At 34.8% G+C, this 1,131,898-nt stretch overlaps 42 protein-coding genes, 4 long non-coding RNA genes and 2 other non-coding genes across 86 annotated transcripts; 29 read left to right on the top strand and 19 right to left on the bottom strand.

Annotated features, from left to right (window-relative positions):
* Nucleotides 1-12,369: 12,369 nt before the first annotated feature.
* LOC123307100 lies at nucleotides 12,370-15,767 on the top strand. Its single transcript, XM_044889314.1, has 5 exons — nucleotides 12,370-12,374; nucleotides 14,378-14,477; nucleotides 14,892-14,981; nucleotides 15,235-15,387; nucleotides 15,680-15,767. Exons 1-5 carry the CDS (start codon nucleotides 12,370-12,372, stop codon nucleotides 15,728-15,730), a joined length of 399 nt encoding a protein of 132 aa, XP_044745249.1. The 3' UTR covers nucleotides 15,731-15,767.
* Nucleotides 15,768-19,075: 3,308 nt separating this feature from the next.
* On the top strand, nucleotides 19,076-52,563 carry LOC123315804 (sphingomyelin phosphodiesterase). 7 transcript variants are annotated; one of them, XM_044901671.1, is made up of 16 exons: nucleotides 19,076-19,357; nucleotides 19,412-19,531; nucleotides 35,237-35,297; nucleotides 36,319-36,461; nucleotides 37,434-37,584; nucleotides 37,997-38,167; nucleotides 38,874-39,001; nucleotides 40,995-41,143; nucleotides 43,510-43,588; nucleotides 44,539-44,711; nucleotides 45,314-45,508; nucleotides 47,459-47,712; nucleotides 48,586-48,695; nucleotides 48,779-48,963; nucleotides 49,891-50,076; nucleotides 52,117-52,563. In XM_044901671.1, the coding sequence occupies exons 3-16, from the start codon at nucleotides 35,243-35,245 to the stop codon at nucleotides 52,184-52,186; spliced, it is 2,049 nt and encodes a 682-aa protein (XP_044757606.1). In that variant the 5' UTR covers nucleotides 19,076-19,357; nucleotides 19,412-19,531; nucleotides 35,237-35,242; the 3' UTR covers nucleotides 52,187-52,563. The 7 variants fall into 7 exon arrangements, with proteins under 7 accessions (XP_044757606.1, XP_044757601.1, XP_044757614.1 ...); XM_044901696.1 differs by adding an exon at nucleotides 50,756-50,800 and having other exon boundaries at nucleotides 19,077-19,531; XM_044901687.1 differs by lacking the exon at nucleotides 52,117-52,563 and adding exons at nucleotides 50,756-50,800; nucleotides 51,613-51,869 and having other exon boundaries at nucleotides 19,077-19,531.
* On the top strand, nucleotides 27,278-28,629 carry LOC123315840. The gene has a single exon (XM_044901722.1). It carries the CDS (start codon nucleotides 27,320-27,322, stop codon nucleotides 28,514-28,516), a length of 1,197 nt encoding a protein of 398 aa, XP_044757657.1. The 5' UTR covers nucleotides 27,278-27,319; the 3' UTR covers nucleotides 28,517-28,629.
* A 5,373-nt stretch (nucleotides 52,564-57,936) lies between the features above and the next one.
* LOC123312356 (enoyl-CoA delta isomerase 1, mitochondrial-like) lies at nucleotides 57,937-62,258 on the top strand. Its single transcript, XM_044896744.1, has 4 exons — nucleotides 57,937-58,222; nucleotides 60,961-61,107; nucleotides 61,234-61,581; nucleotides 62,014-62,258. Exons 1-4 carry the CDS (start codon nucleotides 57,998-58,000, stop codon nucleotides 62,122-62,124), a joined length of 831 nt encoding a protein of 276 aa, XP_044752679.1. The 5' UTR covers nucleotides 57,937-57,997; the 3' UTR covers nucleotides 62,125-62,258.
* Nucleotides 62,259-63,352: 1,094 nt separating this feature from the next.
* Nucleotides 63,353-70,455, top strand: LOC123315951 (ATP-dependent 6-phosphofructokinase). 5 transcript variants are annotated; one of them, XM_044901866.1, is made up of 16 exons: nucleotides 63,353-63,598; nucleotides 63,678-63,762; nucleotides 64,178-64,286; nucleotides 65,156-65,304; nucleotides 65,367-65,490; nucleotides 65,554-65,640; nucleotides 66,129-66,237; nucleotides 67,146-67,334; nucleotides 67,391-67,534; nucleotides 67,590-67,706; nucleotides 67,791-67,950; nucleotides 68,036-68,181; nucleotides 68,308-68,560; nucleotides 68,617-68,841; nucleotides 68,927-69,149; nucleotides 69,708-69,939. In XM_044901866.1, exons 1-16 carry the CDS (start codon nucleotides 63,518-63,520, stop codon nucleotides 69,847-69,849), a joined length of 2,343 nt encoding a protein of 780 aa, XP_044757801.1. In that variant the 5' UTR covers nucleotides 63,353-63,517; the 3' UTR covers nucleotides 69,850-69,939. The 5 variants fall into 5 exon arrangements, with proteins under 5 accessions (XP_044757801.1, XP_044757811.1, XP_044757816.1 ...); XM_044901876.1 differs by lacking the exon at nucleotides 69,708-69,939 and adding an exon at nucleotides 70,097-70,455 and having other exon boundaries at nucleotides 63,354-63,598; XM_044901881.1 differs by lacking the exon at nucleotides 66,129-66,237 and adding an exon at nucleotides 66,373-66,481 and having other exon boundaries at nucleotides 63,354-63,598; nucleotides 69,759-69,939.
* Nucleotides 70,456-70,696: 241 nt separating this feature from the next.
* LOC123320467 (glycerol kinase-like) lies at nucleotides 70,697-73,589 on the top strand. Its single transcript, XM_044907801.1, has 6 exons — nucleotides 70,697-70,852; nucleotides 71,120-71,643; nucleotides 71,728-72,038; nucleotides 72,097-72,413; nucleotides 72,467-72,602; nucleotides 73,210-73,589. The coding sequence occupies exons 2-6, from the start codon at nucleotides 71,124-71,126 to the stop codon at nucleotides 73,477-73,479; spliced, it is 1,554 nt and encodes a 517-aa protein (XP_044763736.1). The 5' UTR covers nucleotides 70,697-70,852; nucleotides 71,120-71,123; the 3' UTR covers nucleotides 73,480-73,589.
* Nucleotides 73,590-76,524: 2,935 nt separating this feature from the next.
* LOC123314502 (UDP-glucosyltransferase 2-like) lies at nucleotides 76,525-89,927 on the bottom strand. 2 transcript variants are annotated; one of them, XM_044899834.1, is made up of 4 exons: nucleotides 89,073-89,927; nucleotides 80,162-80,384; nucleotides 77,378-77,597; nucleotides 76,525-76,848 (listed from the first exon to the last, which is right to left on the bottom strand). In XM_044899834.1, exons 1-4 carry the CDS (start codon nucleotides 89,910-89,912, stop codon nucleotides 76,560-76,562), a joined length of 1,572 nt encoding a protein of 523 aa, XP_044755769.1. In that variant the 5' UTR covers nucleotides 89,913-89,927; the 3' UTR covers nucleotides 76,525-76,559. The 2 variants fall into 2 exon arrangements, with proteins under 2 accessions (XP_044755769.1, XP_044755760.1); XM_044899825.1 differs by lacking the exon at nucleotides 89,073-89,927 and adding an exon at nucleotides 82,844-83,814.
* A 3,462-nt stretch (nucleotides 89,928-93,389) lies between these two features.
* On the bottom strand, nucleotides 93,390-94,660 carry LOC123307091 (UDP-glucosyltransferase 2-like). Its single transcript, XM_044889302.1, has one exon. The coding sequence runs from the start codon at nucleotides 94,257-94,259 to the stop codon at nucleotides 93,390-93,392; it is 870 nt and encodes a 289-aa protein (XP_044745237.1). The 5' UTR covers nucleotides 94,260-94,660.
* A 4,216-nt stretch (nucleotides 94,661-98,876) lies between these two features.
* On the bottom strand, nucleotides 98,877-104,283 carry LOC123310397 (UDP-glycosyltransferase UGT5-like). The gene is made up of 4 exons (XM_044893868.1): nucleotides 103,394-104,283; nucleotides 100,283-100,505; nucleotides 99,990-100,209; nucleotides 98,877-99,175 (listed from the first exon to the last, which is right to left on the bottom strand). Exons 1-4 carry the CDS (start codon nucleotides 104,237-104,239, stop codon nucleotides 98,890-98,892), a joined length of 1,575 nt encoding a protein of 524 aa, XP_044749803.1. The 5' UTR covers nucleotides 104,240-104,283; the 3' UTR covers nucleotides 98,877-98,889.
* A 2,904-nt stretch (nucleotides 104,284-107,187) lies between these two features.
* Nucleotides 107,188-117,027, bottom strand: LOC123312437 (protein yellow-like). The gene is made up of 3 exons (XM_044896868.1): nucleotides 116,516-117,027; nucleotides 110,312-110,606; nucleotides 107,188-107,651 (listed from the first exon to the last, which is right to left on the bottom strand). The coding sequence occupies exons 1-3, from the start codon at nucleotides 116,976-116,978 to the stop codon at nucleotides 107,276-107,278; spliced, it is 1,134 nt and encodes a 377-aa protein (XP_044752803.1). The 5' UTR covers nucleotides 116,979-117,027; the 3' UTR covers nucleotides 107,188-107,275.
* LOC123312443 lies at nucleotides 113,168-114,162 on the top strand. Its single transcript, XR_006537629.1, has 3 exons — nucleotides 113,168-113,307; nucleotides 113,492-113,625; nucleotides 113,954-114,162. It is a non-coding gene; the product is annotated as an uncharacterized LOC123312443 (long non-coding RNA).
* Nucleotides 117,028-127,301: 10,274 nt separating the features above from the next.
* On the bottom strand, nucleotides 127,302-128,531 carry LOC123307084 (protein yellow-like). Its single transcript, XM_044889291.1, has one exon. The coding sequence runs from the start codon at nucleotides 128,529-128,531 to the stop codon at nucleotides 127,302-127,304; it is 1,230 nt and encodes a 409-aa protein (XP_044745226.1).
* A 139,083-nt stretch (nucleotides 128,532-267,614) lies between these two features.
* On the top strand, nucleotides 267,615-293,871 carry LOC123316525 (LIM homeobox transcription factor 1-beta-like). Its single transcript, XM_044902643.1, has 5 exons — nucleotides 267,615-268,007; nucleotides 275,386-275,584; nucleotides 286,033-286,241; nucleotides 288,645-288,983; nucleotides 292,781-293,871. The coding sequence occupies exons 1-5, from the start codon at nucleotides 267,668-267,670 to the stop codon at nucleotides 293,011-293,013; spliced, it is 1,320 nt and encodes a 439-aa protein (XP_044758578.1). The 5' UTR covers nucleotides 267,615-267,667; the 3' UTR covers nucleotides 293,014-293,871.
* Nucleotides 293,872-294,544: 673 nt separating this feature from the next.
* On the top strand, nucleotides 294,545-295,182 carry LOC123316531 (protein LLP homolog). Its single transcript, XM_044902657.1, has 2 exons — nucleotides 294,545-294,685; nucleotides 294,749-295,182. The coding sequence occupies exon 2, from the start codon at nucleotides 294,749-294,751 to the stop codon at nucleotides 295,112-295,114; it is 366 nt and encodes a 121-aa protein (XP_044758592.1). The 5' UTR covers nucleotides 294,545-294,685; the 3' UTR covers nucleotides 295,115-295,182.
* Nucleotides 295,183-295,782: 600 nt separating this feature from the next.
* On the top strand, nucleotides 295,783-302,382 carry LOC123316510 (anaphase-promoting complex subunit 5). 2 transcript variants are annotated; one of them, XM_044902623.1, is made up of 10 exons: nucleotides 295,786-296,019; nucleotides 296,074-296,367; nucleotides 296,437-296,581; nucleotides 296,669-296,828; nucleotides 297,436-297,614; nucleotides 297,680-297,923; nucleotides 299,532-299,812; nucleotides 299,907-300,235; nucleotides 301,628-301,986; nucleotides 302,225-302,382. In XM_044902623.1, exons 1-10 carry the CDS (start codon nucleotides 295,902-295,904, stop codon nucleotides 302,342-302,344), a joined length of 2,229 nt encoding a protein of 742 aa, XP_044758558.1. In that variant the 5' UTR covers nucleotides 295,786-295,901; the 3' UTR covers nucleotides 302,345-302,382. The 2 variants fall into 2 exon arrangements, with proteins under 2 accessions (XP_044758566.1, XP_044758558.1); XM_044902631.1 differs by lacking the exons at nucleotides 301,628-301,986; nucleotides 302,225-302,382 and adding an exon at nucleotides 300,302-300,621 and having other exon boundaries at nucleotides 295,783-296,019.
* Nucleotides 302,383-303,356: 974 nt separating this feature from the next.
* Nucleotides 303,357-304,177, top strand: LOC123313416 (protein TSSC4). The gene has a single exon (XM_044898293.1). The coding sequence runs from the start codon at nucleotides 303,524-303,526 to the stop codon at nucleotides 304,151-304,153; it is 630 nt and encodes a 209-aa protein (XP_044754228.1). The 5' UTR covers nucleotides 303,357-303,523; the 3' UTR covers nucleotides 304,154-304,177.
* A 9,076-nt stretch (nucleotides 304,178-313,253) lies between these two features.
* On the top strand, nucleotides 313,254-332,858 carry LOC123316091 (myophilin). The gene is made up of 4 exons (XM_044902069.1): nucleotides 313,254-313,448; nucleotides 330,016-330,152; nucleotides 332,137-332,341; nucleotides 332,401-332,858. Exons 1-4 carry the CDS (start codon nucleotides 313,395-313,397, stop codon nucleotides 332,569-332,571), a joined length of 567 nt encoding a protein of 188 aa, XP_044758004.1. The 5' UTR covers nucleotides 313,254-313,394; the 3' UTR covers nucleotides 332,572-332,858.
* LOC123316083 (snurportin-1) lies at nucleotides 332,846-335,254 on the bottom strand. Of its 2 annotated transcripts, XM_044902049.1 has the most exons (6): nucleotides 335,157-335,253; nucleotides 334,922-335,104; nucleotides 334,621-334,870; nucleotides 333,677-333,868; nucleotides 333,083-333,460; nucleotides 332,846-332,998 (listed from the first exon to the last, which is right to left on the bottom strand). In XM_044902049.1, the coding sequence occupies exons 2-6, from the start codon at nucleotides 335,071-335,073 to the stop codon at nucleotides 332,963-332,965; spliced, it is 1,008 nt and encodes a 335-aa protein (XP_044757984.1). In that variant the 5' UTR covers nucleotides 335,074-335,104; nucleotides 335,157-335,253; the 3' UTR covers nucleotides 332,846-332,962. The 2 variants fall into 2 exon arrangements, with proteins under 2 accessions (XP_044757984.1, XP_044757992.1); XM_044902057.1 differs by lacking the exon at nucleotides 332,846-332,998 and having other exon boundaries at nucleotides 333,090-333,201; nucleotides 333,299-333,460; nucleotides 334,922-335,254.
* A 4,377-nt stretch (nucleotides 335,255-339,631) lies between these two features.
* LOC123307077 (fas-binding factor 1) lies at nucleotides 339,632-358,842 on the top strand. The gene is made up of 7 exons (XM_044889281.1): nucleotides 339,632-340,445; nucleotides 345,473-346,127; nucleotides 348,315-348,769; nucleotides 352,032-352,264; nucleotides 354,867-355,124; nucleotides 356,537-356,890; nucleotides 358,792-358,842. The coding sequence occupies exons 1-7, from the start codon at nucleotides 339,680-339,682 to the stop codon at nucleotides 358,840-358,842; spliced, it is 2,772 nt and encodes a 923-aa protein (XP_044745216.1). The 5' UTR covers nucleotides 339,632-339,679.
* A 5,819-nt stretch (nucleotides 358,843-364,661) lies between these two features.
* LOC123307073 (dynein regulatory complex protein 11) lies at nucleotides 364,662-381,935 on the top strand. The gene is made up of 8 exons (XM_044889276.1): nucleotides 364,662-365,169; nucleotides 366,836-367,033; nucleotides 367,777-368,055; nucleotides 370,869-371,197; nucleotides 373,231-373,394; nucleotides 377,122-377,591; nucleotides 381,057-381,275; nucleotides 381,614-381,935. The coding sequence occupies exons 1-8, from the start codon at nucleotides 364,662-364,664 to the stop codon at nucleotides 381,886-381,888; spliced, it is 2,442 nt and encodes an 813-aa protein (XP_044745211.1). The 3' UTR covers nucleotides 381,889-381,935.
* Nucleotides 381,936-385,161: 3,226 nt separating this feature from the next.
* On the bottom strand, nucleotides 385,162-386,858 carry LOC123322641. Its single transcript, XM_044910600.1, has one exon. It carries the CDS (start codon nucleotides 386,833-386,835, stop codon nucleotides 385,168-385,170), a length of 1,668 nt encoding a protein of 555 aa, XP_044766535.1. The 5' UTR covers nucleotides 386,836-386,858; the 3' UTR covers nucleotides 385,162-385,167.
* A 6,352-nt stretch (nucleotides 386,859-393,210) lies between these two features.
* On the bottom strand, nucleotides 393,211-393,921 carry LOC123307064 (ribonuclease H1-like). Its single transcript, XM_044889270.1, has one exon. It carries the CDS (start codon nucleotides 393,919-393,921, stop codon nucleotides 393,211-393,213), a length of 711 nt encoding a protein of 236 aa, XP_044745205.1.
* A 6,460-nt stretch (nucleotides 393,922-400,381) lies between these two features.
* Nucleotides 400,382-402,626, bottom strand: LOC123322645 (adenosine 3'-phospho 5'-phosphosulfate transporter 2). The gene is made up of 5 exons (XM_044910609.1): nucleotides 402,206-402,626; nucleotides 401,919-402,145; nucleotides 401,260-401,486; nucleotides 400,805-400,986; nucleotides 400,382-400,719 (listed from the first exon to the last, which is right to left on the bottom strand). The coding sequence occupies exons 1-5, from the start codon at nucleotides 402,481-402,483 to the stop codon at nucleotides 400,548-400,550; spliced, it is 1,086 nt and encodes a 361-aa protein (XP_044766544.1). The 5' UTR covers nucleotides 402,484-402,626; the 3' UTR covers nucleotides 400,382-400,547.
* Nucleotides 402,627-403,372: 746 nt separating this feature from the next.
* Nucleotides 403,373-607,644, top strand: LOC123322642 (cyclin-dependent kinase 14). Of its 3 annotated transcripts, none has more exons than XM_044910601.1 (9): nucleotides 403,373-403,619; nucleotides 485,698-485,802; nucleotides 582,941-583,069; nucleotides 596,175-596,371; nucleotides 596,993-597,084; nucleotides 597,661-597,835; nucleotides 601,519-601,920; nucleotides 604,556-604,808; nucleotides 605,830-607,644. In XM_044910601.1, the coding sequence occupies exons 1-9, from the start codon at nucleotides 403,556-403,558 to the stop codon at nucleotides 605,892-605,894; spliced, it is 1,482 nt and encodes a 493-aa protein (XP_044766536.1). In that variant the 5' UTR covers nucleotides 403,373-403,555; the 3' UTR covers nucleotides 605,895-607,644. The 3 variants fall into 3 exon arrangements, with proteins under 3 accessions (XP_044766536.1, XP_044766538.1, XP_044766537.1); XM_044910603.1 differs by lacking the exon at nucleotides 403,373-403,619 and adding an exon at nucleotides 436,983-437,581; XM_044910602.1 differs by lacking the exon at nucleotides 403,373-403,619 and adding an exon at nucleotides 468,442-468,635.
* LOC123322646 lies at nucleotides 416,935-421,962 on the top strand. Its single transcript, XM_044910611.1, has 2 exons — nucleotides 416,935-417,636; nucleotides 420,501-421,962. The coding sequence occupies exons 1-2, from the start codon at nucleotides 417,211-417,213 to the stop codon at nucleotides 421,023-421,025; spliced, it is 951 nt and encodes a 316-aa protein (XP_044766546.1). The 5' UTR covers nucleotides 416,935-417,210; the 3' UTR covers nucleotides 421,026-421,962.
* On the bottom strand, nucleotides 422,098-424,320 carry LOC123322652. Its single transcript, XR_006539194.1, has 3 exons — nucleotides 423,488-424,320; nucleotides 423,303-423,418; nucleotides 422,098-422,274 (listed from the first exon to the last, which is right to left on the bottom strand). It is a non-coding gene; the product is annotated as an uncharacterized LOC123322652 (long non-coding RNA).
* LOC123322653 lies at nucleotides 585,478-585,942 on the bottom strand. Its single transcript, XR_006539195.1, has 2 exons — nucleotides 585,883-585,942; nucleotides 585,478-585,565 (listed from the first exon to the last, which is right to left on the bottom strand). It is a non-coding gene; the product is annotated as an uncharacterized LOC123322653 (long non-coding RNA).
* Nucleotides 607,645-612,376: 4,732 nt separating the features above from the next.
* LOC123322640 (puromycin-sensitive aminopeptidase-like) lies at nucleotides 612,377-625,092 on the top strand. The gene is made up of 7 exons (XM_044910599.1): nucleotides 612,377-612,585; nucleotides 613,106-613,827; nucleotides 615,700-616,219; nucleotides 618,633-618,893; nucleotides 621,636-621,926; nucleotides 623,848-624,201; nucleotides 624,549-625,092. The coding sequence occupies exons 1-7, from the start codon at nucleotides 612,451-612,453 to the stop codon at nucleotides 624,882-624,884; spliced, it is 2,619 nt and encodes an 872-aa protein (XP_044766534.1). The 5' UTR covers nucleotides 612,377-612,450; the 3' UTR covers nucleotides 624,885-625,092.
* A 3,798-nt stretch (nucleotides 625,093-628,890) lies between these two features.
* Nucleotides 628,891-649,995, top strand: LOC123322639 (puromycin-sensitive aminopeptidase). The gene is made up of 8 exons (XM_044910597.1): nucleotides 628,891-629,389; nucleotides 636,468-637,180; nucleotides 647,107-647,463; nucleotides 647,646-647,917; nucleotides 648,013-648,253; nucleotides 648,310-648,496; nucleotides 649,049-649,420; nucleotides 649,482-649,995. The coding sequence occupies exons 1-8, from the start codon at nucleotides 628,946-628,948 to the stop codon at nucleotides 649,809-649,811; spliced, it is 2,916 nt and encodes a 971-aa protein (XP_044766532.1). The 5' UTR covers nucleotides 628,891-628,945; the 3' UTR covers nucleotides 649,812-649,995.
* Nucleotides 649,996-649,999: 4 nt separating this feature from the next.
* Nucleotides 650,000-651,933, bottom strand: LOC123322649 (UPF0488 protein CG14286). Its single transcript, XM_044910616.1, has 4 exons — nucleotides 651,904-651,933; nucleotides 651,672-651,841; nucleotides 651,484-651,615; nucleotides 650,000-650,397 (listed from the first exon to the last, which is right to left on the bottom strand). The coding sequence occupies exons 2-4, from the start codon at nucleotides 651,796-651,798 to the stop codon at nucleotides 650,189-650,191; spliced, it is 468 nt and encodes a 155-aa protein (XP_044766551.1). The 5' UTR covers nucleotides 651,799-651,841; nucleotides 651,904-651,933; the 3' UTR covers nucleotides 650,000-650,188.
* A 361-nt stretch (nucleotides 651,934-652,294) lies between these two features.
* Nucleotides 652,295-653,523, top strand: LOC123322647. Its single transcript, XM_044910612.1, has 2 exons — nucleotides 652,295-652,598; nucleotides 653,218-653,523. The coding sequence occupies exons 1-2, from the start codon at nucleotides 652,331-652,333 to the stop codon at nucleotides 653,499-653,501; spliced, it is 552 nt and encodes a 183-aa protein (XP_044766547.1). The 5' UTR covers nucleotides 652,295-652,330; the 3' UTR covers nucleotides 653,502-653,523.
* A 1,205-nt stretch (nucleotides 653,524-654,728) lies between these two features.
* On the bottom strand, nucleotides 654,729-731,667 carry LOC123322636 (pleckstrin homology-like domain family B member 1). 2 transcript variants are annotated; one of them, XM_044910592.1, is made up of 14 exons: nucleotides 731,436-731,667; nucleotides 709,853-709,998; nucleotides 687,216-687,389; nucleotides 674,825-675,356; nucleotides 670,561-670,867; nucleotides 669,838-669,971; nucleotides 669,273-669,617; nucleotides 668,798-669,164; nucleotides 667,887-668,670; nucleotides 666,616-666,762; nucleotides 666,230-666,371; nucleotides 664,644-664,719; nucleotides 655,689-656,063; nucleotides 654,729-655,359 (listed from the first exon to the last, which is right to left on the bottom strand). In XM_044910592.1, the coding sequence occupies exons 2-14, from the start codon at nucleotides 709,995-709,997 to the stop codon at nucleotides 655,171-655,173; spliced, it is 3,717 nt and encodes a 1,238-aa protein (XP_044766527.1). In that variant the 5' UTR covers nucleotide 709,998; nucleotides 731,436-731,667; the 3' UTR covers nucleotides 654,729-655,170. The 2 variants fall into 2 exon arrangements, with proteins under 2 accessions (XP_044766527.1, XP_044766528.1); XM_044910593.1 differs by lacking the exons at nucleotides 709,853-709,998; nucleotides 731,436-731,667 and adding an exon at nucleotides 689,744-690,054.
* Nucleotides 731,668-732,066: 399 nt separating this feature from the next.
* LOC123322648 lies at nucleotides 732,067-734,394 on the top strand. Of its 7 annotated transcripts, none has more exons than XM_044910615.1 (4): nucleotides 732,067-732,372; nucleotides 732,433-732,798; nucleotides 732,854-732,955; nucleotides 733,006-734,394. In XM_044910615.1, the coding sequence occupies exons 2-4, from the start codon at nucleotides 732,573-732,575 to the stop codon at nucleotides 733,128-733,130; spliced, it is 453 nt and encodes a 150-aa protein (XP_044766550.1). In that variant the 5' UTR covers nucleotides 732,067-732,372; nucleotides 732,433-732,572; the 3' UTR covers nucleotides 733,131-734,394. The 7 variants fall into 7 exon arrangements, 3 of the variants coding, with proteins under 3 accessions (XP_044766550.1, XP_044766548.1, XP_044766549.1); XR_006539193.1 differs by having other exon boundaries at nucleotides 732,854-733,321; nucleotides 733,497-734,391; XR_006539192.1 differs by having other exon boundaries at nucleotides 732,854-733,321; nucleotides 733,386-734,391.
* A 1,750-nt stretch (nucleotides 734,395-736,144) lies between these two features.
* LOC123322651 lies at nucleotides 736,145-736,805 on the top strand. The gene is made up of 2 exons (XM_044910617.1): nucleotides 736,145-736,344; nucleotides 736,397-736,805. The coding sequence occupies exons 1-2, from the start codon at nucleotides 736,268-736,270 to the stop codon at nucleotides 736,749-736,751; spliced, it is 432 nt and encodes a 143-aa protein (XP_044766552.1). The 5' UTR covers nucleotides 736,145-736,267; the 3' UTR covers nucleotides 736,752-736,805.
* A 22,133-nt stretch (nucleotides 736,806-758,938) lies between these two features.
* LOC123322643 (60S ribosomal protein L3-like) lies at nucleotides 758,939-773,419 on the top strand. Of its 7 annotated transcripts, none has more exons than XM_044910604.1 (8): nucleotides 758,939-759,009; nucleotides 759,300-759,492; nucleotides 759,675-759,843; nucleotides 770,322-770,457; nucleotides 770,557-770,743; nucleotides 770,829-771,031; nucleotides 771,218-771,373; nucleotides 773,117-773,419. In XM_044910604.1, the coding sequence occupies exons 1-8, from the start codon at nucleotides 759,007-759,009 to the stop codon at nucleotides 773,303-773,305; spliced, it is 1,236 nt and encodes a 411-aa protein (XP_044766539.1). In that variant the 5' UTR covers nucleotides 758,939-759,006; the 3' UTR covers nucleotides 773,306-773,419. The 7 variants fall into 7 exon arrangements, 5 of the variants coding, with proteins under 5 accessions (XP_044766539.1, XP_044766541.1, XP_044766542.1 ...); XM_044910606.1 differs by lacking the exons at nucleotides 770,322-770,457; nucleotides 770,557-770,743; nucleotides 770,829-771,031; nucleotides 771,218-771,373; nucleotides 773,117-773,419 and adding exons at nucleotides 760,210-760,345; nucleotides 760,464-760,650; nucleotides 760,736-760,938; nucleotides 761,127-761,282; nucleotides 761,622-762,037; XM_044910605.1 differs by lacking the exons at nucleotides 758,939-759,009; nucleotides 759,300-759,492; nucleotides 759,675-759,843 and adding exons at nucleotides 769,022-769,134; nucleotides 769,411-769,603; nucleotides 769,789-769,957.
* On the top strand, nucleotides 759,157-759,234 carry LOC123323067. Its single transcript, XR_006539255.1, has one exon. It is a non-coding gene; the product is annotated as a small nucleolar RNA U43 (small nucleolar RNA).
* LOC123323066 lies at nucleotides 769,268-769,345 on the top strand. The gene has a single exon (XR_006539254.1). It is a non-coding gene; the product is annotated as a small nucleolar RNA U43 (small nucleolar RNA).
* Nucleotides 773,420-775,881: 2,462 nt separating the features above from the next.
* On the top strand, nucleotides 775,882-787,918 carry LOC123322638 (heterogeneous nuclear ribonucleoprotein U-like protein 2). 3 transcript variants are annotated; one of them, XM_044910594.1, is made up of 14 exons: nucleotides 775,882-776,156; nucleotides 776,288-776,454; nucleotides 776,529-776,597; nucleotides 776,649-776,898; nucleotides 776,952-777,076; nucleotides 777,154-777,864; nucleotides 780,759-781,031; nucleotides 781,423-781,545; nucleotides 781,643-781,771; nucleotides 785,109-785,277; nucleotides 786,281-786,445; nucleotides 786,635-786,805; nucleotides 786,918-787,249; nucleotides 787,429-787,918. In XM_044910594.1, the coding sequence occupies exons 1-14, from the start codon at nucleotides 776,015-776,017 to the stop codon at nucleotides 787,537-787,539; spliced, it is 2,937 nt and encodes a 978-aa protein (XP_044766529.1). In that variant the 5' UTR covers nucleotides 775,882-776,014; the 3' UTR covers nucleotides 787,540-787,918. The 3 variants fall into 3 exon arrangements, with proteins under 3 accessions (XP_044766529.1, XP_044766530.1, XP_044766531.1); XM_044910595.1 differs by having other exon boundaries at nucleotides 787,417-787,918; XM_044910596.1 differs by having other exon boundaries at nucleotides 787,315-787,918.
* Nucleotides 787,919-804,018: 16,100 nt separating this feature from the next.
* LOC123319414 lies at nucleotides 804,019-831,946 on the top strand. Of its 2 annotated transcripts, none has more exons than XM_044906376.1 (3): nucleotides 804,019-804,140; nucleotides 827,339-827,548; nucleotides 831,729-831,946. In XM_044906376.1, the coding sequence occupies exons 2-3, from the start codon at nucleotides 827,340-827,342 to the stop codon at nucleotides 831,817-831,819; spliced, it is 300 nt and encodes a 99-aa protein (XP_044762311.1). In that variant the 5' UTR covers nucleotides 804,019-804,140; nucleotide 827,339; the 3' UTR covers nucleotides 831,820-831,946. The 2 variants fall into 2 exon arrangements, with proteins under 2 accessions (XP_044762311.1, XP_044762303.1); XM_044906368.1 differs by lacking the exon at nucleotides 804,019-804,140 and adding an exon at nucleotides 818,582-818,732.
* Nucleotides 831,947-834,848: 2,902 nt separating this feature from the next.
* On the bottom strand, nucleotides 834,849-835,553 carry LOC123315422 (lysozyme C-1-like). The gene is made up of 2 exons (XM_044901114.1): nucleotides 835,403-835,553; nucleotides 834,849-835,289 (listed from the first exon to the last, which is right to left on the bottom strand). Exons 1-2 carry the CDS (start codon nucleotides 835,527-835,529, stop codon nucleotides 834,985-834,987), a joined length of 432 nt encoding a protein of 143 aa, XP_044757049.1. The 5' UTR covers nucleotides 835,530-835,553; the 3' UTR covers nucleotides 834,849-834,984.
* Nucleotides 835,554-838,403: 2,850 nt separating this feature from the next.
* LOC123310040 (vacuolar fusion protein CCZ1 homolog) lies at nucleotides 838,404-842,331 on the top strand. The gene is made up of 8 exons (XM_044893401.1): nucleotides 838,404-838,592; nucleotides 838,648-838,745; nucleotides 839,321-839,414; nucleotides 839,592-839,798; nucleotides 839,891-840,066; nucleotides 840,118-840,404; nucleotides 841,412-841,813; nucleotides 842,205-842,331. Exons 1-8 carry the CDS (start codon nucleotides 838,518-838,520, stop codon nucleotides 842,261-842,263), a joined length of 1,398 nt encoding a protein of 465 aa, XP_044749336.1. The 5' UTR covers nucleotides 838,404-838,517; the 3' UTR covers nucleotides 842,264-842,331.
* LOC123310012 lies at nucleotides 842,321-852,347 on the bottom strand. 4 transcript variants are annotated; one of them, XM_044893385.1, is made up of 7 exons: nucleotides 852,198-852,347; nucleotides 850,563-850,708; nucleotides 847,010-847,090; nucleotides 845,170-845,628; nucleotides 843,796-844,126; nucleotides 842,825-843,147; nucleotides 842,321-842,723 (listed from the first exon to the last, which is right to left on the bottom strand). In XM_044893385.1, the coding sequence occupies exons 2-7, from the start codon at nucleotides 850,701-850,703 to the stop codon at nucleotides 842,466-842,468; spliced, it is 1,593 nt and encodes a 530-aa protein (XP_044749320.1). In that variant the 5' UTR covers nucleotides 850,704-850,708; nucleotides 852,198-852,347; the 3' UTR covers nucleotides 842,321-842,465. The 4 variants fall into 4 exon arrangements, with proteins under 4 accessions (XP_044749320.1, XP_044749316.1, XP_044749309.1 ...); XM_044893381.1 differs by having other exon boundaries at nucleotides 850,563-850,704; nucleotides 852,104-852,303; XM_044893374.1 differs by having other exon boundaries at nucleotides 852,104-852,301.
* A 7,505-nt stretch (nucleotides 852,348-859,852) lies between these two features.
* LOC123322626 lies at nucleotides 859,853-862,058 on the bottom strand. Its single transcript, XR_006539185.1, has 2 exons — nucleotides 861,847-862,058; nucleotides 859,853-860,015 (listed from the first exon to the last, which is right to left on the bottom strand). It is a non-coding gene; the product is annotated as an uncharacterized LOC123322626 (long non-coding RNA).
* A 3,071-nt stretch (nucleotides 862,059-865,129) lies between these two features.
* Nucleotides 865,130-869,050, bottom strand: LOC123316662 (chymotrypsin inhibitor). Of its 2 annotated transcripts, none has more exons than XM_044902862.1 (3): nucleotides 868,829-869,050; nucleotides 868,538-868,737; nucleotides 865,130-865,421 (listed from the first exon to the last, which is right to left on the bottom strand). In XM_044902862.1, exons 2-3 carry the CDS (start codon nucleotides 868,593-868,595, stop codon nucleotides 865,231-865,233), a joined length of 249 nt encoding a protein of 82 aa, XP_044758797.1. In that variant the 5' UTR covers nucleotides 868,596-868,737; nucleotides 868,829-869,050; the 3' UTR covers nucleotides 865,130-865,230. The 2 variants fall into 2 exon arrangements, with proteins under 2 accessions (XP_044758797.1, XP_044758790.1); XM_044902855.1 differs by having other exon boundaries at nucleotides 868,833-869,050.
* Nucleotides 869,051-872,110: 3,060 nt separating this feature from the next.
* On the bottom strand, nucleotides 872,111-892,365 carry LOC123321693 (putative leucine-rich repeat-containing protein DDB_G0290503). Of its 3 annotated transcripts, none has more exons than XM_044909421.1 (6): nucleotides 892,238-892,365; nucleotides 881,758-881,905; nucleotides 876,047-877,487; nucleotides 873,130-873,646; nucleotides 872,619-872,828; nucleotides 872,111-872,335 (listed from the first exon to the last, which is right to left on the bottom strand). In XM_044909421.1, exons 2-6 carry the CDS (start codon nucleotides 881,867-881,869, stop codon nucleotides 872,111-872,113), a joined length of 2,505 nt encoding a protein of 834 aa, XP_044765356.1. In that variant the 5' UTR covers nucleotides 881,870-881,905; nucleotides 892,238-892,365. The 3 variants fall into 3 exon arrangements, with proteins under 3 accessions (XP_044765356.1, XP_044765371.1, XP_044765365.1); XM_044909436.1 differs by lacking the exon at nucleotides 892,238-892,365 and adding an exon at nucleotides 891,702-891,750; XM_044909430.1 differs by lacking the exon at nucleotides 892,238-892,365 and adding an exon at nucleotides 885,027-885,397.
* Nucleotides 892,366-907,789: 15,424 nt separating this feature from the next.
* On the top strand, nucleotides 907,790-932,193 carry LOC123315846. The gene is made up of 3 exons (XM_044901734.1): nucleotides 907,790-907,948; nucleotides 921,542-921,721; nucleotides 931,813-932,193. Exons 1-3 carry the CDS (start codon nucleotides 907,880-907,882, stop codon nucleotides 931,960-931,962), a joined length of 399 nt encoding a protein of 132 aa, XP_044757669.1. The 5' UTR covers nucleotides 907,790-907,879; the 3' UTR covers nucleotides 931,963-932,193.
* A 26,999-nt stretch (nucleotides 932,194-959,192) lies between these two features.
* On the top strand, nucleotides 959,193-1,131,165 carry LOC123313572 (ras-related protein Rap-1). 2 transcript variants are annotated; one of them, XM_044898524.1, is made up of 4 exons: nucleotides 959,193-959,314; nucleotides 1,096,313-1,096,442; nucleotides 1,114,775-1,115,216; nucleotides 1,127,741-1,131,165. In XM_044898524.1, the coding sequence occupies exons 2-4, from the start codon at nucleotides 1,096,348-1,096,350 to the stop codon at nucleotides 1,128,041-1,128,043; spliced, it is 840 nt and encodes a 279-aa protein (XP_044754459.1). In that variant the 5' UTR covers nucleotides 959,193-959,314; nucleotides 1,096,313-1,096,347; the 3' UTR covers nucleotides 1,128,044-1,131,165. The 2 variants fall into 2 exon arrangements, with proteins under 2 accessions (XP_044754459.1, XP_044754453.1); XM_044898518.1 differs by lacking the exon at nucleotides 959,193-959,314 and adding an exon at nucleotides 1,060,199-1,060,299.
* Nucleotides 1,010,060-1,010,569, bottom strand: LOC123307027. Its single transcript, XM_044889231.1, has one exon. The coding sequence runs from the start codon at nucleotides 1,010,567-1,010,569 to the stop codon at nucleotides 1,010,060-1,010,062; it is 510 nt and encodes a 169-aa protein (XP_044745166.1).
* Nucleotides 1,131,166-1,131,898: the final 733 nt, after the last annotated feature.

Here is a 1,131,898-nt window from a genome sequence, read left to right as displayed (position 1 = left end):
GTATTTAAAATAGACAAACTTATTAATACCTACTCATCATTTGTTTTTAAGTACAAGTACACTACCTAAAAACCTTAGGTAGTGTACTTTTACTAAAAACAAATGATGAGTATACAGGGTGAATCTTTGACTCGTACAAATATTTTAACAGTAAGTTTTTAAGATAAAAAGAAACACAATTTTTTCCGAATCGGCTCGATTTAAAAGATACATGTATCTTATGAACGCAGTTCCATACAAACGCTCCAACTCAAGCCATTGAACTCAATAATCTTTATTGAGTTCAATGACTCAAGCCGATTTTCTGTCTGCGACAGACTTTACACAAGGCAATTGATTGGGATTGCGTAATAGAACTATAAAGATATAAAAGATATAGAATTATGTGAATTGCGTAAACATCGCTTCTGCGTTCACACGTTCAATTCGGCTTGCACAATTTACCAGTTTGCGCAAATGGCTTTATCGTGTAAAACGGACACTATAATAGTTTTATTGGAAAACTCTTCGAGGATTCTTATAAAAGCAGTGAAGTTGAAAAAAAAAATATTTCAAAGATTTGAATGATTTCTAGGTGGTTTTCAAAAACTGAAAACGAAATGCTCACCGCATGCCGAGATAAAGGTCCGTTTATACGGTCAAGCCATTTGCGCAATCTGTGTGTTAATGCAGAAGCAGCGAAGTTTATTGCGCAACCCGAATGAATTGGCTTGTATAAAGTCTGTCCGGACAGAAAATCCGGCTTGAAGGCTTGGTGCGTTCAAATGAACGTCTGAATATAAAGGTACATGCAGATACAGATATCTGAATATATAGCATATGCTATATAGCATATAACCAGCAGCAGAAATAAACTGTCTCTGGCAGCAGAAACCATTATCATTTATATTTATCAATATATTGATATATGAGGTCCTTTTCGTCTCTTTCTCAGTGTGGTGTAATCTACACTGCACTTTAAATCAGTTGATTTTCGGTGTAATTGCGCAAACGCAATTACGCATAGACTAATAATTCGAATTCGAAATATGGTTACATTCATTCATTCATTCTTGTTAATCACATCACCCCAGCTAGTAGCCCCTCTAAACCAGAGTGACGGTAATCTGGGCTCAGTACAATGAGGTACATAGGTACCCAATCTCAGTACAATATTGGTCGTTGTATTCTTGGGGTCCCGAGGAACTGCAGGAGTCTTCGTAGAACCGATCGTAACGAATACTAAAATCGAGTGTAAATTACAACGAGTGTAGAAAAGTACTACACTTTCTATGCAAAAGAAAAGACCTAATCTAGCACTTCACGAAAGTATAATATCATGAAATTACTCTTCTGAAGTAAAATAAATAGGTAATTTTAGGTACCTATATGATTATACGCGAGGGCACAAAAAATTAGGGTTGTATAGTTGAAAAACGACTTGTCATATTTCATACGTTTGCTCTTTATTAAAACTGTTGGCCTACCGAGTCTACTAATCTAAAGAGGCCTTTACAAAACTTCATAATATTATCTGAGGAAGCCATGTGTATACTAATTACAGTTTGTTGTCTGAAAACTTTCAATTTCAAGCTCGTATATTTATTGCAACTTTTAATAAATGGTGAATTTTCTTTTAAATTATTTATCGAATTGAATTGAAAATGAATTTCAATCTACAAAAACTATAACAACCGAAGATTTGAAAACTTTCACCTAATATGAAATCTACAGGGTGTTTCATGAGTCGTTGGCCATAGCTCAATGGTGAATGCAGGTCATCCAGGCCTTTCAGAAAACTTGCTTGTTTTGTATAAGGCTATTAGTTTCGGAGATACGGGGTGATTCATGAACATTGGCCTAAATTTGCGATAGCTATAACTCTGGAATGCAAGGTCCAATTTCGATCAAATTTTATGGGTTTGTTCACTTCAGAAAGCTCTTACAAACGGTTTATGGAATATTAATATTTTCAGGTCAGTACTCAGGATATCCTATGATTTTTCATTCAAGCTCCAAAATCTATATTTTTCACATCCCTTACAGAAATTTAGTTATTACCATGAAAAACCATTCTAAGGAATTCAGTTCTCACTTTGCATGGCACACTTGTCACAAGGGAATAGGAACCGGACGAATTCATATTTTATATCATTTTTTCGAAATGCGGTCCTGTTTTTATTCCTTCGGTGATAATTTTTATTGTCCTTTGCCGAGATTCTGAATTATTTTAAATTCTGTTCAATTCTTCTTCAGTTCAAACCCTCTGCACATACTGAGTGTTCGTAAAAAAGTGTTTAAAAGTATGCCAAGTCGAGCTGTGAATTCTTCTGAAATGTCATATTGAATTTAGATACAAATGATGTAAACCCTCTTCAAAAATGTAATCCGAAAGTGTACTTCGTAACACACATAACTATTAAAATTTATTCTTCCGAAAAACCTTTTTATTTCCTTTCATAAAACAACAATGAAGGAACCGAACGAATTAATGTTTTATGTCATTTATTCGAAATGCGGTCCTGTTGTTATTCCTTTGGTGATATTATTCATTGTCTTCGGTCAAGAATTAAAAATTTTTAAAATTCTGTTCAATTCTTTTTCATTTTAAACCCTCAGTTCCTACTGACTGTGCGTGAAAAAGTGACAGACACTTCTAACTTCACGGGAGCATTTGCGACAGAGGATAGAAGAAGCCTGTATAGAAGTTAAACAAAATCCCGATATGATAAGAAGAGCAATAAATAATCTGATTTCAAGAGCTAAGAGATGTGTCGAGATAGAAGAACTCCATTTTGTACATCTCTTATGACAGTACATTTTCATTATTGAAGACTAAATTTTATGTGTTTTATGACGCAAATATAATTACGGATTATATTTTCCAAGATGGTTTACATCATTTGTATGTAAATTCAATATGTAATTTCAAAAAAATTCACAGCTCGACCTTGCATACTTTTAAACACTTTTTTATGATAACTCACTATGTGCTGGGGGTTTAAAATGAAGAAGAATTGAACAGAATTTCAAATAATTCAGAATCACGGCAAAGGACAATAAATACTATTACCGAAGCAGTAAAAACAGGACCGCATTTCGAAAAAATGACATAAAATATGAATTCGTCCGGCTCCTATTCCCTTGTGACAAGTGTGCCATGCAAAGTGAAAATTGGGTTTCTTAGAATAAATTATGTAGTTTTTCAGGGCAATAACGAAATTTCTGCAAGGTATGTAAAAAATATAGATTTTGGGGCTTGAATAAAAAATCAGGATATTCTGAGTACTGCCCTGAAAATATTGATATTTCATGCGCCGTTTGAAAGAGCATTCTGAAGTGAACAAACCCATTAAATTTGATCAAAATCGGACCTCGCATTCCAGAGTTATGGCTATCGCAAATTTGGGTCAATATTCATGAATCACCCCGTATCTCCGAAACTAATAGCCTTAGGATACAAAAAAAGCAAGTTTTCTGAAAGGCCTTGATGACCTGCGTTCACCATTGGGCTATGGCCAACGACTCATGAAACACCCTGTAGAAATAGAGACTAACTCTGAATAAGCGATATTTCAGTTAGTGTGATATCGCAATGCAAGTCTGATACACGAGGAAGATAATATAGAAATTGAGAAAAATCTGTAAGCATAGCATTGAACGTTTTTTATTTTCCACGATCATTAGTTTCAACCAGGATGTTATACGTTCGGTTGGTAAGGTGGGTACATAGTTTATGTTGCTGACACGTAAGAAAAACTTATTCTCATCCGGGAGTAGAAAGTTTTGAGTACCTCACAAATTATTAACAATAACTTTTTAAATGAACCGAAGAAAAGAGCGTGAATAGTAGTTTCAGTTGTCAGTTCGTTGTCCTAAAATATGACCTCTTCAGACTCTTCATTTCATTGGCGTCCACACTGTGTAGAAAGTGAGTGTAGATCCTTGGAAATAATTAGATTTGGAGCAATGGGAAAAATAATAACCATTGCTCCCTCCTGATATTTTTCTGGTCGGATAAAAATTTAAGTGGTGTCCGACGAATAGGCAGAGCCTAAAAGTTGACGATGAAATAGCAAAAACGTAATTGGGATAATTTATACATTTAGTTCTAGGTGTGACGCCTGCTTCGCTGGAAGAATTTTTTACTATATTCAGTTTTCCCAAGATAGTGGCGGAATGGTAAATGGTGGGATGTTGAAAAATTAAATATAGTCCAAAGTCTTCAAGCCTTTGTTGGAGAGATCTTCTTTGCAACAGTCGAAGTCCCAGTTGGGGTAATCTGGAGATTACCCTGGACAAACAGACAGACAGACAGACAGAAAGACAAAAGATTTAAAAAGAGTTGATTAGGTTCGTAACCTAAATGTACAAAAGTAACCTAAAAAAGTCAGATATTCTACAATCCGATTTTGTTCACTATTAGCATAGATTTAAATGTATTCATGACATATCTTATGCCCTGGCCATTCATGTATACAATGTTAATTAGTGTTGGAATTGAAAAAAAAATCCTTATGAGGTTTACGATGTCCTATAATAAGATATGTTGTATTTATATTCCAGATACAAACAAAAGTTTGTTTTGAACGGACATTCAACTATAGGTACATCTTTTAAAATAATGTTCAGAGCGATCTCAATATTAACTATTTTCTGATGTTTATGTCAATAACTTATATTTATAATGGTCTTTTTTTGAGTTGCCCTTTTTTCTCTCCAAGGTGTATACTGCTGTATACTATGCCATTGAGTTTCAGTTAATAAACTAATAATAATACTCAATGATACTACTGATATTCTGATGTGATGATTCCGTTATGACTGAAATGTAATGCAGGTATAAGGAATAAATATGTATCTATTTTCATTTTGTTTATCAGTTTGTCTGAAAATACGCGCAGCTTCAAAGTAGTTTATGTGAAAAACCTTGAAATACGTCCGCACATGCCTTGAGGTGATTATTTAAAAAAAGTGGATCTAGGCTCTATCTCCACCTCATCAGAAAAATGTAAGTATATATGATAAAATTCTTGACACGGAAAAGATATCTAAGAAATATTTGACCGTTCGAATAATGGAATCATCGATTTAAATTATCTCTCCTAATGAATATTTTACGACGGTTTTTTGTTTTTATTTATCGGCCTACAAATTATGTAGGTAGGTACCTTATGTAACAATCAACCAACGATGTGTAACACACGTGTATGCCGATTAAATTAACAAAACTTTTCCGTTTTCAATTAATCATTCCATGCATATCTCGGGAAATATCCGTTAGAAATCTATGCTTTAAAGAGCATTTTTCATCAGAAATAAATCCAGCAGATACGGGTCTCATTCATTCTTATATTAATTCATTCTATCTCAGCCGAAAGCCCTCTTCAAATGGAACATTATTTTGGATTGAATAAAAAATGTTAAAATTGGTTATCGTGGGTTATCTTCGAAAGTAGTTTGGTAGAGTACGCACCAACGCGAACTTTTTTATAGGGCTTTACGAGCTTTACAAAATTGTACTTGATCATTTTTCTCTATCTCACCCAGCGTTGGCCATAAAAGCCCGAAAACAACGGCTTCATTCACGACTTGTTCATTAAAAATCACTATTTTTCGTTATATCTTCATTATACAGGGTGAGTCGTACAAATATTTCAACAGTAGATTCTTGAGGTCAAAAGAAACACTTTTTCCTTCAGCATTTTTCCGAATCGACTCGGTTTGAAAAATACAGGCTGTTGAAAAACCATAAAAAATATTTTTTTTAAGTTCTATCTCAGTTTTATCGAATTAAATGAATTTCGGAAAAAGTTTTTCATTAATTTGATTGACACAAGATTTCACCCACGTCTTCAGTTTTCTCAGTATGACCTGTGTATGACCATTACGTACCACAAAAATACCAAATAACCCAACTCCTAAAAACTAAGTTTGACTCTATCTAACGAATATTTAAATCTTTTCTATAATAAAAGTATTCTTCATATTTTTTCGTATAATATGCCTTTTCCGAGTAATTTGATGTTCAAAAATTAAAAAGTATCAGTGAAATTTAAAAAATTGGGTAGTTTGCCTGAATACATCTCTGTTTAAAAGATCCACAGATGTGTAGTGTCACAGATTTGGCTAGAGTTATTCTGAAGGTAATTTTGTTTTTCCAGGAGTGGCACAGCTCATCATGAAAACTTAAAATGGATATATCTTTTTATCAGGCACAAATCGAAAAAAATGGTATAGGAAGAAAGTGTTTGTTTTGACCTCAGTAAGCTACCATTAAAAGATTTGTACGAGTCGAAGACTCGCTTTTTGTATAGGAATTAATTTCACACGAAAATCTACTTTGGTGAATTCTCTACAATCAAGTGCATTTCTCATGAAAATCTGATGTCTGGTTTCGGAGTTATTCAAAGACAAACATATAAACGAACGAACTAACAAAAACGCACATGGACTTTCATATTAATTTATATTAGTATATAGTAAGAGACTAAGAAATTTTCATCCGAAAAGTTAAATTTGGAATATTTATTAATATAATTTCATTTTTATGGACGATAATGCCAGACCCCATCGTGCGCGCATCGTTCAGGAGTGCCTTGAAGAGGTTGAAGTCTCTCGAATGGAATGGCCAGCAAAAAGTCCAGATCTCAATCCGATTGAGCAGGTTTGGGACAACCTCAATAGAAGGCTGAGAAGTTCAGAAAATCATCCAGCTACTCTTAATGACTTAGGAATCCAACTCGGAGAAATCTGGGAAGGATTAGATCAGAACATTTTAAGATCACTCATTTTGAGTATGAACCGTCGTTGCCGAGCTGTAATTAACGCAAGAGGTGGAAATACCAAGTACTAAATCACTTATCAGCATTTCAGTATTTTGCAAATTGTTCATTTCTCTTCTTTCACATAAGATTCGGTGAAATCCTGAATTTTTCTTTCATTTAATGTGTCTTGTTTCGTTCAAAACCTTTCCGAGAGAACATAAAAAATAAGTTATAAAGTCAATGTAGAGTTAACTTTCATTAAAATTGAGATTTTCAGAATGTGCGTTAATTTTTTTGCGCAGTGTATTTCAAAACAATTTTTTTTTCTTTGGATCGTCAATAATCAGCTAGGGTGAGTTCAGTAATTATATAAATGGATGACCGCTCTGGTTTGCTTTCCAATTGTTCTTATTCGTACTGATATCCATAGATTTGCAAAATCCTCACGATATGAAAGTAAAATTAATTAAAAATTTATAGGCATTTTCGCTGGTACTTCGAGAAAGGTTCTTCTGTAGAATCAATTCGAGTGGTTTAATTGTTTTATTTTGTTTCAATAGGATAATCTTGTCGAATGATGTGGGAAAAATTTCAAGTATGTCCCAAATTAATCCGGAGAAGCAGAGCCAATTAATAATTCAGCACAATTAATTTCCTTGTTTCGAAGTGAACCAAGTGTGTAATCACGCCAGATGTTCATTGAATAATCCTTTGTTTTATTTCTAAACGGAATAAAATGTTTAATTCATAGGACTCGTAATATGATGCGGAAAACTATTGTTCAGTTGAGTTTCCGTTGAAGCTTTATTTTCAAGCTAGTCACCTTTGAATGGGATTTTTTTCCTCCTTCCTATGCAAATACATATATATATATATATATATATATATTTAGATATCATCTTTAACAGCTTTGATTCGATATGTGAGTGAAAGAAAGAAAATTACTGTTACAGGCAATTGAATCTTTGGTTTATTTCAAGCGATCGTGTATAAAAAAAAATTTTTTCGTCCAAATTTCAACAGGTTCTAAGTATAAAACTAGAACAGTAGTTCTGAAGATTAGTTTCAAAGGAATACACAAACGTTTCCTACATTTTCGGAAAGTAAACCGCTCAAGTGAAGATAGAATAGAAAAGAAATTATTGCGATATACCAAGGTACTACAATAAAAATGAAAAAATCAACACAAAAAATCACAACCAAAAATCATTAGAAATTGCTATGTGTGATAAATCTTTACAGAAAATTCCAAATTCATGTAGACTGTATGGTTCACATTTTAGTAGGAGATCAAATATTGTTTTCTTGAAAAGCCTATAGTCCATGATCTTCTGGATCACCTTTGGCAGTTTATTATAACTTTATACCTACATTATGCGTGTTCTTATCACGCAATTTAGAGCAATGAAGTAGATATAATAATATATGAGGATTCATTTGTCTGCTATTATTTCGGTTTTTGCACTCCTCAAAATAATGGTTTTGTTTTTGGAAAAAGAGGAGATACCTGTATATGTAAAGGCCATATATAGTTAAGATGTTACTCTTGAAAAGGCCACTACATGACTCTCTACAACCCATTCCCAAAATTGTGCGTGAGGCCCATTTTTGTATAACAAAAATCTTCTCGCAGAAGAAGTACCTGCATCAAAAAATGATGCAGTACGATGCTAAAGATTGAAAACTACCATAATAAATAATATTTACTATATCTAAGTCGACCTGCTTTTTCAATACATTCAGTGTATATTTTATGGAGCAAAATTTACTCCTCAGTTGTGCAATTTGGGGAAACCATTTCAAAGCCTTGTCCATTTGAACACCAAGAATCTTTTCTTGTTTGCTAACTTTAATTATTTGGTTATCAGGTGCAATCCAGTGCGTTTTTCGGGAGTGAAAAATTTACACTCCTCTTTTTGCATATTCATTACAAGCTTATTATCAATGCACCACTCCTCCATTCTAGCCATAACAGACTCCAAAATAGAAGTTGAGGAAAGTATGTTTATGGCTCGGACTAGGATGTTTGTATCATCAGCATATATTACGGGTTGACAGTTTTCCTTGGTAGGTATTTCGTTATATGGACGTTGCAGGTTCTCTGTAATGAATTTATCCAATTAAAAGGAGAATATGTTGAGTAATAAAATATTTTGACATTGAAATTTTGATTGGTTCTATAGTAGGCAAACAATTTTTCAATATATTCTCGTATAAGTTCCTTTCAATAAGCTGAAGTAAAAGCATTCACTAAGTACTTCTTAATGTATATAACCCAATAAATCGAATTGAAAAAACTATTTGTGAATGTGAAGATCAAGTTTGAAGAACAGAACATTCGTTTGTTGAAACTCCGAGTCACAAAAGTTTTCCTTCTGGAATCAACATTTTTTAATATTGATACAACAAAAGCAGCGATGCAAATCGCTTAAAATATCATCTACGAATACCGAACGCACTAATTGATCCAGTCACAACTAAGCATTATACTATAAGGAAAGTTATATTGATCAATCTCGTTTCCGAGGAGATCCTCTGATAGAGAATTATGCTAAAAATACCGAAATTCGTCGAAAATTTTCTGCTAAGAGGTGAGTTTCACAGAGTAACTGATTCTCATTTACGATACCTACGTTTAGAAAACTCGCTAAATGACTTCATGACAGGAAAGTTCGTTGAATAATATATTACTATTATTTCTACTGGTTTGGATTTCATATTTTTTCTTAATATGGTGTTTCAATCTGTTTGTAAAAAGCCTGAGCTGATATTTTTCATCACTTACATTTATTCATGTTGGTGATTCTCTCACGAATGTACAGGGTGAATGAATGATACCGAAGGAAAAGAAATATGTATTGTCGAATAAGACAGGTGAACTCTTTATTACAGTACTGTTATTACATAACAGAGAATTCAACGATCATAAAATTAATCGACAGCTTTCATCTGCCTGTTATAGTAACAGTACTGATAACGAATTCCCAAAGTATATAGAATAAAATATAAAACGAAAAATATGAAATTTTCATCGAAGGATGAATGTAACTGAAAGTAATAATAACTTATAGAAACGATTCGAACATTTCACAGATTATGCAGAATTCCAAGAAAGTCTGGAAGATGTCTCCCCCCAGGAGGAGCTGATAATACTGGCTAGATTGGTACTAGCACAGCAAATCGATTTTTTTTCACTCACCGAGTATATGGATTTTCGACACTTCGAGAAAATCAAGCAGAAATTGATTCACGGTTTCAAGAGAATGTTCATCTTCCTTTTGATAGTTTCGGTTATTATTGTGTATGGACTCGTTCAATTTATATATAGGGCTTCTGGTGGTACGTAGGAATTATTTTCAATTGCTCTAATTTAGAACAGGCTACACTTTCAAACAAATTTGGGGGATTAACAGTAAAAACTGAAATGTTTTTGATGAAGTTTGACTATATTTCTCAAAGCGACCCACCGGTTTCGCTTAAAACCCCATCCTCCGGTTGAGGTATCTAACACTGCACTGTACTGATGAGGGACAGTGATCCCGAGACCGGTCTACAGTTGTGTTTAGATGTTTTCAACTTCTCTGGGGTTTCCTTTTTTGTAAAAACTCTGAATATTTCATGATCTATGTGCAATTTTTTTCTCGAGCCTCATTTTCAGATGATAATTTGAAGTCGTATGTGATAGTGGCTCTGTTCAGCCTGATAGAATTTTACGACCCTCCAGCACAGGTAGTGATGTACTATTGGCAAACCGAAAATATGGTAAAATTTATAAGCCAACTTATGGACGCATGTAGAGGAATATCAGGGCATTCGAGGAAATTTTATAGGGTCCTAACAACCCGGAGAATTCTTTTCAAAAGCGCCGTACGCTTCATCGGGATAACAAGCATGACTGCTCACATTATAAAGGGTAGTTCTTGTTCCGATAAAGATCTAAGATTTGTTTGTGGACTTTACGTACCTATGTGGTTTCCCTTCGACACAAACTACTTTCCAGGTGAGTTAAAAATACATTCGAATGTTTGTAACAAGCCAAGTTCCAAAACGGCACACGGCACATAGTCACCGACGAATAGTTCCTGCAACGGCAATAAAAATTCTATGAAATTTTATGTAACTCTTCGTTGGTTTGTCAATTTGGATGAGCTGCAAATTGTCCACCTGCAAGTGATCCCACAGCTGCTATACTCAACAACGGATCAAAGGAAATGACTCCCGTTTTTCGCAATGAAGAACGAAACACAGACGCACAGCTGCAATACTCAACATTTTTATTGAAGTTGGAGGTTGGGTTCTCCCGTCTTAAACTGTTGCTGAAACCCTCTTATTTTATTTTTTCCGCATATAAAACTGCACCTTGGCAACATCTCGCCAAGTGACTTGTAGTTTGTAGGTGTCACTTTATCTTTTGTGGCAAATATGTGGTTTTTCTCTGCATTGGAATTGATCTCTCTTCCTTGACATTAATAATAAAATGGGTCGAATTGAAATGCTTTTTTTCCAGTGAGAGAAATCGTTCAAATCCTCGAAATATTGTTTACGTATCGCATGTTAATGATAACATTGCACCAATCAATAGATTCATATATTCTGGCTGAACTTTTTGAATATAAATGTCAACCTCTGATCAAACTCATGCAGAAAACTTCCTTGAGTCGAGTGCAGAATGTGAAAATTGTAAAACAGAAGTTTCAGTATATTGTGGACAATCATCAAAAAATTTATCAGTAAGTATTCTAATAAATTTAAAATTGTCTTCAATGCATTAAGATTTTCTTCACTATGTTGGTCAGTTCACCAACAACTGACTATCCACAGTATCCACCTTCATGGGTTCTAGTAAATTGAGCCCATCCATTACAAGGGAGCATTTTTGCTCCATAATACACTGCCCAAAAAAATTAACGCACACTCTGAAAATCTCAATTTTAATGAAAGTTAACTCTACATTGACTTTATAACTTATTTTTTATGTTCTCTCGGGAAGGTTTTGAACGAAACAAGACACATTAAATGGAAGAAAAATTCAGGTTTTCACCGAATCTTATGTGAAAGAAGAGAAATGAACAATTTTCAAAATACTGAAATGCTGATAAGTGATTTAATACTTGGTATTTCCACCATTTGCTTTAATTACAGCTCGGCAACGACGGTTCATGCTCAAAATGAGTGATCTTAAAATGTTCTGATCTAATCCTTCCCAGATTTCTCCGAGTTGGATTCCTAAGTCATTAAGAGTACCGTAAAACGGGGTTACTTTGAACCACGTGGCTACTTTGAACAAAAAATAAATTTCGTTATATTGACTCATATTGAAATAATCATTAGGTTTAGCGACATCTAGTTTTCACCACTCAATTCGTCATACATTTAAGAATGGTATAGCAACACTGGTATGAAACTTATTTCTATGAAGGACGCAATCTCGGCATTTCATTTCTAATCTAAAAGAGTAACGTTCGAAAAGGTGTGCAAACTTCTGTTGCTGCAGCCGTAAGTATTTACACTAAATGTTCACAAAATATATTTGCTACAACAATACATTTTCATAGCAGAGCTATATTGAAACAATTTGAAATATTTCATCTTACTTTTTTTGTATGAATTTTTTATTATAACAATGAGGTTAGACTTCGTTTTCGGGGTTACTTTGAACCGTGTTCAATGAAGCCCTAGCACGTGATCAATGAAGCCCCAGTTACGAATTAGCTCTATTATTATCTTGCAGAAAATGGTCCGCTCTTATAAAAGAAAAACTCGAGCAAGAAAATATGCCAACTTTACACCAGAAGCCTTAGAGAAAGCTCTAAGTGAAATAAAATCAAAAAAGAAGTCTTTGCGTAAATTTGAAAGAAACTATTCAGGGCGTTGAGCGAAAGAACATATTCAATTACGATGAGACAAACCTGTCGGACAATCCAGGAGTAAAAAAATCATCTTCGCTCTTACCTGAAAACTTTGAAATAGATAGCTTTCAAACAGTGCAACAGTGCCAAATATTAGTTTAGTTCCTTTCATTTTTTATTATGTTAGAATTCTGTTTTTGATAATAAAATACCTCGTTTTATGTAAATTGTGTATTTCTGTTGAATAAATTTTTTTTTTTCCGAAAACAAGAAGTTTCTAGTTTTGAAGTGTTCAAAGAAACCTTATCTGTGGAGTTACATTGAAATTGCATGGTTTCATTATATGCTTTCAAAGTAACCCCGACTGCGGGGTTACTTTGAACAGCCACAAATTAATTAAAAAAAAAATGTTATTGATCGTTTTGAGATCTCATTTTTTTGTCATTAGAAAGGTCGAACTGACGCCCGTAACATATATTTTTTTGGAATTTTTCATTCACTGCCTTACTGGAGATATATAGATTCAAAACAAAAAACCGTTCAAAGTAACCCCATTTTACGGTAGCTGGATGATTTTCTGAACTTCTCAGCCTTCTATTGAGGTTGTCCCAAACCTGCTCAATCGGATTGAGATCTGGACTTCTTGCTGGCCATTCCATTCGAGAGACTTCAACCTCTTCAAGGTACTCCTGAACGATGCGCGCACGATGGGGTCTGGCATTATCGTCCATAAAAATGAAATTTTCACCAATGTATGGGGGAAATGGCCCTACATGCTCTTCAAGAATGTTCCTTATATACTTATCAGCATTCATAGCTCCATTATCAACGACCACTAGGTCTGTGCGAGCAGTCAAAGATATTCCACCCCATACCATAATCGATCCTCCCCCGAAACCAGTAGTATTCAGGAAATTGCACTAGGCATATCTTTCATGTGGACGTCTGTATACAAGGGAACGTCGATCACAATGGTAGAGGCAGAATCTAGACTCATCTGTGAAGAGAACTCTTTCCCAATCGGCCTCTTCCCAATAGATATGCTCTCTCGCAAAATCCAAACGCGCCCTTCGATAGGCTGGGTTAAGAGCTGGGCCTCTTGCCGCGACACGAGGCCTTAAATCATATTCTCTGAAGCGATTTCTTATTGTCTGAGTGCCAATTTGCACCTCATGAGTTTGCTCAAGCTGAATTTGAAGGAGGTAAGCGGTTGCAAACCGTTGTCTCAACGAAGAAACTCTAAAGTTACGTTCTTGAATGGCAGTTGTTACCCGTGGTCTACCCTGTCCTGATCTTCGGACATTCATACCTGTCTCCCTGAATCGCTGCAACATTCTGGACACACTTGTATGGGAAACTCCAAACCTTTCTGCAATTCTTGTATATGTCCACCCTTCTTCTCGCAAAACTACCGCTTGGGCACATTCCTCTTGGGTCAAATTGCGTGTTTCGCGTTGCATAGCGATCGAGTGTAGAAAATCAAACGAAAGAAAAACTATTGATCACTAGAATTGATCGAGAACAACTGATTTTAGAATGGAGCCAATACATTCAAAATCTGATAATATCATCTTTTTTTATTCCTGCTGGGAAAAAACATCTGTATTGAAGAAAACCGTTGAAAGTGGATAACATATGCATGCATAATTCTGATAAAAATAATTATCATTGAGAACACCTTCAGTTGTAGAATAAATTTGAGATTTCCATAATGTGCGTTAATTTTTTTGCGCAGTGTATTTACAAAACTTGATGAAGATCTCCGAAAAATTTTATTCACAGGTGTTTCGATTTGATCAGAGACATATTAGGTGGGATAACAGCTCCAGGTGTCACAGTCTTCATTCCAGTGACAGCAAATATATCAGTTGCTTTCATGAGGGTATGTGAAGAACCATCCATTTTTAAACCGTTTTTTGTGAAGTTTGGATTATTTAAAAAAAAATAAATCGGGTAGATGCGGTACCAAAAAAATTGAAACTAAAGACGAATCAATCGGCAACGACTCCTTTGAAAATTTATATTTCAGTACAAAAAATCTAATACTTATGAATTTTATCGCTCTTCTGGTAGGACGATTTTGTTGGTCGCGTTTTCAACATAACCTTCAATTTAATCCGACATTTTCATCCATTATCCTTACAAAATTTGCTTTAATTTCAACAGAAAAGGAAATCGAAATATGTTTTTTATACCCAATTCGAACAATAATTACTTCAATGTCTTATTTTGCTTCTCACTTAATTAAATTGGCTCCCTAACTAATCTCTATATTAATATTTTTTCAACTTTTCAGGATTTCAATATTGGCCATTTACAGGAGTTTTTAGTAACTATTGCTATATGCTATTTTTGCATTGATTCCAGTCAGAGGATTAAGGATTTGGTGAGTACGAACGGAAATTGTTTATTTGGTTTGAAGAGAAGAGCTACAGCTTCAAGATTGGTGATAAGGAATGTAGATCGAGCGATACTTCTTTTCAAATATCTTCCAAATCTGAATACGGTTGTTTTTTCCAACATTTTATTTGAGAGTAACCAAATTATACAGAAACAATGGAACAAACTTTGTACTCTGATCTGAGCATTCACTGTTGTACCATTCTACCTAGGTTTTTTTCATTTCTTGTTTTTTCTAGGGGGAAATCATTCAAGGGACAGCTTATGATATGGATTGGTATGAAATGGATAAAGAAATTACTAAAGAATTCATTATATTTCTTATGAAGCTCCGTAGGCCTCTCGAGATAAAGACAATATTGTTCGTCTTAGAGAAGCCATTCTTTCTTTCGGTAAATTTATATTCGCTGTCGATTTCAAGACAATTTTTCAAATATTGAAGCATTTAAAGGTCACTTCTTCATATTTCAATCGATCGCTATTAAATGTTAATGCATGTTTTTTGAGAAGCTTTGTTCTATATATGAAGAGATTTGAAATAAGAATTTGCAATGTGTTTATTTTTGACTTGCGTTTGGATTTAAAGACGTAGGTATATATAGTTTTGAGCCATATCGTTATTTTTTTTTCCTCGGTATTTTAGGTGATTGCGTTTTTCAACATTTGTTTTTTCTTCATTTTCAGATGTTGCGTAGCATGTACTCTTTCTTCACGTTGATGCTGAAGATGAATTGATCCCTTATCTCTATGAAACTATGATCTGATAGTATGCAAGTTTTTGGAATTAGGTATAGGAATCCAATCAAGTTTTGTTCATTCTAATTTCAATATAGAATGTTCAAATAGAGTATTTTTCTTTCATTTTATCTGCTTCGAATATGTCTGTAACCGTTAGTACCATCAGGGAGTTCTTTCAACTGAGTTTTTAAACACTTCTCTCCTCTTCATTTTCAGTTGTTATTATAATAGTATTTTTGAATTATTTATATTAATGATTTTATTATTGAATTGAATCATCACTTCACTAAGTAAATCTTGTTGAATACTATTGAGCATTAATCCAAGTATTTTTTCAATAATGAACTTTGATACTCAATTGAGTTCATCCTCGGTGGAAATGAAGTAGTCAAGTTGCTACATCGAAGGTTGAAATAATAGTTCGTTTTTTCAGAACTGATGTTGAATTCTTAAACAGTTTCTGTCCTGAATCAATCCCCTTATAACTTTATCGAGGAAAAAGGAGCAAATCGTCTTGAAAAAGAATATTACTAGCTGAGCGCTCACTCATTAAGGTTGAACAAAATGTCATCGTTCGTTTCTTAGGAGAAAATGTTAGTAAAAAGAGGGAATTGCATCGAAAAACTACGATTAACAATTCAATTCCGTAAAATTATCCAATATCGACATACCCTCAAATACATATTTGATACTAATTTTTTCCTGCCTTCAACTAATCGATTGTCGAATAATTGAATTATTGATATTTTCTGATGCAACATATGCAGCATTCCGTAAACGATAAACCCTTCCTATTCTTGCTCTCTCGAATTTGATTATCATCGTTATCATGTGACTTCAGTGGAGCATCGATTACAATAAAATTTAATTATACACTGCCCGAAAAAATTGCACATTCTGAAAATCTCAATTTTAATGAAAGTTAACTGTACATTGACTTTATAACATATTTTTTATGTTCTCTCGGGAAGGTTTTGAACGAAACAAGACACATTAAATGGAAGAAAATTCAGGATTTCACCGAATCTTATGTGAAAGAAGAGAAATGAACAATTTTCAAAATACTGAAATGCTGATAAGTGATTTAATACTTGGTATTTCCACCCCTTGCGTTAATTACAGCTCGGCAACGACGGTTCAAAATGAGTGATCTTAAAATGTTCTGATCTAATCCTTCCCAGATTTCTCCGAGTTGTATTCCTAAGTCATTAAGAGTAGCTGGATGATATTCTGATTTTCTCAGCCTTCTATTGAGGTTGTCCCAAACCTGCCCAATCGGATTGAGATCTGGACTTCTTGCTGGCCATTCCATTCGAGAGACTTCAACCTCTTCAAGGTACTCCTGAACGATGCGCGCACGATGGGGTCTGGCATTATCGTCCATGAAAATGAAATTTTCACCAATGTATGGGGCAAATGGCACTACATGCTCTTCAAAAATGTTCCTTATATTTATCAGCATTCATAGCTCCATTATCAACGACCACTAGGTCTGTGCGAACAGTCAAAGATATTCCACCCCATACCATAATCGATCCTCCCCCGAAACCAGTAGTATTCAGGAAATTGCACTGAGCATATCTTTCATGTGGACGTCTGTACACAAGGGAACGTCGATCACAATGGTAGAGGCAGAATCTAGACTCATCTGTGAAGAGAACTCTTTCCCAATCGGCCTCTTCCCAATGGATATGCTCTCTCGCAAAATCCAAACGCGGCCTTCGATGGGCTGGGGTAAGAGCTGGGCCTCTTGCCGCGACACGAGGCCTTAAATCATATTCTCTGAGGCGATTTCTTATTGTCTGAGTGCTAATTTGCACCTCATGAGTTTGCTCAGGCTGAATTTGAAGGAGGCGAGCGGTTGCAAACCGTTGTCTCAACGAAGAAACTCTCAAGTAACGTTCTTGAATGGCAGTTGTTACCCGAGGTCTACCCTGTCCTGGTCTTCGGACATTCATACCTGTCTCCCCGAATCGCTGCAACATTCTGGACACACTGGAAACTCCAAACCTTTCTGCAATTCTTGTGTATGTCCACCCTTCTTCTCGCAAAACTACCGCTTGGGCACATTCCTCTTGGGTCAAATTGCTTGTTTCGCGTTGCATAGCGATCGAGTGTAGAAAATCAAACGAAAGAAAAACTATTGATCACTAGAATTGATCGAGAACAACTGATTTTAGAATGGAGCCAATACATTCAAAATCTGATAATATCATCTTTTTTTATTCCTGCTGGGAAAAAACATCTTTATTGAAGAAAACCGTTGAGTGGATAACATATGCATGCATAATTCTGATAAAAATAATTATCATTGAGAACACCTTCAGTTGTGGAATAAATTTGAGAGTTCCATAATGTGCGTTAATTTTTTTGCGCAGTGTATAATCATAATATCTATAATCTTTGCGCAGAAAGCTGTGAGGGAATTTTGGTGTTGGTGGGGACCTGGTACTAAGGTACCTTCTATCAGCATATTTCTTCACCTTTCTGTCATGAAATAGTGGTAATTTTTAATTTGTATATGTTAATTTTCCGATGGTGATTCTATATACTCTATCTCTGCAAAAATTTCTCCCCTTATAATATTCTGCTCATTTGAAATTGGAATAAAAATCAACCTCATCCAAAGCAGCGTCGATATTCAGGGTTTTCCTAAATTGGAGGTACGAGTACAAGTACAAACAAAAAAAAGTTGATTTCTGGACCGCAAATAACGATTCGTTTCCGTGTTAGAATTTTTTTCAAGTTTTTCTCTTATAGTATCTACACTCCACAAGATATTCAACCGAAATTTGGCATAAATATTAGGATTGATAGTTCACACCATGTGACATGCCAATTTCGATAGTAAATCTACAGGGAACACTGCCCCCTGTTTTCCTCAAGAATTTTTTTTTTTTGGTGAGCCACTGTTAATTTCAAAAATAGAAAAGAAGCTTTGTTGTTATACTAAACTTTATAGTCTCTTGTAGTTTTGCCGTAACTGCCACCAAAAAGAAAGAAAAAAAATTTAAACGATTCTCCCGAAATCCTCATGGTCATAAAAATTCAGTTAGTAAGCTGTGGTGGATAAATTCATTGTTAGTTTTGACACATCAAATTACACTCGGTATTTCTAATAGTAAATGTTTTCACAACTTCTTTTGATACCAATCCAAAAATTCAAACTCAACACCCTCTGTATATCGAAAACGAAATATTTGCGATCCTGTGTTTATGGGATTTGTTTCTTTAAATTACTCTCCTCTTTTCGTTTGTACCTCCAATTTAGGAACACCCTGTATACGGTGGAAGAAGAGCATGTCAATAATTTGCGAGTTAGTTGATTCCCGAGCTTGGGTAGGTGTGAAAGGTAAAGTAATGCCTTTCGTTACAAACGTAACGCACTTTACAATTAGCTGTTCTTCGACTCCATCCAGGGTCATCCGGAACTGATATACCGGTTGTATCATCTTCACCGACATATCTGAGTGCGCGACCCATCATGACCTAATTTAAATATGTCTTGACGAGAGTACTGAGTGAAATGGAAGTGAACCGACACCATACAACAGCCGTATTTGTAGAATTGTTGTTAATCAAGTCCAGTCAGTCGTCAACTACGGACGAGACAGGTCCACGAAGGTGACCATCTCAACCAACCCGTGTTTTAAGTATTCACGTTTTTTTTTCAGACAGTTTCTCTTCCTACCGCAGGAAAATTCGCGAGTGACGCGTCTCAAATGTTCCACCTACGGTTCGCTCTTTGAAATTGGATCGGATATAACCATCACACACCGCCTGTTTCGAATATCTGAGGTGAGTGTCACTTGATATTCTGCTAAAGTGGTGCGAGTAACTGTTTTATTTCGACAATGAAGTGAAATCAGCGTGCTGATTTCGTGCGTTGCAGCCTTTATTGGCCAATTCGAAGATTCTCTTCCCTAAATACGTAATCTTGAAATATTCATCGCACGAAGTAGTGATATTTCCTCACTGAAAAATCGAAAATAGTCGCAAACCAAGATCGAATACAAAGAACCCACAATTCCACCACAATCAATTTATTCTTGTCACAATTTATAACTGTAAATTTAATCTAACGAATTTCACAACCCAAATAAAAATCACTTTCGGAAAAGCATAAAATATGTCACTCTTTCTTTTCCGTTGTTCCCTTAGGTTCACTTTATTATTCTGCGAATTTTAATCAGGTCTTGCTTTTGAAGACATCGTATCACTCATGTAGGAATGTTACTTTCACCAAATGCGTACTTAATATAATGAATATTTAACTCAATTATTTACATATCTGCATTTTATAGGGAATGAAATATCCGAGGAAATATCTTTCCTTTTATCAAAACATTTTCAGTCGATTCTCTTCCTGTAATTCGATCATTGATCGTGTGAGAAGGAGAAGCAAACGAATAGTTGAACAGCGGATTTCTTCAAATTATTGCAATTCAACGAAATGATATTCCGATATCCGTTATCTTCAATTGGGACAATATAGACATGAAGGTTGAGGTCATAATATATTATTAAATTCGGCGTCTAGATTTGAGGATTTATAAGCATTTCTGGTAATTTCACGAAATTACCATAATTCACGTTTTGTGGCATTTGTTTCCGGAAATCAAACTAAAAATTCTGAGGGTTTGAGGAGAATCAAGTTACAAAATTAAGCATCCAGCTTAAAGAAATGAGTATAAACTTATTCCAGTGGATGACTTTAACTACGGGGTGGAAATTGACAGATTAATATTTTTGAAATTGTTCGAAACATATTTCCCAAACTGAGAATATGTGTTGACTTCATCGATGTTCCTCATCTCTTCTAACTTTCTTCGGAATAGGTACCTACTCGAGGGTTTTAGTGAATAGGAAGAGAACTTTCCTAAAAACGATGAAAGTGAAAATTATGTAACTCAATATGTGCATTTTTTTCGTCACCTCTAAACAAAATTCGGATTGAATAATTTCAAAATATATTTTAGTTTCACTGCCAATCCAATCTGTTTCTTGCAAAGATATTACACACCTATCGTTGGTTGAATATCGATCGGTTGCATCAAAATGCTCTAAAGTCAAAAGAGGTGCTGGAAAATTATTTTAGAAGATTTAATTATTTAACGCAATTACAGTGTTGAATTATAAATGGCAATCTAACATAAAAACGGTAAAATTAAATATTCATCTATTATTTAGTTGGTGGGATGATTGAATAGGTAGTAAATTATATGAATAATGTTCAGAGACGGATTTAGAAATTTAGGTAACTATCCTAAATTTTCAACAAAATGAATGAATAACAGAATTTGGAAAACTTCTTTTTTGCTACGATAAGAAAAAGAAAGGATTGTAAAACACAAAGTTCTTCCAATTTTACGAGAAGAAAATTAAAAACGAGAGAGCCCCGAACTTGCAAACTATAATAAGCCTCTTTGTCTTAAAAAAAGATTATTTAGGTCATTATGTACAGGGTGGGCAAAATTGGTGATACTCAGGTATCACAAGTATTACAACTTTTTCAACCCAACGAGATAGAGGAAAATTCATGGCACATTACGGTCGTCTTTTTTCGAGAAACTAATAATGCCATCAACTGCATTCCTCTATCTTCTTTTGTTTTCGAGTTATAGGCCAAAATTAAAATTTCAGCTTTAGTCATTATCTCCGTTTCTGTTTGTCCTAGGTTGTTGAAATGAAAACATTAAACAGACACTTTTTTGATAGCAATCCAGTGGCGTACTATGATTTTTTCCAACAGGTATATTTGCTGAGCTATAACATAAAGATGTATTTTTTCTTATGAAAACAGTAGTTTGAAATGACTTAGAAAGACTGAGGGCGATGTATGATATATTTCTGAAACGGTAAAAAAATGGCTATTCTTTCTAAGTCATTTTAAACTACTGTTTTCATAAGAAAAAACACAACTTTATGTTATAGCTCAGCAAATAAACCTGTAGGAAAAAATCATAGTACGCCACTGGATTGCTATCAAAAAAGTGTCTGTATAATGTCTTCATTTCAACATCCTAGCAAAAACAGAAGCGGAGATAATGACCAAAGTTGAAATCGCCCAAATTTAAATTTTGGCCTATAACTCGAAAACAAAAGAAGATTGAGGAATGCAGTTGATGGCATTATCAGTTTCTCGAAAAAAGACGACATGAATGGTACATTCATTTTCCTCTATCTCGTCGGGTTAAAAAGTTGTAGTTCAGTTATCACCAATTTTGCCCACCCTGTACATAAAACATTTTCATTAGCAAGATTACCTTTATACAAATTATAGCAGCAATCCTGATAATCTCTTAGACAAAAAATATGGACACCTTTAGACTACGAAAATTGGAGGTCAAATACAGAAATAAATACCTACAGACGTTTTCACAAAAATTTTTTTCATTATTCATTCGTCACTTCTTCATTCCCAGGGAACTGTGTATGACAAATAATCTCGCAAATAATGATCGTTTTGGCAACAAAGGTTGATGTTAGTCGCTTATCACAAGGATAATATGGCAGAATATTTTTTTGGTCATTTAATTTTCGATTTTTGGTTGAATCTGGTTCGCAATGATAAAGTAGGTAATAAAATAGATACGAGAAGGTGATATCTGCTCTAGTGACGTCTGGTTAGGAATTGGGTCAATTAATTAATGAAACGAGTCGATGTGCGTTCCGTAAGACCGTTATTATTGAACCAAAACATCAGAAGGTCGCTTCCGATCGAAAAAATGTAAGCGTACCTATCTTTTGATTCTTCGGTAGTCGGTAATGTGTACTTATATGTCATATATATATACAGGGTGATTTTTTTAAGTGTTTCATTAGAAGTTTTCGAGGAAGGAATTGTAATACAGATTCAAGATTTTGGTTTTTTGTTTTAGAGAACATGAACTTTAATTGCAAAATATTTTCAAGCGGAATCTACTTCCGGTTTCACCGGAAACTAATGTAACTTCGTTATTTCAAATGCAACACCCTGTATATTTTTACATATTCGAATTCTTCGTTTAATTTTACACTGATTTGATGTATGATATGTGCAACCACTCAAGCGGTTTTTGAATTATAACCTGATTATCAAATTTTTTGAAAAAAAGGTTGTCACAGATTAGTGTCCATATATTCAAAATCCCTCAATATAAGAATTTCTTTTTGCGAAAGTAGAACCAAAGAAAGTACGCTGATACTGTTTCTTGTATAACTTATGAGGAAATATTATACAGGGTGTCTGAAAAAGGGCCCCAAACTGAGCCTCGATAAAACCATGAAATCTCACTTTTTTCAAATGGCAACCCTATAATTTTGTAATTCCAATCGATTGCCCGTCAAAAACTACTTAGAGTGTCCCCAACATTCCATGCCTCTAAAATCAGTAATTTCGCCGTAATTGAATAAAATTCGAATTTCGGGAATAAATCAAGGTTTCTTAGTCTAACCATAGATTTATTAGGATAGAAATTTTCAAGAAGGCTATGTCTGTTCATTTATAATGCATTTTTGAGAACTGTCATTTATACTTGTTTGATTAATCGGGCACTATGCAAAATCAGAATTACAGTAACAGTGATGTATTAAATATGTTCTTCATTTACGGTGAATGTAACAAAATATTAGAAAGGGCAGTCAGAACTTTCAACGAAAGAAACCCACATTTACCACCTTTAACAAAATCAAAGTTCAGGGGGTATCAAAACAATTTTCTCCGTAGTGGAAGCATTAACCCAAAACGGAATCGTGTGAAAAATGCTTCCACTACGGAGAAAATTGTTTTGATACCTCCTGAACTTTGATTTTGTTAAAGGTGGTAAATGTGGGTTTCTTTCGTAGAAAGAAAAATATTTTGTTACATTCACCGTAAATGAAGAACATATTTTAATACATCACTGTTACTGTAATTCTGATTTTGCATAGTGCCCGATTAATCAAACAAGTATAAATGACAGTTCTCAAAAATGCATTATAAATGAACAGACATAGCCTTCTTGAAAATTTCTATCCTAATAAATCTATGGTTAGACTAAGAAACCTTGATTTATTCCCGAAATTCGAATTTTATTCAATTACGGCGAAATTACTGATTTTAGAGGCATGGAATGTTGGGGACACTCTAAGTAGTTTTTGACGGGCAATCGATTGGAATTATAAAATTATAGGGTTGCCATTTGAAAAAAGTGAGATTTCATAGTTTTATCGAGGCTCAGTTTGGGGCCCTTTTTCAGACACCCTGTATAATATTTCCTCATAAGTTATACAAGAAACAGTATCAGCGTACTTTCTTTTGTTCTACTTTCGCAAAAAGAAATTCTTATATTGAGGGATTTTGAAGATATGGACACTAATCTGTGACAACCTTTTTTTCAAAAAATTTGATAATCAGGTTATAATTCAAAAACCGCTTGAGTGGTTGCACATATCATACATCAAATCAGTGTAAAATTAAACGAAGAATTCGAATATGTAAAAATATACAGGGTGTTGCATTTGAAATAACGAAGTTACATTCGTTTCCGGTGAAACCGGAAGTAGATTCCGCTTGAAAATATTTTGCAATTAAAGTTCATGTTCTCTAAAACGAAAATCCAAAATCTTGAATCTGTATTACAATTCCTTCCTCGAAAACTTCTAATGAAACACTTAAAAAAATCACCCTGTATACAGGGTGGTCCAGATCGTAACCAAAAAATTTTAACCACTTATTCCACATCAAAAATAAGCCCTAGTTTGTCATATAAACATATGTCGAGAAATGTTTCCTCTTCGAGATACGGGGTGTTAAAATTATAGAAAAAAAATGTTTTTTATTAAACACTGCTTGAAATATTTTTATGAAATTTGAGACAAAGGTTTCGAGCGTCAAGGAGCACTTTTTGCATAATATCATTTCTTTTCTTTTCTACCAGTGGCGTCCGTACTGCAGCGAGACTGAATATTTTCAGATAAAAAAATTGATACGCCACTGGTTTTTCCGACAATAAAAATCTGGCGATTTCTTCATGCATGAAAATGTGATTTATTTTTTTAACCGGAAACGGTGCCTCGTACGGCAAAAAGTCAAGAGACCGAATTTGCTCCAAATTAAATAAGGATTAAAATAGTATATACCCTGTATATATATATATGTATATATATATAGAATGGTAACTCCCAGAATTTTATATGGAAAAGTTTAAATAAAGAAGAGTGATCTAATACATACTAATCAATCCCCATACCCCTTAAACTTTTCCATATATATATATATAGGATATACCTATATGTAAAATAATACTATGTCTTCAATTCCTCCATCAGACGACTTTTGGTTCACCATACGAGGATATATTGAACAATTCTTAGCCTACTATAGAACCAAACAAAATTTTATTGTCAAAATATTTTATTAATCAACATATTCTCCTCTTAATTGGATAAATTCATTACAGCGAACCTGCAACGTCTCTAGACCTTACAAAAAAATGTTTCTTCTTGCTCTGCAAACCAGATCTCCACAGCTTTCATTACCTTCTTGTTGGAAGAAAATTTACTACCTTTTAAACTTTTTTTCAGTTGAGGAAAGAGATGATAGTCGGATGGAGCCAAATCTGGTGAATAAGGTTCTAGTAATTCAAACCCTAAATCACGAATTTTTCGCATGGCAACATGAGATTTGTGTGCAGGGGCGTTGTACTGCAAAAACAGAACACCTTTGGATAGCTTTCCGCGTCTTTTCTCTTTAATTTTTTCCGTAGAGTGGTCAGTAATATCGTTTAGTAATTTTCGGTTATTGTTCACCCTTAATAAATCATGATTACTCCATGGCAATTCCAAAAAACTGAAGCAAGAACTTTTCCGGCAGATTTGTGGATACAAAAACTCTCAGGTCTTGGAGAACCATCAGAGTGTCGCCATTCTATCGATTGTTGCTTTGTTTCTGTATCGTAGAAATGTACCCAAGTCTCATCCATAGTAACAATTCAGTTTAAGAAGTCTACATCGTTTTCAAATCGAGCACAGATCGAACGCGATGCTTCTACCCTTGCACGCTTTTGGTCAACATTCAAACATTTGGGGATCCATTTTGCAGCAATTTTTTTCATTTTCAAATTGACGTGAACTATATGATGAACGTATGAAATATTCAGTGCTTTAGATATTCGTTTTAGCCTAATTTGACGGTTTGATAAAATCATGTCATGAACTGCATCGATATTTTCGGGGACTGACACAGAAACTGACCTTCCCGATCGGTCATCACCTCATCAAATTTTTCACGCTGGCATACGAAGGACATTGATCACCAAGGGTATTAAGCATATCTTCGTAAATCTGCTTACCTCTTAACCCTTTCAAATACAGGTACTTGATGATGGCTCGATACTCCAATTTTTCGATTTTCACAATTTCGGGGGACATCTTCTTTCTTTTAATTTATTGCGAAGCTCTGGTTCACTTTTTTGACCTCAAACTTCACACTGACACTTCTAATGAGTTAATGTTGGTATGTTAAAGCAATATTTTTTTATGCATGAAATGGTCTAGGCTAACTAGATATCAATACATACAGCAAAGAATGAAATAGGTAATTCTCTAATATAATATTTTTGGCTGGTTGAAATTTCTTCAATTCCTTGATTTTTCTTATATCGATTTTTATCAGATTCTGATGAATTTATATAGAAATTATTTTTAACTTTCCATAAAATATGGATAGAGCATGAAAACGATAATTCAACTGAGTCAGGTTTATCAAATACGTTTTCCTGAATGTAAAAAATTGCCATTTTTTTTTCGTGCAATTTTCCTGTTATCAGGTTATTACGGAAAACTTTCGAATATTCAATTTACTTGAGTGGTGCTTCGTCAATCATCATTTTTTCGTTTATCCTGTTTGTTGTGTAATTATAGTTATATTTTATGCTTTGTCTTAAACGTGATATATAGAACAGGAATTCCTCTTCAACTCCATATGCGTTCCAGAAAACAAAACTTGAATTTAAGATAGTCATAAACGGGTTCATAAAGTCATAAATATGAAAAAAAATTAGTCATAAACACTGAAATGAAAAAATAATAATTTTTATTGAAGAATTAGGGTTTGGTTACTAGTTTTAAATGTCAAAAATTTTCTGAAAGAATTTCAATAACATGTACCTATATACATAGTTATATCAGAAGCAGAAATGAGTTTAGCACGATTAGTAATGGAATTTGGAATCTCGTATTTCTTATAAAAGTTGTCGATATCAGTTATTCTTCAAATTACTCAGGAATTCACACTGGATTTTGAAGATTGGAGGTGGTAATCAAAATCATATGGAAAAGAAAGCGATAGAAAAAAGCTGAAATTTTTCACTCGTTATTTTTCCATCTACCCATTCGGACCAAATGTTGAAAATGGAGAGTAATTTGCGTGGGCCATTAAAATCGCATTGGTATCAACCAGTTTTGGAACCACAACCAGCATAGTAACCTCAATCCGCGATTCAAAACATCCTTAAAGAAACGTTAACTTGGCAACTCGTAAACAAAATGATCAATATTCGAAATCTGCGGAAGACTGCAAAGTGCCAGATCACCGCATCGAATAATAATCAGAAACTCCGCTAAATGGACAGTGAAGGTGACGAAATACCAGAAACTAGTGAACTATTCGACCAAGATCAAGATGAGTCCGAAGATTATTCAACATTCTTCCTTCAACCAGCTTCATGTCCTTACAACATCGCTCAAAGGGTCGAGGAAGCCAATGCAGCCCTTTACGATTCATCCCTGAGATCGGAGAAACCGGCTAAAGTTCGCTTCAAAGAAGATTTGGTGAGTTTCGATGCCCAGTTGACTGATGATGATGTGGTCAGCATTGAGAGCGATCATGCTGATCTACCCTTCATGGAACAACAGAAACAGCAGATCATTTTCGAGTACAAAACGAACAATTCAATGTTTAGCATCGATGAAGACGGCGAGGATGAAATCATCGAAGATATTGAGTGCGAACTGGAAGGTGTCGGAAAAAATGAAGATATTGAAGGACAGGAAGCATCAACAATAAAACCCCGTGAAGAAGAACGAAATAATCATGATGATGAAACGACTGAATCAACGAATTCTGAGGATTTAAAACCCAAAGGTAAAGCTAGAAAGAAATCACCTAAATTCATCAACTGCAAGTATCATTGTATAGAACGAATAGAAACTGAGCTGACGGACGCTATCAGAAAACTGACAATGAACGAAAAACCCCCGGTATGTCCCCCCCTCAAACTTATAGACCGTAAATGTTGCACTAAGAATCACAAGCGGAATCCCATAATTTTGCCAAAATACGAAGGATTACGTTCGGAATACGGGCTCAGCAATGAACAGATTATCCGACGACAGAAAATCAAAGAAATGATTCGTTCTAGAGAAGAAAAACGTCAAGAACTTCTCAGAGAATATAAAAAGAAGAGGGAAGAAGTCAACGAACAAGTGTTTTGCAATTGGTTGAAGAAAATTTCAGAGAGAAAACAACGTATAGGTTTCAAGGAGTACAGGGTGAGTTTGAACAAGTCACAAGTGAGGCCTATATCTTCTTCAACCTCTAAAACTTCGAGTAGACCCGTTGGGAGTTCTAAAACAACGTCAGAGTCAGGGTATTCTTCGAAAACTTCTAGTGAGAAGAGTTCTAGGTCAAGAAGTGGCGGAAGTGGTAGAAGTGTGTACATTGAAGTGCCCAGGAATGTTTTACAACGGGGCATAACAGTAGAGAATCTGCTGAATAGTTTTGGACATTCGAAAAAACTTTATATTACTACAGTTTCCTGATATTGTCGAATTCTTCTTGGCTCCTCATATTGATTTTCAGGAAAAGTTCAGCATATTTCTATCCTATTTTTTCGTAATCCTCTATATTTCCATGTGAATTAAACATTTTCTACCAATATGATACCTAATACTTAGGGTGAATGATATCAATTTCCGTTAAGTATGTGTGAACTTTACATTTTCCAGCTTTATTTGTCTAGCAAAACAGTTGGTATTGGACAAAATGTTTGCATGAAGGAATTCAACATTTTAAATTATAACTTTTCCCTTTTCATAATAAAGGTTTTTGAGAAACAGTCCAAGATTTGGAGGTTCAGAAAAATGATTAGGAATATTGACGTTTTTGATTATTTTTTGACGAAAAATTCATAATTTTCTTACACCACTCCGTTGCTAGGTTACCGAAAACAGGTTGCAAGCGTTAAACCCTTTTCCTACACGCATTTCAAGTAGCAAAGAGGCACTTTCCCGCACCCAAATGCTAAAGAGTAAATTAAATTCTGTCATATTTCTATGCACCGAACGCCAAAGATGAGATAGATACCATGTAAGATGTCTAAAACTCTGGTGTATTCACTGATTCGATATTGTTTTTAATTTCGTGGGGATATCGGACCAGTTTCGTTTTTCCCACTGTAGGTAGCGCTGTTTAGAATTTGACAGAGCATTGTCAATTGATATTTGAAAATAATTTGAATACTTTCCTACGACTAACGAATATGTTGTATTTATAAGCGATTATTGGTGTGTGAAAATGTATTAATTTCGGGAAAGGGGTGTAGAACATTCATTTATTCAACATGTCGTTCAGTAAGTTTAGGTTTCTGTATGGACAATCAAGAACTTCAGCTAATAATTCGGTGTTGTTGGAATTTGAGGCAGAAAAAATCAGATGAACGAACATTCGGGAAGGATATAGCTAAGTTTTATGGCAACTTCAGCAATATTTCAAAGAAACTGTATTGGAAATACGTAATGTGTGGATTGTGGACATGTATTGAGAATCAGAAATTGATAAATCTATTCGAGTTTGTTCTTCAAATATTCTTCCTGAATAGATATAGTGAAAATTACCTTTCCATCAACTGAATATATTGGATATTTGACCACTCAATTGTGTTTTATTAAAATCATATTGAATTACCCCCCTCACGAATTCAAGTTGTCAAACGGAAATTATCTTGAAGAAGAACAGTAAATACTCCTTTGAACCCTTATTCGGTAGTGTTGAAATGTTGACAAATTTGTTTTTACAACGAAAATTGAACTGTAAATCACAAATATTCCTTAACAGCTGTCAAAATGGGCCAGTTCATATTTTGCACTCGTTGATCGATATTCGATATCAACGCAAAACAAAATAAAACGAGAGAGTATCTTGGACTTCCTTTGATAGAACAAGGATAAAACGAAGCAAATGACATGGTGGCGCCGCCACGAAACGGATCCCATATCCCCGATTTTCTGAAATGTTGATGCTTGCAAAAAGTGACAAGTGTACACACCAGTGTTTTAGACATCTTAATACCAAAGAGTATCAATTACTCTTTGTTAAAACCATGTTAACGACATGCAGAATTATGTCTATCATTACCATTGAACTCTTTTAGTGTTCATATCAAAGAGGTTAGGTTAACCTAACTCTATAACTCAAAGAGTGAGTATCAACTCTTTGCTATAACCTTTAATCATATGCTGCCTTACACAGTGAACTCTTAGAACTTTAGAGAAGAACTTTTAGAGTTCACTGGCCTTGCCTCGTTCGGGCAATGGCAGTTTCGTGCTGAAAAGAGCCACTTTCCGCACTTATGGAGACAATAACTATTTATAACTAGCGCTTCGAAAGTATTACTTTCCACACGCATTTACGTTTAGAAAGTCCAAAATCGTGCGGAAAAAAGCCCTGCTATAGCAGGGGGTTTTCCGCACGCAAATATTAAAAAGTCGCATCAGTCATAAAATTTTGGCATGTCTCTATGCTCCAATCATAAAATTCAAAAGTTTCTCTATGCGGCTGAATCCACAAAAATATAATTTCTTATAACTTCAGTTTCAAGACGTTGTTGTTCCTAACTCATGTGGAAAGTGTCTTTTCCGCACTCGACATATTGACCAACTGCAGTCTCTTGCGGAAAAGTATCGCTTTCCACATTTATTAGGAAAATAACTATTTTACAGTTGGGTTCAAAAAAGTTTTTCAAAAATTATTTAATTCTTGAATATCAACACTACCTGAAAGAATTGATAGTGATTCTTAGTATCCTAGTCTCAAAGTTGCATTATCGCAGTAAACTTTAAGTTCATTTCATTTTCTCATTCAATGGCCTGAAAACCTCTGATTTAACACTAAAAGTACCTACTATCCTTGTGAGGACATTGGAAAAGTATACTTCAAAAAACAGAATCTACCTATTGCTAAGGTCTTTGTCAATATGTGATGAAATTACACTAATTTTTCAAGCACTGTAACTCTTGGATATTTTAATTTTTACGAGTAAGTACTTACAGCTCCAATGATTTGATTGATATGATTTGTCAATGGTGTTTTCCACGATTTATATCCCAAATGGGCAACTCGACTTTTGTGAGAGAATTTCAATATTAATCTTCGTTCAGTGGCGGATCCAGGGGGTAAATGATGAATATAAAATTTCCCACATAAGAAGAGTTGAATACTAAGATATTTCCAAGGGCCTTTTTAAAAAAATATCCCAAAACAGGTACATTTTAGTAAAGACAAAACTAATAAATCTACGTTTCTGTAATAAGTATATACCTGATCAAATCAGAAAAAAAAATTGTTAACGAAAAGGGTCACTTCATCAAAATATTTGAAAATCCTACAGCTCGCAATCAGAACTTAGTTATCAATAAACAATCATTCATTTTGTATTTGTCGAAATCACTGTGTCTTGTACAGGTATAGTTTTCTATACCTACAGGGTCATAATTTTCTTAACCTCTTCAAAAGTTATACAAAGATAATTTCATGAAATTTATTTTCAGTGTGTTATGATGCCGTGAAAATATAAAATGTTTTCATTTGTTACTTACGGTTATACCGTAGCTATCAACTTCGTTTTCTCAAATGTCATGCCCAATAAATTATTACATTTTTGGATTCCCCATCCAATATTAATGTGACTTTGATCGTATAACTTCCCTGATATTCCGAAGTTATTTGAGCTCATATTTCATTATCTATTCCGGATTATCACAAATATGGTATAAGTAAATATGCCCTTTAACGTAAGATGAAATTTCACAGAAACTGAACAATTGAAGTCATATTGTAATGTATGTCTTTACTTTGATTTTGACGAAAAAAGGAATCGGAAACCATCGAGCACATTTTGTCCATTAAAGAACATTATCTCCAACTAATCTGCAGAATTAATTTAGGGCATGAATTCATGGACGCAATGTGTTTCACGTAGGCGGGACAATGGATTTTGTGACTTATTCGTTGAGTAAAATCTTTGAATATTCAAATTAATACTCAAGGGTAAAATTGAAAATTGAACCATCAGTTTGATAGTATTTTTCAAGGGCTATCCAAATGTGCTATCAAAAAAACGGTCGGATGTAGGTATGAAAAGTTATAACGGAAAAACCGTCATTCAAGAATACAAAAATATTTCAGATTTCACTGGTTTTGAAGGTTAAATGGTATAGAGACTATTTTTTTCCATTTCAACTTCCGTTTTTCACGTAAACGGTAAAATTTTTCTTGCACAAAATACTTGATTAATTGTACTTTTTTATATTATTTATTCGAATCAATTTTATTCAAAATTACCATGAGAAAATAAAATCAAACATTTGGAAAAATATCCATGTTGTCTATGGTTCAATAATGGATGCGAATCTTACGTCGAACTTGCTTGAAATGAATACTTATATAACAGCACTTATACTATATTCGAATTGTGAATTAATTCAGCATCAAGAGAATATGAAGAAAAGTATATCGTGTAGAAAAATTTGGCCATTAACGGGAAAACCGTAAGTTGAAGTGAAAAAAAAATATCAGAAATTGTCTCTATACCATGTTCCAGTGTTATCTGCAATTGTTTATATTTTTGGAAAAAGGATTTTCCATAAGAACTTTCCAGTCCTATGTTTGATAGTTTTTATGATAAAACTTTCAGATAGGCGCCCTTGAAAAATATCATAATGATGGTTCAATTTGTCATTTCGCTCAATGGATTATTCACAAAAATTCCAGTGACCCGCTTACCTGAAACACACTCTGTACTTCTGTCTTCTCTATCGATCTGGCAGTTATGTGGCTGCTAAATTTACCTTTTCAACTCTTGCGCTGTTATTGAATCATCTTTTTTTAGAATATTCTAATCAATATACTGATTTACTGTTTTTTACGGAATATATAACTTTCTTAACAGGTCTGAGTATGACAGGATAGACCTACAGTAGAAGGCGAATTGTTTTTGAAATGAAACATAGTAGCTGCTCAAAATACTATATAATTTTGCATACATGAATTTTTGAAACATATCTATGTACTATGTACTTAAACTTCTCTACATTTTTTTGTATGAATTCGATAGGTTTGATAGGAACTTAAGTCAAAATTAAGATTTTTTCTATTATTTCAGGAAACTGTTTTTGAATTATAGATGGCGGGTTGCGTAAAATTTGAATAACGGATTTTTTATCCAATTCTGATAATTTTTTGATAAGTTGCTGATATCGTTTTCACATGATTAATGTGAAGGTTGCAGTTTTACAGGAAATAATGAATCTTTCAATTCAACTAATAAATTACTAAGATAACTAATTACTTAGTTACTAAGATAACTAATTAGTTAAAAAAATTAAAAAAAAAAAAAACATGTGCCTCTGCGGTTTTATGATATGTTTAAATCAAGTATTTTCTCTAGGGTATCTGATGACTCTCATTCGTCAGTGCCTGTGTTAATGCAACCAAAGTTTGAAATTCTACTTTGTTCTACCAACTCTCTTTCATGTAGCCAAACATGATAGTAATAATAAGAATCTTTATTTCAAAGTAAGTTGTTACAATTATTTGTGACAATGACAATGGCACAACATAGAGTGAAATAGTGTCAGAATGGAATCCATATATGCTTTAACGCTTGAGGCACGAAAATACATCCATAGGGTTCAAGATCTATGAGGAGCTTTTTAATTTTCTGTTTGAATATGCTTATTTTCGCAATTGATTTTATTTCAAGTGGAAGATTGTTGAAAAACTCAATTGCTGAATAGTGGGCACTTTTCTCTGTGATTGTTAGACGATGGTTGTGGTATACATATGAATTACTTCTTGTAGGGTATCCATGTGAAGGTCTATTTTTTTTTTTTTGGAAAAAAACTGGATTTTTGAAAATGATCATCAGGCATTCGTAGATAGTCTAGAGGGCGTAAATTGTCATAATCTCTGAAGCCCTGAACACAGTTCTGCAGGATTGCATTATGTTTCATTTTGTTCATCACTCTGACAGTTCTCTTTTTGTATGATGAAAATTTTATTTATGTTGCTATTGCTTCCCCAAAAAATAATTCCATAGGTACCTAGCCACCGATGCAAAGGTTGTATTGGGGTCTGTTCTGAAAAGGATCGTGCTTGTTTTTGATTCATTTAAGACTAGTCCATTTTTAGAAAACCAATTTTTGGTGTTGTCAAATAAATTTCTACTTTTTGCCATCATTTCAGGGAAAGTTTCACAACTAGCTAGGAGAGTAGTGTCATCTACTAAGATGGTTCTATGTTAATGAACGCCTGCTGGAGAGTTGTCTAAGTCGTTCAGATATATAATGAAAAATAACGTTCCAGGGATGCTGCCTTGCGGTATGCCGACGTTTGTGTTGAGTGTCTTTGATCTGTAGAGCTGACCATTCTGTTATATCTCAGCTGTCTGCGGTCGGTCTGATAAGTAGGATTCAATCCAGCTAAGGGCTGGCCCCCTTATGCCATATTTTTTGGCTTTCACTAAAAATAATTTGTGATCATAAGCTTTGGATAGATAAATGTTCGAATATCTTCTGCTATGTGCTATGAACGGTCAAGCATTATAGTGCATAAGCAGAAAATTTTCTCTTTTAAAGGGAATTTAAGCTACCACATGTCCTTTTATGTATGTATATAAATACATATGCACAGGATTATGCATCTATCAGCGTTTATAACTTTCTGAAGAGTAACAAGGTCTGTTGGGGCTTTCAAAAAAATGCTAGGCTCGGATTGTTGCTTTATTCCCTTCAAACCTGTGTTTTTTCTTCAATAATGGACATATCGTCATGAACAAAAGAAAAAATTGATCAGAATAAATAAGGCTTGCAAATGTTCTACAAAGAAATATCATTTAGTTGTTGAATTTTTCTACAGGATGTTCAGAAGTTAATCGTTAAATGCAACTTTTTGCTATGCTCTTATCAAATCATCCTTTTTGTAACAACAGTCTCAGGTCATGATGAAGATGAAAGCATCAGGAACCTGTCGAAAAGCAGTGTATATGGACTAGTATGAGTAGTATGTATAGTGTGATGTTTGATGTTTATCTCTCCCTATTTCAAATAATAATATGCTTTGGAAAACAAAATATAGACGCAGATGCCTTGTGACATAGACAAGATATTTTTGTTGGTTTTCAATACGAACCGACAATTCCCAATAATCTCTGCATGATATTGAAATTAGCACAGTTGACTTTATTATTGTTTCCTTATTTCTAGGTTACCATGATGACGACCTATCCTGTATTATTTATATCATGCCTTGCATTATTTGTACATGGTAAGTCCGCATTTATTATTTTTGTCTTTTAAATGTCACCATGCGGTTAAACCTGGAATAATAGATATTTCCTATCAGACATACTTGATGGTAATTAGAATCTTTGGATTTTAATCCTGCTTTCGACTCTCTAGTATGTTTTTACATTTGGACAAAGTTCTATATACATTCAGTCTTATAAATTGAAACATTGACGGAATATTATCAATTTTGAAAGTAATTAATACCTTATTTCAATTCTTCGAGCAACATTCTGCATTTTCTCTGCGTCTTGCTTATATGCAAATTAAAACGATTTAGTCCGAGGTTTCTCTGTTTATTCAGATATTTTCTCTATTTATATATATTATATTTCTGTAAATATTGGGAATTCAATTTTTTTTTTGGCTATAAGTAGCGATAGGTTGAGTCCTGTTCATATATACGATATCCGACGACACAATGATCCAAAAATGCACCTATTGGTCGAATCCGGTTGATTATTTTGAAATAACAAATAATTCGAACTATCAGGAACTATCAGGCCTTTTCGGTTCATCGAATCTTTGGATATCGTTTCTGTATGAACAGAAGGCTTCAGCATGAATGGGAGACAGTTAACCTATTTTTTTTTTTCATAAAGATTTGAAAATGTTTGAAATACATACGAAACGTCTGCATTAACATGAACTTAGTTGTCTTTACTTCTAGCTGTTTATATATTTCACAAATTGAAAATGGTACTTTTTACCACATAAGTTTGGATTAATTATTTAGTAATGGAAATTTGAATCTCAAATAACGGTATTCACGTGAAACTCTTCCGTCCAATTTTTTATATTCACCATAGTGAAAAAAAAAGGTAGAAGTTTCCGAAATATTATATCGATTGTGAAAAATTTCAAACGTTTTTCGGAAGCCATTCATACATAGGTATTTTTTCGCAAAGTTCATTATGTTCTATTCTTCTATTTCGCATGATTAATTTATCATTGGAAAAATTTTGCAAAACTTGTTGTTTCGATCTGAAATCTCTACGCAGGTGGACCACTTATAATGAACATGGACGACCCTGTAAAGGACAAATATACGGACAATTGGGATTATAGAGTGAAGCAGAACAATGTGCCTGTGTTGAATAATACAGGAAAAATCCACCAAATGCCCCCTAAAGACTACGATACTGTAAGTAGAAGTTTACATTGCAGCCGTCCAATTAGGTTAAATTGTTTTTATGAGATTAGTTGCAATTCCACTTGGACAAAAGAACTAGCCACTGAAATTACTGAGGCTGTCAGAGACCTGCAGGAGTAATAAATACATATATTTGGTTCCAGAAGAAAAAAAAATCTTTTATTGTTTACGATAATAATATTTACACTGGACAAGTTGAATAAGTACATACAAACGCTGTTTTCACATTTCCTCCAATAAATTGATGTGATAAGAATATCCTACAATGCATTCCCTCTGAATTTTGTCGAAAAATTCGGGATTTATTAATTCATATTTTTAGAAAGTTGAGGCATATTTCGGGATTTCTTAAAAAATGACAATTATGACAATAAATTTATATATCGGTTACACCCACGTTGAGGCATAGGGAATGTTATACCTCATTCTCTAACTCTAAAAGAGTTCTTTTAGAGTTCACTGTACCTACCTAACTTTTAGATGGACCATCGATAAGCCTGATTACCACAAATTTTCAATCTATCCGCAGAGGGATATAAGATGCAAACATATAAACGTACTATGCCATGTATCTTTTGAACCGAGCCGATTCGGAAAAATTGGTTAAGGAAAAAAGTGTTTCTTTTGACCTCAGCAATCTACTGCTGAAATATTTGTACGAGTCAAAGACTCACCCTGTATAAGTAATATCTTTGAGTATTCAATTCAATTCATAAGTAGAGTTAGCAGTGAGATAGGAAGTTGAAAATATGGAAAATATACGAAAGTTTCTTACATGATTGGTTTGAGAATCTGTCTATTCTCAACTGAATAGGATTCTTTGAGGAGGCGTAAATTAATAATGCGTATCTTCTTGTTTTCAGAATTTTTTTTTTTCGATTGCACAGACACGTATTTTGATGACAGTCAAAATTCTCAGAATGATACGTTGCCGTATTTGATATTAATGCATTATTATTTTAGAGCAGGCTCCTATGGGAACTCGAAAATGACCAAAAAACAAATCTGCCAATGTTTGTGGACAAAGCCTTGAAATTACTGAATTTGAAACAGGTGGCTTTCGAAATAGAAAACTCAGTATTATCCAAAGTATCCTGTTCTGCATGTAAAGCAGGTAAGTCTGAACTAACTGCACAATGCGAACGAATTCATTGTATATGTTTTGTATCGCCAATATTCGAAAATTTCTTGCTGCTGAATCTCGATGGCTATTAGCTATCAAATAATGTAAAATGGCCGGATTTGTTTGGTGTCTCGGCTAGCTGCGTTTCTGAAGATGATGTCCTTTGCTTCTGGAATATTTAATAAGGATATCCAAATTAGGATATCCTTAAATTAGGATATCCTATAGGATATAAAAAAAGATTAACATACCATGAGATAAAAATCGTTCTTTTTCAAATAAGCATGGTTTCGTTTTTTGATTTCGATACATATACATATTTAGAGTCTCGTTTTCAAAATAGATAAGTAATATCTTATCGAGAAGTGTTATTTTCTTTAAAATAATTTTTTTCTTTCATCAGGAGCAGGACTGCTGCAACATTACACAAGAACTGGAAAATCGGAAAAAGAGATTAAGAAGACGATCTACCAGTTTTGCGTGAATCTCAAGATTCAAACACCAAGAGTTTGCGAAGGTATTACGGAACTCTTTGCAGGAGAAGTGCTCTATGTACTCGGAAGAGTTAACATTGGTAAGAAAATCCTGAAGATATTTGAATGAAATCTAATTTTATATATCGAATACCTAAATAAGATACTTGATAAAAACTCCTTTGAATGGTTTTAAAGTATCTTCCTAACGACTCATAAGAAATTCGACAGCCCAGTGGTAGTTACCCCTCAATTTTTATTTACAAATGGCATCCCCTGTATATTGTCATTGGAAACTGCTTGTCATTCTATAAAGATAGCACATAATTCGTATATTTTTTATTGATAACAACAAAACATCAATATTTCCTGAAGTATGAAATTCAACGAAAATATATACCTACCTATGATGCAATTCAAAAAATTAAATTGACAGTTATTGCCATATCTCATGAAAATATCCAAAAAGGTGTGTTCAATAACACTCGTTAACTCAGAAGTTGAAAGATTTGAAATATATAGTTTTATTCGACCGTTTCTTTTTAACCCCCCCCCCCAGAATCTTTTTTGAAACACCCGGTATATATCATAAGCTTCTGACTTCACCTATGCCTCAATAAGAGCAGATCGGCACTTTTGTTTCATAGAGTCCGTTTGGATTGAATTATTGGCGGTCGTGAAACAGAAAAAGCCAGTCTTTTCAAACTCCAACCCAATTTGTAATGAGTGAAGCATTTGATTACATTTTGATATTTCAATTTGAAATTCAATTTTTTTCAACCTTTCGGACCTAATGTTTATTTCCAGGTCCTGATGAAATCTGCAGTTTCGTCATTGGTGATGCTTGTGGTGATGTTTATAATCCTGTTCACGAGTGGAATGTGATGTTCCCTCCGGTACCAAAGCCAGAAGTTGTCGAACCTAAAATACCAGAGGTAATATATAAGCATTTTCTTATGGCCTATGGTAAGGTCGAAATTTTAAGTTTGGGTTTCCGTGCATTATTATAAATGATAAAAATAACACTGGATAATAAATCACCTGAAAATTGAGTTTTCTGATTTGAAGTAAAAACGAACATCAAAATGAATATCGTTTTGTCCAGGCTCATGATCTAAAATTCGGTAAAAAAAAGCCACAAACTTCGATATTTCCATCTCGTGTCCCCAAGCTACAGATTTTCAGTTTTGAAATTTAGATTAGGATTAAAGCTCAGAAAATCATATTTCGGAAATCAATTGTAGGTACTGAAATCGCTAAACAGGGTATAGGTATCGCCTATTTCGAGTCTTTCGATCAAGAGGTCTTTGGGTAGTATACGTTGGAATCTATTTATGATTTTTATATAGTTTATTTGCTCGTTTAAATGGCGAATTTGAGTCTGCATTTTGAGTTGAAAACCTGAGAAGCAAGCCCAAATTTTGAAGAGACTGACAATGAAGAATCTGTTTGTAAAATTCGCAGCTTTTTTTTTTTAAATGAAACCTATACCAAATATTCCAAATTGAATAAATTACACCACACAAATTGTAACCGAATGAAGACAAAAACTGAGTGACTGACTGGTTTGTTGAATAAGATGGAAAAAAGGCATTCACGGAATGAAAATATGGCCATCGTTTTAAAAGAAGACAGGTTTTTTGTCGTTTTGGCGATCTACTGTTTCGACTGGTTTTAATTATTGTAACAATGGAGGTAATGAATTTTGACATGGCTGCGGTCGGCAATTTTTTCCGAGAGACTTGTCCCTTTTTTGGAATGCTGATTGGAAGAGAAGAATTTCGGACAATTTTAATTGCTTCTTGATTCGGAACGGTATTCTCTACTTCTTTTTCAAACTTAACCACAATTTGTAATTATAACTGGTTGGTGTTAAATTCAATCACATTTGATGACCGATGAACATTTACTTATTATAAGTGTACCTACCTATAACTTTTGTCAGAATTCAGGTGTAATTGAGGAGTTTTTCATGCACCCTTTCTACTAGGACAGGACAGGAGGGTAGTTGGGTTTTTCAAATAACAAATCTTACTTGTTATGTCAGGAACTCTTTTTTTCTTAAAGTTGTTTTTTATTTTTCTCTTCTTATAATTGAAACACAAGAAAACATTGTCAGTAAGAAATGCAGAGACAGATTTTTGGAGCCCTGTTGCTCACAAATAATATTGAAATTACCTGAATGAATGTGACATTTCTTGGGAAATTAAAAAACAGATAATTTTTCGCAATATTTATTGTTAAAAATGTCCACAAAGCTGTTTTTCTGAGGGCGAAAGTAGGGTTTTCACCTATGAACTTTCTCTTCAAGTTATTTTCTTCCCTATTTGAAAATAGCAACCTTTTTTTCTTTATTGGTCATGATAGTAGATGAATATTTTCGAATGTGGGTTTTCATATAAATGAACAACCGCCATTCATGAGTGCAAATGGTATTCTGAATTCCATCCTATTTACAATATCAAACGTTCACGTTTAGGTTCAGGAGATCATTTCCGTCATAGTCATTGTGTACCTACTTTTTTTTTTTCAATCGTGCCCTTGTATAAGTTGTTAGGTAATACTCAAGAGCAGTACAGATTGTTTTTCGGAAACGGAATTAAACAAAAAGAAATTGGAAACTACATATTACTTTGCTGACTTATTAAAAGAGGGTAGTGTAAAGGGTGACTAAGTGTAGGTGAACTCACAACAGTCTTCACACAAAACGGAGGACATTTGGAAAATGTTTTTGATCGAATGCATTATCTCTTGCTGTTCTTCATGCTACCATAAGAAAATAGTGCCAGATCAACTAGACACTTCTATAATATAATAAAATGGTCATTCAATTTTCAGATAACCTTTTAGATTTCCTAACAAACAGTTCAAATCCTCATCCCTTGATGGAATTTCAAGCCTTAATGTAACCTTCATTTTTTATTCTAGTCGAATGCTCCTTCCTTCAAGGTTCTACACTTATCGGATACCCACTTCGATCCATATTATATGGAAGGTAGTAATGCCAATTGTGCGGAACCTCTATGCTGCAGGTTAACCAATGGGTTAGCTTCTTCCAAAGAAGAAGCAGCTGGAAAGTGAGTACCACTAAAATCGTTGAATGTAAAGGATTTCGGCAGAAATGTGTCATGGAAAAACTATTTGGAAATTAAATGTTAAAGATTGCACAGCATATGTTCGTGCAAGAGATTTTTTCAGGCAACTTTCATAACCAGTAAGCCAATCGTTATGTTAATTGATTATGATTCGATAGATTTTGTGGTGTTTTTTCAGGAGCTCTTATTATAATATCTAATTAAGTTGCAAAATTGAGTCCTTTGAATAAAACAAGTTTTCTTTATCGCTCAAATTTCTGTGAGATAAATACGAAAGGTTTCTATTATTGATGTGCTTGTTGGATTGCGCTTCTCCCTTTTTCTTCGAAGAGTGCATTGAATTGGCCTAGACCAGGCATGGGCAAACTTTTTGAGGGGAGGGCCAGATAAAATGAAAAATTACCTAGGCGGGCCAAAAAAAATACACATTTTTACAAGTGATTAACTTTTTCTCGATTTTTACATCAAACATGACTAACATCCTAGAAAAGTAAAAAAAAAATGACAAAAATTAATTATTGTTCTGTAGGATACGAAAGAGTATGTGAAAAATGAAACTGTGATTGAGCTTCTAAGAATTGTCCACACTCTGGTAGAAATTGGCAGCGATGATGCTAAAAGCTGGTCACTAAAGGTGCCAAAAGATTTCTCTGACGTGACATGGGCCCAAGTCATAATGCGCATTATTCGAAAATCTAATATAGGATTTTTTGCGGAAGCGTTAAATTAGTCAGACGTGACGTTGACACGTGTATTCCCACGTTCCCACATTGAACGCTTCCGCGCAAAATCCGATTTTAGATTTTTGAATCATGCGCATTATGACATGGGCCCACGTCACGTTAGAGTAATCTGTAGGCACATTTATAGTCGGTTGCTTACGCTGCTATTCATAGTTTCATAGTGGAAAACACCTGTTCACATAACAATATGCAGTTGTTTCCGAGATATTATGATTATTCATTAAAAATGCACACGATACCAGATTCCGCCCGTCATATTTGGTGCTCCTCCCTCCAGTAGTAATGTTGTAAATATTAGCCAAAGGTACTTTGAAGGACGTGATTGTTTGTTTCTTGAAATTTTTGAAAAATATGTGATATTTTTGTTGCTCTCATCAATGAAAATCAAAAGGTCAAAAATACTTCGAATACAGACGTTGACAACGAACCAAACGAAAATTTTAATGCTTGATTCATTACAAAACCACCACGAGCATAATATCATCATCTCAGTAACCGTGCTGTTAACTACTATAACTCGAGGTCCCAAGACCCCCAAGCAAATCCAGAATAATTTAGTTCAGAATTGAGAGAACTAGAGCACTACACCTATGCTAAGTTGCGCGCAAACTTTGCTAAACTAAAATTAATGTTAGATCCAATAATCAATACCGTTCTTAGAGCTCAAAAATTTTCATTTAGAAGGAAACCGTTACTTAATCGATTCAAACTACGCAGAATCGAATAATTGAATGAATTTTCATGTATTAATCACACTTGAATACTGCCTTCATGTGAAGCTCAGCAACAAGCCGTTCGTTGCAAGTTTTGGATTCCATGCATCACTATTTGTGTTCTGTGATGCAGTCGTTGGAACATCGAAGGAGATTTGGCGACTTTTGCTTTTTCTGGGGATTACAAAAAATAATGCCAGCCGCTGCCAGATGCACACGCAGTACTAAGGCTGAGCCTCGAGCACAACTCGAGCAATTTGAATAACAAATTGGTGGACTTTTATTTGAGGGATTCAGGGCTGAAGTGAACCAAGTCCATGCAGCCTAGTTTTGAGATACATGACATAGAAGTTGTTTATCACCAATTAATTCAAAAGTGACTCCTTTAGATTTGTGTAAAGTGAATGTAAGCATATGCTTGTATTCTAACCTAAGTCATCTATCCCAAAACTAGGCTGCATGGACTTGGTTCACTTCAGCAGGTATGAAGCCCCCATTTATCAGTCCTTCTTCCACCTTATACGTTTCCAGCTAATTTGTCGTCTTCGATGTATAATCTTCAACATTTTAAGATGATAATAAACAGTACGCAACTAACGCGGTATTAGGTGACATTGCTTTTCCTTATCAGGCGGTCAAACTTAGAAAACAAAAATACTGGTGATTGTTTCAAAATCTTGACGCGGGCCGGATTAGACTTTCACGTGGGCCGGACCTGGCCCGCGGGCCGTAGTTTGCCCATGCTTAGCCTAGACTCTCTACATTTTCACATCTGTTACTATATGAAATATAAAGACATTGGAAAACATGAGTCATTTCTGGTGAAATAATGGAAAATTTCTTGTAAGATGACCAAATGTACTAATTAACATATATTAATTTGTTCAAATAGGTGGGGAGATTACAGAAAATGTGATACACCTAAAATAACAGTAGACAACATGTTACAACACATCCAAGAAACCCATCCAGTAAGTGAAAATAGCATATTTTTTATCCTAATCTTGATCTTTTGTATCCATGTCGATTGATTTGGATTTAGTGTGGATTCATCCCCTGTTCAAATATTTCATCAGACGTGTGAGATTATTACATATTTCACTCCTCATTCAAATATTTATTCGATATTTGGAACATGACCAACGGGTGTAATTGTGTAAATGATTTCTGATACTGGAGTTTATTCATCGAAGTGAATCATAGGATTTGTAAACATTAAAAAGGAGGCTATCTTTGGGAATTCATATGACTATGTCTTCATTCAGCGAAATAAAAGGGGATAAACGCAATAAATGAAAGTTAACAAAAATTCCTCTGTTAACCAATTATTGATTCAAATTCTTACGCCCTTGAGGGTAGAATATAATTGAAGATTAGGTATTAAGGACGATTATATTCTTATTGTTGTAATTTAGGCTGAGGAATTAATTGAAACAATAAATGAATAAATTTTTTCCTATTGATTCGATGTTACGATATTCCCTCATGTGAGATTCATAAAAAAGTAATTCTCTAACGAATTGAATAAAAGTTGAAAAAATTCAACTTACAAGGAAATCCTACATATGATGTTTCGTGTCCTATATATGCAGTGTTTTTCAAACAGTGGGTCCCCCCCTTGGGGGTCACTGCAAAATTCCTGATCTTTTCCTCAAAGAAAAAAAAAATCCACAAATTCTTCTCCAAGTTACCAGAAAATTTTATCTGTTATTTTTGATATAACTTTTTTTAATTTGAATGAACACTGTATATTTTCGTATTTTAAAAGATCTTGTTATTATTCCGAATTCGTATACATACTAAGTTCAGTGGAAATAATTCGAGAAAACGAGGAACAAATCACTTTATTCGAAATTGAGCAAATTTGAACAGAAAGTAGGATATATGGAAGGTGTTTTGGACTTTTGTTTTTCAATCGTAGGATATCGATTATATATTATGGACTGGTGATTTACCACCTCACGATATATGGAACCAAACGAAAGATGAAAATCTGAAGATAATCAAGGAAACAGTCAAGCAGATGTATGCAACCTTTCCTAATATTCCAATTTTTCCTGCCCTTGGAAATCATGAATCTGCCCCAGTTAACAGGTGAATATGTTACACAATATGTTCTTCTCTAATAACAAATATTAAAAAATGTTAACTTAATTACGGGCGATGATTAATTGAATCCTAATGATCATTGGAAACAAATGTTGCTCTTCTCCACCTTCTGACTTTTCTCTCGCTTCGAACGCCACCGTTCGGAAGAAATGATTCTTAATACTAATGGTGAGTTTAGGCGGAGTTACTAAGAACTAATACCTAAGAAAGGGACCAATCTCATGGGCAAATGGCAAACACGTGCATGCCATCTGTCAATTATAATGGTCCCTATCTTAGGTGTTACTTCTTATATAGTAACTCTGCATACTCACCATAACATCTTAATTCTGGAGGGAGCAGGCACTTGCAAAAGACTTTGCAAGGTCTCCTCGGTAGCTCAATGGCAGAGCGCCTCATAGGCAATCAGGGTTCGTAGGTTCGAGTCCTGCTCGATGGGGTACTTTTTCCAGAATTCAATAATTGTCTGCATGCCGTTAAAAGTATTAATTAACATTCATGGCAAAGAATGAGCTTTGATTAAATTATGTCGCCCTTCAATTATTTTCATTTCTTGGATAAGGAATATTAAATTAAATATCTTCCAGTTTTCCACCTCCATTCATAGATGCACCGAATATTTCCATAGCTTGGCTATACGATGAATTAGATGTCCAGTGGCGTAAATGGTTGCCTAGCTCAGTCAGTAACACTGTCAGAAGGGGTGCTTTTTATTCAGTATTAGTGAGACCTGGATTCAGACTTATTTCATTGAATATGAACTACTGTAACAATAAAGATTGGTGAGTGAATCAAATGATATTTTCATACTAAGTCGGAAAGTAGATAATCATCGAAATGATTCAGATGCATAAACATCCATTGATATAATGAACAAATTTATCGATCAAATCGAACTAGACAACACATTATTCGGGATACCAACAGAAATTCAATTCCATCGAGAAAGAGTAGTAGATGATGTCGACCATGTTTTCGGTCTTATTTGACCTCATCAGTTCTCATGGCGCAGATTAACGGACCCAAATTTAATACCAGTAGATATTAGGGAGCATAAGCATTAGTACATGCTGATGGAAATTGTATTGCTCCTGATGACGTCAAATAAGACCGAAATAATGGTCAGCATGCATTCTTCCTCTTCTTTTTAGTGCGTTGGCTAGTTGAACTTGGATCGTAACATTTGTTGATATTAAGATCAATGTCACGCATCTGAATTAATTTCTATTATTGATAATAAGTGAAACTTCTTCTTCTTCTTCTTTATGTGAATCTACTCATTGAAATTGAACATTTTCTTTTAAGGTGAATAATTAGTGAAGAAATTTTGTCAGGAATAGTTTCGTCAACTTGTTTTTCGGTAATATCGATCAAAACAGTAAAAGGTATCTCTATCTCTAACTACTACTTTTAAATTGTTCACATAACTCAAATGTACCTACAATTTGCAGTTGCTACAATTTTGATGACAAGTTTCTGTACTCACTATGAAATATGCCTACCTCTTGTTACGAATGAATTCCTGTTAAACTATTCAGTACCTAATCAGTTTTCAATTATATTTAAACGCTAATATAAGAAATGTACAGGGTGGGCATAATTGGTGATACCTGAACTACAAAATTCTTTAACCCAACGAGATAGAGAAAATGAATGGCACATTACGCTCGTCTTTTTTCGAGAAACTCATAATGCCATCAACTGCATTCCACTATCTTTTTTTGTTTTCGAGTTATAGGCCAAAATTGAAATTTTGGCGATTTCAACTTTGCTCATTATCTCCGTTTCTGTTTATGCTAAGATGTTGAAATAAAAACATTATGTAGATACTTTTTTGATGGCAATCCAGTGGCGCACAATGATTTTTTCCAACAGGTTTATTTGATGAGCTATAACATAAAGTTGTGTTTTTTTGTATGAAAACAGTAGTTTAAAATAACTTATAAAAAATCGCAATTTTTTCCCGTTTCAGAAATGTATCATATATTGCCCTCAGCCTCTTTAAGTCATTTTAAACTACTGTTTTCATTAGAAAAAATACATCTTTATGTTATAGCTCTGCAATAATACCTATTGGAAAAAATCATAGTACGCCAATGGATTGCTATCAAAAAAGTGTCTCTATAATGTTTTCATTTCAACATCCTAGCACAAAGAGAAACGGAGATACGTAATAACCAAATTTGAAATTTGAATTTTGGCCTATAACTCGAAAACAAAAGAAGATAGAGTAATGCAGTTGATGGCATCATTAGTTTATCAAAAAAAGACGATCGTAATATGCCATGCATTTTCCTTTTTCTCGTTGGGTTGAAAAAGTTGTAGTTCAGGTCTCACCAATTTTGCCCACCCTGTACTCACAAATTATGAATAAACTGTAGTATTGAATTGATGTGGCCCATACCTACTTGATGAAAATCCATAATTATACCCACTAAAAACTGACATACATGAATGATTTTCACTACCATGAGAATAACTCATGTTAGTAAAATCGTGAAATTCAGTTTTCAGTTTAAACTGTAGAGTAGGCAAACTAGTTGTCTCAAAGAGGAATACATCCATTTTTTTTTTAATTAAAGGAAAACTAAATGAATATGAATAATAAACACAATCTTTATTTCCAAATACTTTGACAATATCTGATATTTGGTATATCCGACATACACATATATAGTCAAAGTAACCTGTTTTTGCCATTATTACGTAAAAAACTCATTTATTTTCTTCAGGTGGCTCTTGCTGAATAGTACCGACCCAGCAACTGAACTGCAGTGGTTCATTTATGAACTTCAATCTGCAGAATTCAACGGTGAAAAAGTTCACGTGATAGGTCACATTCCCCCAGGGCATTCTGACTGTCTGAAGGTGTGGTCCAGAAATTATTATTCCATAATCAGCAGATATGAATCGACCATCACTGCTCAGTTCTTCGGCCATACGCATTATGACGAATTCGAAGTATTTTATGATCATAAGGATTTGAGTGAGTATCCAAACTTAAAACTGGTAACAAAAAAACTTTGAATATTTTTTCACCCGGTTCTAATAAAATATAACACCTAGTGTAATAAATTCAAATCAATTCATTGGATAGCTCAATATACAGGGTGTTTCCAAATTAGACGTGCGAACCTTGGAGGACATGTTAGTATGACTCATTTGCTGTCGTTTGAGCCATATTTATTGATATTTATTGATAACGGAAAACCAAAAGTTTAAGAGTTATTCGAGTGCGTGTGATTTTTGAAAGATTTCTCACCTTGGTACTTCATTTTTCGCCAATTTTTTCTACGTTGACCAAATATGATTATATTATAATTTTAGATTATTTTCATCAGAAAAGGATATAATATGTATGAAAAAATGAAAAAAGCAAAAGTATGTTGTAATAGATGTTGAAAGAGAATTAGTATAATTTGAAAAGCATAGTCAATTAATAAAATCAATTTGCCTGCCACTTTCGAATTCCACAATTCATGATCGGGGAATCAACGCTTGATTGACGAATATAGTAAATTTATTTTCCTACTGGCGTTTCGAAAGTATTACTTTCCACAAGCATGGACGGAAAAGTAGTACTTTTCCAAAATCGTGCGGAATCAAAATTAAAAACTACCTTGCTTATTCAATTCAAAACGTCCAAAATTGTTAATATAAAAATTATGATTATTTCAGAAATAATCATGGTCAAATTTAGTATTCTCGTATATTATGGCTACCCAGATTATTTAGTAAACTCGACTTCGTCTCATTCGATAAACATATCATAGTCAACATAATAACTTTAAATAATGTACTATGATCACATTGATGATTACCGTCTTTATTCGTCTATAAACCATTATTTCAATTTCAGGTAGAGCATCTAGTATTGCTTATGTTGGTCCTTCGGTATCTCCATATTATGATTTGAATCCAGGATACAGAATATATTACGTTGATGGAGATCACGATCATACTACCAGGGTGAATACTTCAAATCAAAAAGAAAATTAATGAAAAAATATGGTTTTTCGATATCTCACTGAAATTTTTATTTTTTATTGAAGGGTGTCATTGATCATGAAACGTGGACGATGAATCTGAGGGAAGCTAATTTGTACGGTTATCCTATATGGTTCAAATTATACAGTGCTAGGCAGGCCTTTGGAATGGACAGTTTAAGGCCTCAAGACTGGGACGATTTGGTAGTAAAAATGAGTAACGATCCCAAACTTTTTGAACTATTTTACAAGTGAGTATACTCAATTATCTGTATGAATATTCACGTGAATGTTCAGAAAAGTTTCCGTTGAAAAGAAGATCAATATACGCTTTTCAGTATTACCTATACCTACCTAGTTATTATACAGGGTCTTTCCAAATTAGACGTGAACTTTGCAGGAGGTGTTAGTTTCACTCATTTGCTGTCGTTTGAGCCAAATTTATTTTTAACCAAAAATCAACAGTTTCCGAGATATTTGAGATCTTGTGTTTTTCAAAAAATTTCTCACCTTACTTCATTTTTCGTCAATTTTTTCTACGTTGATCAAGTTTGATTATAATTTTGGATTATTTTCATTAGAAAAAGATATGATACGTATGAAAAAAGCGAAACTATTCTGTATTAGATTTTGAAAAAGAATTAGTATGATTTGAAATTTGGTATATGAAGAATAGAAAAATCAATTTCTAATATCAATTTGCCTGCAACTTTCGAATTCCATAATTGAAAAACATGAATAAATTATTTTAAAAACTTCCTTCGATCTTCATTCGCTAAAAAAGTTTTCGTTAGAATGCACTCACTATAGTTTTCGTTTTAGCAGATTTTTTTATAAATAACCCTTTTAATGTCCAATATGAAATATTGAATGAGTAATCAAAAGGGATCAAGATCGAACTTTTGGTCAACGTAGCAAAAATTGACGAATAATGAAGTAAAGGTGAGAAATGTTTTGAAAAACACAAGAACTCAAATATCTCGGAAACTGTTGATTTTTGGTTATCAACAAATATGGCTCAAACGACAGCAAATGAGTGATAATAACACCTCCTCAAAGGTTCACGTCTAATTTGGAAACACCCTATATATGCATCGTCAGATATGAAAATAAATTATTCGTCGACAACGTGTGTGGTATGTTTTCTTGGTTTTATTTGAAATATAATGTTCTCGTAGATACTATTACAAAGCCAGTCCTGTGAGACCCAGCTGTGACACCTCGTGCAAAAAGAAAATTTTATGCGATTTGAAATCTGGAAGATCGCATGATAAAAAAAATTTATGCGAAGGCATAGAATCAAGGATAGATGCGACATCGAACGTTAGCTGGAAAGAATGGATTTATAACACAATATCTGTTTCGTAAGTTTAATTTTGCTCTTTGTTCTTGCTTATTCGGTTGAGGTTTCACATAATCATCTTGGTATATGTTATCCATTATACCATTATAATTAATGATGTTTATGGTCGATTCTAAATGTTCATAGTCACAGTAAACTTTTTTACCTTTCTATTCCCCTGCATTCGGACTATATATTCGGAATATATTTTTCTTTATCTCTTCACTCTCTATCCTTGATATCCCAAAAACAATTCTTCGAAAAATGATTCTAGAAATGTTAGGGTCTCTTGGGAAAAAGTAGGAAAAACGAAAACACGTCTTGATAAATTCTCATTAGTACTTCGTTTCTTCGAAGAATTGTCGATCAGTCGTAATCTACCATTTCTCTGTATTGATATCTCTACAAAGTATAGAAAATATTCTAACTTCGTCAAATTTTATGCAGGTAATTCTATTTATTTCAGAATTTTCTTTTGAAATTGAAAAAGTTATATACCTAATAATTATTAATTATAGGTACTTGGGAATCGCAAAATTTACTTTGTTGTTTGTCTGGTCAACTAGAATTAAGACATTGATATTCTAGTTACGTTGAAGCTGGTTTTACGAAATTCAACTTTTGACCATAAACATCTGATCTATTGAATTCGCCGATACTACATCAAACTTATTATTATTAATTACTTAATTCTTCTCCAGCGTGGTGTGAGGACTTATATGTACAGCAAATCTTCAGAATGTTAGGTAAGGTGTATGGAACTAACTCTTTTTATGTGCTCTTTTTCATTGGTCGCACGCTTTTTGGGATTTGTGCAAAATTAAATTTTAATAAGTATCAGGAAAAACTTCTGGAGTGATTTTCCTTCTCATAACTGCTAATAGAGGTTATCCGATCCGATATTGGATGTATTATTAATTTTACATCAAACCTTGGTGATGGTGAATAAAGAATCATTTATTTTAATGCAAAGAAATCATTTTAAATTCTTACAAAATCATTCCATTTGTATACATTTTCGCCTTTCGGATTATCATGGAATTGTTCAATAGGTAGATCTTCTTCATTTCGAATCACAACTCGTCAACCTGATTAAATACTTTTAACAGGCCTAGCATGAAAAACATTAATTTGCTATTGACAAAAATACATTCGGCTATGCAGCTTTATATACATCTGTCTTGAGTTTACAACCAGAATGGTTGAGGATTCTAATATAATTTTGCCGTCCTAAAAACAGATGCCGTATCTACAAAAATTTTATTTTTGACATTTTTGTCCTATTGGATTCCTGGCAGGGTACCTAATTAATCTCTTTACCAATTTCGTAAAATTCTTCCTTATATCCAAAGCATAACACATTTTTTAGCTATGGCTAAAGAAGGCTATGGAAAAGCTTCGACCTAAATTTTCTTGTTTTACCGACAACTGTAGATACGGCATTTAATTTTAGGAATGCAGTATGTTGTACTGGTTGTAGATTCAGGCATTCTTTACAATGTTGTGCATTTCACCGCAGACTTAACTGGTAGCTTTATTAAGTTATAGATTTTTTCAGCCGTTTCTTACCTAATTCTGTCAAGAGAGTGTTATTGGGAAAATGATACCTAGGGATAGTTTACGAAGAAAATTATACTCACTAGACCTAATTTTTATGCTTTGATATTGCCTCAATACCTCACAAACTTATGTCTTCATAGATAAATACCTAAATATCTTATATATAATAGAAATTTAATTTAAGGATATGTAATATAATGTAAATATTTTTATGAGAATGTTGTAAATATTTATGCTTATCTACAGCTTTTAAAAGTGTGCTTTTTTTACCATATCCGCCCTGATTCTTATTCACTCACAATAATCGATATCTGTTTTCATAACCATATTAAATTGTCTTCTACTGAAAAAACTTTAAATTTAGTTCCAATGATTCAATTACGACGTTATATATATATGGTTTCGAATTTAATGAAAAAGGTTGTCTGTCTGCTTTCAAGTATGGGAAGGAAATGATCAATCTACATTACAAAACGTTATTGAATTATTAACAATATTTTAGGATGTCTGTGCTATGGTCTATCCCACGATATACGATACAACTGCCAAAATACGTTCTAGGTTTGGGATAGAAGGAAGAAGCGAAAATTTGAAATAATGTGCTTCTGCTACTCTCAACACGTTTTGTGATCATATTTTTATTGAAGAAATTTGTTTGTGATAACGAAATGATTTTAATAATATTTTTTGTTAAGATACTAGGTACTCAATAAATATGTATTGAGTGGCAATGAGGAAAAAATATGTGATGTGTGTAAAAATACCTCAAAACTTCATATCTAAAAATTAAAATAATTTTTCCAATATTCATCGCAAGTGTGAAACAAAAAAACAAAAAATTCGTGTGAATAAATCAGTATTAAACAAAAATGATAAGCTCAAAATGAATCAATTCAATCTATTTATGTATTATTTAATAATTATTTGGATTTTGGACAATTAGACATGAAGAAATACTGAAGATTGACAGTGTAATTATTGCATTTGGAGAATTTCGATTTAATGTAATTTTCATCTCCTTCACGTTTAACTTGAATCAGAGTTTCATCACTTCTGAAATCCTTTAAATTGTTTACCTATTGTATTCAATCAATTCTTCGTTTGTACCAGAAGGCATTCATTCACAATTTTATAAATGATATTTTACTGTGGGATCCTCATATTCAACTTGATATTATACCTACTATATTATTTTTTATGTATATTTCAAAAAATTTCTCATAACTTACTTTGTTTCCATAAGAGTTCATTAAAATTTATTATTGTGTGATCCTAATGTTCGACTTGATATATATATATATATATATATATATATATCTAATTCTACAATATATTATTATTTTTATATTTGGAAAACATTTTTTTAGAAGAATTTTAATTTAAATGTATGTACTTAAATTGATTTAAAAAAAACTCCCTTTGGAAAAGTTTATTTTTGACAGGGAATAAGTGCTATAAAGCAATTTTTCTAATTTTGACATATAAAGTGACACTTTTTGAAACTTTAACCAGTTACGAAAAGTAAAATATTGATAGTGGTGATGAAAAGATACTTTGCTTCCATAGTAAATGAGTGAAAAATAAAATATTTTCTTCACTAGACGATTTAAAAGGAATCTGCGATGGACGCTTGTATAGACGGTTCTGGTACTTTACTTAATTTAAATTCATATAGCCACATCCTATTCAAAATTGGAAAAAATATTATTTGAGACACGTTGACGGGAGACACTATTTTTCGTATTTCGCTTTATTTTGTGCAACTTACTTTGCTCGTTGCTCGGAAATACGCTCATAACGAAATATAATGCTTTTCCCAACTGGTTGCACAAATAACTGTTTCTTCGAATATTTGGGGTGGGTTAATCACGAAACCTGTTTTTCCTACTAATCAACGTAAATGAGATAAAAGTTCAATTTTATGGAATGGATGAAAATTAAAATCCTACCTACTTTTCTAAAAAATGTTATTCATATGTTGAAATAATGATATATTGAAGTCGCTTCCTTAAACATTGTATTTACTATAACTATGTATTAATTTACTGTTACCCTACTCTAATCGTTCAGGAAAAATAGAAAATAAAAACTACAGCTGGTGTGACGTAGCCCCTTGAAATGAAATCGTTTAATGTTATTATACTCATTTAGCTATTTCAATGAAATTTTTTCCTTGGCCAATCCCTTGATGTACATACCGAATTTAGTGTTATTTTGTATTACCATAAAAATAATTTTCTATATTATTGTGTATTTTTTTACTTAAATGATATTTATTCGTAATAAGCAAAATTTTCGAAATATGTCTGGACTGCCTACTCGACAGGTAATTGAAATTTTAATTTAGTTATTGTTTCAAATTAGATACTAAATATGATTTTCACGAGGTGGAGAATTCAGTTTCTTTTTGATTTATATATATATTTTCAACAAACATCAGCCACATCAATTCAATATGTTATTGTTTTGATTTATATACTTACAAATTGAGAATCAGGTCCCGTGTAGTGAACGCATCAAAGATATAAGATATAAAAGTGAAGCAGGTAGGTAACTATCGTATCCCCCGAAACAGAATCAATATCTGTTTGAAAGAAGTTTGAAATGAATATTTTTCAATGTTCTATCAACGGTCGGTCAATCAATATCAGGGGACAATTTCGGACCAAATCTAAATTATTAGGATAATAGGTCTGTGACATTAACTTACAATCAGAATGAGCAGACTACACCGTAGATTCGGGTGACTTGGGACGATTGTTGAATTCAACTTGTCATATTTTTAAAACGGTGATCTATTTTTATCTGAAAAAGAAGTTCTAATATGCTGAATGACTCACGTCCAGTTGCAGGAAAGTCCATTAAGATTTGATGTCTCATCAAATTTTAAAACTGTCATTTTTGAAGGGGAAAATGGAGGATTAAGATTTTAATGAAGTATTAAATTTTAATGGACTTTCCTGCAACTGGACGTCAGACTATTAATTAGGATATACAGGGTGTCCCAAAACTAGTGAATCAAACGTCACACCACGATAGAGTAGATCAAATACTATCGAATGACACCAACATTAGTTGAGCGAAAACACAGCCGTCTTTAACACGGCGTCTCTATAGACGGCTGTGGCGAAAATGTACCGTTTCTGAAAAAACTTAACCTAAAGTTGCCGATTTTCGAACTATTTTTTCAATTACAAGGCCAATTTGTGATTAAGGATAGCGTTTTTCTCCCATATTATCACCCCTATAGAGGGGGTTTATTCTGAGAAATAAAAATCATGCAGAAAAAACAATTGTTTTAATTTACATTTTCTTAGGTTATCGATTAACTACTTAAAATAATTTCAATTAGAGGGGAGATAAAACAATAATCTTAGTTCAATATAATTTAAAATCGATATCCTTTTTCACAAACTGGCCCTGTGATTGAGAAAAATAGTTCGAAAATCGGCAACTTTAGGTGTTTTAAAAAAATTCTGATTATTTCGGAAACGGTACATTTTCGTTGAACTAATGTTGGTGTCATTCAATAATATTTGGTCTTCTCTATCGTGGTGTGACGTTCGATTCACTAGTTTTGGGACACCCTGTGTACCATAAATAAATAAAATATACTTGTCCCAAGTCACCCACCGATTTGGGAGGCTTGGAACACAAGTTAAAATCTATTGATTTCTCAACTCTCAAATGGAATAGGTGACTTGGGACGGTGTATAGTTTCGAAAAATTAGAATTTGTGATCATATAGTTGAAATTCGGTAAGGATATTAAATGATAAACCCCTATTACAGCGAAAGTAAAAATATTCCAACTCAAATGTAAAAAAACTAAACAAAACAAGGGAACTTTGATTTCTTTCATTCTTTAGCGATTTCTTTGTGGAAATAACGTGAATAATAATATTCTGCTAAAAATCGACATATTTCCTGCTGCCAATGCGCCGCTTGTATATTTCGGCATCGTCCCAAGACACCCTATGAAACAACAAAATAAATGAATGAGATCCGTGTTGACATTTGATTTGTAAACAACCTTGTTTCATGACATATATAATATCCCCAGAAAAAAAATTACACATGCACAAAGTGAAACACATATATAGGACACTAGAAAGTATAAGGGCCATAAAAACGTGCTTTTACTTTCCTGAATTCGTTAATTTTTCCCGTCAATTCAAACGCTCTGGTCACGGCAAACTCAACAGGAGTTGAGACGCTACACAATCTTATAAGTTTATCCCTTTTACTCATAAATGGTAAGAAACAAAGAAATTTGCAAGGGGGGTAATTGTCCTAAGTTACAGGACTGTCCCAAGTCACCCGAATCTACCGGTAATTAATTGATCAGTCGAGAGATATGGTAATATATGTGTTTGAACACAACATTCCACAGTTTATATGATGGTTTAGGAAGTCTTATACGCTCTTTACTTACCTGTGAGCTTTACATGATGCCGTTACACGCAAATTAGATGATTAAAGTCTTTCTAAAAAAAATTTTGACTCCCACAAAGTTCAGGCGAACGGCATTTGCCACATATTCTTCTGCTTTCGAATCACATTTAACCCAACCAAAAGATAGATAACTCTGATAACCCCCGCTTACTCGATCTTGTCAGAATTGATACTCACACACATAGGTTTTGACCCTAATGTCATCCATCATAGGCTACGCAGAAATAAATTTAAGAGGGAAAACATTAATTTGTCCTCTTCAAGAATCTGTCTTGAATTTTGCATTGCGAAAGGAATCGTTTGGTGAAGCACTGAAAATGTTACATAAGGCTTACGAAGAATCGACTTTATCAAAAACAGGTGAGTATGAGTATGGTACAGTGCATTCAAGTCATCAAATGTCCTGGAATGTTAACCTCGCTCTGAGGGTCTCAGAGGGATAATACCTGAAAGTTATCCTTATCTTATAAATCAATTTGTACCAATTTCAACAGGCATGAAACTCGTAGCAACTAGTGGCGAAAGACCTGAATTTCCTGAAAAACTCAATCGAAATTAGGCCTCTCTGTAGACATGCTAGATCGAGTCAGTTCTTATCACACCAAATTCATGAAACTCGTTGTAACTGGTCTATCAAGAGTGAGAGTGATGTGGAGAGTTTTTCAGATTATCGCGTTGTTGTGCAATACTTACCAAATGATGAGCAGTAAATTAAAATATCATCTGAGAGTTGTGCTGCGCTGAGGAAGAAAGTTAATCGAACTGAACAGGACAGATTTGTGGAAAAAGGCTCATGGCTGGAACTCGAGAAACCTTATCGAAGAGCCCCGCATTCCTATATATAGGTAATTTGATTTTTGGAAACAGAAAAAAATCAGCCAAATATATTTGGCTGAGGTTATGTATGTAATAGTCGCGTACTCTTTCTCTAGGCAAAGCCTGCATAGGGTTTCATTGACGATACTTATTTTGTTTAGGCACTCCTATTTTAAGTCTACAGTGGTGCAGTGTCCCATAAAGGAAAAATAATGCAAGAGAACTTCTAACCATAATTTGGTACGAATCCCGGATAAGTCCCACCTCCTATCTTGTCAATTTTTCAGATATTCCTAGAGGGAAAGTAGTTCTGCACTCAAGCACTTGCACTCAGTGATCTGATAGCAGCTTGACTGTCCATAAGATTTTAAATGACCATCATTTAGGTTGATAAAACAGGGTGTCGCAGGATTAATGGGAAATAAATTTAAATATAGATTCAGAACCTCAAAATAAGACGAAAAGTTCCTATGGAGTCAGGCGCGGAAATGCCCCGTTGAAGAGTTACTTTGCTTCTCAGTAAGAGACCGTCCTTCGACTCTGAGGTCTTCAGAGGAAACCAGTCTGGTGACTGGTGCAATGACTGGCCACCTGCTCAATAAACATTTAAAGAAAATGGGACTTATGGGTGCATAAAACTGTCGAACATTTTCTGTAAAACGTAGTAACCTTGCAGAATTAAGGATAACACACCTAGACAACACAAAATAGGTATCCACTATTCTTATTGTGAGAAGGACTCCTCTCTGCAAGTCTACTTGCGGCATTTTTGTCCGCGTGTCTCAGGGTGTAGGTCTCTTCAACTGCATGCAGATGAACAATGGGCCACAGCCCACAAGGCCTCAGTTCAGACAGGTATTAGAGGCACCGCACACACGTAGAATGAGAAGGTAGAGGAACTACATATATCTGCCTCCGTGAAACTGTTTGCTGGACCTCGTTTCTCTTGCTCAAATGAACTAACAAAACTCATGATGGGACGCCAATGTATAGATTTATCATCTAAATCCGGATGAAAGGTTTTTGATTATGTATATTCGTGAAACACTCATAGATTAAAATGTAATCTGGTTTGGGTTTCGACCGGATTCGGTAGTAAAGTACGCGAGGAAAATGTTCAATTCGATCACGAGGGGTAACCTGAGGACTATATGGAGGAAATTCTCAACTGAAAGTAAAAAACTTGTTGATGTCGTTGTTGATAGCCAGACCGGTATAGCTTCGGTTATACTGCAAAGGCCGCCAGTTAACAGTTTGAATTTGGAAATCATGACTGAATTGTCAGGTGCTCTTGGAGATCTAGAGAAGAATGAATGTAAAGGCGTGATCCTAAGATCGGTACGTATAGTGTTTAAGAGGTAAAAAAGACGAATGGAAATAATCCTTATTATGAGAAAAGTTGATTCAATGGTTATATTTATTATTCTGCATGATCATTCTTATCAAATTCGTCGAAGGTACCTACGTATCGTGAGCAGTGGCGGATTTGCCTTAAAGCCAATTAGGCGCAGGCTTAGGGCGGCCAGATATTAGGGACAGCCTATCGTGACAAACAAAAGAGTGAGTGCAAATTATTGGACCAAATGCAACATTCTAAATGACCAAGGCCCTAGGCGCTTAGGACGGCCAAGGCTGCAGATCCTCCACTGATCTTGAGTCGTATCCTTGAGTATTAACCTTGAGTAAGGGGTTGAATACTCAAAGGTCGTATAGTATAGTATAGTATAGTATAGGCTGGAATTATCTTCGACCTTCTTTACCTCTAGTACAGGCGGATATCATGCTCATAGATTTACGGCCGTTTTCAATAATCCTATCTATCCATTGTTTCAGTTACTAAAGATAGAAAATGCATGCATGTGATTTCGTTTCTATGATGTATCTGTAGATATATTTTAGAATGGTTACTAATCGTCAGTAAGTGAAACGATGGATAGATAGGTTTATTGAAAACGCCCGTAAATGAACAGAGGATAGATAGCCCACTCGAAAAACAAGCTTTAGCGGCATGTGTTTTTACGGTACAGGTATTAATTTGAAAAAAAAAATAAATGGGAAAGAATTCTGTAGTGCACATTTCAAATTTTCTCCTAGTAATCATAACAAACATCTGAAAAATTTCCAAAGGAAATCAGAGAATGATTCACATTAGCTGTAAATTGCGAAATTATATTCAATGAAAAATGAGAGCTACTACGAATGTCCTCGTATTTTCTAGTATTTTCAAAGTCACTGCAATTTCTTGTAGTATAGTAGCATATGGAAGATATCTCTGAGCACTTCTCTGTCTCTTCACTCGATTGTATTAAATCGAATCCTTTTTGTTGCCACTATTTCACATAAGACTCGAAATATCCTTAGGGGGTTGTATATAAGCAGAGACTGCTCAAAACGAAACAAAAATGATCAGAAAGACCTACACTATTTTTGACAAGGAATCACCCCTAAGAATTTTACCATTCATTTACACTCGGTCTGTATTACAAGCTTGGAGCACGAAAATTTACGAAAAGATCTTAAGTCTTAAGTAAAGACTGAGGACTGTTATTCTGGATGGTCGGGCGCATTATTGTCTGTTTTTTTTTAATAGGGGATGATAATCTACTAATTACTACAGATTTCCCCCATGTATTGGTTACATTTTTCCATGTTGGTTTCGATAAGCATATATCTCATTTCTTTTTTCGTCTAATATAAACTTATTCTGTGTTTCTGGTTCCAGTGGTTCCGTTTTCGTAATTTCATTAACTGTTTTTCTTATTCTACTTGTAAATGATGCATCTTTATAGTTCAATATGTATATTTTAATGGAAATTAGAGATTCTGAAATCATGTTCGCAATATAAAAGGCTTCTTTTAGAGGGTGAGTCATGATTTTTTGGGACAACTTCTTTCGTTGTATTCGTTTTGGTGAAAAAAGCATTCGATAGAGCGAAGAAAATTACATGAAAAAGGTATTCTTACCCAAATTCAAAAAATTTTATATATTTGAGTTTTTGATTTAAATTAAGGGTGTTTCGACTATTTTTCAGGGCAAAATTCCAATGAGAGTCAAATTGTATTAAAGCTCTATATATTTCGTCAACTATCGTTGACTTCTTCAGGAGCAACTGGAAAAATAGTCGAAACACCCTTAATTTAAATCAATAATTTTCCAAACGACTAGTATCCTATAACTTCAATTTGAGTTTTTGTATACAAAAACTCAAATATCTCTAAAACGGTAAAAAAATTTTAATTTGGTTAAGAGTACCTTTTTCATGTAATTTTCTTTGCTCTATCGAATACTTTTTTCACCAAAACGAATACAACGAAAGAAGTTGTCCCAAAAAATCATGACTCACCCTCTAAAAGAAGCCTTATATTGCGAACATGATTTCAGAATCTCTAATTTCCATTAAAATATAGATATTGAACTATAAATTTTCATAGTTATCTATGTGATGTCTGCAGATTCATTCATCAGGTTATTGTTATGTGTCCAAAAAATCATGACTCAGCTTCTTGAAACACCCTTTATAACAATATCAGAAATGTAGAAGTGTAATAAAAAAATGTATTTCAACAACATACATTTATACACGAACTTTCAATCTGGTGGCATTCACCATTTAGAAGTTATGCCGAAAATGTTTTTTTTTTGTTTATCAACTTTGGAAGGATATATCTCCCTCAATATGCATTTTTGGCCATGAGTTTATATATAAAACTATGCTTATTTTTCAATTCACTATCACCCCCAGAAAGCTCGGTACACATTTTTGACTCACTCTGTACCTATATGTATATAGATCTGTGTTATGAGCAGAAAATGATAACATACATACACACGAAAATCTATATCATGATTAAAAATTCAGATAAATATAGGTTCCTACCCAGCATCGAGAAGTTCATACAATTGCATCATGTGGTTTGTGGCCGCCGCAGTACCCCTTCTTCGATTTTATTTTAATCATTAAGTATACTGAAACTATGACTCTACCCATATTCGTAAATATTAATTATTTTCCTATGAAATTAATGGTTCGCCATTGAGTATTAAACCATGAAGTGATTTGATACCTAATTTTCAGTCCCTAGAGAAACTCTTCTCAGCAGGTTTTGATTACAAAGAAATGCATAAGCCGACATTAGAGAGAGCCAAGAAATTCTGGACTTCCGTACAGGATGTGTGGATAAAGCTATATGGCCACAGCGCTCCAACAGTAGCTTGTATGCACGTAAGTGAAAACAAATGAAAAATGATAGATAAACCATATTTCATAACACCAACAAGTGTAACATTTAATACTTAATAACACCGAAGAGAGTGTTATCTGCTTTTTGCCTCAATGGAGTTTTTTTAGGGTGCTACTCCTGCCGGAGCCTGCATTTTAACATTAGGCTGTGAGTACAGGGTAATGGTAAAGGGTGGAAGCATAGGTCTCAACGAAACTCACATGGGATTTAGTCCACCAATGTGGTTCATAGAGACTATGGAAGATATAATAGGTCGTAGACAAAGTGAATTAGCTTTAACGTCAGGAAGAATGTTTTCAGCTGAGGAAGCACTCAGCTATGGACTGATTGATGAAATAGCTGAAAACAAAGAAGAAGCTTTTTCTAAAAGTATAGCATTCTGCAATCTCTTCAAGAATATTCCACCTAAAGCGAGAGCGACTACGAAAAAACTGATCAGAAATAGGAGACTACAAGTGAGTATATTTTTCAACTCGTTACCTCTATAGGTATAACTTATTATATTTATGATGACTGAGATAAATCTGTAAAGAATAATGAAAGTTTTCACGTTAAGTTTTTATGGGGGATAGCTTCAAAGAAGGAATTTGACGTTTCACAGTAAACCTTATTTTTCTCCCCGCATGTGAAGGCCATAAAAAGGGAAGGAGCTTTCAGCTTAGTCACCCTCGCAAAGCTAGGATGATATTCACAGAGTCTCTGATATTCACAGAGTCTCTGATATTCAATTCAAGATTCGCTTTACTGAATTTTCTAAGTTTTCGAATACCGAGTATTAATAGGTACTCATCAGGGGAGGTCTGAAGAGGGGTGATGGTGATGATATTTGGGAAACGGTATCCGAAATGATCGAAATGATTAACTGTGCATCGAAATTTTCATTTCAGGCATTCATCGAAAACAGGGAACAAGATTTCAAGGAGTGTTATGAAGATGCTATCTCAGATGTTGCAGAGGAAAGTTTTGACTCCTTCATGAAATCCATGAAGAAAAAATAAATTCCCAGAATTGATTATTTTATATCATTGCGTACCTAATCATAATTACAAAATATAAAATTGTACAGATATGAATGGCATATAAAACTTCAATACAGAATTGAAAAATTTTTAAAATATATTTTTAATAGGTACACCTATATTTGAATTTTATACGCACAAATAAGAGCTAGTTTTCTAGCGAAAACCGAAAAGGAAAATCCATCCATCATGCATGCGAATAGTCGATCATTAGTAGAAGTCAGTCTTTGTCAAAAAGTAAATTAATGCGCCGTAAAACGAATAGAAAGATCAAAACAGTCAAAAAACAGCAAATGAAACATTTAATAATAATAATAATAATAACTGTTCTTTAATGTCCATCGACCGAAACATTTACTGTTTTATTTTTTTAATTTCTCATCGAAATGAATTTCGATTTTCAATTATTTTGTAAATTCACTTTAAGGATTATAACATCCGACTAGAGAAAAGCTATAAATTGAATGATATTTTTAAAAATAGGTAGGGTCTGGTAGTGTATTTATAAAATAAAAAAAATTAACATATTCCATATGACTTTTAATTGATATGTTTATAAGAGATATGATGATAATTATAATGAATATGATATGAGATATGATAATTATGATGAAATTATTAAATTATTGGGTCTTTGCATATAGAATTTCTTAAAGTCCTTGAGTACTTTGATTGAGTACAAACATATTTTTTGGCGAAATTGTAAATTATATTGATAGGATGTTTTGGAAGAAGCATGCATGAATTTTTCTTAGAAGTTCTTATAGGTTTTCTTCCAACATCTATAATATAAAGGAGTAAAAATAAAAAATTATTATTTGTGAAAATTAATATTCTTCTACTGCAGAAGTGTTTACAGAATTAATTCCTTGAAACAACGTTGCTTAACGAATGATATGTATCTAAATTCTAAATGAATGATAAAAATGTTAATTAACATATATAATTCGTTTCAACTTTTCAGAAAATAATTGTGAGAATACTTATTCAAAATTTTTTTTTAATTCTCATGCCGTTTCTTTCAGACGTTAAGATAGATAGGTAGATACTCTATACCATGAATAATGGAATTAAGACCGGATATTAACATTTCCTTTTGTTTTATACTCAAATATACCACCTATTTGTAACGTGAGATTTGTCACGCACTGTGTACACTCCCTACTATAGAAAAAGAACTCCACAGAGGCATATATCTCGTTATCGAATTCAGTGTGTAGCTTGAAAGTCACCTTGACTTGTTATGATTCAATATCAACCCTGAAACTTATGTAAACTGATGAATTTGTTTATGTTGAACGAAATTCGAATTCATGTGACAAATTAAAGTTTCATCTAATATTTTACACCAATTCTCAAAAATCATACAAACATGACAGGACATAAATTCATTCAGAGAGGAGCCTATAAGGGAAAAGGCATAGCTGTCTTTACCAGCGGGGGTGATTCTCAGGTGAGAAATTTTTTTTACGCAATTTCTGCATGTTCAGTAATAATTATAATGTTTTCATAACTCAGAATATCGATTTCAGGGCATGAATGCAGCTGTTCGGGCAGTTGTTCGAACAGGAATTTACTTAGGGTGCAAAGTGTATTTCATCAGGGAAGGATATCAAGGTTTGTATAATGTTATTTGATGAATACTCCGCTTCATTTAATATGTCAAATTCTTATCTAAAAGTTTATCTACACCCTTATCCCATTGAAATCTTTCGATGTATTTTTGAAGTAACTCTGAACCAGCTCATTTTGGCATATGACCAATTTGAAATAGTATTGTTTCTAGAAAGTCGTTTTTATTTTTTATGTCCATCATTTAAACATTTATTTTATGGTTTTCTATTTTTTTCAGGAGAACTTTCCTGCTTGATAATGTTCCTAATTTTATTATAAAGTATTGCACAATATGAAATTGATCTTAATAATAATTCACCCTGTCTCCAAAAATATTCTACATATAATATTTTCTATTATGAGACATTCTTATCAGCAACTCTGAAAACAAATTTCAAGTTGATATTGTTATTTTTAGGGATGGTTGATGGAGGCGACAACATTATTGAAGCTGATTGGTCCTCTGTTAGTAGCATCATACATATGGGAGGTACTGTTATTGGATCTGCAAGATGTATGGACTTCAAGTAAGTTATTTTATTGATTATGCCTAAAAGCAATATGTAAATAATATACATATTATTCTATATTATCAAGTGACAAGAATTATCATTCTTTTGTTTCTCTCAGAACTGTTTTCAACTCTACAGTGAGTATTTCATTTCAGGTATATTATGATCAGATTTGAAGTTGCTTCTTTTTCATTTGTTTGCATATTCAAGCAAACCTTTTCCATATATTCACAAGTAATTTACAAAACAACCAATGAGGTTGTTCTAAAACTGATTAGTCATTATCTATCAATTGATGATCTCTAAAAGTCAACAAATATTTTATCCTTGAAAGAATGACAAAAAATGTACTTGCATAGAAAAATGCATTTAATGTTCACTTAAGATGAGTTTTTTACCACCATAGTGTTTTGCTCTTGGGTGGGGTTTCATGTAGTGGTAAAAAATTCATTGTTGGTAGATTTAGTTCTTAAATAATCAACGATTTCACTCATAGACATATTAATATGTAATAATGATACATATTAATATGTAATAAGTCTATGATTTCACCAAGTCTTGGCCACATCAATTCAATGCTCCTATAGACTATGATTACAGACAATGCCATAACTGCATTAATTGAAGGAGAGTAACTAAAAAGTTAAACCCTTTGAGAAACTAATGCTGACTTCAATCCATTTAATGAAATCCTGTCTCTATCTTTTAGCATATATACATAATATGATATGCCTGTGTTCCTGTGTGTAATGATTATGACCTGAGTCTTTAGTTCAGACTGTATCAGGCTTTAAGTCAATATCTAATAATCAAGGGACATTAATTACCTCAATATGTATATGCAAGGCAACTTTATCATAACTTGGCATTCATTTACTCTTTAGGGAGCGTTGGGGTCGACTGAAAGCTGCGGAAAACTTGGTGAAAAGAGGTATAACCAATATTGTTGCTATTGGTGGAGATGGTACATTGACTGGTGCGGATACATTTAGGTCTGAATATACTGATCTCTTGAATGAGCTTGAATCAACTGGTGAGTGTATTGCGAATTCTTAATTATTTTCTATAATCTATTGATTCAATAATTTCATTCAGGACGAATTACCAAAGAAGAAAAGGAAAAATATAAATTTCTCAATGTATGCGGTTTAGTTGGGTCGATAGATAATGATTTTTGTGGCACAGACATGACAATAGGCACCGCCAGTGCACTTCGTAGGCAAGTTCTATTATTAATAGTTCACTATTGGGGCTTTTAGTCTATTGTGTGTCAATGTTGCAGAATAATTGAAGCTCTAGATGCTATATCAAGTACTGCCTACTCTCACCAAAGGACCTTCATTATGGAAGTTATGGGTCGACACTGCGGGTAAGAATATTACTTTTTTGTGCTGTTCTACAAAAAATTTAACGATTTTTACACTCTCATTTTTAAATGCTCCCTTCTTCCTAAATGAGATTAGTCTTACTTCCCTTCACACTCAGTTCAGGTGAACCTGAAAGTTCTATGCATTTTCTTCGATAATTCATTACAGCGTTTGGGCAACAAAGAGAGAATAAATTACTCTAGGAATGCCCAAACGAAAATTCATTGGCGTGGACAGGTAGGGGTCAGGGTAGGCACTCCCTGTCTCCCAGAATTGTCTGTGCCCTTCCACGCCAGGTACTGAAATTGACATAATTTTCAAGCTAAAAACTACACAGACCTTCCCAGACCCCTCCCATTTTCGAAAAATAATCCGGACTACGCCAGTGAGTAAAATAAAACGTTTTTCTGTACTTTTCTAAAAAAGTTTTTCATTGGGACCAATCATGAAGTACATATAGAGAAATTATGTGTTTCTTATAATATTCCAGGTATTTAGCCATTGTTTCTGGTTTGTCCTCTGAGGCAGACTTCATATTTATACCTGAACATCCCCCTCCCCTACATTGGCCTGAAATACTTTGTGATAAACTTATTGAGGTATATGTTCGACCTTTTAATCTATATAAGTAACTTAGTAATTTTTGCGTTCTTGATAAAAGTTGAAAATGTAAAAATACATCATCTTGTGATGGTTTGTTTGATTTGAAATCTAGAGTTATCCTGCTTTTGCAGCTATTTAGCCTTATTATCTGCTATGGCATCTGAAGCAGATTATGTGTTTATACCTGAAGATCCACCAAACCAAAATTGGCCAGAAAAAATGTGTAAGAAATTGAAGCAGGTATTTTATGATTTTGTGAAAGGACTGCTTTGAAATAACATTAGAGTAGTTATTGGCTGTTAAAACGACTAAGTGCTTATGATTTTTACTAATTGTCAGTGTTATTGTAATGTCGGTTGTTTGTTCACCCTGCATTCATTTTGATGTTTTTTTGATATTTTTATTTATAGAATTTGATATCCCGTAAGTTCTATTGAAGAAACATGCTTCTTTCACAACCTCAGGGTGGTTCACACCCACGTGTTGCAGAGCTGCAGAACTACTAATTTTTTTTAACAAAATAATATCTTTTTCGTGAAATCTTCTGTGTGTGGAAAACTATGCGTGTAATCATAACGTATATTGTGGCGTAGTTGGCCACGGTACATAATTAGCGTCATCTTATTTGAGTAACATTGGGTTCTGCACTGACTACGAAACCCGCTCTATAATCATTGCTTCACCTCTTCGCCTATTTAGCATGATTAGTGATTAGAGAGAAATGCTGATTAAGCTTATAATAAATATTTCTTTGCTAGCATTTTGAAAGGCTTCAAGCATAACCTGATGTTGAATTTAAGTTAACAAAATCCAATCTTGTTAAGTTTGCTAATCCTTTTATTTGTCTGGCAGTGGTTCCTTTTAATATTATAACTGTCCAAAATTGTATTCATCTGATTTTTAGGAAAGAGAAATGGGTAAACGTTTGAATATCATCATTTTGGCAGAAGGTGCTGTTGATGTAGAAGGAAAACCCATTACAGCTGAACAAATCAAAAAGGTTGTAGTCGACAACTTACATCAGGATACCAGGATAACCATTTTAGGTCATGTCCAAAGAGGTGGAAACTCAGTGGCTTTCGATAGAGTTTTAGTAAGTGTTGAAAACTGAATGATTTTGTTCAACAGTTTATTTTTTTTTGACTAAAGGGTTCTCGGATGGGCGCCGAAGCTGTGATGGCTCTCATGGAAGCTGAAGAAGGTTCCACCCCTTGTCTAATATCATTAGAAGGTAATCAAGCCATCAGGTTACCGCTCATGGAGTGTGTCAAACAAACAAAAGCAGTTGCAGAGGTAAATATTGGCGAAAATTCGAATCTCCTTTACCGTAACATATTGTGTTTAATAGGCAATGAAGCAAAAAGACTGGACTAAAGCCATAGAGTTGAGAGGTAGATCATTTTCCAGGAATTTGGAGACTTATAAGTTGTTGACAAGATTGAAACCAACATTGGATGAGAATGTGGTATGTCGAATGATAGTGATAAATCAACATTTTCCTATGAATAACTAGAAAAAATGAAAAAATTGATTCTACATTTTTCCACAGAAACCAGTGACTGTTGCTGTTATGCATGTTGGAGCACCAGCATGTGGTATGAATGCTGCAGTGAGATCTTTTGTTCGGAACATTGCTTGGCATGCTGGTACAGTATTAGGTATCCAAAATGGAATCGAGGGTCTCATTGAGGGAAACTACAAGAAACTTTGTAAGTTGTACTTGAATATTATTGTTCACGAATATTATGCTGTTTGATTTTGTAACTATTTTTTGTTCATTCAATTTCCTTTCAGCCTGGAGAGATGTCACTGGGTGGGTATCTGTTGGAGGTTGTTTTCTAGGAACAAAAAGGACATTACCAGAAAATCGTTTGCCAGAAATAGCTGCCAAAATAAAGGAATTAAACATTCAGGGAATTCTAATTATAGGAGGTTTTGAGGTGGGCAGAATTCATTGATATCATTTTTTTTAATATATTTATTTTATCAGATATTATGTATTTGCAACATAAAGCACAGTTTTCATCTCTCATCAAGGAGAAGATCTTGATATCATTTTGTTGCAGGCTTTTCACACATGTCTGCAATTTTTTGAAGGAAGGCCGCAGCACCCCGAACTAATGATACCAATAGTTGTGATCCCAAGTACAATAAGTAACAATGTACCTGGAACAGAACTGTCAATTGGTTGTGATACTGCCCTAAATGAAATCACCGAAATTTGTGATAGAATAAGATTGTCAGCTCAAGGAACAAAACGAAGAGTTTTCATTGTAGAAGTGATGGGTGGACACTGTGGATATCTCGCTACCCTGGCAGGTGAGAAATATTTTACCACTAGAGCGTTCTTCATCTTTATTATTTATTTGTCCTAGGGCTTGCCGGAGGTGCTGACGCCACCTATATTCACGAAGAATCATTTAATGTTCACGATTTGCAGCAGGACTGCTATCAGTTAGCCGTCAAAATGGCTGAGGGTGTTCAGAGGGGTTTAGTTCTGCGCAATGAAAAAGCATCAGCAAACTATTCGACTGATTTTATTCATCGTCTGTATTCAGAGGAAGGCAAAGGAATTTTCAGTACAAGAATGAATGTATTGGGTAGGATTTTGTATATATACTGATCAATCTAAATGTTCTTTCCATTTTGTTTTATATAAAATCGAGTCTTCCATCATTGTTTCAGGTCATATGCAACAAGGCAGTACTCCAACACCTTTTGATAGGACTTTTGCAACAAAAATGGCTGCCAAAGCATCTGATTTCCTTCTGAAACATATTAAAACACCTAGTACATGTGCTAGTAATAAGGCTAATTTCGAGCCTCAAACTGCATGTCTCTTGGGAATGTTGAAGCGACAGTACAAATTCACGCCAATCATTGAACTAAAGACGCAAGCCAACTTTGAGTGAGTAGTTGATTTTCTGTAGTTCTCAATGATTCTTTCCTGTTACTTCAAGTCTTTTCTGCACAAACTCTTGAAGATATTGCTATCTCCTAAGAAATATAAACGTCGATGAGTGAATGGATTGATATCCTTGCTTTGGGGTTAAGTTACATCTCGCTAATGTAACCATTCAGTAAATCTCAATGATTCTTAGTAAAGACAGTTTAGAGAGGCTGGTTCTGGTGGCTCATTCATCAATATGATAACCACATTCCAGGAGATATCCTAAAATGTGCATCTTCAATAAACTAGAGAAAATGATGTACCTATGTGTCCAGTGTTTGAGTGAATAACATCAATAATATTCTAGTTTTTGGAAGTTATGAATTATCTTCGATTTCTGGCTGTGACTAATTCTGCCAAGAAGTGATGAACACTTCATCATTGGTTTCCTTCGATCTTTTTCTCCTGTTCATTAATTCAAAAAAGTCTCAATTTTCATTTTCCTTTTGCCTGCATAGAATTCGTGGGGATCTCCTAACTTAAATTCCACATTTGAACATTTGAATATTTTTATAGAAAAAGACTTCCGAATGAAAATTGGTGGTTGAGACTGAGACCTCTTTTAAGGATTTTGAGCAAACATAACAGTGTACCTGGAGATGAAGCAATTGAATTGACTATTGAAGATAGAGAAACAGATTGGGGCCACCATGATTAAAGGGAAATCATAAATTTATATGAGTATATTGCTGTAATTTGTCTCGAAATATACTTCAAGGGAAAAGTAATACATTCTTATTTACATATATTTTGTCATATTAATCAAGATTGAGTTAATTTCATTATGCAAGGTCTGAAAGGTAACACTCAATTAATTCAATATCTTGTTAAAAGTGTGCAGTGTTTCAATTTTTTAGTTTGTTTTGGCTTTTCCTTCCGACTTACATTTCATGTATATTTTATAGGTTGAGAATACCAAAGGAGCAATGGTGGTTGAGTTTGAGACCTTTACTTCGCATATTAGCCAAGCATGAGAGTGCCTATGAAGAAGAAGGCATATATATGACCGTAGAAGATCGTAAACTATGATCATTTCGTGTAATATTATGGTATTAGTAATTTTATTAGAGAATTGTGATTTCAATTTCAGATAATATGTATTTACTTCGAATTCATTTCTGCACATTATTATTTATTCACTATGCTATTGGTAATTGAATTTTTTTCAATTATTGTGAATTAATCTTTATGTACTTTTTCGATTTACAATAATGATGTTCAAAGCTTATTTATTTATTTTGAATAAAAATTTTTTTGTGAAAAATGGTGTCTTTATACTCTCCATAGTGTATCCTGTATTGGATTATCGAATTTAGGAGCAGAGAAATAGAAAAAAGTGTTTTTATCTCTCAAAGGGCTTGTGGATAATTCCTCCTATTTCCTATGGTTGATAAACTAATCCCTGTTCCAAGATGAAAATTGAATATTTCTCTTTGGGATTTCACCGGAAATATTGATAATTGTTGTGTGTTGAGAAGAAAACAGAAATTACCAAACTAAACTATTTTAGACATCTTTTATCTATTTTAAACACATTGTCATTAGCATAAAATTATGTAATTTGTTATTTTCTGTCAAGTCATTTGAGGAACTTTATTTCAAAGTTGATAATATAAAATATCAATTGAAGATAACACTACAACGAGAGGATCATTTGAGAGGTTTGGTAGCTTTTTTGAATCTTGTGATTCCCCCAAATTTTGACATTTGGAGTCATTAACCTAACCTAACCGTAAATATATCGTTTTCAAATATTAATTAGAAACAGATAGGTATTTCCTTCTTAGACTTTGATCTTTCTATTTGAGATAGGCTTATCAGAATATTACTCACTTAACATGCTAGCGTAATTCTTGAAGACTTCAAGGATTGTTTAAGTTGAGTGGAGCTTTAAGAATTTAGTGTACGTGTACTCCGTTTGGTTGCAGTATTATGTCGGCAAAAAGCTTTTCCGAATTCGGACCACTCGTTGGAGCTATAGATGAAGGTACTTCAAGTGCAAGATTCATCCTTTTCAAAGCCGGGACTGTTGAGGAGGTGGCCTCATATCAGGAAGAATTATCATCCATATATCCTCAAGAAGGATGGGTGGAACAAGATCCAATGATAATTTTAGATGTAGTTAGAAAATGTATTACTAAAACAGTTGATCTGCTTATTGCAAAAGGAGGAGAGGTAACAGATATTGTGGCTATTGGTATTACAAATCAAAGAGAATCTACGGTAATGTGGGATCGAATAACTGGAAAACCCCTGCATAACTCGATAGTTTGGTTGGATGTGAGGACTTCTTCCACAATTGAACACCTTTTAGACCAAGTGCCAAACAATTCCAGAAATAAAAACTATTTGAAAGTACTCTGTGGATTGCCTTTGAATCCATATTTTAGTGGTGTGAAAGCTAGGTGGTTGAAGGACAATGTTCCTGCTATAAAAAAAGCCTTGCAGTCTGGTAAAAGAATCATAGTTTTTTTCGATGTTGTACTATTAGATTAAAATACTTCTTTCTGTATTATTCACTCAAAATTGTTTGTAGGTAATTGTATGTTTGGAACAATTGATACCTGGCTCATATGGAATTTAACAGGAGGAATAAATGGTGGTAAACATATTACAGACTGCACAAATGCTTCCAGAACTATGCTAATGAATATAGATACCTTGAAATGGGATCCTGTTCTACTGAACTTTTTTGACCTTCCTGAAACAATGTTACCAACTATAAAGTCCAGTTCTGAAGTTTATGGAACAATTTCTGATGGACCCTTAGCTGGTATTCCTATTTCTGGATGCTTAGGTGATCAACAAGCAGCTTTAGTAGGTCAGATGTGTCTAGGAAGGGGTGAAGTAAGCAACTTGAATATTCTTATAATTTATTTAGTACTATTTAAATATCTTCATTTAGGCAAAGGCTACCTATGGAACAGGCTGTTTTCTTCTATATAATACAGGACCTACAAAAGTAGAGAGCTCACATGGACTGTTGACTACTGTAGGTTATAAATTAGGACCCAACAAACCTACAGTTTACGCATTAGAAGGTTCTGTTGCTATAGCTGGAGCCGCTTTGAATTGGCTTAGAGATAATTTGAACATTCTTGAGAATTTCAAGGATGCTGAAAGAAATGGTAGAGAAGCGGAGTCTGTTCAGTCAGGAGAAGTTTATTTTGTACCTGCATTTAGTGGGTTGTATGCCCCTTATTGGCAAGCAGATGCAAGAGGGTATGATTTAACTCATCATTTGTCAATATCCCAAAAAATCACATAAATTTCAGAATTATATGTGGTATTACTGAAGATACCACATCCAATCATATTATTAGAGCAACACTAGAAGCTGTTTGCTTTCAAGTTAGGGATATTCTGGATGCAATGTGTAAGGATTGCAAGACACCATTGAAGAGATTGAAGGTATGTGAAATTCAGAATTGACACTTTATTTCATACTTCCTATTACCTTTTGAATTCTGAGAGTTTATGTTTTATAGGATATTGTGCTTGAATATTGAATTCAGAAAAGGTCCAAAAATATTTCATTCCTTATCTTTTATTTTCTGAAAATAATAATCTACTGAAAAAAAAAAGCCTGTTTATAACACCTGAAAATTCTCTGGAGAGTTCTTTATAGAATTTGGGCAAGAAAACGGCAGGAATTATTTTGTATGCAACTGAACAGTGAACTCTACCGAAAGTACATATGTAACTGCAAAGAATTCACGAGTAAATTCTCTCGAGAATTTTCGGCTGTTGCTTTGAACATAGCACAGACTTTCTTGTTTTTTGAACTCTACGACTCAAAATATACCATAACAATTGCCACAAATGATAATGGTAGTCATTTGGGTAGTCAAGAATAATGTAGAACAGGGATATATTCAGAAAATGATTCTGATTATGACGTACATAGTCCAAAAACTTTAGAACCTCTTATTTAGCCTCCTTTTCCATATCTACTTACTTTTTGTTGAAATTTCTTCAGTCAGTTCTGTAAATAACTCTAATAATATTTTCAACAAAGGTAGATGGAGGTATGACCGCGAATTCCTTGCTCATGCAACTTCAGGCAGACTTGGCTGGAATAACGGTGGTAAAATCAGCCGTACTTCAGAGCACAGCCCTTGGAGCCGCTATGGCTGCTGGTTCTGCAGTAGGATATTGGAATGTGCAAGCTGGTACTATTAATGTACCTTCTAAAACTTGGTATCCTATATTCACAGATGATGAACGAGACGTTAAATACAGTAGGTGGAAAATGGCCATTGAAAGATCATTGGGTTGGGACATTTGAACAAATATCTGGTTATTATTAGTCTTATTTATTATGTGATTGGAATATATGGTATTGTTGAATTATTTTAATTGTTATATGTTCTATATATTTATTGTTTTATTCTGAAATGCGAGGTTTATTTTCAATTCCCAATTCCTAGTTCATTATTTTCAAAAGTAAAAGTTCAAATATACTTAAGTGAATTTATAGCAATAATATGACGCAGTTGTTTTTCGACACTAAATATTGCTTATTAGGCGCGTTCGGTGAATACATATAGATACATCATTTCTTGCGACGTGGTCTAATTCAAGAATAGTGCATCAATCGATTTCAACCTTTAGCGATAAAGCACCATTCAAGACTGGTACCCTGAATTCAAACGTGACCGTAGCTCGCTCAATGAGAATCGTCTAAAACGACCGTGAGCCAAAAAAAAACACCGATTCTGCGCGAAGAAGATCGTCATATGAAATCTCTAAAGAGTCTCTAAAGACTTTTAGAGTTCAATGGCGACGAACGAGGAAGGTCGTAAAATTTTATGGGATTTTTATGTCCGGAGAAAAACACCGATTCTGTGCGAAGAAGATCGTCATATGAAATCTCTAAAGAGTCTCTAAAGAGTCTCTAAAGACTTTTAGAGTTCAATGGCGACGAACGAGGAAGGTCGTAAAATTTTATGGGATTTTTATGTCCGGTGGCTGTTGATACGCGCCTTATGATAGCTGCAAATCAACAGGTGTTATTTTATAAACAAGCCATTGTTCTTTTTATTTTCTAGTAGGCGCTGTTGCCAAATCGTAAACTAGAAACGAAACGATTTAAATTTTAAAACCTCATAATCGATTTTAAGCGAATAATCGGTAATTACCGCGGTTATTGCTGGTTTTGCCCTTGGTTATGCCCCTTCAGAACTTCTAACCTCACTTCAATAACCAGAAGTTTAACCCAGCTCTCGAGTATGGTTATCTCCGGTTATCTCCGGTCCAAATGATGACGTTGAAGGGCTAGTTCATGTCGTCACGATATTATAACCAACAATGACCAAAAGCGCTTGAATGCAGTTGATTATTGAAGAATGATTTTGAATAGTTTCCGCCATGCATTTGAAAAATTCATGAATGAAACTCATAATTATTCAGTTTGAACTTGCATATGCTGTGATGACCCAAATCGAGGAGAATTCCCCATTGAGAGAAAACAATCGCAAGCGACGAATCATTTTGAATCATGATAATTGCTCACACATACCATAGTTGGGGTGCCGACGATGCTAAATCGGGATTTACTCGAGCGTCGTGGAGACCTAGTGCATTTTGAAGATTAGATGGTCTGCAGGTTTTCAAAGATGTAAAAAAAAATCTTCAGGTGTGTGTCGAGCGTGTCAGATTAAGATACTGTGTATGCCCTACGTGTCTCTGATAATTAAATTCATGTTGATGTGACAGTTTGCGTGGTGGGGCCGTACGGAAGAGTTGAAAATGGTAAAAAAAGTTTTCGAGTCTATCAGATTTTTAGAGGATGTGTTGATTGACCCAAAAGAAGCTACTTTTCAAGAGACTGACAATTCGGACGTGACGCAAGGACACATCGGTCCTTTGAAAATGCAAACCAAAAAAATCTTTACTTTTACATACTCGAGCGTGTCAGATTCTCATGCAGATGGTTAATCTCGGTGTTGCAGACGTGTTGGTACAATCTGACACTAATCAGGGGGTTTTTGTCTTAATCTGACAGTTTGAAGATGATAACAAGACATTTTTTGTATTCATTATGAAAATTGTAGATAATAATATTCTATAGAACTACTTTTGTCTGAACCAATTTTACATACTTTTAACCGTTTTCGAGTTAGAGGTCGATAATGGCGAGGAGCTAAGCCATACATTCGAAAGGCCAAGGTCAATGTATAGAAACCCAGTCTAATGTACATTCATCGCCATATATATCTCAAGAAGGTTCAAAGACAAAAAAAATGGGGGCTACCGTTTTTTTGCTCACCAGTTGGCGCCTTTGTAGAGTGAGGTCCTGAAAATAGACAAACTAATGCAAGATTTGTTTATCTACGATGACGGGGACTTGTCATTTCACAGATCATAATATTGGAGAAATTGAATATATAAATATTTGATCACTAATCAATATCTTGTTCGTCATGTGTGTAAGTTCCTTTCTGACAATGATTTGGCTTCACTTCTTTTATAGCATTAAACACAAAATATCAATAAAAGTATTATAGATATATGGATACCATAAACTTAATATTAATCATATAGTTGAGTCTATGATTTGGACCTCACGCTACACTAGCACATCTAGCGGCGAATTCACACGCGGTAGCCCTCATTGCTTCGGACAAAATTTCTAGAAAATGTTATGCTCTACAACTTTTATAATGAAAGCGAAAACAATTTGAAGCCCAGGAGAGGAGATAATTCAAATTCAAAAAAACTGATTTTTGTGACCTTTAAAGGTCAGATTTAGATATATGTGGTTAATTACACATGTTGAAAAGTATATGTTCTCTTAATCTGACAATTTAAGCGTTATGAAAATGTGTGGGAGGGCGCCACACAAAATAAAACGTCACGTGTACATTCTCGGTACTCCTTAAGGACTACTCCTAGACGGTCCTTCAAATACACAATATCCAATATCTTTGGTAAACAAACTATACAGAACGAAAGCACACCTACACAAACTTGGTATCGCCATCGTCGACCAATAAATGCAGAGTTTGCTTGGGAGAAGACAAGCTGAGCATATTCTTTGTGACTCAGCCATATTTGAAACCCTCTTTGCGCTCAAGGTGACTCTAGAGGAGCCCTCAAATTACTCACTATCTTTTACAATCTCATTCCTAAGAAGATATTACTGAAAGGTGATGTACCTATAGCTCCTGCTTGAGCTTATTTGTGGGCCATAATAGACACACGGGTCGACTTGGCAGGTCTAAATGCCCAAAGAATGCATAAGAGTTGGAGCAATACCCATGACTTGTGACTTGTAAATAGTATGTAATGTAAATGTATAGTATGTTTTGGTTCGAAATAAACATCAGTCTAAAATAAGTATGGCAACTAGGTCAAGTACCACATTTATTCCTTTTTCGTTTTGGATTTTTTACAGAATAACATTCTATATAAATGAACACTGAGTTTAGCTAGTTTATAAATAATAAATATTAATAAGGCGAGCACTGAAAATATCACAGCCATGACGTCAAGAAGTAAATACTGGTACCATGGAATGTCCATTGATGGACTTCGTAGGTGCTTTGCACCTTTATGCCTTATCACGTATTCTATCCACCAAATGGCTTTATCTATTCCCTTTACTGGAGAATCATTCATAAGTTTTTCTATATGCATCACATTTTCTTTGTAACTGAAATGAAAAAAAAATCCGATAAGTTTTTTTAAATACATTTCTCAGTATCAATGCGGCTTTTTGTGACAAAATAATCTTACAGGTAGGTATCCAATGGACATTTTTCATAACCAGCGACAATATGAATAATAAACTGATTTAATTCAGATGCATACCACCCGCTGATATAAATATCATCAAGAGTGTTACGATCTGAATTGAACTAGCCAATTCGCCATCTTCAGGGCCCTAAATGGTGTACGCTCCACCGAAGAAAAGCAGATGCTGATCATAGTTTCGGCCTCATTTGACCTCATCAGAGCAACATAGCTTTTTCTCCGATGGAAAAACGTTTGGAATTGATGGAATGACTCTTATTCAATACTAATAGCACGCGCTACAAAGTACTATCCAGTAAAATAGAGCGACACCCAGTATGAAACGATATACGATTCAGTGGTCCGTGGTATGCATCTGAATTAAGTCAGTTTATTATATTTATATTGCCTTAAGGCATGATTATTTCGATTAATATAAATAATATTACCTCTTGTTTGTCATTATTTCCATAATGGCAGCCTTCAAATTTTCTACTGTTATATCATCAAAGTCAATACCTATACCAAAACCATATTTGACAGCAGTATCAACATTCATGGTTTGATCTGAATGCGATGGCATTCCAATAACAGGGACGTGGTAATTGATGGTTTCTTCCATTGACTGGAGCCCTCCTTGCATCATGAACAACTTCACGTTTGGATGAGCTGTACAAAAATAGGCGATATTATTCAGTAAATTTTAGTAATTTCGTTAAATTATAAAATTATTTGAGTTGTTGGTTTTCTTCACGAAACTAATTAACTAATTATGATGGCAAACCCCAAAATGTCTGAAACAATTGAAATCTGTGGTAAAATAAAAATCTATTTATGAAATAGGAAATAACAATCAGGATCTTAAACTTCTTAAGCTTAAGCATCAGAAATTGTTTCAGGGTGACAATTTTAAATTTTTAAGTGATAATTACAATATTTATATAGTGATGATAACTATAGTCTATCCAAATCCGAGAGGCCAGCGTAAACAAACTGACGAACGCGTGATCGTATTTGATGTACTCCTCTTATTGGTCAAAGCTTTAGGAACGCCATGTGTGCAGGCGAAAGTAAGAACCACTCTCCGCAGAACCGCATTACGTTTGATTCATTTTGTATGCGAATTGTTGTGCAGAACTGCAGAGGTCATTCATTGTTTTGTCTTTCGTAAATTGGTTTACAGTTGTAGCAAGTTATTCAAGTTACAAGCATTTAAGATAATGTCAAGTACTGATACTGCTGAGGAATCGCGTGTTGACTTAAGTCCTCCAAAAAAGAGACGTCTGAAACGACACTTCAGTGCCGAGATAAAAGAAATTATTTTGAATACTTATAAAATTGAGATGATTCAAAATGCAGGAATGTGTTTAAAGGACGTAGAACTCCGAGTTGCTGAGAGACTTGGCATTGGAGCTCGAAGTGTAAGGAGAATTATTTCTGAATACATAAATTCCGGTGTTCTATCACAGCCGGCAACAAATCAAAATCGGACCACCAAATGGGAGTCCTTATCAGATTTCGATAAAAATGTAATACGGCGAAAAGTTCACGAGTTTTTCTTCAGAAATGAACACCCGACTATAGAGAAAGTATTAAAAATAGTTAATGAAGACTCGAATTTGCCAAATTTTAAGAAGAGTACCTTCTCTATTATATTGAAAAAACTTAATTTCAAATATGGACGTCGCCAACGCAACAGTTTTTTAATGGATCGTGACGACATTAAATGTTGGAGAAGAAAGTATCTCACGAAAATTAGGGCCTTCCGTGATGAAAACAGGAAGATTTACTACTTGGATGAAACTTGGGTAAATGCCGGTCATACTAAATCCAAAGTGTGGACCGATGAAACGGTTACATCTTCTCGGCAAGCGTTACTTGCTGGACTATCTACTGGATTGAAAAATCCGTCTGGTAAGGTCTTGAATTTTGAGTTTAACCCTCGTTTGAACCTCGGTTTCATAAAGCTTGATCAGAGAATCAACGATGGATTGACGGATGAACGTCAATTAGTTTTCAGTCGATAAGTTGGTCATAAGCATTCGGAATATCATTCTTGCACCAAATAATTATCTATTCACGCCCATTTAATGATTCTCAACTGCTACTCCTCCAATATATTCGGAAATATGAAAGTTTCAATGATTTCCTTCGGGAAATCGAATGCCAAATTGTTGATCGAGCAATCAAAGTTTTGTGAAACTTGATGTAAGTACCTTTTTGGTGAAGAACAATTTCAACATTCTTTTTCAAATGTAGTGAATATATTTTTCCAGGCAAAGGGCAGAGAATTATAGTATGTCATATTGGCAGTGACACTGGTTTTTTAACTGGAGGACTCTGGACTTTCCAATCCAAAAAAACTGGTGACTACCATGAAGAAATGGATGGTCAGTCCTTCGAAAAGTGGTTTGAGGGTATACTTCCTAAATTGGAGGAAAATTCTGTAGTAGTTTTAGATAATGCTCCTTACCATTCAAGGAAAATGGAAAAAATTCCTAACTCACTATTCAGAAAGAGTGATATCCAACAATGGTTGAGGGAAAAAAATATTGATTTCACCCCTGACCTCATAAAAGCGCAATTGTTGAAGATAGTCAGGCAGAACAAAGAAAAGTTTGAAAAATACATCGTGGATGAAACTGCAAAGGCCCAAAATATTACCGTTCTTAGATTACCGCCCTACCACTGCGAACTGAACCCTATTGAATTGATTTGGGCCGATGTCAAGAATTTTGTGGCAGATAAAAACACCACATTTAAAATGACTGACGTCCAAAATCTTTTTCAAGAGGCTCTCTCACGGGTTACTTCCGAAAGATGGAGAAAGTGTGTGGAACATGTCAAACAAAAAGTTGAGGTGAACATGTGGAAATTGGATAATATTATGGATGATATAACACCAGTCATCGTCAACTTAGAAGAAAGTTCTGCATCTTCTGACGACACTACGGACTAGTCACTTTTACAAAAAATATTGTAACACATTTATATACATAGTATGTATTAAAGTGGGAACTTTAGATTAATTGTTCATTACTGAGACTCGTAGATAAGCATAGGTACATATTTTTCACCGGAACTGGAACACATAAAAAGTTTTAAAATATAACGCTCTCGGAATAAAATTTATTAGTACACCTCTGCGTTATCACATTCTTGACGCGTGATCATTGCATGGTGCAATGTTTACCGCTGGCCTCTTGGATTTGGATATACTATAGTCAACTCACCTAGTACTGATGTCTGTGGTAACCATTTGTGTATGAAAACATTCTTTGGTTGTCTGGGAAGCTTGTCTGTTTCCCATTTCCACAAAACGTTGTATGGTATTTGTTCAAAAACTTTAATGTATTTTTCTATCAAATCCTCTGGAAGATTTGAACTGAGGACATTAGACCCTAAACTGAAGTACACCACTCCATTTTTCGAATTGTCTAAGAATTTTTTGAGTTCCTGAAATTACATTTATTTTGAATTGAATATACCTACATGCCAGCCAAATATTTCACTATGTGTAGGTTAAAAATACGGTTAGAACATATTTTGTTTTTTTTTGTCACAAATCATTTTACCCGATAAGAAAGATCTCAAGAAAGTGAGAAAAATAATCAACAATCTCTTCTGTCATGTAATAATCCCAACATTACTTGAATCATTCCTAATAGTCGAAGCTGATAGAAGTTAATAAAAAAGACGTAGTTGCATATTTTCGCCGTCAAAACTTTCCAATGAATATGATTCAATAAACGAATTCTATTGGACAACGGTACTCCTATAGTTTCATCTAAATATTCTACTGGCTTTACACAGGATATTTTCAAAGGTGAGGTTTCTTTCGAAATAAGGTAGTCATCAACATAAGCAATTTCACCAAAAATTATCCATATAAAATATTCAAGATGGCTGAGCTACAACCCCTAGAATTCAGAAATTTCAAGAACGGGACTGTGACTCCGGCATCGGATAAACGAAACAGAACATAAACATATATATAGCTGAACAATGGTTCAGTACATCCTAGTCTATACGATTAGTTGCATCAGGTCACTTGACAATTTGTCGTATCGTGTGATTTAGGGTGAAAAAAGTGTAGAATATTGAGACAGTTTATTGAAAGTGCTCATGTTGATGAAGTGCTCTTATTTACCCTATTTCACTCCATTTTTAAGACGATTGTTGGAGGATTGAACAAGAAGAAGATTGTTATGACCATTGTGAAAAAAATTGCGAATAATTATTTTTTTACACTTGTGTCCTAAGTCTTTTTCTGTCAGTTGGTATCGACAGGCCCGGATCTACGATTTTTTCTGACCGGGGCAAAAATTCATGATGGCGCCCCCCCCCCCCCCCTCTAAGGTTCTTAGGGAACATATAATTGCATACTCGTCATCGCGATTTCAACCCGAGATATTTTTTTCACTAATTCGAGGTCGTTGATTACGAATATGCAATTAAATTTTTTCAAAACTTTAGGAAAAAAATAACTCTTATTTTTTTCCCATTGTTCCATTAAAAGTTATTTTTTCCCCCAAAGTACTCATCTTAGGAAAAATCTAATTGCTTATTCGTAATCTTCGACCACCAATTAGTAGAAAAAATGACTCGGGTTGAAATCGTTCGAAAAATAAAAAAGTTTGTTTTTACAAGAATGTCGTTTGCAACTCTCGCTCACCTATCGTTTTTATCCGCGCTTTACGAACGAAATTATTCCGAACGAAAATTAATTTTTTCAGCGACATTTATCGACCCGGGTCATTTTACTTATTAATTCGAGGTCGTAGATTACGAATATGCAATTTGATTTTTTTGTAGGATCAGTATTTTGTGAAATAAATCACTATAAGTGCAAAATTTCGAAGAAATTGGTCAACTTTGAAGAGGTGTAGCAGCCAGAAAAGAAGCACTAGTCATATGCTGATTTTTTTTTGTGGTAGATTGGTTCTTTGCGAATAGAAAAAACCACACATCATTCATCTGCCGCTAACAGTTTAGATTTTATAATTTTTTCCGCGAAGGTCCAAAATTTTCGATTTTCCATCGACCATAACTTGAAAACTTAATTTTTAAAAAATATCTGTTTGCATATTCGTGTTCTACTCCCTCGTATTAGTGTACAGTATGAATTTAGTTTTGATCGGAGACCAAAAATATTTTTCAAAAAATCCATAGGTACAGTATGGAAAATTTGAAAAATTTTCGATCTCTACGATTTCCACCAATATTGTTGTATTTACTAAATCGAGAGCATGGATTATGAATATGCGAACAGAATTTTGCTGAAAGGATTAGTTTTTAAGTTATGGTCCTTAAAAATCGGAAATTTTGGCCCTTAGTTCCAGATGAAATGGGGATGAGTCGGTAATTTCCTAGGCAAAGAAATTACTGGCTCTATGCTTGCGACACATTGTAGACTTATCCCATCTTTTGACCTATTTCACCCAAGTGTGGCGGTCATTCCTAGATGACCGAATAATACATATACAGTTAATTAATCCATCCCTCATTGATTTTGAAGATTTTTGGCATAGTGATGGTTTATCATGTTTCCATTCTACAGTTTCGATTTTAGCTCTAGGAAATTAATTTTTTCCGAGAAAGTAAAAAAAAATTTCAACCCATAGTTGATTTTGGCGCCCCCTTAAGCTGACGCCCGGGGCAAGCGCCCCGCTTGCCCCCCCCCTAGATCCGGGCCTGGTATCGAAATGAGCTGGTATCGAAAAATAGTAAATACTGCAGAATTGTTTTATTATTTTTGCTACTCCAAAATAGCTCTTGTGAAGCTCGATCGTAAAACTTTTTATTCAAGAGCTCTAAGAAGATGCTCTCGAAATTGAAATCGTTTTCACGGTTAGACGTTAGAGTGCTCCAATTAAAAAATATTTTTCTCTTATATATTTTTTTTCTCTACTTACAGGTTCGAGTGGTTTTTGAACCTTAACATTCCTCACACCTCCGAGCTCGATAACATTGGGAAGAACCGGCATTATCTTGTGGAAAACTGTGTTTCTGTTCAATAATATCAAACTGACAGTGCGTTCAATATCGCCTATGTAGGGCATGTGTTCTCCAAAGATTTTTTTTATTGTTCTATCTTCCCTGGGAAGAACCACCCAGTGGTAATAGACCCTTACATAGACAGAATATAAAGTGGATAATATCCTATCTCTGAATGACAGATCTCTTCCAATAGGAAGATTGTGATCAGGCGATAATATCGGATGAGAGGGGTTTCCAACAGTATCCAGAGCAACAATAGGCGCACCCAAAGAAGTCATACCAATCAAGGGACAGTTGAACCTGACTGAAAAAGCAGATACGGTCGGAAATAGCCACTCAGCAATCACCAGGTCGAACTTCTGATTTCCTTTTATGACCTTCTGGACTTCTTCATGTTCCAAGATACGTTTATTCATCTCCGAGAATAAACTGGTGGCAATCATATCCTTGGTGAATGTCATGAGAAAAGTTGGCTTCTGTGTCATATATTTCATTAGATCTTTCGGCATTTTATTCATGGCTTGTTTACGCATTCCGCCCAGATCTATCTCAGTCAGATTTGTCAACGATTTATCCTTGAGAGGATGGGAACATATGACTGTCACTTTATGCCCTCGCAGAGAAAGTTCCCTCCAGATTGGCTGAAAAGCCGATTGGTGACTAACTGATGGAAACGTTGTCACGAAGAGGATGTTTGCATTTTCCACTGGTTTCATTATTAAAAAAATCAATAACACAAAAGGTAACATTTTTAACCACATTTTTCGAACAAATACACTAGAATGCTAACCACAAACTCTATGGTGAATGAAATAATTTGTATGAAGCATACGTGAAACTTAACTATTTTTGCTATCTGGATTCAATTGATAAGATTACACTGGTTGTAAGTTGAGTGGAGCTTGAATATCTAGTGATCTAAAGTCTCTTTATCAATGACTTAATTTTTACAAATCACTGTACACAATGGGAAATATTTAAAATCTATATTTTCAAATTAAGTAAGTAGCGAAATATTCACATTTTGATATGAGGCGGATAAATGCAAGGTAATGATACTTGGAATCTACTACGGGTTATGCTCAACTGATCCCTTCTTCTGTTGGCGTTGACTAGCATAACAAGTCGATTATTTCGGCCAATGACCTCGGTTGGTGCTTCATAGAAAATTATAACTGTAATTATATTTTCTTATGACACAAATATCGCCACTCAAGTGTATTCGAAACCTATACATAATGAACATTATCGTTGAGGAGCAACTTTTTAGTTGTGTAAAAGAAAATAATATTTTTTGATTCCTAGTTGGCATATGACTTACTTGTTGAGATAGAAGGGAAGAAAAATGCGAATGGAAAAAATCCAGTAACTACCCGAAAACGGTCAAAACGGACTACCCAGCTTTGCGCTCTTATCTACTCTTTTGTTTTAGAGTTAGAAAATTTGGACCTCAAACACAAAATAAAGAAGAAAAACCATCCCATCGAAGAAGAAAAAAGAAGACCATATTTTCGGTCTCATTTATTGACCTCATCAGTGCAGCAACACAATTTCCTCTACGACGAAAAATTGTTCGGAACTGGCGGGCCTTAATTAAATGTGAGAATGGCCTTTCAGGTATTTATTTAATCAATTCGTTTATTAATAAAAGGGAGACATACAGAGGTCTAAGCCCAGCAAATAAGTGCTCATAAACGTAAGGGTCAATTTCACGAAACGGTGATCAACTCAGCTTGATTTAAACTCAGATTTAAATTAAAACAAACTCTTTCTCACATTGACATCTCCGAAAGCCGAAATATAAATACTTCAAACCTTCAGAGCTACCTCATCATCGTTTCTTTACTTTTCACTTTGTCTTGCGTAAAGTTGAACAGTTGAGGAGTTCAGAAATATGTCCTTGAATAAATAATGTTATTATTGAAAAATTAAAGGAAATGAATCGAAAGGTTGTATGTATGTATGTAGGTACATGAAATATTCAATTGTGAAGTAAGTTTCATTAATTCAATTTATGGAATAGTGCTTGGAACTTTTTCCCTTTCAATTTTCAACATTATCTTGTTGAAAATTTTTTCCATGAAAATATCCAAATCATCGGCTGATATTTTTCTTTTTTCTTGATGACTTTAGTCAAATCTACCCTTAATAGAGTTTTATTTTCTATTAATATTAGCTCTGCCCATAGTACCTATCTGTATTTCTACTTGAATAATTTTTTATCATTTTTAACTTGCAGATAATCTTCCAGCTTCTGCAGAGTTTACAGGAATTTTATGGAACAGTAATATTGCTTATATTGCTATTGAATACTTCTTTAGATCGAATTCCGTATTTCCTCATAATTTTTTTTACAAAATTCGTGAACTTATTCATTTCAGGTAGAAGTAGGCGGAAAAAAATTTAAAAATTGCAGGGAAAAGATGGGGCCTATCATATCATATTTAGTATTATATTATTTCACCGAGACCAGTTCGCACCAAACGCACTTAGTGTTAAGTGTCCCTTAAAATGAACCTTTAACTTAAATTACGTTGCACCAACTGTAAAGTGACATTTAAATGGCCAAAGCTAGCCTTAAATTTAAGCGCTTCTGTAATGACCACTTAGGTATTTAAGGGCGGGATTCTAACCTAAAATAATTTGTTGAACTCATAAAGTGGCTGCAGAACTGCTGTGGTTTTTCTAATAACGTCAAGTACCTTTTATTTGACAATCCATTTCATTATCAATAATAATGCTAATTCGGCAACAAAAAGTTGTCTCTCTTTGATAATATATAATAGTTTACTTGACACTGACTGACAGGACAATAAAGTTAGGTTAATGAAATGACAACGATCATCGGCAACCGGCCAACCAATGAAAAGGCTTTATTAGACTAGAATGAAGTTGCACCAAAACTGAAATAACACTAGATATGAAAAATTAAGGGCCCCTTACTTAAGATTCTGTTAAGCCGCAGTCGTGCAACTGACAATAAAATTAAGCGTACATTAACTTTAAACTACGCTTAGTTAAGAACTCATTTTAAGGGGGATTGGTGCAAACGGGCCTGAATGGATAAACGCCCACTTACCCTTATTGCTTAAGGGTTGAATAATGTCGTCTTTAAACGTCAAAATGGAATAATAGTTATTCATAAAACAAGTGTGTTAAATGAATGTTTATTCAAGGGAAGGAAGTTTAACCCACGAGCCCTGAGGGCGGATGAAGTTAATAGGGTTATTGGTATGATCAAGGGGGGACGTAATCAGAGAAAATTTGCGAATTTCTTTCAAGTTATCGTAAGCGTAGTTCACCCTGCCCGTCCATAGATATCGAAAAACTAGAAACGCGACCAAAAAAAGTGAACGCCAAAGATTTACCACTCCGACAACGAAACTTATAGCGCACCCCTTTTGGAATCAAAACTCGAATCAATGAAAACAGCAATCAACAAGAATGGCGATGTTGCAGCCAAAAACAGTCTTATAAACAAAAATATCGCGAGGTCCGTCAAGAAATAAGAAAAATCAAGGATAGCTGGTAGAGAGAAAAAGCTAGGGAAATACAAGCTTACGCCGATAACCATGACGTTTTTTTGAAGCTATTAAAACAGTTTATGGCCCAAGCAGAAAAGCTCACTTTCCTATGAGAGATGCTCATGTAGCTATTCTAACTGATGATAGAAAAATTCTCGAAAGATGGAAGGAGCATTACTCGCAGGTGTTGAATCAAAATAACGACTCGGATTTATCCATTTTAAACCTGCTCCCCGCGTAGAGTCCGATGACATCGCTTGATGACGAAATCTCAATGTCGGAAATAATAAGTGCGATAAAAGATATGAAAAACAGCAAGTCACCTGGTATAGACATCCTTTCAGCGGAGATATTCAAGGCCCTGGATGAAGATATAGTTAGTAGTCTCCTAACACTATTCCGAAAGATCTGGGAACAAGGGGAACTGCCACAAGACTTCAGAGACGCTTTAGTTATCAACCTCTATAAAAACAAAGGCGATACGTCCAATTGCAACAATTGCAGAGGCATATCGTTGCTTAGTGTGGCCGGTAAAATGTAAAATTCTCTCGAAGATTATGGCTAATCGTCTGATTCCACTCTTAGAAAAGCTATTACCTGAATAACATTACGGCTTTCGACCCAATTGAGGTACAGTGGACATAATTTTCACACTGCGACAGCGGCAAGAGAAGGCCCGTGAACAACAATCAAGGATCTATACAGCCTATATGGATTTAAGTAAGGCCTTCGACTCGGTGAATCGGAGAGCGCTATGGAAAATCATGGGACCATTTCTTAACCAACTCTGGAATATAACAAGGCTGCGTGTTAGCGCCATTACTGTTCAATATTTTAGCCATAGCTGTCTCGATAATTGCTGACATGAGTATACCTGTAAGAGGTGTTGGAATAAGATTCAGATTTGACGGAGGCCTATTTAACCTGAAGCGCCTCAGAGCAAAAACCCGTTCAAAGATTATCACGGAACTTCAATATGCAGATGACTGCGCACTTATCGCTAGCAGCCCAGAAAATCTACAGATAATGTTGGACACCTATAAACCTATATACGAAGCTTTATACTCAATATTGACAATACCAAAATCCTGGTAAGTCCGCCAGAAAACCTTCAAACAGATATCAGCCTGGAGGATGAAACTTTAGAACAGGTCGAGGAGTTCAAATACTTGGGAAGCTTCATAAATACAAGGGCTAACCTGGAAACGGAAATACACAACCGTATCAATTCAGCATCACGGACATTCTGGAAGCTGAAGGACAGAGTGTTTCAAAATCACGACCTCAATCTGAAGACCAAGACAGCTGTTTACAAAGCAGTGGTCCTCCCAACGCTTCTTTACGGAAGCTGGACTCCCTACAGGCGACAAATTAAACAGCTTGAACAAACGCAACAACGTCATCTAAGACAAACAATGCACAACAGATGGTTCCACAATGTTTCAAATGCAGAAGTCTTACAGCGCGCGAGTTGTATAACAATGGGGTATTTTTCTAAATTTCAAAATATATGTTATTAAAATCTTTATACCTCAAATATATCGAAATATATTTTTTTCGAATTTTAACATATTGCATTTTGTCTGTATTAATGTAATTAATAATGGTCATGAAAGTTTTCTGATCAACATAGACGTAATAAATATCAAGTTTTGTGATCACATTTGACAAAACAAACAAACAATGACAGAAAATGTCATCGGTTTTAAGAAGGTATAGACACGGATTACAGAAACAATTTGCCCATTGAGACTCATGTAACAAAGGCCCGACTCAGATGGAGCGGCCACATTCTGAGGATGCAAGACACAAGACTCCCCAAAATAACTCTGTACGGCGAATACACAAAGCAAGTTCGGAAAGCAGGAGGCCAGTATAAGAGGTTCAAGGATATACTGCCAATCATAACTGGGAACAACTAGCGTTAGACATGTCACAGTAGAGGTCTATGGTGCACAGTTATAATGGAGACTCGAGAAGAATACAGCGGCGGCCAGATCTGGTTGGTGACTATCCATGTCCAGAGTGTGAAAGGATTTGTAGGTCACGGTTGGGTCTCTTCAGACACAGGAGGTCACACAGCCGCAAGTAGCCCTAAGAAATTATAAATTCGATCGCACCGATAGTCCGGGTTTTTAGTCTTTTAGTAGACTTATTCTCTGTAACGAGATTCAGCAATGAATGGATGAATGAATGAATGACCACTCTTACACAAGATCGGTTTTGACTGTACCTACACTCGTAGAGAGCAGAGATTATAGACTATAGAGTTAGGTTAGGTTAGGAGAATAGACTTATTCCACCAATTTATTGAAAGCTGCAAAACGCAAGATTCACTAATGGTGGTTGAATCGTATTATTTGTTTAGGCCACAGCAGCTTCTTTTTACGATCTATTAAGTTTTCAGAGTGAAAGTACAAATGAATGTAATATTTATGAAATTCAAGACCACCGTCTCGTGTTCCACATAAACATACCCTGAGAGTAGAACTAGACGAGACTCTCGTGGGCTTTACTACATTGAATAGAGTACAACACTAAATTTCATTCATCATTAAAATACGAGAAAAACGGGTTGGCTCTTTTTTATTGGGTCCACCCTCTACAGTTTCATACTTACGACACTCAACGGTTGCAGTGTCTTCAAGGTTCTGACACCCCCAAGCTCTATCACTGCTGGTACAACAGGCATAACCTTATGAAAAACAGGATTTCTATTTAATAGCAACAGACTAACATTCCTTTCGATTTCTCCGATGTAAGGCATGTCATTTCCGAAATACTTTTTCACAGTTTTATCTTCTCTAGGTAGGACAATCCAGTGGTAAAAAAACCTTACATATACCGAAAATAATGTCGATAATAGTCTGTCCCTGAATGACAGTTCTCTTCTTAAAGGAAGGTTGTGGTCTGGTGTATAAACTGGATGGGATGGATTCCCCACAGCGTCCAGAGCGGGTATAGGTACACCAAGCGATGAAATACCAATCAGGGGACAATTGAATTTCGTTGCAAAAGCACCAAGCGTTGGAAACAACCACTCCGCGATAACAACGTCGAATTGTTCATGTCCGATTATTAAATTCTGTATTTCTGGATTTTGCAACAAATCTTCATGCAACTTTGAAAACATATCATTAATCACAATGTCTTTGATGAACACGTTGAAAAAATTAGGTTTGTGGAGCATGAAATTCCAAGAATCTTTGGGAACTTTTCTAATGATTTCGTATAAATATCCAAGGTCTATTTCTGTGAGGTTGGTCAATGTTTCATCTTTCAGAGGGTTTGGTGTCACTGCGGTTACTTTATGACCTCTTAGAGACAGCTCTTTCCACACTGGCTGGAAAATCACCTGGTGGCTGAACGATGGAATAGTTGACAAAAAGAGTACATTTGCATTTTGAACTGGTGGAACGCAAACATAAAGAAATAACACCCACAACATCATTGAACACATTTATTATGGAAATTGCTAAACTGCACTGAAACAATTGTACACCATGAAACTAATTGGTCGCCAAACAAACACTTAAATCGATCGAGATAAGATAAAAAATCTTCTTTCGCAACATTATTTGTGCTTCGTCTGGTTGATGAACCAAAAGTGAATGTCTGGTCTATTATATGCTTGAAGGTTGTCACACATAAACAAATGCATCCGAATCATAAACATGTAACTCCGCCCGAACTTATTTTTCTCTGGAATCTGTCGACTGCAGATGAAGGACTGTAGAATTCAATAGTGGAGGATGTAATATGCTCTATCAGGGTCATCTAAAAATACGCATCAATAATATTTACTGTTGTACTGTTTTGCACGCGTAAAAGATTTGATGTAAGCATCGAAGGTTTGAGTTTTCTGCAGTCGGATGCTAAAAAATAGACTTCTGAAACCTTTCGAAGCTTTTAAAATTTACGTTTTGAGGCAGTTAGCTTCCTAAAAACGATTGAACAATGTTGTAGATTTTGCAAGGATCGTCATTGTTCCAAAAATGTTAGACTCTAAAATCAGCCAATTATGATAAACTTTCAACCAAAGAATTTATTGCTGAAATGGCTTCAGATATATCCCTATATAAATATCCAAGGTTTTCCCCCTCGGCGGAGTTTCGCATAAGTAGGGGGGTGGGGCTAAAATGTGCCCCCTAAAGGGATGTCGATCATATCTCCTGTAGGAATGAAAATTTCGAAAAGAAGTTCGATATGAATATTGTAGAGCATTCAATTTTGCGTCAAATGAGACCAGATACTTACCGTTACGTTAAATCTCAAATTTGACAAATTTTTCAGAATACTGACAAATATTCGTTTGAACGCAATTTCTGTGAAAATATCTTCTATAATAACCTATTAATAATAAGAGTATATAATCTCTACTAAGGTGAGCATCGATTTTGATCATTTTGTTGTCTATTTCACCTGGTTTAGCCTCTTAGGTACCGAAATACGACGAAAAGTGTGTCCAACAGAGACGGAAGATGTAAAGCAACCCATCTCTTTCTAATGATTCGGCAACCAATCGAATAACTGCATCAGACGTCGGACGCAGCAGTCGTTTCATTTCAACGCCCCGGGTTGTTTTTGTTTACATCGTTATAAACCAATTGACAGAGCGCAGAGAGAGATAGATTGCTCTACATCTTCCCTTTCACTCTTTCTCAGTTTGATGTATCGAGATACCGTTCCAGTTCTTTCAGAGTTCAATGCCATGAGATGAACATCCATCGATTAGACTGGCCTACGAGTAGTCCCGATCTAAACCCAATTGAGCATGTGTGGGAGGCTTAATCGCAACCGTCAACCGGAATCTATTCCAGCTTTCAGAACAGTTCTTCCTGAAGAATGGGAAAACGTTCCACGTGGAGGCAATACTCAATATGTACCTATTAGAATATAAGAATGTGTTTATTTTTCATAATTTTATTTGTATATTCTTGATAAATTGCATAGTTTCGTTTGAAAAATCGTATTTTCCTTCAGGAGAGAGCTATTGACGTAAATTGAACAAGAAAATGCTAAGAGAAGATCATCTTCAAAAACTCATTTAAAGGCCCATCACTGCGTCACTAATTAATTCAGAAATTTAGAAGAAATTGCAACTATCAGTTCTACCATCAAATTCAATTGAAATTCCTGCAGACTCAACATCAGATGATAAAGTAGATAAACTACAAATAGACAACAAAATGATCAAAATCGATGTACGCCTTGAAAAGTTATTTCAAAATGAATTTGGTGAACATTTCGCTTGTCCGGTTTTTTTTGTGTATTCCTCTATTCATTTCAATTCGTGTAAGAAACCGGATGGTCTCGGACTTTGTGCATTTCAAGTCTTGAAATTTTCCTTGGTTTAAAATCATTTGCGACTATAATATTGTGATTGAAAATGACGGACAAGTGTTTTGTGTGTGAGTATATAATAAAGGAAGACGATGAGTTCTATGTGACTGTTAAATCTAGAAGTTTCTCAACATTGCTTGAGTGCAGTAAAAAGAGGAGTGATGGGAAACATGATTTTTTAAGGGCTGTAAAACTTCATATTTCTTGTTGCAAATCTTATACGAGGAAGAAAAATGTGGATGCAGCACAGAGAGCAGTCGCTAGTGATGGTGGATTTTCCATGCATCTTCCAAAGTGACACAACTTCGAAATGTAATTGTTTTGAAATGGGTGGTAACAAATAGATCTTAATGCTATCCGACGCAGAATTTAATGCTCAAACACTTTAACAGGTACAACTTTTGAAGATTAGATGGTAGAAACAAAAAAGGTTGATGTATGCATTTTCAGATGTGGTGAAAGCGTCTGCAGGGTGCCAAAGATGTAAAAAAAATCGTCAAGTGTACATACTCTAGCTAGTGTGTCAGATTGAAATACTGAATAATCCCTACGTGTCTCTGATAATAAATTCAAGCTTATCTGACAGTTTTCGTGCTCGAAATTTTTTTTTCCAGCGTGTCATATTTTTAGAGGATATGCTAATTGGACCCAAAGGAGCTACTTTCCGAGAGACTGACAATTCGGACGTGACGCAAGGTCATAGCGGTCCTTTGAAAATGCAAAAAAATCGTTACTTGAACATACTCTAGCGTGTCAGATTTTCATACAGATGGTTAATCTCATTGTTGCAGACGTGTTGACCCATTGATCTGATACTAAACAAGGGGGGTTTTCTTAATCTGACACTTTGAAGAAGATAAAAATGCATTTTTTTAGAATATCTTCCCTTCCTATACCTCTAATTGTTTAAGTATTCATTATGAAAGTTATAGATAATAAAATTCTATACATCTTTTGTCTGAAGCAATTTAAGATACTCTTAGCCGTTTTCGAGCTAGAGGATGATGAGGGCGGAGAGCTCAGCCACACCTGCGAAAGGCCAAGGTCAACGTAGAAACCCAGTCTAATGAACATTCATCGCCATATATTTCAAAAACGTTCAGACGTAGAAAAAATTGCTTCGGACAAAATTTGTATAAAATGTTATGCCCTACAACTTTAATAATGGATGCAAAAATCAATTTGAAGCCCAGGAGAGGAGAAAATTCAAAAAAACTGATTTTTGTGACCTTTATGGCCAATTTTTATTGTTTCGGCTTGCTGAAACTGTCATATTATATTATTTCCGTTATTCATGAATCATTAGCTACAAAATAAGAATAACACCTCTTTAGGGGGCACGTTTTAACCCCCTTTACTTATGCACAACTTCGCCGAGAGGGAAAATCTAGGATCTTTGGTCGAAATTTTTTCATAATTGAATATGTATTATTCTACTGGTCCATCAGATATTAGCAAAACAATGAATGGTTACAACAAACGAAAGTTAACGAACACTTTATAGAGAGGATCAATACCTACCTATACCGGCCCTTAGAGTGCAATATATTTGAGAACAGATCATACGCTTTCGGATAAAATTAAACCTTACATACTATATCTCTATAATACATTTACAGTTTATACTCACCATATTCATCTTCATTTCGTTTCTTCTATCTATCAAACCTCCGAATTCTTGCACGTTCGGTAGAATAGGCATGATCTTATGAAATATGGGATTTCTGTTCAGCAACAACAAACTCACATTCCGTTCTATCTTTCCTAGGTAGGGCATATCCGGACCGAATACATTCTTGACTGTTTGATCTTCCCTAGGAAGTATAACCAAATTGTAGTATATCCTCGCATATGCAGAGAACATGGTAGAGAGCAATCTCTCTCTGAGAGACATTTCCCTCACGATGGGAAGCGTATGGTCAGGTGCAAGTATTGGATGAGCTGGATTTCCGATTGCATCAAGAGCAGGAATTGGCACACCAAAGGACGATATTCCTATGAGTGGACATTTAAATTTTGCTGCGAAGGCTGCCCCTGTTGGAAATAACCACTCTACAATCACAGCATCAAATTTGACATCACTTTTTATCAGCTTTTGCACTTCAGGCATTTCGAGTGCGATTTTATGAACTCCCGATAGAACTTCGTTTAAATACATATCCTTTAGGAACACCCCTAGAAAATTCGGTTTGTGAAACATGAATCGGATGAATTCCTTCGGTATATCCTTCTTGTACTTGTACATGATGCCCAAATCTATTTCTGTCAAATTGGTCAGCGTTTTGTCGTTTAGCACATTCACTGCGACTGCCGTGACTTTGTGTCCTCTCAAAGATAGTTCCTTCCAAATGGGTTGAAAAATCACCTGATGACTGAATGAAGGAATAGGTGCGAAAAACAGGATGTTCGCATTCTCTACGGGACGCAGTGAGTTCAGCACTAAGAAAAATGCAATAAAGTTCATGGCAGCCTTAGGTTTCAACACTTGATTTCACGAATTCACTCAATTCGGCGATGTAAGTGTGGTAATCAGAACCGTTGACTGTATTTAATTATCAATTAGTCCAATTGAAAACGAGAAAGTGTTAAAAAAGAGCTTCACTCAAATGATGGAACAGGATCAAAGTCACGGTAAATACTCCGGCAGATTTATAGCTAAATGATGTATTGTTTATGTGATTGTTTCAAAAGTAGATATTAAAAGATTAAAGGGTGAATAACATTTAATTTTTGAACGTATCTCGAAAGATTTGAATTTTTACGATCTATATTTTGCTTTTATTATTCAGGAATATTTTTGAGCGTCAAGAAGTGTGCGAACGCAAATAATGCCTATCCTGGATGGACTTTATACAGGGTATCCCCAAAAAAAGTATCCATTAGTGGTAAACGTTTCAACCATATTCAACTTTTTTTTATGTCTTGTACAAAGGGTGAAAAAAATTACTTCTTTATTTTGAATACGGATGTTATCTTTTTTTGATCTCATGTTATACATATAATAGATTTTCTAAAATATACAGGGTGAGTCTTTGACTCGTATAAATATTTTAACAGTAGATTCTTGAGGTCAAAAATAAAATTATACAATTTTTTCCGATTCGGCTCTGATAAAAAGATATAGTCATATTACTTTTTCATAATGAGCTGTGCCACCCCTAGAAAAACGAAATTACCTTCAAAATAAGTAGCTAAATCTGTGACACTACACATCTGGGGTCTTTTAAACAGAATCAGAAAAAGTACCCAATTTTTCGAATTTCACAGATATTCTTAATTTTTGAACATCAAATTATGAAGAATACTTTTATTTTACAAAACGTTCAAATATTCATTAGACAGCGTTCAACTTAGTTCCAAGAGTTTGGTTCTTTGAATTTTTGGTATTTTGATGGTATGTGATGGTCATAATGACAAAACTGGAAGACTTGGGTGATATCTTGTGTTCGAAAAAGATTCATAAAAATATGTAAATGAAAAATTACATTCCAATATTCATTTCTTTCGATAAAACCGTTTGTGATATAGAACTGAAAATAACATTTTTTATGGTTTTTCAACATCCTGTATCTTTTAAACCGAGGCGATTCGGAAAAAAATGGTAAAAGTGTTTCTTTTAACCTCAAGAATCTACTGTTGAAATATTTGTACTAGTTAAAGACTCATCCTGAATATGTGCCGATATTTCAATTTTTGATAGAATTCTTTGAAATCATCGACCACAAAATTGTCCACTCTTAATAAACCTCCATCACTATGATACGAATTACTTTCCGTTCATAGAATTTCAATTATTAGCTGAAACATCTATAATAAAATCATGTAGGTAATTCATGTTACACTCAATTTGAATAAATATCGAGAAGAATTTCTATAATCAAATATAATATAACTCATAAAAAGTTCTTAAATTGAGTACCATTATTCTGTAAACAACTTCGACATCTTTTTCACAGAATTCAATGTATTCAACAGCATAACGCGGGAAATGTCTCTGATGGCGTTCCTGATTCTTCGCAATCTTTGCTCTGAATCTGAATATTTATGACTGGATTCTTGAGAATTATATTTTTAACAAATTCCCATACGTAAAAATCCAAAGAATTAAGGTCTGGTGATCTTGCTGGTCAGGCAATAGAACCATGCGTTTCCATCCACTGATTCCCGAATAAACTATGCAATTTTTGTGATTCCATATCGTTCTGATATGAAAGTTGACTATATATATCTCTGGCAATGCTTCTTTTTGGAAATAATCTATTTTGAGTGCCAGTCAATCAATAAGAAAGTTACCTGAAAAATGTATCGAAGGAGGTAGCCATGTTAGCAATATTTATATTTGAATATTTTCACTTTATTCAATTCCTTATTTTTGAATTTCTAATCCAGACATTTTTCGAATGGAGACATTTAATTTAGAATTTTCGGTTTATGTGACTTATGTAACAATAAGTGGAAGTATTCCCAGAAATAAAATTCATTCAACCCAAAAATTGTTGAATACAGGTGTGTGCTTTCCCATTTAACTTTTTTTCAAATTCTTGTTAATGAAAAAATATGGATCACGTATGCGTGCGACTGAATAATAGTAAGGACAATGGTATTTTCAATTCTTGGTATTATACAGGGTGAGTCTCTGACCTGTAAAATATTTTAACAGTAGATTCTTGAGGTCAAAAGAAATACTTTTTTCCTTTACCATTTTTTCCGATTCGGCCATGATAAAAAGATACAGCCATTTTGAGTTTTCATAATGGGCTTCAGAATACTGGCCCGGATCTACAATTTTTTCTGACCGGGGCAAAAATTCATGATGGCGCCCCCCCCCCTTCTAAGGTTCGTAGGAAGAATCTAATTGCATATTCGTCATCGCTTTCAACCCGAGTAATTTTTTTCACTAATTTGGGGTCGTATAGATTATGAATATGCAATTAGATTTTGGGAAAAAATCACTTTTTTTCCCATTGTTTCATCAAAATTTATTTTTTCCCATTGTTCTTCAAGGCCCGGTACTTTTACGTGCGAATAACTAAATTTATTCGATAGATAAGTCTTATTCTTAGGATTAGTAAAAATGCAGTCTTTTCACTTTCAGATAGTGTTACTCATAGAATAAATCTGTCATTTAAACTTAATAAGGGTTTATTTGTCATATATCGAATGTCCGTACGTCATTATTGGTTGAATTCTTAGATTCTTGATGTGTGGCTATTCTTTGTGGGATTTTCACGAAATATTTGCTTTCTAGATGGAATTATGACAATTTCTACAATGCGGCGTCTTATTTTACATTAATCAGTGAAAAGTAGTATACCGTGTTTTCATAGAATTGTTATTCGTCAAATAAAATCATCTGAAAGCACCGAAATAAGATATCCTTCAGATAGGAAATCATTTGACAGGTACTCATTCACATTGAATAGAATTTATTCGAAGGTGAAAGTACCGTGCCTAAAAGTTATTCTTTTCCCAAAATACTCATCTTAGGAAAATTGCATATTTACTCGGGTTGCAATCGCTCTAAAAATAAAAAAGTTTGTATTTACAAGAATGTCGTTTGCAACTCGCCCTCGTCTATCGTTTTTACCCGCGCTTCATGAACGAAATTATTCCGAACAAAAATTTAGTTTTTGAGCTACATATATCGACCCGGGTCATTTTACGTATTAATTCAAGGTCGTAGATCACGAATATGCAATGAGATTTTTTGTAGGATCAGTATTTTGAGGAATAAATCACTTTCAGTGCAAAATTTCGAAAATATTGGTCAACTTTGAGGAGCTTTAGCAGCTAAAAAAAAGGGACTAGTCATATGCTGATTTTTTTGTTGATGAATTGGTTCTTTGCCAATATAAAAACTATCTCGAACAGCTCAGATTTTATGAATTTTTCCGCGAAGGTCCAAAATTTCCGATTTTCCATCGACCATAACTTGAAAAATAAATTTTTTAAAAATATCTGTTTGCCTATTCGTGTTCAACGCCCTCGAATTAGTGTACAGAATGAATTTGGTTCTGATCGGAGACCAAAAATATTCTTCAAAAAATCGCAATTTGTTATGTTATGGTTTTTCACCAGAATTTGACCCCCCCCTTTAACTTTGTTACTAAAAGAGGTCCAAAAAAATGTTTTATACAAAAGTTTCACGAAATTGACTGATGTTTTTCAGAATGTTTCCACAAAATGAAATATACGCAGAGAATTTTCGATCTTACCGATTTCCACCAAAATTGGTGTTTTTACTAAATCGAGGGCATAGAATACGAATATGCAAAGAGAATTATGCTGAGTGGATTAGTTTTTGTTATGGTCTATAGAAAATCGGAAATTTTGGCCCTTAGTTCCAGATGAGATGGGAATGAGTCGGAATTCCCCAGGCAAAGTAATTCTTGCTTGCGACTCAGTGTAGACATATCAGATCTTTCAACCTATTTTACCCAAGTGTGGCGGTCATTCGTAGATGACTGAATAATATGCAGTTAATTTATCCCTCATTGATTTTGAAGAATTTAGGCATAGTGATGGTTTATCATGTTTCCATTCTACAGTTTCCATTTCAGCACTAGGAAATTATTTTTTTCCGAGAAAATAAAAAATAAGGAAATTTCAACCTCTGGTTGATTTTGGCGCCCCCTCAAGCTGGCGCCCGGGGCAAGCGCCCCGCTTGCCCCCCCCCTAGATCCGGGCCTGTCAGAATAACAAGCTGAATCTATGACACCACACATCTGTGGATCTTCAAAACATAGTTTCATTCAGCCCAATACCTACCCAATTTTCTGAATATCACAGATATTTTTTTATTTCTGAGCATCAAATTATTCGGAAATGGCACATTATACGAGAAAAGATGAAGAATACTTTCATTTTACATAACGAACATACATTCATTAGATAGCGTCCAACTTATTTTCAAGAGTTGGGTCATTTGAATTTTTGTTATTTTTATGGTACGTATTAGTCATAATGAGAACACTGAAAGACGTTGGTGATATCTTGTGTCCGAAAAAGATTTATCAAATAAATGAAAACCTGCCATTTTCTTGTTTACAGATAGCTTAAAACTGAATACACTTCATTTTTAGCTTTTTCGAAGTTTATTGTTTCTTCTGTTTCTCATTAGTTAACAATTTTTTCGCAGACCTTATTGTTAGTTTTATGACTTTTATCAAAATATACATAGAAATACTCAACACAAGTGCAATGAAAGCAATCACATCGAGAAGGAAATACTGATACCACGGTATATCTAAGGAAGGACTTCGTAGATGCCTTGCACCTTTATGCCTGATCACATACTCTATCCACCAAATCGCTTTATCCAGTCCTTCCATCGGTATATCATTCATTAGCTTCTCAATTTTGGCAGTATTTTCCTTGTAACTGAAAAAAATTTGAATGAAATTTTTGAATATCCACAAGAAATTATATATCTGAAAAATATTGAATATGAAGCCTCAATCAAACTTTGGATGAGGATTGAAATGAAAATTCAAGGGGCCATAGGGGCCTCCCTTCCCCCCTCCTTTGAAAAATATTTTTTCGGATATCGGAAAATGATTTTCTTTCATTCTTCAAATATGAATGAGTTTCAAACATTGAACTCAATAAAATATATAGATAAACCAATTTATTTTATATCAACAAACACCTTACAGAATTTCGAACATAAAATTATGCCCCCACCCCTGCATCATTCCTCTAACCGCCACTGCAACGAGTTCGATGAAATTTCGAGATTTATTACTATACTCCATTCACATTTATTTTAGATGTCGGTTGGCCATGAAATAATTTTCTCAAGTTTTTGTAACTAGAACGCAGTAAGGTTGGCTTTCATGAAATGTCGTTAATGTCATAACGCCGTTGCCACAACTAATATCAATTTTTATTACGAAAATGCAGTGATTGAAAAAAGAGATAAGGTTTCAGGAAGTGCTGAATTCAGATCCGCTCATGATCAGATTTCTTTATATCTTCGAACCAAATAAATATTTTCTCACATAAAAAACAAAATTATTTAAAATACTGAGAGACCCAACCTGTCTGGGTATATAAAAAAAAATATTTGATATTCTGAATTTATTCTAAGTTAGATACTTGCACGTTGCGGTGACGTAAAAACTGAACGAAAGGAAGCAGGCCTTCAGCCGAAATCTTTTTTTGAAAACATAAAAAAGCTAAAATACAGACTTACCTCTGATTAGTCATAATCTCATGAATAGCCGATTTCAATCCTTCAATGCTCAAATCTTCTAATTCGATCCTGAGTCCAAAACCGTATTTCACTGCCGTATCCACATTCATTGTTTGATCAGAGTGGAATGGTATGCCAATCACTGGAACGTGATGGTTGATCGTTTCCTCCATAGATTGTAGACCTCCCTGTGTGATGAAAAGTTTGACGTTTGGATGGGCTGCAAAAAATCGCAATGATAATTCTCTGTTATGTAAAGGAAATCGAAAAAATTTCAGGATGCAGCAACTCGCCTAGTAATGCTGCCTGAGATATCCAGTTCTGAGCGAAAACGTTGTTCGGTTTTCCTGGAAGAACCTCTGTTTCCCATTTCCATACCACATTATAAGGTAACTGTTCGAAGACCTTCACTAAGATTTCTCTTACATTGTCTGGTAGGTCACAACTGAAGGTGTTCGATCCCAAACTAAAGTAAACAACGCCATTTTTGCTATTGTCCAAAAATTCCTTCAATTCCTGAAAGAATAATTTAGCCATTGTATCATTTATTCAAAACTACAAACTTTACACAAAAGTTTATTTTCTGCGGAGTATATATGTAGGATATTTCTCCCTCTTTTCGACCTATCTTAACTTAAAGGGTGAGTCTTTCATTCGTACAAATATTGTGACAGTAGAATCTTGAGGTCAAAAGAAATACTTTTTTCCTTCACCATTTTTTCCGATACGGCCCTGATAAAAAGATATTGCCATTTTAAGTTTTCATATTGAGCCGTGCTACCCCTGGAAAAAACATTACCTTCAGGATAACTAGCTAAATCTGTGACACTACAAATATGTGGATCTCAAACAGAGTTGTATTCAGCTAAAGTACCCAATTTTTCAAATTTGACAGATACTTTTAATTTTTTGAACATCATATTACCCGAAAACAGCGCATTATACGAGAAAATATGAAGAATACTTTTATTTTACGAAACGTTCAAATGTTCATTATATAGCACTGAAATTAGTTTCAAGAGTTGTGTTCTTCGAATTTTTGGTATTTTTTATGGGTCGTAAAGGAAAAAATTATTTCTTTCGACCTCAAGAATCTACTGTTAAAATATTTGTACGAGTTAAAGACCCTGTATAGGCTTTTTCCTTAAGCTCTGTACCATACGCCGAATTATACGGTACCTTTGAGTACTCAACTCAATACTCAATGATGGTTCCCCATAACCCTAACGTTGGCATCTCATACTCGAACTATATTGTTTGATTTCGAAAAATATATTGCTTGTATTTGAAAGCTCAGTATTCCTGGTGAACAGCCCTTGAAAACTGAAGTGAGCAAGCAATCGGTTAATTTTCTTTGACCAATATACCAGAATCATTTGTTAAGAAAATATCAGTCATCAAGTTTGGGATAATGTTTTTTTCGAAACTATGTAATAGGTAATCTGAATTTTTCGAGCCTATACTTGAAGAAGCATTTTCTAGACAATAACAATACCAAATCAACCAATAGTGAATAGAAAATATGAGATTTTGCTCAAATGACTTCTTTGCAAAAGTATCTGGCCCTAATTTTCCCATCATCACTAATGATGATAAACGATAAACTGGACAATTATATTGCAGTCTACCAGAAATCCCTTCTTTACACAAAAAATTACTCTTTGTTCCGAAAGACTTTTGGCTGTTTTCCTGCAGCAGCTTTCTAAATTTTCGAATACATTTGGCTACATTCATGCATTTTTACTGATTGTCTCAACTTGGCTTAACCAGTGGTAGATGATAACCTATGATTTTTATACTGAAAGCCTCAGAGCCCCAAGGATCAAGGATTAAAATAAAAGATATACATTGGAGAGCATGTTCCTCATTTTTTTCCATAGTTTATAATGTATCAGATGTACTCAGATAAGGTGGCAAGACTGCAAATGAAGGAATTTTTGCAACCTGTTTTTTCATAATATTCCTGGATAGATGCGGTCCCGAATGTAGTTCATGATTTTTGTGGCGCATGCTTAGTATTTTTTCAAACAAGGATCTAATTAAAACATTCTGTTTTGCTAATTTTTTTCTCTAAGTTTAAGCAAGCGTGGTGTGAAAAATGATATGGTTACCTGAGTGCCAAAGGAAAAGCAAGGCAAAACATGCCTGTTTCACTGAGATTTTAACATGGTATGAATCACTGTATTTCCAGCATTAAATACAACATATATAAATTTCTAGTTAAATGTGAAGCCTTTGTTAATTTTCATCTTCTGAAATGAGACATGTAATTACAGTAAAGCTGTAAAGCAATCATTCATTAGAAGTTTAAGAGTATCTAGTAGAGCTCGTGATGTCCACTTTAAACACCTTTTGTGAAACTCAATTCAATGAAACGATATTTTAAAATTATTTTGTCTCGCTTTCTTTCATATTTGAACCACACAGTTGTGAAATCAATATTTTTAAGTTAATTCCGAAGAATGAAGTAAATTTCAGCACTTTTGTAATGAAGAAAAAAAACTAAAAATAAATTCCTATCACATTGAGTCAAGACTTTTTTATCTCAGTTACAAAAATGCTGAAATTAACTTCATTATTCGAAATCAACTTGAAAACATTGATTCCACAACTGTGGGGTTTGATAATGAAAGAAAACGAGACAAAAAAAGTATTTTGAAATATCGTTTTATTAAATTAAGTTTTGCAAAAGATGTTTAAAGTGGCCCCCATGAGCTATAGGACATGTTCTTTATCTTCTGGTGAATGTTTGTTTTATTCTGCTTGCATATCAACAATTTTAGAATGAGTATCGTTTTATTGAACTGAATTTCACCAAAGGTGCTCTACACCTTCTGATTGCATTTCTCATTTGATTTGCTAAAAATTTTAAAAACAAGGTTTACATCAAACTAAGCCTCAATTAATTGTAAAAAGAATTTATTTTGTATTGAATGCTGGAAATACAGAGAGTTATACCATTTCGGATGGCATGTTTTTTCATGCTTTGGCTCTCAGATAACCATATTATTTTTTACACCACGCTATTTTAAACTCAAGAAGAAATTAAGCATAACAGATAATTTGTGTAAGATTTTTCTCTTTGTTTGAAATAAAAACTGTGAATGCGCCCCAAAAATCATAAATTACATTCGATAGCTCATATATGCAGGAATACTGTCCGAAAAACATTTATTTATTTGGAATCTTGCCTCCAAAATGAGTGGCAAAGGTTGTAATTTCGAAAATCTCCAATATCTCGAAAACTAAACATAAAACATTATACCACATTATATAATCATTACGCCACATCCTGTATATAAAAACAAAGATTGTGTTAGGATATTTTATTCATCCCTCTATTTACTCTCTCCGTCAATTTCACCAACAAAAATTGTAGAGTGTATCTAACGAATACTACTTACTGGATTCAGTGGTTTAACTTTACCGAAAGATCTCACTCTTCCAAGTTCAATTGCAGCCGGCACAACAGGCATAATTTTATGGAAAACAGGGTTTCTATTCAGAAGCAGGACACTAATATTCCTGGCTATATCTTCAATATATGGCATGTCCTCTCCGAAAAATTTCCTCATGCTGGCATCGATCTTTGGAGCCCCAACCCAGTGATACAAAGTTCTTGCGAATACCGAATAGAGAGTCGAAAGAATTCGGTCATAAAGGGACAATTCCCGTCCAATAGGCAGATTATGGTCAGGAGCGTAAATCGGATGAGATGGATTTCCCACGGTATCTAATAGAGTTAGTGGGGCTCCAAGTGAGGTGATACCGACCAAGGGGCAGTTGAACCTCGTTGCAAAAGCTCCAGCGAGAGGGTAAATCCACTCTGCAACAACGACATCGAACTTGTAATCTTCGTTGATGAGCTTCATCACAGAGTGTTGGCTTAAGATGTTCTCGTGCAATTTTATAACGAAATCGACTCCTAATATCTCCCTAATGAACACCATGAGGAAGGTTGGTTTTTGGAATACGTATTTGATGTATTCCTTAGGAACCCTCTTCCTCAGCTTGAAGATATAGCTCAGATCTATCTCGGTGAGATTGGTTAGTGATTTGTCGTTCAGAGGACTCAAAGCTAATGCAGTTACATTGTGACCTCTCAAGGAAAGTTCTTTCCATACTGGTTGGAAGACTACCTGATGGCTGTGGGAAGGAATTGTGGTGACAAACAATATATTAGCGCTCTCGGCCGTGTACGAAATGGTTGAAAACAATAGTAAGACACACCAAAACATTTTTATGAACATAACATACACAGTAGCTTGATACGTAACTGAGCGTATATGGAATTATCCGATTGGAATAGTATAAGAAGAAATGATAAGATTGAGATAAGTTATCGAGTACAATTGTTTGAACTTCCAGGTGTACTCCAGTAAATCTAAATTTTTTAGATTTTTCAGATAGATAGATTCGTGTCGCTTATAGGTAAGAGAAATAAAATGCGGTCATAATAACATAAGTATTGAGGTTTTTCAAAATTGACGCCTTGTAGGGCTGAGTTCCACAGTGTTTCAGGTGCCGTGTTTGAAGTTGGATATTCTACGAAAAAATTTTAATCCATCAATCGGTTTTAGTGGTGCAACAGCTACGAATGTGTTAATGTTGGTGGAAATTTTCCTCTAAACTGCTTTTGGTGTGTTTCATATATTTTCTGTCGATTTTATTCGAAGGAATGTGACGAAATCTTCCCACAAAGACGTTGTGAAACAATAAGGCATAATATAGCGAACAGTGGCGAATTGGCACTTTTTAACGACTAACATTAACCATAAATTTCGAAGAAACCAAAGCTAAGCTAAAGATGCTGCGAGGTCCATTCAAAAAGTAGAGACGCCAAGTTACCCAAATATTATGTAATGGTTAAAAAAATTACGAAAAATGGAATGTCAAGCTCAAATGATGATGAGTTTCTTCAGATCACTCTATACCTTAGAAGCACCCTTCACGAGATAATGGCGAAAAATTGAAAATATGGAGTTTTTTAAATAGCAATTAATTCTTCGAAGTTATTCTCTCCCAAGATTATAGAGTAGAAAGATAGGAAACGCCTTCATATCGCTAGTACTAAAAACCGACTACATTTTGGTCAGTGAAAACACATTTGACAATGAGATGGCGCTGAAAACGTATTATCAATACAGAAAAACTGTTTAATAACAGTTTTCTGTTTTATAATTGAGGGGCGCGAAATTCGAATTCTATTCCTTGTATTGAATTTCAATATTGACCTTGTTGAGATCAGAAAACAAACATCCTGAGCGAAAAAACAAAAGGATGGTTTTGTTTTGTGACCAGAATGTTAGTTTTCATCTGAACATTGTTTGGAATCGATTGGTATCAATGAAATACGCTGTTGGATGTGATAAATTTTTATTGGCCATCTATAAAAAATTTACAAAAATTTGAAATTATGGACAATGAATAGAGCTTTGACTAGGATACAAGAGTACATGATTATCTGCAATAGGTACGTCAAAAGTGTTTTTTCTGTGAAAACGTGTTGAATTAATAAACTGAGTTGAATTTGTACAATTTATATCAGAAATTGATATGAACCAATATTCAATTTACCGTCATAGGATACACATTTCCGTTACTTACATATTATTCACAAAATCTTCAGAACCACAATTGAAAAAACCTTACAGAGGTATACAAGACCTGTATTCAAGCCCGTCAGTATAATTTCTTCATGCTTTCTTATGATTTCTTCATGGTATGGTCTCTTTATGGTACAAATTGATTGACGAATGAACAAAACATTCACAGAAGGTTTCATAAAACTTTGACTTTCCAAACAACAATTTGACAGTCACCCTATTCCCAAATCGAAATCCATAAAACTTTTGCATTTCCGAATATATTGAAGTCAATTGAGAATCTTTGAATGGGCGTATAAAAGTCATAATTTCCCCTAAATGAGCCCTTCATGTAAGGGATGCTTCCTGCATACAACAATTCACGTGGATGAACAGTTCTCAATCGACTTGCAGTAAAATGTTCATTGCACATGGTGTAGTCAGTAGTGTTTGCAGGCCTTTACGCCCTGAAAATTTTATCCACTTCGTAGCACTGAAAATAAAAATCAATGAATGACCGAGTCACATGTTACCAGTTTCAATACTTACATTCTCATTTTCCTTAGTAAAATTCGTATTATTTGATCCACAGTTCTTCACCATACAATAATTTTCGAACGATATTCTGAGGTTTTCGCCAAGAAATTAGAAAAAAATTTCAATAATCAGAACGGGCTTGAAAAACAAAAGGCGATACGAGGTTGTCTATGGATGCGAGAATCAAAACATTCAAAACCTATTTGATCAAAATGGCCATATGACTCTTGACATCTCGCAAAATTTCATATGTCTTTCGAATTAAAATTTTAACCAGTCTTACGTCCAGTTTCATAATCGAATTTAACGTCACTTTAAGCTTAAAGCTTCCTTTACTGTCATTTTTACGGCCGGTTTCATAATCAAAACTAATGTCCCTTTAATTCTAAAGCTTCCTTTAGCCCTACTAAAAATGACAGTAAAGGAAGCTTTAAGCTTAAAGTGACGTTTAATTTGATTATGAAACCGGCCGTTAGTAGGGTTAAAGGAAGCTTCAAAATTAAAGGGACTTTAGGTTTGATTATGAAACCGGCCGTTAAGGCCTTAAAAACACATTTGAAATACAGATGGCGCTCACATCACTTTAGTCGCTCACATCACTTTAGCTTCGTTTCCTATCTTTCTACTCTATAATCTTTGATTCTCTCCACTGATAAACTCAAATTTCACCCCAAGTTTTGACAGGTTCAGACGAAATGAAATTTTTTGGACTGAGTCGATTTTGAAAATTTTATGTATTTATATGATTTTTAATAATTAAACCATGAAAGAGCTTATTTGTCTTTGCTTTGAACGTCTCGTTGAGGCTGGAACAAGGGGGTGATTATTCTGAAATTTTGGAAAATGAATTGATATGAAGATATTAAAAATTTCATTATATATTTTTCTTGAAGTTCGGAACACATTGACCCTTTTATAATAATATCTCTTATCAGTCCCGTGTAGGAAATCTTTTAACTACACTCGAAGATATCTGACAACAAGAAATAAGAGTTTTTCCTCAGCATCCAACATCAAGATACGTAAATATAAGCTCTGACAAACATAACTGAGACAAAAAAGAGACACAAGCGTTATTACTTCACACTATTTATTGCATTGAATGAACATAATACGATTAATAATAATTAGAAAATCAAGTGATAATGATCGAGATCGAAGATGTCACTTCAAATAACTTTCGAAAGTTGTGTTTAAAGTAGAAATAACTTTATTACCCAGTAAATACAACTGAGTTCCGTCGAAAGCGAAGCCATTCGGTTCGAATATCGACGTTTTGTTCCTCTCCAGGATTCTCGAGGAGGTGATGGGTTCCCTGAAATTCCAGATGCCGACAGCATTCAGGGGAACAAGGGAGTAATAAAGATCGCCATTTTTATTGAAAATCATTCCATCACTCTGCGATTGTCTCCGTCCAATTAGGGTCACATTCTTTCGCCACTGGTCACTTTTGCATAGTTCCTCATTCTTAAGAACATTCGTACTGATTCCGTAAAGATTGAAAGATACCACTGCTGAGTAGAATACCATTTTTTCCTGACTGAAAATAAAGAAATTGAAGTCATTACCGAAACTGAAAATTGATGTAGGCAATAAGAAAAGAAAGGATCTCCAATATGGAGAAAAACGATTAATGAAATTTTCAAAGCTTTTGTTTTGAAACCGAAAATTACTTCAATCTGCTGGCCTAGCTACCGATGATGAATTGATAAGATTGGGCACAAAAAAACGGTTTGCTGAAGAAACTTTATTGGCTACTAATGATTTGCTACTGGTTCACAAATTCGGTGCTGCCGTTTCAGATGGAAAGCGACAACATACTAAAAAAATTAACAGAATAAACAGGGCCCGGGGTTAGGTTAGGGGTGAAACAGTGAAGCGAACGTTTCAGGCGCCACTGTCTGAGGGGCGGCATATAGGCTCAGTTTACCATCCGCCTTTCGGAATTTCATCTTCAATTTCAATTATCCTCATTCACTAGAAATTAATTTTTTTTACGAACTTATTCAAAATTATTCATGGGAAGAAAAAATTTGTGTATTATCATCGGAGCGGATTTTTTGTTGTGGGGTGGGCGTTGTTAGTAATGAAGTACAGGGTGGGCAAAATTCGTTGTCTACTGAGAGGATCTCGAGAACTATATCAGCTAGAAGAAAACCGATGACTCATTTCCGAGCTCTTTTTCGGAGAAACTAAGAGTGGTGAAAACCGCAGCCTGCTACGATACTTCGCTTTTGAGTTTTACAATTTCGTAAAGTTCTCATAACTTTTTTGTCTTTGAAGTTGTCATTTCGAATCATTAGGTGAACTTTAATTTTTTTAGATGAAAACTTTTATTGAATTTGTTATTTTTCAATTGGAAAAAAATCTTTTGTCAGTAAATTCTACGTATGAAAGTGCCTAAGAAGGTTCAAGTTTCAGATCTGTAACTTCAAAGACAAAAAAGCTGAGAAGTGAGAACTTTTCGGAATCGTCAAAATCTCAATTTTTGTTTATAACACGAAATCTAAAAATGATAGGCCGATTCTGTTTTCAGATTAGGATTAGTCATGAAAGAGCTCGAGAATTTGCCATCTGTTTTCTTCTAGCTGCTATATATAGTTCTCGAGATCCCCTCAGCAGATAACGAATTTTGCCCACCCTGTACAGGGTGGGCAAATTTCGATGTTTTAGCACTACAGCATTTAAACCAGAGGAGATAGACAAAATCTGATTTCCCATTCCTGTTCTCTTTTCATGAGAAACTAACAAGAGTAGTAGCATTATCCAATCAATGGTAGTAGCATTGAGTATTAAATCCATCCATCCATAAATGGATTTAATACTCAATGGTAGTAGTCATTTCTGGCCACTTTCTTTTTTTTTCGAGTTATAAGCGAAAATTGGAAAAATGGCGATATCGAAATAAATTTATATCTCCGTTAATACTGATGATAGAGCTCTGAAATTAAAACATTGTGCAAGGAATTTTTTACGTAGAATCCAGTGGCGTGCTCGCCTTTTGAGCAGGATATTTGATTACGAAGCTATGACCCAAAGTCTTTTTGAATGAGAACACTAGATTTTTGTGCAATTTTTTGATAGCTTAATTTTAACTGATTTCAAAAATATTTAAAATCATATGGTTTGTATCAATATGGATAATAAAATATAAATATGGTCAAAAACTTTTTTTCTCAATATTTCTATGGTTTCAAATTTGGACGAGCACAGAAAAATACAGCTTCTTATACCAAGAATAGCCTCCTTCTGGCAATGTCATTCTTTCTATGAAAATGTGATGTTATATATTTTTGAAATCAGTAAAAATTGAGCTTTCGAAAAATTGCATAGAAATCTAGTGTTCCCGTTTAAAAAAACATAACTTAGGGTCATAGCTTCGTAATTAAAATGACTGTTAGAAAGGCGAGCACGCCACTGGATTCTACGTAAAAAAGGGCCTGTATAATGTTTTAATTTCAGAGCTCTATCATCAGTATCAGCCGAGATATAAATTCATTTCGATATCGCTATTTATAAAATTTTCCCTTATAACTCTAAAACAAAAGAAGTGGCTGAAAATGACTACTACTCTTGTTAGTTTCTCTATCTCCTGTGGTTTAAAAACTGTAGTGAGAAATTTGTCCACCCTGTACATGTTATTATTGATATATTGATACTTTTTGGCATGGGCGTCGAAAATTTTTTTGCTTCAGGCGCCGAAATTACTCGCGCCGGCCCTGAAAATAAAGATTCTACGTGGTGCAAGCTTCAAAAAGGTTCCTTCTGTTACAACTCTGTACGAGCTGCTGTTAATGTCTGCGGTGGGACAGGTAAGCGGAGTAATTGCTCTGTGACATGACAGACCAGACATGTCCAATACAGTTTTGGTTTGGGAAGGTAGCGCATCGATCCATGCTGCTCTATGCGGTTGTTGACAATTCTGGACCGGTTTGGGCACGCATTATCGTCAATTGACATAAAATTTTCGTCTATGACTGTCGCAAAAAAAACAATCGAATCGCGATACCTTACCGTTGACTCCGTTCTCGCCACGCCAACGAATTGATATTATTTGATATTAGAACTTATTCATCCCACTGATTTCTATTGCAGTAATCATTGAAATCACGGAAATGAGTATATTTTAACGCTATACGGGCTTAATGAAAACTGGAAAACATCACATTGATAATTAAATACTGATACTTGAGCACTTACTCTCCTTCAGATATTTTTGGCGATAGAGATATTCCATCTATAGGTTCCAGTTTACTCATCACAACTCCGTTCAGCAACCAATCAGACGCTTCAATGTCAGGGTACATACTTTTATCTCTTATTTTCCAAGCTTTATTTGCTTTTCTTGAGAAAACTATCAGACCAGGATCTATGACACTGGAATCTGATATGTATGCATACGTTCCGTCAGTTTCATCTATGACGATATCGTTCAAGAAGGCTCCTTTCGAAAGACAAATTTCATCGGGAAATATGTGGGTGAGCACTCTCCTTCCTTAAAAAAAGAATTCATCTACTTTAACATTCAACAAATTATGATAATACTTAATTACTAAAAAAATAAACTGGACTGGCAGAAATCTACACCTTCAGTAAACCCTGAAGAACGTCCATGCTGACATCGAAGGTGAGTAGCGGTAGACTGGTTTCGCTCTTGTTTGAGCTCGTCAGTATCGCAAAACTCAAAAAAACGATGCCGACTGAATGCAGCAGAGGACCTTTTGTTGAAAGCCAGTGGCGGCACCGAAGTGTTTATAAATCGATGCGACGTCTGGCGTTCAACGACCTAAGCTTTCTCCTACAAGGCTACTCAAAGGTAGATATCTGCGTACATTTCTTCTCTTCCATCGCAGTGCTCTGCAACTACTCCAGTCTGGAGTCTGATGCTGACTGGGGAAGGTCTTCCAAATTGGTTGATAATGAATATCATATTGAAAATCAGTTACCAGGCCATATCCTAGGGTTGGCAGGGTATTTAGGGTGGAAGGATCTTAGGAGTGGCAAAATATCGGCGAATTACGTAACAAAAATATTTTATAAATAAAAAAAATTGTATGCACATATCATAAAATCATAAAAAAAATTCTGTATGAATCTTAGACATGTTTAATACCAAAAGAGGTATATATAAATGTAGTTTTCTTATTCTACTACTCAGTTGAAAAATAAGTACTTCGAGGCTAGAAGACGGGAGTTATATTCATTCTCACTTGAATTCCTCTGATAGTTGGGGAGCCCATGATGTTAAATCGGGATTTACTCGAGCGTCGTGGAGACCTTGTGGATTTCGAAGATTAGAAGGTAGAAAGAAAAAAAGGTTTTATGATGTATGCACTTTCAGCGGTGGGGAACGCGTCTGCAGGTTTTCAAAGATGTAAAAAAATCGTCAGGTGTACATACTCGAGCGAGTCAGATTAAGATACTCTGATAATAAATGGCTCTACAACCAACCATTTCTTAACCAACTCTGGTATAAAACAAAGCTGCGTGTTAGCGCCTTTACTGTTCAATATTTTCGCAATAGCTGTCTCGATAATTGCTGAGTATGCCTGCAAGAGGTGTTGGAATAAGATTCAGATTTGATGGGGCATGTTTAACCTGAAGCGCACTTATTGCTAGTAGCTCAGAGGATTCACAGATAATGTTGGACACCTATAAACATATATACGAAGCTTTAGGCCTTAGACTCAATATCGACAAAACCCTCGACAAAACCAAAATCCAAAGTCCGTCAGAAAGCCTTCAAACAGATATCAGCGGAAATACGCAACCGTATCAATTTACATCACGGGCATTCTGGAAGCTAAAGTACAGAGTGTTCAAAAATCACGAGCTCAATCTGAAGACCAAGACAGCTGTTTACAAAGCAGTGGTCCTCCAAACGCTTCTTTACGGAAACGGAAGCTTGACGCCCTACAGACGACATATTAAACAGCTTGAACAAACGCAGCAACGTCATCTAAGACAAATAATGCACATCAAATGGTTCCACAAAGTTTCAAATGCAGAAGTCTTGCAACGCGCGAGTTATACAACAATTGAGACTCAAGTAAAGAGGGCCCGACTCAGATGGAGCGGCCACATTCTGAGGATGCAAGATAAAATGCTCCCCAAAATAGCGAATTCACAGAGGGACCTCGGAAACCAGGTGGCTAGTATAAGCGGTTTAAGGATATACTGCATCAATCCCAATCTCTTAAATCAGTTAACGCCAATCTTAACTGGGAAAAACTAGCGTTATACAGATCACAGTGGAGGTCTTCGGTCCACAGTTATAATAGAGACTCCATAAGAATACAGTGGCGGCCAGATCTGGTTGGTGACTATCCATGTTTTTGAGTATTTTGTAGATTTATTCTCGGTAACGGGATACAGCAATGAATAAATGAATCAATAAATTCATGTTAATCTGACAAAATTAAAAATTTTTTCGAGCGTGTCATCTTCCTGTACCTCTAATCATTTTTGTATTCATTACGAAAGTTGTAGATAATAAAATTCTATACAACTTTTGTCTGAAGCAATTACATACTCTCAACCGTTCTCGAGTTAGAGGGTGTTAAGCTCAGCCACACATGCGGAAGGCCAAGGTCAATGTAGAAACCATAGATTAAATAGATGGAACATAAGCTATTTTCCAGACTGTTCATTTTTCCAATAATTCCCACTTCATGCAACCACCAATGAAATGAATTTTCGCTTGTATTCCCCTCCTGATCGTTTCAAAATTTCTAAGACGGCGTGTGTATTTGTAATTGTCAAAATATTATTTCAATCATTCACGTCGTAATATTTTGGAAAATATGCAACGATGTGCCGTAAAAAAGTGTGTTTGTAATAAAAGTGCATTTATACATGGACGAGGAAAGCGATTCACTTATTACGGTAAGTTTTGGATATTTTATTCTTGTTTGAGTACACGACTTTATGAAATCAGGGGAGGGAGATAGGGGACGCCAGGGTCGAATTCTGTTTGAATACGATCTAATGATTTGTGCTTACATTGAAATGTTGAGTTTGTATATTAAAATAATTGATTTAAATTTTAGTATTCCAAGAAATAAAACCAGACGACCAGACCAGACTGGGTCTTGAAAACAATTTACACTTCTCTTGTAATTTACACTCCAGACTTCAGTATAATGAGATAAATCGACTTTTACTGTTAATTTGAAAAAGATGCCATCCCGAGTGAGGTAAGATAGGTACATTACCACTTTTTTTGATTTCTGACAACTTCTAGTTTTGTGGTGAACTTGAAATTTGGTAGATTCTCTTTCTCCTATAATAAATCATGCTTTTTTATATAAACATCCTTCCTATTTTCAAGATGAACAGTAGAACGAGATTTTAATTGCTTTAACAATGCTTTAATTATAGCCAATACTGTGCCTGTCATCAGTACTGGAGTTTTTGAAGAAAATGGAAGGAAAATGGGATCAAAATCATCAATCATGAATGCCAGTTCAGGATTTGCAGAAATGAAAGTTTCTTGTAGTTCAAGAATAAAACAAGTTAGATACATACCCACCCAGGGTGGTACAAAAAATTCTCTAAACTACTATGGTTAATAGAACTCGTCTTAGGAATGAAAATCCATAAAAATGAGTAAAGGTCATGTTTTGAAGCACACGGCGTTGAACCTTTTTTGATAATCAAAAAATTTTTCTTCATTTGTAAAATGTATTTCAATGGCAATGTAAAAATTATGCTACTACTGTAATTATGAACACAATATTATGACCATTCAAATGGAGCTCGGATATTCCCATTATTTTTATGAGTTATTGAATGAAAATCAGGATATTTCGAAGTGAAATTTCAGTTGAAAAATTTTTGCAGGAATAAACACGCGGAGAACAGAAATTGAAGAACAGCTAATTGAAGTCGAAACCGATTTAAGACGATGAGTGTGTCGTCAGTACTTCAAGAAATAATTTGCTACCCTACAAGCCGTTGTCTAGTCATTGGGAGGAAAAATTGAAGATGAAAGCTTGAAAAGCCGAGGCAAATACCTTATGAAACATTTCTTTGAAAACAGCTGCATGCATGAAAAACATAAATATGCCAATGACCTCAAACAATTTACTTTAAAGTAACATTATTATTCAGTTAAAGCTTACAGTTTCGTTGAAATTGCTCTTAATTATGATGCACTTCAACACCCAGAAGCACTTTTGAGGTGGTATGAAAATTTGAAGGGGGAAGCAGGTTGTTGAAGTATTTGAGTTGCCGAAAATGAAAGTTTAAAACACTGCTTATTAGTTGATATGCAATATAACTTAATTGAATTTATAACTGCCCATAAAAGAAAAAAAATGATGCTTTATCACGAATTTAGGGATTCTTTCATGGCTAACTCTATGCAATAAGAAATCATTTCTTTTTGATTGCACAATCATTGGTAGATGTTTATAGTATAACATTACTTTTTCATTCCGCCTAATCTGTTCAAAAGACTTGAGAATTTCTTCAATGAACAAACTCTTTCAGATTCTCATTATACAAATTCCATAAAATTCAGCTGCTTCCACTTCTATTGATCTGAGAATTAACCATTTTGAAGGAAATTAATTTGATGAAAGTAATTTTTAGTTTTTAGTATATACTTAGTGAATACAATTTCAAATAATCTGTATGTAGGTTAAGGTCATATTGACCATTAGTGTATGGTAACATTGTATTCAAAATAAATTCTTTTTTTTACACAAGGTGTTTTGGTATTACTAGTTCTATATCCCTTTGAATAGTTGTCATAAAAAAAATACTCGAAATCTTTGCATTAAAACATTACTTATTTTCCATTCGATATAAAATTATTGCCGACTATCTGAAATATTCAGTGCAAGTAGTTCTGAATCAGCCCCTGTCCAGTTCCCCCACCCAAAGAATCCAAATTCATATTTATGGCAGTATTTTGGGAATGCGTTTTTGTCGAAATGCTCTATCTCCTGTTTTGTTAATCTATGGTAGAAACCCAGTCTAATGTACATTCATCACCATATATAATCTCCAAACGTTGCTTGGGATAAAATTTGTAGAAAATTAAGATGATAGTTTAATACCTGAAAATTTTCAAATCAATGGAAAATTAAGGGTATACAGACAAGAATTGAATTCTGGAAAAAGTACCTCCCAGAGCAGGACTCGAACCTAAGATTCCCCGATTGCCAGTCACGTGCTCTTCCAACTGAGGTACCTAGGAAGTCCTGCTCATGGATATACTTTTTTCAGAATTCAATTCTTGTTCGTAGAAAATGTTATGCTCTACAACTTTTATAATGAATGCGATAAAAATTTGAAGCCCAAGAGAGAAGGTAATTAACAAAAAAAGATTTTTGTGACTTTTATGGCCAATTTTTATTGTTGCGGCTCGCTGAAACTGTCACATTATAGGTTCTTTCGTTTGCATAAAAAGTGTAGCACTTTTCTACTGTATATCTTAATCTGACACGCTCGAGTATGTACAATACTCGTTTTTTCTTTACTAGTCCGACAGGCTGTCCTAGACCCTCTATATACAGGTCTAATTTTTGGTAGAGCTACAGGGTCCAAGGTAGGTTTATACATAATCGAGTGTTGTGCGTATGTGCACAAGAACAAGAATAAATTAGCCACTGATGGGTATTACATATCATAATTTTGATACAAGATCCCGAAACGACCTTAGAATACCTACATATCGACTCTCGAAAACCCACAATTCTTTCCTCATAATTACAATAAAAATTTATAATCAGATACCAGCCGATATACGGAATATCTCTGATTTAGTTCATTTCAGGAGAAAGCTCAGTCGACATATTATTGGCCAATCTTTTCATAGCTTGGAAGAATTTTTTACAACAAGGTTTAGATTTGAAAGACTATAGGTATACGTTATTTTCAATCATCTCTCTTTGACTTTTTCTATACCTAAATTTTGGTCGATGAAAATAAATCTCCCCTTATGTACTGAATTCGCAATTTGCTTCTCTGTAACTTGGAAGTGAATTGACCAAACAAAAAACAGCAAGAGAGTAGTTCAAGTTCAAAATATCATGTTTTCTACGAGCAAATATTTGAAATTGTTCGATAAAAACTTTACAAGATATCCATCATTAAGCCATCTACCTAATGGATTTCTTGTTACCCAACCTAATGTATAAAAAAAATATTATTCAATAAACAACTCCAAAAATTTCCGTTTACCAAAATCCAGCTTCATTCCTTTTATCGAATCATGAATTAGACTACTCCATTTTTCTACAGATATGGCAGAATTGTGATCTGCTTCTGCCTGCTCCAGGTGACGGTTTGATATTCAAACTTGATTCTAGTTCGTTTTCCAAAGGTGGTCCAAAATGATGGAACTTGACCAAGAACAATCAAAACTAAAAAATTTGTAAGGAGCCAGTCACTAACCTGCTCTGTTCAAATCAAACAACACCAGTTTACACGGACAATCTGTGAAATTTCTTTGTCTCTCTCCGTCAATAACCCAAAGTATACCCTTATTGTCAATTTCAACTCCTTGCACACTTTGAAGCGTAGAACAATTTTTGGGGTCTACATTTTCATCCCAATTGGGAAACGGCCGAACTGTAGCATTTTTCCAATCGTCCTTCTTTGCGGTCGCCAGCGTGACTGGAATTCCCGGTTTGTATAAAGGTATAGCGAAATACATGTCTTCTTTATATATTTTCAGGCCCTTAATTTCTCCGTTTTCCGGAATATATTTTCTAGTTTTCAGGGCGTTCTGGTAAGCTTCCCTACATGGCCAGGTGAAATTTAGGATTCTCCATTTATATTTCAAGACGAAACTCTGATTCTTCTCACAATGAATATATACAAATGAAAAAATTATCAAGAAAATTAACGGCGTCATGACAAAATGAAATAAACACCGATATGCCTCGAAAGGGCAGAAGTAAATTCACTCAGGCATTCCAGTTATTCGGAGATTCACGTAGTATTTTGTATAGTTAGTAGCAAATATTTGAAACCTTTCCTTATCTTGAACCTTGCGTCACCATCACGGACATGGTCGAACATTGTTGATTTTTCTTCGAACAAATAGCAAATGTTTGAAGGTTCATAAATTCCATAAATATTTTCCATTTTAACTAGGCTACTACTTCTTTCAGCGGAGTTATTAAAAATCTACATAAATACTCTGTAGGAAATAAGTACCGTCAAACTGGGTGAAGTGGATATAGCGGGGTGAAGTGGATGAACCGTGTTTTTCCGCATATTTTATAGCGTAACTCATAGACAAGACCCTAAATTACCGCGAAAAAAACTCTGCGTCTACTGTTACCACCTAAGATTGCTAACTCGTTCCTTGGATACAATTCTGTATGGTTAGTTTCCTCACAAAAAAAAGTTCGTACTCTCTCGAATAAACAGTTTTTCAATTGTTCAACTTTATATATTTGGCAATAACTACGATAGTTATTCTCATCTTAACTTTTACAAGTTACGTATAATTTAGTTGGAATGATATTCCCCATTTTGAAATCAAATGTACCACAACAGTTCTTTAGGAAAATATTTGTTACATCACTCAAAAGTGAGGGGTGAAGTCGATCACCAATGATTTAGTCATGTTTGACCATGTTGCGTAAAAATACCCTTTTAGTATATCCGCATGCAGAGGATATAGCTCTTGTGAAAAGGCACCAAATAATTCGCAAAATCCACCTGAAGCAAGTTACACGTGGCCGGCACGACACATCTTTACTCTGGAAGCCAAAGAAGTTTTTTTTTGGTGTAGCAGGGGGAAAATCTGCAAATCAGACGAACCACCCTCTCCTGAGAGGGAACAAGTGTGGGGTTTCTCACTCTCTTGAGCTCGAGACTCACTAAAAACCCTTAACTGCTTCTTCATAGGTTCCGGGCATTTTGCCTATTAACCCGTTGACTCTTACGGTTTCTGGACTCTCACACGATCATAGTCGTGTTGATAGTTGTGTGCTGCCTATAGCTTTTATAGGTTAAGCTCTTCTTTGGTTACATTTAAATACTTAACTGATCTGTCGGTCTTCGGTGGTAGGTTCTTGACCTTCTAGCTTCTTCCGTTGGATCGTAGTCGACTAATCTTCGTAGTTCCTCATTTGGATGTTGTTTGGCTTTGTCGAATATCCTTTCCGCCTTTCTCTTCATAAATTCTGTAACTGGTTCCCATTCCAAGTCCTTGTAGATTTGTTTGTTCCTAACAAACCAGGGTACATCCATCGCCATTCTAAGGAGTTTATTCTCAGTGGCCTGTATTCTCTTGATGTGGGTCTTGGTTGCGAAGCCCCATGCCGCCGATCCATAAGTGAGTTGTGGTCGCGCGATAGTTTTAATCATCGTCAACTTGATGTTCTTATTCATATGACTTCTTCTGCCTATGAGTGGATAAAGTTTACTCATTGCGGCTTTTGTTTTATCAACAGCACATTTGATGTGGTTTTTCCATGTAAGTCCTATGTCAAGCTTCACTCCTAGGTATGTTGCTTCATTTTTCCATTCAACCTCTTCTCCATCAACTTCAAGGTTTTCTTCCATCCTCAATCTTCTCTTTTGCAGTAATATTGCTTAAGTCTTTCTTCCATTGATTTGGATTTTCCATTTGATGCACCATTTGAGTAATTCATCTATGGCTTCCTGCAGTCTCTGGTGTATGATCTCTGGGCGTCGATGTCTGAACGCTATTCCCGTGTCATCTGCGTACAAGGTGAGCATATTTCTAGCATTCTTCTGGATATCATAAACGCATATTACGTAAAGCAGAGGTCCAAGTACCGATCCTTGAGGCACTCCCGCTTCCAATTGTCTGGTTTGAGAGGTTGCTCCATCTATCTTCACATAAAAGTTTCTATTCCTCAGATAGTTCCTTATAATCTTGCATAGCTTGGTCGAATATCCTGCTTTTTTCATCTTGTTGATTAGGCCTTCGTGCCATACACTATCAAAAGCTCTCTTGATATCCATCAGAACTAATCCTGTGGCCTGTTTGGTCTGCATTCCTTCGGTGACGTATTCTATGAGCCGTAGCAATTGGAGTTCAGTCGAATGTTCTCGTCGAAATCCAAATTGTTCGGGTGGAATTATCTTCAACATTTCTGTTTCCTCATTCAGCCTTTTAGCGATAACCCTCTCGACGATTTTTCCTAGTGCTGATAGTAGGCTGATCGGTCTATAATTTTGAGGAAATTTCCGTTCCTTTCCAGGCTTGTTGAAAACTATCATTTGTGCAGTTTTCCATCTCTTTGGGTAGTATGGGGTCCTCATCACTCCGTTTGTAATATTCGTCAAGGCTGCTATTCCTTTTCTAGGCAATTTCTTCAACATATAATTCGTTATCCTATCTTCTCCCGGCGCTTTCCTATTTTTCAATTTCATTATGATCTCTTTGATTTCTGTTGGTGAAGCCGGTTTTGGAATGATTTCGGTTTCCGGTGGTTCCTTCATCAGTTCTTCGTTTGCCTCCACTCCTTCTTCTAGATCTTCATTGTCATCATCATTTCTGTAGTTTATTCTGGCTTTTCTCTCAATTGAGTCGGCAAGTGCTTCGGCTTTTTCAACTCTCTTTTCAAGCCAAAGAAGAGAGAATTGAATCTCTACCTATATGAAGACTGACTAGAGTATAGAGTACATTCATATACCTTCATTCAGGGGCGCAGCCAATATTTTGTTTGGGGGGGGGGCTTCACACCGAACGATCGTGCAATGTTTGTACTAAAAAAAAATTTGAATTGTTGGTATCTTTGAGGGGGGGAGTTGACCACTCCTCTAGCTGCGCCAGTGCCTTCATTCAAAAGACTGTTTTAATGTTCGTTAGAAATTCAGTTCACCTCGAGACGTTGTAGCAGGTAGATGTGTTGAATGATACCAGTGCGATACGTCATCTCTCGTGTTGTAAAAGAGAAAGTCGAAGTGAAAGTGTACACTAGCGATGCAGTGCGATACGTCATCTCTCGTGTTGTAAAAGAGAAAGTCGAAGTGAAAGTTGACACTAGCGAAGCTACGGAATTTTTGATTCCGTCTACGAAACTTCCGAAGTTTTTTGTAAGTTCTATAAGTGTATGCGTTATAGAGCGGAAATTCGTTCAAATTCAGTGTGTTCAGTGTAGAGTCCAGATCACCTCCAAGATCGCTGGTTCCACGGATATCACTGGTGAGTCGATTTATTTTTCTCATAGTATAGAAAATATATAACTTAGCCATTTTTCTTTTGTCTTGAAAAATTTTATTTCCAATTTCTTTGAGTAGCAAAGTAATTATTAATTAGATTCTAAAATGTCTGACCATTCGGACTGCGATTCCGTAATGGAAGAAGACGCGCCAGAAATCGCTAATGTCGTGTCCGAACACGATATTTTGAGAGAGGAGAACGCAAGTTTGAAAGCGAGGGTGAATGAGTTAGATAGATGCGTATCTAGCTTAGTTGCTGAGATTAAAAATCTCAGGGAGAGGCTCGAGTTGCAGGAGGGAAATAAGGAAAGTTACTCCAAAGCACTCAAGAAGAACATTATTTTGAAAAATGTCCAAGAAGTGAACTTACCGGTTCAAAAACAGAAGATGGAGGTGGTCAAAACCCCTCAAACCAAAATTTCCCCACCCGCCAAAAGAGTGAGAAAGGATAGCTCCTCGTCAAATGAAGATACAAACAAGAAAAGAGTCTTGGAAACCCCAGACCAAGAGAAAACCACTCCAGTGGAGAGAAAAGAAAAAATCCCCCCTGTGACCCTGAGAGGTACGTCCGAATGGACTTCAATTTCGAACGCGTTAATGCGAAACGGTATTAAATACCAAAGAGCGACGACAGTAAAGGACGGTATAAGAATCGTCCCACAAAGCGCCGATGATCATAGAAGGATGACGGACTTCCTTCATAAAATAAATAGGGAGTTTTACACTCTTCAACGGGAGGAAGAAAAGAAAATATACGCGGTAGTGAGATACCTACCGCTGGATGCAGATATCCCGACGATCCTTGACGACCTCAAGGATCAAGGGATCGTCGATGCTGAGGTCATAAGGATGACCTCAAATAAAACAAAACAGCCGATGCCCTTATTGCTGGTTAAAACCCAGAATAAGGATATCTTCGAGGTGAAAAGGCTCTACAACATGAACTGTGTTGTTGAACCTAAGAGAAGGACGATTGGGCCGGGACAATGTTACCGCTGTCAGCGATATGGACATGCCCAAAGTAAGTGCACTTTTCCATGGAGGTGCGTGAAATGCTCCGGTAATCACAGCTCCAAGGAGTGTACGCTTACCAGGGAGAACGAGGAGCGAAATGCCTCTTGTGTTCTCTGCGGAGAGCAAGGACATCCAGCCAGCTACAAGGGATGTAGCGAATGGAAATTGGTCACTAAAAAGACCAAGAGATCGCCAAGATCGAACCAGACCAGCTCGAGGCCAACACAAAATACACCGAGGCCATCCCAAAACTCTTCGGAAGTGAAGAAACCCCAGGAAACTGCAACCAAAGCAGTCAAAGAGACGAAGAAACCAGAGAAAAAGACGGAAAAGGCAAAAACCGTCAAAAAAGCCGAAACCAGAAAAGGAATTTCTGGAATCACTGAGGAACTGGATAAGTTCACGAAAAACCTCCTCAGCACGATGATGCAGAATCTGGAGAAAGAGATTGAAAAGAAGATGCAGCAAATTATTAAGAATATTTAATGGCTGATACGACGATAAAGAACAATCTCATAATCGTCTCTTGGAACGTCGAAGGATTGAGAGCCCGCAGACCAGAATTCGAAGAATTGATTGAAGAGAAGAAACCGGATGTCATAGCTCTCCAAGAAACAAGACTTAACCCCAACGTTCGGATAGCATTTCCCAATTACGATATCTACAGAAATGATAGACCTAACAGCACAGGTGGCGTTGCTATACTGGCTAGAAGGAATATGGATCACCATTTCGACCAAATATTCAATGGTCAAGAAGTAGAAGCAATATCGATTATTGTGAATACCAATCGAGGACAAGTGAAGATTATTTCGACTTATAAATCACCGGATAAGGACATGCTGGAAGAGGATCTAAAAATGCTACTAGTAGGAAGACACCCGAAAATCATAATTGGTGATCTTAACTGCAAATCGCAGGAATGGAACAGTAGGGTGGAAAATACCAATGGGAGAAGACTGAAGATTTATGCTGAAAAACTTAATGCAGTTGTGATAGGACCTGATATACCGACCTACATACCAAGAGTAAATGGACTACCCGATGTACTGGACATTGTCGTAATGAAAGACATCACTGAAGAAATCAGCATTGATACAATAGAAGACGGAACTTCAGACCACAATCCCATAGAATTCATAGTGGGACATGGCCCAAGAAACGAAGAAGAGACACAAACCAAGGATCGCACAGACTGGGAGAAATATAAGAATTTACTTCAGGAGAAAATCACGGAAATTCCCCAAATAAACACCCGGGATGAATTAGATGAAGCAGTTGAAAAATTGGAAAATCAAATAAAAGAAGCCTATGAAGAAAGCACCAAGAGAATAAGGAAACCAATTCCGAAACATTCACATGGAGATACGCCAAGGGATATAAAGGAACTTATAAAAAAGAACAGAAGACTCAGGAAAATCTACAGAACAACAAAAAGAGAAGAAGACAAGAAGAAACTGAATAAGCATAGTCAGATATTGAAAAATGCTTTAACAGAACTGCGTAATAACAGATGGCACCAGAGATTAAGGGAACTGAATACAATAGATCACTCGGCTTGGAAAATGCAAAAACGCTTACGACGAGAACGGACAGTTATACCTCCACTGCATGGAGCAAACGGAATGGTATATACGAGACTTGAAAAAGCCGAAGCACTTGCCGACTCAATTGAGAGAGAAGCCAGAATAAATTACAGAAATGATGATGACAATGAAGATCTAGAAGAAGAAGTGGAGGCAAACGAAGAACTGATGATGGAACCACCGGAAACCGAAATCATTCCAAAACCGGCTTCACCAACAGAAATCAAAGAGATAATAATGAAACTGAAAAACCGGAAAGCACCAGGAGAAGATAGGATAACGAATTATATGCTGAAGAAGTTGCCTAGAAAAGGAATAGCAGCCTTGACGAATATAACAAACGGAGTGATGAGGACCGAATACTACCCAAAGAGATGGAAAACTGCAGAAATGATAGTTTTCAACAAGCCTGGAAAGGAACGGAAATTTCCTCAAAATTATAGACCAATCAGCCTATTATCAGCACTAGGAAAAGTCGTCGAGAGGGTTATCGCCAAAAGGCTGAATGAGGAAACAGAAATGTTGAAGATAATTCCACCCGAACAATTTGGATTTCGACGAGAACACTCGACTGAACTCCAATTACTACGGCTCATAGAATACGTCACCGAAGGAATGCAGACCAAACAGGCCACAGGATTAGTTCTGATGGATATCGAGAGAGCTTTTGATAGAGTATGGCACGAAGGCCTAATCTACAAGATGAAAAAAGCAGGATATTCGACCAAGCTATGCAAGATTATAAGGAACTATCTGAGGAATAGAAACTTTTATGTGAAAATAGATGGAGCAACCTCTCAAATCAGACAATTAGAAGCGGGAGTGCCTCAAGGATCGGTACTTGGACCTCTGCTTTATGTAATATACGTCTATGATATCCCGAAGAATGCTAGAAATATGCTCACATTGTACGCAGATGACACAGGAATAGCGTTCAGACATCGACGCCCAGAGATCATACACCGGAGACTGCAGGAAGCCATAGATGAATTACTCAAATGGTGCATCAAATGGAAAATCCAAATCAATGGAAGAAAGACTCAAGCAATATTACTGCAAAAGAGAAGATTGAGGATGGAAGAAAACCTTGAAGTTGATGGAGAAGAGGTTGAATGGAAAAATGAAGCAACATACCTAGGAGTGACGCTTGACAGAGGACTTACATGGAAAAACCACATCAAATGTGCAGTTGATAAAACAAAAGCCGCAATGAGTAAACTTTATCCACTCATAGGCAGAAGAAGTCATATGAATAAGAACATCAAGTTGACGATGATTAAAACAATTGCGCGACCACAACTCACATATGGATCGGCGGCATGGGGCTTCGCAGCCAAGACCCACATCAAGAAAATACAGGCCACTGAGAATAAACTCCTTAGAATGGCGATGGACGTACCCTGGTTTGTTAGGAACAAACAAATCTACAAGGACTTGGAATGGGAACCAGTTACAGAATTTATGAAGAGAAAGGCGGAAAGGATATTCGACAAAGCCAAACAACATCCAAATGAGGAACTACGAAGATTAGTCGACTACGATCCAACGGAAGAAGCTAGAAGGTCAAGAACCTACTACCGAAGACCCAAAGATCAGGTAAGGATTTAAATGTAACCAAAGAAGAGCTTAACCTATAAAAGCTATAGGCAGCATACAAATATCAACACGACTATGATCGTGTGAGAGTCCAGAAACCATAAGAGTCAACTGGTTAATAGGCAAAATGCCCGGAACCTATGAAGAAGCAGTTAAGGGTTTTTAGTGGGTCTCGAGCTCGGAGAGTGAGAATCCCCACACTGTTCCCCCTCAGGAGAGGGTGTGTTCGTCTGTTTGCAGATTTTCCCCCTGCTACACCAAAAAAAAAAAAAAAAAAAAAAAAAAAAAGTTAGAAATTTATTTTCGTTGTTAATTGTATTTTGTATCGAAACAAAACATGTTTTGTTTTACACACAAGGAATAAAGATTTTTCTATTTTTTCAAGGCTTCTTGTTCTGATTTCACAGCACATGTTCCTGTTGGTCTTCGGACTCAAAATAGATTTTTTTTTCATTTCATCTGATTCACTTCCACCCTCGTATAGTTAAAGTGAATATCCATTGATTTTTAAAATGTGATCCACTTCACCCCAAAGTACGGGGTGAAGTGGATCGCACTTCAACCAAAAAAATTTCAAAAACTGTGTAGCCAAGAATTTTGGTGAATAGGCCAATCGATAGCAAAAAGATCATAGAATCTATATTATGAACGCCAGACCGTTCACACTGATATTTTGAATCTTATTCCTAAAAAAAACCTCGATTTTTGATCCACTTCACCCCGTTTGACGGTACATTGTTATAAAAATTCCCTGGCTTCTTGCCCACATTTAAGCATGCTTTCAGATATTCATCAGAAAAAGAAGGCAGACGATCTGAATAATTATTACCTATCATAGCTATTGATTAGATAATAAATTATTCAATTTATGAGAAGTAGAAAGTGCAATAAAATCTGTTGAGGAAAGTGAGAGTGAACAAGATATATTATATTTAATTTCCACTGAATAATTAAGTGTGATTGCGAAATAGATCGATATTAACGAAAATTAACTTCTTCTCTGATTTTCCAGTCTGTAGAATCCTAATAACCAATTTCATTTCGATTAGGGTAATTAGAAATAAGACAAAAACAAAGGTTATTTCATCTATTGGAAGAAATCAAAAAAGGGATGTGGTTTTTTTTATGCAAGAAAGTTTGTATTGATGAAAGTCAATGGCGAGATGTCCTAGCGACTATACAGGGTGAGTCTTTGACTCGTACAAATATTTTAATAGTAGATACAGGTTGTTGAAAAGCCATAAAAATAGTTATTTTTTTTCTCACAAAAGGTTTTATAGAATGAAATGAATTGCGGAATAAAGTTTTTCGATCGATGAATCCTTTTTGAACACAATATATCACCCACGTCTTCCAGTTTTCTCATTATGACCATTACGTACCATGAAAATACCGAAAATTCAAAGAATCCAACCCTTGAAACTAAGTTGGGCGCTATCTGCTGAATAGTTGAATGTTTTGTAAAATAAAAGTATTCCTCATATTTTCTCGTTTAATGCGCAGTTTTCGAGTAATTTGACGTTCAAAAAGTATCTGTGAAATTTGAAAAATTGGGTACTTTGGCTGAATACAACTCTGTTCAAAAGATCCGCAGATGTGCGGTGTCACAGATTAAGGTAGTTATTCTGAAGGTAATTCTGTTTTTCCAGGGGTGGCACAGCTCATTATGAAAACTTAAAATGGCTCTATATTTTTATCAGGCTGAATCGGAAAAAATGGTATAGGAAAAAAGTGTTTCTTTTGGCCTCAAGAATATTAAAATATTCGTACAAGTCAAAGACTCACCCTGTATAGTATTCTCAATTCGCACTCCAAACATTATTTCTATAATTCTTAAATATTCTAATATTAATGTTTGAAATTTCGAAATGGATTTTTATTCATTTCTCATAAGTACCTACATTAGTTATTATTTTATTGATATAAAGAGTATGAAGCTTTCGATTATCTTTACATTAGTATTGGGGGTTTATATGAGCTATAAAACATATTGATCTTACATTATCACTAATTTATTCGTGAAGTGGAAGAATGATCACAATCAGTTTTTCTGGATTATAAATTTTCCCTCATTCTGTCATTAAAAACGAAGAATATCGTCTTCATTCCTATGAAATCTATGAAATTATATGAAAAGGATTTCAGGAAAATTTCATCATTTAATGATAAAACTAAAGCAAAAATATGATAAAGTATAAAGGTTGAGTATGAAGAGAAGTAGGTTGTTTTCGTTTTTTACGATCAAATTTCCGGATAGAAAAATAGCAACACATTAAAACTGAAAACATTTTGAACTAAAAAAGTGTCTTTTTCATCTGTATTCGGTTATACCAAATTTCATTGTTCAATATTGATTAAGGAAAGGAAAAACTCATTCTCCAAACTTTAAAGGATTGCAAGTAGGAGGAAAAAGACAAAGACAAAAACTTTTATCAAAGAAACTGTTTCAGTTTTGGTGAAAACTCCCGTAGTCTAAACATTCCAAAAACACCCTATTTATTATGTTAACATATTTTACCCTCATTCAGGAGTAATATATCAATAATATAATATTCAGAAACGAATGATTCCCATTCAGAAATTTTGAATTCAAATTATTATTTTTTTTTAAGTTTGAGTTATTTTTCATTCAATTGAACAGTATTATTCATATGAATTTTTATATGTATTATTGGATTATAGTTATCTTCCAATGTTAATTGAGACTGGCCTCTTTTTGATGGCTTCTACAGTTAATACTGTATTTATCTATATCTATTTTATGAATATTCTTATAATTATCCACAGTTCACAGTCTTTATATTCAGTTTGCCATGATTATCTATCTATTCTATTCAATACATATAGCTCTTGGTACCAGTAAAATACCGAAAAATCCTGAACTTCACTTCACCAGTAATAACCACTTCCGTTTTCGGATCGATAAACTGATTTATATTGTTCGATATCACGTACAAATATCCTTCTTCATCCATTGCGAAGGTGTCTGGCCAAATCATGGTCCTCTTATTCTTATAAATTATCTCCGACGTGGCTATGGGTGTGTTAATATTCCACCTTCCGATACCATTCAAGGGTAGAAGGGTGTAGTATAGATTTCCTTTGGTATCTATCATCAAACCGTCGCTCTGGGCCTCCTTTTTCCCAATTAAAACAACGCTTCTGCGCCACTGGTCCGTCTTTGATAACGACTCATTTTTCAAAATGCTTGTGTCGATCGCATAGAGGTTATATCCAGTTAAGGCAGAGAAGAAGAGTCTTTTATTTTTATTGGAGTGAGCAGGGGATAAAGCAATGCCATCTATCGGAGCTAAAGCTTTGGTAACAATTCCGTTAACCACGAAGTCCGCTGCTTGGAGTTCGGCAAACATTCTTGGATCCCTAAGTTTCCAAGATCTGTCTTTCTTCAGCGAGTATACTATCAAACCAGGATCAACCGGACTATTATCAGTAATGTAAGCAAAACCACCTCCAACATCGTCAATAACTAAATCATTCAAGAACCCACCTCTGGATAAGGCTATTTCGTCCGGAAACACATAGCTGTGTACCCTTCTGCCACGATCCTTAAGGTCAAGGATGAGGAGTTTAGCTGGGCAGTCAGTTTCTTCGTTCATTCTTACACCGTCGATCACCCACATGTAACCCTGCCGGTCGATCTCCATGCTTTGGACGCTTTGCAAGGCTTCGCAGTCTTTGTTGATGTTTAGCTCCCAGTTCGGAAAGGGCCTCAATCTCTCGTTGCTCCTTGTACCCTCATCGATCATGGAGACGTAGGCCAAGGTCACAGGAATCCCTGGGCGGAACCTAGGCACTGACAGGAAGATTTTGCCTCCGTAGATCTTGATGCCGGTAGGCGCGTTATTCTCTGGGATGTACTGGAAGTTGCTGAGTGCGTAATTGTAAGTCCAGAAAGTCGGCCAGGTGTAATTCAGGTACTGCCACTCGTGTATCACTTCGAAGTCTCGTTTTACCGGCGTTTTGGCAACTAGAACCTGGTCGCCGTCTGGGAACGCGCAATAATTCAGTAATAGGAAACTGAAATAGTTGCAAACTTTTCTCATCGTCACTTCTTCAACTGAACACTCGATACTGGTACCTAATACGCCCTACTAGATCGTAATACATACGAGAGAAAGTTGCATTAAGATATCTCTTAGCAATTACGGTAACTGAATGATTGCCGGTTAGGGAGATATCGGACAAAAATGAAAAACGGTCAGTTAGAAACTGAGAGTTTTATACAGGTTTAGTCTTAGACTTGTACAGGTTGTACCACATTCTTTGGGAGAATCTTGGAAAATTGCAATGAACGATTTGAAAAAATATTTTTACCTCTTTAAGTCTCCTATGTTATATTATTAACGAAACTTAAAAGTATAATGTAGAGGGAGACACAAAAAAAGTTGACTAAATATAAATATTCACCCAATTTCAAGCCTAAGGTGCATACTTAATCACTTTTTCAGGCACACTCACTGGGAAATAAGGGTTTAAAATGAAAAAGATTTGAACAGATTTCAAAATAATTCAAAATCTTGGCAAAAGACAATAAATATTACCACCAAAGGAATAAAAACAGGACCGCATTTCAAAAAAATACATAAAATATATGAATTCGTCCGATTCCTATTCTCTTGTGACAAGTGTGCCATGCAGAGTAAAAATTAAATTCCTTACAAGCAATTATATACATTACAATGTTTATATACATTATAAACAATAACGAAATTTCTGTAAGAGATGTATTCCAGAGTTATGGCTATTGCAAATTTAGGCCAAATTTTCTTAAAGGCATTGATGACTTGCATTCAGCATTAGGCTATGGCCAACGACTCATGAAACACCCTGTATCTCACAAACGATTTTATCGAATGCAATGATTTTCGAAATATAAATACAGGAAAAAAAAATCAGTTCTTGGTGACTTTGACGCCGACATGTGATATTATTTGGCGAATAGGATAAGTAGGTTCATCCTATACAGTTTATGCAGATATCGAAAAAATCATGAAATTCACATTACCTACAGGGTCAAACTATCCGAATTTCTGGAATACGGTCCTGCAAATCCAATGACATTTTTTGATAGCAGAATTTTTGAAACTTCGGAGATCTGTTTTGATTCCAAATACCAGATAAATCGGTGATTTGGTTAAGGAGATATAGCGGTTTTAGTTTCCATTCAAATTTGAAAAACCCTGTTCACTATTGTGATGGTAAACATCGATGTTTCACAACTGAAAACGTGTCTGTCATATCGATGTACAATTATTTAAATCCCTTTCTGACAGCACTTATATTTTTGTTTCAACTTGCATGTGAATAAAAACTTGCATAATTAATTATTCTGTATGCTATACATATATGTATAAATATTGAAATTTGCCATGAATTAAAAATGAAAGGCATGTTCACCTAATACATCAAGGTGCTTTATTTTTTGCCTAACTTCATATACATTTATGTAATTTTTAGAGAATAACCAGATATGGTTAACATTCGGTAAGCTTTAATATTGACAGAGGTGGCCGAACAAAATATACAGGGTTTCCCAGGGTGGGACTGGGATGTTTACGGAGAACGGATCATTTTTGTGGAAAACCATCAATATCTCCGAAAGTATCAGGAATAGGGATAGGGAAGTACGAGACAAAAATACTCAGGTGGGCATAGAGAAGCGAAGAGAGTTTTAATAAATTGGGTGCCCCATTTGAAATAACGAAGTTTGTAGTATTTTTTCGTATAAGCGGCAACGTCGCAACATTGAAGATATTTTAGTCAGATTGATCAGTCATCTACCATGGGAAACCACGTATATAGATCTTCAATGCAAATTACAATTAACTGTAACTGTGTTCGTCTTTAGAATCCTTATGATCTCAAAGCCATTACAGTTTAAAAAGGAAATTTTTCTCCAGTATGAGTGTAAAAATGTCTGCCTTGGATTGTTTGTTCCTATATACAGGGTGTTTCTGAATTGATGCGAAAGATTTCAATGGGTGATTCTTAAGCAAAAATTGAGGGGGGTCTTTCATATATCTTTTTTTTCAACACCTTTTTCCCTCCAAGTTACAGCCCTTTAAAATTAGTTGAAAAAAATTGTTTTTATTCAATATATTCACTTTGGAAAAATTTAGGAGAATGAAATTTGGCAGATAACTGATGCTAATAAAATGGCAGTTTTTGAGTGTTTTTGTTACCCTAAAATGTATAATCACAAGGGGCTGAAAAAACAACCCCTATATTATTTTGCATCAGAACTATTTAATGTGCCTATATTTTCCTATTTAAAATGTTGATTTAAAAAGACAGTCTCAATCTGTAACTTTTTTATGTCTTGACTTTACATCATAAAGTTGTTAATATGATCACAAAAAATAAAATACTGCTCAGACTTTTTTCCCATAAATTCAGAGGTTATCATTTATTAAAAAAAAATCAAGTAAACTGCTGTCAAATGGAGTCATATGATAATTAGTTTCATTGTCCTGATTTTCTTTAATTTTCAAAGTGGATATATTAAATTGAAACAATTTTTTAAGTAATTTTAAAGTGCTGTAACTTGGAGGGAAAAGGGTATTGAACATTGAATTTTTCAATATTTAACGAAATACCGACCTAACTGTATTTGAACTCACAAAGAAATATCTTTTTAGTGTGGGGAAAAATGATTTTTCTCACCTGTATGGTATAAAGATATTATTCGCGATAGGAGAGTAATGAGAGTATGTTTGAGAAATAAGTATTACCATAGTTCTGTTATAGTATCTACCTGTTACCTTCATTGTTTTGGCCTTGAAAAACAAGTAGTAGGTACCTAACTTGGCGTTTTTTAGGACATCAATTTCCACATACTTATGGGTATTCTAATTAGCATGATATCCCACCAAATTTATTCATCATTAAAATGAATCTTATTTTCATCAATGTATAAATCATGGAAATTTAGCCTCATATCTATTTTAATCCGCTTTGAGGAAATGTTCTTCCCAGTATCTCCTCTTGCGCCATATTCCATAGAATTTGCACTAGACTTAAATAAACACAAAGAGACAGTTCAAGTCAATTCGTACTTCTTCCAAAGTTCAACATTGACGAATCCGAACATTCATCTGTAACAGGTCTGCAGAGGTGGATCTCAGTCCGTCTCAAATCGGTCTTCGCCCTCCAAGCAATCTTTATCCCCCCTTTCTTTCCCTTCATCGTCTCCAAATTAGTTTCATGGGGATGACCTACCCTTGTGGAACCTTCAAGATACAGATCTTTGATTATCCTTGGGCGGAGTCTGTTTTAGGCCACTCCCCTGACTTGGCGTAGGATTACTTCCTGCATAGTTAGTGCACCCTCCGCTAGAGGTCTTCCTAAAACGGCATGCTTCTATTGCTTCACCACTCGTGTTTAGGTCGATATTTATATTTTTATATGTTGGAACATGCAAACTACAATAACTACGATATCTAATTTGATACCGGAGCAATTTTTTCACAGCCGACTAACAGGGTGAGTCAGAATAAAGGCTAATATACTCCGTATCTTGTATCAGCTTCATGTTGAGGACCTTGAAGTAAAAACTGAAGAGTCCCTATCAACAATATCGACGTCCTTATATCTCGACGTTTGTTTTTCTTTAGTTTTTCATAGATATCTCAGAAATCTTCAAAATCCAATTTTTCTTGAAACTTTTTACGGTCTTAGTCTCCCATCAGTATCTGATGCATACCATATGATTCAGCGTTGGAAGTTATTGTATTGTTTCATTATTTTTTTCAAGGCAAGACTGTTTCAAAATACCTAGTAGGAGATATAGTAGTTACTCATAACTACCATATCACTCAGATGAAGCATTTACCACAAACGATTTTTTTTCATTCCTCATTTTCAGATGTTGGGAGAGAAAACCCATGATAATTTTCAAGAAAAATCCAAATACCTCCCAAAATAATCGACCATAACAATTAGAGGGAGCATCCACGGGTTTGGCAGTGGTACTGGATGAAGTTTATAACTTATTATAACTTTTAAGCTTAGTATCGATGATCCCAAATCAGACATATACCTATACTTCATTCACTTTTATTTTAGCAGTCGGTTGGCCATGGAAATTTGACACATTTCAATCTGTATAGTACGAAAATGTGGGGTTATGACGCTTGTCAAAACATTTTTGGGTTTTAAATCAACGCTTTGATGCCCGTTCTACGTGAAAGTTTCTGTTATTACGTATTTTATCACAATGTCAAATCTCTTCAGAAAATATGTGACGAACATAATTGAAGTTTATACAAACTGATTGAAGGCATACCAAATCTAGTTATTTGCACGGAAAATACAAGAGATCAGTATAATATCATAATATGCACTAGGTCGAGGAGAGTTAATGTTCGTTATCTTCTGTTAAAATACGTTACATCAGTTGTAGATTTCAAAAATATTAACCCGAAGATAAAATGCATATGATGCAGTGGTTGGGAATGGGTATCTCCCGAAGGAATTAACAGATAATTACAAGAATGTTAAATTCTTCAACAAAAATCATCTTACAGCAATATAAGTACATGGAATTGAAGGAAGTTTCAAGTCAAGATGAACTTTAAAAAGAAATTTCACATGAATAAACAATTGACAGGACAACTGGCGCGTATTTGTGGCTGTTCATCTTAATACATTGATGTAATAATAATAATTAGGTATTTATTGGTACCTTAAGACATTTACAATAAATAGGACAAGTCAAATGAAAAATAGAAAAATCAATTTTCGGCAACTTATTCTACGATGAGATTCATCGAAAATCCTGTAGTAAACTTTTCGCATTAATTCACTCAAACATAAAATTCTCAAATGCCATCACTTTTTTGGGTCTCCCAATAGGGGGAAATTCTTTGTCATCCTCTTCATTCACAATATTTGTGATTATGGAAATATTCAGCTGAAATATAAGTGGTTTAGATTCAGATGAAACATTATATAAATTCTCTTACATTGAATATGTTCGCTACCGTCTGACGTATTGTGGATTTTAGAATACCAGTGTATAACTATTTGAATGAGCGGACCTGAATTCTAAATAGCACTTTCTGAAACCCTGTCTCTTTTTTCAATCACTTTCCGCAATTTCGTAAGAAAAATTGATATTAGTTGTGGCAACGGCATTATGACATCAACGACATTTCATGAGTGCCAACCTTACTCCGTTCTAGTTACAAAAACTTGAGAAAATTATTTCATGGCCAACCGACTGCTAAAATAAATATGAATGGAGTATAGTACATACGAATCATAATGTGGACAAAATGTTACATACCACTGTTACACTGTGTTAACGAAATAGAAAAATTCTAATCCCAAATATACCTAATTACCATGGTTGAATAAATACATACACCTTTAATCTATGTGAATATTTTTTGACAGGTATTTTGAAAGAAACGCTTCTAAAGGGGGTATATTTTTATGAATATACCTACGTTGAGCAACTTTTTAACCCGAAATCAACAAACAAAAATCTACCTAATTATTTTGACCCATCCTGTATAAGGATTTAAAACAGTCTTCATGAAGAAGGCGATCATGCAGAGGAAATATACCCCAACAAATGTGAAAGATTTTAAAAATAAATCAATAATATCCAATAAATTGATAAAGTTTTGCAGGGTAGTTTTTGATCCTCACTAATTTACAAATTCAGATTTGTGAATCTTTTCAAAGCTATTTCTGCTGAATAGTTATAAAAAAAGGAATTCTCCTTCAAATTTTCAGTTATTGAAAATACACATGGAAAAATCGTCAAGAAAAAATAATTAATGAGAATTAATGTTCAAACGATAGCTAATTTTTAAAAGGCTCTATTACAAATTAGAAAGTTATCATAAATATATCACATTGTTTGAAAAAATTTATACATATTTATTTTAGTAGTTTAGCTGTAGGTATATTATACAGTCAAAGACTCACCCTGATTATAGTTTTTCATTTATTTTATGAATCTTTTTCGTACACGAGATATACCTCCGTCTTCCAGTTTTCTCATTATGACCATTACGTACCATAAAAATACCAAAAATTCAAAGATCCCAACTCTTGAGAGTAAGAATTGAAGAACATGTTTCACAGGATGGTTTGAGCTGATGCAAAAATAAATTATCTTCATAAGAAGGAGCATATTTTCAAAGATTTTAAATAATTATCTTTTCAAACTGTGTTGTGTTTTGTTTTACCATATGTTCAGCGAAATCAGTCAAGTCCTTATATTTCAATGTTTTGCAATTATTCAGTTTGGGAATCATCAATAATTTTTTAGTTATTTTTAAAAAATTGATCTTTATTGATGCATGTCAAAAAATGAATTGTTTGGATATTTGTTAATCTCAATTTTGTCGGATGAATTTTTCTGGTATGCAGTTGAAACAAGAAGGTTGAGTTAAATCTACACTGGTTTTTCAACAGATTATGCAATTTTCACAAAAATGTGTTGAAGGTAAAATAGTGAAGGTTTCCCTTCACCCACCTGAAGATGCTATTGTGATAGCGAAACACGGTTTGTGAAAATCGTATAATGTGTTTTAAGTTCAATTATGTATTTTCATCAAGTATCGACCACATAAATCCAATAATTTTTCATTTTCGTCTTAGTATATAATATATTATATTCTTTTTAGTAATTTGGCAAAAGGAAATCATCTGGGGAAAAGTCCCATTTTCTATTTGATCAGCTTCAAAATGCTGTAGATCGGAAGAGATATTACACTAAATTACGGAGACTGTGACGACACATCATTTCGAAGTGAATAAATATTTATTCTGTCTGGAAAACAAATGAGAGGAAAGCTAGGGGCAAAATTCATTTCTTTCAACTCCCTTGGGTGTTTTTATTTTGTTTACGAGAACACCCATTACCGGTTTGAAGGTCGGAGGTGAAATTGCGCTCTGTTGAATTCTCTCTGTTGACTACGTCTACGTTGAACTATAAGAAGTGTTTTGTGTTTTGTTTCCTTTCTTCAAGTATTCATAAAAAAGCGTATTCTTTTATTATTTAGCTCAGTGTGTTCACTATAATCACCATATCACTATTATACAGGGTATCTCGGCACTACGTGACTCTTTCTCAGGTGTATAATACTTATAATGAAACATTTAGAGTCAAAATACCAATCGCTATCTACAAAAATAAGAATATACTATAGGAATTTACTCATTCGATTCATAATCTACAAGAGCACACAAAAAATCCTATTGATGATCATAATTTTATAAAATTTGAGCACTTAAATACTGGAAATTTCATTATCGTTAGAATTGATTCTTTGCAAACAAGACACAAATTGTACACAAATTACCTCTTTAAACCAATCATATAGCACTCCACTCTTGCCCTAAGATAATTCTGCACAGCGCAAATCATTACTAATCAAGATCGAGAACATATTTTTCCAAACCTCTCATAGTTGGTACCCATATTTGATTCGCCCTAGGATAATAAAGTTTGAAATACTCTGATTACTTCACTTATTTGGTTGCGTTAGCCATATAGACCGATTTTACATCGACTGGAACTCAAAATAGAAAGAAATGCTGAGTAGCATTTGCTTTCGAACGAAATATCATTTACTGCTTAGCTATTGGAATATTGATCGAATCAGTGGTTATCTGTAGAAATACTTGAGCAGCATTCTTGGAAAAATCACATTCGGTTTGAATTTATTTATGCACGCACTTCGACGCATTTTCCAGAGTTTTTCCTTATAGGCAGAATATCTTGATAGCATTAAAAATAATTCATTTCAATAATGAAAGGATATTCCAATTCAAAATAAGGAAAAGAACAACTTTTATCTTGATAGCATTAAAAATAATTCATTTCAATAATGAAAGGATACTCCAATTCAAAATAAGGAAAAGAACAACTTTTTTTATCAAGAAATACCTGATACAAGATATTCGAAAATAGTGTTCTTGAACGAAGTAACTATGATAAAGGTGGAGGTTGGATTCATTCTTCGTATTTAAACAGTCGTAAATGAGTCAGTCAACATGGACAGAAATATATCGACACATATCCTAGGCGACATTCAAAAGAACAAATGGTACAAGAATGAAATGCTGACAGAAATATGTTAGGAGGAAACTCTCGTTCCCCTGATCTAATATTAGGTAATGTAAAGGGACCTATGGAAGAAATTTATGTTGACCTCTGTTGTTGCGAAAGGCGTTTAATAGTCCAGTAAACAGAGCTCTGAAATCACTTTTCTCGGAATAAGCTGCATTTTTGATATAATGATTGTAACGGTGGAATACATGGTCAAAAATGCAGGTGTCAGAATCATTATATCAAAAATGCAGCTTATTCCGAGAAAAGTGATTTCAGAGCTGTGTTTACTGGACTATAAACTGCGTTCTGCTAAGAGAAACTTTGTCGGAATTGTTACACTTATGAATGTATTCGGAAACAATTGTATTGATGGGTTCGAGGGATTTGGCACTAATGTTTACAATATAAACTGAACAAACTTCACATTTTACCACCACATGTCTACGATAGTATCTGCTTCAAGGGGTTGTAGATAAAAAAATGGAGGAAAAAAATAAGTATTAGAAGGAATAATTTCTCAAATAATTTTTTGTAAATGTAGTACTCTTACTATTATAAGGTGGGATAAATTATAAAAAAATGATATATTCAGTAAAGAGTGACTTTTATTGATGTTTAGGGGTGGAAGTTGAAATATTCGTCGATTTTCATTTTTTTCTAAATGCTCCAAAACTATGGGGTGTAGGGCAAGTAGTGTTATACATTAAAAAATCTTCTGAAACTCTATAGGGTTTTCACTCCAGTCTCTGAAACAAAATCATTTAAAAAATTGAAATAATTAAATTCTTGCACTAATTTGTCAGGAGCAAATCAGATAGAAATTGTTGCCTGACAATGAACGAAAAATGGAACTTTAAAATGATAACTTCGTAATAGTTGGGGAGGCGACGATGCTATATTGGGATTTACTCGAGCGTTGTGGAGACCTAGTGGATTTTGAAGATTAGATGGTAGAATGAAAAAAAGGTTCTATATGTATGCACTTTCAGCGATGTATGCAGGGGCTCAAAGATGTAAAAAAAATCGTCAGGTGTACATACTCGAGCGTGTCAGATTAAGATACTGTATACGCTCTACGTGTCTCTGATAATGAATTCATGCTTATCTGACAGTTTGCGCGGTGGGACTGGCCGTACGGAAGAGTTGAAAATGGTAAAAAGATTTTTGGAGGATATGTTAATTGGACCCAAAGGAAGCTACTTTTCAAGGGACTGACAATTTGGACGTGATGCAAGGTCAAAGCGGTGCTTTGAAAATGTAAAAAAAATCGTTACTTGTACATACTCTAGCGTGTCAGATTTTCATACAGATGGTCAATCTGGGTGTTGTAGACGTGTTGACCCATTAATCTGACACTAATCAGGGGGGGTTTTCTTAATCTGACACTTTGAAGATGATAAAAATCCCTTTTTTTCTTTTTCTTTCGCGATTTGGGGGTGCTGCTCAGAAAATGAACCGAACAAATTTTTTTTCCGATATCTGTAAAACGGCGCCTGGACAAATGAAAAAAAAGAGTGGACAAACATGGATCTACGATGGACAAACGACCCTGAAATTTTTGTTTCAAAATTCGCATTTGGGGGTGCCAGCTCCACATAGCTGACATAGCATATGTTGATGTTTCTCACACAAATTTTTTGATTCCATAACTTTTTTATTAGGGGTTGAAGATAAAAAAAATTTTAAAATCTTTCCCACGAAAATAATTATTGGAGGAAGATCATGAGGTATTGCTATTTTCAACCCCTGATAATAAAGTTATGAGATGGAAAAAAATTGTGTGATCAATAGAGTCATTCGGGGTAACTGTGCGCAGAGGGTAAGTGTGCGCAGTGCGTATATCTCGATTATGCAATGTATGAAAGAGGGGTTCATTTGGGTGAAGCAAGGGCGCAGAATCGCCAAGTTGGTTTTTTATAGGAGTGCACCGTGCGACGTTTCGTTAACTTTTTATTTGCAATCAATCAAATTCACTATAGTATATCCAAATCCAAGAGGCCACCGGTAAACATTGCAGCATGCAATGATCACGCGTCAAGAACGTGATAACGCAGAGGTGTAGTAATAGATTGAATTCCGAGAGCGTTATATTTTAAAACTTTTTGAGTGTTCCAGTTCCGGTGAAAAATATGTATGCTTGACTACGAGTCTCAGTAATGAACAATTAATCTAAAGTTCCCACTTTAATAAATACTATGTATATAAATGTGTAACAATATTTTTTTTGTAAAAATGACTACCCCGTAGTGTCGTCAGAAGATGCAGAACTTTCCTCTAAGTTGACGATGACTGGTGTTATATCATCCATAATATTATCCAGTTTCCACATGTCTACCTCTACTTTTTGTTTGACATGTTTCACGCACTTTCTCCATCTTTCGGAAGTAACCCGTGAGAGAGCCTCTTGAAAAAGATTTTGTACGTCAGCCATTTTAAATGTGGTGTTTTTATCTGCCACAAAATTCTTGACATCGGCCCAAATCAATTCAATAGGGTTCAGTTCGAAGTGGTAGGGAGGTAATCTAAGTACAGTAATATTTTGGGCCTTTGCGGTTTCATCCACGATGTATTTTTCAAAGTTTTCTTTGTTCTGCCTGACTATCTGCAACTATTGCGCTTTTATGAGGTCAGGGGTGAAATCAATATTTTTCTCCCTCAACCATTGTTGGATATCACTCTTTCTGAATTGTGAATTAAGAATTTTTTCCATTTTCCTTGAATGGTAAGGAGCATTATCTAAAACTACTATAGAATTTTCCTCCAATTTAGGAAGTATACCCTCGACCACTTTTCGAAGGACTGACCATCCATTTCTTCATGGTAGTCACCAGTTTTTTGGATTGGAAAGTCCAGAGTCCTCCAGTTAAAAAACCAGTGTCACTGCCAATATGACACACTATAATTCTTTGCCCTTTGCCTGGAAAAATATATTCGCTTCATTTGAAAAAGAATGTTGAAATTGTTTTCCACCAAAAAGGTACTTACATCAAGTTTCACAAAACTTTGATTGCTCGATCAACGATTTGGCATTCGATTTCACGAAGGAAATCATTGAAACTTTCATATTTCCGAATATATTGGAGGAGTAGCAGTTGAGAATCATCAAATGGGCGTGTATAGATAATTATTTGGTGCAAGAATGATATTCAGAATGCTTATGACCAACTTATCGACTGAAATCTAATTGACGTTCATCCGTCAATCGATCGTTGATTCTCTGATCAAGCTTTATGAAACCGGGGGTTAAACTCAAAATTCAAGACCTTCCCAGACGGATTTTTAATCCAGTAGATAATCCAGCAAGTAACGCTTGCCGAGAAGATGTAACTGTTTCATCGGTCCACACTTTGGATTTAGTATGACCGGCATTTACCCAAGTTTCATCCAAGCAGTAAATCTTCCTGTTTTCATCACGGAAGGTCCTAATTTTCGTGAGATAGTTTCTTCTCCAACATTTAATGTCGTCACGGTTCATAACAAAACTGTTGCGTTGGCGACGTCCATATTTGAAATTAAGTTTTTTCAATATTATAGAGAAGGTACTCTTCTTAAAATTTGGCAAGTAGAGAGTCTTCATTAACTATTTTTAATACTTTCTCTATAGTCAGGTGTTCATTTCTGAAGAAAAACTCGTGAACTTTTCGCCGTATTACATTTTTATCGAAATCTGATAAGGACTCCCATTTGGTGGTCCGATTTTGATTTGTTGCCGGCTGTGATAGAACACCGGAATTTATGTATTCGGAAATAATTCTCCTAACACTTCGAGCTCCAATGCCGAGTGTCTCAGCAACTCGGAGTTCTACGTCCTTTAAACACATTCCTGCATTTTGAATAATCTCAATTTTATAAGTATTCAAAATCATATCTTTTATCTCGGCACTGAAGTGTCGTTTCAGACGTCTCTTTTTTGGAGGACTTAAGTCAACACGCGACTCCTCAGCAGTATCAGTACTTGACATTATCTTAAATGCTTGTAACTTGAATAACTTGCTACAACTATAAACCAATTTACGAAAGAAAAAGCAATGAATGATCTCTGCAGTTCTGCACAACAATTCGCATACAATCAATGAATCAAACGTAATGCGGTTCTGCATTACTCCCACCTGCAAACATGGCGTTCCTGAAGCTTTGACCAATAAGAGGAGTACCTTAAATACGATCACGCGTTAGTCAGTTTGTTTACGCTGGCCTCTCGGATTTGGATAGACTATAGTTTTCTTATTAATGTTTAGTATCTCTGCAAATTCTGCCAGGTCCAAGTTCCGAGTCCGACAGTGCTAAACAATATTTTATTCGATCATGCGCATGTTAATCTAAATATATAATGAAAAATTTTAGGTTCTCTTAGCTGTTCAACTCTATAAGAACGTCAATTCAAATTTTGGCTTACTGCGGAAAGTGTGCGCGGGTAAGTGTGCGCATAGATTCATTATATGGGCATTAGTTCAGTGAGGAATAAATTATGATATTGTTGATTTTCTTGGTTAAGACTAGATCAATATTGTCCTATTTGTTCAGAAAAATATGAAGAGCCACCAACAGGGGAATGTATCAAGTGTTGTGTTCACCAGGAATGGTGGCACGAACAGTAATGCAGTGCTTGTAAAGGGCGCTTCTGTATTGAGAATAAACAGCATTTCTCTAATATTGTAACATTTTGATGAAATTATTTTGTAATTTGTCTTGATTGTGTGGTTCACTGAGCACTGCGTTCTCTTACCCCGTGAGGGTGCGCACACTTACCCGCAATACGGGGCATGTGAACGCACTCCGACTTTCACTATTAATTTTTTTTTGCGGAGAAAAAACGTTTTTGTTTGTTTGCTTTTTGATGTTTTTTTATAGATTAGAAAATTCTCTATCTTATGAATATGTTTTAATTTTCCTACCTTCAACATTTGAAACAGGGTATGGCTTGAAAGGCAAAAGTGCGCACAGTTGCCCCGAATGACTCTATCTACTTAGGGCTTTATATTACATGAGAATCATGTCGTGAAGTCCTTCGCATTTATTTACGGACATAATATTATTTGCGCTAAATAGCATACTTTTCGGAATATTAAAAAAAAAATGAAAAAACTACTCACTTTTGAACTCCCCTACACTACCAAATTCGACGCTCAATATGGTGGGATTTTTTGCCCAATAACATATTGAGAGTCTAGAACAATTTGGGGTTGGAGGGAAAGATCCACTTTGGATGGGGGTTAGGATATTTTTTGGAGTTTGGACTTATTGCACCGTACTAAGGGTCGTTTAAAATATTTCTTCCATTAATTTTTTTTCATGCATTTTCATGATGGCCATCGCATTCCATCCATCCAAACTGCAGCAACGAAACTCATAATGAGATTTCGTAGTACTCTTTCGCCTCCACTCATATTTCGGTATAAGGAATGCCGACTGAAGTATCACATAAACATATTTGGAATACTTCTGTATCCCCAACCCCGGTTCGACGAGCTGGGGGAGTCAATCCTAATAGGCAAAGAGCCGTATAATCGGATCCTAGGGGGCTTATTGGGATTACGCGATGCGTGATTAATTGATTCATATAACAGTAGGCCGTGTTATCATGGACCGTAATTTTGAGGTGAAAAATGTGCAGATATATCTACAACTCGCCTTTGTGTGAGGTTCCACCTGCGTGAATCAAAATTTGGCGAGTGTATAGTTCGGGTGCATTTTGTTGGCCAGAGAAGAGGAATATTCAATGGAATAATTGTTGACAGAATTCGTTCAAGTATGGGCGGAACTTGTCCTATGATAACTGAAGGTAACTCAGGGAAATTTATTCAGTAAGAATTATAGAAGTAAACAACAGAGTTTAGCCATTAATTCTTAGTTAGAGTCCCAAAATGCTGCCCTCTTGAGATATTAAAATAATTGAACGACTGCTCTAATAATGAGCTTCATAAGATTGAAGTTTTCTTGTGGTCTGAATGTGATTGTCTCTCTGAGCGAGAGCGATCTTCGACCTTTCAAAAATTATTGTGAAAAACTTGTGCTCCATATACAATAAGGAAGATATCCCAAGCTCAGTACTAAATATGATGGCATAACGTTAGCTATGTAAAGCTGGCACCCCCAAATGCGAATTTTGAAACAAAAATTTCAGGTTCGCTTGTCCATCGTAAGTCCTTGTTTGTCCAGGTACCGTTCTAGAGATATCGGAAAAGAACTTTTTTCGGTTCATTTTCTGAGCAGCACCCCCAAATTGCAAAAACTTATTTTTGATGGTACAGATCGTTTGTCCAACGTAAGTCCACTTTTGTCGACCAAATTTTTTTATTTGTCCACCCACAGAACCATAGAAATCAATCTATAAAAATTTTGGAAAGGGTGAAGTTGGCACCCCCAAATGAAAATTTGAATGAAGATAATATTTTTTGCATTCGTTCGTAACTATTTGTAACACAAAAATTTTCGTTTGTAACCTTACCTATGATGGGAAAATGACACCCCCAAAATGCGAAGTTAGCACCCACATTTTCGAAAAAGAAGATAATATTTTTTGCATTCGTTAGTAACTGTTTGTAACACAAAAATTTTCGTTTGTACCTCAAAGAAAGTGCTAGAAAAACACCTCATTCCGCTGGGTGCTAACTTCACGGGCACCTACTGTTCGATTTTTCGCGAAAAAAGAGTACAGTCCAAGGTTAGTTACTATTTGTAACACAAAATTTTTTCCTTGTAACCTAATCTCTAATGGGAAAATGACACCCTCAAAATGCGAAGTAAGCAATCACATTTTTGGAAAATCTTCATTTATTTTTTGCTTCCAATAGCACTTCGTTAGTAACTATTTGTTAGCAGTTAGCATTTCGCTGGGTGCTAGCTCAAAATCAAAGATCAATCGAATATAAAATAAAATTCATCGCGGAAATACTGGATTTCCCATATTAAACGAAGTACTTTAGTCAATATAAATTGGATGTGGAATATGTATCGATACAAATACGAAGATACTCCGAGAACAAACATCGGGTCCCAGATGAAAATTTCCATGAAAAAAAACTTGAAACGAAACAGAAATTCGTGTCACAAATATGTAGTTACAGATGGAGTTATTTTACGGAAGCAATAAACTGATTCAGAATTTTCCAAAATGTTTATACATATATGCTAATTTTGCACTTTCTGTGGTGCTATTTGATCAATTGCAGAATAGGTTACTGACGAAAAATTTTGTGTCGAACATTAAGTAACAGGGTACTATCAAAAGCGAAAGCGAAATCTAGAATGTTCCAACATATTGGTTCTTACTCACACTCTTCACTATTTCAGGGTACAATTTTTCCATTAGTGATTGGGTAGAATAGTTCAGAAAATAGTTACTAACGAAGTTCTATTGGGAACAAAAAAGAAATATGGAATTTTTAAAAAAAAGTGTGTTATCTCCGCATTTTCGGGATGGCATTATCACATTATATGTTAGGCTATGAGCAACAATTTTTGTGGTTCAAACAGTTACCAACGATGGACTCTACAACTGAATTTTATTTAGTTTTGGGTGCCTGGTGAGTTAGAACCCAGCGTAATACTCTAATTTTCTTTCATTACTTTTGGAATACAAACGAAAATTTTAGTTTTACAAAAAGTTACTAACGAGTAACTAACGGAAGGAAAGAAAATTATCTTCATTTTCGAAAAAGTCTGTGCTCACTTCGCATAGCAAAAAAATGTAGAATTAGAAAAATAAATATAGAAAAACAATTTAAAAACACTTCAAGAATTCAAAACAAATGAGTCTGACTTGATCTATCACAACTTATAACGAAACCATAAAAATTTTGATTTTTGTGACTTTGTTTCATTTATCTTTTCCGAACACTGTAGCAAATGCGAAAAAATTATAAGAGATCAAGAAGTTTTTAAATTAAACAGAAATTCCTCTTTATTACATTTGAATCACCAGTGGAGCACAATAAAAAAAAATGGATTTTCACGGGTAATTGACATGCTAAAGTATAATATATTTGTCATTTACCAAATTACCACAAATACTCTTGAAATGAAGATGGTATGAGGAAAAAGCTAACAGATACAGGCTGTTGAAAAACCATAAAATATGTTATTCTTAGTCCTATCTCACGAACGGTTCTATCGAACGAAGTGAATTTCGGAATATAGTTTTTCATTTATTTGATGAATCTTTTTCGAACGCAAGATATCACACACGTCTTCCAGTTAACTCATTATGACCATTACGGACCATAAAAATACCGAAAATTCAGAGAATCTAACTCTTGAAACTAAGTTGGACGCTATCTAATGAGTATTCCATCGTTTTGTAGAATAAAAGTATTCTTCATATTTTCTCGTATAAAGCACCGTTTTCGAGTAATTGGATGTTCAAAAATAAAAAAAATTTGTGATATTTGGAAAATTGGGTAATTTGGCTGAATACAACTCTGTTTAGAAGATCCACGGATGTGTAGTGTCACAGATTTAGCTAGTTATACTGAATGTAATTTTGTTTTTCATAGGCTGGCACAGCTCATTATGAAAAGTATAAACGACTATATCTTATGATCACCCTGTAGAATTTTATATTTTTGATATCATATCAGGTAGGGTTTTAAACATTCCAGCTATAGAGTGTGTTACAGAGTAATTGTTTCAAGAAGGGATTTGAAAGAAAATATCCTTCTAGGTAAACTTTGCAGCGTTTCATTGAAAAAAAATTAACCAAAATCTTCATCTGACTGGCGGACTGCACCTGTCAAATCTATTCGAGATTAATGCGTTCCAGTGAATTTAAATCGCGCAAATATTAATAGGGGAGCACTGACTCCGACGCGTAGAAGGTCGAACACTTGTTCATCTTGGCATTGTTAGCGCTCCAAACTGGGGTCCAGCAATGGCTGGCTGAACGTTAATAAGTATGACATAGCATGAAATTGTGATTAAAGAGTTAAAATGGGTAACAAAGGAATTACGTGCTGGATTAACACCCCCAAAACTCCTAAATGTATTCCAACAGCCTTGTCGCTCGGTCTATCTGCTTAGTACAGCCGCAGTAGAAGATTGATGAACATGTCCCGCAGGTGGTGTGGACTGCAAACAAGAAAATTAGTCTAAAAGATTTCAATCATCAATTATTGTTGGGCTTGAGTTAGAGTGTATGACCTACGCAATGAGGGGAGTCGGTTTTGTCATATTTGTGTCGATTTGAAGAAAATTTATTTAATGCGTGGTTCTGGCTGTTGCACCAAGAACAATCGTTTAAATAGACTGAATTGATTTTTGAAAAAAAATTTTCAGCAATAGTAGGGGGCGATGGGGTTATACTTCATTTCCCTTCAGCGTCCGCAATTACCCCATCGTCCCCAATATTTCATTATCAGTTCTCGTGCAAGGATAGAAAAAGCCTTTCTGTATATTTTTCATTATACCATTCTGACACACGAAAACAAAAACACGAAAAAATATAAGTAGGTATTCACTAAAAACCTTTATTCCCCAATATAGACACTGACATCATGACATCAATTGTCATGATGCAAATTGGACCGAGGAACTCTAATATAATGCCCCTTGATAATTGGTAGGTTCTTTGTTTCATGAGTATACAATTTTTTAAATGGCTGCTGTCCAGTGGTAAACAGAATAACATAGTATAATTTTCTTTGGCTATTTCTAGTAGATGTAGTGCAGTAGTACGAGAATGTATTGATATCTAGTTAGCCTAGACCAGTTCCATGCATAAAAAAAATATTGCGTTACCATAGCAACGAACAATAGCCCATTAGAAGGGCCAGTGTGAAGTTTGAGGTCAAAAAAGTAAATCAGAGTTACGCAATAAATTGAAAGAAAGAAGATGACCACCGAAATTGTGAAAATAGAAAAATTGGAGTATCGAGCCATCATCAAGTAGGTACCTGTATTTAAAAGGGTTAAGAGGTAAGCAGATTTACGAAGATATGCTTAATACCCACCCTTCGTATGCAACCGTGAACTGCAAGCTTCAAAAGAGGTATATTTTCCATTGAATATGATGACCGATCGGGAAGGCCAGTTTCTGTGTCAATCCCCGAAAATATCGATGCAGTTCATGACATGATTTTATCAGACCGTCGAATTGGGCTAAAACGGAAATCTGAAGCACTGAATATTTCATACGAATGCGTTCATCATATAGTTCAAGTCAATTTGAACATGAGAAAAATTGCTGCAAAATGGATGTTTGAATGTTGACCAAAAGCGTGCAAACGTAGAAGCATCGCGTTCGATCTGTGCTCGATTTGGAAACGATGTGTATTCTCAAACCGAATTGTTAGTATGGATGAATCTTGGGTACATTTCTACGATCCAGAAACAAAGCGACTATCGATGGAATGGCGACACTCTGGTTCTCCAAGACCTAAGAAATTTCGTGTCCAAAAATCTGCTGGAAAAGTTCTTGCTTCGGTTTTTTGGGATTGCCATGGAGTAATCATTATTGATTTTTTTGATAAGGGTAGAACGTTGTCCAAAAACTTTCGTAATTTTTCATCGATATCGATTGTTTCTGCGCCAAATTGTAAATAAATTCTTTGGTATTGAAACGAATCCCTGAAAAGTTCTCTGAAAATATTGATAGCTTATTTATAAGGGTAAAAAAAACATGTATTTATAGTCCAATATCTTAACACCCTGTAAAACATTTCGGGAAATTTGTAGAATTTATGCTCAGTTAATTACAAAGACCATCCATTTCGCCATCTTCCAGTTTTCCAAATAAAAGCCTGGAATTTTTTTTGGAAAAAAATTTAATTTGTAATGTTTTAATATTCAATAGTAGTTTGTAGTTTTTTTGTCGGTGAGTGTACATTGAATGAGATTCAAATATCACACCAATTCTTCAAGATTATAATATGATTCAGAGATTTGAAGTGCAAAAGATTTCTTAAGTATTTGTTGAAATTGTGCGCCAATTACCGGTCTTCAAGAAATCTATACAAAATGGATAGATAGTTATGTGGATGAGTACCATTTTGTGCTCTGAAAATTGTATATGCATCATAAAAAACACACCATTCGAGTGTCTTATTTTACCAGTTCAATAACTGGTAAAACATTAATATGTTCCACAAAAAAAAATCCAAGACTGCTGAAAGTTCTATAATGTCTGAATTGGTGATTGTTTTCCTTGTTCCATTATTGACTGTTATGCCTATTCAATGTAAATTCTTGGTGAATTATGATTAATCAGTCAATTGAGACCCAATTCAAAAGGGTTTCATCTTTTTAGAATTGTTTCACAACACTGTTTTCTTTAAATGGTCCCCTGAACTAAACATGTGAATATTCATCTTATATTTTTTCAAAATTTTTCTAGACTCTAGAACCACATTAGTCTAGATCTCTTTATATGTATCACCTTTGATTATTCAGGGGGGCTTTGAGTATGCAACTCAATACTCAATACTGAATACTCAAGGATATCACTCAGGAAATTTTGATCTTAACTTGTGAAATCAGGCATGTTGTCGGAGACTTAGTGAAAAGTTAATACGATTGAATCTGATTATAAGATAAACATTTAATGAATTAGTAGAACTTCTTGCTCTTTTTATAAGGTACCTCAGAAACGTGTTATTACATGAATATCGCGAAAATTTTTAATTTTACGGATGTCATCATTCGTTTGTTTTCAGCTTTAGAATAATAATTCGATAGAAAATATATAGTAAGTTCTTGATGAAAACTCTAATCGAAATCAAATGTTTTTGTGAATATCCTGTACAATTTTATCGTCCAAATTAGGCTTATAAACATACAACAGCATCCTTCTAACGTCCAGTAGTTTTTCGATGTTTCTCATCATACCGAATAGAGGAAAACCTCAAAAACCAAAGGAACAAAAACATAAAAATATTTCAGATTTATCGTTATCCCGGATAAAACAGTGAAAATAAAGTCAATGGGATTATCTTGAGTAGTTCTCCAAATAATTTTAATAAGGTAGAATGATCCTATAAATCCAGGAAACATTCCAATGATTTACCTCAACAGATAAGGATTTTTGAGCCGTACTAGCATAAGGTTTGTATCGAAAACAAATTTTTGAATGAATCACACGAAATAAATACACGTCGAGTTTTACTTCTACAAATATTTTAACATTAGATATTGGGGTAAAAACACTTGTTTCCAAACCATTTTTTCCGATTCGGACCTGATAAAAAGGTATAGCCATTTTGAGTTTTCATAATGAGCTGTGCCACCTTTGAAGAAACAAAATTCTCTTCAGAATAACAAGCTAAATCTATGACACTACACTACATATCTGTGGATCTCTTAAACAGAGTTGCATTCAGCCAATTTAACCAATTTTCCGAATATCACAGATATTTTTTATTCTTGAACATCAAATTACTCGAAAACGCAGCAATTTACGAGAAAATATGAAGAATACTTTCATTTTGCAAAACATTCAAAAAATCATTAGTTTCCAGAGTTGGGCTCTTTGAATTTTTCGAATATTTATGGTACCTACGTATTGATCATAATAAAAAAACTGGAAGATGTGGGTGATATCTGGTGTTCAAAAAAGATTAATCAAATAAATGAAAAACCGTTTGTGAGAACTAAAAATAACATTTTTTATGGTTTTTCAACAGCCTGTTGTTTAAGCCGAATCGGAAAGATTGGTACAGAAAAAAAGTGTTTCTTTTGACCTCAAGAATCTACTGTTAAACTATGTGTAGGAGTCGAAGACTCACCCTGTATAATGTAAGAACTCTATGGGTTTTGTTTGGATCTCATTCTTTTTCATATCTTTGCTTTTATTTGTATAAGAGGTTTGACATGAGATTTTTCATATTTTTATTTGTGATAATTACATACTTGGCCATTTTTTAGAATTCATGTTAAGATGAGCGAAGTGTTCATCCCAAAGAATTGATAAAAGTTTCGGTTTTATTTTGTCTATTCTCTTAAAAATTTCAATAATTATTATTGCTTTAATTATTGTTGAAATACTTTCTTCGCTTTCTTATTGTTGGTATTTCTATCTACTAAATCTGCTTCTTTGTTTCTCACAATATCTTGGTCCACTTTTTCAGGACGAAATTTCAATTTGGTGAATTTCGGGGAAAAGTGGGTTGATTTTCCGAATATTTCACTTGGCTTTCCAGTATTTTTCAATCAAGACGTGATGAAATGAATCCAAATATTTTCTCAGCTAGGCAAACTCGACAGAACATCATCCTCGTTTTATCAGGAATAACATGGACTTTTCCACGCTCAGAGCAAGATGTCACGTGTATATCTAGAGGCAACTGGGATATTGCACGGGGGTCAGCGGAGCGAACCGCCGCGACGACGTCGTGACGCTCTTGAATAAATATTGGTCTTGACTTGGACTGGCGGACTGAATGATGAGGGAGTGTATCTATGCGATTCTATTGAATGTAGGTCCCGGATCCTGAGGGTAAAGGAGATTCGGGGAATTTGAATAACTGCAGCAAGTTTTACTAAAGATTTATTAATAAAGAAATTTATGGGGGTGATTTTTGGGCCCATTTTAAGAAGAAAACTTTATATGAACATATGTCCTAAACGTGTCTTACGTTTTGAGATACAGGATGGTATTATTTAGACAGTCAGTGGCAGTATTCAACTATAAGCAAATTTGATCTCTTCAATTTTTTTAGTCCGACTCACGGGTTACATCTAAAAAAATTAAATCTACGTATGTCTCTTCATGGTGATATTGTCATATGTATGTATTAAAGATATTGTTATGATCATACAGAGAAACGGTTTTTATTTTTTTAAGCGGAAACCGTGAATCGGATTGAAAAAAGTCAAGTGATCAACTTTGGTAAGAAATCATTGGGAATTTCAAAAATAATTTTTATTTCAGGAAAAATCTGTGGCGTACCATCAATGTCTGCCAAAATAGGTAGGTCAAATTACGTACGAACGCCACTGGTGGAAATTAAGAAAAAACTGATACATTAAAAAATGCCTCTTGATTCATAGTATACATGTATGACAAATTTCATTGAAATATTTGAAGTGATATTGTAGATATTGATAATAAATGATTTATTTTTGAAAATTTTACCATCCTGTATCTCAAAAAGTAAGACATTTAGGACATACGTTCATATGAAGTTTTTTTCTTAAAATGGGCCCAAAAATCACCCCCATAAATATTGACATTCAATTAGGAAACACCCTGTATAGTATTTAATAACATGAGAGAATGCTAACTGTTTGGCTGTTATACGAATATTTACATCAAACAACATAAAAAGAATCCTCACATACAAAGTATCTCTTGATGTCCTTGATTATACAACTGAACAAATCAATATTGGATCCATTTGAAACTATCATTGCATTGTCATAACATATAATTAATCGGAAAATCACCCTGTATGAAGGACAGTTGAAAAACTGATATGCTACTTCAAATAACACTATACAATATAATCTCATAAAATTTCATGGCACACCCACAAATTCTGAGAAAAAAAATTGTGAATACAGGCACTCGGCGAGTGAATTTTTTTAACGGCTTTATTTCAAAGGAAAACCTGTATATACAGAAGAATGTAGAGTATTATAACTGTGGGATAAAATCAATAGAGTTTGATTGCATCTTGATGAATTATCCCAGAACGAAAAAAAATGTTCGAAATGTCCTCCCTCCATCTCAATACATTTTTGTGCTCTGACAGAAAGATGATTTATTGATTTTCTTTTCATTTCCGGTTCATTCCTTAGTTCATTCCATGCTATTCTGATTTTTTTTTGAGGATGATCCCTGGAATCGATCTCCACTTTATATACCAAATCGCCAACGTAGCTCCATGAGAAAAAGTCCAACGGCATTAATCTGGAGATCTTGCAGGCCAAGAAATGATACCTCCTCGACCTATAACACGGTCTTTATAACGATCGAATTCTCGGACCTGCAACTGTAACGTCGTGTTGAAAATAAAGTCCGCCTTGATTGATATCACTCGCAGTAATTGAGGTACCTAAACGATTAGTCAAGAAGTATAAATACATTGGCGTATTCAACGGTCAACAGAAAAAAAATGAGGTCCAATCAATTGGTCATCAACAAATCAACAACACCACACCACATATCAATAAAGAATCTATTCTGCGAATGTCTTTGAGTTTTTGCATGTGGATTTTCTCGCCCAAATTTCTCATATATCTACCGTCTCTGGTGAATTGAGTCTCGTCAGTAAAAATTATTCTGGAAATTGCTCTCCTTCTCCCAACCAGCCAATTTGTAAAATGGAGTGTTGATCTAAAATCAGCAGGTTAACATAGTGCTTTTTGCGAAACACCTGTTCTTTGTTCCACCTTGATTTTTGTCATGATTTCTGATATTTCTGTTAATTTAAATTTTCGTATATTTATACGGAAATTCAAATCCTACCGTGGAAATTGGAAACCCCTCACCTCATCTATTTAGAGATTCATGTGGTACTCCTGTATACCAAATTTCATGAATTTGTCATGATTCACTTGTCGAATGGAGCATTTTTAAAATATGACCAAAAACTGAAAATAGCCATGTATCATTCAAACTATACTAACTGTGTAAAACCCATGATGTGGGGTATTTTTGGAATCGCCTGAGTTGCACCTTTCACTGTATGAAGTATGTACAGTTTACCAGGATTCACCCTCTATAAAAATTACGCATAGCATATATCTGCTGCAAAGACTGCAGGCTGAATTCCTTTAGCAAGTTCTTTGTAGGTGTAAGGAAAGGATATGAGTACATTATATTTTTTGAAAAAAAAAATTCTGAGGAATTTTTCAGCTTCAGGAGCCCATAATATTGATGCGCATTCAAAGTTTGATAGTCATAAAGAATTATACAATTCAATAGTGCTGGAATTTCTAATCACAAATCCCAGGATTTGGTGAGCTTTATTTACAACATTAATGTAATGGTCATTGAATTTCATGAAAACCTTTAGATGCAAACCAAGATCTTTACATTTGGTCTTTCTGACCAATATTTGATTGTCAGTCTAAAGTTTAATCTTCGTGTAAACTGAATAACACCACATTTTTTTTCATTCAAAATCATATGGTGATCTCGAAACCACTTCACAACTAAGTCAAGGTACTTCTGCAATCGTTCACAGTCAATAAGAGAGCGAATAATCTTGAAGAGCTTTAAGTCATCAGCAAAAATCAGGTAGGAGGAGAATCTTGGGCATTCAGGTAAGGAATTAATAAATATTAAAAAGAGTAAGGGCCCAAAGTTACTACCTTGTGGATCCCCCGCCAAGGCCGAAACAACTGTGAAATCTTGCTTCAAAATACGATTTCATAAAGGTATACAAGCATCATCCGAAAAGCCAAAATCCCTCAGCACATTCATACAGATACCGTGGTCAACTATATCCAAAGCTTATGCAGAGTCAGTTATTGTTAAATCTAATTTTACTTTTTTTTAATTTTAACCACAGTGTGCTCGAATTCGGGAGATGAGTAAATCAACCATTACGAGAGTCAAAACTTATGGAGTTATAGGGACTGCGAATATAATTGAATCTGTCAGTTGAAGAACAGTACGAGTCCAAAATTGCTATTGAAAGATAAACACAGAAAACATTGTAGTTTCTCAGACGTTGATTATTCATCGTTTAAATTAAAGCAATGGAAATTGTGGGGTCGTACAGCTGTAGTGTTTGTCTTAATGGTAGTATTGATAGTGATGATAGTAATGATAGTGGTTTCTCGCTGAATCGATAGAGGTATAAAATATGAGCATTTTGGCCACCTCAGATGACAATGGCAATTTTTGGACTTGTACTGTTCTTCAGCTGACCGATTCAATTGCAATTGCAATTTTCATACTAAAATGCGCTTAGATAAAAAACCCTTTCTCCCCGTAAATGTGGTGAGAAATGAAACTGTTACGAAATAAGCTGAAATATTTGATATTGAAGGGAATCTTGAACTGCAAAAATTGATCCTTTCCTCGAACAAAAAATCCAGTCTTCTCCAAGTTACCAAAATTTTTATCTGAAATAGAAACAAAACGAAAACAGAAAAATGTAAAATAATAAAATTAAATTCAATATACTTATCAGATTGACCAAAAATTCACAACCCAATTCAGAAAAGTTTCGAAAACTGCACGTATAGCTCTAGAACCATCCTGAAATTAACTGCTACTGCAGTCTTGGAATCGTATTTTCTGGAACATAGGACAGATTGGCAATGAGTCGGAAAGGAAGTGATATGAATTTCAAGAATTCATAACTGCAGTCTGTCTACGAATATGGGGCGGTACAATGTTTTAAAGAACTGGTAACCATTGAATAGGTGAAGATCTAATATTTCCGGTTATAATTCTTTTTTTTAGCTTTAGCTGTGCATCAATTTCATGGGCAAGAGCACTATTAATCCCAACGGGGCAACAATACCTATTCAGCAGCCGAAAAAACCAAAGCTAGGGCTGCCCTTCGAAGAGTTGTTGCATCAGCAAGCTTCCCAGGAAGTACCAGCTAGTTTATGCAGGGTATTATTCCTTCAGACGCAACTTCTCCAAATGGGCTTTCAAATTCAGCGAGGAATCCAGCCTAACTCCTAAATATTTATAGGATTGAAGTTATGTTCCGAAAAAGAATTACCGAAAACTACATTCAATTTTCTATATATGTATTTTTGATGATTATTCAAATGGAAACACGAAACCTCGATTTTATTTGGGTAAGAACACAAACGACACTCTAAAATCATATTCGAAAAAATCAGAATGACGGAATCCGAGGGCAATATCATCAGCGTATATGAATTTCTTATAGAAGAAGTACACTGAGAAAAATGATATAGTTTACATTTAATAAATATTTATTTGATCCGAATTTATTTACTATAAATTTAATAGGCCAATAATAAATAAACGTGATTTCCCTCAAAGAAATTTCAGTTATTTATAGTTAATGAGAAATTTATTAAAGCCTAATTTATTTGGTCCAAATATCGTTTATTTGATAGAAATGAATATAGTTTTGTTATCTTAGTCTAAACCTTCATTTCCCAGAAATATATAGTTTATAAATAATCAATTTATTTTTGTTAACATCAAAAAAAATTTATTTGCCAGCTATGAAATCATTCTCGACTTGTCGAATCTTGTCGACCAATAGATGGCAAGCGTCCCTATTGGTCAAGCAAAGCGTCAGTTCTAGTATTCAGTCTACTATTGAAATTTGATGCAATACAGGGAGATTTCCAGATTATTCTGAATTTTATAGATCGCTGATTTTTTTTTCTTGTGGCTTGAGAGTTTGAACAAGCTTATTAGAGCGGTTTATACAAATAATTTCTTGTCTATGGTGTTAAAAAGAGTGAGTGGAGTGAAGTGAAGTGAAAAGGGTTCAGTGAGTGTTTTTAATTATGTGTAGAACATTCTAGAGGAGGAAGGATTTCCTCATTCGAAAAAGGTTAATTTTTTGAGGATTCACTCAGACACAGGAGAAGGTTGGTTATTTTTTATGGTGCTGATGATATGTCTATGACTTATTTTGTTTTTTTTTTTGTTATTTTTTTTTCAAATTGAGTGATAATGATAATGATACATATCAAGCTTTTTCGAATTTGTCATCTGAATAATAAATAATAAATTAAAAATAAATGTATTTTCATTGGAGAGTTTTGATTAACCTTTTATTAATGAACTGAATTCAATAGGTTCATCTCTCAACAAACCTGATAATAACTATTAAGAAAGTTCATTATTACTAGCAGTGTGTAAAAGCCTTCATACCAACAACACCGCTAGAATACAGCATAATGGCTCTACAACCGACCATTTCTCAACCAACTCTGGAATAAAACAAGGCTGCGTATTAGCGCCTTTACTGTTCAATATTTTCGCCATAGCTGTATCGATAATTGCTGACATGAGCATGCCCGTAAGAGGTGTTGGGATAAGATTCAGATTTGATGGAGGCCTGTTTAACCTGAAGCGCCTCAGAGCAAAAACCCGTACCAAGTTTATCACGGAACTTCAATATGCAGACGACTGTTCACTCATCGCTAGCAGCTCAGAGGATCTACAGATAATGATGGACACCTATAAACATATATACGAAGCTTTAGGCCTTAGACTCAATATTGACAAGACCAAAATCCTGGTAAGTCCGCCAGAAAGCCTTCAAACAGATATCAGCCTGGACAATGAAACTCTAGAACAGGTCGAGCAGTTCAAATACTTGGGAACCTTCATAAATACTAGGGCTAACCTTGACGCGGAAATACACAACCGTATCAATTTGGCATCACGGGCATTCTGGAAGCTGAAGGACAGAGTGTTCCAAAATCACGACCTCAATCTGAAGACCAAGACAGCTGTTTACAGAGCAGTGGTCCTCCCAACGCTTCTTTACGGAAGCGAAAGCTGGACTCCCTACAGGCGACATATTAAACAGCTTGAACAGACGCAGCAACGTCATCTAAGACAGATAATGCACATCAGATGGTTCCACAAAGTTTCGAATGCAGAAGTCTTGCAGCGCGCGAGTTGTACAACAATTGAGACTCAAGTAACGAGGGCCCGACTCAGATGGAGCGGCCACATTCTGAGGATGCAAGACACAAGACTCCCCAAAATAGCTCTATACGGCGAACTCACTGAGGGAGCCCGAAAACCAGGAGGCCAGTATAAGCGGTTTAAGGATACACTACATCAATCCCTAAAATCAGTTAATGCTAATCATAACTGGGAACAACTAGCGTTAGACAGGTCACAATGGAGGTCTTTGGTCCACAGTTATAATGGAGAATCGAGAAGGATACAGCGGCGGCCAGATCTGGTTGGAGACTATCCATGCCCTGAGTGTGGAAGGATCTGCAGGTCACGGTTGGGTCTCTTTAGTCACAGGAGGGCACACAGTCGCAACTAGCACTAAGAAGTTACAAGTCTGTTCGAATTTTTTTTTTTTTTTTTTTCTTCTTCTTTTTGTAGATTTATTCCCGGTAACGGGATACAGCAATGAATTAATGAATGAATTACTAATAACGAAGCTTATTATATATAAACGAAAAAATCAATTTATTATTAATAAATATATTAATTATTAAGAAATATTTATTTAAGGATGTCCAATAAAGCATTTATCTCTGAGAAATAAAGATTTATTACGCCATATTCGAATAAAGCCCATATTATGTATTAATAAATATGCATTATAGTTAATAAATTGTTTTCTCAGTGTAGTTGTAGTAGAGATATCACACAGATATAAATTGAAAAGAAGAGGTGCTAAAACAGATCCGTGTGGAAGACCATTATTCGAAGTTTTGAAATTACTATACTATTATCATAAATTAAAAGACGAAACCTTCTATATAATATGTCAGTATGTTTTATAATAAGCGAACCATCCTTCACACTTAGTATGTGTATATAAGATGTCTGAAACTCTGGTGTATTCACTGATTCGATTTTGTTTTTAATTTCGTGGGGATATGGGATCAGTTTCGTTTTTCCCACTATAGGTAGCGCTGTTTAGAATTTGACAGAGCATTGTCAATTGATATTTGAAAATTATTTGAATACTTTCCTCTGACTTACGAATATGTTGTATTTATAAGCGATTATTGGCGTGTGAAAATGTATTAGTTTCGAGAAAGGGGTGCAGAACATTCATTTATTCAACATGTCGTTCAGTAAGTTCAGTTTTCTGTATGGACAATCAAGAACTACAGCTAAGAATTCGGTGTTGTTGGAATTTGAGGCAGAACCAAATCAGATGAACGAACATTCGGGACGGATATAGCTGAGTTTTATGGCAACTTCAGCAATATTTCAAAGGAACTGTATTGGAAATACCTGATGTGATGTGAGCATGTATTATGAAACTGAAATATATCAATCCAATCGACTCTTTCAATATTCTTCACGAGTAGATATAGTGAAAATTTCCTTTCCGTCAACTGAATATATTGGATATTTGACCAATCAACTGTGTTTTATTCAAATCATATTGAATTACCCTCCTCACGAATTCAATTTGTCAAACGGAAATTATCTTGAATAAGATTAGTAAATACTCCTTCGAACCCTTATTCGATAGTGTTGAAATATTGACAGATTTGTTTTTACAACAGAAATTCAACTGTAAATCACCAATTTTCCTTAACAGCTGACAAAATGGGCCAGTTCATGTTTTTCACTCGTTGATCGATATTCGATATCAACGCAAAACAAAATAAAACGAAAGAGTATCATTGGACTTCCTTTAGGCAAATGACATGGTGGCACCGCCACGAAACTGATCCCATATCCCCGATTTGCTGAAATGTTGATGCTTGCAAAAAGTGACAAGTGCACAGACCAGTGTTTTAGACATCTTAGTATGAAGTTTGATATACATATGCTGCAGATACATCCAGAAATGTTGTTCCTGTTCATTGAAATCTGCTTATGAGAGTGTTGCACCGGTAGGTACTCATATTTTTTTTGCAGAATTAATGATGAAATACATCAATGGAGGAATTTCTTTGATATCTTCAATCGAAAACTAGTTTCTGACCATTAAGTGGTAGGGTTAGACTTATAAGGAAGGTGTTAGAGAAAAATCAACACCTATACACCATTCACATTTATTTTAGCAGTCGGTTGGCCATAAAATAATTTTCTCAAGTTTTTGTAACTAGAGCGGAGTAAGGTTGGCACTCATGAAATGTCGTTCATGTCATAACGCCGTTGCCACAACTAATATCAATTTTTATTACGAAAATGCCGAAAGTGATTGAAAAAAGAGACAGTGTTTCAGGAAGTGCTATTTAGAATTCAGGTCCACTCATTCAAATAGTATATTCAATGTAAGAGAATTTATATATTGTTTCATCTGAATCTAAACGACTTATATTTCAGCTGAATATTTCGACAATCAGAATGATTGTGAATGAAGAGGACGACAAAGAATTTCCTTCTATTGGGTGACCCGAAAAAGTGGTGGCATTTGAGAATTTTATGTTTGAGTGAATTAATGCGAAAAGTTTACTGCAGGATTTTCGATGAATGTCATCGTAGAATAAGTTCCCGAAAATTGATTTTTCTATTTTTCATTTGACTTTCATTTAACATTCTTGTAATTATCTGTTAATTCTTTCGGGAGATACCCATTCCCAACCACTGCATCATATGCATTTTATCTTCGGGCTAATATTTTTGAAATCTACAATCTACAACTGATATAACGTATTCAAACTTTAGCCAAAGAAGATAACGAACATTAAGGCTCCTCAAGCTAGTGTATATTATGATATTTCACTGATCTCTTGTATTTTCCATGCAAATAACTGGATTTGGTATGCCTTCAATCAGTTTGTATAAACTTCAATTATGTTCGTCACATATTTTCCGAAGAGATTCGACATTGTGATAAAATACGTAATAACAGAAACTTTTACATAGAACGGGCAACATAGCGTTGATTTAAAACCCACAAATGTTTTGACAATCTTCATAACCCCACATTTTCGTACTATACAGAGTGAAATGTGTCAAACTTCCATGGCCAACCGAGTGCTAAAATAAAAGTGAATGGAGTATACCTACTGATATTTTCATTGACTCAAATTCAAACAGTCGTAGAAGAAACAATTAAAAGCATTCCTGACTCGTCTTCATATACTTTATTTACACCTGAGAATGAGTCACGTAGTGCCGTGACACCCTGTATGGTCATGGTCAAGAAATCAAACCCCAGATCACAATCTGATCAGCATTCAACCTAGCCATTATTAATTCCATCTGATAAATCAGGAGGAACAAGTGCGATATCTAATTTGATTTCTATATATCTCAATAAAATGTCAGGTCTATTGTTTGCCGCCCCTAAAGAAAGCCATCCCCGACGTGTGTTAGGGGATTAGGGGGTCGCATATCGGGGCCACAGTTTCAGACGTGCAGCATATTGTTGATCTCCCTAAGGGAGGGCAATATGTTACCCTGATATTGCGAGTCGTGGCTTAGGCGCGACGTGGGAGGTGTGTATGTGCACTGCGACTGGATCCGATGGAAAATATCATTAGGGAGGAAACACTTGTGGATGAAAATTTACGAAAAACCATAACTTTCGGTTCTGTACGTGATATAATAGTAGTGAGCATTGCATTCGTAACGTAGAATGAGTAAAAAAACGAAAAATGACTTGTACGCAGAAGCACTCGTCATTTGAAAGTTGCTTTTCTCCACTTATCTTGCAAATTCAAAATAAACTTTTTGTAGGATAGTGGGGTAAAACTTAACTGGTGGATCGAAGCGACCACTTAGGCATCATCATGCGCTTTGCGAAAAAAGCATCAGTTTATGAGTCATTTGTCCTAACCATTAGTAAGAATCAAAATTTGTTCGAACCGGCTAAAATTGCCTTTAGAAGACTCAAAAGAATTATACCACGTGACTTTTCAGATGAGGTTGAAGGGAACTTAGGTTTTTTTTCCCTTTCCCTTCACACAATACAGGGAAGGAAAATAATGTAACTAGTTTTTGTATGTTCAAGAAGGTAGGTACAGGGTGGCCCGTTTGAAAATCCCCATCCCCTTATCTGAAAAATTGTGATAGCTACAAAAAAAAGTTTCACATAAAAGTTGTTCATGCTCTTTTGAACTTTACTTTTTTGATTTAAAAAATTTGAAAAAAGCAATTACAGACAGTGTGATAACAAAAAGTTACCTTTTGTTAAATGAAACACCCTGTATATTCTATGGAACCTAGAAAGTCCTACGTAAAGTCAAAAAAATTGTAATTTAGCCTTATTAATTCTTTTAAAGTTTTAAATTTACCAACAAGTAATCAGTGTTGCCAACATTTCAAAATTGTAGTTTCTCTCAATTTTTTTAAATGGAACACCCTATATATTATTACATTTTCGCGTAAAGCGTTACAAGAGCTATTCGATGATAAAGCATATCATGGGTCTGTTGGTCATAGCTTAAGAGGTTCAAGTACTTTACTTTGGTAAATCTAGAATATTGGCATAATTCAGTAATGAATGAGCAAAATTGTATCCATAGCAACATCAAAAATAAAATATGTGTCAAAGCTAGAAATGCCAGATCTAGATTACGGAGATAATTTTTTTTCCTATAGCAACGCTTTCTATATATAAAAATCCACTAATAAGAATCAAATTATATTTATTTCAACATAAATTGATTAGTAGCTCTTGAACTAATACTAGGAGGCCTATGATATGATACATTATCGAAATTCTGTATTTGAAAATGTATCAATATATAGGGTGTTCCATTTAAAAAAAATTGAGAAAACTACAATTTTCAAATGTTTCAAATCAACACTGATTAATTATTCGTAGTATTCAAAATTTGAAAGCATTGGTAGGTGAAGACTAAATTACTAATTTTTTGACACCACGCAGGACTTTCTATACGTTCAATAAAATACATTTTACAGGCTTTTGAATATGGATACTTTTTGGCAGATAAATGCTCATAAGTCAAAAACAAAAAATCGCAGACCCATTTTGACCCATATTTTTGTGAATGTCTTTTCAAGCTCTATTCGAATGTATAGGGTGTTCCATTTAACAAAACAATTTTTTGCTATTATATATAATTGATTTTCTTTCCAAAATTTATCAAAAAAACAAAGTTTGAACAACTTTCATCTGAAATTTTTTCTTGTAGCTATTATACTTTCCCAGATAAGGGGATAGGGAATTTTAAATGGGCCACCTTGTAAAAAATTTCACAAAAATCGTCAAGAGGTATACTACACATAATACACAAAAAGAGAATGGAGAATTTCAATTTCTAATATTCGTTCTGCAGGTTTTCATGGTTCATTTTAATTTGATTATTTTTAGTGGATATTATTACCATTGAGTATTAAACCTGAATGATATTATTGAAATGGATGAGGTATCAGTAAAAATCCTAATTTCTTTTTTTTTTCAGAAAAATTTAGAAAATAACATTCTCTTTCTTTTCTGAATGTAATATGGTTTTGGCCCCTTGAAATCCACATATCAATAGGATGTAGTGGGAGAAAAATATTATTTATTTTGAATGGGGTGTAATTACCTCTCAATGATTTTTATGTTTGTGGTAAATCTTCCTGAGATTTTCACCTGAGAACACCTTTGGCACTTTTTATTTTTTTAATCAGATGTATATGTACAGGGTGGGCAAATGATGGGATTGAATGGTAAAGTAGCTCTGTAACCGTAAGAGCTAGCAGAAAATGGATAGCTTCCATCCTCGATTTTCAAAAGATTGATAATGGCCAAAATCGCATCCCTCTATCTTCTTTTGTTTTCAAGTTATAAGTGAAAACTCATTTTTCAGCTCTTCGTACTGGTGCCTTTATTTCGTAAAGTATCGGTGATATCGAAAAACAAATATAACATTTTACAGACACTTTTTCATGTAGGATGCAGTGGCGTAGATTTTTTTAAAGTCCGCCACTTCAGTGATATTATAGTGATATCTTTAATTGTTTTAAATATAAACCCTGTGTTATTTTCACATACTACAGTCCCATATTATTTTTTATTCAGAATATATAGCATATACGTCGTATATCAGATTGTTCGTCCCAATAAAAAAACTCAAAAACTTGTTGGCAGGTCATTTCATTGATATTGTGATAATGAACTTTATGCTCCCAAATTATGTCAGGATATTAAATGAAACAGGCTTTGCCTTTAGTGGATTTCCTCAGGTTTATTATTCAGATATTAAAACTGTAACAACCTTCTAAATTTCAAAGAATAAACATCGTTATTATTACTAATATGAGAGACTTTGAAGATCACTTTCATTCCAGATATTTGAAAGGATGAAAAATTTTCCAATGTGGAATGAATCACTTTCAGGAAATTTTATAAACCTGGATTCAACTGAATATGTTCCGAAACTTTTTCAACTAGTAGATAATCTAAATTTCTAAATACCAGTACCACAGCCTTTTCAAACAACTTCACAAATAAGGCTGTGCCACTATTAGTAGAGGTTAATTGGTAAATATGAAGTAGTTATGGAAATTCTCATAACTTCCTCATTTCCCGAGCATCTTCTCGAATATCCGGAATGAAAGTGATCTCCAAAATCTCTTATAACCTGACACAACATGAGAGCATAAAGTTCATTATCATATTATCAATGAAAATGACCTGCCAACTTGACCGAACTAGTGGGTTTTTTTATTGAAAGAACAATTAGAGATACGACTTATATTATATATTTTGAATCAGAAAAATATGTGTGACTGTAAAATGTAAAAATAACATAGAGTTTATATTAAAAAAAATGAAAGTTACCACCATATCAATGGAGTGGCGGCCTAAAAAAAATCTTTGACTACGCCACTGCATTCTACATGAAAAAGTGTCTGTACATTTGTTTTTCGATATCACTGATACTTTACGAAATAAAGGCACCAGTATGAAGAGCCGAAAAATGAGTTTTCACTTATAACTTGAAAACGAAAGAAGATAGAGGGATGCGGTTTTGGCCATTAACAATCTTTTGAAAATCGAGGTCGGAAACGTGCCATTACAGAGCTGTCATTCAATCCCATCGAATTTTGCCCACCTTTTCACACTTAAGAGTAGGAGTATGTAGCTACTTACATTTAGACATTGAATGTTGATTTGTTAGACTGTGTGCCACATTAATTTTGTGAGGCAAAACCGTTTCTTGTAGTTAATTATTGTTTATTTTTATTTTTCTAGATTCCAGAAGATTAGAATGAATACCTAAGTAAATGTCGACTCAGCAATGATGGGTGCCATTTCTAACACTATAAGTAATATTTTATGTAATATTCCATCAACTTTTATTTTATACAATTTTCATGAAAATACTGTACCCAATATATACCGTTTTGCCCTAAACGTACAAATTCTTTAAAGGTGGCCCCTTTTGTTTAAATACAAAATGAAGAACTGGTCAAAATAAACTGTTTCACCAAATTTTACCTTTTCAAAACATTTAAAGCTTTTATGATGTAACCCATGAAACGTAAATTATGTTTCAAATTTGATCCATTAAACCAGGAACAACACCGTAGAAAAATTTTAAAATAATAAAAATAATAATGCTTTTCGCATCTTCAAGGAAGCCTTATTTTGACCTGAAAAATAGGTCTCAAAAATATTCTTTTAAGAAAATAGAGACTTTCGAAACTGTCTGTATATCCTAACATCTTTGTCGTTCGTTTTGCTTCTTATCTGGAGTCGAGCACTATAATCTCACACTGGCGAATAGCGTTCGATTGAATATTGAAATTTTATTCCTCCGAGTTATATATTCAATTCCCTTTGACACAAAACGCCAAAAGAACTTTTCATCCGAAAATAATTAAATTTGTTCCTGCAGATTCGGTTTCAAAACAGGCGCGACGAAATGAAGAATATGCTAAAGAAAGCTCAATGAGACTATAAAGCTAGAGCGAAGGACCTGGAAAATGAGGGGAGAAAGAGCCGCTCTGGAGAAAAAGAACAATGAGCGATCCCTGTCCTTGTTGAATCTGCAATTATTTTCTGATTAACTTCTTTAGAATTGGTTCTGTAGCTTCGATAAACGGGATTTTCCAACTGAAGTAGTTCATCCTTTATAACAAGTCACACATTCTTTCAAAAATCCTTCGAACAATTCAATGTTAAATGAAAGGTTGTATTCTGATGGGAATTTCCATTTCCAACTTCCCGAAATGTTTATAATACAAAAAAATTCTTAGCCTACTAAAGAACCGAACAAAATTTCAATACCAAAATATTTTATTACCTGCTCAACATATTCTCCACTTACATAATTGGATACTTTTATTACAGCGAACCTGCAACTTCTCTAGACCTTTAAAAAAAAATGTTCTTCTTGCTCTGCAAACCAGACCTCCACAGCTTTTATTACCTCCTCGTTGGAAGAAAATTTACGACCTTTTAAACTTTTTTTCAGTTGAAGAAAAAGATGATAGTCGGATGGAGCCAAATCTGGTGAATAAGGGGGGTGTTCTAGTAATTCAAACCCTCAATCACGATTTTTTTGCATGGCAACATGAGATTTGTGTGCAGGGGCGTTATCCTGCAGAAACAAAACTGCGGATAGCTTTCCGCGTCTTTTCTCTTTAATTTTTTTCCGTAGAGTGTTCAGTAATGTCGATTAGTAATCTCCGGTTATTGTTCTACCCTTATCCAAAAAATCAATCATGATTACTCCATGGCAATCCCAAAAATTTGAAGCAAGAACTTTCCAGCAGATTTTTGGACACGAAACTTCTTAGGTCTTGGAGAACCAGAGTGTCGCCATTCCGTCGATTGTTGCTTTGTTTCTGGATCGTAGAAATGTATCCAAGTCTCATCCATAGTAACAATTCGGTTTAAGAAGTCTACATCGTTTTCAAATCAAGCACAGATCGAACAATCAAACATTTGGGGATCCATTTTGCAGCAATTTTTCTCATGTCCAAATTGACGTGAACTATATGATGAATGCGTTCGTATGAAACATTCAGTGATTCAGATATTCGTTTTAGCCGGTCTGATAAAATCATGTCATGAACTGCATCGATATTTTCGGACACAGAAACTGGCCTTCCCGATCGGTCATCATCTTCAATGGAAAATTTACCCCTTTGAAGCTTGCAGTCCAATTTTTCACGGTCGCATACGAAGGACATTGATCACCAAGGGTATTAAGCATATCTTCGTAAATCTGCTGACCTCTTAACCCTTTTAAATACAGGTACTTGATGATGGCTCGACACTCCAATTTTTCGATTTTCACAATTTCGGTGGACATCTTCTTTCTTTCAATTTATTGCCTAACTTTGGTTTACTCTTTTGACCTCAAACTTCGCACTGACACTTCCAATGAGATATTGTTCGTTGCTATGGTAACGCAATATTTTTCTTATGCATGGAACTGGTCTAGGCTAACTAGATATCAATGTATCCTCGTACATCTCAAGTTTTCAAATGGAGAATGAGGGTAGCTGACATAATTTCATAGTTATTTATAAGACAAGTGAGTTAAATGAATGTTTATTCATGGGAAGAAAAATTAACCCACAAGCCCGAAGGGCGACAAATTCTTTCCATATTTTTTTCTCGATTATTCATTAAATAGCTGGTCCTTGGGTCAACAAGAAATCTCCTAGTTACTCGGTGATATTTCACCCTTATATTCATATAAGAAATTTTAAAAAAAATCGTCTGCAATTACTTTCTGTTCTATTTCTCTTCGCGAAATTGAAAATGTATGGTTCGTTGATCAAACGAGGGCTGACTTCGAGATACTTTTTCCACTGGAACGTCTTTGACGAAAACTAATTCCTCGGAGTTGAATCGAAACTTTTCCGAGCAAAGTCGCCAAATATTTGTAGAGAAACGACGACACTTGAATGAAAAGTTTATTCCGAACGGAAATTTAACAGAAATGGTGAAATCGTCCACGTTAGTATTATGAATGTCGACCTGGGATCTTTCAACCTGTGTTTCATGAATAACAGAAATGTTTCTACCATTATTATTGCTTTAATTGTAATGTTGCTAATTAACTGACAAAAAATTTAATTCATTTCTGGGCGAAGACATATATGGCTCGTGAGCAGAATTTATGGTACTGAAAAACTCAACAATATACTAGAGACAGCTTATACAGGATGTTCCTAAATTCATGCGACAAAATTCAGGAGGTGATTGCTCGTATGAAATTAAGATGGGTTTTTTCCATAACAAAATTTCCTCAGTCCAACCCTTTCCATAATATCATTCCTAAAAGGTGATGACTTAAATTCAGTTTTGATATGAAATAAAATAGAGTTGCTAACTTCACCCCCGTTTAATGTAACAGGAAAATTGAAAAAATACCCGTGGTTAATTCTTTGCACGAAAATTACAGAATTTCAAGTTTCTAGCACTACTGGAATTTTAGAAAAAAAATTAAAACTGAACTTTAGTCACCACCTTTTAAGGGAGATATCTCGGATGAGGTCGGCTGAGACAATTTTGTTATTAGAAACACCCATCTTAATTTCATACGAGCATTCATCTCCTAAATTTTGTGGCATGACACCCTGTATCTTCTAGTTCATATTATTCCAATCACTTAACCTCTGAAATTTATTCTCAAAATACATATGTTTGAATGGCGTGTGGCACGTCATAGTATACCAATAGATATAGTTTATCTGTGTCCAACGGACTATTCCATCTATTCATTTATTATAGTTTTTTTATTTTTTTATACCATCTATCTATACAATGATTCAATATCATTTCCATTTCATCTATTTTCACACATTCATTTGTTGGTATAGTTTATTATTCATATTCAATTGTTGTTATTTCTTTAATTGACGCACCTATAGTTCAGCCGACCTAATAAAAATGGCTCTGTTTACCGTACACCAAAGCACCCATTAATCTCACCGTTTAATGGTATGATTTCTTATTAATGCACAATTGTCATGCGCAACCGAACATAGAAGTATTCAGCAGCCATCCAAATACACTGCGCACATTATGGAAATCTCAAATTTATTCTACAAGGTGTTCTCAATGATAATTATTTTTATCAGAATTATATATATGTTATATATGTTATCCACTTTCAACGGTTTTCTTCAATACAGATGTTAGTTCCCAGCAGGAATAAAAAAAGATGATATTATCAGATTTTGAATGTATTGGCTCCATTCTAAAATCAGTTGTTCTCGATCAATTCTAGTGATCAATAATTTTTCTTTCGTTTGATTTTCTACACTCGATCGCTATGCAACGCGAAACACGCAATTTGACCCAAGAGGAATGTGCCCAAGCGGTAGTTTTGCGAGAAGAAGGGTGGACATACACAAGAATTGCAAAAAGGTTTGGAGTTTCCCATACAAGTGTGTCCAGAATGTTGCAGCGATTCAGGGAGACAGGTATGAATGTCCGAAGACCAGGACAGGGTAGACCACGGGTAACAACTGCCATTCAAGAACGTTACTTGAGAGTTTCTTCGTTGAGACAACGGTTTGCAACCGCTCGCCTCCTTCAAATTCAGCTTGAGCATACTCATAAGGTGCAAATTAGCACTCAGACAATAATAAATCGCCTCAGAGAATATGATTTAAGGCCTCGTGTCGCGGCAAGAGGCCCAGCTCTTACCCCAGCCCATCGAAGGGCGCGTTTGGATTTTGCGAGAGAGCATATCCATTGGGAAGAGTCCGATTGGGAAAGAGTTCTCTTCACAGATGAGTCTAGATTCTGCCTCTACCATTGTGATCGACGTTCCCTTGTATACAGACTTCCACATGAAAGATATGCTCAGTGCAATTTCCTGAATACTACTGGTTTCGGGGAAGGATCGATTATGGTATGGGGTGGAATATCTTTGACTGCTCGCACAGACCTAGTGGTCGTTGATAATAAAGCTATGAATGCTGATAAGTATATAAGGAACATTCTTGAAGAGCATGTAGTGCCATTTGCCCCATACATTGGTGAAAATTTCATTTTTATGGACGATAATGCCAGACCCCATCGTGCGCGCATCGTTCAGGAGTACCTTGAAGAGGTTGAAGTCTCTCGAATGGAATGGCCAGCAAGAAGTCCAGATCTTAATCTGATTGAGCAGGTTTGGGACAACCTCAATAGAAGGCTGAGAAGTTCAGAAAATCATCCAGCTACTCTTAATGACTTAGGAATCCAACTCGGAGAAATCTGGGAAGGATTAGATCAGAACATTTTAAGATCACTCATTTTGAGTATGAACCGTCGTTGCCGAGCTGTAATTAACGCAAGGGGTGGAAATACCAAGTATTAAATCACTTATCAGCATTTCAGTGTTTTGAAAATTGTTCATTTCTTTTCTTTCATATAAGATTCGGTGAAATCCTGAATTTTTCTCCCATTTAATGTGTCTTGTTTCGTTCAAAACCTTCCCGAGAGAATATAAAAAATAAGTTATAAAGTCAATGTACAGTTAACTTTCATTAAAATTGAGATTTTCAGAATGTGCGTTAATTTTTTTGCGCAGTGTAGTTCTCGAGATCCCCTCAGTAGACAACAAATTTTGCCCAACCTGTACATTGCCGAAGTAGCACCGACAACTTTATTAATTTAGAAAATTCAAGGTATCTTTATATAGGGAAGTGAAAATTCCCGGAAAACAGCTAGGAACCTTCGCCGTTCGACAACAACGCGCGCCTAGATGTTCTGAGTTTCCCCCGCATTCTCATTTTTTCCTCGCAGTTCCCCCGTGGAACGGAACATCAGCGATTCCGATAGCTTTCCCGGAAATTTATATGAATGTCCTTTTATGCGCCCCGCTGCGTTTCCTCCCCTCGCAAATATGTGGCTCAATTTTTTCCGCCGCTACCTCATCGAGTACACGTGTTGGATAAGAAATGTTTGAATTTTGGCTGGATCGGCAATTTTTTATCGTTCGTATGAGGTTTCTCTGGCTTCAGTAAGAGCTACGAGGGATTTTTTATGTGGTGATAAACCAATGCCGATAAATCCAAGGAAATTGGATGCGGATTTTTATGTGAAACAACTTAGATGATACTTAAATTGCTACTGAATAATAAAAAATTTCGAAAGAGTAGTTATTTAATGATGGAGAATTCCTATAGAGTTTCCGAAACGTTATATTTTGTTATTTGATTTAATCGATATTGTTTCCGTATTATTTCTTAGGGAAAATCTTTGGAAATTTTTTTTTTCATTATAATTTTATGATAATATACTGACATAATAATAATAATAATAATAATAATAATAACACCAACCCCTCTGATGAAATTCACATGCCTGGGCAACAACAGGCAGAAGAAACTGATACTGAAAGTCCATCTTGCAACGCAAGTGAGCCTGAACACCAGGACGATAGGGAAGAGCTCCACCGACAAGTTGACTTGAGGAGATACTTTGCCGAACTGGAAGGAACAGATCCTCTTCATCGAGTAGCACCCCCACGGCTCAATACATCCAAGAAACTGTCACTTATAATCGACATCTTGAATAAGGACGTTTTACCTGAATACCCACAGAACGGAAGTTCATTGGAATATCTGCATCTAGTTTTTCACTGTGCAGCGCTAACGACAGCGAAAACCATAGGGGCGAAAATTCGCCGAACGAACAATGATGGTCCAAAATTACACAAATTACACGCGCCAGCATGGCAGAAACGTCTTCAACACAAAACAGAAAGGCTAAGAAGAGACATTGGACGACTGACGGAGTACTTAGACGGGAATCGGGGAAGAAAGGTTGTGAAAGCTGCCAAAGAGATCATGGATAGAAACAGGACACACACAGAACGAGAGACGGAGAATGCTACAGCTCACCATTGCCTCGACACTCTGAAGCAAAAATTAAGTCTGTATGCAGAACGCCTGAGGAGATATAAAAGCAATTATAGCCGGAAAAGAGACAATAATTCATTCGATAAGTCGGAAGAATCTTTCTACCGGTCACTCACATCGTCGGATGGAGAGAATGGAAAGTTACCACCAAAGGAAGCCATTGAACAATTCTGGACCGAACAATTATCAACGAAACCTCACTTCAATGGAGATACCGGATGGATTGAAGATGAAAAATCTGAAACTATAAAATATGAGCCGATGCAGCATGACATGATCACAATTGAAGAAGTAAAATCAGCTATCAGAGGAATGCACAACTGGAAAGCACCTGGGCCTGATGGATTACAGAACTTCTGGATTAAGAAACTTTGGATCATGCATGACAAATTGACCTCCGCAATAAATGATGTCATTGAAAATCCTGAAAGAATGCCAGTATTCCTTACACATGGCACAACATACTTGTTACCTAAAGACCAAAGGAATACAGAAGACCCATCCAAGTACCGACCAATCACATGTCTTCAAACGATGTACAAATTGATCACATCGTGCATTTCAAACCGAATTCACAACCATTGCGAAAGGAATAACATCATCGCCATGCAACAGAAAGGATGCACCAAAGACAGCCGAGGGTGCAAAGAACAACTAATAATAGATTCAGTTATCTGCAATCAAGCGTTCTCCAAGCGAAGGAATCTTTACGCTGCGTACATAGACTAAAAAAAGCATTCGATTCTATACTTCACGAATGGCTCTTGACGATCTTGAAGATTTACAAGGTGGATCCCAATATTGTTAAGTTTCTGAAAAACGCCATGTCACCCTGGCGTACTAGTCTTCAAATGAAAGCAGCAGATTGCTCCATTACAACTGAACCTATTCCAATAAGACGCGGAATTTTCCAAGGAGACTCGCTGAGCCCTCTGTGGTTCTGCATGGCCCTGAATCCCTTGTCTCATAGATTGAATTATACGGACTACGGATTTTCCATCAAGAGCGGCAGTAGAACTATGATGAAACTGAATCATCTCCTTTACATGGACGACTTGAAACTCTTCGCATCTACCAAAAAACAAACGCAACTGATGCTGAAAATGGTGGAAGGATTCTCGGAAGACATCAAAATGAAGTTTGGACTTGAAAAATGTCGACTGCTTAACATAACGAGAGGGAAAATAGAAGATGGTACGTTCAAACTCAAGGAAGGTGCAGAAATTGAAGCATTAAAGGAAGGAGGAGAGGATAATTATATGCCTTATTTTTGGTGAGAACTTAATTTATTTAATCAGACTGCAAAAACACGTCTGCTCGACTAGTTTCGGTGAGTTAACACATCACCATCTTCGGGAGCCAAGTAACAAGACGACTGCAACGAAAGGAAGAGAAAAATTCGTGGAAAAATATCGGAAATATATGAGTTCAACTTACGATGCAGCAGTCCTGTCATAGCTTTTCAAGTGGGCAGAAAAATCGACCGTCATACATATTTGTCAACATATAAAAAATATAACAGATACAAAACTAAAATTCAAGTCAAAAACTTTGAAAATTTAAAAAGGATTTTCAAGTGAAGTGAATACACAAACAAAACAAAACAATAAAGCTACGGCACGCAGGTACACCGCCGTCAAGACAGCTGACAGATTGACAGAAGGGATCGACTCGCAGTCAGCACAGAGGCGGCGCCGCAGAAGGATGAAAGGGTAACTCCTTCAGTCTTCCGATGTCACGATCCTCTCTACATTTGGCTCCCTCTTAAGAACATCAAAGAGGCGGGGGAAAACGTGTGTGGACAATGAATTGAGAGTGACCATAGACACATCGTCGATGTGGCAGAAAATCTCTATCTCCTCCAACACGGACTGTCTCAAACCGAAGCCAGACGGGTGGATGATTCTGGCGTCCTTTTCCGGATCGAAGGGATGGTTGTTCAATCTCAAATGCCTGCCAAAAATAGACTTGTCGCAGTTGTCCCTTCTCTGACTTCGAAGATGTTCGCTTATTCGTTGTTGTAGAGTTCTGCCCGTTCTGCCGATGTAAACCACGTTACAATTAGGGTCTCCGCAGGTCAATTTATAAACGCCGCTCCGTTGCAACAGTGGTACACTATCCTTGTTGTGCACCAGAAGATTGTACAGGGTGTTGGGGGACTTATAGGCCACTCTGATGTCGTGGTTGTGGAAAACATTTCCCAATCGAGTAGACAACGGCCCGATGTAAGAAAGCATCGACCCATATGGGTCGATGCTTTGGTAAGAAAAGAAGACATTAAACTCCTGAACAACGAGGCTTCGATCCTCCAACAGCATACGCCCAATACTAAATACATGAGGCTTTCTTACATCGGGCCGTTGTCTACTCGATTGGGAAATGTTTTCCACAACCACGACATCAGAGTGGCCTATAAGTCCCCCAACACCCTGTACAATCTTCTGGTGCACAACAAGGATAGTGTACCACTGTTGCAACGGAGCGGCGTTTATAAATTGACCTGCGGAGACCCTAATTGTAACGTGGTTTACATCGGCAGAACGGGCAGAACTCTACAACAACGAATAAGCGAACATCTTCGAAGTCAGAGAAGGGACAACTGCGACAAGTCTATTTTTGGCAGGCATTTGAGATTGAACAACCATCCCTTCGATCCGGAAAAGGACGCCAGAATCATCCACCCGTCTGGCTTCGGTTTGAGACAGTCCGTGTTGGAGGAGATAGAGATTTTCTGCCACATCGACGATGTGTCTATGGTCACTCTCAATTCATTGTCCACACACGTTTTCCCCCGCCTCTTTGATGTTCTTAAGAGGGAGCCAAATGTAGAGAGGATCGTGACATCGGAAGACTGAAGGAGTTACCCTTTCATCCTTCTGCGGCGCCGCCTCTGTGCTGACTGCGAGTCGATCCCTTCTGTCAATCTGTCAGCTGTCTTGACGGCGGTGTACCTGCGTGCCGTAGCTTTATTGTTTTGTTTTGTTTGTGTATTCACTTCACTTGAAAATCCTTTTTAAATTTTCAAAGTTTTTGACTTGAATTTTAGTTTTGTATCTGTTATATTTTTTATATGTTGACAAATATGTATGACGGTCGATTTTTCTGCCCACTTGGAAAGCTATGACACGACTGCTGCATCGTAAGTTGAACTCATATATTTCCGATATTTTTCCACGAATTTTTCTCTTCCTTTCGTTGCAGTCGTCTTGTTACTTGGCTCCCGAAGATGGTGATGTGTTAACTCACCGAAACTAGTCGAGCAGACGTGTTTTTGCAGTCTGATTAAATAAATTAAGTTCTCACCAAAAATAAGGCATATAATTATCCTCTCCTCATTAAGATGGTGAACGCCAAAGGGTTTAAAGAAGTTATGATTAAAGGAAGGAGACACATACAAGTATCTAGGCATAAAACAGGCAAGAAAAATCAATCAGACCCAGATGAAGAAAGAATTGACGGAGGAGTTCACCCGAAGATTGAGGAGGATAATGAGAACTGGTCTTAACAGCAAGAATCTGATAAAAGCGATTAACACCTACGCTTGCTCGGCGCTGAGCTATTCATTTGGTATTATCTCTTGGACGACCACCGATTTAGCAGCTTTACAGAGAAAAATAAGGACGATGCTGACTAAACACAATAAACATCACCCCAAAAGCTCAATAGAACGGACAGAGCTGCCACGACATCTTGGGGGTAGAGGAATTGTTGATTTGTCCAACCGTATGTCCCAGGAAATTGAAGGACTTCGAAAATATTTCTTGAGCAAGGCAGCTTCGTCAGAACTCCATCGAGTAGTTTGTGTTGCTGATAGTTCTACACCATTAAAGCTACAACAGGATCACTTGGAAACCGTCGAACACTCTGCAGAAAGTAAAATGCAGAAACTGATTGGCAAACCTTTGCATGGGAGGCACCAGAACGAGGTCAACCATGATTACGTCGACATATCTGCGTCGAACTACTGGTTGACTTCCGGAAGGTTGTTTCCTGAGACAGAGGGCTTCATGCTCGCCATCCAGGATCAGGTGATTCCAACAAGAAATTACATGAAGTACATCGCCAAGGATGCCTCAGTGGCGGACGATAGCTGTCGTTATGGCTGTGCAACACATGAAACTATCCAGCACATCACCGGGGGATGTCAGAAGTTCGCGGGCACGGAGTACAAAAATAGACATGATGCTGTTGCCAAGATTCTTCACCAAGAATTGGCACTAAAACACCAACTTCTAACTTCGAAAAAGGTTCCTTATTACAATTACCATCCGGATGCTGTGTTGGAAAACGAACATCACAAGCTCTACTGGGATCGCACGGTTCTCACAGACCGAAAAATAACCCACAATAGACCAGACCTCATATTGCTCAATAAGGATGAGGACAGAGCACTATTCATCGACGTGGCAATTCCAAATAATAACAATCTTCTAGATAGGCACACTGAAAAAATTTCAAAATACAGAGATCTCGAGGAACAGACCAGAAGACAGTGGAAGCTGAAAGATATCAAGACCATCCCTATTGTCATTTCATCTACAGGCCTGATACCGAAGAAACTACTAGAGAACTTGAGGAAACTTCAGTTGGACGAAAATATCTATAGAGTCATGCAGAAGGCGGTACTGCTCGGAATGGCGAGAACTGTACGCAAGTACATGGGGAATGCAGAGGAACACCGTCTGCTCCGACAGGAAGTGCGGGTGGAGCAGGAATCCAACCAACAGCAGGGAGGCGAGGAGCGACCCGGACCCGACCACCACCACGAGCCCGACAACCTGGAAAGGGCTCCAACAGAGCTTAATCCTTTTGATATCTGAGTTATCTGGGATAAGTGAATTTTCCTCTGGAGAGGAGTGTGAAAGCCGCAAGGCTAAAGTCATAATAAACAAAATTTTATTTCAAGGAACATCACACAATACATACATATATGAGCGACATTAACTGAAACAATAGTCAAGACAGGAAACATAAGAACCCTACACCAGGAACTCATCACATGAGTAAGGTTCGATTTTCAAGAGAAGATCATGTATTTGATTTTCAAACGAATGTAGAGAATTGAGTATTTTGATAGGTTGTGGTAATCTGTTGAAGAATTTTATGCAGTTGTAATAGGCACTCTTTTCTGTGGATGACAGTCTATGTTGTGGAAAGTTATAGCAAAGACAGACATAGATAAACGGAACACCCAATAATAATGAATTTATTAAAGAGAATGTCTAATATGTTTGTTTGAGTCAAGATAATAAACGATCAGTTTTTCAACCATACCTAGGTACATATTATGTAGTGTTTTTATACTCCAGAAGCGAATTAAAAGAAATAAACTTCTAGCTACCACAATTACAATACAAGAAATACCAATACTTTACTCATATCGAACCATAGAACAGCAAAATATCACACATCTGCTAAATATGAAAGTGTTATTTTATTCAATCGTCCACCTGATTCAATACTCTAAAGTTATACAAATTTCGAATAAGAATGAGAAGTATAACAGAATATTATTATGTATAGTCCATTCAAGAATGATTGACATCTCGGGTGACTATGAAAAATTGAATTTAAGTTGTTAATATTCCATTAGTTGAGATTTGGTGTTGCGGAATTTAGGTTGGTAATTTGAATAAACAGTGATCTATATGTGAATCTATGCACCGACCGACGATAATTTGAATTTTGTACTGCTTTTAATGTTCTTAATTTAATCGTACAAGTTGAAAAAATGATTGTATCAATTTTGAATACTTATTAATATGCTCTGAATTTCAATATATCTTCTTTTCAAATACTATTCTAGATTATATTTATATATTCTAGTTCTGTGATTGAAACTATAGAAATTATTGAATATCTTTTATGACCAGATTTAAGCTGCGTCTGAAATTTCAAAGCCTACTACGATGTCAATCATTCTTGAATGGACTATATAAAGATGATAATTAATTATCTATAGTCCATTCAAGAATGACTGACATCCCTTTAGGCCAGTCCTAAGTCCAGACGCAAAAGATCTGTGAATGTAGTTTCATTCACAGAACTGAAATACCTATATAAATATAACCTAGAAAAGTATTTGGAAAGAAGAAATATTCGAATTAAGAGCATATTTATCAGCATTCAAAATTGATATATTTCCAATTTCTTCCATTAAATTAAGGACATAAACAGCAGTAAAAATTCAGTCAGTGCATAGATCCTTTATAATAGATCAAAGTTAATTCTCAATACCAACCTGAATTCCGCAACACAAAATCTCAACTTATGGTCTACTGCCAACAAATTCGATTCTCCATAGCCATCCGAGATGTCAATCATTCTTGAATGGATTATAGATAATAAGATTTAAGTTAATTTTTTATTTCTCCTCTTGCCTGTTCATTTGTTGAATTGACTTGTCCAATAAACTGTATTATGTGTCTTAATGGTTCAATAAATATCATTTCATCATCATTCATTTTTTTCTAAGAATTTTACAATACGAATCTTCAATAATTTCTCTAAGATTTAGGCTAGATTATACATACAGGGTGTTGTCAAAGGTGAGGCTGGACAATGAATGATTCAGTACCAAGTTCATCGGATTAGATGCATCAGGTCACTTTTGAGAGAATCATAATTGTTGTATCCTGAAATTTAGGCTGAAAAAAAAATGTAAAAAATCGAGACAGTTTCTTGAAAGTGCTATGTTAGTTATGTTGAGAAAGTGCTCTGATGTTTCCCCATTTCATCCCATTTTTATGACGATTGTTAGAATGTGCGATCAAGAAAATTGTAATGCCGATTGTGAAAAAATTCGTCAATAATTTGGACAAATTTTATTGGTAAGATTTTGAAGTATTATTTTAATTTTTACTCTTCTGTCAGTTGGTATCGAAATGAGCCATTTCATAAAATCGTGTAAGTTACTAAAAAATAATGATAACAATTCGGCAATCCTAAGTTTCCATTTTCAGGAGATAAGTTTTTTCCCTCTGCTTTGCGATTATTCAGCTAACAAACGGTCTAGGGTTGTATTAGGATCTATTTCAGTAATAATTTTCAATTTTTTTTCAACTTTGCCATTTTGAAAGTTTTATATAAGTGATTCATTATGACCAGTTCTACCTTCTGTTGAAAAAAAAGCCTCACCTTCAAATACACCCTGCTTAAGACATGTTAGTCTACAATTTGGCATCCTGTCCTTAGAGTCCTTTTCTCCTGTTTTGTAAATTGTTTTAATGACCCACTTTGAAAATTCTGGGAAACTTATCTGACTCGGAACACATATTCGTCAGTAACATAAGGGGTTCGGCTATTTCTTCTTGTATATTATTTAGCACTTCAGGTCTAATTACATCAGCACCAGGAGATCCACCGTTCTTTATTTTTTGGATCATCTCTTTCACTTCACCTGTACATATTCGGAATAGAGAAAATGTTTCATTGAAGAAGCATTCATCGCCCTTTTCCTCTAGAAAATGTCACACATTATCTGCTGGCTTTTTACATATTTCTTTGTAATTTTTTCTATACAATTTGTTCCTTGTTTGTTATTTCCTGTCCTTCATAGTCAATAATCAAGTTTATCTCTGTTGCAGATCTGGATCTACCACAGAGGTTTTCCATGTAAGACCAAAGTGATTTTGTTGCTCAATATATTTCGAGACAAAGGTATTCATTTAATCCCTTTTAGCATTCCTGATTAACTTCTGTAGACTATTCCTGTACCTTGTATATTGTTGTTTAACTCCATATTGAACGGATAATTTCATCATTTCCTTGTATAAGTAGTTTTTTTGGTTGGCTTTAAGTATTCCTTGTGTGATCCATTCACTTTTCCCAAATTTCCTATGGCTCAACTTAATTTTTGTTTCCTTTTAAGTCCGTTTGTAACAGCCGACAATTCTCTGGAGAATTCTCTACAGCATTCTGGCAAGAAATATTTTGTATGCAACTGAACAATAAATTGTGCTGAAAGTATGTATACTTCATTCAAATTTATTTTAGCAGTCGTTTGGCCATGAAATAATTTTCTCAAGTTTTTGTAACTGGAACGGAGTTAGGTTGGCACTCATGAAATGTAGTTAATGTCATAACACCGTTGCCACAACTAATATCAAAAATGATAATAATACAAAAATGCCTAAAGTGATTGAAAAATAGAGAGAAGACAGGGTTTCAGGAAGTGCTATTTAGAATTCAGGTCCGCTCAATCAAATAGTTATACCCTGAAATTCTAAAATCCACAATACGTCAGACGGTAGCGAACATATTCAATGTAAGAGAATTTATATAATTTTTCATCTGAATATAAAAGACTTATATTTCAGCTGAATATTTCCACAATCAGAAAGATTGTGAATGAAGAGGATGACAAAGAATTTCCTTCTATTGGGAGACCCAAAAAAGTGGTGGCATTTGAGAATTTTATGTTTGAGTGAATTAATGCGAAAAGTTTACTACAGGATTTTCGATAAATGTCATCGGAGAATAAGTTCCCTAAAATGGATTTTTCTATTTTTCATTTGACTTATCCTACACAATGTAAATGTCTTAAGGTACTAATAAATACCTAATTATTATTATTACATCAATGTATTAAGATGAATAGCCACAAATACGCGCAAGTTGCTCTGTTACTTGTTTATTCATGTGAAATTTTTGTTCGCCGGTGAAGATGCATCTCAACTTGAAACTTCCTTCAATTCCTTTTACTTATATTGATGCAAGATGATTTTTGTTGAAGAATTTAACATTCTTGTAATTATCTGTTAATTCCTTCGGGAGATACCCATTCCCAACCACTGCATCATATGCATTTCATCTTCGGGTTAATATTTTTGAAATCTACAAATAATGTAAGCCAAAGAAGATAACGAACATTAACTATCCTCAAGCTAGTGCATATTATGATATTATACTGATCTCTTGTATTTTACATGCAAATAACTGGATTTGGTATACCTTGAAATATTTTGTATAAACTTCAATTATGTTCGTCACATATTTTCCGAAGAGATTCGACATTGTGATAGAATACGTAATAACAGAAACTTTTACGTAGAACGGGCAACATAGCGTTGATTTAAAACCCAAAAATGTTTTGACAAGCTTCATAAACCCACATTTTCGTACTATACAGAGTGAAATGTGTCAAATTTCCATGGCCAACCGACTGCTAAAATAATATTGAATGAAGTATACATATGTAACTGCAGAGAATTCACGGTGCATGAATTCAAGTGTAAATTCTACCTAAAATCATCATGAAAATCCAGCTAAATTTTTTTCAACCTGCCCAGCCTACCTCCAGGGTCAATTTGAAAGAATAATGAAAAAATCGATAGGATAATGTGTAGCTTAGTCTTTGGCTCATTTTATCTCTGCCCTCTTTCTTTACACACCGTACCAGTTTAATATCTAACTGGGGTGCAGTCATCTATCAGATCCAAACAGACAAGAGTTTTATTAAAAGTTAGAGAGAGCAGCACGTCAATGGGATGTTGAAATATACGTGGGGAACTGGGAGAAAAGAGCGATGGGGGAGCAGGTCGGGGGTGAAGAAGCGAGAATGCCTGCTTAGACATACGAGACGCGTCAATCTGATCCAAGGCTGGATGCTGGATTGGCTCTTTTGTTGCTGGAGTGATCCGATGTTATGAAGTTTTGCCTTTCATTTCATTGGGGATTTTCGAATCGTCTCATTGATAACAGGTCGGTAGAAAGAACTCCAATAAATTCGTTTCGCTTCGAATGAACAAGTGCAGCTATGAAAGGGACAAATCTTCGAATATTTCGATAGAAATTCATTTTGAAATTATACCCGTCCCAGAATGAACGAAAATTCTGACTACTTCATAGAAGAACGATTGGGATCTCTGAACAGATACGAAAAAATCTAACCCCTTTGGAAATGTTGTTTCTTTCAAAATAATGATTTCTACTGCACCACGTTGCGTTTCTGTGTAGCTGATACGAATAAATCAAATCAATAAGCTTTTCGCGGTGGAATATTCTTTATGGAATATATGAAAAATACAGAATACACTATGAATAGTTGTGGTCTTTTATTGGGAAAAATACAACCTTCGAATTTAGCTAACATGAGGGTGAATTGTACCATTTTGAAATCAATATAAAAGGGGAATATTCTTCAAGTTTTGGCCTCTCAGGCTGTCATACATTCCACCACGAAACCCCAAAACTATGAAAAAATAAAATATTTATCATATTATGATGAAATTCAAAGTTTTTTCTTCTGAAAACAACATAGTGGATTTCGAAGATTAGATGATAGAAAAAAAAGGTTCTTTGATGTATGTACTTTCAGTGGTGGGGAAAGCGTCTGCAGGTTTTCAAAGATGTAAAAAAAAAATGATCAGGTGTACACACTCGAGCTTGTCAGATTAAGATACTGTATATGCCCTACGTGTTCCTGATAATAAATGCATGTTGGTGTTAATCTGACAGTTTGCGTGGTGGGGTTGACCGTACGGAAGAGTTGAAAATGGTAAAAAAAATTTAGGAGCGTGTCAGATTTTAAGAGAATATATTTGAACCCAAAGGAAGTTACTTTTCAAGAGACTGATAATTTGTACGTGACGCACGGTCACAGCGTTCTTTTGCAAATGCAAAATGCAAAAATCGTTACTTGTACATGCTCGAGCGTGTCAGACTTTCATACAGGTGGTTGATCTCTGTGTTGCAGACGTGTTGACCCATTAATCTGACATTAATAAGAGGAGGTTCTCTTAAGCTGACAGTTAGCATAGCATTTTTTTTAATATCTCCCTTCCTGTACCTCTAATCGTTTCTGTATCCATTATGAAAGTTGTAGATAATAAAATTGTTAACTACTTTTGTCTGAAGCAATTTCTCATCCTCTTAACTGTTTTCGAGTTAGAGGGCGATAAAGGCGAGGAGCTTACCAACACATGCAAAAGGCCAAGGTCAATGTAGAAATCCAGTCTATAATGTACATTCATCGCCATATATCTCAAAAACGTTCAAACGTAGAAAAACTTGCTTCGGACAAAATTTGTACCTATAAAATGTCCTGCTCTACAACTTTTATAATGAATGCGAAAACAATTTGGAGCCAAGAAGAGGAGATAATTGAAAAAAAAACTGATTTTTGTGACCTTTATGGCCAATTTTTATTGTTTCGGCTTGCTCTAACTGCCAGATTATATTTTTTCCGTTATTCTTGAATCATTAGCTTCCAAATAAGAAAAGAAACGAATGTATACGTGACGTTTTTTCTTGGAAAGTTTGGCGACCTCCCACACATTTTCGTCAAGCTTAAATAGTCAGATTAAGGTAATATATACTTCTCAACATGTAATTAACCACTTATGTATATCTTGATCTGACACGCTCGAGTTAATCCGGAATTTACCTCTTGGGTTCCCCAACTACAATACAAAATATGTTGTCAGAATTTGCATGTGCTAGGAAATTATTTATTTCCTCAACAATGATGAAAAAAAATTTTTTTTCATTTTTCAAGGGAATTATTGAATTCTAGTCTTGATGTTTGCTGAGGCCGTTCTGTTAGATCTCATATCCATGGATCATACATCATATATGTTAATAATTAAATCCCGACTTGAAAATTGGTATCGTGAGATACCCACTTATATCTCGAGATGTACCTAAGCCGGGTTTCAAAATAATTCCAAGGCCCTCTGTAGACATTCGTCCACATACACTGCGCAAAAAACTTAACGCACATTCTGAAAATCTCAATTTTAATGAAAGTTAACTCTACATTGACTTTATAACTTATTTTTTTGTTCTCTCGGGAAGGTTTTGAACGAAACAAGACACATTAAATGGAAGAAAAATTCAGGATTTCACCGAATCTTATGTGAAAGAAGATAAATCAACAATTTTCAAAATACTGAAATGCTGATAAGTGATTTAATACTTGGTATTTCCACCCCTTGCGTTAATTACAGCTCGGCAACGACGGTTCATACTCAAAATGAGTGATCTTAAAATGTTGTGATCTAATCCTTCCCAGATTTCTCCGAGTTGGATTCCGAAATCATTAAGAGTAGCTGGATGATTTTCTGAACTTCTCAGCCTTCTATTGAGGTTGTCCCAAACCTGCTCAATCGGATTGAGATCTGGACTTCTTGCTGGCCATTCTATTCGAGAGACTTCAACCTCTTCAAGGTACTCCTGAACGATGCGCGCACGATGGGGTCTGGCATTATCGTCCATAAAAATTGAATTTTCACCAATGTATGGGACAAATGGCACTACATGCTCTTCAAGAATGTTCCTTATATACTTATCAGCATTCATAGCTCCATTATCAACGACCACTAGGTCTGTGCGAGCAGTCAAAGATATTCCACCCCATACCATAATCGATCCTCCCCCGAAACCAGTAATATTCAGGAAATTGCACTGAGTATATCTTTCATGTGGACGTCTGTATACAAGGGAACGTCGATCACAATGGTAGAGGCAGAATCTAGACTCATCTGTGAAGAGAACTCTTTCCCAATCGGCCTCTTCCCAATGTATATGCTCTCTCGCAAAATCCAAACGCGCTTCGATGGGCTGGGGTAAGAGCTGGTCCTCTTGCCGCGACACGAGGCCTTAAATCATATTCTCTGAGGCGATTTCTTATTGTCTGAGTGCTAATTTGCACCTCATGAGTTTGCTCAAGCTGAATTTGAAGGAGGCGAGCGGTTGCAAACCGTTGTCTCAACGAAGAAACTCTCAAGTAACGTTCTTGAATGGCAGTTGTTACCCGTGGTCTACCCTGTCCTGGTCTTCGGACATTCATACCTGTCTCCTTGAATCGCTGCAACATTCTGGACACACTTGTATGGGAAACTCCAAACCTTTCTGCAATTCTTGTGTATGTCCACCCTTCTTCTCGCAAAACAATTATTATTATATTATTCCTGCTGGGAAAAAACATCTGTATTGAAGAAAACCGTTGAAAGTGGATAACATATGCATGCATAATTCTGATAATAATAATTATCAATGAGAACACCTTCAGTTGTAGAATAAATTTGAGATTTCCATAATGTGCGTTGATTTTTTTGCGCAGTGTACATATAGGAGGATATTTTTCTATGCATAAAAAAATATTCTCGTTCATGCAAGCCTCAAAAAGTGATTGATAAATAGCGCATTATGTTCAAACGGCAGCACCCTCCACATTTTAGTTTCCAACTCATTTCATCTGATTAATATCATGCAGTTCAGTGAGTGTGATGAATCCGACCACGGCTACCAACAATGCAACGGTGATATTTTTATTGAGACATGACGATGATGGTTCGGCTACCATTCGAATAATGGATCGTTCTGATGCGCTCGGCTGTGCCAAATTTGCGTTTTGGCCCTGTGTTTTATTGGCTGTCGTCGCCCGCATTTTTGACCACATGACAGATATTTACAAATAAAATATTGTTCGAAAATATGATTTGTATTTCTGCGATGTCGATTGTGTGCGATTATTTTTCACGACACTGGAATCCTACTTATAATCTATTTATCCAGAAATATCTCTGTTTGATAAAGAAGACCATCTCCTCGTAATAAAAGGAACTTGAATAAGAAGATGAGCGACTAACAAAAAATTCATAATTCTCCTTATCAATCAAAGTTAAATAAATGTAAATTCATGTCAGCATTTATTCGTTTCGTTCTCCTTATCATTCTATCCAAATATCTGTGAGATTAATCGAGAAATGAGCATTGAAAAGAAGATTTCATTTGGAAACTCAGATGCTATGGAGGATGAGTGAGAAAATTAGTATTAGGTGAATCCCTAATTGAAAAATACCTCTCAAAAACTTCAGTTCTTTATCGCTGATCCACTCGAATCAATCCATAATCAAGTAGTCATCTTTGAAGCAACGTAACTCTTTAACGAAGCCTTTCCAGATATGCCTCCATAGGAACTTCTCGTCTTATTTTGAGATTATGAAACTATATCCAAATGTATTCCCATCAATCCTGGGAAACCCTGAATAATAGGGTTCTAACAATAAAAAAAAAACAGACAGAGAATGCTATTTGGTCAAACAATTGGTCTACAAGACGACCTTGGAGTTATATACAGGGTGAGAAGAAGGATTTTGTTGTATGATAAATGGCTAAATACTATCCTGTAATAAATATTGATCAACGATGATATGTAAAGCAAGTGTCTCACCATACCTATACCATAAAATGAGCTCCTCAGCTTACTACAGACCAAAGCAATGTGATTGAACTATCTCAAATTTTTATCCAGAGATATTCCAACCAATTTTACACAATCTTTAGATTTGTTAACAGTATCTCTATATCGAAGAACAAGTTTTCTAACACATTTACCCACTGAAAAATTAATGCATTCAGTCTCACAAGATTATTTGTATGACACTATTCACAAAACAGCGAAACTCGCACAATATTCGGAGTTTGGAGCTCTTGGAAAGTTTGTAAACAAAATCTGAACAACTCATATCTCAGAATTTTTGTACATTCAATCCATACGTTCTCGAAATATTCAAATTTAAATGGATTTTTGGTCAGATTTTTACCCAGTTATTCTGTGGTTTATTTGTCATACACTGGACATCAATATATTGTTTGTTTTTTTCATCAACTAACTGATTTTATAAAAGTAATTGCCCATACACGGTGAGTCTTTGACTCGTACAAATATTTTAACAGTCGATTCTTGAAGAAACAGTTAATTCTTGTGTTCAAAAGAAATACCTTTTTCTGATTCGACCCTGATAAAAAGATGAAGCCATTTTTTAAGTTTTCATAATGAGCTGTGCTATCCCTGGAAAAACAAAATTATCTTCAGAATAAGTAGCTTAATCTGTGACACTACACATCTGTGGATCTGCTACTCTTTAGAAATTCTAAAAAAATATCTATACTCCATTCGCTTTTATTTTAGCAGTCGGTTGGCCATGGAAATTTGACACATTTCACTCTGTATAGTACGAAAATGTGGGGTTATGACGCTCGTCAAAACATTTTTGGGTTTTAAATCAACGCACTATGCCCGTTCTAAGTAAAAGTTTCTGTTATTACGTATTTTATCACAATGTCGAATCTCTTCGGAAAATATGTGACGAACATAATTGAAGTTTATACAAACTGATTGAAGGCATACCAAATCCAGTTATTTGCATGGAAAATACAAGAGATCAGTACAATATCATAATATGCACTAGCTTGAGGAGAGTTAATGTTCGTTATCTTCTTTGGCTAAAGGTTGAATATGTTACATCAGTTGTAGATTTCAAAAATATTAACCCGAAGATAAAATGCATATGTAGCAGTGGTTGGGAATGGGTATCTCCCGAAGGAATTAACAGATAATTACAGCAATATAAGTACATGAAATTGAAGGAAGTTTCAAGTCAAGATGAACTTTGAAAAGAAATTTCACATGGATAAACAATTGACAGGACAACTGGCGCGTATTTGTGGCTGTTCATCTTAATGCATTGAGATAATAATAATTAGGTATTTATTGGTACCTTAAGACATTTACAATGTATAGGACAAGTCAAATGAAAAATAGAAAAATCAATTTTCGAGAACTTATTCTGCGATGACATTCATCGAAAATCCTGTATTAACTTTTCGCAAATTTACTCAAACATAAAGTTCTCAAATGCCACCACTTTTTTGGGTCTCCCAATAGAAGGAAATTCTTTGTCATCCTCTTCATTCACAAACTTTCTGATTGTGGAAATATTCAGCTGAAATATAAGTCATTTAGTTTCAGATGAAACATTATATAAATTCTCTTACATTGAAAATGTTCGCTTCCGTCTGACGTATTGTGGATTTTAGAATATCGGGGTACAACTATTTGAATGAGCGGACCTCAATTCTAAAGAGCACTTCCTGAAAGCCTGTCTCTTTTTTCAATCACTTTCGGCCTTTTAGTAACAAAAATTGATATTAGTTGTGGCAACGGCGTTATGACATTAACGACATTTCATTAGTGCCAACCTCAGTTCGTTATATTTACAAAATCTTGAAAAAATTCTTTCATGGCCAACCGACTGCTAAAATAAATGTGAATGCAGTATAGATCACTAATCGATGAAAGTTGTATACCAGGCAGTATTTGAGTCAAAGCTGAGATACGGAATCATGTTTTATGGTACCGCTTCTGACATCCAAAAGGTAGCTGTGCTGCAGAAAAGAGCGATACGCATAATCTGCGGAATGAGAGCAAAGGATTCATGTAGGGGAAGGTTTCGTGAGCAGGGACTACTTACTGTAGCTGCTGTACATATCCAAGTATGCCTCATCTTCGTCTCCAAAAACAAACACCTTTTCGAAGAAAAATCAAATAGTGGCCATCACACCAGAACAACACACCTAAAATTTCCTGCTCATAGGCTTGCTCTAATTGAACGAGGACCTGAATTCGCTTGTGTGAAATACCATAACAAGATTCCCCCACATTTCCGAACAGAGGGGGACTTCACAACTTTTTAAAAATTAATCCACAAACTACTGCTCAAGATAGAGCCATATATTATAATATAAGAGAATTCATGGAATAAAGCATGATAGACTGCTAGATTTATTGTTGTGTTACTATTTTATTTCGAATATTATATTATCTTTGGAATATTATTATTATCTTAAAATAAAGATTGTTATTATTATTATTATTAAATATGAGGAATACTTTTATTTTACCAAACGTTAAAATATTCATTATATATGTTCTTTGAATTTTTGGTATTTTTATGGTACGTAATGGCCTTAATGAGAAAACTGAAAGGCGTGGGTGATATCTTGTACGTATTCGAAAAAGATTAATCGAATAAAGGAAAAACTATATTCCGAAACTCATATTTCATTTGATAAAACCGTTTGTGAGATAGAACTAAAATAAAATTTTTTTATGGATTTTTAACATCTTTCAAACCGAGCTGATTTGAAAAAACTGATGAAGGAAAAAAGTGTTTCTTTTGAGCTCAAGAATCTGTTAATACTGTTAAAATATTTGTACAAGTCAAAGTCTCACCCTGCATATATTAAACATTTTAGAGCTTGTAGCTATGTTGCTTTTTCACTATCGTACTATCCACTGATCCAATCTCTCGTAATTCTCCTGCAAACCCTAGAATAATTTTCTGTCGACGTTCTCTGGATGCAATTCATTATATTTATATAGCTTCCTTTGAAATATACAGAGATCATTTTAATAATTCGACCAAATTAATGTACCTACATACACTGTTCAATTGAGAATATCAAACTGCCATCGGATCAATGTAACGAATTCTTTGATCCTCTAGTCATTGAGTGGTGTAACTGAATTTGGGAATAATTTTCTAAATCAGTCTTTAATTACGCAACTGGCAATTCAGTTTTGTGAACGGCAATATGATATCAACATCATTTATTGGTAGTAGATGAAAATGATTATTCGTTATATCTCATTATGTCAAATGCTCATATTTTGATAATTAATTCAGGGGACTTCGAAACTAGGGTAGGTAATTTTTCCGTTATGAGAACCGCTTCTAAGGAAGGGGTTAACTTTATCCACCAGAAGTTAGCGGAATTAAAGGGCATTCCAGTTGGGTAGCCTCTGAGGAAAATATGGCGCCTTGTCAGGACCCGCAATAAAGGTTTATTATCCTTTATAAACAGGTGAAATCTCCGGAGCACAGACGTTACGGTCCCTCTACCACTGCTTTATGATTGTCGTTGAGAAATTCGAATGGTTCAAGTGAGCGAAATTGCAATATTAAGGAGTACATTTCTAGGAAGCTCGGAGCTATTCTCGAGATCAAACAAGACAACGCATGGAAAAAATACCTCAGATGAAAATTCTGTACCAGGGTGAAAAATCACAACATGTTGGAGACGTCGCGCAAAGTCACACAATTGGAATTCCACAGATTATGAAGGAAGTTTATCATCTAGGAGATATTAAAGGACAGGATCTTTCGCACAAAAGAACCATTTCTCCGTGATCCATCGTTATATTTCTGCTAATCGCAATATCTCGCTAATTAGCAGAAAGAAACATCGAGATCATATTTTTGCGGGTCAAGGCACATATCGGTATTGCTCCCCAACGAAACGGTAGATCCAGTTGCTAAGGCGACTACTTTGAAGCCATTGAATGTCCTGAGATGCATCTGTCGTAGTCTTATTGTAAAATCAGTCATATTATAATACGCCTAGGCTTTTTCAATACGACTAGGCATATTGCAATATCACAGCAATAATCTAGGATCTCACAGTTTGACTGACAATTTGAGGCGTATTATAATACGCCTGCTGCTCATTAGGCTTATTATTGTCAAAATTCAAAAACGCGCGAATACTTTGGATTCTGATTGATTATGCTCGTCGTATGGTAAATAGACTGACGGCTTGTCAAGCTAATTGTGCAATTTATGCAAAAATGAAGAAATAGTGATAATGACCAAAAAAAGAGTAGTAATAGTGTAATGTAATGGGCCAAAAAAGACAGCAGAAAAAATGCTGAACATGAGTTATAAGAAATTGAAACTTCTTGAGAAAGGTCAAACCGTAGCAATCGAAGTTCCTAGATAGAGGATCTCTGGATTCCAAAAATATCTTAGGAACCATAGTAAAAATCTCCAAAGATGTTCACCAAATTGGTACCATCCATGGACTGTTAAACCGATGGTTTCGAGGGATGAAATTGCCACAGTATTGAAGTGATTAATATTCCAGAGAATAGGGTAACTTCCTCAAGAGAAGCTTTAGGACTATTTCCAAAATTCAAAAGGGTGGACCATGTTGTAATAAATAATCAAAACCTATAATTATTTATTTTTTTGTCCTATCAAGGAATTTCTATGATTTGTCTGGTACACTACCAGTCGTATTATAATACAACGTATTTTATGCAGTCAAATTCTAAAAACAACACGTACAATAACAATAACACTAAGAAGCGTCAGGCGTATTATAACACGTCTTAAAAAATCAGTCATATTGTCCGATTTTCATTTACTTTGTTAGTTTTACAATTCGCCTAATCATATTGAAAAAGCCTAGGCGTATTATAAAAAGTCTGATATTATGATAAGCCTGCGACACATCCATTCCGATCTTTATCAATATTTTAACATGAGCGCAAGAAAAAATGGGAAATCGACTTTCAAGCAAGTTCAACAGGTCTGTTTTACAAAAGTGTTCAACTATATATTCCTAAATCTACTTGTTTTTCCGTAGCTAAAAGCAGTCGCCAATTCATCAGAACAATATCTCGCCTCAGAAGTGGTCACTCAATTTGTATGCAATACCTGCATAAAATTTGATTGAAAGATAACGATTTATGTGATTGTGGTGTAGTTGGTAGCCCCAATCATTTACTCTTTTTTTGCTGTAATCATAGATTTAAAATCACATACTTTGCTCAAGATATTTCTCGAAAAGTTAATTATTTCCAACCCTTTAATCTGGCATTTGTGTTATCTCTATATGATTTAAATGTGGACGAAATAATATTTAACCATGCCAGACCACGCGCGCTAGATTTTTAGCAGCGTTGTTGGTTTTGTTTGTTAACCCTGTATTTTATTCCTATCTTTCCGTGGCTCTGATGAGCCCCTTAGCGCTATGTGTCCCTGTGTTTTTCTTTTGGGCTAATTTTGTTGTAACACAGCGTTGATTCATAGTTCCTTTTTCTTTGACAACTGTTGTTATACTTATTGGGTAATGCACATGCTTATGGAACTTGAGGAAAAAAGACCATTTCTCCCTGAATTATCCAATGTTATTTTGAGATTGTTTGGAATATTCCAAGTTTCATTGTTTTTAATCAAAACTCAAAGAAAAAATTTACAACGCTATATGAATCGTCCAACACGTGGTCCAATAAGCGTCATTACGAAATAGTTCTTTCGATCGGTTATTTCATTCCAATTCGATTATTCAACCTATGGAAATAAAAATAAAATAAATTATTTCACATGAATAAATTTTTTTTTTATTTCTTTCCACAATTCCAACCTTTGAAATCAGTCGATTGAAATCACGATTCAGAAGGATCTTTGTCTGGCATTATCCGATTTCTCAGTGGAAATCTATCAATTAATCTACAGTAATAAAAAAAAGTATGGACAGGGAGTGAAATGATCTCGGAAAGGTCTTTCAATTTGTTTGGTAATGAAACGCATATTTTACATCCATTTCGATAACAAATAATTCGAATATGACATCAAACATGAATCAAAATAAATTTCCATTGACTATTTTCTGAAAAAATCCAATTTTTTCCCATTTTCAATGACATGCTCTGGTATAACTTACATAATTGTGGTTTTGCTTCCTCAAAGGACATTGTCGACTTACGAAGCATGATGAGAAAGAGCTTATCAGAAACTGACGAGTGAGAAAGTGGAGAACACTTATGTTCACCTGGTTACAAAATGGCGAGACATTGCGCAAGGAATGTCTTGGAGGAGAAAATTATAGGAGGAATGAGGACTCAGCCTCCTTGAAACTCTAAAATATACTAGCAGAGATTCTCTGGAACTAGTGTTCATTGGCAGCTCTGGAGCTGAAAGGCGAGCTGTAGATGGTGCAGTTGTGAGAACAGCTCTGATGGGGGCCACAATAGACATACATGTCGCAGTAGAATGTATTCCCCTCCCTCAGTAAACTAAAAACAGATTATATGAAATCTGAATATTTTGCGGACAATAACATTTTTCATTAATTTCAAAGATTTTTCCCCATATCAAATGAAGGTATCTCTCAATTTCTGTAAAAATATATCAAGCAAATGAATCAATTCATTTACATACACTTTGGTAATATATTTAGAAAAATTTAAACTTTTTCTAAAAGTAAGGTGGTTGCGCCTAAAAAGGGCCGGTTCCAAATAAGGTCCATCTTTTCAAACTTTCCGCACTTATTAAGTACTTAAAATGAAACTGATGCTGCCTGGACCCTCCCCAGTTACCAATCACAAAAGTGCATCGACATTCATTGCTTTCGCGCTGGTCATTTTTTGAGTGGCTGTGTATGTTGCCTCAGGGTCACTCGACGTAACCCAATTTATTAAATATCTTCATTTTGTTTTGTGTGGTTTTAGTACTAAAACCTAGTTATTATGCAGTTATTCTGCAGTAACAGTGTTAAAACACTGTTGAAGCGTGGATTGACAGATTAAGTCACCAAAATTATTGATTCTTTATTTTGATTTTTTTTGATTTGCCCAGGACATACCTAAGTACCAAACAAAGTCCACTTTGTCGTCTCCAAATAAGGGCCAGACCTTATTAAGAGTTCGAAGTTTTGAACAGAACAATTTGAATACTTCTGAACAAAATTATCATGCATTAATATAATTTATTATTTTTATGTTGATTACTGTATTGAACAGAAAATATATCTTTACTAGCTGACCCGGCAAACGTTGTTTTGCCATATAAATAATTTCCATGTTGTATCATAAAAAAATAGAAATTAAAAATTTTGTCTACAAAATAAAAAAAAAATTTAGGGGTGGACTACCCCTAACATTTAGGGGGATGAAAAATAGATGTTGGCCGATTCTCATAGATAGCTGACCCGGCAAACGTTGTTTTGATGGCAAAACAACGTTTGCCGGGTATTTATATTATTTATATGGATAAATAATTTCCTAATGATTAAATTACTAAAATGGCTATTAAAAAATAAGGGTTGATCGTAGAAGGGTGAAAATTGAGGATTGTATGTATTTTTGTATGTTGTATCATAAAAAAATAGAAATTAAAAATTTTGTCTAAAAAATACAAAAAAAAAATTTAGGGGTGGACTACCCCTAACATTTAGGGGGATGAAAAATAGATGTTGGCCGATTCTCATAGATAGCTGACCCGGCAAACGTTGTTTTGCCATATAAATAATTTCCTAATGATTAAATTACTAAAATGGCTATTAAAAAATAAGGGTTGATCGTAGAAGGGTGAAAATTGAGGATTGTATGTATTTTTGTATGTTGTATCATAAAAAAATAGAAATTAAAAATTTTGTCTAAAAAATACAAAAAAAAATTTAGGGGTGGACTACCCCTAACATTTAGGGGATTAAAAATAGATGTTGGCCGATTCTCATAGATACCGGATAAGCACAAAAAATTTCATCAAAATCGGTCAAGCCGTTTCGGAGGAGTATGGTAACGAAAACTATGACACGAGAATTTTATATATTAGATAAACTTATAGCTTTCAGTCTAAATCTGCAGTGGTTGCTATGTTTGTTATTTTCAAACACTTAATAAGGTCCAGACTATGATTCGAAAAGTGTTATACCTAATAAGGTCCAAGGACCAAGACTGAAAAAATGACTAATTTGAAACATTTGCGATTTGTCTTTATTTAAGTTGATGAATATCATCATAAAACTACAATTCGTTTCATTTATATCTAGATAATAGATAAGTTATAACCTATATACATTTCCTAAGACTTTATAAGGGCCAAGATACTAATTTATATGAATTTCCGTTTCATTATTCGAAAGCCACGAACTTAAAAGTAGTTTAAAGTCATTGCTTCCTAAGGTTACGATTTTTCTAGTATAAAACGTCTTAAATCTCGCAGTCCAACTATGGACCTTATTCAGTTTCAGTGCCTTAGTTCCCAATAGGTACCAAAGACGGAATTTTAAAAAACTTTTTTATAAGTAACTGGCCATCGGTGCTTTGTTTTTGTATACTATTTTCTATTTAAATATAAACAGTTCATTTGATCATAATGTCTCACAAGTTGACACTTGTCCCAAAATTGATTTATAAGGATTTCCATGAACCCGGCCCTTATTAGATGCAATTACCTTAGTATCAATACTTTTCTTTCACCTGGAATTAACCCTCAATTTATCACCAATCTCTAATAGCAGAAGGATTATTATAGCTATTATCTATAAGTCATAAGTTCATTTTAAATGCAGAAAATGTGCAGATGTGGACTCTGAAAAATATCACGTCGTTTCTCTCGAAATTGCCATTTATATTCTGAATGTAAAGACGCTATATCCCTCATGGGCTCAGGATATTGAAACAATAGAGGGTTTAAACGTGACATTGTAAATTGAAAATGTCTCGTAAATCGATTAGCGAACTCTCTTTATTCGTTTTTATCGTTTTTACGACTGACATGACGATCCAATGTGAATTATTCGATTTTTATAGCCTTGAATCCGAACCCAAGAGAAAGCGATGAACTGGCTTGTATATATATTCAGAATATAATTATGAAAAATTTTGATTCCACTAAATATCCTATATAGCGAGAAAAATCTTGTGAAAATATCGTAGGTACATAATGGTCGATGTTTCCGAGTATAAGAATAAAAATATTGAGCGAAAAAAAACACCCCAATATTCATTATATTCATAAAAGAGACAGATTTTCGTAACATTTTCAAAAACCCAATAGGAAAGTGTGCCTCGACTGTATTTTCTCTCATATCCGAATTCAAAATGAAATTGCAATTATATCCAGTTTTGTCAGCAATGATCAACGAGCCGTGGCCGATTTCACACAACGCAGACCCCTTTGATGAATTTCATAAGGGATCACTTCCTGCTAGCATATAGCTAAAACAGAGAGCACCGCTTGGACCCCTTATAATTTCATATTGGTGGGGTGTGGGGGCCTCTGATGCAATATACATTATTTGCCCTTGGTAAACACACTTGTGTAGTGGTCCGTAATCTATTTGAATATTTCCGATAGCCTAATCTTTGGTTGTAGTAGAGTCTAATGAAGAAGATAAAAGTTTCGTTTTTTGCCTTAAATAAAATTACGTTTTTCTGCAGCCGTCCCGAAAATGAAATTTTCGATGTGATTTATTGAATCGAAGTAACACTTCGCAAAAACAATACCAAAATAGGTAGCCATTTTCTGGATGCTTTTTCCTTTATTCCACTTTAGGGACGATTTTGCATACCTATGAATGAGAACGGATTTGACAAGGCAATGAAAACTTTGCAGTTAATTAAGACTGCGCTCAGCGCTTATTCTGTGAAATTTATGTGTATTTCTTCTCTGCTCACATCCAAAAATGGAAACGAAGCGAAAGTAAGTAAAGTCCATTCAAGAATGATTGACATCACGGGTGGCTATGGAAAATCGAATTTAAGTTGGTAATAGCCCATAAGTTGAGATTTTGTGTTGCGGAATTCACGTTGGTATTGTGAATAAACGTCGATCCACAGACCAATTATTGTGAATCTATGCTCTGACTGAAGGTAATTTGAGTTTTGTAGAGCTGTTAACATTCTTAATTTAATCCAACAAATTGGAAAGATAATTGTATCAATTTTGATTGCTGATTAATATACTCTGAATTTGAATATTTCTTCTTTTCAAAAACTTTTCTAGGTTATATTTAAATATTCCACTTCTGTGATTGAAACTTCCTGAATGGACTATATCTATAGTCCATTCAAGAATGATTGACATCCCAGTATGACTTGAAAGTCCAGACGCAGCCACAGAACAGACCCCTTGACTTACTTTATGGACGCAGCTTAAATCTGGTCATAAAAGATCTTCAATAACTTCTGTAGTTTCAATCACAGAAGTGGAATATTTAAACATAACCTAGAAGAGTATTTGAAAAGAAGAAATATTCAAATTCAGAGCATATTAATCAGCAATCAAAATTGATATAATTATGTTTCTAATTTGTTGGATTAAATTAAGAATGTAAACAGCTCTACAAAATTCAAATTGAAATTACCTTCCGTCAGAGCATAGATTCACAATAATTGGTCTGTGGATCGCCGTTTATTCACAATACCAACCTGAATTCCGCAACACAAAATCTGAACTTATGGGCTATTACCAACTTAAATTCGATTTTCCATAGCCACCCAAGATGTCAATCATTCTTGAATGAACTATATATATACATATAGTATATATGTAACACGTTCCAAAAGTACTCACGTTATACTTTTACATACTCGTTCGTGTCAGATTTTCATACAGATGTTTGCAGACGTGTTCACCTATTAATTTGACACAAATTTTTTTTTATTAATTCATTTACGGATAATTTGCATTCTTAAATATAACTACAGATAGATCATAGAAACGAAATCAGATGGTTTTTCTATCTTCAGTAACTGAAACAATGGATAGATAGGTTTATTGAAAACGACCGTAAACCTTTTTCGAGTTAGAGGTCAATAAGGGCGAGGAGCTTAGCCCCACATGCGAAAGGCCAAGGTCACTGTAGAAACCCAGTCTAATGTACATTCATCGCTACATATCTCAAAAACGTTTGAACGTAGAAAAAATTACTTCGGACAAAATTTGTATAAAATGTAATTCTCTACAACTTTTATGATGAATGCGAAAACAATTTGAAGCCCAGGAGAGGTGGTAATCCAAAAAAACTGATTTTTGTGAGCTTTATGGCCAATTTTTATTGTTTCGGCTTGCTGAAACTGTCAGTTTATATTTTTTCCGTTATTTTTGAATCATTAGCTTCAAAATAAATGTAAATGTGCAGGTGACAATTCCCCCTATTCAAAGTACTAATTTTTGGTGGACGTACTCTAGAGGGTCCAAGTTATTTCCCCTTATATTAATCTGACACGATCGAGTAAATCCCGAATTTCCCTTCTGGGCTCCCCAACTACAAATTAAACCGAGGTTTGGTGTTTCCATTTAAGTAATCATCAAAACTATAGAAAACTTAGCGTAATTATCGGTAATTCTCTTTTGGAACATAACTTCAATCCTACATATCTAGGAGTCAAACTGGATTCGTCACTGAATTTCAAAGCGTATTTGGAAAATTTGCGTCTGAAGTTGAAGACTATTAGGTAGGTATAATATCCTGCATACACTATAAACTGTTCATGGGGTGCTGATTACTCTTCAATTACTCTTCGAACGGCAGCCCTCTAGCTTTGGTTTCATCGGCTGCTGAATATTGTTGCCCTGTTTGGGTTAATAGCTCTCATGTGCAAAAGATTGATGCACAGCTAAAGTGGAACAATTCGATCTTCACCTATTCATAGATAGACAGAGTGCAGTTATAAATTCTTGGAATAAATTCCACCCCTTTCCCGACACATTTTGTATTCTGCCCTAGATTCCACAAGATTCTCAGACTTAAGTCTCGTAAGCCCTTATCAAAGAGTTACTCTTTGCCCTTATGGTCCAACTCTTTCCTTACCGGTAGATTCGGGTGATTTGGGACAGTCCTGTAACTTGAGACAATTTCCCCCTTCAGATTTCTTCATTTCTTACCGTTTATGAGTGAAGGGACAAACTTATAAGATTGTGTAGCGTCTTTTCGGTTAGTTTAATAATTAATTCCTGTTTAGTTTGCCGTGACCAGAGCTTTTGAATTGACAGGAAAAATTAACGAATTCAGGAGAGTTAAAGCATGTTTTTTTATGGCCCTTATACTTTCTTGTGTCCTTTACATGTGTTTCACTTTGTGCATGTGTATTTTTTTTCTGAATACGTGGGATATTGGGATATTAGATATGTCATGAAACAAGGTTGTTTACAAATCAAACGGCAACACAGATCTCATTAATTTATTTTGTTGTTTCATAGGGTGACTTGGGACAATGCTGAATAGATACAAGCGGGCGCATTGGCAGCACGATTTTTCGCAAGATATTATTATTTACGTTATTTCCACAAAGAAATCACCAAATAATGAAAGAAAACAAAGTTCTTTTGTTTTGTTCAGTTTTTTTTTTCATTTGAGACATTTGAGTTGCAATATACATATTTACTTTCGCTGTAGTAGGGGTTTATCATTTAATTTCCTTACCGAATTTCAGCTATATATTCACAAATTCTAATTTTTCGAAACTATACACCGTCCCAATTCACCTATTTCATTTGGGAGTTTAGAAATCAATAGATTTTAACTTGTGTCCCAAGCCTCCCAAATCGGTGGGGACAAGTATATTTTATTTTTTTCAAAATTTATATCCGAATTCTGGAGCATGGTATATATCCTAATCGATAGACTGAGTCTTAAGCATATTTTCAGATGAAGATAGGTCACCATTTTGAAAATATGATAAGTTGAATTCAACAATCGTCCCAAGTCACCCGAATCTACAGTAATTCAAATGTAATAAGGGACAAGAACATTTGGCAGTCTGAATGGAATACGTGCAGACGTGCATCATTGTCAACCAAGAATTATTATAGTTAGTGATCCCTCGAATAGAGTTCCTGATTTTGATCTTCCCAAGAAAATATGGTCTATTCTGAATCCTAAAATAACAGGTCGAGGACGATACAATAGCCGTATTCGGGTTCGAATTTCGGACTGTCCAAGAATTGTTCTAGAACTGCGCAGAACTTTGCGTCCTAGTTTCGAATACAAGAACTGTTCGAGGATGGTTCTCATTTCATGAAAACGCGAACGAGCAACAAACGTCATATATGGCGCATAAAATATGAAAAAGATTTAAATCTCTATATGTGGTTATTTTGAAAATCCTTAAGGGTCTTTTGCCATCCATTGTTCGAAATCTTTTGTGAAAACCCTCCATAGTAAAAATTCTTTTGTCCAAATTATCTTGTTGAAATTCTTTTGTTAAAACTGATGATTTTCTGTTTGGTTCCACTGCGCATTATTCTTCATTGGACTGTTTTAGTCACCGGGTTCCAAGAGACTATAGAGAGTATTTATAGTTATTCACCACCATTCATCAGCAGAAACATCTCCGAACTTGAAAATGTGCGTCTAACAAAAAATACCTCGAAGTTTCGCCAGGCTTGTCGCCATTTCGTAAGATTCCTTTGTCTCGCACCGAGTGACCTGAGGGGGCGTAAGTTCCACCCCCATCCGCCGTCCCCAAGACTTGGGGACGGCATCTCGCCCTTCTGTCCATTAAAATTCTCGGGGCGAGCGAGTCGCACCGTAACAGCGGCGCAACTGGCGACATTATTCACATGTAAATGGCGACACGCGTTGCTGCGATCGTAAAGGAGGTTGATGAGAAACGATGGGACGGGGGATTAATTTTTGAGATGAAATTTCTGCCGTCCGACAGGAGAGAAGATGCAGTTCGTGGGTGGTTAGGAATTGGTTACAATGTACGTGTAAAGTATCTACTTTCGTTTACTGAGGAATTTGTTTAACCATTGGTGATATTTTATTGAAAAAGTGATACCAACAGGTAGTTTTCACACCCAAAACAATATTCATACCAACAAAATACAACAGAAAAGTGTCATAGCAAATTATTAGTACAAGAGGGTTCACCACGATAAGACGTTTATGGAAAGTTAATCACAACATGGTGTGCAACAATTTGCATATTGGGGTTTTCGACTATGGTTTCATCACAGAACACATTAGTAGTTGAGGCGTTCTTTGATGAAACCATAGTCTAAAAATTAATGAATTATCAGTCTATGGATGAAACAATAAATAACGTGCGTCAAGTAGGCTATGAAATTTTGAAGGCTGATGTTCGGTGGCTGAACGTATGTCTTTCCTTGAATTACTTCATATTCCCAAAATGTAAACAATGATAACATTAACCTATATATCGTAATTTTGTACGGAAAGGCACTTTTTAGAAAAAGTTACCTGTAAATTTCACCCAACGTTCGAAAAGCATTTCTTTCATTGAGAATCCAAACAATCGGAGGCGGTTAGAAAAATTCTTCGTAAAAATTTTAACCGTCCACTATTTTCATACGTAAGAGACATGAATCTTGAATTGATCGTGGTATTATGTTTTTTTTGTAAGAAGGTTCTAGCTACTTCAGTCATATGAATAAATCACAGTAAGAATCTCAATAATATGTTTATTAATTCTCTATAAATATTGAATTGATTCAGTCATTACTGAAAATCCATGACTAGACTAAAAAAACTGAATTACATAAAAATAGCTATTGGACAATTTATTAAAATTCAATGCAGATATAAAAAGGCATGATCTCCTTCATAACGTTCTGCTATTAAAGTTCCATAAAAGAAAGTAGGTCCACATTTTGCCTTTGACTGATGCATACTGAACTCCAATTTTTCTTGGATAGGTAATCACAACCTTTCCAGTTTTCTGATAACATGTCAATCTTTATGGAAACAAATGGATATTTTTTTTCAAAATCGGGTGGCATATGCCAACGGATACTCCAGCCACTTGAGATAAAACCTAAACAGAGGTTTGTCAAGCTTCTGTCATGATGTTTTCATTATTGCTGAACTCTGGAGTTTTTTTCTTTGGCCGACCACTTCCTTTTTTGTTTGAACATACCTGTTTCGTCAACACATCGCAAAACAGTACAATGGAAAAATTCATACTTAATAATATACAGCAACATAGGCTTCTATGAAGTCGCCGGAACAGAATATTTCCATTCTCCTTCAATTTTCTTTCCAATTTTGAAGTAGGATTCAATAGTAAAAGCCTTTCACACGTCCGTAAAAACCATCTTTATAATTTGCTGATAATTTTAATTCAACAACAATCCAAAATGCTAAAATGACAGTTCACCTGGAAAATAGTGTAGCGCGAGCTAAGAATTACGTTTAGGCACGAAATATCGACGTTCAAAATTCCATAGCCTACTTGACGACGAATTTTTTTGAACGCACGTTATAATGCACGAAACACGAAAAAAACGCCTGAATAATGTCAAAACTCACCTTGAAAATTCAATATAAATTTTTTTTTATATCACTTGGATTTGAGAGTCGGGGACATTCCAAGGATTGTAAAATGATGAAAGCAATCGAAAGGCACAAATATAATTAAAAAAAATACGTTTCCATTGAAAGAGTTTTTTTTTATTATTTACAAGGTTGGCAAACGTTCCTGAACTCGTCCATTGCTGTTAAGAGTTGAAGTTTTTCCTGGATAATTTCGGAAGTTTTATTTCAGGTACCTACATGTAAGGTTTATTTAGGTACCTACCAGTTCTTCTTTTATAGAAAATATAGGTTGTGATTCGAAAATCTTGATTTTGATGAATTCGATTTGTCAAACGTAATAATACCACATAATAATGGCAAAAAAATTCGAAAAAACATTGAAACGATATGAATGAATCTAACTTTCGGAGCATATTAGGCTGCCTGATTAATAAAAACCTTCAAAAATATGGTGAAATATTTCTGAATAATATTTGAATTTATTTTCTCATGCAGGTGTGTGAAAGAGGCTTTGAAACTATACATTAATTCCCGTTGCTTAATTTTATTTGTTATATTGTTTCAAAAAATTGCTTCTGCCAACGCAGGGGCAGTTTCTAAAAGTAACTGTTTTGTTTTTCTTACGTCTGTTTCAGATGTGGGGAGAAAAACCCATAAGAAGTTTCACAAAAAATAATATAATAAATGTTACGTTCCATTGGAACGTAACTATTAAATATACATATATCTATTCTTTTGAATGTAAGCAATACATTTTTGGTTTTCAAACCATATAGCATATATATATGAGGTTTAGCAAAGGTTAGTGTAACGGGGTACCATACAATTTGGAGTATGATACAAGAGCTTAGGGAAAAACCTCAGTAAAAAACCCTGTCTCCCCTTGAGTAGTGTATTGATGACAAATTTTTTTTACAGAATAAGCTTTTAATACTGAAGGGCTTCTTTCCATTGATATAAAAATTTCTTTATCCTCTTTCCATTTCGAAATAATATCTGAAACAAAGAAACAGAGCACAAAACGAGGAAAAAAGTGAATAATAAAGCTTTCATCAAAACTTATTCGAAGACTTGATGATGAATGGAGAAAAAAATAAGTAATTATAGATTATAGGTACATAACTTGTCCTTCAATTGCCCTGGGAGGAATATCATTTCCGCGTCAAAAATCTTCTGCTGATCTTGGTGAAGGATCATACCTTCGTCGTTAGAAATGTCTTCAGTACTCAAATTAATAAAAGCCAAATCTTGCTTTTGACTGGGAGGGTCTTTCGACCAGGTCCAGTCCAAAGTGATGATTCTTTTGTTCTTCAATTGTTCGAGAAACGCTACAGGACCCTTATGTTGGGGAATCACTTCCCATAGATATACCAGTGGTTATTCAGTTTACGGATTCTGAACAAGGTTCTCGATGATAAGTTTTCTATAAATAAAAGAATAGTTCGGAAATGGACTGATGTTTTTCTCAAAATACCATATACCTACCACCTTTCCAAAATACTGAAATTTTCCAACCCTTATCGCTATTGGAATGATATTTCCAATTTCGTAAAACAATTACCAACTATTTCTGATAAAGGTTCCATTCGCTAATCAATAAATTGTCTCGCACATAAAACCGACCTAATGGCAACGCAACCAAGACTTACGACCCTTATAAACAGTTGCGTACAATTTTATGTGTTGCCAATTTAGTACGTACGGCATTTCAAATATTTGTTATGGTCTTCAATATATTTTATTTAACGACTCTTGGTAATGGGTGTTATGGGTCTCTGAAGGGAAACGACTCCTTTCGAAAGCGAGAAGGACTTCCACGCTGCCTTTTAATTTGTTCTTTGATAAGTGATGTGTCGAGAAGCTGAATCAGCACAAGTGAAAAACTTCTTCGAAGAATTTTCTTTGCATTACTCCAATTTTTGTAAACAGTTTTATCATCCAATTAGTTTAGAATATATGGTCAGAAGACGCATTCACGATTCACAGGCTGTAGGCTGTAGTTACACTAGTTGGCAGACTCAAATAAATTCGTATAACCTGAACCAAACCAACATATTGTACATGAAAACCACGACGCAGCAAAATCGGTTTGAGGGGTGTTTTGAAAAAACGATATTCTCAAAAATGAAAAATGATACCCTTTTGGAATTTTAAAAATTATTGAAATAATCTTTTCAAACTCAATAAAACTTTTGTGGATAATCGAAGAACCTATAATATGTTTTTCGTGAAATCGGTTCAGTAGTATTTCCACCACGAAAATCTTAGAAGGGGCTCAGGGGTGGTCCAACAAAAATGTATACGAAAAACCCACACTATTTTTTGACAAGCACTCACGCCTTATATTTTATATTTTCGCAACTATTCATTTACTCCCTGTATATTTCAAAACCTTTTATTAGTAGGAAGTAGCCAACAGTGATGTTAAAATCATTCATAAAAAAGTTTTATAAGTATTTATCTTTTTTTTTTAGAAATGTCAATTTTCAGAAAATTTTCCCAGTGAGAATGCATAAAAATTCTTTTATGACGCAAGTTTCATTGACTGTGAAAAATTTTAAATAAACCATTTTATTTAAGCTCTTTCAGCTCTAATAGAAAACAGATTGTGGCTTTTAATTATCCCTCGTATAGGGAATATCTGTCATTATTTGCCCAAACACTCGAATCGAGATCAGTTACTTGTTGCGACTTCGATAAACAATTGATAAGATAAACTAGAAAATATTGTATTATTTACTTGCACAGGTGGATTTTCCTATAGGTGAAACGCACCTGAGTATGATTATGGAAAATGTTTTTATTAATTCTTTTGATACAATACTTAATATACTTACCCATTCGAACAAATAATCTTTCCAGGTGTTTTATTGTCAATCGTATACTTAGTGTCCCAACTAAAAAACGCCTCACTATTCTCACGCCACACAAATCACAATTGATTTTTTCGAAACCTTTCAAACCTATTGATTTTTGATACGGATACCAACTTATTTTCCTTATTCTCAAAAGTTGCCCCTAATCAAATTATCTGTAGCAAAAATTGCCAAACTTTGAATATCAGAATCCTCAATCATAACGAGAAGATTTGTAATGATATGATGTATGATGTATGTCTGTATGTATAACTAATCCATGGATTAATAATGAATGATTCTATCACTTGAACTTTATAGTAGACTTTGAAATTGTTACTGGACTGCCATTATCAATATGTATACTCCATTCATTTTTATTTTAGCCATGAAATAATTTTCTCGAGATTTTGTCACTAGAATGGAGTGAGGTTGGCACTCATGAAATGTCGTTAATGTCATAACACCGTTGCCACAACTAATATCAATTAATATTACAAAAATGCCGAAAGTGATTGAAAAAGAGAGAAGACAGAGTTTCAGGAAGTGCTAGTCAGAATTCAGGTCCGCTCATTCAAATAGTAGGTAACCCTGATATTCTGATATCTATACAATTAGACGGTAGCGGACATATCAATGTAAGTGAATTTATATAATGTTTCATCTGAATCCAAACGACTTATAATATTTTAGCTGAATGTTTCCACAATCAGAAAGACTGAATGAAGAGGATGAATTTCCTTCTATTGGGAGACCCAAAAAAGTGGTGGCTTTTGAGAATTTTATTTTAGGGTGAACGAATGCGAAAAGTTACTACAGAACTTTCGATGAATGTCATCGTAGAATAAGTTCAAGAAAATTAATATTTCTATTTTTCATTTCCCTTGTCCTAAACATTCTAAATGTCTTGAGAGATCAATAAATATATTATTATTATTATTATATCACAGTATTAAGAATAAACAGCCATAAATATGAGCCAGTTGTCCTGTTAATTGTTCATTCATGTGAAATTTTTGTTTAAAGGTGAAGTTTCTTTAGCCTTGAAACTTCCTTCAATTATTTTGGCTTCCATTGATGCAACATGATTTTTTGTTGAAGAATTTAACATTCTTGTAATCATCCGTTAATTCCTCCGAGAGATACCCATTCTCTACCACTGCATCAGATGTATTTCATCTTCGGGTTAATTTTTTTTAAATCTGCAACTGATGTAACGTCTTCAACCTTTAGCCAAAGAAGGTAAGCAACATTAACTTTCCTCAAGCAATGGCATATTAGGTGTCAATAATTCAATTTTCTATCATAGCAAAAATAAGTACATACCTATATTTAAAAATTGATCTCTTGTATTTTCCATGCAAATAACTAGATTTGGTATCCCTTCAATCAGTTTGTATAAACGTCAATTATGTTCATCGCATTCGACATTGTCAAAAAATACGTAATTACTGAGACTTTTACGTAAAACGGACAACATAGCGCGGATTTAAAAACAAAAAATGTTTTGACAAGCGTCATAACCCCACATTTTCGTACCTACTATACAGAGTGGAATGTGTCAAAATTGCCATGGCCAAACGAGTGCTAGAATAAAAGTGAATGGAGTATAGGTTCAAACGCTAGGCGTATGAAGTTTCCTGCATGGCAAAGTGAAAACAAAATATTTTTCCCCTTCATTGAAAATCGTTAGGATCTATTTTATATTTTTATGACTAGCTATAAAGTTGGCATATTTTAGTTGGGACATTCTGTATTCTGTATTCCGCCGCGTATAAGCTATAGTTACGAAAATTTCTCATGTCTGAGGTTTTTTTTCATAGTGATGTGCTCAATTTTACAAGAACTTTCATATCCAGATCGAAGGAACGCAGTTAGAATTATTTTCATGTTTCTAATATTCACCTCTATGGCCTCAGTCAAAATGACAACTCACAAGTCAGGGCCTATTTCATATATATTACCATAACCTTCAAAACTCTACCATTCGACCATAACTCTCAAAAATCCATGTATGGCGGCTGAACCGAATTCAAAATATAATGTACAAATGTTGTGTATGGTCGAACAACAGATTCTTCCCCCTGAAACTCTGCCACTGCAACGATAACCAGAAAAAGAAGAAAAATTCACCGGAACTCGTCTGGGCACAATGGATTGATGAAACTTTCCAACCGGCGTCTATCGTTGGTAAATCCAAATTTCGAATCAACTACGTCCAAGTCTTTTTCTATCATAACGGGAGGCATAAGGAAATCCCCCAAATTCGCATCATCTATGATCATGGAAACCTTCTAGACGCATCGGTAACTGTAAAGTATAATGGAAATTGTCATGTCGCCAAAGTATATGGAAACAATTCGCCAAAATTCAAAGGATTTCCCACGTTGTTCTATGTCCGTCTCGAGAGATCCAGAACATTCGTCCACGTACCATTGAGAAGAGTATTTCTGTCGAAAGAACAAGCTAGAATTTTGTTAGCGGAAAGAAGAAAAGAATTGTGTTGAACTTTTCTGTGAATTAAAAGCAAAGCCAAGTACATCCCAAGATTTTCATTAAGATTAGAATACAATCTGCATTATGCGGTAGAATAAGCTGCAAATTCTATAATTGTTTTTCAAATTTCTTCTTCGAGCAATAACGTCAATATCTCCTCTTTTTTACCTATATTTTTATTTATTTCGTATCTATACTATACAAAAATTTTGGAGTCGTCATAAATGATATGAAACAAACACCAATCGAATCAAAAGCAAATCTGATAGAAGGATGATTGTTGGCACTCAATAATTGTGTGAAATTAAATTATTTCACCAATTGAACTTCTGAGAGAAAACGTGTAAGGAAGGCGGAAAAATGATTTCTTTATGCTTTTTCTGAGAATTTCCCAGAACTTCTACTGTGAATTTCTGGAAACCAGGAAAGTGATAATTTTCTTCACGTGCACAATTTCTGATATGTATAAGAGAGTACAGGGTACAGACCACAACCTTATGATGTTTACAATTACGATACACATTTTTTCTCTTCGAACCAAAACCAAGATTTTCGGTACCACAAGCGCGCTCGTGCGCTTGTGTCAACCAGAAGGTGAGTAAAGATAAAGTATATACACGGAGTCTGTAAACAAATGCAAAGGACTTAGGAAGATGATTCCTCGATGAAAATAAGCAGGGGTAGTTCCTATAAATTTTTTTCGAAATCGAACTCCCTTCCAAGATACAGCCTTTGGAAGGCGATGACGAGTTGACAGTTTTCAATTTTTTTACGGGTTCTGAAAAACATTGAGTCATAAAACTATAAATAATATGAAGCACTAAGTAGATGTTACTCACGCAATTTTTTTAGATTTCATAACTTTATTATTAGCGGTTGAAAATAACAACCTCTTCTGATTTCCCTTCAAAAATTGTTTTAGTGGTATAGATTTTCGGAACATGAAATTCTCTTATGGTTTTCCATCCAATTCTGGAGAAAAAAAGGCTGTTGCAAAATTTCGATACAGTCGATACTTTTCTCGGAATAAATAACGTGCGTTCAAAAAAATTCGTCGTCACGTACGCTATGGAATTTTGTAGGTTGATTTTCTGTGACTGAACGTAATTTTTGCTTACATGACACTCATGGCAGCTAAATGTGAACATTGATGACATTAACCTATATATCGTAATTTTGTATGAAAAGGCAATTTCTCAGAAAAAATTACTTGCACATTCAATAATGATTTATTAGCATTTTTTCATTGAATTAGATTACAAGAATCCAAATAATCTGAGGCGATTGGAAAAATTTTAAACTAAGTTCATAAGTCAAAGACATGAATTTGAACGAATCGAGTATTATGTTTTTTGTACTTTCAATTATGTGAAAAGGTTGTACCGAATTTCACTAGGTAATAGAAATAAATCACACTAAGAACCTCAATATATGTTTCATTTGTTTCTCATTTGTAAACGTCAGTTCCCAAAAACACAATATTAATCAAGAAAGTTTATTTTATCAAGTCACTAACTTATAAAACTGACAGTTAACTTGCAAACTTTTTACAAGTTAGTAGTATTATTTAATTAGAAAATTTTGTTTTATCGTCATATATGTTGGAAATCATGGTAAAATTGTTATTTCCAGTAACACAGATTTTTGATGATGACAGAATTGATACTGATGATGATGAACCATCTGTTGACTCAGAAACTGCTGAACTCGAGGACTGCAGAACATTTGTACTCTCTTTACTACCAAATAATTTGCTAGACATTTCGATTTTTTTGTTGACCGCATCATCGACATAACTCATCGCAATTTCGGTGCTCTTTCACCCTCCTGCACGCTTTAGTGCTAAAATATCTCTACCCGAATCCGCAACCATAGTGGCTCCAGTTCTGCGAAAAGAGTGGCCGGTGTATAACTCTGGGTCTTTTAAACCTAAATATTTCGCTATTTGCTTTGGGACACCACCAATAGTGTGCTGGCCAGCATTAAGGGAAATGCACTTTTCATGTCGGTATGTCAAAAAAAATCTTAGGCTTTCTGTTCCAAGAGGCCGAAGATTTACATATTTTCTGTATAACATGCAGGGCTTGAAGCTGCAGCCATCATCCGTTATGGTGAATCTTCTTGTTGTTAAATTTTTTGTTTGCCGAAATGTCACAATAACGTATTTTCCCATATCTTCTACATCATTCATGTTTAAGGAGAGAATTTCGTCACATCGACAACATCCAAAAATCCCAAATATTGTTACAATTTTCGCCAGCAACCACTGGTCATCAGGAGCATGTTAAAGAAATTGTTCAGCCTCTTCTTTACTTAATACCTTGGCCTTTTTTGGCGTATAACGCTCATTTTTTCGTTTCAGAAACGCTATTACCTTTTGAAATCTGCAAATGACAACTAAACGTCATAACATATTTTTCAATAAATTTTTTAAGGAAAACAAACCTGCGAACAGGGGCATTTTCTTTCATTTCCAAGCAGCTTTTCAGCATAGACCATTTTGCCCATAAAGTATTAGGGCTGAATCTAGCTGATAGTTGATTCAAGTAGACCAACGAAACATCTTCAGTCACCCCAATCACACTATTCTTGTTTTGCCACTTTTTGAAGTCGTCGTATTCTCGCTCGTACCTTGAAGCTGATTTTGCAGGTAATAAACTTGAAGCTACACTGCTGGCTGCCTCAATAATTTCTTTTGGTACATTCATTTTCGCTTTCGCCAAAACAAATGTAAAGAAAAATAAACAGACATGTTCATGGCAACGCTTCCATAGCTTACGACATTTGCGACAAATTATTGAGATTTTTTTGGAATTTATCTAACCTTTTTACAAATGAGAAACAAATAAAATATAAAACAATACAAGCAAGGTAACGGGTTTTACTGGCTCAAGGAGGTAACTGACTCGCCTGCGATTCGCCAGTAAAAACCCTCTTACCTCGCTAGTAATGTTATATACTATTATTTCTCAATAAATAAAATATTGAATTGACGCTGACAGTGAAAATCCATAATCAGAGGCAGAGGCAGTCTCTGAACTGAAGAAACTGAATTATCTATAGGATTTTCATTACAATGAGTTTCAGGTTTAAGAGGTCTATATAATTAAAGTAGCTGTTGGAAATGTCCCCCTCTTTGCTCCAAACACTTCTCACATCTTCTTTTGAGAGATTCAGAGACATTATTCAAAATAAAAGGATCATCGTTAATTTGATGAATTTTTTCAATGATCCTAGTCTTGAGTTCGTCCAGATTAGAAATAGGTAACTGGAAGATAGAATTCTTCAAATGAGGCCATAAGAAGAAATCACATGGTGTAAGATCACACGATCTTGGAGGAAATTCATTTTCAGTATTGAGGCTAATGAGTCGATCCTGAAAAATATTCCTTAGTGTAGCCAATGTTTCTACAGCTGTGTGTGCTCTGGCTCCATCTTGTTGAAAATAACTATATGACCATTCTTCGAAATTTAATTCAGCTATAAAAGGCATGATAATATCCTCTTTATAGCGTTCCGCTGTTAAAGTACCGTAAAAAAAAATAGGTCCAACAATTCTTCTCTGACTGATAGCACACCAAACTCCAATTTTTTGAGAATGAAGTGGTGTCTCAATGTAAAAATTTTCCGGTTTTTGACTGCTCCACATTCTCATATTTTGGGAGTTGACATATCCAGAAAGATGAAACCAGGCTTCATCGGAGAAGAAAACGTTATTCAGGCTATCGATGAATTCGTTGAGAAACCACTGACAGAAGGCCATTCTACGAGGGTAATCAACATATTCAATCTTCTGATAGCATGTCAATCTATGATGATACAAATTGATGTCTTCTTTCGAAATTGTGTGACATGTACCAACAGAGACTCCAGCTAGTTGAGATAAAACCCGAATAGAGGTTCGTGGAGCTTCTGTCATCACATTCTCAACATTGTCGATGAACTCGGGTGTTCTCTTCTTTGGTCGACCACTTCCTTTTTTTCTTTAAACGCTACCTGTTTCACGAAAAACGCTCACACATCGCGAAACAGTACTCTGGAAAGATTGGTAATCTACAGCAACGTTCGGATACTCGATCCTAAAGTCGCTGAGACATTTCTCAACAGAATATTTTCACTCGCCTTCTATTTTCTCCCCATTTCTGAAGTAGGATTCAATAATGAATGCTTTTTGTACGTCGGTAAAAACCATCTTTATTATTTGCTGATAATTTTAATTTAACAACAATCCAAAACGCTAACTTGACAGCCTACCTGTAAAAATAATACAGCACAAGCTAAGAACTACGTTTAGATACGCAATATCGACGTTTAAAATTCCATAGCCTACTTGACGACGAATTTTTTTGAACGCACGTTATAAACTTGCAAGCAGTATACGAAGGTCTATGGGGCAGAGAGTTGATGCATGTATTATAGCGGGAGGTAGTCATTTATACGATGAAATGGAATGAACAGTGATCAGAATTTCTTGTAAGTTTTTACTTATTCCGAGAAAAGTATCGACTGCATCGAAATTTTGCAAGAAACTTTTTTTCTCAAGAATTGAATGGAAAACCATAAGAGAATTTTATGTTTCGAAAATCTATACCACAAAAACAATTTTTGAAGGGAAATCATAATGGGTTATTATTTTCCACCCCTCATAATAAAGTTGTGAAATATAAAAAAATTGTGTGAGTAACATCTACTCAGTGCTTCATATTATGTATAGTTTCATGACTCAGTGTTTTTCAGAACCCGTAAAAAATTCATTTACAGACATCCAGTATCAGGCCCGGATCTACGATTTTTCTGACCGGGGCAAATATTCATGATGGCGCCCCCCCCCCCTTCTAAGGTTCGTAGGAAAAATCTAATTGCATATTCGTCATCACTTTCAACCCGAGTTATTTTTTTCACTAGTTCGAGGTCGTATAGATTACGAATATGCAATTAGATTTTTCCTAAGATGAGTACTTTGGGAAAAAAATCACTCATATTTTTTTCCCATTGTTCCATCAAAAGATATTTTTTCTCATTGTTCCATTAAAAGTTATTCTTTTCCCAAAATACTCCCAAAAATTGCATAAATAAAAAAAAATTAAAAAGTTTGTATTTACAAGAATGTCGTTTGCAACCCGCGCTTCATGAACGAAATTATTCCGAACAAAAATTAATTTTTTTAACTACATATATCGACCCGGATCATTTTACATATTAATTCAAGGTAGATCACGAATATGCAATTAGATTTTTGGAGGATCAGTATTTTGAGGAATAAATCACTCTTAGTGCAAAATTTCGGAAATATTGGTCAACTTTGAGGGGCTGTAGCAGCTAGAAAAAAGGCACTAGACATATGCTGTTTTTTTTGGTGATGAATTGGTTCTTTGCAAATATAAAAATCCACATTTCATTCATCTATCTCGAACGGTTCAGATTTTATGAATTTTTCCGCGAAGGTCCAAAATTTCCGCTTTTCCATCGACCATAACTTGAAAAGTATTTTTTTTTTTGAATATCTGTTTGCATATTGGTGTTCTACGCCCTCGAATTAGTGTACAGAATGAATTCGGTTTTGATCGGAGACCAAAAATATTCTTCAGAAAACCGCCCACTTTGTATATATTTCATTTTGTGAAAACATTTAAAAAAAAACCCAATTTCGTGAAACTTTTGTATAAAACATTTTTTTGTACCTCTCTTAGTAACAAAGTTAAAGGGGGGCTCAAATTATGGTGAAAAACTCGGTACATCTATAGAAAATTTGAAAAAATTTCGATCTTACCGATTTCCACCAAAATTGGTGTTTCACTAAGGCATAGATTACTAATATGCAAACAGAATTATGCTGAAAGGATTAGTTTTTATGTTATGGTCTATAGAAAATCGGAAATTTTGGCCCTTAGTTCCAGATGAGAAGGCGATGAGTCGGCAATTCCCCAGGCAAAGAAATTACTGCTTGCGACGCAGTGTAAACATATCAGATCTTTCAATCTATTTCACCCAAGTGTGGCGGTCATTCGTAGATGACTGAATAATATGCAGTTAATTTATCCCTCATTGATTTTAAAGATTTTAGGCATAGTGATGGTTTATCATGTTTCCATTCTACAGTTTCCATTTTAGCACTAGGAAATTAATTTTTCCGAGATAATCAAAAGTAAAAAAATTTTAACCCCTGGTTGATTTTGGCGCCCCCTTAGGCTGGCGCCCGGGGCAAGCGCCCCGCTTGCCCCCCCCTAGATCCGGGCCTGTCCAGTATGGTATAGAAGATACCAGTAAAGATTTTTCCATCACTTGATCTAATGGACCTTCGACTTTGCTCTACTCTGCTAAACTCCCAAGCTTTTCATTATACATGATGTATGTGAAAATTACAGCCACCGTCCTTACCACGGTGGCCAACCGCATGCCTAAATAATCGGTCGAGATTCAAAACTATTAGGAGTAAGCCAATGCCTCAGGTCCCTTCTGAATTATTATCCACTAATGGCCAGCGCACGCGGCGTTTATTAATGGCGATTTACTTTCACAATCACTATGAATAAAGTACATACATTATAAAATGTATGAATGAATGCCTCATATGTGAATAAAGTCAACCCTAGCCGTCTCTGCCTCTGCCAAAAAGGCGGTACCGCACACCAGATACGAAATGGATTTATATCCTCCATATGTAGATAACAGTAGGTATACCTACGAATATAACCGTTACTTAAGGGGATGTAATACCTCAAGAATCTCCATTCAAAAACGACATTCACTTGTTCCTAATTTACGCTTTCAATTTCTTACGTGCAGCCTTAATTTTTTTTTTTTTAATTGAAGTTAAAGGACGTCTTAATGTCACCCCGTCTCTTTTTTTCCAAATTAGTTGTCTTTTTATGAGAAAAAAAACTTGAACTTTATTGTCAACAAAACTTGTTTTCACAATCATTTTTCGACGGATTTTCGACATATTTCGATAAAAAATAACGACGGGGTGACATCGGCGGTTTAATTCTTTATATATTGCAAAGATTTTCATAGCGATATATGCCAAAATTACGCTGAAATTCAGGAATAACTGAAAATTATTCAATGTTCCTAATATTACCTCTCACGTGGTAATTTCTACATCCAAACTGACTCAGTACGTAATTCAGGCTATTGCTCAAAGATTTTCGTTTTTGGGGTGGCATCCGTAAAGCAACCAATGTCGCTCGTCTTGATCTCGAATCGTATGTACTTATTACTGAAAATTTGTAATGATTCCGATAGAAATATAAAACTAGCCCCGGATGACAGCGACAGTAGGGAAAAATATTTATTGTTTCTGTTAATGTCAATTTTTTCTCTCTCAAAAGTTAATTATTTATTCTGACGACCAGAGGACCTCATTTTTATTCCTTTGACCGGTTCTGATGAAGAACAGTACTAGTTCCCCTTAAGGGGAAGAATCGCCGATGTCACCCCTCCGTTATTTTTATCGAAATATGTTGAAAAACCGTCGAAAAATTATTGTGAAGACAATTTTTATAGTCACTAAAGTTTAACATTTTTTCTCATAAAAAAAACAACTGAATTGAAAAAATAGACAAGGGGTGACATCAAAACGTCCTTTAACTTCAATTTTAAAAATAATCAATGCTTTACGTACAATATTGAAAGCGTAAATTTAAAAGTAGTGAATGCCGTTTTTGAATGGAGATACTTGAGGTATTACTTCCCCTTAAACATTGACAGTTTTCTGCAATATTATGTATTGGATAAAAATACATATATTGAACAACTTTGAGCATCGAAAATGCTAGTTTAAAATGCTTTTTTAGTTGCACAAAATAATTTTCAATTCGGCGATTTTTTTGCCGTTGACAGTGAATGGGGTAAAACGTTGGGAGCTTGGGAGATCGCACGAAGTGCTTTCGCGATTCGCGATCCATGACCGGCTATGATTTATCACGAAGGACTGAATTAACTGCAGTTGAAACTTTATCACATTTAAACGACTCCAAATAACCGAAAAATGTCTAAGAAAAAGGCGAAATCTTTCACATTTCTCAATTTCATTTTTCCATTTGCCGTCGAAGGAAAACCATCGAACATTAGTTGAATCACAACAGGGGCGAATCCACGGAGGGGGTAAGGTAGTAATAATAAATGTTCTTTATTTCAAATGAATCTCCTACAGAAAGTCAAGTGAAATGGTGTCAAACATATACAAGGTGGTCCAGATCGTAACCAAGAAATTTTAAGCACGTATTCTACATCAAAAATAAGCCCTAGTTTGTCATATAAACATATGCCGAGAAATGTTTCCTCCCCGAGATACGGGGTGTTAAAATTATAGAAAAAAAAATGTTTTTCATTGATAACTTTCACACTGCTTGAAATATTTTTATGAAATTTGAGACATAGGTTTTGAGCGTCAAGGAGCACTTTTTGCATAATATCATTCCTTTTCTATTCTACCAGTGGCCTCCGTACTGCAGCGAGACTGAATATTTTCAGGTAAAAAAATGATACACCTCTGGTTTTTCCGACAATAAAAATTATTGTTTAAATCCTTATTTAATTTGGAGCAAATTCGGTCTCTTGACTTTTTGCTGTACGAGGCACCGTTTCCGGTTAAAAAAATAAAACACATTCTCAAGCATGAAGAAATCGCCAAAATTTGATATGGTAGGTGCATAATAATAATAAGACTATCGGCCGGTTTCATAATCAAACCTAAAGTCGCTTTAATTTTAAAGCTTCCTTTAACCCTACTAAAAATGACACTAAAGGAAGCTTTAAGCTTAAAGTGACGTTTAATTCGATTATGAAACTGGATGTATTTTTGCTAAATCAAATTTTGGCGATTTCTTCATGCATGAGAATGTGTTTAATTTTTTTAACCGGAAACTGTGCCTCGTACAGCAAAAAGTCAGGAGACCGAATTTGCTCCTAATTAAATAAGGATTTGAATAGTAATTTCATTGTCAGAAAAACCAGAGGCGTATCATTTTTTTATCCGAAAATATTCAGTCTCGCTGCAGTACGGACGCCACTGGTAGAATGGAAAAGAAATGATATTATGCAAAAAGTGCTCCTTGATGCTCAAAACCTATGTCTCAAATTTCATAGAAATATTTCAAGCAGTGTGAAAGTTATTAATAAAAAACATTTTTTTTTCTATAATTTTAACACCCCGTATCTCGGGGAGGAAACATTTCTCGGCATATGTTTATATGACAAACTAGGGCTTATTTTTGATGTAGAATACGTGCTTAAAATTTCTTGGTTACGATCTGGACCACCCTGTATAAGCATATCATCAACATTTCATTCATATGGGAAGCCAAGAAAATCCTCAATATTGTATGGTTCAATTTGAATCAGATATTTATTATATCAATTTTTTGAATTTCTTCAGATCCTGTTCTTTCTGCATAGCCTCTGGCAAAGCATAGAAAAATTTAATACTCCTATAAGTCCTATACTCCACTTGGTTTTGAGTGCTAGTTAAACGGCACTTGGGATATTTATAATTTAGGTTTCTTATGCTGTACTTCGACTTGTTTTCATTCATATGTTGTCTGAAATGTTCTTTGTTCTTATGTATGAATATGAGGCATTCCTGAATATATATTGCATATACAGGGTCTTTCACGAGGAACCTCACCCATATTTATACGGGAAACTACTGAACGTATTTTCATGAAATTCAGCACTTATAAGTATTTCACGATGCTGATGAAATCTAAAATATTTTTAAGGCATGAGCACCTCCGGTTTTTCCGGAAATGACGTCAACTTCCGTTTTTCAAATTAGAACACCATTTTTTTATTGCAGAAATAGATTCCTTAGAAAGTTTCAAGATATTTTGATGTAACATTTTTCAGTTTTGGTTGGAAAATTCTCTCTGCGCGGGAAAATTCGAAAAAAAAATCGAAAATAGAGCTCCGCTGAAACAAGAATAACTTCGAGGTTTTTGGATGGAAAATTTTCATTTTTGGGATTTTTCAAGATGTAAGATTGATGTATCCACTTTAAAAATCGAAATCGCGATTCATGATACAGGGGGTGAAAAAATCGCTTTCAAAGTTAGGGATGACAAAATCGTGAAAAATCAATTTTTTCAAATTAGAACCCCATTTTTTTATGGCAGATATTGAATCTACGTTGAAAAATAATGTGAGTGTATGCATCACACCCTTGCCCTAAAGTGGATATTTTCTGAGTTATTCACAAAAAACTGTTTTTCGTCTTGAATTTTCAGCTATTTCTTTTCCCTTCACGCCAAAAAGATAAAATTTTCAGGAACTGTTACTTAAACCATGTTTTAGATTTTACTACCCTAATATGCAAGAGAAAAAAGTTACACGTTGTTCCTAAATAGATGGCGAATTTTGATTCGAATTTGTATCGGAAACCTCTTTATTTCAACTAATCGGCCATCGGTTTTCTCTCCAGTGATAAATAAATAATTCCTTATGAACCATATGCAAAAACTTACCTTTGAAAGCGATTTTTTCACCCCCTGTATCATGAATCGCGATTTCGATTTTCAAAGTGGATACATCAATCTTACATCTTGAAAAATCCCAAAAATGAAAATTTTCCATCCAAAAACCTCGAAGTTATTCTTGTTTCAGCGGAGCTCTATTTTCGATTTTTTTCTCGAATTTTCCCGACCAGAGAGAATTTTCCAACCAAAACTGAAAAATGTTACATCAAAATAACTTGAAATTTTCTAAGGAATCTATTTTTGCAATAAAAAAATGGTGTTCTAATTTGAAAAACGGAAGTTGACGTCATTTCCGGAAAAACCGGAGGTGCTCATGCCTTGAAAATATTTTAGATTTCATCAGCATCGTGAAATACTTATAAGTGCTGAATTTCATGAAAATACGTTCAGTAGTTTCCCGTAAAAATATGGGTGAGGTTCCTCGTGAAAGACCTTGTATACTACCAAGTTGGCAAAAGCCTTCTCAGGTAATTTCACAAATTTCTTGCTCTTATCAAAGGAATACAACGCCTAAGAAAAAATCTACCTACAGAACAAAGGACCAAACTTTATTCGAATGAGTCGGAGGGATTTTTCAAACCAACGAACACGGCGAAAAATTGATAAGCTTCAAACGTTCGGGACGTGAGAATCGGGACCTAGCCAGCGCAGTCTGGATCTCAATATTCCATATATTCATGGAGATGAATCCCGGGCGGCGGCAGCAACAATGGGCCGCGCGGTGGGTGGCGGCAGCATTAAACGACGAACGTCGCTGTGCCACGCTTCGCCACCGACTTAATCCGTCCGTCAACAGAAGGAAGAACTAAGCCCACTGGGATTAGCCCCGTGAAATATGTGTTTATATCGAACGGTGCACCGAGCCACGAATGGGGTCATAAAAACATGAAGTTTATTAGCTTCTTCCCATTTATTAACTTATTATTCATGTGCGAAGGACCTGCGGAGTTACCCTTGGTTCTTCCTCTCTAATTTAGCTTTCTGATGCTGGCGCAGAACACATTTCCCTGCAAACAAGACTTTCCAAGCGAGTCAAAAAAGCTAACAGAAACACAGTTTTCGATGAATAATTTCATTCCAGCCAAAGATTATAGAGTAGAATGATAGGAAACGCCCTCATATCGCTACATTTTGGCCAGTGAAAACACGCGTGACAATGAGATGGCGCTAAAAACACACTGTCAATACAGGAAAACTTTTTGATAACAGTTTTCTGTTTTTTAATTGAGTGGCGCGAAATTCTAATTCTATTCCTCGTATTGAATTCCAATATCGACTTTGTTTCTATCAGAAAACAAACATCCTGAGCGACAAAACAAAAGTATGGTTTTGCTTTGTGATCAGGATGTTAGTTTTCATCTAAACATTGTTTGGAATCAATTGATATCAACGAAAAACGCTGTTGCTATATGTTTATTTGCAATTCGTAAAAAATTTACAAAAATTGAAATTGTGGGCATTAAATGAAGCCTTAACTAGGACACTTAAGTATATGGTGATCTGCTATACGTCGAAGGTGTTGTTTCTGTACAATAGGTTGTTCTGAATTAATGAACTTAGTTGAATTTGTAAAATATACATATATCAGAAATTAATATGAACCAATATTCAATATACCATCATAGCATACATATTCCAGTTACTTACATATGTAGGTATTATTTAAAGAATTTTCAGAACCACACTCAAAAAAAAACCTTACAGACATATGCAAGACCTGTAGGTCAGTATAGTTTCTTGGTGCTTTTTTTTATGATTTCCTTATGATATGGTCTCTTCATGACACAATATACAAATTGATTAATGAATGAACAAAACACTCACAGTCACTCGGTTCCCAAATGGAAATCAATAAAACCTCTGCATTTCTGAATATATTGAAAGAATAGCAATTGTGAATTATTGTATGGACCTATAAAGATAATAATTTCCTCTTAATAGGCCGTTCATGCATGGGATGCTTTCTGCATACAACAATTTACGTCGATGAACAGTTCTCAATTGACCTGCAGTAAAATGTTCATTGCACATGGTGTAGTTAGTAGTGTTTGCTGAAGTAATTGTCTTCAAGCCCTGAGAATTTTATCCACTTCGGAGCACTGAAAATTAGAATCAATGAATGACCGATTCACATGTTACGACGTTTAATACTTACGCTTCCATTTTCCTTAGTTGAGTGAAGAACTTAAGCACGTAAAATGCATTTTATTATTTGATCCACCGTTCTTCACCATTCAATACTTTTCGAACAAAATTTTGATGTTTTCACCAAAAAATAAGACAAAAAAATTCAAAAATCAGCAACTAGAACGAGCCAGATAAACAAAAAGCGGAATGAGAATCAAAACATTCAAAACCTCTTTGATCAAAATACACGTCTGAAATCTTAAAAAATTTCATGTGTTTCTGCGAATGGCACTCAAATTAATATTTTAACCAGTCCTAGCGTCTTAAAAACACGCGTGACACACAGATGGCTCTCAAATCGCTTTAGTCGCTTCGTTTCCCATCTTTCTACTCTATAATCTTTGATTCCAGCATCATTCGATATTCAAATTCAGTGTCTGTTTCAAAAATTTCAAAAATCCCCACACGAATTCTCAAGGTGTTAAATCACAGCTTCACATTTCTGTAGATCACACTCAACAAACTTTTCTATCAATTAATACATCGTGGCATTCGAGAATTGTAGAAAAAACAATGCAGTTCTTTTTTCACCGAATTTCGCCAATAAAAAATCTGTTAACATTGATCGACAACTTTCAAAGTTCACCATTCACTATACCTTCATTTCCATTTGACTTTAAAAACAAACGCATGCTATGGTAAACCACACCAAACAGTAACTTTTCTGGGTGCAAAGATCTCTCATGACTCTTTTGAGTCTTGAGGATTATTTTCACACCAAAAGTTAATGCAGAAATGAGCTTCATGCTCATGCAAACAAACGACACATTTGATAGTCAAAGCGCTTTAGTTTGTCAACTGGAAACACTGCTCAAAAATTGGATATTTGAGATAAAACTTACTCTTTGCACTTGAATCGAATTGCTGTACATACCATGTGCAGAGGCGTATGTTTGCGTATTACAACACACCATACACAAAATATGGTCCTAATGACACATATGGACATATGGCATAATTAAAAAAACTAGAAGTCACAAGTCTCTCTTTTTTGTAGGTCTATGATATTTTTTGTGATTCGTATGTGAGATAATGAGCTATTGCAACTAATCAAGAGTTGTGTGTTATATAAATTGGAAGATTGATAAATGTGAGTGGTTCATCATGAACGAGGAGAAAAAGTCTTTTTGTCCCACAATCCCATGAAAGGTCTTTTTCTCCTCGTTCATCGCGTAGCATATATTCTGGATTAATTGTCACTACAATTGTGGCCGTTCACAATAGGTTGCATAGCTTCAATTTTAGGGTAAAAAGATTCGCCAGGCATCCACAATGGACTAATAATTTATTTATTATTAGACTATGGTTTCATCAAAGAACATATTAGTAGTTGAGGTGTTCTGTTATTTGTCTACAGAAATAGAGAATACTTCGAAGGGAAAACCAGTACTTAATATAACACAAGAACAACTGAATCGAAACATTCAAAACATTAATTTTAACTGAGTGCAATGCTGGAGTACTGCTGTTCAAAGTTTTTCAATAAACTGCCACCTCACATAAGAGCATCAGATAAGACACTTGGACAGTTTCAAGAAGCAGATTTTTCTCCTGTTGCTGAAAATGAAACCATATTCACACAAGAGTTTTTCGAATATTGAATGAATTTCAAATCTCTCACTATTCAAAGACCATTTCTATTCTATTCTATATAATGACAAACGAAAACATTGTTTGTCAGTTAGTGCCAGAGGCATACCAGTTTCAACTAAAGAATACCTATTCAGCCGTTTTCATGTTACTACAAATATTGCAGAATTTTCACATACAGAGTGTCCCAACGAAAATTTGACTCCCCAGAACTCCGAAACGAAGAATTACCGAAGATTTGGAATAGACTTCTGTTTTGAGGGGGGCGAATTTCCATCATGAGTGTTGGTTAGTTTGAAAGTTATTTATGTTCTGTACACAACAAAATATTCAAAATCCGTTCATTATTCACAAAATAATTTAATAATCGAACTTATCATTGTATGGGGGTTGTAGGTGGTCATTTTTACAATGCATACGTTAGTTCTTTGAATAGGTTAAATTTTTCCCCTGACTACTTACAGATCTGGTGTATTCGAATGTATTAAGTTTCTATTTGAGTTACCCTTCTGATATGTTCAATATCAAATAGGTTGAAAATTAAAAAAAAATCACCTAATGTGATGTGTAAAATTTTAACTATACTCCATTCAAATTTATTTTAGCAGTCGGTTGGCCATGAAATAATGTTCTCAAGTTTTTGTAACTAGAACGGAGTAAGGTTGGCACTCATGAAATGTCGTCAATGTCATAACGCCGTTGCCACAACTAATATCAATCAATTTTTATTACGAAAATGCCGAAAGTGATTGAAAAAGAGAGAAGACAGGGTTTCGGAAGTGCTATTTAGAATTCAGGTCCGCTCATTCATATATATATAACCCATAGTTACCCTGATATTCTGAAATCCACAATACGTCATACGGTAACGAGCATATTCAATGTAAGTGAATTTATATAATGTTTCATCTGAATCTAAACGACTTATATTCCCACAATCAAAAAGATTGTGAATAAAAAGGATGACAAAGAATTTCCTTCTATTGGCGGACCCAAAAAGTGGTGACATTTGAGAATTTTATGTTTGGTTGAATTGATGCGAAACGTTACTACAGGATTTTCGATGAATGTCATCGTAGAATAAGTTCCCGAAAATTGATTTTTCTATTTTTCATTTGACTTGTCCTATACATTGTTAATACCTTAAGGTACCAATAAATACCTAATTATTATCATTATATCAATGTATTAAGATGAACAGCCCCAAATACGAGCCAGTTGTCCTGTTAATTGTTCATTGATGTGAAATTTTTGTTCGAAGGTGAAGTTCAGCTTGACTTGAAACTTCCATTGATGCGAGATGATTTTTTGTTGAAGAATTCAACATTCTTGTAATTATCTGTTAATTCCTTCGAGAGATACCCATTTCTAACCACTGCATCATATGCATTTCATGTTCGGGTTAATACTTTTGAAATCTACAACTGATGTAACGTATTCAAACTTTAGCCAAAGAAGATAACGAACATTACCTCTCCTCAAGCTAGTGCATATTATGATATTATACTGATCTCTTGTATTTTCCATGCAAATAACTGGATTTGGTATGCCTTCAATCAGTTTGTATAAATTTCAATTATGCTCGTCACATATTTTCCAAAGAGATTCGACATTGTGATAAAATACGTAATAACTTTCACGTAGAAAGGGCAACATAGCGTTGATTTAAAACCCAAAAATGTTTTGACAAGCGTCATAACCCCATATTTTCGTACTATACAGAGTGAAATGTGTCAAATTTCCATGGCCAACCGAGTGCTAAAAAAAAGGAATGGAGTATAGGATGTTTAGAGAACAGAAAACAAATCAGATATCTCCTATTCGAAAAAAATGAGAGAGGTTGCCACCCTCAGGTGGTTTCTTCGGAACAATGTCGTCAAAGGAATTCTTTCTCCCTAATACAGAACTTGAAAATTATTTTTGGATTCTTTGAAACTCTTAGGTTCTTGAATTGGCTGTTCAGCTGTCTATTCAACATCACCTTTTGAGGGTAAGTTACTACATTATTTCGTGAATAATGAACCGATTTTGAAAATTTTGTTGTGTACAGAACATGAATAACCTTCAAAGTTCAAACTTACCAACAATCTATGTATATCTATTCCCCATTCAAAAAAATGTTGGGGTTGATTTTTTTGGAGCAAACTCATGATGAAAATTCTTCCCCCGCAAAACAGCAGTTGACCTGTTTTTTTGAGAAGTTCGAAAATTCTTCGTTTCTTTCGTTCTGGTGGGTGCCAATAAATATCCGTTGGGACGTGCCTTGTAAACAGAACTATTTTGGTTATATCTGATTTCGAAATGTATTGGTTTTCGGTTGTCTCTTTTCATCTTCATTCTAGGGTTCCACAGTGGAAAAAGATAAATCGAGATGAATCACTGAAATCATAACAATCAACTTGATGCTTCGTGCTTCTCAATAAATATACCATATCCAGAAAACATCAAACCCTACCGTGAGAATCACTGTTTACCTGTCAGCTCATACACATCTAGGTGCAGGCTTGCACACGTGTTCATCTTCATGTCCATTGTTATCACCGACAAACAATTAGAATAATCCCAAACTACCCTAATTCAAGTGAAGGGTAGATATAGTAGATGAATGGTTTTATCGAAAATAAATAATCGAGATCGACACACTGTAAATTAGTTACTTTTCCATCGGGAGTTGCTGGTAGGCGTACTGCCTACTGTTCTCAATTGAATAACTGAAACACTATAAAAATTCAGGGTACTTTTATTTCTCCATAATTACTGAAAACATGATCTCATGATCAACCGTCAGATACATGCTACTGCTAAAATGCTTATTTCTGGGATATACCTAATGTGAAATCTCATGGTGTGGTTCTCGAAATTACTGAAGTTTGATCCATTCTTCAGAAGTGATGATGAAGAAGGATTTAATAATAATCAATATTATGGTTTTAATCTTATGTTTCATCAGGCTCATTATTATATGTACGATGAAAACATCGATAGTGTAGATTTTTTGAGGAACTTAAGTATTGGAAAAATTTTCTGGATGGTTTGCCAATCCATTGTATTAACAATCTTTGGCTTCCAATAGATGCAGCACCAGCTCATTCCAGTATAGAAGGAGATGCCAAGACGGATTTATTCGAAGATCGTCGGTGGGGAAATAGGGGTCCTTTTCTCTGGCCTGCTCGATCACCGGATCTCAGTCCTCTAGATTTTTATTTATAGGGTCAGATCAAGGAATTAGTTCAGAATGATCATATTATGAATTACCAGGATCTGAAAATTAAAATTAATTTGGCTCTCGATAGTTTGGTCCTTGCAGAAATTCGTTAAGCAAATTAATCCGTTAAAAAACGTTTTTTTGAAATGCCTCGATGAAAACGGTGAGCACATCGAACTATTGTAATTAAAGACTCATCATTATACAATTGTTTTTTTTTTCACCCTTACTCTTTGGGGAAAGAAAACAGAGAATTCTTGAAAAAAAATTTTACTCTACTGAATATCTCGGGAAATAAGCATTTTAGAGCAATACTATGTATTACACATTACACTTTATTTTGACGTAGATTCCAGCTGAGCATAAAAAAAATGAGTACTTCTTTGACAAAAAAATGAGTTTCGAGGTTTTTGTCGTGACTGAATTTGACATTGAAATAGAAACACCCTGTATGTTCAATGGAATTTTTAATTGATGAAAGAGAAGCCTTGGTGTGTTCTCTCACAGAAGCTAGAAAATTAGGAATTTGCATGGAAAAATCTATGAGTTATTAACATTGTAATGAAGCCCTCCATGAGAAAATTTTGAGAGTTTCTTCAGATTTCAGATGAATTTTCTGTGAATAATATGCAAGTGATACATTAAAATAATGTATAATTCAGTGGGTAATCTGATCATCGATGAAAAAGCTGGGTATTACATTTAAAAAACGAAAGTTGGTATCGTTTCCGGTGAAACGAGAGGTCGAACGAATCTGAAATTTTTTTTCAAGAATTCATCTCTCCTAACAAGGCTTCAATATAAAATTTCAAGTGTTTTTCTTGAGTTTTTCTTCGAAATATTCTAACGAACGGTCTTCGTGAATAACCCTGTATAGAACATGTAAATTGTGTGCCGACTGTAGGTACATACATACTCATTTTTTGGAGATGAAATTGCCACAAGCCATAACCATATTAAAACTTTTTTTTTCAAATAGGTGTTTTTAATGATGAATAAGCATGTACCTACCTATCATGTGGGTGCTCGTTGGAAAGCTCACATAACATAGAATCTCTCCATAATCTTCGTATTTCTTCTAGTTTAGTTGTGATTGGAAGGAAAAAATGCCTTCCAGAAAAATTAGATTTATACTTATTCAATCAAACACTTATCGATATTACGATAGTATCTTATAATATACTATTGTTGCCCACCAATCTCAAATTATTTACTAATTGGGTTAAGAAGTTGGTTATGTTTTTTTGTTTAGTTTTCCTCTTTATGGATATGTCCTAGCTTAGGACAGATATCTCAATCTTCTTTAGGGAAATTCTTCTATTTCAGATCTTGTATATTCAATTTTCCACCAATTCTCATTAATAGATACTGTGTTCTGTTTGGTTAGGTTAGGTTATGTTTGGTTATGTTTTTTGTTTAGTTTTCCTCTTTATGGATATGTCCTAGCTTAGGACTGATATCTCAATCTTCTTTAAAGAAATTCTTCTATTTCAGATCTTGTATATTCAATTTTCCACCAATTCTCATTAATAGATACTGTGTTCTGTTATTATGAAGAGACAAGGAGACAAACTGACCTGCAATTATGATTATAAATTGTATTAGAAAAGACGTTATAATGTTCTCTTATCGAGTATAATATAAGTTTCTATGCCCTTTCGAATAAAGAACCTACATACATCATTATTGAATTCATTCGATTGTAGCATCACCGTGTGAATATAACAATCCAGATAACGGATAGGTCCTGGGCATCCTTTGACTCTTTTTATCGTGAAACATCAGAGGGTGACGATAAAATTATTCCCACACAGCGTGTTACTTGAAGTCAGTTGAAGTTTGATCAGATACGGAAAACTCTACAAAGTTCGCTCGTGTAGGGGACCATGTAGATTTTATTGACTACCTAGGGAGAACGCGTGCCGACACAAGTGTTTTATCAAGATAAACGAGCCAAATAAAGTCACCAAAGCTGAAAACGATTACTTCAGAAGATGCTGCAGTAGGTGAATGGATGGAAAAATTATTTTGCGATTTATTGACGTTTATCTTATGGGAATGATCGAATATCTCTCGCGAGGCGGAAGGCAAAGTGAAGGGGACTCTTTTTTGTAACATAATTATTATGTTCTAAAGATGAGGCCTTACCTAGTAGTACATACCTAATTATAATGAAATGTATCGATTGATTTTGTATAGCAACGTGAATTTCTAATTTTTATTGAGTAGCTGCAAATAACTTTAGGGTCCCTTTTATATGAAAACTAATTTTAGTTCTACTGAAAAGAGAACCTAATGAAAACTTTGAAATTATAAAAACTTCGATTTAAAGTCTCTATATTTGGAACGAACCCTTCGATAATTTCAAATGATAACATGCATTTTTCATAATATCGAAACATAAAAGTCTATGTATCAGTATCTGGGATCTTTCAGAATAGGTGAAGGAAATAAGGCTTTAATTTCATTTCTATCACACTATCCTGATTCAGTTCTAGAACTATTAACAGTTGAAACATTAAGAAAATGCTCTTACGATATATGGAGCGTTCAAAAAAAATCGTCGTCAAGTCGTCAAGTAGGCTGTGGAATTTTGAACGTCGATCTCCCAAAGATTATAGAGTAGAAAGATGGGAAACGAGGCGACTAAAGCGCCATCTGTGTGTCAAGCGTGTTTTTAAGATGCTAGGACAGGTTAAAATATTAATTTGAGTGCCATTTGCAGAAACGTATGAAATTTTGCAAGATTTCAGACGTCCATTTGGATCAAAGAGGTTTTGAAAGTTTTGATTCTCGTACCGCTTTTTGTTTATCTAGCTCTATCTAGTTGCTGATTATTGAATTTTTTTACCTTATTTCTTGGTGAAAACACCAAAATATTGTTTGAAAATTATTGAATGGTGAAGAACTGTAGATCGAATAATAAAATGGATTTTCCGAAATTAACACTCAACTAAGGAAAATTTAAGCGTATTAAAACTCGTAACAGGTGAATCGGTCAGTCATTGATTCTAATTTTCAGTGCCCCGAAGTGGATAAAATTCTCAGGGCGTGAAGACAATGACTTCAGCAAACACTAATGACTACACCATGTGCAGTGAACATTTTATTGCGGGTCAATTATTGAGAACTGTTCATCCACGTGAATTGTTGTATGCAGAAAGCATCCCTTTCATGAATGGCCTATTAAGGGGAAATTATATTCTTTATAGGTCCATTCAATGATTCTCTATTACTACTCTTTCAATATATTCGGAAATGCAGAGGTTTTATTGATATCATAGAAATACCATTTGGGAACCGAGTGACTGTCAAACTGTTGTTTGGAAAGTCAAAGTTTTATGAAACCTGCTGTGAGTGTTTTGTTCATTCATTAATCAATTTGTATATTGTATCATAAAGAGACCATATCATAAGGAAATCATAAAACAAGCAGCAAGAAACTATACTGACATACAGGTCTTGTATATCTCTGTAAGGTTTTTTTTAAGTGTGCTTCTGAATATTCTCTAAATAATACCTTCATATGTAAGTAACTGGAATGTGTATGCTATGATGGTAAATTGAATATTGATTCATATCAATTTCTGATATATGTATATTTTACAATTTTTTTTTATTAATTCAAAACAACCTATTAGGTACACAGGAATAACACCTTCGACGGATAGCAGATCACCATATACTTTAGTCCTAGTCAAAGCTTCATGTATTGCCCATAATTTCAATTTTTGTAAATTTTTATAAATTGCAAATAAAAATATATAGCACATCCAACAGCGTTTTTCATTGATATCAATTGATTCCAAACAAAGTTTAGATGAAAACTAACATCTGGTACACAAAATAAAGCTCTACTTTTGTTTTGTCGCTCAGATGACAAATTCTACTTCAAAATTGGAGAAAATTGAAGGAAAGAGGAAATATTCTATTCATGAATGTTTCAGCGACTTCATATCGCTGGGATACTTCGTATCCCAATGCTGTTGCAGAGTATTGTCAATGTTTCTGAAATATACTGCTTCGAGATGTTGTGAAATTTTCCGTGAAACAAGCATGTTCAATAAAAAAAGGTACCTATACCTAGTGATCAACCAAGGAAGCAACCCCAGAGTTATTCATCAATGTTGAAAATATGATAACAAAAGATCCACGCACTTCTGTTCGGGTTTTATCTCAACTGGGTGCCACACAATTAAAAAAAAAAGACATTAATTTGTTTCAATAAAGATTGACATGTTATCATAAAATTGAAAAGGTTGATTACGTACCCATGTAGCATCCAAACAAATTAGAGTCTGGTATGCATCAGTCAAAGGTGAATCGTGGGACCTATTTTCTTTGGTGGAACTTCAACAGCAGAATATTATGAAAGGGAAATTGTCATGCCTTTTTATAACTAAATTGAACTTTGATGAATTTTCTAATAGTTTTTTTAACAGTTGTATAAATCTTAGCTTCTTCAAGGAAAGTTTTTCAGAATTGACTCATTAGCTCTGATACCGAACATGAATTTCCTTCATGATCGTGTCATCTCACATTGTGTGATTTTTTTCCTAAGGCCTCATTTGAAGGATTCTATTCTTCAAATATCTAGACCAAAATCATGGATAATAAATTCATCTAATTAACAATGATTCTTTCATCTGTAACAATTCGAATATGCCAGAAGATGTAAGAAGTGTTAGGAGCAAAGAATAGGACATTTCTAGCAACTACATTTTGTGGAGACTGAAACCGGAAACTCATGCTAATGAAAATTATTTAATTCAGTTTATATTCAGTTAAGTTTTGGACTTTCATTAACTGAAATACGTAGAACTTTTACATAATTATGAGCACAATTTTTACCCAGCTTGTTTGAATTCTTATGATCTGACTCAATGAAAGAAATCTAGTGACTTTTCCTAAAAAGTGCTTTCCTATTTTTTCAAACAAAATTATGATATTAAGGTTAATATCATCGTTTTTTTACATTTTGGGTATGAAGGGTACCCTCTATAGCTTTGGGAAGATGAAGTAATTCAAGGAAAGACATACGTGCAGTCACAGAACATGAACCTTCAAAATTTCATAGTCCACCACACGAGGAATTTTTTTGGACTCAAGTTAGTTCTACAATTCTATAGAAATAGGTTAGGATTTGGGGTGAGGCTGGTGAGGGAAACAAAAATAAAAAGAATCAGAAGAGTAAATCATAAATTTAAAAAATTTCTATATTCAAGCCAATTTTCTCAAAAATATCTACTGTTGTCTTCATCAGATGATGGAAATTCTGTTATTTGTGCGTTTTTCGTGATAATTTAGGAGCAAACATGAAAATATTGGGCGCATGCATTGCCTAAATGATTATTTGTTTTTATAGCTAGCTCCAAAAATTCATGAATGAAAGCGCATTAAATTTTCATATGAAAATTCAAGGAACTTCGCGGGAAGAAAAATATAAATCCTATTGCGAGAGCAGTAATGGTTTATTTAATGAATTTGAATGAATACAAAGTGTAACAAAATTCAATACAATAAGTTTAGGGTTTTATTCCTTTGGGAATTTTTAGGCAAAAAAATATATGGGTTTGTAAACAAACTCGAGCTGCGCGGTTTTAAAAGTTTTCTTTTGGGTTTTACCAGGGAAGTCAAATAATGACTGCACTGAATATTTATTGCCATGAACAATAATAAAATAGTCCTCCTCAACAAAAGGCTTGCTGCGTAAAAAGAGATTTCCCTGGGAATAAAATGTTTTCTTCTTACCTCCCGCAACAACCTTTTTCTCAGGACTTAGTCCTTTGGAAATCTATAATATGAAGGAATCCTCATCTTTTATACAGAATTCAGGAAATTATAAAAAAAGCCCGTTTGCAACAGCCGAGAATTCTCTAGAGAATTTACTCGAAAATTCATGCGTCGTGAATTATTTACCGTTGCATACGCACTTTCGGTAGAATTCTCAGAGAATTTTCGGCTGTTGCAAACGGGCTTACAACTTAATCGCACAAAAAGCACAACAACAGCAAACTAAACACTCGTAAACAACGCTTTCTATGGAGTGAAGGAAAAATTGGAATTGTTTTAATGTTTTTTAATATCATATTTATGTATCATTTTCTTTCACAAGTGATTATGATTGACTCATTTGAACTGACAGATCATATATGATGAATTTTTTTGAAGAGGTGTTAAAGTCGCAGTCTTGCATCTATAAATATTGAGAAAAATCAAAATAAGATTGTCTTCAAAAATTTGTTCAATATCAGCCTACTTGATTTTTTCGTGAACTATACAACGGTTCGGTGAAAGGCTTTATTATTTTTTTTTTTTGTTAGACTGAACGTTTCATGAGAAAATGTAAGGAAAGATACAGAGAGCAAAATATTATAGGGATTGGTTTTCTCACCCCTATGACAATAATTCATCAAAAACTACTATTTTATTGTCCTCAGTTATCTGCGAAATCCCATTAGTTTAAATTTTTTGACAGTGGGAAAAAACTCATTATTTGGAGGGAAAAACTTATATGAAAAATACACTCTATTCCTGTGATTTATTTATCAATTTCCATCATTGGAGAAACTAATCCAGTATGAAGAAAATAGTAGTAACTTATTTTAAATTATTTGGCATTGGGGTCACAGAATAATTTTTTTTCAATTTTGAAATCCTATTATTTAAAGGGAAAAAGTTCTGAACAGAAAATTATATGGAAAATCCCCTTTATTGCGGAAAAATAGTGGTTTATTTGACAATTTCCATCATTGGAGAAATTAATCCATTATGAAGGAAATAGCCCAATAAATATTACAATAAATTAATCAATCACGAATCAATTATGTATAGATGAAAGGGATTTCTAGAGACTCTATCACTTCAGGAGAGATTAATTCAAAAAAAGGAAATAGTACGATAAATCTTCATTTAATCCTTATATAAGTATTTGATGGGAATGAATGGATTGAAAAGATTTAATTACGAGGTTTTGTGATTAAATTCGATTTCCACAGAATTTCATCGATTGACAAATCGATGAACTAACACTAACACTAATTGAGACATCAATTTCGGAATATTCATCCCAAAGGTGAATATTTTGATTTATTTTTCCATATACGTTTTCTAATTGAAGATAATACATGCACTTATATTAGGTATACCATTTTTCATCTTGAAATTTCTTCACTCCCCATCGTCAGTCTTCCCATTTGTCCTTCGAAAACAACTTTTTGTACCTATAGATATACCCCCATATCAAATTCCAATTAAATTTTCATCGTTGAACCGTCCTCCAACTCGAGTGGGGCAATGAATGTTCTTTACGGGGGGTGTCAGATGTTCCTCGCAAATATCCGAATAAATTCCAGACAGTCTTTCCGGATTCAGCAGGGCATCCCTCCAAATATCAATATTGAGATTTCGAGTGGCTATTCGGGGCCCTCTGCGAAACAATGCGTTATTCGATGCAAGAGAGGTTTGTGTGCTTCTCCACAAGTGTTGTCTGTTTACTTTTACAATCGGGAATATTACATTTCGGTGATGATTACGGATCGCATCTTCTAGTATTACGACCATTCGGAAAAAATCGACATCAGAGGAGGTTTTCTCTTTTTCGTATTATTTGTATGTGCCGATTGAAACTCGTCAACAATTAAATTTCGAATATCTGTTAATTTAGAGGTAACTAACATTCTGTAAAGATCAAATTTATGATATCTCCGAGGATATTTTTGAAAAGGACGTTCATAACGATCACATCATCAAATAATAGTTATTCATTATTGCTAGGTTTAGTTTATGCAAGCTTCCTTCGAACTAAGAACAAGAAGAACAACCAATCATGGCTCTTAGTTAATAGGAACCCACCAATAAATCAGTGTTATTCACAGTATTTAGTTCAAAATCAATATAATTTTTAAAACTAAAAAACCACTGCATGATAGAAAGGAAAGAAATATTGATCATGCCATAATCTGAATCCATTCTGCAGCCTTTTTTTCTTATGGCAGCCATATTGAATTTTCCCATTGAAATTAATAATAATATTTGAATCCAACATTCGAATCGAAAAGGGAAATTTTGACGATATTTTCGAAATTATCTGCTTCTGCACTCAAACTAAGAAAGACATTAATTTAAATTGTGATATTTTCACTTCGTAATTATGAATAAACGGAAAAATGCTAGAGAAAAAAAGTGTTTTTTTTTTCATAATATTTATTTTTGAGCTTATCATATACAGGGTGTGGAATAATGAATGGATAATATGGGGCCTGCGAGTAGAGGACTCTATGGCGGTTCAGAAAAATATATTTTACGTTTAGTAAAAGTGCCTTGGTTTTCGAGATATTGGAGATTTCGAAAATTCAAGCGAATTACACCTTTCGCCACTCGTTTTGCAGGCAAGATTCCAAATGAAGAAATTTTTTCAAACTGTTTTTTGGATAGTATTCCTGGCTAGATGATCTATCGAATGCAATTCATTATTTTTGAGGCGCATGAATAGTTCTTCATGAAGAAAGATCTAACTCAACTTTTCCGTTTTGCTTATTTTTTTTTTCATAAGTTCAACCTAGCGCGGTGTAAAAAATAATATGGTTACCTGAAAGCCAATGCAAGAAAAAACATGCCCGTTTCATTGAGATTCCGAAATGGTATAACTCTCTGTATTTTCAGCATTTGATACAAAATAAATTCCTATTGCAATCAGTTGGGGCCTAGTTTAATGTAAACACTGTTTCTGAAATTTTTAGCACCTAAAATGAGAAATGCAAGCACAATAAAGCAATCATCTATAAGACGGTATAAAGCATATACTGAAGCTCATGGTGGCCTCTTAGAGCATCTTTTGTGAAATTTAATTCATTGAAACGATACTCATTTTAAAATTGTTGATATGCAATAAAGCTATGATTCATTAGAAAGTGTAGACTATAGAGCATCTATCAGAACTCATGGTGGCCAATTTTAACATCATTTGTGAAACTTTATTCAATGAAACGATATTTTAAAATTGTTATTTTTTCTCGTTTTTTTTTATTATTGAACCCCTACGTTGTGAAATCAATATTTTCAAGTTAATTTCAAGTTATGAATTGAATTTCAGCATTTTCGTAACAAAGGTCTTGACTCAATGTAATAGAAATTAATTTTTAGCTTTTTTTCTTAATTAAAAAAGTGCTAAAATTCACTTCGTTACTTGAAATTCGCTTGAAAACTATTAATTTTATAACTATAGGGCTTAATAATGAAAGAATACGAGGGAAAAAAACCAATTTTAAAATATCGTTTAATTGAATCGAGTTTCACAAAAAGTGTTCAAAGTGGGCATCAGGAGCTGTACTAGATGCTTTACAACTTCTTATGAATAATCGCTTTATTGTGCTTGCAAGTCGCATTTCAGTTGCTAAAAATTAAAGAAAAAGTCTTACATCAAACTCTGCCTTGAGTCATTGTACTAGAAATTTATTTTGTATTCAATGCTGGAAATAGAGTGAGTTATACTATTTCAGAATCTCAGTGAAACAGGCATGTTTTCTCTTGCTTTGGCACTTAGGTAACCATATTATTTTTTACACCACGCTGGGTTGAACTTAGAAAGCAAAACGGAAAATTTAAGTTAGATCTTTGTTTTATGAAAAACTATTCATGTTCCACAAAAATTATAATTTACATTCGATAGCGCATCTATCCAGGAATACAATCCAAAAAACAGTTTGAAAAAATTCCATCATTTGGAGTCTTGCCTGCAAAACGAGTGGCGAAGGGTGTGATTTTCTTGAATTTTCGAAAATCTCGAATATCTCGAAAACCAAGGGACTTTTACTAAACATAAAATATATTTTTTGAACCGCCATAAGGTCCTCTACCCGCAGGCACCATATTATCCATTCATTACGCCACACCCTGTATTTTGCTCCTATAGCCTATGTTGAATAAAAAACAAACCTCTTTGAATAATTTAGAGATATTGTGTTTTCGATAGATATACTCCATTCACTTTTATTTTAGCACTCGGCCATGGAATTTTGACACATTCCACTCTGTATGGTAGGAAAGTGTGGGGTTATGACGCTCGTCAAAATATTTTTTGGTTTTAAATCAGCGCTATGTTGTCCGTTCTACGTAAAAGCCTCAGTAATTACATATTTTATCACAATGTCGAATCACTTTGGAAAATATGAAGTCGAAAATATGTAACGAACATAATTGTCCTTTATATAAACTGATTGAAGGCATACCAAATCTAGTTATTTGCATGGTAAATACAAGAGATCAGTTTTTAAATATAGGTACTTATTTTTGCTATGGAAGAAAATTGGATTATTGACACATAATATGCAATTGCTTGAGTTGGGTTAATGTTGGTTATCTTCTTTGGCTAAAGGTTGAATACGTTACATCAGTTGTAGATTTCAAAAAAACCAACCCGAAGATGAAATGCATATGATGCAGTGGTATCTCTCGAAGGAATTAACGGATAAATAAAAGAATGTTAAATTCTTCAACAAAAATCTTCTTGCATCAATGGAAGTCAAAAGAATTAAAGGAACTCAAGGCAAGAGGAACTTCACAATTTAAACAAACATTTCACATGAATTAATAATGACCAACTGGCTCGTATTTATTTTGAATATTTTGATAAAACAATAATAATTATATATTTATTGATCCCTTAAGACATTCACAATGTATAGGACAGGTGAAATGAAAAATAAAAAATTAATTTTCTGGATGACATCAATCGAAAATCCTGTAGTAACTTTTCGCATTCGTTCGCCCTAAAATAAAATTCTCAAATGCCACCAGTTTTTTGTGTCTCCAATAGAAGAAAATTCTTTGTCATCCTCTTCTTTATTCACAACCTTTCTGATTGTGGAAACATTCAGCTAAAATATAAGTCGTTTAGATTCAGATGAAACATTAGATATACGAATTCACTTACCTACATTGAATATGTTCGCGACCGTCAGATATATTGTAGATATTAGAATATCAGGGTTACATACTATATGAATTACAGCCGTTTTCAATAAACCTATCTATCCATCGTTTCACTTACCGACGCGACGGTTGGAAACCATTCTAAAATATATCTACAGATAGATCATAGAAACGAAATCAGGTTTTTCTATCTTCAGTAACTGAAACAATGGATAGATAGGTTTATTGAAAACGGCCGTAAAAGGACCTGAATTCTAAATATAGTACTTCCTGAAACGGCGTCATGATATTAACGACATTTCATGAGTACAGATATTTTCAAAAATATCTTCAAAACACCCCTTCTCGATTCGAATTCAAACTAACCAAGTCTTATGTAGAGTAACATGTTATTATTCAATTTTCAATGGAAAAATTCAATATGGCTGCCATAATAAAAAAAAATTGAAAGTCGTATCTTGAAATCTACGAGGCCGATTTCGATAAAAATGGTATAATATCATTAAATGACGATAACATTGAAAGATTTTAAAATTTCATGGAAATCGGATGTAAAATAAAGAATTTTAGAATATCATATTCACGATTTTTCATTAGGTATAACTCTAGAAAAAATAAGATATTCAGATTTGGGGCACCACATGTTGGAGGTCATATACAGACAGAACTTTTCTCTACATAAGCTGAATTTATATCTGTTATAGTTGAAAGATTTTAGTGGTGAGCATCGAATTTGTCACCATCCTGTATTTGCGAAAAAAGGAATCCAACCACCCCTATCTCGAAAAACTCGAAGTAACTCCCATTCATTAATCGTACAAATTGAGACTGAATTTCTACATGACTAAGTGGGGGAAATGGTTGGGGCAGTATTAAAATTAACTTTTCAAGTTGAAAAATCAGGCAATTATACGATTAACAGTCGGCCTAACATTTTTCATGGCACATTCGGTGCATGCATCGTCCTTGCTGCTCTGACGCACCCCAACGAGGAAGAATGATCCCCATGTTTTCCGTCTTCGTCCTCCTTGATTAATGGCGAAACTTAATTGAAAGCGAGATCAGAGTTTCTTCGAGGCAGGTTTTACAACCATAGATCCGATATTCTACCCCACAGTCTTGATACTTATTCGGTAATAAAAATGCGTGAATTTTGCTCCAACCAACCAGCGAAAATCAACACATGTCTGCCAAGCTCTGATATACGAGTACACAGTGAATTAAAGCTAACGCACAAAATTCTTAACGCAGGAAAATCCGATTGACAGACAATTATGTTGTTTTCACTTTCCAATCTTTTAAAATCACATTTTCTAAATATAATCTATTACGAAATTTGGGGTATTTTCCTAAATTTCAAAATATATGTCATTGAAATCCTTATAACTCAAATATATCGAAATATATTTTTTTCGAATTTTAACATATTGCATTTTGTCTGTATTCACTTACGAAAATTCTGATTTCAGAAGTGCTCTCTTATGAACATTCTACGTCATTTTCACAATCCGGCAACGCCCATCGAGTCAATAATGGTCATGAAAGTTTTCTGATCAACATAGACGTAATAAATATCAAGTTTTGTGATCACATTTGACAAGAAAAGCAAACAATGCATAGACATTGAGACATAGACTGGGCAATGTCAGCATGAAAATGTCTTTTTTATAGAAAGAGAGAAATGATCGTCGGGCATTTACCTGTCTTTTTTTTTGTTCACATAGAGGTGAGTGTGGACCAATCAAAATTCTAGAAAAAGACAACTGCATGCCCGCCGTGCGTTTCTCTCTGTTACTTTTTTGACCGTATTTCATGCATAGATATAAAGGGAAGGCACAGTCCATGTCTATATGTCTATGAAACAATGACACAAAATGTCATCGGTTTTGAAGGTATAGACACACATTACAGAAACAATTTTATGTAATCTGTGGATATCTTCTTGATCGGTTCCGCTGTTGTCGAATTAACAAAAATTACTAGACTTTAGTAAAGGCATTCTACGTCACAAGCTTTCACATATTCGATGTTAACTATGTTTCGAAGGGTGTATTTCTGAAATTTCTGAATTTTGAAGCGAATGTTTCATATTTTGGATAACCAATGGAAAACGGTTTCCATAAATAATCTTAAATTCGATTTTGGCGTTTTAGGAAACTTGCCCATTTAGAAGTTATGAGTATTTATATTAACACTAGAAGAAATGGAAATTATAACAAGTAATATTGTAAAAAAACTAGAATGAATCAAATTTCAAATGAAACCCAACCTTGGATCGATTAAAATAAACTGAAAATTCTTACCTAAAAAATGGGTTTCATTTATACTTCAGATACATCTGCTTGATAACCTGAAAATAATTAGCATCGGATACTGAGGTTGCCAATAAACTTTATAAGATGAAAACCGAAAACAAATTGAAATTCGAAAGTTGAACTTAAAAAATATAGAAAATTTATAACAATTATTGAAAATATGAAAATATGAAATTACTAGTCAATCCGGCTCGAAGGACCAAAATGTTAGCGCTTGAAAGAACAATGGACTGTGTTGAAATTGGAAGAAAAATAATGCTAACACTAGAACCCTTCCCTTTAATCTACCCGGCTTGAGGAGGATCATATACAGAATGTTTCATGAGTCGGTGGCCATAGCCCAATGGTGAATGCAGGTCATCCAGGCCTTTCAGAAAACTTGTTTTGTATCCTAAGGCTTTTAATTTCGGAGATACGGGGTGGTTCATGAATATTGACCTAAATTTGCGATAGCCATAACTCTGGAATGCGAAGTCCGATTTCGATCAAATTTTGTGGGTTTGTTCACTTCAGAAAACTCTTCCAAACTGTTCATGAAATATCAATATTTTCAAGGCAGTACTCAGAATATCATGATTTTTCATTCAAGCTCCAAAATCTTAGATTTTTCACATCTCTTACAGAAATTTCGTTATTGCAATGAAAAACTACATAACCCATTCTAAAGAATTCAGTTTTCACTTTGCATGGCACACTTGTCACAAAGAAATAGGAACCGAATTTAAATTTTATGTCATTTTTTCGAAATACGGTCCTGTTTTTATTTCTTCGGTGATAATATTTATTGTCCTTTACCGAGATTCTGAACTATTTTGAATTCTGTTCAATTCTTCTTCATTTTAAACCCTCAGCACATACTGAGTGTTCGTAAAAAAGTGTTTAAAAGTGTGGAAAGTGGACCTGTGAATTCTTCTGAAATTACATATTGAATTTATTCACAAATGATCTAAACCCTCTTGGAAAATGTGATCCATAAGTGTATTTAGTTACTTCATAACACACATAACTATTAAAATTTATTCTTCCGAAAAACCTTAAGCTTTTTATTTCCTTTCATAAAACAACAATGAAGGAACCGAACGAATTCATGTTTTATGTCATTTATTCGAAATGCGGTCCTGTTTATATTCCTTTGGTGATATTATTCAATGTGTCTGGTCAAGAATTTAATTTTTTTTAAATTCTGTTCAACTCTTTTTCATTTTAAACTCTCAGTTCCCACTGAGTGTGCGTGAAAAAGTGACAGACACTTCTGACTTCACGGGAAAATATATATACTTTTCAACATGTGATGAACCACATTGATACGCTCGAGTATGTACAATGATCGTTTTTTTACTATTCTGACAGGCAGTCCTAGACTATATACACCTATATACACGTCTAATTCTTGGTAGAGATACTCTACAGGGTCCAAGGTATCTCCCCTTATATTAATCCGACACGCTCGAATAAATACCGAATTTCCCTCTTGGGCTCCTCAACTACTGCGTTCATCCCCAGCAGGTTTTTCGGAGTGAAAATTCAGATCCGGGGCTTCAGCCAATAACAGCGGAAACGTTGAGTGAACCTCCCCAGTTTGAGGGGGTCAAAGCAGGTTTCCCATATTCATGAATCGGTCGATTCACGCCTAAGTAAATATCATACCCGGTGGGATATCCATCGTCGAACCTCAGACACTATTTCCCGATGATTTACCGTTTCCATTCGTCCGAATGGGCCCGCAAAGGCAATCAACAGGACCGGTCACGTGGCGTTGGCGAGAAAACATTCAATACGGGGTCGCCGGTATTTGGGGCACGTGCGGGGGCTATTTACAAATTGCCGGCGGTGTGATGCAGATTGAAATAGAGGACCCCCGGGCTGGAACGGTGGGCAGGGGCCGTGTAGCAAGCTACTGACGTGCGTTACCCTGTTTGTGAATAAAACGTTGCACGAGTCGATAATGCTTCTTTGAAACAATTACCCCGATTATTCGCTCCATTGGATTTCATTTGATAGAGACCGTGATTGATACGTTTGTGTGACTGGGGGACGTAACGGAGTCGAGTTAGCAGACATTGAAATTAATTTGACTTATCATTTTCAGATTTTCAATACTTACCAAATAGTTGGGGAGCCGACGATGCTATATCGGGATTTACTCGAGCGTCGTGGAGACCTTGTGGATTTTGAAGATTAGATGGTATAAAGAAAAAAAGGTTCTATAATGTATATACTTTCAGAGGTGGGAAAAGCGTCTGCAGGGTCTCAAAGATGTAAAAAAAAAATCATCAGGTGTACATAGTCGAGCGTGTCAGTTTAAGATATTGTATATGCCCTACGTATTTCTGATAATGAATTCATGCTTATCTGACAGTTTACGCGGTGGGAGTTGAAAATGGTAAAAAAAAAATTTGATCCAGCGTGTCAGATTTTTGGAGGATATGTTAATTGGACCCAAAGGAAGCTACTTTTCAAGGGACTGACAATTTGGACGTGCAGACGCAAGGTCACAGCGGTCCTTTGAAAATGTAAAAAAAATCGTTACTTGTACATACTCGAGCGTGTCAGATTTTCATACAGATGGTTAATCTCGGTGTTGTAGACGTGTTGACCCATTAATCTAACACTTATCAGGGGGGTTTTCCTAATCTGACACTTTGAAGATGATAAAAATCCCTTTTTTTCGAATATTTCCCTCCCTGTACCTCTAATGGTTTTTGTATTCATCAAAGAAGTTGTAGATTATAAAATTCTACACAACCTTTGTCCGCAGCATGAGTAAGAGTAAGAGGGCAATAAGGGCGAGAAGCTTAGCCACACATGCGAAAGGGCAAGGTCAATGTAGAATCCCAGTCTAATCTACATTCATCCAATTGTCAAAATGACAAGGTATTTCTATGATGACAATTTCGTAATGTACTATTTTCCAACGAGTAAATTTTCGCTTCAGCATGTATCGCTAAACACCTCGCATTAATCGCCATATATCTCAAAAACGTTTGAACGTAGAAAAAATTGCTTGGGACAAAATTTGTAGAGAATGTTATGCTTTACAACTTTCATAATGAATACGAAAGTCGGAATTTAATAAATTCCGACTTCAAACTCGGAATTTTATTCAGTTCCGAACTTCTACAGGGTGTTCTACGACGACCTCGACGACGACGTAGATTTGTTCCTGAATTACAGTTTGCTTTTCTACAAATATTCAAATTCATATAATTACAAGGTGTTCCCACATTTATGATGAATGAATAATTATGTACACAGGGTGAACATTATTATTTGAGTTTTCTTCTATTAGAGGTCATTACCTTAGAACATAGATACATGGAATGGCCATTCAGTGCTACGAATGAATTGTTTGTAGTCCACACATTCGATGTTTCTCTGTCTAGAGCGACACTAAGAGAGTGGCATTTTATTGAAAAACTCACATGTGTCCTGTCTATTCGTATTGAAAATTGATGCGCCAATGATGTCCGAATCAACTGTCTCAATTGTGATTGGCGACACTAAGCAACTATCTCACTCCAGTCTTTGGAATGTTTATTTTCCATTCCATGTATCTATGTTCTAAGGTCATAACAATGATATGACAACCTTTTACAGACATGACATGACATGAATATTTTTTTAGACATAACTGTTTTTTACGTATATTCCGTATATTTTATGAAAAAATTTCCTTCTCTTATGTACTCGTGAGGCTCAATGGACAAGAAATCAGTACTCCCCGAGGTACACCCGGTGTGCTTTGATGTTTTTTACATGAAGAGGTCATTACAACGGTGAGAAAACCTCATATAGGCTGCTCTATGACGAATTGGTTCATTTCCAAATATGCTGAGCTATTCATGAGAGGATTCAGATTGCACAAAATAAACACGTTGTTCTTTAATAAATATTGAACTTGATGTATTTTATTGGAGTCATTAGGTCCATGTTTTTGAATAATTATGAAATTATGGTCGTAGACAGGTAAGGTTGGGTACAACCTCCCCCCACCCCAGTACTGAAATAGTAACCATAAAATAACATTGAGCTCCCAGGCCCCCCTCTGTATATATGGAGAAATAATCTTTGTCGTCGTAGAACAACACCCTGTACATCTAGCCTGTATCGGTTTCGAAGTAAATAAAATTCCGACTTCAAAGTCGGAATTTTACTAAATTCCGACTTTGAACTCGGAATTTAGTTAAATTCCGACTTTGATCTCGGAATTTAGTTAAATTCCGACTTTGAACTCGGAATTTTGTTAAATTCCGACTTTGAACTCGGAATTTTGTTAAATTCCGACTTCAAAGTCGGAATTTAAGGAAAAATATTTTTAAAATATTATGTGGCCCTTCTACGCCTTCGTAGATATTTCAAAAAAAATTATTTTTGTGACCTTTATGGCCAATTTTTATTGTTTCGACTTGCTAAAACTGTCAGATTATATTTTTTCCGTTATTCTTGAATCTTTAGCTTCAAAATAAGAAAAAACGCCACCACGTTCGAGAATGTACACGTGATTTTTTTTTTTGCAACTTTGGCGCCCTCCCACACATTTTCGACACGCTTAAATTGTCAGATTAAGAGAATATACACTTTTCAACCTATAATTAACCACATATATCTTAATCTGACACGCTCGAGTATGTACGATGATCGTTTTTTTTTTACTATTCTGACAGGCTGTCCTAGACTATTCCCCCTATATACAGGTCTAATTTTTGGTAGAGGTAATCTACAGGGTCCAAGGTATGTACCCTTAATCTGACACGCTCGAGTAAACCCCGAATTTCCCTCTTCGGCTCCCCAACTATAGGGGGTCTAACCCCTTGCTCATTTTTGATCCACAAATTATGTATTTTCGAATTCGAGTCTTTGATCTGCTATTGGAGCCCGACTAGTGCTGATTACGAAACCAGAAATCTCAATTGGATCCTTGTCTAAGATTGGATCGGACAAGTAAAATGGGAGATATCGCAGATTGAAATTTGCAATTTTTGAAAACTGCCATTTTGAAGATGAAAATCTAAACAAAGGAAGGCTCACGATTTCATAATCATTCCATTGTTCGGAAACCTGAAGAAGATTTCTTTTTAGTAATAAATCTGAGAACTACAGCGACCTCGAAGCAATCGTTCGGTCTTGACGAATTTTCAAATGACCTCATCTTTTTGGGAATTTTTCGAAGGTCACCTTTCGAGTCGATTATCTTCCTGAAAATCTATCACAGATCGGAAAGTGATACACATTCCGACGAAGCAACTCTTTCAGTAATAAATCTGAGAACTACGGCGATCTTGAAGCAACCGTTCGATCTAGAGGAGCTTTCAACTGAAATTTGCAATTTTTGAAAAATGCCATTTCGGAGATGACAATTTAAGCGAAGAGGGATAGGCTTACGATTTTATTTTCAATCGATTTTTCGTGTTCGAGAGCCTATATTTCCATAGCTAACTTTTGGATCTCCTACATATATTTCGAAAAAACCGAATTTTTTCTTTTTTCATTTTTCATTTTCGAGTTCACTTTGAAAGCCTCTCCACGGCGCAATTTTCCATTGGCTCATCAACTCATTGGTTTTTTAGAATCTTCGAAACGACTTGTATGAATTTCTTTCTCTGGAGAAATGATTAAACACCTTACTTCGCAGAAAGAGGACCAAATATGTGATTTTAGGGGGGTCTAACCCAAAAATTCGTGATTTTCGAATTCGAATTTTCAATCTAGCATTGAAGCCTGTTTGGTGCTGATTACGAAACTCAAACTCTCAATTGGGTCGAACAAATATAACAGGAGATATCGCAGATTGAAATTTGAAATTTTTGAAAAATTTTGAGGATGAAAATTTGAACAAAGAGAAATAGGCTTACGATTTTATTTTCAATCGATTCTGCGTGTTCGAAAACCTATATTTCCAAACCGGATTTATTGATCTTCGACGATGATTTCGAGAAAAATGAATTTTTATTTTTCCATCTTCCACTATCAAGTTCACTTTAAGAGGCTGTCTACTGTAAGATTAAGATCAGTTTTTTTGAATTATTTCCTCTCATGGGCTCTAAATTGTTTTCGCATTCCCTATAAAAGTTGTATAGCACAACATTTTCTACAAGTTTTGTCCGAAGTAATTTTTTCTACGTTCGAACGTTTTTGAGATATACGGCGATGAATGTAAATTAGACTGGGTTTCTACATTGACCTTGGCCTTTCGCATGTGTGGCTAAGTTTCTCGCCCTTATCGCCCGCTAACTCGAAAACGGTTAAGAGTATGTAAAATTGCTTCAGACAGAAGAATGCATCAGACATAGAATTTAATTATCTACAACTTTCAGACTGAATTCAAAAACGATTAGAGGCACAGGAAGGGAGATATTTTAAAAAAATGCCTTTTTATCATCTTCAAACTGTCAGATTAAAAAAAACTCTGATTAGTGTAAGATTAATTGGTCGACTCGTCTGCAACACCGAGATTAACCATCTGTATGAATATCAGGCACACTCGAGTATGTATAAGTAACGACTTTTTCTTGCATTTTCAAAAAACCGTTATGACTTTGTGTCACATCCGAATTGTCAGTCTCTTGAAAAGTTGCTTCCTTTGGGGCCAACTAGCAAATCCCCTAAAAATCTGACACGCTCGAAAACTTTTATTTTCATCATTTTAAACTCTTTAGTACGGCCAGCCCCACCACGCAAACTGTCAGATTAACATGAATTTATTACCAGAGACACCTAGGGCATATACAGTATTTGAATCGAGTTGTATTATATAGGGCAATGGATTTTTGATGGTTGATAATAATCGGTACTAGAAAGTATATAGTGCTTAGCTTCTACTATCGCATTTTGTGGATATCAATTTTTAAACGTAGGTATCATCTGAAAAAACTGGTAACAAGAAAATAGATCCCGAAAAGTGACGCTTAGTGAATCCTAAGAATAAAAGAAGAATAAGGGTTCTTAGCGTCCTCAAATAATACCCCAACATTTAAATATATCATTGTACCTATATATTGTTTTACATGTATCTTTAATATTTAATTAATCGATAATAATTTATAGCATTCCTGTTGGGATGGCGATAATTTATTGCTAAAAATGAGACAAAATAGAAATTATTCTCAAAAGGACTCATTTTCATTTCATTTTTATTGATATAAAAGTAGTCTTTTAGAAAATGCTTCTCATTACATTCTTCTGCTTTTTCTCTTATTTTGTCTCAATTTTCATTTAACAGTGTCCAATACAAATTTATAGTTGAAACGCTTTTGAAGGCAAAACATTTTTTGAAACCTCTTCTTATTTTTTTTTCTAGTATGACAACAATATTCGAATCCGAATGTTCATCCCTAAAAGCAACACTCGTAAACAAACACAGCAAGATTTCGATTATATCAGCAGGTGTCGCATGCAGTAGCACGTGTCATAGACAAAAGGATCATCTCCGACCAAATACGGTGGGAGAGGCTTCAACTCCCATCGGATTAAAATGATACTCGTGATGTCCTTTTGATATGGAAGCTACCTGCTGTGTGCCGACGCGTGTCCAAGTTTAGTGCGATCTTCCATTTCTGAAATTCAATGAGAAGGTCCCTGATCAAAGTAGAATTGACAATAAATAAAACAAGGGATTAAAAAGACCCCAATGGATCACTCACAGTGGGCACTCGACTGAGCTAGAGCTCAATTTTTTTCAAATTATTCTTTGTACATTTTTTCATTCTGTACAATTTTTCATCTTTCCATGATTAAAACAACGATAAATTTGCTGTTTATAAGTAGGTAAGATATAAGAATTTTTCTCCTGATAATCGAAAAATTGTACCTTTCCAAAGAGTAAGATATTGTTTCATCTTAATACTTAATGATAGAACTTTCAAGGTTCCTGCTGGCTGTACACGGATTTTAAATGTTTCTGGTCCTTCCAGCAGGATTTTTTTGGCTACGAGCAGAACACTTGACTTTTCCATGTGCAGAAAATCTTTATCTATCTATTATTATAACCGGCCTAGTGTCTACTGAGTTATACCTTCTGAACAAAAGTATGCTTGATGTTTCCTGTATTCGTTTTCCTAAATTTTCCGAATTTTTCTTGGGAACGACCTACATTTTTTAATGTCTAAAATGTTGAGTTTTCGAAGTTGCTCAATGTATTTGCTATTTTCAATATAGACACTCATTCCCAAAAAAAATCAGGCCCGAAAAGAAAAAATACTAGGAACTTATAATTACTTACAACCCATAGTGAAATTTATCTTGTAACACACTAAAATATAAAAAAGAGAATCAGCACTCGAATTATTTACAGTGGCATTTCTTCAGTAATCCCAAATTTATAGGCATTATTCCTTTATCAATGTCCTAAAGAACAATACATGTGTTGCCAACCAGTGGCGGCTGGAGCATATTTATCGTGGGTCGGCAGATATATATATATATATATATATTTTTTAAAATATTTTCTATACCTATGTATTATGCAGATTTCTACATCACCATGGGGTACTGCACTCGGTGCGTTAGTTTTTCATAGTGGAGTTTCGCCAAAATTTTTGTTTCTGTTTCAATAATCTCTGAAGATTATCCGGAAAATAAAAAATGATTGAGAAATAACTATTTTAGCCCTGCATACTACTTGAAAAATAAACATATTTTCGAAACAAATATGAAAATAAGAACCGAAAATATATATAACAAATAAAAATACTCTAAAAATGCTTATCCATAAAATAAAATTGGAAAAACAAACAAAAGTGCATTCTAACGAAATTGAGAATTGCGAGAAATTAACTCACCTCGAGCGCAAACGATAGAATCGAGATATCCCGAACGATCATTCTTCGAGTTACCGAAGAGAGGCGTTCTAGGGTCGGCAGGGTCGCTGCCTGCCGGACCTATATGTCCTACACCGTGCGAAGTATTGAGCCAACAATATCAACTTTCATCATAGTTTTGGTCTTTATTCTTTGAAAAGTTCTTAAAAAATTGACGGAATTTCATTAGTATTATATATTCAGCACTCACGTTTATAAAAATTAACAAATACGATAAAAATTCGTTTTAAATAACAGCGATCTCTTGTAATTTGTTATGTGAAACTGAAACTATCGAATATTGGCGGAAAAAACATTGAATAAGAGGCTTATCTAATTTTAATTGTTATCCGAATGAAATTCCAACAAAAACTAATCAAGTTTGAAGCAATTTGACTCATTGATATTAGCGCTCCTTCGATATGTTTACCATTCAGGTTCGGCATGCTGTAGTCTGCCGTACCTGAATGAACAGAACGAACGGTCGGTCACTCGGTCGCTAGAAAAGGCATCTGCGGCGCTGTCTTCATAGCTCGATTGGAGATGAGCGTATTTTGTCTACGGACCGAGTAGATGTGGGATTTAAATGAAACAGCGTATTTCAAAGAAGTTCCATATTCCATTGATATCAGATATCATATACCTAATATTTTTATAAAATTTATTGAGAGCTATGTAATGTTTGGAGAATTTCTAATACATTATTATTTTACACAAGTGAGAATTCACATTTTTGCTGCTCGCGAAATTTTGGGTCGGCACTGCCGACCCTGCCGTCCCTGACGGGCCGCCACTGTTGCCAACTATACCACCAATCCGTAGCAAACAATTAGACTTGTACATTCCTCGTCAAACACGAAAAAACTCCATTAATTTATTCCGAGTTCATCGAAATTAGTATATTTGGGAAAACTGTTATTAATTTTCAGTATTCCCCACTGAACGACTGAATATAAACCAAACAAGTCTTTTGTTGTCATAATTTGGTATGTTATCGAGTCATTTATCATTTATTAGGCAACATTTTACTTTTTTTCGAATGGTGGTGATTTAGTCCTCGTGGCAGGCCTAAATTGCTTCCTATGTGAAATCAAACATTTTTTAGAAAGGATGTAAAAATTCAGTGAAGGCTCTAAAAATGAAACAACCTATTTTAACTTCACTAAGGATACTCTTATTATTAGGAGAATATATTATACCAGGACTGCTCAACTGAATGTTACTCATTGTGGTTCTTAATGCAAATTTCTTCCACAACAAATACGAACTATCTCGCAAAGAACGGAATAGAATGCCTATTTTTGTCTACCTGCTGAAATTCTATATTCAATGAACTACTTTTCTTTAAATTCTGAATTCCGTTTCAAACGTAATAAATTTTTATTCGTGCGAAGTGAATTTAGATATACCTATATACATATATTAAATTCCGACTTTAAGGTCAGAATTTTATTTACTTCGGAACCGATACATGCTAGATGCACAGAGTTCTACGACGAGATAGAATATTTCTCCATATTGTACAGGGTGGACCAAAAGTCCGTTTACTCTTTAAACAATGATAAAAACAAAACTAGATAAATGCTGCAAAATCTGTTTATTTATTATTAAAAAAGACAAGTAGGGATTTTATTTTTTGAATATTACATCATCCATATGTGACCCTTGTCCCTCACGACACTGTTGCAACCTGGAGCGAAAATTTTCTCAGACGAAGCACACTTCCACTTAAATGGACACGTGAACTGGCAAAATTGCAGGTACTGGAGTGACACTAATCCTTAATTGAAGCATCAAAATCCCCTGCATTCGCCCAAAGTTACTGTATGGGCAGCTCTGTCAGCAAGAGGGATTATTGGTCCATATTTTTACGAAGATCAAAAAGAACATGCTGTTACAGTGAACACAGAGCGGTATATAGCCATGCTACGGAACTTTTTTACTCCAACGCTACAGAATTTTAATGGTTTTAATCAACGCTCATGGTTTCAACAAGATGCGGCCACATGATGACTCATTGATTGCAGTTCGTGAAATTTTTGGTCAAAAAGTGATATCAAAAAGAGGTGACGTTAACTGGCCACCTCGTAGTCCAGATTTATCCCCAATGAATTTTTTTCTTTGGGGATACCTTAAAAATAAAGTTTTTGACACCAACCCAGCGTCTCTTGAAGAATTAAAGGAACGCATCAGCGAAGAAATCCAAAACATTTCAGAAAACACCTGCAAGGCCGTGATAGAAAATTTTCGCTCCAGGTTGCAACAGTGTCGTGAAGGACAAGGGTCACATATGGATGATGTAATATTCAAAAAATAAAATCCCTACTTGTCTTTTTTAATAATAAATAAACAGATTTTGCAGCATTTATCTAGTTTTGTTTTTATCATTGTTTAAAAAGTAAACGGACTTTTGGTCCACCCTGTATATACAGAGGGAATGATGAGAGGTTTTGATTTCGTAATAAAATGTGTTTCTGTTTTAATGAATCGTACCTACATTTATGATGGATGTGATTGTTATTTGTACAGGATGTTCTTTGATGTTATTCAATTCTCCTTGCATGATGAAATCATGTAATGTAATAACGTTATGAAAATCTTATACAGGCTGTTCCATGACGGCTTCGGTCATTTCTCTATATACGGAATGTTCTCTATATACAGAATGTTTAATAAAAGGTTCTTAGATGATCTTCTGTTTTCGTCAATGAAGAGGTAATTTTAAACAAGCTTTATATGGTTCTCACTCTGTATTTTCGACTTCCTTATGAGAAAAACGCAGAAAATATATACTTCCTGTATACATAAAATCCTTACATTGGCGTAGCCGTTTTCTTTTTGGAGCCTGGAAGCATAATTATTCAAAAACATGTACCTAATGACAGTTTTTTTCAATAAAATACAATAACTGAGTTCAATATTTATTGAACAACAACGTGTTTATTTTGTGAATTCTGAATCCTCTCATGAATATCTCAGTATATTTGGAAATGAACCAATTCGTCATAGTGGTTTTCTTATCTCTTCGTGTACGAAATCTAAAGACACAAAAAAAAACACCGGGTTTACATATTATTCCTTGTCCATTGAGATAGCCTCACGAGTATCTCATTGTACAGGATGGGCAAAATTTGTTATCTACTGAGAAGATCTCGAAAACTATAAGAGCTAGAAGAAAACGGATGACACATATGAGAAAAAAGTTTTTTCATACAACATCCGGAATATACCCAAAAAAAGATCTATATGTCGTTATGGAACACCCAGAAAAATGTTGGTTATATCATTGTTTCTCATAGAGAAAACTCAAATGATAATTTACACTCTGTGTACCTACATAATCATCCATTCATCATAAATGTTGGAACACGTAGTATTATATGAATAAGAATATTTAGCAGACTGTATTTCAGGAACTGATCTTCGTCGTCGTAGAAATTCGGAACTAAATGAAATTCCGAGTTTGAAGTCGAAATTTAGTTAAATTTGAACTCGGAATCAAAAAAAAAATATTTTTAAAATATTATGTGGCCCTTCTACGCTTTCGTAAAAAAAAGAGTTGTTTTGGGCTCGATATAAATGGATATTGATTTGTTTGGAGTTGTACAAAAATGTTTTTCAACGCAGACAAACAAAAGACTGGAACTTTGATCCGCATTCCAGCGAAGGCAGATAAATAATCGAATGATTTGTCATCGAGGGGATGGAACTGCTAATCCATCATACGCCCCCCCATAATGAATGGCATATTTTTGGGGTTCGATTCCGCAATATTTCAGAAAATCATACCGTGAAACCAGGCGTGAAATAGGAATTAGCACTGCGTTGTATGGAGGCATTGACGGCAAAGCACGTGCATGATTTCATAAATGGCGATGTGGTTAAAACTTGCGTTCAAAAAATTCGTCTTCTAGTAGGGTATGGAATTTTGAAGGTTAATATTCTATCTTAGATTGTAATGCATAGCATATAGGTTGTCTATGATGCATAGCGTTTTGTATCAGTGCTCAACATATTGTGGTTATCTTTCGAATTCGACAAAACTAACATATGCTGTCGCTTCAAATTTTGCGAGAATCTAGGAATTTCTCTTGAAAAATTAATATCGAACACTACGCTGAAGATTAATAATGTCATTAAATTATTTACATATTTTTGTTCTCTCATGTGGTGGTACCACCACTACCAGCTAATCGCCATGTTTAGGGATAAAACCTTAGATTAATAAAACAATAATGATAATCTATGTATAAAACATCAACTTTCAAAATTCCACAGCTTACTTGATGACAAAGATTTTTCAATGCACTACTAAAACTGAATTTTAGTCACCACCTTTTAGGGGTGATATCTCGGAAAGGGGTCTGCTGAGGAAATTTTGTTATAGGAAACATACAACCCAATTACATACGAGCTCCTGAATTTTGTCGCATGAATTTAGGAACACCCTGTATATTCAATTACACGTTTTAGTTTGCTAAAACCGAAAAATTTGAACAAGATGGTTCTTAAAGGAATATCTAGAAAATTCCTTTTAACAATTTTCCCTCTTCTTTCTGTTTTGATTTTTAGTTCTTCGCCCAATTTCAATGGATCCAACATTTCATATAGGTATAGTTGTGTACGAGTATGAGACTTTTAGCTTTAGAAATAAAAAACTGACACGACGATGAAAATGTGCTACACTTAAGGGGAATCAAGAATCAGAGGATTCCCACCCATACCATTCTTTCTAATCGAAGAACTGAAAATTATATAAAATCTAATAACATAATCTTCATTATGCAGAGAACGGTTCATTGTGAAAACTTAGTACATCAACGAAATTTTAGGTTATCAGTGGAAATGCAGAATTTTTTCAAAGGTGATACCCTTCATCAAGAATCATTCATCATCTGACCAGAAATCGCCCATATAAAACATTCCAGATGGCGGGGCTATCATCCCCCAAAGTTGAATGTGATTTCATGAAATTTCGAGTACAGTATATTTGGCTGTACCACGAGGTAGAACATGGAAGTTTTCGTGTAAAACAAATCTGTGTTTCTGTGATGTTATAAAGTCATCAATTATAATGAAAAATTTCCCGAAAACTAGCCTGCAGTTTTTTTATCAGTGAGTACAGTATTCAGAGAAGAATAAGCAGACTCATTCTGATATTTGAAAATGCCCCTAGTAGCCAGTAGCCGTGAACATTTAAAAGAAAAAGAAGCCTGCCTGAAAATCAAAATTCAAGTTTATTCTCTGAAGAGTTTTTTATTGTCTAAGGAAGAATGAAGGTACATTAAAACATTACATTTTATCATAAAGAGGATAATAGCTTCATATATTGAGGGCGGATGGATTATAACCTAAATTAGGTAATTCATACATAACATTGAATCATGATTTGAAAGTTCTTGACCAAAAATTAATAAAGTAAAATCCATCGGACGTTGATGCTTGAAAGGTGATAAAATTTGGTACAAAAATCTGGATAGCTATCCACCGTCGGATGGTACTCGGCTCCTATCGATGCATTTCGAGAGATAAAATTGAGGAACTGAAAAATCATATTTCTGGAAAAGTTGAATGAAGCCTATATTGCCTTGGTAATATTTTTCACAGCATGGATTTCGCCAAATCATGACAGAACCTGGGTAGTCCATATATAATTATACTGAAAAAAAGTTATAAAGACGCCCTCGATGCTCATTCTAGTTGAATTAAAACGGGCAATTCTCCGTGCCATTTGGTAATTAAATATGTCCCCATTGCTAATCTCCATGAAAATCACCGCATCGCATCGATATCATTTCTTATGAACACCCCTTGTGCAACCCTAAGTGCACACAGCTGCACCTTGTTAGACACAGTGTCGCATGCTATAGAGTTGCGTATAATTTTTACGTCCTGACGCAAAATCGCATTACAAATTTGTCATAGCAGAGGATGATTCCATCTATGGATCACCTGTTTTTTAATTCGGCGTGAAGGAAAAAATCCCCACGTGTTTATTCCTGAAATTCTAGTACCAATTACGAAAGGGAAAAGAAACGAAATGGGATTCTGAGTAGGTAGATTGATAACATTTGATGTTCTTTTAGGGGTAGATAATATAGGAATAATATAGCGATAGAGCACGAGCTTATGTAGCTCGAGTTCATTTTTTCATATTTGGTGAATTACCTTAAAATTTTGGAAGATGAACTTGAAAACTTCCTCTCAGTTCAGAGCCTAATTTTGCCTTCCCATATTTAATCATTTAATGATTTTTGGCTTAAACTGCAGCAAATGAAGCTGTCGTCCTTCATTCCTTCATTTCATAATGGCAATATTTCACTAGCAACACAATATACAGGAATAACGGAAAAAACTACTTTGAAAAAAACAGCAAGGCTGTCTACTATTTCCAAATTTTTCGCATAAAAATGCTGCCTTACATTAACATCCTCTAAATGTTCATGCTCTTTAAAAATTATTGTAACTTAGCAGTTAGCTCTTAATGACTTTGCACAGCTTCTTTCAGAATTTCAGAATGGTCCACTCAATACAGGTCAATAGAATACGGTTTACCACGATAAAACGTATTATAAATAACATTAAAATACCCAAATTTTTATTTACTTCTGCTGCATGCATTCGTTGCTTTCTTAGTGAATCATGACATGTTCGAGTCTCTAAATTTTCAATATTCTTTATTTCCCTTCAACTTCGTTCAAAGTAGTAGTTTGTTTACCAATCTCCACTTTTTTAAATTTCAACTTCATAGTGCGAGAGCACTGAAATTGTTTTTCAAAATCCTGCTCTTAAAATGTGATGAAGCTATAATAATATCCACTGTAAGTAGTACTCATAAAATATCTGGTTTAGGGGGTATGAAAACACTTGCACCCGTAGAAATAGAACAATTAGGAAAAAACACTTTTGTTACAATGACTGATATTACATGGGTTATTAGTTCAGAAGGTTAATGCCTACATAGCAATGATATATTTTTACTTAAGTTGAATTCAAAAATTACTCATATAATTTCTACTAACGATGAATTTTTTACCACTACATGTTTTTTGCCATCACAATAGATTCTGCAGGCTGCAGCTAATACAAGAATATCTACTAGACCCTTTTGTGACGTCATGTAATTTAACCCTTTAGTTTAATTATGGATTTTTTCAATAGAGGACATATCCATTCAATATAAGATTACTTTTTGGCTCTATTATTATCATCCATAATGACAAGCTTTTCGAATTCAAAAGTTAAACTTCTCCCTAGGAGTTGAACAAAAATCATGAAAATATTCTCGGGATGAGAATAATTTTAATTAGGTATATCGCAGGCAGTGAAGAATTGTTAAACAGTTAGAAAGTCTTACAAGGATAATCTGCCACTAGTAGAACAAGAATGCCCAGTTACCTAATATTAGGTTTAATTATAAAATTCAAATAAATGACGAGAGTATCGAATAGAAGTTATAAAGTCATTCGGGGCAATTGTGCGCACTTTTGCCTTTCAAACCATACCCTGTTTCATAAATGTTGAAGCTAGTAAAATTAAAACATATTCATAAGATAGAGCATTTTCTAATCTATAAAAATGCATCAAAAAGCAAACAAACAAAAACATTTTTTTTCCGCAAAAAAAGTCGGAGTGCGTTCACATGCCCCGTATTGCGGGTAAGTGTGCGCACCCTCACGGGGTAAGTGAACGCAGTGCTTAGTGAACCACGCAATCAAAACAAATTACAAAATAATGTCATCAAAATGTTACAATATTAGAGAAATGCTGTTTATTGACAATACAGAAGCGCCTTTTTACAAGCACTGCATTATTGTTCGTGCCACCATTCCTGGTAAACAACACTTGATACATTCCCCTGTTGGTGGCTCTTCATATTTTTCTGAACAAATGCCCATATAATGAATCTATGCGCACACTTACCCGCGCACACTTTCCCCAGTAAGCCAAAATGTGAATCGACGTTCTTATAGAATTGAGCAGCTAACAGAACCTAAAAATTTTTATTATATATTTAGACTAATATGCGCATAATCGAATGAAATATTGTTTAACACTATCGAACTCGGAACTTGGACCTGATAGAATTTGCAGAGATGCTAAAAATTAACAAGAAAACTAGTAAATTTGATTGATTGCAAATAAAAATTAACGAAACATCGCACGGCGATGTTTCCCTCTTTCATACGTTTCATAGTCGAAATATACCCACTGCGCTCACTTACCCCGAATGACTCTACCTATACTTCATTCACTTTTATTTTAGCAGTCGGTTGGCCATGGAAATTTGACACATTCCACTCTGTATAGTACGAAAATGTGGGATTATGAAGCTTGTCAAAACATTTTTGGGTTTTAAATCAACGCTATGTTGCCCGTTCTACGTAAAAGTTTCTGTTATTACGTATTTTATCACAATGTCGAATTTGTCGAATCTCTTCGGAAAATATGTGACGAACATAATTGAAGTTTATACAAACTGCATCTTGCATCAATATAAGTAAAAGGAATTGAAGGAAGTTTCAAGTTGAGATGAACTTCACCTTTGAACAAAAATTTCACATGAATAAACAAGTAACAGGGCAACTCGCGCGTATTTGTGGCTATTCATCTTAATACAATAATTATAGGTATTTATTAGTACCTTGTGATATTTACATTGTATAGGACAAGTCAAATGAAAAATAGAAAAATCCATTTCAGGGAACTTATTCTCCGATGACATTTATCGAAAATCCTGTAGTAAATTTTTCGCATTAATTCACTCAAACATAAAATTCTCAAATGCCACCACTTTTTTGGGTCTCCCAATAGAAGGAAATTCTTTGTCATCCTCTTCATTCACAATCTTTCTGATTGTGGAAATATCCAGCTAAAATATATGTCGTTTAGATCCAGATGAAACATTATATAAATTCTCTTACATTGAATATGTTCGCTACCGTCTGACGTATTGTGGATTTTAGAATATCAGGGTATAACTATTTGAATGAGCGGACCTGAATTCTAAATAGCACTTCCTGAAACCCTGTCTCTTTTTTCAATCACTTTCGGCATTTTCGAATTTTCGTAATAAAAATTGATATTAGTTGTGGCAACGGCGTTATGAGATTAACGACATTTCATAAGTGCCAACCTAACTTCGTTCTAGTTACAAAAACTTGAGAAAATTATTTCATGGCCAACCGACTGCTTAAATAAATTTGAATGAAGTAGGGTACCTTTATTGAGTAATTTGATTTTAGCGTAAAGAGTCTCTTTTTGAGCCTTTCCTCAATATACTATTCAGGCTGAATTCGAACACATTGATTGAAACCTGTTGTTGTTACTCTTTGCATATACTCTGTGGGCAAGTTCTGCAAAGAATCATTATCCATTACTTCTTCTTCCTCTTGAATGTTATCTAAAATTGAATGTAATTCACCTAGGAAGACTTTCACCCCTCTGAAAATTCACCCTGTATGGGCACATACTCGTCCATCCGGATGTTCACCGAACTAAAATCGAGTATTTCAATAGAACCGCCTATGTGGTCCTTTAAAAGGTGAATTTACAATTGAACCCCACGGTTAACTAGCTCACTCAGGGCTCCATATCCTTGTTATCTCCATTATGGTGAACACACTGTGCGTTAAGCGTTGATTTTCATGGAATTGATGAGTGTTTTCGATGGCGATGTCCCTGATGCTTTTTCATACACAATACGCATTAGGTTTGCATGAGAAGACGATAAGGACGATGGGTTGAGCTGATTCAAGTTTTTTTTTGGTTGTATAAACACATCCGAATTTTTTGGTAGAGTGAATTCTGGAGAAATGTGGGTTCCGCATTGTGACTTTCAACCGAACGTGGTTATTTTACTTAAGATTTCTAACGATCTTTCAAGTGCTCTTGGAAATATTCCCTGCTGTTTATACGATCTGTTTTTATTTGGCTGTATCAACAAATAATATCGTCAACATATTATTTTCTTCCTAGATCTACTAAAATTATGTCAGAAAAGTACCGAAAATAAAAGAAGAAGAAACTAGAAAATTATAGTAAGTAGGTACTCATAAATAGGCTCATGATGGCAACCTTACAAAATGTGATTTATCTACCAACATGATTCGCCAAATAAGAAGCCATTAAGCTTGGTCATACTCAAATTCTTGATTGAATCTTGATCTATATTGAACAATTCTCAACCTATAATTTGGTTTCGATAATTCAATAGAGCATAATTATAATGAATTATGATTATTATTATTAATTAGAACAGTGATTTCGGGAATTTGGGCAGATTTCTTCCTTTCAAATATTTATTTTAAAACTCGCCGACGTTTCGGAGACAAATTTCTCCTTTTCCAAGGCTGTGGGGACAAAAAGTAGAAATTAATGTTATTGGGAGTTTCATGGATGCAAATACTAACATTATTATTATTATTCGTAAGAAATTATATGACCGACGACAATTCATTTAATTAACAATTCATTTCCGATCATTTTGGCAGAGGAAAAGTTTTCGAAGAATTCCATCATTTTCAAAACTACAAGGATATTCAATTAATTTGTTGATTAAATTTTATTTTTAATTTTTATTTAATTAATAGGTACTTATAGTTTATTCCTGGATAAACATATTGGTATATAAATGAGATTCTTGATAAAAAACTAAAATCTATTTAACAGACTGTGCTGAAAGAATTGGTGACTGAATAAACCGAAATAAGAGAAGAACTAATGTTAGCAGAGTGATTTGAAAGTAATTCACGAAATTAATCTATGTTTATCTTAGTTATTTGCAACTACTCGAAGGGGTCAATCTAATATATAAAATTCTCGTGTCACAGTTTTCGTTGCCATACTCCTCCGAAACGGCTTGACCGATTTTGATGAAATTTTTTGTGCTTATCCGGTATCTATGAGAATCGGCCAACATCTATTTTTCATCCCCCTAAATGTTAGGGGTAGTCCACCCCTAAATTTTTTTAGGAAATTATTTATATGGCAAAACAACGTTTGCCGAGTCAGCTAGTTTTTATTTAAAATTCCGTTACTTTTCTTATATGCTTAATTCAGAAGTTTTTTGGGCAACCCCTTCGAGAAGTGGAGCGTAGGTACTTAGTTTATTTTTTTAAGGCTGTTTTTAATAAACCTATCTATCCATCGTTTCACTTACTGACGATTAGTAACCATGGGTAACCATTCTAAAATATATCTACAGACAGATCATAGAAACGAAATCACATGCATTTTCTATCTTCAGTAACTGAAACAATGGATAGATAGGATTATTGAAAACGGCCGTAAAATGGCAACCCTAACGTTTTATGTCGAAAATGGATAAACCTTTTATTGCTGTAGCTGATTTCATCATTGATGGTTTTTGTCATGAGCCTTCTTTGATTATAGGAATGAAAGGGTTAAATTTATTGAATTCGATTTTTTAGATTTTTTTATATATTTTGAGGTCAATGACATATACTTTAGGAGTCACTGATGTTTTTAAAGGGTTACCGAAACCTGCCTTTGTCCTTTTTCATGGAATAGTACCTATATTAACTGATGAAAGTTGAAAAATATATGAGCCACATCAGTTATTTTTGTAATTATGATTATTACTTTAGACAGTTAACCAATAATCGTATTTGTTACAAAAACTTACAGTAACATCAACTTCTAGACATTCTAGTCGTTGGCCTCGAAATACATAAAAGACTAAAAATTCTAATTGAATAAATTTATCCATTTCGTCCAAACTGTTAGACATAGTAGGTGAAATGACATAATATATGATTCTATGTTTCGAATTGGCGCGATTTCTTGGCTAGACGCGAAAAAATAGTTAGGTTATGGCACAAATTATTCGAGAAGTCAGTCACAACATAAGCTGATAAGGGAAGATTGTGAATAAAGTGGTGAAACATTAAGTTTGACGCTCTCAACCCGAACAACTCTAATAATATAATAAAAAATGGATCGATAAAAACCTCCATCAATGACCAAATCATCTTCACAAACAAAAGGTCTAGCCGTTTCGGGCAAAAAGTAAGGGTTGCCATTAAAAAACCAACTCCACCCCTCGTAGAGGATGCATGGCAAACTCCTGAATTATAAATGAAGAGCTGCATAATTTAAAAAAAATAAATTAAATAGAAATTAGAGGAAGAAAGAGTAGAATGAAATCGCATGCATATCCAAGGTCTAAATTTTCCTCGAAATTTTCTATTGCACATGAATTGTCATGAACAGTATGACCTCAAAATTGTATTGTTTTTCGAATTGTGACCCATATCCAGAGTGTTCCATCTCAGACGAACTACCTCGTATATTTCTTATCCCATTTACAATATTTTAAACAAATCAGCGAACTAGTAACTCAAAAGATTGATTTATAATAAACCAAATGATCGAAGAAACGTATTAAAATCAGATAAGCAATTAAATTTTATTAAGGTTGTAAATAAGACTTAATAAAAATGGGCTTGTATATTGTAGAAATAACCAAAATATTCAATTGAGCACAAAGATTGTTTTTTGGGGAAAACGGTTCATCAAAATGACATTCTTGTAAACAGGCTTCCAAAACCTTTTAAATGAAGTACCACTCAACCCCTCTCCTCATTCAATTTTCAGGGGTCGAAGCGCCCCCTCTTAGGGGGTTGTTCGTTCAAGCCTCAAATATACGTCAAAAGATTTCCCCCAAACAAAATCATTCGAGGTGTTTAGGGAAATTTTTCCGATCACTATGGGATTAGAAATATATGGAGAGGCTCGTCTGAGATGGAACATGCTGTATATTAATAGTTCATATAATCACGGTACCCACAACAACGCACTGGTTAGAGGTGGACAAAATGGTAGTTTCCACTACTGTGATTATTCGAAAAAAAAAAGGTTCAAGAAGAAGATATAGAAAAAAAAACGAACTGATATTGTACAAAAACTTCATGGGACATGTTGCTCGAAAATGATTTAAACATTCCAAATAATACTAACTCATAATTATTTGTTTATTTATTTCTTGCCAATATTATTTATATATTATTATCATTTTGATGTTAATTCAATATACAGTGTGTATTTGAAGGTGAGGCTTTTTTTTCAACAGAAGGTAGAACTGGTCTAAATGAAGCGTTTCACCAAAAATCACCTATACAAAACATTCAAAATGATAAAGTTAAAAAAAAAATTGAAAATGATTACTGAAATATAGATCTTAATACGACCCTAGGCCGTTTGTTAGCTGAATTATCGCAAAACAGTGGGAAAAAACTCATCTCCTGATTCGACCATGTGGTTTCGTTTGATATTTTCGTGGTAATGAAAATGGAAACTTAGGATTGACGAGTTTTTCTTATTATTTTTCAGTAACTTACACGATTTTATGATATGGATCATTTCGATACCAACTGACAGAAGAGACTTAGGACACAACTGTAAAAAAATGAATAATAATTCAAAATCTCACCACTAAAATTCGTCTAAATTATTCACAAATTTTTTCACAATGGACATCACAATCTACCTGTTCGAATACTCCAACAATCGTCGTAAAAATGGGATGCAATAGGGAAACATCACAACACTTTTTCAACATAACTAACATAAGCACTTTCAAGAAACTGCCTCGATTGTCTACTTTTTTTATCATCCTAAATTGCACGATGCAACAATTTTGATCCTCTCAAAAGTGACCTGATGCATCTAATCCGATGAACTTGGTACTGAACCATTCATTATCCAGCCATATGTTTATGTTTTGTTTCGTTTTTGCAATGCCGGAGTCAACTTCTACAGTCCCGTACTTGAAATTCAATGAAATTTTGTCGAACTTCTAGGGGTTGTATCTCAGCTATCTTGGATATTTTATATAGATAATTTTTGGTTAAACGACTTATTTTGATGAGTTCTATCTTCTGTCAAAAAAAAAGCCTCACCTTTGAAATCACCCTGTATTCAAACCATCCAACACAGATCAATTCAATATGAAAGAGTGGATTACGTCCAAAATTCACATAAACGTGTTGAGTTCTTGTGTAAGCTCATGGAAAGGAATAATTTCTCAAGTCGCCCTATCCTCCCCTATTTCCACAGATATTTATGTCCACTCTTCATCGAGTTAGGTACTTGTTTGTAATCCTGAACAACGCCGAATTCGAACGTCCTGTACAAATTCTCCGGTCATTTTCACAGTCTGCGGCTTGTGGAGCGCTGAACACTCCATTACTCCAACCGTGCCCTATTCTAATCGACCAAAACATCTCGCCGAGGTACAAGTGTTTGCGGGTCATCTCCGTCGGTCGCATTTTAACACCTGCCGCACTTTGCCGGATTCCTCCGGAGATTCCGGCAGTGATGCTCGAGGTTCTTGACGCCGTCGATTATCGAACCGGATCCTGGATTGTTCGGCATCTGACTGGCTGGAATACATAATTTTGAGTGTTTTCGGTTGGCCCTAGACGATATCCTTCGAATTTTCAATTTGGAATTCGCTTTTATTCGCGGGTTAGGCGAGAATTCTGAGAAGTCTGCGGGATTAATTGATGGGGTATTTTGAAAACCATCCAGAAGTCTCTGAAATTCAGTATCAGTTAAAATTTTCCACCTTTCAAGAAGAAAATGAGTCTATCTTAAAAAATAAATCGGATGAGGATGAGCTGAATTTTATTTACCTGACAAAAAAGGATGAAACTTGGTACATAGATATAGTTTACAGGCTAAGAATATGACTAAATAAACGTATTAGTTGGAGAGCCCAAGATGCTAAACCAGGATTTACTCGAGCATCCTGGAGACCTTGTGAATTATAATTTCATCAAGTTTAGAGTGCCAAAGATTAATCTGAGGATGTTATCTTGTGACCTGTTTTTGTTGACAGAAGGAGTCCATCACCTATCACTCACCTGCTGGGCGTTTGCAATGCGGTGTTGTCAGAGGGTATAATTCGCGATTTTTTTAACACTAGCAGGAAAGAAATTAAGCTCAATTTGTTGCTGCATCAGAAGGAAAGCCCAATTTAATGTGATGTTGTCTTTCATTTGTTCAAATGTTTGTTGTTGTTAAATCTTATATTTCTAGATTGTGAATTCAGCGAAATGTTGAAAACCTTTGCATGTAATTACCTTTGGTGTATGTAAAGTGATGAATAAATAAATAAATAAATAAATAAAGATTAGATAGTAGAAGGAAAAAAAGGTTCTATGATGTATGCACTTTTAGCGGTGAGGAAAGCGTCTACAGGTTTTCGAAGGAAGATGTAAGAAAAAATCATCAGGTTATACACCTGATGATTTTTTCTCAGCAGTCGGTTGGCCATGAAATAATTTTTTCAAGTTTTTGTAACTAGAACGGAGTAAGGTTGGCACTCATGAGATGTCGTTAATGTCATAACGCCGTTGCCACAACTAATATCAATTTTTATTACGAAAATGCCGAAAGTTATTGAAAGAAGAGACAGGGTTTCAGGAAGTGCTATTCAGAATTCAGGTCCGCTCATTCAAATAGTTATACCCTGATATTCTAAAATCCACAATACGTTTGTCGGTAGCGAACATATTCAGTGTAAGAGAATTTGTATAATGTTTCATCTGAATCTAAACGACTTATATTTCAGCTGAATATTTCCACAATCAGAAGAATTGTGAATAAAGAGGATAACAAAGAATTTCTTTCTATTGGGAGACCCAAAAAAGTGGTGGCATTTGAGAATTTTATGTTTGAGTGAATTATTGCGAAAAGTTTACTAGAGGATTTTCGATGAATGTCATCGTAGAATAACTTCCCGAAAATTGATTTTTCTATTTATAATTTGACTTGTCCTATACATTGTAAATGCCTTAAGGACCAATAAATACCTAATTATTATTATTATATCAATGATGAACAGCCACAAATACGCGCCAGTTGTCCTGTTGATTGTTTATTCATGTGAAATATTTGTTCAAAGGTGAAGTTCATCTTGATTTGAAACTTCCTTTAATTCCTTTTACTTATATTGAAGCAAGATGATTTTTGTTGAAGAATTTAACATTCTTGTAATTATCTGTTAATTCCTTCGGAAAACTGCATCATATGCATTTCATCTTCGTGTTAATATTTTTGGAATCTACAACTTCTGTAACGTATTCAAACTTCAGCCAAAAAAATAACGCATATTAACTCTCCTCAAACTAGTGCATATTATGATATTATACTGATCTCTTGTATTTTCCATGCAAATAACTGGATTTGGTATTGGTATGTCTTCAATAAGTTTGTAAAAACTTCAATTATGTTCGTCACATATTTTCCGAAGAGATTCGACATTGTGATAAAATACGTAATAACAGAAACTTTTACGTGGAACGGGCAACATAGCGTTAATTTAAAACCAAAAAATGTTTTGACAAGCGTCATAACCCCACATTTTCGTACTATACAGAGTAAAATGTGTCAAATTTCCATGGCCAACCGACTGCTAAAATAAAAGTGAATGGAGTATAGATATAGGTTACAGGCTAAGAATAATACTATAATAAACTCATTAGTTGAGGTGCCCAAGATGCTAAATCGGGATTTACCGAGTGGATTATGAAGATTAGATAGTAGAAAGAATAAAAGGTTTTATGATGTATGCATTTCCAGCAGTGGAGAAAGCGTCTGCAGGTTTTCGAAGATGTAAGAAAAAATCATCAGGGGTACATACTCAATAGCGTCAGTTTAAGATACTGTATATGCCCTACGTGTCTCTGATAATAAATTCATGTTAATCTGACAGTTTGCGTGGTGAGACTGGGCGTCAGAAGAGTTGAAATTGGTAAAAAAAAATTTTTTCGGACGTGTCAGATTTTTAGAGGATATTTGGATAATTGGTCCCAACTGAAGCTACTTTTCTAAATCTGACAATGATAACAATGCATTTTTTTTTCAAATACCTCCCTTCCTCTACCTCTAATTGTTTCTGTATTCATTATGAAAATTGTAGATAATAAAATTTTATACAACTTTTGTCTGTAGCAATTTAACATACTCTTAACCGTTTTCGAGATAGAAAGTGATGAACTCGATGAGCTAAGCCATACATGCGAAATGGCAGGGTCAATGTAGAATCCCAGTCTAATGAACTTTCATCGCTATACATATATCTCGAAAACGATTCAACGTAAAAAAATTGCTTCGGACAAAATTTGTAGAAAATGACAACAATATGAAGCCCAAGAGAGGAGTTAATTCCAAAAAATTGATTTTTGTAACCTTAATGGCCAATTTTTATTGCTTCGGCTTGCTGAAACTGTCGGATTATATTTTTTACTTCTTTGAAACGGCATAAATCATTATGTGGTCGAAACAGAACAAAATATCTAAAAAACAAATGGACTAGTGAAACTAATTAAAATTGTATTGACATTTGTAGATTACATGACATTTGGAAATTGGATAAACAGATTTTTGAGATGATATTTGTTTTTCTCTTATTATCTTAGTGTCCAGAACACTGAGCTGATGAAATTAAGACTTATTCAGACTAGGATAGGCAGGATAGTTTAGGCCCGGTACTTTCACTTGCGAATAACTAAATTTATTCGATAGATGAGTCTTATTCTTAGGCCCGGTACTTTCACCTTCGAATAAATTTTATTCACCGTCAATAAGTATCTGTCAAATAATTTCTTATCTGAAGGATACCTTATTTCGGTGCTTTCAGATAAAATTATTCCCGTATTAAACTGGAATTTTTAATGTAGTTTTACTAAATTTTTTCTTTCTGATTCTGAATTTTTCTTGAGTCAGAAAATTTAGTGAAACTACATAATCATACCTACATAAATTACAGAAGAAGAAACTTCTGATATTCATTCTAATTTCAATATGTAAATAAACTTGTTTTTAATTTTTAATGTCGCATTGATTGACTTCACTCCTTATGCAAATAAACCCGTTGATGGTTTATTCCATACTCCGTTACCAAAATATAGAAAAGAAAGGATGTTTGGTGTTTTGAACAAAAGCAATCAAACCGACAACCGCATTCGCAGCATTCGTAAATACTTCTTGAAGGAGTAGAGAATATCTAAAACTAGAAAACAAAAGAGAGTGAAGATCTCGTTTCAGTTCCTTCGAACTCAACAGTTTGTAGGAAAGAGTAATCGACGCAGCCTCAGCGCAGGTCCAACGGGAAATAGACTACGTGTATAGCAACCGCCCCACCCAGTATTGAGGAAGGCAGTTTTCCATGCCACGTTGTCGTTTCGTACCAAAGCGGAAAATTATCCGGAAAATCGATTCGATTCTTCTCGATTACCGAGCTTTCACTTGTAACTTGAAAACTAGTTTCAACTTTTCATTGATTATTCCTACCAACATACCCGTACCCGGGAATCGGGTATGAAAAATTTATAAACCACCATTAGATTTCCACAGACATGGAAATTTCAAGAAACGATTGAAAAATCCAACCGTCACGGTACACAGATGAAAGTTTCAATTCTTCAGTTTCAATGGTTGAAAAATCGTATTTTGTATAATCTTAACTTTATGATTATTTTATGATCATTTTATAGAATGAGTAACACTAAATTCTGTAGGTTAAAAAAGAAATTGAAAAAAACATGAAATTCAAACTGAAAGCTTTATCCCATCATATGATGAATCTCAGCGATAAAAAAGTAACGGCAAGAAAACTTTTTTTCAATCTCGAATAATCTGTTGGCAAAAAACCTGTATTGTAAAGACAGGTTCATTAAAAGAAGAATCTCAAGTAATAAAGTCAAACTTAAATTTACAGGAGAACAATGAAAACTTATCAATTTCTAGTGCGATGATTTTTTTTTCATAGAGAACAAACAGAAAGATGAATTTCCACTTAGACACTGGACCAACGACTCAAAATAAATTCCTATTTTATACTTTGATATCGGAATTTAGTTAAATTTCGAAATTCACAGAGTGTTCTACGGCGACATATATTATTTCTCCATATATTGTATATTGCTTTCGTAATAGGTACAATGTGTTTCTGTTTCAATGAATATTGAAATTCATTCATATTTTGTGTTCCATGTTCGTACATTTATGATGAATGTGATTGTAATTTAGAGGATGTTTTTTGATATTATTCAACTCTCCTTGCATGACTAACTTCATGAACATCTTATATAGCCTGTTGCATGACGGCTTCGATCATTTCTCGATATATACAGAATGTTTTATAAAAACGAGTTTTCCATATGTAGGTACATAGGTACATAATGATAATCGATAAGTAATATTATGTATATACACATGGTTCTTGGATAATCTTCTCGTTTCTTCAATGAAGAGGTAATTTCAATGGAGCTTTATATATGTAGTTCTCACTCTGAAGTTTTCACTTCCTCATGAGAAAATCGCAGAAAATATATCCAAGAATATATGCATAAAATCCTTACATTGACGTAGCCGTTTTTTTTTGGGGTCCTGGGAGCTCAATGTTATTTTATGGTTACTTGCACGAAAATTTAGTCGATTTCAGTACTCGGGGGGAGGTTGTGCCCAACCTGGGCCCTACCTGTCTACGAACATTAATTCACAATTATTCGAAAACATGTACCCAATGACAACTTTCTTCAATAAAATACATTAAGTTCAATATTTATTAAAGTACAACGTGTTCATTTTGTGAAATCTGAATCCGCTCATGAATATCTCAGTATAATTGGAAATGAACCAATTCGTCATAGAGCAGACTATTATGAGGTTCTCTTACCGTTCCAATGACTATTGTAAGAAATCTAAAGAATCATCAAAACACACCGGGTGTACATAATATTTCTTGACCATTGAAATTGCATCACGAGTATATATGAGAAAGAACATAAAACATCCGGAATATACCTAAAAAAAGATCCATGTCGTTATGCAGAACACCCTGTAAAAGGTGTCATATCATTGTTATGACCTCTCATAGAGGAAAACTCAAATAATATAATGTACACCTTGTGTACATAATCATCCATTTATCATAAATGTGGGACCACCTAGTATTATATGAATATGAATAATGGGGTATTTTCCTAAATTTCAAAATATATGTCATTAAATTCTTTATAACTCAAATATATCCAAATATATTTTTTTCGAATTTTAACATATTGCATTTTGTCTGTATTCACTTTCGAAAATTCTGATTTCAGAAGTGCTCTCTTATGAACATTCTACGTCATTTTCACAATCCGGCAACACCCATCGAGTCAATAATGGTCATGAAAGTTTTCTGAACAACATAGACGTAATAAATATCAAGTTTTGTGATCACATTTGACAAGAAAAACAAACAATGACATAAAACGTCCATAGACCTATAAAACACATGGACGCGCCCTTTCAGTGAGTTTCAATAGCCACGAGTGCGGCCAACATGAGATGGAGCTAGTATGGGCAAGATGGTATTCATTTCCGAGCTATATTTGTATATTGGCGCCCGTTAGAGATAAAAACAAGTACCTATAATCGAATATAAAAAATTGAACGAATATTAGTATCATTTAGATTGCGTTTAATGATCCAATTAGAACTAAAGAGCAAAATTTTTGCTTTCGGCAACTATTCCTTGGAAAATACAACAGATAAGTTCATGAAAAGTTTATAAATAAATTGATTTGAATAAAAACAATCGAGCACATTTTTAGCCAACACAATATTCTGATTTCTTGTTCAATATCTGAAAAAATATTTCATTGATCAATATTGATCAAAAGGTTGAAAAATAGACATTACAATCAGCATACTAATTTTCTCTTCTAATCTCAAGTGCTTCTTGAGTATTATTTTAGCTAGATGAGAAAAGAATTGACATACATTTATTGATTTGAAATGAATAATTCAACTATGATATAATAAATCGATTAATACATTCGAAGTTACTATACCTGTGAAATTTCACTTTATCTGTCTTTTCAACTCATTTCGTACTATTAATTGCACTCTACGAGGACACCATTATTACTTTCATAATAGAAAAAGGATACGACATTCAAAGTTGATCTAAAATTGATGAGAAAATTCTGAAAATTTCGATAAATACAAAGTTCAAACGAATGTTTTGCCCATACTAGCTCTATCTTATTTCGGCCGCACCCCCTCTCTCTCTACGCCGTGTCCATGTGTTTAATATGTCTATGAAAACGTCATGACACGGATTGCAGAAACAATTTTATGCAATCTGTGGATATCTTCTTGATCGGTTCCACTGTTGTCGAATTAACAAAAATTACTAGACTTTAGTAAAGGCATTCTACGTCACAAGCTTTCACACATTCGAATGTTTACTAAGTTTCGAAGGGTGTATTTCTGAAATTTCTGAATTTTGAAGCGAACCTTTCAGGTGTTGGATAACTAATGAAAAAGGCTTTCCATAAATAATCTTAAATTCGATTTTAGAGTTTTAGGAAACTTGCCCATTGTAGAAAAGCAAACTCTATTTCAGGAACTGATCTACGTCGTCGTATAGAACATCCTGTAGAACTAAAATTTAGTTAAATTCCGACTTTGAACGCAGAATGTAACTAAATTCCGGAAAATATTTTTAAAATATTATATGGCCTTTATGTGCCTCCGTACTTTTGCTTTACAAAAATATCTTGAATTCTCGAACTAGCTCCCCAAAATATTACTCTGAAACTCCGCACAATATCCTACTCGATGACTCATTCAGGTAGCTCGACACAAATTTAACACAGTAGCAGACACCATTTAACTTCTTATTCAAATCCTCTATGGGACCAATCCAGAAACTCATCTATATAAACACCCATAGGAACTTTGTGGTATCAAATAGTTCGGACTGATTGTCATTAAAGGAGCAGTATATCAGGTTTCTTCGTTTTATTTTGTTTTCCTCTGAAGAGAATCAGATTAGTTTTATTTTCATTAACTATCGATTTTTTGTTTTTGAAAAAAAAAGTTTGTGCATTGAATATGTTGTTTGCATTGAGTATTTAATACTTAATACAAGGTGTTGTAACCCTTGATAATAGTAGCTTTTGGAATACACGTCCTCAGAATATTTGTTATCGAGGATAGGACGTCCTTAGAAACATCAAAATTTTTATTTGAATTATGAGTCAGTTGTAATAAATTAGTGACAAATTTTAGACGAAATCTCATGGCGGTATCATTACTTTTAAAAGTCACTGGTAGCTGGTGTATAGCTTTAAATTCAGTACCTACATCTTCATGTAACAAAATTATTTTTCATCAATTTATCATTATTCTATTTGACCTTTTGATTACGTTTTCTTTATCTATTATATTGTTCATATAGCATGTATGACATAATCTTAGATGTACCCGGTACTAGTCGTATTTTATGGAAAAAACATGTTATAACATCATTTAACTGAATGTAGATTCTATATTAAATTTATCTGATTTAATCCTTGCAGATATCAACTAGCTGAAAATTTGATTTGAAAAGAGCCGGAACTTATATTTTACTGTAAAGAACTGTGAATTAAAAGCTGTTCAAATGTTATTGATGAAAGCATGTTCATTGACCTTATTGAAATAGCTACGGGGTCTTTAGCAATTGTTGTTACATAATCGCAGGGAGCGTTATTTAATTATTACTTACTGATCCTCAATAAAAATTCTTGAAGAAACAACATTCTCATTATTTAATTCTTCCATGAAAGTGTTCTCATTCAAATCGAGAATATGAGAATATTTCGATGCCCTCTGTGATGTTGAAGTCATTTATAAAGACCCTGTACATAGTATCATCCTTTTTTGTCTGAAAATCTAAAAAAAACATATATTTTCAATTCTCATAGAAAGCAATCTACTGCAGAATGTATGGACAATCTCACATATCTACCTTTTTTCTTTTTTGATCTAAAGTCAAGTTATGAGTACCTACAAAGCTTATATTACATTTACATATTATCTATAATATTTTTGTGAAATAGAGTTAATTAACTGCTAAAATATCATCACCTACTGGGTAGCCCCCGAGTGGAGCCCTTATATCAAATAACTATCTGTTTCGGATAATATTTGTTTTTATATATCCAGTCTACCTATAGATACTCATCACCAATGGCAATGGAACCGGTGAATCGGTCCCTTGCAGTTTCCTAGGGTTCAAGTTTCATATTTATTAAAAGAAAAACTTCGAAATGACTCATAGGGACATTCCTTGAATTGAACAGATCAAAAATACCTTAACCTCTTGACAACAACTACATCTTCCCAACCCACGAACCGGCAACCTCGGAACTCAATAAATATATTTGTTTCAGCTCCACCTACAACCCCCAACCGTGAAAGGGGCGGAGCCAAAGGATCTACTTTTCGCTATGCACCCCTGGCGATCTTCCCTTTCGACTTCGACCCCTATGGGAGGACCTTTCAACCCCTGTGATGTGTGCTGTCACCGCCAATCTATAGTGAAGGGACTTAGGGACAGTTGTAAAGTTGCTGCGTTGTGGGTAGTACATATAAACATAATTCGATCGTGGAAGGACTATTTTTGTGTTTATATCGATTGTGTCGGTTCAGTGTATCGAGAGTGCTGTGGGTTTGAGTGGTCGAAACTGAATTTTAATTCGATGATGTTGGAGTTTTATCCGAATTTAAACTTGAATGGGACAGTCTTACCAGATCATGGGATATCAGTGCAAGATTGTAGTAGAGCTGGTAAATGACCTTTGACATTTTTTTCAGTGACAGCTGTCATGGATAGTTGTTATAATTGGGGGCATTTATCATGCTGTTTGAGAGTGGAGTGAACTAACAGGGCAAAATGAATCATATTCTTGAGAAAAAATGGAAGAGTAATTATTTTCAATTCATAATTCTCTTCGTTCCTTAATGATACCAAACAAAATCTTCTCCCTTCAATGAATTGCTCCCGAACATCAAAGTCCAATGCAGTATGAGGTATCATGCACCTAATATTATCATCTTAATTCTCCTCTAGATACCAAGGTGGTAACTACCTCACAGAAGGTCCAGTGTCTATCAGAGCTACAAAGTTGCTTGTTATTTGCTCAGCCAAAAGTTGTTGCGCAAGCAAATAAGCGAAACCACCACCAACATAAATGTATCTTAATTAGAACCTTTAATAGAATTTCCAAATCTGTCAAAATAATGTTCTGTGCCTCTATGCAATATCTTGTATAGGTATAGTCACTATAGAGTGAGCGAAAGCCAGAGCTTTCGCTCACAAATTCAAGATCAATACTTAATAGCAATAGCAATACTTAAAAGTTCATTCGACTTAAATGAGCTAATCCAATCATAGCCATCGAATAGTAATACTTAACTTCGGCTAAGATATATACTTAATATCATATAATATATTAATATATAATATGAATGTAGCTATAACAAAGGGCAAAAAATATACAGAGTGGTCCATTTGAAATAACAAAGTTCATCAGACAACTGTGTACCTAAATACCACCATGATATCGGCTTTATCACAAAATCTATAAAAATCGTGCGATCCGTTTCCAAGATAGGTAATGGAGGCGTTCCATACTCACTCACTCACCTAGATATCGAAAATTTTGTTATAAAAACATCTTTATCATCATGAATGAATACTTGCGAAAAAATTTAAGGGTGATTCTTATCAGAAAATATTTCCTGAACAACTGAAAATCAATTTTTATTTTTTTTCTTAGTACCTACCGTAGATTCGGGTGACTTGGGACGATTGTTGAATTCAACTTGTCATATTTTGAAAACGGTGACCTATTTTTATCTGAAAAAGAGGTTGGAATATGCTAAATGACTCAGACTATTGATTAGGATATATACCATGCTTTAGAATTCGGATATAAATTTTGGAAAAAATAAAATATATACTTGTCCCAAGTCACCCACCGATTTGGGAGGCTTAGGACACAAGTTGAAATCTATTGATTTCTCAACTCTAAAATGAAATAGGTGACTTTGGACGGTGTATAGTTTTAAAAAGTTAGAATTTGTGATTTAGTTGAAATTCGGTAAGGAAATAAACCCCAATTACAGCGAAAGTAAAAATATTCCAACTCAAATGTAAAAAAACTAAACAAAACAAAGGAACTTTGATTTCTTTCATTCTTTGGTGATTTCTTTGTGGAAATAACGTGAATAATAATATCCTACGAAAAATCGGCATATTTCCTGCTGCCAATGCGCCGCTTGTATCTATTCGGCATTGTGGCAAGTCAGCAAGTCACCCTATGAAACAACAAAATAAATGAATGAGATCCATGTTGCCGTTTGATTTGTAAACAACCTTGCTTCATGACATATCTAATATCACAATATTCCACGTATCCAGAAGAAAAAATTACACATGCACAAAGTAAAACACATGTACAGGACACTAAAAAGTATAAGGGCCATAAAAAACGCGCTTTAACTCTCCTGATTTCGTTAATTTTTCCTGTCAATCCACACGCTCTGGTCACGGCAAACTCAACAGGAATCAATTGTTAAACTAACAGAAAAGACGCTACACAATCTTATAAGTTTGTGCCTTCAATCATAAATGGAAAGAAACAAAGAAATCTGCAAGGGGGGTAATTGTCCCAAGTAACAGGACTGTCCCAAGTCATCCGAATCTACTGGTACTAGACAACTCACAGAAATGAAATTGAGCGGACATTCAATAAAAAAAAGTTTTGGTGGTGCAACCTATAATGTCCGAATGATATCTGCCCACTAGGAAAATTTAAGCTCGAACATATTCCATCCTATACGACTCACGCTAAGTACCTGTTGATGATGTTTTTTGCCCAAAAACCGTTTCTTTTAGCAAGAAATTGCAAGAGACATTATTTGCTCTAAATTAATCAAGCTATCGAATATTTCAATTCAATTTTTCAATGATACCTATAGGGAGAAGGTTTTTTGCGAAACTAATTTTAGTGCTGGCTTCTGCTACCCCTTGAAATTATAGGGGAACACCGAACACCACCGAATATTTTTGGTTTTAGTGTCGGAAAGTGAATCTTTAAAACTGCCAATAGCAAATATCCAAATTGAAGGTCTCAGTAGGTATAGCAATAGGTAATTCAAAAAGGATATTAAATCAAGCTATAGGCACCACATTGCCCAAGTAAACAATCCATGCAGTAAATACTTTCCGTTTAATTAAAGATATGAATTGCGGTATCGAAATCCAGCAGATAACGAGTCGAAGCTTATTAAAAGTGCCTGCTGCGTGGTTCAGTAATATGCAGAATTCTGGAGGCGGCAGTCTAGTCTATGTAAACCATGTAAATCCCCCTGTATTTGCTGGGGTATTAACGTTTATGTCTAGTAGTATTAATTATTAATACTAGCGGATTTGGGACAGACTTAATTAAAATGTTTCACAATAATAGAAGATTTCGACGACAAAAGGGTATGAATTATTTTATTCCTTTCTGACAATGTGCGACTACGCGACAGAAGATGAATGGGACAATTTTTTTTTTCATAGAGAAGATGATTTTTCATATTCATCTCGATCACGAACATATTGAAGCTAAGAGAATTTATTAGTGAATTTGTGTGACGCATAATTCGGAAACCAAAAAACAAATACATATATCAATTTCTGATTTTCATATTTTATTATACAGTACAGGGTAATTCATTGGGAAATGCACATATACAGTAGGACACCAAGGTGCCTCTAAATAAACTATATTTTATGGGTCTATCTTTCTTTATTACTAGGACACAGGGTGAATTAGTGATTTTTTCAATTGATCTTATGTTATGAACCACCCCACATATATTTTTATAAGATTTGACTTATACATTCTTCGTTCTCAGTTGAGTCGATAAAAATGATAAATGAAGTTTTTTCAGGTCTGACCTCAAAAAAATTTATCAGGTTTTTCATTTTTTCTTGAGTTAAATCTAGATGTTTCGTTGATGTGGTGACGAATAATTGAAAAAAAAAATAAATTGCCTTCCCTAAATAGTACTTTTCCAGATTCGTTCCATCAAATCATCAATCCTTATTATTTTCTCAAATACTAGAACCCAATTTCATTGAAATACGAGGGCACATACATGTCCATTATTGGGGAAAATGATTATCAACAATAAATGAGTCCCAAACACCCCGTATACGTAAGATAATTATGCAGCATGTGTTCATCGCACAGCATTGAAAAAAAAATGGAAAATGATAATCATGTTCATTCCGAAGAAATCATAACTTTATTTTATAGAAAAATAACGTTGGAACAAATTTGAAAAAAAAAAGTTGAACAAAACAGAAAATCAAAAAACTATAATTTTCTTTATCCGCTTCTAATTTTTTCAGCTAGAGTATGATGATTTCCTCACTCTTCTGATGTACTCATTCTCGGTAAGAATAATATTATGTACTTACAACTAAGCAGTTTGTACGTATTGATTAGTTTAGTAACTAATAATACACTTTAGGTTTATGTATACATAATTGAAAACATTTTGGGATGTTGAATCTAAAGTGTTTTATCTTATACATTTAACAATACGTATACACTGCTTTATTGTACTATTATCATCAAGAATACATCAGAATAGTTAAGAAATGATCACACTCTTGAACACTTGTTGTAGCTAAAAATATGTTAAGATGTTCAACCTTTAAAATTCGAAATGTAGATTTGTTGCAACATTGTTTTTGTTTAAAATAAAGCAGTTTCCTCCAAAATGAAGAACTTTCCTCTTTTTTCATTTTTTAGGGAGCATACAAGGTGTTTGGAAGTTAATTATTCATTATAAAATTTGTCTTGTTTTTCCATAAGGTTGGGATCCAGAAATTAGGAAAATGATTAGTTCGAAAAAGTACCATTTGGGGAAAACAATTTATGTTTTCAAATTTAGTGCACCTAATTTTCGAAACATCTATATTTGACTCAAGCTATATAACAGATAACAAGTGGAAAAGTTGTTGCGGAAACACCAAACAAGTTATAATTGATTGGGTAAATGAAGAAAATTAAAAAATCGGTCTGTATCTTTGTTACAAAGAATGGTAGACCCATAAGATGTAGGTTATTCAGAAGCTTTCAAAAACTATTCATTTTGGCGAAGATTGAACTAGTGGCGTAACACAGAATATATTTCGAAATTATTTTTGAACACAGTTCAACGCCAACATGGAGCTCGAACTAATTTCTATGATTTTCAAATGATCATAGGAAGTGGAATATACTATATTTGTATCTGGATATTCGGCAGAAACTCTTCAATTTCGAAAAATTATATATTCAAGGATCTGATATGAACAGGCGATAATTCAAATTTATTTTTGTTTGTTGGTCTCAAATCTTCGAAGTAAAAACAAAGTTCATAGTCGATATGAATCTGTATCTCCTGCAGCACCGTTAATAAAAGATTATACAGATTCGGCAGATTTAAATTTTTCATTGTGAGACCTGGTTCATGATGAACTGTAACTTATGCCTTTATCGCTTAGATGGTTTCTGGCAAGTCGAAAAACATGAAAATTTCAGATTTTTTTTAAGCCTAGTTGATGCTGGCCTGTAAACTTAATCTTCTACACGCGGGCGTATTTTTATACTTTTACCTTCAAAAACATGAAAATTTCAAGTTTACTGCAAAAGATAGAGATAAGGGAATAGGCTATCATCTAAGCCATAAGGGCATAAGTTGAAGTTACATATAATAATTTTTTATAATGATGTTCATTTACACAGTCCCATCAATTAATACTTGTACGGGCATCAAATTGGCGAATACGCCGGTGTACATTTTCGTCAATTATACCTATTAGCGTCATTTTCCATTTGAATTTTCATGATTTATACAATTTTAGATCTACAAGTGGATATGGTACAAATAAAATTATTCCACGTTTGTTCACTGAATGGATTATCTACAGTATTAATTGAAACTATTTTGCATATTTGTAGTTTGACCCCATTATTATTACCTTCACTATTGAATATGTCATCGAATGAAGTCCATGATCATACAGTATGAGTCTTTGACATCCTTATATTTGAACAGAAGATTCCTGAGGTCAAAAGAAATACATTTTCCCTAACCGTCCTATAGGGTTGAAAAAATACAATCTGTTAAAAATCCATCAAAAATATAATTTTGAAATGTATCTCACTAAGGATTTTATCGAATGGCATGGTTTCGGAATATACATAGTTTTTCATTGATGTGATTAATGGAACACAAAGTTCCACACATATCTTCCAATTTCTTCATACCAATATCAGAAATTCAAATATCCCAACTATTGTAAGTAAGTTTAACGGTGACTTATGGATATTCGACTGATTCAGAAAATGAAAGTATTTTTCTTATTTTATCGTATCAAAATAAAAAATATGTCAAATTCGAAAATTTTTGGCTGAATCCAACTCATTTTAAAAGATCCACAGATGTGTAGTGTCATAGCTTATTATTCTGAAGGGAATCTTGTTTTTCCAGGAAGGGCAAGCTCATTATGAAAAGTATGTGAATGGCTTTATCTTTTTATCAGCGCCGAATCGGACAAAAATGTAAAGAAAAATGTTTAATAAAATATGAGCCAAAACTTTTTTGTTTTTCTCGCGTTTCAGGGATTGTTCTTATTTGCATTACACGTAATGATGTCGAAAATAATTTGAGCGCTATTAAAACGTCGTGAAAATATCGGTCGAATTTAATGTCAACCGACGAAATCAACAAATATGGAAGTTGAGAATAGATCTTTAAAAATTGTTTTCTTTCTGAACGTTAATGACTTTTGCAGTGAGAGCGCATTCATACGAGTACCATTTCATATATACTTCATTTTTCCTGGTATCTATGACTCTGCAAAATATACTTCTTTGTTTTATTTGAAAACTTAATGAATCATCGACTCACAAGAGTTGATTTTATGAGTTATTATGAATCAAACCTCACAATACAAATAACCACGCCTTGCTTCTGCTTCTATCAGAAGAATATCCGAGAAAAATGCAAAATGTAATCGCATACCGGTAGATTCGGTTGACTTGGGACAGTCCTGTAACTTGGGACAATTACCCTCTTGCAGATTTCTTTGTTTCTTACCATTTATGAGGGAAGGGACAAACTTAAAAAATTGTGCAGCGTCTTTTCGGTTAGTTTAATAATTAATTCCTGTTGAGTTTGCCGTGACCAGAGTTTTTGAATTGACAGGAAAAATTAACGAATTCAGGAGAGTGAAAAGCGCGTTTTTTTTATGGCCCTTATACTTTCTAGTGTCCTGCACATGTGTTCCACTTTGTGCATGTGTAATTTTTTTTTTTTTTGGATATGTGAGATATTAGATATATCATGATTGTTCAAAAATCAAACGGCAAAACGGATCTCATTCATTTATTTTGTTGTTTCATAGGGTGACTTGGGACAATGCCGAATAGATACAAGCGGCGCATTGGCAGCAGGAAATATGCCGATTTTTCGTAGGATATTATTATTTACGTTATTTCCACAAAGAAATCACCAAAGAATAAAATAAATCAAATTTCCCTTATTTTGTTTAGTTTTTTTACATTTGAGTTGCAATATATTTACTTTCGCTGTATTAGGGGTTTATAATAATTTAATTTCCTTACCGAATTTCAACTATATAATCAAAAATTATATCTTTTTAAAACTAATACACCGTCCCAAGACAACTATTTGATTTGAGAGTTGAGAAATAAATAGATTTTAACTTGTGTCCGAAGGCCTCCCAAATCGGTGGTTGACTTGGGACAAGTATATTTTATTTTTTCAAAATTTATATCCGAATTCTGAAGCATGGTAAAGGTACATCCTAATCAATAGTCATTAAGCATACTCGAACCTCATTTTCAGATGAAAATAGGTCACCGTTTTGAAAATATGACAAGTTGAATTCAACAATCGTCCCAAGTCACCCGAATCTACGGCACTACAACAAATTTCTCCCTTTCGTGAAGCTAAGACGCGACGAGTACTTGTGGATGAAATTTTTATAATAATAATAACTACTAACACTAATTACGAAAAAATAAATTGAAACTTATACCGTACAGACAGTTGAGACGTTTCACTCTCCTAACCAACATTTTCTTCGTTTCAGATCCAACTCTCATCAAATGTGAAAAAACGTACGAAATGTGCGAAGGCTGTGGTAGAAAAATTCACGACAGATATCTTATGCGCGTAGGCGATGCCAGTTGGCACGAGCACTGTTTGGCTTGCTGCGTGTGTGGCGTTCTTTTAAATCATTCCTGTTACACAAGAAACACTAAATTATATTGCAAGGCTGACTATGATAGGTAAGTTTTCGTTTTTTCTCTCTTGGAGCTGGGGCTTATGTTTAGGATATTTTATTCATTCCTCTATTTACTCTATCCATCAATTTATCTATAATCCTTGGTGAGAAGTCACTCCATCCCTGCTTGCATATAGCTTATTATTCGCTTCGGCATTCTATTCTGGATAAGGGAAAAAATTGACAGACAGCAGCAATGATATCATTTGGTATTGACCGTAGTGAACTGCCGCGGGAGTAAACGTCATTACGGTGTATGAATCGGGTTCATTTAATTGATTGATTTTTTTTCGTTTATGATTTTTTTTAATTGATTTGGTAGTAAAAGATGGATCCACTGAAAGGTAAGATCGTTGGGCTTACTATTAAAGCATGCTATAACAAGTCAATACATTTTCCCCAAATGGCCAAAGTGAATTTTTATCACTTTTATTGAAATTTTCGAAGAATATATATGCTTAATTAAACTAGAACAAAAATGCAATGCAGATAACGTGAAAACCATGAAATAAGCACAGTCAGATGATTAATCTATTTTTTTTCGGGAGCCTCTTAGTATGGCTTGATGTAGACGTACGAAGTTAAATTAACCTTTGACTATATACAGGATGGTGCAACGAAAACTTAACACCTCAATTTTCTCTCTTTAAAATGAAAATGTGGAAAATCACTCGGACCCGACAATTTCCGATTCAAGGGGGAACAACTTTTCCGAATTTTTCATCCCCGTAACTTCAACCCCATAACGGGAGTAAGCCTGATCCCTTAAGTTTGAAAATGGTATAGAGTGCCATCTGACCCTAAAATTTTGCTTAAAAATATCCATAGATAATGAAATAACAACCAAAATAGTGAAAGGGGCAATGTAGAATTTATTCAGAGAATATTATTATTATTATTCGTATCCGACACATTTCAAAGGTATTTAAGTTAGTTATGTTGTTAATTTTTTATCCAAAAAAGTGGACGGACCAATTTTTCTTGAAAATTTCTGCAAGCCTGTAAAGAAGATACATCAAATCTTCAATTTTTTCCATAAAGTGGTCAGTTATGTCGAATAGTGACCTCCGGTTATTGTTCTACCCTTATCCAAAAAATCATGATTACTCCATGGCAATATCAAAAAACTGAAGCAAGAACTTTCCCAGAAGATTTTTGGACACGAAACTTCTTAGGTCTTGGAGAACCAGAGTGTCGCCAGTCCGATTGTTGCTTTGTTTCTGGATCGTAAAAATGTACCCAAGTCTCATCCATAGTAACAATTCGTTTTTAGAAGTCTACTACATCGTTTACAAATCGAGCACAGATCGAACGCGATGCTTCTACCCTTGCAGGCTTTAGGTCAACATTCAAACATTTGAGGATCCATTTTGCAGAAATTTTTCTCATGTCCAAATTGACGTGAACTCTATGATGAACGCGTTCGTATGAAATATTCAGTGCTTCAGATACCCGTTTTAGCCCAATTCGACGGTCTGATAAAATCATGTCATGGACTGCATCGATATTTTCGGGGACTGACACAGAAACTGGCCTTCCCGATCGGTCATCATCTTCAATGGAAAATTTACCTCTTTTGAAACTTGCAGTCCAATTTTTCACGGTCGCATACGAAGGACATTGATCACCAAGGGTATTGAGCATATCTTCGTAAATCAGCTTACCTCTTATTCCTTTTAAATGCAGTTACTTGATGATGGCTCGATACTCCAATTTTTCGATTTTCACAATTTCGGTGGACATATTCTATCTTTTAGTTCATTACGTAACTCTCAAACTTCACAATGACACTTCTAATGAGATATTGTTGGTTGCTATGGTAACGCAATATTTTTTTATGCATGGAACTGGTCTAGGCTAACTAGATATCAATCAATATACTGCATTCACATTCCTTTTAGCAGTCGGTTGGCCATGAAATAATTTTCTCAAGTTTTTGTAATTAGAACGGAGTAAGGTTGGCACTCATGAAATGTCGTTAATGTCATAACGCAGTTGCCACAACTAATATCAATTTTCATTACGAAAATGCCGAAAGTGATTAAAAAAAGAGACAGGATTTCAGGAAGTGCTATTTAGAATTCAGGTCCGCTCATTCAAATAGTTATACCCTGATATTCTGAAATCCACAATACGTCAGACGATAGCGAACATATTCAATGTAAAGAGAATATATATGAAGTTTCATCTGAATCCAAACGACTTATATTTCAACTGAATATTTCCACAATCAGAAAGATTGTGAATGAAGAGGATGCCAAAGAATTTCCTTCTATTGGGAGACCCAAAAAAGTGGTGGCATTTGAGAATTTTATGTTTGAGTAAATTAATGCGAAAAGTTTACTATAGGATTTTCGATGAATGTCATCGTAGAATAAGTTCCCGAAAATTGATTTTTCATTTGACTTGTCCCATACATTGTAAATGTCTTAAGGTACCAATAAATACCTAATTATTATTATTATATCAATGCATTAAAATGAACATCCACAAATACGCGCCAGTTGTCCTGCTAATTGTTTATTCATGTGAAATTTTTGTTCAAAGGTGAAGTTCATCTTGATTGAAACTTCCTTTGATTCCTTTTACTCATATTGATGCAAGATGATTTTTGTTGAAGAATTTAACATTCTTGTAATTATCTGTTAATTCCTTCGGGAGATACCGATTCCCAACCACTGCAACATATTCATTTCATCTACAAGTTAATATTTTTGAAATCTACAACTGATGTATTATATTCAAACTTTAACCAAAGAAGATAACGAACATTAACTCTCCGGAAGCTAGTGCATATTATGATATTATACTGATCTCTTGTATATTCCATGCAAATAACTAGATGTGGTATGCCTTCAATCAGTTTGTATAAACTTCAATTATGTTCGTCAGATATTTTCCGAAGAGATTCGACATTGTGATAAAATACGTAATATCAGAAACTTTTACGTAGAACGGGCAACATAGCGTTGATTTAAAACCCAAAAATGTTTTGACAAGCTTCATAACCCCACATTTTCGTACTATACAGAGTGAAATGTGTCAAATTTCCATGGCCAACCGACTGCTAAAATAAAAGTGAATGGAGTATACATCCTCGTATTAGCTTAGATGTCAACATCTCGAGATGTAAGTCGGGCTCCGAAATAAAATAATTCGGTGGCTGTTCTAGGTCTTCGTAGGGACCTGAATGTACTACCGAACATTTCTATATCTTCCACCCTTTCATATCCCAATCCTGCTAGATGCCAGTCGGTCTCCTCCACTCGCATTTTCTAGATTGTGTTAAGACTATAATTTCGCACCGACAAAATGAATGCCTTCTCTCATTCCGTCTAATCCTCGGGTACAGTCGAGATGGCAACATCAAAGGGAGAAATAGGGAATCCAGCATGGATTCCCATCGTTTGGATGGAGGCAGACTTTTATTGGATCCGCTTCGCCGCCCCCGAATGCCGTATCGGCGGCGTATGAAAGCGTGGAATATTTAAGAGGCCCTTTCAGGCAGCCTCTATTCTCTCCCTTGTGTAATAAAGAAGCGCTGCTGGCTTTGGTTTGGAGGAATTCAAAGGTGTGCCTTATTTTTTGATATATACATATGAATTCTTTTATGCGCGGCGTGCCGCTCGATCCGTGCGTTATTAACTATGGAAAGGGAATTTCAATCTCGAACGCTGAAGTATAAGTGAAGAAGAAGGGTGGTTGGAGGAAAAAATTATAAAGGGATATCTTGGAAGGTGAAAAACGAGAGATTTCTCCACAATTATTTTGTAGAATATCTCATTTTTCATCAAGCAACTTCTCATAAAGACCCTCGATTTGAAATTAATATAGCAATATTCAAGTTTTCATGAATAACAAGGTCCGTAAGAGAACAAAGCGTTATCTAAGTTGACGTAAGGGGAGGTTTTTCTTAATATGACAATTTGTAGATGATAAAAAGGCATTCTTTAGATTATCTCCCTTCCTGTAGCTCTAATAGTTTTTGTATTCATTATGAGAGTTGTATATAATAAAATTCTACACAACTTTTGTCTGAAGCAATAAGCAATTTTACATACTCTTAACCGTTTTCGAGTTAGAGGGCGATAAGGGCGAGGAGCTTAGCCACACATGCGAAAGGCCAACGTCACTATAGAAACCCAGTCTAATGTACATTCATCGCCACATATCTCAAAAACGTTTGAACGTAGAAAAAATTACTTCGGACAAAATTTGTATAAAATATTATGCTCTACAACTTTTTTAATGATTTCGAAATCAATTTAAAGCCCAGATGGAGATAATTCAAAAACACTGATTAAGTGAAGAAGAAGGGTGGTTGGAGAAAAAAATTATAAGAGGATATCTTGGAAGGTGAAAAACGAGAGATTTCTCCACAATTATTAGGTCTATGTCTCCAGCCCCCCCAAATTTGAGTTTTTAAATTTTTTTGACACTAAAGTTTTGTACTAGTTTTGTACCGAAATGTACCGTTGAAAAAAAGTTTTGTACCCCTAATTAAAATGATGAAAATACGGTTTTAACAAATCTGAAGTAGTGATCCAAAAATTTTCATTCAAAATAGGTTTGGTGGTGTAAGGATCAGAAGTAAGCAGGAGAATGATACTCTGTCAGTTCGCCGACGTTTCGGAAATGTATTTTTCCATCTTCAGGGCTCTACAAAAGTTATGAGAAGACAATTTTGAACACCAAATAAATAAAAAATTTAAATAAAGGAGCAAACACGAGCTACATTATAAGTTGTTGACTAGAAAAATATCACAAGAAAAGATGGTGTGGTTAATATATCTATACAGTAACTTGAAAATATAAGGAACGTGTACACAGCCTGAAAAAGTTCTTTCTCTTTCTCTTCTATAAAATTACATAGTAAAAACAAAATATATGTTATACATAAACGTACATAGTACTTACAAACTAGACAAATGTATCCTCCCAAAATCACTCCAAGAAATCTCAAATCCATTCTCCAATATTTAATGTTAAAATCATGTATAATTGATTGAAAAGCGGGGACGACAACAGTGCGACCGATAAAACGATATGCCGACAGACGGAGGTGAAATTAAAGAAACAGCTGATCGGGAAATGAAACAAGGTAAAAAAGGTAAAAAGACATAGGCGTACCCACGCGTGTGATGTGCTGAGAAATCAAGAGTGAAATTGAGAGGGGCTTAGAAAATAAAAGTTGATCTCATTTCATCTTCCACCTCTTGTTAGTTGGTTCTTTTTAATTTTCAATAGGGAGTAATAAAATCTGCTGAGTTGTTGAATATCAGATCTAGAGTTCACTGAGTCATGGACACTTATCTGCAGCATCTCATAAATCAATCGATTACTCAGGTATGACTCCCTATTTAGTATGTGGACGTCTTCAAAATTAAAGATATGTCCCGCGTTCACACAATGTTCGGCTAAAGCTGTTTTGGGGTTGGAAATCGGCAAACGAACAGATCTAATATGTTCTTGGATTCTGGACTTCAGATATCGGCCCGTCTGCCCTATATAAACTTGAGAACAGTTCAAACAGTCGATCTTGTAAACCACGTTGGAGTTCAGAAAGGTTGGTGTCGGGTTTTTGATGATACTGAAAAAGTCTCTACCTAAGGTGTTCGAACTCTTGAAGGACAACCTAACGTCCTCCTTTTTAATAATTTTTGAAAGTCTTTCTGAAAGGCCTTTGATGTAAATGAGTCTGTGGTAACTCGAAACTGCATTCGGAGGTTCCTTAGACGTAATGTCCTGGGGTGGGGGGAGTTTGGGGGGTTCCCTTAAAATTTTGTCAATGAGAGACGCCGGATAGCTATTGCCCAGTAAGATAGACCTGATTTTTTTAAGGTTTTTTTCGTGAAATCTGCAATCAGACAGGTTTAAGGCTCTGAACTTCAGATTTCGTATGATGTTTACTTTATGTATCATGGCATGATGGGAGTGAAAACCTATATATCTACCAGAGAAAGTAGGTTTCTGGTACCAATCGACATATAAAACATTTTCGTCCACACGCTCAACTCTCATGTCAAGAAAATTCAGAGCGTTATTTGATTCCAATTCTAAAGTGAATTGTAATTTAGGGTGGAAAGAGTTGAATGTGTCCAAAACGAGTTGTTCAGTGTTAACGGGTATAGCAATGAAAATATCGTCAACGTAGCGTTTAAAAATGGGCACCCAGAAAGGCAATCGGGAAAGACAAGAATTCTGAAGTTTCACCATTACAATGTCACAGCAAATCTGTGAAACACAATTTCCCATTCCGAAACCAAAAATCTGATGATAAAATTGTCCGCTGAAACAGAAATAGCTGCTGGCCATCAAAAAGTTGTAAACCAACTTGAAAGTGTTGAAATCAAAATCGGGTGAGGGGTCGGAAACTACATTCCAACTTTCTTCAATGATCTGCAATGCTAAATCTGTAGGTGTGTTGGTATGTAGAGCCCTGAAGATGGAAAAATACATTTCCGAAACGTCGGCGAACTGACAGAGTATCATTCTCCTGCTTACTTCTGATCCTTACACCACCAAACCTATTTTGAATACGGTTTTAAGTTTGGGGGGGTCGTAGACATGCTCACCCCCCACTTCCGAAATTGCAAATTTTTTTTATCTCAAAGTTTTGTACTAGTTTTGTACCGAAATGTACCGTCAAGAAAAAGTTTTGTAGTTTAAGGGGTCTTAGGAGGGTTTCAAATTGGGGGGGCTGGAGACATGTTTTCGAAATAATGAGATTTCGGTTTCTGAAATAAGCTAAAACATGTGTACTAGTTTTGTACCGAAATGTACCGTCACAAAAACGGCACAATTCTCTACCCCGGGGGTGTACCTGTGCTCCATATAAAGTACTGAGGCTTCAGGGGTGTTTTTTTTTACACCAAGGAATATGGGATATTGGTTTTGTACTTTTTCGATACTGAAATGTGCCTTCGATAAAAAAATTTGTAGCCCCAAATAGAATGAGTGAATTATAATTTTCAACAAGGGGCTATAGGCAAGTACACCCACCTTTGAAAAAGCAAATTTTCTCTATGTAAAAATTTCGTACTGGTTTTGTATCGTCAATAAAAGTTTTGTACTCTCGGATTTGGGGGTCTTAGGAGAATTCCAGGGAAGGAGACATCTTTTCGAAGTAATAAGATTTTGGTTTTCGAAACAAACTGAAACATGTGTACTAGATTGGTACCGATATGTACCGTTCTAAAAACGAAATTAATTGTGAGACTAATTCAATTTTTTCTCAACATCCTCCGCCCTTGATTTATCTTCCTTCTGCACACATCATATTATAATTTTCTTCTTGATAAAGTCAAATTTGATTAACCTAATATCAGAAAGAAATACATGGTGACGCGACGTTGAAAAAAGTCATCAATTTTGCACTTGTTTAACGCTAAAGTTCTGTACCGAAATGTACCATTGAAAAAAGTAATTGAAATGACGCAAATACGTATTTCAGTTCGGAGGGGATGTTCACATACTCACCCCCCACTATTGAAAATTAAAATTTTTTCTCTTTCGAAGTTTTGTACCGAAATGTACAAAAGCAAAAAGCTTTTATAATTGAATCCTACTCCATAGAAATGGTCAAATGACAGAAGGGAAATCTGAAACATTCTGTTGATAAATTGAGTACCCCAATATTGCTGAAGATTATCAATCTTTCGAAAGAACCTATTTACTCTTTCGCCATGTGTTAGCGTTTTCTGTGAATCAGAAAGTCTTGAGAGACAAAGAGGTTGTGAGTTTACCAAAGAAGAGCATACCATAGTATCAACAATGTTGATAGTATGTTGATTGTTCCTGTTTTATCTCTAGTGGTTGGAGTCTGTGTAAGAATATGCTACACAATTTTGAAAAAAAAAGACGTCAATGTGTTTCCATATTATTAGTATAGATTCAACTGTTATAAGAAAATTGAAGATTTTCAATTTTCCCGTAGAATGGCCTATGACCTCTCAATCTTAGATTAAAAAACTTTTTCTTGACGGTACATTTCGGTACAAAACTAGTACACATGTTTCAGCTTGTTTCGGGAACCGAAACTTCATTATTTCAAAAACATATCTCCAGCTCCCCCAATTTGAAACCCTCCTAAGACCTCTTAATCTTAGGGTACAAAACTTTTTCTCCACGGTACATTTCGGTACAAAACTAGTACAAAACTTTGAGATATAAAAAATTTGCAATTTCAAAAGTGGGGGGTGAGCATGTCTACGACCCCCCAAACTAAAAACCGTATTTTCATCATTTTAATTAGGGGTACAAAACTTTTTTCCAACGGTACATTTCGGTACAAAACTAGTACAAAACTTTAGCATCAAAAAAAGGTGAAAATTCAAATTTGGGGGGGCTGGAGACATGGACCTACAATTATTTTGTAGAATATCTCATTTTTCATCAAGCTTAACTTCTCATAAAGACCCTCGATTTGAAATTAATGTAGGAATATTGAAGTTTTCAGGAATAACTAGGTCTGTAAAAAAACAAAGGGTTATCTATCAGATTAACCTTCTTGGACTCTTGGCAGATCGATAAAGCCGGCTACTAATAAGGTCCATATCTCCAGCCTCCCAACTTTGAATTTTTCACTTGTTTCAACGCTAAAGTTTTGTACTAGTTTTGTACCGAAACGTACCGTTGAAAAAAGTTTTGTACCTCAAATTAGAATGACGAAAATACGGATTTCATTTTACAGGGGCTGTAGACATGCTCGCTTCCCAATTTTGAATTCGCAAATTTTTTCTATTTCAAAGTTTTGTACTGGTTTTTCACCGAGAAAAAGTTTTGTATCCTGAGATTAAGTGGCCTTAGGAAAGGATGTAACGTGCGTTCAAAAAAATTCGTCGTCAAGTAGGCTATGGAATTTTAAACGTTGACATTCGGTGTCTGAACGTAGGTCTTTTCTTGAATTACTTCATCTTCCCAAAATGTAAGCAATGATTACATTAACCTATATACATCGTAATTTTGTATGGAAAGTGGAAAGGCACTTTTAAGGAAAATGTAATTTCGCCCAAAGTGCGAAAAGCATTTCTTCCATTGAGTCAGATCACAAGAATCCAAACAATCTGAGGCGGTTAGAAAAATTCTTGGTAAAAATTGTAACCGAGGTCTGTGTAATGTGTCGCCACTACTTTTGTAAACAGCTGTCTTGGTCTTCAGATTAAGGTCGTGATTTTGAAACACTCTGACCTTTAGCTTCCAGAATGCTCGTGATGCCGAATTGATACGGTTGTGTATTTCCGTGTCCAGGTTAGCCCTAGTATTTATGAAGCTTCCCGAGTATTTGAACTGCTCGACCTGTTCTAGAGTTTCATTCTACAGGCTGATATGTGTTTGAAGGCTTTCTGGCGGACTTACCAGGATTTTGGTTTTGTCAATATTGAGTATATGGCCTAAAGCTTCGTATATATGTTTACAGGTGTCCAACTCTATCTTTAGATCCTCTGAGCTGCTAGCGATTAGTGCGCAGTCGTCTGCATATTGAAGTTCCGTGATAAACTTTGTACGGGTTTTTGCCCTGAGGCGCTTCAGATTAAATAGGCCTCCATCAAATCTGAATCTTATTCCAACACCTTTTACAGGCATACTCATGTCAGCAATTATCGAGACAGCTATGGCGAAAATATTGAACAGTAAAGGCGCTAACACGCAGCCTTGTTTTATTCCAGAGTTGGTTAAGAAATGGTCGGTTGTAGAGCCATTATGCTGTGTTCTAGCGGTGTTGTTGGTATGGAGGCTTTTACGCACTGCTAAGAAATTTTCGGGTATCCCAAGGCCTTACTTAAATCGATATATGTAGGCTGTAGGGGCTTAATATTCAATGGTACTACTCATTTTATCCCTACTTCCTAAAGATCGACGCGCAAACAATTATTTTTTGTGTTGTTAGCAGAACTCATCAATGTATCAATCTCCTTAGCGAACGTCGTTTAAACGACATTTCCACTACATAGAAAACAATATTTGTGGAAATATTCAAAAACAATTTATTTTGGGAAATCTCCTTTCCCTTTTTCAACCATATTTCAAGGATTGCTGAGTTTTGTTTCCCTGTTTTTCTGATAAAATGTTATCATTATAATTTTCATTGTTTGTCATATGTCGTCATTGTCATTGAAGCTTGTGGTGAAACGTCCTCTTGAACTAATATTAATGACCCAAATCATATTTTCCGCATAAATCTACCTTGCCTAGAAACCTTTTTTCTCCTTTTTAGAGGAAAGCAGCTTTAGTGAAAGAATATAGGCTCTATAAATGAACCTTGAAGAAAATGTTGTGATTGAAAATCGATTGGATTTCGAAACTCTAAAATAACGTGCTCTTGTGTCAAATTTGCATCGTTTCCAGTTTGAGTATAGCTTTTTAGTCTACTAGATTAACTTCTTTTTTTTTAACGAAAACCTGCTGATGTCTTCGGCTTGGTAATAATTCTTTCTATGTATTTCGTTTCAGGATATTCGGAGTCAAATGTTCAAGATGCGGAGACCGTCTGCTGCCACACGAAATGGTGATGCGAGCACAGCAACACGTATTTCATCTACCCTGCTTCGCTTGCGTCATCTGCTGCCAGCCGCTGCAGAAGGGCGAGCAATTTGTTATCAGGGCCGGACAGCTGTTCTGTCGGCAGGACTTCGAGAAGGAAATTTATCTTATGCAAGCAGGTTGGTATCTGAACTAAAACTACTATACCCGAAAACATGAGCGCACGTAAATAGGGGAGGTTTTTGGCATTTTCCATTTGGAAATTTCATTGCCTACCATGAAAAAAGTGCAAATTATGAAAAATATAAAACTTTGAGAGTTAACTTCACATTGTTACGGCTGCTCCCTTATAGATATGCCCTCTGCTCAAAACAACACCAGTTTACTGAAGATGTTGCATAAAAATGTTCGAAATTTTCAAAAATCCAAAAATCTTGAAAATCAATACAGATTCCCCCATTTCCCAGACACTCTTTTGATACTTCTTTATGTATTCTGCCCAAATTTGAGTATTTCTTCCCAATGTAGACGGGTGACCATACTGAATTCTCCATCATAAACGATCTCTCTAATATCGAGTCGAGAATTTTGAGATTCGTTAGTTAGGAAGTTAGGAAAATATTTTGACCTCTAGAATCACCCCCTAAAAAATGTACGTTAAATCTGGACAACATGTAGTAGGTATATGGTCATTTAATAGTATCATGTTACTTGCCCACTTTAGTCCAAAATTCTCCTCTCACATACGAGGATGTATTGATATCTAGTTAGCCTAGACCAGTTCCATGCATAAAAAAAATATTGCGTTACCATACCAAAGAACAATAACTCATTAGAAGTGTCAGTGTGAAGTTTGATGTCAAAAAAGTAAACCAGAGTTACGCAATAAATTAAAAGAAAGAAGATCTCCACCGAAATTGTGAAAATCGATAAACTGGATTATCGAGCCATCATCAAGTACCTGTATTTAAAAGGGTTAAGAGGTAAGCAGATCTACGAAGATATGCTTAATACCCTTGGTGATCAATGTCCTTCGTATGCGACCGTGAAAAATTGGACTGCAAGCTTCAAAAGGGGTAAATTTTCCATTGAAGAAGATGACCGATCGGGAAGACCAGTTTCTGTGTCAGTCCCCAAAAATATCGATGCAGTTCATGTCATGATTTTATCAGACCGTCGAATTGGGCTAAAACGGATATCTGAAAGACTGAATATTTCATAGGAACGCGTTCATCATATAGTTCACGTCAATTTGGACATGAGAAAAATTGCTGCAAAATGGATCCTCAAATGTTTGAATGTTGACCTAAAGCGTGCAAGGGTAGAAGCATCGCGTTCGATCTATGCTCGGTTTGAAAACGATGTAGACTTCTTAAACCGAATTGTTACTATGGATGGCTACATTTCTACGATCCAGAAACAAAGCAACAATCGATGGAATAGCGACACTCTGGTTCTCCAAGACCTAAGAAGTTTCGTCCAAAAATCTGCTGAAAAAGTTCTTGCTTCAGTTTTTTGGGATTGCCATGGAGTAATCATGATTGATTTTTTGGATAAGGGTAGAACAATAACCGGAGATTACTATTCGACATTACCGAGCACTCTACGGGAAAAAATTAAAGGGAAAAGACACGGAAAGCTATCCAAATGTGTTTTGTTTTTGCAGGACAACGCCCCTGCATACAAATCTCATGTTGCCATGCAAAAAATTCGTGATTTAGTGTTTGAAATACTAGAACACCCTTCCTTATTCACCAGATTTGGCACCATCCGACTATCATCTCTTTCCTCAACTGAAAAAAAGTTTAAAAGGTCGTGAATTTTCTTCCAACGAGGTGGTAATAAAAGCTGTGGTGGTCTGGTTTGCAGAGCAAGAAGAAACATTTTTTTTTAAAGGTGTAGAGACATTGCAGGTTCGCTGTAATAAATGTATCCAATTAAGAGGAGAATATGTTGAGTAATAAAATCTTTTGACATTGAAATTTTGTTTGGTTCTATAGTAGGCTAAGAATTTTTCAATATATCCTCGTATTAGAACAGGAAGATTGTGACTAACGAAAAATTGGGCATAGTCCTACCATGTATCTACAAAAATTCCAAACACGAAATATTCGGCTTAACACAAGTTATATTTCCCTATTGATCGAAAGCATTTTACCGTTTTACCTCTCCCTGTGAACTGGTCAGCCACCTATTGAAAATCTTCGCGAATAGCACGTACAGTCATTTGATGGTTGAAACATGTAAGGTCTTGAGCTATTTTGGCCAGTCTTTTTTCAAGTAATTTTTCCTCGATTCGTCCACAGTGAAAATGAGAAATTTTTTTTCTAACGAACCACCAGTACTCTATATTATAAAATAAATTTTGCTGGATTCCTAGATACAGCTTTGTCTTTCACGGGTTTCACTGCAATTTGCGACACCGTGTTCATTTAATTATTACATTATCCCAATTTTTCATGCGCCCAAACCAGCCCAGGAAATTTCCTTCAAACTGTGAGGTAGATACATCCAAAACGTGGTTTTTAAACGCTACAAGGAGCGTCACCGAATTTCTTATAAAAATCGCCGCTTATTTTCAGGTTCAGGGGATGATGACCTCCTGGATGAAAACAGTAGACCTAGGGACGGAAGGAGAGGCCCTAAAAGACCTCGTACTATATTGACTTCCGCCCAAAGGCGTCAATTTAAAGCGTCATTCGAAGTGAGTCCGAAGCCTTGTAGAAAAGTGAGAGAAGCATTAGCCAAAGAAACGGGCTTATCTGTTCGAGTCGTTCAAGTCTGGTTTCAAAACCAAAGGGCGAAAATGAAGAAGATCCAAAGAAAGGCGAAAGCTGACGATGGTAAAGGGGACAAAGACAAGGGAGATAAAGAAGACAAAGTAATTAAGGAGGAATCGCCATCGAACGAGCACTACTTGGGTGAGTTAAATTTATATTCCTTATGCAATTTTATTGTTACCATACTTCATACTTTTAAAGTATCATACCTTTAAAATTAAAACTATTAACAGCATATTAGTAGAAAAAATTATCATTTGAATAAAGATGGTGTACGAATTCGTGACTATGGTCTGATTCGATTCGTAATTAGTATACAAGGTGTCCCAGGATTAATGGAAATAAATTTGGATATATGTTCAGAACGTCAAAATAAGACGAAAAGTTCCTATCGGGTCATGCCCGGAAACGCCCAGTTGAAAAGTTACGTTGCTTCAAAGGCGACGATGACGACTTAATAATGTCATTTTTTTTGTGGTGCAGAGATGAACTAATGAAATTTTGCAGTGGTATTTTTCAAATACAGATGAACGTAGAATTTTTTCTCATCCCTCATAGCTACCAAGATGTGAAATCGACAACTATATTTTATTCCACACCATGAATTTTCATTCAGGCTTTGAATATTGTCATTGGAAAATGTGCATTTAAAATAATTTTTTAATTTGGAAACTTGGATGCTATAAAGTTTAAGGTGCCTATTCGAAAAATACCTGAAAATTTTCATGTCTTTATCTCTGTCCCACTTTCAAAAAATCGAATAAATCTATAAACAAGCAGTCACCTTTGAAGCAACGTAACTCTTCAACGAAGCGTTTCCAGACATGCCTCCACTCCCAGCTCTAGGAATGTGAGGCTCCCCATATTATCATTAGGTATGGGGGCGCCACAGTCGAAAACATGCCTTTTTTCAGTAATAGTTGGGGAGCCCAAGAGGGAAATTCGGGATTTATTCGAGCGTGTCAGATTAATATGAGGGGGGGATACCTTGGACGCTGTAGAGAACCTCTACCAAAAATTAGACCTGTATATATAGGGAGAATTGTCTAGGACAGCCTGTCAGAATAGTAGAAAAACGATTGTACATAAGTACTCGAGCGTGTCAGATTAAGATATATGTTGTTAATTACATGTTGATGAGTATATATATGTATTCTCTCAATCTGACAATTTAAGCGTGTCGAAAATGTGTGGGAGGGCGCCAAATTTGCAAAAAAAAAACGTCACGTGTGCATTCTCGTGCGCGGTGGCGTTTTTTCTTATTTTGAAGCTGATGATTCAAGAATAACGGGAAAAAATATAATCTGACAGTTTTAGCAAGCCGAAACAATAAAAATTCGCCATAAATTTCACAAAAATCAGTTTTTTGAATTATCTCCTCCCCGGGGCTTCAAATCTTTTTCGCATTCATTATAAAAGTTGTAGAGCATAACATTTTCTACAAATTTTGTCCCAAGCAATTTTCTCTACGTTCAAACGTTTTTGAGATATATGGCGATTAATGCGAGGTGTTTAGCAATAAATACTGAAGCGAAAATTAACTCGTTGGAAAATAGCACATTCTAAGGTTCAGTCAGAGACAACACTAAAATTTTCGTAACTAATTTCGAAATTGTCATCATAGAATTACCTTGTCATTTTGACAATTGGATGAATGTAGATTAGACTAGGTTTCTATAGTGACCTTGCCCTTTCGCATGTGTGGCTAAGCTCCTCGCCCTTATCGCCCTCTAACTCGAGAACGGTTAAGAGTATGTAAAATTGCTTCAGACAAAAGTTGTGTAGAATTTTATTATCTACAACTTTCATAATGAATACGAAAACGATTAGAAGTACAAGCAGGGGCATATTCGAAAAAAAAGAAGCATTTTTATCATCTTTAAAGTGTCAGATTAAGAAAACCGCCTGATTAGTGTCAGATTAATATCAACACGTCTACAACACCGAGATTAACCATCTGTATGAAAATCTGATACGCTCGAGTATGTACAAGTCTTGTTTATAGGGGTTATATAAACAAGGGTACAAAAGTAACGATTTTTTTTACATCTTCAAAGGACCGCTGTGACCTTGCATCACGTCCAAATTGTCAGTCCCTTGAAAAGTAGCTTCCTTTGGGTCCAATTAACATATCCTCCAAAAATCTGACACGCTTTTTTTACCCTTTTCAACTCTTCCGTACGGCCAGTCCCACCGCGCAAACTGTCAGATAACCATGAATTCATTATCAGAGACACGTAGAGCATATACAGTATCTTAATCTGACACGCCCGAGTATGTACACCTGACGATTTTTTTACATCTTTGAAACCCTGCAGAGGCTTTCCCCACCGCTGAAAGTGCATAAATCATAGAAACTTTTTTTTTCTACCATCTAATCTTCAAAATCCACTAGGTCTCCACGACATGAAATTTATACGTTCATTCATATTTTATCAATTACTACCCTACGAAAAAGGGTATGTTTTCGACAACACTTCAAGAAATATCAATCACTCCTATAATGTATGACATTGGCCTTTAAATGCCTACTATGAATGTCAAAATTCCAGTTCGATCAATTTAACCATTTCAACCCTATGAATGAATTAATCATCCTCAGGAACAAAAGGTCTATACACATTTCTGATTTCTGGCATGAGAAGTTAGTGTTACCCATAGACCTAATAAAACAATATTATTGGATATATGGAGTTGCCATACAAAACTCAACTACCCTCGTGTCGTAGACGGTGCATGACAAACTCCTCAATTAATTACACATGAAAAGTTGTGTAATATTCACATAAAAGATGGCCTGTTCGAGCATTTTTCTACAAAATAGTAAACACCGATGATATTTATTTTGCGCATTGCTATTTACCCACTGCGTATTATACTGCTATATGATTAACTGTACCTACACAGAATCGACAGAATGCAGGGTAGTACCATTCAGTATTAAACTGGATTAATACTCAATAATCGAAATTAATTCAGATATCTAAATTACTTCCATTGATATGAAAATCAACAAATGTTACGATCTAAATCGAAGTAGCTAACCACCTTTACTCGGCGCATCAACGAAAAGCCCATTTGATCGAGGAAAAGTAGATGCTGACAATGATTAAGCTTCTATTTAAACTCTACAGAGCAACATAACTCAATATTCTCAATGAAAATGGAAAAAATTTATGTCATCAGATGCTATGATGTTTTAATGAACCCTTGCGCCACCTGACAGGTAACATGATCCAACTCAATTCTCCTTCTCAACCTCCAGAACGAAGATGGCAGAATTCAATCATATGCTCTAGCTCTCATTTTGCAGAAAGCGCTTTGCGCTGTCATCCTGCTCTTGTGAGGGAGCTGTGGAATCGTTCGAATTCACGCAGTAATCGCTGTGCAGAAGATATAATATTTGAATAATCGGCATTTATTCGGATACATAACATCCGGTTATATAAAAATCAACAAATGTTACGATCGAAATCGAACTAACTTATTACCATCACTCCGGAGCATCACATATTTATAATTTAACTCAATGTTAGTACCAAAGATATTACACATGTGTGTAATATCTTTGGTTAGTACCAAGTACTGATATTGGCCAAGCCATCTATTTCAATCTGGACGCTATTAGCTGATGATCAAAACTTATCACACACAATATAATATACAAGTGATTCTAAGTAGGAAAATAATTAGTATGTTTGATTCACTTTAAATTTTCTTTTCGAAGCATATGTGAGCTTGTTGGTACAAATATTTGTTCACTATTTATTCATTTCAATGCCAAGGCAATATGTTTCTTGAGAAGGCTTTCTCAATTCTGGAATCTAGATAAACCCTCAAGTCAAGTAAATAAAAATAAATATTTGTTTCAGATACTTATCCAACACAATAAAGATAAACCTTCGAGTCAAGTAAATAAAAATAAATATTTGTTACAGATACTTATCCAACACATTCCGGAGATAGCTTCTGTAGTTCTGACATATCTCTTGATGGAAGCACCAATTTCGATCAACTAGACGAAGCTACATCCGACACCCTATCACTACAAAACTTAGAACTGCAACCTAGTCATCACCAGCACGATTCTTTACCTTCGTCTGGATCGATAGCCAATCCTATAGATAAGCTCTACCTCATGCAAAATTCTTATTTCAGCACGGAACCATAAGACATTACAAGGTTTTAATTTTGTTTTATATCAGATGTTTATTATATCAATGTTTTATTGTTTCCATTTATAGTTTTTATTTTTTATTTTATTTATACATTATTTTTATTTACCATTCTAGTATTCCTTATCACTGGAATTGAAACGCATAATGAATAGGACCGTCTTTCACACCTTTTGGATATTATTCATTTATTCATAATAATTTTACTTTCACTTAATATTTCAGGGACATTCGATATTTCCCTTTTTTCCACTCAATAAAATTATACAGCCCAAATATCTGTTTCCTACTATTAGTATTCAATTTCAGTGAAAAATAGTAAATGAATTCAATACAAATAAGGCCAATATTATCGTTTCACATTAAACCGCTTGTTCCTTATATTTCAAAACCTGATTGCAATGTAAAATACCGCACTTACTACACCTTCTAGTCATTTGCAGATTTTGAGAAATATTATGTGAATAGATTATAATAATTTATTCATTGATGTAGTTGTTGAAAAAAAACTTAATTTGAAGAAACTGGAGACGGAAATATCATTGATTTTTCGGTTATTCAATTGCATTGAGCATTGTTTCCTGCCGCTCTCAACGTGCTAGATGATTCAGAAAAACAGGCATTACGAAATCATTGGTATTGCCCATGAATAATTATTTATACTTCAAATTTCAAACTGTTTTTTTGTATCTTTTGATAATTAACTGAGAAGTATTGATATTTCTGTAGTACAGAAAAAGATGTAAAAAGTATTCTGAGTCGAATTATTGATTGTGATGAATTATATATAATATACCAAATATTATAGTATTGAATATTATCTAGATTTTATTATGTATATTTTAAATAAACTATTAACAAAAAATCTTTGTTCGAAAACTCCTAGAAGTAACTCATTATTACTGCAATGAAATTGATTTCAATCTATATCCTACCATCCAGTTTTTTCCTCATGTTGTGAATTGAAATTTTGAAGGGCAATTCGAATTGGAGGGATGGTGAAAGTTCCCATTAAGTCCTGTTGGCCTCCTCCATACACAAATCTGAGATATTACTTCATCGATATTTTTTTTAGTACTCTAATTCTAGTACTCTAATTTCCTTGTCGTTACAAAGATATTCTGATCGTAATAAAGGAAAGGTATTGATGTAAGTGATGTGACAGATTGAAAAGATGCTATTCTGGAACGAACCAAGTTCTCAGCAAACTGGAGTGACTCTTTGGATCTCAGCATTAAACTCTATGTGCACCATACCACTAACCATAGACATATAGACATGGACTGTGCCTTCCCTTTATATCTATGCATGAAATACGGTCAAAAAAAGTGACAGAGAGAAACGCACGTCGGGAATGCAGTTGTCTTTTTCTAGAATTTTGATTGGTCCACACTCACCTCTATGTGAACAAAAAAGAGACAGGTAAATTCCCGACGATCATTTCTCTCTTTCTATAAAAAAGACATTTTCATGCTGACATTGCTCAGTCCATGTCTCTATGTCTATGCCACTAACTAACAATTCAATGGTTCTCAGTAGTCTTTGATCATATTCTATGAGTTAACCTTCAAAACTAATGTTTTGAGTTGTCAATGTGGTGTAGGGAAGAGTTGAATTCATCACCAAGATTTCGTATTTTTGAGGTAAAGGCGGTGTATTGTTTTCAAGGTAAGACTTGTCTATAATATTATTCTTCATTAGAAATACTTCAGCTATTATAATTGTTTCCAGATGGCCAAGAGTTTACGCAGTAAATGGAAGAGGAAATGTCGAGCAGTAAAACGTGTGAGGTATGGACAAAAAGAATTGGAAAGGCTGAAAAGTATTTTAGGCGTAGACAAAACGCAGGTGAAAACTGAAGATCTTGATATATCAGATATAGCAGAAGTCAAAACAGTTGAAGATATCAAGAAACCATCTGAAACGAGTGCCGTTGAGGAAGTTATGGATGTTGACGATTCTTCATCCAAAGTAAATTTAAAGAAATTACGAAACAAAAATGGTTCGTATCCTGTCTGGTTACATCCCAGGAAAATTCCCAAAAAGTCCAAAAAGCAGAAGAGGAAAATTCAGAAAAGAAAGGGTTGTAAATCATGATTGTATTTCCAATGTTGAATTTGCTAAAATATGTAAATAGAAATAAATCCATACCTAATACTTTCATAGAATTGGCTTTTATTCATTTCACATTTGACCGGAATACTGTAACATGAAAGTATTTTTTTATGTAGGTCTAAGATAAACAAAATCTGTATATAACCCTTGAATTGAGTGAAACTGAAGATTAGGTATTGTCATTTTTATAAGATAGTTATGATATTGTAAAATGCATCAGGGAGAAATTTCGTTATCTTTACTAAATTTTGAATTACACTATGGGGATATTTAAGATATTTTATGAAAACTAATACAACTAGAATATTTTATCTTTGATTGAACTTATTATGTGACTCTAAACCCTTCACCTGCCTGAAGATGCTAAAATAATAAAAAAAGAAACATGGGCTGGAAGTTCGTTGTTATTGAAAATCATGTAAGTTGTGGGTTGTGGGATAATTCTTATTGAATATATATATAAAATAAAAAGTAGAAGCAACAATACACTTAGGGCCAGTTAATAAAATAATGTTTTTTCAAAAGACAGATACTGTACCTGTAAAGATTTGTTCGGTCGATTACTCTGTAGTCTGTAATAACAAAGAGGTAATAATCTGTGGATCAACGGTTCGGTGCTTCCTCTTTCTATATCTCTGTCTCTTTCTGATACAACATAACCTAAAAAATTTATCAACAATAATAATAACATGAAATCAAAGATAAATCTCTGCTTTTGAGAATTATTCGTAATCAACACAGAATCAAAGATCTATAATCTTTGCACAGAATGTCTTCAACTAAAGAGGATGGTGCTAACAGTAAAATTAACCAATTAGACAAATTAACCCCATATCGAATATGTATATCTGCCCTTATCAAAACGTTTCATGGCAAAAGGCTTTATGGTATGAAATACACCTTATCATTTATTAATTGCATTTCATTATGTTGAATTTCAGATGCTATGAATTCTACTGTTAATACATCAAGATGTACAAGAGACTTTTGTTTCATGTTAATTAATCTCCTTCAAAAGCCTGATATAGAATTATCAGAACTCTGGGGTCACATCCATTTAACGACTGACCAAATACCTTCAGATTTACTAGAAACTTTCAAAGATGAGCTGTTATTCATATATCGAAATGGAATTGAAGCTTTGGTGGAGTATATAGATAATTTGAATAGATTAATGGAGTATGATAATAGTTTAACATTCGACTATTTTTTTATTAGCAAAACAAGTGTGATAGGTGAATGATTTTCCAGTTCCATGCTTAGCTTGAGACTAAATGTTTTGATGAATTATAACTCGTTTTCAGGTGTTTACTTGAGACGCTTGATAGTTAATTTCAATAGACTAACTTTCTTTGAGGTAACAGAGGTCTACTCAGAATTCGAGAAATATTGCAAGGATTTGGTAGAAAGGATTTATCTTCCTAAAACCATATTGAAACCCGAAGAATGGTTAGTGATAGTTATCATTTAATTTATTCATAACATAAGCAAATATTCTTTTACTATTCTTGTGTCACTGATTTCACTCTTATTCAGGACTATTGAGAAAGATTTATGGACCAGAAGGCAAGCTGAACTCTTTATTGCAACACAAGCTGCTTTAGTAGAAAGCAATGAAGGGAGGGCTATGAATCCTGGAGAACTTCAGAAAGTTATAGGCAATATATTGAAGACAAATCCAGATTTAGCTGAAGCTGTGAGTGAAATTTTTTTTCACAAGATTATAAGCGATTTTGATCATGTTACTAGTTACTATTGAATATATTCTAGATATAATGAATAATAGGTTTAATGAAAATTTATTCTCATTAAGGATGGGAGAAAAATATTTCAGAGCATTTGCCTGAATTTTTACTATTCAAAATATTTGCTGAAAAAACTTTGAAGATCAAATAAATAAAAAAAAAGTGATATTATTTTCTCAAATGTGAAATGGTAGATGATAATACATATGTTCGATAATATAATCGAATGTATTCTAGATATAATGAATAATATATAGAATGAAAATTTTATCTCAACAAGAATGGGATGAAAATAATTCAGTCCATTTCCTTGACTTCCTTAATATTCAAAATTTTATAGAATTTCTCCTTGGAGATCATTTTTCATTCTTTGTTATTGTCTTTTATTAATACTTTATTCACAAAAAAATACTTGTGGATCAATTCCCACATCCATGATTCCATATATGTACTGAGGATGGATTATCATTGTCATCCAAATACCTTAGAATTTTTGTATACAAAGAATAATTAATTAACATAAGTAAATTTAACAATATGGTTTCATTTTTATCACAGCATTTTCTTGCATATTTAAATTATCTCAGAGTGAAGGAATATTGTGGCGCAATACAAAGTCTTTATGGCTGCTTTGATTTTAATCATATAGAGGATAATAAAAACAATGATGAGAAGCCTAAACTCTGTCGGTATGCTGCATTAAATCTAGCCGTTCTTCACTATCACTTTAATCATCAGTAAGTAGGAGAAATTTTTCACCAACTCTTGTTTGTTTTATAATGAATTTCTATTTATTTTTTAGTCATGAAACCCTAGCTTCTCTGAAAGAAGCAATAAAATTAGCTCAAGATGCAAATGATAATTTGTGCCTTCAGCATGCCATGGCATGGCTTCATAGATTAGTAATTTCACACAATGATAAAATTACTGAACATTCTCTTCTGAGCAGCTTCAGTTTGAGTATGTCTTATAGACCTAGCACCACCATTCAGACTTGCTTAAAGATTTCTTCTTTATGTACATCCCAGCCATCAGAAATCTTAGATGTAAGTAATTTTTCATTTCTTAGACACTGAATAATTTTCAGATTTTATACTTTAATTTATTTGTTTATGAAAAAAACTTACTTTCAAATTAAATCATTCAATGGAAATGGGGCTCAGTTTCAAATTTATTTGGAAAATTAAATTGTTGTGATGCGTGGAAGATCACCACTGTGATACCAATTGAAATATGTCCAATGTTAGATACTGCGAAGGATTCAGAGGGATTCATACAATGTCAATATATGAAATTTTTGAACTAGTACTTAAAGATCAATTAATGAAATATTTGAGTGAAAATAATGTTCTTGTTGATAATCAAACAGGTTTCAGGCATAATCATTCTTGTGAAAGTACAGTTGTTCATATTTGTGATGAACGAGAATGAGAAATAGCCAGAAATAATGTTGTTCTGGCAGTGTTCATTGATTTTCAAAGAACATTTGAGATAATTTTGATTTTTGATAAGAACTTCCTGATGAAGAAGTTTAAAAGGTTAAGAATCAGGGGTGTTGTATTTGCTTGGTTCACATCATATCTAAATAACAGGTCAAAGAAAGTTAAATTTAAACAAAAAACATCCTCGGGAATAAAAATTTTACCTACATGGCGTGCCGCAGGGAACAACTCTGGGACCGCTATTGTTTTTAATTTATGAAAGATATTATAAGAAATATTAAAAATTGCAAATTGGGGCTGTTCGCCGATTATACAATGTTTTGTATAATAGGAGACGATATATGGTTTTGTTGTTGATGGAGGATTTTGAAGTGATTGGTTGAACGATTATCAGATGAGAATTTACATCGGTTAATCAAGTTATATATTATTCAGGAAGGAACATAAACTGGAATCTATAGACAAAAAGAGAATAAAAATTGGGATAAATAATTATATTTGCAAAAAGTAGACTCAATTAAGTATTTAGGAATTATCCTTGATAGAATTCTGATCTTTAAACTTCATACCGATTATCTCACAAAAAAAAATTGGTCAGGAAATCCGGTACATAATGTAGGATAATAGTAAAATAGACAATCTTGAATTCATATGAATTCATTGATTGATTATTGTACAGGGTGGGCAAAATTTGTTGTCTACTGAGGGGATCTCCAGAATTATAAGAGCTAGAAGAAAACGGATGACACATGTCCGGGCTCTTTTTCAGAAAAACAAAGAATGGTGAAAACCGTAGCCTCCCACAATTCTTCGTTTTTGAGTTATTGGAAAAAATGAAATTTTGACGATTTGAAAAGTTCTCACAATTTTTTTGTCCGTTTTCTTCTAGCTCTTATAGTTCTCTAGATTCTGTCAGTAGACAACGAATGTTGCTCACAATGGTCAGAGGTTTGGCATTCTACAATGAATTAGCTAATGTGATAAAAAACTGTGACATAAAAATTTTAGAAAACTCTTGGTATCATAGTTGAGCACTATTCTTGAATGATTTTTGTTCAATTTTTTTTTCTGGTTGTGACTATATAACTCGCAAGATTGATGAAGCAACCTAAGGTTCCACTAAATTAATCAAAAACAGATTTTTTTCTCTAGAGGAATTATAACTTAAATTCAATTCATTTTTTTCACATCATTTATATGAAAGTATTTCAGGCCCTAGATAAAGCTGACATCACTTATTACCAAAATAATGATAAGGAGTTGATCTCGAACAGTTATGTCATAAAATCTAGTCTATGGCAATTCTATGGAAAACCCGAAATGTCTTCCTTATGGAGTCACCTCACTTTATACCTCAATATAGGTAATATGAAACCTACTAAGTCTCACTATGGAGAACCATTCTGTTTATCTATTTGTAATGTTGCCATGCATCTACTTGGAGAGGGAAAATATAATTTGGCATATTGTGCCCTGAATTTTGTTAAACGAAGGTAATAAATAAACTTCATTACATTAAAAACTAGTTGGTTTTTCATTGAAAATCATTATAAGATATCAAGGATGAGTTGATTTGTAACTTTACAGATTTCCAGATGAACCTAACTGCCAAATATGGATGCTGTGTGAAAATTTGTTTTATTTCCTTAGAGCTTTATATCATGAGCAGTGGGTAGAAGCTGAAGCGGCAGCAAGGAGGATGATGATAGTAGACAAATGGGAATCATACCTTCGCCTTGCAGAATTGTACCTTTTCAAAGAGGATCACAAGGAAGCAAGGAGAGTCATAAATTTGATATTCGATAGATACAAAGACAATGATAAACACGAATTCAAAGGTTATCAATATGTTAGGGCCAAGCTTCTGTTTGCACAAATAGAATTTGCTAGTAATTTAGATGACTCATTACCTCCAGGTAAGAATAGTCTTTTTTTTGGACTTTATTACTTTCTATTCAGGTTTCATCTTTTTCTTATTTTAGATTTCGTACATGTTTTATCATTCTCTCTCACAGCTGTGCTGAACTTTTTTGTTTGGACTATTATAGACTTAATAATAACGAAAGCAATAACTGGCATAAATTCACATTCAAAGTAAATCATAGACTACGTGCCGCGACGTGACAACAGCGAAGGAGAGAGCGATAGACCGGTTTCGCTCTTATTTGAGCTCGTCAGTATCGCATAACTCAACCAACTATACCCATTGAACCCTTCTTTATTCAAAGACTATACAGACCAAATGAAGTAAAACAGACATTAATGTTGAAAGTCGGTAGCCACATCGAAGTATTAAATAAATCTGCCACCCAACGTCCTAAACTCTCTGTGTACAGGGTGGGCAAAATTGGTGATACCTGAACTACAACTTTTTCAACTCAACGAGATAAAGGAAAAGTATGGTACATTACGGTCGTCTTTTTCCAAGAAACTAACAATGCCATCAACTGCATTCCTCTATCTTCTTTTGTTTTCGAGTTATAGGCCAAAATTGAAATCTGGGCGATTTCAACTTTGGTCATTACCTCCGTTTCTGTTTGTGCTAGGATGTTGAAATAAAAACATTATCGATACACTCTTTTATAGCAATCTAGTGGGGTACTATGATTTTTTCCCACAGGTTTATTTGCTGAGCTATAACATAAGGATGTGTTTTTCTTATGAAAATAGTAGTTTAAAATGACTTGGAAAGACTAAGAGCGATGTATGATATATTTCTGAAACGGAAAAAAAATGGCGATTCTTTCTAAGTCATTTTAAACTACAGTTTTCTTACGAAAAAACACAACTTTATGTTATAGCTCAGCAAATAAACGTGTTGGATAAATCATAGTACGCCAATGGATTGCTATCAAAAGAGTGTTTCTCGAAAAAAGACGACTTTAAAAAGACATTCATTTTCCTCTATCTCGTTGGGTTAAAAAGTTGTAGTTCAGGTATCACCAATTTTGCCCACCCTGTACATTTCTTTTGTCCCCTCACAGTGTTTGGCAATTTTCATTTGGCCGATATGTTGGTCAGATTATACGAACCTGGTAAACTCAAATGAGAGGGAAACTAGTTTAACACTCCAGTACTCGCGCGGGGTACTACAATACCCCAGGCTCCACGTATTGCTTATGTATCTATCGGACGCGCGAGTACTGGAGTGTTAATGTTAGTTCCCTTCGATGCCGGCAGGTTTTCTATGTTATAATTATATCGATCTATATACTCATAGATGTTTGCCAGTTCAATACATTTCATGATCTTCCATAGCCATATCAGTGTTTTAAATCCAATTTGGTTAATTATAATAAATGTTTCAGGAATAATAAATGTTCTGAATGATATCCTAGATGAAACAAAAAAGTACAAACTTGATTATTATACTTCTTTGGTTTATCTCGTCATGGCCAACATGCAACTTAATTTGGGAATGGCGAAGCAAGCGCTTGTGAATTTAGATAAATGCATGACTCAGATATTGGCACACGGTGGCTGCTATGATAGAGCAAAATGTTGGCTTTTTTACATAAAAGCCTTAACTGCTGAATCTGAGAGACTTGAAAATAAGCAAGAAAGAGCTGAAGTTATTATGGAGAGGATTCATATTCTTGATGAAGCAAAGGATCTTTTCAAAAGGGTTGAAGCCTTTTCTCGAATGAAGGATGTTGTTTATTTGCAGGTAAATCTATTCACCTTGGCTAATTATGATCATTCTCTGTTCAAAAGTAGACAGAACTAGCTAAGGAACATTCTTTCAGCTTTATATCATGATGATAATCATGGCAATCAATTTATTAGGAGTATAGGAAACAAATATTGCATATGTAGTTTTTTTGTTCAATATACTCAGGTTCAAACATTATTTCATTTTCCCTTACACTTAATGTATAAAATTTAAAATAAATATTTCTTTCAAGGCCAAATTGTATGATCAACTTGGAATGAAGCAGGAAAGGAATAAGCATGCGTTGGAATTCAGGACATTAGATCAAGAGCACATTTCCAAGAATATGGAAACATTAATAAGGTATATTTAAATGAATCGATAAGTCTGAATAAACATAAGAATTGTTAATAAGATTATTATTTATCTACCAAAAATTCTTCTTGTACCTAATCTCAACACAGTTGTGAACCACTCTACTAACATGAATAATATAGAAATGAAATTAGGTCCATTATCAACTTTTGGTTAATTTGATAATCTTACATTGAGAATGAAAATGAGATGGTGGTAACAATTCAGGTGCATTAACTAATGAAAAAGAGTATGTCAACTGAGACTCTTTGATTGCTTCTTACTCGGAGAGTAGAGTATGACAATGCTCGGAGAGCATACTCCGAGGTAGAGGTAGAAAAAAAGTTTATGAACGCTTTGAGTAATCAGACCACACTCAGAGCTAGGAACCGTGCCCATTGAATAAAGAAATCTTTATTCAAAGACTGTGCCAGAGTGTGTAACCCAGAGACAAGATGGTGAAACCAGTGTAACACAGAACACAAATAAGTGTGTAGAATGGTTCAGACATAGACATAGAGACATGGACTGAGCAATGTCAGCATGAAATTGGCTTTTTTTATAGAAAGAGAGAAATGATCGTCGGGAATTTACCTTCTCTTTTTTGTTCACATAGAGGTGAGTGTGGACCAATCAATATTCTAGAAAGAGACAACTGCATTCCCGACGTGCGTTTCTCTCTGTCACTTTTTTTGACCGTATTTCATGCATAGATAGAAGGGGAAGGCACAGTCCATGTCTATATGTCTATGGGTTCAGAGCAGAGTCAAAGCTTGTCTCTAGTTCAGAATGGACAATCCTCCCCCCACCACCGAATCAGACACATGGGATTAAAATCCGGTCAACAGGATGGCCACGGCAGAACATTCAGTTATTTGCCAATATTTCCAAGAATACAAATCCGAACGAAGCGGTGTGCTTCCCAACTAATCACTTAAGTTTCGAATCGGTTTTTTCAAATATTTGAAAGAAATTTTTGATTTCGAAACCACCGACTTTTTTTTCTTTGACCTTAACCTATATCTGTCATAATTTCAAAATTTGACATTTTATATTCGTACATTTCATGTTTATAAACATCATAATTAAACCAGTAATTTGTATATGACAAAAATACAGTAGAAGCTATAATACAACTATAAAGTTGATACAAATACGAATAATCAATATAACGCGCAGGTAAAAGAACTGCTGCATAATGTCTCAGGATGAATTTACTCTCATAGGCTCAGATGCAAATTTTATAGCAAGGCAAAGGAATACCTTTCTTGCATTATCTGAACTCGAAAAGAAAGCGAATAGGCAAGATCAAGATCCTATGGAAGTAGATGATCAGCTCGAAGGGAGAAGGCCAAAAATTCCAAAATCGCAAACCAAGGTTTTTAGAGGTAAAGAAAGTATTTTCAAAACTCCTCAAGATCCAGTGCCTAGAAATTTTTTGAAGAAGTTGCCTGATTTCAAGAAAAATCCTCACAAATGGACGAAATATTCACTGGAAGATGTGAAAGATGAGGATATATCTGACAAAGCAAACACAAAAGCTGCATTATCATTTCTGAAAGACTTGGAAACAAGAAATAAGGCAGTCGAAAAAGACTCTGATGAAGCTAAAGATCAAAAAATTATATTTCGTAGGCCAACTAGTACTTCTGTTTCAAAACAGGAAACAGAAGATAAGCCTTCCTTTAAGAGCTCTAAGATAATAATGCCTGAGTATGTTGTTGGACAGAAAATTAAAAAAGATAGAAAAACTAAAAGCATGAAATCAAATAAGGCTGACAAAAATCTGAAACTAGATCATCTTTACCAAGAAGATCAGGATGAATAGTGCAGTGTACATAATATATAAGTTTAAAATCTATAAACATTTGATGAATATATATAAAAATAATAGGACCAAGAATTTTTAATTCATCACAATTTGTAAACATAGCTACATCTACAGCTATAAGTAACCTGAATATGATCTTATCTAAATTTGAAGAAAGTTCATCAGTGTTTTGAAGCTGTAATAATTTGAATGCAAGATCCTTCTCTGACATCCTTTAGCTAACAAATTCCTTTGATTTATGATATTTATTATTAACGCTACTGAAGCCAACCTTGTATGGCTTCCATAATGAAGGAAAAGCAGGTCTAAACTTGAATGTATGATTCATTTATACTGATTTGTTGTGCATAGCTAAAAAATCAGAGGGGGTGTAGACTCATTTGAAGATGCATAGCATAGATCGTTTACCTGATTTATTATGTATGACTCGATTGTTTTTCTAAGAAAAAGAAGTGGCATAGCAAGTTTATGATTATGAAAACTTTTTATTTTTTTTTTCGTTTAAAAAAATATAAGAATGATTGTAGTAGTAAAACTGTAAATTTCATGAGGAGTATTGGATCAAGTATATAGATCGTTACTTTTATTCTATATTCACTAAAATATATATATGGTGTACTTTTCATAATTAAAATGTAGATTTTTGACAGTTTACTATAGAGAAACCATGAAAACATTCATAACAAAAAATTCAAGGCAATAATAAGATGATATAAAACACATATGGCATCAATGTTCATCTTAAGGGGGACAGAAAATCTAGAACGCCCCTGGTCTCTGGATACTAGATTTCAAAAATAAGAGGTCCTCTCGCTGTATGGCGGCTCCGTAGGGCGAGAACAACGATTATAATCTAATAATCGTTGGTACGCCAGAGATCATTTACGAAAGAATCCTAAAAAAGGCCAAAAAAGAAATAAAAACCAAAATTAAGCATTCTTGTTATCCATGAATTCATTGTTACAAAAATTGAAAACAAAAATTTAACCAATAATCAACTCTGCATGTAGGCCTCTTTAACTCGAAATTTCAACGTAAAAGTTTCTTTGTTATACATTTGTTTTCATGGTACCCATATTGCGATGATTAATAGAAAGTAACCAAAGATTGCTCTTAAACGAAACACTCATTTACGGGAGAGTCCAACAATTTTTTTGTCATAACGGTAATGAATTCGCATTCCAAAACATTTTTGGTGGTGAAAATCAAATCTGCATAGTACCATATATCCTCCAATATACTCAATAATAGTAACAACAAAATTGTTGGTCTTTGATAGTGGTACCTCTGATGACGAAACGTGAGACCTGCTGGTGTTTTCATTCCGTATTTGTTGATCATTCGCAATGTCCTGCAAACATTTGTGTCAGGGTAGCCATCTAAATCTTCCATAAACATACGGGAGTGAAAGTTGACAACTTGTTAAACAAGTATCTTGGCTTTTCCATTCTCAGTAACGTTCCAAACGAAATTCAAGGTATTTTTGGCCGATGCGCTTTTGCACTTGAATGTCGACAGTTTTTATTTGAATCATCCAATATTTTATAAACAGAAAGTAAATAAAGTGAAGTATTCGCTTTCGAACTTTTCGAAGAGACAAGCGATATCGTCTTGATAAAAATTCCCGTTTTCCCATAAACTGCTTGAATCAGCATGTAAAAAGGGCTTTTCAACAAGAACTTTGTATTTCACTATGGTCCCACCGAAATTACATGAAAGTTTTAACATTTCGGTTTTTCACATATCTATAGTAGAAGCTTGGGCAATTGTTACAATGAATTCCATTTCACTCGAAAATCGTTTCAAAATAATAAAAATTCACTATGAAAATGGTGGATCTGTTAAAGTTTTACACATCTGTCAACATAATCGAGAGATGTTAACAACTAAATTTTGGCCTATTGTTGAAGAATATGGATATCACGCATATGTGGTTTCAACAAGACGGTGCCACAAGTCACACATCTACCGAAACAATGGATTTATTGCAAACCAAATTTCCCGATAGCATAATTTCACGAAATTCAACCGTTAAATGGCCAACTCGATCATGCGATTTAACAATGCTGGATTATTTTTTATGGGGTTATGTTGAAGACATAATATATATCTATACGGAGCCAATCGAATCGATTGCAGCCTTAAAACTCGAAATGCGTGAAGTGGAAAGGATTAACGAAATAGACCTACCATTTTGATGAAAAGTGAATAAAAACTTTGATGAAAGAATCGTAGTGGTAGACATTTATAAGATATCATTTTCCCTTCATAATTGCCAAACCTTTCTTTTCTGAATACAATAAAAATTTGAATCATTGTCATCTGAATTTATTGTTTTATTTCGATTTACAAAACAAAGATCTTGTTGAAAAACCCTTTATTTTAACAAGCTCAAACTTATCTTTTCATCATATCCCATAATTGTTCAATGGGATGAAAATTGAGAAAACAGGCAGGCTATGCAAGCAGGTCCGTGTCTAATGCCACATCCAGATGTAGGTACCACTAAAGATTAAGTTCCTCTTTGGTACCACCATTTACCCCTTTGTAAACATCATTGCTACCGCCATAAAAAAAACAAACACACAGATTTACATGGTTGCGGTGTCTACAATAGTCTTCGGCGTAACGCATTGAACTCAATATAACAATAAAGAATATTTATTGAGTTCAAAACTTCAAAATGGTGTAACGTCGCGTCGACTACTCATCTCTTTTGCCTTCTGCTGGATTGGCATGTGCCAATCTAGTGAATAATACCTTTGTTCATGGGGTTATGTAAACAAGGATACATAACATAGGTGCCTAGATTTGCAGCTAACCAGCGCCCAGCATGTGTGTCGTGTGTGGGGCTTCAGGAAAAATAATAAAATATCTCTTGCCCTTTTTGCCCTTGCCATGTCACATCTAGGGAGGAATACCCCTTCCTAGCTCATGCACTAAATTCGAACTACCTTATATCGCTCTGCACAAAATAGCCGGATCCCAATATAAACACCTTATACAAATTTTACACATATTTGACATTGGTGTACCTATTAATTTAATTAATGATACGAATGGAAGATTCGTACCAAGAGAAGAATCTTTGGTATTATATCCATTTATACAAGGTGACCTATTTGAAAAGTTCCACTGAAATAACTTCCTGTCCTTGAAGAGCCTGGATCAAAATATGTTTGAAATTGAAAAGCTTCAGGGGGACATCAAATGCAGATGTTTTTCCTGACCTTGGAGTTTGATTTCTAGGTCAAGTATATTTTTTGAAAAGGGAATATATACATTTTCCTTTGCAGAATATGAATCTTCCTGAACATAATAATAAGTTTCTGCATAGAGAAATGTATATTTCCTATTGAAAAAATGTACTTGACCAAAAAGAAGATTAAACTAGTTTGAAATCCTGCTCCATTTTTAGTCAATGATTGTACAGGGTGAGTATTGGACTCGTACAAATATTTTAACAGCAGATTCTTGAGGTCAAAATAAACACTTATTTCCTATACCATTTTTTCCGATTCGGCCCTGATAAAAAGATATAGCCATTTTAAGTTTTCATAATGAGATATGTGCGCCACAACTGGAAAACCAAAATTACCTTCAGTCAGAATAACTAGCTAAATCTGTGACAACTGTGGATCTTTTAAAAAGCACTTGCATTCGGTCAAAGTACCCAATTTTTCGAATTTCACCGATATTTTTCATTTTTGAACATAAAATTACTCGAAAACGACTCATTATACGAGAAAATAATAATATGCATGATAATATGAAAAATACCTACTTTTATTTTACAAAACGTTCTGATATTCATTAGATATAGCGTCCAACTTAGTTTCAAGAGTTGGGTTTTTTGAATTTTTTTATTTTTTATGGTACGTATTCGTATTGGTCATAATGAGAAAACTGGAAGACGTGTGTGATGAAAAACTATATTCCGAAATTCATTTCATTCGATGAAACCGTTTGTAACATAGAACTAAAAATAACATTTTTTTTTTGGTTTTTCCAACATCCTGAGGTTTAAAAGATTAAACCGAGCCGATTCGGAAAAAAAAACGGAAAAAGGGAAAAAGTGTTTCTTTTGACCTCAAGAATCTACCGTTAAAATATTTGTACGAGTCAAAGACTTACCCTGAAGGTAGGTATATAATAAGTTGATTTCTTTTTGTCTCTTCATGAGATGTTTTAACTTTTTTTTTCCCTACTCATCGCGCGAGTATTTAGTTATTCACTAGTATTAATGTTGTCAAGATTATGGTTCTATATATACCTAGTGAATAATAAATTATTATTTTTATTAATTGACCAAATGATGATTTTTTTTCTTGACAGTGACAATAATTTTTTCTCTCCTGTCGATATTTATCATACTATTTATCTCATAACAAAGTGAATTGTAAATCTTAACGAATGTCATCAATGAAATAATTACAAATCTATTTCAGAGATATAATTTTATTTGAAATAATTGTTAGACTTGAAACAGATTATAGGATTTACACAAAATGAGTTTTTAAACCCCCATTATGGGATTTTTGGATTTTCATCAAGCATCGGCCAAAACAATTCAATAATTGATAAAGACCCATCCTTGAGTTATGCTTACACTGTGAAAATGTTTGTAGTCGCGGCGTTTTTGTTAAAAATTTTCAGAGAGTCGATCACGCAGATTCTTCAAAATATAGGTAACGAACAATATTTGCTCAAATTCATATTTCCAGATAATATGGGTGACAAATATTTGATGAAAATAGGTACCTGCTATATGCCTCAAATTTCGAAGACTGTCGTTGATTTCGAAAAAAAGGCAAATATAAAATATCATGTTAAAACGCAATAATTCATAAAAAATAAAGATTGTCATAATAAAGATTGTCATAATAAAGAACAAACTTGAAGGCCGCCAAGGCAAAACTAAACACCCCGTGTGATCTGGATTTTTTTTACTTTGTAGGGCTCGTACCGCTTGATATTAAGAAAAAAAATGAAATTTTTATCTCTCTCCTGACGCGCACTTGTGTAGGACCCTGTTTATACATATTCATGATGATATAGACACCCTCGATTCTTGTCGGACAATGATTTTTTCGTATGTTTCTTAAATTTTCATAAAAATATGCATAAATATTAAAAAAAAATTGCGCAACCCGACTTTCTGAGAATTTTCAGGAAAAACGTCACGAAAACGAAAATTTTCACAAAGGTAAACGGTAGTAGACTGCTTCTAATTAAACCAAACAAGAATTTAGGAAACGTTGATTATGTATTAATCACAGTTTTTCCGACATGCACCCAGACTAAATAGTAAAATGCCAGAAATTTCGCCTACGTCAGGCATTATGCACTTTCATACATAGTTTATCTAAATGAGTTGAATTTATCACTGATAAATAGTGAAGATTGTAAAGTACCTATGAGTAATAGGAAATGAAGTGTGTTTTTCCAATTTCCTAATCCCATAATCTGATCGGGAAATGCAAGTTCAATTCCCAAATTGTGGATTTAAACTAAAGCGAGTAGTAGGTCTTTTTGTACGAGTAGGCACAGAAAAATGAAAATTTGTACTTGTTTAATAATAATTATGATTATTTACAGGATGACATTCACAAGCAATTATAAATTATTCTATAAACTTTGATATTTTACATAAAACAGTTGTGTATAAATGCTCAGGAATTTCTTGACATGATAGCATTGATAAGGAAAAGTCTAGATGTGGAAACGACCAAATGAAATTAGATAAGAAGTCCATGAGTCAATAATATAATCGATGATCTTATTATTCTGATGAGTAAATGATAAAATGAAATTGTTCTAGTTTCAGATGAACTTTAGTTAGAGGAAAATGATACACTGAACATACACTACACTGATATTGATGACTTGTAAATGATTAAGCTGATTTAAACTTCGTTTCTCATCCGCTAGAAGAAAACATCTCGAATTTTTATTGGTTCTCTATACGAAAAGTGACAATAAGTCTTTAATATTAATTACTGTTTGAAATTATCTTGTCCTTAAAAGATCCAAACAGTCAAAACAACTCGAACAAAGTTTTGATTTATTGTTTCTGAAATTTCTGAATGTTATATTATGTATACATTGTGTCCGTAAAGTATTGAACAAAGTCGTTTAGCTGCACAGACCGTCTCAAGAAACAATCCTTATTTTATTTTAATTCACCGTATTTTAAAATAATAGTCTAATATACAGGGTGAATTACTTTCGAGTAATGACGTCACCGTCATTTTTTTTAATGGAACACCCCCATTTTGTGTCAATTTTCAGATCACTCTAGCTGAGCTGATTCCAAAAATGTATCACATGTTGATTCCAATTGGTACAGGCTGGACAAAAATACAATAGTTTTGTGTGTGCTCATAAGTAACGCGTAACTTTCTTTATTAGTCAAATTAACAAAATTATCAAAAATACTCATTGTCTAGCGGCAATTGGTTTAAATGTCACACCCTGTAGTTTGTTTCAGGACCATTTCTTAAAACGGTCTGTTCAGCTAAAAATGACTTTGTTCCATACTTTACGGACACAGTGTACCTATACTTAGATACAACACATTTTTCCTAATTTCCTATACATACTACCTATTCTTCCTTACAACTGCTAGGTCAATATAAATGGAGGATTTTTTGTTAGAATTCCTCTATTTCATGATATTTTATTTTTCAAAAAAAACTTTAAGAATCGAACAAGAAAATAGTTAAAGCTATCTTTGAAATATTCACCAATTCGCTTTTTTGAGATATGTGTGGTGGAAAATTGAGTATACCACGATAAGATTCATTCAGTATTTTCTCTCCTCTTCTAATGTTGAGTGTAAAAAAAGAAAATAAAAAAATATATTTCCATATTTCCAAATGCTGATGCCGAACTCTTAAAATTCGAAGTACCTATTCATTAACATAATGATAGGTACTTTATACAAAACTCTAATACACTCAACCCCCGATGAAAATAATTTTCCAAACTTAGTGTCCATTTTCTTACTTCTTATGGATTATCTTGACATCAAATTGCTTAAATTCAAAGATATCTTCGGCTACATCCATCAGTGAAATTATTCCTTCAATGCACTGATGTACATTACAATAACAATATAAATAAACAGGTATGAAGGTATGAAGTATTTTAATTTCATTAGAATCTCTGAATGAATCATAACTAATGTTCCAGTATACGATCAAACTTGCAAAAATTTCGAAAATTCGTCAGTACTCAAAGCTTGGATTGTTTTGATAATCTGGCAACATTTCTTTTCTTCTGACTGCTGATGTCATATCGTATTCATAACGAATGCACCATAGTCAAAGATATACCATAGTAATGACGCATTGAATATGAAATACTCAAAGTAATGACGTGATACCTAAACACAAACACCCAATTTGAACCAATAGCTATCAAGGTAAGCATAATGAAACACTTGGTAATAAAAATTTCTGGACAAGGAGAATAAAAATTCGTGTCAATAGAAAAACCTGACCAAGAGCGGATTTCCACAAAAAAAATAGGGAAAGCACTTACGAGATTCGGAGTTTTTGTGCGCTAGTTCAAATTCATAACCAGAGCGGCCACCCATCCATATATTCAGGCAGCTGCTTGGCTGCCTGAAGAAAAATATATTTTCCAATAGTTCCATAGTTATAGATCTAATCTTAGAACATAGATACATGGAATGGAAAATAAACATTCCAAAGGCTGGAGTGAGATAGTTGCTTAGTGTCGCCAATCACAATTGAGACAGTTGACTCAGACATCATTGTCACATCCATTTTTCAGTAGGAATAGATGGGAAGTGTAAAGTAAAGTGTAAGTATGTAAATTTTTCAATATAACGCCACTGCCTTAGTGTCGCGCTGGACAGAGAGAAACATCGAATGTGTGTACTACAAAACATTCATTTGTAGCACTGAATGACCATTCTATGTATCTATGTTCTAAGGATTTAAATGAGTTGTGGCTCAAATGGCATTATGAAAACTTATTATGCACATTGAAGGTGTATTATGCATATATGCAGAAACCTCCAGATGACACTAAAACTATAGTTTGAGTGTCATCTGGAGGTTTCTGAGATGTGATTTTTCTTTTTTTCAGAATTCCTTTTATTTTCTGACAACGTCACGATATTTTGTATACCACTCCTCATATTGGTGATTTTCAACTATTTACTGAGTTTGAATTGGATCCTTTTTTTATATTGGGACAAAAAATAGAAGATATTTATGCCTATAACTCCGAAATTACCGGTCGGATTCTCCCCATTAACTAACTTCATTGGGAACCTAAACCTATCCTGGAAAGTTAAAAATCCTAGCCGACTAGATGCAGGAGGACATAGTAAATTGAATTTGACCATGAATTCTTCACCACTTCAACCTAATCGATGAGACCATTTTCGGCTCAGATTTCGAAAATTGCAGACATTTGGGCTAAATGATAACACACTTGTTACTATGATTGAGTGCACAAATAACGTTTTTGTCAAATATGTACATATGTATATAGGACGCAGAACAAGGGCGGATTTAGGGGGGGGGCACGTGCCCCGTGCCCCCGACAGATCTTTCTATACATACTTGAACTCTTAAAAATAAAAGTGAAGTTCATTTCTCACAGTTACTGCTGATTTTTTTGCTCGTCTGCCCGTTGTGCCCCCCCCAGAAAAAAATCCTGGATCCGCCCTTGACGCAGAACATATCATTCATTAGATGAAAAAGAAAATGAATGAGTGATGTAGATATGCAAACAAATTTTTTATTCATTTTTGTTACAACGCTCGAAATATTCACATAATTATATCATCATATTTCGCTGGCCTAATTTCGAATGAATATTTTGAAAATTATTGAATAAAATTGATTGGTTTCCTGCAAATTTTTCATGATAATTTTTGTGGGAAAAATTCAGCGACAAAAGGACAAGTGAAATATTATCAAGCGAGTGTGTAAAAACGAAGCTATCTACAGATATCAGGGGCTAAGTCCCAATCAATTTGTCGACCAGTTTATACACCTGATATCATCGGCGCATTCTCAGAGCCAACGCAGGTTCTCCCTATTATTCAAGAAGGAAATCAAGACACAATTCACCGTGAGTCGTTGCTGGTATAACTGGTACTTACGCTGTCAGAACAAACGGGTGCACCAAGTTTACGATAGTTTTTCAACAGCCGGTCTTGAAATATTGTTGTGTTTTCGGTTAAAATTGTTCAATAATGGCCAACAACAGAGCAACCAAAAGCGGATTTGCAGCAGAAGCTCAAAGAAAGGTGAGTACCGTACCCTTTTCCTCCTCTGTAGCAACAGATGAGTGTCCAGGTGTACTGTGAGACGAGGGACCTTGTGGGAAGCAATAAAATTGAATTTCATAATATTACAAAGTTCATTGGTGATTTCGCCGTTCGAGAAAATGATAAAATCGAAAATGATCGTAAATAAATTTTTATATTCGTGTATTATAATGCAGCATTAGACCATATAGTCAATTCGGTTGGTAACCGGTAACAACTTGGAAGCTGACACATAGCGAGTTAAGCATTCCAAGAAGAGCTTCAGGAAAGTGAGAATGCAGGGCGTTGAGAGAACTCGAACCTTCAGTTCTTGATTGAATATTTTCTGGGTCGAAAATGTTTCGTTCCATAAAGGCGTTAAATTTCCTCCCAGTTACTTACAGGTTTACATGGCATCGATAAAATCTATTTGTTTCTAATTTATTTATTTCATATAAATGAGAACAAAAAATAATTCTATAAATGTTCTTATGTGGAAAAGTTTCAATAGAAAATAGGGAGACCTGAATATAAGTTGGTGTTTATTTCTATAATGACGCAAAATGCAGTTTATTCAATGTGGCTGAGGTTTACTTTGGGGATTTACAGAAAATTCAGCTCTATTTCCATACTATTTGACGTATTCGAAAATGAAAAAAGGAATTTAAAAAAGTAGACGATTATAGAAATAGATACGTTTACTTGAGTTTGTTTCTCTTTGCAATTCTCAAAATAGTTTTGGAAGGAAAAAATTGTCACAATTTATAAAATAATCTGAATAATACCATAATTACCATAGTTTTACCACCTTCCTTCAGTTTTTTTTTATCAGCAATGAAGATTTTCGAGACTGGATATGACTCATTGTCATTAGCTGTGCCAAATATCGAGACGAGCCTTAGTGACTATGACCTTGAAGTGCAGACAAGCACACCGTCTTCAAGTTTGGAGTTCCTTCTCCACCTTGTCCGTCTACATGATATTCGCTAATTAATAGGGGTTCAAAGACGTATCAAATGATCGAAAAAGGCGCTTCTGTTTTCTCATTAATTAGCAATATGGCTTCGTGAAGAAATAATCATTAAAACTTTTTCAGAACCGATATACAAAATTGAGAATGAATAGGAAATAAGCCCTGGAACTTTTAACTTTTTTTTGTCAAAAGTGAAACAATAAGAAATGATGATTTGATGATCAGCATGCAAAATACTAAATCTATGTGTTACTACCATATAGACTTTGTAGTTTCATTGATTAATGACTATAGTCGAGCTTAATCCATGCTGAAAATATTGAGTGAGTAGGTAATATTGTAACAATACCTACATATTGTTTCATGGATATTTTACTAACAAGCAACAGGGTCTTTTAGAAATATTTGCTATATGATTATTCAACAAAACGTGTATATGTGGGAAGTTAATATAATCTTTTTTAATAGATTTGACAGAACACAATTACTATCTCCATCGTATGATAAAACAATTTTTTGCAGCCTCTATTTTATCTTATATCTTTTTGCACCAATTATATTAAGAGAAATTAAATATTCTAGTTGAATTTGTTGAATATTTCGAATAGGTATATCTTTTTGAGTCCTCTTAAGTGGGTTTTGCAACCCACTTTCTTGTCGATTTTGGGTCAACTCTCAAAATAACCGAGAGCCACCCCCAATGTAGTACAAAATTTCCTCGAGGTATCCATTGTATAGGGTATTGAAAGGCAGCTCTTTAACCCTGAGAGCTAACGAAAAATAGATGGCACGTTTTCGACTGATTTTCAAAAGATGCATGATGGCCAAAACCGCATACCTCTATCTTCTTTTGTTTTCAAGTAAAGTAAAATCTCATTTTTCGGCTTTGAATTGGTGCCTTTATTTCGTTTCGGTGATATCGAACGAAAAACAAATGTTACATTTTAAAGACACTATTTATGTAGAATGAAGTGGCGTAGTAAATTTTTTTCTGTCCGCCACTTCAGTGATGTAATGGTAACTTTTATTTTTTTCAAGCATAAACCCTATGTTATTTTTACATGTTCCAGTCCCATATATTTTTCTGATTCAAAATATATAATATTCGTCTTGTCCCTAATTTTTCTTAAAATGAAAAAATTTCAAAAATTAGTTCGGTCTAGTTGGCAGGTCATTTTCATTGAAAATATGATAATGAACTTTTAGCTTCTATGTTGTGTCAGGTTATGAGAGACTTTGAAGATCACTTTCATTCGGGATATTCGAAAAATTGCTCGGAAAATTAGGAAATTACGAGAATTTCTATGACTATACTTCATATTTACCTATACTAGTACCTATACTAGCACTATCACCGAAGTGATATAATAATTCCAGAGTAGCCATTCAATCCCGTCCAATTTTGCCTACCCTGTACCCAGTATGCAGAAGACATTTTTTGTGCCTGGTCATCAAAATAAATAATGAACCAATATAGGATAATATACCAGCTACGATACTAATCAAGATAACGAGTCAAAGGAAATCTTCTTTCTTTCTCCCTGATTAAGTTAATTAGGTTCTATTTCTACTTATTTAATTATGAGATTCTCCAGCGATTCCTAATATAGAAATGATTCATTCCATCATAAGTTATGCCAAATATGAAAACTGGTCGAAGTGGTTGTAACCTTGACTTCAGACATACAGCGAAATTTCCTATTTTTGGAATCTTGTCCTTCTTGTGTGATAAATCGGAAAACTATCTATAATACTGTATGCAACACTGTTAACTCGGAAACATGGATGGAGAAAAGCGGAGTACCAGAGTTCTTTCTAAGTACTCTGGGCCCAATATACTAAGCCAGAAGCCCAGAAAAATAGTATATCTAGTGATCAACGTTTTTTGTAGATGTAAGCTGCTCAACATAATCCTTATTCCAAAATTTTCTTTACCTAAGGACCTTTGTTTCCTTTTCAATGTGATTCTCTGTAGCTGCTTTGTGATGATAATTTATTTCATCCATGTATACAGGGTGTCTGTAAACAAATGCGAAGTACTTAGGGGGATGATACCTAGATGAAAATAAGCTGGGGTATTTCCTATAAATTTTTTTCGAAATCGACCTCCCTTCCAAGATACAGGCTTTGGAAGGCGATGACGAGATGAGAGTTTTTAATTTTTTTCACGGGTTCTGAAAAACAGTGAATCATGAAACTACACATAAAATGAAACACTAAGTAGATGTTACTCACACAATTTTTTAGATCTCACAACTTTATTATTAAGGGTTGAAAATAACAACATGTATTTTAGCGTGAGGTGATCAGAACTGCTGTAAGTTTTTATTTATTCCGAGAAAAGTATCGACTGAGTCGAAATTTTGCAAGAGACTTTTTTTCTTCAGAAATTAATAGGAAACCATATGCGAATTTTATTTTTCCAAAAACCTATTCCACGAAAATAATTTTTAAAGGAAAATCATAAGGTGTTATTATTTCCAATATAATATTAATAATAATAAAGTTATGAGATCTAAAAAAATTGTGTGAGTATCATCTACCTACTTAGTGCTTCATATTAAGTATAATTTTATGACTCAGTGCTTTTTAGAACCCGTAAAAAAAATTAAAAACTGTCAGCTCACCATCGCCTTCCAAAGGCTGTATCTTGGAAGGGAGGTCGATTTCGAAAAAAATTTATAGGAACTACCCCTGCTTATTTTCATCTAGTTATCATTTCCCTAAGTCCTTCGCATTTATTTACAGAGACACCCTATATATGGGAAAATTTTAACATTAGTGAAAACTGCCTCCTGCCTCCAAAATCCGAGCCACAATCTCACATAGGTGAATCATATCGATATTTGGGGGGTTTTTACTGCCTAGTTTCAAAAATTAATCTTCAGTGAAGGTTAACTTTTATATTTCATGATACTGTCAATACGTTTGTTGTATAACACAGCAATCGATATAATTTTTTTTTCGAATTGTAAACACAATGTTTAACTTGACCGAGCACTCGACTCGTACATGGTTCATTAAACTGAAAATTAGCACGTTCTGTGCCAATACCTAACCTCATTTCTTAGGTACAATTTTCAAATACATATTTATATTTCACGTTTCGTACAAATATTCTCGACCATACGTGACTGTTATGACGGAGATGTATTTAATTTTCCACTCGCATTCGGTTGAAGGCCATGTCCAAATCGATAAAACACAGGAACATAGGCATTCCTATAATTCGAGACAGTAGGCCAAAAGCAGGCAATTGTGCCTATTTAAAAGAGGAGGAATGATTCCATTAATATTAATTCGAGAAACTCATTCGTTTGTCTAACAGCATCTGAGGAGATGCAGATCAATTTCAGGTTTTGTTGAATTGAGAAAAATTGAAATAGGAAATATAAAATATACCCATACAAAAAAGTGTATACTGAGCATACAATTGAAGTAAATAAATAGACAAAAATTATTAATTTCATACGCATTCAATCGTCCCTTTTTCGATATTAATCATTCTTATTTGTATTTCTGGAAGGAATGGAATTTCAAATAAAAAAATTAATTTCGCTATTATCACCTACGCCTCAATCTTTCTTCGTTCTGAAGATGCTTGCCACAGAAAAATGGTCACGGTTTGTTTGGAATTTATACCTGATCTAGCAGATCTAATCATTCTTGAATTGAATGTATTGGTTGATTGACATCATGACATCCATGACAACATAAAATAAAAGTGATTTACTTTCAACCATCATGCAATTTTCAGACCTATTGAATTGAATAATCCTAAAGAAGTACAACTATTCTGGTTTTAACAACTGAATTTTTGAATTTCTTAAAACTTTTTAGGGTTTTCACTCCCAATCTCTGGAACAAAATCAATTAAAAAATTAAAATAAGCGATTTGCTCCTGCGTAAATTCTTGCACTAATTTGTCACGAGCAAATCAACTAGAAAAAAATGTTGCCTGACAATGAACTGAAAATAAAGAATTTTGAAATCATAATTTTATATTGTAACGTTTCGTTTTTTTTTTCAGACGAAAATCAATTTTCGAAAATCTTCTGAATTGTATCTTTTATTTGACATTAGTGCAAGAATTTACGCAGGAGCAAATCGTTTATTTCAATTTTTTAATTGATTTTGTTCCAGAGATTGGGAGTGAAAACCCTAAAATTTTCAGGAAATGCAGAATCCTCCCAGAATGAATTTTAATCGATATCTGAATTTTTGAAACATTAAGTGGTAATTTAGAAAATTCAGAACTTCCATGAAAAAACAAAAAAAACAAGGAAAAAGCTCGTTTCAGTTTATTATCATTAATATTTTCTACTATTAAATCAATCACAAAAATAATATACTACCTTGAAAAATTCGTTGTCGCGTTTTGTCATATGTATTGTGAACAAAACTAATAAAATTCTTCCGAACTTTTTCTCTAATTGTTTGAGAATTTGGCATAAAATAGCATATTTTGGATTTTTGTGAAGAATGTTGTCAAAACCATGAGAGCCTCATTTAGAAGACTGTCTTCTACATTCAACTCAATTTCAACAAGGTATCGATTCATCGGTAAGAGTAACAATTTGTCATACTTTCTCTGATGCCTCCAATGAAAAATTTGCGTCAGCATTAATTACAATCAACAGTTGTTACGCAATGAATTCAGTTAATTTTCCTCAAATGACTCATATTTATATCAAGCCTGTGAGAATATTGGTTAAATTAAGTTGGGGTTATATTTCATCTACATAACACAATTTTTTTACTGGAAATCCTATACCTATTACGTTTTTCAATTAATATTACTATCAAATGAATAGTTATTGACGATGAGTTAGAGTAGATGGATAAGATAATCTGACATCGTCTCTTCAGTTTACTTTTTGCAAGTAAATGTCGAAGAAGGAATGAAAAAAATCGTTCATTATAAGGGTTTTTTCCCGGAAACTTCGTGTACCAATATCAATATCCAATACTAGTCTTGGGATAAGTCATACCATGTGTGGGCTCGTTGGAAAGCTCATGGAAAATGGAATCCTATCTTTGTTTTTTTTAAATTAATTATAAATTTTTTCAAGAGACTTTCGTGTTTCTTCTGGTAACCACAAAATTGAAAAAACAACAAAGATTATAGTGGGTTTCCATTTTTCGTGAGTTTTACAACGAGCCCTCACATAGTGGGTACATGTTTCCATTTGAAAGACGGAAGTATATGGGGTTGCGGCATTTTCATTTTGAGTTTTTGTTGATGAAATATCAATTTTATTCCGGAGTTATCCAATGCTTTATACAGGGTCTTTATTCAAATGATTGTAACATCGTAGTGGACGTTAATTTTGAAAGCCTTCGATATACAGGGTGAGTCCTTGACTCGTACAAATATTTTAATAGTAGATTCTTGAGGTCAAAAGAAACACTTTCTGTGTCAACCCAGGAAAAACAAAATTACCTTCAGATAACTGGCTAAATCTGTGACACAACACACAACTCATCTGTGGATCTTTTAAACAGAGTTGTATTCAGCCAAAGTAGGTACCCAATTTTTTCAATTTTTCACAGACTACTAAAGAATACTTTTATTTTACAAAACGTTCACATATTCATAAGATAGCGTCCAACTTAGTTTCAGGACTTGGGTTTTTTGAATTTTTGGTATTTTTATGGTACGTAATGGTCATAATGAGAAGACGTGGGTGAATATCTTGTGTTCGAAGAACATAAACAAAAAACTATATTTCGAAATTGATTTCATTCGATAAAACCGTTTTTGAGGTAGAACTAGAAATAACATTTTTTTAAGGTTTTTCAACAGCTTGTATCTTTTAAACCGATCCGATTCGGCAAAATGCTACAGGATAAAAGTGTTTCCTTTGACCACAAGAATCTAGTGTTTAAATATTTGTACGAGTCAAAAGCTCATCCTGTATAGTTCAAAACCCTTTAGTAAGAAACAGCACAGAATAATTCAAAGACCGTGTACATAGAATTTGATGCAAAAATCGTGTTATATCTGATAATTCTTAACTCAAAGGTTAAATCGACTGAATCAAAAAGTTGAAAATTAAGGGAAGTATACATAGTGAATGACATGAATTATTAAAATTCATGCATATACAAGTGGGTATATACAAAACAACATTAATTTCCAGGCATGCAACAGTCTAGATCTCATCTATTTTATAGTCAAGGGAATCATCTATTATTAATCCATCAATTCTGAGCAAATCCATTCAATCCAACAAAAAAAAATATGTATAAATACAAATCATCATTTTCAGAATGAAAGTAAGATAGTCTCAATGAAATCTATAGTCTTATTGGAATCTAAGTTAATAATGGGGTAGTAAAAGAATAAGATGATCTTTGGAGATCAAAAAAGTATAAATCATTCATTTTATTATTCTTCTATGTTTTAGTCCGATAATATCCAGAATTTTTTTTATCGGTTTCCGAAAAACGCATTCCTAAATGTAACACTACAAGGGAACTATTCAGGAATATTTCAGATTGGAGTACAGGAAATAAAATATTTCGTCATCTTTTCCCAAGATAAAAACGCAAGGTTAGCGTGGTTTTCGGATCATTCGCTATCTCTCAAACTCCATTGATTCTCGTTGTAATGACATCATACATCAAAATAAAATTCGAATGGAAACAGAATATTCTATTATCCATTGAGTCATTCGATTTCACAAGTGATTGATGACACTATGCATGCAAAATTGGTGCGAGTGTAATAGAAATTACCCGGACATTCCATTTCATTTGGGATATGAAGTAGAATTTGGGGAATTGGACACAGTATTCTTCAGCTGGATCATTTTCGTTTAAAAAGTCTGTTACAACTTTTGAAGTCAGCTTCTATTTCATTCACTTATAAGTTAGACCTATTTAGTAAAAAAAAATTTTTTTTTTCTTAATTAAAATTCATTCTCGAGATCGAATTGACCAAAAAATTATAATCGCATTTATTTTTAATTCAGGGCGGATCTGTCGTCTTATTATTAGCGCATGAACTGCGACACGCAGCATTCCAAAAGGCTCTAGAATACAGAAGGAGGAAGCTTTAAAATTAAAGGGACTCTAGGTTTGTTTATGAAACTGACCGTTAACCATTCGGGTCCCTTAACCTACCATTTTTTTCGGTAGAGAACAAATTTGACCACGGATTCTCCAATAGTCGAACTCATTAATGGAGAGAGATCATTCTCAAAATCAAAAACTACAGACTATTAGGCTAAACGATAACGCAGTCCTTTTTAGAAACAAAAGCATTTCCTTCTAAAAGTTTCTCGCCGAAAATTCCCATATTGAGGTTTCTGAGTCCGCGATTTACTCCTATCAGAAAAAATAAGGCTATGCGGATAATCTCTCAGAGCTTTTGCATAGCTTTTCGCTATCACCATAGCTCCTTCAAGTGTATGAAAGGTGTTTTTGAGTGATACGGCTACTTCTTCGTTCTACGTGCAGTGCCTCACCGAACTGATCTAAGGCCTTGTGGCCCATTGGTGTGTCATCCATAACTCTTCAAGGTTGCAGATGAACTTAATATGTTCAACAGTTTCATCAAAGATCCTCTTTGGTTTCATCGGTGTTCCTGAACGAGCGGCACAGGGAGCAACCAGTAAGTCTAAGGTCACAGCATTCCTTTGAAAATGTAAAAAAAATCGTTACTTGTACATACTCGAGCGCGTCAGATTTTCATACAGTTGAATAATCTCGGTGTTGTAGACGTGTTGAGCCATTATCTGACAATCTGACACTAAAGAAAATGAGGAAAATATTGTTCGGTTGTCCAGTTTTCATAACTATGGTACCAGAAGTGAAAGAACTCTATTTGTCCCTAAGCATAAAACAACTAAGTTTGAGAAGTCTCCTTCCTATCAATGTATTAGACTTTATAATCATTTGCCTCATAGTGTTCGATCTCTCGATTCAAGAAATTTTAGAAAAACTGTTAAGAACTTAATGCTGAACAAATGTTATTATACAGTAAATGAATACCTTAATGATGTTATATTGCTTAGCTAATGTAATTTCTATTTTCCACCTTATGACTTGTCCTATACATTGTCCTATACATTATAAATGTCTCAAAGGATCAATAAACGTTATTATTATTATTATTATTTATTATTATTATTTTTTTTTTCCTTCGTGTGAGGGGAAAACCCTTTATGGGCGCCCAGAGGGTCCGCACTCTAGGTAGTGTGAGACTCCGAGATCTTGTTTGACTACTCACTAAAAACCCCTCACACTTTCGACGGAGAAGTTCTTCGTCCGGCCCTTGCAGCGTCCCTTAACAAAAGAGATGAGCTGTAAGTGGCATCTAGAGTTCATGGGATCTGATGATATGCAGTGACCCAAGCAACACCGCCTTCTGCATTCTGTGCGCTAGTATCTCGGCCCAAGATCTGCAGGCCGGAATAATCTTCAATTCTTCCACGTAGTTGGCTCTCATTCCTCCGAGACATCCTATGATCAGTACAACCATCCTGACTTTATGACCCGGGTACATAGTTCCAAGCTCGAAAACAAGATCTTTGTATTTTTGCCTTTTTTGCTCTTCCTTCATCACCATGTTGTTTTCTGCAGGGGATGAGAATTCCACGACGAACAATTCCTTCAGCTCTTTGTCCAAAAGAAGTATGTCTGGCTTTATTGCATTGATCTGCCGTGTTGTTGAGACAGGATGGTTCCAGTATATTCGTGCTTTCTCGTTCTGGACCACCGCTTCAATCTCCAGAGGCACATATGGTAGCACCGGTTCTTTGTCTATCTCATATGCTGCCCTCAGATGGAAGTAGAGAACTCGGAGTGCCGCGTTGTGTCTCTCTATATACCCCGATGGAGCATGGACTCTGCAGGCGGAAAGAATGTGCATAATCGTTTCTTGTTGACTATGGCACGCTCTGCACGTTGTTGGGGTGTCCATTTTCATGATGTTCTTTTTATACCATCTGGTATTTATTACTCCATCCTGACACGCCATCACAAATCCGTCCGTCTCTGACTTAAGGCTAGCCGACTTTAGAAAGGCGAAAGACAATTCTTCCGACAGATCTTGGTCTTTTAAACTCCTGAAAAATATGGAGTGCAGGCTCTTACTCATATGATGTTCGAGTAATGTATTCGACTGAGACTTCCGGATCAGTCTTGCTAGCCTTCTTTGGTCCGCTTGAGTGATCGGTGCTCCAGCACGCTCAGGATCGATCGACACGCCGGTTATACCGAGCTTCTCCAAGGCTCTCTGTGCAGCTCGGAATAGGAAGGCTCCGTGGTTCGCGAGTTCATGCTGAGCTACAAACTTCAGAAGCGGATCTTCACTTCTTAGGACCCTTACTGCTGTTTCCAATGTTTGTTGATGGTGTTGATATTCCAAACATTGCAATCCTCTACCCCCCTGGCTTCGGGGAAGGTATATCCTCTGAATCGAGCTATTTGGGTGAAGGCTACGATTCATGTTCATCGTTTTTCTTGTTGACCTATCAAGATCGAGGAGTTCGTTCACCGTCCAGTTTACCACCCCGAAAGAGTAGGTAAGTGTCGGGATGGCTAGCATATTTGTAGCTGATACTTTGTTCTTCCCTGACAGCTGTGATTTCCAGATGTCTCTCAGCTTCTTCTTGTAGCTGGCTGATAAGGCGTCCTTTATCTGGGTTGTCTCCAGTACTCCCCTCTGTTTCATCCCGAGAAACTTATAAGTTTCTCCGTCTTCCAGACGTCGAAAAGTCATTCCATCTTCCAGTTGGATATCTTCTCCTGGATCTTCAACCCTTCCCCTGCGGAGATGAAAAACAGCACACTTGTCCAAACCAAATGACATTCCCATTGCAGAGGTGTACTCGGAAACGATATTCAATAGTTGCTGTAGTGCGGTCCTGGAGGGAGCGTAGAGTTTCAAGTCGTCCACGTACATAAGATGGGAGATCAGGTGGTTCCTTCTGCCTGGTGTACCGGCCTTGTATCCTATTTTGCTTGCCCTCAGCTCAATTGATAGTGGCATGAGTGTTATGCAGAATAATAACGGGCTTAGCGAATCTCCCTGGAACACTCCTCTTCTGTACCTCACCCATCCCGTATAAACGGTTCGTCCCTCTGCTCGGATGGCAAACTTCGTTTTCCACAACGCAATGATGCTTTCTATCGCATGGATGATGTTAGGGTGGACTTTCAGCATTTTTAATAGCCGTATGATCAGGTCGTACGGCGAGGTGTCAAATGCTTTCGCGTAGTCTAACCATGATGTATGTAGGTCGCGCTTGTAATGTCTGGCGTCTAGGCATACGCTCTTGTCGATCAGCAAGTTGTCCTTGCATCCTTGCACTCCTTTCTTTGCTCCCCTCTGTTCGTAGATACTGTCCCACACTGGTCCAATAACCCTCAGAATTCGATCTTGAATAACACTTGTGAGTATCTTGTACAGTGTATTGAGGCAAGTGATTGGGCGATAGTTCTTGGGTTGCCCCAAGTCCCCTGATTTTGGTATCAGCACTGTCCTACCCTCCACCAACCATGAAGGAATGGGCTCACGGCGAATCAGTTCTGAATACCGTCTGGTCCGGGTGCTGTGAAATCATTCTTGTTCTTAAGGGCTTGTCTAATATCTTCGGCTGATATTTCAGAAAGTTCGTCGTTCTGCTGTAGGGTTTGATCACACATCTGCTGGAATCTGGGAAGTGCTGGAGTATCCCTGGTTTTTGCTGGTTGTTCGTACAGGCTTTTCCAAAACTCTTCGACGTCCTGAGGTGATGGTGGGTTTTGCACCTCTTGCTGTTGAGGTTGAAATAATTTCGATGGTTCTGCGGTGAAGGTGTTGTTATCTTCGATCCATCTTTTTCTCCTTATCAATTTCTTTCGTGCTGCTGCAAGTGATCTTATTTTATCTACAGCTTTCTGCTTCAGTAGATGGACTGTGGGCAAGTTAACGGTACCATGTATAGCACGAAGCTCCTCAATCATCTCCCTCATTCTCTTGCTCGGTTTAGTTTTTCCTTTCATAACATCTATGACACATTGGTACCAAGATGCCTGCTGCCTCATTGATTTTATTTTGATGTCAAGTCGATTTAGCCTTTTCCTATGCTTATTATTATTATTATTCGCAGCTGTACTTTTTGGTGGACATAGTAGATAAGCGGCTGCTCTCACTGCAGCCTCCACCTCTTCCAGAGAACAGGTCTCGTTAAGATTTAACGAGATATTTATTATTATTATTATTATTATTAATCAGGGGGGGTTTTCTTAATCTGACACTTAGAAGATGATAAAAATGCTTTTTTTTGATATTCATCTGCCTGTAACTCTAATCGTTTTTGTATTCATTAAGAAAGTTGTAGATAATAAATTTCTACACAACTTTTGTCTGAAACAATTTTACATACTTTTTACAGGTCAATATAGAATCCCAGTCTAATCTACATTCATCCAATTGTCAAAATGACAATGTATTTCTATGATGACAATTTCGAAATTAGTCACGAAAATTTTAGTGTTTTCTCTGACTGAACCTTAGAATGTACTATTTTCCAACGAATGAATTTTCGCTTCAGCATGTATCGCTAAACACCTCGCATAAATCGCCATATATCTCAAAAACATTTGAACGTAGAGAAAATTGCTTAGGACAAAATTTGTAGAAAATGTTATGCTCTACAACTTTAATAATGAATGCGAAAAACATTTGAAGCCCAGGGGTGGAAATAATTTAAAAAAACTGATTTTTGTGACCTTTATGGCCAATTTTTATTGTTTCGGCTCGCTAAAACTGTCAGATTATATTTTTTCCGTTATTCTTGAATCATTAGCTTCAAAATAAGAAAAAACGCCACCGCGCTCGAGAATGTACACATTTTCGACACGCTTAAATTGTCAGATTAAGAGAATATATACTTTTCAACATGAAATTAACCACATATATCTTAATCTGACACGCTCGAGTATGTACAATGATAGGGGTGATAGCCGCTTCACCTAGTGTTGAGGAGATTTCGGCTCACAATTTTGCTCAAAATATGTCCCCCTCCCTTTAAAAATTGACCTGTTCCGGCTTTTTCTTCGTAAACATCCTTGTCGAGACATAATTGGCCTGGCAAGTTTTTAAATTGTCGCCTCCTGTAACTATGTACTTCAAGGAATATAGCCAGAATATCCTCTCTATTGTCCGACACGTGGATGCAAACGGAACAAAAAGGGAATGAAGACCAGACCACAGATAACAGGGAATGCTACAGTCAGTCTTTAATCGATAAATGAAAGGTGTGTTTTGAACAAAATGATGTACATGCAATGGAATGAGTCAAACGGATGGGCAGGTGTTACGTTGAAAGGCCGTGAAAATGCTTGTCGTTTACAGTGTAAATATGTAGAAGTAGACGGCTTACTAAGCGCCCCACTCGCTAACCGAGGGAAAGAGCAAGAAGGAATATGGAATGTCGAACATGACCTACTTCTTAAGGAATGTTCAATTCAAGAAGATGGGACGAATATGATGAACATCAACGAATGTATCCGTTTGTATCCTTGCGCATTCCCATCTCATTAATTTGATACGATTACTCCCCGGGCTTTACAAACCATGACCTACTTTTTGAGGGCTGGGTCAACCAGCATCCCTTAACGTCTGGAGGGGACGTATTCTGATGAGGTTTTTATTTGCTTGCCCTGATTTTCACAGCTTTATATTCTAAAGCTCCTCGGTTTTTCAGTAATTCATTACGTCGTGTGTAAAAAGTGATTTCAATCGGAGTTTGGTCGAGCATGTTTTTGCATATTTAGTGGAAGCCATTAAACTACTGAAGGAAATTACTAACCGTTCAACATCCATAAAACCTCACGATACTGTTCGAGAATAAGAGATCTCTGAAAACAGGAAGAAACTGGTTTATACTAAAAAATTCAAAACCCTGCATCATTTTTGAAAATCCACACAAGTTCTTCCCTGGAAATGTTGAAGAATATTTCCTCCAAAATAAAATAGATAATAATAATTGGCAGGCTTTCTATAAAGAAAAACAATGGAAATTAATAAAAAACAATTTTCTACCTTTTGCCGCAGTTTTATTTCATTTTCCTTTAATGTACGGGTAGATTCGAGTGACCTTTGCATATTTCTTTGTTTCTTACCATTTATGAGTGAAGGGAAAAACTTATAAGACTGTGTAGCGTCTTTTCAGTTAGTTTAACAATTAATTCCTGTTGAGTTTGCCGTGACCAGAGCGTTTTAATTGACAGGAAAAATTAACGAATTCGGGAGAGTAAAAGCGCGTTTTTTATGACCCTTATACTTTCCAGTGTCCTGTACATGGGTTTCACTTTGTGCATGTGTAATTTTTTTTCTGGATACGTTGGATATTGGGATATTGTGTCATGAAACAAGGTTGTTCACAAATCAAACGACAACATGCACGGATCTCATTCATTTATTTTGTTGTTTCATAGGGTGACTTGGGACAATGCCGAATAGATACAAGCGACGCATTGGCAGCAGGAAATATGCCGATTTTCCGCAGGATATTACGTTATTTCAACAAATAAATCACCAAAGAATGAAAGAAATCAAAGTTCCCTTGTTTTGTTTAGTTTTATTACATTTTTTGAGTTGCAATATATTTACTTTCGGTGTAATAGGGGCTTATCATTTAATTTCCTTACCGAATTTCAACTATGTATATAATCACAAATTCTAATTTTTCAAAACTATACACCGACCCAAGTCACCCATTTCATTTGAGAGTTGAGAAATCAATGGATTTTAACTTGTGTCCCAAGTCTCCCAAATCGGTGGGTGACTTGGGACAAGTATATTTCATTTTTTTTTAAATTGAAATCTGAATTCTGAAGCATGGTATATATCCTAATCAATAGTCTGAATCATTAAGCATATTTGAACCTCTTTCTTACAAAAAAATAGGTCACCGTTTTTGAAATATAACAAGTTGAATTTCAAAATCGTCCCAAGTCACCCGAATCTACGGTAGCTTCAGTTCTAAGTTCCTTATTTGTCAATATAAGAACCGGCGAAGAATAGAACTACAATCTTCTCAAGGACATTCTTCCTAGAACCTGTTCTGTTCATCATCAATTTCCCATTAGGCACAGACATCCATATCTCCTATACGGAGTAGGTACTTCTTAAATTTCCTTATCGCACTCTTAAGATATGGTGGCTTATTTTTCGATCGAGTACTGGCATATGGTCAGCGGCAAAAACCAAACATTTTGCCATGAATGTAATCAGCATGAGTCACAACTATGACATAATCGCTTGCGAAAATTCAGCCCAAGACAAACTCATCGAAGAACCGGTTGTATCGAATAAGGTTATCGTTAAGTTTTTAATGGTTGGCCATAAATGGAGTCAATCTTACGTCTTCGATCTCGTTTATTAATTCCTTCATCGTTACTCACATTTCTTACAGGCTTGTTTCAGAATACTCATTGTTGTTCTAAGCGTATTTGTTTTGTTCTTATTGTCCGAAGTAGGTATTCAATTGTTCGATCTTAAACCGGAAAAGAATGGAATGACCACTCGTACGAGTAGTAGGTATGCGTAAAATCATTCGACTTCGAGAGTAACTGTGCTACTTCATCAGTAATCCGGATTGAAAACTAATTATTCTTCTCAAATTTCCTACTTTTACTGTTAAAATTAATTTGCAAATTGTCCTCAATACGGGAAATTCGTTGGCTGCTAATACCCCCTTAATGAATAAATGTGTATGGTATTATGGGCATTAATATTTAGGCGAATGGGCAATGAAAGAAGTGCAGGCTTGCTCAACGTATTTGAATATGTACATCTACCCAGAGCTCAAATATTAGATTAGAGTATCTGTCGAATTAGAGATGTGCGAATATCTCACTATGTAAATTCAAGATTATTGCAAGGGTTCTGCAAATGGGCACGTCATCTACAAATGAATGCGGGCGGATGCGCCGGCCATGAACTTTAGAATCGCTACAGTTGGAATAACTTTGAACATTGCATAAAGAGAAATCTCCATACCATGTCGATGCCGTTAGAATGATACGCCTTCACCGGCATACTGCTTTAATTTCTTGCCCTAAGCAAAGTGGAAGTCATTTTGTTCATTTTCATATTATTCTATACCTACAATCTTACAATCTGCCTTCGTTCATCCCTTCATACTAATTCTGTCCTTTCGAGATACATCGAAAATGTATGGGCTATTGTCTATTAGATCGGAATTAATTAAAAAAATGTTGGCCTAGGTGTCCAGACCTTTAATAAGTACTTCTATGTGCTTTACGTTACGTGAAATAAAATGTAATTTTATTTTTATTCCAAATTCCAAGCGTCTTTTACTGGAGTTGTCTCCATTTTCCATTATACATATAATATACTCTTGCATGGTTACCTACTCAGCTAAAATGCATTTCAATGGGAAATGATCTTTCAACTGAAAAATCACTTCTACTGAGTAGATAATGAAATGGACTTCTTACAAAAGTATCACGAAATATTAAACATTTGTCGAGTATTTAGACAATAAAACGGTATACTTCAGTATAATGGTATAGTAGGCCTGCCACAATCACGTTTGGAAGGATCAGAAAATTATTCATTTTTTTTTATAGGTTAACGCTAAATACAGCGAAGAATTGGCACATGAAAGTTTAGAATGGATTGCAGTGATCACGGAAAATCCTATCAACACTGCTGGCGACATGGACAACTTTTATGAAGTACTCAAGGATGGACAAGTGCTCTGCAAGTGAGTAATTGATTTAACTAACAGTTTTAATGGTCTACTATCTAACGATCTTATGGAACCGTCGACAAGCAACCGTTTACCCACATACATATGTATTCAACTTCCGCAGGAATTTCTCGATAGTTCACTTTTTCTTCATTATGGGACATTATTCTAACTAAATCTTACTCGTTTTACATAACATATATGTGCTCATCCAACTCATTTTCAAACAAATATTTTTGAAAATATTTCCCTCTCGAAAACTCTCTCTGATAAAAATCATCATTCGTTTCTATTTATAAAAATGTGAAATAGGTTGATTTATGTTTTTGATGAATCGTATTTCGTCATTTTCTAAACTGAGGATTTCTCAAACGAATAACCAGATTGCTTTTTCCAATGTTTTATGCTATTTAGCATACACACACAGCAACACAAATTTGTGTAGAACATTAAATTGGAATTTTCATGCTTAAAAAATTGAAACTAGGACTAAAAATACGAGTGCTCCGAATATGTAGTAGTAGTAACAGCATGAGTAAACCCAACATCTGGAAAAATTCTCACCTTTTCAAATACATACATAACACTCACTCTGTCTGACAGGATTAATCATAAGTTGAAACCAAAAATGGAAAAGTTAACGCTCTGCTGGTAATTTTATTCAAAGCAATAGAAGAGAGTGTACCTTCTCTTTACACTAAGAGTTGCTATCATAATAACCTTCCAATCTGTCTACACGAAAGATGTATTGCGCGATTGACTTTCTAGTTACCTTTTTCGTATAAAATTGCAGTGATGTTATGTCAGAGCCTATCGTTAAATTGAGGATTATTGATGTATATCCTAGGGAAAATCATGTATAGCGGCCCATGATCAATAGCTTCTTCAAGCATATTTTACAAAACAGGCTTGTCTGAGAGCTATATAGTGTTTCCACTTTTGTAAAATCGATTTAGACAATTCATTTTGCAGGGTGTTCCATGATTAAAGGGAAAAACGAAAATTCTGAATAGGGAGGATATCCAGCTCAATTCAAAAATCCCTATTTGGTTATTTTAGGTAGCTCGCTTATTCCGATGTAATAGAGGAGTATTTTCTGAAATTTTCGTTTTATTTTAACTTCTTATGCAATTATCATTCATCCATTCAACGGAACATTTGTCTTTAAGTTTATGCTGTTCACCTCAATGCAACAAAAAAAAAGAAAGTCAAAAATATCAGGACCGGACTGAATGAGGCCTTATTTGAATCAATCTCATTTTCTACTTTTTTAATTATTATTGGTTCTTGGTTCGCATTCAATTCTCATTCTCAGTTGAATCGATGAAAAGTTTCAGAAGTTATATAGTAGAACAAATATTTGAGAAAATTCAGAAAACACTCTGCATACCTGAGGCGGTCGGGCAACAAATACCTTAATGGGGTTTGTTTTTTCATTCCAAATGAAATTTTCATGTACTAATAAATCTGAAAGTAACCCTGATCGCGCTTTATTTAAATTTAACGTAACTATATTATATTCTGTTTTCCATGCTGAAATTAATATGCAACAAATAAAACACCCTATATCGAGACATCACACGATGAACCAAAAATTTTTGAAAACATGTATGAAAAAAATTTAAGTAATCAATTGAAGATGATTTCAGTTTTTTAAATCTTCTACAAAAAATCGTTAGATTCATAAATGGAGTTTATAACACCTTGCTTGTATTAAAATACAAATATAGGGCTCACCAGTCGATCTTGGAATCTGCGGAAACGTAAGGCATTGTTTTCGCTTGAGCGGATAGGTGGCGCTAGTGGGGAAAATGCTCCTGAAGTCTCAAACCGTTTCAAACAAATCTATTCTCAAGTGGGAGAATTCAAAATGTAATAATCCCAAAATCGTTTTGAAATAATACTCTTGATTTTAATTATTCTGATGTTACCTAATCTTCTGCTTGATAATTCACAATTTTGAATCGCTGGTTGTATAACTAATATTTTTTCACTTCAGCCTTATAAACTGTATCAAACCTGGCATGATCAAGAGGATAAATACAAGTGCTATGGCCTTCAAATGTATGGAGAACATAAATGCATTTTTGGATGCGGCAAGAGAATTAGGAGTACCTGCACAGGAAACATTCCAAACAGTCGACCTGTGGGAGAGACAAAATCTCAATTCAGTTGTCATATGTTTGCAGTCCTTGGGAAGAAAAGTAGGTTCACTCAATTTATTCTGAGGTTTTCAAAGTTCTCATTATAAAACTTTTTATAGGCTGGAAACTATGGTAAACCTAGCATTGGACCAAAAGAAGCAGAAAAACAGGAAAGGCAGTGGTCAGAAGAGAAACTCAAAGCAGGTCAAACAATTATTGGCCTACAAATGGGAAGCAACAAAGGTGCCAACCAATCTGGAATCAATTTTGGAAACACCAGACATATGTGAATTTATTAGCATTCCAGTTTATGCAGTAGGGATCTATGAAGAATTTTGTGGATTTTCTTCTTTAAATTATTACATTTCCAAATTCTTCCAGGAGGCGCTATTGACTTAGGATGTAGGAATTACATTTCATTCCATGGTTAAATTTAAGAGACAAACTTTTGAAGATTAGAAGGAAGTTATTTTTGTAATGTTATGATTCGTGATGAAAATGAAGAATATATTTTTTAAATTTATGATAGTAGGGAAACTTTTCCTTGATATATAAATATATAACTTGTTCTCTCATGCTTTATTTTTTCATTTCTCAAAAATACTATGTACATAATTCAATAATAAAAACAATTATAACAACATAATACCTACAAATAAAACTACCATAAATGGTATTCATCTAATTATTCTCCATAGGGATTTCCTCAGTGTCCATCTGAAAAAAATTCAATAACCAATTTTATGAATTGCGAATTAAATTCAACACTACATTTAACAATTTTCAATTTTTTTTTCTCACCTTTTTCAATTGCCTTCTCTTACGTCTTTCAGATGCATAAATTATATATGATTCCAAATTCACATAACCTGGTGGCTTTCTCCTCTCATATTCTTGTGGAACTTCAATGTTCAGCCTTTCTGGTAACATAAAAGGCTTTAACCAAGTAACTAAAGGGGTTTCACCTGATATATAAGGAGCTTCTCTATGATAAAAAATTAATCCATCACAATTCACCTCATTTTGAGAATTGTATTGCCAAATCTCCGATCTTATTGTTTCTATATCAGCTGGATGATCAAATAAAACATTGAATTGATATGTGTCTTTCCCATAGGCACTAAACATTTCAGGAGTTTCTTCATATCGTGATCTAATCCAACACAGCCTGAGTTCAGCCTATAAGAATAGAATTACAAATTTAAGGAAAAAACTGAATGACACCAATATTAGAAGTGAGAAGTTATCATTGAAAATAAAATAAAACGGTATAGAAAAATTAAAGGTGTATAATATAGCTACCCTAAGATAGAATTCAAATATGAAAAGAACTTGTGAAGCTTGGATATAGATGGAATAGGTACATGCAGTATTTAATATTCCTTATAGACTTACCTCACATTCTAGAAACGAAACAGAGTTCCAAACAAGCATATCCAAGATGAAAAAAGTTTTTGTGTTTTCATTCAAAATACAATCTAACACCGTTAAACCCTCTTTTTGTGTTTTTCTTGTACTACCTCCAGGTAAGCTTGATGCAAATTTAAATAATCTGTGACCAAATTTATTGAAGCATTTTGTTTTACCCTGAAAAATTTATAGTCAATCAATAAAATAATTTTATTGATGTGCTTAACATTTTATTGAAATTAGGCTTTTAAATGTTTTTTCTCAATTTCATTCATTATCGTGCATTTATTCTCAATTTCTGTTGACCAGGGGCATGAATTCATAATGTTCATACAGTGTTCTGATAAACTAGCTCAATAAACATAATATGAGCCATAGGTGGTTAGATAATACATACATATCATATAATCATTTCTCAAAAATGAAATAAATGAAAACCCCCATTATCTATGGGGGCATTGTGAAAAACTCAAATTTCACCTATGTGAATAGTTGAACTCATGTTTTGATGAATTTTCTATGAAATCGCACCATCAAGAAACCACTTCATTAATGGGCAAATATCAATGTCAGTTTGATTGAGTAATACCTGTTTACTCTAACTTATTTAAGGCAGAATTGATGAAGAGCCATCCCCATTTCAGTGAATGCTATGGTATAAAAATCACAAGAATAAGTAAGCCTTAACGTTAAGCCTGCCTTAAATAAGTCGGTGCAAACTGCCTTGAGTTCTCTCTTTCTGAATCAATTATGATTCAGAAAGAGAGAAAACTTAAACCTAAGATTTCTTAAAATTGCCCTAAGCTTAGAGACCATATGTACTTCAATTCTTTGGAATCAGAACCAGCTATGTATGTAAAAATTTCACATGGAAATTAGAAATAATCCAAAGGGCAGAGAATGGAGCATTAAAAAATAAAATAAATTACCTTGTGTGATATAACAAGACGTCTCTTCCCCAGTGGACATAGTTTAAACAACCAATTATCTGATAAATCTTCTGGAATTTGTGTGAACCACTCCGACATTGTCATTCGGAATTTGATCTTTTTACGTGGTCGAGCTACGTCCACTTCCATTGCTTCCACATCACACATATCACTTTCATCAGTCTGACAGTCATATTCTTCAAAGAGCTCTGACAAATCTCTTCGTTCGTCAAAAACTAAGGAATGTTTCCTGAAATAATGAATGAATAATACTGGCCAAATTCAGCTTTCAATAACTTACTCTTTGTGTTCATTCAGAAACGTTTCTCTTCTTTGCTGTAAAGTGAGATCCATGGTCTTGTAATTGTTCTTGTAACATTGTGAGTAATTAGACTTCTGCGAATCGCAATCTGTTTTTGTTTCAGAGGGTTCAGGTACTTCAGATGAATCCATGGCAGAAGTGTAGTAGATTTCAAGAGTTATATGTAAAGTCCAATTTTTCTAACTAGTTAACACACAAAAACGGGGTTTACCGACTTATCTCCTCTGTAGACACGCTTGTTGTTTAACTCTGTAATGTGTAATAACTGTGCTTGTTGTATTTGTTGTGAATTTAGTTTTTATTTATTTATTTTGAATAGTACGTCATAGAAAAAAAATCTATTTTCGAGGTTATGCCGGACAACATAGAGTGACAAGATGATTTTTCTGGTCTTCTTGAAATTTCCACTAGAATTTACTTTCATTGCTTTTGCATGCTTTTGAAATTAATATAATTATTACTATACACTTCAGATCAATAAAAACAATTGATCTCAATAATACATATCTCCACTTCATTAATTTCAATCATTTTCAGAACAAAATTCTTTTGCATAGGGGGAAAAGCCTAGTACCAAAATTCCTCTTTGCCCTCTTCAACGGCAGCCCTTGTTTTTTCGGGTTTTTGGGAATAAATTTATTATTTATTCCTTATAAGTTGCCAATAAGAAGGAACCTCTTATGACGAATATCCATATTTGAATAACTGTATTTCTGATGAAAAATAAATTATTGATATTATATTTCTACAAATAAGAATTATTCTAATTTCTTCGAACAATAATATTGTTTGACATTATATTATATTATAATGTCAGTTTAATTTTTTATTTAAGCTTTATTCAATCATATAATACCTATATTCGTGGTGCTTAGAAATTTTGTTGTCCTAGAGACCGAAACAATACAAACAAAAATTTTCATCTAGATGCATTAACAATTCGTAGGAGTTATTATTAAGAGTTCTCTGTGAGTTTGGAATTTTCAAATTTGTTTCAATATTCAATTAAGCGCAGTGGTGAGTTTTTAAAACATTCACACACACACTACAGTACATATACAAATGATCCGTTCTAAGTTCTAAGGCCAATAATCTTTTAAAGTCCATGCACCAAAGATTATATAGGAGTTAGGTCTATATTCTTTGAGTGTCCACTTTTTCCCGTGTTCATATAATAACGTCATTGTGAAAATGTGAAGAGAAAGCAGTTAAAAGTTACAGTTACTGTGGGTTACATTTACCTAGGCGTCCAAGTCCCTTGTTAATAAAAATTTTTTGATTCATGCAGTTGCCTGCTTAGAGTGATCATCCAATAGCAGACTTTCCTGCAAACGACTTAATATTAATTGATAAAGAATAATTTCCAGTAATTCATTTTGAATAGATATACTCAAATATATAATTGAATTATCATACTTACATGCGTAAGGATTAGATTAGAGTTAGAGGCGCTGAATTTCATAAATCTACCGAGTGCTCATTATCTCATCTGAGATCTGATTACATACCTATGCATGTCCATTTATTTTGTTTGCAAAGGAATCTTTCATCCAAAACTTATTAGTTGATTAGGCCATTTATAATATACAAGATGTCCCAGAACTCAACGTCAACGGGGTGACAGGATTGATTGTAACCATCATAAGAAAAATCAGAAAAAAAATCTATCCCATGCAGTTTGAAAATTATGGGCATTTAAAAAAACCTAAAAATTTGGTCGAAGTGTAACCATTTTTCGGTTATTGTAGTTAATTTTTATTAATTTTGTTCATTTAAGCTTTGGAACCGTAACCCTAAATAACATTTCTAAAATCACAGTCAAAAATAACAACAAAATTGCCCCAAGTTTCTCAGAATTAATACTATTTGTTAAACTATGAATTTAAAATTTTCAAAATTTGTCGACTTTGATAGGCCCTCCTTTAAAAAAAATGTACTAGAGTGCCTTGGCAAATGCCATTAAAAGTTGGCGCATTTAATCAGAATTGTAAAATGGTACAATACTTGTTAGTTTCATACTAAAAAAAAGAAGACAAAAATAAAAACCTCAAGTAACCCGATTTTTGCTAATCCATTCTACTGAGTCAAAATGTTTTTTATTCGCACAAGTTCTTGGTAGGGTCTTAATTTTACGGCAAAATGATGAGAGCTGACGACTGAGGGGATCTCGAGAACTAGGTATAAGAGCTAGAAGAAAATGGATGATACATTTCCTAGCTTTTTTTCAGAGAAACAAAGAATGGTGGAAATTAGCAAAAAATGAGATTTTGAGAATTTCGAAAAATTCTTTGATTTTTTGTCTTTGAACTTACAGATCTGAAACTTGAAACTTCTTAGGTATTTCTATACGTAGAACCTACTGACAAAAATATTTTTCCAATTCATAAATAACAAATTCAATAAAAGTTTGCATTTAAAAAAACGAAAGCACGCCTAAATGATTCGAGATGAAAAAATATTTTGAGTCCGTCTTTTGATTCTACTTGAAAAAGTGATTCAAGCTTCAGATCTGTAGCTTCAAAGACAAAAAAGTTATGAGAACTTTTGGAAATCGTCAAAATCTCATTCTTTGCTAATAACTCAAAAACGAAGAATCGTAGATAGCTACGGTTTTCACCATTCTTTGTTTCTCTGAAAAAGAGCTCGGTTCTGGAGATCCCCTCAGTAGACAACGAATTTTCCCCACCTTGTACTATTCATTTATTACGTTTTGTAATATGTAATGGGAAATTCTCCTCCATTTGGGTTATCACAGCATATGCAAGTTTGAACTGAGCTTCATTCATGAATTCTTCGAATGCACCGCCGAAACTATTCAAAATCATTCATCAAATATGAGGTTTCAAAATTTAAATCGCTTCGTTTCTAGTTTACGATTTGGCAACAGCGGTACTAGAAAATAAAAAGAACAATGAAACAATTGTTTATAAAATAACAGCTGTTGATTTACAACTATCATAAGGCGCGTACTCACTGGCGAGCCTCAACAGCAACCGGCCATAAAAATCCCATAAAATTTTACGACCTTCCTCATTCGTCGCAGACTTCATAGATAGCCATCTTTGCCTATCTCATCAAGAAAGTGTATTTGTTGTCCTTTATTATCAACGCATATTTCAGTCGATGTTGCCAACTTGTGCAAAATAAAAGAAACGCTTTAAATTTTAAATATCCATTTTTATTTTTCATTTTTAAGTAGTTAAAATAATTTTTTTTGGATATTTCATGAAAAATACATCATTCTCGTCAGAAGGAGTATTCCCTATTGATATTATTTCAAGATTGAAACATTTTTTCCATTCATTTCATTTTTTTCATTTCCTCTTTTGATAGAGGTTTGAAGAGATAGAGAGATATCGGAAAAGCCATTCTGAACAAAAATTATAACGAACGAATGCGCTCCTTAAATCTTCAACATCTTCCCTCATCAATAAGATCTGACCTCAACACATTGCCTGCTAGGCGTTAGGTATTCTATAGAAGACCTAGGCATTCTATACAATGCCTAGATATTGCAGGTAACATATACATATAGCTATCGTTTGGATGTTATTGAAAATGTAAAAAATCAAAAATGGACGTTGACTATTTCATTCCTTAGCAATTGAATTGAATTATTTTACCAAGGACGAAAAACTGTCTATTAACGTCGAGCCTGCAAATTGATAGCCGAGGCGCAGCCGAGTCTAGCAAGCAGGCGAGACTTATGCTCCAGTGCTAAGCGAACTGGAGCTTCACGCCCTCGCTATCACGAGCAGTGTTACTCAATCCGTATCACTATCGCTAGGCATTCTTGATTATAATGAACATTAATATTCGAACCACGGAACCACGTTCTTGACTCACTCGTAAAATTTAGCAGATTTCTTGAAGAATCAAATTGACAATAGCAAGTAACAGTTATTGTCACTTTTTATCAAATCCTGGCTCTCGAAACTGATTAATCGCCTCTGTCGTATTTGTTTCTATGAGACAAGACGAGCGGACGAAAAGTGTTTACGGACGAATAGTATATAAAATGCGGCGAAAAATACTTGTCGACGAAAAAATCATTTTTGGGTCTGAATTGAAAGATTTTAGGTTTTCAAATGATGGATAATTCAATATGCATCTGATGTCCAACGAGGTTTTTCGAATATACAGAGTGGGCCATTGAAAACGAAAGAGCGGCTCTGTAGGTTGGCAGAACCGAATTATATAAAAATGCGTATATACAACATGTCAATTTTTGATTCCAAGGGGAATACTTCTAAGATAAATTTTAAACCGTTACTATCTCTTCAATCCTAAAGGTGCCTATAGATTACTCTGACGTGACCTGGGACCGCGTCATAATGCGCATGATTCAAAAATCTAACATACGATTTTGCGCGGGAGCGTTCAGATTGCTCTGACTTTTCAATATTTCGCCCCGTTTCGAGGAATAAGCCCACTTCACTCTAAATGCCTTACCCATTATGTTTTCTACAAGCATGGACATTACTGTGACCTAAAAATCTTGATGTAAAGAATTAGATTGAACTTGAACATTTTGCGAATTCTATTGTGGAACGATATTTAATATTTAAGATATCGCTCATCACATTTACGTGTATGTACCTGATATTTCAGATCCAGGCTAAGCACATATCGTGAAAAAAGCTAGATTCTGCTAGATCCAAGAGCACTTGATTAGCTACAGTATAGAGGAGAGTTATGTTCAAATAAATATATATCGAATAAATTTTCGACTTCACCATGGACTTTGGAGATAACGACTTACTGGGAGACATCTTATCCGATGATAGCAACGATAGTTTTTTCGATGAACCAAAACCTACAACCAAAACTTCGGCTACTAACAGACCGAGACAAACCGAATCGAAAAAAGAATCCAACAAAGATGATTTGCCTGGACTCGAAACCTCTACAAAGAGCAACGTGACAGATTCCAAAGCAAAAATCGACTGGCTGGGTCTGGATAAGAAGGATTCCCTCGAAACAGACAAAAAAGACCCCTTTCCAAGAACAAGGAAAACTACAAAAAAGATAAGTTTTGAAGATGACGATATTTTGGGTACGTTGGGGTTTGGCGATAAGTCGGAAAAACCAAAAAGAGGAGAGAGTCCATTGACTCTAGAACCGAAAGATAAGAAAACCGACATGCTCGAGAGCATTCTGAAGAGTAACAGTAAAGAAAAACCATTCGAAAATGCGCCAAAAATTGGTTCTGTAACAGCCAAAAGTACCAGTGAAGGTACTTTTGCCAATAACCAAGAACTACCATCAGGGTTTCCAAGGGAAGGGAGGCGAAAACGAGTCACTTCAGGATTGGTGGATCCTTTAGGCTTATTTTCAGATCAAACAAATGATGATATTTTTAGGCAGACGGACGCTCTTGATGGCAAACAAACGAGAGCTCGTTCGTTTTCTTCTGGTGATATGAAAGATGTTGATGGATTGTCGTCCACGAAAAGTCAAGTTGGAGACACTAGAAGTGTCCCGAATCTGCTGGAAGCACAAGGTGAGCGAGCATACTCAGCAGCGTCAAGAACAAGTAAAGCAACCGAGACGATTGCAAATCACCAATGGTTATGGGGTATAAAATGTAGAAGATACAGGCTGTTGCATTTGTTTGTCCATATTTCTGAAACCATCTCGTATATTTTATTCATCCAGCAGAAATGTTTGCTGAGATTTACCTACACATCCCAGTCTTATTATAAGATGCTACCAAAATAATTGTGATCCTCAGTTTTATTTCACTACATTTCACCTTGAATCTACTCACAACTGAACCTTCTAAAACAAGCTAACTTGTTATGAATTTCGATATTATATATTTTATATAGTGTTTCATATTTTATGAGTTTTCGCCTTATGAAATCTTACATAGCAATGCCTGCATTCCAGGTTTCTTTCTATTCCAGTCGATGGGTATGTGCAGGTGAAATATTCTCATCAAAAATGAATCAAATGTATCGGAAGGATCCAAACTTATGACCTAAGAAAAATTTTAATCAACCGAATAAAACTGCCTATATCTTCTACCAAATAGTTGGGGAGCCGAAGAGGGAAATTCGGGATTTACTCGGGCTTGTCAGATTAATATAAGGGGACATAACTTGGACCCTGTAGAGTACCTCTACCAAAAATTAGACCTGTATATAAGGGAAATTGTCTAGGACAGCCTGTCAGAATAGTAAAAAAAAAAACGATCATTGTACATACTCGAGCGTGTCAGATTAAGATATATGTGGTTAAATACATGTTGAAAAGTATATATTCTCTTAATCTGACAATTTGAGCGTGACACAAATGTGTGGGAGGGCGCCAAACTTGCAACAAAAACGTCACGTGCACATTCTCGATCGCGATTGCTTTTTGTCTTATTTTGAAGCTAATGATTCGAGAATAGCGAAAAAATATATGTAATCTTACAGTTTCATCGAGCCGAAACAATAAAAATTGGCCATAAGGTCATAAGGTCACAAAAATCAGTTTTTTTGAATTATCTCCTTCCTAGGGCTTCAAATCATTTTCGCATTCATTATAAAAGTTGTAGAGCATAACATGTTCTACAAATTTTGTCTCAAGCAATTTTTTCTACGTTCAAACGTTTTTGAGATATATGGCGATTAATGCGAGGTGTTTAGCGATACATGCTGAAGCGAAAATTCAGTCGTTGGAAAATAGTATTATACATTCTAAGGTTCACTCACAGACAACACTAAAATTTTCGTGACTAATTTCGAAATTGTCATCATAGAAATACCTTGTCATTTTGACAATTGTAGATTAGACTGGGATTCTACATTGACCTTGCCCTTTCGCATGTGTGGCTAAGCTTCTCACCCTTATCGCCCTCTAATTCGAGAACGGTTAAGAGTATGTAAAATTGCTTCAGACAAGAGTTGTGTAGAATTTTATTATCTGCAACTTTCACACTGAATACAAAAACGATTAGAGGTACTGGGAGGGAAATATTAGAAAAATAGGGATTTTTATCATTTTCAAAGTGTCAGATTAAGAAAACCCCCCCTGATTAGTGTCAGATTAATGGGTCAACACGTCTACAACACTCAGATTAACCATCTGTATGAAAATCTGACAGGCTCGAGTATGTACAAGTAACGATTTTTTTTACATTTTCAAAGGACCGCTGTGACCTTGCGTCTCGTCCAAATTGTCAGTCCCTTGACAAGTAGCTTTCTTTGGGTACAATTAACATATCCTCCAAAAATCTGACACTCTTCTTCTTCTTCTTCTACGTGCGGTTCCCCACCGGGCTGAACTGAGGCCTCGTGACGCATTGTTCGTCCGCTTGTAGTTGGAGAGACTTACACTCTGTGACATGCTGACAAAAATGCCACAAGTCGACAGAGAGGTGTCCCTCTCACCATAGGAGCTGTGGGTGTTCTGTTTCCTAGATGTGTCATCCTTAAGTCCTCAAGGTTGATACAGAAGAACAAAATGTGTTCAACCGTTTCCTCCGTGCTCCTGCACCAGCGGCACAGGGAACGGCTAGTCAGTCCCATTCTATTTAAGTGTTTGTTAAACAAATGGCCAGTCATTGCTCCAGTCACTAGACTCAGTTGTTTCCTCTCAAGAGCTAAGAGTTTTTTGACCTCAGGCACAGAGGATGGTCTCTCAATGAGAAGCCTCGACTGTCTGAGACCTCTTCCTATGCTCCATCCAGAGGAAAATTTCCTGTCCAGCCAACTATTAAAGAAGTTCTTGACAGATGTACGACAGATAGGCAGCGCCGGTCCTGGACCTACAAAAGCTGAGCGGGCTCCCTGCTTTGCAAGTTTGTCTGCCTTCTCGTTCCCCGGAAGTCCTGCGTGAGCCGGGCACCAGATAACTTTCACAATGTTATCAGAACCTAGCCCCCGCAGAGCCTCTCTGCATTCCTTTACTAGGTGTGAGTTAACCCTTTCCTCAGAAAGGGATTTCAGGGTTCCCTGACTGTCACAACAAATATAGATGTGTTTTCCGGAGTACCCTCTGCGGATATTCTCCAGTGTGCAGGCTAGAACAGCATACAGTTCCGCTTGCACTATGGAACAGTCCTTCCCTAGGGGGATGGATAGATTGAAACGAGGTCCCACAATTCCCACCAAAGGTCTCTGTCAGGGACAATTACCCTGTAGGGTTCGGCAAAATAGAAGCTGGTGCCCGCGCGGTCCCCTCTATGGAGAAGGGATGCGTTGGCATCCCTCACCATCTTGAGAGCCCTCGCATGCCCCCTGAATAGTCCTCTATCGCGCCATTGTCCCTGTTCCCAAACTCTAAGAGCTGTCTTCATAGCCACCTGTGTAACTGCAAGGTCCAAAGGTGGTAGTTCCAGCAGACACTCCATAGCTGCCGTAGGGGTGGATCTCAGAGCGCCTGTGATGGCTAGACATGCGTTCCTCTGACATCTAGTCATAATGGTGCGGCTGGAATTCTTCCCCATGGAAGTCCACCACACCAGTGATGCGTAGGTAAGGATAGGCCTCACCACTACAGTATACAGCCAGTGTATAATGTGTGGTTTGAAGCCCCATCCTTTTCCAAGCACTCTCCGAGTAGACCAAAAAATTACATTAGCCTTGCTCGATTGAGTCTCAATGTGTTTGTTCCACAATAACTTGTGGTCCAGTGTCACACCGAGATATCGAACTTGCTCGGATAGGGTGAGCCCAATCCCAAACAAGCTAGGAAGCTTGATGTTGTGGGGCACCCTCCTCCTAGTAAAAAGAACCATCTCTGTTTTACCAGGGTTGACCGAGAGTTCGTTCTCTAAGCACCATCGTTCAATCATACGCAGGGCATTCTGCATCAGATCGAAGATGACACTGATTACCTTACCTCTGATCAGTAGGACAAGGTCATCCGCATAGGCCACAACAACGAGCCCAGCCCTTGTCAGCTCGACTAGGAGCCCATTCAGGACAAGATTCCACAGTAGAGGTGATAAAACACCTCCCTGTGGACATCCCCTTCCCGGTGAGCCCCAGATTGTCGAGCCGCCTAGCCGAGCAGTTATGCTGCGATCCTTCAGCAGAGACCTCGCCCAACGACAAAGGGTCGGTTCCACGCCATGTTTGGACAACGCAGCTTGCATCGCGCCAAACGCAGTGTTGTTGAATGCACCCTCTATATCCAGGAATATAGCCAGTGTCCATTCTTTGTGATGTAGTCCGTCCTCAATGCAGTTGACCACCGAGTGAAGAGCAGAATCTACTGATTTGCCTATTTGGTAAGCATGCTGGCGCACCATCCCTGATATATCTTTCTACCAGTCTCTCCAACGTCTTGGTTAGAAACGAGGAAAGGCTTATTGGACGAAAGTCGTTCGCTCGAGCGAAAATCTGACACGCTGAAAATTTTTTTTTTACCATTTTCAACTCTTCCGTACGGCCAGTCCCACCGCGCAAACTGTCAGATAAGCATGAATTCATTATCAGAGACACGTAGGGCATATACAGAATCTTAATCTGACACGCTCGAGAATGTACAGGCTGGGCAAAATTGGTGATACTTGAACGTCTGAACTACAACTTTTTAACCCAACAATATAGAGAAAAATGAATGTACCATTCATGTCCTCTTTTTTCGAGAAACTGCATTCCTCTACCTTCTTTTGTTTTTGAGTTACAAGCCAAAATTTAAATTTGGGCGATTTCAACTTTGGTCATTATCTCCGTTTCTGTTTGTGCTGGGATTTTGGAATCAAAGCATTATACAGACACTTTTTTGATAGCAATCCAGTGGCGTACTATGATTTTTCCTACAGGTTTATTTGCTGAGCTATAACATAAAGTTGTGTTTTTTCTTATGAAAACAGTAGTTTAAAATGACTTAGAAAGAATCGCCATTTTTTTACTGTTTCAGAAATATATTATACATCACCCTCAATCTTTCTAAGTCATTTTATACTACTGTTTTCATAACAAAAAATACATCTTTATGTTATAGCTCAGCAAATGTACCTGTTGGAAAAATCATAGTACGGCACTGGATTACTATCAAAAAAGTGTCTGTATAATGTTTTCATTTCAATATCCTAGCTTAAACAGAAACGGAGATAATGACCAAAATTGAAATTTTAATTTCGACCTATAACTCGAAAACAAAAAAAGATAGAGTAATGCAGTTGATGACATGATTAGTTTCTCGAAAAAAGACTACCGTAATGTGCCATGTATTTTCCTCTATCTCGTTGGGTTGAAAAAGTTATAATTCAGGTATCACCATTTTTGCCCACCCTGTACACCTGACAATTTTTTTTCACATGTTTGAGACCCTGCAGACGCTTTCCCCACCGCTGAAAGTGCATACATCATAGAACCTTTTTTTCTTTCCACCATCTAATCTTCAAAATCCACGAGGTATCCTCGACTGTCGAGTAAATCTCGATATAGCATCCGTCGGCTCCCCAACTAAAAGGCATTGTAACCCTATAACCAAAGGTGATTTCCGTCTGGGTCTCCTCACTCGCAGTTGAGCTACGTATGTAAATCTAAGTTAGTAAAATCCTGTTTTGAATAATAATAATTCTCCAAGGAACACCTGACTGGCTGGGGCTCGCCCCCAAACCGAAAACATCAGAAAGTGACTGGCCAGCATCCTCCTACACCAAATCGAAGTCAGAAATAACGCTGAGCGATAAGACCGATTCTGCAGGCAACCTTGCTAAGACCACGGAAAAAAACCAAGTCAACTCCGAATCGGACAGAACCAACTTCGAGACTTCGGGCTTTCAAACTCCCATGTCCAATGCCCTACTGATGCACGAGAAGCTTGCCAAGTCTCAGGTCGAGTACCAGAGTGCTGCGGTATCTTTGCAACAGCAGGAATCCCAAATACTGATCGCTCTACAGATGAAAAAATACGAAGATAGTCTGATGGAGATACAGCGGCAGCAGCAGGAAATCATAATGAAACAGGATCAGCAGTTTAGCGCTCTGCTGGAGCGACAATTCGCCAAACAGCATGCAATGGAGAACAGCTTGAAACTGCAGCAAGAAAGGATAAATAACCATATTCAGCTATTACTCACTCAACCAAGGGTGGATAATCCTATTTTGCATCTAAAAGAAGAGACAGAGAAAACAAGGGAAATCGCAGAAGATGAGTATTTGAAAGCTAACGAGAATCTTATCAATAATCTGAAGCAGAGACATCATGAGGAATTATTCATTTTGGAAGAATCTTACAAGTGAGTTGATTGTCTTCCGATATACACTGCGCAAAAAAATTTACGCACATTTTGAAAATCTTAATTTTAATGAAAGTTAACTCTACATTGACTTTATAACTTATTTTTTATGCTCTCTCGGGAAGGTTTTGAATGAAACAAGACAAATTAAATGGAAGAAAATTCAGGATTTCACCGAATCTTATGTGAAAGAAGAGAAATGAACAATTTTCAAAATACCGAAATTCTGATAAGTGATTTAATACTTGGTATTTCCACCCCTTGCGTTAATTACAGCTCGGCAACGACGGTTCATACTCAAAATGAGTAATCTTAAAATGTTCTGATCTAATCCTTCCCAGATTTCTCCGAGTTGGATTCCTAAGTCATTAAGAGTAGCTGGACGATTTTCTGAACTTCTCAGCCTTTTCTATTGAGGTTGTCCCAAACCTGCTCAATCGGATTGAGATCTGGACTTCTTGCTGGCCATTTCATTCGAGAGACTTCAACCTCTTCAAGGTACTCCTGAACGATGCGCGAACGATGGGGTCTGGCATTATCGTCCATAAAAATGAAATTTTCACCAATGTATGGGGCAAATGGCACTACATGCTCTTCAAGAATGTTCCTTATATACTTATCAGCATTCATAGCTCCATTATCAACGACCACTAGGTCTGTGCGAGCAGTCAAAGATATTCCACCCCATACCATAATCGATCCTCCCCCGAAACCAGTAGTATTCAGGAAATTGCACTGAGCATATCTTTCATGTGGATGTCTGTATACAAGGGAACGTCGATCACAATGGTAGAGGCAGAATCTAGACTCATCTGTGAAGAGAATTCTTTCCCAATCGGCCTCTTCCCAATGGATATGTTCTCTCGCAAAATCCAAACGCGCCCTTCGATGGGCTGGGGTAAGAGCTGGGCCTCTTGCCGCGACACGAGGCCTTAAATCATATTCTCTGAGGCGATTTCTTATTGTCTGAGTGCTAATTTGCACCTCATGAATTTGCTCAAGCTGAATTTGAAGGAGGCGAGCGGTTGCAAACCGTTGTCTCAACGAAGAAACTTTCAAGTAACGTTCTTAAATGGCAGTTGTTACCCGTGGTCTACCCTGTCCTGGTCTTCGGACATTCATACCTGTCTCCCTGAATCGCTGCAACATTCTGGACACACTTGTATGGGAAACTCCAAACCTTTCTGCAATTCTTGTGTATATCCACCCTTCTTCTCGCAAAACTACCGCTTGGGCACATTCCTCTTGGGTCAAATTGCGTGTTTCGCGTTGCATAGCGATCGAGTGTAGAAAATCAAACGAAAGAAAAACTATTGATCACTAGAATTGATCGAGAACAACTGATTTTAGAATGGAGCCAATACATTCAAAATCTGATAACATCATCTTTTTTTTATTCCTGCTGGGAAAAAACATCTGTATTGAAGAAAACCGTTGAAAGTGGATAACATATGCATGCATAATTCTGATAAAAATAATTTTCATTGAGAACACCTTCAGTTGTAGAATATATTTGAGATTTCCATAATGTGCGTTAATTTTTTTGCGCAGTGTATGTTCCTTACAGAATGGATGTAAGTACATCTTTGGCAACTTTCGAATAAGAAATCATTATAATGTTGTTCGAAGTTTTTGAACTTAAAGTTAAAATAGAGCCTAGAGAAGCCCAGTTAATTAGAATGTATCTCAAGGTTGAATAAACTATACTTGGAAGATACAGATTTAAAAGATTTTTTAATGACTCAACATGTTTCGAGGCAATGTTGATCAATTAAAAATCATCTAAGTCTGTATCTGGTATAATTTACTCAACCTTGAGATGGTTTGTCCAGATTAGCCCAAAATTAGAATTCAAAACAGATTATACGATTTTCACAAAATGAGTTTTTAAACCACGACACGTGTTTCGCTATTACAATATAGCATATTCAGGTGGGTGAACGTAAACTAGTAAAAGTGTCGTGGTTCAAAAAATCATTTTGGCAAAATCGTATAATCTGTTTTAAGTTAAATTATTGGCTCAGCTAACCCCTGGCCCTGAAAGGTTAAGTAATTTATGCCTAAATCTATGCATTATAGTGAAAGAAATTCCCAAGGGAACTCAGATGTACTTAAAACTCCGTTGCCTCAATCAGATTTACCATGTTTTATCCAGGTCCGTAAGATTATTTCCACTTCTGCTTCCAGGAAACAAATATCAGTTTTGGAGGATTCATCCCAACAAGTGGAATCCAGATTGAAAGCAGAACTGGAAACAGTTCTCTCTCAAAATGAGTCGACTATAAATTCCCTCAAAGAAAACCACGAGAAGGAAATACAGGCGATACGAAAGAAGCTCGAAGAGGCGGAAAAGCAACATGTTGAGGAATTGAAACTTGTCAGGGATAATCATCTACGTGTGATAGATGAAATGAAATACGAGCATAACCTTCTGCTTGAGAACTTGAAGGAGTCCAGGAGACAGGAGTCGGCCATCACCAAGGAATCTGGTGACTACGGGAAGATGTTGGACGCTAACATCCAGTTGTTACACAACAATAGTCAAATATTGCAAAGTGTGAGTGGAAAAGTCGAGACGCAATACAGCGTCGTTTATAGTACCAGAGAAGAGACGCTCAAAACCAAGGAAAAGGAGATTGAGAGTAAGTTGAAATATAGTCTGTGAGGCATATGATATCGGCGGCATTTTTGGTCAATGCAAAACGTTTTATATAAAGTCATGAAGTTTGATGCTATGTGGAAAATGTGGCATTTTATATCAATCCGCATCTGACCAATCAATACGTCAGTCTTGACTATGATGTGTTTCCTCCATAGCCTGGAAAAAATCAAATCACTGAAAGCTGATGAATATCTATCGGTATCAGCATAGAGATACTAAACGAGTGCAAATCATATCAACTATCTAATTCAGAAAATTGCAATATACTGTAAGTCATTTGAATACGAAGGCACTCTTGCATCAGCAGCTATGAATCAGCAAAAACTCTGGCCATCAATGGTGAAAACAAAGCAAAAGTTACTGAACAGATTACATATATGATTTTCACAAAAATGACACGTGTTTCGCTATCAGAATAGCATCTTCAGGTGGGTGAAGGTAAACACGTCGCGTCGTGTCGTGGTTTCGTTTAAAAACTCATTTTTGTTAATGAACGCGTTCTCGGTATTGTTACCCATTGATGTACCTATGGTCTGTAAATAATAATGAATCGAAATTTACTTACTCTTTATTTTCAATTATTCTGGTGAAAAACACTCTCGACAGCCATTTTCTTCACACATAAGAAGTTACAAGTCTGTTCGAATTTTTTTTTTTTTTCTTCTTCTTTTTGTAGATTTATTCCCGGTAACGGGATACAGCAATGAATGAATGACACTGGATAATAGACATATCGGTAGATTCGGGTGACTTGGGACAGTCCTGTAACTTAGGACCCCCCTTGCAGATTTCTTTGTTTCTTACCATTTATGAGTGAAGGGACAAACTTATAAGATTGTGTAGCGTCATTTTGGCTAGTTTAACAATTAATTCCTGTTGAGTTTGCCGTGACCAGAGCGTTTGAATTGACAGGAAAAATTAACGAATTCAGGAGAGTAAAAGCGCGTTTTTTTATAGCCCTACTTTCTAGTGTCCTGTACATGTGTTTCACTTTGTGCATGTGTAATTTTTTTTTCTGGATACGTGGGATCAAGGAGATATAGGATATATCCTATATCCTTGATATAGGGATCCTTGCGTGGGATATTGGAATATTAGATATGATATGTCATGAAACAAGGTTATTTACAAATCAAACGGCAACACGGATCTCATTCATTCATTTTGTTGTTTCATAGGGTGACTTGGGACAATGCCGAATAGATACAAGCGGCGCATTGGCGGCAGGAAATATGCCGATTTTCCGCAGGATATCATTATTTGCGTTATTTTTACAAAGAAATCATCAAAGAATGAAAAAAATCACCAAAGAATGAAAGAAATCAAATCTTCCTTGTTTTGCTTAGTTTCTTACATTTGAGTTGCAATATATGTATTTACTTTCGCTGTAATGGGGGTTTATCATTTAATTTCCTTACCAAATTTCAACTACTTATATAATCACAAATTCAAATTTTTCAAAACTATACATCGTCCCACGTCACCTATTTCAATTGAGAGTTGTGAAATAAATAGATTTTAACTTGTGTCCCTCAAATCTTGGGACAAGTATTTTATATTTTTCAAAATTTATATCCTAATCAATAGTCTGAGTCATTAAGCATATTCCAACTTCTTTTTCAGATAAAAATAGGTTACTGTTTTGAAAATATGACAAGTTGAATTCAACAATCGTCCCAAGTCACCCGAATTTACGGTAATATATTGGCATCCTCAAGAAACATAATTTTTTCAGACAGTCAAAACTGCATTCACATGGTCGGACATATTTTGTCCCGATTTTTTAATTTTTTTTTCATTTCATTCTTAAATAATGCATATGATTTTCTTGACATAAGATGGAATTCTCCTCTGAATTTATTCAATTTGATGGACATTTTTGTTGTTCGTTTCAGGTGATTGCGACTTAGGACGCGTTGCCGAAACGATTTTTTTACCTATTTCTTCAAATGATCAGTATTACGTTTCATTTGTGCGGAATAATTTATTAGGTACAGGGTGGGCTAATTTCGATGTTTTAGCACTACAGCTTTTAAACCAGAGGAGATAGACAAAATCTGATACCCCATTCCCGTTCTCTTTTTCTGAGAAACTAACAATAGTAGTAGTCATTTTTGGCCACTTTCTTTTGTTTTCGAGTTATAAGCAAAAATTGGAAAAATGGCGATATCAAAATAAATTTATATCTCCGCTAATACTGATGATAGAGCTCTGAAATTGAAACATTATACAGGCACTTTTTTACGTAGAATCCAGTGGCGTGCTCGCCTTTTTAGCAGGATTTTTAATTACGAAGCTATTACCCAAAGTTATGGGAACACTAGTTTTCTGTGCAATTTTTTGAAAGCTTAATTTTTTCTGATTTTAAAAATATATAACATCATATGGTTTGTATCAATATAAATAGAAAATGGTCAAAAACCTTTTTTCTCAACATTTCTTTGGTTTCAACTTTTGACGAGCACAGAAAAATAGAGTTTCCTATAACAAAAGCAGTGTCCTTCAGGCAATGTCACTCTTTCTATGCTTTTTTCCAATTTTCACAAAATTTGAATCAAGATATATTTAATAAATTTTCATAATAATGAAAAGACTTATAGAAGGAAACAGTGGTAATCATACGATGCTATATGTTTCTGTGCTCGTCAAAAGTTGAAACCATAGAAATATTGAGAAAAAAGGTTTTTGACCATTTTCTATCATTTATATTGAGACAAACCATATGATGTTATATATTTTTGAAATCAGAAAAAATTAAGCTTTCAAAAATTGCACAGAAAACTAGTGTTCCCATTTAAAAAAACATAACTTTGGGTAATAGCTTCGTAATTGAATCCCTGCTAAAAAGGCGAGCACGCCACTGGATTCTACGTAAAAAAGTGCCTGTATAATGTTTCAATTTCAGAGCTCTATCATCAGTATCAGCGGAGATATAAATTTATTTCGATATCGCCATTTTTCCAATTTTTGCTTATAACTCGAAAACAAAAGAAAGTGGCCAAAAATGACTACTACAATTGTTAGTTTCTCAGAAAAAGAGAACGAGAATGGGGTATCAGATTTTGTCTATCTCCTCTGGTTTAAAAACTGTAGTGCTAAAACATCGAAATTTGCCCACCCTGTACAACTGAAACGAACACAGTTGAGTATTTACAAGTGATAATTTATTTCAAAAAATCCAAGTTTGGAATAAATAAATAAATAAAAAAAAAAGTTGTTCCTCCAATTCCTCAATATTTCAGTGATGAGAAACACCTTAGAAAAGTGCAGGGAATCTGCAGAAATGGAGAGGACTCACCTTTTAGGCTTAGTTGGGAGCCTAGAAACGAAAATTGCTGAATTGAATCAGTCAACCAGGGAGGAGCGGTGGGCCATGCAACAGGCTGTGTCAACTTTGGCAGCCCGTTCCGCCGCTTTCGACAGGGAAACGGAGTTCTCTAGAGCTTCCATAGAAAGAGAAAGAGAGCAACTGAAGGTAATTGAATAATTATTACATTAGCTACTTAGCTCATAATAATGTGTAATATATGTGTTTGGTAGGTTTCAAAAGAGAAAGAATTAATAGTTTTGTTTTGTGTGAACGAATAATTTCAATAATTATCCTATCGAAGAAAAAATACTAAAATCGATTTCGCAATTCGCCAAGAACTCTATTGACAATTCCACGGACCACGACGTTTATGAAACTGTCATCTCCTGCATACTTATAAGCGGCAGAATATGGTGCAGTCTTTATACAATGATACCACCATATGATTACTGCTAGAGTACCCCCAAGATCCTCTGACCTAAATCCAATCGAACACAGCCGGAGCTGTTTCAACAGCTCCGAGATCTTTTGCTGCAACTTTGGCAACTTTCTGCAACCCTGAACCGAGACTCTGAGGTAGTGGCGTAACATAGATACATTTATACAGGGTTAGTCTTTGTCTCCTACAAATATTTTAACAGTCGATTCTTGATGTCAAGAGACTCAATTGAATTTCATAGATATTTTTTATTTTTTAATATTCAAAATTACCAAAAATTCAAAGAACCCACCTCTTGAAACTAACTTGGACGCTATATCTAATGAATATTCGAATAAAAGTATTCCTCATAGTTTCTCGTATAATGCGCCGTTGATTTTATTAGATATAGCGTCCAAGTTAGTTTCAAGACTTGGGTTCTTTGAATTTTTGGTATTTTTACGATACCTAATGGTCATAATGAGAAAACTGGAAGACGTGGGTGCATGATATCTTGTTATCGAAAAAGATTCATCAAATAAATGGAAAAACGAAATTCCCAAATTCATTTCCTTCGATAAAACCGTTTGTGAGAAATAAAAATAACATTTTTTTATGGTTTTCCAACATCCTGTATATTTTGAACCGAGCCGAGTCGAAAAAAATGGTTAAGGAAAAAAGTATTTCTTTTGACCTCAAGAATCAACTGTTGAAATATTTGTACGAGTTAAAGACTCACCCTGTATACAGGGTGTTCCTTAAAGACTATAATATTTATGTGAGGTGATTCTTTGAATAATTTCAGTAGACACTCAACATTTCCACTCCACATCAGATTTTTGAGATTCTGAAGTAAAACGATTTTTTTTCTAAGCGAAACCATGCGTCGCGCGTCGGTCGGTCTGAAAGTATTTTTATTTCAAGAGAAAGTAGCGGTGTAGTATTTATTCTCCAAAAATATTCAATTCAAAGCTTGTACGGTCGCCACTGAGAGAGGAAATGAAAATTTTTGTACAGAGTGTCCAAAATTCGATATCCAGTGAGGGGAACTCGGAAACAAGAATAGCTAGAGCACAACCGATGACATACTTCCGAGCTCTTTTTTGGAGAATCAAAGAATAGTGAAAAACCTTAGCCTCCTATGATCTTTCGTCTTTGAGTTATCGACAAAAAATGAGACTTTGACTATTTCGAAAAGTTCTCATAACTATTTGTCTTCGAAGTTAGGTACAGATCCGAAACATTCTACATGCACTTTTTCACGTAGAATCCACCGACAAGCTCTAAAACATGTACCAAATTTTGTAAAGATATAATATACAATATTATATCAATTTATAATCAAAAAAACTGTTTTTTTTTCAAAATGTTATCACTCTGTATTTCAAAAATTAAGACTTTTAGGACATATTGCGAACGCAAGATTAGAATAATAAATAATCTTCACTCGCTTAAGGAAGAACAGTGAGCTAGCTACCTTGTCACTGGTTACGCAAGATTGCGGAGTCTAGAAATGTAACTTGGTAGAGATCGTATTGCAAGGGAGAATAATGAAAGACTGGTTAATTTAACTATATACTATATTCACAGTCAAACAAACCATTGAGCGATTATTTACAGCATTATTTGAGCAAAAACAGTGTTTATAGAAACTGGGTTGTTTTACGTTCATTATGCACGAAGGAAATTTTTTCTTAAAATCAGTCAAAGAATCACCCCCTAAATATAAGCATGTCTTCCAGAAACAACCTGTATACTTCCTGCCTTTTCTCAATTAAAGTGATTTCCGAGTCAACTATTTCAATTTATTGTGATTGCTAGTGTTAGCAACTCACACCAATCCGCAATCTTCGGCCAACAACAAATTTGTATTTTCCATTCCTTGTATTTATGTTCCATGGAGGATAATCACCGATTGATTGATTATCTGTGATAACTTCCTCATGTGAAAGCAACTGAAGCCAAAGTTTAGGTTGTTAAACCACGTTTTAAAAAAAAACCGTGAGGGGTTAAATGATTACAATTGATGAAGAAATGTTGGGAAGTATGCTGTATCTTGATGAACTTTACCGAACGTTTGCAGGATGCTCTTTCTTGGATATTTCTTTCATAATTTACTAGAACACGCGTCTTTATTGAACTCGGTTAATCACCCCAAGTGAAACGTTGTGAGAGGAGGGAGAAAGAAGTCCAGCATTGGTGAAAAGTAATTAGTGTCTCCATGAAATTGCATTGTATAATTACAATATCACAATAATATTTGGAAACTTCAGCGTATACCTAAGATACCTATTCTTTATTGAGAATCTATTCGAGATCTTTCTCGAATTGGCGTTGTGCATGTTTCAGGCATTGAAGGAATCACTTCTAGCGGAACAGGAGAAAATGATGCTTCAATTAACCGAAGAAAAGCTGACGATGTCAGCAGAAAAAGCACGTATGGAAACCTCCAGTAAATTGAACGTTCAATTTGACACACAAAAGGCGAAAGCTGAACTTGAGGCGGCCATCCAGGTGGCCAAAGAAGCAGCTGAAATGACCGATCGAGAGAGGGAGATGCTGCAGAGGCGAATATTAGAAGTGGAATCTTTGAAACGCGTCCTTAAGGTCAGTTATCTTTCATTCAAGATTTGCAGGCCCGGATCTACGATTTTTTCTGACCGGGGCAAAAATTCATGATGGCGCCCCCCTAAGGTTCTTAGGAAACATATAATTGCATATTCGTCATCGCGATTTCAACCCGAGATGTTTTTTCCACTAATTCGAGGTCGATGATTACGAATATGCAATTAGATTTTTCCTAAAATGAGTACTTTAGGAAAAAATAACTCTTATTTTTTCCCATTGTTCCATTAAAAGTTATTTTTATCCCAAAGTACTCATCTTAGGAGAAATCTAATTGCTTATTCGTAATCTTCGACTACGAATTAGTAGAAAAAATTACTCGGGTTGAAATCGTTCGAAAAATAAAAAAGTTTGTTTTTACAAGAATGTCGTTTGCAACCCTCGCTCACCTATCGTTTTTACCCGCGCTTTACGAACGAAATTATTCCGAATGAAAATTAATTTTTTCAGCGACATATATCGACCCGGGTCATTTTACTTATTAATTCGAGGTCGTAGATCACGAATATGTAATTTGATTTTTTGTAGGATCGGTATTTTGAGAAATAAATCACTTTAAGTGCAAAATTTCGAAGAAATTGGTCAACTTTGGTCTTTGAGGAGGTGTAGCAGCCAGAAAAAACGCACTAGTCATATGCTGATTTTTTTGTGATAGATTGGTAGAAAAAACCACACTTCATTCATCTACCGCTAACAGTTTAGATTTTATAATTTTTTCCGCGAAGGTCCAAAATTTCCCATTTTCCATCGACAATAACTTGAAAACTTAATTTTTAAAAAAAATCTGTTTGCATATTCGTGTTCTACGCCCTCGTATTAGTGTACAGTACGTATTTGGTTTTGATCGGAGACCAAAAATATTTTTCAAAAAATCCATACAGAGTATGGAAAATTTTTGCTGAGAACTTTATTTATTTAATCAGACTGATTAAATAAATAAAGATGAAGAAAAGTTAACACCAAAAATAAGGCATACAAAATATCCTCTCCTCAAAGAAATTACGGGCTCTATGCTTGCGACACATTGTAGACATATCCCATCTTTTAACCTATTTCACCCAAGTATGACTGAATAATACATATACAGTTAATTGATCCATCCCTCAGTGATTTTGAAGATTTTTGGCATAGTGATGGTTTATCATGTTTCCATTCTACAGTTGCTATTTTAGCTCTAGGAAATTAAGAGAAACTAAAAAAAAATTTCAACCTCTGGTTGTTTTTGGCGCCCCCTTAAGCTGACGCCCGGGGCAAGCGCCCCGCTTGCCCCCCCCTAGATCCGGGCCTGAAGATTTGTGAATCGATTGGGATATTCGTCTAGAGTTCAGAAAATAATTCTTGCCGGGTTTTTTGTTGAATACACATTCCAATAATGTTGACTCTGATTTTAACAGGACAAAGAACGAAAGTTGACTTCCAAAGAAGACGAACTCTCCGAAATGTTAGAATTGTCAGAACGTAAATACCAGGAAGGAGAAAGAGCACTTAGGGATGCAAAAATGACCGAAGCCAAGTGCAACGAAAAAATGAGGCTCCTCCAATCTCAACTACTCCAGCTTTCCGCTAGGGAGAAGAAAATAAGCGAAGAACAAATAGCGTTGTCGAAGGAACGTTTGGCGTTGAACACGCAGTTAAGACAGAAGCAAAACTGCAGGTTATGCTCAGCAGAAGGTTTGAAGAACGAGCGGTCAGATGAATGGACCAATGAATTCAGTAATGCGAATATCAACATTGCACCACGTTATGACGTATGTAGATAATAATGTTTGATAAAAAGTTGGTGGAAAGTTATATTGAAAAATTGATCACCACATTTTCATTTAATTTTTAATGGGTAGTTCCTGAACTTTTTTTCATTGTTCTAAAACTGTCAAATATTTCTCTTCGATAATGATGAAATTATGAAAGCAATCACTTTTCCGCTCGCAACTTCCGTTGATTGAAGTAGGCGAAGCGTGTGCGCTCAACCCTTTTCCCGCGCGCATTTCAAGTGGCAAAGAGTCACTTTGCCGAACGGTGCGGCAAAAACACCTGATGTTTCTTTACCTCAACTGCTTGCCCGAACGATGCAAAGCAGTTTCTCGAGGGAAAGTATCACTTTCCGCATTTGTTAGGAAAACTATTTTTGCACTTCTTCTTCAGTGTAAATTCCTCACTAGAGCGGGAAAAATCATTTTCCACCAATAGCCGGGGAGTAAATCACTTCCCGTACTAGTGCAACTACAATGAGTGGAAAAGTAAAGATTACTCTTCCAACCAATTGTTGGTCGGACCCACCAAACCTGCCACCGCGACCAAAGCGGTCTATTGTGGCACACAAACAAGCTCAGAGGGCTAAACTTCCCCCTCCAGCCCCATCTCACTCAGGAAGGTGATGAAGTTAAACGGGGAGTGATTCTTGAGTTCCTCTAGATTCAGCTTGAAAGAGTCAAAGACTCCAAGTCTGACCCTGTCCGCCGGGATGTCACAGAGGATGTGCTCAATAGTTTCGTTCTCGTCTAGGCAGAGCCTGCAGAGTGATGCATTGACGATACTGAGTTTGTGTAAGTGTGGTCTGAGATTGCAATGCCCCGTGAAAACCGCAATTATAGATCTCAGATTGGTTCTAAAAAATCCTAGCCATTTATTGGTATAAAGACTGGGGAGCACTTAGATGGCCCTGTGCGAGTGACGCAGTCCAGAACTGTTGCGCCAATATTCCAAGACCATCTGCCTTATCTAGCTATTGTTTCGTTCCCTGATTAAGGAATTAGAAATTCCTATAGCTGAGGTTGCACCTGCCCTGGCAAGAGCATCCTATAACTCGTTGTCTCTGAAGCCTGAGTTTCCAAATACCCAAATAAGTTGCAGTCCAATTAGGAGATCTCCAAATTGAGAAGTCACAACAGACTGCAGGTTATATAGATCTGCATTCGAGTACCTGTGCAGAATTGCATTTGTCCTACACCTGCCCAGACTGACACCAAAGAGTATGTAGAGTTGATACTCTTTGCTAAAACTGAGCTTGGTCAGAGGTCTATGGCTGTAGACTCCGACTCCAGAGCCCTGTTTTGTTCTGGAGCCATCAGTAAACCAAGAAGGTCCTTATAAATAGAGTTCCTTATTGAAACAGTGGGAATGTGTCTCACACTCACATTACATTATTTATGTAACTGTTGTCGAAAAATGACTTCTCGAGTTTCCAAAGCTTCATAATCATACAAACAAGAAAAGCCGTCAGGGCAAACTGGAAAACTTTCTTAGTAATTGGGATGTATATTATTCATGATAATAATTTTTATTAACCTGATGTAGTTGATATTAATACTTAATAACTGTAATGAGTTATTAAGTATGATTACTGGTAATAAAAGCTTAATCAAATCATGAAAATATTAAATTGCTCTTTCTCTTTCTTATTGAAAATAACATCCGACCAAAGAAAATTTCAAGTGCTTCGTAAAATCAACATCATTATAGTTTTGACAAGCTCCAAACTCAGTTTTCAGGATGTGATTATGATGGTTTTTCATGTATAACTTCAGTTTCAATAAAGAGACAACGTAGAGTTGAGCTAGACCAAATAAAATTTGAGAGGGGAGGAATGAAGAAATTTTTTGTTAATTATCGCACTGTTCGACATACCGAAATGCTAAAGTTTTTGTTACAGGTTACCGAAGCGGAAATATTCAGGCTACAGTTCGAAGATAAGGAAGAGTAGCCGAGAATTACTAGCAAATATGTATAAGATCCAAAACAATCATTGACCTACACTAGAGAGAAAAAAATATTTCAAAACAAACTTCCGGATTAATTAACTCATGGATTAATCTAGTGCCAAATATTTTTATTGCATATATCACATTTCTTGAGTGAAGAGCGAATGAGACTGAAATAAAAGATTCTGCAAAACGATGTTAAAAAACAATTGCTTTCATTTAAATAAACCTTTCTCACAAAAAATGCTTTTCTTATTACTTATATCTTTACACCTACTCATGACTAATGCTAATATAAGATGTATCTACATGTACTAGGGGTACCAAATTTTATGTCCAGTGAGGGAATCTCGGAAACTAGAATAGCTAGAGCAAAACCGATGACACATTTCCTAGCTGTTTTTCAGAGAAACAAAGAATGGTGACAACCGTAGCTTCCTACGGTCCTTCGTTTTTGAGTTTTTAGCAAAAATTGAGATTTTGAAGATTTCAAAAAGTTCTCATAACTTTTTTGTTATCTGAAACTCGAACCTTCTTAGGATCTTTTATACGTAGAATCTACTGACTGTGGACGCTTTAAGTTTCAGATCTGTAACTTCAAAGACAAAAAAGTTATGAGAACTTTTCGAAATCGCCAGAATCTCATTTTTTGCTAATAACTCAAAGAAAAAGAATTCTTTGACTACTGAGGGGATCTCGAGAACTAATAGTCCAAGATCCCAGAGTGACCAGACATAAATTATTTTCACACAGATGAAACTTTAGGATCTCAGTAGATTCTCATGTGCTTTGAATACCTGCGAACTTGTGGAGCTTGCCTAGTGACACCTGGGCAGATACCAGGTGGCAAAGGTGACTAAAAATAAGTGTTACTTAACTTATTTTCACATTGCTGATTTTTATATATGTTTTAAAGAATATCATTCTGAAGTTATATTATAAGTGCCAAACACTTCCCATGGGCCAAAACTCTTGCCAGACGCTTTGAAGATGCACAAAAAATAAATGAACTTTACTTATTTTCACATGGCTGATTTTTATACATGTTTTAAATAATATTATTCTGAAGTTATATTATGAGTGCCAGACACATTCCATGGGCTAAAAATCTTGCCAGACGCTTTGAAGATGCACGAAAAATAAATGAAATTAACTTATTTTCACATGTCTGATATTAAAAAAAATGCCATTGAAGTATAGATGAATCCCTCCACTCCTTCCACTTCAACTGCTGAGCTTTTCCTTTTGAAACAATCTTCAAGAAGCTGACACTAAAATTGTTTTTCTTATTTGTAATATATAGACATCTTGTAACAAAATATTTTGTTACAAGATGTTCTGATACCGATATTGCGATAATTATGTTAGGACATATGCATAATTTGAAAAATGATGATTGAAATGTAGGTATGTATGTACGCAGGCACCGGGAATAATCTAAGATATATAAATTCAACAAAGCTTTACGAGTACTTGGGTCCATCTTTGTGTAGAAGTTTGCCAGGATTCCATGCATTCACTGGATGCGACTTTAATCCCGCATTTTTTAAAAAAGGTAAACAAAGACCATTTAATATATTGATGAAAAAATATGAGTATCAGCAAGCTTTTATGCAGTTTGGAGATCCAGAGTTGTTTACCAATAGGATAATAAAAATAGATATTTTCAACAATATACAAAAATTAATCTGCGACATTTAGTGTTCCTGGTATACTTGATGTTAATGCTGCCCGGCTCCAGTAATTTTTAAAAAATTACAACGAATCTGAGATTAAAGTTCATTTATTTTTTGTGCATCTTCAAAGCGTCTGGCAAGACTTTTGGTCCATGGGAAGTGTCTGGCACTTATAATATAGCTTCAGAATAATATTCTTTAAAACATATATAAAAATCAGCCATGTGAAAATAAGTTAAGTAACACTCATTTTTTGTTACCTTTGCTACCTGGTATCTGCTCAGGTGTCACTAGGTAAGCTCCACAAGTTTGCAGGTATTCAAAGCACATGAGAATCTACTGAGATCCTAGAGTTTCATCTGTGTGAAAATAAGTTATGTCTGGTCGCTCTGGGATCTTACTCTATAAGTATAAGAGCTAGAAGAAAACGGATGACACATTTCCGAGCTTTTTTTCAGAGAAACTTATGCTAATAACTCAAAAACGAAGAATCGTAGAGAGCTACGGTTTTCACCATTCTTTGTTTTTCTGAAAACCCGCTCGGAAAGTGTCATCGGTTTTGCTCTAGCTATTCTTGTTTCCGAGATCCCCCTCACTGGACATCGAATTTGGGACATCCTGTACAAGGAGTGAGTAATGAAATTATTCGATAAACAAAAAGCACCGACCTAGACTGAATACCTTTTTTTGAGCGTACCATAACAACGACTGACAGGATTATCGAGAAGTTGTACTTCCCCTCCGCTAGAGAGAAACGTGTTGCTATGTCAGTCATGAATTACTTTTCCTCCGCCGCGCCGACATTATATATAATATTTTATTAAAACTGAAAATTGTTGTTTGTCCAATTTTATGATCATAGTTTTCCGAAGATCAATGCTTGAAAATAATAGAACAAAATTTTCTAGTATTTGCATAAACCGAATCCTTCACCATTTAGCAACCATACAGTTTACATATTTTGGTGTCGTAAATCCGATGGATAAAGGAAAAATAGACTTGGAATTGGAAAAAAAATTCGTCGATATGTCTCAAGGCTTTCAAATTTCTTCCCAGAAACCATAAATTATAAGTTATTTATAATACATTATTCATAATAGAAATTGGACCAGCAATGATCTAAACTTAAACTCAAAGTTAACCAAAGAGAGCGTGCCTTCATCGGAGGAAAGCAGCGATAGAGAGTTTCCGTTCTTATTAGAGTTCATCAGAGCAGCATAACTCAACCAACGATGACGACCAATAAAGCAGAGGCCAATCGCAGTACTAAACAAATCGATGTGACACCTGATATCCGTCCACCTAAGCCATTGAACTCTATGGGAACTGGAATGGCTTCGTAGGTAGCAAAATTCGACGAAAAATGTGACCGAGAGAGAGGGAAGATGTAGAGCAACCTTTCTCTCTCTAGCGTGTTTTTGTTTACACTATTATAACCTAAATTTAAATGTCATTTTCGTAGATAAATTTTAAATTATATTGTTTAATGTCTTTTTGTCAGTATTTTAGTGAAAATCGTGGTGAAAAATTGTTTAGAAGCCATATACTTCCGATTTACATTCCTAAGAAACTCGAAAAATGTCTATATATCAAGTCAAGTTAGCTGTTGAACAGAATTTCTTGTGCTTTTTCAAAGCTTGAATATAGTTTTTTGGTGAGTGTTTTTCAAGTCTATGTGTTACCCAGAGTGACAAAAGTGGTTTTTGCAGTAACAAAATTGAATAAGAAGAATTTGATAACAACAATGGTCCAGTATTGTGTTGGAAACGGATGCCATAATGCAGGGGACATAAATATAATATAATATAATATTTTTTTCTGAGAAGTGTTGGTATCACATAAACCAATCCATCCTGATTAGTTTTACGGAACTGAGAATCCACAAAAGGAGAGAAGCAGTAAATAATTAGGAATTATGCCTCATGTTTTTCATTGTTTTAGGTTCCCTCTCCGAAAACCTTTTACTTTACAACTTTGGACCGAAGCTACAGGAAGGAAAAATTGTTATCCATAGAAATACGTTTGCAGATAAAAATGCAGTCAAAGGTAGGAAGGTCTAAGGTAGGCTAATTCCCTCTCATTTCAGCATATCAATTATAAAAATAGAATTATGAATGTCAGATTAGCTACTCAAACAATGAGTAATGGGGTAGTGGATGCTATTGAATTTCTTGATAAAAAATGTAAGAACTTACAATTCAAAGATAATGCCGCTACCGTTGAATTCATTAGAGAAATTGATAGTGTTTGACATTCTTAATTCAGGAAATCCGTTCTAGAGAGGGTTTAAAGCTCCAATTAGATCTTCTTCCCTGAGGTACGTTGAGGAAATTTTCAGTGAAACTATAGAATATTTAGAATCATTGGAAATTGATGATACCAACATTTTTCTTTACTGTCGAAAGACATTCGCTTTAGGATTTATTTTGACCATGAAAAGTGCACTAGGGCTAGCCAGGGAATAATTGTTAAGCAAATGTAACATTTTTGTCCCAATTATGTAAGATAAAAATATTTCAGCAATTTTGTTCTTTACTTTTTGATATGGTTCCTTTTATATATTGAACTATTTGGATTATTTAAAATCTCTCGCACTGACACCAGAGAAGACTCTGTCTCTGCTCCAGAGACAGACAGACACTGCTTTTCATATGATTCCAAAGCTTTATCTGAGGCTTTTCAGATCATTTCCTATATTCTTGCCTCACGATTATAATTAATATTTATATTCAAATTACTCTAAAGCTTAAATTTTATTAATTCATCAAGGCTGCAAGGGTGATTATTAAAAATTTCGTTCTCGAAATTCAGGAAATTATGATCAACATCATAAATCACTAAAAAAAGTGCATATTCGTGAAAATTTTTAGAAAGTTCGATTAGAATGACAAACCAATGATTAATTATTTTTAGAACGAACCGACTCGTTGAAAGATTTGAACAATTTCGGAAATAGAGAAAGAAGTGAATTTTTCCAATCAGTATCAAACCTTCAAATATTTTCAGTTCATTATTTCATTCCCGCACATGGAAATGTTTACGTTGCTAATAGCAACGGCGTGCGAGAGAGAAAGGTTGCTCTACATCTTCCCTTTCACTCTTCCTCATTTTGCCTGTATCGCGATGCCATTCCAGTTCCCATAGAGTTCAATGACCTAAGCTTTCTCCCCATGGGCACTCAAGTGAGTAGTTGCGAAACACTGCGAAGGGACAATGGAATGTACGCAGGGATCTAATTTTTGAGTGACCATAGGGAGAAAGCTTGGGTGGTTGGATGCCAGGTGTCGCATCGATTTGTTTAGTACAATTTAAATGCCCTCAGCTCTTTTGGTCGTCAATCGTCATCGTTGGTCAAGTTATACGGTACTGATGAGCTCTACTAGGAGAGAAACCACCCTATAGTTTACTTTGAGTTTATATCGTTGCTATTCAAATTCCTATCGTATCATTGATCGTAGTCATGTCGATGTTATCTTCCTTACCGTATTATTCGCTAGCACCTATGCAAACTTTTAGAATACATAATATGATAAGTTGAATTCAGAAAATTGAAGCCAAAATGTGAAAAATTGTTTAATTTAAATAAAAAAAAATTTTATTTCATGAAGAATCTTAGGCAGTACTCGATTTATGTACAAAATTTCATCTTCAATAGTTTTCAAAAACCTTTCTTTTTCAACAGGCAGCTTTTGTGAATAACAAACCAACAAACAAAAAACCACTATACTTATTTCTTTTTGTATCTCAAAATAATGATAAATCTCCCTATTTCCCTATCATAGATGAGTGGATAATGATATAAACAAATTTTTCATTCCAATAAAAATTTTAAGAGCGTAAACTTTATGGGATGAGGAAACGGACAATTAAAAAATACAATATTTATGATGACCAACGTTTTGCTAATTTATTTCTGCATTTATAACCCTGTTGATGTAAAACTTATTTAGCGAAACGTGGGCAATTTAATTTTAATTTAATTTAATATTTCGGCTTTATGAAATTAGAATGACGCGTTACAAAACCTGAAATTTATCGATCAAGTTATGGTTCCTACAGTTACCGTAACTAAGAAATATTTAATGTATGGAGCCACACTCCCATTCTAAATTTCCCCATAAGCAACTTAGTCATTCGAAACGAAAATGTCTGACCAATATTATGAAGAAAATTGGACATCTACACAATTACTTCTGGAATCAAATATACAGATCGAACCTACCCAAGTCGACAGAAGAGAAGAACGTTCCCTCCTAGCTACTTTGTACTTGAAATACATCTTGATAGCAAACAGAATGATGGAAATTATCGATCAGATAGTTCAAGTTCAAAGAAGAAAATTGATGAAAAAGCTTCTGGAGGCCATCCTTGGCAGAATACTCGAGTTGAAATATGACCTAGTGGAAGCCGATTTGAACGAATGGACCCACTGTGGCGATATTATAGAATCTTTGGGATTGAACCCAATCGAGTGCGAATTGAATATTCCCGCTTTTTTCAGGGATGAAAACGAGGATTTTGTACGAAAGCAGAAGTTGCTGACAACTTGCGAGGTTAACTCAGGTTTATTCGGTAAAATTGAAGAAAAGAAGGCACCGATGAGTGAAGAACAAGCCATTCTTTCCATTCAAACACATGAACGTGCAAGACAAGGTTAGTGTCATTTCCTGCTAATATTTATTTGGGAGACGCAATCACTGCACATACAGCATAAAAAGCATTTATTCCAAAATTCTTTTTTATATAATGTATGTATTCCCTTTTCCTATTCTTCCATTGAAAAATGTGTTTTCTAGCTACCCTTGGCTTTATGCTAAAAAGGCTCATCAAACAACTAATAAAACTAATATTTTAAAATTGGTCATGGGAAGTCAAGAATAAATTAATTAACAGTCCGACGTGTGATATTGTATATAAGGTGGGCAAAATTCGTTGTCTACTGAGGGGATCTCGAGAACTATAGCAGCTAGAAGAAAACGGACGACACATTCTCGAGCTCTTTTTTCTTGACTAATACAAAACTGAAAACAGATCCAGCCTAACGTTCATAGATTTTGAGATATGAACGAAAATTGAGAAATTGTCATTTTCAATGAAAATGAATAACTCGCTTATTTGAACTAGTATTCGAAATCCGTTGTTATATTCTACAGGCACTTTTTTATGAGAAATTCTAATATGATATTATCAAATTTTTTGATACAGCCATTTTCGAGATACGACAAGGATTTTTGATTTTTCAAATGTAAACTATAGTTGAAAGTTCTTTCATCTTGCTGCAATTTTTTTTGCTGATTTCAAAAATGTATCATATGTCGCAATTCACATGAATATAACATAAGAAAATAAATTTAATACTTTTTCCTACTTTTCGATTCTCTGTTGAATTATAAGTATGCTGGCTTACCATAGCAACCGTTGAATATGCATTATAATGCTCAGGCTCACAAAATATATTTTCAGAACCTGAGCCTCTATGATTGGAATCACGGATTGCTCAATAAATATTTCGATGATTAATCGTTTGTTCTTGCGATGTTTGGCATGCTTATTGCTTATCTTACGATGGTTCACAATTCGAATACTACCGTTGACAGACGTACCTAGTTTTCATCATCTTAATTTTTTAAAAATTATAGATTATTTATATTACTGACTCTTTAAGTTTCTTTCATAAATAAAAAAACGATAATTGAATAAACTTTATTCTTCAATAATCAGACGAAAGTCTTTTACTCTCTTTTCAAAAGATATCAATCTCGATATCGATATATAAAAGAAATAATAATTATTCGACAGTCGCTGATTCCTATCACAGAAGGTTGAGTCCACATAGGATTATTATATGTGGAGTTCACAAACCATTTTCAACGGTCGCTATGGTTACGCCAGCCTACTAAAAATTCAACAGTGAATCGAAAAGGAGAAAAAAGTATTGAATTTTTTTTCTTATGTTATATTCATCTGAATAGCGACATATGATACATTTTTGAAAACAGCAAAAAAATTGCAGCAGAATGAAAGAACTTTCAACTACAGTTTACATATGAAAAAACAGAAATCCCGTATAATATATTATTTAGGCAATATACTACGCAGCATGGTTGGCTGAAATAACCACTGAGCATTTATGAAAAAATTCATGAATTTGTGGTTAGCTCAGCTGACCACTGGTACTGAAAGGGTCAAACGCAATTCAATGCCTGCTCTGGATTTCATGTCCTTTTCCTTGATCTAGACCCTACTTTGCTCAGAATCAACAAATTTGTCATCTTAAAATGGAATACAACGAACAAAAGAAAGCCTATGATATTTACAGGAAAGTTGAGGGCGCAGTATATGAAACAGATGAAACAAATGAAGGAAAATTTGAAACAACCGATATATTCCCAATCCGACTCGACAGATGCTGTTTCATCTCGACTACTCGCGGCTATAAGAATTCAAAGACATTGGAGAGGATTCATCGCTAGAAGGGCAATGCGCAAAAGTAAAATTCAGGAGATGATGATTTTAGGTAAGTAGAGTACTTAGGATTGATGTGGCCGATACTTGATGAAAATCCATAATTGAACTTAAAACAGTACATATTTGAAATCATTTTTTGAAAATCGTATAATACGTTTTAACTTCAAGAAGAATATTATTTCTTACATGAATTGTAAAAAGGTGTTAAGGAAAAAATCACTTTTATTCAGCGAAAACAGAAATTATAATCAATACTGGTGAGTATGAATGAGTCTGACAAGTGACAAGTCACAATAATTATAGTAAATAATACATAATACATTACAATTGGAAGAGAAAATAATACCTTTTATCTGAAAGTGAAAGTTCTGAGGTGGTAGAGATAAGTTGGATTGTATAATAAGCAGTGGTATCAGAAACTTTACCTTGATGGTTTGTCTCCTAGTGTTCTATAGGCCCTTCCTTGACTCCCTCATAGAGGCCATAGAGCACTGTTTCATTATTTGTGCACAGCAATTGCACTAATTACAGTGAAATACAACCTTGAAAGTAAGAGTTTTGATTGTAGCCGAATTTTTGCTAGGACATGTATACTATTTTTGTGAAATTATCAACAAAGGTGTTGCGCATGTGTATGTCTTGAAGAAACTACATAGTTAGAGCAGTAACTTCAACCTTCGAAAAACACAACTAGGATATTACAGATCTTGTGTTATTGAAACAAATTTTATACAGCAATCGTCTACTATTTCAATACAAATGGATTCCATCTTGATTTTCAATTATTGCCAGGTATGATCCCTAGTATAAGATACACAGAAGAAGAAATGGAAGAAGATATAGCTAACAAAAAAAGAAGGCGAGAATTGCGTAAACAGTTCCAAGACGACTACAACAAAACTTTATCGAACATTCGAAACAAGTTAGAGAAGGAACAGAAAGCACTAATACTTGAACAACTGAGTGATCAAGTGAGGGGTTGGATACAAGAATACAACCAGCATACTGGACGAATACCTGAAATAACTGGTTCTGAAAGATCTACATCCAGGTTACAATTGAGCCGTCAAGGTAAGACCAACAGGATTGGTGTTGAAAAGTTTATATATTATACAGGGTGAGTCTTTGATTCGTACAAATATTTCAACAGTAGATTTTTGAGGTCAAAAGAAACACTTTTTCCCTTACCATTTTTTCCGAAGTGGCTCGGTTTAAAAGATATAGGCTGTTGAAAAAACATAAAAAAATGAGTACTTTGGCTGAAAACGACTCGCTTTGAAAGATTCACAAATGAGTAGTGTCACAGATTCAGCTAGTTATTCTGAAGGTAATTTTGCTGAATCGAAAAAATGGTCAAGGAAAAAAGTGTTTCTTTTGACCTCAAGAATCTACTGTTGAAATATTTGTACGAGTAAAAGACTGACACTGTCTATGTATGGCATCTACATATACAGTGTTTCACGAGTAATTGAACAAAAAATATAATAGGGGCATTGAGCTAAGTTAAAAAACACCTCATGCATTCACAGGTGTGCCTTAGGTACGTTTCCGATATACAGGGGGTTTTCTCAAATTCCTCGAATTTTCGTTTCGTTATAACACCTGATATTTTCGAAGGATTCGACTGAAAACTCATGTTGAAGTTGTTAGTTTCAACGAAATAGAACACCCTTTGGAACGGGTGTTTTTCCAACACAATCTATCTATCTATCTTTGAGGAACAATCAAAAATTTTTGTGTTGCAGATAGTTACTAACGAATGCAAAAAAATTATCTTCATTATCGAAAAGCTGGATGCTAACTTTTCATTTTGTGGGTGCCATTATCCCATTACGAGGTTATATTGAAAAATTCGTTGCCTACTATAGAACCAAACAGAATTTTAATGTCAAAATATTTTATTACTCAACATATTCTCCTCTTAATTGGATACATTTATTACAGCGAACTTCTTGCCCTGCAAATCAGACCTCAACAGCTTTTATTACCTCCTCGTTGGAAGAAAATTTACGACCTTTTAAACTTTTTTCAGTTGAGGAAAGAGATTATAGTTAGATGGAGCCAAATCTGGTGAATAAGGGGGGTGTTCTAGTAATTCAAACCCTAAATCACGAATTTTTTGCATGGCTACATGAGATTTGTGTGCAAGAACGTTGTCCTGCAAAAACAAAACACCTTTGGATAGCTTTCCGCGTCTTTTCTCTTTACTTTTTTCCCGTAGAGTGGTCAGTAATGTCGAATAGTAATCTCCAGTTATTGTTCTACCCTTATCCAAAAAAATTATCATGATTACTCCATAGCAATCCCAAAAAACTGAAGCAAGAACTTTTCCAGCAGATTTTTAGACACGAAACTTCTTAGGTCTTGGTGAACAAGAGTGTCTCCATTTAATCGATTGTTGCTTTGTTTCTGGATCGTAGTAATTTACCCGAGTTACATCCATAGTAACAATTCGGTTTGAGAAGTCTACATCGTCTTCAAATCGAGCACAGATCGAACGCGATGCTTCTACCCTTGCACGCTTTTGGTCAACATTCAAACATTTAGGGATCCATTTTGCAGCAATTTTTCTCATGTCCAAATTGACGTGAACTATATGATGAACGCGTTCCTATGAAATATTCAGTGCTTCAGATACCCGTATTAGCCCAATTATTCGACGGTCTGATAAAATCATGTCACGAACTGCATCGATATTTTTGGGGACTGACACAGAAACTGGCCTTCCCGATCGGTCATCATCTTCAATAGAAAATTTACCTCTTTTGAAGCTTGCAGTCCCATTTTTCACGGTCGCATACGAAGGACATTGATCACCAAGGGCATAAGAATATCTTCGTAAATCTGATTACCTCTGAACCCTTTTAAATACCGGTACTTTATGTTGGCCCGATACTCCAATTCTTTGATTTTCACGATTTCAGTGGACATCTACTTTCTTTCAATTTATTGCGTACCTCTGGTTTACTTTTTTGACCTCAAACTTCACACTGACACTTCTAATGAGTTATTGTTCGTTGCTATTGTAACGCAATATTTTTTTTTATGCATGGAACTGGTCTAGGCTTACTAGATTTCAATACATCCTCGTGTCTTAGAACATAGATACATGGAATGGAAAATAAACATTCCAAAGACTGGAGTGAGATAGTTGCTTAGTGTCGCCAATCACAATTGAGACAGTTGATTCGGACATCATTGGCGCTACAATTTTCAATACGAATAGACAGGACGCATGTGAATTTTTCAATAAAACGCCATCGAATGTGTGCACTACAAACAATTCATTCGTAGCACTGAATGGCCATTCCATGTATCTATGTTCTAAGCCTCGTATAAGGTTTCAAACGAAAATTTTGGCGTTAAAAATAGTTACTAACGAAGTGCTATTGAAAGCAAAAAAAAATGGAGGAATGTTGAAAATGTGGGTGCTAATTTGGCATTTTGAGGGAGTATTTTTCCCATTATAGGTTAGATCACAAACAAACATCTTTGTGTTATAAAAAGTTACTAACGATGGACTTTTCAACTGTACCTACTTTATTTTTCCCGAAAATGGGGTGCCCATGAAGTTAGTACTTCACTACCCCTATCTTTGAGGTACAAACAAAAAAATTTTGGTGTTACATATCGTTAGTAACAAATTACTAACGAATGCAAAAAAATTTCTTCATTTTCGAAAAAGTTGGTGCTAATTTCACGGACACAACCATATGGGGTGTTCTTGAATCCAGCTGAACGCCCTCTATTCACGGTTTCCATTTGTATTTTTAGTCCTGAAATACCCAGTGCCAGTATTGAGCCAGATAAATTTCCAGTATTTGAATGAATAACAAACAACAAAGCTTACGCACACAGCCCCCAGCAAGCCAAAATTTTTTCAGGTACAGATAGCGAAATCAGCAAATCCAGCCAGCAAACCTCGGGAGACTCGAAATCTAAAAGGGAGGGAAGTGGCAAATCGAAATCAACCCCAAAAGAACCGGAAGAGACGAACCTCATTCAGTCGAAAATGCTCACATCGATATTCCTTCCGGAACTCAATGCTCGCAGGGAAGAATACAAGGATATATGGAAAGATATGGAGGATACCCCTGACTTTCATCGACGTTTCAACGAAAACTTGATTGTCCAAGACGAAGTGTCCAATTTGGAAAATAAACTGAGGAAAGTTGTTGATGAAATTATGAAGTCGGAATTGCAACTTCTGCAGGTACACCAATTTTTTTGAGGATTATGCAAGGGAGGTAATACACTGCGCAAAAACATTAACGCACAGTATGGAAATCTCAAATTTATTCTACAACTGAAGGTGTTCTCAATAATAATTATTTTTATCAGAATTATGCATGCATATGTTATCCACTTTCAACGGTTTTCTCCAATACAGATGTTTTTTTCCAGCAGGAATACAAAAAGATGATATTATCAGATTTTGATTGTATTGGCTCCATTCTAAAATCAGTTGTTCTCGATCCATTCTAGTGATCAATAGTTTTTCTTTCGTTTGATTTTCTACACTCGATCACTATGCAACGCGAAACACGCAATTTGACCCAAGAGGAATGTGCCTAAGTGGTAGTTTTGCGAGAAGAAGGGTGGACATACACAAGAATTGCAGAAAGGTTTGGAGTTTCCCATACAAGTGAGTCCAGAATGTTGCAGCGATTCAGGAAGATAGGTATGAATGTCCGAAGACCAGGACAGGGTAGACCACGGGTAAGAACTGCCATTCAAGAACGTTACTTGAGAGTTTCTTCGTTGAGACAACGGTTTGCAACCGCTCGCCTCCTTCAAATTCAGCTTGAGCAAACTCATGAGGTGCAAATTAGCACTCAGACAATTAGAAATCGCCTCAGAGAATATGATTTAAGGCCTCGTGTCGCGGCAAGAGGCCCAGCTGTTACCCCAGCCCATCGAAGGGCGCGTTTGGATTTTGCGAGAGAGCATATACATTGGGAAGAGGCCGATTGGGAAAGAGTTCTCTTCACAGATGAGTCTAGATTCTGTCTCTACCATTGTGATCGACGTTCCCTTGTATACAGACGTCCACATGAAAGATATGCTCAGTGCAATTTCCTGAATACTACTGGTTTCGGGGGAGGATCGATTATGGTATGGGGTGGAATATCTTTGACTGCTCGCACAGACCTAGTGGTCGTTGATAATGGAGCTATGAATGCTGATAAGTATATAAGGAACATTCTTGAAGAGCATGTAGTGCAATTTGCCCCATACATTGGTGAAAATTTCATTTTTATGGACGATAATGCCAGACCCCATCATGCGCGCATCGTTCAGGAGTACCTTGAAGAGGTTGATGTCTCTCGAATGGAATGGCCAGCAAGAAGTCCAAATCTCAATCCGATTGGGCAGGTTTGGGACAACCTCAATAGAAGGCTGAGAAGTTCAGAAAATCATCCAGCTACTCTTAATGACTTAGGAATCCAACTCGGAGAAATCTGGGAAGGATTAGATCAGAACATTTTAAGATCACTCATTTTGAGTATGAACCGTCGTTGCCGAGCTGTAATTAACGCAAGGGGTGGAAATATCAAGTATTAAATCACTTATCAGCATTTCAGTATTTTGAAAATTGTTCATTTCCCATCTTTCACATAAGATTCGGTGAAATCCTGAATTTTTCTTCCATTTAATGTGTCTTGTTCCTGTTAAACCTTCCCGAGAGTACATAAAAAATAAGTTATAAAGTCAATGTAGAGTTAACTTTCATTAAAATTGAGATTTCCAGAATATGCGTTAATTTTTTTCCGCAGTGTATTTCGATAAAAAAGATGCAAAGTGCAAATTGCATCAATTTGAGTGCATGTGACTTCATACAGCGAATAAAATAAAATAAGAATTAAAAGAGAACAAAATGAAAAAATCTTATTGGCAGAGCTCAAAAGGGAAACTCATTTTGTTTCATTTTATTTCATTTGCTGTATGAATTCACCTTACAAAGAGGAACAATACATTGTGAACGAAACGAATCTTCACATACTAAATAAGACCCTTCCATCGCCAGAAAACATATCAGTTTATATACCCTCAATGCAATCCCTCAGTGCAATAAAAAAGAATTATACATCATCGAACTTAAAACAGAATAAACGATTTTCTTAAAATGAGTTTTTCAAACACAACACGTGTTTTGCTAACACAATAGCATCTTCAGGTGGGTGAAAGTGAACTTAGTATCGGCCCCATCAATCAAATATTATACATAATGAATTTTCGCTTTAGGACGCTTTGGATAGAGATAAAGGATTCAAAATGAAGAAGCGCGCTAGTAAAAAAGTTAAGAGGAGCGGTAAGAAAAGTAAAAGGAAGAAAGAGAAAGATTTAACACCTGACCGTACTGAACAATCCTTATTCGAAGAACTGGTAGCGAATGGAATAATAAAAAGGTATGTGCAAATAGTAGAGAAGATATTAACTATCTATCTGGAATAATTAATTAATCACATTTGTGAACTAGTTCCTAAACAGTACCTATTTGAACAGATGGTCAGATTTGATAATATACAGGATGTTTTTGAAGGCAAGTTTTCTCAACAGAAGGTAGAACTGGTCTTAATGAAGCGTTGCATCAAAACCCGCTTCAGTATACAAAATTATTAGTAAAATAGATCCTAAGCATTACTGCGTTTTTTCCGATTCGATGAAGTGAACTCAATGAACTCATGATTTATCAGTTGATCTCAATTATCATATGTACGGCGTTTTTGACAGACATCTTTTATCTATCCCGTAGCCAAAAATTTACGATTTGTTTTTAGCGGTATACAGAGGATTATAATCCTCTATAATCCACTACCTATAGGTAAACCTGTGGCAAAAATTCAAGCGGTTATTCCTTGGACTATTTTAAGGATATTTCATCCTTTGATTATTTTTGAAGAAGCGTTTTGTTGCGCTGTTTTACTAAAAATTACATGTAACATTCCTTAAGCTACAACAATTGTTGAAAATGGCTTCCTCCAGCTCGGATGCAACCATCCAGTCTTCTCATAGACTGGCTCTTTCTGAAACACAAGGGTCGTTTCTTATTAATTTACACGCACCATAAATATCCGATATCTTAAATCGTCCACATCTTCCACGGGCCTAGTATAAACTAATGACTTTATATGGCCCCATAGGAAATAATCCAGGGGGTTTGAGTCCGGGATTCGAGCAGGCCATACGTGAGGTCCACCTCACTCTCGAGCAACTACATCAAAATGAGCTGGTGCACCATCATGCATAAACCACATTGCCTGTCTTGTAGCCAATGCTACAACCTCCAGAAACCGAGGTAGCGTTTGTTCCAAAAAGTTTAAGTTACGGTATACTTCGCCAGTAAGTCTTCCTTCTTTTTCGTCGTACATCTTCGCAACAAAGCGCTTTTCAAAAAAATTCAAAGGATGAATTGTTCTTAATATAGTCCAAAGAATAACCTCTTGGATTTTTGCCGCATGTTTACCTAACACCCTGTATAATAGCATTGCATCTTGAATGTGTTATATGGACGATTTCAAACAAAACCATTAATATCCACCATTAAAACAGCGTAACTTGATCAAAATTTTAGGATATTGTAAGGATATTTAGAATATTTTGTGAGGTAAGTTGGAAACCATATAAAGAAAAATTGTTTTGGGTATTTTGTTGTGGCGTTCTAGCGAAGCAAGACAGGATATTCTGAATTTGTATATGTTACCGCTAGTGTGAACATAAACTTGAGATTAGCCGGCTAAACTTAGGTTAAGCTTCGATGATACGCTAATGTCAATTAATGTAGAAGCTAATTGAAAAAGAAGGAAAAGCATCAGCAAGGTTTTGGGGTTACCAAATTTTCGGCAATCGAAAAAAAACTATAATTCTAATATTATTCTATGAATTTTACATAGTTTCAATAGCAGAAAAGCATTCTGTTGAGCAGTTGAGAATAGAGAATATAAGAAATTAAACTTTTGTGTTTAGGTACTGTTTTTCAACGCATTCTTATTATCGAATCCAAAAATCTAAACGCCTGCGATGATAAAACTTGGGAGAAATATACCGTTTCGAGTGTGATAAGAGAATTGAATGATCAAAAGCAGAGTGACAAGACAGATTCCGCGAATAGTCTTCTTTGAAAATAACAAAATCTGAATTCCGAAGAAATATAAGTAGCAGTCAGCAGCCTTGTTTGCTATCCGGACTATTTGACTCATAAACTTTACGATGGTTGCACTTGAATCCTTCGTACAGGGCAGAGACAGGCTGGTACAGGGTATTTCGGAAACCGTATGATTTGGGAAAAAATTCTTCAAAGTCAGCTTGAAAGAGAATTTTAACTGGTTTCAGGTTCATAATTTTTCTTTTGATGTCTCAATTTATCACTTTTACAAAATTTTTTTAAAAAATATACCCGTATTAAGATTGGAAAAAAAATACAACATTAGAAATTATCGTTACTATTTCGTAGAAAACTTTTCCATAAAGCGAATTATTGAGTGGTTGGTAAAATTTACTTTTGTTTATAGATAAAAAAATTGTATCTAACTTCTGTATATATATTCTGTATAAATGAGAAACTAAGGCTCATTTTGAACTGCATTAAACTAAGAATTTCCTCAACACATGAAAATAACACATATATCCGGTTTCACAAAGCTTGATCAGGAAATCAACGCTTGATGAACTTTCAGAATATCATTCTCTCATCAAATGTAGATCCACATAAGACCATTCAATGATTCTCAATTGGTACTTCTTCAACATATTCAGAAAGGTTTTAGTAACATCGTTTTGGAATTCGAGTAACTGTCAAAGCGTTGATCGGGCAATCAAAGTTTTGTGATACCCGCTGTAAATCTTGGAACTGAAAACTAATGGCCATTATGTAACCTTACTCTCCTAATTATGCAAAATAGTATTCAATGCTATTTTTCATGCCTTCCGACCATTCACGAGATGCCCACATTAGCCGGCTAAAGAAAAAATTCCATGGCGCAAATGAATTTTTGATCGAACTTTAGCGGGTCCTCGAATATAAACCTAAGTTTAGCCGGCTTGCCGGCTAATCTTAAGTTTATGCTTACACCTCACACCTATCTTTAGCCGTAACAGATATAACAATACACTAGTATAACTGGAGTGTTCTGTTTAGCCTCCCTATGCAATTTTAGCCTCCTGAACAGTTTCCTGATCATAATAGGGAATACTCCTTCTGACAAAAATTATGTATTTTTTATGAAATATCTTTGAAACGTCACATTTTGAAATAACCATTTCAACCGTTTCCCAAAAAAAATTATTTTAAGTACTTAAAAATGAAAAATAAAAATGGGTATTTAAAATTTAAAGCGTTTCGTTTCTATTGCACAAGTTGGCAACACCGACTGAAATATGCGTTGACAATAAAGGACAACAAATGCACTATCTTTATGAGATAGATAAAGATGGCTGTCTATGAAGTCTGCGACGAACGAGGAAGGTCGTAAAATTTTATGGGATTTTTATGGCCGGTTACAGTTGAAGCTCGCCAGTAAGTACGCGCCTGTAGATCAACAGCTGATATTTTATAAACAAGCTGATCAGACATTGTTCTTTTCATTGTCTTTTATGCGCTGTTGCCAAATCGTGAACTCCGCACAAAGCGATTTAAATTTTAAAATTAACATTGTTTCGTTTTAAAAACTTCATCTAGACATTCAAAAGTATTCGCACTACAAGATACTCCATTTTTCTTACATAATTTAATAAATAATTGTAATGAAAATGACGACACCCATCTTGTCAGAAGTATTTGATAACTGAAATACAGCAATAATAAAAATTAAGGGAGAAAAAAAGATGTCCTACGTCCTAGGCCCAGGTGGTTCAATTTCCTATCGAGTTTTAGTGTCCCAATCCCAAAAACCTATTTTTCTATTGTTGAACTTGCAGAATCACAAAAATATTCGATGGGCATAAAACAGGCAGATAGGGTTGCCATGACATTATATTAATATTATCTAGTCCAAAACTTACAAATATGACGACTGGTGTTTTTGAGAAGAATTGTGAAGAGAAAAATTGTAGATATTAGAAAATGACAATTGTCCTTCCACTCCCACGTCCTCAACCTTCTCCAACTGAAGAAGAATAATCGAAAATTATTTCCAGTTATCCAGAAATATATATGAGAGATTTCCACGGAGAAAGATCTTGCAATGCACCAGTGCCTTTCACCAGTCCCAAAGAACCATCCAATTCATTGGGAGACATCCGCCAACTTCTTAAAGAATTCTGCATCGTTCCTTCTCTAACCCAACAGTTACACCAGACCTCGCCCCATGTGAAATCTGTCCTGTTGGTTGGTCCAAAAGGAAGTGGAAAAAATATGTTGATAAATTCGATATGCACAGAAATCGGTGCGACTCTTTTCGACATTTCACCTCCGAACATCGTTGGGAAGTACCCCGGCAAATCTGGTCTCATAATGTTGGTACACTTGATTTTGAAGGTAGCCAGGCTATTTCAACCCTCCGTCATTTATATGAATGATGCGGAAAAGCCTTTCATAAAGAGGATTCCTCGAACTGACAAGACGGACCCTAAGCGTCTGAAGAAGGATCTACCTAAAATTGTTAAATGTAAGTGTAGAAGAAAATTTAGCGTATATTTTGAACATTTCAATTGAAGGTAAGGGGTGTTTCAATAATGAAAACGCTGCCAAGTGCTCGCAAAGGTCGTTCTTCCTTATTCCATAGTGTTCGAAATACTTCAACTTTCACTATTCCAATTCGAAATTGAAATGTATCATTGGCCATCAGTGAACTCTTTTAGAGCTCACTGTTGGCCATTGAGCTAGACTCTAGACCTAGAGTAAGCCTCGAATTCACTACGTACTCTTCATGACAGATTGTACGCATAGCGCCAGTTTGTATCTAAGGCATAATAATTGATTTTGACAGGTAGGTATAATTGGTCGCATCTTTTCATGAATTCAATTGATACGAATATTCAATGTTTGAAAAACGCCATATTAAGCATATTTCCTGCGATATACAGGGTGTCCCAAAACTAGTTAATCAAACGTCACACCACGATAGAGTTTATCAAATACTATCGAATGACACCAACATTAGTTGAGCGAAAATAGTTGCCGATTTTCGGACTATTCTTTCAATCACAAGGCCAATTTGTGATTAAGGATAGCGTTTTTCTCCGAAATTATCACCCCTATAGGGAGGGTTTATTCGGAGTAATAAAAATCATGTAGAAAAAACAATTGTTTTAATTTACATTTACTCAGGTTATCGATTAACTAGTTCGAAAATCGGCAACTTCAGGTATTTTAATAAAATTCTGATTATTTTGGAAACGGTACATTTTCGTTGAATGTTGGTGTCATTCGATAATATTTGGTCTACTCTATCGTGGTGTGACGTTTGATTCACTAGTTTTGGGACACCCTGTATAAGTAAAAATTTTTTGAGTTTCAAAGCTAATTCACTCACGTATTACATTTTCCAAGAGAGTTTACATCATTTGCATCTAAATTCAATATGTAATTTCAATAGAATTCACAGCTCGATTTTGCATACTTCTAGTCACTCAGTCTGTGCTGAGGGTTTCAATGAAAAAGAGTTGAATAGAATAAATTATGTAGTTTTTCATGGCAATAACAACGAAATTTCTAAGGGATGTAAAAAATATAGATTTTGGGACTTGAAAAAAAATCATGATATACTGAGTACTGCCCTGAAAATATTGATATTTGATGAGCCGTCTGAAAGACCTTTTAAAAGTGAACAAACCCATAAATTTGATCGAAATCGGACCTTGAATTCCAGAGTTATAGTTATCGCGAATTTAGGCCAATGTTCTTGAATCACCCCGTATCGGCGTATCTCCGAAACTAATAGCCTTAGGATACAAAACAAGCAATTTTTCTGAAAGGCCTGGATGACCTGCATTCACCATTAGGCTATGGCCAACGACTCATGAAACATCCTGAATACAGGGCGAGTCTTTGACTCGTACAGATATTTTAACAGTAGATTCTTGAGGTCAAAAGAAACATTTTTTTCCTATACCATTTTTTCCGATTCGGCCCTGATAAAAAGATAGAACTATCTTAAGTTTTCATAATAAGCTGTGCCATCTCTGGAAAAACAAAATTTCCTTCAGAATAGCTAGCTTATTCTGTGACACTACCCATCTGTAGATCTTTTAAACAGAGTTGTATTCAGCCAAAGTACCCAATTTTTCAAATTTCACACATATAATTTTTAATTCTCGAAAACGGCGCATTTTACAAGAAAATATGAGAAATACTTTTATATAAAATGCAAAATACACCCCTCTCGTTTTTTTCTCTCTTTTTTGTTTTCAGATTATTTTTCGTCAACCATCATAGTAAAAAGAATGGGAGGAAGTTTTTGGATTTTGGCATATGAAGAAGATGTCCTTCAATTTCAATTATTTTCAGCTTATTCTTTACACATATACATCATCATTACACTTATACGGGCAAACAGAGAGTTTTTTCTGAGGTTTTTATCTCTGTTTTTTTCATGTATCATACGAAGATATGTATGGTACCCCGTTGACATTTTTCCTCTGCTTACACTGAGATCTGGAACGTGGGACAGGTTTTTAGGATCTGTCTCTTGTTCCATTTCTTTACACCCGCTTCATTGTTATTTTCAGATTGTAAAAGTTTGTAACACTCTTTTTCAAAAGAATATATATATATATATATATATATATTTTATAAGACGATCAAATCTTCATAAGATAACGTCCAACTTAGTTTCAAGAGTTGGGTTCTTTAAATGTTTGGTATTTTTATGGTAAGTAATGGTCATAATGGGAAAGCTAGAAGACGGGGGTGATATTTTGTGTTCGAAAAAGATTAATCAAATAAATGAAAAACTCTATTCTAAAATTCATTCCATTCGAAAAAACCCTTCTCGAGATAGAACCAAAAACAACATTTTTTTATTGATTTTCAACAGTCTGTATCTTTTAAACCGAGCCGATTCGAAAAAAATGGTACGAGAAGAAAGTGTTTCTTCTGGCCTCAAGAATCTAAAATATTAGTACGAGTCAAAGACTCACCCTGTATATACAGGATGTTTTACGAGTGGTTGGCCATAGGCTAGTGTAGCCAATTTCATGCTGGCATTGCTCAGTCGATGTCTCTATGTCTATGGTCTTATGTTATAATTCTAAAAAAAAAAATAAGGTCATCTCTGCCTAATTTTTGCTTTAGTAGTATTTTTAGAGGTTACCATCCCCTGAAACTACCCTAACCCAGTAGGTGCAAATTTGCAGCTAAAAACCCCAACCTCTGAAACGGTCTGAGATAATAGAAAGTACTCAAGAGGAGTTTATACCACGGGACATTCTGACCATCCGTATAAGGCTTAAAGGGGAAAGTTTGTCTATGGGAAAGACTACCAGAATGTGGGGTGTTGCCAGAACACTTGAAACTTGAACGATAAGTAGAAGTTACGAATAATACAATAGTTTCCACTTTTGTCCAAAAGATAGCAACACTTACAAACGTCTTCTTTCAATTTCAGCAGAATACGAATTGTAGCCAATGACGAGACTTTTCGAGCAACTTTTTCATGTCGAAATTCATATAAGAGATAATTTCACCTCGGAAAGTTAATAATATAAATGAATATTTGTTCTTCAATGAAAAATTTATTTTATTTTTTCTTCCGTTTGACGAATATAAAGATTTCATACTTTCCGAGATGACGAACTGATTAAATCGAATTTAAATGAAATCCCCATATAAATTAGTGGTTTCTGACGTAAGATATTCATTCCCTATTTCTGAACTGACCATTAAAACGGTGTAGACCCCTCTTAAACTGACGCTGTTTTTAATGTTTTGGTAGTCGTGTGCTTTATACATTTATTCCGGTTACATTTGACATTTTTTTGATTGAATATTTATCGGACGGCATCATTTACCACGATGTTATCTTTTACCAATTATTTACACTTTATACCCCAGAAGCGTTGCATTTTGAATCACCTCTTGCGTTTTGACACTCTTCTTTTCTTATACATTATTGTTGAGTATAACGTTCCAGATTTGGCACCCGAAGATAGAATTTTACTGGTAGGTGTTTCTAGATCACCTTGGGAATGCGATCAAAGACTACTACAAAGTGTTTATCAGAAGTTTATAATAATCCCACGACTAGATTACTGTTCCAGATATGCAATATGGTCCACCATACTCAAGACATATCCACTTGTTGGTTTCGACATAAGTCTTGTAACTAGGATATCTGACGGTTACACGGCAGGTAACCAAATATAGAAATGAATACATTTTTAGTAAAAAAGACCAGAATTCTTTCCATGTCGACGCTTGAATAATAAATATTTTATTGTAAAATATTCATCCTGCACATTGCACAATATCATATAGCAATGTTCATTTTTAATTTTTCCCACATTATTTCGTTCGAATATTATTTGTTCTTTCTAAATGAGATATTTCTTTTTGTAAAATGTACCAATATCAGACCTAAATTGGGAAAAAAACAATGAATTCAAAAATAATATTTCACTTAATGATTGAAAGGAAAGGAAATTGCTATAAAAAAATGATGCAAAATCTTAAATTACTTCAACTCCGCAGGAGCTATCATATCGACAATAAATGAGGTGCTGACTGTTAAACGAACACTTCAACTTTTGGTCCATCCTCTACATCCCATGGAATTGATAAGTGTATTGTGCACAAAGAATCCAGTATATAAGGAAGAAGAAGAGATGATAGCAACATGGCTCCTGAAGACTCCAATGAGCAAAAGACGCACAAAAGTGATAGATTTCCTGAAGCAGGAAACTCAAGAAATGCAAGCTAAAAAGACTGGTTCTAAGAAGAAATCTTCTGGGAAAAAGTCGAAGTGAATAAGCTTCAAGCTAACAGTAAATGTGAAAAGTTTTTTCAAGTTTAATTTACCTTAAGGTGTATTGGATAAGATTTCCAATTTTCTGTTATGGATTTAACAATCTTTGCTGAATCATTTCAGATCAAAATAAAATGAGAAGAAGAAAAAGTTGTTTTTTATGAGAATTATATGTAAATTTTACGGCACTCTTAATTATTTTTTGATATATGGTATAGTATGACTACGTTCGGCCAGTAAACACCGGTACAGAGCGAGTAGAACTAGAGTTTTATCACAGATCAGCTAGGGCTAATGGAGCCTGTACAAATTGGCAATTTTTGAATGAACGAATGACAAATGTCAATCACAAAAATCATGGGAAAAATTTGAATTTGAATGCAATTTGTTCGAAAATGTATATGAATAGATAATTCTTAGTGTGGATTAAACGGAAATTCTACAGTTTTATGAATAGTTTGTTTATAAGTTGTTTTTTATGGTTTGTCTCGTTTCATAACCCTGCTTCTACACAAACTCCTTTCGCGCCCCACCTTGGGAGCTGGGGCTCATAGAGTTGATTCCGAAAACTCTACTCCGTCTAGAACGAACGACAACTATTGACACTTTTTGTTCTGAAACTGCGTGCCCGAACGACTCGGAACAAAAAGTGCTGATAGAGTCTACTGGCCGAACGCACCTTATATAATATACAGTATACTCCTTTTAAACAAGAAAAAAATTACAATAATCAATCTGACATATTGTGCTAGCTAGAGAAATTATACAGGATGTGAGTTTTTGAACGTATACTAAAGTATGGGGATGTAGAAATGGTCAACATTTTGCACGAACGATCTAAATGTTATAATTTAGCGCAGCTCTGATTTTACTTTTTGACATGAATTTTAACACTGACACTTTTGATAAGTCACTGCTCATTGCTACGGTATGGCAGTATTATCCATTGAACGATATAACTATTATTAGATAAGTGCTAACATTATATCAATATACTTTTACGTCTTTTACTGGTTTCTTTTCTGGAGTTCTATACCTATTTAACAAGCTCTTATATTTTTTCAATCATTCTGGCCTACTGCGTGTTAAACTGTTTCAACATATTCTTCAAACGATCTTTGTCGACAATGTTTCGAAAAAACAAAAGTGAGGAGATATTATAATTTTTTCCCAAGAATATGTTTAGAGATAAGTATTATAAACAAACAAGAAATGTATGAGAATCTTTCCTCAAATAAAAAAAAACAATTGAGGCCTTCACAATAGTGTCAACCGAAAATTAATTGTAGAGAGTGAAACATGTGGGACAAATATAAAAAAATGTTTTGTTATGAATAGTTCTCGAAAAAAAGCTTGGTTAAAATTTTTTGAAAGTAACAGTTTAATAGATAAAATATTTAATACATTGATGAATTTAAGAGATAAATGCAAAAGAATCCAATCATTGAATATGATTTCGATTGAGTGCTATATGAAACTAGTAGTTGGGGAGCCCAAGAGGGAAATTCGGCATTTACTCGAGCGTGTCAGACTAATATAACGGGAGATACCTTGGACCCTGTAGAGTAACTGTACCAAAAATTAGACCTGCATATAGGGGGAATTTTCTAGGACAGGTTGTCAAAATAGTAGAAAAAAACGATCATTATACATACTGGAGCGTGTCAGATTAAGATATATGTGGTTAATTACATGTGGAAAAGTATACATGCATTCTCTTAATCTGACCATTTAAGCGTGACGAAAATGTGTGAGAGGGTGCCAAACTTGCACTGCACGAAGTTGGCTTTTTTTTTAATTTGAAGCTAATGATTCAAGAATAATGGAAAAAATATAATCTGACAGTTTCAGCAAGCTCAAACAATATTGTTATCTATTTCCAGAGATACAAGAATCAAAATAATACAAGAAGAATGAATGAGTACTTTTTCCCATCTCATAAATTAACCATTACAGAACATAGCACGCTTTACACCTGCATCACATTGTATAACTTTGTACCAAGAAGCATCAAGGGAATAACCGAATTTGAATTATTTCGTAAGAGAATTTATAAATTAATTGTTGAACTCGAACCGTACTCAATTTTAGAGTTTAAAGACCCCTGTCAGAGAACACATTAGAACAACTTCTGTACATGAATATCTAGACCTGTTTTCATTTTGTTATCATGTAATTGATAATAATTCTGAAAATAAATATCTTTGTTTGTTTGTCAATAAAAATTGGCCATAAATGTCACAAAAATCAGTTTTTTCGAATTATCTCCTCTTCTGGGCTTCAAATTGCTTTCGCATTCATTATAAATTATAAGAGTTGTAGAGCATAACATTTTCTACAAATTTTGTTCGAAGCAATTTTTTCTACGTTTGAAGCTTTCTAAGATATATGGCGATAAATGTACCTTAGACGTTAGAGTTTCTACATTGACCTTATTGGCCTTTCGCATGTGTGGCTAAGCTCCTAGCCCTCTAGATCAAAGACGGTTAAGGATATGAAAAATTGCTTCAGACAAAAGTTGTGAAGAATTTTTTTATCTACAACTTTCATAATGAATACAGAAACGATCAGAGGTACATGAAGGGAAATATCTTCAAAAAATGCTTTGTTATCTTCTTCAAACTGTCAGATTAAGAAAACCCCCCCTGATTATTGTCAGATTAATGGGTCAACACGTCTGCAACACCGAGATTAACCATCTGTAGGAAAATCTGACACGTACAAGTAACAATTTTTCTTTGCATTTTCAAAGGATCGCTGTGACCTTGCGTCACGTCCGAATTATCAGACACTTGAAAAGTAGCTTCTTTTGGAACCAATTAACATATCCTCTAAAAATCTGGCACGCTCGAAAAAAATTTTTTTTTTAGCATTTTTGACTCTTCCGAACACCCAGCCCCAATGCACAAACTGTCAGATTAACATGAATTCATTATCAGAGACACGTATTGCATATACAGTATCTTAATCTGACACGCTCGAGTATGTACACCTGACGATTTTTTTTTACTACTTTGAGAACTTGCAGACGCTTTCCCCACCTCTGAAAGTGCATAAATCATTTTTTCTTTCTACCATATAATCTTCAAAATCAAAATCAAAATTAGGTCTCCACAACGCTCGAGTAAATCCCGATTTAGCATCGTCAGGTCCCCAACTAAAGGTAAGGAGTATTAATGCAACTAAAGCATCGACCTTCATTTATTCGTACGTTCATCTAACATTATACAATGTGAGTCAATATGCATTTGAGTATGATTTCACAGGACGATACAAAAGTTCAAGTAAAAACTAACTTTGAACCAATAGCTTCGGTCCTCTTTTTAACATATTTCCACTTGATTTCAACAATTAAGAACATTATTCCAACAATCATTCCAACAGCCCAAATCAAAATGGGAACCTGAACATGACTTATTGTCAGTCTACGCGTCTCTGGGAGATTGTCTTGTTTGTAAACCTCGTCCGAATATTTTGCGAGTATTTTATCCATGATACCAAATTGCATCAGATAAAGAACATATTGGTTCACGGAGGGGAACAGAGGATGTCCAGGAAAAAAAGCGGCAACCCAGAACAAATCCGCCACTGGATCTTCGAGCCTCTTCAGCAACGGCCTTCCCTTCTGATCTAAATATCGTTTGGTCCAATAGGTCATCTTGATTTTTGGTCTCAGCACAGCCAGATTTCTGTCGTATGCTGCCTGATCTGAGCAGTTTGCCTGCATATTGCACGACTGATAGTGGGTCGCTAGATAGGATGTCAAGCGTTTATTTTCATGGAAAAGCCTTCTATGCCAGTTCAAGAACCCAATCGTCATACCATGATCCATAATATCCTCCAAGGAATTCAAATCATCCTCGAAACGAATGGTAGTGAGAAAGTAGAAAAATCTACTCTTGTATATCATATTCATCATGAGAGTTCCAAATATGAGTACCACGATCAAGGTTAATTCTGACAAATACTTGGTACGAAAACTCACGGCTTGCTCCAAGAAAAGCCTGTAGAAGATGCAGAATTTATGTAGAAGGAATTTGGGACGCCATTTTCCACGCAAGAAGAGATCGTTTATATATAAAGATACGATAGCTAATGCTGAAGAAATCGTCCACCACAACCAAACAAATTTATTGAGGACGCCAATAAGAAATTTCCACTTTGACAGTACCTGGGCACTAGGCACATACCACATGAGGTCATCGTATATGTAGGGCATGGTAGATTCGAAATATAAAGTAGGAGAACTAACCCCGATTATGAAGTCACAGTAATCTTCCCTCAGAATCTTCATTATCAATCGCCTTTTCCCAAATTCAGGAATATTCACTTTAGTGAAATTTGCTTTCATTCCTAGTCTCTCCAAAATTAAAACTTGCGTATCCAGCTCTATTCCAGTTTCATCTCCAACACCCATACAATATGGTGGAGCGAACGAATGCATGATGTTCAAAGTCGTGTTGGTCCATTTCTTCGGTATCTTGTTGGGAAATAGTTGAACAAATGGTTGACTCTCCGTTCGATTGCAATGACCAATAACTTCCAGGCTAGTATCGAACTGTTGAAACATACGTTTTCTATATGGAAAATAACTCAGGATATCTCCAGATGAGGTGTTCAAGAATATCATATTCAAAATTTCGAAGCGCCTTAGAGAAAGCAGCGTCTCTAACTTCAAATCATCGCAAAAAAATATGAAATGGGAGGCTGAGCTGAAGAAAGGCTGTGAACTGATCGTTTCCGTGAAACTTTTGAAATACACCGCCTTACAATCGATGAGGTAGAAGTCGAATTTTCTCTGAAAAAGGTTAGTAGTTGATATCGGCTTCTTATAGTTGAGCCTGAGGATAGGAACGTCAAAGTTCAAATCACTGTTCACAAGGACTAAGTAACTGTCGTTGCTTATATAATTTTGCTGAATCAAATTGAAGCAATGCAATAAATGCATGGTGTTTTCCAATAACGGAAGTACGGGTTTCATGTTCAAAACTTGGGAAGGACTGTGTATGAAATATGTGAATATAAATGAATAAATGATAATATTTACAATTTTTTGTTAATGATTGATAAATAAGGATGAGTTTCGTTGGTGCTCGCTTTTCGTGGTTGCTATTGAGTGTAGTTATGCACAGTTTGATAGAAGTTCTTAGGACCGGTTTCACAATTAAAGGAGAGCGAATAAAACGATACACCAACATATGGATGAGGTCATCAATTCACTTTATATCTCATTCAAACCTTACATACAGGATGAATCAACAAAAATTTTACACGCCAATTACTTTTTTTTAGTACTAATTTTCTATACACCACAGGCGTGCGACAGTTTTGTGGTTGTTGTGATTGGAGAAGATTAACCTACGTTAATGCCACTTTGACCACCAAAAATGTCACAAGCACTTTCAATACCGTGACCCAGTTCTTCTACGCTGTTTACCTACATCTTTCGATAGGTAAAGTTTTTCAAATGAGTCAAAATATATTATTCAGATGAACACAATTGAAATTACATATTATTATCAAATTACATTCAGAGCCAAGAGCCATGTACTTGAATTCTATATTCTTCAATCTTGCATCTTTAATAATGGTTGCAAATAAATTATTTTTGCCATTATTTTTCATACCTTACTGAATCTCTTTCCCACTATTCCAGCTACAGATCTTCATATTTCTTCAATTTCGGTCATTTGAGATTGCTACAGGTATCTTCAACAAATTCACGAAAATCAAAAATAAGCACAAACTTTAGGAAGTCAAATGTAGGTACTATTATTCAATTCGGTGAGCCCAGAGGGAAATTCGGGATTTCGAGCATGTCAGAGTAATATAAAGGGAGATACCTTGGACCCTGGAGAGTACCTCTACCAAAAAGTAGATCCGTCTATAGGGGGAAAGTCTAGGACAGCCTGTCAGAATAGTAAAAAAAAAAGATCATTGTACATACTCGAGCGTGCCAGATTAAGATATATGTGGTTAATTACATATTGAAAAGTATATATTCTCTCAATCTGACAATTTAAGCGTGAGAAAAATGTGTGGGAGAGCGCCAAACTTGCAAAAAAAAGTCACGTGTACATTCTCGAGCGCGGTGGCTTTTTTCTCATATTGAAGCTAATGATTCAAGAATATCGGAAAAAATATAATCTGAAAGTTTCAGCGAGCCGAAACAATAAAAATTGGCAATAAAGGTCACGGAACTCAGTTTTGTTGAATTATATCCTTTCCTGGGCTTCAAATTGTATTCACATTCATTAAAGAAGTTGTAGAGCATAATATTATCTACAAATCTTGGCCGAAGCATTTTTTTCTTCGTAAGAATGTTTTTGAGATATTTGGCGATGAATGTACATTAGACTTGGTTTCTACATTGACCTTGGCCTTTCGCATGTGTGACTAAGGTCCTCACCCTTATCGCCCTCTAACTAGAAAACGGTTGAGAGTATGCAAAATTGCTTCAGACAAAAGTTGTATGGAATTTCATTATCTGAAACTTTCATAATGAATACAGAAACGACTAGAGGTACAGGAAAGGATATATTTAAAAAAAATCCTTGTTATCATCTTCAAACTGTCAGATTAAATAAAAAACCCTGATTAATGTCAGATTAATGAGTCAACACGTCGCAACACCTAGATTAACCCTCTGTATAAAAATCTGACACGCTTCAGTATGTACAAGTAACGATTTTTTTTTGCATTTTCACAGGTCCGCCCTACATACACACACCCTACATACCTATACAAGGTGCTTACGTTTTGAAACTGTTTGATAAATACGACGCTTTACTCACTAGTTCAGTAAGACGTCTTTGGTTTCACATTCATAAGCTTGCAGTTTATGTAATTGAATGTTCCTTGTATATGTATTCTCTTTCTGTTCGTTCGATCATAAACGAACTCAGTTTATAAACGTGATATATTTCAAATTTTGGCATGTTACATTTAGAATGCACGCAAACGCAATAATCATCGCTCATTCCTATAGTTCTAGTGGCCATGAAATATATATAAATAACGGCCTAATGGATTTTGTTTTTGTGAGTAAAATAAATTGTAGTGAAGGAACGGAAGACATGCACGGATAAAAAATGATTTTTCTGATAATGAGTCGATGAGCACAATGAAAAATTAATTATTTTCTTCGAATGATTTTCATTGTAAATGAAGGTCCATCAAAATGCAGAATTGATGGATGAGAATTAATCGAAATGAATGACAAAGCAACTTTAGAAGTGTCGGAAATGTCATATAATGGTATGGACAATATTAGGTACAATGACAGTGTCAAAATAATCTGAATGGGCTGTGGTTATTTATCGCACAATATACCAGGGGTTTTTTCCCAGTCAACCAGTTTCAGTCACAGGGAAGTTGTTGGGAATTACCACTGTGGAAATGCGACTTCACAATGTTGATTTAAAAAAAGGCCACCAGTACTTACTGGAGAGTGCTTAATGTCCGCAACATCGCATATCGCGGGTAATTACCCAGTACATCACATAGTAGGTGTAAAAAAAGCACCCTAGACAGCAACTTTGCGACTTCTCATTTTGGAGGTTTTTGGAACGATTATTTTGACAGAATAAACTACCAAAGTGTATCCTCTATTGAAGTTATATTCATGTTCAATTTGATAATTACCATCGTGGCAATCAATTTGCACTCTATATTCGAGGCGTTCCGAGGAAAAGTGACCCATGCTACAATTTTTCTGAAATTGAATTAATAGTAAGAACTGCCTGAAAATGAATCAAAATTTTATATACTCGTAAACTCAATTTCAGAAAAAATGTAGCTTGGGCCTCTTCAGCTCTGAACGCCTCATTTGTACCCTGTGTTTACTCCTTACTCTTACCTACATATATTTCGTATTCTGCTCTCATCCTCAAAAGGGAAATTGAACAACTATATGAATTACTGATATCTTTTTATTCAAGATTGATATGTTTCATACAAATCCAAATATATAAAATAAAGAACATATATCTTGTTATAAACCTTCATTCCACTTCAGGAACGGCATGGTCCAGCTGAAGAAAAAAAAATCAGAGCTGTATTGATAGTAATAAATTGAGTGTCATGAAAAATCTAACAACAGTAGAAGGTGATTTTTTCCAGCACAGTATCTAAAATAATACTTTGAAGTTCTCTCGATGATTCAAATCAATTCCAAGTTTGATTTTGAAGGTTGTGAATGTTACTTATGACTTAATTATCACCTAAATTCATATGAGGTATGTTGAAAGTTGAACGTTACAACGGTGCAAAAATGGGGAGGATAAGAGGGCCAAGAAGTGATCATGATAGTCATTATTTCAATAGGTTATATAACTACTCACCTTTTACTGCACGTTAATTAATCAATCAACGTCTAGTAACACTTAACTAAAACGAAATTTAATAATAGAACAGCTCGGTTAAAAAAATTATTCTAAAAATTCATTCATAAAGATTTTGTTTGTTCATTCTCTTAACACAACGCAGTCACAGAACGAAACACGTCACACCACGTTTTGCATAGCGGGATTTAGGTTATGAGTTAACCTCGAGACCACGTGCTGATAAATAGAACATTTCAGACAGTTACTGAAAGTTTTTCTTAGAGAAGTCGCTGGGTAGAGTTCATCGAAATTTATTCACAACACATCATTTCATGTTCTAAAAATATCACAGATTCAATATTTCAAAAATATCAACAGAGAGAAGTCGCATAATAGTAGCTATGTTCACTTCATCGGAACATCTCGATATGATGTTACATGCAACCACTAGGGGTCTAAAGTAGAGGAATTCGCAAACTTAACAATATGCGGATGTTAATGTCTACAATGTGAAATCTTAAGTACATCCATGAAACTTCTCAAAGAAGCGCTTCAATGCGATATTTTTGGGTACTCCCTGCGACTTACTGTTACATTTCTGGTTGACTGGGTTTTCGAAATCGGCTTCATACCACAGATAACAAAGGCTACTATGATTATAGTTTATTCATACTGAATGGTCCATAATATCATATGATTTTATGAAATAATATCTCACTCAACGTTTATATTATAATAGTACGAGAAGAGAAATATTAGAATTCTCACTATTCGAATCAAAACTGAATGAATAATAGTAAGTAGTGAGATGAGACCAAGCAATTGGGCTTATTCAAGATTCTCCGCAAAGTGAATTCAATTGAACTCTGCTAAATTCCGAAAAAACACAGATGTTTGATTTTGGGAGTCATGAGGGCTTCAACTTAATAGTTTATCCTATGGATTGTCAAGGGTGAGAAAAATATCGATATATATTGTATCGATATTTTTCAACAGTATCGATATATATCGAGAAAAAAATATCGATATTTCGATATATCGGTAGTTTCACCAAATGTGAGTTTTATCGAAGTATTCTGAATGAACTGTATGAAAAACGTACGTGGTTGTACAACCACATGCAATTCAACTACATTCAACTAACTACCAACTTGTAATTGACTAAAATCGAAATCGCTGATTTCACTGTAATCCCGAGTAAGCAGAAAGCATGAAAAGGTCCAATTTTAGATCGTGCATGGGTACACACTCATATTTTTTCGTTTAGAACGAATGTGACAATTGTGATCAAGCTAAAAAATGATCTAAGCAGAGACTTAAATTGACCACATTGATCTATAGATTCATAGTGAAACTCAATTACACAACTCGCCGCCATTATACACACAATACACATCAGATCAACGTCCTTCACACAAAAATATCGAATTTGATACTCCTAAAAGATATCGATAGTCGATAGTATCGGAATTTAAAATATCGACGGTATTTATCGATAATTTTCTGAAAAAATATCGATATTTCGATATATCGATATTTTTCGCCCATCCCTAGTTTATCCAGCCTCTAGCAGCCAGCTAGGCTAGAGGCTTCACAGTTTTTAATGCACAAAATGAGTCGTTACAAGTCAAGGACTCAGGAACAAAAAGTACGAGAAATTTAGTTTTTTTTCGTTTTTTCAAATCTACAGAATGTTCACTAACGAAGATTGAAAATATATTCTGTTGAAATTTCCGAAATGTAATGGTTGTCTCTCATTAATTTTTTGTTTAGGATAATAACAGGCTGTTTAACATTTGACCCCATGTTTCTTCGCGAAATATTTATGTTTTCGAAGGAGGTTGTCGAGCCATTATGCTGTATTCTAGCTGTGTTGTTGGTATGGAGGCTTTTACACACGGCTAAGAATCTTTCGGGTACTCCAGGTCGTCCCATGATTTTCCACAGCGCTTTCCGATTCACCGAGTCGAAGACCTTACTTAAATCGACATAGGCTGTATAGATCCTTGATTGCTGTTCACGGGACTTCTCCTGCAGCTGTCGCAGTGTAAAAATTAGGTCCACCGTATCTCGATTGGTTCGAAAGCCGCACTGAGATTCAGGTAACAGCTTTTCTAAGAGTGGAATCAGACGATTAGCCATAATCTTCGAGAGAATTTTACCGGCCACACTAAGCAACGATATGCCCCTGTAATTGTTGCAATTGGACGTATCGCCTTTGTTCTTATAGAGGTTGATAACTAAAGCGTCTCTGAAGTCTTGTGGCACTTCCCCCTGTTCCCAGATCTTACGGAATAGTGTTAGGAGACTATTGACTATATCTTCATCCAAGTACTACCAATGATGAAGTCATTAGATAAAAATCAAAGTAATCGCACAAAAGCTGTAGTTATTTTAAATTATTCACAGTCATAGGTACAGACTTTACTCTTCTTCTTTGTTTCCCAAGCTGTCACGTTGGGAAACCTTGGGCTCGTCCATTGGACATGCACCCAGTATCATATGTCAAAACGTTCGGTCTCGGGTTCGGTGTTTACCATAGACTTATAAATAACATATTATATTATAAGTCTATGGTGTTTACACAGGAATAGGTTGACATCACTGACATAGGAAAACAACAACTTGTTATTGACAAACAAACATGATATGTTATTAGGTCTTTTAACAGGAGTCAAATTAAAATTACAGCTTAATGTTTGAGGCCCTGAGGAACTCAGATATGAGCTTTGCTACATCAGGAGAGGAGCTGAAAATGACCTCATTCAGATTAATTGGGCGTTGAAAGGCGAATGATTCTAATCTTGTATAAAATAGTGAGCAATTTTCCTGATTTAATGAACACTCGAAAAATATGTGTCTTATATCACCGCGATCGCCACAATGGCATTTTTCCTCATCTTTGATTTTTATTTTGTATAGGTGTTGGGGTGATAGCACATGTCCAGATCTCAATCTAATCATTGTTGTTAATGTTTTTCTTGAAATATCTGTTCCTATTAATTTGTTTCCCGTAATGTTATCCTTAACTCCCACCATATTGACGTATAGGTTTTTCCTTTACTTTTGCCCATTTCCTTCCATTCTGTATGCCATTCCTTCTTGACTTCTTGTCTAATCATGTTGTAAACATCCTGGTAGCTACCCTCGTAATTCGTTACATCTTTTTCTCTCCCTCTGTTAGCCAGCCTATCTGCCTCCTCGTTCCCAGCTATGCCAGAATGGCTGGGGATCCACACATATTTAACATTAATTCCCATCTCCTCTGCTCTTATTAGCAGTGCTTTAACCCTAATTTCTATAGCATGTATGTCAGTTTTTATTTTCCAGTTCTTAAGTTTCATGATTGCGCTTCGTGAATCCGTGAAAATGATGATATTTGTTCTAGGGTTGTTCTTTAGGGACCACTCTAAGGCATATCCAATTGCGAACATTTCTGCTGTGTATATAGCCCAATGATCTGGTAATCTGAGAGATGCCGATATATTTTCAGAGTATATTCCAGCTCCAACGGTCCGAGGATTGTCCTGTTTTGATGCATCGGTATAAATAGCCTGATATGGGGATTTAATATGCCTCTCGCAAAAGGATTGGAACTTCAAAGGTGCGTCGATGCTATTTTTTTCTATTGGAGCTACCACTATATCATGGTCCCTGATGTGCATATCAATATTCAGGTTGTAGAATGGAAGTTTTTGTGATCTCTCCATGAGTTTAATTCTGGGCTTTACTCTTTCATACGCTTCTACAAAGGGTGGTTTTCTATTATTGTTCCAAAAACCTTTGAAAAGTGTTAGTTCTTCAATGTTTTGCAGTATTGGATCATTTCTGCATCTCATTCTTTTTAGTATATATTTTGACGATAGTAATATTCTTCTTTTTTCTAGTTTCATTTCTCCACTTTCTGAAAGGATAATGTTTATTGGCGTGTAGATCGCATGAGTCCCAAGCTTATTCTTAGTGCATGATATTGTACCCTGTCTAACTTCCTCAGAGAGGTCACAGAGCAGGTTCCATACAATAGAGCCTCAAAATCCAAGTGTGGTCGGATCAGCGATTTATATATCCCCAACAGTACTCCAGGTTGGGCACCCCACCAGGTTCCACATAGTGTTCTCAGTATGTTACAGTTCTTCATTGCTTTACCGCAGACCTCATCTATTTGTTTTGTCCAATTGAGTTTTTGATCTAATGTTACTCCTAGATATTTTATCTCTTGTTTCCAGGGGATTTCTGTTTCTTCGATGGAGAACTTTGGTATTTGCTCAGGTATGGGTCTACGTGCAAATAACATTGCAGCACATTTTTCTGCACACATTTTGAGGTTTCTCTTTCCCAGCCATTCTCCTAGATTTTTTAAGGTTTTATCTAGATTTTCCCATATCTCTCCTATGTCCCATCCTGTACATTCTAAAAACAGATCATCAGCGTACTGACAAATCTTAACATTTCCCGCTGCGCACACCCCAACTTTCAAGAGATATACATTAAATAATGTAGGGCTAAGTAATGATCCCTGTATTAATCCTTCATGCGCTATCCAGGGTCCCTTTATGCTGTCTGCATCTTTATCATGAAAATATAATTCCCGATAATTCATTAAAGCTATAATCAGATTTGCGATGTCTACTGGTATGCCGATATCATATAAATCATCCTTAAGAATATGTAGGTTTACATTATCATAAGCTGCTTTTATATCCAGAAAAATAATGATAGTGAATTTTCTCCGTATAAAGGATTCATAGATGCTGGAGCATGCCACCAAGAGATTGTCGTAAATAGATTTTCCTCGTCTAAAACCGAAACTGTAGGGATTATTTTTTTCTATATTTTCCTCTGTTATTTTTTCTATCCTGTGTTTTACTATTGACTCCAATATTTTCACTGAGCAGGGTGCCAACGAGATGGGTCGTTGTCTACATTGTTGACGTCTTTACCTGGTTTGCCGAAAGGGAGTATTAAAAATTTCATTGAGGTATTTATAGTTTGTGGATTTACAAGTAACTTGTTGAATATTTCCGCTAATTTTTCCCAGGCCATTATAGGTAGATTTCTGTACATTGGATATGTCAGCGAATTCATTCCAGGAGCAGAGTCTTTTTCCGGTATATGTTTACGAATTTCCAATGGGGTGATCATAGGGGAAAGGTTGTTCTCTAGGTTAAAAGATATCAGGGGTGATTTATTTTCTGTTAGTTTGATCATTAATTTTTCCACGGTTTCAACCTCGGGTTGGTTAGTGCAGGTATGTCCATCTTTACTACCTTTGAATTTTTTTATGGTATTCCATGCTTTCTTGCTATTGTTGAAATTTATACTCTCGGTAAATTTTCTGAAACTATTCCTTTTTTCGGTCTTGATCATACGTTTGGTTCTGGCTTTCAATTCCTTTACTCTGATATAATTTTCCAAATTGGGTTCTCTTATATATTCCGCAAAGGCATCTTTTCGCTGGAGTATTGCCTTCGTCAGTTCATCAGTCCACCATATCGCAATCTTATGGTTATTGGTTTTTCTATCCATTTTGATGGGGATGCTTCTTTCCGCACATATCTTAACCATATCATCGAATTCACTTAAGTTGTTTATTTCATTCTCACTCATGAAATTGTTAATATTCGTTTGGAATTTAGGCCAATCAGCTTTGGAAGTTTTAAATTTTCTTGTAGAATAAAATTTTGTCGTTTTTATGTTTGGTTCTTCTGAAAAATGTATGTGAATTGGGAAGTGGTCGCTTTGTCCTGTATCATGATTTACCATCCACGAAAACTTGTTGGCGAGATTAGTCGGTACAATAGTCAGGTCTGGTGCACTTTTCTTTTCATTTGGTTTCGTCAGTCTTGTCGCAGATCCATCCATCATTTAGTATAATTATATCCCGATCTTCAGTTAGCTCTTGAATAATCCTACCATTGGGGTTTATGGATTCAGACCCCCACATGAAGTTTTGCGCATTTAGGTCTCCCATGATCACAAAAGGACCTGGGCTTGAATCTATTATTTTAATCAATATTTTCTTGTCTAATTTGGTATCTGGTGGGTTATATATGTTAATAAACCAGACCTTGTTTACTTCTACTATCTGAAATTGGAATTTTTTTGGCATATTTTGGATATTTATGTTTATAATTTTGAACTTTATATTTTCCTTGATTAAGAGGGCTATTCCTCCCCAACGGTCATATCTGTCATTTCTGATAATTTTATAATTTTTTATTTTAATTATTTTATCTTTATCAAGAAGGGTTTCAGTCAAGGCTATCATATCCGGCATAGACATTGTCAGCTTGCCCATAAGTTCGTTATAATTAGCTATTATTGATCTTATATTCCATTGTATAATAAACATATTGAATATATTTGAGACTAGTTAGGTAAACAAAATGAAAAGGGGGTTTACATATACACATATATTTGTCGGTGGGCAGGATATACTGAAGGGTTAATATTCTCCAATTTCATCCATAGATGTATTAGTCCGGGAGGTGGCGTCACTTTTGAATTAGTGATCGATCTTCACACGAATTTTTTAGGATGAGTAGTTCTCCACTTGTACATATGAGGTCCGCGCGTCAGTCAGTCCAATAGCGGTGGGCGTGGGCGTGGGAGGCGGTGAAACTCGCCGGAAAAATCTCAAAAAAAAGTGATTGATCTCCACGTGAAACTTTGTAATAATGTAAATTATTCATGATTATGAGTGAAAATGGGCGTCAGTCACTTTCCCGATGGTGGAAACATCGTCAGTCAGGCGGTTGAAATGGTCGGAAAAATCTGAAAATTGACAAGTGACCGATCTTCACTTGAAATTTTGAAAAATGATTATTTTAATCAAATTGAACGTAAAAATGGACGTCAGTCACGTTTATAGTGGTGGATTCTGCGTCAGTCAGGCTTCCGAAGCTTCCTTTGGCGCGCTGCACCTTATGCAGTTCGACTGACGCATATTCCACCGGCATCGTGCCGGCTGACGATTATTTATCGAGTGTACATGGCTATTACTTGTTTATACAGGGTGTTTCATCATATAAATAAATAAATAAACTTTATTGATCCTTTTGGACACGAACGAAGGTTTTCCGCCATTTTGATTTTTTTTTCGGAGTTCTTTTTCTTTTCTCAATTGAGCACTCAAAAATACTCCTATTTGACCAGAAACCTTCACTTTGAGGTTTATACATAACTGAGCACACTTAATAGAATATTGCTCAAAAACGACGTTGAACACCTTATTTCTCGCTTATGCGTCGAAAACGGGGTATATGTCATAAGGCAAAAGTGATTTTCCCGGTGTCATTTACCCACTATATATGTTTGTCCAGTTTATGATGAACCACCCTGTATGAACAAGTAATTGTTATGTACACTCGATAAATAATGGTCAGCCAGCACGATGCCGGTGGAATATGCGTCAGTCGAACTGCATAAGGTGCAGCGCGCCAAAGGAAGCTTCCTTGACTTCGGAAGCCTGACTGACGCAGAATCCACCACTATAAACGTGACTGACGTCCATTTTTACGTTCAATTTGATTAAAATAATCATTTTTCAAAATTTCAAGTGAAGATCGGTCACTTGCCAATTTTCAGATTTTTCCGACCACTTCAACCGCCTGACTGACGATCTTTCCACCATCGGGAAAGCGACTGACGCCCATTTTCACTCATAATCATGAATAATTTACATTATTACAAAGTTTCACGTGCAGATCAATCACTTTTTTTTGAGATTTTTCCGGCGAGTTTCACCGCCTCCAACGCCCACGCCCACCACGGTCGCGCTGACTGACTTTCGATTTCGAGTACAGTAATAGTGCAACTCTCTAATTAATCATATTTGAGTTGTAGATAAATCACTGATGAAAAAGTGACGCCACCTCCCGGACTATATCATCTATTTCTATTTTATTCTCTGGAGGTTTATGTATTTGTACATCGTGAATAATTATTTTTCTCTCATTATTTATAATATTCTCTTCGAAATTTGAATAGTTCGACTGAGTTTCTATTTCATTTGTTGGATTAATATCATCTAAGTTTATAGATATATCCATTTCTGAGTTTTGGGTATTATAAATTTTTTCTCTATTATTCATGTTGTAATTTGGTTCATATTCGATCAGGCATTTTTTAATTTCATCTCTGTCATATGCTGGTTTTTGAGGAGCTATTCTTTTCCTAGGAGAAAAGGTGGTAATTCTGTGGGGTTTATTTGTTTTATTATCTGAATGTTTTTTTGATGCTTTTGTTTTGTCCGCATATGATATTCTGTTAACTGTTACCGGGAGTGTTTTGATGTTATTTTCCTCCTCGTATTTCGGAAGACTCGGAAATGCACTCGTACCTATATTGAAATTTTTTCGTTTTCGAAGCATGAGGTTCGCTTCATAAAAGGTATATTTATATACTGCCATAGCTTCTTTAATCAATTTTTGATGTTCGTATTCAGGGCAGGTTCTTTCCATCGCCGTATGCCCTTCTCCACAAAATATACATTTTGTTTCATTAGAGCAGTTTACATATTCATGATCCTCACCACAATTTCTGCATCTCCTACTACTTTTACATAAATGTGCCGTATGTCCGAAACGTAGGCAATTAAAGCATTGTATAACAGCATAGACGTATTGCGAGACTTCTAAAAAATTATGGTAGGTATAATGTTATATAGTTAGGTAATGTAGTACTTCTAAACGTAATTACGCAGGATTTAGTCTTTTTGTATTGTACTTCGCCATCGATTATAACTCTTTTCTTTAGTCTTCGAACATTAATTATTTCGTAATCGGATTTTCCAAAATCTATAATTTCTTGTTCATCTATATCTACATCTATTCCCGAAATGATACCTCTGACTGTTAAATATACTGCAGGGATGTATACATTATAAGCTGGAAAAGTATTATTTGATACAAACTTGTTTGCGTCTTCGGCCGTGGAAAACTCTATTCCTATTCTATTTCTACCTTTTTTGGATATTTTATTTATTCTTAATTCAAAGTTGTTATTTTCGAAAAAAATTTTTCCTATAGTCAATGGGTTTAGATTTCCCACGTTACCAATCTTACTTTCTACAAAAACAACATATGGTCCCTTATCATTAACTCCGTATTTGAATATGTGTTTATTTTCGTTCGCATCTTTTTTCGATGTTAAAGATTGTGATAATATGTCGACTTGAGTATTCAACTCGCTGTCTTCATTCAAAATTGCCTGTTTTTTCAGTTCATCTAATTCATTTTTAAGTATTATTAAATCTGCGAAAGAAAACTGCTCACTATTTTCCTGTATATTCTCCAATGTTTTTATCGATTTCGGAGTAATTGCCGTTTTTATCCGGGGATAAATCCCCGGACTATTATTTGCCATTTTTATCCCTTTCTACTGATGTTTTTTCCTTTTTTCATCAACTCTCAAAAAGAAGTGTACTTCACGTACAGTTTTAAATAGGTATATAAGAAAGAAAAAAATATACGAGAAAAACCCCAAAAACAAATGAAAAATAACTTAAAAGTATCCCAATGAAACCTTAAATCAAAAAGTAACAATCCGACTCCTGTTTTTCAATTATCTCACCACCTTGCAATAGGGGAAATAACACGCCACCAGGAAGAATCGAAATTGGTTAGGTCCGCACCGATCCGCTCTTCGCACCGAACTCTTTTTTTTCCACAGACTTTACTCATTGTCTGTGCTACGCCACTGCTAACGAAGAGTTCTGTCAGTGAGATTGACCATACTGTTATATCATTGATTGAAGTATAATATTTAAAGTTTTTTCCACTTTTTTTCTCTGCTTACTTGTGTGCACACAATTCTTTTGCAAACTGTACTGCCCACGTACACGTTTTGAACTTTTGTGGGAAACTAAATGTTTATTTTATACTAATTGTTTACTGTAGTAATTTTTTCTTTTGGGAATGAAAATAAACATTGATTGATTGATTTAAAGACAGATAAGACGGGAGGTTTATAGGGGGGGCCCGGGCCCCTTGGCTTCATCCATAGCCACCATTCTGGAAATAATTCTATACTGTCTGTAATTTTGTTTGAATTCATTCCAATAACATGTACCTATTAATTCTTGATCAAAGAAATAATCTTATCTTGACTTGATTTTTTGATCCCATGGAAAATATCGAATTTTGTACTCCAGAATAAATAATACAAGTATAAAAGTGTAAAGTGACTTTTATTTTTCCAATCAAATTAAAACGAATGGCTATTAAATGGTATATACATGAAAATAAATTCCTATATACAATCTATTGAATAAAATGAATTCGTAAGTAAATTTAATCACATTCAAAATTGTTTCTTCCAAGGAATTCCTCCATGTTCATATGTTCGACATATAATGATTATGGTATTTTCTTGAAGAAAACCTGAGTTTCACATACCTGAACAGATGTTCTACTTTCATTTCCAAATCAGTAAAACTTATTGGATTTTTCTTGGCATATAAATTTATATAAATTCCTAGAACAACTATTAGCCCCGACCATACATACCTAAAAAATTTCATGATTTCAATAAAACTATAAAGAACAGAAAACCACAGATAAAACTTATCTGTAATATTTCAGGACTACTCACTGCAAAGTGAAGGGCTTTGAGAAGAACACAAATGAGATCACTATTGTTAGTGCTTTTCGGAATGTTGTTACAGTTACTGCAGTGAATGCACCAGATATAGTGATTAATGTAAGCACAATTTGAATTCCCAAATATCCAGTCAAAGAAAAAATAAATGCATACCCATAGCATTTTTCAGGATCCTGTAAAATTCATATGTAAAATGTTTATTTAATTGAACCAGAACCAAACAATGAATGAAGTAGATTAAGCTCAGATGCTCAGATCCGGAGAAATCAGCTAGTTTCTACATCGATGGTAGATACAAGGCTTGTACTTGCAGACTCTTAAGCTACAAATGATTATTAGGTACTATGAATGATGATGTTAATTTATATTTAAGAACCCGATATGATTATGATAATTATTAGGAATATGAAATGAATAAATATATTTTCCTCCCATATTATTTTTACCTTAGAAAAGAATTTAAATCCTTGAAGTAAATCACCTGTGATTAGCATTATTATGAATAAATAAACAAATCCAATGGCATAAGAGTACAAGACCACTTCAGCATTATGAGCACCATAGGTTTTGATAGATTTTTCTTGTACATTTCCTATTACTGCATCACACAATAATGCCATAGAGATCATAATGATTCCAGTTGTATTGAAATTAGGTTGTACTTGTGAATCAGCTGAAAAATCATTTTTATATAACACATAGTAGATTTATATTGTTGCAAATTTCTAGAGTACTCATCTATCCTGATCGTGAAGGATTAATATCCTTCACAATGTCAATTTCTTGCCTTTAAAATGGAAGTGAAACTTCGTTGAGGATGTCAATAGGTTTGTTCGTAGAGTGGTTCACAACAATTGTGAACTGCACAGAGCAAGCGCAATTCCATTTTGGGGTAGCAAAATTCCATTTTCGCTTGATCTGTACAGTTCACAACCGTTGTGAACCACTCTACGAACAAGCCTAATATATAAAATTAAAAAGTGAATTCACAAGCCTAATTTTTGCAATTGAAGAAAATGTTGAAGAAATAATTTTTGACCCATAAACAATATAATTTCTTCAACATCCCATATATGAATTAGAAAATTCGTACATCCCCACTCACCTAAAGTAAATAATGTTAATCCTACACATAAAAAAACTGCAGCAGTAAAATCAAGAGGTCCATATTTTTTTCCTTGAATTAAAATACTTCCTGCCATAACAGGTATTAGCTTACAACATTTAAATATAACTTGAGTGGGATAATTTAGATATCCCAATGAAGAATTTGAAAATCCCATGGTGCCAAGAGTTAGTAGTGCCAACAAGAAATATGACTTCATAGGAATTCTGAAAGTTAAGAATTCTTTATGAATTCCTCAAGACGTTATGATCATAATGATTTAATACCTTCTAGATGTTAGTTTCTGAATTTTCGTTTCAGTGTAACCAAAAATAGTATAGAACCCAAATTGTACCAGTGTCAAAAACCAACCATAGGGCTGGAACCCCTGAATCGTGAATATTAGTTCTTGCATATAGCCATAAAGTAAGAAAAATAAAAAAACCGCAATACTACACGAAATGAATTGTGTTGTTTTTGAATAGTTGCTGATATCCAGACATAATATTTTTGATTTAGGTTGCTCTGGGGCTGGATTTAGTGGTAAATTATTCTTCATTGACATAGTAATTGAAAAGTGTGATATTATTATATCTACTTTTGTATTTCTGATGCAGAAATATCACTCAATTCATTCATGAAAACATGATAAATATGTTCTGAATACATTGCAAAATTTGAAATTTTCACCGAGAACTTGACAACTCAACTACGTTCATAGAAATATATTGAATGGTGGATGTTTTTCTTACATACATTCAGTTGAAAGAAAACCTCTAGGAATTCAGATCTAGACTTGAGCCATGGCAAGACTGTTGGTTTTATATTAAAAAAATGTAATAATGGGAATAAAATCATTTCTCACTTTTGATTGAAATTACTTTTCAAGAGAAATATTATTTCCCCCTCTCTGTAGTCCCTGTAGAGCTGTAGAATATGTGGCGTCACCTATTGAGTATCGGCGAAGATTTCACGCTAAAAAAATCATTCTCTGGTATAAATAAAAATAATAGAATTAATAGATGACTTTTTGGTTCAAGTGAATGTGATGTCCCAATTGCAAAACAAAATCTACTGACAAATAAACAATCAGCCTAAAAGGTGCAAATGGTTTGGTTCTTAGTCTAAGGTTTGGTTGCTTTTTCAATTGGAAAAAGTATTTAACTGATCTAAAAATTCTCATCTGAAGAGATAATAGGTACATACAAGAAATGAAAGTGTGCGAATTCAAACCCCAACCAATATCTACCTAGTTGGTGATTCGGGTTTTGAATTGTAGAATACCGAATACCTATTAATTTATTCTGGATTTTGAGGAATAGTTTTTATTGTTCACTTTTCAATAATGAAGAGGTTTTTTATTCGATGAATAGGAATCACAATTTTTCAATTTTCATTCATAGTAGTTGAAAGTTAGAATTCGCAACAGAGATATAGAATATATCTGATTCGCAATGAAGAGTTCAACGCCATCTGCGTAGGAAAATGTAAACAAAAATAGTAATGGCCGCTACGCGAAGGCAGTGCTGTTCGTGTCTCCGATAAAATTGAACATTAGCCGAAATTAACGTACGTTTAATTATGATAATTTTAATTCGGTGAGTGTGACCAACTTCCTAGTGATAAAGTGTGTTATTATGTATTGTACTGTTGACAAAAGCAATGGTAGTGGCTCCTCTACCACACAGGGTATGAAAGATGGTGAGTTATAATAAGTATTTATTTTTAAAATGTTAACGATGTTGTTATGTTAATAGGGGTTTATGTATACATTTAATGGTTCAATCATAGTCTGACGTTTCAAGATTCAGTGGTGTTAAAATGTTTTGTCAACATATAACTGAATGCCGAACACTAAATGACATCAAATATTTATATAAACATTTGCAAAATATAAATTCAAACTAGTTGTATGCAGTGATATTTCAGATAGCACCTAATTGCTTATTAAAGTTTCAAGTTTGTCTTTCTTCAAAATGTCTAGAATTGATAATTATTCACTTATTTCAACTGTTTATTTAGATAGGTCTTTGGGTCATTGTCGAATTGTGACTGGGGAAAAAGGCAGGGCTGGATTTGTTCCTGTAGTAAAGATTCAGATGTCAGGTCACCTTATTTAGGTTAAGTTGGTGCAGAGCCTTAGACTTTGTCTAAGTGCAGAGCATTGGAACTCCTGAGATTTTCATTTTTCTCTCTGTTAAATGAGAATTGCCTCTGTTTAAATTGAACACCTTTCTTTTATAAGTGTTGGATTTCAATAAAAAATTCTCATTATTATTAACTTTTGTTTTACTAATAGGTAAGTATTACTTACTTATTTACATCTTGCTAAATAGTGAATTTTGAGATTGAAAAACTAATTGAGAAGCATAATGAAAGAAAAAATTATTGCCTAAACTGTTATTTATAGCCATTTAAAAATTCATTCCTTAAAAATCCTTCTCTTCAGTTCTCGCTTCAGTTAGGTTCTCGGGTAGGTTTTTTAAACTACAGTTTGGAATTTTCTCGGGAATTTTCGTCATGATTCTGTAATCTGCTAATTCTTCGCTTCTAACATACTATACCAATACCAATTTCTGAAAACCTTAGTTAAGGTGGTGTAGGTTTACAGCACGTGAAATGTAAGTAGTTTTGAATAAAATAGCAACAATTGAAGTAAAATAAAAATTATTATTTTCGAATTGTTCTTACTGATGCTTAAAATGAAAATACCTTCAACCTGGAGTTTTTGCTCAACCGGTTGAAAAATTTGTAATATCAGTTTTAGTTTAGTCCTCGATTTAGTCATAATGATAAATTTTAATTTCAGTTTCAGATTTTGTGATTTGCTCCAGGATTTGCCCCTTAACTCTTTCAGTGAGCTCAGGTTATATTTTTTGATGGAACAAATTGTGAGTAACTACGTATTGGCACTTATACACAATTGAAAATTGCTACGAGATGCTTTTGACCCAATATTATTTTGAACAGGGTCACAACCGTTTTTATTGTAATTTAGTTTTACAGCTAGAGTACCTCTCGCAACTCGACGAACAACTCGAGTTGTTCGTTGTGTAGGTACTTTTTTATTTATGATTGGATTAGTATTAAATTCTTTGAGATTAGCGTATTGAATGAATAAAATTAATAGGATAATAATAAATCTTTTTTTGTAATAGGGATAACTCGGATATCTTCATCCTTCATCGTTTTATTTGCAAAGACTCACAATTTAGTCCCGACAGGATAGGATTTTTATTCAACAAAACCTTTCAAATTGTGTTATAAACTTGTCAGCAGATCTTATCGGCAGTTTTGAGTTGTTTGCTACGAATCGAGAGTTTGCTAGGTGATGCAACCGAGGGGGTAACCAATCTGAAAAATTTACATTGATTTCGGAAATCAAGATGATTTCGACGATGATTTCGGGATTTCGGATTATGTTAGCATTTGACTGCAATTATCACAAGACCGAGCACAAGACTCAAATGTCAATTACAACTTTTTACAGATTTGCATAATGCCGTTTTTGAAATTCAGTTCGATCACTTTTAGCTAATGAATCTCGCAATGAATATTTTCATTTCTTCTGTTCGTTATGCATATTCTATCATTTTAATTCATGTTATTTTTTGTGGATTTTGGCACTGAAAGAATTGTTAGTCAATGTGAATACAAGGTTATAAGTATTTATATTAGGCAGGTGAATTGTGAAATTATATGATTTCTTGTCTTGAACTGAGTCTGTTGGTAAAACTTAATAAAAAATCAATTACCATATTGATAATAAATTATTCAAACTCCTTCAACAAAGAAATAAAGTTGAAATCGAACGTAATGATCTATCAGAGTCAATAACAGGCATTTTGTGTATTTGCTATATAAATTGAATAAAATTCGTAAAGTGACATGAATATAGAATATCATTTCTGGGGGAAGGATAGGAAAATAAAAAATTAAAAAATTATGATAGTAAATGGTTGAAAATGAATAAAAAGTTTACATTGAAGTGAGGAGCCTGCCCCCTGTCTATTTTAGGAGCATTTTCTTCACTTGGTACTTGATGTACATCTCGGTCGAGATCTCGGTGTACATACACCAAGTTTTCAAATTCGTCCTATTATTTCCTGGATATCATGGTTCCTGCAAAAAACTTCATATTATGTCAAGGTTGATAGGATTCATAAGAATGTTTCCACCTCGGTTTTCACATATGTATTTTATTTTCTCTTACTTATTTATCATCCGGAAGTAATAATATTTAATCTGGATACGTAACATACATGGTGATTTTTCTAGAAATTCCGTAAAGTTGCCGTAAAATTAAGAACCTACGAAAAACTTGTGCGAATAAAAAACATTTTGACTGAGTAGAATGGGTTAGCAAAAATCGGGTTACTTGAGGTTTTTATTTTTTTCTTCTTTTTTTTTAGTATAAAACTAACAAGTATTGTACCATTTAACAATCCTGATTAAATGCGCCAACTTTTAATGGCATTTGCCAAGGCAATCTAGTACATTTTTTTTTAAAGGAGGGCCTATCAAAGTCGACAAATTTTGAAAATTTTAAATTCATAGTTTAACAAATAGTATTATTTCTGAGAAACTTGGGGCAATTGTGTCATTATTCCTGACTGTGATTCTAGAAATGTTATTCAGGGTTACGGTTCCAAAGCTCAAATGAACAAAAATAATAAAAATTAACCACAATAACCGAAAAATAGTTACACTTCGACCAAACTTTTAGGTTTTTTTTTAATGCACATAATTTCCAAACTACATGGGATAGATTTTTTTCTGATTTTTCTTATGACGTTTACAATCAATCCTGTCACCCCGTTTCGGCTTGACGTTGAGTTCTGGGACACCCTGTATAGTTGTCAACTAAAATGCTCGTCTGTTGGCCGCTTAACGCTCTGCTGGATATTTGAACCAATTTGTCTCAAAATTTCGTACATTTTCTGTATGCCACGAAGAGTAGAATTTGTTTTTACGAAACTCTTTATCCATCCATTCTTTTCTGAAAAAAGAAAATAAGAATATCAACTAAACAGACTCTGGTATCTGATCAAATATGTTGAAGCTAATATTCTTGAATAAATCGATGTTAGGTCTCTGATCTCTATCAATTGTTGAACAGTGTATTTGATATATGAAGGTGTATATCTGTCCTAGTACAGGGTGGGCTTTTCAAAACGAAAAAGACGAAACAACCACCTTAATTGTTGAGGAAAGTAATTACCAATAATAATTATTTCGTTGTCTAATGTTGACAATTAACGGTTACCATCGTAACCACAGAATGAATTAGTCAAATAATTGATGATTTCACATAGCATGGTTAGCGGAATGACTGGGTACAGTACGAAATTCAAAATTGAATATCTCGAAAACGAATGCATTAAATGAAAAAAAAATTAATATGCTGAATTCAGGATAAAAAGGCATTTCAAATGAGGTATCACTCACCCTATCTTTCCTATTCAAAATTTAGGGGTTGGAGCGATATAGTTGTGAATTTGACCTTAAAAGTCGTCCCCCTCGAAACAAAAATCGTCGTGTCCGAGCATTTTTTCGAAATAAATTTATTCCGCTCGTTATCTCGTCTGTTTCGTTTTAAAAAGCCCAGCCTGTATATATCTATGTCTCCATTTTTCCCACACGGTGTCTAACGATATGTAATCTGCAGAAACGCTCTCTCTTGTTCGTACCCTTCCACCTCTAGTCGGAGCATGCAAATTACCCCATGTTCAGCGCTGGAAATCGAGTCGGTGAAATCTGTTAAAACTTTGATCCTCTGAAAATAAAAATTGCAAATCTCCCCTTTTCAACATAATCTTCGGAAAGCGAAAGCTCCGACGTGTCCTCGAGAGGTTACAACCATCTCTCTTGATTGAAAAGTACCCTGAAGGTTCGTGGGGGCTGCAAATGGTGGAGCGCCAGAGCCCTTCTGTTAACTGCCGAAGGGTAGTTCGGTAGAGGAACATTATTCATTAACCCTGCGCTGTCTAGTGCTGAAATAGGGTTGGATTTGGTGTATCAAAGTGGTAAATGAATTCAAATGGACCGTTTCGTGTTTCAATCACGAGGCATCATCGGAGTAGGTTAAGATTATTTCGTATGACTCCATCAGTTTTGCAGATAGCGAAATCTTTTTTACTAATTTCTTAATTGGTAAAAAATTGACGATTATTTGTATTTGATGTTTGAGAATTAATTATGAGCAGTCTGTATATTCCAGTGTTTGAATTTTTTTTATGTGTAGGACTAGCCAACTTGTCAACTCGAAAAAATACTGTCTGTATCGCTGGCGTTTCTTCCGATGTTTCTTCATTAATTGCTACATACACTGCGCAAAAAAATTAACGCACATTATGGAAATCTGAAATGTATTCTACAACTGAAGGTGTTCTCAATGATAATTATTTTTGTCAGAATTATGCATGCATATGTTATCCACTTTCAACGGTTTTCTTCAATACAGATGTTTTTTCCCAGCAGGAATAAAAAAAGATGATATTATCAGATTTTGAATGTATTGGCTCCATTCTAAAATCGTTCTCGATCAATTCTAGTGATCAATTGTTTTTCTTTCGTTTGATTTTCTACACTCGATCGCTATGCAACGCGAAACACGCAATTTGACCCAAGAGGAATGTGCCCAAGCGGTAGTTTTGCGAGAAGAAGGGTGGACATACACAAGAATTGCAGAAAGGTTTTGAGTTTCCCATACAAGTGTGTCCAGAATGTTTGAGCGATTCAGGGAGACAGGTATGAATGTCCGAAGAGCAGGACAGGGTAGACCACGGGTAACAACTGCCATTCAAGAACGTTACTTGAGAGTTTCTTCGTTGAGACAACGGTTTGCAACCGCTCGCCTCCTTCAAATTCAGCTTGAGCAAACTCATGAGGTGCAAATTAGCACTCAGACAATAAGAAATTGCCTCAGAGAATAGGATTTAACCCTCTAATGCCCAAGTTTTTTTTCCTTTTTTAAAATTATTTCCGTATATTTTCAAATTAGCTTATGTATAATCTACATCTTTTTTTCGCAAATAGTTAACTGATTTACATTAACACCTGTACTCACAAAATGAACCTATACTGAAGGCGGACATGGGCAGAATAATTTTTTATCCACTTATATGCAACCAGTCTCAAGGCGGACTTGGGTATTAGAGGGTTTTAAGGCCTCGTGTCGCGGCAAGAAGCCCAGCTCTTACCCCAGCCCATCGAAGGGCGCGTTTGGATTTTGCGAGAGAGCATATCCATTGGGAAGAGGCCGATTGGGAAAGAGTTCTCTTCACAGATGAGTCTAGATTACTCTAGATTCTGTCTGTACCATTGTGATCGACGTTCCCTTGTTTACAGACGTCCACATGAAAGATATGCTCAGTGCAATTTCCTGAATACTACTGGTTTCGGGGAAGGATCGATTATGGTATGGGGTGGAATATCTTTGACTGCTCGCACAGACCTAGTGGTCGTTGATAATGGAGCTATGAATGCTGATAAATATGTATATAAGGAACATTCTTGAAGAGCATGTAGTGCCATTTGCCCCATACATTGGTGAAAATTTCATTTTTATGGACGATAATGCCAGACCCCATCGTGCGCGCATCGTTCAGGAGTACCTTGAAGAGGTTGAAGTCTCTCGAATGGAATGGCCAGCAAGAAGTCCAGATCTCAATCCGATTGAGCAGGTTTGGGACAACCTCAATAGAAGGCTGAGAAATTCAGAAAATTATCCAGCTACTCTTAATGACTTAAGAATCCAACTCGGAGAAATCTGGGAAGGATTAGATCAGAACATTTTAAGATCACTCATTTTGAGTATGAACCGTCGTTGCCGATCTGTAATTAACGCAAGAGGTGGAAATACCAAGTATTAAATCATTTATCAGCATTTCAGTATTTTGAAAATTGTTAATTTCTCTTCTTTCACATAAGATTCGGTGAAATCCTGAATTTTTCTTCCATTGAATGTGTCTTGTTTCGTTCGAAACCTTCCCCAGAGAACATAAAAAATATGTTATAAATTCAATGTAGAGTTAACTTTCATTAAAATTAAGATATTCAGAATTTGCGTTAATATTTTTGCGCAGTGTATTTGAAAAAACTCCATATTTTCAATTTTTCGCCATTATATCGTAAAGGGTGCTTCTAAGGTACGAAGTGATCTGAAGAAACCCATCATAATCTGAGATTGCCATTCATTTTTTGAGGTCAAATACAGGGTGTTACATTCAAAAAAGTGTAATTTGGGTCTATATCTTTGTTTTCGAACACGAAATTGTTCTTGGTTTTTGTGAGTACTCATACTTTATAATTATTCACAGAGGTTCGATTCTGTTGGATTGGTATTTTTGAATATTGAACATTGAATATTGAAGTTACTTGCCCGTAGTTCCGAAACCAACGAAGAGATTTTATACATACACAAAAATTGCTAAAACCTGGGCTCGATTAAATAGGCATAGAAAAGACATTTTCAATTTTAGGAAAATGGAATTTTGAAAATTGGTGTTTCGTGTGGAAAAAACTTGGTTTGTGATATACAGAGTGTTCCAAAATATTATTCTTGTCACTCGATACAAAAACGGCAAAAAGTTAATTCTTCAAGTGGAATATTCTACTCTTTATCTGATATTTTCAGAGATAATCACAATACGCATCTAATGATGTAATATATTCCTATACGAAAACCACATGGTTTCGGAAATAAAGTAAAATTTCTAGGGAAGTGGGGGCTTTCAGAATGCGTTGCTAATTTTATCTAACAAACACAATTCCTTGTATGAATGAGACAAATACCTTCAGTCGAGTTTTCGATGATTTTAAAATCTCACGAAATCAACGTGGCAGTAATTCTTCGGTAGCAAACAAAGTCGTATGTTGAAAACTCTCACTTTCATAGAAATTTGACTTGTATTTCCAAAATAATTTTCGAATAGAAACATGATACATCGTTAGATGCATACTTTGATTTTTTATGGAGTATTGATCAGGCGTCTTGAGCATTCAAGTTCATCTCTATCGAATTCTTTGTGTTATCCAGATGACGCTGTTTTCACAGCTGAGACTTTTAATGGCTAGTAACAGCTGCCGTAGAGAGTGATTTTGTTGTTGAGTATGTCTATTATTTATTCAAATAATGACTCTTTGGCATATTGACATATTACTTGAAGAGTTTCGCTGACAACTTTATCATTATACATACTTCTTCTAAAATCTCATTCTTACTAGTTTTGATGAAAATTCTCGTCAATGTGGATCGATATTGTGATCGTCATTTTCTCTGTAAAAATTTTATCTTGTCTTGTTTTCGTTTTTACATTTTTTCGTTGTCCTCTGTTATAATTGAATAAAAACATTTCAAGTAAAATGTGTAATTTAATCCCAAAAATTTTTTGCATCAAAAATTCACTACGCAATTTTCTATGTCTGGAAATTTTTTCTTAAAATTGTTGATGCAGATATAATGAATATCTCCCATATGGAGATGGTATACTCCATTCACTTTCATAAAAGCAGTCTTCTGGCCATGGGATTTCACACATTTTTCATCGTACGAAAATGTGAGGTTATGACGCCCTCCAAAACATTTTTGGTTTTGAATAAACGCTATGTTGTCCGTTCTATGTAAAAAACTCAGTAATTACGGATTTTATCGCAAGGCTAATTTACTTCGGAAAATCTGACTTTGAAAAAAATGTGATGAACATGATTAACGTTTATAAAGGGTGTTTTCAAAGGTGAGGCTTTTTTTCGACAGACGGTAGAACTCGTCAAAATAAGTCGTTTAATCAAAAATTGTCCCTATAAAATATCCAAGATGGCTGAGATACAACCCCTAGAAGACAAAATTTCATTGAATTTTAAGTTCGGGACGGTGGAAGGTGACTCAGTCATCGCAAAAACGAAACAAAAGATAAACTATGGCTGGACCATGAATGGTTCAGTACCAAGTTCATCGGATTAGATGCATCAGTTCACTTTTGAGAGAATTATAATTGTTGTATCGTGCAATTTGGGGTAAAAAAAAATATGGAAAATCGAGACAGTTTCTTGAAAGTTCTTATGTTAGCTATGTTGAAAAAGTGCTATGATGTTTCCCCATTTCATTGCATTTTTACGACGATTGTTAGAATGTTCGAACAAGAAGATTGTGATGCCCATTGTGAAAAAATTCGTGAAGAATTTGGACGAATTTTATTGTTATCCTATTTTTTACACTTGTGTCCTAAGTATCTTCTGTCAGTTGGTATTGAAATGAGCCATCTCATAAAATCGTGCGAGTTACTAAAAAATAATGAGAACAATTCGGCAATCCTAAGTTTCCATTTTTATTACCACGAAAATATCGAAAGAAAAAAATATCCTAAACGAAACCACATGGTCGAATCAGGAGATGAGTTTTTTCTCACTGCTTTGCGATAATTCAGCTAACAAACGGTCTAGGGTAGTATTAGGATATATTTCAGTAATCAATTACAATTTTTTTTTTCAACTTTGTCATTTTCAAAGTTTTGTATAGGTGGTTTTTAGTGAAATGCTTCATTTTAACCAGTTCTACCTTCTGTTGAACAAAAAATCCTCACCTACAAATAACTGATTGAAGGGTTACCTCATCTAATTATTTGAATGGAATGTTTAAGAGATCAGTGTTAAAGTATATTGATTTCTGCTATGAAAGAATATATCAAAATATTGACACATAATATGCAGATGCTTGAGAAGAGTTAATGTTGGTTATCCTCTTTGACTAATAAACTGCTCCACAAGAGTTAGGGATATCGTATTCAATCGTTTTTAAAAGTATGTAATCTTCGAGAAAATCGCTGTAAAATCATTTAAAACTCAATAACAACTTGAATCGATCCAATAAAAATCAGTATGAGACATTTCGTCAATCTGGTCGCCTTTTTTTCTGAAGTTTGGTTTTTTGCATATATGCTTCATGAATGTTCTTATTTTGAAATTAAGTCAGTTTATCAACGACTTCGATTTGAAACGAGATTTCTGAAAATGCCAAGACGTAATTTAATAAACGCTGAGGCTAATAGGGCTATCGGAATGCTACAGGGTGGCCTAACTCAGGTTGTTGTAGCGGAAAGGCTCCAAGTCAGCCAAAGTGTGATATCTCGACTTTGGAATAGGTTTAGGGAGACAGGTTCCGTGTTGGAAAGACCAAGGCTTGGTGGACGACGAAAAACAACACCTGCTCAGGATCGTTTCATCACCGTTTCGGCGAGAAGAAACCCTACATCTACGTGAAGAATGCTACGGAATACTCTTCAAAATGCAGATGGGGTCCAAGTTTCCATCGAAACCATCAGATGACGTTTGAGAGAGGTGAATCTAGGTTCTAGACGTCCTTAAGAGGAGTTCCATTAACACGTGACCATAAGCATCAAAGACTGGAATGGGCAAGGCAACATATCAATTGGAACGATCAATGGCGTAGTGTACTATGAATCCAGATATGGACGATTTTCAGATTCTCGAAGAATAAGGGTATGGATAATCCCACGCATACCCCGTAATCGTCGCTATGTCCAAGAAGTCCATCCATTCCGAGGGGGTAGTGTTATGATATGGGCCGGGATATGTTTCATTGGGCGCACAGATCTACACATTTGTTCTGGGAATATGACCGCCTTACACTATAGGAAGCATGTCATTGACAATATTGTACCAAATTTTCACGCTGCTGTTGGTGAAACTTTTCAATTTCTAGACGATAACACTAGACCGCACCGTGCAGCCATAGTTGAGAATGCGCGCGAGGAGCTTGGTATTCCACATTTACCAATACCTCCGCACTCACCAGATTTGAATTGCATAGAACATGCATGGGATATGCTCCAAAGAAGATTAGATAATCATCAACCTACCCCATAATTCTGAAATGATCTGAGAGAGCTTCTGCCCCGTTTATGGAACCAAATTCCTCAAGAAATGTTCAACAACCTCGTGTGTATAGTATGCAAAGAAGATGTCAAGCTGTTGTTGATGCCCGTGGAGCCATAAATTGTATTGATAGTCTTAAAATGCTTGAATTCTCTGGGAATAAAATTTCGTCAGTTTACTCGATTTTTCTTAACCACCTTGCTGCAGACCTACAGGCTAAAATTAATTTGCAACTTGAAATCATATTAATATGAATTTTCATCACAAAAATCTTATTTTAACTCTAGGTCCTTTCGTTTGCATAAAAAGTGTAGCACTTTTCTACACTCGATTCGATTCACACCAGTGCAGTGTAGAGGAAGTGTATATTCAATCAGCAAACGAAAGGACCTTATATTTTTTTGCATTTCAAGTCAATATCCCTAACTCATGTGGAGCAGTTTAGTTAAAGGCGCTACATCTAATCATTTATATTGTAAAAATTCTCCCAAGAAAGGATTTCTGTCTGCAATGATATGCTTTCGTTCACTCCCTGCGTACGTTTTTTGAATGCATTTCTTTTTAATGACTTTATTTCATCTTCCTCTGGATACTCTGCATATCAAACACTGTGAAATAAACTTGATTTATTCTGGAAACGGCGGATGGTAGGTGGGTATATTGACTTCGGTTTCCCAGCGAAGAACTCCATTTCCTTTCTAGCGAATAATTCGAATTCCAATTTTTCCGAAAGTCGTCGAATTCTTCGTCTACTCCACTTCAATAAGGTAGAATGAACTCGTGAAGGTTTTTATCATCTCTCCAACGTATTCTTCTCCTTACGCGGACATCGCTCCAAGCTACATTCAGGAAATATTTTTCAACTTCAATATCGGCAATATACTTGAAAAAGTGTTTACTCCCAGAGGAAAGGCGACCGCGGCGGTTCCAGAGATGAATATATGAGAATGAATGGCACGGGTAGGTCGAAGCGGATTCCTTGGATATATTTCCATTTTTTTTTTCGAGAAAAGTCGAATTGAAGAATGAATCGATTTCTCCCTATTTGAATCAAGAATATGTAGAAGGAGAGGCGCAATTCAGAAATTCATCGGAAAGGTGATGACGTAGGTGGAGGCTGATGTCAAGCTGAATTGACAGAACTGGTATCGTTAGCAGTGGCGAACATAGACAATGATTAAAGTTAGAAATACCTTCAACTTTTGTACGAAAACGTTGTTTCTCTGATGGATAAGTCGAGATTCCGAGATGCCCAAGTACGGCAAATGACATTCTGCCGACCCTGTGTATTAAACCGACACTTATATACAGGGTGATTCACCGCGCTGACCTATTAGAGGTTCATAGAGAACTAATCATAATTATGTGCAGCAAATTTTTATGTCGGGGTTATCGACAATGAACTTTCTCCCTGAAATATGTAACTTCGGCTATACCTGAAACAACCTACTATTTTCTCATCAAATGGTACATCCAGTATATCTTCGCATCATAAGGTAGCTTATTTGATGGCAATTTCAACAGTATACTTTACCTAGGTAAAAATACAATGAGTTATGATTTATTGGGAGCTCACACTTTTTCGAATATTTCTTCTGTAGAGGTTTTTTCGGGAAAAATCTTCACCATTTTCAATTTATTTTCTATGTAGTATATAACACTTTTTGCTGTTTGGACCTGAAATGCACAGGGTTTTTACGAGAAAATCCTTGAATTATAACCTATATTTATTATTTTTCCAGTCGATTCTACGTAAAAAGGAAGGGGGCTAAAGAAACCCTATATAAAAATAAAAACTTCGAGAGTCATTAAAGAAAAACTTGAAAGAAGGAAAAAGAGCCATTTCGAACTGCTTGATTATTCTGCGATTTCCGGAAACCATAGAAAAAAACTTACTTTCTATGTTCCGATACATAATTTTGACATTTCATGAATTGTTGATGAATTCTCCATTAGACAAAAAAACAATTTTTAGATACAATTCCTGGAACGTCGAAATTATTCATCGGAAAAATTTTAGTTTATTTCTGTGATTTCCGGAAGTCACAGAATAATTAGGCAGTTCGAAATGGCTCTTTTTCCCTGTATAGAGTTAGTATAGAGTTCTTTGTTAACTTGGAAAGTTTCCATTTTAGATATGAAATTAGGTATCGCCTAGTCTTTTCCTACCTAAAATAGCCTAAAACAATAAAAAATAAAGCTTGTACATAATTTGAAAATCTTCAGTTTTGATGTCCAACTTGATGATCTTCTTATAAACACCCTGTACAGGGTGGGCAAAATTGGTGATACCTGAACTAGAACTCTTTCAACCCAACGAGATGGAGGAAAATGCATGGCATATTACGGTCGTCTTTTTTCGAAAATTTTATAATGCCATCAACTGCATTCCACTATCTTCTTTTGTTTTTGAGTTATAGGCCAAAATTAAAATTTCAACTTTGGTCATTATCTCCGTTTCTGTTTAAGTTAGGATGTTGAAACATAAAAACATTTTTGATACTTTTTTGATAGCAATCCAGTAGCGTAGTATGATTGTTTCCAACAGGTATATTTGCTGAGCTATAACATAAAGATTTGTATTTTCTTATGAAAATAGTAGTTTTAAATGACTTAGAACTACTGATGGCGATTTTTTCTTAGTCATTTTAAAATATTGTTTTCATAAGAAAATACACTACTTTATGTTATAGCTCATCAAATAAACCTGTAGGAAAAAATCCGAGAAAAAATCATAGTACGCCACTGGATTGTTATCAAAAAAGTGTCTGTATAATGTTTTCACTTCAACATCCAAGAACAAACAGAAACGCATATAATGACCACAGTTGAAATCGACCTAATTTTGGTCTATAACTCAAAAACAAAAGAAGATAGGGGAATGGAGTTCATGGCATTATTAGTTTCTCGAAAAAAGAAGGCATGAATGGCACATTCATTTTCCTCTATCTCGTTGAGTTAAAAAGTTGTAGTTCAGGTATCACCAATTTTGCAACCCCTGTACATTTTTGGTCTAAACAGCGAACGGTGTTATAGACATGATTGAAAAATTTTAAATGAAAAAATTTTTTTTTTTTTAAACTCTCTTTTGAGATTGTTATCGAAGTAGCCATATGAGTAGTTGTGAATTCGAGCGCTCCATGTTATTTCGTGAATTAACGACGGAATATATCTTAAATATCAGTGGAAACTGTAAGAGAGGAAATCCAAGTGGAGAATTGAAATATTGACTGAGTGATTCTCAAAGAAATTCCATTATTTTTGCGTCAATTCACGGTTATTTGGGTGGAATTTATCATTCATCCTGAGATATCCCGCTTATCACACAACATCTTGTGGGTATCACAAGCAAGAAGTATAAAGCGTAACATACACGTCAAGATATCGAAAAGGAAGGATGGCAGTAAATGATGAACTGGGGAGATTTTTAAAAACTGAATTTGCCAGACAAACTAACACAATCAAAGAGGAACTTGAAAAGTTAAGAGAAGAGATAAAGCAGGTGGGGGTTGACACGGATGAAAGATTGAAAAACTGTGAAGTGAGACTCTCCAGAGTAGAAAGAGAAATATTGGAGATAAAGAGGAGGTCGTTGAGGAATAATATTATAATCTCTGGTTTGGAAGCTAATTGTTCTAGTTTAGTAAATTACGTTATCTCCAAACTGAATGCCCTTTTAAGCATCAATCTGCTAGAAACAGAAGTGAATAATATATACAGATTGGGAAAAACTAAACCAGTCATAAAAATCGAATTTGTATCTTTTCTGGCCAAGTCTAAAGTTATAGAGAACCGACATAAATTGAAGGGATCCCGTGTCTACATAACCGGTGTGAACCTAGCAGACCGTTTCCAGCAGACCGTTCGACGGAAACACCCGAACGCGGTGACCAGTGGCGTACAGCCAAAATTTTATAACACGGAAACTATTCGCCGAAGCATAACCATATTTGGAATGTAGGATCTTTATATCGATGTGATTACCCACAAAAAAAATCGGCGACTCGCATAGGGATCCAGGGGGTGATTCGTCATCCCCCAAATTTCAAAATTTTATAACACGGAAACTATTCTCCGGAGCATAACCATATTTGGAATGTAGGATCTCTATATCGATGTGATTAACCACAAAAAAAATCAGCGACTCGCATAGGGATCCAGGGGGTGTTTCGTCATCCCCTAAATTTCAAAATTTTATAACACGGAAACTATTCGCCGGAGCATAACTATATTTGAAATGTAGGATCTCTATATCGATGTGATTAACCACAAAAAAAATCAGCGACTCGCATAGGGATCCAGGGGGTGTTTCGTCATCCCCTAAATTTCAAAATTTTATAACACGGAAACTATTCGCCGGAGCATAACCATATTGGGAATGTAGGATCTCTATATCGATGTGATTAACCACAAAAAAAATCAGCGATTCGCATAGGGATCCAGGGGGTGATTCGTCATCCCCTAAATTTCAAAATTTTATAACACGGAAACTATTCGCCGGAGCATAACCATATTTGGAATGTAGGATCTCTATATCGATGTGATTACCCACGAAAAAAATCAGCGAATCGCATAGGGATCCAGGGGGTGATTCGTAATCCCGTATATTTCGAAATTCGATAAGACGGAAACTATTCGCCGGAGCATAACCATATTTGGTATGTAGGATCGTTATATCGATGTGATCAATCACACAAGCGATATAAAGATCCGAAATTCCAAATATGGTTATGCTCCGGCGAATAGTTTCCGTGTTATCGAATTTCGAAATATACGGGATTACGAATCACCCCCTGGATCCCTATGCGATTCGCTGATTTTTTTCGTGGGTAATCACATCGATATAGAGATCCTACATTCCAAATATGGTTATGCTCCGGCGAATAGTTTCCGTGTTATAAAATTTTGAAATTTAGGGGATGACGAATCACCCCCTGGATCCCTATGCGAGTCGCTGATTTTTTTCGTGGGTAATCACATCGATATAGAGATCCTACATTCCAAATATGGTTATGCTCCGGCGAATAGTTTCCGTGTTATAAAATTTTGAAATTTAGGGGATGACGAATCACCCCCTGGATCCCTATGCGATTCACTGATTTTTTTCGTGGGTAATCACATCGATATAGAGATCCTACATTCCAAATATGGTTATGCTCCGGCGAATATAGTTTCCGTGTTATAAAATTTTGAAATTTAGGGGATGACGAATCACCCCCTGGATCCCTATGCGATTCGCTGATTTTTTTCGTGGGTAATCACATCGATATAGAGATCCTACATTCCAAATATGGTTATGCTCCGGCGAATAGTTTCCGTGTTATCGAATTTCGAAATATAAGGGATGACGAATCACCCCCTGGATCCCTATGCGATTCGCTGATTTTTTTCGTGGGTAATCACATCGATATAGAGATCCTACATTCCAAATATGGTTATGCTCCGGCGAATAGTTTCCGTGTTAAAAAATTTTGAAGATTAGGGGATGACGAAACACCCCCTGGATCCCTATGCGAGTCGCTGATTTTTTTTGTGGTTAATCACATCGATATAGAGATCCTACATTCCAAATATGGTTATGCTCCGGCGAATAGTTTCCGTGTTATAAAATTTTGAAATTTAGGGGATGACGAAACACCCCCTGGATCCCTATGCGAGTCGCTGATTTTTTTTGTGGTTAATCACATCGATATAGAGATCCTACATTTCAAATATAGTTATGCTCCGGCGAATAGTTTCCGTGTTATAAAATTTTAAAATTTAGGGGATGACGAAACACCCCCTGGATCCCTATGCGAGTCGCTGATTTTTTTTGTGGTTAATCACATCGATATAGAGATCCTACATTCCAAATATGGTTATGCTCCGGCGAATAGTTTCCGTTTTATAAAATTTTGAAATTTAGGGGATGACTAATCACCCCCTGGATCCCTATGCGAGTCGCTGATTTTTTTCGTGGGTAATCACATCGATATAAAGATCCTACATTCCAAATATGGTTATGCTCCGGCGAATAGTTTCCGTGTTAAAAAATTTTGAAATTTAGGGGATGACGAATCACCCCCTGGATCCCTATGCGAGTCGCCGATTTTTTTTGTGGGTAATCACATTGATATAGAGATCCTACATTTCAAATATAGTCGTGCTCCGGCGAATAGTTTCCGTGTTATAAAATTTTGAAATTTAGGGGATGACGAAACAGCCCCTGGATCCCTATGCGAGTCGCTGATTTTTTTTGTGGTTAATCACATCGATATAGAGATCCTACATTTCAAATATAGTTATGCTCCGGCGAATAGTTTCCGTGTTATAAAATTTTGAAATTTAGGGGATGACGAAACACCCCCTGGATCCCTATGCGAGTCGCTGATTTTTTTTGTGGTTAATCACATCGATATAGAGATCCTACATTCCAAATATGGTTATGCTCTGGCGAATTGTTTCCGTGTTATAAAATTTTGAAATTTAGGGGATGACGAATCACCCCCTGGATGCCTATGCGAGTCGCCGATTTTTTTTGTGGGTAATCACATCGATATAAAGATCCTACATTCCAAATATGGTTATGCTCCGGCGAATAGTTTCCGTGTTATAAAATTTTGGCTGTACGCCACTGGTCACCGCGTTCGGGTGTTTCCGTCGAACGGTCTGCTGGAAACGGTCTGCTAGGTTCACACCGGTGTCTACATAAACGAAGACCTTTGTGAAGAGGATCGTAACGATCTCAAAATACTGCGCCAACAAATGAACGTGGCAAGAGCGAACGGTCAAAGGGCATACATTTGGCGGAGGTTCCTGATTGTGGATGGCGAGAAATTTTCTGTGGAGCAACTGAAGGATCAAACTGAATTGGGACTACAGGCTCATCTTGGGGAAGGTCCATCAAACATACCAACCGATTTAGTAAGCAGCGCACCTAATAGCCCGGCCCCCATAACCCGTTTTACACAGATGTTAACTGAACACGAACACTTGACATTGGAAGAGGGCTCAAAGATTAGCAAGGAGATTTCAACGATCAACCAGGTGCTGGAAAGAACCAAGGACTGGGAAATAAAGAGCAGAACGAGATCACAGTCTTCGGGGAGTGGTAGTGCCAAGAAAGAACAAAAACTGGTAACAGCAGAAACAAAGCAGTCTTCGGGGAGTGGTAGTGCCAAGAAAGAGCAAAAAACTAGTAACAGCGGAAGAAAAGGAAAGAAGGGAGGCTAGAAAACCGAGGTAAACTCCATTTGTTTCATCGATTTTAGGTTTAATTGTATATAATGGATCAATTCTTGAGGGATTTTGAAGGGGAAACATATAAGGCAGAATATATAGATTATGTTGGGGACCTAGAGGCTTATAACATGGAATCAAAGTTCAAAATCATTCACAATAATATAAGAAGTATCGACAAGAATTTTGACGAGTTCAAACTAGTGTTGAGAACATATGCAGATGAATTTCATGTAATTGTTTTAACAGAAACTTTCATGGTAGGAAACGTGGATCTTTATAAAATCGAAGGATACACATGTATGTACAGTTATGGAGCTTTTAACAAAAATGATGGGGTTGTGGTGTATGTCCGGAACGATTTGATGTTCAACGGAAATGTAATAAGTATTGGAGAAATTAAAGCGGTGGAATTAGACCTTATATTTGAAAATAAAAAAACTTAAAATAACAGGAATCTATCGTTCACCAAAAGGATGTCCAAAAAAGTTCAATAGAGATTTGGCGGACTATATTGAAACAACAGGTAATAAGAGTATGTGGGATTATCATTTAGTTGTAGGAGATATTAACATTGATCTTTTAACGAACAATGAAATAGTTGATGAATACATGAATGTTTTTAGTTTTTTTGGATACAAATCATATATAAATGATATAACTAGGCCTTCTAGTGGTAGTTGCCTAGACCATATATTTCTGGGATGTCGACAATCTGTTGTAGACCAGAGTAGATCGTTCATTATTCGTACGGGAATCACTGATCACTATACAATTAGTTTATGCCTCAACCTGAAAGAAAAAACTCCCGAAAGAGCCATTGGATACAAAACTTATATTAATTATCAGCAATTAAGAAATGATTTAAAGGGAATTGATTGGCACGTTTTGATGAAGAATAAAGATGTAGACTCATTCGCAGAATTGTTTATTGATCTTATAAGGCATTACACACAGAAACATACAACAAAAATTAGGCTGAGCCATAGGAAATCTGGGAAAAGCGACTGGATCACTCAAGGATTACTTAAAGCCATAAACAGGAAAAACAATTTATACAAGGAAATGGTGAAACATAATTTTAATATCGAGTTGAAACAACAATATACAAGATACAGAAATATCTTACACAAGTTGATCAGGAACGCTAAAAGAGATTACATGAACACCTTTGTCGCGAAATACACTTCAACAACAAAATCCCTTTGGTCTTACGTGGATAACCTCTGCGGCAGATCCAAACCTGAAACAGAAATAAAATCTATTATTAATGATGAAGGACAGGAAGTCACAAACACGGAACAAATTGTAGAGGAGTTCGGCAAATATTACAACGAAGTAGGTAAAAAGCTAGCAGATAAGATACCATATACTCCAGAGAAGAAAGAGTGTGAAATTTTTTGTAATGAAACATTTTTTCTATTCCCGACAACTCCAAAGGAAGTGAAAGAGGTGATAGAATCACTAAAAAACGGAGGATCTCCCGGAGTTGATGGAATTAGACCAGAACTTCTGAAAAACATCCAAGAAGAAATAGTAGAACCCCTTGTGTTAATGACGAATATGTGTTTTGAAACAGCTAAGTTTCCCAGAATTTTCAAAGTGGGGGTCATCAAACCAATTTTCAAATCAGGAGAAAAGGACAAGATGACAAATTATAGACCGATATGCCTTATATCGAATGTAGCTAAAATTCTAGAGAAATTATTGAAGGTGAGAATTGTCAAGTTCCTAGAAAAAAATGAGGTTCTCTCTGAACACCAGTACGGATTCAGAGAAGGTAAATCAACCGAGGATGCAATTAGGAGAATGATGGGAAAGATTTATGGTTGGTTAGATAGTGGGAAAACAGGTCTGTGTGTCTTTGTAGACCTTGAAAAGGCCTTCGACACTGTTTCACACAAAAACTTTTAGATAAACTCTACCGAAATGGCTTTCGGGGTAAATCATATGAATTATTGAAAAACTATTTAACTGATAGGGTCCAATTTGTAAAAATAAACGATTCTTCTAGTAAGCTGAGAAATATCGAATGTGGAGTACCCCAGGGAACAGTGTTGGGACCAATCTTGTTCTTGGTTTATATGAATGGTTTATTACTAATGGAGAAGAAAGGCGAGGTCATTAGTTTTGCGGATGACACTGCCATATTGTACGAGGGAAATTCATGGCAAGAATTAAAATCCGAGACTGAAAAAGACCTTTCCAAAATAAAACAATGGTTTGAGATGAATAAATTAACAATGAACGTAAAAAAAACAAAGTACTTACCATTTACTTCCTATGAGTCAGGTCTCCCGAACTTGGGTCCTCTGAAAGTCAACGACTTCACAGCAATACCCGAAACTGACTCCATCAAGTATCTCGGCATTACAATCGATAGACACCTGAAATGGAACATACATATAGACAATTTGGTGAGAAAACTCAGACACCTTCTATCAAACTTTAGATACCTTAAAAAGTATCTGGACATCGAAAAGCTTATGCTGATATATAATGCTCTATGCCAATCGCTAATAAAGTATGGAATTATTGCCTGGGGCGGAGCATACGAATGCCACATGAAAAGAGTAGAAGTGATCCAGAAATGGTTGCTCCGTGTAATCCATGGAAAGCCCCATTTGTTTCCATCGGACGAATTATACGCCTTATCACGGGCAATGAATCCTCACCAGTTGTTTGTATCCCAGATATTAACGGCCATCTGTTCTGGGAAAGTTCACCTCACTTTAAGACAAACCGAATGTAGGTATGAAACTAGGGGTAAGATAATCCACGTGATTCCTAGAGCTGAAAAGCGAATTGGACAAAGATGCTTCACATACCTAGCTCCACGCATATATTGCATGATCCCGAAGAACCTGAAAGACATAAGACCAATTAAGAAACAAATAAATATGATGAAAGGATGGATTTCTGAAAAAGGAAGAAAATATTTCAGATCGATGATTAATTTATAATAATAAATCAACCCTCATACTCAGGAATTCCTGCCTACCTCGGATTGGACTCTGGTTGATGCGTTGGTAATACTGTACTACACTTCAACAAAACATGGGTACAACACCACACAGTTGTTACTGAATTATCGACACTTCATTTTTGATATAGTTCGTTGATTTCTTCGTTGGTTCGTTTTTGATTCGGAATAAGATTTCATTTTAAATGTGGCTACTGTAATAATGTTTATATGTTAAGTAATTGTATATCGCGTACAGGCTTCAGCCTCTGCGATTCATGTTTATGTCACAATAAACTATTCTATCTATCTATCTATCTATCTATCTATCTATCTCTTACAGAAATATTCCAGAAAGTGTCGCCCACGGCTTTCACAACTTTTTTCATACAAATCTCAATAACTCATTAAACGTTGAGTTTTTTCCCAAGGTCTGGTATGTATACTGTTGTGATTACCATGAAATCAGCTATTTTACGATGCGAAGAAATACTGGGTGTGCCCTTTCAAATAAGAAAGTTGTAGGTTGTTTCCGATGCAACCGGAAGTTGTAGGGGTCTGAAAATATTTTAGGGACAAATGCAGTTATGAACACTGTTCCTCACTTCATCCACACACTGTATTTCCTTCCACATGAACCCTAATGAAATTCAGGAGTTCTCGGTTGAAACATAATTTATTTACAAAGGAGATGTTACATATTGGACCTGAATTCAGGGATAATGTCTGTGAAGAGAAGACCTTGAATATATCCGAACATAATTTTTGGTGGAATTCGAAAAGCAGTAAGTAGGTGTGATTTACTAAAATCACTTCAAGATTCGTATTGCTCGCCTTACGGTGTAAGGTGTAACTCTCAGATGAAGTGATTTCTGCCATTCGAAACCCTAAAATATCTTCGTTCACCCTATTAACGAGCTCATGCATCGTAACTCGTGCTGAATGCTATTAGGGAGACAAAGAAAACCACTCGTCAGATTTTACGGTTATATCTCCCGCGAAAATTGGTCAGATTCATACCGAAATTATATGGCGCCACGTCTGCACAATTCGTTTACCATTTCTTTGTAATATCCGTTCATTTTTTGCGTCCGTTTTGTAGGTACCGTCAACATTCCATTGTCCTGCTACTTGCAAACGGTTCCTTTTTTTACCCTCTTTCATCGCAGATGAGAGAAATGATGCGAAAGTCCCTATCCCGTTTATTTCGAACCCCCGCCCGCAAAAAACCTGGAATATAATGGGGAAATGAAAAATTATTATTCACACCGTCAACCGTACAAGAGGGGTCCTTAAACGCGTCTTCTAGTAGGTTGTCAAGGATGATTATCCCATGAAAACGTTCCACTTATATCACGTGTTTAGCCAGCAATCAGGATTGAACGATCTCATCTTCGGCTGGATGGCTTCCACAGGGTGGGCCTTGTTAACGTGCGCCAGCTCCCGGTTGAGCTTTTAGGCGCTTTCTTTGCGTTCTCCGAATGCATTCTGGTTTAACAGTACTCAAAAGGTTTTTTTAATTGATTCAGACTTCCGACTCTTCAATAACTCATTTCGAAACCGGTTTCGAACAATACGTGATTAATTTTTCTCATTACATCCTTTTTCGTACGCTTGTTCATATTCATTTAATGAATGAATGGATGAAAATATTTTCCCGAAAACCTCCATTAAGCTAGCAGAACTATAATACTTTCGAATTTTTTTTTGCGGCCATAATTTTAGGCTAATTTTTACCCAAATTAAAACTTTTTTGCTCCCCAATTTTTGGAGAAATTGGGGGTTCTGCTAGCTTAACGTTAAACTAGCAGAACCCAGAAGCTAATAAAACATTTAACAGAAATCTGACAATGTCATAATTTCTGACTCATTTTAGGCTTTCATTTGAACCTACTTCGGATTTCCCTGAATGAGTATTTAAAAAAAAGGTTCTGCTATCTTGACTGTAAACTAGCAGAACCCAGAAGCCAATAGAACATTTAGCAGAAATCTGACAATATCATAATTTTAGGCTCTCATTTGAACCTACTTCGGATTTCCCTGAATGAGTATTTAAAAACAAAGGTTCTGCTAGCTTGACTGTAAATTAGCAGAAACCAGAAGCCAATAGAACATTTAGCAGAAATCTGACAATATAATAATTTTAGGCTCTCATTTGAACCTACTTCGGATTTCCCTGAATGAGTATTGAAAAAAAAAGGTTCTGCTAGCTTGATTGTAAACGAGCAGAACCCAGAAGCCAATAGAACATTTAGCAGAAATCTGACAATATCATAATTTTAGGCTCTCATTTGAACCTACTTCGGATTTCCCTGAATGAGTATTTAAAAAAAAGGTTCTACTAGCTTGACTGTAAACTAGCAGAACCTAGAAGCAAATAGAACATTTAGCAGAAATCTGACAATATCATAATTTTAGGCTCTCATTTGAACCTACTTTGGATTTCCCTGAATGAGTATGGAAAAAAAAGGTTTTGCTAGCTTGACTGTAAACTAGCAGAACCCAGAAGCCAATAGAACATTCAGCAGAAATCTGACTATATAATAATTTTAGGCTCTCATTTGAACCTACTGCGGATTTCCCTGAATTAGTATATAAAAAAAAAGTTATGCTTGCTTGACGGTAAAGCTAGCAGAACCTTTTTTGTTTAAAAAAAACTCATTCAGGTAAATCCGCAGTAGGTTCAAATGAAAGCCTAAAATGAGTCTGAAATTATGATATTGTCAGATTTCTGCTAAATGTTATATTAGCTTCTGGGTTCTGCTAGCTTAACGTTAAGCCGGTTAAGCTAGCAGAACCTCCAATTCCTCTTAAAATTGGGGAGCAAAAAATTTTAATTGGGTTAAAAAATTAGCCTAAAATTATGGCCACAAAAAAATCCAAAATTCGAAAGCGGTTCTGATAGCTTAATGGGGGTTTCCCAAAATACAGATCCTATGAACTATCAGCTCAAAATCTTTCCTTGTTTTTATACGATTCATTTCTCAATTTTGAGTGGTTTTTTCCGTAGTACCTATACATTTCAAACACAAGCGAAGATAATTCCTGTCCGAATACAAGGATAAAATGTGATTTGTAACCCTGAATTCTTACCGCTGTTTACTGTCCGGAAGGTACAGCAAACACAAGCTGTACTTCAGTTGAGGTTATCGAGAATGATGAATGGTTGTTTTATCCCACGTCTAGACCAATTCATCTTAGGCTTGTCAGATTGATTCCAAAATCGATCGTGGAAAAAGTATCAGAATTATATATTTCCTTTTCCATAATGATTTCATTAGATTTTAAGATAAGCAAGAAATACAGGACGTTCTCGAATTTAAGATCAAAACTAGCACCATAAGAGAATTTTATTTTTCGAAAATCTATCCAACGAAAACAATTTTTGAAGTAAAATCATAAGGGGTTGTTATTTTCATAATAATAATAAAGTTATGAGATCTGAAAAAATTATGTGAGCAACATCTACTTAGTGCTTCATATTATGTTTAGTTTTATGACTCAGTGTTTTTTATAACCTGTAAAAAAAAATTAAAACTGTCAACTCGTCATCACCTTCCAAAGGCTGTATCTTGAAAGGGAGGTACATTTCGAAAAAAATTATGGGAACTACCCCTGCTTATTTTCATCGAGGAATCATCTACCTACGTCCTTCGCATTTGTTTACAGACACCCTGTATATTTCCAGTATTCACTATTTTGTAGAAAATTGCTCAATCAGCTCAATGCTCATTTTATTCGCGATTGAGGATTTTGTCATGCACTCTTTACGAGGAGTAAAAGGTGGTTGAGTCTGTTTAAAATATGTTACTAATAATTCACTTCAGCTCAACTAGAAGAGGTTGGGTTCTGCTTAGTGGATACTGCTATCACCAGGTCCTCTGAAAATCACTTTTCTATATCTATATAGATTGTATTCTTCACTTGGACTAAGAGTAAGGTGCATTTATCTAACGCGATATGTAGCAAGTATTGTTTGTGTTTGAAAAAGATTCGAAGAATCGAATGGAGCAATCTCTTCCACTCGAGGTATCGTTCAAGAAGTAGGAGTGTTCTGTTTCAAAACGGAAACAGCTGCGAGGTCGGTACGAAATTCACATTTTGCTTAGGTGTCAACTATCGAATGTGGGCGGGTTCCGTTGAATGCAAAAGGTGTTCTTGGGATTCGTGAATTGACCTTTCAAAACCCCTTCGCTGTCAGGTAAGAGAAAAGTTCCATTTGTGGACTTCCAGCCTATAGTCCAGTAAACAGAGCTCTGAAATCACTTTTCTCGGAATAAGCTGCATTTTTGATATAATGATTGTAACGGTGAAAGAAATACATGGTCAAAAATGCAGGTGTCAGAATTATCAGGAACATTGAAAAATTCGTGCAAATGTTAGAAAAATCACGTTTTTCTCGAAATTTTCGACAATGAGGAGGTTTATCGAAAAAAGTTTCGAACAAAAGTTGTAGAGCGGAAAATTCTAATAAGACTCAAGTCGTTTTTCAACCTCAAAGTGATCATCCCTACTGATTAGCAACGTATATCTGTATTTTTAATTTCGCCCTCGGCTACATGACAAGAAGATACCAGAAAGTGTAGTTTGGGGCGCAGCTTATTTGGCCAGGGTTGTACTCTTGTTCCGATATACGCTCTAAACGCTCGAATTTCTGGCTTGGACGGCAGCTTAGACGGGGAAACCAGATGTTCATGATTTGACTGAATTTAAATGAATAGACTTCGTATATCGACTGTGACTAGCGCTATACTCCCGAACAACGCGATTGTGAGTAGCATCGAAACGTGTCAAATTGATAAAATAAAATTTTGAGAAAATTAGGCATTATATTTTGTTCATCTCTATGGTGAATAAAAACTTGGGGAATGGGGAATATTATATCTCTATGCAAAAAATTTCAGTAGTGTGAGGGATATAATCGAAAGCGAATATCTCCAAAAAAGGGTATATCAAATTTTGGTAGAATATATTATTTGCCCCCACAACAGGCATAATTTATTTTTCATTTCAAAACACGTAAGAAAAATAATTGTTTTATCGTACAGGGAATTCGAAATCGCTTGATTTTGGCTGTTTATGGTTCTTCTAAACTAGATGATTTCCAAAATATCTTCAAACGATGAAAACTTTCCATAGGCACTTTTTCACTGGGAATACAATACTATATTCAATTTTTTTATCTCCTGTATTAAGGGTGGAAAAACAACAGCTTAGTTACAAATACGTGCTTCTTGTGATCGCATATCGATATGTCGATATCTTCAAGGCAAAATCAGCATAAAAGTAAAATAATCACCACTGATCTCTGAGTCTCACATACATCATTCTATGAATAAAGTGGACATAGAATTAGAATACTTCAATACATTGTAATTGTAAGGTCATACAATACGGTGAATTTTCATAAATTTTCTGCCCTAGATTATTTCCAAAAAGAAGCATTTCCATAGATATAGGCAACCGAGAGAGCAAGATCACCAATCGTTTCATTTTTTAATGGGGATGTATTAAAACAGAATTTCAAGACTTCAGTTATAAATAGGGCTGATTAAGAGCAAAGTCAGAAACGCCATCAGAGACGTTTCTGCGTTATGCTGTTGAATTCTGCTAGAAAGAGATTTAGAATTTGTTAGCAGAATGATGGTACCTACTCAATTTGAGAACTTTTTATGAGTTATATTAATATAAACATTGATTATAGAAATTCTGCTTGATATGTATTCAAATTGAGTGTAACATGAATCACATGATTTTATTTAATTTATAGATGTTCCAGCTAACAAATGAAATTCTAGTTTTAATTCGTCTTATAGAGATGGAAATTTATTGTGAGTGGAAATTTTTGTGTTCAATGGTTTCATAGAATTCTGTCGAAAATGGGAATTTCCCTGAAATGGTGATTTTGCTTTGAGTATAGAAGTAAAATATGGACATATACAGGCTGTACCAAATTCGAAGGCCTATTAGACGTTTCTGGAGAACTGAAGCTATTTGAAATCTGAAAATTTGGATTATGATATTGTTCGACATAATCTACTGACCTTAAATATTCTTGAAGCCCAAGCACTTTCAGTTATACAGGGAATGGAAATAAATTTTTCCAAAATTTCTTTTTCTCTATTTTTCTTTTCTGATATGATACAGTATTCAATTTTGTTTATATTTCTGTTCAAATCGTTGCATTCGTCCAAATTGTTTTCATAATATTGAGAAAAAAATGAAACATTCCACAGAGTAGTGTTCCAAATGCTGTGTCAAAAATGGGAATCAAGATTTGCCCATAACTTTCGTTTTTCAAATTAGAACCCTAATTTTTTATGATTGCGTAGGATTCTTCGAAGAAAAATAATGACTAATGTGTTCTAATATGTGAATGCTCTAAAAATGAATAAATCCTGAGTTATATGGGATTTTCTGAATTTATGTCGTACGAAGAGCGTAAAATTAATAAAATCTGTGTCATATCAATAATACATGGTCATAGAAAATCCAGTTCTCCAGAAACGTCTAACATAGTCCCTCGAACTTGGTACACCCTGGATATTTTCGAAAAGCTATTTATTTTTTGCATAACCTCAAATCAAAAAAAGATACCTTCCGTATTCAAAATAAAGAAGTTTTTTTCAGCCTTAGTAGAAGAGATAACAAAAAATCGAATATGGATCTGTATTCCCAGTGAAAAAGTGTCTGTAGAAAGTTTTGATCCTTTTAAGATATTTTCAACAATAAAGAAGCTATGACACATTTTTTTAATCGACAAAATATCAAAATTTGGTTATATCTCCAAGACAAAGGAAGATATTGTAAAAAGGTTTTCACTAATGGACTTTTAACAAATATGCAACACTGCAACAGGCTCAATTATTTTATTTTTTTGAGATTGCTACAATATAGCACCAATCCTTTCGATACTAGCATCTGTTTGAAAAATTACGGGGGAGTTTGGAGCAAAAATTGCCAAAATAGGAGAACTAGACAAATATTTCTTTCATTTCATTGAACGATTTTTCGCAGGCATCCGTCCACTTGAAATCTAACTTTTTTTTCAGTAAATTATGAAATGGTTCTAGAATTCTACACTGATTGGAAATATATTTATGATGAAAATATATTTTTCCAAGAAATTGCCCGATATTCTTTGTTTTTGGAATGAATGAATTTCATGGCTTTCACGTTATCATAAATCGGACGAATGGTATTATTTTCTATGATATGTCCCAGGTATTTTACTGAATTTTGAGTAAAAGCTTTTTTATACATATCTTTTACTCTGATAGGAATCGACGAGAAAGCCGAATTGATATCTAGCGCTGAAAACTACTTAACAATCTCTAGTTTTTTTATCATTTCACCAATTAACAGAAAAGGTTGAGATTCCGAAACAACAATTTTGTTAAAATATAGAAAATCTATGCATAAACGTGATCTTCTGTTATCTTCTTCAATAAATTCATTAAAATTCATAAACTTCATATTGTGGATCTAGTATATTTCATTTTTTAATTAATTTCTTCCTTTCTCTGCAGAAGTTTTAGGTTTTCATCTGGAGTTAAACAAAATTTTTCAATACAATCGAGACTTATCAACAAGTCATATTCAAAATACTTTTGTTTATAACAATTACTTCAATGAAATCCTCAATATTAATGGTCTTCCATTTTCAATCTTACAATACCATCTGTTTTATCAATATCTACCACAGGTTGTTCTGAACGTGCTCCTTTATTCTATCAATTCTTTGCCCATTTTTTTCGAAATCTTATAATTTATCGTTGCAATATCAGCTTCAGTATCATATATACCTTCAATCTTTTCCTAGTTATTTACCAACACGTCCAGTCGAATCAGTGGTATCTCATATCATTCCTAGTTTTTTTAATTCGATAATTCATCATTACGGTTTTCACGAGGTTCAGCTTTATTAACTGCATTTGTTTTCTCTTTATTCCAACAAACGTCCTGTCTATGAAATCTGTTCGGTGAACCCAATTTGTCACAGATCTGACTAGCTTTTTTTTCATATTCACGTTTTGACTCTTTCTTCATCCCTACTGTCTTATGGAATTTTGCGTTCTCATCTTTAACTGATAACGTGTTTTTGAAAGGCAATGCAGCATTTCATTATTCAATTTATTCTGAATGAAAATTGGTAGACCAATAACGATTAGATCAATTAAAATATTTTCAGGCATGTGATAGTCACTAACTTTATTTTTCAATTGCGTATTCCGCAAAATTTCAATTTTTTTCTTTCTTATCTTAAAAACGAAGCGTCTTCAGGTATTCAAGTTCATTAAAAAAAAATTATTTATTCTTATGCGACATACGACTACTTTCAATAAACCTTTTGTGCCACCCGGTATGATGGAAACGTCGACTTAATACCAAATTCATAGCGAATAATTTTATAGCAAAAGCTGTTATTTCATGTTCCGAAAATACGAGCGAAAATATTTTAAGAATTATAAAGCACTCTCCAGACGAAATAACTTGAAGCCAACCCTGTATTCCAGGCAGATGTTCGCTCGACAAACTACTCGTTTCTGGGTTGTCGTCGTGCGGGAAATTCAAAATGCGATTGCCTCGCTCAAATACAGATATACGTTGCTAATCAGTCGGTATGAACACTTTGAGTATGGGAAAAAACTTGATTCTCACTAGAATTTTCCGCTCTACAACTTCTGTTCGAAACTTTTTTTGATAAACCTCCTCATTTTCGAAAATTTCGAGAAAAACGTGATTTTTCTAACATTTGCACGAATTTTTCAATGTTCCTGATAATTCTGACACCTGCATTTTCGACCATATATTTCTTTCACCGTTACAATCATTATATCAAAAATGCAGCTTATTCCGAGAAAAGTGATTTCAGAGCTGTGTTTACTGGACTACTAGACAAAAATGAATGTAGATGACAGTTATCGGAATCGGCTGTTTGCAAATGAAAATCAGTCCAATCGATGCATTGATATTGATAATCATGATGAATAATTTCAACCGCATCGCATTGATTATGCTTATTAATTCGAAATTTATTCATATCTGGATATCTATTATTGATGTTGGTAATGACGTTAACGAAGTTGCGGAAACTGAGGTTGGTGAATGGGAAATTACTCCCATCTCTCCATACCATTCATTTATTCAAATTGTGACAGAGCCATGCTTGTACGCGGTGGGCAAAATTGGTGATACCTGAACTACGCAACTTTTTAACCCAACGAGATAGAGGAAAATGAATGGCACATTAGGGTCGTTTTTTTTTTTCGAGAATTTTATAATGCCATCAACTGCTTTCCACTATCTTCTTTTGTTTTCGAGGTATAGGCCAAAATTGAAATTTGGGCGATTTCAACTTTGGTCATTATCTCCGTTTCTGTTTGTGCTAGGATGTTGAAATGAAAACATTATGGAGACATTTTTTTGATAGCAATCCAGTGGCGTTCTATGATTTTGTCAAACAGGTTTATTTTCTGAGCTATAACATAAAGTTGTGTTTTTTCGTATGAAAACAGCAGTTTAAAATGACTTAGAAAGAATCGCCATTTTTTCCCGTTTCAGAGATATATCATTCATCGCCCTCACTCATGTTAAACTACTGTTTTCATAATAAATAACACATCTTTATGTTATAGCCTAGCATAGAAACGGAGATAATGACCAAAGTTGAAATTTTTATTTTGGCCTATAACTCGAAACCAAAGAAGATAGAGGAATGCAGTTGATGGCATTATTAGTTTCTTGAAAAAAGACGACCGTAATGTGCCTTACGTTTTCCTCTATCTCGTTGAAAAAGTTGTAGTTCAGGTATCACAAATTTTGCCCATCCTGTACATTGTACAGGGTGGGCAAAATTCGATGGGATTTAATGGCAGCTCTGTCACCGTAAGAGCTAGGAAAAAATGGATGGCACATTTTCGACCTCGATTTCCAAAAATGGATAAGGGCCAAAACCGTATCCCCCTATCTTCTTTTGTTTTCAAGTTATAAGTGAAAATCCATTTTGTTGATCTTTGAATTGGTGTGTATTTCGTAAAGTTTCAGTGCTATCGAAAAAACAAATTGTACATTCTACAGACAGTTTTTTTTTTGTAGAAAGCAGAGGCGCAGTCAAAGATTTTTTCAGTCTGCCACTTCAGTGATTAATAGTAGCTTTCATTTCTTCAAATATAAACCCATGTTTTTTTACACATTCCAGTCCTTTAGTATTATCTGATTCAGAATGTATAATATACGTCGTGTCTCTTTTCGTTCATCCAATAAAAAAAAAACTCACAAACTAGTTCGTTGAAGTCATTTTCATTGATAATATAATAATGCGTATAGAGCTTTATGCTTGGACCCGGTAGAGTACCTCTACCAAACATTAGACCTGTACCTATATAGGGGGAATTGTCTAGGACAGCCTGTCAGAATAGTAAAAAATGATCATTGTACATTCTCCAGCGTGACAGATTAAGATATATGTGGTTAATTACATGTTGAAAAATATATACTCTCTTAATCTGACAATTTAAGCGCGAAGAAAATGTGTGGGAGGGCGCCAAACTAACTTGCAAAAAAAACGTCACGTGTACATTTTCGAACGCGATGGCTTTTTTTCTTATTTTGAAGATAGTGATTTAAGAATAACGGAAAAAATATAATCTGACAGTTTCAGCAAGCCGAAACCATAAAAAGTGGCCATAAAAGTCACAAAAATCAGTTTTTTAAAATAATATCCTCTTCTGAGCATCAAATTGTTTTCGTATAGCATAACTTTTTCTACAAATTTTGTGCGAACCAATTTTTTCTACGTTTGAAAGTTTTTGAGATGTATGGCTATTAATGTACATTAGACTGGGTTTCATTGACCTTGGCCTTTCGCATGTGTGGCTAAGCTCCTTGCCCTCATCGCCTTCTAGCTCGAACGGTTAAGAGTATGTAAAATTGCTTCAGACAAGAGTATAAAATTTTATCAACTGCAACTTTCCTAATGAATAGAGAAACGATTAGAAGTACATGAAAGGAGATATTTAAAGAAAATGCTTTGTTATCATTTTCAAACTGTCAGATTAAGAAAACCCCCCTGATTAGGGTCCGATTAATGGGTCAACACAACACCGAGATTAACCATCTGTATGAAAATCTGACACGCTCGAGTGCAAGTATGTACGATTTTTTTTTGCATTTTCAAAGGATAGCTGTGACCTTGCGTCACATCTGAATTGTCAGTCTTTTCAAAAGTAGCTTCCTTTGAAGCAGACGCTTTCCCCACCGCTGAAAGTGCATACCCACATCATAGAACCTTTTTTCTTTCTACCATCTAATCTTCAAAATCCACTAGGTCTCCACGACGCTCGAGTAAATCCCGATTCAGCATCGTCGGCTCCCCAACTATAGTGCATATATTGAAAAGTTGAGATTGCAAAATGTTTGACACTGAAATATGCAAATAATATAATAGCAAAATTTCAGCCTTACTGAAAAGATTTCTTGACACATTTGCAATCAACTTCAAAAACTTCGAGAACGTCAGATTAAGAGAGTATATACTTCATCAAGTATTTCGATCATCTTGATCATCATGTATCTAAATCTGACACGCTCGAGTATGTACAATGATTGTTTTTCTTTTACTATTCTGACACGCTGTTCTAGACAATTTCCCCTATATACAGGTATAATTTTTGATAGAGGTACTCTACAGGGTCCCCTTATATTAATCTGACATGCTCGAGTAAATTCCGAATTTCCCTCTTGGGCTCCCCAACTACACCGGCCGATTGGGAAAGAGTTCTCTTCACAGATGAGTCTAGATTCTGCCTCTACCATTGTGATCGACTTTGCTTTGTATACAAACGTCCACATGAAAGATATGCTCAGTGCAATTTCCTGAATACTACTGGTTTCGGGGGAGGATCGATTATGGTTTGGGGTGGAATATCTTTGACTGCTCGCACAGACCTAGTGGTCGTTGATAATGGAGCTATGAATGCTGATGAGTATATAAGGAACATTCTTGAAGTGCATGTAGTGCCATTTGCCCCATACATTGGTGAAAATTTCATTTTTATGGACGAAAATGCCAGACCCCATCGTGCGCGCATCGTTCAGGAGTACCTTGAAAAGGTTGAAGTCTCTCGAATGAAATGGCCAGCAAGAAGTCCAGATCTCAATCCGATTGAGCAGGTTTGGGACAACCTCAATAGAAGGCTGAGAAGTTCAGAAAATCATCCAGCTACTTTTAATGACATAGGAATCCAACTCGGAGAAATCTGGGAAGGATTAGATCAGAACATTTTAAGATCACCCATTTTGAGTATGAACCGTCGTTGCCGAGCTGTAATTAACGCAAGGGGTGGAAATACCAAGTATTAAATCACTTATCAGCATTTCAGTATTTTGAAAATTGTTCATTTCTCTTCTTCCACATAAGATTCGGTGAAATCATGAATTTTTCTTCCATTTAATGTGTCTTGTTTCGTTCAAAACCTTCCCGAGAGAACATAAAAAATAAGTTATAAAGTCAATGTAGAGTTAACTTTCATTAAAATTGAGATTTTCAGAATGTGCGTTAATTTTTTTGCGCAGTGTATATGTAGGTACTTCAGCAGGTGCTGCTCGATTTGAAGGACTGATCTATTCAATCGATGATCATCTTGAAACTTGATTTGATGTGATTTCGAGTGAAACGGTGAAAACACCGTGTATTCATCCTATTTCATGATTTATTCCGGTCGGAAATTGAAAAAATTACGATTCTTGCGAGGCGCACTTTAAAACGGACCATTCTTAATTCGAACAGCGTGATGAGTAAATGTTGCGGAATATTTTTTAATCGAAACGAGAATCCCATTTCGGAACAGCACCATGCGCACCGAATCTTCCTGTTCATCCAGCAACGTGCTTCCACTGCTCTACCTCTTCCAGATTCCAGAGACGCTACACGCGGCATTCTCACCATACCGGTAGCCCGAGCAAGTTCTGCAAGTTCTCCGACAATCGCGTCGTCAACTGCAACTCGCCACAAAACATTGTGGGCGCTTACGCCGATCCGCGGGACCCTATTCCGATAGTGGAATTCAACCAACAACGCCGGTAGTCATTCATGTGATTCATTATTCAGTTTGGAGCACGGCGTCGACGAAGTCACTTGCGTTTTAGCGCACGTACGTACCTACTGCATGCTACCTGAACGGTGTTGTTGGATCGAGAGGAATCACCGTTGAAAGTGGGACGATTTTCGCGTTCTACTATTCAGTTTCCACTCGCAATAGTCGTTTTCCAGCTCCGATAAATCCGCGAACGTTTTGCGCGTCCAGTTTGAACGTTTTCGTGGTTGTGTTTGCATCGAAGTATTCCGTATATTGCAGAACTGTGTGTCGGCCGATTGGTATTTTCTTGAAGGTCGTTCCCCGTTCGATAACGGCGATTAATGATAATAATAATAAATCGCTGAATGGCTAATTTTCGGCTACTTCCTGTGGATCTTGTGAAACGTGTGGTTTGAGCACATCTGTCTGGAGCTTGGTTGCGATTTGAATTGGATTCGGGCCTGCTTGTTATATTCTCTCTTCTGTTGGGATCGAATTCAGTATACTTCGTAAGTAGTGCATATCTGGGTTTACGAGGGTTGTATTCGTATTACGAGCAGCGATAAAACTGGTGATTAGTTTTCGCCCACTTGTAATCAGTGGAAAATTTTCCATCAGTTTTCGCCCATTTATTCATGGAGCGAATAATCATTTGTATGTTTCATTCGCTGCAGAGAGCTTTCTGTGAATTTAGTAAATCGGCCATGTCGTAGTCTTATTGCAAAATCAGTCATATTATAATACGCCTAGGCTTTTTCAATACGACTAGGCTAATTGCAATATCACAGCAATAATCCAGGATCTCACAGTTTGACTGACAATTTGAGTCGTATTATAATACGCCTGCTGCTCATTAGGCTTATTATTGTCAAAATTCAAAAACGCGCGAATACTTCGGATTCTGATTGATTATACTCGTCGTATGGTAAAAGGACTGACGGCTTGTCATGATAATTGTGCAATTTATGCAAAAATGAAGAAATAGTGATAATTACCAAAAAAACAGTAGTAGTAGTGTAATGTAATGGGCCAAAAAAGACTGCAGAAAAAATGGTGAACGTGAGTAATAAACCCCCATTGAGCTAGCAGAACCACTTTCGAATTTTTGATTTTTTTTTGCGGCCATAATTTTAGGCTAATTTATTACCCCAATTAAAAATTTTTTGCTCCCCAATTTTTGGAGAAAATATTTAGCAGAAATCTGACAATACCATAATTTTAGGCTTATTTTAGGCTCTCATTTGAACCTACTGCGGATTTCCCTAGAATGTTTTTTTTTAAAAACATTCTAGGGCTTGGTTTTGTCAGATTTCTGCTAAATGTTTTATTAGCTGCAGATTCTACATGAACAATCGATTATCGGTTTTGTCCGGATAGCGACAGGTCGGGTAGACGGAACTCCCAATTTCTCCAATAATTGGAGAGCAAAAAAATTCGCACTAGGGTAATAAATTAGCCTAAAATTAGCCTGAAAGGATGGTGTGATCAGATTCTGGATAAATATTGTATTAGCGGTTTGGTTCTGCTAGCTTGACGGTAAAGCCAGATTTCTGCTAAATGTTTTATTAGCTTCTGGGTTCTGCTAGCTTAACGTTAAGCTAGCAGAACATTCAATTTCTCCAAAAATTGGGGAGCAAAAAATTTTTAATTGGGGTAATAAATTAGCCGCAAAAAAATCAAAAATTCGAAAGTGGTTCTGTTAGCTTAATGGGGGTGAGTAATAAGAAATTGAAACTTCTTGAGATAGGTCAAACCGTAGCAATCGAAGTTTCTAGATAGAGGACCTCTGGATTCCAAAAATATCTTAGGAACCATAGTATAAATCTCCAATGATGTTCACCAAATTGTTACCATCCATGGACTGTTAAACCGATGGTTTCGAGGGATGAGATTGCCACAGATTACTGTGACAATCTTCATTAGAAGTGATTAATATTCCAGAGAATAGGGTAATAGGGAAGCTTTAAGATTATTTCCAAAATTCGAAGGACAGGGATTGAAAGAGGAACCAAATCAAATCCCTTATGAAATATACGAGCAAATGTGATTAAGGTGGACCATGTTGTAATAAATAATCAAAATCTATAATTATTTATTTTTTTGTCCTATTAGGGATTTCTATGATTTGCTTGGTACACTTCCAGTCTTATTATAATACGACGTATTTTATGCAGTCAAATTCTAAAAACATCACGTACAATAACAATAAGACTAAGAAGCGTCAGGCGTATTATAACACGTCTTAAAAAATCAGTCACATTGTCCGATTTTCATTTACATTGTTAGTTTTACAATTCGCCTAGTCATATTGAAAAAGCCTAGGCGTATTATAATAAGACTGATATTATGATAAGCCTGCGACATACACATTTTGATATACGGGTGGACCGCATAAAACAGTTTACTGGGATATTTCTGAGTTTCTAATGGGAAATGCCGAAAGAAATAAATTTTTATTTAGAGGGACAGATATCCATTGATGGCAAATTCGTAGGTGTACAGGGTATACCAAATTGCTTGATTCTGGCTGTTTCTGGTACTTTGAAAGGACATTTGTCTTGAAAATTGAAATTGGAAAAATTTTGATATTTTGTCGATTTCGAAAATGTGCCATAACTTCATTATTTTCGAACATATATAAGAATGATAAAAAATTTCTACAGACACTTTTTCACGAGGAATAAGTACGATACTCTATTCAATTTTTTTTAAGTCGAGGGGGTAGCAACCCTATCAAGAATAATTTTAAATGGCAATGGGTGCCGAGTGGTATTTGTATCATTCGAAGATTTTGCAATTCTTTTTATGAATAAGCCAAAAAGTTTCTATCTGGGCGTTTTCCGGAAAAATTCATATCCACTTACGGAAACAACACAAAATTAATATCTTGGGTATTTACAATTTTACAGAAAAATGGTCTAACAGTTCAAATTTTATTTTGAATTCTGCAACTGCTCTTTATAATTGAAGAGTTTCTACTCACCCTTATCGAGATGTGGAGTGATTCTAACTCTAAACTTTTGCGCCAAATGTTGATCGACATTTTGTTGCTGAAGACAATTTGGTTATTCATGTTTTTTTTCAACCCTTTTTCATTATACGAATGAAATGATGAACTTGTTTAATTCGAATTTTGGCTTTTTTATGTATTTCGAGGCGAAAGCCATACAGATTAGGATTAATTGATGTTTTTGAAGTGTTATCGAAAACATCACCCATTTCGTAGTAATTCTAAGATGTATGTCATTGACCTCAAATTACATAAAACATGAATTGAATAATTTTAACCACGGCTAATGACCTGAGTAGTCGATACCGCACCTTACATCAAAGAAGATGTTTAACCATTCCATCCCTATAATGAAAAAGCTCGTAAAAAAGGATTGATAAAATAACAATTACCATGTATGGACACAAAGTAAGAATGCCTCAAAAAACTAACCTGACAAGACAAATTCCTCAATTCAAAAGTTGCATAATCTATACTATATATAGTATATAATTTACTATATAATAAATAAAATTGGAATATCTCAGCAAGATTCGAATACCTCCCTTTTTGAGTTTTTTTTTGGGTTATTTGCACTTTATCTCAATTTAATCAACCCTTATCAAATTTTTTGTCTGTCTGATTGTCTGGTGTAATCTACGGATTGGACCAACCGATTTGCTCACGGGATACTGATATTGAAAAGAGTACCAAGGAAGGCTCTAGGCTACTTTTCAACGCCATGCGAAGTGGGGGGGCAAAGTTATCGTCTTTATTTTTTTATCAATAAAAATGGACCCGGCTGAACCGATTTTTCTTAAACCTTCCTTATACTTTGTAGAAGGTTTTAAAGGAAAAAAATTCGAAAAAGTTGCCTGGGAACTGGGAAAAACAAGAAAACTGAACGAAGATTAAAATTTCAGCGCAAGTGTATGTTGGGTAGTCTACCCTAGACGGAAAAGTGATTGACATGTACCTACTGGCAGTTAACAGTTGATGAATGACCTTAATGAACAATACAATCTCAATATTGCTTTAGCGTTCTCAAAGCTCAGCATTTTGGTTATTAATTAATTGATTATTGTGAGTCTTAGTGATCAGTATATAAGTGTAAGTATGTACTATAACTTCTCACTTTTCATATTATTCTAACTTTTTTTTTATTTCAAAATATCCCTTCACTATGACAGGACAACGTCTGCCGGGTAAGCTAGTTTTTCGCATAAAAATTGACATGTTGCATTTTTCCACAAAATAGTGAATATGTATCTGTGAATTATGCCCGTTACGTTTTACTCACTCTGTATGTATTCGAATAAAATTTTCACTTTTTTCCGTTCGGATTTCGTTTTCATCCATTGTGTTTTCTCATTTTCAGTGAAATAATATGCTCAATAATAAACACCGGACAATTTGATTACTTCAGTATACTGAAGTAATAATCAGAATCTGAATTGGATGTTACCGAAATACTTGGAACGGAGTAATCAGATTCAAATACAATGAAAATATCTGTTATTATTTTATGAATAGAATTGCTTGGCCATTCTTCTTCCAACTAAGGAAATGCTTATTTTTGTTATGTAACTCATTATTCAAATTGAGTCATGTATGAAGTGTTGAATCATAAGATATAAAAATTCCTGGCGACTGAATCAACGTTTGAACAACCATTTAGGAAATGCCACAGGTGAAGCTAACGACAATATAAAAAATAAGTGTGAGCAAGAATTGTGAGGTAGTATTTACAGCCCATTTCGTACCTTTTCAACCACTGAACAAAAGATACATTGATTGGAAACTTATTGTGAATTCATGAAATTTGTTGGAATAATCGAGTGCAATTCAACAACGATTCTACAGCTTGATAAGCTAATTAGGTAAAGGTTAGAATTAGACGAAAATGCAAGACTTTTCCAATAATTATTGAAAAGAAAAACTGAATTTCTCATACGGTTTATGAAGTAGGTATTAAACAACGTAAATTACTGAATATTTCTCCAGCGATACTTCCTTCTTATGGAATTAAGTTGAGAGCACAATAAAAACAGAAAAAATGATTGTTCGTCAACAAAACAAATGTCTTAATATTTCGAATGCTTCGAATGATCAAGCTGTCTTAGTCCAATGACGCAAATTTAATGATGACGCGCTTATGAACATTACTATACTCGTGTGAAGAATAATAATATTCTTCACATTGTCTAAAGTTTAATTGACAGACACATGTGGCATCCTTTTGTGTGCTTCTAAACATTCTTTTCTGATATTTTCCAAAGAGAGCAGCGATATGCCATTTATGTTTCCTGTGGACCGCATTCAACTTCAAAAAACTCCAGTGTGTATGTTCATTCTAGTTACAGTTGGTATTGCAATAGCAAATTAAACCATTATGGTATTATAGAATCATTAGAAAGCTATCGCAGTAACTCTTTTAGCGATTAATGTTCCTTTCGTCCTTGCTGACCTATTGAAATCGGAGAAATTCGTGAAAACAATAATGGAATTTATGGGATATTGATTGGCTCCTATTTGAATACAGACTAGAATCTCGATTCTCTCTCAAAATGTTTGTTATTACGGAATTTAGTTCTTAACACGGTTCTAGGATTTTGATAAGTATTTAATTGCCAATTTAAAATTTATATTTCAGTTTCTGGATTCATTATTTTCGAATGGAATCTTAAATTTTATGTTTCAGTTTGTTTCTTGTGTGCTCATGTTTTACTCGTATCTTATCTACCATATGTGGTTATTTTACCCTGATGGAAATTTTAAATATATTTTTTTTAGAAATCACTGAATAATGTCGATGACAACACTTCTCATTTGGGAAAGTAAACCTATTTTGAGCTAGACTTAAGAATTTGTGCATCTCCTGATAACCCAGATTATTTTATTAATTATTGCACATCTCATTTTGCGTATCTGCTGATACCGAGGCAGATACTATCTGTTATTGTTTGGAGTGCGATGAATGACTTTCAAAAATTGTATAATCTAGATTCGAATTACGATTTGAATGCAAAGTTTATGAGCTCCGGGGTAAACATCTTGTCATTAATGTTGGGATTTGACGCCCAGAATGTTGTTTGATGAATTTTTTGCAGACTCTTGCCCTACAGCCTTAAGGAACTGAATAATGTTTTTTGCATTAACGACTTTTATTCATTTTGTTTCGTAGTTTTCATGAAAAAATCAAAACGAGCATTAAAATTTCTGCCAGTTTTCTTTTCTAGATATACAGTCCCTGGCCATATTATTAGACGCATTGATTCGATGCAAAATCTCAATATTGAATTATCAAATTGAATGTATATGTTACATATACTTCATCTGTAAATGGTTTTCACATATAATATATCATATTCAATAAAAAATATTGATTTATTGATGATTAAACATGAAATTCTAATATTTTGCTGAGCCACCCTGTGTAGCTATGAGAGCTTCATACTATCAATGCAGAGTTGTTCGGTTTGCTGCATTCGAAGATAATGATTTCATATGTGGATTATCGAAATAACGTCCGAACCTGCAGAATGCAAGACGTCCACTGGAAGACATAGTACTGATTCATACTTAAGTACTAATACTACAACATCAAAAATAAATGAACATCTGACGAGATTCAATAAGATGTTATTAAATAAAACGAAGGAATTGTCCAAATCACGCAATTACAAGTTCACCTGGGTTAGAGATGGTATTATTTATGCTAGAAAAGAGGATAAATCCAAGGTTATAAAAATTCTGACTGAAAGTGACTTGGACAAGATGATTTAGTTCAGTTTGGTAATTTTCGGTTATTGCGCTCAATCGTGACGGGTATTTCTATTCTGTACCAAAATGTGCGCGGTTTGAAATCCAAACTAGCCAATATTTACAAAAATTCCCTTAACTGTGATTATGATGTTATTTGTCTAACTGAAACGTGGCTCAACGGTGCGATAGCTGATAGTGAAGTTTTTTGCGATGCCTTTGAGGTATTTCGTCGCGATCGTGATGAGAGTAGCTCGACCAAGCGTGACGGAGGAGGAGTTTTGATCGCGGTTAATAAACATTTGTGTGCCATTCCGAGGTCCGAATGGATATCTGATGCTGAGGATCTATGGCTTACTGTGACAAGCAACTCATCCAGGTTCCATCTATGCTGTGCGTATCTCCCACCAGGTGACTTTTTGAGCTTACAAAATTTCTGTTCTAAATTGGAGGACATAATCAATGACCATCCAAATGATTCATTTGTAATTTGTGGTGATTTCAATCTGCCTTCTATTGAATGGCAATATGATAATGTGAATAGTATTGTATCCCTCTTAATTTTACCGATGTTCATACAAATCATTTCGTAGATACTATGTCATATTGTGGCCTCTCACAGTTCAATCACTATCAAAATTGTTCTCATAATACATTAGATTTAGTTCTGAACAATGATTTTTCTGTTAGAGGATTGAAAATTTCTAAGGAACCTTTGGTGAATGAGGACAAGTTTCATAATACTTTAGAATTTGATTATGTTGGGCGGAAAGTGTTCAGTTTCCAAAAGGAAAGGCTAGCTAAGAAAAAATTTAATTATTCGAAAGCCGACTACGAGCTTATTTCCAACAAATTGGATGAGGTTGAGTGGGACGAGAGGTTTGGGGGTCTGAATACTGAGCAATGTGTTGATGTATTTTATAGAAAGGTTTTTGAATTGATCGAGATGTATGTACCTAAATCATCCTTTAACTCATCGAATTCACCTAGTTGGCTGAGTTACTCAACTTTTAAAGTAATAAAAGAGAAAAGGAGGATTCATAGAAAGTGGAAACGATTCAAAAACATCCTAGACTACCAAGAGTTCAAAGTATTGAGGAGTCGTTCAAAATTTCTAATTGAATCTGACTACAAAAAATATTTGGACTCTGTTGAGTCTTCGATAGGTTCCAATCCGAAACTGTTGTGGCAGTTTGCCAAAAATAAAAAAGGGGCTAAAGTTTCCATCACGGCAATAAAAGAAAATAAAACGAACAGGGTCATTACAGATCATCAGGACATTGCAGAGGAGTTTTCTGACCACTTCGCTTCTGTCTTCAATCCGTCGAGTCTGATCAATCCTTCGTGCTTTGTTCACGAATACCAGTACGTTGAATCATTTTCTATACCGCCTCAAATCATTCTGAAGAAAATAAAAGATCTGCCAAATAAACCTCCTGGGCCAGATAATTTGCCCACATGTTTGCTCAAGAATTGCGCCTCTTCTTTTGTTACTCCTCTTCACAAGTTGTTCAACAAATCTTTAAGGGAAGGTTGCTTTCCCACAATCTGGAAGACTGCCTTAATTGTGCCAATTCATAAATCTGGAAATAAACAACTTTTGGAGAACTATAGGCCTATATCAAAATTGTGCATCATCGCTAAAATTTTTGAGTCAATCATATATGACTTTTTATATAGTGAGGTTAAGAACATCATCAACGTTGAGCAGCATGGTTTTATGAGGGGTAGGTCTGTCGAAACCAACTTGTTTTTGTATACTAATTTTCTTCTCGAGCAGATAAACGCAGGTCTTCAGGTAGATACGGTCTATGCTGATTTCAGCAAGGCCTTTGACAAAATCGATCACACCATTTTAATTCGGAGGCTTGATGAGGTCGGCGTACACGGTACTTTGCTGAGGTGGATTACTTCCTATATCAATGATAGACGCCAATCAGTTGTTATTGGTGATTATTGCTCTTCCTATAAAAATCTCACTTCTGGTGTACCACAGGGGTCTCATTTGGGACCCCTTCTCTTCAATATATACGTCAACAATATTGTAGACTGCTTCAGATTCACAAAGTTTCTGATGTACGCTGATGATCTGAAAATTTTCTGTGCCATTTCTAGCTTATCAGATTCTGTCAAGCTTCAAGAGGACTTGGATAGACTCTTCAAATATTGCCAAGAACACTCGCTCTTTCTCAACTTCAGTAAGTGTCGTTATATAACATTTTCTCGCAATAAAAACATTATTAAGACCCAATATAAAATAAACAATAATGCCTTGAGTGCAGTCTCTGTAATTAAGGATTTGGGTATATTCTATGATTCCAAACTCATTTTTGATCATCATATTAATTATGTATCCAAAAAGGCTCATAGAATGCTAGGTTTTATAATCAGAATATGTAAAAATTTTCATCAATGTAACTCTATAAGAGCTCTCTATGTAGCATATGTGCAAAGTGTCTTAACATTTGGTTCGGTCATCTGGAACCCATATTATAATATTTACATAAATAGGTTAGAAAATGTTCAAAATAAATTAATTAGGCACATAAATAAAAAATTTCATCATAATACTGTAAACAACAGGGGACAAATCATGAAGAAATTGAAATTGTTGAACCTTGCTGATCAGCGAATGATGAGGGATGTAAAGTTTGTTTACAAGATCATAAAAAATATTTCAGACTGTTGTGAACTTGTCAGTGTGATCTCCTTTAATGTGCCATCTTATAACACACGGAATAAGTTTGTATTTCATATACCCCAAAGTTTCACCAATTATCACCTGAATTCACCTTTGGTTAGATGCCTCAGGTCATATAACTCGTTGTCGGCCCTTGCATCTGTGGATGCTTTTTCACTATCACCAGAGAGTTTTTCGACTGGATTGAAACGATTTTTTATTAATCATAGTTAGGCTATGTAATGATGACTGTTTTTTTTTGTTTGTGCATCCATTTATATTGTAGAAAAATTTTTATGTTTAATTTTCTCTTTTGCATCGTAATAACCTAAACTGTAATTATTAGTGAGTGCATATAATTGGGTTCGTCCTGTTTTGTACTCCTTTGAATAAATAAATAAATAAAAATAAATAAATAAATAAATAAATAAAATGCCAAATAGAACAATTTAATGAGAGTCGTAGATGAAACTAACATTCTGTGGAAATGAAATTCAAATATTCTGCTTTTTCCTCGAGCAATACCAGTAAATATAAAAAAAATCCTCAGTTCGTCTAATAAACTGGCCAGGGACTGTAGGTACAGGGTGTCCGAGTTAAAGTGTCTCTACACCTTATTGTGGAAACTAAATGAGCTAGGAGAAAAAGTTGAATTCAAAACTTGTCTGTAATCGATTGAACCTCTATTTTTTATAACCCACCTTAATACAGGGTGCTCCGTTTTTTCCCTGTTGGTATCAACTTTCTTATTTTGAATGTAACACCCTGTATATTATTGAACTTTTTAATTCCTTGTCAAATTTTAAGACAACTCTGGTATGACAATCATGGTCCTATATAGCACCGATTCGACTTTTTCCTAAAATTTTGGCAGCTGTAGGTGCTCACTAAAATAGCTGATACTAGTTATCTAATGAATGTATCAACACCAAATTTTTTCATTTTCATCTCAATTTTTAGCAATCTGGTATACAGGGTCTTCAAAAATTAAAGTTAAAAATTCAAATAGAAAAGTCGAATATCTCATGCCAATGTTACCGTAAAGTTTGACAAGGAATTCAAAAATACAATAATATACAGGGTGTTCCATTTAAAATAAGAAAGTTGATACTAACAGAGAAAAAACGGAGCACACTCTATTGGTGGGTTATAAAAAATAAAAGTTCAATCGATTGCAGACAAGTTGTGTATTTAACTTTTTCTTCTAGCTCCTTCAGTTTCCACAATAAGGTAAAGGGACACTTTAACTCGGACACCCTGTACAAGCCTTGTCAAATGGTCATCAGAAAAATTAAAAAAAATTATAGACATTCGAAAATCGAGAAAATCTGCACCCTAGATGGCCTTTTAACTCCTGTAGCTACAAGTCTTCACGTTTCCAAATGTTTTTTCCGAGGTTTTTTCGTTATATATACCTGAATAATGTATAGGTATTGTGGCCTAAAATTCAAAGCTAGCTGCTCCAGTTTGGAAGAAAATGTCAGTTTTTGCCCAAACAAATATATATTTCAGAATACTTCGCCCAGCTTTCTAATTGTACTGAAAAAAACAGTTGTATGCGAGTTTGGCAAGCAAATTTAAAAGTTGGCATATTCAATAAGGATTCCAAAAGGTAATTTCCAGATTATTTATTGAATGGTAGACAATTCTCAAAACAATTTTTTTCTGCAAGAACAAATTTTTCATAATGATATATAAATTCTAGTTCAACCGAGGCTTTCTTTAAGTCTGTCAAACCTCACTATCCTCGTGAGTGTAGTGGATTGCAAGAGATGAAATTGTTCACGAAATAAGCTAAAATATTCATATTGAAGGACTGCAAAAATTTCTTCGACAAAAAGGAAAAACCAGTAAGTCTTCTCCAAGATACCAGAAACTTTTATCTGAAATAGAGAGAAAACAAAAGCAGAAAAAGATAAAATAATAAAATTAGATTCAATATGTCAGATTGACCTAAAATTGACAACCCAATTCAAAAAGGAACCGGAAACTGCATGTATAGCCCTAAAACCATCCTGAAATTTATAAATCGAACGATGATTAACCTGATGATTCATGCTTTCTTCTGGTTCCCCGCATTCAAAGCTAGGGCTTTCAACTGAATTCCACCTAATAAGCATACTATACCAACGTCCGTCACTTCTTCCTGTACGATTCAGAATACACCATATTTTTCTGGGAAGATCAAAACCAGGAACTCTATTCGAAGGATCAGTAACTAATTCTTTGTTGAAAATAGTGCACGTATTCCATTCAGACTGCCAAAGGTCCTTGTCCCTTATATTCGAATTGAGAAAAGAGTTGGACCATAAAGGTTTACCCAACTTCAGTCTTGGAATCGTATTTTCTGGAATGTAGGACTTGATTGGCAGATATTGATTCGGTTGTTAAAAAAAGGAGACGTCCTCAGAGTTTTAAAATATGTACCTTTTTTTAGTGAATAATTGCAAATGTCTCACGAAACCATTTTAGGGAGGCTGAAATTTTGCTAGTATATTATTTGCATATTCGAGTGTCGAACATGAATTTTGCAATCTTTAATTCGGTTGCTAAAAGCATGCAGACTCCTTCAAATTTTCGAATATGTACTACGTTGTTGGTCAAGGCACCTGCGAAGTCAATGATCGCAAAAGGGTAAAAAAACCGTTTTGGGTTGGCTGAATTTTAATAATATATTATTCATATGTATGAGAGAAAAACACGAATTTGCTGGATTTCAATTATGTTGTTATTTAATAGTCAGGTGAGTTCAATGATCTAGAATACCCGCTATTGGAAAGAAACATTTGCAATGTGAATGATATCAAAAGAATCAATAATGCATTCCTTAATTGAAAGTAAGATTGGTATTGGACAAAAAAATCAATTAAAATTTTTTTGAATAAAAAGCAGTGAATAAGTTTTGATTTGGTATCAAAATGAAAACTGAATTAAATATGTACATATGTTCACTTCATTATTGTCTCACAAAAAATGGTTGTTTTTTCGACGTTTTGCTCTCGTACTAGCATTACGTAAATTTCCATCACATCACATACTAGATAGGGCCATCCTGCTCATTAACGAATTCCATTTCCAGTAATTGGGTTTATCATTTCGGCTAAAAGCAATTCCTCACTTGTGAATCACAATGCTCTCTGCTGCCCCATCGAAAACGTGACAATCCATATCCACCGAACCTCGAGCTGGACAAATTTATTTCTAGCCGAATGACGAATTTCATAACGAGTTTGTCTGGTAGAATAGAAGTTCGTTAACCTCCTCGCTTCCTACGGGAATGAATTATTTACTAATCAAGGGTTACTGTTTTTGAGGTTCGATTGTATGGAAATACATATGTACATCGATGGATGTAATGAAGGATATACGTTTCTGATCAACGGGTGTAGCCGAAATATTTCAATATGAAGATTTCAGCATCCCATTTTGATGAGGTTCAACAAAAATATACCGGTTGGCACAAGTCTGGAATGAAAATAATATTTCTTCAATTCAAACTGCTGAAACTCGTCAATTGGTTTTTTTACCCTCATTTTCTATCAATAAAATTGTGTGTTTTTCTTCAACAGCTTCGCCGCACCCGTCCAACTTCCGTTTTTCAAATGGAAACATATACCATGTACGCATTAGAATTAGAAAGCTCACGGAAAGTGGAATTCCTCCATAATCTTTGTTTTTAGTTTCATTTTCAGATTTGTTTTCGTAATTTCATGTTGAAATACAAATTTCTGGCGAAAATTTGACGTTCAAACAACGCAGAATTTTATGAGGAACTAAATTTTCATAATTAAGCAAAGAGCCGCCAATTTGAAAAACGAAGGTTAACGACACTTCCACGAATTTCAAAAAATTTACAAGAATATTTACAGGAATATTCTGTAAAAACACAGGCTGACTCTAAATAACCTATACTTCATTCACTTTTATTTTAGCAGTCGGTTGGCCATGGAAATTTGACACATTTCACTCTGTATAGTACGAAAATGTGGGGTTATGAAGCTTGTCAAAACATTTTTGGATTTTAAATCAACGCTATGTTGCCCGTTCTACGTAAAATTTTCTGTTATTACGTATTTTATCACAATGTCGAATCTCTTCGGAAAATATGTGACGAACATAATTGAAGTTTATACAAACTGATTGAAGGCATACCAAATCCAGTTATTTGCATGGAAAATAAAAGAGATCAGTATAATATCAGAATATGCACTAGCTTGAGGAGAGTTAATGTTCGTTATCTTCTTTGGCTTACATCATTTGTAGATTTCAAAAATATTAACCCGAAGATGAAATGCATATGATGCAGTGGTTGGGAATGGGTATCTCCCGAAGGAATTAACAGATAATTGCAAGAATGTTAAATTCTTCAATAAAAATCATCTTGCATCAATATAAGTAAAAGGAATTGAAGGAAGTTTCAAGTTAAGATGAACTTCACCTTTGAACAAAAATTTCACATGAATAAACAAGTAACAGGGCACATTCCGCGTATTTGTGGCTATTCATCTTAATACATTGATGTAATAATAATAATTAGGTATTTATTAGTACCTTAACACATTTACATTGTATAGGACAAGTCAAATGAAAAATAGAAAAATCCATTTTAGGGAACTTATTCTCCGATGACATTTATCGAAAATCCTGTAGTAAACTTTTCGCATTAATTCACTCAAACATAAAATTCTCAAATGCCACCACTTTTTTGGGTCTCCCAATAGAAGGAAATTCTTTGTCATCCTCTTCATTCACAAACTTTCTGATTGTGGAAATATCCAGCTGAAATATAAGTCGTTTAGATTCAGATGAAACATTATATAAATTCTCTTACATTGAATATGTTCGCTACCGTCTGACGTATTGTGGATTTTAGAATATCAGGGTATAACTATGTATTTGAATGAGCGGACCTGAATTCCAAATAGCACTTCCTGAAACCCTGTCTCTTTTTTCAATCACTTTCGGCATTTTCGTAATAAAAATTGATATTAGTTGTGGCAACGACGTTATGACATTAACGACATTTCATGAGTGCCAACCTAACTTCGTTCTAGTTACAAAAACTTGAGAAAATTATTTCATGGCCAACCGACTGCTAAAATAAATTTGAATGAAGTATATATTTATGGTTCTACCATTCTTTGTAACCAAATTCACAAATTTTTTCCATTTTTTGAATTCAATATTAGTTCTGAATCACCCTATACATTCTTGTGATTTTTGTTTCGTATGTTCTTCGTCAGGGGTGCTATCGATTAACTTGTTGAAAAATTCTCATTCCAGGTTCAATGAGATGGTTTCGAGTCGCAACAACACCCTGTATATCAATATTTTGAAATTTCATTCACAAATTCTAGTCTTTTGATTTTCTGTTATGTTCAACCTTTGTAATATAGATTTGTACCAACGTTATTTTTGTATCAAATAAAGTTATTATGGTTTCTTCGGAATGAACATGATTATCATTTTCCATTCTTTTTTCAATGTTGTGCGTTAAACACATGTTATGATAATTTTCTTACGCATACGGGGTGTTCGAGAGTCAGTTATTGTAAATAATAATTTGTCCCAATAACCGGCATGGCCTTTCGTATTTCAATAAAATGGGGATCCACTATTTAAGAAGCTTAATAATTTCATGGAATTAATCTGGAAAAGTGCCATTTTGGAAAGGCTATTCATTTGTTTTTCATTTTTCTACCACCCTATGAACGAAACATCTAAATTTGACTAAAGTTAAAAATTTAAAAACCAGAATAATACAGTTTTACTCATTTTTTTCCAATTTTTCTGAATTTGTAAACAAAATTTCAAAATATTGACATGCAGGGAGTTGTTTCGACTCAAGACCTACTGATTAATTTTTTTAGGCAAGACTTGAAAAAAGCCTGTTTTTATTTTTTATCGACTCAACCGAGGACGAAGAATCTATAAAGGTAAATGTGTATTATGAAATGTGTAGGGTCTTACGATTAATAAAAAAAATGTGAGAAATCATTTAATCACCCTGTATTCTAGTATTAAAGGAAGATATACCCATAAAATATTGGTTATTTAGAGGCACCTTGGTGTCATTTATCTACCCTTACTGTATGCGCATTTCCCAATGAATCACCCTGTATAGAAGGAAAAGATGGACGGTGTAAATTCATACCTATGTTCAAAGAGGTTTCCAGTTAAAGTAATTTTGAACCCCGATTTTTGAGTGAAAATAATGTTTAAGAAGAGTTTATACCACGGGACTTTTATCGCCATCCGTATAAGGCGTAAAGGGGGGAAAGACTACCAGAATGTGGGGTGTTGCCAGAACACTTGAGCGATAAGTAGAAGTTACGAATATTAAAATAGTTTCCACTTTCGTCGAAAACATGGCAGCACTTAACACACGTCTTTTTTCAATTTCACCAGGATACGAATTGTAGCCAAAGGCGAGACTTTTCGAAAAATTTTTTCATGTGGAAATTCATAGAAGAGATAATTTCACCTCGGAAAGTCAATGACATGGATGAATTTTAGTTCTTCAATGAAAACAATTTTTTTTTCCTTTTGACGAATAAAAATTTTTTTGACTTTCCGAGATGACGAACTGATTGAATTGAATTATAATGAAAACCCCATATAAATGAGTGGTTTCTGATGTAAGATATTCATTATTTTCTCTTTTTGAATTGACCACTAAAACGGTGTAGACCCCTCTCAAATAGGGTAATCAATCAACATGAAAAGGTCCTGAAATTATAGTTTGAGTGGATTTCACCTTAGGTGTTGTTTTACAGTTCTGCTAGCTAGACAATCTTAAAATCATTGTTTGGCAAAAAATATATGAGTAGAAATGGCACTGGATTAAGAATTATTGTGTTATTATACAGGGTGACTCATTTTAAGAGATATATGAGATAACTCCTTGGGAAGACCTTGAATCGAAAAATATTTCAAATTTAACTTTCCTAGTCTTCAGGTGGACATCGAATGCCGACATTTTATCTGACCTTGGGTCATTTCAAGATCGAGTGAATTTTTTTATTAGTGAATATTCATTTTTCTTTGCAGAATATAAATCTTGGTGAGAAACTGAAAAGATTTTGTCTCTTTTTCCATGAAATGAATTGCTCTGAAGATACGAAGTCTTTCCTGCTTAACAAATGATAATTTATTTCAAATTTATTTCTAATAGAACCATTCGTTTTTGTAATGAGCATATTCAGAATGTAAAACAATTTTTTTTCAACCGCAGACATGAGTTTACACCGCGATGATAACATCTGACCGCAAGCCGAATTTTGAAATTGTGACCACTGCAAACAAATGCATTGGTACATAATACTGGATTTTAGATTGTTTATTTGCAGAACGAAGTAGAAGAATTTATATTCCTATTTTCCTATTAAAAAAAACTACTAAAAAAATCTTATTGCAAGACTAAATGTCTGCATTCGGTCTCATCATGAAGACTAAGAAAATTTAATTTGTGAAATTTTTTGATCCAGGCTCTTCCCAAGGAGTTATTTCAGCGGATCTTTTAGAATCGGTCACCCTGTATTTTTGATGAACATTCGATTTGCTGAATGCAGAATGCTCGATTTTTTCCAATATTTTTTCACTAGCTAGGTAAAGAATTAAAGCCAGAAAAAAATTCTAAATTCCTAAATGTTTCTGCTAGCTTTACAGGTATGCTATAATCATCCTTTAGGAGCAGTTGACGCTAACGCTCATCTGCTTGTGTTTCACTATAACAAAAACACAAAACGGTTAAACCAGGCACGCCGAACAATTGCTTCATAGCATTTGACTGCTAAGAGCAAATCGTTCTAGCAGTCACAACTGCAAATATTTGTTTACGTCTGGAAACCTCTTTATTTTCAACATGCTATTAATTCACGGGAAAAGACCATTTATCACATAAATTAGTACCCGACATACATAAGTCACACCTTGTTTATTCTACATCCAATTTACATGATGGGTTCATTATTTCCTGGATGAATTCGTATGAGTCATCCGTAATGAACCGAGGACGAACCAGCCTTTTGCCATTCTGAAATTGGACAATTCAGTTATGCATGAAACTCATTCCGATCCACGAATGACCTAATTCATTCATGGTATTGGGTTTATTTCTGTACGACCCTGAAACGTGGAATGCCTAGTTTGTAACAACAAACAATTATATTCATCGAATTTGTTTTCGCTATGCTTGATAAGAGCTCCTGTGGAAATTCCATTCAATACGTTTGATTTTTTATTTATTTTTTTGTTTGTTTTTATTTGGGGTATGAAATTCATACATTTGAAATTTATCTTCTCAGTTCGAAACACTCCAGTTAAGCTAGCAGAACCATTATTATTAATAATCGGCTCATTTCAATGATTATTGGGACCATGATTATTAAGCAAGGTGCTAAGAATACTTTCAAATATTAATTGATAATTTCAAACAAAGAATTTGTATGTGAATTGAATTTCTAACAAACAAAAAAAAAAGATAATTACTACTAATGAAATTTCATAGAAGCTGCTAGAGATGGCCTCCCCGCAGATATGCATTTTCCAACTATTTTTCTATTTCGAGTTAAAACTGATTTGAGGGTTATTCCGTATATCAGAGCATCCACCATCAATTCTCTGAATTTGTTGATCTCTGTTATTGATATATTCCTGATATTTTAAACTTTTTAAATGACCATTGGGTTAAGATCAGGAGATCGTGCTGGCCATGTTTTAAGGACGAGCAAATTACATCGACTGATAAAGGGGGAGGTGCACGCACCACCTTGTTCAATGTTCATTATTAATCTCTGGTGTACTGCTTCCATTGAACATGAGACAGTTTTTAATATTATTGTAATCAGTGGATTATTTCGAGACTTTTACGGATTATTTTGTTTCTTAACTAAAAATCGGGTTATTTTCTCTTCCAGAAGGCTCTGTATCGCTTTATACAGGGTGTATTTAAAGGTGAGGCTTTTTTTTTCAAGGTAGAACTGGTCAAAATGAAGCGTTTTAACAAAAATCACCTATACAAAACTTTCAAAGTGACAAAATTGAAAAAAAAAAATTGAAAATGATTACTGAAATAGATCCTAATACGACCCTAGACCGTTTGTTAGCTGAATTATCGTAAAGTAGTGGGAAAAAACTTATCTCCTGATTCAACCATGTGGTTCTAACAAAAATCACCTATACAAAACTTTCAAAGTGACAAAATTGAAAAAAAAAAATTGAAAATGATTACTGAAATAGATCCTAATACGACCCTAGACCGTTTGTTAGCTGAATTATCGTAAAGTAGTGGGAAAAACTTATCTCCTGATTCAACCATGTGGTTTTAACAAAAATCACCTATACAAAACTTTCAAAGTGACAAAATTGAAAAAAAAAATTGAAAATGATTACTGAAATAGATCCTAATACGACCCTAGACCGTTTGTTAGCTGAATTATCGTAAAGTAGTGGGAAAAAACTTATCTCCTGATTCAACCATGTGGTTTTAACAAAAATCACCTATACAAAACTTTCAAAGTGACAAAATTGAAAAAAAAAATTGAAAATGATTACTGAAATAGATCCTAATATGACCCTAGACCGTTTGTTAGCTGAATTATCGTAAAGAAGTGGGAAAAAACTTATCTCCTGATTCAACCATGTGGTTTTAACAAAAATCACCTATACATAACTTTCAAAGTGACAAAATTGAAAAAAAAAATTGAAAATGATTACTGAAATAGATCCTAATACGACCCTTTGTTAGCTGAATTATCGTAAAGTAGTGAGAAAAAACTTATCTCCTGATTCAACCATGTGGTTTCGTTTAGGATATTGGTACGTTCGATATTTACTTGGTAATGAAAATGGAAACTCAGGATTGCCGAATTGTTGTCATTATTTTTTAGTAACTTACACGATTTTATGAAATGGCTCATATCGATACCAACTGACAGAAGAGACTTAGGACACGAGAGTAAAAAATAGAACAGGTAATACTTCAAAATCTCACCAATAAAATTCGTCTAAATTATTCACGAATTTTTTCACAATGGCCTCACAATCTTCTTGTTCGAACATTCCAACAATCGTCCTAAAAATAGGATGCAATGGGGAAACATCATGGCCCTTTTCAACATAATTAACATAAGCACTTTCAAAAAACTGCCTCGATTTTCTAAATTTTTTTTTCACCCTGAATTGCACGATAAAACAATTATGATTCTCTCAAAAGTGACCTGATGCATCAAATCCGATGAACTTGGTACTGAACCATTCATTGTCCAGCCATATGTTTATGTTTTGTTTCGTTTTTGCGATGCCGGAGTCACCTTCCACAGTCCCGTACGCGACATTCAATGAAATTTTGTCGAACTTCTAGGGGTTGTATCTCAGCCATCTTGGATATTTTATATAGAAATTTTTTGGTTAAACGACTTATTTGATGAGTTCTACCGAGAGTTCTACCTTGTGTCGAAGAAAAGCCTCACCTTTGAAAATACCCTGTATGCATGCGTAGATGAACTGCACTGACGACAAATGTGTTCGAAATGGAACACAGTCCCGAACACGTTACTGCAAGAAAAAAAAAATCACTAAATTGCAACTTCAGTTTCTACTGGTGATTCTCTAACTACCATTTTGTTGCCAAGTTTAGCGTACAAATCAGCATATGAATAGCTTTTCCACAGATGGCACGTGTATTGTAATTACTCATCGATGTTCCTACAAAATGAAATAAGCGTCGCATTTTCTTCGTATCAATAATCAACATCGTAAAACTTATTGCTGGAGGTACAATCATAATTATAAGCGTTATATTAACCGTATGTGTCAACATTTTATGTCCTATAACCCCATTGTTACTATGGTTATCCGACATTTTTTATAGCACAAATAGCGGAATAATTTACTACTTAAACAAGGTGTTAGCTAGCATTAGAGCCATTAATGGGATGTAGCTGAAATTAAGTTGAATAGAAAAAAATGTTGACAGGGTTTTGCTCCCAATAAAGCGTGTAGGTATTCCAATATTTCCTTCGTTAATTATTTTACAATACGTACGTTTTTCTGATTTGTAACGGTGAAATAGTGTTTGAGGTTACCCTGCTTGATCTATATAAAACATAATGGAATCACGAAGTTATTCACACAAGTAGTGGATCATTAGAATGTGATTTTTTATTATGGAAATGGGTTGTCTTTAGTCCGTGGAAAATATTCAATTCAGATATATTACATTTTGCAGTTTTGATTTTCATCGATATCTATTGAGATACAGAAATTTATTGGAAAACATTTTTGTGCTATTGTCAAATGTGCAGAAGGTGAGAAAACTCCTGCAGAAGAGAGTATAAAATGAATTATGTATAATCAAAAAAATGTTCGAAGGAAGTTTACATGAAAAAAATTATTATTTTTTTGTTCAGAGTAAAACATACTAACAGGTGAAATCCCAATTACATCTTTATACAATATTGCGTCAGAAATTGATCTATTTTTGGTCTTAAAATATATTTTGAGACTATATGAAAACTCTTGCCAATTGTTTCTTATTCGTTTTTTTGTTTTCCTTTTTTTCAACTGTATTCAAATATTTTATAAAGTCTTGGTATTATCATAATATTGTGAATCATGGAAAATTGGCTGTGATGTTTGTAATAAAAAATAAATATTATTATTAGGTATGTATATACAAAAACAAAGCGTTCGTTGATCTTAAAACCCAAATGCCATCTATAAGGAAAAAATGAAAAAAATATTGAGACATCATGAAAACTGGTCAGTAAAATTGATAGCGTTAAAATCTGCCTCCATAAAATAAGGAATTGAAAAAATAATGGGAACCGAACTGGAATCGATTCCTGCAAATGATTCATTTAAAAAATAACGATACAATAAATTTGGACGAAGAATTTATTTTTTGTTTTCCTGTTCCATTGAGCGATTCTCTGAAATTTTCACAGTTCTCACGATTCTGATACTTTCAGTCGTCTCATTTTCTTAATTAAACCAGTCAATTATCTTGAAAATGAAAGCTGGTAGATACAACGTAATATCAACTATTTTTCGTCATTCTCACAGAAAGTTGCGATGAATATTTCGTCAATGATTTTATTGTTCAGTTCAATTACTCGCAATTATCTTAATCGTCCCATAATTCTGAGGACATCTGTGTTTAAATACTGATTCACATGCTTGGGATGTTAGTGAATTAACTCATTCTTTTCAATTCAAATGGTGAGTCAGTTGTGATTAATCCCGACGGATGATTTTTCATTCGGTTCATTATTATCTACCAGGAGACAGAGATAGAAATTTACTCGTTTTCAAAGCAGGCGCTTTCCGTTATCAATCGTCCGTCCGACAAAGAGGGTATTTGAAACGTTCTGCTGAATAATGCATTCATTCACCATGTTACTGTTGAACAAATTCACATCATGTGTGTAAGGGGGCTGCAAACTAGACGAAAACATGATTTGAAACAATGATACAAGTAAATTTGTTCCATTATCTAATAAAACTGATCCAGTTAAACCAAAAATCAGTAAGTAGGTAGTAGTAAAGAACCGATATAAAGATTCGAGTATACTTCGTGAATACTGGTCTAGAAAATGAAAAAACATTTTAGGTATATTGAAAATTATTTTTCAGATAACACTCAAATTTGAAACGAAACTTTTAAGAGCTTATTTTGGAGCAAAGTCAAGTCTCCCAACTTGATAGAAACTGTATTTTCGCAAATACATATTAGGACTAGCATTTTCTTCTCACGGTAGTCAAGCGACGTTGCTTGAGTTGTAGTACTTGGATGGATGACCGCTCTGGTTATGAATTATAACAAAAGACCAAGAGCTCTTGACTCAACAACGTGCTTGTAGCTCCTTTTTCATTTTTAATTCTGTTTTATAAGATTTAAATTTGAAATATACGAAGTCAGTAAAAGATAACTCACAAAATTCATATCTTCGATATTTACAATTTTGTAGAATAATGCTCGAACAGGTCAAATTTTGAAGTTGAACAGGCTACATTCAATTGTACGTGTGAAGGCATGGGTTTTCGAGATTAATGCTGAAACACTCATCAGCAAAAGAATTTTATTCAACGAAAATGTAATTTAAAACAATAGGGAATACTCCTTCTGACGAAAATGATGTATTTTTTATGAAATATCTTCGAAACGTCACATTTTGAAATAACCGTTTCAACCGTTTCCAAAAAAAAATTATTTTAGGTACTTAAAAATGGAAAATAAAAATGGGTATTTGAAATTTAAAGCGTTTCGTGTCAATTGCACAAGTTGGCAACATCGACTGAAATATGCATTGATAATAAAGGGCAACAAATACACTATCTTGATGAGATAGACAAAGATGGCTGTCTATATGACGTCTGGGACGAACGAGGAAGGTCCTGAAATTTTATGGGATTTTTATGGCCGGTTGCTGTTGAGGCTCGCCAGTGAAAACGCGCCTTATGATGGCTGTGAATCAACAGCTGTTATTTTATAAACAAGCCATTGTTCTTTTCCTCTTCTAGTAGGCGCTGTTGCCAAATCTTAAACTAGAAACGAAGCGATTTAAATTTTAAAACCTCATATTTGAAGAATGATTTTGAAAAGTTTCCGCGGTGCATTTGAAAAATTCATGAATGAAACTCATAATTTTTCAGTTTAAACTTGCTTATGCTGTGATAACCCCTATTGTACGTGTAAAGGCATGGATTTTCGAGATTAATGCTGAAACACTGATGAGCAATCTATTTATTTTCATTGCGAATGCAAGTCGCACTGAAAATTGCAGAAATTTTTTTTAACGTTAATGTAATTTACAAAAATTGTACCGTCTAACCGAAATTCAAAGTGAATAGAAGAACGCAAAGCACAATCGCGTTCTATAAATATAATACTTGAAATTAATATCTGATCTCTAATCACAAAGACTCACAATAATCAACTCACAGATAACCAAAGTGTCCATCACTTGTCCCTGGAGGGTAGACTACCCAACATACAATTGGGCGCGAAATTCAAATTTCGTTTAGGTTTCTTGGTTTTCCCAGTTTCCCAGGTCACTTTTACGATTTTTTCTTCTGTTGAAACCTTCTTCACTGTATATGGAAGGTTTCAAAGAAAATTTTATAAAATCGGATCAGCCGTTTTACGCCAAGCCATGACACTACAAAACAGAGCTTCATTTTTAAACATGATAATAAAAAAGATTACAATTCAGTGATTGATATTTTTTTCATCAATTTTTTTATTACAGGGATGGAATGGGTGAATTAATTGATGTTTACCTCGATCGAGCATAAAACTGCATTGTTTTGGTTCGAATGAATATCGCGACTGTTTCAAATATCGTTTTAATGAAGTTGGGAGAAGTGAATATGTAGGTACATCAATGCCTTGAGGATGAAAATATAAATTTTCCGAAACGTCGGCAAAGATGGAAGTTTAATTCCCTTAATTTTGACCTTTTCACCGCCAATTCCTATATCTATTATTGATGGAAGGTCACCAGTTTGCAGATTCAGTCATTGAATTCGTATTTCGAGGTCAATGACATACACATTAGAAAAGATTGATGATTTTGGATTGTCACTGAAATTCCAGTTTTCCTCAACACATCAAGAACATCAATCACTACTAAATCTTCACAAAAAGTTGCCGAATTTAAAGTGAAAATTGACCTGCTAAAAGAGAGTTGATTTTATTTACTCAATCTGAGTTTTTTGAGGTGACAAAATTTAATTGTTCATTATCCGATATTTTGGTATAAAGTAAAATTGAATGTTAAGCTATCGCGTGTGGCTATATAATTGTTACATTTTCAGATTATTAGTTGTTAGTTTAGTTATAAATTCTTCCATAGTATGTTTTAAGTTTGAAGTAGTAGTAATGGAACTATTAACTATACATTCCGAGTCAACACCACGGAAACTAATAAATAAAATATTACAACTTTGATTAAACTTTACGAACCAGAATAATAAGGCGAAATATGTAATATGTAAATGAAGTGCATTTTCATCCCTTTTTGACTTCTATATTATGACAGTAAGCTGCATAGTCTTACCCTCAACCTAAAATAATTCAATTCTTGAGAAGAATTTGATAACATGGGGAAATATTATCGTTGAAAGCGTGTACTTTCAGCTGGCCTGATAATGGAATAATAATGATCCGAAATCGATTGCCTAAGAATAAAAAATAATAGCTAATAGTGTGTTTCCTTTCGATTACTACTACTTTATTGGTCGTTTTTCTGAAATCCATAAGTTTTCATCCACCAGGATGAATATATTTACCGAAATACACTGCGCAAAAAAATTAACGCACATTATGGAAATCTCAAATTTATTCTACAACTGAAGGTGTTCTCAATGATAATTATTTTTATCAGAATTATGCATGCATATGTTATCCACTTTCAACGGTTTTCTTCAATACAGATGTTTTTTCCCAGCAGGAATAAAAAAAGATGATATTATCAGATTTTGAATGTATTGGCTCCATTCTAAAATCGTTCTCGATCAATTCTAGTGATCAATTGTTTTTCTTTCGTTTGATATTCTACACTCGATCGCTATGCAACGCGAAACAAGCAATGTGACCCAAGAGGTATGTGCCCAAGCGGTAGTTTTGCGAGAAGAAGGGTGGACATACACAAGAATTGCAGAAAGGTTTGGAGTTTCCCATAAAAGTGTGTCCAGAATGTTGCAGCGATTCAGGGAGACAGGTATGAATGTCCGAAGACCAGGACAGGGTAGACCACGGGTAACAACTGCCATTCAAGAACGTCACTTGAGAGTTTCTTCGTTGAGACAACGGTTTGCAACCGCTCGCCTCCTTCAAATTCAGCTTGAGCAAACTCATGAGGTGCAAATTAGCACTCAGACAATAAGAAATCGCCTCAGAGAATATGATTCAAGGCCTCGTGTCGCGGCAAGAGGCCCAGCTCTTACCCCAGCCCATCAAAGGGCGCGTTTGGATTTTGCGAGAGAGCATATCCATTGGGAAGAGGCCGATTGGGAAAGAGTTCTCTTCACAGATGAGTCTAGATTCTGCCTCTACCATTGTGATCGACGTTTCCATGTATACAGACGTCCACATGAAAGATATGCTCAGTGCAATTTCCTGAATACTACTGGTTTCGGGGGAGGATCGATTATGGTATGGGGTGGAATATCTTTGACTGCTCGCACAGACCTAGTGGTCGTTGATAATGGAGCTATGAATGCTGATAAGTATATAAGGAACATTCTTGAAGAGCATGTAGTGCCATTTGCCCCATACATTGGTGAAAGTTTCATTTTTATGGCAATAATGCCAGACCCCATCGTGTGCGCTTCGTTCAGGAGTACCTTGAAGAGGTTGAAGTCTCTCAAATGGAATGGCCAGCAAGAAGTCCAGATCTCAATCTGATTGAGCAGGTTTGGGACAACCTCAATAGAAGGCTGAGAAGTTCAGAAAATCGTCCAGCTACTCTTAATGACTTAATGAGGAATCCAACTCGGAGAAATCTGGGAAGGATTAGATCAGAACATTTTGAGATCACTCATTTTGAGTATGAACCGTCGTTGCCGAGCTGTAATTAACGCAAGGGGTGGAAATACCAAGTATTAAATCACTTATCAGCATTTCAGTATTTTGAAAATTGTTCATTTCTCTTCTTTCACATAAGATTCGGTGAAATCCTGAATTTTTCTTCCTTTTAATGTGTCTTGTTTCGTTCAAAACCTTCCCGAGAGAACATAAAAAATAAGTTATAAAGTCAATGTAGAGTTAACTTTCATTAAAATTGAGATTTTCAGAATGTGCGTTGATTTTTTTGCGCAGTGTAGATGAGGACAAATTTTTTATAAATTTCATTTTTTCCCAGAAACCCTCATCGTTTTTAGCGAAATTGAGTCTGATGATCATAAAACCTCGAACGAAAGTGTGGAGCGCTCCTTATGACTTTTAATTTTTAGTCTTTCCTCGAATCTTTCACGAAGCAATTCAGTCGTACATTCGTCAACTTGAAAATTGAACGGGCGTAATGAAGTGGCTCGGCTAACGAGCTCGCTGAAAAACATTTTCACTTGAAATATCTGTCTCCGAGAAATCCGAAGCGCTTCCTCGTCTTCTGCGAGAGTGGCGGACTGCGTTGTCTGTCTAAAAATACCTGGAATCGTGACGAACGCACGCCAAACAAGATTGTAGAAACTTACTTCTCTGCTCTACGTGTGCCATTCAACCGGAAAATGTAATTTCCACGTCGTGACTTGACGGATCGAAACTACAATTTCCGTACATATAATCCGGACACGGCTTATGCACATTCAGAGACGCGTATACATGTATGTTTCCGGGAATGAAATGAAGCGTCTTCGGCGGAAGGGCTGGAAATGTTCTGATTGGATTCATAACGATGCGATGTTCCAGAATGTTTGGCTTCGGAATTATTGTTTACAAAACTCGGTGTTGACTGATTATTAGTATAGGTAATGAATTTTGGGATTGACGAACTAAATAGTTATTTATGTACCAAGGACGAAAAACTTTCTATCACAGTCGAGCCTGCAAATTGATACCCGGAGCGCAGCCGAGGATAGCAAGCAGGTGAGACAATATGAATATACACAGTTTTTTGCCGAGGTGCATATTACATTTTTTCGTCGAACTCACATACCTTTATGAAACTAAGAAACTTCTTAGGGTAACGGGTAACTACCCGTTTTATATCCTCATTTAGATGTCCATAATAGGGAATACTCCTTCTGACGAAAATGATGTATATTTTATGAAATATCTTTGAAACGTCACATTTTGAAATAACCATTTAAACCGTTTCCCAAAAAAATATTATTTTAAGCACTTAAAAATGAAAAATGAAAATGGGTATTTAAAGTTTAAAGCGTTTTGTGAGAATTGCACAAGCTGGCAACATCGACTGAAATATGCCTTGATAATAAAGGACAACAAAAGCATTATCTTGATGAGATGAGTAGATGCTGACCATGGTTTCAGTCTTATTTGACCTCGTCAGAGCAACAAAACTCACTCGTCAATCCGGCAATTCATAGCATTTCGTAGACGAATGAGTTTTGTTGCTCTGACGAGGTCAAATAAGACCGAAACCATGGTCAGAATCTACTCTTTGTCGACGAAATGAAATTTCTGGTAATACTTCGAGCGATGGTAGTTTGTTAGTTCGATTTAGATCGTAACATTCGTTGATTTCACTATCTGCGGATGTTATGCATCTGAATTAATTTGATTATTGTCTTGTATGCGCTGTTGCCAAATCGTAAACTCCGCACAAAGCGATTTAAATTGTAAAACCCCATATTTTAGGGATGATTTTGAATAGTTCCGCGGTGGATTTGAAAAAATCATGAATAACTCATAATTATTCAGTTTAAACTTGCATATGCAGTGATAACCCAAATTGAGGAGAATTCACCATTGCCAATTCCCTGAGCTCTATTGAAGTGTTACTGATATCCATATCGCTATCACTATTCTTAATTAAACTGAACACTAACATTCAGACCACGTACCTAATTCACTGGTGAAATCTAGCCGATTTCGTGAAGAATTAATTTGACAACATCAAATGACAGTTGTCACAGGCAATTATGTTCTGTGTTCATAAAATTGAAAGAAGATAGATACATGGAATGGACATTCAGTGCTACAAATGAATGTTTCGTAGTACACACATTCGATGTTTCTCTGTTTAGCGCTACATTAAGGCAGTGGCGTTAGTTATATTGAAAAATTTATACCTATACTTCCTGAAAATTGATGTGACACTGATCTCCCAAACAAATGTCTCAATTGTGATTGGCGACACTAAGCAACTATCTCACTCCAGTCTTTGGAATGTTTATTTTCCATTCCATTTATCTATGTTCGAAGATTCAATCAACCCGCGATCTAATATATTGCTTAGTGATGAAGATGCGGACGAAAAGTTCAACAGTACGAAAAGTACTGCCTTCAAAAATAGTCGACTTTTCGTCCGGAAATCTGTACGTAAAATGTCATTTTACAGCATGTCTACGAAACTATTCTAAAAACTGATTTTTTTCGAAACTCTCCGAATCCGAAATTTTGAGAAAATTATGGTCTACAACTTTTATGATGAATGCGAAAACGGTTTGGAGCCCAGGAGAGGAGATAATTAAGAAAAAACTGTGACCTTTATGGCCAATTCTTATTGTTTCTGCTTGCTGAATATGTCAGATTATATTTTTTCCGTTATTCTTGAATAATTTGCTACAAAATAGGAAAAACAGCCACCGCGCTCGAGAATGTGAACGTTATGTTATGTTTTTTTGCAAGTTCAGCTCCCTCTCACACATTTTCGTCCCGCTTAAATTGTCAGATTGAGAAAATGTCAACTTCTCTTTTTCAACATGTAATTAACAACATAGGTACAACGTTGCCAACAAAAACTTAAGACCTCGATTATCCGGCTTCAAAATGGAAATATGGAAAATCGCTCGATCCCGTCAATTTCTGATTCAAAGGGGAACAACTTTTCCGCTCTTTGCATCCCCGTAACTACAACCCCCTAACGAGGGTAAGCACAACCCCTTGATTTTGAATGGAGTTGAGTGGTGTTGCGATACCTCATGTTGAAGGTCTAAATTCGAATTACACCTATAGTGTTGAAAAAGAACCTTTTTGTTTAAAATATTCAAAGAAAAACTACAATTTCGAGTTATTTTGGAACATTATACTCACAGAACTTTTGAGCAGTTAATCTATGATTATACCCACAGAACTTTTGAGCTGTTAATTTATGATTATAGGATTATATGAATTGGTTGGCCTTTGGAAAAACTTATTCATTTTTTTCCTCCTCTACTCCATATTCTGAGTATTGTGGGGATCTGATTTCTGTATAATGCATTCTATTCTCTAAGTATCGTATGTTGAACAAAAGTTTAATATTCCTTATGGAATTTCATTCATCAGGTATACAATTAAGCGGTGTCCCGCAATGTTTATTTCAATTTGCGGTTTTGAATATACATAAATATAAATGATGTCATTTATGCGGAATCATTCATTCCATAATTGCGTTATCTCATCGAAATTCTGAAAATCAATGAATTGTTCGTTGGAAACGTAGGTATTTCGTATTTCAATCTAACGAACAAGTTGATTCTAACATTGAGAGAATCAATATTATCATGACATACACTTTAGGAACCATAGATGTCTAATATCTGAAATAATAACCATAAAGTAAAAAAGTTAATCAACATATAATGATCCGCTTTTTCAACTTTCATCAATTACATGTTTTGGATAACACTTCAAAAATATCAGCTTAATATCTGGTCACAATAATTTCCCTAGTTGCAATCACAAAACTGGAATATGTGAATATAACCTAGAAAAGTATCTGAAAAGAAGAAATATTCAAATTCGAAGCATATTAATCAGTATTCAAAATTGATACAATAGGGAATACTCCTTCTGACGAAAATGATGTATTTTTCATGAAATATCCTTGAAACGTCACATTTTGAAATAACCATTTCAAGCGTTTCCCAAAAAAATATTTTAAGTACTTGAAAATGAAAAATTAAAATGGGTATTTAAAATTTAAAGCGTTTCATTTCAATTGCACGAGTTGGCAACATCGACTGAAATATGCCTTGATAATAAAGGACAACAAATACATTATCTTGATGAGATAGACAAAGATGGCTGTCTATGAAGTCAGCGACGAACGAGGAAGGTCGTAAAATTTTATGGGATTTTTATGGCCGGTTGCAGTTGAAGATCGCCAGTAAGTACGCGCCTGTAAATCAACAGCTGATAGTTTATAAACAATTTTTCATTGTCTAGTAGGCGCTGTTGCCAAATCGTAAACTCGAAACCAAGCTATTTAAATTTTAAAACCCCATATTTGAAGAATGATTTTGAATAGTTTCCGCGGTGCATTTAAAAAAAATCATGAATGAAACTCATAATCATTCAGTTTAAACTTGCATATGCAGTGATGACCCAAATTGAGGAGAATTCCCCATTGCATTTCCAATTTGTACGATTGAATTAAGAACATAAACAGCAATACAAAACTCAACTGACTCTTCGGTCAGTGCATAGATTCACCTATGATAGGTCTATAGATGAGTGTTTATTCACAATACCAATCTGAATTCCTCAACAAAAAATCTTAACTTATGGGCTACTACTAAATTAAATTTGATTTTCCATAGCCACCCGAGATGCCAATATCATTCCTGAATGGAATATGTAATACCCCCAGAGCTGAAATTTTACCTGCCTAAATTTAATCTCGAGTGGTATTCGACATAACTTTTTCACGAGAAAAGTACACTTGTGGCACAAAAAGTTAGGGTTTCCATTCAAGAAACTCAACTATTTTCCACCCCACTAAAAATCGATGATATTCTATAAAATTGTGAATACGGCAGATATTATTTTATGCGTAACTTTTCACTTACTCTGTATCTGATATCCTGTATCCAATACTTTTATAATGGTGTCATCGATGTTTTTTGATATTCCTAGGATGATGATGTTTATTTTGTGCTGTGTTTGGGTGTAGTAGAACCTCATCTTTATAGTACAGAATAGAAAAAATACAACCTAATAGGTACATCATAGCAGTTGTAACAGCATAAATGATTCATTGCGAAAATAAAACTGGTGTATGTATTCCCAGGAAACCTCGCTGATCACTGAACCAACCCATTACTCATCCAGGTTCGTGAGACAGCTCATTTGTCCTCACCGTGAAGTTTGTCTTTATCTGAAAACTGGAGACTGATCACATTATCATCATAATATTATCTATTCGAAAGCTGTAATATTGAATGTTATCGAACGATGACACTTATTCCTACCAGAGTTCCACACCACAGCGCAAACATCACAAAATTCCGATCCAGTAATGAACTAATGTATCGGGTGCATTGTTGGTTGTTGTTGTGTGACCTCGCAAGAAGTTATATTTGGTACATTATTGTTCAACTCAGTCATGGTTCTCTCTTTATGAGCGAGATCTCGTTAATCATTTTAGTTTCAGTGATTCGACCACGGGATATAAAGTGCTGATATTGTGCTATTTTAGTTTCACTTCCTCGATGAATCTGTGGCGAAGATTTTCCAGATGTGAGTACCGAAGTTACTCGAATTGAATTCGTGACCGGTTAATTCGATTCGATGAAAAGAAATTTTGACGACACCCACATGTAATGGGTACTATTATAGCAGGTGTTGTGAGTGGGACATGCTGTACAGGGTATCCCAAATTGCTTGATATAGGCTGTTTCTGGTACTTCTAAGTTAGGTAAAAACGTTTTAATGAGTCCTGAGCTCGATTTTCGTGAAATGTTCATTAGTGTAAACCGCTTCACGATATCTTCGTTTGTCTTGAAGATATAACCATATTTTGATATCTTGTCGATTTAGAAAATGTGCTACAACTTTTTATTTTCGCAAAAATCTAAAAACGATAAAAACTTTCTACAGGCACTTTATCACTGAGAATACGACACTATATTCAACTTTTTTTATGTCTTGTACTAACGGTGGAAAATAATAACTATTACGGATAGTGAATTTTTTTGATCTCAAATGATACAAAAAAATGGCTTTTCGAAAATATACATATAAATGTCGATATATTACTTCCTTACTCAAGGCAGAATCCTGATTTAATAAAAAAAATTAAATTTTTATTGAATTCTATGCAACCATTGACCACAAAATTGTTCACTCTCAATAAATCTCCAGCTCTATGATTCGAATTGAAGCTCTCCTTTAATAGAATTTCATCTGTTTGCTGAAACATCTTATTACTTCAATAAAATGATTCAACATATCCTCATACGAAAAAATCCAAAGGATTGAGATCTGTTATTCTTCCCGGCCAGGCAATGGGACCATGCACTGGGACCATCCACTGATTCCCGAATAAAATATTCAATTTGAAAAGTGATGTATTTTTGTGATTCCATATCGTTCTGATATAAAAGTTGTCTATATCTCTGGCAATGCTTCCTTTTGGAAATAATCTAAAGTAAAAAATTCCCCTTTACTATTATAATGTATTGAAGTATTCTATGCCCACTTCATTCATAGAATGAGAGACTCGACAGTTTGTGATTATTTCACTTTTATGGTGATTTTGCTTCGAAGATGTAAGTTATATATCGACATGTATATATTTTTGAAAAGCTAATTTTTTTATGATATCAGACCAAAAAAGAATGCAGTCGTATCTAAAATAAGTTGTTTTTTCTACCCTCAGTTACAAGAGATTCATATAGTGTAGTATTCCCAGTGAAAAAGCGCCTGTAGGAAGTTTTAATCGTATTTTTTCGAAAATAAAGAAGGACCGAATCGGAAAAAATGGTATAGGAAAAAAGTATTTTTTTACCTCAAGAATCTACTGTTAAAATATTTGTACGAGTCAAAAATTCACCCTGTATATTTTTGAAAAGCTATTATATGTAAATATGAGATCAAAAATTCAAAATAAAGAAGTTATTTTTTTTCCACTCTCTGTACAAGACAAAAAAAGTTGGATACCTATAGTTGAAACGGTTTACACTAATGGAATTTTCACGAAAATCGATCCCAGGACTCCTTTCAAGGTTTTTCTCTATGTAGTCTAGAAGTACCTACCAGAAACAGCCAAAATCAAGCAATAAGGGATACCCTATACAGTGGTGTCCTAGCTCACCCTCATTGTTCAACTATCACGAAGCATAGGGAGAAATAAAAACTTCTTTCATTCATAATATCTATATTCATCAATTGATAAATATATTCACCAGGAAAAACCAATGTGAAGAAAGACAAATTTGTACTTTGATTGAATCTATCCTATCCTTCTAGCGATTTAACATTATTTATAGAACTATTAACTCGGAAATAACAGGAACGACCAATTTTTCTCGTAAATTGCCATATTCGAACTTTTTAACACTACTTTTCCTTGCACTAATTGGTTCAGTTATCGAAAAACTGATGGAATATTGTTTGATGTCATGAAAAGATTTCTGTAATTTGCTATAGTGTTATGCCAATGGATTTTTTTTTGTCAATTTTGTCATGATTGATTCAGTGTGAATATGAGAATAACTAATACTCAAAAAAAAGGAAAAATATATTTGTTCTTCTATTTCTGCGTCAGTTAATAGCAAAATAAGATTCATATTGATTGAAACTTTCGTATTGTTAGAGAGTAGAAAGGTTTAGAGATTGCTAATCAAATCGTGCTGAACTTCACTGTTTACTATCTTACATTATATACCGAAATAATCAATAACAAGGCAAAAAGCCATTATACAAAACTGTGGGGAATCAATCATCGGTTAGTTTCAAATGCAGATGACTTCAATTCAGCTATCAATGAATAAAGAAGCTAAGCTACTAAGTCCAAGTATTCAATTATTTTTATGATCTATAGAAGGAAAACGATGTAAGTGAAATGCCAAGTACCTTTTTTATTCATACAACAAATGTTTCTGCAGAGTGTAGCTGTCGTCATATCTCATAAGAATTTCAAATATCTACCATCTGTTTTTCGAATTTGTTATTTCCGTAGATAAAAAGCTATGGTTATTTTCATATTTTCGCTGAATGAATCATGACAAATTCGACTCAAATCCATTGCCATGATAGTATGCCAGACTACAGAAATCTTTTGATGACATCCAACAATATTTTGTGTGCAGTACCACCTGTATTTGGGGTGGGGGTAAGGAAGAGTCGAGCCCCTGTGCAAAAATTATAGAGTAGAAAGATAGGAAACGCCCTCATATCTCTAGTAATATTGAAGGAGTAGCAATTGAGAATCTTTGAATGGACGTAAGTCATAATTTCCCCCTAAATAGGCCCTTCATTCAAGGGATGCTTCCTCTGCATAAAACAATTTACATGGATGAACAGTTCTCAATTGACTTGCAGTAAAATGTTCACTGTACATGGTATAGTCACTAGTATTTGCAGGCCTTTATGCCCTGAAAATTTTATCCACTCCGTAGCACTGAAAATAAAAATCAATGAATGACCGAGTCACATGTTACCAGTTTTAATATTTACATTCCCATTTTTCTTTTTATTCGATACACACTTCTTCACCCTACAATAATTTTCGAATGATATTTTGAGGTTTTCACCAAGAAATTATACAAAAATTTCAATAATCAGCAACTAGAACGAGCTTGATAAACAAAAGGCGGTACGAGAATCAAAACATTCAAAACCTCTTTGATCAAAATGGCCATCTGAAATCTGGCAAAATTTCATATGTTTCTGAAAATGTCCCTCGAATAAATATTTTAACCAGTCTTAGGTCCTTAAAAACACTTTTGAAACACAGATGGCGCTCACATCACTTTAGTCGCTTCGTTTCCTATCTTTCTACTCTATAATCTTTGCCCCTGTGCAATATAATCTGTGGGTTGGTGCAAAAATAGGGTTTTCTGAGCGTAGTGTAGACTGATGCACCACCTATCGTCTTTCGGAAAGTTGAGACCGCCCGTGCAGAATCCACAATATGTTTATTGGATTTTTGCGTTCAAAAACTTTACCTTCACTCACCTGAATACGCTATTATGATAGTGAAACACTAGTCGTGGTTTAAGAACTCATGTTAGTGAAAATCATATGATTCTGTTTTTAGTTCAATCATGGATTTTCATCCAGTATCATCGGCCACATCAATTCAATGCTTTACTCGATGCTTATTGCTTCCGCAGTATTCGGATTCCATTTTCAGTGGACCAACAATTATCCGAAGTTATAAAATGAGCTCTTTCTCACCCTTGAAATAACCTGAATTACCTTGAGGCCACCAGAATTAATATACCATTTGGCGAGCGCACAGAAGGAGTTCCACTCTCGAACATGCCGTAGCCGGTATGTTCATCGCACCTACAACATTATTATTAGAAATATTAAACCGTATGTAACAGCTGGCTCATTTATTTCATGCAAACCGATAGTCCGCAGATTTCTCGCGGTGAATGGGAAACGTAGGTAGTCCGCTATTTTTTCAATTGAATTGCTCTGTGTTTATGTAATGTTCATGCACCTGCTCGGGAATAGGAGAAACCATTCGAAGCAACGTTATGAATCATTGGCGTTGTGCAGAGGTTCAGCAAACCCACATATCCCTTTCAGTCTTTGTGAAAAAGTCCATTATATCGTTCATGTGGGGCAGGATATGAGCGGAACGGATTTCACCCTTTTGGATGTGGGGGATCGTCTGAACGGAATGAAAAGAACAGCAGTTGTTGTTGAATAATCGTGAAAAAAGTCGACGTCAAAGGTTCTTGTTAGGAGAGTTCAGAATGTATAAAATCTTACTATGCTTTTAGAGATGAATAAAATGGAAATAGAAATGACGTGATTAAGGAAGGGATGGAAACATCGTAAAATCAAACATCTTTTATACATTGATACATACATTGATGAATAAATCAGATGTTTCGAAATGCATACTTTCTTCAATCCGCCACGCTTTCTTTGTTGGGTTATTGACTGTCTGAATTTTTGTTATCTGCCAAATGCTTAAGGTAGGTACCTTTTTCCAATATTGAAAAGTTTTTTTTTGACTAATCGAAAGAATCGGATTTATTTATATCTTTATCTTTTGTTAATCTACACTGCGCAAAAAAATTAACGCACATTATGGAAATCTCAAATTCATTCTACAACTGAAGGTGTTCTCAATGATAATTATTTTTATCAGAATTATGCATGCATATGTTATCCACTTTCAACGGTTTTCTTCAATACAGATGTTTCTTCAATACAGCAGGAATAAAAAAAGATGATATTATCAGATTTTGAATGTATTGGCTCCATTCTAAAATCAGTTGTTCTCGATCAATTCTAGTGATCAATAGTTTTTCTTTCGTTTGATTTTCTACACTCGATCGCTATGCAATGCGAAACACGCAATTTGACCCAAGAGGAATGTGCCCAAGCGGTAGTTTTGCGAGAAGAAGGGTGGACATACACAAGATTTGCAGAAAGGTTTGGAGTTTCCCATACAAGTGTGTCCAGAATGTTGCAGCGATTCAGGGAGACAGGTATGAATGTCCGAAGAGCAGGACAGGGTAGACCACGGGTAACAACTGCCATTCAAGAACGTTACTTGAGAGTTTCTTCGTTGAGACAACGGTTTGCAACCGCTCGCCTACTTCAAATTCAGCTTGAGCAAACTCATGAGGTGCAAATTAGCTCTCAGACAATAAGAAATTGCCTCAGAGAATATGATTTAAGGCCTCGTGTCGCGGCAAGAGGTCCAGCTCTTACCCCAGCCCATCGAAGGGCGCGTTTGGATTTTGCGAGAGAGCATATCCATTGGGAAGAAGCCGATTGGGAAAGAGTTCTCTTCACAGGTGAGTCTAGATTCTGCCTCTACCATTGTGATCGACGTTCCCTTGTATACACATGAAAGATATGCTCAGTGCAATTTCCAGAATACTACAGGTTTCGGGGTAGGATCGATTATGGTATGGGGTGGAATATCTTTGACTGCTCGCACAGACCTAGTGGTCGTTGATAATGGAGCTATGGAATGCTGATAAGTATACAAGGAACATTCTTTAAGAGCATGTAGTGCCATTTGCCCCATACATTGGTGAAAATTTCATTTTTATGGACGATAATGCCAGACCCCATCGTGCGCGCATCGTTCAGAAGTACCTTGAAGAGGTTGAAGTCTCTCGAATGGAATGGCCAGCAAGAAGTCCAGATCTCAATCCGATTGAGCAGGTTTGGGACAACCTCAATAGAAGGCTGAGAAGTTCAGAAAATCATCCAGCTGCTCTTAATGACTTAGGAATCCAACTCGGAGAAATCTAGGAAGGATTAGATCAGAATATTTTGAGATCACTTATTTTAAGTACGAACCGTCGTCGTTGCCGAGCTGTAATTAACGCAAGGGGTGGAAATACCAAGTATTGAATCACTTATCAGCATTTCAGTTTTTTGAAAATTGTTAATTTCTCTTCTTTCACATAAGATTCGGTGAAATCCTGAATTTTTCTTCCATTTAATGTGTCTTGTTTCGTTCAAAACCTTCCCGAGAGAACATAAAAAATAAGTTATAAAGTCAATGTAGAGTTAACTTTCATTAAAATTGAAATTTTCAGAATGTGCGTTAATTTTTTTGCGCAGTGTGTTTATCAATGCAGTTGTGCTTATCATGATCTAGTTGAAATCGAATTTTTTCAAAACACCTGGTCAATTCAGATTTTCACTAGCTCACTCACTAGGAGTTAAACCTTTCTTTTTTTATTGGTAAACAACGATGTGTCGCTTGCATTCCTAGAGTCCAGATTACGGGAAAGTGAAAATTAACATAGTTGCCACTTAAAATCAGGAAGTAATAATAATAATGTATTATTACTACTACTAAGTGCGCCCTTGTTCTATTTTTAAGCTGTGCGAACCTGAATGACGATCAGACAGAGTGGCAGCATTGATTGAAAGACGATCGATACAGAGGCGCGTATTTCATATCGCAAACTGTAAATTAATCATTTCAGTTTGTAACTTAATTATTGCTGTGTAATATTGTTGTTATAGTGTTTAGTAAATTAGTTTGTAGTAAATTGAAGAATTCAATTAAACAAAAACGTTGGATTATGTTGAACATAATATGGTTTTCAATATTTATGTTTGAGGTTGTCCTGCTATAGTGAGGGAAATGTAGTAATTGGAAGTGAAATTAGAGTGAAAAGTGAAAAAATAATTTCAAAATATTTGTCATTAAAATACTTATAACTCAAATATATCGAAATATATTTTTTCGAATTTTAACATATTGCGTTTTGTCTGTATTCACGTACGAAAATTCTGATTTCAGAAGTGCTCTCTTATGAACATTCTAAGTCATTTTCACAATTCGGCAACGCACATCGAACCAATAATGGTCATGAAAGTTTTCTGATCATCAAAGACTTAATAAATATCAAGTTTGGTGTTCACATTTTACAAGGAAAACGAACAATGCATTGGATTATCAAACAATGACACAAAATGTCATCGGTTTTGAGAAGGTATTGACATAGATTACGGAAACAATTTTTCGTAAACTGTGGATACAGAATTCTATATCTTTAGTATCAGTACCACTGTTGTCGAATTAACAAAAATTACTAGACTTTACTAAAGGCATTCTACGTCACAAGCTTTCATATTTTCGAATATTTACTAAGTTTCGAATTTTTTTTTGTTTTCGAAATTTGAGAACATTTAAGTCCATTGGTCAAACTGTCAACAAATGTCAATCCTCGTGTTAATCACTTGTCAGTGGAGTCCAGACTACCCAAAATACACTGAATTTCGTTTAGTTTACCTGATTTCCATCCTTTTCAGGAAACTTTTTCGAATTTTTCTTCCGTTTAAACCTTCTACAAAGTATGAGGAAGGTTCCAAAGAAAAAATGAATAAAATCGGTGCAGTCGTTTTTATGTGATGCGATGACAACGCGAAGCAGAGCTGGATTTTATTCATAAGGCGTTTCAAATGTTGATAAACTTTTTGTTTGATACTTTTGAGAATACTAGACAGAAATAATAAACTTTCTGTGTAGTATTCACAGCGTTTTTTCCACTTTGAATCGCAAAAAGTACGAGACCAGTTCTATGCATAAAAAAAATATTGCGTTACCATAGCAACGAACAATAACTCATTAGAAGTGTCAGTGCGAAGTTTGAGGTCAAAAAAATAAACCAGAGTTACGCAATGAATTAAAAGATAGAATATGTCCATCGAAATTGTGAAAATCGAAAAATTGGGAGTGTCCAGCCATCATCAAGTAGGTACCTGTATTCAAAAGGGTTAAGAGGTAAGCAGATTTACAAAGATATGCTTAATACCCTTGATGATCAATGTTCTTCCTATGCGACCGTGAAAAATTGGACTGCAAGCTTCAAAAGAGGTAAATTTTCCATTGAAGATAATGACCGATCGGGAAGGCCAGTTTCTGTGTCAGTCTCCGAAAATATCGATGCAGTTCATGACATGATTTTATCAGACCGTCGAACTGGGCTAAAACGGATATCTGAAGCACTGAATATTTCATACGAACGCGTTCATCATATAGATCACGTCAATTTGGACATGAGAAAAATTGCTGCAAAATGGATCCCCAAATGTTTGAATGCCGACCAAAAGCGTGCAAGGGTAGAAGCATCGCGTTCGATCTGATGTGCTCGATATGAAAACGATGTAGGCTTCTTGAACCGAATTGTTACTATAGATGAGACTTGGGTACATTTCTACGATCCAGAAACAGTAACAATCGATGGAATGGCGACACTCTGGTTCTCCAATACCTAAGAAGTTTCGTGTCTAAAAATCTGCTGGAAAAGTTTTTGCATCAGTTTTTTGGAATTGCCATGGAGTAATCATGATCGATTTTTTGGATAAGGGTAGAACAGGTAGAATAGGAGATTACTATTCGACATTACTGACCACTCTAAGGGAAAAAATCAAAGAGAAAAGACGCGGAAAGCTGTCCAAAGCTGTTTTGTTTTTGCAGGACAACACAAATCTCAAATGTTGCTATGCAAAAAATTCGTGATTAGGGTTTGAATTACTAGAACACCCCCCTTATTCACCAGATTTGGCTCCATCCGACTATCATCTCTTTCCTCAACTGAAAAAAAGTTTAAACGGTCGTAAATTTTCTTCCAACGAGGAGGTAATAAAAGCTGTGGAGGTCTGGTTTGCAGAGCAAGACGGAACATTTTTTTTGAAAGGTCTAGAGTCGTTGCACGTTAGCTGTAATAAATGTATCCAATTAAGAGGAGAATATGTTGAGTAATAAAATATTTTGACATTGAAATTTTGTTTGGTTCTATAGTAGGCTAAGAATTTTTCAATATATCCTCGTACAAATCATTCGAGTCAAACAGAGTCATGAAAAAAGGCTCGAAAAAAGGTTGAATTTACAAGCTTTGGAAATACTTCGATCTATAACAGTCGCGCTTTAACTGTGTCTAAATTTAAAACTCCTGAATATTTAATGAGAAAATTATTCGATGAACTCGAGTGGACGCGTTTTGGAAGCTCTCGTCGTATTTCAATAAAAGAGTGCTCGACATCCTGCGGTATCAGAGAAAGAGAATACCCGAAATCAATGCCTCTCAGGGTCGTTTCCACATGGAGAACTGTACATTATTCAAATTCGTCACATCCACGGAAATCACACTGCGGTGTTTAATGGCGTAGATGACTGTGCGACAGGATTGAAGGCCTCACGTAAACGACGAGAAGGAAGAACATCCGCATCCGTTTCGAACCCCAAATAGACGGAACCGATAGTTGTCTGGATATGCCTGAGAATTAAACCGAATGGGCCTCATCATCGACGTACGTAATGTTGGCGAATGGAGCGAGAAATTTGGCAATAAGGGAGAACGATAGTGATGGTTTCCTGGTTGGTTAAATCTTCTGAATTATGGGAAATCATTGGGATGTTATAGTTATTGAGTTAACTCGGAGGATGAAAATTATTAACTCAAATGAAATAATCTGAAAATAATGGAGGAGTTAATTAAATTTTGGAATTGATGACACTGCAATCCTTGAAAATCGAACCAGGTCGACTAAATTGATGTTATATTATCAAAGTAAAATTGCTTGAAATTAAAATCGAAATTCGAATTACCTATTATACGAGAGTCGTTCGATAAGTCCTAAAAAAGAAATAATAAAACAAATGTTTTGACAATTATTTCTCAACATAATCTCCTTCTTGCTCTATGCTCTTCTCTAAGTGTTTCCCCAATTCTTTCAAGCCTTCTGAAAAGTAAGATTTCTTGCTTCAATCGACAATAAAAATGAAACATATGATGGATATGAACGAAACTTGGACAGATCTTTATTAAGTAATTATGCTTGCTTAAAAAGCATTTCCAATATTGCAAGCGCCACCTATTAGATTTTCTAAGGACTTATCGAACGATCCTCGTATCTTTTCAAAGAACTGAACTGTGGTAGATTCGTTTGTAGTCAATAAATTCTAATTTGAAACTCTTTGTTATTTGCAGAAACCGTATCACTCATATTTCCATCTATATTATAGTTAATTCATAATTCGCTCGAGTAATAAACTGTTTGTATGAATTGGGTATATCTAAGGAAAATATTCGAATACATCAATGTGTGAAAGGAACAGAACCTTTTAAAAATTCAGTATATGGAGTATCCCAAATTGCTTGATTTTTGCTGCTTCTGGTACCAGACTAGATAGGTGAAAACCGTTTCACGATATCTTTATTTGTCTTTTGGAATATAACAAAATTTTTATATTTTGTCGATTTCGAAAATGTGCCAACTTCTATATGTTCGATAATATCTGAAAATGAGGACTTTTTCACTAGGAATACTTTTTTACCTCCTGTACTTAGGTTGGAAAAAAAAACTTCTTTATTTTAAATCAGTGTGGTTACTTTTACTCTTATAATGTATTGAAGTATTCAATGATAATATACATACAGGGTGGTTAATAACTATTGATAGAACCAAATGTGCCTATTGGCAGTGTCCCAATTGCCATGGCTATTGGTACTACTGGTACTGGTACTACTGGTACTTCTAGACTAAAAACGTTGAATGGAGTCCTGGGCTCGATTTTCGTGAAAAGTCCATTAGTGGAAACCGTTTCAAGATACTTCATTTGTCTTGAAGACAACCAAATTTTGATATTTTGTCGATTTCGAGAATGTAAAAATTATTTTCGAAAATATCTGAAAATGATAAAAACTTTTAACAGGCACTTTTCCACTGGGGATACGACATTATCTCCTAGTTACAGGAAAGTCCCTCAAATTGTAATACTCCATTGAAATTTTAATCCTTCATTATTCTCTTCAAAAATGACGGTTTTAAATTTTTATGGTGCATTAAATCTCAATGAACATTCCCGCAACTGGGCCTATATTCATTTTTTTTAAAATCTTTTGTACTAAGGGTAGAAAGAAACAACTTGCATTTTTTTTTATCTCATATAAAAAATTACCTTTTCGAAAATATATATATTTCGATACGTTACTTACATCAGGCAAAATCAGAATGAAATAATATAACTGTTGAGTCTCACATACACTATTCTATGAATGAATGGATTACTTGAAGTAATCTATTCATTTTTGTTTTCCTCAATGAAGGAGTAAAACTATATTAGTAGTTCAATGCTTTTCCTCCACATTTTGAGCTGGAGGCCTGTTTAACCTGAAGCGCCTCAGAGCAAAAACCCGTACAAAGTTTATCACGGAACTTCAATATGCAGACGACTGCGCAACTATCGCTAACAGCTCAGAGGATCTACAGATAATGTTGGACACCTATAAACATATATACGGAGCTTTAGGCCTTAGACTAAATATTGACAAAACCAAAATCCTGGTAAGTCCGCCAGAAAGCCTTCAAAGAGATATTAGTCTAGAGGATGAAACTCTAGAACAGGTCGAGCAGTTCAAATACTTGGTAAGTTTCATAAACACTAAGGCTAACCTGGACACGGAAATACACAACCGTATCTGTTCAGCATCACGGGCATTCTGGAAGCTAAAGAACAGAGTGTTTCAAAATCACAAGCTCAATCTGAAGACCAATACGGCTGTTTACAAAGCAGTGGTCCTCCCAACGCTTCTTTAAGGAAGCGAAAGCTGGACGCCATACAGGCGACATATTAGGCAGCTTGAAAAAACGCAACAACGTCATCTAAGACAAAAAATGCACATCAGATGGTTTCACAAGTTCTTAAATGCAGAAGTCTTGCAGCGCGCGAGTTGTACAACAATTGAGACTTCGCTTTCTGCGTGACTCTATAGATATTGTCGTCCAACTGAAGATTCCTCAAGTTCTCCGGTTGTTTCTTCTGAGGCCTGTAGATGAAATGACAATAGGGATGGTCTTGATATCATTCAGCTTCCACTGTCTCCTGGTTTGTTCCTCTAGATCTCCGTATTTTGAAATTTTTTCGGTGTGCCTATCTAGAAGATTGTTATTATTTGGAACCGCCACGTCGATGAATAGTGCTGTGTCCTCATCCTTATTGAGTAATATGAGATCTGGTCAATTGTGACTTATTTTCCGGTCTGTGAGAACCGTGCGAACCCAGTAGAGCTTGTGATGTTCATTTTCCAATACAGCATCCGGATGGTAATTGTAATAAGGAACCTTTTTCGAACTTAAAAGTTGGTGTTTTAATGCCAATTCTTGGTGAAGAATCTTGGTTACAGCATCATGTCCATTTTTGTACTCCGTGCCCGCGAACTTCTGATATCCCCCGGTGATGTGCTGGATAGTTCAATGTGTCGCACAGCCATAACGACAGCTATCGTCCTTCACTGAGGTATCCTTGGCGATATATTTCATGTAGTTCCTCGTTGGAATCACCTGATCCTGGTCTCGGGAAACAACCTTCCGGATGTCGAAGTAATCATGATTGGCCTCGTTCTGGTGCCTTCCATGCAAAGGTTTGCCAATCAGTTTCTACATTCTGCTTTCTGCAGATTGTTCGACAGTTTCCAAGTGGTCCTGTTGTAGCTTCAGCGGAGTAGAACTATCAGCAATACAAACTAATCGATGGAGTTCTGACGAAGCAGCCTTGATCAGGAAATATTTTTTTCGAAGTTCTTCAATTTCCTGGGACATGCGGTTGGATAAGTCAAGAATTCCTCTAACCCCGAGGTGTCGTGGCAGCTCTGTCCGTTCTATTGAGCTTTTGGGGTGATGTTTATTATGTTTTGTCAATATCTTCCTTATATTTCTCTGTAGGGCTGCTAAATCCGTGGTGGTCCAAGAGATGATACCGAATGAGTAGCTCAGCGCCGAGCAAGCGTAGGTATTAATCGCTTTTATCAAATTCTTGCTGTTAAGACCAGTTTTCATTATCCTTCTCAATCTTCGGGTGAACTCCTCCGTTAATTCTTTCTTCATCTGGCTCTGACTGATTTTTTTGCCTGTTTGATGCCTAGATACTTGTATGTGTGTCCCTTCTTCAATGCTTCAATTTCTGCACCTTCCTTGAGTGTGAATGTGCCATCTTCTATTTTCCCTCTTGTTATGTTCAGGAGTCGACATTTCTCGAGTCCAAACTTCATTTTGATGTCTTCCGAGAATCCTTCAACCATTTTCAGCATCTGTTGCATTTGTTTTTTGTTAGATGCGAAGAGTTTCAAATCGTCCATGTAAAAGAGATGATTCAGTTTCATCATAATTCTACTGCCGCTCTTGATGGCAAATCGTTAGTCCGTAGAATTCAATCTATGAGACAAGGGATTCAGGGCCATACAGAACCACAGAGGGCTCATCGAATCTCCTTGGAAAATTCCGCGTTTTATTGGAATAGGTCCTGTTGTAATGGAGCCATCTGCCCTTTTCAGGTTGACATGGCGTTTTTCAGGAACTTAACAGTTTTGGGATCCACCTTGTAAATGTTCAAGATAGTCAAGAGCCATTCGTGAGGTATGGAATCGAATGCTTTCTTGTAGTCTATGTACGCAGCGTAAAGATTCCTTCGCTTGGAGAAAGCTTGATTGCAGATAACTGAATCAATTATTAGCTGTTCTTTGCACCCTCGGCTCTCTTTGGTGCATCCTTTCTGTTGCATGGCGATGATGTTATTCCTTTCGCAATGGTTGTGAATTCGATTTGAAATGCACGATGTGATTAATTTGTACATCGTTGGAAAACATGAGATTGGTCGGTACTTGGATGGGTCTTCTGTATTCCTTTGGTCTTTAGGTAACAGGTATTTTGTGCCATGTGTAAGGAAAACTGGCATTCTTTCATGATTTTCAATGACATCATTTATTGCGGAGGTCAATTTGTCATGCATGATCCAAAGTTTCTTGATCCAGAAGTTCTGTAATCCATCAGGCCCAGGTGCTCTCCAGTTGTGTAGTCCTCTGATAGCTGATTTTACTTCTACAATTGTGATCATGTCATGCTGCATCGGCTTATATTTTATAGCTTCAGATTTTTCATCTTCAATCCATCCATCTCCATTGAACTGAGGTTTCGTTGATAATTGTTCAGTCCAGAATTGTTCAATGGCTTCCTTTGGTGGTAACTTTCCATTTTCTCCATCAGGCGATGTGAGTGACCGGTAGAAAGTTTCTTCCGACTTTTCGAATGAATTATTGTCTCTTTTCCGGCTATAATTGATTTTACATCTCCTCAGGCGTTCTGCATACAGACTTAATTTTTGCTTTAGAGTGTCGAGGCAATGGTGAGCTGTAGCATTCTCCGTCTCTCGTTCTGTGTGTGTCCTGTTTCTATCCATGATCTCTTTGGCAGCTTTTACAACCTTTCTTCCTCGATTCCCGTTCAAGTACTCCGTCAGTCGTCCAATGTCTCTTCTTAGCCTTTCTGTTTTTTGTTGAAGACGTTTCTGCCATGCTGGCGCGTGTAATTTGTGTAATTTTGGACCATCGTTGTTCGTTCGGCGAATTTTTGCCCCTATGGTTTTCGCTGTTGTTAGCGCTGCACAATAAAAAACTAGATGCAGATACTCCAATGAACTTCCATTCTGTAGGTACTCATTATTATTATCATTATCATTAAAAACTATCCATTTTTATCAATGGTATAGTTTTGGTTGGCATCTGCCAAAAAATGCCTGTTGTTCATGTGAAAGCTGTAAAAATAGCGGCATATTCAAAATATGATCCCCATGATGTGCTTTCCTAACAGTACTTCGCCCATAAACATGAGAGACATGGACTGCACTTTCCCTGTCGCAGAAATTGGTCGAAATAGTAAAGAACACACAAAGAATTTCGTGCATACTTTTGGTTCCAACTTCTTGAAAATTGAGCATAACACGATTGTTGTGCATTACTCGCGCCATTATTTGATTTCGCTTTAGCTGCCTCTTGAAGACACCATAACATGGTATATTCCTCTATAAAAGCATGGATAATCTTCCACCCTGCTTCAGTTCAACTATCCCTTCAATCGATAGCTCGAAGCAGCAGTTCTCGAATCGCAAACTCCTAACAAACTGAATGATCAGTTTTCACCATATTAATCCAAGGATACGCCAACCAGACTGTCTCTTTTGGTTGTTCAATCGCCGTGAAATGAACACGAATCTGCCGAATCGAAACGGGGCGCAACTTAAACACGCGACGTACTGAAAGTTTGCCGAGTTCGGGTCGCATTTCCCAAAGGAATAGGATGCCCCAGCCAATTCGATACTAATGCGGTGGGATTTCTTTATATTCCGAAAATAATAAGCGACGCGACCGATGTGACATAACACGAGATACGACCGAACTTTCGGGGATTTTGTGTGATTATTCTGGAGGACAGTTCGGCTCACTTATATTTGTGTAGATACTTGGCAGCGTGAAATCGTGAAATGCCGAAAGGTTTTCAAAGTTTCTGAAAAAATTATATAAATCAATGTACTGGGTGTCCGCCAGGACAATATACAAGAAAATAAGTACACTTTTATTTTACAAAACGTTCAAATATTCATTAGATAGTGTTCAACTTAGTTTCAATTGTTGGGTTCTTTGAATTTTTGGTATTTTCATTGTACGTAATCGTTATAGTGGGAAAACTGGAAGACGTGGGTGATATCTCATCGATATCGAAAAAGATCCATCAAATAAATGAAAAACTAATAAAATTATATCCCGAAATTAATTTCATTCGATAAAACCGTTTGTGAGATAAAACTAAAAATCACATTTTTAATGGTTTTTCAGCAGCCTCTATCTTTTGAACCGAGCCAATTCGGAAAAAATTGTAAAGGTAAAAAGTGTTTGTTTTGACCTCAAGAATCTACTGTTAGAATATTTTGTAAGTGTCAAAGACTCGCAATGTATATCATCACAGGTTGTTCGTTTGATAGTTTTTATAAAAAGTGTAATACATGAATTTTGTTTTCGGAGTTTTTTTGTTTCCTAACAATAATTGTTTAGAAGAACGAATAGGAATAAGTATTTTGGAAACGTACATTTAAAAAAAAAATTATCGATCTTACTCTGAGAGAATATGGAAGAGCTTCAGGAAAGAAATAAGTTTCAAATTTCAATTTTGTCACCAAACATTATTTTTATGGATATTTTGAGGAACAGCTGATATATTTATGTGAGGGACCTCAAAAAATATGGTACACCCAACTTCTGCACATGACTTGAAACAAAATGTTTATAAATGAACAAACTTAACAATGCTTTTGTAAGTACAATTGCACATTTTAAATGTAAGTTTACGACATTGTTATACAGTGGAACTTCCCTAACTCGAATCTCCAAGGGCCAGTACTTTGACTTTTTGTTTCTGTAGGAAATTCGACTTGTGGAATTCTTCGAGATAGGGAAGTTCGAGTTAGGGGAGTTCCACTGTAGTTATTCAACCTTTATTCGGCTTCAAAAAAAAGACAATATTGCCAGACGCTTTAAAAACAATCTAGCTTTATGTGTGTGATGATATATGGGTTGGATTCGTCATTTAAAGAGTTTTATAATGATGCAATTTTATATGGGATGTCCCATTCGAAGCAAAAGGGAAATAATGAATTTCAAAATATGGCAACACTGCTTTTTAACTCTTAGAAATGATCTGTTTATAAAAAGGACTCACAAGTTGAATATTCCTCAAATTTTTTGGTAAAAACTGCAATCCGATGGCTAGGAAGGTTACCTACTTTATATTTCGAATATAAGACCATTTTTGCTGAAAATCATCAATAAATCTGAAACGGGCAATCTGAGGCCAATAAAATTGTATATACTTGATTTCTTCTTTTTGGGACCTTTGCAAATGTAGAATGAAATATAGGATGTTCCATTTGAAAAAAGGCAACTTTGTATTGCCACTCTTTATACAAATGAATAAGTCATATTGTATTATTGAAAACCGATTCTTCCAGAACAACTTTTGGTTGACAATTTTCTTGCTAGCTCCTATAGTTTCGTATATAAGTTATAGTATCCGAGGTAGGGTCTTCTACTGTACCTTTACTTTCAATAATGTACGGCATTCCTGAGAGATGAATCCTTAGAAAAAACATTAGATTCAGTCTTTCTTCCATAATTCTCATATAATGAAATGATGCATTGCATAAAGCAATTCAGCTCGCAATTCAGGCTGTTAACAAATTATGGCGACGTCAAATGAAAACTTTTTAAGACCGTTGTCCAAGTCAAGTAGGTAACTTTTTTTTTATTTACAGGCGTGGGACTACCTACAGGTGTTACAATGCGGGAGAAAAAAAGTGGTGCTTTATCACGGATGCAGAAACTTAAGAAGAGGTTATCACATTCCTTCGGCAGATTATGTAAGTATTTTTATATAGGTACATATATAGTTAATGGTGAGTTTATGCAGAGTTACTAGGAACTGATAGGGACCAATCTTTTGGCAGATGGCAAACGCGCCATCTGCCAATTAGATTGGCCCCTTTTTTAGGTATCAGTTACTCTGCATAAACACACCGTAAGTATAAAAAGTTTTTTAAAATCTTTTCTCTCATATTTCTGGCGTCTGTATTCTAGTTATTTTCTCAGGAAGAGATAGATTTTATTTTATTCGTATCACTTATACCATATTTATCATTATTTCTAATCAGACTGTATAAACTCTCACATCTATTGTCTACATTCACGAAATTTAAATTGAATTAATGATAAGAAGAGAAAAAGTCGTCTATTCGATTTTCATGGTCTGTGCAATTTAAATTTTCGTTCACTGGAAATGTACATTCCTCATTAGAATTTAACCAAACTTTCGCGGTTGATGTTCATTGTTTATTCGGGTTCAATTTGCATATGAAATTTTTCGTTCTGAAAGTCTGCCTCATCCCCGCAAAACAGATAAACAAATAAGCGAATTCGAATTTGTTTCGTTGTTTCATTTGCCTCATAACAATTCTATTACATTAGGGACGTAACATATAACATATTTGAATATTATTTCAGAATAATGAAAGGAAAAAGGGGAATTTCATTTTGCTTGAAGCTTGATAAACACTGAATTCATACAGAGTAGTTTTTATCCTAAATGGAAGTTGAAAAGGCGGACACACGTGCGAAAGGCCAAGGTCAATGTAGAAACTCAGTCTAATGTACAGGGTGTCCCTATACCTTATTGTGGTAATGGGGAATACTCCTCAATTTGGGTTATCACTGCATACGCAAGTTTAAACTGAATAATTATGAGTTATTCATGATTTTTTCAAATTCACCGCGGAAACTATTCAAAATCATCCTTCAAATATGGGGTTTCAAACTTTAAATCGCTTTGTGCAGAGTTTACGATTTGGCAACAGCGCATACAAGACAATGAAAAGAACAATGTCCGATCAGCTTGTTTATAAAATTACAGCTGTTGATCTACAGGCGCATATTTACTGGCGAGCTTCAACTGCAACCGGCCATGAAAATCCTATAAAATTTTACGACCATCCTCGTTCGTCGCAGACTTCATAGACAGCCATCTTTGTCTATCTCATCAAGATAATGCATTTGTTGTCCTTTATTATCAAGGCATATTTCAGTCGATGTTGCCAACTTGTGCAATTCTCACAAAACGCTTTAAACTTTAAATACCCATTTTTATGTTTCATTTTTAAGTGCTTAAAATAATTTTTTTTGGGAAACGGTTGAAATGGTTATTTCAAAATGTGACGTTTCGAAGATTTTTCATAAAAAATCATTTTCGTCAGAAGGAGTATTCCCAATCAAAGGAGTTCGAAGAAAAAGTTAAATACAAAACTTGTCTGTAATCGTGCTCCGTTTTTTCCCTGTTGGTATAAACTTTCTTATTTTAAATGGAACACCCCTTATACTATTGTAGTTTTGAATTCCTTGTCAAAACTTGAGGTAACTTAAAATGGTCCTATATAGCACCGATTCTGAGATATTCGACTTATTCCTAAAATTTTGACAGCTGTAGGTGCTCACTAAAATAGCTGATACTAGTTTTCTAATGAATGTATCAAAACCAAATTTTGTCCAGCTCTTGTCAACTTATTGGATCATAAGTTACATCTGTATTTTTAGCAATCTGATATACAGGGTCTTCAAAAATTAAAGTTAAAAATTCAAATAGAAGTTCAATCAAAACTTAATTTTTTCAGATGGCAACGTATCTTTTTTCTTGTTCATCATGTAAAGCCGGTTAAAATGAGCAAAAAATGTATTTAAACTTTTTCTGTAAAGTGAATAGTTTCAGGAATATGGACGAAAAAGTGTATTTTCCCGTAGGAACCAACGATAATTATTGGCTTTGATTTTTTTGACGAATTTAATTAACTAGATTGACCAATGAAAGACAAAAAGATTTCTTTTACTCATAATTAGTACTCGCTTCCAATAAAATTAAATTATTTAAATTTCAAAGGGAGACTCAACTAATAGATACATTTTTCTCAAAATAATCAAGTAGTTGTGTGGCAACACGAAAGAAAACTCAAAAATACACAATTAGATAAGTGCTAGTTTCCAAAGTTACCATATTCTCTCAGCTTAATTAATTACTTATCGTTGGTTCTTACGGAAAAATGCACTTTTTCGTTCATGTTTCTGAAACTATTCACTTTACAGAAAAAGTTTGAATATATTTTTTGATCATTTTATCTGCTCTACATGATTAACACGAAATAAATAGGTTGACATTTGAATAAATTAAGTTTTGATTGAACTTCTATTTGAATTTGTAACTTTACCTATTTGTGAGTTTTTCCATAATAGCGTATATTATTAAAAATATTGCCACCAAGAACGTAACAATAGGTAAGAGAGGAAATTTGATGTTTTTATTTTGATATTATTTAATTAAGAGGGGAAATATACGAATTGATACACATGTAGAACAGCTTGTAAGGACAGCATTTATCAAGAACATTTTGTTCGCAAATACATAATATTATAAAACCGAGTTTTCTACATATACCTTCACATAATTCTCACAAACTTCATCATAATGGTGTTTCAATCAGGGGTACAGCGTTTTACCAATTGAATGTCTCCGTCCAATAATTGGAAGAATGCCTTCAACAAAAACGAAAGTTATAAAATAAGTTACCACTGAAGGTCTATTATTTGCTCCGATGAAATAACGCTCGTTTCATCACTAAATTATCCAGTAATTTCCACACAAATATATCTATCATTACACTTGGCATTTGTTCCGGGATTCCAGTGAGTAAAATGATTACAACACAATCGAATACTTATGTCAGACGTTTATATGTTTATTGAGCTACACTCAATTAATTTTTGTTACAACAATATATGAACTGCTCGTGTAAACTCAAGGATAGGAATTAATATATCACAGAAAGGATGTATTCTCAAAATACAATATTTGGAAAAGTTTTAAATTTTACGAAAAACCGAAATTCTTGAAGTTCATATTTCTATTTACACTCAATATATAGTATGAACTCCTGCCAAATTTGTTGCCATAATTGTGGCAAAGGATCTCAGAGCTGTTGAAGCATTTTTGGCTATGGTCTGTGGGCACCAAAGTTATTGAAGGTGATGCTAGATGTAGAATAATACATCCCAATTTCCTCCAGCCTGGTGAGATCTATGTGGCAGTGCATTATCATCCAGAAAATAGAAATTTTCGCAGAGATCAACAAATGATATTTTGTAACGGCATTATTCAAATACAGATCCACCTAGAACACAATCTTTTACTTATCCACGATAGCTACAGAGGGATGAAGTTACAAACCTTTTTTTATTCTCCACCATAACTTTTATTCAGGCCTTGAATATCAGTGGGAAAATGAGTTTAAGGTGAATCTTTATTCGAATAATATACAGGGTGGTCCAGATCGTAACCAAGAAATTTTAACCACGTATTCTACATCAAAAATGAGCCCTAGTTTGTCATATAAACATATGTCGAGAAATGTTTCCTCTCCGAGATACGAGGTGTTAAGATTATAGAAAAAATTTTTTTTATTAATAACTTTCACACTGCTTGAAAGATTTTTATGAAATTTGAGAAATAGGTTTTTAGCGTCAAGGAACACTTTTTGTATAATATCATTTTCTTTTTATTCTTCCAGTGGCGTCCGTACTGCAGCGAGACTGAATATTTTCAGATAAAAAAATAAATGATACGCCACTGGTTTTTCCGACAATAAAAATCACTATTTGAATCCTTATTCGATTTGGAGCAAATTCGGTCCCCTGACTTTTTGCTGTACGAGGCACCGTTTCCGGTTAAAAAAATAAAACACATTCTCATGCATGAAGAAATCGCCAAAATTTGATATGGTAGGTACATAATAATAATAAGAAGACTATTTTTGCTATAACAAATTTTGGCGATTTCTTCATGCATGAGAATGTGTTTTATTTTTTTAACCGGAAACGGTGCCTCGTACAGCAAAAAGTCAAGAAATCGAATTTGCTCCAAATTAAATAAGGATTCAAATAGTAATTTTAATTGTCGGAAAAACCAGTGGCGCATCATTTTTTTATCTGAAAATATCCAGTCTCGCTGCAGTACGGACGCCACTGGTAGAATAAAAAAGAAATGATATTATGCAAGAAGTGCTCCTTGACGCTCAAAACCTATGTCTCAAATTTCATAAAAATATTTCAAGCAGTGTGAAAGTAATTGATGAAAAACATTTTTTTTTTCTATAATTTTAACACCCCGTATCTCGGAGAGGAAACAATTCTCGACATATGTTTAAATGACAAACTAGGGCTTATTTTTGATGTAGAATACGTGGTTAAAATTTCTTGGTCACGATCTGGACCACCCTGTATATATTATATTATTTCGCTGTATATGTCCCACATAAAATTGAATAGATCCATAATCAAAGAGGTCATCTTTGAAGCAACGTTACTCTTCAACGAAGCGTTTCCGGACATGCCTACCTAGTCCCTGGAAACTTTTCATCTCATTTTGATGTTCCGAAAATATTTACAAATTTATTCTCATTAATCCTGGGATACCTTGTTTATGTCATTACCCATTATTAGTTTTATTAGAAATGTAGGATAGGCGGCCTCTGATTCTAGAATGTCTAGATGTTAGATCGACTTCATAGGGACGTTTTCTGACTCGCAACTTTGTTATTTGACACGAAATGAAGAACAGTGAATAGCCAACCTTCGTGTGACATTCTTAGCGTTTTTCCTTCAATCGAATTCAATCAACGCAGGACTTAATCCTTCGTGAAAATGTGAATTACTTTCCTGGAATAATACGATCCGGATCAAGTTCTGTTATGAGTGAGTGACACTTACTTCCATACCCACCAAGGTCGATCATACCACATTCAATCAATTAAAGAGGTTCCGATACACAAGCAGCGGTCGCAACCGGTTCATTTTCCGCATACTGACATCGCGCATCGTCCGTGATCTTTGTCAACCAGTTTCGATGCAAAAGCCAGGCAGTGGAATCACGAAATAGACCCAGCAGCACGGTGAAAAGCCTTTGAATTGAAATGACTACGACTGTCGATTGTCGACTACAAGGAGAAATGAAGAAAGGAACAAATCTCGTATTTTTGTAGGGGGGGAAGGTTAACAGAAGTAGAGTCTGCCCGATATTCGATATGAGTATGGTGAAAGAATCTCGGAAAACAGAGGAGATAAAGAAAAGCCGATACAAGTTTTGGTTTATTTTCTGGCAACGAAGAATAATAAAAATCACGATTTTTCAGGATTTTCTTGTGTCGCAGGGGGAATTTACGAGGGCATTGCTCTTTCTGTTGGACTTATCTAGTAGGCGATGATAATTTTCCATTATTTCTGACATCTTGTTGTTAAAGAATCTACGTCAGTTTGAGAATACTGACAGATGACAAAAGTGAAGTTAGCACTCATCGATAGCGAAGAGTACTGTTTTTGGCCTCGGTATTTATGAAATTCATTTAATTATGGGGTTTTTCAAGGCAAATCGGCCTGTAGTGGTAATCACTAGTTCCTTTCTACTAGCATAACCTTATACCACAACATATTTTGTAATTTGTATTTTGAACGAAAATAGTTAAAATCTCGGTTAAAATACTATACAGGGTGAGTATTTTGAGATCAAAAGAAACACTTTTGTCCTATACTATTTTTTCCTAGTCGGCCCTGATAAAAAGATATAGAGTCATTCGGGGTAACTGAGCGCAGTGGGTAAGCGTGCGCAGTGCGTATATCTCGACTATGCAATTCATGATGGAGGGGTTAATTTGGGTGAAGCAAGGGCGCAGAATCGCCAAATTAGTTTTTCATAGGAGTGCGCCGTGCGGCGTTTCGTTAACTTTTTATTTGCAATCACTCAAATTCACTAGTTTTCTTGTTAATTTTTAGCATCTCTGCAAATTCTGCCAGGTCCAAGTTCCGAGTCCGACAGTGTTATGTTTAACACTGCGCATAAATATATAATAAAAAATTTTAGGTTCTCTTAGCTGCTCAATTCAAATTTTGGCTTACTGGGGAAAGTGCGCGGGTTAGTGTGCGCATAGATTCATTATATGGGCATTTGTTCAGTGAGGAATAAATTATGACATTGTTGATTTTCTTGGTTAAGACTAGATCAATATTGTCCTATTTGTTCAGAAAAATATGAAGAGCCACCAACAGGGGAATGTATCAAGTGTTGTGTTCACCAGGAATGGTGAACACGAACAATAATGCAGTGCTCGTAAAAAGGCGCTTCTGTATTGACAATAAACAGCATTTCTCTAATATATTGTAACATTTTGATGATATTATTTTGTAATTTGTTTTGAATGTGTGGTTCACTAAGGACTGCGTTCACTTACCCCGTGAGGGTGCGCACACTTACCCGCAATACGGGGCATGTGAACGCATCTAATTTTTTTTTGTGGAAAAAAAAACGTTTTTGATATTTTTATGTTACGTAGTGGTCATAATGAGAAAACTGAAAGACGTGGGTGATATCTTGTAGTCGAAAAAGATTCAGTAATAAATTAAAAACTATATTCCGAAATTCATTTTTTACTGATAAACCGTAAGAAAGAACTAAAATTAAAATTAAAGCAAATAAAAGCGAGATAGGTACTAATTTGCATTTTAATTGAAGCGAAGTATGTATTTAGCTTAGCTCAGTTCCAAATGTTATTTTTTTTTCTATAAAGCTATGCTTCAATGACAGTCAGCATGGTTGACTTTCCTTAAATGACAATTTTCCAACTCCTGAGCAGAGGGAGACAGAAAAAAAAACATTGATTTCATTCGGAATATGATTGAAGAGGATCGGACATAATTGTCAGAAATATTCAAGAAACTTGAGAGATTGACGTGGAAGCAGTTGTTACTATTGTACCCAAACATTAGTGTAAGTAAGTGGTGTGTAGGCCTTGTTCCTGGTGGATTCCCCACCACTGGATTTTAGGTTAAAAAGACAATGATGAGTGATGTGATCTGAAAATTCGAGAAATGTTTTCAAGAATGGTCTCGGTCGATGCAAATATGCTGAAAAAATGTTTGTGAGTTGAGTGGAGTGTCCATAACTTGTTTGTGATTAATATTTCCAATAATGAACCCTAGGCATCTGGCCCATCTAGGCTTTTTTCGCTAGTGGAGGTAATTCAGTGAAACCTTTTCGTTCTTTCGATGGAAGAATGCAATTCTAAAAAAGTTTCCACACATATTAGTCAAAATTTCTTTCCTTTGTCTGATCGAAATGTTGCCTTGAATATGCGAGTCATAAACAGAGAAAAGGCAATTCGAGCAACTCTCTAATCGCACATAAATCAAATTATATGAAATGTGGATTCGGTATTGGTTAATTAATTCTGTTCCATGAATTCAGCATTTATGCATCTTTTGAATGCAAAATGTGCGGGAACCATTAAATGCTCCGTTCAACTGTGAATTAGAAAACCAGATTTTTCCAGCACAGAATTAATCACTTGGAAAGATAACCGAGCGTTATTTCTGGAATCTATCGATTATTCACTTAAGCACTTTCGACCCATTCCTTGTACTGAATTTATTTATCACACTTTGGAAGTGGATGTTTCTTATACAGTGTGATCCAACGAAAACTTAACACCTGGATTTTCCGGCTCCCAATCTTGCTTTCTTATTTGAACTACTTGCACCTACAATTAAACTTCTACTCGCACAGAGAATTGAACCCACAGCGCACAGCGATTGAACTTTTACTCGTGCTTCTATTTGTCAGTATCGATACTCGCTGTGTTGCTATTACTTTTACTTGCAACTTTTACCATTTATCGAATTTATACGGAGTTTAACGGTAAACAAAGCCAGGATAATTGAAACGACAATGAAATTGCCATTCTGAAATCAGTTTATTAAGAAATACATTTGTTGCTTTCGAAACGGCCAGTTCAAGATGCCACCAATCGGAAAACCCCAGGTACCTATCATCTCTCGATAGTTTCAGGCAGACGCATTGACAGAGATATTTTCCTGAAATCCAAACCTGACTGAAGATCGTACTGGTGGATAGACAGTCGCAAAAAATTCCCATTTCTAGTTTCGCACATCTGAGCCGTCATGTTCACACTTGAGAGGTGTTGCAATCAATTCCTGAAGTGTTGGGGGAGCTGAAGAGTGCATCAACAAATTCAGTTCATCTCCTAGCCGTTTTCGAGATGACACGTGATACAAAGGGAAAGTCATTGTTATAGACTCCGCGACAAAGGAGTTATGCACTCCGGATAACCACTGAACGGCCCTAATGTGAAAGATGTGTCTACCTTGAAGGCCCTTATATTTATCACTGCAAATTGAAAGTGCGATAGAAGGCTTTTACACGGTCGCTTTTCCTGATGTTCGCGCCATGAAGATTGATGACTGGCGACAGGGGGACGGGCCTGTTTCGTTTTATGGATAAAGCCCTCGTCACTTAAATATAATGTCTTTCGCGTGCGTCGACCGATTGGATTCGGAGTAAAAACTTCTCTGTCTTTCAAGAGTCAGAAGGTTTAAAACGGATTTTCTGATGATTTTTAGGTTGGCCAAATGAGGATAACATGTCAAGGGGTCGAACGCAATTCTATAAATCAACAACAGGAGTACTTTTCAATAGGGAATACTCCTTCCGACGAAAATTTTTTTATTGATATTTTTTATGAAATATCTTTGAAACGTCACATTTTGAAATAACTATTTCAACCGTTTCCCAAAAAAAATTATTTTAAGCACTTGAAAATGAAAAATAAAAATGGGTATTTAAAATTTGAAGCGTTTCATGTGGATTCCACAAGTTGGCAACATCGACTGAAATATGCCTTGATAATAAAAGACAACAAAAACACTATCTTGATATAATAGACAAAGATGGCTCTCTATGAAGTCTGCGACGAACGAGGAAGATCGTAAAATTTTATGGGATTTTTATGGCCGGTTGCAGTTGAGGCTCGCCAGTAAGTAGGCGCCTGTAAATCAACAGTTGTTATTTTATTCTCAAGTAGGCGCTGTTGCCAAATCGTAAACTTGAAACTAAGCGATTTAAATTTTAAAACCCCATATTTGAAGAATGATTTTGAATATTTGCCGCGGAGCATTTGAAAAAATCATGAATGAAACTCATAATTATTCAGTTTGAACTTGCATATGCAGAGATAACCCAAATTGAGGAGAATTCCCCATTCCTGATAGATTGTAGGTCTCGTTGTGAATGATTACCGCTACCACCATTTGGTCAAGCCCTTTTCGCTGATCCAATCAGTAAAATTGGAGCCTCGTACAGAGAATGGAAATATAACATTAGAGATTTCATTTTGAATAGCCCGCCATTTTGAGATCCTTCATATTTAGACCTGTCATGTCGATCCGAACGCCTACTAGATGAGATAAGACGGAAATTCTTCTCGGTTATAATATTTCCATCTTCAACATTCGAGCGTTTAAAATGAGTCGCCAGAAATATCCAATGTACACGAGGAGAAAGCACACAAACTGGACGATCGACCAACAACTCAATTGTTTTAGAATAGCATCATAGTCGTCAATAGTAAAGCCTCGAGTAAAACGTTTACGCTGCTGCAATCTACAGAGTGCACATCGCAGTTTGTGCTTGGTTTCAAGGTGGTGTTGTCCAAGGATATAGTTGGGGAGTTCTGGTTGCTTTTATGGTGAAAGTATAAATTTCGATTTTGTTTGGTTTTATTCTCCACTTTTTCAACCATACAACCAACCTGTTCTTCAATTGTTCCAATCTGTTTATTGCATATTGTATACTTTTACCATGAGCGATCAGTGTTGTGTCGTCTGCAAAACTGTAAAATATAACTCATTTTGTTTATAAGATCTTGTGGTAAGATGTCCGAGCAATACAGGTTGTACAGATATGATGATAGAGGGGAGCCTTGAGGTAGTCCTTGTCTAGGGGTGAATTTGTTAGAAAGTGGGTTCCTGACTCGAATTGTCCTGTCTGTAAGAAATGCACTGATTAACCTTCAGGGATAAATAGGACAGCCTAGACTATGCAGTTTGTAAATCAGTCCAGCGTGCCAGACACTGTCAAATGCTTTTTGAATGTCCATAAATATTGCTGCAGTATAATTTTCCTCTTTTTTTTACATTGTACATTCTGGGTGACTATGATCAGTGGGTGGATAGTCGATGTTTCTGTTTGAAACCAAATTGGAATTTGGGAATTTTGTGGCTTAGTATTTTCATCATCCTGGATTTGATTATTTTCTCAAGGTTCTTTCCAATTACTGATGGTGGTAAGGTAATTGGTCCATAATTTTCAAGCTTCCTGGTATCGGCTCTTGATTTAGGAATTGTGATTAATAGACCTCTCTTCCAAATTTTATGGAAACTTCTGAAACTTTTTCAAAGAATTGAAATTACATATTTATACAGGGTGTCTGTAAACAAATGCGAAGATAGATGATTACTCGATGAAAATAAGCAAGGGTGGCCCTATAAATTTTTTTGCGAAATCGACCTCCCTTCCAAGATACAGCCTTTGGAAGGCGATGACGGGTTGATAGTTTTTAATTATTTTACGAGTCCTAAAAAACACAGCCATAAAACTATATACAGGGTGTTCCTAAATTGAACGTACAAACGAAAAGGGGAGATTCCTTAAGTGAGTTTAAGAAAAAAAGTCCCATAAACATGGGGTCGCAAACGTTTCGTTTTCGAGATACAGAGTGTTGAAGTTTGAATTTTTTTCAAGTTTTTTTCTTATAGTATCTACACTTCACAAGATATTCAACTGAAATTTGGCATAGATATTACATTTTAGAGTTCTCACCACGTGACATGGCAATTCCGATAGAAGATCTACAGGGTGATATTTTTTCTGGAACACTGCCAGCTGTTCTTCTGCAGAACTTTTTTTTGGTGAGCAACTGTTAATTTGAAAAAATGTAAAAAGAAGCTTTGTTCTTATACTAAACTTTTCGGTCTCTTGTAGTTTTGTCGTATCTACCAACGATTTCGAGAAAAAAAATTTTGAACGATTCTCTCGAAATATCACCCTGTAGATCTTCTATCGAAATTGCCATGTCACGTGGTGAGAACTCTAAAATGTAATATCTATGCCAAATCTTGTGAAGTGTAGATACTATGAGAAAAAAACTTGAAAAAAATTCAAACTTCAACACTCTGTATCTCGAAAACGAAACGTTTGTGACCCCATGTTTATGGGACTTTTTTTTCTTAAACTCACTTAAGGAATCTCCCCTTTTCGTTTGTACGTTCAATTTAGGAACACCCTGTATATAATCTGAAGCACTAAGTAAATATTACTCACACAATTTCTTTAGATTTCTTTATTAATTTTATTATTAGGGGTTGAAAATAACAACCCCTTATGATTTTCCCTCAAAAATATTTTCGTGGGATAGATTTTCGAAAAATAGAATTCTCTTATGGTTTCCCATTCAATTCTGGAAGAAAAAAGGTTTGGAAAATTTCGATACAGTCGATGCTTTTCTCGGAATAAATAAAAACTTACAAGCAGTATACGAATGTCTATGAGGCAGAGTTGATGCATGTATTTTAGCGGGAGATAGTCATTCTATGGAACATAGAACTGCTTGTAAGCTTTTATTTATTCCGAGAAAAGTATCGACTGTATTGAAATTTTGCAAGCGACTTTTTTTTCTCCAGAATTGAATGGGAAACCATAAGAGAATTTTATTTTTCGAAAATCTATACCACGAAAACAATTTTGGAAGGAAAATCATAAGGGGTTGTTATTTTCAACCCCTTATTATTATAAAATTAAAAAAAAAATGTGTGAGTAACATCTACTTAGTGCTTCATATTATGTATAGTTTTATGACTCAGTGTTTTTTAGAACTCGTAAAAAAATTAAAAACTGTCGACTCGTCTTCGCCTTCCAAAGGCTTTATCTTGAAAGGGAGGTCGAATTCGAAAAAAATTTATAGGAACTACCCCTACCTAATTCAATCGAGAAATCATTTCCGTAAGTCCTTCGCATTTGTTTACAGACACCCTGTATAGGTACTTGAATTTTACCTACGAGTATCCTCGCAATGATCTCTGTTCCAAAAACATTTTCACGGCATAATAAAGCTTTGTAATTTTTATTCTTACAAATATCATTCAATATTAGAAACCAATATTTCTTGTGTACTAACAACTCAATTTCCTCGTTCAAAATAATTTTTTTCGTTGAAATTTTGTTTCAACGTTTTTTATTCTTCCTCTGTATGTTCTATTCGTTGAACAATTCTATCGCCCCTGATAGAGTGGACGCTGCAACATTGCATTGTGAATTCAGTGGATTTGGAAGCTGTATCAATTCAGCAATAGCAGATTTTCCAACGGCCTCGATAAGCTAATCGCGCGTGGTGTTCCAACGTAATCTCGAATCGAAACAATGGCTTTTCAAATATTATTCGCCTTTCCCATTAGTGCACGGGTTTTACGATAGCGGCTATAAAGCGTTTTATCGTGGCCATGTCGCAGGTTTGGCACGCTACCGAAATCAATTTGGAAATGAACGAGAAGATTAATCTATTAGCGGAATGACCATCATATTCTGCTGCGGTTTTCACCGTGAAGATCCGCAGAAATCCACTTTTTCAATTTAACGCACGGATTAGACGTGGGCGCTTTATTGGATATAATATTGAGGTGAATCAAAGCGGATAATTCTCCGACAGTTATTGAGAAAGTCGAAGTAATTGTTGCACTCGGGTAGGTCGAATTAGTTGCCAAAAAAAGTAACAAATTGTTTTCTTCATGCGAAAAGAAGCTAGATACGAGATCTCTGCTGACATGGGTGCCAATTCGTCCCCAGATGGATGATGACTACTTATAGATATATGTATATAATAAAATTATACAGGAAGAGTCTTTGACTCTTACAAATATTTTAACCGTAGATTCTTGAGGTCAATAGAAACACTTTTTCCCATACCATTTTTTCCCATTCAGCCCTAATAAAAACATATAGCCATTTTAATTTTTCATAATGAGCTGTGCCACCCCTCGAAAAACAAAATTACCTTCAGAATAACTAGCCAAATCTGTGACACTACACATCTGCGGAACAGCCAAAGTACCCAATTTTTCAAATTTCACAGAAATTTTAAATTTTTGAATTCAAATTACTCGAATATTACGTATTTTACGATAAAATATGAGGAATGCTTTTATTCTACAAAATGTTTGAATATTCATTAGGTAGCGTCCAACTCAGTTTCAAGACTTGGGTTCTTTGAATTTTTGGTATTTTTATGGTACGTAATGGTTATAACTCGGGTTATAATGAGAAAACTGGAAGACGCGATTCATATTTTGTATTCGAAAAAGATCGTCAAATAAATGAAGAACTGTTTTCCGCAATTTATTTCATTCCAAACAACCGTTTGTGAGATAGGACTAAGAACTAAGAGAATTTTCTTACGGCTTTTCAACAGCCTGTTTCTTTCAAACCGAGCCGATTCGGAAAAATTGGTAAAAGAAAAAAGTGTTACTTTTGACCTCAAGAATCTACTGTTAAAATACGCTGCGCAAAAAAATTAACGCACATTATGGAAATCTCAAATTTATTTTACAAATGAAGGTGTTCTCAATGATAATTATTTTTATCAGAATAATGCATGCATATGTTATCCACTTTCAACGGTTTTTTTCAATACAGATGTTTTTTTCCTAGCAGGAATAAAAAAAGATGATATTATCAGATTTTGAATGTATTGGCTCCATTCTAAAATCAGTTGTTCTCGATCAATTCTGGTGATCAATAGTTTTTCATTCGTTTGATTTTCTACACTCGATCGCTATGCAACGCGAAACACGCAATTTGACCCAAGAAGAATGTGCCCAAGCGGTAGTTTTGCGAGAAGAAGGGTAGACATACACAAGAATTGTAGAAAGGTTTGGAGTTTCCCATACAAGTGTGTCCAGAATGTTGCAGCGATTCAGGGAGACAGGTATGAATGTCCGAAGACCAAGACAGGGTAGACCACGGGTAACAACTGCCATTCAAGAACGTTACTTGAGAGTTTCTTCGTTGAGACAACGGTTTGCAACCGCTCGCTTCCTTCAAATTCAGCTTGAGCAAACTCATGAGGTGCAAATTAGCACTCAGACAATAAGAAATCGCCTCAGAGAATATGATTTAAGGCATCGTGTCGCGGCAAGAGGTCCAGCTCTTACCCCAGCCCATCGAAAGGCGCGTTTGGATTTTGCGAGAGAGCATATCCATTGGGAAGAGGCCGAGGAAGAGGCCGATTGGGAAAGAGTTCTCTTCACAGATGAGTCTAGATTCTGCCTCTACCATGGTGATCGACGTTCCCTTGTATACAGACGTCCACATGAAAGATATGCTCAGTGCAATTTCCTGAATACTACTGGTTTCGGGGGAGGATCGATATGGTATGGGGTGGAATATCTTTGACTGCTCGCACAGACCTAGTGGTCGTTGATAATGAAGCTATGAATGCTGATAAGTATATAAGGAACATATTTGAAGAGCATGTAGTGCCATTTGCCCCATACATGGATGAAAATTTCATTTTTATGGACGATAATGCCAGACCCCATCGTGCGCGCATCGTTCAGGAGTACCTTGAAGAGGTTGAAGTCTCTCGAATGGAATAGCCAGCAAGAAGTCCAGATCTCAATCCGATTGAGCAGGTTTGGGACAACCTCAATAGAAGGCTGAGAAGTTCAGAATATCATCCATCTACTCTTAATGACTTAGGAATCCAACTCGGAGAAATCTGGGAAGGATTAGATCAGAACATTTTAAGATCACTCATTTTGAGTATGAACCGTCGTTGCCGAGCTGTAATTAACGCAAGGGGTGGAAATACCAAGTACCTATTAAATCACTTATCAGCATTTCAGTATTTTGAAAATTGTTCATTTCTCTTCTTTCACATAAGATTCGGTGAAATCTTGAATTTTTCTTCCATTGTCTCGTGTCTTGTTTCGTTCAAAACCTTCCCGAGAGAACATAAAAAATAAGTTATAAAGACAATGTAGAGTTAACTTTCATTAAAATTGAGATTTTACGAATGTGCGCTAATTTTTTTGCGCAGTGCATTTCATCCAGCCTGAGCTGGTAATTGTTCAACACAAAATACTTTGGCTATTACAGGAAAAGTTGTACCTAAAATTTCTGATTGCGCGTATTTCCATATGGTGCCGATGCACGCTGACGCAGATTCTATCATCATTGGATCGTGCAATTCCCCCCTCCTAACATGAACTTACACAACAGCCGAAATTCAAAGAGGGGAATATAATTTCTTGTCTAAAATTGCAATTTTGCAATCTTTCTCCTAATCAGCGCCACCTTTTTGCTGAGGGTCATCCTACCTCACTATTTTTTTCATGTCTCCCAATTGGTTGCTAATGGATATCGTACACGAAAACGCTTCTGTGTTATTTGTGAATTAGTTCAATAATTATTCCTTTATGATTCCGATCAGGAGATGGATGATCTTAACCTCGAATATTTCACGGTTCAGAGGCATATATAAATCCATTACCCAATGTATAAAGTTGCTTAAACGAATTTATCGTGATACCTACATCGGCTGTCGGAGAGGTACATGGTACTTCCATTAAAATATTACTGTAAAATGACGTTATCTTAATTGAAATTGGCAGGCTTTGATATCTTACGAGCTTTTTTACCTTCGGTGCTCTGGAATCAACGCCTACTTCTTAAATTTTTCAATACAGAGAAGAATTCTTGTAATTGGTAGTTCAAATGTTGGTCGATCAACATCTTAATGAATATTAATCATAAGTGAAGTTTAACTTCTTTCATTTCACATAGAAACGTGATCCAAATCACTCATTTTGGAGTTTTATCGATTAACAACGAAAAGGAAAAGCTCTGTATCAACTCCAAATACTTTAATGTAATGATGGCATCATGTTTCGTCCTCTCCAGGCCCTAAAATAAAGAAAAAGGCAAACTTTCACAAAATAACAAAATGACAAACAACAAATACAGTTGCGATAAAAGGAGCTTGAAATATTTCGAATAAATATTGACATATAAAATATATTAGAACAAATTAATAACAATTTCAACTACTAAAAAGAACTGTGTAATAGTTACGAGAATAGTTATTTAATCAACTAGGTTATTAATGACAGCGATTAATGATTGAGATATTTTAACGGAACCTTAAGATAAAATGAAATCAAAAACAAAAAGGGGAGCATCCATCTATATCGGAACATGAAAAACAGGAAAAGGCAACAATAAACGAGACGAAACGAATCAGTGAATCACACGAAAACAAACAGATTTAGTCACCTCGGAAAAACAGGACTGTAATGAAGGAGATGTGGTCTTACAAATAGATCGAGAAAATATTGTTGTCATTCCACACATTCTCATAAAAGTTTTTTGTTGTAGGTACTACCGAAATGCAAAACCAAACAAAAAACAAGTCGAAATTTATGTCGTTCCCTAAAACAATGAAAATCCAATGTCTATATCGTCACAAGGGACCAAAGAAAACAACATATCATTCTTTCAGCGACGTTTCGGAAAATGTATTTCCTTCTTCAGGCGCATCAGAGTAATATTGACTATGGGGATGAAATATACATAGTCCGAGAGCTGGCAGCAAAAACAACTACCTCATAAGTTACCAAAGATTTGGTTTGGTACTTTGATTCAACTTTATAATATAAACTTGAAACCGTCCGTCTGCCGTGCGTGAGTGGTCGCCTTATTGGATAAAAAAAATTGAAAAGATGAGAAAAAATCGATTAGAACCTCCTCATCAGTTACCACTGTAATTTTTGTGTCAAATTTTCAATTAATATATCACTAATCGAAATTCAGAAAGAAAACATTGGCACACGGTCGCATGCTCAAGACAGACGGCCTAAAAGTATAACTACCTGAGGTACGTAGTACAAGTAGATTCGCAAAATTTGTCGCGGTTTTGAACCAATTGTGATTTTTCCTGATGTGAATATTGTCTTTTGAAATAAGAGCTTACATGTATTTTAAAAAGCGCCATCAACTTCTTCACAAGGGTCATCAATTTCGATTGCCAGATCATTCATCATTGTAAGTTATGAGGACGAATAAAACATCTTACGGCATACGGTCGCATCCTAAGAAAAGATGGCAATTTAAAATTGATTTTATTTTGTGGATATTGTTTAGAAAAACAGGAGCAAAATACAACAAAAGATAAAACACACAATTGAAAATTCAAAAAAGTGTTAAATTGAAAATGCTAACTCGATGAGTCGATTATTTAATGGCCTTATCTCCATCACTGCTTGCAGTGCTTGCACCGTGAAATACTTCATCTTCATCTAAGAGGGATGTTTTCAAAGTTCTGAGAATTGTGCTGTAATTAAATATGCAGAACTTGTAGCCAATTTTAGTGGTACTAGACAAGTTTTAACATGTTTATGCAATTATCAAGTGCAATATTATTCAGTTGTATTATGATGATTTCTTTGGTTGTGAAGGATCGATTGAAACAAGTACACTCTTTGCTTCTTAGCTCACGTTTCGCTTTTATGTAAAAGCATATTCAGGGCTTCAGCACTTTTAAATAAAAGCAAAATGTCAGCTCAGAAGCGAAGAGTGTTCTTGTTTCAATCGATCCTTCACACCCAGAGAAATCATCACAATACAACTGAATAATATTGCACTAATCACAATAGATATTTATTATGATTATTCAATATATTTTAATTATTCAGTTGTTTAACTAATAGGGGCGCGTTTTCATCACTGTTTTTGTAATCATGAAAGTGGCAGCAAAATCTCAAAGACAGATTTTATTTTTGTGAAAAGTAGATGTGGAAACATAAGAAACCATACAGCATCTGCAAGGAGTATTTGGTGAGTCTGCAGAATCGTAAAGTACTGTTTATCGGTGACTACTCAGAGGGAAATATATTTAAATTAGGCTGAGATTGTTTTGGCATTTTGGTTCAGTGATACATTGACTGGAGGTTTGTAGCTTATATTATTTCAACTCCTGACTTTGATATACTTTTGTAATCTCTTGACTTTTGATATTTTTAATAAGTTGTGATGTTTTGTGGATTTTAATGCGTTGTAACTGAGAAGTACATTTGTTATGAAGGAACAGATTTACCGACTCACTAACATAAGAAAGATGAGATAAACTAATAATTTGATACAATAACCAAACTTTTTGATCGAACTTCGAAAAAAAGATTCATTACCAAGAGAAATATTATAACGAGCTGAGTGTCAGTTGTGTTCTTCTGGATGTATGATTTATGAATTCGTATCATTGCAGCCTTGAGAAAGTACAAATAGTGTCCGAAACGTTGGCCAAGTTATAAATGATTCAGGTAACATCACTATATACAGTTTTTTAATCAGTCCAAATTCCCGTTATCATTTATTCAATATTGTATATGGATAAGATCACTCATCAGGTTGAGAGGAATATATTCAGTTAAAAATAAAAATTATATCTTCTGAGATTTTTTAGTGTTTTCACTCTCAGTCTCTGAAACAAAATCGATTAAAAAATTATAATAGTCGATTTGCTCCTGCAAAGAGTTTCAGAAGATGGAGAGAGTCCTCCCAGATTGACATTCAATCGTATGCAAAATAAGATTATGTTGAAAATTCACACTGTGATATTGACAAGAATTAACAAAATTATAAAAATTACAGCTAAATTTCAGAACTTTGGCAACATTCCTCGTATGCCTGGAGTTTGGTCTTCACATATTTCTTGAAGTGCAGAAGGGGTTTGTGGTTCAATAAACCATTTCAGTTTTTATCTTCCCTCAACTAGAAGCCAGACTTGTTTTTCAATATCAAAAAATTCGAATAGGCTTCTGTGGCGTAATTCCAGATGCCGCAAATTTGATTCGCACTTTTTTTTCATTTATAAGCACCTTTTAACATGGTGACATCAAGCTCCCATAATTTTTTTTTTCTTTTTTTTATGAATTACATGCCTGAGACACAGAACTACCATAGTTTCTTTTCAAGGAACAAATCCAGCCCTACTTTATTTATCAGCATAGCCATACATGCAGCATACAAATTCTTAAATGCCTTGAATTTGCTCTTTTAATGTTTCTTGAGAATGTCAAGAAGACGCAGAAATTTTGGCAATATTGGGATCTTTTTCAATAATACTAAAATGCTTATATAATTGTGTGCATCAGTAAATGATGCTGTATAATCACCGCCTATTAAAGCATGACAGGCAGATAAAGCTTCAGAAAGAAAAAAATTGTGATAGATGCTTAATGCCACCTCGTAAAAAAAATTAGAAATGAAATGGAAAGGGTTAATCAAGTTTGCGCCATCTGGAATTACGTCTGAAAAGTGCATCCGCTTTTTTTTTATTCTGGAAAACATGCCTGGCTTCTAGTTGATGGAAGATACAAACTGAAATGCGTTATTGGACCACGAACAGAGCCCTTCTACAATTCAAGAAATATGTGAAAACCAACTCCAGACATAGAAGAAGATAAGTATTCCACAGTGCGAGGAGTGATGAAGATTAATCGATGAATTAATAATTAACGTACTGAGTTAGAATTTAAATTTTAATACTTCTTATTAGATAACAATTATTTATTCATTTTTCTTTGTTAGCTATTCAGATTTTCAATGTGTGTTATCTTTGCAATTTTTTGTTGTATTTTGGCTCCTGTTTTTCTAAACAATATACACAAAATGAGATTAATTTTAAATTGCTCATTTTTTACATGAAATTTCTGCTTGACGACCTTAATGTATCCGTTGTTGTTGCGAATAATTACACAAGGCCTTTAACATATTCATAGAATTGAAGCCATCTGTTCGTAGGATGCGACCGTATGCCGATTTTTCTATTCGGCCTCATAACTTTCAATGATGAAAATGATCTGGCAATCGACATTGATATCCCTTGTGAAGAAGTTGATGACGCTTTTTAAAATACATGTAAGCTCTTATTTCAAAAGACAATATTCACATCAGGAAAAATCACAATTGGTTCAAAACCGCGACAAATTTTGCGAATCTACGTGAACTACGTACCTCAGGTAGTTATACTTTTAGGCCGTCTGTCTTGAGAATGCGACCGTCTGCCAATGTTTTCTTTCTGAATTTCGATTAGTGATATATTAATTGAAAATTTGACACAAAAATTACAGTGGTAACTGATGAGGAGGTTCTAATCGATTTTTTCTCATCTTTTCAATTTTTTTTATCCAATAAGGCGACCACTCACGCACGGCAGACGGACGGTTTCAAGTTCACATTATAAAGTTGAATCAAAGTACCAAACCAAATCTTTGGTAACTTATGAGGTAGTTGTTTTTGCTGCCAGCTCTCGGACTAACATTAATTATATGAAAAATAGGGCTCAGCACAACTGAAAAATTACATAGGAGTATGAACAGACACATTCGAAAATCAGGACAACATTGGTTGACATAAATAAATGTTATTTTCTTTGGTTCCTTGTGCCGATATAGACATTGGATTGCAAACAAAAAACTGGGAGTTTTGCGGTCAATATTAATTTTGAAGGGCACATTTGTTAGGGAGGTGTTTAAATTGAAAATGGAACTATTTTACAAGTATTTCACTTGTTCCTACTCAAAATTCGTATTGATTATTATCGGAGGCAATATTCAATATTTGAGGTATAAGAAAAACTTTTTTATCGAGCAACAAATAACTCGACACATCATGATACGAAGGATATGATAAGTGCATATTACCCCTTTCCCTATTTCAGCTGTTATTTCGATAACAATGCACGTCTAGGTACACAAAGTATCTGGATAGAGAAATAATTTTAGTAATTTCTCAACCGTAGCTACAACAATATTGTTGAGGACACACCTATTTTTGCATATTACGGAAGAGCTTTCGATTTCTAACCGCTTTTCACATCGTTTTATTCAAAAGCATTGCTTTATGTTGAAAAATTACTTCATAAACATAGACGCAGTATAATATAAGAGTTCGTTTATGCTGGCCTCTAATTTATTCCCACGAAAACGTAGATCCATTATCTAAACAGAAATTCATCAAAATCTTCATTTTCTGGAATGGCAACCCATTTTTCTTTCTGTTCATTATTTAATCTTTTTTCGTTCGCCTTTAGTTGTTTCAAATAATGAACAGAAGAAAAATATGGGTTGCCATTTAAAAAAATGAAGTTTTCGAATGGCAACCCATTTTTTTTTCTGTTCATTATTTAAACATTTTCTGTTCGCTTTTAGTTGTTTTAAATAATGAACAGAAAAAAATATGGGTTGCTATTCAAAAGAATGAAGATTTTGATGAATTTCTGTTTTGATAATGGATCTACGTTTTCGTGGATCCTGTATATAATATGGTCATTCACGAAGAAAATTTTTAGTGTTTTGGAGTAGACTTAGTCCAAATTTGAATCAATTACATAGAATAGAGACGGAGCTATAGTCCTTTATGTAAGTACCTCAAACTGTCAAAATATTAATAAAAAGTCAAATTTCTCAAAAACCGTTGAGAATTCAGACATAGTTGTGTTTTCAAACTTATATTCAAATTTAACAAGGAATTCAAAAATGTAAAAATATATAGGTTGTTTCATTTGAAATAACGAAGTTCATAGCTGTGCAGAAGAAACAAAACACTTTGTATAGTTCTGATAATTTTAGGAGATGCTCTACTTAAAAAGAGGAAAGTTTTATTCGAAACTCTTTTTTGTAAAGTTAATAAAATTAGAGTAATCGACCGCTGCTCCATGGCTGTATAACCATAATCATGTACCTTTATAGACAATATTTTTTGCCCAGTATAATGCTTTGAATTATATTTGTACAATGCACAAAACTATTCGTCTATTCCGCACTATTCGATTATCCTGTAGGCTCTGAGAAGACGGGTTGAAAATTGACCCTTCCAAGTCCTGCAAATATAAAAAAGCTCTCGAAATATTGTTTAATGGTGCCTCATAAATATGTAAACTGAATTTCAAAGCCTTTATTGATTTTTACACCTATTTTCGATTATATTTCGAATATCGATTTTACGGATGGAACTCAAACTTCAACATTCTACGAATAAAAAATAGTATTTATTAACTTCTAATGAATAAACACTCCGAGTTTGAAAGAATTAATTCATTTACCAGAACTAATATTGATTTCAATATGCACAGTCCACGAAAAAAAAAGTACCCGACGCCACTGGCTACTAGAAAGTGGCTGCTTACTTCACACCGGTCCGACGCCAACCGTTACAACCAATACGACCTGAAAAATACGTCCTCTATCAAATCAGTAGGGAATACCCCTTCTGACGAAAATGATGAATTTTTTATGAAATATCTTTGAAACGTCACATTTTGAAATAACCGTTTTCCAAAAAAAAATTATTTTAAGCACTTAAAAATGAAAAATAAAAATGGGTATTTAAAATTTAAAGCGTTTCATGTGCACAAATTGGCAACATCGACTGAAATATGCCTTGATAATAAAGGACAACAAATACAGTATCTTGATGAGATAGACAAAGATGGCTGTCTATGAAGTTTGCGACGAACGAGGAAAGTCGTAAAATTTTGGGATTTTTATGGCCGGTTGCAGTTGAAGCTCGCCAGTAAGTAGGCGCCTGTAGATCAACAGCTGTTATTTTATAAACAAACTGATCGGACATTGTTCTTTTCATTGTATGCGCTGTTGCCAAATCGTAAACTCCGCACAAAGCGATTTAAATTTTAAAACCCCATATTTGAAGGATGATTTTGAATAGTTTCCGCGGTGAATTTGAAAAAATCATGAATGAAACTCATAATTATTCAGTTTAAACTTGCATATGCAGTGATAAACCAAATTGAGGAGAATTCCCCATTGTGACTTGATGACGTTTACTGATAGTTATTGCCTATACGGAGCGTCTTCGTCGACCAAAGTGGATTTCCCTTGCCCCCAAATAACCCGCGTATCAATTCCGTAACCCACCCTTTTATTTCCCCAATTGCTGCAGTATCCAGTGTTATCTACTTACAACCCCGCGCGTCGAAAAAAAGCGATTTCGGGATTACGTTTTATCGGGGGACCGTAAGTAGAAGGCGGGGGGGCGTGGCTTGATTATTCAATCTGTCTTCCGGCCCCCAGGCAATCGTCCGTGACAGATTAATAATTAACAATTAATCCGAGGGCTCCGGTTGTTGGAGAAAAATCCAGCTGAGCAAACGAACGTTTTAACGGCGCCTAATTCCGCACCTCGTTTCCACCTCGCCGCTTGGAGGGTATGCTAGATGGTTACAGTGCCGGCGAATACTTCCTTGCTAACAAGAAGAGTCCTATCTGCAAAATGTGATGAATATGATATTATAATATGATCAAAAATTTCCAATTTATTAACGTCCTACTAAGTGTTAGGTAGTGATAACGGGACTGAGGACCAAGTAAAAGGCAAAATCAAAAATTCGCCAACGTTTCGTCTGTATTTTCAGAATTTTTCTAGGCTCATTCTAGAATCGTTTAAAGTTAAAAATTACTATAAATTCACAGTACATATTCCGGAGATGAAATCTTCACAACAAACGTCAATTTTAAGACAAATGAAACAATGAAAACAATGATAAAACACCACCACAGATAACAATGAATAAATAACACATTTGGTTTACCGCGTTCAACTATACTTCATTCACTTTTATTTTAGCAGTCGGTTGGCCATGGAAATTTGATACATTTCACTCTGTATAGTATGAAAATGTGAGGTTATGAAGCTTGTCGATACATTTTTGGGTTTTAAATCAACGCTATGTTGCCCGTTCTACGTAAAAGTTTCTGTTATTACGTATTTTATCACAATGTAGAATCTCTTCGGAAAATATGTGACAAACATAATTGAAGTTTATACAAACCGATTGAAAGCATAACAAATCCAGTTATTTGCATGGAAAATACAAGAGATCAGTATAATATCATAATATGCACTAGCTTGAAGAGAGTTAATGTTCGTTATCTTCTTTGGCTTACATCATTTGTAGATTTCAAAAATATTAACCCGAAGATGAAATGCATATGATGCAGTGGTTGGGAATGGGTATCTCCCGAAGGAATTAACAGATAATTACAAGAATGTTAAATTCTTCAACAAAAATCATCTTGCATCAATATAAGTAAAAGGAATTGAAAGAAGTTTCAAGTTAAGATGAACTTCACCTTTGAACAAAAATTTCAGATGAATAAACAAGTAACAGGGCAACTTGCGCGTATTTGTGGCTATTATTCATCTTAATACATTGATGTAATAATAATAATTAGGTATTTATTAGTACCTTAAGGCATTTACATTGTATAGGACAAGTCAAATGAAAAATAGAAAAATCCATTTTAGGGAACTTATTCTCCGATGACATTTATCGAAAATCCTGTAGTAAACTTTTCGCATTAATTCACTCAAACATAAAATTCTCAAATGCCACCACTTTTTTGGGTCTCCCAATAGAAGGAAATTCTTAATCATCCTCTTCATTCACAATCTTTCTGATTGTGGAAATATCCAGCTGAAATATAAGTCGTTTAGATTCAGATGAAACATTATATACATTTTCTTACATTGAATATGTTCGCTACCGTCTGACGTATTGTGGATTTTAGAATATCAGGGTATATAACTATTTGAATGAGCGTACCTGAATTCTAAATAGCACTTCCTGAAACCCTGTCTCTTTTTTCAATCACTTTCGGCATTTTCGTAATATATATATTTTCGTTAAAATAAAACATGAAGAGTTGGTTAAAATACTATTGTGTTATACAATGAAAATAAACAAAAGCCAGTTTTTCTCGAAACCTAAGTTTTGCCGATAGGACCTTTCATCGGACCTTTCATGTTAGGACGGCAGAATAGGAATCAAGAGTGTGAAAAATTTAACATGAATCTTGTTCCAAAATTTGAAATGGTGATCACCGCACAGAACAAAAAACAAGTTCTGCGCCTTCAATAAATCCATTAGCATTATCAGTATGAAGAACGAATTACCTGTGACAATAAGAATTAACTTCAATCATATCATGAATAATTGATAACCTCCAGTATTTCACGAATACACCAGAATCTCCCACATGAAATTCGTTGCAATCACAAGACAAATACATTGAGTATACGAGGATGTATTGATATCTAGTCAGCCTATTCAGCATAAAAAAATATTGCGTTACCATAGCAACGAACAATAACTCATTAGAAGTGTCAGTCTGAAGTTTGAGGTCAAAAAAGTAAAGCAGAATCACGCAATAAATTAAAAGAAAGAAGATGTCCACCGAAATTGTGAAAATCGAAAAATTGGAGTATCGAGCTATCATCAAGTACCTGTATTTAAAAGGATTAAGAGGTAAGCAGATTTACGAAGATATGCTTCATACCCTTGGTGATCAATGTCCTTCGTATGCGACCGTGAAAAATTGGACTGCAAGCTTCAAAAGAGGTAAATTTTCCATTGAAGATGATGACCGATCGGGAAGGCCAGTTTCTGTGTCAGTCCCCGAAAATATCGATTCAGTTCATGACATCATTTTATCAGACCTTTATCAGACCGTCGAATTGGGCTGAAACGGATATCTGAAGCACTGAATATTTCATACGAACGCGTTCATTATATAGTTCACGTCAATTTGGACATGAGAAAAATTGCTGCAAAATGGATACCCAAATATTTGAATGTTGACCAAAAGCGTGCAAGGGTATAAGCATCGGGTTCGATCTGTGCTCGATTTGAAATCGATGTAGACTTCTTAAACGGAATTGTTGCTATGGATGAGACTTGGGTACATTTCTACGATTCAGAAACAAAGCAACAATCGATGGAATGGCGACACACTGTTTCTCCAAGACCTAAGAAGTTTCGTGTCCAAAAATCTGCTGGAAAAGTTCTTGCTTCAGTTTTTTTGGGATTGCCATGGAGTAATAATGATTGATTTTATGAATAAGGGTAGAACAATAACCGGAGATCACTATTCGACATTACTGACCACGGGAGTGGTAAAAAGGAAAACTACCCACTAGTGACTAGAGTATCCAAAAGACAAAAAAGTTCAGGGTATGCCATTTGAAAGAACGGACTACATTATTTTGTTGTTTTTCTTTTCTCTTTCGGGCCACCTGCATATTGATCCGAAAAATAGAAGAAAACTAGAAATTTCTTTAGTAATTAAAAAAAAATCATATATTCATTTCGAACAAAAAAGTAAGCCTACGTCAAAATAAGAGAAATAAATCATAAATACCCTTTAATTGCTCGCAAAGGATTTGATAAATGATGAATGATGCGATAATTCCGGCGATATATTAGAGGATTGCTTTGAGTTTTAGAGAAAACTTCTGGCTCCTCCGACGATGATATTATTCTTGGCGTGATTGACAGACGAAGAGATCTTTTTCCCGCCTGCAAGGTGCCGCTAGCGACTGGGACAAAAAACGCCTGAAAAACCCTAGTCAGGCAATCCTAACATTCACCATCGGATACCCTTCTGAAACAATGAACCGATAATTACTAATATTACGTAAAATGATTTTTAAATCGCCTTCTTTAATCAACCTCAAAATGTCCCAATAGTTATGAACCACCCTGTTTAAATCGAATTTCAAAACTCAATTTCTCACAACTCGACAGAAATGCCAATTCACACCTGATATCATAATTCGAAACTAGCCCTTGCTTTATGTGTATGTTGGAACGAATTTCCTCATGGGATGCAATGAATAATGTCATTAAGTATCGGAGTAGGAACTTTATATTGACAGAACAAATTAGCGTCTTAGTTCCCGCAAATAACCGTCACCTAGAGAGTTCTTTCTTTTATCAGCTCCTATTAGGATTCGGAAACCCTTCGCCAATTTTGTAGAAAGATGGTACTGGCACTTTAAGCCATTATTCAAGATGTTGTTTCAAGAAGGTAATCTTCGTCAAACAAGGCGAGTGACTCTTTGATCTGACAGGGCGGAATGGAATATCAGGATTGGGTACTTGAAAGATCGTTTTCATGGTTGTTTTTCATTTTTCCTTTGACGAGTCTTGTTGAGTTAGCTGGAAAATAAGATTTTAATTCTTCTATCGATTCTTTCAACTCTATTGACATCGAACGAAAAATGCAATCGGGGTCAGTCTGTTGTAGGTAATTATTTCTTTCAACGTGTGAAAAGTATTTCTTTCATATTGCGTTTGATTACAAAGATCCGAAATGTCTGTGGCGATTGAAATAATTGTTAGTGCAATTTTTTACCAAAGTGCATAATTTTTATACTTCAAAGACAGGAATCTCGAAATGAATCGAGGTTTTATGTTATTTTGTACTTTCAGTTATGAAAGAAGGTTGTACTCATTTCTATAGTATGAATAAATCACAGTTAGATTCTCAATATTTGTAATTCTCTATAAATATTAAATTGATGTACCATGAATGAACTAAAGAAACTGAATTACATGATTTTCATTGGAATGCGTTGTAGGTTTCAGAACTCTCTATAAATAAAGTAGTGGCTGAAAATTCTTCTATCTTTGCTCCAAACACTCCTCACATTCAAAAACGTAATCTAAAATGAAAGGATCAATAAATTTCGTGAATTTTTCGAAGCTTATAATCTTCAGTTGTACAAATCAGAAATAGTTGGGGAGCCGAAGGGGGAATTTCGGGATTTACTCGAGCGTGTCAGATTAATATAAGGGGACATACCTTGGGCACTGTAGAGTACCTCTACCAAAAATTAGTATATATTCTCTTAATCTGACAATTTAAGCGTGTCAAAAATGTGTGGGAAGACGCCAAAGTTGCAAAAAAAAACGTAACATGTACATTCTCAAGCGCGGTGGCGTTTTTTTTTATTTTGAAGCTAATGATTCAAGAATAACGGAAAAAATATAATCTGACAGTTTTAGCAAGCCGAAACAATAAAAATTGGCCATAAAGGTCACAAAAATCAGTTTTTTTTAATTATCTCCTTCCCTGGGCTCCAAATCTCTTTCGCATTTATTATAAAAGTTGTAGAGCATAACATTTTGTACAAATTTTGTCCCAAGCAATTTTTTCTACGTTCAAACGTTTTTGAGATATAATAATATGGCGATTAATGCGATACATGCTGAAGCGAAAATTCACTCGTTGTAAAATAGTACATTCTAAGGTTCAGTCCCAGACAAAACTAAAATATTCGTGACTAATTTCGAAATTGTCATCATAGAAATACCTTGTCATTTTGACAATTGTAGATTAGACTGGGATTCTACATTGACCTTGCCCATTCGCATGTGTGGTAAGCTTCTCGCCCTCTAACTCGAGAACGGTTGAGAGTATGTAAAATTGGTTTAGACAAAAGTTGTGTAGAATTTTATTATCTACAACTTTCATAATGAATACAAAAACGATTAGAGGTACAGGGAGGGAAATATTCGAAAACAAGGGATTTTTATCATCTTCAAAGTGTCAGATTAAGAAAACCCCCCTGATTAGTGTCAGATTAATGGGTCAACACGTCTACAACACCCAGATTAACCATCTGTATGAAAATCTGACACGCTCGAGTATGTACAAGTAACGATTTTTTTTTACATTTTCAAAAGACCGCTGTGACCTTGCGTCACGTCCAAATTGTCAGTCCCTTGAAAAGTAGCTTCCTTTGGGTCCCATTAACATATCCTCCAAAAATCTGACACGCTGGAAATTTTTTTTTACCATTTTCAACCGTACGGTCAGTCCCACCGCGCAAACTGTCAGATAAGCATGAATTCATTATCAGAGACACGTAGAGCATATACAGTATCTTATCTGACACGCTCGAGTATGTACACCTGACGAATTTTTTTTACATCTTTGAGATCCTGCAGACGCTTTCCCCTCCGCTGAAAGTGCATACATCTTAGAACCTTTTTTTCTTTCTACCATCTAATCTTCAAAATCCACTAGGTCTCCACGACGCTCGAGTAACTCCGATATAGCATCGTCGGCTCCCCAACTAAAATGGGTGTATCTGAAAATATAATTCTTCATATAGGAAAAAATTACATGGTAAAAATCATCAACATCTGCAATTTTCTTATGACACTTCGATCACCGAAACAGGTTGATGTCTTCTTTCAAAATCGTATGCTGAAATGGGGTAAATGGAACATTAAATTATCCTATTCCCTAAGATAACGAATATGAAACATGAAACTCGAAAAGTATTCTGCCATAATAATACTTTTTACCGTCAATTTCATGGTACCCTTAAAAGTTTCTTACTATTACTTCAACATCAAAGGGAAATAAATTCAATAATGATATGATATATGAAAACTTTTCATGAAAATTTCGTAGACTTCTTGACGAAAAGCTTTCTGATCGCAAATCATTTATTTATTGGTGGAAATTCAAATTTTGTATTACGGCATCATATTATACATTTGCGCGCTATAATTATCGAATGAAAAATATAAGAGCATCTATCTGTCTAATGGATATTCATTATTTCTCTTTCATTTCGATTTGGAAGGAAGGATAGAATATATCGAAAACTCTTTCATGTGGGATTTGCTGCATATTCCCTTATTTCGATATCTATCAGAATCAGAGTGATCATTATTCTCTTCGTGAAGAGGTAGTGAGAGCAAAAACAAAAAAATAATAACTGGTGTATGAAATTTTTACAGCGTTTCCTATTCGCGGTATATTGATGAATCAGTAATATTTAGATTTTCTTTCTTTTCATTTCACGGATCAATAGATTCATGTTTGATGCCTTCACTCCGACAAGACTGGGGGCTATTGGATAAGCGGGTTGATAACATCGAGGGGGTGGTTAATATGCTAGCATATGAAAGCTGTCGCTCACTTAATGACGTGACGCGTAGCACCCACGTTTCAAATTGATTTTTCCTCTATCGAAGAGAAGCCTGAAGCTACCGAGACGTTGAAGATAAGGGAACTTTTGCGATACTGTTAGCATTGGTGATGTCTATTGAGTTAGGGCGATAACTTATCGAACGGCGGGGCTTGAAATATGGTTGCTATACTTTTTCATTTGCGATAATGTTCTGATATTAGGATAGGAGAAATTTCGTTGGATATTTTCTCTTGTCGTTTTAACAGTGGAAGTATTAATTATCCGTTTTCGATTATTTCAAGTGGAATCTTTAACTAAAAATTGTTTGCGTAAAAAAACTTTTTTGTGACTACTATACAGTGCGCGTCAAAATTATGGAACCTATTCATTTTCTCAGAAGAAAAATATTTGGCAACAAAATCCTGAAACAGATCAATTTTTTTATTTCACTTTTACCAAATTTTTATGCATTTTTGAAGGATTTTTGTTGCACCCTGTGTCATCCCCATCAACCCTCTAAATTTTTTGAATAGGGAAAGTGGGTCATGTGATACTTTTTTGGCAAGGTCTTTGTATCTTCTTTACAGGCGTGTAGAAATTTTCAAGAAAAATTTTTGTTTTGTAAAATTAGTTAGTTCAAAGAGGTTTTCAGTATGTGCACTTTGCCATGGCTCATTTACTTTGAGACGATGGTACCTGATGAAATTTGTCACCGAATGAAAGTCGACCATTACAGTTTTGTTCATGCTCAACTTTCAACCCCTACGAACCCTTTAATGGAGAAAAAAAAATGGATTGACATTGGAAATTTATTTTGGCATTGAAGTACTACCCGGAAAATAATTGTGCATTACAAAAAGTTTCAACTTCAGCAGAAACGTACTAATAACATACCTACTTAAGATCATAAATGAAGCGCAGTGTTTCACGTGAGGGGGTTGAAAGTTGTGCATGAACAAAACTGCAATGGTCGACTTTCATTCGGTGACAAATTTCATCAGGTACCATCATCTCAAAGTTAATGAGCTATGACAAAGTGCACATACTGAAAACCTCTTTGAACTAATTTTTTTCTTCCAAATTTCTGCACGCATGTGAAGAAGATACAAAGACATTGGCACTAAAGTACCACATGACCCACTTTCCCTATGCAAAAAATTTTGAGGGTTGATGGGGATGGCACAGGGTGCAACAAAAATCCTTCAAAAATGCATAAAAATTTGGTAAAATTGAAACAAAAACTGACCTGTTTCAGGGTTTTGTTGCCAAATATTTTTCTTCGGAGGAAATAAATTTGTTCCATAATTTTGACGCACACTGTATACACTGTATCTAAAGAATAATTCGTTAGTGCAACAAAAATCCTTCAAAAATGCATAAAAATTTGGTAAAATTGAAACAAAAACTGACCTGTTTCAGGGTTTTGTTGCCAAATATTTTTCTTCGGAGGAAATAAATTTGTTCCATAATTTTGACGCACACTGTATACACTGTATCTAAAGAATAATTCGTTAGTGGACTACAGCATGCGAAAGTTCCAAACTATCCACTGTTACTATCCTTTCTCATTTTTTTTTATTTCCTCATTTTTAATTAACGGTGTAAGAAAATTACTGATGCATTTTTTCTTAGGACGTCGTTTCGTATCTATTTTTTCTTCAATCAAATGAATCATTGACTGAAGTGAATGCTTATCTATTAAGCTACTTGTTATATAATTTTTTGTACTGGGTATTCTATTTTATTTTATTTGTGTATGTCACATCTTCATGCGCAGTTGCGATCTCAACACTTGTAGTGTTAAGAGGAGTTTATACCACGGGACTTTCTCTCCATCCGTATAAGGCGTAAAGGGGGAAAGACTACCAGAATGTGGGATGTTTACAGAACACTTGAACGATAAGTAGAAGTTACGAATATTATATTAGTTTCCACTTTCGTCGAAAAGATGGCAGCTCTTAACGAACGTCTTTTTTCAATTCCACCAGGATACGAATAGGGAATACTCCTGACGAAAATGATGTATTTTTTATGAAATATCTTTGAAACGTCACATTTCGAAATAACCATTTCAATCGTTTCCCAAAAAAAATTATTTTAAGCACTTAAGAATGAAAAATAAAAATGGGTATTTAAAGTTTGAAGCGTTTTGTGAGAATTGCACAAGCTGGCAACATCGACTGAAATATGCTTTGATATTAAAGGACAACAAATGCATTATCTTGATGAGATAGACAAAAATGGCTGTCTATGATGTCTGCGACGAACGAGGAAGGTCGTAAAATTTTATGGGATTTTTATGGCCGGTTGCAGTTGAGGCTCACCAGTAAGTACGCGCCTGTAGATCAACAGCTGTTATTTTATAAACAACCTGATCGAACATTGTTCTTTTCATTGTCTTGTAGACGCTGTTGCCAAATCGTAAACTCCGCACAAAGCGATTTAAATTTTAAAACCCCATATTTGAAGGATGATTTTGAATAGTTTCCGCGGTGAATTTGAAAAAATCATGAATGAAACTCATAATTATACAGTTCATACAAATTGAGGAGAATTCCCCATTGTAGCCAATGGGGAGAATTTTCGAGAATTTTTTTCAGGTGGAAATTCATAGAAAAATATTTATATTTTTTTTTTCGTTTGACGCATAAAAAATTTCTGATTTTCCGAGGTGACGAACTGATTGCATTGAATTATAATGATAACCCTATATAAGTTAGTGGTTTCTGACGTAAGGTAATCATTTTCTCTTTTTGAACTGACCACTAAAACGGTGTAGACCCCTATTAAATACGATGTCATAAATTTCGGAATTTTCCTGCAAGAATTATTGAGTACCAAAGGAATATCAAATTGAAAAGTGAAACATACAAAAGGTCATGAATATGATGGTTTGTTGCAGAAAACCGCCGAATAGAATTGTAACAAGCTAAGAGTGAAATATTCTATGTATTTCGTATGTGCATACATACATACAGAAGTACACGGATAAGTTGTCTTATGAATATCAAATAAATTCGATATCCTTCGAACTGATTTCCTAGAACTATTCGATTGCTATTCCGAGACTTGTCTGATCTTCCTCCTAGAAATAAAAAAAACCTGAATAATGCTCTCATCGTTATTTCTTTGTGTATACTTATTTCATATTTCCTTTTCACTCCATGGTTATTTATATGCTAAATATTTCCATGCATATACCACATTGCAGCCCCACGCTTTGTACCATTTTATCGCACAAGATGAACGAGGGTAATCTCCCCGCTTTCTGGGGAAATTTTCGAATATAAATACGAGATTAAAACAGTGTGATGAATTACATGCAAGGATCCCATTTCCGCAAATTTATTGTGAAATATGTAAAGAATTTACTTCCAATAATGTCTTTTCATATAAGGTTACGATATACGGATGGGGATATTGAGGATAAAAAAGTGCATTTTATCTATAATAAGTTTTGATTAATTTATTTTAATAATCCTTACGAGATCCATTTATCGGACGAAAAAATTTCAAGAGAATTCCTTCATTATTTCATATTTTTCTGAAATCTCAGTTTAACTGCAGTCACTGCATTTTATATGTAGGTACATACAGTGTGTCAATTTAAAAAGGTACCTCCTTTAATATCTGTGCCCCTGTGAAAAATTAGAATAAATGCGAAGAAAAGTAAACTTCAATTAATGGAAACATCTTACACGGTTGGTTCCAATCAATTTGTATCAACCCTGTGAGCGTGATGACAGCAACCCCTAAGATCTTATGCGGAAATGGGGGTTGAGTGACACCTTATTTAAAGGCAATTCGATTGCCTTTTCAACGCTAAACATAATTGACTTTTTTGTTAGTACTACTCTAAAAAAGGGTAGAATAGTAACGATAACAAGATTTGCAATGAAAAATAGAAATTACGAAAAATTTTCACTATAAAAAATTTCCACAATTTTGTCCATTATTTTTTGGCCTTTACGTTTTGGAAAACCTTCAAATAGAATTTCTCGGCATGCTGTGCGTATTCTTACCTACAATTGTTTTAAATCTCGTTAATGTATTTTATGCACAATCGACTTTGAATATCCCCAGGGGGAAAAAATTGAAGGTGTCAAGTCTGGGAAGCCTGGTGACTCAATCGGCCCTCTTCTAACAAATCATTTCTCTTGGGAATGATCTGCGAGCGATTGCCGTATTAAATTCAGAATCATATTTTCATCCTCATCAAGTTTATCCACTAAACTTAATGTTATTTAGCAGATTTGAATATTATCAGTTAGAGGTCCTTCAATGGATATACAACTCCTTACTGGTAGTATTTACTTGAATCTGTTCGAAGAAATAAACTGCTCTACATGAGTTAGGGATATTGACTTAAATTGCAAAAAAATATTGTTAAAATATGATTTTTGTGATGAAAATTCATATTAATATGATTTCAAGTTGCAAATTAATTTAAGCCTGTAGGTCTGTAGCGTATAGAGGATGGTTAAGAAAAATCGAGTAAAATAACGAAATTTTATTCCCAGAGAATTCAAGCATTTTAAGACTATCAATACAATGTATGGCCTCCACGGGCATCAATAACATCTTGACATCTTCTTTGCATACTACACACGAGTTTGTTGAACATTTCTTGAGGAATTTGGTTCCATAAATGGGGCAGAAGCTCTCTCAGATCATTTAAGGATTCTGGGGTAGGTTGATGATTATTTAATCTTCTTTGGAGCATATCCCATGCATGTTCTATGCAATTCAAATCTGGTGAGTGCGGAGGTATTGGTAAATGTGGAATACCAAGCTCCTCGCGCGCATTCTCAACTATGGCTGCACGGCTGCGGTCTAGCGTTATCGTCTAGAAATTGAAAAGTTTCACCAATAGCAGCGTGAAAATTTGGCACAACATTATCAATGACATGCTCCCTATAGTGTAAGGCGGTCATATTCCCAGGACAAATGTGTAGATCTGTGCGCCCGTTGAAACATATCCAGGCCCATACCATAACACTACCCCCTCGGAATGGATGGACTTCTTGGACATAGCGACGATTACGGGGTATGCGTGGGATTGTCTATACCCTTATTCTTCGAGAATCTGAAAATCGTCCATATCTGGATTTATCAGTGAAAAAGACACTAGGCCATTGTTCGTTCCAATTGATATGTTGCCTTGCCCATTCCAGTCTTTGACGCTTATGGTCCCGAGGAACTCCTCTTAATGGACGTCTAGAACCTAGATTCACCTCTCTCAAACGTCGTCTGATGATTTCGATGGAAACTTGGACCCCATCTGCATTTCGAAGAGTATTCCGTAGCATTCTACACGTAGATGTAGGGTTTCTTCTCGCCGAAACGGCGATGAAACGATCCTGAACATGTGTTGTTTTTCGTCGCCCACCAAGCCTTGGTCTTTCCAATACGAAACCTGTCTCCCTGAACCTATTCCAAAGTCGAGATATCACACTTTGGCTGACTTGGAGCCTTTCCGCTACAACAACCTGAGTTAGGCCACCCTGTAGCATTCCGATAGCCCTATTAGCGTCAGCGTTTGTTAATTTACGTCTTGGCATTTTCAGAAAACTCGCTTCAAATCGAAGCTGTTGATAAACTGACTTCATTTCAAAATAAGAACATTCATGAAGCAAATGCAAAGAACCAAACTTCAGAAAAAAGGCGACCAGATTGACGAAATGTCTCATACTGACTTTGATTTTGAGTTTTAAATGATTTTACAGCGATTTTCTCGAAGATTACATACTTTTAAATACGATTGAATACGATATCCGTAACTCTTGTGGAGCGGTTTAATAGATCAGGTATTAACAGCAAATTAAGAGAATCAACTTAATGATGATGACAATATTCTTTTGAAAGAATTCGAATTTCGAATACAAGATATCACCCACGTTTTCCATTTTTCTCATTATGACAATTACGTACCATAAAAATAACAAAAATTCAAAAAATCCAACTCTTGAAACTTAACTGGACGCTATCTTCTAAATTTTTAAACGTTTTTTAAAATAAAATTTGTCTTCATATTTCCTCGTATATTTTCGAGTAATTTGATGTTCGAAAATCAAAAAGTATCTGTGAAATTTGAAAAATTGGTTCTGGCTGAATACAACTCTGTTTAAAAGATCCACTGATGTGTAGTGTCACAGATTAAGCTAGTTTTTCTGAATGTAATTGTGTTTTTCCAGGGGAGGCATAGCTCATTATGAAAACTTAAAATGGCTTTATCTTTTTATCAGGATCGTATCGGAAAAAATGGTATAGGAAAAAAGTGTTTCTTATGACTTGTGAATTTTATATCTCACGTGTTTCGACTTGAAATATCAATGGCAGTCCTAGTGCCAGTAATAGTGGTAACAATGTAAAATACCTTACGAGGTTTCCTAGCAGTTGGTGATTCCATAAACTGGGTAGGAAGGATTTAAGGTTGATCCACTTTTCCTCAAAAAAATATGCAAAGCTGTGTTATGTACCGAAAAAACTCCCTGAGAGAATCAGCTGATTTACCGCCCAAGGTAATACTAAAGGACAGGTAAATAAGCTGCAATCCGAGGCTATTCTCTCCAAACAACTAATTACGAGGAAGCCCCCGGTAGCGTCAAAACTTTCATTCAATTAGGGAGCCCTAGGGAAAGGACTGTGGCGCCCGCGAAAAGCCACCCCGACTTTCGTCAGGACCGTTGTTAATGTTTCAATGAATATTCAGAAATGGAATGAAAATGAATTGCGCGCACTTGATGGAATTTCCCGGGGGGCGAAAAAATTGTTAAATGCGAACGGACAGGAAAAACTGAGGGTGGCATACTATGAATTTATTGCTCTCTTATTTTCGCCATACTGCAAGAGTCGGCTTGGACGTTTGGGGAAAGCTAGGAGTTAGCAATTTTCGGGACTATCTCTATAATAAGGCCGAGGTACAAAATACATTAAACATATTTTTTATTATACCTGCATCATAATAATTGTTCTACGAAATAAAGAATCTGGAAAATTTGGAGATCAGAATCAACTTCCGTTTATTCAGTGTGTCCAAAAACTAGTGAATCAAACATCACAGTACTATCGAGTAGACCAAATCCTATCGAATGACACCAACATTAGTTCATCGAAAATGTACCGTTTCCAAAATACCTAATTAGAATTTTATGAAAATACCTAAAATTGCCGATTTTCGAACTATTTTTTTCAATCACAGGTCCAATTTGCGATTAAGGTTAGCCTTTTTCGCCCATATTAGGTAATCCTAGATTATTGTATTATCATCACTAATTGAAATTATTCTAAGTAATCAATCAAAAACCTCAGTAAATGTAAATTAAAGCAATTTTTCCTACATCATTTTCATTACTCAAAATAAAAAAAACATTTTCATTGTTTTTTTAAACTGGAGGGTGTTTATTCTAAGTAATAAAAATTAAGCAAAAAATTGTTTTTATTTACATCCACTGAAGTTTTCGATTAACTATTTAGGATAATTTTAATTAGAGGTGATAGATAATACAATAATCTAGGATTAATCACAAACTGGCTTTGTGATTCAAAAAATTTTTCGAAAATCGGTAATTCTAATATTTTTGGAATCGGTACATTTTCGCTGAACTAATATTGGTGTCATTCGATAGTATTTGGTCTACTCTATCGTAGAGTGACGTTTGATTTACTTGTTTTGGGACACCCTGTATGTCAAATTACACCAAAACTAGAAAACGACAGCTCGAGCAACATACTGTACTGATTTTATGTGAATGTTGAATGTGCAGGTTTTTTCGACTTGGATTTTGAGACTCATTCAATGGGAAAAATTGTGAAGTGAACCATTAATGTATTTTTGAGGGGGTTATGCAGATACACTACTATTATATCAGAAAAACTAGAACATGAAAGGTTATGGCGAAAAACTTCCAGGTTTCCAGAAAAGGGCCTTATTTTTATTGCACAATACATATGTATAATAAAAAAAATTTTTTTCATATTTTCTGAATTCGAATATATAAATATAATTGTGAATTCTTTCATTCCAAGCAATTTTATTCAAAATTAGCCTGAAGCTTGCCCTGAAGATATTGGAAATCGAAATTTGGAAAATACACTACTTTACAAAAGTTATATATTTAAGAAACCGATCTTGTGCACGGGTGGTTGATCTTGGGTGCCAACTTTTCGGTGTTTCGGTCACGTTTCCAGTATCTCGTTATCGATAGACGAGCCTGGATACTACGTTATACTAAGAAATTCCCAACATCTCTCTGATTTTCTGGGGTAATTTTGTATGAAATTCCGGAAATTAATGAACTACCTTTAAGCGGGCTGCGGACTACGAGCGATAATATAATATATATTATAGCTCTATCATGAGATATAATATCATATTATATTAAGCGTGCAGCAGATTAGGATATAAAAATTTTATATTCAGTACTATTTCAGTAGGCATAGGCGTGAAACTGAGTTGCAATTTCGCGGCGCGGGGGTTTAGACGTAAGGTGGGAGGTGGGATATATTCTGAAATATCGCTCGAAAAGCATATCTCTGCAGATACTTAATATATCGCCCGGATATAGATATATATTATAGCATTAATGCGCGGTGTTACATGTTATTTCTTTTGAAGCGATTTTTATGTAATATGTGAGATATAATATATATTATATTATCGCTCGTAGTCCGCAGCCCGCTTTATATTCATACATTCTCATTGAGGAGTAATCGAGCATTCAGAAAATATGCGAAAAGTTTTTTAACCCTTTCAGTGCACCTCAGTAAAAAAAGTTATTTCCCTATTCATACAAAGCCAGTTTCTGTGAAACCTGGAAACCTCTATTCAATAGGTTTTCCGATAGTATATTTGGATAGCCCGTGAAAAATACTATTATATAGGGTGAATCTTTGACTCGTACAAATATTTTAACAGTAGATTCTTGACGTCAAAAGAAACACTTTTTCTTATACCATTTTTTCCGATTTGGCCCTGATAAAAAGATATAGCCATTTTAAGTTTTCATAATGAGGTGTTCCAGCCCTGGAAAATCAAAATCACTAAATAAAGAAATTAACGGCATGCAGACAATTATTGAATTCAAACAAAGTTGTATTCAGTACCCAATTTTTCAAATTTCACAGATAGTTTTTAATTTTTGAACATCAAATTACTCGAAAACGACGCATAATACGGTAAAATATGAAAAATAGGTACTTTTATTTTACAAAACGTTCATAGCGTCCGAATTAGTTTCAAGAGTTCGATTCTTTGATTTTTTGGTAATGGTATGGTTTTTCAACAGCCTCCATCTTTTAAACCGAGCCGATTCTGAAAAAATGGCAAAGGAAAAAAGTGTTTCTTTTGACCTTAAGAATCTACCGTTAAAATATTTGTACGAGTCAAAGACTCGCCCTGTATATTGCAACATTATTCGAATGGGATGGTACTTTTGTAGGTATCTCTCCACTTAATGACTGGTGGTTGATGTTGGCTAAGCGGTGTTTAGTTGGGATTACGTAAAGTAGCTTTGAACTTTCTCGAAAAACTCACATCAACTAAAAATCTCGTCAAGACCGACAGTTGCAGCAAAAAATCGTAGGTATGTCAATTTCCGTGTTAGTTATCTTCGTGCAAATTTTCAACATCCTGTATGTTTTATACCAAACATATTCCGAAAAAACGGTAAAGAAAAAAAGTGTTTCTTTTGAACCCAAGAATCTACTGTTAAAATATTTGTACGAGTCAAAGACTCATCCTGTATATGAATTTTGTTCGAAGAATAAGTCAAAAAATCCAGTGAATCGCTTACGTGAAACACACCATACAATTCTGTTTGTTTGATAGTTGTGTATACAGTACTTGCATCGAGCCTTTCATTATTGAAATCTGCACTTTCACTAGTGATGATCTCGTTTATTGACAATAACGCTGCATTCGGAAGATTGACAGTGAGATGAAATTTCTATTTTGTTCACCATAGACTCCTCAATATAACCAGAACCATATTGTGGTAGTAAGTTAAACCTATTCTACTTTTTATTCTCAGTATCACTAGCAGTTTTGAATAGATGCACCTAACACCTAAGTGATCTGAAAATAATTAGGTCCTTTCGTTTGCATAAAAAGTGTAGCAATTTACTACACTCGATTTTAGTATTCGTTTGCTGATTGAATTTACACCAGTGTAGAGGAGGTGTTTATCTACATCTCCTTTTGACTATGTGTAGATAAACTACGTAAACAGATTTACGAAGATGTGCTTACCTAATACCCTTGGTGGTCAATGTTCTTCGTATGCGACCGTGAAAAATTGGACTGCAAGCTTCAAAAGAGGTAAATTTTCCATTGAAGATGATGACCGATAGGGAAGGCCAGTTTCTGTGTGAGTCTCCGAAAATATCGATGCAGTTCATGACATGATCTTATCAGACCGTCGAATTAGGCTAAAACTGAAGCACTGAATATTTCATACGAATGCGTTCATCATATGTTTGAATGTTGACCAAAAGCGTACAAGGGTAAAAGAATCGCGTTCGATCTGTGCTCGATTTGAAAACGATGTAGATTTCTTGAACCGAATTGTTATTATTGATGAGATTTGGGTACATTTCTACGATCTAGAAACACAGCAAACATCGATGGAATGGCGACACTCTGGTTCCCCAAGACCTAAGAAGTTTCGTGTCAAAAAATCTGCTGGAAAAGTTGCTTCTGCTTGCTTCAGTTCTTTGGGATTGCCATGGAGTAATCATGATTGATTTTTTGGATAAGGGTAGAACAATAACCGGAGATTACTAATTCGACATTACTGACCACTCTACGGGAAAAAATTAAAGAGAAAGCTATCCAAAGATGTTTTGTTTTAGCAGGACAACAAAATTTTTTTTGAAAGGTGTAGAGACGTTGCAGGTTCGCTGTAATAAATGTATCCAATTAAGAGGAGACTATGTTGAGTAATAAAATAATTTGACATTGAAATTAATTTTGTTTGGTTCTAGAGAAGGCTAAAAATTTTTCAATATATCCTCGTATAACTATTTGGAAATTGTATTCTACCAGGAACAGAAATTGTATTATGTTTTCCAATAGCACAATTTTAATCAATCAAACGAAAGATTCATTAGTCATTGAAACGATCTAACTGATCGTGTCATTAATCTCCACGCCTGGTATATGAGATTTTGCGGTTGGAAGCGTCGAAATCTGATCGATTTATATGACATGCACGGCTAGAAACCGAACGACAGCAATAATTGTCACTATACATCCTGTGATGTGTAATTAATCTACACAGGTATGTGAAGTTCGACTGAAATGATGCGACCTCATTATCATGCGTTGGAAGTGGTTTGTGTGTTACAGCACTTTCGATGCGAGATTGAATATTTTTGCTGTTTCAGTCCCTTCAGATAGGTAGTTTACAAGGTTGGAGTTTGACGATTAACCGGATGTGAGCAGGAGTTGTTTGTCCATGTTTACAGGAGACCTGTTAAATAGGGAATACTCCTTCTGACGAAAATGATGTATTTTTTATGAAATATCTTTGAAACGTCGTTTTTGAAATAACCATTTCCGAAAAAAAATTGTTTTAAGCACTTAAAAATGAAAAATAAAACTGGGTATTTAAAGTTTAAGGCGTTTTGTGAGAATTGCACAAGCTGGCAACATCGACTGAAATATGCCTTGATAATAAAGGACAACAAATGCATTATACTGATGAGATATACAAAAATGGCTGTCTATGAAGTCTGCGACGAACGAGGAAGGTCGTAAAATTTTATGGGATTTTTATGGCCGGTTGCAGTTGAAGCTCGCCAGTAAGTATGCGCCTGTAGATCAACAGCTGTTATTTTATAAACAAGCTGATCGGACATTGCTCTTTTCATTGTCTTGTATGCGTTGTTGCCAAATCGTAAAATCCGCACAAAGCGATTTAAATTTTAAAACCCCATATTTGAAGGATTATTTTGAAAAGTTTCCGCGGTGAATTTGAAAAAATCATGAATGAAACTCATAATTATTCAGTTTAAACCTGCATATGCAGTGATAACCCAAATTGAGGAGAATTCCCCATTCGGTAGTCCATACTATACCTAGGTAAAAGTGAATACCGTAGATTCGGGTGACTTGGGACGATTATTGATTATTATGATACTTGTCATATTTTCAAAACGGTGACCTATTTTTATCTGAAAAAGAGGTTCGAATATGCTTAATGGATCAGACTAATGATTAGGATATATACCATGCTTCGGAATTCGGTTATAAATTTTGAAAAAAATAAAATATACTTGTCCCAAGTCCCGCACCGATTTGTGAGGCTTGGGACACAAGTTAAAATCTATTGATTTCTCAACTCGGTAAGGAAATTAAATGATAATCCCCTATTACAGCGAAAATAAATATATTGCAACTCAAATGTAAAAAAAACTGAACAAAACAAGGAAACTTTGATTTCTTTCATTCTTTGGTGATTTCTTTGTGGAACTAACGTAAATAATAATATTCAGCATATTTCCTGCTGCCAATGCGCCGCTTGTATCTATTGGGCATTGTCCCAAGTCACCCTATGAAACAACAAAATAAATTAATGAGATCCGTGTTGCCGTTTGATTTGTAAACAACCTTGTTTCAAGAAGATATAGGCACAGATTACAGAAACAATTTTCTTTAATAGAATTCTATCTCTTCTCGATCAGTTCCACTGTTGACGAATTAACAAAAATTACTAGACTCTAGTGAAGGCATTCTAGGTACCTACGTCCCAAAATTTTACGTATTCGAAAATTCACCGAGTTTTGGACGGTCTATTTCCTTTTCTAACTGAATTTTGAGTCGAATCTTTTACTTGTTGTTTAACTAATCGGAAATGGTTTCCATAAATAATTTCAAAATTTTGGAGTTTCAGGAAAATTGCCAATTGTCTTACAAGTGAAGCACAATAAATCAAACCTTACCTTTGATTTCAAACTGCAATTTCCCAAGTTACTCGAATCAAATCCTAGGATTTCGGATTAATTTTTCCTTAAATTCAATATCCTATCATAATAGTATGCGTTAGCATCTCGAATTCTGCATTCAATTATTAAACCGAGATTAGTATTCCATATGAACCTAACTAAGCACGACGCTCAAGGGATGAAACGAAGATCATCAAAAGCACATATCCAATAATTAATTGGTACTTAGTTATTATAATTATTCCCTGATCCCATTACGGCGGCGGTTTCGGTCTCCTAGACATCAGGATTCTATTCCAGACATCTTTCATGTAGCTTTCAGTTATCAGCCTACCATACACGAAAACTCTTCCATACGAGAGGAAACAGAAAATTGAAAGCGTTGACTGTCGCTGACTACCTTTATATCTTGAGTCAACACAGACATTTTGCTAATTTTTGAAGAAACTATGTTTTCCTTGATAGCTTGTAAATACACAGACATTTGAGCGCTTTCTCGCCTATGCGCTAAATATTTTGAAATTGTAAGAGTGTTCGTGTATGGCAGACTATTGTTGGATTTTCCTGTGTACCCAACAAATGCAGTTGATGCGTTTGTTTACATTCACTCGGTGGGGTTGGCTTGAATCCAAATAACTTTTGCTGTTGTAGGTATAGCATGGAGTTCATACATAATATGTATGTATTTAGCCAAGAATGTACCTAATTGAATTCCGACTTGCTGGAAACGTGAAATTTTTCAAACTTATGGTGACATGGTCAAATCGGCGAGGCGCAGTATGTAACCCCATTGTTCACACTTGAGGTTACTTATTCTTTTTGCACAGTACTTGCAGGTTCTATTATTGTTATTTGTATACTAGCCAATAACCATAACATGATCGATTTTAAGTATTCGATTTTAAAGGCGTAAAAGCCTCCAGAGGAGGAGGTTTTAGTTTTCCACTTCAATAGCTCTATTTTTGCAAATATTAAAATCGAATTCGAAATGAATCATGGTAAAACTACTCATAAATATAGGTACCTACCTTAGAACATAGATACATGACATGGAAAATAAACATTCCAAAGACTGGAGTGAGATAGTTGCTTAGTGTCGCCAATCACAATTGAGACAGTTGATTCGGACATCATTGGCGGATCAGTTCAGTACGAATAGACGGGATGCATGTGAATTTTTCAATAAAACTCCACTGCCTTAGTGTCGCGCTAGACAGAGAAACATCGAATGTGTGGACTACAAACAATTCATTCGTAACACTGAATGCCCATTCCGTGTATCCATGTTCTAAGGTACCTACAAATAATGAGTTTGCAAATACTAAACTGAATTTTGTGGCTTCTGACAATTTTTTTAGCGGCTTTACTATTGTCCCTGAACAACTAGCCTAAATAGGGTGATTTAATACAGCAAATATACTCCATTCACTTTTATTTTAGCCTTCGGTTGGCCATGGGAATTTGACACATTTCACTCTGTATAGTACGAAAATGTGGGGTTATGATGCTTGTCAAAACATTTTTTGGTTTTAAATCAACGCTATGTTGACGCCGTTCTACGTAAAAGTTTCTGTTATTTATAACGTATTTTATCACAATGTCGAATCTCTTCGGAAAATGTGACGAACATAATTGAAGTTTATACAAACTGATTCAAGGCATACCAAATCCAGTTATTTGCTTGGAAAATACAAGAGATCAGTATGATATCATAATATGCACTAGCTTGAGGAGAGTTAATGTTCGTTATCTTCTTTGGCTAAAGTTTGAATACGTTACTTCAGTTGTAGATTTCAAAAATATTAACCCGAAGATGAAATGCATATGATGCAGTAGTTGGGAATGGGTATCTCCCGAAGGAATTAACAGATAATTACAAGAATGTTAAATTCTTCAACAAAAATCATCTTGCATCAATATAAGTAAAAGGAATTAAAGGAAGTTTCAAGTCAAGATGAACTTCACCTTAGAACAAAAATTTGTATGAATAAACAATTAACAGGACAACTGGCGCGTATTTGTGGCTGTTCATCTTAATGCATTGATATAATAATAATAATTAGGTATTTATTGGTACCTTAAGACATTTACAATGTATAGGACAAGTCAAATGAAAAATAGAAAAATCAATTTTCGGGAACTTATTCTACGATGACATTCTTCGAAAATCCTGTAGTAAACTTTTCGCATTAATTCACTCAAACATAAAATTCTCAAATGCCACCACTTTTTTGTGCCAATAGAAGGAAATTCTTTGTTATTCACAATCTTTCTGATTGTGGAAGTGGAAATATTCAGCTGAAATATAAGTCGTTTAGATTCAGCTGAAACATTATATAAATTCTCTTACATTGAATATGTTCGCTACCGTCTGACGTATTGTGGATTTTAAAATATCAGGGTATAACTATTTGAATGAGCAGACCTGAATTCTAAATAGCACTTCCTGAAAGCCTGTTCTTTTTTTGCAATCACTTTCGGCATTTTTGTAATAAAAATTGATATTAGTTGTGGCAACGGCGTTATGACATTAACGACATCTCATGAGTGCCAACCTTACTCCGTTCTAGTTACAAAAATTCGAGAAAATTATTTCATGGCCAACCGACTGCTAAAATAAATGTGAATGGAGTATAGAAATACCTACTACACGTGATTATATTATAACTAAGCAACACTTGCCTCACACAAATGTTTCAAGTTGCTAGTTCACACGAGACACGGTGTCTGGAAGTAAAGATTTTAAGCACTTGAAAATGAAAAATAAAAATGGGTATTTAAAGTTTAAAGCGTTTTGTGAGAATTGCACAAGCTGGCAACATCGACTGAAATATGCCTCGATAATAAAGGACAACAAATGCATTATCCTGATGAGATAGACAAAGATGGCTGTCTATGAAGTCTGCGACGATCGAGGAAGGTCGTAAAATTTTATGGGATTTTTATGGCCGGTTGCAGTTGAAACTCGCCAGTACATACGCGCCTGTAGATCAACAGCTGTTATTTTATAAACAAGCTGATCGGACATTGTTCTTTTCATTGTCTTGTATGCGCTGTCGACAAATCGTAAACTCGGCACCTTTGTGCGGAGTTGGGTTTTTAAAATTTAAATCGCTTCCGATTTAAATTTTAAAAACCCATATTTGAAGGATGATTTTGAATAGTTTCCGCGGTGAATTTCAAAAAATCATGAATGAAACTCATAATTATTCAGTTTAAACTTGCATATGCAGTGATAAACCAAATTGAGGAGAATTCCCCATTGTTTGGGTTTCTCACACCCTGTATTTCGTTAACTACCAATATTCATATAACGCGTGTTTAGCTTAATTGTCATATAATTAGTTGCAATATCTTCAGTTTCTGAATTGTATTTCAGTTTGGAAGCAATGACAACATGGATATATTGTTGATTCTATTTTCTCAGATTAATCGAACTTCCACTCATTCATTCTGCAATTTCGATTCGTTTTTTTTTTATCGACTGTGTAACCCCTCCCCGTTACAAGTTCTCTTGTAACCGTATACATAATTATCTTCGGGGAATCCGACAAAAGTTTAAGGATACGCGATACGTTGTTACCATAGGGTTACATGTTACATAAATTAGCACAGTGTTAACTGATGCGCTTCGCCCATCTAAAGTTCACTATGCTACTTAATTAGGCGTAGTGTTGAATGAAAGCTGTTTGATCTTCATTCTAGTAAAGTAGGAGCTAACATTGCACACCCGTTAAATAATAATATGTCGCATCGAGCTCGATGTACGTATATGTAATGCACTGGTTGTCATCTTGCCAAAACGTGTTGTTTGAGCTGTTACTGCATTCTTATTTTCTTGTTTCTGATGAAAACAGATATGTTCTATTATTAGGTTGAACGGGAGTATTTCCGACTCAATTCCACTGGACTGTGCACGTTTCTGCCGTATCCGGACTATTATGAAATATGATCTTTGTCTATATGTAGAATGCACAAGGTGGAATGTACGCGGAAGAAGTAGGAAATGTAGGAATGCCTCTGTGACCCTCTTAAGCGTTCACTCGCTGGCTGATCTGCCTTTTGGTGGGGTGATGGATTGTTCTTTGAAGCGGATGGATTATTATTGATTGTGTATGTTGATTTTTGCGCATTTGTTCCTGGGAACTGCAACAACTATTGTTATTTCGTCCAAATGCGATTTTTTTAACAAGCTCAAAATGGCTTCAACATTGGGCCGAACTCTTTGATGAGAAATTCGTGTACGAAATCAATCCCTCCCTGTACGAACTGCCAGAGTGACTCCGATCGTCTGTAAGACTCTGAAGGAAAAGAATTGAAATTTACATCGTTGGTTGTCTAAATGCTCCCATTGAGTTCGTCTTTAGATAACTTCGGAGTTACAGGCGTCAAAAAAATACCAATGTAATAGAGAATTCTCCTCAATTGGGTTATCACTGCATATGCAAGTTTAAACTGAATAATTATTTCATTCATGATTTTTTCGAATTCACCGCGGAAACTATTAAAAATCATCCTTCAAATATGGGGTTGTAAACTTTAAATCGCTTTGTGCGGAGTTTACGATTTGGCAACAGCGCATACAAGACAATGAAAAGAACAATGTCCGATCAGCTTGTTCATAAAAAAGCAGCTGTTGATCTACACGCGCGTACTTAACTACTTACTGGCGAGCTTCAACTGCAACCGGCCATAAAAATCCCATAAAATTTTACGACCTTCCTCGTTCGTCGCAGACTTCATAGACAGCCATCTTTGTCTATCTCATCAAGATAATGCATTTGTTGTCCTTTATTATCTAGGCATATTTCAGTCGATGTTGCCAGCTTGTGCAATTCTCATGAAACGCTTTAAACTTTGAATACCCATTTTTATTTTTCATTTTTAAGTGCTTAATTTTTTTGGGAAACGGTTGAAATGGTTATTTCAAAATGTGATGTTTCAAAGATATGTCATAAAAAATACATCATTTGCGTCAGAAGGAGTATTCCCTATTGAACTGAAGGTGGATAACTAATTGTAGAGTACCGATACGAACTCTTGTGCCAAATTCCATAGCGATCCAATCAGTAGAAAATGAAGAAATTAAAAAAAAAATTATCTCAAAAACTTTTCTGTATACGAATATTTCAAACAGTTATAATTTTTACGTTACTTGGGATCTGAATTTTTGGAAATACAATGAGGAAAATATTCTGGGGGCAAATAAGCCTCTAAACAGATTCAAGAACTGGATGACCATTTTTATCGAAATAATATAATTTTATCCTTCATAAATCAGGAACAGTATAACTTTCTGTTCCTCGAAGAATTGTTAGAATCGATTCAGTAATTCCAAAATTAGTTTTCTGCATCTAAAAAACTCAACCCGTATAATATTTATTTAGAATTTAGAATGTTTAATTGTATAAATATACATAAATGTATAATATTTATTTAGAATTTAGAATGTTTGTAACCCTTATAAAGGTAGCTCATGTACAGGGTGGGCAAAATTGGTGATACCTGAACTACAACTTTTTAACCCAACGAGATAGAGAAAAATGAATGTACCATTCATGTCGTCTTTTTTCGAAAAACTAATAATGCCATCAACTGCATTCCTCTATCTTCTTTTGTTTTTGAGTTATAGGCCAAAATTGAAATTTGGGCGATTTCAACTTTGGTAAATATGTATCTCGGTTTCTGTTTGTGCTAGGATGTTGAAATGAAGACATTATACAGACACTTTTTTGATAGCAATCCAGTGGCGTACTATGATTTTCTCCTACAGGTTTATTTGCTGAGCTATAACATAAAGTTGTGTTTTTCCTTATGAAAACAGTAGTTTAAAATGACTTAGAAAGAATCGCCATTTTTTTACCATTTCAGAAATATATTATACATCAACCTCAGTCTTTCTAAGTCATTTTAAACTAATGTTTTCATGAGAAAAAAGTACATCTTTATGTTATAGCTCAGCAAATATACTTTTTGGAAAAAAACATAGTACGCCACTGGATTGCTATCAAAAAAGTGTCTATAAAGTTTTCATTTCAACATCCTAGCTCAAACAGAAACGGAGATAAGGACCAAAGTTGAAATTTCAATTTTGACCTATAACTCGAAAACAAAAGAAGATAGAGTAATGCAGTTGATGGCATTATTAAATTCTCGAAAAAGGACGACAGTAATGTGCCCTGCATTTTCCTCTATCTCGTTGGGTTGAAAAAGTTGTAGTTCAGGTATCACCAATTTTGCCCACCCTGTACGTTCATTATATAGTAAAAAAAACTTGAAATAGTGGGTAACCTACTTGTTCATCTATACCATCAAAGCAGATCATTTTTCGACTCAATTTTTTTTATGGATAAGAATTACTTATTTTAGTTTTCCAGTATCTGAATATAATAAACCTCCAGTTGAATCTTTTCGACAAAAAAGTTATTGGGTCTAACGTACAGATAATCAGCCAACATACATTGGAAATGTAATTTTTCAACAGTATTATTTTTAGACTAACCTTCAATTTAAGAAAAATAGTAACCCTGCCATATAGATAAGATGTATTTAATATATCAATAACAGGTCATCGCGAGGGTCATTGTTATTTCAATTGTCATTTTTTAGAAAATTATTGAGGGTTATAGAAAGATGTCATGCTCAAACAACAAAATCAATCTTTTACATAAGCACCTCTGGAAACCACTGGTTACTTGTTATGAACTAAGGTCATTCACCTTTCCCTTTTTGATTCGTAAAAAGGAGGACGATCCTCGTGATGATCTGAATTTATAACAATTCATCAGTGCTCAACTGCGGAAGTGATGCAGAATGCTCATATTCTCCTCTTCATGAGAGAAAATAAAGAGATAACTTAACCGGAATGGAACCTCAAATTATTATCCAAGGAGATGTGCGCAGAGGTGTTTTTTGGAATGTTGAGTACCTTCTAGTCAGCTAGTCTAACGGTGAAGCCTTCAGAACTTGTGATTAAAAAAAAAACGTATCTAAGGAAGGTCAGCAGTAGGTCCAAGCAAGAGCGAGAAAGTGGCCAGAAAAAAAAAACAAAATTGCAAGGCGGCTTTGGTAGCTTTACGTGGGTTAATTAACACTAATATGTTCACTGTTCAAGGAACCAGTGGAAGTTGGGTAGCCGACGATACTAAATCGGGATTTACTCGAGCGTCGTGGAGACCTAGTGGATTTTGAAGATCAGATGGTAGAAAGAAGAAAAGGTTTTATGATGTATGCACTCTCAGCGGTGGGGAAAGCTTGTGCGGGTTTTCAAAGATGTAAAAAAATCATCAGGTGTACATACTCGAGCGTGTCAGATTTAGATTCTGTATATGCCCTTCGTGTCTCTGATAATGAATTCATGTTAATCTGACAGTTTGCGTGGTGGGGCCGGCCGTACGGAGGAGTTGAAAATGGTAAAAAAAAATTCGAGCGTTTCAGATTTTTAGAGGATATGTTAACTGGACCCAAAGGAAGCTACTTTTCAAGAGACTGACAATTCGGACGTGACGCAAGGTCACAGCGGTCCTTTGAAAACGCAAAAAGAAAAATCGTTACTTGTACATACTCGAGCGTGTCAGATTTTCATACGGATGGTTAATCTCGGTGTTGTAGACGTGTTGACCCATTAATCTGACACTAATCAGGGGGGGATTTTCTTTTAATCTGACAGTTTGAAAATGATAACAAGGCATTTTTTTTAAATAGCTCCCTTCCTGTACCTCTAATCGTTTCTGCATTCATTATGAAAGTTGTAGATAATGAAATTCTGTACAAATTTTGTCTGAAGCAATTTTGCATACTCCCAACCGTCTTCGAGATAGAGTGATAAGGGAGAGGAGCTTAGCCACACATGCGAAAGGCCAAGGTCAATGTAGAAACTCAGTCTGATGTACATTCATCGCCATATATCTCCAAAACGTTCGAACGTAGAAAAAATTGCTTCGGCCAAAATTTGTAGAAAATGTTATGCTCTACATCTTTTATAATGAATTCGAAAACAATTCGAAGCCCAGGAGAGGAGATAATTAAAAAAAAACTGATTTTTGTGACCTTTATGGCCAATTTTTATTGTTTCGGCTTTCTGACACTGTCAGATTATTTTCCGTTATTCTTGAATCATTAGCTTCAAATTAAGAAAAAGAGCCACCGCGCTCGAGATTTTACACGTGACGTTTTTTTTGCAAGTTTTGGCGCCCTCCCACACATTATCGTCACGCTTAAATTGTCAAATTAAGAGAATATATACTTTTCAACATGTAATTAACCATATGTATCTTAATCTGACACGCTCGAGTGTGTACAATGATCGGTTTTTTTACTATTCTGACAGGCTGTCCTAGACAATTCCTCCTATACAGGTGTCCCAGAACTCAACGTCAAGCCGAAACGGGGTGACGGTGTAACCATCAGAAAAAAATCTATCCCATGCAGTTTGAAAATTATGGGCATTTGAAAAAAAACTAAAAATTTGGTCGAAGTGTAACCATTTTTCGGTTATTGTGGTTAATTTTTATTATTTTTGTTCATTTAAGCTTTGGAACCGTAACCTTAAATAACATTTCTAGAATCACAGTCACAAATAATGACACAATTGCCCCAAGCTTCTCAGAATTAATACTATTTGTTGAACTATGAATTTAAAATTTTCAAAATTTGTCGACATTGATAGGCCTTCCTTTAAAAAAAATGTACTAGAGTGCCTTGGCAAATGCCATTAAAAGTTTGCGCATTTAATCAGGATTGTAAAATGGTACAATACTTGTTAGTTTCATACTAAAAAAAAGTAGAAAAAAATAAAAACCTCAAGTAACCCGATTTTTGCTAACCCATTCTACTCAGTCAAAATGTTTTTTATTCGCACAAGTTCTTGGTAGGTTCTTAATTTTACGGCAAAATGATGAGAGAGATGGATAGTGGACATGTTTGCCATGAGCGAGCGAGACTGATAGTGACGCCACTTTTACCAAAGTCCACAAACGTAAGTAAAATTAATAAAATAAAAAAAATCTTGACCTAGTTTAGTTTAGGTTTACTGGAATAAAAGTCAGATAGGGAAATACATAACATTTTTTATTACAACAAATGTTCGAATTGTTTACCATGAGCCTCAATACACGCCCTACATCTTCTTAAAAAAGATCTACTTATTAGCTGGGCATATCCGTCACTGTCTGTCTCGCTCGCTCTTAGCAAACATGTCCACTATCCATCTCTCTCATCATTTTGCCGGGGTTAGCAAAAATCGGGTTACTTGAGGTTTTTATTTTTTTCTTCTTTTTTTTAGTATGAAACTAACAAGTATTGTACCTACCATTTTGCAATCCTGATGAAATGCGCCAACTTTTAATGGCATTTGCCAAGGCACTCTAGTACATAGGAGGGCCTATCAAAGTCGACAAATTTTGAAAAATTTTAAATTCATAGTGTAAAAATAGTATTAATTCTGAGAAACTTGGGGCAATTGTGTCATTATTTTTGACTGTGATTCTAGAAATGTTATTTAGGGTTACGGATCCAAAGCTTAAATCAACAAAAATAATAAAAATTAACCACAATATCCGAAAAATGGTTACACTTCGACCAAATTTTCAGTTTTTTTTTAAATGCCCATAATTTTCAAACTGCATGGGATAGATTTTTTTTCTGATTTTTCTTATGATGGTTACAATCAATCCTGTCACCCCGTTTCGGCTTGACGTTGAGTTCTGGGACATCCTGTATACAGATCTAATTCTTAGTAGAGGTACAGGCATACAGGGTCCAAAGTATCTCCCCTTTTATTAATCTGACACAATTTGCCTCTTGGGCTCCCCAACTGCATCAATTACACCGTTAAAATTCAAATCGAAGCACAAACTAACGGAACTCTTGTTTATATTCAGTCGAGACGTTTTCAAATAGAGAGATACGACAATTATTTACCGCGGAAGTGATTTCGCAATTGCTTTCTTCACTGCGTTTCCGCGTCTTCAAATATAGGATCGCTATTAACTACAAGCGCTGCACAATGACAGTCAATTTTAATTTGTCTTCTCCGAGAGGGTACTCTATTCACGTCGGGGGTGCTGCGGGGGAAGTTGGCGAGTTCAGATCTGAATTAATTTCAGGATTGCTCTGTTCTCAACTCACGGCTATGTGACAGATTATGATGGCACGGCTAAACATCAGCATAGTAATTTTGTTCCGCGTTGTTTTGGAGCTCGGGCGGATTTATTCGGTTAACTGAAGGATTTACTGGTTGCTCGAGCTGGAAACTCATGAAATATGAAAATGAAGTCGAATAGGTTAAATTAATTGTGGCGGAGATGACAGCAAAAAAGAGCACTAAGACTGAGGCGAAATCAGGCCATTGTCCCAATTTCAGGTCAACCATTTAGGTACTGAATTCTACGGCTCATATTGATCACATACTATACTCCATTCATTTTTATTTTAGCACTCGGTTGGTGGCCATGGAAATTTGACACATTTCACTCTGTATAGTACGAAAATGTGGGGTTATGAAGCTTGTCAAAACATTTCTGGGTTTCAAATCAACGCTATGTTGCCCGTTCTACGTAAAAGTTTCTGCTATTACGTATTTTATCACAATGTCGAATCTCTTCGGAAAATATGTGACGAACATAATAATTGAAGTTTATACAAACTAATTGAAGGCATACCAAATCCAGTTATTTGGATGGAAAATACAAGAGATCAGTATAATATCATAATATGCACTAGCTTGAGAAGAGTTAATGTTCGTTATCTTCTTTGGCTAAAGTTTGAATACGTTACATCAGTTGTAGAATTCAAAAATATTAACCCGAAGATTAAATGCATATGATGCAGTGGTTGGGAATGGGTATCTCCCGAAGGAATTAACAGATAATCACAAGAAAGTTAAATTCTTCAACAAAAATCATCTTGCATCCATATAAGTAAAAGGAATTAAAGGAAGTTTCAAGTCAAGATGAACTTCACCTTTGAACAAAAATTTCACATGAATAAACAATTAACAGGACAACTGCCGCGTATTTGTGGCTATACATTGATATAATAATAAGAATTAGGTTTTTATTGGTACCTTAAGACATTTACAATGTACAGGACAAATCAAATGAAATAAAGAAGAATCCATGTTTCGAGAACTTATTCTACGATAACATTCATCGAAAATCCTGTAGTAAACTTTTCGCATTAATTCACTCAAACATAAAATTCTCAAATGCCACCACTTTTTTGGGTCTCTCAATAGATGGAAATTCTTCGTCATCCTCTTCATTCACAATCTTTCTGATTGTGATTTCAGCTGAAATATAAGTCGTTTAGATTCAGATGAAACATTATATACATTAATAAGGATAAATTCAGATGCATACCACCCGGCGATATGAATATCAACAAGTGTTACGATCTGAATTGAACTAGCCAATTTGCCATCGTCAAGGCCCCAAAAGGAGTACGCTCCATCGAAGAAAAGCAGATGCTGACCATCGTTTCGGTCTCATTTGACCTCATCAGAGCAACACAGCATTTTTCTACGATGGAGAACGTTTGGAATTGATGGAACTTTATTCAATTTAGAGTTTGATCGAAAACACGAAACTTTTCAATTCATCAGTTACAAAAAGATCAAAAATTCGAGAAACCAATATTTCATATGGTGGCAAAATTGATCGCAGAAAAGTTCTGACTAGCTCTTGGTGAGTTTTACAAAATATATAAAAATATTCTAACTGATATATAACATCACGAAAGAGTTCTGATGGGAGTTTCGAGTAGCATTCAGCGAGTTCTAAAAATATGGCTACAGAGTTCAATCTAAAAAACGACAATTTTAAATCTATCAGCTACAAGAACTCTCATCAGAACTGCAATATCTTATTTTTTCCCTAAAATGGTTTTTTTCTAGGGTCAAAAACCTATATGTATTCTAATTTTTTTTTAATTCTGCAGAACTTTTTCTAAATGCGATTAACTCTCTTTTCTTCAACGAAAAATAGCACCAGAACCCATTTTTTCGAAAAAGACGCCGCCGCGTGAAGTTAGCGCCACTAATATACTTTTTCCATTAGAATCCACGATTTGCTGGAACTATTCAAACTTTGTATCGGGAACTTCAGAACTCTTTCAAATCTACACAGAAAAAAATTGTTTTGCAAAAAAGTCGCCGCCAACTTCACTCGAGTGTCGTATTGGTCTTGGAGGTCCTGAATAATGGCCTGCCTGGTGACCAGATCTAACGCCTCTTTATTTTTTCCTAAAATTACATTTGAAATCTATGTAGCTGAGCCAAATAATCTAGACGACTGAGAATCAATTACGAGTGACATCAATTAATACCAGTTCTTCAGAATGTCCATCAGATGTTTGATTTTCGTTTATATTATTGTAAGGAAGAAAAAGCACAAAAGACAGGAATTGAATTCAATTCCTATCTGTATGCTGTTAAAACTTCCATTATATAATTTTTTATACCTAGGAAATTTAAATTGAACATTTCTGAAAAGAAAATTCACTTTTGAAATGAGTGGTCACTCGACCCCTGTTCCGTATTCAAATTCTTGGGGATGTAGTGCCCTTTCGTAGAGGGCTGCTTTTTCAAGCTGACTACAGCAAGTTGACTACAGCAAAATGTGTCCTTATACGAGAAATAATGAACGTATTCTATCAAATTTTGCTTGTTATCAAAAATATCAAGGGTGACTTCTGTGTACGTACCCTAAATATAATATAAATATATTCCAATTTAATTTCTGGGTGCTTATATGTTAGACAGGAACTACTGAAACTCGCCGAATTCTGGTGAAAGCGAAAGAAATACTCGAGAAGTGCTCATATTTTCACGTAGAGTGCAAAAGTTTTCCCGCTTCTGTCGAACTGTGTACATCAGACAAAACAGGAAATGATGGTTGGGGTCGAATTATGGCCTGGAAAGTTTTCTAATGCGAAACTTCTCGACCCCCTCAATGAATCACGTATTGATGTACTCTTCCCGATGAACTGTAGTCCATAAAAAAAGATTAAAGTTACATAATTTCTTCCGACAATAGTTCGAACATAATATAGATAAGAGCAGATGAGGGGGGAGAAAAATTCTGTTGAATCGATTCGGCCCTTTTTTCGATATCCCTTTTCGTATTCGTTCGGACAAGTTGGGAAAGGGTACAAACAGTTCATGGGTGTTTCAATGAAAGGGTAAGATTGAGAGAGTGATCTTTACAGCCTATATCGATTTAAGTAAGGCCTTCGACTCGGTGAATCAGACAGCGCTGTGGAAAATCATGGGACGCCTTGGAGTACCCGAAAAATACTTAGCAGTGTGTAAAAGCCTTCATACCAACAACACCGCTAGAATACAGCATGATGACTCTACAACCGACCATTTCTCAACCAACTCTGGAATAAAACAAGGCTGCGTATTAGCGCCTTTATTGTTCAATATTTTCGCCATAGCTGTCTCGATAATTGCTGACATGAGTATGCCTGTAAGAGGTGTTGGAATAAGATTCAGATTTGATGGAGGCCTATTTAACGTGAAGCGCCTCAGAGCAAAAACCCGTTCAAAGTTTATCACGGAACTTCAATATGCAGACGACTGCGCACTTATCGCTAGCAGCCCAAAGGATCTACAGATAATGCTGGACACCTATAAACATATGTATATACGAAGCTTTAGGCCTTAGACTCAATATTGACAAAACCAAAATCCTGGTAAGTCCGCCAGAAAGCCTTCAAACACATATCAGCCTGGAGAATGAAACTCTAGAAGAGGTCGAGCAGTTCAAATACTTGGGAAGCTTCATAAATACTAGGGCTAACCTAGACACGGAAATACACAACCGTATCAATTCGGCATCACGAGCATTCTAGAAGCTAAAGGTCAGCTGGACGCCCTACAGGCGACATATTAAACAGCTTGAACAAACGCAACAACGTCATCTAAGACAGATATGCACATCAGATGGTTCCACAAAGTTTCCAATGCAGAAGTCTTGCAACGCGCGAGTTGTACAACAATTGAGACACAAGTAACCGACTCAGATGGAGCGGCCACATTCTGAGGATGCAAGATACAAGACTCCCCAATATAGCTCTGTATGGCGAATTCACAGAGGGAGCCCGAAAACCAGGAGGCCAGTATAAGCGGTTTAAGGATATACTACATCAATCCCTAAAATCAGTCAATGCCAATCATAACTGGGAACAACTAGCGTTGGACAGGTCACAGTGGAGGTCTTTGGTACACAGTTATAATGGAGACTCGTGAAGGATTCAGCGGCGGCCAGATCTGGTTGTTAACTATCCATGTCCTGAGTGTGGAAGGATCTGCAGGTCACGGTTGGGTCTCTTCAGTCACAGGAGGGCACACAGTCGCAACTAGCCCTAAGAAACTACAAGTCTGTTCTCACCTTTAATGTTTTTTTGTGTTTTTGTAGATTTATTCCCGGTAACGGGATACAGCAATGAATGAATGAATGAATGAATGAAAAAGATTGACAGGTTCAATGAAGCAGGTTTTCTGCAGCACATTTTGGCTTGAAATTTTCAATACCCGTGCCTATTGCCTACTTCTGGTAGTATTATTGCGGCCATCCTTTCTTCTGTGGTTATAAGCATCAACCTGCTACTTCGAGTGATGCTATTCGCGAATCCAATTACCGTTGAGGGCCCTACAAAATGTAAACAAACTTTGACGTTTGTCAGTACTCTTTTCGAGATATGTACGGCCTAATAGAGTTTTTCTAGTAAATCAAGATATTTATCGGAAGTGAATTGATTGATTTAGTTTCGTAAAGAAAGATCAACATTCTTTGGATATATTTCATTTGAAAAGGATGAATTGTGGAATAAAATCGAGCGATGATATTGGTGATCCACTGTACCTAGACACAAATCTCTATTATTTCACAGATTTTTTCTTGAAGTAAACCTAGGTAATAATGTTGAGGTAGCATATACTGAGTTTGTGCAGGAGGTAGAAACTAAACATCTTGATAAGTAAAGCGTTTATGTGGAATTTTTAAAGTTTCTATTTAAAAAATTTCAATTCCATGTTATGATATAAGGTATTCCTCATACTGAAATCTCAAGAGACAAAAATATGATTTTATGGAACAAGTTCTACAGATGAGAAAAAGCATTCATTTGGAAGCATGAAAATTATGAAATTGTATTTCTAAATCGTCAATTGAATTCAGCAGAAAACTCTCGCAAAGAAAAATCGTTTAACCTAACTCCTGCCAATTGAAAGCACTGGTATAAATACATTTTCCAATATTTTTCCGGAATCAATATTTCTATTTAGAAACCCAGACAATAATCCCAATATAACTTCTCCAAATGATAATTATAATACTTTGTTGGATAACGTGAGATAAGAGAAAACATAGGAAACAAAACTTGTTTTGACTTTGCAGTACTGACAAAGTAGTTTCGTAATTCAGTCGGCAGAGGGCGTCTAGATTTTCTATTCGCCAATAGCCAAAAGTCTAAATATGTCAAATCGGTATGGCAATAAGTGTCCAACTAACGAAAGAAAAACTGGTTTATCATGGTTTAAGAACGTTATTGCACCTTGCACCTCTTTGATAAAAAGAAATGGACATAATAATTCCTCCACACTAATGATGCTCGTCAAACATTGACATTGGTCATCTAATTGGTAGATTATCTTTGCTGTGCATGGTCTATTGGCAGCAATTCTTGAGTTGAATGTAGGTGTTGTAATGTTTAATTCTTTCGCAAGATGGCACATTCAAGTATTCTCACAAAGCAAATATGGATTCTCATCCATATTGGATGAAGGAGATTAACCACCTGAAGATGCTATTGTGATAGCGAAACATGAGGCGAAACACGTGTCGTGGTTTAAAAACTCATTTTATGGAAATCGTATAATATTTTTATCACAAACTGCTTTTGTTTAACTATTTATGATTAGACACAATCTATGATTGAAGGTTTTCCACTTATAAAATAATAATATATCTAACCTTACTCAAACACAATGCAACATAACACAGATCATGATTAACCTTTCTCGAGCCGTGAAAATTTAATACGGGTTTTTTTCTTACTCACACGAACTACAGAGTGTGAGTCAAAATGTAGATCAATACTGATAAAGGCGTGTACCACGAAAATAAAATACACAACGTCAACAAAAGCCTCAGGTGTGCCCTTCTTCATCAAGCATTGTTCTTCATTGTTTCAAGTCACGCAACGAGGGGGTTGTTTTCTATCCCTTTTTCGCAGCATGAAAGGAGTTCTGACAAATAGTTCAACTGTTCTCCTCAACAAAGGAAAGTGATGGCAGAACTGTTGAAATATAGAGCAATGAGTTGAAAAGAAAGTTAATGAATTGGTCTCTCTCAAAATATCACACAAAATCTAGTCAGAGGATGAATATCAGAATTTTAGTTTTTTTTTCAATGAAATCTTATGTATACCATCATGTTGTTCAACTAACTGCATTATTTGCCTTAACGTTTATTTAATTTATTGTTTATTGCATTATTTCAAAATAAACTGCTCCACATGAGTTAGAGATATTGACTTAAATTGAAAAAAAACATATTATAGTTAAAATAAGATTTTTCTGATGAAAATTCATATTAATATGATTTCAAGTTGCAAATTAATTTTAGCCTGTAGGTCTGCAGCGTATATAGGGTGGTTAAGAAAAATCTAGTAAAATAACGAAATTTCATTCCTAGAGAATTCAAACATTTTAAGACTATCAATACAATGTATGACCTCCACGGGCATCAATAACACCTTGACATCTTCTTTGCATACTACACCCGAGGTTGTTGAACATTTTTCGAGGAATTTGGTTCTATAAACGGGGCAGAAGCTCTCTCAGATCATTTAAGAATTCTGGGGCAGGTTGATGATTATCTAACCTTCTTTGGAGCATATCCCATGCATGTTCTATGCAATTCAAATCTGGTGAGTGCGGAGGTATTGGTAAATTTAGAATACCAAGCTCCTCGCGCGTATTCTCAACTATGGCTGCACGGTGCGGTCTAGCGTTATCGTCTAGAAATTGAAAAGTTTCACCAATAGCAGCGTGAAAATTTGGCACAACATTTTCAATAACATGCTCCCTATAGTGTAAGGCGGTCATATTCCCAGGACAAATATGTAGATCTGTGCGCCCGTTGAAACATATCCCGGCCCATGCACTACCATACACTACCCCCTCGGAATGGATGGACTTCTTGGACATAGCGACGATTACGGGGTATGCGTGGGATTGTCCATACCCTTATTCTTCGAGAATCTGAAAATCGTCCATATTTGGATTCATCAGTGAAAAGGGCACTACGCCATTGATCGTTCCAATTGATATGTTGCCTTGCCCATTCCAGTCTTTGAAGCTTATGGTCAAGTGTTAATGGACGTCCAGAACCTAGATTCACCTCTCTCAAACGTCGTCTGATGGTTTCGATGGAAACTTGGACCCCCTCTGCATTTTGAAGAGTATTCAGTAGCATTCTACACGTAGATGTAGGGTTTCTTCTCGCCGAAACGGCGATGAAACTAGCCTGAGCAGGTGTTGTTTTTCGTCGCCCACCAAGCCTTGGTCTTTCCAACACGAAACCTGTCTCCCTGAACCTATTCCAAAGTCGAGATATCACACTTTGGCTGACTTGGAGCCTTTCCGCTACAACAACCTGAGTTAGGCCACCCTGTAGCATTCCGATAGCCCTATTAGACTCAGCGTTTGTTAATTTACATCTTGGCATTTTCAGGAAACTGGTTTCAAATCGAAACCGTTGATAAACTGACTTCATTTCAAAATTAAGAACATTCATGAAGCATATGCAAAGAGACAAACTTCAGAAAAAAGGCGACTAGATTGACAAAATGTCTCATACTGATTTTTATTGGATCGATTCAAGTTGTTATTGAGTTTTAAATGATATCCCTAACTCTTGTGGAGCAGTTTAGTTGTCACATTTAGATGAATTTCCTCACTGATGTGGCCAATACTTTATAAAAAACCATAACTAAACAGAAGAAACTGAATTAGTTAAAGTGCCTATACACGCATCAGCGAACTGCTTGCAGTCCAGGACTGCAGATGCCTAGATCTGCAGTGCAGTGCAAATGCACTACAGTTTTTTGGATTTTCACTTCAAATTGACAGTCCTGGACTGCAGGTCGCCGGTGCGTGTATAGGCACTTAATGAGTGAGTTTCAGTTCCATAGTTCTATAATTGAAGTAGTTTCTTCCTTTTGTTTCATTTTTGCTCCAAACAATTGTCGCATCTTCTTCTGACGGATTCAAAATCGTTATTCGAAAGGAAAGGTTCATCGTTAATTTTTCAATGATTCTAATCTGCAGTTGGTCCAATTCAAAAATAATTATTTGAAAAATACCAATGAGGCTATATGAAAATGGAAAAAACCACATGGTGTAAGATGGCACGATCCTTGAAACCATTCCTCAGTCTCCTTACACTGCCTTAGAGTACCTATAGCTAACGTTTCTGCAGCTGTGTGTGCTCAGTCTTCATCTTGTTACAATTAACATCTATTAAACCATTATTTATCAAAATTCAATTCAATTTCCTTCTTTATAGCGTTAGGTTATTCAAGTTCCAATCCAATAGAGAAATTGGATCCCTAAATTCTTCTCTGACTGATAGCACACCCGAGAATCCAATTTTCTGAGAATGAAGAGGTGTCTCAATGAAGAAATTTCTTGGTTTTTGGCTGCTCCACCATTCCCATCTTTTAACATATATTTACTTATCTAGAAGGATGAAACCAGGCTTCATGATTAAAAAAAATGCCATTCAAGTTATCAATTAACCACTGGCAGAAGGCCGTCCTACGAGGGTGATCAACATCTTCAATTTTTTGAATGCGCATCAACCTTTATGGAAACAAATAAAATTGATGTTTCCTTTCAAAATCATATGGCATGTGCTAGAAGAGGTTCTACTCAGTTGAGATAAAGCCCGTATCACATTTTAAACTACTTCACCTCTGCCTTTTTTCTTTGACAGTACCTGTTTCTTAAGGGCAAACAGTACTTTGGAAAAATTGAACTGAAATATCTATTCATCAATAGAATCTATGTCTACTTTGTCCCCATTTCTGATGTAGGATTCTATAATAAATACGTCTTATACTCAGGCATAAACCGTCCTTTTAAATATCTGATAATTACTACGACAATAATCCAGATCGCTATCTTGACAGTTTACCTGGAAAATAGTACCTATACTCCATTCACTTTTATTTTTTTTTAGCATTCGGTTGGTCATGAAATAATTTTCTCAAGTTTTTTTCTAGAACGGAATGGTCGGAGTGAGGTTGGCACTCATGAAGTCGTTAATGTCATAACGCTGTTACCACAACTAATATCGATTAACCCTTTCACTGTATTTGCCCCTCTGCTGGGACAACAGTTTTCAAGCAATCATTCATACTGTATACGCATTTGTCCCTCTGGAGGTACAGTTTATGGAAAAACAGCGAGAGGGAGGATGTCAGATTTATAAATCGAATGTACTGATCTCCGAATATCTGGCTTTATATACATAGGGGAATAATTTCGAACAAGTTTTTCCACTTAGGTGCACTGAAAGAGTTAATATTAGAAAAATGCGAAAGTCCGAAAGTGATTGAAAAAGACAGAAGACAGGGTTTCAGCAGTGAACTCTTTTAGAGGGTTTCAGGAAGTGCTATTCAGAATTCAGGTCGAAAAATTACTATAGGATTTTCGAAGAATCTCATCGTAGAATAAATTAGAAAATTAATTTTTCTATTTTTCCTTTGACTTGTCCTATACATTGTAAATGTCTTCAATAAATATATAATTATTATTAAATATCAAAGTATCAAAAATTGACAGCCATAAATACTAGCCAGTTGTCCTGTTAATCGTTAATTCATGTGAAATTTTTGTTTGAAGGTGAACTTCCTCTTGCTTTGAAACTTCCTTTAATTCTTCTATGACTTCCATTGATGCAAGATGATTTTTGTTGAAGAATTTCTTGTAATTATCCGTTAATTTCTTCGGGAGATACCTATTCCCAACCACTGCATCATATTAATTTCATCTTCGAGTTGATTTTTTTTAAATCTACAACTGATCTAACGTATTCAACCTGTAGCCGAAAAAGATAACTAACATTAATTCTCCTCAAGCTACTGTAAATGATGTGTCAATAACTCGATTTTCTTCCATAGCAAAAATAAATATATTTAAAAACTGATCTCTTGTATTTTCCATGCAAATAACTAGATTTGGTATGCCTTCAATCAGTTTGTATAAACGTCAATTATGTTCTTCTCCTTCTTCCTTCAACTATGTCAAGTGCTAAAGTAAAAGTGAATGTAGAGGTACGTATACTCCATTCACTTTTATTTTATCAGTCGGTTGGCCATGGAACTTAGACACATCTCACTTTGTATAGTACGAAAATGTGGGGTTATGCCGTTTGTCAAAACATTTTTGGGTTTTAAATCAACGCTATGTTGCCCGTTCTACGTAAAAGTTTCTGTTATTACGTATCTTAACACAATGTCGAATCTTTACGGAAAATATGTGACGAACATAATTGAAGTTTATACGAACTGATTGAAGGCATACCAAATCCAGTAGGAGAGTTAATGTTCGTTGATATCTTCTTTGGCTAAAGTTTGAATACGTTACATCAATTGTAGATTTCAAAAATATTAACCCGAAGATGAAATGCATATGACGCAGTGGTTGGGAATGGGTATCTCTCGAAGGAATTAACAGATAATTACAATAATGTTAAATTCTTCAACGAAAATCATCTCGCATCAATATAAGTAAAAGGAATTAAAGGAAGTTTCAATCAAGATGCACTTTACCTTTGAACAAAAATTTCACATGAATAAACAATTAGCAGGACAACTGGCGCGTATTTGTGGCTGTTCATCTTAATGCATTGATATAATAATAATAATTAGGTATTTAATGTTACCTTAAGACATTTACAATGTATAGGACAAGTCAAATGAAAAATAGAAAAATCAATTTTCGGGAACTTATTCTACGATGACATTCATCGAAAATCCTGAAGTAAACTTTTCGCATAAATTCACTCAAACATCTTCTTTGTCATACCCTTCATTTACAATCTTTCTGATTGTGGAAATATTCAGCTGAAATATAAGTCGTTTAGATTAAGATGAAACATTATATAAATTCTCTTACATTGAATATCTTCGCTACCATCTGACATATTGTGGATTTTAGAATATCAGGGTATAACTATTTGAATGAGCGGACCTGAATTCTAAATACATAGCACTTTCTGAAACCCTGTGTCTTTTTTCAATCACTTTCGGCATTTGCGTAATATTAATTGATTGTGGCAACCATAGATTAACTTAATTCAATCTATGGTGGCAACGGCGTTATGACATTAACATAGACATGACTGTGCCTTCCCTTCATATCTATGCATGAAATACGGTCAAAAAAAGTGACAGAGAGAAACGCACGTCGGGCATGCAGTTGTCTTTTTTTAGAGTATTGATTGGTCCACACTCACCTCTATGTGAACCAAAAAGAGACAGGTGAATGCCCGACGATCATTTCTCTCTTTCTATAAAAAAAGTCAATTTCATGCTGACATTGGTCAGTCCATGTCTCTATGTTTATGGACATTAACGACATTTCATGAGTGCCAACCTTACTCCGTTCTAGTTACAAAAACTTGAGAAAATTATTTCATGGCCAACCGACTGCTGAAATAAATGTGAATGCAGTATACTATATTCTATGGTCTCGTTGTCAACAAATAGAAATGCACATTATTATTCCATGACAAAATGACATAATTTCAAATCAGTGGCTCCACATCCTTTTCAATCAATAACTAAACGACAAATTTTCATCATTTTCGTGGCAAGGTCTTATCTCTCGAATATTATTTACTAAGTCCAATTCAAATCAGGAAATGAAAAGCTCATCATCGGCCTAAAATAGAACTGTTACATATAAATTCACCTCCTGTACATGAGCCGGTCAGAGGAAAAGTGGTATAAGTCACAAATTCCGATTTTTGAGTTATACCGATATTTTGGTACCAAAGGCATTGATAGGTATGGAAAATTTTGTTAAGAGGAAAAACATAACTCGGTCAAAACGACGATTTGACTCATACCACTCATAAGAAGAATAATATGCAACCTTTGGTACCCAAATATCGGTATAACTCAAAAATTGGAATTTGTGACTTATACCACTTTTCCTCTGACCGGCTCACATATAACGAGCAGTTCCTATTTAACCCGTAATCATCCGACGATCACGAACGTCTCTATTGTCTCTTGAATCTCCCTATTCGGCATTCTCCACCACGTTCCTCCGAATTAAATAATGCTAAATCTCCAATTCCTGCCATTATTACCGCTTTCACGATTCCACTGCATTGTTGTCCAGGTTGTCCCAATTACAAGGAACCCGCAGCATGGCGGAGTGCACCCCCCTGGAAATAACTTTCTCCCAAGTATTCTTCGCTCTTTTTCCTTGCAGCGTCTTCCCTCGTTGAGGCGGCGACAATGGATGCTTTGTCGGTGTAAAAACTTTTATCGACAGAAAGGCCAGAAAGGGTTGGGGTCCAGAGCCAGATGAAGATCTTCGTGAAGTTTATTAATTTAGAGAGCTTTTAAGAAGCTTTCAGATATTTTTCGCTGCTGGTTTCTTTGATAATGAATGTTCGACCCTTTGGTGGTTTTCATCTCGAAGGTGTTTATACAGGGGATGCAAACATCAAATGTTTCTTTGATCGTTGTCGGTCGGCGATAGGAAAGGAATAACCTTTTTTTTAAATCGTTTGTTTCTGACAAGTGGGCGGTGTTCAGTGAGATCATTACCAACCCTTTTTTTTGCACAAGACCCTTAGATACAGCCTCCTAAAGATTGAACCAAAAATTCAATTTTTAATTTTATTTCTTTGAAATCAGAAGCCATCATGGCAGCGAAAAGGCGAACAAAACAAAAATTATAGAGTAGAAAGATGGGAAACGAAGCGACTGAAGTGATGTGAGCGCCATCTGTGTTTCGAATGTGTTTCTAAGACCCTAAGACTGGTTAAAATATTAATTCGAGTCCATTTGCAGAAACATATGAAATTTTGTGAAAATTCAGATGACCATTTTGATCAGAGGTTTTGAATGTTTTGATTCTCGTACCGCCTTATGTTTATCTAGCTCGTTCTAGTTAGTGATTATTGAATTTTTTTGTCTTATTTCTTGGTGAAAACCTCAAAATATCGTTCGCATGTTGAAGAACTGTGGATCAGAGACAACCCGTGTGGATCAAATAAAATAGAGTAAGATCCCAGAGCGACCAGACATAACTTATTTTAACACAGATGAAACTTTAGGATCTCAGTAGAGTCTCATATGCTTTGTTTTTTCCCTTTTTTTTTCGTCTTTTTGTAGATTAATTCCCGTCAACGGGATACAGCAATGAATGAATGAATATGCTTTGAATACCTGCGAACTTGTCAAGCTTGCCTAGTGACACCTGGGCAGATACCAGGTGGCAAAGGTAACTGAAAATAAGTGTTACTTAACTTATTTTCACATGGCTGATTTTTATATATGTTTTAAAGAATATTATTCTGAAGTTATATTATAAGTGACAGACACTTTCCATGGGCCAAAACTCTTGCCAGACGTTTTAAAGCTGCTCAAAAATTAAATGAACTTTACTTATTTTCTTCTCGATAATATGATACAGGCATCCTAAATTCCTATTTTCCGAAAAAAAATTTCCACATTATTTCGGATAATCGAGACTGTACTAAGTTTATTAATTCAAAACAACGTAGTGCACAGAAATAACACCTTTGACATATATAAGCTTACCATATACTCTTGTGTCCTAGTCAAAGCTCTATTTGTTGTCCATAATTTAAAATTTTTCATAAATTGCAAATAAAAATGTAGCACATCCGACAGCGTATTTCATTAATATCAATTGATTCAAAACAATGTTCAGATGAAAACTAACATCCTAATCACAAAACAGAACTACACTTTTGTTTTGTCGCTCAGGATTTTTGATCCGTGGTCTCAAAAAAGTCGATATTGAAATTCAATACAAGGAATAGAATTCGAATTTCACGGAATTCAATTATAAAACAGAAAACTGTTGTTATACAGTTTTTCTATATTGACAGTACGTTTTCAGCGCCATCTCATTGTCAAATGTGTTTTCACTGACCAAAATGTAATCGGTTTTTAGTACTAGAGATATGAGGGCGTTTCCCGAGGCGTTTCCTATCTTTCTACTCTATAATCTTTGAAACAAAAAATATTTTGACGATGTTCTCCTACGATGTCAACATGATTTCCGCCTACTAGGTGAATCTAACTTTTATGATAATTTAAGCCAATACCTTATACGACTCACGTACCTTTCGATAATTTTTTTTTCTTCAAAAACAGTTACTTTCAGAAAGAATTTACAACAGACCATATTTCTTAAAAAAAAAAAAATTATATGAAAGACCCACACTATTAACAAGGAAACACCCCTCAAATTTATTAAGTTACACCCTATGTACAACATTTCTGTGATCACTCATTCAAGTTTGTACCTAATAAGCAAAGAACTATGTTGTATTCGATCGCATTCATGTTTGTTAATCTATATTTCCTGTATACTTATGTTCCTTATTTGTTTCAGGTAAGTTACCATCCTGACTCTACATGGACTAACATCGAAAAGGTAGATTTTGAAAAGTGCTACTCATAGATTAAATGAACAGAGAATAGATGGACCACTCGAAAAACAAACTTCAGCGTCATCTGTTTTTACGGTACATGTACTAATTTTCGACGAAACCAAATAAAAAGGGAATCTGTAACGCTCATTTTTAATTTTCTTGTAATGATCAAGGCAGAATATATTTGAAAATTTCTGAGTGAAACTCAGAGAAAGATTCGAAATAAATTGCTCATTAAGAAATTGCAGTGAGATAACGAATAATACGAATCTTTATCTGGATTATTCTCTGATCCGAAGAATCGAAAAAAAAATCAGTTCATAATTGAAAAATTTATTGCATTGTTCTTCAAACACGGATTCATTTTATAATTGAAATTAGCTTTTAAATTCACTTTATTCTAATTACAAAACTTATTCATTACACAAAAACATTTCTCATAAAGTACCATAATTCCTAATCACAAAAACAATTCAATATTGATACATAATATACACATATTCTATTGAATATCAGCAATACATTTTTTAATATCAAACAATAAAGCATATGTATGACATGAAAAAGTTTCAGTAGAGGTTGATGTAATGAGGTACCATACAATTCGGCGTATGATACAAGAGCTCAGAGAAGAAACCTCAGTGAGAAAACCCTGCCTCCTCCAGAGTATTGTAGGGCGATGTTTAATTGTACTTTGGGGAAGTAGCGAACATCCTATGAACTTGTTCAATAAAGGTTTTAAGGTCTTTTGAATTCAATGTAATGTCGCATAATTACCTTCTTGCATCACGATTTTTGCACCCAAAAACACAGCACGACTTCACCCTTGCAGACATTTCGCTTCGTCTATTGAATAACTTATTAGAAAATTATGTCAATTCGTAAATAATTGATTGCAAAGATTATAGAGTAGAAAGATAGGAAACGCCCTCATATCGCTAGTACTAAAAACCAACTACATTTTGGCCAGTGAAAACACATTTGACAATGAGATGGCGCTGAAAACGTATTATCAATATAGAAAAACTGTTTAATAACAGTTTTCTGTTTTATAATTGAAGGGCGCGAAATTCGAATTCTATTCCTTGTATTGAATTCCAATATTGACCTTGTTGAGACCAGAAAACAAACATCCTGAGCGACAAAACAAGAGGATGGTTTTGTATTGTGACTAGGATGCTAGTTTTCATCTGAACATTGTTTGGAATCGATTGGTATCAATGAAATACGCTGTTGGATGTGATAAATTTTTATTTGCAATCTATAAAAAATTTACAAAAATTTGAAATTATGGACAACGAATAGAGCTCTAGGATACAAGAGTACGTCAAAGGTGTTTTTTCTGTGAAAACGTTTTGAATTAATAAACTGGGTTGAATTTGTACAATTCATATCTGAAATTGATATGAACCAATATTCAATTTACCGTCATAGGATATACATTTCCGTTACTTACATATTATTTACAAAATTTTCAGAACCACGATTGAAAAAACCTTACAGAGGTATACAAGACCTGTATTCAAGCCCGTCAGTATAATTTCTTCATGCTTTTTTATGATTTCTTCATGGTATGGTCTCTTCATGGTATGGTCTCTTTGTGGCACAATATACAAATTGATTGACGAATGGAGAAAACACTCACAGAAGGTTTCATAAAACTTTGACTTTCCAAACGACAATTTGACAGTCACCCGATTCCATAAAACTTTTGCATTTCTGAATATATTGAAGGCAGTTGAAAATCTTTGAATGGACGTATAAAAGTCATAATTTCCCCTAAATGGACCCTTCATGCAAGGGATGCTTCCTGCATACAACAATTTACGTGGATGAACAGTTCTCAATCGACTTGCAGTAAAATGTTCATTGCACATGGTGTAGTCAGTAGTGTTTGCAGGCCTCTACGCCCTGAAAATGTTATCCACTTCGTAGCACTGAAAATAAAAATCAATGAATGACCGAGTCACATGTTACCAGTTTTAATACTTACATTCCCATGTTCCTTAGTAAAATTCGTTTTATCTGATCCACAGTTCTTCACCATGCAATAATTTTCGAACGATATTCTGAGGCTTTCGCCAAGAAATTAGACAAAATTTCAATAATCAGCAACTAGAACGGGCTTGAAAAACAAAAGGCGATACGAGGTTGTCTATGTATACGAGAATCAGAACATTCAAAACCTGTTTAATCAAAATGGCCATATGACTCTGACATCTCGAAAAATTTCAAATGTCTCTCGAATTAAAATTTGAACCAGTTTTAGGGCCTCAAAAACACATTTGAAACACAGATGGCGCTCACATCACTTTAGTCGCTTCGTTCCCTATCTTTCTACTCTATAATCTTTGAATTGATAGATAATCAAAAATACATCTGTCGGTCTATAGATATCTTGATTAGTCGTTTGAATATTCGGCGGAGATCACTGTCATTCACGAGTGATAACGATCGAAAGCTCAAAATGCAGTGACACCTAACGATCAAATTTAGAATAATTTTTGTGATTACTGTACCATAACAATAGGTGGCGCCACTTGTCAGAGTGATCCATCTATATTTTAATTCTATGGTGCTACTCCGTCAATCAGTTTTCTTCTATAGTGAACTCACGTTTAGCGGAATAAATCTGTTCATGTTTAAATAAAAACGGCCGCACACTAGAACAACATTAATTCAGCTTCTTCTAACAGATCCTGACCTATGAACTGCGAAAGTGTTCCCTTTGAAAATCTCGGTCATCTCTAATATACTGCTTAAATGAAAGTATTAATGTTGTTTACCGAATCTCATTGTTCGAATAAAAAAAAACAGTTTCACCCAAAAAGACACATGGTTCAGAATTTCACATACAGGGATCGTATCGATTTTATGCTATACGCAAAATCTCAAAAAAGTTGTTCAAAAACTTGTTTTTCAGCCCATTCAACTTTTGAAAATGTCTCTGTGCCATAGATCCTCATTCAGTTTGAGTTTTTCCTATAAAATTGTCAAAATTATGACGTGATTTCCAACTTCATAACGAAGGTTCCTTCCTATCGGAAATGATCAACTTAAAATGATCCCCGACGAAATCAAGAAGTTCATTCGAGGATACGGCTGGGAATTGATAAAAAGCGTAATTTTTTTCGCCGTTGGGATCGAACTAGCTACAGAATGTTACAACCTGACGTTTCCCATGGGACTTCCGGAGTATTTCAACGACGATCCAAGATTCGATAAATGCGTTCCGAACTATTGTTGGCGAAAATGAATTTCCCGAAGTGAAAATATGATGTATTGTATCGGAAATGCTGTTATACAACGTGATAAATAAACCTGAATGAGCCATGAATTTCGTCGATCAATTTAAAATGTAGCTTTCAAGTTTTATTCAGGAGGTAAAATTTAACGGTGATGAATTTAAGGGAAGTGAGCCGTTCAAGAACATGAAAGAACTGAAATTATAAAGGTCCCGTAAATAATGAGCAATACTTGGAATAATCAAAGGGTGCATTACAGTCCGACCTGTTGTAAAAAATAAGAGTATGTTCAGCGAAATAATGTTTCGCTTAATGATCACAATGAAATGTTCTTCAAGGAACATTCACAATTGGAAATATTTGTCTTCAGTTCAAAGAAATTATCAGGATAATTAACTTGAACTGCTCAAATTCTTTGTTCCTTTAAATTCAGAGCCAATTTAGAAATTACTAACAATTGCCAAACGAAGAAAAGGAGGAACATCCAATATGATGCTGAGAATCTTTTTTAAATTCGGAATATCACTCATGTAAGATCTAAATACACTACTCAAAAATTGTAGTGGATATTCGAGACAAAACTTAGTTTTTTCACTTGAATTAAATTTTCAGTGTTGCTGTACAGGGTAGGCCATAAGAGCCCGTTTCCGATCTCGATTTTCAAATAATGGCAAAAACCTCATCTCTTTGAGTTGGTTCCTCTGTTTCGTAAATATAAGTGATATCAAAAAAACAACATTCTACAGACACTTTTTCATATAGAATGCGGTGGCGTAGTCAAATTTTTTTTCAGTACCCCACTTCAGTGATATAATAGTAACTTTCATTTTCTCAAATATAAACCCCATCTTTTTTATACAGGGTGTATTTGAAGGTGAGGCTTTTTTTCAACACAAGGTAGAACTGGTCAAAATGAAGCGTTTCACCATAAATCACCTATACAAAATATTCAAAATGACAAAGTTGTAGAAAAAAATTGAAAATGATAACTGAAATAGATCCTAATACGACTCCAGATTATTTGTTAGCTGAATTATCGCAAAGCAGTGTGGAAAAACTTATCTCCTGATTCGACCATGTGGTTTCGTTTAGGATATTGGCTCGTTCGATATTTACGTGGTAATGAAAATGAAAACTTAGGATTGCCGAATTATACCCATTATTTTTGAGTAACTAACACGATTTTATGGAATGGCTCATTTCGATACCAACTGACAAGAGACTTAGGACACGAGTGTAAAAAATAGAATAATATGTACTTCAAAATCTCAAAATAAAATCCGTCTTAATCATTCACAAATTTTTCCTAATGGGCATCACAATTTTCTTGTTCAAACATTCCAACAATCGTCGTAAAAATGGGATGAAATGGGGACACATCATAGCACTTTTTCAACATAACTAACATAAGCACTTTCATGAAACTGCCTCGATTTTATAAATTTTTTTTTCACCCTAAATTGCACGCATACAACATACAACAATTATGATTCTCTCAAAAGTGATATGATGCATCTAATCCGATGAACTTGGTACTGAACCATTCATTGTCCAGCTATATGTTTATGTTTTGTTTCGTTTTTGCAATGCCGGAGTCACCTTCTACAGTCCTGTACTTGAAATACAATGAAATTTTTCGAACTTCTAGGGGTTGTATCTCAGCTATATTGGATATTTTATATAGACAATTTTTGGTGGAACGACTTATTTTGATGAGTTCTACCTTCTGTCAAAAAAAGCCTTACCTTTGAAAACACCCTGTATATTCCAGTCCCATATTTTTTTTCAGAATATATAATATACGACGTGTCTCTAGTTGCTCTTCCAATAAAAAAATCTCAAAACCTAGTTCGGTCAAATTGGTAGGTTATTTTCATTGATAATATGATAATGACTTCATGCTCCTATGTTGTATCCAGGTCATAGGAGATTTTGAAGAACAGTTTCATTCCGGATATTTGATATGTTCGGAAAATGAGGAAATAACGAGAATTTACATTACTATACAGGATGTTTCCTAATAGAATGTCAATATTTATATGGGTGATTTTTGGGCCCATTTTAAGAAAAAAACTTCATATGAGCATATGTCCTAAACGCCTTGCCTTTTGAAATACAGGGTGGTAATGTTTTCAAAAATAAATCATTTGTTAATAATATCTACAATACCACTTCAGATATTCTAATGAAACTTGTCATACATGTACTATGAATCAAGAGGCATTTTTTAAATTTCTACCAGTGGCGTTCGTACGTAATTTAACCTACCTATTTTGGCAGACATTGATGGTACACCACAGATTTTTCCTGAAATGGAAATTATTCTTGAAATTCCCAATCATTTCTTACCAAAGTTGATCACTTGATTTTTTCAATCCGATGCACGGTTTTCGCTTATAAAAATAAAAAACGTTTCTCTGCATTGAAATAAATTGCATTATGTATGTAAGTAAGAAAGAATTGTTACTTATCGTAGTGGGCTGTGGTCAAGAATTTGATATATTTATGTTGTCATTATTTCGTGTAACAGTTCATCAGTCTTTAAATTTAGTTCTTCGCGTCTTATTTATTTTTGAAAACTTTACCACCCTGTATCTCGAAAGGTAAGACGTTTAGGACATATGTTCATTTGAAGTTTTTTTTTTTAATGGGCCCAAAAATCACCCCCATAAATATTGACATTCAATTAGGAAACACCCTGTATATACCTCTACTAGTACTAGTACAGCAGTATTTATTTGTGAATGTTCGAAAATGCTGTAGTATATTGACTATCTACTATTTGAAAAGTTCTCGGAACTTATTCATTTGAATTCAGGTTTACACAATTTCCTGAAAGTGATGCATTCCATATTGGAAAACTGTATCACTGAAGTAACGTACTGGAAAAAATAAAAAAGCTTCTATAGAATGTTACATTTGTTTTTCGATATTACTGAAACTTGACGAAATAGGGGCACCAATAATTCATAGAGCCGAAAAATGAGTTTTCCCTTTCAACTTGAAAACAAAAGAAGTTAGAGGGATGCGGTTTTGGTCATTACCCATTTGATTGAAAATCGATGTCAGAAACGTGGCATCCATGTTTCTCTAGCTCTTAAGGTTAGAGAGCTGCCATTCAATCTCATCGAGTCCACCCTGTACGTACCATGTCGAGAGTAGGATGTTTTGCGTATTCCACACACACACACACACACACACACACAAAATATAGACCTCATTACATGGCCCTATTAAAAAAAAAATTACAAGAAAGTCATTTATTCAAGGAGGATGATTTTTTTGTGGTCCGTAGGCATATCCGACTATTGCAACTTCTGTAGTGTTGTGCAGTATCAATAGTGCATCACGAGGCTCAGTGTGCGTTTGTTTTAATGGGCGCACAAATCTTATTATCCTCATTAACGCAACCATGGCAGTGGTAAGGTATCGTTATTTGGTTGTAGAACCTATCATTGTTCCCTTTGAGGCAGCCATCGGGGACAATTTTATGTTAAACGAGTATAATCATCGTGCACATCGGGTCAGAATTGTCAACGACCGCCTAGAAATGCATGGCATTAATCGAATGGATTGGCTCGCTGCCCCTTCGGACGGAAATTGTATTGAACACGTCTGGTCAGCATGTCACACCGCTTATCTGACCCACCGCAGACATAACAACATCTCTCCAACGCTTTATTAGACATTGGCAAAATATTCCTCAAATTTTCATCGATAACCTCATTAAAAAAATGCCGAATAGAGTAAGGGCACTACGAAGAGCTAGAGGAGGTCCCACCCGATATTGATTTCAAGGTGTTTGTAACAAAAGGAACCTTTTTCAAGCCTGTTGAGCAAACCAGGTAGAATCTTAATTTTTTTCATTTCTCTACTTTGTTGTCGCTCTAGAGCACTCTTGCTAACTGAGCCATTTTAACCGACCTGTGTGAAGTTAGCAGCCACTTCAGATCTAGCGGCCGTTTGACCAGTGGCGTCGGGTACTTTTTTTCGTGGACTATGCATACTGAAAGAGATATTAGATCTCGGAAATGAATGATTTCTTTCAAACTCGGAGTGTTTATTCATTAGAAACTGATAAATACTACTTCGAAGATTTTTTTATTTGCAGAATGCGAAAGTTTGAGTTTCATCCTTGAAATGGATGGATGGATGGAACATAATCGAAAATTGGTCTAAAAAATAAATAAAGGGTTGGAAATTCGGTGTGAATATTCATTAGACCCTATTGAAGGATATTCCAAAAGCCTTTTTATTTGCAAGACTTGTAAGGGTGAATTTCACCCCCCCTTCTCAGAGTCCACAAAATAATTCGAAAATAGGTCTAAAAAATGAGTAAAGGGTTTGAAATTCGATATACCCTTCAAAGTCCTGCAAATGAAAAAGCTGTCGGAATACTCTTCAATAGGGCTTTATGAATATGTAGGTACACTGAATTTCAAACCGTTTGCATATTCATTTTTCAGACATAGTTTCGATTTTTTCTCCATTATGAGAAATAGGTGTGAAATTCACCCTTCCAAGTTTTGCAAATGAAAAAGCTTTTTATGAATATGTACACCGAATTTCAAACCCTTCATTCATTTTTTACACCTATTTTCTATTTACTCTGTGGACTCTGAGAAGAGGGGGTGAAATTCACGTTTCCAAGTCTTGCAGATAAAAATTATGTGGGAATATCACTTAATAGGGCCTTATGAATATTTACACCGAATTTCAAAAAATTTTCGATTATGAAACTCACATTCTGCAAATAAAAAAAACTTCGAAGTTGTATTTATCAACGTTAATGAATAAACACTCAGAGTTTGAAAGAATTCATTCATTTCCGAGATCTTATATCGCTTTCAGTATGCCTAGTCCACGAAGAAATAAAGTACCCGACCCAAATGGTCAAACAACCGTTGGATCTGAAGTGGCTGCTTCACACCGGTTTTTAACCGTATTTTTCTTTATGTATTATTGCATGTACCCAACTTATCCACTTCAATTTTTGAGCAGTGTAATAGAATTGATGAGGCCGATTATTGATGAATTTGCATAATTAAACTAAAAACTGATTTTCACTAGTATTAATTTTTTAACCATTTCTCATGTTTCGCTATAACGGTAACATCTTCAGGTGAGTGAAGGTAAGCTTACAGTTACCTTCTCTCATCCTAGTGAAAATCAGGTAATAATAAATAGTTCAGCCATAAATATGTCTTTTTTCTGTTAGCCAAATGGCGTTGGCTGAGTTCAGTAACTGGATAAGTGAGTTATGATTTCCAATAAGCACGAAAAAACTTCAGACTCAGTGCTTTTCACTTTCTGTCGTCTATTTATGTTCATCGCGGTGAACTCAACGATCATACGAGTGGGGTCAGGCTCGAACAAAAACGAAATTAATTCCCTTTCATTATAGCGAAATACTGAATGTGAATATATATGCATATATAATGAAAATCAACTCGGTTGTATTCTCGTCCATGCTATAGGATGCTTCATCAAAGCCTGATAAGTATCAATTTTAGGTACAATTCGCATGGATCGCGATTTCGGGGATTGGCAAAATAGGTACGTAATTTGTACGTAATTGATGTAATTTCCTTTTCAATTGAAAATCCGATCAGGCTGATCAATCTGTAACGTATTTAGTACCTACGCTGCGCTGTCTGGCATTCGAAAGAATATGAAATCTACATGCATTCTGGTTTGAGAGGATTCTGGTATTGTATTCCGGTTTATTTCCAATAGTGGGCGAAAATACCCTACCCTCAGAAAATTTTTACATTCAGGGCTGCTATTCTCGCCGAGCATTCGCAATATATGCGATCGTACGCACCGAAAAACGTTGTGATGTTTTTGACAGCAAATAGCAGAGTTTTCCAGAGTTTCACCAAAGCATTGTGTTTAGCCCATATGAAAGCACACAATGCTTTGGTGAAACTCTGGAAAACCCTATTATTTGCTGTTAAAAACATCACAACGTACCTCTCAGACCTCTCAATACATCCAGACTTTTGTTAACAAACTACTATATAAATCAATCGATAATTTCATTCAAAATCCAATGACACCGTATCTACAGGTTTCTTTTGAACTTTTGTCGTTAAGCAACTTATTTCAAACGTTGAAGATTAGAAATAAAAACAAAGAACTCTGTCGAAACAATTGTTTCTCCAATGTTACTCGATTGATCACGGAGCATATTATTAAGCCCAATTTATTGTAAAATTATAAATTGATGCATTAGGTACCTTCCAGCTTGCATGAAATTTTGGATTATTATTCGAGAATGTTTTGTAAGAAGATTCAATTGAAAAAAGAAGTAATGTCTCATAAGTAATAACTAATAGGGTGCAAACTCAAAACGAACTGTAAACTACTCCACAAGATTATAGATTATATTATCTCTCTGTTCATTGAAAAGTGGATAGTGATTATAGACTGACGCTATTTCTAATATGAAATGAAAAATTTCCAAGAGTAACAACATCAAATTATAGATATTCAGTTATGAAAGTAATCAAAAGTTACAGCTTATTAGTGAAATTTATACTGTACGGTTGAAATGAATTTAACGATTCGTTATAGAATAAGTGAGTCATAACAACTATATAAAAGTGGATTTCATTGCTCACATATGCATTTACTAATTTCACGTTGAATTCCATTGACTACTTCCCAGACTTAGATTAATGGACGAAGACTTTCAGTAAAGATAGCTTATTCTGTGGAATTGCCCCCAGAATCGTCACAAACTGGTGGTTTACGTTAATTTTATTATATCAATAGATCAGTATTTAATGCACTGTGTTGTGTTCCCACAACTGACTTTTTGTTCAATTTGCAGTGGCGTGAAATAAATAAACTTGTATAGCTCTTACCTTTACCTTTTCGTATGAAAAATTGGCAGTCTTTGGATAATAACAAATGTTCATTTTCCATTCCTTTTATCTATGTTCCAGGATCAAAATAGTAGGTATACTTCTCGGTATACTTACCTATAGGTACACAGTTTCGAACTCGAATAAATTTTGTAAATCAAATTGAGTTTTTTTGTTTGTTGTGAATATGCGCGAATAGTTGAAGTACCTAGTATTTTGAATTGTGATGTTTTTGGTGTGATAAAATGTTTTATAGCATGTCTGAAATTTGAGATATGGCGTCATTGTTTATTTTCTCAAATTGCAATCCTAATTTTTTGTGGCTATTCATAACGGGTATATCGAGTTATATATGCGCACCAAATAAAAAAATTTTATTTGGTTCGAAGATGAAGAAACATATATTCATATGTCGAATATGTTTCATCAATGAATGCTCAAAATGTTGGCCATTGACTAATTGAAAATATCCTAAACGGAACTGAAACACGTTTTGGACATTTCTGCATTTCAGTCTATTATGACCTGCGTTCAAAAAAATTCGTCGTCGAGTAGGCTATGGAATTTTGAAAATCGATATTTCGTGTCTAAACGTAATTCTTATCATGTGCTGTACTATTTTCCATTTGAAGTTAAGTTCGGTATGCATCAGTCTAAGGAAAAATGTACGACCAATTTTCTTTCATGGAACTTTAACAATAGAACATCATGAAGGAGAAAGCATCATGCCTTTTTATAGCTAAATTGAATTTTGATAAATTCCCCGATGGTTATTTTCATGTACCTATTTCAGTTCTTTGGAACATATTGAGATTCTTACTGTGATTAATTCTCGGATGAATTCATATTTATGAAATAGGTTGAACATTTTTACATAAAAAAACATAATACCGCACAATCTCTTTAATTTTTCTTAAAAAATTACGAATAATCGATTAAAAATTATCAGGTTCTGAGGTCTAATTATAAAGAAAACCAATTGTGTATATGCCGACGTTTCGTTTATTTTCATAAACATTCTCAGGGCACCAGAAGATAAAGCAGAGAACTTTGTGTTATGACTTAGTTAAAACATGAAAGATGTAGGTATAATAACAATTAATTAACAAATGGAATACAAGTTGAAAAACAAGCATAAACAACCGACGTTGAAATTCAAAAATCAACCAAAATAGAGGTCAACAAAATATGACGTGTATAGAAAGCAGAATAACAATAAACCATAAAATACTCACAATACTGTATGATTTTCCTTGTCAAACAAGACGCTACATCAATACAACAATGAACCAACCTAATTAGCATAAACACATTCATTACTCGGAAAGACAGCGAAAGTAAATGAAGAAATCAGACACTGACCGAATACGTAGCAAGGGTGACAATATGTTTATAATTTTTTCGTTATGGATATAAGAGAATATATGCAGTATTCAAATTTTCGATGTCAGTTCTTCTATTAACAACACTCGAGTCATTCCGGATCTCTCCTGCGGTTAATGTCATCATTGTTTACATTTTGGGAAGATGAAGAATTCAAGGAAAAACATACGATCAGCCACCGAACATCAACCTTCGTCCCACTTGACGACGAATTTTTTTAAAGCACGTTACGTAAAATAAAAAAGGGGTTACCTATTATACAGACCACTGAATTCAAGAGTTCAATGATATAGACCTATACCTACAATGAAAACTTTGAATAGTCTGTGACTAAAATTCGGTGGTCCCTGGTCCGATAAATAATTTTGACATTTCATAAATTGTTCATGGACAAACAATTGATTAGGTGCAATTCACCAAGAAGATATAACAACGGAGCTGCAATTCAGTACAATGCCGTTTAGAAGGGTAATGACGTAGAAGGTGACAACGTCAAGCGCACTGACAGAACACGGTTCGTTTTCAATGGCGTACAATAGAAAATTATTCAAAGTTTACCATAAAAATCTAATAGGCTGAATCACACTGTATTGAAGAATTGCAATTGGTTAGTCTGTAAACGACTCCCTTCCAAGATACAGCCTTGGAAGGCGATGACGAGTTAACAGTTTTTAATTTTTTTACGGGTTCTAAAAAACACTGAGTCATAATACTATACATAATATGAAGCACTAAGTAGATGTTACTCACACAATTTTTTTAATATTTCATAACTTCATTATTAGGGGTTGAAAATAACAACCCCTTCAAAAATTGTTTTCTTTGGATAGATTTTCGAAAAAATTAAATTTATGGTTTCCCATTTTGGGGAAAAAAAGTCTCTTGCAAAATTTCTATACAGTCGACACTTTTCTCGGAATAAATAAAAATTTACAAGCAGTATACGAAGTTCTATGAGGCAGAGGGTTGATGCATGTATTTTAGCGGGAGATATTTATTCTATGGAACACTTATACAATGAAATGGAATGAACACTGATCAGAACTGTTTGTAAGTTTTTATTTATTCTGAGAAAAGTATCGACTGTATCGAAATTTTGCAAAATACTTTTTTTTCTTCAGAATTGAATGGAAAACCATAAGTGAATTTTATTTTTCGAAAATCTATCCCACGAAAACAATTTTTGAAGGAAAATCATAAGGGGTTGTTATTTTCAACCCCTTACAACCCAAAATTGTGTGAGTAACATCTACTTAGTGCTTCATATTATGTATAGTTTTATGACTCAGTGTATGTGTCAACTCGTCATCGCCTTTCAAAGGCTGTATCTTGGAAGGGAGGTCGATTTCGAAAGAAATTTATAGGAACTACCCCTGCTTATTATCATCGAGGAATCATCTCATAAAGTCCTTCGAATTTGTTAACAGAAACCCTGCATAGATCACAATTTGATGAAAGAATTTCGAATACGAAAGGCCCATTTTGTGGTTATTTTTTCCAAAATAATGAAATTTTTCAGAAAGAAGTTTTAGAGGGATATTTATAAATCAATAGTGGATGGATTGAATACTCGAAAAATATTACCCTTCTTCTGGCGCACTACTGACAAAGATCGATTTGATTTGCTTCGAATCGAACAATTTACATCAGTAAAAACAACTCAAGGGAAATTTTTAGTGGATATATAAATTCTGCTTAGGTATAACTTTGGTTGTTTACACGCCAGTCAAGTGTCAACTGCAGGAGGGTTCGAAGCACCGTTTGAATCGTTCGCAAACATTTCGATATGAACCCCCGAAAACGCATCCGACCATGGGGGAAAACTCCGTTTCGTTAATTCCGATTATTAATCTCAATTAGAACCTTTTTGCATGCGTTTCGCAGGGTGAAACGTATTTCATTCATTACAGTGGCGTATGAGTAGGTTTATAATAACGAAACGAACTTCGCAGAAACGCGTTCGACCCTACGACGGCAGAACTAATGAATTATTTCGCTGCTAGCTTGAATTAATAACTTCTGCATGATGATTCATATTAACAGCAATACTAATGGGAAAATTCTCGTTGGAAATGACGTTTTCGTTAATTGAAATTCAAAATAAATTCAGATGACTCTCCAGCGAGGAGCGTTTTGATTATTACAATTATCTCTAAAAAAAAAAAAACATTTTCATCCTATTCATCTGGTATCGAAGTGCATAATTGAATATTGTACAGGAAAATCATATTTTGGCGTTGCTTAGCACGAAACCTGAAATATGTTCGAACGAAAATATGTATTGTCATAATAATCATAATACGTACACATTGAGAATGAAGTATAGAACCAAGCAAATATCTTTGAATATTTAATATTTATGGAAGTTTACAGTAGGTACAATGTACATTAAAGTACAATGACGCATAACGCATCTGACATCATAGTTTTTGTAAGTACTGTTTCACCGGAAAAGCCCTCAATTCTATACTTCTGCAGATTTAAAAAAATTTTGTTATTTAGAATTCGTACATATCACTGAGTTAAGTGGAAATAATTTGAAAAACGAGAATTGAATAACGGTGAAATTAAAGAATATGTAAATTTATATAGTTTAGCAATAAGAACGTTCAGATAATTCTTCGTACAATATACAGGGTTGGCAAAATTCGTTGTCTACTGAGGGCATCTCGAGAACTATAGCAGCTAGAAGAAGAACGGATGACACATTCTCGAGCTCTTTTTTCCTGACTAATACAAATCTGAAAACAGAACCGTCCTATCATTTCTAGATTTTCAGGCACTAACTTTCGAATGGGTACCTAGCCCTATATTTCAGTATGAAAATTGATTCCACATAAAATTCTGTGTTGTTTAATGTCAAATTTTTTCATTTTTCGCCTTTAAATGGTTTTTAACGTGAAATTACGAAAACAAATCAGAAAATGGAACTCTGCAAAAACATGCATGGCTTCAAAGTTCTCCATCGAAAAATGATCATTTTTGGGCTTTCGTGAGGAATAAGATGAATGTTTTTGTCGCAATAGTCGGATGTGCAAATCATAATGCAGGAGGTACTTAATCTTTGTCAAAATTTGCATGCTCGACAAGGTGAAAACTCATTTTTCTTTCAAATTATGGGGTGTGGGAATAACATCAGTGCCCTGAAATGCATATTATGCATTATTCTATAAAGACACCATTTTCTCGATCACATTTCGAATTTTATTCTCCTCAGAAATCCCAATCGTCAAGGGTTGGTTTTTTGCTATGAGTATTTTTGAATTTTTCACAGCGTTATGCTATTTATAGCACGAACGGGTGAGTTTGACCTACACGCAACTGTATTTTTGTGTAATTTATGTGGGAATAATTGCAGATTTCAGATACCTGAATTATTGAATGAAGTGTCAATCATAACTTCAATCCAGTTTTCGGGCTTCCCCATTACGATTTGATGCTCACTGACGGTAACCTAATTTTTCTCTTATCGATTAGTCCATTCTCCATCTACGCCCATGTCTCCCCCCAGTTTGTAATCGCCCTAGAGCAGGGTCTACCACGATAATTACAACGCAACGTCGAATCGATTGTTTCCCGCTTTTAATAGTCGTCCCCCTGTATTATGGAATTGCCGTTGTCCAAAAACATTTCAGCAGCAGCTATATATAGGTATGAGCAATGGTTTCACCCTGATATGCAAATATTATAAGTGAGATCATCCCTCGATTCAACTAATTTTGTCATTTGGAGAGCCGAGTGGTATTCCCTCGAATATGTATTAGGGTGCCATTTGATACTTTGGACGGGCCATATTTAATGGAAAACCCCCAACTCATCAACAATGATTAAATTTGTTGATGGGGAATGAGCGAAGACTTTCCAATTTCTGATCACCTCATAATTCAGAAGAATAATCCTAAAAAAAGTATCATTTAGATGATATTCTGTTTTTTGTTTTTTTTTCAGAAAAGAATAAATAGTATCATAGAAAAAAAATTTCAAGTTAGAAAAATTCTAGGTTATTAGTTAAAGGCCGATGTTTTTAATATCATGCAGTCCTGCAGGTATATCTTCATTTTTTGCTTAATTGCATTCTACAAATATTGTAGAATCAGACACAACACGACTTTATTGTTGTCAAGAAAAATGCGCAGACCCTTCGCTACACCTCAGTAAATGCCTACTGATGTAGATAATTTCCTATAATGCTAATTGGCAATTACCTCGATCACTTCTCCGATGTTCACAACATGCTTTTTCAACATTTGCTACAGTGAACTCGAATTGAACAAAAAGATTTTTTCTAATAGGGTATCTCTCCGTTGCCAATTCTCAACTTCCACTCTAACATGTTTTTGATTCATTATTTCCAGTAATTAATGAAAACATTGGAAGTGGACCATGACAACAATTTTTAGCAGAAAATATTTGGAATGAAGCAAGAAAACAATTTTTCGCATTTATGTGAAATAGAAATTCGAAAAACGACTGAAAAATTGGGGTGTTCATCTTCCGCTGTCCAGGTTTTTTCCCAGAAATAATCGGAGGTAACTAGATAAAGTATCCCTTCAACAACACCAACCCCAAGTTTTTCAATAGGAAATGATAGGTCATTTGAAAAGCCTTCCTATGCTGAATAGAAATAGAAATAGAAATAGCATTTATTGATCCAAAAGACACAAACATTGATGTGTATAGGACAAGTCATATATGCATATACATAAATAGAACAATAATGAATATACGAAAGAACATAAAAGTTCTATGAAAGAAAAATAAATAAATAAACGAATACATACATTAGTACATATAAAAAAGACAGGTTAAATACAAATGACATTACATAGATTCAATGAGAGTAGCTCAAATTGGTGTCAGTCATAAATTCATCTATGGAATAATAAGCCTTTAAAACCAATAGCTCCTTTAGATACTTCTTAAATGATTTAAAGTCCAACTCTAGGAAGATGATTAAAAAATTGGATGCCCTGGTATTTTACATACATTTCAAATTTATTCGTTCTATGCTTTGGAATACTCAACAGGTTGGAAGACCTGGTTGCATAATTAATTATATTTATTTTTTCTTCATTTAGTCCATTCGTTTTCGAAATGTTCACATGTAAATTTTGTACAGTAGATACTGTTTGTTCCATTAATCATTCTGTGTGAATCCATCACATTTTGACTTATTTACTCTGAAGTTTCGATGATAGTCATTAATTGTCATGCATACACCATCCATCAAAACAGAATGAATGAGTGAAAATTCGTTTCATCCGTACACAGCTCGCTTGACGGAAAAAATTTCTGTTCAAAATTGTGCATGTGCATATTTCGAAAACGAATGGACTGAGCGAGAAACAATTAAACACGAGGATGTATTGATATCTAGTCAGCCTAGACTAGTTCCATGCATAAAACCATAGCAACGAACAATAACTCATTAGAAGTGTCAGTGTGAAGTATGAGGTCAAAAAAATAAACCAGAGTCTAGAGTTACGCAATAAATTAAAAGAAAGAAGATGTCCACCGAAATTGTGAAAATCTAAAAATTGGAGTATCGAGCCATCATCAAGTATTTGTTTTTAGAAGGGTTAAGAGATAAGCAGATTTACGAAGATATGCTGAATACCCTTGATGATCAATGTCCTTCGTATGCGACCTTGAAAAATTGGACTGCAAGCTTCAAAAGAGGTAAATTTTCCATTGAAGATGATGACCGATCGGGAAGGCCAGTTTCTGTGTCAGTCCCCGATAATATCGATGCAGTTCATGACATGATTTTATCAGACCGTCGAATTGGGCTAAAACGGATATCTGAAGCACTGAATATTTCATACGAACGTGTTCATCATATAGTTCACGTCAATTTGGACATGAGAAGAATTGCTGCAAAATGGATCCCCAAATGTTTGAATGTTGACCAAAAGCGTGCAAGGGTAGAAGCATCGCGTTCGATCTGTGCTCGATTTGAAAACGATGTAGACTTCTTAAATCGAATTGTTACCATGGATGAGACTTGGGTACATTTCTACGATCCAGAAACAAAGCAACAATCGATGGAATGGCGGCAGTCTGGTTCTCCAAGACCTAAGAAGTTTCGTGTCCAAAAATCTGCTGGAAAAGTTCTTGCTTCAGTTTTTTGGGATTGCCATGGAGTAATCATGATTGATTTTTTGGATAAGGGTAGACAAATAACCGGAGATTACTATGGATTACTGACCACTCATATATAGCGGATAGCGGAAAGCTATCCAAAGATGTTTTGATTTTGCAGGACAACGCCCCTGCACACAAATCTGTTGCCATGCAAAAAATTCGTGATTTAGGGTTTGAATTACTAGAACACCCCCCTTATTCACAAGATTTGGCTCCATCCGACCATCATCTCTTTCTTCAACTGAAAAAAAGTTTAAAAGATCGTAAATTTTCTTCCAACGAGGAGGTAATATATGAAAGCTGTGGAGGTCTGGTTTGCAGAGCAAGAAGAAACGTTTTTTTTTAAAGGTCTAGAGACGTTGCAGGTTTGCTGTAATAAATGTATCCCATTAAGAGGAGAATATGTTGAGTAATAAAATATGTATTTTGACATTGAAATTTTGTTTGGTTCTATAGTAGGCTAAGAATTTTTCAATATATCTTTGTATGCTGAAACTCGTACTGAACTCAGAATAAGAAGGCGTTTCAAATGAGATATTACTTATACCATCTTCCCAATTCAAAGGGTTGGAGTTGTGACCCTAAGGGTTAAAGAGATATGGATGTGAATTTAATCTTAAAAATTGTCCCCCTCGACGTGTCTGACCATTTCTTTGAAATAAGTTTATTTCGCCTATTTTATCTGTTTCGTTTTTGAAAGTATAATATTTGTGATTTTATATTATGGCCAGCACAGGCCATAAGGTGCATTTTATAGAGGAATAAAGTGTGATGTGGTTAGTGTAACTAACTGATGCAAGAATTAACAATTATGTCATAAAATTCATTTTAGAAGTATGTTACTTCGACAAAATCTGTCTTTATCGATATTATATAATCAACAGATATCCCATAAAACGTATTATTTCCCCGCATCGATCAAAATCAGGAATATCTACTGCAATCAACAACGAACCTTAACGGTGAATTTAATAGCCATTCGGTCTAGTAGGGGCTAGCCATTTTCTTCGTAATTGTGGTAAACAACGATAAGTTTCAATTCCACGGAAGCAATAAAGGCCGATGCTTGGGCACTCAGTCGGCCATTTTTTCTGCTTTATTTCTCCTCATTGTTTCCGAGTCCTGATATATAAGGAAACCGCTCTTCCTGCCTGATGTGATTTATGAAAGTGCATGGAGCTGGAAGGATGGCGGTATTCCCTTTCGTCTTATCAATATATATTGCTCACTTGTATTTGCTCTGGAAAGTTTGAGGAGCGACGTTGCGTCCCATATAACATTAATGGATTTCACGTTATATTACTCCCTATTGGTTGATCTGACAACGGTTCACTTCATCGCAACCGAGTTCGAAACTATGCGGAATATTAGATTTCCGGGACTTGACCTGCTAACTATACTCCATTCACTTTTATTTTAGCAGTCGGTTGGCCATGGAAATTTGACACATTTCACTCTGTATAGTACGAAGATGTGGGGTTATGAAGCTTGTCAAAACATTTTTGGGTTTTAAATCAAAGCTATGTTGATATATTTTATAAATAGAATGTTATATTTCCTCTACGGCTATCACACAAAGTGGAAGTAACTTTCAATGCATTTTAGGCAGCTATCCTCAAACTGCAATGCCCAATTTTCTGAAAAAAATTTTCAAGCTATTATTTTCGTTACAAGTGCGGAAAGTGTTACTTTATTCCCGCTTCTCGTCGTTCTGTCATGAGTTGGGAACATTATTATTTCTACGATTTTTTTACCTCTCCAACTTCTTCCGCACAAGTGCAAGAAAGTGACACTTTTGAAGCTAAAATGAGTGCGGTAAAGTAAGTACAGATACAAAAGAACGAAAGAAAAAGTTTTTTTAGATTAATGTTCACATAAATCATAGTATACCATATGTCAATAAATTCAGACATTTTCAAAGTACATATACTCCTTTCACTTTTATTTTAGCACTCGGTTGGCCACGGAAATTTGACACATTTCACTCTGTATAGTACGAAAATGTGGGGTTATGACGCTTGTCAAAACATTTTTTGGTTTCAAATCAACTCTATGTTGCCCGTTCTACGTAAAAGTTTCTGTTATTACGTATTTTAGCACAATGTCGAATCTCTTCGGAAAATATGTGACGAACATAATTGAAGTTTATACAAACTGATTAAAGGCATACCAAATCCAGTTATTTGCATGGAAAATACGAGAGATCAGTGTAATATCATAATATGCACTAGCTTCAGGAGAGTTAATGTTCGTTTATCTTCTTTGGCTAAAGTTTGAATACGTTACATCAGTTGTAGATTTCAAAAATATCAACCCGAAGATGAAATACATAATATGTTGCAGTGGTTGGGTATCTACCGAAGGAATTAACAGATAATTCCAAATTGCTAAATTCTTCAACAAAAATCATCTTGCAGCAATACAAGTAAAAGGAATCAAAGGAAGTTTTAATCAAGATGAACTTCACCTTTGAACAAAAATTTCACATGAATAAGCAATTAGCAGGACAACTGGCGCGTATTTGTGGCTGTTCATCTTAATGCATCGATATAATAATAATCAGGTTTTTATTGGTACCTTAAGACATTCACAATGTATATGTATTGGACAAGTCAAATGAAAAATAGAAAAATCAATTTTCGGGAACTTATTCTACGATGACATTCATCGAAAATCCTGTAGTAAACTTTTCGCATTAATTCACTCAAACATAAAATTCTCAAATGCCACCACTTTTTTGGGTCTCCCAATAGAAGGAAATTCTTTGTCATTCTCACAATATTTCTGATTGTGAAAATATTCGGCTGAAATATAAGTCGTTTAGATTCAGATGAAACATTATATAAATTCTCTATTCTCTTATATTGAATATGTTCGCTACAGTCTGACGTATTGTGGATTTTAGAATATCAGGGTATAACTATTTCAATGAGCGGACCTGCATTCTAAATAGCACTTCCTGAAACACTGTCCCTTTTTTCAATCACTTTCGGCATTTTCGTCGTAATATTAATATTAATAATAATAATATTAATTGATATAAGTTGTGGCAACGGCGTTATGACATTAACGACATTTCATGAGTACCAACCTTACTCCGTGTTCTAGTTACAAAATCTTGAGAAAATTATTTCATGGCCAACCGACTGCTAAAATAAATGTGAATGCAATATACTGCATTCATCTTTTCAATATACAGGTTATGGACCAATTCGAAGCTCACCAACTACTATCTTCCAAACTTTACCTGAAGAAAATTCCGTTTATTGACAAAGTTGAAAAAATAGAATATTAGTTCGAAATCTCACCAACAAAATTCGTCCGAATTATTCACAAATTTTTTCACAATGCGCATCACAATCTTCTTCTTGTTCGAACTCTCCAACAATCGTCGTGAAAATGGGATAAAATAGGGTAACAATAATAGCACTTTGTCAACATAAGCACTTTCAATAAATTGTCTTACTTAATTTTCAACATTTTTTCATTCTTAATGGCACGATAAAGCAATTCTTTCAAGTGGCCAGATGCAACTAATAAGATAAACTCGGAAGTACTGAATCATTCATTATCCAGCCATATGTTTATGTTTTCTTTCGTTTTTCCGATGCCAGAGTCATCTTCCACAGTCCCGTACTTGAAATTTTATGAAATTTTGTCGAGCTTCTAGGAAATCTGGGGGTTGTAGCTCAGTCATTTTGAATATTTTATATAGACAATTTTTAGTGAAATGACTTAATTTGATGACTTCTACTTTCTGTCCAAAAAAGGCCTCACCTTTGAAAAAACTCTGTAATATAATATATTTTTTTTTAAGTTACAGAATAATATCATCACACGAGATAATATGAGGAATACTTTTATCCGAGCTTTTATCCTACAAAACGTTCAAATATTCATTAAATATAGCGTCTAACTTAGTTTCAACTTAGTGTTGGGTTCTTTGAATTTTTGGTATTTTTATGGGACGTAATAATGGTCATAACGCTTCGTGCATTTCTTGTTAGAGTCAACATCGAGGTCAACATTGATACCTAGTCCTTATTATAATATATACAGGGTGACAATTTAAAAACTTGCCAGGCTAATTATGTCGCGATAAGGATGTACTAGATGAAAAAAGTCCTGTCTGAGGGAAACAGATTTGTGTTTTGTGTAAATCCTTTCATTTTGTGGTTATATATCCAAGTTATTTAATTCACCTCTTATTCTTCGTAACTGATTTGAAATGTACAAAACCTTCATTATGCTATGAGGACGAGTTACATATGTCCTTAAACATTGACTAAAAGTTCATTTCATCGTGGAAAATAGTAAAAACTGACATCTTCACAAGATCGAAGATTTGCTCGAAGGATACAAATTATGAAAACTTCACTAAGCTTTCCCCATTATCACGAGATAGATAAAGATATTTTCAACAGATTAAGATATATTTTTTATGAAAGATCTCATTGAAACCCCAAAATATTCTCCGTTTCTCGATGTAAACAAACAAAAGTGCATTAACTTTTTATTTACAAAAATTGACACCAGGGGGCGTATCGCTTGTTTTGAATTCCCAATCAATTGGTACTTTCCATAAAAGTATCTTCTCCTTGTTGAACAATATTTTGATATGGGTTCTCTTCCCTTATTCCTCTACCCTCCATTTATTCATTTATTATTCCATTGGTAAATCGATTAAACGAACAAATCAGACAGAACTGACAGTTGATACCTTCCAACAAGTGTCATCAGTCGTATTCGGGTTCGGCTTTCTGACAGTCCGAGAATTGTTCTAGGACTGCGCAAAACTGTTGCGCCCTAGTATAAAATCCTCTGCGCAGTTCTAGAACCATCCTCGGACCGTCCAAAAGCCGAACTCGAATACAGCTATCAGTAACTATGACGTCATAGATAACCATAATCATAGTACGCTGTGGTTACAGGCCCAAAATTCGCCTTAGGATAGGTAATACCGTATTTGTACCTAGGGCCATAATTGAATTGAAAAGACGGCCTTGGATACTACCTCCCTTGTAGACAGGATTTTAATCCGAGCGTCCACAAAGCCTAAACTTCCGCATCCGTTAATCTGGTTCATTTCGATTTCCGCATAAAATTCGCGTATATCTGTCACAACGAGAAACTTGCCGATTCAACCGATAAAAGGATAAGAGAATCCTTATCGTAACAAATGTCATTCATGACGTCTCAAAAAGGATTAGGGGTGAAATCAATGATATTCAGTATCGGGAGAAATGTTCAGTTGAGGCCTTTTGAAGGGCCATCTACAAATTGTCGACACCGTAATCCGGCATTTCGCGAAACGATCGACGTCGTTAATTATTCCTTCAGGAATATTCCTCCCCGAATATGACGTGTTTATCTCGGCATGTTCATCCGTAAGCACGTTCAGGCACTCGTTTTTATTGCGGGCTCCCTCTGCCGAGACGCGATTTCAGTCTGATGACGGAGTGGCTTTTTTCTGGAATAAGTTCACCGCACGACATCACCTCAGAAACTTTTGTGATTTGTTTTCAGGGAGATGACGAAGGATATTTCATTTTAAACGAGAGAAACGAGTATTTTTTTGCAATGAGGTGTCGATTTTCGAGGGCGCGTTGAGTTGAGTTTACGAAACGAAGGTTCGTTCGTTTGTTTCTTGGTAACGTATAATTTACAGATCTACACTGCACTTTGAATCACCTGTTCTTCACTGTAGTTGCGCAAACTAATATCGAATTGTGTATGGGTTGGTTGGTTTTTTATTATTTTTGAACTCGATTAAAATATATTAAACACAAATATTGTTAATAATCATGAGTAAAAATAACGAATCACAACATTACAAGTCCACATTACCTTGACATTAAGAGGGGTCTACACCGTTCAGTTCAAAAAGAGAAAATGAATATCTTACGTCAGAAACTACTAATTTATACGGGGACATAGGCTAAGGGCAGATTGTTTGGACCAAAATATGCCGATAGGACCAAATATACCTCAATAAAATATTGCTGTGGAAAAAGATAGAGGGCTTTAATGTTGAATTTTTCATAAGGGGACAGAATAATATTTTCTTCGAAGTTCGAAAGTCCTTCATTAAAAGAATTAGAAAAGGCATAGAAGTCGGAGGAGGCCACGTAGAACATTTAATTTAAGTTTATTCTTTTTATGTTACATTGTTTTTAATTATGCTTGGTCGTCGAAATAAATAAATAAAATAAATAAATCGTTACTTGAATCCCCTTCCGATGCTCTGAACTGTTCAATTGTGTTCTTCTTAAAAACGGATGAAAAAATATACACTAAAATTATTACCAAAAAACGAAAAAAAAATTCAACTTTAACGCCCTCTATCTTTTTCCACAGCAATATTTTATTGAGGTATATTTGGTCCTATCGCCATATTTTGGTCCAAACAATCTGCCCTTAGCCTATATCCCAATAGTTATGAATCACCCTGTATAGAGTTTTCATTATAATTCAATTCAATCAGTTCGTCATCTCGGAAAGTCGGAAATTTTTTTATTCGTCAAACGAGAAAAATTTTTTTTTCATTGAATAACAAATATTCATTTATGTTATTTACTTTCCGAGGTGAAATTATCTCTTCTTTGAATTTCCACATGAAAAAATTTCTCGAAAAGTCTCGCCATTTGCCACAATTCGTATCCTCGTGAAATTGAAAAAAGACGTTAGTTAAGTGCTGCCATCTTTTCGACAAAAGTAGAAACTATTGTAATATTCTTAACTTCCACTTATCGTTCGAGTTTTCTGGCAACACCCCACATTCTAGTATATGTATATACAGGGTGTCCCGGAAAATGTGGGAAATCTCTCGGATTCAGATAGAACATAAAAAATGAAGATGACAAGTTCCAATAATTTTTTTTTTCTAGTGGCCCTCCCTACGAAGATACGACCTCCTAAATGACGCCACTGGAAATCCATTTTAGTGAAATAAGTTTCAAACTCTAATTTTATCGGATTCAATACCATGAACTGAAACTTGTTTGTTCCTTGAATAACTTTCGTATCACACTCTTTTGCAGATAAAAAAACTTGACTTCAAGTTATTTGTAGAAATTAAAAAATTACTTATTTCATTATTTTTTTTTCGAAAACGGTTCATTTTATCGACACTGAACAAGAGTACCTTTTCTTCAGCTTAATGTTCAAGGTATCCAAATTTGTTTTTTTTTAGCACCTTATCATACTGGGTGTTAAAAATGTAAGCATTAAAATGTACAACCTAGTCCGCCCCTGGTAAACTGTCAAGCTAATTCAAATTTGAGTGCGGTAATTTAAGAGGTCCTCACTACTATCAATCATATCAAATCTTCATTAAATTATATCAAGTACTTTGAAATTTATTCCACTAAAATGAATTTCCAGTGGCGTCATTTAGGTGGTCGTATCTTCGTAGGGAGGTCCGCTAGGAAAAAAAATTATGGGAACTTGTCATCTTATTTTTTTATGTTCTATCTGAATCCGAGAGATTTCCCACATTTTCCGGGACAGAATTGGAGGTAAAAATGAAAAGAGGAGATTCCTTGAGTAATTTTAAGAAAAAAAGTCATGGACATGGGACCGCAAAGATTCGTTTTCAAGATACAGGGTGTTAAAGTTAGAATTTTTTTCAAGTTTTTCTCTTATAACATCTACACTTCACAAGATATTCAACTGTATTTTGGTATAAATATTACAATTGATAGTTCACACCATATTACATGCCCAATTCGAAAGTAAATCTACAAGATGATATTTTTTCTCGAGCACTGTCCCATGTTTTCCTCTAGAACTTTATGTTGATTTGAAAAAATATAAAAAGAAGCTTTGTTGTTAAACTTTATTGTCTCTTGTAGTTTTGTCTTATCTGCTACCGATTTCGAGAAAAAAATTTCGAACGGTTCTCTGGAAATACTCAGAAAAATCCAAATTAATAAAAATTCAGTTAGTAGGTGAGGTGTGGTGAATAAATTCATTGTTAGTGTTGTCACATCTAGTTAAACTCTGTATTTTCAATAATGAATGTGTTTTCACAACTTGTTTTGGTACCAATCCAAAAATTCAAACTCTATCTCAAAAACGAAAGGTTTGCGATCCTAATTTTTTGCTTGAAATTACTCAAGAAATCTCCCCTCTTCGTGTGTACCTCCTATTTACGAACTCCCTGTATACATAAAATGAACCCACATATTGTAAGAAAAAAACGAATTGTCGTCTCCATATTACCTATTACACCGTTTTTCAACAAGAGTTCCTGTTGTATATTGTATATTACTTTTCATCATTATTTCAGTTATACAACAGTTGCGGTTCCAGAAGTGATTAGGGGGGCATAATTTTATATTCGAAATTCTGTAAGGTGTTTGTTGATATAAAATAGCTTTATCTTTATAATTGTTATATAGGCTATATGTTTGAAAGAACTACTTTAGAGGGAAAAATAAAATAATTTTTCGATATTCGAAAAAATATTTCTCTCGAGTTCTCAAAGAGCAACCCTTCTAGTAATAAATCTCGAATTTCCTCGAGCTAAGTGCAACCGTTCAGTCTTGTAGATTATTGACCCCATCTTTTTGGGAATTTTTCGAAGATCAACTTGCGACACGCGTATCTCCCAGAAAAATCATCCTAAATATAAATGTGATAAATATTTCTAAAGAACAAGCTTTCTAGCAATAAATAACGAAATTTCATCGAGCATCATTTAATTGATGCTAATCTTTTTGTCTACCTCCCAGAAAAATCATGGTAGAACTGCATGTGATACTCTAAAAGAGTATCCTCTTCTAGAAGTAAATATGCGAAAAATATTTTTCTCAAGTTCTCAAAGGGGGGCAGGCATGCCGACCCCACTGTAACCGCCATTGGCTATACAAAGAATGAGGGAGAAATGTCAATATGAACCTTCCTTTTTCAATTTTCAAGAAATTCAACAAAGGATCGTGAAAACGTTTGTAATCCGTGTATTCATGAGGAATTATGTTCGTTATCCAGCATCATATCAATTATTGTCCCATCTCTTTAAATGAGAAAGGGCACATCAATTTGCGAGCGCATCCGATTTCGTCTGAATCAGTAGTTTCTGGTAGCAATTATAACTGCCAATTCCTTTCCTGAATAACCCCCAAGAAAATTCAATACCTCCTTCTCATTCATAATTGGGAAAGTAAGTACAAAAAACGCTCGATAAACTTACTCCATTCTCATAACAAATACTTGCGATATCAAACTGAAAGTAGCGTGTTATAAGTATACATTCGGACACGGTACCGTCAAACGGGGTGAAGTGGATCAAAAATCGAGGTTTTTTAGGAATAAGATTCAAAGTATTAGTGCGAACGGGCTGGCGTTCATAATACAGGGTGTTCCTAGATTGAACGTACAAACGAAAAGGGGAGATTCCTTAAGTGAGTTTAAGAAAAGAAAGTCCCATAAACATGGGGTCGTAAACGTTTCGTTTTCGAGAGACAGAGTGTTGAAGTTTGAATTTTTTTCAAGTTTTTTTTCTCATAGTATCTACACTTCACAAGATATTCAACTGAAATTTGGCATAGATATTACATTTTAGAGTTCTCACCACGTGACATGGCAATTTCGATAGAAGATCTACAGGGTGATATTTTTTCTGGAACACTGCCATCTGTTCTTCTGCAGAACTTTTTTTTGGTGAGCAACTGTTAATTTGAAAAAATGTAAAAAGAAGCTTTGTTCTTATACTAAACTCTTCGGTCTCTTGTAGTTTTGTCGTATCTACCAACGATTACAAACTGCCCTTCCTATCATAGTTACGAGAATTTCGAGAGAATCGTTCAAAATTTTTTTTCTCGAAATCGTTGTTAGATACGACAAAACTACAAGAGACCGAAAAGTTTAGTATAAGAACCAAGCTTATTTTTACATTGCTCACCAAAAAAAAGTTCTGCAGAAGAACAGGTGGCAGTGTTCCAGAAAAAATATCACCCTGTAGATCTTCTATCGAAATTGCCATGTCACGTGGTGAGAACTCTAAAATGTGATATCTATGCCAAGTTTCAGTTGAATATCTTGTGAAGTGAAGATACTATGAGAAAAAAACTTGAAAAAAATTCAAACTTCAACACTCTGTCTCTCGAAAACGAAACGTTTGCGACCCCATGTTTATGGGACTTTTTTTTCTTAAACTCACTTAAGGAATCTCCCCTTTTCGTTTGTACGTTCAATTTAGGAACACCCTGTATAGATTCTATGATCCTTTTGCTATCGATTGGCCTATTCACCAAAATTCTTGGCTACACAGTTTTTGAAATTTTTTTGGTTGAAGTGCGATCCACTTCACCCCGTACTTTGGGGTGATTTGGATCACATTTCAAAAATCAATGGCTATTCACTTTAACTATACGAGGGTGGAAGTAGATCAGATGAAATGAAAAAAAATCTATTTTGAGTCCTAAGACCAAAAGGTGCTGTGAAATCAGAACTAGAACCATTGAAAAATAAAAAAAATCTTTATTCTTTCTGTGTAAAACTAAACATGTTTTGTTTCGGAACAAAATACATAAATTTCTAACGAACATAAAAACAGTGTTTTGAATGAAGGCGCTGGGGGAGTGGGCAACTCCCCCCAAAGATACCAACAATTCAATTTTTTTTTAAGTACAAACATTGCACGACCGTTCGGTGTAACGCCCCCCCTCCCCCCCAACAAAATATTGGCTGTACCACTGAATGAAGGTATATGAATGTACTCTATACTCTAGTCAGTCTTCATATAGGTAGAGATTCAATTCTCTCTTTTTGGCTTCCAGAGTAAAGATGTGCCGGCCACGTGTAACTTGCTTCAGGTGGATTTTGGTGCCTTTTCACAAGAGCTATATCCTCTGCATGCGGATGTCCTAAAAGGGTATTTTTGCGATATGGGCCTATACGCAACATGGTCAAACATGACTAAATCATTGGTGATCGACTTCACCCCTCACTTTTGAGTGATGTAACAAATATTTTTTTCCTAAAGAACTGTGGTGGTACATTTGATTTCAAAATGGGGAATAGCATTCCAACTAAATTATACGTAACTTGTAAAAGTTTAGGTGAGCATAACTATCGTAGTTATTGCCTAATATATAATTGAAGTTGAACAATTGAAAAACTGTTCATTCGAGAGAGTACGAAACTTTTTTTTTGTGAGAAAACTAACCATCTAGAATTGTATCCAAGGCACGAGTTAGCAATCTTTGGAGGTAACAGTAGGCACAGAGTTTTTTTCGCGGCAATTTATGGTCTTGTCCATGAGTTACGAGATAAAATATTCGGGAAAACACGGTTGATCCACATCACCCCGCTATATCCACTTCACCCCGTTTGACGGTATCCCTTGAAGCCGAAAACGTCAAATTCATGTCTCTGCGAGTTTTCCTTTTTTCCTGATAAATGCATTGTGACAAGAACAAAGAATTAGAGATGAAGGATAGGTCGAGAATGCTTGGCGTTAGCTCTACAACGAATGTCCTTTCCAATTCAAGGAAAATGGAGATTTATTACGTGAGAAATTGTCCCTTCTGCTCAATTTCATCTTCCGGAAATAAAAAAAACTTGAGATTGAACCGTTCGAATAAATCCTCACAATCTACAAAAGAAGCGGAAGTAAAATGTTCGTTGAACCTTTTTAAATGAGACAAGTAGTCCAAGCTCGATAAATCCGCGTCTTTATTTGTACAGGATGACGGAAAATAAACATCCTTCATCTTCTGTACTCCAATCCTTGACCAAAGGTATTAGTTCAGAATATTGAATATGATTCGATGAATACATATTGCAAAACGACATCGGTACTGTAAACTACAATAAATCACCATTTGGGTGGGCTCAACAAATGAAGAATTCCTAATACTTTCTTGAGTACAGCATATTATTGCGTATCATCTGAGAATTCTCTTTTTTTGCAGCGATTTCGAAAGAAGAATCGGAAGAACATAATCATGCCAAACTTCCTTATAATGGTTACAGCGAAGAGTTCCTAGATCGCCTCGAACCAAATGGCAATATTCCTGCTGGAAAAGGTGATATTAGATATGGTAAGCATACTTTGATATTGAATTTAATGTTTATATATGGCGTTTCACGAGCAAACGGACAAATGAAAACCGTGAATACAGGGTGGTCCAGATCGTAACCAAGAAATTTTAACCACGTATTCTACATCAAAAATAAGCCCTAGTTTCTCATATAAACATATGTCGAGAAATGTTTCCTCTCCGAGATACGGGGTGTTAAAATTATAGAAAAAAAAATGTTTTTTATTGATAACTTTCACGCTGCTTGAAATATTTTCATGAAATTTGAGACATAGGTTTTGAGCGTCAAGGAGCACTTTTTGCATAATATCATTTCTTTCCTATTCTACCAGTGGCGTCCGTACTGCAGCGAGACTGAATATTTTCAGATAAAAAATGATACGCCACTGGTTTTTCCGACAATAAAAATTACTATTTAAATCCTTATTTAATTTGGAGCAAATTCGGTCTCTGGTCTTTTTGCTGTTGTACGAGGCACCGTTTCCGGTTAAAAAAATAAAACACATTCTCATGCATGAAGAAATCGCCCATCGTTTAACCAAAAATTGTTTATATAACAATTATTATTTTGATGTGCTCTACCTTCTGTCAAACAAAAATTCTCACCTTTGAAAACACCCTGTATATACCTAATTCACAGTTCACTTGAAAATTTGTAACGACATCGAACCACTTGACAGAGAAAAAGTTTAACTAACTTAATATGAGATTTATCATATGAAATCACAATAAAACATTACAGTTTCCTTTGAACTCAAATGATATTATGGTGATGAAAAAAAAATTAAAACGATTTTGTGGAATTCAACGTGGAGAAAGCTGCATGAAAAATCTACATTTTTTCCCTCCTAAACGTAGAACACGAAAAAGGTTGAACTAAGTATATTACATTAAGGCAAAAGTAGTTTTTCCCAAAATGAAGTGATGTGTATTCTTCTTACAATGAAAGAAAACCGGGTTCCTCGTAATGTTATTCATGAAATAATCAGGTTAGTGCTCGACTACTCCACCCCATATAATTATTCTGAATGCAATTAATCACTTAAGAAGACGAGGGATGTCTAAAATGCACCGAACGAGAGTTGTCCGATTTAAATTCGCATTTCATTAGTTTCGATTTATCGGGAAATTTACCTATGTCGACAGCCGGTCGATTTGAATTACGGTTATCAACTGTGCTACAGTCAATAACGATTCTTTACAAGGGGATAAACATAGACATATATACTGCATTCACATTTATTTTAGCAGTCGGTTGGCCATGAAATAATTTTCTCAAGTTTTTGTAACTAGAACGGAGTAAGGTTGGCACTCATGAAATGTCGTTAATGTCATAACGCCGTTGCCACAACTTATATCAATTAATATTACGAAAATGTCGAAAGTGATTGAAAAAAGAGACAGTGTTTCAGAAAGTGCTATTTAGAATTTAGGTCCACCATAGATTAATAAAACAGGAGATAGAGCATCTCGACAAAAACGCGTTCACGAAATACTGCCATAAATATGAATTTGGATATCTTGGGTGGGGGAACTGGACAGGGGCGGATTCAGAACTAGTCACACTGCGAATATTTCAGGTAGTCAGCAATAATTTTATATCGAATGGAAATATGTTTCAATGCAAAGATTTCGAGTATTTTTCTTATGACAACTAATCAAAGGGATGTAGAACTAATATGTAATACCAAAACAACTTATGTAAATAAAGAATTTATTTTGAATACAATGTTACCATACAGATTTTTTGAAATTTTATTCACTAAGCATAAACTGAAAACCAAAAATTACTTTCATGAAAAAAATTCCCTTTAGAATGGTTAATTCTCAAATCAATAGAAGTGGAAGCAGCTGAAGTTTATGGAATTTGTATAATGAGAATCTAATAAAGTTTGTTCATTGAAGAAATCCTCAAGTCTTCCGTACAGATTTTGCGGAATGAAACAGTAATGTAATACTGTAAACATGAACCAATGATTGTGAAATAGGAAATTATTTCTTATTGTATACAGTAACTCATAAAAGAATCCCTCAATTCTAGATGAAGCATCAATATTTTTTTTTACGGGCAGTTTTAAATTGAATTAAGTTATATTGCATATAAACTAAAGAGCAGTGTTTTTCAGCAACTCAAATACCTAGTTCAACAACCTGCTTCCCCTTTCAAATTTTTATACCACCCCGAAAGTGCTTTTTGGTGTTGAAGTGCATAATAATCAAGAGTTATTTTACGAAACTGTAAGCTCTAACTCAATAATAATGTAACTTTTAAGCAAATTGTTCGAGGACATTGCCAAATTTATGTATTTTATGCATGCAGCTGTCTTCGAAGAAATTTTTTATTAGGTATTTGCCTCGGCTTTCCAAGCTTTCATCTTGAATTTTTCTTTCCAATGAATTGGGAACTGCTTGTAGTACTGACGACTCACTGGTAATCTTAAATCGGTTTTTTGACGTCAATTAGCTGTTTTTTAATTTCTGTTCTCCGCTTGTCTTCTGCAACAATTTTTCAACTGAAGTTTTACTTCGAAATATGAGGTATCCTGATAACAGACATTTTCATTTAATAAATCATAAAAATAATGGGAATATCTGAGCTCTAATTGAATGGTCATTATTGTAATCATAATTACAGTAGTAGCATAATTTTTACATTGAAATACATTTTAGAAATAAAGGAAACTTTTTGATTTCCACAAAAAGTTCCAAACATGACCTCAGCTCATTTTTATGGATCTTCATTCCTAAGACGAGTTCTATTTGCCATAACAGTTTATAAGGAATTTTGTATACCTCCCTGGGTAGGTATGTACCTCACTTGTTTTATCCTTGAACTTCAAGAAGCTTTCATTTCTGCAAATCCTGAACTGGCATTCGTGTTTCTTGATATTGTTCCCATTTTCCTTCAATTTTCCTCAAAAACTCCAGTACTGATAACAGGTTTGGCACAGTAGTGGCTATAATTACAACATTATTGAAGCAATTAAAATCTCGTTCTACTGTTCATCTCGAAACCAGGAAGAATGTTTATACAAAAAAGCATGATATAATAAGAAAAAGAGAATCTACTATAAATTTCAAGTTCAGAAGTATTCAGAAATCACTTGCAAAATTCCAAAGAAAGTGATAATCAGACAATAAAGCGAGTTAAATAAGTGGTAAACTACCTATCTTACCTCACTCGGGATGGCATCTGCTTTCAAATTTACGGTAAAAGTCGATTACTCTCATTATACTAAAGTCTGGAGTATAAATTACAAGAGAAGTGTAAATTGTTTTCAAGACCCAGTGCAACTCTCCACTGCCTTCGTCTGGTTTCATTTCTGGGAAATCTAAAATTGAAATCAATTATTTGATTGTATAAACTCAACATTTCAATCCCATCATTAGATGGGATTCAAACAAAATACGACCCTGGCGTCCCCTAACTCCCTCCCCTGATTTCATAAAGTCGTGAACTCAAACAAGAATAAAATATCAAAAACTTACCAGAATAAATAAATCGCTTTCCTCTTTCGTGTATAAATTGCACTTTTATTTCGAACACACGTTTTTACGGCACATCGCTGCTCATTTTCCAAAATATTATGACGTGAATGATTGAAATAATATTTTGACAATTACAAATACACACGCCGTCTTAGAAATTTTAGAAGCGACCTGGAGGGGAAAACAAGCGAAAATTCATTTCATTGGTGGTTATTGGGAGTGGGAATAATTTGAAAAATGAACAGTCTGGAAAATAGCTTATGATCCATCTATTTAATCTATGAGGTCCACTCATTCAAATAGCCTGATATCCTAAAATCCACAATACGTCAGACGGTAGCGAACATATTCAATGTAAGAGAATTTATATAATGTTTCATCTGAATCTAAACGACTTATATTTCAGCTGAATATTTCCACGATCAGAAAGATTGTGAATGAAGAGGATGACAAAGAATTTCCTTCTATTGGGAGACCCAAAAAAGTGGTGGCATTTGAGAATTTTATGTTTGAGTGAATTAATGCGAAAAGTTTACTACAGGATTTTCGATGAATGTCATCGTAGAATAAGTTCTCGAAAATTGATTTTTCTATTTTGCATTTGACTTGTCCTATACATTGTAAATGTCTTAAGGTACCAATGAATACCTAATTATTATTATTATATCAATGCATTAAGATGAACATCCACAAATACGCGCCAGTTGTCCTCCTAATTGTTCATTCATGTGAAATTTTTGTTCAAAGGTGAAGTTCATCTTGATTGAAACTTCCTTTAATTCCTTTTACTTATGTTGATGCAAGATTATTTTTGTTGAAGAATTTAACATTCTTGTAATTATCTGACAATTCCTTCGGGAGATACTCATTCTCAACCACTGCAACATATGCATTTCATCTTCGGGTTAATATTGTTGAAATCTACAACTGATGTAAAGTATTCAAACTTTAGCCAAAGAAGATAACGAACATTAACTCTCCTCAAGCTCGTGCATATTATGATATATTATAATGATCTCTTGTATTTTCCATGCAAATAACTGGATTCGCTTTGCCTTCATTCAGTTTGTATAAACTTCAATTATGTTCGTCACATATTTTCCGAAAAGATTCGACATTGTGATAAAATACGAAATAGCAGAAACTTTTACGTAGAACGGGCAACATAGCGTTGATTTAAAACTCAAAAATGTTTTGACAAGCTTCATAACCCAACATTTTCGTACTATACAGAGTGAAATGTGTCAAATTTCCATGGCCAACCGACTGCTAAAATAAAAGTGAATAGAGTATAGGCATGGACTGTGCCTTCCCTTTATATCTATACTCCATCACTTTTATTTTAGCACTCGGTTGGCCATGGAAATTTGACACATTTCACTCTGTATAGTACGAAAATGTGGGGTTATGAAGCTTGTCAAAACATTTTTGGGTTTTAAATCAACGCTATGTTGCCCGTTCTACGTAAACGTTTCTGTTATTACGTATTTTATCACAATCTCGAATCTCTTCGGAAAATATGAAGTCTAAAGTTTGAATACGTTACATCAGTTGTATAGTTCAAAAATATTAACCCGAAGATGTAATGCAAATGACGCAGTGGTTGGGAATGGGTATCTCCCGAAGGAATTAACAGATAATTACAAGAATGTTGAATTCTTCAACAAAAAATATCTTGCATCAATATAAGTAAAAGGAATTAAGGGAAGTTTCAAGTCAAGATGAACTTCACCTTTGAACAAAAATTTCACATGAATAAACAATTACCAGGACAACTGGCGCGTATTTGTGGCTGTTCATCTTAATATTATACATTAATATAATAATAATAATTAGGTATTTATTGGTACCTTAAGACATTTACAATGTATAGGACAAGTCAAATGAAAAATAGAAAAATCAATTTTCGGGAACTTATTCTACAATAACATTCATCGAAAATCCTGTAGTAAACTTTTCGCATTAATTCACTCAAACATAAAATTCTCAAATGCCACCACTTTTTTGGGTCTCCCAATAGAAGGAAATTCCTTGTCATCCTCTTCATTCACAATCTTTCTGATCGTGGAAATATTCAGCTGAAATATAAGTCGTTCAGATTCAGATGAAACATTATATAAATTCTCTTACATTGAATATGTTCGCTGACGTCTTGTCAGACGTATTGTGGATTTTAGAATATCAGGGTATAACTATTTGAATGAGCGGACCCGAATTCTAAATAGCCCTTCCTGAAACCCTGTCTCTTTTTTCAATCACTTTCGGCATTTTCGTAATAAAAATTGATATTAGTTGTGGCAACGGCGCTATGACATTAACGACATTTCATGAGTGCCAACCTTACTCCGTTCTAGTTACAAAAACTTGAGAAAATGATTTCATGGCCAACCGACTGATAAAATAAATGTGAATGGAGTATATGCATGAAATACGGTCAAAAAAAGTTACAGAGAGAAACGCACGTTGGGCATGCAGTTGTCTTTTTCTAGAATTTTGATTGGTCCACACTCACCTCTATGTGAACAAAAAAGAGACAGGTAAATGTCCGACGATCATTTCTCTCTGTCTATAAAAAAGACATTTTCATGCTGACATTGCTCAGTCCATGTCTCGGGGATAAATAACAATATACATAAGTTTCATGATTCAAAATCAATTTTAAATAAGACCTTTCTTCAGAAGCCATCCTACTTTTGTAGCTGAAATCCAATCAGTTATCCTTGATTAAATTCGGAAATCTCTTTGGACAATGACCATTAATTACATCTTGCATTATGGCCATAATTCACTTCCACACCCTTCCCATACAGCTGATCAAATATGACCCAATTACGATGGGGGAGGTTTTATCAAATTCCTCCTCGGGTTACAAAGACAGCAAACATCGTTTATCTACTTGGTATCATGTAGCACACTGAGACCCAGGTAGTAGGGCATCACGATAATTAAACAAGATGTAGGGTGGAAAAATGGCGGCCCTTATGATTAATGAAGATCCAGAGGTATTTGTATCGTAGTGAAATAACAGTAAATTTATTGCGAGAAGGGAATCCGTAAGCTCGGATGTAATGCTTCATTTATGAGTGTAAGTTTATCGCCCCCTGCAGATTGGATGTTGTACTCAGTCATACGAAAGATGTTTACGTGTCAGATGAAGCCCTGGAAGTGGTGGTGCTCTAAGCCATTACCTTTCAGTATCTTGAATGGAAATTTCGCTCACTCCTACAGCTAGATCAACCGGAAGCCTTTTAACACGGGAAAAACATGGATATAAAACTCAAATTTCGGTTTATTAGTTTCAATGAATTACCTTTCGGTTCGAACAAGTTTTCCCACAAGGAAAAATGGTTCTACTCTACAGGGTGAGTCTTTGACTCGAACATACAGTGCGCAAAAAAATTAACGCACATTATGGAAATCTCAAATTTATTCTACAACTGAAGGTGTTCTCAATGATTATTATTTTTATCAGAATTATGCATGCATATGTTATCCACTTTCAACGGTTTTCCTCAATACAGATGTTTTTTCCCAGCAGGAATAAAAAAAGATGATATTATCAGATTTTGAATGTATTGGCTCCATTCTAAAATCAGTTGTTCTCGATCAATTCTAGTGATCAATAGTTTTTCTTTCGTTTGATTTTCTACACTCGATCGCTATGCAACGCGAAACACGCAATTTGACCCAAGAGGAATGTGCCCAAGCGGTAGTTTTGCGAGAAGAAGGGTGGACATACACAAGAATTGCAGAAAGGTTTGGAGTTTCCCATACAAGTGTGTCCAGAATGTTGCAGCGATTCAGGGAGACAGGTATGAATGTCCGAAGACCAGGACAGGGTAGACCACGGGTAACAACTGCCATTCAAGAACGTTACTTGAGAGTTTCTTCGTTGAGACAACGGTTTGCAACCGCTCGCCTCCTTCAAATTCAGCTTAAGCAAACTCATGAGGTGCAAATTAGCACTCAGACAATAAGAAATCGCCTTAGAGAATATGATTTAAGGCCTCGTGTCGCGGCAAGAGGCCCAGCTCTTACCCCAGCCCATCGAAGGGCGCGTTTGGATTTTGCGAGAGAGCATATCCATTGGGAAGAGGCCGATTGGGAAAGAGTTCTCTTCACAGATGAGTCTAGATTCTGTCTCTACCATTGTGATCGACGTTCCCTTGTATACAGACGTCCACATGAAAGATATGCTCAGTGCAATTTCCTGAATACTACTGGTTTCGGGGGAGGATCGATTATAGTATGAGGTGGAATATCTTTGACTACTCGCACAGACCTAGTGGTCGTTGATAATGGAGCTATGAATGCTGATGAGTATATAAGGAACATTCTTGAAGAGCATGTAGTGCCATACATTGATGAAAATTTCATTTTTATGGACGATAATGCCAGACCCCATCGTGCGCGCATCGTTCAGGAGTACCTTGAAGAGGTTGAAGTCTCTCTCGAATGGAATGGCCAGCAAGAAGTCCAGATCTCAATCCGATTGAGCAGGTTTGGGACAACCTCAATAGAAGGCTGAGAAGTTCAGAAAATCATCCAGCTACTCTTAATGACTTAGGAATCCAACTCGGAGAAATCTGGGAAGGATTAGATCAGAACATTTTAAGATCACTCATTTTGAGTATGAACCGTCGTTGCCGAGCTGTAATTAACGCAAGGGGTGGAAATACCAAGTATTAAATCACTTATCAGCATTTCAGTATTTTGAAAATTGTTCATTTCTCTTCTTTCACATAAGATTCGGTGAAATCCTGAATTTTTCTTCCATTTAATGTGTCTTTTTTCTTTCAAAACCTTCCCGAGAGAACATAAAAAATAAGTTATGAAGTCAATGTAGAGTTAACTTTCATTAAAATTGAGATTTTCAGAATGTGCGTTAATTTTTTTTCGCAGGGTATATTTCAACACTAGATTCTTTAGTTCAAAAGAAACACTTTTTTTCTTTACCATTTTTTCCGAATCGGCTCAGATTAAAAAACCATAAAAAAATATTATTTTTGTTTCTCACAAACGGTTTTATCGAATGAAATCAATTTCGGAATATAGTTTTTCATTAATTTGATAAATCTTTCTCGAACACAAGATATCACCCACGTATTCTAGTTTTCTCATTATGACCATTACGTACCATAAAAATACCAAAAATTCAAAGAACTCAACTCTAGAAACTAAGTTGTACGCCATCTAATGAATAGTTGAACGTTTTGTAAAATAAAAGTATTCTTCGAATTTTCTCGTATAATGCGCCTTTTTCGAGTAATTTGATGTTCAAAAATTATAAAGTATCTGTGAAATTTGAAAAATTGGGTGCTTTGGCTGAATACAACTCTGTTTAAAAGATCCATAGAGGTGTTGTCTCACAGATTTAGCTAGTTATGCTGGAGGAATTTTTGTTTTTTCAGGGGTGGCACAGCTCATTATGAAAAATGGTATAGGAAAAAAGTGTTTCTTTTGACCTCAAGAATCTACAGTGAAAATATCTGTACGAGTTAAAGTCTCTCACCCTGTATATTGTTTCATGTTTTGATGAAACTTTCAAAAAATTGCGACATTGCACATATCGAAGATTTCCATCGTCATAATTGATTGAAAGGATATCCTTACGATTCAATTGGAATGTTTTCAAAACTATTATATCATAGATAAACAAAATTGCGCTATACCCTGAGGTATATTGCACTTCTATTGTTCGTTTTGAATCACCTTTCACACCAGCCTAGTTTTATATGTAATTTTGAACCGTAATTCACGAGTTTAACAATATCGCATTGTGTTACTTCATTTAGTAGCTTCCTCGTTGGTAATGCAGTACACGATACTCCGTTATACCACTTGAGACGTGTCAATTTCTTCAGCTATTCAATATACCTCCTTAAATTTCTTCTGTGAAAGTCCTTAGAATATTTTAGAAGGAACGTGCCTTATATCATATTAATTCAATACCTGTAATTTCTGTTGTATTCAGTAATTTTTGTTTCTACTTCTTCAAGTATTTCGAATAATGTCTAATGTTGAAGCCAAAAAATTTTTTTAGTATACTGGGTGGTGACAAATTAGATTCTCAGCAATACCAAATTATAGTAGATCGAAAGTGATATAAAAAAGTCCACTTTGGAAATAAGAAGAAAATCAGGACAATAAACCTATTTGTCATATGACTTCATTTGACAGCAGCTTACTTGATTTTTTTTAATTAATGATGACCTCTCTGTGAATTCATAGGAAAAGAGTCTGAGCAGTATTTGATTTTTTTGTGATCAGACTAAAAACTTTATGATAAAAAGTGAAGACTTTAAAAAGTTGCAGATTGAGTCATTTCAAATCAAATTTTTAAATAGAAAAATATAGGCGCATCAAAAAGTTCTGATGCAAAATTTTATATGGGTTGTTTTTTTCAGCCCCTTGTGATTACTTTTTAGGATAACATGAGTTATCTGCTGAATTTCATTTTTCTAAATTCTTCCAGAGTGGATATATTGATCAAAAACATTTTTTACCTAATTTTAAAGGGCTGTAACTTAAAAGGAAAAAGAGTGTTGAACCAAAAGTTATATGAAAGATCCCCCTTTAATTTTTGCTAAAGAATCACCCATTGAAATCGTTCGCATCAGTTAGGAAACACCCTGTATTTCCGATAAGTCTAGATGTCTAGAAAAAAAGCGATAACAGAAATTGAGAAACACCTTGTTCTACTTGCCATGGCGTGAGTTTATTGTCATGAAACGAAATTTTTATCTGGTGTAGTTTGGAAGAATGTGGTGAGCTCGGTGGTGAGCATCAACAACATCACCACCTTCTACATAATCTACATAGTAGTAGAAACTGAAAAGAGAGGCTAGATTCTTTATGGTTCCATGCGAAATTCATAATTTATAAATCAGACACTAATTGAAAAATTATGAAGATAATATTCAGAAAAAATCACTATCTATAAATTTTGTAACTTCATTTAATATTTACCCGTACGTTCGCCAAGCTGAGTGAATATTTGGAACAAGAAAAGATGAGAGTGAAAATATACTTCAGAGAATAGGCCAATTCCAACTGCAGCTAAATATATTTTCTCCAGAATAAAAATATGCAGATAACTCTTCTCAAATGGAAAATAAGTTTGTCTTCTGACAAAAATGTTGACACATGATAAATATCTGAGTGACATTGTGATGTTTCATTTCTTCAAGCATTTCTCTCGATATGACTTTGAGGAAAATAATTTCACGGTGTTTTTCCATGAATATTTATTGCTCAGTAAGTTATACCTAAGTGTAGATTTTTCTCCCAGACGAATGAATGTCCAAATATAGGGCTCAAAATAGATATGTATAATATATCGAATCTTCAATCTGTGCCTGTTGTGTTGTATCAACTCTTTGCCAAAACAACGCTACACTTTAGGACAAAACTGCGAATGGCATCAGTCGATTTCGAAACTTTGAGCTCTAAAAAAATCTGTTTAGCATGAAATTGTTCCGAATCGAGGATATTATTTTCAAACATCTATCAGGAAAAGGCATGTATGGGTAAAGTATAAAGTAATAAGGTTTCTTTACTGTTTCTGATTTGAGTTTGTTTTACAATTCATGAGTTTGATCATTTCGGAAATAATGAACTGTAAGGAAATTTTCTACTAGTCATATTATCATCTTTTGAAGCAGGGCAGTTTGACGCTCAAGGAAAATCGAAAATATAATATTTAATTACATATTGAATCGATGACTTAAATTTATCAAAATCTGGATAGAGCTATGTCCTGACCAGCTCTGCGATGGTTTTGTTTTCTATTCATTGAGTCTACTTGTTTTTTTTTTTCCCAAAAAATTTAGTCCAACATTTCGATGTACCTAATTGCTTCAATCTATTTTTTTAATTTTTTGCCTTAAAACGGCGGTAATACTACAATACTACAATTGTATTTATAACTTCGAACTTAGAATTGACAGAACATTCCGGAAATTTGAAAATTTCTTTTTTAACTATATTTGAAATTTCGGGAAAACCGAATGTTGAAAGGAAAAAATTTCAGGAATTGTCTCTATACCATTAAATTTTAAAAAGCACTGAAATAAGCGAATTTAATTTTTTTCTGAAAAACTGTTTTACCGCTTCCACAATAACTTCATGACAATTTTCGACAGTTTTTTCGACAGAATATTTGTAAATAGTGTCATAATGAGACGGCTCCACTAAAAATTGTTGATGAAAGAAACCGAAAAAAAAAATGGTCGTCACTTTTTTTTCTTAGATTATGTTTCCATTGTAGTTCGATGATGAAAGTTTTGTCACCACAGTTTGTATTTGCCTCAGGTTTTTCGAAAGGTACTTCAAAGCTGTCGAGGAGGAAGCATTATTTTGCTTGAACAAATAATTTCTTGAATGCTCAAAAATAGAAATAATGAGTCATTGGCGTTATAGTCCACAATGTACAGGGTGAGCAAAATTGGTGATACCTGAACTAAAACTTTTTAACCAAACGAGATAGAGGAAAATGAATATACCATTCATGTTGTCTTTTTTCGAGAAACTAATAATGCCATCAACTGCATTCCTCTATCTTCTTTTGTTTTTGAGTTAAAGGCCAAAATTTAAATTTGGACGATTTCAACTTTGGTCATTATCTCCGTTTCTGTTTGTGCTAGGATGTTGAAATGAAGACACTTTTGTGATAGCAATCCAGTGGCGTACTATGATTTCTTCCTACAGGTTCATTTGCTGAGCCATAACATAAAGTTGTGTTTTTTCTTATGAAAACAGTAGTTTAAAATGACTTAGAAAGAATCGCCATTTTTTACCGTTTCAGAAATATATTATACTTCACCCTCAGTCTTTCTAAGTCATTTTAAACTACAGTTTTCATAAGAAAAAATAAATCTCTATGCTATAGCTCAGCAAATATACCTGTTGGAAAAAATTATAGTACGACACTGGATTGCTATCGAAAAAGTGTCTGTAAAATGTTTTCATCTCAACATCCTAGCTTAAACAGAAACGGAGATAATGACCAAAGTTGAAATTTTAATTTTGACCTATAACTCGAAAACAAAAGAAGATAGAGTAATGCAGTTGATGGCATTATTAGTTTCTCGAAAAAAGACGACCGTAATGTGCCATGCATTTTCCTCTATCTCGTTGGGTTCAAAAAGTTATAATTCAGGTATCACCATTTTTGCCCACCCCGTACACAACGACTTCTTATTTCCAGAAGAAGAAGCGATTGATCCGTTTAAAGTTTGAATAAACAATTGACATCCAAAAAGTTTTCAAGAATGGTTGTCGCATGTGCAAAAATGTAAAGACTAATAGGAAGGAGAAAAATTAGAAATAAATGTTTTCATGACAAATTGTATTTTACATTTTACTTCACTTCGGGAAAGAGAAATCTTTTTATATAAATTATAATGATGAAAGTTATTGACTGAAGTATAAAAAGAATTTAACGCGAGTTGAGCTACGAAACAAGTTGATGAATAAAAAAAATATGATGAAGATTTGGTAATCTCGTGCTCTGAAGAAGCAGAGAATTTCCCTGCGAAACGTCACTAAAAAAGAATGTTTACTTTCATTTTTTTTTGTATGAGTTGTTTGTAACCATCGTGTATTTTTGTTTCAGAATGGAATAGTGTGAATCATGACAGGGTGAAAAGACAGCTATCTGTATCGTCCGATAGTAAACTACTAGATGATGACATTAGGGAAGAAGCAAAAGTGATACTTCGACCGAAAAGACCGCCCAGGCCGAAGTCCGAAGTTTTGCTCAATGAACAGGGTTCAGAGCATCGGAGGACGAAACGGTTTTCTGCCTTTGGGGTAAGGCCTACCTTTTCTAAATTATCACAGAAATATTTTAGGCATAATATATTCTCGTAATTGAAAACCGCGTGTTTAAGATGTGATAAAAGTAATTTTCATCAAGTATCAGCGACATCTGTTCAAAAATACGAAGTAGTGTGATACAACATCTATAAATTGTACAACGGGATTCCTTATGAGTTTAAACAATTTAAACATAGTAAATTCAAAAATAAAATCGAAGAATACTTGCTCAGTGGTTCGATATAACTCTATTCAGTTTCCGAGGAGGCAAGGAAAAGAATAATGTTTTTTTTTTCTGTTTTATTTTTTGCTGTATTGTTGTTCTTATGTTCATTATTATCTGAGATGGATTGCACACTGAATTTTTTTTTCATGTAAGAACAAGGGTTAAGTGGCAGAACACCTTTGGGTGAACTTCCCCTTGAGATTTCTGTTAAAGAAATAAACGCCTTATTTATTTATTTATAAAAATCCGAGATCTGATAATTTTTTGCAACAATTCAGATTTCATTCTGATTCTCTATAACTGATCGAAAAATTATTATTTCAAATAATTGCTGGATTCCTCATAAAGACTGTTCTCGATTCAAACCTAGTTATGCATTTCATTTTCAGGGAGATTCGCCTTTCGGGAAAACAGAAGCCTATATTAAATTAGAACAATTAGGAGAAGGATCTTATGCAACAGTGTACAAAGGATTTAGCAAGTAAGTATAGATGTCGTTCACAATAACGGCCCATATTCTGAATTAATTTTCATATTTCGGCAAGAGTCCAACCACGGGATTGATCGGGGAATCAACGCTTGATTGACGAATAGACATCAATTTTTTTTCAATCGATAATTCAGTCATGATCATTCAGAATATCATTTTAACATCAAATTATGATGTTCGTAAGTCTACTTCTTCGATATATTCAGAAATCAAAAGGTTGCAATGATTTCGTTTGAGAAATCGAGTGACTGTCAAATCGCACAATCAAAGATTTATGAAACCCGCTGTAAATGTGATTCGTGTTTTTTACCGAAAATGATTGCATTTGCTCAGGAAGTTTACAATATTTAGAATATTTGTTGTTGTATTTGAATAATGCTTGGCGAATACTGTACTACGAAATATGTATATAATATGTGGAAACATTTGAATCCAGATAATTATTGTCTACTATAAATTATCTATGGAACCTGAAGGTAACGATAATAGGTATTATTTCCATTTGTGGAATTTTCTGGCTCAGATTGAAACTTTCCTATGACGACATTGAACATAATTTCGTTTCAGTTTACAGAACCAAGTAGTAGCTCTTAAAGAAATTAGACTGCAAGAAGAGGAGGGCGCGCCCTTCACGGCGATACGAGAGGCATCGCTGCTGAAAGAACTGAAACATGCCAATATAGTTACTTTACATGATATTGTTCACACCCGGACCACACTAACCTTTGTGTTCGAATATGTCGTAAGTACTACTTCTTTTTACTGGGTATCTTAAAATATTTTTCCGCCGACCTCTTAATAATAGCACTATTTAACGTACACGAAATTAGCTTTTAATACACCCTTTTATTGGTTAATTTCCTATTAATGCATTATTGTCATAGCTAATCGAACAGCAGCTTCCCAAATAATTATTTTATTTGTATGTAGCATTGATTTACGTAGTACCTGGCAGGTGAATTGAGAAGAAATGAATTGTGGAGGTTGCAGAAAAATTATGATGGTTAGAGAGTAATCAATATATCTATGTACTACAACTCCAGTTTCCACTAGCCCCTCACATTCTCTAACAGATATTATAGGGAACGATATCAATGTGATTTACTCAAAATGTCACAACTCGAATATATCCTCTATGAACTTCTCGAATTGTTCGATCGGCCGCATAAATATCAACATTCCGATATGAACATAGAAAATTTATAAGGTTATCTATGGTGTCAAATTTCACTAGGTATCGATAGAAAATTTTTGCAATCAAGAATTCACATTCAATTCAAAATGTGGTCGACATAAAAATCTTGTAATCAACTCGTTTATTAATTGAGCGATCAATGATCTCAATCATTAATAACCTAGTTGATTAAATATATAATATATAACTATTTCGTATCCGACATTCCTGTCAAACTTTTCGAATTAGTTTTATAAATTTTAGTAGATATTCACTGGTAGGCTGGGATCAGCCTGTTTCATAGAAAACTTGTGTTTAGATGTTTATTATTTTTTGGAATGACTCATGTACTAAAGTGTTCTGGTAGAATCGAAGCTTCATATCAGCTCTATATTTCCTACAAATTGTTAAGTTTTCCTGTGTTTTTATACTAAGTTCTTTATTGTATATAGAGTACAGAGAATTTAGGAGAGTTATTGAGGAACTGTTATTGGCAAATTGTTTTTATAGTGTTGGTGTTCTATACAGAAGTATTCTGTCTTAAAGAATGAATAAATTATGACTTTAGCCTTGCGGCTTTCACAATCCTCTCCAGAGGAAAATTCACTTATCCCAGATATCTCAGATATCAAAAGGATTAAGCTCTGTTGAAGCCCTTTCCAGGTTTTCGGGCTCGTGGTGGTGCTCGGGTCCGGGTCTTCTCGGCTCCCTGCTGCCGGTTCCTGCTCCACCCGCACTTTCTGTCGGAGCAGACGGTGTTCCTCTGAATTTCCCATGTACTTGCGTACAGTTCTCGCCGTTCCCAGCAGTACCGCCTTCTGCATGACTCTATAGATATTTTCGTCCAACTGAAGCTTCCTCAAGTTCTCTAGTAGTTTCTTCGGTATCAGGCCTGTAGATGATATGACAATAGGAATGGTCTTGATATCTTTCAGCTTCCACTGTCTCCTGGTTTGTTCCTCGAGATCTCTGTACTTTGAAATTTTTTCAGTGTGCCTATCTAGAAGATTGTTATTATTTGGAATCGCCACATCGATGAATAGTGCTCTGTCCTCATCCTTATTGGGCAATATGAGGACTGGTCTATTGTGGGTTATTTTCCGGTCTGTGAGAACCGTGCGATCCCAGTAGAGCTTGTGATGTTCATTTTCCAATACAGCATCCGGATGGTAATTGTAATAAGGAACCTTTTTCGAACTTAGAAGTTGGTGTTTTTTTGCCAATTCTTGGTGAAGAATCTTGGCAAAGGCATCATGTCTATTTTTGTACTCCGTGCCCGCGAACTTCAAACATCCCCCGGTGATGTGCTGGATAGTTCTATGTGTCGCACAACCATAACGACAGCTATCATCCGCCACTGAGGCATCCTTGGCGATATATTTCATGTACAGGTTGGGCAAATCAAACAGTGCAGTTTTGAAAGGCTATAAAAAAAAATATGCAACTTACAGGAATTAAATTTATTTAAATTTTTCGTTACATCATGCCATTTATTTTATCATGTTCTAAAAATTAAATCAGAAAGATGATGGCCTTCAGCAGCGATGCATTGATGGAGACGATTTCGGAAGTTTTCTGCCGCATTACGACACATTTCGGTATAGCACCAATTTCCTCCCTAATTCTTTCTTTTAGCTCTTCTAAAGTGTGAGGCCGATGTTTGAAAACCTTTTTCTTAAGGTAGATGAAAGTGAGCCTCGTCACTACTGAAAAATGTTGACCTCACATGGATCCGGTTCAACATTTCTTGTGAGCAATTCAATCGATTTTCATAGTCGAGTGGACTCAACTCCTGGACCATCATAATTTTGTAGGGGTGGAAGAATAAGTCTTCATGCAAAATCCTCCTTACTGAGCGGTTGGAAATGCCCAATGCAATTGAATGTTTCCGGGCAGAACGAGTAGGCGATCGCTCAATAGCTTCTCTCACTCTCGTCAAATTTTCCGGTGTTCTTGCCGTTTTAGGTCTTCCTGAACCCCTAGGTTTTAGTGTAGAACCAGTTGCTTCAAATGTACTCACCCAATTCGCGATTACATTACGGTGAGGGACGGTATCATGACGCGAAAGGTTAAAGTGGACCCGGAAAGCTCGCTGAGTTGCGATGAATGATCGACCATTTTCAAAAAACGTACGGACTGCGAAGCCCCGTTGTTCACCAGACCAAACCATGGTAATGACTAATAATGGCATGGCCTGCCCGACAACATGAAACTATCGTGATAGGATTATCCCCACCACACCGGAAGTACCAACCTTTCAAAACTGCACTGTTTGATTTGCCCCACCTTGTAGTTCTTTGTTGGAATCACCTGATCCTGGATGGCGAGCATGAAGCCCTCTGTCTCAGGAAACAACCTTCCGGAAGTCAACCAGTAGTTCGACGCAGATATGTCGACGTAATCATGATTGACCTCGTTCTGGTGCCTTCCATGCAAAGGTTTGCCAATCAGTTTCTGCATTTTACTTTCTGCAGAGTGTTCGACGGTTTCCAAGTGGTCCTACTGTAGCTTCAACGGTGTAGAAAACTTTGACACTTTAGTAGTTTTATGACGAGACCTTTCGTTTGCATAAAAAGTGTTGCACTTTTCTACACTCGATTTTACTATTCACTTGCTGATTGAATTTACACCAGTGTAGAGGAGGTGTAGTTTATCTAGATCCCTTTATGACTATGTGTAGATAAACTACACTTCCTCTACACTGGTGTAAATCAAATCGAGTATAGAAAAGTGCTACACTTTTTATGCAAACGAAAGGACCTTATATAAATTAATCACTTTGATTTCATAGCCGGTGCTTTGCCAAGTATTGTAAGGCAATCGAAAGGCAAAAATAGCGTTTCTGCACTTTTTCAAACAGACAATTATACATAAATAACAGTTTGAGCTGCCAATTATGTATACAATTATTTTGTATAATTGCGAGTTTGAACTGACAAAAATTATATTTTTTCTGCAAGTCTGCTCAACACTTTCATAGATATGTTTTCTTTATTAAGGAGGTATTAAATTGAGACGGTGCACGTGCATATGTTATAATCCATTATTCAAGAGATCATTGTGAAATCTGTTGAGAACTTGCCTTTAGTACTCGAATTCTTAAGAGTACTTTTCAAACTTGCTCATAATACTCATGAGTACTTCGACCAATTCTACCAGCGGTGTCGTAGGAAGTAATCACAAACGTTACAACACGAAACTAATGGAAATTTCGCACAAATTGAGCCTAAAAAAATTATTTTCTTTTTCAGCACACAGACCTCTCTCAATATCTGGAAAGGCACAGCGGCGGCCTCGACTCTCGGAACGTGAGACTCTTCCTCTTCCAGCTCCTCCGCGGCCTTTCCTTCTGCCACAAACGAAGGGTCCTTCATCGGGACGTCAAACCTCAAAACCTTCTAATCAGCGAGATCGGCGAGTTGAAGCTCGCAGATTTCGGTTTGGCGAGGGCGAAATCCGTGCCCAGCCACACGTACTCGCACGAGGTCGTCACGCTGTGGTACAGGCCGCCAGATGTCCTCCTCGGTAGCACGGAATACTCCACCTCCTTGGACATGTGGGGCGTTGGATGCATATTCGTGGAGATGATCACGGGAGTCGCCATATTTCCAGGGGTTAGGGATACATACGATCAACTTCATAAAATATTCAAGGTTGGTACTATCAAATTTTATATTCCCGGAAACTGAATAGTGTTTCCTTCTCTCCTGTACCTCCTAGAAACAAGGCAACGCATGTAAGAACTTGTCACTTGTTATCAAAGCGAGTGTAATTTAATGGTTAATCCGAGGGTTAGTCTCTCTATGAATCTACATTTATTACTTGAGGGTGAAACTACTGCTTGTGCCATTGATTGTGAAGAATGTCATGTCTCATTCGATGTGCTGCACAATGAAAGCTTATGAAGCTTTCTTATCGTATTCTTCAGCACTGGGCAGACCCATTAAAATCACAACCGACTGTGGTTCCAGGAACCTTTGAGCTTCAATTCTTGGAGAATGCTGCCATTATGAAGCTAAGACTAAAATGAGATTTGTTTGTGTGAATCGAAGCATTAACAGAATTACCAATTCGACGAGGAGTAGATGCTGACCATAGTTTCGGCCTCATTTGACCTTCTTCGTGCAACTCATACTCCGACGAAAATGGAATGAATTGATGGCCCTTGTACGGGGATATATTGAAAAATTCTTAGCCTACTATAGAACCAAACAAAATTTCAATATTAAAATATTTTATTACTGAACATATTCTCCTTAATTGGATACATTTATTACAGCGAACCTGCAACGTCTCTAGACCTTTCAAAAAAAAATGTGTCTTCTTGCTCTGCAAACCAGACCTCCACAGCTTTTATTACCTCCTCGTTGGAAAAAAATTTACGACCATTTAAACTTTTTTTCAGTTGAGAAAAGAGATGATAGTCGGATGGTGCCAAATCTGGTGAATGAGGAGGGTGTTCTAGTAATTCAAACCCTAAATCACGAATTTTTTGCAAGGCAACATGAGATTTGTGTGCAGGGGCGTTGTCCTGCAAAAACAAAACATCTTTGGATAGCTTTCCGCCTCTTTTCTCTTCAATTTTTTCTCGTAGAGTAGTCAGTAATGTCGAATAGTAATCTTCGGTTATTGTTCTACCTTTAACCAAAAAATCAATCATGATTACTCCATGGCATTCCCAAAAAACTGAAGCAAGAACTTTTCCAGCAGATTTTTTGACACGAAACTTCTTAGGTCTTGGAGAACTAGAGTGTCGCCATTCCATCGATTGTTGCTTTGTTTCTGGATCGCAGAAATGTACCCAAGTCTTATCCATAGTAACGATTCGGTTCAAGAAGTCTACATCGTTTTCAAATCGAGCACAGATCGAACGCGATGTTTCTACCCTTGCACGCCTTTGGTCATCATTCAAACATTTGGGGATCCATTTTGCAGCAATTTTTCTCATGTGCAAATTGACGTGAACTGTATGTTCGTATGAAATATTCAGTGCTTCAGATATACGTTTTAGTCCAAATCGACGGTCTGATAAAATCATGTCATGAACTACATCGATATTTTCGGGGACTGACGCGGAAACTGGCCTTCCCGATCGGTCATCATCTTCAATGGAAAATTTACCTGTTTTGAAGTTTGCAGTCCAATTTTTCACGGTCGAATACGAAGGACATTGATCACCAAGGGTATTAAGCATATCTTCGTAAATCTGCTTACCTCTTAACCCTTTTAAATACAGGTATTTGATGATGGCTCGATACTCCAATTTTTCGATTTTCACAATTTCGGTGGACATCTTCTTTCTTTTAATTCATTGCGTTCACTTTTTTGACCTCAAACTTCACACTGACACTTCTAGTGAGTCATAGAAATACCGTTGCTAGAGTAACGCAATATTTTTTTATGCATGGAACTGGTCTAGGTTAACTAGATACCAATACATCCTCGTATATCTTATCCAGGGGCCATCAATTCATTCCATTTTCCAGTAGCGGATATGATATAGGAATACACCCTAGCGACATCTGACTAGAAACGAGGACCAACTCAACTCTCAAATTGCCGTCGGAGTATCAGTTGTGTTACTCTGACGAGATCAAATGAGGCCGAAACCATGGTCAGCATCTACTCTTTCCCGACGAAATGGTATTCTGTCCAAACTTTGAGTGATGGTGGTTTGCTAGCCCGATTTAGATCGTAATATTTGTTGATTTTATAACAGCAGATGTTAAGCATCTGAATTAAATTAATATAGTATATTATTCACCTAGCTTACTCTTGAAGGCCTCAACCATTTATGATTGTTTTTTGTTACTATGAATACATAATTTCTTCGAAATCTTATTACTCTTGAGTATAGCTGAAGAGAAAACACAAACTAATTTCATATCCCCAACTTCAGACGATCAGTTCCTTTTTTACTCTCCAATTTGGAAATTATTCACAAGGCGAACATACGACCGGGATAAGAGAACTGCTCCCATATTTGAAGTGCAGCAGCACCAACATCGTTCGCATTACATTCGATACAGAAGTCATATGGTCAGTATATTCGTTTCATAGTTGAACCCTATATTACGAAGCGTTTGATTCTTCTGTCTAGAAATCCAGAATCCTTTCCAGGAGAGCTCTGACCTGCAGACCTTGAAGTGCACTTTTCATAAACTTCCTTTTTTTACCTTCCATTGATTCACGGTACTGCCTGTATTTAGGTCTAACCTTGGCGTATCGTTTTATTTAAAAAAACCCAATTGAATCGAAAGGAATTTTACCATGTACCACTTGTTATAGGTGCTGGGTACACCAACAGAGGAAGACTGGGAGGGAGTAACAAGACTCCCTGGCTACAAAGTTCAAAAATTGACCCAATACAAACCCAAGAAATTGGGACTTGTATGGCCAAGACTGCATGACGTTGTACATGGAGAAGCCATGGCCACATCTTTGTTACAGTTGAATCCTGTGAACAGGTTGGGCGCAGACGATGCCATGGTGCATCCATATTTTGCTGGATTACCAAAAAAGTTGTTAGAATTACCAGATGGTAAGTACATAGATCCATTCTGCACGAATTTATTCAGAGTTTCTTAAGAAAGATTCCCTTGCACGTGAAAATTAGCAATTTTTAGCCGTGGTCATTTAGGAATGTCACCTCCAGTTAGACATTTCACAAGAATCTCGATCTAAGATGATAGTTCCCCGTCACCGGGTTATAAACGCTCCACGAAACATTAGTTTACACTGGTCATGTTACAAACGTGAAGAGTTACCTAAAAAAGGATGTCCGGGGAACGGTTACCGACGTGAATTCGAACGTTACCAAAAGGTCTCTATCGACTGCATGATGACCGCGAAATGCGGTTCCGGCAAACTGAGAGTATGGAGCTGGCATCTTCACTCTGAGTGTTAAGAAATTGATTTGAGTTGGAACTCGTCACCTGAGTAGCGTCTACTGGCATCTAATGAAAGGTCCATCAATTAGTTCCATTTCTGTCGAGGTGAGAGTTGTTTTGCTCTGACAAAGTCTAATAAGAACGAAAACCATGGTCAGCATCTACTCTTCCTCGATGGGATGGTCTTTCTGTTTTACTGGGTACTGGTACGTGTCTGGTTTGATTTAGATGACAACATCTGTTGATTTTCATATCAATGGATTTTATGTAGCAGAAACAATTTCGATGAAGAGTTACGATTCGAGGATGAATATGGAAGCCATCGAGATCTACGAACATAAAAGTAATATCAGAAGAGAAGAGACTTCTGGGTTTCGTTCACAAGCTTACTCTGAGTAAGGTCTGATGATTCGAAGCGTTCACAAATCACAAACGTACATTTTTTCCTCGGATTATGCTGCTCAGGCAGACCATGCTCAGGCATGGTCTTACGCAACCCTTTAGTACCTAGAGTTAGGCTTCCAGTCAGAGAAGACTAGCTTGAAACCAACTGGAACGCCGGCTTCGTTACCGTGCTACCTCTGGGTAAAAACGAATCATAGTAAATCCAAAAACGTCTCTAACCAGATCGTGTAACGAAAAGGCGATTTTCAAATTAATTTTCTTTTTCAGACGCCTCAATTTTCACAGTGGAAGGTATACGCCTTTATCCCGAACCATATGCAACATTAAAATGAGATTCGGAGTTGTTCTTCGAGAATGCACCATAGGAAAGTCAATCTGTTATTTTACAATTTTGCAATCCAAGCTGTGTTTTACATGAGTTTATTTTTTATATTTGTTACATTCATGCGGTTTAAATAATCGAATCATATTGTAACTCAATTTCTGCCATTATACCCTTATGCTTTCAATTTTCTGAAAGTACAGTAGAAAGAAGAGTAATTTATTGAATTACGCAGTACTATAAAATTCGTATTTGGATCATCCGTTCTGGAAAACATAACAGAAGTTAATTGCAATTTAAGTGCTTTATCCGCAATAAACAAAAAGTTTCATCATAAGTTAACTATAGTTCTATATAGTTAATTATGATTTTGGAAAAAAATTAGAAAAAAATTTACACTCAAATAACAATTTACAGGTAATTGCTGGAATATTTTTCGAGTGATTTTCATTGGTCAAACTATTACCACATCGCATCGATTTCAGGTCGTTATGATCTTAAAAAATTAACCATAAGAAAAATCCGTAATTGTATCAGTGGGTTTTTGAATAATTGATTGAAAACGGATACTGAGAAATTGAGAATTGATTCAGATTTATACATGATTTATACTGTCGGTAGTCACTGGTGTTTAATATATTCAATGTGAATTTAAATTGATTCTATTTGGAACAAAATTTTTTTCTATTGGTTTTCTGTGATATTAAGAATTTTTGAAAATTTTTGAAATTGAACACTGATGTATACTGTATAGTATAACTCAAAGAATATAAGTTACCTTATGTAATATATTGATTACTTGTGAATATTTTGTTACTGTACAGTGCATGTTATTTGAATTTTTTTAATGCAGATAGGACATTTTTACAATATGCGACCTTGGTGTAATAATTTTTTTGAGCAAGTGATAACAATCGATTTGTCACAGAACCATTCCTTCCATGGTGCTCAATTACTATTTATAAGACTATTGCATAGTCATCTATCTGACTGAAACAGTCTGTAAAGCAAAATAATGAGCTTCAAATCATATTTTTAACAGGCGGAACATTTATATTTGTATTTGAATTCATAATAATATTATATACATAATTCTTTTCCTTTGTTATACTCGATCCATTTTATAATTTTCTATACATATTCGAAGAAAGTATTTCTTGCATATTCATGGTTGGAGCACTATTCTTGCTTTTTCGATGAGACAAGAACTCGGAGGAAACAAACTTTCTCCACTTCATAAAATTTCATGGATTCATTAAAAAGGTGCCAGAATATTCAAATTTCATAATTTGAATTGCCTTTAAAATCTGTTCGAGATTCTTTTTTTTGCACATAAAAAATCTCATAATATTTAATATTATGTTGAAACAAGTATTTGATGATTTTCATTGATTCAGCAACTTTATATATTTACTCCTAATTCCATGTGAAACGAATTTTACAGATTTTCATGAAAATAGATTTCCTGAATCAATATTTCACAACAAGTATTATCTCTGCCTTTTTTCTTAAAAAACAGTTAATTATTGAAGTTCATTGTTTTGAAGATTATAATTATGTAACTGACCCAGCAGACTGAAAATTAAAGACTGGGAAATTTTTGCTGTAATTGGTTAATCAACATAAAATCTGTATTCCAATTTTACTTTTGTGAAATAATTCAGATATTTAAACACTGTCAGGAACCATTGTAAAAATTTGTTTACGATTTTTTGAGGCATGTTATTAAAAATGAAATATAGAAAACTAAGAAGCATTAACTCGATTAAGTGAATATAGTAAACAATATCAGAATTTTTTAGATTTTTGGGGTGAATTCATTGATTTTATAACAACTGCCAGTGCCAAAAAGGCAATAGCTCATGCTTTAGCTCTAGTTAGCACACTACACTCCCAAATACTAGTATCATTTTTTTCAGAAATGATTGACAAATTCGGTAGATATGAGTTTTGTAGGCCTAATATAGCTCCAAACATTATTTAAATTCAAAAATTCTAGAGGAGTATCTATGATGAATAAAACACCATATACCAATTGAATAATTAGAATTTATCAAAAATTAGTAGCGTTCATCGAATAAAGCTCATGAACTAATAAGAAGGAGCCAACTGCTAGATCCATAAATTCATCAATCAATCAATCATTGACCTTCAGCTATCTTCAACATTTCTAAACAGATATTATTATGCAGTGTGAGAAATCTTTCCATGAGCAAAAAGTTTGCTTAACGATGACCTCTTTCAAATTTTCAAGAGTTATTTTATTAGTATTATACTTTTCCTCTCATCCAAAAGAATCAAATTTACCTCATAGTAGTGGAGCCAATGATACTTAATAGGGTTGGTGGAGATTATATGACTGGAGGAAACAAAAGGTTATATGAAGTAAGCTCTTTCCTAGCAATGAAAGGGCACCAGGGTTGAACGACTACAGGGGATCAAACATAATTAAAATAATAAATAATGACGTTTTTATTGTGAAAACGGCCAGATGATATATTTTAATTCTTGAGTCGTTTCTCTCACAACACAAAAAACGAGCACAAGAATGTCCAGGTAACGTTTTGTTTCGCTAGTTCAACGCACTCGCATCTACCTTTCGTCACGCTTAAATTGTCAGATATTCGGAATATACATTTTTCAACATATTATTAACCGAAATTCAATATTCTAACACTTTCTAGTAATTTAATTTCTCTAGTATTTTTGTTTTTTACAATATTGATGCGCTGCCTTACACAAATCCCTTTATATAAAAGGCTAATTTTTGGTATCGGTATACCATAAGGATTAAGATATGCCCCTCTCTAGTAAATCACAAATTTCTCTTTTGGACTCCCCAACTATCAGCAACATATATTACCATGGGCGCCCGCAAGGGGGGGGGGGCATGGCCCCCCCTGAGATTCTGATAGACACCGTTAGAGAAATTTTTCTTTCAGTAAAACTAATCGTAGATGATATTTTGCCCCCCCTGAGAAAAATTTCTGCGGGCACCCATGTATATTACAGTGAAGTTAATTCAATAATTACATTTTTATTCAATTGATGTTCTATTAATCAATAAAAAATCAAAATAATTTAATCAACCAATAAAATTCCTTGAAGTCAGATCTGTAATACTAAAGATTTGAATTTAAATCTAATGGATTTGAAATTATTTATGAATATGACGCGGTTTCTCGAAAGGGTTTGTATTCATTGCAATAATGTGTAATTTACATTGAAATCACAAGAAATGAATATAGAATTGAAAGTTATGCATCCTATTTACATGACAAACCATACATTCCTGTATTCCAATACATCGAACTTGTTCGATAGAAATAAAACGATCCAATATTGACAACAATTGGGTGATTGTAACCTCTGGGGCCTAAAAATGTGAGGCCTATATAGAAATTGGACAAATTTAACGTACTCATTCCATAAATTCATTCGAGAAATCTATTGAATAATGATTTGTTAATGAACGTTCATGAGAATTTGTGTCAGGGCCGCCGCGAGGATTTACGGGCCCCTGTGCAACTATTCATTTGGAGCCCCTATGGGGTGATTGCGGAAAGAGAGTGTGGTTGAATTGCAAAATATGAAAAATAAATGGTGACTTTATTTTCTGAGAAAAAACCGCAACATGCAAACAAAAACAAGAATAAATAAGGAAACAATGTTCCCAAAAAAAAAGAAACTATATTATTTCAACAGAATACAAAAATCATCATTACATTACAAAATTATTTTGAAACAGTCTAAAGAACAAAACAATGAAAAAAAGAATCAAAATTTTACATGTGACTCAACCTATCAAAGCAAGCCAATCAATCAAAACTGAAAACTTCTCACAAGTGTTTTCAAAACATAACTTTGCCTTTTTTGGAGCAAAATCGCATATTATGTCATCAAAACTGCATCGACATTCGCAATACCATCGAACGATTCTTTACAATCTTAAAGCCTAAGTTTAAGCGTAAAACTCTTGCAGTAGGTTAGGTAACGGATAGTTACAACAAAAATTCTCTGGGCTCGAACTCGGGCCCCCCAGGCGGGCCCTTGTGCATTTGCCCCCTTCCCTGTCGACAGCCCTGATCTGCACCACCAATTAAGAATAAAGGTCTAATCTCTAATCTGAAATGTAGAGGAACGCCTAGGCAGAATTCATCAAACAAAAAATTGCATGTTCAAACCTGCCAGAAATTGTTGAAGGCTCAAACTTCTTCGAATCAGTCATGTGCTTTATTAATCAGTAGTATAATATATCTTTGCAAGAAGGCACTAATTTAAAGCGGCAATGCACCCCTCCTATAATGACGTCCAATAGCATGGCATCAGCTTTTTTCATAAAAAGATTTTGTCATGGTCTTAAGTGATAGTATAAAAACACATCCATGCTCAGCTCTATGCACGCTTACGAGCAAAAATATTTTTATTTTTTATGAAAAATAATGGAATAAAATATGAATACACCTTATTTTGAATGCTGAAAGAATATATATTTTATTCTGCCTGTTGGGGGAAAAAGATGATATTGCTGGCATTACTTTCAAAGACCTGTTTTCAAGTGAGATCTTCTCAATTTCCTCTTGTTTTTGTTGTGAATATCTCGAGATGAGTTGAAAATGAGTAGCTGTGAAACCTTGTATATTTTATATGTTCATAATAATTTGTCGCGTTTACTCATGATAAATTAAAAAAATTCATTTCATAAATTGCCTATTTTTTCTTCGAGCTCCATTGGGTAAAATATTTCAACATGTGATAGGAATGAATTGTTATTTTTGGTTGTTTGATGGAATCGGATGTATTTATTGAAAAGGTAAATTATATAAATGCCGTATAAATTCTGGTGTACGTAATTTATGTACCATGTTGCATTGTAAATAGGAAATAGTTGTTTATATTAAGATAATTATACGAATTTCGAAAATATGAATAAATGTCTTTGTATAAAAACTGTATTATTTGAAACATTAACACAAAATTTGGTTATACCTGAAGTTTTTCTCACGATTTCCTTTTTTATCATTATGTATGCAATAGTATGCATATATCATTATGTATGTATAGCATCACATCTAACGGCGGAGGCGCAACAATGCTAAGAGTGTTTTGTCTTACATACATGGACTGAGCAATAACAATAATAATAATAATAATAATAAAGTTTATTAATCCTTTTCGACATTTAAAAATGTATAGGACAAGTCATTTCAAATATTATACATAAGTATATGAAGAAAGCAAAGAGATTTAATGAACAGAGTCCTTAAGGAACTCATCAACACTATAGTAGCATCCGTTAATTAACAGATACTTCACTTCTCGCTTGAAAGACCTTCCATTCATTGACTTCAACCTACTAGGCAAATGATTGTACAATTTTATACCAACAAAGCTAGGTGAGGTCTCATATTTAGCTGTACGATGTCTGGGGAAGGCAATGGTATCAGCGTGACGTGTTTCATATCCATGAAAGTCAAAGCATCTTTTGTATTTACTGATGTTAAGGTGGATATAATTAAGGCAATTAAGGATGTAAATACATGGAAAGGGAAGAATACCTAATTGAGTGAAAATCGGACGACATGAATCGCATGGCCGAAGTCTGAAAATAAGTCGTACGATACGCTTTTGTAAAATAAATAGTCGATTCGCCCCTGCCGAGGAGCCCCAAAGAACTACATTGTAATTTAAATGACTGTAAACCATGCTGTAATAAATGGTCAGTAGTTCGTCGACAGGGAGACAACTCTTAAGGCGTAATAAGGCATAGTAAGCACTGTTTAGCCTCCCACAAACATGATCAATGTGGAGATGCCACCTGAGGTTTCCGTCCACATACAGGCCTAGAAATTTCACGTCGTCGGTCGCCTTCAATTCACCTTGTTTATGTTTTATAATGAGAGGTTCAACACTCTGATTATCTTGATTCCGGAATCTGACTATTACCGACTTCGACAGATTAAGAATAAGTGCGTTACTGTGGCACCAATCAATGAAACACTGAACTATTGTTTCGCACAGCCACTTCAATTCCTGCCAACTTTTGGCTCTTATAGCGATAGAAGTATCATCAGCGAACATTATCAGTATATAGGCTAGCACGTATGCAGGCAGATCATTAATAAATAATAAAAATAGAAGCGGGCCCAGAACAGATCCTTGAGGGACACCCATGTTGTTAGTGAACAGTATGAAATGTCTATTACCTGTCTCTTTCCTGTTGACATAGACGTGAGTGTGGACCAATGAAAATTCTAGAAAGAGACAACTAGCCACTCTCTGCCACTTTTTTGACTGTATTTCATGCACATATAGAAAGAGCTCAGTCCATGCATAGAAATACCATGTCTATATGTCTATGCAAAAATCAGATATACTATTTATTTTTATGAGATGGGTTTTTGACAGTGGATCAATTTTTCTATTTAATAATAATGTCACATTTTTGATATCTGACAATCCCATAATTCACTGTCAAATTTCGATCAGGGGTCAATTCAAGAAATACATTCATCGAACAACTGAAAATTCATCGACCTCTACCTTCCCTCAAATACAATTAAAAAATGATGTACCTTTGTGCAGAAGAACATTATGCAAGGCTTCCCACGATTATAAAACCTAACCATTATGACCTGTCTCTCACTTTTCCCAATATTTCAAAATTGGAATTTGAGGGTGTGATGACTATTTGGATTGAAGTGAGTACGAGGATGAAAAAAAAAATTCTGAATTAATTTATAATCACTCCAAACCAAACCTTTTGTTGTACATACACACCTTTTTGGTTAAAAGTTAATCCCCTAATGATTCAAAAAAAAATCAATTGCTCCTATGAAACGAACTCTTTTCTCTAGTGAGAAATGAATGTAATTAATCACTTTTGAACACACTTATTGAACTTAAACGATTTTTCTGCCTCATAATAAAAATGTGGACAAGGTGCAGAGTTCACAACTCCTAGAAATAACTTGTCTGCTTTTTGCATCAACATTACCTCAACCCCCTGCTATTCAAAAATACGGAGTGGGATATGAAAAAAGCAAGCAAGTAGTTAGTAGTTTCCCCTAAAATGGGGAACTGACAGGTTAAAGTTCTTTTTTTGTTCATTAAAGGTCTAAAATTTGGTGCAATTTTCGAATATATTCAAGTTATATAAATTTAGCAAGTCATCACTGGACAGATAAAATTTATATTATAATAAAAGTTAATTTTGAAAAGGTGTTCGAGAGGACGAAACAAATTCAATTGCATCAATTGGATTTAGAAGTAGACAGCGTCAAACTCGTAAACGCATACAATGGTATCAGTGTTGAACCAGAAAGTACCGACATTTCCAAAAAAGACGGAATATTGAAATTATCATTCAAGAATCCAGTAACTGTGGGAGCATATAGGCTCAAAATTAAATATGAAGGATTGCTAAGCGAAGAACCCTCCGGTATTTTCTACACCAAGTATTATAAACCAGAAGAGCAGACAGAAAAAATCGCCGTGTTCACTCATTTCGAACCTACTTCAGCACGACGATGTTTTCCCTGTTGGGACGAACCTTCTTTCAAAGCTACGTTCAAAATAAATATAACATTAACGAAAGAATACACGGCCCTTTCTAATATGCCCACAGAGAGGGTAGAGAAATTGGGGAAATTAAGGAAGTATCATTTCGAGAAAACTCCTCCAATGTCCACGTATCTTGTAGCACTGGCCATCGGTGAATTCAGTTACATCGAATCTCGAACTAACGATGGCATACCTGTAAGGATAATCACTGTTTTAAATAAAGAAGAGCAGGGTAAATTTGCCTTGGATATGTCCATAAAGGCGCTGAAATTCTTTACGGAGTATTTCAAAACTCCATATCCTTTGCCGAAACTGGATTTGATAGCTGTTCCCGATTATAAGACGGACGCAATGGAAAACTGGGGTCTGATTACTTTCAGGTATGGAAGAGAAATATAGATTATAAAATTTTCGGTAAAATTCTGCAAAAACTTTAATCGTAATAATGAAGTGATAATGTCTCAAGGCAATGAAAACAAAATAAGAATTAAACTTTGATGCATACCACAATCGTAATAAACATATATATTATTCAGGTGGTGGTGACAAATTCGATGCTCAACACTATCTTTCAAACTATACCAGATAGAAATATTCCATTTGTTGATGAAAAACTTTCCATTCGCGAGTCCTTCAACAAGATGTCTCTCAATATATTTTTCTTTATTTTAAACTTATATTGGAAAATCGGAGATATATGGCAGGTACTCAAAATTCGTTCTTCTTCCATGAAATCTTGAGATCTTCCCTTCTGCCTTCTTCTACGTGCGGTGCCCCACTGGGCTGAACTGAGGCTTCGTGACCCATTGTTTGTCCGCTTGTAGTTGGAGAGACTTAAACTCTGTGGCATGATAATAAAAATGCCACAAGTCAACAGAGAGGTGTCCCTCTCACCATGTGGGTGTTGTGTTTCCTAGGTTTGTCATCCTTATGTCTTCAAGGTTGATACAGAAGAACAGAATGTGTTCAACCGTTTCATCCGTGCTCCTGCACCAGCGGCACAGGGAACAGCTAATCAGTCCCATTCTATTTAAGTGTTTATTAAACAAATGGCCAGTCATTGTTTCAGTCACTAGACTCAGTTGTTTCTTCTCAAGAGCTAAGAGTTTTTTTTACCTCAGGCACAGTGGATGGTCTCTCAATGAGAAGCCTCGACTGTCTGAGACCAATTCTCATTCTCCATCCAGAGGAAAATTTCCTGTCTAGCCATCTACTGAAGAAGTTCTTGACAGATGTACGACAGATAGGCAGCGCCGGTCCCCGACCAACAAAAGCTGAGCGGGCACCCTGCTTTGCAAGTATGTCTGCCTTCTTGTTCCCCGGAAGTCCTGCGTGAGCCGGGCACCAGATAACTTTCACAATGTTATCAGAGCCTAGCTCCAGCAGAGCCTCTCTGCATTCCTTTACTAGGTGTGAGTTAACACCCTTTCCTCAGAAAGGGATTTCAGGGTTCCCTGACTGTCACAACAAATATAGATGTATTTTCCGGAGTACCCTCTGCGGATATTCTCCAGTGTGCAGGCCAAAACAGCATACAGCTCGGCCTGCACTATGGAACAATCCTTCCCTAGGGGGATGGACAGATTGAAACGAGGTCCCACAATTCCCACTCCAGTCCCTGTGGGCATCACAGAGCCATCGGTGAACCAAGTGGGACCTTCAGGCTCAAGAAGCCTGTTTGGTGTAGACCATAGGTCTCTGTCAGGGACAATTACCCTGTAGGGTTCGGCAAAGTAGAAGCTGGTACCCGCGCTATCCCCTCTATGTAGAAGGGATGCGTTGGCATCCTTCACCATCTTAAGAGCCCTCGCGTGCCTCCTGAATAGTCCTCTATCGCGCAATTATCCCTGTTCCCAAACTCTAAGAGCTGTCTTCATAGACACCTGTGTAACTACAAGGTCCAAAGGTGGTAGGCCCAGCAGACACTCCATAGCTGCCGTAGGGGTGGATATCTAGGTTTTTACTAGACTCAACTCTTTGTGCGACCCGATTAAAAGCTGAAAGAGTCCGGAAACAAATCAGCTCTCCACTTTTCATCTAGTTTATTTCTGGTGTATTCATGGTTTATTTTTATGAACTTCATCCCTTTTATAGCATGTCAAGAAGACCTTCAAAAGCACCCTTCATTATAGAATCCGACTTCAAACCTTCAAAGTTTTATATATTGATTCGTTGTTTGGAAGGGAAAATACACTTTTGAGGCTCTAGCCCTTACAGCCTGAATGTCTTAAAATTGTCATACCCACTTTCAGAGACATAAATTTACTGATCGATCCACTATCATCAACAAATCTGACGATGAGGTGGATATCCTTAATTGTAAGCCACGAGGTGGCACATCAATGGCTTGGCAACCTAGTCAGTATGGAATGGTGGAGCCAGGTATGGTTGCAAGAGGCTTGTGCTCAGTTTGCCGAGAACATGTGCGTCGATTATTACTTCCCCAATTTCCAAATATGGCAGCATTTCGCCCTGGAATTCCTTTATACAGCTCTCGAGTTAGAAGAAGCCGGTAACGCCCATCCTGTTGAGACGGTGATCAAGAATCCCGAAGAACTTGAAGACCTTTACGACGGGATAAGTTATAATAAGGGATCGGCTTTGATACGGATGCTGCACTACTACGTGGGCGACGATAGTTTCAGAAAGGGCTTGTGGTCTTATTTGACCAACCACATGCATAAAATTGCTAGTCCAGACGATTTTTACCGAGCTCTGGAAGATGCTTCGAATAAACCAGTTGGGAGTGTGATGTCAACTTGGTCGAAACAGGTGAATATTTTCTTTTAATGGTTAACCTACAGGGTAACCTATAAACCTCCGGTTTTATTGATTTGCAATTAAACTATTCGATATACAGGTATTTTTTTCGAGATGATTTAGCGACAAAATTAAAATGTTCATCCACGAAGTGAATGGTTGCTGAAATAGTGAAAGAAGTAATAATTTGCAATTTAACTCGAGGTATTTGAGAACTTTTGTAATTTTTGCTAGAATTGTCAACGCACTATAGTGAATATTTGAGAAGGTGACAACTTTGCAACCATGTCAAATCAATTATTAATTGATTGTGGTATTAAAATGAGGTAATCCGACTTAAAACATGGAGAAAAATGACTTTTTTCAATAAAGGAATTATCTAACGAATTTCCATTCATTACCTACTTAAGAAATGTTTCCGTTGTTTACGTTTTGCAATAGCTAATAAGCAGGACGACAAATTTGACGCTACTGGTTCAGTCCGGAATAGACCTTAGTCAAATATTATAGTTGGTGAGCCGCCGATGCTAAATAGGGCGTCGTTGAGTTGAGACCTAGTGGATTTTGATGTTTTGAAGATTATATGGTAAAAGAAAAAAAGGTTCTATGATGTATGCACTTCCAGCAGTGGGGAAAGCATCTGCAGGTTTTCAAAGATGTAAAAAAATCGTCAGGAGTACCTACTCGAGCGTGTCAGTTTAAGATACTGTTTATGCCCTACGTGTCCCTGATAATAAATTCATATTAATCTGACAGTTTGCGTGGTGGAGCTGGCTGTAAGGAAGAGTTGAAAGACTGACAATTCGGACGTGATGCAAGGTCACAGAGGTCCTTTAAAATTGCAAAAAAAATTTGTTTCCTGTACATACTCGAGCGTCTCAGATTTTCATACAAATTGTTAATCTCGGTGTTGCAGACGTGTTGACTCATTAATCTGGCAATAATCACGAGGGGTTTTCAATTTGACAGTTTGAAGATGATAACAAGGCATTTTCTTGAATATCTCCCTTCCTGTACCTATAATCGTTTCTGTATTCATTATGAAAGTTATAGATAATAAAATTCTCTGCAATATTTCTATGAAGCAATTTTACATTCTCTTGACCGTTTTCGAGTAGAGGACGAGGAACTTAGCTACACATACGTAGAATGTGGAAACCCAGTCTGCTGTACAGGGTGGGCAAAATTGGTGATACCTGAATTACAAGTTCCTCAACCGAACGAGATAGAGGAAAATGCATGGCACATTACGGTCGTCTTTTTTCGAGAAACTAATGATGCCATCAACTAAATTACTCTATCTTCTATTGTTTTCGAGTTATAGGTCAAAATTAAAATTTCAACTTTGGTCATTATCTCCGTTTCTGTTTAAGCTAGGATGTTGAAATGAAAACATTATACAGATACTTTTTTGATAGCAATCCAGTGGCGTACTATGATTTTTTTCCAACAGGTATATTTGCCGAGCTATAACATTAAGATGTATTTTTTCTTATGAAAGCAGTAGTAAAAAATGACTCAGGCCCGGTTGTTCAATTCGTGATTAAAGTTAATCCTGGATTAATTTTGACATTTCCGTTCAAATCAGTCACGTTAATTCAGGATTAACTTTAATCTCTGTTTGAACCAGAATTGAACAACCGAGCCTTAGAAAAACTGAGGGTGATGTATAATATATTTCTGAAACGGTAAAAAAAAGGCGATTCTTTCTAAGTCATTTTAAACTACTCTGTTTTCATAAGAAAAAACACAAATGTTATAGCTCAGCAAATAAACCTGTAGGAAAAAATCATAGTACGGCAATGGATTGCTATAAAAAAGTGTGTGTATTGTGTCTTCATTTCAACATCCTAGCACAAACAGAAACGGAGATAATAACCAAGTTGAAATCGCCCAAATTTAAATTTTGGCCTATAACTCAAAAACAAAAGAAGATGGAGGAATCCAGTTGATGGCATTATTAGTTTCTCGAAAAAAGACGACATGAATGGTACATTCATTTTTCTCTATCCCGTTGGGTTAAAGAGTTGTAGTTCAGGTATCACCAATTTTGCCCACCCTGTACATTGATCGCCATATACATATCTCAAAAACGTTCAGATGTAGAAAAAATTGCGCTTCAGACGGAATTTGTAGAAAATGCTCTACAACATTTATAATGAATGCGAAAACAATTTGAAGCTCAGGAGAGGAGATAATTCAAAAAAACTGATTTTGTGATCAACAATTTTTATTGTTTCGGCTTCCTGAAACTGTCAGATTATATTTTTCCCGTAAATCTTGAATCACCAGCTTCAAAATAAGGAAAAGTTTGGCGCCCTCCCACACATTTTCGTCACGCTTAATTTGTCAGACCATATAATCCGAAAGACGATCTAATTCGTATCGCAAAATAAAAATTATTGAAAATATTCTTCCCTTCTAGTCGGGTTTCCCCGTGGTAAGAGTATTCATAACACCAGGTTGCGATTGTAAGCTGAATAAAAGTGGTATTACCGTGAAACTTGTCCAGAATAAGTTCGTTAATACGCAAGGAAAAGGCAAGCCAGAAAATGAAACCGTTTTATGGAAAATACCGATTTCTCTGATCACTTCCTCCAACCCCAAAGATGAAATACATTTACTTATGGAGAGCCGAGAAATGAAAGTATTCATTCCTGACGTCGAAGCTAATGGCTGGATCAAGGTAATTATTTTGGATTTAAATACCTATTCTACATTTAGGGAATAAACGAGGTGTTCCTTAAAGATGTGCCTTTATTTCAGTGAGCGATTTTTTGACCCATTTTATGAAAAAGCCTTATAAACGACAATCTCTCGAAACACAGGGTGATAAAGTTTATAATGTGGTTGTTATTGGCACTTGATAGTTTTTTTCCTGAAATGGAGAATAATTTACTTTCTCTGGCTCAATTAATATTTAATAATAAAATTAAACGAATTCATTCCGTTTTCTCATCGTTCAGATTTGCTAAGAAGTTTAGAATTACAAAAATAATTTTTACGCAGAGTGAAAGCATTGGCGTACAATTTTTTCTCCAAAAATAGTCAACGTAAAATCCGTAGGAAAACTACTGGCAAAAATGATATCGCTTGTACAGAGCATCATCTTCTACGCTCTCCCCAAAGGGTATTTCTGCAACACCGTTGGAGATTTTTAGATAGAAATTTATGGGCTACTTTTTTTCATGACAACTTCAAAGGTGCTTTCAGTTTTTTGATAGATATATGTAAAACTTTGAAAGTAACAGGGTCATTTTGAAATTATTGCTTTTTCGGGGATACTGTGTATTTCGAGAACCCATTATGATATTTTCAAGATGTAAAAAAAAAACTACAAAAAATTTTTTACAAGCTATCATTTTCGAGTTATAACTCAAACTTATCATTTTTTGAGGGGACACGCTATATTTTATTTCACCATTAAATTGCAAATTTGTTTCTGAATTTGATAATATGTAACACTCAGTATCTAAAAATAATTTCTATAATCAAAATTCGAAATAAGCGATTCGGAGGCTGTAATTATATTAAGTTCGAAATGATCAAGAACAAGAAGGTACAAAATTCCTATCTTGATTCTTCTTCTCTATGATGATGATGATCTACAATGGCGTTAATACCTTCTTTTATTATTTTTATCTAATAATAATTGAAATTTTTCACAAGTGGAAATACTTTGAAATATTCTGGAATAAAGGAGATCACTTACTTCTGTCAATGTCATAATTGTAATAATTGTCTAAGAACCTTTGATTGATGGATAAATCGACTTCAGGACTTCAAAGTATAAAATTCGAATTTAAATTATAAAAACTATTTTTAGATACCAAGTGTTATATATTATTTGAAACAAAAAAAAATGTAATTTAATAGTGATGTGCCATTAAAAAAACTATAAGTATGAAAAAACGCTTGGAAACTATACTGCCGTCCTATATCATGAAAGGTCCTATCTGCAATATTTATGTTTCGAGAAAATCCGCTTTTGTTTCTTTTCATTGTATAACGCAATAGTATTTTAACAAGCTTTTCATGTTTTACTTTATACAAGGTGTACCAAGTTCGAGGGCCTTTTAGACGTTTCTGGAGAAATGGACTTCTTGAAATCTGAAAATTTGGATCATGATATTGTTCGACATTATCAACTGAGCTGAAATCGAGGCTAAAACATTCTTGAAGCCTAAGCACTTTCAGTTATACAGGGAATGAACGTAAATTTAAAAAAAAAATTTTTTTTTACTTTTTCTTTCCTGATATGATTTGAACAGAAATATATTCAAAATTGAATACTCCATCATATCAGAAACGAAAAAATAGAAAAAAATTTTTTTGAAAAATTTATTTCCAATCCCTGTATAACTAAAAGTGCTTACGCTTCAACAATATTTTAGCTCAGTAGATAATGGTCGAACACTATCATAATCCCAATTTTCAGATTTGAAATAGGTCCAGTTCTGCAGAAACGTCTAATAGGCCCTCGAACTTGGTACACCCTGTATATTATGTGGAAGAATAGAACTTAATTACAAAATATAATTCTGATTTATCTCTTTCCGGTCAGTAAATTTTTGAATATTCTATATCATATTCATCACATTTTGCAGATAAGACCTTTCTTGTATAGCCCAGAAATTTTTTTAGTGTACGCCAATGAATTTTACGTGAATATATCTATCAAAGAAAGTTTTCACCTTGAAAATATCATAAGAGTTTTTCGCGATATACAGTATCACTGAAAATGCAATAATTTCAAAATGACCCTGTAACTTCCAAAGTTACAACATATATCAAAAAACTGAAAGCACCTTTGAATTTGTCATGAAGAAGTAGCCCATAAATTTCTAACCTGAAATTTGATATCAACGCATAAATACCCTAAGGGGAGAGCGAATTTAGGATGCACTGTACATCATAAAATGCATCTTGATGCATTTAAGTCTTGTTGCAAATTTTATGAGAATACTTACTTACAATAGCATCACAGAAGTTATATTAAAAAGGCAATCAATACATGAAAAGTTGCAAATTCAAAATAAACATTGACCTGTTGATAGTAAATAACGAAGATATAAATTTCGTGCGTTACTTTTTACACACCCTGTTCTTTTATTACTATTTTAAAATTCATGGCTTGATAAATATTCAAGTGAATATATTCAAATCGGATGTTTAAAACAGTACCTAGCCTGAAAATGGAAAAATACATACTTAATAGAAACTGGTCCATATGTTGCAAGAAAATTTGAAAGTTAACACAAATATTAAAATTGCCACTGACCAAGAATATTCTTGATGTGAGCAAATCTCAACGCGGACTTATAATTTCAATCGACATTGGTAACTAGAGCATGAGATGGTTGACAGTGCGGAACACTGACCATTTAATTCTATTTAATCCTGAGATACGTACAATAAAATGTTTCAGCTGAATCCTGGATCTGTTGGGTACTATAGAGTCCAATATTCTCCGGAATTATTGAAAAAACTCGTTCCTGCCATTCGAGATCAGAAACTCAATATGATAGACCGAATTGGCATCCTGAATGATTTGTTCCACATGGTCAAATATGGATATACCAACACTGGCGATCTCCTGAAAGTACTGCAAGCGTTTGATAACGAAAGAGAGTTCTTAGTTTGGTCTAACATTTGTCGAATTTTGAACAAGTTAACAATACTGATCGGTCATACTAGTTTCGAAGATGAGTTCAAAAGAGTAAGTGAATGATATTATACTGGAAATAATCAACGTAGTCAAAAAGAGGATGGCTCCAAAAAGGAGACAAATCAACATATTGAATATTGAAACAGATGTTTGTATTTTCCCTAAAACGTTTTATGACGTCAACATCTGCAACACAAAGAAAATTTAAAAACATTTTGAAATAGTACGTGTATGACTGATTTAATGATTCGACGTCAAGTTTCGCAGTCTTTATCAGACTCCATCAGACAAGAAATTCAAAATACAGTGCTGAAAAATTGAAGATGATAATTTTCATACTTGTAATTATGTAACAATATATAATTAGGCAAAATGAAAATACTATTTTGTGTGAACTTATACAGAGTGGTCCAGATCGTAACCAAGAAATTTTAACCACGTATTATACATCAAAAATAAGCGCTAGTTTGTCATATAAACATATGTCGAGAAATGTTTCCTCTCCGAGATACGGGATGTTGAAATTATAGAAAAAAAATGCTTTTTATTAATAACTTTCACACTGCTTGATATATTTTTATAAAATTTGAGACATAGGTTTTGAGCGTCAAGGAGCACTTTTTGCATAATATCATTTCCTTTTTATTCTACCAGTGGCGTCCGTACTGCAGCGAGACTGAATATTTTCAGATATAAAAATGATACGCCACTGGTTTTTCTGACAATAAAAATTACTATTTAAATCCTTATTCAATTTGGAGCAAATTCGGTCTCTTGACTTTTTGCATTTTGAGGCACCGTTTCCGGTTAAAAAAAAATAAAACACATTCTCATGCATGGAGAAATCGCCAAAATTTGATATAGCAAAAATAGTCTTATTATTATTATGTACCTACCATATCAAATTTTGGCGATTTCTTCATGCATATGAATATGTTTTATTTTTTTAACCGGAAACGGTGACAGCAAAAAGTCAAGAGACTGTATTTGCTCCAAATTAAATAAGGATTTAAATAAAAAATTTCATTGTCAGAAAAACCAGTGGCACATCATTTTTTTATCTGAAAATATTCAGTCTCGCTGCAGTACGGACGCCACTGGTAGAATAGAAAAGAAATGATATTATGCAGAAAGTGCTCCTTGACGCTGAAAACCTATGTCTCAAATTTCATAAAAATATTTCAAGCAGTGTAAAAGTTATTAATAAAAAACATTTTTTTTTTCTATTATTTCAACACCCCGTATCTCGGAGAGGAAACATTTCTCGACAAATGTTTATATGACAAACTAGGGCTTATTTTTTATGTAGAATAAACGATCTGGACCATCCTGTATGTACTAAGTTAGATATCATGAGGATCATATTTTGTGTGTGCGTGTGTAAGAAGCAAAAACATACGCCTCTCCACAGCAATGCTGAAAATTTGGTTTAAGAGCAAAAAGTAAGTTTCCTCTCGAAAATCCACTTCAATTTTCGAGCAGTGTATTAGATAAGAACAGTTGAAAGTCGACATGGCTATGGATAATAATGCAAAAAAAATTGGACAGGTAGGAATCTACATTCACACAATTTATTTAGTACTTCGATGCGGCTACTAACTTTCAACAAAAGGTTATCTGCATCATTTGGCCGTCATCGTTGGTCGAGTTATGCGGTATTGATAAGCTCAAATAAGAGCGCATCCGCTCTATCGCTACTCTTCTTTTATGGCGGCACGGTTTCTTTGCTTTACTTTGAATGTATAGTAGGTTTCTGCTGGTTCAAATCCTCTTGAAAATCTTAGCAAATCTCCTTATTCCGAATTTTTCCGTTTTGAATTATTTTATCCTCAAATATTGTTCCGATATTATTTGTTAGGTAATAACAATCCCCTTATTTTTTCTAATAGTTCAGATCTCATAAAGAGTTCAAGGAAAAATGCATGCTCTACAAGCAAGACATATCTGTCATCAACATTCGGTCATTTTTTAGTTCCAATCGAAACTTTTGGAAAAGGCTTCGAACTCCTTGGGTTGGACGAAAAAGCCTGAGGACAACAAGTTCGACCATCTCGTGAGGAAAATGGTACTTGGTCAGATGTCGTGGCTGGATGACGAAAAAATGATAAATGAGGCTAGGCTGAAAGTCGAAGAGAAGTTACCCGACGATCTGAAGGTTTTCTGCTATCGATCAATGGTAAGATCTGGCGGCGAGAAAGAATTCGAAACACTGATGAAGCTGTACAAGACTGTCGACACTTACGAGGAGAGGAAGAGCATTTTGTACGCCCTATGTGGAGCGAAAGATGAAAAATTGTTACGGAAAGTTCTCACGTTTTCCATGTCAGTAAGTACTAAGAAGATTTCTCAACGCAATTCTGTCGTATCATCAAATATAACAAATGACGAACAAGCCACACTATTTTTTTATAATCGTCCCTTGAATTTTTTCACAGCTAGTCATTTAGGTATACCCTGTCAAAGACTCACCCTGCATAAGCAGAGGCTGCTAAAAAAATGAAAGACCCATTCTATTTTTTGACGATAAATCACCATTTAAATTTAAATATGCTTCAAAAATTATAAGAATATCAACAAAATGAATGGAAAATTATATTTTTTCACGATACCGCAAATCTCTCTAAAAGTTTCGTTTTTTCACTAAAACTAAAGAAAAGCGTATTTACTTTCCAGAGTGAAACAACTGCTGAAGAAACTGTTCTCATAGTAATGACGATTACTTCAACGAAAACAGGAAGAGATCTTTTATGGGATTTCTACCGCACACATTGGCGTGATATATTGAACAAGGTGAAAAATAAAGAACATCTGACGAAAATGATTCAAGATATAACAGAGAAATACGCCACCGAGTCGATGGCTATGGAAATAGAGACTTTCTTTAATAAGCAACTACCTTGCAACGAAGTTACCTTCAGAACTGCCCTAGAGACTCTCAGGAATAATGCTGTATGGTTAGACAGAGATTCTGAAGCAATTAAACAATTTTTATCGCCGTACCAAAATTGAAGCCATCAATAAAAATAAAGAAGACCCAATTTTGAGTTTTGAATAATTATGATGAAGTAAAATGTTCAAATGATGTTACAGTTAGGTACTTGATGAAAGTCAAGAAACAAACAAAGAAACATGATTGCCATTAGAATCGAGTTCTTAGTACTGCACGTGTTTCGCTTTCACAGTTTGACACTAACTTCTTCAGATAGGTGAAGGTTTCGGAGTTGTGATGTCTTGTGCAAAATTTCATTAGCATTGTATCACTAAAAAATAAAGAAAAAAATTCCTAAAAGAAGTTTTGCATCCCAGAAACTATTCGTCATATGACACTCAAGTTTTGCACGAAACTTCAAAATATCATCAGCCAAGTACTTGAATGTGTCTGATGTATTCTTGGAAAATTAATTTCTCTTCGTAGAGCCAAGCAGTGACAAGCAAGATCATGACCTGGATGGGTGACCACACTGATGGTTGTGTGTATTTCAATAAGCATACAAAATTTCTAAATTTTTTTATAATTTAATTTATCAGATAATATTTTACCCGCTTTTCAAATTCACATAACTCGCTACTATTCTTTTTTTTTTAAATTTATCCACTAATTCTTTAGGGCGTTTACTTGTGAAAAAAAGAGGTCCGAAATTTCAAGAACGTTTCAGTGTCCGATTTAACGATATAAAGTTGGAACTTAGCAGAAATTTTTCTCCTTCAATTATGGTTGAGTTGCAATCTTTGCAGAAAACTTTTTTATGTATAATATTTGGTGCAATTATCATTTACAGATTTCGAAACTTTGTCTCTGAAACTTTTGAAGGACTCATTAAATCGGTCACTGAAATTCGCCACATAGTTTAAAACGTTTCAGGGATTTCGGAACTGCTTTGTTGTCGTGTGCGGTAAAGAATGAGTACTATGAGTAGATAGAATTTAAAAGAATATTGAATATTGCTGAAGCGATATATATAGCGAGTCGAATGTAAAAAATATATTATTATTAAATGTTTTTATTGCCTATGCAATTGGCCATCGACCAGGGGTCCTTCAGCCTGTAACAAATATTTAAAGTGCATTTTAGCTAAGCCAGCTTGAGCACGCCTCTGTAGCGGGTGAATTTCCTGCTACAATGATACGATACGCCTAGGGTCCAGCATTTTCAGACAGATTCTGAGATGAATATACTAATTCGCTGGCAATGTTCATTAAACACCCTGTGTTTCGATATTTTTTCACCTTTGCCCATCCCTACTCCGCCTACTCGTCAGTAAAGACTACGTATCAAAGTATCGCCAAAAATTATAGAGTTAGGTTAGGTGTTTTCTTAAACCATGTATAATCTTTGCGTATCGCGCCATTCGGACATTCATCTCGCCAGTGTGCTCGCTCAATAGAGCGAGTGTTCAATGGAACACTCTAATCTTTGTTGCTTTTGGTCGTTTGCACCATTTCATTAAACAATGATCAAGTTTTGAAACCAACTTTCAGTTCATAGAAATTCTGCAGTGCTGCAGAATGTGACTGTTATTTGGTACTTTTTAGTTCTTGAGTATGAGCAGTCGATGCAACAGGCGCAGCAGTCACATTCTGCAGCCACTGCATTCATCCGACTCATTTCCGGAACCATACCTTAAGTGGAATCATTGAGTATTATAAATACTCAATGGTGGAATCAAATATTTGGTGGAACTGTCCACTCATTGAAACGTCCTACGTTAACCTAAACATGTTTGGCATGTATAGGGAAATTATTGAAGTATGTGTCATCTCAAAGAAGTTGACTGGCCCTATCATTACCGAATCATAAAAAAACGGTTTTCTGCAACGTGGTCAACCACTTTTGGGTCTTTGATGTTTGAAGAACAGTTACAGCGGCAAAGTAAACTGCGCAAAAAAATTAACGCATATTATGGAAATCTCAAATTTATTCTACAACTGAAGGTGTTCTCAATGATAATTATTTTTATCAGAATTATGCATGCATATGTTATCCACTTTCAAACGGTTTTCTTCAATACAGATGTTTTTTCCCAGCAGGAATAAAAAAAGATGATATTATCAGATTTTGAATGTATTGGCTCCATTCTAAAATCAGTTGTTCTCGATCAATTCTAGTGATCAATAGTTTTTCTTTCGTTTGATTTTCTACACTCGATCGCTATGCAACGCGAAACACGCAATTTGACCCAAGAGGAATGTGCCCAAGCGGTAGTTTTGCGAGAAGAAGGGTGGACATACACAAGAATTGCAGAAAGGTTTGGAGTTTCCCATACAAGTGTGTCCAGAATGTTGCAGCGAATGTCCGAAGACCAGGACAGGGTAGACCACGGGTATCAACTGCCATTCAAGAACGTTACTTGAGAGTTTCTTCGTTGAGACAATGGTTTGCAACCGTTCGCCTCCTTCAAATTCAGCTTGAGCAAACTCATGAGGTGCAAATTAGCACTCAGACAATAAGAAGTCGCCTCAGAGAATATGATTTAAGGCTTCGTGTCGCGGCAAGAGGCCCAGCTCTTACCCCAGCCCATCGAAGGGCGCGTTTGGATTTTGCGAGAGAGCATATCCATTGGGAAGAGGCCGATTGGGAAAGAGTTCTCTTCACAGATGAGTCTAGATTCTGCCTCTACCATTGTGATCGACGTTCCCTTGTATACAGACATCCACATGAAAGATATGCTCAGTGCAATTTCCTGCATACTACTGGTTTCGTGGGAGGATCGATTATGGTATGGGGTGGAATATCTTTGACTGCTCGGTCGTTGATAATGGAGCTATGAATACTGATAAATATATAAGGAACATTCTTGAAGAGCATGTAGTGCCATTTGCCCCATACATTGGTGAAAATTTCATTTTTATGGACGATAATGCCAGACCTCATCGTGCGCGCATCGTTCAGGAGTACCTTGAAGAGGTTGAAGTCTCTCGAATGGAATGGCCAGCAAGAAGTCCAGATCTCATTCCGATTGAGCAGGTTTGGGACAACCTCAATAGAAGGCTGAGAAGTTCAGAAAATCATCCAGCTACTCTTAATGACTTAGGAATCCAACTCGGAGAAATCTGGGAAGGATTAGATCAGAACATTTTAAGATCACTCATTTTGAGTATGATACACGTCGTTGCCGAGCTGTAATTAACGCAAGGGGTGGAAATACCAAGTATTAAATCACTTATCAGCATTTCAGTATTTTGAAAATTGTTCATTTTTCTTCTTTCACATAAGATTCGGTGAAATCCTGAATTTTTCTTCCATTTAATGCGTATTGTTTCGTTCAAAACCTTCCCGAGAGAACATAAAAAATAAAATATAAAGTCAATGTAGAGTTACCTTTCATTAAAATTGAGATTTTCAGAATGTGCGTTAATTTTTTTGCGCAGTGTATTATAGTTCGAGTAAACGTAAAATCTCACTGGCTCACATTGAATGAATTGGCTGGAACAGCCTTTAGCATACGAAGGGCTCTATTGGCATCGTCATCAGACAAAACTTTGCCAACTTTCCCGCACTTTTCTTAATTTTAGAATAACCTATCACTTTCCTGCACTAGTGTGGAGTGTGGAGAGTAAATGTATTCCGACCTTTTGGGAAACAAACTATTCTTGACATAATTAGAATCGTTTATTTATCTTACACGAAATGCAGACTCAAGAGGATATCATAAAATGTGCATTTCTGACACATCTGTACAAAAAATGATTAATTTCGATAAAAACTTGCTTCACGATCAACCAGAATAAGTTGATATTGAAATGAAAAATTTACCTATAACCAACATTTGACGATTACAATTCCAACGAGGGTAGAAATTAATGCGATTTTTAAATCAGAGAACTTAAAATAGATTTTTTTTCGAAGTGCAATACATTATTGAACCTGAAGATCCTTGTCTGCTCTTCCCAGCTTGGTGAGCAATGTTGGCTAAATATAGAGCATATAGGGAAGATAGGCAATCCACTATAGACGCAATGACGAAATCGCGTATAAAGGATAGCATACGGAGGTCAGCGAATGCGAGTGATCTTCACTCCACGTGCTTCGCGACTCGGATCAAAAGTCTTTTTTTAGGCCGTACCAAAAAATGTTTTTGTTCAGGCGGCAGGTGTCAACAACCTTCACATCAAAAAACCATTTAGTCAGCGTGAGTTGTCAAATAAAAAGTGCTTCCAGACCGAAGTCGATATTTTCGTTTAGTAACATTTTCAGTCACAACCTATTCGAGGATGTACCGTTAGCGCCGTTGCGTTACGCCCCTCGCTCCCCGCTCACCCGTTTCTCACAATATTCGGTTGCTGTGTCAGTGGGACGGAGCAGCTCATATCGTAACCGTTTGACGCGATCCAGTTGTGAACTTATCCAGAAGAGGTGTAATTATACGAGTGCGACATCGAAAGGGTTTAAAATGTGCGATAAAAAAACATTTCAGAGACTCCCCAAGACCGTCCGACCGACCCATTACGACCTTAGTCTTGCGCCCGATTTGAAAAAACTGATTTTCCAAGGTGATGTTGTCATCGAAATTGAGGTAGGTCGATGTAACATATGCCGGTTGTGTTTATGTTAATTTTAAATCGCAGCAGCTAGTTTCATTTAACCGTTAATCGATACACCCTGCTCGTGTTTCCAACACGATTCCTCTCTTATGCTCTAATCAGCACGATAATGTTCGGGAAATCCCTTAACATGAATGATTTTAGTGGCAACTCGTTTCATTATATACATATATTATAAATATTTTCCATTTGAAATTCAATGCACGTAGAAATAAATTGTGTAACAACAAACAACTTATACCGTATATTATAGGTACCCATATAACGATTTTTCCAATACGTTAGATGAGGTCGTAGTTAAACAATAGGTATATGTCCCCTTGAATTTCATTATTTTTTATGGTAATTCCTTATCTAACAACACCAAGAAATTTGAATCATAAGAAAACTTCGCATAGAGTAATATTTTACAAAAAATAGGAAACAGTCCTCTCCCGTCATATTTATTCTGACCACAACATCAAAATCAAAGATACTCTCCTATGGTACAAGATATCAAACTGACGAAACTGAGAAAATTAACGTGGGAAATTCCTTCTGATGTACATAACGTGGAATCATGTACCTACGAAAGAATATCATTTTCCTTTCAGGTGAAAAGATTTCAGGAAACAAATTAGTAATGGAATCGAATGAATTTTGATTCATTATATTTCAATAAATGCGAATTTTGCTTCAAAGAGGCGTTGATATATCAATGTTACGGCTAAAGATAGGTGTGAACATAAACTTAAGATTAGCCGGCTAAACTTAGGTTTAGCTTCGGGTATTTGCTAATGTTAGTTTCTTCTATCTTTAGCCGGCTAAACTTAAGTGTAACCACATCCCATCGGCTAAAAATGTAGAAGGCTTGAGGGGCGCAAATTTTCGGCAATTAAAAAAATGTAAAGAAATAGTAATACGAGTATGAACAAACTATTAATGCAAAGCATTTTTTGTATAAATTTCACATATTTTGATAGCAGAAAAGCATTCTGTTAAGCAGTTGAGAAATTGGAGAATGAACATATATTTGTTTCAACTGTGTCTCAACGAATTCTCATTGACGAATCTAAAATCTAAACGCTTGATGACAAAATTCATGACATGCTATTTTGAGCGTGAGGGAAAACTGTAGTGTTAATGATTATTTTTCATCTTGTTATTATTCATAATTTGAGGGGAATTGAATGAGCAGGAGATAATGAAGACCAAAATGAAGCCGCGAACTTCTTCATCAAAATACCAAAGGTTAAATTCTAGAAAAATATAAGTAGATGTACCGTATCCGTATCTTGTTTGTAGTTAACCGGACTATTTGGCTCAAAAATTATAGAGTTAACTATATAATCTTTGATTTGGCTGATAAGCTTTACGATTAATGCACTTGTATCCCCCGGGATGATTCATCAAGGATGGCGACAGGTCATATTTTGGAACCCGTATGTTCAATGACTCGGGAAGAAATTTTTAACAAAATCAGGTAGAGAAAGTGTTGGTTGGAAAGAAATTGCAACGTTAGAAACTATAGTTCCTATTTCGTAATTTTTCCATAAACCCAATTATTGAATGGTAGGGAAAATATACTTTTGTATACGGAAAAAATTTTCTATGTCTAATATCTCATTTTCTTGTGGGGTCCATTGAATACATTTTTAGCCGTTCCGCTTTGGGTAATGTGCACATTAGCCGGCTAAAGATGAAATGCCCTGACGCATATGAATATTTTATCGAACTTTAGCCGATCCTCGAATATAAACCTAAGTTTAGCCTGCTGAGTTTATGCTCACACCTATCTTTAGCCGTAACATCAACACTCAACAGGGTGTCCCTAAGAATCCTAAGTGTCGAAATGAAAAAAATTAAATATATATGTATACGGAGTAAGTCCTTGACTCGTACAAAAATTTTAACAGTAGATTCTTGAGGTCAAAAGGAACACTTTTTCCTTTTCCTATGTCATTTTTTCCGATTCGGCCCTGATGAAAAGATTAGCCTTCAGAATAACAAGTTGAATCTATGACTCTACACATATAGACACCTTGAATTTTTACCACACAATTATAATTTTGACCAATTAAAAATTAACACTCAGCAGTATGACAATCGATTAACTATACAAACTTGAAACTTTTAAAAGATAATAATTTCTTTTCAATGGTAACTTAGTTTTTGCAATAACATGTGGAACGGAACGAACATGGGAGAGACATCCTTAAATTTTACATTACAAAAGATTTTCAAACTGTTGGTAAAATGTTCTTGCTCTAGCTATTTTTCTCGAAAGTCAATTTTTCCTGTGGCGTCCAAAATTGGTGGAGAAACCCTTACGATATCTTGGAATCTCCACCACTGGCCCTGTCCAATGAATTCGAATATGGTACAAAAAAGAAACTATTAACAATAGAAATCTGTATATACAAAAGCTCAGACTAGTAGTTCAAATGTTTCCTAGGATAATAACTAAAAAATAAAAAACCCTGTGTCTCAAAAACGAACGCCTGGTGGAGCGAAAAATGGAATACAAAAAAAATGTCAACATTTAGGAAGACCCCGTGTATTTTTGAAAGCAAAATATCTCGCTAAATATTTGTTGGACAATATGGACTCTACGGAGTCAATTGAGAATGTCATTCGTATTTGAAATAACAAAGTTGTTTTTATTCCACCTTATATTCAACATTTATTGATTTATCTCGACATTTATACAGGGTGATTCATATCTATTGGGACATAGGCTAAGGGCAGATTGTTTGGACTAAAATATGACAATAGGACCAAATATACCTCAATAAAATATTACTGTGGAAAAATATAGAGGGCGTTAATGTTGAATTCTTTATAAGGGGGCAGAGTAATATTTTCTTCGACGTTCGAAAGTGCTTTATTAAAAGAATTAGAAAAGACATAGAAGTCGGAGGAGGCCACGTAGAACATTTAATTTAAGTTTATTCTTTTTATGTTACATTGTTTTTAATTATGCTTTATCGTCGAAATGAATAAATTAAATAAATAAATCGTTACTTCAAATCCCCTTCCGATGCTCTGAACTGTTAAATTGTGTTTTTCTCAAAAACGGATGAAAAAATATACAGTGAAATTATTAGCAGAAAAGGAAAAAAAATTCAACTTTAACGCCCTCTATCTTTTTCCACAGCAATATTTTATTGAGGTATATTTGGTCCTATCGCCATATTTTGGTCCAAACAATCTGCCCTTAGCCTATGTTCCAATAGTTATGAATCACCCTGTACATCTACATACTTAATTTCCGAAATTAACAAAATATCAAAATTTGGTTATATCTTAAAAGCACATGAATTTATCGAAGCATGGTTTTCACTTATGGAAGTTTTCACTAAAATAGAGATCGAGAGTCTTTCAAACATTCTTGTCTATCTGGCCTCGAACTACTAGTACTAGAAGTACCAGAAACAGCCAAAGTCAAGCAATTTGGGGCAATTATATAGAGATATAAATCAATAAAAAGATCTCGAACTTCGATGAAATTTGATTAAAACAAATCCGACAATGAACTTCTGAGCTCTGCCCCTACGGACTTGTGGGTTGGAAACCGAGGAAAAACCAGTAAAACATCCTACCTATATGATATTATACATCATTTTGAAGGGAAAAAATAACGACTTCAACGAAGAAATAAAATACAGGGTGTTCCATTGAAAAAATATAGGTTTGTGTCGTATGTTCAGAACCATACACCGAAAAAAAAAATTGAGTACGCCACTGAATTCTACGCAGAATACTGGATATAGTCTGATAAGACGAAGTTTTCAGCTCAGCATTATTTCTATTAATTTCGGAGATAATTTTTCTAGGTATTCCAAATCGAAGCTAAAAAATTGGCCTTGCAAGCTATTTTCAACTGCACCTGTCACGCGTTTGAATGAATGGAAAATTAATCCATATACCAGGACCTTTCTCGGAACTTGCCGGTGGACACGCAAGCTCGGATTATTATGAGGGTTGAGAATTGAGGAACAAAAAAATGCTGCGAATTTTAATTAGAGGTTATTACAAAAATTTTCGAAATGTATTCCGAGAAATATTCTATTTCCAAAATGAAATTTTGAAAAAACCTATTTCAGTAGTTTTTATAATAATCTACTTTTTTTTATACTAATCGACTCAAGAACCTTTAAAAAAAGATAAGGTCGTCGAAAATTATTATATCTTCCAGGAAAATAATTTCAAATGTTGGCAATTTTTTGAAAATATTGCAGAGGCAAATCCTCATTTGCTAATGAGCGTTGTTTAATCCAGAATCAACAAAACGAAAAAAACTCGAGTAATGTAAATTAAAACAGTTTTAATTATCTTAATCAAGCCATACATGCAGTCGCTTAAAAAACTGTCTACAAATTCACGCTCAACATCAAAATTATAGTAGATAATATATTCCGATTAAATGATTGTCCTTCCGACAACTTGAACACGTGCGTTACAATTTTGCTTTAACGAGTAAACAATGTTGAACACACGATATACCGAGAAACGGAAAGCATATGATTAGGAACTTGCCACCGAGGAGCTTATTTAGCCTCCGGTTCATTATTCCAAGAGATTATCTTGTTCAATCACTTCCTGAAAAGTGACTACCATATTATTCATGAAGAATCAGTTTTTGATTCAGTTATAAGAAAAGATTTCGAGCAATACGAACAATTTTCAGACTGGGGTACGGAGTGGAAAAGAATTTAATTACTGTTCTGAAGATGATCGGAAATATTAACCTTAACATTACTTTCGAAAATTTCTTTTTCTTTAATCCCTTAGCCTCATCCAACTTCCGTTTGTCAAATGGAAACATAGGTATAACATGTGTGGACTCGATAGAATGATCAGGGAGAATGGAATTCCACCATAATCTTTGTTTTTATTTAATTATGTGGTTATCAGAAGAAACACAAAAGTTTCATGACAAAAATGAAAGTCAATAGCCAATAACAAATCGATTTGAATTATTAGAAGCTAATATTATAAATTAAACTTTTATTATGCAAATGGAAATCTGCATTCCACTGCAACGATTCTTATTACCAGCATTTTGTATGAACCGGAGAAATTGAAACTTCAAAACATGAGTTTGAATGGCGAACTGCTTTTGAAAACACGAATGCAGAGCTTGGGGAGAAGATTTTCAGGCACTCTAAATTCCAATTGCATTAGTACATATAATCTTCTAAAAACCACTTTTCTATATACGGAGATGGTGAAATGCAACAGTAAAATAACTTTAGTACTGCCACTTTCAGAAATTAGTTATTTTGAAGCCCAACAGGATTGACCAGAGACTGCTATTTGTTTTCTTTATGTTTATTAATAAAGACATGTGTTATAAACTTCTTTGTTTAGTTAATTCTGGCCTCTGTGAACTCAAAACTTATGATTTGATAATGCATGGTTTTTCATCAGGCTCAGCAGAAAGAGCACATCCCTATCTCCCTATGGGAGAGCGCCCAACAAAGTAGCGTAACACTGACATGGCCCATACAAGACAAATGCTATGCAAAATAATAACTGAAACTTCACTTAGACGTGCGATATCTGAAAATAAGTAAGGCATTCGACTCGATGAATCGGAGAGCGCTATGGAAAATCATGGCACGTCTTGGAGTACCCGAAAAATTCTTAGCAGTGTGTAAAAGCCTTCATACCAACAACACCGCTAGAATACAGCATAATGCTTCTACAACCGACCATTTCTCAACCAAGTCTGGAATAAAACCAGGCTGCGTATTAGCGCCTTTACTGTTCAATATTTTCGCCATAGCTGTATCGATAATTGCTGACATGAGTATGCCCGTAAGAGGTGTTGGGATAAGATTCAGATTTGATGGAGTCCTGTTTAACCTGAAGCGCCTCAGAGCAAAAACCCGTACCAAGTTTATCACTGAACTTCAATATGCAGACGACTGTTCACTTATCGCTAGCAGCTCAGAGGATCTACAGATAATGTTGGACACTTATAAACATATACATACGCAGCTTTAGGCCTTAGACTCAATATCGACAAAACCAAAATCCTGGTAAGTCCGCCAGAAAGCCTTCAAACAGATATCAGCCTGGAGAATGAAACTCTAGAACAGGTCGAGCAGTTCAAATACTTGGGAAGCTTCATAAATATTAGGGCTAACCTTGACACGGAAATACAAAACCGTATCAATTCGGCATCACGGGCATTCTGGAAGCTAAAGGACAGAGTGTTTCAAAATCACGACCTCAATCTGAAGACCAAGACAGCTGTTTACAAAGCAGTGGTCCTCCAAACGCTTCTTTACGGAAGCGAAAGCTGGATGCCCTACAGGCGACATATTAAACAGCTTGAACAAACGCAACAACGTCATCTAAGACAGATATGCACATCAGATGGTTCCACAAAGTTTCGAATGCAGAAGTCTTGCAACGCGCGAGTTGTACAACCATTGAGACTCAAGTAACGAGGATCCGACTCAGATGGAGCGGCCACATTCTGAGGATGCAAGACACATGACTCGCCAAAAATGCTCTATATGGCGAATTCACTGAGGGAGTCCGGAAACCAGGAGGCCAATATAAGCGGTTTAAGGATACACTTCATCAATCCCTAAAATCAGTTAATGCCAATCATAACTGGGAACAACTAGCGTTAGACAGGTCACAGTGGAGGTCTTTGGTACACAGTTATAATGGAGATTCAAGTAGGATACAGCGGCGGCCAGATCTGGTTGGTGACTATCCATGCCCGGAATGTGGTAGGATCTGTAGGTCACGGTTGGGTCTCTACAGTCACAGGAGAGCACACAGTCGCAATTAGCCCTGAAAAATTATAAGTCTGTTCGCACTTTTTTTTTCTTTTTGTTTTTCCCTTTTTTGGTCTTTTTGTAGATTCATTCCCGGCAACGGGATACAGCGATGAATGAATCTGAAAATTATGAATCGACTTTGTCATGTATGTGCCATGTCAGTGCTACGCTACTTTGGTGGACGCTCCCACTAATGTATTTGATTCAAATAATTTCTTATCATTATTATGATTCTACTTGTCATGCTTAAACTATTTGTTTTTGATAGGTCATCGAACCAGTCAAAGACATAATCCTCAACGCGCTCAACCTCTGCATAAAAACTGTCGAAATCGCAGATAAGAAAAATTCCCAAACCGCCGAGAAGGTGTCTATCCTTCCAGAGGAGGAGATTGCAAAGTTGAGCTTCGCCGAACCCGTTCAGCCTGGACAACACCAACTCAAAATCGTCTTCCAGGGCACTTTGAACGACAAGATGAAAGGCTTTTACAGAAGCAAATACACCAGTCCCTCTGGGGAAGAAAAGTACGCAGCCGTAACCCAGTTTGAACCAACTGACGCTCGACAATGCTTCCCTTGTTGGGACGAGCCAGCCCTCAAGGCCACTTTCAACATCAAACTGACCGTGCCGAAGGATCTGACGGCTTTATCTAATATGCCAGTTGTGCACTCATCTGAGCATGGGGACACCATCACCTACACCTTTGAGAAATCGCCGATAATGTCGACCTATCTGGTTGCAGCAGTTGTTGGAGAATACGACCACATCGAAGGTAAATCCGATGATGGGGTTCTTGTTAGGGTTTATACACCTAAGGGGAAGAAGGAGCAGGGTAGATTCGCCTTGGAAGTTGCGACCAAGGTGCTTCCTTATTATAAATATTACTTCAACATCGCTTATCCCCTGCCGAAAATCGATTTGATTGCAATTGCCGATTTCAGCGCTGGTGCCATGGAAAATTGGGGACTCGTCACTTACAGGTAAGATTGTCATTTCCTCCGGTTCGTTGCTTATATGAATACATACTCGAACGCGTTTCTCGGTAAGGGGACATTCACAATGAATTAACTCTAACCTAAACGTAAAGTTAACGTAATTCGTAGGGTGGTCACAATGCAAACGTAACTTCGACTTACGAAATGTCAAAACTTTATCAACTGTCAAATATCAATTCATGTTTCAAGGATTAATAAAATGACTATCGCAATATTTTGATATTTCTTCTATGATTATTTTTATTAAAACCGTGTTTAGGAAGGAGATGTTGTGATGCTGATTGCAATCAACATTATTAAACGAAAACAACAGGGATGTCTTCCAAACTTAAAAAAGTCATCTTACTTATAAAAATAATGCGCGTTCAAAAAATTTGTCTTCAAGAAGGCGGTGGAGTTTTGAAGGAATATATCTATTTGGTGTATAAACCATAGACATAGAGAATGGACTGAGCAATACCCGCATGAAAATGTCTACTCTGTAGAAAGAGACAACGCTATGACGCTGCCAAGAAGATGTAGCTATGCTATGCCCGCATGTTCGGTTGTCTCTTACATTTTTCTGCCATATTTACTGCAGAGCTGAATAATGATCAGTCCATTATCTAACTCTGAGCATTCCCTTTCCTGTGCGTGAAATAGGGCCAAAAAAGTGACAAGGATAAACTGAACATCAGTTCAGCTACTTGTCCTTTTCTAGAATTTTGATTGGTCCACACTCACGTCTATGTCAACAGAAAAGAGACAGGTATTGGGATGACGATCATTTCTCTCTCTCTCTATAACATAGCCAATTTCATGCTGGTTTGGCTCAGACCATGTCTCTATGGTCTTAGTAAAAACGTATCGCTTAGTAGTGATTAAGCGAAGAGTAAAAATATGTTAATATATACAGGGTGAGTCTTTCACTCGTACAAATATTTCAACAGTAGATTCTTGAGGTCAATAGAAACACTTTTTTACCAAACCTTTTTTCGATTTGGTCCTGATAAAAATATATAGCCATTTAAGGTTCTCATAATGAGCTGTGCTACCGCTGGAGAAAAAAAATTTTCTTCAGAATAACTAGCTAAATCTGTGACACTAAACATATGTGAATCTTTTAAACAGAGTTGTATTCAGCTAAAGTACTCAATTTGTCAAATTTCACAGATACTTTTTAATTTTTGAATATCAATTACTCGAAAACTGCGCATTATACGAGAAAATATGAGGAATACTTTCATTCTACAAAACGTTCAAATATTAATTAGATAGTTTCTAACTTAGTTTTAAGAGTTAGGTTCTTTGAATTTTGGTATTTTTATGGTGCGTAATGGTCATAATGAGAAAATTGGAAGACGTGGGTCATATCTTGTACTGAAAAAAGATTCATCAAATAAATGAAAAACTATATTCCGAAATTCATTCCATTCGATAAAACCGTTTTTGAGATAAAAATAACATTTTTCGCGACCTCTTAATAATAGCACTGTTTAACGTACACGAAAATAGCTGTTAATGAACCCTTTTATTGGTTAATTTCCTATTAATGCATTATTGTCATGGGTAATCGAACATAGAAGTATTGAGCAGCTTCCCAAATAATTATTTCATTTGTATGTCGCATTGATTTTCGTAGTACCTAGAGGGTGAATTGAGAAGAGATGAATTGTGGAGATTGCAGAAAAATTATGATGGTTAGAGAGTAATCAATATATCTATACATGTACTACAACTCCAGCTTCTACCAGCTCCACACATTCTTTAACAGATATTATAGGGAACGATATCAATGTGATTTACTCAAAATGTCACAACTCGAATATGCCCTCTATGGATTTCTGGAATTGTTCGATCGGCCGCATAAATATCAACATTCCGATGTGAACATAGAAAATTTATGGGGCGTCAAATTTGACTAGGTATCGATAGAAAATTTTTGCAATCAAGAATTCACATTCAATTCAAAATGTGGTCGGCGGAAAAATCTTGTAATCAATTCGTTTATTAATTGAGCGATTAATGATCTCGAACATTAACGTGCTCGCTTCGCTCACACATTAAAATATCTCAATCATTAATCGACCATAAAAACTATTTTTTATGGTTATTCAACACCCTGTATCTTTTAAACCGAGTCTATTCGGAAGAAATGGTAAAGGAAAAAAGTGTTTCTATTGGTCTCAAGAATCTATACTGTTAAGATATTTGTACGAGTCAAAGACTCACCCTGTATATGACATGATCTCCAGCATAATTTTCAATATAAAACCTTTTAATGATAAATTATTACTAGGGTCCGACCGAAACTAGTTTTTACGGCCAAAACCGAAACCGAATTTCGGCTACGGTCTCAGTTTCGGCCGAAAACGAAACCGAAACTTCAATAATGCCATGTTTTCGTGGAAGAAAATTCATCATAATCAGTCATTATTTTTCAGTTACATAATAATAATCTCGATAATCTGATCTTAAAACTGATAATCAATATAAATAAATAAACATATAATTTTTTTTTGAATCCAGTGAATAATTTGTGGTTTTAAAAAAATGTCGAAATGAAATGAGTAATTCCTTCCATATCTTTCCAATTTCATTAAACTTCGAATTACACACACTAGTGGAAAACATGAAATGAAGAATGCAAACAGAAATATTTTTTCTCAATATTTTTAATTGTACGAGAATATTCTTTCAACATTAGGAAAAGAGAATATCTTCTAAATTTTGCTCATTTTGATGACTATCTTGTCAATGAACCAAAGTTAACTCAGAAAGCCGATCAAAAAAGCTATAGAGATCTTTATTCAACGTTATTTAACGACAACCAGGTTGCAAATCTGCTATTGACGACAACGTGAATGATATTGTAGATTTTATTTCATATACATGATGTGAATGAAACCAATAGAAAATAAGACTTTTGTCTTCGTCTTCTTCTATCGTTTCGAGATACTGTTGTGATTTATAGGTCATGATAGCCGTACCGAAATTTAACAGCAAACAGCACTAATGGAAAGTTCGCTCTGCCAAGACCAGTCAAGCAAATGATTCGATATCATCCAGCGAGGACAATTACAATGAGCGCATACGCGATGAATAACGAAAGAGTAACAATTCTATGTATAACCCTTAGCAGCGCAGCTGCACCGAACTAAGTTTCGGTTACGGCTGTAGTTTCGGCTGGATTTTGGCCGAAAACGAAACTGAGTCGAAACCTGCTTTTTTGGCCGAAACTAGGCCGAAACCGAAAACGAAACCGAAAGTTCGGTCGGACCCTAATTATTACCTGATTTACTACAAAAATGTGATTGTAGAAGCTAAGCGTTACGTTAAAGTACAGCTTGACGACAATTTTTTTTCAACTCACGTTATAATCCAATTGAATAATCAAATTGTGACATTGCACTTTCATGTAAAACAAACAACTTAACGTTTTACGTGGAAATTGCATACCTACTTCATTTTCAATGGGCCCTTAGTATGAAAATTCTCGTTTTGTTTATTACGTACGATAACGTCATACTTTGGCTGACTGACATTCAGTTATAACGATCGTAAATATAAATCTAATCCAAAGGTTGATATCCATATTATTAGGAATTTCAAAACGGTTGAAAAAAAATAACATATTTCATTCGGAGGAGGCTCGCCTTCAATTACCAACACATACTCGCCATGAAAAAAGTGAAACTTCTCCTCCTCTGACATAAAACACTATTTATCCCGAGTAAAAACTATCGCTAAAATGATAAAATTTCGTATGAGTTATTTAACAGCGAAATGTTTAACTTTTGGAATAAAATCGTCGAAAATTCAGGAACGCAAAGATTCTAAGATGAATTTCCAAAAAATGTTACAACGGGAAATATGTATTATAATATTTTCAACTTTTTTCTGCATTTTCGTGTTTGGACACGAAACTTTTCAGTTCATTTTTTATTGTTATTTAATTCACTAACATAATAAATGCAAATTCTAGAGAAGAGGATTGAATATTTGTTATTCTAAAAATACAAATATCTCAAGGGACGTTTTTGATTTTCGAAGATTTGGAAAGTTCACAAAACGCACTTGCTTTAGGATCGAAAAAATATCGGTTTCGCTTGAAATATCCATAATCATCGAATTGTTATATCCTTTTTAAATACCCATTATAACTGTGGAATACAATGAAAATATTCCGTTCAAATTTTATGGAAGGGTGCATTCCTATTTCATTCAGAAGCAAACATTTCGGTACACCTTGAACCAAGGTCTTGGCAGACCGGTTTTTTTCCTATTCTGAAATAGAACGCAAATTCTTTCCACTGGCTTTTCTCGCAACATATAAAACTCGAGCAAGCGTTTAACGCGAATTTACGTCATCGAAGTATAGTATGGCAAGTTGGAAAGGTATCTACTACAAACACAGACAACAATCCGCTTTTTTTATGTTTGGATTATGTATCGGCCGGTACCGTTAATTATGCAAATGAAAGGCTTTTATCCCCACATTTCGCTCATTTTTTAAGTACGTAAATCGTGAATGATCGTGTGCGGGGACGTATTCAGAATTTACTGCTTTTTAATTAAAAGAACATAACGATACTGTTCAATATCGATTCCTCCCGATTTTTATGCATTTTTCTTTTGAAATGAACCGAAGATTTTCTACAGAGTGTCTCATTTAAAAGTGTCCACCCCCGATAACTCAACAACGAATCAGAATTTCGGACAGGTCGATTTTTGATGACAGGAAGACATGATCTGGGATACAAAGCTTTACTGTTTGTTAAAAATTATTTTTTCCTTCAATATAAATTATACGATCAATTAGTTTCATTTAGTTTTATCGATATCATAATTCCATAAAAAAGACCCTGTGACTTTGTGAATATTCACTTATAAGAACACTAACTGCAGGTTCATACAAATTTGAATCCATGCATACATTTGTGCTACAAAACCACCCAGTTTCCCTATTCAAATTCCTGATGGGGTTGCAACTCTCCGGAGGGGTTGCTAGTAGAAACAAGCTTCGTATCCCAGATAATGTCATATCATAAAAAATCGATCTGTCTGAGTTTTTTCACAAATTCTGATTCGTTGTTGAGTTATTGAGGGTAGACACTTTTAACACCCTGTATATATTCATATTATATTATTTTACTCCTAGTTCATAAAGGAAATGCCCAATTATCTAAAAAATATTAATCAAACCAAAGAGAGTACTGAAATATAAATTATATTTCAAATGAATCCCCTGTCGCTTCTCTATATGTCTTTACGTAATGTCAAGAAATGCTGAACGGATTTTCATGCGGTTTCCACCAATCGACAGAATGTTTCATGACGAAGTTTTATGTGTACAGGGTGGGCAAAATTGGTGATACCTGAACTACAATTTTTTAACCCAACGAGATAGAGAAAAATGAATGTTCCATTCATGTCGTCCTTTTTCGAGAAACTAATAATGCCACCAACTGCATTCCTCTATCTTCTTTTGTTTTTGAGTTAAAGGCCAAAATTTTAATTTGGGCGATTTCAACTTTGGTCATTATCTTTTTTTGTGCTAGGATGTTGAAATGAAGACACAATACAGACACTTTTTTGATAGCAATATAGTGGCTTACTATGATTTTTTCCTACAGGATTATTTGCTGAGATATAACATAAAGTTGTGTTTTTTCTCATGAAAACAGTAGTTTAAAATGACTTAGAAAGAAGCGCCATTTTTTTACCGTTTCAGAAATATATTATACATCACCCTCAGTCTTTCTAAGTCATTTTAAACCACTGTTTTCATAAAAAAAAAAATACATCTTTATGTTATAGCTCAGCAAATATACCTGTTGGGAAAAATCATAGTACGCCACTGGATTGCTACCAAAAAAAGTGTCTGTATAATGTTTTCATTTCAACATCCTAGCTTAATGACCAAATTTTAAATTTTAATTTTGACCTATAACTCGATAACAAAAGAAGATAGAGTAATGCAGTTGATGGCATCATCAGTTTCCCGAAAAAAGACCACCGTAATGTGCCATACATTTTCCTCTATCTCGTTGGGTTGAAAAAGTTGTAATTCAGGTATCACCAATTTTGCCTACCCTGTTAGGTACTTTCCGTCTTTTATGACAGACGCTGAGTAAACTAGAAGGTAGAAAAAATTGTTCATCTATAACTTCGTAGACCTCAACATGTTCTATAAAAAGTCCTTGATATCATATATCGAGGATAAGACACAATAATCAGTTTTAACATTAGAAATTTAATAAGAATAATGTTCCATTTCAAGAGATCTTTTGACCGTCAAAAAACTCATAAATAAACTTATGAATATGACCACTTTTTTGGGTATTAATTTCTGATGAAAAATGCCCTTTACAGAATATTTCGCGAGATATGGCAGGTTGAAGAATTGCAAATTCAGGCAAGAAATTATACCTATTAACCACTTGTTGAGAAGGGGCGGAGGGACTACACGTCTGCGTGCATTTGCCAAAGTATTCAGTGCATTTAAATACTTTATTGGTCTTCCCCGCTTTCCCGCACTCATTTCAGTTTCGAAATTATCACTTTTCAACACTGATGCGGGAAGTGATACTACAGATTCTAGAATGTCTAAGAACTATTAAATAATTTCCCAACTCTTGCGTAAAATGTCTTCAGGAAAATAACGAATTCATGTTTGGTAATAATAATAATTATTTTCGACCACAGAATAACTAAATTTGAAGAATGCTTTGGTAACAACGCCAAAGATTCATCTTTATTTTCTTGTAAAAACAAAATTTTGTCAATTACTTTTTTCCAAGAATCCGGATTCTATGTCAGCTGTCTAGTACCATTGAGTCTTAATTTTATTAATGCTGAATGCTATTACGGATATTACACTCGGAGTTCACCCAAATCGTCAAAAATCGAAACGAAAGTTTACATACTTTCAAATGAAAGATAATTTGTTGACTAATCTAATCGAAGCCTTGCGATAACGGTAAAATCCAACGGAAGTGAAGGGATAAATCTTAATCGTTAATAATCTTCCCCACATGAATGACGCGAGCAATGCGTTTAAAATGAATTATATAATATATGCACTAATGAAAGACCATTTATTTTATTTTTATTATTAACAACACGAGTTCATCATGAATCTTATTCATTCATTGTTTGTAGAAAATTGCGGCAATTAAAGCCAGTATACATTCCGAACCTTAACAATCCTTGTAATAAGAATAACAATTGAAGATGATGAAGTTATGGAGACATGGATGATGACTTCTAATCGCTCATGAGCTGATATCTTAGATAAGTAGGTGAAATATAGATTTTGTTGTTTGTGCATCCATTACTTCTCATGCTGCCTTATCAGTTAACGCCTTGACGGACAGAATAAGTGTTTACTAAGACCACTCCCCCCAATGATCCTTCAAAAACTCATACACATGAGCAATTGTATCACAGTTCACAGTACAAATTATATACACTGCGCAAAAATATTAACACACATTCTGAAAATCTCAATTTTAATGAAAGTTAACTCTACATTGACTTTATAACTTATTTTTTATGTTCTCTCGGGAAGGTTTTGAACGAAACAAGACACATTAAATGGAAGAAAAATTCAGGATTTCCCCGAATCTTATGTGAAAGAAGAGAAATGAACAACTTTCAAAATAATGAAATGCTGATAAGTGATTTAATACTTTGTATTTCCACCCCTTGCGTTAATTACAGTTCGGCAACGACGGTTCATACTCAAAATGAGTGATCTTAAAATGTTCTGATCTAATCCTTCCCAGATTTCTCCGAGTTGGATTCCTAAGTCATTAAGAGTAGCTGGATGATTTTCTGAACTTCTCAGCCTTCTATTGAGGTTGTCCCAAACCTGCTCAATCGGATTTAGATCTGGACTTCTTGCTGGCCATTCCATTCGAGAGACTTCAACCTCTTCAAGGTACTCCTGAACGATGCGCGCACGATGGGGTCTGGCATTATCGTCCATAAAAATGAAATTTTCACTAATGTATGGGGCAAATGGCACAACATGCTCTTCAAGAATGTTCCTTATATACTTATCAGCATTCATAGCTCCATTATCAACGACCACTAGGTCTGTGCGAGCAGTCAAAGATATTCCACCCCATACCATAATCGATCCTCCCCCGAAACCAGTAGAATTCAGGAAATTGCACTGAGCATATCTTTCATGTGGACGTCTGTATACAAGGGAACGTCGATCACAATGGTAGAGGCAGAATCTAGACTCATCTGTGAAGAGAACTCTTTCCCAATCGGCCTCTTCCCAAAGGATATGCTCTCTCGCAAAATCCAAACGCGCTCTTCGATGGGCTGGGGTAAGAGCTGGGCCTCTTGCCGCGACACGAGGCCTTAAATCATATTCTCTGAGGCGATTTCTTATTGTCTGAGTGCTAATTTGCACCTCATGAGTTTGCTCAGGCTGAATTTGAAGGAGGCGAGCGGTTGCAAACCGTTGTCTCAACGAAGAAACTCTCAAGTAACGTTCTTGAATGGCAGTTGTTACCCGTGGTCTACCCTGTCCTGGTCTTCGGACATTCATACCTGTCTCCCTGAATCGCTGCAACATTCTGGACACACTTGTATGGGAAACTCCAAACCTTTCTGCAATTCTTGTGTATGTCCACCCTTCTTCTCGCAAATATACCGCTTGGCACATTCCTATTGGGTCAAATTGCGTGTTTCGCGTTGCATAGCGATCGAGTATAGAAAATCAAACGAAAGAAAAACTATTGATCACTAGAATTGATCGAGAACAACTGATTTTAGAATGGAGCCAATACATTCAAAATCTGATAATATCATCTTTTTTTATTCCTGCTGGGAAAAAACATCTGTATTGAAGAAAACCGTTGAAAGTGGATAACATATGCATGCATAATTCTGATAAAAATAATTATCATTGAGAACACCTTCAGTTGTAGAATAAATTTGAGATTTCCATAATGTGCGTTAATTTTTTTGCGCAGTGTATTATTAATTTTATGATATTTTAGCTAATCAGTACAACTTAAATGATATTTTAGTTGTGCTCTGATTGTGTTTTGCAAATTCTGAAGATTCTAGATCATAGTGCTTAGTCGCCGAAAGTTGTGTATTGAGATAATAAATATGAAAATTTGAAAACACAAAGTATGAACATGGTATGTAACTAAGATGTCTAAAAGCATGGTGTATGCACTCGTCAATTTTTGAATGGAACTTAGTTTCAAAAGTTGGGTTCTTTGAATTTTTGGTGTAAAGAACTGGTTTTTCAACAGCCTGTATCTTTTAAACCGAGCTGATTCGGAAAAAATGGTGAAGGAAAAAAGTGTTTCTTCTGACCTCAAGAATCTACTGTTGAAATATTTGTACGAGTCAAAGACTCACCCTGTATATTGCAACATTATTCGAATGGAATGGTACTTTTGTAGCTATCTCTCCACTTAATGACTGGTGGTTGATGGTGGCTAAGGGGTGTTTTGTTGGGATTCCGTAAAGTAGCTTTGAACTTTCTCGACAAACTCACATCAACTAAAAACCTCGTTAAGACCGACAGCCGCACAAAAAAATCGAATGTCAATTTCCGTGTTATTTATTATCGTGCGAATATTACGTTCGCCTAAAAGTATCGCCGAAATTACGGACATTTAAATTTTGCTAAATAGAAGTTGTCCGAATTATTTGAAAGAACCGTCTTCGCCTTTAAAAAATTAAGTATTGAAGTTTGAGAATTGACGAATAAAACTTAATCGTGAAACTCCAAATCTACATAGACTGCTCGAAAATTAAAGGGGATATTCGAGAAGATTCGAAGAAAACTTTGTCGAAGTTGAAAATTTTTTATTTGAATTAAACACAAGGAAACAGAGACCTCAAATCAAGAATTTATATTGACTGACCATTAAAATTATATTTTTTTCTAGGGAAACCTGCCTGCTTGTAGATTCGGAAAATACACCTGCAATAAGGAAGCAATGGATTGCTATTGTAGTAAGTCACGAGCTGGCTCATCAGTGGTTCGGAAATCTGGTCACAATGGAATGGTGGACCCACTTGTGGCTGAACGAGGGTTATGCTCAGTTCACTGAGTTCCTATGCGTCGACCATCTGTTTCCACATTACGATATTTGGAAGCAATTCGTCAGTGAAACGTACACAAAGGCTCTGGAACTAGATGGACTGAAAAATTCACATCCCATAGAAGTACCTGTCGAACATCCCAATGAGATTGATGAAATTTTTGATGACATCAGTTACAGTAAAGGTGCATCAGTGATAAGGCGAGTGATCCATCATTTTATGCCACTTTTTGCTGTTGCAAATTCATTTTGTATATCATTCAGTATTCTTCAATTAAAAGGAAATATCTAATCAAATGATTTCACTAGGCTTATATAACTATATTCTGATGCAAAACATCTGCGATATTTTTCATTCAAATACTCATCAATTATTTATACAGAATGTTGCATCATTATATTGGGGAAGAAGACTTTAGAAAAGGAATGAACCTTTATTTAACTCGACATCAGTACAAAAACACCTTCACAGAAGACCTTTGGGCAGCCTTGGAGGAGGCTAGCAAAAAGCCTGTAGGCGAAGTAATGTCAACTTGGACTAAACAAATGGGCTTCCCTGAAGTTAAAGTGTCAGTAGAGAAGAGTGATGATAAAAAAGGAGCAATTCTTAAGTTGAGCCAAAACAAATTTTCTGCTGACGGTTCTGTTCATGAAGGTGAGGAATTACAATCCTGCCCAAACTTTACAGGAAAAATGTATTGAATCTAGGTAACATAGTCCCATGAAATTCGCCATCTTTACATTTTTTAGGTAACTACCTCTGGATGATACCTATATCTGTATCTACCTCAAAGAATCCTAATAAGGAAGCAGCAAGTACAGTGCTTAAAGCTAAAGATGGAGAGCTTTTCATTGAAAATATTGATCCAGAGAAAGACTGGATCAAAGTGAATCCAGGTACAATTGGATTCTATCGAACACATTACTCACAAGATATGTTAGAAAGACTGACACCTGCATTGCAACAACAGACTTTACCACCTTTAGATAGGTCAGTATCTAAATCTATCTAATCAACATTCATTATACTAATTTATTCTCGAATAGGTTGGGCATCATAGATGATTTGTTTGCATTAGTGCAAGCTGGACATTGCAGTACTGTTCAAATCTTAACTTTATTGAAAGCTTTTGAAGATGAAACTGATTACACAGTATGGTCTTCTATCTGTGGAATTCTTGGTAAAATATCAGTTCTTCTAAGCCATACTGATTGTGAGGAAGCCTTCCAAACAGTAAGCTTTTTATATTTTATTTTGCTGTTTCAGTACTTTTCCGACATGGTTTTGAAGATATTTGTTAGATTTTTTAATATAGATATTAAGAAGGAGCTGTACCATGTTGTGCATGAGTTTGACTTAAAAAGCGGTTTTATTTGAAAAGTCAGAATATTGCCTGGTTTCAAAAAGCCAGCCTGCTTGATATGTGTCAATGTATTGATTCATAAAACAGAACAATTGACAAATGGTTGATTTTGGACTATGATAAAGATGAAATGGAGAAAAATTAAAGGCAGGCAGACAAAACTACTACGACTACCGACGACAAGCACTCCATCCGCATATCAGAAAATATGCGTTCAATATTTGTATGAAGAAGGAATTTCAATTGACGCTAAGCAATTATCATGATGAATATTGAGAATCTTAGAATGAAATGATGATGATTTTCCAAAACATTCCAATTGAATGAAAAAACACTTGGAATGATTCCTAATCAAAAAATTAGCGTAGAATTCTTACCACCAAATATGTATATACAATTTTATTAATTTATGTATATTTCAGTACCAGAGAAACTTACTCAAAAAAATTTCCACAAATCTTGGATGGGATTCTAGAGCAAGTGAAACCCATTTGGACACACTCCTAAGAGGTCTCATTTTTGGACGCCTTGCCTGGCTGGATGATGAAGAAACAACAAAAGAAGCCAGAAAGAGATTTGATGGGCATATATCTGGTAAAAAAAGGATTGCTCCCGATTTGCGAAGTGCTTGTTACAAAACTGTCTTGAGAGCAGGAGGAGAGAAAGAGTACAACTCTCTTTTGGAGTTATATAGGGCATCTGATTTGCATGAAGAAAAGGATCGCATCAGTAGATCACTAGGAGCTACCAAAGATATAAATTTGTTGAAAAAAGTGTTGGAATTTGCAATGTCGGTAAGTTCTAAGTGAGAGGTTTTATTTTAGAATTATGTAAGTTATCCAAAATTTCTTTCAGGAGGAAGTTCGATCACAGGACACGGTGTTTGTAATTATGTCTGTGGCTATAACAAAAGTGGGTAGAGATTTAGCATGGGAATTTTATAAGAACAACTGGCGTAAATTTTTGGATAGATATGATGGAGGTGGTCTTCTTACCAGATTAATAAAATTCACAACAGAAAATTACGCTAGCGAGGAAAAAGCCCGAGAGGTTGAAACCTTTTTCAGAGAACACAAGGCTCCTGGCGCCGAGCGATCTGTACAGCAAGCTGTGGAGACAATAAGGCTGAATTCTTTATGGTTGAAGAGGGACGCAGATGCGATCAAGAAGTACTTAAACTCTTAATTCCAAAGTTTGAAGCCGTACCGGTTTTGAATATGTTACTTAACGCCAGTGGCTGTACCTTATTGTTTTTATTTTTTAAGTGTGATTTATACTTAATGCCAGAGGTGTACTTATTGTTTATGTTAATTTTACATTATGTGTATAAATTATTCAATCCAATAAAACAATTATTACTCTAAAATAATCAATTCAACCAGTTTATAATCAATATAATTAGATTATTATTTCTTCACTAATGAAATTCCATCAGAATAGTAAAATATCTCTTAGATCTCTCTTAGAGAATTATTTATCTCTTATTAATCCATATCTCTCAAGTATCATATTATATTCAACCATGAAAAAGCTTTGTAAATACCACAAAAATATCCAAAGTATTAACTAAAATTGAACCTGAAACTATTGTCTGAAGGTAAAAATTTGAATCTTGAATTTGGCTCTGTTTCTTGTTGAGGACCATAAATGATAATTTCAGGTATATTTTTGGCTAATTTACATTCTGTTGTATCGTTCAACTGAGTATGTTTCTTCAAACATTTTGAATTTTTATGTGGCTGCATAGGTTCCACTGTCAACTTGAGATGGCCTGAAAACAAAATTAATATTGATAGAGCAGGGAATTTTTTTTCATTAATTTGTATAGTTCTAATTAAGACAGAATGGATTGTTTAATTTAAAATTTTAAGATCTAACCCCGGGTTTTATAAAACTTGATCCCGGAATCAACGCTTGATTGACTAATAGACGTCAATTTGTTTTCGATCAATAATTCAGTCATGATCATTCAGAATAACATTCTCACATCAAAATATGATGTTCATACATCCATTCAAATATTCCCAATTCCTACTTCTTCAATATATTCAGAAATGAAAAGGTTTCAATGTTTTCGTTTTAGAAATCGAGTGACTGTCAAATCATTGATCGGACAATCAAAGTTTTATGAAACCCGCTGTAAGACTATTTCAAATCTTGGGAAACAGGTTTCTTCCATAGACAATTTTATTATTTGTCTATGTTTGCGTCCATACATTCAATAACATGTTTAATTTACTGGTTTTTTTTCATTCGAAGTTAGGACGGTCCAAGCACAGTAGTAAAAGCAGTACAACAGCAATGGTATGTGAAGCTACAAGCGAGCTGACTGTGAATAAATGAATGTGCAAGTGTTTTGAACCCACCAAAACAGGCAAGGTTTGCCTTTGATGATTCCAGATCATTCCTAACACTTGCAAATTGTTAATTCAGAGTGTGATTATGAGTAGCTTTCTATTTTATTGCTGTTTTACTACAGCTGGGCCTAGCAATAGTTCACAACATGTTTGATTCATTGATTGCTTCCCCACTCTATATAAGAAATCAAAAGTTTCCTATATAGATGACAATCAATATCCTGGAATGAGGGTTTGAAATTATGGATTTGGGTAATAATTTAAAACTAAAAGACTTGTACCAGCTCAATTAAAAATTGTACAGATCTTTTAGTTCTAATATCAAAATTTGGTTTTAGATTCATTCACATCTGTGGACACATAAATGTAGATTGGAATGTGAATCAAAGTCATCAAACAAACAACTGGATCAAGTTTCCACCTAATTAACAATATAATTACACAAATAATAAGTATTTTTCTTCAGAAGGAGGATAGTTGAATATTTTTAGAGAACTCACACTTAGACAACTTCTTTTCTTCATCTATCATTTTAGCTCTGTAGTCTCCAAAAAGAACTCTCATTGTCTGCCGTTTCTTCACAATTGAGGAATTTCCCATCAAAACATTAAGGGATTTAAGAGTGCTATCACCTATAAAAATATGTAGGCATTCTCTTACATGATTCATCAAATTAGTAATTACTCACTTTGTTTTTTACTCAATTTTCCAGATTTCAAAGCACTCTGTAATTGTTGTATACACCATAATAATTCTGATTCAAACTTCTCCTCCATCTCTGGAGTCATTATTAATTTAGGCTGAGGACGATTCATATTTGAATAGATAAAATGTTCGTTATCCTCTCCTTCTGATCTGCTTATAATTGAAATCGGCTTTTGATTTTCTGTAATTCTGTTTATGATCAAAATAAAACTTACCATTTATTTTGACACTTGGCTCTTCTCTGTCGTCATCATAGACCAGAGACTCTGTCATAGACTTAATAAATATTATTATGTCTATGGTCGTCATAACCAAACATACACACCAAAGATTATAGCAAAATAAAGAAGAAGTATCTTTGATACACACATTAAAAAATTTTGTACTTTTACTTAAATGAAATAAGACCACACAGGTGATGCATTAATTAACCGTTAATCCCAAAATATGATACTACGTAGATAAGAAGTCGCCAGACCAGTTTAATTAACTTGCGAGCAAAGATTTCCTATATTCAGGTAAACGTAAATAGACCTCATTTAAGAAAGAAAAAGAATAAAATAGTATCTATGACATAGGTCTACCTGCTGTCAGCATTGAAAAATATTTTTTAGGTTAATTTTAAGATCACAGGTGTCTGAGATGTCACAACAAAGAGCGTCATTATCAAATAGTTCATCACGAAACGATTATTGTTGTGTACCTAAATGTAGTTCGTGGTCGAGAAAGAATCCAGATTTAAGTTTTCATAAATTTCCCCATGAAGGAAAAGAGAGAGTTCATATGGAAGGTACGGAACTTGTTGATCGTAGAAAAGCATGGATTCTGCGTTTAAATCTTGGAAAGCCAGCTTCGAAGTTCATGAAAGTTTGCTCCTTGCATTTTACGCATTCAGACTATTTACAGAAAGGTAAATATTGATGTTTACTTTAGCACCCACCTTGGCTTTTTGTCTTCGATTTTTTCATCAATTTCAATAAATTCGAATGTTACCTTTAAGAGAACTCGATGAGTTAACTTTTTCAGTTAGTTTATTCCGAAAAATGTGAGGAATTTTTCAATTTTCGATAAAAATATAAATAATGGTTTTGGGGTTAGGTTAGGTTAGTTTAGGTTGGGACAGTGAAAAATCATATTTGTACATGAAAATACCATTCTAAGATATTAATTAAACGCATAAACGATTGGACTTAGTTATTTAAGCGCTAAACAGGGAAAATGATACAATTTGACTGATTTATACCGAATTTTCGCGATTTTCATAGGAACTTCAAAAAATCATATCTCACAAACTACAAGTCTCCTAAAGTTGGGACATGTACCAATCGATTTTTCATACAATGCTTTATCTAAGAAAAAATCGACGACAAAATCCGAGGTGGGCACTAATCTAAACTTTTACCAAAGTTTTAAAGTATTAAAATATTGAATTGATGTGGCTGATACTTGATGCAAAACCAAAATGAAACTGAAAAAACAGTTTTTTTAGTGAAATTTTTTGTCATGTATTGATTTTCATTATTTCATAGATGGAAATTCTGGAAGAGGCAGAGTACTGAAAAGAATAGCAGTTCCATCCAAAAAACTCCCACAAACCTCACCAGCTCCAACTTCTAAGATTTTCTCAAACAAAAGGTATATGGAAAAATCATGGATGGATTTGAAATATCGTGCCTACTGCTTCAATGAACGATCAGAACAAGAACTTATAGCAGCAGAAGCTTTAGTTCAGCTAGTGAATGCCAAGTCTGAAATTAAAGAATTGATTGATAAAGTGGTGCTTAGTACATATAAAACATCCATATCTCTGTGATAATAAAGTTCTCTCTAGAGTTTATTGCATCAAAATCATTCCTCCTTGCTATGACGAAAAAACTTTCATTAGCCAAAAGATGTGAGTTTTGCTACTTGATATTTCACATTTTAATCGAAAACTTAGAATGTCAGTTTTTTCATTGTATTTACATGATATGTAAGATGGGAACAAGGAAAGATAAATTATTGATATCATTCTTCAAATCATTATAACAATCACGTTGGGAGAATTCTCGGGAGAATGTGAATCAAATATTTTTCGTTACATGTTTTCATACTCAACCTTTGTTGTTGCATGTCAATTTGAACTTCACTGTAATGATATCAAGAATTTTATACATAATAAAGAATTTTTGCCACAGCTATGAATTAATGATTATATGTATCAAGATTGAAGCTTTAGCCTTGGTTGCTCAGTTTGGGATTGAACTTAATCCAAGATGAACTTTGACATTTCCGTTCAATTCTGTCAGGTTAATCTAGGATCAACTTAAATCTTGGCTTAATCCTGAACTGAGCAACAGGGCGTTAGTGCTTTCAAAGAACAATTACATTCAAAAGTGAACATTAACTTTGCTTTGACCATATTATTAGTGGCCATTTTTAAATCAGCATTCTCAGAATAAATGATTACAGAAAAGCGCACATGGTCAAATTTCTCTAAATTATTTTGGTAATGGTTGGTTTTGGTATAATATGGTAGAATATGAACCTGTACATTTGCAAGAAGATGTAGGTTCTCAGCCTTTTGAGAGATTATTTCAATAAAGCTTATTACTACTACTATTCTGCACAATAGTGTTGACAGCTGTTGGCTAGAAGGGAGCAACATTAAACTTTCCCTAGATACCACCTTATGATTTCAGTTTTATGATGACTAATTCTTGAAAGATTCTATTTTGTTGGGTGGGGCCACTACCTCATTATTTAGATAGTGTTCAAAACTGAAAGAAAAAAAGGTAAGATTCGAGTGAGCTTCGATTCCTTTTTCCTGCTGTGAGGCAGATGCACTTACATTTCTTCAACCGTGACTTGTAGAATTATAGCAAATGTATCATACCATAATAAAAAAATTCAAACTTCCATTACATAAAGACTACTTTATATAAGCTCAAACTGTAAAAAATTTCTTATTTTTAGAATAATTATTCAGTTTCAATGCTTTCAAAGGTATAATTTTCTTGTTTGATTTCTCAATTTTTTCAAGTTTAACGGGAGAAAAATATATTACTAATACTATTTATTTACAGTCAGTTCTATAAATTTAAGGCCTTCAATTGAATATAAACAGTCTTATTAGATATGTTCTTAAAATTAGTAATATTATCCATTAAGGCATTTGATGATGTTAATTAAAATTAATAGATTCATGATCTAAATATAAGAGCACCATTTGTTCCATCGGTAAAATTTCCAGAATAGTGAATTTGTCTGTATAAATAGGAAGGTATTTAAAAAAGAAGGTATAATCCTATTCAAGGCACTTCACAGTATCGAAATCTCAATTTTCTGAGGGAGCAGTTGATGTAATAAAACTTACGGTAACTAGTACAGATTTTTCGAATATCACATTCTTCTGGTAAAAAATTTCGAATAGTTTGAAAGTTTTCTGTTCGCGATAAAACAGAATCATACAGATTTTCCAATCAATTTCCATATAACAACATTCATGTTCCATATTCAAATTCTTGATATCCTTCAGCTCCTGTGAATATAACATCAACCCAAATCCTCATAGCTTCTGGAGATGGTGCCATGAGATAATAGTATCTCTCGTGCGTTTTAACAATGAATGTCAATTGAGGATTTGGTGATTTAACTGATTTAGAATGATCCACATAAACTTCTTCGATAGCCTAAAAACAAATTGAAAAAATCATTTGAATGTTTATAATACTACTGTATATTCAATTTCTGGGAGAAATAAACATTATTAGGTATTCATAATAATAATATTAGGGGGAAGGGCTCTAACAGAGCTTAGTCCTTCTGATATCTGGGATAAGTGCACGTTCCTCTGGAGAGGAGTGTGAAAACCGCAAGGCTGAACTCAGTAATTATTATTGAACAGGATTTTTACTTTTCGGCATTCGTATCAGTTACCTCGTTTGAGGTAACTGATACGAATGCAACACAATTTGAATGAACACAATTTCATACTTTTCCAAAATTTCTCTCAACTTGCCTGAAAATATGCTCCGCCTCGCGCTTTCTTCTCATTCTTATCAGCGTAGTACGAAAACGTGTGTTTACTTCTGTCGAAAACAAACCATCTTCTTGACCAACCGTTCAGTTTCGAGCCTCTTTTATGCAAGAACCCCCTGCAACTGGTGGTATTAATCAAGACGTGAGGACACAAGACCACCTGGTGTCCGGCTGATTCGATATGCTGTCGCAGATCCAAGTCGCTGCCCTTGATTGGTAAGTATCTGGTTAGAGGACGCTGTTTATCGGTAGCTGGTTTAGCCCGTTTCCTGAAGGTTCCGCCCTCCAGACTCATCTCGCTCAATTCTGATAGTGGTCGTTGCTGCAAGGCTGCTTCTTCATTCTCATTTCGACTCTAAAAAAGGGGAACTTAAAATGAGATAAAAAGCTATGTAATCATTTGGTGGGAACTTGTTCTTATTCGTGAATTCTGTAGTATTTTCACATAATTGAGTAATAGGGCAACATAGCATCTGGTGTGAGAGCCACCAGTGTGAACAAACTTGAACAAGGGTTCATTAATCGCGTAACGATACCCGAGTGAATCAAAAAGCACCATAAAATAGAATAAATTTTGTCTCAGATAAAAATCAGAAATCATGTGGAAAAAGTTGTGAAACTTCTGCTGACAAATATTCAGACGCTAGGAAAGTTTAATGTTGAATAATTGGATATGTGTTGGAAATCATGAGATTTACTTTGTTCAGTTCTTTCGAATTGTTTGTCGGTATAATGCACATTGATGTTATTGAACTTTCATATCAAGTTTAATTTATCACAATAGCCATCATAATAGATGAAGAATAAAACGATATTTGATGGACCATTGAATTCAACTTATATCAACACTTTAGATAATTCTGACTTTTCCAGAATTTCAAAATGTGGTTTTGATAAAACTCTGTCATTAAGACAAAAAAGAGGATAGTTTTGACAGGCTGCCAGGCGATCTTATACCATTGCTAACGAAATAATCGTTTCATTTATTTTCCTATTGGGCTTTTGAAATACAGTAAAAAAATTATAGCAGTGGATTACAATAAGTATTATTAGAAGAGTTACTATAAACACATACATAAATAGTTGAACAGTGTGTACATGAAGTATGGAATAAATTCATTTTCTCACACTGGGATTTGAAAAAATGCTGAAACACGTCGATCTACTTCTTAAGAGGGGCACATTTTAGGCATATTACTCGTTTTATATTTCAATGATATTACCTTGCCTGTCATAGGTGTCATATTAACAAAAATTACCGTAGCATACCATACTTATAGTATGGCAAAAAAATAGGGATATCTTTTATTTTTCACTAATATAGAGATACATATATTCAAATTTTTCAGTAGATCAGTAGATGTGATAGATTCACTTTCGGATCACAAGTGATCTGTTCAAAATACGAAAAATACAAAAATTTTATAATTTTTTATTTTAATCTTCTGTTAATTTCAGAGATTCTCTGAAATTAATGATATATGCAATATGTAATTCGTCGAGTCCTTAGATCCTAGAGTATAATGAGTCTATAGAGTACTCTAGAGAGTATATCTACATGCTGCATTTCAAATGCGCCGTGTAATTTTCCAGAAATAGTCTCTGAGTCAAATCAATGAGTTTCATTTTCAATAAGCTAAAAAGGGAAATCGTGGAATAATTATCTTCGATTTTTATCAAGATTCTCATTTCACCACCTGTTGAAATATTTTGGAATGATATCTCTATATATTATTTCATAAATAATTTCTGTAATTTTTCGTGCCATACAAACATTTAGCACCAACCGGCTTTGGAACAGGTGTGTGTCGTTTGGCTTTTAAACTTGAAATTCGTGGGTATTATATTTAGACGGTATCCTCTTAATGAATGGTAATATTTATAGATTAAACCCAATTTATTAACACGGAATGTAAATTTTCGAAAGACGTCACCCGAAATTTATAATCGAACAAATAAATGAATTTTTTTTCTTCTCCCCCATTTTGAATGTTATTCGATTAAAATGTGTTTTATGAAACATGGAATCTATCATTTTTAATGCGATGCAGATTTCTGATACATAATATTAAAAAATCGGTATATTTATGTATTAACTCTTTTTTGTTTCGAACTATCACGAAAAAAACCTTAATTGCTTCGTTGCATTCATAAGGACATATATGCAAACAAAATTGTAAAAATTACTTGTAATAATTGGAAGGAGGAACAGAAAAAATCTGGAAGGGTGAAATATAATTCTTGGGGAACCTACACTGTGGGTCTTTGTCTTGTACATTTTTTTCATGAAAAATTTTCAGAATAGAACAAGAAAAACCTTTGATTAACTATTATTTTTAAATATCTTACCCTGTTCGGTTTATTGGTTGCATGGAAAAAGGATTGGAAGTTGTGAAGATATTACTGAATAGAGTCAGGGTAGATTACGATACCTACTCTACTGGCCTCATTAAAATTATTACAATGGTACAAAAAAATTCAATAACGAATAACCGGAACATTATTCTCTGGCGAATAAGGAATAAGTATTTTTTTTAATTTTTCCTAATTGTTTATTCGATTCGATCGTACCATTATAAGGAAGGAAATAAACAGCAATCAAATCATTTTTTCGCATAATAAACCAACTGTTTCGGCGCACTCAACCGTGAACTTTTAGAAAACCTGGGATTTTCTTGACGTTGGTCAGATCATTAATTTATCGAAGTTCATTTTTTTTATTTTTCTGTAACTATTTGTTTACAGCCAAGTATAATACAACGTCGTACTTGTCTAACTGTGTAGATAATGTAACATCAATACTGATCGGCGATTTCAGAAAAACACTTACACCATCGATATACACAGTGGCCTAAATTCGTTGTCTACTGAGGGGATCTCGAGAACTATAGAAGATAGAAGAAAACGGATGACATATTCTCGAGCTCTTTTATCCTAACTAATGCCAATTTGAAATTAGAATAGGGCTATCATTTCTAGATTTTGAGTTAAGGACAAAAAGTGAGAAATTGCCATTTTCAATAATCCTGAATTAATCGCTTGTTTCAACTCGTACTGGAAAATGATGACATTCTAAAGCACTTATTTATGAGTGATTCGAATAATAATATTCAATAAATTTTTCAATCCGGCCGTTTTCAAGATATGACACAGATTTCTGTTTCTTCTATCTTGCTGCAAATCTTTTGTTGATTTCAAAAATAATATCATATTTAATGAGGAAAGAATAGAATGCTTTCTGTTGCACTATTCAATAATATGAGGAAAATAAGTAGGTAACAAAGCGACTGTTACATATGCATTAATTTTTCGTGGACTCGATATTCTGTGATCGGAATTACCGATTGTCGAATTATTTTTCCTATGCATCTATTTCTAATTCAGAATAATTGAAAATGATAGTTTCTCAATTTTTGTTCATAACTCAAAATCTAGAAATGACAGGCCGGTTCTGTATTCAGATTTGGATTACTCAGGAAAAAAGAGCTCGAAAATGTGTCATCCGTTTTCATCTAGCTGCTTAGTTCTCGAGATACCCTCAGTAGATAACGAATCTTGCCCTCACTGTACAGAGTGGGCAAAATTGGTGATACCTGAACTACAACTTTTTAACCCAACGAGATAGAGAAAAATGAATGTACCATTCATTTCGTCTTTTTTCGAGAAACTAATAATGCCATCAACTGTCTCCTATCGTCTTTTTTTTTGAGTTATAGGCCAAAATTTAAATTTGGGCGATTTCAACTTTGGTCATTATCTCCGTTTCTGTTTGTGCTAGGATGTTGAAATGAAGACACAATACAGAAACTTTTTTGTTAGCCATCCAGTGGCGTACTATGACTTTTTCCTACAGGTTTATTTGCTGAGCTATAACATAAAGTTATGCTTTTTCTTATGAAAACAGTAGTTTAAAATGACTTAGAAAGAATCGTAATTTTTTTACCGTTTCAGAAATATATTATACATCACCCTCAGTCTTTCTAAGTCATTTTAAACTACTGTTTTCATAAGAAAAATACATCTTTATGTTATAGCAAAGTAAAGCTCAGCAAATATACCTGTTGAAAAAAATCATAGTGCGCCACTGGATTGCTATCAAAAAGTGTCTGTATAATGTTTTCATTTCAACATCCTAGCTTAAACAGAAACGGAGATAATGACCAAAGTTGAAATTTTAATTTTGACCTATAACTCGAAAACAAAAGAAGATAGAGTAATGCAGTTGATGGCATTATTACCTTTTCGAAAAAAGACGACCGTAATGTGTCATGCATTTTCCTCTATCTCGTTGGGTTGAAAAGTTGTAATTCAGGAATCATCAATTTTGCCCACCCTGTACATAATGAAGTTGTAGCAAAAGCAGTTGGTTTATTATAAGTGTATAGGATTCAGTGTAAATGGATAGTGTTGGATGTAATTCAAGCACTGAATATCGAACTAATTACACTCTCTCATAAACTTATTATACCTAAGTATAATGCACTTTCTGCACTCAGTGTTGCTAACAATTGAGTAGATGTTAAAAGGTGTAGACCAGAACAAAATAGGCAATGCAGTACTTCTACAATGTGACTCCTTGTATAAGTTTTTAAATGTCACGAACCAACTCAAAATAAAAACGTGACATCGATATCATATAATGTTTTCCATATTGAGAAAAAAAATTTTGCGGATCACAATCAATAATATTTCTCGAAAGTCAATAACAGATACAATGAAATATCAAAGAAAAAATAATTTTTTTGGTTTTTACTTCCGAAATTAATTTCAGGGGAATCAAAACTCACCGAAAACACAATCGCCGAATTTCTATTCTGATTTTTGCTCTTCTGAATGCCCAAACGCACATAATTAATCCACAACGACATTTTCACAGTTTCGGTTAAAAAATTTCCCCCGTATTGGAAGCGATTAAAGTTGAAATTCTATCGAGAGCGTCCGATCGATCCTAGTTTACCAACTCGACTCTGTCGTTAGATGGAACAACGATACGGAACGACTGAAATAGTTCGTGGAATATCTTCACGCCAGAAGATTTAACTAAATTATTTCGGAATAAGGAAGCAAGTTTCTAATTTTACAATGAACTGTCTCCGTAGAATTTTATTGCACTCGCTGTAATGTAATACCGGCGGGTCGATGGAGTTTCTGTAAGAAAAGGAAAGTGACTTGATGTAATCGCCAAACGAATGAGCGTGCAATTCATAACTCCTAAAGGAGTCTTTGCTTCCGCCTTAAAATATGAATTTTCTCACATGCATATAAGATTTTCTCGGAAATATAGCAGGAAACATTGACGGTTAATATTTTACGCTTAGCCTATAACTATCCCAGTAATTTTTGAACAAAAATCGCCCAATAAGGATATATTTTCTACAAAGTTTCTATAGTTTTAATGACTTCATTAATAACTCAGTAAAACTATCCAAGGTTTTGGCAAGATTTGGGATGATGAGCTTAAATTTTCGGAAGTCATAGACTAAACTTATCTTTCGAAGAGATGTTCATGATGTGTCTGTAAGACATAGGAATAGGCTTATGCTGCCCCGATTGAGATCAGCCATGATTCAGCGATCCTTCACGTTTTGTGCTGTCAGTATATATAATAGCTTTGAGTACCTATTCGATAGTTACTCTGTGAATGGTGTTAGGAAACATTTGAGAAGACACTTGCTACTTTCTCAGAATAGTTAGGATTATTGTTTTTGTAGTATAGTATAGTTGTAGTTTTTGTAGAAAATATTTTTTTTCATCTTGTTTTGTTATGTTATATCAGAAATTTTTTTTTCTTATTTGTTTTCGATAAAATTATTATAAGAGGTTAAGTAGAATAGCTATAGGCTCATGATTGTATTCATAGAGTACAAAATAAAGGCCCTTTATCATTATTATTATAAACAAGCAGTTCGAAATGGCTCTTTCCACTTATTTGAAGTTTTTCCCTGATAACTCTGAAAGTTTCCATTTTAAGTAGAGGGTTTATTCAGGAAACCCCTCCCTCTTTTTTCACGTACAATCGATTGAAACGACAAAAAATTTTGATTTTACTTTGAAAACCTTGGGTGTTGATTAATTCGACTTATCTAACTTGATAATTTTCTCATAAATACCCTGTACATTTGCGATCCAAACAATAAACAGCATTATCATGCTACAGAATGGCAAGGTGTGACCTATTTTCAAAATTTTCTCCATAAGAATTCGAATAACTCATAAATCGTTGAGTTTTTACCCATGAAATGGCATAGTGTTGAAATTGTTATAAAATCAGCTATCTAACGATGCAATACTGGCCGCGCCATTTGGAATTAGAATGTAGAAGGCTCTTTCCGGCATCACCGAAGTTGCACAGGCATGAAAAATTTTTGAGAGAAAGTTGCCGGCAGTGGCGGCTGGTCTGTGAGGGCTATAGGGCTACAGCCCCCCATACAAGAAATCACAAGAAATCAATCCTTTTATGCTATTTACCTTTCCATACGATTTTCAATGAAAATATTACTTTCCACGGTTATTTATATAATTTATTAACGTAAAACTTTCATGCAACTCATGCAGTTTTGTTTATTTCAATCATAATCTAGCAGTTCGTGCCTGCATGGGCGATGAATCGTGTAGCCCCGAATTCTTGCATTCGGACAGTCATTCGGCTCCAGCCGCAACTCTTCGTGTCGGTCGTTTTAAGGAGTAAAAGGGCTACGATAAAAGTCGCCCCTATCCGCTTCATTCTAGCCGCTGCCGGCTAGCGTATAGACATCTTAGCGTGCGTTCGTATTTGTTTACGTTTTCAAATCACGGCGGACAATAGTGTTCAAAATATTTTAAAAACTGATTTCGCGAGGCTTTCGCTGGCGGAAAAAAGCCGTATTCAACTGCTGGGTAAACCGACTCCCGATTTAAATTTAACCCAGGCAGATAAAACTCCAAAAACTTCTTAAGCAAGACGATTCTCAAGACAAGTGTATAACAATTGATAACGTATGGGCAAGGGCAGGATTTAGAGATTTGAAGCACCTTAATGAAAAAATTAAGAAGCATGAGCTATCTGCCAAGCATGTAAATTGTTCGACAGAATTAGCTTTTCTGGTTACGACTAATATCGCTGCTCAATTAGAATATCGGAATAATATTATTAAGCACAACGAGCAAGTAGATAAGAACATGTATTTTTCAAAAAGAATTATAAATTGCATAAAATTTTGCGGAAAACTGGTTTTTAAATTTCATATTTTTATTATTATTCTAAAAGTAGCCCCCTAGTGAACTAAATCACGAGCCGCCACTGGTTGCCGGAAACCCCAAAATGCAAATTTTGAGCACAAAATTATGAAAAACTCTTCATAAACTTCTAATAGGCTACAGAGGTGAATCACCCTGTACAGACATGAAACTATTTACTTTAATAATGATGTTGAAGTAAGGACTTGTGATCGTCAATGATAATTTTCTTTTTTGCTCCTGAATTAATGTTTTTACCACGGTAAAAAATAACTAGTTTTGAAGGAATCATTTAATATACAGGGTGTCCCAACGAAAAGCGACCACCAACAAATTTTCGAACATATATTCAGATAAACTTCTCCCTCACAGTTTTCCGAAGAAGAAATTTACCAATAATATTGTTACCCAGAATTCCAGACAAAACATTTTTTTATGCATTCCGCACTGAAGACCTCACAAAAAGGACTTAAAATTTCCGAATCAAGTATTTGATTGTATGGAAGCAAATAGAAGCATTTCCAAAGTTGCAAATAAATCTATAAAAATGTAAATTCCGATATACTTATTCGACTTATTTCATGTCACCAGGAGATCACCTAAACTGTCGAATTTTCGGTGGTTTACAAGTGGCCAACCCAGATGTTGAATTTGCGTATTCAGGCCGGAGCATTTCACATTCGATAATACAGATAAAGAGCATTAAAAAAAATTCGTAGTTAATCAGTAAAATTTTTAAGGTAGGTATTCTGTGTTTAAGTGTATACCTTAGCTTTAACTATCAGTTATCACAATACGCGGCCCAATTCTGTAACTCCAGATCGAATAGAGATAGTATGCGTCGAATAGAAATGTACCAGAAAAATTGACCAAATGGTGCAATGTCTGGCACCTACATTACATAATAGGACCCATTGTGATTCTCTTTCAGATTCTGCAAAGCAATGAAGTACACGTTTCGGATTAAGAGAGAATCTGCTAAAAATCTGTTGAAAAGTTTTAATATCAAAAATTATGCTAAAGGATAATGATATTGATTTACATGGTGAGTCTTGCACATATATTTCAACAGAAAATTCCTGAGGTCCAAAGAAAGACTTTTTGGCTTAAATATTTTTTCCAAATCGGCTCTATTAAAAAGATACAGGTTGTTAAAAATCCATAAAAAAATTCAATTGTGAGTTATATCTCACAAACGATTTTATCGAATGGAATTATTTTCGGAATATAGTTTTTCATTAATGTGATGAATCTTCTCCGAACACAGAATTCTGCCCACATCATCCAGTACTTATAATAAAAATACCAGAAATTCAAAGAACCCAACTCTTAAAAGTAATCTGAACGCTCACTAATGAATATTTGACCATTTTGAACAATAAAAGTATTCTTCATATTTTCTTGCATAATGCGCCGTTTACGAGTAAATTAATATGCAAAAATAAAATATCTGCGAAATTCGAAAAATTGGGTATTTTGGCTGAATGCAACTTTTCCATAGCCTACTTGACGACGAATTTTTTTTTACGTGCGTTACAATCACGAATCTTTACAAGAAGTTGAGGTACAATAGCGAATTTGAGATAAATTTTATTTTAATAAGAGATTTGTTCGTCCACCATTTTTTCCGATTTATTCATATATCACAGGCGTCCACAGACGGGGGTTGTGGGGGCAATTGCCCCTCTCCAACACAGTACATAAGAAAATAATTACTTACCGCATCTGACTGATCTGGGGAACTAGATGTTTCTTTCACTTCGTTCCTATCGGTATTACTGTCATCTGTTTTTTCCCTGTAAAGATTGAAAGGAGTCTTTGAACGTGAAGATTTGCGTGTTCGGTTTCTCAGAGAAACCTTATGAGAACACAATAGTTATTGATATGCTAGTTGAAGGCATTGTTTTGTAAAATGGCAAACAATGAGTTGAAACCAATGAATTGAATTTCTAGGCGATGTCCAAATAAAGGCGAATCATGCATTGAATATTATTTTAGTGGTTGCTGAATTAAAGCCTGATTGAATTTTCTATACTCATTTCATCAAAATTTGTTGCTTTTGAACTAACTATATACAGGTGCAACTTAAAGATATACCAATATTTAAGGTAGCCATTATAGCCCCATTTCAAGAAGAGAACCATATATTAACGAATGTCGTGAACGTCCTTAAATTTGAGATATATAGAGTAGTTTGAAAAAAAGATTTAAATAACTCTCACATAAACGATTTGACCACGACGTTTTTTATATTTTTAATAAATAATTATTGATTTCAGAATGAAAATTCCAGACATTTTTTTTATTTCAAGAAAAAGGGTCGTACTATTTTATTTTTCAAAACATTAACATTGTTTCAACATCAGAAAATGTATCTCGATGCATTGAAGACATGTGGCAAAATTCATGAGGATACCAATAGTAGAGCATCAGTTGCAAAGAAGTATTTCAAAAGTAAGGACATTCAAGACCTCCTTTGTGTGAAGTTAGACGTCGGATACACTCCGGACGATGATTCTGAACGCTGCCCATGTGTTACACTATCACAATAGAATCTTCAGGTAAGTGAAGGTATACATCTTCACCTTCTCCGATTGAAAAATATTGAAAGGATATATGTTTCATGAATCTAACTTAATGATATTTTCGAAACCACGATTCTTTTCATGGTTTAATAATAATTTTAATTAATCGAAATATATATCGTTCCCAAAAGTAACAAATCTAATGTCTATATCGGCACAAGGAACCAATAATAAACATTTACAATAAAAGATACAATATTGTCATAAAAACAAGTATTTCATGTAAGGAGAAAATTAAAATGAAAATGATAAAAACCTTATCCCAATGAGGAAATGATCAAATAGTGTGATATTTTTTATGTCAAATTTTATCACTTTCGTTTTAATTTTCTCCTCACATGAAATGCTTATTTTTATGACAATATTGTATCTTTTATTGTAAATTTTTATTATTGACGTTTAGGACCAATAACATAATCCTATATTTTAGAGCTGCGATTGTTTGAAAAAACGGATAATTTTTAGCAATTTCTAATACTAAGGTTATTTGTTGGGCCTCAAAGCAGATCAATTGAAATTATCGATCTCTTCCTAATGGACTGACGAAATGTGAGAGTATGAAAGCTTCCATACTGATTACATAACATATATCTGTAAAATCAAGTGATTCGAAATTTGCATGGCTGTAGATTAGATTGCACTCATACAGATCAAAATGTGAGGTGAAATAATGGAATTAACAATTGAATCAATTTTCCGCATAATTCCCAAATGCACTCACCCGCTAGCCGTTTCCTCAGAACCAGTAGATGTCATAGAGGCACAATCTTGTAATCTCTGAGCCCATTTGCTCTTCACTTCTTGCTGAGCGCGTTCCTTCAAAGCTTGTACCCTTTGTCTTTCCTGTTCGATCACTTGAGAGCCTGTAATGTCAGAAAATGAACATTTCCTAGTTCCCCCTCGCAAAATTCTAATCAATTATTCGTCATTGACCTCATTTGAGATGAAATCTCTATTGATTTGTTTGAAAATTGATAAGATAAGTACAAAAATGATTACAAATGATAATAGATATCTTTTTCCTCTACAAATAAAAAACTATAAATTATCTCCATCGATAGAGGAAACTGCATTTATAGTAATGAAATAATTTTATGTAACAAATACCTTGTTGACACAGATGGAGATGCCTGTTCCTTTCGATTTCTTTCAAAGATTCGATTGTTTTCCTGTTTAAGGAAGCGATATCAATTGGTGAATCAGAAGTTACCTTACTGATTCGATCAATATCATCTTGGCTGGGGAACTTTTTCTCTGGAAAAAAAAACTAGGGTTATCATATTTCCTAATGAGAAACAAACTGTTTCTTATATGAATATCTTAATATACAGTGTATTCCCAAATTGGGATACAAAAAAAAGAGGAGATGACTTGAGTAATTTAAAAGAAGTGTCATAAACATGGGACCGCAAACGACTCGTTTTCGAGATACAGGGTGTTTAAAGAATTTTTTAGGGTTTTTCTCTTATAGTATCTACACTTCACAAGATATTCAACTGAAATTTGGCATAAATATAATAATTGATAGCTTACACTATGTGACATGCCAATTTCGATAGCAAATCTACAGGGTGATATTTTTTCTGGAACACTGTCAAGTGTTTTCCTCCAGAACTCCTTTTTTGGTGAGCCACTGTAAATTTGAAAAAATGTAAAAAGAATCTTCGTTGTCATGCCTAACTTCATGGTCTCTTGTAGTTTTGTCGTATCTGCTACCGATTTGAAAAAAAAAATTTTGAACGATTCCCTCGAAATCTTAAGGAAAATGCAAATTGTCATAAAAATTCAGATAGTAGGCTGTACTGAATAAATCTTCCGCTAGTTTTGACACATCAAATTAAACTCGGTATTTCTAATGATGAATATGAATGTGTTTTCACAGCTTGTTTTGATGCCAATCCAAAAATTCAAACTTTAACACCCTGTATCTCGAAAACGAAACGCTAGCGATTCCATGTTTATGGGACTCTTTTTCTTAAAATTATTTAAGGAATCTCCCCAATCTCCCCTCTTCGTTTGTACCTCCAATTTAGGAACACCCCGTATAAAAGAAATTCGCCATTTTGTTAGTTACACCATTTAAAACTAAAGATGGCTTTTGATTCGTTTGATTTGTGAAAGGCCTGATTATTGTAAAAAACATTGAAACATTGGAAAATTCAATGAAAGAAGTGATTGAGGAATTAATTCTCATACTTCTGCGTAAGGCCACTAGGTGTCGCTATGGTACATGTTGCCTTATGGTAAAGGTTCTATATTTGATATTTGTACTATACTTACAGATTTTAAGTATAATTCAAGTCTTTTTACAAAAGCGTACGGAAAAAAAAAGTTTCAAAGGATTTTACTTCCCTCATAAAAAGGTTTTTTTTACATACCTATACCAGGTTCGAGAATCATCTTGTCTTGCATCAACTTATCATTCAAAGAATGGGACATCAAGAAACCGTGCTGGGATGGTATATTTGAATTACTGACAATGATAGAACAACTCAAATCTTTCAAAATATTGAAATCGTGTTGGAACAGATCTCTGGACTTATCACTATCTGTGTCACTGGTCATTTCGTGTTCAGATTCTTGGTCGGAGAATTCAGCTAATTTTGCATCAACATCCTTCAGTCTATTTCTTACTTCCTCTAACCTAACTAGGCAATTGATTTTTTGGCTTTCTAACGATTTGTACTCTTTATTATTAGCATTTGCGGCGTCTATGCTCTGTTGGCCCAAGTCATGTATTTGTTTCTGTAAATTTTCAATTCTGTGACTTAAATCTAAAATTTCTCTTTGTATTTCTTCTCTTGTAGCTAGCCAATTCGCCTCCTCTTCTAAGTGGTGGAATTCTAAATCTTCAAAAGATTTCCTCTCACTATCCAAAATTTCCTGGCATTTAAGATAATTTTCAAATACTGTTTCATATTCCTCTGTTGTTTTATCAGTGGAGGCAAGTCTTTTTTCTACTTCTGCCATTTTTTCTTGAGCTGCTTTTAGCCGATCTTGGCATGTCCTCTCATTTTCGGTTTGTTTGTGCTGGGCTTCCTGCATAATACTTTCTACCTTTTGGGCCTGTTTCAAAAGTTTTTCTTTTTTCGACTTGAGATTATCCAAATCCAGAATTTTGGATTTGTGTTCACCCGATAGAAGTGCTCTTTCCATGTCCATCTGCAAAAATTCTGAGGTTTAGGTTTTTAGCTTGGTAAAATTGAAGGAAAAAAAAATTCATTTCAGAGGAGTACTTCCAAGTGATTAGGGATGAAAATTATAATTATGAATTTGCAATTTTCCTCACCTCTATATGCAATTCTTCCTCTTGAATTTCTATTTCAGAAATGAGGGTTTTCAGATTTCCAACCGCATCCAAAAGCTTTTTCTTTTCTGTCTTCAAACTCTGATATCCAGATCTGCTCGATTTGTTTGTGCGATTTGAATTACTGAAGCTGCTTGTTGTATTATAATTGTTTACTTTTGTGTCTTGCACCAAGTCTACATCGTCCAAAGGTAAAATGAATTTTGTAGGTGTTGGTTTTCTGTTGTTGTTTTCAATACTGTTGTCTTCTATTGTATCTTTAGTTCTATTCAGATTCTCTAATAGGTACTGTTCTTTTTCTAGGATTGTAAACTTGTTTTCGATTATATTCGTTGCATCTTTCGGTGAACTAAAAATTTAAGAGATTAATATTAGATACCTAAATCATAAATATAAATTGGATATATTGAATTCATATAGATGATTTCAAAAATATTCTGACTAATGCAAGACTCACCTTTCCTTACTGGCAGTAACAAAAGTCTTTATTCGAGTTCTTGGAGAATTGGGGTAGTGACTGGTAGGGGTAGACTGATACTTTATGTTCTCATAATTATTAAAATCATTTTTACGTTCACCACTGGATATTTCCGGGGGTGTGAAGTCTATATTTTCGTAATTTGACGTAACTGTTTTTCTGGGTAGTGGAAAATTCAGGGGTGTGTTCTCGTAGGCATGCTGACTAGACTTTTGGAAATCAAATATGCCTGGCGATGACGGTGGAGTACTATAAGGTGAACCTAAAGGACCTTGCGAGATTTGTTGACGCTTATCTCTTGGGAGTGAACCATTTGTTTTTATCCTGAAAAAGTATGTAGATAATGAATTCATCTACCAAACTGTTTTTCGAGTCTTTCTTAGATACTTTTGCTTCACATTCAATTTACTCAGTTAGTCACAACAGCCTCAAAAAACTGCAAGTATTATTTTTTGTGATGGTTGTGAAAATTAATTTTCAAAATATTGAATCGTAGTATTCATATAGGTAATAAAAATGGGAATCAGTTCCAATCCACACTCACCTATTGGGAGTTACTGGTTTATTCTTATCATTTTGTGACTGCTTCTCATATTCAGCACACATATTCAAAATCTCCTCCAGTCTAGCTTGCTCTGCTTTCTCTAATTCCTGCTCTTTAATTCTGTCTTGTTGAGCCTGAAAGAAACAACATACTGGGAAAGAGATTCACGACATTCTGTTAGCGAGGTGTGAATATATTTACTGTGTTCTCTTTTCACTGAAAATGTTATAATCAAACATTTGTCCAGGTATTGATAAACATTATCTGATGGGAGATAGCGCATAAATCGGATCAGAACTTTGACTTGACTAGACCATATTGATGTAAGTTGAAAATTTTGCGGGTTCCGTATATTTTATTCAAATATACCTATTTGAAGTATTTGAACTCAGATTTTATGGAGACCAAAACCCTTGCCTAAAGGATATCAGATATGATATTTATTGTAATCCAAATATTTTAGACATTTTAGTCCCATTTTAGATATGTAGTTTCATGGCTTTTTTTGAGAGTTGCGACTTCAAGTATTTTTTTCAATTGTTCTTTTCTATTTCATTATTTAACATATGCCTTCACGGTTTTCATTTGATGCAGCTTAATCAGGTGGCTCGCTTTTTAGATGGATTTTCCTTCTAATAAATTCTATTTTGAAAATTGTCATTTGAAGAACTAGTATTTAAATTATCAAGAAGCTACTGATATTTGTTAATGCTGATTTATTACCTGATTCCTCTTGATTTCTGCTTCTTTCTTCCTTTCGTGTAATTCTTCTGTATTGTCATATATACTACCATTCACCAGTTGATCCAGTGAGTTACTTCGTCTATGAATTGCTTTCAAGTTTTTATGTACAGGACTTGGTGTGACGCTGCGGTTATACGGACCTGGATTTCTGTCGTATCCTGGAGATGGAATAATCACTTTTTGGGCGTTGATATTTTTACTGCCGCTGGAAGTTTTGTTGAAGTTCTCGTTGTCTTCATCTAAATTGATGTTTTGTTGCTTGATACCGTTTTCGTAAATCACGACTCTGTATAGATTGAGGAATGAAATGTATTAATGAATATTCATTGTTCAGAAGTGAGATTGGTTAAACGGCTACCCTTCAAAAATATTATTATTTATCAAAGCGCGAACTTTAGAACTGAACCTAAGGTTATGCTTTATTTTTAAACAACCGGTACTTCGAATAGAGAATGATTGTGTTTTTATGTTAATTTCAGCTAGGGAATGATATGAAATAATCATCATTAGAAATATACTTTTTACAATTAGCATGTTTATAATTAATGGTTCTCTTTTTGGGCGATGGCGATCATTTGGATATTTTGCTTCAACTGCGTCAAAAACCCAGTTTTTTCTCTAAATAGCAAGGACAATTCTGCTCGTTAAAATAACCGCTGCAGTGAAAATTAGTGTAGTCCAAAAAAAGGTATAAGTTTAGATTAGTGCCCACCTCCGATTTTGTCGTTGATTTTTTCTTAGATAAAGCATTGTATGAAAAATCGATTGGTACATGTCTCAACTTTAGGAGACTTGTAGTTTGGGAGATATGATTTTTTGAAGTTCTTATGAAAATTGCGAATATTCCGTATAAATCAGTCGAATTGTAACATTTTCCCTGTTTAGCGCTTAAATAACTAAGTGCAATCGTTTATGCGTTTAATTAATATCTTAAAATGGTATTTTCATGTACAAATATGATTTTTCACTGTCCCAACCTAAACTAACCTAACCTAACCTCAAAACCATTATTTATATTTTCATCGAAAAATGAAAAATTTTCCACATTTTTCGGAATAAACTAACTGAAAACGTTAACTCATCGAGTTATCTTAAGGCTAACATTCGAATTCATTGAAATTGATGAAAAAATCGAAGACAAAAATCCAAGGTGGGCGCTAAAGTAAACAGGAGCCCCAAAAAAATATGTTTTTAGATATTGATAGCGATCTTAGTTAACAAGCATCGAAAAAACATTCCCTACGATGCCAAGTATAAAAAGGAAGATGGGAATGGAAACTCACGCCCTAAATCCTCGAAAGAAATACTATTAAATGGTATATTTATTGGTTCGAATCCAAGGCTGGAACTGGGATGGTAATATTGGGGGCTGGCACCTGATGCTCACATCGCTAGGCCGCTGTACAAGCGTCTTTCAGTCAGAAATAATTACGAACGAAAGATGTGTGAAAATAAACCTAGATAGAAACTATCAGAAATAGCATTACATTCTGACAGTCAGGTTGCGATCAAAGCACTGAACTGCACGTCATCGGTTCTAAGATGATATGAGAGTGCCGAGAGAAACTCAACGAATTAGGCAAGAATAACAAGGTCTGTTTAGTCTGAATTCCTGGTCACTCGCGAATCAAAGGAAAAGAAGAGGCCAATACACTTGCCAGGAAAGGGGACTTACTCATTCTATAGGTAAAAGAAAATGTACCTACAAGAATGAAGAAAAAACTGAGAGAGAAACACTCTTGAGGAATCTTCAGAAACTGGAACGTTCCAAAAAGTTTCTTGGAAACCTCTCTATTGCGAGATCTAAGAAATTGGTATCTGGATTTTAGCAAGAATATGCTACACCTCCTTACTGGATTCCTTAAAAGGCATTGTTGCCTCAGAAAGCACCTAATGAGAATGTATGCAGATTCCGTGTGGTAGGAGGATGAAACTCCCGATCAACTGGTGACCGAATGCTTCGCCATTGCTAGCCTACGCAAAAAATACTTTGCAAGTAACCTCTTTGATGCCATTCCAGATACTGGAGTTGATTAGTAGAACTCTGAAACTGGATGGCGAGCTAGTGACCACATAGTGGCGAAAACAGCTTTGATGAGAAGCACAACAGATCTTCAGATCGCAGTGTAAACCCACTTTAAAATCTACATTCTACTTCCAACCTTCCACGAATCATGAACTTCTAGACATATGTTGATGAAGTTATCAATGGAATAGTCCAACAGTTTCACGCAGCTTCTAGTGAAAACCAGGGTATTCCAAAAATCCAACATTGCGTCCAAGATATTCTGACTTAAATCCCGTCGAGCACGCTTGGGACCAATTACGAAGAGTCCTTGATGCCACAGCAGGTAACGCTTCAACAGCTCCGATATATTTTTCCACAACTTTGGCAACAAATTGAGCAGGATTTTCTCAATAACTTGGTGAAAAGCATCTAGAGAAGATTCCAAGCAGTTTTTGATCAACGTGGAGGTTTGTATTGAGGGTGAATAGAACCGTGAGTTTTTAAAAATTTCAGAATTTGATTTTCCGTAAAATTTAATACTTTTTAAAATATTCTACCCTGAAAAACTAAAGGTTCAGTCAGAGTCAGAAGAGAAGACTGCGACCCACAACGAATCTAGAAGTTGACGGCGAAGAAATCGATTGGAAAAATCAGCCAAATATTTAGGAATAACGCTTGACAAAGGACTCACTTGGAAAAGCCATATCAAACAAGCAATCGACAAGACGAAAGCAGCGATGAATAGACACTACCCTCTGATAGGAAAAAGCCACATGTCGAAAGAGACAAAATTGAAGATTATTAAAGCCGTTGCTAGGCCTCTACTAACTTATGGATCAGTTGCCTGGAGTTTCGCGGCAAAAAGCCATATCAAAAGAATTTAGGCCACTGAAAACAACCTGCTACGTTGTGCAATAGATGCACCTTGGTTTGTCAGGAATAAACAGATTTATAGGGACCTAAAATGGGAAACCATAACGGAATTCATGAACAGAAAAGCAGAGAAATTATTCGAAACAGCGAAAAACCATCCGAATCAAGAACTCAGGAGACTAGTGGACTACGACCAGAGGAAGACAAAAGGAGAATGGGAATTTACCGAAGGAGACCAAGAAATCAATTAAAAAGAGATTAAAATAACAACAGACTCTTATTGAAAAATCCAATAAAGTGTTATCCAATAGAGAATAAACACATAAATCCCAGCACGATAGTGTGCGAGAAGAAAACCGACTGAGAGATGAACGGTTTATAGGCAAATTCCCTGAACCAATATTCAAGAAGCAAGAAGGGTTTTTACCGGGTCTCGAGCTCAGGAGAATGAGAATCCCCACACTTGTTCCCCCTCAGGAGAGGGTGGTTCGTCTGATTTGTAGATTTTCTCCCTGCTACACCAAAAAAAAAAACAACTATAGGTTCATACATAAAGGATTTTCCTTAATTAATGCACCAAAATTAAGGAGGGTCTTTCCTATAATCAAATTTACTCATCCCACCCCTTTCCGAGATATCACCCTTAAAAGGTGAGGACTAAAATTCAGTTTTTATTTTTTTTTCTAAAATTTCGGTAAAGCTAGAAACTTGAAATTCTTTAATTTTCGTACACCCGCAAAGAACTTACCACGGGTATATTCCTGTTACATTATACGGGGGTGAAATTAGCAAACCTTACTTTATTTCATATCACAACTTTTTTCGAGATCAGTTTCATGAAATAAAATTATAAATTAAAATCCTTGTTTTTCTTAAAAACATTTTTATTCTTGATTTTTTTTCCCAAAACCTATAGCTGAAGAGAAAAAACATATTTTATAATTTTTTAATAAATTCAGTGGAAAACAGGAAAGATGTAAAATGTGGAAGGATTCAGAATAAATGCTGGAAATGACCACCTCTACCTTGTTTCTAGCTTCACTGGAATTTTAGAAGAAAAATAAAATCCGAATTTCAGTCACCACATTTTAGGGGTGATATCTCGGAAAGGGGTGAGCTGAGAAAATTTTGTTATAGGAAAAACCCATCTTAATTTTATACGAGCAATCATCTCCTGAATTTTGTCGCATGAATTTAGGGTTTTTCTGAAGAGCAAACACAAAAATTCAATATCCTTTACATTTGAAGAGCAGTTTACACTTTTTTTTGCCTCTTCCTTGGGCCTTATGTACTCATTGGAATAAATTATTCGGGGACATATTTCGCTTCCCTTGCCACTTTTGAACTGGACGATTTTCTCACCTGTTATTAATATTCTTCGCATCATTCAACTCTACGTTGACATACAGTGGAGACTTTTTCCCAAACAACGGCCAATCCCTCACTTTAACCTTCTGCTTTTCGTTATGATTCAGTTCGGAATAATTCAAGGCGCTTTGCGGTAGGTTTTTGGCCAAGTTATGCAGATCTGGCGGAGATTTCCCTAGCACGTCCTTGGCCGGGGTATTTACGGTGACGGCGCTAGAGGAGAACACCTTCGGCGAAATTGACTTCTTCAGATTTTGAGCGGCCAGATACTCGAACTTGGACACTTTGGTCATGATGCTGGACGGCGGCTCTTCGCTGCCGCTGTCCGAGAACGACTCTCTAGGGCTCTTCTTTGGTACGGCCGGGGGTTTCTTGAGGAATTTGACCGTCTGAATTTGGCCTTCTTGCTCGAAACTCATGGACGGCATCGAGATTCTCGGATTCGGTAGCACGGACTTCATCAATTTCGCTTCGGCGGGATGGTTGAATCTCATGTAGTTCGACCGTCCGATCGTCAGCATAGCACCTGGAAAAAAAAAAGAATCATATTTTAGCAATCACAATGTATTATAGACCTAGGAGCTTTTAATGCCCAAGCAAAAAGGGTTCAGAGGGGTTAATCCCTCAGGCAAAAAGGGTGAAGAAGGATTAAGAGAACTTTAGTCCCGTGGGTTGTACAATATCATTTTATGCATGTGAGGAGTGAAGAAATGTCAACTCTGTTGACTGATGGATGGCTATCCTGCCTTGCTAACAACAAAGGTCCTATCTGCAAAATGTGATGAATGTAATATAATACAATCAGACATCTACTAACCGGGAAGAGATAAATCAAAATTATGTTTTGCAATCGAGTTATATTCTTCGACATAGTGTAAAAAATATAACATGAAGAGTTTGTTAAAATCCTATGTGTTATACAATGAAAAGAAACATCCGGACTTTTTCAAAACCTAAATTTTGCAGATTGGACCTTTCATGTTAGGACGGCAGTATCATATTTATTAGTAGGGAGCTCACGATGCTTAATGGGGATTTATTCGAGGGTCGTGGAGACTTGGTATATTTGTCAGAATAAGTGGGTGTGATGAAAAAAGGTCATATGAGGTATGCGCTTTATCGATGGGTGTGAGAGTTTACATGGGTCAAAAATTAAAAAAAAAATGGTCAAATGGACATACCTACATAAGAGTGTCAGATTTTGATATCATTTATAACCCACATCTCTGAGGGGCAGCAAACTGACTACACCATAGAATGTACTTAGGACTGACATTCGCGATTGTACTTTCGCTTTGGTATATATAGCATAGCACTCAATCTCAAAAACGGTTGAACGCATAAAAATTTGCTTCGGATAAAACTTTTTACAGTTTCACAAAGCTTTATCGGGGAATCAACGGATGATTTACGGATAAACGTCAATTTGTTTTCAATCGGTTATGAGCATTCTAGCATCAAATTATGATCCATATATGAGGGGTTCAGAGCTGAAGTGAAGTCCATTCAGCCTAATTTTGAGATGAATGGCTCAGAAGTTGTTTATCACCAATTAATTCAAAAGTGACTTCTTTATTTATTATTATTCTTATGTAAGCATATGCTTACATTCTAACCTTTTAAAATCTAAGTCACTTTTGAATTGATGCGTGAAAAACAACTTCTATAAGCCATTCATCTCAAAACTAGGATGAATGAACTTCGTTCACTTCAGCTCTGAACCCCTCATATGTACAGGGTGGTCAAAATTCGTTGTCTACTGAGAGAATCTCGAGAACTATAGCAGCTAGAAGAAAACGGATGACACATTTCCGAGCTCATTTTCGGAGAAACAAAGAATGGTGAAAACCGCAGCCTCCAACGATACTTCGTTTTTGAGTTTGACAATTTCGTAAAGTTCTCATAACTTATTTGTCTTTTTAAAGTTACAAATCTGTAACTTGAACCTTCTACAGGCACTTTTTTACGTAGAATCCACTGATGAGCCCTAAATACTTTTTTATTTCGAATCATTAGGTGAACTTTAATTTTTTTAAATGCAAACTTTTATTGAATTTGTTGTTTTTGAATTGGAAGAAAATCTTTCATCAGTAGATTCTACGAATGAAAGTGCCTAAGAAGGTTCAAGTTTCAGATCTGTAACTTCAAAGACAAAAAAGTTATGAGAATCGTCAAAATCTCAATTTTTGTTTATAACTCAAAATCTAAAAATGATAGGCCGATTCTGTTTTCAGATTTGGATTAGTCATGAAAAAAGAGCTAGAGAATATGTCATATTTCTTCTAGCTGCTATAGTTCTTGAGATCTCCTCAGTAGACAACAAATTTTGCCCACCCTGTAGATCGATTCCCTATTGCTACTTTTTCAATATCCTACTCAGAAATGAAAAGGTTTCAGTGATTTCGTTTTGGAAATCGAGTGACTGTCGAATCGTTGATCGCGCAATCAAAGTTTTGTGAAACTTTTTTCTGATGTACAACTTTTATGAAAATGCAAATCTTTTAAGCCCTGCGAGGGGTTTACAAGTGCAACTTTAGTCCCTCAAATGAGAGAATAAATGATAATGGTTTCTTATGGAAAGCGAGATCAGGAAGAAGATTGCAATACATATACTTCATTCACTTTTATTTTAGCAGTCGGTTGGCCATGGAAATTTGACACATTTCACTCTGTATAGTACGAAAATGTGGGGTTATGAAGCTTGTCAAAACATTTTTGGGTTTTAAATCAACGCTATGTTGCCTGTTCCACGTAAAAGTTTCTGTTATTACGTATTTTATCACAATGTCAAATCTCTTCGGAAAATATGTGACGATCATAATTGAAGTTTATACAAACTGATTGAAGTCATACCAAAGCCAGTTATTTGCATGGAAAATACAAGAGATCAGTATAATATCATAATATGCACTAGCTTGAGGAGAGTTTATGTTCGTTATCTTCTTTGGCTTACATCATTTGTAGATTTCAAAAGTACTAACTCGAAGATGAAATGCATATGATGCAGTGGTTGGGAATGGGTATCTCCCGAAAGAATTAACAGATAATTACAAGAATGTTAAATTCCTCAACAAAAATCATCTTGCATCAATATAAGTAAAAGGAATTGAAGGAAGTTTCAAGTTAATATGAACTTTACCTTTGAAAAAAAATTTCACATGAATAAACAAGTAACAGGGCAACTTGCGCGTATTTGTGGCTATTCATCTTAATACATCAATGTAATAATAAAAATTATAGGTATTTATTAGTACCTTAAGACATTTACATTGTATAGGACAAGTCAAATGAACACGGGCGTAGCCAAGGGGGGGGTTTTGGGGGTTCAAACCCCCCCGAAATAATAAAGTTACATAATATCAGTTTCAAAAAGTCACAATTTATATGACAAAATCAGAAAAATTTCATTTTAAAACCCCCCCCGAAACTCAACCCTGGCTACGCCTATGCAAATGAAAAATAGAAAAATCCATTTTAGGGAACTTATTCTCCGATGACATTTATCGAAAATCCTGTAGTAAACTTTTCGCATTAATTCACTCAAACATAAAATTCTCAAATGCCACCACTTTTTTGGGTCTCCCAATAGAAAGAAATTCTTTGTCATCCTCTTCATTCACAATCTTTCTGATTGTGGAAATATCCAGCTGAAATATATGTCGTTTAGATTCAGATGAAACATTTTATAAATTCTCTTACATTGAATATGTTCGCTACCGTCTGACGTATTGTGGATTTTAGAATATCAGGGTATAACTATTTGAATGAGCGGATCTGAATTCTAAATAGTACTTCCTGAAACCCTGTCTTTTTTTTTCAATCACTTTCGGCATTTTCGTAATAAAAATTGATGTTAGTTGTGGCAACGGCGTTATGACATTAACGACATTTCATGAGTGCCAACCTAACTTCGTTCTAGTTACAAAAACTTGAGAAAATTATTTCATGGCCAACCGACTGCTAAAATAAATTTGAATGCAGTATATATGTAATTGCAAGAACGAAGAGTACGTCAAAGAGAATCGAACATGACAATTCCTCATTCATCGAGGATTTTTTTTTTCATAAACCTTTTTGGCGAATATTGATTGACACGAAATCGTCCTGTTCTATGCTCTCGATATACCGTGTGTTAAAATACCAAAGTTGACGTAAACTGTCGAAATTGAAAAGCAAGTAGAATAGCCCACCTGACCATGACTTTTTTTCTGAAAGATCGTTAGATGTTGCAATCAAAGGCATAGAATTAATGTCATTGACTTCAAAATACATGAAAGAGAGTCAGAATTCAATAAGTTTCATCATTCGATAAAAAATTGTTGATTAAAGAAAAACCGTCAAAACCAACCTATCCATTTCCATTTCTTGTACAAAAAGTTAGGGTTGCCATTCAAAATACTCCTCCACTTGTGGAGGCCGTATGGCAAATTCACCAAGCATTATTATTCGTAATTCAAAATAAGAATTGAGCGGTTCGTGCCTCTTTTTTACAAAATGGTGTAAAGGGTGTTCGAACAAATGCAAAGTACCTAGGGAAATGATTCCTCGATGAAAATAAGCAGGAGTAGTTCCTATAAATTTTTTTCGAAATCGACCTGCCTTCCAAGATACAGGAAGGCGATGACGAGTTGACAGTTTTAATTTTTTTTTACGGGTTCTAAAAAATACTGTGTCATAAAACTATAATATATCATATGAAGCACTAATAGATATTACTCATACAATTTTTTTAGATCTCATAACTTTATTATTAGGGGTTCAAAATACCAACCCCTTATGATTTTCCTTCAGAAATTGTTTTCGTGGGATAGATTTCCGAAAAATAAAATTCTCTCATGGTTTCCCATTCAATTCTGGAGAAAAAAAGTCTCTTGCAAAATTTCGATACAGTCGATACATTTCTCGGCATAAATAAAAACTTACAAGCAGTTCTGATCACTGTTCATTCCATTTCATCGTATAAGTCATAGACATATAATATCTTAGAATATTCATTCTATGAAACACTTATACGATGAAATGGAATGAACAGTGATCAAAACTGCTTGCAAGTTTTTATTTATTCCGAGAAAAGTATCGACTGTTTCGAAATTTTCCAAGAGATTTTTTTTTCCAAAATTGAATGGGAAACCATAAGGGAATTTTATTTTACGGAAATCTATCCTACGAAAACAATTTGCTAAGGAAAATCAAAAGGGGTTGTTATTTTCAACCCCTAATAATAAAGTTATGAAATCTAAAAAAAATTGTGTGAGTAACATCTACTTCGTGCTTCATATGATGTATAATTTTATAACTCAGTATTTTCTAGAACCCGTAAAAAAATTAAAAACTGTCAACTCGTCATCGCCTTCCGAAGGCTGTATCATGGAAGGGACGTCGATTCCGAAAAATATTTATAGGAACTACCCCTGCTTATTTTAATCGAGGAATCATCTGCCTTAGTCCTTCGCATTTGTTTACAGACCCCCTGTATACCGAATATAGGAATTTGAACGTTACTTTTTACTCACTCAGTAAAGAAATCAACAGAAAAACTCCGCACCAGTACTGTTACATTTCCAAGTTTCTAGTGGTATTTTTCGGTCCATATCAATATTAATCAGAAAATAATTAAATTCTCCTAAATTGGCATTGACCCATAATAATGTAGTTACTCGAACTACACAGTTAAAAAAGTTCACAAACACTTTATAAAAGTTACCTACAGAGTTCACGAAACAAACTGCTGGAAGTTCCGAAAGGCATTGAAAGACTTGAAAAAGGTATAGGAATGAATCATAATTTTATTTGGGTTAGGGCAAGTTTCAGGTGCCTGGAATGCATTAGGCGCCGTCAGGTGAACCAGCTGAAATATGAGAATTCTTATCAGCAATTTACGGTCACGGCGAAGACCTTAATTTTAAATGAAAATTATGTTGAAAGCGGCCATGGAACGTGTTACTTAATGAGGTGCATATCTAAATGTGAGAACTAGGAAAATTATAGCATTTGTTAGCATACAACAACATAAGTAATACATACAGGGTTTCTGTTTTAATTTTTCCTACTTCTAAATAGCTATATTCGGATTTAAAGCGAATTCAACTAATGAATAGATTTCGGAAATTACTCAAGACCTCCCTTTATTCAAATTTCAACGGTTGCAGAAGATACGCGAAGAAGTGAAATGATATGATGTGGGTTTTTGGTCCAAAAAACGCATCTGAAAGATTGTCCATCAGTTCAAGAGATTCGAGAAAATTTTATTTTTTGTGTGCAAAAAAGATCTTTGAAATATGGCACTGTATCATATCCATGAAATATTCATTACAACAATCATTCGTGTAAAAATATCATTTCGCTACTCGGATAATACACGAAGACGAATTCAGTTAATTTGACCTAATACCTAAAGTTGAATCCTAATCACATTTGAGAACAAACACAAAAATCTAATTTTTCCAGTACCTACCTATTTATAAAGTATACAATGACAATTATTGTTATTTACAAAATTAGCATTTCCTTAGGGAATCCTCCACATCTTCACAAATTGTTAACAAGTCAATGACCCCTGTGCATCTACCATATACCATTTGTCATTATAACATCTGATTATAGAGCACATGAACAATGAGATCAGTCTAGAATATGCATCATCATTATATTGTGACGACATATCGAATGATCGCATACACTGCAAATGGAAGTAAGGCACTCAACTCGTATTTAAATCCTATTGATTGCGTGGAGAATAAAATTTAATTTTATGTTAATACCAATGATGAACAATATTTCCTTTGAAAAATGTGTGCTTGCGTTATAATCTAGAAGTTTTTCGTCCACGAGAAATGAATTTGATATTTTAAATGCGTCATAACTCTCAGATGATTTTTTTTTTCACTGTTTATCCTTCTGGCGAGATTCCGAAGAATAACTGTTACTGTTGGCAGTTAACATCTGGGTTGATCATGAGGTTGTTTGAAAGCAGCTCAAACTACACAACACCTTTGTAATCCCACCAAATTATCTTTTTTTGGTGCAACTCAGCTTTTGTTATGGTTTGTGCTGGTGCATCATGATTGGACCATAATCTGTTTCGTTATTGAAGACGATACATTTTTCATTGCCATTGATAAGTTGTTTCAAAGAAGGGCCGATTGCAGTAAATCTTAAAAGAAAAAAAATAACATTCACAAAAGAATAAGAAAACAAACAAAATACTCACAAGTACAAGTAAACGACACAGAACATTAGAGAACATATTGATTAACAACAGAACAAAGCCGAAATTAGAACAACAAAGCGGAATTTACCAGATAACGTGCACAAATTGCCCCTCATTTTACATAGGGATGACTACACGTAGCGTTGAAAAAAGATTTAATGAACATAGAAAAAATAGACCTCATTCAGTCTTAGGTTTACATATTGAAAATTCTAAACATACAATCAACTACGACAACCTAAAGATACTACACAGAGAAAATAAATATTACAAATTAACCTTACTAGAACAACATGAAATCATAAAAAATAAAGATAACCCATTTTTATTGAATGATAACTTATAGAATTTAATGGAAGAAATATTTTTAAACTTATAGATAATTGAATAATAAAACCAAATTTGAACTTCCCGCTGGCAGAGCATATACCTGAATTTGAATTTTGAGAACCGACCATAACCGTTTCCTGTATATTCCCGATTGACACCACGCTACTAAGAACAACAAATAAAATAATTTGATATAATCTCAGACGTTTAATCAAGACAACTAAAGAACGAAACAGAGAAATAAACAACTAATAGTAGAAACAATAAATAATGAAGAACAATTTGTTCCATTTTAACTTCCATACGACAGTTAGTCTCATAAGTTGCATACTCTTAACCTAAAGAATATAACATAGAAGGAAGAAACATCCTTGAAGAGAAAATAATGAATATAATGTAAAAAATCTCATATTTATCATTGTGTAATTTCAGCTGGCCTGATGATGGAATAATAATAATCCGAAATCTATCGCCTAAGAATAAAAATATAATAAAATAGTGTTTCCTTTTATTTCTACTTAATCGATTATAGAACATACTATGGAAGAATTTTTTTGTAAGATTTCTAAGAAACAAAATACTATCTACTGATGCGAACCGAAATTATTTTCTTGTCTACCTATAAACAAACGCTCAAACTCAGTAGAGAAGGCACTGATGACAGTTGTACCAACTCAGCGACAAGAATAATTCTACCAATTCTTTCAAGCGAGCGTTTCAGATGATCCATCCCTGGTATCCTTGTATTACCATGATTCCTCTCTGAATTTTAAAACTCCTTTGGACTGAAGATGAAAACTAGAAATAATATCCTGCAGAAACGGTACAGCATGTATGAGGTCCTGGCAGGGACGCATCCACGGGCAGGGGTAATTATTCCCCTAGAAAAGAGTTTTCCTCACTAAATTTAAGTGATCTAGAATCCCACCCCCTTCCGCTTTCATTCCTTATCTTATAGAAAGTTTAGGTCAGTACGTCCTCCCCAATCTCAGACTCTGGATGCGCCACTGGGTCCTGGTGCAGCAGTAGCCGTGGTTTTTCTACCGCTTTATAATATTGCTGCCTCGTTTGGATCAATGTTCATGTGCAAAAAATTGATCCACTGGTCAATCTATCAATGAGAATTGACACTGGTGCTATTATATCTACACCTATTGAATAGATACCAGATCTTTAGAATGTTATACCGCCTCATATTTAGAGACTGCAGTTCTGAATTCTTGGAATGGTGTGAAAACACCTTTCCGAATTCATTTCCAACAGTCTCCTGTATTCCAGGAGATAAGATTTCAAGATTGCAGTCGCATAAAGCTTTATGGCACAATTATTTCTTTAATTTGAATGAAAACTGCAAGGAAATTTGAATGGAGTACATATGCAGTATTTTCAACGAAGATCTGGTTTCTGATCCTTCGTACTGAGTTCCTGGTTTTGATAATCCCAGGCTTGTTCTGTATCGCACAATTGAAGGTTATGGACGTTACAAGTTACAATAGCATGATGCAGGCCCGGACTGGCCAGGTCCGCAGGTCCGCGATCGCGGAGGGCCCCCGGCCTGAGGGGCCCCCACTAACGTAGATAAAGATAATAGATGAAGTAGCTTCAACAAGTGAGTTGCACACAAAGAAGCTGTTACTTCAGGCCAAGGGGAGTAAAATGTTGAAGCATCTTAGTTAAGCCCCTTCTATTCCAGTATAACAGCATTGTAAACACAGATTTGTTTTTTAATTTTAGTATTATTTTTCTAATCACTAAAATCCGTTTTTCATTATTTTTATTACAAAAATTATTTTCACCTAATTCATTCATACATTTGGTGTGACTACAATACTGTATTTTAGAACTAGAAACAGATCACATATATGATTTTCACATAAAATGAGTGGTAAACCACGTCACGTGTTTTGTGATCACAATAAGATCTTCAGGTTGTTGAGGGTAAACTGAAAAATTCGGTACCGAACGAGGAGATTTATAGACAAATACAAGTTGTTTTTACGGTGAGGCTTTCACAAGCATTTTCAATGCGTTTTCTTAGTTCGTCCGCATTATCCACTTCACCGCCACTGTACACTGATGTTTGCAAATGACCCCAAAGGAAGAAATCACAGGGGTTGAGATCTGGGGAAAGAAATGGATACGCCACGTTCTATCCACCTATTCGGGAACACATTATTTAAATAATTTCGAACGTTTCTTCGAAAGTGGGGTGGTGCTCCATCCAGTAACAACCACATTCTCTGTTCTTCTTATAGCGTGAGGGTTTTCTGTAGATCATACATGGGTATTGTAGAAATTGTTTACTCCATTTCTTGTGAAAGTGCTTCGTCAGTAAACAGAATGGATGTTGTTAGATATTGGTGATTTATAAAAGCCACAGGCAAAATTCTTTTCTTCGAGTATGGTCTTCTGGTTGGAGTGCCTGAATTTTCTGGAAATGGTATATAGGGGTACAGTTGCTCTTGTCTTAGTGTCTTTCAAACTCTACTGTGGCTCACTCCGACGACCCTGGCTATGGATCTAGTACTTGTTGTCGGTTGTTCCTCAACTATGTCCAGAATCTGCTCCTCGATTTCTGCCATTTGCGATGTTACTGGCCTGCCAACATTTGCTCCCCGGGATTAGTGCAAACGTCCAGTATCCCTACATCTTTGCACCAAGTTTATGAACATCCGAGGAGTTGGGTGATTTCTTCACGGAAATCGTCTACTGTACAATCTACACGCCGCACTGGCACTCTGGATTCACCATAAATTCAAATCATGTCAACAAGTTCATTGTTTGAGTAAACGTGAGGCATTTTTCAACTACTTTGCGATACTCCGAAAATTCACAAAAATCTTACGCTGAGTCTGACGGTTTCCAGTATACTGACCTTTCGCCGGCACAAGCCTACGCATAAAGGTATGATTTCGGTAGTGCGTCGGATGCATATAGTGGCTGCAGAATGTGACTACCCATATGCAATTACCAAGCTGCAGTCACATTATGTAGCAATGCATCCGAAGCACTACCGAAATCATACCTTGAGCCCTTGGTGAATATTTTATATAAATGATTTTTGGTACCATGACTTTGAGGAGTTCTATTATCTGTCAAAAAAAAAGCCTCACCTTCGAGGACACTCTGTATTTAACTCTCTACTCTCAAAAATATAGAGGGGGCGGGGGTAGTTTCCAGAACATCAGAACATTCAGAACGATTTCAGGATTTTTTCGTCTGCTTAGTTGCTAATATGAAACAAACAAGCAAACCAAAAAAACTGTCAAAAAAAAAATAAAAAAATTGTATGCGAAATGAATAAAAAATGAAATGAATTCAGTTTACCTTTACCCACCTAAAGATGGTATTGTGATAACGGAACGAGTGTCGTGATTTGACAACCCTTTTTTGTGAAAATCATATAATCTGTTTCAAGTTCAATTATGGATGTATCGGCCACATCAATTCAATACTCCACTTTTATTTTTAACACCTCATTGACAGTTCTACAGAATGTGTTTTCTAGTGGTATCTTAAAAATACCGTGAATTTCTAATTTTAATAAAAAATAAAGTCAATAAAAGTCGAAAATCATAATATTCGCATAAATACCTAGCGTAAAAATGCATTTTCATTGTTTTCAAGCACCTAATTCGATTTCAAAAATTTTCCGGGTAGAGCCCCGGACCCCCCGCTATAGGGCCCCTTAAAAGGTCTCAGCTGAGGGCCCCAAGTGGTCCCAGTCCGGGCCTGGCATGATGTAATTCAGTTGGGGGCCTTAGTTGTTAATGCGGAGAAGCAGAAGAAACCATATATCATCTGGTTAATAATAGTACAATATACTATCAATTTCAGGATGATTCCAGGACTATGCAGTTTCCATATGAATATGCTTGTGAATTTTACATGAATTTGAATTTGCTTTAATTTTCTAATCCTGAAAGGACAGACGAAGTTTCTGATATTCGTTTTTAGGAATTCACGTATACTGAAAAAATCGATCGTTTAGAGGTGTACCTAGTTGTGAAATAATTAATCTAATAATGGCCTCTTGGATGCGGAAAATTATGCAACTCTTATTTCAAGTTATAATCATTGGACTCTAATTGAATATAAAACAATATGATATAAAATTAATTCATAAGCGCTCCACATTAAAATCTAAAATGAAATTGATGAGTGGGTTTCGCAAGATCATTAATATGAACTAGTTCCGTACAGATTTGTTCAGTAGCAACTACATAACTGTAACATGAGGCAATGATATAATATTACCGCAATATGAGTCCTAACAATTCAATGCTCATTTTGAAGGACGAAACTATCTGGTAGGTACTTATCATCGTTTTTGATCCCATTCAGCGTATAAAAAGTAGTTGTAAACAAATAATAGTAGGTATAGTCTGAAACAAGTACTATTCCACGCAAGTTAAGATATCTTGTAATGTCGTCCCATGAAATTTTGTAAGTTTAGACGATATCGATTTGGCAAATTTCTGATCGTCATGTGATAGTAGTACAGGGTCTTTATTAAAGATTGCAACATCGCATTTGGCTTTGAATTATTGTGTGCTGCTTCTCACTAACGCGTTTGGAATTGAAAATCATATATATTTTCAAAATCGACGTCAACTGTGGAGTAACAACAATTTATGAAGACCCTGTATGTAATATTATAGTATATTTTTGGATACTAGGAATAAAATATCATCAAGTAAGGACACACTTACATGTGTAAGTAGTCCCTACCGATATCAGAACCTGCATAATAATTATAGGGATATATGAATTTCGCGCAATTCCGCAGAAATAAACAACGTGGGAATTTCAAGAATTGCTTTCAGTATAGTAAACAGAACTTACCTTGAGACAGCCGTGTAGGCGTTGTGATTTTGATTCCATCGATTGAAAGATTATCTGCCAACGGATAAATTGTTACAACGCCCTCGCTGTTCTCAATGTGACAGTGTACTGGAGATACTCCAGTGCCTTGTACTAGAATATCCACACATGGTCCACTTCCCAAAACCACCCTACCTGCAATTAAATGAAATGGCTTGAAAATTTGCTGTGCTTCATTGTCTTGAAGATAAATTGCTCTCGTAGCTTTCAAGCAATCAAAACTAGAAAAACACGAGCTATGTGTTCCTAAGTTGCTTTATAACTATAGTATCGAGATAATGGTAAAATGATTTATCTATCACCTGAAAACGTTTTAGTTCGGAGAAGACGTGTGACGGAAAACACTACATAATTGGCATCCAAAATCACTTCGCTATAGGAACGTCTTATGTCGCAAAACCCTCTATATCTACTGGTTCTATTCTACCGATACCGTGGCCACCTAGTTCTCCCGAGCTTTCACCCATTGAAAAGGTCATTATGGCCATTATGGGAAGGAGATTACGCCGTTTACCCCGACGACGTGGAGATCCAACACATTATCAATTTTTCCCTAACCCTAAGACACATGTATATAGAAAATGGTTGTTCTGTCGCTAAAGTAGGCGGGGCACCTTATTTTTTGGTTTAAAATAATGAAAGAATATTAGGTACCTAACATGTCGAAAATTTTAAAGAAATATCTCTTGTCCTTATTAACGTGTGAAGAGTTCTTATTTTTGAGAACCATATATCAGAAGGACTGCATGTTTGACGCCATGTTTCTTCTTGAAATATTAATCTTTTCGGATTCGGACAAGGAATTACCTCTTGCATTTTTGCACCATCTGAAGTAAACATCCTGTTGATCATGATCTGATGCCATTTTGATATTCCAAATACTCAAAAATGAGTTATCGATTGAAAAAATGAGGTTTACAAGCTAGAGCTATAGCAAAAAACGTATAATGAATAGTAGTTCCACCGCCGTCTATTCCCTCTTGATACGAGTCCAGCCTGAGGACATTAATTCATAGTATCCGTTTGTCGCATTCTTCCCGGGACACGGGACACCCTGTATAGTTTCAGATGATGGAAGATAAAACAAGATTCGCAATAATATCTATGAAAATCGGTATGAAATTTTAAGATCCTATGTGCTGAAAAAACGCTGAAAATCTCTTTTGGTTTTGTTAGTCATTCTACCAATACTAACAAATCATTTACGATATAGGCAAATATGAAATATACCATTATTTGAACAGTTCATATGCCCACTTTGTCAATTACTTCAGAATTGGTGAACCAAACAAATTTATTTCCTAGACTATTTAAATTTACATAGGGATATTTTATTTGTTCACAATTGAAAGAAATAATTTTTGTGTTTGTGTGAATCTTCTTATCATCAGTTTTTATCTTCAAACACTATTCATTCTTTAGAGAATTGGCGAAATAATATTAGAAATTCACAAACCTCCCAAAAAAATCCAAGCATCTACAACTGAAATTGGGGAGGTACATTGTATATTTCACATACTACTCTGATATAGTTTTATCTTGCATGAGATTATGAATTAATTAAATGGTTGAATGAAAACACTGGGAAATGGAGGCAGGCGCCATGGTTTTCATCAAGGTGATGATTGAAGCTGTATACAAAACTCCTTGTAAACAGGTTCAGGATTGGAAATGATGGACTTGTAGAACTTGTAGACTTTGTCCCATGAACAATACACAATTTTCTGTCACTTTGTAAAATCTGCCGTTGCCAGAAGTTTGGTTGATTGGGAGCAACCAATCCCAGACGACCAATAATTTTGCATCGAGACCATTCAAGCTCATGCACACACAACAAGCGAGCATTAGTACACAACACAAAAGAATTAAGGGTCATCTGCCAAGCAGTCCCATCTTGGCGCCCAATGATTTCTTTTTGTTTCCATCAATTAAAGATTAACTGCGTGCTTAATCAACTTTCGATTGGGAAAAGTTTTGAATGCGCTGAAGGGTAGTTCAATGGCATTCATAAGAGTAATGATCAAAAGGAAATCTGTTAAAAAAGCAATAAAAATATTTTTGAAGTAATTCTACTGTTTGTTCTTTCTATTCCTAAAACATAAAAAGCTACTCCCTTATTTTCTGAGAACTCGATATGGTCCATAACGTGCGTTCAAAAAATTCTCTCTCGTAGGTTATGGAATTTAAAAGCGTTCAATACGTTTAAGCATTATTATTTGTTGCTTGAACTTAGGGCCTCTGGCTTCTGCTATGTTATTTATGGTTACTTTCCAGATTCTATATGATGTGTCAAGTAAGCATGTCGAAAACAAGTTCGTACATGCCTGCTTTTCTAAAAAAAGTTGCTGAGCACAACTAATATCAACATTCAATCAAAGACTACTTGACGAAGATTTTTCTTTGAACGCTCGTTATAAATAAAAAGGTGTTGTTGTATTTTGATTTGACCAAAGCTGTCTAGAATCAAAAACGATATAAGAAAAACTCACTCAAAATTCAACAGTTTCGTCGACATAAAAACAGGAATTCCATTATCCGTTACAAAACATCACCAGTCACCACCATAAAATTCGTGAACAGACAACCAGTAACGTCAAATTATCATCTTTCACTCGTCAGTGTCAACATCCAGATAATAATAAACGCACCAAACTCCGAAGCTCCTCGATATTAACACTCAAGGAGTGAGAAAATGAATGGCCATTTCTTATATTGGAAACAGCGCTTTAGATCACCCAGAAACATATCATCACTAGAGAAGCCTCCCGGGATCGTAAACCGCGATCGTATCAAAGCGAATGCCGTGTGATTCCATTAATTTATTCCTCAACACCGGGCATAAGTATAAACAGAAGATAATGATTAAAACAATCAGATACTTCAACTTCTTCAAGTATAAATATTCAGCCCCACAATCTAGAGTGTTACATCACAGAAACTGATGATAGCGAGTGATATACTATTTTGATATACAATGAAGTCAGCTAAAAATAGAAAGTGTTGTTTTATATATAAATTTGAATAATAAATTTATGACTATTTTATCATTCGGGCATGCAAGCTAACATCACAAATTTGTCTAATGACTAAGATAATTCTAGTCATTCCGTTCTTCACTATCAAAACTGAATTATCACATTCATAAATTCCCCCCTATGAAATTTACATAGGCCAGCAGATTTTGAAAAACGTAATGCCTAAACAACAGTGTCCATATTCCCCAGAAATGAATGAGGAAAAATCTATGAGCGAGTCTATGACTACCAGTAGTGATACTCCAACTATTCTTCCAACTCGTATCTCCACGATTTTGAGAAAGTAATTGAAAATTGGGAATTCCAAACAAGCATTACGCTTCCTGGTGTCAATTTTTGTAAATAAAAAGTTTATACACTTTTGTTTGTTTACGTCAAGAAACGGAGAATATTTTGGTGTTTCAATGAGACTGTTCATTAAAATATATCTAAATCTGTTGAAAATATCTTAATCTCGTGAAAATGGGAAAAGCTAAATGAACCACTTTTTTAAGTAGAATCCAATGAGAAGCTCAGAATATCTTTTCATTTCGAATCAGCAGGCGAGCTTTCGTTTCTTTGAATGCAAACTTACACGGAATTTGTAATGTTTGAATTGGAAAAAAAAATCTTTGGACAGTAGATTCTACGTATAAAAGTGATCAAGAAGGTTTTAGTTTCAGATCTGTAACTTCAAAGACAAAAAATATATGAGAAATTTTCGGAATCGTAAAAATCTAATTTTTTGCTAATAACTCAAAAACGAAGAATCGTAGGAGACTACGGTTTTCATCATTCTTTTGAGGTCATTCGTTTTCTTCTAGCTCTTATAGTTCTCGAGATCCTCTCAGTAGACAACGAATTTTGCCCACCGTGTACATATGAATTTCGATAACATTCACACAAAATTCATTTCGAAAATCATTTCTGATTTCCAGTTCAACTTAGACAAGTTTTCTAAGCATCAATGTTGCAATTTATTTTAGCCATTGTATATAATGGAGAAGGCATTATATCATAGTTGTAGCTCTCCATATAATCTAATTTCCTTCTATCATGATCCAGAAAATCATTTCTGATTTCCAGTTCAACTTGGACAAGTTTTCTTAGCATCAATGTTGCAATTTTAGCCATTGTATATAATGGAGAAGGCAATATATCATAGTTGTAGATCTCAATATAACCAATTTCCCTCTATCATGATCGTGTAAAGAGCCAAGAAGTTCGGATCCGAGGTGAATTTATTATCCGCCAGGTGGCGTTTAGATCGTTTTATCCGTACGGATGAAACCCCATCAATAATTTTTCGTCAGGTTGTTTCCAGGTAAAAACCCGACGGTGAAAAGTCGTGTGAAAGGAGCCTTAACCCGAATAAATTAATGCTCTATATTCTGTCTGTGATTTCACGTGTCGCAATTTCTCGTGGGGTGCACCCATAAGTGTCAATCCACTGCCCCTTTTCTTCTTGTGAAATCTCAGTGACTTAGCTTCCAGTCAAAGAAAAGATTATTGTTCATACCGAGTCTACCGAGAGTAATTCAGCAGTTCCAAAGTCCAGTCACCTGAAGTTCAACTGCCAGGTGTCTTCATCACAAATGCGAGAACCCCTTAAGCAGGCCTTTGAGAGTATTTTACAGACAGTTTCAATTATGGTTATTGTGAGCTTCCCATAGTTTTTGGTGTTTAACCAGCGAACAGTTGACCAAAATCAATATACAATTCCACCAAATAATCTTGGTCAACGAATGCGACAGAATAAATATTGTATTTCAGAATCATCATAATCAACAAATGATTTATTCCGAAATTTTTCAAGTAAACAACTAGCCTGTAATATCATCAGATCATTTTATTATTTCACATCAAAATGCTAAAATTGAAATGCTAAATACCTACAGAAGAAACGAAAAAATTTATGTCAACTATATAGATGTTAAAATGAAAATATCAGTTTTGTGTTCCTAGATAAAACTGATGTAAGGTCTTCAACTATTACAGTGTAGTTTGCATATTATGTTTCAATAATTTAATATTCCTTCATATCAAAAATAAATATAGGTACTACTGATCTCTTGTACTTTTCATGCAAAAAACTAGATAAGATATCCCCACAATATAATAGTTAATTATTAAGTATGTTAATCACATATTTGAATTGATGTGGCCGATACTTGATGAAAATCCATAATTGAACTTGAAACAGGTTATACGATTTTCACAAAATGAGTTTTCAAACCACGACACGTGTTTCGCTATCACCCACCTGAAAATGCTATTGTGATAGCGAAACACGTGTCGTGGTTTTAAAACTCGTTTTGTGAAAATCGTATAATCTGTTTCAAGTTATATTTTCGAATTAATTTTTGTCGAAGTGAATTCACATTTTGATAAAATAACACAATTACTGAGTATTTTACGGAGAACGGACAACATATCGCTGATTTAAAACCTAAAAATGTTTTGACAATCGTCAAAACCTCACATTTGGAATGTGTCAAATTTCCATGGGACTGCATTTATAAAAGTGAATCGAGTATACTCAAGGTGTTGACGAACATTACCTTCAGCAATTTGAATGTTTCAAATCAAATGTGAAGAAAATCTTCAAAGATGAGAAATAAAATAGGATATTAAAGATGCATAGAAGATTCATAAGATTTATGATGGGAATTCTTCAGTTACAGATTTTCGAATCAGTTGTGCAAGATGTATCAGGAACGTGGTACAAATTCTCATAACTGTTTTGAAAGCAACAATATATTTTGTCTTTGCTGATGAAAGCATAGTCAATATACCATGTTGCTACAGAAATTTCTGGAATATTAGTACTATCATACTTGCAAAACATACATACGTAGGTACAGATTTCTTTCTCACCTATAATAACTTGACATTATCATAACTATATTCCACTGTTTCAGAGAAGGAGTATCTGGTCCAGATATACAGTTACAAATAAACTTTCGACCAATTTCACATCAGGCATAAAACTTACGAAATGTTATACCAATAGATGCCCTGTATTAAATTACATTCATCATCAATCATTAAAAAGCAACTTGATCATTCAATAACCCTGATGAGTCTCAAACATTCCACACATATGTTACCTAATCAATCACTTCCTTTCAGATAAAACTCATATTCAAGTGTTCCAAATAATCGAGGAAAACCATCATGAATTAATCTCGAATAGAAGAAGAGAGAATTCCCCATATTTGCACAACACTACTATAATGCATTTCGACACGATCATATTACATCATATGTATTCATTTCGCTTTACCATAATCACATCCGTAGCATGGTGCTATTTGGCCATGCTTACTTGAACTTCCTATAGGAAACGATTTCTGAATCGGGCAACTAAATGTAATGAGCCTCAATTTTTTCCTACTTTTCAGTTTCCGAATGAAAAAGAAATAATTCACAAATACATATTTGTTGAATGTTCGATTATTGAGAAAATTCGAATTTTACACAAAGGTCTGAATTTCCTAGGTACTCGGAAGTTAATGAAAATCTGGACACACGGCTGCTGAATGCGGACATTCCTACTAGTATTACGAGGACGTATTGACACCTAGTTAGTCTAGACCAGTTCCATGCATAAAATATATTGCGTTATAATAGCAACGAACAATAACTCATTAGAAGTGTCAGTGTTAAGTTTGAAGTCAAAAAAGTAAACCAGAGTTACGCAATAAATTAAAAGAAAGAAGATGTCCACCGAAATTGTGAAAATCGAAAAATTGTAGTAGGTAAGCAGATTTACGAAGATATGCTTAATGCCCTTGCTGATCAATGTCCTTCGTATGCGACCGTGAAAAATTGGACTGCAAGCTTCAAAAGAGGTAAATTTTCCATTGAAGATGATGACCGATCGGGAAGGCCAGTTTCTGTGTCAGCATCTGTATCGATGCAGTTCATCATGACATGATTTTATCAGGCCGTCGAATTGGGCTAAAACGGATATCTGAAGCACTGAATATTTCATACGAACGCGTTCATCATATAGTTCACGTCAATTTGGACATGAGAAAAATTGCTGCAAAATGAATCCCCAAATGTTTGAATGTTGACCAAAAGCGTGCAAGGGTAGAAGCATCGCGTTCGATCTGTGCTCGATTTGAAAACGATGCAGACTTCTTAAACCAAATTGTTACTATGGATGAGACTTGGGTACGTTTCTACGATCCAGAATCAAAGCAACAATCGATGGAATGGCGACACTCTGGTGTCCAAGAAATTTCGTGTCCAAAAATCTGCTGGAAAATTTCTTGCTTCAATTTTTTGCGATTGCCATGGAGTAATCATGATTGATTTTTTAAATAAGGGGTAGAACAAAATAACCGGAGATTATTATTCGACATTACTGACCACTCTACGGGAAAAAATTAAAGAGAAAAGACGCGGAAAGCTATCCAAAGGTGTTTTGTTTTTGCAGGACAAAGCCCCTGCACACGAATCTCATGTTGCCATGCAAAAAATTCGTGATATAGGGATTTCAATTACTAGAACACCCCTCTTAGATTTGGCTCCATCCGAACATCATCTCTTTCCTTAACTGAAAAAAGTTTAAAAGGTCGTAAATTTTCTTCCAACGAGGAGGTAATAAAAGCTGTGGAGGTCTGGTTTGCAGAGCAAGAAGAAATATTTTTTTTAAAGGTCTAGAGACGTTGCAGGTTCGCTTTAATAAATGTATCCAATTAAGAGGAGAATATGTTGAGTAATAAAATATTTTGACATTGAAATTTTGTTTGGTTCTATAGTAGGCTAAGAATTTTCTCAATATGTGTTTGTTTGTCTTTAAATAACACCCGAACAAAAAGAAGGATTTCAAAGAATTCAATGTGGATTTCATTATAGTGTAGAGAATGTATGCAGCAAGATTTTCATGTAAAATTCCTTGTTACATAAAGAAGAAACCAGGAAAAGTATTGATATTTGGTAAGGAAGTCGTGAATGAACCCGTTCCTTTCAGACTTTCATGGGGGACGCTGAGTAAACTATGAGAGAGAAAAATTATCAAATACAACTCCGTAGGACCCGGAAATTTCTATAAACAAGTCCGAGATGTCATATGTTTAATTTCGAGGATAACCAACAACAACCAATTCAAATTGAAAATTTACTTCAAAATAATCTTCCATTTGAAGAGGTCTGGCTTAAAATGAATCAATAGACAAATGAATATTATCTGTATCTTTGGCATTCATTCCTGATGAAGATGAAGCATATTTCTTAAGGAATATTTAGCGATATAGAGAAGAATCGGGAATTCAAATAAGAAATTAGATCAAGCCTGGGAACGTAGTGATGACAGCTTTGGTGTGAGTTATTATTCAAGCAATAAAGTTGATTCTTCATCTCCTTTCTTTGAAATACCCGAGTTAATCAGTCATGATTACTTTTTTTACGTTGAAAATTGTGCGTTTTCTAATTCTACAATAATAAATGAGAATTGAAGTAAAAAAAATATCCATTTATTCCACTCCCACGAGAAAAAATTCGAAGGGAACGAGCATCCTATTCTACTTTTTATTTTGTCCGCTTTTTCACGATCGCAGCGAATGTTGAATATTGAAGGTTATAATCTATTGAATAGAGTGAAGAGTGCATGATATGACAGTGTGTTCGTGGGATAAAAAAAAATTGTAGTCATAGATTTTCTTCCGGACCAACCATGGTTCAAATTAAATACCATCAAAACTATATAAGAAATTTTTGTTGGTGACGATGCATGTGATAAAAACTAGTCGACCTTAAGTTTTGCAATTAACATTGATTATACGAGAAGTGGAATTTGATCATTACGAAATTTGTCTCATGGACCTGTTATCCATCAGCAGTTGAAAATATGATGGGTTAGAATTTTCACTGGTTTCTATCCAGTGTCATTGGATTGGTCACATCGATTTACAGGAATGGAATGGAATATCATCAGAATTGTTTGCATGTGAAACGTGCATGATAACTCTGATTACACGTGCGACTTAAATTATAAAATAGGAAAATTATTTGCTGCTACTGACTGCATAATTTTATTTTTAAAAATGTATAAATAACAAGACTGTGAGTAAGTAAAAATGATGGTATATAGAGGACACGGAGGTGAGTCAGAATAACCTATATATAAAGGGTTTATCTATCTTTATAAACGAAATACAGGGTGTTTCACTAATTTCGCCAAGTTCTTCAATTACCTATAACTTTCGAACCAATATTTTTATGATATTCGATACGTTTATTCTCCGCGCAAACTAGTTTATACTGACATAGTAACTGATCTCTTTTTCAAGTCCGGCCCAGGAAAAACTGATAAATAGGATTGAACCCAAACACTTAAAAAATATATTTGATATGGTATTCAAGAAGAGGAAAAAAACTGAAGGAAACACGGTATTTCTACTAAGTACTTCCGCATGCAATTTAATAGTCAATAAACCTAGTCAAATCTGAATTTTCAGACAACACAGTAACCAAAATTTCACAAAACACAATTTTATTCGGTATTTAGTGATTTTCCTGATTCAATTAAATCTTCGGCCTCTCATCAGGTCCTTATTTTTGGGTCACAAATTTGAAACACAAGGAATGGACAGATGTATTTGGATTAATCTGTGATGATTTCAAGTAATTTTGCCACTGAAAACGATTATCTACATTTATTCTTTAGATTCTCTCTCTTCTGCTTTCGTTGTTGAATTGGTAAAATTAATAAATACCGAATGAAATTAAATTTTTTTGAAATTTTGGATACTGTGTTGTCTGAATATTGTATATTCAGATTTAACTACATTAATTGAGTATTAAAATCGCATGCGGAAGTACAAGAAATACCTTGTTCCTTCAGTTCTTTCTGCGTTTTACCAATATCCTTCCATTTTCTAGGAATTTTTATATACAGGATGTTTTTTTTGGCTGAACCTCATGTATCGACTTTTTCTAGGCTGGGCCTGAAAAAAAACTAAGTTACTATGTCAGTATGAATTAGTTTTTGCGGAGAATAAACGCACCAAATATCATCAAAATATACAGCCCCGTTCGAAAGTTATGAGTTATTGAAGAAATTGACAAAATCAATAAAACCTCCTGTATCTTGACTATAAAGAGAGATATAGATATAGATACTCGTATATGGGTGATACTAACTCTCCTCCATGTCTTCTATCGACCCTTAGCTTTCGCCTATTTACCAATGAATCACCTTTTATAAAGCGTACAACAATTGTTTCGCTGACACTGCAGCTTCTTGAGGTTCATATTGTTGAAGGAATATTCCGAAAGGAAAAACTTCTAAGGTAACATTGGGCATGGTGGAATGAAATATCCTTATAGTTGGGGAGCCAAAGAGGGAAATTCGGGATTTACTCGAGCGTGTCAGATTAATATAAGGAGACATACCTTGGACCCTGTACAGTACCTCTACCAAAAATTGGACCTGTATATAGGGGGAATTGTCTAGGACAGCCTGTGAGAATAGTGAAAAAAAACGATCATTGTACATACTCCAGCGTGTCAGATTAAGATATATGTGGTTACCTACATGTTGAAAAGTATATATTCTCTTAAACTGACAATTTAAGCGTGTCGAAAATGTGTGAAAGGGCGCTAAAGTTGCAAAAAAAAGGGCACGTGTATGTACATTGTCGAGCGCAGTGGCGCTTTTTCTTATTTTGAAGCTAATGATTCAATAATAACGGAAAAAATATAGTCTGACAGTTTTAGCAAGCCGAAACAATAAAAATTGGCCATAAAGGTCACAAAAATCAGTTTTTTTAATTATCTCCTCCCCTGGGCTTCAAATCTTTTAAAATTTTCGAAATTGTCATCATAGAAATACCTTGTCATTTTGGCAATTGGATGAATGTAGATTAGACTGGGATTCTAAGTTGACCTTACCCTTTCGCATAATATGTGTGGCTAAGTTCGTCGCCCTCTAACTCGAGAACGGTTAAGAGTATGTAAAATTGCTTCAGACAAAAATTGTGTAGAATTTCATTATCTACAACTTTCATAATGAATACAGAAAAGATTAGAGGTTCAGAGGTTCAGATTAAGAAACCCCCCCCCTGATTAGTGTCAGATTAATGGGTCAACACGTCTACAACACCGAGATTAACCATCTGTATGAAAATCTGACACGCTGGAGTATGTACAAGTAACGATTTTTTTGTACATTTTCAAAGGACCGCTGTAACCTTGCGTCACGTCCAAATTCTCAGTCCCTTGAAAAGTAGCTTCCTTTGGGTCCAATTGCCGTATTCTCCAGAAATCTGACAAGCTGGAAATTTTTTTTTTACAATTTTCAACTCTTCCGTACGGCAGTCCCACCGCGCAAACTGTCAGATAAGCATGAATTCATTATCAGAGACACGTAGAGCATATACAGTATCCTAATCTGACATGCTCGAGTATGTACACCTGACAATATTTTTTTACATCTTTGAGACCCTGCAGACGCTTTCCCACCGCTAAAAGTGCATACTTCATAGAACCTTTTTTTCTTTCTACCATCTAATCTTCAAAATCCACTAGGTCTCCACGATGCTCGAGTTAATCCCGATTTAGCATCGTCGGCTCCCCAACTATTATACTGAGCATATTATTCGTAGAAATATATTCATTAATGGTAACAAAAATGCTATTTTCACAATCCCTCACTTTCTGGTGGAGTGCTCGCACTATGAAAACGAAAAGAGATCCTACAAAATAGAGTCGAACCTAACGGAAATTCTACACAACTCCACAAACTTTGGAAATCTGATCAATTACCTTGAAGCAATTCAACTGTTCAGTCAAATTTGAAATTTTGCATTGTACACATATAGTTAAAAAATACACTGTAACCGTGTCAATGACCTTTGCAGTCGAGACACTAAACATAAATAAATAAATAAATAATAAAAATGCTATTTCTCGTGAATTGGCTTTAAAATATTCTAATACTCTTAATTCCTTAGTAAGTTTTGAGACTATGTTGACAAATATTGCAGTCATGATTATTTCAAAGCCGATGTGTTGGCTTGGAATATAATTTTATAATTCGAAAATTTTCAATATCTGCAGATTATGAATTTCCTCAAAAATTCGCAGAATTGGTCTACTTTCAAAAAAATAATAAGAGGATATTTTCTACCAATGTAAAAAAATTCAACTTTCCAAATTAGTTACTTCATGAATTATTTCATATGCGAACTGATATTTCACAAGACCATAATAATTGAATAATCAATTTGAGAAGGGCAAATACATCAAAAAATTGTAGCACATTGTGAACTAACAGGAAAGGTTATCAATGGGGAGCAGAGGCAAAGAATTAAAAGAATGATAAGGAGATTACCACATGCATTTACAATAAATATATTCAGAAAAATAAATTAAGAAATTCACATCTGATGAATGATTGCTTTATTTTACTTGCATTTCTGAAATGAGTTGATAAAATACAAGGTTTACAGAACTATGTGTTGACACATTGTAATAGAAATTTCTATTAGAATGCTTTTTCTTGTTTTGGCACTCAGGTAGCCATACTGTTTTTCACAACACGTTAGGTTAATATTATGAAAAAAATATATATGGGAAAGAAAGTTTTAGTTAGATCTTTAAAACAAAACTATGCATGCGCCACAAAAATCATAAATCACATTCGATAACGGATATATCCAGAAATATCATCCAAAAAACACATTGAAAAAATTCCTTAATTGTGAGTCTTGCGTCCAAAACGAGTGGCAAAGGGTGTAATTTTCTTGAATTTTAGAAAATCTCCAATATCTCAAAATCCAAGAGACTTTTACTAAACATAAAATATAATTTTCTGAACAGCCACAACGTCTTCTACCCGCACGTATACTATATAATCCATTCATTATCCAACTTGTATAATCCAAGAATAGTACTCGGATATTACGATTCTTGATAGAAACGTATAAATTCCAAGAGCCAAAAAACATGTTAACCAAAATTTATTGAAATATTTCACCTCTTTATAGGTGCTTTGTTTCAATGCATGCATCCTCGGCGGTTGATGACCTGTATATCATGAACGGTTCAAACACCTGTCGAAAAATTAATAGCAATCATGTTATTCATGTTCGACCGATCGAAAATATTGAAGCAAAACGTTAATTTGTTTTCGTAAAGAACGCGTTCGTATTTTTGATGCATTGAAGATGTCTCCGTCTTCATTTGAAATTATTGAAAACAAAATTTACATCCAACATCTATGCGTTTCCTTGAACATTATGATATTCATAAATCATAGATGGCCTCTGGCCAAAAATATAGTCGTCGAAATATATAATCGAACAGTGTGTGTTTTCTTGTCGATCTCTACTTGATTGATTTATAAATCACTTGTGATTTATAAGCTATAATTCACTGGTCTATCGCAATTCATAATCGGAATCACAGACAGGAACCTTTGAGCATGAAGATATTGCCATAAATACATACAGGGTGATAATTTAAAAAATTGCCAGGCCAATTATGTCGAGACAAGGATGTTTTCAGAGGAAATGCCGGAACAGGTCAATTCTTATTCGGAAGGGGACATATTTTGAGCAGAATTGTAAGCCAAAATCTCCTCAACCCTAGGTGTAGGGACTATCACCCCTAAATTCTTAATAGGGAATAGGGGGTGAGATTTAACTCAATTGAAAGATCACTTGTGAGCCGAAATCTCCTCAAACCTAGGTGTAGGGGCTATCACCCCTAAATTCTTCATAGGGAATAGAGGCTGAGCTAAACCTCAATTGGAAGACAATATGTCCCTCTACCTACATAATACTATTGTCTTCCAATTGAGGTATAGCTCACCCCCTATTCCCTATTGAGAATTTAGGGGTGATAGCTCCTACACTTAGGGTGGACGAGATTTCGGCTTAAAATTATGCTCAAAATATGTCCCCCTACGAATAGAAATTGACCTGTTCCGGCATTTTCTCTGAAATCATCCTTGTCGTGACACAATTGGATTGGCAAGTTTTCAAATTGTCACCCTGTATAGCAAGATTGAAATATCGAAAGTAAAATATTTTTTAGAAAGAAAATAAAACATATTTATCGAATAGCTTTAGATGTGGAGTTGGGTTAAGCTGATCATGTTTGAGCATGAGGAGCTTCACAAAAAATCCCAGGTTGTTTCAATGCTGCCAGTCTACCAGAACAGTTGAGTAGCTTGCGTTGACTAGTTCATTGTATACTCAATGATTCTACAGAGGGTTCTACGAAACATTCGTACCAAGTACAATGCTTTCTTTAACATCTTCATTTCCCACTGTGGTCAGCTACCAAAGGTTTATTTTTCACGAGTTCGCAGTAAATAGGTACATCAATTCACAACAATCGCCTTCGATTGCGTATCGAACGAAATTACCAATAAAAACGAATGACGTAAGGAAAAACAAGTACATTCACTCATAGAAACCATTAAAATCACATTGAATCACGCTCAGTCCATTAATTTCGGCATTAACTAAACGTTTTAATTAGTCGAAATAGTTTACGAAAATTCCCAAAATTATTACACATAATCTCTTTTTACGTAGTAGTTACACAAAGATGTTTACCGGATGAACCCGTCTATTCTTGAAACCATGAGGAAGCGCAACACAAAGAAAGTTCTGTCAACTATCAAATTCCGAAGAGATCTTCGAAGATGAAAAGAACGGACTAATTACTGACAGTCTTGTTGTAGAGAACTCGTAATTTCTGTTATTTTCCAGACTTTTATTTTTGGAAGGTTTCGTTTCCGACAGGGCATCTACATCTATACCCAGAATATATTCCTAATTAGCTGTAACAAGACGGGAATGAAGCGTTTTCCTCGAGTTGTTCGAATGATAGTCAATTCGTTTAGCCTCTTGCAGATGACGTGGAAGTAATTATGTCGGCAACAGATATTATCCAATGGCCAATGAAGTATCCTAATAAATAAGTTGCCATCTTCAATCGACTGAGGAGGGATCTCATCAAAAATACAAAATTATCCAAATTCATTAATTCGCAACAAAAATGGAAAATATACAGTATATTGTAGATCCGAAACCTGCATCATCACTTTTCGTTTACTAGTTACTGCCATTTTAGAATTAGAAATGTTTTCTCAACTTTTTTTTTCAAAAACTTGGTTTTTCGAAAAAAAATGCTTGACTTCCAATCAGGGATAAAATCTTGGTCCACTGCTGACTGTGGCTTTATTCAGCTGGTAGTTTCAGAATATTATATTATACGATTTGTTGAATTCCCGTGGACTCATGGCCTTGACGAATGCTGATGATTTCTAAAAATACACTCAGGTGCAAAAATTCGATCCAGTACTTCATAATTCTCAATATATTCTCATAAGATCTTATATTCACTTCAATGAATCGAATAATTTTGATAAATAATTCGGACACATAAAAGATAACGTATTTTCTTGTTCTTCTTCTTCTGTTTTGCCGCAAAAAAAATAAATAAATAACGGCATTTTTATCAACGACTTCGTGTTTCACAAGAGGTCTTTTTCAGAGAAACAAAGAATGGTGAAAATCGTAGCCTCCTACGATTCTTCGTTTTTGAGTTATTAGAAAAAAATAAGATTTTGACAATTTCGAAAATTGCTCATAACTTTTTTGACTTTGAAGTAACAGATCTGAAACTTGAACCTTCTTATGCACTTTCAAACGTAGAATCTACTGAAAAAAGATTTTTTTCTAATTCAAAAATATCAAATTCAATAAAAGTTCGAAATTAAAAAAATATTTTGAGCTCGTCAGTGGATTCTACGTAAGAAAGTGCTTGTAGAAGGTTCAAGTTTCAGATCTGTAACTTCAAAGACGAAAAAGTTATGAGAACTTTTCGAAATCGTCAAAATCTCATTTTTTGCTAATAACTCAAAAACGAAAAAAAGTAGGAGGCTACGATTTTCACCATTCTTTGTTTCTCAAAAAAAGAGCTCGAAAATGTGTCTTCCGTTTTCTTCTAGCTCTTATAGTTCTCGAGATCCCATCAGTGGACAACGAATTTTGCCCACCCTGTACAATTCTCCTTATTTTGCAAAGACTGTATTTTGACCGAACAAAAATTTCTTTAGCTGTTCATTCATTCTAATACAATATTGGGAATTGTTATTCTTGCCGATTCGAAACTTAAAATTGAAACATTTGCTTTGTGAATGAAAATATGTAGGTGGTTCGATTTTTTTGCACCTGAGTATGATGCGTGGATATTTTGGAGCCGAGCCGAGTCCAATTGGTCTGAGATTGATGTAAGAAACATAGCTGAATTTGGAAAAATGCTTTCAGACCAGAAGATTGCAGACCTTGGTTGGCGATTACTTTGTTGGAGACCACTTTCATACTCATGCGAATAAAACATGCCTTCTTGGTAACTCATTTGACAGCTCGTTGAGTTTCATTTTCTATATTGAGGAGCTATCTGCCTCTGTTTGGGTTTGTTTTTAGGTAAACTAAAGAGTTTGTTGACATGTGACATGTAGGTGTTAAGAAAACTTCATTTCACACTCATTCAGCAAGTTAGAGTACGGTAACATCATTTGGTTCACCATGTACGATTGCTATCTGAATCTACTCGAATCATAGGAGTTTTATCGAGTACGCTGCTGTTCGATAAACTGATTCGCCAAAAATTGTCTAGAGGTAGCAAATCAATGAGTGGAACAAAGATGTATGAACAAAACCAGGCGCGAAATAAAGAGAACAAATATTTCTCCCACCATTTCCCTACCATTTCTTCTCAACGAATGACGTGACTAAATATGAGATGTTATCTCCTCCACGAGTGCAAATTTTTATTTCCACTTTCATTTAAATTGGGCGCGGCTAAGAGAGTTCAAGAATTCTCTTTGTTTAGCTGATGCGATCTTCCTTCAACTTTCCTCTCTCTTTCTCCTATGGGATATTTCCTATCTTTAGATTACCCTCTACCACATCTGTATACCCTCACGTGGTGCTGACCTTTCCTCGATTATGAGGGAGATGAGGATATCATCTCCTGAAAGACGTAGGAACAACAATGTGCTAAGTGTGCTCAGAAGCCTACTGACTCGACTCATCGTCTACTCTCCAAAGTAAAAATTAACATATTGAGGTTGTCCTCATGATCTGCTCCTAGGTAGGTACTCATCTTTCGTTTGCAAACACCTCGTACTAATTTGTTAGAGTCTGCCCCGATTTATCGTGCATGTAAAAGAGCAAACGAACTAAGACTTAAACGGGTTTTTCGAGTTAAGGTTATCAAGTACAATTCATAGGGGGAGTCCGGGAGACTTGCTCAGGTAGGAGACTTGAACCACCTCAAATATTTCAATTCATTATTTGCGCTATGGGTATCGTAAATAGCTACGACATACTCGTAACAAGGCACAACCAGTGAACTCTAAAAGAACTTTTAGAGAACAACTAGAACTAGTGGCGGATCCATTTTGGCCGCCATCAGAACAATTCGGGAGTGAGAGGGTTGAACGTGATTTTGTTGTTAGGAAGTAAAAAATTGAATACTTTTTGTTTGTTACACTGTCTGAAAAGTTTAATAGGTGCGTGGTGTTATTTATTTTCATTTCTTACATTGAATAATATTGTTTCACTAACGATGAGCCTTTTTAATAATAGTTGTAAAAGTTTCAGGAAAACATCTGTTGAATAGACTGAAAGGGAGTGCGGAAGACTTGACCCATGCTATGGTCAGTAGTCCAAATTTCCCGCACTGAGCTTAGATAATAGTTTTTTGCTTCAAAAAAAGAAAATTGAATAGTAAAGTCAAAAAAGTAAAAAACATCTCGGAAATAAGTGAGAGTGACTCGGAAATAGAAAATATGTATTTCATACGCTGATACATCTGATGATGAGAACATTGACATAGACAATCGTTGGTCATTGGAAATTGTTTTCTCTCAATGTTTTTCCTGATAAACAAACTTATGGTCAAGTCTCTCTTGCCCCCTGTTCAACTCTCCCATGGGTAAGGGAGACATGAGCCAATTTTCGGCTCCTAAAAAAAGCTGTACACAAAATGTTGATCTTACCATCACTCTACTATGTATTACCTATCATTACCTATTTGGTAATGATATCTTCTCGCAAAAAATTGAGTTGCTACCATTTACAGATACAATTCAAGTGGTTTCAGAGTGAAAAGGTGTTCAACTCTCCCGGACTACCCATATTTTTTTTTCTTTATTGAAGTTTATTTTCACTTTCTTCAATAGCAAGAAAACTGTTATATTTTAGGTTTATTGAATGCAATGAACATTTATGAATGTAAGAAAACTCCTGTTGCGAATTAAGTTATCATTATTATATTATATTATATTCAGCTTCAATCCTCGTGATTCCTGTAGGCCACTATTCATTGAACATGAAATACTCAGGGCTCCATGTATCTATTTATTGAAATTATTATTATGTATGTAAGGGGTAATCTTTCAAAGTATAGGAAGTTGTTTGAATTTCACAGTAACAACACTAGAGGTGCAGAAACTTTTTCTTTTTCTCATCACATAACTACAAAATTTGAAAAACTCCTTTTTTGTCAGGGTGTAGTTGTTTCCAACCAGTTTCCAAGTTCTATGAGAGTGCTGAACAGGACGAGTTTCCGCACCGCATTAAAAAATTTATTAATTGAGAATTGTTATTATAGTGTTGGAGAATATCTTGGGGATAGTTCATTGTAACTTTATTATTTGTCTGAATTTGTTGCCTGTTTGTTCACTTCTGTTTTGCTTTTTTATTGACTTGTCCTTTACATTTTCAATGTCTCAACTGGATGAATGAATATTACTATTACTATTACATTAGATATTATTTAAAAATATCAGGACTGAAAACAGCTGACCAAATCTACTCTGCGATCCTTGCAAAAACATAAACCGAACCGTTCTAGAATCGGTAGTAATAATTATTTAATTAATTTAACTCTTTGTTCACTAATCCGGAATCACTTCGACCTTTGTTGGAACGGAAATTTCGATATGCCTTCTCTATCGCTAATTTTGATGACACACTCTGGATAAATGTGGTCACCGTTCGCTACAGCCGTCCTGTCACCGACCTCTATAAATGCAGGTGAGATGGGAAGTCCGTTCGAACTCATAAAAGGACCAATTCGTAACGGTCATTCATGCACATTCATTTCCTGCGCTTACCGGAAGAAGGGAGCGCAAACGAAATGAAATGGTGGCTACAAGTGCGCAATAAAGTACGATTTTAAAAATGTACAGACTGCACCGGTTCCGGGGCCTGCACTTTTGTTGGCGCGACATCTGCCTTTGCGCTAACGTCGCCGTCGTCCCATCCGGAAATAGAGCCGGTGCACCAACGATGAGCTCGCATTATAACCGGGGATCAAACATATCGTTACAAATGCGATGATGAAAGGTTTTACAGATAATGGAGAACGGGGCCGAAAGGATTTATCAGGTTCGTTATATTGTCGACGAAAGGGAAATAAATTTTAGCGTTTGATGCAAGATATTACTGTTATCTGGTGTTGAGAATTGAAACTAGTTTCGACTGTTTTCCTATTTATTCAGTTTGAGTCTGTGAGCTTTACAATAAAAACGATTGCTACTTACGCTAGGGGAGACCGGGGATGGTTGTCTATAGGGGTAGGTTGACTAACTCTCAAAAACTCGTCCGACGCAATAGACTTGAGCCAACCAATGAGGCACAAGAGTGCGTCACCTCCTCCTGCTTAGTCACCGGGAACGCGGGATCGCGCACGCAAAAAGTTTTAGAGAAAGAACTCAATATTGAAAAATCACAGACGTAGGTAATTATTTTGGTCCTAGTAATATTTGTAAAAATGACTATTTATTAGTGGTTATTGATCGTCAAAGCACTTATATCGAATATTTGATTCATGTTCTTTCTTTTATGTATAATTCTATTTGATTTCCTCACAGTTTTGAGGTTTGGGCAAGTGGTTACAAATTTAAAGTTTGTTCGGGGCTGGTAGACTTATGTATGACATAATAGTTAAATTGTATGCAAATTTCCTTCGTTTTGTTTTGAATACTTCATAACTACTTTGTTTACCTTGTTTGTTCTTAAGGTACTCAAATTGCGTTATTTCCAAACGTCGGATTGTTCATTTTCATTTGAACTTTATTGTGTTCAATGAAAGTGGCAGAAAATTGCCTATTGATTTCAATAAAACGAAATTAGCAATGCATCGGTCTTTTTGTGTCTTTCATCCTATTTCCTCATAGACTTGGCCCTTATAACTTCATAGGTCAACTTACACCAGGTAAATAGTCAACCTACCTCAGACATGGGGTAGGTTTTGTTTATTGAAGAACAAATTGATGTTCATTCATGTTATTCACTTTCCGAGGTGAATTAATTTCCACATAAAAAAATTTCTCGAAAGGTCTCGCCATTCGCTTCAATTCGAAACCTGCTGACTTTAAAAAAAAGACCTTCGTGAAGTGGTTCCATCTTTTCGACGAAAGTGGAATCTACGAGGATATATTGAATAATTCTTACCCTGCTATAAAACCAAACAAAATTTCAATGTCCTTATATTTTATTACTCAACATATTCTCCTCAATGGGATACATTTGTTGCAGCAAACCTGTAACGTCTCTAGACCTTTCAAAAAAAATGTTTTTTCTTGCTCTGCAAACCAGACCTCCACAGCTTTTGTTACCTCCTCGTTGAAAGAAACCAAGGACCAAATCTGGAGAATAAGGGGGGGTGTTCTAGTAATTCGAACCCTAAATCACGAATTTTTTGCATGGCGACATGAGATTTGTGTGCTGGGGCGTTGTCCTGCGAAAACAAAACATAGCTTTCCGCGTCTGTTCTCTATAATTTTTTCCCGTAGGGTGGTCAATAATGTCGAATAGTAATCTCCGGTTATTGTTCTACCCTTATTTAAAAAATCAATCATGATTACTCCATGGCAATCCCAAAAAACCGAAGCAAAAACTTTTCCAGCAGAATTTTGGACACGAGATTTCTTAGGTCTTGGATAACCAGAGTGTCGCCATTTCATCGATTGTTTCTTTATTTCTGGATCGTAGAAATGTACCCATGTCTCATCCATAGTAACAATTCGGTTTAAGAAGTCTACATCGTTTTCAAATCGAGCACAGATCGAACGCGTTGCTTCTACCCTTGCACGCTTTTAGTCAACATTCAAACATTTGGGGATCCATTTTGCAGCAATTTTTCTCCTGTCCAAATTGACGTGAACTATATGATGAACGCGTTCGTATGAAATATTCAGTGCTTCAGATATCCGTTTTAGCCCAATTCGACGGTCTGATAAAATCATGTCATGAACTGCATCGATATTTTCGGGGACTGACACAGAAACTGTCCTTCCCGATCAGTCATCATCACCAAGGGTATTAAGCATATCTTCGTAAATCGGCTTACCTCTTAACCCTTTTAAATACAGGTACTTGGTGATGGCTCGATACTCCAATTTTGGATTTTCACAATTTCGGTGGACATCTTTCTTTTAATTTATTGTGTAATTCTGGTTTACTATTTTGACCTCAAACTTCAAACTGACACTTCTAATGAGTTATTGTTCGTTGTTAATTTTAGGCTACTTTAAGAATTATTTATTACCTTAGTATAGAACTGTTCTCCTAGGCTAATAAATTATTCTAAGATCATGGTGGAATCAGATCCTTGGTAAACAAGTGATTAAATGTTGGGTCCTCTTAGCTTGTCGTTGAATGAACGAAACCCAGAATTACTTAACAGTTGAAGAGCAAAAAATGTTTACACTAGTGTAATAAACAAGACTAATTCAGTCTGAAATTATAGGTTTATGCGATTTTTTATAAACATTTTTCACTAGGTTAATGAATTAGCCTAAAGATGGCATCAAATTATAGCCAGAAAAAAATCCTGGGGAGGGGGTTCTCACCACATTTCGATTGATTTCATTCTAACCTAAATGAAACCCAAAGATTTAGAAAAAAATCAAATATTTGTTAGATCTTCACTTAAGAGGGGTCTACACCGTTTTAGTGTTCAGTTCAAAAAGAGAAAATGAATATCTTACGTCAGAAACAACTTATTTGAATGGGGTATTCATCATAATTCAATTCAATCAGTTGGTCACCTCGGAAAACCATAAATTTTTTTATTCATCAAACGGAAAAAAGAAATACAAAAATTTTTTCATTAAAGAACAAATTTTCATTCATGCTATTAACTTTCCGAGGTGCAGTTATCTCTTCTATGAATTTCCACATGAAAAAATTTCTCGAAAAGTCTCGCCATTGGCTACAATTCGTATCCTGGTTAAATTGAAAAAAAGACGTTCGTGATGTGCTGCCATCTTTTCGACGAAAGTGGAAACTATGGTAATATTCGTAACTTCTACTTATCGTTCAAGTGTTCCGACAGCTTCCCAAATTCTGGTAGTCTTTCCGCCTTTACGCCTTATACGGATGGCGAGAAAGTTCCGTGGTATAAACTCCTCTTAACCTTTACTATTTGCCTCTCGCATCCTCTATTCACTCATTCTCGTTGATATATCAAAAGCGCGATATTTCCAGTGACCTTGAAGGCGTACTAGCTAAGAAATGAGCTACTTTTATCGCTCACCTTGAGGAAGAGGGTGTAGTGTGACGGATGTGCTGAGCCTGTCACCGCCCATGCTGACCAGGTGTGGGGCATCAGTCTGGAGTTTCAAAGCTCGGCCACTGTTGTCCATCGTCTCGCAGGATCCATTCAGACTCACCCCAGACATTCTGCAACAATCATAATAGACATGAAGAGTAATACTTCCATCGCGGCCAGGTACGTTAGCGTAGAAAACTTTTCACAACACGTTTATCACGTTCTCAATTCAATGTTCACACAATAGACTTAATCATGGGGATAAAATTACAATAACGTTATAATCGCGTATGAGTATATGTGACCAGGTGAAAAGCTCTTTCTCATTTAATGCTAATTGGTATTCCAAGGAGTTGATAGATTACAACATTGATTCGTGGATAGACACCTCTTTTGAAATTGAAGAAGCAACAAGAATGCAGATAGATTTGTTACCACGAAAAATCTGAACTTTCACGTGGGACATTTTCGAAAATAAAAAAAATATGGGTAGTGGATTCCTCAATGTTTATGCTGTTATTGAAACAAATGTTCAGGAAAATTCGTCTTCAAGTAGGCTAAATATTTGGTCTTGGTCCGATATCCTTCGTTTGACGAGGCGTTTGCACATACACAGCAATATATATTGCACATGCATAGCAATATACAGGGTGTTTTCAAAGATGAGGCTTTTTTCAACAGAAGGTAGAACTCATAAAAATAAGTCGTTTAACCAAAAATTATCTATATAAAATATCCAAGATGGCTGAGATACGACCCTTAGAAGTTCGACAAAATTTCATTGAATTTCAAGTAGGTACAGGACTGTAGAAGGTGAATCCGGCATCGCAAAAACGAAACAAAACATATAGCTGGACAATGAATGGTTCAGTACCAAGTTCATCGGATTAGATGCATCAGGTCACTTTTGAGAGAATCATCATTGTATCGTGCAATTTAGGGTGAAAAAAAAATGTAAAAAATCGAGGCAGTTTCTTGAAATTGCTTATGTTAGTTATGTTGAGAAAGTGCTATGATGTTTCCCCATTTCATCTCATTTTTACGACGATTGAGTCCTAAGTCTCTTCTGTCAGTTGGTATCGAAATGAGCCATTTCATAAAATCGTGTAAGTTACTAAAGATAATGAGAACAATTATTCGACAATCCTAAGTTTCCATTTTCATTACCACGTAAATATCGAACGAGCCAATATCCTAAACGAAACCACATGATCGAACCAGGGGATAAGTTTTTTCCCACTGCATTAGGATCTATTTTAATAAATATTTTCAATTTTTTTGTATAGGTGATTTTTGGTGAAAAGCTTCATTTTGACCAGTTCTACCTTCTGTTGAAAAAAAAAGCCTCACCTTCAAATACACTCTGTATATTGCTCAGTTTTAACTTTGTGGTTATATTTCGAAAATTTCAAAAAAAAAACATCGACTTTCAAACTGATTCTTTTTTTTTAATGAGTCCAACCCTAAGAACTCGAATCGAAGATCAACTTTGAGTAGGGTTTTGATTATTACACAGGCTGGTCCAACGAAAACTTAACACCTCGATTTTCCGACGTCAAAATGAAAATGTGGAAAATTGCTCGGACCCGTCAATTTCTAATTCGAGTGGGAACAACTTTTCCGCTTTTTTCATCCCCGTAACTTCAACCTCCTAATGGGGGTGAGCACAACCCCTTGATTTTGAATAGGGATGAGGAGTGTTGCTAATTTTAAAGATCGTATCGAGTACTATCGGACTCTAAAATTTTGCTTCAAAATATCTAATGATGATGAAATAACAGCGAAAATAGAGAAAGTAGCAATGTGGAATTTATCTCAAGAAGATTATTCGTATCCGACACATTTCAAAGGCATTTAGTAGTTATGTTGTTACTTTTTTGTCCAAAGTAGACGGATCATGTTTTTGATTTATCTCAGTCTTCCGTGAATCTTTAAGAACATTACAAGTGTGTCAAAGGGATTGTAAAATGCTGTATTCCGTAGAAGAAAGGGTGCAAATGATACTGATAGGGCTATACAAGCAGTTTGTGAATCTTTTTTTAATTGGGTTGTTTTTAATTGGGTTGTGAATTTAAGGTAAATCTGACATAAAGAATTTAATTTTATTATCCCACATTTTTCTACTTTTGTTTTCTTTCATTTCAGATAAAATTTTCTGGTAACTTGGAAAAGACTCCTTGGATTTTCTTTTCCTTCGAGGGAAGTATCAATTTTTGCAGTGCGAGATGACCTCTCGCATTTCAGCTTATTTTATAAACAATTTCATCTCTCACAATCCACTACACTCACGGGGAGGAAGAGTTTTTCTCTAGGGTTTTTCCCTAAGCTTTTGTATCATACGCCAAATTGTATGGTATCCCCTTACGCTAAGCTCTGCTAAAACTGTATCTCATACACATGTTATTGTTTGATGTTGAAAATTGTAATGCTCTTTGTCAAAGATGCATGCAGGTAATTTTATTTTTCCAGGGGTGGCACATTATGAAAACTTAAAATGGCTATATCTTTAACAGGACCGAATCTGAAAAAATGGTATCTGTATAGGAAAAAAGTGTTTCTTTTAACCTCAATCATCTACTATTAAAATATTCGTACGAGTCGATGACAATTAATTATTTTTTAACTTGTTTTTTACTTTCAATATTTTTCTTTCGAGTTCCTTTTTTGAATTTATGTTAGGAAAACCTTTTTTTTATACTATTTTCATTCGATTATTTCAGATTTCTTATTTTTTATGAATTCATGTAGAAAATGTTTCAAATTGATTAGACAATCAAAATAAGCAATAATATACAGGGTGTTAATATTACTACCATTCTCAACATCTTTGTGGACGACTCTGTATTTCTACAGAGACATGTAGATTTTTAACAGCCATACAGCTTTTATTTAAAACATTTTATGATGACCCCTGAATAGTTTGGAATAATCGACCATTCTTGTGATTTTTCCCAACCCTATCTTTAAATTATTGTTTACTGCTATTTCATCGAGTTTACTGCAGTCGTTTTCTAGAAGAGGTCTGCGTATTTTATTTCAATTAGGTGTAGCACGGCTCTCTGTTCTCAAGGAAACAAATCAAGTATGCACCGTTTCATTAAACGAAGATTAATCTCTTAAACGACGTTTAAGCATAGAATCTCTACGAAAATAAAAAGGCGTTTAAGGAATTAATCTCCCTTAAGAAACGGTGCATATGGCCAAAGTGAAATGAAGTTTTGTTATCACAGTAGACAAAGGTAGACAGAAAATCAAAAATTTGTCTATGTTTTTTAAAAGCCCTGTTTTATTCTTAGGTTTTCGAACTCTCTGTACAGGGACTGTCTTGAAAACATACGAATAATGAAAACGACCGCCAATTTCTAAATAGATCGAGATCTTGTTTGGTTGGAAAACACAATGTGTCACATAATTACAATTGGAAGGTATGGCAATCCTTCCACCTTTCGGTTTTTCGAATGAAGTCGAAGCGTGTTCAGAATATTTTCAGGTATAAAAATAATGAATCATTGAAATTCATGAAGCGGCATGTCACGTGTTTCACGATCGAAGAACCGTATCCAATTTAACAAGCTGTGCAAGTTCAATAGGAAGATTTCATATTTTGCATAGTGTGCACAGTTATTTCCGCGAAGCAAACAATATTTTATGGTTGAATGGGAATTGAGTGGGATTCGTTCATAGGTTATTCATGAAACACAAGCAGTTCATTCGTTTACATCATTACTTCGAACATTTCAGCGTCCACCTACAAGAGAGATTACTAGTCAAAATCATGAGAGGAATGTTTATGTACAGTCTAGCTATTGAGGTCGTGTGGTACATAAAAAAAGTTTTCCGTCTGATTCACCTGATAATAATTCGGAACTGATGTGTCTCTCCAGGAAATAATTCTAGTAATATTGTCCATTGCAAAATGGATGCCAGTCCCTTTAATTTCAAAACTTCCTTTAATCCTATCAAAAATGACACTAAAGGAAGCTTTAAGCTTGAAGGAACTTTTAATTCGATACTGAAACTACCCGTAAAAAAAATAAAAGAAGCCTTTAATTAAAGGAACTTTATCATTATTATTATGAAACTGGCTTAGAGTCTTTCTCACGAACTCTTGAAAATCAATGCAAATCATTTGATTTATTCATTCAATTCACATTCAACTTCTCCAATACCAATCATAACATACGCATTTTGCAACAAAACAACATCGATTGTTTATAGTTGTATAATAATCAGGTGATTGATTATTCCACGAAGACTACCACAACCGAGGTACCAATACAAATCTTCTGGTAAATAATGAGTCATGGGAATTTACTACTTAGTAATTATTATTATGATTCAAAGCTTCTTAGGTGAATTCATTCTGTATTTCATGATCCATATCTTATTTCGAAACAAAAAAGTAAGGTCATCGGCCTAGTGTTCTCTTTAGTGGTTTTCTTAGGGGTTACCACCAAGAAAAAAGGTACTTATACAGTTAACCGAGCTGTAAACCCAACATATTCCAAGAAAGAGTAAAAAACACTGACGCATTTTCAAGGAATTTTGTAATATTTTGGGAGTTGTAGATACGCTACAAACGGTAGGCTGATGAGTCCATTTTTTAGTTTAGAATAAGGACTACGACTACGAGGATATATTAAAAAATTCTTAGCCTACTAGAGAACCAAACAAAATTTCAATGTCAAAATATTTTATTTCTCAACATATTCTACTCTTAATTGGATACATTTATTACATCGAACTTGCAACGTCTCTAGACCTTTCCAAAAAAAAAAGTTTTCTTGTTGCCCTGCAAACCAGACCTCCTCCACAGCTTTTATTACCTCCTCGTTGGAAGAAAATTTACGACCTTTTTAACTTTTTTTCAGTTGACGAAAGAGATGATAGTCGGATGGGGCCAAATCTGGTGAATAAGGGAAGTGTTCTAGTAATTCAAACCCTAAATGAGGTTGAGGTTGTTGCATGGCAACATGAGATTTGTGTGCAGAGGCGTTGTCCTTCAAAAACAAAACACCTTCGGATAGCTTTCCGCTTCTTTTCCCTTTAATTTTTTCCCGTAGAGTGGTCAGTAATATCGAATATTAATCTCCGGTTATTGTTCTACCCTCTACCCAAAAAATCAATCATGATTACTCCATGGCAATCCCAAAAAGCTGAAGCAAGAACTTTTCCAGCAGATTTTTGGACACGAAACTTTTTAGGTCTTGGAAAACCAGAGTGTCCATCGATTGTTGCTTGCTTCTGGATCGTAGAAATGTACCCAAGTCTCATCCATAGTAACAATTCGTTTTAAGAAGTCTACATCGTTTTCAAATCGAGTACCTACAGATCGAACGCGATGCTTCTACTCTTGCACGCTTTTGGTCAACATTCAAACATTTGGGGATCCATTTTGCAGCAATTTTTCTCATGTTTGATTGACGTGAACTATATGATGAACGCGTTCGTATGAAATATTCAGTGCTTCAGATATCCGTTTTAACCCAATTCGACGGTCTGATAAAATCATGTCATGAACTGCATCGATATTTTCGGGGACTGACACAGAAACTGGCCTTCCCGATCGGTCATCATCTTCAATGGAAAATTTACCTCTTTTGAAGCTTTCAGTCCAATTTTTCAAGGATGCATACGAAGGACATTGATCAGCAAGGGTTTTAAGCATATCTTCGTAAATCTGCTTACCTCTTAACCCTTTTAAATACAGGAACTTGATGCTGGCTCGATACTCCAATTTTTCGATTTTCACAATTTCGGTGGACATCTTCTTTCTTTTAATTTATTGCGCAACTCTGGTTTATTTTTTTGACCTCAACTTCACACTGACCCTTCTAATGTGTTACTGTTCGTTGCTATGGTAACGCAATATTTTTTTTATGCATGGAACTGATCTAGGCTAACTAGATATCAATACATCCTCGTATAAATATATCTCAAATTTTAATGAAATATCTCTTGTCCTTTCAACCTTATCAATGGAAACGTAAGAAAATTCCCATTTTATACTGCCCACACCTCATACTTTTATCATACATTTTTACCGCATCTTTGTTCAACTCTTTATACAGAGAGGGGCCATTGAAAACGAAACAGGGGCTCTGTAGGTCGGCAGAACTGAATTATATAAAAACGATCGGATACGTCGATTTTTGATTACAGGAGGACAACTTCTGTCAAAATATTTTTTCAAGGAATCACCTCTTAAATTTTTTTCTCAACTATTCATTTACACCCTGTATGTGTCACACATTAATACATTAAAAAGTGACACCTTTCAAATTCAATATCTATCGAAGGAGATCTCAGCGAGTATTTCAGAGAAAAACACAGATATTGAAAAATACTTTTTTTCAGGTGAAACTCAATGAGTGCGTTCAATATAGGCATCAACAATATCAAACATAAGTTTTGTTAAAAAATCAGTACTGAAATAATTATTTCTGTATCGCATTCTCAATACTAAGTACTCAGTAATTCTCAGATTCTTGTGTTCTTTTGTATAAATTAATATGTATTTCATTATTTTTCGGTACTATGTTGTCAAATTCGTCCACGAATATCATTAAAAGGTAATTATGTTGATGACACAAGATGAGAAGTATTCGAATAGAGCATTGTTCTCGAAGTAAGTGTCGCAACAATGCGCATACAATAATAAATATATACATATATAATTTATGGGAATTTTCCTTTGCAATTTCCACATTAAATTACATATTAACTCGATCAATTAAATCACGAATTTCAACCAGTTCGAATTTCCACATTCACTACAGAAAAAGCGTGTGACCATCTTATTGAAAAAAATGGTTGAAAAAATTCTAAATGAATTGAAATAGGTACTCCTTATATTGGAAACTAATAATTGAATTGAAGACGATGAGTTTTTCAACGTGAAACTTTCAGGATTGAGGCTAGCCCGGATAAAGTTTTCAATTTCATTTTGCATTTGTTGTTGAAATACGTATTTTGAAAACTATGGAAACTACGTATTATCATAGGTCGAGAATCCACAGTTTTTCTTCGTCAGGCTGTAGGGGAGAATATATTTCTCACAAATTTAAAGAGTACTCGTCCAACTCTCTGGCCTCTGCTGCCCAAAAACATAAGTTACAAAAAACTTGTATTTTTGTTATCAGTCTGGAAAAACATAAAGTTTGGTTTTTAATTGCATAACGTAAAGATTGAGTTTATAAGTGCCTACTTGAAGCATCACGAGCACAATCAGCAAAAGTATAATGTAAGTTATACTGATAGAAGAAGACTTAAAGGCTAAGAATAGAATAGTGAAAATTTTATTACATTCGGTGGAAACACTGAATAAAGGAAAGGAACTTGCAATGGTAATTTGTTTTAGTGGTTTCCACTGTGTTATTTCTCTTCATTAAGACCAGCGCACTGCCGTAACTCATTTTCCAACCCGGCCAGACCTTTTGTGCGATAGAAAAAGACATAATTTGATTATGGCTACAAGTAAGATTTGTCTTCCTTAACGAACCACTGGGGTGGCACTTGAGTTTATTGGATAGTGGTAGGGTCGGAAACAAATTAAGTTTCTAAGGGGAAAATGATATACTTACTGATAAACGGAGTAGACATTTTTTAGGGATCTTCCAAATAACTCAGGGAACAATATCCTGGGTTTCTATAAAATGTGTATGAAATACCCTATGTATAATTTTTTTCATCAAATGCTTCGTTTTTCGTTATACGGTGTGTTAAAGATTTTCTCAAAAACTGACTATTCATTTATTGCTTCGAAACCGGTAGAGTGAAATGAAATCATGAAATTTGGTGGTCGTTGAGAGATATTTATTGTCCATTTTTTGGCATACAATTCAGAATTTTATGTTCATCATATTGATTCTCATCACTAGCTACTGTTATGGTCCCTTTTTAATCCCTTTTTTTATAATTTTAAATGACTTGAATACGAAAACGAAACCACAACATCAATAAAAAAATTCTTTAAATTTTAAATTTAAATTTGAAATTGCCCTAAACTCAACTCTCAAAGAGGGTTCTCAGGTTACAAACCCTTTTTGTAGTGAAAATTTTAAATGTAATGAAAAATAAATTTGAAATACTTTAAACAATTTCTAATTCAACAAAAAAAAAATAATAGAAAAACCTCAACTAAATTTCCTAAATTACCTTATAACTACACTGATGTCTTGTCTGGCAATTTGGAATATTGAAAATTATTTAAAACAAAACTGATTAATGTCAAGCTTCTTCTGCTACTCCTGACTACGAATCTTCTAATTTAATTCTTTTCTCCAATATGTATCTTCTTTTGTTTTTGAGTTATAGGCCAAAATTTATATTTGGGCTATTTCAACTTTGGTCATTATCTCCGTTTCTGTTTGTGCTAGGATGTTGAGACATTTTTTTTATAGCAATCCAGTGACGTACTAAGATTTTTTCCAACAGGTATATTTGCTGAGCTATAATATAAAGATGTGTTTATCTTATGAAAGGAGTAGTTTAAAATGACTTAGAAAAAATCGCCATTTTTTTTACCGTTTTAGAAATATATCATACATCGCCCTCAGTCTTTCTACGTCATTGTAAACCACTGTTTTAATAAGAAGAAACATATCTTTATGTTATAGCTTAGCAAATAAACTTGGTGGAAAAAATCCTAGTACGCCACTGGATTGCTATCAAAAAAGAGTCTCCAAAACGTTTTCATTTCAACATCCTAGCTTAAACAGAATCGGAGATAATGACCAAAGTTGAAATTTTAATTTTGACCTATAACTCGAAAACAAAAGAAGATAGAGGAATGCAGTTGATGGCATTATTAGTTTCTCGAAAAAAAAAAGACCGTAATGTGCCATGCATTTTCCTCGATCTCGTTGGGTTGAAAAAGTTGTAGTTCAGGTATCACCAATTTTGCCCACCCTGTACAGTGCATCCCATTTTGTGTGAGACAGCCAGGTTTCTCGCCTGTTTGTTATTTCAGATAGGGCCTTGCGATTTTCACGTTCCTGTCCTACTTTTTTCCTACTCAAGTTGGCCTGATCAGATTTTCATAACTGTTTCCTTTTATGAGATACAGGGCGATTTTGGAAATTGATACTTTTCGAATCCCTCTTTATCTCCGAAGTTATAAGAAATAATGCTGAGCTGAAAACTACGTCTGATACAGTATTCAGCGTAGAATTCAGTGGCGTACTCATTTTTTTTTCGGTGTATGGTTTTGAAGTTACGACACAAACCTATATTTTTTTCAATGAAACACCCTGTATTTTATTACTACGTTGAATTCGTTATTTTTTTCCCTTCGAAACGATGTATAATATCATACAGGTAGGATGTTCAGAAATGCTAAAAAACACTGAAACATCACATAATGATGATTTTTTGTTAGTGGGCCATGAATTTCCCATATAAATGAAGAATCAATTGGATAATTTTCCCAAAAACATATTTCGGCTACAAGCCTTTGGGGAGTTTCTTATCTGGTGTTGGACCCCCAGATTTAACAGTAATTTTCGATATTGGTACTCCAGGTAAAAAATGAATTGTTGATCAAAAAATACTAGCAGATTTTTGTAAATCCTAGAAACGTCATACAACAAGTTAACGACAAAATATTATATGTAGATGATTCTTAACAGCATTATGTTCAATAATTAAATATCAACTTGAAGAAGAATTTTTTTGAAAGGTGTTACATACCTAAAATAGTGTATGGGCATAATATTTATTTTTTATCCAGGAAAGCTGCAATTATGAGCAGGAATATTCGATAATCACATAGTTGATTAATGAATAATTATCGACTTCAAAATAAGTGTGAAGTCCCATTGATATTAAAAATGATTTTTTTCAAACTTAAGAGCTGGAAAGTTATATACGGACATCCTGTATATCTCGAACTTTTGACCAAGGTTTCATGACAACCTTGGATTCTAGTTGTTCTTAACTGGTATTGCAACTAATTGTAGGTACTATATGAGTATGTATTTGTTATGTATTTTGAACTTGGCCATGACGACTGTGGATATGCATTATATCGAAGAAAATACGAAATTATTCAAACGAAAATTCAGTATTTGCTCATTACATATCACAACTGCCAGGGAATCACATCATGAAAGAAAAAGAATTAAAAAATTTTCAACCGATTTTTATCGCATGAAAATTCGGATAATTTTCGCAAAAAAAACTATATTTATACACTGCGCAAAAAAATTAACGCACATTATGGAAATCTCAAATTTATTCTACAACTGAAGGTGTTCTCAATGATAATTATTTTTATCAGAATTATGCATGCATATGTTATCCACTTTCAACGGTTTTCTTCAATACAGGTGTTTTTTCCCAGCAGGAATAAAAAAGATGATATTATCAGATTTTGAATGTATTGGCTCCATTCTAAAATCAGTTGTTCTCGATCAATTCTAGTGATCAATAGTTTTTCTTTCGTTTGATTTTCTACACTCGATCGCTATGCAACGCGAAACACGCAATTTGACCCAAGAGGAATGTGCCCAAGCGGTACTTTTGCGAGAAGAAGGGTGGACATACACAACAATTGCAGAAAGGTTTGGAGTTTCCCATACAAGAGTGTCCAGAATGTTGCAGCGATTCAGGGAGACGTATGAATGTCCGAAGACCAGGACAGGGTAGACCACGGGTAACAACTGCCATTCAAGAACGTTACTTGGGAGTTTCTTCGTTGAGACAACGGTTTGCAACCGCTCGCCTCCTTCAAATTCAGCTTGAGCAAACTCATGAGGTGCAAATTAGCACTCAGACAATAAGAAATCGCCTCAGAGAATATGATTTAAGGCCTCGTGTCGCGGCAACAGGCCCAGCTCTTACCCCAGCCCATCGAAGGGTGCGTTTGGATTTTGCGAGAGAGCATATCCATTGGGAAGAGGCCGATTGCAAAAGAGTTCTCTTCACAGATGAGTCTAGATTCTGCCTCTACCATTGTGACCGACGTTCCCTTATATACAGACGTCCACATGAAAGATATGCTCGATTTCCTGAATACTACTGGTTTCGGGGGAGGATCGATTATGTTATGGGGTGGAATATCTTTGACTGCTCGCACAGACCTAGTGGTCGTTGATAATGGAGCTATGAATGCTGATAAGTATATAAGGAACATTCTTGAAGAGCATGTAGTGCCATTTGCCCCATACATTGGTGAAAATTTCATTTTTATGGACGATAATGCTAGACCTCATCGTGCGCGCATCGTTCAGGAGTACCTTGAAGAGGTTGAAGTCTCTCGAATGGAATGGACAGCAAGAAGTCCAGATCTCAATCCGATTGAGCAGGTTTGGGACAACCTCAATAAAAGGCTGAGAAGTTCAGAAAATCATCCAGCTACTCTTAATGACTTAGGAATCCAACTCGGAGAAATCGGGGAAGGATTAGATCAGAACATTTTAGGATCACTCATTTTGAGTACGAACCGTCGTTGCCGAGCTGTAATTAACGCAAGGGGTGGAAATACCAAGTATTAAATCACTTATCAGCACACAGTATTTTGAAAATTGTTCATTTCTCTTCTTTCACATAAGATTCGGTGAAATCCTGAATTTTTCTTCCATTTAATGTTTGTTTCGTTCAAAACCTTCCCGAGAGAACATAAAAAATAAGTTATTAAGTCAATGTAGAGTTAACTTTCATTGAAATTGAGATTTTCAGAATGTGCGTTAATTTTTTTGCGCAGTGTATATTGTATTGATGTGGTCTATACTCGATGAAAATCCATAATTGAACTAAAAAACTGAATAAAATAATTTCTCTAGCATGAGTTATTGAACCACCACACCTCTTTCTCGTTTATTAGTTTATATCCACCCACCATGTAATTCAGTTTTTCAGACTAATTATGCATTATTAGTTTCGTGTATAATTTTTGGTGGAATTGAAAATTCTTATTGGGATGCTTTGATTTACTGTTTATTATGTTAAGCCCTCGAGCAATTATCCAAGAGGGCAGAATTGAATTTATTTGGGTTGTATTTTGGTTGAATAAGATATGTTGTGGGATTTATGTAATTTACCGATTTCCAAATATTATTATTATTAATACAAACAAAACCGTCAAGTTTTTGTTGTTTTTCAGAAAAATGAACTTGACATGATTCCGTTCCATAAGTGGGTACTAAAATGAACAAAATACAAAAATTTTTATTTATAAAAACACATACCCACAATAATACTCTGTGCTCTAAATCTTCTTAGGGACGATTGCTGATGAAGTCTGGTGATTTGATACGGTCCAATACGAGTTATATCTGGCATTGACCTCATTATCATTCATCTGTAAGTCAATAAATTGTCGGGCAGAACGAGTAAGTACGTTTTTACCGAGGTTTTTACCATTCGATGAAATTTTAAATTGCGATCGAATGAGTTGTGTTGGCAATTCTTCTTCGTTGAACAATTATTCTTCAAGAAGGCGAGTGATTTTTAAATGACAAATAATCAAGCAACGCAGAGCTCCCATATCAAAAAGCGCAACCAAAATTATCTGGGATTGAATATTATTATTTTCTGGAAAAAAAGTAGGTATACCGTATAACGATATTGAACGTTGCTTGATGACAATCTATAATTAACAGGAATCTGGAAAGTACCTATTCCTTCTAGCTCCCATCGTCATCGACTAATTTCGAAGGTTCGAAAGTGACTTACGGAATATATAAGAAAAAAATCTATAAATGGTTGTTTATCTCGACTATACAAATATTAATCTAAAGGTTGATCGGGTATGTAGTCAACTCTATAGTTTTTTAGCTCTTGAAACTTTAAATGTATACATTTCTCTTAAGAAGAGTTTATACCACGGAACTTTCTCGTCATCCGTATAAGGCGTGAAGGGGGAAAGACTACCAGAATGTGGGGTGTTGCCAGAACACTCGAACGATAAGTAGAAGTTAAGAATATTACAATAGTTTCTACTTTCGTCGAAAAGATGGCAGCACATAAAGAACGTCTTTTTTCAATTTCACCAGGATACGAATTGTAACCAATGACGAGACTTCTCGGGACATTTTTCCATGTGGAAATTCGTAGAAGAGATAATTACACCTTGGAAAGTTAATAAAATGAATGAATATTTGTTCTTCAATGCAAAAAAATTTTTAATTTTGTTTTCCGTTTGACGGATAAAAAAATTTCTGACTTTCCGAGATGACGAACTGATTGAATTGAATTATAATGAAAACCCCATATAAATTAGTAGTTTCTGACGTAGGATATTCATTTTCTGTTTTTGAACTGACCACTAAAACGGTGTAGACCCCTCTTAAGTAAAGATCTAACAAATATTTGATTTTTTTCTAAATTGTTGGGTTTCATTTAGGTTAGAATAAAATCAATCGAAATGTGGTGAGAACCCCCTCCCCAGTATGGCTAACAGAAACACCTTGTTATTTTGGATTTTTTTCTGGCCATAATTCGATGCCATCTTTAGGCTAATTCATTAACCTAGTGAAAAATGTTTATAAAAATCTCACTAAAACAAAAAATTTTGCTTACAATTTTTGTTAACGCAATGTGACTTTATGCAACTGATTCGTGTTGTGTCAAACTCAACCCATATACTGAGGAAAACGAGGAAGAAATTGATTTTGAGCTGGATACTTCTGATGAGTCAGAATCAGAATAAATTTCCATGCTTATGTATCGTTTTATTATAGTATTGATAAATAAATGTGTGAATGAAAAAAATTTGAAATTATTGTTAATATTCAATCTGTTTCAATTCCAGCATTTAATCAATGAAGCACCCTCCTAAGATCGGAAAAATCGTCTTTCTGAACTGTCTGTCGATCTCCCTGATAGCGTTTAAATCTTAACATATACGTAAAATCTAGGCAACCATGGATGTGCCCCACTTTTGACCAGGCAACCTAATACTGTGAGATATGGAATAAAGTAACCTTTCATTTAAAAAAAAAGCCAATTAAATAACTGATGAGGGTATACAGGGTCTTTCACGAGGAACCTCACCCATATTTATACGGGAAACTACTGAACGTATTTTCATGAAATTCAGCACTTATAAGTATTTCACGATGCTGATGAAATCTAAAATATTTTCAAGGCATGAGCACCTCCGGTTTTTCCGGAAATGACGTCAACTTCCGTTTTTCAAATTAGAACACCATTTTTTTATTGCAGAAATAGATTCCTTAGAAAATTTCAAGTTATTTTGACGTAACATTTTTCAGTTTTGGTTGGAAAATTCTCTCTGAGCGGGAAAATTCGAAAAAAAAATCGAAAATAGAGCTCCGCTGAAACAAAAATAACTTCGAGGTTTTTGGATGGAAAATTTTCATTTTTGGGATTTTTCAAGATGTAAGATTGATGTATCCACTTTAAAAATCGAAATCGCGATTCATGATACAGGGGTTGAAAAAATCGCTTTCAAAGTTAGGGATGACAAAATCGTGAAAAATCAATTTTTTCAAATTAGAACCCCATTTTTTTATGGCAGATATTGAATCTACGTTAAAAAATAATGTGAGTGTATGCATCACACCCTTGCCCTAAAATGGATATTTTCTGAGTTATTCACAAAAAACTGTTTTTCGTCTTGAATTTTCAGCTATTTCTTTTCCCTTCACGCCAAAAAGATGAAATTTTCAGGAACTGTTATTTGAACCATACTGTAGATTTTTCACCCCTTCTTGAAACCGACTTAAAGTTACTATTAGGAGAACCATGGCAAACTCTCGCAGTTATAACTAGAGAAGATGCTCAAAGTTTTGACCGTTAATTTCTAGACATTTATTTATACGTCTCAGGAATGCTTCGTGCGTTGCTCTTCTTATTTCATCGGGAGGAAGAGATCTGCAAAAGTGTTTAAAAACCAAATTGAGTTTCAAAACTATGAATCTAAAAATCTAAACAAACCTGAACGCATTTCTGACTCGTTCTATGCAGTCCTCTTTATCAGTCAGGGGAGTTGAGTAGACAATATTTTTTATCCTACCCCAAACATAATAGTCTAAAGGAGTTAAATCGGGAGAACGTGGTGGCCAAAGATGTGGACCATTGTTCGCCAATCATCGATCTTCAAATAGCCTGTAGAGGATATTTGACACATTGAGTGAATTGTGTGGAGGCGCGCCATCTTGTTGATACCATAAGTCATTATGGTTCTGTACTAGCGGCTCAATTATTTGAGTCAATATGTCAGAATATCTATCTCCTAAGGGAGAACATTCTTTAAATAATGCAAACATGTGTAGTGTTCTGTCTTACCAGTTAAAGTCCCATCATAAATGTGAACATCGAGAATTGCATTATTTTTGTTGGCGCAAAAAACATTGAAACTCCAGGTCTCTTGAAAGTTCCATTGTCTGAAGTGGTGGTTGTTCTCTTCATCCCAATAATGACTGTTATGCCTATTGAAAGAACCATTCTTTGTGAATTTAGATTCATCTGTCCAAATTATACAGTCCAAAAAGTTTTCATTCTCTTGAAATCGAATCATCATAGCTTCGCAAAACTCTGTTCTCCTGACGAAATCAGTTTCCTTCAAATGCTGTACCCTATTGAATTTATATGGGTGCATTTTATGTTTTTTTTAATATTCTCCAAACACTCGATTGAGATAATCCCAGATCAATCTCGGCATCTTTGAGAGAATTTTGAGGATTCACACGAAAATATGCAAGAACTGTAATTTCGTTGTTCCCATCTTCTACTACACTTTTTTCTCTGTGTATAGTTTTCTTAACGAAAGATCCGACATTTCTCAAGTTTGTCATGGTTCTGTTAATGGTATCTCTCGTTGGTCTGGGTCGGTCAGGAAACCTCTCAAGGAACAGTCGAATCGTTTTATCTACAATTTTATTACATTCTCCATGAAGTAGAATGAGATTTAAATAATCTTCATTGGTAAAATTAGGCATAGTGATCGATTTTATAACTTAATACGAATTATCACCAAATTAATAGTAAACACAAAATGCTACTGAATAAAGAGGAATTTGGCAGATGTAATTAATGATATCTATCATTAAAAAAAAGAATGTAAAACATGTTAAGTTTTTGCATATGGTTCATAAGGAATTATTTATTTATCACTGGAGAGAAAACCGATGGCCGATTAGTTGAAATAAAGAGGTTTCCGATACAAATTCGAATCAAAATTCGCCATCTATTTAGGAACAACCTGTAACTTTTTTCTCTTGCATATTAGGGTAGTAAAATCTAAAACATGGTTTAAGTAACAGTTCCTGAAAATTTCATCTTTTTGGCGTGAAGGGAAAAGAAATAGCTGAAAATTCAAGACGAAAAACAGTTTTTTGTGAATAACTCAGAAAATATCCACTTTAGGGCAAGGGTGTGATGCATACACTCACATTATTTTTTAACGTAGATTCAATATCTGCCATAAAAAAATGAGTTCTAATTTGAAAAAATTGATTTTTCACGATTTTGTCATCCCTTACTTTGAAAGCGATTTTTTCACCCCCTGTATCATGAATCGCGATTTCGATTTTTAAAGTGGATACATCAATCTTACATCTTGAAAAAGCCCAAAAATGAAAATTTTCCATCCAAAAACCTCGAAGTTATTTTTGTTTCAGCGGAGCTCTATTTTCGATTTTTTTTTCGAATTTTCCCGCTCAGAGAGAATTTTCCAACCAAAACTGAAAAATGTTACATCAAAATAACTTGAAATTTTCTAAGGAATCTATTTCTGCAATAAAAAAATGGTGTTCTAATTTGAAAAACGGAAGTTGACGTCATTTCCGGAAAAACCGGAGGTGCTCATGCCTTGAAAATATTTTAGATTTCATCAGCATCGTGAAATACTTATAAGTGCTGAATTTCATGAAAATACGTTCAGTAGTTTCCCGTATAAATATGGGTGAGGTTCCTCGTGAAAGACCCTGTATAAATGACTGTTGTCTACCTCTTTGTACCCGGCAACCTCATAGGAGTACCAAAGGAAAACTAGGCATTCTCGATTCCTCGTGTGATATTCTGTCGACTTAGGCTGGATTTTCATAAATAACAAATGAGGGTAGTAGATCAAAAAAAGTTGATGAAAGTTAACATTATTCAACACTATTGGTTCCATTTGCGATCTATCAATGCACATATAGCCTAATTTATAAGATTTGTCATCATCAAATAACAGATGAGGGTATATATTTCTTATATCGTATCTTAGATTATATGGTTTATGAGGAAAAAAATTATCAACAGGTACGGTGTGAGTCGTATAGGCTGAAATTATCTTCGAACTTAAATTTACGCGGATATTATGCCGACATTATAGAGTAAAAACGCCCAAATTTTTTTTTTATCGCCTTCTCGCTCAATTTCATTTTTTCAGCTGTTCAGGTGTCATCTTTAGGCGGCTGTATCTAAGCAGCGGCTGTTCAAAAAAAAATTATATGAAATATCCCACGAGTGCTTTATTTTACTTACTGATTTATAGGCTGAATTGGATTAGTTTTTTTCTATTTACATAACCTAACCCTCGACCTAACCAATTTTCAGAAACAGAAAAAGTCATTAGAATATTCTTGTATAGAAATTTATTATTCCTATTGGAACTCCGAACCATGGATGAAGATTTGTATACGATACATTACTTTACCAGAGACAGTTCTGGGATTGTATAACAACTCCTGTTGCTCCGAGACCAAGCTATGTATTCATGAAACTTGGGTGTTTCTTTGATAAAGATGTAAGTCAAAATGTAAAGATCTGAAAGTTTTCTTGGGGATTGGTGATTTCTAGAATCCTGCAGTTCCTAGGGATCTCAAGAAAAAAACAACCAAGATTTCACCGAAATGTGGTACCTACATAGGGTCATTGTGCTGAACCCATATTGCCGTCACCCTTGACTAGAGGGGTATCTTGTATGATGTAATTAACAAGAATAAAAAAATAATATTATAACCTAACACCTACCTGACTGTAGGTATTTTGTGATTTGTATTTCGAACGAAAATAAAAGAGATAAAAAAGAAGATAACGTTCTGTATTTTTTATTTTATATTTCAGATACATGAAAATATTTTGTATTTTGAATACATGCGGGATAGTATTGTCATTTTGTAATTTGTATTTATTCAAAACTCTGCTTAGAAACATGTATATGACAAAACAACAATTAGAGGTGGCTGTTTAGTTGATGACAGCGTTCATTTCTGTTACAATTTCTGTCGGTCGCTGTATATATCACATTTGGACAACCATTAAAACCTCCTATGTTTCAGTGGGTTGGTGCGTGAAACCAGATAAATAAATTAGGTGAAGCGCTGGCAATAGTCTTCCAATTGAACTCAATTTAACCAGTTGACACAATAGGGGGCTAATTAAACAAAAGTTTATCATGTGCTCGTGGCGTAAAAATAAGATTGGGTTTGTTTTGTGCGATAAAATTACGTCATTGCCAATCGAACGCTGAAACCATTTGAAATTGATAGGACCTGCCGATAACAATTGACGCAAATGAAAAAAAATCATCGCGTACGATGGACCGAGGTACACATGAGCGTAGACTTGCGTAGATTTCAACGCGATACAAATTATGCACTCATAAGCACACTTTTGAAATACAGGTATGGTGCAAACTCGCGATGAATAGCAAGCCACGTCTAAGATATTGTGAGGAACGGGGGTTGTTGAAAGTATTGATGTGACATAATCTGAAATTTCCCAATAACTTTTAATCCCCCGTATGCAGAAATTGAAAATCACACGTTTTTTTATTCCAGAGCATAGACATAGAGACATGGACTAAGCAACGCCAGCATGAAATTGGCTATTTTATAGAGAGAGTTTGAATCTGGCAACTCTTGTACGAAATTAAATAAACAACGATAAAAAATGATTACATAAATTCAGATTTACATCGCTTCTCACTCTTCAAAATCTTCATACATCTCCCAAAATGTGAACTGCATATAGTTCGTAGTGATAATTATTTTAATAATAACCCAAAACGACCTCTTTTTTTCACCAGACTGAACCAGCACCCGCTCGTGGATTCCTACGATTCTGTTCATTTTCATTGGAATGTAGATAAGTTACCTTCGGCACTGTGCAACGTCATTAAGGCCGCAAGAATTCCCAGTGTTACTTACAAGAGAACGTCCGGTCAGAGACCAACGAAGAACGCAAGAGCAAAGGGTGAAAAACAGGTGCGAAGGAATGCCATCTGCTTTATTTCAATTTGCTCGTTAACAATGCGATATAATAATATACAATAAGAATTGTATGACGTTTCCCTTTTCAACATTTATTCAATAAAATTCGAAACCTTATATACTATGTGTAAGGTTGAACAGAATATTTTTTCTAATTCTCATATATATTGTATATTTATGTATTTATTATTTTATACTGATTCTCCGTAGGATACCGAAGTACCATATATAATATAATAACCTATATTTTATGGCTTTAGATACAGAGTTATTTATTTATTTTTACATTCAGAACTACATAACTTATGAACCACCCCACACATTCTAATAATATTTGGTCTGTCTACAGTGGAGTCGACAAAATAATGAAAAAACTTTTTTCCAGGTTCGGCGTTGAAAAAATTAATGAGTAGATTTCGAGTCGAAACAATACTCAGTATATCAATATTTAAATATTAAATTTACAAATTTTGTTTTTCCCGAGGTTTTTCTGTATGCAATTTTGTTACTGTTTAACTTGAGCAAAATGTTTTTATAATGAGGTGTAGAAAATTGAAACACAAATAAATTGTCTTCTCCAAAAGGTAAGGTATCTACTTTTTTGTTTATCACTGTTATCAGTTTAGTAAATTCCCTAAACAACTTCCAAGAAAATAATATTAACCTCCCATGAAACTAATTTTGAGGCATCCAGATTTCAGAGAGGGAACAAAAGAATACTCTCGGAAATACGTTTAAATGTCGCGCGGTGTTTACTATAATTTTCAACGTCTCTATGTAGTGTTCATTTTATTTCGAAACTCATAGAAATCGGAAATGGATTTACGCCTCGATTTACGCATTGCATCATTTCAAATGGGACAATATCATGGTCGAACCCTCGGTGCGACCATAATGACCGAACTGCATGGAAAGAAATTTGCTCAGAATTCAAAAAACATTTCGAGGAAATGGATGAGGCGGAAAATAATTAAATTTTCACACAACTCGAGAGTGCCATGTGCTAGAGCAGGAGTTCTTAACCATGGAATGACTCCTGGGGGTCCATATCAACTGACAAGCTTTCTTACAGACGCCTGTTTCACTTTGATTGATTAGCGTAAATAGAAATAGGGAAAACTCCGAGGAGAATTTTAGGAATTGGAAGTCGACTCGGAAGTCGAGCAATATTTGAAAAATTCGCGGATTTTGAATATTGGCATATTCGCATGACTGATGGCTCGTCTTCGGATAAAACTTGACGGATCGCTTGACGGTAATAACCGAATGGTGTGAAAGACATTTTTTCGAGCATTGTTTGGTTATTTGTGGAAATATGATATATTCTAAGTCTCAAGATTTCTGCTACAATAATTTAGTAAATATACTTATAATAATTTCAACCTCAGATTTCAATTTTCAAATGCTCATCAATTAATTTTCTACTGATTTTAGGAAGAAACGTGGATTATGAACGGACTAATCTATATATTGTAATTGATTAATTGATATATTGTTGAAGCACAGACACATATAATATACCTACATACACACCTACACAAGCATTTTAACTGCACAGGAAAGATAAGTTTACAATTACAACTGCTGTTCCTCATACAACGGATGCAGCAAGAATTCAGGAGATATTTCAGGGTTTTTGGAGAATAAGGAATTATTCTCTACAGTCGAAGGCATATTATCAGTTTCCGATACTTCCTCATCTCCAATCTTTATTTTTCGTGCTAAAGGACAATCCCTCTTTAAATAGAGGATGAATTCAATACATATATCTCGACATATATTATTGTAATGAAAATGGTGGGAGAAAACCGACGAGAAAATTCAAAAAAAATCATGCATTCGTTCATCTATGCAATGAGTGTACGTATATCCAAAATTTCGAAAGAATTTTAACGAATATTAGTAATTTATGAATATAAAAATTTGAATAACATTCATATTCATGACAAAACTATTCAATCCCGCTTTGCTACGTCCGTTAATAAATTGCTCCAGCAAATTGCTATTATTTCATAATGGGTGGAACAGATATATCCATAGGTATTATTCCAAACTTATATTAGTAATGTTTGAAAAGTTTCAGTGATCTGTGCAACTGCACCCGCGGCGCTCATTTGATGTGGCGACTGGGGTAAAAAAATCAAAACGTTTATTAAACCAACATCAGACTCGAAGAGAAGTGATGTGGACATCAAAGTCGTTAAGCAAATGTCTCAAGGATCACTCCGAATCATAGCCATCCAAATATCGTCTTTTGCTATTTACAGAAATTCTGCGAAACTAATTTTCCCCAAAAAGAATCATTATTAGCCTTGAAATTAATCGAATTGAGCCAACAATTTTTTTCACAAAACTATCAGAATATCTGAAGATTCTGTTTATTTATTTATACGTCAACCTACCTTCAAAATATTAGTTTGTGGAATATCGATTCACTTAAGCATTTTTCTCATAATATTCTAGTACGTATTCAGAAAATAGATCCAACAGCCAACAGCACAATCACGACACAGAAACACACACACGAACCCAAACAACAATACTTCGTTCGCTTAAACTAGTTCGACTTCGAGTTCGAATTCATCCTCTAACCTAACTTCGACAACTAACAAAGTCTGAGGAAAACCAAAATTAAACAACAAAAGTAAACATTACCACATGCCTGCGTACACCGTTGCGTTGACAAATCGGAACCTTATATGTCACACCTGCGCACCTGAGTAGGTATATCTGAATTCAAACTTTCAAATGGGAACTTCTCTTGTAAGAAAACTAAATTTCACTTGAAAACTAGAGTAACTTAGAAAAATACAAAAATTTTCATCGTAAATAGAATCCCCTCAAAACAGACCTTCCAATTTTGAGGTTATCTTTTCCCAAACATTAGAGTTATAATTATAATATTATTATACTATTGATATGAAATTATATCATATTATATTGTCTATAATCTTTGATCTTTTCCATTATCCCTAGGATAATGAGATGAGAGAGTTCATCTTTGATATTAGTTTGGGTCAAGAAGATTAGCATACGTTAATTCTCTCAAAGAATCCCAAAATCCTGGCCAATCAGGGCAAAGCTAACAGATTGAAAGAGCAGAAGACAGTTGTCTCTTTCTATGTCAACAAATATTTTCCCGCTCTCTTGGCGGCCTCGGCGCTCTTGTGACTATTTTATTATTATTCTTCTGAATTTAGAGTGGTTATTGAATAACGTTGAGTTAATTATTGTAATTCGTAAAAACACAAATTGTGACATTTACTTACCAAACGATTGGACAAAGCAATTTTGATTGCTGAATTTCAAGAGAACCACATCAAACATGGACCAGCAAAAGTGAGTTCGAACTTTTATATATTTTTTTTGCTTATGTTTTATTTGTTTTTATGTTTTTAGTTTGTCACCTATGTGGAAAACAATTGGTATACCAAACAATTTTCCAGTGTGTCGAATAAAAATCGGCACCTGAAAAAAATGCATAGCCAAGCACTTGGGGGAAAAAAACAAAGCATGTTAAATGCCCACTTTGCTCTGATATGGATAAAATATCATTTGGATCCCACGAAAATTTGATAGATCATTTGGAGCAGATGCATTCTTTGGTAATCCAACAGTCTAGCCATCATTTTGCAAACAAGAAAGATTTTGAGGCTTGGAGATCTCTTTCCAACAGGAATGTAGATTACATTTTAGAACGAGCAGTTAAAATTGATTCTGCTGAAGAATATATTTATTGTAACTGCAATCGTAGTAATACTATAGGTTAGTGTTTGAAGAGCCAAATCACAATCATGAAATTTTAATATATTATTTTTAGGATATTTGAGTCCGTGTAGCCAACGAAATATGAAGAAGGGAGGCAGCATTAAGATATCTGGATTATGTCCATCAAGAATTTCTGTTAAAATTAACAGTTCTGGTAACATTTTTATAGCATCACATTACATTCGTTCATTCATTTTATTTCAGGAGTGGCGGTCAAATATATCGAGACACATGTTGGTCATAATGATGAACTTCAATCTAAACGTCTCTCCAATACTCAGCAGGAAATGCTTGCAAACAAACTTGTTGCCGGAGGAATGAGTTCTTGAAGATGCAAGTTTCATGAATGAAGGAAAATTAGAGAGAATGAATATTTTAACAAAAGGAGATCTCTCATATATCATTCGATAATTTAACATAAACAAACAGCGAAATGCAGATGATATGACAGCAACAGCCTTAAAAGTGGAAGAATTGAACAGTCAAGATGAAAACACTGTTTTCTTATTCAAGCAGATAGGTAATAATCATATTTTTATCAGGAGAAAGTCACCCTCAGCCACAAATTGAAGATTTTGCTATAGCTTTCATGAACAAGTCTATGGAAAGAGAGTCGAGGGAATTCCCAAAAATTATTTGTATTGATGGCATTCATGGAACCAACATGAGGAATTATCAATTGACTATTGTTTTAGTGAAAAATGAGAACAATGTTGGGTTCGCTGTATCCTTTTTGATTTCTAATCGTTTGGATCAGACGATCCAAATATTTCTAGGTCATTGAGGGAAAGACTTGGAGAATATATTATCGTCGCCTTGGACGTTAATGGGTCTCATCCACTCAATATAAATTTAGAGTAAAACGCATGAATTTGTTTTTTTGGGTGATGGTGAAATATAATTTCATTCATGTAGGTCAATGTGGTTTTATTTTGATTTTGAATTATCTAACTATACTAAAGAAATGTATAAGATTGCTTAGTTTATATCCATTCTGAATACATTTTGTTTGTTTGTAGTGTTCACTTGTGTTACGCACACAAACTTTCTCCGAGTAAGCTCTGATTACTCAAAGCGTTCACAAATGTACGTATGTCTTCCTCGGAGTATGCTCTCTGAGCATGGTCATACTCTAGTCTTGTAGTAAGTTTGTGAGTGCAACCTTGGAGAATAGTGCTATTGTACATGCACTGTTGCTTCCCATGGGTTATACAGATTTTTGTTTTGTGAAACAAGTAAATGTTTTCAGTCAATTGACTCGTACTTCTTGGATATTGTATTGTTCAGTGTAGAAAATAAAGAATGATAACTTTTCAACCTGGATGTTTCTGTTATTCCCTATGTCCTGCCATTTTCATTCTCAAGAGCATCTATGAAAAATTTGAGTGAGAAAATTTGTGTATCTCTTTTTGTACGCCAATTCTTAAAAGTTTTTGATACAGAAAAAATTTGAAAAAGCAATTATGAAGTTACATTGCCTACGAGTTCTGTAGAAAAATATCCCTAGAAAGATAATCCTTATTTTGAATAGACATTAAATTGTCTGATAACATTAGTTATTTTTTTCTACTCAATTTTGGATATGACCATTGAGTATTAGTGTGTAGTGGGTTTAATACTCAATGATATGACTTAGATTTATAGTTATATTTCAGTATTCAAAGCATACATCTTCCTTGAAGTGGATACAATTTTCAACATCTTTTTAATATTAACTAAAATGGCATAATAAGTTCAGGAAATTATGAAGTTTACCCAATTCCGTATTTTTATTACATTTTAATATTAACCAAATTTCATATCATATTTTATCAACGTGTAAAGTTTCGCACCACCTTAACAATCAAAGAATATTCATATTCATCCACATGAGGAACGAACGGAGAAATTTGTACAATACTATACTTCCAATATTATTATTATTGTCCATGTTTGAATAATATACTTCATATTATCAGTGGATTACAACACAAAACACTAATATCAGAGACAGACAGAATAATTACAAGTTGAGCTTTGTAGCAAAGATCTTTCTTTGTAGGTTAAGCTATCAGCTGAAAGCTGTCAATTCATAACACAACATTCGTTTTTCGATTTACACACGTCAATATCGGGTGCATGGCGTAGGGAAAACGACAAACGAGATAGCTTTGCCCTGATTGGCCAGGATTTCAGGATTCTTTGAGAGAATTAACGTATGCTCAGATTTAGCTATACTTCATTCAACTTTATTTTAGCAGTCGGTTGGCCATGGAAATTTGACACATTTCACTCTGTATAGTAAATAGCACTTCCTGAAACCCTGTCTCTTTTTTCAATCACTTTCGGCATTTTCGTAATAAAAATTGATATTAGTTGTGGCAACCGCGTTATGACATTAACGACATTTCATGAGTGCCAACCTAACTTCGTTCTAGTTACAAAAACTTGAGAAAATTATTTCATGGCCAACCGACTGCTAAAATAAATTTGAATGAAGTATATATGTTCTTCATTTGAGAAAAGATTTACTTTTGTTTTGTGGCTGTCAGTTTTCGAAGAAAAGAAAGAGGATGTTTGATAAATAATAGATCAATTAAGTCACTCCCAACACAACCAAATATTACAGATTAGAAACATTTCAAAAACCATTGGATGGAATTTTTAAAACGCTTTGACACACAACTTGAAAATTCATATTCGAGATGAATACTCTTCATTGATGACAACAAGTTTTGCGATGAATTAACTAATACATATTTCATCACCTTCAATTTTCAAATATCTCATTTTAAGAGGAGTGTTGACAGTGTCTTCAAACCCATCCTATGAGATTTTTGGACGCAATAACGCAAAAATTCCAGTGGAATTTATATGGACTGCCCGAATTCTATAAAATATAAAGAAGATTGGAAATAGTGGTCTAAATTCATAGGTTGTATAATTTCATATCAATAGTATAATAATATTATTAATATAATTAATAAATGTAACATTATACTTACATTCAAATAAAACACTTAAAAAAATTCAGTCCATAAAAATGGCGAATGCGCTAGGTGTGTCCGCTACTAAACCCTTGAGAAATGAGAAGTGTTTATATTTAGCAAATGAGAAGGCTGTGATAACAATGAACTTATATCCCTCTGTATTAAAAATTTTATTCTATATTATAATCCATAATATATTAATCTTTTTATTTTTAAATTTTCTTATACATGGTCATTGAGTTCAAGTTTCAAGCATAGACCTAATAATATTTTCGTAGATAGAGGATCTACGAATATTTTATTAGGTCCATAGAGTTTATGTCTATGAATGAATACCTCTATGGTTTCAAGTAGTCTATGTAATGAATAAATAATAAATATAAAGTTATAAATAAACAAAGGAAATAAGCAAATATTATATTCTTATAATCTTTGGGAGTAAGGTAACAATAGAGACAACTTCTGGTATAAGGTGACTTAAAAAACTGCAACCCAGAATGAGTGGTAATATTTTGAAATACTTTTCGGTCATACGTGGGTATAGGAGGCCTTTTCCTGATGTTTTATCATCAAGGTGAAGAAATTGAACATATATTTTTTATTTTTTCAACGGAAATCTTTCGTAGGTCTATACATAGATCACTATTGAACAGAGTAGAAAAAAATGATGTAGATGATAAACCGGTGAAATTTACAACTAGTGCTGCTGGAAAATTTAAAGCTAAAATGGCCTTGAAAGAAGATGATAATAGGCTTTGGTATGAACCAATAGTTATTACTTTAAGTTTGAGTGTTTTTCTTCTATACTTCCTAGTTTTGCGAGAAGAAAATGATATAGATGAGGAAATGTTTACACCCTTGTATAATAGAATTGCAGGTTTAGAGCAGGTTCAATTGAAATCTGTTATTGATCATAGCACAAATAAAGAAGAAATTGCTGAGGCTCAAAAAAGACTTGAAGAAATTAAGGACGAAAAATAAATTGAAATATATTCTTGCTAAAAATTACCTGAGATTTGAATAAATGTAATATAGCAAACTTTTTGTATCATATTTCCTCATGAAACATATGCCATCATTTTATTTTTCATTCATATTATGTAAATGGAAATTCGATTAACCAAATTATCAAAAAAGAACTTTAGATCCTCAAATAATAATGATTATATGAATTGAATATTAAAGTCCTTCAACTATATTACACTTTTGAAGTAATGGATGCTACCCTCACCCTCCCTCATATATTTCTCAAATATCTGTTAATCTCTCATGTTAATGACTGACAAACAGTACTCACGGCCAGTCTTTTTTTTAGCTCCTCAATGCTTATCAATCGCTTCATAAAAAAAGTTGCTCATCAGTGAAGTCACTTTCAAATTCAAACTTAAAACATGTATGAATATAAAATCTTTTTCAGGCCAGAGAATATTTTACAGCAAATTAAATTCTTCTCTACTATAAAACCAGTTGAAACTGAAACACTGATTTGTTATATACTCTATATTTATTTTCAGTAGAATGAATTCATCATTGTTCAATTTTTCCTTGGGCTGGTCTTATAAATTCCAAATATATTCTCTTTGAATTTTTATGTGCCTATCAAACGATAACTGGTTTTTCCCTCATAGCTTCTGAAATAGGTACCATAATACATTCAAATATTGGGTATTATTTAAGGATACCAAATGTGTTCGTTAAACAAACTCATGCTCCAAATCACTTACTGAAAATGCTACATGCCTCCAGAAAAAAATTGGTATCTTGCACCCTTTGAAAGCTAGTCTTAATGAACCCAATGAGTCAAAGCAGGCGGGCAGATAACAAGTCTTCGTACCCTCAAATCATAAGCAGGATTTGAATCAATTAACACAATCAATTCTGAGGTTTCATAAAAATATATTCCTTTGTTCTTTTATGTAGGTTGTAACACCCTCAATAAATAATTTCGGGAATAACTTTATTCAACTAACACTCCATATTTATTTTTTTTTTGTCACTCTCTTGCACTCAATATTTATTTTTTTTTTGTCACTCTATTGCACTCAATATTTTGGAAGCTACTAGTAGTATTTAACCCCAGGGGGTTTGTAGTCTGTGGAAAGAATCAGTTATTTTGAGGCTCTTTTGGGGGTTGAAGCAAAGAGGAGTTAATCTTTGGTTGTAGTACCCATGGATATAATTTCATTAGACAAAGATCTTTTTTTTTATGCGCTATCATCCCTAGAAATACTTCTCGTCATTTTCAATTTACCTTTTATATACATATGTGTATCTTATACAGTGAATCCTCCTTGAAATTAATGAGAGAGAGAGATTAAGTCTTTGTTATTAATTTACTGATGTTATAACATCATCTTTGGTTATAACGTGATGGCCTATAGTTAATCGAGAAAAATAGGGTTACTTTTTGATTCTGACTTCATCGTTAATGTGTGAAATATGGAGGCTACCAGAGACAAGGTTGTCTCTGGAGGCTACTCTCCATTGTGTGAAGGTTTACTTTTTGGACACTGTATAATTTGCATAGCGGTGTGAAGTTGGCTGACAATTTCTAGCTGACAGAATCCCGAAGATACCCGAAGCGGCGACGGCCGCCAGTGGCGTACCCCTACTATTATTTTCGCCGAAAAATCGCTTCTGCATTACGAAATGAGATTAGTAGTGGAAATAATATAAATATTTGATGTTTGGCATATATAAATTTGATAATTCGAACAATTCGTTGGAAAAATGAATTTGTTCGATATAATTTTTCGATCAATTGAACTGAAATCGTCTAGGCGCGAAGTTTAATCTATATAACTTCTATGTTTTTATCAGTTTCAAGATGAGATTTTCACTCAGATGATGGTCAACTATTCAGGATTCATAATCCGTAAAAAACTTTACTTGCACCCCTTGCAAACTACCCTTTTTCGACCCTTTTCCGTATAAAACACCGAATTCGCGCTAGGAAGCGCGCAGTCAGCTGACCATAACTTCTATGTTTTTATCAGTTTCAAGATGAGATTTTCACTCAGATGATGGTCAACTATTCAGGATTCATAATCCGTAAAAAACCTTACTTGCACCCCTTGCAAACTACCCTTTTTCGACCCTTTTCCGTATAAAACACCGAATTCGCGATATAAAGCGGCGCAGTCAGCTGACCATAACTTCTATGTTTTTATCAGTTTCAAGATGAGATTTTCACTCAGATGATGGTCAACTATTCAGGATTCATAATCCGTAAAAAACTTTACTTGCACCCCTTGCAAACTACCCTTTTTCGACCCTTTTCCGTATAAAACACCGAATTTGCGCTAGGAAGCGCTCAGTCAGCTGACCATAACTTGTATTTTTTTATCAGTTTCAAGATGAGATTTTCACTCAGATGATGGCCAACTATTCAGGATTCATAATCTGTAAAAAACTTTACTTGCACCCCTTGCAAACTACCCTTTTTCGACCCTTTTCCGTATAAAACACCGAATTCGCGATATAAAGCGGCGCAGTCAGCTGACCATAACTTCTATGTTTTTATCAGTTTCAAGATGAGATTTTCACTCAGATGATGGTCAACTATTCAGGATTCATAATCCGTAAAAACCTTTACTTGCACCCCTTGCAAACTACCCTTTTTCGACCCTTTTCCGTATAAAACACCGAATTCGCGATATAAAGCGGCGCAGTCAGCTGACCATAACTTCTATGTTTTTATCAGTTTCAAGATGAGATTTTCACTCAGATGATGGTCAACTATTCAGGATTCATAATCCGTAAAAAACTTTACTTGCACCCCTTGCAAACTACCCTTTTTCGACCCTTTTCCGTATAAAACACCGAATTCGCGATATAAAGCGGCGCAGTCAGCTGACCATAACTTCTATGTTTTTATCAGTTTCAAGATGAGATTTTCACTCAGATGATGGTCAACTATTCAGGATTCATAATCCGTAAAAAACTTTACTTGCACCCCTTGCAAACTACCCTTTTTCGACCCTTTTCCGTATAAAACACCGAATTCGCGCTGGGAAGCGCGCAGTCAGCTGACCATAACTTCTATGTTTTTATCAGTTTCAAGATGAGATTTTCACTCAGATGATGGTCAACTATTCAGGATTCATAATCCGTAAAAAACTTTACTTGCACCCCTTGCAAACTACCCTTTTTCGACCCTTTTCCGTATAAAACACCGAATTCGCTATATAAAGCGGCGCAGTCAGCTGACCATAACTTCTATGTTTTTATCAGTTTCAAGATGAGATTTTCACTCAGATGATGGTCAACTATTCAGGATTCATAATCCGTAAAAAACTTTACTTGCACCCCTTGCAAATTACCCTTTTTCGACCCTTTTCCGTATAAAACACCGAATTCGCGCTAGGAAGCGCGCAGTCAGCTGACCATAACTTCTATGTTTTTATCAGTTTCAAGATGAGATTTTCACTCAGATGATGGTCAACTATTCAGGATTCATAATCCGTAAAAAACTTTACTTGCACCCCTTGCAAACTACCCTTTTTCGACCCTTTTCCGTATAAAACACCGAATTCGCGATATAAAGCGGCGCAGTCAGCTGACCATAACTTCTATGTTTTTATCAGTTTCAAGATGAGATTTTCACTCAGATGATGGTCAACTATTCAGGATTCATAATCCGTAAAAAACTTTACTTGCACCCCTTGCAAACTACCCTTTTTCGACCCTTTTCTGTATAAAACACCGAATTTGCGCTAGGAAGCGCTCAGTCAGCTGACCATAACTTGTATTTTTTTATCAGTTTCAAGATGAGATTTTCACTCAGATGATGGTCAACTATTCAGGATTCATAATCCGTAAAAAACTTTACTTGCACCCCTTGCAAACTACCCTTTTTCGACCCTTTTCCGTATAAAACACCGAATTCGCGATATAAAGCGCGCAGTCAGCTGACCATAACTTCTATGTTTTTATCAGTTTCAAGATGAGATTTTCACTCAGATGATGGTCAACTATTCAGGATTCATAATCCGTAAAAAACTTTACTTGCACCCCTTTCAAACTACCCTTTTTCGACCCTTTTCCGTATAAAACACCGAATTCGCGATATAAAGCGGCGCAGTCAGCTGACCATAACTTCTATGTTTTTATAAGTTTCAAGATGAGATTTTCACTCAGATGATGGTCAACTATTCAGGATTCATAATCCGTAAAAAACTTTACTTGCACCCCTTGCAAACTACCCTTTTTCGACCCTTTTCCGTATAAAACACCGAATTCGCGATATAAAGCGGCGCAGTCAGCTGACCATAACTTCTATGTTTTTATCAGTTTCAAGATGAGATTTTCACTCAGATGATGGTCAACTATTCAGGATTCATAATCCGTAAAAAACTTTACTTGCACCCCTTGCAAACTACCCTTTTTCGACCCTTTTCCGTATAAAACACCGAATTCGCGATATAAAGCGGCGCAGTCAGCTGACCATAACTTCTATGTTTTTATCAGTTTCAAAATGAGATTTTCACTCAGATGATGGTCAACTATTCAGGATTCATAATCCGTAAAAAACCTTACTTGCACCCCTTGCAAACTACCCTTTTTCGACCCTTTTCCGTATAAAACACCGAATTCGCGATATAAAGCGGCGCAGTCAGCTGACCATAACTTCTATGTTTTTATCAGTTTCAAGATGAGATTTTCACTCAGATGATGGTCAACTATTCAGGATTCATAATCCGTAAAAAACTTTACTTGCACCCCTTGCAAACTACCCTTTTTCGACCCTTTTCTGTATAAAACACCGAATTTGCGCTAGGAAGCGCTCAGTCAGCTGACCATTACTTCTATTTTTTTATCAGTTTCAAGATGAGATTTTCACTCAGATGATGGTCAACTATTCAGGATTCATAATCTGTAAAAAACTTTACTTGCACCCCTTGCAAACTACCCTTTTTCGACCCTTTTCCGTATAAAACACCGAATTCGCGATATAAAGCGCGCAGTCAGCTGACCATAACTTCTATGTTTTTATCAGTTTCAAGATGAGATTTTCACTCAGATGATGGTCAACTATTCAGGATTCATAATCCGTAAAAAACTTTACTTGCACCCCTTGCAAACTACCCTTTTTCGACCCTTTTCCGTATAAAACACCGAATTCGCGATATAAAGCGGCGCAGTCAGCTGACCATAACTTCTATGTTTTTATCAGTTTCAAGATGAGATTTTCACTCAGATGATGGTCAACTATTCAGGATTCATAATCCGTAAAAACCTTTACTTGCACCCCTTGCAAACTACCCTTTTTCGACCCTTTTCCGTATAAAACACCGAATTCGCGATATAAAGCGGCGCAGTCAGCTGACCATAACTTCTATGTTTTTATCAGTTTCAAGATGAGATTTTCACTCAGATGATGGTCAACTATTCAGGATTCATAATCCGTAAAAAACTTTACTTGCACCCCTTGCAAACTACCCTTTTTCGACCCTTTTCCGTATAAAACACCGAATTCGCGCTAGGAAGCGCGCAGTCAGCTGACCATAACTTCTATGTTTTTATCAGTTTCAAGATGAGATTTTCACTCAGATGATGGTCAACTATTCAGGATTCATAATCCGTAAAAAACCTTACTTGCACCCCTTGCAAACTACCCTTTTTCGACCCTTTTCCGTATAAAACACCGAATTCGCGATATAAAGCGGCGCAGTCAGCTGACCATAACTTCTATGTTTTTATCAGTTTCAAGATGAGATTTTCACTCAGATGATGGTCAACTATTCAGGATTCATAATCCGTAAAAAACTTTACTTGCACCCCTTGCAAACTACCCTTTTTCGACCCTTTTCCGTATAAAACACCGAATTTGCGCTAGGAAGCGCTCAGTCAGCTGACCATAACTTGTATTTTTTTATCAGTTTCAAGATGAGATTTTCACTCAGATGATGGCCAACTATTCAGGATTCATAATCTGTAAAAAACTTTACTTGCACCCCTTGCAAACTACCCTTTTTCGACCCTTTTCCGTATAAAACACCGAATTCGCGCTAGGAAGCGCGCAGTCAGCTGACCATAACTTCTATGTTTTTATCAGTTTCAAGATGAGATTTTCACTCAGATGATGGTCAACTATTCAGGATTCATAATCCGTAAAAAACTTTACTTGCACCCCTTGCAAACTACCCTTTTTCGACCCTTTTCCGTATAAAACACCGAAATCGCGCTAGGAAGCGCGCAGTCAGCTGACCATAACTTCTATGTTTTTATCAGTTTCAAGATGAGATTTTCACTCAGATGATGGTCAACTATTCAGGATTCATAATCCGTAAAAAACTTTACTTGCACCCCTTGCAAACTACCCTTTTTCGACCCTTTTCCGTATAAAACACCGAATTTGCGCTAGGAAGCGCGCAGTCAGCTGACCATAACTTCTATGTTTTTATCACTTTCAAGATGAGATTTTCACTCAGAAGAAGGTTGACTATTCAGGATTCATAATCCGTAAAAAACTTTACTTGCACCCCTTGCAGACTACCCTTTTTCGACCCATTTCCGTATAAAACTCTGATATATACAGATTCGATAATAAAATTGGTGCGTTATTAATTAATTAATTAATTTATATTACAATATCTCTAGATGACCACCTGCGAATTAGGAAGTTCAAAACACGTGTGCGCCTTCTTTCTATTGGATAGAAAGGGGCAATCTTGACATATCTGATTTACGACATAATGCGCTTGCTCTGAAGATGCCGCTGTGAGCTGTTTGGAATTGGAAGAAAGCTTGTCGTTTTCATGAGGATGGGTAAAACCATATACAGGGTGGGCAAAATTCTTTGTCTACTGAGGGACACTCGAAAACTATGGCAGCTAGAAGATAACGGATGACTCATTCTCGAGCTCTTTTTCAGAGAAACAAAGAACGGTGAAAACCGTTTTTCAGTTATTAGCAAAAAATTAAATTTTGACGATTTCGAAAAGTTTTCATAACTTTTTTGATCTGAAACTTGAACCATTTACAGGCCCTTTTTTAAGCAGAATCCACTGACAAGCACCAAATATTTTTTCATTTCGAAACATTAGGCGATCTTTCGTTTTTTTAAATGCAAACTTTCAATGAATTTGTCATTTTTGAATGGGAAAAAAGGTACTGTCAGTAGAGTCTACGTATAAAAGTGACTAAGAAGGTTCAAGTTTCAGATCTGTATCTTCAAACACAAAGAAGTTATGAGAACTTTACTAAATCGACAAAATCCCAATTTTTGTTCATAACTCAAAATCTAGAATAGATAGGCCGGTTCTGTTTTCAGATTTGGATGAGTTATGAAAAAAGATCTCGAGAATGTGTCATCCGTTTCTTCTAGCTGCTACTAGATCTCTAGATCCCCTCAGTAAACAACGAATTTTGCCCATCCTGTAGATTGTGAATAATTCAAAAATTTCTAATGATGGAACAAGGGAATAGACTGGTGAAAATTTTGGTACTAACTAATGGCGTAAAAAAAAAATTCAAAGGTCTTCGCTAATGCAAATAAATCTGAGATAGTTTTCGTGGCTAATAAGCTAGACAAATTATTTTATCCCTATCATTAAAAAAATCGTATAAACCGATATGTCAATAATGTTGGCAGCGTAGTAGTCAGATATACCAAGTATGTATAGGAAAATAGGCTGCGTTAAAATCTAGGCCATATGCGAAGGAAAAAAGTTCACATCAGGCAGCCGTCGCGTAAACAACAGCCGCTGATAAAATCCTATACCTACGCAAAAAAAAAGTGTTATTAGTAATCAGCCACCGACTCCGGGCATAAAAACCCGGATTGATCGAGCTATTACTAAGTAAAATTCGAAAATCGCTCCAGAGAAGGAAATATATTTTCGACAATTTAAATATTTCCGCTAATTTGTTGACCAGAATTCAATTGAAATCGAGAAATAAAGTGATTCCTTATCAGTCCAGATGGTGGATGGATCTGATAACCACTGATAGCGTGAGATAAAATAAAAATATGAATTTGACACCAGATGCCGTAAATACCCCGTCAACTGAAATAAATATGGATATACAGGAAGGTACACATTCATCTAGTGACTACAGAATGTCCTCAACAAGTGAGGAAGAATTCGTTGGATTCAGCGCTAGTGAAATAAATCAAACAAACAAAAATCAACAAAGTTGGCAAAGTATAGGACGTACAACGAAGAAAAGGAAAATTAATAATTCAAAAAATTATGAAATCCCAACACATAATAGATTCAGCAGTCTGAATGAAGATAAAGAAGAGAGTAATAAAGCAGATAAACCAATCACCAAGGATCCTCGCCCTCCGCCCATTTTTGTTTACGGAGTTAATAATTACAATGAGATGATCTCCATCATGAGTGAAATCCTTCAAATGGATCAATTCACCACAAAAACCCTAGCTGACAATACTGTGAAAGTGAATTGTCTAACTGTTGAAGGTTATAGAAAACTTATTCACCACATGAGGAATAATAATATAATACACCACACGTATCAACCAAAGCAGGAAAGAGCATTCAGAGTTGTTATAAAAAATGTCCATTACACAACAAATGTTGAGGATATCAAGCTGGAACTCTCCAAAGAAGGACACACAGTAAGAAATATTCACAATGGAAAAAGTAGGATAACAAAAGAACCTCTGAATTTATTTTTCGTTGATCTTGAACCAGCCCTGAACAACAAAGAAATTTACAAGATACATGGCATACAGAACAGGTTAGTGACAATCGAACCACCAAAAAAAGTGAAAGGACTAATTCAGTGCATGAGATGTCAACAATATGGTCATACTAAAACCTATTGCAATAGGCCATATGCATGTGTGAAGTGTGGTGGGGAGCACAATACGGCACATTGCAAAAAAAGCAACAATACCCCAGCAAAATGTGTATTATGTAATGGTCCGCATCCAGCGAACTATAGAGGGTGTCAATTTTATCATGACCTAGTCAAGAAACCTGACAACGATAATAATAGGTTGAACATACAAAAAACATCATTCAACAACAAACATATGGATAATCAATTACCAACACAACAGCCGCAGAAAATGAATTACGCTGAAGCTCTACGCAAAAATTTCAAAACTACAACACAAAATGAAGAAAACAGTTCAACAATACTAAGTACCTTTTAAACAGAATTTAAAGGCATGTTTCAGCAATTAATGCAACAAAATAGCATGATCTTGAGCATGCTCTCAACGCTGATCAACAAAATTCATTAAACTAATTAGAATAGCTCAATGGAATGCCAACGGACTCTTGCAACACAAGAATGAAGTTGAAACTTTTTTACAACACAACTTTATCGACATCCTCCTCATAAGTGAGTCACATTTCACTGATAGGTCATACTTCAACATACCAAATTACATCACCTACTCTACCAACCACCCAGACAACACAGCACACGGCGGAACAGCAATTCTAATTAAAAACACAATAAGCCACTATGTAATGCCAGAATACAAAGTTGATCACCTTCAAGCTACTTCGGTCAAAGTAAGAATGTTCTCCTATGAATTGACAATATCAGCTGTCTATTGTCCCCCTAAACACAATCTGAAAATTAACCACTATAGAGATTTCTTTACCACATTAGGCACAAAATTCTTTGTCGGAGGAGATTTTAACAGTAAGAATACTCTCTGGGGCTCACGATTAACCACCACCAAGGGACGAGAGCTGGCCAAATTGTTGCATGAAAAAAACTACTCCTTCTTGTCTACTGAAAGTCCTACATACTGGCCCAGTGATCCGAATAAAACCCCTGATCTACTAGATTTTTTTATAACAAATGGAATAGCTTCATCATATATGGATGTATGTTCAAGCTATGACTTATCATCAGATCATACTCCAGTAATAGCGTCACTGAGCACCTTGATAATCAATAAAAAGTCTCCACCAAAACTACATAATCGTAAAACCAACTGGGTTGAATACCGCAAATTAATTCATGAGCGGGTCTCTCTTTCCTTGAGACTGAAGGAAAAAAAAGAAATCGAAGAAGCACTTGATTCATTTACAACTATTCTTAAGGATGCAGCCATCCAAAGTACTCCAAGAAGTTGCAATGACAACAAACCAGAACCAATACCATTAGAAATTAAAAAGCTCATTGCTGAAAAACGCAAAATAAGATCTAGATGGCAAAACACACATGCTCCTGCAGACAAAACAGCATTCAATAATATAAGCAATAAACTTAAAAATAGGCTAAGAGAATTGAAGGAAGAATCATTCAATATATATATCACCGGATTGAACCGATACGACAACTCAATATGGAGACCTATAAAATCCAAGGTAAAGCCAACAGAACAAAATGTTCCAGTGAAAAACTCAACTGAAACCAATGCTAGATGGGCTAGAAGCGAAAAAGAAAAGGCGAAATTGTTTGCACATTACCTGACAGAGGTATTTTAACCAAATGACCAGGTCATTGATGAAATTGTTGAGGAAAATATTTCTTACATCCCTACAGAAACTCAAAATATAAAGTTCTTAACACCTAAAGAAGTATACAAAGAAATCACTCATCTGAACCTTAAAAAGGCACCAGGTATTGATGGAATAACTGCAAAGATGATCAAAGAACTGCCTAGAAAAGGGATTGTCATGGTAACCTACATCTTTAATGCTATATTGAGACTCGGGCACTGGCCCAGATCACTGAAAACAGCAGAAGTACTCATGATACTGAAACCGGGCAAGAATCCACACGAAGTGACATCATATCGACCCATAAGCCTTCTGCCAATAATCTCGAAAATATTGGAAAGATTATTACTTCAGAGAATAAACGCCGAAATTCCCATAGATCATTGGATTCCTTCACATCAATTCGGATTCAGACAAGGTCACTCAACTGTTCAACAAACGCATCGTATAACGCAAACCATAAACCAAGCGTTTGAAAAGAAGCTATACTGTACTTCAGTCTTTCTGGATGTGAGTCAAGCGTTCGATAAAGTATGGCATTCAGGACTCCTATTCAAGATAAGAAATATTCTTCCTCTAAAATTCTTCAATATACTGAATTCATACCTTACAAACAGACAGTTTAGAACTAGAGTAGGGCATGAAGTATCAGATTATTGTCCCATTCAAGCTGGAGTCCCACAAGGAAGCGTGCTGGGCCCGTTCCTTTACCTACTTTATACCTCGGATCTACCAATAACAGCTCACACTACAACAGGAACATTTGCTGACGACACAACAATAATGGCAGCACATGAAGACCCAGCAACAGCGACTAAACTAGTACAAGAACACCTAGACAAATTACAAATCTGGATGAAAAAGTGGAAAATAAAAATAAATGAAACCAAATCAAAACAAGTAGACTTTACACTGAGAAAGCAACATTGTCCTCCAATCAAATTGAACAACATAATAATTCCACAAGCTACATCAGCAAAATACCTAGGCTTTCATCTAGACACTAGACTAACCTGGAGGGAACATATTATCAAAAAAAGAAAACAAATTGACCTGAAAGTCAGGGAAATTAATTGGCTCATCGGAAGAAAATCCAAGTTACCACTTACAAACAAAATATTGTTGTATAAAACTATCATCACCCCAATATGGACATACGGGATAGAAATCTGGGGATGCGCAAGCAAATCCAGCATAGCTCTGATCCAAAGAACGCAATCGAAAATACTTCGCATGATGGCCAACGCCCCATGGTATGTGTCCAACCAGACTTTACATGAAGACCTAAATATACCATACGTTGAAGAAGTCATCAAGCATAGAAGCAAACATCACCACGCAAGAATGGAAAACTACTCAAATATTTTACTCCAACCCTTACTGGCAAACACCTTATCAAGAAGATTGAAGAGACATTGGCCAGCTGATTTAATGGAATAATGAGATTCTCTCACTGGAGATAATCTCCCCGCTCTATTCAAGTCACTTGACTACTTGTTAACACATTAACTTATAGAATATTATTCTGATTGTTAATAATTATTGAGATTAATAAAAAAAAAATATGCGAAGGAAACAATTATGGTTGCAAATAATTCATTATCCTCATTTAGAGAATTACAAATTCATTTTTCGTTTAATTTTAGCCAATAATTTCGTGTGTCAGAGGAGTAGAGTAGAGAGAGATGCAAAAGAGAGAATTTTGTTAAGAAACTTTGGAGTATAAAAGGAAAACTATTTTTGAATCAAAAAAATCTCCAATAAAATCAGTGAACTTGGAGTCTATCAAATCGGATGCATAACTGTGAGGAAAATTAAATCCGAAGCGATTGCATACAAGGACAGAAATGAAGATGATATAATAGATTTGATAAAAAGGCAAATAGATCACGGAGAATACATTCAAGAAGTTTGTTTGCCATTCAACGTAAAACTTTAGAGCAAAGAATTGTTCGGCGTAATTGAAAACGAGTCGAAAAATGAACTCCCAATTTTATATGTTCGTCGTTGTTAGAAAGCCCAAATTTCTTGAAAGAATGAAGAGAGTATTTTTGTATTGTATTTCTCGTTTTCGAAATGATATCTTCGCATCATTTCGTGAAGAAATATTTTAAAATCTTCAATGATTTTAGACAGGGCCGCCGTCAGGACCGGAAAACATTCTGGGGGCAGCAAAACAGTTCTTTAACGATACCAATTTTTAATACAAAATTTTTTTTTTCTTCAAAATCGAAAAGAAGAACATTATTAATTATTAAAGTGAAATCGAAAACGCGGCTTTTTACGCTTGGTCGCCAAGCAATTCACATATATTCTCAAAGTACCGAATGAAATGTTTTTCAACCAGAAACAAGGGGAATACCGTCAGATGGAAAACGATCAAAGATGCCGCATTCTACTCATAAATAACCCTTTACAATAGTACATCGTGTTTATAAGAATTGAGACTGTTGAAGATTTTCATATATCTCTATATCTGTGGAGTTTATAATTTAAAATTTTCAAACGTTTTACTGCATATATTTTACTGTATGATACTGACGCAGGCGTTGTTAGTAGATATATGGCCCACTCTTTTGTATTCCTTTTTTCTTATCTTTTACCCATCCTCATGAAAACGACAAGCTTTCTTCCAATTCCAAACGGCTAACAGCGGCATCTTCAAAGCAAGCGCATTATGTCGTAAATCAGATATGTCAAGATTGCCCCTTTCTATCCAATAGAAAGAAGGCGCACACGTGTTTTGAACTTCCTAATTCGCAGGTGGTCATCTAGAGATATTGTAATATAAATTAATTAATTAATTAATAACGCACCAATTTTATTATCGAATCTGTATATATCAGAGTTTTATACGGAAATGGGTCGAAAAAGGGTAGTCTGCAAGGGGTGCAAGTAAAGTTTTTTACGGATTATGAATCCTGAATAGTTGACCATCATCTGAGTGAAAATCTCATCTTGAAACTGATAAAAAAATAGAAGTTATGGTCAGCTGACTGAGCGCTTCCTAGCGCAAATTCGGTGTTTTATACGGAAAAGGGTCGAAAAAGGGTAGTTTGCAAGGGGTGCAAGTAAAGTTTTTTACAGATTATGAATCCTGAATAGTTGACCATCATCTGAGTGAAAATCTCATCTTGAAACTGATAAAAAAATAGATGTTATGGTCAGCTGACTGAGCGCTTCCTAGCGCAAATTCGGTGTTTTATACGGAAAAGGGTCGAAAAAGGGTAGTTTGCAAGGGGTGCAAGTAAAGTTTTTTACAGATTATGAATCCTGAATAGTTGACCATCATCTGAGTGAAAATCTCATCTTGAAACTGATAAAAACATAGAAGTTATGGTCAGCTGACTGCGCGCTTCCTAGCGCGAATTCGGTGTTTTATACGGAAAAGGGTCGAAAAAGGGTAGTTTGCAAGGGGTGCAAGTAAAGTTTTTTACGGATTATGAATCCTGAATAGTTGACCATCATCTGAGTGAAAATCTCATCTTGAAACTGATAAAAACATAGAAGTTATGGTCAGCTGACTGCGCCGCTTTATATCGCGAATTCGGTGTTTTATACGGAAAAGGGTCGAAAAAGGGTAGTTTGAAAGGGGTGCAAGTAAAGTTTTTTACGGATTATGAATCCTGAATAGTTGACCATCATCTGAGTGAAAATCTCATATTGAAACTGATAAAAAAATAGAAGTTATGGTCAGCTGACTGCGCGCTTCCTAGCGCGAATTCGGTGTTTTATACGGAAAAGGGTCGAAAAAGGGTAGTTTACAAAGGGTGCAAGTAAAGTTTTTTACAGATTATGAATCCTGAATAGTTGATCATCATCTGAGTGAAAATCTCATCTTGAAACTGATAAAAAAATAGAAGTTATGGTCAGCTGACTGAGCGCTTCCTAGCGCAAATTCGGTGTTTTATACGGAAAAGGGTCGAAAAAGGGTAGTTTGCAAGGGGTGCAAGTAAAGTTTTTTACGGATTATGAATCCTGAATAGTTGACCATCATCTGAGTGAAAATCTCATCTTGAAACTGATAAAAACATAGAAGTTATGGTCAGCTGACTGCGCCGCTTTATATCGCGAATTCGGTGTTTTATACGGAAAAGGGTCGAAAAAGGGTAGTTTGAAAGGGGTGCAAGTAAAGTTTTTTACGGATTATGAATCCTGAATAGTTGACCATCATCTGAGTGAAAATCTCATCTTGAAACTGATAAAAAAATAGAAGTTATGGTCAGCTGACTGAGCGCTTCCTAGCGCAAATTCGGTGTTTTATACGGAAAAGGGTCGAAAAAGGGTAGTTTGCAAGGGGTGCAAGTAAAGTTTTTTACGGATTATGAATCCTGAATAGTTGTCCATCATCTGAGTGAAAATCTCATCTTGAAACTGATAAAAACATAGAAGTTATGGTCAGCTGACTGCGCCGCTTTATATCGCGAATTCGGTGTTTTATACGGAAAAGGGTCGAAAAAGGGTAGTTTGCAAGGGGTGCAAGTAAAGTTTTTTACAGATTATGAATCCTGAATAGTTGACCATCATCTGAGTGAAAATCTCATCTTGAAACTGATAAAAAAATAGAAGTTATGGTCAGCTGACTGAGCGCTTCCTAGCGCAAATTCGGTGTTTTATACGGAAAAGGGTCGAAAAAGGGTAGTTTGCAAGGGGTGCAAGTAAAGTTTTTTACGGATTATGAATCCTGAATAGTTGACCATCATCTGAGTGAAAATCTCATCTTGAAACTGATAAAAAAATAGAAGTTATGGTCAGCTGACTGAGCGCTTCCTAGCGCAAATTCGGTGTTTTATACGGAAAAGGGTCGAAAAAGGGTAGTTTGCAAGGGGTGCAAGTAAAGTTTTTTACAGATTATGAATCCTGAATAGTTGACCATCATCTGAGTGAAAATCTCATCTTGAAACTGATAAAAAAATAGATGTTATGGTCAGCTGACTGAGCGCTTCCTAGCGCAAATTCGGTGTTTTATACGGAAAAGGGTCGAAAAAGGGTAGTTTGCAAGGGGTGCAAGTAAAGTTTTTTACGGATTATGAATCCTGAATAGTTGACCATCATCTGAGTGAAAATCTCATCTTGAAACTGATAAAAACATAGAAGTTATGGTCAGCTGACTGCGCCGCTTTATATCGCGAATTCGGTGTTTTATACGGAAAAGGGTCGAAAAAGGGTAGTTTGAAAGGGGTGCAAGTAAAGTTTTTTACGGATTATGAATCCTGAATAGTTGACCATCATCTGAGTGAAAATCTCATCTTGAAACTGATAAAAACATAGAAGTTATGGTCAGCTGACTGCGCGCTTTATATCGCGAATTCGGTGTTTTATACGGAAAAGGGTCGAAAAAGGGTAGTTTGCAAGGGGTGCAAGTAAAGTTTTTTACAGATTATGAATCCCGAATAGTTGACCATCATCTGAGTGAAAATCTCATCTTGAAACTGATAAAAAAATAGAAGTTATGGTCAGCTGACTGAGCGCTTCCTAGCGCAAATTCGGTGTTTTATACGGAAAAGGGTCGAAAAAGGGTAGTTTGCAAGGGGTGCAAGTAAAGTTTTTTACAGATTATGAATCCTGAATAGTTGACCATCATCTGAGTGAAAATCTCATCTTGAAACTGATAAAAACATAGAAGTTATGGTCAGCTGACTGCGCGCTTCCTAGCGCGAATTCGGTGTTTTATACGGAAAAGGGTCGAAAAAGGGTAGTTTGCAAGGGGTGCAAGTAAAGTTTTTTACGGATTATGAATCCTGAATAGTTGACCATCATCTGAGTGAAAATCTCATCTTGAAACTGATAAAAACATAGAAGTTATGGTCAGCTGACTGCGCCGCTTTATATCGCGAATTCGGTGTTTTATACGGAAAAGGGTCGAAAAAGGGTAGTTTGAAAGGGGTGCAAGTAAAGTTTTTTACAGATTATGAATCCTGAATAGTTGATCATCATCTGAGTGAAAATCTCATCTTGAAACTGATAAAAAAATAGAAGTTATGGTCAGCTGACTGAGCGCTTCCTAGCGCAAATTCGGTGTTTTATACGGAAAAGGGTCGAAAAAGGGTAGTTTGCAAGGAGTGCAAGTAAAGTTTTTTACAGATTATGAATCCTGAATAGTTGACCATCATCTGAGTGAAAATCTCATCTTGAAACTGATAAAAACATAGAAGTTATGGTCAGCTGACTGAGCGCTTCCTAGCGCAAATTCGGTGTTTTATACGGAAAAGGGTCGAAAAAGGGTAGTTTGCAAGAGGTGCAAGTAAAGTTTTTTACGGATTATGAATCCTGAATAGTTGACCATCATCTGAGTGAAAATCTCATCTTGAAACTGATAAAAACATAGAAGTTATGGTCAGCTGACTGCGCCGCTTTATATCGCGAATTCGGTGTTTTATACGGAAAAGGGTCGAAAAAGGGTAGTTTGCAAGGGGTGCAAGTAAAGTTTTTTACGGATTATGAATCCTGAATAGTTGACCATCATCTGAGTGAAAATCTCATCTTGAAACTGATAAAAACATAGAAGTTATGGTCAGCTGACTGCGCGCTTTATATCGCGAATTCGGTGTTTTATACGGAAAAGGGTCGAAAAAGGGTAGTTCGCAAGGGGTGCAAGTAAAGTTTTTTACAGATTATGAATCCTGAATAGTTGACCATCATCTGAGTGAAAATCTCATCTTGAAGCTGATAAAAACATAGAAGTTATGGTCAGCTGACTGCGCGCTTCCTAGCGCGAATTCGGTGTTTTATACGGAAAAGGGTCGAAAAAGGGTAGTTCGCAAGGGGTGCAAGTAAAGTTTTTTACGAATTATGAATCCTGAATAGTTGACCATCATCTGAGTGAAAATCTCATCTTGAAACTGATAAAAACATAGAAGTTATGGTCAGCTGACTGCGCCGCTTTATATCGCGAATTCGGTGTTTTATACGGAAAAGGGTCGAAAAAGGGTAGTTTGCAAGGGGTGCAAGTAAAGTTTTTTACGGATTATGAATCCTGAATAGTTGACCATCATCTGAGTGAAAATCTCATCTTGAAACTGATAAAAACATAGAAGTTATGGTCAGCTGACTGCGCGCTTTATATCGCGAATTCGGTGTTTTATACGGAAAAGGGTCGAAAAAGGGTAGTTTGCAAGGGGTGCAAGTAAAGTTTTTTACAGATTATGAATCCCGAATAGTTGACCATCATCTGAGTGAAAATCTCATCTTGAAACTGATAAAAAAATAGAAGTTATGGTCAGCTGACTGAGCGCTTCCTAGCGCAAATTCGGTGTTTTATACGGAAAAGGGTCGAAAAAGGGTAGTTTGCAAGGGGTGCAAGTAAAGTTTTTTACAGATTATGAATCCTGAATAGTTGACCATCATCTGAGTGAAAATCTCATCTTGAAACTGATAAAAACATAGAAGTTATGGTCAGCTGACTGCGCGCTTCCTAGCGCGAATTCGGTGTTTTATACGGAAAAGGGTCGAAAAAGGGTAGTTTGCAAGGGGTGCAAGTAAAGTTTTTTACGGATTATGAATCCTGAATAGTTGACCATCATCTGAGTGAAAATCTCATCTTGAAACTGATAAAAACATAGAAGTTATGGTCAGCTGACTGCGCCGCTTTATATCGCGAATTCGGTGTTTTATACGGAAAAGGGTCGAAAAAGGGTAGTTTGAAAGGGGTGCAAGTAAAGTTTTTTACAGATTATGAATCCTGAATAGTTGATCATCATCTGAGTGAAAATCTCATCTTGAAACTGATAAAAAAATAGAAGTTATGGTCAGCTGACTGAGCGCTTCCTAGCGCAAATTCGGTGTTTTATACGGAAAAGGGTCGAAAAAGGGTAGTTTGCAAGGAGTGCAAGTAAAGTTTTTTACAGATTATGAATCCTGAATAGTTGACCATCATCTGAGTGAAAATCTCATCTTGAAACTGATAAAAACATAGAAGTTATGGTCAGCTGACTGCGCGCTTCCTAGCGCAAATTCGGTGTTTTATACGGAAAAGGGTCGAAAAAGGGTAGTTTGCAAGAGGTGCAAGTAAAGTTTTTTACGGATTATGAATCCTGAATAGTTGACCATCATCTGAGTGAAAATCTCATCTTGAAACTGATAAAAACATAGAAGTTATGGTCAGCTGACTGCGCCGCTTTATATCGCGAATTCGGTGTTTTATACGGAAAAGGGTCGAAAAAGGGTAGTTTGAAAGGGGTGCAAGTAAAGTTTTTTACGGATTATGAATCCTGAATAGTTGACCATCATCTGAGTGAAAATCTCATCTTGAAACTGATAAAAAAATAGATGTTATGGTCAGCTGACTGAGCGCTTCCTAGCGCAAATTCGGTGTTTTATACGGAAAAGGGTCGAAAAAGGGTAGTTTGCAAGGGGTGCAAGTAAAGTTTTTTACAGATTATGAATCCTGAATAGTTGACCATCATCTGAGTGAAAATCTCATCTTGAAACTGATAAAAACATAGAAGTTATGGTCAGCTGACTGCGCCGCTTTATATCGCGAATTCGGTGTTTTATACGGAAAAGGGTCGAAAAAGGGTAGTTTGAAAGGGGTGCAAGTAAAGTTTTTTACGGATTATGAATCCTGAATAGTTGACCATCATCTGAGTGAAAATCTCATCTTGAAACTGATAAAAACATAGAAGTTATGGTCAGCTGACTGCGCGCTTCCTAGCGCGAATTCGGTGTTTTATACGGAAAAGGGTCGAAAAAGGGTAGTTTGAAAGGGGTGCAAGTAAAGTTTTTTACAGATTATGAATCCTGAATAGTTGACCATCATCTGAGTGAAAATCTCATCTTGAAACTGATAAAAACATAGAAGTTATGGTCAGCTGACTGCGCCGCTTTATATCGCGAATTCGGTGTTTTATACGGAAAAGGGTCGAAAAAGGGTAGTTTGAAAGGGGTGCAAGTAAAGTTTTTTACGGATTATGAATCCTGAATAGTTGACCATCATCTGAGTGAAAATCTCATCTTGAAACTGATAAAAAAATAGAAGTTATGGTCAGCTGACTGAGCGCTTCCTAGCGCAAATTCGGTGTTTTATACGGAAAAGGGTCGAAAAAGGGTAGTTTGCAAGGGGTGCAAGTAAAGTTTTTTACAGATTATGAATCCTGAATAGTTGACCATCATCTGAGTGAAAATCTCATCTTGAAACTGATAAAAAATAGAAGTTATGGTCAGCTGACTGAGCGCTTCCTAGCGCAAATTCGGTGTTTTATACGGAAAAGGGTCGAAAAAGGGTAGTTTGCAAGGGGTGCAAGTAAAGTTTTTTACAGATTATGAATCCTGAATAGTTGACCATCATCTGAGTGAAAATCTCATCTTGAAACTGATAAAAAAATAGAAGTTATGGTCAGCTGACTGAGCGCTTCCTAGCGCAAATTCGGTGTTTTATACGGAAAAGGGTCGAAAAAGGGTCGAAAAAGGGTAGTTTGCAAGGGGTGCAAGTGAAGTTTTTTACAGATTATGAATCCTGAATAGTTGACCATCATCTGAGTGAAAATCTCATCTTGAAACTGATAAAAAAATAGAATTTATGGTCAGCTGACTGAGCGCTTCCTAGCGCAAATTCGGTGTTTTATACGGAAAAGGGTCGAAAAAGGGTAGTTTGCAAGGGGTGCAAGTAAAGTTTTTTACAGATTATGAATCCTGAATAGTTGACCATCATCTGAGTGAAAATCTCATCTTGAAACTGATAAAAAAATAGAAGTTATGGTCAGCTGACTGAGCGCTTCCTAGCGCAAATTCGGTGTTTTATACGGAAAAGGGTCGAAAAAGGGTAGTTTGCAAGGGGTGCAAGTAAAGTTTTTTACGGATTATGAATCCTGAATAGTTGACCATCATCTGAGTGAAAATCTCATCTTGAAGCTGATAAAAACATAGAAGTTATGGTCAGCTGACTGCGCGCTTCCTAGCGCGAATTCGGTGTTTTATACGGAAAAGGGTCGAAAAAGGGTAGTTTGCAAGGGGTGCAAGAAAAGTTTTTTACGAATTATGAATCCTGAATAGTTGACCATCATCTGAGTGAAAATCTCATCTTGAAACTGATAAAAACATAGAAGTTATGGTCAGCTGACTGCGCCGCTCTATATCGCGAATTCGGTGTTTTATACGGAAAAGGGTCGAAAAAGGGTAGTTTGCAAGGGGTGCAAGTAAAGTTTTTTACGGATTATGAATCCTGAATAGTTGTCCATCATCTGAGTGAAAATCTCATCTTGAAACTGATAAAAACATAGAAGTTATGGTCAGCTGACTGCGCCGCTTTATATCGCGAATTCGGTGTTTTATACGGAAAAGGGTCGAAAAAGGGTAGTTTGCAAGGGGTGCAAGTAAAGTTTTTTACAGATTATGAATCCTGAATAGTTGACCATCATCTGAGTGAAAATCTCATCTTGAAACTGATAAAAAAATAGAAGTTATGGTCAGCTGACTGAGCGCTTCCTAGCGCAAATTCGGTGTTTTTATACGGAAAAGGGTCAAAAAAGGGTAGTTTGCAAGGGGTGCAAGTAAAGTTTTTTACGGATTATGAATCCTGAATAGTTGACCATCATCTGAGTGAAAATCTCATCTTGAAACTGATAAAAACATAGAAGTTATGGTCAGCTGACTGCGCCGCTTTATATCGCGAATTCGGTGTTTTATACGGAAAAGGGTCGAAAAAGGGTAGTTTGCAAGGGGTGCAAGTAAAGTTTTTTACGGATTATGAATCCTGAATAGTTGACCATCATCTGAGTGAAAATCTCATCTTGAAACTGATAAAAACATAGAAGTTATATAGATTAAACTTCGCGCCTAGACGATTTCAGTTCAATTGATCGAAAAATTATATCGAACAAATTCATTTTTCCAACGAATTGTTCGAATTATCAAATTTATATATGCCAAACATCAAATATTTATATTATTTCCACTACTAATCTCATTTCGTAATGCAGAAGCGATTTTTCGGCGAAAATAATAGTAGGGGTACGCCACTGGCGGCCGTCGCCGCTTCGGGTATCTTCGGGATTCTGTCAGCTAGAAATTGTCAGCCAACTTCACACCGCTAATTTGCATAGACATAGAGACTCTATGTCTATGATATAGACACAGATTACAGAAACAATTTTTTGAAATGTTTGGATATAGAATTCTATATCCAATATAATTTGTATATACCACTTATTCTGTGCTTAGCAGTTAGAAAGAAGATTTGAAAGAATTTGAAATTCAGTTCAGAGCCGATTCGAAGGATGATTGGGTCGCCCATAGTTCAACTGTTCAATTAGTTGCCAGCAAAGATTATAGACAGCAGAGTCTCTGATAGAAAGAGACAAGGGAAAAGATTCCCTTTCTTTATGATTTTAGAGTTAGGTAATCTAACCTAACTCTATAATCTTTGGTTGCCAGGTCAAGCTTTTGATAGTGAAGTAGTGTGTGGCAACATCCGAGTGACCCCGATTACTTCCGATCAAAGATTATAGCTATATATTATATATTATTATATTATAGCTATATATAGCTATAATCTTTGCTTCCGATCTCTTAAGTCACATTGGGGCCATTGCGCCTACTGTTCTGTGGCGCCTACTTTCTTGGCAGTTGGCACCAAAGTTCCTCTTTGGTTGGCACCAGAGATATAGTTCCTCTGGTTGCCGGTTGGCACTGTTGGGTTGGCAGCTTTATTTATATTTGCACATGCGTTGTTCTGTCGACGTGGCCTTTTGCTTCATCATTTCCGCTTCCGCCTTATTCTTATTCGTCCATTTTTGCTTTGATCTTGATCGCTCAGGGAGAAATACAGTTGCTACTTGTATTGGTGTCCTGTGGTTGCTACTATGGTAAGTTGGATCTGATAATTTTTTTTTCAATTCCGATCATTTCACTCATTTGAGAAAATGTACTTTCATTCCTACCTAGATATTTTCCAAGCCGGATTATTATCTGACTTCGTTTATTATTTGTCGGACATTTTATATATTATGCAAATGATGATTTAGATATTCTTTAGTTTATGGTTGAAACTGAATAACCATGAAGATATTATTCTAGGGCGGTCTGATACTAGCATTTGACAGCATTAACTTGAACATCATCATTAATTTATTTCTAACATAATGAACTATTTCAGTCTCATCGTAAATTCAGTGCCCCACGCCATGGCTCGATGGGATTCTATCCAAAGAAAAGGTCTAGGAGACATCGTGGTAAAGTCAAGGCTTTCCCCAAAGACGATCCCTCTAAACCTGTGCATCTCACCGCTTTTATGGGTTATAAATCTGGAATGACCCACGTGGTGAGGGAAGCTGACCGTCCCGGTTCAAGTGAGTAGTTTTCTCATTTTAATCGCAAGTTCATACTACAGATTCCTATAGCATGATGCTTCATTAGCCAAAAGGATTATGACTTATTTATGATTCTAATTTATTACTGAAATATTACAAATAAATAAGTGCTCTAATGGTTTTGGTAAGAATATTCTTTCAACTTTCGTATTCCTCTACAGAAATTAACAAGAAAGAGATTGTTGAAGCCGTGACTATAATAGAAACTCCTCCTATGATGGTTGTGGGCGTTGTGGGTTATATTGAAACCCCTCATGGCTTGCGAGCGTTGGCTACTGTTTGGGCAGAACATCTATCAGAGGACTGCCGCAGACGATTTTACAAAAATTGGTATGTTAACACATGAATCTGAAAAATTCTGTCAATTTCACCCTCTTTTCTTTTTCAATGATACAATTCTTAGTGATAATAATTGTGATTTATTAAAATTGAAACTAATGAAATCATTCAGTCTTCCAATGACTCCATGAGGACTTTTGAATATGTTCACTGAGAAACAACAGATCCCATCGGGATCCTGAGTATTCGAAGTTGAACAAGTGAGTATTTGTTTCCTCTTGATATGGTTCTGAGAGGAACTACAGGTAGTAGTTGCCTTTCTTGCCATTTTCAACGAGACAGTACTCGTCCTTGTAGGTCAACATTTGCACCAAAATTTCAAACAATTGGTTCTAATTGATAGTGGTTGATAAATAGGTATAAGAGCAAGAAGAAGGCTTTTACTAAAGCTTCCAAGAAGTGGTCAGATGATCTTGGAAAGAAATCAATTGAAAGGGATTTGAAGAAAATTATCAAATACTGTAAAGTAGTCAGGATCATTGCTCATACACAGGTAAAATTTTCAGTTGTATTTTACTATTATACTTCCATCATTAAAATTTCAAATATCATGTCACATTAATTATTACAGTCTTCTCAATTACTAATAAATTGTTTGTCCTTTATTCCAGATGAAGCTTCTGAAGCAACGTCAAAAAAAAGCTGACATAATGGAAATCCAATTGAATGGTGGATCCATTGCAGATAAAGTTGAGTGGGCTAAAAAACATTTTGAGAAGCCTATTCCCATTTCTGAAGTATTTGCTCAAGATGAAATGATCGACTGTATTGGAGTTACCAAGGGAAAAGGATTCAAGGGTGGGTCATCAAATTCTCAGCCATTTCCTCTTTAAAATGGTAAATACAAAAGTTTTATAGCGTCTGTCTACAATTATCCTTTCAGGTGTAACCTCAAGATGGCATACAAAGAAATTACCTCGTAAAACACACAAGGGACTTCGTAAAGTAGCATGTATTGGAGCATGGCATCCTTCTAGGGTATCATTCACTGTTGCAAGGGCTGGTCAGAAAGGATACCATCATCGTACAGAAATAAATAAGAAGATTTATAGGATTGGTGCTGGTATTCACACTAAAGATGGCAAGGTTTGTTTCATTTATTTCAAGAATGATTTATTCTTTTTGTCCACAAAAAAACTGTGATGATTCTCAATAGAGCCAAAAGGATTATGAATAATTCTATGTTTATGAATGATAGGACTGAAAAATTCATATGCTAAAATTTCAAGATCCCTTGTTATTTTTGTTGTTGTTTATGTCATTTTCTTTCACAGGTCATCAAAAACAATGCCTCAACTCAGTATGATTTGACTGAAAAAACCATCACACCAATGGGTGGCTTTCCTCATTATGGTGAAGTCAATAACGATTTCATTATGATTAAGGGTTGCTGCATGGGTACCAAAAAGAGGGTTATAACATTGAGAAAAGTTAGTATTATCTTTTTGTTAAATTAGCAAGGATTCAGGGTTTTGAAATCACTTCAATGATTTTTAAATTTAATCTTTACCTTGCGATATCAACTTTGTAATTTTCTTTACCCACCTTGTATTAGCTATAGAAGGTAAGGGTCTGATGGATTACAAACACTCTATTAATTTATTTCTTCTCAATTGTAATAAAATAGTCATGAAAGCTATAAATATTATGTATTAGTCCAAATATTCTAATTCTTTGTGCATAGTTTTCATAATAGTTTGTAATTTCTTGTGGAACCAATGTGCTCTTGAAATGGTAACAAAATTTTATAAAACCTTGTTATTTTCCAGTCTTTGCTGGTCCATACAAAGCGTGTTGCCCTGGAGAAGATCAATTTGAAATTCATTGATACTTCTTCCAAATTCGGTCATGGTAGATTCCAGACTGTTGCTGACAAGGCTGCCTTCATGGGACCTCTCAAGAAAGATAGAATTAGAGAAGAAGAAAAGGCTGCTGCAGCAGCTGCTTCTAAGTCTTAGGCTGATGATTCCAATTATCTTTTACTGCATTGTTCAATTGAAAATGTATATTTGGTCATACAAGATACCAGACTGCAGCTGATGAAATTTCTTCCATGCCTCCTTTCAAAAAGGACAGAGAGAAGAGAGGGCCGCAATTGCTAACCAGTAAATCATAATTTTATTATGTGTAAATATTTTTTTCATGTACAAAACTGTAAATATACAAATAAACAAATATGTATAGATATAATAAGCTATTGTTATTCATATTCTATTTCCCTATCCTATAGCAATCATGCATCCACATAAGCAATTTTATCTTTTGCAGAAAACATTTCCATGAAATTTTGAAGTCATTCATGTTGGTACTAAGTTACATTATTTATTGTTCTGCTCACTAAACTACTTAAGTTAGTTGAGTTATAGTACTATATTTTTCAAATATCGAAAATTTTAGGTGGCAGTGATTCGTGAACGTATTTGAACAATAACACAGTGAGCCTAAACCTAAACGAGAGGTTATTCTTTAGGGATTCTTCCTCGAGCTTACCACACCTAACCATAGCATACCATACAAAGATATTATAATATCTTTGATACCATAGTTAAATACTATTTCTTTGAGGAGTAGTCAAAGCTTACCACACCAAGTAACCATTACCTAAGCTGTAGTTTTTTGTTAATTGGTGTGATAAAATTTGACGTAATTTATAACTACTCGGCGAAGAAATAGTAGTTAACTATGGTATGAATTCAAAATAAAGTTCCACGGAATAACGAAACCAATGAGCACAACCAGAGTTGTACCAGAAGAATTAGCCAAGTTCCAATCGGCCTTGAAGAATAGCATAAAACCGAAAGCTACGGCAAACCCCGAAAAAACTTGGATTGACGCAAAACAGTGGATTCTCAATAGTCAATGCTATCGACTCAACAAATTTCAAAGAAAAATTGCAGAAGCGCAAACACTGGATGTCAGATGAAACAATGGAAATTGTAGAAAAGCGGAGAGCCCTAACAAAATGCGTAATGAACGCCGCAGAGAAAAACCAACGAATTGCAGAGTTGAATAAACAAATAAAAAATCTAAGCCGCAGAGATAATAACAAACACATCAGTGCTATATGCTGTGAGAAGTGAGATACAAGAACACTCTGATCATCAGGAACTTAGGGAACTATTCCGCAGGGTAAAATATCTAGCCAGAGAATTTAAACCAGAAACCCAAATCATTAAAGATGAAAAAGGAAATATCATAACCAATCTGAAAGGAATAGCAGAAACATGGAAGAGACACTGTGAGCATCTATACTCAAATACCAAACCTGATGACAGAATTGATGCGGTTGATAAAATCACAGCGTGGAAAAAAGAACCGAATATCCTTAGAAGCGAAGTGGTTGATGCGGTAAGAAAGCTGAAAGTTGGTAAAGCTATGGGAGAAGACCGAATAACGGCTGAAACAATAAAAAGGCATGGGAGAAGACGCCATTGACATTATTCGCACAATATGCCAGGAAATATGGAACGCGGGGGTTTGTTCCAATCTACAAAAAAGGCAGCCCAACAGACTGCAATAATTACAGAACAATAGCTCTCGTATCGCATGCAAGTAAAGTACGAAAGAGGAAGTTAATCTTTGAAAGTACTCCTCAATATCATCAATGAGAGGCTGAAATTGTTTCTATTACCACAGATCTCAGAAGAGCAGACTGGATTCGTCCCTGGAAAGGGCACCCGTGAGCAGATCTTGAATATCCGCCAAATTATCGAGAAATCGAGTGAATACAACGTGAAAGTTTACCAATGCTTCGTAGATTATACCAAAGCGTTTGACTGCGTAAATTGGCGTAGAATGTGGAAAATAATGAAAGAAATGGGTGTTACACATCATCTTATCTGGCTTCTCAAAGCATTGTATGGAAACAACATGACCAAGGTACGAATAAGTAATGCATACTCGAGTCAGTTCAGGCTGGGGGCTGGAGTTCGCCAAGGATGTATTGTGTCACCACTGCTGTTCAATATATACAGTGAATACATTATACGGACTGTTTTAGAAGATTGGAGTGGAGGAATAACAGAGTGGGAGGACGCAGAATCAACAACCTAAGGTACGCAGACGACACCCTGATATTAGCTGCATCTGATGAAGAACTTGAACAGATAATGCAAAAACTTGACACCATAAGTCAACAATACGGATTGAAGATCAATACTAAGAAAACAAAAGTCATGATAATCGACCGAGCTGAAGGCAATCAACCGGAGGTCGCAAGCATAGCGGGATACGAGGTGGTGAATACTTTTAACTATCTAGGATCAATAATATCGAATCAAGGTGGATGTGAAGACACGGGCGTAGCCAGGGGGGGGGGTTTTGGGGGTTCAAACCCCCCCCCCGAAATAATATAGGTATACATAATATCATTTTCAAAAAGTCTCACTTTATATGTCAAAATCAGAAAAATTTCATCTAAAACCCCCCCCGAAACTCAACCCTGGCTACGCCCATGTGTGAAGAAGAGATTAAACGGCGGATTGCGATGGCTAGGACTGCAACAGTCAAACTGGTGAAAATTTGGAAGGACACCGAAATAACTAAAAACACAAAACTTCGTCTGGCAGGTGCATTAATCTTTCCCGTTGCAACATACGCCTGTGAAACATGGACCATCAAGAAAGCGGATGCAAGGAGGATTAACGCCTTCGAAATGTGGGTCTACAGGAGGATATTGCGAATCCCGTGGACAGCACGACGCACAAATGAGTCTGTTCTTCCAAGAACTAAAGATTAATTCAAGACTCGTCACGAAAATTAACAGAAATATTCTGAGGTACTTTGGTCACATCACTAGGAGGAAAGAAGGAATGGAGAGACTGATTATTGAAGGAAAAGTCGAGGGTCGACGATCAAAGGGCAGATCTCCTTCACGGTGGTCTGATCAAATAAAAACTTTCACAGGACTTTCCCTTCCGGAGGCTTCTCACAGGGCTCAGAATAGAGACGAGTGGTCGATCACAGTCGAACGTCATGACGTCACCATCTCCTTGCGTAGGAGAAAGGACTGAGGAGGAGGATGGTATGCTATGGTTAGGTGTGGTAAGCTCGAGGAAAAATCTCTTTTGTCAATACCGTGCACACAGATTACAGAGTAGACTGTTCCAAAGACAAACTCTCTGATTGTTCATTGTTCACTCTATTTCATTCGAGAGTGTACGCATTCACGGGAACGGACAGAACGGGACCAGAGATATAGAAGGGGGACGTATTCACTCTGGTGCAAGAGGCAAAATTTTATGGGATTTTTATGGCAACAATTTTTTCTAGTTAATTTGCTCCTGACAAATTAGTGCAAGAATTTACGCAGGAGCAAATCGTTGATTTCATTTTTAATTGATTTTGTTTCAGAGATTGGGAGTGAAAACCCTAAAAAGTTTATGAAGAGATGCAGAATCCTCCCAGAATAAATTTCAATCGATATCTGTTAATCGGTTGTTCTAGGGATAGGATAGGAGAACAGATGCCCAGACTTGCTTGATACTATTCATGCCTCATGCCTGGAGATTGAGCTGGCCAATCAATTTTTTCAACACTACAAGCTTACAGAGCGCTTCCAAAGATTATATGAGTATCGAAGGCAGTGAGGATTTTCCTCTTGAGTAGGGATCGGAATGTGGTAATAAGGGATTTTTTTTTTAAATATTAATTCATCTACTGGAATATCCCCCATATTTCTTGCTGATTCTTTTCCAGGCGTGAACTTTGTGTTTTAATTTTCTTTTCTGTGCAGTCCCATATTACACTCCTGTATATATAAGGCATATATTGTTAGTAAGCCATTCTTCTTGAAAAAACTTCTGTACGATTGGCTGTACTTGAAAATTACTCGTGATTTTTACAACTTTTTTTTTGCAAAACAAATAAAGCTTCTATATTTGATGACCCATATAGAATACATTCCCAAACCTCAACTTCGATACAATCACCAAATGTTCAGATCTTGGTCTACTACTGAACTCGCACATTCTGTTAATTAAAAGTCGGACGTCTTTTCAGTCTTTATTTTCTGTCATCATAAAAATGTCAACGTTCCTTTTTTTATTTAAACTAAGATCCTAATGTAAATCCAACAATGATACAAAAAACTAAGGTAACTCAACTCAAATTTTAACATTCTCCCAAGCCGAAAAAGTCTAGTCTTCCATTTCCAACCGCCAACCGGCAAAATTTTGTGAACTGATAGTCTGTATTCGCCAACATTGGTTTTAACGTCGACGACGCGAACCCTTGCATCGGGCCCTCGATGTACGTTCCCAAGCTTCGAACCACTTTTGACTCTCCTCTATCAGCTTTAAACTCAAGATCTTATAACTTCTAAAAAAATTCTATGAATGACCAGTAAGTTTGTGTCATCCACATAGTTCGCACATTTTCATTTTGACTAGGACATGTATCGAAGTCATTGATACCTATATATTATAAAAAAGAGCGGACCAGCGATGCTTTCCTGCGGAATGCCCAAAATCATCTCTTCTAAGTAAGACTTGAAAATTTCTCCATTCGATTCAACCTCCACCAATTGTTTCCTTGCCTCAAAATATGATCTTGATGCCCACATCAATGCTGGTCCTCATATTCCAGACTTTTCCAGTTTTCTCATTAAATCCTTGAAGAATGCATTTTCTGTTAAAAAATTCATGATTTTGTTACAATAAGCCATCTCCGAAACCTTTGAGAAGCTGGGTAATATATGCTTATTGGTCTGTAGTTACCATATACTAAAATTGACATCACCTTTTTTGTGTATTGGTTTGACAATTGCTATTTTTATGCTGTCTGGAAATATTCCATTTTCTAAGGAGTTGTTGATAATGTAATAAATAGGTTCCACTATTTCCTCAACCGTTTGTTCAATTATTTTGTTTGATATTCCACCATACCCGCTTAAATGTTTGTTCTTCAGTGATTTCATAATTTTTCTGGATTCTTCCATGTTTATTTTTCTCAGTAACATTGACATATCTTCTCCCATAATGATAATGTTACTACCACTTTTCCGTTTTGTTAAGAGTGCCGTAAGTTTTGTGGTAGTATTTATGAAAAAGGGCGGTCCAACGAAAACTTAACACCTCGATTTTCCGACTTTAAAATGAAAATGTGAAAAATTGCTCGCACCCTCAATTTCTGATTCGAGGGGGAACAACTTTTCCGCTTTTTTCATCCCCGTAAATTCAAACCCCTAACGTGGGTGAGCACAACCCCTTGATTTTGAATAGGGATGAGAGGTAATGCGATAAACAATTTTGAAGATCGTATATCGAGTACTATCTGACCCAAAATTTTGCTTCAAAAGATCCATCGATAATAAAATAACAGCGAAAATAGTGGAAGAACTAAAGAGGCAATGTGGAATAATATTTATCTCGGGAATATTATTCGTATGCGGCACATTTCACAGGTATTTAGTAGTTATGTTGTTGCTTTTTTGTCCAAAAAAGTAGGCGGACTATATTTTCGATTTATATACCTTTAGTTAAGATGTCTAAAAACATGGTGTATGCACTGATTAGATTTTGTTTTTCCCGCTTCGAAAATAAGAGATAAGTTTCGTTTTTCCCACTGTAGGTAGCGCCGTTTAGGAATTGACAGTTGTCAAATGATATTTGAAAATAATTTGAATGCATTCCTACGACTTGCGAATGTGCTGTATTTATAAGCGATTATTGGTGTGTGAAAATGTATTACTTTCGAGAAAGGTCGTACAACAATTCAACATGTCGTTCAGTTTTCTGTATGGACAATCAAGAACTACAGCTAAGAATTCAGTGTTGTTGGACAATCGCCCTTTGTTGTTGGAAATTGAGGCAGAGCCAAATCAGATGAACATTCGGAAGGGATAGAGCTAACAGTTTTATGGCAACTTCAGCAATATTTAAGCAATAAAGGAACTGTATTGAAAATATGTAATGTGAATTGTGAGCATGTATTAAGAAACAGAAATATGTTAATCTGTACGAGTCTGTTCTTCAAATATTCTTCACAAGTATAGTGAAAATTGTGTTTCAGTCAACTGAATATATTGAATATTTCGCCAATCAACTGTGTTTTATTGAAATCATATTGAATTGCCTTCCTCACGAATACAATTTGTCAAATAAAAATTATCTTGAAGAAAAATAGAAATACTCCTTCGAATCCTTCTATAGTGTTGAAATATCTGCAGATTCGTTCTTACAACGAAAATACAAGTGTACATCACAAATATTCGTTAACAGCTGATTTTTTGATGGATCAGGAACACAGAGGTGACTGTAATCTGTGATCGATATAAACGCAGAAAAAATAAAGCGAGAGAGTATCATTAGATTTTTTTTCATAGAACAAGGATAGAACATGGTGGTGCCGCCACGAAACGAATCTCTTATTTTCGATTTAGTCTAATGGCATTCCATTCAAAAATTGACGAGTGCATACACCATATTTTTAGACATCTTACCTTTAGTCTATCCGTGAATTTTTAGGAACGTTACAAGTGTGTCAAAGCGATTGTAAATTTGTAGTAGAATTGAAAATGGTATATGTAGAAGAAAGGGTGGAAATGATAAAATTATTATATATTATTATATAACGACTCAGTGCGAACAACGGCGGCTTTATTTAATATAACGATCGACATCATGGAAAAATTCATCCGCTACTTACGTTGTGCAACTGGTTGCGAAATTTGACGCAACCTGCAACTGGTTCAGTCGGAAACATAAAGAGGGTACATGAAAGAGACGAAGCGAGGGACGTGGCTGTCTTTTAGCAATGGATCTGATCTTTAGTACTAGGAAATTGTTGGATCACACTGTATAATCTTCGCACTCCAAGTCAAAAGTCAAGTCAATGCGCGATGCGCGCTAGAGTGACGTAGCATGTGGCAACATCCGAGTGACCCCGATTACTTCCGATCTCTTAAGTCACATTGGGGCCCACAGGATATTAGTGTTCTGTGGCCCACTGATTACAGAGTAGAGTCGTATTCGGGTTCGGCTTTCTGACAGTCCGAGAATTGTTCTAGGACTGCGCAAAACACTTGCGCCCTAGTATAAAATCCTCTGCGCAGTTCTAGAACCATCCTCGGACCGTCCAAAAGCCGAACCCGAATACAGCTTAGTTGTTGGGGCCATTGCGCCTACTTTTTTTTCTTGTCAGTTAGCAGCTTCATTTACGCATGCGTTTTCTCGACGTGGCCTCTTGCTTCATCATTTCCGCCTGGTTCGTCCATTTTTGCACTGATCACCCAGGGAGTAATACAGTTGCTACTTATATTGGTGTCCTGTGGTTACTACTATGGTAAGTTGGATCTGCTAATTTTTTTTTCAATTCCGATCATTTCACTCATTTGAGAAAATGTACTTTCATTCCTATCTTGTAGATATTTTTCAAGCCGGATTATTATCGGTCGAACGTTTTATATATTATGCAAATGATGATTTAGATATTCTTTAGTTTATGGTTGAAACTGAATAACCATGAAGATATTATTCTAGGGCGGTCTGATACTAGCATTTGACAGCATTAACTTGAATATCATCATTAATTTATTTTTAACATAATGAACTATTTCAGTCTCATCGTAAATTCAGTGCCCCACGCCATGGCTCGATGGGATTCTATCCAAAGAAAAGGTCTAGGAGACATCGTGGTAAAGTCAAGGCTTTCCCCAAAGACGATCCCTCTAAACCTGTGCATCTCACCGCTTTTATGGGTTATAAATCTGGAATGACCCACGTGGTGAGGGAAGCTGACCGTCCCGGTTCAAGTGAGTAGTTTTCTCATTTTAATCTCAAGTTCATACTACAGATTCCTATAGCATGATGCTTCATTAGCCAAAAGGATTATGACTTATTTATGATTCTAATTTATTACTGAAATTGTATTACAAATAAATAAGTGCTCTAATGGTTTTGGTAAGGATATTCTTTCAACTTTCATATTCCTCTACAGAAATTAACAAGAAAGAGATTGTTGAAGCAGTGACTATAATAGAAACTCCACCTATGATGGTTGTGGGCGTTGTGGGTTATATTGAAACCCCTCATGGCTTGCGAGCATTGGCCACTGTTTGGGCAGAACATCTGTCAGAGGACTGCCGCAGGCGCTTTTACAAGAATTGGTATGTTGACATATTCTGAAAAATTCTGGTATTTTCACTCACTTTTCTTTTTCAATGATACAATTCTTAGTGATATTAATTATGACTTATTAAAATTGAAACTAATGAGATCATTCAGTCTTCCAATGACTACATGAGGACATTTGATTATGTTAACTGAGAAACACCAGGTCCCAATGGGATTCTAAGTTTTTGAAGTTGAACAAGTGAGTATTTGTTTCCTCTTGATATGGTTCTGAAAGAAACTACAAATAGTAGTTGTCTTTCTGGCTGTTTTCAATGAGACAATACTCGTCCCTGTAGGTTGAATATCTGCCCCAAAATTTCAAGCAGTGGGTCCTAATTCGTAGTGATTGATAAATAGGTATAAGAGCAAGAAGAAGGCTTTTACTAAAGCTTCGAAGAAATGGTCTGATGATCTTGGAAAAAAATCGATCGATAGGGATTTGAAGAAAATTATTAAATACTGCAAAGTAGTCAGGATCATTGCGCATACACAGGTAAAATTTTTGATTATTACTTATTATTATACTTGACAACTTATTTCATTGAAAAATTTGGAGCCTTGCCAGTAATAAATACAAGCTTCTTTTTTCTAGATGAAGCTTTTGAAGCAACGTCAAAAAAAAGCTGACATAATGGAAATCCAATTAAATGGTGGATCCATTGCAGATAAAGTGGAGTGGGCTAGAAAGCATTTTGAGAAGCCTATTCCCATTTCTGAAGTATTTGCTCAAGATGAAATGATCGACTGCATTGGAGTTACCAAGGGAAAAGGATTCAAGGGTGGGTGATCAAACTATTGTTTATTTCTGATTTAAAATTTTTTATAGATGTGTTTTAACTTTGGTCTCTAATTCTTTTTTTTTAGGTGTCACTTCAAGATGGCATACAAAAAAATTACCTCGTAAAACACACAAAGGTCTTCGTAAAGTAGCTTGCATTGGTGCTTGGCATCCTTCTAGAGTATCATTCACTGTTGCGAGGGCTGGTCAGAAAGGATACCATCATCGTACAGAAATAAATAAGAAGATTTATAGGATTGGTGCTGGTATTCACACCAAAGATGGCAAGGTTTGTTTAATTTATTTCAAGAATGATTTATTCTTTTTGTCTACAAAAATCTGTATGATGATTCTCAATAGAGCCAAAAGGATTATGAATAATTCTATGTTTATGAATGATAGGACTGAAAAATTTATATGCTAAAATTTCAATATCCTTGTTATTTTTTTTTGTTTATGTCATTTTCTTTCACAGGTCATCAAAAACAATGCCTCAACTCAGTATGATTTGACTGAAAAAACCATCACACCAATGGGTGGCTTTCCTCATTATGGTGAAGTCAATAACGATTTCATTATGATTAAGGGTTGCTGCATGGGTACCAAAAAGAGGGTTATAACATTGAGAAAAGTTAGTATTATCTTTTTGTTTTTGTTAAATTAGCAAGGATTCAGGGTTTTGAAATCACTTCAATGATTTTTAAATTTAATCTTTACCTTGCGATATCAACTTTGTAATTTTCTTTACCCACCTTGTATTAGCTATACAAGGTAAGGGTCTGATGGATTACAAACATTCTACTCAATTTAAAATTACTCTCATTGAAATTCATTACTTTGTATATAATTCGAAATCGGTGAAGCAAAATCAAGAATTCTGAAAGAAAAATAATTATTCTATATAAACTAAACAAAATAATAGTATTCTTTTGTACTGATGGAACTTTTGTCATTCAACTGAAACTGATTTTGCAATCAGAACACATTAATTCACTGAATGCCTGAAAAAAGTGATCAGAATGATAACTTACAATCATGTTTGAGTTGTGAAAGGGGGAACTGATTGAAAATGCAAGAGCTATTGCTTAAACTGATCTATCTGATTTTTGTTACATAGATCACTTCATTCAGTATGAGAGAACAGTGCCAATGATTAATTACTTTCTTCAAATTCGCTTTCTTTGTTTCAATCATACAGTCATGAAGGATATTTCTGTGTTCTGTTTTTTCATACTTGATTATGTATTAGCTCAAATATTTTTCGTCGATTTCTCGATACGTTTGGTCGGGGTAATTTCAACAGCCATACTTATGTCTTTTGTTTAGTTAGCGCAAAAAACAATTTGTGGAATATCATAGCAAGTCTTAACAACTGTGCATGGGTCAAAAGTATCTGTGTTCTCTTCTCTCAATAACATATTCACACATTGTTTTTGTTTTCTGGGGAATGTTATACACTATGTAGTGGAAGACTTTCAAGTTTTTCCGAGAGGCAACAGCGTTATTTAGTAAATTACGCTCAGACATCGGGATGATCCTTAAACTGCTTTACAAAACCCATCCAAGACACATTTGATGATGTTTTATCAACCTCTACTGACAGAATCTTCACTCAAGGCAGTATTTGAGGGTACAAACTTTACTATGGCACATAACTGCTTGTTTAGAATGGGTGAGGGAGCAAAGTAGATGGCTGTTGCGTCAGTGGCGTTAGGTTATGTTCACTAATGTGACCAGACGTGTACTGCAGAGGTCCTTGCCGTCTTCAGAGACTAGGATTGCCTGCGTTTTGTAAGGAAGTTTAGTTCATACAGGCTATCAAATCATTCAGAGTTGTTGAATTTGTTCAGATATTCCACAAATTGATTTTTGAGCTAATTGAAAAAAGCATGTTTTTATAAAACTGGCTGCTGAAATATTTTACACCTAGATCAAACCTTGACGTTTTCAAAGAACCAGGAACAATGAGGCTTTCGTTATTATGGCGAAGTTCAAAATGATTTCAGTATGATTAAGGCTTGCCAAAAAGAGAGTTAAAATCTTGAGAAAAGATGGTATTACCTTTTTGTTTTTGTCAAATCAGCAAGGATTCAGGGTTTTGAAATCACTTCAATGATTTTTAAATTTAATCTTTACCTTGCGATATCAACTTTGTAATTTTCTTTATCCACTTTGTATTAGCTATACAGGGTAAGGGTCTGATGGATTACAAACATTCTATTAATTTATTCCTTCTCAATCTTAATAATATAGTCATGAAAGCTATAAATATTAGTTCAAATATTCTAATTCTTTGTGCATAGTCTATAATAGTGTGTAATTTCTTGCGGAACCAATGTGCTCAAAAATCTATAAAATCTTGTTATTTTTCCAGTCTTTGCTGGTCCATACGAAGCGTGTTGCCCTAGAGAAGATCAATTTGAAATTCATTGATACTTCTTCCAAATTTGGTCATGGTAGATTCCAGACTGCTGCTGACAAGGCTGCCTTCATGGGACCTCTCAAGAAAGATAGAATTAGAGAAGAAGAAAAGGCTGCTGCAGCAGCTGCCTCGAAGTCTTAGGCTGATGATTCCAATTGTCTCTTACTGCATTGTTCAAATGAAAGTGTATATTACTCATGACATGTACATAAAATGTGGTAATAAAAAAGTTACATTATTGTAACTTCAACTGAATAGTTGTTTAAATTTGAATTTTAGAAATGTATGATTAGTTTTTGTGTCCTAGAACTAGGTCCTTCCTAGTCAGTGGTTGTGGCATATTTCTGCCAACCACTTTCTTTATACCCACCATACAGAGATCGCTGGAGCCGAAATCTGCTGACCTCGGGTATAAAAATCCCGACCAATGGTAGGGCTGCCGTTGAATCTTGGTCAGCTGACTCCACTCAGGTGCTTAAGTGCAAGTCTACTACCCTGAATTAAGAAAGTAGAAGATTTTGCACGTACTGATTGATAATGTGGATTATCTGTAATTAACTACTCTTTAAAAGTTGAGGATATTTGAAACTAAAAATGACCCGACGATACCAGTTACATTGCTAAATATGACTATGCCATCAGTTAAAATCACTTTTTGTCAATGTGTCGGAGATATCCATATTTTAATGATTTTCTCTTCAGTCTGTATGAATTTTCATTATGTGAAGACAAGTTTTATTTGATGAAGATGGTCAAACACAAGTGAAAGTTACCAATTCAATCAAAACTTTGAAACAAAATTCCCTTAAAAAAAAATAATATCAACTTAAAATTAAGATTCTGAATCACGTTAATTGCGAACCGATTGTACTTATATTTTTTGGCAATAAAACTGAATGGCCACCAAAATCCCTAGACTAAACGCCATTAGGATTAATTTTTTGAGGACACCTCAAGAAAGAAGTCTATCAAAATACGACAGCCAAGAATTGAAAAAAATATCGGCTGTATTGCATTCAGAATTCTATTGAAGGATTTTACCATAGTGAAGTAATGGCTGGAGGACATTTCTGATAATCATATGAGACTGAAATACAAATAAAGACCAGATATGGTAAGATTAATTTTTCCGGGAGTTGAAGAAAAATATTTAATAATTTCATTTTATTGTCAAAAAATAAGTACAATTGGAAACTGAGAGTTAACGCGTTTCAGCGACTTTATTTTATTTTATTGGTTGAAAAACTATAAGTTTTTTCCAACAGACTTTTTTGTTTTTTCTGAATCACAAAAATTTGAAAAAAGGCAAATATTATGCTGGGATTCCATTTTCCGAGAGCTTTCAAACTAGCCCACACATAGTATGTTTCCATTTGGAAAAAAAAAGGTGGGATGGGGTTGCGATTGAAAAAAGACTCAATTTTATTGTCAGAAAATGAGTGTAATTCAAAATCTTTGACGGGTTGCAGAGAGATCATTTTAAGTTATTGTTTCACGAAATATTAATTTCATTCAAGACTTATATCCAATTCTGTATGGTAAAATGAAAAATGTACCAAAATAGATTGGAAATAAAGACCAAATTCTATTTGTAGGTTGAAAAGTATTTGCATAGAGGAATCTTTGGTACTTGATCTCAAAGTGATCTCTTTTCCTAGAATTCATATTCTTAATTTTTTGGCGCCTAGAAAGACCCAGTCACCTTGACATGACATAAGAGTTCATGCTAAGATGTCTAAAAATATGGTGTATGCACTCGTCAATTTTTGAATGGAATGACATTAGACTAAATCGAAAATAAGAGATTCGTTTCATGGCGGCGCCACCATGTTCTATCCTTGTTTTATGAAAGAAAATCTAATGATACTCTCTCGCTTTATTTTGTTCTGCGTTTATATCGAGCACAGATTACAGACATCTCTGTGTTCCTGATCCATCAAAGAATCAGCTGTTAACGAATATTTGTGATTTACACTTGTATTTTCGTTGTGAAAACGAATCTGCAGATATTTCAACACTATAGAAGGATTCGAAGGAGTACTTCTATTTTTCTTCAAGATAATTTTTGTTTGTCAAATTGTATCCGTGAGGAAGGCAATTCAATATGATTTCAATAAAACACAGTTGATTGGCGAAATATTCAATATATTCAGTTGACTGAAACGCAATTTTCACTATACTTGTGAAGAATATTTGAAGAACAGACTCGAACAGATTAACATATTTTTGTTTCTTAATACATGCTCACAATTCACATTACGTATTTTCAATACAGTTCCTGTATTGCTTAAATATTGCTGAAGTTGCCATAAAACTGTTAGCTCTATCCGTCCAGAATGTTCATCTGATTTGGCTCTGCCTCAATTTCCAACAACAAAGGGTGATAGTCCAACAACACCGAATTCTTAGCTGTAGTTCTTGATTGTCCATACAGAAAACTGACATGTTCAATAAATGAATGTTGTACGACCTTTCTCGAAAGTAATACATTTTCACACACCAATAATCGCTTATAAATACAGCATATTCACAAGTCGTAGGAATGCATTCAAATTATTTTCAAATATCATTTGACAACTGTCAATTCCTAAACGGCGCTACCTATAGTGAGAAAAACGAAACTTATCTCTTATTTTCGAATCGGGAAAAACAAAATCTAATCAGTGCATACACCATGTTTTTAGACATCTTAGTTCATGCGCAAGAAGGTTTGAAATTTGAAAGGAAAGCTACGCGACGCCATTTGCAATATTACGCGTGGTTTTTTGGAAGCTGCTCTCGGCGGTTATCGCTTGTGTATTTGGAGACAGTTGAATTTTTTATGTTCGAATAAAAGTTCCAAATTATAAAATGAGCCCCACTATAGATCCAAGTAAGTTAAAAGTGAGTGAGTTGAGAGAAGAACTGCAAGCTCGAGGTTTAGATACAAAAGGAAACAAGCCGGTACTTGTAAAGCGTCTCAAAAAAGCATTGGAAGAAGAGCTCAATAAAGGTAAAACTAGGTTATTTTCTTTTTTTAACATTACGGATAAAATTATCAGGGGCCACGCAGGTCCCGTTGACTGAAAGTTGTGGCTTGTTTACATGTCAGTTGCATTTTCAACCTTTGATAAAATATTTTAGAGTTACCAGATACTTCAATAGCTGATACATCTACTGAAGATTTCGACTCTTCACGTGTTGAAGAATCCAGTAAAAATGAGGTTGAAGTTGAACCTGAAGCTGAGTCAGAGTCAGAATCAAAGCCTGTGGCTGACCAAAAAGATGACGATGTATCATCACAAATGACTGTAAGTAAATTTGAAACTGATATGCTTGGCAAGTGTTCATTGTGGGTATTCATCTATTCTATTTTATAATTCAGGTTGAAGAGCCTAATGACAGCTCTAAAATTGCAGAACCTTCCGATAACAATGAAAACACAGATGATAAAGTGAGTATGGCATATTATTTTCGATGTGAAATTAACATTCATAAATTTTAGGAAGAAGTACCTAATTCTGAATCTAATGAAAATAAAGAAGAAATTCAGGATGATCAAGAAAAACAAGGAGAATGTTCAGAGAGCAATGATGTTGAAATGAAAGAAGTTTCCACAGATGTTGAAGACAATCAGAAGGGTGAGAAAAGGAAACGAACTGATGATTCATCTGAGCAAATTCAAAAGAAAAGACCCTTTAAAGTAACTGAAGATGAACCAGAAATAGATCCTAGTAAAGTTCTTCTTAGTTGGTGTAAGTTGATCACTTTCAGTGTGGTTCTTTGATTAACTGAAATAATATTTCAGATGATTCTGATTTACACTTGTTAGTTGATAAACAATCCTTCCTTTCTGCTAAGCCATTACATGAAGGGTTGTTTGGATATGCTTGGGCAGGTGTTCGAGCCACTCATGGAATTAATTCTGGAAAGGTAAATACCTGGGAAGAACTTTAAAATGTATTTCACTCTTATGCTATAGTTAACTAAATGATTTGATTTTGTCCTAGGTTCGTTATGAAGTAAAACTCACACAAGAAATGTCATGGGAAGATTTTACAAATCAACGAAGAGAGAGACAAGAGAGAGCTAAAGAAAGGAGGGAAAAAGAGAAGCAGAGACTAAAAAGTTCCTCTGATAAAAATGACACAGGAGAAAAAGACTCCAAAATTGAAGAGAAGGATACTGAAGAAAAGCCCAAGGATATAAAAATGGAAGTATCTGAGGAGAAACAAAGCGATGAGAAGCCTGTAGATGTAAAAATGGAAGTATCTGAAGAAAAGACGAATGAGGAGGAAAATCCTACTGATATTAATGACAAAGATCAGACAAATGAAACCGAAGAAAGTAAAGTGAAAACCGAAGAAACTGATATAAAACCTGAAGAATCGACAGAACCTTCTCCAGTTGAAGAAAATCAAGATAAGGAATCTTCTGAATCAAAAGCTGATGAAAGTGAGAAGTCATCTGAAAATAAGGTAGAGGATGAGACACCAAATGAAGAAAAGAAAGAAAATTCTGAAAAGAAATCTGATGACCCCTCTACACCAATTCTTACTCACATATTCAGAACAGGATGGTCTGTTGAAAAGAGTAGTTTACAATTGGGAGAGGATAATTTTTCATATGGGTATGAATCTACTGGTAAATTAGTTGCCAATAAAGAATTCAATGATTTTGGGGGATCTTATAAGCTTGGAGATGTTGTTGGTGCATATTTGGTAAGTAATAGTAGTCATATTTGTTCCAGAGCATAAAAAAGTTTGAAAACATTATTGACTACGTTCGGCCAGTAAACACCGGTACAGAGCGAGTAGAACTAGAGTTTTATCACAGATCAGCTAGGGCTAATGGAGCCTGTACAAATTGGCAATTTTTGAATGAACGAAAGACAAATGTCAACCACAAAAATCATGGGTAAAATTTGAATTTGAATGCAATTTGTTCGAAAATGTATATGAATAGATAATTCTTAGTGTGGATTAAACTGAAATTCTACAGTTTTATGAATAGTTTGTTTATAAGTGGTTTTTTTATGGTTTGTCTCGTTTCATAACCCTACTTCTACACAAACTCCTTTCGCGCCCCACCTTGGGAGCTGAGGCTCATAGAGTTGATTCCGAAAACTCTACTCCGTCTAGAACGAACGACAACTATTGACACTTTTTGTTCTGAAACTGCGTGCCCGAACGACTCGGAACAAAAAGTGCTGATAGAGTCTATTGGCCGAACGCACCTTAAATATGGCATTTGCCCTCATTATGTTACCATGGTTACCATATGTGGTATAATCATAGACTATAATAACATGGACTCCGCCTGTGAGAGAGAGGTCGGTGGGTTGAATAAGATGGAGAGTTTGTGGGCAAGCTGTCAAAAGGTTATAGAACACAAGTTTATGCGAAAATTTTCTTTAATAAATTTTCAACAAGCTTCCGAGAAGACACATAGGAATTCCATAGCATTCCTTCGAAATGAATTATGTCCAAAAATATGTGAGTTTTATTCAGGAATGTAATGAGAATAATAATCAACGTATCAACACCTTGTGGGCAAAGTCTGCGAAAATTGTAAAAATTTTCCATAATAAATATTCAACAAGCTTCCGAGAAGGCAAACAGGAATTCCTTAACATTCCTTCAAAATGGAAAATATAAAAATTATGTGAGTTTCATTCAAGAATAAATATAATGTGAATAATAATCAACGTATGAACACCTTGTGGGCAACGTCTGCGTCACATAGTTGTTTATATCCATCATATGATTTTGACATTGCCCACATGGAATCAGTTCATCTCTTTCTTATTCGATTAGAATGCATAAGCTCTTCTCTCTTTAATGCACCCAACCTCGCGATCTACTGAAAAGTTACGTGACAGTGAGGTTATGTATTATAAGTCTATGGGTATAATACAACTAAGATATCTAAAACTCTGGTGTATTCACTGATTCAAGTTTGTTTTTAATTTCGTGGGGATATGGGATCAGTTTCGTTTTTCTCACTGTAGGTAGCGCTGTTTAGAATTTGACAGAGCATTTTCTATTGATGTATTAGTTTCGAGAAAGGGGTGTAGAACATTCATTTATTCAACATGTCGTTCAGTAAGTTCAGTTTTCTGTATGGAGAATCAAAAACTACAACTAAGAATTCGGTGTTGTTGGAATTTGAGGCAGAACCAAATCAGATGAACGAACATTCGGGACGGATATAGCTAAGTTTTATGGCAACTTCAGCAATATTTCAAAAAAACTGTATTGAATATACGTAATGTGAATTGTGGGCATGTATTGAGAAACAGAAATACATAAATCTATTCTAGTCTGTTCTTCAAATATTCTTCCTCAGTAGATATAGTGAAAATTTGACCAATCAACTGTGTTTTATTAAAATCATATTGAATTACCCCCCTCACGAATTCAAGTTGTCAAACGGAAATCATCTAGAAGAAGAACAGTAAATCCTCCTTCGAACCCTTATTCGATAGTGTTGAAATTTTTGCAACGAAAATTAAACTGTAAGAGACAAATATTCCTTAACAGCTGACAAAATGGGCCAGTTCATATTTTGAATTCGTTGATCGATGTTCGATATCAACGCAAAACAAAATAAAACGAGAGAGTATCATTGGATAGAACGAAGCAAATGACATGGTGGCGCCGCCACGAAACTGATCCCATATCCCCGATTTTCTGAAATGTTGATGCATGCAAAAAGTGACAAGTGCACACACCAGTGTTTTAGACATCTTAACTACAACTACCAAATGATAAAAAAGCGATTCATATTAGTTTAATCTTCCATCCCTGTCATCCACGAAACAAATCTTATACCCAAATGACAAAGAGCACCCTAACTACTTAGATGTATACAGGGTGAGTATTTGAATTGTACATGTTTTTTAATAGAAGATTCCTGAGATCAAAAGAAACAATTTTACCTTCTACCATTTTTTCATGGTTCGGTTGAACATATATATGTTAAAACCCATAAACAAATGCAATTTTCAGTTATGTCACGATTATTTCATCCAGTGAAATGATTTTCGGAGTGTAGTTTTTCATTGATGTGACGAATATTCTCCAAACACAAAATTCCATCCACATCTTCCAGTTTCTTCAATATGACCTTTACATACCATAAAAGGAATGGAAATTCAAAAAATCATGCTATGGGTTGAATACTATCGCCTTTAACCGTCAAAATGGGATCAAATGATTTATTTAATGCTTGGAAATACTTGTGTCAGATTTACAGGGGTGGTATAGCTCATCATGAAAACTCAAAATGGCCATATCTTTTTATCTAGGTGAAAAGTGCCAAATGCCAATGAAATCAAAAAGTTTCTTTTGACCCCAAGAATCTACGGTTAAAATATATATGTATGAGTCAAAGATTCACCCTGCATACATACATTTTCTTTGAACTCAATTGGTTTTTAAATGCTTGTTGATGATTCAATGACAATATCTGCCTAGAAACCAGTTTCAACTGGCAAGTACACAATAAAATTTTAGATGAAAAATGTATGATTATTGAGTTTTGATTTGAATGCATTCTTGTTGAAAGTGAATTAACACAGTTACAGGTAGAATATGCTTTCTTTGTTTTTCAGAATATTTCAAATGAAAATGTAGAAATGAGATTCACTGTAAATGGAGAACTACAACCAGAAGTGAAATCAATACCCCGCTCTGAATTCCCACAAGAAAATTTAGTCCTCTTTCCCCATGTTCTGTCACGAAATTTCAGTTTTGAGTTGAACTTGGGTTCTAAAGAGGAACCTTGGTTCCCTTGTCCAGAGGGTTTAGAAGATTATGCGTTCCTTCAGGCTGTAGAGGATAAGATCCAAGGTCCAGTAAGACCTGAGAAAAAGGAAGAATGTGAGGTGAGTTAATATTACTGTTTATCAGTATGCCCTAATTAGTCAATGGAAATTTTTCACACTTCTAGTTTGATTAGAATTTGGCCCGAATTTTTCATCAAGTAATGAGGGCTACAGTTTTTTTGCTCACCAGTTGGCGACTTTGTAGAGTGAGGTCCTGAACATAGACAAACTAATGCAAGATTTTCATAAAAAAATCTGCTGATTCAAGTAATTTTCAAAATTAAATGGTACAAGAGACAATTTTCGACAATTCTATTTTTAATTCCAACTTCCAGTTTTCCGAAAAATTGGAAAATTATCTTGTTCTATATACAGGGTGATTCAAAACTCGGGGTGAAAAATTAAGAGACAGCCTTAGCATGGTGATTGTAAGCTTATTTTAATTTTTCAGGTTATAATGATGTGCGGTTTACCAGGATCTGGAAAAACACATTGGGTCAATGAGTATTTAAGAAGTAACAATGATAAGCTAACAAACGTTATTGGTGCAACGCATTTATTGGAGCGAATGACTGTAAGCAATTTTGTTCTGCATTATAGAGTATCTGGAGTCATATATTTTACATAATAAAATTTGGTACGTTAACTTAAAATTTCGAATCTTCAACTAGGTTCACGGACAGCCTTTGAAATCCACATATAATGGGCAGTGGAACATGCTTATGGAAAAATTGCAGAGATGCTTGAACAGACTTGGTGATATCGCTGCTCAGAGGAGAAGAAATTACATACTTGACCAGGTGAGTCACATATAGTGCATAGAGTTAGTGAAAAATTGTAGGATCAACTTTTTGTAACTTAACCATGTGCACTTTGTAAATTGTTAATTTTTGAGTAACAAATTTGCAATGGGATGTTATTGGAAAGTTGAACTTACATATTTGAAGTTCTGAGGTTGTTAGGTTCTTTTGAAGTCTTTGGTTAGAGTATCTGCCAATCAGGCCCAACAGAAAAAGTAAGTAAGACCATACAAAGCTGCGAAACTTCTCAACTAGACAAACAGGTAAATTGAAAATCTTCTCATGCTCTTTAGAGATTCGTGATTAAACAGAATTGCAAAAGGTTGGTACCTTTGAAATTTTCACATAGCTGATAATTTAGTTATTTCTTCCAGGGTGTAAATGAAATATACAGAAATAGCTACTATATTATTTAGAAGCAAAACATATCAACAAAATTTTTTGATTTTGTATTAAAAAAAATAATTTGTAGTTTTAAAATGCTATAAGTTCAAGGATATATATACAGGGTGAGTCTTTGACTTGTACAAATATTTTAACAGTAGGTTCTTGAGCTCAATAGAAACACTTTTTTTCTATACCATTTTTTCCGATTGGGACCTGATAAAAAGGTAAAGCTATTTTGAGTTTTCATAATGAGCTGTGCCAACCCTTGAAAAACAAAATTTTTTCAGAATAACTAGCTATATAATTCTGTGACACTACACATCTGTATATCTTTTAAACAGAGTTATTCAGTAGTACCCCATTTTTCAAATTTCACAGATGCTTTTTAATTTTTGGTCAAAGAAAATATGAAGAATACTTTTATTTTAGAAAGCGTACAAATATTCATTACATAGCGTCCAAATTAGTTTTAAGAGTTAGGTTCTTTGATTTTTTGGTATTTTTATGGTAAGTAATGGTCATTATGAAAAAACTGGAAGATGTGGGTGATATCTTGTGTTCGAAAAAGATTTATCGAATAAATTAAAACGATATTCCGAAATTCATTACATTCCATAAAATCATTTGTGGGATTTTTTATGGTTTTTCAACAGCCTGTATATTTTAAACCGGCCCGATTCGAAAAAAATGGTGAAGGAAAAAAGTGTTTCGTTTGACCACGAGAATCTGCTGTTGAAGGAGTGTCCTTTAGATAGAAGTTTACAGAGAAATATACATGGCGTTTGTCGGAAATGCTTTGTTTCCAATATTCCAACTAAATACCGAATTCCGCTATATTTTCGGAACAGTTTGATATATTTGGGAAGAATGGATACCTCATTAAGGTGATTATTTCACGTTGAATATCTGGTCTTCATCAACTACAGTGGCATGCGCACTGATTTTCATATTTTTGAAGAAAAAAATAATACGCCAGTACCTTTTACCAAATTTCTTATTCAATTTAGAACAAGAAGAGTCTGCTTTTTTCTCTAGGATGTACCACTTTTCAGTGAAAAATTCAAAACTGTTATTCAGAAAATACTTGAACTATGAATTTTACTACATCAAAAAGCTTTTCAAATTACAAGAATTTTTTAAATTGCTGCCTCCAGTTAAGATACATAGCCCAGTTTCTAACTCATGAATTGCTGGATATCGATGAATTTGTTATTTATTTGAAAAAACTTTGTAATGCCCTGTATTTTCGAAAGTAAGCAATTCCGGATAAAGGCCTATAGGAACTTTCCGACTCCGAATAACTTACGAGATTAATATCCTGAATTTGTGTTCATGAAACACGCTGTATATTGGATCTGTTTGAAATTTTGTAAAAAAGACAAATCTTCCTTTCCAAATATTTGTGAAGATTTATGAGTTTCGGTTATGCCGGAAATGGATATATGAACTCACTTATCTCAAATGGAACACCCTGTTAATTAATACATTTTTAAATGTATTTTAAGATTAGCCACAGTTTTTTTGAAAAACTTTACAGATTGGAAAGCTGTTCTCAGGAGTGATTTAATAACCTCAGATCTGTATCATAGATTGCTTACTGAAAAGATTTTTAATGTTATTTCATATGTAACATGATGTTCTGATCTACAGGAGGTTTAAATGCTATTGTCAAATGCCTACAAGCATTCATCATTCATTTTGTTCAAAAAACAGAGAATAAATCGAAAACTTCTCAACTAAGCCATTGGGAATGCTACATGAAATGAATGTAGAATTTGAAAATACATCCTATTCGAAATGTTGATATTCTTTTCCAATATAACAGTTATATTGTTGCAAATAATTTTATAAAGGGGTTCATCTGCCTAAAGTCTTTGTACAAATTATAAAACCGATGCAATATATATTTCTCTGTAAACTTTTAATGGGAACTACCGGTGGACACCCTTTATTGCTTCTATCAGCAGTTAAATTACCAAATAAATGCGAAGATTTCAAAATTTTTCCTTAGATTGATTAAACAGAATATGTTTATATGCTCGTATATCCAAGTTACACCCTGTGATTTCCGAAATATATTTCGATCAAATTGAACAATCCCAATAAATATAGTATTCATAAAGTTAAGAGTTCGTTTACGGCATTTATTTTTATGCCTTGACTTTAAAACAATGTAGATTTTAGAAAGTGGAGTTAGGCCCTTATAACAGGTATGTGTTAGTTTTTAAGAAAGTAAAATCAGGTCATTTATTGAATCTTAGAGGAGATATGCCACTATTGAAAAATTCAACAAGTCTGATGATTTTTTGAAGTGAGTTGAAAAATAAGCTTCAGCTATAACAAATCAAGATTTTTCATGAAATTATTTTCTTAAACGAATCGTTACCAAATTATTTCAAGCAACAATATATACTTAAACCTCAGTTCCATGTTTCACATGAGAAAATTATATCTGATGAAATAGAAGGTGTAAAAATAAATGTTACTTAGACATTAAACAGAACATAATTTCTGGAGCTTTTTTCACATATGCAGTTTAACAATTTTCTTCATTTCTATGAAGATTGTCTTGACACATGACATCTCTTACTAGTTTATATTGAAGAATAAACGATAATTTAATTCATACACCTTGAAGCATTATTGGTATCCTTCATGTTGGTTAAATATTAATAAAATCAAATAGTCCTCAATAAAATTCCAAATTTTCAGGAGTTTTCATTTTGTTTTTGAAGTAGATGTACAGCTTGCCTAGAACATTATATTCTTCGAAATTGATACCCTTTTATATCAAATAAAGATACAGATCACAAAGAAGAAACTTCTTTCACGCTGACGATGCTTATTTTTTTTACTACTGAGAAAAATGTGATGACTTGCCTAATGTTTTCGGATTTGAATCCGATTTGATGATTTGAGAACGATAATATAATACTGAGCGTTGTGGCAGACAAACGTGTTTCCATCGGCCCAACACCGCAAATTGCGGGCTTTTGAGGGCTTCAAGAGACGTGCTGTGGTTGTTGTAGTTGGTGATGAAGAGTTCGCTAAACGCCAATCTTTGAAGGAGGCAGCAGTCGGTAAAGATGTCCACGAATACACCATTATGGAAATGAAAGGTATATACTAGATGAAAAACATGCACACAAATTTTTATTTCTCTTTGAAACCTTCAATTAATCAAAATCTCCCTAATTCATATTGCCCTTATAAGCTTGGTTCTGAAGGTGTTTGAATTGAGAAGATGGAGGAGCAGAATTACTAGCTCATATTATTTCTTCCAGCTTCTAATTCAACTGCTTTCAAGAAATAATCAATAGTTGAAATCATCCTATATTTTCCTTTTTCGAATATCCTGTCTTGTCCATATGACCAACATACAAAAACTTTAAAATCAAGGAGTAATGAAGATCAAACCAAAAAACAACTTTCTATCAATTTGACGATTATATTATTTTACTTATTCGCGCTTCAAATAGAGTATTTCACGTAAAGTGTCCACAAGAAGTGTAACAGAACCTAACAAAATTTTTTTTGAAAATTTGTACATCATAATGAATGGCCGGTATGGGCTCAACTAAAATATGCTCGACTCGCTGTTACTGCCCGTTATATCGGAAGTTGAGCCAAACTTATTACATTTTTGAATACTCCACAATATTTTAAATATAATTCATTTGAACTTTCCCATACTCAAATCTCGAAATTATGAAAAAATTTATTCATTTGTCTTAAATTTGACGAAAAGATATTGAATGAATTGTTATATAACTTCTTGAAAATTTTTAGATTTAGGTATGGGATGGGAAAGATTTTTAGATAGAAATTTTTGCATCCTATCTAATGATCTATTAAAATACTGGGTGTTGTGTTTGAATAAATGAACTTAGAGTCAATTCTGAACTTCCCCAAGCCACATTCTGATGGATAGTACAATTTTCAACTCTGCAACTTTCATGAGCAGGAAGTTATAACAATTTCTATCTAGCACATTCCATACCCTATATTCAAACCTGAAGATTTTCGAGAAATCCCCAACAACAATAAAATTTTTAAATGAATTCAGAGGATCTTCATTTCTCTTGATGTTTTTGCTTGGAAACTCATTTGAACTATTTTTAGCAAATATGGCCTTGCCAACCAAGGGAGAATTGTTTGACGAAGTCCTATATTCAGATTTGAATGAGGAAGAGGCCAAAGCTAAAGTATCTCAATACAATACCGAAGGGAAAACTGCAATTAATCAAAAAAAGAGGTTTAGAGATGACAAAGGTCGATTTTTCAATCGTAAGTTTTTTTTGTGATTGATTTGTGAACTTTTATTTTGCACCTGAGAGCACTATTAAATAATTCTCTAACCAAGTGACTCTCAAAGGTCAAATTGTGTGCTACTTTCTTCACTTCATGATGGATATAGCTGAAATAACAACAAATTTAAATGTCTTTCTTGAATACTTTATTCAAATCCTACCTCAGGTGCCCCCTATAATCGTGGAGGTAACTTTAGAGATAGAGGACCCCCAAGGTACGACAGAGGACCAAGGGGTTGGGGTCAGTTACCTCCTCCAGGACGTAATCCAAGAGACAGAAGGCCCCCACCTCCACCTGTGGCAGGAGGACGTGATTGGATGAGAAATAACAGAGGTCGTGAGTAACTTTGTGTTTATTAAGAAAATAATTTCTTCTTCAGTTCAAATTTCCCCCCACTCATTTTGATTTTCAACATGTTCCACATTTGTAACTTAGCAATTCATTTCAGCCCCAAGACCCGTACATGACAGAAATGTTAGGGACAGCAGACCGATGAATTTCAACAGAAATCGTAACCAAGGCGGTGGTGGAAGGCCAAATAACTGGCAGTCTGGAGGTAGCAGCTATGGCCAGGGTGGATGGGGCGGCCAGCAGGGTAATTGGAGTTCTGCTAACCAAGGCTGGGGATCTGGTTATCAGCAGCAGGGAAATTGGAACGCTAATAGTCAGAACCAATGGAAATATGGCGGTGGTAGCAATCAAGGCTACAACCAACAAGGTTATGGACAAAATTGGAATAATTATTATGGCCAACAATACCCTCAGAATTGGTCGGGTCAAGTAAGTACTCTCAATAAACCTCAATTCTTGAGTAATAAATTAAAACTTCATTTTGATAATTGCAGTAACTGAAGACATTGAAAGGATAGTTGAGGTTTTAATTTTACTCAGGAATCAACTATACTCTCACAGAATTTTTACACATCTTTACATTTATATCAATTAAGTACTCTTGATAGGGGCAAGAATCAGTTGGGAGCTCCAATCAGTATGCACAGTGGGCTCAATATGCTCAACAGTATGCCCAAGGACAAAATGCAAAGTACACCAATTCTACAGCTAAGAAATGAAACCCCACCCGGAGGAATAGATAAAAGCCTTTAATTTATTCATCTTTCATCTTCTAGGAGTCAGAAGATTTCCTTTAATTTTATAATTGATCGTTTCATACTTTCTAAATTGTTTGATCTCTAATCCTTAAGATGTGTATTTTTTTGTAATATTGTAAAAATTGGTAATAGGTTTATTGATTCTCACGGGGTTTGTAATTTTAATATTGTATATAAAATTCAAAGTACAAGTCATTTTAGCTTGGTTTGTTTGATGTTAGAGTGTACAAGTATTATATTTTATATTTGATTTATTTCATTATGAATTTCACTTAAGTGTAATATAAAATATCAGATGATGATTGTATTTACTTTAGTATAAAGTATAGACTTTTCCAGATTGCTTTCTTTATTTCACAATTCCTATTCCATAAATTCTCCAAATGAAAAGATACACTCACCAGAGCAACCTGAAGTTTTGCTGAAGTTCCTTGTCCAAGAACTTCCGTAATTTTTCATCGTTTCCAATTGTTTCTACGCCAAATTGAAGATAAATGTAGTGTAGACTACAGTTAATTGAAAAGACCACGCTTTTCACCATCTCACAGTTTTTATTTCACCTTGGTATCTTGATTTCTTTTGAAGATACATGTATTCAAATAAAAGCCTGGAATTGTTCAAGTGGAAAAAATTTAATTTGTAATGTTTTAATTTTTAACAGTATTTTGAAACAAAATGAAACACATAATTGGTATTTTCAATATTTCGTATGCGCCCACCTCTAGTAGAAATAAATGCACGCAATCGCCAAGACATCGAATTAATAAGACGAATATAATGCGATCTCGAGGAACTTCGTCATACATTGCAACGCATCTCGTCAAGTGTTTTTAGTAGTATACGACGACGATGAATGTTTCTTTGAATTTCATCTAAGAGATGTTCAATAGGATCCGGATCCGGGCTACATGCAGGCCATTCTAATCGTTGGATATCAACTTCGTCTAAATATTGGTTAATAATATTTGCTACATGCGATCTTGCATTAAAATGAAGTCATCTTCAACAAATGGAGCATATTTTTAATTTAATTTTTTATTATTATTAGAAATCATTTCCCTGAAACCAAGATGAAAAGACGAAAGTATATCCCCTTTAATGTTTCAAATGGATTAGAGAATATCAAGAAAATAGCCTATGTGGTCAGTTTTATACGAGTACAATTCAAAATTTTTTTAGATTGTAAAACATGTCCGACCATTTTTAATACATTCATATTATAAACATAGGCTAGCAACCCATAGGCTCCACCACCTTACCGCAAATGAGCCTGACAATCTCATTTTCGTGCCCAATCGGCTCGGCATGAGAACTGATTAGATAATCACAAGAACCAGCATGGACGGAACCTTCAGTTGTCTGATTCCAAGCAGAGACTAATGGCTCTGTCACAAGGAATTCTATCTACAATAAGGACCTTGTTGTTTTACTAATGGCTCCAGAACCAAATAGGGTTTTGGAACCGAAGTCTACAGTCGTAGACCGCTAAAAAAACACACTGCTATAGTCTGGGCAGGTCGACGATAGCATTTCAGGAGGAAATCTTAGCCATTGATTTATGCGCCAACCATTTGCTTGGCAGGGGTTGGACGGGTAGATCAATAAAAATCCTAACGGATAGTCAAGCTGCCATTAAATCTCTCGCAGCTGACAAATGCAATTCGGCATAGGTATTCGAATGCAGATCTAAGCTCTCCAAATTATGAAGCCTCAACATACTGCAACTTATCTGATGGGTACCTGGACACTCAGGCATCAGAGGCAACGAATTATCGGATGCTCTAGCCAGAGAAGGTATACCAATTCCTTAATCAGGGAACGGAACAATAGCTGGATAAGACAGAGGGTCCTGGAATACTAACGCAACCGTCCTGGACTCTGCGTCACTCGCGCAGGACCATCTCAGCACCTCCCAGCCCATGCACCAGTCGTTGGCTAAGATTTTTTAGAACTAATCTGAGATCTATATTGGCGGCCTTCACGCGGGCATGGTAGACACAGAGCACACCTAAACAAACTCAACATCGTCGATGACCCGCTCTGCAGACTCTTCTTAGAGGAGGACGATTCAGCACATCCTCTGTGACTGCCCGGCCGCACACATCAGGGTCAGACTTGGAGTCTTTGGTTCTCCTAAGCTGAACCTAGAGGAACTCAAGAATCACTGCCGCCCCGACATCTCCTTTTTGAGTATGATGGGACTAGAGTTAGAGGTCTAGCTCTATGAGCATGCTTATGTGCTCATTGTACGACGGCTTTGGTCACGATTGCAGGTTTGTTTGGCTCGACGAATACACCCAACAATCTGTAATCATAAACATAAAGGCGGAAACACATTATTAAAACGCGACGCGACTCGATGAAACGTGATGCGTGTTGAGTCGAATAGTCGAATCAAATGTATTGTTTTCTATAGACCAGAATCATACTATGAACACACGACGCCACGCGCGTGCAATTCACCTGTTCCAGACGCGTCGCGTTTTAAGGCGGAAACACATTATTAAAACGCGACGCGAGCTGACGCGTCTGGAACGGGTGAATTGTACGCACGATGCGTCGCGTCGGGTATTCATAGTATGATTCTGGTCTATAGAAAACAATACATGTGTTTCCGCCTTAAACCATCTATCTAACTATCAATAAAATATAATAATAATAAAATATAATTACCGAATTTCCTTTCCCCTCCCCACAAATTTGTCAGAGCCGTACAGGGACTGCCCAATTTTGAATTATTCAATATGCGCTCTTTTTCCGAACTTCTAGATGATAGATAAATCCTCGGATAAATCAATACCTATTTCATTCTCGAATTTATTATGAGTGTTGTAAACAGTAAATAAATATACAAAAATTGTTAATCGATAGTGAAATTTCCACCAAAATATACAGGGTGTCCCAAAACTAGCGAATCAAACGTCACACCACGGTAGAATAGATCAAATACTATCGAATGACCCTAACATTAGTTGAGCGAAAATGTACCGTTTCCAAAAAAACCTAACCTGAAATTGCCGATTTTCGGTCTATTTTTCTAATCACAGGGTCAGCGTTTTTTGCCTATAATATCACCCCTATAGAGGGGGTTTATTCTGAGTAATAAAAATAATGTAGAAAAAACAATTGTTTTAATTTACATTTACTTGGACTTTCGATTAGGTAACTACTTGGAATAATTTTAATTAGGTGTGATAAAACAATAATCTAGGATTGATATGATTTAAAATCGCTATCCTTTGTCACAAACTGGCCCTGTGATCGAAAAAAATAGTTCTAAAATCGGCAACTTTTTGTATTTTCATGAAATTCTGATTATTTTGGAAACGGTACATTTTCGCTGAACTAATATTGGTGTCACTCAATAGTATTTGGTCTACTCTATCGTGGTGTGACGTTTGATTCACTAGTTTTGGGACACCCTGTATAGTATTTAAGGAGTAATCCTTAATATTTCCTCTGAATCCGAATCTGCATTTGAAATTTCAAAGTTGGGCCTCATATCTCGTATAAGGTCCGGTCGGACCCAAAATCTATTACCCTTGAGTATTAATTTGAATACTCAAAGTTATTACTGAAGACCCCATATGTATCAGAATTCCGATTTTCCACCCGTGCGCGAAATAAATTTACCGTTTCCATACTTTTGAACCAGCCTGTTTATTCTTTATTCCTGTATTTGTTCAAAAAATGATGACGATTTCAAAGATTAGGGATGTTTCGTTATCTCTCAAAAAACTTTGGAATTGCCTTCTTTTTTTTGAACCTAGGAGTTTGGAATATTTATGTTATATTGTATAAATATACAGGATGTTTTTGAGTCGTACAAATATTTTAAAAGTATAGATTCGTGAGGTCAAAAGAAACTCTTTTTTCCTTAATCATTTTTTCTGAATCGGCTCGGATTAAAAGATACAGGTTGTTGAAAAACCAAAAAAAATGTACCCAATTTTTCTTATTTTATAGATATTTTTTATTTTTGAACATCAAATTACCCGAAAACGGCGCATTATACGAGAAAATATGAAGACTATACTTTCATTTTACAAAACATTCAAATTTTCATCAGATATAGCGTCCAACTTAGGTATAAATTTCAAGAGTTGGGTTCTTTGAATTTTTGGTATTTTTATGGTACATAATGGTCATAATGAGAAAAATGGAGGACGTAGGTGATATCTTGTGCTCGAAAAAGATTAATGATACCGTTTGTGAGATAAAACTAAAAATAACATTTTCTTATTATTTTTGAACAGCCTGTATATTTTAAACCGAAATGATCCGGAAAAATGATAAAGAAAAAAAGTGTTTCTTTTGACCTCAAGAATCTACTATTAAAATATTTGAACGAGTCGAAGACTGGAAGACTCGCCCTGTATATGAAAGAATGAAAGAAATATGAAGCGAACCTTTCGGAAACATCTAGGGATCCTTGCAGATGTAGTATTCTTCAAAAAAGGCTAATTTTTTTTGGAACTACGTTTTTTCAGAGACAAGAATCCGCCATAAAATTCCAATACTTAATGACGAAACAATATAATTATGAAAGCGTGAAAAGCTCATTACATTTTGGGACTTTCTGAATTTTGGATCTGAATTACGCAACAGGCCATCATGCACCTAGGTATATCTACATATTTGAAAACCTATTCGTAAAACCATACGCTCCTTCAGTAGAATATCGAAGATGCCTGTTACTGCCAAACTTTTTCCATATGAATCTAAAAATCGTCCTAGATTTGTTTTCCAACGCCTAAGGCTACATGAAATCGAAAAAGATGTGGGATTTTTCAAGCGACATGAAAATGGAAATCAGTTCTCGGATTTCGGAATTTGTAACGTGATATCTATACCTATATCGATCGTTCATTCTATTCGAATGCAATGAGGAAAACTTTTCGTTTACGAATTTAGATAGTAGATAGTAAAAAAATTCTGCTGTTTTCATTTTTGACGAAGAGCTACAAATGTAAATGGAGTACCTATTATAAACTGCTGAAAGGTTTATCGCGTTTCGCTGCACATTATTCTTTCTCCAGCTCCATTCAGAATATGTGTAGATTCACCTACACCTTGTAGGTGTGAGGTTTTGTGCTCACAACACTACATATTTTTATTGTGTGTTTTCCTAGTGATCTGTTATTTGTTAATATAATTAGATTCACTACTTACACATTTCTGACATATCATGCATAGATTTTGCGATTCAAGATTTCAAAGATATACCCTCTTTCTCGTTTATAAAGGTGTATAGTCGAGGATAGGCGTCTTTAGAGATATATTTTGTCCCTAAAATTCTATAACTGCAATGCATGGTTTGAGTAGAAACAAAATTCCAGGTTAAATGAATTCTCACTTATATGTACAGGGCAGAGTTTTTTCAAAGGTGAATGCTACCGCAGCAAGCTTAATATACGTAGTCCTGCAACATGTCCAATTGCAGATATCGAGGAAGAAATGCTGCAAATAGTCGAACATGAACTAACAACTAGGAAGTACAAGATCCATAGCTAGGGTAGTGGAAGTTATAGTTACCCTGAAGTATGGAAGACACTGAGTCAAGTACAGTTTTACACCTACCCTTATACTAAAAGGTACAAGCATTGTAATTGGAAAATTGTTCTCCAAGAAGTAATTTTTGTATGTGGTTCTTGAATAATACAAATCTGATAACATCAATGCTGTCCAACCATCATGCCACATTCACAAGAAATGTAGTGGATAATGTTCATGACACCCATGTTAGGTCAACAGAAACCCTCACTGTGTCAGAACAAAGAAAAGTGAGGAACAACACTTGAATTTTTCCGCAACTATACATTTACACCCTGTGACATATCACCATAATCATTTACGAATTATTATCCAAAAAAAATCTGCCATTTTTTTTGCTGGATATATTTCCCTGTGCATTTCAAATTCAATTAAAGGGCTATACTGTAACATTAGATTCGGAAATAATGAAAATAGGCTCTCCTATATCAAGACGCGACCCGAGAATTCTTGCAAACCATTCTGCGTTGTGTGAAATTAAATTCTGGGGACACATTCTGTTGACGAAAGCCAAAAACATTTAGGTTAACACCTGGAAATGAATTTTATGTGAACAAGAGTGAAAATTCGATGTAATAGGCGTAGTACTGTCCAGGATATTGGTGGGACTATTGAAATGGATCGTTTCTCCAATATCCTCTCCACATTGAATAATTTAACTCGAGTAGGGTTCAACACTATGAGCAAGTTCCAATGATATGGGGAGGAATTATTTCCTTATTTCAACTTAATGAATTCATTATTCGAATTTTTTCACGGACAGCGAAATGCAGGAAGAAAGGATATGTTGGAGAAATATTTGTTTATCACTGGATAAATACTGCTTGTTCATGGAGCGCTTGGAAAGGATGGAAGTATCTCTATGCTTAAAAGTTATAACAGCCAATGACGTTGTTTAGTTGTTTTCTTGTTTTAGGTGCCCATTCCATTAAGCTGTAAATGAAGAAATTTAGAAATTTTTTCGTACGAAATTATTATAGTATAAAATTGAAGATCTCTAACGAACGGGTGTTTTGGCCATATTTGATTATTTATACGTACAATGCAATCTCGTTTTTTTGGTGAGAATCAATAAGTTCGACATATCGATAATTCTGAATATTGGATAGTTGAAAAACCATTTTTTTATTTCAAGAAGACAATATTAAAGTTGTGAAAATAAGTGAGCAAGTCAGAAGACATCAGCGAATGTACTCTTAATTTTCGAGTAATTATTCCAGAATTATAGTTTTCACTTCGAAATTAATAATTCCTGGAAGGCCAGTTAGGAATTGGAAAAGGAGGGAATTTGCAATTAATATTTTAATTTGAATTTTATGGGATGAAAAAAGCATGAAATTTCCCTTTTAGTTGCGAATATTTTTATCGTAATGGCTAGACAAGTTTCAAACAGTTTGGACACAAAATACTTTCCCTCTTATCAGTGGCGGACTGGCACAATTCATCCTTGTGCAGTCAGATTTTGAAAAATTGTTACCCCAATGGCAAACAAACAAAATATTCTAAAAATGATAAATCAAGTAAATAAAGAAATAAACTCTGAAAGAAGGAACTGAATGCAAAATATGTATTAATTTTAGGCGCCAAAAAAAGAAAAATGAAGATAAAGAAGTGCAATGTTCATTTGCCTCTCTTAATTTTATCTTGAGCAGGTTAATTACCCGAAACGAAACGATTTGAATGGTAGGATGGCATGAAAAATAGCATTGAATGCTTAGGTGAGTTTCGGTTGCATAACAGCCATTAGTTTTCAATTTCAAGATTTGCACCGGCTTTCACAAAACTTTGATTGCCCTATTACCGATTTGACAATCACTCGATTTCCAAAACGATATCACTGGAACCTTTTCATTTCTAAATATATAGGGCGTTTCACGAGTAAACGGACAAACGAAAACCGTGAATAGAGGGCATTGAGCTGAGTTCAAAAACATCTCATATGTGTGTCTTAGGTACTCCGTTTCCGATATATAGGGGGTTTTCTGAAATTTTTCAAATTTTCGTTTGGCTATATAACTCCTGAAATTCTCTATCGATTCTACTGAAAATTTAGATTTAGGTTAAAGTTTTTAGTTGCAATGATACAGAACATTAAAATTCGAGAAAAATCAGGACCGGACTCAGTTAGGCTTTATTCAACCTTATTTTCATGAAAAACACTCTGTATGTAGTTTATCATCAAAATTTCAATATTTTAGTTATCTGCATGTACGATTGTATCGAATTAAATGAATTGTTGGTATGCCCCATCCGTGGATTATTTTTAATGAATAATTGTTTTGTGGTCAAACGTCCTTTGAAACATTAGCCTTGCATGAAAATGGATTTGGAAACGTTCAACTGACTTTTTTCGTTCTCCAAATATGGCTTACTTTTGTTTTTGATATTTATAGCATATCTGGTTACTCAGAATTTCATTTAGAGTGATAATATATGCTTCATTATTGATGATGAACAAATAAGGTAGAAATAAAATACGCTGTCATGAAAAAAAATAATATAATAATAATAATATAATAGAATTATAGACAACTTGGACCTCAAGTATTTTTCCGTATTCATTTTCACCCTTTTAAGAGGCGGAAATTATTGAAAATTGGAAAATCATAAATGTTTTTTTAATTCTCTTCTTTCATTCCATCATTGGATCAATGAAGATTATGGTCTTATTACATCCATCATATTCATGCACAGAAAAAGTATTTATCAGTATTTCACGTCCCTTCATCAAGTTAAGTACTCACATAAAAAATTTCAGAATGTCCCACAATTTCACTAATAGAGAATATGCAGACAGATGGATTGGGAGGGGGAGGGTACCAACATTGGTCTGATTGATCCCCTGATCTGACACCCCTCCATTTCTTTCTTTGGGGTTATTTGAAGACCAAGTTCTATGAAACATAGATATCCTGACAATGAAACAATCATTAGATCGATTGCTGCCTAATAAATGTAATGTAATAAAACGAGTAGTTTTGTTATACGCCTCATAAAGAGGGCCAAGAAGTGTATAGAATGCGGGGGAAATTATTTTGAACACCTATACCTGACGGAACTAGTTCTGAAGATCGAGTTTCTATTATAACTTTCAGAATAGCGTACCTAGTTAGATACGATAATTTCTAATGTTGCCATTTTTCCAACTTAATACGGGTGTATTTAAAAAAAAATCGTATTTTGTAAAAGTGATAAATTGCGCCATTCAAAGAAAAACTATGAACCTGAAAATTTTTGAAATTGTTTTTCAAGCTGACTTGAAAGAATTTTTTACCAAGTCATAGGCCATACCAGAGACAACCTGTCTCTGGGCCATGCGGTTTCTGAAACACGGCGGGTTACCACCATTGATGAAACACCCTGTTCGAAGGATTCAAGTGCAGCCATCGTAAAGTGTATCAGGCAAATAGTCCGAATAGCTACAAACAAGATTGGTGGCTGCTATTTATATTTCTTCAGAATTAGGCTGTTATTCAATAGAGAAGACTATTTCGTGGAATAATTCTTGTCACTCTGCTTTTTCTCATTCAATTCTCTTTTGTCTTGTCACACCCGAAATAGTATACAGGGTGTTCTAAATTGAACGTACAAACGAAAAGGGGAGATTCCTTAAGTGAGTTTAAGAAAAAAAGTCCCATAAACATGGGGTCGCAAACGTTTCGTTTTCGAAATACAGAGTGTTGAAGTTTGAATTTTTTTTCAAGTTTTTTTCTCATAGTATCTACACTTCACAAGATATTCAACTGAAATTTGACATAGATATTACATTTTAGAGTTCTCACCACGTGACATGGAAATTTCGATAACAGTTGCTCACCAAAAAAAGTTCTGCAGAAGAACAGGTGGCAGTGTTCCAGAAAAAATATCACCCTGTAGATCTTCTATCGAAATTGCCATGTCACGTGGTGAGAACTCTAAAATGTAATATCTATGCCAAATTTCAGTTGAATATCTTGTGAAGTGTAGATACTATGAGAAAAAAACTTGAAAAAAATTCAAACTTCAACACTCTGTATCTCGAAAACGAAACGTTTGCGACCCCATGTTTATGGGACTTTTTTTTCTTAAACTCACTTAAGGAATCTCCCCTTTTCGTTTGTACGTTCAATTTAGGAACACCCTGTATGTTCCTCTCAAGTTTTATCATCAGGGGTTTAGACTTTTGGATTCGCTTATAAGAATGTGTTAAAAAACAAAAATTTAAATTCGCATATTCTCTCCTTGAACGCTTATTCAGAACTGCTCAACAGAATGCTTTTTCTACTATTAAAAATATGTAAAATACATAGAAACAATGCATTGTTTCGATAATTTCATTATTTTCATATGTATTAGAATTACAGTGTTTTTCCAATTGCTGAAAATTTGCTGCCCCCAAAGCCTTGCCAATACTTCTGCTTCTTTTTCCATTAGCTTCTACATTTCTACATTTTTAGCCGAGGAACAATTCATCGACAACTAAATATTATACGATTTTATCTTGAAAATGGAAACTCTTATAGTAAATAGGTAATCGCCAATAGATATGTAATGATAACGTAAAAAGATTAATCCTGTCAATGCGAATGCAGCCAACTACGCCTATGATTTATCGATCAGCGGCTATTTCCTTCCGGATAGACAGTTTTGTTGCTATTCAACAAATGGTTCAGATAATTTCAAAAGAAATCTGAAATTCGACATGTGCGTCTGTCGGTAATTCCACGTATTGAATTCGTTTCCCAAAATCCCATCGAGGAATTCATCATTTATCAGTTTTCATTTAGAGAGATTCGTGCGCTGAATAATTTTAGGAAAAAAGTTCAATATTTCCCATGTTACCCACAACTCGACACGTCTGGACTGATAAATGATATTTCAGTTTTTGGGAAAAATTGTTTTTATAATTCAGTTCGAAGGTTTCCTGGAAGTTCAGTATTTACTTTGGGGACATCTGTTTTTCTTTAGTTTCTGTAGTGTGTTCAAAAGAATATCTTCATGATATTTTCCTCTTGGTGTCTTATCGTTTATGAGAATAAAATATTTCCATCTGATGGGGTTGCAGTGTCGGTAGTTTTTTTTTTCATTTTGTTCAATCTCCCCTAAATGACATCAGAATATAAAAAAATAATACCACTTGTTCTGAGAGCTTGTAGAGGCCCATAACCGATCTGTCACAGGAATCTACTCAAAAATTTTTTTTGGATACTTATTCCTTGATTTGTGGCGACAAACTGATGAACTGAACTAATTTTCGAAATTTAAGGTTGAAAATTATTTTTTTGAGCACACAGAAAACAGTCTCAACACTTTGAAAAAATTTTTGTCTTGCTCTTTCTGTGTGTTTAAATTCCTATAATGGAATTTTTCCAAAATTGGTGATACCTGAACTACAACTTGCACTGGTTTGCTATCGAAAAAGTGTCTCAATAATATTTTCATTTCAACATCTTAGCACAAACAAAAACGGTGATAATGACCAAAGTTGAAATTTTAATTTTGGCCTATAACTCGAAAACAAAAGTAGATAGAGGAATGCAGTTGATGTCATTATTAGCTTATCGAAAAAAGACGACATGAATGGCACATCAATTTTCCTCTATCTCCTTGGGTTTGAAAAGTTGTAGGGTATCACCAATTGCCCACCCTGTACAGGGTGGGCAAAATTCGTTGTCCACTGAGGGGATCTCGAGAACTAAGAACTAAGAGAACTAAGAACTAGAAAAAATGGATGACTTATTTCCTAGCTTTTTTTCCGAGAAACAAGGAATGTTGAAAACCATAGTCTTCTACGAATCTTCGTTTTTGAGTTATTAGCAAAAAATTAGATTTTGACGATTTCAAAAAGTTCTCATAACTTTTTTGTCTTTGAAGTTACAGATCTGAAACTTGATCCTCCTTAGGTACTTTTATACGTAGAATCCACTGAGAAGCTCAAAATATTTTTTCATTTCGAATTATTAGGCGTTTTTTTAAATGCAAACTATTATTGAATTTTTATTTTTGAATTGGATAAAATCTGTGAGTAGATTCATTGTATAAAAGTGTCTAAGAAGGTTCAAGTTTCAGATCTGTAACTTCAAAGACAAAATAGTTATGAGAACTATTCGAAATCGTCAAAATCTAATTTTTTGCTAATAATTCGAAAACAAAGAATTGTAGGAGGCTACGGATTTCACCATTCTTTGTTTCTCGGAAAAAAAGCTAGGAAATGTGTCATTCGTTTTCTTCTAGCTCTAATAGTTCTCAGGATCCCTTGGACAACGAATTTTGCCCAGGGTGTACAACAGGGTTGTACACTCTGCTTTATTGAGGGAGTGAAACTCTTTGATTGTAGGAGAAAATTTATGGGAAATGTAAAACATCAAACAATTGATATTCATAGAACTTTCTAATATTAAAAAGGGGAACTTCATTACACTTAATTTTTTTTAAATGGCGTTCTTATAAATGGTTTTAACATCGCAGTAGGCGTTAATTTGGAAATTATATAGTTCAAAACCCTTGAGTGAGGAGCAGCGCAGAATAATTGAAAATTCCAAACCAACTACGATGTTACCTCAGTTACAATATTTCCCCATAATTGGTAAATTTGCGAAAATTCATTTTGAAGGAAATACGAAATTTCACTAGATTATTTGTATGAACAAACATGTCATCGGTGGAAGCCCACAAATATTTGGATTAACTTTATTTTTTGTAGTTATTCGATTAATTTATTTTGTTGCTTTTCCACCATCAATCAAAATCCATTATACTTGTATCAAAGCGGCGACATAAAATGGAACTCTCTGCAATAGAAATTAGTTTTTTAGATCCATAATATATCGAATGCATTTTTGGGGAACCTCATGAATAGCTTCGATAGAGAGTTATTAAATTTGTACCTGCCCTGGCGTCATAATTCATTATTTAATTATCGAATGTTGCGGCTATTAACTTGATTCTGTGTAATAAAAATATGGGAGCTAGTCCTAAGTAACGTAGAAAAATTCATTATATACCTGATACCGCCTTTTTCAAGGTATTTTTCTAGATAGGTAATAAAATCTCCTCTCGTCTATTTTATGATCAGTTCAGTATGATATATATCTATACACATAATATGATATAACCGAATAATTTGGAACATTTGAATTAATTAGTTGGATATAAGGTATTTCTAGTTAGAAATGATGAATGTGAAGTTGAAAATTATAAAAATCAGAAACTCAGATTAGGAAAATGATTGAATTATATGCGTTTTGCTGATCCGGTGGGGAAATTTATACTCTACAAGTTTCATGATGGGTGCAAATCTCATTTGAACAATAGGAGATATTCAGGTCGATTCTGTTTGGAAATAGTAATATGGTTATAGGAAAGATATTGCTATCACAGCAAAGTTTGAAAAAATGGTATTCTAATCATTGATTTTGAGCAATATCATCTGTCATTTTCTAGAAGATCTTGTTATTTCAGTTTGCTATATCAGCAACATCATTTAAGTACTTGCTCTTTCATAACAAAGTTGAAAATGGCAGTGAATCTCTTGTTTTTACATTTCTTCCAAGCGTTAGAAATTTAGAAAATAGGCAAGTAATTATAAACATGCTTCGTTTTAGTAACTTTTTGGAAACCACTTGAACTTTTCATTTTTAGCGAAAATATGAGACTACAATTTCGATATATTAGGGACACCAGTAATTCATTTGAATTGCCCGATGAAAAGTTTCTGGAACTGTTTCGCTTGAATAAGGAAAGAAGAGTTGAATGGATTGGTTGAAGAACCGACAAGTAAAAATACAGTTCCTTTTTACCTACAAGTGGGTGAAAATCCATAGAGAATTTCTAGGAGATTGATGATCAAATCAATTCCATCTGATTTTTTGTTGTTTTCTTATTTCCAGACATGATGCACAGTTCAACCAAAAACTCACAATCCAAATACCGAATAAAATATTAAACCAAAGAGTATCAATTGATGATACTCTTTGATTTAACACAACTTCTTCTTCTTTTGCATTGAACAATTATAGAATTAAATGTTCTTATCTATGAAAAGAGAATCTTACCCTTCAAAACAGTATTATCTGTGGCTCAAACATTCGATTATTTTTCAACAATATTGCTATGGCCAAAACTCATCATAACCAATCTTGCGTAAAATGGTGAAACAGAATATTCGTTCGCCCAGTCATATTGCTATATTTTATAATTATAACAATGTTGTAGATTTAGCAATGTTATAACAAGATGCGAACAGAATCGACCTGATCTCGAAAAAACGATTTTTATGACCTTTGACATTCAATATCTTAAGAAGATTGTCTTTTGAGACAATATTCAGGACGACAAAACAAAAATTCATTATTCAGTACGAATATATCTTAGCTGTATTCGGGTTCGGCTTTTGGACGGTCCGAGGATGGTTCTAGAATTGCGCAGAGGATTTTATACTAGGGCGCAACAGTTTTGCGCAGTCCTAGAACAATTCTCGGACCGTCCAAAAGCCGAACCCGAATACAGCTCCTATATTCTGTTGACTTGAAAGATCTTCAGCTTGTATAGACATTGCATAGACTCATAGAGCATTGCTTTGATTAAATTTTTTTTTATTTTGTACAATCGTACAGGATGGGCAAAATTCGTTGTCTACTGATGGGATCTCGAGAACTATGGCAGCTAGAAGAAAACGGATGACACTTTCTCGAGCTCTTTTTTCCTGACTAATCCAAATCTGAAAACAGAATCGGCCTATCATTTCTAGATTATGAGTTATAAACAAAAATTTTAACGATTTCGAAAAGTTCTCATAACTTTTTTGTCTCTTTAGTAACAGATCTTAAACTTGAACCTTCTTAGGCACTTTTATAAGTAGAATCTACTGACAAAAGGATATTTCCAATGTAAAAATAACAAATTCAATAAAAGTTTGCATTTGAAAGAACGAAAATTTGTCTAATGATTCGAAATGAAAAAATATTTTGAGCAACGTAAAAAAGTGCCTGTAGAAGTTCAAGTTTCAGATCCGTAACTTCAAAGACAAAAAAATTATGTGAACTACTCATTTTTTGCTGATAACTCAAAAACGAAGAATCGTAGGAGGCTACGGTTTTCACCATTCTTTGTTTCTCTGAAAAAGAGAATGTGACGAATGTGTCATCCGTTTTCTTCTAGCTGCTACAGTTCTCTAGATCTCTTCAGTAGACAACGAATCTTGCAAAATTGGTGATACCTGAACTACAACTTTTCAACCCAAAGAGATAGAGGAAAATGAATGGCACATTACGTTCGTCTTTTTTCGAGAAACTTATAATGCCATCAACTGCATTCCACTTCTTCCATCTTCTTCTGTTTTCGAGTTATAGGCCAAAATTGAAATTTGGGCGATTTCAACTTTGGTCATTATCTGCGTTTCTGTTTCTGCTAGGATGTTGAAATAAAAACATTATGGAGACATTTTTTTGATAGCAATCCAGTGGCGTACTATGCTTTTTTCCAACAGGTTTTTTTGCTGAGCTGTAACATAAAGTTGTGTATGAAAACAATACTCAAAATTGACTTAGAAGAAATCGCAATTTTTATCTCGTTTCAGAAATGTATCTTACATCGCCCTCAGTCTTTCTAAGTCATTTTAAACTACTGTTTTTATAAGAAAAACACATCTTTATGTTATAGTTCAGCAAATATACCTGTTGGAAAAAATCATAGTACGCCACTGGATCGCTATCTAAAAAGTGTCGATAATGTTTTCATTTCAACATCCTAGCGCAAACAGAAACGGAGATGATGACAAAAGAGGAAATTTTAATTTCGGCCTATAACTCGAAAACAAAAGAAGATAGAGGAATGCGGTTGATGGTATTATCAGTTTCTCGAAAAATGACGACCATAATGTTGAAAAAGTTGTTGATTTAGCTTAGGCTAGTGAGCTTCAATACATTCATTGCAAAAAATTGTGTTTTATCAGGGAGTTATGGCTTTTTCACCCTTAAAATCTTGTGATTTCTGATGCATATTTATCTGGGCACTATTTATTGATGTATGTAAATTTTGAACCACGTGAAATATTATTAAGATTCTGATTGGAGACAAAACACAGAACATTTGTTCAATTTTTGAAATTGAATATTTTCAAAACGGAAGAACAGATTTCAAATTCGACTTCTGTTGTATTCGAAATAGAGTCTGATAGAAGTTATTTTTATGGATAGATAATTATGCATCTATAAAAATTCAGTATCTCTTCTGTATTTCGAAAGGTATTGTTGATTTGAGATTTTATAACCTAATTTCAAATTATTTTGCACTCGAGTTTCAGTTTCTGCTATTGAATACAGAAGATTTTCAGGCGATGTGTCAGAAATTCAGCTCAACCCACTTTTCATAAATCAGTAATTCACGTTAGGGTAGGTTAAGTTTATACTCATACCCCTTTTCCTGCCAGACCGCTATTCGTTCAATACTGTTTCCTGTGCTCATATCTTGATATTTTTTATTTATTTGGTTATTATTTAATTAGAACTCATCTCTCAAATTCTGCTTCAGTTCCTATGATGGAGTTTATAATTCCTTTTATGAATCTGATCAGAACCAGATAGAAAATTATGATTTGATTTCGCACAAAGCAATCACTCTGAGTATGTTGCAATTGATAATATTCATCTTCCTCTTCCCATTTGACTGCTTTCTGAAACGATTAATACAGCAGTCTGCGATTTCGCAAAACGCGATTTGAATTCCATCCAGACCAGATTTACTATCCCAAAACCCATCAAGTCATATGAGTTACCACTCCACTATATTGAATTAGGTTCTGTGGTCTGAACAACACCTGATTCATCCGTTTCCTTGGCCTTCTCCTTTGCAGTTTTATGAATAATAATGATGGAAAAGAAGGAACTCCTTTCAACCCGAGTGTGGGATGTTATAGTCACTCCCCCTGATTATATGACGGATTCGTTCAGCGCATGAGCTCCCAATTGCCTCCCAAATACAAAAGTTGAACACTGTTGTTCTTCTGCTACCAGTAGTTCTATCTACAAGAGGTAAGTTTGGTGTTTGAATCTCTGCACGTTCACGTTGTGCTTGGATTTTCGTATTTTTGCAAGATTTCATAGAGTGCATGCTTTCCGGGGAAATTCGAGAACAGAATGTATACCATTTCAAGCCAAACTTGATAACCGTTGAAACAAATATTTTTTAGCTGAGATCTGTACATTTTTCAAAGTACTTCTCGTTTTTTGAGAAGAGTTCGTTTGGGTTAGTAAAAAATCCTGCAATTTCTACCTAAACCATATTTGCATACAGGGTGTAACAAAGTTTTGCGAAAAAATTTAAGGGGTGATTCCTTGCCAAAAAATAGTGCGGGTTTGTCATATGAAATTTTGAACAGCACCTGCTTAGATACAGCTCCCAAAAGATGCTGAAAAGCAAATTTTATTGTTTCTTTAGAAACCAGAAAACTGACGGAAATGAAAAAAGTTTAGTGGTGTTCCCCTTTAGTGTCAGCATGATATCTGCCTACTAGGTTCGAAGATAATTCCATAAGTCGTATAGGCATACGACTCACACTACGCACCTGTTGATAATTTTTTTCTCAAAAACCATTACTTTTAGCAAGAAATCACAAGAACCTAATTTTTCAAAATTAATTAAGCTATCTGAAGTAGATTCAGTGGTATAATATGAATAAGGAAAAAGTTTCTTGCGAAAAATATATTAGGGGTGGCTTTTTCTACCCCAATTATAGGGGAACACCACCAAATTTTTCCTTTCGATTGCTTTCTCGATCTCATAGAATGTCCGCTAAATTTTATTTCGTTCAGTTTTCTGGTTTCCAAGAAAAAAATGCTTTTGACGCTATTTTTGACCCTTAAATTGGACTATTCAGTTAAAACCTGTATATGCATCAAAACAGATCAAACATATGGCCAATATCGTGAATTAGGTATATTTCAGTTTTCAGTATTTTTATGCGAATGAGTGTATACAGGATCAATACTGTTGGTCAAAAAACTGGAAAATTTTGGACAATTGGTAAATTATTTTTTTATGCAACAAGTGTGTGAAGTGGAGAAACTTTGATTTTAATAATAACAAATATTTATTACTAATTTGTACCTCAATAAAACAATTCTACTTAATACTAATTACTTCTAGATATTTTGAAAATTATTTTTACCTTCATGCTTAGATTATAATTTCCGATCTCCACCTTTTTATAGAATCTGATGCAAGAAAAATCGTCATAGTTTAGATATAACATTTTGATAATATAATTTATTATGTTACCACAATGTTACGGTATTGAAAATACGTTAAAAAATTTTTTGTCGATCCTTAATAGTCCTTATGGATAAGCTATTTTTTCATTCAGGTATTTCTGAAATACGAGGTTCTACAGGGTGAGTCTTTGATTCGTAAAAATATTTCAACAGTAGATTCTTGAGGTAAAAAACACTTTTCTTGTGGTGTGTGTAGGATTTCCTAAAAGACAATTTAAAATTATTGTCATATATACAGGGTGTTGGAAAACAAAGATATAGACCAAAGTTGCAGTTTTTTAAATGTAACACCCTATATTTGACCTCAAAAATGGAATGGCAAGCTCAAGTTATGATGAGTTTTTTCGGATTACTTTATAGCTCAGAAGCGCCCTTTACGAGATAATGGCCAAAAATAGAAAATATGGAGTTTTTTTAAATAGCAATTAATGAAGAAACTAGTTACGCCAGCGATACAGACAAAAATTTTTCGAGTGACAAGTTGGCTATTCCTACATATAAGAGAAAATTTCAACAATGGAATATACAGAGTGATCATGATTAATTCTCAAACATCAACTACAAATAATCGTCGAAAACTTTTATATTTCAAATGGCACACCCGGTATTTCTATATCTCGTTAAACGTAAAAATTAATTTCGAAACAATCTTCATAAAATTTTTCTACATCTAAACCTGATAGTTTCTGAGCAATTTTCGATTTTTAATGCAAAACTAATAAACCATTTTCGCAATTATCTCGTAAATGGTCCTTCTAAGGTATAACGTGATCTGAAGAAAATCATCATAATTTGAGCTTGCCATTCTATTTTTGAGTTCAAATACAGAGTGTTACATTTAAAAAAGTAAAACTTTGGTCTATATTTTTGTTTTCGATGACCCCTGTATATGACAATAATTTTAAATTGTGCTTTTGAACACCCTACACACACCACAAGAAAAGATTTTCAAAATATCTTTATTTACTCCCTCAAAATGAGCGCCGCGTCTGGGGGGGGCCAGCCGTTATAGTTTTTCATTTATTCGATGAATTTTGAATCATCAATTCCAGGTAATTTCTCGACAAATGGAGTATCTATCGACGAATAAATTCCGGAAATGAATTACAATAATTGAATGGATATTAAAATCAATATTTCATAAAATAGGAACACACTTTTTTTCACACTGTTCATCCATATCAATATCAATTGATATTCAATATTTATTGGTTCAATATCATTGGTTCATATTCAATATCTATTGACTGTGCTTACGCCATTTTGCTACCAATAGATTCTGACAAGATTGTTCAATTTGCTTGTTTGAGCGGTTATTCCTAGAATTAAGGGTGTTATAATTTTGCCCAGATATCTGTTATTCATGATCAACAAATTGTCTGTTATTATATATATAACTTCCGATGGATAAGAGCTTGGAACTATAAATATCCAGGATAGTTATGACCATGTTCATTTTTTCCCCAATATTAGAGAAAGTTCCGATCTAATTGAGTTTACACTTAGTATATTATAGTTGTAGAGTACCGATACGAAGACTCTGAAATACGAACTTCTCTGTGTTCGTATCACTAAAAATTGAAAAAATTGCATTCATGAAACAATTCGCCAGATGACACTCAAATTTGATCACGATCCTTCAAAACGTTATTTCAGAGCCAAGAATAAGACATACCATTATATTTACGTAAAGTAGGGCTTCCTGCCATACAGACTGCCTGCTGTACACAGCTGACAGTACAGTTTGTCCTAAGGAATTGAACCCTCATCGCAACGAGTGGCCCAACAAAATATTTGAATCTTCAGTACTCATAGAATTCTATAAAAGAATTATTCTACATGTTTCGTTTGGGATACACATTGACCAATAAGAACCAAATAAAAATTATATGTATTATGCATATGTAATTCATTATCAAAAAATAATAATAAATTATTTACAATTTATTTAATCAGCAACGTTCCGAGAAAAAATTCTTCTCTTCTTCAGGCCGAAATGACAACAATGGTATGAACAGAAGAATATAATATCGATCTTAATATGAGGACAATCAAGTAACTGAATTCAAGAACCAGCAGAGTAACAAATAATGAAAATCGCAATATACGAACAAAAACAATGAAATCACAGAGACAAACAACAATGATAAAAACTATTCAAAATAAAATAAACAAACTCACCCTTTTTAATTAATTAAAAATCATCTGAAGAATTCAAACACGTAAATCATTTAAAAACAATAGACCATTACGTACCATGAAAATACTAAAAATTCAAAGAACCCAACTCTTGAAACTTAGTTGGACGCTATCTAATGAATATTTGAACGTTTTGTGAAAGAAAATTATTCTTCATATTTTCTCGTGTAATGCGCCGTTTCCGAGTAATTTGATGTTCAAAAATAAAAAATATCTAGGATATTTGGAAAATTGGGAACTTTGGCTGAATGCAACTGTGTTTGAAAGATCCATATATGTGTAGTCTCATAGAATTTTGTTTCTCCAGGAGTAGCACAGCTCATTATGAAAACTTAAAAAAGCTATATCTTTCGAAAAAAAGTGTTTCTTTTGACCTCAAAAATCTACTATTAAAATATTTTTACGAGTCAAAGACTCACTCTGTATATAGCACCACAATTCAAACAACTAACCCTATTTACCAAACCTGACTGTCTCACTATCTTTCAAACGGGAAAATAGGCTTTTAACAGTTTTTTTATAATATGATACCACAATAGTAAATGTTCCCTTCATCAACCTAATTAAAATCTGGTTCAATTTAGGAATGTAGATCAATTCATAATATATAAAACTCTCATATTCAGAAACATTTTCAGTGTCGAGGGTACACAAGTTGGGCGTTTGGAACCATAAAACACTTTTTGGATTCCATTTTGACATCAAATAGTCGCTTTTTGTTTGAAATTAATTGAATAAAATGATGCATCAGACAAATTTAATCCTCTAGTTTCAAAACCCGACAAATCCAATTTTGGTGAAAAATGAGTTGGATATGACAATCTATTCTAATCTCAATTTTGGTAAAGATTGATACTTCGAAATACAGCAAATCCATATCAAGTTGAAATCAAATACCTACAAATACAGTGGTTTAATTATATTTCTATTATAGAACACTTTTGTATTTTCATGTTTATTGAACTAATTTCAAAATAATACGCCATGATTGTTTTTATTCAAGTTTTGAAAGACAGATTCTTCTGAGTGAGTTGCGAAATCCGACAAATCCAAATTTTGATATCAAAATCAGTTTTTTGCATTTTACCAAAATTGGATTTGTCGGATTTCAAAACAAGGGGACTCAATTAAGAAATCTGTTCAATTCCCGTGATAATTGAAGTTTTTTAAGATGTTTAATGCAGAAAACTAATGTAATGTTCCGTGGGATGCCATGGGTTTAGAAAACAGGTCAGTTTTTATACCACCACCATCTCTTATTAACAATAGGTCCAATACCTATCTATCTACTTCCATCTCATGGGTAAATTGGAGATCCTGATGGAAGCTGTTGAAATACGAACAGTATATGAAAGCTCAACATAGACAGAACGAATTTGTTTTTGTTCGTATATTGCGATTTTCATTATTTCGTTACTTTGCTGGTTCTTGAATTCAGTTACTTAATTGTCCCAATATTTAGATCTATATATTCTTCTGTTCATACCGTTGTTGTTATTTCAGTCAGAGGAAGAGAATAATTTTTTTCCCAAACGTTGCTATTTGGATAAATATTAAATAAACTGTTCTTTAAGACGGAAACTGTGTACCTACTTCATTATTTTTGGAACGATACATCGTACATACAAGACAACTTTGAAACCGTTTTTCATTGAAATCTTGCACATGAATGAAAATCTATAGTGCTCTAGGCTACCGTGGCCAATATTGTAATAATTCATGGTGCTTCTACTGTAAGTAATCGTTACCTCTGCTTTCGCCATTTTGCAATCAATAGATTCTGACAAGATTGATTTTCATCGCGCATTATCATTCTGTCCAAATGTCTGTAATTTTGGAATATTGGTCTGAAAATGGAGCCAAAAAAATTAGGTTGGCCCCATTCGTGGTCAATTTTGTACGTCTGTCCGGCCGTAGCCACTCTAACTTCCGGATATCAAGAGTGATTTATGTTGTTAAAGCATTACAGAAAACGTTTTAAGTGTAGTGCGATAATTAATTCATCAAAAGTTAAGGTTACCATTTAAAAAAGTGAGCAATCCTTTACTCTCCTAAAGGTGCATGACAAATTTCTAAATTTTACATGAAAAGATGTATAATTTATAAATAAATTAAAATAATAAAATAATAAATTAAAATTGATCGATTCGACATTTTTTCTACAAAATAGTACATACAGAAGATATGGAATTTGTGCGTTACTCGAAATATGCGATTATAGAGGTAAAGGAGATTACTTTGATACCTATCATTACCTACATCAGTTTGTCTCAAATATGTAATTTTAATTCGTTTTTCGTTCAGAAGATTGAAATGCTATTTTTGAAAATAAGCATATTTCTTTGGTTGAATCCTTATCCTTTTTTGTACTTCATTCAATGTGGGCTATTTATCCTCCTGTAGTACAAGTACCCTAGTAGTCACAGTATTCTGCCCAGAGGTAGTCAGTATGTTAAAAAAAGACTCAGAAACACCATACACATGCATCTATCTTTCTAGCTTTCGACTTTTGTCATTTGATTATACTCTATAATATAACTTTGAGATTTTAAAATACTGAAGAAAGAGTCGAATGACCTCTTATGAATATATTACAACTGTTTCAAACTGGAATTTGATATTATTGTATTTCATTACGACCAGCCTGATGTTGGCATAGTTGCCGAAATCAATAGCTGATTAAAAAAAAATAGAATAAAACCAGTGTATCATGCATTGTATTTCTCCGTAAGAGAGCTTAATCTCTGTGAATAATACATTGTAGGAAAATTAACAGCATGCAGATAATTTATTGAATTTAATAAATATTTTTAATACTCAATACGGCGTATTAAGCCTCTTTTAATTAATCCCCGAATAAATAAAGGGACCTACAAAAATAAATTACCTTTGAAGGAGTTACCTGTATCAATTTTCCCTCCAACAATGTTTTATTCTATCTGAACCTCAATTCGAAGTAAGCAATGCTGTAATAACAACAGGACATCAATGTTTCGGGGTCAGTTTCTGATTATTTTATTTTCATTGCAATTGAATTTTGTTCGTAAATTCCACACCGAAGCTTTCTGAAAAGTAAAAAGGGATCGTAACATTGATTGGGTGCATTCTTCAAACATCGGTGCAGAAGAATATGGGGGTGAATGGTTGTGATAGGTTTATTATTTAATATTTGATTTCATCCTAGAATATAGATACAGTTGTGTAGAAAAAAGTTTCGTACAGAAGTTTTTTTGATTCGAAATGAATTTTTCATTCTCCTGAAATCCTTTAACTTTCTCTATTTGACATACATTACACCTACATTTGACGTATGTTATCAAAAATTAAGTATATTTGCAGTAACATTCAGCCTATTGATTTATATCACCTTCTTACTCTTCTTTTGTTCGATATTGTTCAAATATCGAGTAACCTCAGAAATAAAAAGTGGTGTTGATTCAACGTTAGTTCATATCAAACATAATATTTAAAAATAAAAAAAAAGGTTATTTTTAGATACCTATATCTCACAAACGGTTTTATCGAATGAAATGAATTTCGTAATATAGTGTTTCATTTATTTGATTAATCTTTTTCGAACACAAGATATCACCCATGTCTTCTAGTTTTCTCATTATGAGCATTACGTACCATAAAAATAACAAAAATTCGGAAAACCCAACCCTTAAAACTAAGCTATCTAATGAATATAATGAATGAATATTTGAACGTTTTGTAAAATAAAAGTATTCTTCATATTTTCTCGTATAATGCGCCATTTTAGAGTAAATTGATTGAAAAGTACCTGTAAAATTTGAAAAATTGGGTGATTTGGCTGAATACAAAACTGTTTAAGATCCACAGATGTGTAGTGTCACAGATTTTGCTAGTTATACTGGAGGTTATTTTGTTCTTTTAGGGTGGCACAGCTCATTAGTAAAATGGGTGTATCTTTTTATCAGGACCGAATCGGAAAAAAATGCTATGGAAAAAAAGTGTTTCTTTTGACCTCAAGAATCTACCTTTAAAATATTAGTACGAGTCAAAGACACACCCTGTATAATGTATTCAACCAATATATAATCAATCACAGATATTAAAACAACTGTTAACTGAAGCGATTCAAGTCTATTGTTTTCATTTTACGCTATTGCAAGCCGAAATTCACGCAATAGATGAGTGCGTTAGGGAAAACTTGAGAGGAGAACATAGTGGCAAAAAATGCGGTATCAGTATAAAACAAATAGATCTGAGAACGCATTGGATCTACCTTCTTTTTATCGATAAGAGGCAATCAGGCGCTATGAAGTGCAGGAGTCTCTTCTGTCCTCGAGTTCTGTACTCTTATCTTCTGTTGATGTTAATAAAACTAGCGACCTTATATCAATACAATAGGAGATGGTGGTGAATAGGTAAAGTTTTCGGGCTTTAAACTGCCACCTAGGCCGACATTTCGAAAAATTATATTTACATCATCAGGGCACTGAAAGAAGTAGATTTACCTAAACCAGAACAAACAATTCGAACAAAAAATACAAACATTGAAAATTTTCTTTCAACAACAATAGCATGATTAAGGTATAAAAAATATAGGAATTATAAAAAAAAATTATGAAATGAATTATCCAAAAATTATACGTGGAACAAAAATATTTTTTTTATATATAGTAGGGGAGACGAGCAATAGGTGGAGACAATCAAAGAGAAATGTCACGAACATGGTCAGGTTTTCTTCTTAACTCTACTCAATAAATTATGGTACCTACATCTTGGAAAGGTCCTGATGTATATCAGATCTGGAAATCTGGAATTGGTGGGATGGTGCAATTTTAGGGTTGCTAATAGGAAGAATAACTGAACGTTTGTGTTCTTCAACCCTAATTTTTAAATATCTGCCAGTCTGGCCGACATATACCAGTGCACAATCATCGCAACTTATCATATAAACAATGCCCGAAACTATGAAAACCGGAGTTACATACGGATGAAAAAATTTTTGCCCACAGTGTTTTTATTTGTGAATGCTACACGCAATGACGCAAATCTTCAGTTTTCAAAATCTGCGTCAGCCTTTCCGACAAGGATTCACCGAAAACTAATCCATAGAATTGCTTAGAGACATCTTTTTTTGATCAATTCCTTAGACGAAACAATGGCCGGAAAACTATTTTTGAGAAGTATATAGATCTAACATATTCCAAGTTCTTTCTCCATTGTACCCCATCACTATAAAAATTGCTTTTCAGGTATCATCTTTGGAGAATTGTATTTAAGCCGGGACTGTTCAAAATAAATATATGAAAGACTCACACAAACTCATGGCAATAGTTTCGAATATAGTGCAGGAAATGTTTTGCGTTCATCATAATTCAAAATTCAAGAATTCAGTTCAGTATTTCCATGTTTTACGGTAATTCGGTATTGATAATAAATAGATTATAAACTCCACTAATACTACCGAACTATATAGATAATTGTTCATATCGGGCATAACTACTACAAATTGATTATTGCTAATTAAATATTGGTTCAATTTCACCTTTTCATTCATAAATTATGAAATATTCCGCAACTGCAATTTGAAAATGACTAGATGAAATTAAGTCAGCACTCTGTTTTTTGTCTTCTTTCATGAATTAATCTATATTAATCACAGTTTCATTAGATCTTTCCTAATGAGTACGAGACTTTAGCGGCTAAATTCATGGTTTGTTTATTTTAGGGGATCAATCCTGATCATCGTAATGGTGAAATAGTTGTCCCTCATATAATTTCTCGTTTATCCAGTTACTGAATGATATATTCGTACATCAGAGCAGCTTGGGCAGGGGTAATTTGATGTAAAATATGGAAATATATTCGATATTTCGATTGAATCAAATGAGATAAAGCTTACCTACATATAACGGGTTTTCAAAAAAAAAACCGCCTACTAGGTTATGATATTCTAGGGTTGAATCACGTTCAGACAACACATCCATTATCAAAATTTCATAATCCTTTTGATGTTAAACATTTTTGAAAGCAAGTTATAGCAAACCTACCGCAGGTTTTTACAAAACTCATTCAACAGTTTGACAGTCACTTGGCTTTCATAATGAATTCATTGAAACCTTTTCATTCCTATGTACACCATATACAGGGTGAGTCTTTGACTCATACAAATATTTCAACATTAGATTCTTGAGCTCAAAAGAAACACTTTTTCCTATACCATTTTTTCCGATTGGACCTTGATAAAAAGATATAGCCATTTTAAGTTTTCATAATGAGCTGTGCCAACCCTGGAAAAACAAAATTACCTTCAAAATAACAAGCTTAATCTGTGACACTACACATCTGTGGATCTTTTGAACAGAGTTGTATTCAGCCAGAGTACACAATTTTTCAAGTTTCCTAGATACCTTTTAATTTTTAAATATCAAATTTCTCGAAAACGGCGCATTATACGAGAAAATATGGGGAATACTTTTATTTTACAAAACGTTCAAATGTTCATTAGATAGAGTCCAACTCAAGAGTTGGGTTCTTTGAATTTTTGGTATTTTTATGGTACGTTATGGTCATAATGAGAAAACTGGAAGACGTAGGTTACATCTTGTGTTCGAAAAAGATTAAACAAATAAATGAAAAACTATAATATATTCCGAAATTCATTTCATTCGATAAAACCATTTGTGAGATAGAACTGAAAATGACATTTTTTTATGTTTATTTTCACCCTGTACCTATATCGTAAAAGTAGTTCCTATGTAATTATTGAAAATCATTAAATGAGTGTACATGGACCATAATTTGATGTAAGGATGATGATATTACGATAACTCTTATAGTTGGATTATCGATTGAAAACAAAGAGTGAAGCTCTATGTTTTTTTGCGCCCGGTTAGGGAAAATATTTTGGTTGAAACCCCACCTGAAAACAAATCTATTTCGCTTAGCTTTGATCATAGACATATAGACATGCCCTTTCTATCTATGCATGAAATACGGTCAAAAAAAGTGACAGAGAGGAACGCACGTCGGGAATGCAGTTGTCTCTTTCTAGAATATTGATTGGTCCACACTCATCTCTATGTGAACAAAAAAGAGAAGGTAAATGCCCGACCATCATTTCTCTCTTTCTATAAAAAAAGCCAACTTCATGCTGACATTGCTCAGTCCATGTCTCTATGTCTATGGCTTTGATAGATCTAATGGAGGTTATTTTTTTACGATCACAGAAACCAATTCCCACCATTTTTTTTTTTAATTTTGTGGTTATCAGAAGAAACAAAAAAGTCTATTGAAAAAAAAATAGAATTAAAAGTTTCTCAAGCAGTTGATTAAAACGCTGAAATACGTTAATTGAGTTCAGATTCTACTTATTTACGATAATAAAATTGAATATTTTTCTCCAACCCCTTAGCCGCAACCTCATCCAACTTTTGTTTTCAAATAGTTACTAACATGTCACATTTTTTTAAGTTATTGGTTGAGAAACTATTAATTATTTTTCCAAGAGACTTTTATGTTTCTTCTCATAACCGCAAAATTGAAAAAACAAAGATTATGGTGGGATTTCAGACTTATGCCCAACCCTCTGTATATTTCAGAAACGTACCCCAAAGACGAGCAGGAATTGGCGTTTTCATTAAATTTTTTCAAAAATGCTTCCCTTGTATAACCGACTTCCTATACGCTACTCATTCAATTCAGTCGGATTTACGGGAATCTTGTTATAGCTTCCGCCAAACATTCCCAATCTCATCCAAACGTAAGAGTTTTTCACTGACTCCCTTTTCGTTGGAGGATCTTGGACCTTTAAAATTTGAAACAAAGGGAATAAAGAGATTATTGGGAAATTATGAGCGAACTCTGCAGTATTACTGATGTATTTTTTCCACCCTGGAAAAATAAAATATTCAAGGTTGATAATTTTTGATTTCCCATTATTTTTAATATTCCCTGATCAGGCAAATACTTTTTACCATTTATCCAGATTCAGCATTCAGCTGAAAACAGTCCTCTCGAATTCCATAGGAAAAACTCGAGAAAATTTTCTATGGAAGTCCAAGTTTCTCTAATCAAAATGAGAAGAGTTCCCCAAGTAAAAACCCTATCGAGTTGAAAGCGAGAGTAAAGGTTATGATACATGAGGGAATAGTTTCTGAGATACAGCATCCTTTTGCAAGTTTTTTTCTATTTTCTATTCATACGATCTCCACGATAGTTTGCACAAATCTTCGTATCGGTACTTTTTAACTGATGACTAAGTTTCAATACAATAAGATGCTTTTATTTCCAAATATTGATGCCCATGACTCTGGAACTCTTGAATGGAAATATATTATTCTTCGAACTATACAGGGTGAGTCTTCGACTGGCACAAATATTTTAGCAATATATTCTTGAGGTCAAAAGAAACACTTTTTTCCTCTACCATTTCTTCCGAATCCACTCGGTTTAAAAAATGCAGGCTGTTGAAAAACCATAAAAAAATGTTATTTTTAGTTTAATCTCACAAACGGTATCATCCAATGAAATGAACGAGCACAAGATATCACCCACGTCTTCCATTTTTCTCATTATGACCATTAGGTACCATAAAAATGCCAAAAATTCAAAGAACCCAACTCTTTAAACTAAGTTAGTGCTGTTAAGAATCATCTACAGGTTGAGTATTTGACTCGTTCAAATATTATAACAGTAGATTCTTGAGGTCAAAAGAAATACTATTTTTTCGTACCATTTTTTCCGAATCGGCTCGGTCTAAAATATACAGGCTGTTGAAAAACCATAAAAAATGTTATTTTTAGTTTAATCTCACAAACGGTATCATCCAATGAAATGAACGAGCACAAGATATCACCCACGTCTTCCATTTTTCTCATTATGACCATTAGGTACCATAAAAATGCCAAAAATTCAAAGAACCCAACTCTTTAAACTAAGTTAGTGCTGTTAAGAATCATCTACAGGTTGAGTATTTGACTCGTTCAAATATTATAACAGTAGATTCTTGAGGTCAAAAGAAATACTATTTTTCCGTACCATTTTTTCCGAATCGGCTCGGTCTAAAATATACAGGCTGTTGAAAAACCATAAAAAATGTTATTTTTAGTTTAATCTCACAAACGGTATCATCCAATGAAATGAACGAGCACAAGATATCACCCACGTCTTCCATTTTTCTCATTATGACCATTAGGTACCATAAAAATGCCAAAAATTCAAAGAACCCAACTCTTTAAACTAAGTTAGTGCTGTTAAGAATCATCTACAGGTTGAGTATTTGACTCGTTCAAATATTATAACAGTAGATTCTTGAGGTCAAAAGAAATACTATTTTTCCGTACCATTTTGTCCGAATCGGCTCGGTCTAAAATATACAGGCTGTTGAAAAACCATAAAAAATGTTATTTTTAGTTTAATCTCACAAACGGTATCATCCAATGAAATGAACGAGCACAAGATATCACCCACGTCTTCCATTTTTCTCATTATGACCATTATGTAGGTACCATAAAAATACCTAAAATTCAAAGAACCCAACTCTTTAAACTAAGTAAGTGCTGTTAAGAATCATCTACAGGTTGAGTATTTGACTCGTTCAAATATTTTAACAGTAGATTCTTGTGGTCAAAAGAAACACTTTTTTTCGTTGAAAAACCATAAAAAAATGTTATTTTTAGTTCTACCTCACAAAAGGTTTTATCGATTGAAATGAATTTAGAAATATAGTTTTTCATTTATTTGATGAATCTTTTTCGAACACAAGATAGCACCCACGTCTTCCAGTTTTCTCATTATGACTATCACGTACCATAAAAATACCAAAAATTCAAAGAATCCAACGCTTGAAACTAAGTTGGGCGCTATCTAGTGAATATTTGAACGTTTTGTAAATTAAAAGTATTCTTCATATTTTCTCGTATAATACGCCGCTCCGTTTTCGAGTAATTTTATTTTCAAAAATTGAAAAGTATTTGTGAAATTTGAAAAATTGGGTACTTTGGCTGAATACAACACTGTTCAAAAGATCCACAGATGTGTAGTGTCACGCATGAAGTTACTTATTCTGAAGGTAATTTTGTTTTTCCAGGGGTGGCACAGCCCATTATGAAAACTTAAAATGGCTATTTCTTTTTATCAGGGCCAAATCGGAAAAAATGGTTGGGGTCGCCAAACATACTGTTTTCCGGAGTACAATTTTAAAATCTTTATTATGAAACTTGCCAAAATATCAAGTTGAAGGAGGAATTAACTCGTCGCCGAGTATATTTCTTCTTCTTCTTACATTTTTGGTTTTGGTGGCTTGCACGTTAAAAATAAATTTATCCAAGAAATGAAGGGTAGCTCATCGTTGAATGTTTCACATTTTCTGTTTTTGGATAGTTAGACAGATAGCTACAGAAATCGTGCAATACCTTTTTTCAGTTCGGTCCGACACCCTCAATCGCTATATAGCAGGAATTGAATACTCGTGATCTTAATAGATCAGATTACCTCTCAGGTAATCGTGATACGAATAATAAAAGGAGATATTCCAAAGGACAGAACAACATACTTGAGATTTCTCCAGTTTCACCTGAAGAGCATCTGCTTAATTTCGGCATTTCCTTCGGAGTTGTCCGTTCATTTTCGTTTTGCGGAATTTCCCCCGTTATTTATTTTCTGAAAAAAAAATGGCCAAGAATTATCAATTTCAGAATCATCCTTGGATATACGAAAAAAGGGAACGTATATCAATCTGACAAGAAAGAAGGTGGATCAGGAAGATTCACCACACTGAAAGTAATATGTGAATATGAAAATTTAATATGCAGGGCGCTAAAATGAACGATGAATGCTTCCCTGTTTTCTGATTCACAAGGTGATGTGAATAGAGTTTGAAATTCATGTATTTAGATCGAATACGTCATTCAGTAGCAATCTGAAAAAATAATTAGATGGGAGTACAAGCAATGTTTCCAAATTAGAACAAAACAACCCGAATATTGTTTCGATCAATTCGTTAGCTGAGATGATAAAAATTGTTATCTGGAGCAAACTTCGTTCGAGTTTCATTAGTCAAGCTCCAATACTTCTTTCTCGAAAACTATCTGGGTAAATTTAATTGAAGTTGGCTGATGAATAGAGTACCATCCGACAGTGGTGTTCCTAGCTTCTGGCTCCGGGGTCAAAAAGTCACAGGTAAAACGAAACTAATTTTTTTTTTCTAGAAATATGTATTGCCATAATGAAACTTGATAAAACACATTTTATTGCACCTTTTACTCCCAAACTATCGAATGAGTACTGAAAATTTGCTGTAAACGAATTGTTGTGCAAAATTTCGTGGACATCTTGCTAGTAAATAGGAAAATTAAAAAGTAATTCTCTGAAAGAAAAATCTGGGTCAAGAAAACTGTTTTGGAATCAAAAACTTGTTTCCATCTTGATAGGACCTATATACTCTGGGAAAATAATTTTTCTGGGAGCTGAGCAGTTTAGGTCTAGCTCACTACATGGATGTGGTCCACCCTGAACAAGAGAGCAAAAACTTCTGACACCACGCCTTCGCCTGTACTTTTTTATTCCATATGTGTAACTCCGTAATCTAGCTCTTCCTAGTAGACATTATAAGATCTACATGAGACAATATTGAGGACACATTTGTGAAATTCCCAAACTTCGTAATGTTCCTTGATCATTCGAGCAAATATTAGATGAGGGTTCTTTAAGGATGATAAATTCCAGAGTTTCCAAGTGCCACTGTGTACCCTTATGAATTTACTGTATGTATATTGATAAATATGTTCATCGTGAGTGTAAAGAACATCTTCCGCTTTGGGTATTATGTCTTCTAACCACTAGCTTATTTAAATAGAGAGTATAGTGTCCCAACAAAAGGGAGAAAATTTTAAGACCAAACTGGCTGAAAAGTGAAAAATTTCGAGAGACCTTAACTTTTTCTGTTCGAGAGGGGACAAAACAGGGAAACATATAAATATTCTTGAAATTACATAATTAAATTACACAATTTTTTTCGTTACGCTGATAGTTAGTGTAAGATCATCGTTTTCGAAAATAAAACTTTTCTTCATATTTTCTCGTATAATGCGCCGTTTTCCAGTAATTTGATATTCAAGAAAAATATCTGCGAAATTCGCAAATATGGGTCTGTTTGAGAGATCCTCAGATGTGTAGATATAGTATCATAGATTGTGCTGCTTGTTATCAGTTTTCAATTTTATTGCCATTAGGTATATAGACGGTATAGCGATTTTTGTTTGTTAACTTGGAAACGTTTGAACGTTCGAAGAAAATATCATTTATTTTTATATACAGGGTGAGTTAAACATGTGTTTGATAAATAAACTTATGGCCCAAAATGCATATTAAGAGAGATATATTTTTCCAAAGTTAATGAAATTGAAAAAATTTCTCCGCATAACTTCTAAACGGTGAATGCCATCAGATTGAAATTTCGTGCATAAATGTATATTGTTAGAATACATTTTTACATTTATTACACTTCTACATTTCTGATATCATTATGAAGGGTGTTTTTAGAGGGTGAGTCATGATTTTTTTGGGACAACTTCTTTCGTTTTATTCGTTTTGGTGAACAAATAGAAGCATTCGATGGAACGAAAAAAATTACATGAAAAAGATACTCTTATACAAATACAAAAAATTGAACCGTTTTCGAGATATTTGAGTTTTTGTAGTAAGTAGTAACATGATGTCAGCAGATTCATTCTTCGCGAGATTCATATCCATGACAAAAACACAAATATCTCGAAAACGGTTCAATTTTTTGTTTTTGGATAAAAGTACCTTTTTTATGTAATTTTCTTCGCTCCATCGAATACTTCAATTTTTTCACCAAAACGAATTTTTTAAAATTTAATTAACTCTGGAAGGATATATTTATCTACTTCAATATGCATTTTGGGCCATGAGTTTATTTATCATACTATATGTATTTTTCAATGTTCTATCTCCCCCAGAAAGTTTGGTACACATTTTTGACTCATACTGAATATGAAAATTAAAGCTTTGAATAGGTTATATTATATGTTATATTCGAAGATAAAACGATAATCAATGATTATATATTGTATATAACCGAATGGAAAAAGTGTATTTGTTTTTTCTAACATAGTAGTAATGGGAAAACTTCACTGAACATACTTAAAGGAAGAAACGAAGAAAAACTTCAGTGTAAGTTTTGCTGGGGTGTGATCAAACATTCGCATCACATGGAATGTTCTCAGAAATAAATTTAATTTTTGGAACACAATTCCGGCTTTTAAAAAACTATGGGGATCCAAGATTATTGACGACGTGCTCAGTTTAGTGGCAAATGCTTATTCTTCTCGATACGACAGCCTGTACTCTAACTAACAAGTGGGTTTAGTGTAATTTGGTATCTTTTACTGAAAGTTTGTTCGAATATTTTTACACAAATTAAAATATTTCTCTCAAGGATCTCCATCTTTTAAACAAAAACTGATAATTACAATAATAACAATAACAACAATAATTTATTCATTTTGTTAAATCATTGCAAGAATGAAACACAAACAAGTCAAAAAATATACATAGATAATATAAAAAGACTATCCAATAAACATGGTGAATTTGTCCAAAAGTTACTTGCAACGACTTCTCAGGATGTAAAATGTATAAAGAAATTTGAACTTCACATTCGAGTGGATCGGTAATTGTTTTATCGAAAAAAAAAATACAATCGCGATAAAAAGTAATTTGAACAAACATGTCAGAATTCATTGGTCGCAAAATGGCGAAAGAGAGTCAACAAGTGTAGATATTTGAGTACAATGACGAAGCTCTCGTTCAAGACCAATCACGCGAAAACAATCAATTTGTAGCCTGCAGAAATTATTTCTGTATCAGATATGGCTTTTGAGAAAATATTTCGTTGATGTCAATTTTTTTATTCGAAAGCTCTAAAGAAAACAGCAACTGAATTCCGAAATGGAGAGACAAACAATTTTGCAAACATAACATTCGGTTCGTGAATAATTTCATTCATCCAATTTTGACCGGAATTGTTTTGGTAACCTGTTCATATGTACAGATCAGCAATTTTCTCATGAGCAAAAGGGGTTCCTGTATATCCATTCTGAAGGTAATTTGAGAATAAAAGCTTAGTGTAAGGGTTTTCGCACAAAATTATTTCACATATTAGGATCTTCTCACATCCTCAAAACTCCAAAATGGTTTATATTTCTTGCGTTTTCATGTAGAAAATGAGAAGGATAATATTATTCTGGAGTTAATTTAATATTATATTGAATTAATTCATTGAGGTGGAGAAGAAATTAAGTTTTATTATTTGAACACTTCCATTGTAAGCACAGTTTCATACTCACTACTGCTATGGTTTTTCAATAATAATTGAAATTCTATAGTTTCCAGTGTAAACTGATAAGGAGCGACTGCTTTCGGGAGTTGAAAATTGAAGAATAAATAATAAGTCTTTGGTGTTTCAAAAAATATTTGGGCTAGACACAAAAAAGTGGAATACATAATGTAATAATTCGATGTTACTCGAGAGCATACCTACTCTTTTTTTCATGACATCAGCACGATTAGTTTTTTGGACTGAAAGTTTGAGTATTGTATTACCGAATTCGTACTATCATAGAAGTAAAAAGAATTTTTTTGTAGAAAGAAGTTCGGAAATAGCAATTGTAGAATTGGCGTCTTACTTTTTGAAAAAACTGCTCTGCATTTATCCTTCACCACAGAATAAATCGACGAGTTCCTCTGGAAGCTTTGATACAGCCATTATCTAATTTCTTATCATGTGAACAATCTATATAAACTGAGCATAAACTCATTTGCATCGAAATAATTGAAAAACTTTCCCAACAAGGATTAGCTGAATTCGGTGTTATCGATATATGAGTACATAGTATAAAGTGAAGATCTTTTGTAAAGTAGTCTTTCTAGTTAGGTACTCTTTGTGTATTAAGTTTGAAGGTTCAACAGTAGGAAAAAGATTGCGAATTTTACCACTGGTTTGTTATTTCCGGTGTTTCTTCGATCAGCTAGGCCATTTTTTTTTCAACTATACACATGTTAGGTAAAAGTATGCCCAATTTTCTCATATACTTTCGAAAATATCTTGAAAATTAAAAAAAAAACATTATATTATATTATATAGGGTGGTCCAGATCGTAACCAAGAAATTTTAACCACGTATTCTACATCAAAAATAAGCCCTAGTTTGTCATATAAACATATGTCGAGAAATGTTTCCTCTCCGAGATACGAGGTGTTAAAATTATAGAAAAAAAAATGTTTTTCATTAATAACTTTCACATTGCTTGAAATGTTTTTATGAAATTTGAGACATAGGTTTTGAGCGTCAAGGAACACTTTTTGAATAATATAATTTCTTTTCAATTCTACCAGTAGCGTCCGTACTGCAGCGAGACTGAATATTTTCAGAAAAAAATGATACGCCACTGGTTTTTCCGACAATGAAAATTACTATTTAAATCCTTATTTAATTTGGAGCAAATTCGGTCTCCTGACTTTTTGCTATACGAGGCACCGTTTCCGGTTAAAAAAATAAAACACATTCTCATGCATGAAGAAATCGCCAAAATTTGATATGGTAGGTACATAATAATAATAATAAGACCGTAGTAAGCTTTTTATTGCTATATCAAATTTTGGCGATTGATGAGAATGTGTTTTATTTTTTTAACCAGAAACGGTGCCTCGTACAGCAAAAAGTCAAGAGACTGAATTTGCTCCAAATTAAATAAGGATTCAAATAGTAATTTTAATTGTCGGAAAAACCAGTGGCGTATCATTTTTTTGTCTGAAAATATTCAGTCTCGCTGCAGTACAGACGCCACTGGTAGAATAGAAAAGAAATGATATTATGCAAAAACTGCTCCTTGACGCTCAAAACCTATGTCTCAAATTTCATAAAAATATTTCAAGCAGTGTGAAAGTTAGCAATGAAAAACTTTTTTTTTCTATAATTTTAACACACCGTATCTCGGAGAGGAAACATTTCTCGACATATGTTTATATGACAAACTAGGGCTTATTTTTGATGTAGAATACGTGATTGAAATTTCTTGGTTACGATCTGGACCACCCTGTATATCCCTTAAGATCAGATTTTCTTTCATACCTCTCATTAATTGCGCAATTGATTCTTTTGGATTTTCTTCGGAAAATTCTTAGCAATCTTAGCGAAAAGGAAAGAAATTAGGGGTAATACCGTACCAGGCAAGAAAATTATTTCTAGGAGAGGATGCTCAAAAAAAAAGTATTCAAATAATAGACCAAACGAGTTCAGTTCCTACGAGTGATCATCAGAGGAATCAATGAACTAACGAATTCTAGGACTTTTGTTTGCTTTTTCTGTATGCATTTCCTTGAATAGAATTCCGAAGGAATAGCTTTCATATTTTCTTATCCCTCATAAAAAGACGAATCCAAGACATAACATGTATGGTAAAAATAAAAGGTTAAACCCTTCGGTATACAATACTCGATGAATACTCTCCTCTTCAATTTTCATATGAGTTGCTTTTCAATAAAAACTCATCAAATGGGAATTTATGCTTATTCAGAGAACTGTTCGGATGATGTTTTCCTAAGCTTTCATTTACGTAGTGGACGTTACACGAAAACCGAAGTAGGGGGACGATTGGAATTGAAAAAATACAATGTCGATAGTATTCCACGTTGCGAAGAATTTCATTTCAATAGAATCCACCTTTTCATTGCGATTCAATAAGTCTACGTTCCTCAGTTACAAATCGGATGTCCGTTGTGTTGTTTTGTAGAAATGGTCAATTAGGCTTCATTATTTATAAAGACGTAGTAAGATGGAGTAGAAGGTAGGGGAAAGGTGCCCAAGACGATCCCCTTAAGCAAGAATTTACGTTATTCCTTAGTTTCTTCGTGTAGCACAAAAATGAAAACGTCTACTCCTCTTAGAAGCATCCATCTTTCTATTGTCCTACCCGAAATAGTCGGTCACACAAGGATTTTTGAAATATTTTCGATTTTCCAAAACGTTACTGAAGGATCATATTATACACCCTGGTGTTTAAGATGATCCCAGGGACCCCATTTTCTCAATTAGCTCCCATATTTTCAAGAATGAAGTATGTGAATCAAATATCTGTGGAGGTTGTAAAATAATTTTATTGGGTATAAAACATTATAAATTATCAAGTGGATAAACAACTAAAAATGAACATATAAATAAGGTGTAATATCACAAAAATTTGAAACGAACATGTATTCTTAGTGGTGGTTTCAATGCACCACAGAAAAAAGTTAATTTGAGATCCATTAAAATATTCAAAATTTTCTGAAATAACAAAATAAAGTACGAAATTTCTCTTTTTATTGATCCATACATTCTAAGCTCCACGTCCTTCATATGGCTCACGAGCTTGGTTTCTTGTTCATTAGTGGAAACAGTTTTTCTCACTCCCAGATATTTTACTGCACCACGAGCTATTTTCTTAATTTATTTAGTCCTTCGTTTCAATGAAATTAGCGACACTAAAAACTCCCTACTCGCTCTCTTAATTGCTATTCCATTTTAAATAGCATCAATAGCACTTGACATTGATTCTTTGGACCATAATTCCTAACTGAAAGATCCTGTAAAAATTTATGGGTATACCCTTCTGACGATTATTAGACCCCAGAACAGTATGTAAAAAATTAAGGTGTAAAATGATGACAAAGGATCATCTTGTACACAAGTTGAGGGATCATCTTGCACACAAGTTGAGGGATCATCTTGCCCCAAATTCAACTTTTTCATTCAGCATTAGCTATTCATTCATTCATTGCTGTATCCCGTTATCGGGAATTAATCCACAAAAAGACATAAAAAAGAACAGACTTATAATTTCTTGGGGCTAATTGCGACTGTGTGCCCTCCTGTGACTGAAGAGACCCAACCGTGACCTACAGATCCTTCCACACTCCGGGCATGGATAGTCACCAATCATATCTGGCCGCCGCTGTATCCTTCTCGAGTCTCCATTATAACTGTGTACCAAAGACTTCCACTGTGACCTGTCTAACGCTAGTTGTTCCCAGTTATGATTGGCATCAACTGATTTTAGGGATTGATGTAGTATATTCTTAAACCCCTTATACTGGCCTCCTGGTTTCCGGGCTCCCTCTGCCAATTCGCCATACAGAGCTATTTTGGGGAGTCTTGTATCTTGCATCCTCAGAATGTGGGCGCTCCATCTGAGTCGGGCCTCGTTGAGTCTCAATTGTTGTAGGTACAACTCGCGCGTTGTTAGACTTCTGCATTCGAAACTTTGTGGAACCATCTGATGCGCATTATCTGCCTTAGATGACGCTGTTACGAAATAATTATTTCTGTTCCATACGTTGTTTTGAATTAATAAACTTAGTTGAATTTGTACAATTCATATCAGAAGTTAATATGAACCAAAATTCAATACACAATCATAGCATACACATTTCAGTTACTTTCAAATTATTTACAGAATTAAATCCCAATTAAAAAAAAACTTCACTGAGGTATACAAGACCTGTATGTTAGTCCGTCAGTATAGTTTCTTTATAATTTCTTTATGATATGGTCTCTTCATAACTCAAAATACAAATTGATTAATGAATGAACAAAACACTCACTGTAGGTTTCTTCAAACTTTGACTTTCCAAACAACAATTTGACAGTCACGCGATGCCCAAAATGAAATCAAAAAGACCTTTGCATTTCTGAATATATTGAAGGGGTGGCCATTGAGAATCTTTGAATGGACGTATTATAAAAGTCATAATTTCCCCTAAATGGACTTTTCATGGAAGGGGTACTTCCTACATACAACAATTTAAGTGGATGAACAGTTCTCAATTGACTTGCAGTAAAATGTTCATTGCACATGGTGTAGTCAGTAGTATTAGGTTTGTTCGTAGAGTGGTTCACAACGGTGAATGCGCCCCTGAGCGCTAGCCTATTATGTAGGGTGAGTTTATGACTCGTACAAATATTTTAAGAGTATAATCTTGAGGTCAAAATAAACACTTTTTCCTATACCTACCATTTTTTCCGAATGGGCTTGGTTTAAAATATACAGGCTGTTGAAAAACGATAAAAAAATGTTATTTTAAGTTCTACCTCACAAACGGTTTAATCGAATTAAATGAATTTCGGAATATAGTTTTTCATTTATTTGATGAATCTTTTTCGCACACAAGATATTACCCACGTCTTCCAGCTTTCCCATTATATACCATAAAAATACCGAAAATTCAAGGAAAGCAACTCCAACACTTGTAACTGAGTTGGACTAATTAATATTTGAACGTTTTGTAAAATAAAAGTATTCCTCAAATTTTCTCGTATAATGCGCCGTTTTCGAGTAATTTGATGTTCAAAAATGAAAAATATCTGTGATATTCCGAAAATTGAGTACTTTGGCTGAATGCAACTCTGTTTAAAAGATCGACAGATGTGTAGTGTCATAGATTTATATTGTTATTCTGAAGGGAATTTTGTTTCTCTAGAGGTGGCATAGCTCATTAAGAAATCTTAAAATGGCTATTAATATTTTTTCATCAGGGATGAATCTAAAAAAATGGTATAGGAAAAAAGTGTTTCTTTTGAATTCAAGAATCTACTGTTGAAATATTTGTACGAGTCAAAGACTCACCCTGTATAGCCTTACATTAATTCGTATACAAGCTGCAGTTTCTATTTATGGCATGCATTTTCTCAGCTTTATTCTTATGTTCCTACGTACAAATTTCAGCATGGCGCTGCATCATGTTCTTCTCATTTTCATCATCATTGTGCTATGGACTAACATAGCGAGCGTGCAGGCAAGAAGAGGAGAAGAAATGGCAAGAGAATTCAGGAGAGGTGACGATATGAAAGAGAGGAGGACAAGAAAATTCGATGAAATGATACTATCAACTGCAAGAGGTTATGGAAAAAGAACTAATGGGCAATTGAGAAAGGAGTGAGTACTGGTATTGAGAATTGAACAATGAATATGTATACATATTGTGGATTTTGAAAACGAAAGGGACGAGATAACAGACAGAACGAATTTATTTTGAAAACATTTTGGAACACGTTGATTTTTGATTTGAGGGGGAAAAATTCTGAGATAATTTGTCTGCACGCCGTTAACATATTCATTTAAATTCACAACCATATCGCTTCAACCCTTTGGTGTCAAAACACCAACCCCTAACTTTTGATTAAGGAAAAAGGGGTAAGTGATACCTCATTTGAAAGGCCTTTCTATCCTGAGTTCGGCATATTTTTTTCCATTTAATCTATTCGTTTTCCAAATATTTACATTTAAATTTTGAACAACAATTGTTTTCCAATCAAGCATGCTGTGTGAATCAATCGAATTTTTACTTAGTTATTTTGTTTTGATGTCTAGTATATGACAGTTGACCATTATCATCGAAACCACAAAATAAATTTGTTCAATATGCGTTTCAAATGAGGTATCACTAAGATGTCTAAAACACTGGTGTGTGCACTTGTCACTTTTGGCAAGCATCAACATTTCAGAAAATCGGGGATACCTTCTACCAAAGGAAGTTCAATGATACTCTCTCGTTTTATTTTGTTTTGCGTTGATATCGAATGTCGATAAACGAGTTCAAAATATGAACTGGTCCATTTTGCCAGCTGTTAAGGAATATTTGTGCTTTACAGTTCAATTTTCGTTGTAAAAACAAATCTGTCAATATTTCAACACTATCGAATAAGGGTTCGAATGAGGATTTACTGTTCTTCTTCAAGATAATTTCTGTTTGATAACTTGAATTCGTGAGGGGCGTAATTCAATATGATTTTAATAAAACACAGTTGATTGGTCACTATATCTACTGAGGAAGAATATTTGAAGTAACAGACTCGAATAGATTTATGTATTTCTGATTCTCAATAATTGCTCACAATTCACATTACGTATTTCCAATACAGTTTTTTTGAAATTTTGACGAAGTTTCCATGAAACTTAGGTATATTGGTCCCGTTCATCTGATTTGGTTGTGCTTTAAATTCCCACAACACCGAATTCTTAGCTGTAGCTCTTGATTGTTCATACAGAAAACTGAACTTACTGAACGACATGTTTAATAAATGAATGTTCTACACCCCTTTCTCGAAACTAATACATTTTCACACACCAATAATCGCTTATAAATACAACATATTCGTATATCGTAGGAAAGTATTCAAATTATTTTCAAATATCAAATGACAATGCTCTGTCAAATTCTAAACAGCGCTACCTACAGTGGGAAAAACGAAACTGATCCCATATCCCCACGAAATTAAAGACAAAATCGAATCAGTGAATACACCAGAGTTTTAGACATCTTAGGTATCACTTATACCATCTTCCCTATTCAAAATATAGTGGTGGGCTTGTTACACTGAGGATTGAAGAGATACGGTTTTGAATTTATCCCAGAATTTGTGTATTTATTAACTGAGAAAAACGTCGAGATTACCATCAAGTTTCACAAAACTGTGACCAAACACCGATTTGGCAGACATTCGGTTTCCAGAATGACATCACAGATATATATCTGTGATGTCTGTGATACCTTATGATATGATAAGGTATATACAGGGATAGGTTCGGTTTCATCAGCAAAAAATTTTAATACTGGGTGCCACTAATACGGTTCGTACCGAGTAGTTTGAAACATAACTTTCTTGATGTTAAATTTTCCAGTACAAACTTCATGTGAACTTGAACAATTCCCCACAAAAAGGTGCCATTGGTAAATAAAAACGGTTTGTTGGATTATTTCGATTTCAAATAGATGACCCTGTATCTTGAATACAGGCGAAAATTTTTTACTGAACAAAACCAACTTCTTTTACAGAATTCTATTTATCCTAGCATCAGGGCCACCTTTTTGAGAACTTCGAAATCGGTCAGAAAAATTATCCTCTCTTTCCTGAAATTTAAATTTTTCCGGTTCACGTTTCAAGAAATGTCAAAACATTTCCATTTCCGTTCACTTTTATTTTGCCCGAATCCACAAATATTAAGTATTGAGAATTATAAATAAAAAACAACAATTAATCTCCTGTTGATGAAAATTGATCGATTTTTGTATAAAATCTTATTATTCCTGCATTTTCCCGTAATATTCAGTTGCCAGAGCATATATCTGAAACTGAGCCTATCGCATTGAAATCTATGATAATTTCCTCTACCATCTATATTGGGGTATAAAGTGAATATTTCCTATCTTCCATCAGAAAAATTTTACGTTTGATGGAAACCTTTTCCTATGCAACATAAGTTTGCTGGAAAATTCAATTTGCCTCACATGATGTTGCTTCGCTCCTAGAAGTTACTTTCTCGATTGCCTTCACCGTGCTTTCTTCTCAATTGTGGAAAAAGTAAATTGATTTTTTATGGAATGCTCAATGTCCCTTATTCACTTTTGGTATTTGGTTTACAGGAATTATTTTCAGTTACAAAAAGTGGCACATTCACTTATAACTCGCACAAAAGCTCCTTTTAAAAGCTTCTGAAAGTTACTTCGTCTTAGGAGAATCAGGAAAACAACACAGAACATAATTGATCTAAATATAAGGGATTCTGTGGATATTCTGTAAGCACATCACGTTGAAATAACCGCAGCAAGTTGGACAATTCTTTTGTTGTGTTCGTTATAGTGTTTATCTATGGCTCGTTAGTAATAGTAATAGTATTTATTAATTCTCACAATGATTCTACAAGTAAAATAAAAGGAGCGTTATTGTCGGGACAAGGTTTATCTTACGGAATATTTTCAGAAAAAGTCGTAAGGAAACAAAAAAAGACTTTCCTTCTTCCTCCGATAGATCGAGCAATCATAGAGTATATTTTATGTGGATTTTGACAATTGCTTGAACTTATTCTGGAACACATTTGTCCAGGTTTCGCGGAATTGAGTTATAAGGAAAAAGAAGATTCCTTAAAGAAGAAATTGAGGCTGGGTTGTCGAAAAAAAAATAATCAAAAAAAAAACCTATAAACATGGCCTTGGAAACGTTTCGTTTTACTGGGTGTTAAAGTTTCAATTTTTGGATTGGTATCAAAATATGTTTCGAAAACACATTCACCGAATTTCGATCTGTCCAAATAATAATGAGGCATTCAACACAGCTCACTAACTGCATGGATTTTCATGCTAATTTCAAAATCAAAATCATCAACAGATACAAGAAAACTGCAGGAGACCAAAAGGATTAGTACTAGAACAAAGCTTCTGTTGGCACGTCACATGATGTAAACATTATAATATCTTCGCTAAATTTGAAACCTTAAAAAATATTAAGAACATTTTGGTAGAACCCCATTCAACGGAGTTCGACGTAAACTTTACTCATACATACGAATGCATGTTCCTTCAACGAAAAACTGTAAATCTTCCAAAATAGTTATTTATGTACCAAGGACGACTACTGCAGTCGAGCCTGCAAATTGATAGCCGAGGCGCAGCCGAGGATATAGACAATATAGACAGTTTTGTGATGAGGTGCATATTACATTTTTTCGTCGACCTCACATACCTTTATGAAAGTAAGAAGTTATCAGTTTTATGGCCTCATCTAGGTGTCCGTAATTGCCAATTCCCTGAGCTCTGATGAAGTGTTACTGTTAGCCATATCGCTATCACTATCCATTCTTGATTATACAGAACACTAACATTCAGACCACGTACCTAATTCACTGGTGAAATCTAGCCGATTTCGTAAAGAATTAATTCGACAACATCAAATGACAGTTATTGTCACAGGCACTTGTTTTCATCAAAATCTGTATTCACAAAATTGATTCAACCGGGATCTAATATATTGTTAGTGACGAACAGCCGGACGAAAAGTGAATCAGGACGAAAAGTACTACAGTTTTGTTCGGGTCGACGAAAAAAGTCATTTATAATTTTACATGTACCTTTTAGTCTTAACACTCTTGAGTCATTCCGCCTTTATTGCGTTGAGAAAGAACTAATATACGTGCAACCCTTTTCGCAATGGCATAAGTGCACTTTAATAAATGATATTACTTCAGCGGTAAATTTTTGGATAACAATATCCTCCGAGTTCTCCTTCGTGCTTTCATTTCTGTTTGGTCATTCCTGAAATTAATTTTCCGCATTTTTCAGCTTTCTTCTGGAATGGATTGCAATGGAAAGAATGAGGGACTTGGGATATCCAAGATATGTGATGAACAACGCCGAACTCTCGCCAGAATAGATCTTTTCATCTCCTTTGAATTCTCTGATTCATATTGTTTGGAATGTTGTATCCTTTACTAATGTATATTACAGACTAATGTAAATTGATTAAATGATATATTGAGAATAAAACGAATATATTAGATATAGAAGATGCATTTCAATTATTTTGTTTTTACTTTGGAATATTCAGAATTCAATAATTTGAAAAATTATTGAATTTTTGAAAAAAAAGTGTAACTGTAACATATTGAGATAAAAGCTTTTTCTACGGCTGATGTAGTATAAATTTTTTTTGTTTATATTACTTGGGATTTGATAATTAAGTAAATTTTATTTGTTCGCTTTCATTACGGTGTTGGGAAGTCATTAGGTATGCTATACTGCATTCACATTTATTTTAGCAGTCGGTTGGGCATGAAATAATTTTCTCAAGATTTTGTAACTAGAATACGGAGTAAAAGGTTGGCACTCATGAAATGTCGCTGATGTCATCATAACGCCGTTGCCACAACTTATGTATATCAATTAATCATAGAGAAAGTCTCTGCAATTAATATCACGAAAATGCTGAAAGTGATTGAAAAAAGAGACAAGGTTTCAGAAAGTGCTATTTAGAATTCATGTCCGCTCATTCAAATAGACATACCCTGATATTCTAAAAACCACAATACGTCAGACGGTAGCGAACATATTTAATGTAACAGAATTTATATAATGTTTCATCTGAATCTAAACGACTTATATTTCCGCTGAATATTTCCACAATCAAAAAGATTGTGAATGAAGAGGATGACAAAGAATTTCCTTCTATTGGGAGACTCAAAAAAGAGTTGCATTTGAGAATTTTATGTTTGAGTGAATTAATGCGAAAAGTTTACTACAGGATTTTTGATGAATGTCATCGTAGAATAAGTTCCCGAAAAATTATTTTTCTATTTTTCATTTGACTCGTCCTATACATTTTGTAAATGTCTTAAGGTACCATAATAAATACCTAATTATTATTATTATTATATCAATGCATTAAGATGAACAGCCACAAATACGCGCTAGTTGTCCTGCTAATTGTTTATACAAATGTGAAATTTTTGTTCAAAGGTGAAGTCCATATTGATTGAATTTTCCTTTAATTCTTTTTACTTATATTGATGCAAGATATGATTTCTGTTGAAGAAATTAACATTCTTGTAATTACCTGTTAATTCCTTCGGGAGATACCCATTCCCAACCACTGCAACATATGCATTTCATCTTCGGGTAAATATTTTTGAAATCTACAACTGATGTAACGTATTCAAACTTTAGGACTTCATATTTTCCGAAGAGATTCGACATTGTGATAAAATACGTAATAACAAAAACTTTTACGTAGAACGGGCAACATAGCATTGATTTAAAACCATAAATAAATAAAATCACTATACATAGCCTACTAGAAGTTCTAGTAGGCTATGCACTGTATTGACAATACGATTTCAGCGCCATCTTATTTCTCAGTATGTGAAACACAGGCCCAAAGTGTAGTCCGTTTTTAGTACTAAAGATATAGGGGCGTTTCCCATCTTCCTAACTCTAAAATCAAAGATTATATATAATAATGAAGAATGATCACGCCTAAAAAAGATTATATATAGAATCTTTGTCTCTAATCTTTGGCAGAGACAACCTGTTGTCTCTGATCTTTGGTCTTCGACTATATTCGCTTGATCTCCGGCGGTAGGGGCGTTGTCCGGCGTATATGTTTCCTTTTCATAACGAAAATTTTCTTTCAAGGTGGTTTTCCTTTTAGTAGACAAAATACCGCAGAAAATACCCAAGCTTACCAAAGATCGTTTTTGGAACGATTCCGTTCCTGTTTCCTTGCCATTCACTAAGGCTTCGGCAGATTCCAGGAGAAAAGGATGTCCCATACCATCAACGCAAAACATCAAACTATCAGAGCTTGATAGGGAAATTGTAGTACCGCAGCATCCTGAGGTACAAGCAATGAAATGTTTCATTTCTACAACTGAAGAAATCCTATTTTTCAGATCAATACCTACGAAAGCGGAGGTGATAAATCAATACTATCGATATTCGTTCGGAATAGAATTCATATAAGTAACACTGCAAATAAAAATCGCTGCATTTTTACTTCACAATTCAAAAAACGGATAAACTGTAATAGTTAATAGTGGGTTCATGCAGAGCTCTTGAGCCTTAAGAGACCTAAGGAGCTATTGCCATTATAGATAGCAAACACTTGAGCGCCATATCCTGGCCCTTTCTTAGGTCTTAATTCTTAGTAACGCTATCCGCAAACCTAAGAAAGGAACAACCATTGGCAGATGGCGGTCACGTGATCGGCGTTTGCCTATTAATTAGATTGATTTCTTTCTTACAACAAGTGTTTGAACAACTACTGTTTTCTCATGTCTATTTGAATTTATAGGAATCCTATTCCTTTTGAAATTTAGAAAAATCTTATGGTGGATTCATGCGGAGTTCCTTAGAACTAAGACCTAAGAAAAGGAACCAATGATTGACAGATGGGGATCACATGAACGCCACCCGCCAATAGATTTGCATTCTTAGGTCTTACTTCTTAGGAACGCTGCAACGATTATAGACCATTTGATATGGTCTAAAATCGTTGGCAAGAAATCATTTTTCAGCATTATCGAATTTTTAGGACGATTGATGCATAAAGCCGAAGGTGAAGAAATGAAGAACATCCCATTTATGCTGAAGAGTGTTACGATTGGAGATAATCCAGATTTAGATGAGATTGACGAGGTAATAATTTAATTATTGAATTGGTATTGCATCATGATATTGTGAAAATAATGTTTTTGTGGTTTGTTTTCAGAACATTGACCACAATAATGACGTTATCCTGAAGAAACCTCCTTGTGAAGTGTTCGAGGATTTGAGGAGGAGGAGACAAGAAGAACGCACACGAAAATTGAAACATTATCTCAGTAGTCCTAGCTAATGGTTCCTCACAAACAGAACGCTAAAAAATGTTCAGTAATATCACGTTCATCCTCTCGATAAAATAGATTATTGTTGTGCATTTTCGTTTCTTTGTTTTCATTAAAAGTATCTACAAAGATCTTTACAGAGTTAGTAATAAATTTTTCAAATAAAATATGGTTCTTATTTCAATCCTACCGAATGGAAAAAGATCTGTTGGAAATATTCAACAGCCAGAAGTGAAGCTACTAACATCCCCTTTGCAATGTTGATTATACGTTGTCCAAGCTGAGAAACCATTTCCAGACTGCTTCTGTGTGACATCATAAATATGTCTTGCACAGGTAACATCGTCTTTGATGTCATCATTCAAAAATTGGCTGCATGTAGTGTGGCAATCACCACCAGGCGTATTACTGTCAGAACACCAGTATAAATGGCTTAGTTGGAGTATACCATAGTCTCCTGTATTTGAATTCTTTGCTTTAGTATCGAAATGCGATTCATAGTTTGCTATGCAGGTCCAGGTCGCTGCAAAAGAAACAGCGGGGATATACTTGTTAAAATGAGATTAGGAAAAACCACTCTGGATGGTATAACTATCAGAAGTTTTTCAAAACAATCAAAACAAAACAAAAACTAACCTAGTTGATTGTCTGGAACTTCCAAGCTCCGTAGTGTCTTGACAAACTCGCATTTTTCGAAAATTTTCGACTCTGTTTGGTTCAACAGAACAGACAAGAGAAAAATTAATATAGCTTGATTCTTCATGTTTTCACGACTTTCACCTAAACTTCTAGGTACCCATTCTATTTATGTGTTACTTAAATAACAAGCGCTATCTGGGAAATTCGCATTCCTTAGTCAACATGGAATTGTATTTGCCTTGCACAAATAAATAACTCGATTGTTTGAAATTTTCTAGGAAAAATTCAAACAATTTCTTGAATCGATAAATTCCGCCTCCATTTGACCATTAATAATGTTGTTTGCTATTTTGTTTTCGTCTTTTGACCTTCCCCAAGTAGAAATGAATTATTCTTTACGATATCGACATTTTTTACGACTAAAAATTTGTATACTTTATGAACGTGTTATTCTCCAGGACGCCATAGTTTTTTGGTGCGATAAAATAGTTTTTAGTTCGCGACGGTGCAAATTAATTTACACTACTTTTGAAACACAAGCTGTGCAACGAATTCCTTGATCTCCTTTTTTTTCGAAACACGATGAAGAAAAATTCGTTAAAATTATCACTGAATCGGAATTTATAAGCTGTAAATTTACATTGAAGGTGCATACAACGTGTGCGCTGAGTGCAGTTGCTGAGAAACCAAGAGTATAATTTAAAATTCCCGCCGGCCAAGTCTAGCCCATAGAAATTGAACTTCAAGTTAGGCAATTTAGGCATAGAGTCTCTGGTCAACAACATTGAACTAAAGAAAGAAATGGAAGGGACCCTCGGGTCAGCAAGAGTGAGGCCGACTGAAATAGACAATTGGATGTATATCTTTCTCTCTCTGTACTTGCGCAAGGAGAGATAACCTATTAAAGTTTGAATTTAAATTTTTGACATTTCGTTCTTCTGATTTGAATCGTATTTTTTATCAAATCAGGACGTTTTCTGAGTTGATTATGAGATCGTAGATAACCTATATGCGATGTGAATTATATTTTTCATAGTAGTGTAGAAGAAATTTAATAATTTTTTTGCCAAATACCTGCAACAATGAGATGGGGATATCTGAAATTTTGGACTCGTTTCTCGAACTGTGATGATTGGAATCATATTTTTCATCAATTCAAGACGGTTTCTGAGTTAATTTTGCGATGTTGATCATATTTTTCAGAGCAGTGCAGACGGAATTTAATAAGTCTTTTTTGTATGAAAAGAACAGAAATTTGTTCATTTTAACTAGATTAGTATATTGTGAAAGAATATAATCATGTGAAATTCATGAAGGTTCTAATCTACATGTTGAACATACATATTTTCCTTCTACTATACTGAATTTTAAGTTAATTAAGGAGCGTTGTCCAAAAAAAACAATTGTCAATTCTTTCTATATTTTTATTATATACAATATATATATAATAGTTTACATATATCTACAGTAATAGTCTACAATGAAAAAGAAAATTATTGATTTCAAATAATTTAAATTCACTCGAAAACTTACGTGTGCTCTGCTTCTCATCGGATTAGATTAGATTAGATGGATCTTCGTTTGCAATTAATATTACAAATGGTGTCGACAGTAATAAACAAATATAAAATATCACAGTGGTAACAACATGCATACAAACACAATAAAAATAAAAAACAATCCTCATCACATATTCTTTCTCGATAAGAACTCTTCTATAGAATATATAGTTTCATTTAAAAGCAACCTTTTCATTTCTCTCTTAAAGTTCATCAAGGACTTGTCATGAAACTCAGAAGGAAGTTTATTATATAGTTTGGGGCCCCAGAAGTCCATGACCCGGTCTATGCACTTCAGATGTTGCACTGGAATCTGCAAAGAGTCTTTATTTCTTGTTTCATATGCATGATTTATAGAATTGGTCAGAAAGTTCTTCCACTTCTGATGCACATAACAAAGTGAGTTGTATATGAAGAGTGATGGAACTGTAAGTATTCCATGATCCTTGAATGTCTTGGTATTCCATGATCCTTGAATGTCTTGGGATATTATTGAATACACTTGGTACAGCATCAAGTTTGAATATTTTTCTTGTATAACTTGGATTATGAAGGTAATCTTCACATATTTCACTATACTTTGAGGGATACCAAGTTTCCCTTCCTACAGCAGTAATCCAAAGTTCCAAAATATCTGGGCGTTTAAAAGGAAACCTAAAATAAAGTAATATATAATGCTTTTGAAGTCACAAAAAGGGATCTCATAATGAAAATATTTAGAATAGACCTACCTGTGGAAACTCTTTGGCTCCTTTTTGTTCTGCTCATTGGAGCATCCTTTAGCAACTTGTTACAACCATCGTTGTAACAAGATTCTGAAATTTACCAATTTTGCGTGACTGCAAACAGTACTGATGTTGTTGGGGACAACAATGATTTGAGAAACACAAAAACCTATAAAATACTTTCTCTAAAACTTTATTCCACAAATTCACAAACAACTTCAATTCTGAAGATTACTTCCTCAGAGGACAGTTAAAATCGAAAGAGGTCTTTTCAGACAGTTTCAACCCTTTTAATTTCTTCGGGTGGCCAGGTAAAGCTAATCTGTCCCTTTACTAGATCCATATTTCTCAGAAACCGAAAATCCAGATACTTAAAGGTTTTCGAGTGGGATTCCCCGATTTATTTGAGTTTTTTCAAGTTTCAAGCGAATATTAATCGTGAGTTTTAGCATTCTGAACACTTTTAGATCTCGTTTCCAATTGAACACAACAGAAATCATCCAAAAAACTAATTTGAACTGAGTTATCAACAAAACCGTCAGCTGATTGATGTAAACAAAACATCTGAAAGAGAGAGAAGGGATACCCACCAATAGTCTTTCTCTCTCCCACACTTTTGGACACACTTTCGGCCGATTTGCTGAACTGCGGGTCCCTTCCATTTCTTTCTTTAGTTCAATGGTCAACAATGTTAACATAACCTAACAGGTTTCCTCAAAAATAAAATATAAAATATGTCATTTGAATAAAGAATTGTTTTTTCAGAAACTTACTCACAGATTACTTACAGTGATCTGTGCTTTACTTTGTTGTTGTATTTTTCTCAACATGAGTTCGAAGACTGAAACTAGCCTAAGGAATTTTTTCATTTACAATCCTACTTACAGCAATAAGGAAGGGGAGGTACTGTTCAATAGGTTTGAAAAACATTTTCCTTTATCGTTCCCTGCGTTTTCAGGAACTGAAAAAAATTCTATACTACCATCCTGTCACCGATCATTGTGAAGTTCAGATAAAGAATATAGGACTGGTTGAAGGAATACTCAACTTTACAGGGTAAAAAAGAGATAGTTTCTGTAAACACCTACATTTCAATATTTCATCAAGCAGTTGAGTTTTCACGATTCATATAATAATAAATATGTAAATGTACTTTTATCAGGCGATAAGAGATTAGAGAGGGACTTTTGGGTGAAGAAATATTTAATCATATATCATAAGAGTTTTCAATTGAATAGCATCTCATTTCCTCATTAACATGTTGAGTGAATTGTAGTCCTACATGAAAGAAGAACAATTGTAGGAATTAAATATCAATAATCATTGCACTAATATATTAGACAATCGAAAATGAGCTACCAAAAAATCGAGTCTATGTAGTAAACATTTAAATACCCTATTGTAATCTGTAGACTACTAGAGTTTTACCTATAAAATAGGGTGTAGTTTTCACTAAAGCAGTTAGGCAGGTTATTTCAAAATAGCATATGCTAAAATAATTATAACTTGCTTCATCATATTCTTTAGATTACAATCACTAATTATATTGATGATTTCTGGGGTTGCCTAGATTCTCACTGGAAGAAAAACTAGTGATTTCATAATGTAATATTGAGATTTTTTTGTTTTAGCACTTTCAAAGTGAATTCAGATTTGACTAGTTTGCATACCCAAAAAACAAGGCAGTTGATTCTTGAAGTGGAAAAAGATTTTTGGATGGTTATGGTATGAAATTTTTCTGTCTCCAATAATTTTTTTATCAACAAACTTTTTCTGAAAGTTTGGAAAACATTGTAACAGAGTTCATAATGATTTATATATCGTATAATTACTTGGAAAGTTTAGAACACTGTCCAAATGTTATAATACCCTGATTAATAACATCCACAAATTAAATTTCAGATTTTGGAGGTACCAACCATAACTAAATCAAAAGATGGCACTATGATTTGTGAATATATGGAAGAGGAAATACAAGATAAGGTTTACGAATCTATTTTGAGGCACGCATATGCTATGTATAGATTATTCTGGAATACTTTTCAACACACAATACATCATGATGGTATAGAGGTTCTTAAAACAAGACTTTCAAATTTTTATTCAGCAGTCAGTATTTTATATTTATAGTATGTTGTGTCTTTGTTGAGACAAAGAATCGGATATAACTGCTCCTGTATGGAATGATTTCTAATTTTTAGTATTTCAAAAACATGAAACTGGCGCATGCTGATATCCTCAATGTTTTTTGTGGAATACAATACCTACCCTTAGATAAGCTGACGTTCCTCAAGGTTCAGTGTTTGATAAATGCTCTTGAATGTGACTTTCCAATTGTTGAACATTCTGCATTTTTATACAATGATCATTTGATTTGGTGAGTACCATATAGAATTCAGTTTTCAATTTTTTCATCTCGAGTCTTCAGGAGTGGCCTGGAACCTAGTGATATGCAAACCTTATACCAGTATTTAATACGTACATTATTACCAGCTAGTTTAGAAGTGGAATTACAGGGTGGTTCTATGCCAAGGAATTCAAATTCGCCATTTTCTAAGCTGAGACATGGAAGATTTGTGACAGGTCCAACAAATTTGAAAAACGCAAAGACTACAGGGAAAATTCCAAAAATATATACTTTCTCTGGATCTACTGCTGCTTACAATTTAGTGGTTTATAGAGCTTTGAGTGCTTCATTGTGTCTTTTCATAAGAGGTGAGACAAAGAATTATTACTACTGATATACAGGGTGTTTGGTGAGCATGTGGCAAAAATTTAAATTAAAAAACCTTTCGATTTCCGAGATACAGGATGAAAAACAATTTGCACACGCATTCTCAATATTTTTTAAAATTAATTAATGTAAATAAAAAATCCGCATGACCTAATGGAAGACCGTTTTCAACGTCAGTTCTCGTTGAATGTTTGGGTTGGAATTGTGGGTGACTGCCTAATTGTACCGGTATTTCTACAAGGAAGACTGGCGATGTATTTCCTGTATTTCACAAACTTTCAGAACAAAGGCCATCTGGTTTACTGGAGGATGTACCAATGTACCATGGTCAACAAGAGATACAATCAAGGGCGGTTCCAGGAGGGGGGGGCGCATGCCTCACCCCATTTGGGAACTTCAGAGAAATATTTTTTCCAATATTGAAAAATGATTTTATTCAAATGAGAGTAGTTTTCTCTCAAACATATAGCACATATTACAATTATGAAAATATACCTATGCTATTATATATTTTATATCAACAAACACCTCACAGAATTTCAAATATAAAATTATGCTGCCACACCAACATCACTCCTGGAACCGCCACTGCACCGAGCTCAATGAAATTTGGAGGTTCCCTTTTAGAATATGTATCTTATTTAGATCTACGATGATTTTTGTGGGTGAATTGACCCTCGAAAAATCCCGAAAAAGGTGGTGTCAGTTTAATATTCGTCAAGACTGAACGGTCCAACTGAGGTAGATAAAATTTCCAGATTTGTTACTGGAAAGTGGCTCTTTGAGAATGTGTAGCATCGAACTCAATGAAATATATCGAGATTTATTCCTAAAAGAGTTGCTTTTTGAGTACTTGAGAGAAATATTTTTTCGACGCCCACTGCGATGTTACAATCATTTATAAAGACCCTGTATGGCCCGTATTATAGTCTTCAATTGGAAACCTTCACCTCATTTATTGAATTTCTTATATGTTTATTTTTTTCAGTGGAGAAAGATCTCACTTTGGACTTTTTTAAAAACTTTGATAGTTATATAAGTTCCAAATTGACTTCGCTTGTGTCAGAAATCGCTGAATACTGTTCTAAGCAAGTAACAACTCCATCAAACATTCCTGATAATGCCCCAAAGTTCATATATTTCAACAAATTCAATCTAGCATATAAAAGTACCGTTCATCTAGATAACAAGCAGTCCGGAAATGTTACTATCAGCGATGAGCAGCTCAAGATAATAGCGGATATGAATACTTTTAACCCATCAACTGAGGATTCTACCGAAACTGTGATCAAAACTTTGAATGATTATTGGGTAGTGGCAAAGACTTCGAATCATAGGGAGTTCTATGTAGTAGAACAGCAGAAAAATGCACATCTTATCGATATCAGTAGTGAGTATTACGACTTTCTTCAAATTGGAATTATAAATGATTATTTTTTTCAACTCGTAACATTTAAAGGAATATTTAATATGGAATTGCTCATTTCAAGCTTCATTTCTTGACATCTTCATAAAAAACAGTGAAATAAATAAAAAATTATGCCAATAGCAGAACTTTAAAATTCATCAGTTCATTTCTAGCCTTGTTTTGGTTCGCACTTCAGGTAGTCCAAGAACTGTTCAAAGTAGTTAAACAGCAATAGCGCGAGCTCACTCTGAATGAACAAATGTGCGATTGTTTCGAATCGATTTAGAATAGAACCAAAACATTGTTGTCCCATCATTTATTATGATACTTCTTATTTGTTCAGTAGAATTTATATTGCATCTTTTCTTTTCAGATGATATAAAAAGTCTTTGCGAGTCAGAATTGAAGGGGATTTTTTTCCAGCCTCTTTAGTGATAGAGGAATTGTATTGGCAGGAATCAATCATTTGTAAATAAATGAAATAATAAGTACTAAACAAATCAGGGGTTTCATTTATTAAAATAGCAACACTTACAATTAACAATATGGAAGTCTTAATCTTGTCATCAGTACAAATTCCTAGTCTAGCTCCAATAAATAACAAAAACACTGGCTGCAAGAAACCCACATGAATTCATGGTAAGAATATCAGCTCGTAATTCGACTGCCGGAATAAAATCTCAAGTTCAGAATCTACACCAATTTTTTCAACCCTCAGTACCCTGGAATTGATACTATTAGGTTCTTTGCGTACGACGGCAAGTCCACAAACTCTCATAAGGTATTGTTCGCTGTCTGTTGAACATCGGCCGGGTGTAGTCAATCTTACATGACAGATTACATCGACGTGGATATATTTCTGAATTGCAAATTTGCCGTCCTTTGTTGGTATCTGTAACAAATTCTTAATTAGTCCCAGGCTACATTAGGAGATCATTATGAAGGAGTTGCTTCAATTTTGTTTGTTCAATTCTCAAGCCGAAAATAAAATACCTTTTCCATTTTCTCTTCTATTTGCGGGTTGTCTGTTCTGAAGACGGTAGCTTCGCCAAGAACATGACCTCCTGCAGTTACTTTGAATTTCATTCCTTCATGAACTGCTCGGGGTTCCAAACCTAATCCGTCTGGGTGATTGTCAGACCATAAATAGTTGTCATTCTCAATCTTTGATTCAGATTCAAAAGTGAGCCTTTTTGCGTAGCCCATTCCAATGCTCATCAGTTTGAGAGTCTTTCCGTTGAACAAATGACTTTTTCTGTCATTTGGTCTAACTCGGTAATAGAACCCAGGAATAATTCTTGGATCTACATAAGTACCTGAAGAATTACAGGAAAGGATTAATTTTTTCAATTTTTTTTATTCTACATGCATCAAGAATAAATTGAAACCAATCGCATAATCCTAAATTTTTTTGAATAGTGGTGATTGAGATAAAAAATCTGAGGCTTACGAGGAAAAGGAAACTGCCTTGCTGATGACGTAAATAATTTCGAGGGAATCCAGTAGTTTGAAGTTCGGCGAGTTGTTTGCGAAGAAAACAAATTTTTAATGCTAATGACTGGCGCAACTCGCAACCAGTAACATGATGATGATTTTCAATGAAAAAACGTTCTTTTCTTCATCGATTATAAAAAATATCCTTTGAGATTTCCGTATTTGGAACTGTCTACAGGTAAAATAAGCTTGCTTATATTAAAACCATAACAAAGTAAGAAAAATAACTTGTAAAATTTTATTGCTTTTTTTCTATTTAAATGAAAAACTAGAGAGCTTTTGATTAAAGTCTTGTCTAGATTAATGTCTGTTTGATTTCAATCTATCCGTATTCTGATGGGGTTTAAGAAAAACAATTTACAGGAGCCTTCTTCAGGGAGCTGTATGTAACATTGGACTCGATAAAGAATTATTGAGTTATTGAGTAAAATGAAACTTGATTTAAAATAAATTCTCGTTTTTTCACTTACCAACTACAGGAATCTCGTAACTCTTCAGCCCAGTCATTGTGTATTTTGTTGGAATATCTTTGATGTCAGAGCCTCTAACTGTGACCCTTCTCTTTGTGGTGTCCACTCCAGGTCTCAGAATATACTTGCGGTTTTTAATCAAGACGTTGGTTATCTTGGCAATTTCGGCCATACTCTTTCCTTTGGCTTTGACGTACATGGCAGTACCAGATAGCGGTATTGGTTTGGCTACCCCGGTTTCATAGAACTCCACTTTGCCAATAAACTTGACTTGAATCCTTTTCTCGATACCTTTACCTGTAACATTGTTGCTTATCTCGATTTGATTACCCTGAAAGAGTGAGCATCATAAGTAAAAGTAATTAGACTTAAGCAAGTTCTCAATACAAAGACTTACGACGCCCCAAACTGGATACGGATTGACCTAGTCAGCTGGCTCCACGGCTTTTTTGTTCCTCGAGTCTAACAACAACATCGATTCGAGCATAGGCGCAGGTTCATATAAAGAGATTAGAGTTTTGCTGTATAAATATTATGAAACATTGGGGTCAAGACAAAAATTATAATTGAGACATAAAAGAGTAAACCAACACCAAAGCTTCGAAGTTCAAGTGAAAATGTTACTGAATGGAAATTTTTAAACTGTTTCAACAGACTTCAAGACTCTAATAGTCTTATTCTTTGTATACACTTTGATTGTACATTTAGACCCTGTATATCAATAGGTGACTGTAAGGAAAATAAACCTTGTTGTTTGTGTAATATTTTACGGGAAATTAAGTTTATAGTTTATATGAGTGGTTTCGCATAAATTCACTCTAGTACTCGTAAGTAATAAACACTTAGGAGATTCAAAAATTTGTAGCGTCATAATAATTCATGTATTTCGGAAATGAACTTTCAACTATGCATATTAAAAAAGATTATTCTGATTCTAGAAAATGATTAATTGAAGAATTATGTCAATAAATGATTATGTACCATTTGTTTTGATATGGATTAAAAATTTGTAGTAAATATTGATGTCCCCAGCAAGGGCATCAATCATCGTGTTACATTTTAAATTCGCGTGATTCAGATTGTAATTTCTTATCTCCTGCTGTGATATGGAATTAATAGACACGCTGATTTGTTTTGGCGCGCGAAATATAGCCGACTTTCAATCAGAGATAAAATTGATTCCGCGGTGTTATTGTTGGTTTATTGATATTGTTTGAAACTTGGATACGTATTTCCATTATTAATGGCGACAAATTAATACAACAAACTGGAGCCATGACTTATGGTTATTGAAAATAGTACTGAACCCCTCCGAAAGTTTCATAATATTTGTCAGAAAAGAAAAGTAGAAAAACATTCAAACAGAAGTCTCACCTCAGTGTTCAGGATCTCCAATGTTCCTTGGGCTTCATTGTTCAAATCGAAGATGGTGAACTTGTCCCCTTCAGTCACGGCCTCTATTTCGAAGGCGAAACCTTCAGGTCTGTTGTCGCTCCAGAAGTAGTTGTCATTATCGTTCAATTTATTCTTGTCAGCTTCGAAGGTGAACCTTCTTGCGTATCCACGACCGATACTTCTGAGGGTTAGAGCCCTGTTGTTGAATAGGCATTTGTGTTTGGTAGAGTCTTCACCGATTTTTGGTAAAGGCCTAACACGGTATTTGAAGCCTGAAATGACTCTTGGGTCGCAGTAGACTCCAACAATAGGAAACTGGTATTCCTTCAGGGAACATATGACATAGCGTGCCGGGAAGTCACCCAATTTTGAAGCATCTAATGTCAAAGAAGTTTCTCGTCTTTTCTCAGCTACTGGCTCTACCCTTGTGACTTCCTCCTGTAACGGAAATTATGAAATCATACATATCGGACACGCATACATAATTGCTACATCTCTTATAAGTCATTGTTAGGTAGAACCAAACTAATATGTGTTAAGGTTTCGGCGTTTTCATTAATTTTCCAAATATCATTTCTCGAAACTTTTTTAACTGGGATATATTTTTCGCACCCGATGTAAAACGCTCGGTATTATTGTAAAAAATGAACCAGATGTTTGACTTTGAGGATATTCCAAAATCAATATCGAATATTTGTGTATTTGAAAAAAGTGACTCAGCTAAGAAAGCTTGCCAAGTTCGAACGTCAAACAACGAGTCGTAAATAATGTGGCAGTCCAAAATCTATTTTGAAACGTTCATAAAAATTCTTCAATGCTGTTTCCTTTATATTCAAAATATTATATTTCGGGCAGTATTTGAGAACGAATTATATGGAGAAATGTATATTTTTCATGAAAGTGGATGAACTTGATGAATCGGTATGTTTTCTGTAATTTTTTATCAAATAATCCATACAGATAATAGGGATTGAAATTGAATTGTGAATAATCAAAACGAAAACCATCCAACATTTACCTTCATACGAATCGAGTTATTAACAACACAGGCGTCTGCACAAAGCGCAGCACTTTTGTGACTAGAAAAATACATTGTATGCAGCTCCCGATAATTTGTAGTTCAACGCTTCGAAAGCATTTCTGGGTTGTCCTATTGCCAAACTCAATCAACTTTAGTGGATGTGCCAAATGAAAGAACATATTTTCATAAACAAACTCCCCTACATCCCTACTTCATTCTGGTTTCGGAAAACTATTCCATTTCGTAACAGATTATGTTATACTTGAAATTGAGGTGACATCATAGACAGGATACCGGGACAAATCAAAATGGATAGTGTCTATATTTTTTTTTCATAATTTGTATAAAATAAAATATAAGGAGAGATCTCTGAATATAAATTCCTGAACAGAGGGAATACCTTTGAAAAAGAATTATATATATGTGATGTGATCCTCATATAAGCTTTTATTTCACCCGAGATGAATTTTGAAGATTTGTTATTCACTAAAGGTAAAATTGATAGCTCCATTAAAATCCATCGATTTAATAATTAATTTTGGATTTGGTGGAGTTAATTCCCAAATAATGATTTGAATTCGCTCGTTTCAAAAAAACCGTCTTTAAGTTATGACATATTAACTCATGAAGAGATAACAAAAAGATTTCATTTCCATCATAAATTTTTCTACAACAAAATGACCATCAAAAAAGGCCAAAAATGAATCAGGAAGGAAACAAACAGTAGTTGAGTTCCAAATCAAAATGTAGGTACATAGCGACAATTTATTGTAATAGGTGATAGGCGAGAATACTTACAGTTTGGAAAAATTGTTCCTGATTTTCATTTTCCTTACGATAAAGAGCAGGTGTAGTCAAGGTCGTTGTACATTGTTTTTTCTGAAATAGGAAAACAATTATTACACAATCGTTTATCGTAGACGGCAGAGTTCTTGACATTCAAAATTTGGTGAAGGTTGACTAGCTGCGCCGAGAGTAAGTGGAATTTATTTTTATGAAGAAGTTAAAAATACATTCGAAAACTGTTTTGCTAGGGAATATGACTTAAAATTCTTCAACGTTTAGACATGAAATTTTTTCCCAAGGATCAATATTGATTTTTAACGCAATATATAATAGGATAGTTATCGGAAAAATGAGGAATTACATCCATCGATATAACGATCAAAAAACAAAAAATAAAGAATATACTGAAAAAACATTTTTCTTGATCACCCAAATTAATTTTGTTACTTCGATTCTGTTAGAAATTTTTTTAGAGATGTAGGAATTCACAAGAAAAATTTTTGCTGAAAATTTTTATCGGAAGAGGAACCTCATTTCTGAGATCTGAGAATATTTATATTTGTTTGACCATACGTGATGCCTCAACACTTGAATTTAATAAGAGGTAAACTTGACATTTATTAAAGAATTTTGAATTTTTCGAAGTTCTTAGAATTTTTCAATCTGAAGAAGGTTGAAAATGTCTTTCTTTGATTCGGTTGGAAACCAAATAAAAAACGAATGATATTAACCGAAGATATTATTGACCTACATTTTTAATTTCTCACTTTCTCAGTGTCAGAAAAAGTTAACTATATAACTAATGTATGTAGGATGTATCGTTCCAAAAATATTGAAGAACACAGTTCAAGTCTCAAGGAAACAGTTTATTTACATTTCAATAAACAGCAACGTTTGGAGAAAAAATTCACCTCTATACCTGCCTGTAGGTACGTCACGATAATTTGAAACCCCAAGATGAATCTATTATTTTTGAATGATTTTACGAGTTTGAATTTTTCAGATGATTTTCAATTTAGTATTCACAATCCTGAAGAAGAGAAGAATTTCTCTTCGAAACGTTGCTGTTTGAATAAATTATAAATAAACTGTTCCTTACGACTGAAACTGTGTTCTTCTATATAACTATCTTATCCACAGGGTGTCCCAAAACTAGTGTATCAAACGTCACACCACGATAGAGTAGATCAAATACTATCGAATGACACCAACATTAGTTGAGCGAAAATGTACCGTTTCTGAAAAAACCTAACCAAAAGTTGCCGATTTTCGAACTATTTTTTCATTCACAAGGCCAATTGGTGATTAAGGATAGCGTTTTTCTTCCATATTATCACCCCTATCAATAGAGGGGGTTTATTCTGAGTAATAACAATCATGTAGAAAATACAATTGTTTCAGTTCACATTTACTTAGGTTATCGATTAACTACTTAAAATTTAATTTCAATTAGGGTAGATAAAACAATAATCTTAGTTCGATATAATTTAAAATCGATATCCTTTTTCACAAACTGGCCCTGTGATTAGGAAAAATAGTTTGAAAATCGGAACTTTAGGTATTTTAATAAAATTCTGATTATTTTGGAAACGGTACATTTTCGTTGGTGTCATTCGATAATATTTTGTCTACTCTATCGTGGTGTGACGTTTGATTCACTAGTTTTGGGACACCCTGTATATAACTATTCTTATCTTATTTCGAAAAAAGGTTCGGAAAATTGAATGAAATAGTGAGCAATTGTGTACAGTCATATAAAAAACATCCAGGAGAATTCACAAATCGAAATTTTGATGTGTATTCACCATTAAAAACTCTGGACACTAGAAGTGAAATTCCAACAAAAACATTCTCCGCACTTCAAGACAAAATTTATGAGGTTTAGTAAAAGCAGTTGTGCGACTAATTGAAAGGGTAGAGTGTTGTTTTTTGTTTTGTTGATTGAACGCCATGTATTTTAGTGATTCCATTACGATAAATTCTTTAAATTAACCTATATATTCAAATTTGCATAACAAATACAAACAAGTGTTAAAATTTACAACGCTACCGGTACTCTAGTAAAATCATTATCGGCCTTGAAGGGCAATGAACCTACTATCATTGATCTCTCTGAAATCAAGATCCAGTAAGAATGCAAGCGAACACCTCAATATAAACCTTGAATGAATATCCGAGAACTCTCTTAATTCATTCGAAACTAAATCATATTATAGAGAAAGTTTGCGAGAAATTTGCCATATTTATCGAGAGCCAACGTATAAACTTCAATTATTGATTGTAAGTAACAGTTCTCTTCACAAATTGAAATATTATGAATTCAGGCAGTGTACTGTCCATTTTTTACAAAATAAACTACTTCAAGACAAAAAGGTTAATTTTTAGTGGACTGAGACAAAAGACGTTATTCAAGTACATATAATCTTTTGAGGCAATCAACTGCAAGAATTGGGTCGAGGTCAATGATTGGGTTCTTTTTTAATCATGTCGTATTAATAATATGCCTATATATAGGACTCATTCATCCTTGATCATAAAAATAACTGCTCGAAAATAAAAATTATTCCTCAAGTTTTACGTTTAGAGAGAAGACTTCTTTACTTTACTATGACAATTCAGTAGAAATATATGAGCCGGTCAGAGGAAAAGTGGTATAAGTCACAAATTCCGATTTTTGAGTTATACCGATATTTGGGTACCAAATGTGGAAAATTTTGTTAAGAGGAAAAACATTAAATGGATATAACTCGGTCAAAACGACGATTTGACTCATACCACTCATAAGAAGAATAATATGCAACCTTTGGTACCCAAATATCGGTATAACTCAAAAATCGGAATTTGTGACTTATACCACTTTTCCTCTGACCGGCTCATATATGTTTTCAAGTATTACGAGCTTTTGTACAAATCTCGATTACTCGATTTTATTATATAGGCAATAAAAGGGTTGCGCTATTTATGCCAAGACCATAGAAGGCGTATATTTTTGCAAAAATTCTTTCTGATATTTAATTTGTGACAGATGTCAAATATGACTGATTGCAATTTACATAATATGCAATGCTTTTGCGATGATGTGACAGAAATTATTGGGCTGTGATTTTCTTTTTAATTCCAAGCATGGCTCAAAACGTGAGGAATATTTTGAGGAAATCAATCGGGTTCTTGATGAAAAGTACAAAACGGGAAGTTAGAAAAGAACCGAAGAAATCGGAAAAGATTTTAAGAATGGCATTTGCGTATTGACTGTGACTGCCTAATTTCATTAGGCTGAAAGTGGAAAGAAGACAGCCCTTGTATTAAATGAAGTAGGTACCTGTTTTGTAAATATTAATGCCGTCTGAAACATGAATGGTCCTAAGGTGGGCCGTGGGGGCGTAAAGAGGGTAATTCACCCCACCAGAGTTTAAAATTTTTTCTTTATGAAATAATACCACAAAATATATAACAATGAAATTGTCTGAAAATATTACCCCCCCCTAAGAAATTTAGCCAAGGACCGCCCTTCGTCTGTGAGTTTTAGGCTGGGTTTTAGGTTCATCACAACAAACTAGGTACTTACCTGTACCAAATCAAGTATGTTTTCAGTTTCAGGTATTTCATTGAAAATCGATGAGCTCAACCCTTTCCTCGATTGCCAAGCACGCTGCATTGCGCTTAGTTTTGCATCTTCTTCTAAGCTTCCCAAAGTATTGGAATACATTCTGACTGAAAAGAAGATGAATGGTCAATTGAAAAATTGATTATATTCAATACATGAAGGCTTTTTCGTGAATATATGGAATAAATATCTGAAAGTTTAATTTCATTTCTCATTCCTGTTGGTTATCAATCCTATACATAACGCTATTTTTTGTTAAAATTATATTCTCCAGAAATCTCATACAATTTTGGAGGAACCTGTTCAAATGAAGATTATCTTAAGTTTATGAATAATAAGTTTGTGTAGATATCATCTGAAGAAATTATTGAACAATATTTCATTTCAATATATAATTCGCGAAGATTGTAGCAAACTAGTAGCATTTTTAATGGCCTTCTCGATGCCGAAAATAAAAACAAAATTGACAGTCGCGTCTTCAAAATATTTCATAAAATGTTTTTCAAATGTAACACTCTATATTTTATCATGCATTTCGATTCGAAATAACATTCTCAACAATGAAGCTTTTATCACCTTTCTTCCTAAAGTTGAAAATGAGCGATTTATGTGGAAATATTGCGTCTCGCCCCCCTCCACCCCCCAAAATATGAGCAATATACGCCACTGTCATTACCTATTAGTTCAAATATTTTTCTCAAAGTTTCCATAACAAAATGTATCAAGTAATGTTTTCTTATGGAATATCACAACCAGATTCAGATGTGCATAATTCATTAAAAATCCGCAGTGACATGTTCATGCATCTTCTTGAATGTTAAATTCTAAATTCTTACTATTATATCACGAGCTTAATGCATGATAGATTATAGACTTGCAAATTGGTATTTTTAATATTCATGCTTAAGCGCCTTGAAGCGAGATATGAAGTTCAGAAAAGATTAGATAAGAAACTGCTAGTCAAACATTTGGTTGGATAGTATGCAGTTCCAGTTGCGTTGCGAATAAATTTTGGGGACCACTGAGCTCCGGAGAGGTAATGACCCCACTTGACTAACACCCACGCTTTCTAACGTAAAAGCTTCATTGAAATTTACATACATAAATATATAATGAAAGTCCCACCGATGGACGTTCTGAAATATAGTACCTAAGAAATAGGGTAAGGTAAGATAATTCTTGCCCCACCAGGTATTACATACAAACTACAATAAAGCACCGATCGACGAACCTTTGTGGCACACCCAAAGCTCGTTGAAAGCGTTTTCTAGAAAAAGAAAGTAGGAAGTTCTAATACTGAATTGCTAAGAGACCTAAGAACTATTCAGTATAATTTTATTATTATTTTTTATGATTCATTTAATCAACCGTATTGGAATGCTTATTCATTATGTCACAATAATTACGACTTAATGCCATGTATGTCATAGTGCATAGCCGTTTAGATCAGAATCCCATCTGAAAAATTCCATATACATATCGAATAACTCAAAAATACAAACCTCACGATTGAAAACTAACAGTAATCGTTTTTAACTTTTTCAGAAGTCTCCTAGAAGTTCAGCTGCAGCAGACAAAATCAATAATTTCACTCACAGTAGTTAACGCAGAAGAATAGCAGCACAGTTAGGTCGCACAACCTGTTCACAACCAGTTAAAAATATCGAATGGAATGGCTGACTTGTGCGGGCATTTATCCCTGTTGATTCTCCCACCAACTGGTCTCTCGATAACTCAGGTCACATTTTATTCGAGAAACCGTTGTTTATAAATTCCAAAATTTGATCGTTTACCGGTTCTTCCCGATATCACTTTGATCAATCGAAGGGTTAATTCGGAATAGTTGGATTAAAGAAAATAACTGTCCGAATATCAAACTTTTGTTGTCATTTTAGGAAATCCTAATCTTCTCTTATATCGCATACTCCAGGATAATTATTATAAAAAAATATACAACGTCAAGTGACAATATACGGTATTTCTCGAAAAACTGTCGTGTAAAGTGTAGAAATAATATAATTTGGATCATTTGGATACATTCTTTGAAACCTCAAATTTAAATTTATTAATGAGGAAGACAGATGTTAAGATGTGCAGTTTTATTCTCTTAAAAAACATATGCTCACACGTTTTCCAACAAAACTGCATGATATATTCTGACTAAAATTATAATAATGATTTATTCATTTTTAATTTTACGAAAGCGCTATAAAGGGCTACCGAGTATTTATTTTATTTTCTCAACGTGAAAGTAAAAATTTGCGACTTAAAACTCGGAAATTTATTTTTCCAACTTCAAAACTCTGTAATTTTTACTTCAAAGTCGGAAATTCCGCTACTTTTAACTCGGAAATTCCGAGATTGCAGACGGAAATTCCCTGTTTCAATTTAGAAAAATGAAAATGAACCTCGCTGGACCTCAACCGCTTTCGTATAAATTTAAATTTGGAGTAGGTATACAGGGTGGGCTTTTTAAAACGAAACAAACGAGACAACCACCTTATTTGTTGAAGAAATTAATTACCAATAAAAATTATTACGTTGTCTAATGTTGACAATTAACGGTTACCATCGTAACCATAGAATGAATTAGTCAAATAATTGATGATTTCACATAGCATGGTTAGCGGAATGACTGGTACTGTACGAAATTCAAAATTGAATATCTCGAAGACGAATGAATTAAATGAGAAAAAAATTAATACGCTGAATTCAGCATAAAAAGGTCTTTCAAATGAGGTATCACTCACCCTATCTTTCCTATTCAAAATTTAGGGGCGATATAGTTGTGAATTTGACCTCAAAAGTTGTCCCCCTCAAAACAAAAATCGACGTGTCCGAGCATTTTTTTGAAATAAATTTATTCCGCCCGTTATCTCGTCTGTTTCGTTTTAAAAAGGCCACCCTGTATGCATAGGCGGAAATAGGGGGGAAGCAGGGGGGGCCGTGCCCCCCCCCCCCCAGATGCCCATGGTGCCCCCTCCCCCCCAGAAAAGAAGAGAAATAGGAAAACAACAGTAAGAAGCAGTTATTCTGGAGCTTTTTCGTTAATTTTAGCCATTTCTAGAATTTTTGCACATCTTCTCCTCCCAACATCTTTACCTCGGGGGCGGTCACCTCAGACCTCCCTGAGGGGTGCCCCCCCCCACAAAATATGTTTATTTCCGCCTATGCCTGTATGATATAGTCCAACTCGAAGAATAATTGAAGAAATTTGTCATATTCTTGATCAAAATTGACCTATCTGGGCGTTTTCCGTTCTGTTCGCATTGAAAATATTTCGTACGAACTCTATGTAGTTATTTTATGTGAGCTACCATGTATAGGTAGTGTATATTTTATTTATTGGAACTACAACAAGACGAATAAACTTATGGTGATGCCCACCATGCAGTTCTGTCGGTCCAGTTTGGGTGGAATTCAATCAACTTTCATGTAATCTCGAGTGAAAATGGAATTGTACAGGATGGGCAAAATTTGTTGTCCACTGAGGGGATTTCGAGAACCATAGCAGCTAGAAGAAAACGGATGACACATTTCCGAGCTCTTTTTCAGAGAAACAAAGAATGGTCAAAACCGCAGCCTCCTACGATTCTTCGTTTTTAAGTTATGTATTAGCCAAAAATGGTGATTTCGAAAAGTTCTCATAACTTTTTTGTCTTTGAAGTAACAGATCTGAAAATTGAACCTTCTTCATACCCTTTTTTACGTAAAATCCACTGACGAGTTCAAAATATTTTTTTATTTCGAATCATTAGGCTAACTTTCGTTTTTTTTAACGCAAACTTTCATCGAATTTGTTATTTTTGAATTGGGAAAAAATCTCTTGTCAGTAGATTCCACGTATAAAAGTAGCTAAAAAGGTTCAAGTTTAAGATCTGTAACTTCCAAGCAACCAAATTATGAGAACTTTTCGAAATCGTCAAAATCTCAATTTTGTTCATAACTCAAAATCGAGGAATGATAAACCGGTTCTGTTTTCAGATTTGGATAAGTCAGAAAAAACCAGGGAAAAAAGAGCTCGAGAATGTGTCATTCGTTTTCTTCTAGCTGCTATAGTTCTCGAGATCTCCTCAGCAGACAACGAACTTTGCCCACCCAGTACATCTACTTTATGATGATATAAGAGCCTTGGAAGAAGGTTTTGGAAATATTAAACTAGAACGTGAAATTGGCCACCTTTTGATATTCCGGGCGATATTGAGGTGGGTAGTTATTTGTAGTATTGAATTAATTGAACTATAGTTAGTTATTTATGATGATTATTCAAGGTAACGGTTATCGAATATGAATATTTTCCGTTAATTATCGCCATTGAGTTCACCTCCAAAGATAACAATGTTGAGGAAGGTGATTGTACTTTTATCTCATTATCACAAATTTATATACATACCTGATAAAAGTAAAACTTTATTACTTTTATTATTATGATCTTATTCAGTCAGAACAATGAGTCAACCCATCAATAAAAACTGGAAATCACCTATAATCCACATAGTTCAGTATGTACCTACGTACTTCTATTAATCTATGATATTCATTCAAATATAAATCTAATTGCGATCGTCTGAAATCTGAATACCTAATGAGCAAACTGAAGTATTCCAACGATACTCATATTAGGTATGTTCCAAGATTTTCATTCGATAGTTAAAAAGATTATTCTCTCGAAGTTAAAATACTGGGTTGTTCGGAAAGTCATTTCGTTTTTTTTTGTCAACAGATGGTCTAATTGTATTTTTACAGCAAACTTCACACTTAAGCCGCATAATCATTAAATATTTTGATAGCTGATATAGTAAGGCTTGTTTGTTGGAATTTTTGTTTCATTTTTTGCAATAGTTTTTGTTTGGTACTCTATCAAAGATGGAGAATCAGAAGCAGCATTTTCGGCATATTTTACACTTTTACTATCGAAAAGGTGAAAATGCAGTTCAAGCGAAGCGACAATCATGTGATGTGCATGGAGAAGATGTATTGACCGAACGACAATGCCATAATTGGTTTGCAAAATTTCGATGTTGAAGATGCATTACTACTACATTTCGCGATTAATTCGTGACTGGACAAATTGAATGATTCCCTCAAACAGAAACGACCAGAATGAATCAATAGAAAAGGTGCAGTGTTCCACCACGATAATGCGAGACCGCATACAAGTTTAGTAACTCGCCAAAAGCTTTTAAATCTTGAATGGGATGTGCTATCACACCCACTATATTCTCCAGATTTGGCACCATCAGACTATCACTTCCGGTCTCTGCAAAATTTTTTGGAAGGGAAGAGTGGAAGACCTACACTTCAAATCATGACGTCACATATCACTTGGACCAGTTTTTTGCCAGCAAATATCAGAAGTTTTATGAGCCTGGAATCAATCTCTTGCCCGAAAGATGGCAAAAGGTATTGGGCCAAAATGGAGAATATATAGGTAATTTAATAAAATATTTATACACTTTAAAAAAATCGTGTTTCATTTTCGCCAAAAAAAAATTAAATGACCCATTATTTATATATTGGGTCGTTCGGAAAGTCATTCCAAACACACGGTTTCACTTATTGTTCATGATTCACTATTTTATTGTTCATCGTTAAAGAATAGTAGTCAACCCGGAACGAAATCTCTAGATAATTATTCCGAAGTTCGTAGGTCAATTTTTGGAAAATATTAACTCTGAATGGAATTTTGGGTTGTATCCTAAATTTAGAGAGGATACGGACTTTATGTTGCCGATAACCAATTTTTTTATTATTCAGATAATTCATTTGAATATCTTCGGTGTGGTTAAAGAAGATATCTGTTGACGTAAGTAGATTTTATTATTGATGATTCTTGGAATGAACTGCAATGGATTTGATAAAAATGAATTAGGAAGGCGCTGATATGAGCAGGTTTTGCGAGCGCTTGATAAAATTTGGGCCGTCCGCAATCAAGTTACCAAATACTAAATAGTATTAGTGATAGGTTCTAGATTCTCCACGATGTTTTGTATCAGTCTTGATATCTTTAGAACTATTCACTAAGTATCAATTCAATTGAATGAGAATTTTTTAGAGAAAAAAATTCTTGAGTCTTTAACTCCGTTACCATCATTTGGACACCGAGACTAGCATGAAAATGTCAAGGACCCAAGCCCTAGCTATTTTTCTTGTTGAGTGTTTATGGACTGGAGACGGGTTAGAAAAAATTGAATTGGACCTTGTATTGAAGTTCTTCTTCTGTAGTCCAAGCCAGTCGTTTGATATTAAAAAATGCAGATATTTGGCCAGAATGATGACTGTTTTTCGTAGGTTCCCAAAATGTGTGCAAAATTACGAAGGCGTAGAAGGCCCACATAATTATTTTAAAAATATTTTTCGTTAAATTCCGACTTTGAAGTTCCGAGTCGGAGTTTTATTTACTTCAGAACCGATACAGGCTTGATGTACAGGGTGTTCTACGACGACCTATCATTTCTCCATATATACAGAGGGATTGATGAGAGGTTTTGCTTTCGTAATACAATGCGTTTCTGTTTTAATGAATACTGAAATTTATTAATATTGTGTGTTCGTACATTTATGATGAATGTGATTGTTATTTATACAGGAGGTTCTTTGATATTATTCAACTCTCCTTGCATGATGAAATCATATGTAATGTACGTATGTATTATGAAAATCTTATACAGGCTGTTCCATGACGGCTTCGGTCATTTCTCAATGTATAGAATGTTTTATGTTTTCAATATTTAGGTACATAGGTACAGGTGTAGTTACATAATGAAAATCGATAAGGGATATTATGTTCACATGGTTCTTCTTGGATTCTGTTTTCTTCAATGAAGAGGTAATTTCGAACGAGCTTTATATGGTTCTCACTCTGTATATAGTTCTGACTTCTTCATGAGAAAAATGCAGAAGATATATCCAAGAACCTATATACATAAAATCCTTACATTGCCGTAACCGTTTTTTTTTAGGCCTGGGAGTTCAATGTTATTTCATGGTTACCATTTCAGTACTGGGGTGGGGGGAGGTTGTGGCCAACCTGGCCTCTACCTTTCTACGATCATTAATTAATAATCATTCAAAAACATCTCCCTAATGACAATTTTCTTCAATAAAATATGTACATATTTATCAAAGAACAACGTGTTTATTTTGTGAAATCTGAATCCTCTCATGAATATCTCAGTATATGTATTTAGAAATGAACCAATTCGTCATAGAGCAGCCTATAAGAGGTTTTCTCACCGTTGTAATGAGCTCTTCATGCAAGAAATCTAAAGAAACATCAAAACACACAGGTGTACCGATTCCTTGTTCATTTTGAGATAGCCTCACGAGTACACATGAGAAAGAAGATTTTTCATAAAACATCCGGATTATACCTAAAAAAAGATTCATGTCGTCATGGAACACCCTGCAAAAGGTTGTCATATCATTGTTATGACCTCTCATCTCATAGAAGAAAACTCAATTAATAATGTACAAACTGTGTACATTGAAGAAAAAGTTCGAAATCTGTGAATATTATTGTCCACATAATTTATTCTTGATGTGCTTGCTATTCGTCAAATCGAATTTGAACAAAGTCTTTTTTTCAAGATGATAGCTTGGATGGAAATGACTCGCAACTTGACTTGTCTGTCCAACAAGATGGTGCATCAGCATCACTACATTCTCTCAATGCCGCGATGTGTTATCTAGAGAAAGCTTCGTAGATATTGACTTTAAATGGAACTGTTAATCAAGAAACTGATTCAAAATCATCAGGTTTCACTTTACTACAAACTACACCCTAATAATAATATAAGAGAAAGGTACAATAATTATAATGTGGAATTATCTCTGTTGGGTACTTAATTTGTTTATAAGTGGGAGAGTTGACACCGGGATAATAATTTTTGCCTTATGACATATACCCCGTTTTCGACGCATAAGCGAGATAAGATACAGAGTGTTCAATGTCATTTTTGAGCAATATTCTATTGATCTTATGAGTATGATCAGTTAGGTATGTATTACCTCAAAGTAACGGTTTCTGGGTTCTGCGTTTCTGGTTCATGAGTATTTTTGAGTGCTCAATTCAGAAAAGATGAAGAACTCCGAAAAAAATTCATTTTCTGAATGAACACAATTTTCGAACAACTTCCAAGAAGAAATCATTCCATAAATCGAACACAACTTCTTTTTACATGTCTATACATCGAAAAAAAATTTCACCCTAAATTGTTGAAATGTTTCCCGATTGTACTTCCTTGTACGAATATGAAAACAGAATCGAAAAATATCAAACCGTTTCTTTACTGCAGCCGTCTAAAAAAAAAGTTGTGTTCGATTGATGAAAAACTTCTTCACAGAAATACTTCGGAAATTGTATTCATTCAGAAAATGAAATTAAATTTGGCAACCGTGCAAAAAAATCACGAACATTGCAGATTTTCCGCCATTATGTAAGAATTTTTTCGAAGTTCTTCATCTTTTCTTAATTGAGCACTCAAAAATACTTAGATGTGAACAGAAACCGGTTCTTTGAGGTTTTCACATAACTGACCACACTCATTAGAATATTGCTCAAATACGATGTTGAACACCCTGTATCTCGCTTATGCGTCGAAAACGGGGTACATATATGTCATAAGGCAAAAATGATTCTTCCGGTATCGCCTATCGACCATTGTCCAGTTTATGATGAAACCAAGCGCGGATCCAGGGGGGGGGTCATGGGGGTCATGACCCCCCCCCCTGGACTGGTCGAACCCTCAAATCTTGTGTTTTGCAAGAAGAAATAGAAAAATTCCCTTTGCTATTTAGTTTTGACTTTGTAAAATTATTCTCATTAAGTTTTTGTTTTTGTAATAAATCAAATAAACTTCTTGTTTGTGTAAGACCTCATCAGAATTTTATTTTGGGGGTGCTGATTTGTCTCCAAAAAATCAATTGGCGGGTATGTAATCCACCTGACCGTGATCCCCCCCTTTCTCGAGAGCTGGATCCGCCACTGGATGAAACACCCTGTACAAATTAGCATGAATGAATCAGACAAAATAAAATTAATCCATAACTGAGATGAGGAGATTTTTATTAAAAAAAATGGGCAAGTAAATTTTTCAAATTTGGACTCTTTGGGCATTAAACGTCAATAGTGTCTTTGTTATGGAAAATAAATTAAAATTTTATTTCATATTAATACGAAACTGTGGGTCTTGGGATAATCATTATAGTCACCCATGAACAACGAAATAAATCGAATGGCACGAATGGTATCACATTTATACTCGATATACTTTATTATTGGGATCTACTTGCTAATATAGCTAGATAAATTCCATTCTGATAATATATACTGAAAATTAAATTAAAGAAATTCTAGGAAAAATATGTTGATCGAAAATCCATCAGGGCGGTTTGATACGTGATCGCCATCCCCTGAAAAAAAAATTAACACATTAAAATCCCACGTTGAAGAGAATATTCACTTTATAAATAATTAAAATGACAAAAGTAATTTTGTTTATTGTGTTTTTACCGGGCGAATATTGAGTACCTAGTGCTATAATAGGTATGGCTGAAAATTGCAGATTGATTTGAATGTTTATACAGGGTGTTTCCATATTAGACGTGAACCTTGGAGGAGGTGTTAGTTTGTCGTTTGAGCCAAATTTATTGATAACCAAAAATCAACAGTTTCCGAGATATTTGAGTTCTTGTGTTTTTCAAAAAATTTCTCACCTTCATTTTTCGAGAATTTTTTCTTCGTTGACCAAGTTTGATTATAATTTTAGATTATTTTCATCAGATTAAGATATGTTACGTATGAAAAAAGGAAAAAACAATCCTGTATTAGATGTTGAAAAAAAATAAGTATAATTTGAAATTTGGTATATGAAGGAAAGAAAAATCAATTTCTAATATCAATTTGCCTGCAACTTTCGACTTCCACAATTCATGTAAGAAAAAACTTCCTTCTTCATTCCCAAAAAAAGTTTTCGTTAGAATGCAGTCACACTAATTCTTTTTCAACATCTAATACAGGATAGTTTTGCTTTTTTCATACGTATCATATATTTTTCTGATGAATGTAGTCCAAAATTATAATCAAACTTGGTCAACGTAGAAAAAATTGACGAAAAATGAAGTAAGGTGAGAAATTTTTTGAAAAACACAAGAACTCAAATATCTCGGAAACTGTTGATTTCTGGTTATAAATAAATATGGCTCAAACGACAGCAAATGAGTGATACCAACACCTCCTCCAAGGTTCACGTCTAATTTGGAAACTGTATGATTATATTATTTCTTTTCCTATTAACATCTATCGATAAATATTCAGGTTGAAGAAAAACACTCAATTTTATTGTCAGAATATGAGGTTGATTAAAAATCTATTGAAGGGTTTCAGCGTTTTCATTTTTTGAGTTATTGGTTGAAGAAATATTATTTTTATTCCAGACTTATGCCCAACCCTGTATGTGCAGTGTTAAATTGAAAAATTTTGAGGATTCCGGAGGAAGCAAAATGCTTTTCTACTGATTCAAGCTGAATGGATACCTGTAATTGATATGAGGAAAGCAGGGACGTTGACAGTAACTTCATACAATTTATTATTACATAATTTATTTATGGTACTCATTTAAATTCATAACCAGAGTAGCCTCCCATTCACAAACTGAACTGAACAATTCAAAAACACAGATCCCATTGAGTTGAAGATTGGGACATGAACATGGATATCGAAAGATACGATCAGATTATTTGTTTTAAGATGGTGCACCAATTGTTTTTTTATATACCCAATTTTTCTCGAAATCCAAAGTATAAATTTGCACTCAACTCATTGTTTCTTCAGAAACGTCTTATTTATTTTATTTCCTTAATTTCTATTCCGGGATGAAAAATGGTTTTTCGTTGTTTCGATTTAGTTCAATGAATGAGAAATTAAATCCAGTGAACCAGTTTTACGTGAAATACAGTCTACATTAGATTGTCAATTGAATATTTATTTATTTTTTCCAGAAGGGTTTGAATATGTTGAATGTCTAGACAGAAATCCAATTTAATATTTTTGGTTTTTGATTTCATCAAGCTCGTTGTTTGTTTCTAGTTCATTATTTATCGTTGCACATTTTCAATAGATAATTTGTCATTCGTTCTTCTCTATGGAAGACGTTTTGCTTCAATACAAAAACAAATCACTTCATTTCCTAAACATTTTAACAATGGCAATCTATAAACTGTTTGAAGATGTTAGCTGACTTACTCATTTTTCATATTATAGTATCGGTGTTTCTTCGACACCACCACTTCTTATGAAAATCTGAACAATCACGAAGGGGTTTTATCGATTTGATTCTTCCCTCCACTAGGGCCAACCAAAACACCTGAAGAATCACCAGGGTGCAAATAAATATCATTGCGAACCTCATTCTTGCAATAATTATAACTAATCAATCAAAGTAGAGTTCAACAAATCATGTCCACCTACAGATGTAGTATCTCTAAGAAAAAAGGAAGGAAATTGTGGTTTCCGGCAGACAAACTTTCCGTTCGTGCTGTTTAATCCTTCATTCCTCTAATATTTTTTTATATGTAGGTATTCCTATATGGAATTAAATTATTAGTCTAGATAATGCGTAAACAGGTATATAAGATAAAGGTAATGGATCTCATTCCGGTAGTTCCCCCAAAAACTTTCCATCTGCTCTTTTTGGATAACGAAATCAAGGTACAATAATAAGGGCCGTATTGAGCTCATGCATACGAGGATGTATTGATATCTAGTTAGCCTAGATCAGTTCCATGCATAAAAAAATATTGCGTTATACCGCAGCAACGAATAATATCTCATTAGATGTGTCAGTGTGAAGTTTGAGGTCAACAAACAAAACCAGAGTTACGCAATATTTTAAAGGAAAGAAGATGTCCACCGAAATTGTGAAAATCGAAAAATTGTATCGAGCCATCATCAAGTACCTTTATTCAAAAGGGTTAAGAGGTAAGCAGATTTACGGAGATATGCTTAATACCCTTGGTGATCAATGTCCTTCGTATGGGACCGTGAAAAATTGGTGTGCAAGCTTCAAAAGAGGTAAATTTTCCATTGAAGATGATGACCGATCGGGAAGGCCAGTTTCTGTGTCAGTCCACGAAAATATCGATGCAGTTCATGACATGATTTTATCAGATCGTCGAATTGGGCTAAAACGGATATCTAAGGCACTGAATATTTCATACGAACGCGTTCATCATATTGTTCACGTCAATTTCGACATGAGGAAAATTGCTGCACAATGGATCCCCAAATGTTTGAATGTTGACCAAAAGCGTGCAAGGGTAGAAGCATCGCTTTCGATATGTGCTCGATTTGAAAACTATGTAGACTTCTTAAACCGAATTGTTACTATGGATGAGACTTGGGTACATTTCTACGATCCAGAAATAAAGCAACAATCGATGGAATGACGACACTCTGGTTTTCCAAGACCTAAGAAGTTTCGTGTCCAAAAATCTGCTGGAAAAGTTCTTGCTTCAGTTTTTTGGGATTTCCATTGAGTAATCATGATTGATTTTTTAGATAAGGGTAGAAAAATAACCGGAGATTACTATTCGACATTACTGACCACTCTACGCGAAAAAATTAAAGAGAAAAGAATCGTAAAGTTATCCAAAGGTGTTTTGTTTTTGCAGGACAACGCCCCTGCACACAAATCTCATGTTGCCACGCAAAATTCGTGATTTAGGGTTTGAATTACTAGAACACCCCCCTTATTCACCAGATTTGGCTCCATCCTTAGAACATAGAATATCTGGAAGGAGCTTTTTCGTATAAATGTGACGGGAATTGTGCGACGGAAACGGCCATATTGGTCTTCCAAGTTCTGATTTGAAAAGTGGCAGATTGGAAGTCAAATGATTCTGTTATCTGTGGCCGAATGAACCTACTCCATGGGAGTAGGTGATGTTAAGTCATAGACCTTAATACCATTAAGTATATAGCCAAGCAGTGTTAGGCGGGGTGAATTTCCGCTTTGATTATCAATTTGAACGAGCGTGAAAAAGCTTCTGACTTTACGTCAGTGATTTCCTAATTTTTTTGATTAATCAGAATCAACTGACTATTGAAGTTAGTTTTTTGGAAACTTCATTGTCCTACGCCACTGTTGAAACGGAAATATATGTCGGCCATATTTCTCCTCTATTCCGGTCAAATTGAAATGAGCAATATGCTCCTTCCTGTTATTCTATATTCTAAGGCTCCATCCGACTATCATCTCTTTTATCTACTGAAAAAAAGTTTAAAAGATCGTAAATTTTCTTCAAACGAGGAGGTAATAAAAGCTGTGGAGGTCTGGTTTGCAGAGCAAGAAGAAACATTGTTTTGAAAGGTCTAGAGACGTTGCAGGTTCGCTACAATAAATGTATCCAATTAAGAGGACAATATGTTGAGTAATAAAATATTTCGGCATTGAAATTTTGTTTGGTTCTATAGTAGGCTAAGAATTCTTCAATATATCCTCGTCATATGTGTTTATTGCGTGGATGCCACTGATGCGAGGAAAAAAAATTGTAGCCCAAAAGGAAAAAGTCTCCATAAATATTTTTCCAAATATGCAGAGTAGAAATGAAAGAAAATAATATGACCAGTTTATGGAAATAGTTATTTTCCTATCAAGTGCGGAAAGTGATACTTGGCCGCACGAAACTGCCGTTGCCCGAACGATGCGAAGCAGAGTTCGGGTAAGCAGTTGAGTGCGGGTAAGACACTTTACGCAAGTGTTAGGAACAATATTTTTTCTACAAGCGCTTGAAATATATAAATGTATCCATTTTACGAAACAGATCATATCTCATTTGACTAATTCATATATAATGACAGACGTTATTCTGCATGTCGTTACTAAGGGTTTCTCATCGTTGACGTTCTGTCCATAGAAAGATGATAGAATTTAATTTACTCTATAATATTTGCGTGCGGGAAAAACCCCTGCTAATCCATTCCCGCACGCAATTGCGTGCGGGAATGGAGAAATAGCAGGCGTTTTTCCCGCACTCTTTGGGAAAGTGACTCTTTGCAACTTGGAATGCGTGCGGGAAAAAGGTTGAACGCGCACGCTTGTAGAAAAAGATATTATTCCGAGAAATTTGATATGCTTATGGTTCACGACAAGGTACTGAATTCTTTTTATTCTCGTTTTAATTGATATAGTCGATACTTAATGAAAATCTATAATTGAACTGAAAACTGAATTGCATGGTTTTAAGTAGGATGATTAAACAACTATCACGATAGCATTTTCAAGTTGGCACCAACCTAGGGAGAATCATGTAGGCAATTGAGTTACTAGTCTAGAACAGGTTGTACCAAGTTCCCCTGATAGGATCTCAGAAACTTGATGAGCTGGTCACTTGTACATGCACTTTAAATATAGCTCAGGCATTTAAGACTGTTTTTTCTACTTTTATGGATTTTTGGTATTAATATACTTGGAGGAGACATGGGAATTTCACTTTTCTATGTTGATATGTAGTAATGGAATGAACAATTTGAAACGGTATGATTTAATTGAGTATACTATACATATAAGTGAATAACCATCTATTTATTATTTTCGATGAATAACCGTGGTAAAAATTTATTTGTACTTCAGTTTCTGAACTTTTTCCAACAGTCTCTGACCGGAATGCATTTTCCTCCGTCTTCACTTCTGATATAGTTCGGCTTGCAATAACATCCTCGTTCGCATTGTGGTGCACAGTTAGCAAATTGGAAATTTTGGCACGTTGATACACACGTAGATGAACAGGTATAATGCTCGTTTTCTCCGCATATCGGGTCTGAAAAATAAACAACTCATTAGGAAACACTTATATTTCATAATGGATAATGTCATTCAAGTGGTATCTGGTGTCAATAATATGATATTCGATATCCTATTGGATTAGAGGAAGAAAAAATGTAACATATTAAACTGATTGGAACCTCATCAACGTCAGTTGAACAATTGAACCCATCACTGTCATTTTCTTCCAGTCAATGCAACGACCACTTAATCAATCAATCTCCAATTATACAGGCTGTCCCAAAACTAGTGAATCAAACGTCACAGCACGATAGAGTAGATCAAATACTATCGAATGACATCAACATTAGTTGAGCGAAAATGTACCGTTTCTGAAAAAACCTAACCTAAAGTTGCCAATTTCGGACTATTTTTTCAATGACAAGGCCAATGTGTGATTAAGGATAGCGTTTTTTCTCCCATATTATCACCCCTATAGAGGGGGTTTATTCTGAGTAATAAAAATCATGTAGAAAAAAAAATTGTTTTAATTTACATTTACTTATAGGTTATCGATTAACTACTTAAAATAATTTCAATTAGGGGAGATAAAACAATAAACTTAGTTCAATATAATTTAGAATCGATATCCTTTTTCACAAACTGGCCCTGTGATTAAGAAAAATAGTTCGAAAATCAGCAACTTTAGGTATTTTAATAAAATTCTGATTATTTTGGAAACGGTACATTTTCGTTGAAATAATGTTGGTGTCATTCGATAATATTTGGTCTACTCTATCGTTGTGTGACGTTTGATTCACTAGTTTTGGGACACCCTGTATAGAATATAGATTTTTTTTCGCTTTTTTCCGCTACTTCACACGCGCATATCTTTTATATCATTTTTTAATGTGTACAGGTTGGGCAAAATCCGTTATCTACAGAGGGGATCTCGAGAACCATAAGAGCTAGAAGAAAACGGATGACACATTTCTGAGCTCTTTTTCAGAGAAACAAACAATAGTGAAAACCGTAGCCGATTCTTCGTTTTTGAGTTATTAGCAAAAAATGAGATTTTGAGGATTTCGAAAAGTTCTTATAACTATTTTGTCTTTGAAGTTGTTTCTCTGAAAAAGAACTCGGAATGTGTCATCCGCTTCCTTCTAGCTCTTATGGTTCTCGAAATACTACGAAGCACTCGAGAGAAATAAATTTCTTTGATTTGAGATCACCCCATTGCAGTTCGGTGAGTTAACTTCAATAATAACACAAGAATCGTTTATTTCATTATATTGTTTGTGAGGTAATTATTCCTGGTTAAGTCTCTCGATATATACAGGGTGAGTCTTTGGCTCGTACAAATATTTTAACTGTAGATTCTTAAGGTCAAAAGATAAACTTTTTTCCCTTACTATTTCTTCCGAACCGGCTCGGTTTAAAAGATACAGGCTGTTGAAAAACCATGAAAAAATTTATTTGTAGTTCTTTCTCACAAACGGTTTTATCGAATGAAATCTTTTTCGAACACAAGATATCACGCACGTCTTCAAGTTTTTTCATTATGTTGAATTGATGTGGGCGATACTTGATGAAAATCCATAATTGAATTTAAAACAGATTATATGATTTTCACAAAGTGAGTTCTTAAAACACGACACATGTTTCGCTATCACAGTTGCATCTTCAGTTGGTTGCGAAAGTAAACTTCCTTCCTACCTTCGCCCACCTGAAGATGCTATTGTGATAGCGAAACACGTGTCCTGGTTTAAGAACTCATTTTGTGAAAAATCAGTTTTACATCCAAAATCCTGCAAATTTTAAGTTTACTTATAAAGTTAGGGATTATGGAATGAGTTACCGGCCAGCATAAACCAGGCCTAAGCTAGACGCTATATAGTGAATATTTGAACGTTTTTAAAAATAAAAGTATTCTTCATATTTTCTCGTACAATACTCCGTTTTCGAGTAACTTGATGTTCAAAAATTAAAAAGTATCTGTGAAATTCGAAAAATTGAGTAGTTTTGCTGAATACAACTCTGTGTAAGAGATCCACAGATGTGAAGTGTCACAGATTTAGTTGGTTATTCTGAAGGTAATTTTGTTTTTCCAGGGGTGGCACAGCTCATTATGAAAACTCAAAATATCTTTTTATCAGGGCCGAATCAACAAAAATGGTATAGGAAAAAAGTGTTTTTTGACCACAAGAATCAAATATTTTGAACTTATCTTCCCTATTCAAAGTAAAGGAGTTGGGGTTGAAGCATATGGTTTTGAAGTTCATCTTAGAAGTTGTCTTCCTGGAAGCTAAAATCGACGTATCCGAGAGTTTTTATATAATTCGGTTCTGCAGACCTACAGAGATGCTGCATATAGTGTATACCCACTCTTATATTCTGTAGTGTCTCAATATTTGTTTCAGTTATACTCCCAATGTCGAAAATACAAAGTTTTGCATAATTTTGACCTCCAATCCCTTTTAATTTAAGATCTTCACCATACATAGGATGATTTTTTGAAATCTCAAAGGAATGTTTGTGTCAAAAAACTGTAAATTCTATCTATTACTCCATTAATCTTGCTACCTTAGGTGTTTTTCTGATTTCAATAAAAGCTCCACAACACACTTTCTCTTCTTATCCAATGTCTTTCAAGAAAAAATCTAGGATGGTTCCTAATCGTATACTATGAGAAAAAGCAAAACAGCCATGCAGAAAATAACACTTTCGTTACCCAGCACATTGCTTTCTTTACAGATCAGTAAAATTGAGAAAAGTTAAAGATTGAAAAATTCTTAGTCTCTTGATCAGGAATACAATATGCGAAATGAAACAATTTCTTATTATTTGAAAATACCAGCAACATCTTCTTTATGTTTGAAATATTAATTCCCTTAAATTGAATATTTCGGGAACGAATTGTAAGACCACTAAAATGTAGGGTTAATTTTGTTAAACCTGGTTTTGTGAAGGGATGAAATAATTTGAATATTATGATGATTTTGTTCACCTGCACGACACTATATATAAAAATTGGTATGTATTTCAATCAATAAGTTTATGAAAAAAAATATATCAATGCATTATAACGCAATATTGAAAGAAACTCATTGGAAAGTACAGTAGAGAGCTCTTCATTTTGTCTGTCAACAGATTATGCATGAATAAACTCACCTTGTTGGGAAGACCCAATAAATCCAATTAACACAACAAAAAATATAGAGAGGTACATTTTACTGTTGATGCTACTGCTATTCAATATTTTATGTCGCTAAAAGCAGCAGAAGGCGGCTTTTATACACCAACAAACGTTAATTATATTTGTCCAAAAGTGATTTACACGAAAGATAATTTTTTGGAACGGATGTAGGTACCTGAAAAAATCCATAAACTTCAGATATTCAAAGAAGGTTGAATTTCATTTGGAAACGTATGAATTGATTACGTAAAGTGAATGACATTTACCTACCAGTGCTCCAAGAAATATCGAAAATGAAATTCCCTCATATAATTCAGCCAGAAATTGATCAGGATTTTTTCAAAACTCTCCTCTTTCTGAAGGTACGGAAGGTAGGCTAGTTTGTTAGAAAATTTCCTAATGATGATAAGTCTTTATTTGTGAGTCTAGTTCAAATGATGAATTCGATGAGGTAAGATCATTTGACGTCCCACGTGAACGTTTTGATATCCGAAGAATTGAATCATTGTGTAAAGATTCCAAGAATTACCTACTCATGATCATCAAATTCAATGCGAAGGTCGAGTTTTATATCGAATGAGCATAATTCATGCAACGTTTTACTGTATGCATTATTTCCTTTCGACCTTTACTCAATAAGTGCTACTTGCTTCTTTTTTCTGGGATTACCTCTATTTCTTCATGATAGTATGCTTACTTCCTTCATAATCCGCAATTTTCTCCGATATGAATTTATAATAAGCAATTTAGTTTATTTCTGAAATTAGTAATGAGTTTTTTATATATGAAGTCCCGTAAAATTTCGTCAGAATTCTGCATGAAATAATAATGCAAGAGGGAAGGCCCGTGACTAACAATCAAGGATCTATACAGCCTACATCGATTCAAGTAAGGCCTTCGACTCGGTGAATCAGAGTACGCCTTGGAGTACGTACCCGAAAAATTCTTAGCAGTATTAAGCCCGTTTGCAACAGCCGAGAATTCTCTGGAGAATTCTCTACAAAATTCTCGCAAGAAAAGGGCGGAGACTATTTAGTACGCTGAACAGAGAATTCTACCGAAAGTGCGTATGTAACGGTACATAATTCACGGCGCATGAAATCTCGAGTAAATTTTCTAGAGAATTCTCGGCTGTTGCAAACGGGCTTTAGAGACAACCTCTGGCAGAATGTAAAAGCCTCCATACCAACAACACCCCTAGAATACAGCATAAAGGCTCGTCAACCGACCATTTCTTAAACAACTCTGGAATAAAACAAGGCTGCGTGTTAGCGCCTTGTTCAATATTTTCGCCATAGCTGTCTCGATAATTGCTGACATGAGTATGCCTGTCAGAGGTGTTGGAATAGGATTAAGATTCGATGGAGGCCTGTTTAACCTGAAACGCCTCAGAGCAAAAACCCTTACAAAGTTTATCACTGAACTTCAATATGCAGACGACTGCGCACTAGTCGCTAGCAGCTCAGAGGATCTACACACAGATAATGTTGGACACCTATAAACATATATACGAAGCTTTAGGCCATATATTCAATATCGACATAACCAAAATCCTGGTAAGTCCACCAGAACGTCCAGAACAGATATCAGCCTGTAGGATGAAACTCTAGAACAGGTCGAGCAGTTCAAATACTTGGGAAGCTTCATAAATACTAGGGCTAACCCAGACACGGAAATACACAACTGTATCATTTCGGCATCACGGGCATTCTGGAAGCTAAAGGACAGAGTGTTTCAAAATCACCTCAATCTGAAGACCAAGACAGCAGTTTAACGTTTCTTTACGGAAGCGAAAGCTGGACGCCCTACAGGCGACAAATTGAACAGTTTGAACAAACGCAACAACCGTCTAAGACATCCAAGACAAATAATGCACATCACACATCAGATGGACGATGGTTCCACAAAGTTTCAAATGCGGCGAGTTGTATAACAATTGAGACTCAAGTAACGAGGGCCCGACTCAGATGGAGCGGCCACATTCTGAGGATGCAAAACACAAGACTCCTCAAAATAGCTCTGTACGGAGGAAGCTCGGAAACCTGGAGGCCAGTATAAGCGGTTCAAGGATATCCTGCATCAATCCCTAAAATTAGTTAATGCCAATCATAACTGGGAACAACTAGCGTTAGACAGATCACAGTGGAGGTCTTTGGTCCAAAGCTATAACGGAGAAGGCTTCTGATCTCCAAAAATTTGATATTTTCTCAGAACTCTTTCCTAGGAGATATCACTTTATATTTAGGATTAGAGTCTACTTGAACAGGGTAAACTTCCTTTGTTGCTGTTTTGAATAAATTTTATCAAGCCTCCTGCGTCCATTAATTCCGCAAGTTACTCAAAACAGCAATAAAAGAAGTTTACCCTGTTCAAGAGTAGAAACTAATCACAAATATAAAGAGATATCTTATTTAGGAAAGAGTTCTGAGAAAATATCAAATTTTTGAAATCAGAAGGTATCAAATTAGCTTTTAAAACGGAAAATACTCTAGAACTCTAGATAAATACAGACAAACTAATAAAGATCAAACGAATAAGGGAGAAACCTAACTGTGGAGTTTATAAACTTGTACTGATTGTTCATCGTTTTATATAACAGGTAGAAAATATCAGAAAAGAATTAGAACACAGAAATTGTTTTATAAAAAGCACTGGAAATTATACGCTTGCTGAGCATCTGTTGGATGCAAAGCACAATTTCAACGAAACTAAAAGTCAGAAATTCAATCTTTTAGAAAGTTTGGAAATCAATAAATGTAAGTTATCGCGGGATTTACTCAACGAACAGATTGACCTCAATAACTCCCCATTACTGAATTTATTTAGAATATTTGAGTTCAATACTAGCACAGGTGCTAACATAAAATAAACAAATAAAAATTTTCAATGTTGGAAAAATAGGACAAAAATGAAAAACTTCGTTGAAATCCAAGGGTAGATGATAATAAAGATTTTATTATGAACTAATTAAAAGTTAATAGATAGTTTCATTTTCTATATTATTTTACGACTGATCCTCCGATTGCTACCTACCTGTAAATTGCACTAACGTTTCCGGTAAATAACATTATGAGCTCTAGTCTTATCTGTTTCTGTCCCTTCTTAGGAGTAGAATCAAATGCTTGTTTATATATTTTTGTTTCGGTACCAAATATTTCAGTTTACTTTTACACACATGAAGAAGTTATTGGGATAGCCAAACACGTGTCGTGGTTTAAAAACTCATGTTATGAAAATCTCTTTCAAGTTCAATTATGGATTTTCATTAAGTATCGGCTACATCAATTTTGAATCAAATTTGTCCTGAAGAAGCTTTCAGAATAAAACCGAAACTGGTCGCAGTTGATTTACGAATTCAATCGCCTGACCTGAATGGTAGAACGAACAAATGTCTCAAATCTAAAATGATTGTACTAATCATTTCTACTTGGAAGACCTTATTATTCTTGTGTGTAGAAGAAAAAACACGGTGATTGGATAGTTTGAAGTTTCAGTCGCACTACGACAACTAACCTTCGAAGTTTCAAGGCTGAAAAAATTACAGTCAATCAGTTTTCGCTAACTATATTTTGTAACAATGATACATCTTTTTTCATAGTTTCTAGATGAGATTGAATGTCACAGAATGTTTCTCTGATTTCGCAAAAATCTCTCTGCTTCCTCAAAAGCTCTTGGATGTATTCTTCTTGGTTTTGAGACATTTTACTCATTTTTCTTTGAGTGTAGATTGTTTTTGTACATATATTGTTGTTCTCGAGTGCTTCTTTCATTACCTGAAAAAATTGCAATTATGGAAGACAACGAGCAAAATTTGCATGAAAGTATATAGGTAGGAAAGATCCTTCAGAAGTTCTACCAGTTGTAGAGATACTAGATTAGGTAGAACACACTGAAATTGAAATGAGAAAAAAGTTAATCATGCTGCAGTGTTTTGTCCAAATAATACCCCCTATGATGTGTAAATTTCATGTTGCAATAATGCTCAAATATATTAACTCATTTTTATCATATCAAAGATTTTCCATTTTAGTCAGAGCAGTTGATCCGAATACTCACTTTGTTCTGACCTCCATATATTTTGATGACAGACCTGAGATCATTACATAACCTCTGCAGAAAATATTTTTCACTGACATCAACAGCAACGAGTTCGAGCTGTCTTTTGAAAGAATTAAATATCTTTCCTAACAGATATTCCCTCTGCCTAAGATCTTCTTGCAGTATGGATTTCTGTTTTCTTAACTCATCAATTATAGACTTTGATTTCTGCAATAAGAATTTTTTTGTGTTATTTGTTGTATCTAGTAATAATGGCCAATGTGGCTAGAAAGGAATACTCAATTTCTATTTTATGGAGGTAGATGTTGGAAATGGTTACATTATACCTTCCTGGAATAGTGATTTTTATTATGTCACTACCAGTACGTATAATAAATAGTACATAATCAGAAAATAATACGACAGATGAACACCAATGTTAAGTTTCTACATCTACATGGTTTATAAATTCAGAATAATATAGAGTTGATGAAATTAACAAGTATAATCTCGGTGGGCGTCTACTTACATATATTTCATGGCGGAGGGAAAAAATGTTCTTGACTAGTTGCTCTACAGCATCTTCACCTTCAGTCAGAGGCTCAGATAATCTGCAAATTAAAGGATCTTCCTGTTGCTTGGTACCAGTTGAATTCACTTGACCTTCAAACATTTCTCCACTCAGAAATGTGGAAATTGTCCCTCCACAATGATTCTTTGATTTTGATGTTCCAGAATAATTAACGATAGGGCGAATTAGATTAGATTTCTGCATCACCATATCGCTCTGAATGTTTTCAGTCAATTTATTAATCCTCCGAATTGAATCACTCAGTATGTTATTTTCCAGTTTGTTTTCATGACGTAACGAAGAAGGATTCAGGGAGTATTTATTATTTTCAGAAACATAAGTTGTCAGCAATTTCAGCTCTTTAATGATAGGGATGTATAGGCTTCGTAGTTCTTTATTTTGTTCATCTTTCGAAATAGAAGACTGGCGGTATTGTTTGATGGTACCGAGCAAAAATCTTTTGTATTTGTCGAACCTGAAATTTCAAACCATAGGTCACTTCCTTCTGATGAATTTCATTTATCTTTATTGAATAGAATAGACAATTACTGAAAAAAATTGGGTACCGTAGATTCGAGTGACTTGGGACGATTGTTCAATTCAACTTGTCATATTTTCAAAACGGTGACATATTTTTATCTGAAAAAGAAGTTCGAATATGCTTAATGACTCAGACTATTGATTAGGATATATACCATGCTTCAGAATTCGGATATAAATAAAAAAATATATATACTTGTCCCAAGTCACCCACCGATTTGGGAGGCTTGGGACCCAAGTTGAAATCTATTGATTTCTCAATTCTCAAATGAAATAGGTGACTTGGGACGGTGTATAGTTCTGAAAAATTAGAATTTGTGATTATATAGTTGAAATTCGTTAAGGAAATTAAATGATAAACCCCTAATACAACGAAAGCAAATATATTGCCACTCAAATGTGAATAAAACTAAACAAATCAAGGGATTTCTTTCATTCTTTGGTGATTTCTTTGTGGAAATAACGTAAATAATAATACCCTGCGAAAAATCGGCATGTTTCCTGCTGTCAATGCGCCGCTTGTATCTATTAGGCATCGTCCCAAGTCACCCTATGAAACAACAAAAAAAATGAATGAGATTCGTGTTGCCGTTTGATTTGTAAACAACCTTGTTTTATGACATATCTTATATCCCAATATCCCACATATCCAGAAAAAAAAATTACACATGCACAGAGTTAAACACATGTAGAGTCATTCGGGACAACTGTGCGCACTTTTGCCTTTCAAGCCATAACCTGTTTCAAATGTTGAAGCTAGGAAAATTAAAACATATTCATGAGATAGAGAATTTTCTAATTTATAAGAAAACATCAAAAAGCAAACAAACAAAAAGGTTTTTTTTCCGCAAAAAAAAATTTAATAGTGAAAGTCGGAGTGCGTTCACATGCCCCGTATTGCGGGTAAAGCTGCATTCACAATCAATTCGCGGGCCGAAGTGCACTTCGGCACGAAATTTACCATTCGCAATAATCTTGGAACCAAATACTCAAATGAATCAAAAATGTAACTGATCAAAACATAAGCATCAGCATCATCTATAGCCGGCACGAAATTCCTTGCCGAAGTGATAGTTTGCAACTTGCAAGAAATTTTGTCTTGAATTTCATTGTGAAAGGTAACGGAGAACGCCATCTGCTAAGCTTCCGTGCCGAAGTGCACTTCGGCCCGTGAATTGATTGTGAATGCAGCTTAAGTGTGCGCACCCTAACGGGGTAAATGAACGCAGTGCTTAGTGAACCACACAATCAAAACAAATAACAAAATAATGTCATCAAAAGGTTACAATATTAGAGAAATGCTGTTAATTGTCAATACAGAAGCGCCTTTTTACAAGCAGTGCATTATTGTTCGTGCCACAATTCTTGGTGAACACAACACTTGATACATTCCCCTGATGGTGGCTCTTCATATTTTTCTGAACAAATAGGACAATATTGATCGAGTCTTAACCAAGAAAATCAATAATGTCATAATTTATTCCTCACTGAACTAATGCCCATATAATGAATCTATGCGCACACTTACCTGCGCACACTTTCCCCAGTAAGCCAAAATTTGAATTGACGTTCTTTTAGAGTTGAGCAGCTAAAATAATCTAAATTTTTTTTTTTATATATTTAGATTAATATGCCCATGATCGAATAAAATATTGTTTAACACTGAGGGACTCGGAACTTGGACCTGGCAGAATTTGCAGAGATGATAAAAATTAACAAGAAACCTAGTGAATTTGATTGATTGCAAATAAAAAGTTAAAGAAACGTGGCACGGCGCACTCCCATGAAAAACTAATATGGCGATTCTGCGCCCTTGCTTCACCCAAATCTCACCCCTCTTTCATACATTGCATAGTCGAGATATACGCACTGCGCAAACTTACCCACTGCGCTCAGCTACCCCGAATGACTCTACAGGACACTAGAAAGTATAGGGGCCATAAAAAAACGCTTTTACTCTCGTGAATTGGCAAATTTTTCCTGTCAATTCAAACGCTCTGGTCACGGCAAACTCAACAGGAATTAATTGTTGAACTAACCAAAAAGACGCTACAGAATCTTATAAGTTTCTCCCTTCATTCATAAATGGTAAGAAACAAAGAAATCTGCAAGGGGGGTAATTGTCCCAAGTTACCCGAATCTACCGGTATGAGAAAATGGAGACTTTAATTATTTGGCAGAACTCAAATCAGTTGTTATGCTAAATATATCCATATATTTTGAAATTTATTAGTAGAGTAGATGGAATGTTAATGTAACACTCATTTTACAGATCAATATGACGTAAAATGTTATGAATGATGATGAAAATATTTTATCGAAAACCTAGGCTCACCTATTCTTTTGCTCTATTGACTGTCTCTCTTTCACCATTGCATGTACTTTCAACTTCCTCAATTCTGATATCAACCACCTCATATCTAATTTCTTCAAAAGTTTCAAATTTTCTTGAGAGACCGAAACAATTTTTCCATATTGTTCTTCAAATGATTTCATTCGCTGAAGAAAATGTATCATTCTGCTTTTCGATGTTCTCTCGTTCTGCTCATAACAATCTTTTGATCTGAGAGAATACGAAAATCGAAGAGTTTTTTCCCCCTGACTTGATATTTCCTGTCCAGAATTTTTAATTGCAAATTGTTCAGTAGAATCATTATCATCTGAAATATTGTCGCAAACAGCCTTCATATCATGCATGATATGTTGCATTGTGTCGAATTTATCCGTGAGATTACTTAAATCTTCATGATGTTCCATTTCCATCTGAAGCTTCTCAAAGTTCAAACATCTGATGGTAGTTCTTAACTCCTGAATGCATTCCCCTTTGTTCTTTGATATGCCATTAAATTCACTCGAAGATATACCATTTTCCGATTCCCAGAAAGCGCATGAGTGATTCTTATGACCTGATAATGTTTTGATTTTTGCATTCACGTCCTTCATTTTCATGAAATATTCACTTATTCTGAATACTGAGAGTTCCACATTCCTTTTCTCAAACTCCAATTGTAATAATCTGATTCTCATGCAATCAATAATACTGTTCAGTTGAAGAATCTTCACGTCTTTATCATTCCCATTTTTTTCCGATGTATTGAGTTTTCCGAGAATATCTTCACGTGAAACCTCACATTTCAATATGGAAAATTTTTCATTTCCTGATTTTATAATACTGTTCAGTTTTTCCTCTCTGAGATTTAGATCTTTCATCTTTTGTAAAGCTTGTTTCAAGAAGCTATTTTCATGACATACTTCAATCAGTTTACTATGATATTTTTTCCATTCGTTGTTATATGTTTGAAAGATTTCTGTTGATTCATTATTTTCCGATTTATAATCAATTTCCTCTCTCATTCTATCAGAGAGATTGTGTAGTTTTTCCCCATGTTTATCATTGTTTTCAACATTTTCGATTTTTCCTTCATATTCTGCATTAATATGCAATGGAAATAAATGTTTTTTCAACCAGTCTTGCGATTTTTCGAACAATTTAAGTTTCCTTCGTGTATTTTCCAAATTACTCTCCAACTTTTCGTTATGTTTCCTCAGAAATTCAATTTGAACGTAATGGGATACGACATCGTTTTTGAGTTTCATAAGGCAGACATTCTTAGCTTGCAGATCCAATTCTAATTCTTTGATTTTCATCTGCAAGGTCTTGTTTTCAGTTTGAAATTCTTGTTTGACTCTAACATATTGGATCAATTTTCTTTCGAATATGACCAGAGGGTCGGTAACTTCTTTGACGTAATTTTCTCGTGGAGTTAATAATTCTCCTGAAATGTGAAAAGTGTTTTTAGGCGATAATCTCTGATTGAATGAAACTAGTTACTAATTTTCGATCGTTTTTCAAACGTATGTATTATACCCTTACGCCTAATTTATTTGAAAATCATTACAGGGGGTAAATAAATACATAATTGAAGGAATGATTCCATGTCAAAAATTTTTTTGGGTATTTCTCATAATTTTTTTTGAGTTGCGCCTGCTCAGATACAGCTGTGTACAGATGACACCTGAATATCAATTTTTTTTTCAGAAACTAAAAAAACTGACAAAAATGAAATTGAGCATACATCATATAGCAGCGAGGGGGCAATAAAAAAAAATGTTGGTAGTTTTCCCCTATGATTTAAAGGGGTAGGAAAAGCTACCTCTGAAATTTGTTTCGCGAGAAACATATTATACCATTGAAAATTTTTCGATAGTTTGATTCATTTTGAACAAATAAGGTCTCTTGTAATTTCTTGCTAAAAGTAATGGTTTTTTGAGAAAACTGACATTGTAGGGTATCTAAAAAAATAATCAATTACTTTTCAGATGCATCTTGGGGGTGTGTATATTAGCAGGGAATGCTAAAGAAAAAATTTTATATGAAAGATTCAAATTATTTTTTGACGAGGAACTAGAAAAAAATGGATTGGAGGGAATTTACGTTGGAAGTAAATCTATTGTTTCAACCATTCAACAAAAAATACTTAAAAGTATTGATATTGATCCAATTTTCCAATTTAATCAGAACTCAACATTTTGTTCATTATAGGAATGCCAAAAGTCAAAAGTCATTGCTTCATGTTAAACTTCCAGAGTATCTTTCAAGAAGCTATTGCAGAGTGAACTCTAATTCTCTGTTTCTAGCCTAGTTTAAAAAGTTGTTTTAAATTAACTATGTTTCGAAATATTGTTCGATATTAATTATTCTATGATTCCGAATTACGGACCCTTTTAACGAAAGCCTTGAATAAGCAAAATATATCTGGAAAATTCGAGGAAACTATATTGTTGGGCCAACAAGTTTTAATTGAAAATTCAAAATATCCAATGAAACTGTGCTAGTGCATTCGCCTATTTGTAACATAACTAGTTTTTGAGTTTTTCAGCAGTTTATATAAAAACTACATATATATGTATTTGTATTCAACCAGATTTCTCTCGGAAATGGCGAAAGCTCCGCCAGTTTTTGTTATTCAAAAGCCCCTGTTTCAGCATCGAAGCAGGCACAGAAATTATTCGTGAAAAATCATTTCAACTTGGTTGACATAATTGGAAATAATACACTACAATTGAAAATGTCTACCATGGCTCTGGAATCGTACAATTTTTATCCTATATGTGGTCAGTTACCGAGTGTTTCTTAATTAGCAGAGCGGTTTTTAGTAGGTCATACTTATTAACCGAAAATTAAAGGAAGTTATTCATCTGATATTTTGTTCTTCACCTCCAAATTAGTGCCCTATAAATTTCTAGAACAATATTTAGAAGAATGAAATTCGACAATTTTTACCCATCACATATAACCATGAAAGAGTGAAAAAATCAACCCCTACGATATTTTCCAACAGAATTTTTCAATGATTCAACATTCTCCGAACAGAGAAGATACAAGTTTGGTGTTTCTTGACTCTTTGCCCTTGAAATTGTTGAATAATGCTCAGACCATTTCCACATAAATTGACAGACATATTAATTGACTCATCACTAATGGCAGTTTTTGTAATTCCGAAATGTAGGAGTGGGAGAGAAATATCAACCCCCAACAATATTTTATATCAGAACCTTTCCTCCAATGTTTTTAAAATCAATAAATTGATTAAATGAGTCATATTCAATAATCAACTCTTTCTTCTAAGACTGTTGGTTCATAAAAAAAATGAGATGCTACTCACTTTGTTTTAAAGAATATTGCAATATCGAAAAGTTCTGATAAAAAATATGTAGGTATAATTATTCATATCATGAACCAGTGCACATATCCAAATTCTATTTTCAGTATACAGGCTGAACTAATATAAAAATTCCTGGAAGAATACCGTATAGAAATTTCGTATGAATGTAGGTACAGGGTGGGCAAAATTGGTGATACCTGAACTACAACTTTTTAACCCAACGAGATAGAGAAAAATCAATGTACCATACATGTCGTCTTTTTCGAGAAACTAATAATGCCATCAACTGCATTCCTCTATCTTCTTTTGTTTTTGAGTTATAGACCCAAATTAAAATTTGGGCGATTTCAACTTTGGTCATTATCTCCGTTTCTGGGCGTTTCTGTTTGTTCTAGGATGTTGAAGTGAAAACATCATACAGATTCTTTTTTGATAGCAATCCTGTAGCGTACTATGATTTTTTCCTATACGTTTATTTGCTAAGCTATAACATAAAGTTGTGTTTTTCCGTATGAAAACAGTAGTTTAAATTGACCAAGAAAAAAATCGCAATTTTTTTCTTATGATATATAAATATATCATAATTCGCCCTCAGTCTTTCTAAGTAATTTTAAACTACTGTTTTCATGAGAAAAACACATATTCATGTTGTAGGGGAAAGTCGGGTAGTACCGGAAATAATACGAAAAAACAGTAAAACATAAATTTATTCTCGAATTTTTCCAACAAACTTAGTTTGAAATGATTATTCCACATATACTTCACATGTCCTGAAAAGGTACAAACATACACTTCATAAAATAAACATCCATCGTTCAAAGAAAATAAAGTGAACATTTTGAATTTCTTCAAGACTAGCGGGTAACATCGAAAAAAAAATTATATACTGCTGAAAAAAGCTAAAGTTCAACAATAATCACACCTATAATACGTATGACCCTTTTCTATTTCAGAGCATCCCTCATAGACCAATCCAATCTTGGTTGACTCTGCTCACAACAGTGGATCCAGTCTTCGTCGAAACATTCATGGCAAATGAGAAAATGAGTTTCCTGCTCTCGTGTTCTTTCGTTTGGATGAAAATTTTAGTTTCTGTTTTTTTTCAATTAGAAACATTTCGTTCAAATTTTTTTTATCCCTTTAGCCTCATTTTCATTTTCCTCTTCCAAGACATATTTATAATGGAGTGCAAGTGAGCACTTTTTTCAAGTATTTTTTTTTAACTATTCTGTGTTCTGCAGCATTCGCAACTGGCAAAATTTCTTCGAGATTATTACAAACATTTTTTTGATGAATTCGTTCATCAAAAATATTTTCTTTGTAACCATTGGTTTCTATATAACTTTGGTGGATTGTGCTGAGCATAAAGTATCTTGTTCGTTGATCATTGTTGGAGTATTCTGGTTTTGAGGAGATTTTATAGAACCTAATAATTTGGGCATTTTTATAACAAAATTTTGAAATCAATTAGCCATTTACTGGGGTGATATTTGAAATGCAGGGTATTTGTACACGTTTTCATACTCACTACACATTAATGCTAGTACTTTGCCTAGCAGACCATCTGAAAACCTACCAATCAAGAGAAGAGAGGCCTCAAAGTTTATTCTGTCCATGTGTCAATCACAAAAATCACAATTTAACGTTTATTTCCTAAACGGCTAAAACCTGACACCTTCAAATCAGTTAGCCATTTACTGGGAAGATATTTGAAATGCAGGGTATTTGTACACGTTTTCATTCTCACTACTCATTAATGCTAGCACTTTGCCTAGGAGACCATCTGAAAACCTACCAATGAAGAGAAGAGAAGCCTCAAAGTTTATTCTGTTCATGTGTCAATCACAAAATCACAATTTAACGTTTATTTCCTAAACGACTAAAAATATCCAGGACAACTGAAGATATATTTGCGCTTGCATAGAATTAATTCGTTTGGCCATTCAAAGGAGGGAGTAAAATGATAAATCCAAGAAAAGGATGAATGTCCGGTGATACCCGCTGTCCGGTGCAGTCCGACTTTCTCCTAGCTCAGCAAATATACCTGTTGGAAAAAATCATAGTACGCCACTGGATTGCTATAAAAAAGGGTCTGTATAATGTTTTCATTTCAACATCCTAGCTTTATTTCGACCTATAACTCGAAAACAACAGGAGATAGAGGAATGCAGTTGATGGCATTATTAGTTTCTAGAAAAATGACGACCGTAATGCACAGATAACAGAATCATATGCCGTAATGTGCCATGCATTTTCCTCTATCTCGTTGGGTTGAAAAAGTTGTAGTTCAGGTATCACCAATTTTGCCCACCCTGTACTTCGGAATTACCTCTTAAATAAAATATTATTGTGCGATCATATGATTATATGATTGGCTTACCACCATAACTATCCCAGTTATATATCTTATCCAATCCCAGTTTCAGCTTCTCCTTCAGGTCGGAACAACTCTTTCGATAACTTGAAGCGATTTCATCTTGATGGTCTAACATTTCGAGTCATCGTTCAAGCCTTTTCCTGGTCATAATCTGAAAACAGAATGGGGCTAGTGTGTAATAAAATCATGAGGAGAGCTTTGCGTGTTATCCACGCGAGATTTTATGAGATTTCTTTTGTGGTCCTTGTCCGAAATTTATTTTATCCAGCACTGAAATTGGAGTAACACGATAGGGAACTGGAGCGGAGCAACTTGTATTATTAGAATATCAGTTTCATTTTATAACAAGTGAAAACGGAGGTGATGAAATTCAACACCCTTGAATAGAAAACTGGAGATTTATTGTATTTCCTTTTATGTCAGAAACAAGGAGCTATATAGAGGTTTGAAATTTGATTTTTAAGGTGTAGATGAATTTCTTTTGTTATTTGTCAGCAGCAGTCAGCAGTTGGAAAACAAGGAAACATCCATTCCTTTATCAAAATCTCTGATTATGATTCGTCTTATGAGTTATGTCGAACTGTCTGCAGTATTGAATATTGTTAACCTTGAGTCTTGTGAGATTAATAAAAATGAATATAATAATATTTGGATTTATAATGACAATTTAAACGTGTCTAATAGACGTCTATTAGACCTTTATAGAGAAATTGAGGACTAATCACAATTTTGTGCTAAAAATTTGCATGTTGTGGTTTTTGGTTATGAACTTTCTACCTAGGATATTTTCTGAGCTCTGCAGTAGCCTTTATGGCTCGACTACTAGCGGAAGTCGATTTTTTGTACAGGACGGGTCCTATCTTATGTATTTTGACGAGACGAGTTCAATAAATGTGGTTTCAACATTAGGAAACCATTGGTTCAAAAGTTACGCCACCTTGAAGTTTCAATCTTAAGAGTATTCTTAATAATGTTTATTATACTCTAATTTTATGTTTGTCAGTTGTAAGCATAGAATGAAAAATATTAGATGACTGAATTATTTTTCAGGGGAATTAACGTCAGATTTCTTTGGCACCGTCATATTCACACGATGCGATGGAAGATTTAAATGAAATTAGATACTTTTATTCACTTCGATTCAATTCTTCATTCTCATACTTGTTTGTTTATTTTAGGTTAGTTTAGGTTAGGTTACGTTAGGCTAGCTTAGGTTAGCCATGATATGTAAGAGCAAAAAACCAATTATTTTATTATGATTGGGTAAAGTTGTCGTTTTTTTAGGGTTGAGTTTATAGCAATTTATATGAGTGCGGAGGCTCGTGTCGTAAATGCATTTTGAAACCACCATTCTTAAGCTATCACATCTTAGCGTCATAGATTGTATATTTATATAGATTATATTTATTTGAAAACATTATACAGTAACCGTTCATTATCAAATGATCCGCATTCCAATCTCAATTTTAGGGATATTTACTAGGTACCTTAGAACTCTTATAAGTACAAGGTAAAATTGAGGAATAAACCCAATGAATAGGGAAAGCACGGTTAAAACAGTATGTATTACGATTGTGCTATAGAGTCAAGAATCTCAAGTTTACATGAAAATTCTATTTTGCATGAACTATATCAACCAACATGATTTTTTTTTCGTTCCAAATGTGTCAAAAAAATATATCAATGGATAACATGAATTCGAGTTAGTCTCTGTCACTGTCTGATTCATGTCAAAACACATTCAGGAGTTCGAACACAATTTGGAATGAATAGAACAAATTTACTTCAATTATGAAGAATTCATGATTATTTTCGTTCATGAAAAAGTGAAAACATTTGTACTGTAGTGTTGTATCGAAAAAGTAACGTGAATGCAGTGATAGGAGGATCATTGAGCTTCGGATTCGTCGTCTACTAAGTGAGTGAAGAATTTTCAACTGTATGTCCAGTTGTGAAATAATATCGACCTTAATTACAAAGACACCAAATAACTGCATTGTAATTTTTGAAATTCATTCTATGAGGTTCACATCATTTTGTCAAATGTCATTCAGATATCAGACTTACGGCCGGTTTCATAATCAAACCTAAAGTCCGTTTAATTTTAAAGCCTCCTTTAACCCTACTAAAAATGACAGTAAAGGAAGCTTTAAGCCTAAAGTGACTTTAAATTTGATTATGAAACTGGCCCTTAACATTGGACATTCAAAGTGGCGTAACTTTTGAGCCACTGGTTTCCTAAAGTTGAAACCGCTTTTTCTTTAACTCAGCTCGCCGAAATATACACAATAAAATAAAAAAATTACAAAAAATCGACTTCCGCTAAAGTGTAGGCGAACCGTTTTTATTTTAAATGGCACTCCCAGTATATCTTTGCATCGTTAGCTAGCTTATTTAATGGCAATTTGAACAGTATGCCATACCTTGAGTGAAAAGTTAACGGTTTATGAATTATTGGGATTCTTATGAAGAAAATGGTGAAAACTAGAGTTGACACTTTTTCTGAATATTTCTGCTGGGGGCGTTATTTTTTAAAAAAAATTTCTCCATTTTCAATTCTGCCATTATGTAGTATCTACAATACCACTCTTTGCTGTTTATACCGAAAATGTACAGGAGAAGATCAAGTTGGACAAATCGAATTAATCAAAACTCAAGCTTTTCATTTCACAACCTATAATTTCATTATTTCAGTCGATTTTACGTAAAAAAGAGGGAGGGGTTACCTAAATAAATTCTTTCAGAGTGTCAAGGAAAAACATGTAATAAGGGAAAAAAGGCAATTTCGAACTGCTTGCATGATTGGCCTGTGACTTCCGTAAACCATAGAGACGAATATTCATTGTTTCGATAAATAATTTTCAAATATGCCATTATGTAAAATTATAATGAGTACTATTAGCTGTTTGGAACAAAAATGAGGAGATCATCATGTTGGACAAATCGAATTAATCTAAACTAAAGATGTTCATATTACAACCTAGATTTTTTTGATATTTGATTTTTATTCCGAATTTCAATCGATACATCCCAATTAGTTTGCAAAAATACTTGATTTTCAGTATCAAAAGGTAAAAAATAAAAAATAAATTTCGAGAATTAATTTGAATTTATTCTTAATTTACAATCTCGCAAAAACCGCAACTATTTTCATGTTCTTTTTCAAACACGGTCATTCATCTCTTTGAAATAATGTTATATCGTGAAATAGGTTCAATAATGAACTCACTCCATGAACAATGAAACAAGAAACTTCTTTCAGTTTCACTTACCAACACAAAATGGAGTCTTCATTCAAGAAAATAACCTTGAACTTTAGCCCCTCAAAAAAAGCCTAGATGTAAGATGTCAGTTCCACAATTACTTCGAGGATTCAAAGTGTGGTTTTCATTCTCGTTGCCCACTGGTTGAATGATCCCATTTCCCCCTGAGTATATTTACAAGAATGACGCAAGTGTGGACATTCTATTCCCTTTTTTCAGAGTTATTAAAAGAAAATTCTGAAGGAGTCGTTAAGTGTCTGCAGGTTCAGTTTCATTTTCATCTGGACTCTTATTTCTAAGGGTCTTCATTGAGAAGGGCGATGTTATTTAAGACCATAGGCGTCTTCAGGAATTAATTATGGGGAAAGGTGTTCACAATTATTCCATGAAAAATATCGTTCATAGTACACGAGGATATAAATAACAACAACAAAATTATATGGTATATTTGATAACTGTCTCTAATTACTCTCTTAGGGCCGTAAGATTAATCGTAATTTAAACTTCCGATTAAGAAATCTCTGATTAAATATTCATATCGATATTCATATCGATATTCATATCGTCGGGTGGTATGCATCTGAATTTATCCTCATTATCTCTGATTAAAGTTAATCTATGGTTTAAACCGTCGTGTTAAGATCAACTACAAAATGACAAGAGATTAACTAATCCTGTGCAGTTGTCAAAATAGTTGGCCTATTTGAACTAATTGTGACTCATTGGTTGTCATTTCTTAGTTTTCTGTGTTAATCTTTGGATCAGTGCTTCTGTCAGACTGCAGCGATCAGTTTATTTATTTATTGTGTTCTGTTGTGATCTTTGTATCAGCATTATTATTGTTATATTATTGAGGTGTGAGGTAAAACCTACGTTTCTGAAAATATCTATATTTAGTATCTAATGAAAGGCAAATTTCGAAGTGGAAATTCCTTTTGAACATAGCAATTCAGAAGATGGATTGCAAGTGAGACAAAATATGAAATTGAATGTTGATATTTCATCTTGAGGTGGGGTGGCTTATTTTTTCTCAATCTCACTCAATTGCTCTTGCAGAAGTTTTGGAGATCGAATGAATTCCATATCATCCCATTTATCCCAATGATTTTCTCGATCACGGATAATATATGGTCTATCATGATACCTATTGAAATCATTCAACTCGTACAAGATTTCAATATCTGAATCCGAATCACTATCATATTCCAATTCCATGTTCATTTTCAAACATTGAAGAATTCTCCAACCGGGAACGCAAACCTAAACACAATTTCTTGAATCAAAACAAACAAGAAATTTCAAAAAACTTCGAAGAAAATAGTTTCAAAGAATATATAGGGTTTAATCCCTTTTGGATGGTTTAAACCTAATGTCCCCAAGGTTTAAACTAATCGATAGTTTAAACCATCTTTGATGGATTAACTATGTTTGATCTTAAGAAATAATCGTTATCCAAAGTTCAAACCCTCATTCTTAACTATGTACCATTAATCTTACGGGCCTTTTTAACAACTAGATACATAGAAATACAAGGCAAAATTTGTTCCAAAAATATCCCAGCCAATTATGTGGTAGGCGATGATACGCTCTACTTTTTCTGCTGAGCCCATCTGGAAACTCAGATAGTTCTTGTAAAAAGCTTTCTTCCCTATAAGGAAGTGATATCCCCATATCTGGCTCTGGCCATAGGTATATCATATATCCCTTTTTTTCCCTATATTATGCTATGAAGTTATGGATTCTCAAGGATGCTGTTTTACAGCAGTTGCTTGTGACTCGGGGCATATAGATAATATCTGTAAAGTCTTGTTCAGAAGCAACCGAAAGGCACAAATATAATTTTAGAAAAATACGTTTCCATTGAAAGAGTTTTCTCTATTATTTACAAGATTGGCAAACGTTCCTGAACTCGTCCATTGGGAATACCTGAACTTCAAATAAATAAATTGTACCTTGTACCTACTGTATCAGTCATGCATAATTTAATATTCGGAATAGCGCTTGATGGCCCGATGAAACTGGGTATAACGAAATCCATTTATCTAGGGTTAGTAAAATTTGAATCATCTCTTCTGCTAAATTGCTCAATTTACTAATAACTGAAGCCACGAAAAAAAATTAGAAATTAAAATAGGATATCTTCTCCTATCTCCGGAACAATGCGCTTCCTCTAGACTAGATTTACGGATTCTAGCCGAGTATGTTTTAAAATACAGGAGTCGGTAATTGCAGGAATTCATATCAACGTTGCCGGTTGCCGGTTCTACGTTGACGGATTGAGTAAAAATGATTTATGTCAAACATCTTCCCTTATTCACATCAAATCTTCATTGGTATATAATTGGGTATTTCAGATTGTTTGTTTGCATCTTTTATTCAAAAATTTATTTTTTATTTGTTATTTGTCTCTCCATGAATATTCACTCCTTCAAATATGCTCAGTATAGTTTGTCCGTAGAAGATTTTCATCTTAACCATTCTGAGGCATTCTGAGCATAAAACACTTCATTTGACCTTGAAAAACTCCAAGGTCAGATTGAGTGTCTGAATTCGGTGAGCCCCTGAAGACTTAGAAACTTGTATTTAAAACATTTTCTGCTTTTTCAGCGTCTCCTCAAAGAGTTTCATTGGATCTCTAAAATGGGTTATTGCCCTGAATATCATTTTTGAATTCCGTTAACGAATATATTGCTCTGGTTTTGGAAAATAATTATATTATATAAAACATCGAAATTAAATTAAAACTTGAAATTTCATTTTATACCAGAAAAAAATCCATGTTTTCTATCGGTGTATGTGTATCATTATATCAATAATATTATATTCCCCTGTATTTGTATCCTTATAGAAGATTCTCTGGACGTATCCAATGGTTTATTTCCAACTACTTATTATCCTATATAACGTCATATTAATACAAATTATGTCTATGTTTCTTTCATATGTAGTAGATAGGTACGTACAGGCTGAAACATTCGCGAATTCTACATGCATTCACATTTTTTTTTATCTAAGGAAAGTTATGAAATCGAATTTTTGGACGGAAGCATCAATTTGGAGTTCATTTTTCTTCAATTACAGTCTTTCAAATTTCTAAGTTACGCAACTCTCCAAGCGCATACCTGTATTAATGGCTGCGTACCATATATAGAAAAGGGATGAATTTTGTCGAATGTCTACGAATTTCAGCATTCCGTTATATATCTTTATTCATAAAGAGCTACAGTTCTTATTGAATTAGAGGTCTTTAATCTTTTTCAGAAGAAACCTAAATCCCAGTAAAAATTTCCCCACATGAAAATATAAAATTTCAATTTTGGTTAGTTATATTGAATACGAGTTGTAGACTCTTCAGACTTCTGAGAAATTTATAATCGTTTTACATATACCTATCTATTTTGAATATTGTATAATTGCGTAAAAAAAGTCATAAAAACACTGTCAGCTTCCAAATTTTTTTTTTGACGAAACGAGCATGATGATTGAATATGAGTGATGCTTATCACTCAAAACTTGCTTTAGATTCCTTAACACATTTGTGAATATCAGAATATTCGTGTGATATGGTAATTTTTATTAGTGGTATATTTTCACTTGGCTTCTGAGCCTGGATCATAATTGACGAAAACTGAAATTTTAATAATCTCATTTTCATCCTTCAATTCGAATCGTTTGGAAGGTATCACTATCAGTCCTAAGTCCTACATATTAAGGGCGAATAAAATGTTGATTATATCAGTATAATAATCTCGGAAGTTCTAATAGCTGCTACTAAGTGCAAATTTATTCATTATACAGTAATAAAATTGTATAGGAATGAAGTAAACTCAGGGATGTATGAGATTTACAGATAGTAGGTTCTATAAATATATCTACACTACACCTATATTCTTTTACAATCCCATCATAGCTAGGTACTCATAAGAGGTCTCAGTTTTCATTCAATTATGGAATAGGTACAACAGAAAAACTACTCTCATGTTTGAGTCCGTTGAATTCTTCAAAATTAACAATATTTCTTCTTGGATAATTTTTCAGAGATCATTAGATATGCGTATTTCAGCCGTATGCTTGACTGGGTACAGTGTTGAAAATGGAGAAATTGTTATGGAAAATTACTTATACAGTTTTCGCCAGAAAACACTTGATGAATTGAATAATTGAATATGAAAATAACTTCACTAAACGTTGAGTTCAACGTTGTACATGAGGTCAATGATTCTGCCAGTATATTCTCTCTTTTATAGATTTTTACATTTAACGATCATGCATGGTGAAAAAAAATTTCAAAGAATTGATGAAATAAAAATTTCGAAAGGAATTACATATAAGTATGAATTCTCTAGTAGGTAAGTGTAGAAGCAGATACGAGTTTTGAGTAAGTAATGATTTCAATAGGTAGTTTGAGTATCAAGAGAAATTTCATCCCTTTATGATGCCAAGGAACCTCTGATTTAGGTTCTTCAAGTTTTCGAACATTCCGTACATTGAAATAGTTTTCAAGCTTTCATATTACCTTTCGTATTCGTGTTAGAGGTCAGATATTTCTGAGATGGTTATATTCAAAATGACTTTCTTTCATTGGAGTAACACATTTGAGCAAAGAAATATTTCACTTTATTCAAATAAGATTAGTGCAAACCGCATTTCACAGGGTAGTCGGGAACTGCAAGTCATTGTTTCGAGTTCTCAGTTTTTCTGTCGCTTCCAAGTTATTAAAACAGTATATTGTAGTAGCACCTATGATTCTGTCAATATTTTCGTTAAATATCATGTTATATTATCTCATTTCCCAAGTATTCTTTGCCAGTTGAACAATGAAATTTTCATGCCATTATTACATGAAATGACAATAACCGATACAATTATGAAATCGGAAATGCTTAATGTACCTACTTCTTTGTCAAATCATAAATAATCGATCAAGAACGGTTTTTCAGTGAAGCCGTAAAAATAGTGACGTTTACAATGTTGTTTACGAATTTCTTTCTCTCAGAACAAGAAGCAATGTTTTTTATATATTCATGATGAACAATTTTTGACGGAAATCTAAGCAAGTAGAAAATAAATGGTTTAGCTGATTATTGGGTAATTTTTCTCGCAAAAATGGTGGAATCAGTTCAGTACATGAATACAGATATATGAGCGAGTCTATGACTTGGAGATAATTCAGTGAATCAAGGAAACTTTTCTTGTTATGCAAATATGCTAGGATAAATCAATTATTATTTCAAATTGCGCCATTTTCAATGCAAGAAAAATTCTTATTCCTTGTCGTTTAAAATATCAACTGAACCGAAAATTCATGTTCATTCGATAAAGGATTTGATCAGGTAGAAAATATCAAATATAGGCATAAATTGAAAAATAAAATAAATCCTACATACTGATCATGTATTCAAATACGAATCAGTTATTCCGAATATACAAGAATATTTGTTTAGTTAATTTAAAAGCATATGGAAATAGAGAAATAGTAAATGAATAAAATGTCCATGTAATGAGAGGATCAAAGCATGTACAGGGTGGGCAAAATTCGATGTTTTAGCACTACAGATTTTAAACCAGAGGAGATACACAAAATCTGATACCCCATTCTCGTTCTCTTTTTCTGAGAAACTAACAATAGTAGTAGTCATTTTTGGCCACTTTCTTTTGTTTTCGAGTTATAAGCAAAAATTGGAAAAATGGCGATATTGAAATAAATTTATATCTCCGCTAATACTGATGATAGAGCTCTGAAATTGAAACATTACACAGGCACTTTTTCAAGTAGAATCCAGTGGCGTGCTCGCCTTTTCAGCAGGATTTTTATTTACGAAGCTATGACCCAAAGTTATGTTTTTTTAAATGGGAACACTAGTTTTCTGTGCAATTTTTTGAAAGCTTAATTTTTACTGATTTCAAAAATATATAACATCATATGGTTTGTATCAATATAAATAATAGAAAATGGTCAAAAACCTTTTTTCTCAATATTTCTATGGTTTCAACTTTTGATGAGCAGAGGAACATAAAGCATCGTATGATTACCACTGTCTCCTTCTATGAGTCCTTTCATTATTATGAAAATTTATGAAATATATCTTGATTCAAATTTTGTGAAAATTCGTAAAAAGCATAGAAAGAATGACATTGCCGGAAGGAGACTGATTTTGTTATAGGAAACTCTATTTTTCTGTGCTCGTCAAAAGTTGAAACCATAGAAATATTGAGAAAAAAGGTTTTTGACCATTTTCTATTATTTATATTGATACAAACCATATGATGTTATATATTTTTGAAATCAGTAAAAATTAAGCTTTCAAAAAATTGCACAGAAAACTAGTGTTCTCATTTAAAAAAACATAACTTTGGGTCATAGCTTCGTAATTAAAAATCCTGCTAAGAAGGCGAGCACGCCACTGGATTCTACGTAAAAAAGTGCCTGTAGAATGTTTCAATTTCAGATCTCTATCATCAGTATAAATTTATTTCGATATCGCCATTTTTCCAATTTTTGCTTATAATTCGAAAACAAAAGAAAGTGTCCAAAAATCACTACTACTATTGTTAGTTTCTCAGAAAAAGAGAACGAGAGTGGGGTATCAGATTTTGTGTATCTCCTCTGGTTTAAAAACTGTAGTGCTAAAACATCGAATTTTGCTCACCCTGTACATGAAAAACATTGATTAAAAAACTTGCCTTGTATGAGGGTAAATTCAATAGGTAGTGCAAATGACTTTTTTCGCAAAGTAAGTCACTATATTCTCGATTCAAACTTCTTTGTAGAAGGTTCAGGTGCAATTTCTATACCAACTCATTAGGTAGGTACTAACGTGTGTATGTGTGTGAATGTTCTCTAATTGGCCAATTATCAGCTCTTTTCTGCCAATATGCCGATATATGAGAAATAATTGTAACATTTCTTATCAATAAGAACAGGATATTTCAAATTCAGATTGCCATGGGTATTTTCAATCTTAACTGTGAAAATGACGAATTTGAAAACTCAGTGTTAATTTAGTGGATATGTTATTTGCTATGACGATAAATATATAATCATTTGAAATTTTTGTAGGAACAAGAAATGTTGGAACGGATGTTTACATTTTATTTTTGCCTACTCCAACTTATTACTTGTACTTAAAATAAAAATTAAAAATTTCATGGGGGCATTATTAGTATTATATAATTGAGACCGTGGATAGATTAAAAATAAAAAAAATATAGCGACTTACATTCTGCACCTGTTATTCATTACACCAAGTACTGTCATCAGACGGTACATCAATACCTTCCCAGGTAGGTGATATAGCAAGGTAGAAGCAGCTTAACTGTAAATGTGAATGTAAACAGCTGATAGATTGACGTTTCGCTATGCGCAACGTTCGTTGTTTCTATTGAGAAAAAGAATATTCTTCTTCATAGATTACTTTTCTATGGAACAGGATAATGAAGTAATTTTTGGGAGATAAAAATACACAAGAAAATTCCAATATGATATATGTGAATAGGAAATATTGAATCTTGTACTATTTCTAATGAATTGTGAGGATTTGTTCAGATATTTCCTTATTTATACCTGACCGATTTTTATTATCTCACGCATTATCTTAACGTTTTCTTTTCATTTGCGTGAAATTTTGCTTCGCAATTCGCATTGTCATTTTATTTTGATTGTTCGTTTCCTTAATATTTTGTTATGTGCTTTGTGATCATTATTTCACATTATGTTTGTCTGTAGAAGTTATTCTCTCAAATATTCTGCTGATGAAAATGTCGGACCTACGCAATATATAGAATGTCTGAAACGTTGAAGCAATGTATGAAATGTTATATATTTATACTTTGCCTATAGGCATATCGGGAACAAAAAATAGTCTTCGTAGACCCCAAATATAAGCATGTCTTTAACACCCTGTAAATTTGTTTTATTGAAGTTGAATTTCGAGCAAACACGAGGTGTTTTATTTCCCACTCATTCTAAGAGTAATTATTCAGGTAGGTACATAACGTTGAGAAATATACAAAATTTTATTTATTTTTTATTTTACAGTTTTACACATTGCCATCGGGTATTTTATAGGTACAATCTCCCTGGGTGTTACAATGTTACAATGCCCTAATAAGCATTCTATAACATGAATTATACACGTTGCGGGTTACATAATTATACTTCAGTAGTTTACCTGTTTACTACCAAATTTAGAGCATTTTTCACCTTCTCTGTTTGTCTCATTCAATGTTGGTATGATGACGCGAATGAAATTCCATGCTTTGTTCATTGAAGAGATGGTTCACTGGTGGACATTTTTAAATATCTTCAAGTGGGCTACATGGCCTACATGTTACATAGTTTAATTCATTTCGAAGTTAATGAATGATTATTCATTTTTCATTATAGGGGTAGTTTTAATTTTATAATGGTTGTTGTTATTCAAATGCAGAAAAAGATGAGGAAAATAATGCGAGAATTTGAATGGGAAGCTTTTTACACTAATGAGAGAATTTCATCGTCCTGTGTGTATTTTGCAAACTTCCATTAAGTTTTCGAGGATTTAATGGCGCTTCTTAATCGCATAAATTTATTCCTTAGCCATTGTTGGAGATTATCCTTAGCTGATAAATGAATGCGAAGACGAATGAATGTCAACAAGTAGATGCGAGATGAGCTTTTTGTCTACATTTTCATCCCGCTCTTTTGTTAATTTCAATTGATACATGTACATAAATGAGGGAGCTAACAGTATGAATCTGTGATTTGGAATATCTTTATCCTACTAGCCTAGAATATATGTAAAGGGAACCATATTTATTATTGTTATATATTGTATATATTATATATTGTTATATTACTTTGATTAATGTGGCGCATTCACCAATTATCAATATTATATTGTAAATGTGAAGTCTCTAGAATCCCTATTTCATGGAATATTATCAGGTCGTGTATTGGAAAAGTTACTAATATCATGGTTAAATACAACAGACCGTCTGGCTGTTACACCCTATATTTTGTCATATTTCTGATAATCATCCCCATTCAGTTGAGGAAAACTGTGAAATTTTGACTGGAAGATGATTCGTTTCGTGTATTCGGTTCAGCACTTATCATCCATTCGTATTTTTTTACACCAGACCGCGTAATGTTGAAGGCTAAGGGTTGCAACAACCCATATCATGTACTATTTGTGATGACCATCCATAAAGTTGAAGAAACATGGGAAATTCTCGGGGAAATGTTATGTGTGTTGCAACCATTTTCCATGGACCAATAGCTGGAATGAATGATTTCTCACCTTTTTCTCATACCGATCATCACTACCATCAGAAATATGACATAGTATATGACATGTAGGTGGGCTGATGCAATAAAATATTACCATAAAAATAACGTGCGTTCAAAAATATTCGTCGTCAAGTAGGCTATGGAATTTTGGACGTCGATATTTCGTGCCTAAACGTAATTCTTAGCTCGTGCTATACTATTTTCCAGGTGAACTGAAAATGGAAATATTCTGTTCCGGCGAATTCATAGAAGCCTATGTTGCTGTAGATTATTAAGTATGAATTTTTCCATTGGTATGTTCAAACAAAAAAGGAAGTGGTCCACCAAAGAAGAAAAGTCCAGAGTTCAGCAATAATGAAAACATCATGACAGAAGCTCGACAAACCTCTGTTCAGGTTTTATCTCAAGTGGCTGGAGTATCCGTTAGCATATGCCACCCTATTTTGAAGAAAAGATCTCCATTTGTTTCCATAAAGATAGACATGTTATCAGAAAACTGAAAAGGTTGTGATTATTGAGATTCTTACTGTGATTTATTCATATGACTGAAGTAGCTAGAACCTTCTTACAAAAAAAACATAATACCACGATCAATTCAAGATTCATGTCTCTTACGTATGAAAATAGTGGACGGTTAAAATTTTTACGAAGAATTTTTCTAACCGCCTCCGATTGTTTGGATTCTTGTCATCTTACTCAATGAAAGAAATGCTTTTCGAACGTTGGGTGAAATTTACAGGTAACTTTTTCTAAAAAGTGCCTTTCCGTACAAAATTATAAAATATAGGTTAATGTCATCATTGTTTACATTATGGGAAGATCAAGTAATTCAAGGAAAGACATACGTTCAGCCACCGAACATAAGCCTTCAAAATTTCATAGCCTACTTGACCTCGTAATATTTTGGAAAATATGCAGCGATGTGCCGTAAAAAAGTGTGTTTGAAATAAAAGTGCAATTTATACACGGAAGAGGAAAGCGATTCACTTATTCCGGTAAGTTTTTGATATTTTATTCTTGTTTGAGTTCACCACTTTATGAAATCAGGGGAGGGAGTTAGGGGACGCCAGGGTCGAATTTTGTTTGAATACGATCTAATGATTTGTACCTTCATTGAAATGTTGAGATTGTACATTAAATAATTGATTTTAATTTTAGTTTTCCCAGAAATTAAACCAGACAACAGCAGTGGAGAGTTGCACTGGATCTTGAACACAATTTACACTTCTCTTCTAATTTACACTTCTCTTCTAATTTACACTTCAGACTTCAGTATAATGAGAGAAATCGACTTTTATCGTAAATTGGGAAAAAGTAGCCATCCCGAGTGAGGTAAGATGAAGTTTACCACTTCTTTAACTCGCTTTCTTATCTGAATATTGCAAGTGATTTCTGACAACATCTTTTTGTGTGGTGGACTTGAAATTTGGTAGCTTCTCATATTTCGAAGTAAAATTTCAGTTGAAAACTTGTTGCAGGAATAAAAACGGTTTCTCGATGACGAGTGCGTCGTCAGTACTTCAAGAAGGAAGTTGCTATCCTACAAGCCGTTCTCAATTCATTGGAAGGAAAAATTCAAGATTAAAGCTTGGAAGGCCGAGGCAAATAACCAATGAAAAATTTCTTCGAAGACAGCTACATGCGTAAAAAACATAAATATGGCAATGACCTCAAATAATTTGCTCTAAAATTACATTATTATTCAGTTAAAGCATACAGTTTTATAAAACGAACTCTTAATTATGATTCACTTCAACACCAAAAAGAACTTTTGAGGTGGCATAAAAATTTGAAGGGGGAAGCCAGGCCCGGATCTACGATTTTTTCTGACCGGGGCAAATATTCATGATGGCGCCCCCCCCCCCCCCTTCTAAGGTTCGTAGGAAAAATCTAATTGCATATTCGTCATCACTTTCAACCCGAGTTATTTTTTTCACTAGTTCGAGGTCGTATAGATTACGAATATGCAATTAGATTTTTCCTAAGATGAGTACTTTGGGAAAAAAATCACTCATATTTTTTTCCCATTGTTCCATCAAAAGATATTTTTTCTCATTGTTCCATTAAAAGTTATTCTTTTCCCAAAATACTCCCAAAAATTGCATAAATAAAAAAAAATTTTAAAGTTTGTATTTACAAGAATGTCGTTTGCAACCCGCCATCGTCTATCGTTTTTACCCGCGCTTCATGAACGAAATTATTCCGAACAAAAATTAATTTTTTTAACTACATATATCGACCCGGATCATTTTACATATTAATTCAAGGTAGATCACGAATAAGCAATTAGATTTTTGGAGGATCAGTATTTTGAGGAATAAATCACTTTTAGTGCAAAATTTCGGAAATATTGGTCAACTTTGAGGAGCTGTAGCAGCTAGAAAAAAGGCATTAGTCATATGCTGTTTTTTTGGTGATGAATTGGTTCTTTGCAAATATAAAAATCCACATTTCATTCATCTATGTCGAACGGTTAAGATTTTATGAATTTTTCCGCGAATAAGGTCCAAAATTTCCGATTTTCCATCGACCATAACTTGAAAAGTAATTTTTTTTAAATATTTGTTTGCATATTCGTGTTCTACGCCCTCGAATTAGTGTACAGAATGAATTCGGTTTTGATCGGAGACCAAAAATATTCTTCAGAACCGCCCACTTTGTATATATTTCATTTTGTGAAAACATTTAAAAAAAACTCAATTTCGTGAAACTTTTGTATAAAACATTTTTTTGTACCTTTCTTAGTAACAAAGTTAAAGGGAGGCTCAAATTATGGTGAAAAACTCGGTACATCTGTAGAAAATTTGAAAAAATTTCGATCTTACCGATTTCCACCAAAATTGGTGTTTTTACTAAGGCATAGATTACGAATATGCAAACAGAATTATGCTGAAAGGATTAGTTTTTATGTTATGGTCTATAGAAAATCGGAAATTTTGGCCCTTGGTTCCAGATGAGAAGGCGATGAGTCGGTAATTCCCATAGACATAACCCCAATGGGTTTAGTCTATGGTAATTCCCCAGGCAAAGAAATTACTGCTTGGAACGCAGTGTAAACATATCAGATCTTTCAACCTATTTCACCCAAGTGTGGCGGTCATTCGTAGATGACTGAATAATATGCAGTTAATTTATCCCTCATTGATTTTAAAGATTTTAGACATAGTGATGGTTTATCATGTTTCCATTCTAATACAGTTTCCATTTTAGCACTAGGAAATTAATTTTTTCCGAGAAAATCAAAAGTAAAAAAATTTTGCCTCTGGTTGATTTTGGCGCCCCCTTAGGCTGGCGCCCGGGGCAAGCGCCCCGCTTGCCCCCCCCTAGATCCGGGCCTGGGGGAAGCAGACTGTTGAAGTATTTGAGTTGCTAAAAATGAAAGTTCAAAACACTGCTTCTTAGTTGATATGCAATATAACTAAATTCAATTCAAAACTGCCCATAAAAAAAAGAATGATGCTTCATTTAGAATTGAGGGATTCTTTTATGGGTAACTGTAGATAATAAGAAATCATTTCTGATTTCACAATTATTAGTACATTTCTACAGTGTAATATTACATTTTTCCAAATCCTCAAAATCTGTTCAAAAGACTTGAGGATCTCTTCAATGAACAAACTCTTCTAGATTCTAATTATACAAATTCCATAAAATTCAGCTGCTTCCACTTCTATTGTTCTGAGAATTAACCATTTCAAAGGGAATTTATTTGATGAAAGTAATTTTTGGTTTTTATTATATACTTAGTGAATACAATTTCAAATAATCTGTATATATAGGATAGGGTCATATTGGCCATTAGTGTACAGAAACATTTTATTCGAAATAAATTCTTTTTTACATTAGGTGTTTTGGTATTATTAGTTCTACATCCCTTTGATTAGTTGTCATAAGAAAAATACTCGAAATCTTTGCATTGAAACATATTTCCATTCGGTATAAAGTTATTGCCGACTTCCTGAAATATTCACAGTGCTGCTAATTCTGAATCCGCCCCTGTCCAGTTCCCCCACCCAAGGAAACCAAATTTATATTTATGGCAGTATTTTGTGAACGAGTTTTTGTCGAGATGCTCTATCTCCTGTTTTATTAATCTAAGGTCCAAATCTTATTGCGCTATAACAATTACTTCAAAAGTTACAAATGGAAAGTGTAATAAGATTCGAATCTGGTGAAATAAATTGTAATCTGATTGCTACCTTTCTTAGGTAACTAGGTAATTAGCTATGCAGTAGCTCTGCACTGCATAAACTGACCATAAAGATGATGGTTTGCATTACCAGAAATCTAACCTCCTTGCGCGTGCATTTCTTGGAAAGATTTATGATAGGATTTCAAGTAGTATTGAATTGAATGAATTGGCAACATTTTCGTAGATGGAAATTATTAGCACGTTTCATTACTCGACTCGACTAGGAAGCAGAATTCTTTTCTCCCTAATTTTGTATGAAAAATTTCGTTATTGAATGCGTACTTCCGGATTTATTCTCAAACTTATCTGGAGAATATTCGTTATAACAATCTCATCATGTTTTTCAGGGACAAGTACAGGAGAAATACAATTCGCATCGCATAGTACTTCCTAAGATTTAACAAAAACGCCTGACAAACCCGAGTCAGGTAACCTAATTCACGATCGGACAACCGGAAAAGAATTAACTAAAACTGAATATATTTGGTTTTTTCGCAAACCAGATTTTCAACTTGAGTCAAATCCAAATGTTCTATAATGGGGTGGCGAATAACTGAATAACAAATGAATTGCCTTCCCTAAATAGTACTTTTCCAGATTCATCCCATAAAATCATTAACCTTTCTCATTTTCTTCTTAATTACTGGATCCCAATTTCATTGAAATACGAGAGCACATGTCCATTATTGGGAAAAATTATCATTTACAAAAACTGACTCCCAAACACCTCGTATGCGCAAGAAAATTATCATAGCATGTGTTCAACGCACAATATCGAAAAAAATGGAAAATGATAATCATGTTCATCTCGAAGAAATCATAACTTTATTCAATACGAAAATAACATTGCAACAAATCTATATTACAAAGTTTGAACGCAACAGAAAATCAAAGAACTAGAATTTTCTTTCTCCGCTTCTAATTATTTTTGTCAGTTAGAGTGAGATGATTTTCTTACTCTTCTGAATTATTCTCGGAAAGAATAATAATACAACAAAGCAGTTTGCACAAGGGCGGTCCTAGACTGATTTTCTGGGGGAGAGTAGTAATTGAAAGAACAATTGAAATTTCAAATTAAGACTTCAAATAACACCCTGTTGGTAGCATTTGCAGTCCCATATTTTTTTTCTTAAAATTGTACAGGGAATCTCTCCTTTTCATTTCATTATAATGTTGTTTTTTCTTAGCTTTTTTATATGAAAAATTAAAAAAATCGAATTCGTTATGGGCTCTGGGGGGGTAATTACCCCCTTGAGTTTGCAGGTATTGATTAGTTTAGTCGTTTAGGTTCATAAATTGAAAGCATTTTGGGATGTCGAACCTAACAAAAGTACATATATTATTTCATATAATGAGTATTCACTTTTATCATAAAAAATTTATCAGAATAGTTTAGAGATCATACTCTTGTACTCTAGCTAAAAAAATGTTACGATGTTCAACCTTTAAAATTCGAAATAAAAGATGGATCAGTCGAACAGGACAAAATTCGTATCCGGAGGTAAAATACCCTCCCATTCGGATCTCCGGAGGAGGGTGCCTGAGCGAGTGAATCATCGAACAAACACCAATGAAAAGCACATAGCTTTTGCAGCATGGAACGTCAGAACCTTGCTAGACAACCCCAAGGCCGACCGACCAGAGAGGCGTACTGCCCTAATCGATAAGGAACTGCAACGAACATCCATTGCAATAGTTGCTTTAAGCGAAACACGCTTTTCGGACGAAGGTAGCTTGGTAGAACAAGCGTATACTTTTTTCTGGAAAGGCTTGCCGGAAGGCGAAATCAGACAACATGGCGTAGGCTTTGCCATTAGAAACGACCTGGCCGCCAAACTTACCGAAAATCCAGTTGGTATCTCAGAACGTCTAATGACCCTACGTTTTCCTGCAGCGAATAACACGTTTGTGAACATCATTGCAGTATACGCACCCACTTTGAACTCCTCTGACAACTTAAAGGACACTTTTTACGAAACACTCGTTGCTACATTGGGTAAAATCCCAAAACGGGAACGAATTATTCTCCTTGGAGACTTCAACGCTAGAGTGGGCAGAGGTCAAGACTCAGAACTATGGCCGGGAATAATAGGGAAACACGGCACAGACAGCATCAATTCGAATGGAGAACGTCTGCTGGCTCTTTGTGCAGAACACAATCTGTGTATAACGAACACCTATTTTATTACGAGAGCCAATTCAAGGGGGACCTGGCGCCACCCGCGCTCAGGGCATTGGCATACCCTCGACTATGTGATCGTGAGAAGGAAAGATCTGAAAGAGGTGTTGGTCACTAAACCCAGAGCAGATCTGGAGTGCTGGACTGATCATAGGCTGGTAATCTCGAGAATGAAAATCTCAATGCGCCCAAAATACCAACGCAAGCCGAAGTATCTAAGAGAGCGCCTTCAAATATCCAAACTACAAAACCCTTCTACAAAGGACAGATTCACAGCTGCCGTCAAAGATAACCTAACACCACCGGATTATAACGACGACATTGAGACTCATTGGCTCCGTTTCAAGTCATCCCTTACAAATACAGCGAAAGAAATACTGGGCACAGAACGCTCCCGAAAATCCCCAGACTGGTTTGCCGACAGCGAAACTCATATCGCACCCCTTTTGGACGCAAAACACAAAGCGATGAAAACCGCAATTAACAAGCCTGGCGATGTTGCAGCCCAAATAGGTTTCATAAACATAAAACGCGAGGTCCGTCAAGAAATAAGAAAAATCAAGGACAGCTGGTGGAAAGAAAAAGCTAGGGAAATACAAGCTTACGCCGATAACCATGACTACAGGCGTTTTTTCGAAGCTATTAAAACTGTTTACGGTCCAAGCAGAAAAGCTAGCTTTCCTATAAGAGATGCTCATGGAGCTATTCTAACTGATGATAGAAAAATTCTCGAAAGATGGAAGGAGCATTACTCACAGGTCTTGAATCAAAATAACGACTCGGATTTATCCATTTTAGACCTGCTTCCCGCGTATAGTCCGATGACATCGCTTGATGACCAAATTTCAATGTCGGAAATCATAAGCGCGATTAAAAATATGAAAAATGATAAGTCACCTGGTCTAGACGGCATTCCGGCGGAGATATTCAAAGCCATGGATGAGGACATTGTCAATAGTCTCCTAATACTATTCCGCAAGATCTGGGAACAGGGAGATGTGCCACAAGACTTCAGAGACGCTTTAGTTATCAACCTCTATAAGAACAAAGGCGATACGTCGAATTGCAACAATTACAGGGGCATATCGTTGCTTAATGTGGCCAGTAAAATTCTCTCGAAGATTATGGCTAATCGTCTGGTTCCACTCTTAGAGAAGCTTTTACCTGAATCCCAGTGCGGCTTTCGACCAAATCGAGGTACGGTGGACCTAATTTTTACACTGCGACAGCTACAAGAAAAGGCCCGTGAACAACAATCAAGGATTTATACAGCCTTCATCGATTTAAGCAAGGCATTTGACTCGGTGAATCGGAGAGCGCTCTGGAAAATCATGGCACGTCTAGGAGTACCCGAAAAATTCCTGGCAGTGTGTAAAAGCCTTCATACCAACAACACCGCTAGAATACAGCATAATGGCTCTACAACCGACCATTTCTCAACCAACTCTGGAATAAAACAAGGCTGCGTATTAGCGCCTTTACTGTTCAATATTTTCGCCATAGCTGTATCGATAATTGCTGACATGAGCATGCCCGTAAGAGGTGTTGGGATAAGATTCAGATTTGATGGAGGCCTGTTTAACCTGAAGCGCCTCAGAGCAAAAACCCGTACTAAGTTTATCACGGAACTTCAATATGCAGACGACTGTTCACTCATCGCTAGCAGCTCAGAGGATCTACAGATAATGATGGACACCTATAAACATATATACGAAGCTTTAGGCCTTAGACTCAATATTGACAAGACCAAAATCCTGGTAAGTCCGCCAGAAAGCCTTCAAACAGATATCAGCCTGGACAATGAAACTCTAGAACAGGTCGAGCAGTTCAAATACTTGGGAAGCTTCATAAATACTAGGGCTAACCTTGACACGGAAATACACAACCGTATCAATTCGGCATCACGGGCATTCTGGAAGCTGAAGGACAGAGTGTTCCAGAATCACGACCTCAATCTGAAGACCAAGACAGCTGTTTACAGAGCAGTGGTCCTCCCAACGCTTCTTTACGGAAGCGAAAGCTGGACTCCCTACAGGCGACATATTAAACAGCTTGAACAGACGCAGCAACGTCATCTAAGACAGATAATGCACATCAGATGGTTCCACAAAGTTTCGAATGCAGAAGTCTTGCAGCGCGCGAGTTGTACAACAATTGAGACTCAAGTAACGAGGGCCCGACTCAGATGGAGCGGCCACATTCTGAGGATGCAAGACACAAGACTCCCCAAAATAGCTCTATACGGCGAACTCACTGAGGGAGCCCGGAAACCAGGAGGCCAGTATAAGCGGTTTAAGGATACACTACATCAATCCCTAAAATCAGTTAATGCTAATCATAACTGGGAACAACTAGCGTTAGACAGGTCACAGTGGAGGTCTTTGGTCCACAGTTATAATGGAGAATCGAGAAGGATACAGCGGCGGCCAGATCTGGTTGGAGACTATCCATGCCCTGAGTGTGGAAGGATCTGCAGGTCACGGTTGGGTCTCTTTAGTCACAGGAGGGCACACAATCGCAACTAGCACTAAGAAGTTACAAGTCTGTTCCAATTTTTTTTTTTTTTTTTTTTCTTCTTCTTTTTGTAGATTTATTTCCGGTAACGGGATACAGCAATGAATGAAAATTCGAAATAAGGATTTGTTGCAACATTATTGAATTTACGTATACAAGGTGTTTGAAACTTAGTCATTGGTCATTGATTATAAAATTTGTCCAAAATATGTAGATTCCTTCTTGTTTTTCAATAAGATTGGGATCTAAAAAATAGGAGAATAAAAATACTTGATGATTCAAGCTGGAAAAGTACCATTTGTGGAAAACAAGTTATTTTTTTAAATTTTGTGCCACCTAATTTTTGAAACATCTAGGTTTGACTCAAGCTAACAAGTGGAAAGGCTGTATGCGGATACACCAAATACATTTGATATTACTTATTTTTTTTTGCTCCTTTCAAATTTGTGAATGAAATCTCGAAATATTGATAAATATTGATATACGGGGTGTTGTTTCGACTCGAAATTTAATCATAAAATTTCTTAGAGCCGAACCTGGAATGGGACTTTTTTTATTACGTGAGTCGATAGCACTTCAGACAAAGAATAGTCGAATCAAAAATCACAAAAATGTATAATGTATAGGCTGGTTTATAAGTTATAATTAATTGAATAGACGGAGAATGTATCTTGGTGATAAATAATGGTACATCCATAAAATACAGATTATGGAGAAGCACCACCGTGTCCTCCATCTACCCTGTTTTTTCGCGAATATCCCGATGAATAACCCGTATAATCTCAGTGCCGGACTGGCTCATACTTTCCTAGTGAGATTGTGAAAACCGTGGGGCCCCCAATGGTAAACGAATAGAAACCTTTCATAAGAATAACTCATAAAAATAAATAAAGAAAGAAAGTCTGAAAAGTACTAAAAATAAATATGAAGAAGAGCGTTTATAGAGGGTGCTTCCCAATGACCTGGCAAACATAATAAGACTATATGCTATATATGAATATATGTATGTTAAATAGTGCTGTAGATGAGATAGGGAGAAACATTTTTGACTCAGGTTATGCCAGTGTAGCAAACTTATGAATATGAAGCATTTGCGAGATGCAAGATGTTATAGGACATTTTCAGCAATATTTTGTTGAGTGTTGTGAAATTTTCCTTTGACGAATCAGATTTAATTCCTTGAGTACAGATATTCCATTTTCTAAGAATTTCCGTGAAAAAAATTCAACAAAATCGAAAAGAATTTTGTTACATGTCCATAGCGAAAAGCAAATCATAAGCGAATACTTTCCGTAGTTACTCTGCTGTTTCCCATCCTGAAGGATGAAAACAGAATCATAAAAAATTTATAGCTAAGGGTTGAAGCTTTCTCTTGGATTTAAAAAAAAAATTTCCAATCACTATTTTGGCTCTGGTCAAAATAATGATACACATGTTTGCAGGACCACCCTGGTAGATAATATCCAATAATCACAACAAAATTTCACTATAATTTCAATTAAACACTGGTAGGAATCGAACTCTCCCCACACTAGGATCGAAAGGTTTGATCCTCACCTCTACAATGCGCTGATAGAAAAAATGTATAGGATAAGAATGATCCCAATTTGTATTTCATAGGTTAGGATCGAGCCTCCCGATTTGAGGAAGGGGAGTGCGATTCTCAACAGTGCTTTAGTGAAATGTAAAAAAATATAAAATTTTCTTGTCATTATTGGATATTATAATTCAAAAAGTTACAGCTCTAGACAAATGTGAAAAAACTGTGTTCGGTTTTTGTGAAAAATTTTTACCAAAATTCTTTAAAAAATCCAGTATAAGAATGAAATTCCAATTCATAATAATTTTTGAATCTTTGAATTGAGCACAAAACACAAAAAAAGTCTGTAGTTTGTGACTCAGAAACTTTCTTTTACAAAACACAAAACAACTCGCTCAACAAAATATTGCTGTAAATCCCGCTTATGCTTCGAAAACGGGAAATACACCAAAACAAAAACAAATGCAAAAAAAAATGTCCAACCCTTTTCCCCCACGCATTTCAAGTTGCAGAGTCACTTTCAAAAAAGGTACGGGAAAAAAGCCTACTATTTCTTTCCGCACGCAAATGTCAAATAGTAAATTGAATTCTATCATGTATCCATGCACCGAACGCCAACGATGACCCATTGCAACGACAGTCTGTCATTATATATGAATTAATCAAATCAAATTTGATGTGTTCCTCAAAATGGATATATTTATACACTGCGCAAAAAATTAACGCACATTCTGAAAATCTCAATTTTAATGAAAGTTAACTCTACATTGACTTTATAACTTATTTTTATGTTCTCTCGGGAAGGTTTTGAACGAAACAAGACACATTAAATGAAAGAAAAATTCAGGATTTCACCGAATCTTATGTGAAAGAAGAGAAATGAACAATTTTCAAAATACTGAAATGCTGATAAGTTATTTAATACTTGGTATTTCCACCCCTTGCGTTAATTACAGCTCGGCAACGACGGTTCATACTCAAAATGAGTGATCTTAAAATGTTCTGATCTAATCCTTCCCCAGATTTCTCCGAGTTGGATTCCTAAGTCATTAAGTGTAGCTGGATGATTTTCTGAACTTCTCAGCCTTCTATTGAGGTTGTCCCAAACCTGCTCAATCGGATTGAGATCTGGACTTCTTGCTGGCCATTCCATTCGAGAGACTTCAACCTCTTCAAGGTACTCCTGAACGATGCGCGCACGATGGGGTCTGGCATTATCGTCCATAAAAATGAAATTTTCACCAATGTATGGGGCAAATGGCACTACATGCTCTTCAAGAATGTTCCTTATATACTTATCACCATTCATAGCTCCATTATCAACGATCACTAAGTCTGTGCGAGCAGTCAAAGATATTCCACCCCATACCATAATCGATCCTCCCCCGAAACCAGTAGTATTCAGGAAATTGCACTGAGCATATCTTTCATGTGGACGTCTGTATACAAGGGAACGTCGATCACAATGGTAGAGGCAGAATTTTGACTCATCTGTGAAGAGAACTCTTTCCCAATCGGCCTCTTCCCAATGGATATGCTCTCTCGCAAAATCCAAACGCGCCCTTCGATGGGCTGGGGTAAGAGCTGGGCCTCTTGCCGCGACACGATGCCTTAAATCATATTCTCTGAGGCGATTTCTTATTGTCTGAGTGCTAATTTGCACCTCATGAGTTTGCTCAAGCTGAATTTGAAGGAGGCGAGCGGTTGCGAAGAAACTCTCAAGTAACGTTCTTGAATGGCAGTTGTTACCCGTGGTCTAACCTGTCCTGGTCTTCGGACATTCATACCTGTCTCCCTGAATCGCTGCAACATTCTGGACACACTTGTATGGGAAACTCCAAACCTTTCTGCAATTCTTGTGTATGTCCACCCTTCTTCTCGCAAAACTACCGCTTGGGCACATTCCTCTTGGGTCAAATTGCGTGTTTCGCGTTGCATAGCGATCGAGTGTTGAAAATCAAACGAAAGAAAAACTATTGATCACTAGAATTGATCGAGAACAACTGATTTTAGAATGTAGCCAATACATTCAAAATCTGATAATATCATCTTTTTTTATTCCTGCTGGGAAAAAACATCTGTATTGAAGAAAACCGTTGAAAGTGGATAACATATGCATGCATAATTCTGATAAAAATAATTATCAGTGACACCTTCAGAATAAATTTGAGATTTCCATAATGTGCGTTAATTTTTTTGCGCAGTGTATATTCCAAGCGCTTGTAGATAAAATATTGTTCCTAAAACTCTTCCGAAAAGTATCTTGTCCGAATTCAACTGCAGTTGAAGTACCAATTTCCGCACATGTTTTTGCAGTTCATAGAGAAACACCCCTTGTACCTTGTACTCAATATTTACCCCACTTTTAAAGGGTACCTAACATAATAGAGCCAAACCTAAGAATTGTACCTATGTGTCATATTTCTTTCAATTATCTAATCCAATATTCGTATTTTTTTCTCTCAAACAACATTCCTCCAAGGAAAAATATTTCTATATTACTTCAACTAAGGGCCCCCAGAACTCAATTTGGGGGTGGGCTCCGAGAGATTTTTCTCACTATCTCACCGGGCCAGTCCGGCACTGTATAATCTGTTCCTAGTTCCGTTTCAATTGTCGTTTCTTCCAATTAAACGATTTCGATTTTGTCAAATGCCTATTTCTGTCGAAGTGTTTATCTCTAATTCTGAGATATTCCTATTTATACATCAAGACCATGAAGCGTGAAAACTGAATAAAGCCGGAGTCGAATTGAAATGGAAATTGAATGATAAATCCCTCATAGTCTGATAAGACCTTAACGAAAAAAAATAGATTCATCCTTGAATTCATTTCTGTCATAAATTGGTTTCATTATCGATTTTCCATTAATTGAAAGGAACTGTAAACCTTAAAATATGATCATGAAATGAGATTATGGTGTTCCTGCGGAAATGGAAATTCTGTTTCGCGTACACCGACTGATAGATTTATACCGGGTGTATATTTACATGATTCATCAATATTTAGATCTTGGATTATACGAATGACGTGCTTGTTTGTAGACTTTCTTCCAGACATTGTCGGTTCAGTCTTATTCGAAACCGCGTATGATAATCAGGCCAAAGCGATAGTGTCTGGGAGAGAACTTCACGATTTATTTTTACTTATTCTGTTCTGAACTTTTATGATGGTTGTGCTTGATGATACGAAAGAAACATTTATTTTCGACGAGATTAACGATGAGGAACTTAGGGTTAGTTCGAAAAAATTTAAAAATTGCTTATAAAATATTGTGTTTTTTCACATTAAAGGAATGTTTATGTTATGCAGTACACTAAGAGTGTTGAACAGTGAGTTAAATATCGCATTAGTTTATCAAATCACAAATTTCATTATTGTCACGATTTAATTATATTTTGTCAAATATTGTGGTCCGCTCTTGTTGACGAGACTTTGAAATTTCATTTTTTGAAATAAATTATAGTCCTTTTTCCTCAGGTGTAATGTACTAAACCAAATATTATGAAACATGCACTCAAAATGAATGCAAACAAAATTGATTGTCTGCAAGTTTACTAAATGAGAAGTGTGTATTAGGTGTAACCATTCCTTGATTTCAGCTTATAAGCGTGAGGGAAAATTTATGCAACAGGCATCACTGAAAGATTTTTGCTTGTTGGGAACCATAACGGCTAAAAATCAAGACAACATTTATAAACTTCAATATCAAATATGCAAAGAGATTAAAAAGTATGGCACAATATTCATATCTTCGGTAGAAATTTCCTACTTGGCAAAAAATGCTAGAACACGTCAATTTTGTATGATTGAGGGGTTTGTCTTGAACCCTCTACGCGGACTGTAGATCTTTCTAATGGCAACCCCCCTATTTTGTGCCAGAAATAGTTAGACCTAAAGATTATAGAGTAGAAAGATAGGAAAGGCCCTCATATCGCTAATGCTAAAAACCGACTACATTTTGGCCAGTGAAAACACATTTGACAATGAGACGGCGCTGAAAACGTATTGTCAATACAGAAATACGAGTTTTCTGTTTTAAAATTGAGGGGCGCGAAATTCGAATTCTATTCCTTGTATTGAATTTCAATATTGCCCTTGATGAGATCAGAAAACAAACATCCTGAGCTACTAGACAAAAGGATGGTTTTGTTTTGTGACCAGGACGTTAGTTTTCATCTGAACATTGTTTGGAATCGATTGGTATCAATGAAATATGCTGTTGGATGTGATAAATTTTTATTTGCAATTTATAAAAAATTCACAGAAATTTGAAACTATGGACAACGAATAGAGCTTTGACTAGGACACAAGATATATGGTTATCTGCTATAGGTACGTCAAAGGTGTTTTTTCTATGAAAACGTTTTGAATTAATAAACTTAGTTTAATTTGTACAATTTATATGAACCAATATTCAATTTACCGTCATAGGATACACATTTCTGTTACTTACATATTATTTACAAAATGTTCAGAACCACAATTGAAAAAAACTTTTCAGAGGACGGAGGTATACAAGATCTGTATTCAAGCCCGTCAGTATAATTTCTTCATGCTTTCTTATGATTTCTTCATGGTATGGTCTCTTTATGACACAATATACAAATTGATTAATGAATGAACAAAACCGAGAACAAAACACTCAGAGAAGGTTTCATAAAACTGTGACTTTCCAAACAACAATTTGACAGTCACCCGATTCCCCAAATCGAAATCGAATTTTTTGCATTTCTGAATATATTGAAGGCAATTGAGAATCTTTGAATGGATATATAAAAGTCATAATTTCCCCTAAATGGGCCCTCCATGCAAGGGATGCTTTCTGCATAGAACAATTTACGTGGATGAACAGTTCTCAATCGACTTGCAGTAAAATGTTCATTGCACATGGTGTAGTTAGTAGTGTTTGCAGGCCTGTACGCACTGAAAATTTTATCCACTTCATAGCACTGAAAATAAAATCAATGAATGACCGAGTCACCTGTTACCAGTTTTAATACTTACATTCCCATTTTCCTTAGTAAAATTCGTTTTATTTGATCCACAGTTCTTCACCATACAATAATTTTCGAACGATATTTTTCACGAGCTTTTCACCAAGAAATTAGACGAAAATTTCAATAATCAGCAACTAGAACGAGCTTGGTAAACAAAAGGCGGTACGAGAATCAAAACATTCGAAACCTCTTTGATCAAAATGACCATCTGAAATCTCAGTAATTTCATATGTTTCTGTAAATGCCCCTCGAATTGATATTTTAACCAGTCTTAGGGCCTTAAAAACACATTTGAAACACAGATGGCGTTCACATCACTTTAGTCGCTTCGTTTCCTATCTTACTACTCTAAAATCCTGGCTCCATGACATCAAGCGAATGCACAAGCCTTCCCTTACTTTTTTCCGAATCGTGTTGATTACTATGTACTTATCTAAGCAGCAAATGAAGTGGAACAGCTTATGCCTAATTTTCACCGAGAAAAAAGAATTATTCTTTGTTTGTATGTCACTGGCGCATGGTAGTTTTTTCTTGTTCTACGGAATGTGAGTATAAGACCGCCAAAGTTTCGGTTTCATGGCGAAGAAATCTGGAAATGGTAGAGGGCCTTAAAAAGTTTTTTTTTTGCTGCTGGGTGGATTGTTCTGTGAGCACCACGGCATGTCTTTGCCACTTCACGCATACGATGAGATGCTATGGAAATATTGCCATTTTATGAAAGCACCTTTTTTTTTCTTGAAATTCTTGCTATAACTTCGACGTTTCTCCGCCGAGTGGTGTAAAAGGCTTTATTCTTAGTCTTCACGTAAATGGCGTATTCTTTTCAAGCTCTTCTTGTTGTACAGGGTGTGAATACAGGGAAGTTAATATTTCTGTTTTTTGGCTAAATAGTGAGGGCCTTGTAAAGTTCTTATTTGTGTTGGGCGAATTGTAAGGTCAATACTTGGGAATATTTTCGTTATTTTCTCGATACATTGCGTTGCTATGGTCGCTATTTTATGAAAGTATGATGTCGCTTGAAATTCTCCCTTTTTTATAGAGCAAGGGCAGATACCGTCTAAACTAAATCAAGAGTATATTATGGTCCAAATGGACGAAATCATCAACAGCATTGAGGTTAAGGAGACAAATGATTAAACAATTTAAAGCTTAATCTTAAGTAAAATTATTCACAGTTTCTTCGGAGTAACAGTTTCAAAAGTATATTATGAAGAAGGATTTTTTTTTGTGCACAATTATCGTCAAGAGCAAAATCTCATCAAAGATGAAATTCTACTCTTCTAAGCATGCCTTTTTTTTCGATATGTGTCATAATGTTGAATAACGCTATATTTTTATTACTGAATAAATCAATTTCACGGCGACCAATGAAAGGGTATAGCCGGGTTTATATGGAAAATCTGCCCCCGCGCCTTTTTCGATTTAAACACAGGGGATCGATTTGACATTGAACAACAATAATTCACCCCGATTTTCAGCTGTTGATCGCCAACGGTTTCCGAATTTTTCGAAAAAAACTGTTTTTTCAATTAAATTTTTTTTTCGACTAAAATTGAAAATTGGTTGATGGTGATTTTTTTAATCGTTTTCAGTAGTAAGAGTGATAAGGAAGACATTTCATTATGACTCTCAGTTGAAAATCTTATTTTTGAGAGCAGATATAAAATAATAATATATTTTTTTTTATGTTACTTAAAAGTGTCAACCACGAAACTTTGTCAGAAAATGTCTTTCGTAGTTATCAAACCTCAAGAAATTTTTCATTTTTTTTGAAGTGGTGGAACATAATAGAAAAAAAAAAATATTTTTTTTTTCAAAATACTATGTTTTATGCATAGAAACACTTATGATGCGAACAAAATATGTAGAAAACTATTCTTCAACTGAGAATACATAATTCATTTAATAATAAAAATTTAATATAATACCAAATTCATTTATTTTATTGATACAATAATCATGAATCCATCATAAACTAGATAATAAGTTGCTTCCTAAAGCACCTTTTTTTTTCGAGTTTCTTGATTTTTACATAACGAATTTGGAGCAAGACTGGATTCTGATGTTGATCTTTCTGAAAGAGTTGTGGCCGCAATGAAATCGAAAAAAGATTATGATAATACGTTGGCGTTGGAGGTAAAAATAAATCGTTGGGCGAGACAAAATTTCCGTTCAGTACGATCTCTTCAAATGATTTGACAAATTTTCCTGAATTAACGGAATAAGAATTGAAGATTTTTTTCACGGGATCATATCAAATGTCTCAAGCTGTTTCTTACTTAGCTGAGTTAATAAATGAAGACCGAACAATAAATAACACTGCAATACGTAAACACAACACCAAATATTATCAAACTACAAGTGAGGTCTCGGCATATTGAGTCAAAAGCATAACATTGTTTTGTTGATAATGAGCCAGAAAAGAATGAGATTTCTGGAATAAGGCGATATTGTTGTGATTGTGCTAATGGTAGACGCACTGTAGGGTGCTGTTCTCATATTTCAGCTATAATATATTTTCTTCATTACGTTCTATATTTGGCAGAAAGAGTAAAACCTGCTGGAATATTGTTTCGTCTCTTTGTAAATGAAAAAGTTGATGCTGTTGTTAATGAAGACAGTGACGAAGACCAACCGATATTTATAGTAGTCTTCAATATTTCGAATGTGAACCTATATTTTTTGCATAGAAACATTTTTATCACCAATTTTTTGATGTCCTCCAATTTTCGAATGATGGATTCATAATTATTGTATCAATAAAATAAATGGATTTTGTATTATATTAAATTTTTATTATTGAATGAATTATGTATTCTCAGCTGAAGAATAGTTTTCTACATATTTTGTTCGCATCATAAGTGTTTCTATGCATGAAACATAGTATTTTGAAAAAAAAATAGTTTTTATTTTTTTCTATTATGTTCCACCACTTCAAGAAAAATGAAAAATTTCTTGAGGTTAGATAACTACGAGAGACATTTTCTGACAAAGTTTCGTGGTTGACACTTTTAAGTGACATAAAAAAAAAAATATTATTATTTTATATCTGCTCTCAAAAATAAGATTTTCAACTGAGAGTCATAATGAAATGTCTTCCTTATCACTCTTACTACTGAAAACGATTAAAAAAATCACCATCAACCAATTTTGAATTTTAGTCGAAAAAAAAAATTTAATTGAAAAAACAGTTTTTTTCGAAAAATTCGGAAACCGTTGGAGATAAACAGCTGAAAATCGGGGTGAATTATTTTTGTTCAATGTCAAATCGATCCCCTGTGTTTAAATCGAAAAAGGCGCGGGGGCAGATTTTCCATATAAACCCGGCTATACCCTTTATCGTCATTTTACTTTAAGGCGAATTCTCACATAAAATCCCATGAATCAAGAGAAATCAAGCTAAATTGAATTCTTTACATTTATAATTTCTTCCAAAGCGTGACGTTCAACAAAACTTAAAATTTAAAATAAAATTAAGGTTTCTGTTTTTTCTTATATCACACACCTATTCCCTTTTGCACGACACCGCTGTCGATCATTTTCATTACAATGCGTTCCTTGATGTTGTTTGCACTTAAACGGTAATTGGTTTTTAAAAGAAGGCGAATTTCAAGAGAAAGATGGAATTTCATGTAGCGGTATTTCCATAGCAACGCAATGTATCGAAAAAATGGCGAAGACTAAGAAATACGGGGGTAATGACCTAGCAATCCACCAAACACAGCCAAAAAATAAGAAAATAATTGCTTCCTTATATTCACACCCTCGAAAACAAGGAGAGATCGGAAAAAATATTCTGCGCCAGTTACGTGTAGATAGACCATATAGATAGATAGTGATAGATAGTTGGTGTTTTACAGCACTGGCGAAATATCCAACATCGACGAAGAATCGTCGAAGCAATTGCTAGAATTTTAAGAATAGTTATTTGTGCAACCAGTTTGGAAAAGCACTATTTTTCGTAATGAGGGCTTCGGTAGTTGCGCAAAAGAAGACGAAATACAAAAAATAGTGTTTCCCTACGTATTTTACACAATTTTTAATTTTGAATAGGATGTGGCTATGAATTCAAATTAAAAGTACCAAAAACGTCTACTGAAGCTTTCCTCGCAAATTCCTTTCAAATTGTCTATATAGTGAAGGAAATATTTAATTTTTCACTCCTTTACTGTGAAAGCAAGTATCTTTTCATCAGCAATTGCGAATTATTTTACTTTTCGTAACTGGTTACAAAAAGTAAAACATTTCAGAACGTCAATGAGTTTTAAACTTTATATCCCAAAATTAGAATTAGAAGTTGATTCAATAAAATGGTGATATTTCCATAGTAACGCAATGTATTCGAGAAGTGGTAAAGATATCCCGATGTGTTGACATAACAATGATAATGACAATGCCAATGTTAATAGTCTTTGTCTATTCCCAAATTCTTCGCCAAAAATGGGAACTTTCAACTGTCTCACATTGACATCAATGCTACAAAACACAGTTGTCGTAGTCATGCATTGACAAGATTAGATACGAGATTAGATACCTCTTCCAAATATGAAAAACCCTCGTCTTCAGAAAATGCTGGCTTCGAATTGTCCGGAGACCTCTCTTTTTAGTTTGAGTAAATAATTCATATTGGGTGAAAATAATTGTATTTTTTTGGAATGATTTCAAAAGAAATACTTTTAGGTGTTGAAGTTTTCAAGTTGTGAAACATATATAATATATCGACCTTGTTTTCATCACAAGCGAGGAGCTGGAATATTTATTCTCCGGTTGAGAAAAGGAAAACAATTATTTTATAGGGAGCCCAATTTTCTGCACAAACCAGACAAATCGAATTACGAAATATTGTAGTGCATCGCTTAATGGGTTGAACAAATGGAAAGATGAGTATTTTATTGATCACCATCCATCTGTGTACTTGGACATAAATAGTTCAAATAAAGCAGCTGGATCGATCACAATTATCAATCTTCAGGCTCTTCATCAGGTTACTGATCTCTCGTATTCATCAATCAACAGCAAAACACCATTGATTTTAGCAAAAATGGAACCAACCTTTCGCTCTGTTAATTGAAGTTCATCAACTCTAAGTAACTTTTAATTATTCATTTCCTTAATATAATAATATTGGATCTCATAAACGCCAAACGTTTGACGAATTGTTTGGCGGAGATGAGGAAAGTTTCTATCCAATTTACTCACTCTGACAGGCAAATTTGATGAAACAAATAATTTCTCTTCGCTTTATATTGGGTGCACCTTCAACGATTTTATAGGGAATATCTCGTGAAATATTCATGTACGAAATAGAATCTTTATTCATTCTGGGACCATGAAAAAATTTTCCAATCCTTACGGGATTGGATGCGATTCTGAAATAAGGCAGAAATAATGAGATCTCAATTCAATTAATATTTTCAGAAGTATGAGAATGAGTAAAGTTGAAATAATACGAAATTTCATAATTGGTTGATTTGAAAATTACTGAAAATATTTCAGTTGGTATGAAAACAAATTTGAAGTAAATGAGTTTTCACTTACTTATATTGAATAGGCCTAAAAATGTGAAAATTACTGCCACCAACTCAAGAGCTTTTGCTTACTTGCTCAATAACTAAATAGAGTGGTCACCATTTCATTCATTTTACTTGCCCAATTCTGCTTAGCTCCCTCCAAATTTGATCAAGGCTCTTTTGTGAAGTTTCGAAGCTTTGTGCAAAATTTGAATATATGCCGAATAATTTCCGAGAATCGAATTTTTTAATCTCTTAGTAATGCATGTTCTGCTCAGGTACGGAATCGAAAGTTGCTTATATTTCCAACCAGCGAAAGCATGGAAAGTGACAAGCTCAAAAATATTAGCCTGCTATGGGAACACTGCAAACACTGTACCTATAAAAACAAACTAGTGTAATGCTAGTGTAGTCCAAATATTTTAACAGATTCTCAAGGTCAAAGGAAACACTTTTTTCCTTTACCATTTTTTCCGGATCGTTTCGGTTTAAAAGATACAGGCTGTTGAAAAACCATAAAAATTGTTATTTGATCTAACGCACGATTTTATCGAATGAAATAAATTTCGGAATATAGTTTTTCATTCAGTTGATGATTGTTTTTCGAATACAAGACATCACCCACGTCTTCCAGTTTTTTCAATAAGACAATTACGTAGATACAATAAAAATAAAAAATACCAAAAAATCGAAGAAACCAACTCTTGAAACTGATTTAGAAAGCTATCCAATGTATATTTGAACATTTTGTAAAATATAAGTATACTTCATATTTTCTCGTATAATGAGCCAATTTCGAGTAATTTTATGTTCAAAAATATCTGCAAAATTCGGTACTTTTACCGAATGCAACTCTTTTTAAAAAATCCACTATGTGCAGTGTCACAGATTTAGCTAGTTATTCTGAAGGTTATTTGTTTTTCTAGGGGTGGCATAGCTCATTATGAAAACTTAAAATGGCTGTATCTTTTTATCAGGGCCGAATCGGAAAAAATGGTATTTTATCTTGTCCTCAAGAATTTTCTGATGAAATATTTGTGTCAGAGACTCACCGTGCACAGGGTGGGCAAAATTGGTGATACCTGAATTACGACTTTTTAACCCAATGAGATTCAGGAAAATGAATGACACCTCAGGGACGTCCTTTTTCGAGAAAATTATAATGCCATCAACTGCCTTCCTCAATTTTGTTTTGTTTTCGAGTTATAGGCCAAAATTGAAAATTTGGGCGAATTCAACTTTGGTCAATATCTCCGTTTCTGTTTGTGCTACAATGTTGAAATGAAAACATTATGCAGACACTTTTTTGATAGCAATCCAGTGGCATATTATGATTTGTTCCAACAGGTTTATTTGCTGAGCTATAATATAAAGTTATTGTTTTTTCTTAGGAAAACAGTAGTTTAATGACTTAAGCCCGTTTGTAACAGCCAGGAATCTCTGGAGAATTTTTTACAGAATTTTGGCAAGAAAACGGTAGAAATTATTTTGTATGCAACTGAACAGTGAATTGCGTATGTAACTGCAGCAAGTATTCACGGCGCATGCATTCACGAGTAAATTCTCTAGAGCATTTGCGGCTCTTGCAAACGGGCTTTAGAAATAATCGCCATTTTTACCCGTATCAGAAATAAATTCCCCATCATACATCGCCCTCAGATTCGTTCAGATATTATGAAAAAACACATCTTTATGTTATAGCTCAGCAAATAAACTTGTTGGAAAAAATCGTAGTACGCCACTGGATTGCTATCAGAAAAGTGTCTGTATAATGTTTTCATTTCAACATCCTAGCACAAAAAGAAACGGAGATAATGACCAAAGTTGAAATTTAAATTTTGGCCTATAACTCGAGAACAAAAGAAAATAGAGGAATGCAGTTTATGGCATTTTTAGTTTTTCGAAAAAAGACGACCATAATGTGCCGTTCATTTTCCCCTATCTCGTTGGGTTAAAAAGTTGTATTTCAAGTATCACCAATTTTGCCCACCCTGTACAATGCTGCAAGTGTACATTCTCAGTATCTAAGTATAAAAAGATTGAAGTTATTCTGAACCAAATCTTGAAGATATTATATTCACATATTCCAACCATAAAATATCAAAATCAATTCAACGTGCGAAATGCAATAAAAAAACGGAAATATAGAATGTTCTCAGTATTGGAAATAATTTCACATCAATTGAAGGAATGTCGAACAAAGTTTCAAATATTGTTCAATTCAAGATTTTCGCTGGATTTCCGACGAAGAAAGCTTACTTTTGTTGCAGGTGCGATTAAAAACGGAATGGGGAGTTGAGGAAAAGTTTCGTGGATTCTTTAGAATCCAATTGGGGTTCAGACATTCTGAATGGAACTACGAATTGAAAAAACCTGGTGGATTATCGATTTCTCTCGAGTTCAATTAATTTTCAGAATGTTCATTGAATCTTTTCAATGTTCGATATTGCATCCGTCAAGCATGCTGTGTAAATCAATCAAATGTTTATCTGTATGGGATTTCTTGTCCAATAGGCCTTATGTTGTTATGACTATCATTCTAATATAAAGCGTATTGGTCAAGGACTCCCATATATCGTTATCTTACATACAACAGACATCAAAATCAGGTTTCTTCCATCAACAATAAAGGTAAAATGGATTTTTCATTGACGGGAAGAACAGAAATAATCTATATTTGAAAAATAAAAGGGAACGTTACAATCTTAAAGTTGTCAGATGATACGTGTCAGATTAATGGGGCAACATATCTGCAACACCGAGATTAAACATATGTATGTATGTAGGATACAAAGAACGTTTTTTTTTTGTATTTTCAAAGGACTGCTACTGTGACCTTACGTCCGAATAGTTAGTCTCTTGAAAAGAAGCTTTCTTTGGTTCCAATTAATATATCCTCTAAAAATCTGAAACGCTCGGAAAAAATTCTTTCTTTACCATTTTCAAATCTTTCGTACGGCCAGCCCTTCCATGCAAAGGGTCAGATTAACATGAATTTATTATCAGAGTCACATAGGGCATAATAAAGTATCTAAATCTTTTACATTCGAGTATGTACACCCAACGATTTTTTTACATCTTCGAAAACCTGCAGACGCTTACGTTCTAGCTTTCCTTCATCTAATCTTCAAAATCCACTAGGTCTCCACGAAGCTCGAGTAAATCCCGATGTAGCATCGTCGGCTCCTCAACTATTAGTAGAAAAATGGTGCTACTGAAACATTACGAAGGCTTTCCCAAAAAAATACAGCTCAATATTTCCATAAACCTAGTTTGACTTCAATCGATAAAATCTTTACTTATTGTCATATAAATATTGGTTTTTCCACGTTCGGAGCATCTTGAGCGACATAAACTAGAGGAAGTAAAAACTGACGCACAAAATTCTAATCATTTTCACTAAGATGGGTTGTTTAACCACGACACATGTTTTTGAAATGTTATCGTACGGTAGTCATTGATGAAAGATGAAGAAAAATATTTGTTCACTTGGTTTTGTAATATGTATTCATTTCAGATAATTCATCAATTACTGTCGATAATACTTCAGAAATATCTATCGCACCTAAAGTGTAGGTATGCCTTGGAGGTCAGAATACATAAAAAGTAAAAATTCTAATTCAATAAGGATTTTCATTCTTATAATCGAAAAAGAAATGCCATCAATAATCTAATCATCCTCACCAATAAAATGTTGATTCATTTTCGCCACAAAAAATTAGGGTTGTCATTTATAAAAATAAAATAAACTACCCTACGCCCTTCGAAAAGGGTGTATGACAATCTCCCCAATTTTATATAAAATTCCGAAATGGAGGATTTTTCACAAAATAGTAAGCACCGAAGATATGAATTTTGTCTAACTTGTTACTCATATATACTATTTATCATTTACAAATAATCTCTTTGTAATTGTATGATTTCCATATTCGTAATGTTCATTGAAATCCACATAGTCTAAGATCTCACTGCAGAATTACTACGTTCATTACGTACAGAGACAAACACACATTCCTACATACGTTTATGGATAGGAGAGTACACTGATAACATCGCAGCCTGTCTGAAGTGGCCGCAAGTAATTTAAATTAATTTAATGTTAATCAATATTTCAAGAGAAATTTCGTTCACTTCGTTTTGAAATTAAATATCATCCACATCATAACAATGCATGTATTGAATACTAAAATCCATAGCTGCCGTTGCACACTCGGCCGCAACTACCTCGCAGCCAGGTGTAAGCAGGTAACATTTCGATGTATTTCTACGTTCATGACGTACACGGATGTTTTTGATATCAAATTAAAGATATTTTTTTTTCGAATATGGTGATGTATGGCTGCCTGTGAAAAAATAGCCGCAAGTTAGGTCTGCCATCTGTTTAAATAGCGAGATATCCGAAATAAAGTCAGAGAGAGTTAGACTCATTTCACAGCATCGGGTTTTTACTCGATGTTCCGAGTTACATTGATATAATGGGGTATTTCACACGTGTATCCGTTTAGTTTCGCACTGGAAAACAACCGGATTGCACTTTCGGCGGCGCTTATCGCCAAGAGATTCGAGAGCTTGATGTGCCCACCGTACGGATAAAACCCGATGAATAATTTTTCATTCGGTTGTTTTTCGGTAAAAACTTGACGGTTAAAACCCGTGGTGTGAAAGGAGTCTTAGGGTTCTCAATCTGAATTATTCTTATATTATAACCACGTGCTGGAGCTCGTTGTACACAATGCTGTTAATATTATTTATGTACTAACCCTTCGTCGGGCGCTATACGAATATTGAGAGTTCGGGAGCAATGCATATATGTAATAGAATCTTATAAGAATAAGGTCCAAATAAATTAATATTGAAACATAAGAAGAATTTCTTAAAAAAATGAGAATTCTCACAAAAGTTCATTCCAAAAACACTGGACGATTTATCATGTTCAACAATATATATGCGGCAAAAGAGAATAATGAAAAATTCATTAAAAAAATCAAAGGGTTTGTTTCAACCCACATTTTACCGTGTTGGAAGTCGTTAGAAGTCATTAAAACAAAAGATGGTACCTACGGACCATTTTCGTCAATTCGATGTGGCTCAATGCTACTTAGTACCACTGTTTAAATTTTAGTGCGGAGAATAAATGGTTGGCTTCTTCTGGATGGTTTCCTAAAACCAACATGGTTTCTGGGAAGTTCAACTCCGATACAAGTTGAAAATGTATTATGTAATTGAGCTTACTTACACATTTTCAGATGATAAAAAACTCTGATTGCGACGACGATAGTGAGAACTGCGATTATGAAAGCAGCGAGGAATCGGACTTGGACTAGAAAATGTAATACACAGATATAAAATTTAACCCTCTAATACCCAAGTCCGCCTTGAGACTGGTTGCATATAAGTGGATACAAAATTATTCTGCCCATGTCCGCCTTCAGTATAGGTTCATTTTGTGAGTATACAGGTGTTAATGTAAATCAGTTAACTATTTGCGAAAAAAAGATGTAGATTACATAAGCTAATTTGAAACTAGACGGAAATAATTTTAAAAAAGAAAAAAAAACTTGGGCATTAGAGGGATAACTTGATCAAGAGACTGATTTTGAAGAAACAGGAAAAAAAAATTCTTGAGATTCAATTACATTTGTTCTTGATGAATAAACTATTTTTATTATAAAATAAATCTCTTAATACTTCGAAATGTCACCTGCTTACACCTGGCTGCGAGGTAGTTGCGGCCGAGTGTGCAAGGGCAGCTATGGATTTTAGTATTCTTTACATGCATTGTTATGATGTGAATGATATTTTATTTCAAAACGGAGTGAACGAAATTTTTCTTGAAATATTGATTAACATTAATTTAATTAAAATTACTTGCGGCCACTTTTGACAGGCTGCGGTGTTATTAGTGTATTCTCCTATCCATAAACGTATGTAAAAATGTGTGTTTGACTATAAACGTAATGAACGTAGTGAATCTGCAGCGGGATCTCGTACTAACAGTTCTTTTTCTGATTCTACATCTGAAAATCTCATTTTATACTGAATCTTCATCGAATTTTAATTGAAACCTACAACTTTTTGCATTCAGGCCTACCATCTGATCAATATATCTCGTCGCCCAAAATTGTTAGATTGTTCAATGCATCAAAGTCCTTTAGGGCTAGGGCCGATGAACAAGAAAATAATTACGGAGATTCTGTCCGCAAAATTCACCTCTAATTATAGCCAGATTATGCTCATTCATAGATTGGTATTCACCCAACTCTAATTAAACCTGGATTGAACCCCCGAACCGAGTTGATAATAGCCGTTTAATTGCAGGAAGAACGTCGCAGAACAGGAAGATATGTGGCCACCGGAACAGCAATTTTTCTGTCGCTCCTGGGCTTGAACCAGTCTTTAGCTAGAGGAAATCCCGAATATGCTGCCTTATTCCTGCCTGCCTTAATTATGTTCTTTTACGTTCTCTGGAGGATAAGGAAGACGAACAAGGATAATCAGGTGACCACATTTTAATTTTTTTTTTGAGGTTGACGACCGGAGAATTCCATGTCCTTTCCATGCAAATAAGTAGATTAGGAATCCTTTCGATAAGTTTGTATAAACGTTAATTATATTTATCACAGGCTTTCGAATTCATTTAAACTGCTCAACATGAGTTAGGGATATTGACTTAAATTGCAAAAAAAAAAGTTAAAATAAGATTTTTGTGATGAAGATTCATTTTAATATGATTTCAAGTTGCAAATTAAGTTGCATCAATAACAGCTTGATATCTTCTTTGCATACTAGGTACACACGAGGTTTCTGTAGACTAAAACATGTAGTCTGGAAAAATATCAGGCTTGATCGGTCAGATTTTTTTTGTCTCCCTGCTTAAATTGCTCATAGATTCTTGGCTCCAAGACTGCCTATTTGTTTTTCTTTCGTAGTTTCATGGCGTATAATCTAAACAAAATGATATTTATTAACAGAAACCTTACAGAAAAATGACGTACTATGTCCTTTTATTCATTGTATATGTAAGTATGTCATTTTGTCCAAATGTAAACAAAAAACAATAAAAAATCATAATTTCATCAAACAACCAATGAGATTAACTGAAATCATCAGATACTTCCATAGTTCATCAATTTTAATAGCAATAAATACAAAAAAAAACAACAAATACCTCTTCAGAAAACAGGGAAAAATCACTGTGAAATAAATTTTGGTAGGTGGCAATGGCACTCAACATTTCAGAGTATTGTAAATATGGCTGCCTTCACTTGGTACAGTTGTTGGAAGTCTCTAAAGCACACCAATTTTGAAATATGGCGACTATGTCATTTTGTCCATATATGTCATTTTGTACTTATTTCCCCTATACAGGGTGTTCCGTAAAGACCACGTCAAACGAAAACGGAAAGTAGATCAGAATGTGCTCTAACTGATGTGAAAAAATCGTTCATATGAAAGTCTCACAGTTTTCGAGATATTTGATGTTTTATGAAAATGTTGAATTTTTTCGCTTAAAATGCTTTCTCTCTTGCGGAAGCTACAATTTAATACTTATCGAATCAGTTTTATTTCCGTAAATCTTGCTGAATGATTACTTCAATTCATGCAATGAAAAATACCACAAAATATTATACAAGGATTCTGAAAAAAGAATTGAAATTCATGTTCTGAAGGAAGTGTTCTTTTGTGCTGAATTCTATCTGACGTGGTACAAAAAAAAGACACTAGACCTTTTCTGCATATTACGTTGAAAAGTTGCCCATTTTGTGAGGATTCCGAAAAGGTAAAATTGAGGTGATAACCTTCTTCACGAAAAAAGATATTTGAATGTTTATCGAAAATGGAGCAGATTTGTGAAAAACTGATTTTGTCACCCTTTCCACAAATTCTTTCATTTTGCAGATTCTGCTGTAACATATTGAATAATTCTCTTGAAAAATGTCAGTTAGTCCTTAAATTATTTATAAAATGAAATTATTCATTAATTGCAATGATATAATATAATAACGCACAGGACCTTCAACATCAACAAATCTATTGTGAAGAAACTTTATAAAAATATCAATAATAGAAATTCAGGATTCTTATTAGAGCAAATGCTCAAAATGAACACCCCCTTCGCACAAAAAAACACCTCCTTCAGAACATGAATTTCAATTTTTTTTTCTGAATTCCTGTATAATATTTTGTGGTATTTTTCATTGCATGAATTGAATTAATCATTCAGCAAGATTTACGGGAAAAAAACGATAAGTATTAAATTGTAGCTTCCGCAAGAGAGAAAGCATTTTAAGCGAAAAAATTCAGCATTTTCATAAAACATATCAAATATCTCGAAAACTGTGAGACTTTCATATGAACGATTTTTTCACATCAGGTAGAGCAAATTCTGATCTACTTTCCGTTTTCGTTTGACGTGGTCTTAACGGGACACCCTGTATACTCGTATAGCGTATGGAAAGTGGAAAGGAACTTATTAGGAAAAGTTACCTGTGAATTTCACCCAACTTGCGAAAAGCATTTCTTTCATTGAGTCAGTACACAACAATCCAAACAATATGAGGCCGTTAGAAAAATTCTTGGTAAAAAGTGTACTTTTTTCATAAGTAAGAGACATGAATCTTGAATGGATTCTGGTATTATATTATAGTTTTTTTTTAATGTTCTACCTATTTCAGTAATATGAATAAATCACAGAAACTCCATATGTTTATCAAATCTCCATAAATAGGTATTGAATGATTTGGTCATTACTGAAAATCCATGACTAAATTGAAAAACTGAATTACATAAAAATAATTTGGACAATTTATCAAAATTCAATTTAGATATAAAAAGGCATGATGCTTTCTCCTTCATAACGTTCTGCTGCTGAAGTTCCATAAAAGAAAATAGGTCCTACATTTTGCCTTTGACTAATGCTTACCGAACTCGCAATTTTTTCTGTATGCTGCAAGGGTAGGTAACGAGTCCGCTTTGGGAAGTTGGAACTGTTGGAGGTTGTAGAGATGTTTCAAGATAGCAGTGGACATTTGGTAGGCGTGCCCCGACCTACCGGTAATTTCGAACTGACGATCGATGAATCATTAGACATGTTTGAGCCCCTTTCAATATCCCCTGTCTATGTCAGGTTAACATATGCTCAAACGTATGCCTTTGGGGAAAGCAAACTCCATATTTTGAGTGAACTCGACCTAATACTGTAATAACCACCTTTGTGAAACATTCGATGAACGAGAGTTAGCTCTTGACATCAATTTGTTGATGAACTATACATGTTGATCACTCGTAAAGGTAGAATAGGAAATCGAGATACAGACTGATGAAAATGACTGGAAGTTGGAAAAAACACACTAATATGTGTATATCATAAAGGATGCAATCAGATCGGAAAAATTTCAATGAGATTTTTCAGATTCAGAAATTATTGAAATTAAACGTTGATCAATAATTTCTCGATATAGTTTCATTAGACAAGAGTGTGCTTTTTCAGATTTCTATACACTGCTTTCAGATTAAATATCATCATTTTGGAAATACAGTATCTCGAAACATATACAACAAAAACTACAACCAGGAATTAAATGATTAAATAGATTTTTCCGCCGACCTCTTAATAATAGCACTGTTTAACGTACACGAAATTAGCTGTTAATTAACCCTTTTATTGGTTAATTTCCTATTAATGCATTTTTGTCATGGGTACTCGAACATAGAAATACATATTCAGCAGCTTTCCAAATAATTATTTTATTTGTATGTCGCATTGATTTTCGGAGTACCTAGCAGGTGAATTGAAAAGAGATGAATTGTGGAGGTTGCAGAAAAATTATGATGATTAGAGAGTAATCAATATATCTATGTACCACAACACCAGCTTCCACCAGCTCCACACATTCTTTAACACTTTAACAGATATTATAGGGAACGATATCAATGTGATTTACTCAAAATTTCACAACTCGAATATGCCCTTTATGGAATTCTCGAATTGTTCGATCGGCCGCATAAATATCAATATTCTGATATGAACATAGAAAATTTATAAGGTGTCAAATTTGAGTAGGTATCCCAATCATTAATAGCTTTCATTAATAACCTGGTTGATTAAATTACTATTGTTTGCTCTCTTATTGGCCTATTTTAATTGGTGGATATTAAGCTCTGACGAAAAGATATCGGCTGTGATCATTTTTTATCATTGATCTTGCATTGAAAAAATGGTATTTGGTAAACAGAAATACATGGAGTTTTTCCCTTTATCTGCTGATACCCTAATCTGTATGATAAGCAGACAACAAAAAATATGTATAAACGTTCACGGATGGATCAAGTAACTCTCATGTCTCAGGTACTTCTATTCATAGGGAGGGATCATCAAGAAGTTGCACTACAGACTACAGCATTCCAGGTTGAAATAATTGCATCCACTTTTACGAAAAACTACGTAGGTAATCGTAAAATCAGAAACATGTTACTATAATTCATTCATTTTTATTTTAGCACTCGGTTGGCCATGGAAATTTGACACATTTCACTCTGTATAGTACGAAAATGTGGGGTCATGAAGCTTGTCAAAACATTTTTGGGTTTTAAATCAACGCTATGTTGCTCGTTCTACGTAAAAGTTTCTGTTATTACGTATTTCATCACAATGTCGAATCTCTTCGGAAAATATGTGATGAACATAATTGAAGTTTATACAAACTGATTGGAAGGCATACCAAATCCAGTTATTTGCATGGAAAATACAAGAGATCAGTATAATATCATAATATGTACTAGCTTAAGGAGAGTTAATGTTCGTTATCTTCTTTGGCTAAAATTTAAATATGTTACATAAGTTGTATATTCCAAAAATATTAACCCGAAGTTGAAATGCATATGATGCAGTGGTTGGGAATGGGTATCTCTCTAAGGAATTAACAGATAAATTACAAGAATGTTAAATTCTTCAACAAAAATCATCTTGCATCAATGTAAGTAAAAGGAATTAAAGGAAGTTTCAATTCAAGATGAACTTGACCTTTGAACAAAAATTTCACATGAATAAACAATTAACAGGACAACTGGCGCGTATTTGTGGCTGTTCATCTTAATTCATTGATATAATAATAATAATAATTAGGTGTTTATTGGTACCTTAAGACATTTACAATGTATAGGACAAGTCAAATGATAAATAGAAAAATCAATTTTCGGGAACTTCTACGATGCCATTAATCGAAAATCCTTTAGTAAACTTTTCGCATTAATTCACTCAAACATAATATTCTCAAATGCCACCACTTTTTTGGGTCTCCCAATAGAAGGAAATTCTTTGTCATCCTCTTCATTCACAATCTTTCTGATTGTGGAAATATTCAGCTGAAATATCGTCGTCGTTTAGATTCAGATGAAAGATTATATAAATTCACTTACATTGAATATGTTCGCTACCGTCTGACGTATTGTGGATTTTAGAATATCAGGGTATACCTATTTGAATGAGCGGACCTGAATTCTGAATAGCACTTCCTGAAACCCTGTCTCTTTTTTTCAATCACTTTCGTTTTATATTTCTATGCTTTCGGCATTTTCGTAATAAAAATTGATATTAGTTGTGGCAACGGCGTTATGACATTAACGACATTTCATGAGTGCCAACCTTACTCTGTTCTAGTTACAAAAACTTGAGATAATTATTACATGGCCAACCGACTGCTAAAATAAATGTGAATGGAGTATAGCGTTGAGAACCAATGTCGAATATACTATCAAAAACTCTTGAATTGCCTTCAGGGGTTTCGAACCTGATGCATCTTTTGTTAGAATGGTTCAAGAGGCGCAATAATACTTTGAAGACAACCTGAAAGTTGACAGGCGTATGAGAGTTCGATTCCAACGATTCCAAATACTTCTATCCTCTGCATGGAAATCTGTCTGACACTGAGCAGGGAGAACGTTTATAAATGGGAAATCTCCCTGCCAAGTGTGTGTGGACTCAAAATCCTTCTCTGAATGAAGAAGAGGAGTCTATAGCACAAATTGGAACTGTAAAAGGATTCCATCCAGCTTCCTTTTCAGCGTACATTGCTGCAACTGCAGCTGAGTACTCATCAGAGGGATGAACAATGGGTCAATTAAGTATTCATTCCACAGAGGTATTTTGTTTTAAACTTTCTTCAAATACAGACGAAACATGCGGAACAGGTGGTATGGTGAGTTACAACTCCGGAGGAAAGCTATCATCCCTACTAAGCCGGACTTGTGAATGTGTGCATTGATATTTCTTTTACTGATTTTGGAATGGAATAGTGCCCAATACTCTTATCTCAGCCTAGAATTCAATAATTTTCTATACTAAAAACAAAAAATATATTAAACTACTATTGATTATTTTGATTTCACTCCGTAAACAAATATTTCAATATCAAACTCTTCACACCATTTTAACGTCGTCAAGTAAAACTTCCAATATCTTTCCAATATACGTCCGCGATTGAATGCAAATAAGCGTAGGAGGTGTTTTCGCTGGGAGAATGCAATAAAAACTATATTTTCCTGTTTTCTTGAGAATTTTCCCGCCTAATACCTTGTTTCATGACCGAAAAGACTGACGTGCGATCGTAAATCATTCTTGTTATAAACTCGAATGAATTTTATTTATTTTCCCTCACACGCTTGCCGCGAATGTTTGATATAAAATTCCCGGAGAGCCTCATTTTCGTAACCACATTCTGTATGATCCCTGAAGTTGCGGGAAATAATTTTGAGCAAATATTTATGAACTGCTGTATTCGTGAAAGTATACAAACTACTAATAATCACAGAATTTGCAATTTGCCGTGTTTACCTGAGATGAATATTCAAGTAAGATTAATAGAAGCGAATTCGTCTTTTAGTCATGATTGTTTTTTCTTCAGTAGGAATTTCATGGCACACTTCACATTAAAACTAAGGGACGCGACTCATCTTTTCCCAGAAATTTCGTTATAAGTACAGGGGCGTAACAAGTTTGGTTCCGGGCCCTGGTGCAAACCATATCTCCGGGCCCTTTCCCTCAATTATTTTTGACTTCTCAATGAGGGGATGTTAGTTGAGTACATTTAAATTTAGAGATTCAGTCTGGACAAAGGTCAAGAACAAGAACAAGGACAAGGAAATTTATAATAATAACAAGGTGAAAAATTAAAAATTATAAATTTATTACATGAGCTTTCATTAATTTATAAATATAATTCAATATGAAAATATAATATGAATAAAAAGAGTAAAGTTTATAAATATTTGAATATAATTTATATATAAAAAAAAGATCAAAAATGAATCGAAAAATACGATAAATGAAAAAACATAAACACATACTAGGATAGGTTAACTGGAAAAATAAACTTTTGTTGCTTTCTGATTAGCATATTAAACACAACACAGACTATTTCTCGATGTGGATATCTCAGAGTTCTTTGACAATAATTTGAACTGCACTGATTGAAATACACTACTCATAGTGAAATAGCGTGGGGGAAAGATACAAAAGAGCGAAAACATAGGGTAAGTGTAATATATTGATGGGAATCTGAAAATCACAGATTGAGAAACCCAGGGCGGCAAAGCGGGTAGGTAAAGGATAATAATAAATAAATAAAATCGGATTGGCAGCAGTCATTTATTCTGTGTAGACGTCCTCGTAATGCTATAATCAAAGTATAAAGGTAATCATTTGTAAAGCGATAATGAATGAACTCATGAATCCTAAAAGGGTCCGATTTTTGGTTCTTGTCGATTTCAAAGAAAAACAAAATGTTTACTGGTTCATTTCTATAGAAAAAAATTTCGTTCCAGTTCTTGGCGAGAAATAGGTACTGATAAATAATTATTTTATTTCATATTTGTTCATTGTTTTTCGATATTTGTGAATCTTTTGCATGCATGAATTAAATAATTGTTAATTCTCTCATGCATGCTGTAGTTGAGCGTCACATCAAGTCATAATAGTTATTTTTGTATCTAGTGCGCGAAATGCTACTTTGGTGATCGAGAACTGATTTTTTTAACGAGGCACAGCCTCGTTAAAAAAATAGTCGAGATCACCAAAGTATTTCGCGCATGAGATGCAAACAAAATTTTTTCTACAAACGTCAAAAATATTATTCTAAAATAAGTAACATGCTTAGCTTAATATGAAAAAGAGTATTGGAATTTCAGGATCAAGTGCTGTCACCTCTACGGCAGTTTCTTGCAAATCAAAAATAGATAGTCTTATCCAACTCCTAAATCTACGATATCACAAGCTGAATCTGAGTTATCTGGTTTAAGAATACCTAATTATTGGTTCGTGCACTGGCTGCACCATTAATGTTAACATTGTGAATAATAAATAAAATTAGGTAGTGTTAAATTTTCTCACAATTTGAGAGCCTTAATTATTGTTATACATTAATCAATGAATGATTTCTTGGATTTTTGCTTGATTGAGGAACATAAAGGTTAAGATATAAGAATCCCATATAGTTTACATGCAATGTGCGAAGTAAGTATTTCGCACACTACTTCGCGCACGGTGTCATGATAACGAGGTAAAATGAAAAAAAGGGTCACTTCGCATATTGTTGTCAATGCGCGAACCTTGTCATTTTTTGACGTTTGTAGAAAAAAGTTATTTCTTGTGTTTTTATTACAGTGAATATCTATATCATAGTCCTTATCATTGTCACTCTTCTAATCAGAAAATCCAAGTTAAACTGAGCCTTTCACCTAGACTCTAGAGCATTCGAACTTCCATGACATAAAAACTACTTGAACTGCATTCATGCGGGGAAATGTGTCATATAAAGTATAATTTAAACATTTTTTATTACTACTACTGCTACTACTACTACTACCAATTTCGACAGTCTGGCATGAATACATTCGGATATATAATTTTGTATATTTATCCATTAAATTTTAAGGTACCCCTGTAATGAGTCAATCGCAAAGAAAATCTAGGAGGCCGTTGTCGGATGATACATAACGGATTTTTATGAAAAACTTGGTGTAAACACCAAAACGCATTTTTTTTTGAGAAAAGGTCTGGTTGACGTATCCAAGGATAGATGCATTATTTTTTATTCGTTTTTAAAAAGCCAAAAACTCAACGAACTCGGATTTCAAGAAATTGAACAAATAGTATTATACTGATTGAAGTGTGTTTTTGTAGGTGCTTGCATTTTTCTTGAAAGTTGAGACATTTGCAATAAAAATAAAGTTCTTCCAACGCGGAAGCATTTTCAAAAAAAAAAAATTATTTTCATATTTTGTCTGGTTCAGATGTTTGGAGAGAATGCCTATGGGAATTTTCAGGAAAAGTAAAGAATTAAAGAAACTGAATTAGTGACCTGCATGATTTATTATTTTTTTTAGTTGGTCCAATTGATGAATAAAACTAGACTGCTACTTTTGATTAGGAAATGTGGGGGTTGATTCAACAATATCAATATTGCCTAATTGATTATTTGGTTATTATTATGCAACATGAAACATGACAAATAATATTTCGCTATTAGCTGAAATATTTCACCCGACCGATAAATCATTTCAGGGCAATGCAGTAGCTATTATTTTTCATGAATAAACCAAAAACGTTTCATATGAAAAATATTCTTGTCATATTTGCGTTGTAGATAAGTGTTAATTGATCAGATGAGTCCATCGAACTTGCTTTCTCGACGTTAAATCAAAATGGGATAACGTTTTGGCCTACATGTTGAATTCAAATTAAATGGTTGAGAAAATTCATAAATGTCATAAAAAAATTTCAATCGTGATGATAGTTTTTAATTGTCAAATTCTCTGTGCCTTCAACAAAAGGAACACTGTCAAAGTCATACAAAAATGATCACAGTGGGCGTCAATTTCGAATTGTCATATTCTATTCAAAACTTAGAACATTAGATACTTAGAACTTAGATACATGGAATGGCCATTCAGTGCTACAATTGAATGTACAAACATTCGATGTTTCTCTGTCTAGCGCAACACTAAGGCAGTGGCGTTAAATTGAAAAATTCACATATTTCCTATTTATTCGTACTGAAAATTGATGTGACACTGATGTCAAATTCAACTGTCTCAATTGTGATTGGCGACACTAAGCAACTATCTCACTCCAGTCTTTGGAATGTTTATTTTCCATTCCATGTATCTATGTTTTAAGGTTCAAAATGCCTTAGTAGTAGCAGCACAGTTACCTTCTAGATCACATTTCAGTGTATTGAATAAGTTTTCTCGAACTAGAACACATCATATTAAATACACAGAGCGCTTCAGATTATGTTTTAAAATATTTTCTTGATGAATAGTTGGTATATGGATCACAGCCTATGTCATATAACATTGAAAAACTAGTGCTAGGGCTAGATTGTGCATATATTCTTCTTGATTATAAATTAGAGTATTCAAGAATTCGTTCTCAAAATAAGTATTGATGAAAAAGACATTTGCAATGATTCTTCATATAGTGTTGATGAAGAAGACATTCACAATGATTCTTTATTCATTTTCCAGAAAGTTATTTTTGATTCATTAACTTTTAAACATATTGAGGGCATAATCATACAATATTATTTCAGGAGGAGAATCCCCCCAACGAAATTCAAGTTATCCAGAACATTCCAATCCATCAACCAGATCTTCAAGAGCCGCAGAAAGAACAACATAAGAAAAATAGTTTCAGAAGGAATTCCAAGTTTATGTTTTCAAGATCATATTCCGTCGCTTGATATTAGCAGTAAGATTTTCACCTGAGTTAATTAAGTGATAGAAAATTGAAAAGTCAAAAGGCTTGAGAATTTGTAGTTTTTATAAACCTCAAATTGACAACAATTACTAACAGCCCAGGCAAATTAGAGTTTTGGTTTCTAAAAATTGCTAAGAAGCTTTCAAATGACGGAGGGCATCTCAAATATCAGTAAAGTGAAGTTTGCGACAATTTTCTGTCAGGGCTTAACTTTTGGAGACTAAGAACCCCCAAAATTATTGGCGTTTTCTGTGTTTTTTCGCAATTTTCACTCAGAAAAGAGCATCTGGCAAAAATTTGGTTCTGACTCCTTTTGTAGATGAGGAAACAACTTTTCAAATGACATCAAAATGATTGAAAGCTTTCATGTGGTTCAGCCACATTCGATCGATAAAATAAGGGTATTTATCGACTTACGATGTCCATATAATTTGTATTCAACGATATATGACTGGGCTTTTTTCAAATGTCTTTATGAATTTCATTTTTAACTTCTTAACAAATGCCGACGTGCTGTCACGTCAAATAAGGCGCGAAGAAATAATACATTTTTGTTTTCTCACGCTTCAAACAACTTACAAAGTCTTTTGAGTCCAAAAGAATGAACTGAACTCAACTGAACACATGTGTTATGCTTTCCTTTTCCTGGCTATTTTTTTATTTTGCAATTCTTTTTGAACTAAACTCGGCTATGAAAATATAAGATAAAGGGGCGTGACAAGTCAATTTGTCCTTCTTTTGAACTAAGTAAAAAAAATTTACCAAATTTTGGCGATCGACTGTTTCTGAACCACTTGTATGATTCAAACTATTTTTATCGAAATTTTTGGTCCGATGCACACTCCTCAGTCAAAAAGGCGCGAAAACAAAAAAAGTGCGAAAATTCTGAGGTTTCTTGGTCCCCAAAAGTTGAGCCCTGGTAGCAAATTTCACTTTTTCCATATTTTAAATGCCCTTAGTCTATTCAAACCATTTCCAGCTTGTCAGCAATTTTTAGGAAGCACAGCTCTTTTTCGACCTAATTTGCCTGGACAAATAATAAAACCATCTCAGAATAGGTTAGATTTGGAGAACCCAGTTCAATAAATGTTTCAGCTGAGTTTACTCGAAAGAAGTTCAATGAATGTATGTTAAAATGAATGGTTTTATGCAATCATGAAGTAATGCTGTATCTCTATGTCGTTTCGTTTGATTTTGATTACTGGATGTATGATTTGAGATTTTTATGCTAATATGGGAATAAAAAACTGTGTTTTTGTCGTTCTTGTTTCAATTTTTCAGTTAATATATTTTTCAATATAAAAGGATAGATAAAATTTCCTACTAATCAGGGTGCAAGATGAACGAAAGTATAATACGTTTATATGCATAAATGACTTTGATCTGACTCCGAAAATATACAGTGTGTCTCGGGAGTTAATGTACAGGGTGGGCAAAATTAGTTGTCTACTGAAGGGATCTCGAGAACTATAGCAGCTAGAAGAAAACGAACGACACATTCTTGAGCTCTTTTTTCCTGACTATTCCAAATATAAAAAGAGATCCAGCCTAAAGTTCATAGATTTTGAATTATGAACGAAAATTGAGAATTTGTAATTTTCAATGAAGCTGAATAACTCGCTTATTTGAACTCGTATTCGAAATCCGTTGTTACATTCTACAGGCACTTTTTAATGAGGAATTCGAATACGATATTATTAAATTTTTTGATCCAGTAATTTTCGAGATACGACAGGGATTTCTCATTTTTCAAATGTAAACTATTGTTGAAAGTTCTTTCATCTTGCTGCAATTTTTTTGCTGATTTCAAAAATGTATCATATTCCGCTATTCACATGAATATAACATAAGGAAAAAAATTTAATACTTTTTCCTGCTTTTCGATTCTCTGTTGAATTATAAGTTGGCTGGCTTACCATAGCAACCGCTGAATATGCATTATCTTTTGTGAACCTGAGGCTCTATGATTGAAAACACGGTTTTCTGAATAAATATTTCGATGATTAATTTGTCATCGTTTGTTCTCGCGATGTTTAGCATGCTTATCTAACGATGGTTCACAATTCGAACACTACCGTTGACAGAAGTACCTATTTTTCATCATCCTACTTTTGTAGAAATCATAATTACAGTTAACTATCGTATTTTATTTATATTGCTGACTCTTCAAGTTTCTTTCATAAATAAAAAAACGATATTTGAAAACATTTAATAAGACGAAAGTCTTTTACTCTTTGAAGGATATCGATCTCGATATCGATATATAAAAGAAATAATTATTCGGCATTCAGTGATTCCTATCACAGAATGTTGTATGTGGAGTTCACGAACCATAATGCATTTTCATCGGTCGCCTTGGTTATGCCAGCCTACTAAAAATTCAACAGTGAATCGAAAAGCAGGAAAAAGTATTGAATTTTTTTTCTTGTGTTATATTCATGTGAATGGCGACATATGATACATTTTTGAAATCAGCAAAAAAATTGCAGCAACATCAAAGAACTTTCAACTATATTTACATTTGAAAAATCAGAGATCCCTGTCGTATCTCGAAATTGACTGGATCAAAAAATTTAATACTATCATATTCGAATTCCTCATAAAAAAGTGCCTGTAGAATGCACCCACGGATTTCGAATACGAGTTGAAATAAGCGAGTTATTCAGCTTCATTGAAAATGACAATTTCTCAATTTTCGTTCATAACTCAAAATCTATGAACGTTAGGATAGATCTAATTTCAGTTTTGGATTAGTTAAGAAAAAAGAGCTGGAGAATGTGTTGTCAGTTTTCCTCTAGCTGCTATAGTTCTCGAGATCCCTTCAGTAGACAACGAATTTTGCCCACCCTGTACATACTCCTACAAGAGGGAAATTGGGACTTGGTGAATACGAATTGATTGTAAAACATTGATTTGGTGCCCCCTAAGGGTGATTTCTCGATCTTCTATGACTATTATAAAAACCAAACTAATCGACGGAATTTATTGATTTATTGTTGACACATGTTGAGATCAAGAGACGGATATGTTTATTTTTTTTTAATCCAGGACTCATTATTTTTCATTTGATGCGTTCACGCATTATATCAATATGAATATCAATCAGTATGTAGAATTTCAAATCGTTATTCTACTTTACAAAAAACAGACCTAAAACGTAGAATCTTCTCCTCTCAGGATAAATGAAGGCAATATTTAAAGCTTTTATCCTATTGTGGAAGTAGAACCCAATTTCCAATTCTTTTATGAATTTTTGAAATTGGACCAAGTTTGAAAATTTTAGTTTGGTGATACGAGTATACCTAAGCTGCACTGAAATGACGAATGAATATGAGTCGTGAAATTTTCTTCAACAAACTCATTGAGTATTAGATATAAGATTTGCTGAAATATTAGATAGGTAATCAATTTGTGAAACAGCAATGCTAATGAACGATTTTTAACCTTGAAATTTGTCATCATGAGACAAATAGTAAAAATACAAAATAATTACTTTCAAAAAATTACTATGTGGTAGATATTATTTTTTATTCTACAGTTTCGACGATGTATTTCTACAAAGTGAGAAGCCAATCAGTCAAATATTTATTATCATAAGGTTCACTATTGCAGACTATAAATTGATTAGGTTTTTCTAGGGATTTCTTCCACGAAAACTTGTTCGTATGAAAACCCACAGGCTCATCAAATTACTGCTGTGTGGTATTTTCATTCCATGATTAAAATATTTCAAGAAATGAGAGAGCAGTCTCAAGTGATTGTCAAGTAATAATCAGTTAATTACTTGCCAGAAAAAAGTGGAAATTGGAACCGAAATTAATGGAAAATTTAAATCAACAAAAAAATACTGCAGACTTATGAAACTGGAAATATACCTTGTTTATTCGAGAACAGTTAGAGAACTTTCTGCCAGTGGCTCTCAGGTCGATACGAAATGGCAAATTTTTCCCGATTTCCATTTGATCAGCAGATATAAATACATCTGGACCCCTCCAGTGCAAATTGCGTTCCATCCAACGCAACCGTTTCGAAATGAAACACAAATTGAAATCATTTAAATCCTAATGATGAAGAAAAAATCAAATTGATGATAGAGGGGGGAGATTTGTTGCCTAAACGGATTCACTGCTATAAATTCGATTTCCTCGCCACAAGAATATTTTTCGAACATAGATTTTACTTCACATTCCTGTCTGGTCAATATCCCACGCTCAGAGAGATATAAGAAAACCTGTTGCGGAATCAGACTTGCGTTAAGGTTTTCCTAAGATTTATTATTCAGTGTGTTTGCAATTAATCAGAACTTTTGGGATTTTATACCTTCTCCTTTGTTCCTTTTGGGGATAACCATTATTAGTTATCCTCAAAGAACGACTTTTGTGAAAAAATTGTAGTCGCAATAGGGAATACTCCTTCTGACGAAAATGATGTATTTTTTATGAAATATCTTTGAAACGTCCCATTTTGAAATAACCATTTCAACAGTTTCCCAAAAAAAAATATTTTAAACCCTTAAAAATGAAAAATAAAAATGGGTATTTAAAGTTCAAAGCGTTTTATGAGAATTGCACAAGCTGGCAACATCGACTGAAATGTGCCTTGATAATAAAGGACAACAAATGCATTACCTTTATGAGATAGACAAAGATGGCTGTCTATGAAGTCTGCGACGAACGAGGAAGGTCGTAAAATTATATGGGATTTTTATGGCCGGTTGCAGTTGAAGCTCGCCAGTAAGTACGCGCCTGTAGATCAACAGCTTTATTATTATTTTATAAACATGCTGATTTCCATTGTCCTTTATGCGCTGTTGCCAAATCGTAAACTCCGTACAAAGCGATTTAAATTTTAAAACCCCATATTTGAAGGATGATTTTGAATAGTTTCCGCGGTGAATTTGAAAAAATCATGAATGAAACTCATAATTATTCAGTTTAAACTTGCATATGCAGTGATAACCCAAATTGAGGAGAATTTCCCATTACTAGAATTGGATATTTTACCTGTGTCATCCTTTATTTCGAAATTTGTGTTTGATCCTAACCAGCAGACAACCACACGTCAAGTTGTGATATGGGGTGAGGTTTCAACGACAGTCCGTTTGGATCACGTAAAGATTCACAAATACCTTAGCAAGTTTTTCTAACGAATTTGTCCGAATAATCATCCCCAGTTGAGAATCTTGAGATATAGACCCTTGCCAATGGTCTGGTAATTTGAAGAGGAATTTGACAAAATGATAACCTCAATGAAACACTCAAAACTTTCTCCAAACCTCCACTATACTTTTAAGAGATATGAATCTTCATCCCCTTATAGCATTTGCCTTAAAACTGTTCTTCTTCGATTTCCTTCTAGCTCCCGTATACTGTCTTCTCAATTACGTTTATGTCAGTTTTCTGGTTTCTTAGACAAAAATTAAAAATTACTCTTCAGGAGGACGTATCAAAGCAGGGTCTGATAAAAAAAAAGCTTGAGAAGGACCCTCAACATTTTTCGGAATTATATTTATTCACACCCTTCTCATTAGAAGTGATTGATGTTTTTACGCCATGCTTCTCCGTAGTCTACATAATAATTAATGAAATCAATTACTACATTTTCATTTATTTTTGTGTTTTTGATTTTTATTTCTGATAATTCATCAGCTACTACCCTCCGAAAAAAAGATGTTTTCGGAAATTTGAATTCAATTGGGAATTCAAATGTAGATTGCAGCGACATGGTGATGACAGTTCGAAGTAAAAAGTTAAGGCATTCATTGTCATTTTTGAAAGGGATTTTGAGATTTTCGTAAAATAAATCTTTTTTTTGGTTGTCGAAACAGGATTCAAGTGTGTTAATTTCAGGTCAATAAATGTCAAAAAGTATTAGTATTTATGACTATGTTCTGAATTAGCTGATAAAAGGGAGCTATATTTTTTTATTCCGAACTTCTTGGCTCTTCACACGATCATAATAGAAGGAAATTGATTTTATGGAGAGCCACAACTGTGATATCTTGCCTTCTCCATTATACAGGGTGTAATTGAATGTCAATATTTATGGGGGTGATTTTTCGGTCCATTTTAAGAAGAAAACTAAATGTCCTAAACGTCTTACCTTTTGAGATACAGGGTGGTATTATTTAGACAGTCAGTGGCACGCCACTGGGATGAGCAAATTTGATCTCTTGAATTTTTTTAGTCCGACTAACGGGTTTCACCTAAAAAATAAAATTTACGTATGTCTCTGCATGGTGATATTGTCATATGTATGTATTAAGGATATTGCTATGATCATGCAGAGAAACGGTGTTCATTTTTTTAAGCGGAAACCGTGAATCGGATTAAAAAAAGTCAAGTGATAAATTTTGGTAATAAATGATTGGGAATTTCAAAAATAATTTTTATTTCATTAAAAATCTGTGGCGTACCATCAATGTCTGCCAAAATAGGTAGGTCAAATTACGTACGAACGCCACTGGTGGAAATTAAGAAAAAAGTGATACATTAAAAAATGCCTCTTGATTCACTTTACCACCCTGTATCTCAAAAGACCAGACGTTTAGGACATATGTTTATATGAAGTTTATTTCTTAAAATGGGCCCAAAAATCACCCTCATAAATATTGACATTCAATTAGAAAACACCATGTATACATTGGCAAAATATGCAACACTGATGCTAAGAAAACTTGTCCAAGTTGAACTGGAAATCAGAAATCATTTTCTAAATGAATTTTTTGTGAATGTTATCGAAATTTATATGTTTATCAACTTACTAGGTGGAAAAAGTTCTCTCTGGGGAAAACAGATTGGTTTTTATGTAAATCCTTTCATTTAGAGGTTATATGTGCAGGTTAGTAAATTCACCTTCTGTTCTTCGTAACCAATTTGAAATTTACAAAAACTTTACCGTGCTATAAGCTATAAGGACGAGATACATATGTCCTTAAACATTGACTAAACATTCATTTCATCGTGGAAAATAGTAAAAACTGACATTTTCACAAGAAAGTCGTAATCGAAGATTTTCTCAAAGGATGCAAATTATGAAAACTTCACTAAGCTTTCCCCATTGTCACGAGGTAGATTAAGATATTTTCAACCGATCGAGATATATTTTTTATAAAAACTTTTATTGAAACACCAAAATATTCTCCCTTCCTCCATGTAAACATGTAAATGTGTATTCACTTTTCATTTACAAAAATTGACACCAGAGGGCGTATCGCTTGTTTGGAATTCCCAATTAATTTAATCCCTTCAATTAAAAATCATTAAAAAACCCCATTGAGCTGGGGCATCATAATTGAAAGCAAGCCATGAAAATTCACTTCTACTCCGAATGAAATACGTTATTTTATATTCAAACATTTTGAAATTAATAAATATCTGAATATCCTTTTTTGTGTTGCGTTACATTTACGCATACAATTCTATCCATTCAGGATCGTTATAATTGAGTGAATTATGTAACATTTACCTAGATACGGTTGCCACGCAAAATTCATTCTGACAGATAAAGTAGAATAATTGATATACTTCATTCAAATTTATTTTAGCAGTCGGTTGGCCATGAAATAATTTTCTCAAGTTTTTGTAACTAGAACGAAGTTAAGTTGGCACTCATGAAATGTCGTTAATGTCATAACGCCGTTGCCACAACTAATATCAATTTTTATTACGAAAATTCGAAAATGCCGAAAGTGATTGAAAAAAGAGACAGGGTTTCAGGAAGTGCTATTTAAAATTCAGTTCCGCTCATTCAAATAGTTATACCCTGATATTCTTAAATCCACAATACGTCAGACGGTAGCGAACATATTCAATGTAAGAGAATTTATATAAAGTTTCATCTGAATCTAAACGACATATATTTCAGCTGAATATTTCCACACAATCAGAAAGATTGTGAATGAAGAGGATGACAAAGAATTTCCTTCTATTGGGAGACCCAAAAAAGTAGTGGCATTCGAGAATTTTATGTTTGAGTGAATTAATGCGAAAAGTTTACTACAGGATTTTCGATAAATGTCAGCGGAGAATAAGTTCCCAAAATGGATTTTTCTATTTTTCATTTGACTTGTCCTATACAATGTAAATGTCTTAAGGTACTAATAAATACCTATAATTATTATTATTACATCAATGTATTAAGATGAATAGCCACAAATACGGGCAAATTACCCTGTTACTTGTTTATTCATGTGAAATTTTTGTTCAAAGGTGAAGTTCATCTTAACTTGAAACTTCCTTCAATTCCTTTTACTTATATTGATGCAAGATGATTTTTGTTGAAGAATTTAATATTCTTGTAATTATCTGTTAATTCCTTCGGGAGATACCCATTCCCAACTACTGCATCATATACATTTCATCTTCGAGTTAATATTTTTGAAATCTACAAATGATGTAAGCCAAAGAAGATAACGAACATCAACTCTCCTCAAGCTAGTGCATATTATGATATTATACTGATCTCTTGTATTTTCCATGCAAATAACTGGATTTGGTATGCTTTCAATCAGTTTGCATAAACTTCAATTATGTTCGTCACATATTTTGCGAAGATATTCGACATTGTTATAAAATACGTAATAACAGAAACTTTTACGTAGAACGGGCAACATAGCGTTGATTTAAAACCCAAAAATGTTTTGACAAGCTTCATAACCCCACATTTTCGTACTATACAGAGTGAAATGTGTCAAATTTCCATGGCCAACCGACTGCTAAAATAAAAGTGAATGAAGTATAGTTATCATTTGCAAGCTGGTGAGAACATAGACACAGAGACGTGGACTGTGCCTTCCTGACTGTGCCTGAAGGGTATTTCGCAAAAAAATCTAAGTTTTTTCTAAGGAAGAGTTCGAACATTTTCTCTTTGAAGCACCGGATGATTCATATTTAGGATTGAAGGTAACTATCATATTTCAAGTAATTTTCTTTTTTCATTTTGATCACGTGGTTGTTTCAGATTGTTTTATTATTCAGAGTAGCTAGTGACTGCAGATGTCTCGAAATCGTGAAAATGAAAACTACAGATATCGAGGACAAAGGAAATATATAATATTATAGTCAATATTTCTGATAGTAAAACGAGAAAAGTTCGAACACTCAAAGTTATTGGGGAGAATAATCCAAATATTTATCGGAGTAAACCTACTCTGCGTGTAGACCAAACAATTTCATTGAAAATGAATTTTTTTGAAATATCAATCTGAAAAATGCTACTGAGCTATGATGGGAATACATTGTACAGGAAGTGTTCCAAGAAAGGTTGCCACTTTGTTGCAATTTAATCATCCAAACGAATACACAGGTTATTTATTGAGGTGAACTTCTGCTACACTACTTATAGATGGAGGAGCCAACGTTGAATTGAGAGTCAACTAGTTGAAGTAGTGTAGCAGAAGGGCTACATCGAGGATTCGCTGCGAAATAAGAATGATATTGCTAGTAGAATATTGAGCGTCAACGAATTCCCTGGAACCAGCAACTCAGATTACTCTATTGAAGCATAAGCTTTTGAACGAAAGATTATAGAGTAGAAAGATAGGAAACGCCCTCATATCTCTAGTACTAAAAACCGACTACATTTTGGCCAGTGAAAACACGCTTTACAATGAGATGGCGCTGAAAACATACTGTCAATACAGTGACTATATACTATATACTCGGGAGTATAAAGTCACTGTAACTGTCAATACAGAAAAACTTTTTAATAACAGTTTTCCGTTTTTTAAAACAGACAACAAAACAAAAGTATGGTTTTGTTTTGTGATCAGGATGGTATTTTTCATCTAAACATTGTTTGGAAACAATTGATATCAATGAAAAACGCTGTTAGATATGCTATATTTTTATTAGCAATTTATAAAAAGTCCACAAAAATTGAAATTATGGGAAATAAATGAAGCTTTCACTAGGTTGTTTTGAATTAATAAACTCAGTTGAATTTGTAAAATATACATATATCAGAAAATAATATGAACCAATATTCAATATACCATCATAGTATAAACATTCCAGTTACTTACATATGTAAGTATTATTTATAGAATTTTCAGAACCACACTTAAAATAAAACCTTACAGACCTCAGACATATATGCAAGAACTGTATGTCAGTATAGTTTCTTGGTGCTTTATTATGATTTCCTTATGATATGGTCTCTTTATGACACAATATACAAATTGAGTAATGAATGAACAAAACACTCACAGCAGGTTTCATAAAACTTTGACTTTTCAAACAACAATTTGACAGTCACTCGGTTCCCAAATGGAAATCAATAAAACCTCTGCATTTCTGAATATATTGAAAGAGTAGCAATTGATAATCATTGAATGGACCTAAAAAGATCATAATTCCCCCTTAATAGGCCGTTCATGCAAGAAATGCTTTCTGCATACAACAATTTACGTGGATGAACAGTTCTCAATTGACCTGCAGTAAAATGTTTGCTGAAGTCATTGTCTTAACGCCCTGAAAATTTTATCCACTTCGGAGCACTGAAAATTAGAATCAATGAATAACCGATTCACATGTTACGAGTTTTAATACTTACGCTCCCATTTTCCTTAGTTGAGTGAAAAACTTAATCTCGGAAAATCCATTTTATTATTTGATCCACAGTTCTTCACCATTCAATAATTTCAGAACAATATTTTGGTGTTTTCACCAAGAAATAAGACAAAATAATTCGATAATCAGCAACTAGAACGAGCTAGATAAACAAAAAGCGGTACAAGAATCAGAACAATCAAAACCTCTTTTATCAAAATGGATGTCTGAAATCTTACAAAATTTCATATTATTCTGCAAGTGGAGCTCAAATTAATATTTCAACCAGTCCTGGCGTCTTAAAAGCACGCTTGACACACAGATGGCGCAAATCGCTTTAGTCGCCTCGTTTCCCATCTTTCTACTCCATAATCTTTGTTTTGAACATAATCCGAGATAGAATCCTACCAGTTTTAATTTTCAAAAATGCAATATTGACCAATTGTACATTCAATGTAACTTTAACGAATAAAAATGACGTTTGAATTTTTGTTCATGGTAACCGATTCATCTTTTGCATAGTAACAGCAACACTTCTCCTTCTTGGCGAGGAAATAAAACTTTTCGATAATCCTCTCAATCGAGAAAAGACGTTATTATTGTACGTTATTGAAAATAATAGTTGATATTAATATACCAAGGACGAAAAACTGTCTATTACAGTCGAGTCTGTAAATTGATAGCCGAGGCGTAGCCGAGGATAGCAAGCAGGCGAATCAATATAGGCAGTTTTTTGCCGTGGTACATATTGAGGTTATCAATTTTTTCCTCTATTTTGGTTATAATGTATTCAATATTTCGCGGACGGGCCATATACACTTCAGATTTCAAATATCCCCATAAAAAAGTGTCCAATAGGGTTAAGTCGGGACTGTTAGGAGGCCATAGAATGGTCCCGTTCCTGCCAATCAACATATCGTATCTTCCATTGAGGTATTCTCTGTATAAAAAAATCACAGCATTCTCGACTGGCGTTCTACAGCTGCCTTAGATTTAGACGAAAAAACCTATATTTTCAAAAAATTACCGAAAATAACCTCGATAAAGTATATATATTTAAAACCAGAAGAAAGAGCTTTACCGATTAGGAAAATAAAATACAGGGTGTATCATTCAAAAAATAAGAGTTCACATAAAATTTTTAAGTTTACGAAGCTTTAATGCATTTCCTAATACTGAATTCTTAATGCCCATAAAAAATACTACAAATTTGCTCATTCGAACGTTTTCGTACGACCAATATGGACTGAGATAGCTATTGGGTAATACATAAACAATCACCCGGTACACTAACATTCAGACCCCGTATCTAATTCACTGGTAAAAATGTTAAAATCTAGCCGATTTCTCGAAGAATTAATTTGACAACATCAAATGACAGTTATTGTTACAGGCACTTATGTTTTCATCAAATTCTGTATTCACAAAATTGATTCAATCCGGGATCTAATGTATTGCTTAGTGACGAACAGCCGGACGAAAAGTGAATTAGTACGAAAAGTACTCGCCTGCAAAAATAATTGATTTTTCGTAGAAAATTAGTACGTAAAATGTAATTTTTTGATCAGTTCGACGAAAAAGATATTTAAAACATGAAAGTCCATTTTAACGTTAATTAATTCGCTTCCACTTCTACCTACTATAAGTTTTTCAGTACATCCTGGAGCTAGCACTCTCTCGGTCGTCGAAATAGACAGGCTGGTAAAATGTAAAATCTCAACTTCCCTTATATCGAAGGTTTCAGTACCCCGGGCTTTTTACGACGCAAAACATGAATACGACATTACTTCGAAAAAATTTAATTCACAGAAATATTGGATTTATCCTGTGATCTCGCAGCAGATTTGAATATCTTATCTGCGAAGAGGGCAACAACATAGTTGGATTTGGCATCATTTCCGAGCCTCATTGAATTTCATGAAGTGAAACTTCTGAGAAAGGCCAGTTACGCTTATTTGATTCCCTGGTCAATTGGGAGTTTGAAGCATCTGAACTGAATAACAATAACAATAACATAATAACGAACCACCAAGTCATGACCGTTCAGAATATCAGTGTTTTACCTAAGTTATAATAATAATAGGTTTATTTCATCAATAAATAAACGATATCAACATAAAAAAATTACAATTGAATGTTAGATAAACCAAACGAAATCCACTAAAGGCAAAGCATGCGTGTAAATCAAGTTTTTCGAGATAATGGTTATTTCTAAATTTCTACAAAATTGATGTCTAACCTCGGATTTTTATGGGCTCTATCCACAACAAAGAATCTTCCCAATTGTTTAATAAGATGGTGACTGGTGACCGTTTTCGTAGAAGCTAACAGCTCCTCATCTTCAGACCTATAGTACCTACAAAAGAAACATAGTAATACAAAGAAAGGGGACATAATATGGGTAGGTACATATTATAACTAATAAGTTATATTTCTCACCTGAAAAATCACGACTTATTCAAATATTAATGATTATTTTCAAGAAATAGGGGTGAAATACCAGATTTTATTAACACCAATTTTCAACTATGTACAGGGTGGGCAAAATTCGTTGTCTACTGAAGGGATCTCAAGAACTATAGCAGCTAGAAGAAAACAGACGACACATTCTCGAGCTCTTTTTTCTTGACTAATCCAAAACTGAAAACAGATCCAGCCTAACGTTCATAGATTTTGAGTTATGAACGAAAATTGAGAAATTGTCATTTTCAATGAAGCTGAATAACTCGTTTATTTGAACTCGCATTCGAAATCCGTTGTTACATTCTACAGGCACTTTTTTATGAAGAATTCGAATATGATATCATTAAATTTTTTCATCCAGTCATTTTCGAGATACGACAAGGATCTCCGATTTTTTAAATGTAAACTATAGTTGAAAATTCTCTCATTCTGCTGCAATTTTTTTGCTGATTTCAAAAATGTATCATATGTCGCTATTCACATGAATATAACATAAGAAAAAAAATTCAATACTTTATCCTGCTTTTCGATTCACTGTTGAATTTTTAGTAGGCTAGCGTAACCATAGCGACCGTTGAAAATGCATTATGGTTTGTGAACTCCACATAATCCTATGTGAACTCAACCTTGTGTGATAGGGATCACAGACTGTCGAATAATTATTTCTTTTATATATCGAGATCGATATCCTTTAAAAGAGAGTAAAAGACTTTCGTTTGATTATTAAAGAAGAAAATTTATTCAATTATCGTTTTTATATTCGTGAAAGAAACTTAAAGAGTCAGTAATATAAATAAAATACGAAAGCTGTCTATAATTATGATTTTTACAAAAGTAAGATGATGAAAAATAGGTACGTCTGTCCACGGTAGTATTCGAATTGTAAACCATCGTAAGATAAGCATGCCAAACATCGCGAGAACAGACGATGGCGAATTAATCATCGAAATATTTATTCAGCAATCCGTGATTTCAATCATAGAGGCTTAGGTTCACAAAATATAATGCATATTCAACGGTTGCTATGGTTACGCCAGCCTACTAAAAATTCAACAGTGAATCGAAAAGCAAGAAAAAGTATTGAATTTTTTTTCTTATGTTATATTAATGTGAATAGCAACATATGATACATTTTTGAAATCAGCAAAAAAATTGCAGCAGAATGAGAGAATTTTCAACTATAGTTTACATTTAAAAAATCGGAGATCCCTGTCGTATCTCGAAAATGACTGGATAAAAAAATTTAATGATATCATATTCGAATTCTTCATAAAAAAGTGCCTGTAGAATGTAACAACGGATTTCGAATGCGAGTTCAAATAAACGAGTTATTCAGCTTCATTGAAAATGACAATTTCTCAATTTTCGTTCATAACGCAAAATCTATGAACGTTAGGCTGGATCTGTTTTCAGTTTTGGATTAGTCATGAAAAAAGAGCTCGAGAATGTGTCGTCCATTTTCTTCTAGCTGCTATAGTTCTCGAGATCCCCACAGTAGACAACGAATTTTGCCCACCCTGTACTTTGGAATTTGGTGAAAAGTAAATTTGACATTTATTTTTATTTATTTATTTATTTATTTATTGACATAATTCTACAAATCATCAATCTGATGTTCCCGCAGAATAAAATAATTTAGACAAAAATATCATAGAAAAGGGAACACTATGTTGAGTGCCCCAGTGAATAACCTGAAGGATTTTTTCTGTTTTATTTCTTGTGGTAAGTTGTTGGATACCGTTGTCGCTTGGTAGAAAGGTGAATTTTTGGCTCTACTTGTTCTCATGTTATCTAGATGGTAGTTGTTCAGTTATCTAGTTTGGTAATTATAAACGTTCAGTCTTTTCTTCACTTCAGTGTTGAATTTGAGCAGGCCCTGTCTGATCTTCTTCATAAGTTTGCACTGCTCAACAACCTTCGTGGTCTTCATGTTGGATATACCGAGAGCATCATATTATAACTCAGCTGTTGGAGTATCATGTGGTAATTTGTAAATGGCCTTCAGTGCTCGATTCTGTAGTCTTTGTATCCTCTGAAAATTGCCGATAGTTGTATTTGACCATATACTAATCAAGAAGGTGAGCACAGACTGTATATTCGAATAATATATAGACTTTTTCGCTTGTTTACTGAGATAGGGACTGACTCTTCTTAATGCTCCAATCAAAGGTCTTAGTTTACGAGACAAGTAATGTATGTGTACAGGGTGGGCAAATTTCGATGTTTTAGCACTACAGCTTTTAAATCAGAGGAGATAGACAAAATCTGATACCCCATTCTCGTTCTCTTTTTCTGAGAAACTTACAAGAGTAGTAGTGATTTTTAGCCACTTTCTTTTGTTTTCGAGTTATAAGCAAAAATTGGAAAAATGGGGATATCGAAATAAATTTATATCTCCGCTAACGCTAATGATAGAGCTCTGAAATTGAAACATTATACAGGCACTTTTTTACGTAGAATCCAGTGGCGTGCTCGCCTTTTTAGCAGGATTTTTAATTACGAAGCTATGTCCCAAAGTTATGTTTTTTTAAATGGGAACATTGAATTTCTGTGCAATTTTTTGAAAGCTTAATTTTTACTGATTTCAAAAATATAACATCATATGGTTTGTATCAATATAAATAATAGAAAATGGTCAAAAACACTTTTTCTTAATATTGCTATGGTTTCAACTTTTGACAAAATTCTGTGAGCAGGGGTTGCTCGAAAAACTAAAAAATATATGAAAGTCCCGCACTATTTTTCGGCAAGAAATCACCTCTTAATCATTTACAGCCTGTATAGCAAACTGTCATTATTTTTCCATGCAAAATAAGTTTTTTGCATTAACATCCTATATGACCTACACGAATAAGAGAAAATTCAAAATGAATCTCATCAAATATTTCCTACACTGAAATATGAAGCAGGATTGAATTTATCAAGTGGGAGAATGTGTGCTCAGAGGGAAATGATGAATCTGAAATATCGTTTTTGTGGCCTGAATATGATAGTGAGTCCTGTTTCAGACTCGAATGATTCGGAGAAAAATGATATTTTATCTCTATCGAAACATAACACTTGCCAACGATGAGAAAACTGGCAAAAATATGGCATCCTCAGAAAGGTGGAGGTGAAATTGCCTTCTCGAACATAAATTGTGAAGTTTTGTTTTTCAGCCATAAAATTTTCCATCCTTGAAAATAATAAACCGAAACACCGTTCTGAAACTTCAATGAGAACAATGCGAAAATTTCTGCGATGAATGCGAAATATCCAAATTCCTCTTAACACGAAAATCCTGAATTCCATCACACTACGTCAACGTCGGAAAAGCGAGGACTAAAGCCGAATGAAAAAAACATCCGTATAGCGTCGCAATAAGCGGATGCAACAGATTGCAATAAGCAACAAACAAGAAATCCATACACTCATCACGTCCTTTGCTCGCGTCCAACGTTAGCGTCTCGACGGAGAACCTATAGCTCCCCAAATAAGCAGGTTATTACATAAGAAGATGATTCAGTTCACTCCCACACTCCTTCTCCACGTTCAATTCATTTTTTATCTCTCTGGTTCACTTGACCTGAGATGCAGGTTTTATTAGTTTCCGAAGATGCAGGAAATGATAGATTACATAAGGAGGAATTGGAATATCGACGAAAACAACGGGATCGACTTTTATGAATGTCATGCAAATGAATAGATTACAGATTCCGTTCAATCTCCATTTGTATTCATTTGGAAAGGTTCGATTTTATGGAAACTGAAGAAGAAATGAAGGTTTTCGCAGCTCTGATCGACAACTGAAATTATGTGAGCACAGCCGTCTTTCAGGAGAGCCTGGTTCACGATTTAAATGCAACGTCGCAGTAAGACCCGTTTGCACCAAACGCACTTAGTGTTAAGTGTCCCTTAAAATGAACCCTTAACTTAAATTACGTTGCACCAACTGTTAAGTGACATTTAAATGGCTAAAGCTAGCCTTAAATTTAAACGCTCCTGTAATGACCACTTAGGTATTTAAGGGCAGGATTCTAACCTAAAATAATTTGTTGAACTTATAAACTGGCTGCAGAACTGCTGTGGTTTTTCTAATAACGTCAAGTACCTTTTATTTGCCAATCCATTTCATTATCAATAATAATGCTAATTATTATTAAAAAGTTGTCACTCTTTGATAATAATATAATATTACTTGACACTGACTGACAGGACAATAAAGTTAGGTTAATGAAATGACAACGATCATCGGCAACCGGCCAACCAATGAAAAAGCTTTATTGGACTAGAATGAAGTTTCACCAAAATAAAAAACTGAAATATCACTAGATATCAAAACTTAAGGGCTCCTTACTTAAGATTCTGTTGAGCCCCAGTCGGGCAACTGGCAATAAAATTAAGCGTCCATTAACTTCAAACTACGCTTAGTTAAGTACTCATTTTAAGGGGGATTGGTGCAAACGGGCCTTAGATCTATGCTATCATGACCTTGATACGAGGGACGCTTGCAATACGTTAGTTAAGTTGGTAAATTAGAGCGTCGGCGTGGAGTTGTTGGTTTACAAGTAGTGTAAAACTTGTGGCTTCTCGAGTTTTTCGTTTTGTGATACATAAATAAAATAGTAAATAGTGTTATAGCATATTTTTTATTGAATTACCTTTTTAACTATAAGTACATAGCCTTTGAACTTCTGTGAAGAAGCCATTTTCAATCATGGTCAAGAAATGTTGTGTTTTTTCTTGTAAAAGTAAGTATTTGTCGACCCGGAAGGACAGTTATGTAAGTTGCTTTGGTTACCCCAAAAATGAAGACCAAAATATATCCATCGAAAAAATTTCGTTTCCACCGTTCATAGTGGAGTTTGTGAAAAACATTTTGAAGACTCGATATACTTAGACATTTACAGCCGGATGGTTCAATTATGCCCGTTTTCACCAACGATCCCTAAACAAGCCCCTATCTAAGTATTCCTTAGCTTTAGGGAGTACCTAACTCTACCCCTAATATAAATTCGTTTTCACCAAACAAAGGTACACTTTGTTAAGGAATACTTATCAAGGGAATGGATAGGAGCTCGTAGCTACGAAATTTGGCTACGAGGGTAAAGACATAATGGTTCACCGAATAGCACGATTTTTTATGTCTTTTGCAAACAGATTTCCGTTTATATTCTCCAATGTCCTGTGTCCTATATTCATTGTTTCCTGTAATGAATTAAAAAATGTATTTGATATCAGATTTCAACAGTATTTAAAACATAAGGATCTGTGCTCGTGACATTGACCTGTCAGTTTGACGTTAAAAATATTAATTTTTTTGAGAGGAATTACGCAAGTATCTGGTTTTTAAATCCGAGTAATAATGGAAAGAGAAAATACAACTGAGCTTTTTTAGAAAACATAGTACTCCGCTCTACACTTTCACTCCTACATAACACTGGATTATGTGATCTATCTAAAAACAGAAAGTGGAAGTGGATATCTTCGAAAAATGTTTCGAATTCATTTCATAATAAAGTTCAGTACACACCAAATTCTTGGCAGAATCAAAAAAGGAGTTACCTATATGAAATATTCCAAATGGAAAGATTCATGAGAAGAAAAGATGTATTCCAGAATGTGCTCATGTTTTTAAATAATGTGAAGATTGAAAGAATGCTATATTGAGAAACACTCTTGAGGCATATTTCAACAACAGTTGAAGTGTTTTTATGTGAAGTGTTAATTTCGATTACATAACTTTCAGTACTCTCCTCAAGCATATCAATAAAAAATTCTGATTTCTATTTATTGTTCAATATTTTTTCCCAAATATTTAATTTCCTATTGTTAATAATTCACTCAACTTACTTTCTATAAGAAGAAATATTCATCTAAATGAAATAGTACCGTACTAGTTTTTTTTAATTAATATTCATGAAGACAGAAACATAAATCCAATATTCCCTTTGCTTTGATAGTCATACAAATCATTCTATATGGTGTCACCCAACATCCTCCTCGAGATATAAAGAATCGCAAAATTCCAACATGACTGCATTTTTTCATAAACTTCCATTGTGTATGTTCAAAATTTTTCACACAATTTCAACACAACTGCTTCTATTCATTCCTAAGAACAAGCTCTGCTTTATGGCTTTCGAGCGATTTCTACTCTTCAAAGCTCTCAAATATTATTGAACTTTTGCTAGAAATTGGTGTTTAGATGTTATCACTGAATAAAATTCCCAAAAACGAGTTATTCGATTTGATAATCTTCGGTACATTATCAGATCACATCACTTATGAAGTGCTAATATCTTTCGGTTTCTCGGGATAAAGATGTAATTGCTTCATTACAAGTGGAAATAAAATACAAGAGTGAACTTCTGATATTTGTAATCGCAAACCAGGCGATCGCGATTTGATATCCCCAGGATATCTAGTTGATTTGCTCCTGACAAATTAGTGCAAGAATTTACGCAGGAGCAAATCGTTTATTTCATTTTTAAATTGATTTTGTTTCAGAGATTGGGAGTGAAAACCCTAAAAAGTTTATTAGGAAAAGGATCAAGTAAGTTTATTAAAAAATTATCCATCAATGAGTAATTGGAAATTCTCCTATACTCATTGAACGAATAAACAAAGAAAAACAAACGTCCAACAAAAACTCTGAGATTCCTGTTTTAACAATACCTACATATGAATATGATAAGAATGATATATAAAGTCTGTACGTCTCCTATGCTGGCGATATCCGAGAATATAAATGAGGATAAAAATCAAATACTTCATCAGAAAGCAAGCAATTTATATTATGAGAACCCCACTTCTAGAGTTAGTGAGCAGGATCAGGATATCAGGAAAGGAATGAGATGTCAGAATGGACCCAAGTATCATCCAAAAAGTTGAAACCTAAATCTAACCAGACTTTGGTGGTCGGTGGTATATAGGATCTACTAAAGCAGGGTATGGAAAGATTGAGGCCTTTTTATGTTACAAATCTGTCACCCGACTACTGAAGATCTAATGTCTTTTACTAGACAGAATTTTTCGGATAATGTGAGATGTGAAATTTTGAAATGAACATTCCCTGAGAGTTGTTCCTATTTTTAAAGGTCATGATTCCAGCAAGTGAGTGCGAAAAGGCACTTATACCTCACAGTTGGCCGAATCATGCAAATGTTCGTCATTTTTTCCGGAACAGAATGGCCAATATTTATTGAAATTCAATCTGGATGGCTGTGTATCTCCTGAAACTCTTAAGGTTTTTCACTCCCTGTCTCTGAAACAAAATCAATTAAAAATTAATTTCCTCCTGCGTAAATTCTTGCACTTATTTGTCAGGAGCAAATCAGAAGATTTTTTAAGAATTCGTCTGATGAAGCAGTCTGATAAAGATTCCAAAACGTTACAAAGTTATCATGTTAAAGTTGCAATTTCTTTAATTATCAGGAAACAATTTTTTTTATCTGATTTGCTCCTGACAAATTGATGTAAGAATTAAAATAATATATATCTAACTTCTGTATATATGTGGACTAATTTGATAGTTATTTATACAACAAGTGAAGTTATAACATTTATAACTCACCTGTTTCATGGGCGTAGCCAAGGTTGAGTTTCGGGGGGGTTTTAAATGAAATTTTTCTAATTTTGACATATAAAGTGAGACTTTTTGAAAATGGTATTATGTATACCTATATCATTTCGGGGGGGGTTTGAACCCCCAAACCCCCCCCCTGGCTACGCCCGTGACCTGTTTCATACGAAATTTTATTCCATTTTGATTAGGATTCAAATCAATTTCCATACAATTATCTAATTCATGAAATAGTCTAAGATCCGACTGCAGAATTACTACGTTCATTACGTACAGAGACAAACACACATTTTAACATACGTTTATGGATAGGAGAGTACACTGAAAACACCGCAGCCTGTAAAAAGTGGCCGCAAGTAATTTTAATTGAATTAATGTTAATCAATATTCCAAGAGAAATTTCGTTCACTCCGTTTTGAAATAAAATATCATCCACATCATAGCAATGCATGTAAAGGATACTAAAATCCATGGCTGCCGTTGCACACTCGGCCGCAACTACCTCGCAGCCAGGTGTAAGCAGGTAACATTTCGATGTATTTCTACGTTCATGACGTACACGGATGTTTTTGATATCAAATTAAAGCTAATTTTTTTTTCGAATAGGATGATAGGAAATACATCGAAATGTTACCTGCTTACACCTGGCTGCGAGGTAGTTGCGGCCGTGTGTGCAACGGCAGCTATGGATTTTAGTATTCTTTACATGCATTGCTATGATGTGGATAATATTTTATTTCAAAACGGAGTGAACGAAATTTTTCTTGGAATATTGATTAACATTAATTTAATTAAAATTACTTGCGGCCACTTTTGACAGGCTGCGGTGTTATTCATTGTATCCATAAACGTATGTGAAAATGTGTGTTTGTCTCTGTACGCAATGAACATAGTGGTTCTGCGGCGGGATCTCGTACTATGAATAAAAATTATTTTAATTCACTTGAATAAACTTCACTTGCCCTTATTGCTATGGGTTAAATAATGTCGTTTCAAACGTCAAAATGGAATAAAATACTAAGGTTCAATTTGAAGGGCATTGAACTTAGAATTTCCTAAATAGATGAAAATAACACATTAACTGTTTGAACTGAAAACTAACGGGCGTTATGCAACCTTACTTCAACTAATTATGTAATGCTACAACTCTAACATAACAATGCAAATAGCAATATTTATCATATTAACCCATAAAAACCGAAAACAGCCCCGCTTATCCACCGGCTAAGAATGAAATTTCCCGGCACAAATACCTAAACAGGTTATCGAACTTTGGCCGGTCCTCGAATATAAACCTAAGTTTAGCCGGTTAATCTTAAGTTTATGCTCACACCTATCTTTAGCCGTAACATATCGATGATAATTTCGTTACTGGAAGTCGCGGTGACGAACATTTCCGTGTCTTCCTGTATCATATAAACAACAAACTTCCAGACATTAAGCTCAACATAAAAGTTGAAAAACAAAAATGCTCTCCATTTCCTGAATGTTTTAGTTGAAAATGAACTGAGGGGAAAACTCGGAAACAGAATTTATGACCTACAAGACGACCACTTACTTCATTGTCGTATCCGATACTGTAATGAATTAGGAAATCATTATTAAATCATAAACACTGTAACAAAAACAGTTCTAATAGTTTCCTTCTGTAGTCTTGATAAAAATTAAATAATAAAATCGTGTTAAAATTTAATGGCTTTTGTAAACAGGAGAATTTTAAAGAAATTACCAAGGAAAAAGTATTTAATTCAATTCGCATGTAATGCATTCGCATGTTTTGCACCAAAGATCGTGATAATGATTCCGTCCTTGTCAAACAAAAGTTTACAGACGAGAATGGGAGAGAAGATTGCATGGTGCGAAATGGAGAATTCGCCGGTAGCCGTAAATTTCTTATTCAAATGCAACGTCGGTCCTACAGAAATAATTCAATTGAAATGAAATGAACGGAAACAGTCCCGTACTTCTACCAATGAGACTCCTTGGAATATCTGACAAATGAAAGAACAGATTTTGGTCTTCTGGTTAAGAATTACCTGCGACTTTGAATTACAAATTGAATTAAAAAAATGCAATGATAGCAGTGGAATCTCTGATCTACGTTTTGCTGGTCATCAGTAAATATATGTTTCAGTATTTCAGTTCTAGAGAATCCAAAATCATGTTTCCAGAGTTTTTTTATACAAGAACATTCGAAATCAATTTTCCTGAAGTACGTCAACACATATTTCCACGTACAGGGTGTCCGAGTTAAAGTGTCCCTATACCTTATTGTAAAAACTAAAGGATCTAGAAGAAAACGTTCTACACAAAACTTGTCTGTAATTGATTGAACTTTTATTTTTTATAACCCACCTTAATACAGGGTGCTCCGTTTTTTCCCTGTTAATTAACTTTCTTATTTTAAATGGAACACCCTGTATATTATTGCATTTTGAACTCCTTGTCAAATTTTAAGGTAAACTTGGTATGACAACCATGGTCCTATATAATACCGATTCTGAGATATTCGACTTTTTCCTACAATTTTGACAGCTGTAGGTGCTCACTGAAATAGCCGACACTAGTTTTCTAATGAATGTATAGAAACCAAATTTTTCCCAGCTCTTGTCAACATATTGGATCATAACTTACATTTCTATTTTTAGCAATCTGATATAATTCTTCAAAAATTAAAGTTGTAAATTCAAATAGAAGTTCAATCGAAACTTAATTTTTTCAAATGGCAACCTATATTTTTCTTGTTCATCATGTAGAGCAGGTTAAATTAAGCAAAAAATGTATTTAAACTTTTTCTGTGTGTGTGTGTATGAATAGTTTCAGAAACATAGACGAAAAAGTGCATTTTCTCGTAAGAACCAACGATAATTATTAATAGGTGTTGCTGCTATATAGTTGGCTTTGATTTTTTTGATAAATTTAATTAATTAGATAGACTTATGAAAGTCAAAAAGACTCTTTTACTCATAAGCAGTTACTCGCTCCCAATAAAATTGAATTATTTCAATTTTAAAGGGAGACTCAACTAACAGATAGATTTTTCTCAAAATAATCAAGAAGTTGTCTGACAACACAGAAAAAAACTCAAAAATACACTATAAGATAAGTGCTACTATCCATAGTTACCATATTCTATCAGCTTAATCCATTATCGTTGGTTCTTACGGGAAAATACACATTTTCGTCCATGTTTCTGAAACTATTCACTTTACAGAAAAATTTTGAATACTTCTTGCTCAACTTAACCTGCTCTACATGATAAACAAGAAAAAAATATAGGTTGCTATTCGAAAAAATTAAGTTTCGATTGTACTTGAAGTTTTTAACTTTAATTTTTGAAGACCCTGTATATCAGATTGCTAAAAATAGAGATGTAACGTATGATCCAATATGGTGACAAGAGCTGGGCAAAATTTGGTTTTTATACATTCATTAGAAAACTAGTGTCAGCTATTTTAATGAGCACCTACATCTGCAAAAATTTTAGAAAAAAGTCGAATATCTCAGATTAGATGCTGTATGGATGGTTGTCATACCTTTTTGATTTCGATCATTTTTTTTTGAGGTTGGAAGGTTGAAGAGCAAAACATTAGAAAGCTATACTTTCGAAAACATTGATTGCAAATATGTATACAGAATGAGTAAATAGTAACGTACAAAAATTAATGAAAAAGGAATCACGCCTACAACAGTGAGGCAACGAATACAATAATAAGAGACGCATACCACATACATATCAATGAATATCAACAAGTGTGAATCGAATAAGCTAATTTGTCATCGTCAGGACAACGAAAGGGAGAAAGCTCCATCGAAGAAAAGTAGAAATTATCTTTACACGCATGTTGCCTGAAATAAGCAGGCCAGCGTACTGAATTAGAGGAAATATGGGACATGACATATGCCATTATTTTCGTCTGGGTTTCGATCTGGGGGATTGAACCGGATCTCGTTTCATACTGGATAGCGCTCGAGTACCTACTACTCGATTATACTCAGAAGCGACTACCTGTGTTTCATTAAGGTAAGCGCACATACAACGGCATCGGACGGACGGTACGGATCGGAATAAATTCCTTTCAATGGAACTGAATGGAGCAACGCACATATGTGCGGACGGCAGGCATCGCATCGCATCGCATCCGACGGAATTGAGGAACGAGAATCAAATTCCGACCGATGCGTGCTGTGCCGGCCGATCCCGACATATGTGCTATACTGCCGCGGCATCTGCGTCATTTTCCAAGTCTCTACATGCAGCGGCTTGTACGGGTAGTCATACGAAATACGAATTCACGGCAGAAGCATGAGTTTTCAGGAGAACTTAATACTGCGCGTACAAAATTATAATGAATTGTACAATTTAAGTGACAGAAATTATAGCAACCATTTTTTTTTTCGTCCTTCATCAAGTCCGGAAATAAATAAACATATTCTCCAAAATCCTTCCTTTTTTACATATGTCATGTATCCACATTCGTCTACGCTTCCTTCGCTTTTGAAACTCTTCTTCCTCCAGAACAAACGCTAGTTCCTCACCGCTTGAAGACATATTCGCAACTTATCTATTCCATGATATAAGAAGTGTTCTTATATCATGATCTATTCCTCCGGCGATTCCGATGTTATATGTGCGATACCTTCATAAAAATTCCGCCGCTGCCGTGCCGTTCCTTCCATGCCGTCCGTCCGATGCCAATGTATGTGCGCTTACCTTTAGGGTCCATCAATTCCAACCGAAAGGGAGCTCTGTTGCTCTGACGAGATCAAATGAGACCCAAACCATGGTCAGTATCTCCTCTTCTTCGGTGGAATGTTCCCCATTTAATAAAAGAATGATCACGCCTAAACAGGGAGGCAATGAGTACAATAATAAGGATAAATTCAGATGCATACCACCCGCCGATATGAATATAAACAAGTGTTACGATCTGAATTGAACTAGCCAATTTGCCATCGTCGAGGCCCCAAATGGAGTACGCTCCATCGAAGAAAAGCAGATGCTGACCATGGTTTCGGTCTCATTTGACCTCATCAGAGCAACATAGCATTTTTTCTACGATGGAGAACGTTTGGAATTGATGGAACTTTATTCAATATTGACAAGTGCTACTGGCTACTATACATTTACCCAGAGCGCCACCCAATATGAAACGATGTCCGATTCAATTCCCTCCAGATAGAAACCAAGACGAAGACAATAGCATATGTCATATGTCCCATATTTTCCCTAATGCAGTACGCCGATTCGCTTTGCGAACAACAGACGTACGACGAATTGAGAAGTCTGGGAACACGTTCAGATCACGGCAGAAATGATGCCAGCGGTACAATAATAACAGAATGATCACGCCTAAACAGGGAGGCAATGAATACAAATCGGCTAGTTCAATTCAGATCGTAACACTTGTTGATATTCATATCGGCGGGTGGTATGCATCTGAATTTATCCTTATTATTGTATTCATTGCCTCTCTGTTTAGGTGTGATCATTCTTTTATTATTGTACCGCTGGCATCATTTCTGTCGTGATCTGAACGTGTTCCCAGACTTCTCAATTCGTCATACGTCTGTTGTTCGCAAAGCGAATCGGCTTACTGAATTAGGGAAAATATGGGACATATGCTGGCTGTATTCGGGTTCAGCTTTTGGACGGTCCGAGAATTTTTCTAAAACTGCGCAAAACTGTTGCGCCCTAGTATAAAATCCTCTGCGCAGTTCTAGAACCATTGTCGAACTGTCCGAAAGCCGAACCCGAATACTATTGTCTTCGTCTTGGTTTCTATCTGGAGGGGATTGAATCGGACACCGTTTCATATTGGGTGGCGCTCTGGGTAAATGTATAGTACCCAGTAGCACTTGCCAATATTGAATAAAGTTCCATCAATTCCAAACGATCTCCATCGTAGAAAAAATGCTAAGGTGCTCTGATGAGGTCAAATGAGACTGAAAATGGTTTCAGATGACTGATGCAGATGCAGATGCTGACCATGGGGTCAGCATCTGCTTTTCTTCGATGAAGCGTACTCCATTTGGGGCCTTGACGATGGCAAATTGGCTAGTTCAATTCAGATCGTAACACTTGTTGATCTTAGCGGGTGGTATCTACCTGAATTAATTCTCGTTGTAGGAGTATATTTCTCTTTCAGGCCCTTGTTAATCCTTTGGTTCATAACCAAAGCAATTTTTCACAAATTGGACGAAACCTATCAATAGGGGGCTAATTCAATCGTTGGAAAGAATAGTCCATAAGGATAGAAATAACCCAATAAATCCTCTGATCTATAGCTCAAAATGTGACATGATACAACTCCATTCAAAACAGACATGTAGTGTGCGTCCCAGCATTCCAAAATTAACAGCGTACTTTATGAAAAAATTTTTCCTTCACTAAGAACCGAACAATGACATAAAACGCAATCATTATATCAATTTCCAATAGCTCGCAGGAGTGAGGAAAAACAAGCTTCTCGCAGCTGCGAAGAAATTTACGGGTTTCCCTCGGAAACTTAGCTCCAGCTAAGAAACCGCCTCTGATTTCACGATCAGGCGGGTTTGAGATGCCTGAAAGACTCATCTGGCGATGAAAATTCGCACATGTTGACGATAGGTTGAGGACGCAAGCGCGGGCCCGGAGAGAGCGGTTCCGGAACAGTCAAAGATCTGCTGCCAACAGGTTGTGGCCTCAGTGCGGTTCATCCCTCTGTTGATGGTTAAACCTGCTGTTCGGCGATCGCGGAAAACGACTGTTTTCATAGGTGAGCATTGCAACCCATTTCGACATGTGGCAATTTCTAGTTTTTTTTCTTATACGATAAATTTCTTTTTTATGACGGAGTGTTCACATTTTCTGCGTTTTACATTTTCTACTATTCATTTTGAAAACAAAAAAAATATAAAAATAAATATTTTTTTATTTACGATGATGCTTCAATTTGTTGTGATAAGTTTGAATATACCGAATCGAAAGTTGTGTTTTTTTTTTTTTGATAATAATTTTGAAATTTTTGAACATTTCAGTTTGTCGTTACTTCTAGGATAGTCATCAGTGTAAACAATATTGCATGAGGGTAGTTCGAATTCTATCGAGAGAATGAATTATTTGAAAAGTATATCAAAGTTTTATCCGGACAATGAAAGAAGATACATATTTGCTGAGTTGCGAGATCCGCAAGATAAGCTTGCATGGGAAAGTAGAAATGATGCGGTTATAAAAACTCAGGTTCTTGACCGCGAATTATTTTTTTAGCAGTTTTTAGCCAATTCCAGTTGTCACCAAAATTACTAATAACTTTTTTATTTCCAAGGCAATGCCCATTTTGTCCACATTAAGATTCTTATTGGAAAATTAAAGACTGTGAATCGAACAATATCCATGGTCGTCTTTGATCATTTTCGATATACAGGGTGCGTTTTCAAAAACTGACCATTGGCATATCTCCGAAGTTGTATAGTATAGAAAGGGAATGATGGATCACAAGTAAGGAGTTAATTTGTCATTTGAATTTCTTGTTTGGGGGTGACTGGAGTGTTGGGTGTTTCGGGAAAATGGCGCATCCAGTGTCTGAAATTTGGGGAGGGGGGGTTCTGACAAATTTTAATGGACTGGCCTAACCCTTTCAGCTCTGCTTTTTGAAATTCAGGATAAAAAAATTTTCTCATTAATTCATCAAAAAGTAACCTCCTAGTAACCCCTTCAACAAAGATGAGGTGGTTCTCATGACTGGTATAGGAACTAGGAAGTGGTAGCAAATGCCACTACCAGGTCTTCCAAGTTAATACCTGCCTTAAACAATGAAATTTTGCGTGTACTGTTCATTCGAATAAAAATAATCAACAATGATCCACAGAGTCTCTTAAATTTTACTTAATTGTTTCGGTTTTTGCAATATTTCAAATTGATAGTTATTAAGTAATTCACATTTTCCTTAATAAAGTAAACGATATTACCATGGAAATGACAATTAAATATATGTAGCTGTCAACCAAGCGTTAGTTAGCATTCTGTTGGCTTATGGGCTTTTGAAGGAATGTTTTATTACATTAAGTGCTTCATGAAGCACTTCATGTCGGTTCAATGGAACCGCTTGTCTTGCAAATTCTGATATCCAAGTAGAGTTTTCTTCTTTCCACCTTAATTATGTAATAGATATTAAAATATTATATCATCACATAGCAAATCGAATTTCTGTCTGTCTGGTATTGAGTACCTATATCCATTGAACTCTAAAAGAAGTTCTTTTAGAGTTCAATGCCTATATCAGAACTAAATGTAATATGGCTGATTCATTAACAATAACTCAAACATATACATATATCAATTGTTGAAAAAGATGCAATGCTCGTTTTTTTGTTATCTCAAGGACCATTAAAAAATAAATCATTCTCAGCTGGTATACTTTAACAACAAAAAGCTTGTACTTTTAGTCTTAGTCAGAACAAAAAAGCTACTTCTTAGATAATAAAACAACTTATATAAAACTGTTCTGTTCTAGCACGATAAATGTTATAAAATTGTCAAAATAATAAAATATTATTTTTATTTATAATTGTTGTTTTATAATCAGTTTGTAAACGTTAACACAATTATCCGGTAAAAGCTGTGGAAACCATAATAAAACAAATTAAATAACAAAATTGCTGCACAAGAATGCGCCCTTTTTGGGTTTAAAGGTGTTGTATAAACGTTGCCAGAACGTTAATAGCGACGTTGATATTTTATAAAAATAGTTCTGTAAACGTTGAGGCCATTTATAAAACATTGATTGTTAGTTGGGTGAAATTTCTGAGATATTTCGCTTTTTCTTAAATATGAGGGTCTCGGGAAAAAACTCGATAACTTTGAATGGAATGAATAAAGGGAATGAGATTTTGGCTGTGAATACTGAATAGAATAATGGCAACAGACACTGCATGTATCATAATCTTTCAAAACTCTACTGGATGTTCGAAATGAGACAATGCATTGACGATATATTCAAACTATAATTTCGGGATTATTTCAAATAGCTCATTCATCATTTCATTTTTGAATTCGGCAGCAAAATTTATTACCTTTGTTGAACAATTATTTAAATAAAATACGGGGGGAGCCATTTAAAATAGGGTCGCAGTTATAAGTTGAATATGTCTTCAATGCGTTGTGTCATTTCGAAAACCCAGTAGTGTTTTGAATAATTATCATAGATGCAGTGTCTATTTCCATTATTCTAGTATCTCATTCTATCATTCATTCCATTCGAAGTTATCGAGTTTTTTCCAAGAAACTCAAATTTACGAAAAAGCGAAATATCTCAGAAATGGCAAATTTTAAGCACATGAGTGTGAGTAAACTTTGTGATATTTGCTTAGTACTAAGCTTTATAAATAAGCAGTGAAACACAGGGTGTTCCATACGATAAATCATATTTGGTTTCTCCTGAGATACCCTGTATATTTAAAAACAATTGACAATAAATTATTCTGCTTCAAAAATAAGCTGAAAATTTTACTGCTTAAGCGTAATCGATATCCGCGTTACCAGTGAAACACCCTGTATACGATAATTCCTTAGAATATTAAAAATTTTGATTACTCTTTTCGAACTGAATTGACAAAATGTGAATGGTTTTCTGTTGAAGCAGATTTATAACGAGGAACATTTTCATATCCCATACGGAAATGAAATCATAAACATAAAATCCTAAATCACGAAGTTGAAATCCTATAAACGTTTAACGATCACAGAACGATACTCATTTTGCAAGGACGTCGTTTTCTGCTAGAGCCATTTTCACTAGCTTTCTGAGGAAGATTCTGCCAGAGTAATAAGGATAAATTCGGATGCATACCACCCGCCGATATGAATATCAACAAGTGTTACGATCTGAATTGAACTAGCCAATTTGACATCGTCAAGGCCCCAAATGGAGTACGCGCCATCGAAGAAAAGCAGATGCTGACCATGGTTTCGGTCTAATTTGACCTCATCAGAGCAACATAGCATTTTTCTCCGATGGAGAACGTTTGGAATTGATGGAACCTTATTCAATATTGGCACGCGCTACTGGGTACTATAAATTTACCCAGAGCGCCACCCAATATGAAACGGTGTCCGATTCAATCCCCTCCAGATAGAAACCAAGACGAAGACAATAGCATATGTCCCATATTTTCTCTAATTCAGTACGCCGATTCGCTTTGCGAACAACAGACGTGTGACGAATTGAGAAGTCCGGGAACACGTTCAGATCACGGCAGAAATGATGCCAGCGGTACAATAATAATAGAATGATCACGCCTAAAGGCAATGAATACAATAATAAGGTTAAATTCTGAATTTATCCTTATTATTGTATTTATTGCCTTTAGGAGTGATCATTCTATTATTATTCTGCCAGAGTGTTTCACTTTCTGTTTTCCTTATACCACAAAAAGGTGCTTGGCCAATGGAAGGAGATTTGCTCTTCAAAAAGGTGTGAACGGCAAAGCTCCGAAGCATTCCGATCCAAATCATGGTGGCGACAAAAAACTACATACCCTAAGGAACAGAAAGAGCCCCTCCGCACCTACCTACCCCTCCACGACCCGAGCAGTGACTCTTCGAAACTAGTAGTAAATCAGTTCTGCCGTACTCTGTATAGAGAAATTCCTCAACCAGCTCTGATATATTTTATAAATAGAATGTTATATTTCCTCTACGGCTATCACACAAAGTGGAAGTAACTTTCAATGCATTTTAGGCAGCTATCCTCAAACTGCAGTGCCCAATTTTCTTGATATTTTTTTAAAGCTATTATTTTCATTACAAGTGCGGAAAGTGTTACTTTATTCCCGCTTCTCGTCGTTCGTTCATGAGTTGGGAACATTATTATTTCTACGATTTTTTTACCTCTCCAACTTCTCCCGCACCAGTGCAAGAAACTGGCACTTTTGAAGCTGAAATGAGTGCGGTAAAGTAAGTACAGATACAAAAGAACGAAAGAAAAAGTTTTTTTAGATTAATGTTCACATAAATCACAGTATACGATATGTCAATAAATTCAGACATCTTCAAAGTACATATACTCCGTTCACTTTTATTTTAGCACTCGGTTGGCCATGGAAATTTGACACATTTCACTCTGTATAGTACGAAAATGTGGGGTTATGAAGCTTGTCAAACCATTTTTGTGTTTTAAATCAACGCTATGTTGCCCGTTCTACGTAGAAGTTTCTGTTTTTACGTATTTTATCACAATGTCGAATCTCTTCGGAAAATAAGTGACGAACATAATTGAAGTTTATCCAAACTGATTGAAGGCATACCAAATCCATTTGCATGGAAAATACAAGAGATCAGTATAATATCATAATATGCACTAGCTTGAGGAGAGTTAATGTTCGTTATCTTCTTTGGCTGAAGTTTGAATACGTTACATCAGTTGTAGATTTCAAAAATATTAACCCGAAGATGAAATGCATATGGTGTAGTGGTTGGGAATGGGTATCTCCCGAAGGAATTAACAGATAATTACAAGAATGTTAAATTCTTCAACAAAAATCATCTTGTATCAATATAAGTAAAAGGGATTAAAGGAAGTTTCAAGTCAAGATGAACTTCACCTTTGAACAAAAGTTTCACAGGAATATACAATTAACAGGTCAACTGGCTCGTATTTGTTGAGGGTTCATCTTAATAATAATAATAATTAGGATTAGGTATTTATTGGTACCTCGAGACATTTACAGTGTATAGGACAAGTCAAATGAAAAATAAAAAAATAAATTTTCGGGAACTTATTCTACGATGACATTCGAAAATCCTGTAGTAAACTTTTCGCATTAATTCACTTAAACATAAAATTCTCAAATGTCACCACTTTTTTGGGTCTCCCAATAAAAGTAAATTCTTTGTCATCCTCTTCATTCACAATCTTTCTGATTGTGGAAATATTCAGCTTAAATATAAGTCGTTTTGATTGAGATGAAACATTATATAAATTCTTTTACATTGAATATGTTCGCTACCGTCTGACGTATGGTGGATTTTAGAATATATCAGGGTATAACTATTTGAATGAGCGGACTTGAATTCTGAATAGCACTTCCTGAAACCCTGAAACCACTTGCGGCATTTTCGTAATAAAAATTGATATCTATTAGTTGTGGCAACGGCGTTATGATATTAACGACATTCCATGAGTGCCAACCCTACTCCGTTCTAGTTACAAAAACTTGAGAAAATCATTTCAGGGCCAACCGACTGCTAAAATAAATGTGAATGGAGTATAGTTTTTAGGAAACCAACAGTTTTCTCTTACAGTTGTTGATTTTTTTTTTAATCTTTTTGTTTGCATTGGACCTTGACAACATTTTATTCGAACGTTTAGGGTCGGGAACCCTGAAAGCCCGAAATGACATCACAATGCGTCGCTGGAATGTTCGGCAATCGAACGATAGAGAAAAAGATTTTCAAGGATTCCATGTGTTCCTTGGAACCGAGTAATCACTCCTTCTAACAAGCACAATGAATGGCGCACCTATAGGAATCACTTCAATTCATTTGACCCTTTCAGTCTATTAATTTCATTGGCAAACAGTATACAATTCCTATTTGAGATATTTCTATAAATAGGTTCTGAAATAATGGATGGATACTTATTTTTTTATATTTTAATAGGAAATTCAAATGAAGATTTCAACAATATGGTGATGACAGTTCGAACTAAAAACTTAACACAGTCATCGTCATTTTTGAAGGGGATTTTGAGATTCTCGTCAAATAAATCCTTTTTCCGTCGATCTGAACAAAAAATTCATTTTACGTACTAATTTCCGAAAAGTCGACTATTTTTGAAGGCGAATACTTTTCGTCCTGATTCACTTTTCGTACTGATTTACTTTTCGTCCGGCTGTTCATAACTGAGCAATATATTAGATCCCGAACGATTGTATCAATTTTGTCAATACAGAATTCGATGAAAAAATACGTGCCTGTGACAACAACTGTCATGTGATGTTGTCAAATTAATTCTTTACGGAATCGGCTAGATTTTACCAGTTAATTAGGTTTGTGGACTGAATGTTTGTGTTCAGTATAATCAAGAATGGATGGTGATAGCGATATGGATAACGGTAACACTTCACCAGACCTTAGTGAATAGGGAATACTCCTTCTGACGAAAATGATGTATTTTTTATGTAACGTCATTGAAACGTCACATTTTGAAATAACCATTTCAACCGTTTCCCAAAAAAAATATTTTAAGCACTTAAAAATGAAAAATAAAAATGGGTATCTAAAGTTTAAAGCGTTTTGTGAAAATTGCACAAGCTGGCAACATCGACTGAAATATGCCTTGATAATAAAGGACAACAAATGCATTATCTTGATGAGATAGACAAAAATGGCTGTCTATGAAGTCTGCGACGAACGAGGAAGGTCGTAAAATTTTATGAGATTTTTATGGCTGGTTGCAGTTGAAGCTCGCCAGTAAGTACGCGCCTGTAGATAAACAGCTGTCATTTTATAAACAAGCTGATCGGACATTGTTCTTTTCATTGTCTTGTAGACGCTGTTGCCAAATCGTAAACTGGGAACCAAGCGATTTGAATTTTAAAACCCCATATTTGAAAGATGATTTTGAATAGTTTCCGCGGAATTTGAAAAAATTATGAATGAAACTCATAATTATTCAGTTTAAACTTGCATATGCAGTGATAACCCAAATTGAGGAGAACTCCCCATTGGCAATTACGGACACCTAGATAAGGCCATAAAACAGGTAACTTTCAACTTTCATAAGGGTATGTGAGGTCGACGTAAAAATGTAATATGCTCCTCGGCAAAAAAGTGTCTATAATTGTCTCGCCTACTTGCTATCCTCGGCTGCGCCTCGGCTATCAATTCGCAGGCTAGACTGTAATAGACTGTTTTTCGTTCTTGGTACATAGATAAGTATTTTCTCAATTGATAGTCTTTTTAATCAATTTTGAAGATTGGTTGCCGAAACTGGATTCATGTGTGTTAATTAATATCAATTTCAGGTCAACAAATGTCAAAGAGTATTAGTATTTATGAAAAAAATTTTGACTATTTTCTGAATCAGCTGATTAAACAGAGAAATATTCCTTTAATCCGAAATTTTTGGCTCTTGACACGATCATAATAGAAGGAAATTCATTATATGAGAGCCACAACTATGACATCTTGCCTTCTTCATTATATATTATACAATGGCTCAAATTGTATCATTGATGCAAAGAAAACTTGTCAAGTTGGATGGTTATTTTCATTGATAATAGTACATTGCTCATAGAAATTTATGCTTCTATATTGTGTCCGGTTATGAGACCTCGTATGAAACACTTTCAAGATCACTTTCATTTCGGATATTTGAAAAGATGCTAGGAAAATGAGGAAACTATTTAATATACAAAGAATTGTGAAGTTCTCGGAATATTACAAACCTTCAATTCCTACAGGGATATTCTGTTTGACTTTGGTGAATAGATATCATGAAGAGAAATCATGATGCTGATTTAAAAAAATCGATGGTTTATACTGGGTGGGCTTTTTAAAAGGAAACAAACGAATTAACGGGCGGAATAAATTTAATTCGAAAAAATGCCCGGACACTTCGATTTTTGTTTCGAGGGGGACAACTTTTAAGGTCAAATTCACAACTATATCGTTTCAACCCCTAAATTTTGAATAGGAAAGATAGGGTGAGTGATACCTCATTTGAAAGGTCTTTTTATCCTGAATTCAGCGTATCACTCTTTTTCTCATTTAATGCATTTGTTTTCGAGATATTCAATTATGAATTGCGTACAGTACCAGTCATTCCGCTAACCATGCTATGTGAAATCATCAATTACAATTGACTAATTCATTCTGTGGTTACGATGGAAACCATTAATTGTCAACATTAGACAACGAAATAATTATTATTGGTAATTACTTTCTTCAACTATTAAGGTGGATGTCTCGTCTGTTTCGTTTTAAAAAGCCCACCCTGTATATAGCGGAATTTGAAGAAAAATGTGCACATAGTGCACAAAAACAATGCTATCGTGCTATCGATCTCAGGTTTTGCCTTTTGCGCATAAGCTTTGATAAGAAAAAAAAATTCCGTCATTGGAATCAAGACGTAGGAACGAAAAAGAAGCATCTGTTTTAATTAAAGTGGAAATTGTTACTTCGTCTCTAACTTACGCACTCCTCTGCACTTCGCCGAAAAAAAACTTCACTGTGTTAATAAATTCAGTTGAAATTGAGCATTTCGGGAGACGCCAGATGGATTATTCCTTCATAATATCTCAGAAGTGTTTTTTTTAAATTAATTGGTACAAGGAGTTTATATCTGGTCAAGAACTCTTTATTTCTATCTGACGTCATTTACATTGTGGAAGTTTTGAGGGCATTCGAGAATTTCAGTAATTTTTCAACCATACAGCAAAATTTAATGAAATCATTCAACATTTCAAAGGAGGGAAAAATGTCTCCAATAATATTGCTTTACCTACGTGGGAAAAATTATTGTGTTTCTGCCGCAGAAGTTTAATTTCTTTCACAACAAAGGAAAAAATCTTCGTACAAGTGGACAATTTCGAGTTGAAAAAAATTTTAAGGTACAAACAAAACCTGTTGTCTCTGTCAACGACATTCCATGAGTGCCAACCTTACTCCTTTCTAGAAACAAAAACTTAAGAACATTATTTCATGGCCAACCGAGTAAATGAAGTATATGCAAACAAAGATATCTACATTCATTTCGAATGATGATAATGAAATATGAAAAAAAAAAAATTCACACAGCATAGGCCTGCTCCAGAAGAGTTGTGCTCGAAATACCTTCATGATTTTAGATGTGAAAAACGAGCAGGAGTACGAAATGATATGAGCTGGCTATGGAGCTACGCTCCACGGACAATAAGCCTAAAGTATTGCCTAGTAGAGATTCTGATATCATTTTCAGCAGATGCTGAATCTTAATGAATATTTTTTCCATATGACAGTTGGAAATGGAGCCGCCCTCCTCTGCACATAAATATTCATGAATGAAACTGAATGCCGATTCGAAATCGCAAATACAAACGTGGCCTTTACTCACGAGTTGATTCGGCGGGTTGAGCTTTCATCGACCCAATTTTACATGGGAATAGTTCCATTAACAACTGAAAGCTGGTAAGGGCATAGCTGATTGGGTTTATGAGGGAAATGTGATATGTCCAATAAAGATCGTTTTATACGGTCGCAAAAACGAAGTTTATTCAGACTCACGTGTAATGACCCGTCATAAAACGGATGCGGGATGAGCAGCGGATGTATGGGATAGGTGACGTATAAAAATGTAAAAAATCTCTAAAATGATGGGGAAAATTCGAATTCCGCCATGCAAACTAGATTGTCGATTGTCAATCACTGGAAAATGCTATTTGGCGCCCAAAGCAGCAGCCTATAAGGCCTTTATGATGCACGCGTTTTTCGTCGCCTGTCACGCTGTCTTGCAAATTGCGAAAAGGTTCTAATGCAAGCGTTTCTTGTCGCGTTTTGCTTTCAAATAAATAATATAAATATCACCCCCATTTAAGACCTCTAAAAACATGGTGTATGTACTGATTAGATTTCGTTGTTTCAATTTTGAGAAGAACGGATAGGTATACTCCATTCAAATTTATTTTAGCAGTCGGTTGGCCATGAAATAATTTTCTCAAGTTTTTGTAACTAGAACGAAGTTGGGTTGGCACTCATGAAATGTCGTTAATGTCATAACGCCGTTGCCACAACTAATATCAATTTTTATTACGAAAATGCCGAAAGTGATTGAAAAAAGAGACAGGGTTTCAGGAAGTGCTATTTAGAATTCAGGTCCTCTCATTCAAATACATAGTTATACCCTGATATTCCAAAATCCACAATACGTCAGACGGTAGCGAACATATTCAATGTAAGAGAATTTATATAATGTTTCATCTGAATCTGAACGACTTATATTTCAGCTGGGAATATTTCCACAATCAGAAAGATTGTGAATGAAGAGGATGACAAAGAATTTCCTTCTATTGGGAGACCCAAAAAAGTGGTCGCATTTGAGAATTTTATGTTTGAGTGAATTAATGCGAAAAGTTTACTACAGGATTTTCGACAAATGTCATCGGAGAATAAGTTCTTTACAAAGTAAATGTTTCAAGGTACTAATAAATACCTAATTATTATTATTATTATATCAATGTATTAAGATGAACAGCCACAGATACGCGCCAGTTATCCTGTTACTTGTTTATTCATGTGAAATTTTTGTTCAAAAGTGAAGTTCATCTTGACTTGAAACTTCCTTTAATTCCTTTTACTTATATTGATTCAAGATGATTTTTGTTGAAGAATTTAACATTCTTGTAATTATCTGTTAATTCCTTCGGGAGATACCCATTCTCAACCACTGCATCATATGCATTTCATCTTCGGGTTAATATTTTTGAAATCTACAAATGATGTAAGCCAAAGAAGATAACGAACATTAACTCTCCTCAAGCTAGTGCATATTATGATATTATAATGATCTCTTGTATTTTCCATGCAAATAACTGGATTTGGTATGCCTTCAATCAGTTTGTATAAACTTCAATTATGTTCGTCACATATTTTCAGAAGAGATTCGACATTGTGATAAAATACGTAATAACAGAAACTTTTACGTAGAACGGGCAACATAGCGTTGATTTAAAGCCCAAAAATGTTTTGACAAGCTTCATAACCCCACATTTTTGTTCTATACAGAGTGAAATGTGTCAAATTTCCATGGCCAACCGACTGCTAAAATAAAAGTGAATGAAGTATAAGTATCGTTTTTCCGACTATAGGTAGTGCTGTTCGAAAATCGACAGCTTATTGTTAATTGATATTAGAAAATTATTTTAATGCATTCCTACGACTTGCGAATATGCTATATTTATAAGCGATTATTATTGTGTAAAAATGTATTAGTTTCGAGAAAGAATGTAGATCTTTCATTTCTTCAACATGTCTTCTAGTTTTGTGTATGGACAATCAAGTTCTACAGCTAAGAATTCGGTGTTGGACTATCACCCTCCGTTGTTGGAATCAAAGACAAAACGACGGATACAGCTAACAGTTCTATGAAAACTTCAGCAATATTTAATCAAAGTTCAAATAGTTGTGTAGCCGACGATGCTAAATCGGGACTTAAGCTATATTCACAATCAATTCACAGGCCGAAGTGCACTTCGGCACGGAAGCTTAGCAGATGACGTTCTCCGTTACCATTCACAATGAAATTCAAGACAAAATTTCTTGCAAGTTGCAAACTATCACTTCGGCAAGGAATTTCGTGCCGGCTATAGATGATGCTGATGCTTATGCTTTGATCAGTTACATTTTTGATTCATTTGAGTATTTGGTACCAAGATTATTGCGAATGGTAAATTACGTGACGAAGTGCACTTCGGCCCGCGAATTGATTGTGAATGCAGCTTTACTCGAGCGTCGTGGAGACCTAGTGGATTTTGAAGATTAAATGGTTCAGCGGTGGTGAAAGCGTCTGCAGGTTCTCAAAGATGTAAAAAAAAACGTCATCAGGTGTACATACTCGAGCGTGTCATAATAAGATACTGTATATGTCCTACGTGTCTCTAATAATAAATTAATGTTAATCTGACAGTTTGCGTGGTGGGGCTGGCTGTGTTGAAACTGGTAAAAAAAATTTTTTTTTGGGGAAGCTACTTTTCAAGGGACTGACAGACAATTCGGATGCGACGAAAGGGCACAGGGGTCCTTTGAAAATGCAAAAAAAATCGTAACTTGTGTATACTCGAGCGGTCCGATTTTTATACAGACAAATGGTGTTGCAGACATGTTGACCCATTAATCTGACACCAATCGGGGGGTTTCTTAATCTGACAGTTTGAAGATGATAACAAGTCATTTCATTCAAATATCTCCCTTCCTGTACCTCTAATAGTTTCTGTATTCATTATGAAAGTCATAGATAATGAAATTCTATACATCTTTTTTCTGAAGCAATTTTGCCTACTACTAACCGTTTTCGAGTTGGAGGACGATGCGAAAGGCCAAGGTCAATGTAGAAACCCAGTCTAATCTACATTCATCGCCATATAGATATCTCGAAAACGTTCAAACGTAGAAAAAATTGCTTCGGATAAAGTTTGTAGAAAATGTTATGCTCTACAACTTTCATAATGAATTCGAAAACAATTTGAAGCCCAGGAATTAATTCAAAAAAACTGATTTTTGTGACCTTTATGTCCAATTTTTATTGTTTCGGCTTGCTGAAACTGTCAGGTTCAATTTTTGGTATTTGGATAAGAGTACCTTTTTTATGTAATTTCCTTCGTTCCATCGAATGCTTCTATGTTTTCACCAAAACGAATACGACGAAAGAAATTGTTCTAAAAAAATCATGACATGTAGAAGTGTAATGAAAAAATATATTTCAACAACATACATTTATGCACAAAATTGCAATCTGATGGCACCCACAGTTTAGAAGTTATGCGGAGAAATTTTTTTAATTTTATCATCTTTGGAAGGATATATCTCCCTTAATATGCATTTTCGGCCATAAGTTTGTTCATTAAATTATACTTATTTTTCAGTGTTCTCTGACCCCCAGAAAGCTCGGTACACATTTTTGATTAACCCTGTACATTAGATATTTCGCCAATCAAGTTTGAATATTAAAAATTTTTTCACTTCTTAAATGCATGTCTAAATATGCATTATAACTATGTACCTTCTAAAACCTACCACAGATTAGCATATCTCGACCGCTTCAAAGCAATAAATAAATACATACATATAGTTCATTCAAGAATGATTGACATCCCAGTAGGACTTGAAAGTCTAGACGCAGCGTAAATCTGCTCACAAAAGATCCTCAATAATTTCGGTAATTTCAATCAGAGAAGTGGAATATTTAAATATAACCTAGAAAAGTATTTGAAAAGGAGTAATATTCACATTCAGAGCATATTAATCAGCAATCAAACTTGATATAATTATGTTTCCAATTTGTTGGATTAAATTAAGAATACAAACAGCTGTACAAAATTCATATTAAGATCGGTCAGTGCATAGATTCACATACAGGGTGTTCCTAAATTGAACGTACAAACGAAAAGGGGAGATACTTTAAGTGAGTTTAAGAAAAAAAAATCCCATAAACATGGGGTCGCAAACGTTTCGTTTTCGAGATACAGAATGTTGAAGTTTGAATTTTTTTCTCATAGTATCTACATTTCACAAGATATTCAACTGAAATTTGGCATAGATATTACATTTTAGAGTTTTCACCACGTGACATGGCAATTTCGATAGAAGATTTACAGGGTGATATTTTTTCTGGAACACTGCCACCTGTTCTTCTGCATAACTTTTTTTGGTGAGCAACTGTTAAGTTGAAAAAATGTAAAAAGAAGCTTTGTTCTTATACTAAACTTTTCGGTCTTTTGTAGTTTTGTCGTATCTATGATAGGAAGGCCAGTTTGTAATCTGTGGTGAATGAATTCAGTGTCAGTTTTTATGGAAATTTTTCTGATCTGTAGCGATGATTCATAAAGTTGAATATCTTGTGAAGTGTAGATACTATGAGAAAAAAACTTGAAAAAAATTCAAACTTCAACACTCTGTACATATCTCGAAAACGAAACGTTTGCGACTCCATATTTATGGGACTTTTTTTTCTTAAACTCACTTAAGGAATCTCCCCTTTTCGTTTGTACGTTCAATTTAGGAACACCCTGTATAAAAGGTCTATAGATCACTGTTCATTCACAATACCAACCTGAATTCCGCAACACATAATCTGAACTTATGGGCTATTACCAACTTAAATTCGATTTTCCATAGCCACCCGAGATGTCAATCATTCTTGAATGGACTATACTTAGTTGTTAAGGGAAACTTTGGCAAACCGTATCTCGGAAAACAAAACATTCGCGGACAAAAGTTATATGGCAAACTCTCATTGTTTTTTCATCCAGAATCAGCCCCTGAAGTTTGTCCAACTTACCCTGTATTTTTATATATGCATTGATGGATTGTAAAAGTAATAAAATCGAACGAAGTAAAATGTGAAAAAAAAAATGAGAAACAAAGGAAATTATAAATTATCTACAACATTTATCAAGTGACTTCTTAGAGTTATATCCGGGGTTCTTAAGTTCCAGAATTAATCCCTCGTCAATAATGAAAGACGTGACAAATTATATCTAATCAAACTGGTTCAAGTTCCCCGGGAGACATTAATGAATTATTTGAAACCGCTTCGAAGGATTGATCATTCGAACGCTTTGTTCAATTATTCACTTCTTGGCGTTGTATCGCTGGCACAATGTTTTGCAAGGTTCCACTGATTACAACAAATAATGAGTTGTAGTTTATGGTTTTATGTGAAGATTATGTCACTTTTTTCTTCATTTCAAAGTTATTTCAAGGATGTTAATCATATTTGATCCACATCCATAAAATCAGTACCTATCAGTAATAGTTGGGGAGCCGACGATGCTAAATCGGGATTTACTCGAGCGTCGTGGAGACCTAGTGGATTTTGAAGATAAGATGGTAGAAAGAAAAAAAAAGTTCTATGATATATGCACTTTCAGCGGTGGGGAAAGCGTCTGCAGGGTCTCAAAGATGTAAAAAAAAATCGTCAGGTGTACATACTCGAGCGTGTCAGATTAAGATACTGTATATGCCCTACGTGTCTCTGGCCGTACGGGAGAGTTGAAAATGGTAAAAAAAAATTTTTCCAGCATGTCAAATTTTTGAAGGATATGTTAATTGGACTTAAGGGAAGCTACTTTTCAAGGGACTGAGAATTTGGACGTGACGCAAGGTTACAGCCCTTTGAAAATGTAAAAAAAAATTGTTACTTGTGTCAGATTTTCATACAGATGGTTAATCTCAGTGTTGTAAACGTGTTGACCCATTAATCTGACACTAATCAGGGGAGGTTTTCTTAATCTGACACTTTGAAGATGATAAAAATTCTTTTTTTTTCGAATATTTCCCTGCCTGTACCTCTTATCGTTTTTGTATTCATTATGAAAGTTGAAGATAATAAAATTCTACACAACTTTTGTCTGAAGCAATTTTACATCCACTTAACCGTTCTCGAGTTAGAGGGCGATAAGGGCGAGAAGCTTAGCCACACATGCGCAATGGCAAGGTCAATGTAGAATCCCAGTCTAATCTACATTCATCCAATTGTCAAAATGACAAGGTATTTCTATGATGACAATTTCGAAATTAACCACGAAAATTTTAGTGTTGTCTGTGACTGAACCTTAGAATGTACTATTTTCCAACGAGTGAGTTTTCGCTTCAGCATGTATCGCTGAACACCTCGCATTAATCGCCATATATCTCAAAAATGTTTGAAGGTAGAAAAAATTGCTTGGTAGAAAATTTGCAGAAAATGTTATCTCTACACCTTTTATAATGAATGCGAGAAACATTTGATTCCCAGGCAAGGAAATAATTCAAAAAAACTGATTTTTGTGACCTTTATGGCCAATTTTTATTGTTTCGGCTTGCTAAAACTGTCAGATTATAATTTTTCCGAAATTCTTGAATGATTAGCTTCAAAATAAGAAAAAACGCCACCGCGCTCGAGAATGTACACGTGTCTTTTTTTTGCAACTTTGGCGCCCTCCCACACATTTTGACACGCTTAAATTGTCATATTAAGAGAATATATACTTTTTAACATGTAATTTACCACATATATCTTAATCTGACACGCTCGAGTATGTACAATGATCGTTTTTTTTACTATTCTGACAGGCTGTCCTAGACAATTCCCCCTATATACAGGTCTAATTTTTGGTAAAGGTACACTACAGGGTCCAAGGTATGTCCCCTTATATTAATCTGACACGCTCGAGTAAATCCCGAATTTCCCTCTTCGTCTCCCCAAATATAAAATGATATTCGTAGTTTATTTTCCACCATTCCTAGTTTATTTTTGAATATTCGTAACTGAGGTTGGGCGTGGGCTTGAACTGAAACCAGAAAATATTTTAAGGACCCGAATGGAAGAACTATTTGACCTGGTTCTCAGAGCAAAAATTATCAGAAAGATCTCACTGATACTGATTTCAAGTGTAGTAATAGAATTCTGTTTGGGACAGGTATCAAGAAGCAAACTTTCTTAGTTAAAACAAGAAAACGACATGCCGAAAGCAGTTATATTTTACGCCTTATCTCGACCGCTTTCCAGAGCTGTTGAGTTTTGTATGCAGCGGCGTTTGCTGTTAAACTAGACACAAGGGAGAAGTTTTAGAGTTTTGATGTACTTCAGCGCAAGACGGCGTCATCAAGCCGGTTCTCCTTTATTTCGATTGAAAGAATTGAACTCAGAATTCTTCGAAATAAACTGCTACACATGAGTTTGGGATATTGACCTAAATTGCAAAAAAATATAGTTAAAATAAGATTTTTGTGATGAAAATTCATATCAATATGATTTCAAGTTGCAAATTAATTTTAGCCTGTAGGTCTGCAGCGTATACAGGATGGTTAAGAAAAAATCGAGTAAAATAACGAAATTTTATTTCCAGAGAATTCAAGCATTTTGAGACTATCAATACAATGTATGGCCTCCACGGGCATCAATAACAGCTTGACATCTTCTTTGCATACTACACCCGAGGTTGTTGAACATTTCTTGAGGAATTTGGTTCCATAAACGGGGCAGAAGCTCTCTCAGATCAGGATTCTGGGGTAGGTTGATGATTATCTAATCTTCTTTGGAGCATATCCCATGCATGTTCTATGCAATTCAAATCTTGTGAGTGCGGAGGTATTGGTAAATTTGGAATAACAAGCTCCTCTCGCGCATTCTCAACTATGGTGCGGTCCAGCGTTACCATCTAGACTAGAAATTGAAAGGTTTCACCAATAGCAGCGTGAAAATTTGGCACAACATTGTCAATGACATGCTCCCTATAGTGTAAGGCGGTCATATTCCCAGGACAAATGTGTAGATCTGTGCGCCCGTTGAAATATATCCCGGCCCATACCATAACACTACCCCCTCGGAATGGATGGACTTCTTGGACATAGCGATGATTACGGGGTATGCGTGGGATTGTCCATACCCTTATTCTTCGAGAATCTGAAAATCGTCCATATCTGGATCATCAGTGAGAAGGACAATAGGCCATTGATTGTTCCAATTGATATGTTGCCTTGCCCATTCCAGTGTTTGACGCTTATGGTCACGTGTTAATGGAACTCCTCTTAACGGACGAACCTAGATTCACCTCTCTCAAACGTCGTTTGATGGTTTCGATGGAAACTTGGACCCCATCTGCATTTTGAAGAGTATTCCGTAGCATTCTACACGTAGATGTAGGGTTTCTTCTCGCCGAAACGGTGATGAAACGATCTTGAGCAGGTGTTGTTTTTCGTCACCCACCAAGCCTTGGTCTTTCCAATACGGAACCTGTCTCCCCGAACCTATTCCAAAGTCGAGATATCACACTTTGGCTGATTTGGAGCCTTTTCGCTACAACAACCTGGGTTAGGCCACCCTGTAGCATTCCGATAGCCCTATTAGCCTCAGCGTTTGTTAATTTACGTCTTGGCATTTTCAGAAAACTCGTTTCAAATCGAAGCCGTTGATAAACTGACTTCATTTCAAAATAAGAACATTCATGGAGCATATGCAGAGAATCAAACTTCAGAAAAAGGCGACCAGATTGACGAAATGTCTCATACTAATTTTTATTGGATCGATTCAAGATGTTACTGAGTTTTAAATGATTTTACATCGATTTTCTCGAAGATTACATACTTTTAAAAACTATTGAATACGATATCCCTAACTCTTGTGGAGCAGTATATATGGATTTTGTTATGACTTTGACTATTATAATGTTTCCATATTAAACTTTTTCTGATTGCTACTCTTTACCTGCGATCGCAAGCGTTAAAATTTAAGCAGATAGCAGATTGCATTCCAATGCAAGTTGATGTTTGCCCCTCTTTCTGCTATTTGAGATGTTATAGCAAAGAGGATCTCCTACTTTTATACTCTTTGGTTATAGACCCTTCCCGGGATTCTTTCAGTGTTCCATTTCATATCAGTCCATTACAGTACCGATTCATCTGATCTTAGTGATGCGCCGAGTTTGCTGACTGAAGTCCATACTCGTACTCGAAATTTCACAGAATCGTACTCGAATTTTGAGGATGATAGGTCATTTATCCATAAAGGTGTGTATACAGGGTGTGGCGTAATGAATGGATAAGTGCCTGCGGGTAGAGGACCTTATGGCAGTTCAGAAAAATATATTTTATGTTTAATAAAAGTGCCTTGGTTTTCGAGATATTGGAGATTTTCGAGAATTCAAGAAAATCACACCCTTCGCCACTCGTTTTGCAGGCAAGACTCCAAATGAAGGAATTTTTTCAAACTGTTTTTTGGATAGTATTCCTGGATAGATGCGCTATCGAATGTAAATTATTATTTTTGGGGCATGAATAGTTTTTCATAAAAAAAAGATCTAACTCAAATTTTCCGTTTTGCTTAGTTTTTTTCCTAAGTTCAACCCAGCGTGGTGTAAAAAATAATATGAAAGAATAATATGGTTACCTGAGTGCCACAGCAAGAGGAAATATGCCTGTTTCACTGAGATTCTGAAATGGTATAATTCACTCTATTTCCAGCATTAAATACAAAATAAATTTCTATTACAATGAGTCAAGGCAGAGTTTGATGTAAGCCTTTTTCTTCAATTTTTAGCAACTGAAATGAGACTTGCAAGCAGAATAAAGCAATTATTCATAAGAAGTTGTAAAGCATCTAGTAGAGCTCCTGATGCCCACTTTGAACACTTTTTGTAAAACTCGATTCAATTGAACGATATTTTAAAATTGGTTTTTTTCTCTCGTATTCTTTCATTATTAAGCCCTATAGTTATGAAGTTAATAGTTTTTAAGCGAATGTCATGTAACAAAGTGAATTTCAGCACTTTTGTAATTAAGAAAAAAAGCTAAAAATTTATTTCTTTTACATTGAGTCAAGACCTTTGTTACAAAAATGCTGAAATTTAATTCATAACTTGAAATTAACTTGAAAATATGATTTCACAACGTTAGGGTTCAACAATAAAAGATAACGAGAAAAAAATTACAATTTTAAAATATCGTTTCATTGAATAAAGTTTCACAAATGATGTTTAAATTGGCCACCATGAGTTCTGATACATGCTTTATAGTCAACATTTTCTAATGAATCATATCTTTAATGCATATCAACAATTTTAAAATGTTTCATTGAATTAAATTTCACAAAAGATGCTTTAAGAGGCCACAATGAGTAGCACATGCTCTATACTTCTTATACCATAGATGATTGCTTTATTCTGCTTGCATTTCTTATTTTAGCTGCTAAAAATTTAAAAAACAGTTTTTACATTAAACTAGGCCTCAACTGATTGTAATAGGAATTTATTTTGTATTAAATGCTGAAAATACAGAGAGTTATACCATTTTGGAATATGAATGAAACGGGCATGTTTTTTCTTGAATTGGCTCTCAGGTAACCATATTATTTTTTACACCACGCTGGGTTGAACTTAGGAATAAAAATAAGCTATACGGAAAATTTGAGTTAGATCTTTTTTTATGAAAAACTATTCATGCGTCCCAAAAATAATAATTTATATTCGATAGCGCATCTATCCAGGAATACTACCCAAAAAACAGTTTGAAAAAATTCCTTCATTTGGAGTCTTGCCTGCAAAACGAGTGGCGAAGGGTGTGATTCTCTTGAATTTTCGAAAATCTCCAATATCTCGAAAACCAAGGCACTTTTAATAAACGTAAAATATATTTTTCTGAACCGCCATAGAGTCCACTACCCGCAGGCTCCATATTATCCATTCATTACGCCACACCCTGTAGGTGATTTTTGGCGAATCATATAGAACGATTCGAAATCTCTACGCTGAGATATTTTGACCTACTCATAGTCCAACAGGCTTCTTAGTAGTTCATTGCGGGTTTTTTCGAAATGGATTAGCCCTTTGAAGGTTTCCATAATGATTTCGATCCCGAAAATCGAGTGGTTTGAAATTCTTGTACAAATATTTGCGTACAAATGAAGATCGGCATATGATGTAAAATAGTAATAAACAATGAAGTCAGTTTTTTGCAGAGCAATCATTATTTTTGTTTGCATTTTTATTTTTGATGGTCAGCAAAATCTATCCGAATAACTAGCGTTCAATAAAACTAATGCTCCTTGTTTGAATGGTGTAGATTGCAATATTCAGTCTTATTCCAATATTTCTGATAACAGGATCGTTTCAGCCGGACACGTGTTCTCATTCATAAAACCAAATTCAGTCCATTATTCTGTAAATGGAGATTGGCTAATGTATTTTGAACTGTTAATAAACTCATCCAGAATTCCTGATGCGATTAATGAACTACCAAGCTCCACGTTCTGCAGAATACTTCAGTAATCGATGAGCGGAATGCACAAATTCCCACCTATTAATTAATTTAGCTGAGATTATCCATCTGTTTTCCTGCGATTAGATATGATATGGTTCAGTATTGAGTTTTTCCTATCATCATTTCTATTTCCAGATCATCAATTGCCTCGTTGAAAATTGAAACCGTCGTTCATATTTGCCTCTGTTTTAATAGTTTTTCGCGAATAAACATATACTCGGATATCCCTTGATACTGGAGCTTGCTAAGTGACCGAAGGGTCTCTTTCTCAGGTCTGGTCTTTCAGGTGATGATTCTTTTGTTCTTTAGGTCTTCGAAAAATGCTACAGCACCCTTTCATCAGGAAATCATCTCCTATACAGGTTGTCTCATCATAAGCTGGAAAAACATATATGGTCGGTAAATGACACCTGAAGAATCATTTTTCCTTATGACATATTTTCCGTTTTCGACGCATAAGCGAGATTCAGGGTGTTCAACGTCATAATTGAGTAGGTAATATTCTGATGAGTGTGGTCAGTTATGTATAAACCTCAAAGTAACGGTTTCTTGTCACATCTGAGTATTTTTGAGTGCTCAATTCAGAAGAGTTGAAGAGCTCGGTAAAAAATTACAAAATGGCGGAAAATCCTCAATGTTCGTGGTTTTTTTTTTCGGTTGCCAAATTGAATTTCATTTTCTGAATGAACGAAATTTTCGAACAATTTCCGTGAAGAAATTTTTCATAAATCGAACACAACTTTTTTTTTACATTATCTACATGTCTACAGCGAAAAAAAAATTTCACCCGAAATTGTTGAAATGTTTCCCGATTGTACTTCCTTTTATACCTAACACGAATATGAAAGCCGAATCGAAAGATATCAAACAGTTTCTTTACTGCAGCCAGCCAAATATCCCGTGCCTTATACATTCAAGAACGATTGATATTTCTATTTAAACACAAAGATCTGTTTTTTGAACATCATAATTTCAAAACGAATTATTAAACACGAAGATTGCCATTCAATTTGCCCAAAAACAATAAACTACTCAGAGGCAAACAGAGTACGGATGCTTGAAATTATTCAACAACCTGCTAAAGCATATACAGAAAATTTTATTGAACATAGAACCATATAGTATGGAAGAATTTTCTGGGTGAAAAGTTATTTTTATTGACACTCTTTTATTTCTCTTCTTGTTCAATTTAAATTGTTTTGAAATAAAAATCCTTACTTATTTATATTTTAAGGGACGGTTTTCTGTCAGAGTTAATGTGTGGCCCGAATAAGTTGGTCTCAGTTTGCCTAGATTATTACGGTTCATATTGCTATTATATACTAATAATACTGCAACATCTGAATATAAAACTTCTCCGGTATAACAGGCCATAATATTGTACGATCATCTGCCTAATACTGTCAAGTTGCTCAATGAAACACAATTACACAATTCAAAAAACCTATCAAATATATATACAACTTGCATAAAAAATGTTAGTACAGTGATTTTTCTATTTTTCATGCGACTTATCCTATGCATTGCTAATTTCGTAAGAGATCAATAAATACTTATATGTATATTATAAGTATTGAGAAGTATTGAATGTCTCATTCTCCCAAACTTATCGGAAGTAACTCAAAAATGCGTGAGAAAATGGAGAATTTTGACGTCTACGAAAAACCGATGACGGTGAATGTCAGTTCGTGATTTATAGGATAACGTCAATTTTGTCGGAAGTATTGAATTATCAACATTCATTTAATTATACATTAATTCCTTTGAGTGGACATCTCTCACTACCACTGAATCGGATGAATTTCATATTTAGATTTTTGTGAATTTAACAACTGATGTAAGGTCTTCAACCTTTAGCCAAAGAAGACAACCAACATTAACTTTTCTCAAGCAATTGCATATTATGTGTCAATAATTCAATTTCTTTCCATGGTAAAAATGAGTGTATTGAAATTCTTTTGTCCCTTCCATGCAAAAACTAGACTAGTTTGTATAAACGTTACTTATGTTTATCACAGATTTTCGAATTAATTTTCTGTCTGACATAAATTCACATTCCTAGAAATACGTAATTACCAAGACTTTGACGTAGAACAGACAACACAGCGCTGTTTTGAAACCAATATGATAAGCGTCATAACCTCACATTTTCCTACTACACAGTGTGAAATGTGTCTAATTTCCATGGCCAAACGAATGCTTTTATAAAAGTGAATGGAGTATACTTCAAGAAATTTCACGCATTTCACTCAATGGCGTTTTAAACGTCAATTCCCTCGCCCAATACAAAATTCGAGGAGAATGAGAGGGCGACAACATCAGCGAAGTGCCCTGGTGCGATAAAATACATTCTATATTTGTTGACCTGCTGAGTCAACGATGAGGTCTATATAACTATGGTCGGAATGCCGGATGGAAAAGCGAAACAGAGGGGTCTGAATTGAAAGCTTAACGCTTCAATTTTCTCCACGTCAGCAAATATAAGTTATGGCGAATTCGATATAACGACCCCGAAACCCTATTCACAGAACCTTAGATCCATCTAAGCGTCTTAGAAAAGGAGAAGAGTTTATAACATGTTATGAGAGTCATAAAATTATTATTAGAACTGTACTAGGTATCCATTTTCCGATACATAAAAGCGAGGTGAGTAAGGAAGTGGAGATTGAACAGGAAAACGCTGAAGTAAACTTTTTCATTTCATTCTAGTAGAATCTCTCCCTCCAATCCTATTAAATCAAGGTAGAAAAAGAAGGAGTAGTAGTCTATTAGATTATTCAAGGAAAACTGAAAATATGTCGAGCTGAAAGTGGAATAAAAGTTTTTTTGACTGATTATTCGATCCTGAATCCACTGAAATCTTTTTCAATAGAATATACAGGTTGTATTTGAAGGTGAGGCTTTTTTCAACAGAAGGTAGAACTGGTCAAAAAAAGCGTTCCACCAAAAATCACCTATACAAAACTTTCAAAATGACAAAGGTGAAAAAAAAATTGAGAATGATTACTCAAATAGATCCTAAGACGACCCTAGACCGTTTGTTAGCTGAATTATCGCAAAGCAGTGGGAAAAAACTTATCTCCTGATTCGACCATGTGGTTTCGTTTAGGATATTGGCTCGTTCGATATTTACGTGGTAATGAAAATGGAAACTTAGGATTGGCGAAATGGCTCATATTGATACCAATTGACAGAAGAAACTTAAAACACAAGTGTGAAAAATAGAATAATAATTCAAAATCTCACCAATAAAATTCCGTTCGTCTAAATTATTCACGAATTTTTTCACAATGGGCATCACAATATTCTTGTTTGAGCATTTCAACAATCGTCGTAAAAATGGGATGAAATGGGGAAACGCCATAGCACTTTTTCAACATAACTAACATAAGCACATTGAAGAAACTGCCTCGATTTTCTACATTTTTTGTTCACCCTAAATTGCACGATACAACAATTATGATTCTCTCAAAAGTGACCTGATGCATCTAATCCGATGAACTTGGTACTGAACCATTCATTGTTCAGCCATATGTTTATGTTTTTGTTTCCTTTTGCGATGCCGGAGTCACCTTCCAATCAAATTTCGACGAATTTCTAGGGGTTGTATCTCAGCCGTCTTGTATATTTTATACAGGGTGTTCCTAAATTGAACGTACAAACGAAAAGGGGAGATTCCTTAAGTGAGTTTAAGAAAAAAAAGTCCCATAAACATGGGGTCGCAAACGTTTCGTTTTCGAGATACAGAGTGTTGAAGTTTGAATTTTTTTCAAGTTTTTTTTCTCATAGTATCTACACTTCACAAGATATTCAACTGAAATTTGGCATAGATATTACATTTTAGAGTTCTCACCACGTGACATGGCAATTTCGATAGAAGATCTACAGGGTGATATTTTTTCTGGAACACTGCCACCTGTTCTTCTGCAGAACTTTTTTTTGGTGAGCAACTGTTAATTTGAAAAAATGTGAAAAGAAGCTTTGTTCTTATACTAAACTTTTCGGTCTCTTGTAGTTTTGTCGTATCTACCAACGATTTCGAGAAAAAAAATTTTGAACGATTCTCTCGAAATTCTCGTAACCATGATAAGAAGGCCAGTTTGTAATCTGTGGTGAATGAATTCAGTGTTGTAATACATTTTTTGTGTTGATTATACGAGTTTATCGAATCTTTCAAAATTTTTTTTCTCGAAATCGTTGGTAGATACGACAAAACTACAAGAGACCGAAAAGTTTAGTATAAGAACAAAGCTTCTTTTTACATTTTTTCAAATTAACAGTTGCTCACCAAAAAAAAGTTCTGCAGAAGAACAGGTGGCAGTGTTCCAGAAAAAATATCCCCTGTAGATCTTCTATCGAAATTGCCATGTCACGTGGTGCGAACTCTAAAATGTAATATCTATGCCAAATTTCAGTTGAATATCTTGTGAAGTGTAGATACTATGAGAAAAAAACTTGAAAAAAATTCAAACTGCAACACTCTGTATCTCGAAAACGAAACGTTTGCGACCCCATGTTTATGGGACTTTTTTTTCTTAAACTCACTTAAGGAATCTCCCCTTTTCGTTTGTACGTTCAATTTAGGAACACCCTGCATAGACAATTTTTGGTTAAACGACTTATTTTGATGAGTTCTACCTTCTGTCCAAAAAAAAAGCCTCACCTTTGAAAACACTCTGTATTTTACACCAAGTAAGATTTAGTAATAAATGCTTTTTTCACGTCGGTAATATCTATCTTTATAATTTTGATAAAACAACAATCCAGATTGCTAACTTGATAGTCTACCTGGAAAATGGTACAGCAGAAGCTAAGAATTATGGTTAGACCCAGAATATCAACCTTCAAAATTCCATAGCCTTCTTGGCGACGAATTTTCTTGAACGCACGTTATTATCAACTATCACAATGCATGTTTCTGATACCAAGTATAGTTGCACTCTATAGTACAAGATGTAGGTTAACAAACTGATGGAAATATCATAATACCACTCTTGTGTGGAATAGGAAATTGTATATCCATCATAAAAGGAGTAACTCGACCCCAGGGCGCCTGAAATAACTAACATAAGCCACTGTCAGTGATAAGTGCGGTATAATTGGATCCCAACCTGTTGAATAGAACATTACAAGAAACTACATGTATTTCGCAGTGAAATATGATTAAATTGAAGGCTCTGTGCCTCGAATCTAGGCCAGACTCATTTGTTCACTATTCTTCTCATTCATTATTCAAACATAAGGTAGTCCTAACGAACAAGGAAATTTTCCATAAATTCATAATATGTTTGAAGTGTGTTCATCTATCAACGTAGTGTGGAACTATGCAGTAGGTAGGTAATCTAATGAACTGTCGAAGTTATCGATGCTCAATTAGTTAGTGGACTCAATAACTGGAGTGTTCTATGTATGTACAACACACTTCGATCCAATTTTCCAAACCTGAATAAAGGCACTAATTGAACAAATTAATTCTCATTCAGTTCGGAGAACGGTGAAGGGTGTTCACCAACTGACTTGGTCAATAAATAAAATTGTTCATGAGTAAATTGCATAGACAAACATCTATAAGATTAGTTTGTCTTTGGTATATTAAGACTTGGCTTGCAGCTCTAATCCCAAACGAACATCCTTGTGCTGATTTTAGGATTAACAAGTTACCTGAAATTTATTTAAAATAATATGCATTGATGTAATTTTCAATGTAATAGTGTGAAACAATTAACTTCAAGTAAATTCTTGCTGAATTGTTTCAATCTCTTTATACAGGGTGCTTTCAAAGGTGAGGCTTCTTTTTGATAGAAGGTAGAACTCATTAAAATACGTCGTTTGACCAAAAATTGTCTGTATGAAATATCCAAGCAATAATACAACCCCTAGAAGTTCGGCAAAATTTCATTGAATTTCAAGTACGGGACTGTGGAAGGTGACTCCGGCATCGCAAAAACGAAACAAAACATAAACATATGGCTAGGCAATGAATGGTTCAGTACCAAGTTCATCGGATTAGATGCATCATGCCACTTTTGAGATAATCATAATTGTTGTATCGTACAATTAAGGGTGAAGAAAAATATAGAAAATCGAGACAGTTTCTTGAAAGTGCTTATTTTAGTTATGTTGAAAAAGTGCTATGATGTTTTCCCATTTAATCCCATTTCTACGACGATTATTGGAATGTTCGAACAAGAAGATTGTGATGCCCATTGCGAAAAAATTCGTAAATAATTTAAACGAATTTGGATGGTGAGATCTTGAAGTATTATTCTATTTTTTACACTTGTGTCCTAAGTCCCTTCTGTCAGTTGGTATAGAAAGGAGCCATTTCATAAAATCGTGTAAGTTAGTTGAAAATAATGAGAACAATTCGGCAATCCTAAGTTTCCATTTTCAGTACCACGTAAATATCGAACGAGCCAATATCCTAAACGAATAAACCACATGGTCGAATCGGGAGATAAGTTTTTTCCGACTGCTTTGCGATAATTCAGCTAACAAACGGTCTATATAGGGTCGTATTAGGATCTATTTCAGTAATCATTTTCAATTTTTTTTTCAACACTGTCATTTTGAAAGTTTTGTATAGGTGATTTTTGGTGAAACGCTTCATTTTGACCTGTTCTACCTTCAAATAAACCCTGTATAATCTGCAGTTTACAACTGTATGAAATTGCCATTAAATATCGAAAGAAATAAACGCAGATCGTGTCAAACAAGTTGGATGACAGAATATCCTTTGCTTATTTACCACAAAAATTTCGTTGGTAGCCTATGTGGAATTTGAATACTTTTTGTTCGTATTGAAGCTAGAAAAAGGGATAAAAAAATTGAAGAGTTCGTACTCGAACATCTGACGACTTTCAAAAAAGCGAAATATACATTTGGAAGTCACTATAAATCAAAATATAATGAAGACTTGGAGGACCATATAAAATAGTGTGATGAAAACTTAGGTGGCCAAATGAATTTAGCGATAGACACAATAGTTCCTTTGACAATGACATGACAACTGTCTCTCTAAAGAAGTGTAAGTTATCGCGTCGAATTCAAATTAGATGAATGTTAGTCCTCAAATTAGCTGCCTGCTAAATATATATAGTTCATTCAAGAATGATTGACATCCCAGTAGGACTTGAAAGTCCAGACGCAGCTTAATATCTGATCATAAAAGAGCTTCAATAATTTCTGTAGTTTTATTCACAGAACTGGAATAAATAAATTTAACCTAGAAAAGCCTTTGAAAAGAAGAAATATTCGAATTCAGAGCATATTAATCTGCATTCAGAATTGATAGAATAATGTTTTCAATTTGTACGAATGAATTATGGACATAAACAGCAGTACAAAATTCAAATTATCGTCAGTCAGTGGCTCAGTGCATAGATTCACTTATAATAAGTCACTGTTCATTTACAATACCAACCTGAATTCCGCAACACAAAATCTTAACTTATGGACTATTACCAACTTAAATTCAATTTTTCATAGCCACCCAAGATGTCAATCATTCTTGAATGGACTATATACTATAGTTTTTGTGTAAGATATGATTGGATCTAGTCAGATCCAAGATTTGGAAGTCTCCAAAAGACTTGAAGTTCTAGCAACTAGATAGAACATGAGGCATGTAGGACATACCATACCGTTTTATGTGTATGTAAATGCTGCTCATTCCTTGAGCTTTATTGAAACGCTCTTTATGAAGAGAAAACAATGCCATTTCAATGCACATAAAATTTGATGAACCATTCTCCTATATAGAAAACTGAAAGCCCACGTCTCGTCTTACTGAATCAATAAGATTTTGATGGGCATTGGATCTTATGGAACTCATATACATATATATTTATGTCTCCTAATATGGGTAAACACATGAATATTTAATGAGCTTCCTTTCGGCTGAGAGAAAAACTAGAGGCACCTCATCCTGTCAACATCCTCAGGTATGGAAATTATGTTTGTATTCCGTAGATAAGTTTCAATCGAAGTAATACCTTCCTGCGTATTTCTCATTTTCTTTTTTCTATCCTCTTACCAAGTTTGGTGATACATCGGAGATTGCCTGAGGCTCATTCAAGATTATGAGTGAGGGAGGATGTTAAATTCGGGACGTTCAATATTTTCGGAATATTGGATTCATTGGAAGTAAGACTAGATAAGTGAATCGTAAAATTCTGGAGCTAACTGACTAGGGAATGCTGCTTTGAATATGAAAGTACCTATTCGTGGGATGCTGCCGGGATTCATAATATTCTATTCAGTTTTATATTTCAGACTAGCGAGTTTACATGAGAGTTGTATGTTTTCCTATGATGAATTTTGCATCTTTTTATTTGGAAGGATTCAGGGTTTTAGTAATAATAAAACAGAAAATTATCATCAGACTTGAATAACTCAGTGCCTACCTGCAGTCGACAGTGTTCAATAAAATTCAAGAGAAAGATTTGTGATTGTAGACAACTCCTAAAACGAGGTTTTCCACGATTTTTTTTAATCATGATCATTATTAAATACCAGAAAGCTTGAAGTAACTGAACCGAGTTCAAATTTGAAACTTTATTTTAAGTTTTCATAATGATATTAATATATGAGAATAAGTGAGCGCAGGCTGTTGGCTGTTTTCCTAAATTTCAAAATGTATGTCATTGAAATCCTCAACTCAAATATATCGAAAAATATTTTTTCAAAATTGTTACATATTGCATTTTGTATGTTTTCACTTATAGTTGGGGAGCCGACGGAGCTAAATACTAGTTGATTTTGAAGAAAAAATCAGGCATGGGCAAACTTTTTGAGGGGAGGGCCAAATAAAATGAAAAATTACCTAGGCGGGCCAAAAAAAAATGAAAAATACACATTTTTACAAGTGACTAACTTCAATTCGATTTTTACATCAAACATGATTTAAATCCTAGAAAAGAAAAAACAATTACAAAAATTAATTATTGTTCGGTAGGATACGAAGGAGTATGTGAAAAATGAAACTGTGATTGAGCTTCTAAGAATTGTCCATACTCTCACTCTGGTAGAAATTGGCAGTGATGATGCTAAAAGCTGGTCACTAAAGGTGCCAACAGATTACTCTGACGTGACGTGGGCCCGAGTCATAATGCGCATGATTCAAAAATCTAACATAGGATTTTGTGCGGAAGCGATTAGTCAGACGTGACGTTGACACGTGTATTCCCACGTTCCCACATTGAACGCTTTCGCGCAAAATCCTATGTTAGATTTTTGAATCATGCGCATTATGACGTGAGCCCACGTCACGTTAGAGTAGCTGTAGGCACCTTTATAGTCGGTTGCTTACGCTGCTATTCATATATACACCTCTTCACATAACAATATGCAATTGTTCCCGAGATATTATGATTATTCATTAAATATGCCTACGATACCAGATTCCGCCCGTCATATTTGGTGCTCCTCCCTCCAGCAGTAATGTTGAAAATATTGGTCGAAGGTACTTTGAAGGACGTGATTGTTTGTTTCTTGAAATTTTTGAAAAATGTGTGATATTTTTGTTGCTCTCATCAATGAAAATCAAAAGGTCAAAAATACTTCGAATTACACAGACGTTGACAACAACCAAACGAAAATTTTAATGCTCGATTCGTTAATAACCACCGCGAGCATAATATCATCATCCTAGTTACCGTGCTGTTGACTGCTATAACTCGAGGTCCCAAGACTCCCAAGCAAATCCAAAATAATTTAGTAGTTTAGAATTGAGAGAACTAGAACACTACACCTATGCTAAGTTGCGCGCAAACTTTGCTAAACTAAAGTTAATGTTAGATCCGATAATTAATACCGTTCTTAAAGCTCAAAAATTTTCATTTAGAAGGAAACCGTTACTTAATCGATTCAAACTACGCAGAATCGAATAATTGAATAAATTTCCATGTATTAATCACACTTGAATACTGCTTTCATGTTTGGAGCTCACCAACAAGCCGTTCGTTGCAACTTTTGGATTCCATGCATCATTATTTGTGTTCTGTGATGCAGTCGTTGGAACATCGAAGGAGATTTGCTCTAAGGCTGAGCCTCGAGCACAACTCTATGCAATTTGAATAACGAATTGGTGGACTTTTATTATTTATCAGTCCTTCTTCCACCTAATACGCTTCCATCTAATTTGTCGTCTTCGATGTACAATCTTCAACATTTTAAGATGATAATAAACAGAACGCAACTTACTCTTTGAGACAACTAGGTATTAGGTGACATTGGTTTCCCTTATCTCAGGCGGTCAAACTTAGAAAACAAATACTGGTGATTATTTCAAAATCTTGTCGCGGGCCGAATTAGACTTTCACGTGGGCCGGACTTGGCCCACGGGCCGTACTTTACCCATGCTTAGAATAGCTATGATGTATGCACTTTCAGCGGTGGGGGAAAGCGTCTGCAGGTTCTCAAAGATGTAAAAAAAATCGTCAGGTGTACATACTCGAGCGTGTCGGAGTAAGATACTCTATATGCCTTGCGTGCCTCTGATAATAAATTCATGTCAATCTGACAGTTTGCGTGGTGGAGCTGGCCGTACGGAAGAGTTTGGAATGGTTAAAAAAAATTTCGGGCGTGTCAGATTTTTAGATGATATGTTAATTGGACCCAGAAGGAAGCTACTTTTCAAGAGACGTGACGCAAGGTCACAGCGGACCTTTGAAGATGCAAAAAAATCGTTACTTGTACATAGTCGAGCGTGTCAGATTTTCATACACATGGTTAATTTCGGTGTTGCAGACGTGGCCCATTAATCTGACAGTTTGAAAATGATAACAAGGCTTTTTTTTAAATATCTCCCTTTCCTCTAAAATCGTTTCTGTAATCATTGTGAAAGTTGTAGATTATAAAATTCTATACAACTTTTGTCTGAAGCAAGGGTATGAAAAATTTTTCATACCCCCAACCGTATTCGAGCTAGAGGGTGATAAGGGCGAGGAGCTTAGCCACACATGCGAAAGGCCAAGGTCAATGTAGCAACCTAGTCTAATCTATATATTTAAATATATAAGTACGTTAAAACGTAGAAAAAATTGCTTCGGATGTAATTTGTAGAAAATATTATGCTCTACAACTTTTATAGTGAATGCGAAAACAACTTGAAGCCCAGGAGAGGGAAGAGATTATATTTTTCCCGTTATTCTTGAATCATTAGCTTCAAGTTAAGAAAAAAGGCCACCGCACTCGAGAATGTACACGTGGCGTTTATAATATAGTGTAAAACACGTTGGGAAACACTATGTTTCGTATTTCGCGTTTTTTTGCATAACGAGCGAAGCGCTCATTACGAAAAATAGTGCTTTTCCCAACTGGTTGCACAAAAAACTATTGGGAAACGTCATGTGAGATTGAAAAGTTCATTATAAATATTTGATATTACTATGCAGGTTGTCCGAATTCAGTTTTAAAATTTCAGTACGTTGTTTCGAAGGTCCAAATATGTGGAAAAACCTCGTATCGAGCTACGGACGCATTTTTGTTAGTTTTTCATTTCAGCATTGCAAATAATGAACTATAATCGGTATTTCTAATGTACATAAGGGGAATTGATAGGCTGCGGTATTCTAAATGCAAAACGTGTAAACGTAGGGTGTTTTCAAAGGTTAGGATTTTTTTCGACAGAAGGTAGAAATCATCAAAATGAGTCATTTCACCAAAAATTGTCCCTATAAAATATTCAAGATAGCTGAGCTACAACTCCTAGAATTTTGACAAAATTTCAAGTACGGGAAGGTGACTCCGGCATCAAAAACATAAACATATGGCTTTACAATTAATGGTTCAGTACATCCGAGTCTATCTAATCAGTTGCTTCAGGTTAATTGAAACATTGTGAGATTTGAGCTGGAAACAGTGCAGAAAATTGGTACAGTTTATTGCTTATATCGACAAAGTGCTATTATTGTTACCCTATTTCACCCCATTTTTACGACTATTGTTGGTAGGTTCGAATGAGAAGAAGATTATTATGACCATTCTGAAAATATATATTTGTGAATATATAAAAAAATGTTATGGTGATATTTTGAACTAATATTCTACCTTCTTACATTTGTGTCCTAAGTCTTTTTCTGTCAGTTGGTATCGACATGAGCCATTTCATAAAATGTTTCCATTTCGTTGAAATCAAAGATTATAGTGTAGAAAGATAGGAAACGTCCTCATATATCTAGTACTAAAAACCTACTACATTTTGGTCAGTGAAAACACGCTTGACAATGAGATGGCGCTGAAAACGCACTGTCAATACAGAAAAACTTTTTAATAACAGTTTTCTGTTTCAGTTACTTACATATGTAGGTATTATTAATAAAATTTTCAGAACCACACTTAAAAAAAACCTTACAGAGATATACAAGACCTGTATGTCAGTATAGTTTCTTGGTGCTTTTTTCATGATTTCCTTATGATATGGTCTCTTTATGACCCAATATACAAATTGTCTAATGAATGAACAAAACACTCACAGCAGGTTTCATAAAACTCTCATAAAACTTTCCAAACAACAATTTGACAGTCACTCGGTTCCCAAATTGAAATCAATAAAACCTCTGCATTTCTGAATATATTGAAAGAGTAGAAATTGAGAATCATTGAATGGACCAGAAAGGTCATAATTTCTCCTCAATAGGCCGTTCATGCAAGGGATGCTTTCTGCATACAACAATTTACGTGAATGAACAGTTCTCAATTGACCTGCAGTGAAATGTTCACTGCCCATGGTGTAGTCAGTAGTGTTTGCTGAAGTCATTGTTTAACGCCCTGAGAATTTTATTCACATCGGAGCACTGAAAATTAGAATCAATGAATGACCGATTCACATGTTACGAGTTTTAATACTTACGCTTCCATTTTCCTTAGTTGAGAGAAAAACTTAATCTCAAATCAATTTTATTATTTGATCCACAGTTCTTATTCATTCAATAGTTTTCGAACAATATTTTGGTGTTTTCACCAAGAAATAAGACAAAAAAATTCAATAATCAGCTAGAACGAGCTAGATAAACAAAAAGCAGTACCAGAATCAAAACATTCAAAACCTCTTTGATGAAAATGAATGTCTGAAATCTCACAAAAATTTTATGTTTCTGCAAATGGCACTCAAATTAATATTTTAACCAGTCCTAGCGTCTTGAAAACACGTTTGACACACAGATGGCGCTCAAATCGCTTTAGTCGTCTCGTTTCCCATCCTTCTACTCTATAATCTTTGGTTGAAATGACATTTTTCAAAAACTGCACAGTTTAATCTGCGTTATCTCTTGTTATATTCGTTTGATCAGATTGGCATTTACAGTTCTATAATTAGCGTTGCCAAGGCTTCCACCCTAGCACGAAAACTTGATTTCGAAAATCTTGGTTTTTTGAGTCAAAAATGAGCAAGGGGTTAGACATCCCTAAAATGGCATATTTGCACCTCTCTTTAAAAATCGGGTTCTCCTACTACTGTCCTAGGTTGTGAAGGGTATAGAAATTGTTTTGTAGATTCCAGAAAATCAAACAGTTCGTGATTCAATAGAAAATTGCACTCCAGGGAGCCCTTCGGACTGAACACGAAAATGAAATGTGCAAAAACAAAAAATTCGATTTTCTCGTAAAGGGTGTTAGATATCCGAAAGTTTGGTATGACAAAAGTTTTCGAATACGCTGAAACTATTTCAAGCAATTTAGTGAGCCTCTCTCCGTTCGTTTAGATTTTCATCGTTGAAATGGCATTTTTCAAAAACTCCAAATGTCAATCTGCGATATCTCCTGTTATATTCGTCTGATCCAATTGGGATTTCTGGTTCTATAAATTGCTACTAGAAACAGACTTCTTAAACAGATTTTTATTTTTCAATCTACTCGCTGTCGAAGACATTTGTAATATTTAATAAATTATGGGAGGTATAGTTGAATAGTCATTCCATCCAATCCATGTCGTTAAAACAACTCACGTAGACCTGACTAAAGTGGATATTGTTAGAAGAAAATGGCACTACATATAGTAATCGGCACAGACTTCGGCCAAACATGGGGCATGCTGTGAATACACATTTACTTAACGATGTGAATGTGAATAGTGAAAGGTAATTTAGTCGAGAAAAATTCGCTGGGGAGAAATGTGCGTCTTGTTCGCCCCAGAGGTTTTCCTTATCCATTTGCATTTGTTATAAAACTACTGAATATTTCGCCTACACTAGAATTTATTTCGTTTGTATTTCACACAAGGGATAGAATGAAGGAGAAAAAGGGGAACATTTGTCAATTAATTTCTTCGGATTACTCATGTCATGTCTTTGATATCCGGGAATTTATTCTTTATGCCCGGATGAAAAGCAGAGCCTTTTTCACTAAGCCTTGTATACTCCCATTCATCACAACATCAAGAATGACAACAGAAAACAAGCAATTATTCCTCATTCGAAAACATTTTAGAGGAGCAATGTTTTTCTATAGTTGACGCATTTTTAAAAACTATGACTCACAGAAAGAAATGGATTTGTAGAAGAGAGACGATTGAATGGCCACCGAGCAAACCAGACTTGACACCCTTAGATCTTTTCCTTTGGGGACATTTTAAGTCGCACAGCATGCCGAGAAATTGGAGTTGAATTTCCAAAACGTAACGACCCAATTTGAAATTAGGTTATATTTTGTAATTAATGGATAATATTTTGAAAACCTTTTATAGTAAAGAATGTTTCATTGCAGTTTTTGCTGTAGCAACTATTCTACTCTTTTATTTTTTGAAAGTACTAACATTATACACTGCGCAAAAAAATTAACGCACATTCTGAAAATCTCAATTTTAATGAGAGTTAACTCTACATTAACTTTATAACTTATTTCTTATGTTCTCTCGGGAAGGTTTGGAACGAAACAAGACACATTAAATGGAAGAAAAATTCAGGATTTCACCCAATCTTATGTGAAAGAAGAGAAATGAACAATTTTCAAAATACTGAAATGCTGATAAGTGATTTAATACTTGGTATTTCCACCCCTTGCGTTAATTACAGCTCGGCAACGACATACTCAAAATGAGTGATCTTAAAATGTTCTGATCTAATTCTTCCCAGATTTCTCCGAGTTGGATTCCTAAGTCATTAAGAGTAGCTGGATGATTTTCTGAACTTCTCAGCCTTCTATTGAGGTTGTCCCAAACCTGCTCAATCGGATTGAGATCTGGACTTCTCGCTGGCCATTCCATTCGAGAGACTTCAACCTCTTCAAGGTACTCCTGATGCGCGCACGATGGGGTCTGGCATTATCGTCCATAAAAATCAAATTTTCACCAATGTATGGGGCAAATGGCACTACATGCTCTTCAAGAATGTTCCTTATATACTTATCAGCATTCATAGCTCCATTATCAACGACCACTAGGTCTGTGCGAGCAGTCAAAGATATTCCACCCCATACCATAATCGATCCTCCGCCGAAACCAGTAGTATGCAGGAAATTGCACTGAGCATATCTTTCATGTGGACGTCTGTATACAAGGGAACGTCGATCACAATGGTAGAGGCAGAATCTAGACTCATCTGTGAAGAGAACTCTTTCCCAATCGGCCTCTTCCCAATGGATATGCTCTATCGCAAAATCCAAACGCGCCCTTCGATAGGCTGGGGTAAGAGCTGGGCCTTTTGCCGCGACACGAGGCCTTAAATCATATTCTCTGAGGCGATTTCTTATTGTCTGAGTGCTAATTTGCACCTCATGAGTTTGCTCAAGCTGAATTTGAAGGAGACGAGCGGTTGCAAACCGTTGTCTCAACGAAGAAACTTTCAAGTAGCATAATTCTGATAAAAATAATTATCATTGAGAACCTTAGAATATAGAATAACAGGAAGGAGCATATTGCTCATTTCAATGTGACCGGAATAGAGGAGAAATATGGCCGACTTATATTTCCGTTTCAACAGTGGCGTAGGACAATGAAGTTTCCAAAAAACCAACTTCAATAGTCAGTTGATTCTGATTAATCAAAAAAATTAGGAAAGCACTGACGTAAAGTCAGAAGCTTTTTCAAGCTCGTTCAAATTGATAATAGAAGCGGAAATTCACCCCGCCTAACACTGCTTGGTTAAATACTTAATGGTATTATTATAAGGTCTATGACTTAACATCACCTACGCCCATGGAGTGTTATTGTCATAGGATTACCTTGTTATGTCATGAAATTCAGAAACTTAAAATTAATACCTGATATTCAGCTTAAAAAATCACCTACCTATGAAGTGTAACACTGGAATTTTCATTTTTTAATGTTGAGCAATAGCCACAAGCAGCACAAGTAACCATGTTTTCCGATTTTGTAATATGATGTAGGAATGCTAAAATGGATTATAACACTAACTTTACTAGATTAAATACCAAATATTCACGATAAAATATCCAAAATCCTTATTTCCAGCAAATTTCAAGAATCCAAATTACCAAAATTAAGTTGAAACATCACTTTGTTTATTTGACTTCCAAGTCTGCCACTTTTCAAATCAAAATTTGGAAGACCAATATGGCCGTTTCCGTCGCACAATTCCCGTCACATTTATTCGAAAAAGGTCCTTCCTGTTATTCTATGTTCTAAGTTGAGAACACCTTCAGTTGTAGAATAAATTTGAGATTTCCATAATGTGCGTTAATTTTTTTGCGCAGTGTAGTATATTCGTCGGAATGTTGAAGGAATCATTCCTTCTAGATGTAACACTTCTAATGCCATCCATTATGGTAGAATATCATTTATTTTCAGCAGCGAATGGAACCCTAATCGCTCTTTATGATCTTTCAACGATAATTTTTAATTCTCCCCACCCTAGTAATTCTCAATGACCACAAGCTCGTTCCGCATTGGATATCGAAATTCTTGAAGCAGATCCTTTCCCAGCAAAATGGCCTGGAAAAAGGAAATCTCTCCGAACTCGAGAACTGGTTCAGAGGTTCGAAATACCGTGGATGCCCGCGAAACTCAATTTACGATCTAGATGAGTAGGCGTATAGAAATTCCAATACACTGATCTGGAACCCTTCAATAAGAATCGAGGGACAATTATTATGTATTGTCATCAAGAAATTCGGGAATTTGTCTGTCTAGTTATCCCGACGGAATGCAGGAAGCAATTGGAATGTTTGAATCGAACTCAGATTTCATTTTCGTTTTTGTTGTCGGTGTCAACGAAAGAAATATTGGTGATTGTTGAGAACTAAATTTAAATTTTTTTTACGCGAATAGAAATTTTCGAGCGGCGTTTGATATTTGAATTGTAAGAGAATTTTGAATGAAGGTGTGATGTTGAATAATAACTTTGGTTTATGTACACAAGGTGTCCACTTCACTTTATATACAGGGTGTATTTGAAGATGAGACTTTTTTTTCAACAGAAGGTAGAACTGGTCAAAATGAAGCGTTTCACGAAAAGTCACCTATACAAAACTTTCAAAATGACAAAGTTGAAAAAAAATTGAAAATGAAATAGATCCTAATACGACCCTAGACCGTTTTTTAGCTGAATTATCGCAAAGTGGGAAAAAACTTATCTCCTGAATCGACCATGTGGTTTCGTTTAGGATATTGGCTCGTTCGATATTTTAGGTGGTGATGAAAATGAAAGCTTAGAATTGTCGAATTGTTGTCATTATTTTTCACACGATTTTATGAAATGGCTCATTTCGATACCAACTGATAGAAGAGACTTAGGACACAAGTGTAAAAAATAGAATAATACTTCAAAATCTCACCAATACAATTCGTCTAAATTATTCACGAATTTTTTCACAATGGGCATCACAATCTTCGTAACAATCGTCGTAAAAATGGGATGAGGTGGGAAAACATCATAGCACTTTTTCAACATAGCTAACATAAGCACCTTCAAAGAAACTTGACCTCACCCTAAATTTCACGATACATCAATTATGATTCCCTCAAAAGTGACCTGATGCATCTAATCCGATGAACTTGGTACTGAACCATTCATTTTCCAGCCATATGTTTATGTTTTGTTTCGTTTCTGCGATGCTGGAGTCACCTTCCACAGTCCCGTACTTGAAATTCAATGAAATTTTGTCGAACTTCTAGGGGCCGTATCTCAGCCGTCTTGGACATATTATGTAGACAATTTTTGGTTAAACGACTCATTTTGATGAGTTCTACCTTCTGTCAAAAAAAAACTCACCTTTGAAACCACCTTGTATACAAGATTGAATATTGTTGGAAGAAAAATTTTTCTCGAAGCCTCAGCTGAAATTGCACCTAACATTTTCGAAAAGGTACTCCATTTTCATTTCAACAGTGTGATTCACGTAAGCTGGTCATTGGATTTTGTGACCTATTCATTGAAGAAAATTAAAAAATAGTCTATCTTCGTGACACTATTTGTCAAGGGCTATCCAAATGTGCTATAGAAAAAACTATTGAATGCATGGAAAGTTATCGGTGAAAAACAGTAAAAAATTTTTTTGGCAGATTTTACTATGTATTTATCTCATATTTTATGAATCCTCAATTAATTCTCAATTCGAATATATACCTACATATAAAGATAATTTTTTATTTACTTCAATCCATTTAGTACGAAATTACCATGAGGAAATGAAATCAGCATTCGGAAAATATACCAATGTTGTCTATGGTGAAATAAATACATCAAATAATAAAAAAATATTGACATTTTAACACATATGACGACAAGTGTTTATTGAACCATAAGGTTCGATCTCGAATTTCCTCAGGGTAATTTTGAACGTAATTGCTTGAAATGAACATAAGAGCTGCTTTATATTCATTATATAAGATATAATTAAATATATATTTCTGAAAACCAGTAAAAGCCTGAAATTTTTTTTTAACGGTTTATCCTTAATAACTTTTCATGTCTATGTTTGATAGTTTCTCCGTTTGAACTTTTCTTCAATTAATAAACCACAAAATCCAATAACTCGCTTACGTGAAACACTGTACCTCTCCGGTTAATATATATGAGCATGGAAATTCAAATGATGTTTGCAAATGCTAAATACAAATCGTGGATTTCATATAAAACAATAAGTCTCAATACAGAAATCCAAAAAATGAAATAGAAAAAAAAGTGCATAAACAAAAATAACTATAATTCTATTGGAAACATAATTTTTGAACTTCATTATGGTTTCTTCAAATGTATCGGAAACAATATTTCTGGATCCATATATGTTTTTTTTTTATCAAAATCATTTACTTTACTCTCAAATATTGTTTCAAACGACAGCTGTATTCTATTTTTATTTTTGATAACAGTTATCCTTTATCCTTTTACTATAACTCAACAATTAAAAAACTTCATAAGTCACATAATTGATTTTTCCAAGAACTCTTGGAATCCTGATTTTTGTTTGATGGCAGACGTATTTTGATATGAAGAATTCATTTTACTTCCATTCAAATCCACCCCTCAAAAATTAGAAAAAAGAATGTGGATCGAAACGCACCCTCTTATTAATTAATTCGTTTAGTTAATTTCTATATTTTCCGGAACTTGTAGTTTTTTTGTATCAATGTGATTAATGTCATCCATCCCATAAGTATTAGAAAATTTGCAGTATCTTCAGTTGAAAGGGTAAAAAAATTGCAGAAATATCACTTATTCCAAATATACATATACTCACAGAGTTCCATTCTGTTTACGGACTGGAGTGAAGAAGTCTAAGTTATGGTTGGCACGGTTATTTCAGACTTTCAGACCCATAACAAATTGCCCAAATTAACTCTAATTTATTTTACTCAAGTCGGAGGGTTACTTACGTTTCCTGACAGTTGGTTCCATATTCTGAATTAATGGTATCTAGTTACTGTGGAACGTATTTGCGTTGATTGCGTGTAATAATTTGTGCTGCTTCGGAGTTAGATAAGAACAGATGCCAGAAAGTTTCACAATAATGTTACACAAATCGTCAAAAGTCTTGGACCCCCATAGTTTTTTGAAAACCGGGATTGTTTTCGAAAAATTGAATTTCGTCCATGGAAGATTTATTTCTGACAACATTCTTTAAGAAGAGAAGGTTTGATCGAGGTGGGAAAAATTTTGACTGCCATACTTGAAAAATAGGTATGTTTTTTTGAATTAGCGCAAAAAAACAATTTCTTGAATGTCTTAACCAATCTTACAACTGTGCACCAGTCAATAATCTGTGTAATGTCAGTTTAAAGAAAACGTATAATTTGAATATATTTATTGTAGAGCTGGTAGAGCGCTTTCGGCTAGTTAGCCATCCTCAGTACCGCTAAAAATAAGAACTTGTGTTGTCAACAAATTACAAGGGACAACTACAAAAAACTTACTTGTCCTAAAATAAACATAAAGTGCCTACTGAGTGCATTGTCATATATACAATGGGTCTGGGAAATGTACCATTATGAAAATGAAGGTTTTAAAACGACCTAGTCGACCATACATAAAAACAATTATTAACAAAACATTATGAAATGACATACATATCTATAACCTCGGTTTTTGGTCAACCATAGAATAGAAATAAATACATATATTCAAATTATACGTTTTCTTTGAACTGACATTATTAAATTATTTGAGTACACAGCCCACACAACCCACATAGTAATAATCTGTGTGTCCTTTCCTTCTCTCCAATAACAGTTTCAACCTTCGATGCATTGAAACAATCAAATTGTTAATTGTTTCCTGGGGAAAACCGCAGCAGTAATCAACTCTTGTGTATTTCGGGCATCGTTAATACTACAGTGACTGTAACACAGTGGCGACAATTGTGGTCATCAGTTTTGCAATAACATAACGGATTTGGTCATGTGACGTGACATGGCCAAAACCGCATTCCGGATTACAGATCACTGCATTGTAATTTGTGCCTCTAAGCCGCCATATTCTTGTAAAATTTCCAATCGTCGCTACTGTCTTGTTAGAGACACTGTAGTTGATACGACGATGCAACCCCCTCTTTGGAAAATCTCACAAGTACTGAATACCGACTACATTTTGGTCAGTGAAAACACTTTTGACAATGAAATGGCGCTAAAAACGTACTGTCTATACAGAAAAACTGTTTAATAACAGTTTTCTGTTTCATAATTGAAGAACGCGAAATTCGAATTCTATATTCCATTCACATTTATTTTAGCAGTCGGTTGGCCATGGAATAATTTTCTCAAGTTTTTGTAACTAGAACGGAGTAAGGTTGGCACTCATGAAATGTCGTTAATGACATAACTAATATCAATTTTTATCACGAAAATGCCGAAAGTGGTTGAAAAAAGAGACGGGGTTTCAGAAAGTGCCATTTAGAATTCAAGTCCGCCCATTCAAATAGTTATACTAGAATAGTTATATTCTAAAATCCACAACAGCCACAAATACGCGCCAGTTGTCCTGTTAATTGTTTATTCATGTGAAATTTTTGTTCATGTTGACTTCCTTTAATTCCTTTTACTTATATTGATGCAAGATGATTTTCGTTGAAGAATTTAACATTCTTGTAATTATCTGTTAATTCCTTCGGGAGATACCCATTCCCAACCACTGCATCATATGCATTTCATCTTCGGGTTAATATTCTTGAAATCTACAACTGATGTAACGTATTCAAACTTTAGCCAAAGAAGATAACAAACATTAACTCTCCTCATGCTAGTGCATATTATGATATTATACTGATCTCTTGTATTTTCCATGCAAATAACAGGATTTGGTATGCCTTCAATCAGTTTGTATAAACTTCAATTATGTTGGTCACATATTTTCTGAAGAGTTTCCACATTGCGATAAAATAAGTAAGAACAGAAACTTTTCCGTAGAATGGGCAATATAGCGTTGATTTAAAACCCAAAAATGTTTTGACAAGCGTCATAACCCCACATTTTCGTACTATACAGAGTGAAAAGTGTCAAATTTCCATGGCCAGCCGACTGCTAAAATAAAAGTGAATGGAGTATACATGATGCATGCCAGGATCCTGTCAATTATCTTTCAAGTAGTTTTAATGTTGCCAAATTTTAAGTTAATTGGTGAAATAACTCAATCACGTGACATTGGTAGCTGTAGTATTCTGAGACATAGCTTATAAAATTTAAAGGATTTTTGGATGGTTGATTACCAAAGTTTCAAGACTTTCTCATTTTTGTGCGTCCTTTTAGAATTACAACCTTTGCTGATTTACTTTATATTCCCTTGCATTTCGAAAATAATCAAATCTGAAAGATGTTCTAACAGGAGACCTGAATTATAACTATTCAAACTCCAATATAATGAAGGGATCCATTTGTACTTCAAAATGTGGAGGGTATCCTATTGACTTCTATTCGGGCAATTCTGAGTATCTACAGCAGTAAAATTTTCTCTTTGCTTTCAATTACTCTAAATATAAACTGTGAGAATTTCAGTGAACCAGCAACTTCTTGTCACATTTGCTTCGAATTTTTTTTTATCTAATTTCAGTTTACGAAATTTCAACATCAAGGATGTAATTTTTGAGATCGGAGCAGGTTAAACGAAGGTATAGAAGAAGCCGTTGAGCTCCTGCGAATGTTATAAAATAACTAGCCGAATAGGGCACATAGAGCAAGTGACGAAAATATTCGTCTAATGAAGCATTAAGATGTTTGTTTTACATAATGACTACCCACAATAAGTGGAAGAAGCGATCCTTTGAACGTAAACGAAATGTATTCAGTGACATGAAAGTCGCATCTCCAGAAGGGGTACGAATTTTTTTTAAACTCGGGAGATTGGCTCCCACACTCGAATGACCTCACCCTTTTGTGTCTACTCCTTAAAGGGGGCATCTGAAGTCAAAGGAATACGTTTGCAAACCACTTATCCTTCCAGATTTTTAAGAAACCACCAGACGTGAAATCGAAACTATTCCTAGAGGAATGTCGGAGAATGTGATGAACAATTTCACCGTGCACCTGCAGGAATGCCTCTTCCTGAAATGGCTGCATTTCTACGCTATTCTCTCACACAATCAACTTGTTTTCAGCTTGCAATCAAACTCCCGTAAGCCCATTATAACTTGTCAGTATGATCAACAGGAATTCTCAAGGTTAGAATATTTGGCCTCGATTACAATTATGAGCTTAATTGCATCCACAAGGTAAATTTCTTTCTAAATGTACATGTTTTTGAGTGCTTGTCTATGCGAATTTTCAGTTGTAATTTAACTAGTGCAATGAAAATTATCGAAAATTTTTGGGAAATATGCTCGAATGCAAGATAAGTTGAAAAAGAGCACGAGTGCGCGGAGCGCTCGAGTGCCTTTTACAGTTTAACTTGCATGAGAGCAGATTTGTCAAAAATTATCGATTCATTTTCATTGCAAGAGTTAAATTTAATAAGAAAATTTTGTGAATCCATCAAATCGTATTGTGTCGCTGTCGGTTGCTGTCACATTGCCGCCACCAGTGGCGACGATAATTGTATAATTTATACTTATTGCAGGTACGTAGGAGCTGTTGGAAAAAATCGTTGCTACGGGCAATGAAAAATTTTTTTTTTAACGACGCATTATAAAAAACCCATTGTCAAATTTTTTAAGTGCAATGTCGCGATTTGGAAACGCTTCTGTTGTAGATATTGATAAGAATATAGACAATCTTACGCCAACGAATACAAAAAGTCAAAAACGTGAGTATGGAGACAATTTCAAGATATCGATTGAAATTTATTCTGGGAGGATTCTGCATTTCTTAATAAACTTTTTAGGGTTTTCACTCCCAATCTCTGAAACAAAATCAATTAAAAATGAAATAAACGATTTGCTCCTGCGTAAATTCTTGCACTAATTTGTGCCGAAAGAAATTACTTATTAGAACGAGGAACTTTGGTGGGAAAAATTGCCTTCCTTCTAAAGGACTGAGCAAGCAACATGCGCAAGAAGGATGGATCCTTTTATAAAGAAAGTGTGGTGAAAACAATGTGGAACGTGACAGCAAAACTTGTTCAGGAAAAATATTGCGAAGATTTCGGCATTGCAATAGATCCATTTAATGATGTAAGATTTAAATCGGCTAGGGGTGCACGAGATGCTGCGCGCGAAATATTACAAATGAACCCGGAAAAGAGAAAAGAAGGCTCATCGGCTTTTACTTACTTTTACTTAATTGCTGCAAATTTTGAAGCTTTACGATGAAAACAAGCCGGAGGGTCTGCAGAAAAAATTTTTTCATCTCATATCTTATGAGCTAGCATTTCGAGGAGGTGAAGCAGCCAACTGTTTGACGGATTTGTTTCAAGAAGAAAAGTTTAATGATGGAACTAGCACAAATAGAATAGAATATAATCCAGTGTTCTCAAAAACCTGCCAAGGAGGAGGCCGCAGATTAACAGACAGTAAATAGTTAATCAGAAACACTACTAATGAAGACATCTGCCCCGTTCGCCTGGTCAAATTAACAGTTTCTTATTTAATTTTTCTTATCAGAGCTTTTATTTTAAGATTATACAAAAAACTTTTGTCAAAACGAGGATCTAACGTGAGGACGAACCGTCTGTTTCTTACACCGAATCGAGAATGGCAAAATAATAATATATGGTTCAAGAATATCCCAGTTGGCAGAATCGAGATCGCAAAATGGACAAAGCTGTTTGTCCAAAAAGCAGGTATCGATAGCGAAAATTTACAAACTATTCTCACCGAGCAACTGCCGTAAGCCATCTAGCTTCTAGGAAAATGAGAAACAGTGAAAACAACGAGTTTAGTGTTACTGCTTCAAGTAACATTGTTTCTGACCAACAACAAACTTCGACTGGTTCAATCATAAATTACGATAATTGCGTTTTTAATTGTAAAAATTTAAATAACTAGGTTCAACAGTTTTCATGTAACTTTAATAAGTAATAAACGTTTATAATTATGTCTGCATTTATTTTAAAGGACCTGATAATTTTGCACAAGTGCAAATTATCGATAATTTGCACTAGTGCAAAATTATCGCCTAATTGTATGCTCATTGGCTAAAAAAACAATCAAAAATTAGTCGGAACATTGTTGTCTGTCAAATTTGACAGATGAATAAAATTTTCAATTATATTCTTCTGTTGATCCCTGTCCTAAGTGCAATTGCATTTGACTTCATTATTATTATTCTTCATTCTAAATGTCAATCATCAACTGACTGAACTATGAATTATAGTTTTGTATACTGGGTGTCCCAGGATTAAAGAGAATAAATTTGCATATAGGTTCAGAACACCAAAATAAGAAGAAACGTTTCCATGGAGGTAAGAGGTAAGTCTGGAAACGCTTTTGGGGGCCTGCCTGGAGGACGTCGTGACTGGGGTCGGCCATTCCTTGCAATCCTCGCTATTCTATTCACATTCACATCCATTCGGCTCACATGCTCATTCCATTCTCGCCGTCGTTTGCGACCCCATCTGACCACGTCTTCGATCTCGCATTCCTTCCGTATGTCGCTGCTTCTTTTCATGTCTCTCAGAGAGTAGCCTGCAATACTTCTGAGAGTTTTCATTTCAGTTGTTCTCAAGATGTTCTTGGTTTTTTGGTTTTCTGCCAGGGTTTCTATAGCATATGTAAGTACACGTCTCATGCAAGTCTTATAAATCTTAGTTTTAGCACGGATGTTCATGTATTTGTTATTCCATATTATCTCCCTCAGGGCTCCAGCTATTCGGTTTGCTTTGTGTGCTTGACCTCTCACTTCGTTGGTCCTATTCTGACTATAGGTAAGTTGTACTCCCAGGTATTGGAACTCCATAACTTGCTCTACAGGCTTGTCATCAACCACAAGTTTCCATCTTATGGGCTCCTTCGCGACGACGAGTGTTTTGTTTTGGGGATAGATATTTCCATGTTGAACTCTGCAGCCTTTTGGTAGAAAGCGTGGAGAAGCCTTTGCAGGTCGTCCTCGTTTTCAGCTATGATTACTGCGTCATCTGCATAGCATATGATCTTTATTTCCCCAGCGGTGAGAATGTAGCCTCTGCCCGCTTGCTTGACGTGGGTGATAATGTCGTTCATGAGGATATTAAATAATTGAGGGCTTAGAGAGTCTCCTTGTCTTATTCCCGATGGTGTTGGAATTTCTTTGGTCAGCTTCTGGTTCAACAGTAGATGAATGCTTGTATTGAGATTGAGCTGTTTTATGATGTCCACAATAGTTCGAGGTACCCGCTTCTTCCTCAGAACATCAACTACATCCTTCAGTTTTACCCTGTCGAACCCTTTGGTAAGATCGACGAAACACATGAATGCTGGCCTGTCATACTCTATAGCTTTTTCAACGATCTGCCTGACCGTGAAGATGGCGTCGATGGTCGATCTGTTTTTTCTGAATCCCTGTTGTTCTTCCGACATGGTTACATGATCAATTAGTATTGTATCCAGGATCTTCGTGAACAATTTCATAGTTGATTTCAACAGTGTTATGCCTATCATTGGAAATTATGCATTGAAATTGTAATTTAATCAACTAGCGGCCGTTTTCAATAAACCTATCTATCCATCGTATCACTTACTGACGATTAGTAACCATTGGTAACCATTCTAAAATGTATAGCTACTGATAGATCATAGAAACGAAGTTACATGCATTTTCTATCTTCAGTTACTGAAACAATGGATAGATAGGATTATTGAAAACGGCCGTTAGTTATTAATGAAAGCGATTAATGATTGAGATATTTTAACGTGCGTGCGAGCGAAGCGCTTCGCTCGCACGTTCGAGATCATTAATGGCTCAATTAATAAACGAGTTGATAACAAGATTTTTCCGTCGACCACATTTTGAATTGAATGTGGATTCTTATATATATATAATCGATTCCCATCTACCATGAAATGGTGTAGGGTATAATAACAAAAACAAATATTAAATTCTTCCCTCGTAAACGAACTTCGACCATTCCTTCTTGTTGGCTGACATCTTCCTTGCTCTTTCCCAAGTTTGTCCCCTTTCTCCAATTATCTTCCCCATTTGCTTGTCCCAGGTAGTAACCGGTCTTCCGCGCCTTCTTTTTCCCGTAACCTTTGCTTCCCATACTTTTCTAGCAGGTCTTTCGTGATTCATTCTATTCAGATGTCCCCACCAACTCAATTGTCTCTTCTCTATGAAATCCTGCAGAGGTTCTATTCCGATGTCTTCCCTGATAAGATCGTTTCTCTCCCTGTGCATCCTTGTTATTCCCTTCACTTTTCTTAGATATTTCATTTCCATTGCCTGCATCCTGCTTTTCTGTCTTCTATCAAGTACCCACGATTCGCACGCGAATGTAAGTATTGGTCTATAAATCGCTTTGTATACATTCATCTTAGTACTTCTTGATATTTCTTTCCTACTCAGGAAGTTCTCATTCATGGCATGGTATATCTTCAATGTGCTTTCCAATCTACTGTTTATTTCCAGATCTTGTTTTCCATTTTCTTCTATTTGCACTCCTAAGTATTTGAAAGATGTCACCTGCTCCAATCTTACTCCTTCTATCTGTACGTCAACGATTTCCTGAGAGTTGCTCACCACCATAACTTTTGTTTTTTCCTTGTTCATTCCGAATTCCTTCAACACCGCATTCCAGATGTCCATATTTGTCTGTAGATCTCTCTCACTCTCAGCAACGATAACAATATCGTCCACGAAGGCACATTCTGATATTACCACTCTCTTTAAGTTTCTGTACCCGACTTGAAATTTCTTCGATCTTCTTGTGCACTCCTTCGGAATCTCATCCATAAATATTGTGAACAGCACAGGGCTCAAACTACCTCCTTGTCTTAAACCTATTTTTGTACTGAATTCTCCAGATGTTCGGTTGTGGCTGATAATTCTATTCCTGTTCAATTCATACACATTCTTAACAAGTCTTATAATTTTCTTGTTCATTCCCCTCTCTTCCAGAATTTTCCATAGTTTCCTTCTTTTAACTCTGTCAAAAGCCTTCACCAAATCCACAAAACCCATGTATATCCTACCATCTTTTTGTTTCGCCCTCTCAATCAGTATTTTCAACGTGAATATGTGGTCTTGTATACTTCTTCCCTTTCTGAAGCCGCTTTGCGTTTCCTCTAGATTTGTTTCAATCTTCTCTCTTATTTTTCCATCCAGTATTCTCTCAAAAACTTTCATAGCTGAGCTCAACAGAGTGATACCCCTATAGTTGTTACATTCTTGCACATCCCCCTTCTTGTGTACTGGTACTATCAAAGATGTTTGCCAATCCAGTGGTACTATTTCTTCTGTCCATGCCCTCTGAACAATTTCCAATAACATTTCGGTTCCTTTTTCTCCTAGGTATTTCAACATTTCTGCTGTTATTCTGTCACATCCTGCTGCTTTGCCATTTTTTAGGGTATTTATCGCTTTCTTCAGTTCTTCCATTGATATGCCTTCCTCTTCCTCACTTAATTCTTGTGTTTCCCCAATTTCCTGTTCTACATCTCTCTCAAATCCCTCCTCATTCAATAGGTCGTCAAAATATCCTCTCCACCTTTCCATTATTGCAGTATCTTCCTTCAGCAGGTTTCCATCTTTATCCTTTATCATCACATTATCATTCCTTGGTGTCTTTCTCGCATTTTTAAGAACTCTATAGAACAACTTTTGATTACTCTTATGGTCTTTCTCCATTTTTTTGCCAAATTCTTCCCATTTCTTCCTCTTCTCCCTTTGAATCAACTCCTTTACTACTTTTCTTTGTTGTTTGTATTGCCCATATTTTTCCACTGTTTTATGACTCAGGTATTGTTTCCATTTATCCTTTTCAATCTTCACCTGATATTTTATCTCGCTTGTCCACCATGATGTTTGTTTTCTCTTATTCGTCTTCTTATAACTTCCACATACATTACGTGTAGTTTCGGTAACTATGCTCTTGAAACTCCCCCATATGCTCTCCAATGTTCTGTGCGTCCTTGACACATTTTCCCTTTCGAATCTCTTTTCAGTTTCATACCTATATTTATCGGCAATTTCTCTACTAGCTAGCTTGTAAGACCTAAGGCATTCATAGGATTCTTCTCTTTTACACTTTACTTCTTCTTCCATCTTTTCCTTCCTCAGCTTAGATACCAGCATATAGTGATCGCTTCCGATTTCTGGGCCCCTTCTTACTTTAGTGTCTAGTATCATATATCTTCTCTCCTTTTGTATCAGGATGTAATCTATAATTGATTTTTCCCCTCGACTTTTGACCTCTCTCGTATACTTATGTATGTCCTTATGTTGAAATAATGTATTAGTAACAACAAAATCATTCAGTAGACAAAAATCGAGCATTCTCTCACCATTGTAATTTCTAGTTTCTTCCCCGTATGGTCCCATCACTGATTTATAAATTTCATCTTTTCTTCCCACTCTGCTGTTGAAATCGCCCATTATGATAATCGTTTCTCTTGCTGTTTCAGTGACTTCAGTTAGGTCTTCCCAGAATTTATCTTTATTTGGTGTACTATCGTCTTCATTGGGTCCATACACTATTATGAACGTTTTTGTCTCTTCCTTATTTCCCATTTCTATCGATAATATTCGCTCTGTCCAACCTTCCCATCTATTCAGTTGCCAGCAAATGTCTCTCCTTATCATACATCCCACGCCTGCTCTGGCTCTCATGTTCTCAGGAACTCCACTGTAGATTAGCAGATGCTCACCCTCCATCTTTATTTCTCCTCTACCCTTCTTTTTTGTTTCCGTTATCGCCAATATATCCAATTTCGTCTCCTCGAATTCCCTCACCAGCTCATTCTCCTTATCTCGAATACTCCTGACATTCCACGTTGCAATCCTCGAACTCACCAATTTTTCTCTCTTAGATCCTGTGTCTTTATCGTTTCGTTGTCCTTTTTCCTGCTTATTCGTCATATTTTTTCCCATCTCGATAGTTTCCGCTTCTATCAGTTTTTTGGAGGTATTTTCTCTATTCTTTCCATCTCCTCATTCCAAGAATAGCTTTCACCATCGATAAATAGTTTTTGGAAACCCTCTCTCACATCTTTACCTTTTGCTCTTTCCTCCCTTGCGATACCTCTTAATTTTGCCTGTTTTTCTCTTTGTGTTTTGGTCAGATCATCATTAATATATATCCTACCTATCGAATTTATCCTCCAGCTCAATTACGCAAATATTGGGTCCTATTTTGTTGATATTTTTTGGTTCAATCTCCACATCCATATTCCCCTTGAAAAATTCCTTAATTTCACCCTTCATCGATTTCTGCTCTGTATTCACCAGCTTCAACCCACTCACCACCACGTTGTTTCTTCGTTTTTCGTTCTCCATATTGTCGAGCCTGGTTTTTATGTTCTTAACTTCAATCTTTAACATTTGATTTTCCCTCTTGCTTTTCTCATTTTCTTCCTTCATGCGCTTCATTTCTTCTTGATACTCCCTCTGATTCGTTTTGATCTCCTTTATGTCATTCATCAATACTTCCATCATCATCATTAACCTATCCATCTTTTCATCATTAGGTTTGCTTTTTTGCGGCGTCCTAGTCAGTTTTTTGCCTCTTCTAAATGGATCATCATCATCGGTTGTTCTCTTTCTTTTTCCATCGTCACTCGTATACTCTTCTTCGCTTTTCGTCCGACTCATCATGAATTCTCAACGGTGCCTGAAACCGGTCCTGTGTCCTATTCGAATATTTCAATCAAAGATATTACAAAGATGTAATATCTTTGATTTCAATCACCGTTCCCTTATCGACAAAGATAATATTTATGCGACAGCTGGTTGTATTTCGCTAACGGCGATTTCAGTTTATTATTCCACAAAATCTAATATATTTTGGATTACAAGTTCTTCAATTTTCCTATGTTTTTCCTGTAACTTAGCCTGATCTAATTCACCTACTTTGCAGTATCCACTGCAACAGTTTTAATCGATTTCACGCTCGTAATTGCCGTTTGAATCGGTTTTAATCACGGAGCACTTTTCAAAACACCTTGTCTCACTGAAGTTCGTTTAATTTGTGAATTCTTGATTGCAAAAATTTTCTATCGATACCTAGTCAAATTTGACACCTTATAAATTTTCTATGTTCGCATGTCATATAGGAATGTTGTGATATTTATGCTGCCCATCGAACAATTCGAGAAGTCCATAGAGAGCATATTCGAGTAGTGACATTTTGAGTAGGTCACATTGATATCGTTCCCTATTATATCTGTTAAAGAATGTATGTAGCTGGTGGAAGCTGGAGTTGTAGTACATAGATATATTGATTACTCTCTAACCATCATAATTTTTCTGCAATCTCCACAATTCATCTCTTCTCAATTCACCCGCTAGGTACTACGAAAATCAATGCGACATACAAATAAAATAATTATTTGGGAAGCTGCTGAATACTTCTATGTTCGAGTACCCATGACAATAATGCATTAATAAGAAATTAACCAATAATAGTGTTCATTAACAGCTTATTTCGTCAAACAGTGCTATTATTAAGAAGTCGGGGGAAAAGATAATTACTAAATTACATTGGAAAACTTTATTATTTCCTGAGTTTTCATCGTTAAAATCCCAAATACCACACAACGTCCATGGGACGTACAATTCATGTCCATTTAACGTCGGAACGTCCATGGACTTGATTTCTATGTCCTTTGGACGTCCGTTTCCGGACAGTTTTAGGACGTCCAAGATGGATATCCATTGTTAGTCCAATTTATGTACAATGTCCGTATCGGATATCCATTGGATGACCGTGATGGACATAATACGGACTATATGACATATGTCCGTATCATATAGTTCCAAAATAGTCCCTGACCGACTTAATACAGACAATGTCAAAAATATGTCCTTACTGGATATCCATTAGGTGTCCGTGATGAAGATAGTACGGACCATATAACTTATACATATATTTATTTATTTATTTATTTAAATATATTACATCCAACAGGCACATGCCCAATTACAGGTGTAAGTTACATGAAAAAATTATCAAAAATGATAAATAACGGAATCGCCGTCGGCAGAAAAAAAAATAAACAGCAAAAAAAATCAATTTCAATTTTCTATTAGGTAATACAATTTTTTTCTGAACTGATTCAAGGATAGAAAAAAAACATCTACTGAAGGGACATTGTTCAGGCTTCTACACATCGACAAAACAGGACTGTGAAAATGGTGCTGTGAACTTGGGACACTAATCCTAAACATTAAATTAGATCTCGATGCAAGTCTAGGCACGTTGAAATCCAGAAGAGAAAGTAACGATGTTGAGTCAATATGATTATTGATCAATTTATATGCAAAAGTAGCATCAGCAATTTCTCTTCTTTTCCTCAAACTGGTAACATTAAACTCCTTTAACAAAGACTGATGGTCCGGATGAACAGGATAGACATTATGCTTCTTAAAATACAAAAACTTCAAAAACTTTCTCTGAATAGACTCCAACGCTGTAATGTATTTATTGTGGTATGGATTCCACACCACACTGCAGTATTCAAGCTTGCTACGCACTAAGCAGAAATACACTGATTGGATAGCTCTTAGATTTGAGAATTCCCTGCAGTTGCGCAATAGAAAACCCAAAGACTTAAAGGCACCGCAAATGACATTTTCGATATGAGGACTGAAAGACAGCCTGCGGTCGAACAAGACTCCCAAGTCTCTAGTTTCAACAACCCTTTTCAAAGTTTTACCCTCAATGGTATAGTCGAACTCAATAGGTGAAAGCTTTCTGGAGTAACTCATTACTTGACATTTCTCTATATTTAAAGGTAATTTGTTAGATGAACACCATTCAGACAAGCGCCGGATATCGTCCTGCAGGATGACACAATCAGCTATACTGACAATTTCCCTAAAAAATTTAAGATCATCTGCGAAAAGAAGTCTTAACGATACTAAAATATTACAAACGTCGTTGATGAATATGAGGAACAGTAGCGGCCCCAGGTTGGAACCCTGTGGAACTCCAGAACAAGCTATAAAATAATAAGATTTCACTCCCTCATATTCAACATACAACCGCCTGCCTTCCAAATAAGACTTCAAGAGCAACCGAAGGTCTACAGAAATACCGAACCTCGCCAACTTTCTCAAGAGCTGTTTATGGGACACTTTGTCGAACGCTTTGCTGAAATCAGCGTAAACTACATCAATTTGCCTGTGATTATCCAGTGAGCCCGAAATGTACTGAGTGAAGGTGCAAAGATTCGTGACCGCGCTCCTCGACCGCATAAAGCCATGTTGGGACTCTGATAAACTGCTGTGCACATGTGAATAGATCAGATCGAAGAGCACAATCTCAAATAACTTTGAAAACACGGATATAAGTGTGATGGGCCTGTAGTTTCTGACATCTGCAACCTTGCCCGATTTGAATATGGGACAAACACGTGAGGTTTTCCACACTGTAGGAAACAGTTTGGATCTCAATATTATGTTGAATATAAGTGCCAATGGATGACAGAACAAACTAATATGATTTTTGACTACACTAGCGGGAACATTGTCAGGACCAATGCTCAGACTATTTTTGAGTTTTCCGGCTGCCTTGAGTATCTGTTCGCTCGAAATCTCTTGAACATGCAGATATTTAGAGGGATCCATCAAGTGATCTTCCTGATCATCAACACCGACATCCGAACCCTCATCCCCTGAACTCTTATATACACCATTGAAATAATCTGCAAAAGCATCGAGAATTGCTTTTGGGGTATCGAACCTTTTATCCCCATCAAACATTACTCCAGGAATACGGGTTTTATTATTTTTTGAATTAAAATATGACCAGAAATCGTGCGGATTTGTCACCAAACTATCTTCAGATTTTTTTATGAACTCCGAGTATGCAGAACATATTTCTCTCTTAACAACCCGTCTCATATTTCTAAAACGTTCAAGATAAAATAAGGTTCTTCTTTGATTATACATTCGACGGTAATGATTTTTTTTTTTTATATTAATGATAAGATTTTTTGTGTACCAGGATGGATACTTGCGGCTGTTACGAGTTTTGAGCGGACAGCATTCACAGAAAATTCCCTGAATTTTCGCATTAAACTGTTCACAAGCTAAGTCACTATTAGAAGTTGTTGTCAAGAAGTCCCAATCCGTTTTTTGAAATAGTTCCTCAAACTTTCGGTCATCGATTTTGCGGAAATTGAAACGTTCAACACAAGAGAAAAATTTCACCTCATATATATTACATGGTCCGTATAACGTCCATCACGTACACCTACTAGATATCCGTTAGGGACATCTTTTGAATGTCCTCACTGGATATTCACTAGGAGTCCGTATAACGTCCATCACGGATACCTAGTGGATATCCGGTAGGGACATCATCATATGGACCAAATAATACATACATGTATATCAATGAACACCAAAATTTAATATTATTTTTCACTAAACTCCATTTTTCCGCTTTGTAGTATATGAATATCTTATGAATATTATATTATGTATAACGTTATGATGAACGAAGACTAAATACTTGAGTAATTACTATTATAAAACAATCTATGTTTGAGTTTTAAGACTTTAGTTTTTATTATATGGTATTTCTGTATTAATCGACTACTATTCCATAAATCAGTTAACAATATAATGAATATGTTCCTACAAGTAGGTATAACGTATAGTCTCGATAGCTAGGACGGTTGCAGCGAAGACTCAGTAATGCGATGTCCCCACGTACTCGCGAGTTCGAATCCGGGCCAAGTGTAAAAACTTTCTAGTAAGTATGGATGGAAATGACAACAACACAGAAAATACCATCTGCGTCTGAGTGTGAGACATTGGGTTCTAGGACATAAAAATTCTCTAATAGATAGGATAGCCAACGTTGTGGTAAATTTTTGTACTGTTGAGATAGCTAATGATGATCCCAACGGGATATCCATTGGACGTCCGCGATGGACGTCCGAATTCGGTTCAAAGTTGTGACATTTGTACGTCCCTCGGATGTCCATAGAACGTCCATTGTACCAGAAATGGACGTCCCATGGATGTCCGTAATGTCCGAAGAGGACGTCCTATGGATGTCCATAGGACTACTTTGTGCTATTAGGGATGATTCTGTAACAAATCAAATATGATGATATGGTCCATGATATATTATTTTATATATGAGTCTTCTCTAGAATAATGATATTATCGTTGCAGAAATGAAGTCTGGGTTTCAGTAATACATGTTCTGGGCTATAAAAGTGAATATGAGGGTTCTGAATGTTGTTTATATTTGTGTCTGGTCTTCTCGTAGACTGCTCATCGCTTTCATATCACCTTCAAGAATTAAGATTATATTTGGCAATAAGTTAGAAATACGCTGAAAGTTTCCATAATTAATACGACTTTTTAATTACTTTAAATTTTATTGACAGTTTTGAATTTGACCCTATTAAAAACACAATCACTTTTCGAGTACAGTTTTCAAGCAAGCTATATTTCTAATTTTTCCATGATGAACTACATCGAATTAATCATTGCCATTGGAAATGAATAAAGTCAGAAAATTATTATTTGCATAGTAGGTATTGAAATAATGCAAAATAATATGTGCCTAGTAGCAAAATGATCTGGTGAACATACAAAATAATTGGGTGCGCCTCATATGAACTTTGGTTTTAATTTTTCTGCCCAAAATCGGGAATACATATTTTCGTTGAATATTATGAAAAATTACTATACAATATGTCACAAACTGCATAACTTTTGACATTTAGGAACTATGCAATCGTCAGGTGTTGATTCAACAAAGTTTTATCAATTTATAATAAAAAATTTAAGATTCACTCATAAGTTATGTTGATGAGATGAGGAAATTTGATATTTAGTCTTTTGTTTTATAAGAAGATGCTCAAGTTCCTTTGAAACTATTGAATATAAAGTATACGTGAACTTTACAAATGTTTATCGTATTATGCCTTTAAAAATTTCAGAAAAAGTGATTTCGCATTTCAATGATGGATGAAGTGGTGACAATATAAAATTGGCATTGTTTGATACTGCTGGCCCAGAAAAATGGCGAAATATTGCGATTGCATTTATATTTCTTTATTTCTTTCTGTCTTTATCAGATGGAAACGAAAAGCTGCTCTCAATAATTTTCGTGGGTGAATAAGTGAGATAAAATCTAAACGGACGATGTTAATTCTCCCGTTAGAAGTTCATCCAGAGTGTCAGCAGCTACAATATCGTTTATTATTTCATGTGGGTTTATTAAATTCTTATCTTAATTGAACCCAGTGCTGTAATTATGAAGATTACAAAGCGAACTTCATTTTCGAATCCAACACAAACTGAGGTGGTTCTTTTGTGTAGTCTCACATCAGGTGATCAGCTAAAAGGAAATAATTCACTGCTATGTTCCACCGGAAATACTCTGTGGATTGAATAGCATTCTTCTCACTAAATAGTGTTTTGATAGATACTACAACACGTTTCAGTTAAGATTTTAGTCTATTATAGTAGCGTCAACAGGTGCAACTACGAAACTGTCGTGCGAATTCTGTCTATCAACAAACCTGACCGGCATATTCGGATCCTAAATCTACCAAGAAAATTTCAAGCCCATAGTCTTTCCATTCTGAAATTAGAATTGAATTGATGTGGCCGATACTGGATGAAAATCCATAATTGAACTTGAAACAGATTATAAGATTTTCACAAAATGAGTCTTTAAACCATGACACTTGTTTCGCTATCACAAAAGCATCTTGGTTCCGAGTTTACGATTTGGCAACAGCGCCTACTAGACGATGAAAAGAACAATGTCCGATCAGCTTATTTATAAAATAACAGCTGTTGATTTACAGGCGCCTACTTACTGGCGAGCTTCGACTGCAACTGGCCATAAAAATCCCATAAAATTTAACGACCTTCCTCGTTCGTCGCAGACTTCATAAACAGCCATCTTTGTCTATCTCATTAGGATAATGTATTTGTTGTCCTTTATTATCAAGGCATATTTCAGTCGATGTTGCCAACTTGTGCAATCGAAATGTAACGCTTCAAATTTTAAATACCCATTGTTATTTCTAATTTTTAAGTGCTTAAAATAATTTTTTTTGGGAAACGGTTGAAATGGTTATTTCAAAATGTGATATTTCATAAAAAATACATCATTTTCGTCAGAAGGAGTATTCCCTATTGCCAATTCTCTAAGCTCTGGTGAAGTGTTACTGTTATTCATATCGCTATCGCTATCCATTATTGATTATACTGAATACTAACATTCAGACCACGTACCTAATTCACTGGTAAAATCTATCCGATTTCGTGAAGAATTAATTTTGCAACATCAAATGACAGTTACTGTCACAGGCACTTATGTTTTCATCAAATTCTGTGTTCACGAAATGGATTCAATCGCCCGGGGATATAATTTATTGCTTAGTGACGAACAACCGGAAGAAAAGTGAACCAGTACGAAAAGTGAATCAGGACGAAAAGTACTCGCCTTCAAAAATAGTCTACTTTTCATTCGGAAATTAGTACGTAAAATGTAATTTTTTGTTCAGGTCGATGAAAAATACAATTATTGTTACCCATTTTTCGTGGAATAAAAACATTCCCTACCCATAAAAAGTATTATGCACAGATTGCAGATTGCATAATTATAAATACGAAAACTAGCAAGTTGAATTTCAAATTTAAGATCAGACAACAACGGAATCAGATTCCAGAGTAACTGGGATGTAAAATGGATGTGAACTTTTGAAATTTTAGTGAAAGCTTCATCTTTTTCGTGCAAGATTCTACCTGAACAAATACATACAAAAATGTATTCCAAAAGAAAACTTATAAGGAATTTTGAACAGAAATAGGAAGCGGAATAATGGAAGCCAGTTCCTCCGGTATAGTGATCCATTTCGACGATCATCGGAATATTTACCCAACAATCCAAATTTGATGGATACCACTCTGAAAGAATTCCGAGTTTTCAATTAATCAACGATTAATTTTCCAAGTACCTCGCTGATACCGGCTTGCTCAATTTACCCGATGCAAAAATTGGTTTCTTCGTATTTGACGCACAGAAGGCCGTATCGCTGTACCGCCAGATTGATTAAAAACGTTATCGCCCTTCGCAATATCTGGCTTTTGAATTCTTGATTGGATTGGTAATCGGGCATATTAATTGGAAAAAGGAATTATATCTTGCTGAACCCGATCTATAAAACGGATATATGATCTGTTTGGCAAAATGAGCTCTGTGCTTAGTGCTCGAACTAGTAAGCCCAGCGATCTATTTTTCGGTGGATCCATCTTTTACCACCAAATCAATAAAAAGCGAAAATAAAATCAATCAATTAAATCAACACGATTTATACACTGTAGTGATGTTTACCCCCGGCCAACCAGGTTCAAGAATGACTATTCCACCTCGGTCAATACCGTATGTCTGATATCAATGCTGCAGTCTGTTAATTTTTTCCCTTATTTAGAATAGAATGCCGTAGCTTTATGCAAGGAGGGATGGAGTGACTTTTTACCAAGGATTATAAATTAGGGTTTATAATCTAGAATTTCATACGTTCTTTTTCTATTCAGAATATTTTACGGATTTCTACTCCGGGAGAAATATCAGTTCAAAATAGACAGTCAGAAAAATTGATGGATAGAGTAAATAGAGGAATGAATAAATATCCAAATATAAATTTTTTTTTCATACGGAAAGCTCTTGAGTCCGAGCTGCAGCGATTAAAATGAACCTCCACTATTATGTAGAAGATTGATAGAATGTTCCCCATATTTTTTCGAATGTGTAAAAGCACTGGCCAATAAAACTGATGAGAAATGTATCAGATTTAACCAGAAAAATTTATATTTTTCTGACATTCTACGATCGAGAGTATGTTCCTCTTTTTTGTTTTGAAAATTTAAAATGGCCAAGAAAATTTATTTCCCCATGCACCCATTCCATCAATTTTCTCGAATGGCCATTTTAAAATTTGGCTGGTTCATTTTGATCCTCGGAGCTGTAGTATGAACAAAAAATTATGTTAGGAAATTTTAGTCATCCCTCTATGTACAGGGTGGGCAAATTTCGATGTTTTAGCACTACAGCTTTTAAACCAGAGGAGATTTTTTTTTGAAACCTTAATTTTTACTGATTTCAAAAATATATAACATCATATGGTTTGTAACAATATAAATAATAGAAAATGGTCAAAAACACTTTTCCCCAATATTTCTATGGTTTCAACTTTTGACGAGCACAGAAAAATAGAGTTTCCTATATCAAAAGCAGTCTATTTCCGGCAATGTCATTCTTTCTATGCTTTTCACCAATTTTCACAAAATTTGAATCAAGATATATTTCATAAATTTTCATAATAATGAAAGGACTTATAGAAGGACACACTGGTAATCATACGATGCTATATTTTTCTATGCTCATCAAAAGTTGAAACCATAGAAATATTGAGAAAAAAGGTTTTTGACCATTTTTTATTATTCATATTGATACAAACCATATGATGTTATATATTTTTGAAATCAGTAAAATTTAAGCTTTCAAAAAATCGCACAGAAAACTAGTGTTCCCATTTAAAAAAACATAACTTTGGGTCATAGCTTCATAATTAAAAATCCTGCTAAAAAGGCGAGCACGCCACTGTATTCTATGTAAAAAAGTGCCTGTATAATGTTTCAATTTCAGAGCTCTATCGTCAGTATTAGCGGAGATATAAATTTATTTCGATTTCGCCATTTTTCCAATTTTTGCTTATACAGTGAACTCTCGATAAGTCGAACATCGGTAAGTCGAACTCTTTGATAAGTCGAACTGTTTCTCCGGTCCCGATTCATGCGTATCTCACCCTGTGTAATTTCACCTCAATGAGTCGAACAGTGTTCTTGGGACTAGAGAGACTAATACATGAGTCGAACTGCTGGAAAGGCTCTGCGAAAATCTCCACCTCTATGAGTCGTACTCCTGACCACCATCGCCTCAATGAGTCGAACTATTTGATCTAAAGAATGAAAGCTAAAAGGATTACGCAAACCAATCACCACATGTGGCAGCTATCATAATGTGTTTTTGAACCGCTTAGTCCTAAGCGGTTGAAAAACATTCCATTCATTCCTTATTTGTTTATAAAGCCGTCGTGTGGTTCTCGTTGACTAACGATGATCATTATTATCTCAAGTTTTTCCCTCAATGAGTCGAACTCCCACCTCAATAACTCGAACGTTTGGTGAGCCGAACTATAAATAAGTCGAACAGTTTTTTGTGGTCCCTGGGAGTTCGACTTATCGAGAGTCCACTGTAACTCGAAAACAAAAGAAAGTGGCCAAAAATGACTACTACTATTGTTAGTTTCTCAGAAAAAGAGAACGAGAATGGGGTATCAGATTTTGTGTATCTCCTTTGATTTAAAAACTGTAGTGCTAAAACATCGAAATTTGCCCACCCTGTACATACTTTAGCCATCAATTTTCTTGGCCGGATGTTTTGAACTGATTTATCTTATGGAGAAGGAATCCTTAGAACATTCTGGATAGAAAAAAAGTCGGGTCATTTGATCATTGGAGGTGGCGTTCTAGGGCTGTCAGAATGAAATGAAAATTTTTTCTGACTACATTCTGATACCTTCCTCTATCCTCCAATTTTCTCGGCCGGCCATTCTGAACTTGAAAAATGAGGAGTTGGCGCTTCATCGTAGACTGAATATTTCATTTTTATAATCGGAGCTGTAATATGAACAAAAAAAAGAATTATGTCAGAGATATTTTAGTCATCCCTCTATGTACTTTAGCCATCAACTTCCTTGGCCGGATGATTTGAACTGATTTATCTTCTTAGAAGGAATCCTCAAAACATTCTAAGTAGAAAAAAAATCGGTTCATTTGATCGTTGGGGGGGCGTTCTAGGGCTGTCAGAATGAAACAAATTTTTTTTCCAAATACATTCTGATGTATTTCTTTATACACCAATTTTCTTGGCCGGCCATTCTGAACTCGAAAAATGAGGAATAGGTGCTTTATCGTAGACTGAATAGTACGTTTTGATGCTCGGAGCTGTAGTATGAACAAAAAATTATGTTAGGATATTTTAGTCATCCCTCTATGTACTTTAGTTTAGCCATCAATTTCCTTGACCCTATGTTTTTGAACTGATTTATCGTCTGGAGAAGGAATCCTTAAAACATTCTGAATAGAAAAAAAATCGGTTCATTTGATCGTTGGGGGTGGCGTTCTAGGGCTGTCAGAATGAAACAAAATTTTTTTCTGAGTACATTCTGATACATTATTCCACTATCAACAAATTTTCTTGGCCGGCCATTCTGAACTTGAAAAATGAGGAATAGGCGCTTCATCGAAGAATGAATAGTTCATTTTGATCTTCGAAGCTATAGTATGAACAAAATATTATGTTAGAATATTTAAGTCAACCCTCTATGTACTTTAGCCACCAATTTCCTTGGCTGATCATTTTTTAACCTGACTTATCTTCTGCAGAAGGAATCCTTGAAACATTTTGAATAGAAAAAAAAACAGAATATCGGTTCATTTTGATCGTTGGAGGTGGGGTTCTAGGGCTGTCAGAATAAAACAAAAATTTTTATGAGTACATTCTGATACATCCCTCTATACACCAATTTTCTTGGACGGTTATTCTGAACTTGAAAAACAGGAAGAATATGAGCGTCATATGAAAATCAATAATGAAATCAGGGATTATAAAACATGATCTATAATCCTTTGTATTAAATGAGTCTTTTCCTTCCTCAAACATAGGTAATTATTCGGTTCGCCATACTATTATGAATATGTTTCATGTATTAAAACAAATATGGTTCCATCAGTACAATAGTCTTAATCATGAATCAGTTTGGAATGTTAGATCATTCAGTTCAAATATTCCATGAGCTGTGATTTTCAACATCAATGCATTTTAGCATCTGTTTTCGAAGAAACAGAGAATTCCCAAACCTCTAAATCAGCTGATTTTCCCCTCTTACCTCTCCCACTCGGTGCTTACGAAATTAGTAGTAGGTACAAGACTAAGTAGTCTTCACAAAAATCACAAATCTGCTATTTGTGCCTTGTGCCCGAATTATAGGAGAATTTCCTTCAAACGACATTTTTTGGTTTATACAGGGTAATTCCGGATCGTCAGATTTTAGGGGAAGTATAGCTGTTTCTAACAGAAATCTAGAAGGCAATGACTAAAGTAAGCGTTCAAAATGAATGACGATGAGTATCAGAATGAGCTTTTTGTGCAAGTAGGTATTAGACATTATTTTTTCCTATTTCAGTACCAAAATTTCACAGAACCCAACTCTTGAAACTAAGTTGGACGCTATCTAATGAATATTTGATCGATTTGTAAAACAAAAGTATTCTTCATTATCTCTCGTATCAATAGCTTTGATATGGCTCATTCAACTTCCACGAAATTTTGAATGTAGGAATAACGTTTTTTTCCAAATGCTGGGCTGTTATTGTGATAATTTCGGCTTAATTGTGCAGTTTGAAAAAACACCCTGTAAATTGCGTTTCCAAAACTTCCTTATCTGTTCCAAATTATAGTATTATGAGTCATCATTTCAGTGATTTCAATTTTTTTGGCACACTTTCGGTTTCCCGAGAAAGAATTTTCAAGAAAAAAAAAACACCGAAATTTCGCTCAAATGCAGTGGAAATATTCTGAACTAGGTAGTAAAGCTGTATCGTCAGAGTATGCAAGATGCAAAGCTGTTCCTAAGTTTTGAAAAAGTTTTATCAAATTACAAGTCCATATTGAATTGCTCATATTCTGAATCAAATCATTTAATAGAGAAAATTATTTCATATGCTACAAAATACATATTGCGTTTCTCGAAAATTCTTTCAGATGTCCATACACAAAATGGTGATGGTTCGAATCTGGCAATCTTTGTGGCTAAGCAATGGGGGCTGTGATGTGTTGTAATTTTTCTGATAGATTTTGCTTTGCACTTTGTCGTTCAACGACTTGATTAGAAATTTCGTTATCAGTATTTGGCCTATCAATGTTCTTCGGCTTAAAAGGATTTTGCCCATATTCTTCAAAATAATGACACTTTTCCAGAATTTCATTTTGGATTTATTTTCACTTACGAAAATCATATCTGCATATTCCGCATCAGTAAATAATTGTCGCATGTTGCAATACTCTTGGTGACAGGTTATTCATTTAATATTCATCTTCACGAATTGACGGATTCAAATGGGGATTACAATGTTATGGATAATTCTCAATTTGAGATATTTTTTGTCGACCTCTATCTAATTGAACACATCACATACTTTTATGAGGCCGTAAGTGTAAAGTATACTATTGAACGAAATTACTCTACATAAGCTGTTTCATAGAAATAATCTTTTTTTTTTCATTATCAAATGATTTCAGAATATGAGCAATTAAAGATGAATTTGGATTTTGACAGGAGTATTTCAGAACTAAAGACAGCTTTGCATGTTGCATCCTTTGACGATACAGTTTTACTACCTACTATATTTCAGAGTTGAGAGTTAAATTTCGATATTGTCTTGTCTTAAGAATTACTTCTCGGAAAACCGGAGGTGTGCAAAAAAATTTAAAACGAATAATAAATCATTATGATAGAATCTGAAACAGATAACGAAATTTTGGAAACGCAATGAACAAGGTATTTTTTAAACCTCCACAATTGAACTGAAATTATCACAATAACAATATGGTATTTCGATAAACGTGTAAGTATTATTGAATTAACTGATTCATATTGTACTACTCTGAAAATTTTATCGAAATTGAATGTGCCATGCCAAAGTCATTGATAACAGATGATCGATGCATTTATTCAGTTCTGAAATCTAAAACCATTGAACTCTAGAAGAACTGGAATGGCATCTCGATGCAGGCAAACTGAGGAAGACTGAAAGGGAAGATGTAGCGCAATCTATCTCTCTCTGCGCTCTGTAAATTGGTTTATAACGATGTAAACAAAAACAACCCGGGGCGTTTAAGTGAGACGACTGCTGCGTCCGACGTCTGATGTGGTTATTCGATTGGTTGCCGAACCATTAGAAAGAGATGGGTTGCTCTACATCTTCCGTCCCAGTTGGACACACTTTTCGTCGTATTTCGGTACCTAGGAGGCCCTTCCAGTTCTTTTAGAGTTCAATGTCTAAAACGGAGTTCACGGAGATTGAATTCAGATCTTTGGAGAAGCGAGAATTCGGAGAATTGAACCTGCATTCTGAATTCCTCAGTGAACTGCACTGGATGAAAAAAGTTCCCGGGCGAGACAGACCGATTAAGGATTTAAGTCTCAACGAAAGCGAAATCGATTTGTTTCCATCTGTACGCCCATGAAACGATGACCTCTGGAAACCGAACAACTCCATAGAGTTTTGTCCGTTATTTAAACACTATTTCAGATTACCACATGATTTCTTGAGGTTCTGAAATTTCAAGAAGACTTCCAGCAATTCATTCAAGTAAAATTTATGTTTTGTCATGCCAGGAGATTCACCTTTTTGGACGATTTGCCTTTAAAAAAATTAATTTCATGCGTTAAATCCTGAGGCCTAAAATACTCCTAGCTATCGATGAGCTGAATCTGTATTACCAATCGGGAACTCGATAAATATGTAATTTATGAATATATACAGGGTGTCCCACTAGTGCCGCAGCGGACGATATAAGCCTAACCGTCCAAGTTAAGCAAATTTTTTTTCATGCAAACTTGAATTAGGTACTCCAAGAATAGCAACTTAAAAATATTTTCGAATATATCCAGTGTCCCACAAAAGAGGAATGGAGGTTGACTTTGATTTTTCAAATGGGACACACTATATTCAGTAGTGTTTTTCAATTCTCTGGAACCTACATGCTTTTGTATACACTTCACATATTTTTCTTCAATAGTTTTCGAAATATTTGTCATCTTGACAGAAAAATGATACCTGATGATAATGAGGCTATGTTATTTAATTATAATTCACGAACCCTTGCACATACATTACAGCTTTACATGGATTGAAAGACAAAATTTCAAAGAATCATAGCCAGCTATAATAAAGCATATCCAGATTATGAAGTGTCCACAAAAAGACTATCAACATGACGAATCTCAAATCGATTTATCTTTATTTTTTCAAATGCAATGCATATGATTTTTTTTATCATTAAAATAACTATTCATTCTACTTCAAAAGTGAAGTATTATGAATAGTTATTTTATTGATGAAAAAAAATCATATGCATTGCATATTGGTGTCAGATGTGGGTTTCAACACCGAATTTAATATATATTTTTGGTTATATGGAGTTCATGACAGTGACCACAATACTACAGAACGCGATGGAGAATCAAGCGGTAATGAACGAAAGAATGGAAGAGAATTCTCGAAAATTCAAGGAAAAAATTGACGAGAACTCTTGTAAGTTAAGTGAACAAATGGAAGAAAATTCTGGAAAATTGAATAAAAAAATGGACCAGATTAAGGAGAATTGTAATGATGTGGTGAGTCAGCTTACAGATAAATTGGATAAGAAACCATCAATGCAAAAAATTATGTAGTGGACGAGAGGTTCGATATAGTGAGTGAAAAATTGGACGAAATTCATGATGCAGTTAACGGAAAATTTGAAGAAATTGAACATCATTCCAAATTAACAGATTTCCTGTAAATAATATCAAATAGAACCGATTTTCTGGTTTCATTTACCTACAGCACAGCGAAAGCGGAAAATGACAGGGAACGTAGTAGAATGAAGATCAAGCCTCCAATTTTTGATAAAAAAATAGCCTGCTCGACATATCAAAAACAGTTTGATGCTGCTGCACTGGCGAACAATTGGAACGACAACGAAAAAGCCACGGTATTAATTATAGCTTTACGAGGAGAGGCACTCAATATTTTGCAATATTCCGGAGTGTCAACAAGTATGTTACGAAGTTCTAACATCGAAACTTCAGATTAGATATGGCGATGCTCATCTAAAACAATTTTACAATGCACAAATAAAGAACCCAGTGCAGGGAAAATCTCGAGGAGTTTGAAGCCGATGTAGTGAGATTAGTCAGGCTGGATCCTCCATCTGCTCCAGATAGTTTCCTTGAACAGCTTTGATTCATTTGTGGATGGGATCAAGGATAGTGAAATACAACAAATCCTGAGATAAGCACGCCCTAGAACCATAGATGATGCCTTAGCCCAGACTTTGGAAATTGAGGCAGCGAAGCAAGCGTCTCAAAGAAGACAACTTCGTATACGAAGACAAGTCCCAGAAACAGACCGATCTATTGAGGAAAATGTCAGAGAAGAAATCCGCAGGATATCTCAAGTTAGGAAAAAAGATGATGTGTGCTGGAACTGCAACAAAAGGGGGCTTGTCAAACGAAACTGCACAAAATTGGGGTCGGTGATAAGGGGCATAAATCGACCTAAGCTAAAAATGCTCCCGAAGTGATATAATCCGAGGAATAATGTCTAAGCATTTATCAAGCATAGTTATCCCAGGAAAGATAAATTATCGAAATGTAGAAATACTGTTAGATACTGGCTCGGCAAAAACCATTGTGCGTCAGTGCGTCTAGAAATTTCTGAAGGATTTAAGAATCGCCCAGTTAGGATCAATCTTCGAACTGCGTCTGGACAAGAAATACCGACTTATGGATCGATCGTTTCCACTATTCAATTGGGAAACACAACACGAAGTTCTAGTAGTTGGAATCAAGAGATTGGACGTTGTTAAGAAGCTTGGATGCCAATTGGATATGAAGAGTGAGTAATTTAGTCCTGTGACGATACAACCTCAGATAAAGGACTATTAGGTACTTGGGAAGACCTTGGTAAAGGTTAGATGAAGCATTCCCATCCAATTGCCTAATGTAAACAAGTTTACAGTCGCCCTGAAGAATGCCTTGATTGGACAAGGTGTACTAGTACTGCAGAAGTCTCAAAGTCACAAAGGAATTCTGAAGAAGTGGTGTCCCCCCTCACTTCAAAGTGTGAAGAGCTCAACCGATAGGTACTAACTAATCGAAGCTAGAAAATTAGTTCCAACATTCTCCGACGTTTTTGCCACTGACGGAAGAACAGGGAAGACAGCATCCTAGACGTGTTCCTCTGACAAAAAAAAGAAGCTGAAAGCATTGTTGAAAACATGGAAAAGGAAGGTGTAGTCGGACCGTCCGGTAGTCCCTGGACATGACCTGTGGTATTAGTGAAGAAGAAGGATGGGTCCACTAGATTCTTCGTAGATTATTGGCAGGTCAATCAGGCCACGAAAACTGAGTTTTACAAAAAGTGTTCAAAGTGGGCATCAGAAGCTTTACTAGATGCTTTACAACTTCTTATGAATAATTGCTTTATTCTGCTTGCAATTCTCATTTCAGTTGCTAAAAATTAAAGAAAAAGGCTTACATCAAACTCTGCCTTGACTCATTGTAATAGAAATTTATTTTGTATTTAATGCTGGAAATAGAGTTAGTTATACCATTTCAGAATCTCAGTGAAACAGGTATATTTACTCTTGCTTTGGTACTCAGGTAACCATATTATTTTTCACATCACGCTGGGTTGAACTTAAAAAAAAATGAGCAAAACGAAAATTTGAGATAGATCTTTTTTTTATGAAAAACTATTCACGCGCCCCAAAAACCAAGGGATTTTTACTAAACATAAAATATATTTTTCTGAACCGCCATAAGGTCCTCTACCCGTAGGCAGCATATTATCCATTCATTACGCTACATCCTATATATTACGAGTATCTCTTTAGGACGAGTAGAATCAACGGTAAAATAGGTTTACTACGTGGTTAGTAACATCGGAAAAGTGACCATTTAATTTATATTTCAAAAGAGCTTTCGCACGTGACTTCCTTATCTTAGCCGAGCCATTATAAGTTTCAATCGTGCGGAAAATCATGCAGATATGGAATGAGGTACTTGTAAGTGCAATACGAGATTAGTGGAATCAAACAAGGGTATTTTGGACAGGATTGAAATGTACCGAAAATTCGCCTTTCAACTGATTTCCGGGATTTTGTTCATCTGATGAAGGAATGCTTGTCCGTTAGTTTGTTTCTTCGTCTGTCATTCTTGTCTTTGTCTCCAGAGAACTCAATAGAATTTAGGCGATCTTATGACTAGGGTAAGTCTGGAAATTAATGTTGGCCGTGGTTTTTGCAAGTGGCTATAAAAATTAAACTCATGGTATTTTTTCTATGATATTTATTTTCTATAAGTCTGAAAACATGAATCAACTAAGGAACGCGGAGTAAATAACGAATAATGAAAAATTACATTTATAAAAATACCTTTTCCAAAACTTTCAATTGGACATCTCACCTGGGATGTTCGGGAGTGATGGCCAGTGCAATAATCAGCTGTTTTTAAATTTTTTGTATTCTTGTCTTATCTTCTTCTCATTTAGCCGTACTCAGAGCACATGTTGTCGAACTTGGTACAGTTTTTATTTATCCATAGTATTGGCTCTTCTTTAATCCTCACTATTTTCGCGTGTCACGAATAATTTTTTTCTGTAGATAATTTTTTACTCACTTTTCGATTTTCCCTCTGAACGTACTGCTACTAGCTTCTCTTGAGAGAGGAAAAGCGTAAATTACTGCCATCTTTCCTGTACGGGCATCTCCCCCGGACTTACCCTATACGACGTGTAACATAAATGAAAGAGTTCTCATTGAAACAGTAACGAGTAAGTATGGAAAAAAATTTAAAAATTCAAAGATTTCACTATGAATTATTCAATTATACATTTCTACAAATTTTGAAACGCTATTATAATTTATAAGGAAAATTAATGGCATGCAGACAAATAATTGAAGTCTGAAAAAGCTCTTTCGAGAAATTGCCAATTTTTAATTAGGTATTATCAGTATTATAATACTTATTCATACTAATTAGATTCTTATATGCGCTTCATTTGTATACAGTATGGTGCAAATGAAAGGAATAAATTCGTTATTTCGTATCGTAAGCTGGCGACATTAAGGAAGAATCCCGAAACCCGTCGATTTTTATTTTAAAACGGGCCATTTGTGAGGATACTTTTCTATTTTTGACGTCATCTATATGAGCGTCATGACGTCATCGCTAAAATTTTAAATGGAAATGTGGGTGTTGTAATACATTATTTGAAAGGTCTTTTAAATACCTATTCAGCTATATCAACATGTACAGTAATTGATTTGCGTATTGTAATAAATCATATCGGGGAAATTTCAACAGATTTCTCAATGCAATGTATTAAGTATTGGTATGATGTATTTATTGACACACAAAAGGTTCGAGAAGAGTTCGCGGCACGTCTTTATCATTGTAATTTAGCTGAAGGTGAACAATTTGAGCAGTTAATTTAGGTTTCATTGCATTTAATGAGTAATACATATTAAATATTTATTGTTATAATAAAACTATATTAATTTTTTAAACAAATCCAAAAATGAATTAGGTACTGTACAGGTTGGGCAAAATTGATGATACCTGAACTACAACTTTCTAACCCAACGAGATAGAGGAAAATGAATGTACCTAGCTAGGATGTTGAAATGAAAACATTATAGAGACACTTTTTTTATAGCAATCCAGTGGCCTACTATGATTTTTTCCAACAGGTATATTTGCTGAGCTACAACATGAAGTTATGTTTTTTCTTATGGAAACAGTCGTTTAAAAAGACCTAGAAAAAATCGCCATCATTTGAAATTCACATATAAACTATGTTTTTCATAATATCTGAACGCATCTGAGGGCGATGATGTATGATGTATGATATATTTCTGAAAATGAAAAAAATGGATTCTTTCTAGATCATTTTAAACGACTGTTTCCATAAAAGAAAACACAACTTCATGTTGTAGCTCAGCAAATATATCTGTTGGAAAAAATCATAGTACGCCACTGGATTGCTATAAAAAAGTGTCTCTATAATGTTTTCATTTCAACATCCTAGCTCAAACAGGAACGGAGATAATGATCAAAGTTGAAATCGCCCGAATTTCAATTTTGGCCTATAACTCGAAAACAAAAGAAAATAGAGGAATGCAGTTGATGGTATTATTAGTTTCTCGAAAAAAGACGACATGAATGGTACATTCATTTTCCTCTATCTCGTTGGGTTAAAAAGTTATAGTTCAGGTTTTGCCCACCCTGTACATTATCGATATGACTGAATAGGTATTTAAAAGACCTTTCAAATAATGTATTACAACACCCACATTTCCATTTAAAAATTTTGGCGATGACATCATCACGCTCACATAGATGACGTCAAAAATAAAAAGATATCCTTACGAATAGCCCGTTTTGAAATAAAAATCGACGGGTTTCAGGATTTTTCCTTAAAGTCGCCGATTTACGAAATAACGAATTCATTCCTTCCTTATGCACCATACTGTATATGTGATCCTAGAAAAATAACTGCGTGAACTTGTTCTGGTCAAGAGCCATCCGTTGTGGAAAATATCACTTTCTGTACTTGTTAGGAAAATAACGATTTCCGATTTCAGAAAATCATTGTGATGCTTCATTTTTTGAGAATCAGTCTTATAAATCATGGAAATTTTTTTATTACTCATGAACACTCGCTTACATGATCATAAAAAAATTTACCCCATATCATAATAATACATATACACTCTGTTATCCAAGAAATATTATTTCTGGTTTTCCATTCAAAGGATTGAGCTGACATCACAAAGCGAGATAAATTCGGGGTAAGTGAATGAGTAGTTACTAGGAGTCTAGACAGAAATGAGGGAAATAAATCGTATTCCACCTTCGAATATCCAGGGTTTCAACTGGATATAGGCAACATTTAGGCTAAATGTACCTACTCATATCCGTCAGCCTCAGATAAATATAAAAGATGATGTGACAATCTGCTGAGATTGCTCTGTAAAAGGAAAAGCACAGAGTACATGAGAAAAGTGAAACATTCGGGAGTTGGCATGTTCCATCAGAATAAATATCCCGCTGCGTTATTACATATGTTTTTTCAACGTCTAAGGAGAAAACTTATTTATGAAAGAATTGGTTCAATAAACTCGAATATCTTTATGAAGAGAGTCCCAACTAACATAGGCAAACACACAAATATTTTTTCTTCATATAGGTACAGGCTGTAACTGAATAAGTTCGATAAACTGCAGGTGGTGATTCTGCATGAAAAATAATCACTTTTTGCTATATAACTTTTGTCCGCAAATGCTTCGTTTTCCGAGATACTGGGTCATTTTTTATGCACTATTGTGAAACCGAGATATGCAAATAAAATTTGGTGTGTTTTAGGAGGTTGTCAATGGGCATTTTTTGACAGGCAATTGAGAATTCTATCATTTATTATAGGTATCATTAGCACGCTTACATGTTGGGGAGCCGACGATGCTATATCGGGATTTACTCGAGCGTCGTGGAGACCTAGTGGATTTTGAAGATTAGATGGTAGAAAGAAAAAAAAAAGTTCTATGATGTATGCACTTTCAGCGGTGGGGAAAGCGTCTGCAGGGTCTCGAAGATGTAAAAAAATAATCGTCAGGTGTACATACTCGAGCGTGTCAGATTAAGACACTGTATATGCCCTACGTGTCTCTGATAATGAATTCATGCTTATCTGACAGTTTGCGCGGTGGGACTGGCCGTACGGAAGAGTTGAAAATGGTAAAAAAAAAATTTTCAGCGTGTCAGATTTTTTGGAGGATATGTTAATTGGACCCAAAGGAAGCTACTTTTCAAGGGACTGACAATTTGGACGTGACGCAAGGTCACAGCGGTCATTTGAAAATGTAAAAAAAATCGTTACTTGTACATACTCGAACGTGTCAGATTTTCATACAGATGGTTAATCTGGGTGTTGTAGACGTGTTGACCCATTATTCTGACACTAATCAGGGGGGTTTTCTTAATCTGACACTTTTTGAGATGATAAAAATCCCTTTTTTTCGAATATTTCCCTCCCTGTACCTCTAATCGTTTTTGTATTCATTATGAATGTTGTAGATAAAAAAATTCTACACAACTTTTGTCTGAAGCAATTTTACCTACTCTCAACCGTTCTCGAGTTAAAGGGCGATAAGCTTAGCCACACATGCGAATGGGCAAGGGCAATGTAGAATCCCAGTCTAATCTACAATTGTCAAAATGACAAGGTATTTCTATGATGACAATTTCGAAATTAGTCACGAAAATTTTAGTGTTGTCTGTGTAGACAACGTAGAAAAAATTGCTTGAGACAAAATTTGTAGAAAATATTATGCTCTACAACTTTTATAATGAATGCGAAAAAGATTTGAAGCCCAGGGAAGGAGATATTTAAAAAAACTAATTTTTGTGACGTTTATGGCCAATTTTTATTGATTCGGCTTGCTAAAACTGTCAGATTATTTTTTCCGTTATTCTTGAAACATTAGCTTCAAAATAAAAAAAAACGCCACCGGGCTCGAGAATGTACACAGGACGTTTTTTTTTGCAACTTTGGCGTCCTCCCACACATTTTCAACATGCTTAAATTGTCAGATAAAGAGAATATATACTTTTCATAGTAATTAACCACATATATCTTAATCTGACACGCTCGAGTATGTACAATGATCGTTTTTTTTACTATTCTGACAGGCTGTCCTCGACAATTCCCCCTATATACAGGTCTAATTTTTGGTAGAGGTACTCTACAGGGTCCAAGGTATGTCCCTTTATATTAATCTGATTATATTGTATTGATTACAATCTAAAAGAAAAAAGATGTTTTCGAAGAAATATATTTTCAAATTCCTTCTTCAATATGTGACAAAAAATATCGTATCTATTTCTTGGGATGGAGCGCCGATCTTATGCAAAAAAATGAACCCTGACGCTAATTTTTCATTTCTATAATACATAACCAAGATCTGTCTAATAAAATAACGTTAAACCAGAAAAATGACAAAAAATAACAGAACCCAATGAATAAATAGGCGCAAAGCTATAACACGTGTTCAAAATGGCGTATATCATACGTGATACAATATTCAATTCTTCAACTCACTGATTGTCGTATTCGCACAAATATACCTTTGCTGCTTCTGTGGTATTTTTTATCGTCTTACAGCCAGATATACTCGCAATTCGATTCATCAGGTCTTCAACATTTTCGATGGGAATGGAATAAGCTAATGACTTAAGGAAACTAGAAATGTAAAAATCTATGGTATTTAAGTTCGATCGCCAGCGAACATGCCATTGGGTTTAAATTTTTTGCATAAAATCGGCGCCCCAAATAAATGAAAGAGATGGGAGATTTTTGTAACAAGTTGAACGAGGAATTAAAAAATTATATTTTATATACTAATTTGCGAACGAAAAGTCGACTATTTTGGGGGCAATTGTTTATCGTCCACACTTTTCCTCCTTAAACTCTTTTCGTCCGCTGTTCGTCACTAAAGATACAAATATGACAGCGGCTATTAAATCAATTTTGTAAATATACGATTTGATGAAAACATAAGAACCTGTGCCTGGGCCAATAACTGTCATTTGCTGCGGTCACATTAATTCTTTACGAAAAAGATGCACTTTATCTTGAAAATAGTGGACAAAGTTTTATATCAAACTCTCAAGTTTGTCGCTCTACAATTTCTCTTGTTCCTATTTTCTATTTCCACTGTATCTGATAGAGTTTTGAAGTCATAAACAATGTCATATCAAAGTTCCTCATTGGTCATCTAAATTGATAATAAAAATACATTTTTGAAATCAGCCTTTAATTTAAATGATCTACAAAGAAGAAAATAATTATTAAAGTATACAAGGTGTTTCACGAGTAAACGGACAAATGAAAACCATGAATAGAGGGCATTGAGTTGAGTTCAAACACACATCATAAATGTGTGACTAATGTACTTCGTTTCCGATATACAGAGGGTTTTCTGAAATTTCTCAAATTTTCCTTTGGCTATCACTCCTGAAATTCTCAATCGAGTCGACTGAAAATTTATATTTAAGTTAAAGTTGTTAATTTAAATGAAACAGAAAATTTGACAAAAACCATGACAGGACTCAGTGAAGCTTCATTCAACTTCAAACTCATAAAGAGCACCCAGTATGTAGTTTTTCATCATAATTTCAACATTTTCGTTATGAGTATGATTGTCTCAAAATAAATGAATCATTGGGTCATGTTTTATAAATAATTGTTCTGTGGTCAGACGCCTCTAAGAAATAGAGCACTTCATGAAAATGGGAAAATGGATTTAGAAATTTTTAATTGCAATTTTTTCTTCAACGAATATTCTGTTGAATGTATTCAATAATTATAAAATATTCGGTCATTTAAAATTGTCATTCACAATGATAAAATGTTGTGTAATTGATAATACCCAAATATAGAAAGAAAAACTACGATATCTTGAAATTTATAATTGAAACTTGATCTTCAGAATAAATCGTCTTTTTGTGGATATCTAGTTCTATCAGGTAAATGTTCAAAATGATTTCCTCCACATTTCTCCTCTTTATGAGGCTCATAACTGTTCGTTTTATTACATTACATTTATTACCTACAAATTTCGTCGCAAGCAGCATTCATTCGATCTTCAAATAAACCCAAAGAAAGAAAGGGGTGTCAGATCAGGGGATTAAGCAGGCCAATGTTGGGGTCCTCCCCTTCCAATCCATCCGTCTGTATATTCTCTTCTAGTAAACTGGTAGGGCATTCTGGAAATTTTTAACTACTTAACTTTATAAAGAGACCTGAAATAATGATAAATACTTTTTTTTGTGCATGAACACGATCAATATTTCAATAACAAAGAGTAATAAAACCATTATCTTCATAGATCCAATAATGGCAATGATGGAATCAATGAATAATTCAGAAAAACATTTATTATATTCGAATTTTCAATCACTACCCCCATGAATGAGGTGAAAATGAATCCGGAAAAGTACTTGAGTTCCATGTTGTCTATAAAAGGCGATTCATTCTGAAGATATCAAGTTATAATTATTTTTTTCATGATAGCGTAGTTTTTTATTTCTTCCTTGTTCATCATCAACAATTCAACAATGAAGATTATAATCACTGTAAATAACAATTCTGAATAACCAGATATGCTATAAATATCAAAAACGAATGCAAGCCTTCATTGAGAACGAAAAAGTCAGTTGAACATTTCCAAATCCATTTTTTTGCAGCGCTGTTTTTTCAAGAGGCGTTTGACCACAGAGCAAATTCATTGAATTTGGGACAATCGTACATGCAGATAACTAAAATATTAAAATTATGATGAAAAACTACAAGCAGTGTGTTTTTCATGAGTTTGAATTTGAATATACAGGGTGTTTCATTGGTAAATGAATATACAGTAACCTGAGCTAGAGCTACCCTAGGCGAGTCCAAAAAACCCATATATGATATGTCTAATCAATTCCATAACCGAGATACAGGGTGCTTCATGTATTCACCTAAAATTTGAATTTTTCATAACTTTTGAAGCAACCAGTATGGTCGGTTGATATTTAGAATATATGATTCACTTGCACAGATCGATAGATTGGCATTTAAATTTTCAAAAAATTCCAGGCCCATAATTGTAAAATATGGAACATTTTCCAAGCTGGGAGTCAACACCCTGTATATCAAAATTTTTGGATTTGATGGAGATATTTGAAAAGAGCAGAAAATTTCCCATGAGATTCAGTGGATTTCATTGTCCCGCACGTCATTTTGCTCAAAGGAAACTCCAGAAGGAAAGCGAAGTGAGAAATGTTTTCTTTGCTTATTTTGGTAACAAATCGTTCTAAGACAATCTGTTGTGTTTTTGAAGTAAGATTTAAGTGAGAAAGACACTCATTTCGCACTTTGATCACAAATCGTACTTAATTCGTATTCGTACAAATCGTACTTAATTGTATTATATCCCACAAGGGATAGGTAGAGGTGGACCGCATGCCGGTCTGCTAGATCACCAGATCTCAATCCGGTTGATTATTTTATTTGGGGTTATTTTAAAATTTCAGTATACTCATGTGAAAAAGGAAGTGAGGAGATTCTCTGCAAAGTATCGAAGTCACCTGCAATGAATAACGCAATAATCCAGACATGATAAAAAAAGTATCAGACATATTTTGAAGAGGGCAAGAATGTGTATTGCGCAAAAGGGTGGTACTTTCGAGCACCTTATTTAATTTACGTTAAGTTTTTATGTTTTTTTATTCATTCATCGTTGTTGTCTTCGAATAAATTTTTCTTAATCAATCATGTTTTTCCGGTAATAACTTGAAATGATTCCTCAGAATATTATGAAATACGAATGTGCAATAAGTGGGGCAAAAAAGCCAATTTGATCACAATGTACGATTTTTCTGAAGATTAGAGGAATTCCAATATTCAATTTGATCTTTCCCTGGAGTTTCCTTTGAGCAAAATGACGTGCGGGACAAAGAAATCTACTGAATCTTATTGAAAATTTTCTGCTCTTTTCAAATATCTCAATCAAATTGCCAAATTTTAATTTACAGGGTGTTGAATGGGTGTGAAGCTTGGAAGAGGTCCCATATTTTTCAAATACGGATCTGGAATTTTTTGAAAATTCAATATGAATCTATCGACCGGTGTAAGTGAATCATATATTCCAAATATCAACCGACTATACTGGTTGGTTCAAAAGTTATGAGAAATTGAAATACATGAAATGAATACATGAAGCACCCTGTATTTCGGTTAAGGAATGGGCAAGTTTCCTAAAACTCCAAAATCGAATTTAAAATTATTTATGGAAACCCTTTTCCATTAGTTATCCAACACGTAAAAGATTCGCTTCAAAATTAAGATATTTCAGAAATATACCCTTCGAAACTTCGAGTATGTGAAGGCTTGTGACGTAGAATGCCTTCACTAAAGTCTAGTAATTTTTGTTAATTAGACAACAGTGGAACTGATCAAGATATAGAATTCTATATCCACACATTTCAAAAAATTGTTTCTGTAATCTGTGTCTATATATTCCTAAAAACGATGACATTTTGTGTCATTGTTTGATATTTCTATGCACTGTTTGTGTTCCTTGTCAAATGTGATCACCAAACTTGATATTTATTAAGTCTATGATGATCATAAAACTTTCATGACCTTTATTGATTCGACTGGCGTTGCCGGATTGTGTAAATGACGTAGAATGTTCATGAGAGAGCACTTCTGAAATCAGAATTTTCATAAGTGAATACAGATAAAACGCAATATGTTAAAATTTAAAAAAAATATATTTCGATATATTTGAGTTATAAGGATTTCAATGACATATATTTTGAAATTTAGGAAAATACCCCATTGATTAGACCTATCTAATATGGGTTTTTTGGACTCGCCTACGGTAGCTCTAGCTCAGATTACCGTATGTTCATTTACCAATGAAACACCCTGTAGACTAACCCCGGGTTTCATAAAGCTTGATCGGGAAATCAACGCTTGATTGACGAATAGACGTCAATTTGTTTTCAATCCATAATTCAGTCATAATTATTCAGAATATCATTGTCGCATCAAATTATGATGTTCATATGTCCATTCAATTATTCTCAATTGATACTTCTTCAATATATTCAGAAATGAAAAGGTTTCATTAATTTCGTTCCAGAAATTGAGTGACTGTCAAATCGTTGATTGGAGAATCAAAGTTTTATGAAACCCGCTGTCAATGTTTCAATGTTTTGTTTCATTGAAACTAAAAATTTCAACCTGATAATAAATTTTTAGTCGAATCGATCACAAATATCAGGAGCCCTCTTTTCACGGTTTTCGTTTGTCCGTTTACTCGTGAAACACCCTGTATATCACTTGAATAAAAAAGTTATGAAAGTTTTACCATGGTGTTCATTTTGTGACATCTTGTATAAGAAGATATGTGTTATTGATCAATGTTCAACTACTCAAAGGAAATCTTAGCTTTCACGCTATCCATACTTCCGAATAAGAAATTGATACCTTCTATTTTCCTTCCAGATTTGTATATCTGAATGTGAGGTATTAAGTTCTTCACGTCTTTTCTACTCTCTTCGCAGGTCTTAAGCTCTTTCAAGGCATTTCATTTTTTCGAATTGTGTGCAAACAAAGTTCAGATCAAGGCAACTTGACCTAAGCTTTTGCATTGCTCTCTTTTCTTCGCGCATACCTTTTGAGTATTCAAGGTCTGCCACCGACGACGCGTTCTAGGACGAGGCGGTCAGCGAACACGCGTTCTTCTGCCATGTTGGCAATGGGGAATTCTCCTCAATTTGGGTTATCACTGCATATGCAAGTTTAAACTGAATAATTATGAGTTTCATTCATGATTTTTTCAAATTCAGCGCGGCAACTATTCAAAATCATCCTTCAAATATGGGGTTTTAAAATTTAAATCGCTTTGTGCTTAGTTTACGATTTGGCAACAGCGCATACAAGACAATGAAAAGAACAATGTCCGATCAGCTTGTTTATAAAATAACTGCTGTTGTTCTACAGGCGCGTACATACTGACGAGCTACGACTGCAACCGGCCGTAAAAATCCCATAAAATATTACGACCTTCCTCGTTCGTCGCAGACTTCATAGACAGCCATCTTTGTCTATCTCATCAGGATAATGTATTTGTTGTCCTTTATTATCAAGGCATATTTCAGTCGATGTTGCCAACTTGTACAATCGAAATGAAACGCTTTAAATTTTAAATAGCCATTGTTATTTTTCATTTTAAAGTGCTTGAAATAATTTTTTTGGGAAACGGTTAAAATGGTTATTTCAAAATGTGACGTTTCAAAGATATTTCATAAAAAATACATCACATCATTTTCGTCAGAAGGAGTATTCCCTATTGTGAACATCACACAAAGCATTATTCCTACCAGCAGTTCAGTATTCTGATAGCAATTTTTTAAAGAACAGATTTGCGGAAGTTTCGTTAATAATGATTAATTTTGATGGCGAGGGAGTCCTTCTTGAGTTGTGGAAGGAAGAGATAGTCTCTACCAACAGTACATTGACGGAAAAACAATTCTTTCTCTAAAACCACTTGAAACTAGGAAAACTACTTGTATATTTCATGTCACCGTCTGTGATGAATGCTTCACCCTGGAAACCTAACTAATGAAGGCTTATGGCTTATCCTCAAGCCGGGATGATCTTCCAAGAAAATGCCAATGTACGACTCAGTTGAACACATCAGCGTAGCGTAGATAGAAGAGGCGATATATTGGCTATCAAATAGCCTGTATTATTAACCCTACACTGTACATTGTAGACGATCTGATACGACCATTTTTTTACGCGTTCAATATAACGAGGGCGGAGGAAGCTTGACTTGCGGTTGATGTGCACCATAGATGATCCGGTACCACCTTAGAGTTCGCTTAAGGAGAAGTAATACCTCAAGAATCTCCATTCAAAAACGGCATTCACTAGTTCCTAATTTACGCTTTCAATTTCTTACGTGAAGCCTTGATTTTTTTTAAATTGTTCAGTTAAAAGACGTTTTGATGTCAGTCGTTCTCTTTTATTCCAATTTAGTTGTTTTCTTATGAGAAAAAAAAACTTGAACTTTAGTGTCAATAAAACTTGTTTTCACAATAATTTTTCGACTGTTTTTCGACATATTTCGATAAAAATAACGACGGGGTGACATCGGCGATTCAATGGGCAAGTTTCCTAAAACGCCAAAACCGAATTTCAGATTATTTATGGAAAGCTTTTACCACTAGTTATTCAACACGTAAAAGATTCGCTTCAAAATTCAGACATTTCAGAAATACACCCCTCGAAACTTCGACTATGTGAAAGCTTGTGACGTAGAATGCCTTTATTAAAGTATAGTAATTTTTCTTGATTCGACAACACTGGAACCGATCAAGAAGATATCCACAGATTACAAAAAATTGTTTCTGTAATCTGTGTCTATACCTTCTTAAAAACGATGACATTTTGTGTCATTGTTTGTTTTTCTTGTCAAATGTTTTTTTTTTTTGGTGTAGCAGGGGGAAAATCTGCAAGACAGACGAACCACCCTCATCTCCTGAGGGGGAACAGTGTGGGGTTTCTCACTCTCCTGAGCTCGAGACCCACTAAAAACCCTACTGCTTCTTGAATTTTGGTTCCGGGCATTTGCCTATAAACCGTTCATCTCTTGGTCGGTTTTCTTCTCGCACACTATCGTGCTGGGATTTATGTGTTTATCCTCTATTGGATTAACACTTTATTGAAATTTTCAATAAGTTTCTGTTGTTATTTTAATCTCTTTTTAATTGATCTCTTGGTCTCCTTCGGTAAATTCGCATTCTCCTTTTGTCTTCCTCTGGGTCGTAGTCCACTAGTCTCCTGAGTTCTTGATTCGGATGGTTTTTCGCTGTTTCGAATAATTTCTCTGCTTTTCTGTTCATGAATTCCGTTATGGTTTCCCATTTCAGGTCCTTATAAATCTGTCTATTCCTGACAAACCAAGGTGCATCTATTGCACATCGTAGCAGCTTGTTTTCAGTGGCCTGAATTCTTCTGATATGGCTCTTTGCCGCGAAACCCCAGGCAACTGATCCATAAGTCAGTTGAGGCCTAGCAACGGCTTTGATTATCTTCAATTTTGTCTCTTTCGACATGTGGCTTCTTCTTCCTATCAGAGGATAGAGTCTATTCATCGCTGCTTTCGTTTTGTCGATTGCTTGTTTGATATGATTTTTCCAGGTAAGTCCTTTGTCAAGCGTTATTCCTAAATATTTGGCTTCATTTTTCCAGTCGATTTCTTCGCCGTCAACATCCAGTTTTGTTGTGGGTCGCAGTCTTCTCTTTTGTAGTAATATTGCTTGGCTCTTTTGTCCATTGATCTTGATTTTCCACTTTAAGCACCAGTCATTTGTTTCGTCAATCGACTCTTGTAGAACTCGTTCTATTATTTCAGGGTTTCGGTGTCGAGTTGCTATGCCTGTGTCGTCAGCATATAACGTTAGCATGGTTCTTGGATTTTTCGGAATATCGTGGATGTATATGTTGTACAGAAGTGGCCCAAGTACTGATCCTTGGGGTACTCCAGCCTCTATATCTCTTGTTGAGGAGCATTCTCCTCCCACTTTTACGTAAAATCTTCTATTTTTGAGGTAATTCCTGATCAACTTGCATATTTTGATCGAATATCCAGCACATCTCATCTTATATATTAATCCTTCATGCCATACTCTGTCGAATGCTCTGGCGACGTCTAGTAAAATGAGACCTGTAGCTTGTTTATTTTGGAATCCCTCTGTTATGTACTCTGTGAGCCTTAATAATTGTTGTTCTGTTGAATGCTCTCTTCTGAATCCGAACTGTTCTGGTGGTATTAGTTCCAGATTTTCGGTTTCCACATTTAGCCTCGTGGCGATAATTCTTTCTACTACTTTTCCTAACGCCGACAGTAGACTTATCGGTCTGTAGTTTTGTGGAAACTTCTTCTCTTTGAATGGTTTATTGAATACTATGACTTCTGCTGTTTTCCATTTTTCTGGGTAGTGTTCTGTCCTCATAATTCCATTCGCGATATTTGTTAGAGCCGCTATACCTTTTCTAGGTAATTTCTTTAACATAACATTCGTTATTTTATCGCTTCCGGGAGCTTTCCTCTTCTTCAAACTTCTAATTATTTCCCTGATTTCATTTGGCGATGTTGGCTTGTCTATTTCAGCAGTCGCTGGTAATTCATCCATTTCTTCATCATTTTCTTCAACCAGTTCTTCCAAATCTTCATTATCGTCGTCTATCCTGTAATTTATTCTCGATTCTCGTTCGATCGAGTCCGCCAATGCATCTGCCTTATCAGTATTGGTATAAGCCATTCCCCTTTCTCCGTGTAGGGGTGGAATTTTAGTCTTTTCTCCTCGTAGGCTTTTTTGCATTCTCCATGCAGAATGATCGATTGTATTCAGTTCTTGAACCCTTTTGTTCCATCTGCTTGTTCTTAGATCTTTCAGGGCATTTTTCAGAACTTGGCTATGTCGGTTGAGGTTCCTTCTATTTAAATCATTTTTGTTCATCCTATTTATTCTTCTAAGTCTTCGATTTTCCTGTATAAGATCTTTTACTTCTTTAGGCGTATCGCCATGCGGATGACTTGGTGCTGGTCTCTTCACTCTTCTCGTGCTTTTTTCGTAAGCTTTCAATATAATCTCTTCCAGTTTATCAACCGCACATTCCAGATCGTCTGGAGTGCTTATTGTTGGAATTTCTGTTATTTCCGATTGTATTAAATGGCTGTATTTAGTCCAATTGGTATATTCTCTTATTTCCAGCAGTTTTTCTCTTGGTTCTTCTCCAATTGTCAATTCCACGGGATTGTGGTTTGAGGTTCCATCTTCCAAAGTTTCAATCGAGAATTCTTGAGTTATATTTTTCAATATCGCGATATCTATTACATCTGGTATTCCTCTTCCAAAAGCAAGATATGTCGGTAGCTCTGGTCCAATAACTATGGCATTTTGTTTTTCGGCGGAATCCTTGAGTTTTTTGCCATTTCTATTCTCTGTTATGCTATTCCATAATGGGGATTTACAGTTGAAATCTCCGATGGAGATTTTCGGGTTTGATCCTTCCAACATGTTGTTTATCTCTTCTTCCAATAGATTGTTTTGTGGTGGCTTATACGCCGAGGTTATTTCGACTCTTTGCCGATTTAATTCGGCAACAATCGTCACTTTTTCTGTTTTTCCTTGTGTTTCGTCGGATCTACTTTTAAAGTAGTGTTTCAGATCTGTTCTCACCAATATTGCTACTCCTCCTCCGGTGTTTGTAATTCTGTCACATCTATATGTTTCATAATTCATGAAATTCAGTCTTCTGTTCCGGTTTATTCTTGTTTCCTGTAGGGCTATAATATCAGGTTGTCTTTCTGATATTATTTGTTCTATCTCGGCTTTCCGAGTGTTGATCCCGTTTATGTTCCACGAGATTATCTTGAGGGATTTCTTCCTAATATCCGTAAGGTCCATTAATTCAGTTTACTGAATAATGCTTGTAGTTTTTTCTCCATTTCCCTCTCAATTTTCAACATTATCTTGTTGAAAATTTTTTCCGTGAAGATATCTAAATCATCGGCTGATTCAGATATCTTTTTCTTCTCCTGTTGGCTGTTCACAGCCTGTTTCATTGTAAGTTTTTTCTGTCCTTCTTTTTTCTGGACGGGTTTTGGAGCACTTCACGCATCTCCACGGGAAGGAGCATTTGTTTTGTGCATGTCCGTACCTTTGGCATCTAAAGCACTGGCTTGGACTTTCAGGCCTCTTTTTATGTTCAACCACAATACAGAGGTTGTAGAGTCGCTTCACTTCGAAGATTTCCTTTTTCTGGGTTTTAACCAGGTAGAGAGGTATTGCCTTCTTTGTCTTGTTCGATGTCATTCTGGACACCTCAGCGTCTGATATTCCCTGGAATATCAGGTCGTCCTTAATCAACGCAATATCAGCGTCGATTGGTAAATGCCTAATAACGGCATATATCTTCTTCTCCTCCTCCATTTGGTAGGTAAAAAATTCTTTACCATGCTGCTCGAAGAATGTAGTGATTTTTCTAAAATCATCTACGGTTGACGCGATGATTTTTATACCGTCTTTAACTGTAGTTGCACGGTTGTAATTTATCCTTTTTGTGTAGAGAGCTTTAGATATCTCTACCCAATCTGAGGTGCCCATCATCGTGATGGGTGGAATTTTATCTCTTTTAGGCACTTCCGTTGCCTTCTTGACAGTCTCCTCATCAGAAGAGGAGCTTTCTTTTCGCGCGCGTTTAGTTGGGGGCGCGTTCTGGGTTTTAGCAACTTGAGTTGCAAAATTTTTCTTTTTTTCCGGTTCTGGAGCTACTTCCTGTTTGGAGGAATTTTTGGGGACTGTGATGTATTTCGATTTGATAAAAACAAGTGGCTAGATCGGTGTCTCATTTAATACTGAACTCACAATATGTACAAACATCTGTTATATACATCACATCTCCCTTTTCAACAAAATAAAATTCAATTTAGAATTATAAGAATTTCCCTAAATTTCTTACATCTATATTATCAATTATATTAAAATTATAATAATTTACATTATAATAATTGCCTAAATAGGTTGTTGTTATTTTCCTACCATATCTTAAATTATAAATAGTAGTTCTGCGTGAATTTTCTATGTCTTGAGTATTTGAAGTACAAGTATTATTAACTTCATTTTCTTCATCCTCAATATCAATGTCAGATCTATATCTATAACTGTTCACAAAGTATGGTTTTATATGATATCTGTTTCTCCTAATTATAGAATTGGTACTTGCTATTTTAACTAAATAAGATCTTAAATTAATTCTCCTAATTACAATTCCTTTTACCCATTTTCATATATATTTTTTCATTTTTATTTAAAATTCTTAAAGTTTTTGACATCCTGTCGTGATATGTCTTCTGTTTGTTTTGTCATTTCACTAAGAGATTTCTCTGTCGCTTAAAATTTATATTTCTATGATATAACAATTCATTTTTAACAGGTAAAATTGTCCTAGTTTTCCTATTAAAAAACAATTCACTAGGTGAAGGTATGTTTACATCTATTGGAGTATTTCTATAGTCCAATAAAGCTAATTCTAATTCTGTATCTGATTCTGAATTTTTCTTTATTATATTCTTAACAGTTTGAATGGCTCTCTCTACCATACCATTAGAGCGTGGATAATTTGGACTAGAAGTTATATTTTCAAATTGCCAACTTTTTGCAAAACTCTGAAATTCAAAACTGGAGAATTGTGTACCATTATCAGACATGAATATTTGTGGTATGCCTAATCTACTAAATATACATTTCAAATTTTTAATAACAATTTCTGAAGAAATAGAATTCAATTTACAAATTTCAACATATTTTGAAAAATAGTCAATAACAATCATATATTTTTTGCCATCAATTTCAAACAAATCACAACCTACTTTTTGCCATGGATATTCGGGAATGGGATGCGGTATGAGTGACTCTTTGAAGTTATTTCTATAATACTTTTGGCAAATGTCACATGATAATACTACATTTTCTATGTCACGAAACATATTTGGCCAATAAAGTAGTTCTTTTGCTTTTAAATTACACTTAACAATGCCCATGTGGCTTAAATGGATCAGATTCAACATTTCTCTTCTCAATGATTCTGGTACAACCAAGCAATTTCCTTTATAAATTATGTCATCAATAATAACCAATTCTGACCTTACATTGTAATATAATTTTGATAAAGAATCACATTTAGCCCGAGAATTCGGCCATCCTTCCTTAATATATTGACTAATAACTTGAAGAGTTGTATCTTTTTTAGTTTCCTCTTTGAACTTTTCTAAGTATTGTGGTGAAATTGGAAAAAACTTTTTCAAATAATTAACTTGTGCTTCATACTCATTTTCAAAAATGTTTGTATCGTCCTTTTGCATATTGATTCGACTCAAGGCATCAGATATATACATTTCCTTTCCAGGCCTGAACTGAACATCCAAATCATACATCTGAACATCCAAAAGCATTCTTTGTAAACGCATCGGACAATCAATTAATGCTTTCTTGAAAATATGAATCAGCGGTTTGTGATCGGTTTCTACAATCACTTTTCTACCATAAATATATTGATGAAATTTCTTTACCCCATACACTATTGCTAACATCTCTTTTTCAATTTGAGCATAGCATTTTTGCGCATTATTTAAAGACCTCGATGCATATGCTATAGGCTTGCTTTCTTGTAATAGTACCGCTCCCAAACCATCTTTTGAAGCATCCACAGATAACACCAACATTTTCTGTGGATCATAAAATTTTAATATTGTTTGCGATGACAAAATTTTCTTTAATTGATCAAAAACTTCCTTTTGTTTCCAACCCCATTCAAAAATTGTATTCTTTTTTAATAAATCCCTCAAAGGGGCAGTTATTTCTGCTACATTCGGAATAAATTTATGCAAATAATTAATAATACCGAGAAATCTTTGCAATTCTTTCACATTCGTTGGTTCTGGATAATTTTTTATTACTGAAATTTTACTTTCATCTGGCTCTATACCATTACTCGTTATTTTATGACCCAAGTAATTCACCTCCGAAACTGAAAATTTACACTTTTCTTTATTAAATTTAATATTATTTTCACGCGCCCTTTTTAGAACTTCGACCAGCCTTTCGTCATGTTCTCTTTGATTTTCACCCCAGACCAGAATATCATCTATATATATGCTGACACCTTGAATTCCTTCAAAACATTGTGAAATTTTTCTCTGAAAAATTTCTGCTGAACATACCAAACCAAAAGGTAATCTTTTAAACCTGTACCTGCCAAATGGAGTGTTGAAAGTACATAATTTCGAACTATATTCATCTAATTCAATATTCCAAAATCCATTATTCGTATCCAACACAGACAAAACTTTAGCATTATTTAAATTAGCAACAATATCTGTAAAAGTGGGAATTGAAAAATGTTCTCGTTTAATTGCTCTATTCAAATCAGTGGGATCAACACATATTCTGAAATCTCCATTAGGCTTGTCTACAATTACTAGGGAGTTAACCCACTCAGTTGGCTCGAATTCTCTAGCTATAATGTTTTGTTTTTCCAAATTATCTAATTTATTTTTCAATCTCACCAAAATCCCTTGGGGAAAGCGTCTAGCTGCATGGATGCAAGGTTTTACAGTTTCATCTACCTTAATTCTATATTGACCTGGTAAACACCCAATTCCATCAAAAACATCATGAAAATCAAGCATATACCTCTTGGTGTCACTCATTTCCGCTACCATTCTCGCAATATCCAAGTCTTCTATTGAGGTTTTTCCAATTATTGGACGGCCATATCCTTTAGCTATAAAAAATTTTACATTAAATTCGTTATTTTTATAAAAAACTGGGGCTGTAATATATCCTATTATTTCGATTTGATTTCCTGTATATTCTATCAATTTGGTATCATCTCTCATAATTAATTCGGATTTGAAAATTGCATTGTACAAACTGAATGGAATAACATTAACATCAGCGCCAGTATCTACTTTGAAATTTACTATTTCATTATTTATTTTTAAATCGACTGTCCAATTTGATTTTGTAGATGAAGTACTATTTTCCACTGAACCTATATAAAGTTCTTCTTTTCTTGCAATATTATTAACACTTTTACAAAATGAAGCAAAATGATTATACAAACCACACTTTCGACAAATTTTTCCGAATGCTTTACAATTTCCCCTGAAATGAATAGTACCACATTTCGTACAATGAAATTCATTATTATTATTTCTTTGTTGTTGAAAATTATTACTATTAAATGACTTGAAACTTATCTGTTTTCTTTGACGACTCCTGGGATGTTGTTGTCCTTGTCCATTAGATACTTCATTCTGTCTCCTTGTGTTCGGCGCCTGCTTCTTCATACCCATGTGAAAATTTTTTCGTCTCACTTCCATTAATTCTTGATTATCTTCTCTCTTCCTCATGCTCGGACCAGGATTTGAACATAAAATTTCCAATTGTTTATTCGTTATCTCTGCAGATTTACATATTTCCACCGCCTTTATCAAGTCCAGATTTTTTGTTCTCAAGAGTCTGTCCTTGACGTTTTTATCTTTGATGCCTAAGACCAATCTGTCCTTTATGAGAGAATCTGTTAAATTTTCGAATTCACAATTTTTACTTAATTGTTTCAACTGAGTTACATATTCATCCACAGTTTCCGATTCTTCCATATCTCTGGTGAAAAATATGTACCTTTCATATGTAACATTAACACTTGGTATGAAGTATGCCTCAAATTTTTCTAGAATATTCTTCAATTTCATTTTTTCTTTTTCATTTCCAAACTCGAAGGTATTGTATATTTTGAGGGCTTTATCACCGATGCAATTCAACAGCAAGGCGGCTTTATATTCTTCGGATTCACTTTCTGCTTTTGTAGCTTGAATGAAAATTTTGAATTTCTGTAGAAAGAATTTCCATTCCACTGCTGGATCTTTTTCTAACTTCATTTCGGATGGTGGCTTGGCTGACATGGATACGTACAACGAATTTTCTTCTGATTTCATCTCGGATGGTGTCTTTGTCATTATTACAATTATAATTCAATATTATTTTTCCACGAGAGGATTTCAATTTTCCACACACGCTTATGTTCGCTTCGACTGCGCCATGTGATGTATTTCGATTTGATAAAAACAAGTGGCTAGCTCGGTGTCTCATTTAATACTGAACTCACAATATGTACAAACATCTGTGGCGGCGTAGTTGTACCCATGGTAGAGGAATACTTCATCTCACCATGATGGTACCAAGGGTAGCCAAACGATGGCATCACTGCGCACGACGGTTGCGATCACAGGGTAGATTATACGTCTATTGCGGTGCAGCATACGCCAAACGATGGCGCCACCGGCGACGCAACACTCTATACCCTCGACGTAACCGGCGTTTATAGCAGGCACAAACTACGCTGCTTCGGCGATTGTCGTAGGTAGCTGCTAGGGTTCATTAACCTACCTGATGAGTCCGACCCTAGCAGTGGGACGAAACAATCACCCCAAGAGCACGCCATTCTTCAAATGGCGTGAACTCACCCCAGCACATACCGCCAAACATCTGTTATATACATTACAGGGACCCCTACCGGCTTTGCAATTTCTGCAAATGTGGGGGATTTCTGTGCCGTAATCTGTTTTGCAATTTCAGCAAAACTAGGGGATTGAGGCGCTTTATTCTTGTTAACTTCCTCTCTCAAGAGGCGTATGTCCCCGACCAACTGAGACACGGTTTCAGTCAGTTTATTTATTTGAGCCTTCAACTGCCCATTCTCTTCTTTGAGCCTTACAAGCTCCTCGTGTTCGCCTTCGCTGAATTTTTCAGCATCGGTCGCTTCCATGTAGGAACCCTCATTATCTGAGGTTTCCGACATGGTTTTATACTCAAAAATCTCAAAATATCAAACAATTTGAAAATAATAAAATATTCACAAATCTTCACTGTAATAGTCTAATATAAAACTTTGGTATAAAGCCGAATGTTTTATACGCTATGAGAAAAATCAGAAAAGAGATACGAAAAATAAGCTCACCTGATGTTTTCTGCAGTACCAACGAGAAAAAAAAATTCTCTGGACACTTAGGATGAACACCAACTTTGAAAATTTTAACGAATTAAAATTCCGATAACAAATATAGAACCTACACAAACTTCACAGACGGAATCAAATATTCCGTAGCTTGGTTAGTGGGCACTTTCACCTCCGCTTTCACTTTAACGGCACTGTGACACTTCGACTTTCTCGTCCGCTTTCTCTTTTATAGCACTAGCACTAGGAGCACTGTAGCACGTCTTCTCTTGTCAATCGAATGACTCGGAATGTTGTCAAATGTGATCACCAAACTTGATATTTATTACGTCTATGGTGATCAGAAAACTTTCACGACCATTACTGATACAAATGGGCGTTGCCGGATTGTAAAAATGACGTAGAATGTTCATAAGATAGCACTTCAGAAATCAGAATTTTCGTAAGCGAATACAGACAAAATGCGATATGTTAAAATTCGAAAAAAATATATTTTGAGATATTTGAGTTATAAGGATTTTTTTGACATATATTTTGAAATTTAGGAAAATACCCCATTCTTCATATATTGCAAAGATTTTCATAGCGATATATGGCAAAATTACGCTGAAATTCAGGAATAACTGAAAATTATTCAATATTCCTAATATTACCTCTCACGTGGTAATTTCTACTTTTCAACTGACTCCAGTACGTAATTCAGGCTATTGCTTAAAGATGTGACACATTTCCGTATTTGGAGTAGTATCTGTAAAGCAACCAATGTCGATCCTCTTGATCTCGAATCGTATGTACTACTTCTCCTTTCATAAAGTATTGAGTATAATCGAAAATAATTCGAAGCGGAAGCTAAGTATATTTAGAAGACACGGAGGTGAGTCAGAATAACCTATGTTGAAAGGGTCTATCTCTCTTTACAGCCAACATATAGAGTGTTTTACTGATTTTCGATACCTTTATTCTCCGCAAAAACTAGTTCATACTGACATAATAACTGATCTTTTTTTCGGGTCTGGCGTAGAAAAAACTGATAAATAAGACTGAACCCATCAAAACAGTCTGTATATAAAACTTCCTTATGTTTGATATGATATTCATGAAAAGGAGAAAAAATTTAAGGGAACAAGTTATTTATCGTTCTCCTGCTTAAGATTTTAATACTCAGTAAACCTAGTCAAATCTGAATTTTCAGAAAACACAGTAACGAAAATTGAATTAAACTTAAAACAATTCGACGAGTACTTGTTGTGGGGTCCTCCCGGACAGCTTGAAGTATAGCAGGTGCATGCTGGCTTTGCTGACTATTTCGATCACCTTCTCTGATTCGCAAACCACCGAATGAGCCTGTCTTACCTAATCGCCGGAACACAAATGTCTGACTCTTTGGTTGTCGTCTGTTGGGAAAACGCAAACCATACTCTAGAACCGCTACGCGAAAATTTCCATTCGCATATCCATGAATGAACAACATATCGCTACATTTGGAATATTTCGACTTTTTCGTTTTTATCTTGTTAGCCATGATATTATGGCAGAGGATAAGCAGCTAGCACAAAAATTGATATGTCATTCGAAAGTACACTAAATGAGGTATGTTTTACTGAGAAGAAAACAAGTGCATAATTATTAATGTTTCATCCATAAAACCATTGGAAAAATAGGACTAATTTTGTTCACTGCAGACTCGTTATATTCAACTCCTTACCGCGCCCGCAATAAGACTTTTTCTGCACACAGACTGTCTTATCTCGCAGCAAATTTATTGCCCTTCCCGAATATGTGGTCAAATTTGACGAAGCTACAAGGAAAACTGAAGTCGTTTAGATTCAGATGAAACATTATATTAATTTTCTTACATTGAATATGTTCGCTACCGTCTCTAACGTATTGTGGATTTTAGAATATCAGGGTATAACTATTTGAACAAGCGGACCTGAATTCTAAATAGCACTTCCTGAAACCCTGTCTCTTTTTTCAATCACTTTCGGCATTTTCATAATAAAAATTGATATTAGTTGTGTCAACGGCGTTATGACATTAACGACATTTCATGAGTGCCAACCTTACTCCGTTCTAGTTAGAAAAACTTGAGAAAATTATTTCATGGCCAACCTACTGCTAAAATATATGTGAATGGAGTGTAAATTAATTGAACATGTAAAACACTTAACTATGAATTGTTCTTCACTAACATCCGTTTGTTTTTGTGTTTTAAAACCACAAGATGCACAACTCACCATTTTGAATAATGTATTTGCTTACAACTGTGACAGCAATGAAAATAAATTTTGATAGAGAACATAGACCTAATATAAAATAATCAAATTAATTGATATAAGGTCTATAATGGAGAATAACCATAGGCTTCACCTATTATTATGTTAAAGCTGATGACTGATGACTGATGAGTCACACAAGGAGCTCTAATATGGTCGTTTTCGTTCGCAAGGTTATTGAAAGGAAAAGCCCAATATGCTCCTTCCTCGTATTTTATGTTCTATGGTTTTGACGCACGTTATAATGTCTAGTGCGATAATAGTATATTATTGCATAAGGTGGAGAAGTGTCACTTTTCATGGCTCGCCATGAAAAGTCACTTCTACTCCGAAAGAAATATGTTATTTTATTTTCAAACGTTTTGAAATCCACAAAACTCTGAATATCCACTTTTGGATTGATTTACATTTACCCACATAATTCTATCCGTTTACTTTCAATCGTTATAATGGACGAGTTCAGGAACGTTAGCCAACCTTGTAAATAATAGAAAAAACTCTTTCAATGGGAACGAATTTTTTTTTAATTATATTTGTGCCTTTCAGTTGCTTTCATTATTTTGTAATCATTGGAATGTCCCCGGCTCTCAAATCCAAGTGATATAAAAGTAAATTTATATTGAATTTTCAAGGTGAGTTTTGACATGATTCAGGCGTTTTTTGGTGTTTCGTGCATTATATTTATGGTTTAATCCATAGACTTATAATTTATTTATTATTAGACTATGTGTTCTGTGATGAAACTATAGTTTAATTCAATAATCAGCCACTAGAACGAGCTAGATAAACAAATGACGGTACGAGAATCAAAACATACAAAACCTCTTTGATCAAAATCTGAAATCTTACAAAATTTCATATGTTTCTGTTAATGACCCTCGAATTGATATTATAGCCAGTCTTAGGATCTTAGAATCACATTTGAAACACAGATGGCGCTCACATCACTTTAGTCGCTTCGTTTACCATCTTTCTACTCTACAATCTTTGATTGGACGTTTGAAGATAAAAATATATAATTTCTACTTTCCAATGAAAGCTCCGTCTATTGTTGCCACTAGAGTCATTCATATATCAAGATTGACTTGCTTTAAATAGGGGAACTCTCAACGAAAAAATTTTAGCAAGAGTGAATTCGCTACACATATAACAATAAGCTGAAAACTCAGGTTGCGAAGTATACGTACAACTGCGAAAAATCATCAATTTGATTAACCAATTCACTTCCCCAATTGTATAGTGGAAAACTAGAGGTTCCTACAAGGGCGCGTCCCGAAGGTCGATTCAGCAAACAACGGAGACAACTGCAAGATTTCGAATGGAACTACTTCCCAAATTGAATTGCAAATTATTCTCGGATTCATTTGGATTTCAGGTGTGTTATCCAGGAGCGGTTAATTTATTCATCATAAAAGCTGCAGATTCACACTGCGAAGGAACATTTTTTCATCATCTCCTGTTTTTAACACGATTAGTTAATTACAAAAAATTATGGACCCCTCTGAAATATTTACTGTTAACACAGTAAATAATGAAGAGCATCGGCCCTTCTGATGTTTTATTCGGTTTATTGTAATTTTGTGTTGGAATGTCAGGAAAGTTATGGAATGTTTAATTTGGTGATGAAGCAGTTGAATGAATCAACAGTGATCGATAACTATTATATAAAAATTTTGGGCTAGGACAATGATTCAAACTTTAGCAGAATCGACTTTAGTTAGCGCAATGTTTTTTAAACGGTGGGTCGCGACCCCTTAGGGGGTCGCTAAGCTTTCGTAGGAGGGTCGCGAGAGATCGAGAGAATCCCTAAATAAAAAAAATCAATAAAGTTCGAAAAGACGGATTCGTTTTTGACAGGTACTGTGATAATTAATTCGTTTTCCAAATTCAAGCGATTTCTCTGCTTACTCTTCATTTGTGCAATTGATAAAAATGTCAATTCGCACAAACACAAAATGATATAAAAAAACGAATTGGGGTGTCATGAAAAAGTTTTAAAAACACTGAGTTAGCGCATAGGCGGAAAATGCTTTTGACTATACAGGTTGAGTCTTTGACTCACAAATATTTTATCAGTAGATTCTTGAGGTGAAGAGATTTTTTCCGATTTGGTTCTGATAAAAAGATTAACGGCCATTTTCAATAAACTTATCTATCCATCGTTTCACTTACTGACGATTAGTAACCATTGGTAACCATTCTAAAATATATCTACAGATAGATCATAGAAACGAAATCACATGCATTTTCTATCTTCAGTAACTGAAACAATGGATAGATAGGATTATTGAAAACGGCCGTTAGCCATTTCAAAGTTTCATAATGAGCTGTCCCACCCCTGGAAAAAATATTATCTTCGGAATAACTAAATCTGTGGATCTTTTAAACAGAATTATTGTATTCAGCCAAAGTACCTAATTTTTTTAACTTCATAGATATTTTTTATTTTTGAACATCAAATTACTCAGAAACGGCGCATTATACGAGAAAATATGAAGATTACTTTTATTTTAAAAAACATTCAAATGTTCATAAGATAGCGTATAACTTAGTTTCAGAAGTTGGTATCGAGAAAGATTCATCCAATAAATGAAAAACTATATTCCGTAATTCATTTCATTCGATAAAACCGTTTATGAGAACTAAAAATAACATTTTTTATGGTTTTTCAACAGCGTGTATCTTTTAAACCGAGCCGTAAAAGTATTTCTGTTGAACTCAAGAATCTACTGTTAAAATATTTGTACGAGACAAAGACTCACCCTCTCGCTCACCCTGTATAGGTGGTCCGAAAGTGGTGAAACGCGACGCCACCATACTTTTTCAAATGAGAATACCCAATTTTCAGATCACATTCTGCATCCTCATGAAATTCAGATTTCAAAATACCCCAGTTGTCATAATTTATCTGCGTGCCTTCTTGACGTGAGACACTTTTTTCGACACATTTCATGGTAATGATGGTTTCAACTAGAAATCATATCTTGAAAACCGGTGAAGATAAATGATTGATTTTTTTAGTTCAGCTAGAATTTGTAATTACCCAACCAAGAACGTCGAATTATATTTTTAACGCCATTATTATTATTTTATATATTATTTATATTACTAGCTGACCCGGCAAACCTAGTTTTGCCATTTAAATCATTTCTAGGGTAGATAATAATAACTAACTCATCGTGATTGCTCGATTGGTCGGAAGAAAAAGGAATGCCTTTTTTTCTGTTCTGTACAATTTTTTTTGGGAATATTTTGTTATATAAACCTTGCCCTAACAATAATAAACACAACAACAAAAGAATTGTCCAATTTGGTGCGATCGTTTGAACAATAAAGCATTTTGAAGTAAACCATAGATCCTCTTTTATTAATATAGATTTTACCTTTATTGTTATCCGACTGAGTAAAAAACTAACGCATCTCAAAACATTTTTCGGAAAAATTTTTGATGATCAAAAACCAAATATCTAATGTATAATTTTCTAGTCGTTCCAGTCGGTTACAATATTCCTTTCCTTCAGAAGCTAGACCTGGTTAGAGATATGTTTTGAGCTCTTTGAATAATGCCAAAAAAAGCTAGCTAAGTATTATTCTCGAATACATAAACGCACTCTGATAACCTAAGTTTTTTTTAATCCCATTAATCCTTGAACGCCAAAATTTCTGAGCATTTCTTCAATACTCAAAAACCCAACTGTGATAAGTATAAATAATTGAACAATTATTAAAAACTTATTACAGGGTTGTACTTCAAATAAGTATTCAGGCATTGAGTATTATGATGCTGCGGAATCTTTGAAAGCTTATACTGAAAAATCAGTATTTTCATATAGTGCCACCATTGTTTTCAAAGTGCGTAATGTCAAATTCTCTAGTTCATATTATGACAAATTTGAATGAAAATGGTAGGTATACACCTGTATACTACATTCACTTTTATTTTAGCACTCGGTTAGCCATGGAAATATGACCCATTTCACTCTGTATAGTACGAAAATTTGGGATTATGAAATTTGTCAAAACATTTTTGGGTTTTAAATCAACGCTATGTTGCCCGTTTTACGTAGAAGTTTCTGTTATTACTTATTTTATCACATTGTCGAATCCCTTCGGAAAATATGTGACGAACATAATTGAAGTTTATACAAACTGATTGAAGGCATACCAAATCCAGTTATTTGCATGGAAAAAACAAGAGATCAGTATAATATCATAATATGCACTAGCTTGAGGTGAGTTAATGTTCGTTATCTTCTTTGGCTGAAGTTTGAATACGTTACATCTGTTTTAGAATTAAAAAAATATCAATCCCAAGATTAAATGCATATGATGCAGTGGTTGGGAATGGGTATGTCCCGCAGGAATTAACAGATAATTACAATAATGTGAAATTCTTCAACAAAAATCATCTTGCATCAATATAAGTAAAAGGAATTAAAGGAAGTCAAGTCAAGATGAACTTCACCTTCGAACAAAAATTTCACATGAATAAACAATTAACAGGACAACTGGCGCTTATTTGTGGCTGTTCATCTTAATACATTGATATAATAATAATAATAAGGCATTCATTGGTACCTTAAGACATTTACAATGTATAGGACAAATCAAATGAAAAATAGAAAAATCACTTTTCGGGAACTTATTCTACGACGACATTCATCGACAATTTTACTAAAGTAAACTTTTCGCATTAATTCACTCAAACATAAAATTCTCAAATGCCACCACTTTTTTGGATCTCCTAATAGAAGGAAATTCTTTGTCATCCTCTTCATCCACAGCTGAAATACAAGTCGTTTAGATTCATATGAAACATTATATAAATTCTCTTACATTGAATATGTTCGCTTCCTTCTGACGTATTGTGGATTTTAGAATATCAGGGTATAACTATGTATTTGCATGAGCGGACCTGAAGAAACCCTGTCCCTTTTTTCAATCACTTTCGGCATTTTCGTAATAAAAATTGATATTAGTTGTGGCAACGGCGTTATGACATTAACGACATTTCATGAGTGCCAAACTTATTCCGTTCTAGTTCCAAAAACTTGAGAAAATTATTCCATGGCAAACCGAGTGCTAAAATAAATGTGAATGGAGTATAGGTATATAAATTAATTATGAGAGGAAAACTGAAAATGTCTCGAATATTAAAAGATTATTATCAAATGAAATTTTACTATCTCTACGCTCCTTTGGGAGGTTATTAAATAAAACATAATGAAATGGATCGAATTAGGTGTGGGTGGAATTCAAAACTTCTCTTTGGTCTGTAGTCGGGAGCATTTCAGCATCAGCAGGCATAAATAATGAAGAGACATTCTGAAAGTTGTACAGATACTGTAAAATGGTTTTGTTAATACTTTTCCTCATAAAACTGGGATGAACACAAGCGTAACAGCGTGATATATTTCGTGCTTAGTCGGGATGTTGCAGCAGTTGGAAAACCCACTCCAAAAACTTCGATAATGTCCTGCTTGGTAGTGAAGTTCCACTCAAATGAGCACCTAAATAAACAGCAATGTCGCTATCGGTGAAAGAAAATCGGTTCTATCCGGAGTTTCCTCGTGGGTTTTTATCGTTCGCGTTCTCATTTCAGAGGATATAGAACTTGCGTGTTTCTCTATGCCTATAGAAATAGAATGACAATGACATAAAGAAAACTGTGGTATATTATTCCCAATAAAGAATTTTCGGAACCGAGTACATTTGAGGCATATATAGATTCCGACAAAAAAGCTCCTCGTTCTTCAAATGCTAGGCTTTTTCCTTGATAGTGCTTAGTGAATACGACAATTCGACAATTGTCTCTTTACCTATAGGCACAATTCAATATATTAATATAATTTTTTTTTTTTTTTTGAGAAATTATTGCAATTGCTGCTCCTTACTAAGTCTCTTCGAACATTCAGTTAGAATTAATCGCAATTATAAATATATACAGGGTGTATTTGAAGATGAGGCTTTTTTTCAACAGAAGGTAGAACTGGTCAAAGTGAAGCATTTCACCAAAAATCACCCATACAAAACTTTCAAAATAACAAAGTTGAAAAAAAAATTGAAAATGATTACTGAAATAGATCCTTATACGACCCTAGACCGTTTGTTAGCTGAATTTTCGCAAAGCAGTGGGAAAAAACTTATCTCCTGATTTCGTTTAAGATATTGGCGTGGTAATGAAAATGGAAACTTAGGATTGCCGAATTGTTCTCATTATTTTTAAGTAACTTACACGATTTGAAGAAACGGCTCATTTCGATACCAACTGACTGAAGAGACTTAGGACACAAGTGTAAAAAATAGAATAATACTTCAAAATCTCACCAATAAAATTCGTCTAAATTATTCACGAAGTTTTTCATAATGTGCATCACAATCTTGTTCGAACATTCCAACAGCGGTCTTAAAAATGGGATGAAATGGGGAAACATCATAGATCTTTTTCAACATAACTAACATAAGCACTTCCAAGAAACTGCCTCGATTTTCTACATTTTTTTCACCCTTAATTGCACGATACAACAATTATGATTCTCTCAAAAGTGACCTGATGCATCTGATCTGATGAACTTGGTACTGAACCATTCATTGTCCAGCCATATGTTTATGTTTTGTTTCGTTTTTGCGATGCCGGAGTCACCTTCCACAGTCCCATACTTGAAATTCAATTAAATTTTGTCGAACTTCTAGAGGTTGTATACTACATTCACTTTTATTGTAGCACTCGGTTGGCCATGGAAATTTGGCACATTCAACTCTGTATAGTACGAAAATGTGGGGTTATGAAGCTTGTCAAAACATTTTTGGGTTTTAAATCAACGCTATGTTGCCCGTTCTAAGTAACAGTTTTTGTTATTACGTATTTTATCACAATGTCGAATCTCTTCGGAAAATATGTGACGAACATAATTGAAGTTTATACAAACTGATTGAAGGCATACCAAATCCAGTTATTTGCATGGAAAATACAAGAGATCGGTATAATATCATAATATGCACTAGCTTGAGGAGAGTCAATGTTTGTTATCTTATTTTGCTAGAGTTTGAATACTTTACATCAGTTGCAGATTTCAAAAATATTAACCAGAAGATGAAATGCATATCATGATGCAGTGGTTGAGAATGGGAATCTCCCGAAGGAATTAACAGATAATTACAAGAATGTTAAATTCTTCAACAAAAATCATCTTGCATCAATATAAATAAAAGGAATTAAAGGAAGCTTCAAGTCAAGATGAACTTCACCTTTGCACAAAAATTTCATATGAATAAACAATAAACAGGACAATTGGCGCGTATTTGTGTCTGCTCATAAATACATTGATATAATAATAATAATTAGGTATTTATTGGTATCTTAAGACATTTACAATGTATAGGACAAGTCAAATGAAAAATAGAAAAATCTATTTTCGGGAACTTATTCTACGATGACATTCATGGAAAATCGTGTAGTAAACTTTCCGCATTAATTCACTCAAACATAAAATTCTCAAATGCCACAACATTTTTGGGTCTCCCAATAGAAGGACATTCTTTAACATCCTTCTCACAATATTTCTGATTGTAAAAATATTCAGCTGAAATAATATAAGTCGATTAGATTCAGATGAAACATTATATGAATTCTCTTACATTGAATATGTTCGCTACCGTCTGACGTATTGTGGATTTTGGAATGGATATTCCATATACCCTGATGGGTATACTATTTGGATGACCGGACCTGAATTCCAAATAGCACTTCCTGAAACCCTGTCTCTTTTTTCAATCACTTTCGGCATTTTCGTAATAAAAATTGATATTAGTTGTGGCAACGACGTTATGACATTAACGACATTTCATGAGTGCCAACCTTACTCCGTTCTAGTTACAAAAACTTGAGAAAATTATTTCATTGCCAACCGACTGCTAAAATAAATGTGAATGGAGTACATCTCACCCATGTTGTATAACTTATACATACAATTTTTGGTTAAACAACTTATTTTGATGAGTTCTACCTTCTGTCAAAAAAAATCCTCACCTTTAAAACACCTTGTATATTCCCATGAATTCTAATTATCTTAGGGTACTCTTTTTGATGTTAATTCTATACAATGTTTCCTGAAGTCAATGTAACCAAATTTGGTCCCAGATTCTCAAGACAAAATGAGGAGAACCCTATTTTTGAATTTCGACAGGAGGCCCTAGCTTTCGGATCTACAGCCCCCTCAATTTCTCCCCTAAAGAAAGTCCCTTTTTTATCTCAGAATCCGGTCATACAAAAATCTTTGAGTTTAGTACACAGGAGTTTTATGAAATGCGAAATCTCACAGTGTTACCTATTTTAGGGTTGGCGAAATTTCAAAGACCATAAAGACACTTTTCAATGGGACACGATATCTTTAGATCCACTAAACAATTGCAGAGGCAAATAAAATTTCTTCTTTCAAATTGTTCAACAATTTTCGAGGAACTCAAAGGAGTTGATGTTCAGTGGTTCAAAAGACATCCCGTCCCGTAAAAAACGTCTTGAGTGGGTCATTTTGATATAATATTTCTCGTATATTTTGAAAACAGTAGAATATACTCAATATTAATCAATAAATATAAATTACAAGATGATGCCAATAATAGAAAGATATAAAAAATTTGGCCTCTTCAATGCACCCTTTATTTCTTGGCTCAGCATTAAGGACTGCTTGAAAGATATGCCTATGTGAACAAATGTGCTTCCGACTCTTTCCCAAGCAGAGGAAAAGATGTTTGGACATTTTCGATGCTCACGAGCTCTGGTTATTACTTTATGCGATGATATTTTCTGTGCCAGGAATTTTGGACGTGGAAAACTATGTATATGGATGAAAGAATCGTTGTCGGTACTGGAAATATAATAAATTGATTTTCGCTTGTCAATACAAGATAACGTATCTTCCATTTTATCAATTTTTGTTATTGCGATGCAGACATGCAATATGAACGAGAACAATTGGTAACATCAACGTCGGCAATGAACAATTATTAAGTGTGGTGATGCACTTTCATGTGAGTATCGATTTACTTAATATTTGTATGGGTCTGAATCAGAAGTCGACCTTCATGGTCGTGTTAAATATTTCTCGAATGTCTACAGGAAGAGAATTTAATAGTTCATAATGCTCGAATGGTATCGAAGGGTCAAATTGTCGAGAATTGAACTGAAAACCACACAATTGGTTCCGATGGGTCTGTATTCGCTCAGTAGTAGTTCATGTTGTGGGTTAGGTCTAAATAACTCCAAAACTATTCAGGCTAGAGCCAAAGTAGCGAAGGTTTTATTTACTCATTTCGCCGTAAAATGCATATCATGTTTGATGGATTCGGCGAACAAAGCTTGGAAAATTCGCTTTGTTTAATTTTCGGTCTATATATACGCCATTTTCAATTCAAATTCTTTCCAGCACATTTCTAGGAAAATTCTAATAGGTCTGAAACAATATTTTTTCATGAGCCATTCTAATAATTCTTCATTGGAGAAATTAATCGAGACATAATTATATTTGCATCATATATTGAGAATGGTGAATTTCTGAAAACATAACAACCTTTACAAGAAGCAACAGGGAATAGGGAGGCATTTTGAAGTAAATAAATTTCAATTGGTGCAATATCGTTTCGTTTCTATGTAGAACTCCACTTTATTATTATAAACAAAGATTATAGAGTAGAAAGATAGGAAACGCCCTCATATCGCTAGTGCTAAAAACCGACTACATTTTGGCCAGTGAAAACACATTTGACAATGAGATGGCGCTGAAAACGTATTGTCAATACAGAAATTATAATTGAGGGGCGCGAAATTCGAATTCTATTCCTTGTATTTAATTTCAATATTGACCTTGCTGAGACCAGAAAACAAACATCCTGAGCGACAAAACAAACGGATGGTTTTGTTTTGTGACCAGGATGTTAGTTTTCATCTGAACATTGTTTGGAATCAATTGGTATCAATGAAATACGCTGTTGGATGTGATAAATTTTTATTTGCAATCTATAAAAAATTTCCACAAATTTGAAATTATGAACAACGAAAAGAGCTTTGACTAGGACACAAGAGTATGGTTATCTGCTATAGGTACGTCAAAGGTATTTTTTCTGTGAAAACGTTTTGAATTGATAAACTTAGTTGAATTTGTACAATTCATATCAGAAATTTATATAAACCAATATTCAATTTACCGTCATAGGATACACATTTCCGTTACTTACATATTATTTACAAAATTTTCAGAACCACAATTGAAAAAAACCTTACAGAGGTATGCAAGACCTGTACTCAAGCCTGTCAGTATAATTTCTTCATGCTTTTTTATGATTTCTTCATAGTATGGTCTCTTTATAACACAATATACAAATTGATTAATAAATGAACAAAACACTCACAGAAGGTTTCATAAGACTTAGACTTTCCAAACAACAATTTGACAGTCACCCGATTCCCAAATCGAAATCCATAAAACTTTTGCATTTCTGAATATATTGAAGGCAATTGAGAATCATTGAAAGGACGTATAAAAGTCCTAAATGGGCCCTTCATGCAAGGTATGCTTCCTGCATACAACAATTTACGTGGATGAACAGTTCTCAATCGACTTGCAGTAAAATGTTCATTGCACAATCATGGTGTAGTCAGTAGTGTTTGCAGGCCTTTACGCCCTGAAAGTTTCATCGACTTCGTTGCACTGAAAATAAAAATCAATGAATGAACGAGTCACATGTTACCAGTTTTAATACTTACTTTCCCATATTCCTTAGTAAAATTCGTTTAATTTGATTCACAGTAGTTCACCGTACAATAATTTTCGAACGATATTTTGAGGATTTCGCCAAAAAATTAGACAAAATTTCAATAATCAGCAACTAGGAACGAGCTTGATAAACAAAAGGCGATACGAGAATCAAAACATTCAGAACCTCTTTGATCAAAATGGCCATCTGACATCTCACAAAATTTCATATGTCCCTCGAATTAATATTTTAACCAGTCTTAGGGCCTTAAAAACACATTTGAAACACAGATGACGCTAACATCAATTTAGTCGCTTCGTTTCCTATCTTTCTACTCTATAATCTTTGGTCAATTTCTAAAAGAATCTGATCCCATATCCCCAAAAAACTTGAAACAAAATAGAAGCAGTGATTACACCATAGTTTTAGACAATGACAGGTCATATGAGATAGATGACGATATTTTCTACAGATTAAGATATATTTTTCATGAAGACTCTTATTGGAACACCAAAATATTCTGCGTTCATCTATGTAAACGAACAAAAGTGTATTAAATATTTATTTAAAAAAATTGACACAAGAGGGCGTATCGCTTGATACTTTTGTCATCCAAGTTTTCTGATCACATAGACATTTGACACGAAAAACAATAACAGAAAACGTCATCTCGGTTGGAGGAAGATATAGACACAGATTACAGAAGCAAGTTTCTGTATTCTGTGAATATGGAATTCTATATCTTCTTGCTCAGTTCCAGTGTTGTCGAACTAACAGAAATTTCTAGACCTTATGGTTGTATTCTACTTTTCATTCGTAAGTTACTAAACTATAGCGTACGATCGATCTGTAAGTTTCAGATTGACAGATTCGTAAATAATGCAATTCTGGAAATGTTTCTGTCACTATCTCATTGACAGTGTCACTTTTGAACTACTTATCGTAAATAGTTACGGATTCCAGTAAGCTACAGACCACTAAAAACCGTCCAGAATTGCAATTCTCCTGTAAGCTTATGGAAAGTTACAGATTAGCTTACAGATGAAAGCAGAATAACACCATTAGTCTAGGCATTCTACGTCACAATAGTTTTAAACATTCACTAAGTTTTGAAGGGTCTATTTTTTTAACTGAATTTTGTGTCGAATCTTTCACGTAGTGCTAAAGATTTTCCTGAAAAATTCTACTCATGATAAAACATTGAGTCTCTACACAAAGTGTGGTATGCTGTTTGAACTGCCATCAAATCAGTTATCTAACGATGCATGGTCAGAAAATATTTTAGGGTACAAGGTTCATTCTCGAAAATCGCAACATGCAAATTTTCAACATAAAATTATGATTCTCCATAAACTTCCAATAGCAGTGAATCACCCTGTACATATTTTTATGCTATGACTGAAAATATTTTGTTTGCCTATGTTCTTGGTTGAATCGTATGAACTCATTAATAATTAATCAAATCATGAAAACGTAAGTGATGGTGGGGAGGTTCAGATTAAGACTCTTTGTTAGTTCTACGCTAGCAACATTGCAGGTGCAATCAATTTGAACCTGCGGACTTTAAAATATTCATACAACTCCATTTCCATGAGGAAAACACTCCAAGCAGACTTATTGATTGTAGTATCTTCCTCTCTCATCCTGTACTCATCCAAAGGCCGAACTGCGGGTGCCAATAACGGAGTGTACACTTTTTAGTACTCGAAGGTCCTTCAATACATCCTCCACAAGATATTTCCTGTCAGCGTTGCGAGAGGAGGTCAAAAGAGCCGATTTTTGCATAATAAGCGAGAGGATGAATAGTGATCCCAGCCAGGATTATTCCTAGCAATAAGCTGGATGCGGTTGAAATATCAGATTTAATATTCAGCTGCACCGTCTGAATGTAAAGCCGCTGTCGAAATTAGAATATTTTTCACCTTGTTAAGATGAGCAAAGATGGGGTGATCCAACACCTGAGGATCGTGATAAGAAATGATTCGATTAGAAATCAACATAAATTATTCCTAAGGGAAATTTCAGGTTGTTAAAACATTTGAACATTGAGTGAAGCTAATTGTGGCGAGCTTGGTCCCAGAAACTACAGCGTTATCATTTTGTTGAAATACCTATAACCTGTTATTTTGTAAGTTTGGACTGAAAAGGATGGATTGGCTTGAAGTGGTGATATTTGTTTTCTCGATCGCTCGTAAGAGCTAGGAACATAATTAAGTTGAGGTCTGAATTAACCGATTAATTTCGTTAAGGGTCAAAATTAGGCCGATAGTTCTGGAGTTTTAGAGATCTTTTTTTTCAAAATAATTATCGATTGAAATTCAATCTGGGAGGACTCTGCATCTTCTGGAACTATTTAGGGTTTTCACTCCCAGTCCACGAAACAGAATCAATTAAAAAATTGAAATAATTGATTTGCTGCTGCGAGAATTCTTGCAGTAATTTGTCAGGAGCAAATCGGATAGAAAAAAATTGTTGCCTGACAATGAACGGAAAATGGAACTTCAAAATGGTAACTTAAATCTAGAAGATTCTTTAAGAATTCGTAGACTCCGAAACGTTACGAAGTTACCATTTTAAAGTTCCATTTTTCGTTCATTGTCAGGCAACAATTTTTCTAATTTGCACCTGATATATTAGGGCAACAATTTACGTAGAAGCAAATCAATTATTACAATTTTTGCTTTTGTCTCAGAGACTGGGAGTGAAAAGCCTAAAGATTTTCAGAAAAAAATATAGATCCAATTTAATTGGAACCTATACTTCATGCACATTTATTTTAGCAGTCGGTTGACCATAAGATAATTTTCTCAAGTTTTTGTAACTAGAACGGAGTAAGGTTGGCATTCATGAAATGTCGTTAATGTCATAACACCGTTGCCACAACTATAATAATATAAATTTTTATTACGAAAATGCCGAAAGTGATTGAAAAAAAGAAACAGGGTTTCAGGAAGTGCTATTTAGTATTCAGGTCCGCTCATTCAAATAGTTATACCCTGATATTCTAAAATCCACGATACGTCAGACGGTAGCGAACATATTTATATAATTATGATTTTCGATCCGCAAACTCTGTTTTTAAAAAGAATTTTATTCTTTCAATTATAAATCACAATTTCGAAAAACTAAATGACTTTATAATTGGACAGAGCGGAAAGGAGTTACAAACAGAATGAATTCTAAAATGGAACTAAACTAGAATGTGTCTCTTTTCACATGGAAACCTTGGATTCTGGAAGAATCCGAGTCATCACTTTCTTCTCGCACTAACACTTTCCGCGAAGACGAAGCTGGCGTCAGCGTTCCAGTACGAGGAGCATCTCGTAATACTTTCCCCCTTAAGAGATAACGTCTCTGTTATCTGCTGGGTGGCCTTGGGTGATGTCTTCCATTTCTACGTGTATGATTTTCCTTGGACTGTAGATTAACTCGGAGATCCTTGTTTTGTTCTTTATAACGAAGATGATTCCAAGAATTGTGAAACAGCACAATATCACACTTGTAGACTGGTGAATGACCTGAGTTATTGGGTGTAGGTACATGGGCTGGTCTGAAAGTTTTTCTGCTTCTTGAAGGATTGAAGTTGGTTCTTTCAGATGCCTCAGGTGAAATTCAATTTTGTGGGTGGAGTTCAATGAAATTTTCGAAATGTTTTTGGCAGTTATTTCGAAAATCGGAACTGTGTCATCGTAGATGGATTCTTCAATAATAATTCGGCAGGTGGAACTTAGAAGGTTGATTCCCTGGATTGATTTCCTGAATAGAATTCCATGGCAGTCTTCTAGTACTGTTTTGTTCTTTTTAAAGAGGGTCAGGAGCTGGTGATTCTTCAGCGGGTGGATGATGTTGAAGTCGTTGTTCACTAGTGTTGTTTGGCATCGACCTGGGGTTGACAGAATGCATGCTTCCTTGGTAGGCTGTTGAAGGCAAAGCACCATCGAACTTCCCAATGTTGATTTGCATATTTCATTGGTCCAATATTCCTCGTTGTTGATTTTGATGGAATACGTCCTTGGCGGGATCACAGCAATATCTTGGGTATTGGGTACAGGGTAGATTCGGGAATATGAAGCAATTACTCGTTTGAGAATTGGGATTTTGAGAAGGAATGTGATAGTTTCCTCCGTTCCAATGACAGACATTTTTGCATATTCGATTATTTTGAAAAGATGAACATGATCAATTGGTGATAGTTGCTGTGTCTTATAAATTTTTTTCAAGATATGTCCCGATGGAATAAAGTTCTTCAACTTTAATGACTTCTAAATTTGGAATTTCTCTCATTGCAAAACTTATAGTCCTTTCTAGCATTAATAAAGTGTTCAAGAGTGCTTGGGACTGAAGCATTTGGTATTCTACAATGATTCGAAATCCTTCGGTAGATTCAATATTCTGGAATAATGCTTTAGTATGAATAATATTTTCGTTTAGCAGAGCCAAATCTTCTGAATATCTTTTTGACAAATGATTAGCAAAAGAAGTTAATTTATTTATCCTTTCGATTTCGGAAGATTTGCTGTTGTGAAGGCTTTCTAAATTTTCGTTAATAGTTTTCAGATCATCATCGTCTAGGTTACCTGTAATGAATTTAATACCTTTTCCGATGAAATTAGCCAAACCTCTTCTAACTTTTCTATTGACAAATTTTCGTAAGATTTGTTCGATTTGATCCAAATTCAAACTCAATTGGTGAAAAAGTCGACGGGGTAATTCATCGAATGTTTGATCTTTCTGAAGGTCATTAAAATTATCGTTCAACTGATCGAAATTGTCTTGCAAATTGGTAATATTTATGAAGAAAAGAAAATTATGGTAATGATCAAGAATTTTGGCATGACTCAAAGGTTCTTCAAAGTATCCATTACTTTTTATTTCGTGGACCTGAAGGGCCTGGTTTGTTTGGGTCTGAATCAGGAGGATCAGCAGTATCCTGAAAAGAACAAACGTTTTTTCTTAGTTTTTTGACTTTTTGTATGTGCGCTGTTGTTTCTCTTGATTTTGTAGTTAGACCACTTATTTTGTTTTGTTGTTGCTGTTCAACAATAATTTTTTCGAAGGGTGGATCCGTTTTTCTCGGTCTGTTTCGTTCGACGTAAACTTCTGCTTGCTCTAAATTTGGAGGGTCATTTCGCTTTTCGTTCAGCTTGTTTAATGTTTTCTGAGCTTTGTTTTTATTTCGTTCGTAAATATGGTCAAAAAATGGCAAAATTTCCTGTTTTCGTTTTTCGTTATACTGCTCATAAATAGTCATATTCAAATCAAATTCTGGTAATTTGTCGTATGGACCATAAAGTAAATGAAAAGGTGAATAACCAGTCGCTGAATGTATCGATTGATTATAAATTAATGTTGCTGTAATCATGAGATTAGCTGGATTTTCATTTGGGTTTTTCAATTTGAGAATTCTGAGTTTTTCCAAAATTGTTGAATGGAATCGTTCAATTGGAGAATTTGAGCTCGGATTGTTCACTGTTGTAAAATGTAGATTGATTTTGTTCAATTTACAATACTCTGTGAAAGTCTTGTTCTGAAATTCTCGTCCTTCGTCACAAACAATCTTTTGTGGAATATTGTGATGTGAAAAATAATGACGTAATTTATTGAGAATTGTTAAAGCAGTGCCGTCTTTTAAAAGGTATGATTGCGCGTATTTTGAAAATAAATCAATTATTGTTAAAAACTTCGAATTTTGAAAAGAAAATGTATCAATGTGGATTACTTCGAAAGGTCGCTTAGCTAGGAGGGGACCTGAAAATTTCAATTTATAAGGGTTTCTCTCGTATTTTGATTTAAGGCATAATTCGCATTTATTTATGATTTCTGTGATTTTATTCCTCATTTTTGGCCAATAGTATTTTTTCGATAATTGATTAAATGTTTCTGAAATACCATTATGGTTTTTATCATGATATTCTGAAATGATTTCGACTTGATTCTCTTCACAAGGTACATCTAATAAAAGGGTGTTGCTTATATAAAGTTTCACGGAGTAATTGAAGGATTCTTTGCAAAATCTGATGAAAGGGAGTCGTAATTTATTATCTCTGAAAAATATTCCGTAAGATTCATTCGGTCTAAAAATTTCTTCGAAAAAAGTTGAAAAATCATTTTCCATGAAATTTTGTCTTATTGTTATGTTGTAAGTATTTTTCTGAAAATTTTTTGTGAATTTTAAATTGTATTGTTCGCCAATATTTAGAATAATTCTATTCGGATATATATTCACAGAAGATTCCGTGATTGGAATAACTTTTCCATTGTCTTCTTGAGTTGAATGAATGGTGGCATTAGAATCATTATTATTTGCTTCATGTTGATGATTGGGATCATCGTTATTTTGACGATTGTCTGGGGGGTTCAAAATATTTTCAAGTTCTTCATCACTAAGTACCGGAAGATCATTAATATTAGGTAAAATTGAGGAAACTTCTATATTTAGGTCATTTTCTGATAATAAAGAGTCTTCATTTTCTCTGTTATTGATTTCAATTCGCGATAGGGCATCCGCAACTTTATTTTCTTTTCCTTTTTTATGAATTATGTTGAAATCAAATTCATCAAGTTTCAATTTCCATCTTATGAGCCTGGAATTAGGTTCTTTTATTTTATAAAGCCAAACAAGGGGATTATGATCAGTTTCTATTATGAAATTTTGTCCGTAGAGGTATGGTCGAAAATGTTTTGTTGAATCTAAAATTGAGAGGAGTTCTTTTTCTATGGTTGAATAATTTTTTTCGGCTGAATTTAGGGTTCTTGAATAATAGGCAACTGGGCGGTTGTCTTGTGATAATACACTTCCAATTGCAACATTTGAAGCATCTGTTGTTAATTTAAATGTTTTTTCAAAATCTGGATAAGCTAATATCGGAGCATTTGTCAATAATTCTTTACATAATTGAAAAGCATTTACATAGTCGGGATCATCAATTTTAATTTTCGCTCTTTTCTTAAGGCATTTGGTCATGGGAGAAACTATGTGAGCAAAATTTTGAATGAATCGTCTGTAATAACCTATTAATCCTAAAAATGATTTGATTTCCTTCACTGTGCGTGGAATAGGGTACTTTTCAACAGCTTTCAGTTTAGAGGGATTCGGAGATATTCCGTCAGGAGTTATTAAGTGTCCTAAGAATTCGACATTTTTACTCAAAAATTCACATTTGTCAAGTTCAATTTTGAGGTTGAATTCTCTAATTTTTTCAAAAATTGATTTCAAATGGCAAATATGTTCTTGTAACGATTTTGAAAATACGACAATGCCATCCATGTAAACGAAACAAAACTTATGAAGATATTCTTTAAGTACATTGACCATTACGCGTTGAAATGTACTGGGTCCATTTTTCAATCCGTAGGGCATACGAAGATATTCGTAGTGACCATTATTCACGGTGAATGCAGTTTTTTCTATTGATTCCTCGTCCATTTCGATTTGGTGAAAGGCTTTTGCCATATCGAGTGTCGAAAAATAGCAACTTTTTCCTAAATTATCCAAAATTTTTTCTATTCGCGGGAGCGGATATTTATCCTCAATGGTTTTTTCATTTAAACGGCGATAATCAATGACCATACGATATTTCTTTTGGCCGGAAGCATCTTTCTTTTTGTCTACAATCCAAACTGGAGCACTGTAGGGTGAAATAGATGGACGAATGATATTATCATCTAAAAGTTTTTGAATTTGTTCTTGAATAATCTTTTTCATGCTGTGAGGGTGTCTGAAAGATTTAACGTGAACGGGTTCTTCATCTTTCGTTCTTATTTTATGCTTGACAGTATTGCTAAAAGAGAGATCGCAGTTTTCGTTATAGAAAATATTTTTGAATTTACTACAAAGTTTCAAAATTTCTCGTTTTTCTTCAGAATTCATGTGTTGCGTACGAATATTTTTTGAAAGTTTTAATTTAGAATTTTCAATTTGAGGAGCACATATTTCTGTTTCAGATATTGATTTCACGGGTATTCTTTCCGAAAAGTTAATCTCTAAATTCCCGTTAATTGATTCTGAAATAGGAATTAGGCAAATACCATTTTTTGCTCGTGCTATACATTCTGGTGTTGAGAATTTTTTAAAATTAATTTCGGGTAGTAAAACGTCACCATTTTCTAGGGATACTGGAATTTTTACAAATGTTCTTGCTATAGTTTTATTTGGTTTAAGTTTATTCGTGGAGTACTCGAGGTTAAAAGGTATTTTCAAATTTTTCATTTCCAAAATGTGGTTTTGATAGTCAATCTTTGCACCTAATTTTTGCAAATCGGATGTTCCTAATAAAGCATCGAAATTTTTATGCCAGTCGACAACATGTAAATGAATATTGTCGAGGATTCCTAATTCGTAAAACAGTGGAATATTGATGTTATCATCAGTGTTAATTGTATTTCCTAATCCGGACACACTGAATTTTTCTTTGAACAAAAATTGGAAAAATTTCTCAAATGCTGGTTTTCTATTAATGACTGAATTTGTGGCACCCGAGTCTATTAAAATTTTCAAATTTATTTTTGGAAGATAAATGTAAGGAAGTTTTGATTTTATTTTCAAGGAATTGAGATCTAAGTTCCTGGGGTTTCTGGAGGAGCTTCTTGAAAATTTTCATCCATTTCGTAATAATAATTCTCATCTTCTTCGGAAAAATTCATAACATTTTCTTCAGAATGTTCGGGTTCGTAAGATTCAGCTTCATGATCGATTACATCATCGGGTTTGAATTGTACGTTGAATAATTGTTTTTGTGGGAATTTCGAATTTCTGGTAGAAATCGACATAGGCGTCGGTTTTGTATTTCTGGTCGAAATTGACATTGGTGTCGGTTCTGGATTCGATTTATAGATACTTGACCCTGGTTTAGTACCAAAAACTTCTTGATTTGTGAAAAATTTCTGATTATTTCTCAAAGGTTGATTATTTGGAAAAACAATGTTTGGTAAGTTTTGATTAGAGTTGCTATTGGAAAATCTTGTTGGTAAATTTTGATTGAAACTGTTATTAGAAAATCTAGGTAAATGATCATTATAATTTTGATTCTGTTTGAAATGAGGTTGTGCCAAAGGCTTCTTGGTTTCTTGGGATTTACGAAGAAATTCGGAATATTCCCATTCTTGTTTCCTGTTGTCATAAAATTTACATTTATTGATGCATTCTTCTAAGCTCTTCAAATCGAAATTGCTTATATAGGATCTATAAGGTTCGAGTAATCCTGCTTGGAATGTTTTTAGTGACAATTTCTCTGCTTCGCATTTTTTATAAGTTATTAGATTTTGGTCTTGTATATTCAAAGAGAGGTGTTGTAAGAGATCACTCAGAGTTTTTGAAATTCGGCAATAATAATCTAAATAATTTTCGTGTCTTTTTTGGACGCATTGTGAAACCGCAGCAATTAATAGTTCTTCGTTCCTTTGATCTCCGTATCTCTGAAGGAGAGCACGTCTGATCGAAGGCCAATCCGTCGCATTTTGGAAAGAGATGAAGTCTCGTGCTTCATTTAAGATTTTCGAACGGATCGAAAAATTCAAGCAAAATTCGAGATCGGTTGTTAGTCTGCCACGTAAATGTAAGACTAAATTATCTACCTCGTTTATGAAAATTGATAAATTTTTACCCGGTGAAAATTCTGGAATAGAATTAAGTAATAATTGGATGTCTTGTCTAGACATAGGGTCGGCTACTGTTGGGAGTGTTGGGGTGTTAGAAGAGTTTTGATTCATTTCGTTATTGAAATTTCTAATAGGATACGGCCGAAATCGATTATTCCTAAGTAAACGTTCTTGAATATTATGAGAATTCAAAGATTCTAAAATTTCTGGCTCTTCAGCAATTATCTCTAATTGATGAGATGAGTCTGTCATCGAAATAAAGAATACTGGTGATATAGGAAATGTGGTGGAAAATAGGACTTACACCAAGATTTGCATCCTAGGGTGGAACGTCCTTCCTTCTGGTCGAAGTGGGTTGGTGAAGTTTGGAATTTCGCACTAAGAGTTAAAACTCAACGGGGTTCCTCGAACAGTTTGTGTTCACTAGTGGAAACTATTTTCAGTTAGTTCGTTTCTTGAAAAAACCGAAAACCGTTGCGAAATCCTGTTCGCAGCGCCAATTATGATTTTCGATCCGCAAACTCTGTTTTTAAAAAGAATTTTATTCTTTCAATTATAAATCACAATTTCGAAAAACTAAATGACTTTATAATTGGACAGAGCGGAAAGGAGTTACAAACAGAATGAATTCTAAAATGGAACTAAACTAGAATGTGTCTCTTTTCACATGGAAACCTTGGATTCTGGAAGAATCCGAGTCATCACTTTCTTCTCGCACTAACACTTTCCGCGAAGACGAAGCTGGCGTCAGCGTTCCAGTACGAGGAGCATCTCGTAATAATATAATGTTTCATCTGAATCTAAACGACTTATATTTTAGCTGAATATTTCCACAATCAGAAAGATTGTAAATGAAGAGGATGACAAAGAATTCCCTTCTATTGGGAGATCCAAAAAAGTGCTGGCATTTGAGAATTTTATGTTTGAGTGAATTAATGCGAAAAGTTTACTACAGGAGTTTCGATAAATGTCATCGTAGAATGAGTTCCCGAATAGCTATTTATGTAACAAGTACATAAATTAGGTCTTTATGGACGAGTCCAAAAGTTTATGGCAGAGCGAGCAAAGCGAGCGAGGCCAATAACTTGGGCAAGTCCATAAAGCCTAATTATGTACGAGTTGCATACAAAGCTTTATGTTCGACTGCAATGCAGAAATTGTATTTTCCAAAATGGCTTATTACTGAAAAACATTAAGTGTGCTTTTGATTTTCCTACCTTAGTAACCGGCGACCTTAGCAACCTCAGTAAACACAGTTGTTTACTTCCTTAATTCTGTGACAAACGTCATAATAATCCAAAAAATGGATAGTGGTGGAGAAGAAAACGTAGAAAATTTAGCCGTAAGCGACAAAGAATCTTTCTTACCCACTAAATATGAAAGTGCTTATGAAAATATGTATGCGGCCTATAACAAGTGTTGTAAAACGAAGGAAATTGTAAAATCAACAGAAGACAGTATTCTGGCTTATTCAATAGTGAATTGAAAGCTCACAGTTTCTTCGCTATGGACTACATAGATGAATCAGAAAGTACTAAAATAAGTTTTGCCACCAGAATATTGGGCCAGGAAGTAGTTGATCAAGAGTATTGCAGATCGAAAACTGTGCTTCCACATCGAGCTCGATTTCGTCAGGCGCATGCATTTTTATGATAACAAAGAATGTGTTTTTAATATTCACTACCACACTAATGCTTAGAATAGTAATTCATAATTTTGTTTTAAGGTCGAAGTTCAATTCTTCTTCCTTGAATAAAGTGTTATTCGCATCTAGTATATTTACTTGACAGAATGATAGTGACAGTTGAGTCCAATAAAGTGGTGTCCAATAAAGTAGTCAATTATGGACACTAAACGAATTCATAAATGAAGTGTTTATGATGCGGTCGAACATAAAATTGATTTCTCTATTTTTCATTTGACTTGTCCTATACATTGTAAATGGCTTAAGGTACCAATAAATACCTAATTAGTATTATAGTATTATATCAATGTATTAGGATGAACATCCACAAATACGCGCCAGTTATCCTGTTAATTGTTTATTCATTAGAATTTTTTGTTCAACGGTGAAGTTCATCTTGACTTGAAACTTCCTTTAATTCTTTTTAGGTACTTATATTGATGCAAGATGATTTTTGTTGAAGAATTTAACATTCTTGTAATTATCTGTTAATTCCTTCGGGGACTAACCATTCCCAACCACTGCGTCATATGCATTCCATCTTCGGGTTAATATTTTTGAAATCTACAACTGATGTAACGTATTCAAACTTTATCCAAAGAAAATAACGAACATTAACTCTCCTCAAGCCAGGGCATATTATGATATTATACTGATCTCTTGTATTTTCCATACAAAAAACTGGATTTGGTATGCCTTCAATCAGTTTGTATAAACTTCAATAATGTTCGTCATATATTTCCCGAAGAGATTCGACATTGTGATAAAATACGTAATAACAGAAATTTTTACGTAGAACGGGCAACATAGCGTTGACTTAAAACCCAAAAATTTTCTGACAAGCGTCATAACCCCACATTTTCGTACTATACAGAGTGAAATGTGTGGGAGGGGAGGGGAGAAATCAAGATATTTCACTAACACATCGGGTGTGCCTCAGTGTTCCCACCTGGGTCCGTTAATCTTTATTATTTACCTATATAAATGATATCTCCTCCTGTTTCTGTACTGCTGATTTTTTAATTTATGCGGATAACCTCAAGATATTCCTAAAGATAGCAGCAAAATTTATGATACGAGTTTTTTATATAAGGTTCTGAATGTCATCTTTCCGGCATCCTCTATTCTGTAGCTATTGCTCTTTAGCGTTCCCGAGAGAAGATTGAGATCAAGGGAAACATTTGCTGTACCTACCTTTCCGTAGTTTGAACGTAACTCGAAATTCGCCAATTTGTGGATTTATGAAAAGGTTTAACTCGGAGTTTAGCGATGCTGATACCTTTGATACGTCTATTTCTCAATTAGAAAATCTGCTAAAACAAAAGCTCTCATATTTGGCTGACAGGACACAGTATGTATCTATAAATAATAAAACGTGCTATTTTTGCTTTATATTAACAATCTTAGTTTGGGCTCCGGCTTGGACTCCATACTTTTTGCTGATGACACAACAATTCTTGTTAAAAACACCGAGAAAAAAACCGTATATGAACAAATTAACACGGCTAAAGGGTCAGCATTAACATGGTTTGGTAAAAATGGTCTAAGCCTAAATGAAACGAAAACTAAAACAATAATGTTCACTCATAAAAAAATAGGCGAGCAGGAAAGTTCAATGTTTCTGGGTTTTTGCTTGGATCCAATCTTGTCGTGGGAGAGTCATGTTGCCTTTATAGCTGCAAAACTTTCAAAAAGCATTTTCGTAATAAGGTCCTTACGAAACGAATTACCAAGGCAGTCATTATTAACAGCATGTTACTCAATATTTCTGTCCCATTGTAGATATGGAATTCTTGCATGGGGTCACTCCCCGCATTCCAGCAGGATATTTGGGTTGCAAAGGAAGGTTCTGCGTGTCATTTTTGGAATGGGTTATAGGGAAGATGTATTTGTCAAAAATAATCTGTTCACAATTCCATCCTTGTACATATTGTATATATATACATGCCTAAAATATGTAAGGGAGAACACCGAGGCCATCCCAAAACTCTTCGGAAGTGAAGAAACCCCAGGAAACTGCAACCAAAGTGGTCAAAGACACGGAGAATCCAGAGAAAAAGAAGGAAAAGTCAAAAACCGTCAAAAAAGCCGAAACCAGGAAAGGAATTTCTGGAATCACTGAGGAACTAGATAAGTTCACGAAAAACCTCCTCAGCACGATGATGCACAATCTGGAGAAAGAGATTGAGAAGAAGATGCAGCAAATTATTAAGAATATTTAATGGCTGATACGACGATAAAGAACAATCTCATAATTGTCTCTTGGAACGTCGAAGGATTGAGAGCCCGCAGATCAGAATTCGAAGAACTGATTGAAGAGAAGAGACCGGATGTCATAGCTCTCCAAGAAACAAGACTTAACGCCAACGTTCGGATAGCATTTCCCAATTACGATATCTACAGAAATGATAGACCTAACAGCACAGGTGGCGTTGCTATACTGGCTAGAAAGAATATGGATCACCATTTCGACCAAATATTCAATGGACAAGAAGTAGAAGCAATATCGATTATTGTGAATACTAATCGAGGACAAGTGAAGATTATTTCAACTTATAAATCACCGGATAAGGACATGCTGGAAGAGGATCTAAAAATGCTACTAGAAGGAAGACACCCTAAAATCATAATTGGTGATCTTAACTGCAAATCGCAGGAATGGAATAGTAGAGTGGAAAATACCAACGGGAGAAGACTGAAGATTTATGCTGAAAAACTTGATGCAGTTGTAATAGGACCTGATATACCGACCTACATACCAAGAGTAAATGGACTACCTGATGTACTGGACATTGTCGTAATGAAAGACATCACTGAAGAAATCAGCATTGATACAATAGAAGACGGAACTTCAGACCACAATCCCATAGAATTCATAGTGGGACATGGCCCAAGAAACGAAGAAGAGACACAAACCAAGGATCGCACAGACTGGGAGAAATATAAGAATTTACTTCAGGAGAAAATCACGGAAATTCCCCAAATAAACACCCGGGATGAATTAGATGAAGCAGTTGAAAAATTGGAAAATCAAATAAAAGAAGCCTATGAAGAAAGCACCAAGAGAATAAGGAAACCAATTCCGAAACATTCACACGGAGATACGCCAAGGGATATAAAGGAACTTATAAAAAAGAACAGAAGACTCAGAAAAATCTACAGAACAACAAAAAGAGAAGAAGACAAGAAGAAACTGAATAAGCATAGCCAGATATTGAAAAATGCTTTAACAGAACTGCGTAATAGCAGATGGCACCAGAGATTAAGGGAACTGAATACAATAGATCACTCGGCTTGGAAAATGCAAAAACGCTTACGACGAGAACGGACAGTTATACCTCCACTGCATGGAGCAAACGGAATGGTATATACGAGACTTGAGAAAGCCGAAGCACTGGCCGACTCAATTGAGAGAGAAGCCAGAATAAATTACAGAAATGATGATGACAATGAAGATCTAGAAGAAGAAGTGGAGGCAAACGAAGAACTGATGATGGAACCACCGGAAACCGAAACCATTCCAAAACCGGCTTCACCAACAGAAATCAAAGAGATCATAATGAAATTGAAAAACAGGAAAGCGCCGGGAGAAGATAAGATAACGAATTATATGTTGAAGAAATTGCCTAGAAAAGGAATAGCAGCCTTGACGAATATAACAAACGGAGTGATGAGGACCGAATACTACCCAAAGAGATGGAAAACTGCAGAAATGATAGTTTTCAACAAGCCTGGAAAGGAACGGAAATTTCCTCAAAATTATAGACCAATCAGCCTACTATCAGCACTAGGAAAAACCGTCGAGAGGGTTATCGCTAAAAGGCTGAATGAGGAAACAGAAATGTTGAAGATAATTCCACCTGAACAATTTGGATTTCGACGAGAACATTCGACTGAACTCCAATTACTACGGCTCATAGAATACGTCACCGAAGGAATGCAGACCAAACAGGCCACAGGATTAGTTCTGATGGATATCGAGAGAGCTTTTGATAGAGTATGGCACGAAGGCCTAATCTACAAGATGAAAAAAGCAGGATATTCGACCAAGCTGTGCAAGATTGTAAGGAACTATCTGAGGAATAGAAACTTTTATGTGAAAATAGATGGAGCAACCTCTCAAACCAGACAATTAGAAGCGGGAGTGCCTCAAGGATCGGTACTTGGACCTCTGCTTTACGTAATATACGTCTATGATATCCCGAAGAATGCTAGAAATATGCTCACCTTGTACGCAGATGACACAGGAATAGCGTTCAGACATCGACGCCCAGAGATCATACACCGGAGACTGCAGGAAGCCATAGATGAATTACTCAAATGGTGCATCAAATGGAAAATACAAATCAATGGAAGAAAGACTCAAGCAATATTACTGCAAAAGAGAAGATTGAGGATGGAAGAAAACCTTGAAGTTGATGGAGAAGAGATTGAATGGAAAAATGAAGCAACATACCTAGGAGTGACGCTTGATAGAGGACTTACATGGAAAAACCACATGAAATGTGCAGTTGATAAAACAAAAGCCGCAATGAGTAAACTTTATCCACTCATAGGCAGAAGAAGTCATATGAATAAGAACATCAAGTTGACGATGATTAAAACAATTGCGCGACCACAACTCACATATGGTTCGGCGGCATGGGGCTTCGCAGCCAAGACCCACATCAAGAAAATACAGGCCACTGAGAATAAACTCCTTAGAATGGCGATGGACGTACCCTGGTTTGTTAGGAACAAACAAATCTACAAGGACTTGGAATGGGAACCAGTTACAGAATTTATGAAGAGAAAGGCGGAAAGGATATTCGACAAAGCCAAACAACATCCAAATGAGGAACTACGAAGATTGATCGACTACGATCCAACGGAAGAAGCTAGAAGGTCAAGAACCTACCACCGAAGACCCAGAGATCAGTTAAGGATTTAAATGTAACCAAAGAAGAGCTTAACCTATAAAAGCTATAGGCAGCATACAAATATCAACACGACTACGATCGTGTGAGAGTCCAGAAACCATAAGAGTCAACTGGTTAATAGGCAAAATGCCCGGAACCTATGAAGAAGCAGTTAAGGGTTTTTAGTGGGTCTCGAGCTCAGAGAGTGAGAATCCCCACACTGTTCCCCCTCAGGAGAGGGTGTGTTCGTCTGTTTGCAGATTTTCCCCCTGCTACACAAAAAAAAAAAAAAAAAAAAAAAAAAAAGGGAGAACCTTGGTTCATATACAAGAAATAATGATATACATGATCATAATACCAGGCAAAATTTACATAAAAACATACAAAAATTAAGACTGAGTCATAGTCGATACGGAGTAAACTATTACGGACCCTTATTTTATAATGTCTTGCCTGGCAATGTGCAGCTTCTAGACAGCAAAACATTTCTTAAAACAATTGAATTCATGTGGTTGTGCCTAAGGGTCAAGATTATTAATATTATTAGTGTCTTGTCAAATTTTATTTTATTTATGTTAAGTTGTGTAGTATATCTCTGTAATTTTAGACTACAGCAACTGTGATACTAAATTAATAGTGGTAATAATTATAATGACGTGTGCAAACAAATGTATATTTGTAATAGCATGAAATATATTGAATTGAAAAATTGAATGGTTAGCAGAAAGGCGTAGTTTCGCCTTTTATGAAAATTCCTAAACAACGTTTAATTCTTCGAGTGCTGTGAGGAGTGGTTGTTGCCCCTCAATATTGCAAAGTGCTCCACATCGGCAGGAGAAATCCTTAGACTAGTCGTCCATTGGGACCGGAAAGCAACGAACTGCGATTCAATCCGATTTCGTGCAGGATAAGATGGCTCTTTCGCACGGTGTAGTAGATTCAAATGAAGAATTGGCTTTAGAATTATCACCTTTTGATTCGTCGACGTAGGCATAGGCAATATCGACGAAGGCGAGAAATGTAGGTGAATCATATATTCTCAAAAAGAAATGAGTTTGATGAATATGCTCATTTTTGGCATGATCTGAAAGAGGACGATAACCATCACTTCTCTTATTTCCGAATGAAAAAGGAAACAATTCAATACGTTCTTGAAAAAATTCAATGTGCGTAGATTTTTGAATCATGCGCATTATATTATGACGTGGGCACACGTCACGTCAGAGTAATCTGTAGGCATCTTTACTTATCGTTCAAATATTCCGGAAACACCCCATATTCTGGTAGTCTTTCACCTTTTGCGCCTTATACGGATGGAGAGAAAGTCCCGTGGTATAAACTCATCTTAAGAGTTGAACCGTTAATTATTTTGTCGCGAAATATCAACCAACCGCGTCTGTGCAACGGCAGCGACTTGATGTGAAAAAATCACATTGTTGATTTTCTTGGTTAAGACTCGATCAATATTGTCCTATTTGTTCAGAAAAATATGAAGAGCCACCAACAGGAGAATGTATCAAGTGTTGTGTTCACCAAGAATTGAGACACGAACAATAATGCACTGCTTGTAAAAAGGCGCTTCTGTATTGACAATAAACAGCATTTCTTTAATATTGTAACATATTGATGACATTATGTTGTAATTTATTTTGATTGTGTGGTTCACAAAGCACTGCGTTCACTTACCCCGTGAGGGTGCGCACACTTACCCGCAATACGGGGCATGTGAACGCACTCCGACTTTCTCTACTAAATTCTTTTTGCGGAAAGAAAACGTTTTTGTTTGTTTGCTTTTTGATGTTTTTTTATAGATTAGAAAACCCTCTATCTTATGAATATGTTTTAATTTTCCTAGCTTCAACATTTGAAACAGGGTATGGCTTGAAAGGCAAAAGTGCGCACAGTTGCCCCGAATGACTCTATATTGTATATATATATAATGCATTCAGATCAAAACATAATTAGGTAATCATAAAGGAGCAGCCGTTCTAATACCTCGCATTCCCTTGATTCGAACCGACACGCCAATCGAGTTTAAACACTCCCAATTTCGAGTGTGACTGCCATTCGCAATGACAATAAATAAATCGAAAATACAGTCTTTGATTGGTTTCGACATTAAACTCGAAAATCTATGCTCTTCGCACGGTAAAAATTATATAGACAACAAAACAAAAAAAATATTGTTTATAAAAAGGCAGTGTTCATCTTAATTGAAAAATGTATTTAATATTATAGAGTCAATCGGGGTAACTGAGCGCAGAGGGTAAGTGTGCGCAGTGCGTATATCTAGACTATGCAATGTATGAAAATGAAAGAGAGGTTCATTTGGGTGAAGCAAGGGCGCAGAATCGCCAAATTAGTTCTTTATAGGAATGCGCCGTGCGACGTTTTATTAACTTTTTATTTGCAATCAATCAAATTCTCTAGTTTTCTTGTTAATTTTTAGCATCTCTGCAAATTCTGCCAGGTCCGACAGTGTTAAACAATATTTTATTCGATCATGCGCATATTAATCTAAATATAATAATAATTCGTCAACTATAGTTGACGAAATATATAGAGCTTTAATACAATTTGACTCTCATTGGAATTTTGCCCTGAAAAATAGTCGAAACACCCTTAATTTAAATCAATAATTTTCCAAACGACTAGTATCCTATAACTTCAATTAATCTAAATATATAATAAAAAATTTTGGGTTCTCTTAGCTGCTCAACTCTATAAGAACGTTAATTCAAATTTTGGCTTACTGGGGAAAGTGTGCGCGGGTAAGTGTGCGCATAGATTCATTATATGGGCATTTGTTCAGTGAGAAATAAATTATGAAATTGTTGATTTTCTTGGTTGAGACTCGATCAATATTGTCCTATTTGTTCAGAAAAATATAAAGAGCCACCAACAGGGGAATGTATCAAGTGTTGTGTTCACCAGGAATGGTGGCACGAACAATAATGTTGTTGTGAAAATTCGCTTCTGTGTTGACAATAAACAACATTTCTCTAATATTGTAACATTTTGATGACATTATTTTGTAATTTGTTTTGATTGTGTGGTTCACTAAGCACTGCGTTCACTTACCCCGTGAGGGTGCGCACACTTAACCGCAATACGGAGGGCATGTGAACGCACTCCGACTATTAAATTTTTTTTTGCGGAAAGAAAACGTTTTTGTTTGTTTGCTTTTTGATGTTTTTTCATAGATTGGAAAATTCTCTATCTTATGAAAATGTTTTAATTTTACTAGCTTCAACATTTGAAACAGGGAATGGCTTGAAACGCAAAAGTGCGCACAGTTGCCCCGAATGACTCTATGTATAAATATGTACTCAGTTAACTTTTCAATAAAAATTTTGAAATGAAAATTTATTATGGGATTATTTTGACCTCAAGTTCCTCCAAAACTTTCCTGAATACGTAAGAGCCGTTTGATGAAGATGATCTTGAATCCATAGAATGTAATTCTGTCATTTCACTTGCATGATGATTGTAATTTGTGGAAATGAATGAATTTAAATATTTGAGATGTTTGTTTTGGTGAAAATATATTTAAAAACGCCAACACAGAAATTATATTCCCACAATTACAACCAACGCAACAAAACCGCCCGAAAACTTATTCTTCAGGTCTAATTTCACTAACAAATAGCGAAATTTGAAATACTTGTCGAACAATTTAATTATTTATTCCTTTCAATGATGCTTGCAAAATTCCAACCCAAATCACCACTTTTCATTATCATTTCTTAAAGATTGCAACAATTTATGGTTGTATTCTGCTTTTCATCTGTAAGTTACGAATCTGTAGCGCACGATCGATTTGTCTGTGTCCGGTTGACAGATTCGTAAATAATGCAATTCTGGAAATGTTCCTGTAACTATCTTATTTACAGTGTTAGTTTTGAACTACTTATCGTGAATAGATACGGATTCCTGTAATCTACAGATCACTAAAAACGTCCAGAAATGCATAATTTTCCAGTAAGCTAAGTAATGGCACATGCAATTGTATTTTCGATATAGGTACCTTGAAACAAAAACACATCTTTATGATACACTGATATCATATCGAACCTACTATAGTTTATGTTTCTCACCAGAATAATTATTCTCGATATAAAATATCCTTGTATAATGCCTTTTCCAATTCTTTCATTAGACAGAGATATTGAGCCGGCGAAATCTACAAAATATTGAAAAACTGAAGACTGAAAAAAATTCAGGCGAAAGTGTTAAAAGGATATGACAATCCGTCTGGTATGTTGTAAGGCGGTTTACAAACTGACTGAAAATTTCAGACCGATTGTAAAACGATCTGTAGCTTGAAAACGTTCGCCAGTTTACAAAATGACTAGTCAGTTTGCGAACTGAAGGATTTGAGTATCCGCGACTGCTACATAAACACTTGCTGATGTGACTCGTCTAATTTCCCTTGGATCGTTTTTATCATAATTTCTAAAATGAACGATGAAAGGGAATATATTAAAGAACAAACTTCAAACGGTTTTTTACTCGAATAGAACCTCTAATCGAAATATCAGGGGTCAAGTTTCAGGTTAGGAAAGAAACGGGATCGTTAAACGTTGCGGGTGAACAGTGCTATTTTAAAAAGCGACGGTGCCACGATGATAATAATTTATAAAAGGCGTAATAGTTATTTAATCAACTAGGTTATTAATGAAAGCGATCAATGATTGAGATCATTAATCGCTCAATTAATAAACGAGTTGATTACAAGATTTTTCCGTCGACCACATTTTGAATTGAATGTGAATTCTTGATTGCAAAAATTTTCTATCGATACCTAGTCAAATTTGACACCTTTTAAATTTTCTATGTTCATATCGGAATGTTGATATTTATTCGGCCGATCGAACATTTCGAGAAGTTCATAGAGGGCATATTCGAGTAGTGACATTGTGAGTAAATCACATTGATATCGTTCCCTATAATATCTGTTAATGAATGTGTGGAGCTGGTGGAAGCTGGAGTTGTAGTACATAGATAAATTGATTACTCTCTTACCATCATAATTCTTCTGCAACCTCCACAATTCATCTTTTCTCAATTCACCCGCTAGGTTCTACGAAAATCAATGCGACATACAAATAAAATAATTATTTGGGAAGCTGCTGACAGGGTCGTGACACTCTCTTACCCCCACTCCAAATCGCATTTTTAGTTCTAATCGCATCGATAAAATGACTCTGTAGACGCAAATATTACAATATTTGATCTATAGATAACTCTGTTGATCGTTTAAACCTACAGTGAAAAAATATCACCCTGTAGATCTTCTATCGAAATTGCCATGTCACGTGGTGAGAACTCTAAAATGTAATATCTATGCCAAATTTCAGTTGAATATCTTGTGAAGTGTAGATACTATGAGAAAAAAACTTGAAAAAAATTCAAACTTCAACACTGTGTATCTCGAAAACGAAACGTTTGCGACGCCATGTTTATGGGACTTTTTATTCTTAAACTCACTTAAGGAATCTCCCCTTTTCGTTTGTACGTTCAATTTAGGAACACCCTGTATATGATTCTGTTATCTGTGGCTGCTGAATACTTCTATGTTCGATTACCCATGACAATAATGCGTTTGCACCAAAAACACTTAGTGTTAAGTGTCCCTTAAAATGAACCCTTAAATTAAATTACGTTGCACCAACTGTTAAGTGACATTCAAATGGCTAAAGCTAGCCTTAAATTTAAGCGCTCCTGTAATGACCACTTAGGTATTCAAGGGCCGGAATCTAACCTAAAATAATTTGTTGATCACTGATTTTGACAAATGCTGTCGTGGGGCACACAAGCTCTTCTCTCCATTGATTCGCATGCTGTTTTGGTCGAGTATTGTGTTTTGTACATGTTTTTGGAAAAAAATGTTTTTCCCTACGTTAGATTAGAGTGATTAGACTATAACTTTCTAAGAAATGCCTCTTTACACTGATAATAAAAAGCTTTGTGTGCCCCACGGCAATGAAGGGTCAGCTGATTTTGACAAATCGTTAGAGTACCCTATATAATAGTTTACTTGACACTGACTGTTAGGTTAATGAAATGACAACGATCATCTTCAACCGGCCAACCAATGGAAAGGCTTTATTGGACTAGAATGAAGTTTCACCAAAATAAAAAACTGAAATATCACTAGATGTGAAAACTTAAGGGCCCCTTACTTAAGTCTCTGTTAAGCCGCAGTCGTGCAACTGGAAATAAAATTAAGCGTCCATTAACTTTAAGCTACGCTCAGTTAAGTACTCATTTTAAAGGGGATTGGTGCAAACGGGCCTAAGACCCGTTTGCACCTAGGGTTATGTGTCCCTTAAAATGAACCCTTAACTTAAATTACGTTGCACCAACTGCTAAGTGACATTTAAATGGCTAAAGCTAGCCTTAAATTTAAGCGCTTCTGTAATGACCACTAAGGTATTTAAGGGCGGGATTCTAACCTAAAATAATTTGTTGAACTGGCTGCAGAACTTCCCAGTTTTGATGGATTTTGAAAATTGAATGAATTCATTACTGAATACCAAGCCTTTTCTTTTGCTTTTATTGTAATGCCATCAGTCTTTTCTAATTTTCAATTTGGTGTCACAAATCATACTATAGTTAGCAATAAACTCTTTTCTTCTGTTGAGAAGTTGAGTGCCCTTCGTAAATTACCAGCACTTGCTTGGCAATCATTCATCGTATTCGTTTCGTACTAACAAGGACAATAACGACATTTTCTTCACGTTCCTCTTCAACAATAATAAAACGGATTCACACAAGACCTTACAAAGAAAGTGCATGGGCGCCCGCAGGGGGGGTGACAGGGGGGGCCACGGCCCCCCCTGAGGTTCTGATAGACACCGTTAGAGAAATTTTTGTTTCAGTAAAACTAATCGTAGATGATATTTTGCCCCCCCTGAGAAAAATTTCTGCGGGCGCCCATGAGAAAGTGTCGTACTTATATTTAGGTACCCTTTATTTGACAATATCCTTATCATTATTACTAATAATACTAATTCAACAACAAAAAGTTTTTACTCTTTGATAATAATATACTTGAAACTGACTGACAGGACAATTAAGTTAGGTTAATGAAATGACAACGATCATCAGCAACCGGCCAACCAATGAAATGGCTTTATTGGATTATGATGAAGTTGCACTAAAATAAAAAACTGAAATATCACTAGATATAAAAACTTAAGGGCCCCTTACTTGAGATTCTGTTAAGCCACAGTCGTGCAACTGGGAATAAAATTAAGCGTCCCTTAACTTTGAACGACACTTAGTTAAGTATTCCTTTTAAGGGGTATTGGTGCAAACGGGCCTTAGTTTATTAAATTGTTGGTACAATCGACCTACTTGAGGATTTAAAAAGAGGAAATTCTATGTCCGTTTCTATGACTTATCAATAATTCAATATTGGCCTGCTGCCTATCACGTGAGAGCCGTTTGAACTCAAAATCTACAGAATGTCTGATCGCAGTCCCAACGTAGGTTTGTGTTTTAACACAAACCCTCTATGAGGTGTTTCAGGGTTATTTATTCATTCTGGGGTACTGGGATACTACATTTTTCTTCTCAAGCTGAAGAAACTGAATTATATGAGGTTTTTACAAATGCACGTGTTCCGATTTTCAATAGCTTCGTCGTGTGGGCGAAGGTAATAATGAGTTTTCTTCTCGATAAATCTAATCAAGGAACCGTACTTTTCAATTACTATTCTCTCCTTTACTTTCTAACAGGCTCGCAGTATAATATTTGGGCCACAGAAATGGAGGTGAATTTTTATTTCACAACTTCGCGAAATAAGCGAGTTTCTCCAGTACCTTGAAATTTCCGTAATATGTTCTTGATTCCTTTGGTGTAAGTCCATTCTTGCAACATTGGTTGCCGCAGAAATATTCACGGAAAGTTCAAAATATTCAATGCTTTATTTCAGAGTTATCAAAAACTAGACGAATTCTTGTCCAATAATCAAAACACATTGGTGTCTAATCCATTTTTTGCGATTTGTCACTGTAAAATTATTGTGAGAGACATACTCGATTTCAAAGCACGTTCATTGAAAAATTTTTGACACTTCTAACAACCATTCAAATTTAGCATTTTGTATCATATGAGACAATTTCACCCAATCATATCAACATCAACGATTATAGAGTTGAAAGATGGAAAACAAGGCGACTGAAGCGATTCGAGCGCCATCTGTGTGTCAAGCGTGTTTTTAAGACGCTAGGACTAAAATATTAATTTGAGTTGTGATGATAGTTTGATGTCTGAAATATAAAATAATGAAAGTTTCAACGGCATGCAGACAGGAATTGAATTCTAAAAAAAGTACCACCCAGAGCAGGACTCGAATAACATGTTGATGTATTGTTGATCAAAGATTATAGAGTAGAAAGATAGGAAACGCCCTCATATCTCTAGTACTAAGAACCGACTACATTTTGGCCAGTGAAAACACGCTTGACAATGAGATGGCGCTAAACACTCACTGTCAATACAGAAAAACTTTTATCGAAATTATGGGTAATAAATGAAGCTTTGAGTAGGACACTGAAGTATATAGTGATCTGCTATACGCCGAAGGTGATATTTCTTTGCAGCAGGTTGTTTTGAATTTATAATCTGAGGCCCGGTACTTTCACTTGCGAATAACTCAATTTATTCGATAGATAAGTCTTATTCTTAGGATAAGTAAAAATGCTGTCATTTCACTTTCAGATAGTGTTATTCATCGAGTAAATCTGTCATTGAAACTTGAGGAAGTCACTTTTGAATTAATTGGTGATAAACAACTTCTAAGCCATTTATCTCAAAACTAGGCTGCATGGACTTGGTTCACTTCAGCTATGAAACCCTCACTTAATAATAATAGTTTATTTGTCATAGATGTCAGTACGACATTATTGGTTGAATTTTTTAAATTCTTGATGTGTGATTTTCACAAAATATTTGCTTTCTAGTTGGAATTATGACAATTTCTAAAATGCGGTGTCTTATTTTACATTAATCAGTAGAAAGTAGTATACCGTGTTTTCATAGAATTGCTATTCGTCAAATAATTTCATCTGAAAGCCCGAATTAAGGTATCCTTCAGATAGGAAATTATTTGACAGATACACACTGAATAAAATTTATTCTAAGGTGAAAGTACCGGGCCTTAGTTGAATTTGTAAAATAAACATATATCAGAAATTAATATGAACCAATATTCAATATTCCATCATAACATTCATAAACATTTCAGTTACTTAGATATGTACGTATTATTTATAGAATTTTCAGAACTACACTAAAAAAAACCTCCAGAGATATACAAGACCTGTATGTCAGTATAGTTTCTTGCTGCTTTTTTTACGATTTCCTTATGAAATAGTCTCTTGATGACACAATATACATATTTATTAATGAACTAGCTGACCCGGCAAACGTTGTTTTGCCATATAAATAATTTCCATGTTGTATCATAAAAAAATAGAAATTAAAAATTTTGTCTAAAAAATAAAAAAAAAATTTAGGGGTGGACTACCCCTAACATTTAGGGGGATGAAAAATAGATGTTGGCCGATTCTCATAGATAGCTGACCCGGCAAACGTTGTTTTGCCATATAAATAATTTCCTAATGATTAAATTACTAAAATGGCTATTAAAAAATAAGGGTTGATCGTAGAAGGGTGAAAATTGAGGATTGTATGTATTTTTGTATGTTGTATCATAAAAAAATAGAAATTAAAAATTTTGTCTAAAAAATACAAAAAAAAATTTAGGGGTGGACTACCCCTAACATTTAGGGGGATGAAAAATAAATGTTGGCCGATTCTCATAGATAGCTGACCCGGCAAACGTTGTTTTGCCATATAAATAATTTCCTAATGATTAAATTACTAAAATGGCTATTAAAAAATAAGGGTTGATCGTAGAAGGGTGAAAATTGAGGATTGTATGTATTTTTGTATGTTGTATCATAAAAAAATAGAAATTAAAAATTTTGTCTAAAAAATACAAAAAAAAATTTAGGGGTGGACTACCCCTAACATTTAGGGGGATGAAAAATAGATGTTGGCCGATTCTCATAGATAGCTGACCCGGCAAACGTTGTTTTGCCATATAAATAATTTCCTAATGATTAAATTGCTAAAATGGCTATTAAAAAATAAGGGTTGATCGTAGAAGGGTGAAAATTGAGGATTGTATGTATTTTTGTATGTTGTATCATAAACAAATAGAAATTAAAAATTTTGTCTAAAAAATACAAAAAAAAATTTAGGGGTGGACTACCCCTAACATTTAGGGGGATGAAAAATAGATGTTGGCCGATTCTTATAGATAGCTGACCCGGCAAACGTTGTTTTGCCATATAAATAATTTCCTAATGATTAAATTGCTAAAATGGCTATTAAAAAATAAGGGTTGATCGTAGAAGGGTGAAAATTGAGGATTGTATGTATTTTTGTATGTTGTATCATAAAAAAATAGAAATTAAAAATTTTGTCTAAAAAATACAAAAAAAAATTTAGAGGTGGACTACCCCTAACATTTAGGGGGATGAAAAATAGATGTTGGCCGATTCTCATAGATACCGGATAAGCACAAAAAATTTCATCAAAATCGGAGTTTCGGAGGAGTATGGTAACGAAAACTATGACACGAGAATTTTATATATTAGATGAACAAAACACTCACAGCAGGTTTCATAAAGCTTTGACTTTCCAAACAACAATTTGACAGTCACTCGGTTCCCATTTGGAAATCAATAAAACCTCTGCATTTCTGAATATATTGAAAGAATAGTAATTGAGAATAATGAATGGACCTATAAAGATCATAATTTACCCTTAATAGGCCGTTCGTGCAAGGGATGCTTTCTGCATACAACAATTTACGTGGATGAACAGTTCTCAATTGACCTGCAGTTAAATGTTCACTGCACATCACATGGTGTAACCAGTAGTGTTCGCTGTCATTGTCTTCACGCCCTGAGAATTTTATCCACTTCGGAGCACTGAAAATTAGAATCAATGACTGATCGATTCACATATTACGAGTTTTAATACTTACGCTTCCATTTTCCTTAGTTGAGTGAAAAACTGAATCTCGGAAAATCCATTTGATCCACAGTTCTTCACCATTCAATAATTTTCGAACAATATTTTGGTTTTCATCAAGAAATAAAACAAAAAAAATTCGATAATCAGCAACTAGAACGAGCTAGATAGGTAAACAAAAAGCGGTACGAGAATCAAAATATTCAAAACCTCTTTGATCAAAATGGACGTCTGAAATCTTACAAAATTTCATATGTTTCTGCAAATGGCACTCAAATTAATATTTTAACACGTTAACTGCCACGATTTTGTTTGGCGCTTCAAGAATCATGTCATCTGGTCGCCGGCTGTTAACGTGTTAACTAGTCCTAGCGTCTTAAAAACAAGCTTGACTCACAGATGGCGCTCAAATAGCAAAGTATTATGATATTATGATAGGCCCATTTAAAAATATATTATTTACATTGAACTAAAGTTCTTTCTTTAGTTCAATGATTATTTACCAGCCCGAGATGCCCGCGATGCAATGAGCACATATTACAGAGTAGAATGGCAATGAGGAAGAAACTACAAGCTGATCAATGTAACCGTAATGGCAGTTCGTTAAATTTTTCCGAAATTAATAAAATAATATTATATTAATAGATCTTTTGATGTAGAGAACAGCAACAAATCTGATGTTAAGTTAAATTTCAATAATTGTACTTTCACTAACTGTACTTTTAATAAATAAATATTTCGTTGTGTTGAGTTATAAATTTTTTGGTCAAAAAATTTTCCGCCTCATAATTTTCTGACAAGTTTCTCAAGCTTGTTGCTTGATAACAGACCTCAGTCTTCGGCTTCGGGCTGTTACCAAGGAACTAGCTTTCGATTGTCATAAGTCATAAAATTATCTCGTCTATTATCAATGTCCTAGGGATATTACTACTGGAAATAATGGAAAATAGAGCATATTCCATTTCAGTGTCCATAAAATACGCGGATCCGTTAATTCCCATTCGTGAATACTGTGAAGATATCAAACACTTCGCTGATTCGAATAATGCGATTATTTTGGTTGTTTGTTCAACATCCAAATTAACTGAATCCGGCTTTATATAGCGAATAAATATCCTCTTGAATAAAGTGGTTTAAACGCCTAGAATGAGTCTCGGGACTGTGACGACCTTTTGGTAATTTTAGAAAATTTATTTATTCGTTCATAAAACGAGTGTCGTTCTGTATTACCCGTTCGTTGGTGTTATATTTCTTTCATCAATAGAAATTTGTTTCTCCCGTTAAGATTTTCATCTTCAAACGATTCGGTAATAAATTATTCGACATGAAAAATTTTGACTGGCTATACAGTTCTGCTTGCTAATTTATCTCCAGTTCTTCCTTTACGTAATTTAAACCTGAATTTTAATTGGGACAGAGTCATGTTTCCCCTTCTGAAATCGGTAAACTGTTCATTCTCCTTTGGTTTGGCGGATACAAGAAAAACTGGAGAAAACGGTTTTCAATATCAATAATTATGAGTCGTGAATTACATTTCATGTTGTTGTGAAGAATCTTATACAGGGTGTCCCGGAAAATGTGAGAAATCGCTCGGATTCAGATAGAACATAAAAAAATAAGATGACAATTTAATGAAAATTTTATATGATTAATAGCAGTGAGGACCTCTTAAATTACCGCACTCAAATTTAAATTAGCTTGTTCAGTTTACCAGGGGCGGACTAGGTTGTACATTTTAATGCTTACATTTTTAACACCCTCTATGATAAGGTGCTAAAAAAAACAAATTTGGATACCTTGAACATTAAGCTGAAGAAAAGGTACTCTTGTTCAGTGTCGATAAAATGAAAGAAGTAAGTAATTTTTTAATTTCTATTAAAAATAACATGAAGTCTAGTTTTTTTGTCTGCAAAAAAGTGTGATACGAAAGTTATTCAAGGAACAAACAAGTTTCAGTTCATGGTATTGAATCCGATAAAATTTGAGTTTGAAACTTATTCCACTAAAATGGATTTCCAGTGGCGTCATTTAGGAGGTCGTATCTTCGTAGAGGGGGCCGCTAGGAAAAAAAATTATGTCATCTTCATTTTTTATGTTCTATCTGAATCAGAGAGGTTTCCCACATTTTCCGGGACACCCTGTATATAATAGGGGATAGATGAATCAAAAGGCTCGCCAAAGGGGATTCATCCCTTTCATATTAAAAAAATAAAATGAGAGAAATGATATTGACTACTTATTACTGTAATTATATGAATGTAATTTAGCATTCAGAATATCTTCAGTCATATAGAGTGAATATACAGGTGATTCACTGCCTATTTACGGGGACGTAATCATAATTTTTTGCTGAAAATTTGTATCTTAGGATAATCGACAATGAACTTCCTTCCTAAAATATTTTGAGATCTCTGCAGCTTTCGGTTATACCTACCTGAAACAACCTACCACTTTCTTATATTAAATGGCACACACAGCGTGATGAGTTAGCTGATTTGATGATGATTTCAACACTGTACCATACCATTGGAGAATCTATAATTGAATTCATGAAAACTCAAGATTTTCAAATTACAACCTATATTTTTTATTGTTTCAGTTGATGCTACTCAGAAAAGATAAATTATTTCGACATTTCAGGAATTGTACCTAATGAATTATTTGGTGGGATTATCGAGAATTCATTAACAATTCACGAAATGTCGAAATTATTTATCGAAACAGTTTTTGTCTATGGTATCCGGAAGTCACAGAATAATCGAAATAGCTCATTTCCTCTATTTCAAGTTTTTCTTTAATATCTGTGAAAGTTTCCATTTCATTCCATGCGGGTTCATATACAGGGTGTCCGGGGAGTAACTGTACATACTCATACCAGAGATAGAATTGGACTAGCTGATTACGGATTGACTATAAAAAATTAATTTCTGGATTTCCCTAGAAAGCTACAGGGTGATTTTCCAACTTCATGGAAATACTTAGACCATCATAAAATCCAAACTTATTGACGGATATTATTGAAACTTAGGAGGTTCTTGACACATGCTAAGGTTGAGTCAGAAAGATATCAATTATACCATTATTCCAGGGCCGGACTCATTAATCTCCATTTAAATTGTTCAGGGTAAAAAAAACACTTTGTATTTCGAATTACAAATAATTGATTAGCTTTTTTGAAAGAAGCTAAATTATGCTTCAATTTTTGGTACCGCTCAAAGTTGTCACATCAACAATTATTTTTTTATGAATTTTTTAATTTGGATAAAGTTCGAAAATTGCAATTTTTTTACCTGAACAGGACATAGTCATCTTGTGCAGGTCGAAAATAAATAATGAATTTTCTTAAAAAAGTCACTGAAGGTGAAGAAGACCATAATAATTTGTTGATATACTGGGTGGCCACCCCAGACGCGGATTTCACTTTGAGGGAGTAAATGAAGGTATTTTGAAAAAAAAATTTGTGATGTGTATAGGGTATACAGAAGCATATTTCAAAATTATTCTTATATATACTGGGTGTTCGACAACAATGATATAGACCAAAGTTACACTTCTTCCAGTGAAGAGAACAGCTGATGAACAGAATAATCAACTGTTGCGATATTTTAAGAAATAATGGTGATATGATTCGAAAGGCTGTATCCAATTTGAAAATTCGGCAAGAGAAATGTATACAAGCTATTGGTTTTCATTTCGAACCACTTTTGAAATATCGTTGACTCAACAATTCATTCGTTCCTATTTTTATTTTTATTTGGTACTCTTTACTGTATTTTAGTTTTTTTTCATTTGTTATTCGCATTTCATATTCAAACATGACATTTTCAGTTCTCTTCATGGTGAAAAATTCAAATTTTCGAACTTTATCCAAATTCAAAAATTCATAAAAAAATAATTCTTGATGTGACAACTTTGAGTGATACCGAGAATTGGAGCATAATATAGCTTCTTCCTAAAAAACGAATCAATTATTTGTCATTTGAAATACAAAGTGTTTTTTTTGCCCTGAGCACTTTAAATGAATATTAATGAGTCCGGCCCTGGAATAATGAAATAATTGATATCTTTCTCACTTGACCTTAGCATGTGTCAATAACCTCCCAAGTTTCAATTATATCCGTCAATAAGTTTGGATTTTATGATGGTCTAAGTATTTCCATGAAGTTGGGAAATCACCCTGTAGCTTTCTAGGGAAATCCAGAAATTAATTTTTTATAGTCAATCCGTAACCAGCTAGTCCAACTCTATCTCTGGTAAGAGTTTGTACAGTTATTCCCCGCACACCCTGTATATAACCCCTCTCTTTTTTTAAGTAGAATTAACTGAAACAATGAAAAATGTAGATTGTAATTTGAAAATTTTGAGTTCTGATGAATTCGATAGACCCAACTTGATGATTTTCTCACCCTGTAAACTTCTAATAGGCCACCCACTGTGGGTTTCTTGTTCAGTTTCCCATAGTAGAAGCATTCAAGGCATTGAAAAGAATAAGAAAAATTAGATTTTTATAGGAGATGTTTCTCACAAATTAATTTCGACTTTTTCCAACCACTGAACTTCGCATGAACCCACTTGGAGCATTAAGATCATCTAACTAATTCTTTTCCCTATGTGTATCTTCTGAGAAGAATACTAGGCTCACAATACACTTATTAACTATACGAAATTTGATAATCTTTTTGCGACTCAATGCTAAAAATAACTAATCTTTTGATGACATCAGTAAAATTTAGTAAATTAAGTTGACTGTACTATACTAAGTTGAGCAGATTTTTGGATATTATTTTCGAATTAAGGGCTATATATCCTAAATATAATCATTTTCCGCTATACTATACAGGATGTGGCGTAATGAATGGATAATATGGTGCCTGCGGGTAGAGGACCTTATGGCGGTTCAGAAAAATATATTTTATGTAAAAGTCCCTTGGTTTTCGAGATATTGGAAATTTTCGAAAATTCAAGAAAATCACATCCTTCGCCACTAGTTTTGCAGGCAAAACTCCAAATGTAGGAATTTTTTCAAAATGGTTTTTGGATAGTATCCCTGGATAGATGCGCTATCGAATGTAGATTATTATTTTTGGGGCGCATGAATAGTTTTTCATAAAAAAAAAGATCTAACTCATATTTTCCATTTTGCTTATTTTTTTTCCTAAGTTCAACCCAGCGTAGTGTAAAAAATAATACGGTTACCTGAGTGCCAAAGCAAGAGGAAACATGTCTGTTTCACTGAGATTTTGAAATGGTATAACTCACTCTATTTCCAGCATTAAATACAAAATAAATTTCTACTACAATGAGTCAAGGCGGAGTTTGATGTAAGCCTTTTTCTTTAATTTTTAGCAATTGAAATGAGACTTGCAAGCAGAATAAAGCAATTATTCATAAGAAGTTGTGAAGCATCTAGTAGAGCTCCTGATGTCCACTTTGAACACTTTTTGTAAAACTCGATTCAATTAAACGATATTTTAAAATTGGTTTTTTTCTCTCGTATTATTTCATTATTAAGCCCTATAGTTATAAAGTTTATAGTTTTTAAGCGAATTTCAAGTAACGAAGTGAATTTTAGCACTTTCGTAATTACCTTTGTTACAAAAATACTGAAATTTAATTCATAACTTGAAAATATATATTGATTTCACAACATTGGATACAATAATAAAAGAAAACGAGAAAAAATAAAAATTTCAAAATATCGCTTCGTTGAATAAGGTTTCACAAATGATGTTTAACCCTTTCAGGCCCAAATTAGAAAATTTCATTCGAAATAAACTCATATTTTAAGGTCGAGAATACATGAAATTCAATATATTTCATTGAATATCTATTTTAAATTTTTTTTAAATGGAGGTTTCTACATGTTACCACCAGGACACAACTATTAATACAAGTAATATTATTATTTATTGTGCAAGGCAAGAAAACAGTTTTTTTTGTCACCTCAGCAAAGACCAAGTATTTTCACGCTATACAGCGCTATTTTGCAGAACTATTGCAACCCGCTATGAGAGGCCGACTTTGACGTAACACTGTTGTAGCTGTTTTGAGATGTAACCATAGGGGCGCATGGAATAAATATTATTAAAGGTGGTTTCATAGGAACGAAAGGGTTAAATTGGCCACCATGAGTTCTAATACATGCTCTATAGTCTACACTATCTAATGAATCATAGCTTTATTGCATATCAACAATTTTAAAATGAGTATCGTTTCATTGAATTAAATTTCACACAAGATGCTCTAAGAGGCCACCATGCAGCACATGCTCTATACTTCTTATACAGATGATTGCTTTATTCTGCTTGCATTTCTCATTTTAGCTGCTGAAAATTTTAGAAACAGTGTTTAACTTGAACTAGGCCTCAACTGATTGCAATAGGAATTCATTTTGTATTAAATGCTGAAAATACAGAGAGTTATATCATTTCGGAATCTCAATGAAACGGGCATGTTTTTTCTTGCATTGGCTCTCAGGTAACCATATTATTTTTTTACACCACGCTAGGTTGAACTCATGAAAAAAAAATAAGCAAAACGGAAAAGTTGAGTTTCATGGAGAACTATTCATGCGCGTCAAAAATAATGAATTACATTCGATAGATCATCTATCCAGGAATACTATCCAAAAAACAGTTTGAAAAAATTCCTTCATTTGGAGTCTTGCCTGCAAAACGAGTGGCGGAGGGTGTTATTCTCTTGAATTCTCGAAAATCTCCAATATCTCGAAAACCAAGGCACTTTTACTAAACGTAAAATATATTTTTCTGAACCGCCATAGAGTCCTCTACCCGCAGGCTCCATATTATCCATTCATTACGCCACACCCTGTATATTCTATACTCCTCCTTTATTCAAATATTCAATTTGCCGTAGGTATATTTTCACCTCCAAAATTGTCATCTTCTTGATCCAACGGTCCATTATCCATCCTCTTTGTTGGTCCGAATAAACCACTCGGGTGAAATGTACCTCAAATAATAAGATACCGTCCGTGTTTTAATGGAACTCTTGTAACTAACGAAGATTCCATTGTCACCATTTCAATCTGTTTCAGTGTGAGGCGATCGTCAGCACCAACAAAACGTTTTCATGAAGGGTAGACATCAGTTTCGTAGGCGTTTCAGTCTGCAGCCTTCTTTCTTAAAAGAAGAACCATCAGAGAATGACAGGCGACAGAACTCCAGGTAATGACGTTGACCTTTCGTCCTGAGGGAAAGATATGTCAGCTTGAATATATCGCAACATTAATGTAAGAAATTGTATCGATGCTATAGGTGATATTTGGCGATGAGTTCCTAACTGGGACGGTTCAGAATGTTCAGATTATGACTTGAAATTGGAGGGTGGATACTTGCATTGAAGTTCCTTTATTGTCGTCTCCGTGGCACTCAATTACCGATCGGTGTCTACGACAATCTCCATTGTGTGTCGAATATGTTTGCTAACCTGAGCTAGACACAAGGTTCATACATCTTTCATTAACACTGCAGGCAGTTTGATACGATATAATAGAAGGTGCCTCAGATAAAGAGATGCAAACATCATGAAACATCGATACATTGATGTTTTTGCTGGTATGAAATCAAATTCAATTTGAGTTTTCAATTCTAATTTGAATGATTTAAAACTTTGCCTGTTCAACACTTTTGCCGCTATGATTTCAAGTCGCAAAAAATCACTTTCCCAAACAGTGTGAAAAAACCCCGCTATGAAATAGAGGGAGTTTTTCTCGCAAAAAATGTTGAAGAGTAAATTAAATTCTGACATGCCTCTATGCACGGAACGCCAACGATGAGATAACCATAGCAACGACATGCAGAATTACGTCTGTCATTATAATATGAATTAATCAAATGAGATATGATCTGTTTCGTGAAATGGATACATTTATATATTTCAAGCGCTTGTAGAAAAAATATTGTTCCTAACTCTTGCGGAAAGTGTCTTGCCCGCACGAAACTGCCGTTGCCCGAACGATGCGAAGCAGAGTTCAGGTAAGCAGTTAAGTATCACTTTCCGCACTTGATAGGAAGATAACTATTCTCCCGAAAAATTCGTCCGTTTCCTAGCTTCTTAAAAAACATTGAAAATTGCTTTTCAGGTGCCATATTTAAGGGGCTGTATCTAAACAGGTGCTGTTTTAAAAAAAATGCAAATATGTAGGGGAAATGCGTACAAAATGACATAGTCGCCTTATTTCCAACAACTGTACCATGTGAAGGCAGCCATATTTACAATACTGTGAAATGTTGAACGCCATTGCCACAGTCGGGCCGCAGTAATCAGTTCAAACGTGTTTCGTGCCTACAAAAACTTTTTTTACAGTGCTTTTTTCTCTTTGGTGAGATATTTGTTGCTTTATTGTGATTATTGCTATTAAAATCGATAAACCATGGAAGTATACTTCATTCAAATTTATTTTAGCAGTCGGTTGGCCATGAAATAATTTTCTCAAGTTTTTGTAACTAGAACGAAGTAAGGTTGGCACTCTTGAAATGTCGTTAATGTCATAACGCCGTTGCCACAACTAATATCAATTTTTATAACAAAAATGCCGAAAGTGATTGAAAAAAAAAACAGGGTTTCAGAAAGTGCTATTGAGAATTCAGGTCCGCTCATTCGAATATCCTGATATTCTAAAATCCACAATATGTCAGACGGTAGCGAACATATTCAATGTAAGAGAATTTATATAATGTTTCATCTGAATCTAAACGACATATATTTCAGCTGGATATTTCCACAATCAGAAAGATTATGAATGAAGAGGATGACAAAGAATTTCCTTCTATTGGGAGACTCAAAAAAGTGGTGGCATTTGAGAATTTCATGTTTGAGTGAATTAATGCGAAAAGTTTACTTTCGATTTTCGATAAATATCATCGGAGAATAAGTTCCCTAAAATGGATTTTTCTATTTTTCATTTGACCTGTCCTATACAATGTAAATGTCTCAAGGTACTAATAAATACCTATAATTATTATTATTACATCAATGTATTAAGATGAATAGCCACAAATACGCGCAAGTTGCCCTGTTACTTGTTTATTCATGTGAAATTTTTGTTCAAAGGTGAAGTTCATCTTAACTTGAAATTTCCTTTAATTCCTTTTACTTCCATTGATGCAAGATGATTTTTGTTGAAGAATTTAACATTCTTGTAATTATCTGTTAATTCCTTCGGGAGATACCCATTCCCAACCACTACATCATATGCATTTCATCTTCGAGTTATTCTTTTTGAAATCTACAAATGATGTAAGCCAAAGACAATAACGAACATTAACTCTCCTCAAGCTAGTGCATATTATGATATACTGATCTATCGTATTTTGCATGCAAATAACTGGATTTGGTATGCCTTCAATCAGTTTGTATAAACTTCAATTATGTTCGTCACATATTTTCCGAAGAGATTCGACATTTTGATAAAATACGTAATAACAGAAACTTTTACGTAGAACGGGCAACATAGCGTTGATTTAAAACCCAAAAATGTTTTGACAAGCTTCATAACCCCACATTTTCGTACTATACAGAGTGAAATGTGTCAAATTTCCATGGCCAACCGACTGCTAAAATAAAAGTGAATGAAGTATATCTATTGATTCCAGTTAATTTCATTGCAATTATTGGTTGTTTTATGTAATTATGATTTTTTATTGTTTTTTGTTTACATTTGGACAAAATGACATACATATACAATGGACAAAATGACATAGTATGTCATTTTGTCCGTTAAGTTTCTGTTAATAATAACTACGAAAGAAAAACCAATCGGCAGTCTTGGAGCCAAGAATCTGAGTAAGGCTATTAAAGCATGGAAGCAAAGAAAAGGAAGCATTTGGTATTTCTCAGGCGACGCTTAGAAGATGTGCTCTCAATATGAATAAGACCTTGAAGTGTGACTCTAAAGATTTAGGAATATTCAAAAAAACTCAATTGAAGTTGAGCTGGAGTTAGCGGAACACATGAAGTTTCTAGAAACGCATAAGATGTCTAGAATACTGGTGTGTGCACTTGTCACTATTTGCAAGCATCAACATTTCAGAAAATCGGGGATATGGAATCAGTTTCGTGGCGGCGCCACCATGTCATTTTCTTCGTTCTATCCTTGTTCTACCAGAGGAAGTAGAATGATGCTCTCTCGTTTTATTTTGTTTTGCGTTGATATCGAACATCGATCAACGAGTTCAAAATATGAACTGGCCCATTTTGTCAGCTGTTGAGGAATATTTGTGATTTACAGTTTAATTTTCGTTGTAAAAACAAATCTGTCAATATTTCAATACTATCGAATAAGGGTTCGAAGCAGTATTTACTATTCTTCCTCAAGGTAATTACTGTTTGACAAATTGTATTCATGGGGAGGGTTTTTCAATTTGATTTTAATAAAACACAGTTGATTGGTCAAATATCCAATATATTCAGTTGACGAAAAGGGAATTTTCACTATATATACTCAGGAGGAATATTTAGAGAACAGACGCGAATAGAGATATGTATTTCTGATTCTCAATACATGCTCACAATTTACATTACGTATTTCCAATACAGTTTCTTTGAAATATTGCTGAAGTTGCCATGAAACTTAGTTATATGCGTCCCGAATGTTCGTTCATCTGATTTGGTTCTACCTCAAATTCCAACAACACCGAATTCTTAGCTATAATAGTTCTTGATTGTCCATACAGTAAACTGAACTTACTGAACGACATGTTGAATAAATGAATGTTCTACACTCTTTCTCGAAACTAATACATTTTCACACACCAATAATCGCTTATAAATACAACATATTCGTAAGTCGAAGGAAAGTATTCAAATTATTTTCAAATATCAATTTACAATGCTCTGTCAAATTCTAAACAGCGCTACCTACAGTGGGAAATACGAAACTGATCCCATATCCCCAAGAAATTTAAAAAAAATCGAATCAGTGAATACACAAGAGTTTTAGACATCTTAGAAACGCAACCCATTTACAAATTGGGTGTTTGTTAAATGAAGCGTGTGAAAAAGCTGCAACTGTTAAGAATGCAAGTAGGCTTCAAATAGACAGGCATCTGGTCCAACAATCTTGATATTTTTCCAGACTACACGTTTGAACCTGTAGAAACCACAAATATTCCGTTGAATCAGATTGCAGACATTACATCTGAACTTATTCCCAGCTTACATTTGGCATCAACTGAATGTCTCAACACTTCTTCAGTCCAAAAAGATGCGAATAACGATGCTGAATCTATTTTACATCCAACGACAACAAATAACAATAAAGTAAATTCTTCACAAAAGACAAACGACCTGGTACCAATCACTGGCATATCCAGTTGCTACTATTCCGCCAGCACCACAGAGCCAGTTCAATCGAGGCCAAGGAAAAAGAGAAAGAATCTAAACCAGACAAAGGTGATTTTTTCAACTTCTGCTCCAAACAAGCAAGAAAATATTGCTAAAAAAGGATCCACGGGCAGAAAAGAAGAGACAGCTTAAAAAAAATTTCTGGATGATGAAGGAAATATTTCTGCTACCAACACTCCATCATCAGAAAAGAGATTCAAACTGTCGAGGCACCGTCCAACTGCTCAGATAGATGATGGCTCAAGAAGCGAAGATTTATTTTCACGTTCACCAACCCTTAGGTTTGGTTACGATCATTGAGTATTAAACCCTCTTAAATACTCAATGTTACGATGTAGGATTTGTTCTCTTTTGGGTTCATGCTTATGCGCTGATCTCCCAAAGTCTACCAAACGGTAAACTTGTGAATTGTGTCTTTAAAATTTTAGTATGTCATTTTTTCCGTACTCGTACTATATGGACAAATCGGTTTTTGTGATCGGTTGCATTTTTTCTTAATATATATTTCATAATAGTTCATACTTAATCAAAAGACTTTGATACTGATAATCAATGAACCTAAAATGAGTAAAAACAAAGGAGATTGGTTAAAATTGCGTTAAATAAATAAATATGATGAAAAAAACAAAACACCATGTCATTTTGTACGTACTTCCCCTAATATGAAAGATCCACACTCTTTTTTGATGAGAAAGCGCCCCTCAAATGTCGCAACTATTCGTTTACACCCTGTATATAGTTTGGAATCTTTCCCGACCAGCACAAAATAATTCAGAACTTTCTCTCAAAATTTAACCCAGTTTTTATTTCAACATTGCTTGAAATCATTTTTGCTTATGTTCGAGAAATATTTTCAAAAGATGATGATGCTGACGATTTTCATTAGGAAAGACCGTGCTGGTGATCAGTGGCGTAGCTTGCCTTAGAGGGGCCCTGTATAAAAAAGTGTTGAGGGGCCCTATGGAAGGGTGAAGTAAAAATAAAAGTAGCAAAAAATGTTCGATTAGTATCGAAATGATTATATGTACTTATAATTAAAAGTTCTAACTCATACTTGGTGCTGGGAGCGAAATAATTCACAAACAAATAACATACAAACGATATAAAATAATATACAAACAACATAAAATGATAAACAAACAAATAATAAACAAAAAATACCAAAAATTAAAGGTACGCTTTTCTAGCATTTATTTCAACAAATCTATTTATCAAATCAGCCATAGCTGATGACGATTTTATTTTTTTAAGTTGTTCCCCCTCTATCGACAATAACGACATGTCTGATAGCCGTTCCTGTCCCATAAAAGTCCTCAGATAATTTTTTTATGAGTTTTAATTTTGAAAAACTCCTTTCAGCGATTGCAGTTGTAACCGGAAGGGTCTAAAATAAAAGGCATGCAGTAATATCGTCCGGAAAACTGGATGCAAGGCTATTGAATTTTATCACGACTAATTCTAAAAGTTCTTTGATGGCACGAATTTTCTGAATTTCAGATTTTAAGTATTCGTATCTATCTGAATGATCGATTCGGTGTAATGAACGGGATTTTGAAATGAATGTTTGTCTTAGCAGTTATTCTCAAAAATGCTATTGTAAAACCTGTAAGAGGTTTTGGATAACATTTTTAGGAATTACAGACATTCGGGGGCCCCTAAAGCCTGGGGGCCCCGTATCACTGATACCGCTGATACCGCGGTAGCTACGCCCCTGCTGGTGATCCCATTTTCCTAGTAATTAAATGTTCTACTAGTCCGATAAGTGACAGCCTCCACTAATCCTATATTATATCACACCAATGACAAACGTGCGATCAACATTATCCAATTTCATGCGAACATCGAATTCTCCAAACCTCATCCTATAGCGTTAACTATAAATTGAACTCATTTCCTTCTATAAACAATATGAAGTCCAGGTTGAAGTTAGTTGATGTCAAGGTTCATGTGAATAGTCAAGGTTTTATTGGGATCCTTGAAGTGCTTAAAAAATATTTGTTACATCAATTTAACTTAGTTTCGAAACTCCGGGTCTCTTATGTGAAATCGATTTTCCATGATAGTAGTTTTGAACAGGCTTTGTTGCAGGGATTTCGAGCAGAACTTATATAGTCCATTCAAGAATGATTGACATCTTGGGTGGCTATGGAAAATTGAATTTAAGTTGGTAATAGCTCATAAGTTGAGATTTAGTTTTGCGGAATTCAGGTTGGTATTGTAAATGAACAGTGATCTATTATAAGTGAATCTATGCACTGAACCACCGACTGACGATAATTTGGATTTTGTACTGCTGTTTATGTCCTTAATTCATTCGTACAAATTGGAAACATTATTCTATCAATTCTGAATGCAGATTAATATACTCTGAATTCGAATATTTCTTCTTTTCAAATGCTTTTCTAGGTTATATTTATTTATTCCACTTCAGTGATTAAAACTACAGAAATTATTGAAGCTTTTTATGATCAGATATTAAGCTGCGTCTGGACTTTCAAGTCCTACCGGGATGTCAATCATTCTTGAATGGACTATAATTGTGTGGTGCGTTCGGCTAGTAGACTCTATAAGCACTTTTTGTTCCGTGTCGTTCGGGCACGAAGTTTCAGAACAAAAAGTGTAAATAGTTGTCGTTCGTTCCAGACAGAGTAGAGTTTTCGGAATCAACTCTCTGAGCCCCAGCTTTGAAGGTGGGGCGCGAAAGGAGTTTGTGTAGAAGTAGGGTTATGAAACGAGACAAACCATAAAAAAACAACTTATAAACAAACTATTCATAAAACTGTAGAATTTCAGTTTAATCCACACTAAGAATTATCTATTCATATACATTTTAGAACAAATTGCATTCAAATTCAAATTTTTCCCATTATTTTTGTGGTTGACATTTGTCATTCGTTCATTCAAAAATTGCCAATTTGTACAGGCTCCATTAGCCCTAGCTGATCTGTGATAAAACTCTAGTTCTACTCGCTCTGTACCGGTGTTTACTGGCCGAACGTAGTCATACGTTACCACTTTATATGCTTTGTATTCGGTTTTTTTCTGTGTATCTAGAGAAATACCTTCGGCTTTGAAGACAATTATATTACCATCTTTTTCGCAGCTTGCTAAGTTCTCTCTCTTAACTACTTAGTATTTAGTATTCCCTTAGCATTATAAGTGGAAAGCTAATTTTCCACATCCACATTATATTGTTCGAAATACTCTACTGAGCACCGGTTATGGTGAAGATAAATTTGTACAAAAAATTTTTTTACAATTTTTCCGTTTCTGATATGTATTAGTATTCAATACTGAATACACGTCTGTAAAAACCATTGTTTTTATTCAAATAGTTTTCAAAATATCGAAAAAAAAAATTAAAAAAAGGGAAATATGCGTATTCAGTATTATGTCGTTATTCCTATTCTAAATATCTTAAGCACAAACCGTTTGCACATTTTTGAATTCGAAGAATGTGAGAATATTGTACATTTACTGAATTTTGAAAGACTTGCCACACGGTGTTTCAAATGTGTCAAAAATTGGAATCAAGATTTGCCCATAACTTTCTTTTTTCAACTCAGAACCCTAATTCTAATATGTCAATTGTCAATACTCCTGAAATGAGTTATTTAGGATTTGCTGAATTTATGTCGTACGTAGAGTACAATTCATAAAATGTGTTTCATATCAATAACCTATGGTCATAGAAGATGAATTTCAACAATAATCCACAGGTGACAGACCTCTTTTCTGAATTCATTTATTTGAAATGCAAAATACAGAATTTGAATGAATAAAACAAAATTTTCACATAAGAATAATCTTATCTAATTTGTCAGTTTTGTCACTTGTTAATTACTGGGATAATTCATTTTCTATGATCATATTAGATTATTGATATGAAGCAGATTTTATTAATTTGACTCTACGTACGACATAAATTCAGAAAATCCTAAAAAACTCAGAAATTATTCATTTTAGGAGCATAAACCTATCATTAATTTTCTTCGCAGAATCCAACGCAATCATAAAAAAATAATGTTCTCATTTGAATTAGGGTTTCTGAGTTGAAAAACGAAATTGGTCATATGATGAGAACAAGTAACGTTATCATGTGTATTGTCTCCCTCTCCAAAATCAGCGCTTTGTTCCAATTTACACTATATTCAACGTTGTTCATGAATTGCTGAATGGAATTCTATTTATCCTACTTCACGCATAATTTCCGTGGGAAATAATTGAAAACTCGCAACTGACAATGCGATTGTAAATTCTTCCGCAATTTCATCAAACGGAATATGCGTGGGGAAGCTTCGAGCGTAATTAGAGGTTGTAAAATAATTAGATTTAGATCATTCTTTCCTTTTCCATAAATTTCTGTCGTACTTCTGAAGGAAGTTTTTAAATGGGAACAACAGCATTTTGTGTCAGAAATGGATTAACATTTTGTATCTGAGGATGTTAGTTTTTAATCATTTCGTTTTTATTACAGGGATGAAATGACTGAACTTATTGGCTTTTGATTATTCGAACTTGAAACAGATTATACGATTTTCACAAAATGAGTTTTTAAACCAGGATACGTGTTTTGCTTTCACAATAGCATCTTCAGGTGGCTGAAGGTAAACTTTAAAATTGAATGTCATTTGCCTCAAAATCTATAAGAAATCGAAAATTCTAATTGAATATATTTAAGGTTGAAATTCAATCTGGGAGTACTCTGCATCTTTTGAAACTCTTTAGGGTGTTCTTTCCCAGACTCTGAAACAAAGTCAATTAAAAAATTGAAATAATTGATTTGCTCCTACGTAAATTCTTGCAAATCAGATCAGAAAAAATTGTAATTCAGACGAATTCTTAAAAATTCTTCTGAATTGTAGTTTCTCAATTGACATTTGTAAATACACGGAGACGTTGATTTATTTAATTTTTACCGGATGTCAGTTCTTTCCTCAGTAAATTAATCCAAATACGATCTATTCCTACTGAACAATTGGGCAAATTATCATTTTGATCCAACAAAATACACTTGGACTCTTTAGTTTATAATGATCCGGTTTTATCATTGAAATTTTACTGTTATTTCAATCCATCATGTGGTCTTCTGTATCACACACATGATCTGCAGTCTGTGATTTATTAATTCCTCAATTTCAATGTTATTTTTATGTTCGCGTTTTCTTATTTCTAGAGGTCTAGACATTTCAACTTTTTTATTGAAACATTCAGGAATGAAATTCAATTTTTCTGCTCTAATTCCGATATTCCATTGTTAGTGATATGATCAAAAAAATTTTCTAGTTCATATCTGCTATGTTGCCAAATTTGGTTTCAGTAAATATGTGTCTATATAGTTTTGTTCGAAATATTCCATAAATATATTACTCATGATAAAAAGGAACCCATGGCCATACCAAATTTTTGTTCCTCTACGAGAGGGAAATTTGAAATAATAAGTATTTTTATACAGTAAAGTAAATACCGAAAATGACTTGCTACTCACTCTGTTTAGAAGAAAGGAATGTTGATCACTTGCATGATAATTGAGAAAAAATTAAGTATATGGATACGGCATGTTTTTGAAATAGGATTTTATGATATGTTCCATTGAGGTAAAAAATTTTAAGAAATAAAAATGTCGTAATAGGAGAATAAGCAATTCTTTTTCTATGAATTACCACATTCAATAATAATTTACACCATTTGATGCCAGTATAAGTGAAACAACAAACATTACTCAGATTTCTTGAAAATGTGTCATATTTAAATATTCTATTTCATTCTATTGAAATACTCGTGATTCGTGCTTCCAAAAGTAAGATTCTTCCCGAAAAGCTTCTCGTTCCCATTTCTGCTTCTGTGAGAATCAAGTTGAGAACGCGGTAATGCCATGTCTTGGAGTTGGGATCTGAGATAAGCCCTCCCTTTAACGCGATTGTTGACTAAATCTCAGTATTGCGACTGATCCATTAGTAAAATCATAGGGAAATAAAAAACCACCTTGAGAAGCAGTAATGCATTTGGCCTTTATGACAGGTCATTTAAATTCGAAAAATTTATTCGATTTAATCTCATAGCACAGACCGAAAACTTAATCGTTTTTTAATATTGTGGAACAATTTTCAACCACATGAATATTTTGAACGTGCATGTTGATAAGAATATACCTAAATTAGAAACAGCATTGTAAAACAGCATTGTAAAATGTTGAATCAGAAATTACACCAACTCATGCAAGTTCATAATTTATATATACGAGAAAAAACAATTATAAATCATATTCCTTCTGCGAAATACGTCATTATTTTCAATAATATGTACAGGTTCATTCAAGACGAGCAGAGTCGGTGCGTTTATAAGGGGATCTACGGCAATAGTTTTTTGAAAGAGTTATTTTCCCAAAAGTTTTGGAAAGTGAGACTTGCCACGTTCAAACAGAAAACATTTAAGTATACTACATTCACTTTTATGAAAGCAGTCGGTTGGCCATGGAATAATTTTCTCAAGTTTTTGTAACTAAACTGGAGTAAGGTTGGTACACTTGAAATGTCGTTCTTGTCAGAACCATAGGCAAATAATTCCTCTAGACCACCAACAAGGAGGAAAAAATTTTACGATACAATGATGTTTTTACAGATATACCCCATTCACTTTTATCAAAGCACTCGACCATGATATAATTTTCTTAAGTTTTCGTAACTAAAAAGGGGTAAGGTTGGCACTCATGAAATGTTGTTAATGTCAACAGGACGTTACCACAGATGAGATGTCTAAAAACATGGCGTAAGTACGCAATCGTCGATTTTTGAATGCAATGACATTTAACCAAATAGAGAATGAGAGATTTGGTCACTATGTCATTTGCTTCGTTCTATCCTTATTCTATCAATAAAAGTCCAATGATACTCTCTCGTTTTATTTTGTTTTGCGTTGATGATTACAGATTATATTAATCTGTGTTCCCGAATCCCGATGGATCAACGAATCTAAAAAAAAATAAACTGGACCATTTTGTCAGATGTTAACGAATATTTGTGATTCACTTTTTAATTTTCATTTTAAAAAGATATCTGCAGATATTTCAACAGTATCGAAGGATTCGAAGGAGTATTATTATTATTTGAACCGGGTTCGTGGTGGCTCGATTTGCCTTTTGGGAACTGCGACCATGTACATCTTTTATTCTCTACCCTACTCATTCATAGGAATCCAAGAAGGTGGTAATGGTGTTGATAAAACTGACAACATCCTTAGGGGCCTAGGCCGTTACCTCAGGACTATCCGGGACCGGTTTCCCCATATGAGTGGTTCTTGGGTCCGCCAGCTCTGGACACTTCCATACCATGTGTTCAGCTGTTTCTGCTTCTGATCCACAGAGCCTACAAATCTCATCTGCTGACTTTCCCATACGGTACAAATGATATTTTTATCGACAGTGCCTTGTCAGCAGTCCCACCATCACCCGAAGCTCAGCTCGTGAAATCTTCAGCAGTTTTGTGGTGTAGGTCGGTGAAATAATCACGAATTTCTTTGACTGAGTATGTCCAGGAGTGTTTCTCCAGAGAGTTAAGGTCGATTCATATTATACGTTCCGCTCAGTTCAGGCCGGCGGAAGGATCATTAGCCGTTGACGGAGGTTGCGTTCATATTATCAGTCACGATCGTCTCAGTCACCTTCCGCTTCGTGTGTCGTGAATCTTCGGTTGCATTCGAATCGACCAGCACTTGACACATGAAGCCTTTCATTTTGATCAAAACAGTACAAGAAGGACCCTAAAAATATTGTTAAAAATTTGGGCAGATTGTTTGGACCAAAATATGGCGATAGGACCAAATATACCTCAATAAAATATTGCTGTGGAAAAAGATAGAGGGAGTTAAAGTTGAATTTTTTATAAGGGAAGAGAATAATATTTTCTTCAAAGTTCGAAAGTCGTTTATTGAAAGAATTAGGAAAGGCATAGAAGTAGGGGACAGACACGTAGAACATTTAAGTTTATTCTTTTCATGTTACATTGTTTTTAATTATGCTGTATCGTCGAAATAAATAAATAAAATAAATAAGTCATTAATTCAAATCACCTTCCGATGCTTTGAACTGTTCAATTGTGTTTTTCTTAAAAACGGATGAAAAAATATACAGTGAAATTATTTGCAAAAAACGAAGAAAAAAAATCAACTTTAACGCCCTCTATCTTTTTTGCACAGCAATATTTCATTAAGGTATATTTGGTCCTATCGCCATATTTTGGTCCAAACAATCTGCCCTTAGCCTATGTCTCAATAGTTATGAATCATTCTATATACTGTGAAAAATTTCGCAATTAATACAAAAAAAAAGTTCAAAGAAGCTCTCACAACAAAGGAAAACCCTCGATTGACTGAGCTGAACTGAGCGGTTGCTTATTCATATTATACGTTCAGTCTCGTTCAGTCCAACCACGCCCTTCAGCCCATCCGCAAAATATTCTCTGGAAGAATACCGTCGGACGGTCGTAAGCGTGCCGATAGGTGCTGAAGGGTCGGAGACGGATAGTATGAATTAGTCCATATAAAACACATTGAAAGATATTTTGGCTGAGCTGAACTGAACTGAGACGGACGGATAATATGAACTGACCTTTAGTCTGTTGTTCAACTCCCATTGTTGGACCGCTGCCTCATATTGGTATTTTCAAAGCCCACAGAAAGGCTCAGATCCAGCAGATGTTAACCTGGATGCAAGTTCATCGGCTTTTTCATTTCCTTCAACACCACAATGCCCTGGTGCCCATAGTGGAGTCACTTTGTTGTCTCTGACCAGTTGCTTTATGGTATTACAGCACTCCCATGTCAGCAGAGATCTCTGGCAGTGTGATTCCAGGAACCTCAGCGTGGCCTGGATGTCAGTGGTGATATAGATAATAGATATGCGCCCCTTTGAGGTTCATTTCAAGACACTCCTGAGCGCATACGTAAACAGCCAGTGTCTCAGTCTATAAAATAGAGTGTCCACTTCCCAGGGCTTTAGAGATCCTCAGTTTAGGTCCATATTCGCCAATGCTGGTGCCCCTTTCTGATTTTGATCCATCAGTAAACCACGTGGATGACTTTTTGTCTAAACGATTTACGAAACTTATTTTACTAGGACGGTTAGCAATGACCGTTTCGAAGGGCGTTTCGAAATCGAAGATGATTGGCATAACATCCGATGGTTTTGCCAAGAGGTTTCAGTTCAGTTGATCCAATATGCTCATATGTCCAACCCAGTTTCCGGGTAGGAGATGCCCAAAGGAATATTCCTATTGCTTCTAGCAGGCTACATTTTCCACATATAACTGTAGGAGAGTACATACTATTCCTCTTCAAGATAATTTCTGTTGACAGACTGTATTCACGAGGAGGGTAATTCATTCAATAAGATTTCAATGAAACACAGTTTATTGACGAAATATTCAATATATTTAGTTGACGGAAATGGAGTTTTCACTCGAATAGATTTATGTATTTCTGTTTTTAATACATGCTCACAATTCATATCCCGTATTTCCAATACAGTTGAATATTGCTGAAGTTGCCATCAAACTGTTGGCTGAATTCGTCCCGACTGTTCATCTAAGATTTAGTTTCGCCTCTAATTCAATAACAAAGGGTGATAGTTCACCAACACCGAATTATTGGCTATAGTTCTTGATTGAACATACAGAAAACTGAAAGACATATTGAAGAAATGAAAGTTCTACACTCTTTCTCGAACCTAGTACATTTTCATACACCCATAATCGCTTATAAATATAGCACATTCGTAAACCGTACAAATGCATGTATTCAAATTATTTTCAATTATCAATCGACAATAAGCTGTCAATTTTCAAAAAGCGCTACCTACAGTGGGAAAAACGAAACTTATTCCATATTCTCAAAATATGTCTAAGTCTAATCAGTGAATTAACCGGAATTAACCATGTTTTTAGATATCTTAGCCACAGCTTATAAGATGATATAACAAAAATGCCGAAATAAGTGATTGAAAAAAAGAGAAGACAGCGAGAGTATCACTATCAGTGGTACACTGAATTGAGGGCTGCTCATTCAAATAGTAACCCTGATATTTTGAATAGTAAAATATATTGATATTGATATATTCAATGTAAGTAACTTTATATTATGTTCCTTCTACGTGCGGTGCCCCATTGGGCTGAACTGAGGCCTCCTGACCCACTGTTCATCCGCTTGTAGTTGGAGAGATTCAAACCCTGAGACACGCTGACAAAAAAGCCACAAGTCGACAGAGAGCAGTCCTTCTCACCATAGGAATTATGGGTGTTCTGTTTGCTAGGTGCTCTTCAAGGTTGCTACACATCTGTAATTTTGTTCATCAACAAAATATGTTCAACCGTTTCATCAGTGCTCCTGCACCAGCGGAACAGGGAACAGCCAGTCAGTCCCATTTTATTCAAGTGTTTATTGAACAAATGGCCAGTAATTACTCCAGTCACTAGGCTCAGTTGTTTCCTCTCAAGAGCCAAGAGTTTTTTGACCTCAGGTACAGATGACGGTTTCTCAATGAGAAGCCTCGACCACTTCTCATGCTCCATTCAGAGGAAAATTCTTGACAGATGTACGACAGATAGGCAGCGCATGTCCCGGACCAAGCTGATCGGGCTCCCGCTTAGCAAGTATGTCTGCCTTCTCGTTTCCCGGAAGTCCTTCGTCCGCAGGACAATAGATAACTTACACAATGTTATCAGAGCCCAGCTCGTGCAGAGCCTTCCTGCATTCCTCTACTAGGTGTGCGTTAATCCTTTCCCCAGGAAGGGATTTCAGGATACCCTGTCTGTCACGACAAATATAAATGTGTTTACCGGAGTACCCTCTACGGATATTCTCCAGTGTGCAGGCCAGAACAGCAAACAGTTCAGCCTGCACTATGGAACAATCATTCCCTAGGGGGATGGACAGATTGAAACGAGGTCCCACAATTCCCACTCCAGTCCCTATGTTTGATCTTAATCAGCGACTTATATTTTGGCTGAATGTTTTCACAATGAGATAAATAGTGAATGTAGAGGATGACAAAGAATTTCCTTTTATTGGGATACTCATAAAGGTGGTGGCACTTGAGGATTTTATTTTTAGAAAAGATCTGCAACGGCAAATTTGAAAAATAAACACTTTAGTATTAGAAAATAAAATATAAATGGAAACACACAGTACTCCTTCCTTCTTTTTGTTTTTTGTACCTTAGTATCAGTTGTGAAGCCGACGATGGTAAATCGGGATTTACTCGAGCGTCGAGGAGATCTTGTGGATTTTGAAGATTAGATGGTAGAAAGAAAAAGGTTCTATGATGTATGCACTTTCAGCGGTGGGGAAAGCGTCTGCAGGGTCTCAAAGATGTAAAAAAAAGTCGTCAGGTGTACATACTCGGATTAAGATACTGTATATGCCCTACGTGTCTCTGATATGAATTCATGCTTATCTGACAGTTTGCGTGGTGGGAGTGGCTGTACGGAAGAGTTGAAAATGGTAAAAAAAATTTCTATCGTGTCAGATTTTTAGAGGATATGTTAATTGGACCCAAAGAAAGCTTCTTCTCGAGGGACTGACAATTTGGACGTGACGCAAGGTCACAGCGGTCCTTTGAAAATGTACGTTACTTGTACATACTCGAACGTGTCAGATTTTCATACAGATGGTAAATCTCGGTGTTGTAGACGTGAAGACCCATTAATCTGATACTAATTAGGGGGGGTGTTCTTAATCTGGCACTTTGAAAATGATAATAATGCTTTTTTTCTGAATATTCCTCTGCCTGTACTTCTAATCTTTTTTGTATTCATTATGATAGTTGTAGATAATAAAATTCTACACAACTTTTGTCTGAAGCAATTTTACCTGGTCTTAACCGTTCTCGAGTTAGAGGGCGATAAGGGGCCACACATGCGAAAGTGCAAGATCAATTTAGAATCCCAGTCTAATCTAAACGCATCCAATTTTCAAAATGACAAGGTATTTCTATGATGACAATTTCAAAATTAGTGTCTGACTGAACCTTAGAATGTACTATTTTCAACGAGTGAATTTTCGCTTCAGCATGTATAGCTTAACACCTCGCATTATTCACCATATATCTCAAAAACGTTTGAACGTAGAAAAAATTGCTTAGGACAAAATTTGTAGAAAATTTCATGCTCTACAACTTTTATGATGAATGCGAAAAACATTTGAAGCCCAGGGGAGGAGATAATTCAAAAAAACTGATTTTTGTGACCTTTATGGCCAATTTTTATTGTTTCGGCTTGCTAAAACTGACAGATTATATCTTTTCCATCATTCTTGAATCATTAGCTTTAAAATAAAATAAAAACGCCACCGCGCTCGAGAATGTACACGTGACTGGTTTACTGGTTTTTTCTTGCAACTTTGGCGCCCACCCAAATATTTTCGACACGCTTAAATTGTCAGATTAAGAGAATATATATTTTTCCGCCGACCTCTTAATAATAGTACTGTTTAACGTACACGAAATTAGCTGTTAATAAACCCTTTTATTGATTAATTTCCTATTAATGCATTATTGTCATGGGTAATCGAACATAGAAGTATTCAGCAGCTTCCCAAATAATTATTTCATTTTTATGTAGCATTGATTTTCGTAGTACCTAGCGGGTGAATTGAGAAGAGATGAATTGTGGAGGTTGCAGAAAAATTATGATGGTTAGGGAGTAATCAATATATCTATTTACTACAACTCCAGCTTCCACCAGCTCCACACATTCTTTAACAGATATAATAGGGACTGATATCAATGTGATTTACTCAAAATGTCACAACTCGAAAATGCTCTCTATGGACTTCTCGAATTGTTCGATCGGCCGCATAAATATCAACATTCCGATATGAGCATAGAAAATTTATAAGGTGTCAAATTTGACTATGTATCGATAGAAAATTTTTGCAATCAAGATTTCACATTAAATTCGAAATGTGGTAGACGAAAAAATCTTGTAATCAACTCGTTTATTAATTGAGCGATTAACCCTTAATAACCTGAGTTATGATCACTATTCTAATTGAATAAATATTCTTTATAGAGTGTACAAGACAAAAACAACTCAATTTCTGTTTGAAAATTGTATAGTTTTTGTTTGAGAAAAATGGTGTTTCATATATGTAACGCTAATAGCTACAGTTACGGAGAAATAAAATAGATTTGCCAGTGAAATTTGCGTTACATATGTGTAACACTAGGTTATTATGGGTTAATGATCTCGAACATTAACGTGCTCGCGCTCACACGTTAAAATATCTCAATCATTAATCGCTTTTATCAATGACCGTGTTGATTAAATAACTATTTCAACATGTAATTAACCACATATATCTTAATCTGACACGCTCGAGTATGTACAATGATCTTTTCTGACAGGCTGTCCTAGACACTGTCTTAGACCCTATATACAGGTCTAATTTTTTGTAGAGGTACTCTACAGGGTCCAAGGTATCCTCCCTTATATTAATCTGACACGCTCGAGTAAATTTCCCTCTTCGGCTCCCCAACTATATTGACAGTCATTATATTGACAGTATTGACACAGTACTTAATCATGCTAATGAATGTGGAATAATCTGCACAGGAAAAGGAAACCATTCCCTACCACTGCATCAAATGCATTTAATCTTTGTGACTTTTAACCATCATTGATTCTTCTCAAGCAACTGCATATTATTCATCAATGAGTAATTTTTGTTTAAGAGCAAAAATGAATATTTTTAAAAGCTGATCTTGTATAAACGTTTGAATCGATTGAAATATATTCTGGGAGGATTCTGCATTTCCTGAAATTTTTAGAAAGTTCATTTTGTTCATCACACGTTTTCGATTTCATTTACTTCCTGACGTTAATTCACATTTCGACAAAGACATAATTACTGAGACTTTTACGTACAAAGGAAAACATAACGCTGAACCCAAAAATGTTTTGACAAGCGACATAACCTCACATTACTACTACTATAAAGCGTGGAATGTGTCGAATTTTCGCCGTCAACCGAGTGCTTTTCTAAAAGTGAATGGTGTATGGTGTATATATGTATATAGATATATTTCATTTACATTGTTTTCCATATATTATGCATTGGTGTTTTATTTCATCCCAAGGTTAAGGTTCGAAATTTTTTTCAGATCTCCAGGCAGCGAGGATGCAGAGTCGTTGGAGAAAAATGACACGATGGGACCACCTTCGGGCAGTTTCGTCAGACATAAGATAGTAGTTATGGGTGCTGCTAAAGTAGGCAAGTCTTCCATTATCACCCAGTTTCTTTACGGCACCTTTTCGCCCAAATATAAACGAACGGTGGAGGAGATGCACCATGGTGATTTCAATGTGAACGGCGTTCATTTGACGTTGGACATTCTGGACACCGCTGGTTCTTTTGAATTTCCCGCCATGAGAGCCCTTTCGATATCATCTGCAGATGCCTTCATTTTAGTCTACGACATTACTGATTCCTCGTCGTTCGAGGAAGCCAGGATGTTGAGGGATCAAATTCATGAGACCAAAGGTACTTCTAGTGTACCGATCGTTTTAGTGGGGAATAAAATTGACCTTATGGGAAATAGAGAGGTGAGTTATGGTTTCATACACATTTTCACAAAATATTCTTTGTCCAGAATTATTGAATGAAGCGATCATAATCTATTTTTTCTTTGAGTATTATGATATTGATAAATCACTTGTGATTCATGAACCACAATTCGTTGATCTATGGAATTTCCGAATCATTCAAAATAGTTTTCTATTATAACTGTAAAAAGAATCAGCGAACCCTCATACCAATAGGAAATCAGTATAAGCCCTTGCTTTTCAAACGATATACAATGTCCTAATATAATATAATAGAATTTCTTTTTCCGCGTGAAGTTGAATAAATGCAATGATAAAAATTAATATATAGTCCATTCAAGAATGATTGACATCTCGGGTGGCTATGGAAAATTGAATTTAAGTTGGTAATAGCCCATTAGTTGAGATTTTGTGTTGCGGAATTTAGGTTGGTATTTGGAATAAACAGTGCACTATGCACCATTGAACTTCTTTAGTTCAATGCTATGCACTGACCGAAGATAATTTGAATTTTGTACTGCTTTTTTTGTTCTCAATTTAATCGTACAAATTGAAAAAATAATTGTAACAATTTTGGATGCTGATTAATATGCTCTGAATTTCAATATTTCTTCTTTTCAAATACTATTCTAGGTTATATTTATATATTCTAGTTCTGTGATTGAAACTATAGAAATTATGGAATATCTTTTGTGACCAGATATTAAGCTGCGTCTGGACTTTCAAGTCCTACTGGGATGTCAATCATTCTTGAATGGACGATATCATAATATGTTTTGAGCTCCTAGTAACCAAAAGTGATATCAAATGTCACAATTCCAATGAAATCTGAAATCCATCTCTGTTATCCTCTTATCAAGGGTCTTATAAAAGGCTGCATGTAGATCCGTCGAGATACAATTTTCGAAAAAAAGTTTTTTGAACTTCCCCCAATATTTTGATCGTAAAATACAGTGGTGAATTATTGAACATTAATTCTGGGACACCTAGGTGGAAAAAGGGCCAACATATTGTTTGCCCAAAATTAATTGTATTCATTTAGTGGAAACTACTGATATCTCTTAAAATATGAAGGTGGGTCACCAATATCGAATATAACACTCATTGATTATAGTTCACACAACAGTGAAATCATTGATTAAACAAGAAAACAGATCTAAGTATACTCTGAAACTGGCACTCGTAAATCATGAACTCAAACTTCTCAAATGAATGACTATGACGAATGTGAAGTGAAGGTCTGTGGGTAAAAACCTAAATACACAGTATAGCCAGAAAAAAAAAACAACAATTCATCATCAGCAGTGGCCTGGTCTGTCAGTTGGATGCCTCTTTTCACATGCGAATTGTAAAATGGGAAAACGAAGGTTATTTCCACAGGGTATTGCAGTTGATCAATTTATGCCCTCTCACAAAAAGTGGAAATTCCATGTTATCATTTTTCAGTGACACCGCTATTTATGTTCAGATTTCACGATGAGCATTGGTTTGAAGGAAAAACGTTCATAGGAGTAGGTGAGGTTTTATTTATTTTGATTTGAAACTTTTTCACAAATAATGAGGTATCGTGCAGGCCCTGTTGAAATCGATAAAAACCCTATTATAGTGAGTGCTAAACTTTAAAGAGTTTAAATTGATTTCGATTTGAAAACTTCTTCACAAATAATGAAGTATCTTGCAGACCCTGTTGAAATCGATAAAAACCCTATTATAGTGCGTGCTCTAAATTTTCAAAAAGAATAAAATTTTCTCAAAATATTTCTTTCGCGTTGGTTGTAGTGAATAATATAGGGTCTTTGTTAATGAGCGTCGAAGTGGATTTTTTTGAAAGACAATGGTCTTTAATTTGTAGAGAAAAAACTTATCCACACGTTTCTGTTAGATCCATAGCAGGAATAGCAGAATAATATTGCCATTACTGTTGTTAAACGGCACAAACGTTACAATTTGTAAGGTTATTCTCCTATTTCCGTGGCGATGAATAATCATCTATAATGCTACAATGAATAAATTGCATACATGTAATAATACAATAATATGAAGGAAAATAAAAAACTATTTTGTATACACTGCGCAAAAAAATTAACGCACATTCTGAAAATCTCAATTTTAATGAAAGTTAACTCTACATTGACTTTATAACTTATTTTTTATGTTCTCTCGGGAAGGTTTTGAACGCAACAAGACACATTAAATGGAAGAAAAATTCAGGATTTCACCCAATCTTATGTGAAAGAAGAGAAATGAACAATTTTCAAAATACTGAAATGCTGATAAGTGATTTAATACTTGGTATTTCCACCCCTTGCGTTAATTACAGCTCGGCAACGACGGTTCATACTCAAAATGAGTGATCTTAAAATGTTCTGATCTAATCCTTCCCAGCCTTCTATTGAGGTTGTCCCAAACCTGCTCAATCGGATTGAGATCTGGACTTCTTGCTGGCCATTCCATTCGGGAGACTTCAACCTCTTCAAGGTACTCCTGAACGATGCGCGCACGATGGGGTCTGGCATTATCGTCCATAAAAATGAAATTTTCACCAATGTATGGGGCAAATGGCACTACATGCTCTTCAAGAATGATCCTTATATACTTATCAGCATTCATAGCTCCATTATCAACAACCACTAGGTCTGTGCGAGCAGTCAAAGATATTCCAACCCATACCATAATCGATCCTCCCCCGAAACCAGTAGTATTCAGGAAATTGCACTGAGCATATCTTTCGAGATCAACTGATTTTAGAATGGAGCCAATACATTCAAAATCTGATAATATCATCTTTTTTTATTCCTGCTGGGAAAAAAAACATCTGTATTGAAGAAAACCGTTGAAAGTGGATAACATATGCATGCATAATTCTGATAAATAATTATCATTGAGAACACCTTCAGTTGTAGAATAAATTTGAGATTTCCATAATGTGCGTTAATTTTTTTGCGCAGTGTATGTATGTATGTACTGATGTAGTAAGGTGTCAACAAACTGCCTGAAATGGCAGTAAGCAAGAATGCTTTAGAGCGATAACATAGTAGAGAAATTAACACAATAAAGATTCTACCTGGTAGGGTTTGCAGGCTTAAAGAAGGTTCCCTCTGTTATAAACGCCTTGAAATCAAGGTTTAGTATCAGGAGGGGCCTCCTCTAGCTGTTCGTAGTGCTCTTACTGCATTCAGCATTGTATCAATGAGATTGTTGATGAAACTCTGAGGAATGTTTTGCCAAATGTCCGACAAAGCATTTCGACTTGGTTTATGTCTGTGGTGGGTCAGGTTAGCCTTGTAAGTGCTGTGACTTTGCAGACATGTTCAATACAATTTTGGTCTGGAAAGACAGCGCGCTCCTCCATTCGGTTAATGCCATCATTGAGTATATATCCATACTCAATGATTTCTATGAGGTCGTTGACAATTATGACCCAAAGTGGACTCGCATTATCGTCGATTAACATAGAAATGGCTGCCGCAAAGGAAACAATAACAGGTTCTACATTAAAAACAAGATACGTTACCGTTTTCATGGTTGCGTCTGAAGATCAGATGGTAGACAGAAAAAAAAGTTCTATGATGTACGCATTTTCAGCGGTGGGAAAAGCGCCTGCAGGTTTTCGAAGATGTAAGAAAAAATCATCAGGGGTACTTACTGGAGCGTGTCAGATTAAGATACTCCATATGCCCTACGTGTCTCTGAAAATAAATTCATGTTAATCTGACAGTTTGCGTGGTGGGGCTGTCAGATTTTTAGAGGATACGTTAATTGGACCCAAAGAAAACTACTTTTCGAGATATTGACAATTTGGACGTGACGATAGGTTACAGCGGTCCTTTGAGAATGCAAAAAAATCTTTACATTCACATACTCTAGCGGGTCAGATTTTCATACAGATGGTTAATCTCAGTGTTGCAGACGTGTTGACCCATTAATCTAACAATTATGGGGGGGGTTCCTAATCTGACAGTTTGAAGTTGATAACAATGCATTTTTTAATTCTCCCTTCCTGTACCTCTAATCGTTTCTGTATTCATTATGAAAGTTGTAGATAATAAAATTCTATAGAACTTTTGTCTGCAGCAATCTTACATACTCTTAACAGTTTTCGAGCTAGAGGGTGATGAGCGCAAGGAGCTTAGCCATACATGCGAAAGAGCAAGGTCAATGTAGAATCCCAACCTAATGTACAGGGTGGGCAAATTTCGATGTTTTAGCACTACAGCTTTTAAACCAGGGGAGAAAGACAAAATCTGATACCCCATTCTCGTTCTCTTTTTCTGAGAAACTAACAATAGTAGTAGTCAGTTGTGGCCACTTTTTTCTGTTTTCGAGTTATAAGCAAAAATTGGAAAAATGGCGATATAGAAATAAATTTATATCTCCGCTAATACTGATGATAGAGCTCTGAAATTAAAACATTATACAGGCACTTTTTTACTTAGAATCCAGTGGCGTGCTCGCCTATTCAGCAGGATTTTCAATTGGAAATCATAGCTTCGTAATTACGAAGCTATGGCCCAAAGTTATGTCGCTTTATTTTGTACTTCGTTTATATCGATCACAGATTACAGTCATCTCTGTGTTCCTGATCCATCAAAGAATCCAAAAAAAAATGAACCGGACTATTTTCTCAGCTGTTAACGAATATTTGTGATTTACACTTGAATTTTCGTTGTAACACAACGAATCTGCAGATAATTCAGAGGAAGGATTCGAAGGAGTACTACTATTTTTCTTCAAGATAATTTTTGTTTGACAAATTGTATTCGTGAGGAAGGTAATTCAATATGATTTCAATAAAATACAGTGGATTGGCGAAATATTCAATATATTCAGTTGACTGAAACGCAATTTTCACTATACCTACTTGTGAAGAATATTTGAAGAACAGACTCGAACAGATTAACCTATTTCTGTTTCTTAACACATGCTCACAATTCACATTACGTATTTTTCAATACAGTTCCTTTATTGCTTAAATATTGCTGAAGTTGCCATAAAACTGTTAGCTCTATCCGTCCCGAATGTTCATCTGATTTGGCTCTGCCTCAATTTCCAACAACAAAGAGTGATAGTCCAACAACACCGAATTCTTAGCTGTATTTCTTGATTGTCCATACAGAAAACTGAACGACATGTTCAATAAATTAATGTTGTACGATCTTTCTCGAAAGTAATACATTTTCACACACCAATAATCGCTCATACATAAATACAGCACATTCGCAAATGATTCGCAAGTCGTAGGAATGCATTCAAATTATTTTCAAATATCAATTTACAACTGTCAATTCCTAAACGGCGCTACCTACAGTGGGAAAAACGAAACTTATCTCTTATTTTCGAAGCGGGAAAAACAAAATCTAATCAGTGCATACACCATGTTTTTAGACATCTTAACCAAAGATTATAGAGTAGAAAGATAGGAAACGCCCTCATATCGCTAGTACTAAAAACCGACTACATTTTGGCCAGTGAAAACACATTTGACAATGAGATGGCGCTGAAAACGTATTATCAATACAGAAAAACTGTTTAATAACAGTTTTCTCTTTTATAATTGAGGGGCGCGAAATTCGAATTCTATTCCTTGTATTCAATTTCAATATTGACGTTGTTGAGACCAGAAAACAAACATCCTGAGCGACAAAACAAAAGGATGGTTTTGTTTTGTGACCAGGATGTTAGTTTTCATCTGAACATTGTTTGGAATCGATTGGTATCAATGAAATACGCTGTTGGATGTGATAAATTTTTATTTGCAATCTATAAAAAATTTACAAAAATTTGAAATTATGGACAACGAATAGAGCTTTGACTAGGATACAAGAGTACATGGTTATCTGCTATAGTTACGTGAAAGGTGTTTTTCTGTGAAAAAGTTTCGAATTAATAAACTGGATTGAATTTTTACAATTTATATCAGAAATTGATATGAACCAATATTCAATTTACCGTCAGAGGATACATATTTCCGTTACTTACATATTATTTACAAAATTTTCAGAACCACAATTGAAAAAAACCTTACAGAGGTATACAAGCCTTGTATTCAAGCCCGTCAGTATAATTTCTTCATGCTTTTTCATGATTTCTTCATAGTATGGTCACGACACAATATACAAATTGATTGACGAATGAACACTCACTATGATAAAACTTTGACTTTCCAAACAACAATTTGACAGTCACCCGATTCCCAAATCGAAATCCATAAAACTTTTGCATTTCTGAATATATTGAAGGCAATTTTGAGAATCTTTGAATGGACGTGTAAAAGTCATAATTTCCCCTAAATGAGCCCTTCATGTAAGGGATGCTTCCTGCATACAACAATTCACATGGATAAACAGTTCTCAATCGACTTGCAGTAAAATGTTCATTGCACATGGTGTAGTCAGTAGTGTTTGCAGGCCTTTACGCCCTGAAAATTTTATCCACTTCGTAGCACTGAAAACAAAAATCAATGAATGACCGAGTCACATGTTACCAGTTGATACTTACATTCCCATTTTCCTTAGTAAAATTCGTTTTATTTGATCCACAGTTCTTCACCATACAATAATTTTCGAACGATATTCTGAGGTTTTCGCCAAGAAATTAGACAAAAATTTCAATAATCAGCAACTAGAACGGGCTCGGAAAACAAAAGGCGATACGAGGTTGTCTATGGATACGAGAATCAAAACATTCAAAACCGGTTTGATCAAAAGGGCCATTTGACTCTGACATCTCGCAAAATTTCATATGTCCCTCGAATTAAAATTTTAACCTTAGGGCCTTAAAAACACATTTGAAACACAGATGGCGCCCGCATCACTGTAGTCGCTTCGTTTCCTATCTTTCTACTCTATAATCTTTGATCTTAACTGTAAAGAAGATAGTAACAGGAACATTTCCAGAATTGCATTATTTACGAATATGTCAATCGGACCACAGCCTTCTAAAGGACGGCTAAGATCGGACACTTACAGATCGATCGTACGCTACATATTTGTAACTTACAATTGAAAAGCAGTATAAAACCATAAGACATCTGATTTAACGTATGGTAGAAGAAGTAACGGCAGGACGAATGTTTTCTTTTTACTTTTATTATAATTCGAATACTTTCCGGGAATCCATTGCTTCCTGCAGAGAGAGCACGGTCTTTTAGCGCTGAAATACGAAGTCAAGGACCCTTTGTGTTTACTGTTTATGTCAACAACAGAAACAGCGACTCCTTTATTCTTCTCAATATCGTTGAATTTTCCGGCCTTTTCATAAAAACCACGTAGATCATTCAATATAAAAAAACTTCTTCTTTGTATCTTTACTTGTACCTGGAGCTTTACTGAAGCTTATTTGATTGGTTTATGGTAGACTGTGGATGTTGTTATTATTTTTCGATAATTCGAATAAGTTGCCAGTGAATACCATTTTTTTATTTGAATCTTAATCAATTAAATGCATTTTTTCGACGGTTCGGAACTCTTTTGGCTTTGTCAATTTTAAATTTCTGGATGAAGATGAGGATAGTCCAAATTTCCTCGAGGTATATGTATATAAACGCCTCATTGTCACGGACCACTTTGTGAGGCAATTCGCAAAATTCATCAATGTCTGAAATTCAATTCCACCCCAATTTATTCAGCGGAAAACTATGATATTAGATATGAAAGGGTCCGCAACGAACGATAGAATAATGACATTATTTTCCCTTTCATCATCAATGAGATCATTGGTTTTCAGTTTTTATGAAAAAAGAAATATTTTGGTGGGTTGAACCCTACTTTACATTCAATCAATAAATGAAATGAAATTATTCATTTCACGGACAGTGGAAATCATATGTCATATGAAAATTTTGTATTAACGAAATTGAAGTGAGTGAAAAAATGTAAAAAAAAAAACGATAGAAAAATTCAGGGAAAAATTCTCAGATATACCAACTACACTGCGCAAAAAAATTAACGCACATTATGGAAATCTCAAATTTATTCTACAACTGAAGGTGTTCTCAATGATAATTATTTTTATCAGAATTATGCATGCATATGTTATCCACTTTCAACGGTTTTCTTCAATACAGATGTTTTTTCCCAGCAGGAATAAAAAAAGATGATATTATCAGATTTTGCATGTATTGGCTCCATTCTAAAATCAGTTGTTCTCGATCAATTCTAGTGATCAATAGTTTTTCTTTCGTTTGATTTTCTGCACTCGATCGCTATGCAACGCGAAAGACGCAATTTGACCCAAGAGGAATGTGCCCAAGCGGTAGTTTCGCGAGAAGAAGGGTGGACACACACAAGAATTGCAGAAAGGTTTGGATACAAGTGTGTCCAGAATGTTGCAGCGATTCAGGATGAATGTCCGAAGACCAAGACAGGGTAGACCACGGGTAACAACTGCCATTCAAGAACGTTACTTCGTTACTACGTTTCTTCGTTGAGGCAACGGTTTGCAACCGCTCGCCTCCTTCAAATTCAGCGTGAGCAAACTCATGAGGTGCAAATTAGCACTCAGACAATAAGAAATCGCCTCAGAGAATATGATTTAAGGCCTCGTGTAGCGGCAAGAGGCCCAGCTCTTACCCCAGCCCATCGAAGGGCGCGTTTGGATTTTGCGAGAGAGCATATCCATTGGGAAGAGGCCGATTGGGAAAGAATTCTCTTCACAGGTGAGTCTAGATTCTACCTCTACCATTGTGATCGACGTTCCCTTGTATACAGACGTCCACATGAAAGATATGCTCAGTGCAATTTCCTGAATACTACTGGTTTCGGGGGAGGATCGATTATGGTATGGGGTGGAATATCTTTGACTCCTCGCACAGACCTAGTGGTCGTTGATAATGGAGCTATGAATGCTGATAAGTATATAAGGAACATTCTTGAAGAGCATGTAGTGCCATTTGCCCCATGCATTGGTGAAAATTTCATTTTTATGGACGATAATGCCAGACTCCATCGTGCGCGCATCGTTCAGGAGTACCTTGAAGAGGTGAAAGTCTCTCGAATGGAATGGCCAGCAAGAAGTCCAGATCTCAATCCGATTGAGCAGGTTTGGGATAACCTCAATAGAAGGCTGAGAAGTTCAGAAAATCATCCAGCTACTCTTAATGACTTAGGAATCCAACTCGGAGAAATCTGGGAAGGATTAGATCAGAACATTTTAAGATCACTCATTTTGAGTATGAACCGTCGTTGCCGAGCTGTAATTAACGCAAGGGGTGGAAATACCAAGTATTAAATCACTTATCAGCATTTCAGTATTTTGAAAATTGTTCATTTCTCTTCTTTCACATAAGATTCGGTGAAATCCTGAGTTTTTCTTCCATTCAATGTGTCTTGTTTCGTTCAAAACCTTCCCGAGAGAACATAAAAAATAAGTTATAAAATCAATGTAGAGTTAACTTTCATTAAAATTGAGATTTTCAGAATGTGCGTTAATTTTTTTGCGAAGTGTATAATGTAGTAATATACCTACACCTTTAATTTTATCTCCTTCAAAGCAAAGAAAATGAGGTTCAATTACTCGCATAGCAACAATTCTCAATTTTAATAAATGTATCTATACAAGATTTTCCAACTGATAGTGTCATCTCTCATAATCAGAGATTTAATATACGAGATCTCAAGTTGAATTCACCCTCTACTATCATTATATTGAAAAATCGATGCAATTCAGCAGAATCGCCCCATTAGATAATTTGTGTTAAATTGCATCGATATTATTCATTCTAAGGCGTCCCAGGCTTGAACAGTTGAGGGTTTCACCCTGGATGAGTCTTGGACTAGCTCGAAAGACGATGCGCCTGCCTGGTCTGCTTGAACGCTGATTAGCTTGATTAAGGATTCTGGATTTCTCGAGGCAAGGCTCATCTTAACAGCTCACTTTTCCAGCCGCCAAAGGAAAGCATGTTTATGAACAGAAAAAAACCAAAAAATCATTCTTTCTCGGAACCACGCTCAAAAGTTTCGTTTGAATGTCAAAATAGGCCTCTGAAAATATGAGCCCCATTAAGTTGTCCGCATCGCATTTTTCGATTTCCCACAAGAAAAAAAAAATTTTTTCTAATTTTTATAACTAATGAACGATAAATTGCATTGCAATATATTTTCTATATTTTGTGGAGAATTCAACGCTCTACAAAAAAGGTCTGACGTAATCTTTCGATAAATGAACTTATTCAAGGTCAAAGTTTGATTTACCCCTTATGGCCCTAATTTAGCAGTTTTCTTTGAAATACTCCCAAATTTATAAGTTTTTCAAAACAAACCGAAAGTTTATTTCTAAATTCTCGAAAACAAAAATTTCAAAAGAGTTAACTGTCATTGAAAATTCGTTTTAAGTACCCCGTCTATCTTTACTAAATAGTAGTATATATATTTTGGCAATTCATTCATAAAAAAGGCTAAATTGAGGGTAAATTAAACTTTGACCTTGAATAACTTTCGACCGAGGTTGTTTATTGAAAAATTACATCAGACCTTTTTGTAGTCAAATTTTGCATTAAATTCTCTACAAAATATAGAAAGGATATTGCAATGCAATTTATCGTTCATTAGCTATAAAAATCAGAAGAAAATTTTTTTTTCCTATGTTGTGCTTATGGAGAATCGAAAAGTGCGATGCGGAGAACCTAAAGATTAATATTAAGGGCTCCTATTTTCCAAAGTAGCCTATTTTGCCATTTGAACGAAACTTTTAAGCACGGTTCCGAGAAAGGATCATTTTTTTGTTTTTTTTAAACGCCCTAATGAACACATATACAAGGCGTTTCGCCTAGAGTCCATTAGACGTATCTAGCAAGAGAAAAAAGAAAGATATTCTCCTGCAAATTTTTAAATCGTAATGGATGACAGTGATCTATTCAATTGAATTATTGAGCCAAACTTATTTTTTGGATTCTTTGTTCAATTTCAACTGCAGTTGATTTAAGCTTCTCCAAGTACCCAAACCTCATTATCATTAGTCTAAAAGTTGACGTCTTGAATGAATTTTCCCTACTGAAAATAGTTGCAGTGATGTAAATGTGATATCCTCAGAGAAAACTCTCCAGATTCTACTTGTTGTCTAAGTTAATCAGAATGTTTTTCGGGGTAGTTATCACGAAAAAGTTCATTTTCTCAAATACAGCACCCCGTATTTACTTAATAGACCATTAGATCTGATTCAAAAACCTCAATCCTATACCTAAATCTACTATTCAAGTTATAAGGGTTTTATCGATTTTCTCTTTAAATGCCCTATGATTGTCGGAAACCATAAAATCAATTAAATTCTATGTTCCGATAAATAATTTTGAATTCCAACAATTAAAAAAAAAATATTATTAAATACAAGAAGATATATATAGCTATAGTCCATTCAATAAGTGTTTCCCAATAGGCCTTTGAAGTCCAGACCAAGCTCAATATGTGGTCACAAAAGATTGTCAGTAATTTTTGTAGTTTCAATAACAGAACTGGAAATTATAAATATAACCTAGAAAGGTATTTGAAAAGAAGAAATTTTCAAATTCAGAGTTTATCGTCAGTATTCAAAATTGATACAATTATGTTTCTAATTTGTATAATTGTACAGCAGTACAAAAGTCATCGTCTGTCAGTGATATAGATTCACTTATAATAGGTCTATAGATCAATGTTTATCTTCGATATCTCCGAAAGTTTCCATTTTAGGTACCTATAGGGTTTATCCAGGTAATCCCTTTCAGAATCGACTGAAAAAATAAAAAATATAGATTGTAATTTCAGGGGATTTCAGGGATATAGAGTAGAATCGGTGTGTTTTAAATGGGACACCCTATATATTTTTCAACTCAGTTTGTCAGTCGTAGATTTGTCGATAAGTAATCCGTCTCCAGTATTTCAAAAATGTCAGATATTCAGTTTTTCTGCTTCATTCTTGACATTGGACAATTCATATCTATATATTTCTGATTGATTTATGGACTTAGTTCATTTTGTGTCTTATGTGTTATTTTTTCCAATGAAGATACTCCCCCTCTGAAATGGTAATTAATTTCTATGATCCGTTATCCTTTACGAGTATCACATAAAACATAAAAATTACCGAAAATGTGACTCGAGAACGAATCATCTGCTTTCTGAAGATCTGAAGATTTTTCTCTAAATCTTATAGTTCTCGAGATGCTCTCGGTATGACATCAAATTTGGGGCAGCCTGTACATTTTAGGCCCAAAAAGCAAACAAAGTTATAATATACTACATAATGGAAAAATTGAAAATGGTAAAGATTTTTTTGAAAAAACCTCCACAGCTGTATTATTAAAAAAAATTTTACTGTTTCACAATACTTAAGGGAGGAAGTTCATGTCGGAAATCGCAGCATGCAAATACGTACGTAATAGATATAGGTACATATAATGTGGAAACTTTATTGTTCATGGTGTATAGGTACATCAAGGAGTCAACAATCCGTGTATTAATTAGCGTTTGTTGGTTTTTTTCAGTATAATCTCTGCCCTCATGTTTTGCGAACAGCGAAGTGATTGTACCATTTTATTTTTCAATTTCCAGATTGACACCGCCACCACAGAGTCGGTTGTAACGGTTGATTGGGAGAACGGCTTCGTAGAAACATCGGCCAAGGAAAACATAAATGTTAGCAAAGTGTTCAAAGAACTTCTCGTCCAGGCCAAGCTGAAGTACAATTTGAGTCCAGCTTTGCGCAGGAAACGCAGGCAGTCCCTTCCTCTCCAATCAGGCGTACCACCGTCAACACCATCCCATAGCGCTATGGTTCCTTCGGCTGTACAACTACAACATCTACAAAACATAAGGGATCGTCACGGAAAGAGAAATTCATGCACATTATCTTAAGAAGAGTTGAAACCTCTTGGAAAAAACCCAGTAAATCTCATTCACGGAAGAATACCAGCTGTTAATTTTTTGTACAACTAACGGTTTCTTATTTTACATGGTTGAATCTTAGCCATCTATGGAAGGTGCAGATTAAAAATCGTAAACTGAAAGTTCAGAGGGTTTTACAGTTTTAATTTCGAAACAAAACACTCTTCTGAGTAGCCGGATTGAAACTGACCTCTGAAATTCTACTGGCCCATCACTCATTGCTGAATGATAATTGGAAATTTTCCAAAGACTGCTTGCGAAAGATCTCATTGTTTCTAATTCTGCCTTGAAAAGTGTAAAAAAGCAATATTTCATGCCTTCCTTGGTAGATGGCTATAGTTGAATCAATAGGGTACTCAGAATTTTTCGTTTTGTTCAGATAATTTACTTACCTAATTCCTATAATTTTCGATAAGAGAATTTTCAGTTATCAACGAATTGCTTATGGATATTAGACTTATGAAGCCAGACCCAGTTAATTACTTTCTGTTACAACTGCTTAAATTCTTCACTTCTGTTTCCAAACTTATTCCTTTTTTTATGAAAAATCGAATCATAAAATGTTTCAGGCCGATTTTCTTGAAAACTGTGTTTTATAAATATAGAGTTTTTGACTGAGGTGACCGTTCCTGAAGAACAATCGACAAGAATTTCAAATTTTGTGAAAATATCTGTGGCATACAAATTGGGGAAGAAAATTTACTTAACATGCAGGGAATATCTACAGCTAACATTCAACAAAAAGCGCGACTGTTTTCGATTGAATCGAAATATTTCTTTCAACCTCAACACCCCCTGTTTCGCGAGTGAGAAGAAAACAAATGTTCACAAAAAATTAATTCATTAATGGTGGTCTATCTATACTATCAGTTCGTGACATCTACTCTGGACACCCAGTGTATGCATTTCAAGGATCTTCATCTAATTATAAGTTTTTCTTTTTGTACGGTCGAAAATAGTATTTTATATTGTTTTGATTTTCGTTAATAGTCAAAAGTCTGTTCATTATTTTGTGAATCACGAAGGAATCTCGGAATCAAATCTTTATGAGACGTGTTTCGGTAGGAAATGTTTGAATAGGAAACAAGAACGTATTCAGTCTTATTCCTACATGTCATAACGGCATGCAAAAGTGATGCGATTAGGTTATGGTTACAAAATGGCGTATGCGTCGGTTCGGGTTGAACGATGATTCCCATTGTTATAAGCCAGTATTAGGGATAGGATTCAAGTCCGTTCCTTTTTTTATTTTATATTTTTTCGATGAACTCCCCGTTTCATTTCAAATATTCATTGAATTCAGTCTCGAAAATTGTCTAAATAAAACATATTATTGAAAAAGCTCTCATTCCCTTTGATCTCAAAATGAATCCAGAGAAAAAAATGTAAATAAAAGTATCATTTAACATAACAAAGTGTTCTAATTCACGAAGATATATAAAATAAAACTTTAAAACATATATCGCAAAATACTTTTGTTATCAGGATGCCTTTCTGAGTTAGGCCATATTTAGGACATTTGATACACATACACCTGCATCAGGAGTCTTTAAGGCGGAAACAGACTGCTATCACGTCACGTGAGCTTACGTGTTATCATGGGTAGTCATGTCACATCACGTCAAAAAAGTGTAGTTCAAAGTTAGTACATCTACATGTATTTTAATGAATTAACAACTGTCTAGAGCCACACTGATTGTACCATTGCTCTTTTAAGCATGATTTCACTTCAAATTCAAAAGATTCCGAACATGATATGACATGAGCTCACGTGACGTCTGTTTCCGTTTTACCAGTTATATTCATATCCAAAGTGATAGTTGAAAATTCTCATCATGAACTCTGTTCAACACATGAATAACTAGAATATTCATTGATTCAGAAATTGTCTTTTCATTTAGTTATGGATTTTTCGAATGAAAGTTACCATCCAAAGACAAAATTTGAAAATAAAAAAACATTATTTTTCATTTCAATAATTTTCTTCATTATACACATTCCTCATAAGATAACGCACATATCTGTCAAGTTTTTTCTTTCAGTCGCAATATTTGTGAGAAAAAATATGTGTATGGATATAGGTATATTCTCACAAATTCAAGATATGAAATAGATAAAATCCAGTTTATTCTAACATTTCTTCATTTTATATCTAGAGGAAAATGTTTTGTGGAACCAAATACAATAACTGTATTTTCTTATGGACGTGGTAGGTGTTTAAACAGGAATTTTGAATTTCTGTACTGCAATTAGGTATATCATTTCAAGAATATTAATATGTAATTGAAGTCTGATCTCAGGGGACCTTTCTGATCATTTTCTAGAATAGTTCCCATAAAAACTGAAATTTAAATTATGTATTTTTTGACAAGAAAGCATCCAAATATTTGTCTTATATTGAAAAATTCAATTTGTATGTGTATGTTTTTTCAATACTGCAAATGAAATTAATCATAATGATTTGTAAACGAAAATTGGGTCGTATTTAAATCATCTTTGAAAAGAGAGTACTATCTGCATCCTCTCAATCAAAAATTATGCTGATTTTCAGTTCAGACTATTATAGATTGAAATTTTACAAATATCGTTGTTTTCCTCAATGGCAATACTAACACTTCTGATAGGATATAAATATAGTCTATTCAACCAAAAAACTAAAGTTTCCTTTTACTGGAAACGTTATATATTTCAATCAACCATTACACAAGTACTTCACTAACAAAAAAAATAATACAAAGTTGAGTTAAATTCGAGTACGGGTGCTGTCAGAATTATTCACCATTATATTTCATGAAATTTTTCTCATGACAATGAGAATCTCTAACACCAAATAAAGGCTTATGCTGCATGGTATTTCGTGTATATGGAATATTACTAATAATCATATAAATTGATATAAATTACTTAAAGTAATAATGTAATAATCAAAGTAACTATAAAATCAGTACCCAAGTCAATTTATGTAGCAAACATAATATAGAATCTTTCTTCCATAGATATCTTTTTATAAATTGGTAACATATAAATGTAATCAATATTATACCTATTCAATCGGATGTGATGACTTGAGAAATTAAAAAAATTGAATAAAACTGCGAATTATTGAAAATTCCCCAAAATCATATTTATACTGCCAACGCTTAAATTGCATAGAATTTTTAATGAAACACCGAATTTTCACTAGAAAATGAGCTCGTTCCACTTGTACTGAAAATTGGAGGAATGATATCTGTTTAACTTATATATAAATTCATTTCACACCAATAGTGGGTAATTCAATATTTTCTACTTTCGAACTGAACAAAATATATGTGATAAACTATCCGACGAAATTGATATCTAAGCTACACTGCTCAACTATTGATATATCGATTGAAATTCCCAGTCTTGAAACAAAATCAATTAAAAAATTGAAATAATTGATTTGCTCCTGCTTGAATTCTTGCACAAATTTCTCAGGAGCAAATCAATTATTTCAATTTTCTAATTGATTTTGTTTCAAGACTGGGAATGAAAACCCTAATTGTTGCCTGACAATAAACGAAAAATAGAACTTTAAAATAGTAACTTCGTAACTACAATTCAGAAGATTCTTTAAGAATTCGTCTGATGAAGGGATCTAACAGAGACCCCGAAACGTTACGAAGTTACCATTTTAAAGTTCTATTTTTCCTTTATTGTCAGGCAACAATTGTTGATTTGCATTTCGGTACCTGCATAAATAGGTATTGAAAAATACTGGAATTTTGTCCTCCTAGTTATCGCTAACACCTTGAACTTTGTCCTCGACTAGGAGCTGCCTTGGCAGATCTGCTATTCTGTTGT

This window comes from Coccinella septempunctata, chromosome 1 (genome assembly GCF_907165205.1).
Source record: "Coccinella septempunctata chromosome 1, icCocSept1.1, whole genome shotgun sequence".
In the NCBI taxonomy this organism is placed as follows: domain Eukaryota; kingdom Metazoa; phylum Arthropoda; class Insecta; order Coleoptera; family Coccinellidae; genus Coccinella; species Coccinella septempunctata.
This window is presented reverse-complemented; position numbering and strand designations above follow the sequence as displayed.

Excerpts from the sequence above, each read along its gene's own strand:
- LOC123322648 (XM_044910614.1), top strand. The coding sequence starts at position 732,573 with ATGGATAAAATATCATTTGGATCCCACGAAAATTTGATAGATCATTTG. Across the intron at positions 732,799-732,853 it reads CAATCGTAGTAATACTATAG|GATATTTGAGTCCGTGTAGC; the intron begins GTTAGTGTTTGA and ends TATTATTTTTAG.
- LOC123322636 (XM_044910592.1), bottom strand. The coding sequence starts at position 709,997 with ATGTCTGGGGTGAGTCTGAATGGATCCTGCGAGACGATGGACAACAGT. Across the intron at positions 687,390-709,852 it reads ACTACACCCTCTTCCTCAAG|GTAGGGTGGTTTTGGGAAGT; the intron begins GTGAGCGATAAA and ends ATTTAATTGCAG. Across the intron at positions 655,360-655,688 it reads GAGGCGGAGCATATTTTCAG|GCTATCGAAGAAGTTTATGT; the intron begins GCAAGTTGAGAG and ends ATTTGTTTTTAG.
- LOC123322638 (XM_044910594.1), top strand. The coding sequence starts at position 776,015 with ATGAGCCCCACTATAGATCCAAGTAAGTTAAAAGTGAGTGAGTTGAGA. Across the intron at positions 777,865-780,758 it reads ATGTTGTTGGTGCATATTTG|AATATTTCAAATGAAAATGT; the intron begins GTAAGTAATAGT and ends TTTGTTTTTCAG. Across the intron at positions 781,546-781,642 it reads ATTTATTGGAGCGAATGACT|GTTCACGGACAGCCTTTGAA; the intron begins GTAAGCAATTTT and ends ATCTTCAACTAG.
- LOC123322649 (XM_044910616.1), bottom strand. The coding sequence starts at position 651,798 with ATGAATCGTCCTCAGCCTAAATTAATAATGACTCCAGAGATGGAGGAG. Across the intron at positions 651,616-651,671 it reads AAAATTGAGTAAAAAACAAA|GTGATAGCACTCTTAAATCC; the intron begins GTGAGTAATTAC and ends ATATTTTTATAG. Across the intron at positions 650,398-651,483 it reads AGAAAAGAAGTTGTCTAAGT|GCCATCTCAAGTTGACAGTG; the intron begins GTGAGTTCTCTA and ends TTTTGTTTTCAG.
- LOC123307064 (XM_044889270.1), bottom strand. The coding sequence starts at position 393,921 with ATGGAGAGATCACAAAAACTTCCATTCTACAACCTGAATATTGATATG.
- LOC123322641 (XM_044910600.1), bottom strand. The coding sequence starts at position 386,835 with ATGCATTTATTGCATTGCTTCAATTTGATTCAGCAAAATTATATAAGC.
- LOC123320467 (XM_044907801.1), top strand. The coding sequence starts at position 71,124 with ATGTCGGCAAAAAGCTTTTCCGAATTCGGACCACTCGTTGGAGCTATA. Across the intron at positions 71,644-71,727 it reads AAAAAAAGCCTTGCAGTCTG|GTAATTGTATGTTTGGAACA; the intron begins GTAAAAGAATCA and ends AATTGTTTGTAG. Across the intron at positions 72,414-72,466 it reads TGGCAAGCAGATGCAAGAGG|AATTATATGTGGTATTACTG; the intron begins GTATGATTTAAC and ends CATAAATTTCAG.
- LOC123316662 (XM_044902862.1), bottom strand. The coding sequence starts at position 868,595 with ATGTACCTCTCTATATTTTTTGTTGTGTTAATTGGATTTATTGGGTCT. Across the intron at positions 865,422-868,537 it reads TATTGGGTCTTCCCAACAAG|ACCCGATATGCGGAGAAAAC; the intron begins GTGAGTTTATTC and ends TTTATTTTTCAG.
- LOC123310040 (XM_044893401.1), top strand. The coding sequence starts at position 838,518 with ATGAGTTCGAAGACTGAAACTAGCCTAAGGAATTTTTTCATTTACAAT. Across the intron at positions 839,799-839,890 it reads TTTCAAATTTTTATTCAGCA|TATTTCAAAAACATGAAACT; the intron begins GTCAGTATTTTA and ends TCTAATTTTTAG. Across the intron at positions 840,067-840,117 it reads TACAATGATCATTTGATTTG|GAGTGGCCTGGAACCTAGTG; the intron begins GTGAGTACCATA and ends TCGAGTCTTCAG.
- LOC123310012 (XM_044893385.1), bottom strand. The coding sequence starts at position 850,703 with ATGTATTCCAATACTTTGGGAAGCTTAGAAGAAGATGCAAAACTAAGC. Across the intron at positions 847,091-850,562 it reads ACATACTTGATTTGGTACAG|AAAAAACAATGTACAACGAC; the intron begins GTAAGTACCTAG and ends TTCCTATTTCAG. Across the intron at positions 844,127-845,169 it reads TGGAGATCCTGAACACTGAG|GGTAATCAAATCGAGATAAG; the intron begins GTGAGACTTCTG and ends TCACTCTTTCAG.
- LOC123316525 (XM_044902643.1), top strand. The coding sequence starts at position 267,668 with ATGCACCCCTGGCGATCTTCCCTTTCGACTTCGACCCCTATGGGAGGA. Across the intron at positions 268,008-275,385 it reads GCAAGATTGTAGTAGAGCTG|ATCCAACTCTCATCAAATGT; the intron begins GTAAATGACCTT and ends TCTTCGTTTCAG. Across the intron at positions 288,984-292,780 it reads ATCGAACGAGCACTACTTGG|ATACTTATCCAACACATTCC; the intron begins GTGAGTTAAATT and ends TATTTGTTACAG.
- LOC123313572 (XM_044898524.1), top strand. The coding sequence starts at position 1,096,348 with ATGAAGGGTAGACATCAGTTTCGTAGGCGTTTCAGTCTGCAGCCTTCT. Across the intron at positions 1,096,443-1,114,774 it reads GACAGGCGACAGAACTCCAG|ATCTCCAGGCAGCGAGGATG; the intron begins GTAATGACGTTG and ends AATTTTTTTCAG. Across the intron at positions 1,115,217-1,127,740 it reads ACCTTATGGGAAATAGAGAG|ATTGACACCGCCACCACAGA; the intron begins GTGAGTTATGGT and ends TTCAATTTCCAG.
- LOC123322639 (XM_044910597.1), top strand. The coding sequence starts at position 628,946 with ATGTTTTTGTTCAGGCGGCAGGTGTCAACAACCTTCACATCAAAAAAC. Across the intron at positions 647,464-647,645 it reads AAAGGTGCATCAGTGATAAG|AATGTTGCATCATTATATTG; the intron begins GCGAGTGATCCA and ends TTATTTATACAG. Across the intron at positions 647,918-648,012 it reads TGACGGTTCTGTTCATGAAG|GTAACTACCTCTGGATGATA; the intron begins GTGAGGAATTAC and ends TACATTTTTTAG.
- LOC123316531 (XM_044902657.1), top strand. The coding sequence starts at position 294,749 with ATGGCCAAGAGTTTACGCAGTAAATGGAAGAGGAAATGTCGAGCAGTA.
- LOC123322642 (XM_044910601.1), top strand. The coding sequence starts at position 403,556 with ATGTATTGTACTGTTGACAAAAGCAATGGTAGTGGCTCCTCTACCACA. Across the intron at positions 596,372-596,992 it reads AACGGTTTTCTGCCTTTGGG|GGAGATTCGCCTTTCGGGAA; the intron begins GTAAGGCCTACC and ends TTTCATTTTCAG. Across the intron at positions 604,809-605,829 it reads GTTGTTAGAATTACCAGATG|ACGCCTCAATTTTCACAGTG; the intron begins GTAAGTACATAG and ends TTTCTTTTTCAG.
- LOC123315846 (XM_044901734.1), top strand. The coding sequence starts at position 907,880 with ATGATGGTTGTGCTTGATGATACGAAAGAAACATTTATTTTCGACGAG. Across the intron at positions 907,949-921,541 it reads TTAACGATGAGGAACTTAGG|GAAGAACGTCGCAGAACAGG; the intron begins GTTAGTTCGAAA and ends GTTTAATTGCAG. Across the intron at positions 921,722-931,812 it reads AGACGAACAAGGATAATCAG|GAGGAGAATCCCCCCAACGA; the intron begins GTGACCACATTT and ends ATATTATTTCAG.
- LOC123322646 (XM_044910611.1), top strand. The coding sequence starts at position 417,211 with ATGGCAGTAAATGATGAACTGGGGAGATTTTTAAAAACTGAATTTGCC. Across the intron at positions 417,637-420,500 it reads TGAAGGGATCCCGTGTCTAC|ATAAACGAAGACCTTTGTGA; the intron begins ATAACCGGTGTG and ends ACCGGTGTCTAC.
- LOC123316510 (XM_044902623.1), top strand. The coding sequence starts at position 295,902 with ATGTCTTCAACTAAAGAGGATGGTGCTAACAGTAAAATTAACCAATTA. Across the intron at positions 296,368-296,436 it reads TAGCAAAACAAGTGTGATAG|GTGTTTACTTGAGACGCTTG; the intron begins GTGAATGATTTT and ends ACTCGTTTTCAG. Across the intron at positions 296,829-297,435 it reads ATCCAGATTTAGCTGAAGCT|CATTTTCTTGCATATTTAAA; the intron begins GTGAGTGAAATT and ends TTTTTATCACAG.
- LOC123315422 (XM_044901114.1), bottom strand. The coding sequence starts at position 835,529 with ATGAAGAATCAAGCTATATTAATTTTTCTCTTGTCTGTTCTGTTGAAC. Across the intron at positions 835,290-835,402 it reads AGTTCCAGACAATCAACTAG|CGACCTGGACCTGCATAGCA; the intron begins GTTAGTTTTTGT and ends TTTCTTTTGCAG.
- LOC123307091 (XM_044889302.1), bottom strand. The coding sequence starts at position 94,259 with ATGAACTTTATTGCATTTTTCTTAGTGCTGAACTCACTGCGTCCCGTA.
- LOC123312356 (XM_044896744.1), top strand. The coding sequence starts at position 57,998 with ATGTTCAATTCGATCACGAGGGGTAACCTGAGGACTATATGGAGGAAA. Across the intron at positions 58,223-60,960 it reads AAGGCGTGATCCTAAGATCG|TCCCTAGAGAAACTCTTCTC; the intron begins GTACGTATAGTG and ends CCTAATTTTCAG. Across the intron at positions 61,108-61,233 it reads CAACAGTAGCTTGTATGCAC|GGTGCTACTCCTGCCGGAGC; the intron begins GTAAGTGAAAAC and ends GAGTTTTTTTAG.
- LOC123319414 (XM_044906376.1), top strand. The coding sequence starts at position 827,340 with ATGGCGCTGCATCATGTTCTTCTCATTTTCATCATCATTGTGCTATGG. Across the intron at positions 827,549-831,728 it reads AATGGGCAATTGAGAAAGGA|CTTTCTTCTGGAATGGATTG; the intron begins GTGAGTACTGGT and ends CGCATTTTTCAG.
- LOC123307077 (XM_044889281.1), top strand. The coding sequence starts at position 339,680 with ATGGACTTTGGAGATAACGACTTACTGGGAGACATCTTATCCGATGAT. Across the intron at positions 355,125-356,536 it reads CTTTGAAACGCGTCCTTAAG|GACAAAGAACGAAAGTTGAC; the intron begins GTCAGTTATCTT and ends TGATTTTAACAG. Across the intron at positions 356,891-358,791 it reads ACATTGCACCACGTTATGAC|GTTACCGAAGCGGAAATATT; the intron begins GTATGTAGATAA and ends TTTTTGTTACAG.
- LOC123322643 (XM_044910604.1), top strand. Across the intron at positions 759,493-759,674 it reads AGCTGACCGTCCCGGTTCAA|AAATTAACAAGAAAGAGATT; the intron begins GTGAGTAGTTTT and ends ATTCCTCTACAG. Across the intron at positions 771,032-771,217 it reads TTCACACCAAAGATGGCAAG|GTCATCAAAAACAATGCCTC; the intron begins GTTTGTTTAATT and ends TTTCTTTCACAG.
- LOC123316091 (XM_044902069.1), top strand. The coding sequence starts at position 313,395 with ATGGCCAACAACAGAGCAACCAAAAGCGGATTTGCAGCAGAAGCTCAA. Across the intron at positions 330,153-332,136 it reads GATGGACAAGTGCTCTGCAA|CCTTATAAACTGTATCAAAC; the intron begins GTGAGTAATTGA and ends TTTTCACTTCAG. Across the intron at positions 332,342-332,400 it reads TGCAGTCCTTGGGAAGAAAA|GCTGGAAACTATGGTAAACC; the intron begins GTAGGTTCACTC and ends AACTTTTTATAG.
- LOC123307073 (XM_044889276.1), top strand. The coding sequence starts at position 364,662 with ATGTCTGACCAATATTATGAAGAAAATTGGACATCTACACAATTACTT. Across the intron at positions 365,170-366,835 it reads ACATGAACGTGCAAGACAAG|GAAAGTTGAGGGCGCAGTAT; the intron begins GTTAGTGTCATT and ends TGATATTTACAG. Across the intron at positions 367,034-367,776 it reads TCAGGAGATGATGATTTTAG|GTATGATCCCTAGTATAAGA; the intron begins GTAAGTAGAGTA and ends AATTATTGCCAG.
- LOC123321693 (XM_044909421.1), bottom strand. The coding sequence starts at position 881,869 with ATGTTAGACCATCAAGATGAAATCGCTTCAAGTTATCGAAAGAGTTGT. Across the intron at positions 877,488-881,757 it reads TAACTGGGATAGTTATGGTG|GAGAATTATTAACTCCACGA; the intron begins GTAAGCCAATCA and ends TTCACATTTCAG. Across the intron at positions 872,829-873,129 it reads CCCTCCGCCATGAAATATAT|AAATCAAAGTCTATAATTGA; the intron begins GTAAGTAGACGC and ends TTCTTATTGCAG.
- LOC123312437 (XM_044896868.1), bottom strand. The coding sequence starts at position 116,978 with ATGACGCCGTTAATTTTCTTGATAATTTTTTCATTTGTATATATTCAT. Across the intron at positions 110,607-116,515 it reads GTTTGATTTGAACAGAGCAG|GAAGGAGAGTGCTCACCCAC; the intron begins GTTAGTGACTGG and ends TCTTTTTTTAAG. Across the intron at positions 107,652-110,311 it reads CCAAAAATATCTGAAGGAGA|TCAGGAAAAAATGGTATTCT; the intron begins GTAAGTGCTCAA and ends CTTTATTTTCAG.
- LOC123315804 (XM_044901671.1), top strand. The coding sequence starts at position 35,243 with ATGATGACGACCTATCCTGTATTATTTATATCATGCCTTGCATTATTT. Across the intron at positions 35,298-36,318 it reads CCTTGCATTATTTGTACATG|GTGGACCACTTATAATGAAC; the intron begins GTAAGTCCGCAT and ends ATCTCTACGCAG. Across the intron at positions 41,144-43,509 it reads AAAGAAGAAGCAGCTGGAAA|GTGGGGAGATTACAGAAAAT; the intron begins GTGAGTACCACT and ends TTGTTCAAATAG.
- LOC123310397 (XM_044893868.1), bottom strand. The coding sequence starts at position 104,239 with ATGTTCATAAAAATGTTTTGGTGTGTCTTACTATTGTTTTCAACCATT. Across the intron at positions 100,210-100,282 it reads ATCTCAGGCAGCATTACTAG|CCCATCCAAACGTCAAACTT; the intron begins GCGAGTTGCTGC and ends GATTTTTTGCAG. Across the intron at positions 99,176-99,989 it reads GAGATTATGACTAATCAGAG|TTACAAGGAAAATACTGCCA; the intron begins GTAAGTCTGTAT and ends AATTTTTTTCAG.
- LOC123315840 (XM_044901722.1), top strand. The coding sequence starts at position 27,320 with ATGGACAGTGAAGGTGACGAAATACCAGAAACTAGTGAACTATTCGAC.
- LOC123307027 (XM_044889231.1), bottom strand. The coding sequence starts at position 1,010,569 with ATGAGTCGGACGAAAAGCGAAGAAGAGTATACGAGTGACGATGGAAAA.
- LOC123322640 (XM_044910599.1), top strand. The coding sequence starts at position 612,451 with ATGATGTACCTTTGTGCAGAAGAACATTATGCAAGGCTTCCCACGATT. Across the intron at positions 613,828-615,699 it reads TGGGGTCTGATTACTTTCAG|AGACATAAATTTACTGATCG; the intron begins GTATGGAAGAGA and ends ACCCACTTTCAG. Across the intron at positions 618,894-621,635 it reads AAGCTAATGGCTGGATCAAG|CTGAATCCTGGATCTGTTGG; the intron begins GTAATTATTTTG and ends AAAATGTTTCAG.
- LOC123315951 (XM_044901866.1), top strand. The coding sequence starts at position 63,518 with ATGACAGGACATAAATTCATTCAGAGAGGAGCCTATAAGGGAAAAGGC. Across the intron at positions 63,763-64,177 it reads CATCAGGGAAGGATATCAAG|GGATGGTTGATGGAGGCGAC; the intron begins GTTTGTATAATG and ends TGTTATTTTTAG. Across the intron at positions 65,491-65,553 it reads ACCGCCAGTGCACTTCGTAG|AATAATTGAAGCTCTAGATG; the intron begins GCAAGTTCTATT and ends TCAATGTTGCAG.
- LOC123313416 (XM_044898293.1), top strand. The coding sequence starts at position 303,524 with ATGTCTCAGGATGAATTTACTCTCATAGGCTCAGATGCAAATTTTATA.
- LOC123322647 (XM_044910612.1), top strand. The coding sequence starts at position 652,331 with ATGTCACAACAAAGAGCGTCATTATCAAATAGTTCATCACGAAACGAT. Across the intron at positions 652,599-653,217 it reads TTCAGACTATTTACAGAAAG|ATGGAAATTCTGGAAGAGGC; the intron begins GTAAATATTGAT and ends ATTATTTCATAG.
- LOC123307084 (XM_044889291.1), bottom strand. The coding sequence starts at position 128,531 with ATGAGAAAAGTTTGCAACTATTTCAGTTTCCTATTACTGAATTATTGC.
- LOC123316083 (XM_044902049.1), bottom strand. The coding sequence starts at position 335,073 with ATGGATTCATCTGAAGTACCTGAACCCTCTGAAACAAAAACAGATTGC. Across the intron at positions 334,871-334,921 it reads TTTCTGAATGAACACAAAGA|GAAACATTCCTTAGTTTTTG; the intron begins GTAAGTTATTGA and ends TCATTATTTCAG. Across the intron at positions 333,869-334,620 it reads GTCTTGTTATATCACACAAG|GGTAAAACAAAATGCTTCAA; the intron begins GTAATTTATTTT and ends TAAATTTTTCAG.
- LOC123314502 (XM_044899825.1), bottom strand. The coding sequence starts at position 83,689 with ATGTGGTTAAAAATGTTACCTTTTGTGTTATTGATTTTTTTAATAATG. Across the intron at positions 80,385-82,843 it reads TTCAAAAACCACTCGAACCT|GAACTCAAAAAATTCTTAGA; the intron begins GTAAGTAGAGAA and ends ATGTAATTTCAG. Across the intron at positions 77,598-80,161 it reads ACCACAGACATCAGTACTAG|CTCATCCAAACGTGAAGTTG; the intron begins GTGAGTTGACTA and ends ATTTTTGTACAG.
- LOC123322645 (XM_044910609.1), bottom strand. The coding sequence starts at position 402,483 with ATGTCAATGAAGAATAATTTACCACTAAATCCAGCCCCAGAGCAACCT. Across the intron at positions 401,487-401,918 it reads ATTAACATTATTTACTTTAG|CTGATTCACAAGTACAACCT; the intron begins GTGAGTGGGGAT and ends ATGATTTTTCAG. Across the intron at positions 400,987-401,259 it reads GATTTAAATTCTTTTCTAAG|GATCCTGAAAAATGCTATGG; the intron begins GTAAAAATAATA and ends TGAATTTTACAG.
- LOC123322651 (XM_044910617.1), top strand. The coding sequence starts at position 736,268 with ATGAGTGGTAATATTTTGAAATACTTTTCGGTCATACGTGGGTATAGG. Across the intron at positions 736,345-736,396 it reads CCTGATGTTTTATCATCAAG|GTCTATACATAGATCACTAT; the intron begins GTGAAGAAATTG and ends AATCTTTCGTAG.
- LOC123307100 (XM_044889314.1), top strand. Across the intron at positions 14,478-14,891 it reads TATCAGTTGCTTTCATGAGG|GATTTCAATATTGGCCATTT; the intron begins GTATGTGAAGAA and ends TCAACTTTTCAG. Across the intron at positions 15,388-15,679 it reads AGAAGCCATTCTTTCTTTCG|ATGTTGCGTAGCATGTACTC; the intron begins GTAAATTTATAT and ends CTTCATTTTCAG.